Here is a 1,153,433-nt window from a genome sequence, read left to right as displayed (position 1 = left end):
AGCTATTGAGAATAATAAGCTTTTTCATTATAAATTACAGTTCTCTTAGCATGCCAAAGATTCATCCGATGATATTCTCCAGCTTTATAGCTTGTTTTTAATGCATGATAATCTCATCTAAATGTTTTGTATTGTTTCTTAATGAAAGGTACATTAGAGTTATATAAAATATATAGACATCATTCCATCCACTAAATCTCTCCCTTTTTATGAGTTATTTCAGTTAATGTATTTGTTTTCTTATGGATTATGATCAGTGTATTTTGAATGACTACTGCATTTTGAATGATTGGTGCTACTAACAGGAAAATGGTTGATTTTAGGAGTACAAAAAGTGTATGGATTTTCAGTAGGAAGATAATTTTTTAAAATCCCCAAACTTTACAGTATCAGGAACAAATTTTACCATGCTGTAATATTGCTAATTTGGATAAGTGTATTCTGAGATCTTTAAAAACAATTTTGAAGCATTTAGTACAAGTGAAAAATGAGAACAATATATTCCACAAGTATAATTGGCCTGTTCTGATACAAGCAGTCCTGTATTTCGCTACATAAATCCACGGACCAAGTTCTCTAACCTGACACCATGGCTCCTATTACTGTCTATACCAGTAAATTAATCGGGACCAGCACACAGTGCTCAGGCACAGACACGGGAGGGTTCAGTTCAGTTGTTGTGTGCTTCTCTGCATGTTTCTGGCCTGCACTAACTCGTATTCTCTCCTGCAATGCCCAGGCAGAGTTTAGGGAAGAGCTTGGGGCTCGGGGCTGTTCTCACAATGCAGGAAAATATAGCTGTATATAGGTAGCTGTATGAACATGAGCTGTGCTGTGCCACCTTCTCTCGGGACCAGCGAACAGGTCCTGACCCATTTTGTTTGCCAATGCAATAGCGCGTGGTATTTCTTCACAACATCTTGGGAGAAGGTGAAAGGTGGCAGGAAGAAGCAGCCCAGACATTGTAGGATGACACACAATTCCTTTGAGACCATGTCAAGTAATAAGTTTGGCACTTTAGCTTAGACAGACGCAGTAATTCTGGGACTTGGCCATACCTGTCCTAGTTTTTCCTTTTTGTTTTAATTGCTGATGGTGGTGGTGATATTTTTTGTGTGTGTGTGTTTGTGCTTTTTTTTTTTTTCTTTTTTTTTTTTTTCTTTGAACAACAGCATTTGATTAAGAAGCAAATGGAAACATGGCTCTTCCCCTTTCTTATCTCATTTAGGCTCTAACTACATTTAAATTAATGACACTGTCCAAATTGGCTGTGGTAGTGCAGCACCAGCCCCTCACTGAGAGGGATGAATGTGAGATCAGCACTTCAGAAAAGGAAAAGCAGCACATCCATCATACGTTAGACCCTCAGCATTCAGCATAACAACAGAAAATATTTATGCAATAAATATCACAAATGATTTGCTCTGATATATCTAAAGATTACTTGAAAACAGCTAATTAGTTCTGAATTTCTCAGACCATGAGGCACAGTGCTCTGGCGAGGGGCTATGCATAGGTAACGAGGCACTAGGGATTTTCCACCTCAGACCTGGATGACATACATTATGACAAAACCTGGAGATCCTTAACTGAGCAAGCCCTTGTGGGAAATGAGGCATGACTAAAAGGGTCAGAAGGCACCAAGTTTTCTCACTTGAGACAATCTATTAATGTTTATAATCCACTACATATAATATGAGAAATAATGTTAAGGACGGAAGTACAAGGTTTCCCTTCTGCCAGAACCCTGGATCTTCTAGTTTCTCTAAATGAACAGCTATCTGTGCAAGAACAACTTAAAGTGACAGGAAAAAATGGTATGTTACAGTCACTTATTTTTTCTAACTGCCCAGGAAATAGAAACAAATTGCTAATATTTAATTAACAATTAGTGAAATTAATAGAATACAATCTGCTTGTAACCTATTAGGCAGTTATTTTGTATACTGTTTATCCAGGCCCAGTGATAACTGCTACTAGTCTACCCTGTAGTACTAAAAGGAATTGTATAACCATGATGAAGATACTTCCTCAAACAAAATATGTTGCAACCAAATGCAGTGATGAAATTTTATCTGTGCTGTTGACAGCCCCAGTTTCTCCTGAATTCAGTCTCCATTTGATGAGCAAGCCTGGACAGGTCAAAGCAGCAGAAAGCAGCTTGGATTTAGCATGGTTAGACATCCAGTACAGAGGAACCCAAAGCATGTTAGGATTTGTGTTCTGTTCTTCATGTTGGGAACCAGCTCAGACCTTGTTCTTGCTCAATGTTTTCAGGGTTTGTATGATCAAAGCATTTTATGTCCAGATGGGAACATCATTACTGAAAGAAGTGATCTAACCAGAGTATGACCTATCCACACTGAACCCTGAAGACTGCATAAAACCTTACTTGTGGATCTGTATCATTTCCAAAATCTGTGTAAGAAGTTGCTATGCTCAGCAGCAATAGCTCCTGTGAGCACTTCTCGCTCCATTTTACTGCAGCTTGTATTAGCTTAAATACTACTAGCTATACATCTTTATATTACCTCAAACAATGCAACAATGGCTTAAACTATTAACTTAAACTATTCAGGCATTGCTAAACTGGAAATTATGAGTGAAATACGAGGAACTCTCTTGGGAGACCAGAAGGGTGGGAGCACACACAAAGGGCATGCAGAGCAGAGGGCAGAGCATGGTAATCTCTTGCACCAGGGCAGATGAATCCAGAAAAGCACAGCACCCACAGCCATAGTCAGTCGGCATTTAAAAAAACGCAGCTAGTCTGGTCTGAAACAGTTTAATGTAAATGTAGTTTTATGGAGTAAATAATTATATATACACTTCCTAGTTCATGTAAGTATTTACATATACTTCCTACTTCCTACTCTTTTATTTGCCTTTGCTAAATCTTGTCTCACTTTTAAAAGCAAGCACCGTGAAGCTAAATGTCAGAAGAGTTTATTTCCAGCTGAGTGATACAATTATTAACAAGCAAGTAATCAAGCCCTTGATAATACAAAATTCAGAGTATACCTTTGACATTTTGAATAAAAGTATAAAAAGTGCAATTAAATCAATGCACTTCCCTAACAGAGTTCTTACATCAAAATTCTGGATGGCTTAGGTTAACTCATAGCGATTTCATTCATAATTTTTCAAATTACGCTTGATCACTGCTATCTGTTTCCACGGAAAATCATTAATGCTCTTTAGTGAAACCAATTATCTATCATGAAGATTATATTATCTTATTAATAAAACTTTCCAAGGAAATATGGATGTATTTCAGGGGCAAAATTATACAAAGGTGTCATTGAGATAATATACAGAATCAAATTTAAGTCTGGATGTTGAATACCCTCAAATATATTTTATTCTCAAGAAAAAAACACAAGTGTTTTTTGTTTCAGGTCCATAGGCACAAATGGTATCTCTCCTTTATGCTGGGAAGTCCCCCAAAATAAATCGGTGTTTAAGAAATAAATACATTTGGCAACATGCTTTGTCCTCACAAATCATAAATGTTAAATTAAATTTCAATGCTGCTATCACTTTCATGAAATTCACACATGTAAGTTTTGTCCTAGAATGTCAGAAAGAAAATATAGTCCAAGGGTTTTAAATACCCTTTTTTTTTTCTACTCTCTACATCTTCCATTTTATTTTCCCATCATCTGACTGTTGAAGGAACTGGCACACTACAATAGTATGCCAGCAAGTATGTCATTTCTGTTCAATTACCCTTGTGCAGTACTACTATATGCCACAGGTCCTGCTGGCAAGCTGAAATTCATTGAAATCTCATGGAAAACTCATAAATTTAACCTGGCATTTTAGACTGCAGCTGTACAATAAACCAGCAGTTTTTGAAACTGAGATGATAACTTCCTTCAAAACTATAGCTCTTCCAACCTTGTGGATATGGTTTAATTTTATTCTCCTGATTAATCTATGTGCATTCAATCTTCTTGAAGTTTCTCAAGGAAATATTTTATTGTAAATCTGAATAGACCAATGGAGGATGGAAAAAAAATGAAAAAATGGCTATGAGACATGGGAATTTGAGAAAGCAAAGGTACATTGCTGTTTTCCAAATACTTAAAAAAATTTTGGAAAGCCATTGTTTCAAAACAGGTAGGCCTAGAAACTACAATTAAACAAACCAAAGAAGTGATTAAAGTTAGTGAAGGGTCTTGTCTTTGCTTTGATTGCTATTTAGAAAGGTTTGATTGTTAGTGTTACAGTGAATGAAACCTGATTTCCCCATAGGAATACATTGTCAGTAGGGAGGTAAATACCATGGCCCTTTGCATCTGAACTATCTTTTCCTGCTGACAAATCCATTGTGCACTATCTCCAGCAATACTTTTTGTCTTTTTGTATTTTGAAAAAAAAAAAAAAAATTAAATCCCAAAGACAGATTCACCACTCCTGTGGGTACACAGTAGGAATATCCAGTGATAAATATTTAGGAGCTGTAAGATGTAACTACCATTGCTACAACAACAGAACTAATAAGACTGGTGTTCAGGATGCTGTAAGTAAACATTTTAAATTGACTTGGGCTGAGAAACACATCACTGATCACACTGTTAATCACACTAGGGTGAAGCTACCATGGTTTCTGCTGTGCTCAGATACTGTAGTAATTACTGTGTCACAGATAGGTAGTTTGATGGAATATAAAAAGCAGTGCAGACCCATTAGGTCCCTTTTTGATGAGTATAGTTAACATTTGCTTGTGAAAAGAAGAGCTGAAGGAACAGCGATTAGGCACTTCATCCTTACAGAAAAAGAAAATGTGGCATTGTTCAGTGTATTGTCTTGAACCTTCTTGCTTCCTCCTTGTCTTGAATAAAAGGTTATTAAGAGATGTTTTTTCCACATTTTCCCTTGCTCTCTATTAACATGTATTTAGTTAAGGGTAGAGCAAATATGGCATGAAATTGGAATTGCGGTAATATTTAGGACTGATGATAAATGAATAGATTAAAATGCATAGTATAAAATCTATTTTTGCCTCTATTTTTGATACTGCAGACCCAAAAGTGTAGGAAATTCACTTGCAATAACCCACAGAAATGGTTACGGCTATTCTTTACTGGACTATCTGTTTGTTTGTTTTTTCCATTTGTAGTTTTAGTGGCCATCTTCTTCCTTTCTCATACCTGTTGCATATGTGATCCCTAGGCTCTAACTAGCATTCCTCAATGTTTACAAGCATCTCATCAGAAAAGGAAACCATTTTGGCTGGAGCATCACCAAGATGCAGATGCTGTGTTTGCCATATTTATACTTCGCAGACCCACCGGTCTTGGTGAAAGAACTCCATCGCACTGAAGGGTCAGAGGGACACGCGAGCCCTGAGAGCACTGCTAGCAGGCTGGAGGAGGACAACGAGGACCCTAAAGGAGGGTGTGATGCAGGCATGAGGGAGCAGTGTGGAGGACGGCATAGTTTGAGGTGAAGGGAGGTCTGCTTGCTCTGCAGTGCAGGCATAGTCCTATAGATGATACGAACACCTGGAATGCAACATGTAGCCTAATGGCTGCCCTGACCATTTTGAATGGTATTAGGAGTCACTCCCATACTTCTATAGTCCCAGATGAGAAAAATGGAAAGACAGCCTAAAGCTACTTCAGCTCTCTGATGCCTGCTTGATCATCATGTTCTTTATTATGCTCGTGTGGTGCACAGCACAGATTATCGCCTGTGTGTCTGAGGGAAGAAGAGATCTAAATGTAAAGCAGACCGGCTATATTTTAATGATGATAACGTTTGCCCTGGAAAAGGCAATTTGGATTTGTTTAGATGCTCTCCTGACTAGTTCCTGAGCTTGAATGCTGTGTGCAGACTCCTTCAGCTGAAGCAAATCACTCTTCCTGACATGCCAGCAGAGGCACAGACTGCTGCCCTTCAGGGCACAGTGCAAGAGACATTTATTTTATTGAGCAGCTTATTGACTAGCTATGGATATTTTTCTTGGGTTTGTTTTTGCCAACAGCATATCTAATTTGTGATTTAATCTTTTTATTCAATGTCTAGCTGCCTCAGCAGTCCACATTCAGAACAAGCATGTGAAATGTATACATTGTCTGTTGTTTGCAATTAATCATCAGTGATTATGCTGTGAAATTATCTATCCCATATGATTTAATATCAGTAATGGATGGCTATTAAAGTTACTTCTGCCATCTGCATATTTGTTTTTCCAACTGCTATTCAGAGACCAGCTTTTTAAGGATTTTTTTTGAGCAGAGAAAGATATAGCCATCTGCTAATCTTGACCATGAACATATTTTAAGATGTGTTGATTTGATTATATAATGGAAGTGCAAATGGGGAACATGCAGTTGAACACTTTGTATTGATCAATAAATACTTCAGTGATTGATTGCAATTATTTCTCATTTCTAAGAATGAAACACTTAAACATTTCTGAATGTTTCTTATCTAAGCATTTTTGAAGCTTTTGAAACTGTTTACTATTCAAAACAGGATATTTTAGAAAGAGTTTAGTCTGATAAAGGACAGCAAGTTTTTCTCTTTTTAGCAATCAAATTACTGTGTCACTTTCCCATTTTAAAACCCATTACAGGTATTTCTTTAATTAATTAATGAACAAAAATATTTGTATTCAGTGGGTAAATAAAGTTCTCTCTTTATTTCCCTCCTTTCCTTATCACTGCAATCATAAAAGGTAGGTTTTAGATGATACGTATTCTGGTCTTTGGTTTAATATAGTTTTCTTTTTTAATTTTTATATTAGTTTATTAGAATATGGCTAAACACATAATTTAAAAACATCATTTATTACTTTTATTCTGACAAACCACTGCAAAATGTCATAAATAACTTTTCTAATGATTTCTATTATTTTTATCACTTACCAGCTATGCAGCAAACTTCCATTTTGCTGATGCCTGGATATCTTTCTGAGAACGCTAAGAAATTACATTGGTAACTTTACATTATGCTTACATCCTTAATCCTGTATTTGTAAGCTGTTTGTTATTTGAATATAGTATGCTGTTTAACTTTTGTGTTAATATTTACCAATGAATCACCAATGTAAGGCACATGAAATGTGTCTGCTCTCTTTTCTAGTTGTTGAATGTACAATGTATAGTAGAAATTCTTGAGTATTTTTTGTTTGACTAACCAGGGAAACTGGGAATTTTTGTTTTAGGTCAAGTGAAAAGGAAATTCTTACCTGTTTTGGATAAGTATTTGAAAAAAAAAAAGCTCTAAAATTTGTTTAATTCACTTCAAATATTGTTTTAACTGAATGTGAAATGCTCCTTCTAGTTGTGTATCATTTCAAAGTAGTAAATTTTGATACATTCTTAAACAATGTTTTTTGAAATGAAGAGTAATGGGATTTGAAATGATTTAAAAGGTTTAAGCAAAGTATTTCAATTTTTCTGAAACTGTATATTAATTTTTACATCAGAAAATATCATTTACTTTTGGCTGAAACTCATTTTTTTAGCAAATTAATTATTCATTAAAACATTTGGCCCAACACTTTTTCTGATGCAGTAAAAATTGATTTTGATTTGAAAAACAGTATTATAACTATGAAAGATATTTCAATACATGATTTATGAAATATCACCCGATAATGACATAGATTATTCTTTGTGTGTGTGTTACACAATATTAATAAAGTCCATATATTAGACCAGTTTCAATATAAAGCATGTGTTTTTAATTCAGGAAAGATAGACTATTAGAGAATATTATCATTTCAAACCATTTGTTTGTCAGCTTTATATTTAGGAAGGGAGTACGAACCATCTTCCCTAATGTCTGAAAAATATTTTCTGATTACATCAACCTTATCAAGCAGTCAGAATTCTGCCCAGTTCTATACTGGCTCTGGATCTGTCCCAATGCCCTGAGCAAACCTAGGTCTGATACTTAGTCATGGATTTATTCAGGATTTTCCTCCGCCATTTCATTTATTAGCACATAAAGAGCAACAGAGAGAGATGGAGTCATTGTCTGAGCAGTCTATGCTGAAAAGGCCATTTATTTCTCCTGAGTGTTATTAACTACAGCTGCTGTGAAAAATGTACTGCATTGAATTAATTAATTAATGCAATCATGAGTCATGATGGTTTGGTCTTACTGAACACATCTCTTTCATTAATAGAATCTGTGATTCAAACATTCAGACATAGCTTTCCATGGGTAATCGTGCACTCATTTAACCATTTATCCCTTTTGTGGAACCATTTTGTTCTATGTTCGCTTTGTGTGTATAAACACTGTAATCCTGTAAACTAGTTGCTTTCCCCAAAAATATGCTATAACTTTATAAAGTGGGAAAACACCAATAAAAAGATTTTGAAAATTTTACTTGAAGGCAAGGCTTGGACTGCTACAGTACATAGTTTATTTCTTTTTCCTTTACAGTGTATTAAAATTGCAATATTTTCCTTTCACTGGCTTTGATTAATCTTTGTATAGTGTAACATAAATGGATCTGATACAATCTACTACAGCATGTGACAAGTAACAAACAAGCTAATTTTAACCTTCCATGCCCGCGTACATGTTGTTTGTCCTTGTAGTATTAGAATTGCTAATGCTGTCTGTGGCTGAGACCTAAACCAAACAGCGCGAAGTCACATAAATAAATGAGAAACTGTATTTGGTTTTGAAAGTCAGTTGAGCTGAAATAGCTTTGGTTTGGGGGAAAGAAAAGGCTTAAAGCCTTCAGGAAAGTGAGCAGCATGGTTAAACAACAGTTACTGTCCCCCTCTTTCAGTAAGTTGTACCCCATTCTGAGAGCATTTAAAAGAAGATTTGATTCTTGATGATACTTCTGTTCCCAATTCCGATAGCTCTGTTTCTGTTGGACTCCAACTGTCAGTGCAAATATTCTATCGATTTCATGAACATCTAAAAAAAAAAAATAGGCATAATGCAATGCAGAGAAAAGGAAAGGAACCCTGTCTGAATCTTGGCACTGTTACTGTATTTTAAGGAAGATGCATTTCAAGGGAAAACAAGAAGAGGGAAAATAAATGTACCTGAAGGTTGTCAAAGAGAAATGAAATAGTGAAGAAAGGACATAATTTTATGAGAAGTATTTATACCACAAGCACTGTCTTCTAGTTCCCTATTGTTCTCTTAAAGTCAAATGGTATGAGAAAACCAAGACTAAGAGCATGACAAAGCACACTTTTGTAACATTTAAAAAAAGCCTCGTGTGTACATGAAAACTGCTGATGTCTGAGAGATGAGAGGCCCAAGCCAGAGAAGGACTTTTAATAATGCAACAATGCTGCTTAGTATTATAGAGAAGTGTTTCTAGCAACATCTTCTGCACCTGCCCACTGGACTGGGACTTAGAAGGAAGGACTATGAGCAGTTGGATCCAAGCAGTTTTAGGTAATGAGAAGCACAGTTTAGTCCACAACAAGTAACAGCTACAGGTTGTTGCTTCAGGGGCTGTGGTGCCAAAAACAGATATGCCTAAAGACTTTTGCACAAGTGATAAATTGGTGGGGACTCCCTGCTCCTTGAGTTTAGGTCTCTTCTGCATTACCCCAGCATTCATGTGCTTATGTAGATCCTAACACCAGGATTAAAAGAATCCAGCAAGCTAAGAAAGAAGCCCCCTAGGCTAGATAGCACGACTATTAAGACTTGGAAAAACCACTGACACTGCTCTGAGAATGACTTTCCGATGGGTCGTGCGTTAAGGTAGGTGGAGGAGAGGACAGCCTGTTTTGTGGAGATGCACAGGGGGTTGTATGAGACTGTTTAGGACAGAAATTTAGGCACCCGTGGATTCCAATAGAAGAAAGACTCTTTGGGGCAGAAAACACACTGAAGCAAAGTAGGGGTTCAGAGGACGCTGTTGACTAAATTATGATTCAAGGCGTTGTGCTTCATGTAATCATTTCAAGTTTTGCTAAGTGACTTAATAATTTCTAGCAGTGCCTTGGAGCCAAACCAGCTGGTTCTTATAAATTAGAGTTAGTATGAAGTTGAAAGAACACTGTTAGGTCAAGAAACTACTTTACTGGTTTGCTTGCTTTAAACCCTAGAGATGCATTTTGACACGTCCCCTGATGTGTCTGCCTATTTTAATATTGTAGCCTGCCTTGCATAAACAACAAATGCAAAAAAAATTCTGCACTACTACTTTGACAGCCTAGAGCTGCTTCCATGGTGAGCTTATCCCAGGAAATAAATGATCAGAGAACTGATCCTACTAAAAATATAAAGAAAATAGCTTTCCACTGGTTCTTTGTATGAACTGCTCATATCCAAAAAGTGTTTTTTTCAGCACAGAGATGGTATATATGGTCTGAAAGGAAAGTGCTGAGCAGCTATGGCTGGCTGTCACTTAAACTGTTGTGAAAAATGTATACTGTCCTCCTAAGTGTCTGATTTTCTACTGTCTTTTGTGACCTGCTGCAATGGTGGTTCACGTTATCATCCTCAAGCTGATGAGAACCCTGGTTTTGTAAAGCCAGGTGGTGTTGAAGTGAGTGGAGTTTGTTACCCATGTCTGTAAAATTAAGCAAATAGCCGCTTGATCAGGCCTCGCTAGGGAAAAGCAGTCAGCTAAATACTGTCAACTGCATGAAGTAGATGGAAAAAAGACACTTCTTTCTCTCATCTCATCCTCTGTCAGAAATCTTACATAGTATTTCTAAGAGTTAGGTATAAAAATATTTTGGGCACTTTTTTCACCCTTTTTTCATTTTGTTGGCTTAGGAGAACTGTTCTGATAACCAAAGATGATGTAATCAGTTCCTTTATTTTTTATTTTTTATTTTTATTTTTCCCCCTTGGAAATCTATCATGATCTAGCCAGAAATATCCACTAAACTGATCTGTGGACTGTGGAGGGGTTGTTCTTACTTTATTCTTGTATTTAGTTATGGAATTGTGTCCTGAAGAATACAATTTTTCTGAGTTCTTTATGAATGTATTTCCTGATGAGTACTTGATGCATATCAAGATTATTTTCCTGAGGGCACTCAGCCACTGTGCAAGTCAGTCTGCAAGGTAAACCTGGCCCGTGGCCCTCCTGCCTGCACAGGGCATGTTGCTGTCCCAGCACATCTTTGATCCTTACCAAAATACATCCAGGAGTGAAAGACTAGATCTACTAATATTAAGTTACTAAACAATTTACATGAATGCCTCAAGACCTGCAGTGGGAATCCAAATGAGGCATCTTAAGGCTAGCTTGGAATGACTCCCCTTTGACATAAGAAGAGGACGTTCAGAAGGCTGAATCTTCCATCTCTATATGTGTTATAGCTCACGCCTTGAGTTGACTTGCAGCTACAAGCTTACCTTGTGAAAGTATCTGGGTTTTGTAACATTTTGCAAGCCATGCATCATAAATACTTTTTAAATAAATCACTTATGACACATCAATAAATCAGTGTCAGTGCTGGGAAAAGGATAGTTAGGCAAAACAGTATCCTTTAATTTTCCAGTGTGGTCAGGATTAGGAATCGTTGTGACTCAGCAGAACCAAAACCAGAATACAAGTCTGATCGTAATTATAAAGCCAGGTGCCATGGGCACTCAGATAGGAGAGAAGATTTTCTCTCACCTCAGAGGCTCCAGTGAGAGCCACTGAGTCACCACGCACCATGTATGAACAAGTAATCCTCCCAGTTGCTGTCCTTGCTGAAATACTACCTGGGTAGCTTGTGCAGAGTGGCACAACCTCCTGCTCAGTCTGTGAGATGTGAGGAGGAAGACAGAATGCATGGTTAAGGAGTTTTCGGTTCATGGGATAAATCACCTTCATGACATAAATACAGGCAATAAAACAGATGAAAGATAATTATGGCTTTAACATTTAACATTATCATCTCAAAATATATATAATTTGTTTTCTAAGGATTTTTCCAACACTTGTAAGTAAATTCTTTGCAATTTCCATATTTTCTATAACTTCATTTTCTTCTTATCTGACAGTTAAATGAGTAAATAAGAGGATGTAATTTGTGTATAAGTTACAATGGTTGTAATGAAGCATAAAAATATGTATGATTCCGGGCAATTTGCGATTCAATAGTTTTTATGAACAAAACTCTTGGATCTGTGCTCAGATGAATTATATTTTAAGATGAATTAAATGTATTAGAATATAAAATGTATCAGAATAAAAGAAGTATTAGAATAAAATTAAATAGATGACAATGATAAACCAATTAAGCTATTTAAATTTCTAATAGTCAAGAAAATAGTTAAGATGACTCCTGTACAGGAGTATTATTTATTAGATGACTTACCGTGGTCTTTTACTCACACAATAACTATACAGACTGATGGCATGCTACCTTACCCATACATCTGTAAAGAAGAGAAGTGGGTAAGAATCTTAGAGAAAGGCATCTTGGCTGTAAGAAATAATACAATACATCTAGGGAAAAGACAAAATTTAGACTTTAAAAAATATTTCAAAAATTATTTTTGTTGATGAATCCAAATGTCAAAGTAGATATATTCCTGAGTGAAGCACTTCAAAGCTATTCAAGCTATCCATCAATAATACCTACATATTTTATAACCAAAATTCTTGGAATATATAACTAGTTTAGAGCATTTTGTTTGTTTGTTTGTTTTTCTGAAAATCCTACATATGTTTAAGCAGGCAATGTGTATGGTATGACTAGGAGCCAGGTGTGAAGAGAGTGCCTCACTGAGCCTAAATAAAAGCAGGATGTGTACAGAAGGTGGAAGTGGGGCCAGGCTAACTGGGAGGAGTGTAGTAGCATTGCCCAGGCATGCAGGGAAAAGCCAAAGCTCAGCTGGATTTGAAGCTGTTGAGAAATAAGGTAAAAATGGCTTCTGCAGGTTCTTCAGCAGCAAAATGAATATCAGCAAATATGTGTCCAGCTGCTGAACTGGGTCGGTAAAAAAACAAAACAAAACTGAAAACACATGGAAGTACCTTCTTTGCCTCAGTCTTTACAAACTAGGTATTTCCTCAGGCATCTCCATAGTGACTGATTGACTCTGGGGGAGAGAAGTACTGCCTGTAGTAAAAGAGCATTGAGCTATGGACTGCTCAAGCACATTGGGTATAAACCCATAGGCTCAGACAGCATGCTGAGGGAACTGGCCAGCAGTATTGTGAGACCAAGCTATATTGCCTTTGAAAGGCAACAGAAGCCATGAGGCATGGGGGCCATGATGTACAAGGAGAACTGAAGGAGCTTGGCTTGTTCAGCCTGAGGACAGGAGGCTCAGGATTCTAACTCATCAGCATGGGCAGGTACTGGCACAGGATCCCAAAGCAGTGGTGGGATGCCCATCCTTGGAGAAATACAAAACTTGACTAGACAAAACCCGGAGCAACCTGATCCAGTTTGAGAACTGGCCCTGCTTTGAGCAAGGAGCTTGGCTCAATGACCTCCAGAGGTCCTTTCCAATGTAAATTATCCTGTGATTCTGTGCTACACTAAAATCTGTATTTTAGATGTTAGTTTTTACTTGCTTTAACTTTTCATACCATTCTCTCATCTCTGTTAGAAAATCTAGGTAAGCTTGGTTATTGTTACTCGTAAGACATACTTGCATGAAGTCTTCAGTTGTAAGTTAAAAATATATTAAAAAGCAGACTCTGAAGGTACCTGCTTTTTGGTCAAGAAACACTCAATAAATCTAACAACAGGTATTCCTCTGTGAAGAATGGAAAATTTCTGCCTTTCAAGGTTTGGCAAGCATATGCTCTTTATCTCAAGAAAGCAGGCTTTGTAACATAGCTGTGTTTTAAATAGAAATTTGTGGATTAAAAAAAAAAAAAAAAGAAGAAGAAAGAAAGAAAGAAAAAGAAATATGGCTGAGGTATGTTTATGCAGAACTGAAAGCAGGCCTGTAAAGCACTGGGGGGTTGATGGCTCCCTGGGGTTGGGCTGGGAACAGCTGCTGGGGCTGTCAGGGCAGGGCCTGGCACCAGGGGTGTCCCACCACCTCAGCCAGAAGCAGGGCAGTGAGGGGAACTGGGGCAGCCCCAGCACCAGGCACCTCCTGGGGAATGGGGCAGGCCAAGGCCAGGCTGAGATGTGGGCCTGCAGGTGGGCCCGGTCAGTGGGGCCCATGGTCAGGCAGGGCTGGGCTGCAGGGAGCTGGAGCCTGGAGATGGTGTGGGACCCTGGGCCAGGGGGAGGTAGAGGGAGACCCAGGGGGGGTGGTCACGAACAGTCAGGACAGTCACGGTGGCCGTTAGGCCATGACACCTTCTTTCATGGCACCAATTTTCTGTTTAAATATATTAAAAAGATGCTAAAACATTTCTTGCTGAAAATGTTTTCTTCTGGGAACATTTTAAAATCCTCCATCTCAAAACAAGCCTTGACCATTCAATATTTTCTACCAAGATTTTTTGTTACCTCTGTATAATTTGTATTTTTAAAATCTTCTTTATTTAAATGTTTAAGACAGTATCTCTGTTTTAAGACTACAGATGTAAATGTTTTATATATGTCAACACATGCCACAGAGTAATTTTCTGGTACCCTTATTGTGTGAATGAATATTATGTACAGTATAGTAAGGTGTGATAGTGGTTACTGAGAAAAACAGCTATTTGTGTTAGAATATTTGTATTAATTGGGAAGTTAATTTAGCCAGCTGGCATACTCAAGCCTTTGGCTTATACAACTCAAAAAGAAATGACTCACATGACACCCACTCTCATAAGAGAAAAAAGATTATGAAAAAATGATAATGCATTCTTGAACAGCTACTTAAAAGTCAGAAACCATTCATTTGGTGAGCTGGATGATTTGCATGAGTAAAGCTATTTGGATTTATTGGAAACAAAATTTAAATTTTAAAATATAAAACCTAGCTCATTTGAATGCAGTTTAAATGAAGGAGGTTTACTGAAAAGTTGATCCTCATTTCTCTCACTGGTCTATATCATACATAACATACTGTTAATAAAGAGTATATAGATAATAGACTGTATAGGCTACCTGTGATAGCAAACAAGATCTCTCTCTCCATAAAAGAATTTATCAGTCCTTCTACACATTGTTTCAGATATTTATAATACATAATAAGTAGACTTCTTTTTACTGAAGGAAACATAGAATCGTAGAATATCCCAGCCCACAAGTATCATTGAGTCCAACTCCTGGGTCCACACAGGACCACCCAAAAATCAGACCATGTGTCTGAGAGCATTGTCCAAATGCCTCTTGAACTCCAGCAGGCTCGGTGCCATGACCACTGCCCTGGGGAGCCTGTCCCGGTGCCCCACCACCCTCTGGGTGCAGAACCTTTTCCTAACACCCAGCCTGACCCTCCCCTGTCCCAGCTCCATGCCGTTCCCTCGGGTCCTGTCACTGTCCCCAGAGAGCAGAGCTCAGCGCCTGTCCCTCCGCTCCCCTTGTGAGGGAGGTGCAAGCCGCCATGAGGCCTCCCCTCAGCCTGCTCTGCTCTGGGCTGAACAAACCAAGGGACCTCAGCCTCTCCTCATACCTCTCCTCATACCTCTCCTCATACGTCTTCCCTTCTAGGTCCTTCACCAAACAAACAGATTAGAATCCCTAACAAAGAGATTAGAATTGTCCTCAGGACCAGTAACTGGATTTCTGTCCCATCTTCAGCTTTGCAGCTTTTATCCCACTGTCTCCCCTGTGTTTTATCCCACAAGATTTCTTAGGCCCCTCCAAGAACAGACTCACTCTCAAAGCTATCAGCAGCAGTAACGTTCTATAGAGGCATATGGAAAAGGCAAAACTATCTATTCCTTGCAATGCTGTTCCTTCCAGTGTATCATTTCCTTTTGTTAATAATTAAATAGTCATTGTAAGCAATATCAATTATGTTGTTTTATTCCAGTCATGGTGGTTTTTTATATCCAACAAGCAGACTGATATGACAAAACCAGTCTCCAGCTCCAGAGGCAACAGCTTCTAATGGCAACAGCTCTTCCAATTTGGCCTACTGCTTTTGTTTCTCTAGGACACCTATATTTAACTCTTTTTAGGTAATTTGTGCTCTTATGTGGCACATTTTACCACACATTTATCGCAGCATGTGAACTTTTCTAGTCCACGTATGGAAAGACAGCTCTGCAATTTTTCCATCAGTGGTCATTATACCTATATTCCCACACATCCAAAAAGGCAGCAAACGCAGAAACATGGTCAGGTTTTAGGATTTTTCCATTTCCATATTCTCAAACTCTCTAATCAACATTACATAAGCAGAGAATGCAGAGTGAGGGTTGCTTAGGAAATAACAATGTCACACTTATTTTAGCTAAGTGATTGAGAGAATTTCTGTCCCAAAGTGATAATGGGAATGTATTGCCCCAAGATATATTTAATCACATAGGTACTAACAAGACAAAAATCTTGCTAAGCCTGTTGTATTTCAAGTATATTATGTATTTGGAGAACACTGAGATTTTTTTATTTAAATCATTGTGTCGGGGTGTATGTCGTTCTATAAACTTATGCATATTTTAAATAAGAAAGCATGAAGCTGCCACAATAAACTCATATAGGAGAAACCTGTCTGTCTATCAATACTTTTTTAATGAGCCAACAGGACTGGCACACTTCTACTGGAGAAAAGAACGGAGGCTGAAGATCCATAAGAAATGGAGAGTCTGCACTTTCTCAGAGCTGTAGGACGCTACTGTGCAGTGACAGCCTCGGTACTGGCACACATAGACATTACGATAGAGGCAACGGGCCAAGGAAGAAGTGCAGCACTCTGCAACTTGAGAGTGAGACGTCTGTCCCTTGCAACTACAATGGAATTGCACATTCATGGTATGGGGATTAGATGCCTGGAAATACTTTAGTCATTAGAGAGTGCTGACAGGAAACTTTGACACTTTCAACTTTCCTGAGTGCTACCATGTCCTCAAAGCATTCTTTATTTGATCCCTCGCTCTGTCAGGACAAGCCTTCTAAAGATGCATTGCTGTGTTCCTGGTAGGTAGCTTAATTAACTATGCGCCTTATTAGTATGCTGCACAAAGGAGCAGGGAAATCTTCAACCAATACAGTCAATTCAAATAATATCTGGTTTAGTGTGGAACACTTCATTGAATGAACTGGTACGGCTTGACTGTGACTCACAGACCTCTTGTACTTCATGCTTAAATCATCTTTTCATGGTTTCACTAAGTCACCATGTGAAGGGAATCAAGAAAATGTAAGTGGATAGGCTTTTCACAAAGAAGATCACACCCAGGATTCACAAGGGCCCTCTCGAGCCAAAGGTAGGACACTTTTTGCATACAACTGCATTGGCCAACCTTGCCTTGCTTCTGCTCCCCCTTGCCTCTGCAGTACATGCTCCTCCTTTATCTGGCAACAGTTTGTAGAGAGAGGCACAGCAGAATGATTTACTCCTAATAAAGCTCATATTTCAGGCTAATATTTCAAGCAACAGGTAGCTTGTTATATTTTTAATCTTTTCTTCATATCGGACAGAAGGAACTTAAATTAAACACTGATACTTTGATCTAATCGTGTGGCCCTGGGCTCTGCCCAAGATTTTGATGCAGCACCTCCCTTCTCCCCACCCCTGCTGCTATATCTTGTCTTGGCAATACCTACTCCAGCTCAGAGGTCGTCTCCTTGTCTGCATGATTCAGCTGTAATTGCTCTGAATTTTGATATGGGAGTTTTGGAACGTGAATCAATCATGACTTAATGGATGAGTTGTCTGTTTCTTACATATGGCTTTAATGAGACATTATTTCCTGTTGTCCTAGATTTTTAAGACAGTATGTCTACCTTCACCCACCATTATTATCAATACAACTGTCCTGTTCATGTTTGTTGCTTCCTGCACATCCATGCAGGCACACCTATTCATGCATAGCATATACGTGTATGCATGGTGTGGTGAGGCATGGTACTCTGGTATGGAGACCATGGAAGAACTGTAAACACTGACAATATGGGGATGACGAGTTATGCTTACCTCCTTCATATGCATATCCTTGCACAACTGCTTTTCTATGGTTCCTTTCTTCAAGAGTTGTTTGCACAGCACATAGTGACTGACTTTTATAGTGCATTGAAGCAGTGTCCTGGTCTGTTACACTCAGTGTTTCACATGGACTTTGCCCTTAAAGGTCATTTCTATAATCCAAGTGAAAGAAGTATTGCACAGTTGTTTTCAGAAAATAAAAGCTACCTCTGTGGTAGTAGCACAATAATGATGAAAAATAGATAATGGATATGTCTGTATTATTTCTTAAGGAGAGCAGCATATTTGACATGTGAAGTCCTTAGCTCAGCTGTGTACACATTCAGTCATCCCTTGCCATATATACTATGAAACCCTCCTAAGAAGAAGGGTCAATATGCCTGCCCAGGTATCTACTAGCCACATGCTACTACTCCACACCACTTGTGGACAGGCAGTGGAGAATTTTGCCTGGCAGACAGAGCCCTGGCCATGTCCTTGTGGCAGGAATAAGGGCCCTTGGACTCTTTCCAAAACAGGCAGGATAGGGCCACTTCTCCCTGTTTCTGCTCTTGTCTCAAAGTCCAGCTGACAGAGAAAGGAGCAAGGACAGCCTTTATGACGACTTTAGTGGGCACTTATCAGGCAGGTTTGAAGCAGCCCATGGGCTCTGCCCAGCACTTCTGCGGGAGCTCATTCATTCTCCCCAGCAACTTTGAATGTTTAAACTACCAAATGGTTATGAAGGGCGTAACAAAGCGCTTCCTGATTTTGTGGGGTAAAAGGTGCAACATTTGGATGCCTTTTAAGTTGAAGGGGACTTTGGGAAATTTTGGACTGACACAGCAAAGTTAGGTAACTGAACAGGGTCCCCACAAAGATGCTTAAGTAGAAGGTAGGTAGGAGAACCCCTGCAGCTTACAGTTGGCAAATGTCCTATCATTTACATGTTTTTTCATGTCTCTTATTAGTCATAGTAATTTTCTTTTGAACATTTAAATTCTTATTAATATGGAAGCCTTTCTTTGATTCTAATTATTTTTTTCACTTACCTCTGAACTCTTAATTTCTTCTTGATTAAAACAAGCCAGTCATTTTATTCAGAAAGATATCCCTATATTACCAACTGAGTGCAGTTTTTGCCACCAGGTTTGCTTAAAAAAAAAAAGTAGGTCAATAATTATTTAAATGAGAAGACAGGCTTCTTAGGTACTAAATTAATTTCAATAAACCACCAAGCAAAATGGTAATTTGCCACTGCAGAAGACATATTAAACATGTTAGCTATGAATTCTGTAATAACTGGGGCAGCAATTTCAATACATCTGGCTCCAAGACCCACTGTCTCAGCATTTATATTCAAATTAACCAATCTCTGGATATTATGGATGAACTCAGAAATTATATACTTCAATAGAAAACTTGCAAAAAAAAGTCCCTGTTTTTGGAACATAAATGTAGGCAGTGAATTTTCTCATCTCGGTTTACAGAAAACAATCTCAACCTCTTGGCTTAGGTAAAAACAGTAATACTGAGTTCATTAGAATTCTGACAGCATCGTCAGCTCCGTAATCACTTGTTTTCCAATGTCTGTGCTACATATTGTTTTGGCTCAAGCAGGTAATCCCTCCTTTTGAGCAAGATGAGTGCATTATGCCCACTCTTCCCAGATGGGAATCATCTATCCAAAGCGTATTACAGAATATGAGCAAACATGATAAACAGAACTTCCAAACCCCTTCACAGTATGATATAAATGTCAACGCCAAGATTATAAATGCCAGTTTCACAGAGAATAAGATCGGTAACAGTGGAAAATCACTCCAAGTCTCTACCAATAAACCAGACCATTTTCAGTATTTCTGTTTACCATATTATTTGCATAAGAAATAAGTAGGAATAAGTCCCTTCACACTTTGCATAGACTCTCAAGGAGTTCAAGTCCCCAGTCAATGGTGGCTCCTTTTTTTTTTTTTTGTGATGAATACTCAGAATATGCGATGAGCTGACAGACTTATACAAACTTACTCTTTATAACTGATAACAGTGTTTGGCATGAGTTTTCCATGACTAGTCACAGGATTTCCTTAATACTTCCGAAAGTGTTACATGGGATCCGGAGTGTCAACCAAATCTCTGTTCTAAAAACGGGGAGAAACATTCTTTCAAAGATAAGGGGAACACAGCTCTGATGGATGGCCACTACAGTCCATCAACAGCATAATGCGATAGCCTGCCTTAGTTGAAAGGATAGCAGCATTACCGTGAGTTGTATACGTAAAATGTCAGTAAGATAAAGGAAGCTTTAGAATGTAACTGAATTGTAAGATTAAAAAAGGATCAGGCAACAACAGAGTGGTTGGCAATCTTTTGGACAGATCCTGCGGGTAAGGCTGAATCGTACACTGCTCAAAAGGGAGGCTTGGATCTAAACCATGTTCAACAATATTCCCCCATGCCTTTAAAAAAATTATTGTACTTACTGCAAAAATAGACAAACAAACAAATAAATAAATAATATCTGAGCCACACTTATGGCAATTCAGAAAGAACACAGAATAACAGCAGTAGAGGTCTCCTAAGGTTTGATGGGTAGTTTTCAGAAAACTATATAAGTAAGGATGTATGATATACTCTGAAAACCTTCTTTTTACCCTCTGATTTTAAAATTTCAGCTCCTTTAAGCCACTAATAAATTAACAGAAATGGAGGCCCAGTGGGGGGTTGTGACACAGGGTAAGCAAGCCTGTGCTATTTTGTCACATTGGTTTAAACACTATGTAAGTTACCTGCAGTCCTGTCAACAAAAATCCCAAACACCATTCTATACCATATAAATAAAGAGAAAATAGTATACGGTCCTTAGTCTGTCTTCCACATGTCTATGTTTTGCATTTTACAGATGCGTACCTCTTTTTTTGTATCTCGTTGTCCACAAAACCACAGCTGAACTGTTCACAATTCTTACAAAAACAAAAAGCAGAACAATCTGTATGGTATGACTTTTCCTCAGGCTGCGCAGATGCCTAGGAGTTCAGCAGTTCTGAAAACTCACTGTGGTAATGGTTTCATTTTCAGACAGAAAGCATTATATACATGCAGAGACCGTAAGAATCTCTAGAAATGCCCAGAAGGCGAACTTGATTGAACAGATATCAAGCTCTACTGGAGCTAGCAAAGGCATTATATGTGATCTTCCAGGAGCCTGCAGAATAAGCGTAGGCACCAAGATGATGTTTAATGTATAATAACTGATGGAGGAAAGGCCTTATTAAATTTTGTATTATTATTTTTTTAGGAACAGGTAGACACAGTCTACATTCTGAATTTTATTACATACATGCAACAGTTGTGATGCTGATATTGCCTGGCATTAGAGTGCTATATACACATGTGCATAGCAAAACAAGCACTGCAAAAACATGCAGCCTTCTGAGGAGTAAAGTATATAGAATCTACACTATTGACCCCCTCTCCCCTTTCCTTATTATGTAAATGAAGGGTTTCACTTTTTAAATTTTTCAATATTTTATATGATTAAAAGTGCATGGGAGGAAATCAGAAATTAGAATCAGGAGGATTAAAATGCAACACTTTTTTTTTTTTTCCATAAATGTTATTATTTAAGGGCTTTAAATTAACTGAATGTTTATTCAAACACAGAAATAAATTAATTTCAAAGGTCCATAATATATTTTTCATAACACACTTGTTTTTATATGTGAAAAAATGAAGTTAACAATCAAGACTTTTTAGAATTCCTTAGCATAGATACTCAGGGTATCTTCATCTGGTTAATTACAAGGGAATCACTAGGAATAACAGTTATACATGGAAGTTTACACTACCACAATTGTATTCACCCAGCAGAAAGTAAAACTATCATGTACAAGCTGTTGCCTTCAGCACCGTCGTGTTTTCTAAGTGTGATTACTATATATTCTTGTTTCAGTTACACAGAGGAGTACCGGTTGGAAAAACAGCATGATTTTAAATTACAGTGCACTTATGTCATGTGCTCTTAGACAACCGATATCATCTATTCTCTTGAATTCTACATCTGGTGATTCATACATAGTCACTAATCAACAATGTGAACAATAGATATTCATTTGCAAATTCCTCACATGACAAACTTTTTCTTTGTCTTTCAAAGTTATGGTTATTACCTTAGGTTACATGCTGAGCTTAGATTTTGTTACCAAGACAGCTGACAGAATCTCTAATATAAACATAAAAAAAGAGAAATAACGTATTTTTTTACTGTTGACATTTGTGAAAACAGTAATGTGAATATTCACATAAAGTAAAAATGATACTGAGAGAGGTAGGAAAGAAAGGGGGCTGAGAACTCAGATGGATACTTAGCAGTCTGGTATTACACACTTTTAACTGGTGAATCTGTAGAACATAACAAACAGATGGTGAGGTCTTTTCCTATAAGATACAGTTTTATATCCACTCATAACAAAGGACTGCTAGTACAATTGTCACAGCAAGTGTAATATTCATACCTTAGTCTCAGTTTGCTACTGTGATAGTTGCCCCCCTCAAGACACAAATATTGCTCTTCAGAAACTATTAACTATAAATAACTTTAAATAAAAAGTTCTGATTGTCACCTGTATTTTTAAGACTTTAGTTACCAATTTTTTATGCAAAAAAAAAAAATCATGTTGTGATTCTTCTTTGAAAATCATGGTATTGTTTTAAATAAAAAGGAATATTTGGCCTCAGTTTCTGGTTTGAGTGGAGAGATGGCAAGACTGAAATATGTTCAGTTATTCAATGAACACAGAACAGCAGCACCTCTGACTTCTTTCTTTTGCACACACATATGTATGCATTTATTAAAAAAAATGCATAAGATAAAGGCCAAAATTCTAGTCCTGTTGAGGACTGGAGCTGTTCAGCTGATTTCAGTAAGTCAGGCTGTCATCCAAGGGCCTTGTAACTGAACAGGTTCAGACAGTCTGGCCTCGGGCTAGGGATAAATTGAAATCCTAACAACAGACCAGGGTTATGTCTGTCCTGTGGGTCGCAGGAACATTTCCAGGCTTGTAAGGCCAGTCACATCCTCTGCTTGCTCATGTATTATCTCCATGTCAGAGTGAGATCGCAGCATTCATCACACCTTCCCTCATGTCCCCCAAATCCTTATTTTCTCACTGAAATCTCAATTTTTCATGAGAAAACTCAGCTGTAAGGGCTAGAAGCGAGACATGGCATTCCCAGAAGAGGTCCTTGATCTGGACTGTCCGGGAACCAGTGCACTGAGATGCACCATGTACCTCCCCTACCCCTAAAATGGCCTTCACACCAACGACTACACACAGAAGGGAAGGGATGGGAGATGGCTGTGCTGGGCCTGTGTGTACAAGGAATACAGACATGTAAGAGTATCCCAATTTAGCTGGCTGAGGGAAGTGAAAGTCCCACTCCACTCTTCACTAGTGTGGCCTCACCTCAGTACTGTGGGCAGCTGTGGGTGCCACAGCGTAAGAAGGACAGAAAACTATTGTTTTCTTGACATGACAGAAGTAGTGCCCCTTTTTTTCCCTGTGGTCTGAAGTCACTACATTACTAGAGGAAGAAAACCAAGAAAACTTAAGCTAATATTATTCTTTCACCATCCGTACTTAACTAAATCTAAACAGGAATTGGTCTCTCTGTCTGCAGTCATCTAACACAATTGCTTAATTGGGCTGTTTTGTAACACTTCTCTAGCTACCAGAACTTACTTTCTAACCACAAAACCAGAGTATGACAAAACAGACTCACAGTACTTCGTAATTTACTGAATGCAGACTTTCAATTTTTTTTTCTCCATAATAATAGAGACATTTATCAGCTGGGCTATGCAAATGCATCTTCAAAGCTGTCATTGATAAACTGAGAAACTGGAGTAAAAAGCAAAGCTGCAGAGCGTGTAGAACAGCTGCCACCAAAGGCAGCCTGGGCTCCGACTCAGGCTTTGCTGCCTACACCACGCAGCTGCTGGCTTTGCCAGTTCTGACCAAATGCACTAGGAGTTCCCTTCAAATACCCACCTCCACTATGCTGTATGGTCACTGCTTATTCTCCTTACTTTTATGCAAATCTGTGCCTGTTAACCAATTTGAAAAGCAACAGGAACATGGTTGTTCTGTGGTCTATCAGGCAGTGTGCAGAAGTAAGAGAAAAAGTGGCTGCTCTCCCCACAAAACTGAGTTCAGTCCTACAGTAAGTGGACAAGTCTTGAGTTCTTTCATTAGACCTCTGTTCACTAAAGTCTCTGATGACCGTCTATTCACTTAAAGAAAGCTTTTACCCGTTCTTATAGTTTTATTTAATTTATTGGTATTGATGGATAATCCTTTCTCCCTGAGTTTCACAGAAGCTGAAATAAAACGGAAAGCAACTAGTTTGTAGAAATGCAGCTAATGAAAGCTGTTGGAAACTCTACATCCACGAATTAACACATGATGTATAGATGTTCAGTGTCAACATACACATTGTCTTGGTCCTTTTCAACATCTACTTGCATCCTCTAAATGACTTGATCATATACTGCAAAGAGCAACTGCATGTATTAAATTATCATCACATACCATGCATTCATGAGTAACATTTTCCATGGTCATCAGGTGGCTAAAAGCTTCGATCCCACTCTGGTGGGCAGTGACCTGGGTTTTATTCACACCTTCATCACCTCTTAGCTGGTGTGGTCTCTGTTATGGGAGGTTGCATTTAATAACTCAGGGTCTCTTCTAGTCCTATATTCTAAGGATTGCCCTGTTGAAAAGCTGCAACTAGAAGACCTATCAATAGAAAAACTATTGTAGTGAATTGCAGAGCACCTTGGATGGCCATTCATCACAAAATACCACCTTGTGAACCCCCCCCTAGGAAAAAGAGGCCATAATGAAACTCACCACATTTTCTGAGATTGTTACAAACAAAATAGTCAAGAGAGAGAAGGGACTAGAGAAAAGGATACTGCTATGAACAGGGGGGGCTGTATGAAAACATCCCGCTAGTTCCATGACTTTCAGTTCCCTCCCCATGCAACAAGTACCTTATTCCCCAGAGCTGGAATTGCCAGCTGGGTGGGACTGCCCCACTCCTAGGCCCGGCTGTTCCCATGGCAGTGCCAGGTCAAGTCCTATACGGAGGCTGGAGGAAGAACAAAATCTGTGATAGAAGAAAGCGGAGAATCAGGAGGGCAAGCAAGACAGGCTGAGCAGTAAAGAAGGGAAGAGAAAAAAAAATGTGAGGTTAAAATCTGGATTAAAGGATTCTCCTCCTAAAGCATGAGGGGCTGTATGACACATCACAGCTGCTGAGGTTGGGGTTGGAAGTATAACATGATGCCATGTAAGCAAATGCATGTGATTAATGGTAATCTAAATCCACATAGTTTCTGAGGACATAATTCACTGATCTGTATGTCATTTACTTGACTTTGATGTATGAGAAGCACCAGTGAATATCTAAATTCATTTCTGCAGTAACAGTAAACCACACTTAGCATCCCCTAGATCCTCCTCTCTACTTACCAGGTACACAGGCTGCAGGAACTATGAGCTGCTAAAAGAGAACTGCCCAGGCCTTTCAGCAAGCAGTGCACTCATAACAATCAAATTCTTTGCTTCATCCATCTAATCCACTGCTGCCCAAGCTCACCACTTTTCAGTTCATAGAATTCATTCACTGTGGGAAGGCATAGTTAAGCTTCACCAGCCTTACTGTACTTTGCAGAAGTGTTTTTCCTACACAGAGACATTTTTTTGCTGACTTTTGCTTGAGGTATGTTTGATTACAAGACTACAAAACTTTAATGAGAAATACATGAAAGAACCCTGAAGGAAGAGACAAAGGAGGAATGAGAGATGACAAGGATGTTAGTGTGACTGATCACTTAGCAGAGAGGAAGGTGGAGAAAAGTATCTCCCACCTAGACTGGTTGTAAAGTCTTGTAAGGTGACTCCTTGTCACTGGTGACCAAAGCACAGGCAGGACCTCCTGTGGGGAGAGAGTTTGCTTCACTAGTGCAGAAGTGAAAGGTCGCATGGAAGCTGCAGCCTTTCGTGTGCTTGTGTGAGGATGTCTCCCCTCCTCTGAGATGGTCTGACTGTGCACCCTGGCCCTCATTCATACCTGCTTTGCCCTGATGCAGCTACACTGACTTCCCCACCTTTGGTTGGGAAGGGCTTCCCAAATGCTACGGCTGAAATGCTGAGGTTGTTTAGATGCCCCTTGACTCGTATCCTGTGGTCACAGTAATTATATGCTATCTGGCACAAGAGGATTGCTTGGATGTTTCAAAAGACCCACATACAGTAAAAAAAATCTAAGTTTAAGCAGCTGAGCATATAGATAAAGATATTAAGTATAAAAGCATATGCTAACATTTAAGTTGGTATTGGCAGCAGTGTAGCTGCTTGTCAAAAGATAAAGATCATATCCTCCAAATGGATTCTCTTTGGCCTCAGTTCAGCAAAAAAAAAGTGTCCAGTACAGCAACTAGAGTCAATACAGCACTGTAACATCATTTCCATTGACATCTTCCTTCTCTTCATCCCTGTCTCTACCAAAATGATTCCAGCAATAAAATCCCCAAGCCAACAATTAAAAAGCTGAGAAACCATTAAGAAAAAGACTAGGAGGGTTATTAAAATAGCCTTGATAGAGTGAATACTGTTAGAACTTCCTTTTTCAACCTAATCCTAATGGATCAAACAAACATTTGTAGAAGAGGTTTCCTCTTTATCACCTAACCATCACCTTCCTTTTGTAACATGACTCCAGAGCCTGTGTGAGGATCAGACAAATGAGAAAAGAACAAGAAAAATGTCCCTACCGCATAAAAATAGTTTTATGTCCACCAGCTACTAAGTTACCTCATGACAAGTTCTTCAGCATATTTTTCTGACTTAAAAAATCTTTCAAACTCTTCAGAAAGTAAGCATTTCCAGCATGGAAGACAGGAGTCCTGACAACTCATAGTTAGAAAATGATAAATTGCATCATCATAGCATTATTCAGCAAGTTGACCTCTTCACAACCTAATTGGCCATGCTATGAATTTGAAAATTACAATTCTAACACACATCGGGACTCAAATCTTCTGTGTTGGCTTTACTATCGATGCATTGTCTGATCTTTGACACAGCAGTTTCCCTAAGTTTTTCCATGAAACCAAGATAAAATGCACCTCCCTGACACATTATTTTACTGTTGTGGTTTATTTCTGTTTGTAAAATTCCTTCAGGGTCTTAGATGGAATCTGTTAGAGTCATGCAAATAGACATGTTCACGTAGACAACGTTGATTTTCTACGCTCTTGGATTGTCAAAGGACTTAGTGAGTCACTCTCTTCCACTGGATGGTTAATAGCAAAGAAATTAAATTTAATTCTTATCATGTCAGGATTCAGTCCTGCACATGTAAGCCTTATTATTATAATTATAATTATAATTATTTATTTATTTAAACAACTTGATATCATTTGTATTTTCAGCTGGATGATTGAATTTGTAACATTACAGAAAAGAGGGCACCTGACATGAAAAAGGGCTTTTCATCAAGTCTAAGTTCTACACGAACGTGTTACACTCAGCAACTCCTAACATCTCCATTTGGGGTACAGAGTGGAATTAAAATAGTTTTGATCATAAGAAAGACTGGTGATGCTATTGATGGCATTTTTCTTGTGTTTGATGTCAGTGGACTAAAAAACAGCTGTAGAAACACAACACTGAATGAAGGATACCAAACGCATTCAGAACAGAGAACCCATTTTCAAATGAAGTGGGATGTATATGAAAATTACTAAAATTTGGACTAGTTTTCCATTTTGAATGACCTTTGCCCATCAACATGAAGGTGAACAAAGTCATTTCCTATTCCATAACAGATGTTTCAATGCAGATGATTTGTTTTGTTGTATGTTATTATTGACAGAGAAGGTGGAAGTGATGTAATGCTATTAGTTAAAAGCATGTCTTTCTTCTGGAAAGACCCCGTGGAGTTTAATAGGCAAGAAATCAATAAAGAAGTCTTTTATCAGGAAGAGGTAATCTACTGAAATTGATAAAGAATTATCTCCTGTGTTATTTCTTAATGGATCTTAGAGAGTTCTGCAGCAAAGATACTTATTTCTTTATATTAAAAATTATAATCATTCTGATTAAAATTCATACATTTGCTTAGAAAGTTGTGTAAGCTAGGATCAGGACCGTGCAAATCATAAGTTATATGTGGCTCCTTCATTTGATATCATTCTTTTTCTTAATTTTTTCAATCTAGCCATGATACTTATTTGCATAACAATAAAGTTTAGCATCTATGTTGTTTTGTTTGTTTATAATGTTATATAATGAATTTGAACCAAAAGTACCCACTAAAAATAGATAATATGACCTCCCATTGTACAAACATGGAAACCAAACAGAGCGAGGTTAAACAAACCATGTCAAAACAGTCAGAAAGTGCCAGTACCAGGACCAGAAGTCAGGTGTGCCTCAATTCTATTCTAGATCTAACCCATTACAACAACAAAGTCCAGAGGGGTGGTAAAAGGCAAAACAATTTAAAAAATGTTAGCTATAACCAGTGGAGTGGAAGCGTACAGGATATCTCTTGTGACCTTTACATCTGCTGGTTGACCAATATTTTGTTCATATAAGTTTGGGAATATGTTTTTTATATTTTCCAATTTAATAGGAAATTAAAGAGAAAAAAAGAAAAAAGAAAAAGAAAAAAATAAGACCTAACCATCTGAAACAATCAATACAGAATAAACATGCACTACAAGTGGTTGCTAATAATAAAGATACCCAATGATAATATCCATCTGGAAGAGCATTTCAGTTGGCTCATATTATTTCTCTCCTTTTCTGTGGTATGTCTTCTTGCTTATTGCTAGCCTGCCCTTGCTAAAAAAAAACCACCAAAATAGCATGTGTTTATGGCCACTGACTAATGTATTGATGTGTTTCTGTGTGTATTGTTTATTTCAGCTGATTTTCTTTTCTCGGATTAGTATTACAAGGTTTATTGAAGCATTTATTACTGAGACATCGTTTCAAAATTTCAGCTGCTTGTTTGCCTGAGAGAGGTCACTTTTTGTATGGACAAGTGAAAACATTATTATTCTTTTGAGTTCTTGTCCTCAGCTCGATAAGCATGGACAAGATGACTTTTATACAAAGACTGTTAAATTTTTATGAAAATTTTGCGAAGTTCTTATTGAGTTGTCTAGGCTAACAATAGCAAAACATGCTTTCCCTCCTGTTACGTGGGATGTTTACCCGGCATCACTTCATGCATTCTGTTGCAGGTGACGTTCAGTCATATCATTCTATGAAATGCATAAATACTGATATTTTGGAGATACAAAATTCTTAACCATTCATTAGTGTTTAATCTGAAAACAGGCCCCGCTACCCTGTCTGGTTTTCCACATGGAAGTTTTATACGTGCGTGCTGAGGTGCAGGGGTTTCCATGGCAACTATAGGTTTGCAGAGTATTCAAGAAACTGCAAGTTAAAATTAGCTCGGATGGTCATGCATAGATGATAAGGGCCTGGGGCTGTGCAAACTATTTTTGTGAAATTTAGTGGAGGATGTTGCAATCCAAAACCGATGTATGGTATCGATGGCTTAAGGCAACAGTGGATCTGGAGCGAAAGCTGGCTGACTATGGGGATGTAAGATAAATGGATTGGCTTTTAAAAGATATTTTAAAAGAAAACCCAAGTTCTAAATGCACTGGAGAATGGAGAAAAATTCGTTCTGATTAATTAGAGTTAATGGAAGTTAAATGACTCAGGAGCCTTCTTGCTGTCATTAAGTTAATTTGTTCTTACAGTTATTCCAGTTTATTCCTGAATATTTTTCCCTTGCCTGGACACCATTTGCAGCCAGGGTCTGTTGCAGACTTACTCACTGCATAGCTAAAAACCTATAAATTTAGAAGAGAGCTCAAACAAGACATTGGCTTGTGTCCCCTGGGTCTCCATTTAGAGTACAATCACAGCACTAAACCAGGAGGCTTCTGATAACTTTTCTGTTTTAATGAATCTTTCTTATAATACTGTGGGATCCATAGAAATTGGAGTAATGCTGTAGCTAAGTTGTTCAATCTGCCTCTGAGCTTGTCTTATTTCCCAATATAGCTGCATATTTAAAGGTAGAGCAACTATGAAGTTATATTTATGCCATAGAGTCATTTGTCATTAAATGCCTTTGTCTTATCTTCCATGGTTGTTTGTGCCTCCTAACACAGGACAGTCTCATGTTCTGTAGGCATTATATCCTGAGGAAATAGAGATAGCCTGTTTGGGTGTTTCTCTGAAACAGTTCAGTATATATAAAATGATTTAAAAGGCATAATCTTAGTTCTATTGCAGTCAGAAAGAGACCTAGATATAAGAAAAGGTGTTGTGTTCTGTCCAGTCACTGCTTTAAGAGATTAAAACCTACAGAATCAGTTACATGTAATCACCTGCTTTCAATCTGAACTACATATTTTTATATATATTTTTAATAATTTTATTACCGTTTTTAAAAGATGGGATATGTCACCCTTCCTTTCTGCTAATGAAAACTCTCTTTCAAGAAATCAGCTAGTTGATTGAAGATACTGACACTGCAGAGGAGGAGATATATGAAATACTGTGAGCAGAGATGTTTGTCATCCTGATCTTATTATTCTGATAATTTTGATAACACATGAATTCCAACAAAGTAGAGTTCACTTAAGTGTTTTTTTTTCTTCACTGTGGTGATTTCTACATTTCTTCAAAAATATGTTCAGGGAACACTAAAGTAATACAACTGACTCCATCACAGTGAAACCACCTAGAATTCAGGGTGCGTTGTCGATATGGATGCCCTCTTCTGTGACTGAATATTAAAAAGTTGCCTGCAATCACAGGCTTGCCTACTGTTATCTATCAATCCAACAAGAGACCAACATCTCACTGTGAAAAGAACATGTATCATCTATTATGCTCATGAGCTACTAGGTACTCAAAAACAAAAACATGTTAAGATGCACAAGAAAAGAGATGTAAATAAGAGCAGAAACCTGCCACTGGCCAAATCACTGGTGCAGCTTCATCTGTATACACTGCGCTATGCAGATTTACTTCAGAGATACTGTACCTTATGCTCAAAAAAGGATGAGAAAAATGATAAAGGTGCAGCAAGGTCTCTCTCCAGAGAAAGGAGACTGAAAATACTGGCACCACTTATTTTAGGACAAAGACAAGGGTACATGGTAAAAAAATATTGTAAAAGCCCACGTAAAAGGGAAGTATGCTAGGACTTCTGCTCTTGCTGCAATATAGTGAAAGAACAAGAAAACAATTCACTGTTTAATTTCCCCCTTTCCAGCCCACTGAAGGGAAAGCGGCATCAATGGAGTCAGTGCCCTACTTCTTACTCCTTCTCTGTACATTTTCTCACACTCTGTTGTGGGTGGTAAGAAATTGTAACCAGACAGACACTTGACAATAGGGCACTGCCAGTAAGGGTAGGTATAGTTTTCCATCGTCTTAAAGCTATAAAGAGCCAGGATAAATCCCTCTGCAAAAACAGGAGGAAACTGGGACATCAGTCCTGACCAAATCTCCGTCTGCTCCAATCACTCTTTAGGACAGCTCAGCTGCCCTCTGTCATGTGGTTTCTACACCTTAAACATAAATGTATAGCATTTTCTTCAGTTTTACATCACATTGTGCATATGGCATCCAGAAACAAAGAATGCAATTTGTTGAAAAGAGCTGTGAAATGGTGCAGCAAAAAGCTGCATGTTACAGAAAGTTGTTTGAGAAACAGTAGTTGGAGGAAATTACGCGATAATACTAGCTGTGTGCTCAGGTACAGTATTTTTTCAATTTTAAGTGATCATTCTAAAAAAAAGATTGCTTTTGCACCAAGTATTATTTTCAGCAAGCTGTAACTTGGCCAGATCTAAACTGATTTTCATCAGCACATTCATATACTTCTCTGGTGTGAGGGCTATTTTGTTAAAAATCAATTTTCTACTGAAGCACTTTCGGAACTGCAGCTACTTAAAAGAAGAAAAATGTCTTTATACACACACATATATACATATATATATATATTTTGTTACTCTGTCAAGATCCAGAATTGCTTTGTCTTGGGCTAAAGTAACCTGGGTCCAACAGGTAAAAATTTCTGGAACGGATATCTGGAAGAATGAAGATCATAGTGGGGAGTGCTACAGCATCTGTCCAGAAATGTTTACACCTAAAATTTTACCAGTCAAAACAAAGACAAGCACAAATGGCTGTTTTTCTCTAAATACAATTTTGTTAAATCTCAAATTGTCATGTGTATACTGCCCTGTAGTAAGTCCAACTATTAAAACCACAGTTAACCCTTCACTAGTTCTATTAGGACTTACGAATATTATAAATATATGAATAAGTATCCTATGCAAGCCAAATCAGACGATATTTTGGAGCATTTTACTTAAAACAGTTTGTAGGCATCAGCAAGAAAAGCTCATGAGGGTCTTTTCCTTGTTATATATTATACAGGAAGAAAATGACAGATGAAATCCTAACAATTAGGCCAGTTATCTTAAAGGGTGGTCTTAGGAGCATGCAAGCTATAGAGTTGCAAGGCAGTCGTAAAACAATACTGTCTACCTTAATAATAAAAATGACTAAAGATTAAATAGGATGTGACCTGTAGTAAAGAAAATGTGCATGACGTAGTAAAGTTTCCATGGGAACACCATCACAAATTCTAAAATATCTGTCTTCAATGAGAAAAATCTGGGTAGACATCAGTTTCTGTCACAGTGGAGTGCTTTTGGCAGTTAACAGGCTCACTGAATAGGTGCTGCCCAAGCCCTGTTAGCATCACTGCTTGTGATAAACTCAGTTGTCTACTGCCTCTGTCTTTCCTCTAGCAGCTCTTTTGGTGTCTGCTGTGCAAGCAGAAGATCAGATGCACACAAAGCAGACACACTCAAAGAGTTCCTTACTCATTTAGGGGGCTTTCATATACAATGTCAATGAGCTATTTTGAAGTATATATTCCTAGGCTAGATTCTAGCTTTGTCTACAGCTTTGAAAATGAGGAATACTTCCATTGATTTCTGTGGCCATAGTGGGGACTAACTCAGGAACAGAATAAAAAAGATCAGCATTGAAATGTCTAGCTGTATTCTTTGAAATGGATAAATCTGTCATAAACTGCATCATTCTTGCCAGAAATTCATATTTGTTCACTGAGCAACTGCAGCAGAAACAGTGCAAACAGCTCTAATACGTATCTTCCTGGCTGGGTTTCAAGGGCTTCATTCTGTCTTGTTGACTTTTATAACTCTGGACAGCTTTCTTCTCCCTGATGTTCAATCTTCACATGTTTTATGGGTTGTTCCCTTTAGTCTCCTTTTATCTCCTAGCTATTCTTTCGATGTTTCTCAGCATCCTTGAGACCGTCATTTTTGTCCCCACTGTTTTTAGTGAATTCATGGACACGCTCTTCTAAGATAGTGGCCCTAAAATATACTTCTACTCTCCAACGAGGGGAAGTCTCCATTACAACCTGGGTAGCACACAAGCATCCTAAAGTCAAGGTGGCCCTCACAGAGTAAATACTCTTTCTTTCTCCAGGGCTCCATTCCCTTGTATGAATCACTTCATAGGAATCATCTTCATTTTGCTTTCTCTTATGCCTCTCGTATTTTTGCTCTTACAAAAATCTGGTGTTTCCCCCCCGCCCTTTTTTTTTTTTTTTCCTCTAGAACGTTTCTTTGAAGTCTACCATCTCTTGATCTCATCATCCTTGTGGTTCTGCTGTTTGAATCTCCTAATCTTTTTGATACTAAAATGTATGCCTCCTCATAGTCTGCCCTACATGCTGAAGCTGCATGTTTTGCTTCAAGAACACAAAATCCCTTCTGAGTCATGTCCTACAGCTGCTTATTGAACTGTATCTTAAGTTCAGTTTTCTCCTTGTTCTCCAAGCTTTCAACAACAAAAACATGCAAGCTCTCTTGATGTATATCGCTTACTGAAATGAGGCAGTATAACTGCAGCTGAAGTCCCTCCTAGTCAAGCCATTCCCTGCGTGTAGAGCAGCTTCTGTCATATGTCACAATCAGGGCCCTGAGGGCTCTAACAGGGCCACAGTGTCCCTGCCCTGCCACCCCCCACCCTACCCCTGGCCCAGGGTCCCATGTCAGCCCCAGGGCTGCCAGCCCCTGCCCCAGCAAGGCTGCAGCAGGGCCAAGCTCCAGCTCCCCACAGCCCAGCCCTGCCTGGCCATGGGCCCCACTGAGCTGGGCCCACTCATGGGCCCTTGGCCCGGCCTGGCCTCAGCCTGTCCTTGTCCCCATCCCCAGGGATGTGCCCAGTATGGGCCCAGTATGCTGCCCCAGTGCCCCCATCATGCTCTGCCCTACCCCACAGGGGATGCCAGGCCCTACCCCACAGCCCCAGGGAGCCCCACAGCTCCCAGCCCTGGCCCCAGGGAGCTGCCAGCCCTTGTTGCTGCAGACAGACTCCTTTTTCATTTCACTTATCTTAAATGATAAGTATAAAATTGATGCTAACATTGAATGTTTAAAGAATAATACTTTCCTCATTCCTACTGGTATGGAGATGGGCAGATTCCCTAATGAATGGGTGCTCCTCTCTCTGGAGACCATAGTCCCTCTGTCTGCACCTGGCCCTCCATGCTCCCTGCTGAGTACTGCAACCCAAGGCCATGATCTGGCATCCAATACATAATTAATGCCACTTCACTGCCAGGAGTATGTCCAGAGAAATGGAAATCTCAGCTGAATCGTGTAATGTTGATTATTCTTTGGAACATCCTTTAAGACCTGTAAGGTGGCTGATAATGTTGTAAGGAAGAATCTTGACTGAATTTGTACAGAATATATAGAATGTTTCTGTATGGCTTCGGGGTGAAAGAAGGAGGTTTCCCACTGCTCATGGGATTCATGTGATATAACTACACTACACAGTGTGGACATGAACTCATGTCCTATGCTAAGTCTTATCTGTCCAGTTTGTCTCGATGGCCATCATCTTTCTCAATAGTAGAAAAGTGACATTTAGGAAATGCTAAAGAAAACTCACACCCATGCTAGTCCTGAGTATGTCTTTGCCTCAAATGTAGATGTGCCATTCCTCTGCTTTACTAGATCACCCCATATATCCTGCCTGCCCTTGTGACACCTGCTATGGGGCTGGAAAGAGCCTAGGTCTTTCCTACAAGAGCCTGTGGCATCATCTGTAGAATACCAAGTGGGCTTCGTGGTCAGACTGAGCACAAGGCTGTCACAGGTTAAGTACCATGAAGCCTGAAAGGGACAGACAGCAACCCCCAGTCTTGCTAAGCAAGCCCAGGGCAAGAAAAGGGTTGATCAATGCCTTTGAGCACCCCCAGCTTTTAGACTATTGTAGGAAGTATGCTTCCTCTGTTGAATCCCTCCTGAGATCCAACATAAAAATATTACAATCCTGCAGTACATTTGAAGGGAATTTTTGTTCTACAGCCAGCCCTAGTTCTAACAGCTGCTGCCCTAAGATTTAATTCCACCAGTTCAGCTAAATCCATATTTACCAGTAAGAAAGATGCTATGGATCACCATTGCAGAATGCCGGACATTCTTCAATTATCAACATATTATTCCACTGAATGAGTTATGATGAACCCAGTATCCAAATAACACTGACAGTTAATGTTGATAGAGTACATAAACAATAATAAATACAGTTATACTGAAGTAATATGTTATATGAAGAAAATCTAACTCTAACTCCTTTTTACTGCTTGCAACCACATTCCAGACTATAGCATTTGAATCTGCATGCATACATTCTTATTAGTTTTCTTGCCTGCAGCATTTACAGTATTTTCTGTGTGTTTTTGGTATGAGACATAAATTTCTAGCCAAGTAATATTTTCTTATTCTGAATATGAGAGATTCCTAAATTATCATTCCTCTGGAACATGTGATAATTTACAGACACGTCTACATTTGGCTTCTATCCAGTTCAATATACCTGGTTTAAGAGAACACCCAGAAGGAAGAAAACCTGCTAAAGCTGCAATTTCTTAACCTTGGCTGCAAAGCGGAAAGACATGGCTAGTAACTGACAACACCAGTAAATTCATTCTTTCCTTTATTTTTTTTCCCCAGATTATTTATTTATTTATTTATTTTTAAATAGCTGATTGAATAATTTTTTAGGATTACTTCAACAAACAGCATAGAGAATCTCTAGACACTGTACCTCACCTAACCGATATGTTCCATTAAGCCCACCTTATTACATTTTCTTCTTTCCATACTACTTTAATATATTTGTACAAAATGTAGGAGATAACTATCCCAGGCAATTTCCAGAGTACATGCCAAAATTATATAATGGCTGAAATGTCCAGAAAGGTTTTAAAAAGTAATATGGACTAAACTAAACAAAACGTTTAAATGCATGCATGATCAGCATTTCAATTTTAGGGCTCTCCTCCTGGAATGGAATCCAGGCCTTAGCATTAGTCACCTACACTTCCTATTCAGGGCAGTAGGAGAGGATGGACCTTAAGGCCTACACCCCAATATATCACGTGCTGCATGGGGAACCAACAGGAAATGCTAAGTACAGGAACATGTTTAAAATCCTCACCTAGAGCCAAAGTACCTGACTCAATGCTTCAGGAAGGTTCCTCCCTGCTTCTGGGATCCAGAATATGGAGTCTACCCCTGATATTAGGCATTTATACCTAATCTTTGAAAGAATAATCAGAGCACAGCCCGTTCACATCAACAATCAGGATGGTTTCTGATAATGGTACTGCCACACCTTTTCTGTGTGTAATAACAAAACATGTTGCACACGTGTTCAGAGTATGTGCAATCAAGCTTCCATTTCTTCTTCTGCTGGGACTGACTGACACGGCTGTTGTTCCGGTGCACTCCTGGCTACACTGCATGAAGAATGATGCAAGATTCATCAGGTCGGAAGGAGAACATACAAAAAAGAAACATGGCTTAAACATGAGAATTGGAACTAAACCCCAAAGGAATGGATCTAATTTCTGAATAGGCCGAGGAACAATTGTCAGTCCACAGCTCTTCCATCCGTCCTGGTTCAGTCCATGATCATTCTCTTGATTATTGCAGTTGCATTTGTTTTTAGGTAGTTTTGCAGTTACAGGAAGAGGAATATTGTTTGGCAAAGTGAATGAAAACTCTGTGGAATGCAAAGTGTAAAAAAAATGCGGGGTGTAAAGCAAATACACAAATAAGATGTCAGCTTATCAAAAATACGGGATCACAATTTGGAAGTTACCAAAATGTCTTTATGTAACTAGAAGGTGTACAGGCATTGCCGTCTGTATCACTAATTCTCCCAGTCAAAGAGGCAGACTGCAGGAAAGACTGAGAGGTCATTTACATTAGTTGAATAACAGTCAATACAACTCAAGAACGTAAACTAGTTAGTATTTGATAGAACAAGGTGGTCTGCTATTTTTGCAGTAAAGCTCATTTTAAACAAGGTGTCTGCCTTGCTGATAGTGCTAGAGTGCTTGAAAGCAAAAATTTTAAAAATCCTAGTTCTTGAATAGCTCACCAATATAACTAAAGATAGAAATAGCACTGCTGACATTGAGTGTCTTAACAACCTGCATACTACCAAAAGATGGAAAGGGCCAATAATTCATTCGTCTATGCATACATACGTCTTGCATTATCAATATTAAACAGTAATAATACGTTGTTAGGTCTAATTTAGTTTATAATGAATTAACAGTATAGCATGAGAACCTGAGCATTGGTGATTATAAAACTCCACCTGTCGGGCAGAAAAGTTAGTTCATGCATCATGTTGCCATAGATAGTTTGTGTGTGCCCAGTTAACACCGGAAAAAGATTTCCCAGTTTAGATTGTTTTCATCAAATGAAGCTCTGCTTTTCCTGGAGCAGCTTATGCCAGCTCAGCAAGTGAAATACACTATGCAGATGAAGCCCATTTATCTGGCATAACTGTATATATACGAGGACTTTTCTAGTATAAAATGTCACAAGAAATCCCACACTCTGTCATTATTATGCCAAGAAACAGTTCTGCAATGTAGACTTGAACTCATCCTAAAAAAAAAGCTTCCTATAGGTGGCATTAAACAGGATTACTGAAGAGGCTTTAAAGACAGCCTGAAATAGGGAAGTTTCTGAAGTTTTAGACATTTCACAGAACTGGAGAACACTGTGTGTCAAATTTGTGCTGCATTACCTTGGAAATTATGTTCAGTGCCCTGGAGTATTCTTCTCAATTATATCAAAGGATCTGAAATACACTGAGAAATGACCTAGAGGTATAGGAGACAGCCTGAGTGACAACACATTTAGAAAAGGTTATCACTTGCATTCATATGCTGATTGTGGCAAGCAATTACACTGTCAGTCATTTGCTCTGGGGCTGCTATCTAGTTCAGCACGAATGCTGTAGATAAGCTTTTTTTAAGAAGTATCTGTGTAAAAGAGTAATCAAACAGTGGAATTTGTTGTCCAGAGAGGCTGAGGGATCTCCATCCTTGGAGATAATCATACCTTGACAGGTCTTGAGCAACCTGTTCTAATTTGCAGGGTACTCCTGCTCTGAGTAGGGGTTGGACCAGATGACTTACAGAAATCCCTGCAACCCAGAATTGTTGTATGAACCTCTGCTACTCTTCTGATAAACTCATTACACACCAACACAAACAGGATGTTTGTGTTCTTCAGTCAAGTACCTGAGTTTTAGAAGATTCGACTCAAGAGAACTCATGCTTAGAATGGTCCTTCGAATTCCTAAATCTAAATATTCTTAAGAGTAGCATTCAAACATAGCTATCTGTCTCAAATACAGTACTGAACAGGGTGCTGTTCATGTATACCTAGGATTTTCAGACAGCTTGATATGGGCCTAAAAGACAGGGTTTTAGCACTCCTGTGAAGTTCTCTGACTATCCTCAAAATTGCTAGTGCCAGGGAAGCAGCTGCTTGCTCAGCCTTCCCCACCACCTGGTTTTGTCCTTAGCCTGGGAAGACCTTTGTTAGAAGAGACACGGTACTTTGCTTTTCATGCTCAGTTAGTCTTTGGTTTTCCTACAAGGCTTCCAAAAGGGAGTGATTTTGTGGTGGGATGTTTGCCTGCCAAGGGCTGGCCTGTGATCATTAACTCATTTCACACGGCCTAGCAGACGTTGGATAGTAACAACGTCTGCTCAGCTCTGTGCAAGACTTGACTCAGAGCACTGACCTAGAAGTGGCAGAAGTCCTCTCCCACTGTTAATCCTCCATGCTGCTGCCTTGCCCTTGAACACGTGTCTATCACTCGGAACTATTTAAAGTATGCTGTAAATCTTTGCAGAAGCTGGCTGGCTACCAGAGTGGCTGCAGTACACAATGCAGTCTGCATAATTCGGGTGAGATTACAAATATTGTGAGGAAATGTGACATTCAGAACATCGTAGTTAGGTTATTTTTGTTCCCAATTTTTGTGCATAGCTCCCACTGATGGAGATGAGAAGTCTGTATATAGGAGGCATTCCTACTTGGATTTCATTGTGAGTCACTTGGCTCTTGATTTGTCAGCCCTCTATATCAGCCAAATTTCCGTTATCACCTTCCTAAATCTTTTGGGGGAGAATATTTTCTTAAATTGATTTTGGCTTTACAAAAAAATCTTCCGTCAAAAAAAAAAAAGTATAGTTGCCCGCATGTTATAAATGTTATGGATTTCTCAGTCCATAATTTATAAGGACATAAATTCTGGGAAAGTTCTAAGTTTTAGGAAATAAGCAAAGGTATCATTTCAGCGGTAAGAAAAGGGAAAGAAATCTTGAGATATATTACAATAAGTTCTATTAAAAATACATTCTTATATATATATAAGTATATATATAAATATTTTTTTTTGCATACAAAAAAAGTCTCTTGCATACAAAAGTTTAATGAAAAGAGATCCAAAAAAGTTGATAGTAAGACTTCTCAGGTCCATTGTATGGGAAGCCCACTGGTGGAAAAAAATAAAAAAGGAATAAAAAAATGATAATAACAATGGGTTTGGGTCAATCCAACTATAGGACTTCTAAAAATAAATGAGAAAGCAGCAAAACAAGTTCTGTGACATTTGCAGGAGTGACTAATTTGCAAATGACAACAGGAAATATCTAATCATATCTGATGAGATATACTTCAGAGCATCGCATCAGAAACATGAGAGACAGAGAAGCTTATGCCTCTAGATAATCAGCATGAATTTATTTATAGGCACGTTACATTCCTTCTTAAGTGAGTTGCAGTAAAACATTTACCAATCTTTTCTAAAGCCTACTATTTAAAAAAAATCAAGATGATAAACAGTCTGCTGCTCACCCTCTATTTTTGCGGTTTTGTTTCTGAAGAAAAGTTCACGTAGTTTTCCAGAAGAAATATTGCAGATATCACCCAGATATCACTGGAAAATATTTTTTCTTTTCTGAGTTCAGTCTTGCCATACACTCCTCTTAAACTATCTGAGCACTTGATTCTTGCAGCACCAATAGCTACTTACAGCTATAGAAACTGAATAGAAAAGAACTACCAACTCACATGTTTCTCGTAGTGAAAGTCTTTCTCACACTCCTCAAGGGCAAGACAATGGAGAACAAGGTCCAGAAACTGAGTACAGGTACTGAGATGTTCATAAGTTGCAGCAGTACAAATTCTGTTTGCATGAGCAGAAAAAATTGCCACCATGACAGTGTCTAACCCCTGGTGCAGTTGCTGTGAGTGGTTCAGGAGTCTCTGACCTTGGAGATACGCAGATCCCAGATGGCAAGGCCCTGACTGACCTGCTCTGACTCTGAAATAGATTCTGCTTTGAGAGGAGGTTGGACCAGATGACCTTCACAGGTCCCTCCAGTCTTAATTTTTTCTATGCATCCTATGCTGTTCAGATAATGCCCAGTCTGTGATGTGTCCCTTGAGATTCCTCTCCATTTACAAGAATAAAGCTTCCATCCCAGTATCTTGCATTTTGGAGAAAATTAGAAACAGCAGAAGGAAAATCCCTTCCTTCTTAAACTATGGCTGTTTTTGTTTTTTAGGAATGCTGCTAGGTCTGAGTCTCCTGAAATGTGTTCTGATATTACAAGGAGAGATTTTCCTTTATGAATTTTCAATATTACAGAGTATTTTAAGTATTAAGAACATCTGTATCAGGTCAGACCGAAAGAACATCTGACACAGCATACTTTCTTTGGTATAGATATTAACAGCGGGTGCCTAGAGAAGCACATCGGGTAGAATGAGTACATTGCAACTTTTCTCCAATGTATTTTCCCAGCCTTTAGTGATTTGTGGTCCAGTGCCTTTGTGAGCTGGAGGTGGTCCCTGGTGGATTTTTCCTCCATTAATCTGACATGTCTCTTTCTGATCCCTTACAACCTTTTAGCACTCACAATGTCATGTGGAAAAGAATTTCACTGCTCACCTACATGCCATATGGAGAAATTTAATCTGTTACTTGTTTTGAATCTTCTGGCTTCCACCTTCAGTTGATAACCTCAGTCGTTGTTCTGGAAGAGAGCAACACCTGTTCTCTATTTGCTTTTTCCATGATGCTCATAATTTATTACATCTCGTTTATTTCAAGGTTGAAGAACCCTCATCTGTTTACAGAGTCGCAGAATGGGAGAGAGGCAAGATTCACAGAATCACAGATCGGCTGAGGTTGGCAGGGCCCTCTGCAGTCCAACCCCCTGCAGGGACACCTATAGGTGCCCAGGACCATGTCCAGGTGTCCAAGCAGGGAGACCTCTCCACAACTTCCCTGGGCAACTTGTACCAGTGTTCCACCTCCTGCACAGTAAAGAAGTGCTGCCTGATGTTCAGAGGAAACCTCCTCTGCTTGTCCTGGCATGGGCACCACTGAAAAGATCCTGGCTCTATCTTTATTATGCCCTCCCTTCAGGTATTTGTGTACATTGATGAGATCCCCCCTGAGCCTCCTCTTCTCCGTGCTGAAATTCTTATTTGTGTTGAAATCATTCCAAACCCTGCTGACCATGGTTTAGGCAGTAGCAATTTGAAATTTTCTGCTTTGTTCACTATGATTTTCCTAATTTCTCTCAACATGCAGTTTTCATTTTTTGCACACTACTAAGCACAGAGCTATGTTTTCATAACTCTTCATAGTATACCTGACATATCTTTCTAGAATGGTAAAAGATACCATGAATTTAGGACCTTTTTTTTTTTTTTTTTTTTTTTTTTGTTCATTAACAATTATTCCCTGCTTATTTATAGGGAATTTCATCTGCTATTTTATCAAATGCTTACTAGGTATTTTGGGACTTTCCCACAACTTTACACCCTCAACGTTCATTTTTATTGCTTGGGTAACTTCCTCATATCTGCAGGTGTTACCACATCATTATTCACAATCTTTCAAAATCTTTTATGGATATGTTGAACAGTGCAGGCCTTTGTACAAATCTCTGTGGGACTTGGCTATTAAGCCTCCCTCTGCTTTGAAAATTATCATTAATTCTAACCCATGTTTTTTACTCTGTAGCCGTCATTTTGTCAGCACATTTTTCAGAAGAGCACTGCCAGTCATGACATAAAGGTAGACTCACTGAGAGAAAACAAAAGGAATAATTGTGACAATTTTTTTTTGCTGTGTTAGTTTAATCTGAATCAACTTCTGACCAGAACAATTTTTGCAGTCCAGTGGCTATACTGAGGTCAATAAACAGGGGCAAGTGGAAGTGTAAAGTCAGTGCAATGATAACGTACACCTTGTTATAAATAATTAAATCCACACAAACTGGTAGAATTATACTTCCCAATGTTTTATTATTGTGTTATTCTGCCATATTTATGTACTTTATATTTCTCACAAGAGAGAAAATAACAAATGTTAAATTTTTGCACTTTTTTTTTTTGATACAGAATATATATTGCAGATTAAAATGTATACTCCACATGTCAAACTCTGTATAGAGGTCAATATGTGCCAGCTTTCTCTGGTCCTAGAATCCACCCTAATGTCATAAGTTGTTGAAACCTAGCTTACATTATGAAACAAACTGTCTCCCCCTCCCAGAGCTGTTCAAACAGCACTTGAATAAGCACGAACTTATGCAATGATGTCCTAAGTCTGCAAAAAGTCTGAAATGACTTTGGGAAGAGCTGAGGACTTTGGGGATCACCATTCAGACAAAAAGTTGCTACAGAAACCTCATGGTCTTCAATACTGTGAAATCTGGCTTTTTTTTTTTTTTTTTTCCGCCTCTGCCACAGAAATCAAAATTTGTGGCATAGAATTTGCTCTTTTGCAGAAATGAGTAAGAGGAAATGAATATTTCTCTCCTTCCCTGTCATGTCAAGACTTCTCAACGTCTGCAATGCCCCATTTTTTCACAAGGGGCATTGAACTGGGCTAAGGAAAACCTTCCCTGCCCTTGAGGCCAGGCAGCCGGAGCCAGGCTGGGCTGTGGATGGGGGTGAAGGGTGCTGAGCCCAGCTGGGGAGACAAGCAGCAGGACAGGGAGTGCTGCTAGCCTTTAAAATCGTCACTGAGTGAAATAACTGTTTGTTAATTTTAATTTCATGAGTATTTTCACCTGTGAATCATTGTTGTGGTGCACATATGCTTATGTAACAAAGGGAAATCTTGATCCTGATTAAATCAATGGAAATTTTGTTACTGGTGTTAGCAAGGGCACGATTTCTCTCAAAGAGTATTTCATGACAGTAAAATAATTCTTGCTGCAGCATTTTGAGATAAATATCAATGGGACTAAGTTCCATCATGTCAACAATTACAAAAAGTTCTGTTTTTAAGAACTGGAATTTCTGATCAGATAACATAAGCTTGGCTGGAAAAGAATCTGAGTTATAATGTTAGAATTTCCCAGCTCTGCAGAAACGTGAAAGAACATGTTTTTCATCCTCTAAAATGGTGTGATGGTGTTGGGATAATATTTAGGTAATTTGCAGTAATAGGAAGAGATAACAATATAAAACAATGATATGAGATATATTAAATATATCTGAAGATGCTTCCAACACACATGCATATATGTGCATGTATATACATATATACAGGTCTAGTTAAGTGCAATTGTGAGATTCAGACCCCGGGTCTTAGGAGTACTATTTGCTATTACAAATAGAAATTCTTCACTACATTTTATACTAAACTAACTAATACAATCATACAAATTCTATTTCTGATCCTATTTCTCTTGTTGAGAATCAAATCAGTAAAATCAGTGTGATCTGTAGACCAACAAAGCCGTAACTTGAGTGGGATCAGAATTCTAATTTCTGCTGAAATAAAGCTGTTTTTATTGCAATATTAGCATATTTCTGCTTGAAGTCTGCTTAACTTCACTTTTGATTTTCTCTGAAATTCATCTAGAAAATAAATTCTCCTATATTTAAGATAATTGGAGTTACTGACTGTAACATTAGGGGATAATGTCTGTCTGGCACCCCTGGAGACAAAGCACAAATCTTTTGACCTAGAAAGAAATGAAAATAGGAAAGATGCCACAATGTAGACTTTCATTCCAAGGTATGGGAACAGTAAGTCTCATCCATAGAAAGAATTGTTACTGCAAAGGGACATGAAGCTCTGAAGGAAGTTTGCCTGTCCTGATGTACATACCATTTCTGTTTGTGCCATCTCTGTTATACCATTTCCATGAACATCCCACAGGGATCAGCTGAATTTTGGAGAATGCACTGGGAAAGCCTGAATGTTCACAAAGTGGCTTCAATGACAGAGCAGTGAGGTTAAACTGGAAGATGATTGTGCTGAGATGATTCTGGCCCCATGTACTTCCAGGTTTCTCTAAGTGACCTCTCCTAGAAAGAAGCTGTTTGGTCTTTATGAAAAATGAAATCTGACAGCTTGGAAAGAAAAGCTGTTTTTCTTCCCATGCCAAAATTCATAAAGTTTTGGACAGAAAAGTACATTTTTATGATGAAGGTAAGGATTTATTGGATAATAAATTATATGCTGAATTCCAGTGATGTGTTGGAACCTGGCAAGGATTATAATTTTGCTCTCAATTCAATTACCCTAGACTTTTGGATGTTGGTTTAATTATTTGTTGTCAGTTTAATTAAAAGGCGCTTAAGTCAGTGCAAGTTTTGCCCCTGATGTCAATGAGATCGGTCACAGGTCTAAGTTGTCTTAACTCTTAGAGTGATTAATAAAGAGCAGATCTTTCAGAAACACTATCAGTCATAGCGACGTGCAGTTAATCTCGAACTATCAGAGCCAAACAAAGTCGCACAAGTTCAATGAGTGGCATGTGCTAATACCAGAGTCTGTTAAAATACCAAGAGAACAGGCAGCAGTGGCCATTGTCCTATAAGTAAAAATGAAGAAAGATGAAATGTAAAAAATAGATTTTTGTTATTGTGAACTGAATGGTGAATGTGGCCTTAAGAAGCTGAAGTTAAATGGGAAGAATGAAGGCACAATTTAAAAGAGAAGTACCATGTGATGCAGACGTAGCATTTCAGAGAACACGAGATAAATAAAAAGCAGCCTCCCTCAAGTCTTCTCCACTGCCCTTCTCCCCTCCAGCTGTGCCTGGAGGAGCAGGGGCAAGGCTGTGGCCAGCAACCATTGCTCTCTTGTGAGACCACTCACTTGGGCTTTAGCAAAGCAGATTGGACTTTGGTTCCTCTGGTTCCCAAAGCTTGTTCGTGAGCCATCGTGAGGCATGTATGCCTCAAATACTTTTCAGAGGAAGAACAAACGCCTAGTCTCCTAAAATTCCTGCTCGAAAGTACAAGCCAGTGACACTGAGCTTCTTCGAGACTAGTCAAACAATGAAATGTCAGGAGATGGCTTAACTTAGCCATCCCAAATTGCACTCAGCCCGAGCCTGAACTGAGGAACCTTCTTCTCTGCCACGTTTAACAGCTCCTCCTGAGCCAAATGTTGGTTTCTGTGGTTTGTGTTGGATTGCACCTTTTGAAAGTCTAACTACAGCCATCTCACTGGAACCTTTTTCATCACAGAGAGCAAGCCTTTATATCTGCAGGAGAAGCTGGGTCCACCTAATTTATTTGCTATTTCCCTGGCAAGACCACAGTCTTACCAGACAGCTGTGCAAATGCATGTTCACTAGTGCAAGATACACATAAGAGGAATATGGAATCAGACATATGAGGAGGGGATGTGAAGTCAGGTATGCAAGCACACTTTTAAACAGCTAGTGAGGTGATGACATTCCTACATGGCTTGTCTTCAGGAGATATTTGATCAAAGTCACCATACCTTTGCTAAACAACAGAGAGATTTTTGGAGAATCACGTTCTATGTTGTTTAATTAATCTACTTTCAAGGGTTTAGCAGTTGGTCTTTAGGTGATGAATTCCCAAGCAAGTGGCTAAACAGCAATTACAGTGCACTGAAATTTTCTGGAAAAAAAAAATAAATCCATATTAGCCTAATTCATAAAAACAGAAAAATACAAAGTGACAAAGAGACATCAAACTACTCACGTCATCTGAATGTGTATGCCAGTTGGAAAGGGACTGACTCTGTGACCCTCAGCAAGGTATATAAGATCTATATAAGATCTCCATCTATCTCAGTTTACATCTACATGAAATGGGAATAATATTGACCAGATGAGGGGGCTTTTAAATCAGCTACCACTAGTTTGTCTGTTAACATTTATCGGGCTCTTTGAAGATAATGTGATAATTATTAGTAGAACACCTAATCAGAAGGTTCATCATAGATTGTGAGTTTTGTTTCAAGTGGAAGACATCAGGATGCACACAGGACAATCAGAGCCTATTAGCATCTTTTAAAGCATTTTTCCTTTGCTCACAAATAGAATAGCAAATTAGTTTTCCAAGCCTTAATTACATCGTTTTATTTCAGCAAGTATGTCTTTTGAAGATGATGGATTGGGAAAAGACATATTACAGGTACAAAATAACCCCTTGAGAATCACTGAAATGAAATGCAAATGCAAATAGATTATAGATTGTTCAGAAACCGAGTATGTGTTTTCCAAATTTCTCTGAACAAGCCCCCTTCTCTTTGGAGGGCATTATGTCTGTTTGAATAACCCCAGACACAAGCAATGTCAGACTTCTTTCTGTCATGTGCCCCAAATATTTGCTAATCTATTCGAAGATGGTATAGATATGGTTCCATATCTAACCACTTGGATGGCTTTTTCTTGCTGTAAATAAATTGACAATATTAACCAGTTTCAAAGGCACACTGCCTGCCACAACCTACCATTTGATGAGAGAGATGGTTTGGCACCTAACTATCCCATTCCTTTAAAAATCTGTTACTCCTTATAAGCCCTCAGTGCTCTCATTTGTTCTTTCCCATGACACGTCATCCCTTCCCCTTCCTTATAGCTTCACGGTACTTCCACATCACTCCCTCCTGCTCCTTATAAAATATTAGCATGGTAGATAAGTGACTCAGGTTTATGGTGACTTGGGCAAACTTATTGTGAAATCTAAATATTATTTCTCCAATTTTTAATTTTCTTTATTGACAATAGTTTCATCTGCCAATTCTGGTACACATGTCATAGGTTGACCATCATGATGCTAGACTACAAGCCTCCTGGTATTTATCTTTCTCTTGATGGGGGAAAAAGTGGTGTCACCCAAGATCTGTGATTATCTGTTTGATCAGGCATCTTTGCAGTAACTATCAGGACTTCTTGGCTTTTCACCCCTTACCTTTGGTCTTTTCATGCATACAGATTTTAGTCTCTCTCACTCTCTCTATAGCCATGTGAAGAAATGTGAATAAATGTCTTTCTGTGTCCAAACGTGTACTGTCTATGGAAAGCAAGTGCTTTATCGACTGAAGAACAGGAGTCTACTTTGTAGTGCCTGTGTGTATTCCTTAAAAAGGCTCAAGTTTAAGCAATAAAACCCCTTTTAAATAATTGGTTTTATTCAGAGGGATCAACTGGGACATCTCCAGCTAGGCTTCTCCTAAGACCATCAGATGAATAAATCAATGAGAAATGAAACTATCTTCTTTATAGGACTGGTCTCTTCTTCTGGAAGCTTTTAGCCTTAACACCGCATCAGGGCCACCAGTTTTCTCAAAAATCCCTTGGTACATATAATTCTTTCATCTGCCTCACTGAACAGCAGACCCTGCCATTCGGTGACTGGCATTGCTTAACTCACATTTTCTTAATCTCTCTACCCTGATGCTGGCATAAGCAGCAGCCTTTTCTTTGCTCTTTTGGCATCTTTGTACTCAGCTGGCTCCTGAGATCCGCCCTCAGACCCCACCAGGACACACATGTCTATCCAGCCCCCACCTCCTTCCCTTCGCAAGGTTAAAACCAACCCAGCAGCTGCACCTCCCTCCCTGCTGAGTACTGCATGGGGCAGAAGGAGCAGTCTGCACCCATTCGCACTCTCCTTGACAGGGTTAATGACAGGGAACCAGAGAGTGTGAATATCTACACCAAATATTCACATGAGAGAAGTGAAGAAAACCAGCAGTGAAGATGAAAAGCAACTGGTAAGAGAACAAGTGGGATTTGGATAAATCTGTAAATAAGAGATTAGAACAGTTAAAGCTGTCTTTGCCAACTGCCTTCTTTGTTGTTTGTTTTCACGACAGCATTATACGAAAGAAATGGTAATAGCAAGACCTTTGTAGACATGCTTTATTATAAAGACAAAGATAAAAAGTTCTCGTGTAAAGAAATTGTCTTGTCAAGTCTGTTAGTAAATTCTTACCTCATGGTTTTATACACTTAATATGCATGACTGAGGAGAAAGTCAACAGCAGAATCCGTCAGAAACTATACATTCATACTAGAGTTTGCTTTCTGTTTACAGGAAAATTGCAGCTTTCTTGTACGTGTGTAGTTTTCTGGGGTCTTTCGTCTCAGCTACCATCCAGCAACAATCAAGTAAGGAGATAGACTTTATCTGCCTTTCATCTTTCTGTAATTTTGACTGTCAAAAGAATTATTCTGAGCTTATTCAAAATTAAAATCCTCTCTAGCTAGCCATCACAACAGAAAGATAGAACTACCTCTGTGTGTGTGTATGTATTTATCTGCGTATGCATATGAGAAAGAGGGGAAAAAGTGAGAGCTATGTGTATTATTTTAAGTGCACTATTAGATATATTTTTAAGATAAGGATTAAAATCTGCATATAGGTGGTAGATACATGACACAAATCCCCCCCCCCCCCCATCTTTCAGTGCTCCTAGTTAGATATTAGTCTGCTATATATGGCAACAAACTGGTTCCACTTTATTTGCTGGGAATAAAATATAAATGGCTGAATGTCAGCCATAAGTCTCATCAAATAATATAGAATGAGGCTATTTCTAAGGTGTAACATGTCAGCTTGAATGTTCCCTTTAAGCCTATGTTGTCAGAAGGAAACCCACATTTATGGTTGAGCCCTTGCAGCACACAAGAGGCTCTCTGTAGGTTAGAAATGTATCTCCTTCCAGCTTGCATGCTTCATTCTTCCCCATCCAGACTCTACTAACATTTTCCATACTGACCTGATACTGGACTTGCACAGAATTCTGAAATTATTTGAATAAATGTTTATTTTCCCTTCTTCCTTCCTTAAATTAGGGGAATCAGTTGGGTCTCCATTTCATTGCAGGGCTTTTTGGCAAATAATATTCAGAAAAATTAGATATTTAAATTTGCTTTCCTCAAACAAACTTCTTCCACGTTCTTGCTTGGGTCAGTAAAAAAAGTCTGTAAATCCTTCTTGCCCCTAACATGTATTTCATGAATGGCCATTTTCTCTGATCAAACGTGGCCCAGTGGTGGGATGGTGGGAACACCTGGAATACCAGAGAGGATGAAAGAAGTGCCAACAATTTCTCCCCTCAACAGCCTCTTTAGTTGGCATAAAGCTTGTTTAAGTTTCCTTGGGATTAGGAACACTATTGATTTAGGCAACAGTTTGTTTTTTTTTTTTTTTTTTTTTTAAAGTTTGCTTAAACCAAAAAAAGTTCCAGACCTAAAACTCCTAACACTGCAGGTCTTCTTATGCTGGTACAATTATTCCGCCGTAACTCTGCTAGAAAAGAATAATAACTCCCTCATTTAAAGGTCTAAAAAATCAAATAAAGACTCATTTGAAATTTGGAGCTCCCTAGAAACAGATATTTATTTTCTTTGACCTCTGACTTCACCAAGTACATTTTTCATTTATTATTTATAGTTCTATTTAATTCATAATATTCTTACAATTGCTTCAATTAATTTTTTAAGGTGATCTCTGCAGGCACATGGTTAACTAATTCATCCCTTTTTGCAGGACTACCAGCCATCCTGGGTGCTAGTCGGAGAACTGATCTCTGTCCAACAATTAGGATTGGCCAAGATGATTTACCAGGCAAGTATCATCTGACTTTTTCAGGAAATAGCTGCTGTTCAGAAACTCTCATATTCAGGTTATATTCAGCTCTGTCACTGCACAATGCTGAAATTAAATTAAAATAAAAGTTATATTTTGGACATGTATGTTTTTTCTTGTAGGCTTTGACCTGATTTCTCAGTTCCAAATAGAAAAAGCTGCTTCCCGAGGAATTATCCAGAGAGTAGTGGGTTCCACTGCTCTACAAGTGGCTTATAAATTGGGGCCCAATGTAGACTTCAGGATCCCAACCAGGTAATGCTCTTTGCTGTTTGACTTTAAAACATACACACACAATAATTTCGCAAGTTTATTATTTAAGGGATAGATCTTCTCTGCAGCTAGATGACCTCATTTGCAAAGTTTTTGGAAAGGGAAAGATGAGTTCAACTTCCATATATATGTATGTATATATATATATATATTTTTTTTTTTTTTCATTGAAACTACCAGACTAGGTTGATTCTGTAACAGCAATTTCAGGGACATCCACTTTCCTCTACCAATCGTGTTGCTCAGGGCTCCTGGAGTTTTGCTGAAAGAAATATATTCACCTCTAGGAAGTGAGGCCAAAAGTAGGGAGGTGAAGCAAGGAGGACAGTAAGGAAAGTTTTCTCAAAACATTGAAACAGAGAGATCTTTCTTATGATGTAAAGACTGCAGAGATAAGAATGGAAACTTTGTTGTTGTTGTTGTTTGTTTGTTTGTTTGCTTTTTGGATAACTGTTACATGCATGTTCCTGTCTGATTTATGGTCACTTAATCTATAAAAGATGATAGCTATTATTTAGCATGTCACAGGCAAATTGCAACAGGAGCCACTATTTAGGAATCTAATTACGTTTGTTCTTTAGAAGCCAGGATTGGTGCAGGTGAATGAATAGAGACAGTACAACAGGGTAGAGAAGTCTTTGCCAAACTTGGGCAACCCTGCATTCTGGTCCAGCACCTGATGTCATTAAGAATGCCTTTAATTAGCAATTGTCTGGTGTAGCCTTCATTGGACTACTGTTTCAGCTAGAAATATTTGGAGAGCAAAGTATTTCTGTTGCATGCCAGCTATCACAGACAAGTTTTTCTTGCTGCAGTCTTCCCTGGCTTCTGCCTCCATAGCCATTAGGTTAACCCAGTTTCAAGTTTAACGGGCTGATTGCATTGGACTCATGATTACTTTCCCTCACAGTGGCACATCAAGGCTGCTAGTGCATAAAGGTGAATCCAAACACAGAGAGAAAATGGGATCTTCATTTCACGAAAAAATGTAGATTCTCATATTCTCAACTTGTGCATTTTAACTCAGAAAGAGTCTGAAATATCAAAACCATAATATTTTCATTTTTAAGAGGGCTTAGATGTATTGCTGTAAATGGCTCTAGTGATATGCTTGACACAGACAAATAATCTCTAATGAAGCCTGTACCAATTGTGTTAATATGCTGTGACATCTGAGCTGACTGCTGCCACTGGACTTGTTGGCTTGGTGTGGTGCTGTAGTATCAAGGATTTACCACATTCATGTTGCTGACTGGCACCCTCAGACAGCGCTGTGCTGTCACACCGCAATGGTAGCTCACAGTTTACCTGAAATTTCAATTTTCCCCTGGCTTAAATTATAGTCATGTGCCCTTGAGCTGAGTCTCTCACCCCACAGAATGTATAAACGCTTGAGTCCTGATAGCACTATAGGTGTGCTTCTTCTCTGTCCCTGAGCCAGAGCTTGCTGTGCTGCTCCAGTGCTATTTTATATCATGCCTCTCAGGTGCTGACTCAGAAGTGAAGCTGGCAGTAAGGAACTGAGGTTACCAGTGCAGGAGAAGCACGTCTTAAACCAGCCCGGCATGATGCAGCAATGTTCCCTTGTGGCCAAGAAGGCCGACAGTATCCTGGGGTACATTCAGAAGAGTGTTGCCAGCAGGCCAAGTGAGGTGATCCTGCCCCTCTACTCAGTCCTGGTGAGGCCACACCTGGAGCACTGTGTCCAGTTCTGGGCTCCACGGTACAAGAGGGACATGGGGGACTGGAGCACCTGTTGTACGAGGACAGGCTGAGAGAGCTGGGCCTGTTTAGCCTGGAAAAGAGAAGACTGAGGGGAGACCTCATCAATGTGTATAAATATCTGAGGGGAGGGTGTCAGGAGGATGGAGCTGGTCTCTTTTCTGTTGTGCCCAGTGACAGGACGTGAGGTAATGAGTGCAAACAGAAGCACAGGAAGTTTCAGCTCAATATGAGAGGGCATGTCTTTCCTGTGACGGTGACAGAGCCCTGGCACAGGTTGCCTGGAGAGGTTGTGGAGTCTCCTTTTCTGGAGATATTCAAACCCCGCCTGCATGCCATCCTGCGCAATGTGCTCTAGGTGATCCTGCTTGGCAGGGGGGTTGAACCAGATGAGCTCCAGAGGTCCCTTCCAACCTTGGTCATCCTGTGACTCTGTGCGATTCTGTGAAAGCCCCCCTCTACCACCACCTCTATAAGGCAATGTGCCAGGAGGGCTCCTGAGGGGTGAGGGGGAGGTGGTGGCTGGCCAGAGTCAGAGGGGCACAGTGCGGGAGCTGTCTGCCCCCATGGGGCTGAAAGGCCGCCCACAACGGCTCTGCAGAGCACTGGGACCTCCTCCCACGCCCTTGTCCCAGAGGTGAGCAGCCATGTTCCTGCCAAGGGCTCTCACCTTGTGGAATAGGGAGGGCTGGCCCCTAACTGAGCCTATGCTGTTGTAAGGCGTTCCAGGCTTGTGAGGCCTGTGCATGTTGAAATGGGAAGCAAGCCAATTACACTATCAGCCCATAGGGCCTGCCTGTCACTGTTCATTCAATGTGTATCAGGAATAGTAAAATTTAGGCTGGCGTATGATCATTATACCAACCCGTATTAGTCAACATTGCCGTGGCTATGGCATGGGAATGAGAGCTCAGTTAGCTGGCTACGGCTCAATATATTGATTTAGTCTTTGCTGTAGGACTAGCTTACACAGTAGCTGTAGGACTTAGCTTTAAAAAGCTTGCATAGCTTCCTTAAAAAGCTACTAAATTGCAGCTTGGTCTTTTTGCTGCTTAATATACTTGCCAAGGTCCAGAAGTATGTCCCAGAATGAATAGAATGGTTGCACACAAGTCTTGACTTAAGCTTCTCCCATCATCCAGATAAATTTCCATTGCCTTTGCTTCTTCTGGTGGAACATCTGCTGAACAATCAACGTGGTATTCTTAGTGTAATAAGAACCTGTGACACTGCTGTGACTTACATCCATTTTCTCTGATACAGTGAACCTGTAATTTTTCAATCTAATCTATGTGTCTGTTGTAGATGTCCACCACATAGTAAATACAAAATTAATACTGTAAATTTGAGTAATAATTATATTGATTTTTAATTGCAAGCTTAAAAAATACATGATAACAAAGGAATATGTTTGTAGTATGCTTTTATGTGGGGAAAAAGGCTAGCCACCTTTTTGCAGTGGATGAAGTCTTAATCCTTTGACTTCACAAATGGGAATCCCACTGCAGGTGTCATGTCACAAGGCCCCTAAGTCAACTTCTGCATGGATAAATTAATGCCAGAGAATGTTCCAAGGCATTCGTACATTATCATCTACACTGTTAAAATATTGTGCAAGACCTTGACATAGTTTTGGTCCATCCTAATTAACACTCTTTACACAATTCCTGGGTACTGCTTGGCAGTTAACATTAGGCCATGGACCTTAGACCACGTTGCATGTGGTCATTGTGTTTTGGAAGTAAGCAGTACTTTTAAGTAAGATTTTTTCTTGCCAGGTGAACTTAGTATCAGAGAACAGTTCCGGGCACATTGAATTTAGTAGCATGAAGGTGGACAATGAATCTACAAACTATATCTCTTTGCCTGCAGTCTCTTCCCTGCAGAAAGGAGAGCAATATAAAAATGTAAACTGCCTTTTGAACAGTGCTTGTTCTGAGGGGAGTTGTGTGCTGTAGACAGTTTTAACAGATGACTTTACAAACATTAAGATAGGAAAATATAAAATGAAAATAAGAGGTTTATAAAGCTTTTTCAGTAAACTTGGAATATCCAGAGAATTTCATAAGCTGATTTACTGGTTTTTCATTTGGCAATAATGCTTCCCTGTGAAGTAATGCTCCTCAAATGCGTGGAGGTGTGGCTTTCCTACAACCAGACACTGAAGTTCTTTGGGTACTTTTCCTTTTGCATTACATGTAAGATACCTTACATAGTACCACTCCATTGATATTGATGATGACACTCTAATGGAAAAGAAAAAAATGCAACTAAGAATCTAATTAGCTCACAAGAGAAATAATTAACTCAGACCTGGATGTTTCTGAAGAATAAAGACCAGCTGAGGGTAATGAGTCCTAGCAAATGGCTTCTGGCTAATGACTTTGGACAATTGCTTTTAAAAATGCTTAGTTTTCTACTGTTATTGCACCTTTTTTTTTTTTTTTTTTTTTTTTTAATGGCTGCCAGATAGTTCCTGCTAGGTCAGCTGTGATTCTAGGCTTCAGGAGGTACAGATACAAAAGTCTCCTGCTTGAGCAAAAGAACCCACACCTGTGGGTGTATGATACTGCATTACCATGGGGTTGGTCAGAGGGATTTCTACAGCCATTTCTAGTTGATTGTACTAACATTTCTAAAATCTTAATTTAGCAAAGAGTAAGTTATCACAGTGGGAAATGGGGCCCACCTAAGAAACTAACTCTTACAGAAACATAATAAAGCAGAAAATTATTTTGCAGTATTTAAGTCAGTAGTTAACATTTTAAAATACTCTGCTGCTCTTAATAAATTCTGAAGACAATGATGTTATTTAGTGCTTCCACTGCCCAGTCAGTTGAATCATATTATTTGTATTGATGCCTGCTTTGTAGGACTCAGCCTTAAAATTTTAAAGAAACGTTGCTGGTAAGCACTCAAGCTATCAGAATAATAAGATTATTAGGTATTTATGAAAAAAGAAAAAAAAAGAAAAAAAAAAAGAGTAGTGTTTCAGAAGTTTCCTTAGATGAATTACAGATGGGGAAAAACCGTGTACTGAAATACATTGATAGGACTAAAGCCAATGGGATTGCTTTTCATTACCATGGGAGTAACAGAGATGAGAATCTGTCTCTGCTTTACTTGAATTATAAGTATAAATCTTACACAGTTACAGTCCCACACAGAATACATTTCTGGTGCTGGTCAAGCTGTGTTTAGTTATGCTGATATTTTGCTGTTAGTCTAATGGCAGCAGCTCTTCTGATTTGTTATTATTATTATTTTTAATATAAATATTCATGTTTGTGTGCTGACTTTTTATTGTTTTATAAACATTTCTTATCCTTTAGTTTTATTTTACCAATGTCACAAAGTCTTAAACAACTTCTCTTCTTTCTATATCACTTGAAAAAGTTAAAGTAATTCTTTTCTATTTTAATTTCTGAGTAAGAAGGAGGACCCATATGATGGCTTGTAAAGCACAAACACTAAAGTTAAATATGGTGCACAGAATCCTTTTGCCAATCTGGCATAAACATCTTTTTTTTTTTTTTTTTTTTTAATGTAAAAAAACTACAGCTATTATTTCTCTTTCTTTTCTTTTTTTCTTTTTCTTTTTTTTTCCTTCATTTATTTTTCCCAGTGTGTCAGCTGAGGTGAGAATCTGTGTAATATTTTAACCAGTGTTACCATGAGAGTAAAACTTATCTGTGCAGAGAAGGAATGCAAGTCTCTCTTCAGAGGATCTGGGATTAGTAATGCTTCTTTTAGCTGTAAGGCTTGGTGTGTCAGATCCCCCAGAGCCACTGAACTTGATAGAAAATGGAAAATCGCATAGAATTTAGTTTAAAAATTACCTAAAAATAATACCTTTGATAGGATAGTAGTAAAAACAGCTGTTGTGCAAGAACATACAGTGGGATTCAGCAAATGAAGAAATAAATAGCTTGGGTGAGCTAAGGTTTTTGCAGTAGAGGAGACTGAAATACTTGTTTAAGAGATATTATAGAAGGACATGAAGGTCTGTAAGGGATGTGCTGACAGGATCAGGAGCTTAGCAAAGTTTAATGTGCATCAGAAGGGGGATAAGGAGTGTGCTTGCAAAGCAGGAAAATATATATAAATATGTTGCATAAGCTAGAAGCCTAACAAAAGGAAGGACTGTGGACGGCAGTAAACGCTGGAAAGTGCTCAGAATATGAGGAAAGGTAAAGTGTCCACACATCATTGACATTTGCATTTAAGAAGGCATAATACAAAACAAAACACAACATGACAAGCTAGACAAAATCCCATCAAACAAAGCCAGCTGGGACAGACTACTGCATCTGCAGTCACCAGCAAAATGAGTCACAGTGAACCACAGACAACTTAAAGATGCTGGCAAGGAGCCCCCTCTCCCACCTGTGTATATCTCTGCGCCTTGTGCAAGGAGATAATCTTCCAGCCAAGTGTTCCCGTTCCTCATACACCAGCTTTCCCTGCAGCTGAAGTACATATCAGACTGCAGGCTCATGGGGAAGGAGCAGAAACGCTAGCAGTTCGGGTGGTTTATTATTAAGGTGAAGCTGCTGCTGCTGCCAGGCTTTCCCAGTCCTTATGAAATCTTGGTGAGACTGTGCTGTCGCCTGCTGGAATATGATTGTACTACAGCTTTGGACACATTAACACCACTAAGAAATGTGAAGTACTACTCTCTTACCAACTCAGTAGTCATCAAGGATACAGAATAAGAACTAGTTTTTTCGTTTTTTCCCCTTTTTTATCTCAGCCTAAGGCTGGAGGTTCACTAATGGCTAAATTCCTGCTGAGGTAGGATTGATTTGCCACTCAAAAATAATCTTTGTTCAAAATGCCTACTTGCCTGGGAAGTTATTTTAATGAATGCTGTCGACAAAAAAAAGCTCTGCATGTCTCCATACTTAAGAATTTTAGTCAAATACAATTTTTTGTGTGTGAAATTCTTAACTGTGGATATGTGGCAAATAATGTGTCAATGTCAACTCAATTCTGGCACTACGATCTTACCATTTATAGAATGTGAAAAGGCATCTTTTAAAAATATTCTACTGGTTTCACTGACATGTTTGAGCTAAAAAATGGCATCACTGTTTGAAACAGTGATACAGCCAGTAGTACGTTTGTGTTTCCAAATCTCACACGTTATAGGAGTAGCAAAACAATGAAACATTTTATATGTGGCAAATCTTCCCCTGCTACTTGTAGCCTCGTGGTTCAGTGCCACAGGACACAATGCATTTTTAATGTAGGTTCTTACTGTGCGCGTGATTGTCGGTGAATGATCTGTTGCATGATTACTGCTGAAGTGATAGCTAATACATTAACAAAGTGGTTATTGTCAGGCTGAACAAGAAAATGCCTTTGCAAAAGACATTCTTATGTCTTCCAAAATAAAAACAGTTGTATACTATTTACCTAGTCAATTGAAAGTCACACTAAGTTGATTTTGTAAGTCTAATATTAGAAACAGCATGATTGTAGGATATACTTTCTAAGTGTAATGTACTAGCCTGCTGTTGCTTGATCCATTACACTTCAAAAGGGTTATCATAAATATTTCATAATGGAGGAAGTAGAACCCACATTTCTGAACCAGTTTATTTTGCCATCAGTGACACTAATGACTCAAAAAGATATATCATTTTGGGACTCTTCAGGTAGAAGAGTGCTGATAAAGAATGTTTGAAGTATGGTTCTGCTGAGGACCCGATTTTCATTACTCTGTTGTGGTATGTGGAGGTTTTCAGAACAAATACGACAAATTTACTGTATTTTGATCCTACACAGTGCAATATATTCCAATGGATTGCCTGATGAATATTCCTTTCTTACTACTTTTCGGATGAGTGGACCCACACTTCAGAAATACTGGACTATTTGGCAGATTCAGGATTCTTCAGGAAAAGAACAAGTTGGAGTGAATCTTAATGGTCCAATGAAAAGTGTTGAGTTTTCTTATAAAGGAGTGGATGGAACTCTCCAAACTGCATCATTTTTACATTTGCCTTTCTTGTTCGATTCCCAATGGCACAAGCTTATGATAAGTGTGGAAACAAGCAGTGTCACACTTTTTATTGACTGTATTAAAATAGAATCCCTAAACATAAAACCAAAAGGGAAAATCAGTGTTGATGGCTTCGCTGTGCTTGGAAAGCTTAAAAATAATCCTCAAATTTCAGTTCCGGTAAGTATCAAAATCTTATATTACTACAAAAAATGTTTTACAAGATCTTTACACTTAATCTTTTTCATTGAATGCATCTTCATATATTTTCTGAAAGCATAAAAGGCAGAAAATAACCCACTTGGCAGGTAAGTACTAACTTTGATTTTCAAATTTTGCACATATAGATATCCTGTGGAAGGTAAGGGATCACCCAGGTTATGTCTGAATTTCAATAGTGAAATGTTTTAGACACCCACGCTTCTGTCACTGGATTCTGCTGTCAGATATATCAACTGTGGGTTCCCTTGTTTGTATCATATGCGGAGCTTGATCTAGATGGAAACCACAGGACATGAGCTTGGGGACTGTACTCACACCAAAGAGAGCAAGAACCTTTCACTCCTGTGTGTGCACCAACCGTCAGCAAGAGATAATTAGTCCTGTCTCTGTCAGAATAAAAATTTTAAATTGTTTATACAAAGGGAATATCTCCTGCAAGAGACTGATGGAGGTCCTTATTTGCTCAGCTCTGATGTTCACGCAAGAAGTAAGAGAACTATGTTCAAATTGGTGCCAAATCAGAGATTTATCTTCATCTATCTTCACTATCTTATACCTCAGGAAACTCTTCCAATCGTTGTGTTACCTGGTATGATCCTATTGACGGCATCATTTTCTCTTTAATTAGCTTGATTTTTTTTTTTTTTTTTTCAAAAAGACAGACCCAGAGTAGACAGCTAATTCTTAAAGAGGGTTCTTTTTAATGGGCACCATAGGATGCATAAGCATACTTCCTATCCTATATCCTGGAAGTATAGCATCAGAGTCCAGGTCCAATCCACTTGAAAGGCCTAGCAGAGCTGAGACAAAAAGCCCACCCAGCTCCACAATACTTCTCTTGGCTGCCTCAGGACATCCCATCCCCATATCCTGACTTCTGCAAATCCCTTTCTTAGATATTAACTTTCCTTGTGTGTTGTACTAGATACCTAAACTCACTATAGAGTGTTCCTTTATTCTGTGTAGCAAGACTAGGCAATGAAATTCTACTTTATATCCTGTTAGAGGATTTAATGCTAAAAATATCCTCTTCGTGCTACTATATTTTTGGGATAGTTGTTTTGATGGAGAAAATAACATTGGGGCTGACCTACAGAAAATATTGAATGCTTTTGTGACCTTCTACCAAGAAAACTGAATCTGAAAAACCCCAGGGATTTTATTATTTGGTTATCTGATTTAGTTTCCAAGATGAGTGATTAATATAAAACACAGAGAAAGTGACATACCTATAACTTCTGACAGAAAACAATTTGTAGCTGTCACATCTGCATTTTGCCTTTTAGACATCTGTGAAAGTGTTTTTCTCAGGCAGTGTTTTTTCAGCTAATGAGTCATACTGCACTTTATGCTGCATAATAGGAGAATTTTGTCCCATGGTAGCATTAAATGACATTTAAGACTTTGGAAAGGCTTTTTCTGCATTTACTTTGTAGATTAAAATGAAATAGTTTCTGTTGAATAATAGTTACTGTTGAAAAAAATGCAGAAAACAATTGCAAAATTCCATATATTTTCCTGTTTCTTTTCCAAGGATCCTCTGTAAGTGTCTTAAGAACATATACAATGAATAGTAAGGTATAGGGCATTCATTTCAAAATGACTTGAATGGCAAAAAGGGAATTACATGCTTAATATATTGTAAACATTTCTCATATTACTACACTGCAGATTTGCAGCAGCTTTGAAGTAAAACGCATGAAGTGAGATATAATCTTGCGTTAACTATATCTCATGTTATTTGACAAAATTGAATAAACTTCAAAGGCCAAATGTCACAAGAAAAGTATCCTCTCATACTTTGTCACTTCTGTATGTATAGGCAACTCTATTGCACCAGATAGAAATAAGATTTACTTGAAAAATGGTGAGAGAAAGCTGCCACAGATGTCTGAAATTGGTTGCCTAGGTATGTTGCTATAGATGTGGATTAGGAGACATCAGTAGGTGAAAAGTTACAGTAATTCTGTTGAGAACAAAAACTGATCTTTGAAAATTTCATTCAGAAGTAAAGCTGGAGTTGATACTGTTAGTATTAGCTGCATGCTTTGCTGACTGCTCTGAGGGGTATGAGTAGATGAATGGATGGATGGGGTGTTGAAAAGTTTACATATTCTAGGCATGACCCTAGGACGAAAAAACTTCTACCCTAATATCATATTCTTCTTTGGAAAGACATCTAGATTAAATGCACAGAAGGATGTAGGCATTATGTATTATAGCACCCAGTATGCGGTGCTACAGTAAACCAAGCCCTCAAACTAGACACACAGACATCCCTTTAAAAACAAGGAGGGTTTCTGTTGCATGTTGAAGTAATGATTGGAAGTGTCAGCCTACAGACTAGGAGAGAGATGTGGTATTAAGGTGACGTTGGCAAGAACTTGGATTTCTACCCGTTCTTCATTGGTGCTCTGGATGACACTGATTAAGGCAGCCCTGCAGAGAAGGAACTGGGGGTACTGGTGGATGAAAAGCTCGACATGAGCCAGCAGTGCACACTTGTAGCCCAGAAAGCCAACTGCATCCTGGGCTGCATCAAAAGAAGTGGGGCCAGCAGGTTGAGGGAGGTGATTGTCCCCCTCTGCTCTGCTCTCGTGAGACCCCACCTGGAGTGCTGAGTTCAGCTCTGGGGTCCCCAGCGCAAGAAGGACATGGACCTATTAGAGTGAGTCCAGAGGAGGGCCACAAAGATGATCAAGGGGCTGGAGCACCTCTCTTATGGAGAAAGGTTGAGAGAGCTGGGGCTGTTCAGCCTGGAGAAGAGAAGGCTCTGGGGAGACGTCATTGTGGCCTTTCAATATATATAAAAGGGGGCTTGTAAGAAAGACAGAGATTTTTTAAAATTTTATTTATTTATTTATTTATTTTTATTTTTTTAACCAGGGCCTGTAGTGGCAGTACAAGGGGCAATGGTTTCAGACTGAAAGAGGGTAGACTTATATTGGACATTTAGGTAGGCATTTTCAGGATGATGGTGGTGAGGCCCTGGCACAGGTTGCCCAGAGAAGCTGTGGATGCCCCATCCCTGGAGGTGTTTAAGGCCAGGTTGAATGGGGCTTTGGGCAACCTGGTCTGGTGGAAAGTGTACTTGCCTATGACAGAGGAGTTGGACTAGATAATCTTTAATGGACCCTTCCAACCCAAGCCATTCTGTGATCCAATGATTTTGGCTAAGATTAAAGAAGTTGAGAAAAGCAGCAGAGGAAAATTAGAAATTTTATCCTCCTTCCTCTTCAGCCATGTTTTTTGTTTGTTTGTTTTGCATCCCTGTGTTTTGCAGAAAACCTGCTTTTTTTTTTTTTTTTTTTTTTTTTTTTTTTTTTTCCAGTGAGGCATACAAACCAGGAGCAGTGAATAGGTTGGGCTTCTCAGATGTTTTGTAAGGGAAGAGTGTCCAGCATTAACTTCTGCCTCATCTATGCTTAAGCACTTACAGCATTAGGCACTAGTACAAAGCTCCTTGAGGTTGGAAGAATGTTAAGTATGGGTCACACTGCTTCAAGGATGAAAAGACAAAATGGTATTTTCACTTATAATTCACCATTTATTGTGCAAAATATTTGTTTACCCCTTTAAAATGTTTATGGAAATATTCAAACATATTTAGTGCATTTTATGAAAAAAATAAAATCTTTTGCATAAGGTGGGCCTTAAAACTGAGGAATATGTTCCACATTTTTTGACAAAAAGTGCTGGAACAAACTACCAAAGAAGGAAGAAGGTAAGCATCACATTAAATTTTTAAACCAAGTCTGCACATTGAAAAATATCCTTTAATTCCGACAGCATTGTGGGCTTAACATAGGACTCACTAGACAGAAGTGGCTTGTTCATGGCCTGTACTCTGAAGTCAAAACTGTCAGTGGTGGTGGTCCTGCCTGATACTATAAAAATGTAGATTTAGGAAAGCCATATGCTCTGGAATTATGAAAAAGAAAACTCACAAGATGATGGACTAGAAACTTTAAAATGTCTTTTTATACGGCACAAGTTTGTGTTTTGGCCTGTGTATTTAGTTTCTCTTTAAATTGAGTAAATAAATCTATGGTTAGGTACATTCTAGGTTTATCCTATAACTTGCTTGACTATTCTCAGTTTAAGCATCTCAGAAGTCTTGGTTAGTTAATATGTCCCATGCACAATTTCTAATTTATTTTCAAGCATTGTTAAAGTATATGACTTCCAGTGTTACAATTTTTAAAGGACATAAGTTACGTTTCCTGGTTTTCCTCTTTTTATTTATTTATATATTTATTCAGTATTCCGTGAGTGATCCATTTTTCTTGCAGAATAGGTCAACTTCCTACAGGTACACTATAATACATGTCATTTTAAAAGAGATTCTTTATGGCTTGTTGTTACCGTGATTGCTTCTGAGAGTAATAGAGTTCCATTAGAAACTCTGGCTTGCCTTTGAGTCTTTACAAAGATTTATCCCAGGATTTCTGGAATGTTTTATAGAGGGCAAATTTTTATACAGGTTTACAACTGCATTTTATCTTTTCTTAGATAAAAAAGAAAATAGTTCTTTTTATCTAAAAGTAATTCAAATAATCGACTATAAACTCTAAGTAATACAAGATATATCATCAGTTCAAAACTGAAAAAGAACTTACCTCTTGAATCCTGTGTTTGTTAAGAAAAGGTAAGGGCATTAATTTCCTACTGCTCAAATATTAACTGCTGTGAGATGATGTAAATTGCCTTAGTTTCTGTGATTTCAGAGGCACTACCCTGATGTTCTCATAACTGTCACTAAACACTTTGCTGGAAGTGATCCTACATCATTATTTAATTGACATTTAATGCTGTTGACTAGTTTGGTGCAGCTACCTAACTTCTAACATATAAGAGGAAACTGCTTATCAATATTTGTTGAACAAGGATTAATTTACACTATTGCACAGATTATATCCATGTATTGTAAAAAAAAATCTTTTTTTTTTTTTTTTTCACTCTGTGAAATCTCTCAGGATAAGATATGTTTAAATAGATGTAGCTTATTTCTGGTCACTTAAGAACAAATGTGCAAACAGTTGATAGCAGACTTCCCTTAGAACAAACAGATATCACCAATGAAAAACAGCAAAACCTCCACCTGAAAATCAATTAGCTGAACTGTAATTCCCCCAAAGTACTGTTTTTCTTTGAATCATCCCTGAGGCAGCAGTAACCCAGCGGGGCACAAGGAGCCAGCTCGTCCAGAAGGGAACTGCAGACACGCTCTGATTTACCCCCAGAGGAATGTCACAATTTCTCTTAAAGCCTATGGTACTGTTAAATGCTTCGCTATGGACTTATGCTGCTATACTGAAAGTAGTACTCTAGATATTTAGGTCTCACTTAGATTTACTAAACCTTCATACCCCTCATCTAAAGCCACCTATAAGACAAGTGAATTGCATAGCTCTGCTACTGAGATGTGCAAAACTGTGGGCATTTATGGGCATTTCCATAAAACTGAAGAGGGCAAAACAGTGAACTGACAGACATAACCAATCCAATTATATATGTGTTAATAATTTAAAATGAAACGGAAATCCCATGAGAATTTTGGAAAATGGATGTCAAGACTATTGACCTATGGGTCTTAACCACCTACGGGTCTTAAAAGATTAAATTTTAATAACTCTGCTTTATTATTATCCTTGGTTTATCCAAGGTTCATTTCTGAGAACGTTGTGCTTGTATTTCATCCTTAATAACACCTTGTACTGATTTTATAGAACATCTACTCCAAACATCTTCAAAATGGTGGCATCCTTTAGATCCTAAAAAAGCCCAAAGCAAAATAATTACTGAGAAACCATAGTTAAAAATAAATAAATAAATTAGTGCTGACTGACCAAGCAACTGTGAACTAAGATATGTCAAATTAAAACTGCATATTCAAAATATTACAACTGCTTTCACATTCTCATTGTGGCACAGTGTTTTGTAAACAATGCTAAGTATTTTATTCTGCATGTGATGCCTGCCTCTTTTATAAAGACTTATTTCTGTTTGTTTATTAATCTCATGAGAGTACCAGGCTTTACTTAATGTTTACCATTCAAACCCCTTCTTGAACAAAACAAACTGATCAGTTTTCTCTTTGGCCATTCAAGAATGTTGGAAGGAAGCATATGAGACATTAAAAGGATCTTCTGGCTCAGCAAGTTAAGTTCCTACTGTAGCAAGTTATCCCATTTTACAATCTCATTAATAATTTTTCTGTTTTAATATTGACTTTGTACAAAGTTGAAAAACTTGGTTCAAACTTAAAAATGTAGATGCATTTGCATCTGAGACTTGGATATTGGCACTGGGAGAGTCATTCATCAAACTCTAGGCCAATGCAATTAGCATTTTCTCATCTCACATCTTTCTTACCTTAGTGCAGAAGCCAAAAAAACTGAAGACAGCCCCCCCTGCCACACACACACGCACACAAAGAGGCAAAGATTATCTATATATTAAAAAAGCAAAACAAAACAATGTGGTGATGCAGGTACTAGCTGCTGGTAGTATTCTTTAAAAGTAGTTTTTCAGAGTGTTTGCAAATTTTGTAGCACTTTATAAGTTGCAAATACAGCTCAGGACTATTGATTTCAGTTACAGTTGTTACTGATCAGCCTTTTTGCATAACCTGTACCCAGATACTTCAGTTCAAGCAACTAACCTTTCCTCTCATAATGCAGAATGCTAATTTGGCTATTTTGATTTAAACAATTTGTTAACACTATATAAGAATCATGAAGCAAAAGCAGGAGTACAATCCACAGTGGCAAGTCTACCTTTGTCACAAAGCCATCCTTTCTTTTTCTGTCACACTTTGCCATATTCACTTCCAAACTTCCAGTTTCTGCAGTATGTGAATCATTTCCACAGCCATGCTCCTTTGGTCTGGTGAATGAGGCAAAAGTTCTGAGGGGAGAAGTGTGGAATCACAGTTTCAGATTACACACAGAGGAAGTGTTTACAGGCAATCTTAATTCTAGTATTTCGTGGCTACTTAATGGATTACTTTTTAATTTTAATATTATTAAATGATACTCAATATCATTTTACTTTAACATTAAACAGACTAAATGGAGAAGAAAAAGATGTCACTTAGAACCACACCTACCCCACTTAAATCAAAAACAGCTTATTATTTAAATCAGAAATAGATTATAAGCACTGCTTTAGAGGCATTACGGACCTCTGCCACTGCAAATTGAAGGGTGAAATATTCACCCTTGAAATATTCAAGGGTGAATAATGCAGACTTAGCATCTAGTGGTATGGTATAAAGTAAATTATCATCTGGGGGTCATTTGGTCTCATTTTTATGCCTTTTTATGAATCATCAACTTCAGATTCCAGATAACCTCTTATTTTTATCATTGTATTGCTGCCTATTAATATGAAATTATAGTATACGTTCAATTCTTTTATATGTCTATTATGTCATTCAGTTGTGTATTATGAAGGATTGGGAAAGGTTTTAAAATGAGAACTGGATAAAGGAGGCGAAGAATTGACTCACAGATAGTGGTGTCATGTAACACTGCAGGTAAAAGAAACTACTGCCTCCTTTGTGCTGTTCACAGCACTCTGGAAACTGGAATGGCTGTGCTAAATAGAACAGCAGAGATGTGATAGCAAGGAGTTCAGCAGTGGCAGCAGAGAAGTGATGAAGGTGAAAAGAATAACAAAAAAGAAACTTGTGGACATGTGGGCGTCTTGCAGAGATCTTAAAGGACTTCAGACTCAAAGCCTTTTTCAGCTACAGCAGTCAACATGCAACTAAGTCAACGTAAGGAAGGTGTCAGGAGAGGAAAGCATCTCAGTGACAGTCTGCTTTCTGCATCAGTCACAGGTTGGGATTGAAGAGAGCAAAGAGATAACTTAGAGGGAGCGCAGGAGGCAGCCAGGAAGCACTAAGACATTATGTTGTGGGAGAGATGGTGGGAAGCTGCTTTAGCTCTATAGAATAAGAAGATTGAGAGAAGTGGAAAAATAATAAATGAAAGCCCCTGGCTGCTCCCACTTTTATTTCAGTTTCTCAGAAAAACAAATCACACTCTTTGCTATACCAGGACTCTATGTTGCAACAACAACAACAAAAAATCTTTCTTTTCCCCCAGGTAAACCACTCATTAGTGGGTCATGAACCAAGCTGGTACTATATATGATAGAAAGTGAAAACAATCCAAGACTTTAAAACTTGAAAATAATAACTATGCACAGTGTAATATGCTTTTGGTACTTAAAATCCCACTTGATGCATTATAAATCAGATGATAACACCTCTGAAGCTGTGTATTTGAGTTATTTGATAACTATTAGCAGAAGATATGTATTTTTTATCCACGTATGCTCATCAAGAGAGACTTGGTGGCAGTTTCTGAGAAGAGATTGTCTTAATCTTGTGTCATTTTCCAACGCCATATAAAAATTCAAAGAAGATGTGAAATTTCACAGAGATATATAACTTAATTGCAGAGTGTTGCTACTGTACATACAATCCAGTTTTCTGAACCCCTCACACTTGAACCATCTGTTTCTGTCCTCAGACCTATCACTCCTCATAGACATAACCATCCAGTCAGAGAAAATCTTTTGGGGACTGTGTGTCTTTTAATAAAACCACCACTATAACATAATATGAGATAAATGTCTGAGCTCATAAGAACATCTTTACAAATAAATGATGGATCTCACCTCTTCTTTAAATCCCTCAGCAGGTTTACTCCTCCTCTATAAACTGTCTTCAGATTTCGGGGCTGGAGGGATGCAGGGTGGTGATCTGCTCTGGTGTAAGCTTCAGAGGCTGAGCCAGACCACGCCAGTGGTTTGTGCTGAATTGCATCTACCTACCTTTCAAAACACATCATTAGCTGACCAGAGCTCGTCCTATTAAAACCTTGTCAAGTGTGTCCCCCTAGACTGATTTAATGTTGTTTTGTCTTCCCCACCAGTTTGACATCCAGTGGATGGTGATTCACTGCGACCCCCTGCGACCCCAGCGAGAAGGCTGTGGCGAGCTCCCGGCCCGGGTGAGCGGCATTCCCAGCCTGGCACTGCACAGCTAGGCTGCCAACAAGTCTGTCTAGCCCACAGGAGCCTCGTTTTTACCCCTCTGTGTCCAGAGATGTCTATTTTCACCATACCTGTGTGAAATTTGGTGCCTTTAGAAACCCAGCCCCCCATGAGCAGCAGCCTCATTTTAACTCTTCCATGCCTTCCTTTCTTTTCTTCCTCACTCGCTGCTCGTGCCAGAGACTTTTGAAAGCTGTGTCTTGCAGTGAGGGGAGATTTTTGCCACCTCCTTGCAGACTCCCGGGCAGCCTTAGGGAGGGAAAAGCTTGGTGGGGGATGAGAGAAGGTGCCCAAAGCAACAGCAAGCAGGGCAAAGGGTTAAAGGAGCTGCTGTCATTCAATCCTCTCCTTCCCAGCCTTCAGCTCTCCTCCAATCCCCACGACCCCCCTCTCCGAGGCATTTAATAACCAGCAGTGAGGGGTGCCTGCAGCTGGGCTCACCTTTTGGCTGCAGGGACGTGTTTGGGGTTTTGGTGCCTTGTGGCACCCGAGCAGGGTGCTTCCCACCATGGCCTGGGCTATGCTGGGCCCCCTGTCTCAGGGGCTCTTCCTGCAGATTATTTGCCTCTGCCTGGCTCAAGTAAGTTTCCTCTGACTTTGTCCCTGTTTTTCTCCCTTGCAGATAAGCCAGACGGTGATTGAGGTAAGTGTGAGGGAAGGGAGGGTGTTGTGCGCTAAGGGAAGGGGTCTGGGTGAAGAGAGGCTGAAGGCTGCTTTCGGTCATGCCCAGGCACCGACCTGCTGAAGGGCTTTTGACCCTTTTCTCCTCCACCTACAAATACCACGGGCTGGGTTATTTCTGGAAAGACTGGTGTGGGGAGGAAAGGCAGCCGGAGCAGCAGTGCTGTGGGGAGCAGGGCCCCAAGCTGGCCTCCCACTCACAGAGCACCTTTGTGGGGGCTGGAGCTGGCAGCGAGGAGAACAGAGACCCCCATTATAGGGATGGAGGCCCGTAAAAGCCTTTCTCTTAGCTTCCACACACAGGCAGTGCCTCCTGCCTCTCCTCTGGGAGCCTGGTGCTTGCAGAAGGAGCCTCTGTGGATGCTAATGTAATCCTGTGGAAACAGGGGGAGCTGCTGATCCTGCCCCTGGAGTAGGGAAAGGGCTGCTTTAAACTTTCTTCTTTAGCATGAACTCTCAGGAAGACTGTCTGCTTTATGCTCTCTGAGTAAGTAGAATAGCTCAGTGAGTTTCAGTGCTTGGTTTGCAGAGTTCACTGTTTTTATTCCTGCCGCCCTGCCATCAGCACACAGCTGGGTCAGGGAGTCGAGCTGCTGGTGCCTTGCCCCAGACCTGTGAAGGACTGCAGGGGCAGCCAGGCTTGAGGAGGAGGTTTAACCCCTCACCCCCCTTCTGCCTGTGACGGGAGCATTGCTGGCCATCACCACAAAAGCTAAGATGGGAAAGGGCCTGTGGGTCCTGACACAGACCCCCATTGCTGCTGTGACCCCCTGACTAACCCAAAGAAGCCCCTCTCGTTGTGCTGGTCCCCCCTGACTGGCTCTCACAGGTTTACCAGGATCTAATTGCTCCTCTTTTTATTCCTTGTCAGAGAGGTCTCCCTGGTCCACCAGGCCCCCCAGGTCCGCCAGGGCCACCAGGAGTTCCTGGTATCGATGGCATTGATGTAAGTATTTCCCGTGACCTGCCTGGAAAATGGGTGATGCCTCGGGCTGTACCTGCATTGTCCTCACTGTCAGTGCTCGACCCCAAGGAATTTGAATTTGTCTGGAGATCTACACTGGAACTGACAGGTCCCATATTTTTTAGCAAACTGGGATGGAGAGAGGGGAAGAAGTAGCCTTTCAGATTCTCTCTGATATAAAAATTATAGGATTAAATTATAGGATTTATTTTATGTAATTATGATCATATGCTGTGATTATTTGCCTTAAATGGGGTGTAAGGATTTTATAATTCTAATCTCAAAAGGAATTACCTGGTATCATTCTTAATAAAGCCTGCTAAGGATTTGTGGCATTATTCGTGATAGCAGCTACTATATATTTTCCTTCATTCCTGTCAGAACTTTGAGTGATTATTCTTGTTAGTCTATAACAGAGATCATGTGGGTTTATATTCATTCTCTACAAAGAGAATCAGTTTGAGATTATTCCCAATAATCTGCAAATCAGTGTTTCTCATGAGGGACCATGAAAGGTCCCTGTAAGTTTAATACCTTTCCTTTTGTCTCTTGTTAGGGAGAGAGAGGTCCTAATGGCCCCCCAGGTCCACCGGTAAGTGATTTCAGCTACTTTGCATTTGCTTCTCAAGAAGAGATGTAAAAAGTTTTGTTTCTGCTTCTGTAGATGAAATATGCATAACTCTCCTTTCAAATTCTGAAGGGTCCGGATGGGGATGCAGGCAAGGCAGGATCCCCTGGCCTGCCTGGAGAGCCAGGAGCTGATGTGAGTATGCTTGACTTTCTGGAATTTCCTTTTTTTTTTTTTTTTTTTTTTTTTTTTTTTTTTAGTTTAAGAAAAATACTTGGTTTTAATCTTGGTTTTAATCTATTTCTGTAGGAGCATGACCTTCTTTTGAGGTCTCTGGCTTCCTCACAGCTGCCAGCTGAGTGCCAGCAGCATGCATGGGAGAGAGGGACTTTTCTCCAAGCCAAAATGTGCTCTCTTGAACAACTCTGTGTTCCCCCTGCCAGGGGGAGAGGCAGCCAAGGAACAGTGTTGGGTGCTGCCACCCTACTGAGGAAAGGGCCGTGGTCAGTGGTGCTGCAGGCAGGAGGCTGTGCTGCAGCCTTGGGTGAAGCAGCATGGTGCCTTCCCTCTCCGGGGAGTCCTTCCCCGGAGAAACAATGAGAGCAAGGGAGCTCAGTGATGGGCAAGTAGGGGAGTCTCTGTAGTAGCACACCTTTCTAGGCCGTGGCTTCCTCCCACTTGAGGGGGAAGCAGCCACCTCTGGAAGCAGCCTCAGGTCAGCGCCCTGCTCTCTTGGGAGACACAGAGCAGGGCTACAAGGGCCAGAGGAGGATCCAGTCCCTGGCCAGGGCAGCTCCAGAGGCAGCACAGGGCACTGAGGCGAGACCCGCTTCTGCACATGGGGCAACTGACATGGGGCAGCCAGCACGGAACACCTGTGACCCTGCCCTCAATGGTCACCACCAGGTGGCCATGGGCCGTTGGCACCCAGTGCCAGAGGGGAGCGCACAGGGTGTGGTTTCTGTAATTTTAGGGCTCATTTGTCTGCTATTCCCTAAAACAGAGAAAATGGGAAAGAATAAAAACAAACAACATTTCTATTGATGTTAAAGTGAATGGTTATCTATTTTTTTTAACAAACTGAAGCATTAATTGGAACATCTCGGTTTCTGAGGAGAAACTGATTTTCATGTAGCTGTTCTGAAAAAATCTAATGTATCTTTCTCTGTGGAAAATAACAGGAAAATAAAGGTTCAAGATCACCTAATGCTGATGGTCTGTTAGTTGTATCCCTTGAATACATTAGTGGCAATAAAAACACCTCTGTTAAGCAAGACTTACATTGTTACTTAGATTGTATGCCAGGGTGCAGGCAAACTGACTTGTAACTTACATAGAATACTTACACAGTTTCAAACAAAAAATAAAGGTTATATATAAGTATAGATTTTATAGATCTATACTACAGTGTAGTATAGATAGTAGTATATTAGTATAGATTATAAATTAGTATATTATGGAATATTACAGTTGATATAAATTGAAACACCTCATATTTGTTGAAGATTACACTGTTGCAGTTCAGTTTTTAATTTATTATTTTTTTGGAAAAGGTGGTAATTGGACATGAACCTGAAACAGTCTGTAGTTAGACTTCAAATTTCAAAACTAAGTGTAAATGGGCTAGCCAATGCTCCCATTATTTTCAGTACTTCAAATTAACTTTTTTCTTTTTTTTTGTGAGAGAAATACAGGACCACAACCCAATTTACATGTCAAAAACTCATAAGCAGATTTTCAAAAATGATTGCCTCTTAAAAATTTCACTTTGGGTATGATTTTCTTTTCCTAGCCAGGATTCATGGTAACACAACCAAGAGAAACAGAACTTTTAAAACTCAACTCAGCTTTTAATATTTATTTGCACTTCCATGTTCCCTCATATTAGTGGATGAATGAAACTAATACTAAAATAGTGTATTCTGAAATGTTAAGCCTTTTTTATTTTCAGTTGAAGATAAAACAGGGGAGCTTATTGTATTCCTGCTGTGCATTCAACTTTTAATTGGGTTTTAGATTTACAATTCCTTCTTCCATTTTTAATTGGTGAGGCAGTTCTGACTTCTTCAATTCTTGTTTTTCTTTCACAAACTATTTCAGTGTCAAGTTTAATAGACCGAGTAAAGATATTGTACAGTAATTGCCTGTAATGGTCATATAAGCTCTAGAAAGAAAATTATCAGAGAAAACATCCCTTTGGGTGAACAAAGAATCGCTGGATGTGCACCAAACAGGAAAGTATTGGACAAACATAAAAGCAAGGCTTTTCTTACGGTTCTCTGGAAATTTCTTGGCCATATAAGCTAATTAAAATGTTGGAAACAAAAGAAAACAAAAGAACTCCAATGAATTTGCAGTTATAATATCATGATGACTTTTTAATTTTAGCCAGATAATCAAGTACGGTTCAAAGACTAACCTCAAATCCAGCCTGGCAGCTTTGTTGACTTTTTGTTCAGAGTGGTTAATATAAGCCTGTTCTGGCTTATGTAGACAAGACAGTCTCTGTAGCTTCTTTTTCCCAAGAGATGAAAGTTTGTGATTCAGTTATGCCTGATTGCCTTATGTGGCTATCAGAAAGTTGGGGAGTGTCATTTCCTTCAGGACTGAATTACAAGGAATGGTGACTAATGGTGTAGACTAAAGTGACCTTTAGAGTGAGGGCATGGCAGATGCTGCCTCAGTGAAGCTGCGAGCCTGAGGAAGAAGAGCTGAAAAACAGATCTCAGTTGTAGTAGTGGTGACACTACTTCAGTAGTGACAAGAAGTAGGGGAAAAACTTTCCTTGGGGTGACCTCTGATACTAATACTGAACTGTACTGATGCTTTCTTCCTCACGAATTAGTGTTTCAGTATGTTAGTGATAGGGAAAAAAAGGGAAAAGATACACAGAAGTATATACATGAAGTATATATGGCGTATATGATACACAAAAGCATATATGGTTCAGGAAATGCATTTGCATCATTTTATGACTGTCACAGTGCAGGTTTGTCTCTGTTCTCAGGTCTAACTGTTTCCATAATCAGCCAAGGTCCTAACTAGTCCATACAACTGTCCTGCAAGTGTACAGTGTGAGTCTTCTGACTGCAAGTGATTGTAGCTTCCTACTTTTAAATAGGACACGTCAATTAAAACCATGAGCAATATTTTATTTTAGGGTAGTCAAGACTGATTTTCATTAAGCTGTTGCCTCCTGAATCACAGAATCATTAAGGTTGGGAAAGACCTCCAAGATCATCTGGTCTAACGGTTGCCCTACCACCAATGTCACCCACTAAACCATGTCCCTAAGCACCATGTCCAACATTTCCTTAAACACCCTCAGGGACGGTGACTCCACCACACCCACAGGCAACCTGTTCCAGTGCCAGACTACTCTTTCTGATAAGAAATGTCTCCTTATTTCCAACCTAAACCTCCACTGGTACAACTTGAGGCCATTCCCTCTAGTGCTATCAGTAGTTACCTGTGAGAAGAGGCTGACCCCCAGCTCCTCACACCTTCCTTTCAGGTGGTTGTAGAGAGCAATAAGGTCTCCTCTGAGCCTCCTCTCTGAAATTACAAGTCAACTGAAATGTCTAGTGAAGTTATCCAGAATCTCAATATGTGTGTCTCTATAAATTGGTTTTACGAATACATACTTCTTACAGAGAGTCTGACAATTCATTTTAATTCCTAGTGAAGTGCATGTGTATAGAAAGGGTGGCAAAAAGACTTCTATAAAACCAGTCTTCCTTGCGTAATTTCAGACACCTGCTTACCCTTTTGAGAGCCTTGATGCTTCTTCCAGTTTGTAATTATGAACAATGTTTTTTGAAATGGAAAGCATGGATGGTTGTTTTTTTTAACATAATCAATGAACTTAATTCATCAATCTTCCATCAGGACAAAATACGATCATTTGAGTTCGTGTGCTAAGTTGAGTCGAAGTTTAACAATAATTTTTGGAAGACATACGTCACAAGCACTGATATTGGTCACCAGAAGCTAGTACTTTGAACTTGGCTAGTGTTTAAAAGTAAATTAATATTGAATTTCAGTTCTATTTGTACATGTAAATAGGCATTTGAATTGTAAATCTGCTGCAGTTACTCAGCTTCATTATTCTATGGTTTAGAATGTTTTCTGTTGTGATTAAGAAAAGCTCAAGTAGCCTTTATGTTAACATTTTATCCCTTATTTCCAAAGGGATTCACAGGCCCTGATGGATCACAGGGAGCCACAGGACCAAAAGGACAGAAGGTAAGAACAAAATTATGTGTGAAATTATGGGACAGGCATTTTAGCAGGGTTTTTGTTTGTCTCTGTGCAACTAATGAAATGCTGCAGCCTTTTAATATTGAGAAAGTGTCCTTTTAATATTGAGAAAGTCTCCTTTCTGTCATGTCTCACTGAAACCACTGTAGCATTAAGTGAATAATACTTGTAGAACATGTCCACTAAATAATACCCTCCAAAAGTTGAGAGCTGTATGTTGTATACAAAACTTTGTGCTAATGTCTCTGCAAAACTCTATTTTTTCAAGGGTGAGCCAGGACTTCCAGGTGCTCGTGGACTTCCGGTAAGCCATACTTTTACTGTATGAAGAGGTTTTTTAGACCTTCACTATCAGTATGAAGGATTCTGATCAGTAAACTATTTCTGAGGTTTCAAAGAACTCACAGGATAATGAAGTAGCATGTTGAGGAACTTTTTGTCATTGTATCAAAACGTGCGCATATTACCAAAGAGGACACGTTTGGTTTGTATGCTGGAGAAAAGAAAAGCGTGTCTTTGATGTGGTCACAAGTTTTGGAAGCTTAGATACTGTTGGTTTCCATCCGCTTGTGAAAGTGCTGTAGAAACAAGGTAGCCCATATTTCACTTGTATAAATTAGTCTATGTACAGTCATTCATGTTTCAGCTCCTCACCATATGTTTAAATAGATTCACTCAAGTGCAAATGCTGTATATGACTTTCTGTACTGTTCTGTATGCAAACGACGAAAAATGAGAGAGCACAGGCAAAGAATAATGGGCAGGTTGACATGCAGATGGATTTAACATTGTTTTTTGGGGGCTGTAAAGAATTGTGAATTCTAGGAATTTTACAGGTTTAGAGAAGCAAATGCTAGTTGGTATGTAGAAACTTAGCTTATACAGGAAACCAGAAAAATCTCAAGGAAAATGAGTACTGCAACAACATTAGAGGTATAGAATTGTAATAGGTCTGCACATAATTAAAACTTAATTAAAAACTAGATTCCTTTTAGAGAAATTGTTGGAATTATAGAAAAGAGGCATTGTATTCCAGTATAGCTCTTCTTTTCATGAAATTCTTTATCTTGGACCGTATCTTTATTTTTGACCGTACCCCATTAACTTTTGTTGAATTTATATTATAAAATCATTTTGGTATTTGTCCATAGAGGAAATTGCAATGTTATTCCTGAAGAGGTTACCTTATAGATGTGTTCAGACTTAAGATGAATCATTCTATGTGGACATTTACATTTGATTTTCATGGCTGCTATTTCTTGCCTGGAAATATGGAGCCTGATTTAAATAGGTAATACTTTTATAATGGCTAGGCTATCTGTAGACTCAATAGATAAGCTAAATTTAGTCACAGGAAGTAGCAAAACTGAGGTAGTTTCTGGGTAGACTGAAAGGCTTGAGTTTTTCTGTTATTTTATTTTATTTTATTTTATTTTATTTTATTTTTCTGTCAAATGGTTGAAGAATCTATTTCTGTGTCATTTGCAATATTTTTTAAAATAAGTAGCTGGAAAGAAGAGACAGGTTAACTCTCTCACATTTGTTACTCAGATGATATGGAAAAAAGTGTACATAAAAATAACTACTAGATAAGAGACAAAGTGGGGAATTATAGACTGAATTACTGAATTAGAGGTTAAAATACCATAGTAAAAACCCGCTTGACTTATTAAAAAATTACTTGGGGGAAAATATGCATTATTTTATCTTGTCATAAACAGACCAATGTGAGATGGAATAACTTAAGAGCCTTCATAAAAATTGGGTATATAAAATATGCACAAAGAACGTCAAGCTAAGTTTTTCAACTTAGAGGCAGAGATGTTACTATGGGAAAGCAGCAAACTGGACCAGGCTTGTGAATGCTGATTCCACTCAGAATAGCACTGACCTGATTCAGGTCTTTGGTGACCATGTTTTGATGCTTTAAAAACAAGAAATCTGATGAAATTTTGGATTGTTGTTAGAAGTTTAGCAACCTTTGACCTGAGACTGGTGACATGCTTCAGTGATCATCAGTAGGGATTGTCTTTGGAGTTGTTCTGCCTCTGTTAAATAAGCAACTGGGCATTGTGTTTAAAAGTGAATTTGCAGGAATATTTGTGATGCTGAGTCAAAAACTGTTAGTTATATAAAGGTAAAGAAAAGGTGAATATACTTGGTCACCTCATAATAGTATTGGAATCTGTCATTGCCCTTGTAATGATTAAGGTTAAGGTTAATTTGGAGACCTCAGATTTTAGGAAGTAGCCTAGCGTTTGATTTTCTGGCTCCTTGGTTGTTAGCTTGTAAATGCTGAATCCATATGGAAAGATTAATGCTCAAAATAACTCTTAGGGAAATTCCTTTTATATGGGCTTTCATTTTGATGAATGGCTTTAAGCTGCTGAAGAAATAGAGTAGTTAGTGAACTCTTTTTCAAAATGGCCAATGCCAGTTAGGTTGCCTTTAGTGAGACTTAAACTTAATTTGCGCTAATGACCCCCCCACACCCACACATAAAAGAGGAGGAGGTAGGAGTGGAGGAGTGGGAGTGCTGGAGTGTGGTGGTTCCAATTCTCAGACTCAGAGACATTTTGAGAAGCTATCACCACAAACGCAAAGTGGTGAGGCTGTTTAACCTTCACAGGTCTTTGGCTTGATCTGAGACCTCATTTACTAGAAACATAGTGAGCACACTTCTGAGGACGCATACTGGCTACATGATTAATTGAGCGTTTAGCTGTAAATATGCTTTGCTTTGAATTCAGTCAGTGGCCTTTTGCAAGTAGAGTAGTCTGTCTCTGGATGGTTACCCAAAGCTCTCATTTCTCACAAAAATAAACTGCTTACATTGCTAAAATGCTAGATGCAAACAGAAAATCAGAAGCTTTGGCTGCAACATTCATTAATTATAAATGATTATCACAGTTTTTCAAGCTCATCCAGTGGAATTTATTGTCCAAGTTAGGACTTCAAGTAACTGAAACAAAAAATGCTAGGTATCTGAAGTTCTATATACAGTGTTTGCCTTTCTGCTTCTGTCACACTTTCTTCCCCAGAATGTATCTGTAGATGTGTTTATCTTGGTGCTTGATTATTAGTTAAACCCAAAGGCTTTAATATCTTCATTCCTTTGTTTAAGTTTAGGCTTATAAATATGTGCAAAGAAATGCTACTTCAAGGTAGCTTAATCGGTAATTTAATTTTTCTTCTGATATTGATTACCTGATAATAAGTTGATGTCTAACATTGGTTAAACAAGTTTTCTAATACAGAATCAAACATCAGGGCATTTGTGCATTTTTATCCCAATTACTTTATTCTTGGTAAAGAGCTCAGTTAGGTGTGAAACCCTCTCCACATTTCTGACTTTTTTTCATATTTCACAGGGCAAGGGGCTTCTCGGGCCACCTGTAAGTATCATCTTTACAATTCATAAAGATACTGTTTAATACATCTGTTTATATCTGTTATACAGTTTAATTAAAAGTAATTCAATGAAAAAAAGACTTTTAATCCTGATGTTCTATGTCTATTATGTGTTCTGTCTTCAGCTGTTGATGAGGTTGCTTAGGTCTGTGGTAGATCGGACAATAACACTGGTGTCTGAAGGCATAATTTGTTGTTTGAGAAAATGCTATGTTCTCTCTCCTTGAATGCTTGTTATATAGGCATTGTGTGATCTAAAATTACTCCTGAACTTGGTTGTTACAGGGTCCAGTTGGTGCAGCAGGACTTCCTGGTGAAGTAGGCCGTTCTGGCCCACCTGTAAGTATTTCTGTGTTTGCTAAAAGTTGTAGGTTTGTTCAATTGCTAGAATGTACTTACAGAAAGTGTGGGTAAGTACTGTGCCATCTAAACATGGCTTGGGTTATAACAGCACTTGAAATTTTTTTTTTTTTTTTGTCTCTGCAGTGATCACTGGTAGAGGAAAGATTCTGTTTGGTGAAGCTCATCAGAAATAGAGTGATTAATAGCATAAAGTTAGGGACAACGATTAGAGTTGAATTAAATGTTTCATATAATGTTCCTCCTATTGAAAGCAAGCTAAAATCAAAAAGCAAACCTGCCATAAATCTAGGACATGTAAACATTATTATTACATGTAGAGCTGTAGCTTTACATGTAGTCTTCTCACATGTACATTACAGTAACCCATCCTGTGCTATTTCTGTTTTCCATTTGCATGGCAGTGAACACGGAGCTACAGTATTCCTTCTTAGTCTCATTATTGAGTGTGACTCCATCTGCTGATCTTAATGCTGAACTGTACACTTAGCTTCAGCACGGTGTTATATTTTGACTCCATGTTTTACCACTGAAACTAAAATTTAAACCAATTGTTAATTTTATAATTGAAATCTGAAATAGCTGTAAAATTTTGTTTAATGAAGCCTACTTTTCAATGCAAACCTCTCTCTGTGTTGCATTCATTCATATAAAAAAAAGCCAATTTGTCTTTTTTTTAATTTTAATTTTTGTTTTGTCACACTGCCCCACAGTCTGGTAGTTGGCAGTTCCGAGACTGCCTGTAGCAGAAATTGCATCTGTACTGCTTTGTTCAAAAGCTATATATGAGCCTATACCCCATTAATTTGTTCAGTCCCTTTTTGAATCTATTTGTATCCAGGGCCTCCACAACAGATAATGAGTGATAATGAGTCCCGCAAAGTAATTATACATTATGTGGAAAATAAATACTCCTTTTTAGTGTTTTTAGCCTATGGCTCTATAACTCAGGCATGGTGAGAATCAGTGAATATTTTTCTACGTTAATTTTCTTGTTTCATTTTTGATTTAATAACATATTAAACAATACAGAAACGACAGTATTAAGTTAAAAGGTGGTCTCAGTCAGAAGATTAGATTTATTTTTTTTTAATTAAAGGCAATCAGAAAAAATAATTAGCAGAGCTTCTGTGTTTTGTCTTTACTTCTGAAAGTGTTAGATGTCAAAATTTCTTGAATGGGAGAAGATTCTAACTTTGCAAATTCATCTTGGACTCTGAAAATGTGTGGTTTTTTTTTTTTTTGCTTTTTGCTTTAGGCACTTTTGTCAGTTACTATGTGTTTTTAATTCAGATCTTAACCAGCTGTTATGAGAGAAAGGTATGAGTAGATGATCTTGTGGTCAGATACTTCAGATTTCTAAAACAGTTGAAAGTTATTTTATTTTTGGCTCCTATTGTACAACATGGGTCCAATTCTACTAGCAAAAAAAATAAAATTTCCATTCTGCTATGGGAGCTGGGTTATGGGTTTAGGTTTCGGTTGGCTACGTAGCCTGTCCTTCTGTAGCTACTTCATCTCTCTCTGTTATTTGGTATGAATATGTAACTACTGGTTGTCATTATCACTATGAATCAACATAATTATTTTTTTTTATTATTATTATTTTTTTTTTTAGGGAGATCCAGGAAAAAGGGGGCCACCAGGACCACCAGGTCCACCAGGCCCTCGAGTAAGTGATTGTCTTTAATATGTGCTAATGTCTGAATTATATACTATTGCTGCTGCTTGAACAAAACTTCTCCTTAAGTTCTACGATGCAATACCAACTACAGGATGGTCTACCTCAACTCAGTAGAGGTAGACTATTCTCTGCAAGGAGGAGAAAAGAACTATGTTTGGCTCAAGAGCTTGAGAAATACATGCCCCCAGGTGCTACTTATTTTGTCTCTTGCCTGTTACTTGCAAGGGATATGAGAAAGCTACACTGGTGCTTTACCTCCCTAGGAGAGTGGTTGTCCTCTCCAAGCCTCTTGAGAGAAGGGATGTTTGTTACGCTTTCGTGTTGTGGCTATTTACCTGCCCTGAGAGAGAAAACCTGAGCATCTGGCAAGCACATTGTAGGCTGTGTGCTGTGAAATACAAACACTGGGAAATGTGTTTGAGTCATACTAATGTCTCTTTAAAAGCTGTACTCTTCCTCTGTTGGACAGACCCCATATCCATAGACTTTATCCAAGTCATGTTTCTTTTGTTCATAAAAGTTACCAGAGAGTTGCAAGAGACATTGTAGAAAATGTGAATGATTAAGTGGAGAAGAGTATTTAGGCAACAGGTAAAAAGGAGCCCTCGGTAATGGTGTATGTCTCTTCTATTCCTTGACAACTTTGTCCTCTAGGTTTCTAAAGTGCCACAATCTTACTCTAGTTAAGGACGTTATGGACCCTACTATACCCTCAGCTTTTTTATTTTTTTTTAAAGTTCTTTTGTATAAAAGGAGAGCAGTTCGTTACTTAAGCACCCCTGCTTCTGTCTGAACTAATGTTCTGTCCCACTGGGCTTCAGAGAATCAAGCAGCTGCTGTGAAGTTGTATTTCTCCCTGTTGTGCCTCATAAGCACTCCTGTTCACTTCCATCAGTTGTTAGATTTAATATGAGGAATGGCTTTCCCCCCACGGAGTCCATCTGGTTGTACAGAGATCTCCAGTTTATTGCAATATAACTGAGAGACATTCACTCATCTACTGGTACGTGTGTAGTAGGAAGATTATTTTCACTGTAAAGCTGTTTTTTTTTTTTTTTTTTTTTTTTTTTTTCTTGAATGGTAGTAAGCTGGAAAAAGAAAAGCTATCCTGACCGCAGAAATTGTTGGAAACGTTTAAAATCTACAGTGTTTGGATAACTGACTTAACCTAGGAATACTTCCCTAAATACTGAAAATCAAAATATGGTTTAATATATTTTATGTAGCTTAAGAAAAAAATAAAAAGATTAATTTTTTTTCCCCCAGAAATTTGATCTAACTTAGAGGACAGGATTTTGTACATAGCTAGAATCCTACAATAAAAACCTACAATCTAGGTGCTCCTCATATCAGAGATCTTTTGGCTGATTATGATTCTCATTCAAGCTTCAGATAGTAGTATTTTCTGGTTTGCCTGATGACTTTATTGACTGATGGGTCAGGTGTGGTCATTTTTCTTTTTACTAATTTTGATTAATTTAATTTAGGGAACAATTGGCCTGCAAGATGGTGACCCACTGGTAAGATTTGTCCACTCTTTTTTTTTTGTTGTTTTTTTTTAACCATCTTAAGGCAACCTTATCCAAGCTATGTGGTACTAATTATGTGGGTGCTTTTCCAGTGTCCTAACGCTTGTCCACCTGGCCGCCCAGGACATGCTGGCTTAATGGGAATGAAGGTAAGAGAATCTGTTCAAACATTCCTTACAGACATACCTTCTCAAAGCACTAGGGAGGGTACTAGCTGGCTTAAAAGAAGGGTAATTTGCTAGTTTCAAAAAACATTGCTTCAGTATGTGTGCTTAGAGTTTTTTCTACCCTTTACTGCCAAAACAACCTCCTGTTGAAATCTCTTACAGCTCTTGTAATCTGCAGAGTAAAATTTATATTTCCTGAAAGGATTAGAGTATCTGAAGGACTTCTTCATTCACTTTTCAGAGCATTTGAAGTGTGATCACTCCAGAGAGTCCAAATATTCCACCAAGTCCTTAGTCCTTTTTCCTTCTTTTTTTTTTCTCATCATGTAACTTATAACATACTAAATTGAAAGGAACACTCTTATTTTATCTAAGATTTTTTTTTAATGTATTCCTCACTGGTTTCTGGGAGTACTGTTGGCCTGAGGAGATTGTTATGTGATAACCTAAAAAGAAATGCTAATCTGTCTAGACATATAGTCTTGTTAGATCCAGGAACTGGTTTGTTTGAAGATGGTGCTTAATATATGGTATTAAATGGGTGGATGATGAAGCATTGGTGAATGGGGATTGTGGAGGGAAGAGCAAGATTGTTCTGAGGAGCATATGTCTGGTTTGCAGAACTCTGTATTTTATTTTGGAATCAACTCTATTTATTTATTTTGGTTTCTACACTTATTTTAGGGACAGAAAGGCTCAAAAGGAGAATCTGGTGAACCAGGAAAACAAGGTTATAAGGTAATAAAATATATATGAAAGGAAAAGCTGCTTCTGCTTTTTACAGTCTAACTAGTTTAGCCTTTTCAAAAAGAGCATTGGATTTTGTTAGAACTATTATCTGTTTTAAAAGCATGCATGAAGAGAGATTACATCTCATAATACTGCAGAGTAACCAAAGGCACATCTCTATTACACCTGTAATTTGTATTTGTTATGACACAAAAGTCAGTGCTGCCATACTGCTCTTGCTTTTTGTTTTGATCCTCAAAATCAATTATTACGGAACTTGAAGTCAAGTTTATTAATTGGAAACCTTCTGAACATTTAGATGCAGAAGAATTCTGTGGATTTACCAAATAAGTTGTTCTGTGGCACAACTTAGTCATAACAGGGACAGGAAGAATGACAGGGCAAAACATGTTTGAGAGGGAAAGGACACAGTGTAAGATCAGACACAAAGAAAAATTCTAACTGTAATAAAGAGGCCAAGTCTGATTCAGCTTGAAGACTGAAATATGAACTCTCTTAAGGTGTTTCATTTGGATTAACCTTGTTTAATATTGAAAAGCTGGTATGAAAATTTGAGAAATTTTGGGTTGCATTGGTGCATGTTTCAATGCAGGTTGAAAAAAAAATTGGAGAACATTAAAAAAAAAAACACAACAAAGGACACAAAACAACATGGCTCTCTATTCCTTACTATATTGAAAAGAATGCTAATTTATTTTTTCCCTTGATGTTGGACAGTTGTCTTATGCTCCAAAATCCCTTTATGTAAATTGAATTGGCAGTTCATAGTGTTGTGCTACTGTGCATTATTATTGTATGAGAGAAGTTATCATGTAATCAGCCTGGGGGTTAACCAGTTGATAAGGCATTTTACCATTTTAATTTCCGAAAAATTTTGAAACACAAAGTGGTATTGTGATGCAGAATTACTGGCATATCTGGTCCTTTTACATTTATGAGTATCCCTTCTTTAACATTTATGAGTATCCCTCCTTTATACTTTAATCTAATAGAACAAGGAAACCTAAAGAGATTAACATCAAGGAAGAAAATGAACAAAGATAAAGAGGAAAATATCATTACTTTTCTTTATACTGGGGTTTATTTGAAATTATATCTTTGGCTAGTAGTCAAATAGAATGTGAACCTGAACTAGTATCTGTCTATATTCTGAGTAACTAGTCTTCATCTGGATTTTCTTCAATCAGGGCTTGTTGACAGAGAACAGTAATTAGTGAATGTATCTGTGACGAGAGGGCGTATCCATGGTACTGATAAGCTACAAATACACTCCTTTTGCTTTCTCAGGGTGAAGAAGGGGATCAAGGACCCGTTGGTGAAGTTGGAGCTCAAGGCCCACCAGTAAAGTATTTCCTCTTAAATAGTGTTACACATTTGCTTTATTATGTTGTCTATTGTCTATTTCTTCTTATTGTAAGAGTTATTATAAAAGCTCCACACACCTTTCTTTTTATTCTGCCATATTGCTTATAAGTGAGAATAGACTTATTTGTAAAAACAAAACAAAGCATTGTTGCATGGCTTATTTTTAAAAGTATTTCATGTCCTACATTTTGTAATGTTTGGACTGTGCAAATAGTGTTGTTTTTTTTTTTTTCCTGGCTTTCCATAATTTCAGCCTTGAAAAACTAGTGTTTTTGTTTAAAATGTTTAACTGTGAAACTCAGACTTTGCTAAGACTTGGGGATGGAGTGTCTGCCCTGGAAGAACAGATGTTTTCAGGTTTCTGCCTTTTTGCATGTCAGGGAAGAAGCCTTTAATCATATCTGTTATTTTGGAATCGTTTTCTTGTGCTTCTCCTGGCTTGTTTGTTCTGACACATACCTTCTCAGCTTGTTTCCTCATGAGGACCTATTACTAGGGATCCTGCAGCTCAGTAGGAAATATATAACAGAAGTAAGGGGTTTATTCTAAGTCAGAGAAAAAGTTGTAGAGCTCAGGCATAACACATTTAATTTATATAGTTTATTTTCTGATGGATTCTTATACTTCCTTCCTAGGTGTGGAATTATTTCTTTAATTCCACTGATGTCTAGATGTGACGTTTTGGGGGAGCTTACCTTGATGTACATGACATCCAAATCCTAAATAACTGAATTCTCTATAAACATAAGACAACAAAAAACTGCATTAGGACTAGAGAAAGATGAAGTAATCCTTCTTATGTCTGATGCTGAAAAAAGTATCCCTGGGGCCTTGGTGCAGAGAAGGCACTTGCCTAAGATGCTTATTCTGCTTTCTGAAGGGCCTGTGGGGACCAAACTCAGTTTAAGTTTCTTGTATCACTGAAATAACTCAACAGGGATATAAAACATTTAGAGAATGACTTTCCTTTCATTTCACTTTACTGCTTAGCCAGTTGATGACCTTACAAACAGGCTTTAAAACATTGTTTCCTCTTAAAATATGGGATTTGAAATATGCAGAAGGTGATGTCAGATAGATACCCTATAGCAAAGAGGATAGACCACACCTTAGAGAGACAGATTGAGAGGCTGTCGACAGAGTTCTCTTTATATATTTTCCTGCATGTTTCTTACATAAAAGAATGTAAGGTTCTGATGCACAGAAAGAATTAGGAATCTGATCTCTGCAGCAGCACCTACCATCTACCACTTTTGCATGATGGATAAGAGGACTTACATAAGATAACACCTTTCCCAAAATTGAAACTAACTTTCCCACCTGACTGTATTTTGAAGAGAAGTGGTTGTAGTGCAGCAAGATGCATCATACCTACTATGTATATGCAATACAGTCTCTGGTGGGCATATAAGTTGAGCACTTATTTTTTTGAAAATCTTGCCCAATTTTATCTACCTCTGTTGTTCTATAAAGTCTGCTGGTGCATTTCTCTGCATCTGTCCTATATCCTACTTCAGACAACTCAGCTCTTTTGCAAACCTGGTCTTCATGCATTCCTCTTGCACAGACTGCAGAACTGTGCTTCAGCTCTTTGGTAATTTCAGTTGTTCAAGCATATTTGTGGTTGTAGCATTCAGCCTGATTGTTTACTTAGTCTTTTTAAAAGTCTTAAATTAGTGAAATGTCAAATTACCATATAAATTAAATATTCAAATAAAGAAACAGATGGATTTTTCCTTTTGTACCAAGAAAGTAGTAAAATAAACACAAAGAAAGCAAGTAGGACTATAAGAAGACTTCTGTTTGAAAACTAGGACAGTTCTGATGAAAAGATTTAATCATGATTTGAATATATTTTTCATTTTCAGGGCATTCTAGGTATCAGAGGTATAACCGGTATAATGGGACCTAAAGGTACCAAAGTGAGTATTAACTTTTCCTTTCATTAAATGGACTGGATACAAAAATGTACACCTTTGAATGTTTTTAACCTTACTTAATCTTTTGCTTCCCCCCCCCCCCCCCTTTTTTTTCTGCATATTCTTTCTCCTGTCACCTGTTTTTCCATAGCTACTATACTTTTGCTTAGGAAGAAATGCTCCATAGTCTTTCTGATAAATGAAGTACACATACTCTTCACACATACTCACCATTCCCTCTAATCCTTGGATTTATAGTGGTTTGGCATGTGTGCAAATATGTAGCTGGCAAGATAGCAAGTCATAGCAGCTGTAAACTATAACATTTTAATTAAAGCTAACATTTATTAAGTAGTCAGTCCTGTGATTTGCATCTTGCTGAAGGCTTTTCCTTCCCTTGTCCCAGTTTTTGTCAGGATTTTTTATTGAGAATTTGTTCCACCTCCATTCTCTCTCTCTCTTGCATCTTTGGTGTCTTAAATTGCTGCCAGTGGGATTCATGTTTCTATGGGCTTTGACTTTGCTGGGTCATTCTCCTGCTATTCATCAAACTGTTAATTCTAAACTGACTATTACATTTCTGCTCTTATGATCTTACTAACTCTGAATGCTTAAAATGTCTGGAAGGAAAAATATGTAGCAACTGTGTCATTGTCTCCTTCTCCAGAAATGAAGTCACGGAAACTTTATTCTGTGACCTGCTATTTTCAGAAACAACATCAAATTTGTCCCGATTATGAATCTTCTCATTGGTGATCATTTCTAACCTCACAGACATGTTTACTGAACTATTACTGACTTACTTTGCTTAAATTTTTGTTCTGGTTTATCTATTTGAAATATTTACTATATCTGTTTACAAAGAGTTTCTTGTTCTCTGTAAATCCTTCTGATTTTTTTTTTCCTGTCAATTAAAAATGATTGAGTAGCAATTCTACTGTGTGCTTGAAACATATGTGATAAAATAGCTGTACCGCAGTTTACAAGTTCTTTTCACATTTTGGTGGTATTCTAGTATGTGGTGATGGAAATAGTATTGTTAAGGACAGCACAGACATTTTCTGAAATCACTTGAAAATGTCTACCTCCTTGCTCTCTCATTTTTTTTAGAGATCAAATTGGTAGATGAATGACATTTTTCCATGGTTAATAACATGCTTTTTGTAACTTCACAGAAAAACAAGATACATTAAAAGAATCTTCACTAAAATTCATTTTTTTACTATTCTGTTATAACTTAGTGCTATGAAAACAAACAAACAAAACAAAACAAAAAAACACACTCTCTGCTGTAGAGAAACTGCAGCTCCCAGCAAGCTAGGAGGGAGTATAGATTGTTAGTGCCTCAGTGCTTCATTTTAAAGTCTTATGTTATCGGCTTGTTTTCCAGGGAGCTCGTGGCCTTGATGGAGAGCCTGGTCCCCAGGGTCTTCCTGGAGCACCTGTAAGTAGACCGTGTGTTAGCAAAACACTTCCCAAGTTTACCCAGTTAGATGCTCAATCTGAAACTTTGTGGCTGTAAATCAGAAAAGCTTCTGATTAATCCAATTAAACTGGTTCTTCACAGGTGAATAAATGTCATCACGATGACACCATGTCCAAAATCACTTACTGTCCCCAAGGAAATATTGTGCAGTTGAACTCTTTTTAGCCTTTCGGTATTGTAACCTCTTTATTCTGAGTGCTACTGTGCATTAGGGTGGCCTGGAATTCTTCAGCTACTTTTCTTTTTCTTCTGGAACAAAATTCGTTCATTAGAACAAAACCTGTACAGGTAATTTGTGTGCTTCCCCTCCCTCCCCACTCCAATCTGGCTGGAAGTTATGCTTGGAATAGCCAATAAATTCATGGGTTAAAGAAGTGAATGCAACAACCGTTGCTTAGTCAGTCCTGGATTTCTAGGGGGTGGCTGGGCTTTAGCTGAGTTTTTAAAACACGTCTGTGAGCTGAAGTTTTAAGAAACTGCATTTTTAAATGTAGTATGAGTTTAAGATGTTTGCTTTAACCAAGTGTGAATGTACACGTAGACTAAAATATACTAAGCTTCCTATTCTGTCACCTAATACACTGTCCACATGTCCACATAATCACATGCTGGGAAGTAATAGGGACATGCTACAATGCTGTTTTGTTCACTTAAGGCTAAGCCTTCTCCTGATACAAACCACCTTTCATTTTCAGTTTGTATTACTGGGAAGAATATTTGAGAGATATTAGGTATTGTTGTAATTACTGTTATTAGTGAAATCGTTGCTGTACATCCATCAATATTTGTTTTGAGCACCTGATTCTTCAGACTCTCCTTATGAACTGAAAGTTAGTGTGGATCCTTTTTGTAATGCAATAGAAAATTAGCATTCCCATAACTCGTTAAGTTTTTCCTGCACAGCAAGCATTCCATCAAACCAGGGTCTGGTTTGTCCTTTCCATAAGTAACCATATGAATCTATGCTCTAGTATGTGGGAGGAACCAGCAGTGTTTTTGGCAGTTCTAGGGAAGAAGGTAGTGCAGGTCGGTTGTATGCTTTTCTGCCCCTCTGTTTTTGATCCTGTGGGAATCAGGGACTAGACTCTAAAACCAAGGACTAAACTCTAAAATTACATCCAATGTCAGCATGAATTAAGTATTTTTCTTCCATTTAAAATGTTTTATTAATAAATACAGTACAGGAAAATACACTACAGTCAACTCCTTAGATCAAGTTCTTTTTGTAATATGAAAAGAGCAAAAGAAATGTACTCAGTTGTTTAGAAGAGCTCAGAGCAAGCTATTCACCCATGTTGTGATTCTGATAGTAAAAAATTTTTATTAATTCTCTGAGCATGTTCTGTGTGCAGGGCACTGCAAGTCCTCAGTGCTTCAGGTAACATTGATTGTCTGCAGGTTCTCATAGCCCTTGTGTGAGACAGGTTCAGGACGCTCCTGAAAAAGATACTGCAGCCAACTTATCAGCCATGTGCCTTTGTCCCCAGAGGTGCTGATGTTACAGGTGGCTGTTATATACACTGTGCTATGGCAGGCAGACTACGTGGCAGTAGATGCAGAAGGCAAGTGTAGGCTCAGTTTTTTTTAGCCTGTGCCTAAATGAAGACTTGAGTGTACATAGCAAGGGCACAAAGCAAATTCAGTCTCAGAAACAGTCATTCACACACAAAAGATGCTGTAGGTAAACACTACTGAAGGGATGAGGGATCTTTGTGCAGCTTCCAAAGCCCAGCTAAGCCCTGAATTCAGATAGCTACAGGACCAAAGAGGCCATAGAAAGATTCTATGCAGTAGAATGAATTGTACTGTTGTTGATTTACTAAAGGTCTTATCTGAGAAATACAAGTAAGGTTACTCTGGTCTTATTGCTGAAAGAACCTTGAGTATCTTTTTTTTTTTTTTTTTTTTTTTTGTAGGGGGATCAAGGACAGAGAGGTCCACTGGGAGAAGCAGGTCCAAAGGGAGAAAGGGTAAGCACAAATTTCAAATCATGTTTACTTGCAAACATTGATAGTATCAATTACACTGTATGTTTATACGCTGTAAGTAAACAAACTAATGCATATCTGACTAAGTATGGATTGATGGTTTTTGCATCTGTTATTTCAATGTGTTTATTTTCATTTCTTAACTTTATCATTGTTAGGGTCCTCAAGGAACAAGAGGAATAAATGGTCTCCCTGGGCCTAAAGGAGAGTCTGTATGTATACGTTATTTGTTCATTTGCTTTGGCATTACACTGATTTATATAGTAGAGTGCTTAGGAGAAATATCTCCAACATTTTCTTTCAAGGGCTTACCAGGAGTTGATGGCCGGGAAGGTATCCCTGGAATGCCTGGAGCAAAGGTAAGGCACAGCTGGCATGCTTTTAATTTATGTAGCTTTGGTAACGCCCTAGATTTGTTCACTCATTTGGGGCTTTTCATTGTGCTGCTGCCCATGGCTTTATGCACATTATTAGGATAATTAAATGAACTTTCCCATCCTCCAGTTCCAAAAGTACTTCATCTCTGTGTTCCAGAATTAAAGTTTTCCCTTATGTTTGTCTTGCATAAGTTACAAGTTAAAATGTTTTTCAGGGTGAACCAGGAAAACCCGGTGCTCCCGGTGATGCAGGGCCTCAGGGACTGCCAGTAAGTATCTGGTGTTCTTCTTTTGAAAGTTAGGTTCAGTTCAAACCATAGAAAGGCCAGATATAGGCTAGTTTGGCACTGATGCTGGAGTAACTGAAGTGAAAAACTAACCAAAAGGCCAAGGAAGAATCTAGTGCAAGGGGGAATTCTGCTGTATGTACGCAAAACTGCTTTGCACAAGTTTGAATACTCTAGTGAGGAATTCAGTCTTACAGAAGTCTGCGGCCAGTGTGGAATTCTCACGTGGTTTCTCATATCTGAGACCCTGTGGACATTGTGGTGTGACCCCACAGTTAGAACTGGTTGTTAATGACTAGGGGCACACAGGTTCCCAGGGTGACCTGGAAGAGCCAACCTGCTGGTCTAGCAAAGCCTGGAAGAACAAGCATCTTCTTTTGATATTCTGCTGGCCCAGAACATCTGGAATGTACCACACGTGTGGTTTTTTTCTGAAAAACTGTTTTCCATTGTACACCCCTGTAGTGTGGTTATAGGGAATCAGTAGTAGGTTTTCAGCCGTTTTTGAAGGTACTCCTCTTATGTTAACTCATCATGTTTGAAAGCTGTGCCAGTTGTCAAAAGCTAAATAGAAACTTTTTTGAAACTATGATATGGAAGTAATTGCTGCATTAAAACAGAATTGGAAATAGATTTGTAAAATGAAGTAAGCTCTTAGGCTTGGAAGAAAATCTGGTAAAAGCATATTTGCTATGAGCTGTTGCACACAAGTGAGGAGGGGATGAAATGTATACAAAATTTATCTGTTAAACTCTCTGCCTCCAGTATCGGGACATTGAGGCTGAGGATCTATTTCTAGTCTAAGCCACAAAAAGCCACGACTCACAGAATCACAGAACTGTAGGGGTTGGAAGGGACTTCGAAAGATCATTGGGTCCAACCCCCCTGCCAAAGCAGGTTCCTTAGAGCAGGCTGCCCAAGTAGGCGTCCGGACGGGCCTTGAATATCTCTAGAGAAGGAGACTCCATAACCTCTCTGGGCAGCCTGTTCCAGTGCTCTGTCACCCTCACCATGAAGAAGTTCTTTCGCATGCTGGTGCGGAACTTCCTGTGCTCAATTTTGTGGCCATTGCTCGATTTTGCGCTCAATTTTTGTGGCCACTGACTCCTCCTACTCCACACTATTTTTGCCAGTTATAAAGTAGAAATAATACTCGCTGTTACTTTATAAGAAGAATTCAAGCTTGGCCAATTGAATAAAAGTGCTTCAATACAAAGTAGAAGGACTAGAAGTACTTTAATGTGAGAAAGAGAAAATTTAACACTGTTTCCAATCCTCTTAACAGCAAATAAACACTGAACATGCTATTTTCTTTAGGGTTTACCAGGCTCTCCAGGTGTGAAAGGCATTCCTGGTCCAAAGGTAAATCATCTTGAGTATTTGCTTTCTTATAAAACTGTATTCGTGCTTATCAAGTTCTAAAGTATTCAGTGAAATTATATTAATTTTCCATTGTAATAAGTGACAAGCCTTTGGCTGAAAGAATCAAATATATTCTTTCGTCAGCTGTGGTCATCTGTTTTTTTAATGATTATTTTACTGTACGGTCTTTTTGTGGTGATTCCAGGTGCTAAACAATATGTAAAAAGGCTGTGTGCTTTTGAATCTGTGGAAGTCATTGCTACAGGATGCATGTGACATGGGTACCTCAAAACAGTTTGAAATGAGGAATCTCTTAAGAAGAAGAATATCCACAGTTGCAATAAGCTTACAGAATCATGGAGATTTTCGTCTCTATGTATCAACAAATTGCAGCACCGATTCCAATTTTGCTTTTAAAAATCATATGACTGAGACTGTGGAATGTGTCATGCCAAAAAATCTACTTTTCTTTTTCAATTACTTTAGACTGACCAAGACTAAGATCTGAATTTCAACTGAAATTATATGGGGTGATATTACTCATTTGTGAGCTGAGAGCAGCAATCAGGTCTATTTGGTCTTTGTTAGTACATACACAACAAAATAACTGGAATCTGACTTTTGAAAAATTATACAGAAGGAACTAGGTAAAAGTTGAACTAAAACCGAAATAAAGGTCAAAGTTAAAAATGAGTAAAGACTGATTTTTAGACCTTACTGATTTTCTTATTTCTCATTATATAATGGAACAGTAAACCATTGGCCTGGCTGATATTTTTCATCGTTTGTCCAACAGGGTAATAGAGGTCCCCCTGGGATACCAGGTTTGATGGGAAATTCTGGTAAACCGGTAAGATCATTAATCTTACTCAAAACTTAGAAAAATGAAAAGTTTTGCATTGTGTGAAGAATCGCTTTTCGAATTTGTTGCATCATTCCTATTCCCAAAACAGGGTGAACAAGGGCCAGAGGGAGAAGCAGGTCCAACAGGACCCCGGGGACCACCAGTAAGTATTGAACGTATTTCTAAATGACTATTTACTACTGCAGTGTCTCAAGTTACTGTTGTTGCAGCTAACTATCAGGTACAAATATTATTCAGTGCAAATGCTAATTCTTAAGGTAAATAGTAAGTCTTTAACCTCTACCTGTACCAGGTGGATGTGCATCATCATGCAGAGAAATCCAGAAACACAAATCCTGTGACTGTTTTTGGCTTTGGTGATGGAATAAACTCTAAACCTTTGTTCAAATTCTTCTAGTCTTTGTTTTTAAATAGGCTGAGTAAAAGCCCAAACAGGGAATGAGGGTGGTTTGTGACAAAAAGCTGGAACTGAACTCCTGTTCTTGGACTGCAGCTGTCAACTTTTACCACTGAGGTGGAAAAAGCTTGAATGCATTAGCTGTCAGTAGATTGCTTACTCTTTCCTTGGATTGGTATAGTCTCTAAAACAGTCAAGTGCTGAGACTGTATGTTAGAAGGTTTTGAACTTTGGACCAAGTTTGAGAATGTGTGTTGTTTTTATTTTTTTATTATTATTTTTTTTTGGCTAGTGTCTATTTCTACTGCAAGTAATGTGAAGGCAGAGTATGGAAGAAAGATAGCTGCCTGCCCTGCCTAGCAAATAAAATGACTTTTCTTTGGCCCTCTTGGTCAAGTGGCCCGGCATGGTTTGTCTCCATACTGCTATAATCTCTTAACACCCACCCCTTGTGTCTAGAAGCAGGCTGCACACCCTCAGGTTGCATGTTGAAAATGGTCCCTTTCCTGTGTTCCCCAAACTGTTCCTGGGCATTGTCTAGGACAGTGCCAGGTGACCTGAGCTGTAACTGTGAGGACCATTTTTCGTGGATGGAGGTGCGATGCTGCTGGGGCCTCTACCTTGGCCCTTTCTGGTTTGCATAGTGAATGCAGCTGTACTGATGTGAAGTACAGCATTTATCTCAACTTAGAAACACTGATGTTTTACTGGCGTGGGATAAAGTTACACGAGGTCGATCTAACTTCCCTTTGCTCTTAATCCTTCTGTGGGGGATAAAAGGATCAGTGATTCGAAGAAAACTTTCATATACCAAAATTCAATCTGACTGCATTGACAAAGCTCACGAGGCTCAGAGATCTATAAGCAATTGCTTTTGCAAGCTTCTCTCTTGCCACTGGTACCGTAGGGATACTTTCCTGGAATCTGCTGAGCTTCTGCTGTCATACATAAGTGATTTACCCATGCATTTGTAGGGATATCTTCATACAGGGCGTAGGGAATTATTGATAGGGATATATCTGTGAGGGTATTTCATGGCTCAGAGATATGTTCTCTGAATTAACTCTGTGTCTTTAAACATGCAGCAGCCGTCAGCCAAGTAACAGTCTTACTTTTCTGCTATTTTCTTCTGTGGTCTGCATTATTGTGTGCTAGATGCATTAATTCGTGAGATCATGTATGCTGTAGATTGAATCTTTGCATGAGTGCTGTGCCCACAGGTGTCTATAAGTGATACAAAAAGGAGGTTATAGGGGCATATATTCACTAGGGTAGAATACAGCACCTTCAGCTTCCCATATCCCCAGCCTGCAAAAATTTAATTTTGTTGCTTGTGTTTAAAAGTGTTGGATGTACTCAAATAATGTTTTTTAGCTGTGTTCTTCTTCCGTTGATATTTCGTATACCTGTAAGAGGAGTAAGAATTATAACTGAATCAGACCAAAGTAATTGTCCACTCCAATAACGCAAGGTAATCTGCTAAACTATGCTTTTAATCCTCTCAATGTGAGCATGAATTTACAAAATCAGCAGTCCATACAAACAGGAGCTGACACACAAGGTTAATTACTAGTAACCCTGTAGTGAGACAGAAACACTTACTGCAGATTAAATACAATGATTTTTCTGTTTATCACTCTAGAGACCATTACATTTGTACCTGTCATTACAAAATGCACTTATTTAGGAAAAATGAACATAGAACAAAAGCATGGAAAGGAAAACTTGTAGCCAATGCAAAATGGAGAATGAAAATGCGTTATTGATAGTAAAGTTATGTATAAAGCCCTAAGCAGTAATCTACTTCTCATCTATAGTTCCCTTAAAGTTATAAAGAGCCCTGAATATTAACTATGTTTAGCCTCCTCCTGCTGAAGACTACAAGCAGTATATGGCTGGAATGGCAAGCTGTTTTTCTTTGGAAACAGGCAAAACATTACTTCTGTGCAGAAAATTGGAACGATGAGGATTTTATGCTCAGTAAGAACACAAGATTGGATTTTTGAACCTCAGTGAGCTCTGGTCCAAGTTGTGTTTGTATTTATTTTCAGTGCAGAATAAAGTGTATTTTCTCTTCCTTCTGCACTAAGTATATGTAGTAGGTGTATTTGAGCTTCTGCTTTTAGGATTCTGGCCTCACATTTCCAGGAAAAAAATAAAACCTGCCAGTTAAATAATTCCGCACCTCATCATTTTCAAACTTAGAAAACTAGAAATTTTGGAAATAAACTGAGAAGAGCTTTTATAATTGCTCTAAAGAGACTTTCTTGTGAATATTTTTGTATTTCTTTCAGATTTTGAAATTTTCTCACATTTTTAATATTTGCCAGTTTCTCATCAGTTTCATTGCCAAACATTTTCAAAGCCTGAGGATTTTATGGTTGCTGTTCAGGTGTTTTTCTTGTCTTTTTCCTTCCTATTTCAAATTTTCCTTTTTAACATTCACTTCAGTTCCTTTCTTTCTCCTTTACCCTTTGTACCCTTTCACTCTTGCTAGTAGAAGACTGGCAGAAGTCAAGAGGGGCTGGGCTTCTTCCTCAGAGTTGGAAAGGTTTTGACATTTTGCAGGACATGGAGAAGAACTTCAGCCCCTTTCTGTATTGTTACACGGTAGCAACTACATTAGAGATCCTCTTCATGTTTTGTGTCTTCGTGTGTGTAGTTTTTTGAGGGGTTACACAATGGAGCACCATTAAACTATCATCAGTGACCCTGTTTGTGGGAGAAATCAATTCTTCTGTACTGTTTACAAAATGCTGTAGCATCCTCTGGCACAAACCACGTTATTTCAGTGTTATTTTCATTATTAAACAACTGTTGGAATGTAATTGAAGTGTATTGTTAATAAACAGGTCAAAATTTTTTTTGAGTCTGTAAGCATTTACAGTTTCAGAGGGAAGATACTAAATCACTGAAAACAAGATAGCTAGACAATAAAAAAATAGGCAAACTCATGTTGGGAGATTCTTATCTCACTTTCAAAAATACTGTTTTAGTCTGTCATTGCTTTTCCTTAGAAAACCTGATTGGCACATGAAAGGAAAAAGTTTTAATTTCGTTTCTTTAGTTTAATATTCATCTGTTCAGCAAAACAGAAAAGCAACTGGAGCGACATGGCAATTTTGTCTTTCATTTCTAAATCAAATGTATTCCCTCTTCCACTCCGATTGTTCTGTCAGTTAACTTTGTTTCCTTCACATTACAGTAGCCAATCCAAGTAATTACCAAACTCATTTGTGATTTAAATTGTTCTAAGTCAGTTATCCTGGCAGGTGGCCCAAAGGAAGCAAATCTCAAACAACGGTGTGTCATTCCTAATCAGTGGAATTTAGCCATGCTCCCTCAGCTGCTTAGCTACTTTTTTTTTTTTTTCCATATTTGCTGAGATTTAGTAAGATTTAATTTCTAATGTTTTATTTGCAGAAAATACTGGCAGCCCCTTTTCTTCCCCCTCCCCATTTTTTGTCCCTTGTTTCTCTTCAACTATTTAACCTCTAAATTGCTAACGTTTAGAAAAGATGTATCCCATCCTGTGGTTTAGACGTGAAAAGAGAGCTTGGACCGTTTAAATATATTTAACAATGTTAGGTTGAGCACAATGTTGATGTGTATGCAGACCAACAGATATGTGTTGTTTAAGTATTTAGGATGTGGTGCATATTTTCCTAACATTAGCAATAGAGGCTGCATATCTAGCTGCATAAAATTTGGTACCATAGCTGCCTATGAGAGGTTTTTGAGTATGAGTGACCCTGTATTAGAGGTTCAGGCTGGCTGGGCTGACTTGCTCTCTGGAGGTGCTTTTGTCTCTGTTCATTTTGAAGAGGAAGCTTAGAAAATAGCTTGGGTTTGATTCTGAAATGTCAGATAACCTAAATGCAGATGAGAATACTATTTTCAACATCTTGGGTTATTTTCAACTAAATCATGCTTTGAGTATTAAAAGACATTTTCCTTTGTCTTACCTACCCTGAAATGTATCATCTTACCTTAACAATTATAACTAAAATCAATTTTTCTATGACATTCTTTTCAGATGACTCAAACCGAAACAATGGGTCATTTTCCGAGTTGGTTTTGGCATAGTGGTATTAGTACAGTGACAGGATGAAACGTCCTTACCTCAGTTTATATGATATATGTAGGTATTATTGGACACATTTTGTATGTATAATTCAGAAGTGTTTCACAAATGGTGGGTCATAATTTACATTTAGGGTATAGCCAGAGGACTTACTAGTTTATAGCAGAGTTGAAAGAACAATGTGGGCTTTCACCCTGCCAGATAAGCTTTGTATCCAGCAAACCTAAGCCTCTAGGCTTGTGCCTAGCGCTTCCTGACCTTCCACGGCTCTGCAGTGTCGTTCATGCAGGTCAATGCTTCCTCCTCTCTCTGTCACACTGCATGGGCTGTCCAAACCTCAGTAGGATCTCCAAGCCTCCCCAGTTCTCGTACTGTCCACCCATCTTTACAAACTGCGTGTTCAGATTCCTGTCTGCTACCTTACTTTTTAACCCTCCACCTCCAACAGCAGCTTCCATTGAATTTTGGGCATGTTATACCTCTGCTGTCAGCAGGTATCCAAGTGCTGGCTTTTCCTAAACACCGTATTCTTTTATAAGCAGTAACCTGGGTAAAAAACACCCTTATCATGAAGTTAGTGTACTAATGTGAGATTCATCAGAAATTCTCACATTTGTGAGATTGAAATTAGCTGGGGATATTCTCATTCTTATTGCTGTTCCACTAACAGAGGCATCCTTAACAGGATCAATTGCACACCTGGAAATCAGTAAACTAGCAAAAGGAACTGTTGCACCTGAGTGTGTGCTCTGTGCCTGTGGGAACTCTACAACAAATCAAATCCTACTGAATTTCAGTGGGGGTGAAAACCATCCCAGACAACTAAAGGAAGGTCTACCAGTACTCATAAACTATGTTGTAATGTATGTGACATTCAAAGTCTGAATATTGATCTAACAGAACTGTGAGAGAAACATTAAATCCGCTTTAAATGTATCAAGTGGTATGGCAATAGTCCCTTAAACAAAGTGAATGGGGAAAAAGTAGATTCTTCAGTGACATGACTCTTGGCATATTTTAAATGTTTACATGAGGACACTTCAGGATGCCTTTTTTTTCTTCATCTTCTAGGAAGCGAACCTAAGGTAAATAGCTGAACGTGAATATTAACATTGAGCCCTCAGTTAAGTATAGTAACTCGGAGGAAGCTTTGCAGTCTTAAATTATGCCAATAGGATTCCTGATTGTTCTTTGGGTTACAGTCTCTTACTCTCTGAAACACAACACCTGTGGATTCTGCAGTGATGGCCCTTAATTTGAAGTGATCTATCCTTACAGCCGTAATGCCCATGTTTATGGGAAACACCATGCTTTACTGTTGTGGTCTTATGTTTTTTTTTTTTTTTTTTTTTTTACCACTTTAGAAAAGCATGAGTGTTTGAAAAAGTGCCTACAAGGATTTTTTACATTTAAATGAAGTGAAAGATTTTATTGAATTCTTTATGACCAGCAGAAACATTGATGTGCTTAAGACATTAATTATGAATTTAACTCTACGGAAGGAACATCGCTTTTGTTTTATAGCTGCATAGCATTCAGATGTGAATGGTAAGACATACACAAGGAGACAAATTTTTAATACTGATTGTAAATTTAATCATCCTCTTTCCTGCATCAGAAATGTAGGAGTATTCTGGGTCAGAGGTGTAGTACTGAATTATGTGATTAAAATACAGATTTTTCAAAAAGGCTTGTGCATGTTTTTGGTAGTAAAATAAAGGTGATTTGGGGGGCTTTTTAAAATTTATTTTAGGTCTAGAACTTATACAAAGACCTTTAAAAGGATAGTGACCTTAACACAATAGGATGTTTTGGAGGGAATTAATGGAAAAGTCTTTCTGTGTTTGGTTCTCTGATCAGTCCAGGATACCCAACTATTTCTGGAACTGTAGGGCTCAGTCTTTCCAGGCTTGTATGAGAAGTCATCACTGCATTTATGACCTGGTGTAAAAGGCATTTAAGTCTGCTCTTTCCTTTTATTGTTCAGCATGTCACAATATTTTCCTTATTACGAAGAAAATACTTATATTCGAACTTATCGACTGTGTACAGTACTGGAATGCTTAGATCTGCTTTTATCCAAAATTTTCTAAGCTATATATAGCAGAGTTATCTACTTACATCCTAATAACCTTGATTCTTGGAATTTTATGATCTTAAATGATGCATCATGCTTTTATAGCAAGTACTACACATGTTTACACAACTGAAGTAGAGAAAAGTGTCTTGCACGACAGGCTTGTGTTGTGTTTGAATTTATCTGTAGAGGAGTACAAAACTTATTAAGCTGTTCTTAATAGTTTGATTGTAAGAGACAAACACTTTTCGGGATAGGTACTTTATTTCAAGATTTGCTTAAACTCTTTGAAATTTTGACTCAGTGTCAGGTTTACCCAGAATGTATTTTCAAGTGGCTGCATTAAGAGACGGAGTTATAACACTAATGTGACTGTGATGATCTGAATGCATTAACATACCTGAAGTGAAGCTAAAAAGACAAAATCCAGTTAAGAGCATATTTATGCTTATCACTGTTATGAATGGGTTTTTGAAAACATCTCTCCTCCCTACAAAAGCCTTCACATATATAGACATGTATTTTTACCTAAATGAATTTGTTAAGCATGACTTCTGCATGCATTTTTCAAATTTGTCCATTGCAAGGTGGGATCATGGGCCTTTAAATATTTTAAGATGACACTTGAAGGCTAACAAGAAAAAAGTATGCTCGTTGCTCTTTTTTTTTTTTTTGTCATGAGCTTGTAAGTTATGCTTAATTGGGTCAATTGGGTGTCTGGTTACTGAAACTAAGCATCAGCCTAAAGCTAAGGGTTAGCCCATTGGGATTGTCGTAGTGAAATAACTGTATTCCTAACAGGTAACTTTCAGGTGCAGAACATGAAGGAGACTTTATTGTGAATAATCACGCATCAGAATTAAATAGTTAAGTCATTTAATGCTAACTAAATATTGTGTGTCATTGTAACCTAAAAATGTTTAAATTTCTCAGCTTTCCGGTATCTGTAACTCACGTGATATTTTTACAGTAATAAACAGAAGTCTTGATTAAAGCCAACTGCTAAGTAATGTAATTCATTAAACATTAAGGAAATAATCATACTTTATTCCCAGTTCACAAGAAATGTTTCAGGAAGTAACAGTGTCCTTCTATTTCCTATAAGGGCAGCAGAGGGGAGACAGGTCCTGTGGGCCCTCCGGGTTTACCAGGGAAACTGGTAAGCATTTTATTTCCATATTCAGTGCCTATGTGTACTTTCAAGGAGCTATGGTATCATCTGGAACTACACTTAGCCATTCATCTATGCAGGGAACTGAAAATAACGTTGAAATGAGTGATTGTTGAATTTCTTTTTCAGTCCTCTGTGACCGTGCTAATATTAGTAAATGTTGTTTTGAAGTTTCTGGAGCTGTGTGACTTTTTCTTCTGCCTAAAAGAAACACCTCTGTGATGTGCAAAGCTGGGTTGCACACCCCTGTGTGGGCTGTGTGCGCATGGGGAACAGGAACAGTGAAAGACTGGCTTTCTGCTAACAGCTACGTGAAACTAATGAATGGAGCAGATTATGAATGCCACCTTTTACTACTTCTCCAGCAGTATTTACACAGCAACAGTCAGAAGCATAGCTGGGGAGGTTTTAGCTGAAAGAGCCTGCTGTTACAGAGGAATGCACAAATCACAGGCTGCAAGATCTGAGGAAGTATTTTAAGGGAACCAGACTCTAGTCGAGGGACTGAAGGGTGGAAAACCCTGTAAGCCATTTCTCTTGTGCTTGTCAGCAATAACATTACAGTAAGACACTGTTTAAAGGGATGTATTTTGGATCAGCTCTATTTTGATCAGATAATCACCTTTCATCAAGTTGGGACTGCTCTAGAAATGAGATTCTTACCCATCTGCTTGTCAGGGTACGACCCTCAGCTGTTCATTGTAAAACCGACTGGGTAAGTTTACATCTTTAACTTATTTTCACAGGGTCCCCAGGGTGATATTGGACTTCCTGGACTGCCAGGTCCTCCAGGCCTACCTGGTGGTAAGGGTGACAGGGTAAGAAATGCACTCATAAATAGTCTGCACTTTGACATCAAGAGTAAATGCAACAATATGAACATTGTTTGCAGTTTTTACGTGAACTGATTTCTTGTTATTTCTCGTTTTGCATGTAGATCTGTTGGCTGCTGTTTGGAGCCCATTAACTACTTGTAGCTTATAAAATATACAGGGAAAGTCACGACGTTACTGAAGGGTTTTAAATAAGATTACTGTTGTTAATACATATTTTTTTTCTGAGTTTGAATCATTTAGGTACTTAAATCACATCGAAAATCGTTGACTCAACCAGATCTGTTATTGTAAATCAGGCTCTCTGGTTGCTACAGAACTATGTGGAACATCAACCCAGTTCTACAGTAGTCACAGTGTCTTTAACATACCTCTTAGGATCTGCTAAGGACATGCACTGGTTTCTGTAGCTATTGAGACACCTGTGTGTACATGCACAATTACAGGATATAAGTACCCCATCTAGGATTTTGTTAGGAGGGAAGAATTGGGCCATAGAGACATCACGTATCTGCAGAAGATATCCTGCTTTGCTGAACAGATGTCAGTGAAGACTTCATATACATATAAAAAAAAGAGTTCCTTATCTTCTTTCGCGCACAGGAGGCTAGAGAGGGTGGAATTCACTCACCAAACTTCAGACATCTTTGTTACAGGAACTGTCAGTTCTGCATTGTGTTTCATCCTTCCTATTTCAAGCATCTGCTTCAGTATGAAATGAATTGCACTTTTGAAGTGTCTGGTGCTTTCCACTGACAATCAAGGGAGCATACGACTGTTAGACGTGGGTATTGCTGCCCTAGATGTCTTTTCTTTGAACAGAGGAATCCTGCCCCTGGCGCCTTATACACTGTATGGTGGCTAGATAGGGCTCACAGTTGCATTTGGCAGTTTTTAAAAGCTGCTCAGGTACTCAAAAACATATTTCTAAGACAGCCTTTTTTGTCCTTGAAGTATTTCTTCATGTGGATTTTTTTTTTTTTTCATGCTGAGATCAGAGACATATGTTTCTAGTCAAATATAAGCATTGACATAAAGCAGTCTCTTCTTATTACACTGGTAACGATTCATAACTTACTCTTCCAGAGGGAGATTGAAGGTACCTCAGGAAGCAAATATGATAGGAACATGGCTAGTATCTGTTGCAGTGCTGACAATCTCCCTCCAAAGATGCCTATTTCTCTCAATTTATCATATAAAGGGGCTTGACCTGCAAGATAAGAACAGAATGTAGATGGTGTGAACAGCCCCATTCAGATTCTGGCTAGAGTCAGGAGGTTTCTGTTTGTCTAAGGGGCAGATGATGATAGCTTTTTTGTATCCTAGGGCTGGTTTCATGCCCAATGCAAATAAAGTCCAAAAAACTCTCCCAGCAATGATCTCATCCTACGATTGCTTTTTATCTTCCCTGTTTTGAGAGTTACCAACTGAATCCACTCATATCATGGGTTCATTTTTTAATTCAGTCCCACAGAGACTGGAGTGATTTTTCTGGGTCAGGCTTAACATGGCTGCAGCTCTGCTAATGCGTACTGCAAGTCAGAGGCCTGAAAAGCAGTCACATCGTGCCACTCTGTCCTTTCTCTACACTGTTCTTCTTGCAACTGCATCTGGTTCTGCCTATTATACTAAATCAAACAGCTTCAGGCCAAGAACCAGACCTTGACACTGGAGCATGAAAGGGATTTTTACAAATAGATAAACAGTAAGTTAAAAAAAAAAAAAAAAAGGTAAAAAAAAAAAAATATATATATATATATATGTATTTTAACATCTTACCCTTTTGTCTCCATTGACATTTTGGGGGACAATGGAGAATGGCATTGGATTGTTTTAGTTGTGATTTTTATGCCTGCTGATACAAATATTACAGCTCAAGCTTCACAAAAGCAAAAGCTCGTCCCATTTCAACATTATCAGCAGTTTTGTTGCTCAGAAGAAGAATAAGTGGAGAAAAACAACACAAAACTCACTGTGCTAGGTTGGAAATCAATGTCTTTTTGTTTGAGTACTTCAAAAACCTAAAGGCATGATTTTGAGAGTACTTTAGACAACATAGTTGGTGTTATTTGACAAAGTTTGAATGTTAAATAGGTCTGTGATTTCCACTGCTTAGCTTAGGAGATAATTTAGTATTGGCTCTTCATCCTCATCATAATGAGAGCAAATCTGAATTCATAAAATTGCAGATGTTATACCAGTTTCTGTGCCTGTATCTTATAGGAATTAAATGGATCTCTGAAATTGGAGAGAAAATACTGCATGTCAGTTTAAAAAAAAAAAAAAAAAACACTTTTTTTTGTGTACAGTTATAGTAATTTGGAATGGGTATATTTGAACGTGCGCAGACTGCAGAGAACATTTAAGGATGACGCGATTGTTTTTCTAACAAAACAAAAATACTAGAATTTTCTTAATTGGTGCACTGTTCTATGAGTGAAACACTTCTACAATAGAAACAAACGACATATGCTTGAAATAAATCAGGTCATAAATTTATTCTTCTTATGTTCCTGCCTGTCCAAACAGGTACATTTTAACATTATTATAGGATTCTAAGACAAAAGATAATTTAAAAAAAAAGGGGGGGGGGGGGGGCAGGGAGGGAGCAGAATAACAGTTTTAAGATACAGGTAAATTCAGCTTTCACTGTGATAAAAATTCTAGAGACAGCACTGCTAAAACCACTGAGAATTAAACAGCAAGCAAGACAAGGTTGTGACTGAAATTGCGGATGTCTGGCTGTGCTTATCCCACAATACCGAGGCTGGTATGGCTCACAGCTATACAGAATACTTAATATGGCTAGAAAAAGTGATACACTTATTAGATTTTTACTTATAATTTCTAAGCGATTTGCAGAGCAGAGTTGTAGCAACTTCAAGAGCATCTGCCATGTAAAGCTCCTGCTTGACAGTCAGCACGTGCCAGTGTGTTTTATATTCCACGTTATTACTTCCCTTCAGCCTGGCACCTTAATTATCCAGGGAGATTAAAGTGATTTTGCTGTCATTCTTAAAAATTTACTGCTTTAAAGGTCTACTGCATTAATGCTAGATAGTTGGGAAGACTGAAGATGATTTAATATACTTTTGTGAGGTAGGAAAAAAAGTTAAGGGGGTTCAATTCATACTAGCAAAGTGGCATTAAGAGTTTATTTCCAAGGAATCACCAGTGTTTTCCGTAGTGCTGTAGTCCTCAAGTCCTGTTATCTTTCCCAGTAGATATTAGTGGTGAGCAAAGAAGACAGATCTATTTTTTCCCCTTAAATAAATGATTTATGAATGCACTAGAAAGCTCCTAATTGTGTTACTCATGATATAGCATATGACACAAAATCGACTGTTCTGTATGCATTCAAGAAAAGGAATTAAGAAATGGTAAAAGGAGACAAATGTTGCTCTGAACAGACTGTGACTCATTTAAATCTACTGTACAGAGTAGAAGAAAACTATTTAAATTTCTGCAGTTTCAAATTCTAAAAGATTTTTCATATCTTTAACCTTTCAGGGTTCAGTGGGTGAACCAGGACCTAAAGGTGAACAAGTAAGTGATGTTACAGATCATGGTAATTTAAATTTGCACTACACTGCACTACATCACGTTGACCAAATCTGAGGGCTGACTGTTTTTTTTATTGTATAGGGTGCACCTGGACCAGAAGGAGATGCAGGAGAAAAGGGTGACTTAGTAAGACGTTATTCTTTCTTCACCTGATCTAATATTTTGTTGTTGTTAATTAAAACTTCAAAGTGTAGTTGTAGTACTTTGTGGTTTAGTCACTGAAACACAATTTCAGTTGTGTACTAACTGGACATACTGCAGAGCACAGCAGTTTTTTAGCCTGGTCATACATTTCAGCTGTTTGGAAAGCACTTTGAAATATACATGTTCTTCTGTGTGTGTAACATGGTACAGGCTGTCTTGAGGAGTGTGTGTGTATCTACACCAAGAGCTTGTATATAAAATATATATATGCATATACACACACCTATATATGCATATATATACGTTCTTGGTGTTTGGTGCAGCGAGGATGAGGAGGTAATTTAATTCAGGTGAAGCAGGAGCACAGATAACTAACCTTAATATCTCAGACTTGATTGAAGTGTATTGTATAGTATCTTTTGGAAATAATATGCAGCAACTCTCTGTTAGAGGTAGAATGGTTTGGGAGGAGGCTGTGACACCAAGATGTTGCTGGAGAGCAGAGAAGTGTGGCATGTTGTGAATTTAATGGATAATGCCTGTGCATGTGCCCTTGGGTAAAGAGGATTTGGTTTTGTACAGAAGGAGAAAAGCACGAGTGCAGTGGGGCTCCTACAGTGAGCAACTCCCTATCCAGCAAAGCCAGAACTTGATCTTTCAAAAGGAAGTAAACTGCTCCCTACTTAAAATCAGTATGCTGCCAGGTGGTATGCTGTTAAGAAGTGCTTTTTTTTCCTACCCTCTACAATTCTGAAAAGGTTTTTAACTAAGTAACAGCCCTGGTGAGCTAGATGTCCACTGATGCAGCTTTACTGCCAGTACACAGGATTCCAGGGAAGCAACACCAGTTCTCTAAGTGTGCTGCCAGTCTGTTTTTAAGCTGGTAACAGTTGTTACTTCTATTTCATTTATGAAATATTCATTAATAGACAAGGTGGCCTTTCTGGCCTTTAGAAACCACTTATTTCATCAATGCCCTTCAAGAGAAATGGGAGAATATAGTTTTCTGAAATTTCCAAGGGTAATATGATAAAACCAAAGAAGATGAGTCAATGTTTCACAGGCAATTACAAGATTTTGAACCCAATCTTTTTTTTTTTTTTTCCTGTTTGTTTGTTTTTCCCCACACCAAATTTACACAGTGTAAATTTAGAGGAAAAACTAAAAACTTATGAATAGTGACTGCTATTCTCAGTCAAGCCATAGGGGGATCTTGGGGTTGCTGGAAGCCAGAGGCTAGGTTTCTGGGAAAAGGAATTTCTAGGGGTTTGGTTTTCTTATAGCACGGTGGGTAGACAACTACCTGGTTTCTGCTAATGTTTTCTTAGGGCTAACAGAATGCTGTAAAATAGCTGTGAATCTGACAAATAAACAGTACAAAGCCAGCTGTAAGAAAAATGCTTTCTTGTTTGTGCCTTACAGAAAGAAATCTTAGAAAAATCTGAAATTCAATTTTTTTTCCAAATGAGTTATAATTCATTGAAGTGCAATTTTGCACATACCAGCAAGTGTCTTTGTATGCTAAATACGTGAACTTTTTCTTATACAGGAAAAATATGTCAAGTTTACTGCATTTGTAATGACTATGGCAATGGATACTCTCTTTTGATATAATGTGTCTTGTTTTTGTTTAGGGTGATATGGGATTACCAGGTGCAAAGGGATCTGTAAGTATAACAAACCGCACTGTTACAGAAATACAGTGCCCTGGTAGATCAGGTAGATGGTTTTCTGAATAAGGAATAAGAATACAAATAGTGAGATGAGTTCTTTACAAATCATGGTTGAATCAAATGAGCTCCAACAGCATTTCTTCCTCCTAAATTTTGGATACAGTTCGTATTAAAATGAATTAACTTTGGAAAAGAATTCACATCATCAATTCTAAACCCCATTAAAGAGAACCTGCACTGAACTGCAGTTTTCTGGTCCCTTTTTATTATTATTATTTTTTAAGGAAATGAATGCACTCTTTATGCAGTAGAGGTGCAGAAGGAGGCCTGCTGCAATGGCTGTGTGCAGTGTGTAAACTTCATACTGTGAAAAGGTGGCTGTAGGACTATGCTGCCTGTGAAAGTATTTCTGGCCCAGATTAATTTCTTTCTTTCTTTCTTTCTTTCTTTCTTTTTTAATTTTTTTTTTTTGAATAAAGAAACGGTAGCTTTGATGGGGAAGATGAGTAGAAGCTTGTATGTCTCATAAGAAAAAGACTTTGAGAGCCGAGTGCATTCTTTTATTTCAGCATCACTGAGGAGTGGGATTATCGCAGGAGCTGACAGTTTGGGCCATAATAGTAACATATCAACAATTCTGCCTCCAGGGAACTGAGGTCAAACGTAACAAAATGAGCTGTGCTTGTGTTCTCAGGGGCTACTGCGCCTTTGGGACTAAGCAAATGCAAACTAGGCATTTATTACTAATTGAGATATTTTATGGGAAGGACATGAGGAAGAGAAGCAGCAGAGGAGAAATCTGTAGTTCTTCGCACCATTTTTTAAAATCTCTTCACCTGATGAGACCCTGGAGTGCTTGTCATCCCAGTGAGTAGGGGGATGAATAAACCATCGGGGAACCTGATTACTTGCCAGGCTGGGCAAGAAAGAAATGATGGCTTCCTCGTTGTGTAGTTCACAGGGGGAACTTTGCTGTCATTATTATATCCTGTGAGTGTGTTCTCTGGGTCTTATGTCAGGGCCAGCAATTAACTGTGGGGAATGCAGTAGAGATGGAACTGAAATGGCTCCATCTTGTGGATTTAACCGATATTTAACCGGTAATCACCATGGAGGAATTGCCCAGGTTTTTGATGACCTGCTTCAGTGGGGTATTTTTTGCTGAGAGATTTGGGAAGCTGGAAATACGTAGGGATTTTTCTTTCTTTTGTCCTTTTTTTTTGGTGGTTGTTTTTGGTTTTGCTTTCATTACTATTGATTAACGGTAGTAGAGTAACTTGCATTGAAAGTAACTTGGAGGCTTAGGTCTCACTCTGCATGCTATTTAATCTGTTAGAAAATCTACTGGCACAGAAGCTATGGCTTTATTTACTAGGATGTACTTCAGTGGCAATACTGATGCAACCCTACCATTCCCCAGGGGACAGGATGCTTATACCAGTAAAATAGCTCTTTATACCCCATCCCTGAGTGCAGTAAGCTGGCAATGCCTCTGTTCTAGCACTGTGCCAACATCATCTTCTGTGAGCACATTCCCTCCCCAGAGCCAGCAAAATCAAGCGTGGGACCTGGAAGCTGTGTGCTGTGAGCTCTGGCTCTGATACCTAAACAAAGCAAAAAGTGTCCACTCCTGAACTCAGCCCGAGGCTAAGTGATACAAGCTCATACTGTGGTCTCTGGTAGAGGGTATGAAAGGCGTTTGGAGCAAGCCAAATTTTGTAACTTGAGGCGCACTTAATGGCCAGGGAAGTCGTATGTGGCATACATGAGAGCAGAAGTACAAACCAAGAGACTGTTCCTTGACAAAAACAGTGTCTTTTGCGTGCTATTATGGATCATGATTCTGTCTCTTTTGACAGAATATCTTATTTTCCCACTTCTCCACTTGAAATGAGGGGAACTCTTCTTACTTTTATAAACCACGCAACCGCTGACCCCAGGTGCTTATCCAAAAAGGTGCCGTGCAACAGCTCTGCAGCCCTGTGGCTGTTACTTTGCATTCGTGACTGGTTCTTGTCAAGATTTTGATGTGTCAGAATGAGTCTAAAGCCAGCACAGCAGTTTTTTGAAATTCCTTTGTCATCTCCAGGTCGGTAATCCTGGAGACCCAGGTTCCCGTGGGCCTGAGGGAAGTCGGGGACTGCCTGGCATGGAAGGACCACGAGGTGCGCCTGGACCGCGAGGCCTGCAGGGAGAACAGGGTGCCCCGGGGCTGCCTGGCAGTCAAGGTCCAGCTGTAAGTACTGTCCTCCCCTTAACTGGTATCTTTTCGAACAATTAGCTGTCACTTGCACCACTCCTTTTCTTGCATCAGGAAATACGTATGCATGGGAAACACAAGTGCTATGGCAGAGTGCTTGAAATGCACTCTACCTTTCACAGACCCATCTGTACACCAGAGAAATCTTATGGCTGTACAATTGGGTCCTTTGGTCCTCAGCTTTCAGTTCACTTCCATTTTCTTGTGCCCACCACGCTCCTGTGGTGTGCATGTAGTGTGTTTGATACACGGGTGCACCACACACACACACAGCACCTACCTACCTTGCCAGTCAAAGCGACTTCACCTGGAATAGTTGTAATTGCAGGGGCCGGGACACCTCTTATTGAACAGCCAGCATCTTCAGCATCAGGCACCCTTATAAAATGTACTCTCGTATCAACTGGTTTTTAAATTACTATTTTTCAATCCTAGGGAAAAGAACCAACGGATCAGCACATTAAGCAGGTCTGCATGAGAGTCATGCAAGGTAAAGATGCTAAAAAGTATTTGATGTTTCTTGTGCATTTAAGTCACAATACTCAACTGCTGTGGAAGCAGCCAAGATTTTCCCAGCCTTAAGCACAGCAAATGACATGCTCTCAGCAAGGCATGCAGTAGAAAGTCTTTCCACATGTTAATGTAGACACAATATGAGAAACTGAAGTCCCTTATTTACATACCCTGTGCAGCTCATTGAACTACTCATTGATTCCACACTATTTCTGTAGTAACGAGGCCATAGACCAGAGTGTTTTTATAAAATACATGAATTTTGTATACAAATCACTTACTGTCTACATTTATAAAGTACACAGTGTCACTGAAAGCTTGTTTTGCCTTTTGTGCTTATACACGGTTAGATTACAGCAAAGAAACTACAGCAAAATAGGCTAAAAAAAATGGAGGGAGTGCACAGAGAGGCTTTCTGTAGCTAACTTACCATAAGATGAAAATAATAGGCAGATGTTCAAAACCTTAATTATATTTGCTCAGTTCTTCTCGGAGCATGCAGAAAGCTGGAGCTTTTCTAATACAGTCGGGTGCATACTGAGTTTAATAATTTATGCTGTCCTGTAAGCACAAAAGAAATATTTCGGTACTTGCTATTGAAGATGACCTTTGGGATATTATGACTTTGTAACATTAAGAGTTTACCACAACAAAATTGCTGCTCGTGATTGAATCTAAAAAATCTTGGTACAAGTCACTCTTCTTGATACCATGGAAATATTTTAAAAAAACTTTCAGATAAAGCTGTCTTCGGGTGAGATGATTTTCACATGTCTATAAATAGGGTAAAAAGGTCTTTTAAAGTGGCTTCCTGAAAGTCTAATGTTGAGGATTGAAATTAGGTATGATTCTTGATTATATTCATAACAATCAGAATTAGCAGTGAAGAGAAGGGTATGGGAAAAATCTAGACTATCTTCATTGCGTCCCTCTTGAGAGGCTCTGTAATTGTCAATGTGATCATGTTAAAGCAATAAAATCCGATAGGGTCTCTGGTGCCTTTTCACCTTAATGACAACCATAATTTAAGTCCAGCTCCTCAGGAGGCTTTGTCTGCAGATTGGTACACCCAGTCTTCCTCATTTATCTGCTGGACACAGTTGTGTTTTATTTTAAATCCTGTTCTCCCTGTCATCTTACCACTTCTGGACTGTGGACACAAAGAAAGATACTTTTGCCAGGTTGTGCAGACTTTATAGCAAACGTCATATGGAGTTGTGTGTGGCTGTATCCACTGAAAGTTATTTCTAAGACATGCTGGAAAGACGCCTTTGAAGTCAAATAGGTTCTTTAAGGAAGGAGATGACTACGCTCATGCTGTTACAGTAGTAGACTGAAAGAGGGAGGAGGAGAAAGGAATATAGCTGGTTCAGACCATTCCAAGGAATTACAAGTTGATCTTATGCCCAACGAAGAGCAAAGCTCCTGTTGATGCACCTTAAGAAAAGATCAACATAAAATGTTCAATTATTTACCAAACTTGAGCTCATGAGCACCAATTTGAGAGGTGTCCTTCCTCTCAAAAATAAGGCCTGCACTTAAATTGCAGGCCCACTGCAAAGACAGGTAACTTCCTGTGGCCTTTTTAATTCCTTCTTGTAAAGATGAATCTTAATAAGTATTAACAAGTAGTAACAAAGAGAGATATTTTCTTTTTTAAGAGGCAGCAATTGCATGGGTAAATTTTCTTAAAGGTGGTTGAAAATTAAACGACAAAGAAAATTGTAAGGACATATAAACTGTATACATTTAAGTCATTTCAGCCTGTAAACATTACGTGTTTAAGATGTAGGCTTTCAGAGAGACCAGCTTCACAGTATGCCTAAGCAGTTTGCCACTGGTGGAACTAAGGTAATATTTTATACATAACAAATTTTGCAAATAGCATTTTACATAAGGAAATTGCTGTATGGTAATCTGTCAGTTTCCACAGCAGAAGATATATCTTTCTTCGGTGACCTCTAATACTTGTGAATCTCTCCATTCAGGCCCCGCATGCTGCTTAGCTTTGTCCTTCTGTTTGTTGCAGAACAACTCGCCCAGCTGGCAGCCAGCCTCAGGAGGCCGGAATTCGGCGCTCCAGGTCTTCCAGGCCGACCTGGGCCACCCGGTGCTCCAGGGCCCCCGGGGGAAAACGGCTTCCCAGGACAGCTCGGACCCCGTGGCTTGCCTGGCCTTAAAGGTCCCCCTGGTGAGATCGGTCGTAAAGGTCCTAAAGGTAAGAAATTCTGTAGCTGGCTTTCAGTTGTTGGCTGGAAAGGCTCTCCTTGTATTTGGGGGTCACATTATATATAACTGAGGTCTGGCTTTCTCGCATATTAACTGCGTTAAAATCAGACTTGGCCTTCTGAGTTTTCCATGTTGTCTAACAAACACTTCTCAATGCCAGAGGGAGCCTACATTTAAATCTCCTTTTTATTTACTATCAACAGCTGAACAACAAAATCAAAGCTCTTCTGGCCAAGCCATAGAATTTACAGTTCTTGTTTGTATGATATTAGGTTGTCTGAGGCAGGGAGAGATAAGCATATCATTCCTCTGAGCTAGGGATTTCAGCATCTAATTTTTCAGTCAGTTGAACCCCGAGAGTGGTGTTTCTTTCCCCATTGGATTACAGGTTGTTAATGAACATTGTACAGGTGTGAAGGCCAAACAGATCCCAAATTAGGAATCTAACCTGTTTCCTGCCTCTGTTCCCTCAGTTGCCCCAGTGATTAAAGGGCACATTGGCGGGCCTCAGCAAAACTTGTTTATGTTTCTTGTCATCATATCGCTTATACACTATGAGAAAGGACAGACATCTGCCTTGAGCTAGAATTAAGCAGCTAAATCAGTTTCCTAATATTAACTGTCCGTCTCATGGACTTCTGAGGTTTGTGTTTTTCACATGCTGAAAAGTTCCAGCAGTGATTCTCTCTTTACCCCACGCGGTCCAGTTGTGAACCTTACTTCTGCACAAATTACAGTCTCAAAAGCCAACATAACCAGTCAGGTTCATTCACTAATCCCTAGTCTAAGTCCATCCAGTTTCTCACGTTACAAGTGGCTGATAAAACTCTGCCTCGTATTTGGGTATAATACTCAAGCCATTCTTATATTTAACATCATTGCACCTTGGGGCCACAATCTATTGATTCTTTGGAAAGGACAAATCTGTAAGAAAATTGAGTTACCTTACGCTTCACAAAAAAAATGTTGATCTAAGTTAATCTCTTTTGTTCCCGTCTGAGAGGGTTTATATGCCTTCAAAGGATTATGCAGGGGAATTTTCTGCAAAGTCTTTTGTGCACCAAGTATGTATTATTGTTTGTATTCAGCAGTGGTTTCAATTTGTTTTCTTGAAGGAAGGTTTTATTTAAAAAATTGTATTTCAACACAAAGCCGGTCTGTTGCCGGATTAGAGTATTTACTTTTGTCTCAAATTTTATTTGAAAGTAAAATTGGAAAAAAACTTTGAGAGAAGGAATAGAATACAAAGAAAGCAAACCCTAACTGCATTGTTGCTGTAGTTCTGTTACTGTTTTATTTAATGTAGCGTCATCTGTATTCACAGAAGCAATAAAAAGTGGAGATACAAAGGTCGGCTGATGTGCTGAACTTGACTCAGCACACACCAGGCTGCACTGTAGTAATATTAAAAAAAAAAAAAAATTCACAGAGCACATAAAAAACAAACTTGAAATTAGCAAAATGCTGTTTCCTACCATAATTGTCATCAAATTCCAGGTTACCTTATAGTAAGCCTTGAAACAAAATTGCAGATACCAAAGAAGTGGTGCACGCACAAGCGCGTGCGCTATCACAATGGTACTTTAAGATGCAAACCAGGTAATGCCTAGAACATCAAATGCCTGCCAACTACTGTCGTGAGAAGAGGCCTTCACCTTGCACTGAGTGCTGGGCTGCTTGGCTGACTTCACTTTCCCCTCTAAGTGAGGTTTTTGCCATGCTCACCCGGAGGCTGTCTTGGGATAGGAGTGGCACCAGGGGGAGGCTTCCAGTGCTTTTTTCAGTGTTGTTGGCAGCGATGTGTCGCCCAGCTTTCGTGACCACCTGGTGTGTAGGGAGTGGAGGCTATCTGGTACCCCCACGGCCAGGCCATTTCGTGGAAGTGCCAGGGTAAGATGCGTGACATTGGTGGGGTCTGCAGGGGCTTCAATGCAGTCAAATAATTGGACTAAGAACTAAATTAGTTGTTTCAGACAGCATCCACTTTGATACTTTGTAAAAGACACCACTAAAATACTTTGATTATATTATTTATGAGATTCTTGATAGCTGCACGTTTCATGGTACATAGCAGGAAACATGAAAAAGATCTCTGTGCACCCACCAAAGGAAAGTCTCTGTACTAGCAGTACACGAGAACAAAGTAATTTGTTTTACTTTTGTGACCATATTCCTTGGATGTCAACAGTATGCTGTAATCTGTGCAAGTAAGCTTCTATTTTCTTCCATGCAATAGGACTAGCACTGGAGAATTTTTACTTACTAGCTGAGTTCACGTGGTCTTTCAAAAGCCCTCTGTCAGTAGCCCCAGGCTGAAATCCAAAATAACCTTTGTGGTTCTGTGATTTTGGTTTATTTCTCTTATTTAGGCTATGGTGTATTTCGTGTGGTACTCACTGTCCTGTCCCTATTTTTCCCCTCCAACGTGTCTACTAAGTATAACTCAAACAGAGGGGGAAAAATGCAACCCAAATCTGCAATCTTTTACAAGGACATATGTCACGACATCTTTCAAAGATGCTAAGAATATATACAGCCACCTGAATTCTCTGCTTATGAGCTGTTCACTTCTGAGAGGTAACTTTCTGAAGGTAATACTCCAGGCAGGCTGTAACTAATGTTTCATGAATTTGTTTTAGGTGAACCAGGAGAAAGAGGAGAAAGAGGATTTCCAGGCAGAGGAGTGAAAGGCTTCCCTGGACCAAGAGGTCTTCCAGGTAAATATGAAAGGCTGAGGATAAAGCAGAAAAGCAAGCTATGTGCAATAAAAGTTTATTCAGAACGGATACCTCAGGCTACCTTGAATACACTAAAGGTGTCCATTATTAAGCAATAAGCTTCCAAACAAGAGTACTTCCTAACTTTTATGTTGTAGGTAGTGATAAAGTCGCAAATCCAAATTAAAAGCTCTTTTACTAAAGTGCTGCCACCCCACCCGAGATTAGGAAAAATATGTACAAAACATTAGAAAATGATTTAAAAAAAAAAAAAAAGAAAAAAAAAAAGAAAAAAACATAAAAGGCAAGCCACAAAACCCAGACTATCTTACTGGCAGTCAGAGCAATCTTCAAAATCTACATTCATAACTTAAGACATTCAAAATACAATTCTTTATTTTTGCAGTAATTAATTGCAGTGTTGCGTAATAGGGCTCGAGGACAGATAAGTGCTGAAAAATGCAGCACAACTGGCCTCTAGTGGCCAATGATGAAAATAAACATTTCCATCAATGTCTGCAGCATGTTTATGTATATACATAGAAGCTACCAAAATTTGTTCCCTTTGTAAAAAGGAAAACAATTTCAGTTGCGTATACACTGATACCCAGGATGTCTGGGAGACTCAGAGCTCTCCTCTTGAGAAATTTATCATTGGAAAAGGCTTACTAAAATCACTGTATTTCATCCCTTCATTGAAGATTTAAAAAAAAAAAAAAAGATATTTCAGTGCTCAGCAGTTCCACCCTACGCATCTGTTCCCCAACGTATCTGAGTGGAAAATAAAAATAAATTCTTGCTACATCTCTTTCCAGGGTAGTAACGTAAGTCTGAAATAGTGAGTAGCATCTGCACCTCCACAAGACTCACCAGCAGAATTGCCTGCATGGCTCCAATCAGGTTTTGTGGTGCAGGTTTATAGGGTGGCAGGTATAACTGGAGAGGCTTGGAACTGAAATGTCATTGCTATAGATGTGTAAAGGCAGCCTGGTTCTCTGTCGGCAACTAACCATCCCTCCGCATGCTCACCTCTCTGGGGAAGCCACTGCGAGTAGTAAAAAGGGAATTCCATCGTCCATCTTCATACAGCTTTTAACAAAAGGTCGTTCAGTAATACGAGATGTATGCTGAGCATATCCCATACTGCCAGTTTTAGATCCACATTCTCTTTTCCAGGCGAACCAGGCAAAGCCAGCTACGGCAGGGAAGGCCATGACGGCGTACGAGGTCCCCCTGGGGTGGCTGGTCAGCCTGGGGTTCCTGGTCCTCCCGGCCCTCCCGGCCCTCCGGGGTACTGCGAGCCGTCGTCTTGCAGGGTGCAGGCTGGGCAGAGAGCTGGTAAGAATGTGAAAGGGCCGTGAGTGGGCAGTGCACGTGCCACCAAGTGCTAGCATTGACTTACTTCCTGCACAGACAGCTGAGAAACAGATAAGGAATGGAGGAGAAACACACACAGAGAAACCTTGCAGCCGAGGTTTCAGTAAGGCATTTTAACACAGCGGGTGTACATTAAAGGTGTACTTAGCAACACAAGTTGGAGCAATGGTGCTTACAAAAACACACGGGCAAGGCCTTTCAGTTCTTCTCCCTTGGGGAAAATAAAAGCACTTGTCTATTAATAGTGTTTTTTATAAATAAAGTTTCCATGAATACTTCTTCTCCCATCCTTAATTTCTTTGTATGATGTACAGTGAAATGACATGTCTTCAGACAACAAATAAAAAGGATTAGTTTATTTACTTCGGTTGTAGCTATTTTTTTTGTACATGTAAAATACAATCTAGAGCCCCCCTGAGCAGGCTCCATCACTTCATACTTGGTCATTTCGATGTATGTACATGTTGCATGGGCTGTGCTAAGCCTCCCTCAGCTCTTCAGCTGTGGAAAGGCAGCATGGAAACCTGCCCCCCGCCATGCTGTAAATTTCTGGAAATGTACGATCACTGAGGGCTCATGACTAAGCCATGTGGAATAACCTCTTCGTTTTCCACTCCAATTTGTGTTGCATTCCTAATTTTGGACTAAGCCTATTCCAGCTCAATTCCTGTGTCAAATTCAAACAAAAGGCTGGCAGCCATTTTCAAGGGAATGTTAAGTCCCAGAAACGTACCAGTTTTATAGTTGAGATTACGTATTTTGAAGTAACATCTGTGGTTGTACAAAAAACAAATAAATGATGTCTTAACCCCCTGTATGCTTTTCTATGTGTGTTTATGTTCAATACGAATAAACAGAACAGCTGGAAGGCCACCGTTAGACATCCCAAGTTGCCTTTTCTAGATAAATTCAATTTAAAGAAAAATGTGCAATGTAGATATTTTGTTTCTCTCTGTATAAATTAAACTATTTGTGTTTTTGACTTTACCTTCTCTGAAGCCTGTTCTTTCTCACAGACACAGTGAAACCATCCTATGACATTTTCTTTCATTTTGCTATTAGTCACCCACATTTTAAAATAAAAACTTTGGCACACTTACTTTAAGGATTATTTTTTTCTAGACCTTCATTGTCTGTTTCTGTTCAAAATTTATGCCATTGGAGAATGTACAGAAATAATACAAGCAACTGAGCTATGTATTTTGCCTATAACATATAAGAGAACACTTAGAAAATATTGTTATATTATTATTGTTATAATATATACTCTGAAGGAAATTACTGAAGACAAAACCAAACCCCACAAACCTTCCCCCCGAACAAACGTGATGCGCTATCTGCATTTAGGAGCTGCTTCCCTGGCACCTCAGCTGGTGACAGAAAATGCCTAAGTGAGCTCATGCAGGAGAATACTGTCTGATAAAGCTGCTAATTTGCACATCTGTTACTTTTAAGACCACGTTAAATGGGATAAATGTTATTAACCTCTTTATGACCCTTGCACAGCCCGGTGTTTTAAATGATACCATACTGCAAGTCGTAGCTTCAATACTGCTGTCTGTTTAGTTCCACAGAAGCAGCACTGGGTGAGATCTGGGGGAAGAAAGTAGAAATAAAGAAACATGACATTCGTTCTAGAAACTCTGGACTAAGTCTGAGACAGGATGGTTTTCCTGCACCTCCTGTTTGGCCAAGATTTCTCATAACCGACATCTTCTACTTCAATACTACAGGAAGTCATCAGAATACATAAATGCAAAGAATTTCAGTCTTAAGAACCAAATCCAGACAATTGCATACGAGGTGAGTGGCTTGCTCATACATAACAATGTTCCACAGACTTTCAGATTAGGTCACTTTTTACTGATGTCCTCAAAAGTACGTAGCGTAACAAATAAAACACCAGTGTTAATGACAAATTGTTTCACCAGCAAACTTTTATTTTGATTATAAAGTGTGTAAAACTTAAAAAGAAAAAAAAAAACAAAAACACTGATAATGAAAGAATTGAACTGATAAGTCATACAGAATGAAAATATTATTTTCCATACATAATGCATAAACATAATCAAAAGAAGAAAAACCCCAACATTTAAATATAAATGTGAAGTTCTTTAAAAAATATAGTCTGAAAATGCATAAAATTCCACAATGGAGAGAAAACATTGATATGTAAAAAACAAATCAGAATTATTACAATCAAACAAATTCAACACTGAGGGTCAATTCAATGCAGATGCTATGTAAGTGGACAGCTTGAGATTGGGACAGATTTTATCTAAATAATGGTAGAGCATATATCAAAAAAAAAAAAAATCAGGAATTGAATGTTAGCAACAGCAAGTTCAAGTAAATAAAGATTTGGAAAAATAAAAGCATAATTATGAAGTTTAAGGCATATTAACTATGGTAATATAGAAAAAAAATAGCGCTAGTTTAGTTTAAATAAAAACAGGTAGATGGCACAAAGCAAAGAGTGTGGGAGGTTTCCCAGGCCACTGACAGCGTTGCCAATTCTAAGAGCTGCTCCTGGACTCTGGGTGAGCTCCTGAATAAGGATTTTTCTCCTGCCTTTCTGGTTCAACATCACGAAATGCAATGAGATTTCCAAATGACAACCTCCTGGAAATCCCTTCCACCACTGGGGATCTCTGCCGCCACTCGTCACCCTCAGGGTGTAACAGCACTGTGATCGTACATGGCTTAGCTGCCCAGTTACGTGACCCAAGTGTAGGCAGGAGCCCAGAGAAAAACATTCAACAACTGTCTGCAAACTGATAACCAGTTCTTCACCATCCGACCTCATACCTCAAAGTTTTGACTGATATGTGCTTTCCCTATTAGGTTATTAGTAAATATTAGCAATACTTCTGCCAAATACTGCACTATATTTTTAAACACAAATATATATATAACATATATATGGCATATTTATACTGTTAATATAATGTATATGTTTATTTATGTATATATACTTTAAGTTTTCTGTCACAGCCATCACTGGACTCAAGCAACCTGGTACGAACCGGTGCCAAAAAACTTTTGTGACTATTTTACAAGGCCCAGCTAAGGATGAGTGACGGCTCTAGAGCACAATTTGGGACACCTGAAGGAAGGAAGGAAGCAAGACTGGGGAGGTTACACCAGATTTGCTTCCATGAATACCCTTGTGTGACCTGAGTCTACACAGAGCCAAATCCTTATCTCCAAATTTGCTCTTCCTTCAAAAAGGGAGCGTCAGCAGATGCTACTTTGAGGGTTACCTGGAAGACAGAGTGAAGGAGAAACTGAGTCCTGTTGGTTTCTCCTAGCAGATCACGGCAGCGACACTCCACATACAAACACATGCTTTTGCAAATGTTTTTAAATTACTGAATTAACTGTGTGAGATGTATTTGCTTGACCTACTCATCGGATGCACTAGGAAGATGATGGATGGATGCCACTGTTCCCAGTATTATTATTTGGCCACGCAGTTTCTGCCTCCTTTGTACTTAAAATGCAGTCACTGCACCTTCTCTGCACCTGGATCACAGGTAAAGAAGAAAGGGCCTTTATTTTGTAGGGTGTGTTACTCCCGTCTCATTTGTTATAACCTCAGTTTTATTCCCCTCCCCTCACTCTTTTCAAAAGGACTACTCAAACTGTGGCAGCTGCAAAAAACACATGTAGCAATCCTGATGAAGCCAGTACTAAATTTGAAGAAAAAAAAATCACGCCAGTGGTCAAATTATCACCCATCATCCTTCATAACGCCACTGACCTGGGAGTTCTCTTCTTTCTCCTGAAGAGCTAGTAAGAGAAGAATGAAAACACCTTACCTCACCTGAAGTTAACCGCTTTCTGAATGAGAGCAAATGCCTCAGTTTTAGACTGGACCATTCTCAGCATCCAATTCACAGATTATATTAACTTCCATCAGATTTATTTATCTATAGAGGCCAAGGTTTTCCACTTTTTTTCCCTCCAGCCTGTGCAACCCTAAGTTTCACCAACCCATTGTAAAGCATGAGCCTGCCCACGGTGTGCTCAGCAGCCCTGTGCCCCACCGGGCTCGCCGTGGTGGCTGCCTTCCTTCGCATCCTCTTGCATCCTCCCTCATGATTTGAAATGTAAGAAAGGAAAGGTTGTCACTTCTGACAGAACCACTATTCATTTTCATGTACAGAAAGTATGCGAAATGTTCCCATTTTCATCTGGAAGCCTATTTCACAGATGTAAATGGCCACGTGAGTAGTGCAAAGAGCACATTTTCTATCCACTTAATACATATCCATTGAATTGAACCTTAAATGTTGCAAACCAAAAATATAATGAAGGAAAGAAGCAACCAGTATGCATGTACTGTGATTAATTCAGTGACAACTGCATTTCATTCAGAAATGAAAGAAAACAATAAAATAAGGTATGTCATTGAACATCCTTCAAATATATCAACTAGAGACAATGTATTTACATTGAAATGTCAGTAAATAATTAAATGCATTTAAGAACAGCAGACTTGGAGATAAAACTGCTAATAAAATACATGTAGACTACATTCTTTTTAGCTACGACTTATTTTGGTCTAGAATCTGTAATGTTTGTTAGCAATTAATATTTGAAAATGGTATTTTCCTAAATAGGTTTGAGTTGGCTTTGCCAACTTCAACAACAACCAAGGCAAGGTCACAGTTAAACTCGTTCTCCATGGTCTACACCAACCTCTATGAATGGATTTAGAAATCCATCCAGCATCATCTAGTTGTAGTGGTCATAACAGATTTCAGAGAAACTTTACATGATTTAGTAAAGCTCGAATCTAACAAACACAAGCCAAAAAAAAAAAAAAAAAGGCAAATGCAAAAAAAACAACAACATTGTTTTGTTTCCTGAGATACTTCTCATGTTTTAACATGCTAAGTTAGAGCAGCACTTCTACCAAACTGGTAAATTAAGAAAAGAACTCGTGGCTGGCTTTAGGCTAGTGTATCTGGAGAAACAAGTGTATAAAATGCTAATGTAGCCGGGGGTGGGGGGTGGGGGGTGTAAGACTTTCATGTAAACATCACAGAAAAGTTAAAAAAAAAAAAAGTGTACACTGACATGAAAAATAGTATTTCACCATTGTGAAAAATAAGTGCTAAAATATTTTGTGTGATTATTCATTAATTTAAAAAATATGCATATTTAACAAAGCTGTGCATATCTAACACCTCTCATAATCCACAATCAGAAACCAAAGGGAGGAGTGACGATGCACTCAATCCCATTTCCTTATCACAGTGCTCTTTTAGCATTGAAACCAAATCCAGGTTAAGACAAAAATATTGGATCTTAGAACATAACTAAGTAGGCTGCACTGCTACTTGATTGTACAACTGCGATTGTGCTGCTTTAGTTTTTACCAGCCTCTGCAGTCCCGCTGCTCCCCTGGAGACACCTGCCATTGCGGGGGACATAAGCGATGCCCAGGGGCTGCATGTTCTGCTTCTGCACGTTCTTCTATAGCGTGTCTGGATACATAACACAAACAATCTAAGCAAAATTACCTGAAAATAATTACCCAAGAAAGGCAGTATTTCCGCATATACTACCGTGTAAAAAATAAATGAATTTTAGGAAAAAAAAATACCAGGCTCAAGAACACAACATGAACTCCGGTGCCGTGCAGCTACACAGCACCGTGCCCTTCCTTGCGCTGTTGAGTTCAGCCCTTGCTTTCTCACTGCGCTGGGAAGGTTTCTGCGCTCCCCCGTGTGGACAACAGGAGCTAAGCTGCAGCCTCGGAAAAGTCTCACCCTAAGTTCATTGTGTTCTTCGGGCAAGCCGAGTCGTTCTGTACATAGCTATTAGAAAAAAAAAAAAAAAAAAAAAAAAAAAAAAAAAAAGCCCAACACTTTCTTAGCAGGCAATAAAGAGACTTGCCATCAAGTAAAAGTGTCCGACCCTGAACAAGAACAAAGCTTGCAGAGCTTTTAAGAAAGGTTTCAAACATTTTGTCAAAGATAATTCAGCTCAAACTTCCAAATAAACATTCCCAAATCAGAGAAATATCTTGTGCTGCTGGAAATAACAATCCTCCCCGTCTAGTTTCTTGCAATGTTTACTGCAACACAGACCGCTCTAAACAAAGATGAAATCGATGTTGTGGATGCCCCAGCCCCGGAAGAGCTCAAGGCCAGGTGGGATGGGGCTTTGGGCAACCTGGTCTGGTGGGAGTGGACTGGAACTAGCGGATCTGTGAGGTCCCTTCCAACCCAAGCCATTCTACAATGCTATGATATAACAAATCCCAAAACAGATGAACACCCCATTGACCTCCCTGGCTCCCCTTCCCAAAACCCCAGACAGCATCAGTCTGAAACTGCAAACAAATTTCAGGGGGAAACCTGAAAACCAGGCAGACGCACATTTCCAGCTGCATCCTGCTTTCAACTGTAAAAATGCGGAGTAGGAGCAACCCCATGTGAAGGGAAGTCAAGCTGGGATTAACTCTGTGAAGAACATGACATCTTTAAAAAAGGTATCAAGAGAGCCCATGTAACAAAATACCTGTTTTCTCATGTGAGAAAATTAAATTGGGCTTTTAGCAAAACAAACAATAATGCATCAAGGGTAATTACCAAAGTAATTACCTGCAGATAAATTCAAAGTTCAAATGTTCAACTACATTTTAAAACACCTTTAGATTTGAGCTCCGAGAAAAGAAAAAGGCATCTGTAGGAAACAAAGATGAAAAAATAAATTTCTTCAAATATAAAAAGTGTTCTACTTTCTGCTCAGTTCAAGTAAATTAAAATACAGAAATTGCATTTGGCAACTAATAAATGCTCGGTTTCAGCTAGCTAAAAGCCCCAAAATATACAGATATAACCCTAAGACAGCATGACAGTCTATGTACAGCGTTCCAGAAGGGGGCTGCTCAGAACCCTTTCAACCTTGTGATATTCCCTAAAAGACAGCACCCTTTTTGATATTATCACAGAAAATGAAGTTTAAAATTAACTTACAAAGTAAAAAAATATTTCCATTTTACATACATTGGAATTACTAGAGACGGAAAACGAAACGTTCCTGCGGGCTGCCTGGCCAGCAGTTCATTTGAAAGAATTGAACACGGCATGCAAGGCCCGGGTCTTTGCGGGGTGAGCCGCCCGCCCCCAACACCAGCAGGGCGGACATTTGGCGAGGCACCATGGCAGCCCTCGGGAGTGCTCCCTCTTGCACCACCGGGCCAGCTTGCAGAGAGGGGGAGACCAGAGCTGGAGAGGCAGGTGATGTCAGAGGGAAAACCGAGGAGTGTTTATAGGCACGGGAGGTCTGAAGCAGGAGCAGAAGATGTGGAGCTCCACACTGGCGGGAGGATTTGTCCGAAATGTGCCTTCATCACGGTGCAGCGAGGGTGCCCCGGTGGGGCCTGCAGGGACAGAGGGCCGCTGCTGCCTGCTGTGCCACTGCGAGGGGTGGGCAGGACAGGAGGCCGAGAGCTGCGAGCTGTCCATTGGCTTTGACCCAAGTCTCAGTACTCACAAGACACGCACATAACACCCTGAGCCCCTGCAGCACACCCCCAGGTGCAACGTGTCACAGCTCGCAGATTTCCGTTGGAGATCGGGCTCGTGACACGCCATCGGTTTTCTGGCATCCTCCTTCCAGCTCACTTCTCCTGTCCCAGGCGCTAAGACACCAGCCTTCCGTCCCTGTGTTCGTTTAAACATCTCCCTCCTGCTAAGCACCTTCCTCCCTCAAAATGTGTGATTAATACACCAAGTGACACTTGGAGGTCGCTCTCAGGGTATGATTTTCTTCTCAGCAAGTGTGCCTGAAGGCTCATCCTGTTCCCCGGCTACCTAACGTGACTGTACGAGGTACAAATCTTTCTCCTCTTGGTCTGGAAGCAAGTGCTAGGAACTCTATCCAGAACAAATGCCGATTTATTATTTTAGTCTCCCACCGTTATTACTGTTTTTATGTCAAAATCAGAAGTCAGACATTAATTTTGCATGAGAGCTTCCCTGGAATCCAACACTCCCAATCTGGGAGCGCTTCCCTGCCGCATGACCGAGCGGCTGGCTCCTTCGGCACCGCTGAAGCACGGAGGCCACCAAGACCACTCGCCTGCCTAAAGTGGAAGAGCATTACCACCTTCCTAACAACAGGATTCTCTTAATAGCACTTTCAATTTCTATTACACTGTAGCCAATTCCTTAGGACTAATCTATGATTGTCCGTTTCCCAATTGTAAGGAGTGAAATTTTGGCCAACTCTTCTACCTCCTTTTCAGAGTCAGCCTCTGTACAATTGGTTTTCTCCACCTTTTCTTTTGGTCACTCCTTTGAGCTCTGTAGGATTCGCGTGTTGTTCTCTTTTGTTCTTTACTGACAATGCCTGGTTCTGTAGGATTTACTCAATGCTTGCAACCTGCATGCAGTCAAGATCTGGGTATGACACCTTCCCAAGGACAGTTTCCCAATTTTTCCAAATTTCTCCTGAACTCCAACTATTTTTTGCAGCCAGTTATAAGGACCTGTGAATTTTGCATTCTACTGGTTTCAAGTTCTTCTGAAGCTTATTTCAGGACGTAATTATTGCAGGAGAAATAGGAAAATGTGCCATTTGTAAGATCAGGGACTTCTGAAGGTTTCTTCTTCAGATCTCACTGCTAACACGTGTGCTCTTGCTAAAGCAAGATGTCTTTTTTTGTAAGCAGACATAATGGCTGGTTAGCTTGATTACAAGCAATGATAATACACTTACTGAGTCCACATGACCATTAGAAGGTGTCCCAGTTCTCAGTGAAGAACAACACCATGAGTCCCCACCACTCACACCTGGAGCGTATATGCAACCATGACTAAACCAACGTTCAAGTTCTCAGTTGGAACAGCATTCAGTCAACAGAAACACCCCGTTAGTGCTACACCTGGTGAATTCCCAGTCAGTCTGAATCTGAATTGGATGGGAGTAGAGAGATCATAAAAATACCTGTTTCCTTCTTTGACATCTAGGAAATTATGGAAATGGTTGGTAGCGCCCGTGGTGCATGATGCAGACCTGGTTCAGGAGGTGTGCCGGAGCCTCCTCAGGGGATGGTAACATTTAGTCTGAACAGAGTTCCCAGCACTCCAGCTAAGATCCTACATTCACCACCAATGGGTACACTTTAAAACTTCAGAACAGCATTTTCTTCGTTTAAACTTCACCACCAGTAAGAAACATCAAGCCAGCTTACATACTGAGGCATACGTACTGCCTTAAGTTATAATAAAATATTTTTGTTTGAAGAAAGAAGCTTACGAAAATTATTTGGGCCTATTTTCTCCTCTAAGCAAAATAAATATGAGAAACATAACACATGGAATGCACTCTGGAAAATAAATGTCATCATTTCACAATTATGACACTGCAAATAGAATAGGAAAAGGCTCAATTCCGTGCCTTACAAATTATCTACAGACCATGCAGTGTCAAGGGAACAAAAAATGCACCAAGTATTTCAAAGATTAAATTAACTTATTGAGAGGAGTGAAAAGTGATTGTGAACCCAAGTGTCTATGGGAGAGGGTTTTTATTTCCCACTGGCGCGTGACCGAGTCTGTGCTACGTGGTAATAGCAATCTGCTGGATTGCATCTTCCATTAGGTCCAGGTGGCCCCTGAGGTCCGGGTGACCCTGGAGTTCCTGGTGAGCCCGGCAAGCCAGCAGCTGGTGAAATAAAGTTAGAATTAGCACAGTCCTTGCCAGAGCACATGCAGTGTCCTGCCTTACATCTCTGAAAATTAGCTTCATGCCAGCAAATCTGCCAGAAGGCTGGCATATCTGACCTCACGCTATGGCAAAAATCAGGAGGAAATTCACTGATGTAAAATGTGGGAGAACCAGGAGAAAGGCATGTGAGTTCGTAAATAATGATAGTGTAAGATAAATCTGGAGACTTGTACCTGCAGGGCCAGGTGGTCCAGGATTACCAGGCAGTCCAATTCCAGGCTCACCTCTTTCCCCTTTCTGTCCTCTATAACCTACACAGAATAGAGATATGAAAATAAGAGTGTCCTCTTATTATAAACAGCAATCTTCTACAGACCTTGTTGACAAGAAATCATCATGACAAATGTAATTTTGAAAACTCATGTTCACTTTTTTTTTTTTTTTAACCAGTGACTATCATTGTTTTCTGGGACAGCTGTTGCATTTCTATGTTCCTTCTGGAAAATATGAGGATTTCTGACCCTCTGCCAGAGGACCCTTACTATATTTACTAGCCTGACCTTTACTGAATTTTTAAAGTTATCTTCCTAAAGTTCCTGTAAAAATGAACTGAACGTGTATGCTGCTCCAGCTCCACCTGTTTGATGAAATGATATAAAGCACCAACCAAAGGGCCATCTGGAATCCAACCCCATCTTTAACTGACCATACTCACAGGAGCATAACTGCAACTAGCCAGCCCCTCTGTGACAGCCCCCAAACTGGGTGAGACTTTGCCCTCCTTACTCTATATAAACCCCAATGTCTGCACTTCTTAGCTGTAAACTTGGGCTGGAAGCTGTATGCTTTGATATTCTCCTATGTGTAAGAGAAGATCAACTCCCTCTCCAGTGTTACGCACCTGCCCTCACTTAGAAGTTGTCTTTCGAGCATGTGCAGATTAGGGGTGCTAGCACAGAAAGCCTTCTTTAACACAAGTACCTATATATTGTTAACAAGGTGATTGCTAATCATACTTAGAATATTTCTGTCCCTTTTATTCACAGGACAAAGCTTTGTATTTATCTAAACAGCTTCCATCTTCTCACATGGCACAACTCCTAACTCTTTTTTTCCCCTTAAACTGTTCATAAAAATTTTTATTAGTTGCAAACACTGGCTGCTTTAGAGTGGAGGATTCATGGGTACCAGTATAACATTTTGTCTCATATTTCAAGTAAGAAGTCCATCTAAAAGTGCAGCTTTTCTGTTTAAACTATGTAATTTATGTAGGACAGGGGATGATAGCATTTTTAAAGGAACGAGTGCGACACCTTCCACAACCCCTTACTTTAAATGGGATTATAAGAAAACCCTCTTTCCTCGCCTCCCCAAGACCCCAGACGTTGGCATGTAAGGTGACATATGTTGAAGATTAATTTGCCAACTTCTGGTCAATTCTGGTATATTTGCTCTGCTTCCAAGACCAGCCCATTTCCAGTGTCATGTATGTCATACAAGAAACTTCCTCTTGTGAAGAGCTGTAGCTTAATTTAAATTAAAAGAGAAGAGGCATAGCTGACCAGTCAGCATAGTGGCAGCAATCCACCTGATGTCTCATGAAGAGTAATGGGCACTGGCAGACGGAAGGCAAAGGTGGTCCTGTCAGTGCACTGCGGTCTATGGCAACACTGGTACTTTATGGGACAATCCAGAAGGAAACTACTGAAAGTGCTGTGGGTACCAATTCAGGGTTGTTACAACAGACACAATGCAAGAGGAATGGTACACCAGTACTCAAACTTTGTTAAACATAGGCTTATTATACACTTCTGTTGAAGGGCTATTACCTGTTGCATTCTGGATTTCAAAACAGAGCATGAAGGATCTTGTATCAATTATCTCTCAACAAGCCACAAGGCAAAAACATTAGAAAACGCATGCAGAGTGACATGCACAACATAACAGAAGGAAACAAGCTGATTAAAATCTCACAGAGAAACAAACTGATCATGCATCCTGGTAACCGAGTTGTGTTAAAGAGAAGTGTGTAAGGCATATATGCACATAAGCTATAAAGGCTTGGAAAAGGGATAGTGTTTGTATTCAGTTGTGAACCTTGATTTTCTCTTCAGTGACCGTAGTAGTGCTTATAACTATATCAAGTTGGTTGGCTCTGAAAACCTTGTGTAATACATAATAATTGCTACTGTTTAAGAAGGTCAATCACACAACCACAGGATCTATTACACTTCCTATTTATTACAAGTCTCTAAGTTTTTTAATTTACAATAGATAATTACAATACATTTCTCACTACAAACCCAGTTAAGTTGTAATCTTACAAAGTAGTGCTGCCACTAATCATTGGTTTGGGGAAAAAGAGAGAAATCACATTTACGATGTATCACATTTACAAAGTCCATGATAACCATTACTGTAGATATATGACACAACACAGTTGAAAAGGGACTGAGATAAACTGAAAGGCTCTGTAAACATCAATGGAATTCAAGACAATAAGGAAGAAACCACAATAGTACAAACAGCAGCCTGCCTATGCAAATGTATGAATGAGGGTAGTGTAAACAATTAACTGGTTGTATTTGAATACATATACAAAGGTGTAGGTTGCACGTAGTGGCAGATGTTCTGTTGACACTGAAACTTAATACAAAAATTCCCAGGTATCTTTTCTAAAAATAAGGCTTTATTTTGCAAAATATAAGCATATTCGTAAACAGGCCTATATGTAAACAGTCTAAACAATGCAATATGTAATTTTGGCAGTAAAATATTGGATTTTAAATGAGGTATATTTGCTCAGAAGTAGGTCCATGATTAGTAGGTCCTCTTCTAGAGGTTAATAATACCTTCTCTCTGAGCTTAAAGCGACAAACTCATACTTAGTCAAAGGAAAATATTACCATACACTTAAGTGAGATTTTGATTTATTGTTTTTAACATAAAGGCACATATAAGATGTCTATTTTTACTGGTAGAATTACAATGCCAGTAAGAGGTACCTGCTTAATTCAAAAGGTTTCAGCAAAGCCTTTGCTTGGGTTCCAGAAGTTTTGGTGTAATTCCTGCAACCCAAAAGTTGTTGTATGTAAACATGTACCCAACATGGGCAGTATGGTAAACACATGGTAGTAGTGTGTAGCAAGGATGTATTTAAACAGATAAGCATTCTTCTTCAGTTCATTGACTGACTGGTCATAGCTAAAATAAAGCTTTTGGTTCAGTGCTCTCTGTTAGAACTACAAATATCATACACAGAAGCATCACTGTTGCAACACCCTCAGCTCTACTTGGAAATGACGCAAGTTTGTGTCTACGTGTTATGGAGGTAAAAAGGCGTCTCATTTAAACAGCTCCAAAAGGTGTTCTGCCTACATTGCTGAGACCTTCTTCCATCCACATGGATAATGCAATAGCTGAAACCAGTGTGCCAATATCTAGAGAAATCTGAGGTTCTTTAAGACGAATGTGAAGCAAACACATTAACACAACAGGGAACAATGATTCTGAAGTATCCACAGTATTTTACTGTGCAAATGATCTGCATATCACTGCATTCTTACAAGCAAAAAACTGCAAAGCAACCTCGCGGCTGAGAGGTAGTAACTGAGTTTCAGATCAAAGTAAAACAGGTTAACTTCACCCTACACAGCAAAAAACAGTTTACAGGAGGTAACAGTTTAAAGCAGTACAGCTATTTCAGAAGAGTGACTGTGTCTGGACAACATCCATTACAATGGGCTCATGATATCAACCAAGGTTCCTAGATGCCCCTACCATGCAAATTATTATATTAAAAGCCATAAATTTTACAGCAGGAATCAACAATAAAGACAAGGAATTTTCACTGTTCATCAGATGGTATTTTTGTTTCCTGATTCCTTGAGGCTACCATGAGCTATGAGGACTCTTGTGTTTCATTATTTTGATAAAAATAGTGAGGCTTAACTAGCATGAACACTTACTTCCATATGAGAAAAATCATCATATTAATGTAAAGGATAATATGCATCTCTGGATTACCAAATTCTCCTAAGGGAATTTTGTCTGATGGACCAAAAGTCACATTCTATTATAGCTTAAAAAATCCAATTAAATCAACAGAGTCAATTGAACTATTTCCTGTAACACCTGGCAGTCTGACTGCCTCCAGATGGATGGCATTGTTATAACTTGTCAGTAAAATCATGAAATAAACTTATTCCTTCTCTACAAGACTCTAGCATCCTTTATAAAACTGGTAACACTGCCTCACAGTATCAGCTTACTGATGCATATGCCATACTTTATTTTTTTAAGAAATATATATAGATATTCCAATCACTACTATACAACCTGTTTAAATACCAATTGCATATTTCATCATTTATTTTGCAACTCTTTGGTATTTTTTTTTTGCATGCTACGTTTTTACTGAGACCATCAGATAAAATTAAAATCCTTTGTACCTGAAACACTGGGAAGTACCAGAGGGTCACTGTGAAAGACCTGGCTCAAGGCTAGCAGCTAACAATTCTGGACTTCTTTAGAAATGGATGACTATTCCCAACAGCCTAGCAACTCTTTATATCCGCTTTTTGAAGACCATGCCCACACTTCCTAGATGTAGTATCTGTGTTTTCTGCTTCTGAGTCTAACCTCTGCCCATGAGTTTACTGGGCAGGAGGCTTCCTCCTCCTGGTGGCATCAGAGCAGACTGACTCCTAAGGAAGTGGCACCCCACTGGAGGGACTCTGTTAAGCTGCAGGCTAAGCACCTCCTCGAACACACAGCAACGCCTGCTCCCTCCCACTGGCCAGAGCTCTGCTCAGCATGCAGCATCACAAACTGCTCTGGAGGTGTTTGTCCTATTAATTATTCTTCAAAACTATCTACTTTTTTTTTCACTGACATTTTGTGGACAAGTGACTAACTGTTTCACTCTGCTAGCACAGATGTGCATTACCATGCACAGCAAAACCTGTAGTTGCCAATCTGGGCTACAACCGAGTGAGAACCACAATAATGAATAACTGGCAGTCAATACCAAATACCCCCAATGCACATTATCTGTCTGGCCTCCCAGATGGGTAGGTGAACATAACATGCTTCCTCACTGACTTGGACATACGTGCACACAGCATGCTACCTTGATGGTCTCAGACACACATACACATAACATGCTTCTCCAAGAAGACTTGTCTGCTCTGTCCTTTATGGTTGAAAATAAACTGAAATATGCAAGGATACTTTCCAGTCTGCTCAGAGATTTGAATTTCTTTTTAGCTGTTGGCACAAAACAACAAGACACACAGGCACAACTGGGAAAGGCATGAAATGTACTTGTAAGTGTGCTTCTCTCATGGTAATCTCTCTTACTCATAGTGTAGTAAGGAGGCAAGACAAATTTTTGGTTTTCTTGCCCTTGAAGTATGATTTTCTATATCTTTTGATATATCAAAAGAGAAAAAAGTAAATGCTTTTTATGATTATTAAAAAAGTATTGAAAGAGAAGTAAATGCTTCTCACTTAGCTTAATGCTTATGAAAAAAGATTATTGAGCATACTGATAAAATAAATGGAATTTTGTGTACATGGGGCACTACTTTTACTTAAGCATAAGGCATGAAAAAGCAGCTTTATTATTTTTTTCAAGCACAGCTATCACCTTTACTTTTGATGCTCACTAGCTGGAAATGAAGCCTAGTATAACGATCTACTTCCCAGAAGCATCTGAGACTATCCACCACATACATACTCATTGAACAATCTGCCACTGACATTAAAGGTGACTGTTTACAGTGATCTGAATATTCAGATAATGATGAAGTCAGTGCTGTAAGATTCTAAGGCTTTATTGTTTTCCTTGATCCTTTATTCTTGTTCTTCTCATTCTGAGCTCATCTCATTTTTCAAGCTTCTGTCAGGGGTTTGCACTTATCAGTGTTAGTAAGTCTTTATTCTTCTGATAGCTTTAGGATCCACTCATCTTCAGTTTTGCTTTCATGTTCTTCATTCCAGTCTGACTTGCTCTGACTCCAGAGCAGACCAAACTAACAAAAGATAATAATAAAGAACTACCTACAGATAAACTGCAAATTACATATTGCCCACAAAACATTATTAATCGATAATTTTTTTTTTTAATTTTATTCTGTTCTCCTCTTCCTTTTAATCTTGGACAGGCTGGGTCTCAAGTATTACACAGCTATGATGATCTTGAATTTCCTGAAACTAATTTTGCAGTGAAGGACAGTTCACTGGAATGAGAGTCCTATACTGTCTGAACGCATTGAAATGTACAAAGTACCATTATGGGTAGAGTGAAAACTTGATTACTCCGAAATTGATTTGTGTAAATAGATTACTTCACAGTAAGAAGGATGCATGCTGTAACATTTCAGTTTTCACTGCTCCTTAAAGAACAGTATTTGCCTTCAATTTTTCCTCCCCTGTTGTCCCAGGATCGGAGCTGAAATAACTCACATTTGGAATTCAAGTTTTTTTTTTTTTCTTAAAAAACATTGTCTCTCAATATGGAATAGGATGTAAATAGTTACATTAGAGTGCTGGCTTATTTTTTCCTCTGTGTTCAAGTATTTTGGACAGGAAATAACTGGTACAGCACTCCAGATATCTGTCAGTAATTAATTTTATCATTTATTAGACTCAAATGCACTCATTAGGAGTTTCAAATCAGTAAAATCCACACATTTACTATGGGTTAATATTCAGATCTAGTCTGGAAAAACATAAGTACAGTTTTAAAAGTTAATCATTAGGAAGCTAGGTAGGTAATCCTGGTTTATTTAATAACCATTAGCAAGTGTATAAGGATTTTAAGATACAATTCATGGAACCATTTTTTGGAATTCCTACCTTGAAGCCCACGTTCTCCGGGTGGCCCTGGTAAACCATCCTTTCCTGGGGGCCCTGGCAATCCATCTTTTCCTGGGGGTCCTGGTTTTCCATGAGCTTGGGAGGCAAGCATTGCAGCAGGCAGCTTCAACTGGGATACAAACTGAGCCATCCTTTCTTCATTAACAAAGGACACAAGAAAAAATGCTAAGAAATCTATTCACAAAATACATGAAAATAAATAAACCCCAAAGCTCCAGCCAAAGTAAGTTTCAACAAGTAAGGTGTTTAATCCTTCTAAATTTTCAACGGTATTAAATGCTTCTATAAGTACTGAGGTCTTCAGTTCCAACTGACCTCATGTCTGAGTCTTAACCCGTTGCAATAATCTGAATGAATTTGTACTAAATTCATGTACTGTCTTTTACTGATGTAGTCCAATATTTTAAATGACTTCTGACTCCTGCTGGTGAAGTACTTGAGATACATGAACACAGAATAATTCGTATTTTACACACCTACGAAGGGTACCTTTTAAAACTCATATTAAGTTGCAAAGAAGAGCTCAAATACTGTGAACACTTCTTGGGATGTGCTGAAATTCTAGAAATAGTTGTTAAAAAACAAATGCACAGCAAACATTCTTGACTGCAGAGATTTCAGCATGAATGGCTGAAGCTCTTGGAATAAAGTGCACTTGCTAACATTTCAGCATTCTTTAGAGGCAGACAAAATAGTTGCTAACCTTGTATCTGTCTCAGTTACACTGGATTAAAAAAAAACCTAAGTACTCCACACTTGATCTAGCATTTACTCTGCTGGAGTTTTCAGATTTTAAAAAAAGAATTTGAGTAGAGTGGGCATCAAACAGAAAATAAGCAGAATGACAGAAAATAGGCAAAGTGGAATAAAGCCAAAACCAGAAGATTTGCAGGTACACAACTGAGGTGTAGAAAATGGAATAGTTACAAAGACAAAAGGCAGGACACCTTTTAACACTTTCTTTTTATGAACAGACTAAACATCTATTAGCATTCCATTTGAATGGGAAAAGGAGGTAACTTCAGCCAACTATCTGCTCTTCAAATACACAACAGGCTGAACTTTTAAGGGGTGGCAATCTGTGTAAGTGTGAAAATACACAGTGATACCCTTGTTATAAAGTGGAAAACTCCCTGAATAGTTTGATAAGTCTCAAAATTTATATGGTGTCTTTTACCCCTAGAAGATGAAGAGGTTTGTATCCACAGATGCTGATGATGAAATAGCTAAGCATATGGCAGACATAAGGCATTGCAACGGAAGAGAAGTTACTGTCGAGATGTATTCTAGCAGCCCCTTGTTTCAGACATTTATCTGAGTCGCAGCTTTTCAGCTCTGACTAGAAAAATGCTGGGGAAGAAAAATATTTCCTTCTCAGCATAAGGACACAACTAAGAAAGCTTATACAGTACAAAGTCCTTGGCTGGATCTGGTACTTGCTTAAAACTGTGCCAGAAGTTGATGGTCTGCAAGAGGGCTTTGGATCTCCACATAGATGTTTGCTGAAAATGCACAGCAGTTAAGACCTGCGTGACAGAAAGCTGTTAAGTCTTTATCTAAATAGTCACTATGTGGCCATACAATTCTATATTTCTATTGGGTCCATTTCACTAATTTTTCAGTGTCTTAATGGTACGTTGCAGACACATATATGTGTCAGTATTTATCTAAAATTATACATACATATGTTTGCTATTACGATTTGGAGCAAGCTATCTTTTAATGCTGATCTTTTACATAAGGAAGCACTCTGGCTAACATATTTTGACTTATAACAGTTTGAACAATTATACAAAGTTGACAAACAGCATCTAAGCATAGCTATAGCAACACGGCAGCTACTATGCACCGTGTGAGTTAGATGACGTAAAGAAATGTATAAATAGGCTGTAGGAAAATAAAAACTTTTAGAATAGAATTTAAGACTTACATTTAGTTGTATAATACTTATTTGTCTTACCTTCAAAAATTTTAAGAACTTCTTGTTTGATATATTTTTTTATTTCTTCAAGTGAAACTGTATCAGCCTGATGAGGAAACAAAAAGGTGATATATATATCAGAAGAAACATACAGAGGGCACTTTACAATGCTACAAAATAAAAACATGCTGAAATTAACACTAAGAGAAAAAAGGGTTTCACCAAAAATTAAATATTCTAAAATCTGTGTTACTTACTTAGCTACAACGTTTGCAAATAAATTATAATACTATAAAGGCCACTAACACCATAGAGTAGAAGAGGTTCACTCAACAGTTAGGATGATCAGCACTTAAGTGTTTTGAAATTAATTTGCATAAGACTGTAAGGAAGTCCATTAACACTGTCTTACTTTAGTAACCTTTTGTATAACATTTGGCAACTTGTCACCCCCTTTAGAGACTCACTACTTCCACAGCCAATGAAATAGAACTGTACCACAGGACCAATAATTTCAATGCAAAAGGTTTTTAGAGCATTACCCTGTCTGATTCAGAGTCTCTTATTAATTAAAAAGAACCCACAACATGTATGTGTGTGTACATGGAGAGAAACTAAAGTACATACTACTGACAGGAAGCATTTCATTGTCTTTTTAAATGCTAATTTCTCCTTTATTGAGAATCATATTTGTTTGCCTGCTTTTCTCTCTCATTTGCAAATACTTCAGCTTTTAGATTTATGAAAAATTTGAAAATTAGCTGTATTAAGTAGCCACGTTGATTTGTCAGGAGCTAGATAAATAAATTAAGTTTATGCATAGCATATATTTTTAAAAAAAATTAAAAAGAACTGCTTCATCATCTGGGTCTATTTTTTCCACTTCTGTTAATAGAACACTGAAATAATCTCAGAGATATCTTGATTTTTATGATACTGTGGTATTGCTTGGTTGAATTCCTACTGCTCAGCACACGCTCAGCAGACACCTTCATCTCTTCTGTCGTCAAAAGCAACCAACAAAACCTTTTAATTTTCTTACCAGTAAACCCGGGGGGCCTGGTGAACCTGGGGGACCTTGATGACCTGGTGATCCTGGATGGCCTCTGTCTCCTGGTGGCCCAGTAGGACCCATGGCCCCCTTTTCTCCTGATGGGCCAGGTTTCCCTCTTTCACCTTGTGGACCTTTGTCTCCTGGAATACCCTGATCTCCCTGTGTAAAATAAAAGCATAAAAAAACCCCCTGCACATAGCAGAACTGACTAGGAAAGTCACCAAGAATGCTAGAGAAATTTCTTCCTTGTTCAGAAATTGATTTTTATGAGACCAATAAGTTAGTTATGCAGGGTAGCTGATTTACACCCTAATCCTTGCCTCTGAAAACACAGCAAGTAATGTTTTGTTTTCTTACACTTTTAAAGCTGAAGTCAATGACAAAATGTAGCTCGACTCTGCAATCCACTTTTTAAGTACAGAATTTGGGTGTGGAAAATTTATAGACCTGATCCATAAAAGGATCTAGAGATGTCAAATACAGCAGAGGCTGAATTTAGGTGCTCAACTTCTCCCAGCGTTAAGGTATCGTTTCTTTTTCCCTGTAAATTTCCATAGATGCCTAATATTTTATTTTTGCATCTAGTCAAACCTTCAGTTAATCAAAGAAGCAACAGATACACATATCCACTTAAAATGACTAATTTCCCTGCAAATGAAATAAATTAAAGGTTTATGTTCTGGCCAGTTTTCATCGCGGGCTGAGATGGCATTTAACTTTGTTTTATTTGCAAGGAATTAAATCTTTTAGAATGACTTACTGTGTTGTCTATCAGTTTGCGGAGCTATAGCTGTGGAGCAGAGTGCAGCAAGTCATGCATTCAGATTGTTAACAAACAGCTGACAGTTCTTATGGGTCACTGGCTGCCCTTGCTGCATCACTTAAGCTAATGTTAAGTTCTACCAAAAGGAGGAAAGAGCACTAGGAACTGCCTACGTCCTTACCAGATAAATCAACAATACACATTTATGAGGAGTAAATGAATGGAATTAATTGCATTTTTAATGTACAGAAAGTACTGGTAAACTGTATTCAGATCTGAAACATCATTAACTGATAAAGCAACAAAAGTGTAGTTATATTCACAAGGTGTATTTACATGACATGTTAAGAATGAAAAATTCAGAGAGAAAAGTAAGGATGAAATTAGGAGGTTGTATACCACTTTCATCACCATCTGTACTCCAAATCTGTATTACTTCCAGTGAGTTAGAGCTTACTAAAGGCAATAGCTAAGCTTTGCTACAAAGACTGTCACTCGAGTTGCTTTATTGCATTAACTGAAATTGCAACACATTCCCAACTGGAGTTTAAATTACCCTCAGTAAGAGCACAGAGGCTCTGAACTCTGGAAAGCCAATCACAAGGAAAAACAGCAAAAAACACAACAACGACAACAACAAAACAACTATCCAAATCCAAGACCTCCTCAAATCCTATCCTACATATATAACTAACCTGTCAAAACTGCTAATATAGTCAGGGAAGTCAGCGTGACATAAAAACAATCTCAATGTTAATTTAATTTATTGTATTTCTATTAAAAGACTTGTCCTGCCAATATTGCAGGTGCCTGATTTCCAGTTTTAGTTTCTGGCATTAATATTTTGGGCAAAAATATGCAGCATATGAATGATTTCCTATAAACATATAGCTAATTTAGCTATTCAGTCCAAAAAAAAAATATATGATGCAATACACAAAAGATACCTGTGATCTTTGTCTCAGACTATCGGATTTTCAAGAGCAGACAGGAGCAGGAGAGGGAGCATACGTGCATTGGGAAAATTGGAAGAGTAATGTTCTGACGGAAAACACAAACCTTTTCAGGTTTCTATAAATTTTAAGATTTCTAGCAAAAAGTGTTTTGTTCTGCATATATGTATTGTATCAGGACATGCATTGCAGCACCTTGAGAAATTCAAGGTACAAGAAGGTCTCTGACTGATAAGCAGATCTTCTGTAGTCTGCAGGAAATAGGCTCTTTTCCTGGCCTTAAAAAGTTTTTGCATCCAAAGCCCTATCTCCTTCACTCATAGCAACCTGAAACATTACAAAACTGAACAACTCCTGTTCTATAAAATGTTATTGCAAACCTTAGAAGAGGCATAGCCTTTATTATAATTTTTAGCTTAGTTTCTTTTTTAGAGATTGCAGTCTAGTTTATGTGGCACCTGAGAACACTCCATTCTGTCTGATAGTGCTTTTAAAGGAGATGACTCATGTATACGTGAGTGAAAAACTATATGAAGACTACTAGCTTAGAGGAAGACTTAATTAAAAATATATTTAATGCATAAATACACATATATCATTTCACAGGCTTAGAACTCAGCAGAGCAGGTATGGATAGCTGTACTACCACTGCATAGTCCATCTGCATTCTGAATGGTTACAAACGCTTGTCAAAATCTGTCAAGCTCTCTCAAAGATGCAGCTGTAGTTGGGGTCAGTATGTTTCAAGGTCATGCACTTAAAGTTCCAGCCTCTTTCTCTCTTGTATGTGTATAGTACTATTTGTAGTGCACTCAAAGAGGTAACATTGATAAGGTTAAGGCTGAGCAATGTAATGTAATACACAGTAGGTGGTACAATAAAAAGGTCCTCACATTTTATTTATGTTCTTAAAGGCAGGAATAGGCATTATGAAATGTTAATTTCTATGAGGGACAGTTATTGTAATAACGGTTAAAACTTGTTGTCTCCTTAGTGTCATAAAGCAGTATTTCCATTTCCAGATTAGACAAAGAGGTGCTTTTTGGGTCATCAGATAAACATGGTATCAACTGTATTGGGACAGCAGGGCTTTAGCCTTCTCTGTTACAACAGAAGCAGGGTGTGCCCTAGAATTTTCTTTGTTCTAACAAAATAATGATCACCCCCCGCCTCCTATAATGATTCCTGTCCGACATGATCATGTTACTATGAACATGAACATGTTACTATGAACATTTTGGCAAGAAGTAAAATAATGCATCGGCACTCTGGCTGCCTAGCATTACAAGCTTGTTTTATGTAAAATGTGACAATATATTTGTGACATGCAAAGAATCCTGGGAGGAAGATGCGGAAAGCTTTATTACTTTCAAAGTTTGACTGCATCACAATGGGATTATCTACTTTTTAGTTTTCATCCAATTGAACCATTTACACTACCCAAACCAACTGTGTTAGAAGGTCAATAAATGTGTTTTTCTCTAGATGCAGAAGCCAATTCAATTCTAGTTACTTAAAGTGGTCTCTGGGACTCTCAGAATCTAAAAGGCTGCTTGGAGTTCACAAAAAATTCACTTGGTTTTGACTGTAAAATACATGTCAATGAGGTGTTCGGCTACTCAGTTAAAAGGAAAGAAGTTATTAAGACAAGTGACTTACACGTTCTCCTTTGGGCCCTCGGTCTCCTGGTCTCCCCACAGCACCCTGAAAAATTGTTTTTGAAAAAAGCTAAATATATTGCTTAAAGGCTTTGTTGTATGTTTCTTAGCAGAAGTGAAAGCAAATACTAGGATTAGCAGCTATGTTATTTGTGAATAATTAAATATACTAGTATGCAAAAGCATGTTTTCCTACCGGAGGACCTGGCAATCCATCTTTTCCATTGATTCCCTATAAAAAAAAATAACTTTTATTATTACAATTATGTTCATGCATTTTGAAAACAAGGGATTAAGCTCATTTTTTAGAGATGGTATTAATACATATAAAGCTCTGGAGTCAGAAGTTTGTGTTGTTATGGTATTAAAATACCCACAAATAATCTTGGGGCATGTACAACAAAAAAGCTTGGGGCCATATTGAACTGCAAGCAGATTAAATCTGATCTGAGATAGAAGCGCAAGAAATATCTTCAGTGACAAGGTGTGCATCAATTTTAATGAGCTCACAACTTTAAATGACAAGTTACATGGAAATTCTGCAAATATGTAGAATACGGAGCTGTGAACTCCATATGAACTTTTCAAATCATAGCTAATCATTTTACCAATATAGAATAGATTCTTATATTTCTTATTCTAGATATTACCTAAATGTTTTATGAGCCCTCTGCTGTTACATAGATTAGGTCTTAATAATAAGTGGCCAGATCCATTCTTTGATTCTGAGGATTTGTGACATGCCACACACGCAACCTACTGGGCTAAACATTTTTCCTGCCCAAAAGAGGGTGGTCTTATTCACGCTACCTACTGGGAGCAGTTCCAGCCTCACATTATCCCCCAAACTGGAATGTGGCATTGTCTCACAATGTGTTAGTTGGTACGGGCCAAATTAATGTCATATAGTAAGTGAACCCTTGCACAACACCAGATAACCATGAGATAAAGGATCTGGCACTGTTTAATTTACTGGAATATAGATGGCTAGAATCTGTACATGCAGAAAACTCAGTGCTATTTTGCACAGTGAGAAAGAAGACTTGTATGAGCAAAGACATCAGGAATATTTCCTTCCCTTTCATACTGCAAAGCATGGTTTTGCATGTATTAAGCATTTCCTCAGAAACTGTCACAAATAGCAGGATTACACTGAGGGAGACAGAGGTAAACCGGCCTCTATGGAAACGCACAATAATTTGGCTCGGCATATCAGAGCACCAACAGGCTCTTTAGCTCCACCCCAGCAGGGCTACGGGTGCCTGTGCTCAAGGGCAGCTCAGATCTGGTGCAGCCCTGTAATCTGGGATCAGACTGCTGTGAAAGAGCTGGCGGAATAAGACCTGCGAGGTGCCTCCTTTGAGGCCTCCCCTGCTTCTCTCAGAAGGCACTCAAGCACCTTGTGTGGGTAAGTCAGTGCTTGGCCTTGTGCCTTACACACCCCGACTGTGCCTTGTTGACTTGACTTTCAGGATTGACCAAGGACCTGCCCTGTCATCATGGGCTTCTCTGGCTGCCACTGGGCTGTTGGCTGACCTGAGTCTGTTTTAGTGTGGTCACTGTGAGTCTGCACCCCTTGCTGGTGAGGCCACAGCCCCATCTTGCTCCTGCCCTGAGCTCGCTCGCTTTCCCATGCAAAGCAGCCCACTCTTGCGTCTCCCTGACAGAAACCATGGAGGTAGGCACTAGGGCTTTAAAGTTTTATTAGTGTTACAGATTTTCAAGCTATTCCTTAAATTGGACCAATTTGCTGCAGAAATTGTCTCTTTCAAGACAGGAGCATAATGTAGAGGCATGCTAATAAACCTAAATGGTCTACTTCTCATGCTTGTCACTGAAACATCAAGCTTAGGGAGAGACAATTATTTCTGAGCTACCCTAGCCGAACTACTTCTGGAATATAAACCAGGTTGTTTTAAACTAGCCCAGACAGTGCTACAGTACACTGCTGACTACAGTACTGTCACATTTTAAATAAAGAGGTCAGATTAGACGTATCCTAGAAGCCTAGTAAATGCTTCAGCCGCAGTGTTGCATTACCTGTATACAGAAAGACAGGAAGTTTATACAGACAGTCATGAAGCAAACTGTTCTCTATCTAAACTGAACCCAGGAATGCATTTTGTTACCCCATCCTTTATAGACCGTGTTGAGTGTCTGGGTTAATATTCTCATTCTGAAAATCCACTAGAGGAGCCTTGAAATCAAACGGATCCAAAGGACCTTCTAAAAGGATTTCATCTACCTTTGACATATCTTAGTAACAGCAACTGTAAAAATATCACACCAGGCTCCATATAAAAGGAATTATTGACTAGACGGTTAAAACTGAGCACTGTAACTCTAGAATGTTCTTCAGAAGTTATCTAGCCTGATACGAAGCAGGATGTAATCTGATTTCTTTGATCTCTGTCAAACTAAAATGTATGTTTTTGTAATGAACATAAATGTATTTCATATAAAATTGCTTACCGGTTTTCCTTGTGGCCCTTCTGGCCCAGGGAAGCCTATATCTCCTATAGGTCCTCTTTCACCCTAAGAAAGAAGAAAATACGTGTATGAATCTGCATTTAAAATCTTGTATTCAATGTTAGAAATATTTGTGTATTATCACAACACTCCAGAACTCAAATCTGTACTTACAGGTTCTCCTGGCATCCCTGGGGACCCTGGAGATCCTGGCTTCCCCTGCAAGAAGAGAACATTACAAATTCAAATTAAAAATAAAAAGCAAAATATCAGTTTCTCTTAGGTTGAAATTAAGACAGGATATGTATTTGAGTGAAATACTCAGGTTATAGCTCAATAAATGCTTTAAGAGAGGAAAAGAAATATTTTAAAAAGGGTTTATTAATGATTTGATGTGTTTTGCAAAACCATTTGTTTTTTGCAGGCCTTTGATGCTCCTTTCCAGGAGCAGATGTGCACCACAGCTTCTGTCATCCTGTTTCTTTGGCTATTAGGCATTATACGTAACTTGGTACTCCACACAAAGTCAGGTTCACATCTTGGCAATTTTCTTCTCAGCACTCTTACGCAGTTGGCGACTGAATTTAAGAATTTAGTCTCTGTGACATGTCCTGGTGCAACATTCATCCAGTCTTATTGGTATCAGCTGAAGTCATCCTTAACTACCACTCATCCTCCTTCTGCAGTCCCTTTCCTCTCTCAGTCAGCACTACTGTCCCAAGGACATTGGTCATCACCCAGTTTAAGTTGGGACACCATTTAGGCCTTGATATGCATATCAGTGATGGACAGCACCCTGATATCCTAGCCATGTGTAATTTGAAGAAATTAACAGACCTGTTTGTAGGAACAGAGGATAACTCAGATTGGAAGAGAGACCTCTGGAGGCCATCTAGTCAAAATTTCTGCTGGGTCAGCAATCAGATTGGGCTATTCAGCCCCAGACAAGAATCTCAACCCACATTCCCTGGAAATATCCTTGGACCAGATTCTCAGATGACTTGTACAAGTGGCAAACCTAACACATCAGCACCTGTGACAACTTCAGGAATGACATGACTAAGGATTCTTTCTGGCAAAATAGGCAATTGTGGCAATTCTTGCAGACTCAGTCCAAGTTTCCTTGATAATCCCACTTGGCAAAAGCCAAAGCTAAAATGAGATACTTATATCCCCAAATGGGGACAAGTGTCCTCTACTAGATCTAGGGAATAATGCTAGCTGAGGGGGACAAATACTTCTCCAGCAGGATATGTGGGTGTATTTCCAAAACTCTTCCTCGACTACTAAAAAATACTGTCTCTCATAAATCTATTAATTTTTTTTTTATTAAAACTGCTTAACATAAAATGTTAAAGCAAATAATTTAGTTCAATGGATTTTATTAGAATTAAATGTAAGCGACAGAATGCAACTTCATCAGTGACAAAGGGAAGTCATTAAATATTTAACATCCAGCTAAATTAGAAAGCAACAAGATTTGAAACATATCCAGTGGGAAGTACACAGGGAGCGAACAATTACGATCAGCCTAACTGGCTGTTGCATTATTGATTCACAGTGTAGAATATATTTCAGAGTAACAAACTTTGAAACTTCTACATGGGCTATAAAGCTCAGAGAAATCCTTCTCTTCTTCCTTTAAATGTGCATTTTTACCTTGTTTTAGGATAACTTAACCAAATTAAGCTATTTAAGCTGATGCCCTCTCTTGGAAATCACAGTAAATATACTAAATCAGTGGCTAATGGAGATGGGAGTGCATAGATACAGACTTCTCGTTATTTCATGAAACACATTTATAATTTAAAAACAGCTCCTGAATGGATTGGTAGCTGCCCAAATTTAATAATAAATGTATTTGCATAGAAATTACTCCATGCTGCCTCCTGAAATATGAATAGATGTATATTTTTATTAAACTGCGAATGCAATCTAATGAAAAATCATCTTTATTTCCTTTAGGAACACAAACAGAACAATTATAATTTCAATTTGTTATTAGCTACATTTCCTTTCACCTACAACAAAGCTTCAGGATGACTTTCAGAAACTTCTTGAATACTACATGTAAATAGCTGACAAAGTATGCCCCTAAAGCAAATGTTTGATTGACTTGATATGCAGATTGTCATGGATTGCAATAAACGTTAATATTTTTTCTTTGTGACAGAAAGATACTCAGAAATCTGTGTATGCCCAGGAACACAGAAAATGACTTTATAATTTATCTATATTAAGCTGAGGCAATGAGAAGAATCTTCTTTAAGTGATATGAGCATATGCAGCTTCAAATTCAAGCTTTATTATGTATTCACTCCATTTCCTCCTGTTATTTTAATAATAACATGAACCCTCAGTAGTATTAAAATTGTAATCCCTTTAGGAAAAACTTGTCATTTTCATACCTGCCTATAAAGCATTAGCCAAGAGCTGGCATCCACAAACAGTGAGTAAGATTATAGCTCAGTACCTTGACTTTTTTTTCAACTTCTTCTAAAAAACTGTGTTTTCTTTAATGAATATACGCACCGGTGTCCCTGCTACTCCTGGTGTGCCAGCTGGTCCACGGTCACCCTGAAGGAAAGATAAATCTGTATTTAAATAGTAGCACTCAAAACAGGAGTTTGTTCATGGATTCTGATTAAAACCTGAGGAAGGATTATGCAGTGAACTGAAAGTGAGGACAAAAGCCAGGCTCTGCTAAATGCTAATATTTAGCTCCGACACTGACTCATTTTACAGACTTGAACAAGTAACTTAAATCCTTTGTTTAGATTTCCTTGTCATAACTTCCACACTATCCTTTACACTCTGTTTGAGGCCTTCCTTGAAAAGGGATGGAAAGTCCTGACTTATCTGTAGTTTTCCAAATAATTATCATTTGTGGTCATGACAATGACCAAAATCAACACAGCATAATTCACTATCCTATCAAGATCTCCGTATTTAAGATGTACCTTTTAAAGAAGCTTTTGCCTTCTGCTAGCCAGTCATCCATTTGCTTCAAGTTAACATCCTTGATTTGCTTGTGCCATGGTCTTTTAAGGGCAAAGTTTCTTCATTTGTCATACCAGACACCTTCATCAATGCTTTAAGCTAAGATAATAGATTTTGTGCTGGAGCTGATGAGGTGTGGGCAAAAATTCATCTTGCTCTCTCGAGAGGACTATAACTCAAAGCAGATGGATGAAGCTCAACAGTGGTGAAACTCTACAGCAAGATTTGCCCTAACCTGCTGACATGTATCAATCTGCAATACTGCACTCTGCTAGTGTAACATGGGTAAAAAAAAAATGTAAGAAAATCAGGATGCAGGTTTCTGTAATCATGTCAGGAAAACCCTGACACAATTAAAGCCATGTGAACAGGAGAATATTTTCATGAGTTTATGTTACCTGGAGCTGTTTTGCAAAAGCTCTGCCAACGTAGCTCAGACACGTTCTTTTGTGCAGAAGACCCTGAGGAGATGTTGGGAATTCTGGGTTCTGTATTTAAATTTAATGCTGATTTGTGTCATTCTCATAATTTCGTTCAGGTAATACAGTGAGGATGCTTGTAATTAGAAACACTTAGCTACATTACACAAAACGTAGAGAGATGACAAGTTAACATCTATAAACAGTTTTAAGATCCTCAGATCAAAGGTGCAATGTAGGGAAGAGCATCAATTATAGTTACAATAGTAACCATAGCTTTTCAAAAATACTTAAGCAAATTATGCAGTACAAGATGGAGAAATGTAGTGCAGGACAGTACAAGACAAATGAATACAAATTCTGTTTTGCTTTTCCCTTTGGAGTTTTCACACTTCATGACAACAGCAAGGAACATATTTAAGGTCTTGCTATGTATTACCTTTGTGACAGAATGGCTGCTGTATTAAAAACCTGACAATGCCAGCAGGAAGTAATTCTGAGTCAAATAATCTGAACGTGGCTAAGCAGTCAGGAGCTGGCAGCCAGCTTCCATGCACGGCTGCTGGGGGTGACCTCTGCAAACTGGAAGAGAGGTCTCCATATTGCTTATCAGCCCAAAGGGGCAAGTTAATAAAAAGCATCCTGCCTTGCAGGGTACCTTCACTCTGACACACCCACCCGTGTAATAAGGCTGATCAGACCAATATCACCAAATCACACCAAACCAAACCAGAAAAGACTTTGTGTCTGGAGGGAGAAGCTTGCGTGCAGGCCACAGTTTGACCTCTCTTGCTCAGGAGACTACGAGAAGTCACTTAAAACAAGTTTCCCCCTCACCAAGGAATCTAGCGTGCACCTTCAGAGTAATCAAGTACTCAGAATACATTTAGCAGGGCATATTGGCTTGAGTAGTGCACTCTGCCCCCACATTTATTCTGTACCCAGAATTTACATGGGTAGTTTCATCATATACTGGCTAGGAGAGTGAAGCTGGAAATTCCCAGCACTTCCCCTGCACTTTTTTCCTTTTGAGGGTTATTCTTACCCCTCTCCCTGACCACATTCAGCGATGTGATGATGCACAGCTGCAAAACCATGGTGTCTGCACAGCTGAGCGAAGGCAAATTTCACCCTGAGGGCACAAAGTTCTTCTGCCAGTTCATGACATTATCACAAAACTTCAGCTGGCATTGTCTACGGCAGATGGCATTCTACTACACAAATGTACCTCGGAGCTCTAAATCACAAACCAGCATGCACTGTACTGTTGGGACTGGCAGGCAGTCTGGGATTGTGTTATTTGCACCAGAAGTGTGGAATTTTGACTAAATTTAGTAAAGGAAAGAATATTTTGGCATTGGGAAAGGGCCAGACACTCACTTAGCTTGTTTATACAATCTGCTCCATTGCTTGTTCCCGTTATTTAATTCTTGTCCCCATTTTGTCTCAGTTAGGCCTGTAATACCACCCTGTGTTTGTTCATGCTAAAATTAGATTGTCCTTAATTGCTTGTAAATTGTAGTCTTCCAGAGCAAGAATCATCTCACATAATTTAAACATCTAGTGTAGACACCTACATTAGCTTGTTACCCCCCACCTCTGCACAAGTAGGAGTATGCACAGTGATATTAAGAGAAACTTTTCATTTATATGGCTTTTTGATGAAAAACATGTTAAAGTAAACTAATTTTTTGTATGAAGTCATTGAAAAACATGTAATTCCTAAATGATAAGTATTCTGATTGCAAAAACAAACAAAAACAAAAACAAAACAAAAAACTATTTCTTCACATTGTATTTTGAAGATACAGGCAAAATCAAAGCAAAGCATTTTTACTGACAGTAAACTTTTCAGATTTTTTCATTTATCTGGTGAATATTTTTGTGCTTAGACATACTTAGAAATAAATACCAAAATCTTGAATTTTTTTTAGCATTTCATAACAAACTTTTCTCTAAATTTGTATTAGCTTTCATAACTAACATGTTAAAGGCTGAAATACCACCAGCTCAAGGTAAGGATCATTTCCCAGCACTAGAAGGTAGACTTGAACTAGAAGAAGGCGCTGGAAACTATGACACAGTTCAGGATGTGCTGGAGTGGCTTCATACAGGCAGGGAAGTGTGTCAGAAAAGTAAAACAGAAACAAGGGGCCTTTTTTAAAATAATGATCAACAGTCTGAGAAGTCAGTTCTGCCTTTGCCTTCACAGCAAACACTGTAGGGAATCAGTCTATTTCTACCTCTTCCTCTATTTCTACCCTTTTCTGTATTTTAAACTCAACTGAAATAGTCTTTTTTTTTTTTTTTTTTTTTGTATGAAAGTCTTCCATGCACTAGATCTAGACAAATTCAGATACAAATTTCTCTTCAGGTCTGTAGCTATGTCATAAGTCTTACAAGTCAGACAGCCTGTAAGCATAAGATGACTCTCAGAAGAGAACAAGAATTAGTGACCATACTTACGAACTTGTTAAACATTAATTTCTATCAAGTTAAGGAAATAAAATACTACATGACCTATATACACATTTCCACTTCTTGAAAATGGAATTTTATGTTGGGTAAGTAAATGATTTAGATACACATTAAAGCAAAAAAGGAAATGCAGATAAGTATACAAATCTTTTTCGTATAAAAACATTAACTTTCATAGAAAAGAAAAATTAAACGAGGTTTCGGACACCATTTAGCTGCAGATAGTTCCACTAAGAAGTCATGACTTCTTTTTTAATATTCCACTAAGAAGTCATGACTTCTTTTTTAATAGTCCTACCTTTTCCCCTGGGAGTCCTTCCAGTCCTGGTAATCCCATTGGTCCTGGGTCTCCCTATTTATTTTTTTTAATTAAAAAGGATTGCATGGATTAGAATTTCAGTACTCTACATGACACGTTGAACAGCAAACAACAGCAGAATATTAAACTTGAGATTACTAACATGTCCAGTTGTTAGGTGAACAGATTTTTCTATACCATGGTTTATTCATCTGAGAATAAAGCTATTCTCAGAGGCACTATGCAAATATTTCAACTGATTTAATTTTGATTAAGAATGTAATCCAGAAGACTCCCCTTCTGTGCTCCTGCAGGCCAAGGTCAGCTCTAAACCACCTTCAGGTGGTAGAGCCACAGGGTGTGAGCATATGCTATCAGCCATAGAATGAACGTCTGAGCAGTTCTGTTCAATTTTCTAGGTTCATCACTGTATCAGAACACAGCTCCGTTCCCTGCACAAAGCCTTCTCTGTAACAAGAGACACTGTTCCCTGTGCAAGTCTTCAGGTTTTGAAAGAAAAACAGAAAAATGCTGCACTGGAGAAATCAGTTTAACAAGTAGAAAGGCCCTTTTATTCTTTTTCCTATTTTAAAGAAAACCAACATGTAATTTTCCACAGAGATTTGAACTACTGTCAACAATTCCATTATTTCAGGTATCTCAGTTAAACCAAAAGCCACAGCCACAGCAAATTCCTTTTATGGATTTCATGAAGTCTTTGGCAGATTTCACTTTCCACACCCTACTTGGGAGAAGGTACTTCCTGAGTAGGAAGTGGATGCTGGTATAGGAAGATGCATTCAGCTTGTCGGGATTATGATGAAATTACTTTAAAAAAAATTAAAAATAAATTTTTTTTGAAAATCGATTAATCAACTGTTTTAGGAAACTACCTCAAAACTAACACTCAGAATGTTTTGCTGGGAGAGCTCAGTCATTCAGTTTTAGGTTTCTGCATTGTCCTTGAGGAGCACAGTTACCACACTGATTTATGTAGATCAAGGCTTAGCTGTTTGTGTACCTGGTTCTCTGTTAACACTTGGCAAGGAGTCAAACATTATCACAGGCCTGCATTGGTTGGCTGAGTGGAGATGATGTGCCTTCATGACAGATGAAGTCTTAGCCAACTTTTCAAAATGTTACCTCCCATCACTTTGGGCTCATCTGGGTTAGCCTGATCTAGCTGCACTTAATTCTGATACCGTTTTAAAAAATCCTTTCTCCAGTACTTTTCAGGGTTTGCTGATCTTCATCAAGTAGGCAATTCATCAGCAGATCAGGGTGAGCATAGTCTGACTGGGTACAGTTTTCTTTCCTAAACAGCTCAATTTCTACCACTATTAGCAATAGAAATCAGCAAATTCTTCTCAGTTCTTCCTATTAGCTGACACTTGGTACTTATCCTGATTCAATCATACTGTCTGCTGTATGAAAGAGGTCTGCTGGACACATTTCTACCACACTGAGCATGAAGGTCCATACCTGTTTCACTGCCTTACAGCATTATAGTGCTGTAACTATCATTATGTAGTTATGTGATGTTCCTTAGACTTAAAAAAGGAGAAATACACGAATGTAGTGAAATTTTAAAATCTATGAGAATACCTATCCAATTTTTAAAACAGTATCCATTTAAAATGACATTTGATAGTATCATACTTCTTGAGCTAAACCACTGGTACTCAACTTTTACAAACACCTGTTGGGTATTTTTACTTTCTCCAGTCATCAAGATTCAATACATTTAAGTTTCAACTTTGCCACCTTCAGCACTAAGAACTGCAATGACAAATCACAATCTAATGATGAATATAGTTTCTCTTTTATGAAGGCAGGACATATCACGTCTGTGGCTTCAGGGAAAATGTAATCCTAGTCACGATTTGGATCTACATTCTGCTGGTGGCTAGCTGTATGCTAGCCTATGCACCTGCTCAAGATTCTTCCAGTAGTTATTCCTCTCCTCCTCATAATTGTGAAAGAAAGATTACAAGAAAGGGACATAACAAAATGCTTAAAGGAAAAATACTAAAAAGTTAAGCAGATCTGCTTATTATGGTTGTTTTTGAATGTCAAACTGCAGAACTGAAACTTGTAGTGGCCCCCATGATAATAATCATCTTGTTCACTAGGGGCCATGTGATCATACTGCAATTACCTGTCATGTCATTTCTAATGAAAACATCAACTTCTGGTTGTTCCTAGCTTGCATTACATAGAATACTGTCCCTTTGCCATTCCAAATTTAACATTGAGAACGGTCTAATAGCTCTTAAGTTATCTTCTATCTTTATTTCTTGTAGGTCTGTATCAAATAAAAGCTTAATTTCTTTCAGCATGCATATTTTGCTCTTAAACATATACAGTGGCAGCTCAGCAGAGATGAATCCAGAAGCAGTTAATACTGTGTTCAGTCATTCATTATATTATCACTGCAGAACTATTCACCAGAAATTGCAAAATTCTCAAGATTGGCAATAAAAAGGACTTTTTTTTTCAGATGCACTGATTCTGCGGGAGGTAAGCTACCTGCTAAAGAACTTAATGGACTTTTCCACCCTTGTGACTGGGATCATGTGTTGAATTACTTGGGGAATCTCTATCATGACCAAAAAGTACATACCACTGTGCCGGGATCTCCTTTTGGACCCTACAAAGGAAATAAGAAGCAGATATACATTTAGAGAATTACAAAATAACATGGGATTTTTCTGTATAAATGTATTATATACATTGGTAATGCAGTGCATTTAGAATCAGTACTAAGTCCAGCCCACTCAGCTGGTTAATTCTGTCTTAAAAGAGTAGAACTTGCTAATGACTTTACAAGAAAGAGAACCTAAGGAAGTACAGAGAATCTCCGGTTCCACAGAACCAAAGCAAGAATGTCCAGCTGCAAACTGGTGTATCTGCATTGTGCGGAGTAGTGCCTGGAAAGACACCGGCTCTGTACTACTGCCATATTGCCCTGTAGCTACACGCACTGCATTGGTGACAGAACTGAGATCGGAATTCATGAGTTTCTCATTTCCAGCACAAAATTTAATTTATTACAAGACCATCACTACGTATAAAGGGTATACTGCATATTTTAAGATATTAAGATACTGTCAGTAAAGAGTCCAAAACCAAATTATGCACCATCGCAGACTTTACTTACTATTCAGCATAGCTTTAGAGTGAAATACTTAAATTGAAATAAACTACTCTCCCAAAACAGGCTAAAATGCTTGATAAACACATAAAATCACATACTTCATACTTTTATATTTACTACACACCAATTATATGCTAGTTGAGTTATCTTTTCTCTTTCATATATAAAATCCAATTCCATGGCATTTATCAAAACTGCATTCAATTAACCCTATGTTACTGCCTGAACTATTAGAAATTACATTTTTATTAAATACTTACTGGAGGTCCTGGTGGACCTGGATAACTTGCGACACTCACACCTCCCTGCAACAGCAAATTTAGAAGTTGAGGTGGACCAAAATTAGGTGCTGATTGAAAAAAATATGTTATTAAGAAATACCTGGAGTTTATATAAGCTGCTCATTCCATTTCTTTCATTGTAAGGCATACCCTTTAAAACACACACACACAAAAAAACCAATTAAGTATCACAACTATGAACTACAAAGTCAGAATTCATGCCCTGTTCAAGTCCTGTATCTCAGCAAAGCTGTGGTATCATTTTTGCTCTAGATTAATTTTTCAGATTCCAAGCATTTCAGTAAGAACGTAAGATGCACACCTATGTAAGCTTTTTTTACTTACAAAACCAGAAACATGTAAATTCTCAGTTTACATTACGTTTTAATATTCTTACATAAAATCTATGAGTGACTGGTCAAGTGATACAAGCAAAGGCAGCATTGCACATTTTCTTTTCATGCCTGTTTGAAAATCAGTGTTAAACTAAAAAATGAGAAAGCAACTAACCTTAAACTTCAAGTGATTTGAGAACATGAAGGCTTGATCTGTAACTCTAAATTAATACTCATGCTTGACTTGATAAGAAGCAAAGAGCTCAGAAGTAAACTGATTCATACATAAAAGTCAGTGGCTGAACTGCCAATGTATGTTTGGCTTGATGATTTCCAATGCACAAAAAGTTCAAACTACACAAATTTGTTCAGCTTATGAACAGATGGAATTCTTGTTCTGAAGATATTTAGATTTTTGAATGTTAGCCATTCTTCCTGTATGAATGTTTACAAAACATGTATGTAAAAATGACTATACTGAAAACAGCTCCAGGCAGCCTTCTCAACTCAACCCCCTCCTCCCCACCCACAACATGCTTCCAGCACAAATGAATTCGTCTGAGGCTCTGAAATCTTTAAAGATTTCAAGATTTTCATGATTTCAGGATGAAAACTCTCATTATGCATAAAAATAATGCAAACAAATATAGTATGCTTTGTTTTATTTTTGCTTTTACACTTATTTCATGTATAAAACTTGATGGACACAGAAAACTAGTGCTGCAACACAAAGTCACAGATCTAGCTAGTTATTCTGTCATTACTATGCACACCTTGTATCCTGGCAATGTCCTCATTGCTATCCTAATACCAAATTTCTGAGATTCTCAGTATGTCCTTATTTAAAACCAGATGCTGCTCTAGAGAATTTCCTGAGATATGGATTGAATTTTGAGAACTGTTAAGCAATGACTGAAAAGTGTACAGTCCTCTAAGCTAGGTGGAGTTGGCTCTAGGGTTAAATTTGGGGCAGAAGAAAATTAATTTTTGCGGAGGAGGCTAGAAAAAGGCTGCAGGTGAAGTAGGCAGGTATCATTAGGATAGGGCTAGATTTTAGAACAAAAGCTCTCCCTTGATTATGGTTAGGTATGGCATTTCCAAAGCTGTCATTAGGGTTAGGGATTTTAAAGTGCTGCAGTTATTACTTCTCCAGAACTATTATTGTGTTAGGTACTAGTCCAGTTAATTTAGAGTCCAATGAGCTCCATGGACTTGCCTAGGTTACATGACTACAGAGTTTCCTGATGTCAGGTAACCAAGGTGTCTAAACTAACCTTCGTGTCCAAGGTTATTAAAGTAACTCATTTGACCAAATTTCTAGGATGGCTTTAGTGACCTGGACTTACTCAGTGATGAATCACAAGTTAAAAAAAAAGAGGATTACAGAAATATTTTGCAAGAAGACTTCGTTGTCTTCCTGCACTACAAGTATGTATTAGAGAGACAGTCAATTATTGATATGTGACATTACATTTTACTCATAGGTATATCGTTTCCAGCATACCATTCAAAATGTAAACAATATGTCTTACCGGAGGTCCAGGTGGTCCAGGCTTCCCAGGAGAACCTTCACTACCCTAGCATAATGAGAGATATAAAACTCATTTAATATAACTGTTGTTCTGATCTGTTCCATACCCAAACTACGATGACCACAATGACAATAAACAAGAGATACAGTCAATAGGAATAGGTAGTATCAAGAATAAACTATCCTGAACAGCTCCTGCTAAAGCTTTAGGCAAGTTATTAAATGTTACTTTATACCAGCTTGTATTTTGTTAGTTACTTGATGCTTTATGTGTAGTAACTTCCTTATGGCAAAATAGTAGTGGTAGTAGGGTTGTGAAACGCTTCATATTTACCAGCAGGCAGAGGAAGGAAAAAACACTTGTTAATAAAATTTTTTAAGCAATTGGCAGATAGAAGTTAACATTCATTTTATGGTTTGTAAATTGTTTTGCTAAAAACAATCCTCAGTTTGTTCATTCACAGGTAAATCAAGATGGCCTAGTTTCAGAAGTTCAGTTTATTCAGAAACATATTGGGTAAAAAAAAAAAAAAAATCTTTATTAAGAGCTATAATGAATATCTTCTTGGTTTTTACTGTAAAATAGTTATCTGTGGGTACTTGTAGCTGTAGTCTGTACTGATGACATGCACTAAATTGCTCATATTAAAAAAAAAAGTTTCAAAGTTTTATCTTATTTTTTAAGCTTTGAGCATTATAGATGTGCAAAGGTTTAAATGTCAAATTTCCCAAGCAAGATCTTTTCAAAATCTTATCATTAAGATTCAGTTAAAAATTCTCTATAATTTGGAACAGGTCTGCCAGAACTTTTTACTCACTTCATTGAATTTTAATAAACTTACTTCATTGAGAAACCTAGGCTGCATGTTTAAAATTATTAAGGTGGGAAAAGTCAAGCTGAGCATACAACAATACTAATCAACCAACCAGAAATATATAAATATTTAATTATTATTATATTAGGATAATTTCCAAATAGTCCTGCTAAGTGCTAGAAATGTTAAGCTCCAGATTGGAAGGTTTAGAGTATTTCACAAAAGGAGAAAAACGGTCTCTTTTAGAAAGTTTATTACATGATCACTTTTCAGATGTGGTCCCCAGATAAAGGAAGGAGGAAGAAGGTACTCTGGCTATTGTTCAGCTCGTCACTCTTCAGGGATCTGAGTTTTGTCCTTTTCAATCAATGGCACACTAGTTAAGGAGAAATGGCTTTCTCATTCTCACACGTGATAGTAAGAGGCCACCTTCCCCTGATCTTTCTGATGCATAATATAAAGAGCAGCTACAATTAGGCCTCAACCAAGGATAGAGATGTACACGTGTTAAGCAGCTGGCCTAACGCTGCATTCTCAGACTCTTTTTTCAGTACTTTGGAATTGTAAACATGGAACTAACAAAACCTTGTTTTTAACAATGGTTACTTAAAAAGGAAATGAGTTTGGTAAATTATTTCTATTATGGTCAGGAAGGAGACAGTTCTCAACTCATTTTTATACTGAAGTCACTTCACAGTTTTACAAAGTAATGTTTCTTTTTCTTAGTCATACCAGAGTTGAGGTTTTGTAGAGTATTAGTAGGATCACAGACTGATGTGGCAGCACTGTGCCTGGAAAAGCCCAAGCCAAAGCTGAAAAAAACTCCAAAAAATCATATTCATGTAAAAAAAAAAAAAAAAGAAGAAGAAAGAAAGAAAAATTCTCCCCAAAAGTATTTTGCCAACTCATTTTGTCTGTGGTATTTCATTGATCTGAGGTGCCCAAGAAACGAATTTTAGTTTTAATGGAAACTATCAAGAACCTCATAAAAAATTGATTAAAAAACCAGTGCTATAACAGCCTAAATTAATTATAAAGGAAGCTTATATACTTTTGCTGAATACATATACTGAATAACTTTCAGTATTCATGAACCACTTTTAGAGTATGCAATTACTTTTGACTAAAATACTGGAAAAGAATGAGAAGCAGAGCAAGTAGTAACTAGTCATACACTATTTCACAAAGGTATTTTCACTTTCTTAATTTTATATAATATGTCATACTCAGAGAACATTCTCTGCACCTTACATGCACCACAAGGGCTATGCTTCAAAATACAAGCCCAATTGTATGGCATTGTTTGGGGAAAGCACTTAAGACAAATAAAAATTTATTTGAAAATATATGTCAAGTTCACATTTGCATTCTATGTTAAAAAACAGAGAAGAGAAGAGAAGAGAAGAGAAGAGAAGAGAAGAGAAGAGAAGAGAGAAGAGAAGGAAGAGAAGAGAAGAGAAGAGAAAGAGAAGAGAAGAGGAAGAGAAGAGAAGAGAAAGAGAAGAGAAGAGAAGAGAAGAGAAGAGAAGAGAAGAGAAGAGAAGAGAAGAGAAGAGAAGAGAAGAGAAGAGAAGAGAAGAGAAGAGAAGAGAACAACAAAAGCCAAAGCATAGGAAAGTAAAGGGATTACACAGCCTATACAGATCTTTACTAAAACTAAAAAGAAAGTATACCTTTTCGCCTTTTGACCCAGCAGGACCAGGATGCCCAGGTCTTCCTATGGCTCCCTGCACAACAAACACAGTATTGGTTAATCCCAGTCAAGAAAAAACTAAACACTGAAATTTGCATTGCAGCCTAGGTTTTAAAACTTACACCTTTTGAAGGTCATTTAAACCTAATTATGCTTCTCCTTCAGGTTTAAATATTTCTTTTCTGTCTGATACAACAGCTGTGTCCTACTGATAAGCCTTACGAAGGGTAAAACTTGTGTTTGTGGTTGTATTTTCACCTTGTGCAGACTAAATGCACTGACATTAACCGGCATCTCTTGATACTTCTAAGAATCATGCTTCACTGCTAAAATGGTAATTTACATATTTCACATTAAGCTTCCTAAATGTGTTGATATTTCTGAAAGAAGGGAAGCATTAGTATTGTCAACAACCTGGGAACAAGTAATGACCAACTAACTAATATTACCTCATCTTGTATGTAGAAAATAGAATTTAAAAAAATCCCAAGTTTTCCCAGTAATACCAGTATTTTTATTTATTCTTTTTCAGTGACTTTAAATATTGTTATTTTACTCCCATACTTCATAATTACTTGGTTTCAGCATTTAATGCTTTCATAATACCCAGTTAGAAATATTTTTAGATTTTTATTCCTAACATTATTACGGTAACTGGAGTATAAATACATAATTAACTGCAAGTTTGCCCATCATACATTTTTTAACCTCAGAGAGTCTCTAGTAAGGCCAAAACACCAAAAGCATTTAAGTTACATCAACTCTGAGGCCAGACAATGACAGTATTTTCAGAAATATCAACTCATAACATAGTTTATTCTTTTAGAGCCACTGTGGGTAAGATTTTATTATTACTCCCCTAAAAGCCATAAAGAGGCATAAGAAACTAAGAATAAGAAGTTTTGATAGATAGTTACAGCAACCTTTGCAGAGAAAGGTTAGACCATAGAAGATAGCACACACTTACAGATGGTCCACTGGGTCCTGGTACACCAGGCAGTCCAGGAACACCTTGAAGGCCCTGAAAATTAGAAAGAGCATATGCCTGTTGCCTCTCCCATGTACACTTATAGCCTCAAAAACTACTTACATTTAGCACTTCCATCAGTATTATAACAATACCAAAGCACATTTTCCTATTTTAGGAATAAAAATGATATACCTGTAGGTGAGAGATTATCATTGAACATGGTTAGAGGCAACTAACTGCTTGACTCAAACACAAAATTCATCCTTCAACATTTTCCATTGTTAGCTTATATCCTTTAGATCTCCTGGTCTTAATTGTGCAAACAAGAACAGTCTGTCTGGCTTTTCCTTACAGATTAATTTTCTATCACTAAAAAAAAAAACAAACATTTACTCAGACTTCTCAATGGTACCTCATGCTATTGACAGGGTGGGGGGGTAGACTGACAAGATTCTCATGAAGTTCATCAAGAAGTGCCAAGTATTGCACCTGGGGAGCAACAACCTCAGGTACCAGGACATGCTGGGGGCCACCCACCTGGAAAGCCGTTCTGCAAGAAAGGGCCAGGGAGTCCTGGTGGACACCAAGTTGACCACGAGGCAGCAATGTGCACTTGCAGCTAAGAAAGGTAACGGTATACTCGGCTTCATTAGGCAAGGTATTGCCAGCAGGTCAAGAGAGGTGATCCTTCTTCCCCTCTACTCAGCGTTGCTGAGGCTGCACCTGGAGTGCTGTGTCCACTGCTGCACCCACCAGGTACAGGAGAGACCTGGAGATACTGGAAAGGGTCCAATGTAGGGCCACCAAGATGATCTAGGGACTGGAGCACCTCTCCTATGAGGAGAGGCTGGGAGAGCTGGGGCTGTTCAGCCTGGAGAAGAAGAGGCTCAGGGGATATCTCATCTATGTCTATAAATACCTGAAGTGAGGCTACAAAGAGGATGGAGCCAAGCTTTTTTCAGCGGTGCCCATTTCCAGGACAAGAGGCAATGAGCAGAAACTGGAACACAGGAGGTTCCCTCTGAACACTAAGAAACACTTCTTTATTGTGTGGTTAACTGAGCACTGGCACAGGTTGCCCAGAGAGATTATGGAGTCTCCCTACTTGGAGATCTTCAAAAGTCATCACGACATGGTCCTGGGCAGCCTGCTAGGTGTCCCTTCTTGAGCAGTGGGGTTGGACAAGACCTCCAGAGGTCCCTTCCCTCCTCAGAAATTCTGGGATTCTGGGATCTAAATGCAATGATGCTTTTTTGTTGTTGCTGAGAACAAAACATGGTATTTTTCATAGTATTTATTGACCTGCTTTCCACTTTTATTTTATTCAATAGACTGAAAATTAATAGATTCTGGTATCCATTTACTAAACATACAGGCATGTGACCTATTACAGTGAATACAGGTGGGTTTTGAGATAAGCGCACATCGCTGAACTCTTTCCTCTGCCCCACCAGCCTCAGTCAGATGAAATTTTAGGCATGTAACAACCTGATATCTAAGCTACATACAATATATATATAGCTTTATATATACATAAATATAAATAACAATAAATAAATAATAATATATAATGAATATATATAATAGATAGTGTATAAATAATATACATTATATAAAATATAATGTGTAATGAATAATAAATAAATATAAAAATAATATTAAGCATATTATAATGTATAACAGCACTATATATATTTAAGCTAAATGCTCTTGATTCCCTCTGTAGTCAATGGAGACCCCACTGAACAGTGAGTCATTTTATCTGCATTGGGTGCCTATCCTCTGAAAACAGGAATCACCTCAGAAAAGGCATGTTTCTACTGTTAAGTGCAGTGTTACAGAAGGCATTGTCAAGTGGCTATTGCAGAAAACCAAAGAGGTCAGGAGCCCTGAAAGAAGGGCTCTGAGGGAGGGTCTGAGGGAAAAGCTTCAGATAGAAATAAATCAAGAAAGATTTAGAGGTGGAGAGAGAAATTGATTTCCTTTTCTTTGAGGACATTGATCCACTTCTGTAGCTTTTCAGCAATCCAACGGATAATGTGTTCTCTGCTCATTTCGAATTATTTTACTTGTACAGCACAGTCATCCAGAAAATGAATATGAAACCAAAGGAACATTTTTTGTAATTCTTATTGCTAATATTAGAAAAACCATTTTCTGAAAAAAAAAAAAGGAATGCTTTAAAAGGAAATTAATTCTACATAAAGTAATTGTTTAACTTGTATCATGGGCCACAGTAAAATTTCATCTGCTGTAAATACTAAAATCAGTTGAAGAAAATGAAACTTGAGGAACTGTCCTTCCTTTCTAGTTCAGAGAGAAAAGACTAACAGACAAACTTGTACTGAAGTGGTAAGCATAGCACCATTTTTACTATACAATATTAGATTATCACCATAAGAACTGCTGACAGGATTTCATTCAAATCTTTTCACGATGTTTCATTTGATGAATACAGTTTTGGTTTGTACATATTATGCTAGACAGCTAAGCTTCACAGAAAGATTAAAGGGCTATCTGAAATCATACTGACATTCATGAGTGCATCACCATTTCTTTCGAAGAACTTCAGGCTTGGTTCTGAATCTCTTCTCATTTCACCAAATCATAGAAATCAAAGTAAATGCACTATTTTAAACTTTGTAACTTTGTAATAAAGTTACTTTGAAACTTTATTTTTTTTTTGTAATCTCTTTTATATGTTTTTCTGAAAATAAATTCACTTGCACCCTCATAAAATACTAATCAAAAGACATTACTAAACACTGAAAATATCAGAGCTAAGGAACCTAACCAGCTATCAAACAGTGAAAAAGCAGAGCACAGTACCCTACTGAATCAATACAAAAAAATAATTAGAATGAACTGAATCTGGAGTTCCTTTGAAAAAAATAGTTACCACTTATAACCTTACCTTTCTTACCCTAATTGCCTCTAATCTCTCTTTTGATTCTCCATAGTTAAATAGTGTCAGAATTATTCTTTTTTGTTAATGCCTCATACTGCTAGGGCTGAATTGTAGAGATATGCTATAGGTCATGCAAATGAAGGATGTGTTACTTTCTCATTATAGCTCAAGTATTTTAAAATACTAGTTAGTAACATTAAGTATTAAATAATACTTAACTGGTACCAGTTAAGTATTTTGGGATTTCAGAGTGGTCATCAACTATTTTTTATAAGACAACTTATTTTGTCTCCTTCAGTTGGCTACAGGCACTAAGAAAATTATTTATTTACTCAGATTCATCTGCTTAATAGCTTTTGCTTTGGTGATTTTTTTTTTTTTTTATTTTCCCAGAGATTATTCTTGAGCTGTTAACTGCAAATATTTCAATCTAAAATGAAAGCGATAGCAGCTATTTTGGATTCTGTGCCATAAATCATGTGCCTTTTTTCTTCCCGTAATGACATAAAAATAACTCTAAGAATCCAGTATGTGACGCAAAATACTGTACGTATTTTAAATTCAGTCTCCAAATATTTTCTGATTTCCACTTAATAGTAATTGCTGTTATTACTGTTCCCATCACAGTATTTGCCTAATGGAATAAGTGAATGTTAAATAGGAACTAACACAATGAAAGCAAATACGTTATAAAACATGAAGTATTTTCTGAAAATATTTAGCATTTACCTTTTTATTGCTCTATTCTGTATTCTTAAAAACTAGCATTTAAAGAAATTTGAGAGTTTAAAATATACAAATGAGCAAAAATCCTCACACATATGAAATAGATTCTACTTAATTCAATAATAGTGTTTAATCTTGTTGAAAGTTTGCAGACAAGGGCTATTTATAGTGATACACGACTATCTCAGCACTTTTAAAGAACGGAATATTATTCTATGTGCATCATTCTTAGTCTAAATCTTTATTAAGGTTCAGGTAAGAAAGTAATTGTTACAGAAATGAATTAATTTTACCTCATCGCCCTTCTCTCCAGCAAGCCCAGGAAATCCACGTTCACCTTTGCTTCCCTATGAAAACATAACATTCAAACAAATACTTTCTATTAGATAACAATGAATTTCATGCTATGGAGGGCATTTTATGACCCACATTTAATATATGCTAGCATGAAACCCTTATAGCAATAGTGCTAGTAAAATTAAATAAATAAATAAATAAATAAATGAATAATAAAAAAAGCTCTACTCTAAAAAATAAATACTATCTTAAGTTTTAAAATGTGCCTCCCATTGAGATGAAAGGAAAAGACTGTTTTTACTTAATAGGTGAAGTAGCCTAAAAGACTGATGGAGATACAGTCTCATTTTATGAATACCAAAGAGCTTAAATGCTTGTCCACATGGAGAAAGTATACTAGGTATACTCTCAAGTAATTACTTTCAAGTAAGTTCAAGTAATTAGGTTCTACTATTGTAAATTTCTACGTGAAACCATATGGCACTTGATCTGATTACAGTAAAGCATAACTGTGATTGACCTCAGTGAAACTTCAAGTCCCAGTGAAACTGCTGAGTTATTCCCAAAGGGAACAATTTGCAAAGGCACAGAAGATCCAGTTGTTACACACTAGAGGGTTATACGGGAAGTTTCTTTCTTCACTGAAGGATTCCTGCATGAATGACTGACTTAAAATAAGCCTATAGATGGCAATGCACTGCTGGATAATTAAATGTGATCTAGGTTTAACTGAGACAAGACACAAAAGAGCTATACTGGCTTGGGACTCAATTCCCAAGCTGTTTAGCTTACTTTCCAGAGAGGAAGGGTACACTAACACAGGAAGAGGACTGAACTGTAAAAATTGTTGGAACTTCTAAGCTTCTCTGATACTACAGGAATAGGGCTCAAACAGAGAAGTTAAGTCTGACAGAAAAAAATATCTGGCTTTTTATTTTTAACAAGCAACAAAGCAATGTAAAGTACTGTCTTCAGAAACTTACCTTTGGCCCCTCTCTGCCAGGGATGCCTGGAGGACCTCTTGTGCCAGGATCACCCTAAGGAACAGACACAAATAAAATAAATAAGCATTTCTATGATGGGCCTTTCTTCCTGCCTTTGTCACCATCCCTACTAGATGAGTCTGCCATTCATTCTCATGCTAGCTGATTCAGGTACACTAATTTAGTCATTTTTGCAAATAACTAACTAACTAACTAACTAAATTATGTTAGTAATAGAAGCTTAGCTTCAATAGTCAAATTAATGCTACATTTTCTAACAAAATTTGGAAGAAATAAGTAAAAAAAAAAAAAGAAGGTATGGTATATTATTAAAATACATTTGGAAATAAAGTAAGGAAGATACAAGTTTGACCATATAGTTTTTGTAAAATAATGTTTGAATGTAGAATTTGAGTTAAATTATTTCTAGAGCTCCGTGGTGAGACCACAGAGTTGCAGCAAAAGGAAATCAAGTTTATAGCAGGTAACATATAATTAATTGATTGTTACTGGTAATTGTTATCTTTCCAACCTCAATCCATTTTATGAGATAGTGACACTATTTCTTTCAAAAAGAGATAGTACAACGTTGTCAGAAATTGAAAATGAGGTGTTCTACTCTTATTTTTATAACTGAAAGAGGATAAATATAGACTGGATATAAGTAACTTTTTGATAATGAGGGTAGTGAGGCACTGGAACAGGTTGCCCATAGTTTTGGCTGCCTCATCACTAGAAGTGTTCAAAATTGGGTTGGGTGGGCCTTTGAACAACCTGATCTAGTGAAAGATTTCCCTGCCCATGGCAAGAAGGTTGGAACTAGGTGATCTTTAAGTGCCAACTTAAGCTGACACTTAAAAATCAAGTTTCACTTGAAAGATCACTTAAAGATCAAGACACTTTGACACAAGATCAAATTTTCCACCCAAACCACGCTATGATTCTATGATTCATTCTATAATGCCTGAAAATGTTTACCTTCAGTATAGCACCCATGTCTCCCACTAGTGGCAGTGCAATCTGAAATTATAGAAGGCACCTGCAGTTAATATTTTACTCAACGCTACCGATTCCAATAGATACTTCTGTTTTCTAAAGTTTAGATGGCTGCATAGGTAGATGATTACATACACGTTGGCTGAAATATTTTTTCTATGAAAGCTCTAAATAAAAACCAGGGATTCAACATAGTTTTTAAATGTTAAATATCACTCTTGACCCAATCTACCAACATAATTCTTTGTTACAGCTTGAACAAAGTTGACATGACGACAGTGTAACTCCAGAACATAGTAAATTCCATTTTCAAATAGTAATACGCACAGTGTTGTTTTTGTAGCATACCAGCAACACATCATCCTTATTGGAAATTCTCACAGCCTATTCTCACCTGATTATTTTTGATGTTTTCCTTCTGTTTTCTCCTGGGCTTTGACTCTACTGTGAACTGCAGTCTGAATTGTGGAGATGCCAAAGCTAACTTCAATAAATTATCTCAGATACTGGAAATAATCCAGCTTCAGCAACATGTGCAACACATGTAGTATTTTGTCCAGCCTTTAAACATTAAGAATTAGTGCAAAACTCTGTTTTGCCACAGACGAATTGGTACCAATACTAAAGCCAACCCATTTAAAGCTCAATCAATAGGTTAACACTATGCTGCAATATATCTGCATCCTCAGATTTCCAAGTGTTGTCATTAAACTTACATTTAAAGACTCCCCATAAAATCTGATTGAGCTGATTATCATTGGTTTCACTTGCAAATAGACTTCAATTCCCAATGTTTATTTCTTTTTGCACTTGCTGAAGCAAAAATAGCCCTGGGCATACAGTAAAATTAGACACATTCGAACCTTGTTACTGTTTTTGTTCCATGTGTTTCAATCATTTTCTTTTATTTTTTTTACAAGAAAAATACAATGTAAGCACTTTTGTAGCATATTAGAACTGCTGGTTGGTTGCTTGTTGGTAGCAACACGTGTCAAACACCAGTTCAAGAGAAGCACTGTCAATATACTCAATTCTAAGTGTAATCACGAATAGACCATATACAGTGTCACCCCCTTTAAAAGCATGCTGAGAAGTTTTCTAATGCCCTTATTTTAGCTGCTACACAATTTTAAGACATAGAACTGTACAATTTTAAGACAGGGTCCTACCATCCAGCTGCCAGGGCATAACAAGTATGAGAGAAAGTCTACTGCGTTTGTGCCATGCAGTTCATCTGCTCTGCACATGTAGCTAATCCAGTCTAACTGCACACCCACTGCGAAGTCACAGCTACATACACTGAACTCTGAATAAGTGTACGACATATACTGGGCTTTTAAAACTGTTAAGATGGCCTTTATTTTCCAGCCTTACTCCTGCTTGCTACATCTTCTTTTAAATATGTTCTCTCCAAAGAGATGAGTATTTCAAGAGAGCAAAAGGCAGTAACTCCCCTGCTAGTAAGTTTTAGCATTCAGATCTGTCTGTTTAGTGGTGGCATCAGATTTTTTACTTACATTTAGTTTACAGTGCACTGGGCCTTCCAGAACCTACTCTATTTATGGATTTTATTTTTCTTATTAAGCAGTTTATGATCATCTGCCCCAAGTTTCATCTTACTGACTTCAAACTGTCTCTGAATTTTAGATTTTGATTATATCTTCAAAGAGCTAGCAATCTTTCCCAGACCAGTTATGGAGTTTGTATCTACTTGTCCAAATAAAATTAAAACACTGAAAAGAACTGGGCATGGGAGAGACCTCTCTTTCAGAGTTTGACAATAATCTGATAGACACTGATACCATATTTTTCTGATAAGCCTTAGCTATATGGCAATTACTTCAAGAGCATTTTTTGCTTGCTTATAAAAACATCATGAGGATAGTCTCAAAGTTTGAAGCCAGCCAAGATACATAGCAGCACTGTTTCTCTGTCTTTCCCAAGAACGTTAACCTTCCAGAAATGGAAAAATGATTTATTCCATGCCAGGCTCTTATCAAAATAATGCTTGCATTCTTGTATTCATATCATTCTTATCATTAGTATTTAGAATTAATTAGAAAAATAATTAATATCTTTATAGCAATCAAGCTTTTTTTCAATTGACCTATTATACTCTGGTTCCCCTCCTATTCACCTTTTATGATGTATGCTTTCTGGTCTCTCCATTCCTCAAAAGCCTCACCTTTCTCAAAGTACTCACAAGTACTGCTAATCATTTAGAGACTGCTTTGGTTCATTCTTCAGGTGAATTCCACCAGACTTTCATGTTGTATGTAAAAGCTCTTTAGCTCATTCTTTTCCTATTAAATTAATTAAAATTGATATTTTTTTTTTCTGAAAAAAAAAAATATTTTTTCCCAGTGGACAGCAGAAAGCCACTGTATTATTCAGCTTTCTTTGCAGAGTTTGTAATTTGCTCTCCTTGATTATTAAATAGTAGACTTGACTCACCTTTTGAATAATTGCATTTACAGTGCATTTTTCTTGGTTTTATGTCCATTGCTAACCAAAGATCACTTATATCTCAATCTTTCTGACTCTATGAATTAAGTTCTATCTTCATGCTCAATGCTAGTGATAGATCTGCTTTTATTCGATGATCTTAGTCCTTTGTGGAGCTACTGATACTGTCAAATGTCTCCCAATGCACTGTAACAGTTACTGCTGCGTGTTCAGGGACTGCTGCAGTCATGACTTAAATGAGGCAAATGGTCCAGCCACATAGGCAGAACAGTATTATGCAACCAGAAAAGGTTTGCTGCATTGACTGATGATAACATAGGAGCAACCTAATGGAATCACTATCCTAATCCCTGATGATCAACGACACATACATGCTAGCTAGTTCTCCGTCTCTTTTTTGGAGAAAGCTGACTATTCTTTCTGACATGAAATCTTTGTGTGACATTGGGGCTAGTTTATTCCTTGATCTGCTCCTTGCTGTCAGTCCCCAGGCATACTTATGGATTGCTGTGCACCTGTATGACCACATGTTTAACTGCAAGCACTGTTAATTTTATTGCCTAATGCATTCCTGCAGCAGCTATGGAGCATTTCTAAGCTCTTCACAGGCTGTCAGTAGTCTGAAGACCTGTTTGGAAAATGTTTGCCTTACATTTTCATTGCTGGACACTTGGAAATTTAAATCACTCAAAAGACATGAAGCAAGTCTCTGCATCTGAGGAATATGTATGATGGTCAGGTATTTGTAGAATTGTTAGCTTAAGCAACAAACAGACTGAGGCCACTGCCCCCGCTCAGTGAAAAGGCCAAGTTCATGTCTTGGCAAGAAACAGAGATTTTGCCAAAGGACATAATACAGTTGAAATGTGAGGTTGTATTTTCCTTTGTTTTGATATATCTCAAATAAACACTGTATCTATTTTTTTAAACTCTTTGATTAAATACCAAGTCATATTAGACCAAGAGGATCACAAGTGAGTTTAACGATCTTAGTTTTTATTATTTTTAAGCAGTATTTTTAATCTGTTTCTTCCAAACACCTACAGATTTTTATTTTGCTGATGGAATACATTCAAACAATGGCTCAGGGAATCAATAAAGCTTCATTTGGCATCATAAAAGCCTCTGTAAGCATTTTTTTCTAAACAAAAGTTTGCTTTCAAAAATCTCTGAAGTAGCTGTAGGGGTTCAAGACAGGAGCAGGAATAATGACTGAAGTTTTGCTATTATGCCCTCTTTGTAAACGTGCACATGGGACTCTCCTGACTCCCATGTAAAATAGTAATCTCTCAGAGTACAATTTGGCCTGAGGCATATGTAGATTTCATGGATCTTGTAGTGTTGGACTTCACAAAATCAGTAAAGCCATAACACTGTTAAGTAGAAATCACTGCTATAATACTCAAGAGGAGATGATAACTTCTAAAGCGTATTGAAGGATCAGAACTCATTTAGTGGCTTTTCTCCCCCCATACCAGCCACTCAACTTTTCATTATTGTTAAAAGGAATGTATCACAGGAGACTAACTATTCTCAGAGTTTCATCAAAAATTAATATCTTCCTTCTGTGGCATAGCAAAATTAGCTTCAGAATACACTTCCCCCCCCTCCCCCCCATTCTTTTAACAAGGTCTGCACCTGAAAATTTGCATTATACAGAACTTCTTATGAGACTGAGGAACACTCATACTGTAACCTGCCAAGTTATAGCCTGGCAGAAATGCTAGTACACAAACATTAAGGTAACACTTGAAAACAGGGTGTTATCCTGGGAATGTCAATGTAAGTTTAATTTATACTGCAATACTACAATCAAGTTAAAGAATATTTGATTGAATAATCAAATTAATTTAATCTTTTGGACTTCTAGGCTGATAGGTTATCTTAGCTCCTTTAAAATTTTCTCTCCAAAGCAACTGTAGAAGCTTTCTACGTATACATACAGGATCGCCTGGAGGGCCTGGTAGTCCTGGCTTTCCATCTCTTCCTGGGGTGCCCTAGAAACAAATTAAAAATCTGGTAGCCTTAAACATTGACAAGGGGCACGTTACTTTTTTCTGTATATATACAATTACTTACATTAATACCCGGGGTACCTGGAGTTCCTGGTAATCCTGGAGGCCCCCTAGGGCCCTAAGAGCAGGAAAAGTCATTTAGGATTTAAGAATATTTATCTTTTACTGCAAACCTATTAAAACTAAATTAATTTTTATATATATAAAGAGAAAGTTTGTATCCTACCTGAACACCTGCTGATCCCGTTGGCCCTATAGGACCCTGTAAGAAAATCTCAAATAATCAGTAGATACACTTTTTGGGATAAAGGAGATAAACTTGATCAAAAAATACTGAATGTGGGATACCACTTCAGTTCACATTTCAATTAAGACTTGTTTAAGGCTTGTTGTTAAATCCAGGTCTAATTTTGCCCAAATCAAGAGAATTCAAGATTTTGCTGAGGTGCATTTTTAAGGTCAAGTAATGGCAAATAAGAATGATCTGTGGTGGAATATGTTATTTAGCTAGGAGAATCACAAGAAACCAGAGAGTTTGTTGAATAAAAACAAATTAGAAGATTTAAATATAAGTTAGACAATTTTTAAATTAAGATTTGAAAATATGTACCTGAATTTAAATGTGAATCTCCAGACCCCTTTCTCAAACATTTTCTCTCTGTATCTGGGTTCTTTCAATAAACTGAAATGTATTGCTCAATTATATTGGCCTGGACTGAAGAGAGATTACCCCATTCACCACAGTAGAGCATGCACACTAACATCTACCATCTCTACCACCAATTTTCTTTTTTTACTGAACAATCTGCAGATACTACAGATGTTATTACGTAAAGGCAGTAGAAATAAAGAAAACTGGGAAACAAACTAAATAACTGAAACAGTTACTACTATATAAGATTTATTTAGTATGAATGCTCTAGGTTAACTACAACAACTTGTTTCATGTTTGAATTTAAACTTCACAGAGATGCATGAGGAAAGTTGTCAAAAACCAGAACTTCACTATTTCCTGACACAGTACCTGGACAGTGTAAGGTTCTCATTTATTAGCAGTAGACCTAAGCTTGTAATTAGCAGTCACCACAAATGCAAAATCTTGAAACTGACGCAAAGCCTTCTACATCTCTTCTTTGCCTTTTCCAGTACCACTAAAATGCCATCATCTACAGTGTAGATGCCGCCTCTTCTCTTGTACCAGTGCTCAGGCTGGATTTTGCTGACAAACAGTTGTTGCTTAGAAGCAGACACAATTAGTTGGAAGATATGTCAATACTATTACTGGCTTGTCAGCAAAGTAGCCATTGATTCATTTCTCCAGGCTTCTGCTTTTAAGTGAACACTACTAGATGTTCTTGGGACTGGATAAAGTGAAAAGTTGCTGAGCTGGGAACTGAGTCAGAATGGAGTTTATGGCACAACTTTTTACTATTATTCATTTACTTGTTGCAGTTTCTCAATAATGTACAGCGAGAAACCCAAATTCTGGGTATTGGTATACTTACTGGTGATCCCTGAATGCCTATTCCAGGAGGCCCCATCTCCCCAGGGGCTCCTTGTACACCAGGTAGTCCTCTTTCTCCCTAGAAGGGCACAAGGCTTTGAGTTACAACAGGTCTGAGAACATAAACTAGCCTATTGTCCTGTATTTTCAGAAACAGAAATAATAATATTTTTTTTTATACCTTTGGTCCCCGTGGACCTGGGTTTCCAGGACTACCAATAGGACCCTAAAATAAAATAAAATAAAATAACAACCAAGAAAAACAAATTATATTTTGAAATCAATAACTCTAGCTGAATTTTATTGCCAAAACTAGTCAGCCTTTATAAGTAAACCATGACAGATTTACATACACCTTTGCTGTTAATATCACTGTCACTGGAACCGCGTGTGGGCCTTGCACTAACAATATGGGTTTCTAGACTATATTCTAATGTACTTACAATAACTCTGTAATATGTATTTCAAGTTTGAAATTTTATCTGAAAAATTACTTGTTCATACTGCTTTTATCGTGCAATGCAGATTCTTTAACAATTATCCCTACAAGAAAAAAAGCCATAGAAGTCTTTTCAGATTGCAGACTTACTGGTGTTCCAGGCAGACTTAGTCCAGGAGGCCCCACCTCACCTTTTGGACCTGGATGTCCAGGCGGTCCCATAATCCCACCAGGGTCCCCCTACAAGATAAATGAATCAAACTGAAATTATTAAGATTATCCTAGAATGTACGAATACTGAGAGAAAGAATGGAGAAGAAAAAAAACCACCACCACCACACCACACAACAAAAAAAACACCCAAAGCTTTATAGAGCTCCGCATTTCATAACTGCTAATTTTAAGCAAGTGAGCCTATGTGGGTATCAAAATCATGACCATGGTTTTATCAAATTTATCACATTTAATTCCACAGAGATTCAGCTCCCTGCATCTGTAAGTACCTCAGCTTTTAGGAGACAGGAAAATCCTGTGCATTGTTGTCCTAATGTATTATTCACAGTTACCAAAAAACTCCTGAAAGTGCTACATATGTATGCATGGAAAATACATTTAAAGGCATCAATTTTCTAACAAAAACCTATTTTGTTCAAAAAGTTACAGAAAAAGAGGCATAGACCATAGAACCCCTAATAATAACTAGCATTCTCTCAGTTTTCCATGCTGCAGTGCATCTGATCTATATTTCCTTGTCTGCAGCCCCACAAAATTCAGGTTGTCACTAAGCCCTGACAATTACTCCACTGTAGGAGCTTCAGACTCTCTCTCTGCCCCCCTTCTCTCTCTCCAGTTACCTACCCCTAGTGCTAAAACCTTGGTCTTCACTGTATTCCTGTTCACACTTACATTTCTCATTTCAATGCATGCAGCATCTCTTGCTCCACATCTCTAAAATTCCTCCTGCTTACATAGGTAAATCTGTGCCTTTTATTACACTGTCCTCTTGATTTTACATGCTCCTGCATAATTCTCTGTGATTCTCTCTGATTCCACTATTGCCTGTTTTACACGACAGTACTTTTTTGTCATTATTCCACCATTACTTTCTTTTCCTGCATTTTCATCATCTCGTTTCTCTTCAAACTATTAATGGATTTTATTAATTTCCTTTGTGTTTCAAGATGTATAAATATCATAACACTTCACACAGCTCACAGTATGCCTGTATAGTGTCTTTTCTCCCCTTCTCTACATACAATGTACACACACACAACTCTTGCTGATGTAGCTGAATTCCAACCAAAAGGCTGTCTACCCAGCACAATACAATGCCATAAAGAGATCCCAGACTTGGCTCAGATATGAGACAGTATAGCTGCCTTAGTGCTCTGCCAAGATTAATAAGTCTGGCTGTGAAGCAGGTTTTTACACATTAGTCTGGTTAGGGCACTATTCTGAAAATGCTATTCTGTTGTAAGGACCTGAGCTGGTATTTCTGCATGACGCATTTTTATTTCAACAGCCCAACCCAACCTCTCTTGAAATAATTCTTAAGTTATGAATCTAAAGAGCAATTGGGTTGCCAAAATGGCCTGCAATATCTCCAAGGAAAAGATGGCAGTTCCCCCTTGTACGTTTCTAAATTAATTCATAAAGCTGCTGGAGAGATGCACTACAGGTGGACTGAACATTTCTTCAGAAGAAGACAGTCTGATATGCTCTAATACGCCAAACTTAATTAGGAACTGTTAGAATATACCTTTTCTCCTTTAACTCCTGGATTTCCTGGTATCCCATGTTCTCCTGGTAAGCCCTGGAATTAGTAAAATAAAATATAATAATAAAAATATAATTATGTATATATACACATATATATATTAAAAAAATGAATGTTTTTATAGCCATTCCCTTAAAATTTATCTAAAAATTACAGATGAAAATGTACTTAGACTGGATTATTTACTGTGCACTAGTATTGACCCATAATGTTAAAGGGTTGATAATGCTTCTTTAATCAAATTTATGAATCGTTTTACTTTAAATCAATATTAAATAATCAAGATTATCTTGGATTATTTTCATATTCCATCTTTTATTTCTAAATCTTCTGATTTTTCACATTTTGATTTTAACTTCATTATCTTCCCTTGCCCTTTCTATCAAGGATTTGTTATAAATACAGAGAAATAAAATAAAACATAAAAAAAATCAAATATTTTGGAATGTTCAATTGATTGTTGACTCTTTTACTATGCTGGAACAAATACATAATTTTCTTCTCATAACTCTTCCATCTTATTCAGCTTGATACTATTGTATCAGGCAGTTTATCAAGAACTGCAGTTATTTCCATAGTAAATAACAAAGACTGCCGAAACAAAATGGTCATATCATTTTCAGGTTGGAAATTGGGAGACATTTCTTCTCAGAAAGAGCAGTCAGGCATTGGAACGGGTTGCCCAGGGAGGTGGTGGAATCACTGTCCCTGGGGGTTGAACATGGTGCTTAGGGACATGGTTTAGTGGGTGACAGTGGTTGTAGGGGGATGGTTGGACCAGATGATCTTGGAGGTCTTTTCCAAACTTAATGATTCTATCATTCTTTATCTAAGCATAGTGTTTAAACACAAATGGAAAGCAACCTTTTCGAGAAAAAGACGAAAATTCATATTTCTTTTATTTTTCTTAGAAGCGTAAAACGTAGCTTTATGAGCATCTATATATAATGACATTTGCATGCCAGCAGTGAGGGTTTTCAATAGCTGTGTTTGCTCTTCATTGCATTCTGTCCTTATACAGACAGCTACTTGTTTCAACCACTCTTCCAAATTAAAAGCATAAGAAAAAAAAAAGGTACCTGAAAAATATTCTTCTCATATCAAATCATCACAACAATATATGGAAGTTTAAATTTACTGATTATGGAGTGGACATTGTGTCTGCACATATACACACCCTCCTCCTGGAGGATCTCCCGTTCCTCTCAGGAACCCTTCTTTTTTGACACCACTTCTTTCTGTTTCTCTCACCTCTTGGTTGTTGCTGTTCAAATAGTCTATGTGCACAACTGGTGATCAGTTTCCAAACTGGCAGGCCTGTCTTACGTCTCTGTTAACTGGAGAACCCATTTGTGCCACTTTTGTTTAGTACACGTTCTATCAGAATTTTAAAGCAGCTCCCAACGTTGCACTGGGAGTAACCTTATGCTTGATAGCTCAGCTGATCAGTTTTGGACACTCTCATATGCACAAATACACACACACACATGCTATCTGCCACCTTTTCACTATTTAAATTATTTTTCACCTACAGCAGCCATACAATGACTTTCAGTACTTTATGACTAGCAGAAAGTCACTGTACAATTAAATTGGAATACCAACTGACAATCGTAAGAATAATCTCTTGTTCCACTTTCCGCACAAGTGCTTTAGAAATTTATTCTATTGAAAAGTAATGCAAAAAAAAGGGTTTTCTATTAATTTATTTCCAACTAATACGTCTACTCTGATTAATGATTTAATGCTGTCCATAGTTTTAACGGAATTAGGTAGGGGATGAGTCTGGCTCTGAATAAGAGTTTTGCTCATAAATCTGACCTAAATGCTAAGACAATGAATATAATTGTTTATTCTGTTTCTCTTATTAATCTTTACCCCTTTTATGTGAAGTAGAACAATTCAGAATAGTACAAAACCAGACAGAAATAATACGGAAGACAATGTGTTTAAATTTGGGGGGTACTCTTACTTTCCCTACTTTGCTCCACACACAGTTCTTTGCAGCTCATGGTATAACATAATTCACACTTTGCCAGAGATTTTCAGTTTTCACCTAATCTCATGAGTAAGAGTGATTTTTGTAGAGTTAATTACCTGTGAATCAGAATTCAAATTAATATTATCATCCTTACATTCTTATGCAGATAGTGACACAAGGACAAAAAGAACATAAGCAAATCACTATCCTGAGGCACAGTCCATTACTGTTCTTTGACAGCTGATTTCTATAGTACCACTCACAAATGGAGTACCTATGGAAACCTCTGAGGCACTGTTTCACTGGCTAAATGATCACATACCACACTTACACTGCTTGGTGAAATTACACAATACATACGACTTCTCCTGGCAGTCCCCTGGGCCCAACAGGTCCTGGAGGTCCTTGCAGTCCCTGTGAGATGATATAATACACATTTGAGATAAAAAGTCAAGACACCTATTGTAATTCAGTGTAAAGAGTTTGAATATACAAAGAAATTGAATCATCTGTCATTTAACATGATTTTTTATATGGAGTAAGAAGTACAGACTTTGCTCAGTCATACTCCCTTAATTTAGTCCATTATTTTTTTGAGACTAACATGTACAAAATATGAAATATGTATACAAAATAAATACAAAGGCACTAACTAAAGGAAAAGTGAAAACAAATGAAGTAAAACAAGGACATGTCCTCCCTCAAGGGACAAATCAAATTTTTGAACCATGTGGTAGGTGCTCATTCTCTTTTCAGAACAGATCTCATCAGAAAGATTCCGGAGAGTACTGAAAGACTCCAGAACACATTAAAAAATGGGAATTGCAATGTAGAGAAAAGAGGATGACTTGATGCAAAACATAATGATCCTTTGGATCTCTATAAGCCTTTTCTGGAAGGTATACAGTGTGACAGTGACCTAGATTTCCACTGCAGCAATAATTATTTCAACAGCCTGTGCCAAGGAGGGACCTGAAGGTACCCATTAGTCTCCAAAGAGCAGTCTAAGGAGTTAGAGAATGATTTTTAAGATGACAGAAAGCTGTATTTTCGTGGACTTCTGTTGCTGCATCTATTCCACCTGTGATGCCTGTTTGATGATCTAAGGAACTTGGGTACTATCCTTTTCCTCTTAACATTTGTAGGGGACTGCTGAAGTTGAGGTTGGTCACTGGAGCCACAAGTGCTGCTCCTGCCCACACCTAATGAATTGCTAAATATTGCTGCATGGAACGTGAACAGTGTTGAGTGGAGGTCACATTTTCAGAATTCCCAATTCTGTCTTTGATACAATACAAACCACTGAGAGATCCTGAAGACCAAATGGTACTTCAGTCACTTTCTTCAAAGCAAGGCGATGACTACTTCAACACTACAGGCTGTCTGAAACACAGGAACTACTAATGTACTGGCAGTGGTTACTCCTTGCCCTACTGATGGATAAAGTGGATACTCTCAGTGCATTTGTAACTGCAAAATGAGCACTTATATGCTTAAGTGACCAAATAACATTAGAACCATTTGAGCTTTGCATAGGTATTCCCTGCTAAGTGATGCTGAAATCAAAAATTTTATGAACTAGAATTAAAATGGCCATGATCCATGCACAAACTTCTGACATACACTATTTGCAGTCGCTGCTCTTTAATACCAGCTAAAGAGTTGATACCATTCAGACTCCTCTTATACTATAGCAGACTTTGTTTTATGCAATGTTAACTCCACAAAAATACCTTTCACATACCATTGATCCTGGATTTCCAGTGAGACCAGGTGGTCCAGGGTCTCCCGTTTCACCCTAATGATAGTGTTTGAGAAAAAAAACAGCTTTACTGTTATGTCTCCCAGCACCAGCTACGTACACCAGCCATGTATTTCAGTGTGTACAGGTCAAAAATACCTTATCTCCTTTTGATCCCTCCTTTCCAGTTTCCCCCTAAAAACAGCAGATATGACCATAAGAAGTAGAAACTCAAACTAAGATCAACTATTAATTTAATTTGCTACCCTAGAATGTTATAGTATAGTTTGCAAATTTAGTATTGAGAAAATATTGAAGAATTTCTGAAGTCTTGTGGAAACTTTGAAAGGCATTTCTCTTTCAAACTAATTTGTTTGCAGGTTTTGGTAGTGATTTAAAGAACAATTGCTTGAAATCACATTTGCTTATGAGATTCTCTAGTCTGAAGTCTATTCTTCCCCAATAATTTACTACTACTGACATAATATTAATCTCCAAAACAACACATTATTACTGTATGCCTTATTTTGTTTGTTATAATGTTTATCACAAGTGTCTAAGCAACCTTCAGTTGTGTATTAAACAACATAACTAGCTTCTGTCCAATGTCACAGGAGAGAACAATAGTTAATTAAAAATAAGCAACACATGTAAACTGACTTTTAAAGAACGAGTGCTCTGAAAATATCCCCCGAAATAGTGAAAAATTATGTACACTTAAAATGGCTATAAAAACACTGCCCGCTGTTAAATGCCACAGTGAGGAAAATGACACACCCACTGAAAAAAAATACAGCTCAGCCCACATACAATTTTGTGAAATAAACGAAAGAGAGTAAGAACCTTCAAGGGACAAAAACTTCTGCAAGCTCAGTTCAGGGACTGTAATAACTGGCCGTCTATTTGTCCCAGCAGAAATGGTGAAAAACTGGGTACTATGCCACATCTCAGCGTTTTATTTAAAACCAGATTGAATTTAATGCACATGTAAGAAGGAGACAATAAACATGTTATGCTACATAATCACTGAATCTAATGAAAGTGTACAAAGAAAAGAATTACCACATGAACACCGTACAAAAATCACACAAAATAAATTATTCACATCATCAGGTCAAGATATGGCTATACTTACTGGATCTCCCTTGTCCCCTTTTTCAGAAGGCTCTCCCTATGACAATATAAAGGTGATAACACAGTGTTATTTCAAATGGTAAACAGTACATATGTCTGGGTTTGGTGAGCAATGTTCTTCTTCATTATTGTTGTTTTTAAACCTATATAGAATATAAATATATAGACTTCAAAAGTTTATGAGGGATACACACCTATAGACACCTATTCCCCAGTAAAAATCTGCAAAATTTAAGCTGAAACCAAAAATAATACTGAACTACAAAAGTTTATTTACAAATTTTAATAATTTAAAGATTCCTGTTTATTCATACAGATATCAAAGATCATACATACTTTCAATTTTAAAAAGTATGAATGACATCTAATTCATGAAGTAATCCCTGATCATAAACTTATATAAACATAATTTTAGAATGGTATTCAGTAACATCTGAATGTGATTAAAGTTAAGACTTTTGCAAACCATTGGAACAGGGAACTTTACTTGCATATGTAAATATTTTCTTAAGGTAGGAACTGAGTAAATTACTAAGGACATTCAGATCCTGACAGCTTTTCTAATGCCTAAATAAATTTTCTTGATCCTGAATCTACTTTCCAAGATTTGATCCATACATTCAGCCACCTTCTAGCATCACATACAAGCAAATAACTAAGGAATTAACTTACCTTTTCTCCCTTTGCTCCAATCATTCCTGCTTCTCCTTTTTGACCCTTTTAACAAAAGAAATTATATTTTAAGACTTTTATATACTAACAAATGGAAATTAACTTCTCCTGTATTACATCTGTACTCTGTTTTGTGTAGGGCACAAACTCTTAACTCTTTCTGCAGTGGAATTTGCTGCTCCAAATCAATCTACATGACCATATTCTATGGCAGATGTGCAGGGTTCTCAATAAAAATTGTTCTCAATCCTGTGACATCTGGTGCTTGTCCTTTTCTTCCAAGTTTAAAAGGCAGCCAATTGTCAAAAAATCATGCCACTGTTTAAACAGGGAAGGTGCCTATAAACAATATATTGTCATATGGTTAGAATTTGACCTCTGAGTAATTTTTATAGGCTCATTATAAGTATTTTTGGTATAGCAAGCTCCATCATTACAGAGAAACTGCTTTTAATGTTCATGATTTACTACCACAATATCTTTCTGAATTTTGACCTATTTGGATACTTTTTTGCCTAACAGGAAGGCCATCTAACTTCAGTTCTCCTCAGCCAGTGCTATGGAAGCTACTCATAATTCTTCCTGCATTTTTCCTTTCTGGCTGTCATAGATTAGAAGACAAAGACTCACTGCGGTACCTGCAGGATGGCGCGCGAGCTGGACACTGAACTACACCAATCAAATGCCACACATATAGAAAATCTATTCCTTCAAGGACCATTATGATAAATCGAATAAAAGATACTATGCTAAAGGTAGCAGAGACAGGTTAGATGGAAGCTTTGAAATTTCTCCAAATTTCATACAAAATGCTTACAATTTCTCCTTTCTGGCCTTTAGGTCCAGGGGTCCCAAGTAATCCTAGTAGTCTCGTATCACTCTGGGAAGAAATATCATCACAAAGAACATGTCACCATTGATTTAGGGTGTAGTTACCATAACAATTTCATGTAATTTACCAGTATGTAAACTTGGAAGTCCTAATTTACTGTCAGAAAGGGATACTAAATTCCTTTGCAGTATATCTAAGTAATGTATTGCAGCAACACATTCTTTTTCATGCATTCATATTCCATTCACAATTGCAGAACACGTACAAAAGCATAAAAGGCAAATGTCTTTGCTGAACACTGCTATGCAAATCTGTGTTTTCTTTCCTCATATCAATGCAAAGAACATATTCTTATGCTAATTTTTACAGTACACTTCTCAAGTATGTTAGAAAAGAACAATAAAAATCACTATGGCAAAAATGCAAGCCTTTTACTTTTGAGTAGTACTAAAATAATTCTACTACAGCATTGAGACAAAAGGAGAGGGAATGAGTAAGATCAACAGGTTTCCTCATATTGCTTCTCAAAGAAAACAGATTTAAGGACCACGGCTTCAGGTTGTACGCTTGCTGAGGTACTATTGAACTACATCTATCTACTCTGTACAAGGTAAAGACACAATATAGTAAAAAATAAATGGTTTCCTCTTCACAAAGCCAGGCTCAGACTACTTATGGGGAACATATTTTCTTTTAATGACAATGGAAATAGCAAGAAAAACAGTGGCCGGAAAAATTAGCATGAATTTGGATCAAATGAGTCCAAACCCTAAGACATCTGCCACTGGGTTGAATGGGAACACCAAGCAAACCAATTCCCCTTGTCATTTTCTGGTTTCCATGTCTGTAAAAAGAGGAAGTATCATCATGATTAGAAATGGCATTTAAACCCTTAATATTTTTTAAAAGTTGATACTGAATATGACTTGAATAAAATTCAGATATTTTATAAACGTTAAAGTCCTGAAGGATCTTCTACAGTGTTTAGGGTTCGTAGTGCTATTACTAACCTAATTATTGAAATCAGCTCCAGAGCAAGAGACAGATTTTCAATGAAGGGAACCTGAGTATTGCTAAGAAGAAGCTGACTACTGCTTGACTGAGAACAACCTAGGTGTCTGCCATTAAATAAGGAGTATGCTCTAAAATTTGATTTATTCTGAGTTGTGCATCTTTTGCATATATAGAGAAAAAAAGGGTATTAGACAAAATAATTACTTTTATGCTCTCTGCATATTTATAGGTCATTCACTCTTTATAACAAAATGCAAGAAAAATATGCCAAGGAAAAATGTCTTAGGAAAGTAATAATGAAATATTCACAAATCAACTCATAATTCTGGAAAATTTCCTGAGCAGACTGTGATGTAGTTCCAGTTACTTTGTTTTGTAGTTTCATTTTTATTTTTACATGTAGGAGAACATTTCAGATTAAATTGATCTGTATGCCCTTTCCAAAGATGTTTAGAAGCAGGGTTGACTGAAGTGACCTTATACCTAAATACGGTAAAATGTTAAGTAAAAAAGATGACAAAGAGAGGCCTTGAAAGCCCAAGCAAAGGATGATAACAGAGGCTCGAGAGCATATAAATATAAATCATGAATCATCGTTTACCAGTCACCAAAGAAACATAACCTACAGAGCAGGGCAGAACCAGTTTTTGGCATAACAAAGAGAACAAAACGCATGTATCAAATATATACAAAACATCTAATTTACAGTAAAAGCACAAAAGACATAACAAGAAGGAATATAAAAGTAGTTGTATGCTTTGCAAGAACAGGCACAAAAGAAGAACAAAGAGGGAAGAAAGGAAGAAACACTCTGGCACTGTCTCCCACGCCATTTGGGATCAATGCCTCTACTTATCTACATTAAAGAAAGATTGATGTTTTTGGTTTGCCATTCACCACAATTTGCTGCTACAAATCAGCAAGTTTATTTATAGTGCTCTCTTTTTCTATATGCATTGGTCAAATAAATTATACTCTTGAAAACTTGGACTCTGGCCTCCTTATGCAATACGCTGATTTGATACAGAGCCAGAGAAAGATTAGTTGCAACAAATTATACAAGTACACTGTGCAATCATGGCAACTCATTGATACCAAAGAGAAATCAGAAGTATTACAGAAGGCTTAAGAACAGAATAATCTGCTAAAAAATAGAGAAATGACAAGATAATGAAAAGATATTATTAAATTACGATGGGTCTTAAGATCATCTCTCGGTGACCTCACACCTATCTCGGCGGCAGTGTTTATCATAACTCCTAGAAACACCAATACAAAGAAACTGTACTACTACCCTCAGAAAAATCTGATATTAAAATCTCTATAGCAACAAAAATGCGGTCACAATTTAAACACTCCAAGAACACAAACAGAAATAAGAGCTTTTGAGATCCTTGAGAATATGCACGAAAAGTTGGAAAACAATAAAATTTTCCTGTGGTGTAAGGAATCTCAAAATCCACAAAATATCACTGAAATATCATCTTAAAAATGCTAATAAACAAAGCACATTCAAAATTACATACTGGAACGTGAAAGATTGCTTGGTATCTCCAAGGTGCACCAAACAAAATCAGCACTGATTACACTATGCAACAGTGTGTAACAAAGAAAATTTAATACTGCATATATCTGCCTAAATGAATAATCAATGGCAAAGCAGACAAGCTGTCTTTGATGACTTCTTTGATGTTTTTGTCTTGTTCTTGATAGAAATGTCCCATTCCCATCATAAACAGTATAGAAACTAATATGTTTGCTGTTGCAGTCAGCGACTTAGGTTGACTCAGGCAAGATCTGAACATGTAGTTACAGAAACTTGGCGTATTTAAAACCTGCTACTTGAATCAAAAAGCCATCATCTCTCTCACCTGAAACAAAACCTTAGCATTTCCTTGTTGAACAGCTAATTGCTCATGACAGAGTCATTAAAACCTTCAGACAGCTGAAGGAAGAGGAAAGTTGGTAAGCTGTACAGAGTTTATAAGACAATTAATTTAGAGACAGAGCAGCTGATCTATATTTTTCCAGAAGATTGTTAATTAGGAAATACAATACACCTTAGGAACTCCTAGAGCTGTACAATGATAAGAAATGAGATTCCTGGAGACAGATGCTTGCCAGTTCCTGAAGATCCCCAATGTTTGTGTTCCCTGTTGTAGAATTAACCTTAAAGGGACCCTCAGGGTAGAAAAGATTAGTAGTCCAGAGGTGGGAAATGAGTTACAATAAATATAGTATTGATAAAGAAAACAGGACTGGTATCAGTGAAAGTTGTCTTTGGCATGAAGACAGAAGAAATTGGTAATAAATACAAGGTATAAATACAGAACATATAAAACTTCAACGCATATACACAAAATGGCAGACCAAAAACAGAAAATATTTTTCCAGGTATAAAAATATCCAGGACATAAAACCTTACTTAATTCCTAACCCATGCCCTAAGTTGAAATACCGATTTGGAATGGATTAAATATCAGAAATATCAGAGAAAACATGTCAATGATAAAAGCTACCAGAAAGATTTGTTTGCTCTGAATTTCACTCCAGAACCTTTTTTAAAAAATTGGTTTTACTACTCATCTCAATATTTTATACAATAAAAAGAGTCTGATTTCACCTTCTCTTCATAGTTATGCATTTTATTATTAAAAGAGATGGATGTCTTCCAGGTTTGATCTATGTGACATAAGGCAGGAAGCACACAGTAACCTCTGTATTAAGCAAATATTCCTGTAATGCTTCATACATCTCTGAATAAAATGCGATTTTTTCTATTCAGATAAATTATGCACTTACTTCAGCATCAATTAAGAAAACTTGTGTGATCTTTGTATCACAATGCCTTACAATGGCAGACACAACAACTGCATAAATGATCTGAAAAATCTATACTCAGAATTTAAAAGAGAATGGCAGCTCTGTCACTTGTAGCACTAGAACGCAATTTTAACTTTTTTCTAGCAAGTGCTTATAGCTGCAAAATGTTATATTATTAAGACAATATTTTTATTAGTATATAATATACACGTAGGGAGAATTCTTACAGATCTCCGGTAGACCTTTTTTAATTATACCTCCTTGTCTTTCTATTCTATTCTTAGGATCATGACAGGTTTGAGAGAGAAAGAAGAAATGTCAAGTATGATTTAGAGCAATTAGGTTTAGAAATGGGGAGCTGGGGCTTTCCGCTAACAGCTGGATGGTCCACCTGCCTCCATTTTGAGTTACAGAAGGAAAGAATATGGGAGTACAAGAGGCATGGGAGATAAGATGTACGGCAGCAGGACAGATGACACAGTAGGTGTGCAACCAGACTGTGGACTGAGTCTATACAGGAGTGCAAAAAGGGAATAGGGAAGGATCTACCTGTTGGATGAATTTGGAACATGGTTTGCAGGGATCAAAACTGTGGTCACTTCTATTTTAAATGCTTCTTAGCCATAAACACACAGACACAGACAGACGGACACTCAAAACCCCATACCTCATTATAATGCTTGTTCAATGAATCCAGAATTCCTTTTAGTCCAGAAGGACCCTGTAAGGAAAAACATGTATCAGAAAATCATTTTAATTTATCTAATGTTATGTTTACAAACCTGCATTCAAAGAGTACTGGGACTTAGATTTTTATTTGATTTTACAGTAAATTATTTTCTGTTGGATCATTATATCTTTTTTTCTGGGCACATGGAGAAGCACAGTCAGTTTCAAAATCCTTGAGTTTTGAAAACTGGCAACTTTTTTCGTAGCAAATCAGTCTGCCAGAGAAGGCAGAGATGACATTCATATCAACTTTAATAGGAATCTCTTCTAGTATGAGCTCAATTTTCATTCCGCAGCATTTTAAAACTTCTTTTCACTAACTCAAAGCACAAGTTTTGATGTAGAAGCAGCTCCTAGTGTGAGTAAACAGGCAGATTTTTTAACTTAGAGCACTGAAAGTGAAATTGAGGTATGCCAGAGTTCTCTGAAAGACCAACTTTCTAGTTTTATGAGGTATGGAAGTTTAGATTTATACAGACACCTTCCATCAAGAATTTCAGCAAAGGAGAGCATACTTCTTACTTAAATGAAGGCTTAGGAAGGAGAGATTAAAAAAATAACACAGAACAGGCCCTCAATAAAATTTTTAAGTGTTGTGAATCAGGGCAGAGCACAAGAAGTTGACTAAAGATTTTATGAACTAAAAGTTAGGTACATTTACAAATTAGCATAGTAACTCTCCACATCAGGCAATATGAACTACAGACACTTGTGGTGGCTGTAGGGAACATTTGACTACATGAGTAAGATACAAAATCACTTTTTCAAGTCACCTGGTCTGAATTAACTGCATTTAACAGAGACAGCATAAAGGCAACTCTTCCCTCCCACCCCCTTTTTTCTTTTTTTTTGTTTCTTCCCCCCCCCCATTACAGACAATTTACAGGAGCTTGCAACTTTTATGTTTGTAGGAAAAATGTAGCTGGCACACATGCTCCCTAAAGATTGCTTTATAAAAGTGAATTCTCTTCAGTTTTGAAGAGGGTTGTTCCCTGAGAAAATGGAGTCTGTTTATCAGTTAGAGATTCTATGTCAGAGATTAGACATTAGTCAGAGATTTTAATCACACATTTTCATTTTGTATAAGGTCTTTGTGAATTGTTTTATAAGCACTGTTATTACACACACACACATACATAGGAAAGTAGCTTTCTGCACTTTCAGAATAAGAATCTATTGAAAATTTCCCCCATTTTCAAGCTAAAGGACACGTAAAACTATTACAGAAGTCAAAATTACTTCTCACACATGGACGGAAATTTGTCCAGATGAAAATACTATTGTTTTCCACTATGAAAAGTCCAGATAAGACTTCCTTAACAAGAACTGCTGCCAAATTCATGCAGTGCAACACCAAGACTACAGAGTATTCTTAGGAAAGTTGAAAAAAACTGCCCATTGATAGATGTCACCTAGAGATCCAAGGAAAATGCTAAAATGTCATGTATTCAACTGCGTAAATACTGATGAAAGTTTTACTGCCAACCAGTAATAATGATATATCAGTTACTTCTACTGTATACACCACATCAAACATCACATCTTGCCTCACTCCCTCTTTGTTCCTCAACATCAGAAGAAACACAAGCCCATAATTTTTTCTGTTCATTTCATTTTGGAAGTGAATTGTCACTTTAAATTTAGAATGAAAAATAAGATAAATATAGCCATGATGTTTTGACTGAGATGCTCTCTCAATTCTGATTTCTACAGTTAATGGCAGAATTTCTACTCTGATATCCATATTAAAGATGACAATTCAGAATTGGGACTGAACCATGATGACACTGCATACTTATTACGTCTCAACTTCAAGACTGTTGTTTTAGAAAGGACTCTGTAATATGGCAAGCTGTCAAAAAATCAGAATTTATCCTCCCTTCTCATTTGCCACCATGTTGTTTCCTTTACTTCCCCCCCCCCAGTGGAAAACCAGTAAAAATGAAACCACTGCAATAAGACAATCCAGGAAGGATCAGATGCTCTATCTGCCACCAAACCTGACCTCTCAGATATTATTTGTACATCAAATAAATCATTTTTGACAACACTGAAAGCCTTTCTATATGTCACTGTTTTGAGAAAATGACGTAACCTCAAGAAACCCCAGAACTATCTTGTGACTAAGGCAGCTGAGGGGAATTTAGGGAACTTGGGTTGGATTCTTGACTACGTCACAGGCTTTGTGTTACTAGAGGCAAGCCATTTCTCTGTTTTAGTCTTCCCATTTTCAAAAATTGACATAAATGTAAGTATTCCATCTGTCTTTCTATAATAAGATGAATGAAAAGAATACAATTTTGTACAGCAAAAGAAAATACTTTTATTCAAGGGTGTCTTCCCAAACTCTAGCCTTTTTCTTCCTTTCCACATTATTTCTCCCCACTAATATAGCTGCATAATCCACTCTGAAGTCTCTACAGGCAATAAAAAAACTAGTATTATTGGTTTGCAAGTGCACAAGCAATGAAATTTAACAGAAGTTGAAGAATTACTGTACAGGCAATTTCTGTCTTTTGAATAAGAATTTTGCACATCTGTGACTTTGGATATTTGTCAAACTTGCTCCTCTGCAAATACCAATCAAAAGCTCACTTGAGCAGGGTTTCCTTTTTTTTTTTTTTTTTTTTTTTTTTTTAAATATTGCATATCAAGTCATGTAATTGAGGTAACTGAAGCACACAGAGAGTACATGTGTATGAATAAGAAAAGAACTGAAAACATCCTGATTATTTTCCAAAATCACAAGCAGGTTTCAGATGTTACTTCTATAGTCAAGGTAGGAATAGAAATACAGGTGTTTAAAAGAAAATAGCTACAAATTGTGAAATTACTGGGGTTTATAATGTATTTTTCTTCCTTAACTTTTCTAGTTTGTCTGCATTTCTGTTAGGACAAGACTGCTGAAAAAGTCTACCCAATCTCACAGTCTGCATAGTAAAATGTGTAACAAGTGAAATGCACTGGTTGCACCTCAAGAACAGGCCATTTCTGAGAACACAGTGCTGAAAGGGACTCAGTGTAATCACTTTATTCATCCATTTCAGATCTGTGCCTACCCATTGAAGTAAAATACTGCTCTTCTGATTACTATAATGGAAAAAGAACATGAAACCCATCAGTGCAGATGTATAATATTGTATAACTATTCCAAAAAGAAAGCACTATGAAGGCATGATGGCCTGCCACAATAGAAAACATTAAAATACATTTTGATATGGAATTTAAAAACTTAAACGCACAGAAACAAACAATATGACCAATCATTGCCAGCCATTTCCATCCTATCATGTAAGCATTTCCAATGTTCTTCTAAAAAGCATCAGAATGTCCAACAATACCAGAAATGCTACTGACAATTTTCACTTACCATTACTTTTGATTTTCTGTTTATTGTAATTAACTGATAACATTCATTCACTTTCAAAATATTGGTAGAATGACAGTATTTCCCAAGGCAGAGGAAATGAGATTTCCAAGGCAAACTGCTGGATACTTAAGATAAGTAGGCTGGTGGCACTGGCATATGTACTGAATAAAATGAAACCAATTCCAAGTGTACGGAATTAAATGTAGAAACTCAAGTAGCCAGTGAACTTCTCCATTGCTTCATATGGAACATTAATGAAAAAAAAACCTTACTTTAATTTAAGACTTTAAGGAGACTTTAAGCTAATCTTCGAAAAAAGATTGATTACATTGATAAAGATAGGAAGTTCAGCCCCTTGCAAAGGGAACTGGTGAACTAGTTCTTGACACAAAGAAGCCGATGCTTCAGTTTCCTGCATAAGGAAACTTCACATAGCAAATCTGAAGCAAATCCATTTGGGCTGCAAACAATAACTGTGGATATGTTGGTAGAAAACAGCAGAGATGCAAGAGGATGAATAATCTTGATTGCAGTGTATTAACCTGTGATTTAGGAGACCCAAAGTTGATTTGCCAGCTCTGACACATACAGCTTGTTGGACAAGATGATACTTGGCCAAATCATATAGTCCTCATGTTTCCCACCTTTAAAAACAGTGCTGACAGCATTGCCCTTCTGCCAAACAGTAACACTGGGCAGAAATCTTACTCTGACTCACCCCAAAGAACACTGCTTTACTAGTTGAAGTATGTAGCACAACTCTGGCTTGTCACTCTTTATTTTTAAAACAGTTTGATGCTCTTCTGCAATGGGAACTACTGAGAAATGGAATTCTTCCAGTCCTAACTGTTCCCAACCCTTGATGGAGAAACCAGTAAAAACTACTTTTTTTCTTTTTTTTTTTTTTGGTACTATTTACAGAAATAAGGCAAAAAATCAAAAAATAAACTCTTTTGAAGCTTAGACGGGTATCATGAAATCTGTGATGTGGCCTGTACTACCTTGTTTCAGTATCAATATCTCCCACAAATGACCATAATACATAAAACAGTGCCAGACATCAAGCAGTTTGGAGCAGGACAAGTAGAAACACAAATGATTGTCTCTTAACAGAACTCTGAACAAAACCATGCACCTACCTATCAGCCCTAGACCAGAAAAGCATTTTGCCTAAGTAAAGATTACAGAAGTGGGCCACTGCATCACTAGGCCAAGAGCATATAAATATTAAGGTCAAACACCTTCCATACATGTGCTTTTAAGGCTTTTAAGTATTGAATAACATACTGTTGCTGGAACTAGAAAATCTATGCATTAAACACATAAAAAAAAACAACCAACCAACCAAACAAACAAAAAAACCCCTGTGCTTTGCTGGTAACCCCTTCTGTGTTGCTAAATCCTGTAGATGTTTTTTGTTAGCAGCTACCGCAGAAGAAAACTATCAGTTCAGTTCTACAGTAAGACCAAAATGCTACAAAAAGATCAAAGTACTTAAAACCTCGTATCATCCTACTATGAGAGTATCTCTTTTTGTTTCATTTATGAAAGCATTTTGATTTCAACGTAGAACCATGCAGTGTGGAATAACCATATGTGAAAGAGACAGTATCTCTTTTAGAGGACTTCAGAAGCAAGTACAGACAAGAAAATGTATGAAATACATTTGAAGAGTACAGAGATTGATTTCACAGTTGTAATATCCAGAATGGTTCTGAGGAATAAAGGAATAGTGGATTTAACAGAAGCTTTAGTTTTAAAAGGGAGGAAGCGATCCAAAAGCACTAGAGGGAGCTGCTGTTCTATTTAAACTATTTGCATTCCTTGTTTTCAGCATAAATTGTTGTGCACTGGAGTGTGATGTGTGAGCACACATCTCAGCTCTCTAGCAGTGATATAATAGAACAGTACTCAAAAACAACATCAGAAAGCATGGATGCAAACCATGAATTCTGAATCAGAAGGGAATAACAGTGCATTTTAAAAGTCTACAATGTTTAATAAACCTTAAAAAAAATACTCAAAGGACCTAGAGATCATCATATGGGTAAGCATAGGGAAATAGTTCTTATAACCAGTCAGGAACAATATTCATTGACTCCTTGCCTTTTGTGGGCACAGGATTTGCTCCAAAGGGAAAAAGTGACACAAGAAAGGACGCCTGGAAGAGATGCACAGGGAGTCCTGCTTTAACTGAGTAGTTTTATCACCACGTGCCAAGAGATCTACAGTTCTGACACAGTAATGGGGGTTTTTAACCAAAGACGTGCAGATAATGTTAAGGGACTGGAAACTAACTCCAAACATCAATTTCACATGGGAAAAATTCCCCAGAAAACGGGCTAGAATAAAAAATAATGAGGTATTGAGAAAGTGTTAGAGAAGTCAGAGTAGGGGCAGATGGGAATATAAAGAAAACCTTAACTGCTGCAATGCCAGAAGTAGCTGAAAAGTAATTATTTTGATTGATCAAAACTCATGTCACCCCTTAGCAATGTCCAATTTACAGATCTTTTGACTGTTCAGCATGTGGTCTCATAAGTCCTTCTTCCCCTTAAAAACTGTGCTTTATATCAAATCTCCTGAGCATTGCATCCTTTCATCTGTTTGCTAACTTCCTCAAGGAGGCAGAACTTTCCTTCTTACAGTTTTTTTTTTTTTTTTGGTTGTTGCTAAACACCTGGCTGTTCTCCTAATATCTAAATTAAGTACTCAGCCACATGGCATAAACTGATAAATAAATTAGGTAATTTTGTTAACACTCAGTGTGTACTCAAGCTACCTTCAAAATTAATGACTGAATATCCTTTTTCTGAAATAAAATTTTCTTATTCTTTTGAAGCATGAGCCAAACACTGAATGTATATATGCCAAACTTATAGCAACCAACCCACAGGTGTGATTGTTCTGTTGTACTTCAGAAGCAGAAGTAGAGGCTGATCATATATCCATATGGATGAGGAGGCTGCCACTACTATTAGAAGTGGAGTTACTGTTAGTAACTGGAAGTACCATTCAGCAAAACTTAGTATGTTCTGAGCCTTGGGAAAGATGGGAGGAACGATGAATCATGTTAAAAACTTGCCAGTATGTACCAGCTTTAGCACTTTAATTATGAAGGTGCTACACATTAGTAAGCATTACTGCTTATACAGTATGCTTTTTCTATACTATTTTGTCACTACTGGAAAAAGAATTCAAGATGCTATTGTAGCTGTATCCAAAGTAAGGACTGCATCAAGACAATTATACCAGAAACAAATACCTTTAGCCAATATTTAGGCCATGACTGCTTGAAGAATGCTTTTCTGGGGTACAGTCCCCACACAGAGCTCTTCATATGGATGCTTCTATGCTGACAAAGCTGAGCTTTGCATTGCTGTAGGGAAATCTGAAATAGGCTTCAATAATAAAAATGCAATTTAGCTTCCACTGAAGGTTTCTGGTATGTCTGTCAAAGATCATACATCTTCCCAAGTCTGACCTGCCAGAAAACCTATGATAGCAGAAATCTGTAATGGAGAAACAACTTTTCATTGGTTCACAAAAAGTTAAGCAGATCAGGTCTCTGCTATGTTTTTATTTTCTATTTTTTTCTTTTAAAGGTAATTTTTGGCATTTGTATTAAGAAGGATTCTGCATCATGCCCTTCCTCTGTTCGGATACCCCCAGTCTGCAATATCATTTTAGCATTAGTAATCCAAAGGGTACAAAAGACTCAAACAAACAAGGCTTCGATGTGACTATATGTAGGGGAGGAGAGGGAGATAGAGGGATATTTAACTACTTAGCTTTATGCAGGATAAATGAACACCATTATCAATTTCTTTCTGAACACTTCTTGCAAAGCAAAAGGGAAATAAATGTGATTTGTAACATTTATGTGGTTTTGGTTTTAGATAAGTGTAAATGACATCTATTTCAATTTATTCATTCTATTTAATGCAACATCATTCTCCTCTCTAGAAATAAGCCTAGAAGTTTTCTCTTGCTGTGAGCTTTAAGTAGATGAATCAAATATTTTGAGATGTAAACTGCTGACCTTTATCTATTTCAGGTAAGCAGAAAAAGGAATTGTGAAATCCTTGCTTGATACTATGAATGTGAAGCAGCAGCAGTTTACTTATTCCACAAATTAATGTCTGTTTTATATTCGTGCATGATAGCATTTTTACAAATACAATATATATGAAATGTTACAAATGTGATCATGTCTTCCTCTACCAGAAGATGACTGCATTCATCATAGGCTAAAATAGACCAGATTCATGCTTGATTTCAAATTTGAAATCATGTATCTCTTAAAAAATAAATCCCAAACCTCTTAGATCTGAGCTAAAACCTTTAGTGTTTCATACTACAAATCCTTTCATAGAGTCATGTATTAATCTTTTAATTCTTCTGTAAACTCATCTGAACCACAGCTGAGTGCTCATTCCAGTGCTGGGTATAATCCTCCCCACCATTCAGAGAGTTGGCACATGCTTCACACAGTCCTTCATCTTTCAAATTACCCCCTCTGAGACAGAAATTATCCCTTCTTCTACAGAGCATCACGCATTTTGTAAAGTGAATGAATGCACAGTATTCACATTTAGTATACACGGCCGGTCTTTCTTTGAAATGCCAGATAATTTCTGTTTCCCCCACTGCGGTTTGCATCTTGCTCTTTTGCTGCTGCACTGTTCCGTGTAGTCTCCCATATTTGTGGGCACAGTCCCTTTCTCTTTGTTGTATCAAAAGGCTGGGTATAGCAGCTGTTTGATACAGCAGAGAAAACAGTGATCATCTGTTTTCAACTATAACTATGATCAGGTAAGACGGTATAAAAATGTTATCAAAGTTCTGTGTTCTAGGAGAGGGGTGGAAATTTCCCATTCCCCTTGCTATTACTCACAGGAGGTCCCGGTGGTCCTGGTTTTCCAGGGAGGCCTGGCTTGCCTCGTCTTCCCTGGAAACAAAAAAGAGCAGCAGATGTTAATAAATGTTATTGCCAATGAGTGATCCTGTAATAAGGATTTTGTTCAAAAGAAAGATTTATTGTCTTATTTAGTAGGAAGACATTCAAAAACTAACCAAAGTGAATACTTCACTGCACTAACTATGTATAGTACTTTTAGGATTGTTTTTAATAATTATGACAAACAGTATATTTGCATCAATGTAACATTTACTGTCACATTTTAAAGCTATGTCTCATATGTGAATGCACATCAATAGTGCTATAAACAGAGCACACTGATGATGTGTAAAACTGTATTTTCTCTGAATATACCAGAGTTTGTGATGCTGAACTGTGATGCAGCAGTAGTCACCCTGACTTGTACATTAAGTACAAATGTGCAGTACAATCCAATTAACAAACACCCATATACTTCTCTGGGATGTGAGAACAACCAGAAAACATTCAGAGATTTATTTGCAAAAACAATTCACCTTCTAGTACACATGCAATATCATTTGCATTAAAACTTAAAGTTCCATAAGTCTACTTAAGCTAACAGGAGCCTTTCCACTCAGTCTAAAAACACGCACATACAAATATTGAAATTTTTTTAAGCACAGCTTAACAACTTTGAACAACTGCTGTTTTCACACAAACATTTTAATTTTTTTTAAAGGAAGATCAACATAAAAATTTAGAGTAATTTAAATCTTTATTGCCAAGCTGAAATCCAATGCACATTTTTTAGAAACAACAGCTGAGAACAACTAATATCTAGATCTGATTTCAAAAAAAAAAAAAACAAACACAAACAAACAAAAAAACAGTATTATATCCATAAGGACTATTTTATTCCCTTGCATATGGCAAATGTAAATTAACAAAAAGCATTAGGGGGATGTCCTGGTGAAAATGTGGCTTGTGAAATTTTTAAAAAAATGAAAATGCTTGCTGACAGCTCACACTTAACACATGGGGATATTTCTTCAAGTTATGATTCCTGTATCTAACCCTACTTCTGTATCTAATTAAATGACATCACACAAGCTGCAGAAGTAAAATCTCAGGAACAGAGAGGGAAACCGCAGCCTCAGTCTTCACAGGTGAAACTCCTGATGTGTAGGAAACCACCCTCATGCTCTGCCTCTCTTTAATCTCAAACTATACTGAGGGTAAACACAATGATGGATGGCAGTAGGGGTGGAAAATCCCTTCCTCACCAGGGTAACCCACTGCCTAGATGTCAGGGGTGCTCCTGAGGAGCAGGACAGGGGGATTTGAAGCCTTTCAAGCTGAAGAAAGGACCAAACAAGGGCTGTGGGGATATGTTTTACCCACTGGGCTGTGACATACAACATGTACACTGCCACCAAGGCTTTGTGAGTCAGTCAGTGTGTTTTAAGGGCAGCGTGAAAAAAAAACTCAGCATATTTGGAGTGCCGAATTCCTGGGTCTTAACTGGCTGAGACGTATGCTATGTGCTGAGCTGTTTAATCCTGCCAGTACTCGCACATGCAGAGCTGCAACTGGGGCAGCTCAGGGTGAATTTTCAGAATCAAAATATGGCGCCAGGTGCCTATACTGGCTTCAAAGCTATCCTGTCCCTCACCACCCACCCCATGACATGTCCTCTGTGTGCTGGTAACATCACCCGTGCAGCCATGTGATGAACAAGAGCAAGCAACTCATCTCGATTACAGATACCCCCCCAAAAAGTAGATTACTTTTTAACGTTGTTCAGTTCTGGATTTCATTCACTGAGTAACCACGTAGCTAGCCTGGCATAAGAGGCCACAACACTGGGAAAGGTATGTACATACACACATGAAAAAGAGAGCCTGTTGCTAGCTAGCACTGCCACTGAAATAAAAGCTTGTGAAATATCAGAGTATGCATCTCAGGGCCTTCACCCCTCATGCCAAATTCCTATTTAGATTTTACATCCCAATGTTGAGATGTGTGACTTTTGGACTGATTTTTAGCTCAGAAAGGTGGATGGAAATTAATATTTCCCAGCTTTCCTGAAAAACAGTAAACTTTCCGAGAAAGCATGAAAACCAGATTGAGATAAAGATGTGAGTAATAAACAAATATAAATTGCTTCATACTTTTAAAATAGTTCCTCTGAGTTATAATGATCTATACTGTTGACTTCTTGAAGCACCTTCCTTTTCCTGTTTGGACTTATTTAAAGCATCCTGAGGATGACACTTAAAATCACAGCAGTCTAAACAAAGTATCAAGGAAGTGTCACGGGAAAGAAGGCAGGGCTTTGACTGGCAGACACAACTGTGAATGAGGTGTTAATTACACAGGAAAACACGCAACATGTTTGAAAGGCAATTTCGCCTTTATTTACAAGATGAGCTAAAATGTGATTTATGACATATTGCCAGGTCGAGACTTGAAAAGGTTTCTGAAAAAATATGTTATAAAAAAAGGAGGGGCAGTTATTTTTCAATGTCATTTATTAATTACCAGAACACTTACCTACTGAAACAGAATAAACACTTGCCCTACTTTTTATCCCAGCATTACAATCTGTGCCATGTGTACATAAAACATTTAGAACAGTCACAAATCTGTATTTTTAGAGGATCAAAAGTAAATGAAAATACCAAAAATTAAATACAAAATAAAAATACTGAGATTTTCCCTTTCAGAGAGGGGCAAAAATTCTAAGAATTCAAGTTAGATGTTTCTAGATTTACTTATTTTTTAAATCACATCATGCATTTTTTGTTTTTCTTCTACTTTTATGGCCAGCGTAAAAGGCAGAAGAACTATTTTCTTTACTGGTTCATAAGTGTAAACACACTTTCAATAGCATGAACATTTCTGATTGAGCTGTTCTGTGGATATTAGCCTGTTTCTTAGTCTTAAGAACCATTACAGCCAATGCAGCCATCACTACAACCGTACCAAAAATAAATAGGTAAAAAAGGTATTTCTGAAATGATGCATCAGCTTTTTCTAGAGAAACAGGAGTCCTCTTCCTTTTTCCTACAAACACCATTCTAAACTTTAAGAAAGAAATATGTCTAAGGCCACTAATGTAGCAATGCTTTTCAGATACAGAGATTTAAATTTTAGGGATACAGACAGAGCTCTGCCTGTTGGCAAGCACTCCTGCTTCTCCATGGTTTCCCCGCATCAGTATGGAAAAAAAAAATATAAAGTATAGTAAAAGGAGAAAAAAGATTATCTTTTTGTTTAGGATAACATAATTAAAACAATTAGAGGATTTTTTTTTGATAAGCCCATTATGGTCTTGCCTTGAGCAGACCATGAGTCAGCCTGTGACTAAATATTTACGTTTTGATTCTGAGCCTTCCTTCTGCCAAGAAAGAAGTGAAAATACCTCGGTGTCCTCTTGGGCTCACAGAGTGGGCTCAGCAGAGCTATGGCTCCAGTCTCCTGGTCAGAAGCGGGCACTGGCAGCCCGGCGAGAGCCGTACTCATCGCTGTACGGCTGTGTATGGGGCAGACAGCTGGCACAAGAGGCCCAACAAACTGTTCCCTTGCTCCTTTGCAAGCAGATGTGCAGAGATTACAACATTAAAAAAAAGCATTGACCAGCTGCATAGTGTCATTCTCTGTACAAACATTACCTAAAAACAATAAATTTAAAGTGAAATTCATTACCTTTGTTTCGTTGAGTTTACTGAGCAAATACTGAGGTTATAAAACAACTCAAAATATAAATAAATGTTCCAGGCATCATGCAATTCCTTTAAATCAAAAAAGCAATACCACCTACACTAACTTAAAAAAGAATAATGAAATAAAGAAAGGATAAATCATGTCAACAGCTGTCTAAGATTACTTAGAATAATATCTAAGGAAAATAAAAGCAAAATAGTTGTTTGCTATTTCCTTTGTGCTGCATCCATTTTTGTTGGCAATCAGTGGGATAAGAAGTTATTAAAATATAACTGATATTTCAGCCCATCCCCTTCACTTCTGAAATGCTTGCCCTGAACTAATTTGGACAGCAGGCTAGTTTCCTCTTTTCCTGAGGACAAACTCCAGCTATGATACACACAAAAACCATTCAAACAACTGCTTGGTCAGGGGCAAAAAGAATAAAATATTACAAATAAAATAAACAAGAAATTATATGCTTCAGCAACCCCCAGCTGAGTGCCTAGCTGAAGAACAGTCAACTGATCTCTTCATTCTTCTCTTTCTTCGCCCTTTCAGTTAATCAAAATGACTTGACAAGTTTTGCCTCACGTTAGATTGAAAGCTCTTGAGAAGCAGAGCTCTGTGCATCCTTGCATACATTTGTGCTCTGACTGCAGCCTCTGGGCACTGCTGCAGTCCCAATACACAATGACAGAACTCTAAATGTATATTGTAACTCCCTGCCCTCTCGTGTTACACCCATCTATTCATGTATCCCTAATTATAGAAGAGTAAGACCACTAATCCTGGTGCCTAAAATAGACTGCAGATTATTTTAGGATAAAATCGAGCGGAGTTATGTAGGAACACTGACATGATTTGCAAAATGGAATTGATAATTTAAAGAACCCACACTCGAGAATGAAGGCAAAAGTTCTTAAAATAAGCCTGTGGGAATTTTCAAGGGAAACAGCTAATTAGCAGTCCCCAAAACACATCATCACATTTCAAAACAGGAACTAGTTCTAGAGAAAGTAGGAAGCTGGATTTAAAGCCTTAACTACTGCAGTTATTGGAGAAGATTAATGAGGCTTATGTAACTCGTTTGCCAGGCTAAACTGAGATCCCCTTGCGTAAGCCTTAAAAGCAGCCTGAAACTGGGACAGATACACCCAGAGCAGGGAGCAGGAGGAAAGCAAGGACACCCATCTCAGTGCCCAGTGTATGGACATCTCGATGGCTCCTTGGGCACCTAAATGTAGCCATACAAGCAGACTGAGTAGTTATGAGATTGCTTCTCCATGTGCCCAATGTTCCCTCAAAGCAGCCCAACAATCAGGCAGGCTGAATTAGCCCTGAGTCTGAGCTACCTGGGAATACATAAACGAGGCTTTCCTTTGCCTCATTCCTCAAAGCTGATACACCTAACCCTTACAGATGTCCAGAAAACCAGAAAGATTGAACCTGCTCGCTTTCTCCAACTGGAGAGAGAAGAAACTGCCACAACACAACAGCATGCAGCCACCGCACGGCTGTGGGACAGAGGACTCTTCTCCACAATCATGATGTGAAAATTATAAGTCTACAACAAATCCACAGCCCAAATACAGTCATTGTTTTCCATTGGGTATTTAACCAACATTTTGGTAATATTTAAAGATGGCTTTGACATTTAACCACCTAACGCCACACAAGTGCTGCTAATAGGGATTTTGTCAGTAACTGTGGTAGTGTCACAGCTGCAAAACTTTTTCTGTTAATCCCTAGAAATCTTACAGTTTGGATATTCTGTTTCCTACATTGAAAATCCACCTTGTACTCAATGAAACCTTGTCTACTTTGGTAATATAGTATTAGGACTTGAATGTACAAATTCTTCACTCCTATTAACCGTGGCCTTGAGGATATATGATGGTAGCTGATATATAACAAATTCACCTCTATATTAAATGTTAAACCTGAATAAACTCTCAGGAAATAAGGCCAGAAATTAAGCAGTGTGCAGAAAACAAGTGAAAGTCTACACCTCATATGTCATTAAAGCCTTTCACAGAAGCATGGCCCACAACACAAAAGATCCTAATCCCCTGTTTTGGAAAAGAATTCACTTGGGAACTCCTTGCTAATGCAGAAGTATTCCTTCACTCAACCTTGGCTTTCTAATTTTAGTCATGATTTCCAATAAAGCCTATTTACTTTTCTTTTGTATTTATAAAATGCTAAAAGAGATCACCTAGCCAGACTACATAGCACTCTTCAAATGTATTTAATAAACATCAAAAAAGTTCTTAAACAGGCATAACAACACCAAGAAGTAAAACACTACAACTTAAATTCTTCAATGTTTCTATTTCTAACAAACCTCTACACAGAGTCAATCACATTTTTTCAAGTGTATCCACAGGAGTGCATTTTTAATTTAAAATCACTTCTAAAGGTATTTATCAAATACGTTTAGATTTTTTATAATGAACACCTTAATTTTTAATTATAAGAAGCAATCTCCTATTCTCTCAAGTTGCTATGCCTTTTGCTAAGAGACATAAAAAAGTGATAAAGTATTTGGAAAGTAGTTTAAAAATTTTAAATGAGATCTTGAAATAATTTCTGGTTTGTGATTAGAAGTTGTATTTTATGGAAAATACAACTATGGAAACTATGGACTTCTATGGAAAATAATGAAATTAAAAAATGATAAAAGTATTTTCTAATTGATGATTGTTTCTTCAGTATTCTAAAGTACAACTTTTTTTTTTTTTTAATACCAGTTTTAAACACCAAAGTGGGAAAAAAAATATATATTTAAATCTGTACCCTATCTTAGCGGCTCTTTACTTTGCTTTTAATTTAGAAACACTCTGTTTGAAAAACCAAATTATCTCCCTCTTCTACGTTAACCATTTTTAGACTGTTCAATACCCAAGTGAAGGAATTTACAGCACTCCAACTTAAAGAGAAAATCAGACTAGAGCTTTACATAAAAACAACTTACATCAAAGTCAGGAAGGAATGAGAAGATTAAAAGAGATTCCAAAACTCCAGAGCTGTAGCTGTGAAAAATATTGTTTGTGCTGTGCCAGGAGCCTAACCTACTATGCAGGAATTATCATTACTCTGTAAAGCTTGTTTTACAATTGGTTGAGTACAACATTTACTCACTGAACTAGAAAAAAAATTATGTCAAAGAAATGTTTAAGTTCTATAAACCAGATAAATGCAACCTGAATTTAAATTCATTTTGATATTTGTATGTCGCTTTAAGTAATTGAGTTAAGAAAATATAATAATTCCTCACCCAATTATTTAGGAAGATCTTCCTCTGTGTCATAATAATTTTATTCATCCTTGATTAGAAAAATTTGTCATCTCAGACAGTAAATTGATTATTTAATAGGTAGATATTATGATTTCACAAGGTCCTTCCAAACATACCATTTTAATGAGATCCGTTCTGAAACACCGGATATTACAGCTCAAAGGACTCTTGTTTTTTTGAGGGATTTCATTTATCAATGAGATAATGCTAAAACAACCTACTCCTAAGTGAAGTATTTGGTGTTACAAACACACAAGTTGGAAATAAGGAAGTTGGTTCAAAAATATTTACTTCAAGACACCTGCAACTTTGTAAGGAAGAGAGTCAATAATATGGCTGTGGTAACATGGAAAGACTTGTAATTGTTTGAACTGAATTCATCATTGGAATCAGGGAAACCACCACGGTGGAGAATTGGTCTGTTTAAATATATACACAAAACATATCCAGATATCTTGTTAATCCATAAAAATCAAGTTGCTGGCAGCTATGCTGAGAGTAAGCTAGAACGAGTCAAATAAAAATCACAGAATAGTTTGAGTTGGAAGGAAACTCTTGAGATCATCTAGTCCTATCCCTTGCTCAAGCAGGGCCACCTACAGCAGGATGTCCACAACAGTGTCCGCTTGAGTTCTGAGTATCTCCAAGGATGGCGACTACACAACCTCTCCGCGCAACCTATTCCAATATTTGACAACAATCACACTAAAAAAAAAGTGTTTTCTTGTTTTCAGACAGAATTTGCTGTCTTTTAATTTGTGCCCACTACTTCTTGTCCCACCTGTGGGTACTACTGAAAAAGTCTAGCTTCTCTCTTCTTCACTGCCTCATCAGCTATTTAAACACATTCAGGTATTTATATACATTGGTAAGATCCCCACGAGCCTTCTCTTCTCCAGGCTGAAGAGTCCCAACTCTCTCACCTCTCTTTATGTGAGAGGTGCTCCAGACTCTTTAATCCTCTTTGTGGCCCTGGGCTAGACACACTCCAGAAAGCCCTTATCTTTCTTGACGTGACTTTACCAGCGCTGAGGGGAATGACATCTCCCTTAATGTGCTAGTCATCGTCTAATGCAATCCAGGATACTTCTGGACTTTTTTGCCATGTAGGTGCATTGCTGGTTCATGGTCTGTTTGTCCAGCAGTACCCCAAGGCCCTTCTCAGCACAGCTGCTTTCCAGACTGCCTGCCTCCAGTGTGTACTGATGCCAGGGGTTATTCCTCTCCAGATGCAGGTCTTGTTGAAATTCATGCAATTCCTCTTCGTACAGTTCTCTGCCAACTTGCTGAGGGTACACTCTACCCCACTGTCCAGGTCATTAATGAAGACATTGGACATGATTGGCTCCAGTACTGAGCCCATTAGTGACTTGTCTTTGACTAGACTTTGTTTCACTGATCACAACCCTCTTCACCCGGTTATTCAGCCGGTTTTCAATTAACCTCAATGTCCTCCTTATCTAACCTGTCCTTTATCACTTATAATGATACTATGGAAGAGGGCATCAAAAGCTTTACTTGGTATCAACAACATTCATTGTTCTCTTCCCATCCATCAAGCCAATCTCCTCACTGTAGAAGGCAATAAGGTAATAAGCAATAAGCACAATTTCCCCTTCATAAATCCATGCAGGTGACTCCCAATCACCTTCTTATCCTTCATGCGTTTGGAAATGGTTTCCAGGAGAATTTTTTTTTCCATCACATCATGCAGGCTGATCAGCCTGTAGTTCTCTGGATCTTTTTCTTACCCTTCTTGAAGTGATATGTGCTCTCTTCCTGTCTTCAGGAACCTCTCCCAGTTGACACAACCATTCAAAGACAATGAAGAGTCACCTTGCGATGACATTAGCCAGGTCTGTCAGCACAGGTGGGTGCAACCCATCAGGCCCTATGAACTTATTTACATCCAGCTTGTTTAAGTGTTCCCTTGGTGGAGGAGTACCAGGCTGGGGAAGTCTTCCTCACTCTAGACACTCCCTCTGGTCTCAGGGGCCTGAGATTTCTGAAGGCTGGTTTTACTGGTAAAGGCTGAGGCAAAGCAGGCATTGGGTACCTGAATTTTCTTTGTCCTTCGTCACCAATTCCCCTTCTCTGTTAAGAGAAGGGTCTCTGAGAAGATCCAGTCAACCTCCTTCTCACTCTCTCTGATGCTGTGCAGTCTGCTGACATCATCCCACAACTCTTCCAATTGATCTTGAGCAACTTGGACTTGAATTCCTCAACAACTGCACATCTCCTGCAGCAGGCCCCAGCTTCAGCAGGAGGACCCTGTCGCTGCCTCCAGCCCAAGACTTGCAGAGCTGCATCCTCCTTCTGAAGCTGCCTAGGTCCAAGAGTCCGAGAGCTACTGCAGTGGTACCTGGGTCATGTGCCCTGTGACCATCATATTTAAGAATGTGTATGCTGGACAGGGGAAGTTTGCTGGTCACTTGCCAGAAGTTCCCAGATCCAAACAAAATCACACAGGAGTTCAGGAAGATACCAAAAAGAAGCAGAGCACAGAAACTACTTCATGAACTGCTGTGCCTGCTAGGTACATTCTGGGCCTGGCTCTTACATATAAGAAGGAAAAGTTAACATTTTCTAGATTTCAAGGTATGCTATAATATATTTAAAATTTTATAATATATTTGTTTAACAAAGTTGCATTGATGTTTTGTATTAAGATATTTTTTTGGAATTCACTAAAATATTATATAAATAAAATTAAATCACTTTCAGATTTTTTTTTTAAACGCATCAATTTCAGGGAAAATTTCTGCTACGAAGATATCCAACTAAAGTTAAACATTCATTTCCAAAACTTCTATAATTATATTCTGCAAATATACATTTCATTATACTTAACATAGTGAAGGCAGACTCTGAATGACTCCACACATAGTAAGTATTTATAAATGTGGAGACTTTAAGTACAGCAATACGACAAAATTATTTGAAGACCAAAGAAAACTCATTACATGGGGAGCTGAAGGACCTTAGTTTTCTCAAAAATAAATGGAATGGTGACTTGATGACAGAGAAAAAATACTTCAAATGTCTCTTCAACGTAAGGCAGACGTGACAAAATAGTAGGTTTTGAAAGGTCAACCTACATGCTCAAGTGTAAAGAAAAAAGCACATTTTGAAATGTGGGATTGACAAGAAACACTGCAGCAATCAAGGAAACTTGTGAAGTCTCTGCTGTTCATGTCTTTCATGCGGAAACCGTATTTCTGTTAAAGACAGACTTACCTGAAGTGCAGGATTATTCAGGATTACCGAGAGAAATAATAAAGTACTGCATAATGCAGGAAGCCAGGAAGATAGTGTAGCTGTCTACCATGATTTACATTCCATGCAATGCTAGGGTAACACTCATACTTTCTGTTTTTTTCTTGGTCAGTAATATCAAGCCAGAGACTTTTCTGAGTAACATCTGATTACCTTCAGGCGCTCCTCATGTAATTTTGAGCAGTGCTGTAATAATATCAAGTTGCTGCAGCAGTAATATACTGCTCTGAGTGCCTGAAGCCAACAAAAGGGACACTGAAAAATTATTTGTCTCATAAAGGAATGAAGAGGAGGGAACTGTCCCTACTGGTCCACTTCTCCCAGTGACCAGAACTAAAACCAAATGCTCCTAGCAAGGCCTCACATCTAACATGAACCACTTATAATTATACAAAGTCACTAGTGGTAGAGCAAGAAGAAACACTGGTCTTTTTGTAAGAACAGCAAAGGTTTGAAATGAATGCCTCTCAATTTGGAAAAAGCAAATTTAAAGAAAACAGTAAAATGCAACGTACTTCTCAATTCAAAACGGGACAGGATCTTCTATATTATTCAACGGTTATTCTGATCCATAATCACACATAATGGAAATTATGGAATACTGCTTTTAAAGAGAAACTTGTTTTCACAGTACTAAGAACTTGGGGGTAACTTAAAGTAATTACTAAGATGAGAATTAGTAAATAAAAACAACTTAATACATGCAAGAAAAATGTGCAAGTATTTTTGACAATAAATTCTAGAAAGCATGAAAACTCCAGAAGGTACACAACAGATAGACATAGCAATATATTACTTGTTTTGAGGGAAAAAAAAACAACCGAACTAAAAAATTTTACAACTGATCAAATTTGAAAGGAGAGAACCCTGAGTGTTAAAGAGGGATGGAAACACAGATTTGGGGAATTCAGTGAATGGGAATGAGCTTGAGTTTTCAGAATAAGACATTAAAAATGAAATATTTCAATATTTCTCTCAATAAAGTAGGAACTTCACCTTTTTCTTCTTCGGTTTGGTGTCTACTCTATGATCAAACCAGGTCCTTTCTGAGGAAAGTGTATTAGCTAGGCTTAAGTTACACACCCCAAATATAAATGCAGCTATGCACTACATTTTATTGCAAAGATTAATATTCTAACATCTACAAAATTAGTAATGCTTAACATCTTCCCTTTTTACTTTGCAGTTTGGTTTCTAGAGCAACACTGCCTAGAAATAAATACCGATATTTGAATTACTAGTGATGAAGAAACCCACACTTTAAGCTGATAACTTCTTGCTTGTATCTGAAAACATCTATCTTAATGTGTAATATTTTTTCTTTTGTATTGATATTTAGATAGCATCAATTCACTATTTTTTATCTTTCCAGAAAATTAACGATAGCAATTCTAGTGAAGATGGCCAATATAATGAAGATAAGAATGATTTATTTTAGAAAAGATTACTTGCCAGGATCTTTTACACCGTACCAATGAAAATGCTTTATATGAAAGTATGAGACCTTGCTTGAGCAACTTTCCCAAGGGGAAAAAAAAAAAAAAGTAGTAAATTGGGATAAATGTTTCTGCCACCGGCGGAAATGCAGGAGGAAACGCAGGTGGAAATGCATTCTGCACCTCTCCTTTAATTTGGCATTGTTTCTTTCTATTATGCTCACTACCATGTTATTATGGTATTCCATGATTTTTATTTTTTATTTCCTGGATGGAAGAGCATTAATTATACTTTAAACATATACATACTCTATCACATAATTCAGCTCACAGTTGAAGTGAGAAGCAAGGCCCGTATATATGAGCTGTTGATTGGGAGAGGGAAAGCAAATTTGAGAGATCTTAGAAAGAAAGTGAAACATGAAGGACCATGATTCTACTGGCTTCGGTGACCAAAGGGAAAAGTAAGTGCACAATGAGAAGGCATAACAAAGAAGATGAGAGTAAAAAGGTCCCAGTAAGTGGGAACTGATGAATTTACTCTCATAAACATAACTAATATACTAAACTACTAATGTGTTTGTTGTACACACTTCTATCATCAAGTTCCATGGCTGAGTTATTTGTGTACCATCATTTACAAGCCTAAGAACATGCTAAGAACTGCTCATTGACTTGGGAGAAAGATCATATCCCAGCGAGATCATGTAACAGAAATACAACAGATGACCAGGCCAGAGAAAATGAAATATATATTATTTTAATAACCAAATATTCACTCAATACAATGTAACTGTGCCTACAATGCATTAATTGGACAAAAGTGTTTACTGCTTTATTTGAAATAATACATTGATTTCCCCTTGCTCTTGAAATAAATAATCTACAGCCATCAACTGATTCAGTGATGTAAATTTGTGCTTTTAAGCAAATTCCAAATATATGTCAATATATGTGTCAATAAGCATTTAAAGGTTGGCACAACTTTGAACTAAAATCTACAATTTACATTTATTATAGTTATACATAAATATGCATATGTATAATTATATATAAAGATATAATTTCTAATATATATATATATATATTACTATGTAATTTTCAATATAGATTATGAGATGAAAGAAATGCTACTACCCAGATTTACTCTTTTTAATACAGCAGAGGGGTACATTTGCCCTAGGTCCCCACTGTAGTCAAAATAAGGTGACTGGTGCCCACTCTGGGGAGTGTCCCATCATTCATATTTGTTAGTAGTTCTAATAATAAGCTCTGTGATCTTGAATGATAAAACAAAATCCCCCTTAAAAACACTCTGAAAAAAAAATGCATGGCTCAGGCCAGTTCAAACAGGAGAAAAACCCACTGGCATGGCTTTTATTCTTCCCCTTCTAACTCATTTTGTATTGTCACTTATCTAAAGCACTAGCTTTGTCATGAGTCTTTTAAAAGTTTTTTTGAGTTTTTGACATAACATCATTAACACTGTTAATTTTCCTCTGCTCCTTAGATCTTGTTTTTAGTGTATTCAGAGGTCTCTAACTTACACACTTAACAATTCTCAATTTGCTATTAATATCAGCCTAATTTTCAAAAGAGCTGAACACTAAAAAATGCTGCTGAAGTGGGAATTAAAATTTTGAAATATGACACATACAATGCAAATGGAAAGAGTAAAAATGTCAGGTTCTCAAGGTTTGGCACCCAAAATTAAACAGATTTTTTCAGAAGTTTTGGGTGCTTCTTTTTCCCTAATATGTTACAGCTCAAGTCTGCAAAATAGGCACAATAACACCTTTACATCTGAGCAATATGTTGAAGAAAAATCATCAGTTAGTTTAATGCTCGATATTATGCTTTAATGCTCCAAATACAGCCCATGACAAAACCAATAACTTCATATAATGTGAAAGATTTGGATGATCTGCTGGAAGTAGAACAAAGGAACACGACATCTATAATTAAATAAAAAGGAATATTTAATAGCCGTTAGATATGTGCTGTCCTGTTTGTCATTAAACAGAGCAGAGATCTTGTTACAAACAGTATGTTATTGTGTAATTAAATGTATTGGAAATGCAAATGCACATGGGAGTTGAATTAAGACTGCAAACTATGTTATTAAAGCTTGGGTGGGGGTGGCCAGCAGAATGAGTATTGTTGTGAACATCTCACTGGCAGAAAGATAAAGACAGATGCCGTGAGTCTGAAGTCTGCTGTTCCCATTGTCTGGCCCAGGGCAACTGTGTGCATGGCTGAGATTATAAAACAATCAGCACTCCTGTTTTTAAATATATTGGAGTGAGACAGCAGTTCAGTTTTTATGTGTGGATAGGAAATGGCCTTGATAAATTTATCAATCCCCTAATTTCCACTGCAAAATAAAAAGGGCATCTCCAAATGAATTTCTCCAAAATTATAGATAATACAATGCATTCATTCTGAATCTCTGCCTCAAAAATTAAGAAATTCAAAGAGTGATGCTTCTAAAATAGTCATATTTATAATTGTCCCTAAAGGAGAACTAAGAAACTTTGAATGTCTGCAGACTGAATGCTTCACATAAAAACACACAAAAGTGTACTATAACTGAGTATCTGGAGCCTTTCAGTATCCTGGGTATCTAACTGCATAACAGTAAGAGTCATAGTAATTATAAAATCCTTAATAACAAGTCCATAATCCCATGTTTATATTCACCACATAACTTCTGATTCTCCCTTACTACATCGTCTTTTTTTTTCTGAAAGGATTCTCTAGCCTTCCTTTGAAATTTAAATAATCTCAGTTTTCAAATTTTCATGTTTAACTTATGTGAAATTCATTAATAGTTTTTTAACTTAAAGAAAACAGCAATAAAAAGCATTGAGTAATGGCCTGTAGGCCTCAAAGCTTTTGTTCAAGATCTGGTCTTATGTTATACCAGGGAAGTAGTCACTACTAGAATTATTAAACTGGCCTTTAATAACTCATTGTGGTTGACTAATGTCAATAATACTAAATCCTTCCACTTTAGATAACTTAACTGATATACTCAACATTATGATACCTAAAGTAACCAGAATTATTAAGAGATCCAGTTTTAAAACCATGAACTGGGTGCAATTTCATTCATAAAAATATAGAAATGTTTGAGTATGAATATCCTCCCAAGGAGAAAAATAGGATATAAACTTTCAAGTTATTTCTTGAGATATCAGGTTCATCAATATTCATTCTCTGCTCCACTTAAGTACCAAAGACAGGAGGTCAGGGAAAGTGAAAGCATAATATACACAAGGAAATCAGCCAATTATTTCATTATAATAAAATTCTCAATAACCAAATGTTTATTTCATGCCTTGGGAATAATCTCCACTGTTGTTTTTTTCTTATTGTATCTCTCTTCTTTGTATATATACGCTAGGCTCTGACTCTTGCATAATGGCATCTACAAAAAAACTTGGGTCATTAGCTCTGGATTCTGATAACATTGTAGATAATGATCTTACATTCATATATCCTAGATGTAGTAAGGTATGGTCTATTTCTGCAAGAAAACTAAATCTCCTGAGCAGTTTTAGTATTCTTTCATTTCAAATTAAAGCAGAAGCATATTGCACAAAAGACAATATCTACATCTGTGCTGCCAGTCATTAAAACATTTTAGATGGTTTAAATTGTTAAATCTCCTTCAACTGAAGAGAAACCTCAAATGTCAAAGCTCATTTTGTTGTCAGCATGCTTCATACTCAGCTGCTACCTTTCAATTTTTTATTAGTGCTTAGAAAGAAGTCACACATCAAGGTCAGTGAGCACACACACCAGTTGTTCACAAAGTTTACTCACCCTTTGACCTTCTTTGCCAGGTGGACCCTGGGGACCCTCCAGCCCTGGCAAACCCTGAAAATGCAAACATTAAACAAATATAACATTCAATATTATTTTCATCCTGTATTATTCTATACAAGTGAGCCAGGTGTCAAGACAAAGCATTTATTTCTAATAAAAGCAGGTTAGTTGTAATCACATCTTCCAGGGGACTGTTGTATTCAGGTGTGAGGAAGAAAATGCAAACTGTAATTATTAATCGTATTCTTTTATATAGATGCTGAATCATTTAGAATCAGAGAGATGAATCAGCAGCATTACTTAAGCGATTATAAATGTATTTAGCTACAGTTTTGTGTGAAAATCTATTTACCTGGTTAAGTTAGGATGCCATAAGAAAGCAAACAATTTATGTTAAGTGAATGACAACTTTACAACTCAAATTCTAACATAGGCCCTGGATGTGGAGGGGAAAGGAAGGGAGGGGAGAGAAGCGAGACTAAATATAGCAGGCAGCCTTATGCTTTCTGTATTGTAAGAATCAGCTCTCTGCAGTTTCCTCTGTGTGCCTCGGCTGAGCTCTTCAAAACCCTTCAGAGCCACTTCTGTCTTCCTCTCCCCCCTAACCAGGTGCAGGAGTTTGGGGTACTTTGAATATGTCTGAGCCTTCCTTCTGAACTCAGTGCAAGGCTGACTCTGCAGACACAGAATCACAGACTGTTTCTGGGGCATGGGGGTATAAATTTTGTATCTGATTAATGTACAATATAATCATAAAGCCTTCACATAACAGCTTTGTGCTTAGAACACTGCTCCCCCTTAATTTATGAGTCACCTTGGAACAATTTTTTTTTTTTTCAAAATGACTTCAAGGAAGCTATCCAATTTCCATTATAGCAACAAGGAATATGAAATGAGTTTCAATGTAATCAGCAAAGAGCACTGAGCAGATCTACTTCCTATAATTTTTTTTAAATGAATGCAATATTGCATATTCTTACAGGGTATCAAAAAATCAAGAATTTATGTTTAGTTTACTTAACAGTTTGAAATACTAAAATATTACATTCTTAACCATTTAAATTATGCAGACTTGGGTATTACTTCAATATACTTCAAATTGAAATACTTCAGCCTGAGTTATATGCTTGGCCAAATTCTGAACTCCTTATTTAGAATCAATAATGCAGATTTACTGCACCAATAAGGGTAAACTGAACCCCTGTAAGAATCGTGTTTTTAAAAAATGTCCAGATTTCCGGAAAAAAAATAAAAAGTTAATTTATGATCTCTAATTCCCAAGACAGACTGGTGAAAGTGAGCATATAGAAGTTGCTAGCTCATATCTCTTCAATGGATATCTTCAGTTTATTAGAATGAAGGCTGACTTCAATTGTAAATTAAAGCAGACAGCTCAAGGGTTCTTCTTTTCCTATCCTTTCTCTACTCAGCCACTGAATACCTCAGACATTTTTTCATCACTAGATATTTCTTCTTTCCCTTCAGCACATAATACAAACAAGAAAAGGTTTAGAATCTTTTACAAAGTTTATGCACGCTGTTTCCATTTTTTTCCAAAAGTTTATGGAACTGGTATATGCATGACAATGTTGTGTCCAATAAATCCCAGTGAGTTAACTACAGTGCAGTTATGTAGCATACACTTGCACAAACACATAAAGCAATAGGTGAATATGAACTCTGTAAGCCTTTTGTACTTCCTCAAGGTAGTTCAAAAATTTGCTAAGAATCCTTTCTGTTCAACTATTAGCAATGTTTTACTTTGTAGAGAAATTCTAGGAATCCAGGAAAAGGTGAAGCTTTGTTTTGTTAATATTTCATTTTTTGTGACAATTTTATGTATGGGAATGAAATGAAAGCCTGTAATGTCTGTTTTATGAAGGAGGAAATACTGAGCCCCACATATCCGTACAATAAGACTCCAAGGGGCTAAGAATTATACAACAATATAACTGCACAATAATGATAATTAACAGCCAACATTTTTGCTCTAGACCTACTTTTATTCTTTTTCTTCTCTCTACAATATTATTGTCAAGAAAAAGGAACCAGATAAGAAGGTTTATCTTCAAGGAAAGGGAGGAGAGCTGCTTACAATTGGTAACTACGCAGGGAGGACTACTCTGTACAAGGAGCCATATCCTGACATTGAATCTGAGGTAAAAGTTCACACTAACTTCAGTGGGATCTTCAGTTTAAAAAGTGATAGGACAATATGGGCTGCATTAAATAACATGGTTGCAAAGCTGCAATAACTTAGCAATGGTAATGACTTAGCAATGCTATCATTATTCAGCATTCACTGGATGAGATCCTGGAAAAATAACTGAAGAAGAAACCTGCAGAAGGAATGAAAATAAAACTTCTCAATGGTGAAATCTCTCTAAAGGGATGAATAAAACATCCCCTGTTAAATTCCTATAAAACCTGGCAATGAATTTAACAGTTCAGGCACAGAAAAGAAGACTAATTTGTAAGAAGGCACACCAAGGTTTCTACTTTGGTCTTTTTCCTATTTAACTTCTGGAGATCTCCCAGAGATCTCTGGAGATCAAAGATCAGGTTCTCCACTCCTTCAAATTATAAGAGACACACGTAGTATGCAAACCCCATCAAAGGAACCCATCTCCACAGACAGAAAGAGACAAGCTATATACTGTCACATGGCCTCATAGAATATGATGTTGATTGTTTTTAAAGTGTTTGTATGAGAAAGCAATCTATTCACATGTACTGTCTCCACAAGTAAACAACAACCAAAGCTATCAAAATGATTCATTATTGTGTCAGTTTCCAACCTGAGTCTTGCATCAGCGACAGGGTGAGTATGGTAAAAAGCAAAAGGAGATGCAGGAATAGCACAAGGCATAAAGTGAGACATGAGAAAGGCGCTGAGCTCTGCTCTCTGGGGACAGCGACAGGACCCGAGGGAACGGCATGGAGCTGGGACAGGGGAGGGTCAGGCTGGGTGTTAGGGAAAGGTTCTGCACCAAGAGAGTGGCCAGGCACTGGGACAGGCTGCCCAGGGAACTGGTCATGGCACCGAACCTGCCTAAGTACAAGAGGCATTTGGACAAAGCTCTCAGAAATACCGTTTGATTTCTGGGTGGTCCTGTGTGGACCCAGGAGTTGGACTCAATGATCCTTGTGAGTCCCTTCCAAATCAGGATACTCTGTGATTCTATGAACGCAGAAAATCTACTACAATGAGTGAGAATAGCTATGAAAGATGAAACATGATACACTGGGAGACACAAGAGGGTCATACAGCATCTTGAAAAAGAAATTAAGAGTGGGAACTGGCAAATTCCTTTATAAAGAGGTAAACTAACGGGAACTGTTGGCAAGGGAAAAGATGCTGGTTGTTACGCTAGATAGAAAAAGCAAGCTTATAGTTGTTTAAAGAAAACAATCATCAAAACAGATTAAGATTTAGTCAAGGGAAGAGAGAAAAACCAACATATTTAAAAAATGTTACAGTAGAAAAACTGAGCTTTTAGAAGAACTTGCATCTCATCAAAGGTGTTAATTCCTACAAATATTGTTAATACATAATATTTCTGGCCAGATAAAAACGAATGAGAATTATTAAACTTTAGATGGTAGAAGAAAAATGTGTTTGGAAATGGTAGAAATATAAAATCACAATTCAGACAGTTAAGCTATTTTAAGTTTCATAAGGTATCGGTTTAAAGTGTATTAGTTGGCATGTAACTGCCAGAAGCTGCTTATTACAGGACTGGAATCCTGCCATGTGACTGTGCAGGTACGAAAACATGTTAAAATCCTTGTTACATCAAGACAAATATCTACAGAGACATGGTGGAGACTTGGTTTGTGAATTTAATAGCTCAGAATAACTCTAGAATAACCTAAGAACACATTCTGAACAAAAGCAAAATGTTTACTGTGACCTCTTGGTGAATTAAAAACCAACACAAAATAGAACAGCTGAAGTGGAAGACTGAAATTACTTAAAGTTGTTATTTGTATTACTTCCTCCGGAAGCTTACGTCTGATGCCAAAAGCATGTTTAAAACAATATTTTACAAGTCAGTGTATTTTTAGTATTCTGAAAGTTGCTTCAAAATGTAGCTGATTGTTTTTGAAGCAGGCTAGACAGATGCCTTATGCACTCTTAAGTTGCGCTGCTGAAATTCTGAGATTCTGAGCATAGAAGACTTTCCTTCTCTACACAAATTAGAGATAGTATACAAATGCTAACAATAAGAAGAAAGGTCTAATTAAGGCACACACACACATGAAAAAATTATACACCTTTACAGACCGTTTTCTGTATTCTATACATAAACCATTCTCACCCAATTTTGTGCCTTGCAAATGCCAGCATATAAATGACCTCATTTTTTATGGAATAAATGCTGCTAGACAAGGAGGAAGTGCATGAGACAAGTCAAGCAAAGACACAGATAAAAACTTAATTAGGTATGTAGAAGCAACACGTGGTAATGTAAGAACAGGTCATTTTTTACCATTTGAATATGTGCTTTTATAATCATAAAACTTGCTACTTTAAAAATACTCAGCTATAAGAGACATTATTTGGCTATAGTTGGTATAGTTCCACTGAAACAAAACCAACAGTGGAATTTTTGTTCTTAATTTTTACAAGCAAATCGGTAGGCAATTCCCAGCGCAGGGACTTGACCTAGTTATTCAAGACACAGTTCTCACTAGGATAAAGAAAAAACATCACACTGACTGATTTAGGTTTATGATGATCCCTCTGAGAAGTCCATGAATAGAGCAGTATAAAATTGCACAAATCAATAGTACAGTAAAAAGTGACTTGATTCCTGAAGTAACAGAACATGTGATCATGGTAACCTGCTGCAGCCTGAAAGAACCAAAGGGCATTCCCCACCTGTCCAAATACCGCTCTTCTGATGGACGGTACTGCTGCTGCTGCACTCATGCAAGAATGCCCCAGCTATGCAGAAAAAACTGACAAGACGCATCCAGATGCCGTTCAATTAAATCTCAAGTCATCTTCTGATCTGGATGTGTTACCAGTCAAGAGATCTACTCTGCTGGTCATGATTTTCACTGTGACCCTTTAACCTGTTTTGAGAGTATTTTCCTCTTTGGCTTGTTTTTACTGCATGTTGTGGGGAAACTAGTGCCTTCCTCCCTTGTAAGAATGGGCTATTGCTGTCAGCAACATTTGTATATATGGTCAACATTTCCAAACGTGACCTTCCTTCACATCCTTAATGAATTAACTTGGGTTGGAAAGCTGAAACATTTTGACCCTGTTTTTGGCCTGTTACTGCTACTGCAACAATCATACTGCTTTGGTCTTGAGTTTGACATGGAATCGGCCTCAGTTTTTTTTTCTTTTTTGTTTTCAAACTGCTACCAGCCCACTTACTTCTGTGGAAAAGGAGACAGAATTTAGCAGTAAATATTTCAGACTGCAAGAAAACATGATCAGATACTTTTTTTTTTTATGATAATTTATTACTGATGCAAACAGAAAATATATTCTCACTGATCTCATTATTCTTAGGATTTGGTCATTTCTGTAATTCTCTCTGGTAACTTCACCTGAAATTTATTTTGCTTCAGAGACAATAATTTCAAAAGAAAATTGGAAGAATAATTTCACAGAAGTTCACACTTTATGTACCTAGTACATTTAATAGACCTGGGTTTATCTGCTAAGCAAAAAAAAGTATAATTTAAATTCCTGAGGAGTAATTTGAAAAGATTCTTTACACTGACATCTGCTGTGAATAGAAAAGCATATGGGACTATTCTCTAATCATTCCTCTAATGAAGGACATATAAATTCTATTCATGACAATTTAGGAGACTGTGAATTTTTGAAAAACATAAATCTTCTGTGAGGCCAAGACATGAATTTTCACTTGTGCCTTCAGTATCAGTATTACTGCACACAGAAGACAGATTGAAATTGCTAAAACATCTTGTTTCACTAAATAGGGTAATCTTAATAGGATCTGCTTCCATACTTAAAAAGCATTTCACAAAAAAAAAAAAAAAAAAAAAAGAATATTTTTAAGTTATACTGTGAGAGTTAAAGATCATTATATCTAATGCAAAAGAACTAAACTGTTTGGTATTTTTATGAAGTTAATACACCCCCAGTAAAAAGCTCAAGTAGTTATAACTCAGATTTTTCATACAGGGCTATATATGAAAATAAGATAATTAGAGTGAAAATATAATTTTCTGTCTATACTTTCTTTAGTTACCTAGTATTGCTCTCCTTTAGTTCCTGTCATTATGTGAAAAAAACTGTCATTATGTGAAAAAAATTACACTATCATTGAATTTGTGAAGGCATTTCCCAGGAAATATTGGAGAGCATGAATTACAATTTTAGCTTTACACAAATAATTAGAGAAGCTATGAGAGGAAAGCTGAGTAACCCCTTGTTGATGTTTGTTTACTGAGGGAATGGCCAAAAGCGACCACAGAACTTGCCTGGGCCTGGACCTGCAGCTTCCCCCTGCAGACGGCTCACGCTGCACTTGTGCCCCAGCTCCCTTCGGCCCGATTTAACCAGCCCCGGGAGCCAACATTCCAACTATCTGTTTAGTAAGCAAGTCTTGGGTACTGCTGTCTGTGGCTGACTTAAGCCTTGGCTTCTGCGTAAACACTTGGTGCCATCTGGATGACTATTTTATAACTCCTGAAAGGGATAGGTTCACAGGAACGTACAGACGGACACTCGTTTTCCTCAGGAACTAAAAGCAGCGTATCGAATGTCGAGAGGAATAGTTATCATATATTTTACAAGAGATTGCTGCGCTACCTTCCCTCACCTGTCACTCTTCTGACACGACATGCACAGGCTTAAGCTGTGGATACCAGAGAGAGAGGGAGCTGCTTAGCCAGCTGCGTCACTTCAGAAAACAGTCGCTAGCTTCTCAAGCCAAATGTCACTTTTTGATAAAACTGCCCAGCAGAATGGTATAATCTCTGCCCCTTATTCTCTAAAGGCTCCTCGATTACGATACAATTTATCAGGGAACTTACACTTTTAGAGACTAACCATATTACTGCATAAAGCAGGTAAAATTAGGAAGAAAATTTCAAAATATATTCCCAAAATGTGCTATAAAAAATTTGAAAAATACCGAAGAAAAGAGATCTGGTACTTATACAGCACTTCAGAAAGTTAAACTAGCAGAGAAATTAAAGACAGCAGAAATAAAGGATGAGAATCAATCATGACTTTGGACTACTCCTTTATAAAACTACTACCAGAACTGAGGAGACAAATATGTGCATCTCCACTCGTAATGTTAATTGACTCCATGGTAACATATAAAAACTTTAAAGCCACATTAAATATACTTAAATATGCACATGTGTCAAAGTTAGTGCCACTAAAATTTAGTTGTATGAATAATGCATGAATCAAATACTTAAAACTTCCTGTAATTACTAATTTCAGTAGGATTCTAACATAAAGCCTATTTTTTATCTATTTCTTTTTGCAGCTGAGCGTATTTTGCACTACAATGCCATTTTTCTTCTTCTAACTAATCATGCAAGAATGATGATATTGTATTAACAGGATTTTCCATATTTGCCTTAAAAAACCATACTGAAACACATGGGCTGTGATTCTAATCCCAAGTCTATTAACTACAGAAACAGCCAGGCATATACTTAAATTCTTTCTGAACTCCCTGCTATTACTGTAAGACACTTTGTCAAGTGTGCATGCTTTAGCATTTTGGTAGAGATTTACCGTTAAATGACATTAAACAAGATAACTCATCTCTAAGTGCTTTGTTCAAAGCAATGCACTTTCTGATCTATGAAATTTCAATTTCAAACTGATAAAAAAAAATGCTTCTTAAAAAGTCACAGCATTATTTCCCCTCTCACAGTTTAGCATAGGCTCATTTGCCTGATAGGTTGTTACAGTTGTTGGGTATTTATGAATTCTGCCATCCATACTATGTCGAAGTATCCCTCATTCGTTAGAGACGCTACAATGGCTATACCTATCTATTAAAACACTGACAGATTTTTCCTCCAAGGACAAATAACTTCATTCTGTCCTGCATATTTTCATGCTGGTGGGCAGAGAACTCTTACTGTGCTTCTGAGCAGTACATGATTTAGTACTCCCCAGGAATTCCTGAGCCCTTTGAGACACAGGATCACTCACACCCTTTAGACTTTCACAATTCTTACTACTTATGGCTATGTGTTTTTGCAGATTACCTACAAACAACTGGGCATGGATTAAGGACAACCAAGCAGTCTGGGAGTCACTGCAATGAAGCAGCCTCAGCCTTTTAGTCATGCTCATGCTCCCCATGATGGGGACAGGACTGTGGTACAGGCCTGCGTGTGGGAAAAATGCTCTGGCCCTGCACAGCCCTGCAGATGCTCTAGTTCATCCTGAGACTGGCATGAATGGCAGAGCTTCTTCCACCACTGGATAATTTCTATGGATATGAATATGAATGGAAGAGCCTCACAGGGCAGCAGAGCTCTGTAACACCGTAATTTCCCACCTGTATCAACGTGGCCTTTGTGCTGAGGTAGAAGGTAAATGACCCAGGCCCAGACTTCTAGCTTGACCAAACTAAGTCTTTTTGGATATTTCCTCCCTCCATGCCCAAATGTATTTTGGACTTAGCTCTAACAATGTTAGTGCATCATTATTATCACCTCTCTTCCTTCCCTGTCCTACAACATAATAATTCATTTTGTATTTTGATAAAAAGAAATAAATCATTTTAACATTAGGAAAAACTAGAAATGATGATAATGATATAGAGTATAAATTTACAATATTATGCTTGAGTCTGAAACAAATGGAACATTTTAAAACTCAGATTTTACAAGACTCATAACTGAAACACTGATGTCACATTTTGGCCATAACAACATAAATGGTCCTGACAGAGTAAGTTTTCGTTCAGTGACATGTGAACCTTGATATTATCTGACCTATTACTTATTCACAGCAAGACATCTCCCTTTCCTGATTATGTATTGTAAAGGTCATGACCACACAGAAGTCACACAAATAAAAAAACAAATCTGAAGAATGGATTTTCCCTTAGCCACCACAGTTCATGTCATTCATCATCTCTAAGTTCTTGCCAACAGAAACCCATGACTATTTACAATGGCAGAGACAGAAAGACTTCCTGCTGGGCCATATATTCCCACAGTGTTGTAATCTGTCTTCAAACTGCTCAACTTATTCACACCCAGTCTCATCTCTTCTATCAGTTGACAGCTACAAAAAATATTTCAGAACTTCAGTTACTAACAACCCTCTAAAGACTTGTGCCTGCTTTTCTTAAAACTTAAATGTTTCCTTTGTATGAAATTAAAATGTTCCCTAAGTATGATGACAACCATCAGTGGCTGTACCAATGCACTGCCATCTTGCTATGCCTGAATTGACTGACCTGAAACATTGCACAGCATTTTGTAATGAAAGAAATGTAATTCTTTGACAGTCCATTTTATGAAAGGGGATCACTTAATGTATAGAAAGACTGAGTTCAGTCAATTTGAAAGCAGCTTGTGATTTTCAATAACACACTACTAAACTCTGAATATGACTCTTAGTAAAGCTAAGTGCACACAATTTTAACTGAAGACAACAGAACCATATGAATTTAGTAGTTCATAACACTGACTCTAGGGGAAGAGCTATTCATATGCTGTGGAACTATAGCCTTGGAATTCAGGAGTTTTTATTTCTGCCACTCTTTTGCATCATTATCAATTGTTGTCACCCACATGGATTGTCCTTACTGAGAGGCCCATTCTCATTTCAGTTTGTGAAAAGAATCACTTGGATCAGACAAAATGTATTACTTTTATAAAGCTTATAAAGCTTTATAAACCTTGGAGAGTTCTAGGGAGCATTTATCTTTAGTCTTTGTACACGCCTGGGGCACAGATCATTGCAAGCAAATTAAAAACATCTTCTACTCTGTCTATAGCACTATCTAGCCAGAATACAACTAATACACGGGTCATAGAATCTTCAAAATTTTGTCTTCTGCTGCACCCGTATATATCAGATCCTTGCACAGAAACTCTTAGATCCATACTCAAGAAATCTTTTCTTGATACTTGAAAGACAACTAATCATTATGTCTTATCTCACTCTTTTTTTTTTTTGTAGGTAAGTTACAAGAAAGGGAATAAATCAGTTAGTAATAGAATTTGCAAAACTTCTGGAGTCTGATACACAGACTTCTATAAAGAAAGGGAGGTACTTGTCTGCTTTTTTATGCCCCCTCTGAAAACTGTAGAAACAATAAAAGAAACTAAATGGCTGTATTAATGTTCTGTGTAAAAATCTAGTAAGTGATATTCCGTCATTATAATGTGACACTACTTTTTTTTTCTTTTCAGTCTGTGCTTGTTATGTATGTCTGGTCATTTGTAAGATACAAAGATTATATAGATGTCAAAACCAAAACATGTAAACACCTAAATTTGAAAGTATTTTAAATGACAAACTCCAAACTTTTTTTTGGATAAAGAAAGTTTCGTACTGCTGCATATATTATCCTCAACTATTATCACCTGTCTCCTTTGAATCATCAAAATTCAAATAGTGTACAATTAAGACATTACTAAAATTATTTTAATTATCAGTAGCAGCATTATTATGTAATGCAAGAAACCAGAAGTGTATGATGTGTTTCATGAAAGAATGAATTGTATTTCCCACAGAGTTATATAGCTCCCACGTTAATTTCCAAGTTTTAACCTATAAACTCTCAGTTTTGTGATTGCAGTAAACTTCTCCCTTTAGTGCTGCAATTGCTTCATTTGGATAAGAAGGTAGTTACTGAACATTCATAACTTTAAAAACATGCTTTGAAACTTACATGGATGATATTAGACGAAGAAAAATTCACATTTTTCATGAACTGATGAAAGCAATTAATAAAGCATTTAATAACATGACTATCTAATTATAGAAGCTAAAAAAGCACGATCAAAGATTTTGGAATATACTTTGCACCTACAAGTAAAAACTGTGCTCCTGATTCAAAATACTTTGCTCTGTACGCAGTAAAAAATGGAGACTTCACCCCCTCCTCTAGAACAGCATTTGGATACGTGAATTTCTGTTGTAATCACTTTATCACCACAAAATCCATGTCAAATGGGGAAAACAGTGTTTTAGTGACAACTAATTAAAGGGTCATAGTCTGTCATGAAAAGAGAACAGACTATGATATTACATCAGAATTAAATAGCATATAGTGACATAAAGCATGTACGTGAAGCAGTCACTAACTGTAGGAGGTTGGGAAGAGCATAAACACACAGTGAGTCAACAGGAGCAGCTTTCCAGAGGGCTTTTCAGACTGAGGGGCATTACCATGTAGGGGTATCAGACACTTTACAGGATACAGTGGAAGTGTATTTTGGGATTGCGCAAGAGTTATTTATGGGATGTTTAGTGGAATGTCTGGGTGCCAGTGACTAGGGAAAGACTGGGATGAGGGGCAACTGCTGGGCAGGCCGAGTGTCAGCCCAGCTACTGGAGGGATGGATGCACATTGCGTATATATATTTCCCACAACCAGACCTTCATTGTGATCAACCAAAGAGTAACAGGACAAGACTGCTGGTGCTGTTTGTGGAAGTGCTGAGTGTCCACCTGTGCTGACCTCCACAGCCATACACGTATACTCACCTCTATCCATGCCCCTTAACTTTCTGACAATAAGGTCCTGTACATCAAATTTGAACATTTTTATGCTAGATATATAATACTGTGTCATATATGTGACTTTGAAGTCATAACAAAGTTCTTAACACAACCAGACAACAGAATAATTACAGTATCTTAAAAAGTACTAATTACTTCTGCAAGCTTTTACTGAAAAATGCTGTTCACTAAAAATATCAAGTGAATTTACTCTTGCTAGTATTTAGTGGGAAACAAGAAGCTTTAAATATGCTTATTTTCTTTACATTTATAAATTTCCCTTTTCCCTGCTTCACAATTCATACTGAAAATGTAGTGGCATTCTAAAGAGAGGGCCCTGGCTCTTAAATTTAATAATGGAAGTATTTACTTTGTAAATAAGCTACAAACTGCAGCATTTCTGACCGATTTCCTTTATTTTTTTATTTTTATTTTTTTTTAATGTGTACTTACACTTACGGCCATTGGTCCTGGTGGTCCCACATCTCCCTGGTTAAAACAGGACAGTAAATAAATGAGCAATCTCATTTTAAACCTTTAGGCATTTTAGAGGATATGCACCATAGCTTAAGTAAATTCAGTATAGTCATCACACATTCTCTGGTTATGAAAATATGTGAGTAAAGTGATATTTTTTTTCAGCAATTGCATAGGTACAGACAATTCTCCATAGGTTAAATGAAAAAACAAAACCAATGAAACAACAAAGCCAAAACCAACACCAGATAGACCTCTGCATAAATGAATCCCAGTTTACAAAAAGCAATCCTGCAAACACATTTGCACATGTTAAATTACAAGCTGCCACTTATATGCATAAGGTGGCCACTGAAGTCAGTGTGACTGCTCCTATACGTAAAGACATCTGACTGTAAAATGTTCACAAAATAGCTTTTTGAGGTCTGAACCTCACTGCGAGACCTTCAGGTGCAGTCAATGGGAGCAAATCAGAGCACCAAGAGAGCAATTCAGAACATGTAATTTAGGTTCCTGCTCTGAATTGCTTTCAGAAGAAGATTCTCCCCCTTCTGTAGTGATAAAGAGTGCTTGCCTTCCTTATTTACAGTTAGTCTGTACTTACATTCTTCAATCCTTACGCTAGACAAATGGCAGCAGTGTGTGTTTATCATACATAGTTAAGGCAGTATATTAAATACTGAAGAAATATCATGCACGTTCACATATACATGCAACTTCACAAGTTAAAAAAAAAGAAGTACCTTTTCTCCTTTGGGACCAGCCAAGCCAGGACTACCAGGGTCACCTTTGAGTCCCTGGGCAAAAAAGAAGAATGCATATTGGTTATCATCCTTGGAAACTGTTGGACAAAATCCTCTACTGCTGTGAATTAGTATATACTAACCAAATAAGCCTTAAAATATTAGGACATAACAGAAATAAAAATTAAAAAATAAATTCTTTATTTTCATTATTTTGTGAACAGAGAAATATCTACCAAAAGACCACATGCATCTTCAACAGAGAATTAAATATACAAAGCCAAACTCTCTACCTTGACTGTGCCACTTTATGGCAAGTAGCATGTAGAAATGCAAAATTCTTTTGAGGTTTCAGTAGGTGCATATCTTGTGCATTCAACAAAGATAAATAAAATGCCAGTCCCACAGCACATTCTCTTCAACTCTGCTAAAATTGAGAATGGTAGAAGTGGACAGAGAATTGTGGTTTCTGGGTTTCAGTTAGCAATGTTGAGCTGGTGAACTGCAGCAGGGTTCACCTCAGAGCAACTGCCATAACCTCCAATACTCTAATTTTCACCAGTGTTTGAGAAGGGAATTACAGAAATCACCAAGTCCTTTGTACCTCTCTTCCCAGTTCTGCCTTCAGCTGGAGAAGCCAAAAACGTTACCTACTCTTTTACATTGCAAACGCAGTAATTTCACAACATGGCTATTCCACTAACATGTCTCACCAGAAGCACCCCAAAAAGAAAAATTCTTATTTCTTATAATCTCTGCTGTCTTCTCCTTGCTTCAAAACACATGGAAAAGCGAGTGGTTTTGAAATATACCCAGCAAATTCAAGCCACTCTGCAGTATGGAATAACCTTGCTTCTGATGTTGGAACAACCTACCAGGAACTACTTCTTGTTTAAGCCAAGAGCTCTGTCTCGTACCTTCCCTCTGATCAGTGTTTTAGAGACATGCCACAGGAGAACACTGCTGATGCGAGTCAGAGAAAGCTCTATGAGTTCAAAGATTTTATTTAGAAACCAAATGGCAATAACGTGGGCAATGCAGGACCGAATCACAATTAGATAGTTCACAAGTAGGCCAACATCATTACTACTGTGGAGGTTAAATGGGTCAAGGATAGAAATGATTCATCTACATCTGAATAAGGGTTTACTAACTTAAGTTCTTCCCAGCCCCCTTTTTGCCCTTGCAAACTCTGTTCCTCGCTTTGCAGTAATTGGAAAGATAGAGACAACTGGCATGAAAATGATAAGCAACATCTGTGCCTTGGTGGGTACAGAAACATTAAATCAGTGAGTGTTCTAAATACTGCATATTTGTGCAACTCCACTTCCTGCTAAAATTACATTAATTCACCATCTGGAAGGAACATCATTTAGAACTATATGAGCATTTAAGTACCCACTTTGGATTAAATTTGTGGTTGTTGTAAATACCCCTGATTTAGCTTTGATTTGTCCTTTATTAAGCTTGCCAAGTATGTAATAGTTAAATCAGAAGTAGTTTTGTTGTTTGAACTTAAAAATGTAATAGGCAGATGGATTCAAAAACCAAGCCAAAAAAATTATTTCTTTTTATGATTTGCATATTTATGACATAGTTTTGATATTATCTCCATTTACTACATTTTACTTTTCACCTGCTTATGAAAGACTGCATAAAACACTCCCTGTTCTGAAAGCCACTTTAGGGATTTTTCAGGTATGCAAACTGTAGGGATCTGTTTCAAAGTCAGTATTAGTGAATCAGCAGTGCAACAATAGGCTTGAGCTTAAGGAATAGTTCTAAGGTGGTGTATTTCCAGAGGAGAAAAAACAGAGGAAGATAAAAAGAAATCTGCAGCTCACAGGAGGAGATATATGTGTGTGTGGCTCTATTGAAAAGACAACTGCAGACAAAAGATACTGAACCAAAGCCATGCACTGTCAAACTGTGAACATCATTTTTTTCCTAATTGGTGTGTTTATAGCTTTTAGTAGTGTTCCTGCAGTGGACCTCAGTAAGGTATGCAGTTTGACAGCTAGTGCAGAGATGATGACCACAGAGGTCAGCCTCACATAAGGGGAAGAAGGGGACAAGAGGAACCTATATATTTGACGACAACCTTTACAGTGTTCGAAGTGTGATTTTTGAGTACCTGGGAAGGTTTCTACATAACATTTTTATTTTACAATACTTGAATTACATTTCCTTTGCAGTTTATATCCACAAAAAAAAATCAGGAAAAAAAAAGTTATCCCAGTAGAAGTATTTCCCATTCTTCACCACCTTATATTTCTTTTAAAGATATTATTATCTTAATAAGTTCCAGACATTATGAATGCTTGGAAAAACAGATCTGGTACTATATCATGCCTATTCTTCATTTCAACCACCCTTTTTAAAGCAGCTCCAAGGGTTAGCTGCTGTTGACTGTCTCTGAAATGACATAAGAAATAAGAATTCCTGTGCTATGTAAAATCCGTAGCCGCTTCGAGCACAGTGTAGTACAGTATCCTGTCTCTGGCAGAGACCAGAACAGGATGCTTCAGCAAAGTGGATATGGTTATCTAAGCAGATATCATTTGGATGATTTTAGATTAGGCTTTAAATTAGAAAAGCTCATTTTCTACAATATTGTAGGAGAAAGAAGTCAGTTTTGTAAGCCACATACTAATTTCTATTGACCTAAGGAGTCCGTAGTCAGATTTGTCAGAAATTCAAGAACCGAGTAAAAATTCCAAAAGCTTGCATAACAAAAGGTAAATGAATTGCTGAATTTTATCCTGGTCTAATTCTGGCTTCTTCAGAACAATACAATAATAAACATCTGTGAGTTCATGAACTTATAAAAACTCTTCACGAACTGTTTGCATCTGTTACCTTTCCTCTGCTGTAAGGACTACAGCTTCGTCTTTCTACAGGTCAAAATAAACTTACATCAGGGTTCCTCTCTGGATGCCAAAATGTACAGTAAGCATTGGGACATGCTGACTTAATAGTAACAAGATAGCAACATGAAAAATTGCAAAAATGAGAAACATTATCTATAACAAGACAGGGGTATGAGTGTAACTGAATTGCTGACCAAGGGAGAAATTACTGGAACAAGTATTTCACAAATACCAGTAAAAGTGTGAAGTCAGCAAAATTGGGGCCAGCAGGGGAAAGAGTAAACTAGGGACAGACTCGTTGTTTGGAAGGGGATGATGGCGATATTTCTTCTGGTGGGAGAAATTTAAGGGAGAAGTTATCATATTGGTTGACACTACTTTTGACAAACCTTTAACTAGGTTTTATCGCTGACAGTAGTTTACAGGAGTCTTAAGCAGTCTACAAACTCAATTGGATTAAGAAGAAAACAATTACAAAACAGCAACTGTGCCTTAAAACTGTGAAAAGAAACATGGTTTTGTGAATTCTTCAAATGGCAGAATTTTATCAATGGTAGCCCAGCACTACTGGCATAAGAAGCATCAGTTTTTCTGTTTGAATTTTCCTTTTAGACCAGTGACAATCTCACACAATGCATGCTGTGCTCTGGAGTTCCATGGAGAAGAGAAAATAACTTTACTTAGTGATCTGATAAATATTTTCCTTACCAAGTCTGAGAACATTTTATTTGTTCGCTAGAAGTGTCAGGTATAACCGGAGCCAGAAAACTAAACAGTTTTTCAGTTCCTATGGTTTCAGTCATTTGGATAAGATCAGAACAGTCAAAGAATTTGAGAGAAAAGGGAACTGAACATTTTCCTCTAAGCCAAGTGGTCTCGACTGCAATTCTTTTGTGACAACATGATGTTCCACAAACCAGTACTCCTACCACTATTAGCAAAAAGGACAGATGATGAAGAGAACAGATGATTTCATAGTTTGCTGATTGTGTTTGGGATTCATATTCCATATGCCTGCAGTACCTGAAAAACTACACGATGAAGGAATTGTAGCCCATAGGAGTGTTGTCTAACCTTCTCATCAAAAAAACAGTAACAACATGAAATATGTATGTACCATTTGTGAGTACTCCTATATAACCTACGGAGGTTATATTTAAAGGAAAACATGGCCATGGGTACTTGCACAGGTTGAGGGAAGCATCCTGTAATTTAAAGGAGTCTGGTTCTGTAAATTGGATTTTTGTGCAGACTTGTGTCTGTTGCTTTTAACCTTGACACTGTGATGTTCAGCTGGGTTTGAAAGCCACACCAGGGATTTATAAGGGTTTAATGAGCAGGCACCTCTCTAGCTGAGACCAAATAGCTGGCAATCACTGTGCTAAAAACACCACAGCCCAAATGGAGGGATTGGAATGACATGCCAGGGCAGTCTGAGGAGGACTTTCAACAATGGACTGACAATAAGCTACTTTGGGAGCAAACCCAGAAGCCTAAAGAAAGCTAGGGTAAGTAAAGAAAGCTTACTGGGGAACCGTTGCAGAGCTGCCAGAGTTTCTGAGGCTTACACTGCTGGCTACAGGCAACTAGACTGAAGAGTTTCCACAAGGACTGGAGAACCACAGGGACCAAGAGTGTCAAAGGAGCTAGGATTCCGTTTAACAGCTCATCAAAGACAGATTAACTACTAGGATGAAAAGACAGCTATCGGCCACAACACAAACCTCACCAGTACTCTTAGATGACAAGAGCCTATGGCATTTTCTCAGCTGCCATTAATTACTTACTTATCCAGAGCTGGGAAATATTTGAGAAGTCCATTAACCTCTCACCCTGAGACAAATGTTTACCATAATAGCAGACACAAATTTGAGCAGAGGACTCTGAAAAAATAACTGATTTTTTAATTTTGCATGAACTTATCTATAATAAAACTCTATTTTCTTCAGAAATATTAGGAAAATTGTCAATGTTATGCTAAATGTCCTCTCCGAGTAAAACATGCTTTTTATTCCTTAATGCTTGATGAATTCTGACTGAACCTAGCAGGTTCACTAAGGCCTGAGAAAACTGTATCATACATCGAAAATTTTCACTCATAGAAGCAGCCAGTGCTTATATATCACCACAGAAAGGAGATAAAACAGGGAAAACATACTGGCAGCTGACAACAGGTGCTCTTCACAAAGAAAAAGTGCTAAGATCAGCTGGACCCCAACTGAGCAGCAGCCACATCTTGCCTACTAGAGATGCACTTCTTTTTGTGGCAAATATTACACAGCATACACGAGGCAATGAAAAATGCTGCAAGACTGGCATCATGTTTTGAGGAGAATAGGTTTTCCAGTCTAAAAGAGAACTGTTTGGAAAAGTATTATACATTATTTACAAATGTTTTTATTGCTGGATGCAGAAAACTTCCTTGCACAGGTCCCTGGCCTGCATTAAGTGGTTCAACCTCACACCAGGCTAAAATCTCCTAGCATGACATACTACCTAAAGCACTGGAAATACGGTAAACAATCCAACCACTAACAGTGTGGAACCAAATTGTTATGGATCAAATCAAAAACCTCTATGGAGTAATAAAGCTTAGAAATATTCTCATTAGTAAGACAACAAAAACACATTTTCTCCACAAAATGGTCTTAAAATCTTAATTAAGGCAACAGCTTCAGAGTCAGCTGTACAACACCAAGCTGAATATGTTGCAATCACTTTTCCAATTTAGTGAAGTATTTTCAAAGCTCCAAGTAATATCCTATTTTTCAGTTTATATCTCATGTACTTTTAAATATTGCCATTGATCTTTCCTTGTTAATATCATTCAAAAACTTCAAATTGCTACAGTGTTAGGATTTTCTGGATCCCAAACAATGCCTACTGTCTCCTTATACTTTTGCTCCTAATGGACTCCTTAGACTCTAGATTTAATTAAATAACATTACCAATTTCACACTTTCAAAAAATAGGATTCTTCACTTACCATCCAAGTCTTTCCTTCCCATGCTAATACTAAGACAGTTCAAGATTACAATGACAGAAAACCTATGAGGGTGTGATGGTAAATGACTGCTACCATCACATCAAGCCACTGAGTCCTTTTGAAAATGTTCATATTTCTGTTCACATTTTCACGAAAACTGAGAAATAAAAAGACCCAATATGTGTACATTTTACCTTCTTTCCACTGAAAATCTGTGATTTTCTTATTGCTCACTGAACTTCACAGGTCTGTCTTTTCACATTAGTATGTAAAGAACAATATATTTTATGTAGAAGAGTTTTTAAAGTCACTTAAGAGTACCAACTTTCCTGATAGGAGAAGGAAAATAACTAGTTAATCTGCTGGTTTAACTGTGTAGGGATTAGGCACTAGATTTTCATTTTAGATTTTATTTTTTAAACAGTTTACAAGAAAGACTTCTCTTTCCCTAGCTATGCATGACACATGCTAAGAGATATGACAATACTTCCTTGGCTTCCTTGCTTTTGCTAAAGGATTTCATTTTTGTTTGCAAAACATGAAGTAGTAGTATCCCATGGTATTCACTTCCTACCTGTACCACTGATCAAGAATATGATATGCCTCCAAAAGGAGTCTAGAAGTTTGAACAGGAAAGACTTTCTTTCAATTCACATTCAAAAGTGTGAACATTACATAGATTTACTCCATGGATAGTATCATGGATATTTGTATTGCAAATTTGTCCCTATTCCATATGGAATGTAAGGATAACGGAGTAGTAACTGTGTTTATTAGGATTTCTCTCAGACAGTGCATCCATGAACATCCACTTGTTACTGTGATAAAAGTGATGGCATTATTAATGTCAAGTGGCTATAAAAGTCTCAAGGGATAAAACTTAAGAGACACTACTCAAGAAAATTGGCTGTTCATATTATACAGGCAAATAGCTGCTTACAGATGTAATGCGAATACATACCCCAGGAAGACTACATTAGTAACATGTAAGTTATTTATAGCTACTCCTTAAGAAGCTAAAAACAATGGCAACCGCATTACTAGTATTTATAGTCAGTATTTGTGTTGTCAGATGGATTTTGAATAATGTCCTAGACTGGGATACAGCACTGTAGATCTTGGCTCAGATTTGTGGAGTGATAATCTAGGAGATGTGCAGAGCAGTTAAACATATTCACAGTTCCTGCATCCAAACCTGGTTCTGAATGAGATTAGCTGACCCAGTTAGCACAATCCATGAGGGATGAGGGACTTCAACATCACATAAAGCTAGTCTACAAATCAGGTTTAGTTTTCCTTCTGTCATTTACTTCATTCTAGCAAGAACCTTCTGTATTACAACTAAGAAAACAAAGGTAGTGACAGCAAAAAGAAAAAAAATGGAATTTGTTTATGCGACACCTTGTTCCCCAATTTTGGTTAAAATAAATTTGAACATATTCCTACCATTTGTGCAAGACAAAATGTTCAGTCATCATTTTCAAGTTCTTCATTTGTGAGTACAGAAACCCTCACTCCCCCAGCCAGAGAGACAACAGCTGCCAACAGCCGATACCACCAGCTTTGAGTGTTTTCAGGCTTTCTTTATACAGCACTGCAGATTACACCCATATAAACAGATTAACTTGATTATTTTGGAAATATCAGATGTTACATTTCTGTATGTGGAATGAGTTTGAGAGACACTGATAGCAACCAAGAGTCAATGATACACAGTCCTTTAAATTTAAACTTAATGACTGGCATCTCCATGCACTCTGATAACTGAATCCAAAGCATTTTATTTGTGTTGTTAAAAAGGAATTATGTGTGGATTCAAACAATATAGTGTTATATTGCCTTGTGCAATTCTACTTCAAAAATATTTTAAAGACAGTTCCCATGATGATAATCCACCCCTTTTTTGACACACTACAACAGTTCACAAAACGTTCCAAATTATAAAGGTTTGATATTTTACACTTTCAGTGCCACAATGTCAAATATGTTCTAGAGTTCACCAGATACTTGGTATACCTTACTCATCCTAAAAGATTTATGGAACAAGATCCCATGTAGTAAAGGAGATCGTGTAAGACCAACACAGAAATGTCCCCAGAGCTATGGAAAGAAACACAGATGTGTTTTTCCATGCAGTCAGCATATATGTATGCATGACAGAAGTATATGGTTCACCTTTACAGACAGGCAGGCTACAAGAGAATACCTCTTTGAATACCTAAACACAGTTTCAGCTCAGTACATAGTACATGTTTTCACATGAAGGATATCCACTATTCACTGAAAATAGTCTGATTCATCTAGCATTAAACTAGGAAAAACATATTTTTATGGCTACAGTGTGTGTACAGAGCCAAGTGACAAAAAGTGTGGTGATCGTGTAGGCTGTTTTAAAAACTTTAAACTGTATATATAGCTCAACACAAATAACCACATGCATTGCCTGTGTTCTTACTAAGCACAGATAGGCTGTCATAGTATTTTGGTGTGAAAAGTTGAACCTTTCACACTTTGGTAATGTTGCTGAAAAAGTTTTGCTGAAATTTTTTTTTCCAAATCCCATATCTCATTGTTGGCTAGAATTCCAATCATAATGCCAGACATTCCCCAAAGAATTTAGACAGACAGGTTCAGTCCTTCTGTGAGATGCTCTCTGCCTTCAGTTGTGATATTTTTGCAATTGGGGAGCCAACAGTACCCTTCATTATCAAAACTTAAACCCAGGTTGACCTCCAGTTAAGGTCAAGGAGGAGACAGGAGGGGAAGAGGGGGATAAAGAAAACTGATAGCTTGATTTTTATTTTTAAATCTTGCTGTTCAAAACATGCTGGTTTGCTATTTCAGTATTACATGGACAAACCTCTGATTTTCTGCCCTCTTATTTTAATATATTTGGAGGTAAATACAAAAATAAAGCAGGCAGAAGTAACGGTTATCACCAGGCACGTCTATAGTGTTAGCTCAAGTTCAAGATTGGATGTGAACTCAATGACAAGGAGTATCTAGTTTTTTTTTTTTTTTTTTTTTTTTTTTTTTTTTTTTTTTTAATTTAGGTTCACGCCACAGCTCAAATATGAACCAGATCAATTAACTAAATAGTGAGTAAAATCTATCAGAGAATATAAGTGAAATTTTAACTCATATTCTCTATTACATGAGCCACATGGCACAGTGAATGACCCATTGCTCTCACCCAGGAATGGCTAACAGTCTGTGCACTTGCTTTTCTTTTTCAGCAATCAAGGACCCAGGCCTAGCTTTACCTTGCCTCCAGAAACGCCCTCTTTTCTCATCAATACTGCGTTGCTTTAATACCCACGCCTGTTTCAGTTTATCTCATGAACTCTAAACAGTTTTATCATGGTACGTACCATATCCATACCTACACCTTTCCCATCCAATGTTAAGGCTTAAGACCTCGTATCTCAGCTGAATGCACCTCTTTTTCTTGCCCATCATCTTGTGGATGTTAACTCTCCAGGCATACACATTTTCTAAATCTGTCACTCTCCTTACACTAAGTCTGAAATTCATTGTTTGCCTATCCCCCTAAAAGTTTTCAACTTGACTGTTTTAGTATCGTTCAGTTTACCTCTCTTCCATGAATGCCTTCTGGTCCTGGTTCTCCTTTATCTCCTTTTTCACCCTAAAAGAATGAATATTTATTTAATTACATTTGCAAGATAAATACTAAACCATGACACTTTTTTGACAGGAAAAATATTTGAAGATTCTGGGCTGTTCTACATACAGTGCTACAAATACGTTTCTGACTGCACAAGCTAAATTATTTCTTACATTTCAAAAGAAATTCTTTCCAAATAAATGACCCTGAAAAAAGGTCTATCACCAAGAGCTAAAGAATTTTGTAATTCACAGTGCTACTGAATGTCCATAAAGACTCACCACAGGAAAATATTCTAGATTCTCACAGTGCTCTGAGAACAATGTGGTCAAACAGAAATTTACAGTGAGGGACAGTTAATTGCTTTCATTTTGGTCCCGCTTCTTAATGAAGATTGTTCTGAAAATTATTTCTTACAAGGATGAATATAAGTGATATATCTAATCTATGAATCAAAAGGAAAAAAAATGGATTCTTAGAATCAGTGATACAGGTTGGTTCCTGGGCTTCCTTATGGAACACTGACCATAAAGCTCTATATTCTTTGTAAGATACAAAAAAGGATTCAGTTCCATACTATCTCTATGGACCACGCTATCCTAGTTAATATAGATTTCACCTGAAGTTATCAAAATCTGCTTAAAAAGCATAACTTAAGGGAGAATGCCAAAACCAACAGGTCTCGTCTGTGTCACTAGGCTGAACTTTACCAAATTATAAAAATAACATCATTTTGATAGAAGCCTGAGGACTGACTTTACTAGGGTCCAAGCTCTTCATTATCAACCAAAGAAAGGGAACAGCCCCACACTGAATTTCAATTATCTCCAGCGGACTACATATGTTTGAGCAGAACCTATTCATTATGTCAGCATAATCTTCATAATTCTGTTAGGTAAATGGTACTGAACTGAGATCATTCAGCTAATTCCATTTGTGACACAACCCTGATTCAAAGCTATTTCTCCAGTGCCAATGACAGAGGGCATTTCATCTAATAATCAGTTTTGCAAAATGAATTTGCATGAGCTTTCTCAAGCAACTGAAGCCTACTAACAAATTAGCAACCACAAACTGTGAATTTAATAATCCCATGCAAAAGATGTCTGCAGTAGTTCATTGTTCCCATTTCAGTACATCTTGTTGATAACAAACCTAATGCTGTGCATTAGTTTGAATGGTCCTGTTAAGGTTTTTCCTCAAGTATTGCCTTTTTTGCCTGTCAATAACACCAAACTTTAAACACAATCTATCAACGCATCCATCAGAAAAAGTTTAAAGGACGCCAAATAGTTACAGGATTTTAACACTGGTTCTTTTAGTATGTTTAAACTATCAAGTTCTCTTTGTTCTCTTATTCTATGGATTAAGGCATCGGTTGAAACAGTAATTGTCTTACACTATCAGTTTAAAAAATAGCAGTTGAAGTTCCAGATTTACTCCTTTTTTTTTTATTTTTTATTTTTTTTAAAATAGCTTAATTTAAACATTTTAGTTCTCCTCACTATGACACACTGGACATTCAATACTGTTTTCACAATCTTTCAGCTGGTATTAAGTCACATTGCTACAGCCTGGCAGTATCTACAAAGGTACAGTCATTCATTTACCATAATAACTCCTTATTTTAATACATTTCTAGGAGATTTAAGAAACATTCTAATTTATGGAGCCATCTTCTATGGTTTATCTGTTTATGTACTTTAAGAGAAAATTGTATAAAAGTCTATAGTTCTGATTCAGGAACAGCAGTAACTTGTAAATTCCTTAATGTATACGTGGAAACCTTAGATAAAAGTATCTTGTGATAATTTGTCATCCTACATCTACATTTACATTAAAAAAACATGCATTTACTTAGCCTAAAACCCAAGAAGACCCTCCTGATGTTAGATTAGCAGCGCATGTGTTAGAGATCCTGCCACCTTCTTCTTTAGCAGGCAGACAGTAACTTTAAAATGTTGGCAAATGGTTCTAGATACATACAAGTGCAGTTGGTGAATGCAGGGAAGAAAGAAAAACTCCCTTGCTTATGATTTACATGATACTCAGATTTAAAATGTTTGTCAGACAAAATGATAAAAAGCACCCTCTGCTAATGAGCCCCAGACCTCTGCAGAATCCCAAGAGCCCCAGGCTTTCTGCCATGTATGCCATTTTACTATGAACCTATTCTGATTTTTTTAATAGAGTAAATTATTTGTACTTGCCAAGCCTATTGTGCACAACGTTCATGTCCTCTATGAAGCAAGAATTCAAATCAAACAGAGGTCCAATTCTTACAATTTATTTTTCTGTGAACTGAGCCAAGCCATGCTCATTTCTGCCTTTGTGGAGTGCACTATGCTGCATAATTAACAGCTTCAAACGTAGCTAATTTGCAGAACTGCTGAAGCCACTCTGCAGTGTAGATGAGGCTCTTAATAATCAACATTGTGTGTTACCTCATAGATTAACAAAAGAGAAAACAGAAAAAAAACATGTTAATGCCATTTTCTGTCTCATGTTCCTGCCTGCTGATACTATACTCAGATGAGACAATTAAAGACTATTTGGGAAGTAACTGCAAAAACAGGATGACAAAACTCTGGAAGTGCCATTAGTTGTTTATTAGTCAACCAAAACTAATCCAATATAACATTGAACTCTTTGCATTCCTTTGGGTGTATTCTGCTTTTAATTGCCCCAGTGGAACAAGCTGATGGGGTTGCTGCAGTATAAGTGCTAGGAGGGATTCAGTCTTGTGTGTGTAATACTGGATACACTGCAGTCAGTGGCAACGTTCTCTAATTAGAGCTGGGGGCTTGCTCAGGGTTTCTGCAAGACTGCAGTACCAGCCTTAAGTCACTTGGCAACTTTAAGGCTGCCTAATTTTCCTTGCATACTATTTACTCCTCATTATAAAGGCAAAATAATGTATAAAAATATAATGTATAAAAATAATATATAAAATTATGTATTAATAAAATACATTTATATTTTAAAAGGTGAAGTTTATTTTGCAGTGCTGCCCTGTTAATAATACTAATTCTGAACCCCTGATATCCTTTGTTCCAAGCACTTTTAAAGTACCATTTTTCACAATAGCAAAAATATTCTCCACAGTATGCAAGTTAATAACCTTGTAATTCTTAACCTCTGAAACTCTGTGATTTTACCCTACACAATCTTTAAGATAATTATGTTTGTTTTAAAAAAGTTGTTCTGTGTTTTGCTACAGATCTGTCTCAGTAGAATGCTCTACATGAATTGTGTATGCTTGCAACCATTTCTCCACAGTTCCCTACAAACTGAACCCAGCTAATAGGAAAGCTTCTTGATTTTTCCTAAATAAATTATGAATTTAACAAATCAGAATCTGCAGCTCAAAAAAGAAATGCCATATGGGTCTTTCTCTTTTTATCGATACATTTCTGGAAAGCTGGGACTATGAAGGGCTCCATCCCAGTAATGTTCTTATTGTCTGACCCGTAAGCTTTCTACAGAAGGTGGGATAACATACGACAGGAAAAGAGTGGTACTCAAGGAGAAGCACCTTCGGCCTGCTGAAACACAATACCATTTAGAAGGAGTAGTAATGAAGGCAGAGCAATGATCCTGTCTTCATTCAGACTGGGAGGAACCATGCAAGGAAACAGAAAAGTCACATAAGTGGCTTATTTCCAAACAGGCTCTAACCCATGTAAGACTGCTACCTAAGCAGGGTCAGAAAGAGACACTGTAAAACATTGAAGAAATACACTTTCTTGTAAACTAAAATCAACGATGATGACCTGGGAGGATGTCACTGTGAACCCTGTATCTTTCCAAACCCACCTATTTAGGATACTCAGACTCAGCATGAAAGCAGATGACCACAACACTTCATAGGCATCAGCAATTCAGAGAGCTGAGCAGCTATGCTTATCAAGAAACCATGACCAAAACATTTCTGATTCAAAACTGTGCCATCACTGTCTAGTGAGAGAGGCACAGACAACAGGTGTCATGCCTGGCCAACCCGGATAACGTGTCAGGAGAAAGATCTTTCCTTCCTGCTTCACTTACGTAGACTGAGCAATACTGAAGAAGTACATACTGGCTAACTGCTGCTTGGTGTCAAGCAGTACATTTCTGAGCAAGCTCCCAGAGAAGCTATATAAAGGCAAACTACCACCTCCGTTGAGTCCAAAATCTTAGGCGCAGAATGACTTGAAGCCAAGCCAATCCATGGATCCAAAACTGCACTGCTGAACTGTCTCTCCCTGTCAACAGGAATGAGGCAGTCATCTATTTTTATTCATTGTAGAAAACCCTCAAAATATAAAATGATCTCGATCAATAAGAACAGCCACTAAAAAATAAATAAAAATAAATAAAGTTCAACAAATATTACAGTGTAGTGCTCTTGGGTTGGAGAAATCAAATGCACAAATAAGAAATAATTTGTGTAGCACTGCTGCAGAAGAGGATATGGGGATTACCACAGATCATACAGTGAGCGTGAGTCTGTAACACAAAGCTGTTATCAAAAGGCCAAGCTTCATTTTGGGATGAGCCACATGCAAATCAAAAAAAAAAAAAAAATCAAACGTAATTATTCTTGTTTACTTGTCACTGATCAGAATAACGAAGGATGGTGTCTATAGTTCAGGGCACTGTGCTGTTCATGGAACACGGCCAACTTTCAGGTACCTGCTCTTCTCTAATTCAAAATGGTAGAAATTTTGGAAAAAAAAGCTATGAGGGAAGAGTGAACCCAGGACTTGCTGATGGCCTACAGAATTACGATATCCTTGAGAACTAAACCTTAAGAAAACCCCGATTCTTTTTATTCACATCTAGAAAATGCTACAGCATGCCTAACAGTGACACCATATTGAAAACACAGCTGAATAATCTTTTGATCTCTTAACGTGTTCCTCTCAGACCTCTGAATCTCACCTTGGTCCTTATCTTCAGCATAACACTAGCTGGTGGAAATCTAAAAGACTTCCTAAAGACCCTTGGTGAGGACCAGAGCTATTAGCTGGGATTATTAATGAAACACTGAAAGACATTAAATAATATTTTAACAAACGAACCAAAAAAATAACTTATGTAGAATACTACATGGCATACATTTCCTCTTAATAGACTTATCAGAGTAAAAGAGACATAATGACACAACCTCAGCCTTTTGGATGATAGATCTTAACCTGTATAAGAAGAAAAATTACTGAGATTGTAGATAAATCCCGCTTGCTATAATTTACACAAGACTAACCACAATCTAACACATAGCTTTGCTTTCAATCATAAATGCCCCAAACTAACTCTGCTCAGGCTCAAGATGTTCACACTGCCTTTGCTTTTTGCCAGAAGAAATTTAGATGCTGTAGGTTGAAAACCTTGCTCTGCATGCTATCATTGCTTGTCTGCCATCACCATTTCACTTTTTTTTCTTTAATCCTTTCAATGTCAATGAGAAAACAAACAAACAAACAAACAAACAAAAAAACCCACAAAATCAACACCCCAACTTCTACCCTTTTTGGCATAGTTATTTCATCACATATTCTCAGATTTTAATCTTGGGTTAGAATTTTTTCATTCAACTTTTATTCATAAAAATACGCTGATACGTAAAACATCATTTTTTATATTATTTACTTTTTTGTTAATCATTCAAGTCTGGTTGTTCTGCAGGAACCCATCTTTTGTCTTAAAACTTATAATGTATCTTTCAGAAGAGATAAATGGTCTGCTCTGCTTTTGTGCTGTGTCTAGTACAATGGAATCATAACACTTCTTTTGGACTTCAACAAATATTTGCACTTTTACAGAATTTTGCTCTTGTAGCACTCTCAAACAAAACTTAAGAGTTGAATTTGGCTCCAAGCTGCTAACAGCTAATTATACAATATTTTTGAATTTTAGTGTCTTGCGTATCTACCAACAGATTAAAAACTAAAAAGAAAAATCTGCCTGATTTAATGAGCATTCTATTTTTTCCTTTCTTAAGTAAATACTACAAATGGATTTGACTTTCAGCTGCAATTGTTTAAAGCTCTATCTGCCTTTCAGTGGGGATGTTTCTGTTTATACTGGCTTAGCCTTAGTGTTGAATGAAAATTTTTCCGTAGGAGGAATAAACTAGTTTCTTTTCAAGGCTTGTCTCCTAAGGAACCTAAACCAATCTGTTCTTGTCAGTAGTTGACAAATAGTATTGCTTTCACAGAACACAGTATTTTTTAGACACCCATACTTTCATGGTTTTGGCAGGCTACTGCTATTGTTATTTAGACTCTGAAAGATGTTCTGCAGATGGTTACAGCCATCTCAAGTGTTTGCACAAGTTGACGGACTGCTACGTCTATTCTGGAAAGTCTGCATCTTCAGCTCTATTTCTACCACATGACAACAGAAATAATGGCATTTTCTCTAGCCGTGACTATTTCTGAACTGCGTTCATCAGGCCCACACAGGCAGCAGTATCATTTACCTCCATTTTCTTAGGGTACAGGAGGAAGTTTATTAAGGTCATAGAAATACAAACTTTAGACCAGGAGCTCCTTGGAGTTTCAATAAAGTTCTCATAGACCCTGATAAAATCTAAAGGTGTGATATGTTCAGTCTTCTGATGGATATTCATCTGAGAAGGAGGTTTGATCTGTGTTCAAAATATGCATGCCTTGCTCATACTTTACTAAGGGCAATTCAAAACACAGCTATAAAAGTAAGGGATGGCTGTCTTTTGAACAAAACATAAGTAATTACAGCTTTCATGCAAGAAATTTTCTCCCTTTCTAGGTGGATCAAAATCCACAGCTTCCACTTCCCTGGCAACTGTCCATTACAACCAGCCCATGGGATACTGAGCATGAAAACAATTGCCATCTTTCTGTTCTAGCTGGGCAACATTGCAGTGAAGTGTCTAGAATAAACAGAACAGAGAATTTTCTGTAGCCTGTTGCAAGGGGGAGGCATCTTTAGAAAGAGCATCCTGGGAAATTTGATCTCTATCTGCCAGATGGCTACTGATAACAGGAGCAAGTTTTAGCCTTCTGTAAGTACGTAGAACTCATATAAGGGCACGGGCCAAATTCCTTCTGTATCTCTTTTTGCACAATATATACTGGCCACACCATACCCCTCCCTCCCCCAGAGACACCTAAGACAACTGAGTCTCCACTTACTGTCACAGAATCTCTGAGCTTTGCAGTAAATTAGCTGCTCTTCTAAGCTAGCTTCTTCAGTTTCTTAAACTAAACATTTAGGACACACAAAAAGTAGAGGCATAAAGCTGCTGATGGGGTTAACTACATCAGGCATGTGCTTCTATACAATTTACCATTCTTTAGGTTTTGTGCATATTACTGGTAACAGCCTTAATACCACAGAGTCACAGAATGCCTTGGGTTGGAAGAGACCTTAAAGATCACCCAGTTCCATCCCCCCTGCCATGGGCAGGGACACCTCCCACTAGACCAGGTTGCCCAAAGCCCCATCCAGCCTGGCCTTGAACACCTCCAGGGATGGGGCATCCACAGCTTCTCTGGGCAACCTGTTGCTTGTACTTGCATGCTGCCTAGGTCAGGTCTTCTTCAAAATAAGTATTTTCTAGTTCTGTCTACATTACAACAGTTCTGTCTACATTACAACAGTTCTGTCTACATTACAACATTACAACCTTTCTACATTAGCAAACAGCATGGCATGACAGAAGAGGATCTATGAGGCAACTGATGCAGAGAACCGGATTTTCACATTGTACATGTTTTGTGGAACCTATTCCAAACCTACTTTGGAGTATCTTTAGTCTGTTTTCATGAACTCAACATCCATTAGCAATTGCAGCACCTTAGGCTTGTTCCTGGAGTATATCTTTCTGTTTAGCGTCATCCAAAAGTAATCACACTGATCTTGATTCAGCCTCAAAAGTCATCTATAGTACTGTAGTACCTTCTGGTCATTAAAATTTGTCTATAATTCTGAAATACTTTGGTTGCTGAAGAAAAGCTAGACGGCAGTCTGAAGAAACAGAACCTGGTGAGATATAAACCAGTAAATAGGAGCTTTTGGGGGGCTGAAAGAGTTCCCTGACTTATTTGCTTTACTAGGTGTCACACCAACAGTTGCAATAGCATTGCACAGGGACATTGGGGACAGGAAGAAGCAGCTGGAAAGGAAGAGACAAAGAAAGAAGATGGTTATTCTCATTGACATTATTGCCTTAACAAATATAATCTCTTGCTAAAGGGGGAAATAAATGCTTTGGAGATTTCAATACAGTCGTTAAACATATATGTTGCTGACTTTTCAGTAGTCACACCCACTTCTGTCCTTACAGGTTCTGGAAAGATTCTCCCACTCACATTGACTTTTATTTTTGGTATATTCAAGAACAAAGTTCTGTCATCTCCTGTTCTAGAGGGACCAATATGAATAGCCATTTTTGTTTCATCTGCCCATTGTTTCATAAGCCCATTGTTTCATAAGCCCATTGACTTAAATTGACACAGGTATTTCATCTGCAAATTTTCTTCTTAGTATTCAGGCTTACTGTAGAAATATCACTTAAAAAAAAAAAAAGCTCACAATATGAGGCTAAACTTAAAAAAAAAAATACAAGTCTGCCCAAGCTTATATATGATTTACGCTAAATAATGTTTTCAGATATGATGGTTACTAATATTGCATTAATACTGTATTTTGCTGTATTATCCTATTGCCTCTTCTCATTAGATACCTGTCAGTACTCTCCTTTTCCAAAAGGGATAATCCTCTGCAACAGTGCATACATCATCATCTCACTGATAGTAGCAGCTGCAGTAAACTGACGGCCTCCTTCTGCGGAGCCCTGCCAGCTCATTCTTGCAGTGTATCTTTGCTCAGAAGTTCCCAAGAACTGCCTCCAGTTTGAGAGAAAGGAGGCTCGCCTGTCACTAGTGTTATTTAGTCCACTATGTTAAAGTAATACACTGCAGATGCCAACAGGGATTCGATTGTGCTTACTCTCTATTGCTGTAATGCCTTCTTCTTCCTGAGCCTCCTTTCTATCTTAAAGTTCTTGGTAAAAAAGGCATTTCCGATAATAACTGCACAGCACACTATTAAATCAAAATAATTAAGTCAGAAATGATTCAATTTAGAAATCTTTTAGTATGGTACTAAATATTTTCATGCTTGTATTATGTTGCATTTCCTAGAAGGGGATAACTTAGGATAACTTACTCATTTAAATAAACATATAAATACAAATGTAAATGTACAAGCACATTGGTGTAAATGTGCATGTGCAATCAGAAATCAAGAAAATACAATTGCTCAAAGCTAAACCAATCACCGGATCTGAGATTCAGAAGAAATACCCCACCTAGATTATGCTGTCAGAGAATATTGAAAATATGAAACTACTTTAATTTTCCATCCAGGCTAACTGACCAGACCAATATCACGTGAGCTTACCTACAACCCACGAGATTTATACGGAACCAAATTATTCAAGGTATGGTACACTTCCTGCAAAGCTTCTCACAGCACTTCCAGTTAAAAACAACCCTGCAAAGGTATTACTGAAGTGTACACAGCTTTTACAAAAGTAAAATTAGGAAAAAGATGAACAAATACACATATGTGTGGGTGTTTGCACAACAGAAAAGTTAAGTTGCAAGCCAGAAAAAAGGGAAGAGAGAAGGCACAGATAATCAAGAACATATAGAGTAATAAAAATAGCTAGCAGACCAAAAATAAATTCAAAAGCAGTGTTATGAAAAGAAGTTTGAACAAAATGACTGGATGTTGAACTTCAGTAAGACCTATTTCCCTGAGACTATTTTGGGGAAACACACACATGATGGGCCCTTTCCAGGCCTCTCTTTAATCCAACTGAGGTCACATTCAGTTCTAAAAATATATATATATTCTGGCATTTCTTCTCTTTGGACTCAGCAATATATATTTTTTTCTTTTTTAAATCCAGACTGTTAAGTTTAATAAATACTAAGCAAAATACTTCGTTATAATGTACTATAAAGCCTTTCACCAAAGATGACTTGTGGAGTCAGAAGGGAGGATATTTTAATTCACAGCAATAAGCTTTATCAATTGAACTAAAAGACTAGCTGAAGTAGATGACTCCTCTTTTCTGGTGAACCAAAAATATAGGTTGATCATGAGATGCATTACATCCATCACAGAACACAAGAAGAGGAGGCTGAGGGGGGACCTCATCGCAGTCTACAACTTCCTCGCAAGGGGGAGTGGAGAGGCAGGTGACCTATTCTCCATAATCACCAGTGATAGGACCCGCGGGAACGGTGTTAAGCTGAGGCAGAGGAAGCTTAGGCTAGACATCAGGAAGAGGTTCATCACTGAGAGGGTGGTCACACACTGGAACAGGCTCCCCAGTGAAGTAGTCACTGCACCAAGCCTGTCTGAATTTAAGAAGCGATTTTGCTGTGCATTTAGTCACATGGTCTAAAATTTTGGGTAGACCTGTGCGGTGCCAGGAGTTGGACTTGAGGATCCTTATGGGTCCCTTCCATCTCGGGATATTCTATGATTCTATGCTCTCTACTACTGCTGGTGGATATTTCTTTGCTCCTCCAGAATACTTTCCCAGATGCTAAATGTGCAGCACTCCATATAGGTAAAATTGTTCCATTGATTTTAAATTAATTACCATTTATCAAAAGTACAGTCAAAAAGGTTTACAGCCTTAGCTATTTCCAAGCTAGTGCATCTTTTCGAGGCATCCAGAGCTGTAATGGTACCCAGCCATCTATCTCTGGATATGTGCTCCGAGATCTGCAAGGCAGCACAGAGGTAACCATTACTAGGAGCACAGCCAAATGACCTGGCACTCTGCTTTTCCCATTACCTCTCAACAGAGTGCCCACTAAGGAAGCTACAATGCTTCTGCCACCCCAGTCAGCTCGTTCAGAGCAGCCTTGGCTGTTTCTGCAGAGCACTGCATGTGCTTTCTTGCCCAGAGCTCTACATCTGGGCCTACTATGCAAGAGACTTCCTACGTTGTGGAAGCAATGGGAATTTAGGGAACTTTGAGGACCAAAGTTGTACTAAATATCTGCAAATGGTCATTTTTAGAGTTTAAGATTACACCAAACATTGGTGGAGAGAAGTCATTCTGAAGAATAAAACTTTTCAATGCCAAAAACGCACCTGTCAAATACTACATTCTAATTCAAGGCAGAAAGCTTGAGAGTTCACACTGGCTTTTAGATGTTGGCAAAGTCACTTCTCTCTCCTCCACTAATCTTGTTCTCAGCAAGATACAAATTGTTTACACTCAAACCTCATAAAGCAAGCCATTTTGAGGCAGAGGTCTAGTACATGGTACCTCAGGTGGAACTGTTAACATTTAGCAAAGATGTAGCAGTGAAAAAAAGGTTTAAAATGGAAGAAGGTATTCAATTTTATAGTTGGAATACACTTTTAAGCCAATTATTTTCTTAATTGGATGTGTTGGGAAGTGGAAACCTTCCATTATATGTATACATTTGTGAACAACACTAACTTTCCTATGAAGCGTACAAAGACACGATGAATCCTTTCCAGGATAAATACTTTAACTTTACAAATTATGAAATCATGACTATACCTAGTAAAAACATGTTACACTTCTATTTGCACATTCCAGGCTTTTAAACGTGCAAAGATATATTTGAGCTCAGAAGTTGGTTGTGTTTCAAGAGGTAAAAATCTGTTAACTAACAACGAACAAGTGTGTATGTTCTCTAGTCTCTCATCTACTCTTCTACCAAGAGTAAAAGGATGAATGTGGGACCAACAACTCTCCTCTACTGCAGTATACCACGAGAATAAAACAGAAGAAAGTGCATAGCAGAGGGCTGAAGATTACCAGTTTCTGTATAGATATGTTACTTTTTCTACTTGTACTTTGAGATGACCTCACTACTTATGAGAGCTATCCAAAATCAAAATTTCATATGAATGTGTGCACTAAATGAAGTTAAATGTCAGGAAATATTAGGAAGTCAAAGAGAATAAAACAAAAAATTCACTGTCATATTACATACCTTGAAGTCCTTGTCTCTAACATCTTAAAACCTTGCAACAGAACTATGACGCATCCAGACACAGCTACTAGGAAGATCAAATACAGATCAGTTGTCATAGGAGATTGGTATTTCTCAATTGGAAGAGACAGCTCAGGAATGCATGAGATGCTTATCAATTCCTGATTGATATGGAAAAGGAGAACAGGAGTCTTCCAACAGGAGAAGTAGGGGACATTAAATTAAATTAACAGGAAGCAATTTCCAAATAAACAAAAGGAAGTGGTTCTTCAAACATGAAGATAAACACCATAATTCCTCACTGCAGGATACTGCAGATGCTTAAAGTTTACATGAATTTGAGGGGAAACTGTACACACTAATGGAGGAGAAGTCCATTGAAGACTACTAAATTCACTGAAACCACATCTGGCTGAGAACGCAGTCACAAATAGTTGGAGGTTGAAAGAGTACATGAGGAGAAGCACTGTACTTGCTTACTCTGTCCTTATGCTTTTCCCTAGGCACCACTTTTGGCTATCATTAGAAGCAGGATGCTGAGCTAGATGAACCTTTAATCTGACCAAATGGGTATTTGTAAGTAAATTAGACAGTGATATAGCTTGGGTCCTCGAACTTGGTCATCGGTATCAATAAATTGATAGACCCTAGCTGTGAAGGTCTCTTGTAGACGTTTCAATGAGGCTAATTAGCACTTCCCCATACAATTCCCAGGCACAGTTCAAAAGTTACCATAGGATGTGAACTATTTTCAACAAGCACTTTTGATGAAGCCTGTTTGTTTCGAGGGCAAGTTAGTTAAGCAGTATGAAGATAAACACATCGAGTCAAATGCCACAGAACTACAGGACAAACCCTGATAACATATAGCTTACTGGGATAAATGCCAGTTAAGACTGCTTTTATTACAGGTAGAAACGTCTTGTAGGATTAAAAGTGTGCTTTTCCTTTTCCCCTAAAACATAAGTGTACATGTTTCTCTGTGATTGTATGTAATATGCTTTGTAGTAAAAACAAATATCAAATAAAAACACTTTCATGTCCTTTAACTGAAACAGCTGTCTTGTAAACAACATTTAGCCTCATAGGACTTTATGAAAAAAAAATTTTAATGTTATTCACCATGTCATAATAAAAAAAATAAATTATATATATATATATATATATACATACAATCAAAGAAGAGAACTTTGGTTCCCCACAGTTTAAAAGGTGTGAATACATAACTAGATAGTTACAAGATGAGAGAGAGAAAACTAACTCTTCCCTTCATAGCATTAAGAGACAAGTATGAAAAAACTCAGGTCACATTTACATCCAACTGCTAAAGAACCCAGTCTTGACTGCTTGAAATAGGATTTAAAGGACTTCAGAAAATTACCTCTGAACCATTTTTTTTTTTAAATTTCAAATAAAATATCTATTTTGATGGTTAGCAAAGGCAAGGAGCCACATTTTCAGCACAGTGGCATGGACTCAATCACCATCCAAACAAAACCTGGGAACTGGACTTAGTCTATAATGCAAAATGCACTTCCTTCCGTTCCCCCAGAAATCATACAGAATAACAGATCTGGGTATTCGGTGGCCATGGTTATGTCAAGATTTGCAGCTTACTTAATTTAGTATATTCTACACTTAATAGTATATATAAATACTGAAGTATTTCTAGCAGAATGTAGAGCTGACAAGTAGCTGTATGAACACACAGGAGGGTTAATAACTGCTTCTCTTGTCATTTTTTATTATTTTTAATTATAGATTTTCCAGATCCATTACTGTCTTGTACTCCATGAGCAATAACTCCTATTTTTCAAGCAGATTGCAGGCTTCCCTGATACTTGAACTGTCTTATGTGGACTGTTTTCATCACTGAGATTTATGGTATCAACATCAAAATATTAGACAGCAAAAGTAAATAATGACTAACTTCAACTAGCACTTTTGAAAGGGAATTGGCCTCCTTCTGCATTTACTTATGCTTATTTAAGAAAAGTTTATTGAACACCAGGGGGAAAAAGACTGCACATGGGGACATGCTGCAAGTTTATAGCCATGCATATTCTGAATGGATGAAAGATAGAGGAGTATTTTATTAGGTGTGATAGGATGAAGAAGAAAATGTTAACCTCCAGGAAATCTTCCTGACACTAAGATCTATTAGGAATTTTCTTCTAAAGGAAATAGAGGAAGCCCTATTTCCTGGAATAATTCAAATTGTACTTCACAAAATAGTAAATATATACAAAGAACATCCTGCGTTTAGAAGAAAATGAAGCAGATGACATTTTTTTTCTACATTTAGGCTGGACAAGCCCCAGATAATCTCTCTCTTCTCACATGTATACACATGCAAAAGCAGAATCAAAACACACAAAAAGCAAAGATAAAAGGATAAAACTTTGGAAATAATGTGTGACGGTCATTATGGCTTCACTCCCAAAGTTTCCCTTACTCAAATATATCTAACTTTTTTATTTACATAATTTTACTGAGAAATATCAATCAAAGAGTTGCAGTAAAATAATCACTTCACCACAGATCAAGTATTCACAAGTGAGTATCACAGCACGTAAACTGACACAAAGCTCAACTCCAATGACACCCAGTTTTAAGATCCTCTATTTAGAGTGTGAGATGGGAGGGGAATATCCTTTTTAAAGGAAAGCAACCAGTCATGGAAAACTGCAATTGAAGAGTCCAGCTCCAGAGCACAGCTATCCTCCTGCTCTGTCACTCATCTTCTGAGTCTTCTGAGCAATCATCTAGTACTGCAATTTAGTCAATATAAATTGCCTCTCTGATTTAAAACAGAAACAGGGATTTTATACTAGTGCTTTGAAGAAGCTATGTGAAACAAGGAATGTAGGTTTCCTAGCTCTGTCTAACCAGTACTATCTCTTAGCAACAATCCTGTCATGCTTGCTTGGCTATAAATAACATGTACAATGTGTTGGCTTTTCAATTGCCACTTTATTTCCAAATAAAACACAGATCTGTTCCACACAGGGTGCCAAATTATCACAAAATTTATGTGGTGTTGAGGTTCCACATGTCTCTCAAAACTGAAATACCAGTGTTCTAGCTTGATTACAGAAAGAAGAGTACCTGTGAAGCATATACTGCAGTAAATACATATTCTAACCAAGGAGGTAGATAAGGAGATGAAAAATGTGGGATCTGGGCAAAGAGTACTAGCTAGCATTAGCAAAGGAAGCAAGAATCTGGAGGTAAAAAAGGATAAATCATGATTTGACAAAGAAAAAAAAAAAGATGCATGGCAATTTTTGCTCTAATAAATTTTAAAGATTCTTTTTCTTTTTTTAAAAAAATTGTACTTAAATTTTGCGAAGACCTCTAGACTTCATTTATTTAGGTCAATTTACTTTGTAAGTATATTTATTAAAAAATAAACAAACACATCCAAGCGACCATGTACAGTGCTACCCAAAGAGGCATTCCATGGCAGCTTTTATGAGGAAGGGAGAATCAGCTGACAGGTGATCAGGTATTTGAGCAAGGGCACTGGTCTTCCCTGAGATGTGACGTTCTAAAACAAGTAGTGTGTGTGAATGTATATATACTTCTTAAAAAAAAAATGCTAGTGAACAACGTCCAGTTCTTATGTGAAACTGAAAATCATGTACATAAAAATCTCCACTAAGTCATTTGACAACTTTTGTTCCCTACTCCATACTCTACATTAAATGTACATTCACATCTCAACCTGATGATATTTTTCTTTAAACACCACTTTTTATTATTCTCCTTTTTTACACAGATTTATACTGTGAACACATTTACTGATTCAGAAAAATATCATGCTCATGTGCACTGTCATTAAACCATCAGATAACTGAGGTTGGAAGTGACCTTGGGAGGTCTCTAGTCCAACCTCCTGCTCAGAGCAGGCTCAGCTGCGAGGTCAGACCAAGTTGCTGCAGGCTGGTCTTCAAAGCCTCCATGGGTAGAGGCTGCACAACCACTTTGGGTAACCTGTTAGGAAAGTATTAACTAGCCACTAAAAGCAAAGAAGAATATAGATTGAAAAAGAAACTGTCTAGCTGTTCTCTGTGTTTATCCGACTAGAAATCGGTGTGATAACTTGCATTATTTTGATGCTATCAACAGAAAATGGCAAAGTCATTTGAGATAATCCGATCTCCTGTATTTTAATGAATCAAGCCTTTCTATAGATCATTGCCTTTTCTGTAACCAGGATAAAAAATGCAGAACACCGGAAGAGGAAATTACTTCCATAACAAACAACAGAACAGTGTTAAAATTAAAAAGCCTTTCCTAACAGCTACCTAGTATCTTCCTTGCCCTGCTTTCAGCCTGTTACTTTGCACGTTATCCACCACAGACACAGGAACTATACCATTCCCTTCCTCTGCAGCAGTCTTATGTATTTGAAGGCTGGTTACATAGTCCTTTTCAGCTGACTCTTTACTAAGTAATCTTCATTCATGTAATCCTTTCTCAAAGACTATGTGTTACATAGATCAGTCATTCCTAGTGATATCCTTCCAACAACTTTTAAGTTGAAGCTTTACCAATAACAAATAGCACAGGACTATTTCCTTAGTGTTGCAGACAGTATTGCTCTTTAAACCATCTTAGTTTCCTTCATCGGCAACTGCCTTATTTCATTCACCTGTGTTCAGCTTCAGATACAAATAACTTTCAGATTTTAATTTGCAAGTAGATGTTACTTATTGCTTTGGGTTTTGTTGTTGTTGCCTTTAAAAAAAAAAAAATCATGTTTATTCTCCCCTACAGGTAGTTGCTTGCACGTGTTATTTTTTTGTTGGATCCTATTTTTTTAGGTTACCTCTCTGATTTGCCAAAAACATTCTGGACTTTAAAGCTGTTTTCCAACTATTATCAATCCATGCCATAAAATTACAGTTCTTAACAGTATTAGAATGAAGACAGATTCACTCAACATAGTCTTCCTTCCTGGCAGCAAAACAATTAAAACTGCTCTCAGTATGTACTTTCTCAGTTGTGCTATAGAACAGTAGACCAATGCTTTTGTTGTGAGCTGTAGCACTATCATATAAGACAATGACATTACCTACCTAACACAAAGAAAACAGAATACAAAGGAGGATTAAAACAAATTTACAGAGAGTATATTTCCTATGGAGAGAAAACTTGCAGCCTGCACATGCACATGCAGTTCTGTAGCTTCCCTTGCTACTACTGGCTGCTATAAGAGAGAGCAAAGTTCAATGTAAGAGGAGGAAAAAAAAAAGGGAAAAAAAAGGGAGGAAGGCAGAACAAGACTTCTGATTCCTCAAGGAGACGCACATGTAGCAAAGAACCCTTAAACCTAAAGAGAGAGATTTAAGCTTAAGGAATTAAGAGAGATTTAAACCTTTAAACCTAAGGAATCTCCCTTAATAGCTTAATTTAAAGATACCTCCTGTATCTTCCATTTACATACGATCAATCACTTTCACCTCAGTTGCCTACATCTCCCTGATGTACCTTCTTTTTTGCAACTCACTAGAAGTGGGCGTCAGCTGCCTACAAAGGCATCTTGCGCTATTTTTGATTTCTGAATCTATGGTGGCAGCTGCCCCTCCTGGAAGTGGTGCTCTCCCATCGGTTCTGTGCTGTCTCTGCCAGCTGTGTGCGGCACTTGGAGACTGCGGAGAGTCTGAAACGGCAACTACCTAATGTTTAGGCAGCTGAAACCCTCTCTAGGTGTTATGCAAAACAGAGTACTTGAACACTTATCCTGTTCCTTGAGATGCAAGATCTAGCAGAGGAGTTTGTATTAGTAAAAATTAAATTTTAAGTTCCCGACTTTTTAATCATGTTTACACACAAATTAATACAGCAATTGTATTTTGGATAGTATGTTATAATGGACAGATACTGATACCTTTTTAATACCAGAGTTTAGTAACTGGAAACAGCATTGTTGTTCTTCTAAATTATTTGATTTATGGTTAAACTGAGTAACTGTTAAAGCCCAGGTTGAGACTTCACATTATTTTAAAATACACTCTTACCACACAAATCACGATATGTAGCTCAAAAAAAATTTTTTTTGAGCAATGACTGGTAAATAAGGATTCTTCTACTCATATATTTCCTTTTATTTGAAGGACAGCTGAATATCTTGTTAACAGTTAAACTGGAAATACATTTAAATTGAATCTTTTGATTAACTTCTGAGGTTAAAAAACAAATAGGAAAATAGTCTAAAATGTGCTGACTCAACTTCCACATAAGAAAAACGTTACTGCCAGTCATTTGGTCATTTTATCTCTGCCTTAATATAAGGGAAATCAAGCAAAGAGAGTGGCAGCAACAGCTGGAGCCACGTGCCTGTGTCCAAACACAATTTATTCATATAACTCAAGGAAAGCACGGCACAGCTGCAGAGCAATTATGAAAAAAAAAAATCAACAAGCCCTTCAGAACTGATGAATAATGATGCTACGAAGGAAATAAGATCTGTCTGTGAAGCTAGAAACACTCAGGCTTAACAAGTGCTTTTTTTAGAGACTGAATCTTCACGTGATAAATTTTAGTTGCTGTAGATGCTGGCTTTTACTTCTGATATTTTTTCCTTCCTGGTTACTGGAATACTTCCTCCTAAGAAAACGCTCTGCAACTTTAAATCTGCTTAAATTAATCCATGACATATTTTCTTTAAAATATGAACACTGGAAAGCTGTCTGACACTTCTGAAGAGGTATGGTGAGTGAGTGAATATACCCCTGTCCAAAGCAGCCTATGCACAAATATACTGCCCTTTCTTAGACTGAAAAGCTGCCACCCACTCACCATTTTCTTTAGTCTGAATATTGCCAGAATCTCAGCATCTTTCATTCTTCATCTTGAAGGACATATAAACATACGAACGTATGTGATAGGTTAAAGGTTGGACCAGATGATCTTAGAGGTCTTTTCCAGCCTAAATGATTCTATGATATGATTCTACATAAATGCATGAACATATAAACAAATGACACACATTCAGCAGAAATGATTTTCTGCATCTTTTTCAGACAGCGAGCTAAAGAACAGAGAAACTATCTATGGTCCAAGAAAAGATACATCCTTAAATCAGTTTGCCTAATCCAAATCTGCCAAAACACTACTAAAAAAGCAGTAACCAGGTAGTAACTTGTTTAAGGAGCTAAAGCTCAACTATAAACTATTATTATTGTTACTTTAATTCTTATTAGGCAAGCTAAGAACAGCCTCTTCTTTCCACTTGTCCCTCAACACAGACTTGCCTTTGATGACCTGTTACTTGTCTGCAGTCACACAGGAAGATTAGTGCACATCACCTAGAGCAACCCAGGCCAGCATTCTGTCTGCTGAGACAGCCTTCCAAAGGGCCAGTTTAATTCCTATTTTAATGCTCATGGCTTTTTCAACTATTTCTGGCCAATGCAGAGTATCTGCAATTAGGAAAAACTGCTTCACATTCCATTTCTGATACCCACAGGTGCAAAACAAGGAAAGGTTTCTCCTTGAATTTGCATGTGGAAGCTTTATGCCAGCCAGGAGACTACGAAGATCCTTAGAACAACATGCCAGTTCATCTGGCAAAGAAATGGAACTGCCAGTCTGAGGAAGAGGTAAATGCACCTGCAGTCTGCAAGGACAAGCAATCAAGTCATTTCAATTGGAGTCAGATATGTGCAGGAGACAAAACTAATGCTAACTACTATGTAGGTATACAGAAATATATCAACAAAAATTAACCTTTTAAAACTAGTTTTTAGTTATTATGCTGTAGCAAATGTAAAATTTTGCAATTGGTGAATTTACGTTCTTAGGAGAAAAGAATGCAAAACATTTAGTAATTACAATCAACACATTTCAGTAAGTTTTTATTAAACGTTTGTAATTTATAAAAGCAATAACTTCAGTGCTATAAATACCTCCACTATTTCATCATGCATTCCATTTTGTATAAATAAACATCTACTAGTTACCATAGAAATACGGTAGCAGTAGACACTACTGGAGTCAAGTGGTTCTGGTTCTGTTAGACTTCATTATTTAATTGTTTCTTAGAAGAAAGAAAGAAAGAAAGAAAGAAAGAAAGAAAGAAAGAAAGAAAGAAAGAAAGAAAGAAAGAAAGAAAGAAAAGCTTCTAAAAGAAGTGTTGATGTTGCTAATTAATATGCATAAACGAGTCCTTGTTATTAAGCCTTTCAGGAATCACTGCACAGCAAAAAGTAAGAGTTTTATCTGTGAAAGGGTTAAGAGAGGCCTTCAGAACTAGGCTCCAGTTGTTTTGCCATATATCAAAACATTAACCAAAAAAAATAAATAACATGAACAGAATAATTTACCTTTTCACCCTCTTCACCTTTACTACCCACAAAGCCACGTTCACCCTGGAACACAAAACAATAAAATAAATATTTCAAGCAAACATTCTTCAAATAATTGCAGTCCTTGAAATACTTTTATTGCATTGTATTACATTTTTATTATGGGATTAAAACACACACAAAACAAAAAACATTTGGATAACTACAGTCTTGCATCAGAAATGTGCAAAACCTCTACAAAAGCTGCCACGGTTTTCCAATCATCAGTCATATTTTTGTTCAGCCTAAGGGATCTTCTTGGCTTTAAAAATTCTAAACTGTTGATACTAAACCCACTCACTACAGTCCTGGTATTCTGCAGAACGAGTTTAATACATTTATTCCTATGAATTCCTTCATGTTAATTTTTAAATATGACTAGTCATCTGTAAAGGCCTCAAAACCCCATTCAGTTGAGAAAAAGATACAGATGTAACTTGGAGAAAGAAAACCCGTTCCTTTCACTTTGAAAACTTTGTCCCATTAACCAAGTTCTTTAAAAAAAGAATAGAAGAATTGAAATACTAATTCAAACTCATCTTGTTTTGGCAAATTGAATTCTTTATTTAATGATCTTCCAATAAAAAGACCTGTTGTAATGCTCTTCTTGCTCCAACCTGATAACTTTTAGCTCAGAAAAAGATCTTATTGAAGCATTCTTACTTTGTTAATGTCTCTGTCAAATGGTCTTCAACCTGGCTACGTTACAAAAATTATAGTTAACTATTTTAGTCAGATCTTTATTAACATATTTTTGTCTGTTTTGTGAGATATACAACAGAAATACAGCCAAAATCATATGCTTGCAGTACAAAAGCTCCTTAATTAAAAGCCATACCAAGCCACATTCTCTTTCTCCCTTAAATCATCTGGAAAGAGATGGTTTGCATGTCTTTGCCAGCCTAAAGAATTCAGTCTCACTGCCTCAGTACAACGCACATGACTGCTACAGGTTTGAAGATGAGAAGACTGGAAGAATTCTGAAGGAAAGCATATGGCATTGTCTCTAAATTACTTTCAAAAAATTAGAATGAGCAATATCTAAACATTCTTTCACCCTTCAGAGATTTTCATTTCCATATATAGAAGTCCAAGGTTTAAATGAGGTCAACTAAAACAGCAGGCTACAACTTGCAAACTTTCTACCAGCATTTTGCCTAATCGTTCAATTGATCCAATATTGTGTAATGCACATCTGGGAATTAAATTAAAAGCTTAGGAGATGTGCAGGCTTATAGATTATCAAATAGCTTTAGATTTTTCAGCACTGCCTGCAGTGTCTCTTCCCTATTTGCTTTTTTGGCTGGGGTGACTCATGCAGTCAACAGCTTAGGGGTCAGTCTTAAAAGCATATCCAAGACCAAGCATGCAAAATATGTGATCTAGTAAAGTAACCTTCCATATATTCTTACCAAAAAAATGAGTGGTTAATTACTGAAATGATTTCTGAATGTATGCAATGTATTCTTCTCCAATTTTGGATATGCAACAGAACTAACTTCTATTTACTTTTGACAGATTTCTAGAAGCAAAACACTTTCTTTATTTTGCTTTCCCATTTGTAAGACTGCAAATCCTTTCTTTACTCAATTCCCAATCCATTATATAAAAATTATTCACAGATAGAGTCAAAATTTGTCTGGTTGGAGCTTGTGTCCATTGCCTCTTGTCCTTTCACAGTCCACCTTGGGAAAGTCTGGCTCTTGCTCTTCTGCACCCTCCTATTCCTTGCAGATAGCAGTAAAGTCTGCTCCCTTCCAAATCATCTCAAATTATGGCTGAACAAGCCCAGTTTCCTCAGCCTCTCCTTGTACATCATGGGCTCTAAGCTCCTGGCCATCTTGGTGAGCCTCCACTGAGGTCACCTCCATCCCAGATGCAATATAATGTTTGCCTTTGCTGAACTTCTTCATTAGCCTATTTCTGCAGCATGTTGAGGTTCCTCTGTATATCACCCTTCCCCTGCCTTACCAGTGTGCGGGCTACTCCCCCACATCTGGGAGGGTGGAGTAGTAACATCACTACACATCATCCAGGTTATTAATAAAGGCACTAAACAATACTTGCCCCAGTATCAATCCATGAGGGATGACAGCAGTTAGTAGCCATCAGTTATTGTACTGTACCACAGTTATTCCACCTCTGACCCCAACAATACAGCCCATCTTCCACCAACTTACAGAGTCCATATCTCACAGATTTGACTACATTGATATGATTGGAGACTGTGCCAAAAGCCTGTCTGAAGTCAAGGTATACAACATCCACTGCTCCCTATCCACACTGCCTGTCATCTTTTTAGAGCAGACAATTGGATTGTCAGGCATGATTTGTCCTTGGTGAATCAATTCTGGCTGTTCCCAGTCACCTTCTAGTCCTTCATGTGTTTAAAAATGCCTTTCAGGATTTCCTGTATAATTTTTCCAGGGACAGAGGTGAGGTCGACTGGCCTGCACTTCCCTGGATCCTTCTTGACGACAGATGCAATGTCTGCCTGTTTGTAGTCATCAGAAACTTCCCCATGTCATCACAATCTCTTGACATTAACAGAGGGCAGCCTTGCAGTCACCTCAGCAGCCACTGGATGCATGTTGTTTGGTATCTTGTACGTGTCCTTTTAGCTTAAGTGCTCCTTAACACTCTCTTCCTTTGCAGTGGCCAAGGAACGTTCCTCACACACTCTGCTAGAAGGCTCAAGTACCTGGGAGGCCTGAGGGCAAACTTTATTAGTGAAAGCCAAGGTAAACAAAGCACTGAGTACTCTCAGCCTTTTCCATGTCCCTCACTCCATGAAGCAGTGGGTCAGCATTCTCTTCAGTCTTCTTTTGCAGCCAAAATACTTCACAGAAGCCCTTCCTGCTGCCCTTCAGAATCCCTCATTAATTTCAATTCCAGATGAGCTTTTGGTTTCCTAACTCCATCACCACACGCTTTGGCAATGTTTCTATCTTCCTACTGGGTAGCTCATGCCTGCTTCCACTGTTTACTTTGTTTTTGAGCTCAGTCAGAAGCAACCACTTTATCCATGCTGACATTCTGCCATACTTGCTCAGTTTCCATCATATCACAAGGGACAGATCTTGTGGTTTTAGGAAGCTGCCCCTGAAGATCGACCAGTCTCCTGGGCTCCTGAGACCTGCAGGACAGTTTTGGTTGCTTCCCTTTGTCAGATTTGACAAACTCAGTGCCCTGAAACTCTCCTCACAGGCCATGTTTTCTAGATTCTTGAACATACACTAGCTACCTGCTGGGCCTTCTTCAGTTTCTCCACATCTCTCAAAATGGTAAGGATGGAGGAGGACCCAAGCTTGACACAAGTTTCCAGATGCAGTATCACCAGTACCAAGCATAAAGAAAAACACCATCCCCTGATGTTCTAACGTAGCTCAATATGTGCTTTACTTTACTCCCAACAGCAGAACACTATTAGCTTATATTCAGCTTCATGTCCACACCCAGGTCATTTTCATGAACAGTTCTGCCTGTCTTTGCCTGTACCAGTTTAGGGGTTATTAACTATTTCATTCCTTTTTCACAAATACTGGCTAGGTGTCCAGAGTTTTTTCCACACTTAAAAAAAAAATCCAATTAGAGAAAATAAGAAATGCAGTCAACAAAAATGTAGGGAAAGAAGTTTAGGTAATTTCCATTCGACAACATGAAAAATATCAGCCTACATTAGCCACGGCTAAATTACTTCAAAAAATTTGAATGTTACAAAATTCTCATGTTGCACAGCTCCAACCAACAGAACACAAAATCCGATCATGAAAAGGACCAGAAAACTTTAACAAATATTACCAGTAAACTCTAAATTGCATATGCATCTTTTTGGAAGTTCTGGCCTTCCTACAGTATTCCACCTCCAGAGAGGAGCAAAAGATTAAAATGGAAGAGTACAAAACGCACTGCTTCCCTCATCTCCTTGTGCTGAGATCATGACGCCCACATTTCGCATTCTTGGATCTGTGTATCTCATGGCTACAAAGACCCTGCACAGTTCTGAGACCTAGACAACTGCTCTTAATGCACAGTAACACTGGTGGACATGTCTGTGCCACTATACCTCGTGCCTCTTCTCTTGTGAGAGAGCAGCTGATAGTGAAGTTGTATAACATGATGCCTTTGTCATGTCCAAAGTCCAAGTCCAAAACTGGATATATAATTCAAATACAATTTATGTAGATACTGGAGGGCTAGCAAAAAGGATGTTGAGAGTAAAACCACAAAAAAAAAAAGGATTATTTTATTTATTTATTTAATTTACCTTGGAACCAGTAAGACCAGGTATGCCAGGAACACCCACTAAGCCAGGTTCCCCCTGAAACAAAATATACATAACCATCATTTTTTCAGACCTAACTCAAGACTGAGCTAAATTAAGAGGGAAAAAAATGGAGATGTATTTCCTTCTCATTCTTTTTGAACAGAGTTGTTGAATTGATTTCTAGGGTCATTTATGTCTGTTGATTTGTATTTGGTTAAAATACATTTCATATCCAAAATATCAGACAATTAATAATTACAGGTTACCTAACTATGCAGCAGATGTAGCTGCAGACTGCTTCAAATGACTGAGCCACAAGAAGATCAGAGAGCTTGGATTATGTGAAAATCTTTCCTTACTTTTATTTCAGGTCATGATTCAGGAAAAAAAATAAATTAGAAAAACACTTGCATACTATCCAAGTACCTAAAGACTTAGCAAGGGTGCTACAATTTCCATCCTCTCCTTCATACTTATTAGGTGCTTGAGCCCAGAGGGATCTACAATTAAAACGTATTTCTGCTGCTACCTGTGAGCTGAGTGGTGTGGTGCTATCCTACACGTGACACATCTGGGAGAAGCAGCTCTGCCTCCTCCATCTTACAAAATGTTACATCCAGGGATGCACAGAACTTACTTTTCCCATTTTGTCAGCACTGAGATCACCACAACCACAGCTGTTCCCATTGAAAAACACAGGCAGAGGTGATATGGTCATTCATGTTTCATAGAATTACCTACGATTACAGTACATATGAAGCAGGATGCTGGCTTCTAGGCTTTACTCAGTCAAAGGGAAATTTCAGACCTCTTCGCTGTCTTTAGGGGAGTGCCCAACCTACTCCGCTAGATGAAATGCTATGCCTTGATCCGGCGCAACCAAGCAGGCAAAAATCTGTCCTAAGTGAATCTTCCTAAGTGAATGCTCTGACCACCAAAAATTTATGTTGTCAAATTACTGCCTCCTCTACCTGAGATTTTATAAAAGCACAGTAAGTCAGCTGTACAGCTGTTAGTCACATCCCTCTTCCCCCTCAAACATCTTTCTTTCGTGCACTACTCATGAAAATTAAGAATATGATTTGGGTTTCTAAATTCCATTCGAGACTGGATGCTTAGGACTTATGTGTGGCAACTGAACATAGATACAAACAAGCACCTTGTTTATCAGAAATGTTTTTAAAATGTAACTGTACATGCTGAGTAACATCATCATACAATATTTGGTATCTGAACTAAAACTAGTTGAGCAGAAGAAAATTTAAAACAAAAGAGAAACAAATAATAGATTTGAATTAAAAGCTACAGAAAAATAAATCCTGCATGTAACATGGGTATAGTCAAAAAAATAGTAATATCTCACATAGCATTAGAGTATAAGATATTGCAACCATTTCTTTTTCCACTTCTCAGCAAAGCTGGTTAGACAATTACAGACCTAGTGAGGACGAGGCTATACCACTGAAAGCTAAGAACCATCCTCCATTTACAGATTTATGAATTATGCGACTGTGAAGTACATTAATTTTGGTTGCAATAAATCTGAAGTTGCTGAGCTAAGTTCTGTTTGATAAATTCATCCATACTCCTGTGACTTCAAGTGAGATCTTAGAAGGCTTATTAAAGGAATCTAAAATCAAATGCTTTCTCCATTCCATTCATTGCCCTACTAACTCACACACCACCCAGTTCAGTTTTCTAGCCAAGCAAGAATTCAGCAACAAAAAAAGTTTTGAAAGTTCACTTGTTTGACTCGAAGCCAAGTGGAAGATAAATGCCTCACAGACACAAACAAGAATAAACAGAGACAAAGAAAAAACTCTAATCTCTCTGTACAACACAAAGAGACAACAAAAGAATAATTATTCATCTAAATGATACAAGTAATTAAACAAATAAATACAAAGCACTCATAGTATATAACTATTAAATTATGGCTTAAAATAGCCTGTTAAAATGGCATTTTTCTAACTCTACTCATGGTACAGTTTCCAACATCTTCCTTACAGCTCCCCTCTGTAAAAATAGATGCTAGCATGCTGGGGAAAAATTCTAATTAATCATCACAAGTAATCCTTAGTCTTTCATTTTCTCCAAATTTACAACATGAATTCAGAAAAGTTCTTTGTAATATAATAGTTACCAGATAATATTTTATCTTCACTGCTATTCTAGATCATTATAAACTAGAAAAAACAGGACACATTCCCTGTCTTTTTGTTGTTGTTGTTGTTGTTTGTTTGTTTTTATGAAGACAAGGCATAGATGTTTTGTCTTGCACTGGTTAATCAGTGTTCTGCAAATGATTATTCATTCAACAGTATAATGCAAAAATAATCTTCCACATCAATATTGATTCGTATTAAATCTAGAATGATTAATGTTGTGGCTGCTTTACTATTCTGGAAGCGTGCAGTGTATGTATAATCAGGTTCTCAATGTATCTATCATTTATTGATTCTGCAGTTTTTACTTGCACTGCAACACCCTATTAAGTTAGATATTCTCTCTACAGCTAAAGGTTTTCAAGATACAATAAGTTGCAATATCTATGTGCTTAGCAACTACTTTAGAATGCATATTATTTTTCTAAGAATTTTTATACCTTGTCTTCCATATTTTGTTATTTTTCCCTATAAATAAGAGACTTTTGAATTTATAAAAAAAAAGAGACACGATACTTAATATGCAAGTATCTGAGCTATATTAAGTGTATTGGTTATTTGTACTACCAAACAGTATGGTGCATTCAAACATGAATTAGGTGTTTACTAATCATAAGAAAAAAAAGAGTTGAGAGAAACTTGTATCAATGATTTAGAATGTGTATTGCTATTTAAAACCTTTCAGGCATTAGCACAGTTTATAACGTCAAATGTACTGGAACTTTGTGAGATTCTCCTCGTGGCTGGGAAAGACAATTACTGTAAAATATTTTAAACACTCGTTTTACAGATATGATTTCTATGAATAGAAAAAAAAAAAACAAACAAACAAAAAAACCAGATGCTTCTCCATCCTCAACAGGCAGTTTTTCTTTTATTTTAAAATTTACTGGGGCACTGCCAGGAGCTTGATTTACAGAATAGACCTGCTACTTCAGGGTTACTAGCAAGGAAACTCATCTTAATAGAAGTAAAATCAGCACGGTCAAATGCTACTTACTGTTTTGATAATTTATGGATATGTGCCTTCCATTACCCTGAGTATGCCAGACCCTTGGAATAATCTAATAGCCCGGTGTTTTAAAATGAGGACAACTATTTTTAGCATTGCAGAAATGGAGCGGAATGTTCAACAATGTGCTATCACAGGGCTCTATCAACATCCTCCCCCTTGTAACACGTACAGAGTGAGTCAAGAACCACAAACAGGGTCAGAGCTTTCCCTTTAATAAATAACAATCCCACACCAATTATACTCCATTAGATGACATCTCCCTTAGCCTACTGGAGTATTTCCTTGTTTCTCTAAGCAGGCTCATTTTAATGGCTAGAACTACCCGATAAAATATTAATTATTTTAAAACATACTCATAAAAATATACTAAGACTTGCCCTGTGAATCTCCAGGACTTGTCATGTCAGGAAGCTTGTGCTAAATATTATGACACCCTGGTTTCACTGCGTCTAGTGATCCTTTTGTTCCCACTTGGTTACTGCTGAACTAACAGTGCTCAGCACTTGCTGGGCTGCGAAGGCCCAAATCAGGGCTCTCCTTTATGCAAACGTGATCCATGTAAGCAAGCATAAGATCCTCCCTTCAAATAACCTAGTGAAGAAAGAGCTGGTGACAGATAAACAGTAAGCGTCCTTTGCTCTCTTCTGCGTCCACAGCAGCCTCAGCACAGCTGGTACTCCATGGTTCAGCCACAGGGGTGAGGGCCGGTGAGGGAACTTGCATGTCCTTGTGTCCTAGTGGTCAGGGCTCCTGTGGCTTTTCTGTGTAGCTGCTCATGAGAAGGGCAAATGAGAACAGCCCAACAAGAATGACATAATCTGAGTCCAGGAGGCATCAATTTTCCTCATTTCTAGCCCTTCCTGATACCCATCTTTGGGACAAGGCTGACTGATTCAGGCATTCATGTCACCTAGAAGTTAATATACTGCAAACTTGACATTTGAAAACTTAGGCTTCAGCCCTTTGCAGGCAAACTAATTAATAAGCAGGTAGAAACAGCTTAGGACTCCAGAGAACATGATCAGAGGGCTCCTTACTCCAGACTACACGCTTTCTACTTGGCATTGTTTCCTTTTTTATTTTTCTATTAGCATGTGCTAAAAGTGCACAACTACCACAGTTTCTATATTCAAATACATAAAGCATGCATATTTTACAAACGCATGACATAAATCAGAAGTTTGTTTCTGTATTTTACTCCACAAATTATTTTCATACAAGAGAAGTCAGAGAAGTTATTCTGAAAAACCTGAGATGAAAGGACTGCTTCACTTATCTTCATGCATCACAGCACAGCTATAGGCCTGTACGTTGCCTTTCCTTTTCTTTAGAAAATTGATAAGAAACTGCCCGAAACCTTTATGATAAATGTCAAATAGAGGTTTTTATACCATTAACAAAAGTATCAGCAGAAGCAGAGACTCCATTGTCAGCAGATGTTCTCTATGCTTTTGACAAATACAAGTGGTGTTCACTGCTATCACACGTCCTTAGAGAAGTGCCTACTGCCTCCTTTCTCTTCTTGACATTCCTCATCAAGAACTGATTCCTCAGTCCAGAAGACATGCTTCAAGTCACCATCCATAATTGCCACTGATTTCAAGAAGAACAGAATTGGACTGCAAGGAACTTAACAACAAAACAGAGGAGAAAAATAAAAGCTGACAGTATTATCAGCACATAACCAGGACCTCATGTAGCTTATGTTTGGTTCCCAGCTGTGCCTCTGTTTTATGTAACCTCCAACAGGTGATTTATACCTTATTCTCCTTCTCTCCCTCCTACAGTATTTTTAAGAGGAAATTTATTAGTGTCTGCAGAGCCTCGGAGGCCGTAATGGTGGAGCATTACAAGCCAGAGTAAAGCTCCACACAGTGCCAAAGAGCAGTGGAATGGGGCAGCTGCTCCTTATTCTGCCTCACTGTGTTCTAGAGCCTGAAGAGCTTTTACCATTTTTTGTCTCTCTGCTTTTCAGACTGCATCAAATGACCCAACTAACACCTTTTTTAATGGCTCATCACCCAGTTACACCCCTTAGGTAAGAAAGGTAAGAAGCACAACATAGTTTACTACTGACAGATATGGGTAAAGTTTAATATATTTTTCCCACTGTTATTTAAAAATGTAGTGACAACATGAATTGAACATGAGCTTCAAAACAATCCTGCTCAGTTGACCTATGACACCATACAGACAGCATAAAGAAAATGCATGTGAAGAGCATGAAAACATTTCCTGTAGAGTACTGAGAATAAGAAAATAGGCTTCTGTCTTCAAAAGATTCTGAAAGATTCATAGATTCTTATGGATGAACAGTTCAGAAAATTAAGTCTAGCCAGTTGGATACTTCTATCATCTAAGACAACACAATAGAAAAAAAATGGAAGTGATCTTGTACTCATGGACAGCTGAAAGATTTTTATAACTATATTTTTTCCTTTATGGTAGATCTGTCAAAAGAAAAATTGCCTGGACTTATACACCATCTATTGATTTAATGTTAACCGAGCCATAACACAGCCTTAAAACAAATCTAAACCCTATTAAATTTTCAACGGAACTGCAAATTCATCTAATTGACCTTGCTAAAATAATATTTGAAATGCAATAACGTTAATTATCAGCTAAAAGGCATTCTCTGAAACTAATGAATCGCTGCAGACTTTTTAAAATAATAAAATTATTATTACTACTATATTTACCATAATAATTGGTGCACTGAGGTAAACTACAGTGGTCAACCTCTTATAGGTGGGAGGCTATTCTTTAATGCATGAAATAAAAAAAAAAAGAAAAAAAACCTTACAATATTAATTTCCATAACCTGGAAGTTATGCAATATATATTCCATATATTTCCATATATATTAATCTATTTCCATATATTCAGGAGGGAGATTCTCAGCTAGTACAAATGCCAGCTTACACTAACAAAGATCTGTCCACAGACCATCAACCATCAGTCTAACATCTAACAATACAGCTATAAAATGCACAAACACAGCACCAAAATTACAGATTTAGGGTGAATCAAAAATAAATAGATAGCATATAGACTGGACTTTCTAATCTAAGAACTAACTCAGCTCAGTATTTGTTCTGAAGTACCACATGTTGGTTTGCTTGTACAGCTGCAAACCTCCTGTCAACTATTGATCAGTAAAGTAGTTCAAGATACAGTTTCCCTGTCTCCATTTACACTTAGAAGTGTAATACTTTCTTAAGAAATCTCTCTCTTCACTTTCGACATTTGATGTATTTTGGAAGTGGACTAGTATTTGGATTTAAGAGGCTATAAAGTCAATATACTTAGAATTCCAGCAGACAGTTCTCCCACCTGTGAACCCAGGTATCAACCAATCTTATGTCAGCACAGGAACCACAGGGAACTGCTTCCTAAATATAAGTCCATGTACATCTTACTGCTATCAGTTCCGTGCAGCTTTGAAGGGTACAGCAGCATCTCAGCCTAGCAAAGTTGTAACTTTTCCTTTCAGCCCCTTTTCTTGACCTCTTGGATGCTTATTAGCCTATCCCTACTTCTGGGATGCCTGACAAAAAGAGCTAGTCCACTATCCAAGGGACATAGAATCTACACGAAGAGTTTTTAATCATCCTTTCACTAAAAAACATTGTTTATTTAGAGAATCAACATTACTCTGACAGCCATTTCTCTGGCTGCATTCCTTTCTCATTCTTCTTAAGTTTAGCAGACATACTGCCAGAAAACTATATTCTATAGTCTGGTATTTCTTCTGGCTATTTCACAATGCTGGTATTATAACCTCATCACTGCAAAGATCCATTTATTTTTGTTAACGGTTCCTGAAGTCTCATCTCCTTCCACCTCATAGATTTGAAAACCAGAAAACAAAAATGCTCAGACTAAATTATGAAGAAAAATAGAGGGGAAAAAAAAGACAAACTGCTCATAGTCTCTGTTATGTTACAGATGCTATTGCCTAAGATTCTGAGAGTTCACATTAATCAAAGATTATTTATAAGAGCATCCTGATACTCTACTATTTCCAATGCTGGTTTGGCCAGAAGAGTTGCTTGCTATGGCAGTGACTAACAAATGTCACAAAGATCATCCTTTCTTCCACTCACCGTTATCTGAACAAAAACCTTAAACTGAATTAAACAGACTACAATTGAGACAATCTCTCTTCAGTTATATAGAGTCTTGTGTGTAGCTTACAATAAAAGCAGTAAGGATTAGCATTGTACACTTTTTATTCTCATCCATTAAGTACTTTCTGACCTTCACTCTTCCCTCATAGCCCTGGCTGTATCTCATCAGTACTGTACACCTTTCTGGGCAGGGAATTTCTTTTACTCCAGGCTTATGCAAGACTCTGTACAAGAAAGTCCCAAGACTTTCTCATGTTAAGGGAAGAGGCAAACACAGTATGTAACTGCCATACCCAGAAGTCTTGCATTCTCCTTCCATCCCTGCTCTATGTGGGAATGTGCATTGTGACAAATGGACAGCTAAATAAACATTTCTTGAAACCCTATTGGCAGGAGCTACAGAGAAAATGTGCATCTTCCACATGTAAAGGTAGCAGGTTCCAACTACTAAATAAAATTAGCATGGATTAATTTCTCCCGTTTAGTGTCTGAGGGAATTTTTTATTTTTTATTTTTATTTTTTTTTAACAGACTAAAACTGTATTACCATCATTTTTAAGGAGAAACAGAAGAACTACTATTCACAACAAAGAGGGAGAATAGTGAAAGTGGAGTAAACTCTGAACAAAAAGCATCAGCTGACTAGCTTCTCAGTATCTGTGAAAAAAATCCGTCCTGTGTGAGGTGCTTTTAAATACAAATCAAACACCTGTCAACCAGCTGGGCTGTGTGTGTCACTGCTGAGCCATCTGCAGAAACACACCCCGCGCCAGTTGCTTTACTTAGCCCGGCCTGGGAACAAGAATCCATTAGACAGAAAGTCAACAGTGGAATTAGCAGCACTTTTTCTTTTAGTGCCCTTCCACTTACTTGTTTGACTTCTTATGTTTCTATTTTTGGGAGCCTCATGCCAGAGCAACAGTGCTGACTGCTGATTAGACAAGACTTGGCCCAGCCTCAGCACGTCACATTGATCTGATCGATTCAGGCTTGAAGCATGCAGTATGAATCTGAGGTGTTGAGAAATACCAGCTAGCCATGGCAATTTAAGGAGTACACCCTGTTCTTCTCTAGCTGTGAATGATTTTACTGTATGGATAAATAAGTTTGCATATCCAACAGCTTGGTATCTATGAATGAAAATAAAAAGCAACTTACATGGAATTTGGAATATAAAACTTACATTATAACTTTTACATTTTGGGGGGAGAAAGTATGTTTGTTGACAATAAAAATCCAAGTGAGCTGGATTTAAAATAATTATACGACTGATATACCTCATCCACCAAAAAAAGGGCAAAGAGCTAATAGTTAATAGTCACTAGTCCAAACAGTACTCTAAGCTCCATACAATTTGTACTACATATAAATTTTCTATTACAGCAGGCTAACATTTTTTTTTTTTTTAATTTCAGGAGCTACTTTTTCAGGAACTACGGTTGTTGTTAATCAGGCAGAGTATAATGTTATATATAAATTAAATTAGTAACAGTAACATACGTCATTGTTTTTAAGTTATTCTACTACAAATCAATAATTCATTGCATTTGAAGTGTTATATTTAGTAAAGTTCACTAATTTCTCAAAAGAAAATAAACACAAGTAAGCAGAATGTGTCAGAAAAGTAGTACAGCACTGCAGTACAGCAGAAAGTTCCTTCCGTCCTGATTAGTCTATCTCCGGCAACACACTACTGCCAACTTTTATGATTTCAAGTCTGGCAATAGCTGGTATTTTTCTTAAAGCCCTACCTTCTTATGAGATGGCAACAACCGATAATAGTAGTTATAAGATTTCCAGTCTCTACCTGAATGAAAAAAAAATCATGAAAATGTAACACCACGTGCTACAGAAACCTCACAAAAACAGCCTAAAAATATAATTGAAAAAAAACAATCGAAGAAAACTCCTCAAACCTCCCCCATCCCATTCAAAGTCTGCAAGGTCCTGACTCAGCCTCCTCAAATGCAGTTAAGCACACCAGAGCCATGCAGACTCAAAGCTGGAGTATTCATGAATCTCTGATTAAGGAACAAAGAGCTGCATTTAATGACTGCATTATTTAACGACTGCATTATTTTTTACTTCCATGTTATGTAACAAACTAACAAAAGCCTCTTCTACATGGCAGCATGCCACTGTCCCTTTTGCTCCCAGCAGCCCAGACAACTATAAAATGGATGGTGACCTTTGGTTTCTTTGGCCACACCTCACGTAACAATAGCAGTCACTGCCTGCAGAGCCCATGTGACTGGCCACATTTTTCTGGTTATTAAAATTTCCTTTCAAATACCAGAGCCCCCCCCTTCTGCCCCCACTCTTATCTCACCACAGTGACACTGGCCTATTGCTTTGATGCTGAGCAACACAAGCATTAGCGTCTGGCTTCCCAAATACAGTTTGTACTTTTGTCCTACTGAGACCGATCTGATTCTGACAGAAACTAGGAGAGGGCAAAAGAAAATGTGACGGGTTAGCTAATGGGCCAAACAGGCTTTTTTTCCTCAAAAAACAACGATTCTTTAATGCAGGATGAAGTCACTGCTCACCAGCAGCACACGCCCAAAAGCAGTCACTAGCACCATTCTCTCCAGAATGGAAACAGCACCAAGCGGCGCCGCCGCACGCGATGGAATCTGGTGCCCCGCAGCTCGCTAGCAAGAACCCAACCGTACTGCTGCCGTGTAACTTTAGGAGCTGAAAAACCAGGGAGCTCAACAGTTCCTGCAGTTGGAACTGCAAAAATCACCTAATAAGGCAAAAATAAGTCAGCACAGCAGACAGCTCTCTGGAATCAAATTTATGATCAAAGGCTATTCAAAACACATCCTTGTAATGTTAAAGAGAGAGCAGAGCAAGAAATATACATGCTGAAGTAATGAAGCAAGTTTTGGAAAACACAGTGGTCTAAAGTGTTTGCCCAGCAGGATTTTTAGAGAGTGTATTCATGAATCAGAAAGCTATAGGGAACTACTCTTTTCACATACATTTATGTCTTAAAATCAGATGTGCATTAATTATACTCAAAGATATCACTGAAAACACAAAAAGAACACAGGAAACACATACCAGATTTGTTACTGCAATAAATGAGATCCAACCACCTGATGGGCAGCAGTTCTCAAAGTCAAGGCTTTAATATAATGATAATAAAGTTTCCAACTGTAAAACCACTCTCTCTCTCTCTTATTAATATTTACTTGTTAGCCCATCAAACCTCATTTTTAAAAAATTACACCTTGTTTCCTATTGAAATGTTTCAGCCTTATGCTAATAGAGCTCATAATTTTCCTTGTACTTTGAAAATGTTTCTGTTGTCAAATATTTCTTTCTATACTAGTGATTATACTCTTCAGTCTTTGTTGCAGACTCCAAAGTAAAGGAACAGAGGGATTTTTCAGAAGCTGTATAACTTGTACAAACCATCGCCATACCTGATCTAAAAATGTTGAAATGTAACTGATTAGCGATGATAGGAGCTCAGAAATTGGATTACACTGAGTAATAGACAAAATGAGGAAGATGGCTTTAAGTAGCACATATCCAGTGCTCCCCATGCATTTTTTGGAAGCTTTTTCAGGGATGCTGATGAGCTACGTTGGATATACGTTGACCCCTGTCAAGGATCTGTACAGCACATGAGAAGTGGAAGACGCTGTGTGCGGAGATCTTTCAAGACTGGAAAAGACTGTGTCACTGGAAGCTCAACACCAACGTCTCTTCAGATTTGCATGCCTGCATGAATGCAAGATACTCTAGGAGCATATGCTGGACTGGCATAACAGGCCATGTGTCCATGACTCTTCTATAAACTCAAATAGGCCTTGTAAAGTTATAGACAGGGTTTCCATGGTCTAGTTGGAGCAATGGGGAAAGCAGTTCAATGATCACAAGGATCTTCATGATGACACAATTTGATCTGGATGTACATTTAACAAGTTTCCAGTGTTCAAGAGGCATTAGGATAATGTAATTAATAATATGCTTTAATTTTTGTTTAGCCCTGAAGTGACCAGGCAATTGGACTTTATGATCTCTGCAGGTCCCTTCCAACTGGCTACTCTATTTTGTTCTAAAAAAGCTATCCCTGAAGATCTGACCCTGGAATAACTCAGTATGGAGATGGGTATTAAAACTACCTCTGAAAGTAATCTGAAGATCCACACTGTACTTGCATGTCTGTTTTTTTTCCCCTTAAAACTTTCAAATAATGCATATATTTGGAAAACAAAGCACTGGCCATTTCTAAGCCATGCATTTTATTGAGCTTCTGAATTCTGCAACAGTCATTTATTTAAATAAAACAAAATAAAATAAAATAAAAAAATAAAAAGAGTCTCATGTTTCATAGCCATTTTCAAATTCACTTTCTCAGGCACCATTAAGGGAAAACAGAGCTCTTTCCACCAGGCAATGCAAAGGATGCAGTTCAGGAAGTGTTAACACATTGTTTTGACACCACAAATGGTATCCATATCACATTTTGGGAACCCTTTTGCTAATCATTTCCTGACTTGTACAAAAGAAAACTCTACTGCAAAAGGATAATCAAATTTAATGAGAACAAAATGGTCAGTGCTTGGTTTCAGACTCAGCTAAGACTCTGAAAGCGTGAAGAAAGCACATTGCTAATGGACTTGAGAAAACTGAAATTACAGATTTCAGATTACAGATTTAACTCATTAAATGAGAAAAACACCACCCACCAACAAACAACATTATATATTCTAGTCCTGTTGTCTTCCAGATCATAAAATATGTGAGTTTGTGTATAATTTGTTGGCCATCCCCACAAATAGATGCAAGTGAACAAAAAAGGGAACAATTCTTTTGCAGATACCCACTGTACAGTCACACGTGAACCAAATCTCACCTTCATCATTCTTGGAAGTACAAATAGCACTTGTACAGTTGGTAGAGCTCTTGAAACGTACACTTAGTTTTTTTCTTTGGCCTGACTTTGAATATAAATCTAAGTTGTGTGATGATAAACATTGTTTTTATTCATATAAGCATTTCTTTCTCCTTTCAGTCTGTCTAAACTGTTTATTTTAGTAGTATACTGTGGGAGTAACCACACAGTGCAGTAGCAAAGGCACAGCATATTGAATATTTTGCTACCTCTACAGGCTTAGTGTGCAAAAAAGAAAAAGGTATTTTAATGAGCTTACTCAAAATATTTAATGTTTTAGGATGTCTGTTCATAATCTAGATTGGAAAAAATAATGCAAAAAATACAATAGTAAAGCTAAACGATTTGAAAGTCAGGTATTAAAAGTGAATGGAGTTACAAGTATTTCACAAAATGTACTTTAACAAATATAGGTGCATGATCACCATCATGATGAAATCTATACTATGGACTAAAATAAAACAATTTTTATAGAAACTTGGCTACAGGGGAACAGACAAAAATGTATTTTGGTTTGGTAAGTCATCTGGATCCTCTGAATTACATTTCTGGCAACTTCAGTTGTATTTTACAGAATGTAGTAGAGAAAGAAGAAAAAGTATTTCCATAATTAAAAAAAACAAAACAAAAAAAAAAAACAGACAAATACGGAATGGTCAAGAATAGAGCCAATCATTCACCTTCAGCAGCTTAAATCCTTTGAGACATGCTGCCATCAGCTCATCCTCAAAAGCCTAAGAGCTTTTGGGCTAGTAGGACCCATAACATATGTATTCTCCTACATGCCATGGTGGCAACCTCTCTCTCAGAACTAGAAAAACCCTCGTACACGGAGACTGGTCTGTTCCTAAAACAATATGCCAACAGAGCTGGCAGGTTCATCTTGACTGCTTCAGGCTGCTTACTGTGCTTAAGTTCTAGGAAGTAGTCTACCATGTCAGAAAGCATCACATTAGAGACCTGCAGCAAGGATAAGTTCTCGCCGCATTTACCAGAGAAGTACATCTTTTTAAAGATTTTCCTGCAGTTAACTGTACTGGGTCTGGCTGGGATGGAGTTAACTTTCCCCACAGCAGCCCATACTGTGCTGTGCTTTGCACTTACACCTAGAAAAGCACTGGTATCACACCGATGTTCTGGCTACTGCTGAGCAGTGCTAGCACAGCATCAAGGCTAGCTCTCCAACTCCCTCCTGTCCAAAGGCTGGGGGTAGGCAAAACGTGGGGAGGGGGTATGACAACAGCTGACCCAAACTGACCAAAGGGATATTCCATACTGTATGGCATCATGCTCAGCAATACAAGCGTGAGGTGAGGGACAACTCTCAATAGGAAAGCATCTCTCTTCCCAAGAAACTGCTACAGGTACTGAGGCCCTGATTCCCAAGACATGGCTGAACATTGCTTGCTGATGGGCTAAAAAGGGGCAGGGCTAAACAATTTTTTTTTCTTCTTTTTGCTTCCACATGCCCTTTGATTTTATTTTTTTTTTCCTTTAATTAAACTGCTCCTTACCTCAAAACATGAGTCCCCCCCCCACATCATATTTTCTCTGTTCTGTACAGGAGTGAGATCATGAGAGTGGCATGGTGGGACTTAGCTGCCCACCAGTATGAAACCACCATGTTAACCAAAACACAACACAAAACAAAAGACAATCAAACAAACAGGAGTACATTACCTAGTGTCCAGGACATAAATAAAGTTTTAATTTGGAGCTTCACTGTCATGGTACTGTAGACCCAGGAGCAAACACAAGGAAAAGACTTGAGTTGCTTGGATAAGTGAAAAAAGAAGCACAGAAAACGGAAGAATCTCAGCTATACAGAGGCAAATCAAACCCAGTTTGTTCAAATTTACAAGAAGCTCAGGAAAGGAAAGGGACAGAACAAACTCCCTGTAAAGGAGAATGAGAAGGTCTGGTGGCAACCTCAGAAAGGGTCTAAGAATGCATTCTTAAGGATGGAATACTTGATCTTCCAGCCATAGCTCACAGTGTACAACCCCTTAAGTTGTCAGACTACCCAGAAGCATACCGCAAAAGAAGGGTGAACACAGGATACACTTACTGCAAAGTCTGATGGTTTGCTGGACTGGAAGAGCAGAGAGACTAACCCTGTTCTCTTCCAACACAGAAAGTACAGCAGTGAAGTTGATCATCCTTACCTCTATCCATCCCCCAGTACATGCTATGGAAAGGCCCTGCACAAATGCAATCTGTAAGTAATCAATAAGACATCATCATGGCAGTAAAGAAGAAGCCTGTGGGTTTCACCAACAAGAGAGTCCTCTCACCATTTCAGTATGACAGGAACACTAGGAAAACAGTGTTGTGTTTTTGTTTGTTTGTGTGTTTTTTAATAGGATACTTCCAGAAAATGTAACAACCTTGCTCAGATTTCATCAGTGGTGTAACACAACACACACAAACAGTATCTAAAGACTACTTTGAACAGCAGAGCAAGCAGTTCTTGTCGTAATGAGATTAGTCCAACTGCTAGACCAGGTTTGCTTACCTTGTGAAACCTGACATGAAGCAGATAGGTAATTGTCATCCTACACCTTAGTGAACTCCAATCTCCTCAAACCTCTGCTTCAGGGGCAGATTTAATTTCAGCATGTTTATTCTCAGGCCATACAGCCAGCACTCTGGCTGCAATCCAGTTGTACTAAATAGCTTAAGAAATGTATCCAAAGAAAATTTCACTTGCTAATCGCCAAAGAATAAAGTACGCTAACACACTGCTTCTTTGACAAGTGTTTGTTCTGTCCTCATAGCCTTTGCTGAAGATCTTCAAACCAGCCAAGGCATAAGGACTCAGACACATAGTGATTCTGATTTACCACAACATTTCAGCTCCTGTATCATGACTAGATACATATGCTGACAAATTTTCCCCAGAAGGCTGAGTCACAAATCAGTCCTGATTGCAGGAAGGGGATTATGGCAAAGTTTTCCACATCTTCCAGTAGCCTACAATTGAAGTCAGTTTCCTTCCAAGCGAGGACTATTGCTGTCTTATTTTTAGGATTATAAACCAACACCACAGAAGTCTCTCCTCTGATACTTTTAAGAATTCCTTCTGTTGTCCTAGGTAAGACCTACTATTTTAAAAATATCTCTTAGGAAAGTTCCCTGAAAAAGGTCAGGGAAGAAGAAACTAGGTAGTTAGACACAAATATTTGTGACGGTGTCTGTGATCTACTGCCTTCTGACTTTGAGGGCCTGCGGTAGGGCTCCACAGGGACTGCATTTGATTCTTCACTCTCTAGGCTGGTCACCAGTACTGTCAGACTGACTACTTTTGCCCTGAAGGCAGATGACATGACAAGCACGTTGTGGTGTGGGGTGTTGTCAGTCAGTGGAAACCTTACTTTTTGTGTTGGCAGCTTACAAGAATTACAGTAGAAAAAAACAGAACCGCAGAACTGCCTGAACAGACATCTGTTTTCTTCAGGAAACAGGTGTGTTAAGGTTATTCTTATGTCACTCTGGAGTCATCAAGACTTAAACTTTGTTCTCTGGATTAGCACACCGCAGGTCCAACCTCTCAGATGGCAGAACCTCTCACCAGTCTACACCATTTAGATATCTGCGACTATTATCAGTACAACTGTTGCAAAACCACTGTAGCATTCAGTGAATGAGAAATTGTTCTGGGCTGCATCAAGGGCCACCTGCAAATTATTGTCAGCTATAACCTGTCCTGCAAATGACAGAAGGCCAAACATCACATTTGAAGAGAGACTGAAGATGTATCAGGTACACAACCTATTTTCAACACTTCAGATCCCTGAACTCAAGGCCATATACAAAGGAAGCTCTACAGACTTGCCTAGAAAATCTGCAAACTTCTCATTGTCTATGTAGATTTTGAAAATGAAGTATACAATCATGGGGCATTTTCTGGGGAGGTAAAATTCTCTCAAGTAATAAAGTTGATTGGATAGGATTATTCTAGCTTTAGACTTTCACTACAATGATGGGTAGATTTGAGCTAATCAATTCTACAGAAACAGTCCCTCTAATAGTCCAGTTTATCTCATTCCAAGGTAAAGTTCCAAATAGGTCACATGAATTAAGCAACATGGCATTATCCTAATGATTCTATGATTTTATGATTAAGATCTGTCACATATTTATTCTCTGAACTTTTTCTCACAGAAAAAAGTATGAACAATGAAGTATTGTAGTGGATAGTTTCTGGTTGCATCAGCCCTTTTTCTCTCTGAAGTATCAACCTGCATTTACATACAAAACAGCTGTATCTTTTCTTTTTTTTCTTTTTCCTGAATAGTTAGTGACAGGATCATATCTGCACAAACTGCAGAAAAACATAAATTAGACATCCCAGTCAAACAAAACCACATTTCTGTTAACAGAAAATGTGTATTGAGGGGTGTAAGAAAAGGATAAGCAGTGCTAATTCCTGAGAATGTTCCCTCAGCATTCCACGATCTGCGCCTCCCCTTCCGGAAATATAGGAGATGCCTTTGTACTTAGCAGTTCTCAGAGGATTTTTCTTCCTTTACTTTGTTCAGTTGTCTTTGAATCCATGTACATTTCCAGCATCCAGAACACCCCAGAAAAAAAGAGCTCAAAAATAGCAGACACACAAATTCACACAGCTCTTGACGCATCAGCTGAGAGACAGAGCATGTTAATACCTTTCATAATATAAGGAAAATAAAGTGATTCAACCTCCATAAAGATGCTAATAATTCCATCCAGCCCTATATTACTCTACATAGACATGACAACTCAGGCTAGCATAAAGCAGGTGGCTGTATCTCAGTTTCATCTAGCTATGTATGTACAAAATAAACATATATATATATATATATTAAACAGCTTTTGGTCTTGCCAGTTTCAGATTCCACAGTAGTTCATTTTTAATTTGCAACAGTGATATGACTTTTATGTAGTCTGAACTAAAAGAGCTATACTGTTCAGGAAAAGTATACTGTTCAGGATAAGTACAGTGTCTCAAGATTAAATACGATCTGACTGCTGAGCCTCATATAAACTAACAGGAGCTTTGGGATTTGGACTCACAGTGAATCTGCAAGGCACTAAAAAATAAAAAGAAAAAGAAAAGAAAAAGAAAAAAAAAAGGAACCCAAACAGTATTAACCATGGAAACTGCATGGAAACTGCAATAACAACTTTTACTGGAAAATCAATGTCACTTCGTAATTTTCAAGAAAGACAACAATTTATTCCCACTAGCTCACAGAGGGAAGCGCAGTAAAGTAAAAACCGTCTAACTGGATCAAATCGAAGGTTGGAAATTAGGAGAAATTTCTTCTCAGAAAGTAGTCAGGCATTGGAACGGGTTGCCCAGGGAGGTGGTGGAATCACTGTCCCTGGGGGTGTTCAAGGAAAGGTTGGACGTGGTGTTTAGGGACATGGTTTAGTGGGTGACGCGGGTGGTGGGGGGATGGTTGGACCAGGTGACCTTGGAGGTCTATTCCAACCTTAATGATTCTATGGTTCTGTGAGGCTTTCTCTGGTCAAGTGTGTCTCCAAAATTTTGGCGACAACAGATGCTTATGGAAAGTATAACAACAGGGCAACCATAGAGACTTCCCAGTGCGTTTCCCAGACTTCAGCATCTTGGAGTTCAAGAACTTTCGGAGAAGCAGTGTTGTCTATCTTTGACACCCTCCGTGGATTTTTATTTCACCAACTTTCTAATCAGTTTTTTCAAATGATTTAAATCCTGTGGCAGAGTTCCAACTTTGATTTTGTTATAAGCAGAAGGATATAATATCTATCCTTTCTATCCTTTCAGAACTTGCTATCAGATAATTTGATATTCTAGTTCTCTCAATGGAAGAGTGTGAAATAAATAAATACAATCCCTATTAATCTTTTCTGTTCCACTGATACTTCTATAGAGCATACTTTTATAGAATACAACACATTTCCCCTCCGCTGTGACTTTTTCAAACTGAAGTCCACATTGCCACATCTTAATTGGAAGATGCCCAATGCTCCTGATTACTCTTGACACCTCCTCTGAACCTTTTCCAATGCTATTATATCCACTTTGAGATGTAGGAACCAGAACTGTATACAGCATTCAAGATATATCACAAGGCAGTTTTATTAACAGTAGTGAATTTAAAATGCCTTTTCTTCGTTCTCCATTCTCTTCCCTAATCTTTACTAAATTCAATTTATTTATTTGGCTAGTAGTTAACAGTGAGTGTATGTTTTCATTGACCTCTAATCTCAAGATCACTTTCATGAACAGTAATAGCTAATCCAGAGTCCAATATGAAATACGTAAGTTTTGGCTTGTTTTTCCTTCCATCGCTTTATGGTTATTTTCACTGAGTTTTACATGCCACTTTATGATTCACTTCCTCCACACTATAAGGTCCTTTGAACATCTTTGCAGCCTGCTTTCCACTTTTTTATCATACATAAGTTGGCATAAGCAACAAATGCCATTATTTTAACTCATCTCTTTTGTAATGTCATGTATCTAGCTCCTATTTTTAATGAAAACATAGTTTGAGAAAGAAATAGTAAGTAAAAATGAAAGACAATTTCATAATTCTATATCCTGGTAATTACAGATTTTAAATCTCACAGTTGAAGTGAAATTCTTGCTTGTTTCAGTGCTTAGAAATGTGGATAATTGCTAAATAAACAAAACTGTGCCATTACTAAAGTGCTGCATACGTGTGAAAGGGGTTTGTCAACCATCAAGTGCAATATTGAAATTTTGAGCTTATCACAGCAACAGCTGCCTTAAAAAGGAATACTTGCTTATGGTGCTGAAAGGACAGAAACTTGAAGTGCAAGATGAAAAAGAACCTAAATTGACAGTATTGAGGGATGAAGACTTAAATCAGGATGTTACAGATACCACTGAAAAAAAATAAATAAATCTGTGCAATGGACTAATGCATGTATCTGGAAAGCTTCATCCATTTATGTATTAAGTGGTTTCCAGCTAATAGGTGGAACAACAACAAAAAAAAATCACAAGAGGTGAAATGATTATAATCTCCAGCAACATACTGTTTCCTCAGTGTTATGCGGGCTGTCCTCTATACTGAAGATATCAGGATTTTGGACTAGTGCACTTCCTCTAATACAGGTAACTAGCTCTGAACTCAACAAATCTGTACGACTGCCTTAAATTGGACAAAGTGAATGGGTAACATCCTGAAATGAAGTGAAACTTACCTTCTTGAATACACAGGGAGGTTGATAAGCTTTCTTAGCTATGGTTATTTGCTTAGAAATCAGTGGTGTTTACCTCAAAGCTCTATCTAGCAGCCTGTTGAGAGCATAAGAGCTCTTTTCTGGGCCCATAGACCACAGTCTGCACAGTTCAAGTTATCGGGGAATTGAAGAACAGAGCAACCAGTCTTTACTCCTGCTTCCTTTGCAAGGCTGAGTAGTTAAGAAAAGAGCAGGGAGGGCTTACCTGAGAAGAGCTGCAGCAAGTGTTGGAGACCAGGCTGGATCAGATGTCCACCATGCCATCTGGGCATGAGGACAACATTCCTATGGCAGGGCAGCTATGTGGAAGTTTAGCTGCTGGTGTCACCACCTGCTATGGGCTAGTGTAGAGTTGTCCTCGCACAGAGCCAGCCAAGCTGACCTGCCTTCTCCTCCACTTCTCTGCGTGACAGGCCGGATAGAATGTCTCCTTCCTGCTCTACTAGTTGGGTGGGCTTCCCTTGCTTCTGTATATTCTCCCATCCCTCTACCCTCCATCCCAGAAAAAAAACAAAAGCACGCGTGCAGAGAATACTATTGGTTGGAGTGTGCTACAAAAAGCTGGCAGTATACATAGCAGAAGCTAGTTTTCTAACAACAGACACGTTCTATCCTCACATTTATGTATGTAATTATAGATAAGCTGCTGTCAGAGTGAACATTTCCCTGTTACATACTTCTATACAAGAACATACCTTTTCGCCAGGAAGACCAGCAACACCATCCTGTCCTTTTGCACCCATCTCACCCTACAAAACAAATTGTTCAGTTAGAAGTTCTGAAGACATCTAAGATTGTTAACTACTACTCAGGTCATAACTGATTCAACAGAAAAGTGTTTCCTACCCATGCAGACCTGGTTTTGTCTGCTTAGCAATGTAACAACTATGGAGGAGGATGCCATATATGTAACACTAAAATCTGAAAAAAATAAGTACTTTTTAAGCACTTACAAGATCAATTAAGACCCTGATCTGACAAATACTTGTAAATGTATGTTTCTATAAAAAACAGGTCTGCTGATTTCAAGGGAATTCATTGTGACATTAGAGTTAGGCCAAACAGGTCCAAATTCAATGCATCGAGTTCATTCAACTCTGAGGAAGTGCATGTAATAATGACTTTCTTGGTCTGAAAGTCACATGCACGCAATATTTTTAAAAGACACTGTTTAAAGTCAGTCCCTCTTTCCCTCCCTGTCACTCCCTTAAAGCAACCAAAACCCTAACTGTAAGCAATCGGTAAGAAAATCTTAGTTTTAAGAGACAAATCACTGACTGATCAGGAGAGGTGTGGAAGCTCCCAGCAGCTGCAAATTGGATGCTGAGTCTTAAAAATGATTGAAATAAATATATAGCACATAAACTTTGCTTAATAATGTTATGTATGTATTACAAAGTTTAAAAGTCAAAGCCAGGTAGACGCTAGAGGATAAGGACAGCAGTAAACCGTATTACAGTTTTTATTCTTAAAAAAAAATGTAAGTTTTGTCTACTTGTACCAAAGGGTGAAACTTCCCTAGGGAACAAAAAATTCTACACCCTTTTTTGCAGTAATTCACTACCTTATGAAGAGAATGTCACTGATTTGAAAATAATTAACCATCAAGTTGTTCTTTGAATGAAAGGAGTGCATGAAGAAGCACAAGAGCCACATTTACACAAATAATTGCTTCCTAAAATAGGATATAGACTTAAGTTTGGTGCCCAAATCCAAAACTGCAAATCTAAAAGCCCCCGCTGAGGAGGTGCCCACAACCTCTAAACTCACAAAGTGTCAAATTTTTTAAGAAGCAGGGCCCTGGGAACTTTTGATATTCAGAATATGCAGAAACTTAGTATTAGGCAAAGTTCATTGACTTTGTCAATAAACCCACTCTGTAGTAACAAATGCCAATTTCTCACGATCTTCCCAAACAGGATACATGTACAGTGCTGCAGTGACTTCTTTTTCATCTGCAACATATCAGACAGGAGATTTTTAATTCAACAGTCTAACAGAAAGGCTTTGTGTGGGTCACAGAAGACATGTCCTGTGCCCTCCCCAGCTTATGGGTATTCCCAGCCTGTGCAGCACACTGGTTGTTAGGGGATGTACAATTGTTCCAAAGTTTACAGGAGGAACGTTAAGAATGCACAAGTGATCTGCATCCCAGCAGCCTGGTCTCTTTTTGGAGAGCTAGGAGACCAGGCTCCTATCCAGATGACTGTTCCTGCATTTTACATGAGACAGTAACTGTGTAAAGTGCCCAACAATCTCTTATGTTACATCCTAAGTCTCTATCAGTTTTAAAGTGACTTTAAGTAATGTAGTTACAGTACAATGACACCAGCTATGCATCTTAGAAACCAGCACCAGTAGACAACCACTGCTGTAAAGCTTAAACACCACCACCACATACAGACACACACACACACAAAAAAAAAAAACAACTGAAAGAGCTTCACAGACAGAGTACTCTAAGTACATTCATCTTTTCAGTGTAAATGCAGTACTTCTCTTCCAAATGATGTCATTAACCTTTCTGAAGTTAAGAAAGGAACATCAAGATTGGCAAGAAGACCCTAAAGTACACAGCAAGAATATTTGCTATATCCCAGACCAGCCATTTATTAAACATTTAATCCATGGTAAAGGAAGGATTTAGAATATGTTTTTTCTTCACCGTTCCCTTCAGGGTGTACTCAGCAGCTCCTGACTCAGCACAGTGTACTCTGAAGTGCTTAACTCTCCTTATGCTCTACCCAGGGAGCCCATGGATCAAATCCAGGGCTCCGCACTGCAGTCTAAGGAAGGTGCTGAGAATTCAATATTTTTACTTTTAGCCTCAAGGGAAGTAAATAAATAAATAAATTCAAGTGCTACAGGTCAGATTTCCTTGTTACCTTCTTCTGAAGGCAGAATGATGTGTCCTCTGAAACAAGCTGTCGTATCCTAATGCTACTGATGTTGCTTTTCACCTACCCATAAAACTTACCTTGCCCTCCATTGTAAGCTCCTGAATTCTATTCACAGAAGCCATCATAAAGCAAGTGCATCTGTGCAACCTGGCTCAAAACTCCTTCATTTATAACATGAGCTGAGCAAATCAACCAAAACAAGATGCACTCAAGTGCAGAGCACCAACCCATCTGATCTTATACCACTGATCAGAAGCAGCAATGTTCTGCAGGAGCATATCAGCCATTTTTTATGTCCTATTTTTTGAAATATTGGAAGGATCCTTAATATAGGTATGCTAAGTTACTTCTGCCTCAAAAGTAGCACAAGATCTTGCATGTGCAAATAGCACGACCCCACTACTAATATGAGAGAACAAGAAGCTGAACTGGCCCCTAGTTAGCTTGGTTTATCATCCACGGAATGACAGCTTTATCTGTGCACACTCTGTTCCCTTATGCCACTTGCAAGTATTTTAATAGACCAGAACTGCTTTGTTACATCCAGTAGTGTATTTTTATATACTGTATAGGCTAAAATTACACGGCCTGGTACACGTCCGGAAACCTTTAACTATATGACTTACTAACTAGTTAACCACACTGTGTTTACATTTCTGTTTCATTAAGTGCAGATGGACCCCCTGCCTTGCAGACAATCATTTACCATTGCAAATTAGACCATTAAGTTATGACTCTATCTTGTAACTGTGATTTCAATAACCACAGTCTGAAAGGCTCTAGTTTCTCAAACTTTTGTTCAGTAAGCTTAAAGATCAGATATTACATGTTGTGTGACCTACAAAAGAGTTCACACAGGCAGCAGGACAGAAGAAAGAAAAAAAAAATTAGGCAAATGCATTTTTAAGTCTTTTTGGCCTATCTTTTGTATAGTGGTATTTTCCTTTGCATCTGCAGATCTCAAAGTGCTTTACAAAAGTGAACATGCATCATTTTCACTTTCTCACATAGCAGATACCAAAGGTATAAAATGAGAATTTAAAACAGGGTTCCGCACCACCAGGCCTACATCTATCCCTACATAAATCTCTTTTTATACCTCAACAAGAGCATACCAACTCCCAACACACACTGCAACTGAGCCTTCTAAGTTTATGTAAATGAATTATTAAGAAGGCAAATAAAAAATTGCATTTGCTTACAACTACTAAAACCAACAGAAATATATGCTGGCAGCAGTGAAAGCTGACAGTACGATGAAGGCATGATCGGCTATGAGGTACACTCAGTATAATAACATTCAGCATTAGTACATTGAGCTTTAAGTCTACTGTTAAGATTTTCTGCTAAGGGTAGCAGTGAAAATACTTTTCAACACAGCAAAATATATTTATTAGATAAAGTATTTAAGCCATAACACATTTTCCAGAATGTAACATCTTGCAAACAACAGGATGGCTACTATATTCTTGACAGGGTTTATTTTGGTGAGCTCATAAGCAGACAGTGTGGAAATTCAGCAGGCTCAGGCTGACAAACACCAAAATGTTCTGTCAACTTTCCATAAAGCCAAGCCAAGCCCAATTCTTAAAAAGAGATTGTAGACAGCAAACATGCTTCTTTCCAGTGATGCCAATCAGCCATCTATTTGAAGTGGAACCGATTTTGCACATCTGAGACCACCTGCAGTATTACACTTGTGATTATTTTGTTACATTGATGATTCAGAGTTTCAAAAGCACTTGACCTTTATATTTTTGTGCCATTCAGCCATTATTTAATGCTTTTGTTGTGGAACTGTAAGTTCTATGCTAGTAGCAAACACAAAATACAGTACCTATATCAGACATTATTACTGATGAGTTATGTATAGCAATAATAGCCTAAGACTAAATGTGGTAATAATGAGAAAGATAGTTATTTAAATTAACAAATCACAGTCTTTCTCATATAAAACCAAAAAACTTAATTTTAAAACAATATTTTATTTAAACACATACATTTGCCATTTAAGAGACAAAATAATTTAATATATGTTTACATCGTGATATGGAGTGGGATTAATGTAACACACTAATATTTAATCTAGAAAAAAAATTCTACAAAAAATTTTGAGAGGAGTAAAATATTTTCAGCAAGTTTCGGTACTAACCAGGTCATGATTTTAACGTAAGATAAAAGCCAATGCATTTAATAAATAGAAAGAGTGACATGAATATGGCATAGAGCACACACTGCTAGAGTACTACATTACAATACTGCTCTTGTCTACAATGAGGACATATTCATTCAGATAAAATAAAGAACCTAAGTCAGTTCTCAAAATGCTCCTTAAACAAATCTATTTAGATTTTTTAAGAGTTGCTTAGCTAAACTGGCTTTCCCAGTTTTCGTTTCTGCATAGGTATGTGCGCCAGCAGCATCAGAAATGTCCAGGTAAGAAAATATGTATTATTATCGAGAAAGAAATGCCAGCACTCTGAAGAGAGTTGTTCCCAGTAGACTGCACTGTAGACAGTTACTTCCAAAAGTGATTAAGTGGAAGGCAAAGTAGGGAACATAAAGAATGCATCCTTTATACCACATATGCCATCTGTATAATTAACATCAGAGCTAGTCCCTGTAAGAAATTACATAACTAAGAAGTATTAAAACTTAGATGCACAGACAGATATATATTCTCATGATTATAAAATGGTCATAGAAGTATTTAGACCTGGAAAAAGACAACTCATTAGGAACTCTAGTTGATGAATACAATCAGTTCAGATTCAGAGAAGTTGCCAATGGTGAGAGAGAAAACTCATCCCAAAAAGTATGTGGCCCTGCTTCAACAGTGGCGTTGGACCAGATGACCTCCAAAGGTCTCTTCTGACCTCAGCCACTCTGTGAATGAGCCTGGGAACTTCTCTGTGTGGCATTACTCCAGTGTTTTCCTGCCACTGGGGTAGAAGCAGAGAGTATATAGCCCCGGCCATATCACTCATGTTATTCCTAGTAGGAGCCTCCTGGCTGTGTGCTGACCCGGCAGTGAGGGGCTCGGCATTGTCACTGTTCGAGTGGTTAACCCCGGTACTGGGGGGCCCAGTTGCTGCTGCTGCCCTGCTTCAGCTTCAGCTCTGGGCATGACCCCGGTGGGGAGGGGTGACAGCCCCCAACCCTCTGAGCACCTCCGAGTGCTGAGGATTCATTGCCACCCTCTCTGTTCTTCTTGGGGAAGACTTTTGCTGCCATTCTGAGAACTCACGTGAATACTGGAATAGTGAATACGGTAAGGTGAATATTTGAGAGTTTTGTTTCTGTTGCTGTTGTTTTTAAGAACTGTATTACTAATGATGCTTTTCCACATCAATTAGATAATTTGGAGCATTAGCCAGTTAAAATATTAAGTAGGACTAGCAATAAGTTCTTTTCTGTTTGTGTGTGGAGTGTTTTCTTCTGCCCCATTATACGATTTGAGTCTACCAAGTACTCTGACAACTCCTGACTTAAGAAAATCCCTTCGTTACCACTGACAGCCAGCCATATTTTGCCCAAGAAATTTTTCTTTTTCATGCATTCCAGTCTCTAGGTCCCTATCTGAGTCTATCAATAAGCCTTGCAATGAAAATCAGACCAGAAAGGAACTATTCTCAAGGCTGTGTAATATAATAGATATGCCTTAGATGGAATCAGATAAACCTGGGTTATAAGAGGAATGACAGAGAAGGAAGAAAGGAAGACTAATAAGGAAAACAGGCAGAAAAAGCAGTCAGACACCTCATTTGTTCTCCGTAAGTTCTTTTTTCTAATCACTCTATCATAAATATTTTCTCAGTGCAACAATATTGCATCAATCTATTTCTACCAAGCCTAAAATAGCATTTTAAACATCTTTTTCTTTAATTAAAATATAAATTAATGAACCACGCTTGAATAGCAATAAACTTCTTCATGGTGTGCATCAATAGGCACTTTAACGTTTGAAAGCACTGTGCCTCTGTTTTTTTGCTCCCTACAGTGCTTGCAGCATTAACAAATGATCTATTAACACAGCTTGTAATGGTTTATTATAATAAATTTAAATTTTTAATTCTCTTTGGATTTCTATTTAAAATCTTTTGTGGCTACAAAGCTTACTTAACATACAATTAATTTTGTAGCCTCCTCAGTAGAGAAAAACTGTTTGTATATTCAGTATATATATAATTATTTCAATTACTGCCATCCATATTCTGCCTTTCTGAAGATTTTCTACATGTTGAGGGCCAAATGGGACCTTGACATCATGATCAAAAGACTTTTACCAGCAATAAATATGTTTTTAAGAGTCTGAGTAGTAATATATCATGCTAAAGTAGTATAATTTGCTTCCAAAACAGAAAACATGGTTCATTTCTCACTCGGCTCAGCAGCAGCAGAAGCCTATCTCTACAGAACATACATCAAAATGCATTAAATCACGGGAGAGCTCCATCTGACTTTTGAGCACTTAAAACTTGTGAAATACACTGTGCTGAGAATTAACCTACCATGAGAGTAACACAGAATATTACTCAAGGATAACCTAAATGGTACAACTGGCTGCTGCTGCCTCTCAGTTTTCATCGGATGGGAAAAAGCTATCGGGTAGTCTAAAATGTGTGTTTCAAGTGCTTAAACCAATAAACAGTAAACAAAGTTGGTTCTGGTGACTTTCTAAGTCTAAATTATTCAGACAGGAGGTTGTCCCCTGCTGCGGGTAGCTGGGAAATCTGGATCTCCAGGCAAATAAAACCCTTCAGAGCAAACATTGCTGATTCCAAGCCTGCACAAGAAATAAAAGGGACTACTGCCCTTGAGGCAAGTTTGCTGTTTTGTTTTGTTTTTTTTCCCACATAGTAAGTGGTGTGGTATCAAACTGAACAGTCTGGTCTTCCAGCAAGAAAGACAGACTTAAAACAGAACAGCTCCTCTACCCCTGAAGCACCTTTTCAAAGCTAAGGGAGGTACTTCTGTTCCTGAGTGAAGAACTGTACTCTTAATGAATGTCTTAATGAAGCCATAATGTAAGGTGAGATGTTCAAGTAGAAAGGCCTTTCAAACAAGTGGAATAACTTTTGATCAGTGGTGTTCCTCTGTGTAGCTATTGAAGCTTGCCAGAAATACATCAATATTTGCATAAATGCCTATTCTAGTGAAAACATGGCACATTAATCATTTGGGCCTACAACACACTTTGGTCTTTGGCGCTGACCCCTTCAGAAGTACTACGATGAGTTCTGCCAAGCATACAGGAATGAAGCGAGAAAAGGCTAATAATTAAATTCAAAATGCCTAAAAAGGGCTTATCAGCTGTCATGCTTTGTACTGGTGATAATGCAGGTATTCCTGAACAGGCAAAACATAGTCTGATCTGAAGGAACAACTAGGGTAGACTGAAGAAAAGGGCAATTTGGGGGAGCTCGAATAGAGCCTAACACCAATTTGAATACGCATAGACTTTCTTACCAATCCCATCCCAACAAAAAGACATGTAAATTCAGTCATACATTTAATTAGGGCGGGTGGAAAACTGGAATGAGACAATGTAAATAAAAGAATAAGCAATGTTGGGTTGAACAAAAGATGACATCAATGGATATAGAAATTTTCTAGGAAAAAAGTCAGAAACTACCAGTAACTTGTTTTTACTTGGATGCTGCCATGGCAAGGACATTTAAATGTAGTTACCTGGATGCTATTAATTTGATTTAGAAGCAAAATAAACAGTAGGAGGAGAAGCTGAGCACAAGCAAAGTGGGAAGCAAAGGCTGAAGAACCACCAGAAAACTTACAGAAACCCTTTTTGCTTTGTGACTGAAAACCTGGCCAACAAAGTCCTCAGTAAGCTACCTATTTCACGTGAAACATATTACAAAACATCTAACCACAGTCTGTTACTCTCCTGTACATCACTTGGCAATAAATCATATATTTTGAATGTCCGGAACGGTCTGGGATATTGCTTGTCCATCTCTAATTATTGATGCAACAAGGTCATCATCAATAGCAAGTGGTACAGAAAACCTGCACAAATGCAGAAGCAAAAGTGATGCCAAAGCCTCAGAGAATGTGGTATTCAGCTCCATTATGGTAGGTAGTATTCATTTGCTCTCAGAAGTCAACAGTGAGACCATCCGTTTAACCACACGAATAACGTGACTTAAGACACTAGAAATATCCCTTACTGTTGAATTAGTGTTTTGACAGAATACAGTGTGAAAGGTTTCACTGCAGAAATCACAGAAAAGAGAGAAACTGAACCATGCATTTCCAAGCTTTCAAGTCATTAAGCGAGCTGACACCACACAACAAGAAGCAAGACTTATATCATCAAGGGAGAGAGCAGATGTTTTGGTTCATCTGCAAGTGTTTGCACTGTTTGACTTCTCCAGTGGACCTACAGAATACTGTTACCTCTGTGGGAGTTACTGGCTGATGGAACAGCCCTAGAATAGTAATTTCTTTCTCATGGCTCCTTCACACTGCCAAACCTGCACCCCCGCAACACCCAAAACAAAAAAGTCTTAAAGCTAGGAAGTAGCAAGTACTGGTGAATTATAAGGAAAGTTCAAACTACACAGCTTTCTAGCTGTTTGCTGTACTACCTCTGACTTTAATCAACTGACTTTTTCAGTAACAAATGTCAATTTGCTATCAGTTCTGATCAGATCAGTTGCTGGATGCACATAATCCTGCTCAGGCTCTGAAGATTCAATGAAATATTGGAGTGGCTGGTGATAACCTGTTCAAATTTGGATTTACAAGTAGCAGTAAACAGAAAAAAAATATCTATTTGTATAAAGCTAGAAAGGTTTATTTTTCATTGATTTCAAGCTTAATGGTTTTTAGTTTTATATCAGAGAAGATGCCCTCTAAAATGAAAACTTTGTAATTAACAACCATGACACACATGGTCTTGTGCAATTTGCTATCAGTGATGCATTGAAGTTGAAAGGATTCATTGACTGTTGGTTGGTTTTCAAATCAATGCAATGAGAGTTTGGTAACATAGGGTAGCTCTTAACAAAGATAATTGTGCTTTATACTCAGATCTAAGATCAGTAAAAATTGGTGATTAAGTTTGGAGGCTACCAGGAATCCTTCTAGGTTCAGCCAGGCTACTGAAACTAACATATTGGAACTTTCTTCTCCACTAGGGAAAAGACAGAGTTAGTATCAAAATTGACAAGTATGCTGGAGGGGAGGAGTTGGGAAGGGCAGACACTATCTAGGAATTTACTCAATTTCAACTGACTGTGTGGATAAGCCCTTTCAGAACTGGACCATTTTCAGATGGGTACTGCTGCCCTAGGAACAGTGCTAGATGTCTTCACAAGCTGTTTCAGATCACATACTAACTAATCAGTGTGCTGTAAGGGAGGATGGTGGATTAGGACATCTCCATCCAAACTGCTGGACTAGGACTTTCCAGGTGTCTTCCTCTCACCCTCAACTCAAAATTCCTATCCACTGCATTTCTTACTGACCTACAGTAGTTTATTCAAATTGGCACCTCTATGAACACAATAAAAACACTTCCCAGACATGTCCTAATGACCTTCATTTCTAGGAAAGCCCCAAGCTCAATAGCACAAGAATTTCACAGTAAGCACTACAGAACAACGATATGGAATACACCCACAGAAAGGCGCACCAACTGGGCTGTCCCAGGAGTTTGCCAATGCCAGGCCCCCCTCTCTTTACAATTTAGAAAGTTTCAGGAAAAAGCGATGTCAAAGAACACAAGTACTGAGGTCATATCAGTGAATTCTTACTCTGCCACTGACCACTGAAAAGATTAATCCACCGCACAGGATTCTGGCCTTCAGCAGCAAACACATACATTGTAGTGGCAAATCCTTGCCGTAGATGACATACATGACTTCTCTGTGTTTAGATAATGAGAAGAGACAATATACTGTCAGTGTTTGGTGTATGCTTGCTTCATGGGCAAGTAAACTGTGTTCCATGGAATTCATGAGTGGGAGCGGATCCCAGAGCGAGACAGCTCTAGGCTGTGTGGCAGGAAGGCCATGCTTAGAACCAGGGACTGACTGAAAAAGGATTTAACCTGTATATAAAAAGATCCCTTTATGGAATAACAACATCTGTGATGTTTCCATCTGCTAAAGAAGAAAAAGCCACAGATGAAGATTTGAAAGAGAGAATGCAATTACTATTTACCTTTTCACCTTTACTTCCTTTCTGGCCTGGCAAACCAGCTACTCCTGGTAATCCTGCTTCTCCCTGATTTTAAAAGAAAGAAAAAAGAAATCAACAAAGAAGCAGCTCCAGAATACATATTTGGTTTGAATTCCTTGTCTTAATCACAAAAGCCTAACAAAACAAATGAATCGGAATAAATGTAGTGCCATGTCCAGAAGGGTTGAAAGAACACAGTAGGTAGAAAATTATTTATTCTGAAGTAAAAATATTTATTCTAAACATAATGTCTTAGTAGTAATTCTCATTTTTACTATTGATACAGTTTTTTTTTGTGTGTGTGTGTGCTGAAACCACAAAAACTTATAGCCCTCTGTAACTCTAATTTTAAAATGAAAGTTAAAATGTACTGTTTCTTCACTACAAAATACAATGTACAACATTCTAAGATAGTAATATATTTTAGATAACTACAAAAAGAAAACCAAGATATTTTTTTTAATACCTATCAGGATTAAACAGCATGATGCATTAAAAAGTGATAGGAAAACCTCATACTTTATTTGGAAAGCAGTGGCATCTGTCTCTAGATTCTTGCTGTGTTCCTGGAAGTGTGTATATTTTGCTGGCATGAACAGTCACTGGTGATGAAGTAGTAGCAAGTAATCTGTCCTCATGTGGGCACTAAAATAAAAACAAGATTTTCTGATTTTTGGTCCACTTTGGTGAATAGATAAATACCATCCAAACACTCCTTTTAACTTACTTTCTGTTTTAACACTACTGTACATAGCACATTACAGAGATGCCACAACTGCCAAACAGAGGGAAAAGCTGTAGTTAAACATAGCCTAGACACTGTGATCCTTCTGTACTGAAATCACTGCTGGTTAAAACAGACCTGATTGTCCCAATTCTTTCTTGCAAAACAGTCCAGACATACAAAGAAAGCCTCTCAAAATTATAAGAAGTGAAAGCAGAAAGTGCTCATTGGAAAAAAAAATAAAAAAAGAATTTCCCAGTCCTGTCCTTCGCCCTTCCCCAAAATGCATAATGTCAGAGTGAGTGAAAATTATTTATTTATTTATTTTTAAATAATGAAATACCTCGGACGTACAGAGTTTGGAAATAAACAAAAGGCCTTGACACCACTGTTCAGCTTCCTGCAACTTATGAGAGCTGAGCCGATTTGAAGATACACTACCAGACAAGTCAACAGAACCTGAAAAATTTTAGAAACTCTCATCAAGATGTGATGAGGTCTCCTGTGAGCCTTCTTGTCAAAGAAATTCCAACAGGATTTACATCTTAGTCTAGAAATTCGTAACCAAGGATGAATTCCTTCCCTTATATTACTGAAATTTTAGCTCTTACAATGGGTAAGGAAGTCATGAAAAAGAATCAGAAAATGTAATGCTGATTTCAATATGAAAGTCATTAATGAGTAGTCCATTATTTTTATATCTTCAACTTAAGACATACTGACAGTGCTTTTATCTAAACAGCTGAATGAGTGCTTAGCATTTTATCAATATAGCATATCCCTGATCTTTTTGTGTTCATATATAATTATGGTTTGTATTTTCTTTTCTGTTACTGTGGCATAACTGTTGAACAAATTTTATTTCTGTGCACGAAGTGAAACTTACAGAAAAAAACTCATTTATTTCACCTAGCAATAAGCTCATAAATTTAAGAGGAAGCCTGCACTGTTATCAGTGTGAATATATTTGAGGTATATTTTAACAAAAAGTTAATATTTAACATTGAAATTCCCTTTAATAAGTTAGATCTAGCCCCTTTATGCTTCTGATCACCTATCAGTTGTCAGTTCCGACAAACTATTCTCCTCCTCTGCTCTTAGGCAGCTTTCTCTCTCCATTTGAGCACCCCTTTCTCCCATCTCTTTGTACACAGGATCAATAAGACCTGCAAGAAGGACTAGACTTTGCTGACTGCAGGCTGAGAGGTGATGGTGCTCGTGGTCTTCGAGAAGTCTTCTCTTAGATGTTTGCAACTAACAAAGCAATATTTTAATGTTCAGGGTTTTTTTTGGAGTTTTTTTTTTTTTTCCCTCCAAATGGACTTAATTTAGCAAAAACATTTATTCACATATATAACTTCTAGCATTTCTATAATTCTAGTCTTCCAGTTTATACCGATTCAGTCTATCCAAACAAAAGGGAAAAATGAATTCTAAACTAAATGAACGTTTTCCCTTACGTTAAACAACATACACCTCCCAGCACATGCACTATAAAGAAGAAAGTATTTGCCAATTACAGAACACCTATTCTTCCATGTTATTACATTGAAATAAGGGAAACACTCTCAATACCCTCCTGCTTTTCTTCCCTTCCACTGTCATGCAGAGACTTTCATGGGCTTTGTTTATTAATTACAGTGCTAGAGTAGATACAATTGTTATTAAAATGGCCTCTCTGTTATTTGATGTCATTCTCAGGTAATGGCAGTGATTTGTTTCCTACTCTCTAAGACTTCCTCAGTTACTAATTAGATACTAATCAATGTTAAGAAATGCATTTAAAAAGCACTAGCAGCACCTAGTGCCTTCTACTGAAGATCCACTAAGCCATTTGTTTTGGTAACAAGAAATACTGCATGATGACTCCAGATACAGGATTAATTTTCAGGAGGTAATTATTCTAACACTTCCATCGCAATTTCTTTATAATCTTTAGTAAGAAACAATGAAATAATTTCTTTTATATTACCACTTGTATTTTAATAATAACTTACCAGCTCGGCAGATATTTCACAACACGTATCTTCTGTTACAATGTTTGGATTACAATAAACTGTTATGCGGTGAAGTTCAATCTATTAAGAAATACAGGAGAAGAGATTTATGTGAAATGTAAAAAATGTCTTATGGCATGTATTTTCTAATCTTGGTGTAATAAATTTTCTCTCTGAAACAGCGTATATTTCTGAAATACTGCAAATACCAAAAAATCCCACAATTGTTCATTTTCTCACTTAAGGAACAAATTACACAGTCCCTCACTTCGAATTAAAACACGTTTTAGATTTCATTTACCTTCATGTAAATTGCGGCCCTCTGTGTTGCACTTAGTATGACTACATGGGCATTTTAATCCTCTAGATATTCTCTGCAAATGTTCTTTTCAGGAATATAATTTTCTCCTGCAGTGAACTAGTGTAAAGTTTTGACAAGCTATATGTCCTACGTATCTTCCATCACTTTGGACAGAACTTTGCCTGGACCTTGCCACTAAATTGTCGGAAGAGCAAAAATTCTTTATGTAAGACTTCTGTTTTAGAGATTTAGAGTAGATGAACAGCATCTAATTTTAACTGGTTAATATTGCCCTGCCCAGCCCTTACGAAAGTCCAAACACGTCATGGACTGCACTGACTTACAGTTACTTACAGGAAGGTCTAAGAAGGGCCTAATTTCACAGAATAGTTTTGTTACAGGATGTCTCCTTCTGCATCTGCTTTGTGTTCTCTTATTTTTTCACTTGCACTTGGTATTGAGAAGTGTGTCACTACAGGATCTACTCTGCTGCTTTCATCAGCTTTATGCCCATGTTTTTCTACAAGCATGGAAAACCCAACTGCCAACTTCTACTCGGGATTATCCAGCCTGTGCTGTAACCAACACAAGTTTAAAAGCACTTGTTACTTTTCCTCTGTGCTACTTGGAAATAAGGAGATGGTATATAAATTTGAAATAAATTTGAACTCAGTCTTACAAAATAAAATGAAGTATGAACTTGGCCTTACAAAATAAGAGCTCTGATGATCCCTGGCTAAAGGTTTCAGCACCTCACAGCATGGATTCCTCTTACAATGCTAGCTTGCAGTTACAATAATGTTATTTTCATCTGGAACTGTTCAGTGTACGTAATAAAGCTAAAACTTTCAAATGGCCACTATAAACTCTAAACCAGATGCTTTAAACCTGGTAACAAGATGTCAGTATACTTAAAACAAAATGACATTTCCTGGAACTTTCCAATTGCTTGCTCTGAGCTCTCTATACAAGGAAAGAGAGGAGGATATTTCTGGAACAGAACAAAGCCCATAATATTAAAGGGTTGCCTTGGGTAATTCCATATTACCCTGTTTATCTATAGATGAGGCAACAGCTTGCTTTCTTCAGCAACACTCCACAGCAGCTTACTTTCCTTGCATTTGCATTTCATTCAGCAGATCTTGCCCACTGTGTTTTGTAGGAAGGGGTGGAGGAAAGGGACTACTTTACAATTGTCAGCTGCACATGCAGTCAGTTACTTGCATCAAAGGCTTCAGGAAATGCACATTCAGCCACTTCCTCATCCCTCTCATTTGGAGGAAGGAGCAGCAACTATGAACAAGGTGCTCCTATGTCGGCATAGCTGAATTACCTTGGAAAGTGATACAACCTTGAAACATAGGCAATCTAATTTTTGGGGGTGTCTTCTGCTTATCATAGAGGGACAAACCGTAACAGATGACTGATACAAACTTGCATTTGTCATCCTAATAGCTAAATCTCATAAAAACTAAAAGAAAAAAAATTACTACAGGAGTCATCTATTAAGTGTAATAATGTGTCTATGGTAACTACATAGCTGTGACTCCAAAGTAAATACAGAAAAATAGACTCTTGAAACCAGGACTGAGTTTTTGTAGTTACTTTGGTAACAGAAGGTTTGCCTTAGCGGACTCTACAGCACTTAATGTTGTTTAGAAAAAAAGACAAAGATTGTAAATTAAGAATTCCCACTCAAAATTAATAACCTGTTTTGAACCATTTTTTCCCTACCAAATTCTTTATGATGGTTGTCAGTAGAAGTGTGGATAAAACATGATTTCAAGTCTTCCAATTTTGCTTTCATACTACTCACATCTACAGGCTTATCATCTGCAGCACGAGAAGCAATCAGAGTCCTTCCCTGCAAGTCAATGGTGAATTGTTCATCAGTCTGCTTTCTCTCAATTAAATTACAATCCAAATAGAGGGAAATGATCCCCAACTGCACGCTAATACCAAGTTTATGCCACTGCCGATCGAACAATGGATAAATTTCTCGACTCTTAAAAGTGTAGTGCAGTATATTTCCCTGAGCGGATTTGGTCATATATTCCACGACCTTTTTTGAACCATCCAGAAGGACAGAGATCTGAAAGCAAAATGAAATAGAAGAAGCAGTCATTTAAAAGTTAGAGTAGAAGAGTTAAAGCCATACATAAGCTGTATGTAATAAAAATATTTTCATTACACAGATTGGACTAGAATTATGAAGCATTTTTTAATGTAACTTTGTAAAAATATATCAGCTATAAATCAAGCATGTCTTCTATCCTTGTTCATAGTCTTAACTGAATAAATTTTCTTAATTTTTTGCCATTCCTATAATAAATCATAAACTATTTCAGATCAGTCTGTCTATTATTTGTAAACTGTAGCTCAATTCAGTGGTAAAACATCCACAAAGTGATATTTGCCATATTACGTGGAAAAAAAAAACAAAAACACTTAATTAAAAAAAAAAAAAAAAAGAAAAAATCAAAGACAACTCTAACCTCAGGAGTGTCATGCTGATTTAAAATTTGCCATATATACCAACGCTCTTTCTTGGTATTTCGCCGTAGACGGAACGTAGCAACTAGAGAGTATTCTTCAGGAAGCCCATTTGGAAATACTTGCCTACAACAGAAAGAAGGAAAAGAGAAAGAAAAATAGAGTTCTCATTATTCTTATGCACATATAAACATTGCTTAAAAGGAACAAACAGAAATAATACCTGGTGAAAATAAGGAGCCAAATGCTCACTCGCACTCATACAAATTCACTGGCTTCAGTGTTCAAAAGTGCCTCATTTTGCTTCCCCAAGCTCAAAAGTACAATTCATTCTATTTATAAGAATGACTAAAGATTTATATTGTTTTTATTTTTTAAATCCTAGGTTACTATAAATAGGAGTCTTAAAAGAAGTGCTGCAAAATGAGTGCAGTATATAAACATACTTTAAAATACTGCTTTCCCCAATTTATTGCTTGGTACACTGGAATAACTTTCCCAGAGGATTTGTGGAATAATTTGTGGAGGATTTGTGGAATAAACTCCATCCTTGGAGACTTTCAAATTCAGCTGCAGATGGCTTATAATAACCGTAATAACCTAATCTAACTTGTTGGCCCTGCTTTGAGCTGGGGGTTAGATCCAGTGACCTCTATGGGCAATGACTTGGATGTCTTGAGTATTAGAACAACTGAACTTCATCAGGCTTGAGCAAAAATAAGAAATGCATTTCTGAATGAATGTCTTGCTGCATTTGATTTTGTTATTCCTTCATTACATAAAATACACTCATGCCTCTAAACACATGCTACCTATATCACAGAACGCAGTAGAACACCATTTCAGTGAAATGTTTAAAAAGTTTGTATTTCAGAAAAAATGTTACGGAAATCAGTCTGTAACTCAACTCTGTGGACTCTGGTAATCATTAACTATACGATTGAACTACATGAGGTTCAAAATGTCCAAGCGCCCCTGGGCCGGGACAATCCTAGACAGTTCAGACTGGGAGAAGAACTCACTGAGAGCAGCCCTGTGGAGAGAGACTTGAAGGTTCTGGTGGACAAAAACCTCAACGTGAACCAGCAGTGCGCGCTTGCAGCCCAGAAGGCCAACTGCATCCTGGGCTGCATCAACAGAGGGGCAGCTAGCAGGGTGAGTGAGGTGATTGTCCCCCTCTGTTCTGCACAACAGACTGGGATGGTGTCATCACTTTTTGAAGCTATTGCACTCCCAATTACTTATTTTCTAAGGTTGAGGTGAGACAAATGAAAACTACAGACAGACACAATGTGCAAATACTTAAAGTGTTAACATTGAGTTTTTTATGTTGGGTTCAATGCTGTTTGCTGAAAACAGTCTGGGTTGCCCAATGAGCTACACTGCAAAAGGTATGCCACAGATTAGAATGGAGGAAACCTGAGGGCCCCACACAGCAGAAAAATTTACTCTGGTTTTCATCCCATGATCATTTGAAGTAAATAGTTTAGTTCTGTAAAACTACAAATGGGATTATAATTATACCATAATGTGCTACAAAGGGTTTATTTTTAAGAAGAAAAAAGAAAGAGGAAAGCACCAGCTGACAAGACAATAATCCCACCACCCTCCTGGAAGGTAGTGCACTTCAGTTCACTTAGGATCTCAAGAAAAATGCCTTCTGTCTAGAGGCCTGCTATAAATCCTGCCAAAGAGCTTCTTTATGGACTAACACCTCTTTAAGTCCCTTATGTGGGAATCACACTCCTTTGGCTTATTTCCATCACCTGATTCCTGTTTTTATCCCAGGACCGAATTGGCTGCTGTCCCAGTCAGTGCACCCATATGCTTTGTTGCATAGTTACAGATGTTTCAGTGTCAAAAGGCAAGGCAAAAGAGAACAGACTTTGCAGGACTTAGATCAAGATTTCATCCTACTCTATATTTTAATTATGGCATAAAGAATATGCTTATGATTAAAAAAAAAAATACCTTCATTGAACATTAGTATTACTGTTCTGATATTCACTCATGTAAACTATCTGGACATGGGATCAGGCCTACGGTTCACAGCATCTGAGACAAGACAAGGACATGGCATCTCAGATTTACAACTGTAACCTACACAGGACATCTGACTGTGGGAGCATCTGATTAGCTCTCCAAAAGCAATTTGCTTTCCCAGTTAAGTTCCACATTAGGAGACACGTGGGAGTCTGTGCTAATGGGCAAAGGGCAGACAACTGTGGAAGGGAAATGAACAGAAGTCTTCATCAAATGAAAGGAGGAGAAGCCACGATTGATATGATATGTCTGCAATATAGACAGAAGTCATTTCTGGACATGGATAGTCTAGTAAATATGAGCACTTTTTTTTTTTTTTTCCATTGTCTCCTATTACTGTAAGCTTCCCTGACACTTAAAGTGTTATCTAAACAAACAATAATGTTAGTCTTCTAAAATTTAAGTTTGTTTCAGAATATTCTCAAAAAAAAAAAAAAAAAAAGGAAGGTAGGAAGGACTGCCTCTGGAGGCCAATGGATTCAGCCACCTGCTCAAAGCGAGGTGAACTTGAAAATTAGATCAGGTTACTATGAAACCTGTCCAGCTGAGCTCTGAAAGTCTCTACAGATGGAGATTATTCCACAAATCCTCTGGGAAACTTGTTCCGGTGTCTGACCGCCCACACAGTGATTTTTTTCCAAGATCCATTTGGAATTTCCTTTGCTACAACTTGTGCCCATTGCCTCTTGACCTTTGACTATGAAGCTCTGACAAGAGTCTGTTTCTGGCCTCTCCATAATGTACAGCGATGAGGTCTTCCTTGAGCCTCCTCTTCCCCAGGCTGAACAAGGCCAGCTCCCTTGGCTTCTCCTTACACATCATGGGTTCCAGCCTCCCGACCGTCTTGAGCCTCCACTGCACTTGCCCCAGTCAGCTTTTCTCTCCTCTGTCGGGGAGCACCAAATTAGACACCGAACTCCAGATGTGGATTCATAAGTGTCAAAGAAAGGGAAATGATCTGTCTCTTCCCCTGACCTACTGGACCTACACTTGCTAGGACAGCTCAAAATATAGCTGTCCTTTTTCTCCACAAGGGCACTCAGCACCAGCATCTGCTCCTTTTTGGTACAGCAGCTTTCTGAGCAAGCAGGTAGCCAGCCTACAGTGTCTTATGATGCGACCCTTCAATGTGCTCACCATTCCCAATTTAGAACCTACAAAATGTATTTCATATGATCTTTTAAAAATACCGGCTATGTCACAAAGAACTTTAGATTGCTCAGTGAAATTATTACAGTATGGGTAAAAGTGGTGTAAACAAACAGCAAATCAACACTGTCAAATAGACCAAGGTGATACACCATGCTTCAGAAAAAACAATACAGCAACAGAGAAAACCACTTCACACTAATCTTCTTAGGAAGACAATGTAAGACCATACTTCACAGCTACCTGAACAGCATAGTGTCAAATAGCATAAATTCCATATATGAACTACTGTATATCAAAGACCTAACTTAACAAAAACAGTCTTCATTCTCCAGTTAGTGTTCTCACTGTATAACTATATGAACATATTCCTTTGTTACCAAAAAGTCATTAACAGATGCTTAAAAGTATGTGCTTTACATTCAAGCCCTCCAACCAGATGGTGAATGCTGTAATGAAAAAAAATAAAAATAAATAAATAAATCAAGGGATAAAATATTTAGAAAACTAGCATAATATCTACTGCTATATATAATTTCCCTTACGTTCTTACTTCTTGAAAGGCTTGAATTGAATGTAATAGAATAAAAAGCATGCATCTACCCTTGAAATAACTTAGCTATAGATGATCAGTAAGATAGTATAGCAATATTTTAGCATTACTCCCATTGTATCTTCTACTCGGTAAGGCTCAGTTAAAGATTCTTCAGAAATACACATGGTACATGTGTGTTCTAAACAATAAATATAAAATGACATCTGATGGGGGGGAAGTTGGAACAGAAACATTAACATAAAACCTCATTCTGAAACATGAGAAAAGCAAAATAAATAAATAGATAAATTTAAATCTCAGAATACTGAACTTGAAATTCAGGCTTTGAATGCTTAATATACTATTTCACCTGGTTGCATCTGCCAGCATGTAAAAAGGATTGCCATGAAAGATTAATGAGATGTCACATGAAGGGTGAAAACAATAAAGTAGCAGCATTAAACACTAATGTAAAAGACAAAACCAAGTTGTTCCACAGGTCCACAGCTCAACAAGTACTTCCTCACAGAGTATTTACTCTTTCTATGCAGCACACAGCAAGAGCAATAAGGATAGAGAACAAGGATGAAGGAAACCTAAACCAACCTCACCTCAAAGTCTACAGATGTAAAACACATATACAGAGAACGTTAATTTAGGGTAGCACTCCCTGGTGTCTAAGCCAAAAGCAGTAAAGGAGATAACAGGTCTTAATAAAGCTCTAACGTTGCAGAACATAGGTAGTAATTAGTAATTGTCTCAATTCATCTATAAAGAAGAGGACAAGAAAGAATTTGCAGGTTAACAGAAACATGCAAATGAGAGTATCCTTAGCACCTCTGATACAGGGGATGCTTATGGTTCCTTGGACAAAAGTGTCTCAAGTGTCTGCATAATCATACTTGAGAGAAAACGATGAAAGTTTTTCTTCCCCAGGAAATGTGTTAACAGGGGGACAACACCCAAGTTCCCCCATTCCCGTTGAGCTTCCTTAGCTTAGGACAATCCAAATCAGGTATCCTTCCTGGACTACTCTAACCTTCAAGACTATTAAAAAGGCCTTTTTCTCCTCTTCTACACTTAAAATGATCATGATTGTTGGTATTTGTGTTGAATTCAGGGCCGTCCAAGTTTACTACGTGCGATTTAAGCACAGGCAATGGTTTAGGCACCTCAGGACAGAGGCAGAGCTCAGGCATCTGTACGTTCATCTCTGAATCACAATGAAGCTTGGGTGGGAGCTAAATGCCTGGCTGCTGAAGCCATGGTGCTTCTGAGCTTCCCTGGAACTTATGCCCGGATGCCACAGGAAATTTGTGATAAAAATGATTCATTTTAGGTGCCACGAGGGGTTAGGTGGTGCTTCAGAGTAGACATGTCGAATCATTCTCTGAGACTTGGGTGCCTGAAGTCTGACTGGATTATATTTTAGGTGGAATTTAGATGGTTTGAATTTCTCCCTTTGTCCGCATTGTCAGTAGTACATAATAAAAATGAAAGTTGATGAATGGAGCTCTGTGTTCTCAAAGCGAAGCACGCCCTTGGTGGAAACTGCTGAAAACAATTGCAGGAATTGAAGCACATGAACTGAACACACAGACTTGAATTTATACCAGCCTAGGCTGCTGGACTGAGGTGTATGGTAAATTACAGACGTCCCAGCTGGCAGATTGAGGAGACAAAAGAAAACAGGAAAGAAAATCCCTGTCAATACAAGGATTTAGATATGTTACAAATCCAGACAGCCAGGTGTATGTTAATATTCCACAGGTTGGAGCATCAGGCAGATACATCCAGAATGGTAATAAAAAAACAGTGATGTCCCAGAAGCATCTATGGGCCACTCTATCAAAGCATATGTACACTCTTACTTGCAAAGGCTTTTGCTGCATTCTCCCATTTTTTAATTTATTAAATGTAGCTATATTTTTTCCTAAAAACAGGTGCTGCGGCCCAGGTACAGCACAGACTGTACATTATGAGGTTATTTGAAGAGTACTTACAGGAATTTTGCATGAACTTTGCATCCATTTTTTGTGCATACCCTCTATTGTTTATAATGATCAAATATAAACAGATTTTTGGCAAAAATATTTGCTTATGATTTGTTTCCTCAAAAGTTCTGAAAATTTCTGAAACACAGCTACCAGCTGGTTCTCCTAGTGCTACCATGCTAAATGAAGTAATTATGAATGAATTAACTGTGTATTCACAGAGCTATAAAAACAGTTTTAGTTCTATCTTTGTAAAGCAGCATTGAATTACCCATATCGAATTTAGTAAGGCAATCCTTTATTTACCTTTTGTTTTTATTTTTAAAAACACACTAATGGAAAAGCAGCATCTATTTTTAAATCTTATGAACTCTAATTGTTCCATATCGAATGAGTATACACTACAGTATATGACAAACTTCCGTATTTACAAGTATCAATGAAGCCTCCAGCTTGCTGAATATCTTCCAGGGAGAGAAAGATGAGCCAACTTACATTTCCTGAGAGAGAAGTGAGAGATGTTTAGAGTTTATGGCAAGACATATCTTTTCCAGCTGACATATACCATTACCTGGTATATGTCACTTGTAACATGACAATGTTACAATAATTTGGTGACCAGAGCTCAAGGAGGTAGTTTAAACAACTTTCCTATCATGGGTGATGATTTATTTAGCACTACGTTGACTGAGACACTGAAATCTTAACCTTTTTGTGTTTCCTAAGGGAATTCAAGCTGAGATCAGTTATGAATAAGAAAGCAAAGTGACCAGATACAAAAAATCTCCCCATTACTCTCTATTTCTACATCAAATTACTACATTCTTGATGCTCACTTTTTGCCTAACTTGACCAGTACAATAGGAGAAGGGGAAATAGCTAACTAGAACAATTTACCAATCTCTGCCTAGAAATATTATTTTAAATTCTTTATAAATAAAAGTTAAGAACAGCTGTTTGTTACCCAAAATAAGAAATAATTTCCCTCCCATCCATCTTCCTCAAATCACACTAAGATGCACTATAAAGTTTCATGTTACATTAGGCCTCAAGTTGTTTTCATATGACACATTATATGATGCAACTTAAAGGAAAGTATTCAGACAGCTTAAGAGTTATTAATTACTTGGGAAGTGCACAACCCACTCAGAAAATGTAGCACTGAAAGCAAAGCTGCCAATTATTTTAACACTGAGAAAAGTGATTTACCCATTTTATAAAATTCAACATGCCTCCGTTTTCATTTACTGAACAGGTACAGATTAGCTGTCACTTTTAACATGTAGGTGGCTCAGATTTTTTTGGTGATAGTCAATGTTATTTTCATAGAAATTTTTAAGGATATTTAGAAAAAATCTATTGGTTTGAAAGAGAAATAGAAATATAAAACCTGTTAGTCCTGCTCCGAGTATGTTTTCCCCAGTGTTTCCAGCACTATTCTGCATCCTTATGTACAAGAACTGTTAGTGAACTCCTGGCCTTGATAAAGTCAAAGGCCACTCTTGCATGGTGAGTGCAAAGAGGTCATTATAACAAACTAAACCTGCTTTCAAGCTTCACCCATTTCTGCACATTTTAACTTCTCTGAAAAATCACCCAGAAGTGTTAAGAACTACTGTCTTAAAAGTAATAACATATAACAATGGGAATACAAAATGCCACAGTTTTTCTTTTCATTTTTCTTAAGCAGAATTCTGCAGCCTGATAAAATTTTGAGAAAATTCAGATCAACACTTAGGCTTTTGGTGTCTTATCTTGTGGAAAACAACTTTCAACACTTCTGATGCAGTTATAAAATACTTGCCTCATTTGACCTGGATATTTGTTTTATGAACCAAATTGGTCCAAGAGAAATCAGTGAGTTTTCCTTCTATCTGGAAAACAAATATAACCCTATATAGCAAATATAACATCTTTTTAATAATGAATATATAAAAAAAGTAAAAAGACTATTAAATAGGTTCAGAAACTAGCAAGAGTATCACATTATAATCTATTCAAATAGCATGTTTCCCATTCAAAAATATCACACCTGACTCTGAATGTTGCATACTAAATTAAGCTGCTCAAATCAGCAGTAAGCATCTTTCTGTGCTAGAGGTACACGGGGTGACAAAGAATGACAACCAGTGAACATTGTGATGGAAGATGAATGAGGGAAGGGATGAAAGCCAGTACCTGACTATTTGAGCAAGCTAAAATTTTACTCAAAGTAATCTCATACTCTGAAGGATCGTCCCACACCTGCACTGGCATAGAGAAAAGTCAATGCAACAGAGTAGATCCAGACAATGCATATACTACAGTAAGTTGCCTTTTTATGTACGAAGCCAGTAAATGGCATGTATAGGATACAGGCATTGAGATGTCCCTCCAGACACTTTAGAGCTAATTTAACATCTAACAGCACAGTTACCTGGGATTCAGAAAGACTGAAGTCAATCAGTATGATTTGCTCAGGTCTTACATCAATACAGGTCTTACATTCAGACTTTTTGTTCTCCTTAGGACATGACCAGAGCACAAGCAAACATACTGCTGGTGATGTCTGAGATGAGGAATGTGGAGAAGAAAACTGGAATTCCACTTCTTTCAAACAGGGAAAACATTTCCTCTGAATCTCCTTTCTCCTAACCATGCAATTCCATGATGCTTTCTGGTGTCCCCCTGCCTCATGCAGCCCAAACCAGATTGGCTTTCTGTGTATCAGCATCACTTACTGGCCAAGGAACATGCAGAGACTTCCTAATGTCAGTAGCAGAAAGCAACCACCAAAACCACTCTCTGTTGTTCCAGTTTATTTTTTTCCAACCTGATTATTCACATATATATTTTCAGTAGTTGCGGAAGTGTGGTAACACTTCTGGAGCCAATACTGATGCCACAGTAATTGCTACCTTCAGTTCCATCTGTCCCTCCTCACAAGGATGTTTCAACAAGAAGTTGCACTAAGCCTGCTGTTTACAGAGTCTTGTGAAGACAGTAATTTTACTAATCACAAGTGCCCTTTCATTGAACATTTCTCTATATTCCACAGATGCTAAATCAGTTCATGTATCAAAATTTTAAAATGTCAGTTAGGAAGAGCTCCCTCCAGTACCAGCATCCAATTCCTTATCATTGTATAGATATATTGAGAATATAAAAATAATTCAGAAGAAAACCTGCTTTTTTGAACTCTTATCATTGCCTTTCAGGAGTCACGCTCTTCCTAAACAGACACCTCATTCTTCTTTCCTTTCTGCAGCTAAATGTGGTTAAAAAAAATAAATTAAAAAAAAAATGCATTTTTCTAACAGGTTTCTACTCCCGTGATTCGCTGTGGGAAATGAAACATCACAGTGCACATGCAAACATGGTCTTATTGCCCAACTTGAATATCTTAGAAATCTTTAGAGCCTTCCTTATTTAGGACCACGCTAGCAAATTAATTTCCTTCTATAACGGAACTACTCAGGGCCTGATGTATTTCTGACAAGCAATACACAAAAACTGAACAAAGTTTTCTCTTTGGAGATTAATGCAAATGGCTGAATCTGGAGAAATGTGATGATCTTTCCATTTCTTAGGTGGTTTTGTGGTTGTCTCCTACAATGTTAAAAATTTATTTATTATATAATCCTTATTAAAAATTTAAAGGTAAGACTTGCTTAAAAGAAGGGCAGAGATTTAAATTTTCCTCAAGTCGTTCAAGATTTATATCAAGCTTTTTGATATTTTTTGCACGATCTCTCAAGGCCATTTTGCTATGCCAAATATGCTACAATCCAGTTGTGGTAGACTTTCTTTTCAATTATGGCAAGATTCAAGAGAAGATGTGAACTTCAATACTTTTAAAGGAACTTTACACACTTCTTTTAAGATCTACCCCTGTGTCTTTATTTAGGCATTTTATGAGCAGCTCTATAACTAATTTTGTCCTTCTAGACTGCTCCCAGAAATGGAGTGGAGACAACACATCTAGTTATTAGAGAAGACTATTACTTGGCAGTCTCTGAATTCAATGAGAGATTAAATTCTTATGCTAAATATGATTCTCTACAGTGGACTGGAATTATCCAACTGAGCAAGAAGTCCTCTGAAGATGTCAGAGAAAAAAAAATAATTACTGTAACCTCTGAAAGTTAACTGGCAGCAAAAATTGTTCTGCACGCATTTCTACATGCTTCCTACCCTGAAGCAAGATCTATTGGTATGATGTTAATTATTTGTAGATCTTAGTGGTTGCTGTTGTCCAAGAATAAAAATGAAAAAAAAAAAAAAAGCAGAATACAATAGGGGATTTGTACATTGGAGGCTGTGATCATTTCAGTCTGAAGACAGATGATGCCTATCATACTTTGGAAAAGAGGGAAGAAATAATTAATGTTTCTTTTTCCTTGGCCTATGCATATTCACATACTCTTCACTAGAGGAAGAAGAAATCAAAGCATGCAACTTTCCATGGATGTTTTCACAGCCAATTTACCAGCATTGTACAGATGTTTGTATTGGTATCTAGAGATACTAGCCAACTCCAGAAACAGTCTTTTTAGTTTTGTACACAGAGTTAATCAATTCAAGCAGAGATGCACACTGAGAGACTCACACCCTGCTACTTCTCACATGAGTCTTGTGTATTTCTGTATGACCTTGTGATACCCAAACTAAATGTGTTGTTTCCTTTTAACACTCAGTTGCTAGCTGTTTAGTCTCCCTCACACCCACCACAAACTTTTGTTAGATTTTAGCAGTGAGAACAAGTGAGCATTGGAACTAGTGGTGAGAGCAATGGAACAAGTGATTTTTTTTTTTTTTATTTATTTATTACACTTGGAATAGGTTCACCCCTTCCTTCCCTGGTACATGCTGCCAGATCCTGGACAGCCCTGGCTGATGACGTAAGACAAACCATCTCCCAGGCCAGTATCAATACGATGAAAATTGTGGGTGGTCACGCTGAACATAATACCATGGTTGGCAGTGGAAAGGGAGAGCTAAAAGGGCTGCTATATGGATGGAGTGCAGCTGAACAAAACTAAGGGATGTTTTTTCCTAACCTCTCCAAATAATTGCTTGGATAACTAGCTGCCTCCTCCTCCTCAGCATTCAGGAATGCCTATCAATAAATTAATTCCAGGCTGAAGTCACAAGCAGGTCATGCTAAGAAGTGTTTGAGAAAAAAGGCTCAGGCAATGCTGAAGATACTACAGCCAACAACACTGTTACAGATGGATACGGCTATCCATCTTGGTTCCACATGATCTCCCCAAAAAAAGAAGGCATAAGGGGTGAAGATTAAGTTACCATGAGAAGAGACTGGAGTAGGAAAGAAGGTTAGTGATACCAGATACCGCACGACTGACCTGAAATAAGTAGCTCTGTCAGCTGCAAGAGCTACGGAGACAGAACATGCTTTTGCTTTAACACCCCCTACACACAACATGACTAGTCTATGAATATTTAAGCCTGGTGTTCTGCTTACAATTTGAAGAATAACTAGATGGATAATGTGCTCTTTTACAGTTTAAAAAAATGGTAATATTTATGGATTTTAAGTGAACGAATATGGAAATAAAAGATCAAAAATACATCTGCATCACATAGAAAACCTAATAACAGTTTCAGAAACTGGAAAGTATTGCTTTTGTAAAGTCTCGGGACTCAGAAATTACTTGTCTAATTGAAGTTAAATGAAATAAATACACGACATAAAAGTACGTACAACTTGGCCTGCATCTCGTGCAATTTCTGTACTAATGAGATTTTGGCAAGTTACATATTAAATGCGTTTGAAATATATCAAGCTCAAAAATATCAACATTGAATTGCTATCTACTGAGTCGTAACTATGTTTACCAGGATGGGCCAAGGACCTGTGACTTGCCAACCCTCTTACTACCTGACCTAGCTGGGAAATGGCCAGGTATTCACTATAAAGGACTAGCAGAGAAACACACAAAAAGCTTAAAGGGATGGGGTCTTGCATTTGACCCAAGACAGAGGTGTTGAAAGGAGACTTCAAGCAGTGGAAGCTTTGGATAAGCGAATGAACATTTTATTTAGGTTTTTCCTAAACATCACATTAAAAGAACCCACCAAACCCAACTTAAAAGAACAAGGAATATTGCGGGGAGTCTTTCTCAGGCTGTAGAAAAAGGCCAGATGCCTTATATCCAAACAAGGAAGCCTGGCATGCTGTGAGTTTACAAATTTTTCTCAAAACAGTGAAAGCTCCACCACCCAAAAACTTTCATTAAAACAATGCATGTGATTCCATTAACTATAGCTTTATTTGATATTGAATCATCTATATCACTTCTACGTAAAAATAACAGAACTAGAATAAACAATAATTTTATTTTTTGATAGTATGGTTGAGATTGAAATCTTTACTGTTGATGAAAATTCGATGAACTTCAAATTATCTACTACAAACCTCTGGCTAACTGACAAAGTGTGAAAGAGCTATAACTAAAAAAAAAAAAAAAAAAAAAAAAAAAACAATCACTAATACTTCACATTGTATAAAATTATAACATTTAAGTATGTAGTGAGATTCAATAAAGCTTTTGCAAGTTTTGAATGGGAAATACTTAGCATGCACACTGCCCTATGACAAAAACACATTAGATGTATTCAGTCTCACTATATAAATTACTTTGCTGACAATGGAATTAAGTACCTAACGTTATGGGAATGTTTATGGAAAAAAATCTGTTAACAGCATAGTCTATAATTGAAGCACACACTTACTTATGCATGAGAACAAAGTCAATCTAACATAAGCTATTTAAAGAAATGACATTTAATTGTGATAACAAAAGTTAGGATGCTGTAAAAAATGTAATCTTAGTGATAATACGGATTTATATTAGAAGTGATAACGGATCGTTAACTGGAGCAATGGAGCTAGGCTGTATTATAACTCTTCAGTCTTTCAAGAACTCCAACCAGTTAATGAGTCATGACTTTCCTTTCCATAAAATCATACCAGCTATCTCAAATCACGAAGTGTTTTTGTAGTGCTCCTAATATTTTCACAACAAACCGATCTTAAGTTTATGTAATTTCCTGGCAACATAGCATATCTGTCTCCACATACTAATACAGTCATTTACCACTTCCCAAATTTAAAGAAACTCCCGTGGAAAGGGAAGTAACTTACGGAACATAAGAAATCATTTTAAAGTCTATGCTCCTTTTGAGTAAATACAATTGTCCGACAGCATTTCTTGTACCCAACATTTTCAGCCACTCAAGTCATCATATACAACTTCATATTGAACTACAGCTAAAACTTATCTTCTATTTATTTTTGATCCTGTTGTGGTACATTTTCATCCAATGTCTCTGACCATGTGATTATTCTTAGGAGGTACTGTCTTTATCACATATTGTCCACAGTTCACATAGGAATCAAAACCTCTTATGTTAACCTCCTATTCTCAGTTCCCAAGAACTTAACTCCACAGGACATATTTTCAAAAAAGCTATCGTACTAAAGATTCCCCTTCCCTTAGCAACTTGTTTCCAACTAATACTTTTACCTGCAAAATATATGAACATTATCCATTAATCCTATAGATGTCAGTTGCTAGACATCAATCCTGAGTGCCAGCAATAACTTAATGCTGCAATTGCCTGTGCTGTACTCCAGAGTAAGCACATCCAGATGACAAGGACCTGAATGCAAGAACTGGGCCTGGAAGTACACTTCCCGCCCCACGTCTTGGCAAACAATTCCTGTCATTGTACATGCTCCTCGTGAAAATGATTTCATTTTTCATAGACTTCACAGATTAATTTAAATTGGCACACATTTAGCCTTCTGAACTGCTCATTTAGAGACAGATCCAGGAAGATGAAAAATAAGGTGAGTGGAGGGACAGCATCGTGGAGGTGCTATCTGTATGGTCACTTCTTAGGACTAGGCCAAAGCAAATCTCACCTTCTCTAAGCATAAAATAGCCATTGCTATTTTGAGATAAGTATCAACAGCACTTCAGTAATCAACAATGCTTACTACAGATTGTGAACAAAAACATTTCTTATTAAGTTCTCAGCAGAGAGTTCCCAGAGAAAACGGAGATAAATCAAAGTTTATCAAGAATTTCAGTATTAACACTGCTATTATGGGCATAGTAATGAGCAGGAGCTTAATGCCTAAAAATAAAAGATACGTGCATTTTCATATGACAAGTAAAAGCCTAATGCCAAATTATTCAGGGCCTGTATTGTCATGCTCAGAGTATTTTTAGATTATTATTTTTTTTTTTTTTAGAATTCTGATATTCTGCAAATAATCACATTGGCTAAATCCAAAAATAACATGAGCTCTTGCACATGGTCCTGTTAATATACTGATGTCTGTACACCAGTACTTAGCTGCTAGAGATTACAGACTGTTCTTTGTCTTGAAGTGTATTAAATCATTCCAAGCTTTAAAATGATTTTGTGACGTGAAAAATATTCACTAGAGACGAAGCTGCAGTCAGCAAACTCTGTATGCTTATGACTAAAATCCAGTTGATACTCAGGTCTCCAATTGAAAAATCCAGGGCATGGACCATAGCGCTGATGCAAAATTAAAATACTATTTTTAAATATTTGGTCATTTTTCTCTATCTCTAAAAATGTTGTATGGCACAATGATAAAAACTGCAAAGAGCTAAACACAGAGAAGTGCTGGAGACAAAAATCTTTCACAATCAACTGAAAATAAATGAAAATCAGAGTAATGAAAAAAGCACCAGGGAGCTTCACTGTAGAGAGCCTGTGAACTATTTTTAGAAAGGAAAACTAAAATCCAAGAGGCAAGGTGGGGGAAGAAAATGATATTTCTTTATGACATCTTTAAACATCAAAGCCCCACTGTAGACACAGATGTATCAGCACAAACATCTTTTTGTAAGGTACAGCTTTAGTCAACAGGAGAAATTACTGACAGCTTTGCTAGTGCAAGCTACATTTCACAAAGTGTTAAACCACAAAGGCAACCACAGAAGTTCTGATTTATTACATTTTTTTCAGCCTGCTGATAAATGCCTTATGAAGCACTTGGGACCAGTGCTTCAGCTGGAGAAATAAGCATTTGACAGAGATACTTGAATCCTCTCAGCCCAATCAGGAAAACTGATAAATTATCTTTCAATCTCTACTTCTACAATACAACACATGGGAGCAATAGTCTATCATCGGCTGCGTGCATCATATACTGTACCTTTCACTGAATCCTGCATGGCTGCATATAGCACTGTTGAGTATATACCCATACATACTCTTGATTTCTAAGAAACTTCAGAGTGTGTTAATTTTGCAACTGTGTTTTTGTTTTAAGGCTATTCTGAGTAGAATTTGTATGGAATACAGGTCTTGTTACAGACTTAGATCTGCAGCCTCCCTACCGTTTCATAGTATCGCCTTGTACTAAATTTTGGGAACTCCCCCTGAAAAAAAAAAAAAAAAAAAAAGCCCAAGAAAAAACAGAGCAACATTACAATGGCTTTAAAAGTCAACATGTTTGGCAGAGAAAATAAAAAATAAACTCTTGTATGAGTCCCCCACAGTCAGGCATCGCTAACTGCAGGCTGCTGAGAGCAGCAGTTCTGTGGTGTCCTTCCATGCTCCTCCCCAGCTTTTTGCTCCTTTTCCACTGTGACTGACAGAGATCACACAGCCACCGGGATCAGCCACTGGCCTCATGGACCAGAGAGGCTGATGCTGATGTGGAGGAAGTAACATGAGGTCAAGCATAGGAAAGAAATGTTAAAAAGATGAACTCTAAATTTTATTTTCTTTGAAATAACCTTGGCTGGACAGATTTCTCCTTTAAAAGGAAGGCAGCATGGAAAAAAATAACACTAACACTAAGCTGAACTGAAACACTTTCTTTTTTTTGAAATTAAGGAAAGTTTTTCAAGTAAGAAAAGTAAACTGCCTTTGCGATTTTTTCATCGAGTGCTTCTGTAATTTGCTTATTGCTTGTCTGATGTTTCATCCTGAATGCTGAAGCACATGGGGAGTGGGGATCCACAAAAAAAACAACAACAACAAAAAAAAAACAACTGTACACTCCCACTGTGGACCAATGCCCGTGAAGTCCACATCTCCCAAAGGCTCCTGCCCTTTATCTCTAAGTGCTTTTTGGCAAGATCAACATTGCTGGGGGAAAAAAAGGAAAAGGAACAGTCTGCTTCATCCAACATTGTCTTACTAATTCAGATGGTAAGACGCTGCCACATGAAGTGCTCTGCTCTCTGGGGAATACACTAAAGATCAAAAAATTCAGATTTGCTACAGTCAGAGGTATAATTAAAATAGTTTTGCTGCTCTCTGTTCCCTCACAATCTGCTTTCAATGTAAGTACTATACATTTTTTAAAATAAATTCCTCCTCTTTGCCATGTATCTGTCATTATTTCTGCTCTTCCGATTCTTCATTTGTAGAAAATTGCATGTTAAATTAGGATTCGAGACCAGTACAGCAATTAAAACCAATTAATATCTGAATTGTTGATTTTTATTTTTTATTTTTAAGATGTTGACATGTATCTTGTAAATTATCAGGTACAAACAAGCCCATATACCCAGGAAAAGACATTCACGTGTTTTCATTCTTTAAAAGAGGCATTGTCCTATTATTTTTCGTAGTAAGAGGCCCTGCTTTTCTCCTTAGTTATGAAAAGAAATAATTGGTGTTTACGTGGTAGGTACAGCTCCAATTTGTTCTTTCAATAGTACTCCTTGTATTAGCCTTCTTTTTAATTTCTAAAATTAAGTTTTCAAGTTTCTGTAATAAATACAAAATATATGACTTCAGTACCTTTAGCCAGAATTGGAAAAAGAAAGATCGTATCACTGCATCTTTTGATATACTAGTTTGAAAGACCTGAAGAAAGCGTTAGGATTTGTACTAAATTCAGGCTCCCACACTCAGGAAGTAAATTCCAGAGACAAGGCCCTTTTCTTGAAAATACCCTGCAACCAAAATACCAGACATTTCAATCTTAGCATTGTTGGCTCAAAGAGCTCAAGTGACCTCAAATAAATACATGATATTGGAAGGAAGAGGTGTTTCTTCTTACATAACTATTTAATATTTTTACATAAGTATCTAATATCTAAGTCTGGTTAGCATAATGGTAACTACTGCCACCAAACACGGGTGCCATCTCATTGCCACTTTCATTAATATTAAACTGTATTACTATAAAAGTGTTTGATGAAAACTTTTGAAAACTGGTGAGTTGCACAACTATCCAATCTATATCACATTTAAGAAATATGTACACCAGTTCTTAATATATGTCTTAATACTATTTTTTCAAGACGATTGCTGAACCTGGACCCACTGGCCAAAACAACTCATAAGCAGAACTAATCAGAAGTCATGACCACGTAAGATGTTCACTGACTGCTAAATTCAAACGCAAGGCACTGGGTATTTAGTTGAATACACAGAGGCAGAGAGCAGACTGCAAAGTCACCCAGAGGTAGGTGCCTTTGGGAGTAAAGTGCTGGTTATAAGAAGGCTTCTAGGAGTAAGCACAGAAACTGCCTCACTAGATGCCAGCGGTGTTCAGGAAACACAATTCCGTATGCATTCCGTAGTTGCATTTTTTGCAATTATAAAGGTTAGCATCAAAACCAAACCAAACACGTGTAAATGTTCTTTCATCATCGATTTCTGTTCTTAGCTGGAAATGTACTGACAAAGGTGGTAACACTATTTCTGCATCTTGTAACTAGACATCAGGAAGGGGGGAAACACTTTCTCTGAAACATCGCCCAACCCACAGACGCAGTTCTTTCAGCAGCAATAAATGAAAACATTGCTGATGGAGCTGAGTAGTCCAAATACAGTCAAAATCCAAGCTCTTTTTCAGTATCTTAGACCAAAAGTGGAAGAATTCCTAACAAAAGTCGTAAGAGTAATCCCAATTGCTCTAATTTTGAGATCATTTTAACAGCCAGCTCTGACAATCGTGTCAGTAAATGAATATGAGCTATCAAACCAAATGAGCTACAAGATAAGAAAACAAAATGACTGTGCCATTAGGATTTCCTAATCATAAACAACAGATGTCCATTTCAAAAACGTTCTGAAACTCAGCTGAAACCAACTTGCTATGTCCCTTATTAGCTCTGTACAGAAATTTCAGAGCAGAAAAAAGTGGCCCACAAGCAAGCCAGACAAGTGAGAACAACTGGCATCTGATGCATCTTTAGAGAAGGACAGTGAAACTATTTCAGCATCATGCTATCTACTCTAAGGCTACTGAGGAGCAAAGACCAGCCTAAAAGGCCTCATGCCAGAAGCTCTGAGTATTGCTGGCAGACCTGAAGGAGTTGCTATCAGCACAGAGCCCTCCGCCACTTCTGTCAGCAAGCTTTACACCGAACTGGAATATGCCTCATAGACAGTACGTATTAGACTCTAGCTAACAAAATGTGACTCCATAATGTACTTATTGAAATAAAATTAAAACATTATAAAATTGGTGTTATTATGATTACATAATTAGGTTGTCTACATAACTATGGTTAATTTCTTTAGGATTCAGAGGCTCAGTTATACTGCTTTAGTCCAGAGTATCTTCTAATAATGTCTGTGTAAGAACTGCAATACATAACTCACAGTTTCTTAATTTAAAAGTCACTCTTTAACTCTGAAAAGATTAAAAGATTAGTCATTTACACAAAACTTAAGTTACCCACATCCCACCACAACACATATCATGTACATATCCCCTTCCCAAAAGACATATAGAGCCAAAATTCAGCACAAATAGACATAATCGATTTCCCAAGCTGACACTGCATTGTAAATTATTTACAACATATAAATAGGTGCAACACTACTCCAGGTCCATTGAAAAAAATCAAAATGGCATCACACAAGAAAAATGGCACAGCATAGCTTTCTATTACCCACACTACAACTGAATGAATGAAATGCAAGAGGAGATGTGCCAAGCTACTTGATACTTGCTAGTCAGCTTAATCAGATACTCTCAGTTTCCTGCAGGATGGAAAACAAACACTGTTCTTCTACTTACTGCACACCACGTCTACTAACATATTTTCTGAGGCAGAACGATCCTAAAAACCTCTGAGCATCTAATAACACAAGTGTTCTGGAACTACACAATCTGCCATATTGTAAGAGAAGAAGATTTAAATAAAATATTACAAGATATTGGACATGGGTATCTGAGATAAAGTAAATTATAAAATTATGATGACAGGTATTCCTGCTTCATTGAAAACCTATAACGTCAAATACTGATTTTATGCTCCTAACTGCCATATGCCCTTGTTTAAAAACCCAACCAACCAAACAAACAAAAAAACACCTCAAGTTCAGAAGACTATCAGAAATACTTTAAATACATACTTTAAAACATGTTTCTCTGAAGTCTTAATAACAGAAAGCTACTATGTGTTCAATATTTGGAATAAAAAGGTAAATTATTTTCTCAATTATAACATGCACTTCTCTGTGAGGAAAGGTTAAAAAAGCAATAGCAAGGCTATTGCCCTTAAGAACTACAATTTAATGTAAATTCTACAATGCTTTAATGTTGCTGAAAATATTTTAGCCCTTTTTTTGTTTGGAGAGATATATGTAAGAGGTACCTTTTACTTCCACAGCAAGCTGACAGAAAAGATCATGTTGTACCTTATTAACATTAATAACGTGATATAATTTTTTTAGCCCAACTATATTCAAACCTTAGCACTGATTACAATGATACTAGATTATCATTTCAGCTTCATCCAGCTGAAGTTTTCATCCACTGGATACTCATTTTTAGGAGAAACTGGAAAGACTCTCTCTTTACTTTTTCTTTAAAGTCTATAAACTGAAGAAAACAATGGGGTGGAAGATGAATATGAGAAGCCATCGACACTAACAATACCAAACCACCTGTCCTCTGGGTTTACCATTTACTGAAATTCTTTATTCCCTGGGCAAATCAGACAAAATAAAGAAAAACTACCCATTCTTGTTTTCCTCATTTTTGTCTCCAAGAGTCATCCTCCCTTCCAAATAGCTGAGCAGATAAAACAATCTGTTAGGTTCCTCTCCCAGCCATAAAGAAAGTATAAATAGAAGCATTCTTTCTTTCAAGAATATTTCCTTCCAACTTTTGGGAGTTAAGACTTTACTGAGTAGCAGCTATCAACCATTACATGACTTCCCCCATTTTCACTGTCCTCATTAACAATAATTTTTGAAAGAATTTGAATTAGTACTCAGGCTTACTAATAAAAGCAAGTAAAAAACCTCAACATTTTCAACCTCAACATCATGGTCAGAACCCTTCAAAAATATCAAATTCTCAGAAATCATTTTCATTCACAGATTTTCTCCCAAAGTAATATGAATTTAAAATAATGTCATTAATCTGTCCTCTTAAAATTTCTAGCTCTTTTCACTCCATTTCTTGTCACTGATTTGCCAACATTTTCAGAAAAAATGTAAATCAGCTTGCAATATACATTTCTCTGATTGTACACTTAGCTCTACTTAGTTTCTTATTCCTGAAGTTTCTTATTCCTCTACTCTTCTGTATTCTCATGTTTCCCTCAAATTCGTGTCCTAAAATAAATCTGTAAGAATTTGTAAAATGAATAACATATAAAATAAAATAAAAAGTTTTCTTATTGACAAACTTTCAAAATAGTTTTACGATAGACTCATATTGTGGTATTTAATTTTACCTGTTCCTCTGCTAAGGATGATCTTGAAAATACTACGAAGACACTAATAAAAAATAGAGTCCTGTCTGTGTCAAATAATTTTATCTAGTCATTTTTACTTCAATAACAGTCAAAGAATTTTAGAAAAGACAGTGATTACTTTGTACAACTTTGAAGAATTATGCAAGCATACTAATTTAGCATTTACAGTACCTAATACTTCCAAAAAAACTTAGATATTCTAAGTTTCTAGTTAGAGTCTAAGTGGTATTTCTTTAATCACTCTTGTCTCCCAGAGATCACTTTATTTTTTGCCTGGGTGTCTCTGATCCCTTCTCTTTCTTCTTCAATTACTCTGCCAATGAACCCCACTTTGGTTTTCCCAGGATCCAGCTGAAGGGGAATTCTGAGGGCATGGATGTATTTTTTCCAACACAACCAGGTGCCAGAATTCTTGCAACAGAGAATACCCAACCTGAAAACATAGGAATACAGTTGCTCCCCACATCATCACAAGAACATGCTGTACAGAAACGACAGTCCCATGACTCAGCACATCTCAACCACAAAGCTCTGAGAGGATTCTCTCTCTCTCCACTGTCCAAGGATGGGGAACTTGAAATGACATTCCTAAATGCATCTTACCATCTCCTCGTCTCAATGAAATCTTAAATCCATGCAGTTCCATTACGCCTTACTCTCTTGCACCCTCCTTTTGATTTTTCATGCAGTCTCTGCCCTTCATTCCATTCTGTCAGAAAAGCATGCTGCCTAGTTTCACCTCTACTCTGAGTACCAGCCATTCTTTTGGTGCTCAAAGGCAAGATGTCAAATTCACTGAAAAAAAATATAATCATGAAAATACAGCATTTAAGGAAACTGTGACTCTCTCTTTTTATCCCTGCAAACAGCCAGTTTCATTGAGGGAAAATTAGTAAGGTAAACTCTTCCTGTCACACCATGAAAGTTCTTTGTTTCCTTTGTTTTTATAAATCTTTATGTATAAACAGTAGAGTTTTCAGTATTAGAATCACAGTTTGAGAATAGGATACTCTCAATTAACTATCTACTTGGATACTTCCAAATTTCAGAAAAGGAAATTCCTGAATCAGACTAATTCCCAAAAACTATCACTGATGAAAATGCCTAAAAAAAGATATACTTATCTTTCTGTGGTATCCTTTGATACACTGCTCAGTGTATCAGATCATTAATAGTATTTGGCCTGAGCTTCCTCTTTTAAGGATTCTAGGATGAAAGTAGTATCTTACTTACTTTGTGTCTCTGATGAGAGGAGCACTTCCCAGTTTAAAGCAGATTTTTTCCCCTCCACAAGACGTCTGTCTCAAAGAAAAGCTTTCTGCCAGATCAAACCCTGCAGAACGCGATATACTGATTTAGTTTATGTAACACAGTTTTTTAAAAGCATGGGTAAATACTGACTTTTTAGCATGCTGGGTGACTTTCTAGAGGACAAAAAGCTATTTTGAAAACCAGTACTTTAAGTTACAGAAACTTACAAAATTCATTTTACCAATCAATTTAGATAATTTACTCTTCGTATTAAGGAAAGCCATTTACCTGACACACCAAGACTGTCTCTGTTGATTTTTTTGAGATGATGAGCAACTGTTTTTATTAAAGGACACACAGCACCTTCAAGAGAGCACAGGTTAATATTTCTCATAAAATTCTACCAAATGAAAATGAAATAGAACAAACCATCATGACAGTGATAGTCACAGCAGGCATGTTTCTTTTAGTTTCTCTATCTTTAGGATATAGAAAATAGCAATAAACCAAATTACAAAACCTAAATGAGAGCAATAATATTTCATTTTATACTAATTTTCCCATAACTTAGGCAAATATAAATTTGATCATGTTTTAATTCAACTTTTTAGGAGTAAAGCGTACATGAATGACAACCAGAAGAAACATACACAGTTCTTACTATACTCTTTCCATCTACAATAACCTATAAAGTAGTAAGATCTGTTCTAAGGTTGTTGTTTTTTTCTGGTTATATTATTAGAAAAATTCTTTTTCTTTGATTAAGAACACATTACAATGAATCTGCAACAATATAGCATGAATGATTACTGTTGCAATAACCTATTGTTACCTCAGTGAACATTCATTTCAAAATGTGGATTAACAAGGACATGATCATATCATATAATAAACAATGCAAGCAATATTTATACTTTGAAAATTAAGCAGCTTTACAAGGGATTAAGTCTGAACCAAAGTATTTAGGTAAACAAACATAATGTTCTAAAAATTGAAACATGGTATATTCTAAGGCTATCTCTAGCCACATGCTTAGATCAAACAATGTATTATTATGCAGCATACAATTTGCATAAAGACTTTTTAAAATATATACAGGAATACACACTTTTATGAAGCAAATACAGACAAATATCTCTTTTGTGCATGGGTCAGAAGTAGAGTTTTTTATTTAAAAAAAAAAAATCAACAACTTTTAAAATAGCCCCACTAAACCCTAAGGAAACTGTCAAAAGGAAAACTACAAGCAGGATTTGGCCCCTGTGTTTATTAAGTGCAGAGCTCCTTGTTGAGCTGATGTGACTAAGGAAACGGCCAAGATATGTCAAAAGATACTGAGCAGAGAAGGTCGAGGGGCTTTCCAAAGTGTCAGTTCAAAGAAAAAAGCAAGGAGAAGTGTCCTAGCATTAAACTGGAAATCATCTATATTTAAAGGTTTCCAAGGGCGTATAGACTGAGGGTTGACACTTAAAATAGCTATATTTGTAATTTTAAAGCATGTGAACTTTTTCATTCATTCTGTAGTAATACAGAGAGCACATTATCCTTCAAAAGTTTTCAATTCTATTAAATGCATTACATTATTTTATCTGGACTACAAATGGCTAATCAGAAACAACCAGTAAAAAATTAAGCTAAATTATGTAATACAGAGATAAAGAACCTTCCTATCAACTTGGTTAATGAAAGGCATCTCAATGACAGGTAACATCACTTGTAAGTTGATTTATTTCAAAGGCACTGAAACAATTTATTCTTTCCTTCCTTCATGTATAAAAATGCATATATACATGCATTTATGTATATATACTTATATACAGTAATGAGTAAAAGTTTATGCATACATACTTATATACAGTACATTTATATATACTTATACATTTATATACATACACAAATAAAGTTTCATGAGAAATAAGAAACATATGCATTGAAAACAACTATAACTCCCCTTATAAATTCCTTTTCCCCCAAAAAAAGACGCAGAACTGTTAAGAATATTCATTCATTCTGAAATCTCTGAAACTGAAATGAAATCTATCATCACTCTCAGTTTGTAGGGAGTGTGGAATTACATACTAACATAGCAATTTGAATACACCGTTTACCATACACATTAAGGGACAGAAAGAAGCTCACCTTAGATGCTCTTTAATCTACAGATCTGGGATTTCAATCATTTATAAAGATTATTAAACTATAGATTTGTATCTATACCCACTGTAGAGCAACAAATTGGTTATAGTAGAGGCATAACTACAAGAAATATGTTGGTGTAGAAAAAAAAAAAAGCCTCTTACGGCTGAAGGCACAATAGCTTGTCATGCATGGAGTAATAAATATCTTAATGTATTTCTTTTTTTAAGAAATGCAAGGACTATGGGCAGACACATTTTTCCATTGAATTACTTTACAGTTCTTATAAAAAGAGCAGCCAGATACAACCTGTTGTGGATTTTACCTTGAACTGCTACAGTAAGAGATATAGAACCAGAGACAAAAAAAATGTGCCTTTTTTTTTTTTTTTTCCAGTACTAACTTACAAGAGGGCTGAGCAACTAAGGACTGGGGCATATTAGCTTATTCCCTCCAGCCACTTTCTTCCAACTCCAAATAAAGAATCAAGCCTTAATTTCTGTGTTATCCAGATGATAGCAACGATTCCTCACATGCCACAGACTGGACTGTGGACCTATTTTTATCGGTGGCATAACAGTCACAGCATAGACCGGCTACGTAAATGTTACTTATTTGGTTGTTTTCCATTTCCCTTTAAAAACTGAAAGGGTTACTACGATTATTCTCCTATCTTATGCTGTTGGTGCACTCCTTTAGTCCGATATTATTTTATCGGACAGCTAAGACAAAATCATAAAAAATTAAAAACCAAAAAGCTCTCCACACCAAGACTGATAACTTTAATTGCTATAGATTAATGAAAATTCTTTCTAGAGTTTATACAGTCAAAAAGTTAGTCTCTTCCAAGATAGTACTGCTAGCAGATCTTTAGATTCTCTTTGGCCTGAAACAAAGCCACTCAACCCATGGATAGCTGAATTAGAGGATCCACATGAAGACATTCAGGAAAGGAAAAGTACACGACAAACCCTTATCCAGGTGTAGAAACCATGCACAGCAACCTGCCCCATTATAATATATTACTACAAAACTAAAGAAGAAAAAATAGCAAGCTTACATTTATATAGTAGGTTGCTCTACATGTGATAAAACTGAGTTTGTCTTGATTGAAGTCCACAATTCATATTAGAATGGTGATGCCAAAGCTGAAGTTACCATACCTATAAATTAATGAGATCTCCTATCCATAGGATAGATGCCAGACCTTAATCCTTGGAAATCAGTGAGCTGTACGTAGGTGGTTATTACTACAAAATCAACCTATTTACTTCAAAACACATATTAATGTAAATCAAGCAGGTGTGTCACATATAATTGTGATCTGTCTCTCCATTGAGAATCTAGTAAGGAATTTTTTTTTTTATAATAAAATTTTGTAAAAAAATGTATTCTGAGTAGGGGGGTTACACCTAGCCTTGCCTGCTGCAACATGCTATGTCATGTCCTGAATTCTTGTAATGGTCAGATCACTTGTTGAAGCACTCTGCAGTTTCCATCTAGGTCCCATGCCCAGTTTTTCGTTCCGTGAAAACTCAGACCCAGAAGACTGGTGCATGCTTTGGTCTCACTCTTACAGACATCTCTTGGGTGCAGTTCCTGACTGGGAACTGTAGCTTCCAGTAAGTACTCTTGGCTTCTTTAGGTCATGTGTGAACTGAAATGACCAGATTCACTTCCCAAATACCTATCTGCTACTTTGTAATTAAAGTTCATGTTTAGGTGAAGTTTCAGTTGCTGTCTAACCCACTGATGTGCACATTATGAGGGCACCAGAGCTTCCATCAGAAAGCACAACCAGATAAATTAATGTGGCCCAAGAACAAAAACCCCAGCTATCACATACACACATGCCATGTTGGATTCAAGCTTCAGGCAGAATCCCAAATTACTGAGGATTTATCTCACACTCTAACTGGATCAGGCTTCATAAAAATATAGTAGAATGAACCTTCTCAGTGTGTATGGCTGACTTGCTGGATATCATTGCTAACATTCGCAAGCCCACCTCACAGGTATTTATACTGAAGATGAGGGTGCTGTGTTCAAATACCCAGCTGGCCTGCTTTCAAGCAGGGTCAAGGAATTAGATCCCTTACATACCCATAGCCACATGTACAGAGCTACCAGAAAATGAAATGTGACTTTTTTCCTCTTTTTATACTGAAAGCCACTACGTATTGCATTACAATATAGGTATTAATTAAGCCAAAGGTGGAAAGAGGAATAAAGAAGACTGGATCTACAACTTTGTTGATATAGGAAAGAAGTCAAGTCCAAGCCCAATGATTATTTAGACAGTTATGTAAATAACTAATTGCTTTGGTAGTAGAGATTAAGAAATTCTTACCAAGTTCAAGTATTAGGAGTATGGTGTACCTGCCTCATGCACACACTAGACCTTGGAGAACTGGATTCTCCCATGAGGAACAGGCGGTAGGGGGAAAAACAGGACTTTATACTCTAGGTGTATATCTTGGCTACAGGAAATGATTTTTTTTTCTTTCTCTCCCTTTTCCTGAAAAAAACAAAACAACAAAAAAAAGTAAGCTAATCTAGTCTACAGGCTTCGCTCTGGGAGAATGTGTGTAGTCTCTCTTATGTCCTATTACTCACTAACTGAAGTGGCTCTCCACAGTGTGCAGGCTTTCATGAATCACATCCTTACAGACACCCAAAGTTCCTTCTTCACTGCCCAAGAAGGCTTACATTTTACCTACAAGTTAAGAAATCCAAGGGTGGAATTGTCATTTAAACACTGCAGTGCTGACAGCAGTTTGTGGATCCAACCTTAAACGTTCAGGGTAAGAGTTTAAACACTCCTAGTATTAAGACTATGAATGTATTTTATATGAGAGTAACTACAGAGCCTTTATCTTGATTTTGAGAATTATCTAGCTGTACTAAAGGATGAAAACTGAAAAGCTGAGCTGATTTGCATGCTTGAAACCAGTCACTGTATTTGGGTTAAAGTGCCTATCTGAACTTATGATCTAGAGCCAATACTTTTCACAACACATTCCATGTCAAAAGGCAATGGAAATTCACCATGACTGACAGTCCCAAGACTTTATTTATGCTACATTTTTCATGGCTTAGCAAGTGACTTTGAAAAGGATTGATTGTAAAAGAAAGTTGAAAAAGCAACAGTGATCTGGGAATGAGACAAGAGTATTAATATTCTTAACATGGAGCAGTTAGGAATGATCAGATTAGAACTTCATCTGTCACTAAAGAAGGAGCTCATATCCATGCTCCAAAGCGAAATGCTCCTAACAACACAACAAAAGTTTACAATGTGAAAATATTCTTGAAGTCAGATTAAAAACAAGATTGTGGAGAACTCCTGAATCCTCTCCATCAGATTTACTATATTCTGTCATTAGAAGTAAGTGCTTCCTTCTGATGAACCATCAGAACACCAAAACTTCTTAACAAGTGAAAACTTAAAGAAATCCTTGATGTGAATCTAATGGTTATTGGCCTAAGGAGGACTGCTTCAAGAAGGCTCACTCTGATATTTTTTCTAATACCAGTATTTATTTAATATAGTATTATATTAAATAATATAACTCCCAAAGTACATTCAGAATGCCAGCTCAGAAAGTTCTTTCCTATGTGTACACGCAAGTTAATCCTTTCTCTCGCACAAGAGATTTCCTTCTGTATATATACTTTCCCCCCCTCTTCAAATCAAGGTTAATTTACAGTTTTCCCTGCCTTTGAAGCCCATTCTCAAGCAGAACTCACCTGACTCAAGCAGATCGGGTGAGAAATTTTAGGACGCAAATGCAATATACCAACATCCTATCTAAATGAGCTTTGTTGGAAAAACATTTGTATTAGCCCGGTGTGAAATAAACGCTATGCATATGTTGAAGGGAAGAACCTGGGCAGATCCTGAAGGATAGAAGCAGATCTATACAGAACTGCTATTTGGGAGAGAACAAAGGCCCAAGAGAGAGGCGGTTAATGAAAGAAATAAATGGAATGGAGGAGACCAGATACACTCTCTTCTTGAAATGTGCACACTTCCAGCCTGTAACAGATTCATCTGCATACAAATTATCAAGCTACAGAACAAGACAACTTTGCAACACGGGATACTCAGTTCAGCAGGATAGGGCAGATTCAACAACAAGGTCTGCAAATGCACCCACACCACCTAGCACTTCACCCTTGCAGGGTCTGTTCTTTCTCAACTCTTGTTTTCTGGTCTACAGCTTGTATTTCTGTTTTGGATGCTAACCGCCCTCTTCAGTCTCTAGGAAAGTCTCTTTCCTGTTGTCACCTTAAAGCTTCACTCTAAGTCTATTCCATGCTGTTGGCAGACCTGTACATGCTGGCAGCTATCTGCTTGTTATTCCTCACCATCTGCTCATATCACCTCATACTGCAGAAGCCTCTCAATCGTATGCAGTCAGTTGTTCTCAGGAAAGGTTCAATCTCTCCTCTTCCTCCCAGGGGTTCCACTTGACCCATATTTGATCAATTTGTAGCAATTAGGTTAGGGAACACTGCAACCTCCCTCCTGGTTGCCCAGACACAAATTTCTAACAGAACGTAATGTACAGTTCAGACGTACCGTTCACTACCGGTTCAGGTTATCGGTCACAGTCTGTATGAAAGGTGTACCTTTTCCTACATTTTTTTCCCCCTGTCTAACTGAAAGTGAGAGAAAATGCTTCCTGGCATTTTGTTTTAATATTTTTCAAGTTATACATTTATCCATTTACATTATTAGGGAAGCTTGTGCACTCACACCCTTCCAGCCCTTTAAAAAACTTCCCTTTCATAATCCACTAGGTAGAAATAACAGAGAAATCAACCTATTTTACTTCCTTTAGACAACCAAAGAGAATGATTGCACAGCTGTTATGTAAAGCTCACTCTCTCACAGGGGTTAAGACCAGTTCATCAGTGGAGCACTTAGCTTTGCTGCCCTAAAAATACAAGGCAAAAAAAGTATTGAACTTAAACTCAGATTCTTTACAACACGTTACTGCTACCCTAGAGCCCACACGTTACATTCACTATTTATTAAATATTACTATTTATTGTTTCCTGGAGCAATAAAAGGGTTATTATATTAGTAATCGACTTTTTAAATTTCTTGGGCCCGAGTTTCAAACGTGTTATGGAGATTTAAAGTTGTTGTGTATGTACAGATTCTATTATCTTCCGTTATCTGGGCCTATTATCTTCTTATCAGATTTCTGGAAAGACAGCACCACTAAAAATAAGTTTCATCTTCTAAAAAAGGAACAATCAATAACTCTTTTTAACTCTAGCAACAAGTATGTTTTCCCTCCTATAATTGGAGAACAATTCTAGAAAATTGACGTACGTGTTAGGGCTTAGCAATTCTAGAAAACTGACTATTCCTTATTTTATAAGCACACACGATGTGCCTTTAAGAGAGAATTTACCACACTCAGGACAGCCAAAGTAGAGTTTAAGTGTGACAGCTAGATAACATGCCGACAGGGAGAGAGAGAAGAAAGCGGAGAAGTATGAGAGTAGTCGCAGAAGATGGGTAACAGCTAACTAAACAAATTCATTATATTCCCTTCCTCTGCCTGCTTAAGTGCAAGGTTCTGTCCTACTCTAGGTCTGTTAAACTTAAGACCTGGTTTGAAGATTAAGTTTAGGTTAGGCTAACGTGCATTAGGTTGTTTAGGTCAGTGTAATCACTGTTATATAATAAAGCCACATGGTTTTGTTCACAGAAGTTTTGCAAGCCATGATGCAGAACCTTGGTTTGTACAATAAGTTGAAAAAGTACAAAATACAACTCCTAGAAACTACATCTACTTCCAAATGTGAATCTCCTAAGCACATGAAACAGAAAGACTGCTTTGGAATTGCTTCAAACTTAGACTTCTTCAAATAGAGGTAAAAAAAGAAAAAAAAATCCTTTGTAATTTTGCCTGCTTGTATGCTTTATTTTCTGTGTATTATCATTATTTGTCTAAATGTTGATTACTGAGATTTATGCTTTTGGTCTCTGATGGGCAAGAAAAATGGAAGTACCTGTCTGGTCACTGACAGCCACACAAGTAGAAACAGGGAGGAGGAGGAAGACTGCCATACAAAGCCAAACTATGCAGGATCCAGTGTACTTCATCTCCCCCTGGACACATGTGAACAATCAGCTACAAATCTGAAACAGAAAATAATCACATTCAGAACAATCTCTTCTTCAAGAATTTCTTAACTGTAAAGAAAAGAGTAAATCACTTGCTAAATGTAGTGTATAATTTATCCATTTTAAGGAGATACAAAAATAGATGGAAGTAAATTTAGAAATAAATGACAAAAATATTCCTTTAGTTCTCTACTAAGGTCCTAAATAACGTCAAAAATATTAACTCAGATATATTAGCTGTGAAGGTACTAATTATTTATTTCATTAGTGATGACCGATGTTATTTTTCTCCCAGTTTTCCAATCCTAAGTACGTCAGCTTAACTGGTCAGTGTCACACTGCTGCCAATGACTGCTGATGCAGTCATCAAACTGAACATGGACAACATATGATACTTTCAATTTAAGTGCAAACAAACAAAAATGTGACATTTCTCTTTATTGAAAAGTATATTGCAAGTACTTGTACTGAGTTTACAGTTTAGATCTCACAGAAGTACAACCCAGCTTCAACTCTTCTGTCAGCATAATAATCAGCTTTCCTTCCAAGCCAACTCTAATTTAGAGAAACGTCAGAAATCAGCGAAGGACAGAAAACACTTTTCTAATCTCATTTTCTGTAAGAGAAACAAACCACGCAGCTACGATGCACTTTTAGCCATTCTTGTCGCACGGCATCTCCCCGATCAGCAGGGCTATCCTGCCGGCAGCTACACCCTGGGTAACTTTTCCAGCTTCCCCCGCAGCAGCAGCAGCAGCGAGCACACCTTCACAGAGCAGTCCCGCGGCGTGCCGTGCACTTGCCGTACGAGCAGGTAGCTCACCCCACCGTGGACTGTGCTCCCCTCAGGAGGAGCAGACGGGTCCCCGCCGTTTCCAAGCCGCCGCTGCCCGTCGCTGCCCCGCTCCCCGGCCCGGAACCTGCCTGCGGCGCTCGGCCCCGGCCGGTGGCTCCCTCACGGGGCGCCGGGAACCCGCTGGGGCGCCGCCGGAGAAGGTGGCGCCGCCCGCTCCCCTCCCTCCCTCTCTCTCTCTCTCCCCGGGGCCGCACCTACCGCGGCCGAGGGAGCCCTCTGCCGCCCCGGCCCCAGCCCCGGCCCCGCCAGGTGTGCCGGCGGCTCCCGCTTGCCCCGTCCCGCGGTGGCCGAGCCTGGAAGCCGCCGCGCCCCCCCGCCACCCCTCCCGGTGCCGGGACCCCGGCCCTTTCCAGCGGCGCCCCCGGCACGTGCCCGGCCGTTACAGCCCGCGCGGCGTCGGCCGCTCCCGCTGAGGGGAGCGATGGGCGCTGACAGTTGTAGGGGCAGCGAGGTGCCCGCGGTGAATAAACGTGCCCGGTATTGTGCCACGTTACGTCAGTTTGTGCCGCTTGTGTAAATTACTACGAGTTTACTAGGGCCGTTTGTGTCAGCGTACCTTCGCATATACCTATAGTCACCCCCAAACATACCCTACGCACCTACACAGCCACCAGCAGACTCCTATTGCACAGGCTGATTACAGCACATCAAAACCCTATCGTCTATATTATATTTACATAGTTAACACAGACAAAATCAGTACTAAACTTAGCCAGCAATTCTGAAAAACACAGGAATGCTGAAGTACGTGCGTGTACCTAAGGTGCTAGGGCAATTCCCTGCAAACAATGAGTGACTTACCTTTAATTTTTATTCTAGTCTGTTCCCCCCGAAGCACTGAGAACGCCTGTGCAGAGCTGCCGTAGTGCCGAGGAGTTGCTGGAGTGAGTCTCCAAAGAGTGGTGGAGGGGGATGCAGCTCTGTCCTTATTAGTCTCACACAGCGTGACCCTCCCACTCAGCACAGAATACACCGCAAGGAAGGACAAACAACCACCCAGACACACACTTTACATAATCATACTTACACATCCAAAGTGCAGTAACAGTGTAAGAAATGCTTTCTTTCTAACCCCTCCCCTCCAGCTCCATAAATTAATTTGCCAGTGTATGAACGAGTGAATGAAAAGGTGTCTGGCTCCGAGTTGTAACGGACTGATTATGTACATTAGCACACTGGCAGAAACTGGCTTTTATCACTTAAGTGTAAGCACACATCATTAATTTTATATACTTTATCATAAATTTAAAAATCAACCATCCAAGTAACCAAGAGAGTGTGCCTATTTATGGCACTGATGCTGCAAAATACAGCAGATTACTGGCATTTGTTTTGCCTTTTAAAATCTATCATTTACAAATCAGAATGTTCTTGCACTGTAATATCATCTGTCTATGATAAAATGGTGACATTGAACACTGACACTGGCTCTCATTTGAATATGCTAAACTGCACTTTTCTTAGGTTCTCTAAGTGTGCTTGTGGCAGTTTTCTGTATTGCATTTTACAGATGTAAGCCAGAAGGATGGAGAGAAATAAAATGACGAGAAATACATACACAGAACACAGATTTAGTGCTTATTTAAACGTATTTAATTTATATATATTCAAGACATCATCTTCTACTAGTGTAATCATTCTGACAGGGGAAAAAAAAAAAAGAAAGGTGATGACTGTTACATGAAAAATAGCTTAACGCCAATTTAGCTCAACTGGTCTTAAGGTCAGAAAACTCAAAGGGTTAGCTTTTTGCTTTTTCCTCCCAACAGATTTTGACTAGCGTTTCAACCAAGACAACTAGCCAGGATAACAAATCACGTGGAAAGATATGATTATCTATTTGGTTTAAATTTCAAAACAGTTGTTGTTCTTCCCAACTTAGTATCACCAGAGAAAGATGAAATTGCAGCTTATGTACGTCTGGTAGCGTGTTTTAATCCACAACGTTGCCACAAACTTGTACTGTAACTTTGTGCACATTACACTTTTCACTTGCTTGTTCTGTAAATTATAGAAAGTAAAGCTTCTCTACCTCACAGGGTGAGGCTCAAGATCCCAATCCTACAGCTGACAAATTATCTGAGCACTTCCTTTGCCTTGAGACTGTTCATTTGATAAAGGCTAATTCAATGTTTCAAAAAGAGCTTCAAGACCCTCAGTTGAAAGACTCTTTGTAAAAACTGAAAGGCATTACCATTTTTTTATTTGAGAAGAACTGCATTTCTCATTGCTCTTTCAAGTATAAAATTCTTACAATCCTTTTGTTTTACTTCATTTTACACACCCTAGATATATGGATTCAGTTGTTACATGAATATCCACAGCTTTATTAATTTCATTTCAGAATTTACATTCTGAATTAGGTAAACCTAATTGCATAAAACTTTGCACATACAATCCCTTCATCCTCTAAAGAAATATTTCTGCCCCTCAAAGCTTCCGTACTGCTCATGAGACCAGACCCAAATTTGGTTCTCATTTTCTATGAAGTAATAATGAAACTTAACCCCTAAACCAAAGATGTTGTTCCATTTACTGAGCTAGCTGCAGTCCAAATAGGAAAATTAAAAATACCTTATTTGGACCACGTCAACTTCAAAACACTCCACATCACTATGAAAGCATAAGAAGAAGAATTAGAACCTCCTGCAATGTTCCCTGGCTAATACAGACACTTCCTGTACTCTGGCCCTGATCTTCAACTAAATGGGATTACGCCAGTTCATGTAAGTCAAAAGAATTATGCTGATTTATACCAGTCGAGGACTTGGACGTTAGAGACTGTAACTGTATGTATTTATGGAGAACACTGCTCATATTGATAAAAACAGCCTTGAATAGCTAGTGACATAAAAATTGGGAACAAGAAAAATCTTACTGTTTACAAACTTCTGTCAGGAGCCAAAACAAGCTTCTCGCCTGCACTACAAGAAGCAAAACCACAACCTGCAAAGCTTCTTGGTTATCATGAGCAGGTTAAAAGTTTGAACCACCTAGACTCAAGTTCACCTGCAAACGATTATTAGCATGCTCCACAGGAAACATTTTCTATATGTAGTTCCCTGCTTTGTTTTCAGTAAGTATTGGAGAAAAATGATGATAAGGTATGATCTGAAACACCAGCAGCAAACAGATGACATACCATGTTACCTTTGTAGCAACAGTTTTCCAGCCATCTCAGGGCTTAGATAAAACTCTCGCTTGCAAACAGAAGACAGGATTAGACTTGGATCCAGGCAAGAGCCAAGGCAAATATGCAAAGAAAGAGAGAGAGAGAAACTAAGTTTGACACCATACTTAGCGCAGACGTGTAGAACACATCCCATCTCCTGTGCCAAGGGTGAACTGCTCCGCTGAACAGCTTTTACCACCACTGCAGTTGCAGGCAAGATACAGGGGGGAAAGGCAAGAGAATTGTGGGGTAGGGGGATGCAGGGACAGAATTATTTATTCTAAAATTTGTTTCTCTACTGCTGAGCGTCACTTTTAGCCTCTGTTTCTTTTGCAGCGCTATGATATCCAAAACAGTCAAGTAACATAATTCACTCTTGTCTGGTGCTAACAGATTTGTCTCCATCTTGTTAGACCCACATTTTTAACTTGTGTTGCTTATGACAACACATACAGGAATGAATCTGCAAGTTTTGACAAAACTCTTTAAAACTGGCAGTATTCTACGCAGGAAGTTGTCTAAAAATAGGTTAATTTGAAACTCCCCCTTACTACACCATTTCTCATTGTATATAGAGCACAGTATTTCTGGTTTGTTTTTTAAACCCTTAAGTGGGATTGTTCCTTGCCAGATGAACCTTTCTGCCCTTTGCAAGATTTGCCAGTCATGACAACTGCATTGCACTGAAATAATTAAAATGCAAATGCTTTAAAATATGTTAGACTGAACTATGATGGAAAAACAAGACCAGTGGATTCCTGGCCTTGAAGAATTTCATGGAAATTTTAGTATTGATCTAAAAGGAGTAAGTAACTCAAAGTAAAAAGTAACTCACGTGTAGAAACTTTGGCATAAACTACATCAGAAGGGAATTATTTGTATGTGCATGCACACACACTGAGCACTCCTAAGTAGCAAAACAAATAGAAAAGCTGAATGTCTCTTCACTTCTTCTATGGGAGAAGGAAGGAGCAAAAACAACTGATACTTCTTTTTCTGAATTCTTATAAAGCACTCAGATTTTTAGTAGAGGGGCCAAAATAACTGTCAGAGAAATGCAGAGAGAATACTTACTGGTGTACTTTTGAATTATTGGTTGCCTTGGATCCATAGATCAAACTTTATTTTCACTGATCTTCAACACTAAATTTCGTAAAATAACCAAATATTAATAGCTATAATGATGCAGCAACAACAACAACAACAAAATAATCTGTACTTTTTCCTCCAGCTCCAATGGTGCTGATAATCCCAATCTCATTTAAAAAAAAAAAAAAAAAGCTATATCGTGTGCAATATTTAGTGCTATCTGATCTTAATATGTCATAGCTTTAATAATGAACACTTTAAGCTAAAATATATATATTTCAAATTAATTGTAACTCTTAATATATTGCTTATATTTAATAGTTGCAAACATGTCTAAACTGTATCACATAATGTGTAAAGTATTCATGACTATTCCAGAAACAAATACATTTCTGTGCATACACCACTCCTTAAAGAGTTAGTTCACAACTTCAGTGAAAAGTTATTCCAACCTGAAATGGTGTTGGATTTGTAGAATTCAGTATGACATCAGTTCAGTCTAAATTGGCTAAGAGAAACAATGCTAAGAATAGTAGTGCCAAAATAATTAGGTCCTTAATTTATTAAAAGACATACTTCACTTCATCTTCTTATGGATAGATAAATGCATGTGTATAACCACACTGCCATGATACAAACAGCTTGTCATGTGTTCTGTTGCTTCATGAACCACACAAAGAAACACACACACACAAAAAGAAAAAATAAAAATAACACCGAAAACCTGAATCTTTATAATTTTTTTTGTCTTCTTTCTTTCACATGAAATCCACCCTACCTGTAACAGAGGAAATGCGTGCCTTTTAGTGGCTTTTGTGTTGCAATAAGAAACAAGCATGTTATTGAACAGCTGACTACCAACTAGAAAAACAGAAAGGTGTTTTCCCAAAACAAGTCAAATGTAAATCACATCATCTGGCTTGTTTTAGATGGAAGTACCTATATGCCTTTAAAAGTCGCTACACATAACGAAAAGATGAAAGCCAGGTTTTAGGCAGCTGTGCTGGGAATTACAAATTTTGGCTCAGTATTTCCACATGAATATGCTAAAATCATATGTGCGGGCTGAAAACGTCTATAAAGCACTGAAATATGCTAATTTAAAGCTGCTATAATGCAAATACTAGAAGAAGGAAGATGAAGAGCAAGAGAAATATCAGCTGAATTTAAGATTCTACAAATAGACTAAGTTGTATATGCCTCTTAGGGTTACAGGGCAACTTTATTTTAGGCAAAGATAAGATCATAAGGGTGAATATTCTATGCTTGCTTTTTAAAACTTCCGGAAGACAAAGTATACATAGCCCAAGAAATATCAGTTAAAATTCCACTGTAAATTGTAACAAATATGTCTACGCAATTTCAAGTCTCGATATTAGCCAATGCCTCTTACTGTTGTGTCCTTTCTGTCCAGACAATTTGCTGCAATTGTATTTAAATATAGAATGCTACATTTAAAAGTAAAATTATTTTAGGTCAAATTATGAATGGTTTCAAGTTTTTCAGAAAGTAATTTCTATAAATTTAGCTATCAGTCTTGAGTCTCTGCAAGTCTGATAGATGTTTCCATCATTTTTATCAACCTATTAACTACAATCACATTAACATACAAGATTCTGAATTCATGCAGAGCTATTTACAATTACGTAAAGCAACATAAAAATGAAACAATAAAATGACAATTATTTTGTTCATATTTACTGCCGAATAAGTGAGCACAATAACCTGGAAAGTCAAAGTATGCGTACCTTTTATCTGTGTGTCTGCATCCACATACTTTGCCTTTCATCTAGGAGTAAATATTCTCAGAATTTAATGAATATTATACTTCTAAGTCAGAAATTTTATAGATCTATGTAGGCTTGATGTCTGCCTAGAAGTATCTAGTTATGATCTCAGATGTAAAAGAACTCTCAATTCAATAGCATCTAAAGCTGCAGCTAGAAGTGAGCAGACGTACAAGCCAAAAAGTCTAGCTGCTATGTGCCCTCTAAAAGAACCTACTGACTGTATAGGTCAGATGTTGACATTGCAATCCCACATCGCCTTGTGTATACATGTATTTTTGGGAGCTGGGGAATTTGCACACTTATAGAAAATGACGGTTGAAAGGAAGAATCTATCAGAATGTGTTTGCATGACTATTTGTATACTTATGCACTGCAATTCAGATAAATTTTACTGTTTGTTAGGAATGCAAAAGCAACCATTAACTCTAGAAAGGCCAGCATTTACATACGTGGAAGGTTCTTAAATATAGCCATGTAGTGTATCAAGCGTAACATTGGCATCAGCCTCTAAATTGTTTATTTTGGGCATTTCAAATGTGGTTTGGACACGATGGATTAATTTAATTTTGGAGAAAGGCCAAGCAATTTAGCATGAATGCACCATTTTGATGAAGCTTGGAGTAGCTAGGAACTGCTCTGCTTTTTCCCTTTTCTGATAAGTGGAATCTAGATATATCCCATTGATTATATTAATTGAGTATCAAACTTAATCTTGCCTGTTAGCTACTGACTCAACAGCAGTGCTGGATCTAATTATGTCCTAACAACTTGAAGTGGCATCCTGCAACCACTAAGTGAGGGAATATTTTCACATGTAAAATTATTCAAATGCATTTAGAGTTAATGTCTTGATCAGCAGATATAATCTATAATTATTAGAACAGTATTATCTGACTCTGATACATAAGAAAGAATGTATCTAATTACAGCAGGAAGATAACCTTAGGCCAAAAATACAAATTCTAGTGAAGGTAACTACATTGCTAAGATGTTATCAGGCTGTTTTCAGAGAAGAGTCCTGCTTGTGTGCATGAGGGGGAAGACAGTTTTCAGGAAGATACAAAATTTTGTATAATAACTTGTGTTCACCTAAATCTTTTCAGTATGAGTAATTATGTTGCGCCAGGGGAGGTTTAGGTTGGAAGTTAGGAGACATTTCTTCTCAGAAAGAGTAGTCAGGCATTGGAACGGGTTGCCCAGGGAGGTGGTGGAGTCATCGTCCCTGGGGGTGTTTAAGGAAAAGTTGGACATGGTGCTTAGGGACATGGTTTAGTGAGTGACATTGGTAGTAGAGTGAGGGTTGGACCAGACGATCTTGGAGGTCTTTTCCAACCCTAATGATTCTACGATTCTATCTTGATGTGCCTCCAAATCTATTTGGGAAGAAGTACCTTTGTTTATATATTAAAACTACAAGGCTAGATTCTTAGAAAAGAAAAAAAAAGTCAAAGAACTCAAACTGTTTCAGGACTTACTTGCTCGGGCATTCATCGGCAACATTGAGTTCATCTCTCCTAATGTAATATTCCATTTCCCTGAAATTAAAATAGAGGTAAATTTTTAAGGAACTGTTCTTAAGTGACAGATACTTCACTTACAGAAGATTTGACTCCTGGAGAACAAGGTTTAAAAAAAAAAAAAAAAAGGATGAAACTGAATAAACTAAATCTGTTTGGCGGAGGTAAAAAAAAAAAAAAAAAGAACAAAACCAACAGACCACTCTTACAATAAAATGCTTGTAAGTAGAATACGTAGCTTTCTAAACAGCCATAACTGAAAACAAGACCTTGCATCAGGCACAAAGGACAGTAACATTCAGCATTTGTCTTTACACAGGGTTTATCTTCACCACATAAATTATTTCTTGTAATCAGGACCTAGAGTCGAATGCCAAGTTAGACTAGCCCAGTCACAAACAACAAAGCTGGCAAGCCTTCTTCAGTCCTCCCTAGTATTGAGCTTTCCTACGTAAATCACTGGGACTTCTGAACGTATCCCATGGTTTTGTGGTACAGCACAGCCAGCTGCTCGAAGAACGTTCCGAGTGCATTGAGGAAGAAGTTGCCTACTTCCAAGCATACTTCTGCCTTTATGGGAAGACAAATACATACTCGCTTGATTTGGCATGTTTCTTCAGTGTAAAGACCACAGTGTTAATAAATCAAAAGCAATTTAAACATGAGTTTAAATCTAGCTTGAAGCAGCATCTGTTAGGTATGGCCAAGGGAACTGTGGGACTCTGAGTTCTGTTACCGTCTGCAGATGCAATCAAACTCTAAGTGCGATACAAACCGACCAGAAGGCACGTGAGACGTCTACATTTAGGGCGTAGTTTCCCTGGTTCCAGATTTGGGATTAACTCCTCTCTGCAAGTGTCTGTCTTCCTTGATTTCAGAGTGACGGTATTCCCAACTTCAGCCTGGCAGCTATGCTTTTCAACGTAGGCAAGCTGAATCTGTGCTTAGTTAAAGGTTTTATAGAATCTGTGGACATCCAGTACACATTTAGTTAAGTTTTAGTAAGACCTCAGCTAGCACTCTTAGTTAACAAAAATTTAATTAATATTTTCAGTGGAAAATCAGTCCTTTGATTTTATGAGAATGTTAAATTTTTTAATTTGTAGAAAAGAGTTTTCCACTTACGTCCTACATGGTCTCAAGGAGTACAGACAGGTGGCGGTAACTCCTTGGAGCCCCACCTTGTTTTATTTTCCTTCATGTCATAAATTGGTTCAGAAGTTCTAATACAGTTTATGCCACTGCCGTTATGCTGAGTTGAAATGTGTTGTCTCAAAGAACTCCCTAATCGTTTGCCTTGCCTGCATGGTGACAGTTTTTCTCCAGACTGGAGCAAAATAACAAGCTACCAAGGCCGGAAAAGCCAGGCAAAGAAAAGGGACAGTGCACAGGGAAGAATCTTTGATATTTAGCATGTGTGAGGCCATGAGTGCTCACCTATGTGCACTTTGTTACTTATTTATGTATTTCACAGATATTTTTTGTTTTGTTTTCTAACAGCTAATAAAACATATGCATTATTTAAATATATATTAATATTGAATATAGACCTAAAATATCTGAAAAATAAAACATCTAATTTATTTAATGATTTATTTATAATCTTTCTATGAACTATTTATTGGAATGACAAAGTCAGGAGTGGAGACAATAAGATGAAATGAAAGAAATAGAAACTAAAATTAAGATATTAGAGTATTTTTTGACTGAGTAGCTAGATGGATTGTTTTAGATTCCTTTCAATTTCTTTGACTGTTAGAGTAAAAAATGTCTAGCTAATTTTCATTAAATCAGATGCACTTCGTCTCTTTACATGTAGATTATCGTGCAAAATAGTTCTTTTTAAGATATTACCAATTTTACAGTCCTTTAAATGTTTTCCCTTTAACAATAATTAAGATAACAGAGGCATACCATTATATGGCTAATTGCACACACGTTAGTGGGTGTGGACATTAAACAAAGACAATCATAGTGAATTAAGAATTTGATCTTACTTTTCTGATGTTGCAAAAGTGTATGCTTTTGATGCCTGAGAAATACATTATCAAGCCTTATTTTTTCCATGTAAGTACTACTGAAATACTTTCTTTTGTCTGTTTACTCACTTCTCTTCTTACTTTACTTCTCTGTTTACTCTGTTCATAACTTTGAGACAGCTGAGAAGTGCCTTTAGCAGCCATTTACGGAAAATCTATCAACATTGAGATGAACAAGAGAACAACACATTAAGATATAAAAATTAAATAAATACACTTCATTATTACAAAAACCAACCAAAAAAGCCCCCTGATCACAGCTTTATCAACTTAATTTGTAATTAAATTACCCTGAAAACAAAAAGACAACATAGTTAACTTAAAAACTGAAACATTTTTAAACATCTTTGATAAGCCAGATCTAGAAAGGAAATTTTGTCATTTTTTTCTTACTATTTCTCCCAAAAGAAACTTTCTCCTACAGGACTGATACTAGTTCCATTAATCACCTTGCCCTCTGTGTTCAGATTTGCCTGCTTAGCGTTGGGTTATTCTCTCCTCCGTTATCTGCAGGAGACTACTACTTTACAACGCCATTCTAGATTCCCACTAGAAAGAATAAGCAAAAGAGAATTATGAAGTTAGTGCAAATAAAATGCTTCAGTATTACTGCAGATCACAGGAAATGTTGGTAACTTGTTTTATTTAGAGTGAATTATTGGCTTTGCTGAAGTCAGTGTATGCTTTGCTACAGACTTCAGCTGGGACAGGGTTGCACACCTGGTTTCTATAATCTCTGTTTAGTTGCTGTTACTGCAAGCTGGGAGTACTGGAGACTTCAATGAAGCCAGGATCTCACTCTAAACATATAGTGTTACCAACACTTCCTGTCATCCTTAGAAAGAAGACAATTAAGAAATAAATATGCCAGAATTATAGAGCTTGCCAGAAAGGCTTTCGTGGATTCTAGGCTGTGTTGTATTTAGTGATAATAACATAAGCTGAACAATAACAAAAAAGACAAACCTTTGTGACCCAGAGACAGGAAAAATATTATTTAGAAGCTAGCTTTCATGAGCTTCTTGTCTGGATTATAATAGAGTCAGTAAGAGTATGCTAAAGTGAATACCTTATTTTTATTATTTTTATTTTTTTTTTAGTATGGTTGAAGTTCTTACTTTTATTTTCCTTTCCTAACCCTTCCCAGCCCCTGTTGTATATAGATTCTTTATTTTCCAGTGGTAGCTGGAGTTCCTGATTTCAGACCTGTAGACAGACCACTGGTAATCTAGCCAGCTCTATACAGATTAAGTGATGTTTTTTTTAGCTGTTACTTGTAGTCTTACACTAAAGAAAACAAGGAAACCTTGAAGAAAACAGGGAGACTGGTAGCCTTGAGCTAGCAGAAGCAAGGGAGATGTGGGATGAAAGCTAAAAAACAAGGAGAAAGAACAGCTGAAGGAAGATTCCAGACTGACCTATAGCAATCTTTACTCATTAAGGGGTCATTGACATATTAAAAACACACCCATCAAAAGGCTAATATACGCAAGGGTGTGATTTGCGTATAAATAATGGTGATTCAAACCTGACTTTGTTTGCTTTGTGAAAGATTGCCAAGCACCTGACTCTGCAGAGTTATATAATTAATTATTTAACTAAAAGTCCTTCATGTGTATTTTGGCTCTGTGTGCTTATTGGTGAGGTGCCCAAGGTATGAACCTATGGATAATGTGCTGAAAGACAGATGAATGGTATGAAAAATCAAACTCATGAGAGGAAACCCTTTATTTTTTATTTTATATTTTTTATTTTTTCTAGAAGGCTTTGAGGAACAAAAAAAAAAAAAAAATTATTCCCCTCTAGGGGTTTTCTGTGTCTGACCATGCTAGACAAGTTCTTGAGGTGGACCTACCTGCATGCTATTCTGGAATTTATCAAATTAAATTTCTCCTAACTAAAAAGTGAATTTTATAGAATCTTCGATAAAGTAACTCCTTAAATAGAAGAAATTCAGTTTTATCAAGTGAAACAGAATACTTTAAAATGTTTGAAAACAAATCTACTTATAACCCAGTGTATCTTTGCCGGACAGGTATTTTCCTTCCATTTTCCAGAAAATCTTGCAGCTTTCAGTTGTTACTTAGGTTTGAGGAAACTACAGGTCTCCCATAAAGTCTTTTTTACTAACTGTCATCAGTGAGACTTGGGCTTTGGTCTTCTCTTTGCTTGCTGAAAGGAGCCTTCCTTAACTATAGTTTCATGCTTCATGTTTTACCTGTCCTGCCCTAGCCTTACTATGCTGAAGCTTGGAGCATGGTAAGCAAGCACCTGAGCATGGTAAGCTACTTTCAAAGAATCTGAGGGTCTCATCTTGGCTGCTTCTTTCCCTCCTGATGTTATAATACCTGCCACAACTATTTTGCCTTTTTTTTCGTAATCTAGACTATAAAATGGTATCCAATCATTTCTGACAAATTCATTGTTTGTAGGTGAGATTTAACTCCATTTTTTTACAGGTAGATGATCTATTTTTAAATATATGAAATTACAAAGATTCTAAGACATTTCTAGACTAAGAGCTGCAGTATTCAACCTTATTTATGGTGTTTTTTTTTTTTTTCTTGCCATGTGCCTTGTGTTTCTCAACGTATCTAGCTTCAGCCTTTGGATCATGATATGATTTTATCTGATAGATTAAATATCAGCATGGTATCACAAGCCTTATTTCAATGTACAAACTTAGGCTGTCCTCAGATGTTCTCCTGAATAACAAAGATGGATTGAGGGGCTTTTGTTTTGTCTGTTTTTCACTACAAAGCAGGACTGTTTATTTTGTTTTGCTTTGCTTTTTCTTCTGTAGCCATTCCTGTTTATTAATTATAGAGCATAATGCTTGGATGCTAGATGCAAACATAACAGTATAGTTATAGCATTAATACCATACTAAGTAGTAACACAGCTACATTACTGCTACTTAACATTTCTTCCTGTTAAGCCCTATTTTTTTTAGCCCTCACAGTTTGCAGGAAGCTATCATCTCTCTTAAACAGTTAGTTTTCCAAAATGCTGGAAGCCACTCAGTAAGTGTAGCTCTGCAGTATTTGTTTCCACAAGTGTAACCTTAAATTTGATTTCATTGCATCACCTTTTTCCTGGGCAACCTAAATGACCCTACAAAAACGAACATTTAATTATTCCTTACTCAATCATCTTCGTGTCAACAGCAAGCTATTTCCAGTGGTTTCCAGCTGAGTAAAGCAAAGCACTGTGCTCAGTGTAATGATGTTTACCTAGAAGTAATGTGATAGTTTTCCAGCAGGCCAGCTGAGCAATCTCCAGCTTTCAGGGAATATTCTAACTACGCATAAGAACATTTTTTTTTGAAATTTGGAAAACTGGAATGGGAAAAGTAGGACTAAAAGATTTTGAAGTTGCTTAGCGATGCCTTCATTTTCAGCCTAACTTGTAACTGCTTAAACTTCAAAAACTAGTTGATGAGTCATTAGTATCATTCAAACCTGCTTTTTCTCATACTAGCAGGTTTACAAAGGCTTGCAGACCTACTTTATGTATGCTAACAGTCTGTTTCTGAAAGCAGTCACCTGGAGGCCCTCAAAACCCACTATTGATATATCTACAGTCCTTTTTGTAAAGGAGTGATTGATTCTGTGCAGAAAATAAACAGAACAAAAAATTGATGCTTTAAATAGATTTATTTAAAAGTCTCTCCCGTAGATGTTAGGTGTGCCTAAAGAAAGTGCTTGTATTTTCCATACTATTTGTTTGAATGATGCCAAGAGTCAGCAAAATTAAAACCCAAATAGAATAAAACTCATCTACAACAGCTAAGGCTTTAAAGTGATCCAGTTGCTCAGTGTATAACTGCACTTGGGCAAATATGACGGTGAATGTAATAATCACAATGTAAATGCTTACACGATAGAAAATGTTAAAAAAGCAACTTCTCTATGAAGTCATAGAAAATACACAGCACACAAGTACACTCACACAGAAAGCAAATTCTTTACAAATTGTATTTGCTCTGCATCTTGTACGTAGCCAACACTGAACAACAATAATTTGGCTATCACCTTGTCCAGGTACATATTTTCAACTCTTCTTTATGTCAAGATTCCCACCAGAGCATGCTTTGTGAAATGCCTTGATGTCATTAGCCTTTGCAAAAAGTACAACCTGTGCAACAGATTCTTTTGTGCACTGCCTCTTCAGCGACAGTGAGTGCATTATAACAGTTACCTCAGGGCAGAATTTGTCATGATTTCCCCCCCCACCCCCTTTTTTTTTTTATTTTACTGACTATAACAACGCAAATGATAACACAGTGAAGAAACAGGATTGGAAAGCTTATTTGCAGTTTGTTTTTTTTTTTAAACAAAAAAGCAAATGTACACACAAAATAAATACACGTATATAATAAGTAAATACTTGTCCTGCGTCATTATGCTTTTATGGATCTGCACATTTCCAGTGTTTCACGTCAGCAAAGGCTATCTGTATCACCTTTTATTAAATGATAGAAAAGATTTCAAGATCTAATCAGCCATATCAGTAGGATTTATTTTGCATTTGCTTATTTGACAAAACATTAAATTATTAGCAGGCCCTGTATTACTGTGTTGAAAACCTTGTGTGGTGAGAAGCAAAATAAGTTTTCTGTTAGCAAAACTGTTTATGTAATTTAAACACAATGAAAAACACATGAAATAATGAAAGAAGATAAATGAGAATTATGTTAATACAAATATGCATTAATTGTTTCTATAAAAGGGAAATATAAATAAGATGTAGAATAAATTTCAGCAATCACCACTTTCATGGCCATCATCTGGACTCACAGCACTTTAAGTATTGAACAAAAAATGTGTACCAAGGGGTATTTTAAGACACAGATGAAAGCTCTGTGGACTGACTTATGAAGGATATCTTATATTTTAATAGACTGTCTCAAAAAAGATAGGGAAGATTTTGGTGAATGAACTGAGCATTTAATGACAAAAAAATGTGGTTGCCGGATTGAAGGAATGAGAACAGACACTGAAGTCTGTCAGTGCTTAAAAGAAAGGGACAGGATTGTACTAATCCTTACTAGCTTGTCTGTCTTGCAACAAATAGAGACCAAAAGAGACAAAGATGAAGGTGAAGAGATCAACATGACTAGATTTTCCACCTCTTTTTAGAATGAAAAAGTTCAGAGTTAAGAATGGAAATGCTACATTTGCAAACATGGGAAAGAATAATGTTTTAGATAAAAAAATAGTCACAATAGAGGAGGATTCATTCTTGAATACATAACAGTGAAGAAAGAGCAAAATTTAGGTATGCTGTAGTTGTACATATCTACATAAATGGAGGCTTTGATGATGGCACTAAATTACAGGCTTGAATGCTTTGGAAAGCAATGGAGCCAACAATAGCAGCAGAGATTGGCAGACAGAGATTAAAATTTGGATCAACCCATTTCACTTTTTTAAAAAAGGAAAAACATCCAGATTTCATTTAAAGCCTCTATATAGTAAACTACAAAATCACTCATATATTACAAGCCTACTCCTGAAGTTCTTGCTATTCTAAAACTTCTGTGGAAGTGAAAAATTTGTCAAAGTAAGGACTTGAAGATTTGGCTTCCACTGAAATCTCTGGCAAACATACTGCATAAAGCACAGGAACAATTTTGGAGAACTACAATATGGGAGCCCTCTGGTGGGTAAAATACTAAAATGCCCCTAAAATGACAATCACTAAGTAAAAAGTCTCCTGCCACTTAAACTGTATGTTTACATCTAAGATTGCAGCAACTTGTAATTATTAAGTAAAATGTATTTAATTGTCTCACCTACAACAAAATGTTGAGTTTATATATCACCCCTTCTCTGTAATTGCCTTATATTCTCCTCCCTCTCACTACTCAAACATTGAGCTGCAACCTGAAGAGAAAAACAGTTCACTCTGAGGAAATAAATGAAACAGGAAGAACATGTGAAATTAAATTCTTGTCAACAGCAATAAAGAAAAATCACATTAGTACCTCATATCCATGTCTCCTGTTTCTGTCATCAGTGACGGGGAACGTTAACTCTTAGTAGTAGCTTGTAGCCCTAGCATTCCTTTGGGTCTTGTAAAATCAAGATTATACACACCAACGTTTTCAGAGCAAAGACTCTGAGACTGTTCCTCACTAGTTACACAGACAGACCTGGCTCTGCACCATTTGCACATACACACAGTCATTTCAGTCCTTTGACTCCATATGCTTATTCCTGCTCCCCTCCTCCCCCCAGGATACAGTCTATCTTGCCTCATATTAAAGAGACCAGTAGTTGGTTGTATCTATATCTATTCATAACCAAGTGATACATGATCCGCATAGTTCAAAATCATATTTTTAAGAATGGACAGAAATAGCAGAAAGCAAAATAATTTGCTCTTCAGTGAAGTCAAAACTAAAGATGGACCTGCTGCTATGCTGCTGATGATCAAAAAGGCCTAAATGATAAAAAACTTAAAAATCAGCAGCTATTACCTCAGCCCATTCCTATTCTTTGTGACATTGCTTTGTGTTACTGTCCTATTACTCAAATCTTGGTGCAATTCCTAAGAACAACAACTTCAATTGCATTCTCCAAACAGTTATGTTCTATCTAAATATAGTTACTCTGAGTGGCATTAACCACTGACTGGTTCAGGTAGGAAGGGGCTCCTGGGACCCTTCTCGTGCAGCCTCCTGCTCAAAGCAAGGTCACACTGACTTCAGACCAGATTGCTCAAGGTTTTATCCAGTCAAGTTTCATACATCTCCAAGAACGCAGTCTGCAAAACTAATCTGTTCCACTGCTTAATTATTCTTACGCTTCTTTACCTTGCATGTACCCAGTCAGATCATCCTATTTCAATCTGTCTGTGTTGTCTCCTCACCTCACCGTGCACCAGTGACCCCATCTTCTAGATGACCTCCCTGTAGGCACCGGCAGCCTCCATTTAGGTCTCCCTCAAAGCCACCTCTTCCCCAGGCTGAGCAAGCCCAGCTCCCGCAGCCTCTCCTCAGTGCAATCCTGGTGACAACAGTTTATCAATGCCTTTCCTGTGCTGGGAAAATCGGAATCAGACTTTTTCTTTCCACATGCAAGCATTAAACCTATCCCTTTTATCATTTTGAAACAAAAAAGGAACTTTCATGCTCCTGGGAATGGGTTTAAGGCCTATTTTGCTGGTTAGAGACGAGGCTCAATCCTTCACTGTAATATAAAATCACCTCTCCTGTGCTGCTAGACAGCCCTTATTTTTCAGGATTCTTTATACAATCTATATGCTAGGCTTAAGTAATGTAAATGGCTTTGAATCAGCCTTCTCAGCCAGGGGAAATTCACCTTTATCATGAAGATTACCTTCTAACTGTAGCAAATGATCAAAATCCTAGCTGTTGATGAATTCTTAAGGACAGCCATACTGTGCTGGAATAACTGAAAGATAATAACTGGAGTGGCTGAAAGCTTACTGCATTGACCTTTCAGTGCCAACGGCAAACCCTCTGGAAAACAGGGAAGGCTGAAGAAGTTTCCCTTGTGTATCTTGTCAGCTTCTGGCACTCCCCTGTCTATGAACTTTCTGATGTGGAGGTTGCATCTGGATCAGAGTGCTCAATGCTGCTTCGTTTATCTCTCATCCATGAATTTCTCTATTACCTTCCAACATGACCATATTCATGGCATGCAAATCATCCTAAGGTAAAGATAGCTAGTTTTTAAATTGTATCAAACAGTTGTTGTTGTTTTTTGTTGTTGCTCTTGTTTTTAAAGTTTCTATCATTTGTCCCTGAGTAGCATCTTCTCCGACACAGAGATTCCAAATTATTCACTTTTTCTGTGTGCAGAACCTACTCCTTACTAGTTCATGCTTACCCTTCCCTAACCTATCCCAAATTCTGTATCTTTTCTGAGATGGGCAACAAAACAGCCTGAAATGTTCATGAAGTCTAAGGGCAGCTCTGTCTATCTAAGGTCATCTATGCCCTTCCATTTTTTTTCCTTATTTGCCTTTTTGACTAGCAATGAATATTAATGTTTTTGAAAGTCAAAACTATTGGCAGCTTTGCCATTAAATTAATAGGTCAGAATTTGACCTACTCTTTTGCTTAATCTCCACCTAGTTTCCTTAGTCCATCCTGGAAAAATCTGCACGTCCCTTCTCAGTCTATGCCTTGGTTGCAATTTTCCCATGTATATAAGATGAGAAGTATCCCTAATAATTTAGTATAAATATGCACAAAACAGTACTTTGGATGATCTAGTATGATCAGACAGTCTATCTCAGTTCATTATTTGACTAGTACCATGTGAAAAATACTCGGTAAAATCTTTTTATTCTGACTAAAAACAACAATGAGAAAGTTTAAGGGGAATACAGCAGTTCAGTCATTTTTATCTATAACCTCTTCCCACTGTAGAAGTTCACAATGTTTTCAGTCTTATCAGCTTATACAGAGCTGTCATTTGCATACAGAAAAGGCAATAAAAGCTTCTACTTTAAAAATAAAAATAGGAAAACATTGACCTTGGAAGCTCCTAATAATCTTTACAGCCCTCATTTAAAAAAAAGATAGTTTCCAATCTACACTCTACCTCCTGGAGAAGTCAATCACCTCTGCCTCAGACTCTTTTTTACTATTCTGCTTTTGTTAAAGTAAACAAAGTGAGGAACAGAGCAGGAAAAAAGCCTTCGTAAACATTATTGAACAGTTCTTGGTAAATATTAAAAGAACAATTACTCCACATTGTTCCATAAGTTAATTTTAAATTTGTAACTCAAAATGTATATATGTATGTTCATTCAGCATTTTCTAGCCTTTTAAAAATGATCCCTACTCCAATTACAAAATTATTATTAAAAACAAAATGCGCACACACACAAAAACACTTTTCCCCTACTTCAGTGCTACCACAGCAATAAAAGACACACACGTCTTGACACAGAATTATAGAATCACAGAATGGTTTGGGTTGGAAGCTCATAGTAAAAAATTTCTTCCTAATGTCTAATCTAAATCTCCCCTCTTTTAGTTTTAAAACTGTTCCCCATTGTCCTATCACTATTTGCCCTTGTAAAAAGTTGCTCTCCAATCTGATTCCCTGTCTTAATGCACAGGTTGCTATTCCTCTCTACCTTGTGACAGTTCGATGCTTTGATAAAGAGTTTACTAATCCCAAACTTCACCAGATTTTTCTTTGCATGTTAGAAAGTCCCATGTTCTGAGGACTTAGGTTCACCTAGGATGATGATCCATTTTGTGTATATCAACCATTATGCATATCAACTATACGATTTCACATATATAAATTATTTTATGGACTTCATTATCAAAAGACATAAAGAATGATATGCTAAATGGACAAAAGACATTATTTTACCAATTAATAGCATAGAAAGTCTCTTTAGCTTCCAAAAACTATGATGCAACCTTTGGCTTGGATTTCCTGAATCATACCCTACCAGTGTCGATGGGTATGCTGGGAGGATCACCACTGTATGCTTACCGCTTTCATATATGCTTTCGCTAAATTCCACCAAATATTGAGAAAACCTTTTCCCCAATCCCATGTGACCACTTGGTTTTCCACAAAGTGACACCGTTATTTGCTTTGAAAACTGTTCCCTTCTCTACACTTTGCCAAAATAAGAACTGAGCTGACATAAACCAAGTTAAGGTCAAACAAGAATTTTCATGAAATTCATGAAACTACACATTGTCCCTGTTTTTCATCTAAATGTTCAGCCATTGACAAAAAAGAAAGGAAGTACTGCTATTGAATAAAGCTTAGAGGGAAATGAGATTTCTCTTGGTGAAAATGAGTGATAGGCTAGGGTAAAGCCAAGCAGTCTGGAGACATTAGCATGATTGAGGAGCTTGAAGCAAGGTAATGTTTTAGCATAAGGCAACTACGAGGAGCAAAGACATGAAGAGCACATCATGATGTTCTCTATTAATGTATCAATAAATAATACACAAGTTAATTTTTTGAATGTCTTCTAAAATGTCTGTTAACAGGCATGCAGACTGACAGATTCCAATTTTCTCCAGAAAAAGTTGCTTGTTATTTTTTTCCTGCAAAAGTGGAAAATCTTATTCATGGAATGAAAATTATCTCTTAATAGTGTTTAGGAAGAAAAACAAATCTGTGTGACTGGTTAAATAAGGCTAAGTAAGCATCAAAGTGCACTGACGGAAGGAAAGTGTACTTTGCCTGTGTTCACCTAATACAGCATGACAAACCAAACTCGAAATCTAGTTTGATCTGCGGTAATGGAAGTGAGCTACAGCATTAAGTCAAACATAAGAAAGTTCAAGAAGTTGTAGTCAATTTTCTTCACACAAGTTTAAGAACTTTTAAGAAAAATCTTACTAGTTATTATTGCCAATGGTTAATTGCATGTACTTGCACAGTTCCAGGTCCAGTGCATTCTGTTCCATGGGGTTTATAGGCATTACTGGATTCTAAGCCGTGCAACACCAACGGTAATTATACCTTTAAGCATAAGGTTGTGATACGTTTTGGCAAATAGTGCTAACTCCAGTTTCACTACTTTCTTTTCTAACACTGGAAGAAAATACACAGAAAAAGTAGAGTTACTCATTCAGAGAATTTTAAAATATGGGATTGCCATTAGCCCACACACTTTCACAGCCCCCCTGAAACTTGTGGGATTATCAAGTGGTGAGGAGAGCAACTTAGTCAAGTGAGATGGTGCACCTGCTCTCTGTTGGTATGTACACTATCTAGTTCAAGTATGATACTAATCCCTCATCCTGGTCAAAATGAATACTAGATCATGTTTCATATACTTTAATTTCTACAACATTGCTCCTCTTCTTTCTGAGTCTTTTTATCACATGAATATTAATCAGCAAACTTGCTACTCAAAAGTAAATTTGACATGTAAAATATTTTGCATGGTTTGTACTTATTTCTGACTACACATTTTTAATATAATGCTTCTTTTTAAATAAATTTTAAAATAAATTTAAAAATAAATTTAAAAAGAAATTTAAAGTTTATATTCTTTATAAAATGAAATCTTTGCAAAATGCATTTTTTGCAGTCTTTGTTTTCAAACTGTGCAACTGTCTTGATGAGAAAAATGAAGACAGTATTTAGGGAATGTCATATATAATTCTTTGTTTTTCCATACCATGCCTGCTACCACCACAATACACATCATTTTTTTGAGGAATATGGTAACAGCATTCTCTTCAGACTGATTCATTCTATTTTCACGCACACATTCTTTCACCGATCTGTAAAATTTTTTTTATTTTTTTTTAAGATGTTCAATGAGAATATCTAAAGAATCAGTTAATTATTAATCCTTGCAGTTAGGATGAGAAGCCCACGCAAATTTATCAACCCTAGCTACTAACAAGCCCAACAAAACCTCTTCAGAAAATCATCCAAGCCCACTTTTTGTATTATTCTCACCCTGTGACCTCATACACTATGCCCTACCAGGTTCAGTTTACTTCAGCTCTCCAGCACATTTGCAGATCATGCTGCACATTGTGGTACCTTGATGACAAGCTTTTACTTGCAAGAGCAAGGAAATGTAAGAGGAGAAGAGACAAATCTCTGAGTCTTGGCAGGAAGAGGCACATCCACTACTGGAGTGCAGGGGAAAACAGCACCACATGGACAACTACCAGGCTTATTTTGTAAAGCTGGCTGGAAAAACAGTGCTAATGTCTACCACTGCAGTTGAGACCAAGCACTCACTTGCACTTGTGTAGTACTACACAGTCTTTCAGCTGTGAGATGATCAACAATTTGAGAATTAATGAAGCCACTTCATAGGCTGGCCCATACCACAACACTTTATCTTGAGTAGTAAAACTACAAAATTATACACCATGTCTCCTCCTCTATTTGTATGTAGTGATGTTTCCTCTGCAGCAGTGACCAACTGCCTCCTTTTACACTCCTTGAATGATGAGAATGAATGTCTTCTTAATTAGTCTCTTGTTAATTAGTCTTAACGACCAATGTACCTCACGGAGTTTTGTTCTGTAGTTGCTTGTTTTCACAGCATGACATACCAATACGATTACATTTTTGAGTCTTTGCTGATGCCACCCTGAGCGCAGCCCCAGGAATACCTTTGTCTGCACCACTGAATGAGCAATCTGTGGACAGAAATGAGTAAAGGAGGAAGCTAGTGTTCTTTCCTGGGTGATCTAATCTTTCGTCGTCAAACTTCAATGAGAACAAATGAAGGTGTGTCCTCTCCTAGCTGAGATCTTCAAACTTACATTCAGCATTTTTGTACATTTAATGATGAACAAAAAATCCAGGCCATATTCTATTTTTGTCTCCCTAATTATCCAAGAAATAGATATGTTATTGAAGCACAACAAACAATAACTTCAGTCACCTGTTCTCAGTGCTTTCATTTGGGTTTTGAATCCTGTGGGTGGCCTGACAGATTGTAACTCAAGTTACAGTCAGTGAAAAAAAAACCCTACAAATGAAGGTGAGATGCATACATGTTCACGTAAATATACTACCAGTACTGCAGTACAGCAGAAAGGCATAGTGCTAAAGAGAGATGCATAGCCTTCTGGAGTAAAGTGCAGGTAGACTTGGGGCACTACAAACAGCAGATGTCCTGGAGGTAGTCTGCAACGGTGTGAAAGACAAACACAACCGTGGTATGCCAAGAAATGTCTAACCAGCATACCCTCAAAGGTCGACCTGTCTATAGACGTGAATATTCCAGAATTTGACCTCAAATTTATCCATGAACACCCCCTTACAGAGCTGTGAGGATAGAAACATGAAGGTTTCCCTGGTACTGTTTTCGGCTGAGATGGAGTCGCTTTCTTTGTAGCAGATGATACGGTGTTTTGAATTTATGACCAAAACAGCACTGATAACACACCGAGTTTTCAGCTATTGCTGAGCAGGTTAGACAGAATCAAGGTCTTTGTCTCTCTCACTGCCCTGCCAGTGAGTAAGCTGTAGAAGATCAAGAAGTTGAAAGGGAACAATTGCAGGACCCTGATCCAAACCAATCAAAGGAATATTCCATACAATATTACATCATGCTCAACACCTATTAATTTAATCATTTTAAAAATAGGTACATGAAATAAGTTTCATTGAAACCTTGACAGGCTTGTTTGTTACCTAATTATGAGCAGGTTAGCAATTAGCAGTGAGCAGGTTAGCAATTTATTTTTCTACTAGTGAGAAATGTCTTTTTTTTGTTGTTGTTGTTTTTTACTGTCTGTTAAGAAACTATATAAACACTTAATTGTTAAAATTAGCCATATTAGCAAGGAAAAGATTTTTTTTTTTATTATGTTGAAGTTACTCTTATGTCTTATTTACTAAAGCAAGTTAAATATTTATGTAACCGCTTTGGTCAAAATAGAAAGATTTGTGGTAGGATAGATCTATAGCATTTCCTCTTTTTTTCCAGCAGCCTTAATTCTTACCTTGTTATGAGTCTCTGATGTTCTCCATTTCAATATTTTATTGATAAAGGTATGCAGCACTGTACAAATCATAAAATCTTCATATACTCCAAAGGCAGATTTCTTCCCTTCCCATTTGGGAATAATTGATTTTTAATGCCGTTCTTTAAGTTGTTAATTCTTCATGGGGTCTAGGGTAATTTTGAATTATAATATACATATTTAATAGTAATGACATCCAGGGAAATATTTTCTGTGGTGGAGATGATATACGCACATAAGTAGTAATACATATTAAAGAAATCTAAGAGGGTGTACACTCTATATTTTTAATTTAATCCTAAATAGACAGTAGAACATTATTCAGTGTGATGACTTCCTTCTATATGCTTTCATAGTTGAAAAGGAAAGAGGATTGATTTGCCGCTTTCTGTGAACTCCCATTTCTTTAAATTATAAATATTTCAGTTATTCACAGACCAAGTATTTCAGTGTTATTTGCTAAAAAATGGAAGGTTATTTGGTATTAACTAGGTATTTTTTGAGAAGTGTCTATGCGCACATCATACAGCATTCATAAAAGTAAAGATATTTAGCCTGTTAGTACCTGTTCCATGTTCTGCTTCTGCCACATTCAGACCATATGCATAAAGAGACAGGAAATGCCTTTCTGCCTTTAATTTCCTTCATCCAAGAAACTCCATTAAAAATAAATAAAAAATAAAATAAAAGAACATACCATCTGTGACTTGTGTATTCTCCATGAAACTCTTTCTGAAGTCTTTCAATATTCACTACAGAGAGCTCTTGAGCTCTAAAATTATTTTTCAAAGACCATTATCACTGGATCATAAAATAAATCAGGCTGGAAGGGACTCCAGGAAATCACAGAACCATAGAATCACAGAATGGTTTGGGTTGGAAGGGACCTTAAAGGTCACCCAGTTCCAACCCTCCTGCCATGGGCAGGGACACCTCCCACCAGACCATGTTGCTCAAAGCCCCATCCAGCCTGGCCTTGAACACTTCCGGGGATAGGGCATGCACAGATTATCAGGTCATTTCTGATCCTTCAATATTTGCCTCAGTCATCTACTTCAAAGCATGGTCAAGCATCAGTTGAAACCAGGTTGCTCAGAGCATTATCCCACCATGTTTGAGAACACCCAAAACTACACATCTCAAGGCAACCTGTTCCACTTCTGAACTGTTTGCACAGAGAAAGCATTCTCTCACCCCAAAAGTCTGATGCGCTCTTGTTTCAGTTTACGTCTGCTGTCTCTCCTCCTCCCACCACACATCATGGTGAAGTGCCAGGCTCCATCTTTACAGTGACTTCCCCGTAGGCACTGGCACGCTGATGTCCAGTCACCTTAAAACCATCTCATCCGCAGGCCTAACAAGGCCAGCTCCGTTGGCCTCTCCTCACAAGTCAAGTGCTCCAGACCACAGCCACCTTGGAGGCCTTCCCCTGAACTCACTCGTTTATCAATGTCTTTCCTGTACTAGAGGCCTAAGATTGGATGACACAGCACTCTAGATGGGACCTAACAAGTCCCAAGCAGAAGAGGATAATCCTTTCCCTCGGTCTACTGGCTGTGCTCCTCTTGGTGCAGACCAGCATGCTGCTGGCCTTCTGTGCAGCCAGGGCACCTTGCTGGTTCCTGGTCATCTCAGCAGAGCTGCTCCCCTGCCAGTCAGTCAGTCACTGACCTGGGTTATTGCAAAGCATATTTTCTTTTCTGGGTGCAGGACTTGGCATTTGTCCTTGCTGACTTTTATAAGATTCCTGTTGGCCCGTCCCTCTAACATGTCCAGGTAGCTCTGGATCAAGCATATTACTAGATCCACCCAGGCGCACAGAAGAGCAAATGTGCTTGCAACATGGGATTCCCAAAGCAAACTGAATCAAACAATGGCTCTCACTCTGCAACAGACTTGTAGCTGTTTGGGCTGCCAAGAAAGGAACTGACTTGGCCTTCAACATTTCCTGCAGCTTGAAAGCTGTAGGATGAGTACAACATTAGAATGGAATGGTAAAAAACTATATTGAGAGCTTTGCAGAAGGGCTGTAAAAGGGTAGGATACCACTTTCACAAACACCAATCCCTCTCATCAGGAGGCATGGTGCTAAGTAAGGCTCTACTGGCTCATGTTAAAAAAAAAAAGAAAGAATGAAGAAGAAAGACAGAAAAAGAATGGGGCCAGTAAGGGAGTCCTGATGGATTGGCAAGCAGGTAAAAATACTGTATCCTGCCCATATTTAACCCCCCCTAAAAACCTCCTACAGCAAAGGTTGTGGGACATGCACTTTGGTTCACTTTAAAGGATGGAAACTGTGTGTGTGCACCACTGAATTATGTCAACTTCTTAGAATGACACTATACAGTGTGAGGAACAGATTAACCTCTTCTCTTACAGAATATCAACTAAGATCCTGACAGCCATCAATCAACACAGTGAAGAAGAAGTACAAGATTTATATCAGCACAATAACCTTCTAAAAACAGCTAGGAATGAAACAAGAGCAGCTGAAGCCCATCAATATGACATTTTTAGTGGATGGAATCCTACTGCTACTGCTTTGTTTCACCTTTTAACCCATCCATTGTTGTATATTGTTATCATACATGCTGTTAACCATGATGGTTACTGTACAGTATGTTCAAGTATAGTAGTTGGTGTGACAGTTTTTTGTACTTTGTAAAATGACTTTATATCATTATAAAAACTGCCTTTAATTATATTATCATGCAGAAGCAAAGTTTAATAGTATAGCCGTTTATTCATATATATGTTTGAGAAATGAATCACCCTAGATGGCCGAATGACCTGAGCTAGAAAATAGATCCAGCTGGTCGGAACCTGAATGAACAAACGCCAGCTGCCCAAGCAACAAAGGGCCTGTGAACAGGTTCATGCTGTTGTAAGGCAGCAGACTCTCCCAGCAGCCAATACAAAGTGTGTTGAGACACAGACCGACTGTGGATGCATTTATATGATCTATCTGAAGTTTCCATGAGGTATTCGGGATGGAAATCAACAGACCTAACAACAGCTGGGGATGCTACAAAGTGGAACAAAGCAGAAGGAGGATGCAAGGGGAGCCCACACATAATGGTACTGTGCTGGGAGGCAGCTTTCAATAACCTAGAGGCTGCAGAAAGGTTAACGACACTCAAGAGGTAGGGATGCTGACGTTCTATCTGTTAATTTTATGCTGACGTTATGTCTGTTTCACTCAGGATGCTGCCACATAGCTCCTAAACAACATCACAGGCTGCTGCACCATTCACACCGCTCTCATGCCAAATCCTCATCTGGCAGAGGTATTTTCTGTTTGTTCAACTGCAATACCTGGCCACACATCCCTGGGAGGCCCCTTTTAACAACAGCATGAGCGTACCTGAGTGCCTGCTTAGCACCCATCACTTGATTTGCAAACACTGTAGCCTGTACCACCCTCACTGCAGACAAAAAACCAATGCAGTTGTCTGTCACTGCAGTATAAGGCTCCTACACCACCGACACACTTCTTACAGACCCTTTCTCAAGATGTATATGCCAGTCTTCTTGCTCTTTGATCACCCCATTACTTGGCTCCCATGTGCCATCACTTAGACCTCCTTATAGCAAACCTTGACAGGAAGCACTGGCATCTGCTGCCCCAAGGCTTCCTCCTGCAACATGTCCCTTTTCCCTTGGTGAAAAGCCCAACCAACATCCCCCATCTGTCTGAAACTGTCCTGGTTTCAGCTAGGACAGGGTTGGTTTTTTTTCCTAGTAGCTGGTACGGTGCTGTGTTTTGGATTTTGCATGAGAATAATACTGATAACACACCAATGTTTTAGTTGTTGCAGAGCAGTGCTTACACTAAGTCAAGGACTTTTCAGCTTCTCATACTGCCCTGCCAGTGAGGAGGCTGGGGGTACACAAGATACTAGGAGAGAACCAGGACAGAAGCAGGGCAGCTGACACAAGCTGGCCAAAGGGATATTTCATACCATATAGTGTCATGTTGAGCAATAAATATAGGGTGGCTGGCTGGGGTACATGGGGGTCGGGGGCTGCTGCTTGGGGTCTGGGTGGGCATCAATCAGCAGGTGGTGAGCAATTGCATTGTGCATCGCTTGCTATTTTTTTCCTTCATTTTCTGTCCTACTAAACTGTCTTTATTTCAACCAAGAAACATTTTTTTTTTCCCTTGCTTCTCTCCACTGTCCTGCTGGAGGAGGTGGGGTTGAGAAAATGGCTGTGTGGTGCTTAGCTGCCTACCAGGTTAAACCACAACAATAACTAACGCTGTGAACATTGTCACATGCAGCAGCAGACTGTGCTGACCTGAAAGCAAGTGAAGAGCAGATAGAGGTGACAGCCTCTCCTTAGCAAGCCTCAACCTCTGCTGCTTTTCTCATCAGACTACAGGCCCACAGGATTGCCAGGAGCTCCTCTTGGCTCATGAGCACCAGAGTCACTGCACATATCTGTGTGCTGCCTGTGCCTGCACACCAAGTGGAAATCCAGAACAAGTATCTGCCTCTCTGGAATGAGTCTCCCAAACCATACTGCTACTGCATAAGCAGGCCTATTCTTGCAAGGCTACGACATTCTCTGAAAACTGTATCCATGAAGATGTCATGGATGTATGCCATCACATACTAGCACCCTCCACACTGCCCTCACAACAAAGAGAAGTACAGCACATGTCCACTGCTCTGGGGGAAGCTTTCTATGCTCCTGTCACCCCAAACACAGGTCTGGTCCCTGGTCCCTTCTTTCAAAACTATGAGCCCACATGAACCCCTGCACCCAACCACCTCACACATAGCTTGTGAGTGCCCTGAGGTAGCAAAACTGACATGGCTTTGTCATTCAGTGCCTTGTCATGGGTTTATGCACCTGAAAATCTTCCCGTGTCTGTAAACACACATGAGACCCTAACACACCTGCCGGACTTTCTTTTTTTCATTAAGATGCATCTCTCCCAGGAGGAGAGACTGAAAGAGATGGGATGTTTCAGCCTGGAGAAGAGGAGGCTCAGGAAGGTTATTGGTGGTGTGTATAAGGTAGCTGAAGGGAGGGAGAACAGAGGAAAGAGCCAGGCTCTTTTCAGTGGTGCCCAGTGCCAAGACAAGAGGCAGTGAGAACAAACTGGAGCACAGAAGGTTCTGTGCAAATGCCAGGCAGCACTTCTGTGCTGTGCAAGTGACGGAGCGCTGGCACAGGTTGTCCAGAGAGGCTGTGGGGTCTTCCTCCTTGGAGATTTTCAAAACGCACCTGGACATGGTCCTGGGCAGCCTGCTGTGGGTGGCCCTGCTGGAGCAGGGTTGGAGCAGATGGCCTCCAGAGGGCACTGCCAACCCCAGCCTTTCTCTGATTTTGTATATTGTAACAGAAAATATTTTAAGTGTTTTTACTGAGGAAAAAAAATAACGAAAATACCTGATACCTTTTAGTGTATCTTTTCCCAAAACCTCCCCCCCACCTTTCTTTTTGCTTGTTTGTTTCTTTGCTTGCTGCCTTTTAAACAGGAATCCCCTCAGGCTGCTCTGCCTCAGCCTGCCCACCATGAGGGAGGACACGACCCACACGGGAGGCAGCAGCCGCCGAGGTGGCCGCGGGAACCCACACAGCCAGCCCGGTCGGCGGGGGAACTCCCCCTCGGCCGGGACGGGCAGCCCCCCACGCCCATGGCGACCATGGTGACACGGCGACACGCCTCCGCCTCCGTAATGGCCCCGCCTCGCAGGGGCGGGCGGCAGCTGTGACGGAGCGAAGATGGCGGCGGCCGCATCTGAGCTGCTGACGGGATGGTGCCTCTTCGGCCTCGCGTTGCTGGTAAGAGGAGGTGCTCTGGGCTTTCGTGTTCCCCCGCCATGGTTGTTCCTCAGCCGGGGGCTGCTCAGAGCCCGCAGCTGCCCCTGTCAGGCCCTACAGCGGGTCGGCTTCTTCCTTCGTTTTCCCTTCCTGCCCCCCTGTTCCCCGTCCCCCTTCCCTTTGGGGACGGGCAGCCCCCCCTTTCCCTTATTTCTCTCCTTTTAGACCCCTCGTGTAAAAACCGTGGGGCTCCCTGTGGTTTTCCCCGGTAGCCCCTCGCCTGGCTGCCCGTGTACCCCTGGTGGAGCCGGTCCCGTGGTGTTGGGACACCAGACAGGGTCTGGGTGAGGGTGCGTGGCCGCCTCGTCTATCTGTCTGTGTGCTCGGTGCTACTTGGGTCTTTGGCTATGACTGCTGTTCTGCTTGTGGCAGCAAACTGCTGATAGTGAAGGCAAAAAGAGCTAATGTCTAGAAGAATGTAATGCTGATGATCGCGTACAAAGTGGCCTGAGACGGGGCCTAACTTTAGTAGATGCTTTTGGATGCCCTTGTTACGTTCATCATAATTATCTTTCACTGTTTTACAGGCTATTCTGATTTTCTGCTGGTTTTATGTACGCAAGTATCAAAGTCGACGAGAAAGTGAAGTAATTTCTACCATAACGGCTATCTTTGCATTGGCAGTTGCACTTATCTCATCAGCACTGCTACCAGTAGACATCTTCTTGGTTTCGTATATGAAAAATCAAAATGGTACATTTAAGGTATGTACTTCTAAAAATGTTAATTTTCTCTTTGAAAGAGGCAGCTCTCTTGTGTTGAGAGAGGATGTTCTTTCCTTTACTTGGTTTGTCAGAGTATTTAAAACTTTTGCTAGCACCAGTGCTGTTGCTCTGGTTCCTGGAAAGCTGTGTACTAGGACTGCAAATACAACACTGTGCTCTGTTCATTACTTGAACTGGATTTCAATTTTCAGTTCTATTACTTTATATTTTTTCCTGTAAGACTTTCCAAATTCTACTTGTTTCCAAACACTTATTCCTTTTATTGTCTTAAAAGGAGTGTGCATACTATCCTTGGGTTATAAATACATCTTGTAAATATTGCTCTTTAGTACATTGTTATGAGGCATTGTAGAAAGGAACTTGTTGCCCTGTTACTTAGAAACATACTGCTTTGCTCATTTGCAGTTTAAGACTTATTTCAATTCTTGTTTTTCAAGCATTCATTTCTTCTGGTACTGAAACATGGCATAGTGACTCTATGTAGGTCTTTTTCTATGATGTAGAGTGTGAGGTTAGCTGCTTGTGAAGCAGCTTAATGCAGCTTTACCAGGGAAAGCTGAAACTCCCCTTAAGGGGTGTGGGTGCATGTGGGAGGGGAATATAATAATATCTATTCTTGCTAGATATTGCCACACCTGTAAACAGGTATGAGGACCTATTGCACAGTAACTGTAGGGGGTTGCTGTGTGACAAGTTTTCAGTGAGATGACTACTAGGATATTAGCGTACTATGCACTGAGAATAGTACTGAGTATTAAGAAGTATATTGAGGCTGACAAGGTAGAGAAATAGCTATGAGAAAATAATTCCAGATGAAAAAGTGCATCTGCAAGGGACTAAGTAGAATTTGCTGTTGCAAAGGAGGATCTAGTTGGAGACCTAGTTGGTGAACGTACTCTTTTCCTGATTTGAGAAGCAAACTTGTGAAGGAAAGAGGCCAAATGTAGTCATGCAATCAATACAATTTTAATTGAAGAAATGTGATTAATAGAAGGAATAGCACCATATTTAAAATACTGTTGTTTTTTTTTCTAGGTTTAGATCTGTGTTGGTGACCATGTGCTGTGATATGATGGGGTAAATGGAAGGGTGGGTAGATTCTATTTAAAATTGTGCCTGATAGCAGCAAGCATCTGTGCTGGTGGTAAAGGTTTTATTTCTTCCAAGTACTTTTACTTGTGTTTCTGACACTTCTTGGTCCTGTTTAGTTCCTAATGTTTGTAGATGCTGGTGGTGGTATGTTGTTCCATACTGGCCTGCAGAAGAATTCTTCCTTCTCTCCTAATGTTTAACTCAGTGAGTTTCTAGCTTTGCAGCAATAACTTGAGGTCTTCCGATTCAATGCAATACAGGTGTTGAAATTGTGAAATAAAAATATGACCCTGGCCTTCCTGATAAAGTTCAGTGAATCTGCAGTCAGAACATACAGACTTAAATGTAAGCAATAGGCTTTGATTCTTTGATTTCAATTTGAAGCTAGGAAGTTGTCAGTATGTTGACATGTTGATCTTCATGATTAATTAAGGCTCTTAATGCTGTGCTGGATACTGTGTACTGCTTTTCTGCTACAGCTTCACAAGTAGGAGAGGCTGGATTGGGTTTTGAGTATTTCTGGGAGTTGAGTGTCCTTACTTTAGACCAAGCCTAGCACTTCCAAGGCTGGTGCTTAGCACTTCCACATCTGATGCTGGGCTATGACTCCGGCCAGAATCCTTTATTTTCAATGGCCAAAGTGACTTAAGCATTTGATATATTACTTTTCCTTAGTAAACTTTTGGAGACAGATCTAGGTAGCAGATGTGGACCATATTCTCTGTAGATTAATTATTAGTTCATCAAAAAATCCTTCAACTGGACGATTTCAGAACTTTTGCCAAAAGCGTAGTAGCAGTTATCCAGCTCCTAGGTACACAATTTTAGATGTACGTGATCTTTTTTTTTCTCTGCCTCTCAACTGTGATTCACAGTGTCAGCGCTAAAGAGATTCAACTTCTGAGTTGAGTTTCAACTTAAGGGGTACTACATATGGACTCTCAGGTCAGTTTTTAATCCATCTGACTGTCCTGTCAATGTGTAGAGCTTTCTGAGATTTTTTTCTGTGAACACACTTGAAGCTAACTAGGAGAAGTGTTGTTGTGATTTAACCCTGGTAGGCAGTGAAGCCCCACACAGCTGCCTGCTCACTCTCCCAGGGTGGTGTCTGGGAGAGAATCAGAAGGGTAAAACTGTGAGAACTCATGGGCTGAGATAAAGGCAGTTTACTAGGTAAAGCAAAAGCTGTAAGTGTAAGCAAAAGAAACCAAGGAATCCCTTCACTACTTCCCCTCGGCAGGCAGGTGCTCAGCCAGTTCCAGGAAAGCAGGGCTCTTCATGGGTAATGGTTTAGTGGGAAGACAAACATCATCACTCTGAACAATTTTATTGCCAAGCATGATAACCATATGGTATGGGACATCCCTTTGGTCCATTTGTTGCAGCTGTCCTGGCTGTGTCCACTCATAGGTTCTTCTGCACCCCCAGCCTGCTTGCTGTCAGCGCGGCATGACAAGGAGAGAAGTCCTTGGCTCTGTGTAAGCACTGCTCAGTAGCGTCTAAAACATCTGTGTGTTATCACCACTATTTTCATCACAAATCCAAAACATAGCATCATAGGAGCTTGTTATGAAGAAATTTAACTTTATCCCAGCCAATACCAGGACAAGTGTGTTGCGCTAATAGCGGAGACTAAACAGAAGCCAAGGTTAGTCTGGTGGTTGAAAGTTTCTCTGAATAGTATGTGTTCACTGACTAGTGAAGGTATGTGTCCTGGCTAGAAGGATCGATTTAATTGTTCTGGTAGTAGTAGTAATCACCTGTATCAGACAGATTATCTGAAGACTGCTAAAATGATGCTGGTTTTCAGATGAATTTTCTTAAAACAGTGTTCTGTAGACACTTTCTATCGCGTGGTTTGAGGTGTCTTCCTTGACAAGGGCCATATACTGTAACATGGTTGACCCTGGTTAATCTTGATGTTTTGTTAGTTTTGATGGCATCGTGGAGCTTAACATACTGTTTATACACCTTTCAGTGATGACAAGTTATTCTTTTCTATAAACAAATGGCTTGTGGCATTTGGTACCTGTTGGTTGTCTCACCATATGTTTTACTGTATTTCATGAGACTTGTCAGTGATAATGCAAGCAAATCGAGCAATTTCAGTATGTAAAGGTTTTGCACTTACAAAGGTTTTGTAAAGGTCATTTAGTCCTTTAGGAAAGGAGCAGCGGTGCATGGACTTGTGTTGTCGTTATTCTGTGTGCAAAGGAATTCATTGAATAGAATAGTTCAGTTGGAAGGGACCTACAGAGATCATAGAGTCCAAAAACAACTGAAATATTGTATTTCAGTACAACAGTGCTATTCATTATCATAAGTTGCTAACTGGACACAGCTGCTGAGGGAAGAACGAAGATGCCTCTGATTCATGCTACCAGGAGAAGCGAATGTTCTTCATAACTAATTTTCTATGAATATAACTGCAAAAAAAAAAAAAAAAAGGCACTTGAGGGAGCTTTTCTTTGGTTTTATCATTTAGGTAAACCGGATCTGTCTTAAACTGCCTTTTTTATATTCATGTATACATTGCAACATTTTACTTATGTGTTTGCATCTAACACTTGTAGCTGTATTTAAATTCCCTGAATTCTTCAACATGGTTTGTGTTAAGGAGTATTTAAGAGTAATAGTATAGCATAGACCATCATACTCATTGTGTGTCCTTGCAATTTGAATCCTTTATCTGTCAATACAGCGCATTGTTACAGGCATTGTAAAGGTGGTGTGATGCATTCTTGCTAAACTTCATGGAACAGAACGAAGTGCAGAACAGTGCAGAATGTGTGAATTCAGCAGATTTTAAGAGAATTTGTGGTCTCACTTTCACATCTTAAACTGTTATTGAAGGCAGTAGTGAAATCTCACCTTCTTAATCTGTTGTGCTTCTAAGGCATTTGCTGTGTGTCCTGTAAGTTTGGGTCATAATGGATGGAGAAGCAAACAGGCTAGATCTAGAGGCTCTCCAGGCGAGTTCTCAGCTGAGTCCTGTACGTGCTTGTCCGGTAAACTTTTATATGCCTATCAGTTTGAGAAATACCAGCACTGCTGCTGACAACGTCTGGGCTCTGACACTCAAAAGGCAGCAGCGTGTCTCTTGACAAGGCAGTGCTGCTGTCACTAGCTTTTGAAACATCTCAGAGGAACTGGTTACTGCTGATGAGGTGTGCATACAGATAACTTGCTGGTAGGAACAGGAATTTTTACCTCAATTCTTGTAAAACTAAGTAGAGAGTGGCTGAATGGAAGTTTGCACAATAAGTATGCTGTGCTCTTAAGAAAAATCTGTAATGCAAGCCAACTTGTGCAGAATAATGCAAAGTTTAACTTCGGGTACATATGTGCTGTGGTGAAATAGATCTTTGCATCTTTACATATGTTAATGTAAGATGACATCTCAATATTTTAATAAGCTGTAATATACACTTCCTATTACTGTGGTCTTGTACACTCCTTAATTCAAGCAACAAAATTAAATGCATTTATTATTTTTTCAAGTTCTACATCTTTACTCTGTTATAAATCCTGCTAATATTCTTCTGGAGTTGGAGAAAGAACTTTTTTTTGGTAGTTAAGTTCTATCAATTACTTGCTACCTCTTCCTGTAAGTGGCTGTGCCACTTAAGCAACAGTAAGACCCACAGTTTTTTTTTTTTTCTTGCTTGGTGTGTGTTTTGAATCTCTCTGACTGTGGGAGAGACCTTTTTCCGAGACCTACTTGAAAGTGCCACCTGTTCAGTTAGCACTTTTTTCCCTGAGGCATAATTAAAGCAACACATTGCCTTATTTTTAACACTAGGCAAATTAAACACTTTTATATTCTGAACTTAGTTACTGTCAAATTCTTTCACAGTCATACAGATGCCTAGAAATTTTTCTGTTGAAACACTGTTAGGGTTTGGGCCTGCCAGTTTTCAAAGTCTGGGCTTCCTGTGTATGTGACAGGCACTTAACTTTAGGCAGCGTTGTTTCTAGCCCGTCTGTTCAAGTATTTTCACGCTTTCTTTTTGCTGATGACAGAATGTGTGTATGCTTTTCTCCTTAAATTCCAATTGGATAATGATGTAAGTTTTAAATGCTCTGTGTAAAGTGGCCTATTGGGAATCTTAATATATTGATTTGAAGGAAGATGGTGCTGATTTCCTGAGGTCACAGAAAAATGGCTGTCATCTGAAATGGGTATGGTCTGTCATCAAGTCCACATTTCATGGGAACTGAGGCAATTCTGAGGGAACTGATAAAGCAAGTGTCTGTCTTATCTTGTGCAGTCTTAAGTAGCATTCTTACTTCCATATTTCGTATGTGTTGTATTAGTGCGTGCTTTCTTACAGCAGCTGAAAGGGCTTGAGTTTACCAACTTGAAAAATCCTATACATAGAAATTGTAAGGAGCTTTGATAGTGCTGGATCTCTTCTTTTTCTACTGATTTATTTTGGAGGCATACCAATACAACTAGTTAGCTTTCTAAAAACTTTGCTTTTGGACAGCTATCTTTTTGCCCTCGACTATGAGTAGAGTGGATCCCACGAGGCTGGAGCAGTTCTGGAATGTTTCATCTGTACAGACAGGCTTGCACCTCTGGATCCAGTGCCTGATTTGGGCTGCCAACAGTCATGTTGCAGTCATGTTAAGCTTCCTTAATGCTATAGTTCCGATAGGAGAAGGAATAGCTGGGTGCAATTACCAGTGTAGCTGTAGCAGCATCTTTGCTTCAGTTTTTGGAACAATTCCCCAAGAGTGCTGTGTAACTGGATTCTGAAAATTGGTAGCTTTTGCCCTTGCTGAATAATGGAATCAATGCTGCTACATCTGGGATATGATTTTTAAAATGCGTGGATGGGTTTTCTGCAGTTCTGAGATATGCTTATTAATTTCTGTGATGAATTTTGGCTTCTTGATCAACGTCTTACTTTTAGATAAGAATTTCATGAGGAAAGCAGTCTGTCCTTTGGTGTTATGTAAAAAGCTTCTGTGCTTAGGCTGCAAACTCAAACCTGGCATACAGTTAGTGTCTAAGCTCCACTGGTGAGTGAAATATTAAGTAATCCAGTATTTTTTCAACAAATTGATGCAAGGTACTGGTCTCTGAAGCTTACTGTTTATATAATTCAAGTCTTATGTTAACCTTTACTTTTCAGTTTGAACTTTTGAAAAAGAAGACAAGGGTTTAAACTGGGTAGACAACTAGTGGAAAAACAAATCTATAAGCTACAATAGCATAATAAACTCTCTGCTGTTCTCATATCTAATTATTGTATCTATGAATTTTAGTCTTGGTTATTCTATGATAGAAATGCTGCATGCAGTCAGGTGTCTTAAGAGATCCCATTCTCAAAATGCTGTGGGAATTGGCACAACGTACTTGGTAGCTGCCCAAACAACTCAGTGGTCTTCCTGGTCTGTAGTATTTTGTTTCTGAAAGTCTATTCTGTATCAGATGGTCCTCTGCTTGTTCCTGTATGCCTGCTCATTTCCAGTTTTGCTAGCATTCTACAGCCAGGAGGTTCTGTAGAAGTAGCCTTTTGTATTTTTACTTATATAATACTGATAGAGATGAGGATATAGTTATCATAATATGCTTGTATTCTTTAATGTGTGATTATTTCAGTGTTGCTAAATAGAATAGGAACAGGAACTGAAGTATAGTACTGCGGAGCTTCTCAAAGTCATGGGTTTTTGTATACTATTAATATCTAGACCTATATGCTTGAAAAATAGCTTTGGTACCTTAAAAGGCTATGTGTACAAAATTAGCTGTTCTTCCCAACAGAGTGAATTCTACTCACAAAACTTGACTCTGTCCCCTCTATCAAGTTGCATGTAGAAAACGCTTGTCTACTATAGAGCTTTTCTTTCTAGAAAGCTGTTCCCAGACTTCAGCGTGTGATGCCATTTGTGGCTGAAATCCAGTTAAGTCACTCTCAGCCTCAAGTGGTGTTTTGAGGCTGTTATTTTTAGCAATTCCCATTGTCAGACTTCGTGATATAAAAGTAATGCTTTTCTGACTGAGAGGTGGGTAATAACTTCAAAATGAGAACATCGTTGACTTGATTAGGTCCCTCCCAGTTGGCTTTCAGCTTAATGTAGGCAAGCCTCTAAAACAGTTTAAGCTGCAGCACATCTGACTACTGGGCTGGGCAATTCATGCAGCTAAGTTGCCTGTAAAATCTTTTTCTGATGTACTAGACTGCTTCAAAGCCTATCTTATGTTGGAATTTTTTAGGAAATTAATTCTGAGAACAGCTATGTCCCTGTAAAGACTTGGCCTATATGCTTAATGTCAACTGTGTTACTCCAACAGTCCAGAAGGAAAAGGGCTAGAACTGAGAATAATCATATCTCCAGGATTTTTTTAACACAACACTTTGAAAAACTGTTTAGGTTAGGCTTCAGACTCAGTAGTTGTGTTGTCTGATATGTATTAAATGAAAATTGGTTTCATAAAAGTGGATATTCAGATTGTACTTGGTATTTAAGTGGCATAACAACAGGAAATATACTCAGCTGCTAAAAAAAAATTAGACACTAACACTTTTATTTCAATTATTCATTAAAAATATATTGTAACTAAGGATATTAATTCCGAAAAAAAACAGCTTTAAATTTTTAGCTAATGGCCAAAATGAGTGGGTATAGGCAGTTGGGTGCTACTGCAGTGTCTGTCCCATTGAAGGCAGCATTTCTTAATCATAATGTTTAAGTTGAACTAATTCACTTATACAAATAAGTTCAACTTAATATCAACAAACTGGGTACCTAATGCTTTTCCTTAGGCATTTGATATACAAACATTTTTCAGTTCTATAAAAATGCAATTGAATAAAATGTTATTTTTATTTGGTGCTAAATGCTTTTATTCTGTTTTACTAGGACTGGGCCGATGCTAATGTTTCAAGACAGATTGAAGACACTGTACTTTATGGATACTATAGTAAGTATTTTTAACTTTTTCCCTCCAGTTAATAGGACCTATCACTTTCATACCTTTACTTAAAGGTATTAAGCTTTCAGGGGTCATACTGGATTATTTCTATTTGGTTACATTAGCACTGCACTTAGAGCCCTTCAGTGAAGTTTTTACATTCAAGAGCCCCTCTAAAAATGCAAATATACTCAGGTCTAAACCAGGAAAAGGCTAATGGCTTCTGTCATGCAATCTGCTGTTAACATGTATCCTGTATGTATTTAGAGGTTCATTTAGGGCAACTGATGGCTTCGATATATCTTTTTTTTTTTTTTTTAGCACTCAGGATATGCAGTAGTGTGGAACTTGCGTACCATGTGTACAGTCAGTGCATTTATGATCATAGCACTTGTTCAGATTCAACAACTACCATATTTATGTCTTGTGAGGATCTGCTGAGGGAACTGCGGTTATTTAGCCTAGAGAAAAGGAGGCTCAGGGGAGACCTTGTTGCTCTCTATACCTACCTCAAAGTAGGTTGTAGCGAGGTGTGGGTTGGTTTCTTCTCCCAAACAACATGCAATAGGACAAGAGGAAATGGCCTCAAGTTGCACCAGTGGATGTTCAGGTTGGATAATAGGAAAAAAGTTCTTCACTGAAAGGATTGTGAGGCATTGGAACAGGCTGCCAAGGCAAGTAGTCGAGTCACCACCCCTGAAGGTATTTGAAAGATGTGTAGGTGTAGTGCTTAGGGACATGGTTTAGTGGTAGACTTCGCAGTGCTAGGGTAATGATTGGACTCTGCTCTTAGAGGTCTCTTCCAACCTAAATGATTCTATATTTGAAACTAAGAGCTACTGTAAATGAGCATAAAGGGGCTGATTCAAGGATGGTCATTCTAAGCAACACTGAAGCAAAAAATTAACTGAAATTAGATTAATAAAATTAATCAAATAACTGTTCATGGAACTTTCATGTAGTTTTAGATCATTTTTTCAGTATGTCCTTATGAAAAGATTCTGCTGCTAGTGAAGATATTTAAAAGACACTTAGAGAGAAGGGATGCTCATGACAATTTGAGTAAAATGACTGCCTTTGTCAATGATAGAAATTCAAAGGCAGAGTAGTTACCTGTTTTTGGTCATGTTTCCTAGGACACAGAATATGGTGGGTTAGTTCTTTTGAAAATAAAAATTAAAAAATATATATATTAAAAAGAAAAAAATCAGGAAAGAATCAATTCCAAATAGTGAACGCTTGTGAGATTGCAGAATATATATTGTCTGACAGACAGTATCACAAACCAGAATGTGTAATTTCATGCTGAATGAAGCCTAAAACCAGAACTGGTAAGAAACGTGTGGTTTTAAAAATGAGCTGTGTAACTACAAATTTATCTTCCACAAAAATTCTTTACTATAGAATAGTAGAATTACATCATGTGTGCTTTCTACTCTTTGTTACATTGTTCACTAATGATGTGTGTGAATGGTCTTCAGGCTCTTCTCTGTACCATCTGTATAGATTTATCGAACCAGTGGATGAATTGCCGTAAAATAGTTTGGGCTAACTAACCACTGAACGTGGTCTGGAAGACTGGAAAATGTTTTCAGACCACGAATGCTTTTTCTGAAATGAGATCAAGTGTATAATTGATTCAGACTGTTTACTTTTGGATATAAGTTGAATGGGTTGCTTTTGTTACTTAATAACTTGAGACTGCATCCAACTGCGCTTTGGATGAAAAATGTTAAAATATGAACTCTATAAAAGTTCATATATTTGAGTTTTAATTAAAATCAGCTGATTTTTTTATTATTTTTTAATAGACAGAATTTGTTTTTTATAGTCTGGAAAACCTTGCAATCATCTGTCTGCTAGGATTTCAGCTAGTACTATACACCACTACTCTATGTTGTTTCTGCAGCAGAGACTTGTAGAGAGGTAGGCTTTGCACTAGAAGATGTCTTTACAGTTGCTTTTTAAACTTTTTTTGTTTAAAGACCTTAATTTTACAGACTGGTGTATACGCTAGCTAAATCTACTTAAGTAAAGAAGTTCACTTTCATTACTTCTGCAAGGAGAATTTAGCTGTTTCTGCCTTGTATTTGAAATGCTGTTAAGACTCAAAACCTAGTTTAATATCTTCCTAATTTAATTTTAGTAGATGAATAGCGACTACCAGTTCTAGTATGTTTTGCTGTTATCGACGTTAAGATATACGAAGTTCTTAAGGCATTGCTGAACTTTTCCTAGTTCAGAAGTTTTGGGAGAGAATCTTTTTTAAACTGCAGTGCAGTACCCGATTAAGTAGATGTAGAGTACCCTATGTTTCCTTGTAGTTCAGATGTAAGATTATAATTTTCAAAGGGTTTGTTTTCTTTTATATTTGGGATTAGTCTAAATAGCAAAGATAAATGTCTCTTTTAAAAGCTAGATATCTCTTAGTAAATCCTCAACTAACTTTTGGGATAGATTTCAAGCCTAAACCTGAAGAACTTCACAAAGTTTTTGATTTTGGTTTACCTGGACAGGTCTGCTTGAAGTTTTGTAGGACTAATGTTTTATTTCATAGTATATCCTCCAGATGGTGGTAGAGATTTTTAAGATGCTTCAAAATATTTTTCTTTTGTAACTTCTAGTTTGAGGAATTGATGCATTTTTTTATAACTAGAACTACACCGAAGTGAACAGCAATAGGTAACATTTTTCAGAAAAGAGCATCATTCCTGTACAAAAATGCAACTTGATAGTTCTCCTGTCTGTTTAGGTCTAGTTCCCCTGCTGCTGTTGCACAGCACAATGAAATGAAAGCTGAGAATGAATAAATTAAACAACTCTTCTAGTCTTGTAATGCTATTCAGTTTTCTTCTACTCCTATCTTCTAACAGTATGTGGTCTTGCCATATTTTAAAATAAATGGGGTGACCAGAGTGAAGTCGCTTTTTGTACCTAGTACTAGTATTAGGCATGTGCATACCAGTACTCTCTTTCCAGAAAGTGCACTAATAGCTGTATAGGTCTCAGTCTCTCCTGTAACTATATTGTACTTGCAATTCACAGTATGGTAAGTTGATAAGTTTAGGTCGCTGTCCTTTAGTACAAGTCACTTGGAGGCTTTGGTTTAACTGCTGTAGAATATTAAGGATTATTTTACTGCCTGTGTTGCAATTTACTGAGAAAGCTGTCACTAAACTTAAAAAAGAAAAAGGGGGGGGGGAAATGGGTAGGCTCCGCAAGCGGTCTTGTTTCATACCCAGCTGGTAGATTGCTTGGCTTGACTATTGATAGAAAAGTGGAATTGCTGTGTACTGGTAGAAAGCAAAATAAGGCAACTCAGAATGAAGCTTGAAATGCCGCTGTTTCAAAGTGGGACTTAATGTAAGTGCTTAGCATAGGAAAACATTTTACTGATTGCTTTGAAGCCCTAGCAGCTCAGTGTGTTAACTCATTCTCAGTTAGTTAAATACTCAGCTTGCAAGTATTTGGTACTGGGTCTTTGACCCAAGGACTTGGGCTTCTAGGAAGTGGTAGGTGGAATGAATGCAGCTACATGTCTTCTCCTATGGTCGGAATATGAAAACATGCCAAATACTGTGCAAAGCTTGCACAGCTGTACATGACAAATACTGTATGTGACAAATGGAGTGACACTGACCAAAAAAACCACCGCCCTCCTAATAAGTATGGCTTTTAAGAACCATACTACAGTGTGCTAGAATATAAATTGGAGGTCTGTTATAGTATTGGCACTTTGCTAAAGTGCTCTTAACTGTCCTGCTTCAAACAAGTGTTGTATGATGAACACCCGAAATTCACTACTGGTTTGTATTTGTTAACTCTCAGTGAGGAAAACAAGCTGGCTGTCCATGCTTTAAAAATTGTTTTACCAAGCCTTTTGTTAGATGTGAGAAATATATTGGGGAAGAAACAGTTGTCTGTAGGTCTTCAAAAGTAGCTCATAACTCAGATTTGCAGTGGAAGTGAGGGAGTATATAACAAAGCACTGTTTTAAGCATTTCTGCAATGCATCAGTATATAATGCCATCTGGAGGAGCAGATGGCTTGCATGATGGAAGAGATTTTTGATCATATAAGGTTCTTGAGCCTCCTGTAGTCTCTAAGGGATTTGGGGAACTGTATTGATCTAACACACCCTGCATGAAATCTTCCCAAACCTTTAAGGTATATTAGTTCCTTCTACCTAGTGCTTTTTGCTGTTCCTTGTTGTCTACTACTCTTCCTAATTGTCCTCACGTACTTCTAGAAAGAAAACGAGTCAAAACACAATGAGGGGACCATGGCAATAATTTACTTGAAGATTACTGCCAAGTCTGAGTCTCATAGTTAAAGTGTCTTTGTATTGATGTGGTACAAAATGGAAAAAAATGCTCGTTTTGACTTCGTATAAGAATTGTCCTGAGAAATTCCTTTTAAAAAAAAAAAAAACCTTACCACAGAATTCTTGCTGAAGATTGCTTAGACTTGTTCTGTGACAGTAATCATCATTATGCTGGCGAATTATACGGTGAAGCCCTCTTGCAGTGGTATTGCTTCAAGCTTCTGATACAACCCAGAAAAAATGCTTTGAAATGGCAGTTGAACCTGTGAACAAGTGCAACGAGCAATCACCGAGTTATAACTGAAGTGCATGGAAGTGAAATAAGGAAAACTCAGTCAGTTGTGCCACAAGGTCACAGGCAAGGGAGCCAGTGGTAAGGAAATATTTATCACTTGGCTGACTGCTTGCTGCTGCAAGACTTCTGACTTTGCAGGTTAACTTTCCAGGGAGCAAACAGCCCTTTTAGTGGGCAGAACAACAGGCAATTAGATGCTTGCCTGTAACGCTTTTGAGCTGATGAAAGGTGTTCCTCTTGACAATTGGGAACAACAAAATTCACAGCTCGGATCAGTCTCCTCCCTTGTGTTGATAGGAGCTCTGCCAAATCTTTTAAAATTTTCTGTGTGATATAACAGAAAGAAAAACAGTTTTACTCTATTAGCTGTATAGCAAGTTTCCTTTTAGAAGAGAGAGGAAATCAGGAAGCTTTCTTCTTTGTGTGCCTCTCAGGTGTTTCTCATAGGAAGCTTTAAGACTTTACCTGATGAGTGAATGAAAAGGTCTTAATTAAAATGATTGTGCGTGGGAAACGCAAAGACAAAACTGCTTTTAAATTCACTTTTCAATGGTATGGCCCTGTAAAGTTACCATGGTAACGTGGCTTTTCAACCACTTAAATATGTTCTGGGCAAATTGCAGAGCTGTTGCAACAGGGAGGGTAAGTTGGCAGTTGGTGGGTGCTTGTGCTGTGCTAACTCAGACTTAGGCATTAGTAGAAATTCACTTTGACTTACACAAGTGCCGAGGTTGGAAAGAGGCAGCTGCTCACAGCAGTTCGTTCACACCAGTCTCCAGCTGGATGCTGAGTATCTCCAGGGCTGGAGGCTATATTACATCTCTGAGTAGTCCGTGTCAGTATCTGGCCACAGGCAGACTAATTCATTTTGCTTAAATGAACGTTTCTATATTTCAGTTTGTGCTCATCTTCCTTTTATCCTTTACCTGTGTAGCACATAATCAGGTATTTATACACATTGATAAGATTCCCTCCAAAGCCTTCTTTGCTCCAGGCTAAACAGTCACAGCTCGCACAGGTGCTCCATGTCATTTTGCTCTGTTAGGCTCTCTGCTTTATGTGTGTCTCTTAACACTGGGAGTCCAAATTGGATGCAGCACTCCAGACCTGCAGTGCTGGTAGGGCCACACTGAGTCAAGGGGAACAACTACCTTCCTTCTCCTGATGGTGACACATTTCATGAGGCAGCCCAAGATGCTGTTGGCCTTCTTTTGCTGTGAGGGCACTGCTAGATTTGTCTCATCTGCCAGTGTGATGAGTGAAGATGACCCGGCACAGGGTCTAACACACTGGAGGTAGTGCAAAGAAGTGTTAACGTGACAGGTGGATGGAGGAGAGAGGGAAGTGGGACCCCTCCTTGGATCAGATACAGCTTGCCACTTGATGCTCACTGAAGAAGGCCTTTCAGCATCTGCCAGTCAGATACAATCCAGTAAATACGATTGTTTTCTTTTGTTATTCGTGTATGATGCTGATATGCTTGTCAGCCTCTCAAGTGTTTGTCTAGAAATAATTATATCAAAGTAGTATTTTTATCTATACATATGCAGTACATATTTAAGCTATGTATTTCATCTTTAACTTGGAAACAGGATCTAGCCCTGTAGTACAGCTTTTAAATGAGTCAAGAATATTTTTTGCATGCGCAGTGTGGACTGGAGGAGACTTGCATCTAGAAGCAACTCCTGAATGTAAGGGTATACTTCACATGCTGAGTTTCTCTCTATGGATTTAGTTATCTAAAGACCAACAAAACTGCTGTAAAGAAGAATCTAAACTAACCATCTCTCTGAGGAAGAAAAGTGAAAACTCTTCCACAGAAATAAAAGAAATGACCAGAGAAGCTGTGGATGCCCCATCCCTGGAGGTGTTCAAGGCCAGGCTGGATGGGGCTTTGAGAAACCTGGTCTAGTGGGAGGTCCCCCTGCCCATGGCAGGGGGTAGAATTAAATGGTCTTTAAGGTCCTTTCCAACCCAAACCATTCTGTTTGTATTTTTACATATACTCATTTCTAAGAGCAGATGACAATTTTCAATGTGTGTTTTACTTGCTACTCCTCCAAGTATAACTGTAGTTGCTTGTCAGTACCATAACAGCATCAGTCTTGCTGCTAGCTTGTCTTTAAAGTCATTTGCCTGCCTGAAAAGGACTAGTTCTGACTAACTCCAGTTACGGCTGTTTAGGGAGCCATAAAGAATGAAATTGCAGAAAGTGACCAGGCCTGCATGACTTCTCAAAATATCTCCTCCTATTGCCACCATTGGCAATTCTGTACTCACTGTTTCAGGCTTTTTTTTCTCAAATTTGTATTGAGAATTGCAGAAAATGGATATCTATTTCTGCAAGCTTTTGCTCATTAGATTCTTTCCCCAGTTCAATAGCCAGCACCCTCTTCTTTGGAATGTGTAAGACTTCTGCTGATGGAGCTGAGTGTGAAAGGCATTAATTGATACAATCTGGAATGAGACTAACCCATTGCAGTCAGTCTTTCCCCACCCTTCTATAGATAGCGCAGGACTAGGTAGGTATTTCTTGTTAGTATAGCAGTATTATCCAAAAATAGCTCTTACTGTATCTTGCTGATTTGGATATGAATATATATTTGGCCAGATGTGGCTTGGCTTTTCTTAATAAAGACCAAGAGCTACATCTTGCTCCCTCTTCAGGAAGTTAAGTGGCATTTTTAATATTTGGCTGACTTTGGAGTTGATCATAGCTGCTCAGGCAGTTCCTGAAGAACAATTCCACTGCTACCAGTTAAGGTTTCAGTGAATTAAAGCCTTTTGGTCTGCCAGTTGATAGAAGTGTATACAAAAGGAGATGGGCAATGCTTTCTCTCAAATTAGTTGAGAGTCAGCTTGGTAGAAGAGGGCTTAGTGGGATCTTTAAAAGGTTTTATCCTTCATTATGCCCAGCTGTACTCCATTTTTCCAGAAGATTCAAAGCTTTGCTACTTCAGGGTGCACAAAAGCAAGGCTAAACTCTTCTATATTGTTCTCCTGTTGGCATGACACTAAGCCAGTATGATTTTCTTTTTTTTTTAATCTGATAAATTCCTGGCTACAATAATACAATGGGAACATTATTGAGAACTTTGATGGGATTAACTGTGACTTCAAGGAAAGCACAGTTATTTAACCTTCTGGTAAGGCCAATCTGGATAGGAATTTGCTTTGCTTACATTGGCAAAGAAGAGAAGCCTATAGATGTTAACTTCAAAGTTATGAAACTTAGGATGTCAGGAGCTTAATATCAGGAGTTCTATACAATATTCTATTTAGAGCTGCATAGACTTGGATCTAAATTTGATTTAAGTATTCTGGAATGCAAACATTATCTTAAACTTCTTGTATGGTTTTCATGTGAGCCATTGGATGTAGAAAAGGAAATGAGTTTGAATTCAAATAGAACTGTTAGTAGCAATACATGTTTCTTACTGAATTCGTACTGAATGAAGCTACCCTGATTTGATGTCTCACACTTGTTTTTTTTGTATGCACATGAACTCTTTCATGAACTCTTTACATCTTGCAATATATTACTCCGAATGGTGGGTTTGTGGAACTATTATGGTCATGTTTTGGACTTTCTTTACTGTAAAAGTTGGATCTATATAAAAACACCTAAATCAGCTGCATTTATTTGGTGCACAAACTTGACTTAAGTATTTATATGGTCATGGTAATGAACTGTTATAACTTCCATAAAATGTTTCATTTATGGAAGTACCTCTGTCTTAAGCTTTATTGTAATAGCTTAAGCCTGCTAATTCATAGCATGAGTTGAGAGGCACCACTTACAGTCTGGAAGCTTGGTATAGATGACTTTTGGAAAAAAAATCTTCATATTATATTTTTGGCAACTAACTTACCAAACTCTTGTGACAGTCCTTTAAAAGCTGAATGCGATGATGTTAATAGCAATACGTGGAAATAGTTTTTGGAATTGTTTCTTTTACTGAGTTGAAAACTTTGCTTAGCTGTCTTACTGTGTGCTGCTCAGATGCTTGTGGTACCAGTGGCTTTTTTTCAACCTTTGTAAAGGCTGGGCAAGCTATGCAGCAATTCAGCAGCATCAAGCAATCCAGTTAAATAAGACAGTTCAACAAAAGTAGTTCAACTGGTGATTGTCAGTGGCCATTGAGAAAGGTCCTCTGCTATGTACCTGTAGTAGATCAGAAAAGCTCTGGATATTAGTAGGACGAATTAAGAGAAATTACCAGAAACAGTTTTATCCTATAAAAGCATACTATACTTAGTTTTCAAAAAGAAAATAGTTTAAAAACAAATTCAAGATAGAGATTTAGCTATGTATTTGGTAACTGAATGCCAGCAGCTCAAATTCCAAAAGGTCTCTAAGCTTAGCATCAGAAGCCCGAAATGTTGGTTTTAAAAAATGAATTAAGATACTGCAGTAATAGTGTTTTTAGGTAGAACCAGTGTTTGGTGTAGTAGTATGTGGTAGCCTTATTTCACTTGGATTGTAGATAATTTTTGAGGTTTGAGTCTTTCTTCCTTTATTGCCTTGGAGGAAACATGGATTGGTCCTGTTATTTGGTGAGCTGTGGTCATACCCCATATGAGTAAGGTATGCTGAAGCAGGTTTACAAGACTTAAACTTGGAAGCAGGGTGTTTTCTGTGCTTGCAGTGACCTCTATGGGTTGATTATTCAGATCTTTAATGATGATTGTAATTTGTATAACCAACTGTCACAGTGCAGTTTATATTTAGGACTTGCCTAAAAAAAGGCAGATCATAGATTTGAGACATTTGATTCCTTGAAACACAATATTGAAGCAGTTTGCATGTTGTTCTAGAGCATCTAAGAATGCTTTAAGATTGTTTCAAGTTATCTAGAACTGAATTTTATTCCTGTTGAATGTGAGACAGTTTACAAACAAATCAAGAACTATTTGTTACACTGCTTGTTACACTCTTACCACTCTTACACCAATTCAGCATGCTAAATAGTAGATGCTCATAACACTTTAAAATATTTTTCCGAAGAATGACTTCTCTTAAACTTCTCATTCACATCTAGGTAGTAGGTCTCAATACTTTATTTGGCTTCATCAGCTAAAATGCTTTTTAAAAATGATTTTGTGGAAGCAGCTGGGTATTCTGAATATACTATCCAAGATAAGAAGCAACAAAGCTAAGTAAGGAATAACGTTGTTATATTATATTCTGTTCTTTGTGCCCAGTGTGCTAGTTCTGTACATCACTGCGTGCAGGCGATTGCTTTCTTTAGTCTTTTTATAATTGCTAAATTGAAAATTGATCTGAAATCATAGTCTGAACAGGTTAACTCCAAAGGACTTTTAGAATGAACAAAACAACAATAATTCATAGGCTGACTGTTAAATTTATTAACTTTTCAATGCTTGAAATTGAGATCTAGAATGAGAAGAAACTAGTCTTTTTTTTTCTTTGAATTACTATGTAGTAAATGAAGTGCCAATATAACTGTCTTTTCACTTAATTAATCTTTTTCCTAGCCTTGTACTCCATCATATTGTTCTGCGTCTTTCTGTGGATACCCTTTGTCTATTTCTATTATGAGGAGAAGGAAGAAGATGATGGCAACACATGCTCAGTAAGTGCACCATAACAAAGGGAGTTAAAAGTTCTTACATGAGATTTTTCTTAGAATTCCTGGAAATATCTATGAACAGGCTCTGAAGCAGAAGACAGGAGGATTATACTGATTCTGAGATAGAAACTAAATCTGACTATCTTGTGCTTTCATTTTCTGAAAGTAGGCGGTAGTAATTTACATGAAGCTAGCACTTGGTGGCTTCAGTAATACTCTGAAGCTTTTTGATATGCATGATGTTCCAAGGAACACAAATCCATGCCAGTAAGCTGTGAGCTACTCAAATGAAGAATCTTTTTCTTAAAGAGTCTTGTAATCGCTAATCACAGTCCCTTTCAACTCTATTCAGTTGTAATATTAACATGAGAGATAAAAACTTCTAATTGTAGCCATAATAAGCAATAATATAAAATATTGGTACTAAGAATTTTCTTTGAGTGTTTTTGCCCTGAACAAATGCACCCTGGCTTCTGGCCACAGCTGCCCAAGTGCATAGCTTAATGGAAGCATAATTCAGTATCATTGTTCATAGTCCTCAAGCTACAAGACTCCTCAAGAATGTATACCACTGATTTGGACCTAAAACTACTCTTGCTTATTTTGGAGGTTCTCTTGAAAATCTGTTGCGTTGAGTATGCTTTGTAATAACCTGTTGGATAAATCCCTTTGGATTTATGTTAATATTATAATTTTCTTTTTAATATACAGCAGGTTAAAACTGCACTCAAATATACTCTGGGATTCCTCACAATTTGTGCAGTTCTTCTCTTAATTGGGTAAGTATTTGTATTGAATATTAAAGAAGGATATACTAAATAGAACCCTAAATGGAACTTTGTTCTGTGCAAGATTAAAAAATTACATTATGCTGTGCTCAAGCAATATAACCAATATCTAGCTTATATCTATTAAGGCTTAAATAACCTGGGTATTGCACACCTGAAAAGCAAGAGTTTTAACTAGAAACGAAACTGGTATTTTCCTTAATTGTGGAGGTACTTGTGCTTCCAAGTTCTGACTTCTTGTGCAGTGTGAATATCCATCAAGGACGTGATGGCTGCAACTTTTATTTACAATTGTATTGATACCTGAAGTACAACAGGGTGTGAAAGACTCGTGCTTTTCCTGCTTGCATTCTCTATGACCAAATGCTTTTGTGGACATCCAAAAACATTTTTTAGGAATGTGAGTAGGTGTAATGTTTTTAGTACTCCCCCCCAAATGGAAATCTTCTGTGGAAAAACATGAATATAGTGTGGGGTTGTACTTTACAGAGTTGTGCCTTGTATGAAAAACACCTTACCAGAATTTATTTACTATGCAGGTATTACTGAAATGAGTAACTTGTTTGCAACAAGTACTATTATTTTGAAACTTCAGTATTACAAAACCAATTTAAGATAATTGTTAAACATGACATGCACACCAATATTTAATGCTTCTAATGTATGCTGTACCATATGTGTTTTGACTGCAGCAATAAAGCTGGTAAAATTTACAAAATGCGTGTTAAAATGACACATGATGAAGTTCTAGAATGTAAAGTAGAAACTAGCAAAACTAATGCTTCTCATTGTATACTGCCTTATTGTTTTATAGTATTGTTTCTAGTTTGGAGAAACACTTCAAGGTAGGATTCAAAGAATTTTAGTGTCTTTCCAATTAAAAGCTTATTGGCTGCTAGGAGAGACTAAGGGGCTTAGAGTTAGCTTAATCTGGGTCTAAAAATATTACTAAAATGCTGTGACAAAAGCTGTTTATCTAATCATTGACTTGAATCATATTCATATAAATGTACTGTATAATGTATATTTTGGGTTGTCATCAGAATAATTCTTTTGTTTGCTTTTACAAATAGGAGGTTGCTCACTTCTTTAAAGATAGTTTGATATTAACATCATCCTGATGCCCTTGCACTGGAAAAGCATCCTTATTATGTAGGAGGATGCTGCAGAAAAATTGCTCTTGGCTGCCCCCTTTAAGGGACACCACAAGACTGAACAGCTCAGTTCAGGAAGCAAATAAGAACTGTGCTGAAGAAAAATGTGGACTTCAGTTGTCAGTAATAGTGGGTGTATTCCGAATGTTTATATACACATTGTTATGGAGGAGTTGGGCCACTGTCTGCACAGCAATGGCAAAGAGCAATATCAGAAGCCCCACTGCCATAGGAAAGAGCTAAAAGAACGTTGGAGCTCAAGTCTCAGCATGAGGGGGTTAATTGAATGTGGGACTGAAGACAATCTGGCAGTACTACCTCTACTTGGCAGTAGCAGGAGATTTTAATTTTTTTTCCACTGGTTGTGAGAGGTAAACACGTGATCAGGATCAGACCAACATTAAACCAGACTGGAACCTTATGCACTGGATTTATTTTTAGGAGGCTAGACTTAGTGGACTAGGATAGACTCATGCACGCAGGTTGCAATAGCAGGAGGGGCTGGAATGTTTCCTGTTAACTTCCTAGTGAAATTGGCTCATAGTCTGTCTTGTACTTGCGCTCATATGGTTAGTGTATGGTACCATCTTGGTTTAGCAAGTCATCTGTATAACTAACAGATCTGTAAGTAGCTTGGCTCCCTTAAAGATAGGGGCAAAGTCTTCTTGGGGAAACTTTTCCCGTGCAGAGTTCCTCAAAGAAACCATAAAAGCTGGCTAAGCTGGAAGTCTAAAATTTATTTTACTCTTATCTGAATACTTATCTTGCTCCATTGGACATCAATGTAGCTATTTTGGGAAATGTAATATTTTTTCTTGTCAGTTAATCTTGTGGTTTTATTCTAAGTATCATTAAAAGCAAAGAATAGACAAACTTACACTGGGATGCTCAAAACTAAATTTACTTGTAATGCAGTTCCCTTCTTAAAATTCTTTGCTTTATTGAATTAGTTTATTATTTATCCCTAAATGTCATGTGTTGGAGGCAAGGAGCTTGAGGTACTACAAACTACGTTAAGGCACCTCTATATGTCAGCCTATTTTGAACTAACATATTCATGTTTGAGGCTAATAATGTTTGATTTAAAACGTAGTTTCCATGACTATCAGTGTTTATAATTAAACTTGTTACCTTAAATTTTCTGGAAGTACTACTGTCTAAAAAGCTATGTATGTAGCTCTAATTAACCTATAAATAATTATGATTTATAGCAGAACTCATTTTAAGGAAGTGAGTTTAAATCTAGTTTGAAACTCAGTTGCTAGAGATCCCAGTTAGTAAATCTTACATCTTTGATTTAAGGATCGAATTTGACCCGTCTACACCTGTGTGGTATTAGCTCTGCCAAATGTTAATAGTCTTGTCTAGCTTGTCTAGCATTTGTTTTTCATTCTGCAAGGTAGATCTTGATCATGGTATTCCCAGGAATTGTTTTAAGCAGGAGATTAGTTTGACTCTGTTCTGAAAATTAGTACACTTTGGTAATTTCTTTTCTGCCAAGACCTCCAAGTGCAACACAACACTATTGAGCTGCTCTGTTCACTTGAATTAGCTGAATTCCCAGTTACACCTGTAAAACTGTGTGTTGGCATTTGTACTCGATTAACTCGCTGTCAATTGACTGACTTATGTTGTAGTGTGCTGGTGGTAGGTGAGTAGTTAGTTAGCAAATCACTGTCTTACTCTGATAGCTGCTATTGTCCATTGACCATTTAGTCAACATATCAAAATGACTGACTTCTGTCCAATTTCTTCTTGCTTTGTGTGCATGAAAAACGGGCCTAAACTGCTCTGTATCAGTATCATGATGGCACGATGGATGGGCTGTGTTTTAGAGCTGCTTTGGGACTGTGGGCTGGATGCTGGTCTGTAGACAGCTAGGCATGCTAACTGTGCCTCGCTCATGTTGTGGCCTGTTAAGCTAGAGGCCAGAAGTCAAGGTTGGGCTAGTTACAGCCTGCTGGCTAGTTGGTCTCTAGTTGGGGGGGACCCTGTTCAGAAGGTGAAGTAAGATTCCTGCTTGTTTGGGATTGGAGACTGTGAATTCATAGCTACTGTGTGCCTTTCTGAGGCCCTTCTTGCTACATGGAACTTGAACAGGAGCGGAATCAGAGATTTCTCTCATTGAGTCAGGATTTAGCCGAATACTAACTGAAGACCACGTGTGACAGGGTACTATACCTTCTACTCTGCTTAATGTCCTTTGACATGCTGGTTTGTAGGTACGCAGAAGAAAGAACAAACAAATACCTTTTGCTCTTGGAGGAAGAAAATGGCAAGTTATATCCTAGGATGTTCTTCCATCTCATTTGTTTCCTCCATGTGGTCCGCAAATAGCAAATGCATACTGATTTCTGAAGTGAGAGGACTTTGAGCTCACTTGGCTTGCAATTTCCTCCTATTTTTTAACTCTTTTTCAGCAAATAAGCTGCTGTTACTTGTGTTATCTCTTACAAGCGGACAGTTCTATTTAACTTGTTTTAGTACCTGTGATTTGATCTTGCCTGGATACAATTTTAAAGAGAGAATTAGTACCAGGGGCAGACTGAAACCGTAAGCCAGCAAGCATGTGTCAATTCAAGTATTAGCCTTAGTCTAGCTCTTACATAGTCAAGAAAGTAAAAGCTAAACATTTTTGAAAAGTTTAAGATAAGACCTTTTAATTTTGTTTGCAGGCTAATGGATTGGTTTGGTTTTGAATTGATAAGTGTGCATAGTTTAGCACTAATCTCTGAAACATGTACTTGTATTCTATACTTGAAGTTCAAGGCAAGATGTGCGTTACTTGTTTATTGGAACTTGAAGCAAGAATCCCATTCTGTTCTTTCATGTATACAAAAGTCCAAAAGGTACTTGTGACCATTCTTTCTGGATTTTTGGTTTCTGTTCTCAAATTCTTTATCTAAATTTCTCTTTGTTTACTTCCAAATTGGCTTACTTGTGACTTGTAGACTTTCACAGAATGGTTCAGATGGGAAGGGACCTTAAAGATCATCTAGTCCAGTTCTCTCTGCTGTGGGCAGGGACATCTTTCATGAGATCAGGTTGCCCAAAGACCCATCCAGCCTGGCCTTGAACACTTCTAGGGATGAGGCATCCGGAATTTCTCTGGGTAACATGTTACAGTGTACCACCATGCTCTGAGTAAATAATTTCTTCCTAATATCCAATCTGAATCTTCCCTCTTTGAGTTTGAAACGATTGCCTCTTGTCCTGTCACTACGGGCCCTGATGTCTTTCTCCAGCTTTCTGATAAGCCTCCTTCACATACTGAATGTCTGGAAGCTGTGATTTTAGATTTCTATGGAAGTACTGGTTTTCTAGCTGTTCAATAATAAGCTGTTGTGTCTGTGGAGGTACTGAAGAGTTAGTCTTACTGTTGGACTTTGGATGGGATGACTGTTTTATCTGGAATTTTTCTAAGCACTCTTTGCAACTCTCTTTCCCTGAAAGGTCAAAAATACTTAATGGGCTTCTCTGCAGTTCAGTTCTCTCAGGCGAAATACCAAACAAGAAATGGAATGCAGAAGAATAGTCTTTCTTGTTGTAATAGTGGAACATAGACATGTCCCTCTAGATTTTAATTAAATGCTTGCTGTGGCAATCATGAATTTTATTCTAGCTTTCAGTGATGTGATTTTTATAAAAGAATATCTCAAGTGATAGTTGTTGGGTTTGTTTCTTTTAATTCTTCTGCCCATAGGTCAAGCCAGGTTAGTAAATCAACACAGGACATCGTTTAATGATGCTTGAGTGTAAGGTCCTCGCCTCAGTTAGGACTGGTAAAATTGAAAATTATTTGTTCGTTGACCTCAGACCTAGCTGAGAACTAGAACATTGACCTCAGACCTAGCTCAGAACTCTGCTGATCCAGATAAGCCATATATGAGGAATGTATATTAAATGTAACACTGTCTTCAGAATTTTTGAAACTTAACATCAAACAATTTTTCTTCAGGAATAAATGGATTTCCATTTGCTTAAGTTGGAAGCACAATTTTTTTATATTTGCCTGACGAGGGTAAGTGAGATGACTTTCTGTTTTGTTACAGGGCTTTTGTTCCTTTGGATATTCCCAATAAGAAGAACTCCACAGAATGGGAGAAAGTGAAGCTCCTCTTTGAAGAATTTGGAAGTAGCCGTAAGTTTGAGATCTGTTCTGAGTTTGCATTGCTTGCTATTAGCTTATTCAGGCATGCTTACCATTAACTGAGCAAAAGGTAGCTTTCATGGTGACAGTTCTCTAATTTGAGTTTACTTGCTCCACTGCAGTAATTCTTCAGAATAAGATTTGGAGTGCTTTGAGCTGCTGATTCCACAGGAAGGAATTAAATAATTAAAAAGAGAACATAGTATATTAGTTTACATTTCAGGAGGCACTTCAGTTTGCTGGAGTTGATTCCACTGTATCCCGCACATGCTTCTGAAGTTGTGCACCTACTGTATGTATGCATAATCCAGTAGGCATTTGGCTCTGTTGCTGCCTCTAGTTTTGTGGTTGTTGCACAGGTTTGAGGATTTAGTTAGTATTTTAGCAGTGTTCTTTGCAAAGTCTTTCTTAATATGAACTTCTTTTTAAGCTTTTCCTGCAAGCACAAGGGATAGGGAAGCCAAGTCCATTGTTTTGTCATACATTTTGCTGTCCCTTTGTTTGTCTGAAGCTAGAGAAGTGTTCTGACAGTATGGAATAAAATGCTTCCTAAACTGTTTATATGGGTAGTGACAGTAGTTGAACTGAGATGCAAGCTAATTTCTCTAAGCAACATTGACATGGCTGTCAATTAAATATTCAGTTCTGTAGCTGTCTTTGCTCTGAAAGTATAGCATAGCCAATGTTTAGTTCTAGTAAGGTCATCAAGATGCTGGGTTTGGATTTGCACGTCTGGATTTGATTTCTTGACTCTACTGGCGCTTCCTTGTGACTAACTTGGTAGGATCAGGCAACAGTCTTCAGACTGAAGGGACCTCAGGTCATCTAGTCAATCTCCGGCTCAAAGCTGGAAGTTGTAAGGTCAGCAGGCAGCTCAGGGCTTTATCAGCTAGTTCGTGAAAAACCCTTACAGATGGAGACTTTCATCTCATGGTGAAAAATAATTCTCTTACCCAACATGAATGTACATGCTGTCACCCTTTGTCTCCCATTCAACTACCGTGCACCACTGAAAAGCCTGGACTCCACCTCTTTGATAAACACCTCAGAGGTACTGGCAGGCTGTGTTAGGTCTCCCAAAGCTCTCTCTCTTCCAGTCTGAACAAGCCCATTTCCCTCAACCCCTGTGTATGGTATGTGCTCCAGCCTCTTGGAAACAGGCTAGTGAATGGACTCTGGCTAACAGTTAGGTTGAATGAAAGCTGTTTTGCTCAGAGTTCTTGAATCTCCCAGAGGAAGGGGGAGGACATGGGGGAGAACACAAGGCAGTGGCCCGATTTGCGGTTTCTGTGACTGGGTGCAGACACAAAACCGATCTGTCAAAGTTAACTTCTCTAATAGCTACTATACACAACTGTGCTGCTATTTAATGAGAAAAGTTCAAGGAAGCTTGCCAAGTTGTGTCCTTGTGGGCAGGATTAGGGACAGGGCTGTTATGCAGAATTATGCAGGAGGATTCTAGAAGCTTGTTGCCTTTGGGGATGAGTTTGGTATCATTCTTTCCTAACTATCCCTTCTAATTTCTAGAGTGATAGCAAGGCTGCAGTAAGTCCTCAGTTCCCTGACCTTTTTCCAGTTTTTATCTGGGTATACGTGGTCTGAGTCAAGCTGAAGCCCACAGTCCCTGGCTTGTTTGGTTGTTTGAGGGATCTGTGTCTGCCTGATTGTTTGTGTAGTGCTTGATTACGAGAAGCTGAGGGATAACAAATCAAGGATAAAACCATCCAGAATGCATGCCTAAATTGTGGAACGTTAACCACAATACTCTGTGGAGGCTGTAAAGAGGTATTGAAGGAGGCATTAGACAGTGGTGGGAGCTAAGTTCATCAGTGGCTATTCAACCACTTAACGAAATGCATTATCTTCAAGTCTATAGTGAGGGAGGGATGGCTGTCCTGCTTCTTGAAGTATTGGAGGAGGAACAAAAAGCTGCCAAATTCACCTAGCGCAGCTTTTTTTAATCTAAGTTAATATGGCTGGTAATTACAGCTTGTTTTTTTCTTTAATCTAATGAACTTAAATTTCAGGAAACCAATTCAAGAAAAATGAGTGTCTCTACTGTAGGAAACTTCAGCAGGCTTTTTTTTTTTTCAGATGGCTTGACTGCTCTTTCATTTTCCATTAGTTCCTTGACTGTGATTGGAATGTTGGCAGCTATCACTTACACAGTAAGTTGTTATACAAATGTTTCAACTTCTTATGTTAATGATATTTGCCGTTATCATGAACCACAGTTGTACAGAAAAAAATCGTCGTGGTAAGTAGCTTCAGCAGTATCTTCTAGCTCTGTTTTTTCATGGTTTGAAATAATACTTCTGACTTCTTGGAATGAGAGGAATAACTTTACTGCAGCTTAAGAACCACTGTTTCAGAACTTGAGCTCAGTTCAGGTTTAGTTTCAATGATCTCCCCTTGCAGGAATACATTCTTCTTTATGCCTTGTAATACAACTTCGCTGGTTCCTACTGTACTGAGGTTTGTCTCTTGCTCCATGCAGCAGTAGAGAACTAAATATTGCTATTTATGCATTGCATAATGGCATAACCTAGACTTGGTGTTGTCATCCTGACTGTAACCTTACTACTGTTCATCTACATTGATGGTTTTATTTCTACAGAGCTTTATAAGCAGAAGTTTGACAATAACTTTATGTATAATGAAATATGCAACATTTTCTTAATCACAACTACATTTCTTGTAAAAGGCTGTTCTTCATTCAGTAAACAAAACAGCAATTTCTTCAGCAGGTCGCATTGCTTCACAGTTCTGTATTTCTAGAATGTGAGTACAAGTGCATATCTATGCATGTCAATATTCAGTTCTACATACGAAGAATCTGCAGTATCTTCTGCCATGTATGCCTTCAGAAATCCAGAAGATCTAAAGTTAAAAGCAAATTGAGTTTGAAACACTGTAGAAGCTTGTTTTCTAAAGCCTGGGGAGTGTTCTTTTAGTCCTACACATGCAATTAAACTACTGCAGTTCTTAATGTAGCTTAAAAGGATTCAGAAGAGTGCATTCAGTAACAGATCATGAATCACAGGATTAATACTATTTGAATATTTTTAAGTGCAAAGGAAAAGGAAGCATTTTAACTTACAGGCTTTTTTATTGCTTGTAACTTGTCTTCAGATGATAACTGATTCTACACATTTTGTATGTGGCAAGTGACAATTGGAATAATTTGGCCAACATTTCATATTCATGTTGTCACTTTCTTTTTTCATCTGTTCAGTTTATTCAGTCACTGAATATCGGCCTAATTGTATTGCTATAGTATTAAATTGTCATCAGGGTAAAATTTTGCAACTAAGATGATGTTTTAAAGCCTAACAGTTAACTGCAGATAAAACTTTAAAGCTTGTACGAGTTCAATGTTTTCTTAATAGGTGTTAATCTTTTAAATGCATGTCCTTGCTGAAATAGCTCTCTTCCATTGCAGCCTGGCTCTAACATAATAGACCTGTGTAGCTTTGCTAGTGAATTCTGAGTGGCTCAGTAACAATAGCTCATACAATAAAAGTTGTTTTGAAGCACTGCTACTAGCTTGTCTTCGGGCAAAAGATAAGTGAGCAAAACCATTGCAGAACAAGGACAGAAGTAAGAGCCCTTTAGTCATAACTAGATAAAGGGGTGAAGTGCCTGCTAAATCTTTTGACTCCTGAACAAGTCCAGATTTAATAATAAAGAGACAAAGTTATTAGCTATGCTTTTATTAATGCCTTTAAGCTGGCATAAGTTACAGCAGGATTCTGAGAGGCAATTCAGCACAGAGCGGTAAATGGGGATGTTGAATGCTAACAGCTGAGTGGTGATGAGGCCACTGAGCCACGGCTGTAGGAGACAGCTCGCACTGCTGTAGGAGAGCACTTTGGTGGGCCACCTAATAGGAGCAGTGAAGTCAGTAGAGCTGAGAGCAGCTCAGCTCACCTAGCTGCTCTAATCTCTATTGACTAAGTGCTTTATTTTGAACTAAATCATAAATTTAATTACTTTTAAGCCCTTTCTGACTGACATAGGTGCTAAATTTTTCAGGCTATATTGCTGACATCTAGATCATGTCCTGGTCAAAAAAGACCTAGACCTTCACTTAGCTTGTAATAACATGTCAGCTTTTAAATTTGTTTCCCTTAATTATGGAAGGAGAGATTAATCTCTTGTTCAGTTACATTACTGCAGAGCACATGTAGAGTTTTTGACCTTCATGAAACTAAAATTAAGAACCCAGTCATTAGCTGGGAGAATATCTTCAATGTTTTTGCCTATTTTTCCAGACTAAAGCTGGCAAACAGCTACCCAAGTTTTTTTTTGTGGTTGTTAATGAACATCTACAAGCATATAAAATGCAGACTGTTTTACATAAGTTTATTGTTGACTGAAGCATATACAGTGTTTCAGAAAGTAACATATGAAAGCTTTTGAATTTATTGCTAATACTCCCCACCTATATTTTATATCCTTACTGTGCCACTGACTTGGATTTACTGCTGAGCCCAGACTGTTTCTAGGCACTGTTCAGCTGCATGTCACAATATGCTTCAGTCCTTGAGACTAACTGAACCTGGGAATATATGACTTATGTTTAATGTTCAGTAACTTCAGTGCTCTGTGCTGTCTGAGGGGGGGTTATCAAATGAAGACAAAACCTGTCCTTAAGGCTGGTGCCTTAGTTTTACTGTATTTAGGACTTTGCAGATGGTGGGTGGTGGTCATTGAGGTGAAATATCAAACATGAGAACTGCAATAGCCTTCTTTGAATGCCTTAATTACTAAATTTTTAAGGTTAGTTTGTTGCTTTGAAAACTTGGAGCTATCTATGCAAATGTTTGGAGCATGGAATTACTATTTACTTTGCTTTTAACTGCTGCATTTTATCCTTCCAAAACCATAACTTTTGTTACACAGTAGGGTTTACAACATGGTGGGAGAAATGGAGGAGTTATTCTATGAAAGACTTGGGCATGAGCTCACGGAGGAGACTGTCCATCTCTGGTGGTGTACTTTTTGGCACTGTTTACAGGCAATCACAAAATCTTAGGCCAAAACAGTGAATTAACTTTGATACATGGGTGGACTGAGGTACAAATGCATCATGTTCAGTGAAAGCCGCTAAATAGAAGGTCTACGTTCTCAAAGTTGGAGTTGGAACAGCTTTTCTAGGCTCTTTTTCATAATGCTTTTGCTCACTGTAGTGGTGTTCAGGCTGCCGTAAGTATGCAATTTCTACCTGTAACAGCATGACAGCACTGCTCTCAATTCACTATTCAGACAACTTGAGCAGCAGGCGGATGCCATGTCCCTGTGTGAGAAACAATCCGCAGGCAGTAACACAGGCAGGGATCTCAGTGAAGTAGCATTTTTGTTTGTGATCGCAATGAGCGGGCGTCCTGCAAGCAGGAGTGCCCAGCAAAAGTGTATCACAACCTTAGATTCCCTATATTCCAGTGCTGAATTCCTCCCCAGTTTTCTCATTGGCTGAGTACTACAGGTTCACAAACTACTCCATGCTTATTACTATACTATGTATGTACAATTTTATTTGACCATCCCTTAATTTCTCCTTTTCCTTTTTTTCCTTCTTCTCTCATGACTAGAGGGCCCATGATTTTTTGTTTTTACTGATTTTGCACTGCTTGTCTTGTTTTTCTTAGCTATCCTCCTTGTTTTGGGACAGTGGGACCTTCCACTGTCCCCTTATCTGCTAAACATGCTCGTGACTGTTATGCCTGCACAATCGCTTTTAAAGATGCAAGGTTAGTGGAATTTTCCACTGCAAAAACACACTTTAATTCTCACACCTGGGTTGTGGTTTGTAGTGAGGACTGCTTTTCCCAGTGGTAGGACTTAATTTATAAGTTACTTCAGTGAAAAGTTTGTGCACTGTCATACTTTCCTGAGCCTGAGAGAGAGAGCTGTAAGAGTATAGTCTCTTACACTGTACCAGTTTGGATAACTCTAGTCCTTACACTTAAGAGGAAAAAAAGCATAATTCTGGAAGGAGTAACTGTTTATTTTTGTAAATTTACCAGTTCAGTCCTTTGTGCAGTCTGTCTTTTAGGTTTGTATTCTTATGTTAATATTGCATTAAAAAAAAAAAGCCTCTAGATAAGAAGTATCAATGCTCAGGCAAGTTTGATGCATTGTCTGTAATGCTTGCCTGTGATGTTAGATATCTGACAAGTAATTAAGTTCCTGTATCTTTAGACAGTCTTCTGTAGCATATAGAATTGTTTGTCATGGTTCTTAGTTGTTAAACTATTCTTTAATAATTTCTGGTAGATTTGTAAATGCCAAAAGGAATACCCTTTTTGTAAGGGTAAGCACAAGAACATCTACTTGAAATCTTGGCGCAAATGCTTAGCAGATTATGAGAAAAGGGTAGACAATAAGTGAGAATGTAATACATGTTACTGGAATTTCCTTCTCTGAACAGAGGTGATCTTAGATCTTTTGTTCTTCCTAGTTAAGAGTTGAGGATTTGCAGTGAAGATGGAATTTTTTCCCCTGGTTCCCGACTTCTGAAAATCCTCAGCCTGTTCCATTGCCTGTTTTGTATTTGCACTATTAAAGGGCTGTGTGGTTATAAGAAAAATCAAGAACAGATGTATCCAGTCTTCTGTATACTGATTTATATTATTGTAAAAAAAAAAAATCTATTCTAAATGAACATATAATGAAGGTTGTAGTGTAGTAAGAGAGAGCCTAGCAAATTCTTTCATAACTGAATTGCATTGAAATAAATTCCTAAGCTAAGAGTGGTTTTATGTTGAAGACCTACAACTTGAACTCAAAACACTAGAAGTAAACAGTGATGCTGTGCCTGCACTTATTGCAGCTGACTTGAATTTCATTTTAAATGGTATTTCTAGAAGAGTACCACGAAGCAGATGAATTGGATTCTGCGTATGTTGCCTGGAATATAGCTTATACATTCTACGATTAATCAAATGTTAACAGGACTGTTCTGCATGGCCTTGAATGTGAAGAATTGGGTTATAGCTATTCAGAAATTGCACTTCTGTGCTGTGGTAATATGCAATACTGAGAAAAGTTAAGGAAAAGAAGCTTTGGCATTGGCACCAGGCAACCTTGAATTTGAGTAGATACTGAGAGCAAAAGCTCACTTCTGTATTTGTATGCTTCTAGGCTTTCTCTCTGAAAGCATACTTTTCTTCCTCAGGAGGAGGGGTGCAGAGGGTGATGTTCTTTAGATTGTAAATGACTACAGTTTAAGTTATGGTACTAACAAATTTACTGTAATGACTAATCTAGTTAAAATCTATTTTTTAAGGAGTACTGTCAGCATTGATGCAGTATGCTGGGCCTCTCTGAAGTAACTGTTGATTTAATGTATTGCTTTTGGTGAAATCTATGGCGAGCTCTTCAAGCAGCAAAGAACAGACTTACCAGACTACGCAATATAGTCTACACAATATACATTTGATGTGATGTTCCTGGGGGCTAGGGGGGACACATGTTGAAGCATCATGCTGGACTATAATTGCTGACAACAGTCAAGGTACTGCCATGGTAGAAGATAAAGCTAGAGTTCTGTTTGGTCATCATCAGAATAGCATGCTGGTTTTCATTTTCGCCTGGCTCGAATATCAAAATCCATCCACTAAATTTGACATAGTGATGCAGAGAAGGTGTGTTGGTTTTTTCCATATTATGAGGAAGAACACAGAACACTATCATTGTTGTGAACTTCACCCCAGCTTCTGAATTGAATATCATGAAACGCACTGTTAGAGCTCAAAATGCTAAAGAGAGAAACATTTTGGTATGGAAGAACTCCTGAGTTCTTCAACTTCAGCTAAATATTAGGTATAAATTTAGGAGGGCTTAATAATATGTATCGAACCTGAAAGCATCCCGTTCCTGAAAGTAAAGCATTAGGGGAATACTAATGTAGAAGTAACAGCTTAAGGAATTAATGTGGAAATTGCTTATGTCAGGGAAGGTCAGGACTTACTTAACTACTTCCAGGGATGATTTAATATAGAAGATGAGGTATGTCTTTGCAAATGCTTTTGGGTAAAAGCAAGATCTGTTGTCAGAACTAAACTTGAATTTGAATGTGCTTTTTAGGAAATATTCTGAAGTCAACAAGTAATATTGGAATAAAGGAGCAAACTAAACGTTTCTGCAGGATTTCTTAAATCCACGTCATTCAAGTGAGAATAGAAATGTGATGCCAGGAGGATAACTGAAGAACAAAAAGTGTGTAGAGAAAGGATCTCAACTCCATATTTTAAGTGGGAAAATTGACTTGTTCTGTTTAGCTTCCTGTGTGATGACATTGGGGACAGTCCTGTAGGATGTGGCAACTGACTTCTGTGAACTTAAAACAGTGTCTGGTTCTGGGCTGTATTCTCGAGTTGGAACCTTTTTCCAGTAGTACTAGCTTTTTGTAGAGAAAAAGAAGCTTCTCTAATGCTTGCAAAGGGAGATAGAAGGTGCCTGTTTTTTCACCATATTAAGAACTCCATAACAGTGAATCCTCAAATTACATGTTACAGTTGCTGTATTAAACTTTGTTAGCTTTTTCTTGTTTTCATCCTGGCTGTTCCAATGAACAAGTTGGTAGGTAAGGTAGGCACAAAATCAGAAGATGGGCAAAAAATTTTCTGAATTTTCCAAAAACATAGAACATGTGTGCAGTGTTACAACATCCTAACATATCTTATCATAGGAATTTAAAAAATGCGCATATTTGTTGGAAAGCCAAACCTAGCCCACACTGAGGGTCTCTTACAAGATCCTTCAGAGAAACTGGAGTATGGGTTCAATAAACAACTAGTGAGGTGGATTGAAAATGGGCTGAATGGCCAGGCCCAGAGGCTGGTGACATGGGCAGTGGGATCAATTGCACCCTCAGCAAGCTTGTGGATGATGCCAAGCTGTGTAGTGCGGTCGACATGCTGGAGGGAAGGGATGCCATCCAGAGGGACCTGGACAGGCTCGAGAGGTGGGCCTCATGAGGTTCAACAAGGCCAAGTCTTGCATCTGGGCCAGGGCGATCTCGAGCACAAATATAGGCTGGGTAGAGTATGGATTGAGAGCAGCCCTGATGAGAAAGGCCAAGACGTTTGTTGACAAGAAGCTCAATGTGAGCTGGTAATGTTCTGGGACAGCTTAAGTCTAAAGAAATTAAAGCTTAGGGAGATCACATCAATGTCTATAAACACCTCAGGGAAGGGGGGCAAAGAAAACAGAGCCAGGTTCTTTTCGGTGGTGTCCAGGGACAAGTCAAGAGGCAATGGACACGAACTGAAATACAAGAGGTTCCCTTTGAATGTTAGGAAGCACTTCTTCACTGTGTAGGTGATGGAGCCCTGGCAAATGTTGCATAGAGATGTTGTGGAGTCTCCCTCCTTGGGGATCTTCAAAAACTTATCTGGGCATGGCCCTGGGAAAGCAGATGTAGGTGTTCTTGCTTGAGTAAGGGGGGTTGGGACCGGATGATCTCCAGAGGTCCCTTCCAATCTCAAGAATTCTGGGATTCTGTCTACCTTATGGACCTGTGGCGTTTAGAAATGTACTAAGAGTGGCACCTGCCATGTTTGTAACTGATGATGTGAGATGTCCTCTCAGCTTAAACTAGGTTTTAGCTGAGGAAAAACTTGACAGGACAGTGATTGATGAGTGATTCTTTCTTTGGTTCATTGTATTCACAGTACTTGTTTTGCTCTTATGACCTCACTTAGACCACGCTGGAAAACTTTTCTGTTCTAACACAGCTGTTGTTTTTAAGCAAATGATTTATTAGATTTTTTTAAATATTCCTCTTTATTTACTGCTGTGGAATTAATGCTCAAACAACGTTGGGCACTTTGTTTAATAACAGTATGCAGTGTCTTCAGAGAAGTAGGTAGTTCTGTGTTCTAGGAGCTATGAATTTTTGCAAGATTATGTGCTGATAATTCTGTGCCAGAGGATGGTAAATGCATTTAAAGAATAACTTAAATAGTGTGGTAGGAGGCAAATTTTCAGAAATTACTTGTGCAAGTGAGGGGAGTGTAGATGCTTGTTCTGCGGCGGGGGGAACACACAATGCTTGCTCATGATCAAAACATTATAAATCACTTTATTTTCCTTCACCATGTAACTTCAGAGACTTGGTTGTACAAGAAACAAATTTGTTGCTTTTGCAAGTGGATGCAGAGGAAAAGTATTTTAAGCCTTGGAAATTGCAGTTAAGTTTCTTGTGCCTATCTTTGGTTTGATCCTTGTTTTTAGCCTGGTCTTCTTGGATGCACTGCCAAAGCTCTCACTTCATGTTGTATTTTCTTGCTGAATGCTCTGTAAAATATTATTTTCTTGGCATTAATTAATGACATTAGTTGACCCTTCTGGAAACTAGGAAGGGGGAAGAAGGTGCAGCTAGGAAAGGTGTATATTCCAGACTTTCTTTCTGAGAGGACAATAGTGGTTTTTATCAAAAGTGTAGATGAAGTCAGTTACAACTTCTCACATCATAGATATGTCCATATTACTGACAAGAGTGTGAAATTATATCATTTTTTCAAAGTACATGCAATGTTTAAATTAGCAATGTTGTGTGAACTTTTTTCTTGGTGTGGCTCAATTTCCAATATAGTCTTTAATTGCTGGTTCCTTTTCTGTTGCGAAACCTTAATAGCTCAAATCTGCTTTTTCGGTGTTATGTAATGCATAATACTAAAGTACAGCACTTGGTTTTTAAAATACATTTGTAAAAAAAAAAATATGAATAAGTGATCCTTAGGGGGTCTCTCAAGATCCATGACCTTGATGATTTATACTGACAGCTTTCTGTGTTTATAAATATGCGATATAATAAGAAAATGATAAATCAGGACTGCAGTGCTTTGTTTGAAATAGTTTCACAGATGATGTAATTTGAATCTATTCTTTCGTTAATGTGTTTTACATTGGAATGGTTTTACATTGCCCTAGGTATTAATACAATAGTTGTTGTCAGCTCCAGATTGCTATTTGAATTCAAGGCAGAATAACATATTAATCACACAATGATAGGCAGATTAATTTTTGAGTGATCTTTTGCATCTCATTTAGTGTGTCCTTGAAGGATGATTATAATTGGCTTTGTAATTTTTCCAAAACATTTAATAAGCGTTATTTGACTTATTATGAAATAGTAAAGTGATCCTTTCTCCTTCATCCTGAGAGAGAAGACGGTACAAAATTCAGTTTGTCAGCTGACAAATTTAATGATCTTTTCACACCTAATTTTTGTCCAGAGTATGATTTACTTTTCTTTCATTTGACATATTTATATCGAAGGGGAAGAAGCTTAAAGCCTTTTGTAATCTACCTAACCTTAAAAGCACTCGTTTACTACTGAACTTCTTAGGTAGACTTCAAACAGTTATTGAGAAACCTACAAGTTAGCAGCTTTTATGGTCGTTACCACTTAATCACTTCAATATCGCTTCTTAAATACAAAAGAAACGTAGTTCTTTGATTACAGTCACTTCTTCATGAACAAATATCCGAAATAGCAAACCACCTTGTTCTTTTGCTTTAACAGCCCGATTCCTACTGCAGCCATGGAGATCTGTAGATGTTAAACTGCTGGATCAATGATAGTTTTGTACTTTTGCGATTTTAGAGACTATACTTTGAAAGCAAGTTAATCTTTTGGTTGTTAATGCTCTTCTGTGCCTGATGGAGCAATGCAGAAAAACAACAGCTGGGTATAATAGTTATGCTCAGTTTCTCAACTGATAAAGTTAAATTTTCTAACAGTTAAGTAACATGTCCAGCAAGCACAAGCTCACTGTGCGTGCTGTAGAGCAGTGGCTGTTGTCCTTGAACATAAGTACTGCAGCTCCTTGGCTTCTGCATCTTACAAACCTTAATGGCACTTTTTGGCCAGCTTAGTCGCACTTATTTTTCCCAGTGTTTCTTTTGACTCTGTGCAGTGGAAATTAAAGTTCATTAATATGAAATATGAAGGTGAATGTATTAACGTAAAGCAGAAAGGTACTGTAGTGATGAGTTAGAGGAACCGGTGAACAGGTATTCAGCATACCGTTCATTATGTATGCAGGAGATGACATAAGAAATGCCAAACTGAACTGGTATGTTCAGTAAGATCAGTTTGTTCTGTAAGCTGAGATTTTAAGTGTTCTGTGAAAAATTGTTGTGCTCTCATATCCAGTCTTCAGTTGCTAATAGAACTTAACATAAAGGAACTGAATTTTTGCTAGTGAATATACTGAATGATTTCCCAAGCCATATGAAATGAGCATTCAGGAAAAAAAAAACATCCCACAAACAACAACAAAAGCCTGTCCATGAGATGGTCTTACATCCTCAGATTTATTTAAGAGGCTTTCTCCTTTATTCTTCACAATTTAGGAAAGATGTGTGAACCACTGTAACTGTTAGCTGTCCAGAATAGCGTTCCAGAAATAAGATTCTCTAATTCTGACTTTTATCTTTAGAATGATAGTATGGGTAAAGAGCCAGATATAAAGACAGATTTTTTGCTGTGAGGCAAACAGTTGACTATTACGTGTAGAATCAGATTGCTATGCAAAAAAAAAAAAAAAGTACAGTGTAGGTGTGCAGAAAAGAAAGGTACAGCTTAAAGAAAAGGTGCTGCATTAGTGCCTTGTATACAAGCTTATATACAAGTGTTGCCTGTATTGGTGTGATACGTTAAAGTGCACTACATTTGACTCAGTTGTACTAGCTTGCCTGCTCCAACACAAGCAATGCTGCATTGTATCCATATGAAATACTGTTCAGTGTAGGCAATTGAACTATATCATATGCTATAAAGGGAAAAAAAAGTATCGTGTGGCTTCCCTTGTACTTAATGTAATTCAAATGAAAAAATAGTGAATATAGAACACTTCTATACCAAAATATTTTTGAAATTAAGTTTTTGTTTTTTTATGGGGCTTTCATACCATGGAAAATTAATTTATATTTGACTTGTATGTCTTTAAAGCACTGCATATCCTAAGCTTAAGGTATCTAACCTGAATGGATTCCTTTTTGATAAGGGTTTAGTTGGTAGAATTGCACATTTTTGTGGTCACACTTTCAGCTGAAGTCTTGAAACAGGCTGTTATAAGAAGATGGAAACTTTGGGGTTTATTTTGGACCATTAGAGTTGTGAGTACTTTGCTTGTTTATGCCTTTTATACAGTGATATAATAGTAAAATGACTTACCTTTTAAATTGGCTGTTTCATGCAACTTCGCTAGAGGGCAGTGCTCTGCAAGAGATGTTCAACAGGATTAATTTCTAGGCATTTTGCACAAGACTGTGTGTATACGTGCACACCCCTTTTAAAACACCTTAGGGATAGCACTTAAAAGCTGTATCAGCTATATGGACTTGTAAAATAAAAAGAACAGGGACTTTCTTCTATGCTATACAAGTACTTTCTGGTAATTTCGTGAAATCACAGGCTTAGTTCTTAATATTGTTACCTTAAGAAAAGCTGATGAACTACTGTCAGTTATAGTGCTAGCTGTGTACCAAGACCAGAATCAATTTGTTCTGTTTGATCTTTAACAAGGAGAGATTATTGCTTGGGCCACGTTTAAGTCATTAGGTCATATTTTATTAGTTGAACACAGCAGATGTAGGTTATGAAACATAATCAGCTTTTAATTAACCTATAATGCTTGATAGCTTCAGGCATTTTTCAGTAGGTGTTCAAAACGTAGTTTTAGGTATTTACCTCATTTCTAAATGCATCTACTGCATTCACATTTAAAATGTTTTTTTTTCCCTCTGCGCTAATGACCGATCTGTGTGCTTATGGCTCATCTGGTTGCATATTAGGTGTTCCCAACTTCATAATACACCTTCTTCAGTGGAAATCTTTTGGTAGCTTGTGCAATTTAAAAAATGTTAGACTAGCAGTTATGATTCCCAACCTTTCTGGATCTTACTAAGAGTTTATCCCTGAAGTACTTACTTGCTGCAACTTCTGTAAAATGGGATTTTTACAACTTATTTCAACATCACTTATTTTATATCTTGCGCTTACAGATCACTATAAACTTAGCGGGTGACTAGTAAGACAGACTAATAATGCCTTATGTAGTCACAGACTGGGGAATTTTGGCAACCCTAAGGTGTTGTAAGATTCTGAGCCTGCAAGAGACAAAAGGAAAAAAGAGCAGCATCTGTTACTTCTTAACATCTAGTTTTTCCTGGAGGATGTGAGGAGAGTGGCTGGATCTGCTGTTGACAAGATGGGAAGGAAAGAACACACGAAGCCTGAAGACTAAGCAAACTGACGTAATGCTAGGGTAATCTCTAATGTGGTATCTTAGTGCTTAGTGATTTCTAGAATAAAAAGTATATTTGTGTTCTGTGGCACGCTGAGAACAGCTAGAGTATGATTCTCACTGTTCTTCAATGCCTACTGACATTGCGTAAACAATATTGAGCTGGTTGTTGTTTCCGTGTGACTTAGAATCATTAAGGTTGGAAAAGCCCTCCCAAGATCGTCTGGTCCAACCATCCCCCTACCACCAATGTCACCCACTAAACCATGTCCCTAAGCACCAGGTCCAACCTTTCCTTGAACACCCCCAGGGATGGTGACTCCACCACCTCCCTGGGCAACCCGTTCCAATGCCTGACTGCTCTTTCTGAGAAGAAATTTCTCCTCGTTTCCAACCTGAACCTCAATCTAATTTCCAACCTAAATCTAGATGACTCGTCTTTCTGTACTTCATTCTCTGTCTGTATTGATGACTTGAAAGAGCAGTACGTCTTACTATCCCACTGATGATCAGAGAGATCTTAAAGTCTACCTTATTCTCTAGGAGTCTAAGTTAAAACCACTTCTAATATGGCTTTTTCCTGTGCAAGAAAAAGTTTGGGTAGTGCAAGTTGAGAAAGATCTAACAATGTATTCTTTACTAATGAATGTTTCAAGAAATATTTTAGGGAAAATACTTTTCTCTTACCCCCTCTTAAATGCTTTCAGGTGATTTAACAGGTATCACTGTTTCCTTGGGTTTGAAGCCTGTTGAGAGAGACGTGCTATCTGCTTGTTGAAATTAACTAACACCACCACCTTACTGGTAACTGTCACAATGAATGTAAGAAGCCTAATTCCACAATAAGTGAACAAGACTGTGAGACTACTAAACTTCTGTTCCATTTTTTCCTAGCCTAATTTTTGAAGAAATGTACCTTGAAACAATGAAATATTGTCATTTGAAGAGAGAAACTGAAGTCTGTGGGCTCAGTGGCATATATTTATACTGAAATGCTAGCTAATGAATATTTGAGCTACAGTGCTAGTAAATAAGACTCGTGTCCAAGGGGCTTAGAAATACCTGTTTATGGCAGGGTATCTGGCATGTTGAAAAGTATGTTGAACATGTACAGCTTCTTTCTTTGAGTGTACTGTTCATGAGACATCAGTGTGTCTGAGCAGGTTCTCAAAGAGGTCAAATCAATTCTTGTGTATAGAAAGCTCATGTGGTCTGACCTATCATGCATGTAGACATTTATAACACTTCAGCATTTGGTTAAATATTGTAAGAAATACAAAGCTGTACTTGGAGGAGGAAGTAGTATGCCTATGAACATCTATGAAACTGCTGATTTCTGAAGTTAGATAATATTCAGATATCAAGCACTGTAGGAAACAGTATTTGTTCGTTGAAATTCTGTTCCAGAACCTTGCTGCTGAGCTCAGCACTATGGAAAAACTGTCACCAGCAGCCTCCCACCCCCAATAAAACAAATCAGCCATAGTTAACTTTTTGACTTTTGCCTAGGTCTGTAAAATTCAGAGGGGAGTGGGGAGGAATCGATGAAATGCTTCTGCGTATCTCACCTTACATACTTTTTCTTTGTGATAGTAGAAAGCTTGCAGACTTTATGCCCAGATTTTTCCAATGTAGTGTTACATAGAAATAGGCGGACACTTTAAATGGTATAGGATTTATAGCTAGGAGTTGGTGCTAACAGATGTTTATGGATGTGAATGGATATTTAAGTAGTCTTTTGAATATGAATGAGTTTAGGCTTTTCACCTAGCTTCTTTTTTTTTTACTACAGAAATTTTTATAGTAAATCAGGTACTTTCTAGGTAACTTCATTTAAAAAATAAGTTGAGGGGTATTGGCTATAAGGAAACTGTTTTTGCTTTACTTCTAAAACTATTAAGGTTCATTATGTACAAATTCCTTTATTATACGATGTTGTGATTAGGAACTGAGTTGAGGAAGTTTTAGAAAGGTGAATGAATTGACCAAAATTGGACTAGCTTGAAAAGTCTTCTGTGGGTTATGCTTACATAAAGTTTTAACTTATGTTATTGTCTCAACGATCTTGAGAAATTTACTTTGGGAGCAATGTGGGACACTGGAACCTGCATAGTGTTTATTCTGTTTTACTCAAAAATGAATTAAACTACTGTGATACCTTACAGCTACAACATATGGTAGACTAATTAGATGAAACAGTCTAGCAGAAAATTTGAGTATATATCTTCTTTGTATATATTTTCTTTTCCTTTCTTTGTTTTAGGCTTATGGTATGTCAGCTTTGCCTCTAAACTTGATTAAAGGAACTACCAGTGCAGCTTATGAACGTTTGGAGAACACTGAAGATATTGAAGAAGTGGAGCAACGTATGTTAAGGATTAAGTCCAAGGTATCCGCTTTACGCTTCTCACTTAAACTAAGGATCTTTTTTTCTTGCTTGGCTTACCAGTTTATGCTCATACTATGAGGGTTTTTTTTGTTCCAGACAAATGGAAAGAGTAGCAAGATAGATGTGATTAGCGCTTGCAATTCTTGAGCTATTTGGAAATGGACATGGTTACTTGTGTAGTAGAGATGAGGGTTTCTTTATCAGTCCATCAGCAGTAGTTTTTTTTATCTCGCTGCTAATAGTGCTGATGAGCTAAACTTGAATTTCTGCAGTGCTGCTTAGATATATGGAAGAGACACACCTGGTGGAAGCGGAGAATGTTAACCTCACTCTAGTCTACTACCAGTTATAGCATCCAATTTTTTGATGCTTACTCAGTTATTATCAGCGTTGGATACTTGCTGCATGGATCTGCCACAAGTCAGATTCATCAAACTATTAATCATCTTTATGAATAAGTAACAGCTCTAAATATTCGTGCTTCAAAGTTAATGTACTTTGTTATAAAACATTTATTTGTTAAATGTGTACTTTGGGAAATCTGTTTCGATTTCTAAACATCAGGATGCTAATGCCATGTGTAAATCTGTGATGGCTTTGCAGCTTACTGAAATGCTGCGCATAATAGAAGCAGGAAAGCTCTAACTACTTGGGAGTGCTGAACAGATTTTTCCTGTATGTGTAAGGTGCTGGGGGTAATCACCTACCCTTTTCCCAGCCCATTTCAGATAATGTTTTGACCAGTGATTTTCACAGCCCTGAGTGGGGGGGATGGGAAAGAAGGGACATTAAGATACGAGCGTTTTCATCCTGGTAGTCCATATGTGCTGTTATGTGCTCTGTGGTGGTAGATTCCCAGCAGTGTTGAAATGGTTCTGACAGGCTCTGCTTGATACTTGCTGTTTCCATATAGTGTGAATACCTTCACATTCTACAAATCTTGCATAATGAAACCTAAAAAGTAGCCTTCTGTTGTTTAAATTGTAAAGTTTTTGGTTTTGTGCAAAATATGGCTACAGCAAAGGCATTTTGATTACTGAAATCAATGAGAAAAATGAGAAAGTCCTGGAAAAATAGAGCATTGCTTGTTACAGAAGACTGTTGGATTATGAGAGTTTGCAAGTACCTAGTGTTAGCTGGGTTTGGTAACAAGACAATTAAGATCAGAAGGCAGAATGACTTTGTTCTAGTTATTTCTATAATTTAATGTGACCACTGGTACCACCTAATTTTCCTTGATTTATGGATTATGGTCGGATTCTGCCTTAGTGTTTAATTGAAATCTTAGTCGATTACATTTGTGAGAAATCATGAAGAAAATGAGGCAATGAAATGAGTGCAATGAAAACATGCAGAACTGCAAATGTATCTTACTCAATCTTTACATTAGGTTAGGTGTGTAGTCTGGTCTTCTGCTATTAGTATGCCCTCTGGATTCAATTAGTCTTACAGCTTAGGCTGGTTTTGAAGTTTTTTTTTCCTTTAAGTCACTTCAGGGTGTTGAAGAGGATATGGGGAAGATGCCTTTCTATACCTGAAGTGGTATAGAAACAGTATGAGTTATATACCAACAAATCTTAGAGTTGTTATAATGCATTAAACTGGATACCAATTCTGTTCTTTGATTGTGTTCCTTGATCGCTTGCAATATTTTCTGATAATCAGTGCAGAGATGGTCGACCTCTGTCATCAAGGGATAGACGGACTGTGCAACAGCTAGAAGAGAGACTAAGAACACTTCGAAGGAGAGAGAGGCATCTGGAATCAATTGAGAAAAGTTGGTGGGCGAAGTTCTGTGAAGCTATCCGACCTCTAAAGGTAACAGGTTTTGACACATTTTGAGAGTTAAGTTGCATGTGATACCTTCCAGGCTTCTTCCCGTATAAATCATAGGACAAGTTTATCAATTACCATACTGAATAACAACTGCTTATTATTAATATACCCCATGACAACCTTACAGCAAGCTCTTTGAGCTCTTGGATAGCTTTTTACTTTATTAAAATACAATTAAGACTGAAAAGCAGCAAGTCCTGTCTGTTTCAAATGATCCCTAGAAAGGTGTGTGTAACTGTGTGTGTGTGTATATATATATGACATGTAGCCTTACATAACCATATTTCTCTATTTGAAGCCTTTAAGTGCAAGGCATGAGTAGTCACTATAGTCTTGTGTAGTATAAAGAGAAGTGCTAGTATAAAATTGTAAGAAGCCACTTAGTGATTAAAATACCAGAACATATGCTTGGCTAAGATAGATAGTTAAGTTGGAGCTAAAAGGACCTTTATCTTATTTCTGTGGTCAACTTGTTTAGCTTTTGCTATGATAACCTTACTCCTTTTTTCTGACAATAGAGAAAATATTAATACTTGGACTGCTTCCAATGCAGACTTGCAAATGTGTTTTTTTATCACTTTTCATTATCCTGCAAGTAAAATGGTTCCTTGAGTAGATGATTGGCTTCAGGGGGGTGGTGGGGTAGGGGGCATATTGCTGCTCTTTGCTCATCCAGCCTTGTCACCTAGCAGAGCTCCAAGAGCATGAGGTTACATTTGTCTTTCTGATACCATGTTTTCCATTCTACAACTCTTACCTAAAAATAAATAGATAGCTGCTAGTTGCTAATTTTGGATACTGTGACCACCAACTCTGTCAGTTTTAGAGATCTTGGAACATGCTCCTAACAGTGCTACCTGCTTAACTGCAGACAAATTGGTGGTGTGTGTTTTGTACTCTTGGGAAACAAATGCTGCAACTCTGTCTCTGTGGGATTCTCTGAAGACACTGTCTTGTAATCACGTTGATAGAGGATTGAAATCAGTGATCAAAGTGTCAAAGCTTAGGTTCCTTCTCTTCTCTCTTCTAAAGTAAAAACAGGGCTTTCATGTCATGCACACACACACAAAGCAGTTACATTTATCCAACCCTAATCTAGCTCCTCTGGGTATATCAACCCATGTGTTTCATTTCATATCTATTATACCTTGAATTTCATTTATTCTCATCACTTAGTGCTGAGGTTCTTTTAAGCCTTTGTCTTTACCTATCCTCAATGTTATTCAGTTTGTTCTAGCACTGTAGTGACCTCCTTTCTGAGAAATGACCAATTCTGTTGTCTGCTTCCTTGTTCCTTAACCATGGGCACTTTCATTCCTCTCTCAAAGCATTCCTTAGTCCCCTTGATTAATTTAATTTCCCTGGTCCACATACTCTGTTGTCCTTTGAAGAATCTGAAAATTCCTAACAAAGATTTCTTTTACAGTGTGTCTCCCAGTTGTGGTAGGTTGCCAGTGGCCAGCTGCCATGCACCAACCCAGCTTTTTTTTTCTTGTTCTCTCTTCTCCACAGGATAAGGGTTATAAATGAGGTGGAAAAAAAACTTGCCAGTTAACATGAAGATAGGGAGACCACTTACCAATTACCATCGTGGGCAAAACAGATTCAATTTGAGGGGGAAAGGTAGTCTAGTTTACCCAAATCTATCTAAACTGGCAATAGTGTGAAACAAAGATAAAACTCGAAACACCTTCCTCCAGCCTCCCCACCTCCTTTTTCCTAGGCTCAACTTCGCTCCATACCCGATTCCTTTACTTCTTCCCCATTGTCTTCAAGGAGATTTATGGTCAGTTCATCTCCTTTCTCTTCAAGCTTTCCCTGTGCTCTAGCATGGATCTTCCCACAGGCTGCAGTTCTTGGGTGGGTAGTAGGTGGGGGAGAAGGAGAGGGAGGAACCTGCTCCTATCTGGGTCCTCTACAGATTGGAGGACTGTATCACAGCATCTTTCATGGGTTGTGGAGGAAATCTTTTTTTTTTCTGGCACAGAATACTTTTTCCTCTTCTTCCTTCTATGACCTCAATGTTTTAAATTTTTCATTTTTTCTTCACCCCTCACTGCCATGCCGCTAGTGTGGTGCCCTTTATTAAATGTTTTACAGAGGTGCCACCAGCTTGGATGATGGGCTCAGGTGTGTCCTGCAGTTGGAACCAGCTGTGTCCAGCAGAAGGCAGCTCCTGGCCTCTTCTCACAGAAGCCACCCCTGCAACATTCCACTACTAAAACCTTGCCGCTCATACCCTATACACCAACATATTGTGTTTTCTGTCATTTTGTTTTGAAGCCTGTGTGTGCAGATAAAATGGTGTATGTAGTGCATGCACATGTAGGACCTAGTTCATACTAAAGAAGTGTCAGCAATTTTCAAAATGAGTTTGTCTGCATAGATGCATTTACAGAAATGAGATTGACATCTTGTGGAGAAAAATAGATATAACACTTCGAATAGATTCCTGTAGGCTAAGGCCTGTTTCACTCTTAAGTCTAAGTTGCGTGACTGACAGGTTGTGGAAAAAAAACATGTCTAGCTTGATGCATCTTCCAGGTGTATCTGCTTGTCTCGTGGTTAAGAAAGAGGGGATTACAGAGGTGTTAGAAACTGAAGAGAGGAATGGAAATAGAGACCTGGAAGCAGTACCCACACTTAGTGTATGTCTGATAAAAAGTAGCTCTAGCATCTTTGATCATATAATTGGAACATGATTTGCTTCAAAAGCAAAATATTTAAAAAAAAAAAAAAAAGACATGGATTTATGGATATCATTACCTTGGATTATAAGGGATGGAATAAACTTAATCTTGTATTAGACCTTTGCTACCCTGATTATTTTTGTCTTTAACTTGATTGGCTATAGCCCTTTTTCTTTCATCTTGTTGCTTATTCTTTAAAATCTGTGATATTTTCCTTGTTCTTTAACTTATTTTCTATGGCCAGAAGAGCTCTTTCCTGTAGAGAGGACATGAAAAAAGTAGTTACTTAGGGGCAGAGAGGGCACAGTGAACACATGTTGAAGATTAACGTATAACTACATCTGACGTTTTTTTTAGAGCTTGCATTGTGGCTAACCATAAGGTAGTTAAGAACAGTTAGGAGTGGTGCAATATATTAAAAACAACATATGATAAGGGGAATGTAAAATGTACTATTGTGTTATTGCCATGGCAAATCCAATTATTTTTTCTCAAGCATGTGAAGATAGGAAGAAGAGAACAAAGAATTCCATAGCTGTCAGTTGATTAGTTAAAATTACATGTAGCCAGCAAAAGTGAGAGATGTTGACAAGAATATATGCATTTGGAATGAGCATCTTGCGAAGTAATTTCTTGATCAATAGTAAGCTGGATATGTAGAACTTCAACCCTGATGCTTAACCGGTGCAAAAGAGACTCTTACGGTGTCAAAGCTTTCATCTTGGTCTTTTGATCTTAGTTGACTTATGTATATACCTGGTTTAAAAGAAAATAAAAATAAAAGTACTTCTATGGAACAGTATTGACATATAAAGTATTTCTTGCCAACTGCAGGTAGTAATTTTAGTATGACTTCAGTCTGTACTTTGTAAGGATGAGGGGGGCTATGAGCAATTTGCTCTGCCACTGCTATTGTTAATTCTGAGTACCAATGGAAACAGGCTGAGATTAGTCGGACAGAAGCTTTCAGTGTAAAATTCTTAGTGGAGTTATCTTTCAATGATAACTTAAAAATCTAGATTAAACCCTTTTGAATAAAAGATGAATGTAACTATTCTGAATCAAAGTGAACAGTTTGTGTAGTTTCTTTAACTTCTAACATTAACCTTAATTTTGCGAAATGTGTTGGTTGCATGTAGTGTCTGTGGGACTTGAATAATTCATTGTATTCTCATGGGATAGTGTACGATACCATTAGCTACTTACGGTCAGGATAGTATTTCAGTGTCTTATTGTTCTTGTGGTTTGAATCGTTTGTTTTTTTTTTTACCCTCTCAGTGAGTAGCTGACCTAAGAATCCAAGACTAAAAAAGTAGAGCTGCAGTTTAGTAGTTCTTCCTGGCAAATTTTAACTTGGAATAAAGCTGTACTATGAAGCATGTTACAAAGCGTGTGTTTACTTTGACTTTTCCTAGAGCTGTCCTATGAAAGTGATAACACCCATCACCTTAATAAACATCTCAACTCTTGCACAATTGTTTTACTTGTTACTCTAATAGTATTTGAATTGCCTCCACACACATGTAACTTCTGAGTGGCTCAATTGGTGGCTTTATGAATCATAGAATCATAAAGGTTGGAAAAAAAACTCCAAGATCATCTGGTCTAACCATCCCCCTACCACTGACAACACACTAAACCAAGCGCCATGTTTAACCTTTCCTTAAACACCCCCAGGGACGGCGACTCCACCACCTCCCTGGGCAACCCCTTCCAATGCCTGACTGCTCTTTCTGAGAAGAAATGTCTTCTCGTTTCCAACCTGAACCTCCTCTGGCGCAACTTGAGGCCATTCCCTCTAGTCCTATCACTAGTTACCTGTGAGAAGAGGCTGACCCCCAGCTCCCCACACCTTCCTTTCAGGTAGTTGCAGAGAGCAATAAGGTCTCCCCTGAGCCTCCTCTTCTCCAGACTAAACCACCCCAGTTCCCTCAGCTGCTCCTCACAGGACTTGTGCTCCAGGGCCTTCACCAGCTTTGTAGCCCTTCTCTGGACACGCTCCAGGGCCTCGATGTCCTTCTTGTAGTGAGGGGCCCAAAGCTGAACCCAGTACTCAAGGTGCGGCCTCACCAGAGCAGAGTACAGGGGGACTCTCTCCTCCCTGGTACTGCTGGTTACGCTGCTCCTGATACAAGCCAGGATGCTGTTGGCCTTCTTGGCCAGTTGGGCACACTGCTGGCTCATGTTCAGGTGAACATTGAACAACACCCCCAGATCTTTTTCCTCTGCACAGCTTTCTAGCCACTCTGTCCCAAGATGAAGAGAAGGAGATCTTTCTATAGTCATATATAATACTTCTGATCAATATAGAAGTGCAAAAAAGCCTCTCAAACCTCAGGAGGAACTACTTGCATCAGTTACTAGATGTGGAGAGTGCTATCTCTGCTTTGTTTTGGGTTGTAGACCCTTGCTGGGATTGACAGACTATAATGACATGCCTGGGAACAACACTTAGTTTCAGTGTGTTGTTTTTTTTTTTTTTTACAGTGTTTATTTAGTATTTACATTCAGACTTCTCTAATAATAATTGTATAGTGTCTTCGTACACTCTTGCTTTAATTATTTTGTTAGAGCTAAATGTCTGGTAGTAGTATGTAGTTTGTCAAAGCCAAAACTTACTTTTTTCTGAAGAGTGTATTTTCTTTGACATGGACTGAAGTAAATTTTGCAAACTACGTTTGTTTTACTCCAAGCTGTATAAAAATATATCAAACTCAGAACAGAATGTCCCAAGTTGGAACGGCCACACAAGAATCATAAAGTCCAACTCAGACATGAAGCTGCTAATTTTTCAATTCACTTAAAAACAAGACACCTAGAAGATCGCAAAGATGTGAGTAGGGGACAGCATGGGGTTATTAAGTGAAATCAAACTATTCTAGTTTCTTCCTACAGAATCTTACCTTTCATGTAGATAGCTAGTCTACTCCTTCTCCTTTCTTTATCACACTTTCATCTGATATTCTGAGCAACGAGAGATTTTTTTTTCTTCTGGATAGATAAAGAAACTTTAAGGAAAAAATTACAGAGCATGTAGTTAGGTTTGCTCTCAGTATGTGAACAAAGTTGTGAAATGTGGAAGTCTGCTCAACAATGGTAAGTTTTGAGTACTGTATTGGTTTTTCATGGGGGACTTAAAAACATTTCTGGACTGAAGTGATGTCTGAAGTGAGCAATAATAGAAAATAAGTGCTCAGTTTTGAAAATGAGTTCCCTTTGTGAGCAGAGCAAACAAACTCAAGTGCCTTACCTTAAGCGGGGACTTAAAGCCATTTTCATCAGTCCAAGTACATGGAAGGTGCTACAAAGAGAACAGTGTTCTCTTGGTGAGTAGAAAGTGGCACATGTGAACTCAGGAAGGGAGATACAAACTGTCTAATCTTAAGGACACAAGGACTTTTTGTATATATAGATGCTTCAGTTTCTCTTCTTGTTGCTGAAGGCCTTCAGAGAAGTATTAAGTATGTGTTATTGAGGGTGGAGAGTCAGGTTATTCCTCTTGAATCTGTTCTGTTCCTTTTTTGTGGGCTTTTGATCTTTCACCTCTCTCCAGAGAAGTGAAAAAGGGGAAAGTAGGCAATTGCTGTGCAGGGCTTTGGGTAACACCTGTGCTGGCGATGTGCTTGTGCAGAAAGGTGCTGTCATGAGTCAGTTCATCTGCCTCAAGGAGGTGATGTGGCTAAACTGACAGGCTTTCTTCCTGCAATCACAGCTGTCTTCTAAATCAGGGAGGCTGAGAGGATAACAAGCAAGAGGTGTGACTATTCCATGTCCTAAGTTTATATAATGATAACAGTAAAACTTAGGTTAAGCAAAATACTTAATACCAACAATCTTTTTTAAGCCTTTTTCCCAGGTTACCTGACACATTGTGGAAAGTAGGTTGTGTCATGGCTTGACTCAGTTTGCTAGCAGATGCCCAGCCAGCTGTTCCCTCACTCTTCATGAATGGGATATTGGAGGAAATAAGGTAGGAAGACCTTGTGGATCGAGATAAAGATAGGGAGATCACGTACCAGTTACCATAATGGGCAGTACAGCCTTGAGGAAAAATAATTTAGTTGCTAATTAAAATAGATTTGGAAGGCGAGAAAGACAGCACTCCACTACCCACCCCCACCTTTTTCCAAGGTTCAGCTTCCCCCCTTCATTTCTGACTCCCCTGTGGCACAGGGGGATGGGCAGTGCAGTTTAAAACATCTCTTCTTTGCAGCTCCTTCATCCTTATTGTCTTTTCCCTTTCCCCACGTAGGACCACCCCACCTCTTACCAGATAGCAACCCTACAGCCCCCCCACTGCCAGCACCTTGTCAGGTAAACCTAATCCAAATAGCAGTTCTTACCTGTGAGAAATCCACCTTTGTTTCTTGGCCAGTGTAGCTGTTCAATAACACTGCATTTCTGTGCTACTACTTTTCTTTATTCTGCTAATGGATACCAGCTCTGAGAGGATGACTGCTCCTTTAAATTTTCATTTTGCTTCATTGTTGCTTCAAAGTCATGGAATAGCTGTAACAAGATGATTTGCAGTTTCTTTTTTTTTTTTTTTTCTTCACCATAGGAAACAATTAGGCAGGCAAGTATTCTTTTAGTTTTTTTTGGAGGGGTATGCTTAGCAGGTGGTCACACCGGCTCAAAATGAACTGAGGCCTAACTTCCATGATCATCTCAGTAACATTTTGTAATTATCCAGGGATGAAATGGCTTAGCTTGACTGACTTCTGGGAGTAGGGATAGGAGGCAAAGAGCTCACTGCATAACTCAAAGGGTGATAATGGGGGGAAGGTTTAGGTAGTTGAAGGGAGATACTAAGAAAAATGGTGTAAACGGAACACGAATAATGTCAGAAGAGCTTAAGCTTGTAATTTGATTATGTACAGTTGAAGTAGAAAAATACACTAATTATTAATATTTCTAAGTCATTTGCTCTGGTTTATTACACTAGAATACAAGTCAGCTTTCCGCCACGACCTGGAAGTGGCACACTTTTACTATTGAGACGTGCCAATTTACACGCTTTTGTCTTGTTTTTTATTTATCCATATCTCTTTAATGCCATATGTTCAAATGTAAAAACAAAGCTTTGAATAAACCAGTTCTTACTGTCCTCTGCTTCAGCTGTTTCCGTATATGCTAGTGTAGAGGCTTCATAATACAAAGATGCCAAAGGGACTTATTTCAGGGAGCAACATCAGTTGTAGTAGCGAGTGTTTCTGCTCATTGTCTTTGTAATGTCAGCAGTGTTGCCAAAAAACAGTGAACCACATTTTTATGCGGTTACTTGACTTGTAGATTCGGAAACCCAAGCAGACACAGCTGATCAAAATGATATAAGTGCAAGGCAGCAGGTCTGCAACCTGCTCTTCAGCAAATGTTTTGAGTACGAGTGGGGATGGGGTTTGTGTTTTGTAGCTGAGGGATTTGGGGAAGTGGTCTGGCAATGGAGCAGCTCTGGTAATAGGGAAATGGTAACATAGCTTGAGTTGTGATTGCCTTGAGGTCCTGCTTTCAAAAGAACTATGGAGTATGAAGAAATCTCATCTTGCATTGGAAGTTTAAACTTCTCTTTAATGTAGATTGAGGGTTGCTTTTTTTCCTTGAGTAATGACCTTCCTAAATTCCTCTGTGTGCTATTTGGCTGAAACCCAGGCTTTTTGTTTTTGCCTGTTCTCATATTAAAAGCTTTTTAACACCCATTGATAAATAGTCCTGTTATAAGAACAGGAGGTTTGTTTTAGTCCTGTCCTTTGCTCTGAAGTCGAACATGTTCTCAGGGATTTGGATTCCTTCTCATTTGTGCTGTGACACAAAGATTAAAACACTTAGTGAATTTTCATGGATGTATCTAAAATCTTTTTAAGAGATTCTAGTTGGCTTGAACTAGTAGACAACAGTACAGTTATATCCCTGGAACACTGTCTGTAGAAGACAGATCTGTCTTTTGTACAGGTGACAAATAAAAGGCAACAGTGAGCATATAGCTTCAACTGTAAGTTTTTTCTAGCTTGTCATAGGCTGCGGGGAGGTAAGGGAGGAAAGGAAGGACTTACTCTTTCTGTTCTCCCGATACAAAATGGAACCCAACTGCAGGATGCTTTAAATGTGACACCGTCAGGTTGATCTCGCTTGATAAGACTCAGATCAACTGCACATGTTGTGAGCTCAGCTATTAGTCTGAGTGTTAGTATTCTTTTATTCATCAGTTATATTTTGGTTAATAGAGTTGAAATAGTCTTCATTGGCCTGTCGCCAGTTATGAGGAGAATCTAGATAACCCAAGGATATCTTCTGTGAAAGGCCTAAGTCAATAGATGCTTTGAAATTGTGTGAACATAAGCAGTTTGCAATTAATATCAACCTATGGCTCAGTCGTCTTAATAGCACTGTAGAAGCATAGGATGAACTAAGGCAGAACAAAGGTCTTTAAGTTTGAGATAGAAAAGGCTTTGGATTTGAGGTTAAAACAGGAAGAAGAGTGCTTTTTTAACTGCTTATCCACTTTTAAGAGTGTAATGAAATGCATTATTTCAAAACACGGGCATATCACAGAATTGTAGGGGTTGGCAGGGACCTCAAGAAATCATCGGGTCCAGCCCCCCTGCCAAAGCAGGTTCCTGAGAGCAGGTTGCCCAGGTAGGTGTCCAGACGGGCTTTGAATATCTCCAAAGAAGGAGACTCCACAACCTCCCTGGGCAGCCTGTTCCAGTGCTCCGTCACCCTCACCGTGAAGAAGTTCTTTTGCGTGTTGGTGCGGAACGTCCTGTGCTCCCTTTTGTGGCCATTACCCTTTGTCCTGTCCCCACAAACCACTGAGAAGAGGTTGGCCAAATCCCTCTGTCTCCCACACTTAAGGTATTTATAAACATTGATGAGATCCCCTCTCAGACTTCTCTTCTCAAGGCTGAACAGAGCCAGATCTCTCAGCCTTTCCTCATAGGGGAGATGCTCCAGGCCCCGTATCATCTTTGTGGCTCTCCGCTGGACTCTTTCCAGGAGATCCCTGTCTTGTTTGTATATACCAGAGGAGTTACGGATACCTGTCTACTGTTTGTAGTTGGCAGAAAGTAATGAAGTAATACAAGGTTAAGTCACCTGGTCCTAATTGTTTTTAAACGTCTGTTTCCTGTCCAGCTAACACACAGTGGGAGCTTGCTGTGGACGGGTATGATCTGAGAAACTTCTGTTCTTAGTTGGTACATTGGGCAGTTTTCTATTGGTGATTCAGATTGCCCTGTGCAAAAGCTTGCCAAAAGCTGCCTAACTCTGACTTCAGAAACAGTAGCTGGAGCTGATTCAGTTATAGTGGTCCTTATTAGTTATCCGTGCTTAGCTATGCTTATGACTCGTTGGCTAAATAAACATAGCAGATGATGTTTTTTTTGTTTGTTTGGTTTTTCAAATTCTTGAGTACAGTATCCAGCCCAAAGAAGGGACAAATGACTCCTCTTGGGCAGCTGAAGGGGTGTGGAAGTTCTTCTAGAACCTTCTCTAGAAGAGAGGCCTTTATCTGGCTATTGTGATATGGTCACGGTAATCTCATCTGTGTTTATCCATGAGTGATTAAGATATATTTTAGATTGATAGCTTTTTAAGTTGAATCTACATATTCCTGAAGCTCAAGTGTCTTTCTTCCTACCTTGGTAGTTCTAAGCATCTTATTTTTTTTTCTGGTCCATTCTGAATTCGTCACCTCACTTCAAAGGTAAATTTCTGGGTAACTTAAACCTTTGAGTCAAAATACTTTGAAAGCTGCTTTCTGTAACTTGAAGCTTGAAACTTACTTTGAAATAGTCAATACTGCTTACTAACTGAGGACTTGCAGATAGAAGCAAGATGTGGAGCTGGTATTTAGGCTGATTTACTTGAGTTTTATGTCAGCCCATCCAACTGATTTTGTCAGTGTTACTAAGTTGCTCTGCAGAAGGGAACTCTTGATTGGGAAAGGTGAGTTATTCCTTGTAAGTTCTGCTCAGGTTGGCTTCTGTTGAAAGGAGGTACACAGATGTGGTAGTGTGGCCATGGAAATAAATTCTAATTTCCCTTAATTAAACCCAAATACATGCATATAGTTAAGGTTTTCCATTTTATATAGCAAGTACACGTAGTGTGTTCTGGTAAATGCTGTGTTCATTTAACATCTCATCTGTGTTCTTAGTAGCACATTTGACTTGTACGTAGACTTTACAAGGGCATGTAGTGATAGGACAAGGGGTAACGGTTTTAAACTGAAAGAGGGTAGATTTAGATTAGACACTGGGAAGAAATTCTCGTGCCAGGGTGGTTGGACCAGGTGATCTTTAAAGGTCCCTTCCAAGCTAAACCATCCTGGGATTCTGTGAGATGTACTTCAACACTTGGTTCTGAGTTTAGTATATCCACCAGACAAAGAGGTGGTTCTCGTCTTAGGTGATTGTCTTTTAGAATGCTTGACATAAAACCTGTTTAACTAAAGAAGCATTTTGTTAGCGCTTCTGTCAAGTCCTTACCAAAAAGTTATTTTAAGCATGTTTGAGCTCTGATCTGGTCCAAGATCATTAGTCCTGTATTGAAACTTAGACAAGTTTTCACTTACTGTATCATCTGCAAGCATTTTAAGTTTCATTGTAATGTATCTTTGCTTCTAGATTGTGTGGGGAGTATTCTTCATCATCGTGGCACTGCTTTTCACTGTCTCTCTCTTCTTGTCAAAGTAAGTACATTTCAGCACTTTTTATCCACTTGAACTATGTACTTTCTCTTCTAACATCAAAGTCAGTTCAGGGGTGGTTTGCTTCAAGAGTCAGCACATTGCTTTCCTATGGTACGTTTCCATAGCTAGTGCTGGTTTTCTCATTGTAATAAAACATTGAAATTGAACAAAATGTGCTAAAACAGGTTCAAAGAAGGATGTGGTTCAGCTTGGTTAACTGCATGCTGCTTAAAGCAGTTCTGATGCAGCAGGGAAATTAAGGATATACTTCAAGAAAGCTTAATTCAGACTGTAGAAGTATTTTGAGTGCTTGAGTGAATCTAAATGTGTAGGTACTCATTGGGCTGGGTAACAGGTGCTTATCCTTGCAGTAAATGACATATATAATGCATTATCATGTGCATTGTATTGTAATTGTTTCATGGAATTGAAAGCGATTTAGAGAGCTGCAAAAGTGGTGATTTCAATGAAGGTTGATATTTAACCAGTAGTCTCAAATGTTGGCTTCTTTAATTTTTCAGACTGGGCAAATAAACTGTTTCCAAACTAGGGAAAAAATAAAGTGGCAAGGAGATGCAAAAATCAATGTACCTTTCCATAGAACAAGTGCAATGAGTGTTGTAAAACAGCATGTGTCTATATAAGTACAGAAAAGCTTTTAATCTTTGGTTTTAGTTCAGCTTTTTTTGACCTGCCTTTTTTAATTGAACTGAAGACAAAGTTCTTGGAGAACCGTAATACTTACCCTTTTTTTTTAATTACCACAGTTTAGACAAGGCTCTACATTCAGCTGGCTTCGACTCTGGATTTATAATTTTAGGAACTAATCTGACTAATCCATTGAATATGCTGTTACCTGTTCTTCAAACAGTAAGTAAATGAGTTGGTGGTGTACAGATATAAGGATGGTTCTTTTTTTTTTTTTTTGCTAAGTTGCTAAAAGGCAAACTACATTTCTAAAGTGATTCATTAAAAGAAAATTCTCTAGATGCATGTTCTGTAAAAGCAAGGTGACTTCCTTGTCAGTGATCTGTTTTACTGATACTGATGTGAAAATCTTGGGTGGATTGAAGTCAGTTGCTGTAGGAAAGCAGTGCGTGAGGCTATTTTGTATCTGAAAATGTGATGGTGAAAATGGTCAAGTGTGACACCAGTTGTTATGCACAGAATAAAACCATTTTTTTTCTCATGCCTACCTACATTGAATTTGTTTATGTGCTTAATAGCTTATTACCCTTAAGTGCAGTAAATGCACTTTGGGTTTTAATGTTATTTTTACCCATTGAAAAGATACGCTACGCTCTGTGTAGTTACATACGTTACAATTATGCATTACTCTTTGAAAGAAAACCTACATTAGAACAAACATTTACTAACTTCAGTAGAGCTGGAATGCAGCATGGCCACATAGAAATTTTGCGAACAGTAGTGGGTAAGCTAACAAAAGGAAAAGCTGTAATTGTAAGTTAATGCTTTACCCTCCCCTAGCTGAGTTCTTTCCACCTTCTCAGTATAATGGGTTGGTACGAAGCGTTGTTTATCCCATGGTTTCAAAAACGATTAAACACTTCAGTTTGTAGGTCAGTAGGAAGAGCAGTGTTCAGCAGCAGTGTTCTGTCTAGCTGTTCAATCACTTTTTATATGCAAGCATTTTCAGAAATAATCACAAAAAGAATGCCCATGTAGTTCTAAGATGATTTTTGCTGCTGCGGATTTTGTTCTGACAGTGTATTTTAAAGAATCAGGTATTTGGCCTGAAAATGTGTAACATCTCATTCAAAATTAAGGCATGTTTAAATTAAGAAAAATGCTGAGTTACTTTCACAAACTAATGGTGTAAGCTCTCGTAGCAGCCAGCTATACTAGCTCTAGTTGGAGCTAGCTATATAACTTTTAAAGAGAATGTCTATTACTACCTCAGATGCTACAGGTAGAAACTACTTAGTTTGCTTTCATTGGGGGGAGAGCTTGTTTTCTAATTTGAAGGCTGTATTGTCATTTGAACTACTTGTATGCTTCTTGTTTTAGGTTTTTCCACTTGATTATATTCTTATTACAACTATTGTTATGTACTTCATTTTCACATCGATGGCAGGGATTCGAAATATGGGTATATGGTTCTTCTGGATAAGGGTAAATATCGCTTTGTTTAAAAATGTGACATTGAATATGTTTTATAAATAGTCATTATTTATGTACTGCTTTATAAATACAGGGATGCCACATACAAGTATTGTTTGTATATGTAATGACTGTTAGAAGCATAATGTACAACTCATACTATTTTTGAAAGCTACTCTGTTTTGCAGAGTTATTAGACCAAAGCTGATAAGTGTGATAAGCAGTGCAGTCAGCTGACCCCTGTCAAGTGTGAAACGAGTGCCACTTTGGCTTCTGCCTTTAAGTTGAAGCAATATGATTCTGATACAATGGAAGTATTAATGAATTTCTTGGTCAAAATAAGAAATGTGCAGTCAGTAAGGCTTGGCTTGCTTTTTAAGTGGGAAGCAAGGTTTTCTAACTTGGTAAGAGTACGTTGATATGGCTTATCTAAATATGATGCAAATAATATTACAAAGCTGTTTTTTTCAAATACAGTGTCAACAGTATACCAATCATACCTATGATCCTTGGTTAATATTTCCCTGCTTCTGCCTTCCCTGCTTTCTTTACCATTGTCAACCCTTCATGCAGTGATGCCCCAAAATTGCGAACACTGACACTGAGTCCAGGCAGTGAATTATGGGGCTTGCTGCTAGTTTTGGTTTTCCATCATTTACCCTTCAGCTGCTGGTTGCTTTCTCCTTAATATGGCACTCCAGCTGAACCTGTGGGGATCACAGGAATGGAGTAGTATCTACAGGTAACAGCAAGGGATTATTGCACAGGAAAGTGGAAAAGATGCAACTGTATGGCACACAAGTTTTCTCAGTGCCTGGGGTTATAATCTCATGATTCCCTTCTCTGGTTTTAGATCTGATCAGAGAGGTAGTGATAGATGACATCTCACCTTAACCAGAGGACACAACATTATTTGACAAACCAAGGCAGGGCTTGATATCAGTGATAAGCAACGCTATTTAAATCTTGCTACTAACTGTTTCAGGAAGCTTCCTCATCTATAAATTTTCTGGGTCATTTGTACAATTGTAATAGTTAAATAGCTGTACTTAGAACTTCAGGAAAATATACCTGAAAGCCTGCTTTAACTCACTGGAATTGAGTTGCTGGAGGAGAATTTATAGCAGCCTCCCACTTCTGTTGAGAGAATTAAACCTGTTACTTGGATTAAAGAGAAATTTAAGAGTTTAAAAAAAAAAAACACACTTGAATTTCAGTTGTTAATATTTGTATGTTTTCTGTTTTAGCTGTATAAAATCAGACGAGGAAAAACTCGACCTCAGGCACTCTTATTTCTCTGTATGATACTTCTATTGATAGTTCTTCATACAAGTTACATGATCTACAGTCTTGCTCCTCAATATGTAATGTATGGAAGCCAAAAATACTTGGTACAGGTGAGATGTAACATGCTGTGTGGGGATTGTTTTTAAAAAATAAGCATGCTGTTTACAATGACTGAAAGCCAGACTCACTTTCAGTTTTAAAAGATTTGTTAGCCAGGATTTTTCAACTACTAGTAGGTCTCTTGGTACTGCACAAGCCAAAAATTGGCTGTACTGTATGTCATGTGACTTAATTCCTTGAGCATCTTCACACAGTACAAAACTTTGAATATTGCTTCACTTCTTTTGATAATACAGCTGCTAGCTTCCACTGGGCTCTGTGCTGATATGCTTAGGTTGCTGAGTAGCTAGGAAGCGTTGCTATTCCACAGTTGCTGTCTTTATGTGTGTATTTATGAGAGATGACAGATACAGCTTTGTACAGTACAGGATAATCAAAAACAAGCTGAGCATGTACTGATTAATCAAATTTTAGGGTCACTTTTTAAAGCTGTAATGCAGTTTGAGACACTAACAGGAATGTTTGAGGTTTTCAGTAGTTCACTTGCAGCATAATCTTTTTCTTCCCTGGATATCTAATTATATTGGATGCTATCATCTTAAACCAGAATAAAACTGGATTCGGTATCATTATTCAAGCCTAACAATTCCATAGTGTCTTCATCACCAAAGATGAATTCCAAATTATGTTTGAAAAATTAAGATTTAATTTTGGAGATGAAGTTCTTATTTTGCATGAGTTTTCACAAGCTGTTATTTTTTCTGAATGAAAGCATACTTAAAAAATTCATATTAAATTACTCTTAAATGATAGTTTACTTAATGCATTTACTGTTAAAAACCTTAATCCTTCTAAATGTGTAAGAGGTTAGTCAAAGCCTCTTCTATAAATCCAGTTATTTATTGAAAGGTGTTTATTTGAGAGACTATCCTTGTGTATGGAATAACACTACGATAGACTGGTGTGCTAATTTTGCATATTTATAATGCAGAGTAATAAGACAACTGATGGCCAGCCAGGGAATGTCACAACATTTGTTTCTAAAGACTGTGATGCAGATGCACCTGAAGGTAAGATGAATTAATTTCTTGCGTTTCCTATGTTGTATGTGCATGCTGAGCCGTAATAAGCAGCTTAATTCTTTGTTGACTTTGAATTGCTTTGGTGTAATATGAAGCTTTGACATATAGTTACGTTCAGAAAATTCATACTGACAGATTATTGAATTTGTTTAAAGAAAAGATTGGTTTTAGTAGAATCTGTGTACAACAGGGCATTGCAATTAACTTTTAAAGTCTACCATTTACTTCAATATGTATGTAGAAGACCTTAAAAATAAACCCTAGGCACTGAATAGCTTAGTATCTGAAATACTTTAGTGTATACTTACCATACAACATGTGGAGAAGTATTCTGTCAACATTTGTAATGTACTCAAGAAAATTAAGATCTGAATTTCTCAGTGTGAATTTACAGATGAGAATTCTGCAATTTTTATTAAGATGTAAGTACAGGCTATTCCTAGAGCAACAATACCAGAGGAACTAGATGTCTTAGGCTATTGTCCTGTAATCCTCTTAATTTTAATCTATTCCCTCTGACATCCAGTGTAATACTTGCTCATCTGTTATTAACCATCCCTTTTTGACTTGCTGTTTGGGCAGAAGCTGTGCCATGGGTGATTTGGAGCTGTGAGCAATCACTAGCAAGCAGATCAATAATGGTGGAGCTTTCCCTGACTTTCCATTTTTGCAGTCCTTAATGCTGAATTTTTTGAGACACTTTGTATAGATTTTGTTCCTCTTTGAAACTTGGCTAAAGCTGGGAATTTCATTAAGAAACCAAGCTAAATGAAGTCATGGTGGATTTTTTAATGTTGTCTTCCCTTCTGCATATAAATAATTCTTGCACCATCTGACTTGCACTAGCCATTTAATACTGATACTGCCATTTAAGGCCACTATCAATTTTTATTGATTGCCTTGGTCTTTTGTTTAAAAAAAAAATTGATCTCAGCAAAAGATTTATGGCCTTCGGTATGGTCCAGATTTTTTTCAAGTTGAAGCTCTCAATTGCTTTCTCTGGCAAACTTTCAGCTTCTCTGTGTAAAGAGAAGTTGAATTATACGTGCCTTAGTGTACTTATAAAAAGGCTTGACGGTGTCTGTAATTGTTAAAATAGATAAATACCTGTCTTGTATTCTAATCTTTTCATTCTGTAACTATTGAACCCTGACTATGCTTCTAGAAGACTTGAGCAACTCCTCAGCTTCTCTTCCCGTTTGTGTGTGTTATGGGAAAGATACTTAATTTTAAACATTTTGTACTAGTGGAGTTAACTGGACATAAGTTCTTTGTTCCCAATTTTTCATGTTGTAGTCTGTCTTTTGCAGGATGGTTCCCTTGTATTTACACTTGTCGTCAAATTTAGTATGTAGATGTTGCTCTTATTCCTTCCTGGTGGTTCACACCATCTACCATGGAGGATGGATTTTTCTCCCGTCTCCCCGATACTTCATCCCCCCTTCTATTTTTGATGGCTGCTTTTAGCCATAATGTAACGTGTGAAGTGTTGTGTTTTTTAAGGAATGTGATAGCTCAACTCATATTTAAGTTGCCATGTTGTTGTGATTAGAAATAGAAGCTCTTCTGTGGCAAAGTTCGGAAGAGTAAAATCAGTCGTCTTTCAATATGAGATCACTTTGAGGAAGCTATGCAGATCATTTTTTTTTCTAAACAGCTTCTAGTCTTAGCAAATATTTTTTGGAAGAAGAATGTACTCATTGTCATCACTGAGCTCATTAGTCTTCACTTTCCTGGGAGAAATTCAAGTGGTCTCATTTTCACAGACTTTGCTGCTTAATTGAAGGAAGTGAGGTTGGACTGAGAAATAAATTTCCTAGATTCCACCTGCAGTTGATGGTACTGTAAATACTTCCTGTGATTTTTTTCCATAATTTTCTTTGAGAGATGGAAACAATATAGCTGGTGCCTAAAGCTTGTCTTCTGATGGGCTGAATGCAAGAATTGGCTTGTGTAAATGATGACTTCGATTTGCCATTGTTAACATGCATCATGTTTGCCTGCTTTAATAGAAGAGAGGTGGCAAAGGTATTGATATGCTGTCTTATGCTAGCCTTGTATAAGTAGAAGAAGACAGATGGATTTTTGTTAAATGTGAATGTTAATGCGATCAAAAGGCTTTAGTGGAGTTCTGTATCTATAAATACTGCCAGGTTATGATCTTTTAATACAAGAAAGAAAAATTTCTTCAACTTTAATAAATAAATGTTTAATGAAAACCATTCATTCTTTCATCCAGTCACTTGGATGGACTGTGTTAGGAAGGTGAAATGTAGTACTCGCCTGCAGAGTACCTGCCATTTTTAGTACCTGTTAATGAAAATTAATTAAAGAACTGTTGTGGATCCTACTTCTGTGCTCTCTGATCAGCTAGGAGATGCTGTCAGATGAAACATACTGAAGGTAGGAACTAGGTTTTAAATGTAATTTCTCGTCTTTATGAGGATATTAGATGCATAGTGAAAACAGATGCAACTAACTTGAGAGAGGGTGGCCAAGCACTTGTGTTTTTTATTGACCTCTTTGGTGTTAGGGTTTTATCTTATGAAAACCACTGAACTAGAACTAAATGCAAATATTGATTTGTTTTCTCCGCACTTACTCTATTTTGTTTTGTTTGAACTGAATTCATTCTAACTGGTGTTTTTACTTAAAGCCACGACCTTTTACTAACAGTGCTGATTGATGAGCTTATAGCAATCAGCTCAGTGGTATCGAGTACTCAAATACTGTAGAGATGATCTCTACTATAAGTACACTTTTTTCAGAGATGGTAGAAGAAACCTCGTCTGATATTGTTATGATAGTTATAGCAACTAATACTGGAAAACTTTGCCATTGTTGAAACTTCAGTATTTAATGGGGAGTGTTAACTGTATGCTAGTATCAAACCAGTGCTCAGTTTGAAAGGGAAGGTTACATTTTCTGAAGAAACATCAGGCAGTTAAAATACAATTTTAGTATTAAAAAATCCTTTAGATACTTAGGGTTAAATATATATTTCATGATTTTTTTAGTATTTTTGTCTGCTTTCATGCACTGAACCTTGTCATTATTTCCTTCTGGTATGCAGGAGGTGAGTCTGCTTTATGCTGAACGCCAAAGGCCATGATAGCACAAACTACAGGAAACAGACAAAACAGAAGCCAAAAAGTAATAGAGCAGGCTACATCTCTTAACTCAAAATACCTTTTCTTAGTTGCACTTTAATAACTTACAAAAGGCTTATGTTCCGATTCATATGGACTTTTTTCTTGTAAAGTTTGAAGAAGTCTTTGGAGTGGCAAATTTCCTATGTTATAGGCAAAACAAACATTAGTTCTCAGTGTTTAATACAGTTGGGCAAAGTTCTCACTTGATTGTTTTCGGGGAGTATTGCTAGCTGAAGTGCTGGGTTCATAGTTCAGCTGAGCATAAGGTCAAGCGAAGGAGGTTCAGTTATGTGGTGAAGAACTTTGCAGTTGGACTAATGCACTGAAAAACTGGTATAGGTTTAGCTAAACTAGTTAACAGGACTTCATGTAAGTGAACAGTGACTCAACTGAAAGCCTTTACACAGGACTTTTCCCAACCTCCACTGTGAGATCTTATAAACAGTATTTGTCTCTTTCTAGGTTAAAAATCACAGAAGTGTTTTTATAATATGGGAAGCATCATTCACTTTAAATGTGTACCAGGCTGTGAATCCTGCCGATCTGGATTCTTTTTTGCTTAATTGGAAAAATTAGACTTATCTGAGGTTTGTTGAATGCTGGGCACAGTGCTGAACCTTTTCCATAGACCTGCATTGACTTCAACTGTATATAAAGCAAGAAAGAAAAAAGATTATATCCATTTTTTAAGGATTAATCTGAGCAGGATTTCCTGTATTAAATGGCAGCTAGCAGCAGTAGCATTTAGTTCCTACTGTGCCGTGGCATTGTTCTTATCTCTGGAAGATGACTTCTCCTGTTTAATTGGTTTGCTTTTTTTTCTTAACTTACATCATGAGAATATTCTTTACCACATGACTATGTACTTTTTCAAAAAGGTGGTAAACCACCCTACCTGTAGGGTTCTGAATATCATTCTTACAGAGCAAGAAGGTACAGCTTACTTAAACTATTGCACTGTGTAGGAAGTCTGTACCTATCCAATGAAAATACCTGGAAGCTTCTGCCTAGGTGTGGCATGAGATGTACCACATCTCTGCTGCAGAGGATTTTACATCTGTTAGGCACCCATACAGTACTTGCCAATCATACATCTTGTTGTATTTTTATTATCTGAAATGCACCATATAACTTATGACACTTTTCTCGTTAATCATTTTACAATACTGTAAATCATCAGAACTTTACTATAAAAAGCACGTCAGGTTGCACCAGGAGAGGTTTAGATTGTGTATCAGGAAGAGTTTCTTCAGGGAAAGGGTGGTTATGCTGTGCCAGGAGGTGGTGGAGTCCCTGCCTCTGGAGGTATTTAAGAGACGTGTGGATGTGGTGCTTAGGGACGTGGTTTAGTGGTGGATTTGTAGTGTTAGGTGGATGGTTGGGCCTGATGATCTTAAAGGTCTCCTCCAATCCAAATGATTCTATGATTCTTATAGGACTGTGCTGTTTTCTGGAAGTCAATAAATGCAAGATCTCAGGTTTTATTTTAGCCTGAATAAAGACTAGATTTAGACTTTACTCAAGTTATAAAGGTCACGCACATTTGAATGCCAAAACAGGAACATATTCTGTTTCTCTTTAAATAGAGAAATCTAGGAGACATGTAAAGTGAATGTTCTGGGCAACTTGCTTGTGCTTTTAATATTAGCACTTCTGTAGTAAGCATCTTAAGACCATAGATTGCTATTTCCAAATGCTTGTTTTAACTGAATTGATTTGCAGTTATAAAAAGCTCCACAAAAATCCTAAACTGGGCTTTTAGCACAGACTGTTGTCCTTTCCTGTTACTTTTCTGAATGACCTTGCCTAGTACTTAGTCCTGAATCTCCACTTTTAGCTAACACTATTGAAGTTCTCCATAATCATAACAACTCAATAAATGAGTACAATGGTGCATGTTTGACTCCAGACAGCCCAATATAGCAGCTGTACATGGTGTGAACAGCTAAGATTCCCTTTTTTTTTTTTTTTGCATTACACTGTTCATTGACACAGTCACAGAAACACAAACACCTACACCTTTTTTTCTGTACCTACCACTGTTGAAAGATATGAGCTGCTCTGAACTACCTCTTCTTTCCCTCCAAGAGATCTTAACTGGAAAGCAAAAAGGCCGTGGTTACTAAATGTTCTGAACTGTTAAATGGAGTTCAGTAGTAAAGCAACAGCATCTTCTTGGATCAACATCTTAACTCTGTCTGTTGGATTTAAGTCCAGCAGTAAAGTGAGATGCTCTGATGTTATCAGTATTTTGGAGTAAGAGTTAAAGCTCCTTAAAAATGATTGAGGAGGATGTGCCTATTCTTAAAAGGAAGTAAGGAACCCAGTGTGAGTACTCATTTGAGTAAGAAACCTACCAACAATGTCTACAAAGTGATCCTCTAAATAAAGGCAGTACTTCTTACCAAGGCATCATATCTGGTCTCTGTAAATGACAAAAGCCACCAAATCTTTTTATAACTGAGAATAAAACACATTGGAAATATTCAATGAAATGTTGGGAGCTGCTTCTGCTGGTCTAATCAAATCCATCTTCTTTTATTTTGGTATAGACAGCTGACAAATTCATATCATAACATGCTCAAGAACAGCCATACAGTAAAAAATAGGCAGCAGGCTGTTACTGCAGCTGATGAAGCTACATACAGATGTTTCCTGTCCATCTTTGAATAAGGATTGCCCAATAGACTTAGAGCACCTTCATGAATACACCCTTTCTATTACAGTGCCTAGGACCTGTGGTCCTGCAGCTAGACTGGATGGATGACTGAAAAATAATATCTGAACTATGAGAGAAGAATATGACTGGAGTACAGTCAAATGCATCGTAAATTCTGTGTGTAAAGGAGAGAGAAGGTGGGAAAGAATGGGAAGCCATTGTTTTGAGAGCATCGTTAGAGATAAAATCACTCATTCACATCCAAACTTTTATTTAAAAGAATTTGGCATCAGATCTTTCAAGTTTGACTCTTTAATGATAGTCATAACTGGTTTTGTTCTCCAGAGAATAATTAAGGAGTTCCAGCACAGAAAGTTGCACTGCTTTGTGAAATGCATCTGAGTATTAACCAACTATAAATTCTTCTAAGGACTAAAGGAGTATTCCATGTGAGGATATTAAGAGGTCAAGATCAATCTGTTAAAGTTTCTTCTTCCTCTCCTTCCTCCAAATCCTTTTCCATATACCTGTATCTCAGGAAGTGGAGGGAAAAAGGGAGGTGGGGCGGTTGATCCTTCAGTTACGCAGGACAGACATACTCTTTCTAAAGTGGTCAGCTGAGGACAGTGTGAAGTGGAAAGGACGTGATGTGAGGTTAACATTGAAGGCCAGGTGCTGTAATGTACTTTCAGGAATTCTGAACTGTTGTAAGCTGAAGCTTGTGCAAAGCAGATGCTGGAAAAGGAGATAGGTGGCTAATGGAAAGTGGCTTGATTAAAGTGAAACTGATATTTTGTCTATTAGTTGCTTGCTTTCTGGAATCTTGCATCCTTATTCCTCTCTAGGATATTGCCTTCAAAGTTAATAAATATCTGGGTCTTTAAAATAGGAATTGTTTGTCTTCAGTTACTTAAAAATAAATGTTCAAGGGAGACTCTTAGAAAATACCTCTTGCAGAAGTTCAAATTAGATCTGTGTTTTAAAGGCAAGAAATGGCAATTATAGGGCTTGTGTCCAAATGCCTCAGGCCAGTTATGGTGATTAACCTAAATTGTACATAGCATTTCCAAATGTATCCAGTTGCAGATGAAACAGAAAAGGTACTTTCTCCCTCTGCTGTCTGATCCAGTGGTTTATAGAAGGATGTGATCTCTGGAATTTGTGGCTTCAGATTTCGGTCATTGGTTAATGCTCTGCCTTATCACTAGGTACATGGCCCTTTAGCACTTCTTCACTTAACAGCATTTAAACACTGAAGGAAAGTCATCCTTAAAATGTATGGAAAAAAAGAGATTAACAGATTTAGAATCTCATTAAAAGGTTTCCCTATAGTCTGTAAATATATGCAAATCTTGGCACCCTCTAAGATTCTCTGTAACCTGACTACAATAGAAGCCTGATAGCTGGGTGCCATTTTCCATTGTAATGCAATGGCTTTAAGGTGAACTCCAAATCTAAAATGGTGAAAAGAGTACTGATAGGCTCTTTCAAAGTATACGGAGAAGTGGTGAGAACTTGCCTATGCTCAGCTAAAGCTTTTTGGGCTCTTCCTCTGTGAGATCTATTGCCCTCTTTCTACAGCTGTGTCCTGCATTTCTGTTCATCCGTGCCACTTTTCTTCCTCAGTAGTCAAATCTAAACATTGGCTATGTGACCCAGATCACTTGATAGGGCTACATTCTCAATATTTAGCATTCAGAAACTTAGCTGACCAGGGCCTTGTCTATTCAACATTTTTCTTCACCTTTCAGCTCCAAGACCTACAGGATCTTACTGGACGTCTCTTTATGCTATGAAGTCCTGCTAGCACTGTCAGGACTTGCAGATTCTTGAGCTGTTTAATGTGAACATTCATAGTGTGTAATTATCAAAAAGTTGTATGACTGCTACAATAATTAAGGTACTGTAGAGTAACTATGTAGCTATTGGTTATCTGACTTCTGCTACTAAATCAGATCAAACTGTCATAAAACCAGGATTCACATTCATTACGTCATTTTCTGGCTTTGTCTGGGATTCTAATAGGGTTGGGTTTGATTTACATATATGCTGTATAAAGTATCAGGTATACCTTATCTATAGCTTGAGTCACTGAAAAAGCAGAAATTGTCTTCTAAATGATAGTCTATCTTAAATGGTTTACTTGACACTTAAGAAATCATGTGGTAACACTGTTAGCAACTCTAATTTAGAACTAATGAGCCTTTTCAGAGTGAGTGTAATTCTATCTGAAACTAGCTTTCTCAGAGTTTAAATATCTACCGGAACACTGCTATCTTCATTTCGAGTGTTTGTGGAAACTCAGATACCTTCCAGTGGAAATAGGATGTACTTCTGAGCACTTGGGAAGTTGGGATCCTCTTTCGATTTCCAATGACAGCCACATTCCAGGTTCCTTATTAATTCCTGGTTTCCAAGCTCCTGGCTCCTCCTTAACTTGTTAAAATCTTTTCCTTTGGCAGGGTTTGATTCCAAAGGTAATAAGCAGCTCTTGTTGAATAAAGTAGTTCTTGAACTACAACTAGGCTGATTCAGCTCAACTTCTGCTTGGTTTCTACAGGTCCCTTCTACGTGCATCTCACTAACACTTCCAGCTCAGCAAACAAAAAGGCTGGGATGAAAAAGTAGCCAACTTCTCGTGCTTGTATGTTAGACATATTATAAAGACTGTAGATGGCTGCTAACTGTTTAACATCTGAGTGATTTGATATTTATCTTGGGTGTCCTGTAGTACTTTAAAGTGCTGTCAGTTTGAGAAGTCAGAAGCTTAGTGATTCGTGTCTTTTTAAATGGGGAGCTATTGTAGCTGCCTGCAATCTGCTGGAAAGTGTTTTCAGGTCCTTGTTCTACGTGAATGAACCAATTACAGTAGCACATTTTTTCAGTGTGATTTCCATTCTTATAAGGAATCAAAGGTAAATTTATTGCTGGGTTGACCTTGAGGCTAGTGCATCATCATGAAAGATGAAAGAACAGCTTGAAAGTTTAAGCAAATTCTGGAAAGAGTTACTGAGGGGAAAGGGACAACTGGTATGTGATGCCACAAACTAAACCTTTTAAAAGCTTTGTATAGCAGATCGATTTAGCTAGCGAAACCAGAGAGGCAGCAGCAGAGGGGCTGGGTTGTGAAGTGCAAAGATGGTCTCAACAGCTGAATGTATGAACTCTGTATGTGTGTGTATGTCCCAGTAAAGAATAATATAGGACAAGTGGGGAAGTAACTAGATGGAATATGCTAGCAGCCACTTTTCGTGCAGAAACTGCTGAGTAACAGGCAACAAAACCAGTCCCTTTTTCCCTATTTATTCAACAACAAAAATTATTGTTTGTGACTGGAGGCAGCTGTTGCTGCCACTCCAAGAATGCGTTTCCATTGAAACCTGTGAAAGTGATATATGAAATAGAATCTTAAACATCAAACTTCTGTGCCAGCTTGAAGTCCTGGAGTGACCTTAACACTTCCAGAAAGACTGGATGAAGCTGTTAAATTGCTAGATGATAAATACAAAAGCAAAGGGGAAACTTGTAATTAGAAAACTTTTGGTATAATTTTGTAATTAGAAAACTTTTGGTATACCTGCTTGTATCTGAGGACACCTGAAGCTTATTTTCTCTTGTCCATCTGGTCTGCGACCAGAGCCAGAACTGGAAGCAAGTCCATGTTCTGTTTCTTGAGGCTTTATTTAGCAGAGTATTTAAATTTTATTATGTGTTGCCTATTTCCACTGTTCTGTGTGAATGAAAAATGTTTTTTTAAAACTGCAAAAAATGGTACCTGTCTCTTGGGATAGCTTGCAGTGCTGTAGCACTCCTTCCATCAACAGGGATTATGATCTCTCAACATGTCATCGTACTAGAAGTGGAAATTTTGTTGTTCTCTTGAGAAAAATGATTTGGACGTTACACAAGGTGATGAATAGGGCTTTATGGGTGTCTTACACTGTTAGATGTCCCTTGGTTTCTTACCTAGTTGAAACTGTTTTGTTTTTTGTTGTTTTTTTTTTGGGGGGGGGGGCTATCAACTTCCTCACATCGCTTCTTTATGGAGGCAATGTTACTTTTTTTGATTTCCCTAGTGAAATGTTGAATTGCAAGACAAAACTACATAGTTGGACTTCTGTTCTGTGTGCTCTATAGCCACAGATTAATCCATTATTCTTAAACACTTTGGTAGTATTTCATATGGTAGGAGTTACATCACAACTTTTTTTTGTCCAAGTTGAGGTAGCCAATTAAGAAATTCTTTTTATTTTGGAGTTTGAGAAAGCATTGCATATATATTGCTGAGAAGAAAATGCTGCCATTATACAAAATAATATATATTTTTTCAGAGTCCTTAGTTTACCGTAGGTATGTCCCTTAAACAACTTATTAAATGGATGGCAGTGTTTCCAAGAAAAACCTTTGATATTATAGATCTTTCAAGTAAATGCAAAAGCTGCTCCATCTTCTGCTATTGCATCCTTTCTGGTAACTAAAGGCATGTCGCTCTGGGACTATCTTTTAAACCTGAGATCTCTGCCATGTACTTGCTCAGTTTATAGGAATCCCAGTGTTTTTCTCATTTTGTTCAAAATACTGATACACTGTGACAGAGAAAAATGTTAATACTGACACAACTTGTAGGAGGTTGCAGATGACCTCTGGAAGTGTGTCCTAGAAGTTGTCCAGCTGAGCGTTCCACAAGTTACTGTGTCCAAAACCAACTATTCTTGCTGAAGTTCTTCACCCTATTTGTCAAAATGTGATTTAGCTTTGTTGCAGAAAAGCCACAGTAAGAAAACTCTAGTATCTTAAATGTAATTTAAAGGCAGTTGACTGTTTTATTGCAGTGTGAAACTGGCTTGGACTGTAATGTGGGAATGCTGTTCATTCCGTGGTACAAGATGATGCTTGTCTTGGGTCATGTAAACCCAACTGAAGCATACAGGAATGGCAGTCAATAATAGGTGTGTCATGTTATTCTTCATTGTGCTACTGAAAGACTATCTGGAAACCAACGAGACTAGGGAGAATGCTTGAGGTGTCACAGCTGTTGAAGTGCTGCTGCATGTGAGGCACCGAAGATGTGCGGTAACCATCATCCTCTCTTGATGCTCTTATCCTAGTTTTAGATGACTTAAATTAGGAGTAGCAGCACAGCTGGAAGTGATGCTTGTGGGGATGAAATGTAGGTTTCCACTTAGTTACACTTTCTCAGGAGAAATCTCAAACCTTTTGGAACTTGATAGATGATTTAAGTTTATAAATTCATCAAACCCTTTCTTGAAGCTCAAGTTGCAAGTTGGAGTGCCAGCAGCAGCTGCTTTCTGTCACACAGCTCCTGAATGATTGGTTGGCAGCAGGGCCATATGAAATGTGAAGTGTTTCTGAATACCTGAAGCTGTGCCTTCAGTGCTTTTAGTATTTGGAATATGCAGTGCTTATACATTCTAACACACAGAGAAAAGCTGCAGGTTTTCTTTTGGAGGTACTTTTGAGTGTATTTTTACCAAAAATATCTTCTGCTCAAAATCAGGCAAGTAAACTTTGTCTGTTCTTGACACTATCAGTCTAAGTTTAGGTTTTTCTTCCAAAATGCCATGTTTAGTGTTAGGTCTGTTTGTGTTGTCCCCATGTATAAATATACCTTCCTGTAATGTGAATTGTAATGGTTTTAAGCACACAGGACCTAAAGAGATCATCTGGCCTAATCCTTGGGCAGGGTCAAACAGAGCAGGTTGCTCAAGCCCATCCAGTTGTGGGTGTCCCCACAGATTCTGAAACCTTCGTGGGCAACCTGTTTTAATGTTTAACTGTTCTTATGATGAAGTTTTATCCTGTCATCTAATAGGAATATTTCTGATGCAGCTTGTCTGTCATCTATTGTTATTTCACTGTGCAGGTCTGGAAAATCTTGCCATCTATTTTTTTTAAGCCCCCACTAGGTAGCAGAGGTAGCAATAAGGCACACATGCAAGCACCTTTACTCCAAGCTGAACAAACACATCTTCATTGTATGCTTTGGTCTCTAGCTGTTGTAGTGGTCCTCTGCTGGACCTGCTCCAGTATAACGATACTTCTTTTATGTTGGGCAGCCTGAAATAACTCAGCAGATGCAGTTCCAGTTAGAGTAGAAGGAGGTAATCTCTTCCATGGTCCTGCTGGCTGTACTCTTCTTAGTGAGGCTTGGTTTTCAGTTACATTTTTCAATTGCAGTTACACACTGGTAACTCCCACTTTCAGTTTGTTTCCCAGAACACTGAGACACTTTCTGCAAAGTTGCATTTTACCTGGTTGATCCTCAGCCTGCACTGTTGTATGGAGTTATTTTGTTCCAGGTACTTCCCATCTGTCTTTGTAGAACTTCAAGTATCATTTAAAGGGGCTGAAATAATAGGCTCCCTCTGGACAGCATCCTTACCACGTAGTGTGTTGGACCTCTGTTCCTTGCTTCCTCATAATTTGATCTAGAGTCTTACTGAGGATGTAGTCTGTGTCATTATCCAGTTCACTAATGAAAGGTAAAAGCAGCGTGCACCTCAATACTGACTCCCAAAGAATGCCAAGGTTTTTAAATTACTTTGTTCACACCTATTTGTACCTCTCCCCTAAAATTATTTTTAACATCCTCTTGCAAGAGCACACTGTGTTTTGAGATGCAGAAAAGATAGACTGCAATATATGTAAATAAGTTGTTTTATGCACTGAAGACTCAGATTATAACTGTTTAGGTGCTAGGATTTGTTTATCAACAGATTTCTTTACCCTTGTAATTCATCTTAAGCAAATTCACTTCCCAGAAAAAGCCTTTGTTCAAGGATACAAGTAAATTGAGCCTAAGGGTTTTCTAATTCACCAGAATGAAAAACTTTCAGTAGATCTGAAGTAAAATATAGTTGACTTCTTGGGTAATCATGGCTATTAGCACTTGTTGCTTGGTATCCTTTGTTTAAGAAACCTTTCTGTCTTGAATCCTTGTTTTTTTGGCTTGATTGCTTGGTCAGCACTACATAATATGCTAAATTCTTAGTGGTGACAGTTACCTATCAGAAGCTTGGTAGTTTTCCGTACATGCCTTTGTTCCAAAAGGTCAAGATACTGTCAGTATTATTCACAACTCTCATTCTTAATAAAAAGATTTTTATCTTAATTCAAGTTTTTCGTTAACTTATTCTAAATTCTGTTATTGTAGGAATAAATTAAATGTTGTTACATCAGCCTATTTAGTAATATTTTAGTTCAGAAGGAATAAAAACTTAACTTACTTGAACTTGTGACACACATTCAATTGAAATGTTTTCTCAAGGTCAAACTGTTCTAAAATATTTACTACCATTTATTTAATCCAATTATAGTAGAGAGACATCTGAAAGTCCTTTAGCTGTTCTTTAATTCAAGTAACCAGCTGGAGAGCTGCAGATGGTGTTGACAATACTATCTGCAGTTATGAAGCATCTTTACTTTACCACTATTTCTTAGCTTTACTTCACCTTTCTTATGGCAGTGTCATCCTAGCGACTGATGGAATGTAGTGTGCTACTTCACTTTTCCTCTCGTGTAGGGTATGTTCTCTTGAATGGTATCAACAGGGGAACAAAAACTGAATCGCAGTTATGTGAAGAAAACTGGAACACCAGGAAGGATTACTTCAGCAAAATTCCTCTACTTCCCGCGTACTTTCATTTGACGCTAGTGGAGAAGCATGCTTTCTCTACGTGAACTGTTTGGCATTTTAATTATTTGTAGAATGTCTCTGTGTTGTATGCCTAGTGTTGAATACTCGTGAAATCCCAGTTTAGCTTTTTTTTGTCTGCTGATACTAACTTGCAGCCTGTTAGGCTAATGGAAATTGGTGTGCTGCATAAAGTAGTAGTTAATATTTTAATTATTCTGTTATTTTAATCAAATATAAATCATTGGAGAATTGTTGAAGGGCTGGAGTTTTGTCTGTTTAGATACAGGATATTGTACACATTGTAGAAATTTGGTTTCACGGGAGGTTACCTTGGCAAGGCCAAGCACCAGACCTTCCTGAGAAGGCCTATCCGTAACTCCTACTTTTCCTCTCTCCAGAAGTAGTTAGCTATAGGATGTGGTGGTGTTAAAGCAGCTTCTCTGATGTGGAATTGTAATCTTTAAACAAAATACTTGCCTTTAGAAACTGATATTTGTCTGTTTGTAGCTTGTTATATGTCTCTTAGAGTGAAATTATCTAAGAGCAGCATATCCCTTGCAACTTCAGGAAGTGGAAAGCTCAGTTGCACCTGGGGGTATTTCCGAACCTGGGGTAAGAAGTGACTGAAAATTAGACAAATTCTGATTTGCTTGTGTTCTCTAGTGTTCAAACTGTTTGGATGCCAGTCTCTGCACTGAAATAGCCTTAGGTGGGGTTTGGAGCATAGTAAATGAGAAAAATAAGAGGTCACGTTATTTTGTAGCATGAACTCAGTGCATTCTTACTTGCTTTGGAGCAATGATTCAGCTGGCTTGCATGTCCTGCTGACTGCCCTCTTACATGATCTATTGAATGTTACAGTCAGTGTCATGTACAAGCCTTTATGCTACCGGTCTGCAGTCTTAGAAATGTCTTGACAATTTGATCAATTAAAATTTAAAAAAATAAATTAAAAATATTAATAAAAAAAATAAATTAAAATAAAAATAAATATATTTATTTATAATATATTTATTTTTAAAAAATAAAAAATAAATTATTAAAAAAAATTTAAAAAAAATAAAAAAATAAATTTAAATCTGAAATTTAACAATTTAAAAAAATAAAAATGAATAAAAATTTGCCACTTTATAATGGAAAAGAATACTTACATGTTTTTAAAGGTGGCTGCGTTTACAGTTTACAGAATAAGATTTGACCAGCATTGTCAGGTCTTAGGTGCAAATAACACTTTGGCTCTCTGGGTCACTAAAGACCCAGTGTGTGTGTGTTGCCTACACAACTCAACATTATTGTTGACTTAAATTTTTGCAAAATGCATGCACTTACGGTAAGGAGAGGGGTTTTTTTTGAGGTACTGAAGTGCATTTTTAGTACAGAATTTGCTTTATATCTCCTCTTTATGATTACAGTTCATCTAAAATGGAAGATGATTATAATAGGATCTGTGTCAGAAGAAGCAATAATTGATAGATCTGTACAAATACCCGGTAGTAATGGGATTACCTGTGTAACTGTCAGCTTCCAGTGCCATTCAGTATGCAATAATCAAATATCCCTCTGCTATATAATTTTGATAGGATAGTACATTTGATTTAGTGGAGTGGAATTGTTTTTAAAAGCTGAATACCCTCTGAAAGTGCTGAATTGTTATTCTGTAAGTAAATTGGAATTAATTGATTTTATTTGGTCTGTGTTAATGAGTACTACTTGCTTTCCTTTTAGATCAGTGTATCGTTACTCGGACATACCTTTTTCTTCACAAATTTTGGTTCTTCAGTGCTGTCTACTACTTTGGGAACTGGGCATTCATTGCAGTAAGTACTTTTAATTTGGAGATCGCTGATAATCATCATCGAGTTATTTGCATCACCACACTGCTATTCAGTTTTACATATGTTGCCCTTAATTGACTGAGAGTAACTTTACTTATTTTAAATTTGCAGGTCTTTTTAATTGGATTAATTGTATCATGCTGCAAAGGCAAGAAATCAGTCATTGAAGGTGAAGTGGATGAAGATGATTCAGATATGAGTGATGATGAACTGTCTGTTTATTATCGTTGATAGCCTTTTACCTTTAAGATGGGAAAATGTAACTTAAAATTATGCTGAAAATAATATCCATGAATTGCTATCCAAATGAGCATCCTTGTACCTGTAAAAATAAGTGTTCTTGCTTAGAGGGGGTCAAAAACTGAATGTCACTTGAGTATCTCTGTTATATCAGAGCAAATAGTGAAACTGGATTTGAATAATATATAGAAAATACTGTTTTATGATTAAATGTATATGTGTAACTTTCTGATGTACAATTTGATAAACTGACCGCAGTTATTTCATAACTCATGTTGTTTTTCTCTTAACTTATGCTTCTTAAATGATTTCATACCTAACTTGTAGAACACTATTTTTTTATTCAAGCTCATAAATAAAGTGAGCTAAAATCCTGCAAAACAGCTGATATAAACATTGCTAGGAAGATGTGGATCAAGTTTTCACTTCCAGGCGAATGCAACTTAACTTCTGCATTAACTTTGCTAATGTTTCTAGGATTCCCATAATAAACTATAGCTGGTACAATACTGTACTTAAAGTGTGCCAGAAACCTGAACTTGAGGTAGGTAGCAAGTTCCCAGTATATGAAGAATGAGTCACTTGCACTGTCTTATCCCCATAAAGCTACAGTAGAATCCTCTAGTAACCACGAGGTGGCTTTTGCTCTGTAAGAAAAATTGTTAGTATAAATGACAATATTCAGCACTGTTGCAGTGTTTTAGTATGGCTCAGTTCTGAAGCTGCCAGGTGCCTGACTCAGTAATAACCAATGGAATAATTAAGATTTGATCAACTGTCAATTTATTTTTTCTCTAAGGCCTATTGTCTAGTTTGAAGCTTTTCTATTTTTAATGTGAATGTTGTCAACTTGTTTACAAGCCAAAAAGTTTATATAAAAACAGTCCATAAACATTTTTGTCCTTCATGTATCTTTAAATATATAGTTACTGAGCAATATTTTTGAGACTGAAAAATTTCTTGAGGCAGAAGAAATTCTTTGGCAGCCTGTGAAAGAGAAAATATTTACAGGTACAGGTTTTTAAAGTTCTAGTGCTACCTGAGGGGATGTTATAGTCCACACAAACACATGAAATGTAATTCAGGTCGTCTTAATAAGTTGTTAAGTAATTATTGAAGTATACGGAAACTTATTTTATGTTCTGCTTATGTATGATGTTGGCAAATTCTTTAAAACTGACAGCTTTCTGCTCAGTTGTTTCAAGAACAGTATGCCTCTCCCTGTAGTATTTCAGAACAGCAGACTCTTAGGAACTTCTGAATTTTAATTCAGTTCCGGTATTTAAAGGAGTCTTAGATGAGTTGCTTAGTTAATTTGTGAATATTGGGAACTAATGTTTGGACTCTTACAGGAACAAAACAAAACAAAAGTGAAAGTCTTCTGTGCCAAGTATTCCAATATCCATGTTCATGTGGCAATGTGGATATTGGATCCTGATCATAAGCTGCAAGTATGCAGTCAAGGTTGCTGAACTAATGGTAACAAGTTTGTTAGCTGCCAGCGTGACATTTGAAAGGACAAATACATTGAGATGCTGATAGCAGGTACTGAAGCTTGATTAGGCAGTCTGAGCTACCTTTGACTAGAATGAGCTAAATTCTGTTTAAACATGACCATGGGGAAACTGGCAGGGAATTATAAGAAGTTAAATGACTCAAATGGAAAGTAGAGCCTGATGCTGGCTGTCTGGAAGCTCCTTACAAGCTGCATCCAGAGGATATCAAAACTTTACAGCAAATGGTTCTTTGTGGATGCACTACTGGAAAAGTTACATGAGCTAATTTAAATAAAGTTAACTGCTCAGATGTTCTTTTTTTTTTTTTTGAGGGTTTTGTTTGTATTTCATCAACAGATTTAATTGATTATAATTCACTTCCCTTCCCTGGCTGTGTCATACACAGGTTTGTTCATTAATATTTCTGGTCCTAAGACTGGGCTGTGATACCCAATTTTGCAGAGTTGCATCCATTCAGTCTCAGCTTCCCACTGAGGAGATCGCTACTTGTCTGGGGAAGATTGGCAGGAAGGTATTGCTTTTGTGCCATGCAGCTGCGTGTAAGTTGCATGCAGTCTCAGGCTGGGATGCCTAGCCATCCCTGGATGATTGTCACTCTGTTGGCCTCCCCTGCTTCTAGGCTTTTCTTAATTTCTAGATTCTTCCCAATCTAGTCCTGATCCATTCTTGATGTAGTGGCATTGTCTCTCTTGCCTCTTTTCTTAGGAGGATTTGGTAAGTACTGCTTGTTTATTTCTGTTGTTACCAAGACTTTTACAACCAGACCCTTATTACCTGGAGCTAGTAAGAAGCAGGCCATGAGACTTCAGAAGTTTTATTTCATTTTCTCATTTCATTTTTTATTTTATTTTCTCTCACCTTTTGTCATACAAGTAGTAAATAATTGTCAGCATTCATAATCCAGATGTTTTTTCACCTGTCCCATCCTCACTAAAGTTTCTCAGGAGTTCAACTGAACATTTTGACTGACAATATTTTAAAAGGTTTTGTATGCACTAATGTAATTCTCTTGAATATACACTCAAGAATTCATCTCTATTTAGCACTTCCTTCATGTGATGGAAACTTGATGTGTTTAACTGAGCTGTGCCTTTAAAATGAGCCCGAGGTGCTGTTGAATTGTGTGTGAAGTCACCAGCTAGATTTGAACATCCCGTATCACTCAATAAAGTAGACTAGCACTGAATGTAAGATAGCTAGGACTTAAATGCTTGTTATTGATCAGTACTTGCAGCAACTTTTAAGAAACAGAACTTCCAATATATTTTTTCATTGTCTCTTTTGCTGTGTTCAATAAAATACCAGTAAGTAAAACAATGAATTACTTTTCTTCCACAAAGTTATTCTTTCTGCGGTAGCTCTTGTAATATGACTGGTGTAATTGACTTATTGGGCTTTTAGCTGTGAAGTGATCATCTAGAGTTTTCTGCAGGTTTTTCAGCAAATTTGAACTTGCCAGTCATGTTATAACACAATATTCTACGTTGTAAGGGAACTTCTGACATCTTCAATTAAGTTTCAGAGATGTAATTTTTTCTACACTAAAGTCACTTAAAATAGCATCAGAATTGTTTCACTGTTTTGAGTATGTGAATAATGTTCCAATTTCATCTGCGTGAGCTTTTGAAACTTCTGAATAGGTGTAGTGCTACAGTCAGACTTGGCATATATTTGGGGTTTTGGTTATATTTTCTAATCAGTTTCTATTGTGTTTGAGGCTTGTGAACATTCAGAAGCTAGTGAGCTTTAAATCTTACTGATTTAAACTACTGTCCCCACAAGTATGCTTAATAGAATTCAGCAGCAACACCTGCCAAATGGGACCTCTTCTTGCTACTTATTCTGCGGTGATTGATGGTTTATCTACAGTTACAAATCATAAATACAATAAAGCCTGTAATAACCTGCTTTATTTCTTAGCTGAAAGCTGACAGTATGCGGCAGATTTCCTGCTGATTTTCAGAAACTAATGAAAAGCCTTTCCTGGTGGAGTGCAAAGCAACATTTGGTACCTTGTATTCTTCTGCTCTGACTTCAGGTGGAGATGTGAAGGTGGACTTGAGATTTTGCACTCAAAACAGTAACTTGGTAGGTAGAGTGTATCTGTACCAGAATCATGCCACACAAGACATTCATTTCATACTTAGTGTGGTAATTTAAACTGCATCTTATAAACCCTTTTAATGCTCAGGTTTTGCATATCACTGTAACCAGTGTAGGCATAACTCTTCAGGTTCTTTGAGATGTCTTCTACTGTTTAGAAAATGGTTCTTGGGTTCCTAGCTGTTTGTTACTTAACTTTGTGAATTCAAGTTCCTGAATTATACAGTGGCTTATGACAGAATTTGGAGAAACTTTACCCTCTTAGAAAAACTATTATGCAGTTTATTCTAAAATATTGATAACTTACTGGCATGCAAAGCAGTGTTACAGTTGAAGTGTTTAAAATAATAAGAAAAGCTGAGAGAGTGAGCATAGATAACTTATTTCTGTGTGAGTAAGTAGATATTCAACCTGTTCTGACAGCATTAAAACAGTGAAGGTACAGTCTGAGAAGGAAATAAAACATTCCTTGTGACTTCAGATAAGGGGAAGAAATCATCCCTTCCTGAAATCAAGTCTAAAATAATTTGAAATACGCATAAGCTATAGCATTCTTCAGGCTCTTACCTTAAAATTATAGTTCATACCAACAAATTTCATTACACTTGTGTGATCTGTTCTCTTGCAAACTTCTGCAAAGTCAGCTATCTTACGAATAAAGCAAAGAAATCCCTGTGTTTCCTGTATATGTGTATTTTGACTGTACTTTCCATGAAAAAACACATTGTTTTGATTGTGGTAAGAGTTTGTTTTCTGTTAATATGACAGCCTGAATTTTACAACAAATTCTGTTTCTAAATTAAGCTTGTTTCTCTGGATTATCTCAACTGGCAAATTCCAGTATTCTTGACCAGCTTCAGGGAGCTGTTTTTGTTACACAAATTGTCTGGAAGTTGGGCTGACTCAACATCCTCCTGCTCAGGGGGATTACATGAATGATATCACTTAGAGTTATACCTTTTAAGATGGTTATTCATTTAAAATAGACACTTTAAGCACGTCTAACCACAACTAGCATTGTAGTTCCCATCCAGATTCTCTCTTAAGAAAAGAGTAATATATTTAGGGGATTAGAGGAGGACTGATCTTAGCGGTGAACCACACAGACACAACATACAACTTCAACTTTTCAAGCGACTTAGAAGTGTGATGTCAGAGTTCTTAGTGTGAGAATCCACATATCCCCTGTAAGGCTGGACTGTGGGAACATTCAAAGCAAACACAAAGCTTATTAACATGTGCCTAGTTCCTACTGTAATTTAAGTCTGTGGGCTTTCCACCAGAAAGTATTGAACTACCTCTTGAGGAAATAAAATAGAGACTGATTTAATATCTACTCTGCCTCTGCTAAGCTGTTTAAGCATAAATCATTATGTTGCTGTGATCTATACAGAGTGTGAAAATTCTCCCATAACCTGTAAATATATTGCTTCAACCAAGACTGCTTCAGAATCAGGACAGCAAGAAGGACTTATACACAGGTTATATTAAATTAATTTGAATGTCCATCATAATTTTATTCCTTCCCCCTTCAAAAAAAAAAAAAAAAAAAAAAACACGAAAAGGCAGCAAATGGATTTTATTATTACTTTATTATTGTATTAAGTGCTTGAAAGAATGTCGTGAGACTGGAACATTTAATTCTAGCATGTAATGTCTGATCTAAAGATAGTGTTTAAGTCCTAAATTTCTCAGAGTTGCACTTGTTCTCTAAACTTTTAGGTTAGAACAGTACAAATCCGAGTCCTTATTTCCTGCTGATACCAGGATTATTTTAGGATCAGATTTTTAAAAATGAGGGGTGCAGCTGAAAACCTCCAAGTTCAGATCTTAAGTGATTTGGAATATGCTGCTTTGATTTTGTATTTTCCCTAAGTACTTCAAACACAAACTGTTTTCCTTCCCAGTTCATGGAGGAATTAAAATTTTATCTTTTTAATGAAGAGTTGAACAAGCCAGATGTTTTTCTATATTTGAAAATACGTGCTTGATAAATTAATACTCAACTAACATGTTTATTGTTGAAGTTCTCAGGCCTCACTCATTGTGCCCCCAGTTCTGATAGGCAGTAGAATAGCATGCAGAAGAGATTGCTGTTCAAAAGGTGGATCGTCTCTTTCTTGAACTCCCTTTGAACATGGTGGTAGGAAACAGTGATAAAGAACACTTATTTTATTTTTTTAGGTATTTTTTTGATATGACTTCTAGCCCTGTGCTATTTCAAGCCTATCCAGATGCTACCTGACAGTATGTGGGAAGATGCAGACATCTCTAGGGAAACGGTGTTGATGAAAAACCAGTTTTCCTCGATGAGACAAAGGCTAGGGGAAAAGACTCACCCACGTGCTACATCTACAGAGTAACTTACAGCTTGTGCTGTACAGCTCAACATGGTACTACGTTTTAGATAACCTGATGCCTAATAGATGCTACTTCACTCTAGGTGATTTCTCTTTGTGGGGGCAGGTAACGTTGAAGGATGGTGTATGTAAAACCAGAGTGCTAAGAAAGGAACTTCTGTGTTAGAGGTAGATGTGACCTAATGGTTCATGCTTTGCTTCCCGTTTTTTGATCTACAAAGAAGCTTTCAGTGTGGGATGGGAATCAGATCCTTCCTGAATAGATAGGCATCAAGAGATATACCACTTACCTGGAGGTATGACTTTACACCTTTTGTAGGTGAGAAATGATCTTTGTCTGGTGAAAGCTGGGCTGGGGCTGAATATAGTTTTTCTTAGACCAGGCACTTGAATTACCTTGTATTCATAACAAAGATGGATGAGAAGATGTGGGCAGAACTCAGTCTGAGAAAATCTTGAGCTGTCCAATCCTAGATATCTCTAATTCAGATCGCTTGTATATTCAGAGAGATGCTCTGCAGATGTGCCTAAAATCTGATTGTATTAAATCTGAAGTGCAGCTGGAACTACCCACTCCCTACTGGCTGCAATACCTGCCCAGTACTGGTAGGTCATGACACTGTCCTTAATTTGGATGGAATAAGCTTTGGCTTTCACACTGAGAAAAGTATCCTCCTCACAACTGAGGAGTATCCTCTCACGTGAGAGAGCACTCTCTACCCCTGCTGTTGAATGGGGTCTGTTGCGGATATCTAAACATCTGTTGATATCAAAGAGAGAACCAAAAGAACCGTCCTCTACAGTGCGTGTGCAAAGTAAGAGCAGTCATGGTGCTCTGCCTACAGAGGGTGGTGCACCTGGCTGGCAGCAAAGTAAGATTTGTGGCCTTGGAGGTATTCCAGAATGGTGAGGTCTATCCTACAGCATTGAGAAAAAGCTGCATTGTAATGCAGTCGAGCAAAAGAGCACTCATTCAACCCTCATCCTGCCATGATACCCCACTGAAAGGAGGATTTTTCCAGCTGTAGAGCCAGTGCTGCCCAAGTGATGTTTGTGGAACCAGCGCTGGCGTGCGAGACTTGCTGAGCAGACAAGCGGTGCCAGCCATAGGTGGTAACAGTAGAAACCTGCATCCCACTAACAGCAATGCTGCCTTCTTCCAGAGATGGAGCACATCCACTTTTGCTTTAGAAGAAGCTTCAGATCAGCATCCCGAAAAGATGGCATCCTCCTACAGTGGAGCGGAGAGCTGCTTTAATGCCTTTCAACTGCTTCCACAGATTTCCGATGCAGCCTGCAGAAGTCATGTGAGGATGGTTGTCTCATCCTCTTAGCTATGTGCGAACAGCCCCTGTTTTGACAGGCTTGCTGGATGTGTCTTCGCAGTTCTCAGTGAGGCTTCCAGGTCTCCTGCCAAAGACACAGCGACAAGTACGTCATTCAGGCTTGGCAAACCTATGGTGGGGCTTGATGATTAATGTGGAGAAGGGCTGTTCTCCACGTACATGGATTTGTCTTAAGGAATATACTTTGAATAGAAATGTTTCCATATTAGCGTCCTCTCTTTGGCTAGTGCCTGCACAAATCTTTGTAGCAGCAACAGTCTCATCTGATATGATGGGGATGGTCTTGGAATGAAGTTATCTCTTAAAAATACTAGCATATCAGTCCTGATAGTGTTACTTTTAACCTTACGCCATCTGTTTCTCTAGGGCATTAAATAAATTTACGTGTTCGTCTTAAGTTAAACATAGAACTAATTGTTCTCCAAGGATGATTTTTTTAGGCAAATTTGTAAAATTTGTTTTACAATTTACTTAAAACTGCCTTTTCAGGATTATAATCCAGTTCCGTGGGCAACTGATCTCAAAGTGCTTTGAGGAATTTACTCCATTTTGTATAAAAACGTTGCAAAATGTATCCTCGAGTACTGTCTGAATCGCATTTAATTAATCTGGTTGCCTGGCTGAGTTCACCTAAATCATGATCATCTCGAGAATAAAAGTACACTTGTGATGTACCTAGTGTCCTGTTGTTGCCTTCTGACATGGATGTATTGTTTGGACACTTCCCAGAACTGTTCTTAGTGATTATTTTGCAAAGCTTTATTTTTTTTCAACTGCAAAGATTATGCTACTAGTTGGCAGATGTATGGGAAATAAAAAAAAAAAAAGTAAATTTCATCACAGCTCATACAGCATCATTATTTTTTGAAATATGCCAGTACTCCCAAATCTGTACTGCTCCTGTGTGAGCAATTGCAGTCATAAAACTTTGCGTGTTGGACTTGACTATTGAATGGCATGCAGGATGAGAGCTATTCTCCATGGTGTAATGGATTCAGCTATCTCTTGTTCCCACTGTTCTGGAGAGAATCCTGCTCTGTAGACACCTACAGTGACTGTCATCAATGTGAAGGAGGAAAAACTGTCCGATGTGCTCCAGAGGGGGGTTAGCACGGTATCTCTGGAGTTCCCCAGCCCTAGCAAGCTATGTGTAGTTCTTAATTGTTCGTAAAGCACGTTTAGCTGTTTGCCATTGTGTTACTCTCAGAAGAGCTAGTAATGACTCCTGTTGTTTGCATCTTGTATGTTCATATGATTAGCTCTTGGTTATGAAAAATGCTTTTCTACTGTGGTGTGAATCTGATTTTAAAAGCTTCCTGGAGTGGAAACTGTTGCCCCAAAGTGGTGAAACGACTGTTTTGTTACAGCTCATCTCAGCCAAGAGATAGGAATGTTAAGTGTCATAATGCAGACACTTCCATGTTTTATTAATATATGGGTTGATGTAATATATAAAGACTAATGTAAATTATTTTGCATTTAAGCATGCTTTGACTTATCAGAAGTGAAAGTCATCAAAAACAGGGAGAGTATTCTCTTTCTTGAAGCAGATTTTTTTTTAGCAAGAGAGGTACAAAAATATATCTAAGGAAGTGAAGCAGTGCCTATTTGAATTAAGAACAATAACATTTCCCTTGAGTAAGGAAGAAATAGGATGAGGATGGAACTGCATCATGCTGAACTGCTCTAACAGTTTGCTGCCAAAAGGGGTAATTCTGATCCATTTTTTCTGCCCTTCTCTGCATATTCCTTCTTCATCTAGTGTTACCTTATCTGTTTGTGCGCTGAGTTAGTCTGCTACTGTAATAGTTTTAAATAAAATAAAAAAGCAGTGTGCAGGAGGTGCAAGGGGAGGGGAAGGACTGCACGACTTGGTGGAGGAAAAGAGCTGGGTAAGGGGCATGGCTGCCCTTCTCGGGGCAGCCAGCAAGTTGTTCATAGGATCACGCTGGAAGTCTTTGGAAGAAAGATTGTCCATCCTTTGGGAGACTCCAGAAGGACACTTGTAAGAATTGATGTGCTCTACCAGAGATGAAGAAGGTCCCTTGTCAGGGCTGCAGACTCGGATATCAAGGTGGATGTGATGCTCTCCTAGCCACTTTGGAGGACACTTATTTGGCTAAGGGAGACCTTTCTGCTTAGTCTTAGGCTGCTGTGGAGCTGTGGCCTAGAGAAGTCTGGTTTCCCAGGGCTCCTCCTTTTCTCATCCCTTCCCCTGTTCTGCTTCTAGCTCTTACCACGCATTAATCTTACCTGCTTCAGTGGGCTGAACTGGCAGTATAGAGATTATATATTTTTTTAAAGAATTTTTTGGAATGTTGTGCTGTAGCTTAAATTAGATGTACTTTACCAAGCAAGTTGATAACATGACATTTTTCATGCAAGAATGCAGCAGATCTCCAGGACACCTTTGCAATGCCCTGCTCCCTTGCACATGGCCTGAATACCCAAAGGGCGGCAGACATGCATGGGCTGGGGAAGAGCTGATGCCGACAGGGAGAGAAGCCAAACTTTTTGACAGGTAACTACAAAAGAGCTCTTGGACTGTGGTGAGGTGTTGCAGTACATGCATGCTTCAGGAGGGTCCCTGAGGAGCTGGTCAGAAAGAGACAAGACAGCTTTCCATCAGCTTTCTGTTCTGTAAGAAGGGAGTCCATTTTCATTGCCTGAGCAGGTGGGTTTACAGCTAGCTTTGGAGTAAGCCAGGCCCATGAAGGATCAGCAAATCCTAGGGTACGTGCTACATGCAGGTAATGGTGTGTAATGGCTGAGCTCATTCCACGATGGTAGCTGTTTTACAGAGGAGTTTTAAAGGGGCTACTTACCAGCTCTTCTGGGAATTCCCTGCCTCATCCTGGGAATTGGCTTCATCTGAAGAAAACAGAGGCAACATCATAAAGCCAAACCTGTCAAAGTTCTGCATAGCTATCTTCATACAAAGTTTAACCGCTGTGTCTAGCAAAAGTATGGGTATGTAATTTTGCAGGTGAAAAAAATTAAGCAATGAGGTGTAATAGATGAAATACTACATAAAAATGAAAAATAAGTGAAAATACTTCAGTTTGAAAACCAGTTCTTTAAGGACTTCAACTTTTTTCTGAGACCAGTGGTGTCTTAGATACACAAAAATAGTCAGTTTACGTTATTTCTGCAAGGATATGTTTCAGGCTGCAAGAAATCCAGCAGGAAAAGCAGGACTGGAAGAAATCTGATGGTCATGTAGACTAGTTGGGACATCTTATACTACTATATAGGCATTTGTGCAGTATTGTATCATATCCATTAGTGGTTTTGAATCAATTCAGAGAGAGCTCTAGATAGTCTATCTCAATGGCTGTTATCCTTTCAGATATACCTAACAAAGTGCTCTACTGTGAATGAAGTTGGCATCCTTTTGTTCATGCTAGGGGTACAGAAAATAGTTCACTGTTCCTTTAGTGATCCTTGTTTGTATCGTAAGACTGTTACCATGATTTCTTTCTTTTCCCTGCTTCCTTACTTTTTTCTTAATTTTAGAAAAGATTTTTTCTAGAGTCTTGCTGTGTAGAACGGTCAGGTTTTTTTTTTGAACCTCCTTTTATTCTTACTACCGTTCTGTGGATGCTTTTGACTTTGTCTGTTTTTGTTCAACTATAGTGTTGAAAACAGGGCAAAAAAACATTCATTTCATGATTAAAAGGATAAGCACTGCAGTCTCTATTAACCCCTGGATTTTTTGGCTGAGTTTCTAGTTTAGTTTCATATTTCTGCACTTTTTCTCTTTTCTAAAATGTTGCAGGATAAAGAAAAAAGGCTAATAAGAGTATTGCCAAACAGCTTGCAAGTGTCTTAACAGAACAAGTTGCATTTATTTTTAGCAAAGTATTCCCAGTGGGGAAAAAACATATAGTACAGGAAAAATGCGGACCTTTTTTCTTGCGACTGTACTTTGGTCTGTCCTTTTTATGTCCTTAAACAACAGAAGAGGAAATCCAGTTAGCTACTGGAGTGCATAAAACGAATGTGTAATGCACAAGTTGAAGACTAAAGTGAGACACAGAATGACGTGCAGAAAGGAGAGACTTCAATTTCAGTAAAAGGTAAATCTTGTAAACATCAGTAAGAAAACAGGGAGGGACTTCTCTGCTACTCAGAGCAGGAAAGGTAATTAACATGCCTGAGTAAGATCATCAAGATCATTGCCTTTTTATTGTACCAATGCTTACTGAAAAGGTTGGATGGCTGACTGTTGTGGGCTGGTGTCTGAAAGACCTAATCTGTAGATAAAATGATAAAATATTACCTTGAAAAACGTTGGAAAAGATTAAGAGGGTACTTCAGTATGATACTTTAAAATGGGTTAAGCCTGTTGGACTTGATCCTAAAATAGAACACCATCCTCCCTCCCACCCCTTGCCCCCTTAAAGAAAAAGCAACTGGCTGATGAAATCTCAGAGCCTCTAAGTTGTTTTGGGAAATTCAATTATGACATGTTGGAACATGGGGGGAAAAAAGAGCAAATCTAGTGTTTGTTTCACACGGAGATCTCAAAGTAATAGAAAAATCTAACACAGTCAGCTTCATTGCTTCTCCAAGATACATACTAGAATAATTTGTAATTACCTGGAGGCTTGCCAGGAGATAAGTAATAGTTGATAGAGATTTACTGAAAACCTGTCTTGCAGACTGGTTCAATTTTCTACCCTGAGAAGGTATGGGCATTGTGGGCAGAGCAGAAAGCTCTGGCTTTGGAAAGCATTTTGACAGTCTTGGTGACATTCTACAATAGTATCATTATGGACCTGGATGAGAGAATGGAGAATAGATTTAATAAACTTGCAAATAGTTAAAGTCTGGGGAGGAATGCAAGCACTATAGAATGAAAGAATAAAATTTAAAATGCTCTGACAAATGGTAGGAATGGGTGTTGTGGTCAGGCGGAAAGCCAATGTGAAGAACAAGTGGCTACTGGTTGTAATTTAGGGAAGGCTCTGGAAAGTACTGTGCATTACCAGCTAAATAAGTAGAGCTTGTGGCCACTGTATTTTTAATTCCCTTAACAACTTCATAGAATCATAAAATATCCTGGGATGGAAGGGGCCCACAAGGATCATTGAGTCCAGCTCCTGGCTCCACACAGGACCACCCAAAAATCAGACCATGTGTCTGAGAGTGTTGTCCAAGTGCCTCTTCAACTCCGTCAGGCTTGGTGCCATGACCACTGCCCTGGGGAGCCTGTCCCGGTGTCCCACCACCCTCTGGGTGCAGAACCTTTCCCTAACACCCAGCCTGACCCTCCCCTGTCCCAGCTCCATGCCGTTCCCTCGGGTCCTGTCACTGTCCCCAGAGAGCAGAGCTCAGCGCCTGTCCCTCCGCTCCCCTCGTGAGGGAGGTGCAGGCCGCCATGAGGCCTCCCCTCAGCCTGCTCTGCTCTGGGCTGAACAAACCAAGGGACCTCAGCCGCTCCTGCATGGATAAAAGTATAGTAGACTTGCAAAAAATGTGAAATTACTGTTCCACTTAGCAATATTAAGGCCTTACCTGCCTTACTTCTTACTGCTTTGCGTACTACGTTTCAGAAACAAATAAGCAAATGTGAGAAAACTCCCAGGAGAGTAACAGGAAAGACTAGGTGTTAAAATATGACTTACCAGGACAGGCTGGCTGAACTTCTGGGAAACCCATTCTAATAGCAAGAACAGTGAAGTACTAGAACTCATTGTTTAGGAAAGTTACGGAGTCTATCACAAGAGATCTATACCCTGTTCTTAAGCATCTGTTTGAAGGAAATTAAATGTCTGCCTATACTGTGTCAAGGAGCTGTAAGATCCTGCATTATTCTTCCAAACGCTTAAGCTGTCGTAGGAAGGCTTGCACTTATGCTAATGAGTACATGTTAGAGCCCTTGTCTCTCTGTTTAACATCTGTATTGTAGTAGTGGACAATACTTTTGCTCCTCAAGATTTTCTGTTAGTCTGTCACTTTCCATAGGGGAGAGTAAGTGAAATGGAGATTGTATAGTTTTGTTTGTTTGTTTGTTTAGAGTATATCTGTAGTGTGATGGTATTTCCATGTTGATGTTGCCTGTAAATTAGTTGTAGTTATCAGACGTTCCAGGTGCATAGAGACACTGAATTCACACTATAGATAGAAATGGCCCATCAGAAGCTAATTCCCCTTTATAATGGTTTGTGTGACAAAACTGTCACAGTTTTTTAAAATAGTGTCAAGGAGCAAAAAATTACACCCCTGACTTCAGCTGATGTTATCTTTTTAAGAAGAAAAAACAAGACTGAATATCCACTGCTGGTGATTACTCAGTGATTAAGATAAAGTGGGGCAAAAAAAAAAGATATCAGAAAAGCTGAAAATTGATTCCAGTGATATAAAATCAATAATGGAAACAGGCTGATTTGAAACAGAGTTTCTGAAGGTAAGCAAGTAGTTTAGAGAAAATCAAAATGTGATAATAAGCTGCACTTAAGTGATATACGTTCACCCTCCCTCCCCATTCCCCTTTTAAAGAGCATTTGTGTTCCTGTTTTCACATTGAAGCACGGGTAACAAGAGCTATTCAGTTAAAGATTGCCATAAAATGTTATCCTCAGAACATAGAGGAAAATGAAAAGAAAAAAAAAAAAAGTGGAAAACACTGTAGAAGAAAATGCAGTTGATTTGATGACTTTTTCACAAGTTCACAAAGAAATACAGCTGTCTTTGTGTTGCTAACACATAAGTTTCCTTATGTTCCAGTCTTTCCCTTGGGAATTGAATTAAAGCTATTTCATGATTTTTGACTTTCTGTTGTACTCCGGTGAGCGGCAGATAATGACCTTTTCCAGCTTCTCTGGAATTTCCTCTTTTCGAGGCCCTGATATCTGTCAGTTCTAATATACAGAAATAGGTAACACAAGAATAGCTGTAGTGGGTCAGACTAAATGTATGTCTAGTGCAGGATCCTGAAAGCCCAGGGAAGGAGGCAAAAATATATGTCTATAGTGATGCTTTCCAAAACATCTCAATATCCAGTGGTTCACTGGGGCCTTGTCTTTTCTCTCAATTTCCATCCAGAATTCTCACATTATTTATCTTTTCACTTTCTTTTCACCTCACTGTTTTATTGGCTTGGATTCAATGCCAGTCCAATACAGCCATATGGTATTTGGTTGGTTTACAGCCTAGATGGAGGAAGGTTATTATTACCTGCTCTACTATTTATAATGAGTAATAGTAATTGGCAAAAGAGACATGTAGGAATGTAGATTGGGTATGACTGTAGGTGAAGTACTCACCTGGAAGATTTATTTTTGGATTTGCTTTTGTTCCTATCTAAACAATAGGATTGTCTTCAGATATCCCAGTTGTGTGTTCTATCTTTCAGGCTGGTGGCAGTCTAAGCCTGTTTCAGCCTCTGCTAATCCAAAGTTGTTCTACTCCATTAAAATAAATAGTTACTGAAGGAGGGACTTACACTTGTCTCTCTTTGTAGTGCCCCTACGAACTATCTGTTTTAATATTTATTTATGAACTACAGGACTGAGTCCTTCTCTTTTGACCAACTATATTAGTGGGTACTTTGCTGCAATTAAGAGTAGATCTATGGAAAAAAGCCCTTGGTGTGAAGACCCTTGTGTCTACACAACCTGTATTTTGAAGTGTCTCTTTGAATTAGGTCTGGACCTTTGGACTGAATGCACATTTGTGGTTGAAGCTCCATAGGTTAGCTCTGTGTGCAACTTCTTGCTTTGTTTTGTTCATATCAGTTTGTACATGCTTATAATTCTTTGCAGTATGAACCAAGGCACAGTGAGTGGGGTGATCAAGAAATGTGCTTCAGAAATGCACTCCAGATTCAAACTGGAGTTGTGATCCATTTGCAGCTCTTGTCCTTGTACAATAGATTTATTGTGATGTTGTGGTTTAACTCCAGCAAGCATCACAGCCACTCGCTTACTCCCCCCACAGTGAAATGGGGGACAGAACTGGGTTGAGATAAAGGTTGAGATAAAATCCAAAACACAGAATGATATGAGCCTGTAATGAAGAAAATTAACTCTATCCCAGTCAAAACCAGGACAGAGAAATTTGTATTCATTTCTGAGAAGTCTGATACCTGTGAAAGACCAAAAGAAACTGGTGTTGGTGCAAACATATTGGCCATACATACATACATTGCCTGTGCAGTAAGACATAACTTGCAATGACTGTGCGATAAAACTTGAGCTGGCAATAAAACATCCCTTGGCTGTTTCACCTTGGGATGAAACAGTTGATATTTGACCTGTTCTGAACCTCTCTAGGATCAGATTCCAAGAATCCATAAGGCTCAAAAGTGCCCTTTAGCTGTTCTGTTAGCTTTCTGTATCTAACGTTTTGCTGTGTGGTGACTTACAGCTGGCAGGAGGGATGAAAAATGCTTTTCCCTTCAGCCCTGGTCAGTTATGCTGTAATGCTGGATTTAGACAACTGCCGAGGAAGTGGTATGTTGCTGAAAGCCCTCGAAGGAAAGAGCTGACCCCTTGTATGCTGTATCCTGCCTGAATTAATTTATTTCTTTATGATGCTGCTGTGTATACTTTCTCTTTTGCCCCAGGTCGTATATAGCTAAAATATTTTTTGTGTATCTTAATTAAAGTGCGTCAGGTCCAGAAAGTGCTTCCCACAGGCACCCTGAGTTTTCTTACAGATGCCCAAGTATGGCATCCTTGACCCTCATCAGAAAACAAGCTGCTGTGTCCCATTCTTAAGTAGGCCCTATTGGCTTTACAAGGAGCTGAAGCATGCAGTTCAATCCCATGTAAATGTTTGATTGAATGTTCAATTATCACAATTTAAAGCTCTTTTGCATCTGGAATATAAAGCTTTTGATAACAGCAAAGTTGCAATGTTAAAAATTCTACTAGTTTGTAAGGAAGCAGATGAATGCCTGCATCTTTTTGTTGCAGCTCCTGGCACACTCATTTCAGAGCATCATTTGCTGGAGGGTCAGAATCAACAATGCAGAAATTAAATACTTGCAGCCTGTTTTACTATGACAGCCTGACCATCCTATCGTCTCAACTGCCGCTGGATGTAGCAGATTGATTTAACCCTTTATTCTGAGTTATTGAAGCTATAAAGGATGAAAAACAGTAGTTGTCATACTTCCTTCTGTTTGTGTTGAAATTTTATAACCTCAAATGTAGACCCAACTGTTTGTATCAAAGCCATAGCGTATAAACAGCACTTTCTTTATAAGTTCTGTTCCTTGAGCCTTTTGAAGTATTTATGAAAAATGACTAATAACATTCTCATTAAACCTTTTTTTTTTTTTTCAGTCTGTGAATATTCACTCTGTATGCTAGTATTATTTGCTTTGTTTGAATGGGTGTTACAGCTAAAATTTTTGTGCTCTTAGGTGAAATAGTGAAAAACTGTCAAACATGCTCAGAACTTAAACCCTGTTTCCATAGGAATTCATGAGCAGCAGAATAATTTTAAGAGTCTTTCAGTTTTTCTTGGAATTCAATTTTATTTAAATATGTAGCAAAACAATGTTTTGTTTCCAGAAAATATCGACTGAAGACTTGAAACAACAGGCTGGCCTCATTGCTTTTAAAAAAGTGGTAATGACAATACAAAATTATCAGTGTGGGAGGAGAAAATAAGCCTGAATTTTCTATCTTCTGGGTCTCAGTTCTTTTCCTGAAGGCTCTGGTCTGATTCAGAGATTCACAATAATCTTAAAATGTCATGCAACATTATTTGACGCAGAGCTCATGTGGGAATCTGCTGCAAATTATATGCAGCTCCCATCAGCTGTTTCTGTTCTAGTTTCTGGGTACAAAACTAAGCCCCAGCTCCTCCTCACAGAACTCGGAAATAAGACATGCTTGAGCTCATATATGTACACAGGTTTATTGCCAGGGCTTTGAGAAGGAAGACTGTGAAATAATTGTGTTTCATAGCCTATTTCAAATCAGTTTAGGAAGGGACATTTTATATCATAAGACAACAAAGCTTCAGAACATCTGTAATATAAGATAGTTTTCCTTGACTGTATAACTGGAAAATAGCATAACAACTTCACTTGCCAAAAAACTTCAGTTTTCCAAAAGAAGAAAGAAAAAAAAAATCCCAGATTTTGGAAGAGTATGGCAAAATTTAAAAATAAACAGTACTGACTGAAGGGATCACATGGCTGAAAGGCTGTGAAGATTATGAAGGGACCAGAGCATCTTTCATATGAGGAAAGGCTGAGAGAGCTGGCACTGTTCAGCCTGGAGAAGAGGAGGCTCAGGGCTCAGGAGCTTCTCTCTGAACATCAAGGAGCACTACTGTGGAGGTGAGAGAGCACTGGCACATGTTGCCCAGGGAGGTTGTGCAGTCTGCCTCCTGGAGGTAGTCAAAAACTGTCTGGACATAGTCTTGAGCAACCAGGTGCAGGTGACCAAGCTTGAGCAGGGGGCGTTGGACCAGATGACTTCCAGAAGTCCCTTTCTACCTCACCCATCCCATGAAAATCAGTAAGCAATTGCTATAGCCCACAAGCCTATTTTGGAGAAAATGACTACATTATTTTCATATCTCACTATTTTCTGCTAAGCAGAAAAGCTCTTGAAAACTCCTCCTTTCTTTTCTGTGCTCATATTCTCTGTCAGTTCTCATTTTGGGGTTGGTTCATCATCTGCTCAGTCCCACATTTTTCCTCTGCTTGAGATGAATGGTCTCACTGGGTGCTTAAGTTTTCATGCTCTCAATGTCAATCCTTTGTTAGTGACTATGGGGAGGTAAGTGAGGAACCCACAGATAACTGTCAAATGCACATGACACATGCCCTTCTGCTTGTATGTGTGTATATATACACTTACACAAGCATATATATGTATTCCTCTATACTTTAGCTGTTATAAACACATTACAGCTCAAATGCATCCCCAGCCTTCCCATCCTCATCTCACTCTAAATTTTTACTCTTCACCTGTAATTAGATTTAGTTAGTAGTTGACTGTAAGTGCTAGGAGTAAGACCTCTCTCTTTTAATGGGTTTGTGAAATGTCAGCAATAATGGAATCCAGTCATGATCTACATCTCTTAGTATTCCAGTAGTATAGACAAATGGCTTCTGCTCCTCTATTGCTCAGTCTTGCAGTGTAGGGACTTTTATGATTTTCAGGCAGAAATTAAGTCAAAGCTCATTTGAACTTGGTTACTATTAAGTGAATGACACATTTGTTATTTAAATACTTTTTCTTTGTTTACCTCCTTTGTTGTAGCTTATCTTAGGCTTTAGCTTAAGGTTTTAGTAACACATTTTTTTCAGGTATTTAAGGGAAATAATACAAAAAGTATTGTGCTCTGGAAAAATGAATTTGTGACATCTCCTTTACATAGCTACATGTGAGAGGACCATGGTCATGCTGACAAACACTACCTGAATACTGATTTACAGAATTCTCCCCATTGCATGATTTCATATTTAAAGCATAGTTTCAATCTAAACTACCACCTACCAATAATAATAGTAAAAGAAAAAAAAATACCATGGTTCTGCATGTTTTTTTTTTTGTTTGTTTGTTTTTTTAATCACAGGTTGGGCCTTCAGTCATACTTCATATCTCTGTTATTGTTTCAGAACTTCTAAATTTTAGGAAGAGTATCAACTTTTTATTTATTTATTTATTTATTTATTTATTTTTACTAAATACTGCTTGAGATTTTCAAAGTTTTGGATTTTTTTAAAATTTATTTTTAGTGAAATAAGTGATCTGTATGCAATGAATTCATCATTTTTCTTCTCAAAAGCCTATTTGAGCACTCACAGTAACCAAGCCACATGAAATAATCCAAGATTTCCTTTTATAGTCTTAGTAACTCGTGTAGGTATGTCTAAATTAGCTGTCTCCTTCCCTTCTCCAATAGCAATCAAAGAAGCCAAAAAAGTGATGATTAACAAGGAATAAATTTGTTATGCATTTACTTAAAAATTTTAGAAATTCCCTGGCTGTTTTCTCCTTCAGAATTTCTTTTTTAGAAGTTAATGAATATTCAATATTCTTTGTCTGAAGTGACTGGCATCTCACTTCACTGCATCTGAGTAAACCACCTATATAAAAGAAAATAACTTCCACTTTTTAGTAATGTCTGATTTGGAGAATCTGTGGCTATTAAATCAGTCAGCAGTATGTTTGAGTTTATAGCTCTAGCCATAGATTTCCACAATCCTTCCTCAAAGTCTGTACTGAGAAATAAAATTAGACATGTGAGGCTAGCAAGAATTGAAGTTGAAATAATTGTGGTATGACAATTGTATATTCAGTTAGCTGTGTATTTAGGAAGACAATTGCTTATTTCTCAGTTGTTCCAATTCTGGACACACAATGCTTGTAAATTCCAATACGATACTCAGCTGCCTGGCTTTGAACAGTAATTTTCGACAGTAACTTTTCTATGTGAAAAGTTAAATGTTCACTTGATCATAGGAAAAAAAATCTTCTTTCTTTTTAAAGTTCTCTTCCCCATATCTAATCTGACTCCTACACTTTTTAAAAACTTTTTCCCCCTTAGGAGGCCTGAGAAAGTTTTTTTTTTTTTTTTTTTTTTTTCCTGAGGAACAAAAGAATCTCTGTAATATTCTCTTCTACAAAATATGTCTTCTTTGATTGTATTTTTAATCCTGAAGAATTCCCTGTGCTGTTCAAAGCTACCCATTTAAGGAATTGCATAAGTATCAAGTCCTGTGTGTCCTGAATGGAAACACTGCATGTACTCACCCAGGCAGCATAAGCACAGGGGAGACACAGCCTAGAAAGTTCAGAGTTACTGTACGTGAGGTCAGAGCATCATGGTGGCATTCAAAATACGTATCAGTAGAGGTCAGTGTGTTTATTTCATCAGTTCCTGGTGACAATATACATTTTTTCTTGTTTTGTTTTCATTTGGCTGGCTCAGAGTGAGGGATCCCTCTCAGTATGTGTACATGCAGAACCAATCAGCTCCTCTAACTCCTGTGGGAGCAACAAGATATTCTGTACTTGGAGAAATCAGATTTTTAATTTGGGTACGTACAGAAAGTTAAACTCATTAAAAAAATAATAAACAAATTGAAAAAAAAACACACTCCAATACGACAACTCTAAAGACTTAAATTATGATTCATTGGTTGTTTTTAACATTTAGAGTTGCAGATGACCTTGCTTTCAAGTAAAGATGGTAACTTCTGTTATGAGAATGGAGATGCCTTTTAAGTGACAAATATTTCTTATAACGGTTTTGCAATTAGATATTTATAAAGTGTGATTTATTTTATTATTATTTTCAGAAAGAGAACCAAAGATCATTTTAAATGAAATGGGACCTGTCAGTTGTAGTCCTGACAATTTTAGAAAATTCAGGAGCTCCACTGAACAACTTCTAACAGCTAGTTTTAGCACACACAAGTTTAGGACTTTTCTGAATTGGCAGTAATCCAAATCATTGACTCACAGTCTTAGAAACTGCTATGGATGATTTGTCTAATGGCCTAGCACGGTGCTCCAAAGCGGAGTAAATCACAAGCCGCAAGACTTGGATGTGTGACCAATGTGTTTTGTTCACTCGGTCAGCAAGTAATTAAAAGGAAGAGTCAAGCCCTGGCACACAATACAAGCTATCCCAAGGAAGATGAATACCCCCACCATCATAAGCTATATCAACCTTCAAATGTTTTCTGTTTTGCCTCCAAGACTCATCAGCATAAAGTCCTGTATTAACTGCACTGCTTGTACGAGTTACTCCCATTCACAAGTACAAAAAATAAGATTTGAAGAATTTGCACGACATTTTATCTTGCATCTTAATTCCTCCTTCATATCCCTGTTTTTTTCGTCTTGTGTTTCATTTATTGACATTCAAAAAAAAAAAAAAAGAAAAAAAGTTTGCATGTATCTACACTTGTAGGAATTCTTGGATAGTCCAGATGAAGAAGGTACCACAAAGAAAGTTGCTTTCGATTAGGTAGATTTTGAAAAATCAAAATATAAATTTTCTTTATATGTATAACTAAGAAAAGTGTTCTACTACAGTATGATACCTGAGTGGAAAAAAGAATGATAAAGAGCTTTTGGCCCTATGAAAACTGATTTTTTTTTTTTCAGGAAGCTTTACATGGCTTTTAGGCTTTGAGTTAAACAAAGCAATAATTTAGTTTTGAATCCCAAGTACAGAACTTAACCAACAGCAGTAAATTAAGACCTTACTTGGCTGAATGTTTTAGAAGATGGCTACTCCCTCTGTTTCTTTGAATTATTTGTAGGGATAGATCAATTGCTGCGCTAACTTTATGATTCAAGTAATGTGTCATTAGTCTAAAATAGCAGAAATAATCTGCTGCAGAAGTAGAATATTGGAAATTAAAATGTATACAGTGGTCTAAAAGAAGTGAAAAGCAGACACGTCCTTGCAGCTAGGCGTAAGGTGCAGTAGTAACCTTATAGGTGTAGGTCCAAGAGAGCCCTTCCTGTCTTTGACAGGAATAGAAAAATTCACAGCACACCAAACATTTTTTTTTTTCTTTTACCTGAGTGTGGAGAGTAAGGGAAAGCTTGCCACTGTGTCCAAGAAAGGAAAGAACAAATAGTACAATATTTAGTTCCTTTCTGCAAGACTTCTTCCCCATCATTCCTCTTTCTGGATGCTTTTTGTTCCAGCCAGGTTAATCAGGTATTCGAGGCATGGGTGCTCTGAGTTGATGAGACACCATTTAATCTTTTCCTTTTGCAGCAACTGAGAACCGAGTCTGCCCAACAGCCACCTCTTTTGCTCTTCTCTGGCACTTACTTTGACCTGCAACTTCTTTTTCAGACCCAGTTCTTTTGGTTTCCAGGGAGAAAAGTTACTTCATGCTGTTTTTTCTTCCCTTTCCTCAGAAAACAATAGCATTAGAATGACAAATAGCTACATTTGGAATGCATATTCTTGATTCCTATGTTGTTCAGTCAGGAAAAAGGTCAATTTTTAATGGAGCTTTTTTACTCAGTGAGTAAGCTCTGTCTGAGGCTGTCTTTTGTCCGTTTTATTACTAGTGTACATAGTACACAGTGTACTATGGTATTTCCATAGGCACACCCACTGTCCCAGGAGTCTGAGCTCATTAAACCAAACTGCTTCACCTGTCTCACCATCTCCTTCTCATACTGCTCCTTATCACATACTTGGTAGTTTTTAACCTGCTTCGAGGTATTTACTGCTTCTTGGAGACCATAACAGATACTTTGAAATGCTATGCTAAAATAATTTGCTATTGTAGTCAGATTATGCTGGTCTTGTTTCATGGATAGCATGAACTTGAATTATGATAACACATTCTGATTAAATTATTTTTAAGTCTTAACATGCTTCAACTGATATTATTTTGCCATCAAAATTAAAAATAATTAAAACTGGAGAAAATTATTTTCCATTCAAGAGCTCAGAACATTTTCTTCAAAATATTTTCTTAGCTCTCACCCAGTTGCACTTCATCTGGAATTGGAAATCATCCATAAAAGAATGAGTGAAATGTGAAAATTAATTCTACAGAGTTCCTGAGGATCACTTTTATACTGAGGATTGTTAAGGCAGAAATCTATTTGCTGTCTCTGCAGCAATCAAATAAATCCTGTTGAATCAAGATACCCTGTTGTGGATACATCAAAAAGAAGATGCACTCATATGCTCCTTTAAGTGCCTCAGTAGAACATTTAGCTCCTGCTAATGTTCACAGAATATCCATTAGACTTGCAATCACTGAAGCTGACTCCACTCATCACTGCCTAAATTCTGGTAGCATCAAGTTACTTAGTTCCTATCTTTTATATAAGTACTGACAGAATTGACAAACCAGACATTTGCTCTTCGAGGAGCAAGGTTCTGGTACATACTTAGATGTCACATAACTTGATTAAGTGTATGTCTTCCCTCCCCTCTCACTTGTAGAGACCATTGATTTAAGATTAAGGAAGTAGGAGATTTTTCTACTAGTCTCTAAGCTTTATTGTCTTGTAATAAATCCACTTTGTATATACCACTTAAATATTCATTGGGTGAAAGACAGAAACCAGAACAGACTGGGGCTGTACAGACTAGCAGTTAAGGCACCCACTAAGGAAGCAAAGCACAATCATTTTGTTTCCTGCTCCAATGAATACTTAATATGAAATACTGAAATATTTATTGGTAAGTGGAAGTGGTATCTGACCACATAAGAAGAAACATCTTTGTTTGCATGAGGTTAAAATGAAGACAAATCTACAATGAACCTGAGGAAAAGGGATCAATATATGACAAAACATATGTATAATTAGCTGGTTGATAGGAAGTGCTGAAAGAAAAAAAAAAAACTTGCATTCAGTACTATTGAAAAATGTCTTTCTTTCTTTCTTTTTTTTTTTTTTTTTTAAGGAATTTTAAATATTACATATTTGTTATAAGATGTAAGAACTTACTCCAGTTATATTATGCCTCTTGGGACCATAAGAAAAAAAATATATCTATTCATTGTAATAGGTCAGTACCAGAACTAAAAAAAAAAAAAAAAAGACTCCATATTAGATAATACCTAGTAGTTTTCTTTGCTAAAAGAAATCACATTTTCAGTGTGCCATGAAGTGATGAGCACCAAACTCATGTATTTTTGTTGAGAAATTGTTATAGTGCACATGACTGCTTTGATGCAATGTATTACAGTGAAGTAGTGAAGCCCAGGCTTTCTGTGAGTGCTGTATAGGTGGTGAGTAACTCATGAAAATGCGTTACTCAGCACAATTCAGGTCCTAATATTCAGTATTCAGTTTCCAGGAAAGGGCAAGTAGTGGAAGGCCACAGACAGATGGGCATGTCACAGAAACTGCCATCAAATTGCCATTAAATGGAAGCCTTTGTTGGTAGCTTCAGCTAAAAGGTCAAATCCTAAATGGACACAGAAATTAATCTAGCATCTCTTTCTTGCCTGTTGGTAGTAATTAGTCTGAAGTCTCTTTCCCCCCCCTTTACTGATCTGGCTGAGACATCTGCACTCTGTGGCATTTTAAGACGTTCACATCCAGTATGACTTGGTGGTATGTAGGTGAGGTGAAAAACTAACCACTTGCAATGCAGTCCTGCAAATCAAACATACTTGTTCCTTTTTTCTTAGTGAAAAACACTGAGTACAATTTTGGTCCTTTATAAACAGTTTGGGGGGAATGTTTTATATAGCACAGGTAGTTTGCCTTCAGACATTACATTGTTATTTGGAAGTAAGGTAATCACTAACTTCACATTTTTTCCCTCTTCACAAATAGCCTGTGAAGGCTTTAAAACATAAGTGGTTGTCTAAAAATGTTTGAGGATGTCATATAAACGTATTTGAAGTTACTTTTTTTCATGACATTTTTAGAATTCGGTATTCAGGTGGTTATTTGTTATGGAGAAATTATCATTTATTGTCTGAAATTTTTTGAGTGTTTGATTAGGCGATACAGAGGTAACAATATGTTCTGCCCTCCCGATAAGATTTGGTTATAAAATTAGCCTGTGTTTAGTTACCATGGTGATGAGTTTTTTTATATAGCTTTGTTCTTTTACCTTTTTTTTTTCCTCTTAGCAAACAACTATATGCTTCAAGAGTTATCTTAAGCCTTCATATGAAGAAAAATTTGACATATAAAATGCTCACAAATTTCAAATGAAATATTGTATCAGTGTGCTTGAGAAGAAATATTTGCAGATGTATCTTTCTTTTTATGTGCAAATAGTTTCCTCTTAAGGTATCAATCTAGGAAATATATATCTTTAAGTGGCTAAAATATGTGATACAATCTAGGAAATATATATCTTTAAAGGGCTAAAATATGTGATACAATGAAAGAAATTAATATGGTGTTGACTGTCTCTCTCTTTCAGAAACCTTATAATGAGCAAAAGAAATTCTGGCCCCTCTGTCTCTCTCCAGCTGTTTAGGACACTGTGGACAGTGTTTAGGACAACAGTGTTGTTCACTATTGAGCAATAATGAAAGTCCCCTTGGATATGTATTGATAAGATGATGATAATGGCAAGCTTTTCAGAACTGAGAATTCAGTGCAAATCTGTAATGATCATAGACTGTGTGCTGCAAGGAAACTTGTGAGATCACCTTATCTATCCCGTGCTTCAAGGACCAACTAGATTACTTCTTAGGGATATTTGCTTTTTTTCATTCATGACTACCTACAGTGATCAAAACTCCAGAGTTTCTTAGGTAACAAAGAGACTCAAAAAGAAATGGTGGAAGTATGTCAATGAATCAAGTGTGAAAGTGGTAATCTCAGTTATATTATTTATACTTCCATGCATGTTTTGTAAGCTATGCATGTTGTTTAGGCACTTCTGCACCAAATCACGCTCTACATAACTCTGGCATCTGTTGCAACTATGCATGAAGAGAGGTTCCTAGAAATACCACGATTTTGGGGCAGCAGCTGGGGGAGAGAGGGGAGGAGGAGGCCTCTTTGATAGACACAAGCGTAGGTATCTCCTCCAGTATGCCGAGCTAGAGAAATTTGGTTGTGTCTCTCTCTGTGGATTGGTTACAAGAGCCACAGATGACAAGAGTAAGGCAAATTCAAATTAAATTTTGAGTCTTAAGTGCATTTTAAATCTGAAGACACATACAGTACTAGCAACAATGAATAAATTAATTGGAGATTCACAGGAGGATTCAAAAACAGGATGTGCAGCATTGTAGGAGTGGAGTTGCGTAGGCAGTAATAGGAAATGTATTTAATTGAGTTATTGTGGTTAAGTGATGAGGCTGTGAATGCTAAGACTCGGACTCTGAGAAAGAAAAAAAAAATCTGTTTCAGGCAAAAATGAAAGATGATCTGTTTTTTAGACAGGGACCAGCACACAGGCCTGGACATACCTTCTATTTAAATTACTGTTTTGGTGCAGCCTTTTGTTTTTAAATCTGTTATCTTAGGAAGTTTAATAAAAGAACCTAACAAGTTCTGCCTAACAAGGCATTTAAAAATATATATATTTTTTTTAAGGATAGACCTTAGAAACAATACAGATGACATACATTTTTTTTTCCAAATCTTGAACATTTAACTTAATTTCTACAATATTTTACCTGTATTGCTATTTTCTTACATTTAAAAATACCTAAGTTGTGTTTAACAGCATCTTTAGACTTTGACATGAGTAAACTTCTCAACTACAGCTGCAACGCCACAACTTCATAACTTACATTCCCCCAAAAGTAGTATCAATACAACACCTTTAGATAGTCAGTTTGTTTATTCCACTGTCTAAAACAAATTCTAGATTTCCAGAGCACTGTATACCGCTATTCCATAATCAGAACAATGCAAAATAAACAAAGATAAGAGGTCCTGTGAATGTCCATGTTTTAACACCATCAGCTGAACAAGGAAATGATAGGCTTTGCAAACATTACAATGGCTATTGAATTTTTGCCCAGAGTAGGGGTCTGCAATCTCACTCCCCTTCCTCAAAGGAACAGGGGGAGAAAGTACGATGAAAAAAAGAGATGAAGGGTTAAGATAAGGACAGGGAGATCACTCACCAATTACCATTATGGGCAAAACAGACTCAGCGTAGGGAGATTATTATAATTTATTGCCTATGACTAACAGACTACAGCAACGAGAACTAAAAGCTAACTACAAACACCTTCCCCCATCCACCCACATCTATGTCCTCCCCCTGGGCAGCGCAGGGGAACGGGGAATGGGGGCTGTGGTCAGTCCCTGATGCTTCATCTCCGCTGCTCCTTCAGGGTCACTCTCTGCCCCTGCTCCACGTGGGGTCCCTCCCACGGGATGCCGTCCTTCCTGAACTGAGCCTGCGGGGGCTGCCCACAGGCAGCAGCTCTTCAAGAACTGCTCCCACACGGCTCCGTACCACGGGGTCCATCCCCCAGGAGCAAACTGCTCCAGCACGGGTCCCGCACGGGCGGCAGCTCCCCCCAGACCCCCTGCTCCTGCGTGGGCTCCTCTCCACGGGGTGCAGCTCCGGCCTGGGGCCTGCTCCTGTGGGGGCTCTCCATGGGCCACAGCCTCCTCCAGGCCACATCCACCTGCTCCACCGGGGGCTCCTCCATGGGCTGCAGCGTGGAGATCTGCTCCATGTGGGACCCATGGGCTGCAGGGGAACAGCCTGCTCCACCAGGGGCCTCTCCACAGGCCACAGGGGAAGTTCTGCTGTGTGCCTAGAGCACCTCCTGCCCTCCTTCTGCACTGACCCTGGGATCTGCAGGGCTGTTTATCTCTCATTTCTCACTCCTCTCTTCCAGCAGCTGTTGCACAGCAGTTTTTTTGCCCTTTCTTCAATCTGCTCTCCCAGAGGCTCAATGGATGTTGTTCCCTGGCTCGGCTCTGGCCAGCAGCAGGTCCCTTTTGGAGGCGTCTGGAGCTGGCTCTGCTCTGACATGGAACAGCTGCTGGGCTCTGCTCACAGAGGTCACCCTTGCAGCTCCCGCCTTCTACCAAATCTTTGCCATGTAAACTCAATACACAGTTCAATATTGGGGATACTTTACTGTCAAGTCTTTTGCTTTTTCAAGGTCTTCATCTTGGTTACTCAGCCCTGTGTCAGAACATGCAACTCTGTCTTCCATTGTAAAGACTTTGAACAGAATTACAGCTCTTACTGAAGGAAGCTTACCTATTGCAAATCTGTCTACGGTGTAATGTGCTTTCATGGCACAATGTTTTAAAAGGTAAATGGACCTCAGGTGTAGCCATAAATAGACTCACTAGACTCCATTCAGACATTCAGCTTAATGTGGCAAAGGTATGGCTAGTTGCACACAGATTTAGAGTGAGAAAAATAAAAAAAAATTTTTAAAAGTATATTCTTTGAGTGCAGATGGGCAACAGCATGGAGACAGCTGTTAAAGTACATTCCAGAATTGATAGTCTGCTGTTGACTTGCTTTAGACATAATAGTTGAACTCCTTGAACAAAGGATGATGGCTTAAATTCCACCAAATCTTCATCTCCTCAGCCTGTACATAGAATGTAAGCTTGCTTTCATGTAAGTCTGTTCTGTGTTTGTTTTTAGTTATGCTCAGTAATCCACAGCAAACAATTAGTAGTGATATTGAAACATTCACTGACAATAGAATGAAACAAAAGACTACCCATTAATTTGGAGTGATATTTTTCTTGTCTTAACTTAGCAAACCCCCAAAGGAGGCAACTGAGACTGGCCCTCACTGCCAAATTTTTATGTTTGAGCGATGGGATTTTTCTTTGATGTGCGATCAGGTAAGGTTGTAGGTGAGACTAATGACCCATTCAGTGCAGCTATCATGACAACAGAAAAGAAGGGATACAGAATATTTTTTTAACAAGTTGAAAACTGCCAAGAACAGGTCTGCTTGACCTATGCTTTTGGAGAATTCTGGGAAGCGTGGGCACGGTATTGCAATGGGAGCCTCTTCCAGCTGACTTGCCTGCTTCTGCATTTACTTTGACCTTATCTCTCCTGGGAAATACAAACTGGTGAGGTTACTCAGGGAGTTAGGCTTGTTCTTATATTTACCATCAAGTACAATTGTGAGGCATTTCAGCTGAAATTCATTGCAAAACACAAAAGGACACTTCAAGAACTAGGCATGCATATCTTAGATCCTCTTAAACTTTATTTTGAAAACTATTTTATTGTTTGTGGGGAGGATAGATCTAGTGAAATCATGCTCTACCTAAAATCATTTCCAGCCTTTCTGAATTTTCTTACACATCTGTCTCAAATCCTCTTCTTTATAAACACAGCAGCCATGCAACTTCTGCAAATGCTAACACAGTCTTCAGACCCGTGCATTACAGTCCTATAGTTCTGGTTTTAACTTCTGTCTTTCAGGAAAATAACATATTGCACAGATGCAGAATCTTACCCTCCCTTGGTGTTTGCAAACACTGTCATTCAATATGCGTTAATGCATGTGGTATGACCACAGCAGAGTAGGGGTCTGGCTTCTAAATGGAATGTAGCACTGGCTGTGTCACTGAAGATGGCCAAGAAATTCTCTAGCACACCAGAATCTCTTAGTTGACACAGGTATGCTTAAGTTCAAAACAGGAACAGAATTCTGATGTGAATCTTCTGACTGTTCCTACTTACCCTGCTTTGAGCTGCACTGTGGAGAAGTCTCAGGCTATGCAAAGTGAAAGGAAATCTAAGGTGTGATCCAGGAGCAAATCTAGCATGTTCCAGCCACTAGTGAAAATTCAGTCTGTGGGACCAGGCCAAAGCTTGTCTGAATTAAAACCTTAAAAATGCATATACCGTGGGTACCTAACAGGTTCTCAGCACAAAATATTTCCCTCTAAAAATCCCTCCTGTTGTACAGCACTACTTTTCAGTGTAGATATATCCTACTAGATCTCTCTCATATGTGTATATATATATATATACATATATATATTATTTTTTTTCTTCTAGCTAATCTCTACTTACTGTTGAAGGAGGAATGACCACAGTAGACTTAAATCCTTTCTGCAAATCATATTTGGTTCAAATTAACATTTTTTTTTTTTTCAGGTGGCCTGTTACCAGTAAATCACAACCTGTGCATATCTGGCTGCCTGAGTATTGTACAATCAGTTTAAAAGCAGAAATTCATCTGGCACTTCAGGGTTTTAACCTGATCGCAATCACTTAATACTTAAGGTAAGGAGAAGAGAGAACTTTGTTTAAAATGAGTCTTGTTCAAAATACATTAAGTCTTGTTTATAGCAATGCAAAGGAAACAAAGAGAAGTCAATATTATGTATTTTTCCTGTTATTCACTAACATTTTTGTCTCCTCTTGATTATTGGCCAGTTGGCAAAATGTCACTGTGCTAAATTGGCTCCTTGATTGATTTATTAGGAGACTACTCAGATGGTTTAAGTGGGCTTTATTAGCACCACATTAATAATTCAACTCTTTAGCAGAAAGCAAAGAATAAAAACATAATTTCCGTACCAAACTTGGTTCCACCTTACAAGCGCAGGGAAAGCAAGCTTCAAAAATCTGTCTGTTTTCTGATAGGTTTTTTTTTGGTGATTTTTCATGTACTTTGTCATACAAAGGGTGAAGCCGTTTAATCTATTTCTAGTTCCCAGTTCAAGTGCTGTGTATAGCAATATTCTCACTAGCAATACATGGCACCTTGCTGTAAAAATTGAACTCTTGCCCCACTTTACAAATTTCCTGAGACTGGCACCCGGCATGAGACTGCAACTATCTGGGACCTCTCTGTCTCCCCACAGCTCCTCCTGGTGTGAGAGCTGCTGCTTTGGTGTGTCTCTTGGTGTGATGGCAAGAACGCTTGTACATATTTTTTAAAGAAAAAAAAATAATGAAGTTGAGATACATAGGAGAGAAAAGAGCAGTTTGTTGCTGCAGCCTATTTCAAATGGAATCTCCTAAAAAAAAAGGGAGAGGAGGTAACCTGTGCCTTTCTCAAGAACAGCTTGGGCCATGCGTTCCCAGGGAACTCACTGGAGGGCAGAGCAGGATGGGCTGAGAGACCCTGCAGTCCTTGCTCTCCCTGCAGATATGTTGTCAGGGAGTGTTTGTTAACACTCTTAAGAAAATCTGTTTTCTCCCCAGTAGATGAGGTTTTGCTATTAATAGAGTCATTAGATATATGTTAATTGTGTTCTACCCAGGTCTTTTGTGTTTTACAGCAGGTGCACTGTTGAAAGAAAGGGCATAATTTCACTCCAAGGCTTTGGCTAATTGAAGATCCTGGCACAGCACTGCAAAATCAGATGTTTCAGACTCAAATATCCCTTCACCCTGAAGAAGGAAGAAGATCCTTAAAGAAGATATCCTTATTTTCACCCTGTCTGGATAGCCCTTCCTTTGTCAGTGTAGGGCAAATTTGATCCTGAGCTGTAGTCCCAGCTCTTGCATATATCCAAGAGTAGCTGACTATTTTTGAAAGAGCAGCAGACGAGGATGTAAAAGAACTTTTAATACAATGCCAACAGCCTTTGCCTTTCAGTTTGTGTTTTCTAAATCCTAGCAAGACAGGACTTCTGTACCCAGAGGACAGAATGAACCAGAGTTATTTTTGTCTTAAGTGGTAAGTAGAAGTGAAAACAGTTTGGCTTATCCTGTTAACATAAGCCTTGGGTTTGTGATAGCAAAGCAGGCCTGAACTTAACTGTGCAGCACTATGAGAACTCACATGAACACTATGAGAACTTCTTCCAATCATTCATATTCAGACCTTGTGTGAACCTTCTTCTCATCTCCCTCATGCTGTGTTTGAACCTATCCACTGAGGATTTATGTATGCAGCTTCCAGCTTTCTGCCTGAGATGATCTCTTTTTCAGTGTTAAGGAAGAACGTGCAAGGGTGGCTAAAAGCTGATGGCTGTACCCTCAAAGTTACAGGGGTCAAAGTGATGTACTGCTGTCTGTAGCGTGGGCAGGGCTATGAGTCGAAGCCTTGTACCTCACTCACACCATAAATCAGGGCTTCTGTAACTGTCATGGGAGAGCACCCTAGGAAGTTTTGTCACAAATTCTCTCACAGCCTGACCCAGAACTGTTAATTACAATTCCCCTGCTTGAGGTTGTGTCCTGCCCAAAGGGACATACAGATGACTCTGCGTGGTGGAACCAAAGTCCCAGCACAGCCAGCAGACGTAGCAGGTAGCACTGAAGGTGACTAGAAATCTGTGGAAGGCAGGATGGGACTCCAGCTATGGTGGTGAGTAGTCTCCAGTGGCATCTGTAGCAGCTGTCCCTGGCACAGCAGAGCTCTGGGAGGGATGGAGCTTTCCACATGTCAGACTGTAGACAGTGCCTAGTGCCTCTGGCTGGTGGTGGGGCAGTCAGAAGTGGTGTTCTTGCCTGCTGGAGGTGTGCAGTGGATGGGGAGTTGCTGCCAATTGATAGAGCTGTGGGAGCAGGTGAGCAGCCTACGTGGTATGAGGGAAGACAGAACAAGGATTAACAGGATCTTCTCCAAGACCTGTGGAAATTATCCCATAGCTGTGCAGACAAAGGGGAACCTGGAGTCTGTGCTCACTGAGTGGCAGATGGAGAATGCCATGATGGGGAAAGCTGGAGGCGTGCGACTTTGGGCACCAGGATGAAAGCTCCTTCTCTCCCTGCATAACTATAACTGCAGAATAGGTTCAGTGCATTCCTAATAGATGGGGGTCTGGAAGTCTATATGCCCAGATGGACTTTACCCATGGGAACATGGGTACAAATCTTGGGTTGCTGTCAAACCATGACTTGAGATGCACAGAGATGCAGGCTCAGTTGCTGAATGAGGTGGCAGCTATCCCTACCCTTGCAATGGCCTTTGGTCTTCTATTTCACACTTCCCACCCCACTGAATTCTGAAAGCTGCTTCTCACCTCCAAAGCAAAGTGGGATCTCAGACTGGAATGATGTTTTCAACAAGGCAAACTTTTAAAAGAAATACTGTCATTTCTCAATTTATTAACATATCTCAGTTTGACTATGGTCATAATTTGGAAGTTGATATGGAAGGATGGGTCTAAAAGAATATTTAGGGCTGAATACTTTCAGGCCTTGTGGGGACTGAAATTCCTAAACTGCTCCTTCAGGACCTTAAAGGCTGTGAGTCAGGACTCAGAAAATCATCACATTATACATTTAGATGTGTCATGACACATTCAGATGTATGCTTTCTGACAAATACCCTCTTGCCCCTTCTGGCTTTGTGGCCCATTTTCAAGTTTTTCTTGGTAACCAGTAAGGTTAGGAATGTAATGTTGTTGTTATTGTTGTTGGTTTTTCCCCTGACTTTTTTCAGACTTTGCTTTTTAAACGTAATTTAAATTAGTAGTAATGTGCTGGTGTGTTCATACAATGTTAACTCTAAAGTTTTTAAGATACAGAGCAACGATTAGAATCTATGAGCTGGCAACAACAAAAATTGGATGCAAATATTGTAATTTAGACTTATTTTAGACAATATTTAGATGGATTCACAATATAATTCTTACGTCTATAATCATAATTCCTCCTAATTGACTGCTTAGCATGTGATTATCACAGTAATTTCTGGGGCTAAGTAACTGTAATAAAATAATATTTGCTTTCTCTTTTCTATGAAATCACTGGCTCCAGTAAGCATGGCAAAAATTTCTCCACAGCAAAGAAAAGCAGCTATCAGTGGAGAATTTGTACTTAAGTAGCAGGCTGTAGTGAGAATTTAAAATTCTCGATTTTCAGGGTGAACTACTAGTTGCAGATTTATGCTTAGAGCCATACATTCAGTGTTTATATCTCATGCCAAGCTACAGGGAAATATTCCTGACAATGTTTTCCTTGTGCCCTGCACTGACTGATTGAAATTTACAGCTGACCTCCCTGACAATAATTCTGTCAGAGGATCGGGCCTTCAGGCAAATTGCCAGCTCTGACATGAAACTCTGCAAATGGAAGGATGCAGAAAGCCTTTTGCATTAAAACTGTGGAGATGTAAATTTTCCCTGACAAAAGTGGCATTGTGGCTTCTTTTGCAGCTTTCTCTTTCATCATTTTTCTTCCAGATGAAGACGGAGAAATGATATTTTTCTTCTCCCAGGGAATGTCCAATCATACTAAAATGGTGTTATATTAAATGCTAAGGACTCGTAAGTGTTCTTGAAAATTTGGCACTTTAATGAAAATTTGTGACCTCTAAGGAAGTTTCAGTTAGTTCCCAATTCCAGGTATCAAAATGACTTTGAAATATCAAAATGGAAGAGACAAATTATGGATTAGTCTAAAAGAAAGATTATTTTCATTGCAAGGATTTTACTGATAGGTCATACTCCTTAAGAACTTTATGGCCATCAGTGTACAATATGCTGTAAAAATGTCAGTGGTTCAATAGGACACACTTTTTTTATTAACAAATTGATACATGAGACAATTTCACAGGCATTATGTTGCTGAAGGTGCTGTTTCTGAGATGGGAAATGCACTAAGCTGTGTCACTATGTTCTGCCTTATGATTCATTTTTCATATAATTAACAATTTACTTCTGTACCCACATTCTCTGTTGGCTTTAGCTACGTCCTGTGGCATAACCACTGTATTTCAGTAGTTCAGGAAGATGAACCCAGAATTAAATGAATAATTCACATACAGATTTCATAGGTAAAGTGCCTTAGAAACCCCAGGGATGAAAAGTACCATGCAGAACTGCTGCACTGACAGTTAGGGTGAATTTATGTTGAGTGCAGACATGATCTCAGTTCAATTCCTGCTTCTTTTGGAGCCGTCCCAAGTAGTTACAGGTAATTCATTTAGGCACAGGTTTTTGTGCCTGGTCCCTAGAGCAGACCGCTGACCCCTTGTAGATGTTCTTCACTCAGTCAGGGAGCTAAAATAAGTTCCCCCTTGCCCAAAAAGCTCTCCCAGGCAACAAGCAGCAGATGATGCACTGAAAATCTTTTTATGGCCAAAAGGGAACACAGTATCTGTATGGTGCTAAGAATTTATTGTCAGCCCGCTTTAACAGTCTAATCAAAATACAACAAACATTTATTTTTTTGTCCCATAGCGGGAATACCAGCACTCACTGTCCAAATTGATTAAGAAAGAAAAATAAATGCCTCTTTAATATCTTTAAAATTGTTACAAGAAAGACTTAAAATTATCATCCCCTTTTCTTGGATGTCATGCTCATCCTTCCAATGTAGCTCATAGTCCTCAGGCTGACAGCTTCCTCAAGCAGAAGGGGCAGGAGGCGTTATGACAAATCATCAGCATCCTGCGGTCCCTTGAGGAAGGAGTATGATGCTCATGGTGGGAGTTTCCTCTCCTCAGTCCCGAGACTGCTTGTTTTCCTTCTCCCAGTCTGCCAGCTGCAGCCTGGCAGTGCCCCCAGCCCCACGCACACAAGGGGCTGTTGTTTGTCAGGCAGTGACTGCTGGAGGTTGGTGTCACCCCCTCCCCAGCAGGTCCATTTCCCTAAAGCAAGGGAGTAGCAGTCACTGGGACCCAGTGCCAGGAGGAAATCAGTGAAACCCTGCCAGTTTTTCTCCTTCTTCCTTTCTCTCTATTTCATGCTATTCTGTAGTTAGCTTTTCACCAGTAGATATGGTCCTGGGCCACATTTTTTCTGATTAATTCAGGTTTTGCTGACCTGTGCTTAGACTTCTGCTCTGTCTCTAGTTTGGCAGCAGCAATGTTTATTTCTTTGTCTGATTTAAATATTGCCAACACTTGGTCAAGAAAAACAAGCACTCCTTAGCTAGATCGCAAAATGTGATGCCCATAACATAAAATGTAAAGGTCATGCTGCTAACATGAGCTATTTAGTTTCTGTTGCCTCCAAAATAAAAGGCGCTGACAGGTAGTGATTATATCTTACCTGTAGGGAAAAATTCAGTGGTATTCAAAATGATTCAGGAAGTTTTCTTCTGAGAGTTTTGTGCATTATAGAGAGTCCGGATGGGTCACAGGCAGGCAAAATAAACAACTGTAGAGCACTTCCCAGGAAGATGTCCAAGTTTCTAGTTCTTCCTAAGCTCCAGTCCTCGGTGTTACACATTTTTACAGGGAATCCACACTCCCCTGCAACTTCCACCTGCTTCTGCAGCAGGTCATGCGCAAGGGAAAGGTCCTGCTCATCTTTGAGTGCTGCTGTCCCAGTGTAGGAAAATGAGAGACTAAGAGGCTGCTGAGAACACTGAAGCATTTCACAGTGCTTTTCCTGGGGCTCTAACCCCACACTGCAACTCCAGGAACACCATCAGATGGCCCAAGGAGCACTCCTGCCAGCAAGAACTGTCACCTGATCTCACTCTTTTAACTGTTTTCCATGATAGGGTACACACAGCACTTTATATGATGATAATGTTCAAAATTATTTCCTGGTTTGCTCCTCTCAGCCTAAGAAAAAATCCTATCTCCATATATATCATGTGTTCTCTTCTATCCTTAAGAAGAGTTTGAATGTAAGAGCACATATCCTGAATTGCACTCTCCAGAAAACTCCACTGACTTTGAAATTGTGTCCTGAAGATAGATGTTTAATTACATCCTTCCAAATACTGAAAGTAGGATCACTTGTTTGCTTGTTTGTTTCATGGCACAGAAAGACTCAGACAGGTTTCCTCCCCTTTACGGTTCAATTTTGTTTGGAAGGCACTTATCCAGGTTGTAGATGATTCAGTTTCATTTCCTTTCCTCAACTAAAAGAGTTTCAATCTGCCTTCCCAGTCCCATCTCCCTCCCATCTCTTTGGAGACTGTCTCACACCAGGCTATTTGGGGATGAAAGTTAGGGAGAAAAGAGTTCACTTCTCTCCCCTTGAACAGAAGAGTTCACTTCTCGCCTGCCACTGACATGAAATACTTCAAGACTCCTTGTTCCTGTAAGTGTAGCATGACTGTACATCCTACCTAGCTTTAAAAGCTCCTTATTATGGGAGAGGGTCTAACTTTGACTCCTTCTCCTGGATGAGTAATACATTTATGAAATATTTATTGGTTAAAATTAATAAAGAGACCTTTGGAGACCTGAAGAGGTCTTTATTTTTAGTATGCTTACTTGAAATCTTTAGTCTTCAGCCTTGAAGAAAGGAGGCCAAGGGGCAACCTCATCGCTCTTTACAACAACCTGAAAGGAGGTTGTAGTGAGGGTGGGGGTCGGTCTCTTTTCTTAGGTGACAATGATAGTATGCAAGGAAATGTCCTTGTACTACACCAGGGGAAGTTTAGGTTAGATGTCAGGAAGAATGCATTCGTGGAAAGGGTGGTTAGGTGTTGGAACAGACTACCCAAGAAGGTGGTAGTGTCACCATCCCTGGAGGCATTTAAGAAATGTGTGGACGTGGCGGTTAGGTACGTGGTTGCGGTGGTCTTACCTTGCTGGGCGGCTGAACTCCATCACAATCGCTCTCTCACTGCCCCTTCTCAGAAGAAGGGGGGAAGAAAGTATGCTGGAAAGAAAAAAGAAAGGCTCATGGGTTGAGATAAGGATCATTAAATTAAAGGTAAAAGGAAGAGAGAAAAAAAACAAAAAAACAAGGAAAGGCCATGTGGAAGCAGAGGGAGAGGAAAAAAATATTCTCTATTTCCTATCAACAAGCAGTGTTTGGTCACATCCTGGGAAGCAGGGCCTCAATATACATAGTGGTTGTTTGGGAGGACAGACATCTTCATAACAAGAGCCTCCCTAACCCTTTCCCCTTTCCCACCTTTTATTGCTGAGTGTGACACCACATGGCATGGAATATCCCTTTGGTCGGTTTAGGTCAACTGCCCTGGTGATGTCCCCTCCCCATCTCCTGCCCACCCCCAGCCTGCTGGCTCTTGGGGGCATTTAGAGGGCAGTCCTGATACAGTGTCAGCAGGAGTGATACCAGTGCTGTTCTAGCTACAAGTGCAGAGCACAGCACTGTATGGGCTGCTGCAGGTAAAGTTAACTCCATCCCAGCCAGACCCAGCACAGTGGTTTAGCAGTGGACTTGTTAGTGTTACATGGTGGTTGGAATCAATGATCTTATGTGACTTTTCTAACTTAAATGATTCTATGATTCTATTAAATATATAACACAGAAGAAATCTCAAATCTTAATCGATGGAAATACAGTTGAGTATATGGGGTCCAAAACAATTTCCATAAATTTTTCTTGATCTATGTAATAGCTCACAAAGTACATGTTTTCTGGTACTTCAATCATAATGGTTTCATGTGATCTAATAAAAATGGATTAAGAGGAGAAGAGATTATTTAGTTTATTAATTTCTTTTCACTGTTAATCTTGCTAGGGCACCTTAATGATTTGATAGCCAGTAGAAGGTCCACAGCCCTGCAATTTTGTATTTTGGAAAAAATATATATATAAAAAATGTACTAACATGTAGAAAAAATGAGTGGGACCTCAGAAAGTGAAATTTATTAACAAAGTCTGTTCATTTTCCTGTTCAAATAGTTCTACTTACTTTTGCAAGACTACTGCAAAGTCAAACCAAGGCATTCAATAATACTAGCTGTCAGTTTCCAAAGAATTAATCTGCCTGAGAAAGAGAACAGTCCCTTTTCCTCCTGTATTATACAGTTAATCAAAATCCATTTGTAATGGGTAGCCTTAATTGCATAGGGTCAGTTAAGACTACTTGTAGAGTTAAGGGAGTATGCCTAGTGATGAGCCATGCTGATCCTCTGTGCTTGCACACCCTGAGAGTCTATACTGACTTCTGAAGACCATACCATGCCATGACTGTCCCCTTAAACTTATAATTTTTGTCCCTTGTTAAACACAGCGGCTCTGTAACTATTTCGCTCGTGCTGATGGAGCTTTTGAACTTTTATCACTGAAGAAAAGGAAAACAAATGAATCAGACAGCTACAAAACCAGATGTCTGGATTCAGCAGTGTGCAACAATTCAGGCTTATTTCTGACAAAAACAATACTTGAAGAGTTGGAGGTGAAAAGGGATGAAATACATATAATTTTCCAAAAAGAGATAGATTGTGCCAGGCTGTACTGGGTGCAGGTGTCATGGTGGTGGCAGTGGGTGCTGCAGGGCCTCTGTGAGGAGAGGCCGGGGCTGCCCCATGCCGGCCTCAGCTGGCTCCAACGGCCCCACCAGCAGTCAAGATGGTGCCACCTCTGGGGAAAGAAAAATAGAGAGCAAGAAGCAGCAGAGGAAACACCAAGGTCAGAGGAGGAGGAAGAGGAGGTGCTCCATGGTGGAGAACACCTCCATGCTGCAAGCCATGGAGAGACCAGGCTGGAGCAGCTTTGTCCTGCAGGACTGCTGCCTGCGGGAAGGAGGAGAAAGGAGTGGCAGAGAGGAGCTGACGTGAGCTGACCACAACCCCATTCCCTATGCCCTTGTGCTGCTCAGAGGTAGAAGGGGTAGAAGGCTTGGGAGTGAAGTTGAGCCTAGAAAAAGGGGGTGGGTAGCAGAAAGGTGTTGTTTTATTGTTTATCTTTGTTTCATACTGCCCCATCCACTAATTAGATATCTATTTTAATTGGTAGTAACTTAATTTTCCCTGAGTTGTGTCTGTTTTGCCTGTGATGGCAACTGGTAAGCAATCTCCCTACCTTTAACTAGACTGATGAGATTTCTCATTCCAGTTCTATTTTCTTCCCTGTCCTGCTGATGGGTGGGAGGGGGTGGGGGCAGTGATTGAGTAGCTAGGTGGGAGTCTGGCTGTTAGCCAAGGCTAACCCACTACATGGACTAATCTTGTCCTATCCTTTAATAGTGTTGTTTTGCCTTTAGCAGCTGGAGACAGAACTTGCTGTCCTGAGAAAAGGCATTCATTCCTAGCTCTATCAAATTCTCATGACTGTATGTGAAAATCCTCTCTGGAGGCAGAGGAGCTAGGAAAGCACTTACTGACATTTTTTATTTTTTTTTTCTCTCTCCATCACAGGATGGTTGGGGTTGGAAGGCGCCTCTGGAGGTCATCTAGTCCAATCCCCTTGCTCAAGCAGAGTCACCTACAACTGGTTGCCCAGGACCATGGCCAGATGGGTTTTGAGTGCCTCCAAGGAGGGAGACTCCATATTCCTTAATTGAAGAGTCCTTCATTGGACTCTGCAGTGTGTCCATGTCTTTCTTGTACTGGGGAGCCCAGAACTTGACCCAGTATTTAAGGTATGGCATCACAAGTGCTGAGCGGAAGGGAAAGATCACCTCCCTCATCCTGCTGATAATTCTTTGCTTAATGCAGCCCAGGATACCATTGGTCTTCTTTGTGGCTATGGCCCATTACTGGCTCATGTTCAGCCTGGCATCCACCAGGATCTGCAAAGCTGCTTTGCATCTGGGTGCCTCCCAGTATAGTATGTCCTGGTGCCCGGGGTTGCTCCTCCCCAAGTGCAGAACTTCACACTTCCCTTTTCTTAGCTTTCTTAGGTTCCTGTCAGCCCATTTCTCCAGGCTGTTGAGGTCCTTCCTGATGGCAGTGCAACCTTCTGGTGTTTTTTCTGGAAAGGAAAAGGAACAAAACTGTTGGAGACTTCAAAGTGAGCAGATTCCAGAGAGAGACCTCTCCACCAGCCCTATTTGCAGTTTAGTTTAATGTAACATTTGAAGCATTCTAGATAAGAAATTGTTTGGCTCTTGTAAACATTAAAATGTTTTTGTTTTTGCTGGCTAAAAAAAGCATCAAATGTTCACCTGGCAAAGGGTCTGTCTAATCTATATCACAATCTGTCCAGTTGAGTCAGAGAGCTTAAACAAGAAACTCAATTCCTATCTCTACAGAAATGCAGTCAGGGAAAATGTAGTCCTAAGAAACACACATAATGTAAACGAGTTGCTTACTAGGTACACAGACACAGAAGTCACCCTGTCTTCTAGAATAAGGTAGAACATTTAGTTAAAGACAAAGACAATATATTTGCGTTTGATTTTGTTAGAAGTGTTTTGCATATGGAAAATTGCAAGGTGAATTTCTTATAATGATATTTACGTGACAACAAGTTAATGTGCTGAGACCAATTTGGTGAAGACAATTTGCAAAATTAGTCATATAATTCTTCAATTATTTTAATTGGAATCAGCGCACTATTTAATAAAATTAAGAGAAGTTTATAAAATTAACACATTTGGTAGACAAATTAAGGTGAAAAGCTATGCAAAAGAAGGTGGCTTTATGGAGTTTTTCGTCACTAGTGCTCCTGGACTTTGTGATGTCTTTCTGCTAGGACATGTCAAGGTAACTTAGGAAACCATCTCTAGCCTTTGAGCAGTAAATTCACTATTTGATTCCTGCAGTGTTTGCAATGATTTTATTCTGCCTGGTCAGTGACAAACCCATCTGGTGTACCAGATGTTGCATGAGCCCTGTCTAATCTCATTCTAGTTGGAGGACAGTAGAGAATGAGGTTCCCCTCACTTGAGGGAGTGTCCTCCAGTTTTGAAGGAGTTTCATAAGTCTCATAAGTAAATGTGAAAATTTGGTGTATAGCTAAGGAAGCTACAGGGTGATGACATTGAATGTGAAGGCAGCTCTGAGATGCTGAACAAGTGACAATCTGACATCCTTGTTTAGGCAATTGAATTCTGCCTTAGCAGGGTGGAATACTTGCAGAATGGACATGGACTGTGTAGTAAATAACACTACTTGAACAGGTAAGTTAAAGTCATAAATAGAGATGGTTTGTACTGGTTTTGTTTTCAGCGGAAATCTCCTAAGAGCACCCAGCTCTTTTTTGGCTTGTTTGCAAAGAGTAAGGACTTCAGCCTTGGTGTACATACACTGGAGTTAAAAATCTGGGGAAGAAGCATCATAATAATCTACAGTGGTATAAGTAGTGTGATAGATCTGTACATTATGAGTGGTTTTTTTTGTTTGTTTTTGTTTTTTTTTTTTTTTTTTTCTGGACTACATAGCCCAAATTCAGAGGTAAACTATTGAAGTTGAAGTAGGGGTATTTACATTTTCATAACTTTCTGTAGTACATAATCTGCATTTTTTAGGCTATGTATTTTATAACCTTGTTTTATATCACTTTTAAGTTTGGATCATTGAGCTTACCAGGGTTATATATTTTACGTGCTCAGAGGCCAGCAGAATGGCATAAGATAGTTATAGTAGGATGACATTAATTTAAAAGAATGATTGTTGAGTTCTAGTTTTCTTCTATTCTCCTTTAGCCTGGCATCATATAAAATTTATAACAGCAGAGATAACTTTGTTCTTATATGTAGTGGGCCAAATTGCAAAGGTCATGTGTAAAAGATGCAGTGTGGGAGTAGGAAGTAGCAGCTCGGTCTCTCTAGCACCCTTTTATGTTTACCTCTGCTTTAAGTCCATTGAAGCTGGGTTTTAATGGACCATGCACTCTAGTCTTAAAGCACTAATGTAAAGTCTTCCAGTTTTGATTAGCGGAGGCAGCAAGATATTAATTTTTAAATGGGACATTCTGTGAAGGGAAGCTTTCTGCCGAAGTAGATCTTAAAGTCCCACTTAAGATGGAAATCCAAACAAGGTGTCAGATGAATAAACGAAATAGGACTGTCAGCTAAATTTTACTAGGAGGTATTATATAATATTCTCAGTAATATTACATTACAGTGAAGTCCCACCGTAAGAATTACTAATAAAACAATAAAACATTTATTAGACTCGATTATGCATATCTAAAACCATTTTGTGGAGATCTTCATTTAGCCATAGCTTTAAAATGGACAGCTGCATTAACTCCCTCATCCACTTCCTAAGCCTCTACTCCACCATTAGTTTTGCTAAACTGAGATCTGTGCTTATTTGAAAAGCCTTCTCTTAGAGGATAGATTCAGAGTCTGATGTGTTCACCCTTCAGTCTGCACAAGGACTTGAGACAGCAACAACCATGCAAATATACATGCATTGGCTGCCCCTGTTTTGTCTCTTGCAGTGTTGGTTTGTCACAGGCTGTTTGCTCTGGATTGCTGTACTGTTCAGAAAAAGGATGGTTGTTTAACACTAATTTAAGATATAATGGCCACCATGACAGGGATTAACCTAAAGCAACTGGTGTATTCTTCAGTATACAGAGGAATTATACAGTATATTTAGGAAGGGATTTAGTGCCTTGGGAGAAGATGAATAATACATTTTTCCCCATGACTAGACAATTACATTGTGCAGTTTGAGGTACAAGTCTGCCTTTGTTTCAATTAGGATAAAGAATTTTCTTGGTGGTTCTTTTATGAAGATTACTAGCCCAATTCAGTTTGAAAATTCCTTAATGGTTTATAATTTGTGGCCATCTGTCAGTGGCCTGGTAAGGCATAATAACTGTCTCCTGTTCTTGAGCAATAATACATTACTTGAAAACATCTTTTTCCTAAACCATACCAGCCATTATAATTTACTGTACATTCCATTATGCTTTAATTGCCTGATCATCTGTGCAGATTATGGTTCAGTATTAAATAAATAAATAAATAAATAAATAAATAAATAAATAAAAGGGAGATTCACAATAGCTGTTAGAAGCGAATGCCCTTTTTTCATCTTACCTGCTGGGTATGTTTGCTCCAAACTAAGCTCAGGTTGGTAATTGGAGAAATGAAAGAGGTTGCGTGAACTGAAAATCAATCTGGTGTAGAGGAGCACGTAGCACAAAAAATGTTTTCTTATGAGACATTTATGTTTTTCACCTTTTGAAGTACCTATAATTATTTATGCCGATTATAACTAAAGTATCTTGATTTACATACCCATGAGGCTGGCATTTATATGTGACCTGCAACAACAGAAACTTATAAGGAAGAAGTTAGAATTATAATGCTAAAAAATGCAAGCCCTGCTATTGGAGCTTCTGGCTTCCAGGCCTGTATTTGTCCTGGAACCAAGATGATATTCTCACTCCACTGCACAGAAGCACATTTTGGGTTTAGACTGAAGGTTTTGTCTCTTCCAGTTAAGTGCAATCTGATTATGTCAGAGAACTTGATTTACAAACAAACAAACAAACAAACCAAACCAACTAACCAACCAAAAAAAAACCTGTTTTCCTTGGCTGAATTGAAGCCAGATCTTTAACTGGATAATTTAGCCTGTCTCTTAATCCAACAGACTTCCATTCATGTACCAGCTGAAGATCTTGATGGATTATGAAGAGCTGAAAGCAGCTGACTACCTAGTACTGTGTGCAATGGCCCCTCTGCGGGTTAAAATGGAAAGTCCTGTTGGTTGGGAGTCTCTCTCTCACTGCTGGATGGCAGACTTCCCCGTTCCCTTGTTCCACAATGTCCAGCTTTGCTCAAGAAAAGATCTCATCCTGAAGATTTTGGCTGTATCACTCCTTGACCAAAGTGCCAAAGCAACAGCATTTCAGTGCAAGGTCCTAGCAAAATCCCTGCCACGTGTTTTTTTGTCATGCATGGAAATATACTCTACCTAGAAATAAAAAAGCATCAGCAGAGGGATATTCTTTACTACTTTATTTAGGAAACTAAGGTAATAGAAGCACCTAAGGTAACATTGATCAAATAAAATTTTTATTTTGCTCTGGGCAATAGCAGACAGTACCAAAAGGATGGTGTATTATTCAGGCTGATGCTTTATTTGTGCAGCTCCTTCACTTGTTTTTTATGCAATTTTAGCTGATGGGGTAGTGATATGAAAGAAATATAGTAACTGCAACAAGTTAAGTTTTTCTTTTGCCTGCTAGTTGTGGAAGATGCAGGCTTTGAGTTCCAAGTACTGCCTTTGAGGGGAGGGATATGAGTTAATTTTATCTGAATATCGCATGCTGCCTTCATGCTATGACAGTAATTGAAGTAGAGTAAATGCTCACTGACTGCAGGCTCACCACATTGTCTGGGCATTAGTTGTTACAATCCTGAATATATTTTTTTGTTTTCCTCATGTGCATGCTCAAGGATCATATGAGCTAGACATATCCTGATGAAAATGAGGGGCAGGGAGGCCATGATCGTGTCATTTGAGACATGTCACATCAGATGCTGTCACGTGGCATGGTGTCTATGGCATGGGACTGAGCCAGGGCTATGACATGAAGGTATTTGCACTAATTGTTGTAATTACCAATGGGATATTTTGGTGAATAGTAAGATTTCTTCCTTGCAGAGTTTGTGACAAATCCTGCAGATGTTCCTAATGGCGCATTTCTGATAGGTTTATTGGCTTTAATGCTATTACCCTCATAAAATATTAAGTAGATTTGTAAGTTCTTGGTGGTCTAAGGACCACATTACGTGAACAAAATGGTTCCTTTAACTGTAATGATTGAAAAAAAAAAATCACAGGCAAAAGAGCTCATGCTTGACAGCCTTTACCAGACTATCTAGAATGCTTTACATTGTCATGAAAATTTGATTTTTTTTGGTAAAGGTATTTGTGGAGAAGTATGATGTGATAGGCCAGTAGCTGATGTTACGTACTAATTTCAAACTTTCTGGTCTTTATACAAGTCACAGAACCACTCAGGGTCTTAGTTCTTCAGATATAGGAAAGCAGAAAAAAAGTAGTTGCTTAATTAAAAATTGAAGTCTGCAAATACCATGGTAACGAGACATAAATATTCTTAAAATAATGTATTCCCACCCTGTTCATCCAAGGATATATGTGGACACTAAGTTTCTGAAGTGCAGTAAAAGCGTATCTAACTTGCCACTGCATGAGCCAGATGGGATCTAGAAGGCTTTTCTTTTTTCTTTTTTTTTCTCCACAAAGCACATACAAGCTGAGATGGCCTTTTGACTTTGATAAAGTATCAGATGGCATAATCTGTCTTCAGATCTTGGTTGGATATCCATAATGTATTTGAATGGTACCATGTAGACTTAAAGCCTTGGTCTTCTTTGGAACAGGAATCTTTGCACCATCCTTCACAGATGAAAGTGAGTTATTGAAAGTGTCTACAGGAAATGTTGATATATATATATATAAAATTGTATATATATTTATGTATAATGTATGTAAATGTATTCTAAATAGTGTATAAATATATATAAGGTAGTATTAACCTGGGCTGGATAAGAAGGAAATAGTTTCTTACTTCTTCTGAAATGAAGAACAATTCCTGAAAGATGTTGCTTGTTTGATTCTTTCACATACATGCTATTTTGGTTCAGATGATTTTTGGCTTATTGGTAGCTAGCTGTATGAGTGAATTTGAATATTCAAACCATACATTTACATGTCTCCTTGGATTATATGCCTCTGTATCATGCAAGGATATTGGTTTTGCTGGCACACTTCTGAGACACAATAAACCATATAGACCTGTCAGTAAGTGCCAGGTTTAAAGAAGCTAGATTTATGAACTATAATAAACAGAAAAAAAAAATGCTGCAAAAGTTTGAATAATGTACTGAAGAACAAACAAAAAATAAATGGTTTATTTAGCTTGCAAGCCTTTGGTGTTGCATCTTATGTTTGTTTGCACTGTCTCATACTTTGCATCTGTTGGTGATATCATAAACATAATTAATAGCAATTACGATTCATGATAGTCAATGTTAGTCCTAAAAGACCATTTGATGAGGACAAGTAACTAAAATGCGGAGACAAGTTCCATATGAGTTGCTTTCCAAGATAAAATAAATTCATTATAAAGGATAAAAGTATAATATTTGTGAACCTGACTTAAACATAGCTCTGTCACTTCCTGCAAAGATAAATAACAGCAAAAGATTTCGAAGTTCCCTTTTGAAGTCTTCAGCAGTATCAAGGATTTGCCTCAGCAATGACTTTGTGAGACTGAGCTCCCTAATGCTTTTGAAAACTGTGTGCAGGAGGTAACAAATGAGTGACTCAGTGCTTTGGCACACTCCTGAAAATGTGAACAGTTGGGACCACAGATAACAGCAACAGATGGGGAGTTCTCCAGCTTTCAATGTTCAGTAGGAGACCATAGTAATGCTGTAATCATGCCAAAGAAAACACCAAGCTGGAAGAAATAATTATTAGGCTTGCAGTCTCCTCAATTCTTCAGTCCCCAAACTTGCTGATTGATGCTTTCCTTCATGTTCATCTGATTATTGGGTCTTCACAATCTTCCCCATGGTAAGCAATGCAAGAACTCACTCCAGAACATGTAGAACCTCACAATTTCATACATCATTTCCTACACTTTAAAAAATGTCGGCTTTATGTCACCTTGGTTGGAGATTGACTGAAGGCATTTCATGTGAAAGTCTCAAACTAGATGGACCATTAACAGCATTAACACATGTTTATGTGGTTGGTGCTACTCATAGCACAGTTTATGAATGTCTCTGGTGATTTTACCCTGCTGGGCAGCTGAACTCCACCATAGTTGCTCTCTCACTCCTCCTCTTCAAAGGAAGAGGGGGAGAAAATACGATGGAAAAAGGCGTAAGGGTTGAGATAAGGACAGGGAGATCACTCACCAATTACCATCACAGGAAAAATTGACGCAACATAGAGCGATTAATAAAATTTATTGCCTATCACTAGCAAACTATAGTAGTAAAAAATTAAAAGCAAATTAAAAACACCTTCCCCCCATCCACCCGCTTCTACCTTGTCCTGAACAGCACAGGGGAATGGGGGCTGCGGTCAGTCCCTAACGCTTTGTCCAGGCCGCTCCTTCAGGGTCACTCTCTGCCCCTGCTCCACGTGGGGTCCCTCCCACGGGATGCCGTCCTTCCTGAACTGAGCCTGCGGGGGCTGCCCACAGGCAGCAGCTCTTCAAGAACTGCTCCCACACAGCTCCGTACCACGGGGTCCATCCCCCAGGAGCAAACTGCTCCAGCACGGGTCCCGCACGGGCAGCAGCTCCCCCCAGACCCCCTGCTCCTGCGTGGGCTCCTCTCCACGGGGTGCAGCTCCGGCCCGGGGCCTGCTCCTGCGGGGGCTCTCCATGGGCCACAGCCTCCTCCAGGCCACATCCACCTGCTCCACCGGGGGCTCCTCCATGGGCTGCAGCATGGAGATCTGCTCCATGTGGGACCCATGGGCTGCAGGGGGGACAGCCTGCTCCACCAGGGGCCTCTCCACAGGCCACAGGGGAAGTTCTGCTGTGTGCCTAGAGCACCTCCTGCCCTCCTTCTGCACTGACCCTGGGATCTGCAGGGCTGTTTATCTCTCATTTCTCACTCCTCTCTTCCAGCAGCTGTTGCACAGCAGTTTTTTGCCCTTTCTTCAATCTGCTCTCCCAGAGGCCCAATGGATGTTGTTCCCTGGCTCGGCTCTGGCCAGCAGCAGGTCCCTTTTGGAGGCGTCTGGAGCTGGCTCTGCTCTGACATGAAACAGCTGCTGGGCTCTGCTCACAGAGGCCACCCTTGCAGCTCCCGTCCCCTTCTACCAAATCTTTGCCATGTAAACTCAATACAATGACACCAGCAATCACACATATTTTGCCCACTTCACTTCTTGTCAAACTCTGTCCTGAACATTCGATCTCTGTATTGGGCCACAAGAGAAGAGCTTGATGATGTGGAAAAGATTGCAGTGGTTTTGCCATTGTACTGACACCCAGCTATCACCGTATCAGCTTACAGGACTGAATACTTAGGCCAGCATCCAGGTGTGACCAAGGCACTATCAGGTAACGCATTAGGGACTATACTGTGCTGATGCTAAGGAGTTGGAGAAAGCATCAGTTAGGGAGGAGAGGCTGAGATGAGACTTCAGACACTTTTTGATCAAGACCTGTGATTTGATGTTGCATCTGGCTGTGACACTGAATTCTTATTTTGTCTTGGGTGATAATTTTATAGCATTCTGGGCAGTGTTTTCTGGATGTAGTCCTTGCCCCATGAACTGTGAATCTACCATTTCAAGGCATCATTAGCCCTAGCTGTATAACCACAAATAGAAGTTGTTCAAAACACAAATAACCATGACAGGTGCAGTCCGTTCATGAAGCAACACCTTGCAGTGCCGCTTATTACAAGGCTACACTAACTGATTAGTGATTTCCAGATGATTGCAACATGTCAGTTTTCACTAATAGAACACAGATGGTATGGGAGTAGTCAACTGGAGATAAATAAGGCAGGATTCAGCACAGTTTATTGGAAACCTAATCCATACAGCTAATAAAGTTTTAAAATGCAGTTTAGATAACTAAATTCAGATGCCTATTTGAACTAATCCTTAGTCACTCTGACTGTATTGGCTAGATCTTGGTTGATTATAATGGGAATTTAGACACCTAGTACACGTGTAGACACTCCCAGGTAGACATCTAAAGGTAGGTTGCTTAGAATGGAGATGCACTCCACTATGCCTTTCTGGATCATGTTCTGATGTTGTTAGAATCAGTAGAGGTTGAACCCTAGCAAAAAAATAAAATAAAATAAAATAAAAAATAATTTAAAAAATCAGCTAGAACTATTTTTTTCCCAGTTCCAGGTTTAGAATATCTGGTGAAATTCCCTACATTCTGCAAAGACCTCATTTAGTGGGTGCCATAAGAAGACTAAGGCAACCAATAAAGGTATCTTTGACTGATAGTTAAAGTGTCTATATGTGTGCTTTAGCTTAAATATAATTTCAATTGGAAAATTGAATTTAAACACAACTATTAGAGCTAGTAAGCTTTCATTTCAGTTTGTGGAATTAAAAGCAACAATGTCTACATTTGAGAAGCATAGCTATATCTAAATCTGTCTGCATGTAATTAGAGGAAAAATGCATAGTAAAATGCACTGCTTCCTAACATTATTATTTTACCCTGTAGTATTTTTGAAAAAAAAATGATACTAGCCTTAATTGTGGCATTATCAAGAAAAATAATTTCTTTATAAGGATGTTTGGCTTGTTGGTGTGTTCCAAATGGCAGAAGACTGTATGAGCTCTGCTTTAAAATCTGCCACAATGCTCTGTAGTGGGTACTCTGTGGCATGTAACATGTCTGGTCCAAAAGCCTGGCAGACTGGCTAATGCTCACTGGGCACAACTTAGCTCAAGTGAAGCAGTGAATTTCAGATATCAAATACCCCTTGTGCAGAGCAAAGGGAAAAATATAGGTTATGTCTGCCAGCTTGGCAGCTCAGTCCCTCCCTTCCCAGACACGTACAAAGAGAAGAAATATTTTTCCTTGAAGAGCATATGATAAATAGTCATGAAAACAGTCAAAGGAAGGAAGATATCTGTATCTTTTGCTCAGACACACAGCTTAAGCAAACTTGTACGAGATAATAGAGGAAATCACTACTGGAACAGGAAAATGGCTTTTGGTACCCCGAGTCACACACAGCTCAATGAATTGCCAACAAAAGGTTTTTTTCCAGGGAAAGTTTCCTTTTTGTCCATATGAACACTTGCTCGTCCTGTGAAAGTAGGGTGATGTTAGTTATCTGTTGCTTTTTAATATTCATGCTATTATGCTACTGCTGGTCAAGCAAAGAATATTAAATAAACAAAACCACCTCCACATGCCAGTAATGCACTCATTTATTAATCATGCTAAAGGTAATTACTTTAAATGAGTAAAGGTGAGGTGGTGCATTTTGCTGGTCCTTCAAGTGGTGTGGAAAAAGAATGATTAATTCCAGCGTGGATGAAAGTTAAGTACAGGATAAAAATGATCTGAAATCTATATATTCCACAAGAAGTGAGGAAAATAAGCAAGAAGCTTGCCAGTTTGATAATGAGGCTGTGGGAGGTGGAAAATATCAATAAAGAGTCCAAAAAAAGCTGATCTAAGCAATGATCTAATGAGCTCCTATTTTATCGCATTAGACATTTTTCTTTTAAAGAGGCATAGTCAAATAAATACACTTAGACATGATCTTGTATTAAGGTCATTCTAATCTTGTGGAAATATCCCCAGTTGTACTATCATTTATTTTGTTCTCAAAATCTTTCCCTTTAGGAGAAATTTAGAATCAACTGCTTATAGGTTGTTATGTTATTGTTATGCCTAATGTCTGCACAGAAGCCAGGAGCCAAGAAATGTTCCCAAACTGTTCTTTCTCTTTTTTTTTTTTTTTTGAATAACCTTAGTAATTTCATTATGATGAAACTAAATCAATTGCTTGTAGTCAACAGGGAAATAAATTTAATTCAGATATTAGCAATTTAAGTGGGCCACATATCTCTTTCTGAAGTTTGGCTAATCAAGAAAGAGATGAATGTTTCATCTAGATCTAGTTAGGTCCCCAGAATTTCTGGTGTCAGAAATTCATTTAAAATATTGATGATTATGCTTTGATTTTGCCTTATTTAGGGCTTGTTACAGTGATACCTTGAGCTGAAGCTCCATTTCTTTTTGCTAATCTCTCCCTCCCTCAATTTTCCTTGTGTTTTTGCTTTTTTCCCCTCTTCTGTTTAATCAGAACTTCTTAAAATCCTATTCTGTAGGAAAGGAAGGGAACAAAAAGAGGTAGGCTAGAGAAAATAATTGTTTCCATTTCAGTTCTGCCCCGTACTGAATGGGTATGATTATTCCTTACATCAGTTACTGCATAGTTCCTGATGCAGCTCTGTCTGATCCCGCCACTGCCTTACTAAAATCTGCAAGGTACTGCTTGCACACTGTTCTGTCCACAAAGTGAGTATAAATGAACAGTGAAATGGCTCAGCCTGTCTTGGGGAAGGCCAGCCTCATGTCAAAAAGGAAGAAAACAAAGAAGAAATTCCTTTGGTGCTAACAGAAGTGTAGAGATTTCTGAAGAGGAAGGCAGGTGCCATAGCCTGGCAAGTGTGTGTGATGCAGCTCTAGCTCACTGTCCTAGGTGGAGGGAGTTGTGCACATGTAGTTACTAGATATGTGGCAAGGTAGACTAGAAAAGGTGAAGAATACATCCTCAGGCTCTCATCTGAATCTGACCTGGCAGAGGTCTCACTAATACCTCCACCCTGCAGGCCCAAAGGCAGTCCCAGAGGTGTCCAGAGAGATAGGTGAGGCATCCCCTGAGGGACAAACTGAGTCCTCTGTTTATCTGTGATGATGCACATGCCCAGCGCTCCTTTCTTTCTTAAACTGACAGGTTGTACTCACAGAAGCAAGTAGGAGATGCAGATGGTTGCCTTGAGGTACCTTAGCAGATCAGCAGAAACCTGCAGAGCTTTCCTGGCACGAGTATGCCGAGCAAGAGGTGGCAAATCAATAGGAATCTTACCACAGGCATTTGTGTGTGAAATCTCAAATTTAATGGTGCATTAAGTCAGAGCTCTGTGTCAGGTTAACATACCTTTGAGAAAGCAGTAAGTTTCAAAGAGAAAGGATTATCTTTAAATGGAAAAATCTGTCTTATATTTGGTCAGCTATTAATCTGAACTGAGTTGCAGTCTTCCAGACTTGTTGATTCATATATCAAAAGCAGGGCTGTGAAGTAAAGGTTTATGACTAAAGGCAAGGTAGGTTAATTGCTAACCAATGGGCTGAATCCTAAGTACCCTGCAATGTGATTTAAGATTTATATAATGCTGTTTAATTAATAGAGAGGCAGGATGGATTAAGACCAGGTAAAGGGGAAAAGGGGAAGAAATGGTGCAACAATAAGGATGATAATTTATTGAGGTTGTGCAGAAACATTCTTTTCTTCTCTTGTTCTGAAATGCATGATAGGTCCCTGAGAACCTCTCCATTTGTTTTGAAAGTAAACGTACTATTATTTCTTTTACAATTTGATGTGTATGACATATTTTCCAAGATATTTCAAGCTGGCTAAAGAATCTGGTTGAAAGAACAAGGTGTGAATGTACTAAGCTTAATAAGTCTCAGCCTATAAATATGAATTGTCTTCCTCAACCAGCTCTAATTGTAACATGTCTAATTGAAGCTTGTTGACATATATGTGTCTTTAGGTTTCAAGGTCCTTTTTACAGAACCGTGTTGTAAATTCTACAGATTCTCCACAATGATATCAATAAAATCATGTGGATTCCATAGCAATACAGTCTGTTTGGAATTAAATCATTTTCAGAATAAGAAAAGATTTTACTGCTGATAAATCATTTCCAAACAACTGTTATTTTCCATAAGTTTTCAACCAAGATAACTTTCTTCTGTTTGAATGAGACTTTGGGAAATATAAAATGGCATTAAAAGGTGAAGTTCAGTATTTAATTTTACCAGACTAATTGGTTTATGACATAGGCTTGTTTGTGGTTTTTCCTATTTATGGTGGAATACTTTGTCCCTGAGAAGTTATAGATCAGCACGGAAATAAAGCAGGATCAAGGAGCTGGAACCCACTGCTAACCTGCAGAGGTGGTAGACAAAGTGCTGTGCTGCTGCACTCTAGCCTTCTGATGTTAGCACAGCAGGACTTGACACTTGTAGACCATGTTATCTATTAAAATAATGACAAAAAAGTCCTCTATTCTTCAACACCTGGAGCACTTCATAAGAGGCATGTTTCTTCCTGTTCCCCATTAAAATATCCCAATGTTTTTTGGTGAAAACAAATGCTGAGTATAACCTTGATTCTTTTTCTGGACAGTATATCCATTGCATCTATTCATGGTATGAGTCCATACCATGGCACAGCATAGTCAGAGGTCATTAACCCAGCAAGAAAATCCCTTGCTTTATTTGCTATTGGTGAGGTATTGAGCACAGTTTGTCCCTGTGAGTGGCTGAAGTCACCCATTTCTAAAAATTTGGCATCAAGTTTCAGGAAGTCATGGAAGAAACTGATGAACTGACACAGCTTCAATTTATAGCAATCACAAACGCTTATTTCAATGTATTCTGAAAGGGTGGTATATTCTAATGCAGCTTTGGATTTGTCCCCTTTAGATGCATACATTGTATCTCTTTTATCCTTCTGGAGGCAATATCTGTGCATGTTGGTGGAACATGGTGATTTGAAAGCAACGACTGCAGCCTCAGGTGAAAGTTTGCATCTTTTAGTGCAGCTGAAATCTGGAGTAGCCATCAATAAATCAATGCAAAAAGGCCCTAAGTTGCTGTCTATAACTATATCTATAACTATTTATTTCTGATGTAGCCTAATCTATATTGGAATATAAATAATGGCTTGTATGGTTTATGTGAAAACGTCTCTTCTCTGAATTCAAGAAATATGATATAAAATCAGAAGCTAGATGAAGTAAGGCTGTAACTCACTCTGTCAGTGCAGGGTTGCTTTATATTGAACATTTATTGAAGTTCAGGGCATTTAAAGGCAGACTGAACAAAAGATGCAGTGTGCATTGTTTTCCTTGAGATGCCATTCGCCAGCCAAATAGATTTAACTGTCAGGGATATTTGCTGATTCCTTGATTTTTCCCCTAATTGGATTCCATTACTCCTAATTATATAGACTTTTACTATTCTAAAGAATTAATCTTCTTTTAAGGAATATACATGGGAATTAGCAGCAGATACATTTTTCAATAATAAGCTATACTGTTGCCAGTTTCAAGTGGCTCAGTCTATAAAGACTTTTTATTTATTTACGATATTTGAAGAAGGGCTGTAACAGTGGGATGTCTCCCAAAGCTTTAAAGAACAGTAAGAAAATAAATCCCAGGTTGCTAAAGGAACTTTGTTCTGTCATTCATAACCAGACCTGGCTCCTTCATATTGAGAGCTGAAATCCTATGTATTTTAACCTGGGAGCTGACTGATTCTAGGTTCAGAGCAGGCTCAGTGACCCAGAGGACCCTTTTCCTATGTCAAAGACAGGTCCTAGCCCACGATGTCTCTTGAAGCCCATTTCTTTTCCTTAGGACATGTAGGCTAGTCTTGAATATTAAGTGAAGATTAATTTTCCAATTGAAGTTGCATTGGGAATACCTGGTGGGGTTTGGGCAGCTGGGGGCTGCAGGCGCCCTGTGCTAGGAGGCAGGAACTGGTCATGGCCAGTTCTGTGGGTTTGGCAGTGGCTGGAAACCCCACAATGTGCCCCATAACAGAAACCAGTCAGGGGAGCACACGCTCCTCATATGTGTTTAAGAAAGGGGGAAGCTGCTAGGGACGGGAGATGTGTGGGCTTACCTAAGAAGGTATGTAAGAACACAAATGAGGAGACCCAGAAGGAGACGTAGAAGAGGACACTGTTAGAGACACAGATAGAGATGCCCTCTTGGAAGGAGGCACTCTTGCTCTGGCACACTTGGATGTCCCTATCAGTGACACCACCACCACCAGTGACTGCCTGACAAACAACAGCCCTTTGTGTGCATGGGGCTGGGGGCACTGCCAGGCTGCAGCTGTCAGCCTGGGAGAAGTAATGTGATCAGTCCCAGGACTGAGGAGAAAAAACTCCCACCATGAGCATCACGCTCCTCCTGCTGATCTGTCATAACACCTCCTGCCCCTTCTGCTTAAGGAAGGAGGAAGCTTTCAGCCTGAGTTCTCCAAGGTGCATCGGAAGGATGAGCATGACACTCAGAAAAAGGGGTCAATATTTGTAGGCTTTCTTGTATAACAATTTTAAGAGTATTAAATGGGCTTTTTAAAAATCAATTTGGACAATGAATGTCAGTATTCCTGCAACCGGACTAACAGTAACATATTTTTAGTAGACTGTTAAAGCACTCACTGGCTTAGCAGTAAATTCTTAGTTCTTCACATAGAGGGTGTTTCCTTTCGCTTTTAACACAATTTTTGAGAATAACAAAGGAGAGCAGATAACAGGCAGACTTCTTGCTAGCACACTTGTCAGGTGAGGTTCTGAGGAAGAGAGGTCAGCTTTTTCAGCTTGCCTGGAAGTCTGGGCTTCGGTGAAAGGATTTTCCTTTGTTTCACTGGACCTTATCTGGAGAGTGTAATACTATTACTTCAGATGTTAGATGTGAAAAAAAAAAAAAAAAAAAAAGATTTCCCCAGGGAAATGCAGGGCTGAAGAAGACCTCAGGATTATCCAGCATAATCCTCTTCTAAAGCAGCATAAAGGTAGCTTCTAACAGATGAACATTAGAGTCATCAGAAGCCTTTAAAGAAAGCATTTCCACAGCTTTCCCAGGTGGCATTTCACTTCTCTGTCCATTAAAAAGTTTGTTATAATAGCCAGGCTATATTTTTGCCTTTGAAATCTGAGGATTTTTATGCCCTTGTCAAGGTTTTCAGGACTGTGGGCAGCTCCAGCAGAGCAGTAGTGCACTAGCTCTGACACAGATCAGTTGCCAAATTCACAGCCTCTTGAAAATATAGGCACAAATCAATATTACAATGGATGCAAAGTCTGCTATGGTGAGGCTACTGCCCAAACAAAAATACATTCATGTATGCTCTAACTTGACAGTCCAAGTTTCTAACCTATCATGTCCTGACCATCTCTGTCACTCCTACCTGATGCTCCCTACCTGCCCTGCCCCTACCCATGATTTTCACTTCTCTTGTTTCCTCTTATCACACTTCACCTCCCACATCCCCCCCTTTTTTTTTTTCACCCACTTAAACCCACCTCACTTCTGCAGCCATGTCTGTCTCTCCTGCTCTTGCAGCTAAGCCCAAAGTGCACGTCCCATGCCTACCTCTTCTGGCACAGAAGCAGCTGCTACAGCATTTCACTTTGAAGTGGCTCATGTAACATTGCTGGTATTTATATTTACGGTGTGGGAACAATTGATCTAGGTAATATTTCTTCATCCTTATTAGAAGAATGTGTCTCAAGACAGTTTCTGAGCTCTTGCTAAAGCAAGATACATTATATCTACTGCTTCCCTTAATCCATTATGCCAATTATATTGGCAGACAAGGACGTTAGATGGGTTTGACATCATCAGTTCTTAACACACTCATGTGGGCTGTCTTTTATCATCTTGCTGTCTTCTACTTCTTTTGAATTGATTGTTTAGGTGTTTGTTCCAGAATCTTTCTGGGAATTGAAGTCAATTCTATGGATCTCTGTTCCCCCCCCCCCCCGCCATCCCCCTCCCCCCCTTTTAAAGATAGTAATATTTTTCCTTTTTCCATTCCTTTGGGACTTCTTTAGTTGAAATTTAGTAGATTTATGAGAACATTTTTGAGCCCAAAGGGCTCAAAGTAGTTTGTCCTAACCCCGTTTCCCTAGTGCATATGGTGAAAGTCATAAGGCCCTGCGGAAATGAATACATTACCTCACTAAATATTGAACGTCTTTTTTTTGGCTTACTTTCCTGCTGATTGTTAAATTTCATTTTGTTAAGCCTCAGCAAACTAATTTTTGGAGGAGTGAAGCCCAGAATATAAGCATATTTTCTGCATCACTTGTTATTGCTCTTTTTTCTCTGGTCCTCTAACTTTTCAGAGCAGGAGACTTCTTTCAGTTTTTTTTGTAGAAATGTATTTTACTCATAGATGAAACAAATCCTATTTGATAGACTGTATTCTTCCTTCTGCCTCCCTCTTACATGCCTAAATCTAAGCAGAGAAATAGTCCCTTAGAGGGGCATAAGACTTTTTCCTTCAAATGAGGCCAGTGTCTAAATGTCTGGATTAATAGAAATAACCATACAAGCACTGGGAGAGAAACTATAGTGTCAAGACTAGTCCTTACTGACTATGTGCCAGCTTTGGATCTTCTCTGTGGTTAGGTTGCTTCCATCCTTGTACCTTTTGAACTGGCATCTTTCAGTTGCACTGACATCAGCATGGAATTCATATATGTATTTCAAATATTTCAGTCATACACTTGAGGGGTGAAGGAAGGGGGATGGCAGAAATCATTGTGAAATTGATCTCTCAAGTGGAGAGCAAAGGTGCCTTGCTTGTACTAGCCAGAGTAGTTTTTATTTTTTATTTTTTTTCTGTTTTTAAATGGGAGGTTCCAACCCCTTTAAAATATTACTTAATTTTTATGTAACACCTTCCACCAGAAGATCTCCAAATTTTGTAAAATGTTAATTGACTGTGGTGAATCCTATGAGGTAGAAAGAAAATGCCTCAAATTTATGTCAGGAGAATCAAGCACAGAGGATAAATGACTCATCTAAGTTTACACAGAAAGTCTCTGAAGGACCAGGATTAAAAATCAGGCTCCTAAGTCACAGTCCTTTGTCTTGCTAGCCTTCCCCATTATAAGTAACTGCTTAAAGAATTGCCTTCTTTAAATGGAGTTACTGCTTTGCTCTAACAACATTAGAAAAATATGAAAAAAAAAATATCTCTTTAGTACCCATCTGTTGCAACCTTCTTTTATTCTGCTTTCAAGGACTTGGTCTACAGAGAGGCTTCACTGGGTGTACGAGATTCCTCTCTTTTAATTAAAACATTAATATTCCCACTTCCTTAGCTTCTAAGACTAATTTTAATTCTTCCCCCTCCAGTCACTTGGAAAAGAATGTGAAGACTTAGTATCGGGATGAGGTCCTGTATGCAAAGCTTTCTGAGTCGCAAAACATAAGGCTGTGTTGTTATACCTGTCTTTTTTTTTTTTTTTTTTGTATAGCAGTACCCATGCAGGCAAATGTCACATTATCTCTGCACCACAGCAGGATTTATTTGCTTTGCTCCTTCACTCCCCTGAGCAACATTTTCCTGTATTTTGAATTGAAGGGAATTATGTCATGAAAGTATGTTTAAAATGGTTGCAGTATAACAAAAAAGTTTGCCTCTCCAAATAATAAGAATAAGAAAAAGCTGTTCTGATAAGCATGTTGCTTAGCAACTTGATGCAGAGAGCTGGAGAGACTGCTGGAGTCCGTTCGAACTGACAAGGAGTCTGCAGATGAGTTACTGAGCGGCCCTCGCTAGCAACACTGGCAAGGGGCTGGAAAAAAGGAGACACTAAAAAATAAACATAAACAAGATAGCTGATAGAGGGGGTGGGATGGCCTTCATGAAGAGACAGATGGTGGGCTCCCATGAAAGGAAGGAAATAACAAAAAGTAAGAGTCAGAAGTAAATGGAAAAGCTAGATAGAAAATGATGATTTGGACTCCATTCAAACAGTTTATCTGGCCAGAAAATATGGCTAATGCCCCTTCCTTGAGCAATTACAGAAAATGTTTGAGCGTGGTAGATATGAAGTGACACAAATAGGAAAGATCTGGGAATGTGCATTTACACGTGCAGTTACCCCTGTGCTTGTTCACACGATCCATGCTCAGGGTGTTGTGTGTGCTCGAGAGGGAGCTGGAAGCTGCCTCTGTGGAACAGATATCCAGCAGTTGGCTGGGCATGCTGTACTGAGCATATCCCAGCTCCACTCCTCTAGGATGGGAAGAGCATGGTATGTGTGTGTGTGTGTAAAACAGATTAGAGAACATTTTTCTACGCTTTGTGAATTTGATGCTCCTGAATATTCATGCCCATTTGAGTAAGCATGAAAACAGAGGCCATATCAGTAGCTGACAATGTGCACACCTTTGAGATCACAATTCAGTCATCACACGCTTTAAATTGGTACCGGACTACCAGATTTTCAGCTCCAGCCTAGATGCACAGAGCCACCGAGGGAGTCAGAGCTGGAGCAGGCAATGAGTGCACACACAGCAGATGTGGGAGTACAGAGCTTGTCGTTACTCCCTGGCACTGGTGCTGAGCTGTGCTCTGTCCCATCTTATGCTCAGGCGTATTATGTATGGAAGTATACATACCAATAACTGTTCATGTACATCAAATTTCTTTCAGTACTTCTTCCCTGAGGGCTTATAAAGTGCTTTAGAGTTTTAATGAAAAAGAATATGCACTGTGGCCAAATTCTGCTTGCACTAATGTCAATTCATGGTAACTGCACAGATTTTAACAGTGTTGCCAGATTTATACCACTGCATCTGAATGCAGAACGAAAGTTACTGTGCCTGCACTGACAAAACTTTAGGTGTGCAACAAAAGCAGCACATAGTAATTTCTTCACCCTCACCTCTGAAAGATAATCATTTCTGGAGTCAAGTGTGGCAACTCTTTAACAAAAACAGTTTAGCTATTTTAAATAGGCTATCATCCTCTGGGAAATCATTAGAAACCAGGATGTTAGGTTGTCTGACTTCAACAAGCTTACAAGTGATGTATTTGATTTCGGATGATTAATTATAGCAATCCCTCTAGTACTTCTAAGGAGTGACACTTTAAATCACATCTGTTATCATTTATAAGAACTGAAATTGATTTAGTATTTTGACATGATTCACTATTTAGAGGACACAAATTTACATGTTTCTGTGGTGTCAGTCTATACTCTCTATTAGAGAATATCACGTCTCCTTGCATTCATGTGTTATTAGCTACAGCATAAATATCTGAAAGAATACCTGAAAAAAACAGGAGTTTTCCTTACAAAATCCCTAAATACCTCTAGGTCAATACTATGGTCCATTAATTATCTTAACATACATGGGGTTTAGCTGTGCTTTTATTTTGAATTTTCTGAAATACAAACAGTTATTACAGAATATGGAGAAACCCACATAGAATACTGAGGGAAAATACATGTAGTGCCAGTCTCAAAAAACATTAAAAGAAGGTAGTCTTATTAGTTGCTGTGTTGGTTATTCAGACTTAAATGTGTTATACAGTGGATCCCCAAATAAGTTTTCTTTCTTTTCTGTCGTGCCTTGGACACAGTATGCAAATGTCACAGCCCATTTGTTTCCTTCTCATACTATTCTCTCCTGATAGACTTTGATCAGGATGTTTCTGTCCATGATTAATGCTTTCTGCTGTAGCTGGGTGGCTAGAAACACCTGTCACGTATGAGTGGAGGTGAGTGGGTCCTCTCAAACTACTCTTTGTTTTTTTTATGAATGTGGCCTATGCCAACACAATATATTCATCAGCAGCATTTACAAACTTCTTATTGATATGGAGCATTGTGGTACATGTCTTCAGTAACACAATTGTTATCAATGTTGGTTGTACAGGCTTCTCATAACATTTCATCAAGTTCGGAACCTTGATTCCTACCCACAAAGCCCTTGTTGGTCTGAGCACAGAAGATCTAAGGGTTTGTCAGCATTGCACAGCAGAGCTGTGCCACCGTCTGCACCAAAGAAGCTAGCAAAGGGGTGGAAAATAGATGTGTTAATATGACAGTATGTTCAAGATGACAGATTTCAGGACACCAGCTTGGTGCATACCCTGGCATGGATATATTATCAACTCCTGCAGCGATAGGCCTCATTGTGTTGCTCCAAGCAGGCATAGTCTAAAAGGTCTCCTACCAGTCTGTGAAAAACAACTTATCGTACTCCTCAGGTACTTCCTCAGGTACAAGGGAACTCAGTAACCCGTCTGTTCAGCTCATTTGTCCAGCAGATGAAGGTTTCTTAGAGATTGTTTGGAAAAAGATCAGCTAGAAACAAGGACTCACAACTAAAGCTTGTGCTTTAATGCCCTCCAGATTTTCCAGAATAATTACATAACACATATATTTCTGAAAAAAATATAAAATAATAATAATAAAAAATCAATCTAGAAGTCTATTTTGCCTGCAAAATTCTTCCTCTTCAGTGAAAGCTTCAGACTTGACCAACATTACTCATGTCCCCTCATGCACTGGTGGCTGGTACTAGACACTGGGGAGACATGAACAGGACAGGCACTTCTGTAGGATGAACTGCCACTGCTGGCTGAGCTGGCAGCTCAGCTGGGTCAAGTGTGGCTGGTTCCTGCTAGTGTCAGCTACCATGAGAGCTGATTTGCCAGTCTTGTATCAGTGAGGGCTATGATGTACTGTGGGATAACTTTTGTTCTCTAACTTAAAAAGTGGTTTGTGTGACGTAATGTCTATGGTCCTTTTAACTACCAGATAACAGATTTTAAAGGGTGGCAGCAGTCATCTCATGCCACCTATAATGTTTTATTTCAGTTTTGAAGAGATGAGGCAATAAAATGTTCTTCCTTTTCTTGGTCCTCTGTTTTCCCCTTTACTATTATAATTTAAGTGCCAAATGCAGTGCCATTCTCTACGAAAGTTAGCATCCCAGGATTTCTGTATATGCTGATTTGACAATAGCACTCTCTATCTGGTTGGGATGGGTCAATACTGAGAACTGTGATCTCTGTTGTATATTTTATTTTTCACAGATCTCTGATATAAATAAATGGAGGGGCTTGTATAGGGTTTTGTTTGCTTGTTTGCTTGTTTGTTTTAAATTCAACAGCCACCTTCCAGTTAGAAATGCTCTGTGCATGATCTTGAGGGAGCTCTCAAACCCAGATATGGTGGCTGGCCCAGATGGTGCCTCAGATGAAGAAGAGGATCTCTTAATACAGTAGAATTACAATAATACAAGAATACATATAATAATACAGAATACAATAATATTCTCAGCATTTTACAGATCCCTGCTGCAGCTTCCAGGCATTAAAGGCACAATGTATTAGCCATTTAGAATAAATTAATAAATGAACAGTATTGCAAGAGAGGGCAGAGAGTGCATAATTGGCATCAACTATGTTATCAGGACAGGCTTCAAATAAATAATTTTCAAAAGCCATCCAAGAAAATGACCTACTTTAAAAAGGCACAAGAAGAAGTCAAAAACAGGCCTGTGCCTGTTTCTGGTGATTATTCAAGAGGAAATTAAAAGATCCCTCAGTGCTTTCTGAAGAGAACAGAGAAAAATACAGCTTTCCTCGCCCATGCTATGTCTGCCAATACAAGTGACTTTAAAGCCTAAAACTTCATGTAAGTTACTGCCAGAGCTACAGCACTTATTGCAGTTGCCAAAAGAGGCCTTTACAATGCCGGTATCTGACTTATTCCTATGAATTCCTCTGAGATGAAGACAGCAGTCTGCATAACCCAACTAGTCTTTACTGGAAATTACATTTATAGATACACTGTTTTATATAGTAATTCCTTTTTGTACCCACTGTGACAAATCAACTGCTTCTTGTCATATCGGTTTCCTCTAGGAGTAGATAGGGATGTTTCTCTGCTGCCTCATGTACTCAGAGAAATGTTATATCTATTACTAGAGTCTCAGATAACCAAAAAAACAGAACTAAAAGGAGTTCTTTCATCCAATGAAATAGCAACGATATCCCAACAGCTTAAAACAGTTGTACTGAAACATTTTTATACCATGAAACATAACTCTCATTTTACTGTTCGTCCATTTTCTGAGCTTTTTAAACTTTCATAAATTAAATGAGAATTATTGGAAAACCTAGCAAGAAATGTTTAACATATTATAAAACAGGCAGAGGCAGATATGGAAACATCTCTCTTTCCAACTCTAGATTAAAAGGCAAGGGTAGACAGAGGCAATTAAATGTTCTTGTATTTTTACATTATTTTCAGATTATAATACTTAACTTTTTCATGACCCTGTGTGCAAATGCATCAAACTATCATAATACTTATTAGTGCCAGGACAGTCATTCACAGGGGCACACATGAACATGAATTTACTGTTTTGGATGAGAACTGTGGTCTTCTCCTCTACAACTGAGCAAATACAACTCTGATCACAGTTCAGCTCCTCTAACAGTGTTAATCTGCTAGTGAAAGCAGCTTCTGTACAAAGAGGATATTCTCCATATTATAGCAGACCTGAATGAAAACTTAGCACTGTGTTTTGTGATTTCTCCCCATTTTGGTTTGAAAGCCTAGTGATGTCAAGAACGGAAAACTCTCAGGCTTGTAAATGTGTATTTGTTCCTGTTTTTCTGCAGCAAATATTTGGTCTGCTGGCACTCAATAAATAGCATGTTAGGAAGTAGCTTCATTCTAGTTTGTGATTAGAAGGTTGCCAGAGCTACAGCAGCTATTTCAGTTTCCAAAAGAGGTACTTACAATGATGATATCTGGTTATAGGAGTTTGTGGTCTGTGGACATGAAAATTCTGTATGCTCATGGGCTTTAGCTTTGGGCAGTGTTCCTGAGTTGGCTCCAAGGACTTTCAACCCTCCACTTGGTGTGGTCACATGCTCCCCATAGCCTAGTGTCATGTCAGCTGTTATCAGATGGGGTATTGATGCCATAGAGAAAACTGGGCTGTGAACTTGGAAATGAATGGGTGAGAAGGAAAACTGGGACTGAGCCAGGAGACAGGATCTGGAAACCCAGCAGAACTGGAGTAAAGAAGAAAAAAGTGAGGAAAAATGTCACTTGAGACAGAACCAGCTCATGAAGGAAGGTATTAAAGGCTACCATATACCATTGAACCAGACAGATCTAGGACCTATCCTCTGGCTGTGAAGTCAGCTAGAGCTGTCTAGCCACATCTGTACCAATTCATGCTCCAGAACACAGTGGCTGCACACTGCACATTGTTCCTGATCTCTGGCCACTTGTAAGCCTTTCCGGGCACTGATTTGGGAGAAGATTAGCTGGCCAAGATCAAGCCACAGCAGAGGCTGTTCTAGCAGTTTATAGTGTAGAGAGGAACAAATTTCAGAGACAGTGCCCATGTCCTGGAACACTTCAGTTTGCTAATATGGACTCAACTTTGAATGATGTTAACTTGCTACTGCTATCAGTTATGCAGTTCAGGCTGCATTTATTTATTTATTTATTTATTTTCCCCCCACTACATAATAGAAACCTCTTGACTCATGTGACGGTTGAAATTATACCACTAGGAAATTTGTTAAAAAAGCATTACCAAGGCTGCAAAACTCAAGGTTTTAAAAAATCTGGAAATACCAGAGTACCTCACAATCTTCACTGTGTCTCTTATGTATATCCATTAAGACAGTCTTCAACCACACAATCATGTGCTGTTTTTCTCAGATGACATTTGCCTTACTCAGTGAACACAATAGATAGCCTTGGTTTCTCAATATGTGGATAGCCATCACAGTTTCTGCTAGTAAATAGTTTCTATTATAGTCCAAGCACATCGGTCAGTTTTGCTGACCGTACTGGAAATGAACTGAAAATGTTGTTTTATTAGACTTGTGTAGGGAAAATTAGGGAAACTCAAACAGAAGAAGAGGTTATATATTAGTGGAAATGAAGAGCAATGTAAGTTATAATGAGTATATTTATCTGTATGTAGACACCAGTGTACTTAGTTTGCTGCTGTTCAGTGTGGCCAGATGCAGGGGCTGAAAACTGTGTGCCCACCTGGATGCAGGAGTGTTCAAAGCACAGTAAGAGGACAGCAGTGGTTTGAACTCAGAACTATGCAGGGCTACATGTCAGGCAGGGGCTGATATACAAGGGCAAGGTGAACATGGGGCTGGCTGTAGCTGTCCCCATACAAATATTCACAGCAGCTCTGAAGGAAGTTGTCTGTGTGCTCGTCTGTTCTGCAGCACAGCCATGCTCTGCTTTGTGCTCCCCTCTGCTTTTCCCTTATTGCTGGGGAACTAAGAGGACAGAGCTGCATGGTTTGCAGGGATTAATGCTGTCTTGCCTTAAATAGCCTCCTATGAAGAAACGTTATAGCTGACAGAGGTTTTTATTCTGAGAGTTCTTTTTCTTGTTATTAATGATACCATTAGCCTATATTTCTTATGGTATAAGTATGGTTTATTGCTATTTAAGAAGAGGCTCTATTTCTAATATCTTCCCTCAGGGAGTTCCAAATGGCAGGTGTTTATAGATAGTAGCACTGTTACCTTTTGCTTCTTGGACTCTACCAGCAGGGACTGATCATCTAGTTTATATGTGACAGCATGGATGTTTGTTCAATCTGCCAGTGGCTAATCACTGGAACATGCTCTTAAGTGTATTTCATTTTGCTCAGTCTCTTACCTGAGCACTATTCTCCAATTTAATTAATTACTGACCAGTCCTAACAGTATCTTTTCCATATGAAATTAATCACTTTCTCTTACTTCAAAGCTCAGCTACCTTTCTATAGCAATAAAGAGTTACTTAACCTAATCTAAGCACTTTTACAATGCTTATCACATTCAGTCTCTCTACCAGCCTCTGTGAGGTTGGCCTGGCTTCTCAGAAAGGACTTCCTCTTCGCTTAGAAGTGATTTCTTGTGTAATGCTCCATTTTCAAGGAGACAGAATAATTCTGTAACAGCTCCTTAAGAAATTAGCCCTCTCCTTTAAGGAAGGGTTGGAGAAGTCTGGGCAGCAACATCTTTATCTAGCACCCTTCCATTCCCTATGAATGACGGTCTTCTCCTCAGGCACTGATTCTACTACTGTGATGATTGCACTCTTGGCCTTTTCACGAACCTTTCTTCCATCTCCTGGGAGGTGTGTCTGAAAACTGTTTAAATTTATGGTGCTTTGCTTGACTGTGTGGGCTTTGCATTGTTTTTTCCAGGCAAACACAAAAGCCAATTAAGTATTTTAAGGGTCCTTTATTTGTCCTTCATATTTGCATAAGAGGTAGCAGTTCCAAAATGTAAATGCTTTTGAAGGAATATAGCTGGTTAGAATTTTCAGATATTTTTAGTCATCAGCACTGTGTTACCATAACTAGTCTTCAATAAGCATAGTCCTTTAAATGCATTTTTTTTCTGGAGTCCTTCACAACTCTCTAAAGTTTCCCCAGTGGTGATACTAAATTGAGGTAAATGTTGCTTTTTAGAGAGCCAATATTTAGAGTGCAAAAATTCTTCACTTTAATAATTCATACTGAGCAGCATTAAACTTAACAATTGCTCATATGGATGAATAAATAACATGGGCTGGTAGCTCAGCTGGAGTAAATTAGTGCAATATTGTTTCAGTCACTAGAGCTATAGCAGTTTAGACCAGCAGAGGGTTTTGTCACGTATTTATTTATTTGTTTGTTCATTCATTTATTTATTTAAACTCTGGCATTCATGTAGTAGATGACAGCTTCACATAATTAATTACTTGATTCATTCACATAGTCCCTTTGGGACATAGGGAGGTATGGTGTTCATTTTACAGATGATCAGCTAAGGTAAAAAGGGATGCTTTTTAAAGACATTGCCATTTCTAATGTTCAGTAGGAGTCTCGGTGCTTTCAAAAAATGCATTATAAAATCACAGAACCATAAAAATATTGTCTGGAAGAGACCACTGGAGGTCTTGAGTTCAACCCCGCTGCCTGACACAGAACTACTGCCAGTACCACAGCAGGTCAGCCATGTTTTTGTCCAGGCAAGACCTGAAAAGCTGCTAACACAGACTCCATGACCTCTCCAGGCAACCTGAGACAGTACTGCAATGCCCTTCTGGTGATATTTTTAGTTTCTAATTTGAAGTTCCTAAACCACAACTTATAGCTGTTGACAATTTTTATATCACTTGCTATTTCCAAGTCAGGCTTTTTTTTTTTTTTTTTTTTTTTCTTTTAAGGAGTGATAGACAGGTAACTGTCTTGCCCCTTAGCCTCTTTTCTGTCAAATTAAACCAGCCTAATCCTTTCCACCTCTTCCTGTGGGCTTTGTGCTCTCAGCTCTTGAACATCTCAGCAGTCCTATACCGTACCCTCTCCAGTTTCTCAGCATAGGATGTACATGCTCTATGCTACTCTTCTGTACATTGATATCTTAAAAAAAATCCAAATGCAAAGAGAAACTAATTTGCCACAAACCAAATGAGATAGTCATTAGTCATATTTTCCAAGGAATTTAGAGGCCAAAAAGGATAGAGATTAAAAATATTTCCATAAACACATGGGTGCCTAACAGCTTCTTTAAGTATTTAGTATAATCTTCACCTTCTCCCTCTTTACTCCCAGACAGGCTTTGTTGGTACTGGTGATACCACACCTTGAATATTGTGTTCAGTTTTGGGCCTCTCACTACCAGAAGCGTATTGAGTTGCTGGAATATGTTCAGAGAAGAGCAATGAAGCTGGTGAAGGGACTAGAAAACAAGATACATGAGGAGTGGCTGAGGAGGCTGGGGCTATTTGGTCTGGCGAACAGGAGGCTGAGGGGAGACCTCATCACTCTCTACAACTACCTGAAAGGAGGCTGCAGTGAGGAGGATGTTGGTCTCTTTTCTCAGGTGACAACCGATAGTATGCAAGGAAATGGCTTCAAGTTGTGCCACGGGAGGTTTAGATTATATATCAGGAAGACTGTATTCATGGAAAAAGGGTGGTTAGGCATTGGATCAGGCTGCCCAGAGGGGTAGTTGAGTCGCCATCCCTGGAAGTATTTAAGAGGTGTGTAGTCGTGGTGCTTAGGTACGTGGTTTAGTGGTGGACTGGGTAGTGCTAAGTGGATGGTTGGACTTGATCATCTTAAGTGTCTTTTTCAACCTAAAATATTTTGATGCTATGACTTTATGATCATACAGCGAAGCATGTAGCATTAGCTCCCATTTAACTGGTTACGAAACAAGAAGTAGAAGGATGTGGTTTAAAATGTATTCAAGCTCAGGGGATGGTGTGTGAAGCAAGGATGCATAAAAAGGTTTGTTTTGAGGGATGTACAATGACTGATGGCCTGCCAAGAATTGTCATTAGTGAATCCACCATAGATTCGCTCTACTGTGCTTGAAAGGCTTGTTTAAACTTGAATATTTGTTGATTCACACACAGGCTGTTAGCTGTTCAATTTTTTTTTTCCTATAAATATTCCTAGAAATTCAGAAATAATGCAGAGGTACTGTAAAGTATTTGGACTTTTATTTATTTATTTATTTATTTAGTTAGTTAGTTAGTTAGTTTTAGGTAAGTTATTAAGCTTATCTCTATGATTAACATTGTTTTATTTATTTATATTGCCATTGCATATGGGAGCTGTATTCATAAACCAGATACCCTACCTGAACTCCAGGCACTGTACAAATACAGAACAAAACAATAATCCCTGGCCCACCCAATGTTAAGCATAAAAATAAGGGAAAAGCAGATGGGTATAAATGCAATGTGAGTACACAAAATAGTAAAATGACATTGGTCAAAAGGGCAAGTAGAACTGTCAGGGTACCAGAGGATACTGTGGATTTTTGCAGGCATCATGGTATTGGAAAAAGAGTGAGTGGGCTTCCCCCTTGTTGGGGAAAAATGGGATTTGAGGAAGATATGAGAAGAAAGAGTAATAGCTTTTCATCATAGATGTTTAGCACAATCTGATGAGAAGGCACCCAACACAGGACTCCCATGTGACAGTGCAAGGTTTTAGTGAGGACACAATAAGTTGAAGATGAAATGGCCTCTAAGTTTCCTTGTTGGCTGCTGTAAAGTGCTGCTAGCTGTAGGTTAAAAGGACTTCTGTTTGGAGGGGAGGAAACTGAGGCTATCCCTGGATAATTGCTCTCTCTGTAAAAGTAAACATATTAAAACTGTGGTAGATAGGAAAGAACTAAGTGTGTGAGGGAATTCACCTGGGACAGTTCTTCCCTTTACCCTAGGAAGAGATGGGAAACAGTGGGGCTGGCTACTTTTGTTTTGTCCCTTCCAGCTATTACATTATTACGCTTTCTCCCCATTGGTGTTTTTGGCAATATCAGCTTGACAAGACTTCTCCTTCAACATTACCCCACTTCCATCCTATATAATTTGTAAGGAAGCCTGAGTTTTGCAGCCGTCTGCATCATTTTATAATGTAGGTGACTTGCAGTGACAGTGGCTACTTTCATCCCTTCTGCTGTTGACTGTTGAGAGGGCCCTTAGCGTGCAGAAGATGGAATGAAGCTTTGATCTCCTGAACAAGCTTCTGTCCCATTAACCCTTTTCATTATTTCTCAGTTCTTAACAGCAGGAGGTCAGCAATAGGAAGATCTTAGAAAAAGTAGCCAGTTAATTAACACATCAGTGCACCATCTGCCATACCTTTCTGACTCATCAGAGAGCTGTGCTCTCCCTGACCTTACCACGAACCTTATTAAGAGCTGAGAGATGGGGTATGTTAGACATGAAATGTAGAAAAAATAAGGAGGCACTTAATGTATAATAATGACATGAGCAGTTACAGTAAGAAGGGGTAAGTAGAGTCTAGTAAAGGGAAACAACTTGGCAATGAGGAAAAGAGGGCTAGTGGAAGAGTGAGGGCAACGTGAGAGAATGAGTTAACCATAATGATCTATTACTCTCTCAGACATGCTGGTAAAAATGCATTATTTTTTAATGCATTTTATTTTTTAATGTCAAATAATATTGAGTGGGGTACACGCATTGGCCTTGGTTGTGGCAGTATGAAATGTCTTTGTTGACTGAATCACTGTGAGACATTTGGAATGTGTTAATTCTTGGATTCATCTCTCCTGATAAATTTAGGAATGTATAGATGAGACAAAAAGGGTTTTATTTCAAATTCTAAAAATTCTGGAGAACGTGTGTGAAATGTGCCTAGAAAATTAAATGTGTTTTCCATACTCAGATAACCCACGTTTGAAAGTGATTCCTATGGTTAAGCTTAACTAAAGGATTTAAACCACATAGGTAAGGGTTGGTTCTGAGTTAGAAATGTAATCTAAACACATAATTCTTGCTCCACCTTACTCTGTGTTTTCTAACCAAGCTCTGTTTCTCCTCCTGCTCCCCAGTAATTTGTAAGGGATAATCTTTCCTTGCCTGACTCTGACTCTTATTGTCATCCTCTAGGCATTTTTTGTGACTTCTGATGCTATCAGACCCAACGTTCTTTCAAGTCCCTGAAGCCAACATGCAGTTTTAGATACCTTGTTCTGTCTTTTTATTTTCACCTACTCTACCTAATCACTTCTCTCTGTGCCTGAAACAGGCTCTATTTTTACACTTGGGTTTACATGCTAGAGGTTTATACTAGAATACCTAAATTTTCTACCTCTAAAAAACCACACTGTGTACAGAAGCTACATTTTATCTGACAGCTGAACTTTTTTATATCAACAAACAAATAATTTAAGGTGTAGTCAGTCATCTAGATTCAGGATTGTACATTTCTTAAGTGGATCCTAGTTTCTCCTTTATTTAACATGTATATGCACATTGTCATTTTCATTCATATTTTAAAGTGGAATAGTCAAGGTAGCAGTTTTGCTTAGATTCATTGTTCCACTTTGGCTAAGAATGACAGGTCTAGAAGTTTCCAAACAGCTGAAGACCTCCAGTCTAGTTAAAACTATTTTTTGCTTTGGGGCAAAACATGAAAAAATGGACTGGCTGTAAGGCATTGCTTTTTTTTTGGTTGTTTGCATGAAAGTAGAGAAAATATATTATTAATGACCAAGTTAGGCCTTCTGACCAGCAGAAAATATGAGATGGTATTGCTACAAGTGCACCGAGAGAATTCCTTTGAGAATTTTGTATCAAATACTATTCCCTTTTGCATCTTTTAAAACCTTAGTAATTTTTAGCTATACAGCAAGTCAGTGTAAGCCACTGTTGTATTACTAAATGATCAAAAGCACACCAATAAAATATTTTGTCATATTCCTATAAAAGCCCCCATGGCCATAAAAAAGCAAGCCTTTAAGTCACACAGCACTTTTTGTATGTCTACGGTAAATACCTCAGGAAAGCAGCTCACACTGTTACCAAAGCACAGGAGGTGTATATAATCATTTATAATACAACACATCAAGAACAGAGAGACTCCACAGTACAAATTTTATATTACGGTACATGCAGCAAGCAGTGCAGAAATCTACTATAAAAAAAAAAAAAAAGTGATATTGAAAGAATATTCACAGTTTTATTAATGATACTTTGGAGAGGTGTTTACATTCTTCCATTTTTATTTTTTTTTTTTCAGAAAATGTCCACTTGATCTATTATATCCAATAAAGAGACCTTGTTTGCATTGACACCTCTGCTCTTGGAAATAAATGGGTAAAAGTAAACTATTAAAATTTATTTATTGGTAATGGTTATCTTTACACTTTCCTTTCAGTAGTGGTTGTACCATAATCCAAAGATGATAATAATAATAATAATGATAATAATAAATTAACTAATCTGAAGAAAAACAGACCTTATTTTTGTTTTATGTAGTAGTACAGCAATACACTGCACTGTAAAACAAGTGGGTTGTTGCAAAGAGCTCAGATATCTGCCAGTTAGTGCCAGGTGGTGAACCCTTCTTTACACTGGGGAGCAGCTGCACACTGGAGTAGACCCTCTGACTTCAGCTGCTGGTAATAAGCAAACTGCTGGTTCCCACAAGTGATGAAGGACATGAGGAAGTCATAGGCTTTCAGCTTGTCTGAGGAGCAATACCATAAACAATTCAAAATATAATGCAGACCTATTGAATAAAAGCTGGTTAGAAAGAGTTTAAGCAGCAAATAATCTCCTGACCACAGCAGTAGTCTTTCATAAAATGTTTTTTAATGGTGTAACTCCACTGGGACTGGAATGACAGTGTGAACTGCTAAGTGTCTAGAAGTCACATGGATTTCAAGACTCACCTTATGTTTAATATTTAGCGTGTCTCTTTAGGTCAACATTTTTAAGGCCACTTAAAAGTGCTGGCCTTGTTTTATTGCCGTACTTTGCATGTGCTGCCTATGAGGATTCAGATCTTTTCAGAGCAGATAGATGCAATTATTGCAGGTGTATGAGCAGTAGGTACAGTGGATATTCCTAAATATGACTGTGAAGTAAACAATAGTAATTCAAGTTATTCCTGGTTTACACAATTTCAAGTAAGTACTGAGCCATTTCACTTAATCTATTTGATCTAGCTCACAGCAGATTTATATCTGGTTGAAAAACTGCATTTAGGCTGGTGAAGTACAGAGGTACACAGAATATTTCTTGAACAATGTGTGTGGGATGTCTATAGCTAATAATAAGTGACTATGTGGGCAGGGATATTTAGGGTTATGACAAAATTTCTGACTGAGTCTGCCAACTAGTTGGTGGTTCTGGTCAGTTCAAACATTTGTTGTTTTATCTTCAATAAAACAAATGTATTTATACATGCTGTTCTTGACTGCCAGATGTCACCATAGATCCGGGAACTGAGGGAGATTTTGATGCAGAAATGGCTTTAGGGTGATGTGGTGGAATGTCACATGCAGTATTCATCATTGCAGTAATTAACGTAAGCAGGAATGACCTCCAGGTCAGGTAGATTCTTATACTTAATGACTGTCTGAGCGGTGAACATTGCCTTAGACCATTAACTCCTCCAGACAGTCATTTAAGTGTGATGTAACTGCCAGGCATTCTCGCCTATTGTTAATAGGTACACATAGCTGTTTTCCCAAACTTCGAATGGTAGGAGGTGCTACACCTTCTTCAACAAGAAACAGTTGAAATGCATGCTAGTTTACATAACATTTCCTGAAATAAAAGTGATTATCAGGATAATAGCTGGCAATTGACTTGAGCTGTAGTAAAGTGGACAAGATATTCATCCATTTCTCAATAATTATTTTAATTTGATGAGAAAATACATGCTGGAACTAAACCATTTTGTATTTAAATAATCTTGCTGTGACATTATAGTACAGAAAATAGCTGCAAATTAAACTGCATTATGACAACACATATCTATTCATATTTACTTGAATCCACAGCTACAGACATTATAGTCATACCATCTGAACACCAGTACTGCCTGAGCTCATTTAATTGCTATTTTAAAAAGTAAATTAAGGTACTAGTCTCTTTTGCTGTGTGGATTTAAAGAACAGTTTAGCATAGTATTTGTTCCATTATGTTATCTCTGCAAACCATCCTAGAAATCCTGAAAAGGTCTAGGATGCGTAAAAGAACTGCATTCTCATTCTGCAGCAAACACACTGAAGTTGTTTCAATAGACTTAAGATTAGGTGGCAAGATAACATTTTCAAAGGTCATTCACGCTATCTGACATGGAAGAGTTTACAACTGAAGGCAGTATTTCTCTTATTACTCTACCAGTTCAGCGTCTACTAATCAGGATATGCACCTCTGTGTTCCCAACTAAACATAAGTAAACAATAAATCTCTTCTTCTGTGAAGGTGCTGTCCTTGGGATCAAGGGATCAAGTTATTCTTCTCATTTTAACAAAATAGCTCAATAAACCTGTAGAAATGTGGCTACCTTAAAATTAAGAAAAGTAATTAGAAGACAAATCTGATCACCTTTTTTTAGTTCGGTGAGGTCATTACTTAGTGACTTTACATCTTGATGAGGGGGATGCAAACAAAAATCAAAACCAGTCCTATTAACTGGATGTTTCAATTCTGTTCCAAATTGGAAAACTATTTAACTATTTAATGCTTGTAAGGCTCATAACTGCTTTGATTAAAAAAATGAAGTTAAATTGCTCATTGGCAGTCTTAGAATATGTCAAACTTGATTAAAGAATAGAAAAGTACTGTAGAGATTTTGGGAGTCTCCAGTGAAACTTCTGGGTGCTGATGAGCAAAAAGTATTGAGGAAAAAATCTAGTACCTTCATTAAGAAATCAAATAGCTCTCTTTTATATAGCAAAGATGATATGATAGATGAAATTGGCAGTGAAGCTGTGTAAAGGGTTGTTATGGAAGTTGTTCATTATCCATTACCCTTGTAAAGGGTTGTTATGGAAGATATCCTCTTTGCCCAAAGAAATCTAAGCAATATTGTGCTGTTAGATGGATTAGTGTGGATCTTATTTTACATACATTGAACTTCCTATACATTGAGTAATTTTTCCAGCAGTCATAAGTAAATGGCAATGGTCATAGTATAATTTGTTGGAGGTGTACAAATACAATTTTTTTATGAACAATCCTGGTTTTCCTCCATAAAGAAATATTTCTGCTCCTTGCTAATCTTTCAGACTCCTATAAAGTAGAAAGTAAAAAATTTAAAACATTCTTCAAATTGTGTTAGTCTTTATCAAGAACCCTGCTGTTCTATAAAAAATCCCTGATTTAGGAAAAATTGATTTTTTTTTTGCTGAAGGATAATGACTTCAGGGAGAAAATAGAAATAGAAATGCATATCTATGGATTCTCTTGTCTCCTTAAATACTGTAGAATGTACTTTATATATATGGAACTGCAATTCTCAAGTTATTAGGTATCTGGGAATAGTCAAGGACTCAGATACATGTTTCTAGAAGTTTTTTTATCATGCTTACTGCAGGAAATCATTCTGCACTATGACCTATCTTTTGTTATAAATATTTTGAATTGCCTCTTCAGGAATCTAATTCTCATTTTATGTTTGTAGCGGAAATAGGGAGATGAGTTTGAAGAGGTTAAAATGTGTCTTTGTGAATATCCTTCCTCTCATCTTACCTTTCCAAAGGTTTTCAAAACACATTTTTACATGTTTTTGATACTCAAATCCAGAAGAGGAAAAGCAAGAACATGGGAAACGGATTTGAAAACAATTGCATGGTGAATCTGTACTCAATAAGTCAGCCTTCTTTCTGTGGCAGCACTGGGAAAAATTGTTGAAAATAAAGTTAATTTGAAATTATGCCTTTTTCTCTGCAGTATGTACATAAAGAGTTATTACACCAAAGGTTAAGGTGTATTTTCCTTAATTTCATGTAGACTATTTCTTTCATGTACATTGTTCAGCAACCACTACAGTCACATTTTTAAGAAACTGTAATCAAGAATGTCACCCTGACTTGTATTCCCAAAGCATTCAGAGATTCTAATAATCATTACTGTCAGAAATCATGTTCCTCACAGATCATGTGTAGACCAGCACATCCTTCTAAAGTGAGTGATATTAAACACACCAGCCCCAGCAGATTTTGTAAGCAGGATTGTCTTGCTTTAAGCCTGCTGAAAATGACTTTTTTTTTTTTTTTTTTTTTCAGGTCTGCATCTAGAAAGAATAGAGTGCATGATGTCTTTCAGATAGGTGATCATCAGGCTAAGCCTTTTAAACCCCTTGGTAATTGGAGGTACTGTAGGTCAGCCAAAATAACTCATCCTAACAAGAATTTGTGTTTCATGACTAGTAGCTCTAAGGGAGCTTAGGAAGCTATTTTGCTGAAAGAAACTAATTATTGTATTGTTTTGCATTGTACTAAATCTCAAGTGCCTGGTTTCGGTTGCCCCCCAGTTCAAGAAGGACACTGTGTGACAATAACTGTCTGGCAATAGACATAACAACTATACCCATGATTAATGTGCAAACTCCAGACTGATTATTCACAGGTCTAAGGTCCAGAAGATGGTCGAAATATGCTTCAAGGTTGGTATTGATTTTCTTATCTTCATGTTATGAATTTATTTCTGCCCCATGACTACTCCAGACTTTCTTCTGAAAAGTTTTGGGCTGAGCCAGTGTTTGTATGGACTAACGACAACATATTCCTATTACTGTGTGTTTTGGAGGTAGGTCAAGAGCAGTCCTCAGCAAATAGGACCTCTTTTGGTATGAGAGGTTGCAGGAACTTGCTTTACTTGTATTTACAAGGTCTCAATTTGAGCTTCAATCACTGTCTAGCTTCCAGCCTCCTTACTTGCAAAATAGTGTCATTTCTGCAACACCTCACGAGAATGTGAGCTGCTTTATTCAATGGTGGGGGTAGGCCACTACTGTAGGTGAATTTCACCTGAGGTGAGAGCTAGACATTGAAAAGACCATGGTTACTTGACACTAATCGAATTTCTGAACAGTGTACCCAGTTACCAAGAGTGAGCAGACAAGATTGCAGTGATTTTATGAACCATAGACTTCCTCTGCCCATTTGAACTTTTCTAGGTCTTTTTACACAGCTGAACATAATACGAGCTCACAGTGTAACAGCAGGCTTACAGGATGCTGTTCTTATTGTCAGTGCAGTCATCTTTTTTACATTAGCTTAGCTAAGGTAAGTCTCTAGTGTGGCATTAACAGTAGGAAGAATATTTCTATGTGTGCTCAGGCCTCAGGCGGTGTATACATTTATAATAATCGAATGCTGAATGAACAGAGAATTTGTCTGTACTCCTGAGACTTTGGGTTACAGGGTGTGGATCCCTCTCTGCATACTGCCTCAAACGTTAGTTCATCTTTCCTAATTTGCAAGCATGTATTTTTATAAGATTTTTCATGATAAGATTAGATTTTTTCTAGATTTTTTCAAAACTTTATACAGCAAAATATTTTGATATATATTTTTTAATATTTTTATGAAATATTGTATATGAATACTTGGTTTTCATGGAGCCTCACCCTTTTTTAATAGTTTTAAGATGTCAAGAAATATGTCATGGACATGTTAGGCATAAGTTGCAAAAGCAACCAACGGAGTCAAGCATTCATTATCAGTTCTGCAGTACTGTAGTCTTTTGCAGACTGGCTGCATCTGTTCTTCACCTATCTCACCTCTTCATTACTTTTGCATCTACATTCTGCTCTGTCATGTACATCACCTACTATAACTTTTATGCTTTTTTTTTTTTTTTTTTTCCAGAATATGTGGCCTGGGACTGTGCATGTTTTGTTTTCTGTTAAGCCTCCCTGGCAGAACCAGTCATTTATTTTCTTGTCTATATGTGCCATTCTCAGCCTACATGTTATTATATTCATCTTCACTTAGTTGCATTTTTTGTCTTTTTTTTTCTTTTTTCTTTTTTTTTTAGTACCTCTGCACTTCTAATCCATAAGTCACTGCAGGAAGGACACACTGATTGAAAACCTTTCTCTTCAAGCAGAATGGTAAATTGCTTTTCATTATATGATTCAGATTTCTTTAGGTCTTCAATTTCACCTAGGTCCATTTTTATTGAAAAAGAAAAAAAAGAAAAAAAAATACACAAAGAAAACCTCAGCCAAAAAAGACAAAACAAAAATGTCTTTTAACGAGTAGGATAATACTGAAGATAAATATTTTAGTTTGCATATCTTTAAGTGCATTTTACTGCAGGAGTGGAAAAAAATATTTTTAGAGGCTGAGCCTGAAGTATTTATTGCTAAAAGCACACTGGTTATTTGTTGGTTGGTCAAAAAATGCAAAAGAATTTCTGCAGCAGTATCTTGCATAGCAACAGGGAGGATTCCTGTCTAATGGGTTATTCACTGTTTGCTCACAGCACTCCATCAGTAGCTGTTTGTGGGATGCCTGATGCTTCTTTTTGTACCTTGATTGTGATGAAGAGCCCCAGTGAGTGTGTACCGGAATCTGTCTTTCTGGAGTTGCTTTTGGAACAAAATTTTTCCCTTATAAAGATGCATTTTTTTTTCTTTTTTTTTTTTTTTTCTATTGATCATGAAATAATGAATTGCTTTCAAAAGACACTTACTTGGTGTGGATACACTTGAAGTTTGATTTTACAAAAGAAAGATATTTGTTTCTTAGTCATTGAAAACCCCACCTATATAATAAATTTTAAAAATAGTTTGCAGATGACACCAAGTTAGGTGTGTGTGTCGATCTGCTCGAGGATAGGAAGGCTCTGCAGGAGGATCTGGATAGGCTGGACCGATGGGCTGAGGCCAACTGTATGAAGTTCAATAAGGCCAAGTGCTGGGTCCTGCACCTGGGGCATAACAACCCCAAGCAGCGCTACAGGCTGGGAGATGAGTGGTTGGAAAGCTGCCTGGCAGAGAAGGACCTGGGAGTACTGGTTGATAGTCGGCTGAATATGAGCCAGCAGTGTGCTCAGGTGGCCAAGAAGGCCAACAGCATCCTGGCTTTTATAAGAAGCAGTGTGGCCAGCAGGTCTAGGGAGGTGATTGTCCCCCTGTACTCGGCTCTGGTGAGGCCGTACCTCAAGTACTGTGTTCAGTTTTGGGCCCCTCACTACAAGAAGGACATGGATTGCATAGTTTCAAGTTGGTCGGACTTGCCCTGGGGAACTAATCTGCAAAGATCGGTATGAAGGAAGAAACAAGATACTAATGAAACTTCCCCTTCCTCAGAACATCTCATATTTGCAGCGTTGGCACGCAGGAGGCATGTGGGCTTAAGTTCTGTTTTGGTGTCCTTGCGTGACACCGGAGGAACCCATTATTTCTTCCATTCAGATTCCAGATGGTACACACACTCAAGGAGAAACTCTGATTTGGATAAAGATATCTCAAATCTGCAGAAGCTCAGGTGAAAAACTGTTTTCTCTTCTCTCTGTGCTCAAGTTCTTGAAAACCACCAGTAGAAGCCTGAGTGATTGTATTCAGGATAAAACTCTCCACATAATTTCACGCATACCTATTAGAGGTTCATGAGCTGTGAGAAGCCTAACGCTCAACACTCTGAGTAACAGCTTTGCTATGCAAGAGGTGTTATTTTTTCATCTTTTGGCTTTTGAAGGCAGACTGAATACATATAATAAAAGACTAGATGTCTACCTGTGACATAAGTTATCTAGGAAATACTGCAATTATGAAAACCTTATGACTGGTTGTTAAAAACAATCTACTCTTCTTAATAAGTGTAAGGAACTGCTAAAGCCCTAACACAAATAAGGTAACACAAATTCTTCTTTGATCATGCCTGAGAGGGGCAGCTTATAGACAAATTCTAAACAAAACTGAAATTTCAAATGTTTTGGAAGGTTCCATGTAAGAAATGATCTCATATAAAGTACTTAGGACATCAATAGCGATAAATGGAGTTCAGCTTCTGTCTGTTGACAATGACCTGTCCTTACCAGAATCTTCCTCTTCCTGTAAGAGGAAAAGAAAACAAGTACATGGATATGTTTCCCTGACTTATACAAGAGAACTGCATATATATAGAGAGAAAGATAGAATAAATTTAGCCTTTTGATGTCTCCTTCATATATGTAAATCTATGTTTACTTTAGCATAGGGAAAAAAATAAACTTGTTTTTGTTTTGCTTACACTGATATGAAAGAGAAATAGTTCTGATGAGGCCCATGGATTTATTCCAGATGTATGCTAGTATAACTAAGAACATGGCCCAAGTTGCTTATCTCTTCAAGTAAGGTCATTTACTTGCTCTTAAAGTAGTTTCATTTGTAATCTTTTGTTTTTACTTGGGGGTTTATCTGTATTGTTCACATGCAAGGGAGAAGGATTTTCCAGTACCCAGGACCTGAAACTGCCGAGTTATGCTTGTATCCAAGACTACTCTCCTAATGTGTGTTTCAGAGAGCAAATGTCGTATCACCTGCTGACCAGAGCAGATGCTGTTGCTCCTTGATTGAGTGGGTTCCAAATTTTGCATGCCTATACCTGCATCTTGCATGTGGGAATTAATCCTGAACCTGACTATATTAGACCTGACAGCCTTCCAGGCCCCTCCAGCTGTCACCAAAATAAATCCTCTACCAACACTTTTGCCTGTCCAGAACTCCTTAGGTGGCAGGGGATGCATTTTTCTGGTTTGCATCTATCTAATGTGACACAGATCACAACACAGCTGCAATAAATCTGGAGTTTTTGTATTCCCTGTCAAGAATAACTCACTGCATTACCTTTTTCTCATCTGGGTTAATTCAATTTTCATGAGGTCTGACTTCTGATGGTGTAGCTGGGTAGCATGAAGTCAAAATGCCTGCCATCTTCACAAATAGATGTCACAGGTTGGAGAAGGTTGACAGTCAAGGTTGGTGGCTGGTGTTTCATAAAACATTCACATCCTGGAGAGAACTGTGAACTGATTTTACTAGCCTTGAAGTAGAAGTGGCACTAACTAGCATACTGCTGCTTCTCAGTTCACAGAGAGGACAGGTAGACATCTGGGACACAAAAAAACAACTGCTGAGTTGATTCATCCCTTTGAAATAGAGGTAAACTTTACAATAGACACTGCTTGAGCTAGGAAATCAATGAACTGTAGTCATTCGGTTTCTGATCAACGTCAAATTCCTTTGGTGACTTGAATGGCGAGAGGGTTTTTGGACAGGCTCTTGAGACAAAAAGGCAATTTCAGCAGCCTTACTTAAGTCCTCCTATCTCTTTTCAATCTATTTGAGACCCCATGTTTTCTCTCACAATCCCCTCAATCTTCTCAGTACCTTTCTTCTGGCAGCAGTACAGGAAATAAGAGTCTACAACAAAGCCTTTAGTGATTTCATCATTCTTAATTCTTCAGAAAGAAGGCTGGGCTATTAAACTCTTTTTTTTTTTCTCTTAAATGGCTGAGACAGTTCACTTTGTTTTCTCATCATTCTTGTGGTTGGATAATCAGTACCACTGTCAAGGTCTGTCAGGAAGGTCAACGGCAGAGGTGGAACCATCAATCTACATATCACAGAGAAGCAATGGTCCCAGGCAGAGGGTAACATGCACCCTTCCTCACTCTTAGGCCTGAGAGAAGGACTGAGAAGTAAAGATTTCATTTCTGTCATGCTTTAGTAGAAGAACTGCCACTAACATGACCTACATGCTGGAGTATGTGAATGGTATTCGGTCATTTCTCTTCAGGTTCAGAAGAAAGAGGGTGTACAATGACAGTGTGTTAGGGTTGAGTTTTTCTGTTCTCTGATCAAAGGGAATTACACATTGTAGCTGATTGCCTGACTTCTCAACAGGCCTGCAGAGGTAGAAGGAGATGACATTAGGAACGTCCCTGCACTGAAGACAGGAATTTAGAGCTGGTGCTGAGAGAAGGACACACCAACAGATTCCTCCTGAACTCACCTTTGGCTTAAGCTATATTCCAGATGGAAATTGAGTATAGGATGGCAGCAGCCTACAGCTCTTCAAGAGCTGTGAGTAAGAATCAGTTTCTGGCAAAATGAACAAGGAACCTCCCAGGAACAGACAGTTATGTTATTGCTAGGCCATCCCATCTGCTTTCATGTTGGCCTTCCTTCACCTTCTCTGGCCTGGAATCCTGCTATGAAATGAAAGAAGCACTTTTCAGTTTCTTCTGCTGTCAGACAAAGCAAAGAATGGCCAAGCAGTTGGTATGTCCGTACGCCTAAGACCTACATTTGTTTGGCATGAGTGGTGATACCATGACACACACAGAGCGTGCTGAAGCGCACTTCTGCTCTAACCCAGGGCAGGCTCTTGAAGTCTCAAGAAAAAGCTTTCTCTGCTCAGTATTCATAATTCCCACTGCAGTCCAACTGGTTCTCCTCAAATGCTGTCAGCAGGCAGTGAGTGGGTGCAGCAGGCTCAGGGTAGGAGTCTTGCTGCAAAGCCAATGACACCTCTGAGTGGGGTGAGAGTAGCAGTTGTGTTTGCCCACCCCCTTGGAAACAAAAAAATAAAAATAAAAAAATAAAATGAATGAATGAGACATTAACTCCATTTTAGGTAATCTAACTGTCAGTTATTAGAGTTAATATATTAACATAATGTTCCAAAGTGTTCATCATTTATATTTGAGAGTAAAACTACCAGTATCCTGAAATATCATTCATACAGTTTTTTACTGTTAACTTTTACTAACTGGTTAGCATTTTTAAAATGAGATATTTAGGAGTAATTCAGAATACTTTAATTATCCACTTTCACTGTAAAAAAAAGAAACCTTTTTAGTCAACAATTTAATGACTCCTAAACAGTAATCTAGCTACAGGTCATAAAGCTTGTGTAGAAAGGCAACCTGAAAGTTTGATAAAAGTTGTAACTGTGTCAATATTTACCCTATTAAAGACTAAAATCAGTATGTAAGTCACAGCATAGGTCACAAGTGGTCAAAACACAGTCATTAAGGAAAGGTAAATATGTTCTGTTGTCTTTGGTCTGTGTGATAAAGTCAAATGTGGACACAAGTTGACAAGCATTTCCTAATACTGCAGTTGGTATGGCAACAACTGCTTAATTACCCAAAATGCATTCAGACAGGTTTCCTCAAATAATCTCCCTTTCTCAATATTTTTGCTTATTCTGTGGAAAAGGTCATCAAGCAGTTTGTGAGACGTAAACTGTTAAATTTCAAATATTAGCAAGGAGATCCATCCTTGCAGAACTGAAATGATTTGAAGGTGTGACATCTGCAGGGCCTATGTAGTTCTTGGTTTAGTTGGAATGATTATATTAAAGTCAGGATTTGAGTGGGATGGAATGGGATGGATGGACAACCAGATGAGTAAAAAAAGTCATAAAATCACAGAATGGATTGGGTTGGAAGGAACCTTGAAGATCATCCAGTTCCAACCCCCTGCCATGGGCAGGACCAGGTTGCTCAAAGCCCCATCCAACCTGGCCTTGAACACTTCCAGGGAGGGGATGTCCACCCCAGTCCTATGACTGCATACCCCGATAAAGAATATCTCCCCATCTTTATTGTAAGTCCTCTGTATGTATTGGAAGGCTGCAACAAGTTCTGCCTGGAACCTTCTCTTCTCTAGGCTAGACAACCACAATTCTCCCAGCCTCTCTTCATAGGAGAGGTGCTCCAGTGTTCTGATCATTTTTGTGACCCTTTTCTGTACCTGCTTTAATAGGTCCATGTCTCTCTTGCGATGGGGGCCCCAGAGCTGACTGGATGGTTGGTCTCAGAGGGTTGTGGTTAGTGGGTTTGGAGGCAGGTAATAAGTGCAGTACTACAGAGATGTCTCCTGAGACCTGTCCAGTTTAACATCTTTATCAAAGATGCAATCATAGAATCATAGAATCATTTAGGTTGGAAAAGACCTCTAAGATCATGACCAACCACTACCCTAGCACTACCAAGTCTACCACTAAACCATGTCCCTAAGCACCACAACTACATAACTTTTGCAGACCTCCAGGGATGGTGACTCAGTTACTTCCCTGGCCAGCCTGTTTCAATTACTCACAACCCTTTCAGTGAAGAACTTTTTCCAAATATCCAACCTAAACCTTCCCTGACACAACTTGAAACAATGCAGTGCATTCTCATCAGGTTTGCAGATGACACCAAACTGGAGCAATATGTTGATATATTCAAACAGGAACTTTAGTGTACACCCACTGGATCAGGTTGCCCAGGGCCTCATCCAACCTGGTCTTGAACACCTCCAGGGATGAGGCATCAACAACCTCTCCAGGCAACCTGTTCCAGTGCTTCATCACCCTCTGAGTGAAGAATTTCCTCCTAACCTCTAATATAAATCTCCTCTCTTTAAGACCATTCCCCCTTGTCCTGTCATTATCTGACTGAGTAAAAAGTTTTTCTCCATCTTTTTTATAAGCCCCCTTTAAGTACTGAAAAGCTGCACTGAGGTCCCCCCAGAGCCTTCTCTTCTTTAGGCTGAACATCCCCAGCTCTGTCAGCCTTTCTTCATAGGAGATATTTACTTCATTTACATTGAAATTAGGGTTAAGCTATAAACCAGAACTCATTTCCCTCCCTTCTAATGTTAAGTTTGTTCAATTTATGGTATACCAGGTTATCTTTGCTATTTCTGTGTGATCTGCCTTAGGAGTTGATTATTTTATATTTTTTATTTGTGGTATCCCAAGCCCAGATTGATTTGTTAAGGGTATGTTTGACAGACTATTCTAAAGTTTTTGTGACAAAAATAGTATTCTTAGACTGGCCCGAGTCTACCCACAGACTACTGCTGACTTTTTCTGCTCTGAGGGTGCGAATGTCTTTCCTTCTTTGCATAATTATGTGCTGACCAGATAATTATGAGGAAACTGGAGAGCTTCCCCATCCTACTAATCTGATCAAGATTTGAACCATCACCATCTATATTTCAAGAAAAGGCTGGAAGTTAAGGGAACAGAGAGTATCACTGGCAATAATACTTATCCTCTGTTCAAGTTTGGTCTTTGTGTACTCAGAAATACAAGTGTTAAAGGGTCAGAGGGACACAAAAAAGAGATAACTTGACCATTGCCTAATAGTTAGGAGAAGCTCTTTGAATGAGAAGGTAAGACTACATGCCAGGTCAGTATGTCAAGAATTTCTACATCTACAGTTGTGGCTGAAATACTCCAGCTCCAAGCATAACAATGTAAATTTCCTGGCTCCATGACTCCTGCATGCCTGTCTGACTAGTATATGATCTTCCAGCATGTGCTTTTTCCAAGTTTACTCATACTTGACATCTCAGGCTGTTTGGGTCCATGGCTTCTTTACCTCTCAGGAGGATGTGAACCATAGATAATCCACATGAAGGACGTGGAGGACTAACCATTAAAATGATATATATAGAAATATTATATATAAGATGAGACCTGTACATGAACAGATGTAAATGTTCTGAAGAAGGGCAGGCAAAGTGGATTCTGAGTAATATGCCTATGTGTGATAGTAAGAGTACCTATGATATTCATATGAAGTTGGCAAATGTGACATAAGACCTACAACACAATGCAACTCTAGAGTGGAAGATGGAGGCTAGATATCCTGAAGCAAGTCAGAAAATCTTTTGGAGCTGCATTCACCTGTCCTAATGTGAAAGTCTAGTACCAGGTGCAGTGTAGGGTCCTCCTTGGACCAGAAGCATGCAGGTCTCCCTTAAGTTATCTTTCATATCTGCAATTCCCATGCAAATGTTTCAAATGCCCTAGGGCATCTCAAAGTAAATGAATCCCACCTCTAGTAACAGGTAAACTGTAGTGGTCTTTACATTTCATTGACTGTATTGACCTGTTCTCCACTGATTATAATAGGAGTTTAGAAACTAGCTCATATGTTGATGACTAAATCTAGCTAAATCTAGTGCCTAATTTAGAAGAATTTCATTGGCCTCAGGAGGCTTTTAAATTCTTTGTGCAATCAGTGCAAAGATGTTAGTGCTAAATGTAGAGAGCTGGATGAATCTATCTGGACTTCAGAGGTTCCTCCCTTTTTCTTTACTTTATAGAAAGAACCTAGACAGCTATGATGGGCAGAATTAGATTGCCCTGCCAGAATTCATTGCTTGAAATATTGGCAGGACCATGTTTTAGTTAGACTTCTAAATTGAATAGAATGGATTCTACCCACCTGTCTTTAGAAGCCATAGCTAACTCTTGCTTGATTTAAGAACCTAATTACTAAAAACAGAGCTCTAAAAATATTTTTCCTAATACGTTATTCTTGAGAAGAGCAGGAAATAAAGTAGTTAGGTCCAAGAAGACACCAAATAAGAAATTGAACATACATAATAATCAATTCTAATTTCTTTTTTATCCTATGAGGTCTTTTAGGCATCACCTTTTGCAATTTCCTGATTCAACAGCCCAGGAACATATTGCGATAAATCATTGAATTGATGATGGGAAAAAATACTAACTTGTAGATGTTTTTAAAACTGGATCCAGAGAAACAGATTTTGGGAGGTATTGAAACTCCTAAAGGTTTGATCCACAAAGGCACACAGACTAAAAAGTGTCAGCATTACATCACATAAGAATTATGTGCCTGTTTCATAATCTTCGTATAAAATGTATGCAAAGAAGTAGGCATCGCTGAGATCCTTTTCTTAAATTCCACATCTCTTGAGGTGCAAGTGCTCAGCTCTTAGCCACAGAGATGAACAGTCATGAACAGCAGCTCCTAACCCTTTTTGTGTCTGAAGAGACCATTGTAAGTTTTGAAAAAGAGAGTCAGCAACTGAAAGGACATCACTCTTTTAACACACAGCTGGAGGAAGGGGTGATACAAAAACATTGAAAAAGCTCAGAATTCAGCACTTTTTCAGAACATGTGAAAAAATTACAGTGCCATCTGAAAGGATTCACATAGTTCTTCTTCACTTTCTGACTGTAAAACTCAGCCAGCAGGCTGTAGGTAACTATGAGTCTTGCTGAAGCAGCACTACTTAAGAAACAAAGGTTCTACATTCACAGGACCAGAGAGAAGCAGCAGCAGAAAATAAGCTTCTAAAATCCACAGGTTAGGATGATTACTTAGGAGAAGCTGCCTGATGCCCATTTCTTGCTGAAAGAAATGGTCATGAATTTTCCATTAAATAGTAGTTAGATTAAAAAAAATGCTAAAATTCAGGTGTTTCTGGATTTATTTATTTATTTACTGTAATATTTTATTTATTATTGTGTATTTATTTATTTATCTTCCTATTGAATGAAAAGGCAACTTAGAATCTTTCTGGCTGAGTTTTTCCTTTTTCAACAGGGATCAAACAGGATACTCTAATGAATTCAGGATTTACTGAGAATTATTTAAGAACTTTAGCATACCTGGAAAAGGAGACTAAGATGACAGAAATCAGTGAGAAGCTTCCATAAGAGTACTGACTGAACTAGGGGTCATAATCCTGAAAAAGAGGTAACTTGTGGGGCCTGTAGCAGAAGTCTATATAGTAAAGAGAGGAAGTTGAATTGGTAAAAGCTATTAACTCTTCCTTATCAGAAACAATGAGATGTAAATGAGTTCAGAAAGATCAAGATAAGTACTACAGTAGCACATATGTAGTCTGAGTTTCTCTTTGCCACTGGATGATCCAATGCAGCTCATCCAAGAGACAGCTTTGTCCAAACCAGATAAATGGCTCTTTCTTTATATTGCAATTGTAATTAATGGACAGAACATTTCAGTGGGAATGCTAGGGTTAGTAGTCATGCCTGTTTTCTCAGCAGTTGATTTTTGCTGATTCTTAATGAGGCCTCTTTTCCTTGCAAAGAAAGATGTACAACATTGCACTGGGTAAGACCTGGCTTGGAACAAATCCTCTTTGCACCATCTGCACTTTGACACCAGGCACAGCTCCTCAAACACATATTCAACTGGATATTGCTCTGTTTACTAACAGCACATGAGAATGTGCTTAATCACACAGGAGAGCTCTATAATGTTTTTGGAGAGACAAAGCTAACATTTGCCACTCAAACTGCTTCTTGTGTCTTACCCGGAATCAGAGAGAAAGTATAGCTTTGAGCTAGTGCCTGAAGAACTGAGAGTCTGCTATCTATACACAGTGTTTCCATCTGCTGATTGCTAACAGAGATTTCCATATACTTTTGCATAACCCAGTGGAAAGCACACTGCTGATGCTGTGACAGATGGATGCCTGCTTACACACGGGAAGTAGACCTTTTGTTAAATCTGGTTCCTAAGTACAGCATTGCTTAGCAACTATGGGAAATGGAGACAAGCCAAAACATCAGACCACATTTCACCTTCACAGCTGAGGGTTTGGGGTTTTCTGTTTGCTTGTTTGTTTTTTAAAGAAACTACCCCAGCTGAATGCAATGTAAGACATTGTAAGGTGTTTTATGGCTTATGCTCTTATAGGAGGAGTGTCAGTGTCCCATTTCTCAGAGAAGTGCGCTCTTTCACTGACTATGAAGAAATTCAGACCCAGTAGTAAATGCAATGGAAAACCCCCTTGCCTGTTTGTGCCTTCTTTTTTACAGCTTTTTCCTAAATTTTCAGCATAAGGAGTTGTTAAAATCACAGCAATATTCAGCCCATAGCACTCCAAAGGTGTATGGCAGTACTGTTATTCTACCTCTCCTCCCTTGTTGCAGCACTTAGTCTCTCTTTCCTTCTTCCCTCCAAGGGGTGTTGCAGAGCATGAGCTGAAGTTCAATAATGACTAGTTTGTCTCCCCAGAAAATTCTGGGTTAAATAACATCACTTTGGCAAGGATCCATGTAGCAAATAACTTTGTTAGCACTTTTATGCCAGCAAAACAAAACCCCTTTACACAGCCTTGGCTCTGAAGTTGCGGATATCTTAAACTGCTATCTGATTGATCTCTGGCTGCTCAGCTAGAAATTCCTGTATGCACTGCTTTCTTGTACTAAAAACTCCAGGGAAGAAGTCCATATTTTGCTGACCATTGACTTGCCAGAAAAATATCCTTCCCACCTTATATGTAGGAGGAGGACAGAGACAGAAGAACTACGTATGGTCTTACATGGTTACTAAAGTGTATTTAAACTGTTGAGAAAATTAGGCCTTTCCTCAAAAAAAAAGTATTTATTTTTTTCTACTTACATCTAGGGAATATGTATTTTAAATTGGACCAAGGTAAACTCTAGGCTGAGTTCAATTGCCTTGATATAGTCTTGTGCCAGTTGCAGTAACATTGGGTAGCTGAGCCTTCACACCCCTGAACCTTGCTGGAACTGTGGCTGGAGGCCAGCTGGGATAGGACTGGGCACTGTAAATGGTACCAGCCCTCCCTGGCAGGAAAATGCAGGGCCCCCCATCATCTCTGCATCCACTGTAATGTAGGGAATTCTGACTCCCTGCATTTTTATGTGGATGTAGTATAATGCCAAACATCTCATCAGTGCTCTAGCAACACTTACATAGCTGGTGCATACATGTTTGTACTCTGTGCTGGGCTCAGCCTGACTTGCACCATTCCAGAGACACTGAGAAGTAAGCCATGAGTATGTGTGGCAGCTTGCCTATGGAAGACAAACTCTGCATTGATATGAAGCAATATAATCAGTAGGTAAATACAGTGGGTTTCAGCATGTTCTTAATATTTCTAAATAAGAAATATATAGGAAAATAAAAATCCCTAGGACTTTCTGGGCACTGCAGCTCAAGATCTGAATAAAGAGTAAATAAACAGGCACTGAACTGCTGCTGATATGCTGAAAGCACATCTGTGATTGCTGTGTGGTGCATAAATACTCAGGCTAATGTTAAACCTGCATCAGCTAAGTTATTAATAACAGCACAATTGGGTCAGCAGAGTGTTGAGTATAGACTGATTTGTCATGTTTCCTGGGTAAGTTTGCAGCCTACCCTAAGGCTTCTGCTGCTATAACTAGACTGCTATTGGAACAAGAGTTTGCTGGTATAAAGCTTATATAAATTATCTCAGTTATTGAAATACCAAGGTGCTTTAGATTTGCATTATATTTTGATCAAATGAGGAGGAAGCTAAGGCTTATATCTGGATCAGAAAGCCTAAGCTTCCTGATTTGGTCTTGAAAAATGGAAACTTTGGAAAACCTGCTCTGCTTGAGAGATGCTTACTATATTAGATGAAATCCTTAAAAATGTGATGTTTCCATCATATATTTATCTAGAGGGGAAAATAAACCCCTTTCAGGTTAGAACTTGATATATATTAAAAAAATAGTCAAATTCGTATTTGGGACTTAAATTCTCATCTTGTGAAGAATTGAGTCTTTGGTGCAATATCAGATCTCAGCAGCATGGTGCCCATAGGCTGCATAGCCAGCTTCTGCATCAGCTTCTTGATAGACAGCCAGTTCTGATTGACTGATGTATTGCAAAATTGAGTACTAAAATGTCTAATCCATGGGCACCCAAATTGGGTAGGTAGAGGACTTGGTACTAGGTTGGGAGCTAGTTATTTTGCATTCATGCAAAAATTTAGATGTTAAAGTCTTAGATTAAGTCTGCACTTTGCATGAGATGCTCATTTGGAACAGGCAAAGTCAGGCTTCTCATGACTTAAGGACCTTACTATGGCCTGGAGAAAATGCCTCCTTTCTTTTAGTGTTCAGTGACTGGAATGCTTTCCCGAAGGTTTCTCCTCAGCTTATTTTTTGGAAAATAAAAGGATGATCTGCTGCTTTCCTCTTAACTGATGGATGATGATCTCCATCTGTCAAAGCTCTGGGTAAAGTTCTCTCTAACAAGTCTGTATTTTAGTCTCCTTGCTAAACAGACTAGTGAGCATGCTTTCTTCCTCTCAGAAGAGCTCTCCAGCTAGTAGGCTGTGGCATATTCAATTCTGTACAGCACGAACTAAAATAGTTTTGGTAAACAAGATTTCTACAAATTTAGCACCTACAGGTTTGAGATGCCATCTCCCTCCCCCAGCTATGTTGTAGATTAGGAGAGGTTTCAAAGATTTGCTTTCAGTTCTAAGCATGGAAAAGGGGATTTAGTCTTTCTTTCTATTCCTGATTGTTTAACTTGTATTTGCAACATAAATCATGCTGTGCTCTTGATTTATAATATGAAACAGACTCCATTTGTTTCTGTCAAAAATACTCCAGTTTTTTTATCTTTAAAGTCTTGTTGTTATACAGCAACAAGAACATGCACAAAATTTAATGATTCTAAATCAACATTTTCTTGGGGTGCTGTCCTTATTTTCCATTAGTTGTCTTTCTGCAACAAGAAAAAATAGTTATAAAATAGAACAATTGTAATAGTATTCTGACAAGTCCAATTTATATGGTACATTGTCACAAAAGTTATCCTAAGAAAATGCAGAATGGCTATACAAACCTAGTAATACACTTGAGAAACTCCTTGCAGGAGCTAGAACAATATACTATGAAAACTCCAAATACATATTCAGTATGTGTGTTTTTAAAGAAAACTTTATAAATATGCAAATTTAAGATCAACAAATACAGAATAAAATGCACTAAGAAACTGATATGTAGACAAAGGTTTATTTACACCATACAACATTTTAAATATTTTATACACAGCTGCAGCAGAGAAAGCTACTCTGAGCTTTCCAGAGAAAAACTGCAATAATAAAGATGTGAAATATATTATTCATATAAAAGTGAGATTATTACTTTATTGCATTTAAAGCAATGAAGAATGTAGCTCAACAGACATTCATTTAATGACAAAAACTTTGCTTTTATATTATAAAGTAAAAAGTGTAGTAATGGCCAAACAGACTGTTATAAACTTTAAAAACTGCATAAATATATACATTGTGCTTCATGGTGAAGTTTTTTGAAAACTAAACCAAATGAAGCTGTTACAACATGAATCGTTGCTTGAGGTTTATCTATAAAGATTACCTTACAAATCCATTCCACGGGTACTTACAACACACGATGGTAAGAATTGTACACCTGGTTCTCCACTAGCCATACTAGTGGGAATAAACTGTATGAAAAAAAAACCACTGACATTTGGCACAGGAAGAGCCTGACATAAAGTAGTCACAATGTTCAGACAGGAGTGTCAGGATTCCCAAAGTCTCTTTATTGTCAGTGCAATTAATTATTTTTGTTTGTTTTTCTCTTGTTCAGTTTGTTTTTCTTTTTGTTAAACTTCTGTTTGAAAGTCACCTTCTTGCACATCTAAAGGCAAGTTCAGACACTTCTCCCATTCTGCTGGTCTTAGTTCTAAAGCATCTTTTGCCTCTGTGTCTAATACGTTTATTGTTGTATAGTGTTGATATTCGCCTGTGGTTTTGAAACTGTCCCATGGAGCCTTGTTCTGGGCTGAGTTCTCCTGAAAAGCAGAGAAGAAAGAGCAACTAAAAATAAGGATGAAATAATGTGTTTTCTGTTTATAAGGCTGATCACTAATGTGCTCTCATGAGATGCAGGAGTCAGGGAGAGGAAATGGCTTTGCAGGGAGCCAGGCTGGCACGCGCTCAGCGCCGTTGTTACTGTCTTTCGCTGCAAGCAGTCAACTCTTTGGCAGGCTCCTCACCTGAGCTGCCAGCTAAGCCCTGTCTTTCGCATGAAACAATGTAAGTGAGGAATGGCCAAATGATCCAGTAACAACAGCCAGCATTGTAGCTGTGGTTGTGTCAAAAAGTGCAAAAAGAGAAGCGAAGTTAATTGAGAGAGCTTGCAGTCTGAAATATGGAGTGTTTTGAAACAGAGATTGCCAACTCAATGTAGAATTGGGGCAGATGCATGACAGAACAGAAGAAACCTGCTCCTCAAGAATGCGATAACCACCTTGTTTCACAGCTCAGGTGTATTAGGATTAGCAAGCTGAAAGCATCTTATTTTCTACTGTCCTTGAATTCTTTTGGAATGTGAAGTTTTACAGGGTAAAAGTAATTACAGAGTGAGACCAAGTTCATTAGTGATTTCTGCTATGTTAGTTGCCTAAACCTAACATTTTCACACCATTTTAGATGCCTTTGGATATCCTGTTGGATCTCCCACTATCTTTCAAGAGAGGTGTGGTTCCTATGTCATCACTGCATATACTCTGCTCTAGATTAATATACCTGAGGCTGTCTAAAATAGCCTGAGATGCTGACATGTAGGTACCTGGATCACTCTCTGACTGCATTACAGATAGACCATTCCTCTAGGCAGCTTTTATTAACAGACACTTTAAGAATTTTGCACTGACATGAGCAGTCAACACAGCTCATCCACAGAAAACCCCTTTGAGATTTTGAATGAATGCAAGCTTTACATGGACAGCAAATTTCAAATAGGGGGTGAATGCAAACTTCATGTGCCAGCAAACATCAAATGGGGGAGTGGGTGAGAATTGGGTGCAAAATAACATATATCACAGCTAAAGATTCATGAAAGAATCTGGGCCAAATTTCTGTTGGATTAGAATGATGTAAACCCATTGACCTCACATCTGCTTAATACTTCATGTCTGAGAGCAACTCTTCATAAAATACTGTATAATAATATGATTCTAGCTCAGTTTCATTTAATATGCAATTTTCACATTATAAAGTTATATAGAAAATTATTACTAATCATAATATTATTGCTAACAAATATGTCACACTAATTAGCTGTTTTAATTAAGCAGAATCAACTATTTCCTTGCCCTCATTATCAGATGTAGTCAGGGTGTTATGTGTGTGTATGAGTGTGTGTTTATAAATTTGAATTATGATGATAGCAGCGTCAATTCAAGATGATTTAATTTTTGCTTTTCCAATACTAAATATTTATAAGCCTATTATGGAAAAGACAGAAGATTACAGAGACCCTGTGTGCCTTCTGGACCCTCTTGCGTATAGGTAAATCTAGTTGGACTTATTTGCAGTAACTAATTTAATATCTGTTTGCCTAGCTAGAGGAAAAGCCCTCTTGGCTAAATTTTATTAGTGAGCTGCTTTCTCTATATAGTCCTTTAGACTTAGTAGACACATACATATTTTAAATGTGTTCCCTATAGTTCAATTACTTGTCATCTACAATGATATCAGTTAGTTATTGTCTAGTTGTACAATCTAATGAATCCCATCATAGGTTAGATTACTGAAAATGTCTTTTGTTCTCATTTCTGAGGCTATGTAAAAGCAGCACAAAATGAGGTCTTCTCAGGAAATAACATCGAATTCAAAGAACTCCCATTTCATTGTTATTGTTAGGGATCCAGCATATTTTAAATAGCCAAGAAGGAATACTTACCATGCTGCCTGATTTTGGTACATCCCGAAATCTGTCCAGTGTCTGGAATTTCTGATTTAACTCTTGAAACAATTCCATGTGCCTTTTTCTTGTATGCATGACCTTCTGCAAAAAAAGGAACATAATTGCTTTTATTTATAATTGAATCTGGGCTTTTTTTAAGAGAACCATTATTTCCCCCAGCATAATAAAGTAATTGAATTTGGCAGGGCCATCTTTTCCCTATAGAGTCGATCAATGGAAGTGAATTGCACTGTCTTCTCTCTGCTCTGTTTAATGCACTTCCTGTATACAAAGGACTTTTTTAACCCCGCATTTATTGAGCTGCTGAAATCAAGGAACACACTTCTTGTGCTAGCCTGAAAGAATTTTGAAAGCAATGGCAGTTCCTCAGAAGGAACTTTATCTTTTGAACATTAGGAATATTTTCTAGAATTTCTGTTTTCAGCTTGGATACTAGCATTTTAATTTCTAGAGGAATACAACAGCAGTTTGTATCAGCACTTTTTAAGAATAATTTTTATGGGAACACCAAACTCAGGATTCCTGGACCAAAAGGAAAAAGGCCAAAGTGTTATGTCTTTTTAATGAGACATCTTGTCATTCAGATCATCACAAAATGCAGTTGAAATGGAATACATGTTAAGATAATATGCACAATTTCTCAACTTTAATGGCTTTGTTATTTTATGGACCGAGCAATTGAAAACTACCCCCCCTCTAGCCAATGCACATGGCATTCTTCCACAAAATCTAATTATATGGCACTCCTGTGCAAGAGGTGGAGACCCCATACAGACCCCACAGTTGGAGGAGCCCTCAGGCCATGTATCTGCATTGGCAGCTGCACAAAGAAGTGAAACCTATTTTGAGGCCTAGACTGTCATGCATACCATTTGTGTGGTTTCCAGATAAGTTCACTATCAGGTATGGATTCAGACCAGCCTCCAGAGCAAAGCTGAAGGCTGCTTACTGTTTGGCCAATCTTGTGGTTCAGTACTGTAGGTGGACAGGAGACAGGAAGGGCTGAGGATACTTCACCTCAGTCCAACAGCAGATGGGCCCAGCTTGGCTTTTCTTAAGCTTCTGTAGCTGTTTGAACTTGAGTTGCAACCAGGACAGCAGCCAGTAATATTGATAGAAACGGTGCAGGTCACCAGCCTCTACGTATGTCCATTAATTGTCAAGCCTGATTTTCCCTAGCAGTGTACGTGACAAGCCCCACAAACTTATGTATGCAGTGCCTGAGTGTGACCCTCCCCAGCAAGTAACACTTCCACCAAGTCTGAGTTAATACCTTTAAAAATGGAGCTGCAGTAGCTGACCCTCAAATAATATTTTACCAGTTCCAATTTTCACTTGTTTATCTTTCATTTGCATTCTGTATTTATAAATTTCATGAAATGTGGCTGCTCTCTTGGCCGTGCATTCCTACCGCTATGCTGTAATGACCATATTAACCTTAATATAGCCACACCATAGATTGAGAACTGGTTTCACTTCTGAGAACAGGAAATTGGCAACATTATTCACAAAAGAGACATGAGATATAGCAAGCAATTAAAGACCTATTAACTTAACATGAGTTGTGGGGTGAAAAGGGAAACAATTTTGCAGGATTCCATGAGGAACCCCTTGCAAAACATAATTTAACTAGAGATAGCTGATCTAAATTTATAAAGGAAGTTTCACTTAAGTGACTTCCTAGGGATTCTTTTAAGCTGTTACTGTTATGGCAGACAGGAATATTAACAAATTTCATATACATAGAATTTTAAAAAGAAAGGTTCTGCCTCAAAGATTAGTATTGGATGAAGTACGGAGACATGCTGCAGGGAATAAAACAGATTTGATGCATTAAAATACTGGCTCTAAAAGCAGAAAATAGCATATGACTGTGAAACAAATGTCTCCAGCTGGAAACTTTTTAATAGAAGGCTAGGAATATAGAGAATGCTACTTTCTGATAGTTTTCTGAATCGTGTACCCAAGAATTTAGTTAAATAGCACATATGAATAATGCAAATGTCTTACTCAGTTCATTACATTATTCCTGAGGAGAAGCAGGTGGGAGGAAGAAATTAAACGCTTGCAGTGGGAAGTCTGCCAGAGAAAAGGCTTTAAATTTTATTCTAATACCAGAATAACTGGTATGCCAAATGTACATATGGATCTTTTAGTGCTTTGTGTTTGCCTCTCTTCCATTCCATAATTTCTACCCACTGACAACCCTATCCTCCTCACCACTTAGAAAGAACGATCTGAACTGTCAGCGAGGTACAGAAACTTAGACTTCCAATATTAGCTCTCCATTTCTAGCCTTTTAAAATTATTTTATTCCTTCTTAGAATTCATCATCTTATCTGTTCTCTAGAAAATGTGCTCTGTGGATAACTCCCTTTTATGAGGAAATAACCCATAAAGTATTTGTGGGGGTTTAATCTGTTTTCTCTATTAAATTGCCAATGTAGAAAACACAGCTTTATCAGTCTTAGAATGCAACACAGAGCTGAAATCTTGACCAATATATACTAGGATGATTGCAGTAGCATAAGGACCTGAACAGGATGAAAGAGGAGTCTCTGATGCTGCCTTCAGAACATACACTTCCTTTAGGCACAGTTGTGGATTTGCCCAGTCATACTGCATCCCATACCAGAAGCAACTGAGTTAGCCACCAGTCTAAAGACTCACTCATCTCAGAATTATAGAATCATTTAGTTTGGAAAAGACCTTCAAGATGATCAAGTCCAACCATCCACTTAACACTACAAGTCCACCACTAAATCACGTACATAATCACCACGTCCACAGATCTCTGAAATACCTACAGGGAAGGAGACTCTACCACCTCCCTGGGGCAGCCAGTTCCAATACCTAACCACCTTTTCTGTGAATACATTCTTCCTGATATCTAATCTAAACCTCCTGTGGCACAACTTGAAGCCATTTCTTCATGTCCTATCACTTGCCACCTGAAAAAGAGACCAACACCCTCCTCAATGCAAGCTTCCTTCAGGTAGCTGTAGACAGCAATGAGATCTCCCCTGACCCTCTTGTTCTCCAGGCCAAACAGCCTCAGTTCCCTCAGCTGCCTCCTCATATGTCCCTTCTCTAGCTTCATTGCTCTTCTCTGCACCACACCTGAGCAACTCAGTATTCATCTTGTGGTGAGGGGCCCAAAACTGAACACAATATTTGAGGTGTGGTCTTACCAGTGCCAAGTACAGAAGGATCATCACTTCCCTAGTACTGCTGGCCACACAATTCTGACACAAGCCAAGATGCCATTGGCCTTCTTGGCCACTAGGGCACATGGCTGGCTCATATTCAGCTGGCTGTCAACCAGGCGCTGTAACTCTTGTGTCCCCCTCACCCCTAAAGCAGGACAGGTTGAGCTGATACCCCTTTCACATTTCTACTACACTCACAAATAACATCAAGGTTGAATTTTGAAAAGGCCAAGCCTTACTCTCAGCACCTACTCTCAGAAGAGCACTGTGGGGTGGCTATCATCAAATGAGAAGGACCTCAGACACAATTCTATACCCAGTGTCAAAATTTTTAAAATTTATTTATGATAAGATTTCAGCTGAACTCTAGCTCAAGGACAAATATTCTGACAAAGATTCATGGCCAATCTTATGAATAATAATAATAATAATAATGTTATTCAATTTGCCTTGGAGATTTTCTACATTGTTACAGGTAAAAACGCTCAATTTTTGCATGACATAGCTAGGTGAAAAGAACAGATGGGGAATGCCTTCCAGCCGTACAATGGAAGCATGCTGTGTTTTCAAGATGTTATAGGTCTGATCTGTTGCCAGACTTAGGAATGGGAAAGGATTTTTCCCTGCAGGCATGATTCTTTTTTTCCTTTGTCTTGTAGAGATGTCTTCAGATTAGTAAGAGAACGATTCTAAATTCTGGGGTGAGTTCGTAATATTGCTATAATGAATGGCTATTGTGGATTAAAATTCTGAAAGAATGCAGCTCCAGCAATTAAATATCAATTCAACGTTATTGCTGGTGGGATTCTGCTGCTCTGTGGAAAGAAAAGACATTCTGGTATTCATACTTTTCTGTATCCTTGGTCTCTCTAATGGAGCTCAGAAAGAGCCAGGAGATGACCTGAGTCCTGGAGAGCAGGGTAATGAAGCACTTTTCTGAATATTTGGCAATCAAAGTTGTTATTGTAAGTAGATAAAATTAATACATTGTATGAAGGGAGAGTGAAGTGGATGGGTGGGGAAACGCAGGAGTCAGATCTTCTCATAGAATTTAAGTAATTGTGATCTTGTATCCTAAGTGCATGTCAATAATAGTGTTTAACTCTTCTGAATGTTTTTGTAAGTGACAGAGCACACCTATTATAAAGACCTCATGGGAATTTCCACAGCATCTGTATTTCTGCTCAACATAATTAGAATGACTTTTATTTGATTCTGACAGCTAAGTATTAGTGCTGTGCCTTCATGACAAAAACTACCTGTCCAGCTTTGGGAAATTCAGAACATAATGATTGTGCTTGCGAGAACACTTAGCTGGCATACCACAGCTAGCAGCACAGCAAGGATCCAAAACTCCCGGACCAGGATTTTGGTCGTGTTTTGGAGTACTGAAGTATATGAAAAGGTGTCTAAACTAATCTTGGTAACAGCAAGAAAAGAGCTGAAAAGATGTGCATGCTCATTTTAAATTCAAAGTCATATAGTATGTTCTGCAAATTCTAGTATTGGACGTATATTATTAAGCAGTTAAACTCTCTGCCTATAGACTAAACTCACTGTATTACAGTCTGTCTTTCATCTACATGAAGGGATGATTTAAGGATGCAATGGAAAACTATTTATAAAGGAAAAACAAGTTACAGCTGGTCTAGTTCTTGGAAGCCTTCATTCTAACCAACAGATCTGTGATAGCAGTTGGCCAGTTGGATATCATCTTTTTCTCTCTTCCTTTCATTCCTTTGTCTGGAGACATGTTATCTATAAAACTACCCAGCACAATCATAGGACTTTTATTCTTTAATGTTTGCTATGAAGGTTCACAAACTATACCTGTATTTATATGTACTGGAGATAACAGGGATGGAGACTATTTTGTGGCATCGAATACAGACTTGGTCTGCCTGTGTTCACCTACAAAGCAGGCTTTGGGTTTCCTCTGGACCTCAGGAAAAGAAGTGTTTTTTCATGTTTTATTTTGGCTTGGTTTGGTTTGGTTTGGTTTTACTTCAAAATGTTTATATTAAGGTGAGCGGTAAGTATATATATATTGCTATCAAACTGCAGCTCTACAGCAGTAAGATGAACATGTCCAAGACTATTCAATGGCACTATCTAGCATGGAATATTCTCTTTGGATGCTACTAAATTCTCTTAGTCTCCAAAATAAGAAGTCTACAACCACATTGCCTATTGTGAATGGTACCTCGATCATTCTAGTTCCTTAAGGGTACTTCAGGAACTGTTGGAAGAGAGAAGGCTGGTCCAGACTGAATAGTGAAGATCATTCTAAAAATGTTCATATTGTTTGCATTTAATTTTAGACTCACTTGCTCATCAGAATTTTGTTGTTGATTCACGTTCTTATTTTCTACACACTTATCCTAAAATATTTAGGATAATATTTTCATTTTATTTTCTTTAAATTTACTGTGTGAATCTTTGTCTGGTGCTATATTTGAGAGGTTACATGAGTACCTAAGATAACTACAACCTCTGGGAGAAGATGACAAAGGATATTAAGGCATGATATTAAACTATCAACAAAACACAATCAGACATGGAAGGTTAGCATTTTAGCAAGAGCAGGTCACCAAAGTAAACCTCTCATTCCAAGGCTTCTATGATGACTCTATGGCTGCATTTTGCTAGTTACGTGTCTTGCTTCTCTATGGACTAGAATTTGAAATCTGAAAGTGTATGTGTTTACAGCCCATATAATAAAGAATGCTTTTGTTTGAACATGGAAACAAGGAGGGTGAAGTGTTAAAGTTATTGTTGACATGTAAGGATCACTGGAAGCTAAAGTTTAGTCCCATGTCTGTAGGTTCCATGCAAATATTATGATTGTTCAACTTCTCTAGAGACATAGATAATGAATTATGTCAAGCTATAACATGTACAGACAGCCTATGCAAAAATAAAAATTGATAAATTATTAAAATGCTCTTGAAAAATTACTGCTATATTGCTTCTGGTAGAGAGTAGAAAAAAAAAAAAAACCAAATAAACAAAACTCTAAAAGATTTCATCATAGTGACTGAGAATACAACTTTCATTAACTAATGCAAACAAACCTACTCATTCAGTGGGTTCTAAGTCTGAAATTGTGGTCATCCAACCTAAGGAACCTTACACAAACTTGATTTTTTATACAGCATGTGATCCATAAGCTTTGACAACTGCAGCACATCATCATTCAAAATTTGACACATTATAATCACTATTTGGATGTGAAACTCATATGCCAGTAATTAGTATTGAAGAAAAAGATAGAAAAAATGACTGAGAATTTCTCAAAGCAAGCTTCTGTGACAATGTGGCCTGTGCTACAGAAGTGTCACACTTTTTTAGCAGATGAATAGCCAAAAAAAAAAAAAAAAGGATGAAAATGAAGAGGCAGAGAATTTAAAATCTAAAACCATGATGATTAATATTACACTATGACAGTTTGATCTCAGAATATTTTACAAACAAGTTGCACCAAAGTAGTTTTCATGAATTTCTCTTGTTCTATACAGTACTGACTGAAAAATCCTATGAAATCTACTGAATCAGAAAGCTAAAATCTGCTAAAACACTTCATATTTGCTTTTAGGAAAATACTTGTAATAATCAGGAGTAATTCAGTGAAACTTACTTCAAAGTCAAGGTCCGAATAACGTGATTTTCTTCTCTATTAAGCAGTAAAAAAGAAAGAAAAAAGAGGTTGTATTAACAAGGGGACTGTTCATCAAATCACATTAATGAGTCTAAATAACATTCTTGTTTTTTTCCATCTATATGTTAGGCATTCTGTGAGAGGTTGTAGATTTTATTATGACAATTTAAGACTGATGAATGACTTTCTATACAGTTTATTAGACCAGTACTGTATTCCTTTCACTGAAATAAACCAGATTGCATTTCACTGGGATGTTTGATATGCATGTTATTTGTACATAAATATATTTATTTCTATGCTTTCTGTGGTATTTGTAAATTACCATAATATTCTTTTACGTAGATATCTATATGTATCCATGTTTTAGGCTTGTATAAGTATATAGAAATTGGTTCTTTCCTTCATCAGGTTTACATTGGTACAACTCCATTGATTTCAATGGGACAACTGATAGCAAAATCAAGCTCAAGCCATCTATACTTTCCATAGAGGCTTCAGCTTGTTTGTTTGCAATGAAAATCTGGATGAAGAAAGCAATGATTTTGTTCTACATTTATGATATATCTGATTCAAAGCATCTGTTAAAAAGAAAGAATTATTTACTATTGAAGTAAACAGTTGTATACAATACTACAGAATATGATTCCTTAGACATATCACAAATACTTTAGCACATAATTTTTTTACAGATTCTGAAAGAAACCAATTATGAAGTCCAATCATATCATATAAAATAGTAATATTATAAAGAGAAGATTAAAAAAATATATTTTTTCTTCTTCCAATAAGGTTGGAAAATGAATGGCTTGCAATAGACTAAAGAGATATGGAAAACAGTGATGGGGAGCTGAAAAGCGGGAAAAAAAGGGGAAAAGAAAAGAAAGAAAAGCATGTAAATGGAAAGAAAAGATACATTCTCCTTCAGGAAGGAGAGTTAAAGGAAGGGAAAAATACCTCAAGAAAAGAAAGGGCTTGCAGGTACAATTTAACCCTAATTCTTTGTAGTGGAATAGGATGGCTTTAAGTCATGGTGGTCAAACCTTTTCAAAATGCACTTAATTTCTGCAGTGAGATAGAAATCAAACCAACTGAGTAAATATAATAATGTTACTGACTTCATTAAACTTGGCTTTTATGTTGCTTAACAAACATGCAGGGTTTAGTAAGTGTTTTTGTTTCTTGCAATTGAAAGAAACAATTTTACAAGTCCTAAAGATGCAGAAAGCAGAAAATATTTGATCTCTCATAATACCACTTTGTGATATCATCTAGGATTTGTTGTAAAATTTGACCTGCTCCAGTCTATAATATGATATCTATAATATATAATACGAAAAAGACAAGTGTAGCACTCCCTACAGAGTTTAGACACGCTGATGTCTAAAGACCTGTGAGGCACAAAAAACAAAAACAAACAAACAACAAACAAACACAACACTAAAAAAAGTAAAAAAAAAGCAAATTTTGGAGAAGCTATCGTTAATTAGTAAGTATTGCTTTCACCTAACATAATTTAAACACAGCGTTTAAAACACAAACATTCTGCAAACATAAATAGCATGAAAACTTGGAAACAGCAATGGTTTTGGAGGTAGGAAAAATATGAGGAGCTTATGCCCAAATTCTTGAAGGTAGCTGAGTACCTACATCTCACTCATATTAAGAGGACCAAGATACAAGTATACTTTGATATAAGCCTTCATTTCACAGTAAATCAACACCTGAAGAAATCTGTCTATCTCTAATGAGGAAGGATTATTTTAACGTGTAATTAGAGTACATCTTCCACAGTAAAGGCTCAGTGATTTCAAAAGAATAAATGCATACAGAAGATGATAAGGTGAAGTTTACAGGTGCAGATTTGAATAATGTTTGAAAAAGCCAATTTAAGCTAAAGTTCAGTGAAAACTTGGTACCATTGAACTACCTGACTGAGAATCCTAAGTGAAAACATGGAAAATTAGAAATGAATTATGTAGTTTGCTAGATACTATGATTTAGAAAATTGACACCTTTGTATTTGCCTTGTCTGTTTGATGACTGCAAATATTTGTGGCCAGATTATTAGGTTTGCAGCTGGACAACTTATCACAGTTTACATGGTAAAATAACACATCTAAACAGTCTGCAACATATTTAACTATGCTATTAATTGTGATTGTATATATACACACACATAATATATATTCTAAACAAAGTTTATTGGTTTGGTTCTTTGGCTGAGAAAAATAGGGTTCCAAAGTACCTAAATGCTTTTAGAAATCTAGTCAACCATCTAGCTCATTCTGCAATTTATATAATGGAAGGTAGAACCTGAATGAAATAGAATAAGGAAAAAAAATCTCTTGGGACAAATGAGCTGCTGAACTAGTCACGCCAGTATGTTAATTTTCAAAAAAACTGTTTTACCCAACTGTAAAATTGAGAAAGATTTTAACCAGCATAAAAATTAGACTGGAAGTTGGTTTGTTTTTATTTTTTTCAAGGATCAGTGGGAGATCCATTTGGGCATAAAGTAAAATGAACAGAACTAACAAATGACCACAAAGGGTAATATCAGTGGTTCTCAGCTTTTGATTTGATCAGGTTATGCAGTGATGCTTAAGGAATGTTATAGAAAAGTGTGTGTAAAAAGTGATATTTCTATTGCAATACACTCCATAGTTCTTCAAATGTAAGAGGCAGTTCCCTGGGGGAACGGAATCACTCTGTGAGTGTTATAACACTCTTTTTTTTTTTTTTTACACTATTCCATTAGTCTAATCATGTTTATACTCATTCATAATTTTAACATCCTAAATATGGTAAGGTAGTGAATTCCACAATTTAAATATCATAATGTGACAAAGAAAATCATGTTGTTTATCTCTTTGCCATTTCATTGATGCTCCTTTTTTAAATTATAGGAAATATGAATAATTGTTCCCTATTCACTACACAGTCATCTGTTTTCCAAACTGAAAAGCTTTAATGCTGGAGAACTGCAAAGGGTAACTAATAAAAGGACTGCCTAAAAAGCTGAAGCTACATACAATTGTTCAGCAGCAGGGAATTATGTGGGATAATTCTGAAAAAGCTGAGAGGTATGGGTAAGAAGTAAACTGGATATCCATGCACAGTTCCTACAGAAAAACAGTCCAGTCTCCATTTAAGCAGGTGGGGATGTATACAGCCCTTCCTGAACAACTCCAATGAGATATCTGCACTAATGCTCTGAATTGTCGGAAGCAAAATCATCACAGAATCACAGAATGGTTAAGGTTGGCAGGGACCTCTGAAGGTCATCTGGTCCAATCTCCCTGCTCAAGAAGGAACACCCGGAGCCCAGAACCATGTTCAAGAAGCTTTTGAAGATCTCTAAGGAGGGAGATTCCACAGCTGGGCAACTTGTGCCAGTGCTCATCACCTGCCCTGCACAGAAGTGCTTCCTGATGTTCAGAGGGAACCCCCTGTATTCCAGTTTGTGCCCACCATGCATGTATGCTGGGAAAATTTCGGAGTAGAGCAACAACAATTCCTTTTAAAGGGTTAATACACTGGATCAAGAGGAAAGGATAAAAGAGTCATACAGTTTGTTTAAACATTGGCTCTGGAAGAAGAAACATAGAAGCTTGCTTGAAAAGCTTACAAGGAAACAAACACTGCTAAACAGAGCTGGTGTGACAAAAATATAAACATTTGTAAATTATTTTTTTTGAAATGCTGTCAGTAAAAAGGAAAGTTTATTGGTACTGCAAAATGAGCTGCTGAAAGAAACAGTAGGACCCCTTCACTGCAGTCTTGAAAGTGAGGTTGGACTGTGCATTACTGAAATACACTATAGAAAATGTTCTTGCATTGATAGAGGAGATGACCTGACAAGATCTTTTCCATTTCTAATTTCTACAGCTCTTTGATTTTGATTGATAAAATACATGTTACAGCAAAAAAAAAAATAAAAAAAAAAATCCCAAACCCTTCATGCCAGGACCAAAGCGAAACTCTTTGAAACGAGGTCTGCAGTAGTAATTTATTTAAAATCAATTTTACTTCGTGCTAATCACATATAGCTTTTCTGTGTAATTCCAGAGCAACTTTAAACTCTGCTCACTGGGGGACAAAAAGAACACTGAAGAATAATTTCCATACAGCAGCATGCACTAATCTGCTGGCACTAGGAAGGAGCTGCTCTCACTAAATGACTAATAAAATCCCTCTCCATCTCTGTAAAACGACAAATGCCTGGTTTTCTCCTTATTCTAGTCTGCATTATGCCACTACCTGATTAATTACATGAGATACTCCTGAAGATATACATTGTGCAAAGTATAATTGAAACCAGAGATACCACATTATAGTGAGAGCTATAACCATGTTTCCATTAATATAAAGCTTTATTATCAGCAGTTATAATTCACTCAGATTAGATTTGACATACAAGATCTTAGCCTGGGGAGGATTTTTTCCCTGAACAAAATTAAAGGAGAATCTCTTTTGGCTCTCAGAGGTATGAAAGAGGAATGTGAGTAGACAGTTTTGATTTAAAATGTCTTTTGTATGTATACAACTGAAAAAAAACTTGGTTTCTGAATAGAAGATTGCATTGGCTATTAGTTTATAAAATGAGCTGGACATAAGGCAGTATATTTTAACAAAAAAGTGGATTACCTTTTTAACGTGGGAATTTTAAGACCTGAAAATCTGCTAGCAAATTTAGCACTTCAACACAGCACAACCATAACTTCAGGGATCCCATTTTAAAACTGTTCCAGATTTTTTTTTTTTCCAGTTTACTGCTCCTTTTTTTTTTATATATAACCTGCATATGTATTTACTCAATGGACCAAAAATACTTGTTTTGTGTTTCTGAAGGTTTTGGGGGCAAATGTAGCATTTCTTACATGGACAAGCAATTGAAAATATGTTTCCTAAGGATTATTTGTAGTTAAGATAGCTGCTTGTAATATAAAAAAATGAAATGTGCACTATATCTCTAATGCTAACTAAATTTCTGTTCTTTACATCTTCAGTTTCTAGAATCAACTCTGCTTTATTCTACCTCCATTCCAGTAGCAGCCTAAGAATATGCTACAACATTTTCTGACGTTAGAGGAACTTAAGACCTACTCATACCACCAAAAGAAAGAGTGGGCTGTTATAGGTCTAGGCTTCATTTCACCGAGAGTCACAAAATTGACAAGAACTGTCTCTACAGTTCTTGAAATGAAAAAAAAAAAATGGAAGGGAGAGAAATCTGAGACAGAGAATGCTTGAAAAAAATAGTATGTGGAAACATGATGAAGAGGAAATTCTTGCGGTGTTTGTCTTTCTATTTTGTTCTCTCTCTTTTAAAATTTATTTCTTTTTAACTTCTCATATCATAAATCAAAATGACTTCACACCATTTTGCTTTTGTTCTGCCTGATGCTCTGGTACTTTATTGACAAGACTGACTATTTTAACTGCATATTTCTTCTCTCCTTTCTGTTCTTTTGTTATTTAGAATTTGCTTCTTCTCTATTTCTACCCTCTTTTTTCTCCCTGTTTTTGAACATGTCTTTCTTTACTCTCCTATCTATACTTTTTTTTTTCTTTGCCATTCACTATTTTTAATGTATCACTTTATTTTCTCAGCTGTAACAGTAATTTCTTCCTGAAGTCCCACATCAGCCATTTGGCCAAAGAGCTCTGGGGATTACTTTCTTTGACTGTATTAAGAGCTCTCATGAATGAGTACAGAAGGGTTACTTTGGCCATGCTTCCAGTTTAGGGGGTTTACTTCTTTATCCACATAAAGATCTCCTAGCAGAAATTGTGATGGAAACACAAACAAGGTAAATATGAAATTGGGAACAGAATTCATGTCTTTCACATGGCAAACCATTTGGAAAGTCCTTTACTTCCTATTCTTATAAAGCAAACGCTCTTTTTTGCCTTTAATAAATGTTTATTTTGCCCATGTTCGCATGCCCTTCCTCTTATTTCAGTTCTTTGTTTCCTTTTTCCATTTGAGCAGAAGTTCACACTACACTGACCTTCCTTTGAGAGAACCCATCACTCCTGTCCCACAAATGTACCAATGCAAGTCTCTTCACATAGGCAGCAAGTGACCTACTCCCTCTTGCATATTTGTTCCACAATAAAGAGAGAAGAATTACTTTTCCCAAAGATATGTTGTACAGATCAGCTTCCTCTGCATTTAAACCTTCCAACCTTTCCTTGCATCTCGGTGTCTGGGAATGCACTACTTCACTTCAAAGTAATTTTATTTTAATGAGCACAGCACTCTGAGTGTACATTTTCAAAACAAAAACCATTCCTAAAGAGTGTATTGAGGGTCCTTTCTTCATTAAAACTGAAACACTTTGAACTGAAGGAGCACACTCCAAACCACTTTGATGCCAAGGTAACAAAGCCAATTTTAATCCATGCATATAAGGCATGTGTAGGAGATTAGCCAGATGTTCAATTACTCCTGCTCAGAAACTCAGTGATGTACTAATATGCCTGCCTGTGCTTATAATCGCATGAGTACTGTTGGGTACATACCAAATAAAAAACTCTGACTTGCACTCTGGGAATCTGCAGATCCTTAAATATATACTTACTTGGGCAATGTATTTATGTAAATATTATGACATTCTCCAACAATCTTTTGAAAGTTGAAATTCTTCCATATATAATAAAACATTTGATTGTTCCCAACAAAGAATTTTGTTGTGAAAAAAAAAAATGTAGGTGTAAAAACTAGAAGAAAGCTTGTGACACATGGTAGGATTCATCTGAATGAATTTCGGACATCAATATTTCTGATATTTATGCCTGACCTACTCATTCTATCTTTAACTGTGGTATCAGTAGATAGCTGCACTGACGGCATGTGATTTACTTCATCCTACGGTAGATGTCTAAAAGTGGCCTAAAAGTGCATATTTCTCTCTGCTGACTCTGAAGAGGAGCCTAATGTGGAAAGATCCTTTCCAGGTCAGAATGGGAATGCCTACATTTAGATATTTAATAATAGGGGTGATGGATCCTCCCTGCAGAGTTACAAGTCAGGACATATGTTGTTGTGCTAACACTATGGTTCTGTTCCAAACATCCATCTCCAATGATTGTAATCAGTACAAAGTCTAAACAAAAGAGAACACAAAAAGACCTGATATTTAAGTGTTCACTTTATATATATATATATATATGAAATATATATATATACATACCTATATATAGGTATAGGTATATATACCTATGTATATATAGAGATGTGAAAATACTTAGGGGTTATGTTTTCCAAACTGTCGTCTAATTCTGTTGGTTCAGTCTTGTGGCTACAAAGACTGGTATCTACCATAAAATGAGGGGGCAGATAAGAACTATTCAATGTACATCATTAAATTCCATTTTACTGTGTGTCCAGCTGCAAGCAGTTATTCCTGCAGTATTTCTATGTCTTCACGTGTTTGTGAATTCATAATTAAACTACCAAAATCAGATGCTGGGTTGGATTTTGGCTGAAAATGGATCACATGACATCTAAAGCCATTCTGATAAGATGATAGATACTTTCTCTAACCACTGTGTAAACTATTCCCATTTTTATTTTTTTTAATTATATACTTTAAACTAAGAAGAAAAAAAGGAAGAATTATGTTAACACAGGTCACAAATGCCTAAGCACATTTTACTAACACGGTAAATGATAAATACTGTCTAACTACATGATAAAAAAAAAAAAAAAAAAAAAAGCACACAAAAAAATGGTAGTATGGTAACTCCAGAAAAAGCACCAGGAAATACCTAATGGCAAATAGTGGAGAGACTACAAGAAAACACTATAGGACTCCTTTCCTTTGGAAAGGCACTCTTGTTCCTTTGGATCAGCAAAAGGGGAACAGTCCCATGTGCTGCCATGTTGGACTTTGGGCGGGACAGCAATATCAGCTGATAGCTGAAGGAAGCTTCCTAATGCTCAGAAGCTTTTCCTTTGGAAACAGTCTGGTCAGGCTCTGTCTGGAAAAACATGGGCAGAATGAGGTTTTGTTGCTTCACAGTGTCTGACAAAATCATGACTTTTAAAAGGTCTTAAACTCTTCTAAAATTATGTATTGGAGATGTAAAATATTTTGGAAAAAAGAAAATCCTTTGCCCTCCCTTCTTTTTTTGTTTCTCATAGCAATAAAAGTTAATCCGACTTGTCGGTTCTAGCCATTCTAGCATTCTGGGGCTTTGCCTCAACTCTGCTTTTTGCATACTGCATACATAAAACCACAGTCACATTCTGTATGTGGCTGGATCTGCATATCTGTATCTGCTTAAGACTGATTTTCTTCTCTGTACATTTTTTTTCATGCTGCTATCTTCAATTCATTGCAGCACATCCTTAACAAAAGATGAAGTAATGCTATATAATCGAGTAATGTTGAGAACCACAAAGACAGACACAAAAGCCAAAACAGTTCCTTTCATTTTGATCTGCCCTAATATATATATTTTTTTCCCTAAGATATGGAATTATGCTTGGTTAAGTTAGCTTTAATAACCTAACCATTTACAGCTTTTTGGGCCAAAATACAGCTTTCTAAACTTAATGTGTTTACCAAATTGGAAGAGACTAAGTATTTACTACAATATTTATTATATTATTATATTTTCTACTACATATTTACTACTTTCTTATCAATATAAAAATGATATATACAATGGTGATTTAGATTTGCTATCTATGCCACATCTTAGAAGCAAGCTTAAAATATGATACAAATACAGTAAAAGTAAACTCTAAAGACGCAATGTTTTACATTGCCTTTGTCACCAATGTAAATAAAGAAGAATCACTAGAGAGCAATTTAGACCTCAGGTTGAGTGGGTAGTAGGGTGTCAGGTGTCTGTCTTCTCAAGGAATTAGGATCGTTCCCTAGATGTCTCACCCATATATCGAATATGAACAAGGTTGGATTTGAGCCTCCTTGTAGGACTAAAAGTACTTGTAAGAAGGTCTTGTAGATAGACAGAAGGAGATACTAGTGGAAGGTGACCTGAGCTATTCTGTTTTTGTATTGCATTAAATTGGAGAACTCCTTTGCACCACCTAAGATCTATTAATTAATATACCTGAGCTGAGGGCAGTAACTTGAATGATGCCAACTTGCTTTGAAAGAGCCTGTTTGAGCACTGAGTGTCAAAGTACTGAAGATATTTTTCAGAAACCTTTTCAAAAATTTATCCCAGGATTATACATATTCAATCCAAAAGATGGACTCTGCTTACTTGCAAAACTCTATATTTCATTTTTTCATTTTTTTTTCAGTTAAATTTTGTCTTGCAAAAACTCAAGGTAGCACACAAACAATACAAACAACATGGGAAACATTTCACAGTCAATGCCTGTAAGGGCATCTCTTGAAAAGAAACTAAGTTCTGATCTTCTGCACAAATTCTCCAGTTGATACTCACATAAAACTCTATTTAGAATAAATATCCATAGATATCTATTCTATGAAATATGGGGTATAGTTCTGTGTCTAACAATTTAAAAATTGGATAAAGCCTCTGCTTCCCTGCACAGACAACTCCAAAAATCATAAACAATTGCTAATGGCTTCAAGTCACATACAGTATAATTTTTTTTCCATCTTTAAATTCTTTCACAGGGTAAGTATCATATTTTTCTCATTTGTCTTCTTCTTTCCTATAACAAATGCTGCATTTCATAACCTTTGAAATGCTGGTGAAATGGATTTCCAATTCTTAAAGGGGACTGTATATGAAATCAATTCCACCTTGCTGATGATTTTGCATAAGTGAAATCTCAATAGGAATGGCAATAGCTGACAGTTAGGTCAACAAGGTAAGTAGTTCCAATTTCTGTAATGTTTAAATCCTACAGACAGATTGTAGTAATGAAATGAATCCTTCTTATTAAAGTTTTTTCAGTCCATTTTTACAACCTGACTGACATCTGGGTTAATCCACAAGAAGTCTACCTGAACATGCTGTACACATTGGCTGTACCAATGCCTGCACGCACATACAACCATACAAACATGCATACAAATCACTAAATGTTAGACTAACAAATGGAAGAATTCAAGACTCACACTAGTGAGAGCAGAATCAGACTTGTATCTAAGTGAGATATGATTGCCAGCAATAAGATGGAAAATATTTTTATTTCAATGGGCTTGCAGGTAGGGTCAATGATTGTCACTTGTATCTTGCAGTAGTATTCTCATAACAACATCGTATTTTCCATTGGTTTTGACCTGGCAAGTCATGAATTTTCTTGCAGTTGGCTGGAATGTTAAATCTCCAGAACCGTACAGTTTCATACACACTGGTTCTGAAACTTTTATCTTGTTTTCTATGTATAAACACTTCTAAGACTAAGAGAAATGTGAACAGCAGTGCATGATCCCAAACAATAATTTACTCTGAATTAAAGCATTATCTTAGACCCCTTAGAGACAAGCCACAATATATTGTTTTATCATATAATTAGAACAACAGAGTGTACAATTTGTTTATGTGTCACTGACCTCTAATGAGCTCATTGATATTGTGGATCCAGTTTCACTTCTGGATAGTCCTGCATTGTCATCCAGCTCTGAAGCTATGAAATTCTTTACTGCTGTGCGGGGCTCAAATGGTAAACTCTGCATATGTTCTTGGGTGGGAAGATGCTGGTCTAAACTGATATTAAATTGGTCCATTACAGAAGGATTCATATTGAATTCTGGATTAACTTTGTAGTGCAACAGCCTTTCATGAGGTAATGTATCCATGCCTATATTCATTTTGCTCTCATCTTTCAGGGATGGCTGGGTATTTACTGAACTTCGGGGCATTACTATGTAGTCGCTTTCTATCATCCGTTCTTGAGGATGTACTATGTCCATATCTGCACCTCTCAAATTATCATCCGTGCATAAGTACACAGTCCTCCGCAGCTCACTGTTGTCTTTTTTCAAACACTGGTTAGCCAGTTCACTCATACTCATAGGCATGTGGAGACCTGTTGGTTGTTGGATGATGACTTTAGAGATGATGTTTCCAGGCAAGGTAGAATAACTCATTCCTTCGGGGTTTGGTCCCTTCTCCTCCTCTTCATCATTTAGTGAGATTCTAGAAAGTGTTCCTGTTATAGTAGCTGCTCTGCAAGGTCCAATGTCTTTATGCAGAACTGTGGGTCAGAGAACAGACTTCTTGAAACATGAAACCATGTCTCTCAAACTCTGCTTTTGCTCGTGGCATTATTTATTAATATTTCCTTTACCATTGCATTTTCTTAACTCCTTTTCTGTGTTTAATAACTTTTATTCTGTAAGTATTGCTTTGGGAAGGGTTTTTGTATAATCAACACCTCCTAATATTCTGTGTATAACTGACATACATATCTGACTAAGCCTCAGTCATTTAAATAAAAGAAAACCAGTCCTTCATTTATTCTTACTTCCTTATGTAGATCTTAGGTGACCTGCAGCTTAAGCAAAAGTCTGTCATGTGGAACTCAATTAAGGGTTTTCCAAAAAACACAAGAGTATGACATCTGTACTGCCATTATTAACTCCACCTAACCTCTTGGAAAATGTCAAACAGATTGTAAGGCAGTATAATTTTGTCAGTATGTTGTAATCTTCTAATCTTCTATTGTAAGATTATAGCTATGGACATGTATTCCTGAGCTCCTAAGTGTTCTTTTTCATATACATATATATTTAACACAAAACTCTTCTGTATTCAATTATTTTTAAATAAAAGTGACAAAAAAAGTAACCACATTGGAAAGGAATTCCATTGTTATCAGAAAAACATATTTTGCTGCATCTGGAGAGATTATAAAGATATAAACATGTCTCATAAGGCATTCATAATCCACTTTTGGTGTAGGCCTTCGTGGTCAAAGTTGTACTGACATCCATCAATTTTTTATTAGTGTAAGCTGCACATGTAAATTTTATTAATCCTGTCACTAAAAAACAAATTTTTCAGGAACACCGACGGATGTATTCAACAGCAAAGCAGCCATCACAATTATTTCTCTGAAAATTAAATATAAATTTGCAATTCAAAATTTGTAATGAAAGAAAAAGGGCTAGGTAGTAAGAATGAAAAATTTTAGAAATATCCAATTCCTGGGCTTGCTCCAGCTGAGTGCAACGATATTTTTCTGTTCTGATTTAAAATAGTATGTTAATTTGCACCAATACCAGCTTGTGCAATAAAATTTTTCTCATGGACTGAGACAGTAAGATGACTAAGAAGTATCTCAGGTGTTACATTCACATCGGTTTTGGTAGCCTGAGGGCTCTGATGACCCAGATCCTCCAGTACCTGTCAGTTCACTGACATGTTTCACAGGCAGTTCATATGGCAGCCCACTCTCCGACCTCACAAAAACTGATGCTAATTTTTCAATTACGAAGAGAACAATTTGCCTGCAAATAATGGTACACAAATATCTGACACTGTGACAATTTACAATCCTCATGTCCTGGCACCCAAGTCCATTTTGTGCAATGCAGTGTGGCTGCTGCTTTTTTTACAGCCAGACACTTCAAATTGTGACCTATTAGTTAATGTTTCATTAAAAGAAACTGAAGTTAATTTTTTTAGTAGTAAAACCTGTTCATAACTGTATTCAGAATCTATCTCCTTAAGGCTGTCCATGTTGAAGAGCTATGGTGGCAAAGGTAAGAAGTGAGAGCTACATCGACTAATGCCGGACTTTCCTCTGCATTAGATGATAACAGGCATGCATTTGTTACAGTGGACTGTCCTGTCCCTTCAAATGTTCATATTAAAACTAATCTATACAGAGAATGATTACCATATTCCAGAAACAGAGCTGGGAGTTTTTTAAAGGTGTGTGACTAGAAACTCAAACTCTACCTTAATGAGATCAGCCTTCTTGGCTTGCCATATAGCAAGCAAAGACAGGCTTTAGGTGGGTGATGCTGGACTTAGCTGTCTTGCCCTGACTCACCCTGCAGAGAAGCCACCCTCTGTCTCTTTCTTTTTCTCTTCATTGAAAATAGAGGGTGTCTAGGTAGACTCACCTCCTTAAGAACACTGTCCTTTGGGATAATCTCCTGGAGTGGAGCATTTCTATGGGGTTTAGAGGGCCATTTGTTTTTCACTGTGCTTATTTAAGCAAGGCTGGAAAAAGTAATTTCTTAAAATGGATTATTTTTAATATGTAGAAACAGACAGAGCTGACTAATTGAAGATCACACTAGTGAAATGTCTTTAAAAGAAAATAAATTGTTCTTATAAAGTGGAATCATATTGTATTTTCCTGATACCTTGTTGCTTAAGCTATTGGTTTCACTTAAAGCTCTAGAAAACAGCCTTTTCAAACTAACACCGATTTCTGCATCCTTCATATAAGATTTTAATATATGCTATACAGTTTTTATTTTTTAAAAACAAAATGACTTTCACATTTGCTTGTGTACCTGAGCAAGGATAATTTTGTGTGTAAATCTTATTTTCTTTCCAAAACTTTTTGCCTTCTCAGAGACAGTCATACCTTTGGGTTGCTTCCCAGATGCTGATTTCTAGTAAAAGGCTTTTATAAGAAAAAAAAAAATATTTTCATATAGTGGCATCACTTTTTTTTTTTTTTTAGCATTTATAACTATGCATTGTAAACAACACATGGTATTTTTTTCTGACATCTACTTCAGAAAGAACTAGCACAAATGTTTTTTTGTTTGTTTGTTTTTTTTTTTAGCTAAACACTCTCTCAGTGATCTTACCTGACCGACAAGCAATGTCCACATCCTTTTCAAAATCAGTCTGTAACAAGAAACAATGAAATAGGATAACCATTATTAACTGAAAACTAAACCACAATACCTTTTTGCCAACTAGCACTTCCAAAATGTCCTACTTACAGAGTCATAGTCTCTTAAAAGTGGTTTCTTGTTGCTGAGAAGGTGAAGTATATTGTTTTACAACAGCAGAGCTTTACAAAGTTTCCTAAAGTGGAAACTGGGTGGTTTTCAAAGTATGCTGCCTGACCAGAAAAAATAAAATAAATAGGTGGAAATAGAGTATATAGTTGTAATAAAATGATACAGTGTATATATATATATATTATTATTATATATATGGAAGAGTAATTTCTACATCTCTTGGAAGGATCATCTTTAAGGAAGCTTTTCATAGTTATGCTATAAACAGCAGTATGGAAAGCACCCTGCAATACAAATTACTGTGAATAAGTGTAATCCAGGTAGTCCACCCTGTCTGAAACTTCATTAATTTCTTATGAAGTGGTTATTTCTTATATAGTATTCTGTCCATCCTGGCTACTAATGTAATCATGTAAAATTTTTCTTCCTTGAAAACAACTATTAAGTATTTCAATGGATAAAAACATATTATAGGAACTAAGAATGAATTTTAACAATTGAAAATCCAAGCACAATTTTCCCAGTTAAACAAAACTATTTATTCTGGTATAGAATGCAAGTACTTATCAATTATGTTTTTATTTCCATAAAAGGTTTATTAATTACAAAAAAAAAAAATTGAACTGACGTCCTTCTAGTTTATGAAGTCAAAACAAAGGATTCTTTTTTGATTCATTGGTGTTTTTTTTTTCTTTTTTTTTTTTTTTTCTCTAAGGGTAACTGCTTACCGAGCCTTGCATTTTTTAGGGCCTGATCCTGTTGCCATTATCATAAATGACAAACTGTCTTTGAAAGTGAAGGGGACAATGTTTTGTCTTAATATACTACCTAATATTAGTAAATCCAAATTGGCATAGTAATCTGTTCACTATCTCCTTAGTCCAAGCCACTTAAATATACACCTCTTTGAGAATCTCTATTACTTTCTCCTTGTCTGAATGAGTTTGAAAGGAACATCTTTCAAGGCTTTGTGAAGGAAAGAATCTCAAATGCATCAGTGCTCTTTATACCAATGGTAGAAAAAGTCATTATATAAGATTAGTTTTTCTCCTTCTCTTATGTAAGAATATTTTGTCATAAAGAACACTGGTGGAAGATGGTAATGCATTGTGCTCCAGTGAATGATCACACCAATAATTTAAAACTTGCTAACAGATTTAAGCAAGGAGATAATGACCAAACAGACTTATGCTTGAAAATGGTGTTAATATTTCAGCTGTGTATACTTGCCATGTGCTGTACTGTAAGTTCTTTCCTTTTGTTTAAATTAATAGTCAAAGAAAAAAAATAAAAGCTAACCATGATTTGAGCATGTCCGTTAGGAAAGGAACTTGAAGAATCTGCATTGATTGGATCCTGGCAATTTCTTAGTCGGCATCTGAATGCATCTTGAACCTGTGGAAACAATATCTTATACTCATTCTTGTGTGACATCATATACTCTGTTCCTATTAAAGTTTAAAATAAACCATATGGAATACAATGCATGGCTTTTCTTCAGCATGCTTAATAAATCAGAAACGTGAAACATAAATGCTTAATTCTGACATTTCATACACTTGGTATTGTACCTGCTGCAAAGTTTGTCAATCAACCACACCAAGACCACAGTATCAGATTTGCCGGTGGAAAGAATTAAATAGTAGTCAGCAATGATCTGGTACTCAAGCCTAATCTGTCTTGGGTAATAACATTTATCTTTGTCTTCTCATTCAGTTTGGTGTAAGTCTAAAAGCAGGTTTCATAGATACACTATTAACCACTGCAAAATATAATGTCTTCTGCTTGATAATTGTAAGATTCTTCAAAGACAGTTCTTAGTTACTGTCATCAGATACATAGTACTTTCCTAATTATACTTCAAAGAATAAGTCAGTTTGAAAGATGTTACTGATTGCAATCATAAGTTCTGTGTTTAAGGAATCTCATGTCTCTTCTAGGAGTAAAACTCTTCAAAGTGGGTAAACATCTTCAGTATGAGAACAAAAGAAGAAAAATGGACTGCTTGAACCAGAGTCTGGTTTCTTGAAATTAAAAAAAAAAAAAAAAAGGAATTTCTCAATTCTGTTTATTAATATGAACCATAAGTTAAATTTGAAGACTTGCCCCTAAAACTCAAGCACATTAGAGAAAATATCTTTTCATAGAAAAGGCTTTTTTAATTTGTTTTTGAGCAGGAAGTGTGTCTAAAGAAATATTGCTATGCAACCCTTCTACCAGAAATTTGTGGTTCAGCAGAGAGACAAAACTCAGTTTCTGTTTGCTAGCAGTAGAATGTAAATAGATTTTGCTGAATTCTCACACATACCACAGTAGGGACACGAAGTTAACTTTTGGAATGGAAAGGAATATTTTTATCAATACATTTAAAGTATACAGAGAATATTTCTTTGAATAAAAAAACTAATTTGTTTCACTTCTTTATGTATCTTCAAATGTATTCTAATATAGTAATACAATCTAAGTATTAAAATTTGAATTTTGATTCCAAAAATGCAAGTACCCATGTTAGCAACCTGATTACAAGATGTGACTTGGAAAACAGGAACTTACTTGGGTGACTTCCAGTCAAGACAAACAGCAGAATGTCAAATATCACTGTGAGCTGCCTAAATACTGGCTTCTTGTTCTAAACCACTTGTTCAAACTTGTTAGAATTGGCTAAGATTGTGCTGTCTTTACCTCTTTGAAACATAATCTTGTTTCCCCCATGCCTTCTAACATCATTACAGGATTTTCTTAGAGCCAGGCAGAGCAGGAGACAGATGTGATGAACGTGCAGATACCAAGGAAGTGGTTTCCTTAGCAACAGTAACCAACCCAAAGATTTTATAACTTACCCTCTCCCTACTAATATACTTCCCCCCCTCCCACCCCCTTTTTCCTTCAATACAGAAGTGTGGGCTTTAGACACCAATGATGCATTTAATTCAAATGCACTCTAGTCAGCAGAGCACAGCAAAAGAGAGAACACAAGTGGGTTACTCCCATCACCAGCAGTAATGGGAGCTACTCAGTATGATGAAATTAGCTTTAGAAAATCTCCTGTTGAAGCAGGTCAGGCAAAACATTTTGCTCTGATGGCGAAGAAGTTTCAGCACTACCCTTTCCTATCATTCTGTGTTCTGTGACATATTCCTCACTCTCTTCCAATGCCCAGTTAGGCACTCAAACAGCAAGAAGAGAAAAAATACTAGCCTCTCTGGGCTATGAAGGCTACATAAAGCAATAATGCCTAAGTCTTACTTTGCTTTTTTCTTTCCCAATTTCAAATTGTTTTTTAAGAGGCCTTATGCTTAACAAGCATGACATTTATCTTAGAAGTTAGGAAAATGAAGTAAAGAGAGATTTAATATCTTTCCAAAAGACCCTTAGTTGATGGATGGAAGAAATAGACACAGCACATTATACAGTTCTCTTCTAGTTGGGTGTCTTAGTGAATCTCCCTGGGTTCCCAGTGCAGCCCTTGTCATACAAGCTCATTGATATAGCATACTGGTGAAAGCAAAAAATATTTCCATCATTTATGTTTATATCTTTATAACTAAAGGGAAATAAGTGGGTTTCATAGAGAGAGTTATAGAAGTCTGTCTTTTTGCAATATAAAAACAATAAGGGTATAGCAAAGCAGGGCTGTCCTCTTTCTTTGAATTTTATGGTGATATATTCCACTACAAGTTTTTTCCCCCCCTAACAGTCAGAATTACTGTTTTGCCTGTGCTGATATGCTATAAATATTAGATCAATCCTATAGGCTATTACTGAGATAGCTTTGTAGCTGTCATCAAGAATGACAAATATGTTGGCAGGGTTTCTCTGACACACACTGGCAGAGCAAAAAGCTTTTGCAGACAACAGAAGGAAACAGACTATTCTTTCAGCTGGGGAGATACCCTGTTTATTGCAAAGACTGCATTGCATGCTGTGCACGATGGCTTATCTGGGCTTGTACAAGAACTCACCAAAGGGTCTCTAGAGCTAGAGTAGAAAGTCGGGGTTGCTAGAGCCAGATTGAAACACATCTTATTGGAGTTATATCTCCTTCTGTGTAGAAACTTCTTGAAGCTAGCAACTACTTCTTTGCTACTGCAAACTGGCTCATATAAGTGCAGACCATACACAATTTTTTAAAAACAAACAAACAAAAAAACAACAACAACAAAAAAACTTTTCAGGTGAGTCAAGTTTTACTTCTTTCCTGTTCTTGAAGAACTGTCTAATCATTTTCTTCCCATAGGAAAATTGCTAGAGTCCTACCTGTGAGTAAGTTTTGAAAATAATATTTTCATTAGATGTTCAACAACATCCAAGAGTTCCCTAGGAATGAAACACTTTCAGCAAATAGTTGTCATTGAGCTGTAAAACCTGACTTCAAATCAATGCCTGGGACATTGTGGGAAGTCGCATCACTTTCATCTTAAACAGTCAAAATCTCTCCAAACAAATTCCTGCATTACTGCACTAAGGCAGTGCTCACAGTTGCAGATGAAATCTTCAAAACCAAAACAGGAAAAAAATCTTCAAAACCAAAACATAAACAGCATTATCTTTGTAAGGATGCAGAGAGGTCGCAATGCATATGTGGATATCAGTCATTGGATTTGGTCAAAAAAAAAAAAAAGACCAAAATCCATGAGAAATTCTAAAAGTAACATAGCATAACACTATATAAGAGCAAAAATTGAAGGTTTCATCTGCATCTGTGATATATTTTTAAATAAATACAGATCCTCAGGCCAAGAAGTGGGAGGTGGTCTGCTCTTTCCAGGCTAATTAATGTATCCCTAGGAAATACAAACTTCATGGACAGGAAAACCAGTATGAAACTGGCATTCTTTCTACTGAAAAGTTTGGTTACAAATAACTGCACTATTTTACCATTATACTAAAACAATGTGAAATGGCAGTTTTCAGCTCTACAGATGAGAATGACCTCTTTTGCAGATGTAAATCACATGAGGAAGGAAAATGCTGTTGAAAATAAAGGGATAGGAAGGCAGCTCTACATGATGTAGATTTCCCTCAAGTAGCATCTCTTATCTGCACATATTTTTATCTCGAACAACAATAACATAAAAATCCTAGTAAAGGAGATAAGCCCCTTCCACTATGAAAACTAACGAAAATAAAGGTTCATAGTCTCTAACAGCTTAAATAATGTAGGGTGGAGTCAGCACAGACTTACACACACACACAAGGTAATTTCTGAAAGATATTGGTAAGTTTTTCCTTAAAATCTGAAAATGATTATTTGATAGTATAGTCTCATATGCATACCATTTAGAATAGTGATATAAAGTTCGTGTAAAGTAGTACACCATTGGAAGACTAGAATAAGTTACATCATTTGTAATTGTTATTCATGAATATGGTGAATTTCAATGTTTAAAGGGTGTGACTGGTAGAAAGGAAAACCAATGTGTTAGATTCCTCACTCAGCACTGACAGTAAACATCTCTTGAAACATCTTCCTGTTTGCTTTTTTTTTTTTTTCAGTCCTGAAATGCCTTTGAAAAACTCTTGCCAATTACAAGAAACTGTGCTAGACAATGTAATGTGGTTTATTGATGTGGTAAATATCCTGAAGTTGATAAATGCCACACTTAGAGTCTAAACAGACATGAGCTCTGTAAACAGATATGCAGGTGGAACCAGGCTACCGCTCTCCAGTCTGGCTCCATCAGCTCATTTTTGATAGATGCTCCCACTTCCACAAATATGGCAAACTTATCTCAGTTTAAGTGTTGGGTTAGCTAGTAGTTATACTGTTAACGAAGCGGTCACCAGAGTCAAGTTAAAGAGCACTTATAGTATCTTGACATCAGCTAATCAGTGGTGATATGCAACTCTGAGCTGCAAAGGGTAGGCCAGGGATACTAGCTTTTCTTTGATGTTCTCAAAATGTTCATCTCTGTTCATTCTCATTGTCTTGCTAACTTATGCATGTTAGCACCTGTATGTGTAGAAACTGAGGGATAGCTCTTCACCAACTTCTCATCTCCATGATCCTCTTTCAGGGAAAGTAGAAACAAATAATTTTGTATTTGATTGGTGTTAGAGACTGTAAAAGCTCTCTCTTTTATTCTTCAAGAAAAGGGCATTCATGTTAGAATCTCTCTATACTCAGATCCTGGAAAAGCCTAACACTGGGAAATAACTGAATTTGGGACTGACTAAAAGCCACCTTTAATCAAGTGTGTACAGTTTTATACTGAATCTGCAGTCCTGCACCTGGAATAAGTGATCTTTCCACTCTCACTTATTCCTCTACATCTCATCATAAAATACTTTACTCTTTTATGAAATATAAATCTGCAGAGAAAGTTGTACATACAATAAAGAGCAGTCGAGAGATTATACGGAACACAGCCCTTTAGAAAACTGGGAAGGCCATTCCTCACCTCCCTTCGAGAATACAATGGACCATGACAATAACAAAGCCTTGTAATGAATCAAATACTGCAAAAAGTATCTGAAATAATATTGATCTTTTGTCTGTCATAGCCAGAACTGCAGACATCCAAGTCAGGGCCAGAAGTGGCAACACAACACAGGAACTCCAAAGGGATGCCCTATTGAAAGAAAAAGAAAAGCAGCACTGTAAAATTGTAACAAATAAATAAATAAACAAATAAATAAAAATCAAATACTCACTTTTAAAATATACATTTTTAAGGATGGCACTTTATCAAGTTAACTTGAAAATCACAGACAAGTATGTAACAGTGTTGGGTACTTTATGTTCTAAAGAATATCCTGTATTCATTAATAAACTTTTCCATTTTTTTGTTGTTGTTGTTAAAAAAGTATTAAACGGGCTCAGCACTCTATACAGTGTTAGCAAACACAGTTGTCATCATCAAACTATTGTCTCACAGGCACTGCATAAGATTTGTAACAGAAGATGTAAATGATCAGGACTAACATGGCATTACTGGCGGTGGTGCTGACCAAGCTGTTGTTGAAACTACTCCACACTTGGCACATTTGAGCGTCAAACCGGCTATGAGGCTCACTCATCTGACTGCAAACAAACAGAACACCCACAAAAAGAACAAATATTGAATTGTCACCAAAAAACGTTGCTACTGAAATTTATTTTTAAATATGACGTCATGCAGAAAAAAGTAGAGCTTATTCAGATGAATGGTCTATGTTGTTGCAAAACTGTATGTTGTACTTTACATTATTATTAACTGTAAATGTTAATGCTATGGGGCTTCATATCATGCAGACTCTATTTCTTCCATTTAAGCTAAGAAAGGCCCCAAATATCTTGTGACCAAAACTGCTCAGTACACTGAAGTGAACATAAGCACGTGCTAGGATAGACATACAAAGTGAAATCCCTCTATTCAGACCTGTTAAAAAACTTTTGTTCTTGAGAAAGAGTATAGGACACAGCAAGGGAAGTATGAAGTATATAAAATTACAGAGCAATTAGGGAAAGAAACTTGCAAAAATGTATTCAAGTGTCCAAATCAGTATGGGCATACTGTATTGTCAGATTTGTACTAGGGATTTGGATGTCCCACTAACATCTGAAGTGATTTTATTCATGCTCTATGAAGGTCTGAATACAGGGCTTGAAATGTATGGAATCTGATGAAATAAATATCAGTTGGTACTGAAAAAGGGTGACCTGTTTTGCATTTAATAAAACACAGTACACAAGCATTAAGCTCAAAGCATTTTGTATGGAAAATTGTACCTCAGCACCTGTCAGAAGAGTTAAAGGGCAAAACCTGGAATTTAAATTTTCTTCTACATACAGCATGCATTCAGCTTCCTGAGTTGACTAAATAAATACTTTGCTATTCCTTCTCTTTCTGCTGTCAGAACCAGGAATAACCATAGCTGACTGAGACGTGACAGGAAAGATGCTTTACCTATTCCCAGCTGGAAAATGGTCAACATTTTGAAGAGAGGTAACACTTCAGGTTCTTTCCAAGTTATTTCGATCTAATTAACACCCTTTTATAGCCAAACCCAACATTCACTTGATTTCAAACATACTGTCCAAAACAAATATTGAACTCCAGTGGCTTCCATTTTGATAAACCAAATGAAACCATGACTTTCTGTAAAAACAACTGTGCAGAGCCATGACCTTGTACAAGTTGACTGTGGGATGTGAAAAGAACTCAGTGGCTCCACATCAGTTTACACTAAGTTAATGATGAACTAGAAACACGCCATGGGTAAGCCTAAGCTAAATTTGGGAAAACACTTTCCATCTTTGCTACATAAAACTTCACTGTTATTGGACTGGTTTATTTCTCTTTACCTCTGTAGATCTGTTCTGGATCTTGCCAATAATAATTGAGCTTGATGATATGTTAGCCAAATACAAACTTTTGGTCTGAGCATACATGTACACTACTCCCTATACCAGAAGAATGACTGATATCTATCAAGACAACATGCCATATTTTTTCACTTGTTGATTCACCCTACACTCATAAAGGTAGGAAAATCATATGGAGTTAATATATTTTGCCCCATTCATCGCTTTAAATCCTACATAAATTGTTTCCACAGCTGAACTTTTGACAAGCGTGAGTCCAACATTTGCCAGAAAGAATAAAGTTGCCTTCCTGAGCATGACTGGCAAGAGATATTTGAGAAATGAGTGGCAATGCCCTTTCTACTGGAGACCAAATGCTGCACAAATTCCTATGCCCCAAACAATGACTCAAGACTTTTCTTCTGCCAAGTAGTAGCAAGCAATGCTGTTGCCAAACCACCATCTCATAGTGTCACAGGAGTTAAGATTGTTTCTTGATTAGGGCATCTATATGCTTACACATAACTGGATTGTTTCTGACAATGGTTTCTAGTTCTTTATCCATTTACTTTATAATAAAACACATCTTAACTAGTTGCACACTGTTAGAAAGCAAGTTATTTGTTTCATAAGGAAAGTAGACTATAAACAAATAGATTTCTATAGCCTACAGTTTGAGTTGCTGAAAAAAAAATAATTCAGTTAAATCTAAGCTTAGACATCCTTAGAAAATATACAAAGCCAAACCTGAAGCTGGTCAAACTCCTGAAATCACTGGAATTAGAGCAGTTGTGAATGTAATTTGCTGAATACTAAGTTACTACTACTCTTGAAATAATTTGGCTAGTTTTCTAATATTCTAGCTTTCATCAGAGGTATTACACAGTTAAGGATATTGATAGAGTAATGTAGACAAAAGTAGGTTAAGAAATTAATACTTTGTAAAGAAAAATGAGGAAAAGAGAAGAAACAAAATGAAAGCTTCTGGTTCATATTTGTCAGAAAGACAGTGAAAGAACTTAAAACCAGAATGATTTAATTTAAAATCACCAGCCCAAACTATTATCATAAATCTGTTCATCCAACCAATCAATTGAATTTATTAGGAATGGTACTGTTAATGGAATGGTGAAATAGTTCAAAGCAAAACTTTAAAAACTTTACCAACAGCAATAATACACAGTAAAATGAAAATATCACTGTTTATCATTGCTAGACATGCAGACATTGGTCTAGCAAGCTGGTCCAAAAAACAGTACTAGAATATGGCTGTAAAAATGATTATGCAAAGATTTAATTTACTTTGTAAGCATTAAGAAAGTGATGATGAAATTGCGAAATATTTTTCTACAATATGGGATGAATCTAGGTTGGCTGTTGCAGCACGTTGAATCAATCAACCACTGAAAAACATTTTTCAATACCACCACTGTTATAAACCTTTTTTTCTCATAATAAAAATGGAATTTAAATTTAAATGCAAATAAATAATCGATAACACAGGATTGCATTTACCCCCCTCCTTATTTTTTATTTTTTACTTTCAAATTTTGTTTCACTAAATTAGAAGATATGTCTGTGTAGATACAGATGTCAGAACATAGGCAAATTCTTCACAGAGTCAAGAGAGACAGAATAGCATTGACCTCAGTAAGGGCTATATTGCAGTAAAATATATTTTATAACAGTTTACACAAATAAATACATTTCCCACCACAGTAATTAAACTTGACAGCTAGATAGAAAAATAATCAGTTCCTTCATTGCACACTGTTCATAAAACTATTTTCCTAACTGCAACAATTTTAATATGTGACATTCTTGTGAAATCTCTGCTTAGATTTGTTTAATCCTCATTCTTATTAACTTAATACTGTTGTACTTGTGTTTTATTATGTTTAGTTTATTTAGTTGCATTCCTTCAGGATAATGCAACTGCAACTTTTGAGATGAATGGAATCTGTTAGACACTATTATACTGGTATAAAGTTTCAAAGCACAATCAGATGTATTTTTAGTGAATGTCTGTAACTGGAAATCATTGATACAATTTGAATATGCTTTAAAATAACCCCACAATTTCTGCTTACCCCCGCTCTGTGTTTGAGCTTTTTGTCTAGGATTCCATCTCTGGAAACGAGTTTATTAAATACCAAAATGCCAATCACCATGTTGACCTGTCAAACAGAAAATGAACAGTTGATCTTTTTCTGAAAGAAAATAACCTATCCTGTTGCATCAGTAAAGGGCTTTTCCAAGCCTGCAATATGCATCTTGTTACATTTCTGAGTACGCTGTCAGAAATTATGTGACACCATCCCCAAACACACTAGAAATGTATATTTTCAAATGGATCGTACTTTGGCACACTGCAACAGGCTTATTTTTGAATCTTAAATTATGTCTGGTACCAAGTTATATGTATATGTGTCTGCTGGCCAGAAACTTCAGAAATATAGCTTTAATATTTCCTCGGTTTTAATTGCAATTATGTATTCTATTCCAGGAAAATCACATAGCATTGCATTTGAATTAAGTGCACTGGGCAGACTTAGTCAGTGCACACAAATGACCATAACTATGTTCCTTTTCAAGCACTTAATGCCTGTGTGGGTGTCCTCACTTAAGCAGAACCGGCCTGTGGTTTTTCATAGCCTCCCGCACATCAGTCACTGTCTCTCTCATTCACCAAAATGCCAACCTTGAAAACCTTGAAACTTGTTTAACTGCAGTTGTCCCCAAAGACACCTTTTTTTTTTTTTTTTTTGGGGGGGGGAGTGGGGGGTGTCAAATTAATGCCTAGGGTAAGTCTGTTTATCCCCATTAAAGTACATGGTTTTATGCCCATGTACATCAGTTAAGGAATTAACCTTAAAAAAAAATTCCAAGTATTTTGGCAGTCAGACTTTGGCAATCTACGGACATACTAATGACATTTAATGGACAACTTAATGACTGTTATTATACATTTGTATTATTGAACTGAACTCTGAAACTAACTCTACATGGCCTTTTGAAGAGGTAGTACCAAGTTTCAGCGTACTGAAAAAACGTTCCTTGTTTTTCTGATTAGAAAACAGTGATCCTTTTTTTCTTTCAGATTTTCCAAGACCTGTGCCAAAATCTCTAATTGTTGCCAGTCTGTCCTGCCAACTCTTTTTCATCTTTCCTATCATCACTTTATTTTCAGCATTTACATTTTCCAGCTGATGCTATACAATTCCTTTGCTTCATACACTTAGGCTTAAGTGGCTGCATAGAACAGTTCCTTGCACAGTCACTAGCTAATGGTAGGGCAAACTGCAACTGTGAACTTCAAACATCTCTGAACAAAGCTTGCCAATTACAAAGGGAACATACAGTTCCATGTGAAAATTATGCCTGGCTTTTGTAAACATCCTTGGCTCCTCTATCATGACAGGGACTGTGAGTTGTACAAAAGGATCCTGGCTTGACTCCAGGCAATGATGAGACAAACTCTATGGGAGTAGTAAACATCCATTTCAGGATAATCTTTGGGAGCTAAATGGCTTTATCTTTGATGACTACTAAGACTGATACCCTTTTGCAAGGGAAAATCAGAGACAACTGGTATTGATATAGCTATCCTAGTATAAAATTGGTGCAGGGGAAAAGAAGATTAGATTCAAAATCTGCAATCTTCTTCCCAGAAGTAAGGGAAAAATGCGAAACAAATTATTTTACAAAATCCATACCGACTGCAGAGCAGATGACTGATAGCCAGTGGCACATATCGGGTGCAATTCATCTTACTCTAAATTGAAATACATCTGACGATTTGAGCCCTAAAAGTGCATATTTTTCTCCACTGACAGCAACATGCATCTGGAATAACTAGCGTATATGTAGAAATCTATATTGTAGCTGTCTACAATTAGACAAAGTGAATCCTAAACATAAATGCATTTCCAGAAATGCAAAAGTTTAATACACAAATGAGTAACATTTCTCAGCTATAATGATTTTTTCTTTGCCTTGAAAAGCAGTAGTCATGGAGAACTTGCTGGCTGGTTCCACTCATTCTGCTGCTTTGCTGCCAAACAGCACTCTATCAAGACTGTCACTGAACTTTACAAGGCAGTGACAATTGTGTAGATGCTACTGGATAATAACTCAGTGATGCCTGTAACAAGTTTTCTGTGCCACCAATCAGCACATTGTTCTTTCACAGCTTACTGTGTAAGCATGCTGAGATAACTGATATAAAGATGTGATACAATTAAATATATCATGTATTCAAAATACTGAAGGTATGTTAAACCAAGCTCCATATTACAGCAAAACTTAATTCTATGGTAATAGCTAAGCTTTTATAACTTAAATAGCATATTCCACCATTTCATATGAAAAATATTGGAAATGATAGTAATGTTTACCAAGACAACAGCAGCTGCAGGTCCAACGAAAGCATAAAGTAGCCCTCCTTCAAGAGACAGCCAACAGCTGGAAAGAACATTAGAGAAGAACTAACACAAATTAAAATAAGTATAGTGTATTGCCATGAAAGCATTAATAATTACTACAGCATGAGATTATTCTGGTTTATGTTCAATCCTACCTGTAGAAATTCATACACACACACACAAAAGAATTGAATTACTTAGTTGACATGATGATGTAGACAGTTGAAAAGTTATTCCCATTACCAATTGTTAATGGGTCAAAAGTTTAAATGCAAAATTATACCTATGCTGAAATCTAAAATATAGCATAATATAAATAAATCGGTAAATCTTTGTTAAATCTACTCTAACCATATGTGATGAGTTATCTGAAGAGGTCTTGCCCGGTAGGTATCTAGAAACATTTCTAGTTTATAATGCCTGACAGTTCTATCTGTAAAACAATGAACAGTCAAGTACTTCTAAAGTAGAACTTGATTAAAAACGTGTTTCTATGTATCTTCATTTATGTCATTTAGGAAGTTCTATTAGGACTAGGTCTTATGGACAATATTCCCATTAAAGAAAATTCATTATCTATGGTTTAACTGTTCTATATTCTCTGGAATATTTTGCAAACAATTTAAATGTATATTTTAAAGCATCTGAAAACTGTATTTTCTGGTGAGCTACTCATCTTGCAGACTTTGTCATACTGCATCAGGTTTTCACTGAAAACCCTCAGATTTCCAAACACAGAGCACTTACAGAATCAAATTCTAAATATTTGATACACCATAATGTAAAGCTTTCCATATCTGCAGAAGATCAGGAGCATCATACACTGAAGTAAATGCAGCTGTGCTATTTTCTCAGTGATTACACATTCAAAGAACTTCATGTTTATTTGAATGCATGATCACACCTACATATAAGAAAACTCAAGTACATGTATTCAAATAATTTACTTGGATCTGACATCCAGAAACATTCACATCAGAATTATACATTTCTTATTTATTTTCCAGTATTCTTTTTGTGCTTTTGAAAACCATGTAAAGTAAATGCAAATGCGTCATAATGATCTGTTACGGCTGGAATTTTAACTGCAAAGAATAAAACTGTTCCCCATTGCAGTGAAGCCATGTGAAATCTGCTCTATGAACCCAGCTGCATCAATGTGTTAAATTCTGAAATGATAAACTGATGTAATAATTTATATCTGTTTCAATATTAAAAAGGTAACAAATGGCAGGCTAGTCTACATCCCACCTCAAAAGCAACAACCACAACATCAGAACAGTAATATTCCATTAATTTTTCTAATGTCAAAGAAAAATACTTTCAAAATTTTATGCATTTTTTTTCTTAAAAAAAACCACACTAGGTTATTTACTATGAAAGATTGAGAACATGGACCTCTGAGGAGGAATATATTGCTTTTCGCTACCAGTATTAGTGAAGATGACCATTGTGTGTAACTAAAACACATAATTAAAATGTTCATGTTTCTTTGTGAATGGAAACATCAGTCCATAAAAATTGTTGACATATTGTGTTTGAAACATAATTTCAATTACTTGTGCTGAAAAAAATGTCTGCCATTTTATTTAAAAGAACCAAAAGGTTTCAACCATGAAAATCTTTAAGACAAAGGGACATTTGTGTCCTTCCTCTCCTATGTCTTCAATTAAAAAACCTGTTTAGTAGAGTGACTTCCATTTAGGATCAGGATGGTGAAGAATGTAGAGGTTGTTTTCTTTTCTCTACACAATCTGAATTTTCAGCAATTGGGATTTTCAACAGTCTGATGTGATTTTTGCAATGTATTCAATATCCGCCAATTGATCTCTCTGAAATGCACTTGTTCCCAACCTTTTCTATTAAAGAATTTCTGAAGATGGATTTTCAGGTGTCTTCTTGTACTGTAGGCAATTGCTGCCAACTCTTTGACCTTTTTTTTTTTTTTTTGTTGTTGTTCTCTTTTTCTTTGCTCTAATAGATTTTTTTTTTTCCCAGTGCTTTATGGTTGTTTTTATTGTGTCACCTGTTCTGTATTCTTTCTCCCTGCTCTTCACATAGCAAAAAGCCATATAAATTGATTAGCATTAAGAGCATCTACTGGTGGTTTTATGGGACCATGCTGCATGGTCATAAAATTCTGCTGAGTGATGAAGTGAAGTAGACTTGCTCCTGTGTCCTGTGTATCTTGTGAGTAGTTTGATGCTCTCTAGGAGAATGGCTTCTTCTCTTAGGTGAACATGACTATAGCAGAATTTTAAGTTTTGCTGTTATAACAATTTCCTGGAAGTTATCTGCACCGCTTATTAGTATACAGCACTGCATGTATACATGAGCAGGTCTCACAGATTTCGTAACTGTAACTTGCAGTAGTGGTGCTTTCATAGCTCTTAGGAGAGGTAGCAGCAATATTTATAAATTAAAAAAGCAACAATATTTATAAGACCCACAGAAATAGTTGGAAAAAATAATTAAGCTTTTACACAAACCTGTTTCAAATATCTAAAAGTTTGTTACTATGTGCTTTTATTTTTTTTTTTCCAAATTATTTTTAGGGAATCTATTCAGTTTCTGTACCTGTTTCAGTACAAGTGTGTTCTCATAAGTGATTTTGAATGTACAGTAATATAACTGTCTAATAATTAGGGTTGAAAGAAGAAGAGAGAAATTACACACTGTTATGACAGAGTTGGATCAAGTGTGAATAATTCAAGCCAAACTCATCAGCCGTACCACCCTATAAACCTGCTTTGAAGACCCTTGGGCCTCCCTTCTAGTCAAACTCTCCATGTATGGGATTAGAATCAATTCCTTTATTTTCACTCTTAATTTTCTCCATTTGGAAAAGTCTTTTTTTTTTTTTTTTATTTTTTCCAAAAATAGCAGAATGCAGAATGCTTTCTGATGGCAGAATGAATATCTGATGCAGAATGTGTATAATTGAATGCATTTCTGGTGGCAGTATGTGTGTTTGGCTTCTGAATGCAGCCAAATGGGCCAAATATACATTAGCACAAGCAGTTCAAAAACTTACAAAAGTACTTTAGTTATGGTAAAACAGCACAGGGGCTCTGCTTTCACATGGCCTAGCAGTTACAGGCCATAATTCTTGAGTGGGAAAGCATGTCAGCTGGTGATGGAGGAGCAAACTCCATTCCCTACATTTCCAGTTTTCTTTATATTATTGTGATGTTCAATACCAAGAAAATGTAGTTGCAAATAAGACAAGAGCTGCATTATGGTTCTTTTTTTCCCTTGTGCACATCCTCTTGTGCTTTTGTTCCACAGTATGGTGTCAGCTGATTTTGGATAGGAGGAGAGGGGCTGTTATATGTACAGACCTGCTCTGTTTCTCTTTCCAGGTTACCCTTAATGAATGATTTGTTGCTTTGTCTGAATATTTCAGTATATCTTCTTTTAAAAATTCATTCATCCCAGGAAGGAAATAAGAAGCAACGCTAACTGAAGCAAATTGTCACACATGAATAATTTCAGCAGAGTAAATGTAATGGTATATGCAAGGGACAAAACTACATCCCCAATGGGGTCTGGACACTGTAACATTCATAAGGCTCAGAGCTGATCAGGTACTCCAGTCCTTGTTAAAGGACTAAATAATAATAATAATAATTAAATCAACAACAACAACAACAACAACAAAACAAAAAAACAAAAAACAGCAAGACAAGCACATATTGGCTAGAAAAAAATCCAGAGTCGCATGTTCTCAATATAATTCCCAAAAGATGTCTAAGACGTTTTTATCACTAAGGATTCCCAGCTATAAGTGCTGTCCCACAGTTAGGTAAGCTATTCCCCATGAAACAAATGGAAGACACATAGTCACAATTCAGAACTAGAGAGCTCAGTGGTTAGAACAAGTGCTCAGGAGGAGATTTGTTTTTGGAGCCTTACCCACCTGGAGATGGAGCAAGGGCTTGAAGCCTCCTCTGCCATGTGCCATGAGGGCGGGACACACAGGGCAGAGAGGGGGAATCCTGATCACTCAGTGATGATGCAAGAGAGAATAATTTAGTATTCATTGAAGCAAGGGCTTGACCTAACTCATCCACATCTCTGATGAATGCCCTCATTAGCAGCTTACAGAGTCTTATTTCCTCTCCAGCTGTCCAGACGCATGCTTAATTTCTTAGGCAACATGAGGAGAGCTGCAAACAGAGAGACTGAAGGGAATGCACCCTCGCACACATTATGTCTTGGTGCTTAGAGCCTTCTGCAGGCAGTAAGAAGACTCAGGCCAAACTCCTTCAGCAGGAGGCAAGGGAAGGGCAGCTTAGCTGAGGAGTGAATTTTCCAGTGTGCTAAATATACACTGTAAGCAGTCAGGTGGTTAAACAGAACCCGTATGAATAAAATGTAAATGAAGTACAGAGATGTCCTTGCCATCTCTCACATACAGCCCAGTCCAGGAAATGGGCTGGATCAGACACTCCAGGAGAGAGGGGTTGAAAGGGAGAGCTGTTTTGAGACTTCTGCGGGGCTTTGGCTCCAAGCAGTTCAGGGGCATGAAAGCCTAGGTAGTGGTTAACATACTTGGTGGACAGAAACCTGGGTGTCAAATAGACTCTTGCCAGTACAGTTATAGACATGTTTAGAGGTTGGCAAATGCTAACCATAACATTTAAGGTTCTTTTTGGTGAATTTATATAAATGTTGGGCATTTAAATGGACCTAATCCTTAGTGTTTCTTAATGGCTTGCTGCTTCAAATGCTCACAGGAAACCCAGCATCCCTGGTGCTTTGCTGGGCTTAGTCCAAGACTAGCATATGATTTCCTTTTGTTCTACTGTAGATCACTCAGTGACTCTTATGGTAGTTCCAAGTGTGAATGGACACCTGTAGGGCCTTCAGACCATGCTATATAATTCCTCATGGGTATGGTAGCTTTTTTAATTAAAAATGTAATTTACCATTTCAGATTGACTTACTAGTGAGCTGTTCCATATCCTTTTGTCTTGGTAAAGCCTATTGATATTGCAACCACTAAGGCTGGTAAACCTGAAAAGAAAGAAAACCCATGAAACAGTAAAAACCATTAGAGGGTGAGAAAACATTGCTGTTCTGCCTGGACAAGAAATGTCAGTGCAAGCTAACACAAAATGATCAATTTTACATGGAATGAATCTTTTGAAAAAGCACAGTGTTATTGCAAGATTTGTTTTTCTCAAGCACTGGTAGAGAGGACAGTGTTTTCTGCCCACGATGTATCTCTTTATTGTAGCTAAATTACTGGCACCTTTGACGTGTCTTTAAGCAAAATAGTAAGAGACTTCATGAATATTCAGCAAGTGTTTTTGTTATTTTATTTTTATTTCTTGATATTACACTGTTGTACACTAAAATGATGTTAAAACATATTTATTAGAGAACACACACTAGCATGTCTTGAGCTAACAGATTATATTGAAGCTAGAGTTAAAGTGGGAAGACTCCTAATCCAGTTTTTTGTTTAGTTACATGCAGTCTACTATTTTTCAGGTTCACTGAGGAAAATTATAATACTCTTAACATTGCCACTGCATTAAATGTTTCATTCCAATGAGTCTGAATAAATGAATTTTACAGACTTACCCCATCCAAGGCACAGGAAACGTTTCCTTATGAGCCGTGTCCTAATTTTTCCAGTAACAGCCATGTATGACTGCCACGCTTCTGTCAAGACCCAACAGAATGAAGCTAAGAAGAAGAAGTGTAAAAATGCGGTGGTTGTGGTGCAGATGCCCTGCAGGGAGCAAAGAAAAGCTTGTGCTGAATACTTAGGGACACTCATTTCTCTTTTCATTTCAAAGAGTTGTCATATTCTATCATCCTGACCTTTATCCTTAACATCAGATCCCCCTTTATGGTGTAGTTGCCACAAAGAGAGAAAAAAGAGAGATGTTGATATGGATTAGGCGTTCTGGACTGTTTTCAAAAACACTAAGTGTGCAGAGCAGGGTGAAGAACACAAAATAAGTCACGCAAACAGATTTTTCTCTAATCTTTATTTTGACCAGGAAGTGCCATAATACCACTTTGGAGATCAAGTCATAGTGTTACTGACTATAAAATCTCATAGAGCTGAATAAAGAAAATGTGGGGATCCAAATGCTCCTAATTGCCAGTTATATTTTCTTTCCCTCCATAAAGAAAGTTCGTGATTGTAAATCTAAATTTTAGGCAATAGGGCAAGTTTGATTTATCTGTTTTGAATTTAAATGATAGATATATAATCTGATAGAATGTTAACCTACTGGAATATACTGCCTGAAATCTTTTTAGTCATAAGTATCATAACCTTACCAATTACTCTGGATATTGTTTTTATGGGTGTTAGTCATTTGTCATCTGAAAAGTATTTTGAGTGCATACAGTCAGCTCTCTTTTGTCACTATAGCCCTTAAGTAAACTTGACATTGTCACTTATATAAATTAGCTTGCCTCTTTCTTGAAATAAATTATGATCTACCCTTCATTGTGTTGCTTGAAATGCTAGTTGCAGGCTATAAAATGCAGTATACATTGTACCCCTGCACCAAAACCACACCAGTAATATTGAGAATAAACTACATCTACCCCATCAAAATTTTAAGCATCAAAATCACATCAAGGTTAAAAAAAAAATAAAATTTATGTGCACCCAATATTAACAAAGCAAGAACCCTGTACAGAACCATGGATACTATTATTTCTTTATGCAGCATACATATTTGAAAGCTAGCTTAAATGCATGTAATAAAAGACTAGTCATTTTTTTTAACTAAAATCCCAGTTCAGCAAAATTGTTCAATCAAGCTTGAATCAAGCTATGAAAGGTTGGAAAAGATAAAATAAATAAAATACTATAATTGTTTTTAGTTCATTTATATTCTTAATTAGCTTCAGATAATGTTGTTTTGAATATTCTATTGTGTTAATTTTCTCAGAATTTTATTTCCTTGCCTCAAATACATAGTACAACTGATATGAACTCCAAAACTTTCAAAAAGTTAAGCACTTGAAGAGTCAAAACTTAATCATTTCCAGCTGTGATTTTAGAGGTATTACACCTTGCTATCTAATTTTGGGTCAAATAAGAAGTCTGGGGGCATTGGGTTCTATATAAGTACATGCAATATAATTATTATATATTTTTAAAAAGTGAAGAATGTAAAGTGAAAAAAAAAAAAAAACACAGAACAAGCAGATCCTGAAAATGCACTAGACATTCAATCTTAGATTTTGCCTTTATTTCTTATGTTTAGATGTCCCTAATGTATGTGGGTTCATAAAATCTATCCTGTTAAAGCCTGACTGATAACAGCGTTTCCTGTATATGAAACATAAATGCTTATTTAAGATGAAAGCTCTGCAGTGAAATGCACAATAAACATAATAGAAGATACAGAAATGTCCTTTCTTTTACTAGATGGCTTATATGTTATGACTTCCCACTATGCAAACTTGATTTGCCTTTCTATCAATGTTTTGTTGGAACTAGAATTTGGCAAAAAAACACTTGAGGAACAGTACAGAATCTTTCAGGGAAAATCTGCATAGGTAAAACACTGGAAAAATGTGAATACACTATTTGTCTTATAAATATGCAAACATGATCTTTTGGGTGAAATCACCACTAACTTATGGCTGACTGAATATGGACTGTAGGATTTAGCTCATATTATGTCCTGTGTATTGAAAGAAAGACAGATGATGATAATCTGATACAAATGTGGACAAGGCTGTTGTGGAAGAAAGAAGCGTGATGAAAATGTTAATGATCATGTTGATCACAAAATGAGAAGGCAGAAGCAAGTTTTATTAGGAGCGATCTGTGCTCTAGCTGGAATATATGACTGCTGATTAAAGCTAACTCTTCTGAATGGCAGATGGGGGTAACAGCGTATTTGCATCACATACCATTAGAAAGATGCAAACAGCCTCAAAACATCACCTAACAACTGCTGTTGGATCATGCTGGCAGAATCATGTGCAGGGAGTTCTCAAAGTGAATTCAGCCTCCCTTTGTCCTCAGCAAGGCAACCAGTCCTGGTAACTGGTCTACTCCCAGGCAAAGCCATGTACTCTGTGGCTGGACAATCACCCCTGGAAATCTGGCTTTTAAGTAATTCTATATTCTTCCCATTTGATAAATAAACAAACTACACTGTGCTAAGTCTGGGAAAGTGTTATATCTGGGATGCCTATTTCCAAATAGGAAAAAAATAATTCATTTTCACCAAAGGCTGTCATTCAATGTGGTATTATCTCTAGCAAAGGAGCCATAACTTTATAAGTAACATGTTAATATTTTTTCTCTTTCTAAGCAGATCCTGGACTGCTCTGAGTCTCTCCTTCTTCCTCTCTTCTTCTGCCTTGGCAAGAAACCACTGCCTGCCCCACACCTTGCTTCACCCACAAGAGCATCACTACAACCTGCAGCCCATCACTCACAAAGCTGCAGTGTGTCAACTTGTCTGCATTAAGAGATAGTGGTACGCATCCTCCCCATCTCCTTAGGAGGAGATGGTTCTTATTTGTTTCTAATTCTAGTTTATTAAAACTCACTGAATTAATTACCTGTGCTGAGCACCTGTCAATTTGCAACAAAATGAATTTTAACAGCCTAATTTATTCACTCTTACTTCAAGCTTCTGAAATTACGTCAGCTCTGTTACACTGACCTCCTCTTCTTTCCATAACTGCTGTTCCCAGCTCCCAGCTCCCCAAATTTAGTTCTAATTACAAGTGGGGAAGGGAGCTTTTCTGTCCTCAAAAAGCACAATTGCAGGAGCTTTACTTGGGCCTCTAGTTTTTAGCTAGCTTGAATATCTAAGTAAGACAAGTCATCCCTTCTTCATAAACAGCGTGCTATTAAAAGCAAGAGCTCACATCAGGTTTCAAATTATTTCCTTCTTTCATTCTTGTAAGGGACACATTCAGAATAAGAGTATTGAAGCATAGCTGAGAAGTCTAAAAAACCGTGGAAATTCAAATCTACTTATTCTAGGGCTTAATGTAATAATGATAAGTAAAATAGAGAACATGTACCCATTTTTATGACCTACAAAAGGAAGGTCATAAATGTTACCTGCAAAAACACATTTACCATGATTTTGCAGTATCTGATTCTTTAACAGTAGTGTGGTTTTGTTTGTTTGATTGTTTTTGATAGCAGTGTGAACAGGTCTTCCACAGAAAGACAGAGAGTGTTACCTAAAGATACATGATTTTTGTTATTTCCCTGAAACGGGTTCTTTTTTTATGTTTCTGGGTTCTGGTAAATGGTGTAAGAACCAAAGCTACTGGAAAATGAACATGAAAAATGCAGTCTGTATTGGTGATAGCAAAATGAGTAGGACTAAAATCCATTCAGCTGGATTTTGTCATGAAAGAGAAATAGGAATTAATATAAAATCATCTAAATAATACAATTTATTGAAGATAAAAAAAAATCTTGCTCTTGATTTAGCTCTAAAGATATAAGTTAAATGGGTGCTAATTTATCTTTATGAAGTGTAATGATGGACTGAATATACAAACAAAAAGTACTTACAACAATGAAACAAATGAAACAAATAATAAACAAAACAAGGACAGTCCAAGTAACATAGCAAGGAACAGAAACATAATTCCCTGTTAAAGTTATTGGCTTTTTGTGACTTTCAAGCCCTCAACTATAAAACAGGTATAGAACAGTTTATTTTTAACTTTTAAAATTAAACGTAATTTCATAAAGGAAAATACTTATAATTCTCTATTTGCTTTCTTTTACTGATATTTTTTTAACTGACATGCATTAGAATACCTTTGTCTCAGGAATGGCAAACACTGTCAGAACACAGGAATACAATATATTGGTCAGATGATACTAAATTCTAGATTAAATATTACTTTCTAGAGTAAACTGCCATGAAACAATAGATGAGCTTTCAGAAGCTGTGGGACAAATAAGCAAGGGCTTGCATCTCAGGACTGTGTTTTTGGAAGAGGGACAGAATTTCAATGACAAACAAATACAGCAAGGACAGGTGTCTCTTCAGTTTCAAATACATTTGAAACTGAAATGCCTGAGAAATCATAGCTGTAGACTTTTAGGTTTTCCTTCCAGGGTCATTAATATTACTGGTACCATAGAGCTTTCAAGGTAATATTTCATTTTTTATTTTTTATTTTTTATTTTTTTCTTTTGCTGCACTACAGTACTTCTAACATCTTGTTAGGAAATCTGAAACCCATATTGAAAATAACACTCTACTGGAAGGACTTTTTCTAAAGTTCTAGAATCATAGAATCATCTAGGTTGGAAAAGACCTTTGAGATCATCAAGTCAAACCATCAGCCTGACCTACTGAGCCTCATCAGTAGAACATGTCCCTTAGTGCCACAGCCACGTCTCTTAAATACCTCCAGGGATAGGGAATCCACCACTTCCCTGGAAAGCCTTTTCTAGTGCTTGACTACCTTTTTCATGAAATAATGTTATTCATACTTTTAAATCAATAGCTGTGAAGCTATTTAATTAACTTACAGACCAACTTATAGATCTTTGAAAAATCTTCTCCAGTGTCCTAAAAAGCCAAAGGCTCAAGAGGTTTAGCTTCATTACATTGCGTTCTGATATCTGCACATGATAACCTAAAATAATTAGCATTTTACTTCATGAACATATATGTTAAGATATATGCACAGTTAATTATTGTATTGCAGGATTCTATATGTGGTGCAAGATAACGTCAATGGTAACCTTCACTTGGATTTTTCAAGCAATTTAATTTTTTAGTACAAAAGTAACAGTTTCAGAATACTTAAGTGATCTCTCCCACAAAAGTCATGAGGGATAAGTAAGGACTGTCAATTTTTCTTCTTCTACTCAATGATTTTTTGTTTCTCTGCAACAAACAAGATGACTTTCTAGGTTCTTAGATAAATAGCTTAAAAGTTACCCAGTTTTTTCTGCAGTTTCTATAGTTTAGTTTATGACTACAGTCTCACAGAAGACATCTATATCAAGAACAACAAAAATCCACAGGAAGATGTTTTCAGTATCATGTTTCTTCTTCTTCTTCTTCTTCTTCTTCTTCTTCTTCTTCTTCTTCTTCTTCTTCTTCTTCTTCTTCTTCTTCTTCTTCCTTCTTCCTATTGCTATTATCACAATTGTTGCTAAAGTTTGGGACCACTACATGTGCCCAGTCTCAGGGTGTAGTATGACCTGTTCAACTGTTGTGATTTAAGTCTTGTTTCTCTGTCATATCTGGTCTTCTGTTCTTGATTCCTTCCTCTTATCTAAAAGCATAATCCCAGAGACACTAGTGCAAAGCTGTACAAGACTGAAAGAGAATTTACAGTTTAAACTGTATGTTTTTATCACATGTGACCTTTCCATCAGACTTTAAATATCTATCTTCTAGTTTTCACGTAATTAGCCTCTAGATAGATGCTTTATCAATAGATTCAGTTCCTGCTCCTCTTCTTCCAACGGTTACCTCAAAGGTATTTCCGGAATGTACTGCTCTGTGAGGAAAACAGTCACAATCTTTATTTGTACTTCTACTTATGAAGCAGATCAGTCAGAATGTCTCTCATTTTTCACCAGATGCAGAGTCCAGCAACAAAGGTGCTGCTCATATCTGATCCACAAAAAGTATGCAGAGCCTTCTTTTTAGCTTCTGCCACTTGTAGTTAAGTTTTCTTAAAAGTTTTCTTTCAATAGTTGTCACATCTATCACTTATATAAATAACCTCTGCATTTTAATTTGATACTGTATAGCTGTATCTTGGCATCCTCTGTTATTTCTATCAAGAACTGCTGGTTTTTATCCAAACTAATTCTTCTGCTAGCCGTTCTCCTTTTCCAGACCTTATAATGCACATAGTACAAAATCATTCCATTAACTAGATATGAGGGGATAGTCTGCTATTTCTGGGATAGAAAAGTGTTCATGAAACTTACTTTTTGTATTTGAAAACCTTCCTTGCTTATGTCAGAATCTGTCTACGTTAGAAAAATGACAGCATCCTTTATGGACTGGCATGTGGTCCATACCGATAAATTGTTAGTGGCACAGTTTTCATGTGGGCCTAAAAGTGCTGTTTGAGGCCAGGCTTAACCACAGACTGAAGGAGAGCTTGAGCCAGGAACCCTGCCTCATGGTCAGCCTGCAGAAAGCTTATATCCTGCCTTGGAGGGCTCAGTTGCATGCATGCAGTCTTGTGCCAGTTTGCCTTGGGGCTATAGAAATATTTGTGGCCCATTTTAGTTACTGGTTTGGATACAGGCAAGAAGTCCAGTTGGGTAATTCATAATATGTCAAGCTATTACTAACATATGAGGAAGTAAAATTCATTCTGTGTTGTTTATGCCATTCTCTAGAGATTGTCACTGCAGCATGCAGGTTTATAATGTGTTAAGTCAGAATTGCTTTCTTGGTGGCATGCCTGCTGTAAATTGAAAGCCAGTTGGAAGACAGTTCTCATACCATTTCCTTATGCTCACACTCATTTTAGTTGTCCTCCTGGTTTGGATTGTTACTGCTAGGTTATATGCAAGCAAATGAACTCAGCACAAGCAGTATCACAGAACCAGTTACTCAGAGGCAATTTAATTTCTTCGACTGCAAAACCTGATAAGGAAGCTCTTCCCTTTTTGCCTTTGTGATGTGAACATGTATATTTTTTTTGGACTGCCAGACAGAGAATGAATAAATAGGATCCTCTAATTGCTTACAGGACTGATTCAAAAGTCAGTGGAAAGCTTCCCTGGGCTTCATATTGGGCCATTACACCTAAAGAATAAGAGATGGAAAATGCGTGAACAGAGTCTTGGAGTCTTGATCCATATATTAAGTATTTTAAATGCTTACAAAGTATTATATGAATAATTTTTCTAGTAAATGAAAATGGCCTACTTCACCTCTTCTTTTGGCTTTGATGTTAAGCACTTTAAACAAGGTAAATGTCAACTGTCAGGACAAAATAACTTAGTATTTTAACTATGTCCTCATATGAATGTGTTGTGAAGTTCATGAAGCTCAGAACAGGTTTTCAGGCAGAACATACAAGAAAATAAGCCCTTTACAACTCAAAAGCATAAAGCCTATTTAAATACAAAATTTTCAGCTTCTTCCTGACCACTTAACCTCCCATTCCTATCATGGTGTTCTAATAGTGATGTTTCACTATGCCAGAGAACACCTTTTATTAGTTCTTTTTTTTTTTTCCTTTAATTTACAACCTTTTTTTTTTCTGAAAAATCAACACTTTTGATTCTAAAGTGATCATGCTTGATTCAATAATAAAACTGGAAATCACTGGCGTGCTTTGTAAAAATGTCTTCATTACTGAGCTATTAAGGAATGACAATTAAAAAATTAAGTTGAAGACAATGCTATCCAGAAAAATTGCTCTGTAAGAATAGCTCTATGAGATTTTGCATTTACCAAGTCTGGAATATTTCTTATTTTAAAAAGGATAAAATTTAGATTTGTGGATAAAATGTATACATACTTATATATTTTTTAAAATTAATGAATAAGTAAAATCAACCACATCTTTGAAAAACAACTGGAGTTTTTATGTTCTTACACATACTGAAGGTAATAATATTATAGGAGCAGATCTGAGGGTTTTCAGAAACTGTTTTTAGACTCTGAAAATTCCATACTGGTTTTATTTTAAAATATGGAATTGCAATGTGTTGTCATAAATGAAGACGAATGCCCTTGGTGGGTTTGAAGAGATGTAACAGGCAACACCGAAGCAAAAGCTGTTTGGCTATAACATACAATCATGTACTCTATGTTAATTTCAACTTATTACAGAAAGATGCCCAGATTTTTAGATCTCTCTAGGTTGTTGCAAGTAGGAATATTTGGTTGAATTAGAATACAAATGGCTACACATTTCTGGAGAAGAATGGAAGGTATAAGAGCCAACAGTCAATTAGAGTGATGAGTAACCAATGCTAGAGTGTTCCAAAGGTCCTAAGTCTTCCTAAGTTTAATTTATTTAAGAGTTCATTGTGCGGGCTGTGTGAGTAGCTAGGGGCAATGAGCCAGGACTGATAACGAAGAGGTGGCTGAGCTAAGCACAAGGGTTACTCATGATTCAGCAATGATCGCAGCTATAGAAAAGGGTAGTTCAGAACCCAGCTGAAAGGGAGTTCCCTATGCAATTCTGAGAAAAAGAGGAGAAAGTGTCTGGCACTGACAAAGGCAAGGAACCAAAGGCACTTTTTAGAAGAGATGACGTAACAAAAGAGTTAAGAATGGATACTGATATATTCAAAACTACAGAGTCTGATATGCAAGACTTCAGTTTCCTATAGGAAGATCCAAGTGCAGCCACTGCAAACTGATGTCCTGGTGCAAAAATTACCAGGAAAAGCCATATCTGGACAGATAAAGAGTAATGCTTTGTGTTGCTCCTCATTGATATATGGGTAAAAAACTTGTCAAATAATTTCTCTTTAAAAAAAAAAAAAACATGATCAGCACTGGACTATCTCTACTCTTTCACCTTAAATCGGATCATGTTTGCTCTATTTTCAGTTTTGATCTCATTTGCTAACAATAAAATTGCTGTAATTTTAGGGAGTTTCCACAGCAATCAAAATGATGACTAGAAAGAGAAGTTCAACAACAATGCTTGCAGTTGCCTTTCAGTTAGTCTGACTGTGATGATTATAACCCTGCCATATGAAAACAGTCCATCTTCTTCTCTGGGATATTGGTGTCAGCAAATATTCCTTCTCTCTGTAACTGTAAGACATCCATCTCTTTCCTCTATAGGCTGAAACTACTGAAGTAATAGCTTTGCAATGCTATTACAATATTACCATATATAACCTTCCTTCATATTTTTATGTTTATTTTTTTAATCACAGTTGTATATATAGATTTTAAAAGCAGTTGTTTAAGAAGAATGACAATGATTTTGCCTGTAATGCCAGTTTCAAGCATGCCTGTTTTCCATCAAAATACTGCGTCATTTAGGTTTAGCTGTAAAGAGACAGTGAGAAATAGTCCCTTTGAGAGAGGCCATTTAAGTCCAAAACAGAGATAATGCAGCAAAGGGAAAGAGAATCTACATTTATGTGGTCACCTGAAGTCTTTTAATACCACAGAACTTCAGTTTATTTTCAAAAATGACAGATAAAGTACATTTTTTAAAGATACAGCATGGCTACTTCTACCTGTATTTGCAAACCAGATGGGTTAGAAAATATTCACTCATCCTGAGGCCAGCTGGAATGGCACAGCAAATGCCTATATTGGTAGAATTTATTGTACTACAAAATAAGGTGGTCGCATTCAGACAGCCTGCTGGCACTGGTCCCTTGCCAGTTCTAGCTCTCCTGAACTTGATGCATTGACTGGGGTAGTGCTAGTTAGTGTGGGACAAGATTGTGCCAGGATGCATGCTAATGCTTCAAGAGCATGACTTCATGCCAGTTCTTGGGGTCATGCCCACCTACAGAGGCAACTGTAGAATTTGAGCTTTGTTCTCTTATTCAGTAAAACAAGTGGTGGGTTTGAGCCAATATGGTAAGTTAACTTTGACCAGCAGCTAAACACCCACCAAGTCACTTGCTCACCACCCCCTGAAGCAGGATGGGGGAGAGAAAATCAGAAGAGAAAAAACAGGAAAAACTCATGGGTCAAGATAAAGACAATTTAATAAGTGAAGGAAAAAGTAAGTTCCAAGTGATGTAGGAGCAGTCACTCACCACCTTCCACCAACAGACCACCCAGACAGTCTCCAAGTGATAGCTACCTTGGAAAGACTAGCCCCATTTTTTATTGTCAGTCATGATATGTGGTATAGAACATCCCTTTGGTCTGCTGGGGTCATCTGTCTTGGCTGCGTACCCTCCCAGTCTCTTACCCACTCCCAGCTGACTTTCTGTGGGGGCAGAATGAGGAACAGAGAAGCCTTTAACACTGTGCAAACACTGCTTCACAATAGCTAAAACATTGGTGTGTTACCAACATTGTTTTACTCACAAATAAAAAAAAACACAGTACCATAAAGGCTGCTGTGATGAAAATTAACTCTATTCCAGCCAGTATACCAACATAACACTGAACCCAAGTGGTGTGTGTGGGTGTACATGCACAAGTGTGTTTGTGCATGACTGTGAAGAGTGTGACAACGGAGGCTTTTGAATCAAGAAGTGTTCACATAATGTATGAACTGAAAATCTTTAATGGGATACATGTATGCACACATATGGGCCACTAGTTTTTCCTGTTTCATAGAATCATAGAATCATTCAGGTTGGAAAGGACCTCCAAGATCATCTGGTCCAACCTTTAACCTAGTACTAAAGTCTACTACTAAAATATGCTACTAAGTTCCAAATCCAAATCATTTATTGAAAACCTTCAGGGATGGTGACTCAACCATTTCCCTGGGCAGGCTATCCCAATGCTGCACAATCAGTTCAATAAAGAAATTTCTCCTAATATCCAGCCTAAATCTTGAGGCCATTTCCCCAACTTCTTTTAATTGCAAATCTGAATATTTTCTTTCAGAAATATATACTCTTTTTCCCTGAGTCATTAGAATCAGAGCACACATTGCCACACTAGAAAAGTGAGTGGAGATAGAGAGCACCTTGGATGACATGCATTCTTTGCAAAGCAACATTTTCAGCAGATAGAAGGAGGGGTTTTATATCTCTGTATGAGATTATGTCAACCTGTATGCCTGAACATGAATGTAGAGTGAAGGGTGAAGAGTAGAATCTACAATTTGGGGAACAAACAGTGCCCTAGTTCATGTAAAATACAGTTGATGCAAACTTATACAACAACATAATGAATCACATGAGTTCATTGTATAGTCATGTCATTAATTTGATATTAGGCATGGATAGTTTCAATCATCACCCATCCCTTTCTTCATTTCATGTACAGATCTACGTAATGGCAATGAAGCATCTTCATCCACAGGATGAAGTTTCAGCTGGAAGTAAGAAATTCTTGACAGAGAGAATATTATAGAAACAAAAGAAATTAGACTGTGTACCTACAGGAGAGGGTAAACATTGAGCAATCATGGGTTTCTAACGATATTAATGAAATCTCAGTAATTTTCACATGGTATACTATAGCAATGGATGTGAGCGCACACTGAAAAAGTCAAAGAATACAGTTCTTCAGAATACTTTGCATCTCTGTCTGATATTTAGTTTTGGTTATTGTATACTATGGCTACCAAGATGTTGGGGAATTAAATAATTTATTGTAGTTGGAAGAAAAAAGCAATAGTATTCACAATCAAAGAAAAAAAGAGGTCACAACCACATGTGTATATGGAGGATTAACTCAGAATAGGAAGAAGAACAATACATTAAAAAGTCAGCTTCTTCACTCAGATAACATTTTGACATTAACTTCCACTCATAGCTTGCATCGGAAAGCAAAATGTCAAGGTGTTTTGCTTTTCTCTCTTTCTTTCTTTCTTTCTTTCTTTCTTTCTTTCTTTCTAATCTTTATAAAAGGTGAAACCACTTATGCTGGTTATACTTTTGTATTGTTTTTCAACAAGGAGGAAATTCTGTGAGGTATCATGTTCATTCTGCTCTCTTTACCTGTTATGGTAAACCAGAAGGATAAAAGGTCTATGTTAATGACAAAACAACATTTATGACAAAGCAATGTGGAATCTTTCACAATGATTTCTTTAGTAAGTTGTGATTATTAGAGGGACACTGTAATAACCTGTGCATTTTAAAGCAGCAAGGAATGAAATTAGTGGTAAGAGGAAGCAGGAGCAGCAAAACTAGTAATGGCTCCTCTATCATATTCAAGACAGGTTTCTGGATAAAAGAGAACAGCAGTCTTTCTGTTGGCCCTGGCTTTCTTCCCTGTATTCTACTTCTCCTTGTTTCCTCCTACAGAGCCATAAAACAAGATAAACTGAGTTAGACCATGCTTGGGATGTAAAGTGAGGTAAATCCATTCCTGTCAACACAATCTGGAAGAGGAAATGGGACAATACTATTATTTGGATAGCACTCAGTCCTCACGGATACCAGTGAGCACAAGGTTCACCCTTCTGTGAATAAGCTCCAAATATATTCTTCCTATGGGAGTCACTACAAGAAATCTTGCTACTGCATGAAAACTCTCTGCAAGGACTCATATCTACCGGTTTCACCTTTTCTCAGCTCATAAGAAGTCTCCTGCTGGATAAAAAAGTGGTTTACAAATAAAGAAGGAAATATATTATGGCTGGACACTGGAGAGCATCCACAGAGATTTCAACAAGATAAACTACAGAAAGAACTAATGCCTAACAACATGACAACTTTCTGCAGGTGAGCTTTAGCTGTGTGCTTAGATAATACTTTCCAATGAATTTGAAGAGCTTCTTCCTAAAGATGTCTGCAGCAGAAAAAGAGTTACAGTGTCTCAGAGTTGTCAGTTCAGACAACAAGAACCAGAAAGGCTCCATGATCAGTTTGGAGAAGGTCGTATCAATTTCCGAGCTCTGGACTTATAAGCAGCAAGAAGTGGAAGCACACAGTGTACAAAGCCTCCACTATAAACACTTGTCTAAAATGTACCGTATTCCTGTATCGGTATATTTTTAATATCAAAGATGTTGTGAGATTTCAGCACTTATTTGGGTTATTTAATCTTCAGCTCCACTCATAACAGAACAGTGGCCATTTGCACATGCAAAGGAAAGAGATTAACATTTAATGAGAAGGTGATTTGTATCCCCTAATGAAGCGTACGAGGTCGTTGTATGAATGAACATCTATCTTACCAAATAGAAGATGGACTTAAATAAGACTACATATTTATTGCCTTGAGTTTGATGTTTTAAATTATATCTGCTCTGTGACTGATTTAGACTGCAATCTCCTTGAAAGAGAAGCCTCCAGTGCTCTCCCAGTGTTTGTACAGAGCTGAGCACTCCAGGATACCTAATAAACATGATTGCTAATCACATAATCATTCAGGGTGATGTCTTGACAGAAGTTTAATCTTAATAGTGTCTTTCCCAAAAGAGATTTAATATAGCTTTGTGGATAAGTACAGCAGTGAAAACCTGTTGGGAAAAGACCAAATGCACTTCTTGAAGGCTCATTTTATATATTATGCAAAGGCCAAACAGAAATGCTCAGTTTACAAAACTGCTAATTTATCTTCACCCCACACATATCAGAAGAAGGTCTACTTACCCAAATCTATTAGTCCTTAATAAATTACTCGTGTTTCTGACTGTCTCTTGTCACTGACATTAGCTCTAGTTAGCTTTAAGTGTCCTGGTATTTCCTGGTTCTTTCCTTCATTAATACTACCTTCTCAATCCATGCTAGGCACACAGTTTCTAAAGATGAATTATTTTTGACCCTTGAAGGTGGTAATGCTGTGATGGTTCTATGCTTCTTACTAATTGTTTTAGAACTACATTTGAATCAACCTCAGCTGGATTAGATGATTTTTTTCACCTTTTTCTCCCTCTCCTGTACATAACTTCATAATTTTTAGCCATTAAAAACAGCTTTTAAGAATATTTGTGACTATTTTATTTTACATTTAGTTGGCCAATTATTAGATAGCTTTCTGTCTCCGTGCAGCACAGAAGCAGTGGTTGAGATTGCTAATGGATTACTTTATTTATTTTAACCCTTCTGGTGAAAACAGTCATTCTAATTACTCAGTTGACCTCAATAAACTATCACCATATAAATTTCAAAACTTCCTTTTCCAGTTTCTTATTTTAAATTACAAATTATCTACTGATAAATTTTCAGTTAAAGAGATTATAGAATTTGTTGCAGATTTTGTTGGCTCTTAAAAATGTAAGCACATTCTGAATAAGGTGAAATGATGACAATTTGACTTGCATGACAGCACTTTTCTTCTTTTTTTTTTTTTCATGAAACAACAAACAAGATGCAGCAGATCATCTGCAGTTTTGTCTGAGTATTGGATACATGTGAATCAGTCTCATCTGTGGTGCTTTTTTTTCAGTTTACTTTCAGTTATTGGGAAGGGTTGCATGAGGACAAACAACTCTGATCAGGATACAAACAGTATGATTTATATTAACTAAAATTGTAAGTGCTAGAACTAGGATGTTCAGCATATTACTTTATGTCTTTGATATATTACAAAATTGAAATGGGGAACTCACTGCTTTAGGATTTGAAGGTAGCTAAAGAGATAAACGAGTTAGAGAATACGCTGATGCCTTGGATACAGTCCTGGCTCAGAAAGCCTTTAAATTGTTGACTGCAAAGTTAGGAAGGCATATCAGAGAAAGGATCATTCATTCCCTGTTCTTATATGCTTCTCTCTATATATCTGTTTAATGTAGACAGCACAGTGTAGACAGGTCACTGACAAGATCTGATACTGCCGTTCTTACGTTCTAAAACCGGCAGGAAGAAAACTATATGAAATAATTTTAAAAATCAGGTCAAATCAAGAGAGAGAAGAATTCTGTCTTTGTAAAGAAAATCTCTTTCATCTATATAGTTGTGAGGAACAGACACTCCTCTGTTGGTCTATTTACACAAAGGTCTAAGATCCTCAGTAAAACTCTTCTGTGCAGGTATCCCAAGATGGCAGCAACTGCTTTCACTTCCATATTGCCCAGGAACATTAACCCCGCTTCTTTATGTCCATCACCCTTTAGCATTATCTTTTTTTTTTTTTTTTCATCCAAGAACATACATTTCAGACCTATTATTCTACATAAAATACTTTGATTTAATGTAAGTGAAGAGGATTTTATAAAAACAAATTTCCTCTGCTTTCATAATGGTTTCTTCCTCTCTACAAATTTAATGGCATTTTGAGGCAGACAGTTTCATAGTTCTCAGGTAGTCCTATTTCCTGCTTATTTGTGGGCATTTTTCATATAGCAACAGAAGAGAGATGCAAACACATAATGAAATAGAAATGCTCTAAGGTAAACTTTCCAAATATGGAGAACTTGGTTATAAAATGCAGTATTGGACAACACTTGTTAAGCTACTGAAAATCTGTAGACAAGTTATTAGAGTGAGTGAAACTGTCAACTGGCTTGCTGACCTTGGAGATGTATATGTTTTTGTCTGTACTTGCCTACCCCAACTATAAAACAGTAATGATGACATACACCACTCTCATTGAATACTCAGGCTCAAAGAGGAAAAGCATGTGTTTATGCATAATTAGATTAATTGGATTCCTTCCTTCCTTCCTCCCTTCCTTCCTTCCTTCCTTCCTTCCTTCCTTCCTTCCTTCCTTCTTTTTTTCCATAACTTTTTCACAAAGAAAAGGAAAGAAATTTAGTGGAATATCTTTGATCTGTTAAAAGGAAAGGTCAAACAAGCAAACAACTATCTACTCTCCCAAGCTTGACAGATATTTTTATGTGGACATTGTTTTATCTTTTTATCAATATCTGTCACTCAACAGAATAATGCAACAAGGGGCAGAGACAGAGATATACATATGTATATTTTTCAATCTAAATAGGATAAAAAATGTTGCCATAGAGACTGATTCAGATGCTATAAAAATAGCTCCATGTATTGTTGATATTGTTATTTTGCTGTCTGGTATTCTACCTGGCTGTAGCAGACAGGCTCAGCAAGATCCTCAGAGTCATCAAAAAGAAAGTAGAATGTCTATTGAGGACGTCAGAATTTATTTTGAATCTATGGTTATCTACAAATTTGGCTTAAATTACTGGATTCAAAAAATCTAGTAACATAGCTCCTGGAAGCTGGGCCAAGACATTTGGCTCTTTGCAGCTGTTTTGTTATGTAGCAGTTTCCTGGCATTTATATGAATTCCCTTCTTTTAAAATTAAAATGGAAAATGGGAAAATCCCTCTTCTGTACCTTCATAATCACTGAAATCTTTTCAGAGACAAAGTTGTTTTTGTTTTAAAATGGTTTTGTATATGTCCTGATTTTTTGTTTGTGTGTGTGTGTGTGTGTGTGTGAGTTGATAAAGAAACAGCATTCTTAAAATTGCTAGCTGGAGATGCAGATATTTTAGTCTGATTACACTTTTGTAGCTAATGAAAGCTATTTGGAGGTTGGTTTTTTTGTTGTTTTTTTTAGTAATGGCAGTTTAACAAATTGATGAACTAGACATTAATTTAGGATTAATTTTCTTTAAGTTTAAGTTTTCTAATACTTTTTAATACTAGAATAATTGCCCAGGTTTTCCTGTATGTGCTAGGCACTTTTCTTAGAAATCTACTTTTATAAATGAATTGCTATTTATTTTGCTTGTAGAATAAGGAGACTTTAGGACAGGAATGCTTCAGTCACTAAAACAGATATCTTCAGAAAAGCATTTCTGTTACAAATAAAAAAGGCTAGGTGTACATATGTCTAAAAAAAAAAAAAAAAAGCAAAACTGAGACTAAGTGCTGCACTGCTTTCCACCCTTCCACCCTTCTAGCTGCTTAACTCCGTTAAACAGGTCTGTGTGAGCCTTGTTCTTGTTTAGCTAATCCTAGCCATTGGACTGGTTCACCTTGTTCCAATCCTATTTTTCTAGTCCCTGGTTTGAAATTGATACAACAGGTGTACTTATACATCACTTACTTCAGAGTTGAGGGATTTGAGATATATATTTTATTGCATTAGCAAAGCAACTAGAATTAGTGGAATTATATCTGCCAAAAAAATGGTGATAAATTTTAATGAAATAATCTTCCTGATGTGACTGGAACTGAAACTGAATTTTTGCTCTCTTTGTGTTTTTGTACTGGCAAGGAGGTTGTTCATCACAGGAAATTCTAAATCCATAATACTGACAGGCATGTCATCCTCTTTCCCTGTAGTGTAGTGTAGTGAGGGTTGGTCAGGTTAGATTTCCAAGGCTCCTAAGACCCTTGCTACTGGGCCTGGGTTAGAGCTTCCAGCTTGTTACAGACGGGTTTGAGGCAAAGTTCACTCTGCTTAGCAGTTTTTGCCTGTTTTCTCCACGTAACAGATTTGTCTTGACTGATATTCCTTGTGTTGGGAGAGGTCAGTTTGACCACTAAAAATGAGCTCTCTTTGTATAAAATACACAGCTGAAATGGTGGGTTGGGTAATCTCCGGTGGTGCACAGGAGAGGAATACGAAATGCAGAAAGGTGAGAAAATAGTGAGAAAGAATGTCTCCAGGTGAAGCTCAAATATTAGGCATTTCTGTTTATGTCATCACCCAACATTACATGAGGAATTGAAAGAATCAAGCTATTTAAAGAAGAAATAAAGAAAAACAAACTTCTCAGCAGTACTGCATGGGCGTGTTAACAGGGAAAGAGGAAACTTCTGAAGGAAACAGCTCCAGCTCCCTGCTTTAACAAAGCCTGGATTACAAATGGCTGTGAGATAAAAGCCATTGTGAGGGCCTTGCTCCATTTAGAGACTTCAGCACTGTCAGCAGCTTGTGGTATAGTGGGGAATACAGCCACGTATTCTGATGTATGCCACAGGCGACATTGCTGAAGACCTTATGTGTCCCTTCCCAGAGTGAAGATGGAAGAAAGGATACAACAAAATACAAAGGTCTTATCATATTAATGGCCTAGGTAGAAAGAATGTTAGATGTGATAGAGCCAAACTTATTGGAAAGTCCCAGGAACAGAAGGAAAAAATGAAGCTTTTAACTGCTGCAGTTCACAGTCTTGCTGAACCCTGCAAATACAGTGTTAAAAGAAGAGACTAATAAAAGACAAGATAGCTGCTAGCATCAGAAATACTAGTTTGCCAGCACAGCTTTTGTTAGAACCAGATCTCACGCCAGGAAATGTGAGGTCTCACAAAACCCTAAATAGCAACATGGTTTACATTTTAGCCGAGTAAGAAGGATTTTATAAGGTAATATTGAGGAAAAGAGAAAGCTACAACTGTGAAAGAATTAACTGAAGCCCAACAGGAAAAATGTACATTTGTAAGGACATGCAGAAAAGAACGTGCTTTTTGTAGCTCACTGGGCATTAAATCGAATGCCATTGTCCAAAGCATTATCACAGTCAGATGTCAGTGCAGGTTCCTGGCAAATTCACCTAGCTAAAGAATCTGTTTTGTTGTACACCTATGTCAAAGCCCCTGTCAGAAAGATGTACATCTAATGGATGTTGCTCATGGATCCTTGCCACCTGAGCACCTCCAAAGCAGTCATTCAGACTAACAAATTGCTGGTGTCTTTCCAGTCTTCTAAAAGAGAACTGGTCATGGCTCAGAGACAGTTTCATCGGGAGTTATAAATTTTCTAATATTTGCTCAGGACATGTATCTTTACAGCAGAGATAATAATGAATATGGTAGATGAATACATGTTGTTTTGAGGCTCAATAAAATGGCATGTCTCTGAATGAGAATTATGAATTGGGAAATTCATGCACGTGACATTAGTAAACAAGAAATTCAGACACTTTTAGACAAACTTCTCCTATCCAGCATGTTTCTGTTTTAAGATGATACCTGGCTAAGCAAGTTATAGGAAAAGGCAAAACAAAACAAAACAAAAACTGCTGTAAGAATCTTTATGGAATTTTACAGAGTCAATCATCTGCCTACAGCAGTTGTGGGCACACCTTCCATGGTCAGTATGGCTCAGAAAAAAACAACAAAACACAACACAACAACAAACAGTTGGAGGAAGACCAGGCAGTTATAGCCAGATGAAAAATCTTTACAGAAATTGACTGATAATCTCAAGTGGAAAAAGAGACATTAACAGTCAGGTGTTCAGGTGGTTTTTTGTTTGTTTGTTTTGTTGTTTTTGTTTTTCCTTACATTTTAACATAGAAAAAGCCATAGATAGTGGAATTATTGGGTACAAAATTATTGCAAAACATTCTACATTAGAGTTCAAGATTTTGTATATATATATTTCAGCTCTGTACAAACAGGCAAGAGCACTTGTGGCAGTGACCATAATCCACTGCTTAGATTAAGCAGTTACCAACAAAAGAATAAAAGGCTTTAGAGAAAGATTTTCAGGTCTACATTGACTTTGTCCTGGCAACAATCCCAGCATCTGACAGTTAATTTCAACAAATTAGAGATGAATAACTAATGGACTACACTTGCCAAAAACCTATCTAACTTTGCCAAAGAGGGAGGTATCAGTGAAGTCAGCATCTAAAAAACTAGTATTGTATTGGAAAGACTGAATTGATTTGCACACAACTGGTGGCCAAATTTTGAAGAGACAGCATGTCTAATCCCTATTGTACTTTAGGCAGAGATCTATTCCAAAATTTAAGTGACATCAGGATGCAAGAAAAGGCAGCATACCAAGTATAAACAACAAACCCATGCAATGCTACAGGCTTGGGACAGAGTGACTGGAAAGCTGTGCAGAGCAAAAGGATCTGGGGGTGTTGTTCAATGTTTGCCTGAACATGAGCCAGCAGTGTGTCCAGGTGGCCAAGCAGGCCAATGGCATCCTGGCTTGTATCAGGTACAGTGCAGCCAACAGGAGCAGGGAGGTGATTGTCCCCTTGTATTCTGCTCTGGTGAGGCCGCACCTCAAGTACTGTATTCAGCTTTGGACCCCTCACTACAAGAAGGACATTGAGGCCTTGGAGCATATCCAGAGAAGGGCTACGAAGCTGGTGAAGGGCCTGGAACATAAGTCTTGTGAGGAGCGGCTGAGGGAACTGGGGTGGTTTAGTCTGGAGGAGAGGAGGCTCAGGGGAGACCTTACTGCTCTCTACAACTACCTGAAAGGCAAGTTGTGGGGAGCTGGGGGTTGGCCTCTTCTCACAGATAGTGAGAATAGTGATAGGACTAGATAGGACTAGTGAGATAGTGATAGGACTAGAAGGAATGGCCTCAAGTTGTGCCAGGGGAGGTTTAGGTTGGAAATGAGGAGACATTCCTTCTCAGAAAGAGCAGTCAGGCAATGGAACGGGTTGCCCAGGGAGGTGGTGGAGTCAGCGTCCCTGGGGGTGTTTGAGGAAATGTTGGACATGGTGCTTAGGGACATGGTTTAGTGGATGATCTTGGTGGTATGGGGAAGTTTGGTCCAGATGATCTTGGAGGTCTTTTCCAACCTTTATGATTTTATGATTCTATAAGTACAATAACTTGTGTGGTAGCTTGCTTGATTAAGCAAGATCAGACACCAGGAGAAGAAATTGAGGAATGTAAGTAAATAAAATCAACTAAAACCTTCCTAGATTCTAGAAATCTCTTCAACAAGTGTTACATAGCTACCACTATTATTTTAGGCTTTTTTTTTTTTTTTTTTTTTTTCTCCCCAGAACATATGACACTTCCTGTAGCACTGACTTGGCTAGATATATTGGCTTGGTTACAGTTTCAAGACCTCATCACACCATATTAAACCAAAAAGTCAATTTTTGCAAAATGCAGGCTATGTCTATACTGACAGGGACAGGCCCAAGCACCTGGGCAAGTGATTATCCATGCTGCTAAACTGCTACCATGACCCTTGCCATGGTTTCTGCCAAGGAGCATTCCCTGCACAATACCAAGCACATGTCAGTGGATGCCAACCTGCCTCTGCTGGAAGGCAAGGGTATGCATGGATGAGTTGTGCAGGACCAATTGTCCTCTGGTCCAGAGAATATTTCTTGGCCTTTTTAACTCATTACAGATTTAGCATTGACAAAACCATGGAGTTTATGAAATCTTTATAACAAAACATGAATCTCATTTTGTCTCTCTGAAAACATTCTGACTCATGATTCCCTAATTGCCACAAACTTAGAAGCCAAAAATTGCTGACAGGTTTCTATCATTTCTTTTTACTCAAACATGTCTGGCTTTATGCCATGCAATATCACTGGTGGTCTTTCTTGTTCCCTGTTCAATCTGTGAAAAGGGAAGACCAATAATTCCCTCCAACTGTAGAAACACTCTGAGGACAAATACAGTGGTGGATGTGAAGCTCCCATACACTGAATTATGAAAACCACATACTCCTCTGTTTGAGTCTAAGGATTACATGGACTTTTAAGACAAAATTTTACAAAGACCAAAATAAACACATTTCTTAATTATCACCAATGTCTTAATGGAAAACCTTATAAAAGTAGCTTGCTTTGTCCACTTCCACAAAAAAGTTGTAATGAAACAGTTTATATATATATTTACATAATTTAATAGCTAAATTTTATATTAAAAGACTTCAATTCTTTTCCAGTTTTACAGATTCAGCAACATTACCATTCTACTTCTTACCTTACCTCAACTTTGCATTACTTGTATGCGTCTTAACTAAAGATGCATTTTTTTCATATTTTCTATTGAACATCTCTAGCCTCTCATGCCTTAGTACATATCCATCCACCTGATGAAAAAGTGGTAAGTGCCTTTGTATACTCTTTTTTTTTTTTTTTACACTTGTCTAATATGGGTATATGAGTGCAAAGTGGGAGTAAATGCTATTGTTCTGGGTTTGTGGGAATTAGATCCTCCTTGTACAGGAATAAATGATTGCATAGAGCCTTTGGCAGTAAAGAATCAAGCCCTTTATTTAAGGCTTCCAAATAACTCTGTGTCAAATTATTCTGTATATATGGCTTTCAAGTAAAACGTTTTAAATGTCTTCAATGTATTTGGCAGATCCCCATAGTTGAAAAAGACTTTTTTTTTTTTCCCTCCACCCCTATATAGCTGTGTGAGATATAGAATTAAATAGAGGTTAGGAATATAGCAAGGCTCAGTCTGAATACCTGCAGTTTATTACTCTTCATAACTGCTGATACTATACAAAACATATTAAGGTACTAGTGCAGAAGCAATTAAGCTGGGATACTATGCAAAAGTGTTTTGACCTTTCCTATTAAAATTTCAGGGATCAATTATTCTCTTTATTCACCACAGACAGAACAAAAAAGCTTATATGAAAGCAGGAAAAAATGTCTACTAATTGGAAAAAGGTTTTGGTAATGTAACACATTCCATGGGCAATTACAGAAGCATCAATATTGAAAAATAGACATTGTTTCTACAGGTGGTGATTCAGGATTAATAATGTAATTCCAGGTGTAACATGATGGATAAGGTGATGTAAAATTGAAGTGTTCTTAAAGACTCTCTAAGCAGTTGCACTTAAAAGCATCTTAAGTTCTGTAGTATTTTCTTGTTTGAAAGCTATTCTCTGTATATGAAGTGGATAACTGCTACTAGAATTAGTACTATCACATACAAAAAACAAGGGAGTGAGCAAGTCAATGTAGACATGTGAAGACCAAGTCTGAATCTGTAGTCTGATCTTTTCATTGATATCTATCTGTACCTACAGATGTCTAAGCACCCTTAATAATTTGGTGATATGACTTCTGAAAATCTGATGTGCCCTCCTACATGTAAATTTATTTTTTTTTTCCTGCAGTGTGTGAGTATGTGTGTGGGTGTTAGTTATGGCTTTGCTACAAACTCATTTCTCTAAACTGGTGGGTAGATCACAGTCAGATAGTTCTGTTATACAAGAATAATATAAACATCATTTCTTCCTTTTCTATTTGTTTGTTTTGCTTGAACTCAATTGCTGGTCTAGCAACTTCATATTTCAAATTACATTATAGTCTGTTAAGGCAAAAGTTTTATGTAGAACAGTTGAAAATATTTCCAATTTATTAAAATTAAGTGTACGATAGCTTACTCAAGATTAAAAGGTATACTAATCAAAGTCACTTGGCATTTATTGTTATTATTATTGGTCATTTTATGCAAATACCATTCCATTACTACTTCAGCTGAGACTTCTCTCTCTTCTTTCTAGAGTTTTATATTCTTTATTTCCCACTGCATATAGAAAAACATGGGTTTGCTTTGAAGATAATAAAAATTGGTGCCTGGCTTTGGGCAATTTTGCCCTTGTTCTCAGGAGTCTAATAATGGTTTAAAGCACTAATATAATCCTATGCACTTTGTACATCAATATAAACTGTTTCTAAAATCAAATTTCATGCTTTTTTTTCTTCTATGTTTTAATTACCTTACCTTTAATCTTTTTATTTAACTTATATCATTGTATTCTTTCCTCTATTTCAGTTGCAACTGTCAGTCTCCTCAGACTAGATTCTTCAGTATTGCCTCTCTTCTTTCTCCCTGTATTATCCTATTAGACTCTTTTGCCCTGGGCTTACTTCTTTGTCATACAAAACCAACTATAGCATGCATGAAGGAACTCTCAGATCCCTAATCAGTGAGGGAAATACCATAGAAAGGGTGTATTTGGATATTTATCAAAAGCTTCTTTTTGGAAAGATGGATTTACATTCTATACAAAGAACTCCTGTTTTAACATCCAGGAGATATCATCATAAGTGACTCAATCCTGTAATCATTAAAGAAAGTGGCAATACCCTGCCACTCTAATATTCAGTCTCCAAAGCCTAAGGCTTGCATATTCTGCTGCTAGCTGCTACTTGTTCTGTATGTGTTACTGTATTTGCTCCAAAACCAGCTTTCATGAATGATGGATAATGCATCATTCCACTGGATGCCAAGTCAGCTAGTTGGTGTGTTGAGACTCTCTTTTTTGTTGTTGTTGTTGTTTTTTTTTTTCTACTTTACATCCTTTTCCCCACTTGCATTTCATACTCTTGATTCTCCCCCCCCCATTCTTCGTGAATACTGCTGTTGTCATGACATGTTAGACTTCTTTCAATTAACATGATTATCTTGCTACTTAGGTAGGAATTTAAGCTGCTTCTATTCATCTGTTTTCAGTTGTTTCTTAAGTATTGGCTTGCTTTGTGACTTAAATGCTAATATGCATTATGTGCTGACACTAATTAAAAGCAGAAAGAAAGGATAATGGTGTCATTTCTTTGCCTCAAAGTTAGAAAATTTATGTAAGATATTAGACACAGATATAAGCGGGCTTTTTTGGTTATCTAATCAAGTAATTATGCTTTTAAGTTTCTCCTTGCTCTATTTCTGCAGGTTAATTGATAAACCTTCCAAAATGCAAGGAACAGATTTATTTTTATTTTTATTTATTTTTATTTTTTTCCAAAGAACTCCTTTAGTTTTACAGAATTATAATGGCAAGCATAAAGAGCTTTTTGGTATTAAAAATACAACACAATTATATCTTATTTCTTTATTACAAAAAAAAATTTTGTAATTGACTCTTTTGGAAGTGATGTCACTTGTATACTGTAAAATAAATGGGCAAATGTGAAGTGAAAAAATTAAATATATTATGTCATATTCTCTACATAGCAACTTAGCCAAGCAAAAGTGAACAGAAAACAGATTCTTTTTGATTTTTACAAAGAAAGGTGGGAAAGTATGGTTCAGACCTGTATAGAAATGATTTTTCACACTGATCACACCTGTTGTTCAGAAAATGAGGTTAAATTTCGTCTTCAGTATTGTAAGGCCCTTCAATTACTCTCATTATTCAACTAATGACTCTAAAGATCAAAGGAAGAAAAAGTACTTCACGTGGTGAAACTTCAGAGGCAGGTATGATCAAGTCATTAAAATACTAACTGATTGTAGCTCTTGCAAGTGTATAGAATGAAAGTCTTGAAAAAAAAAATCACCTTTATTACTTATTCCTTATAAATGAGTCTTATTTTTCCCTCACTAGGTGAAACCTGAGAGAGGAAGTCCAGCCTGGAAAATCTTTTAATGTCATAATATCCAAAGGACCATATTTTAAGTACTGAGTTTATCAGTTTTAATTTATGTATTACTTATGTGAGTGATTTCTGTAATGACAGGGATACAAGGATATGACAGTATATGTGGGCAAGAAGAGAGAAAACTAAAAAGTCTGAATCTTAAATTAAAAAGCTTGTACAATATTGTCAACACAAGGACAGAGTGTTACAAGCAGGGATTGGTAGGTATGAGAGAGAAAGTATTCTCAGTATTGGCAGATGCTTCTATCTGAGTGGCTGTCATTAGTGTGTAAACATGCAAAGATCAACTATGATCCTTCGCTTTGAAAGGGATTACTGTTATATGAAAGGAACACTGCCAAGATGATAGCCAGCTCTCATCACTAAGTTGTATAATGCATATATTTTTTATAAGGAGCTGTTAGTGCTTTAAGAAGTTGTCAGTTCCTAGTGTTAGTTCAGAGAGATTTACTACGGAGAGATTCCTCTGCAAGACCAACATGCATGGGAGCTCTCTTCCATTACAACAGGCTTTGTCAGGTCAATGAGAAAATCAAAAGAGACTACACCTGTTAAAAAAAAAAAAAAAAAAAAAGCCAGCAGTAATTGATGGAGTGTAGTCAAGTGTAGCTGATAGAGTACCAATTGCTTTTTATGCATTCTTCCCTTAAACTAAGACACTGTAAAAAGTTCAGGCATAACTTTTAAGTTACAAAACCTCATTTACTAGCAGGCTTAGCCAATGGTTGCAAGAAGTGCTCCAGAATGGGCACTCATTGCATTTGGGTTTGAGCAGGCTCCCTTTTCCCTGGTGACTCCATGGGGCAGGGTATTTTGAAAATACTGGTCCTCCTTTGTCAGGGGCATGTACTTAACCACAGTCTCAACAGCCATATGTCTTCAGTGAATATTCACACCTGGGTCTTTCTTAGATGGGGAAGACTGAAAAGTCATATTTTTAGAATGTAGCTTCAAAATGTACTATAGTACAGCACAGTAGGTTATATACTAGCAATAAATCTCCAAAAGAATCTCCAAATAAGTATTACTTTTTCACAAATCTTTGAATTGTGTGTCTATATTCATCAAGACAGTCACTAAATGAGCTTCCTCTGCTTGGCTTGACAGAAGTTGAAGGCACGAAAAGAGCAGAGAGAGTGACAGTAGTGAAGTACTAGAGTCATGCTAACTGTATAATCTTCTATTGTGTTTGGATGGGATGGAAGAGGAGGGTGTCTTCTGGCATTCCAGTGCTAAAATAAGCAAACAGAGGATCCTTTCTACCTGGACCAAAGTGGCTAATGGATAATGAAAACTGTCATTGTACAAGTTCATTTTGAAATATTAAAATATCTGGATCTGACATTTCTATGATCAGACCTTCCATTTTTCTCAGTTAAATAGGTAAAAATTTGTACCTTCCATCCATTATTGGCCTATACTTTGGAAAGGATGAATGCAAATAAATTCTTAAGACTAATGTCAATTCATTGCTGGAGACTCAAGAAAGCTTTGAAGACATGTAGAGGCTTCTGAAGACTGACCTGAAAGGAACATAGTGCCATTGATCTGATTTAGCCATAAATGGCTGGGAAGATTTGCAGTAAAAGCAATATTCCTACAATTCATTGTCTTATGCTCAGACTTGTCTTCAATATAATTTGAAAATAAACTTGACATTTATGGAAAATACTCAGGAAGTAACCGAATAATTTTAATTTTGAGAACGAGATCCTTTCAGGTCCATCCCCCCCTTAACCCTCCCCCCCCCCTTCCATCCTCCCCCAAATTAAACGTCAGAATGTTTTAATCTTCATTATTTTTATACCTGGAAGAGATATTGAAAACATCAGAGAACACCATGATTGATATTTTTACTGATCAACTTAGAGTGCAGAGAATCTTGAAATTGACCTAGAAATATAAAGCAGGAGATAAAATATTGTATTTCCTACATAATAGTTTTTTTGGGTTACTTCTCTCTCATTCTGTCTCACCAATTTTAATAATTTTAAACCAATTTTTAATGCAACTTTTCTTATTAATTACTCTTGCAAGAGAGTGACTGATTTCTTCAGCTGTGACTCTTCGGAACCTAACTGAGATACTGACTGAACCTTGCTGGCTTGCCTTAGCAGGGAACATGTTAGCTCTCGCCAAAGGAGGTAGGAAAGGCAATCTTTCTCAGATATGAGAATGCAGCCTGAAAAAGGGAGAAGGAATGAGCTGGAGTTCATTGTCATTTTCTGTTTAATTTCCTGATAATGCAAGTTTTCCATAATGGATGAATTCTGATCCAGAACAGTCTATGTTGACACTTTGAAGACTATCTGTTCATAACCTAAAATTATATATATATATATATATATATATATATATTTGTTTAGGGATTCTAAATGATGTTTTCCAAATAGGTCGACTGTGTTGTCTAAAACTTTAACTCTGACGTTTCCATTAGCATTAAGAGGCACTGTAAAGCCATTCGCTACCCTAAAACACACTATAGTCCAAATACGTTGACTGTGTTGTCTAAAGCTTTAACTCTGATGTTTCCATCAGTACTAAGAGGCACCATAAATCCATTCCTTACCCTAAAACACTCTACAATTTGTTCAAAACTCAAACTAAAGATGACAAACGTTAAGTGCATGGTAGTTGTGTGTGCACACTTCCATTTCTCTGCTTGTGTCTATATTTTCAAAATATGCATAACGTTTTAATCTTATGGCCATCATAGTATCCTGACATTGCATGCCCTCTGTACACATCTGTAATTACATGCTTTGCAAAAATTTTCGTGCCCTCTTTCAGAAAGCTATCTGTCCTCTCTCTTTTTCTCTCTCTCAGGGCTCTATTTTGCCTTAAAAAGCATAGAGCAGCCTGGTTTCAATCTGTGCAACTGAGCTGAAGTCAGTGGAATTAGCTTATTTCACACAAGGTGAAACTCTAGGACTGTTTTAGTTTTTCTGGTCACTTCTGTAAATATTTAGTGTACTTCGATTTATTATGCATCTAGTTGAGTAAATCTCAGATATTCTAAAGTAGGTCTTCACGCATGGTGACAGCATATGGAGCACAATTTAGGAAATGGTATGCAAGAGATGCACACACACAAAAAAATCTTTTCATTGTAATCCTTTCGGTGCTGATATACAAATGGCTGCTGCTGAAATATTTTGACAAGTGGTGTATTTCACACAGGGCTTCGATAAATCCCACCCTGAACCCTTGGTCAGTACTAAAGGGGTGAGGGAGGAATGCAGAATGATGTCTCCTTTTTTAATGCCAAAGTCTCAGCTGCACTGCCCAATGGGTTCAAAATTGGGGTTACTGCAATATTACTGCCCTCATCTGAGAAGATAATATTTAAATGATCTTCCAAGGGCTACTTGAAACAGCCTTCTGGCCATTTTATCTCTACACCTTGATGTCAGATGGCTGCACCATTTTAAGTAAAGAGGGGAGGAGAGAGAGGTGTATGAGCTGCCACGGTCAGTAACTAATCTAAAATTATTCAATCAAAACCTAAGTATGGAAACTGATTGAATGTTCTTTGTCAGATGAAGTGAGATGAACAAAATCTGACATTAGTATAAATTGGCCTGATGCTGGCAAAGTCTATAGAAGTTGGTCTACTTATTCCAGTAATCTACTTGGCTCAGTGCCTTGTGGTATTGCCTCACAGGGTACTCACAGCACTAACATTTGCTACATTTTGAAGAACAGTGATCATATGCAAAGGTAGAAAATACACACTGCTGAAAACACATTGTCACCAAATGGTGCAAAAAATAGAACAGAGAAAAAAGTATTTGCATTGGTTGGTAATAGTTGGTAAAATCAAACACACATTAAGACCCAAGGTAGTTAAAAGAAAACTTCAGTGGATTGAAGTGTTGTCACAGGGTAATGTTCTCCCATTGGTAGATAAATTCTGAGGATATTTGATTTCAAAATAAGAAACATTAACCAGCAGAAAAATACTTAAACCATTAATTAGGTTCTACTGTACTGAGCAATCAGTTAAATCAATTAAAAAAAGAAAACGTTAATTGGTGCTTGGTTGGTGGAGTAGTAACTGTTTAAAAAAAAAAGGCCAAAGTTTTTAGTTCAAAAATCATCTGTTATCAAATTGGAGCTCAGACCTGCTCACAGTGATGTCAAGGCAAGATGACAGCCAAGGGCAGGAAAAAACAATTTGCAAACTCATAAAGAAATATGAAACAGCTAAAAACTAACCCAGTTCTAAAGTTTGTTTGTTTGTTTGTCTGTTTTCCTAAATGACAGGAGGGTTGTGTTCTGCAGTAAAACTCTGAAAACTGTATTGGTTTTTCTACACATCCAATCTTCTTCTTTCTGTTCACCTTTGTCAGGAATACGGTTGTTGTATGAATAAATGACCAAGGTTGACCATTAATTTGTATAGTATGTTCAAGAAAGGGTTCATACACTTTTTAAAACTGTGCAGAGGTCTTTCTTTTCTGTGTCTCCACATATGTTTAAGAATAGAACTATGAATAAAGTTCATAATAAAGTTTTGAGTCAGCAAAAAGTAAACTCTCTAGAGTCTTTATTCTCTGTACTGTTACTACCTTAACAATGGTATGCTCATTTAGCATTTAACTGACGATTGTACTTGACATTATGTACAAAAAGCTCTAATCATGGAAGCTTGAGTAATCTAAAACCCATCCCTGACAAGATTTCACTGCTGGAAGTCTAATTTCAAAATGTCAGCCAAGGCTGAGAAGCCATATATTGCATGCTTGTTAAATGTAATAAACCCATCACAAACTTCTCAAAATCTGCTATAATCTTGCCCATAACCCTGGAATGAATGTGAAACTATACAACAACGAAAAAACATTGCCTTCCATGTTATGTGATATATGGAAAATGAGGCTTAATAAGAGTAACTGCTTTCATCTGCTTAATTGTATAGTCTATAACCAAGCTTTATCCTCTTGTGAATTATATTATACTTTTCAACTATTTAAGTGACTGAAAATCTATAAGACCTCTGGTTTAAAATGCAACCCTCAAAATTCACATTTTCTAGATATATTTCTTCACATCACGGTATGTTCTAAGGACATCACAAAGGAAAGAGCATAATGACAAAAAAAAAAAAAAAAAAAAAAAAAAAAAAGTAAGAACCTGAAGGCAGACTGCTTTATCCATGTTACCTTCTGCCTCTTCTCTCTTCACCCCCCCCCCCCCCCCGCCCCCCCCCATTTAAATGAAACTTGACACTGTGGTAAGATCCAAAGAAATCTGATATACAATTTCAGAGGTCCTATTGTTTTAGAAAACATGTATAGGGTAGAGACTGGTATTGGAATATAGCTCTCTTAAGATAAGTGTGCAGATAGTCAGCGTGAAAAAAGAGACTCTTAAGAATTTGTTCCTCAACAAGGAAGAGATCAGTGCTGTGCATCGACCTTAAGGCAGCCCTGGAAATGCCACCCCATAACTGGGAGCAGTGGGGCCATATGAGTGCTACATTGTCACTATCTGCTTTGCAAAACTGAGGACCAGCTTAACTGCTGCTAAAGCAGTGCAGCTACTGTGTATTTAGGTAGGCTTGAAAATTATCTAAATATATGATTACCTCCTATTACAATCAACTGCACATTTCCATTATGGAATGATAATTAATATCAACACTTTCATGCACAAATGCTTAGTATGTTAAAATGTTTGTTTAAGAAGGCGTTACTGACAGGCAATTAGGTTTCATACAGAATCAAAAGAGGAAAACTTTTTTGAAATTTAATTATTTCAAGATGGCATGTGAATTCTACAGGAGTTGCTTTGTATAAATTAGTCCTGAGTTTTACTTTTCAGTGGTTTCAGAAAAGTGGAAGATTCCTAATGACATTTTAACCTGCACTACAGAACTTGACAGTGAGAACTTATGAATTTATACCTTCTTCACCCAAAGCCTGGCTCCCAGATTTAAAGAAATGCTGTGCTAGACATGTTTTGTTAAGAGGCTGGCTCTGTCACTGTAAGTTAGATGTACTCTCAGAACACAGAACAGATTAAGCCCTTCAGAGTTGGTTCCTGGGGGAATATCAGATTTCTGTGTTACACACAGGTTTGGAGGCAAGTGACATGCTGAGATGTTCGGCTCCACAGAGATAGGTGCATTTTTCAGTAAGTCTGAAATTGTGCTCTGGAAGTCTTGAGATTTAAAATGTCTCTATATGTTTTTTAAACAAAAGGTATCTATTTCATTTCTGAATATATTCCTGTAATGTCAAGTGCTTGACTCATTTCTCAAGGGGCAAAGCCATGAAGCTACTAGAGTTGACACAGAAATCTCACTGAGTTCAGTAAGTCTGGAATACTGTATTTTGAACAATATTTCACACATCACTGGGGGACACTTCATGGAAATGTTCTTGGCACTAAAATTTAAACAATTTTATAGTTTACAGACTATGCATCTGTAGTGTTTTCAACTGCTTTAAGTTAAGCTGTTATAATGCTAGAGCTGATGACTCGTGTACTTTTCAAGGAAAGTGCTGTCTTATTAACAAAAGCCATTGGTTAAATGCTAAGTAGCATACTAAACCCCCCCAGTTAGATTAAGAAATAAAACAATCCTTTCTACCCCAAAGGTGGAGAAAATACTGAAAATCAGGCTTAATTAACAAGTCCTCTATGGCACATGAACTTGTGGTAATACATTGCAAGATCTGTAATTGAAGAGGAGCAAAGTTAAATCAAAGTTAAATCAGCTTAATATTATATTGCAAATCTATACTAATGTTTCTGATATACTAAGTTTCTGCAGAGATGGAAGAATCTAGAGGGCTAAAGAAAATGGCACAGTCACGTGAGACAGCAAAACCTGTCACTTCTTTTTATAAAATGATTGGAACACCCACTGTCCCCTGGGAGCCTCTAGGCAAATCAACTCCACTTGCTGCTTAAAAATGTTAACATGGCAGCCTTGTCTGCATTGTGATTGCTCACAGAAAAACTTAATAGAAAGAGTAGTAAATTCAGCTAGATACAATGTCATGACTACTTAACATAAAACATGACTTGGTTCTCTGCTCACTGAAAAGCAACTGTATCATTGCACAAAAGAAGAGCCAATTCAAGCACCTTGCTCATGGACTCATAACACGTTCACAGCTTCTTATTGCCATAAAAGCTGCAGATACTTCCAACAAAAACCAAAATGCCATGAATGTGAGATAAGTGATACAAGAATTTGCATGATATAAAGAACCAGATGTCAAATATACAGAATATTATCCAATGACCTTTTACAGTAAACCCTACATGTACCACTGTCAGTCTGGCTGAAAAGCTAAATATTATTTTAAACTATGAAATATTTCTGAAGTAAGGAAAACTCATGATTAATTGAATTGTTCAAATCGATACATGTTAATTTACCTCAAAGGAGGGTAAAGTGATATACAACTAATATTATGCATTGGTGTGTCCTAGAATATTGTAATATAAAAAATGTTTTTTTTTTTTTTTTTTTTTTTTTTTTTGTCTTTCAAGAGCCTTCTTTAATATTTTTCAAACGTATCTTCAAAGAAAGAAAAAAATTGGAATAACATATTAACTTTTAATGGGGGTTCCTCATGCCTTTGAATTCAGGTATTTTCCTGATTCTAATTATCTGTGTATTTATCATGCTGTCTTTGTTTTCTTCATTTGTTCTTACTGTGAATGAGTCACTAAGATATTGCATTTTTACTTTTTTTTCTTTTTTTTTTTTAAGATGGTAAATTTAATCACTAATGGACTGTATTCTACTCTAATATGTAGTCATAGATCCAATCAGAACCAAAGAAAGCCGTGTATTTGATATTCACAGTTCATATAAGATTGATTTGTATTTGGAAAATCCTGCACATACACATGCACAAAGAAATGTGTGATATAATTTATTAGAGATCTTTAGAATTTATTCCAAACTGCTCTGGAATTGTATATTTTCAAGAGACACATTGCATATTCTCCAAAAATAGAAGGGAAAGATACAATAAACAGTTACCATTTTGAATCAAATATACATGACTTCTCCACAAGGGTATTTGAATATGTGAGCTGGGAATTACTGTTAAGGAACAATGATTTAAAAACTAACTGATCCATGGAGCTGAGTAATAATGTTTGTTTTAGTTTTTCTACAATGCTATTATGATTACAACAGAAGTCCTATCCTAAAGGGAATTGTTGCATAGGCTCCATAGCTTCGGTAGGACTATACAAAATTCACTTCAGAATTAAGTTCTAATTCAGTTGCAGGCATTATCATCTATCAAATGCTGTTGATTAACTGTTCTGTTTACTACAGCTGTATAACAAATGGTTAGATCTTTTCCTTTAAAAAAAAATCAAATCTGGAAAAAAAAATAATATATATGTATCATAGGCACTGTTAAATGTGAGAAAAGGAAGTGAATCCCACAAATGAATGGATTAATGTTATGACAAGTAGAAATTTGCTTTTGTGTTGTATCTGTCAAAATTAGTCTTTCATAGTGTTATCTAAATGTAGATCAAATGTCTGGTATGTCTTTACTTTGGTAGGTGTAGTCAATACAAAGTTGTGTTCCTTTGACAGGTCCTGTGTGAAACACTTTACTCCTGTTCCAGTAATATTTGTGGAACTCCCTGGGCCTTTCTCCACACTGGTGCAACACATATTGCTGAATAAAAATAATTTCCAAAGCACTGCAGGGTTTTAAGATTAATTTCAATGTGCTGCAGGATTTTATGCTGCACAGCCCCCATTATAATCTGGGGGCATTGTACAGTTTAAAAAGCACTGCATAGAAAATCTACCCCTAAATGAGAGTTGGGAGGCAATTAAACCCATATTTGGAATTAAAGAAACCAAAAGAACAGCAACAACACTATTATTCTTTGACACGCAGCATGTAGAAACGAAGAGGGATATATTTGCTAGTATATTCAAGCTACTTTGTGCTGATCACTTGATACAAAGCACTTGTAAACTAAGCACTTAACCAGGCAGTGGAGGGCTTATGGCCTGTCTGAATTTTGAAAGGAATATGAAAGACATGAATTAGATTTCAGTCTTGATTTTCACTGTTTTGAACTTTGTCTAGTGACTAATACCTATGTGTGCTGTGTGACAGTTTTTATACAGTTTTGTTGTTATTCTATACCTGACAGTTTGCAAAGGTTTACTAGGTGTAGGTACAAGCCAACTGACAACTAAGCCCTGGTTTTTTTTTGTTGTTTCTGTTTTTTGTTTTTGTTGTTGTTGTTGTTTCTGTTTTTTGTTTTAACCCCAGCCCATAGTTTAATACAGATTTTAAAAGGCAGATTTCAGTAAACATAGAGATAGAGCTAGATATAGGGAAGAGACAGACCGAGACATGATGTTCTTAGCATCAGTCTACTGGTCTGAATCTCTGACAGCACACATATTAAAAAAAAAAAAAAAAAAAAAAAAAAGCCTAAGACTAGCCTGTAAGGTGGGTGTGGAATAAACAATCTGTTTATTAATTTACTGGCCTCAATTTTCTCTGTTTAAAATGTTTAATTCTTTCAACTAGTAAAAATAACAATTTTATAAAGGTAGATTTGTTTTTAAACTTAATATTAGTCATAAATTATTCAAAAAATGCCTGACCTACTCTAAATCAACAAAGTAGCACAAAATATGAGTATGGCATGGGCAATAGTGAAGATCAGCTTGGTAAAGAAAAAAAAAAAAAACAAAAAAAAACATAGTGTGATTTCCTATAGTAACATAAAGCCATACAGGAGCAAGGCAATTGCATGATAGAATGGATGGTCTTGTGAATAGGCTTTGGGATGGGCACTGGGCTCTCTCACAGCCGTGCATGAGCTGGTTTCTTAGTCCTACTGTCCTGTTCTATGGGAATGTCACAGTGTTAATGATGCATTAGCGTGCAACCTCCCTGGCTAGCGCTACTGAATTTTGAGTGGAAGGCTCTTTAATAATAACATTCCACTCTATGTATAAAATATCATATACAAAATTGTTGTATAGTATAATTCTATAATAAACATACAGTAATATAATTTCTGTTCACCACTGTCTTTTAAACTATAGTTCAATAAAAGAAAGAAAAACAGCACATTTATTGAAAAGCACAGCAATGAAGAACTGCTTGCATACAATGTATGTCTCACTGGTACATGATGGGAGTCCTACTGAGCTATCATATCTCATAACCACAGTTTCCTTTATTTCTCATTTTTCTATCTATGAGGCAGAGCTACTGCATTCAAGTATTATAACTGTGCTTGAAAGGTTCACCTTATCCTTTTTTGATTTTTGATAATTTGATGGCAACAACAGAAGAGAAGATGGCCATTACTTCAGAAGACCTTATCTGCTGAGAACCATGAAAGTCAACACAGAACACTTCAGTGAAGAAAGAATGGACCAGAAGCGAAGAGAGAAAGTGAGCAGGAAGATGTCTCCTGCCTCTCAGGAAACAACAACAACAAAAGGCAGAATAGAAGGGAGAATAAAAAGAACTGAGAAGGAACCTTCCTTATTCTAATTTGCAAATCCTCAAAGAAGTTGTTTTTGTCAGACTCCATGTCGAAGCATTGGGTAAACCCTTCAATGGTCCAGGAACATAAGAATTTGAGTACTGTAGTTGGATGCTGCCCTTATTTCTTACAAAGTTCCAATGCCTTGCCAGAAAATAGTTCTCCAGTGAAATTCAGATACTGAAAACCTACATGATTGGGAAGTAATGTCCGCATCCTGTAAATTTTCTTCACTCTTTGAAAACAGAGAAATGGCTGGTGTAGATGTCATGGAATTTCCAAATGATTATTTTGATCATAATGTTGGATGACAGAGAAACAAGGAAACAATAGTATGGGGGGTCAAACAAAGGAAAGAGTGAGGAAAGGCAGACCAAAAACAGAAGTTTACAAATCATAAAGGCTAGACAAGGGATGAAGGAAGAAAGAAGATAAAAGAAGTGAAGGAAAAAAAAAAAAAGGGGTGGGGGTGAACTGATGAAAGAAGAGACTGTGAAGTGGCTGTTTTATTTTCTCCACCATTAATTTAAAAACAGTTTATTTTTGTGACATGAAGGTCTGAAGGGGAAATCTCCACCTGTGGCAGCAGGGGATATTTAAAGTAGTTCTTGGTTCCAGCCTATGAGAAATGGCTGGAAGGTTCTCCCTCTTGCCTCACAGGCAGTGACAGACATAATGCATATGGAGCTCAAGAGTGACTATACTCCTGCCCAAGAAGTGACCTGTATTTTTCATTGTAACCAGGCACTGGAATTATTTTGCTGTGACCCTCTTCTCCCCAAAGCCAGTGATACCACAGCTCTGTTCTGACAGAGGGAATTTTCCCTTTACCAAGAGTTGGTGTTTGAAAGGATAAGAATGGGTAGCTGTCCTGTCTAGTAAACATGTTGGTCTGCTGTTCTCCAGTCATACGCTATGTGCTGGAAGGCACTTGATATAATTAAAGATATAATTGCTAGTAACACGTTATCTTAGTATTTAACATTTTTTTCCTTCCTAATTACAAATCATGAACATATATAAGGTTATTTTACCAAAGTACTTTGAACTCTGTTCCAATTTAGGTTTTATTTTAAAAGGAAAATAACCGTAAATATTAAGCAAAATGCAGTACTGTGCTCAAAGAAACACAGATGTCTGCCATATAGCCTCAGATTGAAAGCAAATGCCACTGTATTGTTTTCAGTGTACATGACTTCACATTGTTTCTAAGTAACACAATTACCATTGACTGAGTCTAGGCATTTTATTATATTCAAATTATGACTTATTAAATAATGCACTAGTAGCATTTTAAAGGAAATAAAATCCCTTCAGTTATTTTAAGTCATTAACTGCATGGTTAACCACATGATTAACCCCTTACTCTAAGTTTAACTAAGTCTCATATTAAAAATTTAACATATATGGGATGCAAAGAGTTCCCATGTGAAAGAATATGTACTAAGAGACTAGCAACTGAAAAAAATAGTATCTCAGTGGGAGGAGATGGATTTTTAGCTGTTGTGGAGCTATCTGTGTGGAATGCAGAACTCAATTCCTAAAATAAGCGAAGGTCTAAGAGCAGGGAGCATCTCAAGGAAAGTAAGAAATGTGACACATGCATTGTGGTCATGTGCATGGCCTTCTAACTTGTACCTTCTAATTTTTAACTTGTAAATCCTCTTTACAAGATTTTGTTTCTGGATGATTTTTTTTTCTGTCAGGCTCCACACTGGAGCATCGGGTAAACCTTCCAATGACCCAGGGACACAGTTGCTTCATCTGTAAAAAATGACCTTGAAACAAAAACTGTCTGATTGGCTACAGCCACATATGGATTTGAATACCATAGTTGGATGCCACACCTATTTCTTACAAAGTTCCAGTTCCTTGCCATCAGCAGAAAATTTTTCTCCAGTGAAATTCACATACTGAAGAAAACCTACACGATCAGAACATAATGACAGTGTCCTGTGAGCTCTCTTCTCTGCTTAAAAATGAATTTCCAAATGTTGGCTTTCATGATGATATTATTGTTATTTGTATTCATCTGTATGTGGAATAGAAGTTGTGACTTTTTTTTCCCTTTTATTTTTTCCCCCCTATTGTCTGTTTTGCTGGTATACCAGCTTTTGAAGTCTACATATTTAACACCCTAATCTGCTCAACATGTGGAATGCTCAGTGGGTGACTTTTCCAGTCGATTTGGAAGCTTCTGCTAACACAAAAAGATAAATAGATAAATTAATTCTTTGGATTCAGTCATGTATGACTTCAATCAGTAAAAGCAAAGTTTGCCCCTTCCACAGCACTACTGCCTCTACTACAATTTTTCCCTGTAGACTATGTTACACTCACTTTTGCTGCTGGGAGGAAAGAGAGCATCTGTTCTTGCTTGTTTATACCTGACAAGAGTTGCAGGTCCAGCTCTCTTCATAAAGTTCAGTGCTTCTGTGTTCCACTTAACATTTCTAAGATTAAAATGATCAGAAATAGGAGGCAGAATAGTCTCACTACAGCTGAAGGTGTCCTTATCTCTTTCCTTCCCTTCATCCTTACCTCTTTCTCTCCCTTCATGTTTCTATAGGAGAGCTGAGAGAGCTCAATGTGCTGACACTGAGAACACAGTGCAAGGCTAATATATATATTCAGGCTCTTCCCTGTGGGAGGGGTGAGTATGAAATAAGTTAAGGGTCTGACTGGAGGGAGAAATAAAAAAATACATGTTTATATCTGTTAATAAATTAAATTGAAAAATTGTTGATGTTGGAAATATTCCCAGAGCCTTAATGATAGGTTTATTTTTATCATCAACAATGATAATTAATAATTAATGCTACATGTCTCTCAGAAGAATCTTGGCAACTAAAATTAGCAAGTATAAAATGTTAGGTTTTAAATTATATACTTAGCATGAATGTCTCCTCCTGCAAAATCTCCCAGCCTATATCAATGCCCTGGATGACAATGGCAGAGCCAAATTACCACTGGAAAGTTTATCTGTATTCTCTCCACTCCTCTGCTGGGAATTCCCTTAACGGACTCTCTGTGATCTGCACAGATCAGATCGCTCTGCCTGCAGAGCCTACTACTGAAATCAGTGCCATCCTCTGTACACACAGCAGCGTCTCTAAACCGATTGCACTAGCAGGTTTAGATCATTGTGGGGTAACAATTTTCCCTTCCAGATGCCAGAAGGCACAAGATTTTTTTTTTTTTCCCTGTAGTTGGAAACTGGGTAATGTTATATTATAAATAGCTACTGAAAACAAATGCCTGTCTTAGGGTGAGAGAACCAGTCTGTCACAGTGTTGTGTGTATGAACCTAAAAAGAGGTTTGGAGAAGAAATAAGCTAGGGACTGCACAGAAAGTCTGTTACGTGCATACATAATCATCCATTTTTCATTCCATTTTCTTCAACACCACTTAGAGGAATTCCTTCCAGAAGTTTAAACTTTCATAGCCTGCTAGCAGGTTTCTGCTCATCAGTTTCTAGGCAAGAAAAGTGAATCCAAGTCACCAAAACCAGTCCTTCCAGCTGACACATGATGAAATTTTAATTATACAGAAGAATTATACAGGGCTATGAACTGAGTTTATCAAAGCCCATATTTAACACTAACATTGTGTAACACTGAAAGACTACCAAGATCTAGTTGTGCTGGGTGCAATATACACATTGCCTAAACGAAAATCCTACAGAGTGCTTCTTTGACAAAGAAACCTCAAAGTGCTGCTTTGGTTCTGCTTTGCTTACCATACCTATTCACTGAGTATTGAACTTCAATGAACTTACACTTCCAGGGGCTCAAACACACAATCAAGTCATCATGGCAAAACAAGTGTCAGCTAAGCTATATCAATAACTTGTATGCATGCTCCTAGCCATGGCAACTGCAAGGCAGCACAATTTGGTTTAGTTATAATTCATTTCAGGCTTTGCATTTGCTATTGGCAAAACATGTGCACAAGGATTAATGCCACAACTTGAAGTTTTGAAAGCTTCCTATCTGTAATTTACAGGCAATTTCCTACAATTAAACAGACATGATTTATTGTTTAGTGATTGTTGTTTGACTAGGACAGACATGTTCTTTAGGTATTTACAGAATGTGAATCATTCTTCTCACTTAGGTTTAAAATCTGACTAGAATATATTTTGACTTGTGTTAGATACTATTGTTCAGTCTTCTGTCCAAAAGGAAGAATCCTTTAAAATGAATGGAAACAGACATTTGATCAGGTTTAAACTCTTACAAATTGGTTTCTGGAGAGATTTTTTTTGGATGAGGTTTATAGCTACAGGAAACAAACTCAGCCTAGTAGCAGTTCTTGTCCATCATTAATGTTGCCTTGATACTGAGGTCTAAATCTTATTCATAGCAAAACTACTTTTCTTCCGTTGTAGTATGACTGCAAAGCCTTGTGAGATCATTCAGTTCAATGAAACATTATTACTACTCTGTATTTACTTTAAAAGATAAGCAGTGCTAAAATGAAGGTTTTGTAGCAATAATTAAATTGCTAACACTCAAGCCTGAATTCTGATTGACTTGACATAAGAGGATATGCAGTAAAAGACATAGACTTGAAAGCCCTTTTAAATATAAGTGTAAAATCTCAATGCAAATAACAGCTGATTTAAAATTAATCCCATCTTTTTAAAACTCAGGTTTCAATAGCTATAGGTTCTGACACATTGCTTTGTTGTCCTGTATAGCTCAGCTAAGCTTGTTAAGGAAATCATTCTCATTCTAAGCCGTCACCTAACTTTAAGTGGTATTTAAAGAAAAATAATCCATTTAGATTTCCTAGTTTATAGGAATTATTTAGCAAACATGGAATAGGTTGAAGATGTGACTTTTTATGAAACAAAGAGCATAGAGCACAAATTATATGCCATGCTACTAATTAGAAAGAGAGATGTAATCACTTACTAATAGAACAACATTTTGTGCCAACCTTATTCATACTTCCTTCCAACTGCTGGACTCCTTGTGCCAGACATATTTCAGTTTTCTTCAGAAGAGAGAGATACTAACATGTTTTCCATCCTGTTTTTAAACCCAGAAGTCTAGTGCAATCTGAACTTGCTTGACATTTCAGAAATTCTATCAGTTTTAACAGCTTGAGGCCTTTTTATTACACACATGTACATTTCCCTGCAGAGTTTTGGAAATCTCACAATTACATTCATTAAAGATGTCCATGATTATAGCCAAATGCATACTTCTAAAATTTACATTTACAGTTTTCTTTCAACAAGTATTCTGATCATAATTTTCTATTAAATTCCACAAAATACCTACTTATTCATCCACAATGTCAGCTTTATACAATTTTTGACAAAACCATCAAAAGAGAAAAATACTGGAACACAGTTATTGTCAAATTTTTCAGCACCACATTTGATGTCTGTGACTCACTGGGACTCAACTGGGACTCAAGCATGTATGTCCATGAAAACAAATATAAAAAGGTCATGTTTCAGCAACCATCCAAAACTAGAGGCACTGAGTGCATTTTACACTAGCACCAAAAGGATCTCTGGATACATAATTTTTGATCCCTAACCATATCTAGGAGCACCTTGAAAAGTTGTGCGTTCATCTCATGACAAAGTCCCACTTTGATCCAGAGCAATTAACATTGTTTTTTCTTATGATGACATTTATATGCTCAGTGAATGCTAACTTCAGTGGGTTCTGCACACAGTGATCACTGTTTCTTCCTTAGAAAGAAAAGTCAGGAAAAGACAGAATTTGTGTGACCATCCTTGGCTTTCCACCTAATTGCTAACCTCTGTCTAGAATGTGGAGAAGACAGATTTACATCCTGCTTATCCCACTTCCCATGAAATTTCCCCTACCATCACACTGTTCAAGAGCTAAAAAGTGGAAATGGTGAAGAAACTCTATGCTTTTCCTGTTGAAACCTGGCTACTGGTAGCCAGGTAAACAAGATACATAGGGGAAGAAAGAAGGAAACTTGTGATCCAGTCTCATCCCATATTATTATTTTTCCTCCAAAGGCAGTCACATATAAAATGAATAAACAGGCCTGGACATAGGCACTGGAACCCATACCTTAATCTTAGCACCTGAGAACAATTATCATTTTATGGGAAGTTTATTTCAGCCCTGACTTAAAATCAATCGCAAATTAAACAATCTAATAAGCTATATAGTAGGTTAAGTCAGAATTGCCCAGGGCAGAGATTTTTGTACTTCTGGAATGGTTGGTTTTGGCTGCTGTTCAAAACAGCATCCTGGACTAGTTTGAGTAAATCTAGTAATACATGATACACTTTTTTTTTTTTCTTTTCAGAATTAAAAGTGAACAGATTCACTAGGAAGCTCTGTTTTCAGAAATGAATGTACGTCAGCAACAAGTAACATAGACCCCACAATTTATTTTCATGCTGTCTCTTAAGCCAGATCTAGCCCTGATTTTGTGAACTTCTATGTGATACTAATTCTAAAAGTTTAAAGTAAAAATAAATATATGGCTGTAGAATACTTTTATGTACAAGGATCACATGTTTGAGCCCTGTAGCTTTTACAGAGTGTAGTATACAGCGTTAAGGAAAGAATACTCATTTTCTAGCTTCTAATCAGACCAATGCAAGAATCAGATAAATCCCATAATCATCTACCTTATAATGCTCTCAGTGACTTAACCGCAAGATATAGGGGCCTAAAACACTTACCCAGGAGAATACGAAAAAGCAAAAGCAAAACCAAAGCCAAAACAAACCAAAACAAACAAACAAACAAACAAACAAAAATCCATACCATATGTACCTGAAAATATAGGGACATAACAGGCAGCTGTAGGGAAGTATAAATAAAATCCAGTACAATAAGTACATAACCTTTTGCACCAAACTTACATTTTTGATCTTTAAATAATAGTATTTTTAAAAAGTTTGGGTTTTCTAATATGTTTCATTTTATTGTAAAGAATGAGTAATGATATACAAATTGTATTAGGACATGTGATATACACTTATCTAAGAACTGTATTTTTTTAATGTATTATTTTACCAAATATCTATACCAAAAATTTCTTGCTCTGTTCCTGTATCTGTTTTGTTTTATGTGACAAATGGATTCTATGCCTGCATTCTTAGACATGATAATCCACACAGGAAAATCCATACAGGAAATTCAGCTTTCATACTAGAATGAAAATAACCTAGTAGCTGAATACTGATTTTTGGTGTTGATGTTAATGTTATTATTATTGTTCAACAGTTTAGTCATGTGAAGTCTATTCCTATGGTATCCTCATTTAGAAATCTTTTTACTGTTGTCACATAGAAGTGTTTATGGTTTCCTCTTTTATAAAACTAAGACTATGTAAATGAAAAACAAGAACATTTTATTGTTTGTAGGTTGATCTACTTCCCATTGACTGTTTTTCTGTTTCCACTTGAATTCAACAAATAAGCAGAAGAGAAGTAGAGCAAAGGTGTGAAGCCCAAAATAGCTGCTTGAGTCATCAACAGATTGTCTGAAATGATTCAAACAGGTGTTTGTGAGAGCATTAGCTCAGGACTGTGGGGGTGAAATCCAGAAGAGATCAAACTACTTTAAAAAGGTCCTGAAGAACAAAGAGAAAAAAAAAAAAAAACACGAACAAATAAACAACACCCCCCTCTCCACCTACCCCTCCCTCTCCTCCTATTCTGAGTACAGCAGGACAACAGAGGTCACCTCAGTAAAGGCTGAGCTACTTTTCTTTGGACTGAGGCAGGACAGGAGAGACTCGCATGCGAGCACCTAGACCAGCACTACATCCAGGGAGGAGGGAGTATACTACATTGGTGCAACACTCATCAGCACATGCCTGAGTGAGTGGATGGGTGTCCCACCGGCTGAGAAGCACTATGACCAGTTGATACTGCTGTGAGTCAGACACAGTCCAAGTCTTTCACAGTTAAAACTTGATGGATTTTGGATTCCAAAAACTGCACTACTTTTGCTTTTCATTAAATTAATTAAAATTAAATTCATTAAAATGAGCTCCAACAAAGTCTCCAATGGAATTCTTGTATCCAGGCTAGGATGTCACAGTCAGATGGGTGAACAACCAAATGGGTAAAAAACTGTTTGGATGGTTAGCTTAGAGTGTACCGGTTAATGGGTGGCAATTCACCTGGAGACAGATAGCAAGTGGAATACTAAAGGGGTCTATCCAGGGTCCTGTGTTTAATGTCAGTGACCTGGAGTAGGCAGTGGATTTCTTGCTCTTTGCAGATAACACCAAACTGGGAGGGGAGCAGTCTATATGCTCGAGTGCACTTCTACCATCCAGAGAAACCTAGACATATTGGAGGGATGGGCAGTGAGCTGCATCAACAGAAGCACAGCCAGTAGACTGAGGATGGATTTTCCTCCTTTGCTCAGCACTCATTAGACCATATCTAGAATACTGTGTCCAATACAACTGATTCATCCAATCCAAGGAAAGCTTGATAAACTGGAGTGAGTTTTGGGAGGCCACCAAGACACCTGGGGGGTACAGCACTTGCCTTTGAGGAGTGACTGAGGAAGATGGGCCTCTTCAACCTGGAGAAGACATGGCTTCAGGGGCACCTAACAGCAGCTTGTCCAGGGCTGTAGGGGGCTCACAGAGATGTAGCCAGTGTTTTCACAGGGATTTGTGGTGGGATGGCAGAGGACAATAAGGATAAATTGAAACAAGAAAGGTCCAGACCAGATATATGCAAAAATTTTTAACCATGAGGAAAGATAAGCAGTGGAGCAAGTTTCCCAAGGGGCTTGTGCAGTCTCCACAATTGGAGGTTTTCAAGACTTGACTACATAAAGCCCTGAGCAACCTGTTCTGACCATAAAGCTGACCCTGATTTGAGAACGAGGTTAAACTAGATGATCTTCCAACCTGAACAATTCTGTGATTCTAAAATAGCTCACAGAGCTCTTAAAAAGGTTCTGGAAATTTGAGCAGAGACCACATGCTGCTAATATCTACCCAATCTCTTTTCTTAGCCCACATACAATCAAAATGTCTGGTTTGTTTAGAAATAGCAAACTGAATGATAAAGTTGATGTATTTTGAGAAACAAACTGGCAGGCACTTTTGAGAAGAATGTTACTTTCTCCTCTGAGGCAGGTAACAGTTGTATGAACGACAATGTTTACTGATCTTGGGTAAGAGAGATCTGCTCCCAGAGGTTCTCTTGAGAATTTAAAAGTAGGTAATTAATTCAGCTGATGTTAACAGGTTCTGTCAGAATTTGGCATGGTGAAACCGTGTTGCTTAAACAGACCTTCTCATGTAATAGTTACTCGTTTAAGAGGGCTCTCTTCAGTTAGTTGTTTCTGAGTTCCCAAATACACAGCTGTGTGTGTTGCAATGCGCTCCAACTGATGACCTATTTACTGGTGGGTTTCTGCAAGGGCTGACCCATGCCAGTGACTTTGTGGCTCAGTTGTTCAAAAAACTGTTGCACACAAAGAAAGAGATGACAATCAGCAGTGAAGGTACTAATTTGGCAGCTGGGTACTGGCAAAAATGGAAGGACATATTTGCCCAGGCCCTACTGTTTAAATGGATGGTATCCTCCTGAAGTTCTCAGGGCAAGAGCTGAAATACAGAGTGCTGCTGCTTGAAGCATTAAATTCCCTACTTCCTCATTGATTTTCTAACACAACCTTAATGCTGTGTTAGCATCATTTTTCTGTTCATTACATCTGCTCTTAGGTCTCCCCCGCTGTTTCCTAGGAGATATATTGCCATGATGCTTGCATCTGTAAGTCAGTGGCAGATATGGGGCAAGAGCCACATGGTTAGAGACAGCATTAATGCCACCTGAACATTTGCTGGGTTCTCAGGGGATCCCTCCACCCACCATTTCTCAAAACCTGAGGGAGCCTTAGTTACACAGTCAGCTGCTTCAGAGTGCTGTGGGAATGTAATGCTGTGGCTTCTCAGCTCCTTTCCAGTTCCATTTGCTTCTTTCACACTAGAACCTCTACTAAAAAAAAAAAAAAAAAAAAAGGACTGAAATAGTTATTTTTGTTCAGTTGGCCTATTTGGTGACCATTCTAATCCTGTCATCTATAAAATTTTATGACTTTTTTTTTTTCCCCAAACACATCAGATATAAAATTCCTGCCTTTTTCATATCTTTGCAGGTATGGTTTAAGAGATGAAATCCAAAATGTAATAGCAAGCATAATAAACTGGATATTGCAATTAAATGGTGCTGACACAGAATATCAGGGTTGCTAAGTCTTGCCTTGTGCTCTGGTCCATGGTCTTCCCTTGGTAGGTACACATAAATCTGCCTATGACTAACAAAATGTGCAGGGCTTTATGACATTTCTATAACTATGCCTGTTTTTCACAGGTGACCTAAACTCCAGCAAGAAATTCTTAAGTACAGTCAGAAACAGATTAATATGGAAAATAATTAATTTTTGCCCATCTGTATAATTCATTCTATGGTTTATTTTAAATTTTATTCAGCTTTGCTTTCTTAGCAGGGAAAATAGGTAAACAGGAATTGTTTACATCAAACAGCTAATGTGTTTTTATTTAGGCAGAACTGTGAACAAAACAATGCATTTTCTAAATGTATGCAAACAAAAAGAGAATTTATGAAAAAATCAACATAATATTAATCAATAACTTGTTGGGAGTAGAGAATCTGTTCATTAAATGGGAACAGACACATAATAAAGATTTATTGTTTGAATGCCAAATGTCCACATATAGAAGAAATAAAGCCAATTTTCTTGATGGGAAGAAGAACATTAAGAAACAGATATTATAGCAAGAGACACATTACAGTGAAACCTATGAATCACTGATAGATATTTCCCCAAAGAAAGCTGTCAGTCTCTTCAAAGTAAAAACTTATTGCTTTTGTAGATCATCATTTTTATTAGAACATCTCACAGTATTTGTGAAATAACATATACTTGAGCATTTAGGTTATACATGAAAAATGTTACCTTTCTCTAATTCAAGAGACTTAATTTTAACATTACAACTAAATTCATCTGTAAAAAGACTATCCCTAGTGTATCAGTTGCATTACAGATATCCTGACATTTAAATAAGATTATGGGTCTAACAAGTAACACTAAGATTTACCCTGGAAAAGAAAACAAGAAACAGAAAGAAATACTGGAGTAAATCAGTATGCTTATCATGCCTAGTATAATGCTAATTATATTGAAACATGATATGTAATTAATTTTGTAATATTCCTCCAAATTCAGCCTTCAGCGACCTGTGCTTCAAGACAGAGTCTCACAAAATAGAGATCTCTTACAAAGTTTGACATATTAAGAAGGCTTTGAATAAAGTTCTGGAAAATCTTGGACAAACATACTGAAAACAGCAGCAGATTTCTGAGCTGGGCCTTCAGTAAAATGCACAGCACGTTGGGCTACGAAGGAATAAAGTAGCAAGGCATTTCTGCTGACAGAAGGCTTTTTTTTTTTTTTTTTTTTGTTATTCAAATCCAAATCTTCCTAAAGGAACCAAACCACTCCCCCTGTCCCCCCCAGGTCTGTAGGCATTCTAGAACTAGCTAAGAAGACTATGACCCAGACCACCGGACTAATGTCGGTGTCCTTGAGTTACAATTTACATACTTAAACTGGAGAAACATTCATTTTTAAACAAGAAATACCAGAAATGGAAAAGCTATGGTAGCTTTAAATAATTTAAACTACTTCTACATGATCTTTTTTACTGAAAAAGGCAGAATTTAGCTGAACCAAAGACAGTGTAATATTCAATCTCAGTCTTCACTAAAAAACTTTTTGTCTCAGTTTTTGTAAAAACTTCAATAATATATTCAACCTTAATAAAGCTAAACCTAACATGGTAAGTATATATATTTCAGAGGCTGGACTAGGTGGTCTTGGATGTCTCTTCCAACCTAGATGATTCTGTGTGATTCTGTGTGATATATGATTTACATAAAGCAAAAATAAAATAACAGAAAATGTGCACTTATCTAGACCAAGAGAGTCAATATTTTTTCTTGTCACAGATGTCAATTTGTGCATTAAAGTGAACCACAGAAATTTCCTAGAGATCGAAGAGCATTGGAATGAACAAGAGTCATTGGTGCTGTTCTTAATGCAGATAGAGAAAACTAGAGAAAACTAGTTTGCAGAACTCTGCAAAGAGTTCTGTTTGTTATAAATACATGTTCAGTATGCTTAATTTACACACTATTCAACTTTAAAATGAAATTAATCTTTGACTAGACTTAAAAACGCACATTCTCAAAGGGAATACACACACATATAGAGCTTGGGACAGTTTAAATTCAGAAGCAAAACCAAATCACAATATGCTGAAACAGAACATTCTTCAACTTTGTGAACATCAGCAGCCTACTATGGACACTAACTGGGTACCCCAATAATATAAAAATTGTATGGACATAAGAATGAGAATGGAATGGAATAAATAAACACTCATTTATGGTATATCACATTCCTCAATTTTTCCCTGATACTTTGAAAAAAATGAGTTCATCTTACCATAAAACACCACCTCAGTCTTCAGAACAGAAAAAAATGTTGACTTGAATAGTACATTATTGTTCATAAAATTTTTTCCAAAGTTTGACTCATAACTTTCAAACTCTAAAACCCATTTTTTTATCTATATTAAGTAACAATATCCCAGAAAAAAATCTAAAAATGTTTTTCATCTTAAACCATAGCTAAAGCACAGATCTTCTTTCTAAAGTTCTCATTTCCATACTGAATTTTCCAGCTCAGCAAAATGAAAACATATTTTTTCCTACGGATGTCAGCATTGTAACCTATATCTAAGGACTAAAAATCAAACAGTGGCTTCTTCTGGTCATATATGAACTTGGAAAATATAGAATTCAGAACTTGTTTTGAAACACATCTGATACCAAAATGGATCCGTATTTACAAACATACCAAAGCCATGGCCAGGTCTGATTATTTTAATTTGACTAAGCACTTGCTAAACCTTGGCTTTTGCTGGACATTTTTTTGATGGTGCATTCATAAGCTAGTCTCTTACAGTTACGAAAAATTCACAGGTCAGTGGACGTAGTAATAAAAAGAATTTTGGTCTAACAAGGAATATCTTCCTTGGTATAAAAAGTGTATTCTGCCTTTTATCCATTAGGGGTACTCCCTGGCTAGAAGCTCCCTGGTGGTACATGTATCAAAAACAAGACATGGACTCAAAAAGAAGACAAGTGTAGTAAAAAGAGATATTTTACAGTCTTTTTTCAGGCCATATATTCAAAACTTAAACCTTGTGATGTGTTGTTTTTTCTGTCAATAATTTCCTCTGGACATCTCCATTCTTAGGATCTACAGTTCTCAAAGATAAGTCAATATAATATCTCTGCACTTTTAGGAGTTCAAGGATTTTGGGAAGCAGAAGTGAGGGAGCTCAACGAGATTAAGATTCATACAATGGACCAAGATTAAGGGCATCTTTGAGTTCAGTGTTCCTAGACTGAAGCATTGTAGTAAGGCTTCCAAAATACCTAAGGAGTGTGTTCTCAAACACATATATGTCTGGTATCCTCAAACCCTGATTCCACAATGGCACTACAACCAGCAACTTTTAGCTACAGAAACTTATTACTTCTTGAAATACATAATAAAATAGTATAAATGACTATACATATCATTGCTGAAATTCTAGAGAGGCTAAATCCTTCTTCTGCCTTCCTCTGTTACTGGCGTTCTGAAGTCACTTGCACATTTCAGACTTTTTTATCCCTGAATAAAGTCTCCAAGACTCATGCGTTTTCCTTCTGCAAAACCATATTTTATTCATTTGCACTTCTACACAATTTCAAACTTTAAGTAATATTAATATCTTAATTTCAATAATTTTGTTAAATTTTATATTGGAAATGATGGAAATTTTGAATGTTTTTCAAAGTACAGCTATGTGGCTCCTATTGAATTTATGATACTTCAGGCAGCAAAGTTTCTAAGAACTCATTTGAAAGAATAAATGATTAATTATAGATATGTTATAGAAACACTAGTCATAGCAGAATGATGAAGGTATTTCATTAGATATTGGTAAAATTAATACAAGCAGTGTATTATGTAGTTTAAAATGATGGGATAAAGAATTAGTTCACAGATACTTGCTCACTCCAAACCATAACATCTCCAAACCCTTCTATCACATATAGACCTATCCATGCATTGTGTTCTATTTTATATTCCAAGCTGTCATGTAGCTATACTTAATTTTAAACAAGCACTTGTTGTCACTTCTGAATGTTGCCTAGCATCACTAGACACTGGGAAGTTCCTCAAAACAATGACACAGTTGCCGTACAGGAAAGAGGCAAATCATGAATATCTTCAGAAAGTCTGAGAACAGATTACTAATAAATCAGCAATCTATTGCTAAGTAAGGTATGCAGGGTTGTTACTTTCTTATAGCTACATCAGCCAGAGATTTAACAGTTCTATAGCTTGTTATGTCTGTTTGTGCACTTTTTCAAGAGTAGTACTCTAACTTCTAAGCAATTTCTACTTGCATTTTGAGTACCAGCATGTTAATAAAAAGACAAAAACACTGTAGCACAATCCTATTACAACTATTATAATGAACCCGAATTTGTGCTTTTGATGTTGAGTCTTTGAACTTTTTTGCTTTGAAATTTAGTTAGAAACATACAAGTCTACCACAGAGAGCACAGCTTATCCAGAGGGAACAATACGAAAAGGGATTTTTGGAGGGGAAGAAATGACTATGAAACATGGAAAATACTTTCCCTTTTCTGTTAATAGTCTACCAAAAATGCCAAGTCCTATAAATAAAGGTCTAAATAAATGCAATTATTTAAGATAAACACAAATAAAATAAAGGCATCAATATTTAAGTGCAAATGTTATACTATCTATCATACCTTGTTATGTGTCTGAGTTGTCCAACCAGGATAAGGATATTCGATGAGATAATAGAAAGGCAGAAATTGATTAGAATTATTGACCTCTCAGATCTGATGTACCTGTTCAAATAATTAAAAACAAAACAAAACAAACAAACAAAAAAAAAAAACAAAACACGAGAGTGTAAAACTTTTCCAAATGGAAAACAACTGGTAAATCATGCAAAACTTTAATGCAATTCCTAGAAATGTTAGAGAGATGTACTGTAAAAACTGTGAAAACTTTCATGTGCTCAGAGTATCAGTGAGCTAACACGTTTCAAACATAAGAACTACGGTATTTGGATAGATATTCTGCAATTTCCTCTTAGTTTCTTGCTATTTTAAAAAAAAAAAAAAAAAAAAAAAAAGATTCTATCAATGCTTCTTTTCAAAACTGCTGGCAAAACTTTTCTGACACCATATGGATGATAATGGGATTGGATGCATTCATGTAATTTATGCTCCCTGCTCATCCCTGGGAATATCCACAGCTGGCATAGACGAGTCACCAAACTAACTTCAGAGAAATGTGGTGATTTACATGAAGAGAAGATCTGGTCCACAATGCGTAACTAAGATGCAGATTGGTTGATGATACTATAGTAGTGCACTTTAAAATGCATTATTGTTATAACAATAACATTAATCTTGAAGTTCCACCACATTTACAAATAATTTGTGTGGAGAAGTAATAATACTGTAAGATCTTCATCTTCATAAAACCTAATGCCAAAAATAGCTAATGTTTGTACAGAAAGATTTAAATTATAGCAGTGAGCATCACACACTCTCTTGCCAACTTATTACACTCATTTTACAAGTATGCTTAGGATGAAAAAGTACAGATACTCTTATTACCTACTTCCTTACAAGATGCAAATGTTCTCATTTTTCTGTATACAGCTTTTATATACTAGAGCACAGAAAGAGAATAATGATGGTTTCAATTGAAGTACCTTACTGACACAATTTTCAGAGCTGCTAACAGAGTAAATTTGACTACTAAAGTTAATGAAAGTTAAGGGTGCTCAGTTTTCTGAAGACTATGCCATATATTAACATATTTTATGACTATATTATGACTATATATATATTATACTATATAATTACGAACTGAGCTTAGTTAATATTGGCTTTCTCCTCCTGAGCTACACACCCATAACTGACAGTCTGAGGTCATAGCAAGGGGTGATGTACCCATAAAAGATGCTCAACTTTGGACCTGTAATAAATCATAAATCATTTTACTCAGCTATCATTTAAGTTACCGTTACATTTTTTACATAAGAAGACAGAACAACCCTGATACCACAATTCACATATTTTTCTAAAAATATAACAGTGCTGTTAAGGCTAAGTCTATGTTTGCAAACAATACAGAAAGTCTAATGCCTTTGTCTAGACGGACAGTATGCTGCTACTTTCTAACTTGTTAACTATTGATTCATGTGGGCCAGATCCCAACACTGAGTATCTACGGCCTATAAAGGATCTAGTGGTTGTGTAAATACAGTGCAATGAGGAACTCAGAACATTGACTTAAGCTAGAACGATTTAATTTTTCTGCCAATGCAGTAGTGTTGGCCCTTTTTACTATGGAGGGGAAGAGAAGTTGAAGTGAAGGGAAGGGAAGGCAAGAGAAGATATAGATATAGGCACAGGGTCAAAATATTACATTTCTCCCCACCTCCAATTTTGTAAAAATAAGCAGTGAATCAAATACACATATAAATTCCATGGTCTATCTTCTCCTTACAGTTGGCTACTATGTGCTCTCAAGAAACTTATTCAATGCAAATTTTAATGATGCAAATGACAGACCACTCAGTAATCATAATACTTTCAAAATATCTCACTGATAGAACATGGAGATTTTTCTGAGTTATATTCTCTTCAGCTGGATGGATGCAGAACCCTTGTTAGGTCCTCCATAATATACCACATACATTTTTTCTCAGCTTGGAAGTTAACATAGTGGAGTAGACAAGTTCCACTGAGCATGACAGTATTCCTTCCAAGTGCTAAATATATCAGGGAGTGCAAAAAATAACACTATAATACTTCAGATGGGAATATCCTGAAATACTCTCATTCTTAGCTTTGACAGACAATAACTGATAATCCTTTTACTTTTTTAAAATTATTATTATAACTTATGTAACTAGATATTCTATATTTACTATATATGTGTCTAGTTCTGTGAATCTCTGTGCCTGAATAAGAGAGAGTGAAAGAGAAAAGGGTGTAAAATTACCAAACTGCTTCTAAAAGCAAAATCCTATAAGCTGATTTTACTTTACTTTGAAATTTACTTTCTCCCTGTTTTCTTCTTCTTCAGTTGAGAACCTACTTTTCTTGTATTATGAATCATAGTTAAGTGAAAACTCGTTCTCTTTTTTTTTGATATATTTATTACTTTATATCACACTTCCTCTCACTTTTCTATTTCTTCCACACTAACACATTACATTATTTCTCATCTCAAAATTAATCACATCACAAATTCATTTTCTCCATGATTATCTATTGCACTTTTAAGTCAATCTAATTTTGTCATGTATTAAACTCAGGACGGACAGAAAGTACATTACTGGGCTGTGTCACCACACTATTTGAGACTGCTTCACTTTCTCACAGGAAACATGTCTGTAGAAAAAACATGTAAAATGTTTACTGGCACTATAATACCTCCCTGAAAAAGCAATATCATTCACACCAAAGAGGGTAAAGTAAAGTGGGCTATACCATTGCCAGTAGGCCAAGAGAGGGAAAACTAATCGATCACATCAACAGATATAGAAATCAAAACATGCACTACATTTTAAAATTAGCATAATTATCATTTTTCAAATAAGAAATGTTTCAACTAACAGTCTCTTTAAATTTTAATTCAACTAAATATAACTATGCATTCACATTCAACTTTGTCAATCCATTACATACCTCCATAATGCTGCATAGACAACTGCTAGGGTGATCAAGGCCAAGCATGAAAGACCACTGCCTACTATTAAGGTTACTGAGGGTTGTACCAGATGATTCCATGATCTGTAGGTTACAACAGATACCATGAAGGAAAACCATCCTCCAGCAATTAAACAACAGTTCAACACACGAAAGCTCTAAAAACAAATGATAAATCCAGCAACCCTGTCAGAGATAGCTTCAATAATATTACTTATGAAGCAGAAATCAACTTAATTCAAAAATGATTCATACATAACTCTGAGATCTGTTTATTATTGATAAATCCTCAGAGGCCTTTGAGCTTTAAAATGCCTTATAATACCGGCATAATATCTAAAAAAAAAAAAAAAAAAAATAGAAAAAATAGTAATATTACAATGTAATAGAAGATCATAACATGAACACAAGTTTGAAGTACCTGTTAAAATTAATTTTAAAATATATTTTCTCTTGAAACAGCAACATTTGGAATTGTGTATTAAAGAAACACCTTGGTTTTACCCTGATATATTAGAGATCATCCTGTAATTTTCCCAGAATTGGTTCATGCTTATTGCAGAATTATCAAACTTTCTGACTTTTAATAACTTTGACTTCGATCTACTATTCTCACATACTAATTTGCTTGGGCCTCTGACCATCTACAAGGAATGGCAAGATATCTATGGCAACAATATCATAAGCCTTACATAAAGAAACTGGAAATTTAGAATTAACTCATTTGTACTATGTGTATTAATAAAATATGAAATAAATAAATGACCTTGAACAAACTAGCTTTTCCTGCCACAAAAGGAGCTATTATCATCAGATATCAGGTAAGGTTTTCCCTCCATGTATAGGTGTTCATGTTCAGCAATAGACATGGTCTTTGCTAATAAAAATGGGGAAGAAAAAAGATAGACCTAAAAGTTTAAAATGATACAGTGTCTGGTTTACCAAAATGCTCAGGAGGTGTTGTAAATTACTTTTTATCAAGATAGCTTTTGTCACCCAAATAGGAGATAAGACTGATGTACTTTTAGGCCACATCTCAGGCAGAAAGTAACATTTTATTTCCAGTCCACTTTGTTCCAAAAAAGAGTCTGATCATATGCTTCTAAACCAGAACACGAAATTATACCTTAGCATGATAACTTCACAAATATTTGCTTTTGAACTATTTTATACTCAATATTACTGTGTCTGCTCATATACTTTATGTTCCCTCTTTTACATGCAAACCTTGTTTATTTTTGTTACATGGTATCAACAGCTACATAGAAAATCTGTGCTGGAAAATGTCCAATGCAGATCTGCAATCTGTTTAACTACAGTATCTAGGGTTATCCTACCAAGAGCAATAATAAGCCCTGTACAATCTCCTGAAAAGGCTTGCAACCTTTAAAAAGCTTGTTAAGTTGATAATTGTTCAATACAAAAGTTTTCAACACCACTTGCCATTACAATTAGAAGGCTTCTCTGAGAAATCCAGAGTCGAGAACATGTAAATTTCACTAGGATTAGTTATATCACAGAATCTGGAATTCGCTTCTCTGAGACACTGTAGACACCAGGAGACTAACAACATTAGCCTACCTGGAATATTAAACAATTCCTCAATGCAACGTCTGAAATATACCTGAGAGGAAATCTCGACCAACCCCCCCTCGCCCCCCCCGCGCTATTGCATTTTGCATTAAACTTGATTTTTTTTTCCACCCCCTTTGTTACTTACTATTTCTCTAGGTTGCTGAGCCAAAATGGCGAAGGTAGAGAGACGATCACATAAGCATTTCGTATGGGATGCATCGGTAAGCACAGTTTTACATCCCTGGGTGGACCAGGTTCCCAAAGAGTCGTTCCTGCAAAGGAGAGAGAGAGAGAGAGAGGGGAAAAAAAAAAAAAAAAAAAAAAAAAAAAATCGGGATAATTACGCCTGACGGCCAATTCCGCGAGGAGACAATGCAGCTGAAATCGCGAGGAGAGTGTAGCGTGTAGTTCCCGGACAGCGGCGAGGCACTTCGAGTGGGCAGCGCCGGCCCCGGCGGCGCCCCCGCGGCGCAGCAGGGCGCGGAGCGCGGAGCACGGAGCGCGGAGCGGCGCGGAGCTGTCCGGCGGCCGTGGTGCTGAAAGCCCGGCGCGCTGCGCTGCGGCGGAGCCCCGCCAGCCGCGGCAGCAGCCGCCCCCTGCGCTGCCAGCCACCTCCGAGCCTCACCAGAGCACTGCGAAAAACTCATCGGGGAAGAGGGGGAGGCTTTCTCTCTCTCTCTCTCTCTCTCTTTTTTCTTACCGGCTCAGTTTCTGTCCCCTTTTGCAAAAAAATGTGGTGGTCGCTACTTGTAGTGTCTTTTTTTATTTTCTTCCTTTTTTTTTTTTTTTTTTTTTTTTCTTTTAATTTTATTATTTATTTATTTATTTATTCACTGTGTGTGTGTGGATAGTTTAAAGGCAGATGGTTCTCAAACGCCTGTCTGGGTTATGCCAGTTGGACAGGGAGATGCCGGATCTTCTGTTCTGATGGCTATTTTGCCATGGATTTTTTTTTTTTTTGGTTGGTGTTTTTTAGTGATCAGCCTTGGAAATTTCACCCTGGAAACGGCAGCATCAGATGCCTCCAACTCTTGCCTTAGCTCCAGCAGAGGGGTGGATTTCAGTACAGCAGCACACAACATCACCAAAGAGACACACGAGTTCGCCCTCCAGACATCACTCAGTCAACTCGCCTTTCCCTAGCTCCCTCCCCCTTCCCGATTTCTTTTTCTTGGGGTGGCAGCACCACGCTAACCCCAAGCCAAAGAGATCATTTGCTGGCACTTTTCACCAACCGCCCCTAAACAAAACAAGATGATTAACACAGCCCCCGAATTCAATTAGACATTCGACATGCTAATGCGAGGTCTGAAACCCACCCCAGCAAAACAATAAAAATGGTATCAACCCACGTTTTCTTTGTGCGGGCAAGGAAAGAGAGAGGAGAGACAAAAAAATCAGTTCTCCTTTTTTCCTGGATTGCGGGGGGAGTGGGGTGGGATCATTTCTACAGGAAAAAAGGGGTTGGTTTCAACTAATTCAAACCTATTATCTTTACATATGTTATGTTTAAAGAACACCCACTGGGTTCTTCTTGTTTCCCCTGCTTTCATGTCCAGGGAGCAACTGCAGGACTCTCCTGGCAGCAGCACCGTGTGCGCTGTCAATTCCTGTCAATATCACCCTCAGGTCACTAAATGACTCGAAAACACAGAAACGAAGGTGGAGGAATAATAATTTCCAGTCACTGGGATCACCCTTGTTTCACCTCTTCCGCCTCAACAACCCACCCTTATGAGTGGCTGTATGTGTCAGGGCCCTCATGAAAAGACAATTTGTTATCCCAAGTCCACTCAGAATGCAGTTAGCCCTAGCCCACCTCGGCATTGTGCGCCACTAGCTTTTGAACGCACAACAGATGTAACCCTTACGCACTATTGTCTTTAGAACAATGCCCTGTAATAAGCAAAACAAAATGCAACTAAGGGAAACAATTGAGAGAAAATCACCAATTCTTCAATCACTAAAGCTGTCTGTTAGCTTTCCTTCACAAATTGTGTCTTTCAGAGAGCCACATGTTAAATAACATCCACTTTGAAAAATATAGTTACACATTCTATATTCTGAGGCATTATCTTCTGGACAACCTAACCAATTTACTCTATTAACTTTCCTGCCTCTTATCTTATTGTGACACACAGTTAAGGCCAAATGAAATACATTTATCTGTGCTGATTAAATATTAAATATGATAGCTTAAGAGAAATTGACATATTTTTAAAACAAAAGGATGATATTATTAATTCTGAGAATAAGATTTACTATACTGAATTCACTCTATGCTGAAAAGTACAATGCATCCAGTTAACAATAAATCCTTGCAGATGGTGTCCAATGTGGAGATTTAGACAAGTTCTAATTATAAAAGGTAGACAACCACAGAGATCAGCTTAATTTAAAACAAAAATCTGTTACAATTACAATTATATTTAAATTAGTAAAAATCATGGGCAGTCCACCAGGCTTAGAGGGACTTATTCTTCTCCTCAAGCCACTCATGCAAATATAAAATTCCAGTCACACATTCTCTGAGCAGTTCACTGTAGCACTATATCACCTGATATTACAAATGCACTACACATTTTGCAAAACTACTTGAATATTATTGAAAATTTCAGTGGAATTTCCAAAAGCACTCTGGAGTGAAGAAAGTGCTCTAATTGAACTTAGTAAGACATTCATTGACAGGGCAGGAGCAGAGTCAGGCTAATATTGACACATTTTGCATTTCATTGTTCATGTTTTCAATGACACACTTCTATTTCTTGCCCAGCAGCATTATGTTTCAATATGTAACAGATGAAAATTCAGTGATTAAATAAGGTCTAGCTCTCCTTTCTAACCAATGCAGCTGAAAAAATATCATTAATACATATTTGTAGCCTGTTGAAATGATGGCTGACAGAAACTGTGCAGATTTTTACACTAACTCCATGAAGAACAGAATAATGAGCAGAATCCAGTGGAAAAGTGTAACTGCAATTTGTTGCATGATGCTCATGCCTGCAGAACTGTAAATGTATGATTACTTACTCAGAAATGCTGGACATTTTGACTTGCTAGCATAAAATCAGCATTTGATTTAGGTATAAAGTAAATAAGGAATGGAAATATGGATTTAAAACAGGTATCTGATAATCAGTAGATCTCAATCCTATGCTTGTTAATCAAGTTCTTCACCTATGATCACCTGTCCCTCTTGTAAGACAGCCTTCCTGGCTTGTCAGAATCTGTCACATATTTAGAAGTTTCATTCCTTTTTGGTGTGATTTTCTTGAATGTGTGTCTAACGTTTAGGGTTATATGATTGCAAAAGGGCACCTATTATTCCTGTGGATCTTTCTTGTTATGCAGAAAGCGATAAAGGAGTGACAGGTACTATTAACACAAGTTCTATTTATAGTAAGGAAAATTATCAAATTGAAAATATGTAGCAAATATAGATGTAGGTTCATGGCCATTATTGGCAATTTTGTACTGTTTCACTGAGCTACAGATGATTTAATCACCTGGCAGAATTCCCATGATATAAGGCAGAGGAATTCCCAAGAAGCATAGATTCACCATTGCGGATCCTGTGTCATCCTGCAGCTTAGGCATGGGAAAAAGTGGGGAAAGCAGGGAAACAGAAAAAAAAGTCAGAGTAGGATGTAATTCAGCCCAATGGATTCTTTGGCTAATATGTCATAAGCACCCCAAAAAAAACATGCTCCAACATTTGAATTATGTCCTTCTCAGGGTAGTCTTACAGTTAGAGAAATGCCAGAGTGTCTTTCAAAACCCTTTTAGAGTTTAATGTAACACTTTTATTTCTAATCAAGAATCGGAACATACTTGTGCAATAAAAATAATGGCAAATGATGTACAGAAAAGTATTTTAATTGTATGTGATATAGAAGAAATAATGTGATTTTACTGTTTAATACTGTATTATGCAGTATTGTCATGATATATAAGTGTTTCCTTCTACTGAAAACATGACATAGACTGTCTCAGATATTGAAATGGAAATACAGTTTATAGGATAGGAACATTTTTGTAGAATAAAAGACACAAATATTCACAAGCACAACTGCCAATCTGACACAGACTGATGATCAAGCTGCATTTATTATGCTAATAGTTATGTTTCCCCTATTTGCAGCATTTTCCTTGGTCTCATGGCATGGCTTATCACTTATTATTCACATATTTTGTTAAATTTATAATATACACTTACTAATTGTATTGCTGTATCTACTTTAACATAGTGATGAATAAAAATCAGCTATGACATTGCTGTCAAAACCACTCACTTAATAAGAACTTAACCACATAATGTACACTGTCTACCTTATTAGTTTACTTTGAAGGATTTTATCCAATGTATCCAATTTATTTTTTATTTCCATTTTATTTATTTATTTATTTTTAGGAACATGCTGTAAGGGCATGAAAGAAAAAGGAAGTTATTTATGGATAACACTGTTAACTATTTTTTCCATACTGGCAACTAGTGATTCAAGTAGTGGCTTGGGTTTTTGATTGTCATAAACAAAGAGTTAACATCTTGGCTATACATGCAGCATGTTAGCTTACTTCAGTAATTTATTTGATGACTGATATATGTGTTTAATGTGCAACAAGAAATTACATATTGCATATTACATTACTTAAATAACACAGTAGAAAGCAGAATACACAGAAGTTAGGAAATTCTAACATTAATTATCATAAGGTCATCTAAATTCTCCTCACTTTTGGAGCATGTACATGATTGTACATTGTTTTCTGTTCAGCCAGGTGCTGTTTTTCCATTAGGAACAGACTTTGGCATTCCAATTTTATTTTTGGTGATAAATAATGACAAATAATGGAGAAGAACAGGGAAAATGCAGACAAGATTTTTTTAGCCCAGCAAAAAGATAGAAAATAAACTTATGGCCCTTATGAGTAGCAGATTATGTACACCATTGTGCCTGTTCAGATGTGCTAGCTGGCATATTAGTGAAGATAAAGTCCTTTCAACATCTGCTTACTACTTCTTTACGCCTGGATTTAAAATCTCAGGGAAGCCATAGGGAAGGCTGAACTGCAGGAGTCTCCTTTCAGTTGTGCATGTCCATATGTCCTCAGGCTTGACCTAATCCTTAGTATGCATAATTTCTGCTGTGATCAATCTTATTCCTACCAGCAGTATATAGCAACATCTGGTTTATCTCCACAGTTTTCCTAATGTAAAAACAAACAAACCCAAACACACAACCACCACAAAACAGATGAATGCAAACACCTTTGCATAATATTGTAACACATAGAAAACTGTACTTTACCAAAGTATTGTTTACCCCTGAAATTGTTAATATGATTAACATATGTCTCAGGGCATTCCTCCCCCTCATAAAATTTAGGAAAAATAATGCATGAAATTGTGGAGATTAAATGAAATGGACAAAAAGTATAACTTTCTTATGATTACATGTCTAATACAATACAAATGTCCCAAAAGGATCTCTGAATTTTGTGAGGTGTCGGAAGAAAAAGATGTGTGATGGTTATCTTGCAACTGGATCTCCAACTAAAATACTGTGGGGAGTTCATTTCCTAAAGAATAAGGCCACCTTTCTAAATAAGGCACTGAATTGTTTAATTTTCCACAATGACATACTTATCAACGTAAGTTTTTTTTTTTTTTTTTTGTTTCTAAACAAGTGTGCATCTAGGCTGGAAATCAAGTTTAGTCCAATATGATTTAAAACAGGTAAGATATTAAACCCTAAAAAATAAGTTTTACAACACAGCCATTCTAGTTATAGCATAGATTGTCACATTAACTTTCTATAATCTCCAACACATAGTAAGATCTGGGAGAAAACCAAAAATTCCCTTGATTGTCATTTGACCACTACCCAAATAATTCACCCAAAGAAAAGCTATAGAAGAGAGTATTATGCTTGGGGTAATATTTTAATACTCTATATCCTTCCTGTCCGTGCAGTTTAGGGCATAATCTAGAGAACAACATGCATAAACTGTACTGTGATCAACAGTCTCTCTGACATCAGCATACTGCAAGTGTGTCAAATATAAAAGGAAAAGAAACTCTAAAGGAATATTTTGATGAAAATGGTATGAAATAGTACCAGGAGTTTCCTGCCTCCTATTGCATAGTACTGCTATAATGCAAACTTACAGGCAACAACTTTTTTTTTTTTTAAAGGAACCTAATAGATGGACACTTGAGCAAGAACATTCTCCCTCTTTTCTCAAGACTATAGAAAAAATATCCAGATGAGTGTTACTACATCCAAAAACTGAGGGAAGTGAAATTCCTTTCCATAGCTTTATCCTCTGGCCTTGTAGATGCTCCCAGATGATGTACAGGAGTAGCAGTGGCATTCCTGTCGTGCTTATGCTGCCAAAGGATGTGTACATCTGCTAAAGTATTTATGAGAACTATGATTTCTTTCCCAATGGACCTACAGGGTGAATGGATCAAACAAGAGGCCACAATTTCCTTCCAGGATATTCTATTTCCCATAGAATATTCCTATTCTCATAGGAAGTGACAGAGAGATATGTCTTATTTTCATAAAAGCCATGATAATTAGAGCAAATTGGTCAACTCCACTGCAAATTCTACAGTGAATTGCTGCCTCCCTTCCTTCCTGATGACTTTTCATTTATTTAGTATCAGTCTTTATTCTAATTTTGTCTTTCATTTAAATACACTTCTGTGAAGTTCATTCACTGTGAAAAGGAAATATACCTGATAATACTGCAATGACCAACTCAGCAAGAATCATGTTACATTTTGAAAGCATTTACTGCTTAACTGGGGGTATATTTAGAGACAGGACTCTTTGTTTAAATTTTGCATGACAGATTTTTTTCTTGGGCAAAAATTCATATAGAGACGGTATGTTAAAGTATATTTTCTCAAAGTTTGCAGTATTGAGTTTAGAAGCATTTTGAATAAGAATAAATTGCTCATTTTCAACTAGGTTAATTTTATAGGATAAAATTATCAGATGTTTAGTAGAAAAAAGAGCTTAGTTTTACAAATATTTTATTAGCTTTCACTCCTCACAAAATCAGTATGATCTTTCATGTGTTCAGACTATATAATAGTGTGTGTAGATTTATGGTGATCTAAGGAAACATTGCCATGTAGTATTTTTCCAGTGATGAACCTGTGAGATCTTTCACACTCTACTATTATTCATAGACACTCCTAGCAAAAAGGAACATTGTGAATTGTACATTGCCAGGGCTTGAAAAGATTAGGGCCTCAGAAGTTTATCCTGGAAATTATGAATGTCAAATCCTGGATCAGGGTAGTAGCTATCTTTAATGTTTTTGCCAAATGACAAGATTAGCAATAGAACATAGTAGTATCATTATTTCAAGTTTCAAGGCCAGCTATGATCAGCAGGGAGGGGAACAAATGTGATAGGTAATGGAAGAGAAGAGCAGAGGCTGGGCTTCTATCACTGTGACTGTTACAACATTCTGTGCTATTCTAGATTGAATGACCCAATAAAACTTAAAGCATAACTTGTCTGTTCTGCACTGAAAGCAGTGACTTTCCATCTGTGATCACCAGAATTGCAACGGAACAGTTGTATCAGCTAAACTTTCTTAAATCCGTGGGGCCAGACGGGATTCACCTGACTGCTGAAGGTATTAGCTGATGTATAGCTGGATCCTTCTCAACAATTTACCATAGGTTTGGAGAGGTCCTTTATGACAGGATGCTAGACAATACAATATTGATCTTCAAGAAAGGCATGAGAGAAGACTCAGGAAATTACAGGCCTATTAGTCTAACCTCAATCCCTGGAAAAGTTATGGAGAAGATTGTCCTGGGGGATATTGAAAGGCACTTAAAGAACAAAGCTATTATCAGGCATAGTCCATCAGGGGAAAGTCCTGTCTTAGTAATTTGATCTCCTTCTATGACAAGGTCACCAGATCAGTGGATGAAGGGAAGATGGCAGATGTAATCTGTCTGGATTTCAGTAAGGCCTTTGATATCATCCCTCATGGCATCCTTCTGGACAAATTGTCCGGTTGTGAGACTAACAGGTTTACACTGTGCTGGGTGATGAACTGACTCAATGGTATAGCTCAAATTGTTATAGTAAGTGGAGCTACAACTGGCTGTTGGATGGTCTCCAGTGGTGTTCCCCAGGGCTTAAATCTAAGGCCAGTCCTGTTCAACATTTTTATCAATGATCTGGATGCAGAAGCTGAATGCATCCTCAGCAAGTTCGCTGATGATACTAAGTTGGGAGGTGCTGTTGACTCTAGGGAGGGACAATAAGCCTTGCAGAGGGATATAGAGAGATTGGGACACTGGGTGATTAGCAATGGCAGGAAGTTCAACAAGGAAAATGTTGGGTTCTGCACCTGAGATGGAGTAATGCAGACACGGGTACAAACTGAGAGATAAGTGCTGGAGAGCATCTCAGCAGAAAGGACTTGGGGGTGCTGGTTAACAGCAGGCTCAGCATGAGCCAGCAGCGTACCCTGGTGGTCAAGGGGCAAACCGCATTGTGGGATGCGTTAAAGATAGCCAGCTGGTCAAAAGAGGTGATTCTCCTGCTATATTTAGTATTGGTGTGGATAATCCTACCCTACCCTACCCTACCCTACCCTGTCCTATCCCATCCCATCCCATCCCATCCCATCCCATCCCATCCCATCCCATCCTATCCTATCCTATCCTATCCTATCCTATCCTATCCTATCCTATCCTATCCTATCCTATCGCCTGGCCTCCTCTGACAATGTTTTGGATTAGGCACCAGAGATGCAAACATGATGTGGAAGAAAGTTAAGCCACAAAATGAGATGGTAAAAGCAAACATGCTAAGTGGTCAGACACTGAAATGATGCTCGTGATGCAGAAGAGAGCTTACTTTTGGAGCTAGGCATTACCTTGCAAAATCTGAAGACAGTTACATCTCAAAAGATGGCCCAGCAAAAGAGTCCCATGTTATGTAGCAACTCAGTGCTTTCAATTTCCTCTCTCCCAGCGGGTGGTTGAATAGATGTTTTGCAGCAGATGCCTTAACCACCAGACTACAGTATTGTCATGTGGGAATACCATGACCATTTCTTATTGAGAAAGGTGCCTCAATAGGCAAAGGAAGGAAAAGAAAAGGAAGAGAAAAGTAGAAAGGGACAAGGGAAAGGGAAAGGGAAAGGGAAAAGGAAAAGGAAAGGAAAAGGAAAAAGGAAAAGAAAAAGGCAAAGGAAAAAGGAAAAGGAAAAAGATAGAAAAGAAAAAGAAGAAAAAGAAAAAAGAAAAAGAAAAAGAAAAGAAAAAGAAAAAGAAAAAGAAAAAGAAAAAAAGAAAAAGAAAAGAAAAAGAAAAAAGAAAAAGAAAAAAGAAAAGAAAAAAAAAGAAAAGGAAAAGAAAAAGAAAAAGAAAAAGAAAAAGAAAAAGAAAAAGAAAAGAAAAAGAAAAAGAAAAAGAAAAAGAAAAGAAAAAAAGAAAAAGAAAAAAGAAAAGAAAAAGAAAAGGAAAAGAAAAGGAAAGGAAAAAGAAAAAGAAAAGAAAAAAGAAAAAGAAAAAGAAAAAGAAAAAGAAAAAGAAAAGAAAAAAGAAAAAGAAAAAGAAAAAGAAAAAAGAAAAGAAAAGAAAAAGAAAAAGAAAAAGAGAAAAGAAAAAGAAAAAGAAAAGAGAAAAAGAAAAAGAAAAAGAAAAAGAAAAAGAAGAAAAGAAAAAGAAAAAGAAAAAGAAAAGAGAAAAAGAAAAAGAAAAGGAAAAAGGAAAAGGAAAAAGAAAAAAAAAAGGAAAAAGAAAGAAAAAGAAAAAAGAAAAAGAAAAAGAAAAAGAAAAAGAAAGAAAAGAAAAAGAAAAAGAAAAAGAGGAAAAGGAAAAGGAAAAGAAAAAGAAAGAAAAAGGAAAAGAAAAAGAAAAAGGAAAAGGAAAATGAAAAGAAAAAGAAAAGAAAAGAAAAAAGAAAAAGAAAAAGAAAAAGAAAAAGAAAAAGAAAAAAGAAAATGAAAAAAAAAAGAAAAGGAAAGAAAAGGAAAAGAAAAGAAAAAGAAAAAAGAAAAAGAAAAGAAAAAGAAAAATAAAAGAAAAGAAAGGAAAAGAAAAAGAAAAGAGAAAAAGAAAGAAAAAGAAAAAGAAAAAGAAAAAGAAAAGAAAAAAAAAGAAAAGAAAAAAATAAAAGAAAAAGAAAAAGAAAAAGAAAAAGAAAAAGAAAAAGAAAAAGAAAAAGAAAAAGAAAAAGAAAAAGAAAAGAAAAAGAAAAAGAAAAAGAAAAAGAAAGAAAAAAAAGAAAAAGAAAAAGAAAGACTTTCACTTACACTTTGAAAAACAAACAGACAAAAAACAAACAAACAAACAAAAAAAACTTAATTCAAGACAAGATCAAACAAAACCAAAGCAAATCAGGACACAGTTAAAAATGTTTATAAAAAACACAAAGAAATAAAATAAAAATGACAACTTGCTCTGTTGATGCTGAGATGTTAGTAGTATGTCTACCCCTTTATCCAGATAATATTCTGCAATATTTCCTAAACATTCAGTTTATAAAGAGTCCAATTTTCTGTACACATTTGGACTCAGATTATGTCCTTTTCCTTGTATAAAATGTTTGCTTTTTATAACAAATCCTCTTTTGTAAGTTGTCCCCGGGAGTTTCAACAGATCTAATCTGTTTTTCCTCAAATAAATTGATTTCTTCTTTATTTGGGAGATAATCTCAACATCCCTCTTAATTAAAATAAGTACCTTTTTTTTTTTTTTTTTTTTTTCCCTTGGAGATGTCTCTTTGTTAGATCAGATGTTATCTTGTGTGCCTGACTAGCCAATTAACAACTCCTGCTTCAATAAGAGTAACGCTTATCTCCTTATTGTCTCTCTGGTGAGTCAGTGTGCACCCTGAATGAACCTTCATCAAATCTTTTATTGGTTATCAGTCTGAACATTAAAAGAACACTTGATACAAATACCTCAATAGGAGAAATGCATATAGCTATTACTATTGGCTCTTGACAGAGATCAGACACATTGTAATTAACCAATTTGAAGTGACAAAGGGTTTGTAGTGACTGAGTATCAGCATCTTCTGTTGGATAGCCTTTCTTCAGTGAAAACCTTACCTACAGATCTGTAAAACTGAGTAATCTTCCTTTTTCACACAATCAATATTTAGTTATAATATGAAAGAGCAGGACTAATCATGTAAAAAGGGAATAAGAAAACCTTTTTCATTCCAAAATGTCCTACAGCATGGAGATTAGGTCATTCCTCCTGAAAGCTTCTCAGTTTTGCAAGCACAGATGGGACTGGAGTTAAGGTAAATTTCTCCTGTTGTGGGTGAATTTTCTAACCATTGAATGACCAGACAAAAGAACTACAGTGAAGGTCTTATTTTTATTTTTTTTCCATGTTTGATATAGTGCCAAATTCATTGCTAAGTCAAGGCCACAGTCAAAAATGACAGAGACATGACCTGCTTATGAACTCTGATGAGAGTTAATGCTGGGGTTCTTCTGAGCACGTTAGAATGCAGACATGGTGGCAGAGCAGTTTAATATAAAACCCATAAGATCATCTGGATTTAGGATTATCCAGAGTTGTATGGTGACCGGAAAGGAAGTCTGACAAAGTCCATTAAGGACTGAGTTACCGAGTGGCAAGTAACTGACTATCTCATATAATGGCTGAGATCTTATTAAGATGGGGCAATGGAACAAATTGGTACAAGAAGTTGAGGTGTGGTGACTTTGTATATGCCTAGCTGATAGCAAATGTTACGTAATATAGCTAAACACAAAGCTTTCTTAAACCATTGTTCACAATCTGATTAAAAAACAAAACTAAACAACCCAGACATTGATAAAGCTGATAGATGTAAATTGTATATTAACATCTCTGTAATTTGCAGTTAACTCCTACTATATTCTAAAGTGGTGCACCTTTTTTTTTTTTTTAATATATAATTTTTATTTTTTTAAGATGTGGGAAAATCACTATGATTACAGACTGCAATATGTTAAAGTATGGATTTAGGAAATTGAGGTCCTTTTGTTAAAAGAAAGAGATGTAACGGGCACCCTTTTTGTATGTATCCTTACTTTTCTGTACTGGTTTTAGCACTGATGCTGTTATGTTTCACAGAGGCTTATTACCTTAAGATGTAGTAATGTTACTTCCAGATTCAGAATAGGTTGGGTGTAGCTACTTTGTAATGCGCTTGTGTAAGCTATTGCTCATCTGAATCTTCCTGAGTTGATGTATTCACTGACCAGCTGCCCACTAATGGTAAATTATGCTAGCCTATATATACCGTACTCACAGGAGATAGATACATACAAGGGTTTGCTGCTAGAATTTCCTACACCAATTTATGCCTTGTCTAGACTAAGAGAATAAAATATGATTAGTGCATAGATAATATGTGCTAACTGATACATTTTATAGTACTACTTCACACCTATGTACTGGTAGTGTTGCCTAAAATGAAGTCAGCTGATAGTGATAGTTTCTGCACATAACATTTAAACTGTAGTACTTTTTTTTTTTTTCCCCCATAGAATGGACTAGTACAGAAGCTAGAATAAGGAGGTGTGCATCACACTGCATTACAACACATGAAAACAGATGCTTAAAACCCCCATATTTCAATTCAAAAGTCTTGAAAATAAAAAGAAAAAAAAAAAGAAAAAAGAGGAGGGTCTGCACCATGCCATGTATGAACATTGAACTTTATGTATCAAGGATTGTGCTGACTAAATACTATAATGTTGTGTGTTGGTGTATGTTGCAGAGGAGGCCACTGTCATGCACAAAATTTGGTAGATTCTGTTGTCTTCCTCTGAATCTGATCTGCACATGTGTAATGTATCTGGAGCATCCACAACGTAACAGACAATTTGCATTTGTGACATCCATATGCCTGGAAGTCCCCCAAAATTTACTGCAGTAAACAGTGCCAATATGGGATTTAAGTCCTCTTACTCCTCTGGTAAATCCACATCATCTAGTCATATCTCATTTAGAGTCTATGTTTAGACAAAAGCGACTGATGGCATTAAACACTATATCAATTGGTCAAGAGGTTGGATAAGTGCCATTTATTTCAGAGCCTTAAAAAAAAGGGATAGGGGAGGTGTGGGGGAGTATGTGCCTTAATTGGATGCCAAAAAAAGTCTGAACAAATGCAAAGAGCTAGTAGCCTAGCTACTGTCTTCCATCTCCTGAGAATATATATATATGTATATATATTTGTGTGTGTGTGTGTGTGGCTTCCTTAAGAGAAACAGGACAAGCATATCTTATCTTATGCTCTGCAGGTGCAGGGAATGTAATAATTGGCTTGCGTCTGTACACTGTCAAAGTTGGTGCACTCTCTAGCCTTCAGGTATGGCAGAAAAGGACTGGAGAAATGTCCCAGAATTAACAATGTTAATATACTAATGGTCAACCTCCATTATACCTGGTCAACCTTTCAGCTGAAAGCCTTAAAACACAAAGACGGACGGCATCATCCTGAATCTCAACATGAGCCCCAGGAAAATTAGAAACATCCCTAGGACTCAAGGCCAAAATAAAAATCTGAAGGTAAATTACTCCTAGGCCCAAAAGAAAATGCTATATTTATTTAATTCTATCTTTATATGGAGGTCTTACATCCTATTTTTCATGTTTATAACTTTATACATATAGACTACTGAAAATATATGCATTTAAAAACATACACTGCAATAGCATTCAGTTAATGTCACAGATTCTGCAGAATGGAATCAACTCTCATTGGCATGAAAGGCGTCCTGCAAGATGTCTGTCCGTCTGCAATGTGTCACATAGATGGGACATGCTTTAGTGGAAAACTCTAAATCTGAAATGCCTTTCCCTTCAGTCAGACACAATGCTGCAAGCAAAAACTGCTATAGCATCTTCTTATATTTTGAAGTAATTTGCATTCTGTTATGTTCTCAAAGTACATGTTGTTTTAAAAGTGCAATAAATAAAGAATACAGTTAATTTAGATTACTTTACTAAATCTGAATTATATACAGAATTCTTAGTACATGAAGCTTATTAGATAGAATATATCTCCTAAAAATCACATAATGAGTGCAATTGCAATCATTGTGTGTGCATATAGAGTATTCCAGGGAATGTCATGAATCCATTTCATGTCGGTGCATGCTGTATATTGATTGGACCTGTCAGCTTCAATGGAATATCCTCAGTCTAACTCACATCAGAGACTGGCACTTTTATCTCTCAGACAGTTAAATGATATCCAAAATTATATGTAAGCAAACATCTATCTATTGACTGCATCAGAGAAAACTTAGATGTGTATTTTAATTCAAAGACGCTAGAGCATGTAAAGCTTATGATGTGTTCTTCAGTTACATTAATTTTAGCCAGGGGTTTGGAAATAGCAAAGCAGAAAACATGATTATGCCACTCTAAAAAAGTCTATGGTATGCCCACATTTTAAACACAGTATGCAATTCTGATCTCTTCCTGACTCAAACAGATCTAGTAGAACTAGCTCCAGAGGAAGGGGAAGAAGTGACAGAAGGTATGGCATGGCTTCCATAAGGTAAGTCTCTTCAGGCTTAGGTAAGAGGTGGTCAAGGGAGGTCAGATAAAGGTCTGTAAGTGTGCCATGGTGAAAATCAACAAAAAATGATTGCTTGCTATTCCTTGTAACACAAGACCAAAGGGCATTAAATTAAATTATTAGGCTGCATATTCAAAACAAACAATAGGAGGTATTTTTTCACATAGGGTGTAGTTAAACTGTGGAAATCATTACCACAGAAGGTTATAAATGACAGAAGATTATGTGAACTGAAAGAATGATTAGATACATTCACAGGCAAAAAAATAAATAAATAAATCTTTTAAGGCTACAGCACACAAAGGTAAAAAAACCTAACTGTACCTCATAAAACTGCTGGAATTTGGAAGGCATGCCAGGGGAATTTCCACTAAATAAGTACCTTGCTCTTGAGCACTCTTTCAGGCATTTGCTAACAGCCACCATGGCAGACAGGATGCTGGAGCTAGACTAATGTTTCATCTGTTCAGCTCAGTTTGTACTTTAACTATTATTCCTGGTTTAAAGGTTTTGCTTTCAACATAAACACATCTCATCTTGCTGTAGCATATTGCATATGCATATTAAACCCACAGCATACTGCTGAGACAGCAGTATCTTCGATGAACCTCAATATAATGTTGAGGTACTATGACATCCTAAATTTACAAACTGAATTTCTTGGCATTATATAGGTGAACATTGAATGGGTGAATTAAAACTTTATTTCTTTGCATTAATGGTTTATCTGGTATGAGACAAGATTTCTTATTTATCTAATTTTATAGTGTAGAATTGGAATTTTGCAAGTGTGCTTACACCCTGAAATATCTCTCATTATTGAGATGGATAGAATATATATGTATTATAGATATAGATAACAGATGTTGCTATGTGATATGTTTTATTGTGTCTCATCTGATTTTGATGCACTTCATAAGGTTTGTTTTTAGATTTATAATGGCTTTGCACTTTTTATTCCGTGATTAATTTCAACTGTTAAGCATTTACAAAAATATTTGCTTCTTTTTCTTCACCATGTTGCCTTTCTCTATGTAAAATTATACCTCCTGAGCTGTAGAATGGTCAAGTTTTAATCCCAAGCCAGTAACATCTATTCTGTATTTAAAAATATCACTGCTTTTAAGTCCAATACCTAGTACTCCTGCAGGGCTAGAGGCAATAACCTGTGAAGGGAAAAATTCTCAGCTTTCCAATTGGACACACAGACCTTGCTTCTAACCCTGCAGGGCTGTCAGCTATCAAACTTTGAAGTCATGACATTTTAAAGAAAATATACGGAGGAGTTATTTTTATAGGAACAGAAAACCATTTTTAGCTTACTTTAGAAAGTTTTTACTGCTTTTTTTTTTTTTTTTTTCCCTATGCTTTCAATAACTAAGATATCTAATTTTGCAGGTGGATGTGTATGAAAATAGTACTCATAACATGCTTTAAAGAGTCTAACTTCTTCTAAAGGTTATAAGATATAAATTAATGTAAAGGTTTTAACACTTGTGGAAAATGAAGGAATCAAACACTCAAGGTCATCAAATACAGAAATAAAGGCCTCAGCTGCAGCTCTTATGGTTGTGTTTTAATGTCTAGTGTCTTATCTTTCATCCCATCTCACATTAAAATCAATTAAAATGATTGCATTAGTTGAATTAAGCCATCCTTCATTTTAAGTGATATGTTAATTATTACAAGTAGGTAGTACAATACAAATTGGAATTTCTTACAGAATCCTATAAAAGAGTTATACACAACACAAGTACTTATATGAGATTTTCAAAAAATGTGTGCTTTGGAAAAATATTAGCTCACTTGCTTTAAAACAGAAAATATTGTACTACTTTATAGCTCTGAGTTTCACAAATTTCCAGTTCTGAGCTCACTTAAGTATAAAAAAAAATCAAAATTAGTATATTTTAAACATAATTAATTCTATTTCAGCTAAACTGATTTCACTTGAAGTTTGGTTTTCTTTTAACTTTGGTAATTTTAACTCAGGAATAACTTTCTCTCCGACAGAATTACTTCAAAATTAATTCTTTTTTAAATGTAGGAATTTAATGTAGGAAATTGAAAAAAAAATACCATAATACATTGGTTTTCTAAGTTCATGGTTCATCATAATATTAAATATGTCTATAACTCTATATGCCAGTGATTTTAATTGGTTTACTCATACACTCAAAAGTAGTCACATACTCAGGTTTGTTGTGAAATTACAGCCATCTCCATCTCAGTATCACAAAATATCAATACATTAAACCTCAAAACAGGACTTTAAAGTAAGCAAGGATCACACCCAGATGGCAATATTCTATGTTGGCACTACTAGATAATGAGAGCAAATCCTTCTGGCCTCTATATCATAACAATCTTTCATTTCTATTTATATATTTATTTTTTTTTATTTTTAAACACTACACATATTACATTGTTACTTAGGATATGAAAGATCTTTCTTCTTGAATTAATTAATCATTCAAATAATTGATGATTATAGCATCAGTATTGTTTGTATTCATAATCTGAATTATTATCCATGAATAAACCCATATTACACCAGATGAGAAATTATAAACAGATTTATGTTAAATGAATACATTTTTGCAACACTTAGCAGAATTAAGAATCAATTCCAACTTGAATGCAAATAATAATCATAATCACAGAAACATATTTCTCTATCAAAACATGCTTTAGATCTCATTCTGTGCATGTAGCGTAATTTCTTTCCCTTATCAGATGCTTCTCTCCAATTTATAAAAGAAAAAGGAATGATGATACTTCTTGTCATTTTCAAAATCTATAGCTTCATAGAACTATTTGACTTGATGTTGGCTTGATATTACAGTTTCTATGAGAAGTCATGTGAAGCCGAGAACACTTATACAAGGTCATGAGTATGCCTTATGCTGAATATCCAGGAAAAGATTTCCTTTTATTTATTTGTTAACAACATCAATAGGCAATTAAATATTTGCTAGTAGTTGCAGAAAATGTTTCTTTGTTAAGCAAAGTTCATTCTAACATTGTCCCACTTAATTGTCAGTCATTACTCTTCAATGTCATTGAAAAAGGAAAGGTACGGTTACTGTGAGAAATCCCAGTACAAGTCCTGGAAGAAGTCAGCAGACTGCAAAAGAGATCATCCTGCAGTACTTTCTGCATGGATACCATAGCTCTTCCCTGACTGAAACCATGTGAAATGCATGAAACATTTCACTGCCCATATGAAACCATTCAACTGGAGAAAGTCCCATGGAAGGCACTACTAGAAAGAAGGACACATATACTTGAGAGAAGATACTACTGATGCAGCTGATTTTGTGTTACCAGTGGTGTAAAAGCAAGAAGTAGGCAATGACAGACTTCTTTCCAGGACATTGCTGGTGATACAGGGATGGAGATGCAGCTGAAGAGGGACTACGACATGACTGGAGCAAACAGGAGGAAAAGATACACTGCAGTACTTGATCTGAGTGTCAGGAGAAAGGGAAGCTTATTGAATAATGCCTGTGCACATATTCCATCTAACAGATTCTTCTATATCTGTACAAGGCAGGTGACACTTTAATGAAACATTCTGTAAACTTTCTCAAAATATCTTTGTGATTTCAGTGTACAGCATGTTTATACACTTTCCCCTTCAAATTAACAGGTTTTCCAACATTTTACCCTTGTTTAACAAGCTTCTGCTCTGAGAATGAAAGGCTAATCTGGTACTACCTGCATGATGTTAATATGTATTTTGGTCAAGTCTATAGCTACGATAGTATACACAAAGTGTAATGCCAAAACATGAGATGAAGACAGCACTTATGTAACTAAGATAAATAGGGTTAACTTCAGTTTTTGCTTGTAATTACATTACAAGCTTATGTTACAGCAAGATATATTGAATTATCTATCTGCTACATTAGCAAATATTTTTAAAAGAGCTGTGGATGTCTGCAATTTCAGTATTTTAACTAGTGAATGCTGCATCTTAGTGTATTTGATCTTTTCGCCATTAAAATAATAAAAAACATCAGGTCCACTGAAAAACAAGATGTTCATACACAAAGAAAAACATTCAGTGACCAATTCCTTCTCCACAAGGCAAAATTGTTTACAGAATGAGCTCTAGAGATGTGCACCTGTTTTTGTGTGTGTGTGTGTGTGAAACTATTATGTGCTGGTTTTTGTTTGTTTGTTTGGTAGATTTCTTCCAGAAGAAAAGCAAATATTAGAGAGGATTGTTCTTAAGATATTTAGAGAAAAATACAGAACTATGTGAATAGGAATTAATCTCAAATTATGGAAAACAAGTGTGTTTGTGAGCACATCAACATCTTTCCCACAACACTAAGTTTCTGATTTAAAAATAAATTGATGTCAATTCTTAATTGACTTTGTAAAAATTATTTTAGAGATAAAAGTAAAAATTCAAAAAAGAGCTGCAACATTAAACTTCACCACTGCTTCAAAAATAGTCTGCTCTTAAATCATGTATATTCTCGTCCTGAAATTAAATTATTAATACAGCAGTTTTGTTCCTTGAACTAATAAAGGAAACTTTGATATACAAGAAGCATCTCTGTTCATACAACTGATATTCTAAGCACACACACATTTGTGTATGCAATATTATAAATGGAGATATTCCCACCCTTACATGTGTAAATCATTAAAGGATCTGGTTCTAATACTACTGGGTATACAAAACTGTGGTGTTGCCAGCTGAAATGCAAATGACAGTAGCAACCTGTGCATAGTGTCATAGAATTTATATAAAAATTTATCTGAGTATTTGCTAATGTAGACAGCATAGAAGTCTGCTCCTTTATCTACAGTCTTGTTTACAGATTTCCCATGAAATTACTGCCAGAAACTACAAAGGTCACATTAAATTTCTTTGAAGGTGTTTCTGGATAAAGTCCTCTGTGTCCATGATGCAACATATCAAACACTGCTGTAAATGCATGTACTGTAAGCACTGCTTTTCATGACAAGTAAGTCATCATATTAATGAATGGAAAAGGCCTCTAGCTATCTTGTGACTCCTACATTTTTCCTTTTACCAGTTTTGAGTCCTTTCATGAATGCACAGTGTGCATTATATGCTGCAGGACTAGAATCATTGTTTTAACTGTCCCTTTTTGCTTTTGGATAAATGAAGGGAAGTGGTCACATAAAAAAAGAGACAGTATATAAAATTACTAAAGCTTTCTTTCAGAAAAGCAAATCCCTCACTATCTCCCAAGGGAATTATATGAAAAGCTCATGCAAACAGAACGTGTATATTTTTATGTCTCAAGCTATGAAGTTACAGCCACATAGGGTATTTCATTTTGTATTCGTTATCAACTACAATTGCTCCTCTTTCCATCTAATCTTTCATCTCTGCAGCTCCTCTTCAGAATCTCATTAGATTAATAGGTCACTAAAACATTGTTTGATCATATCTCTCAAGCACCTTCATCAACTTATGAGTCAACTCTGCAACATATGAAAGCAAGATCAGTTTTTTACTCACTTCCTCTAATGCATTTTAAATATTTAATGTTAAGAAAATATCTATTTCTTCCCAACTTCTTTTGTGTGTCACAAGGTAGTGGGTATTTTAATTCAAGGTTAATATAAAAAAATCCCAAACTATAGAGATTTCAAACTCATCTGAATGACAGATGCACAAAATCAATGTTCTAATGAATAGGACAGTTGGAGGATATACAAAAGAAATTAACTCTTGAAGGACAACCAAGGGCAGCCGGAGCTGGGCTACTGGGATCTTATGATGGCAAAACAGACCTAGCTAAATACCTGGTGTTTGGTTACATAATGTTGACAAACTCTGTGATTTGATGTTGAGACTTCTCTTAGTATCTGTTATTCCCCTAATTGTTCTAAGAAATATGATATATTAAATACTTCTCTTCCTGTGCAAAGCAAGAAATGAAAAAGGAAATATATTTCTGTCTAGAGAGTATTTTGTTAGCTTAATCCTCCCACTCTACTGAAATCAGGTAAGGCATCAGAGCAATGTCTGATTTAGCACCCAATGTTTGATGAAAAATGCAAAGTAACAGAAAATAGTAGATATAGTGAATCAGAAATCTAGATCAGAAAGATCTAGAAAATACGATCCTGATGAGAAAGGCTGAGGTTTCATACGATTTCCTGATGAGAAAGAACACTTATATTCAATTGAGTGAAAAGAAAAACTGAGGGGAAACGTGATAACAATTTCCTTATGTATAAGAAGTTGCCTCAAAGAGAAAAGCAGTAGTGTCCTGTTCTCCTTTTCCACTGGAGACAGAAAAAAAAAAAAAAAAAAAGTGATGAGCTTAGATTGGGGCAGGGGCTACTAGGAGAAGCTTTCCAGCTGTACCGACACGACAGTAAGGCCTTGATCATTTCACCTCAGGGAGCCATGGAATCTCCGTCATTTCAGGTTCTTAAGAACAGGTTACAGAGCAGTCTGCTGGGAATGGGCAAGAGTCCAGAGTAAGTGATCTCTTGAGTGACCACTCACTATGTGCTACAAGGCAGTGTTTGCTTCTGAAGGTAGCTGCATTTGCTGAATGCTCTTGAAAATGCTGAGGTGCCTTCCACTACCAATGGCTGTATTAGGACTGTGTTGCATCTTGCCTATTTGAGCACAAAATTGGGAAGCAGACAAGGTAAATGCTTGGCAGATTATCAGTATGGTTTAGAGAAATGCATTTTTTTTTCCAGTTGTGTTATGTTTGTTTCAGGATTCCTGTGATGTGACCTATTAGATTTCAAAACTGAGCAGAACTGTAAATGCAATTATAAGATCCAAAGCCAGCTGAAGCAAGCAGAAAAATTTCAGCTGGCTTGGATGGCTTTGGGACAGGTCTGCAGAATGTGTGTGTGTGCGTGTGTAGGTATAAGGTCATTTATGTGTGCATGTGGGGCAGAGGATGAAGATATTTGTACAGACACTCTGACTTTGAAACATTGGCATTCTGTAACTGACTCAGGGGTGTATTCAAGCTGCCTAATTTAGGAGTTTAAATTACTGTGGCATTTAGGTTCAAGACAGAAAAAGTGAAACTGCCTAATCTCTGGGGTAGACAGGCTCCCCATATGCCAGTGAAGAGACGTAATCTCTATGCTTATATGAAACACTTATTATAATCTGAATACATACTTCATGATCAAATTTAACACGTTTTTAAGCATTTGGCTTATCTTAAGTGTCTGAGTAGTGCTTCCACAGGAACATAATATAGAACATAAACCAGAGTATCATGACTCACAAAAAAGGGAAATAAAATTAAAACATTTAAAAGGTCATATTTCATTTTTAGATGATGCAGAAACTATTTTATATGTTCATAACAGTCAATTGGAAGCAGTGGAATTTTCTTAGTAATTTGTGAAGCTCATTAGTTGATACACTGAGAAATCCAAGCTATAAAGCATACCATAGTCAAATCAATGATAATAAGAAATAGTTTTGATGATTTTTTTTATTATTATTCCATATAGAGACACAATAATATTGCAGAAAATTGATTTTCTGTGGAAAAGTTCCCCTGCTAAGCATTGTATTCATCATATTGGAAGCCAATGAGTTTTTTTAAAAGAACTAATAAATAGCTCAAACAATGTTAGCAAAGTTTTTTCCCCTACAGTGTTAAACTCAGGCTGTTAAACTGAATAGTGAAATGGGTCAGTGATCCAGCCCCCCGAGTTTCCTACACAATGGCCTCCTGTGAGGCACAATGTTCTCTGTGAAGTTATTTAGAGTTGACAAGCCATATCACCTCCCAGGAGGTGGATGAGGCTCTAAGCTGTACATTTTTTAATACTGCAAAAAAACATTACATTTTTTTAGTATTGATCTGTGCATACAGCTCCTTTTGAGGTACATAGTAGTTTTATTTGTGGACCAAAGAAAATAGATATTAATGTTATAATACTGTAATATATCATGTATAAACAAAACAAACAAACAAACAAACAAAAGCAAGCAAACAAACAAACAAAACAAAAACAAAAACAAAGTCAAAGTAACAGCTTTTATAAAAGTTGCATTTTCTTATCAAGTGCCAGAACCCTGATTTCACAAACAGGCTCTGATTACCCTGACCAGTAACAACCATTCTCCATAAACCTCCTGTGCAACCTCCCTTCCCACCCCTTCCCAGAGGCTTGGCTCAAGTGTCACTCCTGATCTGGCAGAACTGTGTACATTTTTTTACTAACCTGCTGTGAAAACACCTATGTTGTGAGAAAAAGGTGTGAACAGCTGGGACCTCCATGCACACATCTGTTAGCTCATGGGCTGCATTTAAGCTCACCTCTGTCCTTAGTCCATGTCTGTGCTATACTGTAGTTATGTTGCCCATGGCCTTGTACCATGCTAGCCATGACCTTGTCTTGCTTGCTTGACTCGCCAACTTGATCTCGAACCTGCCTTGTCACTACAGGCTATCTGATGGTGAGCGGTCTGTGTTTTACTCTGGACCTGTTCTGCTCTTCTTGTTTGGGTACTGTGGGACTGCATCCTTTAACTAAGCTCTTGCTGTCAGTCTCAGCTCCCAGCTCACCTTCCCTTGAGGAGATACCCAATCCTGCTGCTCCCTGATGTCAAGATGCCGTACCATAGTTCAAGTACATACAAGGGACAAGGGACAACTATTAGAGTGATAGGGTCCCTGAATGAAAGCTCTTACTTTTGTCTCAGTCCACTAAGGGCAAGTTTTAGCACCTTTCTGGAGAGGCTGTGAACCTCATTAAACAGTTTTGGGATAAACTGTATTATCTAGTACAGTGAAAGAATACACTGCAGATTAGTATAATACATTGAACAGGAAAGGACCTTGAGATGTCTTTTGCTATGGTATTGCAAGAATGGCTTAAAAAGGTCCATTAAGCAATTACATTAATTACAGAACCTCTCCTATTTCACAGAAAACATTTAAGTTCTGTTTGACTCTTTCATACTTCCTTTGAAATCTTGGAGAGTCAGCAGGACAAGATGCCATCACCCTACACTGATGAAGTATCTTTACAGTTTTGCATATTATTAGCACAATGATCATTTCCCAAAGTATCTTTGTACCATTGAGTGTTTTTTTTTTTTTTCCTGCAGAAAGAACCTTCCCTGTCACTCATGCTTTATACTCCTATCTCCTGAAAGCTGATTGAAGGCAGGTCCGTTTGGATGAGTGAATTGAGTGCACCTTCAGTAAATTTGCAGATGACACCAAGCTGGGGGGAAGTGTCAATCCGCCAGGTAGTAAGGCCCTGCACAGGTTCCTGGACAGGTTGGATTGATGGGCAGGAGCCAATGGGATGAGGTTCAACGTGGCTGAGTCCTGCACTTTGGCCACAACAACCCCATGCAGCGCTACAGGCTTGGGGCAGAGTGGCTGGAAAGCTGTGTAGAGGAAAGGGAGCTGGGGGCGTTGGTCGATGCTTGCCTGAATATAAGCCAGCAGTGTGCACAGGTGTTCAAGAAGGCCACCAGCATCCTGGCTTGTATCTGGAATAGTGTAACCAGCAGGACCAGGTAAATGATTGTCCCCCTGTACTCAGTTCTGTTGTTGCAGTACCTCAAGTATTGTGTTCAGTTTTGGGCCTTGCACTACAAGAAAATCAGTAGGACATCATATGAAAGATAGGTGCTATTGAGGTGCTTCCTCAATGAAAGCAATAAGCCAATTGTCCATAGACATGAAGATGTCATGTACAACTGGAAAGTATTGAATTATAGTCTCGTTGAGATGTCTGACTCTCCATGTCTATTTCTAATTAGGTACCCAACATCGAAAAAGAAAAATATTTCAGGTACCCTTATTTAATATTTCTTACTGACTAATACAGATGTCTCCTTGTCCGTTGCACTGTTTTATATGAATCACATTCTAAGGAGCCTTTTCTTTAGATCAGTGACTCACTGAGGGGGACTGATCATACTCTCCTTTCTTTCTTTATTCACCTGGGGCAAATCATAGAAATCATATCACAGAATGGCCTTGGTTGTAAGGCACCTTAAAGATTATCTAGTTCCAACCCCCCTGCCATGGGCAGGGACACCTTCCACTAGACCAGGTTGCTCAAAGCCCCATCCAGCCTGGCCTTGAACACTTCCAGGGATGGGGCATTCACAACTTCTCTGGGCAGCATGTTCCAGTGCCTCACTACCCTTACAGTGAATAATTTCTTCCTAATGTCTACTCTAAATCTGTTCTCTTTTAGAGAATTCAAGACCATTCCCCCTTGTCCTGTCATTATCTACCCGAGTAAAGAGTCCCTCTCCACCCTTTTTGTAAGACCTCTTTAAGTACTGAAAGGCCATAATGAGGTCTCCCGGGAGCCTTCTCTTCTCCAGGCTGAACAGACACAGCTCTCTCTCGGCCTTTCCTCACAGGAGAGGTGTTCCAGTCCTCTGATCATCTTTGTGGCCCTCCTCTGGACTCGCTTGAGCAGGTCCACATCATTCTTATGCTGGAGCCCCAGGCCTGGATGCAGGACTCCAGGTGGGGCCTCACAAGGGCAGAGCAGAGGGGGACAATCACCTCCCTCGACCTGCTGGCCACTCCTCTGGTGATGTAGTCCAGGACGCAGCTGGCCTTCTGGGCTGCAAGCATACACTGCTGGCTCACATCAAGCTTTTGTCCACCAGAACCCCACATTCTCTTCTCCCAGTCTGTATTGCTGTCTGGGATTGCTCTCACCCAGGTGCAGTACCTTGCACTTGGACTTGAACCTCATTTGGTTCACATGGGCCCACTTCTTCAGCCTGTCCAGGTCCCTTTGAATGGCATCTCTTCTTTCTTTGGTATCAACCGCACCACTCAGGTTGGTGTCTTCTACAGGCTCGCTGAGGATGCACTCAATCCCATTGTCTATGTCATTGACGAAGATATTGAAAAGCACTGGTCCCAAGACAGACCCCTGAGGGACACTGCTCGTCACTGGCCTCCATTTGGACATAGAACCATTGACCACTACAGTGCAAGCGTGGCCATCACTGGCACTGACTGCAATATCAAAGTTCAATACAGGCACAGAGTAAAGCAGGTATGATACAGTGGAGTCACAGGTCCAGTATTTTGGTTATTTTTCAATGAATAAATTCTATAAATATAAAAACAATAAAAGTCCAAGGAAAATATGCCTTTAAGAACATTCTCCACAGAACAAACAAAGCAGGACTACTTATTAAGACTTATCAATTAAAAGAGCTTGCCTGTAACTGCTCTTTTTTTTTTTTTTCCTTCTTCTTCTATATTTATGAGCTTAATATGTGTTAAATGATACATGTATATTTTAGTTCCTCCACCTTCACAGATGCTGCAGTTGAAATTGTACTTTAAGATTGCAGAAATTAGCTGTGTTCTGAAAATAATAATAAAAAGAAACAGCAAACTTTTTCTTTATTCTACATGCTAAGAAATAGTTGTTTTTTTTTTTTTTTTTCTGGTAATTCAAATTAATTTAAATTTCATGTTTTTTTCATTAAAGAGCTCCTGCATGAGGTTGCTGTTGGAATTTTGCTCAACTGGAACAAAGCCAGTGAAGTACATTTTAAGCTTGCTTTCAAGTCCTTCCTAAAAGCTGAAGAATGAAAAATGGTCTGTTGGCAAACTGCGGCGAGGGTTTTCCTTTCCTGTCTTTTTTTTCTGTGAGTTTATTGCAACATTTGATATTACAAGCCATGAAATTTTGCTTTCTACTCCTGAAACATCTCTGAGAATTCAATGTACTACACTTGAATGCTTCTAATAGATTTAACATCCTGTAGACAAATTTTAATCATCTTTCTGGAGTCAGATTTGTAGCATCCCCTGGGCTCAATAATCAGTCCTTTATTATCAATGATCAGTGTGTTACCACTGGATATTTATCAGTCATATTAATTTCAATGTGGTAAAATGCGTTCACTTTTGGGCATACACTTGCATGAACTAATTGATTCCTCTGCTACTGTTCTAAAAACTTGAAGGTAATCAAGGAATGCTTTCTGGTATCTGTGTCAAATATCTTGGATTCCTCTAGTAAGAAAATAACATGTTCACTGATGTTCTTTTTTCTCTGGCTGGAATTTGGTCCTTTTTCTGTTCAAAATACCAGGCAATCATGTCCTCATCACTCTTCTCATAATCATTCCTTTTTTTATTCCTATATCCTGTACTCAAGCTGATAGTTAAAATAAACATCTCTTCAGAAACATAAAAATATTCCCTATGTCAGGTATCCTCCTCACACAAAGTTATCAATTGGATACAATTAGACTCATTCTTTATGTGGTCTATTATTATCCTAAATTTGCATAACCAGAACTGATTGTCTCTCATGCTGGTATCTGTAAAAAATGATATAGGGAGCTGAAATTAATTTAAAATTTCATCTCTCTTATGAGAAATAGATTTATTTATTTATTTATTTATTTTTCTGATGCTCTAGAACTGGTAGTTGTTCAGTCTACTTTCTGACGGGCACTTGCTCTTCTAACACTAGTTTGTTTCCAAAACACTATACAGTACCAAACTTTCATCATTACAGTCATCAGCAATTCCTTGTGATTCCAAACAGAATTTTCTCTAGTTAGCCTCCTACCTATGACAGCTGTCTTTGACATAAGTAGACTCTCAGTTTTCCTCAAATGCTTCGTAAGAGTTGTTTTGAAGTACTGTGTTATTTCTTGGTTCTCCTTCGTTCTGTACAAATGAGATTGGCCTACCAACCGTGGCTTGATCAGCTCCACAAAATCTTTTCTGAATGTATCAGACAGGCTTCTCTCTTCTCAAGGACTTGATTTTTACCTGCTTCTCTTCAGTAATCTGATCTGCCAATGTGGGCTTATATTTTATTTATAAGCTGATGACAAGCAGATTGATGTTATAAAATTAGCCTTTAATATTTCTTCTGCCACATCTGTGCTGCTTGCTTGCCAAGCAGATGACAAGGCTTGGATGTTTAGAAATTTCATACAATTTAATGTAAAAAATATACGCTGCTAGGGGGAAATAGAAACCACTTTAAATCACCATTCTTTTGTAAGCCTGTCATCGTGGGTTCACTATAAAGCATTCTGCAATAGATAGGACTGAGATTCTCAGATCTTCTAGCATCAAAATCATATGTAAGTTTTTAAACATCAAAAATGACGGTGTCAGGAATGAGGCACTAGAGTTCCAAACCAGTATGCTAGGCAGCCCGTACCAATTGTCAGCATAGCCTCTGGCAAATTTTAAATGAAGAAATTGGGCTACTTTTCCACAGTCTTCAGAGTAGGCACAGACTTAATTTCTAGCCTTCTCTTTTTTAACATGCGCAGTCCTTTCTAATAACAATATATGAGAATTCATAAAAGTAGTCTCCTAGTTCTAGATGAAGGAAGGCCAGATAATTATAAACTCTCATATCCTGTCACAGGACAGGAGCAACATGTTCAGATAGTCTACTATGAATAAATACAACATGTATTTTTCATGTCAGAGGTTTCTAGCACTTTCACAGGATGTTTACTGATTACATCAGGAGATTCCCCATGTGGGTTTCTGGATAAGAATTTTAGGTATGTTAGGTGATTTTGCATTTGTTATTGGCAGCCCAGAGGCATTTTTTTCTTTTCTTACTTTGAATCACTTTTTTTTTTTTAAAGGAAAACAGTCTTTCTAACAGCAAGATTTAAAATTCCTGAATGTTTCCAAAATCAGGCAAAAATTCTCTAGTTTTATGATGCTATTCATTATCTTTAAGTTCTATAAATATGTATAGGAAAACATTTTTTTTTTTTCAAGCCTTCTAAAGCAAAAGTTGCACAGGAATACTTTAGAAACAAATTTCGTTATTGTGAGTACTTGTTTCTCTCGCTGGTCATCCTGTTTGTTCATTTTCTTAATGATTCTCTCTGTAGTTGAAAATAGGGAAAAAAATGTGACTAAATATAGGCAAAAATCAACCCTAGAATAACTATACTGCCTACATGTCATTTCTTATATCCTGTTGCTTAATGCAATGATCTCCTCTGTGTCACAAGAAGAGTTTCCCATTCAGACAGAACTGATGGTGGCAGAGTGCCAACCTGCAGCAGGGGACTCAGGCAGGCATGTCAGAATAGCGGTAGAGTTTAAAATGATACAAATGCTGCTCTTCTTTTCCAGAGGTGATAAGGATGACAGCTGGATCAGGATCTCATCATGAAGATTCTCTGAGTCAAATCAGCAGCTATAACATGACCCTTGACTGTAAGATTTTGGGATAAAGCCAACAGACTAAGTGAATCTGCTCATAGTGTGGTTATAGACTGAAGTTGGGCTCCCAGAAATGTGAAAGTGGAACCACCAGAAAATCTGGAAACTAATTAATCCTATCTTCTTACACATTTTTTACAAAAGGAGAGACACATCTCCACTTCCAGGATGAACTTTGAGATTTTGGAGGTGCCTTTGGCAGAAAGAAGTGTCACTGAGTACAAGAAAAAGTATTACTTTCATAGCAGACCTACACTGAAGACTTTTCATGAGAACTGTAAAACTACTCCTGTTATTCATAGATATGTTTGGGCTTTATTCATAACTGGAAACTGCAGTAGCTTAGACATCACAAAAAGTGTCTTTACTCTAGTTTTGGGTCATCCACCATCTTCATTTATCTACAAGCACTTTACAGCTGCTTTGGAGTTTAGGCTTGAAAGGGTGACCAGACAAAAATCTTGCACTAAGTTTGGATCACTTCTTCATATGAAAAGTTTAAATTGAGTGTTCAGCAGCTTTTTATTTTTCTTTTAAGTTAGAAATTATTATTATATTTAAAAGGTAATGAAAAATATATATTCATATAAAGGAAGATTTAAAAGAAATTTCACTTTATCTGAATTAAGAACAATCTCTTTGTACTTTATGTTTGCTTGTACTTTTTACAAATACTTCTTGCAAAAACAAAAACAAACACAGAAATCCATTTTTCTGTTTCATTATCAGGACACCTGAATATCTGTTCACTTTTGATTCTGTTCGCTGAACTGTTAAGCTTAACGCTTGTTAATTTTATTTGTAACATATTGAGTCAATTTCACCAGTATGCTTTGCTTGTTTGTACCTCTTCAGGTATGCACAGCAGGCAAGAACTGAGTTTAGCCAGCTGATTAAAGTGATTGGCATCAATGGAGCATTGCAAAACAGAATGTACCAGTAAATGCAGCCCTTCTTTGAAAAAATAATGTCAAATGTTGATCTTCCTTTGATTCCTCTTTAACAGGTTAAACAAAAATATGTTATTCTTAATTTTAAATATAAAGAAGCTCACTGATATGTTGGTGCAGTCCCGTGAATATGGATGTATATTGGTATTTGAATGAATTTTTGACCAATTTGACATATTCATCTCCCAGTTTTATATCTGTGTCTGTATATGTTAAATTCATGTGTCAATACATAAAAACAACAAAATGGGCATACAGATTTCACTTTTGTTCCATCACATTTGTGAACATTCAGATGGTTTGATACAGAATTAGAGAGGTGCTCTGCATAAAATTTTGGCTTTGGTTGGGATGCTGCTCCTGTTTCTGGTTTGCAAATGTACAGAAAATTTTGGGTCAATGATTTTACATACATAATTGTTTTGAGTATCCAGCAGGTTATATTTAAAGGTAGATAAACTGCATTCTCTAACTTTATCCTTGCTTTATGCATAATTATTTATACGCTGCATATTAGGCCTTCATAATCTTGGGCAGGCTGGGGATGGACAGCAGAATTCATGCACATAAATGACTCAGGCATACATTGTAAAGCCTTAAAAACCAGCTTGCAAAATACATTTTTGCTGATGTAGAAGATAAAAGGAAGAACTGGGGGAACAGCTGGCTCTCCAAGTGCTGATCAGCTGCTGCCTCTGGCTTTCTCAGTGTAGCACAGCAGATCAGCAGCCAATGATAACTACAGCTGTTTTTTGTGGGCCATATATACAACAGCTTAAAAACCTGCAAGTAATCCAAGCTCTACACATATTTGGTATGTGGCATAAAATGAAGACACATCCATTTCAAAGGCTGCTAAAAGCTTTACCATGATACTGCTACAAATTCAAGAGGTAAAAGCAGAAACTGACGACATGATTTGAGCTTGTATTTACACGGTTGGTTCAGGTTAGTTTTTTATTTAAATATTTTAAATAAAGCTAAATTAAAAGTCTAGTCGTGTATCTGTAATCTAACTCAAAATTATTAAAGGGCTTCAACAGTTTTAAAAGCTTTTCACTTTGGAAAGATTAGGGTTTGGATCTAGAATACACAGCAATTTAAAGTTATTGGAGCGCTTCACAAATTGGAATTCTAATTTGGAAGAATGAAGGTCTCCTAAAAATGTGAAGCACACCGATAATTTTAAATTATTTTCTCATTTGCAAGCCCAGAACCCCTACCATTTACAAAGAAAGACACTTATAACAAAAAGTAAAGTGCTACAATAATTTCAAATCAGTGAGTGTGGTGTAGAGTGATCCTAAGGCACTGAAGTGCTACTTTATTTTATGGAAGACCTTCAATCTTAAAAATATAAGCAAGTCAAGGAGTTTCTTCTCTGCAAAGACTGAAGATACACTGAAGTGATTCAAGATAAGCAACACATATTACAAATGAGTGTATAAACGTTTTAGGTGCAGCTACACTGAAAACATCTGTGCCTGTGAATACAGCTTATAACTTAGTTTTTCCTGATTCGTAGGATTGCTCATTCACCCTTACTTGCATTACATATAATATCAGTTCAGTAGATCAGAATATGTGTGCATCTAATTATAAGTGCACATTTTCACACACGTGTATAAACATTTATATATAAATGTGTATAAACAAAAGCACTTTCTTTTTCACTGTTGAGAAAGAAATGAAGTATACTGGTCTTAATCCTCACTGATAATATAAAGCATGAAAAACAAGTCTATACACATTTGAGTGACACTAAATCAGTGACATGATCACAGATCAAAGACATCTCATAGTGGAAATAAAAAGATAAAATAGACATAATACTGCAGTCTAAGACCTGATTTGTCTTCAGTGGCAAAATCACAACTCTGCTCTACCTCTCTGATCCTTTCCTGGGTCTGCTGAAACTAGTTCTGGCTTAGTTTTGTTTGGAAAGCACCACTTTTCAATCACCATGATTATATTTTCTATTTCGTATGTTATTATTTCAACATATTAAACTATATTATTCATTATTAACTTACCATTTAATCTCTACTTGTGCTTTTTCTCTCTACAGAATCACCACTGTTTCCCTCCTTCTAGACACCATACATATTTGATTTCATAGTCTCTTTTTAAGCACAACCAGTGACATTATCCTTCCTGTTCCCTGACTAGCTCTTGCAACATAAATTGCTGAAGGATTTTTAAGCCTCAGTTTCAGTCCTCACTTTGCACTGGAAATTTCTCCTATCTATGGGTACTTTATGATGTTCCACATGATTCTGATTATAGTTGGTGTTGGTGGTTTTTTTTTTTTTTTTTTTTTTTTTTGTTTGTTTGTTTTTCCTTTCACTGTGTGTTATCTCTGTAGCTCTGAATATTATCGATCCTTCTTGAGTATCTCAGGAAGAAGGTCAATATCTGCAGTTTCTTCTTCCCTTTTGAGCTCCACCTAACTGTTCTTTCGGCAGTTTCTTTGGAGTTCCTATATTCCTTGCCCCATCAATTATGAAACTTTTGAAAACTCCCCTGTTCTTTGTCATGCCTGCATGGGTATTTCTGAATGCTACATTCATTTGGGCAACACTGACTTTGTATCTCTTTCAACTAGTTTTCTTTTCCCTTTCTAGGCTGTGAGAAAAAGGTATGGAAAAAGTAACAAACAAAGCAAGTAAAGTGGGCCACAGACAAAATTGACCCAAAGAAATTGATCACTGAGTGGAATTAGTTTATAGCTAATTAAGTAAGTTGCTATCGAAACAAACTGAGAAATAACTTAAGCCAAACCAATTATCAACACATGACTGAAGTCAGTAAAAATGAGGGAAAATAATGCACAGTTGCAGAACAGTATATCTCAAAATAATTTTGCAAGTGAGGCCAACAACATTTTTATGACAGAAGTGGAAAAGCTTTTGTCTGGAAAGAAGAAGTGATTTCCTGATGCCTAGGGTCATTCGGTATTTCTGGGAATATAAAGTGTATTCCCAACCAACTCACGTCTTTGCTCAGTAACTCTGCTTCCAGTTTCCCCCTTTCTAATTGCAACCTATCAGTATGACCTGCAAAAATACAGGTTTCAGAGAAAGCAGAGTGGGGAATAACATGCAGTGCATATATTCACTCCATTCAACAGTGAATTCCTAAGATGCTCAAGAAGGCTCAAGGAAAATATCAAAAAGAGAATGGTAATGGAATCATTTTCATGATTCTGGGGGGATCTGATTCAGAAATGAAATATGTTAATGAAGGACTTGAGAGCATAATACACTACTGATTTTGCATCTGAGGAACTATAGTTCACTAACAAGGTTATTATTATTATTATTGGAAAATAAACAGATAAATAAATTCTTCTATTATATGCCATAATACATTTCCCAAATGCCAAAAGCTTCAGAATCAGGCCAGGATTCATAACCACATTCTTTATTTCTTCTCCTTCCTAACTCCAGTTTCTAACATTTATTACTAACTGTGATGGCTAGAACCATGAATCTGATTTTCTCTCTCTGCCATTCATTTGGTTAGCACTTCTTTTCCAGGTCTCTTCCTTCTACATATCTCATCTCTGAGTAGGTGATGAATCTTTCAGTTCTATCCCACCAACCTGGAAATGTCTCTACATTTGCTTTTAGCCACTTTCATTTCAAAGTTATGTGTCCCCCACCTATGACCCTTTGTATGACCTATGAGAACTATGAAGGAGGGTCTCTATCATACAGTTTGTGCATACCCTGAATATATTAAAAATGAATGCAAGAATTAAGAATGAATGTACTTCTTGGTGCCTGAGGAAGACATCAAAGAAAAATAGTCCTGCTTCCAAAAGCTCACAGTATAAAAGAGACAAAATGTTATTTCTCTGGTTCAAGTACTTGAAGTAATTTAGTTGATACAACTTTAAATTTGCTTGTAATATGTTAACTAAGATGTCTAGGCAGCAGAGTTTGGTTTTACACAGAAATTCAGCGCCACTTTGAAATTTTTTTTTTTCCTGACTACTTCTTCATTAATTACAGTACAAGACACTTCTCCCACAGAGACAGGTTCTCAGTGTTGCCTCTAGCACATCAGCACACATTATGATGCATCTTGTCAATGTTATGGTCAGTGATTTCCATGTTGTGTCTGGAGTTAATCCAGCCTATTGTCTTGCTCTGAGTCTGCTTTCAGCCTTCCCCACCCCCTCTGTTCCTTTCCTGCTGTCTGTCTGACATCATGAGTTTGCTTTATTTCTACTGACCCAAATATTGGTGACTCACCTGTTCTCCCTGAGTATTCTGCTCGACACCCACATAAAAACATTTATTTTGTTTATAATACATGTAATTTGTGTGTAGTGAAATCTTTTTAAGACCAACACATATATACTACAATTCTTGTACTAATACAGTAGTTATCTTGTAATTAAAAAAATAAAGTCCCCCAGTCTCCAAAGACTAACTTGACTGTTGACTGGGGAAGTGTCATTCTCCCAGACATTTCGTGTCAGAGAGTTAGGTAACAAACCTTTGTGATCTATCTTTGGAGCATTCCAGATAACCATGAACAGGTTGAATCAGATGTCAGACAGATCAATACCTTAGAGTTGATGGAGTCACTGGACTAGCTCAGAGCTGTCAGCAGCAAAGTCATAGAAAACTGAATGATTATAGGGAAATCTAAGTAATTTCAAAGCAGTATAATAAAGGAAATTTCCAACTGTTTCTAAGGATAGATTCTGTAAAGTTAGTATATACATTATGTAAAACCTTATGACTTTGTACACTCAGTCTCTCTCTAATGAGTATTACGTTCCTACTGAAGAAGCACAATGATTTATATAAATAGGGTTGTGACTACAAAACACAAAAGCCAAAATACAGTGAACATAGGGCTTGGAAGACATCAAAATGTTTGTATGCAGTTCTTTACCTTTTTCATATTTCTCCCTCTATCTTTTTATTATCTATCTTGAAGTTTTCTGGATCATCTCCAGCAGAGGCATATTATCCCATGAGTGAACTGACCAAAATTACAGCTAACAAAGTAAAAGTTTTAGAACATCAAATGCTATACAAACAGTCAATTAACTTCAACCAGACTCTTCTCCTGTAGCCATTACTATACTATATACACTGTTTTGTCAAACAAGCAGAGAGGTAGGTTGAGATTAATGATGCCTGGAGGTATGAATTCAGATTACTTTGGACATTTCACCCCCTTCTTTTTATGCCCTCAAGTCATTGAAAATATCCTGAAACTACTTGCAAGTGCAGGTTGAATTTACTGAACAGATCTATCTGGAAAAAAATAGAAGGTGGAAAATTCACAAGAAATGGTAGGCAAGGAGATATAGTTCTCTCTCTCTCTCTCTCTCTCTCTCTCTCTTTCTTTTTTTTTTATTTTTTTTTATTTTTCAGTCTAGCCCCTGGGTTAAAACACTCCGATAGGATATAGAAAGCCTTGGATCCCATTTCTCTGTATTTCTGAAGGAATATGAATTCATATGTCCTACCTCCCAACTGAGATCCTTACTATTCTGAAAGTGAATTATGGAGCAAAACCTTCTGGCTCCTATGCTGAAGCAAAACACTTGAGCAGTCAGTGAGATGGAGAACAGGAGAGTTTCAGCGGCACTTTTACTTAGATGTTAGGAGGCAGGTAATTTCCCATGCTAGTGAGAGGAGGCTTGGCTTCTAGTCTATACTCAGGTGAATCTTTAATCATAGGTATAGGTATAAAATGGTATGTACCAATACTGACACTGAGCTCATCTTCCCATTTCTGTTCCATTAATTCAGTTCAGTAAGAACTGTTTATATTTCCAAACATATCTTTTTGATATTTTCCATTTAGATAACCAGCATCCTCAGGACATATTCTCAGTCCTACTTTGATTCACCATTGTGTACTTAAGCCATATAGTTTAGGAAGCAGATTGTTGGCTTCTATGACATCACCCACAAAGTGGGATTATTTTAAATATAAACACATTTGTCAATTTGCATATAATGAATTCCTTCATGAAATTCCACGGTTAGTGTAATTTGCAGATTTTTTTTCTTTTTTTTTTTTTTGAGAGAGAGATTTGTAAACCATTTCCTTCCACAAGAAAGATTGTGGGAAACACAGTGTAATAATATAACAAAATAATGGACTGAAAGGATGACATTGCAGTTTAACACTTCTGAGTGAAACTAGCGCTGATACATGGTAGCTTTACAATACAACTAGGTAATATTATGATGCATTTATCAGAAAGCTATAATTGGATATCATTCTCATGTGACTGGCTGCAATTTCATCCATTGACAAAGTGGCTCTACAGCTCTGGTAATCTGCAGCGTTCAGCCTCAGTGCAGCAGAATCCAACATTCTGACAGTGATGTACATTATACAGAAGGAGACAGAGGTTTCCTTCACAGAAAGGCAAAAAGAGCAAGCTATTTTACTTTTTGTCCATGGGGAAATAGCACAGTCTAGAGATACCCAGTTACAACAAACTTGCAATGACAAATTCAGGCATGAGCAGTATTTTGTCCTTCCACGTTTTGGTATTTTGTAATAGAGAGCTGGCTGGACTGCAAAAATAAGAGCATAACCTGCTTTTAGTTATAGATTTTGCTGCAGCATTTTAACCAATTTCTCTTGCATTCAAACTGTCTTTAATTGTGTGCTCAAAACAGATTCACTGCAGCTTTCAAACATTTGAGATGGCACTCAGTTTGCTAGGTATAAACACACTGTGACCCAAACAAAACAGACAGGTAATTGATGGAAATTAAATTATAACTGTGATCTCCCTGATGTTCATAGTCAGGGCTATAGAAGAACAAGTTAAAAGAAATATTGAGTCTGAAAAAATCTTTTTTCTCCAGTGCAAATGTGTCACCTTTTTCTACATTAGTCTCTTCTTTTCACAATTATTTATGGGCACTCTGCCTACTTCATTGTACTTAGGATACTGAGGAAACGTTTTTGCTGAAAAATGCTATACACAGTTTTGCAGCAACAAATTGTTATATTTGTTACTATTTTCTTCATTCATCTATTTATCCTAAAGTTTTTAAATAAATATTATACCAGTTAATCAATTGCTATTTGCTTTGATAAATTCTTACTGGAAGGTGCATTTTTTTGACTGACATAATTCAGCATGAGTTACTTTGATTTTATGTTAGCCTTCAATAACTTTGAAGCAATTGAAAACAATGTCAGCCAAATCTAATCTGATTTAAAGGGAATTAACTGTATTCTCTGTCAAAAACATTTACAGCTGAAGCAAGTCCAATGATGTGTATGTCTTTTATAACTGTGTTGACAAATTTTTTCCACTCAGTGGAATGTGGTTTCCTACTTGCACACATGAGAGTTGTTTTCCCCATACAGTAATTAATACTTGTAAGCAGACAAGCTAGCTCTTTCTTAGGCTACACTGTAGTGTGCTCTCTGTAGCTACAATGTGCTGCTTCCTGGAAAGCATTGGATGCACTGCACTGCATAGCAGTGCACCATTGCTCTTACAAGCTTTGAGATTTAGAGATTTCTTCTTGAGGTCCTTTGGTACCTTTAGAGAACAGAGTGTTTTCTGTACTTCTCTGAGCACAAGGCCAACAACTCTGCCTGGCTCTGACATGTGGAAGTAAGTGTACTGCTGTACTGCAGTGGTCTGGAGCCAAATGCAGTGTCTTCATTCACACAATTTAAGTTACTTTTGAATAGTTTAAAATGCAAACGTTCTCCACTCGGGGCAAAACAGATGAGATTCAGTGGTGCACTCCACCTGCTTTTTACAGATCTGACTGTATAATGCAGCTGGTCTTACAGATGCTCTCCACTGCTGAGAATGCAGCACAGCAAGAGCATACCAGTGCACTGAGCTACTGAGCTTTGAAGCTACGGTCGAGGATATGTATTGCATCAGCTTCAAACAAAGTATCTTTTGAGTTTGATAGTCATCATCTTGCTGCAAGGATATACAATAATGGGGTGTAGTACTTAGTAATTTTTTCTAATATGGAAAAACTATGGAGTATCCCTGACAACATTTATCTGTCTCACTGGCTATCATCATGAATGGTATAGGCATATACTAGAGCAGTTGTGCAGACAGGGTAAAATTGTTAAAAAAAAACACAGACCAGCTTCCTTCCCTCCAAATGAAACTAGCACTACCCCGTAATAACTACATAACCAAAGAATCACTTTTTAAACAAATACTTTTATGGCATTGGGATCAAATAAGAACAAGTTCTCTGTAATTGTCATCATAACTGTGGGAAACAACAACAACAAAACCACAACTAGGTTCTGTTTGCTTAAGACAAAATAATTTTGAAAAGAAAGAAGAAAGACAAATACTGCAGATAAGAAGCAATCTGAAAGGAATCATATACAACTCTTTTACGAACATAAGGCTACCATAGTGGAGCAGAACAAAGCCTAATTTAGCTCAGCTTTCACTCTGGTGGGGCCATGTAGCAGTCTCTTAGGAAAAGAGCACAGGAACAAGGCAGGACTACAGCAATATATTTCTGGATACACTTTGAGGTGCCAGGGACTTAGGGACTTCCTGACCTGGAGGTTGCATTTGGACTCTCCAAATACTTAATAGCCCTCATAGACGTGTCATCAGCAAACATGCCTAAGAGGTTTCTGGAATTCATTCAGGGTTTTGGCTTCCAGAACATCCAGCAAATTCAGCTCCACAATTTAATTTCATACTAACTGAAAAAGTGCTTTGCTTGTTTTAAACCTCTTACTCGATAATTTTATTAAGTGCCCTCTCATCTTCCATTATTGTTATGTTTTCAGTCTGTGCATTATTTCTAGTTATTCACAGTACTCCAGAGCTACTACCATCATCTCGTTTGGCTGATTAACAACGTGACCTTAATATTGTGTTCTTTCTATTCAAGCATGAAAGTTAATTTCACAGAGATTCTATGCTACATTTTGATATAGCAAACTTAACACACCTCATGCTACATTTCTAAAGTATACTGATTCCCACTGTTTCATTATCTCATTAAGTACATTTCTTCCATCAAATTTCTTACATACTTATATAGAAACTTGCAATTCAGTTCTTGAATCTTACGTTTTAGACTTTCAACATTTATGTAGAATCTCTGATAACTCCAAAGTTGTTTTACTACCTATTCATTTAATCTTCATTGGTTTTACATTTGCTTGGGTAGTTCCTTGCTGGAAACTCAATGGTCCTCACTGGAAACTCAAACCACTTTTTATCACTGATCTAGTTAAACTGTTAACCTACCCATCCTAATAAGTATGGAGTATGCACCATGCAAGAAAACATTGGGTTTTCTCCATCTTCAGTCTAAGGATCCTCAATGGGAGCCATTCTATAGCACCTTATTATATTTAACCCAATGTGCTGCAGGATTTTCTTCTTTCTTAATGACCCTTAGATAGTTACATTGGAACTCAGACTGTTCACTGATGTCCTTTGAAGATTTATTTACCTACTTCTCTGACTCTTTTTGCTCCCTGTTTCTAGGGACTGAATCACCTTACAAAAATAGTATAATGGCCTTATCTAGAAATATGCACATGCACACAAGCAAACAGACAAGTATGCTATGTCTTGAAGACTCACATATATATATATATATAAAAAAAGTGAAAAATGTTGTATTGTTGTGTTCTCAGGTTTGATTCAGTATAAGCTGGTGATGATCAGTGTTCAGCATGAATGCTGATTCATGCCATGAAAGAGGACTGTAAAAATTAATTTTCATATTGTAGTTTATTTGGTGGTCATGCAAGGGTAAGGGCAAAGTTTGTGGTAACCGTCAAATAAGGACTAGAACAGTCAGGAAGGGGGAGAACCAATAAATTGTTTTTAATTCAAGAGCATATGATGCAAGAAAAAAAAATTTCTTTAATAAATCTTTCACTTGGATTTTAAATTATACAGTTCATTTCAAACTGCGTTAGACCTATTGCTATTTACCTACAACATGTTACAGATAATATGCCATTCTTCTCAGCAGAGAAAGCAACCAATTCACTCTGAATGTAGTCCTGTGTTCTCCATCTCCTTCAAAGTATTTTCAGAACAACAGTTCAGAAGCAAAAGAAATACAATAATGTCTTCAAACGGCTCTGGGAGAAAGGTATTAAATTTATGTCATTCTCTCCAGCAGCACTGAGAATGCTTTATGACAAAAAGAAAATAATATTTTTGTAATGATTCCTCAGTGGTTTCAACAGTTTTGGAAGACTCTCTCTTGAAATAGAGACACAAGTGATTCTGTGTTTTTTGTTCTACTGATACAGATTAAAAACAAGCTGTCTGCCTTTTTTTTTTTTTCCTTTTTTTTTGTCTCTTCTTGTATAAGATTTTACTATTATTTTTTCTACTTCTTTCGGTAATATGAGACGTTCAAAAAGTCCACTGTTCTGTTGGATGTTTCATTATTACACTCTGGTATTTGAAAACTGGAAGCATTAAGCATGTAGAATAAGAAGGAAAAACAAATTTTATACCTTTGTTCCTAGGAGTGTTCTAAGGCAGTGCATTGATGAAGAAGATAATATGGGCTTTCCATTTAAGGTTAGTCTATTAATCAAAGGACTGATTCAGTTCCATTGAGTTTTAACCTGAGCAAGTCCTGCAGGTTAAGGTTCTAACCAAGCTCTATGTGGGCTTGAAGGAAGAAAATTACCTTTTACATGGAGCCATATCTGTTTATTATCCTGAAGTCCATTGTCTTGTGAAAAGATGGCAATGATCACTTGCATTCATTAAATGACTCCTAGCTATTGCTAGGACAACTGCCCTTCAGTAACTACTAGACTAACAAGGAAGATGAATATGAAATATATTGTTAAAAGAAAACAACAACAAAATGCACATATGAATATGTTCTTGAAATAATTATTTTGATCATAGTGGAGCTGGCAATTAAATAATAGCTAATATAACCAAATTTTACAGATGTATGATGGACAAGAATGGGATGGAATATATGGCCATTTTTCTTCCTGTCTTATTTTTTAAAACTTGCACTTTGTATTTTAACAGTCCAGTAGTACACATGAGTGAAATAAAGAGGTGAAGAGCCGGGTCTCATGAAGAATCAGCGCATAAATGATACTTCAGAGTGTCAGATGAAAAAACATGGCTGTCTTTGGTGTTCATGAAAGTTGTTTTCCTTTTAGATACTACCATTAGACTGACTGAGTAAGATGGATAGAGATATCTTTACACTCAGAGTCCAGTAATGTTTCATTTTTTCTTTTGCTTTTAGTGTCTTTTCCTTAATAAAGTGGCAGCTTACTGTTCTTTATGATGTGGAGTTTATAAAACACTTTTATGAAGCACTTTTTTTTATAAAGCAGATATATTTATGGAACTTAGTGACAACATAACATCAGTTACTACATCTTATGCAAAGCTAACAAAGCTCTCCAAGAAGCGCTGTCACTTAGTTTGTCAGGCAGAGCAAACAAACTATATCTATCTGCCTTGTAAACCTGGCTGCAGTGTGTTAGGCTGAAGCATAGAAGGCATGGTTTTTCATGACAATGATATTTTTCAATAAAAATGAATGTGCCATTACTGGTAAATGCCACAAGGTTTGTGTTGACCTGACAGTGTGGGGAATCAGGACTTGTCTCCCTGCACTGATTTATTTCAGCTGTGACAGCAGTTATACAGCAACCTAAATGTATTTTAGTTTAGCTGTAGTTTACAGTAATTACAAGTAGCTTTTGTGTGTGAATTGAACTTTCTGGGACTGCAGAATAAAATGTAAAGAGTGCAGACACAGGATAATACCAAAGGTCCCACGCAAGTAACACAAATTGCATGTAATGTAACCACACAACCACAAATTACAATCATAACAAATCACAGTCAATCAGTGGTCACTACAGGCTTGTGACCCTGTAAATCAAGTAAAACCAGCTGTGAAGCTAACAGAAAACTGATTGGGAACCGAAGAAAATAAAGGGCATGTGAACAGACTGTGTTAAAACACATTTAAAAATAAAACCAAATGTACTCAACACCAAGGAAGCAGCAGCCGCTCACCCTGAATACAACTTTTCCTGTTGATGTCAATGTCTCACCATAACCTGTTTCTCCATTCTTTCTGAGAAAGACAGAATTCATCCACTTAAGTAGAGGGACAGTGGATAGGGAGTGTAATACCAGGTAAGAGGAGCAGATAGTAGAAAGCTTTTGTACAACAATTTTACCTGTATTATTAATAAAACTTCTGCATTAACTTGGACTATAATTGTTAGTAGCATTGTAACTGTATCAACAATAGGTATTTCTTGCATTTTTAAGCCTGTTAAGATTTTAATTAGGCTAATAATAAATCCTTAGCTTGACATGTAAGCTTTGTTCGCTTTTGCCTGCAACAAGATTTTGAGTGTTACTATAGATACCAAAATGGGAACTCCTGGAAAAGTTTCCAAAGGCCTTACTCTTAGTGTTATCTGCAGACTAAATTTCAAAATACTAGCAGTACTTGCAGGGGAGAGGGAATATTCTAAGCAGCTACATGAAGGTGATTGCATGCTTCTGAATCAGTCAGTCAGTATAATTGTAGAAAATGCAGATGAACATGCAGCAGACAATGTGAGAGCTCAACTAGCAGACAGGCTGGTACAAGATTGGGTATTTAGAGTCTCTTTAAAAAGAGAGGGGCAGACATGTACAGTGATTTTTTTATTTTTATTTTTAATTTCTATGAATGAATTTTCCTACGGACCCAGCAGGAGCTATGGTTTGCTGCAGTAGAACTTTTTTTTTTTTTAATTTTCTTATACTGCATAATATCACACATTATACTTGCCTTTTGCTTTTATGCCCTTGCTGATGGTAGATACTTTCATTAATCAGAGCACAAGTTTGTTGGCACTTGATTCATAATTGCTTTTCCCGAGTCTGCCTTTTTGAGATCCCAAGTTTTCTAACAACAACAAAAAAAATGACATTCCCTATAACCATAAAATAACCATTAGGCAATGTCCAGTCAAGCGATTCTTCCAGTTGCTTTCATCACTGCAAAACATATAAAAAATTATAAAAAATGGGGCAAGTTTGTCCTAAGAATGTTCTATCATCTCTTTGTGTTAAGACCTTTCAAAGAACTCTGTCCCATTATAATCATTATTTACATGTAATTCTTCTTAGTCTCTTTTATTTCCTCTTTCCTCTGAATGCCTCTATTCTGTAATATTTCTTCCAGTCTAGTTCCATCACCTGAATAGAAGTTTGTTTTCATGCACATATAAAGAAACTATTGCTACTGTCCTGTAAAATCACTTTTATATGTACCAATGGTACATATATTATGGAATCTTCTGAAAATATTCTGACTTTGTGTAATTTGCAAATCCCAATATCAGATTATTTCCCCAGGGTGAACAGACTTTCATATATCTAAGATTAATAGCACTTTTCAGTTATACCACATCTGTAATTTCTCAAATTCTTCTTTATCTTTTTCTTTAATGATGTGCACACTCCTTCCAATTTAATGCTATCTTCCAATTTCATTAGAGAGCTCTTCGTTTTTTCTTCCAACTTACTAATATAGACATTAAACAAATCTACCCTTTGCCAATTCTTGCTAACAAATGTCAACCCTTTTAGATTCCTCTTCTTAATGTATTGCTGTTTATTATTTCTGTTTTTTTTATACTCATTTAGGCAGTTTACAGCCTACATGGTCATGATCTGATCGAAGGGAGTACTGAATCAAATTTTTAAACTGAGAATTCCTAAGATGCCATATCAAATGCTTCACTAGAATCCAAATATATATGATCTACTTCATTCCCATTGCCCATTAATTTTGTAATTGCATCAGAAAAAGCAATGAAGTTTGACTGATGAGATACAGTTCTTCTAAAGCCTCACAACCTACTGTTCATGGGTCTCTTATCCCAGCTATTAATGATGGAATATTTATTTCATTGCTTTACAAGGTATTCAAATAATATTTATGGCATCATAGTTGTCAGTATCAATCTTTTATTTTCTGGAAATCAGAATGAGATTTATTTTTCTCTCTCCATATAGTACATTCTCCTTTATCTATAAGCTTTCAGAAGTGAGCATTTGTAGGCTTAGTGAAGTCAGTAAATCTTTTGATCTCAAAGACATGTCATTCTTGCCTGTGTTTGTAGTATATCATTAGCATCTTCATGAACAGAGCTTTTAGAGGGCCTTCTTTCATAGACACATTGGTGCAGGGTAAAGTGATATATTCTGAACATTAGTCCAAAGACAATTGCAATATATGGTCCTGTTCACATACATTTCAAAACTATTGAGACTAAACATGCTTATTGCTGCTCTTAATTGTCATACATTTGTTGGCTGCTCCAGAATGTAATTATGGCCAAACATAAGCCCTGGTTGCCAAAATAGGCTGTGGAGATTTCAGCCTTGGGGTTACTCAAAACCTGACTGGACTTGGCCCTGAGGAATGGGCTTCAGCTGGACCTTTTTGAGCAGGGATTTGGACTAGATAACCTGTGGAGGTTTCTTCCAACTTCTATGACTGTGTGATTCTCTGAAATTAGTCTCTTGAATACTTAAACATGAAATTATAGTGACCTTCCTATACTCATCTGTTGATGTGTCTGTGTTACTGATGTATACAATGTTACAGTGTTACTCCTTTTCTGATATTTACTTCCTATTATAAACATATAGTGAGAGAGATCCTTTCAGCCTTGGTTTATATATATATATTTGTGATAAGAGGTTTTTAAAAAGGTGTTTGCTGTTTCATTTCTTTTAGACATTATTAATGTTATCTCTTTTCTAATGCTTTTTTTTTCCCTCTCTCTCTCTCTCTCTATATATATATATATAACATATATATATATATTTTCCTCTTAAAAACCACTACTAATCACTTTCTATCACTGGCAATGGCTCAGAACATAGGCTAAAAAGAACACAGTATGAACCTGAGTATACATCGTCCAAATGTGGTAAATTGAAACTTGCAGATATGTTACATTCCCATTTAATTTTGTGCATCATTATGCATTTAGAGATCTAATGTGTATATAAATTAGATTTGAATATGCCATTTGTTTCTAAAAGATATACTTAACTATATTATACTTTTTGGGAGCATAACTTTGAATCAATAGCTGGCTCAGTTAGATCTCTGATACCCCTCTTTATTGTGTGAGAAGAACTATATTTGTGGCATCAGTTCTCAGATGGATTTCTATCTGATAATTAAGTATTAGTTGATTCATAAATCAAAATAATGAGCTAGATGAAAACCCTTTTTATACAGAAACTTGCTCTGACAAAGTGAGAGGCTATTACTCTTCTTGTTTTCCAAACTGGCGGTAACTGTAGATGAATAGGGCAACCTAAGTCTCTTATTCTACAGAAACAAAGTAAGGCCTCTGCACTCTGCAACATTTATAATACCATTCCATAACCTTAGGAAGTTCTATTGTCACGTGCTGTTGGTCCTAATCACACTTTGCCACCAAACAGCACAAAATATTTCCCAGTATTTTCATGGCAAATGAAGGTGCTTAATATCTTGACCTTGTCCTGAACAACCATTATTTCTGCCTATTAACAGCTCTAAACATCTAGGTTATGTTTTAATCAGAGAACTTCTGAAATTGGAGAAATCATTCATCTTTGCCCTTGTTTCTTCTTAATCAGCTAATACTTGCATGCAATGTCATCAACCCAGTCCTCTCACAGCTGATTCCATTGTCATCTGCATGCTGATAACTTTTTATATGACATGTCTCAACTGAAAAATATACTCTTGTTAATACATCTCTCTTTTCTTTTTCTTCTTTTTGTTGAAGAATTAAACAGTTAAAATGCTGTGTATTGCAATCATGTGCACTTGAACCGCATCTTTTGCAAAAATTTAATCAGATGAGAATTTAGCATTTAGCTCCATGCCATGTATTCAGAAAGAAAACCAGGCCTGGTGAAGCATACATGAAGTTACATCTAAAGCTTGATATCAAATTCCTCATCCCCAAGACAGCTACTTCCATCTCTCTATATTTACTGCACTTCTGAATGTATCTGCAATTGTTTCCCTCATTTTGTAACATGTTTATGAGAGGTTTAAAGTTTCTTTCAAACTTTGCAATGTAGTTTAAATAAACATTTATTGCCAGTCCTTTACAACTGACTTCTAATTTGTGCCTGCAATTATCTCTGTTGCATGATTTTATTCATCCAGTTGTGAGTAGAAATTATTAAATTCAGATGTGTAAATGCTTAAAATGGTTGTCTAACAAAGCAGGTAGTTATATGTCTAGGGAGTTATTTACAGACTCTTTAATACCCAGCTATATGGCCATGGATAAAAGAACTTACTAAAACAACTGCTTATACATTCATAGAAGATCTCTGTGTTTAACATTCAGACATACACCTGCCATCAAATCTGCTTTGACTGGCTATACAAATTAAAAGCTAGTTCTAGGAGTTTCCTGAAATGTTATCTCTAATGCTTGAAGAATAAAATGTATTTTGCTTGCACTCATTACAGGCCAAATATCATTGGAAACAACTACATGTCCATAAAATACATGAGAATTCCCTTGATCCATGGGAATATCACTGGAATTAACATTTTAAATGAGAAAGTAGTAAAGGTATCATAGTGACACAGAAGATCCCTGTAACATCCCTAACTAAGACAGCAAAACTATAGCTGAATATTTCCTCCACTGTACTAATTAGGCAAACCAGCAGAATTATGCACAAAGATGGACCAGGCTATTTATTAAATACCAAACCAAATCTGTTTCAAGATGGACTTTTTATTATCCCGAAATTATAGAATCATAGAATGGTTTAGGTTGGAAAAGATCTTAAATATCACCTAGTTCCAACGCCCCTGTCGTGGGCAGGGACACCTCCCACTAGACCGGGTTGCCCAAAGTCCCATCCAACCTGGCTTTGAACACTTCCAGGAATGGGACATCCACAACTTCTCAACTGCAGTGCCTCACCACCCTCAGAGTAAAGAATTTTTTTCCTAATGCCATCCCAGTTCTTAATTTATAAATTAACAGAAAATAATTAAATATGGGCAAAACTATGACTGACAAGAGTTTTCTGGGACATCTACAGTGAGCATTTCTGAAAAAGGTATATTCTGAAGTGCATCTCAAAGACAGTATTTCACACTAAAATTAATACTCCAAATAAATGCTTGTATGTACAAAATAAGTTAAGAAAGTAAATTACCAATCAAATGTGCAAATGGCAATCTACAGCTTAAAAGCAACTGATGCACACCAAAACCTGCATGCAGAAATGTGAACTGCTGTTGTAGCACACAACACTTAAAAAACATTTCTAAGACTTCATCTTTGTTCTGCAGCTTTCAAAATACCTAAAGCGTCCGAGATGTGCATTTTTACAGTGATTTAGGCATTCAGTAGTCTCTGCAGGAAACATTAAAAACTGCTAGGTCCCAGCAGTTAACAAGGGAGTATTTGGGTAAGATCTTGCAAATTAAATTTCAGTTTAGAAATCCATGCAGAGTCACAGTGGTGAAGGCTGTAGTATGGAAAATCACCACTTCCCACTTGTTCTAAGTACCCACATCCGTTAAGCATCACCTATACTCCACTGTGGAGGTGATTCTCAGCATATCCTGCTGCCCAGGTACCTTGATGATGCAGACTGGAAATTTATTACTTGCACCATGGCTCTGTCCTGAAATTCATGTGGTTTCCACAGAGAGGAGCAGAGTACACAGACAGTATGTGTATGGCCGTACTGGCCTCAGTCTGGGACTTGACCTGGAAACATGCTTGGGAAACATGCCTGGAAACAGCTGGGAACACAGAACTGGTACAGCCTGCTGAAACTTAGATGTACCCTGTATCAAAAAATGTTCAATCAAATCCTGGGCAGCATAAGTCTACTTAAATAAGCCTTACTACTAGACAGTTTCCTTGGCTCCCAAAGAAAAACTAAGCAGGGTGGTACTATTAAAACAGCTCGTGCTTTACAGACACTTTGGCTTCAGTAGAGGCCATGCTGGTAAAAAGAGTGCGAATATCAATGCCAGGTCCCTGCCCTATCCACCTCCCACTCTCTCTTTCTTTCTCCCCCCACTCTCTCTCTCTCTCTTTTTTTTTTTTAAATTATTATTTTTCCAGTTGACCTGTGTCAATCTGAGATTGAAGTGGAATTTTAGGCCAAACTCAACTGCAGTTTATATGAAGGGCATGACATTCCCAGTATATGTTTTTATTAGGAAATCAAACCGAATTAGATTGCTTGACTCCAAATAAATAGAGGTTTTTTAAAATGTATTTTTAATGATTACTAAGACTGTAAATTGTTCTGTAGTCCTTTATTTAAAGTTTGTTTAGATTTCTCTTAGAGATACTCATAGATGCAACAAATTTTCACAAAATATTAAGAAACAAGTAAACACAGAATAAGATCGAGAAAGAAAAGTGGCATATATATTTGATACATATCTCTACACAATGAAGACTTTTGGAAGCAAGCAGGGGAACTTGTTCAGAGTGTTAGAAATCCACGAGAAGAATGAGGCACAGGGAAGGAAGGGGATTGGGGCTGGCACAGGGTATGGGACAGACCCCTTAAGCTTTTTCTTTGCCACTTCCAGCTTTTTAATACAATTTGTGTGTTTTACTTGAGAAAGCACTGCTGCAGTATGACCAATGCAGTAATTAGATAGTACCACTTCATTTTAATTTAGGCATTATGATCTAAACCTAGATATTGATTCATTTCAATGCTTCATGTTTAAATAACAGATAAAAACTAAAAATAAAAGAAATTATTTGACCCAGATCAAAGCCCAGATCAAATGATTAAACTAGGGGTTTGAAAATTGCAAGGGGAAAACTTAGTTTATTTCTACCACCTTTTTCCTGCAAGGCTTCCACTCCCCGTTCCCATTCCAGATTTCTGAGAGAATTAGTCTTCATATCCTATTGACTAATTTCCTCTTTAATTTTTTAGGAAAGGGTTGGTGGCCTTGCTTCTTCTCTTTCCCCTTCTGTTTATTCTTCACTTTTCCACCTATCTCTTGCTTGTTCAACAGACAGTCTTCTCTTTTATACTTTCAGTTCCTCTCTCTTGTCTCCTTCTTGTTTTTCCTTCTTCTCTTTCATTCTTTTCTAGATTGCACATAAGCAAACTTTGCTGTATTTGTAATGTATTTGCTATTTTTCCATTCCTTCGCAACACAGGAAAGACTTGCACTAACAATCTCTTTTTAAAGAGCGCAACTGAGGCACCAATCTGGTAGCTCCATAGCTGCAGTAGGAGCTCATTTTCCCTCTTCAAGGCTGGATCCTTCTGCTTCACATTTATCACATTTATGATCTACTTTTTCTAATATTTCTTCCAACTTCTTTTCCTATTTTTCCTTTACTTCTGTCACTTGAATTCTTGCTTCCCAGTACTTGTATATCCTCTTGCTCATTCTATTATTTCATCTTTGCCCTTCCTTTGTTCTTCTTCATCCCCCTGTGCCTCTGCTATCTTATCTGTTACTTGTTCATTGTAGTCTGGTTCATTTATGCCAGTGAACACACTAGAAAACCACACCTCTCTGTGGGTAACGTTTACCCAAATGCCTCAGGAAGGGAGAATGGGGGAGTGCTTGCCACAAAAGATGTCTAAAATAGAAGTAGGTGGAGAGGAAAAAGAGGAAAGAAAATTGTGCAGAGCTGCAATTACTGTAAGTCTTTCTACCGATGTGGTTGGATGATATATGTCTGAATCAGAGAGCCTTCACAGTCACAGGTGTGTAAAGCCTCCCACGCAGAGTAACTGGGATTTTTTATGTCCTTTACAAATGCTCTCAAGCTGCACCGTGGTTTGAGCAACACTTACGTTTACCTTTCGAAAAATGGCATGAAGAAGAAGTATTGCTACCACATTTACATTTTTATAGTATGGCTTGCTCTGAAAGTGTTAGAGGAGATTGCCTGGCTCAAAGCCTGGCTCAATGATTCCTGGAGGATATTTTTTCCTGCAGTATCCAACTACCATATGGAGTGCCAAATAGCATAAAAGAGATTTCAGAAGCAATTCCATGATTACAGTTACTATACATTAAAGGCACAGAAGAACTGTTGTAATTTATCTGTATGGTTCTTACATAATAAATTACTTGATTCAGATCACAGGTGACAGGCTTCCATTACAGACCATTTTATTTAAATGCATAGCAATATTTTTAAACAAATGTCTCCTAGCAGCAGAACTCCTGTGATTCTATGTGCATCTTATCCCACCGCCATTAAATGCCTCCTGAGTGACCTTGAGCAAATGATTCTCCACCCCACTGTTCTAGTTGCCTCCCCTCCTGTGGTCTGTCTATCTTAGGCATTTAGATAGCAGCAATCTGTCTTTGGGACAGAGTGATTGCTCTATCACTTTTAAAATTCTTAATACAATGGAGCCTATACTAGTGTCTAGGAACTTCTGTAATAAATTCTTGTTAATAATTATAATTAATGATACTAATAGGATGAGTTCAGGAACACATGACTGGCAAGCAAAAGCAAGAGTCAATTATTTCAACGTTTTGGACCTGAGGATGAGTTGCACTGAGGAATGGCTGAGGACCATACAGGTAACACCACTTGTGAAGACTGATGGAAATGACTCAACACAGGGAGGACAGAGAGAGGATAAGAATCCATTTCTCCATAGCAACCTTCAAATTCCTTATATATGAAGCTCTTCTTTCCTCTGCTGAAATCATGTGATGCTTTCTGTGATCACTTCTTTTTCCATGCAAAGTAATTCTGTCCACAGCTCCTGGACAGGACTTATTGCTTCTATTGACAATCAGCAGCACTCTGTTCCCTGTCTCAAAGCACCTTGCATTTTTCCCTTTGTTCTTTACCATCTTTTGGGCCCTTTAGTTAACTGGACTTCTAGTTTGTAAAGTCACAAAGCCTATGAGAAGGATTTTCTTTTAATTTGGCACTGAAACAGGTTGCCCAGAGAGGTTGTGGATGCTCCATACCTGGAGTTGTTCAAGACCAGGTTAGATGAGGCCTTGAGCAACCTGATCTAGTGGGTGGTGTCCCAGCCCATGGCCAGGGGGGTTGGAACTAGCGGATCTTTAAGGTCTCTTCCAACCCAAGCCATTCTATGATTCTATGATTCTTTCCCAGGAAAGCCCCAGTGCATGTACCTTCTTTGATTCCTGAAAGAAGAAACTGATGTTCTAAAACTCTTGACTGATTTGCAAAGGAAATGTGCTCTGTACACTGAGTGAAGTAGGTGTCTTACAACTAACTGGAAGTACAAGGCTGTGTAATTTAAAACTGAACCAAAGCACATATGTGCAAAATGACTGAATTAGGATTACACAAGTAACTTCAGTCCCGGCATTTTCCAACTTTCCAAACCTCACATGGAGAAATGAAATAATGCTTTCACTTTTCTACTTTTTTTTTTTTTTCCCCAGTTTTATGTAGTTTCTTAAGCTCAGAAAACAAACAAACAGGATTCCTTCTCAACCTCCCACTATGAAATTCCACTGTATTTTACTGACAACTGTCTAAAATTCAGGAATATATTTTTTTCTTTTTTCTTTTTTTTTTCTTTTTTTTTTTTTTTTCCCCTAGGTTCTGAGGGGAGTGTATTCCAGTAATCACAGTGTTTTCACTTTTCACTGTTTTATTTTCACAGCAATTGTTTTTTTCCCTTTTCTCTCCCCACTTCTGTTACAGTCTCCCTCTCAAGCACCTTTCACTCCCTCCCCCTCTACTGCTTCATATCTGCCCACTTTGTTTCTCTCGCCAGCATCTCTCTTTCTCCTACTCATCATGCCAATATTCCCTCTTTACAACTCCTCCAAATATTCCTCTTCCCTCTTATGCTTTGCAACTAGGCTGCTTTTTCACTGAGCATCAAGACAGAGGAGTTTTACTGTGTTGATTTCCCACAACCAAATCCACACTTGTGTTTTGGTGCTATCAGAAATAATTTCAAGGAAACCTGAAATACCTATAACTTCAAACAGTTTAGCAACCAACTACTACTTAACCTCTATGTAATATACAGAATCTGAGATTTTTTGGAAATTGTTATCTTGGCTGCACATGGCATATTTTTTTCCACAGAGGTGCCTACAGGCATTTATGTGACAGTCATGCAACTGTATATCCTGCTCCAGAGTGTGCAAGACCTAAATCTTTTCAAAGAGGAAACCTTAGGTACCAGGAAAAAAAATAAAAAATTACACTGACTGGTAATTTAGCTGAAGTTTCAACCACATTAAAATTCAGGCAGAGAGTAATACCTGATGTACCTACAGTAATCAGTCCAATTAAATTGGCAAACTTATAAACAAATGACAACAAGGTTTTATAACAGAAATTAGCAGGTGCTTTTAAAATTAGATGCTTGCTATCTGTGTCACATAAGGCATGGATGTACTTAGTAACTAATCATCCCTTTCCACATTGCGTTAACTTCTCCAGGTATTTGTATGACTTTTCCTCTTGCCCCCAAACAAACACTTGACAATTGCTAAGGAACTGGAAGCTGCATCTGAGGTCAACAGTGCTAAAATTTCTCTCTTTCGAGTCCCTTCCAGATACTGCAGAAAAGTGGCAATTTACTGAGGGACAAATGCCTTGCTCTGAAGGATTATCTTCTAACAGGAGAGAAAAAAGATCTGGAAGAAACAGGCTACCCTGCTCCTGGCTGGGGTGGTGGTGGTGCCTGGTGTCTGGCCTGGCCCGGGCACCCCAGGGAGCTGCCACTACTCCTTGCCCCAGCCCCAGGGAGCCACTGGCTCCACAGCACCTGGCAGTGGGTGCAGAATGTGCTACCTGCGTCTCTTAGTCTGGGGGATGGAGGACTGAAACACTAAAACAAAAAACACAAAAAAGAAACACAAATAATCTAACATGACTGTAGTGTGAATTACTGCTAAGTGTATGTGTCTATTTCTTGAAGCAAAGAAGGCAGAGTTTGTATCTTACTATTTGCAGTAGCTCATGAAATTATTATGGAGAGAGAGAGAAAGAAATGGACAGGGCTTTTTTTTTTTCAGGACAGAATGGCATTTTTAGTCAGTTTTCTGGTTCTATTGTCTCCATGCTAACTGGTGTAAGTAACTGGGATGAAGCTGTGAGCTGATTTTGTAAACACACAGGATTTCAAATCTATGGTGAGCATTTCCTAGAGAAGAAAGACTTAATTAGGACCTCACCATGAAATATTGCTTCCAAACAAGCCTTCAGAATAATCACAATATGTTTACTTTACAACTATGAAATAGAAATACATGATAGTCTTTATCACAGCTGTTGTGGTTTAACCCGGCCAGCAGCTCAACACCACACAGCTGTTTGCTCACCCTCCCCCCTCCCTCTCTGGGATGGGGGAGAGAAACGGGAAAGTGAAGCCTGTGGGTTGAGATAAAGACAGTTTATTAAGACAGGAAAATAATAATAACAATAATAATAATAATAATAATGATACTACTACTACTAATAATAATGTGTACTAAACAAGTGATGCACAATGCAATTGCTCACCACCTGCTGACCGATGCCCAGCCTATCCCCGAGCAGCCGGCCCCCCCACCCCGGCTAGCCACCCCTATATATTGTTCAGCATGATGTCAGATGGTATGGAATACCCCTTTGGCCAGTTTGGGTCAGCTGTCCTGGGTCTGTCCCCTCCCAGCTCTTGCTGCACCCCTAGCCTGCCCACTGGCAGGACAGAGCGAGAAGCTGAAAAGTCCTTGGCTTGGTGTAAGCACTGCTCTGCAACAATTAAAACATCAGCATGTTATCAGCGCTCTTCTCATCCTAATCCAAAACATAGCACCCTACCAGCTACTAGGAGGAAAATTAACTCTGTCCTAACTGAAACCAGGACAATAGCCTAGCCCATGAATATAGCACAAATGTCAGTGTGTCCCAGCTGCTTAAAAGTTAGCCCAGCAGGTTAAGACAGCTCACACTGAAGCCTGCTATCACAGCAGGGTTATTACTCATTTATCCAGGCCACAGGCAAACAAAATATTTGCTCCTGCCTCTCAGCGTTGCCTATATTTGTTGTAAGCAGTCCATGCCACATGTTCAAATGCCTGATTGCAGTAAAAAGATGCCCTTAACAAAGTAAGATTGACAAGAAAAATAGAAATGCAACTTCCCCTTTGGAGAAATGAAGAGTGGAGAAAGGATTTTTAAATCTCACCAAGACTGATCATTACTGACTTTTGTAAGCTAATGGTGAAGGAGGAAGAATTAAATCTGTAGTAACTGATAGCTTTCACTTGACAACCAAGAATCTTTAGGACTACATAGACAGACAGTGTATAGCTGTGAGCTGAAGAACTACATTGTAAGTGACTAATCTCAACACGTAGTTAATAACACTTCTTCTGATTTCAGGAAAAAAAAAAGAAAAAAAAAAAAGAAGCAGCATAGGGACTTTTTCCTTCTACTCCCACTCCTATTCTCCACCTCCCACTCCTGACATATTATGAGAAAAATCTTAGACACATGATGGAACAGTCAATTCTTTTCTATGACCCACTCAATCAGAAATTAAAGAAGCACCCCTGGTAAAGCACTGCAGTGCATTTAGCACACTTGAGAGATATACTATAAATTACTCCCTACAATTTTCCTTGTAATGTTGAAGATGTTACACAAAGTTGTTCACCAAAGATTTGTTTTCTTGGATTTTGTGAGAAACAAATACTAAAACAAACAAACAAAAACAGGAGAAATGGCCAGCAAGTGAATTTCATTTCCATGAAAAATGTTGATATTTTGGAAGATAAATGTATTCTATAAAGAAGATGAAGTGAAGCCACCTTGTTTTCTGTCCCTTTCTCACACAAACTACACAATAGAAAAAGAACATATTTTTTTTTTCTTGTAGACAACTATGCAGCAATACTAAATAATTCATTAGATTCCTCCTGCAGACCATGGCAAAAATAGCAATATCTTTGCCTTTTCTGAGTGCTATCACAAATAAAAGACAGAAGTTACTACATCTGGATATAGTTAAGTTTGCTTCTAAGCAGAGTGATGGAAATGAGGTATAATAATAAAAATTATCTTAGTGACTCAGATATGTACGGTATAGCATATTACTTTGCATATGTTAAAAGGTACCTGTAACACTCTAGTGTTTAGTCCTTATTTGGACAGAAAAAAAAAAAAGGACATAAAAATAAAATGTCATGGTCAATCCACATACATCAAAATCATTGTTCATTCTCCTGCAATTTAGTTTGAAGCAAAGTTACCAACTCTAAATCACAGAAGCTACGCAGAAAACAAAATATGTTTAATTTAAGTATCGAAAAATGTGTATGTGTATGATGGGATTAACAGGACTTGTGTTTAAGAGAAGTAAGTTGTAGAAAGTGATACGAAACAATGCCATCTTTTTCAGGAGGTGGTGCTGCTGTTGGTGGGTACTGAAGAACTGAATTAATGATTGCTTAATTAATACATCCTGAATACATCCTATAAATCCCTACTTTTCTACTCATAGAAAGCCAATTGACTTGTTGGTTTGTTTCTCATTCAATAATTTATCTGTCTAAGCTGTTTAGACTGGAACTCTTCAGGGCAGAGATTATCCTAATTGGTTGTACAGGTCCTACCAAAAAGTCTTCTCAGTTCCTTCAGTTCCACCTAGAGGCCCAAATGTACAACAGCAGCAGGAATACTCAAAGCGTACGTAAAGACTACGAGTGGGAGGAGAAGTCACTGCTCATCAGGTCACAGGAAAAAAAAAAAAAAAAAGGGTGTGGAACTACAAAAGCATGAATTTCATGGATTTTTGTGTTGGTGTCTGATTCTTAGATACAGATGGAGATTTTACTATGTTAAATACATTTATGTCTGTTCCTGGGCAGATTCTCTTGTGTCTGAAACATGGGAGCTGAGTTTGCAGCCTTTCCTGTAGCACTCTTATTATCCAGTCACTTACTTACATGAGGCTTGTAGGAAGTGAGCCAACTAGTTCTGACTGGGGACACACCCAGATACATCCAGATACACAGATATACTTGGACAGGGAGAAAAAAAACACAGCATGATCACCAGTCCCATTTCCTGAGGTCAGTTTTGTCAAACTGAAAGGTCAGTTTGTCACAGGAGGTAAAGATGAGTATCTGAAAAGGTCTGCTAAAATAGACTTTCAGATTGATTTGGTTGAAGGTTTCTTTTCTGCTATATCTATAGAGAACTCTTGATTCTGTAACTAAGTTACTGGAAAGGAAAATATTACAATGATAAAGCATTTCTGTGGCCATATTTAAGCCTGTAAAAAACACTGATTTTATTTTATGACTCCTGGTTTTCCAGTATACACACATATCATGACCACCATGATTCTCTTTTGAATGCTATCTTGAAGATACACAATCTGTTATGCCAAATGTATTTGGAAGTCAATACTCAAAACACACAGTGCAAAAGTTCACACATATGTGACTACACTTCAGACATATCCAGCACAAAGTTTATAGGTCACACTCTCATTTGATACACTCTGGTGTTGCTTGGCAGATTTCAAGATACATATGAGATTCTTACTGTATGTGCATTAAAATACATTAACCCAAGTATCATTCTTCGAGACCAGTTAATAAACATGAAAAAAAACATTCCCACACAAGGTTTGCTTATAGTAGTGTTCTTTCATAACTATTTTACTACACATCAGTGTTCTGTAGAGACATTTCCTGTGGAAAGTGGGAGAAAAGAAGTAATTCAATACTTCCAAGACTTGACTATTCACAATTTAGAGTTTGTACCCTCAGCAGACCAGCTATTCCAAAAGCTTCTACAGAAAGTTTTTTCTCAGAGAACACCTTTCACTCAAATCTGAAATTTGCTCAGGTAAGTAATCTTTTGGGCCAGGTAACAATCTTTTGTATCTTCTACTTCAACTTGAGAATCTTTAAGAAAGAATTAAGAATTATTTCCTCTAGTTTGATTTTATTGAGCCAATTTGTGATCACTAAGTCTAAGGATATTTTATGCAAATAGTTCTTGTGCAATCAGTGTGCTTCTTGTTTAACAAAATCAACTTTTGAAATGACAATACATAGCATTTAGTTCATGAAAATAAAAAATCAATGTGTTGAAATAATGAAATCTGTGCAGTACAGCTTTACGTCATATTTATCTTCCTAGGAACTTTAAAATAGCCTCATTGAAGGTCAGATCTGACATTTGTATTTCAGAAGGATATCTTATTCTATTTCATTAAAAGACACTTTATCAGCTTTTCCCAAATCAATTTTGACTCAAATAGACTACCACTTACTTCTTTGTCCTACTCCACATCATTAATGTGCAATATTACATCTATGTGCCCTACTTTTGTCACTCATGATCAGAAATGATGAATTCAGATTGAAAGTGGTACAAGAAAGGGTTGTTATATTTTACATTCCCTGACTACCTATTTTGAAAGAGAACTCTAAAGGAGCTTAAATTGTTAAATCTAGGAAAGCAAAGACTGAGAGAATTTTGAGAGTTTTGGTTATATCTACCAGGAAAATAATGAGGGAAGGAAGCAGTTTAACCTGGGCTACATCGGCTCACAGACAAGTCACAGCCCAACAGCTTTTGTGATAGAGCTTTAATAACAGAATCTTACGATGTGAGTGCCTGCCCAAGCTGATCGTTGTACACCGTGACCCAGAAGATCCTATCCAGTCCTGCTTGACACAGAGTAAAAATGTTGCAATAATATGCTGTTTTGATTAGAGTTTCTTTTCATTGGTACTTTAAATTTCCAGTGCTACTTTTTCCTGCATTATGTTGGAAAGATATCTGTAGTATACATTAATTCTGGTACATGGAAATGTAACACTGCCTGAGTAAGTCTGCAGCAGACTGATGCTGAAACAGTGCCAGAGGCATTGTCATAAGTACCAGCATATCCATTGGTGGAGGATATAGCCACAGAGTGGTATGCTTTTACAACAACAGCTAGAAAAAAAACATATCTGGAATTACTGTCTTTGGGTCATGAAGTGTCAGTCATGATCTGCATGTGATTTTGTACACATGGTAGAGTTTTTAGGGGAAGGAAGCAACACGAAGGGTTACTGAACAATTGAAATGCTACAGTTTATGATACAAGCAGACAAATCTTGATTCTGCCTTCAGTTGCCTGGTTTCCTACAGCTATAGAAAGTACGTTTATGTGTTCGGAAATTATTTTAAGTGCACTCAGATAGTAATGGAGAAGTTATGGTCTACACAGAGACATTATCTGAGCTTGCCAGCATGTACATGTAACGTACTTAAATCCAAGGCTTTCTACAAAGTCAATTAAACCAAACCAAAGCCCTCCTTACTGGTGTTCACAGGAATATTACTTTAGTCATTTTTTTCAATTTCAACAATACTTTAATTTGTTTGAATTTTTCTGCATACTATTCTTACTTTGGGAGTAAAAGTCTGGGTACAACATTCTTGCACTTGGGTAGGAAGATCAATTATTAGGAGAAAAACTGCAATGACTATATAGCTGTTTGATTTAATCCACCTTCTGCATTTATAAATGTTGAATCCTCCCTGACTCAAAAAATAACAATGGGTACTCTATATAGTCTATCATTTATGGAAAAAATATTTATTTAACCCCACTCAGTTGGTAGTCAAGCACTTTTTATCCTAAACTTACCTGTTTAAAGACATTGTAAGTCACAGTGATATTTCTGCAATTGGTTCTCTTCCTGAAAATCTCTCTCCCAATAACAAATCCAACTCCCCACCAGCAGGCTGTCTGATGAAGTACTTTGCCTCATTTTTTCCAATTTTTACTCTAGGTTTTCTTATGACACAATAAATAATAATATTAATAATAATAATAATAATAAAGATTCAGGATGGTTTGCCATCCTGTAAGTACTATCAGGGAGGATACATTCAACCACTGGGATCAATCAGAACTGCATCTCTTATTCCAATCTCTTTATTGGGGTGTCTTGTACCTACCCACTATAAGAAAAAGGCATGATGTGACCATGTATAAGGATCAGTGTATTTATTTTAGTTATTGGCATATTTTAGAGGAGCTGACATTCTGAGTATATTGTTCATCAACATGAAAATTTGATATATGAATAATATGCCTTGCTCATATAATAAAATGGACAGCATTTACGAGAGCTTCAGAAATATTTAAGTTCAATAACTCTTTAACTCCTTTTTTTTTTATGACAGGAAGTATAAAATATTTATTTTGAGCTCCAGAGTACTGATGTTTAGCACTGTCTGGTTGACATTAATGCATGCTTAAACTACATCAAAAACAACAATAGTTCAAAATATTTGAATTCCTATCTACCAGGAAAGACAAAGAAAAAAAAAAAAAAAAAGAAGTATTCATCTGCTGTAGAGGAATATAAGGAAGATATAACAAAAAAATTGCAAAAAGCAAAGAAAATGAGAAATGCAAGACTTCCTCAGAGAAAGAAAATTGCATGTAGTTATCTGAATCACAGTCCTCACTCATATTTTTACATGACCCTTTCTGGAATGTAACAGCAAACAGAATAATATTAGTATTTTTATAATCTATTAGAAAATATAGTAACACAAATGTTTTATTTTCCTAATGATTGTACCAGATTTAATGCATTTTTATATCATATAGAGGGTAGAAGTGTTAATGTTAATTAATATGTTATATATTAATACTATATATTTCTTTGGTAAACTCTGACTTTCAGCCAAACTGTGAAATTCAATTATACAAAATCTTGGAGTATGAGAAGCAAAAATATACATCTAGAAATGAGAAGATCTATATATTTTATAGGAGACAGAAAAGATCATTTTCTTGAAATCATATAAGATTTAAGAAACGCAACATGAACTGACATAACAGGAAAAAATATTGCTTGCAGGAGCTTTTGCTGACCAGAAAAAGCAAATGTATATTTTGTACTAGCAGTAGACTGAAACAGATGACTTTATAAGACCTGCTGAGTCAAGATAATTTCTATATATATTTTTTTAATTTGTCTGAAAGTTTCTCTCTATACAATCTAATCTTTCTGATTCTGCCTAAGGGTTACACTTAGAGATTTTTTTTTTTAATGTCCACAATATAAAAATGGAAATAAACTGCAATGTTAAAGAAATTTTTTTTCTTCTGAATTTCTCTCTGAAGTCACTGTCTACAGCCTGGAAAGCATTTGTTCAACACTCCTACTGATTTTAACTGGAGGACAGGCAAGTCTTATGGCATAATAAATTTCTTACTTCTGGGTCTTAATTCATATCAACATTTTATGCAGTTCTATTTCTTCTAATATTCTGGATCAGGGACTAAAGAAAGACAGACCTTTTCATTGTCTAGATGTAGCATCTTCTGTCACATTGTTCCCTTAGTATGACCCACTCTTGCACTGAAATATTGACCAGGGCCATTTACTTTCTGACTGGAAGCTATTTCCTCCTCAAACAAACAAACAAACAAACAATAGATACCAGATGTCTAATACAAGGTGGTGTGTGCATGTATATGTAAACGGTAAATTACTTGTTCAGTATTCATGAAAACAGAAATTGCTATTATTTCAGACAATTCTGCTAAAAAGAAACCTCTGGATGATCCATGCTTGCTTCCTGAAAACAAACACAGGCCTTAATTTAGGAATTACATAAAGCTATACAGAGAGCAAGACTGTAGCAATTTTTCCACTGGAAATGGTAGCATGAAAATCTCAAAATGGTACAGGTTATTTTGCATATTAGTCAAAATACTTTCAGTGCCAACATTACAGCATGGAGTGTCTTCAGAACTCTACTGAGACACAAAGAATTTGTTTTATCAAGAACCTGTCCGCCAGTCCTCATTCAAGAAATGTTCACAAGTGAATTTTCCCAAAGTAAGGGCAAAATATTTCAAGGTTTGAACCATGTACTTTACTCCACAGTGAATTAAATGGGGAGAACAACAATTTGAACAACTTCATTGTAAAAAAATATACATGCTATTCTAAGACTACAGATCTAGTCTGATGCTATTCAGAAATACATTATTAGATTAGGTGAATATTTACACTCATCTAGAAACACAATAATTTTTTCTTGGTCATGTGAAATTCGCATTCTAAGCATTCATTTTTATAGGAGATATGAAGTGATGAAGTCATGGTACCTATACAGAGTAAAGGAGATTATACCAGACAAGTGACAGAAGAACCACTGATGATAGCCTTCCCCCCCCCCCCTTTTTTTTTTTTCCTGAACACACACTTGTGTTTTAGAAACTGAAAATACTCTCTACTCATGAGAACTTGCATACTTGAGCGTAATTTAATTTTCTCTCTTTAATTATACATGATACAATTTGGTTCTTAAAATTAATTCAGATTGCTTTAAAATCAAAGTTTGTATCAAAAGCAAAAGTGGTTTAAGAAGAGTTTTCAGGTAATGCTTTCAGCAGAAAAATTAAGGGGGGCACCAACAAATCTGTATGTTCCACCAAAAAAATGGAATTTATTTTTATTTTTATTTTTTACTTTTTTTTTTTTTAACTGAAATGAAATCTATTTATCCAAAGGTTAAAACTTGTTTAAAATGAAGAGAAAAACAGTTTATGCTTCAGCAGTCACTTCTAAATGAATATAGATTTTTAGAAACATTTTATAACAAGTAGAAATAACTACGTTTTCCTCTACAGATACTATATAATGCCTAAAATCCTGGGACTGGCCCAAAATTTATTACATAAAAACTGTCAACACTATATATTTACTACATTTATATATTTATATATTATTATATTATGTTTATGTTTATTTATATACATATACTGTTAGCAAGAAAAAATATTGTCTGGGCATTTATATGTATACACACACACATATGTATTCAACAACAGTCACACTGAACATGTTTATCTCGACTCCCTCATGAGCATCTGTCAGTATTTGATACTGAATGAAATGTATTTATATGAATGTGCACTTAAGTATACCAGTCTTAATCATACATGCCATAAGTAGGTATAGTTAAGAAATGACTATGGCCCCACAAAATTATTTTTTACTCTGATAGAGCAGTGATTTGTGTCTCAGTTCCTGAAATAATTTGTTCCAGTTTACAGGATCACAGAAAACTAAGTGCTGAGCTGCTTCTACCACAGCTAGCCTGCTACCAGTATCTGAACCAACTAGATGAAGGTAACATAGATAATATATTGCCTCTATACTGCAGTACACTGCATAGGCAGTTTGTGAATGTTATTCTTTCCCTTTGCATCTTGCGTCTTTAAAGCTTGGTGGCATCTGCAGTGAGACTTGAAATATTGTGATCAACATTACAGAGCACTGGATAGGAAAATCAAGGAAACTAGAAATAGCAAAATGTAGGATGATTCTTGGTAGGTGTTATTTTGCAGTTCATCACAAGTACAACACTGAAATGTTGCCATTAGTCACATATACTTGTTGCCACTTTTATGCACACAAGAAAGACTTAAAAAGGAGGAGAAAACCAAACAACACTATCATCATCATCTTGATATTAATTTTTTCCCCTCTCAAAGGGAGGATTTTCCTCCTTACTTTCAAAACCACACAGGACGGGAAAGCAACACAACATATACCAGCAAATATAATGTGAAAATGTGCGTCTCTCTGTACACATATGAAAGGATCTGGAAGGTCTGAGGATTTATGATAGAGGGCTTTAAACAATCTTGTGTAAAATTTTTTAACTTGATTTTTAACAAAACATCTCAAAATTTCTAATCCTAAATATGGAAGACTTCAATAGTGCAAAGACTTACATATATTCTTGAATATTGCCTCCCTGAAGCTTTTGGTTAGTTTGTTCAGAGGACATACATCCAGACAAACTTAATCTAATAATCTTGTGAGATATAGGTCTCAGGAGAAATTGTGAAACAGGAAAAGCACTTTGAGAATTATTTCTTGGTGAACTAAAAACATCAAAATGTTTTTTAGTTCCATCTGACTTTTAAAAGGTACCAAATGACTAGCAAGAAAAAGGCCTGATTTGGTTCACATTTGTCCTGGGATCAGAGAAACTGGGAAGTAGGTATAGAAAAACCAGATGCTTACATAATGTGACAGCTGTGACTGTGATGAGGCTTGTATGGTATTGGGAATAAAATTCACAAACCTGAGGGTTAGGTGTCTAAATTGTTGTGAACAGTGAACAGGGAGAGTTAGGTGCCTGAGGAATGTTCACAGTAGACTTGAATAAAGCATACATAAAACAATCAAGAGAAAACTGAGGAATGTTTAACATTCCACTTCTTAGGCTTCTATAGGGATTCACACCTGAAACTGTTTTCTACATACAGATACCTCTGTTATTCAGATGACTGACCTGTTATTCCCTTTCAAATAGAACTACCAGAGAATTAAAAATAGTGATTGCTGCCCCAAATAAATTCTACACAAAAGAGGGACTGGATTTTAGCTCCTTGTCAGCCAGGAGTTCAGAAGCATCTCTGAGATTGGAAAGTCTAGACTGAGCTTTTAGAGATTACTAAAGAGTCCCTGGGAACTCACATGGATGCAGAGGCTTTGGATTCAACACCTAACTGTTCTCTCCTTAACTTATAACCACTCTGGAAACCAAACAAGAATGTCTTGGTTTCAGATTTCTATTTGTAAGTAGTAATTCTTTTCCACCCACCTCTCCCTCCAATATTATTAATGTTTTAAAAATATATATACAAAAAAAACAACCAACCAACCAACCAAAAAAAAACAACCATCAAGCTACTACACTGATAAGGGCTATGATACTATCATCATCTTAGTAGCAGTGGTACTTCTTTTAGCATCACAACCCTCTTAAAACTAAGGAGAATGAATTAGAGAAAATGCACAACTTGAGGAGATGAGGAATGAATTTATGGTGCACAGCTCTGGTACATCTTCAGTATTAGCAGTTCACTCCAGCTACAAGAATTGCTATTAGGCCAAAAGGACACAGCTTGACTTTCAGTTTTCTGGCTGAGCTTTTATAGCAGTTAAAATAGTCTACTTGTTGTTTGTTTTTACTCATAAACCCATCAAAAGTTAAATGGAAATCACTGAAAGAAAATATGAAACTATAATGCCATTCTGATGCTGTTTCAGAAAGTACTGGACTTGTAGTTACTTTATTTGAGCATGGGCTTTTAGTGTGTTAAATTCTCCATTGTATCTGTTGATGAATTTGTGTTTTGTTCAAAGGCTTCTATATGGCTCTTCTGAAGCCTTCCTGAGGAAGGAAGTGTACAAGTAAAACAACAAATAAAGCCTGATGGACAGTAAGACTTTTTGTTTGTTTGTTTGTTTTTGTTTTCCCTTCCAAAGCAGATCAGCTATAACAACATCCAAAATTAAACTATTTCTTTATAGCCATATATAGGACTGCTTATACCGGTTTAGATTCCCAAGACTTTGCATGGTATCACTGTTCTCTATCCTTACTTGAAATGTTTTTTAAAACAGGAATACTCTTGGTATTAAATATACATTTTTTTCTTTTAGACTTTACCTATGGTTATATTGTGACCTTTTTAACCACCTACTGAAGTTTTCTTTTAAGAAATAAATAAGAAAGAGACTTTCAGTTCAGCAAAGCAGGAACTTAAATTATGGGAGACAACCAGTGCCAATAATTTGACAGACATGATCATTTAACGTGCAGATATCAAGCTAACCTCACATAGACTGAAGATAATGAAGCTACTTATATAATTGAGTACATACTATATAGCGTTTTGCTATATTAGGGGTTTGTTATGCATTTTTCCACCAAAAATTAGCAATAAGGGGTAATCTGCATTTCTCATAGATGAAGAAATATATGACAACAGTCATTGACATAGTTTGTAAAAATTCTAGCATTTTCACCCAGCTGTAGAGTAAGTTGAAAACACAAAGTATATTAACTTGGGTATTTAAAAATTACTTTTTATGTAAATACCAGAAAAGATTGAAGAAAAAAGCACATAGTCTAAAGTACTAAAACCACAAAATCGAAATTAACTTTAGGTGTATATTTCTAAGTTAATTAAATGTATGCACAAGAGCAAAATAAGTAAATGTTGAATTATTTAGTAAACATAAAAGCTTATTTTTTTTTCTGGAAATAAATAATATCCTTATGTCACTCTTTGCCTTTTTACCTATCAAGTAACAATTTGGGAGTTTCCACATATTTCACTGACTACATTATTGTAAAGGGCAAAATATCCCTCAAACTAGAATTTCATTACTTTTACACATCTTTCTGGAAAGAATGCATAAAATGTAAGAAAAAAAAATATTATGATGAGCAGAATTGATGTGCTATACAGCATATTGAAGAAGAAACCAAAATATGAGGTTTAAGGGAGAACAGAGAAGAAGCAAAACCCAAAATTGATAGCACATGCAATTATTCAGTGCACGGTACAGGAAAACAATTTCTGAATATTTATAAGGCACAATTCATGAAAGTCTTGTTATAATGCTTCTGATAATGTTTTATTGTTAATTAGTTTTCTTGCTATGTGGTGCTGTCTGCTGACACAAATAATCCCTGAAAACAGGATGTTTGCACCTAAATGGGCTCTACTTTGTATGCGTTAGTGCTATCTGTCTTGTTAAATTAATTTCAATACATGAGTAAATAAAGGTGCCAGATCATTGGGCTGGGGAAAAGGGAGTATGATGTGAACCATTCAGTTCTAGCTTTTAAGTTTTTGAAAACCTTATCCACTTAAATTAAGAAGAATAGACAGTTGAAAGGTTATTTCTGGGCTTCTAGTCTTTAGGAACTGATTTAAGAGGCAAAAGTGCTGAAATACAATTGTTATCAATACATAATGAGAAATTTGTCTTCCTTATTTACGTCACCAAGCAGAATCAGACTAGATTTTCTGCTTCATAAATTTCAGACCTCCCCATTATTAAGAAAATACAGCAGAGAAACCATATAGGCAGAATATTTAGCCTGACTGATTCTTTGCCTGTATGAAGTGATAACTGATATGTGCTTTATTTTATTTATTTATTTATTTATTTTTGTGACAGGAATTGAAATCTGAAAAACAGAACTGCTTAAGACCACACAAGATACGATGCTGTTAAAAAAAAAACAAAAATTGTCAAATATATGAAATCCTCTTTTCAGCAAGATATCATTTTCACAATTGTATCAGCTTGCATTTGGAAATGTCTCCTCTTAAAGAAAATTAAACAAACAAACAAACAAATACAGAAGGGGAAGTATTAAAAAAACAAGCTGTGAAGTTGGATAGCGATGACCTATACTTCAAAATCAACTGAAAATAATATCAGAAACTTATTCACATCCCCAAAACACTGACCTGAGTGTTCCATTATTTTTGTGTGTTTTCTCAGAAATGTTTGCATTAATCAAAATAAACCGCAAATGTATAGGTCTAGACAAGGTAGAATGGAAAATGTTTATATAGGTCATAAAATGACATTTGGATAACAGTTGGAGCTGGCAGCAACAAAGAGAGGTTGTGAAAGAAGAGTATCTCTAAAATAGCATGCTCAGTATATATTGGAACTCCATACACACCAGAATGTGTTATAGAAAATACCTTCTCACCTCACTCTCTGTCCTCGCTGGTTCTTCCCCACAAATATCTGAACAAGCAGCAAGTTTGTACTCCTGAGATTAAGTGATGCAATAGTGACCCTTTTTTGTCTAGGATTTCAACCTGTATGATCAATAATCATGCACCTACACACTAGTCGTTTGTGGTTCCAGAAAATGACACAGAAGATATAGTAATATTTTTTCAGGAAGGTAAGAGTGAAGCAAAGATGTGAGGTCTTTTATGAGTGCTATATATTTTCCAGATCACAGAAAGGTGTGTAATTCTAGTGGCTAGGTTATAGGATTGTGGATCTCCTAAGAGCACCTTGTGCTATAACGTTGGTTGAAATACTGATTCACTATGATAATTAGGCATCTCCTTGACCCAGATGATTTTTTTTCTATATAATGGATTAACCTCAGAGGAAAAAAAAAGGTTGTGTCAGATTTTTCTTATGTAAATCAACTGAAAAAATACAAGATGATAATGGTCTGCTTCTGATGAAAAACAAAAATAAATCACATATCAATCAGTCAAATGTACAAGGAAAATAAATAAGGATATACATATATATATACACATATAAACATACATTTTTGGTAAACTTAGCATTGTTTTTCTCCTGCATTTACAATGAAAAAAATATAATGTAATTCACATTAAGGTGCATTGTTTCACCTGTTGTCTAATATAAATAACATTAAAAGCATGTAGAATCTAATATCAGCTAAATGCATATTATTCTCATGCCTTGCTGTGTAGTAGAATAAAAAAAATGACATTTCTTGTTTTCTGTGCTACTTCCTGTAAGGGGGTGTAAATACATTTCATAAGCTTTTTTCCTTGAAGGTTTTAATCTCTGTGTGTATATGAAACAATAAAGTACCTGTGTGAGTACACACACAATTGATAGAGCTAAAATGATATTGCTTGACTGTCTACTTAAAAGAAAAAAGAGAGAAGGGAGGGGAAGAATGAGTGATGGGCATTACAGAAAAGAAAGATAGTATTGAATTTTTCCTATATATGCTACAATTTCTTGAGTATAATCTGCTCAAAAAGAGATTAAACCATCTCCTGAATATTGCTGACTATATGACTATATCTCTCATTTTAGAACTCCTGTATGAGCTGTAATGCAATCAGAAGTTGTTCGTGTAAAATCTTTCTTTTTGGTTTTAAGGAAAAGTTTCTGGTTTGCATTATCTGATATTTGACATATTTACATGTTAAGGTATTTCAATATCAAAACCATAGCTTCTTTTTGTGAATAAAATGAAAATTAAGTACTCACTGACATTTAAAAAAGGCATCAAATATACCTATATTGCAGTCAAAATTGCACTTATGTAGTATAAACCTAAAGGATTTAGTTTTAAGTTTGGTCAAAACAATGTACTCTTTACAGGATAAACCCACAATCAAATCATTATAAGGAGTGATTACGTTTTCCTGGTTGTGCGTTGCTATATGTCACTGTGTGCAATCCCTTAATTATTGCTATTTGAACTGAAATAAATCCTGGATTTGTGCCTATAACTGTGGAGTGACTGGCTCTAGGGTCTCAGTCCAGCATGCTGTTTAGTCCTAGACCTTCAATGGATCTATTGATAAACTTGACATGAGGAATGTACTTCTGTTAAAGAATGAACAGATAGCAATGTGATGACATTTTAATTCATTTTTGATATATGCAAAGATAATTCTTTAATTTAAAGGATAAACATTTTGCTCTGCTTCCAGAGAGTTACGGGGAGATGGATGGGAGAAGACAACCACCAGAAATTACATCATTAGGATAACATGTAGCATTGGGAATCACAAGCATAGCCTGTGAAATTTAGAATTATATTATATTATCCGATGTTTAGAATAATAGCATGGATTGCAGGATGTTATCCACAGCACATACACTTGATTGCATATGTATATTACATTTAGTTAACTAGCTATGCAAGAAATCTCTCTAACTCAACATTATCAGAGAAGATGATGGTAACATTAAAAAAACATCACAAATACACCATGCTTTCAGCTAAAAATCTATTCAGCCATAATTTAGCAGCTATTCAAAACAACAATTTTTTTCATGAAATTACTTTGCTTGGAGCTACTTGGAGGTAGCTTATTACCATCCATTTAAACTTGTTTAAATCCTGATATACATTTGTATTATTCTTATTAAGGTCTAGCCATCCATTATACCTTAAGATTAACAAAAGTTATTCTATTCATATTAAATGGTAAGTAGTACAAAAATTGTCCTTAATATCTTTAAAATATTTAGAACTTTAACTGATAAAAAATATTTAAAATATTTTAAACTTATTTCTGGGCCTTTCAATTTTATGGCAAAATGCAATTTATACCAGATATATTGCTTTAATCAAATGTCAGAAAGTGTAATGTTGGCCTCTACTGTTTCTGTTTTAAAGGAATTCAACCAGCTCAGCTTATATGAGAGTGGTAATTGAGTTGTAGTCTCAGGAATCAGGACAGGGATCAATTAAATACAGTAGCAATACAAATGTACTGTAAACCTAATCTCCATATAACCCCTGATAAAATGAATGACAAATGTAAGTTCATACACATTTTGTGCCTTCTCTGTGCAGAAATGGAGAGCATGATGAACTACTCATTTAATGACTTGATGTTCTCTTGATCTGTATATTCAGTGTACACAGAGCTGTTGATGCAGGATGAAATTCAGAGCACCACAGACAAGAGACTATGGAATGGAAGCATTCATAACTAAGGGAGAATCAACAAAAACACATCAAGAAATAGGTATATTTTATGTTAGGTTTTGCCACACATAAATGATGAAATGCACAGCTAACATGCTACAAACATTACAATGCATTTTTCTGAATATTGAGGTGCTTCAAAGAAGAAAAGGCATAAGCCCACCGTGCTTATCCACACTGCATTAAGCTTCTTTTCTAGACTCAAATTCTCAAAATATCATTCATGCAAATAGCTGTATTTTTTTTAATGACAGTGGCATCTGAAGCTCAATCACACAGAAATGTATTCTCTCTCTCTCTCTCTTTTCCTAGGGGTGGCTTTCCACCAAATAGGTCATTTCCAAAATTTTGCATTGAATACTGACCAAATTTTGTCAGTGAGGCCATAAAGACATTGATTGACGTCATGAATAGGCACGTGCAGGTCTTTGCTTCCCTCTAGTGACTGCTCCAGGAAGAGATTTAACTGAATCTGCTTGTGTTGCTCAACTATGGCACAGAGATTTAACATAGGGTTAATTGCATATTCAGATACCCGTATCAGTGAGATGCTGATACAGCATGGAAGATGTATACTTGTGACAGCTTGGATAAGCGCAGATTTTAACTGGACATGTGCTTGACACTTTTTGATGGAGTTTTACAGTTTTACCAGCCAGAGACAATTTTAGCACTGACAGTCCAAGAACAAATGGGAGACACACTCTAAGGTGCATTTCAAAACACTTCTTTGTGTATTCCAAACATTTAAGATCACTTTGCCATGCAAACACTGTTCTTCTTTGGATGAATTACATGATGCTTGATTTATCAGAGAGAATATGATTTCATGAGATGTCAATCAGACTTAGATCCATGCATTTGGAAGGAAAGACAAACAACCCTATACTCTGCAAATGCTTAAAAATGCCTTGTGTTATATTCTTTTCATATTAGTAAAAGTAGGCGTACTTATACCAGCTGATGTTCTCTCTTTGTTGTGTTGACTGCAAATAAGTTTAAAATTAATGAATATATGTCTGTGGAAAACTGTAAAGCGTACTATTTACTTATAAGAAATTTATGCACATGATCTCCAGTCCTACTGTGAAAGAGGTAGGAGAGAATGGCAGACAGGCACAGTGCTTTTTCACATGGATATGCAATATTCCTCAGATTTTTCATCTTCTTGGGTCATTCAAGTAGATTTTATTTTTGTTTAAGTATGGCATAATACAAAGACCTTTAGTTCTACTGCTCTACCTCCATCAGATAAAAGAACTAAATTCTCCAGGACAGGCAGCAGTCATGAGCTCATCAAAATGAACAAGAAAAAATCAGAAATATCATTATAAAGGTATTTAACCTTTAGAGTTCTGCATCATGGCAGGGAAATGATATCAGCTTTGAGAATAGATAGAGAACTCTCTCAATTAGGGCGGGCTAAGGAGTTTGGAGCTCGACCTCTACCTGGTTTGATGGATGATCTTGGACAAACAACCTTGCCCTGGTTTCCCCCATCTGTAAACCAGGGAGGGCAATACCAGCCTCTGTAGTAAAATGCTTTAACAGCTATACATGATGAACATGGTGTAAATGAGAAAGGTTGAGAAACTTTCTCAGCTTTAATTTTCCTATCTTGTACTTTTGGAAGCTGTATTGGATTTGGTGAATACTGTTTTCCCGTATAAGAATCAGTCCAAGTCTAGCACCCCGCTGGATTCACAGATCCCATGTGCTATATTCAGTGGTGAGGTATCAACAGGGAAAACAACAACCACATTTTATTTAACCTGGTAACATCCATTATTTTTTATGGAAACATAGACAAAAAAAAAACAAATTGACCAATATATTTTCTGTTCTAAACTTTATTCAGACTGCTTAATTATTTTTCTGCCCTTACACCAATTTAAAATCGATTATGAAAATACAAGCCCTGGTTCTTTTTATTCACATTTTAGAATCATAGTTGCTTGCTATTGCAGGAAAGCACTATTTTTAGTTTCTGGAAATCTGCATTTACATAAAGGCAATAAATAGCAATTAAGTTCTCAACAAATGGAGTTGATTAATCACGATAAAAATTAAAAAGAAAGTGAACTTATTAGGAAGAATTAATTTAATTTCCTTTTTTTGCTATAAATCTCAGCAGGTCATGTAAGCTCTGTTCATGGCAGTGTAGGTGTTAGTGAAAAGCAGTGTTATAAAAGAGAACTAAATTATAAATTCCTCCTGTATATTCTGATTCATTTTTTATATGACTTAAGAAAATTTTCAGCTGACTCTTCTTCAACATAGAGACACTCCATTTTATATTGTATGATACCTACCTATTTCAGGATTAAGTATTCCTGCATTCCAATATAATCTTACCAGTCTGTAAATTTAAATTTGTTTTAATTGAGGTCTTATATGGCTTGATAAGTGGTTTGCCACCTGATCTAATCTGATTCAAATCTGTCAAAGCCTTTTAGTTGTCTGCAAGGGAGTTTGTGTCAGGTTTCTCATTCTGTATTGTTTTAATGAAAAAAGTTATCTCCAAAGAATATGATTCTGTAGTCTTTCAATTCTGTATGCTCAGAATTCTGTATGTTCAGAAACAGATGATTATGTAGCTTGCTACTACACAAGTCCCATTATGTATAGTTCTTCATGAAAGTGAGTACTTCAGGATGCATTTACCTTTTATATGAATAAGTTCATTAATTCTTGCATTACATTTCACAAACATAAGGATAGAAACTAACTTGTAAAGGAGATTTTCTGCCTTGGAAATACAAATTGTCTGACTGAAAAGCTGGACAGACAAGTCTGACTGAAGTTGATGGAACAAGCAAAGCCCCAGCTAGTATGCATGGCCAAACTATATTTACATAAATTACTCTGATTAGATTTTTATTCAAATTATAGAAAAATCTATTATTTTCTCCATATCTTCCTGGTTACCATCATGCTATGACTGCAAAGCAGCAGTCAGGAGTAAGGAGAGGCTACTGTTCATATTTCCAGAAGTGAATTCTGATTTCTGGGGATATTCTAATTATTAGATTATTAGCTTCAGACATTTTGACCTAAGCTATATAGAGTCATCTTAAACATATTTTCAAAGGCTTGCAAGGCCAAACAAAGAATAACTGCAATAATCTATCATGGTTGGTTTAAAAAACATAGTGGAGAGAAGAGGGACAAAGGAAATTTGTTTTCCCTGTCAATTTTATCATGGGACTACTATATGCAAAATTTATTTTGTCGGCATGCATGCAAGCTTATGTGTTACAACTGAGCCACATTCTGCCCTATAAGCAAATCTGTAAGAAAATCACAATTAACTGGTAAACTCTTCTATATCTGCATTGAACAAATTCCTTTGTGGATTATTTCTCCACAATTGTAACAAAATCTATCCAGGGACGATGGGAGAAAATGATGAAAAAGCTTTAGGGGATAATTTTAAAAAAAGTAATTACCTTTTTTTTTTAAAAAAAAAAAAAACTCTCTTATTAAGGAGGGATGTTATAATTCCGGAGTGAATTCCTAAATTTATATGAATTTATAGAATCTATAATTTCACACGTATGTATTTGTGGTTTCACATCACTTCAGGGTAGAAAATGTAAACTACCATCACTGTAAATCTGTATGGAAGTGGGGAAAAAAAAAAAAAGAGTAGACCAGACCTTCCACTGTCCCTAAACTAAGACTGAATGAGGTCAAAATCCTTGTAGTATTAAAATTTTCAGCTCATTGCATTGTATTACTGCCAACTGTATATTCATCAGGCACAAACTGCTATAAGCACACATATGGACAAATAAAAGGCTGTCATACTGTTATAACATCCTTCTGCAGCAACTGGCAGAAAAGAGCCCCAGAATCCTAAAAGCCCTTTATTTACTCAGTGCTGTGAGATGTTATGTTGCACCACATACAGCTGTGGAGTGCAACAGCAACAACTGATACTTTCCCGCAGACAGCACATGTGCCTGCATTATGCCTAACATGCTTCTAAAAGAACAAACCAGCTGCATTGTTTTGATAATGGGTTAGTGATCACTGCTAATCATAGCGATCATGTCACCTCATTCTAGTGACCCATGAGTCCATTCCATCTTCCACACCCCCATGGCACATGGTGCTAGCCGAGTGTTGTGTGTGATGTTTGTAGTGCTCAGTACTGTGGCATCAAGCTTCCAGCTTCTTACTGTGTTGTGGACTCTGCACTCTGGGTCTCGAATCCAAAGGCTGGATCCACTAAGACAAATGACCAAATTTACCAGGCCAAACTTTCATAGGTCCTAAGGCTTCACATGTTATGGTCACAGATTCATGCATCACAGAAGGCATTCAAGAGAGCTATTCATAGAGCCTACAAAACTGCCACACAAAATGGCATTATTAAAATGGAAATTTATGTATGCATATAAGGATTCTTTGAACCCCTGGGTTTACACAACCTTGCCCAGACTTACATGAAGTAAAACAACACTAGGAAAAGAACACTGACAGTGATATGGCTAAGATTTAGGTGCAGCATGGTGACAAAAGCATGGAAAGAGTGGTAAAATTAAATATAGAGGTGCTGGTACTCAGCTCCCCAGCCCATGAATGTTCTGCTAAACAACATGGCAGAGTTCCAGCAAAAGAGGCTGCGAGTAACACACTACAGAGGAAACAACAGCTCAGGGGGCATGGGCTGCTCCTGTGAGGCTGAAAACTGTGCTTCATACTCCTCAAGAAACTTCTGTAAAGAACTGCAAGGCTGGTCCCTGAGGCTCCCGGGTGAGGAGGCCCCGAGCCATTGGGTTCCTGGCTGTTTGTGACTCTCTGCTTCCTCCCTCTCCCTTCTTTTCTTTTCCAGAGAGGTAGGAGGAAAAGGAGAAAAACTTTCAGAACTTTGGTTGTAAGATAAAACCAAAAATACAGCCCTCGTACCTGTCCAGCTTCCTTTCTTTCTCTTTGTGGTCTGACAGACTGGAATGAATTTATCGTAAGCAGTTCCTGACCACAGAGATGCCAGACAGGTTTCATGCCAGACAACACAAACCACAAAAGGTACAATTCTTTCCTGATTGTTTTTCTTGGTTTAAGGAACTAATTTTTTTCTCCTCTGAATGTCAGTTACTAATATCCCACATATTTTTCCCATGCACTGAAAGGAAAAGCATTCAGTATCTTACAACTTTATTAAAGGACAACATGTAGAAGGACATTGTCTGAAATGAATGGAAGAAATATCACTCAGATTTCCATGGAAAAACAAAGCAAAACAAAACAAAACCACAAAACCACCACCTTTCATAGCACTGATGCTACTAGCTTCATGTAGGGAAGGTGCAATACTAGAGAAAACACAAGGCCTCACAAACAGACTGTTTGCAATCCAACACAGACATAACAGCGTTATATATCTGGGGAAAGTAAACTGAAGCAACACAATGAATTACTGGATTTGAAATTATTCTTTATAACACATGACATAAGATGCATTCTTTAGTTGCCCAGTATCAATATTGTACACATATTCGTCTAGCTGCCTGCGGACAGGCACAAGCTTAATAAGTGGAAAACTTTATAAAATATCATATCAGGGAAAATCACTCAATTTCATAAAAAGAATGGACTAACACTGATTTTGCCAAAGTTCAGGTGACCACATAGTCACACATAGCAATGTCAGTAGAATAGATTTGAAGATATGGTGTGACCAAAAAGCTCACAGGTCCAGAACTCTGTTCAAGGGTGGATAATAAGGAACTGTTAATCACTAACCAGTCTCCTGTGAAGCATGACCAAACCTCAGGTACACAAAACTTCCCCTGCTGTTGGAGAAGAATTGAACTAACAAATAATAGAATTATAGAATCATAGAATCATTAAGGTTGGAAAAGACTTCCAAGATCATATGATCCAACCATCCACCTACCACCAATGTGACCCACTATAAACCACGTCCCTAAGCACCACGTCCAATCTTTCCTTGAACACCCCCAGGGACAGTGACTCCACCACCTCCCTGGGCAACCCGTTCCAGTGCCTGACTGCTCTTTCTGAGAATAAAATGTCTCCTCATTTCCAACCTGAACCTCCCCTAGTACAACTTGAAGCCATTCCCTCTAGTCCTATCACTAGTTATCTGCGAGAAGAGGCTGACCCCCAGCTCCCAACACCTTCCTTTCAGGTAGCTGTAGAGAGCAATAAGGTCTCCCCTGAGCCTCCTCTTCCTCAGACTAAACAACCCCAGTTCCCTCAGCCACTCCTCACAAGACTTGTGTTCCAGGCCCTTCATCAGCTCCATGGCCCTTCTCTGGAAACGCTCCAAGGCCTCGATGTCCTTCTTGTAGTGAGGGGCCCCAAACTGAACACAGTACTCGAGGTGCAGCCTCACCAGAGCAGAGTACAGGGGGACGATCACCTCCCTGGTCCTGCAGGCTACACTACTGCTGATACAATCCAGGATGCTGTTGGCCTTCTTGGCCACGTGGACACAGTGCTGGCTCATGTTCAGGCTTGCAGATTGTGCAGATAAAGACATAGAGGTTAAAAAAGTGGCAAAAACCATTTGCCAATAAAAAAAATATACTTTTCATCTGAAAAGCATTTAATTAAAAAAAAAAAAAGAAAAAGCATAGTTACTGATTAGTTAAGTACCTTCAACTAAAAGTAGACTACTTTTTGTTGTTGTTGTTGTTATTGTTGTTGTTGGGTTATTTCCAAAATGTTTGCCAAATTCCGGTTATGCAAAAATCACCTGGTTTGGAAGGGCACAAGCACAGTACAGATCTTTGGGATTTGCAACATGGATTAATAGCATGATGGCTATTAATCCATCAAATCCAGTTGCCTGCTGCTGAGAGTGGATAATTCCTGAGGCTTTAGAAAAAAATGGAAAAAATAAGAGCAAAACAAGCCACAGGGCTAGCTGTATAGTCCTCTACATATTTGCTTTTTAAGATTCCTGAATGATAGGAACCTGTTCAAGATTATGGAGCTTTCAGGGTAATTTAAAACTCATGGTGTCAGAATAAATATTCTGAAATATTCTGGAGTAAATACAAGTACAATGTTACAGAACAACAACAATAAAATTTACAAAAATAAAGTTATGAATCATCTAATGCTCTGATGGCTAACATTATGAACCTTTTACCAAGAGATGGAAAAAAAAAGTAGAATTTTGGTCTTGCTATTTCCCCAGGTATGCTCATAAAATAACACATATGCATGTGTAAAACATATGCCAGTGGTGTCCATTCAGAACTTACTGATACATCATGTCTTATTGTGAATATTTGATGGTTCTTATCACTTTTCATAACAGATACATCTCCAAGAATACCTTTAATACATGAAATATTTGAACATCTGCAATAGCTACTATTAAATAATATGACTAGAAAATATAACCTTCATAGAATCATAGCATGGTTTGGGTTGGAAGGGACCTTTAAGATCATCTAATGACACCCCCCGCATTGTGCAGGGACACCTCCCACTAGATCATGTTGCTCAAAGCCCCAAACAACCTGGCCTTGAACACCTCCTGGGATGGGGCATCCACAACTTTTCTGGGCAACCTGTGCCAGGGCCTCACCACCCTCTGAGTGAAGAATTCAGCATACAAAAGCATAAGATTCTCTCTCAAAATCTGACTACTTTATGTAAATTTGAGATGTTTAATTTTCTTTTTCAGGTTCTGAAGCATATTGAAAACAGTACATATGTGTAGCATTAAACATGTCTATAAACAATAATAAGACAATTAATGCAAAACAAATGGCAAGATCAGAAGACACAGCATTTGTTTGTGGTTGTTCCACACATTCATCCCAAATTCCTCCATGTAATCTTTTAATCACAATCAAAATACACAACATACTTTTTTTTTTTTTTTTTTTTTCCCATAATCTAATCCCATGGAAATATGCCTTTAATATTTTGCACTGGAGCAGTGAAACTGAAGCGTGTGCTCTACACTGTGTTCTCATACAGTGCTTAAAGCAACACATGTAAAAAATAAAAATAAAAAAAATAAAGCACTGTGAAATCAAAACATTGTAGAGAGGAAACAAAGAACATGTTCAAATTCCTGTTCTTTTTTTTTTTTTTTTTTCTTTCCATACAGAAGTGGAACATTACAATATTGCTGGTAAATAACTGTGTTATGATTCTTTTTTATTGTCATAGACCATAGTACTACTTGTATTTGAAATTATTTCCACGTCCAAAGTTTCTTATTTCTGTACTATTGCACTGTTGGCAAGTCATAAGTGTACTGATTTAAACCTAGTCTGAAGGATAAAACCACTCACAAAGTCACAGGCTTACAACTTCTAACAATGTAAAAGGTTCTGTAGAATGAGACGTATATAATATACCTGGGCAAGAAAAACAACATTATCTTTCAAAAATTATTATGGCAATCACATAAGTATCCTTTTATGAAACACTTAATCTGTATTTAGGCAAAGTTTACCTTGCCTTTAATGGGAGATTTGCAGTGAAAGAATAATGCAGGAAACTACAACTGTGTAAATTTGGATTTTTTTCCCCTGAACTACACTGATTTTACTGCTCTACTTCTTTATAGTAATGTTTTCTGTTTTGCTATGAAAGAGGCACACACTGAAAAAAGTAGCAGAAGACTGCAAGGAAGCTTTCATTATTTAGTTTACAAGATATTTTATGAAATGAAAAATGAAAATTTGCACCAACTAAAATGAAGATTGCTGTGGGTATCACACTTGAAAATGAAAAATTGAAAATTTCTCCCTGCAGTAACAGAAATGAGAACATTCTTTAGTTACCTGTCTGATCAGTTACCCACTTTCCTGTTGCTCAGCGACTACCATAGCACAGAACTATGGTTCTCAGACACTCTCATTTTAATCTTGAAAGGGCAGATTGAAATTACTATGTGAGTAATCTGTTTCTGGTGAGATATTGTATTACTTCAATTTACATAGCTGCAGAAAGGAAGCCATATGACAGGAGAATCAAGTACTTGCAATCTGAGAAAGGTTCATTTTCCCTGCTCTCATCCCAACCTGTTTACTGATTGTGTACTTAAATATTGCTAGGCACTATATAATATTTGAGCCATAGTAATATAAGCAAACATCTGTCACTTACGTTCTTGAATCGTCCCACAGCACACAGTATGGATTCAATGTGCCCTGAAAAGCAAACAGACAAACCCATTAGTTACTGGTATACAAGAAAACATGCTTGACCTAAACATTTATTTGGATCTCCTGCAAGATCACACTTCTGTTCTGACGAATTGATGTCACTGGAATTGTGAAAGGTTGTCCTGGTTTCAGTTAGTTCACTTAATTCTTTTGGAGTTCTAAAAAGCACTTGAACCTCAGAATATCTGCTGTATTGTCTGTTAGGTAAGGTAAGCATTAAGTTGTCCATTTGGTATATCCCAGTTGAACTGAAATATGAGATGAGAGTTAACCTGTTAAAAGACAACTTGAATGATCGTTGCTGTGTTTAGAAGCAGAACTTTAGGTCTCTGGGGGACATGGATGTTGAAACAGTAATGACTTCAAAAGTACTATGTCTAGAGTCTGGAACTTCACATTCAATACCCAAGTTCACTTGTCACTTGGGGCCTAAATCAGCAGAGCATTTTGCTCCAACTTTTTATTTTTCCTTGAACTTTACCGGAATGCCAGTTCAAATCCCTTTGAAGTCAGTGGTACATTTTCGAATTGATGTAGAACAGGATGGGAATCTAGGTTTATTACACATCATTAAGCTGTGGGTAATGTTTTAGGAAACGGAATTGTCTTTAATTACTAATGTTTATTTTGCTGCCTATGAAGAGTTGAGACAAAATTAAACTTCAAGTTTTGTCCTTAATCCTGTAAATCTTCCTTTATCAAAACCCGAATTGATTTAGAAGTTCTTAACTAGCTAAAACCCACAAAATTATATTCCTGTTCATCATAAACATTAGTTATTCCCAGAAGTCAGAACTATATAGATAAACAATACAGAAAAATATATGTTTAATAAAATCACAAGTGATTTCAAGAAACAGATGGATTATGATATTTTCTTATGTCAATGCTAATGTAGTTCTCTCATGAAGAGTGTTGGTACAGTAAAAGTAGAGTTTTACAGACAAAGCATACCTCACTATTTTATTCTGAAAAGTATATTATTTCTAGTAAAATAACATGACAAGTTTTAACTGTGAAGTTAAAATTTATTAAATATTTAAATTCAACTCTTCATCAAAGATGAAAAAGGTCCTTCTGAAGATATCTCTATCAGAGGTATTTTAGGGAAATTTTCATCCTCTACTTCAGTATTTTGTTGACTGCATTGAATTTTATGAGTACAGTATATAAAACCAGCATATACTTATGGCACTATACATTAACATATTACTGTAGAAACATAAATAAAATTTGTTCCATTCCCTGAAGTATTTATAATATAAAGAAGAGGAGGGGGAAGGAGGACACAGGACAAAACACCAAATAGCAGATACGTTAAGATTCAGACACCAGGTCCTGATCATTAGCTAAAAGCTTTCAGATACTTTGACAGAAAAGAATACAGAAGAATAAGAATTAAGAAAAAATGAAATGATCATGCAGAATTAATATTTTTATTTTATTTTATTTTATTTTATTTTATTTTATTTTATTTTAAGATCATTAATTTGTATCCTGAGTGAAGAAATTCTATTTGCAATTTGATAGAGCTATAAGTATATTTTTACAAGTGCTATTATAACTAAACTGTAGTAATAATAAACTGCATTTTTGAGAAGTGAGGCCTGAGGCCCAGCAGCAGGTACCATATAGTTTATGCTAGGTAAATGTATGTATAAATAATACAAAAATACTTTCAGAAAAAAATGAGAGCAAAAGGGAAGTCCATTATGAAAACATCTGAAAAACAGAGGGAAATATTACATAATAAAATGCAAACTTTGCTGCTATCAATTCATACGCTTCACTCTGCTTGTATTCTGAAATGTATTCAAATATATAAAAAAAGAAAAGTATGTTTTGCTATTGCAGTTATTAAACAGAACCGTGGAAAACAGGATAAATATTACGACTGTTCTTTAAGAGGTTCTTCTACGAGTACTTGCTAGCCACGGAAGTTTGCAAGGGCAAAACAGCCTCTCAGAACTTCTTCCTTTCTTGATACTCTGATCAAATATCCTTCAAGCACTGCAAGGACCACAAGGAGCCTGTCTTCCTATTTTCTTCACTCTTAATCTTCTACTCTCTTTTACATGCTTCTTCTGGGTCTGACTTCCTGGCAACGTCTCATACCTCTGTTTTTGAGCTACCTCCATCAGCCACCCTTTTCTGCTAAGGCAGTGATCTTTCATCACAGCTCTTGCCAGTTAATTACTTAGCTGAAGCTAAGGAACCAGCTACCGTGTCCATTAACGTTTATGACTGCTGCAGTATTGATTTATACACTTCAGAACAGAACTTGGATATATCAAAAATAGACATATGTATGAGAGTGTGTATGCATATATATCTCTGCCTGGCATATAAAGCTGAACTTTTGAGATGTGATTGGCAACTTTGACAGCTATGCCGAACAATGCCAGCAGTGTTTTGTAGCCAGGGTTTTCAGTTTTATTGAAAACTTGATGTTCTATGCTACTGCTGGCTTGTTACTTTAGAGTCCCTGGAGTAAAATTCAGTGCCGGCAGAAGGTGAGAGTTCGTATTCTATCTGGAGCAAATAGAGCTTTTGTTTGAATTGTGCAGTTTTTTAAAAGATGACTTCAGGATCTCTTTGATCAAACTACTGGAGAAATGTGATCACATTCATATTTAGAGAATATCATCACATTCATATGTAGAGAACAATAATGTTTGCTAAATAATGCATTGCAACTCACTTTCTCACTATGCTCAACTATTTTAATTTATCTGCTAAACATAATATCATGCTATATTCTAAATAGCACATGGAACTAGGATTTACACTTCCTCCCCCAAAATAATACTCTCTTTCTATTAATATACTGGCTAATTTTGTTATAAAACAAAGCTATGATGATAAATTTTGAATAAATTAATATTTGAATGCAAATTTAAATTAAAGATATTAACTCTTATTAAGTAACTGTGTTCATCTTATTTCATAATCTCTTATCAAAGTAATTTAGTCAGTGGAAAGGGAGGTGGATGAGCAAATGTGTGGGTATATTCCTATATAGGCACACTCTAGAGGTTGATTAAAAATTCATTATTAAATTCATTTGAAAACAAACTACTTTACAGTGAAAAGCATTTCAAGAACAAAGGCTTGAAAAGAATGAAAATAATAATAAGAAGAGACATTCCAAAAAAGCAGATGAAAGAAAATATCAGGATTTTATTTTCTGTTTAATAATTAGTCTATTTAATTGACATCATGATTATTCAGTCATTAATACATAATGTTCAAACTCTAAGAATACAGTAATAGTTTTATTTTAATATCTGTATGTGACATTCAAAGCTTCTTCCATTGTGATGTTTTAATTAGATAAACTCTTGTTTTCATCTCACAAAAGGTGACAAACACCCAAACTTATAAAATAATGTTTCTATGTATACACAGCCTCATTTTTTAAAAAACAGTGTCGCATCATGGAGGTTATGTCTTGAATAGAAAAGTCACTAAACATTTAAAGTAACTAAAATTGTAAAACTGGTTTCCCTTCTCAGACTTTCTAGACCAATATTTTGTCAGTGTATCTGCCTATCCAACTACTAGGTGGATCAAGTTTGCACATAAATGCATTATGTACATCTAAGGAATAAGAATTTGTTCCAAATACTTGCTGCTTCTCTGGATTAAATTATAGGACAAGAACAGAAACAAAAGGTCAAAAGAATTGGCTCTGATATACATTTTCAAAGTTATTTTGTTTTTGTGTTGTCAAGACATGAGCTAATACAATACTCATTAGTTTTCTCTTACCAAAAGGTTGACAAAGCAAGGTGTCTCTAAACTGACCTTTTGTAACAATGAAGTTTCATCTCATTTCCATGATTTTGAAACTTGGCAAAAGCTTGCTCTATTGGTTATTCAAAGGGATTAAAAACAAAACAAAAAACAAAACAACCTATCACTCTTTAAGAATTTTCCAGAATTTCAGCTCATGGGGACAGTGGTTCAGCTTTTCTTTACTCTAGCCTTGCTTGTGTACTGCCTGTTTCAATAGCTTGTGTTTGATTTAGCAGTATGCTCATACTGACATGCAGCTTACTAGCATTATTTTTTGTTTGTTTGTTTGCTTAGCTGTTTGAATTTACTTCTTATCTAGCATAAGTGACTACAATCTTATTTTTCTCCTACCTGCTACTCTTCACTTTTGTGAGTAGTTGTCCCAATTTCAAACTACAGAAATCAATTTCCAATATTCCTTATCTAAACCCCATGTACTAGTTCCACAATCATTGTAAAAATAGTAGAAATTAAAATCTAGAATTGAGAAATACCCTAAACTCTTCTCAGTAATGATCTTTTAAGATCAAATATTTTATTTCACAAGTGTCTTTTTATAGGATTAATTTGTGATCTACTTTGGAGTATACCTATTTCAGTTTTACTGAAATTTTCTTCTTCTGATAGGTACAAAAGTAATATTAGAGACTGAGATTGTATTTAATATAGATGATGTAACTTAGGTTCAAAAAAGAAAAAAACAACTCTAAAACTAAACAGAAGCAGAGAACCACAAAAAAAAAAAAAAAAAAAAAAAAAAGCAGCAAAATTTCCACAATTTGTCATCAATAAAATTCTAATCTTACTGAGAGGTACTACAGGTAGGAGTCAGATCAGCTTATATTCACCTCTATTCCTTTTTTATTTACTGCTTGCAGACTACAATAAATTTCACTGAGATGCTCTTTGTGATATATTTTTTTTCTGGCAACTGAATGGTGGGTCATATTTAGCATTGATGGTAAAACAGTCTGTCTCCTACTCTGGAGTAAAATGCAATTAAAGATCTAGAGTTCAAAGAGATTTCATCATACCTTTGCCCAGAGACACTAGTCTAAATTTGCTACTGACTGAAACTATGTAAGGCCTTGGGCAACTGTTCATAAAAAAAGATCATAGCTTTACTGTCCTTTGCAAAACAATATTATGTAATAAAGCTCTAGTAACTGTCTTCTAATTGTGAGTTTATGAGTTTATTTAAAGTAAACTCTATGTCATAGTGATATAAACAGTTTCTTTGCTATTCCTTCATATAAAATACTCCCATCTTTATAATATAACATACTTTCCCCAATAACATACATGACAATTTTTTTAATGCAAAATATATATTTTATTCTCCTTTTGGCTGCAGGGGGATTGCTGAGAGCAGGTAGAGAAACTATTACTTTTTTTTTTTTATTATTATTTATATCTAGTTAGACATAGAATGCCTTTTCAGTTTTAAAACATTTTAAAGATGAAACTAAAGGACAAAAAGTACTGAATTAAAAATAATTGCACAAAAATCTCATACACTTATAAGAGACAACCTAAATTGGAACAGGAGCATTTTTTTTTCAGTCTGCTACAACAGGATAGGTACCAACTGGCTTTTAAGTATAAAATAATGAAAGAAAATAAGAAAAGTCCTGAAGCAGTATCTAGCTCTAAGGACTATGCAGGAAACAAAAGGTTAAACATTCAGCACAATACTACATCTTCAGTTTAACCATCAAAGCAGTTAATGAAGAGTTTTCTTACAAATCACTGTTTAAATGAAGACCTCAAAACCCAAAGAACAAAAATTAATTTTCTTTTGCATATACACACACATGAAACAAGTGTATTTTCTCTTCAAAATACATTAGACTATTCCTGGGCTTGAATTTATTAGTTTTACTGGGTTTTATGATGTGATATTTAAATCAATCTTGCTTCTTTCTCTTGCATGACCTGATACATACTCCTGGAAGAGTATGTCTTTGTACTTACATTAGACAGATGAGCTAGTTCTATCTCTAGGAAAGAATCCGTAGTTTTAGGCTCAGGTCGTATAGTAACAACGATGATTTTTGAATTAACAACTGTAAAATTCCTGTGGGGGAAAAAAAACAACAAACATATAAACATGGAAGCTTTAGCTTAATATTGCTAAATGAAGCTGCTGGTATAACATTCAAGAGTCTCATGGTTAATTTCCATTACTTTAGTTGTCAAATATTCAGGGAGAAAACATATTTGTTCAGAAATGGTAAAAACTGTCACTCATTAGGTACCATAACTGACACTATAAAGTCTGACAAGCAATGATGGTGGCAGAAATGCCAGTCAGTAAAATACGATTTACTAATTAGAAGGGCACATTGGTGACACAGACATTCTGACAATGGTTGAGTGCATATCATTCACTTTTCTCAAAGTAGACCTACTAGTCACATTTTATAGGAGAGAGTCATTTTTCTTTCAGAGTGCTGTGTTGGCCTCTTTTTCTGAATTTTAACTAAAGTCAGATGTGTGCAATGGGAGAGCCTACAGTTCTGTTGATTCCGTTCTCATGAAAACAAATGCCTATTTCCAATGTTTGAAAAATCATTGCATTTGGTATATGAGTGGGCAACTTCATCATCTAAATATTTTTAAACTATAATCTGTAGTTTTGTCCTAACTGAAATGCTTCCAAAGGCAATCTTTTTTTTTTTTTTCCTCAGATAAGTCAGATTAGATTTGGTTTCATGTTATAATATTCTACATATAATAACTGTGTAATACTCTATATAATACAACTGTATCAAATTACAATAATTGTATAATAATCACCATATAATAATAATACAATTATTATATAATAATGTAATAATAATTATATAATATTATATATAGTAATAATATAATACAGTTTACTCAAAATAATAATTTTCTCTTAAGTTCTCTTATTCCTCATCAATATCTCTTTTTAGGTTAAACATGAATTAGTATATTTTGTAGCTACCTATCTAGGACAGAATTAGTATTGTCAAGGTTATGTTAGTACAGGCATATCGTCATGACATAATTCTCACGTCTTCGATCCTTGCTTCTTCAGACTGACCGTTTCTGGTGTTCCTTATGATATTTCGTTTGTATATAGTGCTGTTTTCAACACAGACACACTTTCTTCGATCACACAGAAAGAAAAGTAAAATCTCACAGAAAGACATTTCCATAGGAAGATGTTATCAAAGAAGAAACTAGGTAGTTTTGATGTAATTATAATGCATTATCAATATTCTTATATCCTTTCTCCTTCTTCTCCTTCTTCTCCTTCCTCCTCTTCTTCCTCTTCTTCCTCTTCTTCCTCTTCTTCTTCTTCTTCTTCTTCTTCTTCTTCTTCTTCTTCTTCTTGATAACAAAGTTTGATTAAGTAAACACTGGAAGAATTTCCAGAGCTGCTCCTCTAGTGTTTTTTTGTTTGTTTGTTTTGTTTTTCAGATCTGAATTAATAACAATATTAATAAAATGGAGTTATTTTAGATAGCTGTTTTTCTGTCAGGGTATATATTCTGAGTAGTTTTTTTTTGTTCGTTTTTGTTTGTTTGTTTTAGATATATATCAGGGTATACGTATTGATTATATATGTAATGAATTCAGATTTCCATTTCTTTTAAGAATGACTCTACATTGCTTAAGAAAAAATGAATTTACAAATAAGGCATGTTCCTGTCTCAAGACAACATGAAAGAAATTTTAGTTCAATTTGTGATTATTGTATATATTACAGAAAAATTACAGATGCTATAGCAGCAATGCTACAAAGTAATATACTGTTTGAGGTACTCCATCCTCACTCTAACAAAGCACATGGGCTGACCTAGGGAAGATTAAGGGCTTTTTTGGCTCTACAGCATCCGAAGGAGAGGGTTAGGAATGATGTTTCATATGGAGAAAGAGAACATTTCAGTTAATTAGAGCAGGAAAAATAAGGTGGTTGTATAAGTGGCAGGCAAAAAAAGCTTAGTACAGCAAAATCACTGATAATTTCTTTGATCTTATTTGTTGAAGGAAAAGTTAAAAACTATCCTACTGTATGGCAATATGCTGTGAATTTCTTCAGAGTGCCCAGGAGAATAATTATAATATTTTTTAATGACTATTGTACTGAGAATCAATTTTCTTTGAATCTAACAATATTATTTACATGTTCAAGGATGCAAGAGATACGGAAATAATAGGCCGTCTATAGTGCTCAAAATATTAAATATTTCAATATTAAGAAAATATCTGTTTGACATTACAAGAAGAGAGCAATACAGAAAAGTATATTAGGGAATAGAATCAGATATAGTTAGTTACTTGTGCATGGAAAGAAAATAACTATTCTATTTTTCTAAGGAGGGATTTTTTTTTGTAAGAAAGTATTTTTTTCGTTCTCTTCCTTAGCATTTTGTGTTAAATAATCCTGACAAATTCTTTGAATAATTTACACATACCATTTGAATTAATTCCTTTTTTTTTCAGAAAGTTTTAGATTAATATAATTGCCAAGTTCTCATCTCACGCTGTGTTTACAAGACTTATTGTTAACAGACTCTATACTAATAAAAACAAGAAAAATTAAGTCCATGTTCTAAAACAGTTAATTTTTGAGGTTATGAAATATATCATATAGTCTGTCTTAGATAATTAAATCCTCATTTTATTCACAGAACACCTGTGATGTACCAGATGGGGACTCTGTGACTAGGTGCTTTGAAAGCTTTCCCCTAAAGATACATAGTAATATTCTGAGAGGTTTTGTTGTTGTTGATTTGTTTTGTTTTGTTTTATTTTAAGCAAAAATGTTCCTTCTGGTAATGAAGAAGCTTTCTAGCTTCGTAGTGCTATTATTAATGAATGTATGGGAATGTGTCACCTCTGTTCTTCTGAAAACCACAATAAACAGGTTTCATATAATTAAACATTTATTTTACTTTCACCCTAACTCCAGCAAAAACTGAGACTAAAGTCCCATGGGAAATGATAAAGCTTTCTGGATTTTCAACTGTGGCCAGTAGGAATCACCTCTTTTATCACATTGTCAAGGTGTAAATGTCCCTTGAACTCAAACATAAGCCCATGTTATTTAATTTACCTTGATTCATAGTTATGTTTATCTTTATTCCCACCATTAACAAATTAAGTATCATTTTATTTAGAGCAGTATCACATGAGATACGTCTCCAAAATGTTTTTTGTTTGTTTTTAATTTTCACATTGTGTATAGCTACCATGCTTTTACACATCATATAAAAACTAGATGTTACCTCCCTTCAATTTTTACAGTTTTGCCTCATACATAATGCCACTGCAGTGAAGCATTTCACTATGTTTAGCATTAATATGGTTATGAAATTATGTTTATTACTATTAAATAAGATTAGTATAAATAATAATAAATGTCAGATGATAGCTTTTCATTTCAAAACATAAGCAAACAGCAATAAAAATTTTCCAAACCCAGGCATGTGCATATGGATTGTATGGAAACCTACACCTCGTTCATGTTTCTGAATGAGTGCAAAATGATAAACCATCATAAAGATTCCTTTAAAACTTGCATTGTAGTTTTAATTTTTCTGAAGAGTCTAATAGTGCAAAAAAGTCAGCACTAAACATGGTTGCAGCTTTTTTCTAATTCAGATTTATGCCTGAATGAACATTGAAATGGTTTGAATTGCTTGGAACTGTACAGCATTTGAGGTACTATTTTAAGGTCATGAGATCAAATTTTGAATATGATCACCATAGGCGAAGAAATCCAGCATGATACACTTTCCAGTGAAGTATGAGATGTAAGCTGTAGAAGTTTCAGTATAATTTCATTATAAATAGAAGTGGAGGGAAGTACTGAGGTGCTATAATCCTAACAATTGGGGTTTACAATATAAAGGTTTGAAGGGTACACGGCAACCTCAATTCTTTCCTAGGTTTAGCATATCGTCATTAAGGTCTGACAAAAAGGGCTAAATATGATAGGCCTTTGGCTCTGTTTCTCTGAATATGGGAGAAGATTTCTCCCACAGAAAATCTCCCACAAACATCACTTTCCTCCTGGCTAATTTCAGGAACTGGCACAGCGAATGGAAAGTGCTTACTGACATTTCAGAAGTGGATGAGCTGTCATTTACTCCATGCCCTAGGCACAGATGGCTCTCGCCAGCCCTCCCCGGGCTGCCAGGTGTCCTGCCAAGACATCACTGTTCACATTGTGCTCTACCTGAGACAGATTTCTATCCCCAGCATTGCAGCTCCTCACTGCACAGTGCATTGCAACTTTACTGGGAAGGTTTGTTTCTTTTTTACTTCTTTTTTTTTCCTTTTCTTTTCTTTTGCCGAGTCTCTTTTCTTCAAATGGAGTTTGACAAAAAAAACTTTTGTTTTTCCATCCTTTGTTTCAGCTCATGAAGTTTTGGTGAAATAGAGTAGGAAAGATGATCCAGTGGCTTTCTAATTATTATCCTTTCTATTGTGAGTTCATTAACAGTTATTGTATTGTGACGCAATATGCACCAGTTTATTTTACTGTAAAAAAAAATCAAAAAATAGAAGACCAACTATCATGTGAAATAAGATACTAGTCATGAACCATGAAATGGTCTTAATTGAGAAAGAGGGAAATGTTTATTTCCAAATTGTCTGTCAGCAAGTACAGAACGGAGAAAGGGAAACAAGAAACCTTCCTATTTCCCTATCTATGTGCATAGCCCTCCCAACCACAGGCACATGCATGTTTTATTTCTGAAATGGATCCTCACTATAACTCTCTTGTTCCTTCTGAATACAACTTATACTGAAAATGTACTTGGAAAACTACTAGTAGAGACCTCTGTAGAACTGGTGCAGAGATGTTTAGTACACCAAGGCATTATGCTGTTGCTAGATCACTTGTAATGACCAGATCAACAACAGTTTGAGGCACTGTTATATGTGGCATTAACTTATGTCAGTGTGCATACTTTGAAAGGAACATTTCCTTATTTAAGCTTAATGCAGAATATATAAAATATAAATTAAAACAATTTAATAAAAAAGCTATTTCCACCATACAAATGACTAAGCATGAAGGAAACAAAAATATATGCATATTTTATGTAACATGTACATATACATATATTAAATAACTGTAGAAAAAAATCTGTCATTGCCTTTACACAATTGATTTGATTGTTTGCTTTCATCCTGACATGTAGTGTAGCTATGATACTGAAATAGATTCATTAATGTAGTATTTATGGTAAAGGAGTTTCTTACCTCAAAGTGGGCAAAATGAGTTCTAAATTTTTGTACAGCACTGCTCCAAGTACAAATACAGTTGATTCATCTAGTTCTAAAAAGAGTAAGGAAAAAAGTTTTTTAACCTCTCTCTCCCAAGGTTTGGTCAAAAACTGAAAGAAAAAAAAAACTAAAAAAAAAAAACTAAACTAAAAAACTGAATACCATTTATCTTTCCAGTGGAAATTTCATTTTAAATAAACGATCATCATTTTGAATTATAACCTGGAACTCTGTCACAAAGATGTAGCACTGTCAGGAATACATCAAAAGATTTAAACACTGAAAATCACATTTTCAAAAATCCATCACTATGGAATGACATCCATGCTAGTTCATCTACCTTTATTATGAAGTATCCTCAAAGATTGTCTTTAGCTTTTAATGAGTAGCAAGTAAATTTTCTGCAGCTACAGATCTGCACTGCAATGGCATTTGTAAATTGGATCTGAAGATGGGGTAATTTGCCTGCTGAGCAAAATTTTGGTAACTAACTTTTGGTAAAAGTTAGGCCATCTTTTGGAAAGACCCAGTCTTCCAGGATGGAGAAGCATTAGGAGGTTCAGCAGAGCTGTGCTTCAGGCCACCTCATACCACCATAGGTATAGTGTCTTGGATTTCTTTAGCACTTTTTGTTCAAGATACTGAAATTAAGCCCCATCCTCTCTCTGGGATAAGCTGTGGGTACTGTCTCTCTTTTAAAGAGGAATAGAATAACCAATTCCATATTATCTAGTAGTCCTATGAGACAAATATTCTGAGTTCCCTTGTTAAAGTCAACACAAAATTAAAGTACTGATATGCTTCTTTACCTGTTGACATAGGGGTGAAGATATTTTTTGGAATGACAACCCTGTCTTCTGAATTTCGTGCCCAATCGACCATTCCTTTTCTTCCTTTCATGGGGAAATTGATGTCAGTTAGAACAGATGCAGCAGGAAGCTTCTGAATGCTAGCCACTAGTAAGAGAAATCACAAAATTAAATAAATTGTGTTTCATACTTTAAAGCACCATACAGTGATAACAGTACATCGATAACTAAACAAAACAACAAAAAAAAAGTTTAATAATACATTTCAAGTAGAGCAGGAATTTATAGGACATCAACCAGCAGTGAAAGTGTCATCTTCTGTTTATTATGCAGTTCTAAAATGGATTAATTATGTGGCATTGATCCTATCACTTGTCAGCCAGACAAGTTAACCAGAATCCGGTTAGCTCTCTTAACATGTGTTTTTGAATGTAGTGGCTTATACCCTGAAATTCACACATAAGGAATTGTATCTCCAAAGTAAATTCTAAAATGATTAAATGTGACAGTAAAAGGAGGATGCTGCAAATTGCTTTGGGAAACATAACTGCTAGATGCAGACTAATGAAGCAATAACAAAGCTTTTATTCCCTACACAGGCACAATTTCAAGATAGATGCGTTAAAGATATTCACATATTAAAAGACCTAATTGTTTCTACACAAATGAGAATAATGCAGTACAGCACGATTTCTTTTCCTTGAAAGAATAATTCCCATTCTGAATTCTTAATTATAATTTTTCATCTAAAAAAATCCAAAACTTCCCCAAAACATTACTATTATATCTGTAACAGATATGGAAAGAAGAAAGAGGTATTAAATCGTATAACAGGCAGTCTGGAATTTTATTTACTCATTCTCATTTTCTTTCTGTTTTATAACTCAACTATTATCTGGAAATCATTTTTAGCTTTGTTGTGAAATCTAAGTATAGACTCCATGGCAACACTAGCAGTGTCTACAAAGACTCAAACCACTTTGAAGGAACTGTTAGGGCTGCAAGTGTTTACATACACTTAGAGAAATGACAAACACATTTGGAGCACTAGTTCCATTCTTAATGTAAGCCATGTTGATAATCATTTCCTGTGCAATGCTCTTCCTAATCAATTTATGATGAAGCTAATGTAGTTGGAAGATTTTGGATATCAGGACTGTACTTTGATCTGTGTGATGATTTCATTTCCAGGACTACACCAGGGAGCTAAACATAAAGACAATGTGGACAACTACAAAAGCAATCAGAAGAGCAAAATTAAAGTAGAAAACCATTAGGTGTCTCATCAGCGGATTTTATTTGAAAGGAAACTGTAATTCAAAACCAAGAAACGAGGAAAATTAAATTGTTAACAACATTAGCTCTACAAATGTATTCCCTGATAACTGACTCTTAGTTCCAAATTAGACTGGTTATGCATTATAGAATCACATCAGTGAGGTGGTACTTGAGGTTATTTCAGGCTTTCCGTTATAAAGCTATCATCAGAGCTTTACAATTCTAGTTACAATCCCCTCTGGGCTGAAATTGGCAAATACATTCCCTACCCTAAAGGGATGCTTAGTCTTGTGAAATTTCAGGTGTTGTGTGGCGGGAGAAGAGTTCAGGTGTTTCTGAATTACTGGAGCATAAAATGAATTGCTTTCACATGCAATCAGTGGATATATAGAATATATTAACATTGTAAAAATTGACTTTTTTTTTTCCATAGTTCTTAAAATCTAATAAGAATTTTATTTTACACATAAATGAAATTAAACTCACAGTTTTCAAAATTAAACAAAGCCTGTATAAGACTATATATATATTATTTGCACAGTATCTATCTATCTAATTAGCTAGTAAAGCCTTAATATTTCATCCACCTTTAATGTGTCAGTTCCCTTTATTGAAATGGGAAATCAACGTTATTTAGTGGATTTCACTCTGTACAACAGAAAACCACCATAGTACTGAAAAAAGGGTGGGGGTCTAGGACAGTACCTCTCTGGATTCTTCCTATCTATATGTTTTAAATAGGGACATTTATCATGGTGTCTAAGCACTACTCAGAACCAAAGATTACAAAATATTTGTGATAAATAACACAAAACATAATCACAAGACATAAACATATATTTATATCTATATCTATTTCATCTATCTATATCTATTATCTCTCTATATATATTCCCATTCATGGTTCAGACAAGATTTTCTTCTACTCACAAACAGAAACCAAGCTAACAAAAGTGTCTGTAATTATTTTCACAGAAGACAGCACCTTTACATCCTGGAGATCTGGGCTTTTTGCATAGATAGAGAGTGCACACAGCACACTTAAAATAGTAATCGAAAGCGGTTTGCCAAAATGCTTCCTCTGTGGATTACAAAGACTTCCTCTACAGACCCATGTAGATTTCTAGGCCATTCTTTAGACACTTTGCTGAATGATTCTAATAATATGTGCCTAGTAATTTCGTATAAGGCACTGACCTTTGTAAGGTAATTTACTGGACTCTAAGTAGAAGCAACTAATTCAGCCCATCATAACATGGCCAGGTGTATACATGAAACAGTATCACCCCTTCAGTGTCACTGTGACTAGTATTTTAATTTTAAAAGAAAGCTAATACTATTAAAGATGAATCTAAATCTCATCTCAAAGAGATCTTGAAGCATGACCAGCTATATTTCCATTGTAAAAAGTGGATTTGCTGTTCTCAGACTGTATCTAAACACTAGAAAGCACCTTACTGTGCAGTTGACTGAGCACTAGTACAGGTTGCCTAAAGAGGTTGCGGAGAGTCCTTGCTTGGAGATCTTCAAAAGTCATCTGGACGTGGTCCTGGGCAACCTGCTGTAGGTGTCCCTGCTTGAGCAGGGGGTTGGACCAGACAATGTACAGTGGGTCCTGCCAACCTCAACCATTCGGTGATTCTGTAATTCAGTTTTAATCTGCAGTATGAAAATTGTTTACTTAGTTATGAGCATAAAAAATCAATAAGCCTTTTAGAAGAGAATGTATATAACTCAGGTGCCAGGTCATTCTCATGTCAGCAGCTCAAATGTTAGTTTCTTCTACAATTGTTATACATATACATTAGACAGAATGACATCATTCACTTTGCACTTCATTCTACTCTTTTTATGTAAGATTTGTATTAGAAAATGATGCTCCAAGTGCTTGGACCTGAATGATTCAGTTCTGCAATTACCACACAAGTACCTTTTTCTTCTTATTTTTGGAAAAACAAAAGTAGTACTTTTTTTTTTTTTTTTTAGATTACTTTACCAAAATATCATGTCCTGAATTTGTGAGAACGCTAGCCAATGAGGATATTTACAGGCACTATAGGAGGCTGAATTTTGCTTGTTTATTACACATGGAAGTTGTATAATACTGGAAATAATATTGATGAGAATATCAGTAAGAATGAAATAGTAAAATGTACAACAAAAAAAAAAAAAGAAAAAAGAAAAAAAAGGAAATAAAAAATGAAAATGATCTAAGTAGAAAGTAATTAACATCTGCATGTGCCATTCTGAGTAAAAGAAGTTTAAATATAAAAATGTTCCACATATATCATATACAGCATCCATTATTCTCTCAACTACAAAGATATTTCAGTTAATGATATAATTTCTATTCTAATTCTTCTATTCTAATTTGACTACATCTTGTTGAACTGTTTATGTTGAAGACTTAATTCTGAGAGGTATTGTCACTGACACTTCCCAGATCATTCTTATAGTTTACGTGTCTTGTAGACACAATTCATCAAATCTGATACCACATTGCAATAATGAAAATTCTCTTCCTTTTTTTTTTTTGTATTATGACATGATATTTCAGGTATTGCTCACAAAACAAAACAAAAAATAAAAGAAAATACAGTGCTTGCACTAATTTGGAGAAATTGAGTTAACTTTGGTTTGATGTAACAAGAAATAAAAAAGCCACCCACAGGTTTTGGTGGTAGAAGATTTAGAGCCAGTAGAGAAACTTATTTCGGGGTAGAATATATTGCATTCTTTCATTTTTCTGGACAGTCTATTTTGTTTGGACTCCTGTGTACCTTCAATTACAATTGTAATATTCTTTCCAAGGTTAAAAATAAAGAAGCAGGAAAAAGGAATTTAATTCAGGGTACACACCTATATTTAATATTGGAAGAATTTAGGAAGTAAAATATAATGGGTGTATTCAAAAAGCAACACAACCTTACTTCTTAATATTTAAGGTGAAATTTATATAACTTAGATGGAAGAAAACCTAGCCTAGCTATAAGCAGGAACACAGGTGAAATAGCCAGGCTTTTAGAATTCTTTGAATATTCATTTGATGCACGCTGGTACAAACTATAAGACAGTTGTTCAATTAAACATAAGAACACATACGCATTTGATGATTCCATAATAATTATTGATTCAGAAGAATCTCTTTAAGTAGTTTAGTCTAATCAATTTAGAGATTGCTTTGACCCTTAATTGATTCCTTTTAATATCCCTTACAAATGAATCTCCATTTACCTTTAATCCATTTTCATGCTACAGCTGCAGACAAGCTTTTCAACAGCTCTACTGAAAATTTCAGAATAGGTAACTACTAACTGTTCTTACATGCTGAGTAAAGTAAAATGTCTTTGGAATTGATTAATGACTACTTATAGGAATGGCAAATTTCCTATGGCTATCCAAATAAGCTGATTATACAAATTATACTTGAACAATATTTAAGTTGCTTATTTAAAGCAGCGTGAAAGGGGTTAATTAATGTGTCAAGAAAATTCTGAGTGAAATAAAAATTGCATAGTTTTTATATGCAAGTCCTTGTAGATTACAGTCTAGAACATAAGAGCTGAAATATATTGCTATGATCCCTATAACTGTGAATGAGTTAAAAGCTGCCTAGTGTAACTTCTAGTGTCTGTCTACTGATCTGGACTGATAAATAATAAAAGATAAAGAAAACAAATAAGTGGCATGAATCATCTTCCCTTTTCTTTCCCACACATCCATTGGCCTCCTCTCTTGAAAAAAATAAAATAAAACACATTTCAGAATCTCCCCCTTGAATAATATTAATCACTTTAGAACAGGAAATCAGGTTCATTGAAAAGCATAGAAGAAAAATGACTGGATGTTTGCTCATGAACTAAACGCAATTTATCTTTCATAGTGAAGATTTAGGTTTTAAAATTGTATCTCAATCTAAATTAAATATTTGATCCATATCCTTATCAAAGATGGAACCCAAATTCTAATTTTAAAACCCGTAGAAGAGATGTTCAAAATCTGAGCCTTAATTCTGTAGCATTCATGTATTTACAAAAGGCGATAAACCACTGGGTCAGACTCTTTCTTCTCTAATTAGTGATAACATTTTGGCACTGTTCTGCTTTACAGCACAGCAGCTATGTTGATCCCTAATCTACAATCTCTTAAAATACAGAGGAATAAGCATTAATTATTTTACAAGGCATCAGTGCCTTGACAGAATAGGAAAAACAGATACAGAAATCTATAGGATTAGCACAAGTTCTCAACTTCTAATTAACACTCCCTGTCAGAGCAAGAAACGAGAACTCTGAATTTGATTGAATTTCAGCCACAGGTAACAGAGACTGGCTAAACATCTTAACAATATTGTTTGCTCTTTTCCTGTCCTTTTTTGACTGTCCATTGGCAGCATACTAGACATATATATTACTCAGCATTTCACAAACTTGAGTTCATCACACAACAGGTTTTGACTTTTCACACAGAAGATATTATACTGTCCTTTCAGGAGAGCTACTGCTAAATTTATTTCTGGGTAAAATACTCATTAATAGAACTGCCATTGTGACATGTTTGGAAAAGAGAATACAAAAGGATGTTTGTGTTAGAATTCAGAATACTGACTATTTCTGAAAACCTTTCTATTAAGAAGACTCTACTAGAATCATATTTATACATTTTGGATTTTTTTTTCTGTTGACCTTAAATGTAAAACCTTTGTTTTTTACAGAAAAAATAAACTCATTCAAGTCACCTCATGCTGGATACAGAGGGAACAAAGTCTTGCTTGGCTTATTATCAAAGTGCCAGATGGACATATTAAAGATGATTATTCATAACAGATTTGTTCTATCCACTTAAACCTCTTCATTTTAAAGACATTCTGCAACAAACACAAGCTGCAAAACCTCCTTCTCAAGGAGACCAATTTGTGGTTCTCCAGATTTGCTACAGACCTTTGCATATGAGCAGGCTTGATGATCTCCTTTAAAATCCTTCTCTCATTGCATAGAAAAATCCACCACTTACCACCCACAATATCATGTATAACAGAAGGGCTATGTTGAAGTAACATCCTGTGTATGCTTATAAGAACAACCAGGTAACTTTCACTATGCAAACTACGGTCACGAAATCTCCCCACAGTGAACCAACATCACACGACGGTCAGAAAAGTGCTCCTAAGAAATTATGACCTAAAATATCTACTACTTCTTATGACTACCGACACCAAAATGATGTCTTCTTGAATTAGAATCTCATTATGCCCTACTGCTCCATGTGCGGGCAAGTAAAGAAGATCCCTAGAAGCCTGTTGTGCAGTTGTATCCCTGATGCTCATCAGCTCGTAGCAGCTACACATTGACTATTCAAGGTTCGGGTATCTAGACGTACTACTGGCACAGGCAGAAGTAGAAGTAGACATGTCAAAGAGATTTTTTCACTATTTAGGCATGCATGGAATTCTGCATGGAGTCCTTCCTTTGCTGTCAGGCAAACTGCCTTAAATGAGCCTGCTGTTTGAAGGTTAAGAATATTACAGGATAATCAAGAAACTACCTTAACAGTGACCTCTAAGCATTTCTTTTTGGCTTTCCACAGAAAATGGAATGGGGAAGAGAAGTACCTGTTACCCTTTCTGTTCTAAAATAATACATTTATCTATGACAAGCAGCATAGAGCATGAACTCATTTCTATCTTAAGTTTTCAAATCACTGCAGTCCTTCAAACAATATGAAGAATAAGTAGCACACATGAACACTCACATAGCTGTATGATGTTTGAATATGCTCCCAAAAGCCTGTAACAAATGCCAGCAATAAGCTAACTTATCAAAAATATGACCAGTATAATATTTAGGACAAGTTAGAAAGCAGTATAATGTCAGGCAATGATCAGGATATATTTAATAAACTCAGATTTTTTCTGCCATTTATCTAATTATATTAGTAAATAAATAAAAGGCACCTGACAAGCATTTCCTTTCGGTTTTGTGTACTTCTGTTGTTCAGTACCAACTTATGCATTTCAGGAACAACTAAGGACTATACTAATTTCAAAGACTCATGAAATATCACATATGCATATGCAGTCTCTTAAGTAGTTTCTGACTGCACATTTGTCGTGATGAAAAATCTGGTTTGATTAAGTTAAAATAGGTAAAGCAAAAGATTATAATTCTTCTTTTTCTAAACTTTTCCTTGTTCCAGATATGGAAATAAAAATGGAAAATAAAAAGTAAAAGCTTAAACATTGATTAAAGCATTAAGAGTTGATGTTATGGACAGTAAAAGCTCTCTTCAAAAAAGAGATGATTCTGAAAGATGGAAATTATTAAAGTTCACTTCCTTAGAAAGAGTATATAAAAATTATCACTGTATCACAGAATTTGGCCATTTTCCAGATGCTACTTCCTCATGTCTCTGCAGGAAAACAAAAGTAACCTTAGCATTTTTATATCATAATCATTATTACTATTCATTTACTATTAATGATTTCCGTAATATGAATGTGGCTATTTGCAGCTGGCCCATGTGTTACATGGAGAACAAAAGCATATTTAAATTTGCAAATCTGAATCACAAGTTTGAAGAAAACCCAGTCAAACTAGTGAAAATGTAAAAAAATTTATGAGCAGTCAGAAGAAAAAAAAGTTCTCATGGTAAATTCAATGCTCCTGAAATACGTGGTTATTCAGATAAAATTTTTCAACATGGTAGAAGGCCGCATTTAATTAACTAGAAGGTAATTTCATTTTCTGGGAGTGATATTGAGGGACATGAAGACATGAACAGCCAAAGAGACCCAGAGCCACATCCAAGGCATCTGTGCTTCTAAAACAGCTTTATTATTTCTCATTCCTCTCAGTATTACTCTGTATTCATACTACTAAGACTAAGGTCTCCCTTAGCAACTACTGCCTTGTCATAAGGCACTTTTCAAGGAACAGAAAGACTCAGCATAAAGCAAGACAGAAGATCAAGGCTGATGTACAAGATCAAATTGACATTTAAGGGGATGAGTTTTAACGTTATAGACATAAAAGTGAGAAACATGGCAACAGTGAGGGGGCTAGGCCAATTGCAGCATCATTTTAGATTGACTGCACAGGAAACATGTCGAAACCAATCACTAGGCGACAAGAAATCACTAAACGACAAGAAAAAAATGTCAGCGCTAGTGATTATAGCTGATAACAAGGGAAAAAGAGAGTGAAATTGAAGATAATGTTAAGGTAAGTGAGCTTAGAAGATGGGAAGCTGTCATCAGAGAAGGAAGAAGAGCTGAGGGAGAGCGATCATACATATGTTCATTTATCAGGTTTACTGATGACTAGATACCCACTAACATATCTTAAAAAGGTAAGCAGAGAGGACATTACAGAGGAAAAGTGATCAGTTGGGGGCTAACAGATATGAAAATCATTAAGCAGGAATTGACAAAAGCATTCCTGCAAGATTACATTCCTTGGGGACATGAAGAGCAAAGGTAGAATGATTGCTTCCCAGAAGCAGCAAATTGAAGAAAAGGAAAGATGGCCATTGTCTAACCTCTGGGGAAATGATAACTAAACCTTATCATTCAGAAACCTAGAAAGATGTGAATTAACTTACAGAGGATATTGAAAGGTAATATGAGAAGTGAATTCTCAGGCATGGAGTTAGATTTTATGTATAATAGCCACATAGAAAGGAAAAAAAAAAAAAAAAGCATATGAATCAATATATGTTTCTAATTACAGCTTTTTGTAACAAACTGGACATGGATCTCTACTATATTTTATTATTGAACAGCTTTTTTATCATACAAAATGGCATCTTGAAGTGCTTTCATATACAACTATGAGCATTATCAAAATTGAGAGAATTATAAATTTCCCTGACATAGAATGTTGGAACACTATTTATATGGAAGTGGCTGGTGTATTCTAAAAGGTAGAGCCTTTTTAAAAGCCATACCTGCAAAAAAGTATACGGAAGAAATGTTTGCAGATGGCCCCTTATTTTTTCTACAGCATCTATGTCCAATATTTTACAATTTTGTGTTGTCTGGTCTTTGGATCCAGACCCTACCCCATCTGTTTAAGTGGTAACTTCAGTTGCCATTCTCAGTTTAATATATATGCTACAGTTTCACAAGAAAAGAGGAGAATAGCCCTCTTTTTATAACGTTGTAATTCATAGCAGTGTACTAAGGGGTATAAAAAACCTGAAGACTTATCTTCAAATCCAAACTCTAGCAGGGACACATATCTACTGAATACCCAAAACTTCTTAAGCACTCTAGAGATAAAAAAGCACCATGGTCCTGTAGATCACAAAAAGAAACAGCCAAGAAAGGGGGGGGGGGAGTGCTTTATTAGGAACATTAGCAACACCAATAAAAAGATGCATTTACTTGGGAAATTTGCACGTGACATCACAATACCATAGATTAAGATTATACAACAACAATTCTTAGTACTGAATACAAATGGTGAGGATGATGATGTTTCCTTTGTCTGATTAAAAGTGCAATGGATGAATATGGATCATGATGAGTGAGGCACACTTGGTTAGACAGACTAGAAAGCAATGGAAGGCTAGAAAAGGGTAAAGGAAATACATAGCATAGCCACAAGACATGGATATGCTTAGGTGCAAAATGGTAGAGGACCAGATCTTGGAGGACAGGAACAGTCCAGGTTTACTCACCTAGGACCAGACTCAAGTGGAGTTGTGGTAAATGACTCCATATTGCATTATGAAGATGCTTATGAAGGCCTGGATTTGTCCAACTCCATTTGAGCAGAAAAATTCACTGGGAATGTGCACATTTGTCCACGTGCCTTCCCAAAAGTGTTCCAATCAGAACATATCAATGCTTTTTTTTATGCTTAGGCTCCATTAAATTTGAAAAATTAGACAGAACAGCAGGTAAGATCCTCACAAAGATCAAGTCTGCAGCTATCTTTACTGACAAGACTGGTCCCCTCCTCAAATGCATATGCAATTGTTTTCCTTTTTAAAACCTGTCCGTGTCAGAGTGAACATTGCCAGTCTAACACTGTTAGAGTATTGGTCTAATATTTTGATCACTTGAATTAGGAAGGGCTGAGTACTTTCAGGTTGCCTCTGCCAGTGAGGCCACTGTTCATTCCCTGCTGTCTTCTGATTTTCACAGAATCATAGAGTGTCTTGGGTTGGAAGGGACCTTAAAATCATCTACTTCCACCTGCCATGGGCAAGGACACCTTCCCCTAGACCAGGCTGCTTAATGTCTCATCCAACATGGCCTTAAACATTTCCAGGGATGGGGCATCCACAGCTTCTCTAGGCAACTTGATCCAGTGCCTCACCACCCTCATAGTAAAGAATTTCTTCCTTATATCTAATCTAAATCTACCTTCTTTTAGTTTAAAACCATTACCTCTTGTCCTATCACTACACTTCCTAATAAAGAGTCTCTCTCCTGCTTTTTTGTAGGCCCCTTTTATGTACTAGAAGACCTCTGTTTCCCTGTGGAGCCTGCTCTTCTCCAGGCTGAACCAATCCAACTGCCTCAGATTGTCTTCATAGGAGAGGTGTTTCAGACCTCTGATCATCCTTGTGGCCCTCCTTTGAACTTGCTCCAACAGGTCCTTGTCCTTCTTATGATGGGGGCCTCAGAGCTTAGGACAGTATTCCAGGTGGGGTCTTGTGAGTGCAGAGGGGGAGAATCACCTCCCTCGACCTGCTGCAGGTCATGCTTTTGATGCAGCTCAATGATTGACTGCACTTTGGCATGTTGCCAGCTCATGTTGAGCTTCTCATCATCCAAAACCCCCAAGTCCTTCTCCTCAGGGCTGCTCTCAATTCCCACTCAGCTCAGCCTGTATCTGTGCTTGGGATTGCCCCGACCCAGGTTCAGAACTATGCACTTGCCCTTGTTGAACTTCATGAGGTTCATATGGGCCCACCTCTCAAGCCTGTAAGGGTCCCTCTGGATAGCATCTCTTCCCTTCAGCATGTTAACTGCATCACACAGCTTGGTGTCATCGGCAACTTGCTGAGGGTGCACTCAATCCCATTGTCCACGTCACTGACAAAGATATTAGACAGCACCATTCCCAATATTGACCCCTGAGGAATGCCACTCATCACCGATCTCCACTTGGAGAGTGAGCCATTGACTGCAACTCTTTGAGTGCAACCATCCAAACAATTCCCTACCCATCGAGTGGTTCATCTATCAAGTCCATGAATCCATGTCTCTCCAATTTAGAGACAAAGATATCATGTCGGAAAGTGTCAAATGCTCGCACAAAGACAGATATATGATGTTAGTTGCTCTTCCCCTATCCACCAGTGCTGTAATCCTGTCATGGAAGGCCAGGAAATTTGTCAGGCATGATCTGCCCTTAGTGAAACCATACTGGCTGTCATAAATCTTCACCTTATTTTCTTATGCTTTAGCATATTTTCCAGGAGTATCTGCTACACGATCTTTCCGAGCACAGTCAGAACACTGACTGCTTCCTCACAGAACAAATGCTTGCTTCTCCCTGAAGCCAGCACCTGATAATCAGGTGTTACAGCACCTGCCCAGTAAATGCTTTCAGGATAGACTTGGCCAGAATCATACAGAAAATCTGAAATAGAACTAATAAAGACAGGTCTCCTGTGTATCAGTTTCATGTTAAAACCATGAATCTAACCTACCTCACAGGAACTTTGCTTTTTCCAGGCATATCTAATTCATCTTGAATGCTCTCTACGGAGGAGATAAAGTGGATTAAGATTTGCTTAAGGGACTGTAAAAAGTGGTCCTGGGGCACTATGAAATCTAATTGTTGGGATAATACACACATGTTTTATTTAGATTGTTTACATCATGCATTGTACTGGAAAACTCCGTACCTCTGTGAGACACATAGACACTATCCAATATAAGTAGTAAGTAATACTAATTAGACCAACTTGATTTACTTGTTCACACTATTGAATTTTAAATTAACTTTAATAATTCAGGAGAAATATCTCAGAGTTATTATGGTCATTTCAATAAAACAACTGAACAATAAGAAGATGCTTTAAAAAACATCTAACTAGAAAAATTGGGCCTATAAAGAATGACAGAGCCAGATTATTACAAGCTGTTATAATGCCATAACATGAATCACTACGGCATGTGGAGGTTGTGCTCAGTCATTCCCTTCTGGTCATCCTATCTCCAGCATCCCCTGTTTTTTCTCCCCTGAACTGAGAGGCTTTTCATGTTTATTGGAATTGTGGGAGGAGGAATCAAAAAAATCCAAGCAGCTAGAAGAAGAATGAAAAACAACAGTGAACCAGACAACTAAGTTAAATGCTACAGCATTACAGTTTCTTTTGTCTGAATTAAGATGCCTTATGTGTCCTATAAATTTTCAGTGCAGTTGACGAGGAAAAAGAGATGCCTAATTATGGTTGTCTGGGTTGCCTTCTCAGGGTTTTAAAAATTATCTTACTTTTTGTATGTACTGCATAGTGAGCTTAAACAGCATTTTATTAATACTGGATGAACCCTTGCCTGTGACTAAGTACGGGAAATGCAAGCACATTAAGCACTCAGTGCTGAAGATAATGGTAGAATCTGCTCAAAATATTTAACTCAAGATGTGACATAGCATTATACCTACAGCAGATTCTAATTCATAAAAAGTCTATTTGGTTTCAGAACAACTTTTCAGATGCCCTTCAGTTTTGATTTTACATGTTGTGGAGAATAATCACATTGGACAGTTAACCTATGGAGACTACCATGAATAAGTAAACATTTTCTCTGTTTTTCCTGAGACACAACAGATACTGTCAAATGGAACCGTCAACATGCCCCTGTGGCATTCAAATCCCTAAAGTTGAATACTTCGCACTGCAAAATTTCCATTACTAACATACATACTTGATATGATTCTGCTATCTCTTCGGCATTAAATCCTGTCTGTAACTTATTTTCTGCTACAGTTATTTCAAAACAAGTTTTGTTTTTCATTGATATTTTTTATTTATTTAATTTTTTGTGCCTTTCATTGCAGTATACTTGTGAAATATGTGTTCAGAATAGGAGTCCCGCAAACTGAAACTATGTTGCTTTGGCTAACCATCCCTTACTTCCTGGAAAAAAAAATGCCATTAGGTAGAAGCTCTAGACAGATAAAACTCCATTCTACAGCAAGCAATACTTCAGAAAACATAGTTATATCTATGACATAAAGCTGAAAGGAAGAGTTTACTTCAGACTGTTTGCTCATATTATTTGATAAAACATCATGGTGAATTTTTTTGAAATGCAGTATCATGAACATGAAATATGGAAATAAAAAACAGGCACAGAATTTTTGTTTTCTATTGAACTGTTTCCACTGGACTACTCAACAACAGAGCACAATTTCTTCAATTACTTACCTGTACCCGAAAGCGCTAACACAAAGAATAATCGAATTTACATGCCAAAAAAGCTATTAATTCACTAAAACTTCTGTAAATTCTGTTCCAAAGCACTCTACACTTTAAGTCTTGCAGAAATACTCAGCATCAAGTATTCTACGCCTAAGGTCAGTTTTGCTATTACTGTCATGCCATATTTGGGATTTCTGTCATATTCGTATTCAAATCTAGGATATAACCAGGAAAAAAAACAAAACAATAACAAAAAAAACCACTTCTTGACTTCCAATAGCATTTGACCATTTGTAAATTTTAATCTACAGTCAAGGTGGGTTTTGTAATACAAATCATTCCGTGGAGAGCTGGACAATCAAAAAGTGCCATTTTATTTTGTCCTTTTTCCCCACCATAGACTGATTATAGCATTGTTACCCAATAAACAGGATTTTACAGGATGCAGGAAAGAAAATTGCCTTTTTCTTTTTCTTTTTTTTTTTTTTTAGTTATTTTTCCCTCTCAGTTCTGTGTAGATTTTACAGTGCTATTGCCTTTAGAGAATATTTTCAATGTACTAAATGGGTTTTCTGTCCCTAATCCCAAAACATCTAAATGGAGCTTTATTGGAAAGCAAACTAACTGCACTCTCGTGGCAAACATTCACAGAGAAAAAAAAAAACTGAACCAAACCAAAGAGGGACAAAGTTACAGGTCAGTGTAAGGATACTTAGTTATTTGATAATATTTCAAAACAATAACTTCTTTACCAAAGTGGAGGTGCAGAGACTGTGGCTATTGATTAAATCTTGATGGCTTTAACATTTGAGTTCTACAGTTACACTGCTTATTGCAAAAGGACATTTGAATGGTAATGAAGCATTCTTAAAATGCGTTCAATGTCATCATTCAGCAAATGAGACTTTCAGTAGATGTGCTAAGACAACATACTGTTTGCACTGCTTGGAGCAAGAAATTAATTGAACAAAGAACAACTTTTTTTTCCCAAACTATACACCAACATTCACACAAAGAATAAAAAGAATAAAAGAATAAAAAGAATAAAACAGGAAGTGATGAGAATTTAGTATAAGCAATTAATGAAATAAGATCAGTTAAATAAATGAGTATATTTAATCACATTAATAGAAATAAGTAAATTGTATTATTTAACAGAGATGTATAAGACTAGAAATGGTATACAAAATAGAAGAGGATGATGGAAGCCCTTAAACAAAAAAACTGTAACTATGTTTTAATAACTAATTTCTTGGGCTGCTTAATAAAATAAATATTAAAATAAAATAAATATTAAAATAAAATAAATATTTAGTTTATATTTATGGAATTCCTATATCATGCCTTCTTTCATTTTTAGTTATTTTTCTCACAGATAAAATTCAGCCTGGACCCACACGATTAAACTGAGAACAAAGAAACCTCACTGGGACAGGAATTTGACCTTGCTTTTCTTACATTCCTGAGAAACTTCTAGGCACCACCTACAGAATTGTCTTCTCCTCTGGTCTAGCCTTGAATATACTATAGTCTTGATCTATATGAAAACAAAACAAAACAAAACAAAATAAAACAACCAACTGTTACAACATGAAAGATTAAGAGGTCAATAAAAACACTGAGCCTACAATTTAATGTTTTGTACCACTGAGAGGCTCAAATGCATTGGCTGTGTAAGACACAAAATTGTGTTTTGGCAATTTAGCTTGTCAGCCACCCTGTGATAACTGTGCACCACAGCCAGGAGGTAACACAAGTTTATTTTAACAGTTTTTATGGAAGGTTTGGCTTTATTCTGGTCAAACACATGAAAAAGATTGAAATCTAAATAATACTAATGATAATAATAAAAAAAATGCTGGTTGAACAATCCCATTTCCAGTGATGGTGCAGATAAATGTGAGCACAGAGAATTCTGAGCAACAGTTAAAATTTTGGATCCAGCAGATGGTGGTATCAATAGAAAATATATCCATACGGAAAAAATCCATAAAAACATGTGTATGACTAGGTAGAGACTCCCCCAAGCCATACATTAAAAAGCTCATGAACAAGTACACTGTTAGATAGCATAAAGATTAAAAAAAAAATGAACTGAAGAAAATATTCTAACAAATTCCTTCTTAGTTAGAATGACCAAATTCTTTCACAGTTACTTGCCTCATTATTTTTTAAGCTTTAAAAGAAAATTTCTAAATGCATGCTTCAAGTTCATGTAAAGAACAAACATATATTCAGCAAACTCACTCTACTATCTTGTCAAATAAAATGATAAACAGCATAAACAGAAACCCTTTAAGCTCCTCTGAGCTCTGCTGTTGAATACCATTCCTGAGTAGATGAACTAGTGACATATTTGAATGTCTTACCCTACTGACGTTCAGTCTCTGTTATTTTGGATTATGAGAGGTTTAGATATCTATAATTTTAATTTCTGTGAATGATTTCTAAATACAACCATGAATGTAAAATACATGATGCAGTATATAATCACCATCCATGTTTGCAGTTGTGGAACTATTCATCCAAGAAACAGGTATAAGATCAATTTGGCAAAGTTAAATGACATACATTTTGCAGAAATTAACTTTTTTTTGTTCATTGTTGACTGTGAATGGAAACCATTATTTTTCATTGCCTAGATAGTGATGCAATTTTCAAAGCCAAATGAGCATTAAAAACATTCATTTTATGCTTCTGCAATGAACAATCTAAGACACCTAAAGGCAAAAGAAAACATTCCCTTTAATCTTTATGAACATATTGTACCCTCTTGAGGTAAAAATGAGAAAGGAGAGGATAAATTTGCTGTATTTTTGATAAATGTTTCCCTCAGAGGCAGAAGTCTTGTGTGTGCAGATGCAGCAGCTTACATGATTGCCATCCCTGAAGATCCAATCATACTGATGACTGTCCCAAAGTTTCTTCCCCTTGGGCAGGCTGGTCTTTTTTCATTCCTCTGTTTTATTGGAGACAAGATTTTGGTGCAAATACAGGGAGGAAATACATTTCACCAAAGGGCACCATTTGAATATGAATATGGTCCTAAGTATCTAGATCTCATTCCTTTGAGATCAGCTCATATTCCAGCCATACTGCTCTACAACAGGACCAGAGACAGGATTTGGTGGCCTTTCTAGACAAGTTACTTTACTAGTGTACTATTTTCCCATAGATGCTTTTGAAATCTACCTCCTTCCAAGATACTTATCTATTGAATAATGAAAGATAGCATAGGGCCATAAGATATTAATAACAATGAATTACAAAAAAATGGCTTATGCCATTTTTTAATGGTATATGCTAACACTGCTATTCACTAACAAAATTAACACTACAATTGCAAGACCTTACAATAAGTTAGAAAAGTGTCCACAAAATAATAATCAGTAAAGAACAGCATAAGCTTTGAAACAAGGACTATATGAAAAGCCATTCATATCAAATGATTTTTTTTTTTTTTTTCAATAAGAACATTTGGCACCACTGCAGGGCAATTTAAGCATTTGTGCTCCTTGTATCAAATACCATTCAAATACTGAAGGCCACAGAACTGTACCAGGTATTTTGAGACAGTCTTCCTCCCACTGCAAATGCCCCAGAAGGAGAGTTAAAAGAAAAAAAATCATTTTACACAGTTCCTCCTGAAATTTTCCAAGGTGGGAAAAAAAGTCATATTCACACACAGTAGATCAAACATCTGATTTATATCATAAACTTTATCAAAGATTCTCTATCTCTGCCTTAAGCCAGAGCAGCAAATATGGTCCTAAAACTCACAGTTGAAGTTAAGAGAAAGCAAAACAAAACAAAACAACAACAAAAATGAAATGAGTGAAGATATGGGTTCAGAAATCACAAGACGATTCAGACAAAATTCCTCACAACTTTCAGACCCTGTTCTTCATTTTAGCAAGCCCAGTACACAGATGATTTGGAATGCCTTGGACTGATCTTACTGACACTGTTGGCTCTGTTACTATTATTCAGTCTGATCTTAAGAGAATTGCAGAAACATTTGCAGTATCTTTGGCCCATATATTGAAGTCCGATTATCCATATTAAAAAAAAAAAAAGATAAAAAATGCACAGGCACAAATATAATTACTCAGAATTATACCCGTATATGTCTACATGACTTTGAAGTTTGATCTCAACACTATCTTAAAAGTCCACTGCCAAAATAATTATTTAGCATAAAAATACTTTTCACTGATTTTAAAAATTCACTAACACCCTCATGAAACAAAAATGAAAAATGAAAAATGCTTATACAGTTTGTTAACTCAATTTATATGTTACTTTCAAGCTCTGAAGTTCGAAAGAGGCAGATCTGTACTATTTGACATTAAAGCTTACTAAGGAAGTCATACAGTTTTTCAACACAGCAGGCTGATTTGTCTAGTATTTGTTATAAGTTTTTTTTTTTTTTTTTTTTTTTTTTTTCCTCAAAGGAAGCACCATCATCATAAACTTTGACAACTGTTTGGTCACATCCTGAGCTTCTTACAAACCCTGCTACCTCCACATTTGCATTGGACATTATTTTTAGGTGCTAGACCTCTGACTTTGACACAGTGCAAGTAACATCTGAAGTTAATATCTGTCCCTTCAGTCTTTATAAGTAATATTTTCTTTTGACTACAGAATCTCAGGAAATCTACCATTGACTTCTGCTCATTTTTACTAGCTTAAAGTATGATTACTTGGCTTTATTCCTATTTTAATTGATTTGCATTTTGTGGAGTTCTACCTCAATTCTATTTCATTTTCTTTCTTTCATTTTCAGTAGTGAGTGAGTAAGAAAACCCTGTAGAATTCATTAAAACTGAGGGTGAACTTAGTTATTTACAGTACTTAGGCCACACCACTCTTGCTGACCACCTCTAGCTGACACACCACCAGATGATCACTGGATGTTCTTCTTGTGACGGCCTTACATGGATGCAAAATACCAGGATGAAAGTCATCAGTCTGCATAGAATTGCATATTGTTAACAGACTGTGACAGTGTGGTACCACCCCTCCTTAAGGGGAGGACTGCATTGCCTGGAATATCTTGATATTATACTTCACTGAATATGATTGTTACCTCTTGGTACTACCTTAATACGAAACGATGGGTGTATATTTACTCCATTAACTCAAAGCTACAACTTCAGGCTTTTAATTTCTAACCCCTTAAGACTCATTCTACTTGATAATTGCTAGGAGTCACCTAAAGATACAATCGTGCAAGGCAAAGGAGTAAATAAACTCAGATACTTAATTTCTCAGGGAAACATTTAAGTGCACCTATTAAAAATGGCCTGTCATAAAACAGCCGATTTATTTAGAAAACAGCAGCTTTTATTTCCTCAGGTAAAAAGCGGCCTATAAAACAGAATTATTCAGAAAAGAGTTTACAGAGGTAGAAATTTAGAAATGATACAAGAATCTAAAATACATATACTGTATGCTCTTAAAAATTGTTTACATAAATGTGTGGTAGATATTACTATCTGTTTCTGTTGGAGGCATTCTTTTTTATCAGACTCGAGCCTGGACATCTGCATTTTTTATAGTTTCCATTTCTTTAGAACCCTTTACTCCAATGTATATTACTTTGTATAAGGTAGAGAAAGGAAAAACTATTAGATTATTCTAGTTTCTTATAGCATACATTTAAAAATACTGAATGGCTAGCTTATTTAGATTCCATTTTAAGGCAAATTAATAAACTACATGCAGAAAAGTAACTACTGAATTATGTCTACTGCTTAGAACATAGCCATAGAATTAAATTAGCTTTCTATCCAAATTTGTGAACTTTGTTTGATAAAGATTCTTATAGAAATTCCCTTGATATAAAGTAAATCTGAGGGCTGTGTTTCTTCAGGATCACTGAATATGCAGTTTTAGGAAAGTACAAAAACAAAAAAAATCCAGTCTTTGTAGCTGTTCACAGCTCAGTTTTCAGGTACTGTGAGTCATTCAATAAGCTTATTAATATATATACATATATATATATATATAAAGAGCTTTCAGTCATTAACTTCAGGCACTAAGGCAGATGCTGTGATGAGCTAGACCTTCAAAGTAAGCATGGAAGTTTTCCATTTAAATCACAGGAGAAAGCTTGAGCCTTCTGAAAGCCAACATATTGATCTGATCAAGGAGTTGTTGCTGAGGCTGCTGTAAAGGAAAAGATATGAATATACATGGAGCAGAGGTATAAAAGGATATGACAAAAAATCCAGCCAACAGTTCGATGTAGTTTTATTTTCTTCTCTATTTTTTCTCTGAAAAATCTGTCCCGGTAGCTGTTAGAAACCAGAAGATAATTAAATATATTTTGAGAAAATTAAGAATAGGGAAACAGGAGGCCGACACTTGCTGCAAATAAATCTTGGGAGTTGATGGTTTTGTTAAGGATTGAAGAAAGAAATGTGACAAACGGCCATTTTCACATAACTGAGTGTCTGCTTAACAGAGAGCATACAGGTTTGGGGCAGGCAAGACCGGTAGGCTACATCTGAGTGTGAACCAGCAAGGATGAGGACTGAGAGCCAAAGTTATGAATGAAAAGAACAGGGAGTAGAAGGCAGAACATAAAACTCAGGATTACTTCTCTAATCACCAGGCTCTCTACCCAGGAACAGAGACTATCACTAGCTATGCACCACAGAGCAATGAGAAGAACATTAATTATGTCTATTGGGAATGGTTTTCACCTGGACTGTCCCCTGAACTGTTCCTGAACAGTGTTTGGGTAGGTGGAAGGAATTAAGTAGTACGGACAGCCTGCGTTTAGTCCTTTTCCATTCGCATTTAAACACAAAACGTTTAAAAGCAAAATTCCAGCAAGAAATAGGGAGATGATGGGCAGGCACTGACTCACTTAGGCTATTTTGAGAAGAAGCAGGACATTAAACAATGGAAATTGGCAAAAGTCTATATAGCAAAAATATGTAATTAAATATAACAAAAGAATGTTAACTAAATATTACTTACGTTGGCATGTTAACTAGTTATTCTAAAGCTAGACAGAAATCTGAAGAGAACTGAAATACTCCAAAAATTAAATGGGTCTTGTGTTTTATATCTGTCAGAAAAGTATTTCACTGCAAATCATGAAAGCTTCACTTTATTTTTTCATTGTGAAAATTTGTTGTTGACAAAACCAAATATAATTATTTTAATCATTACAGAGTTTTGTACACATGAGCTATAATACACTACGCAGAATGATTCCTATGCACCTTCTTAAAAATAATACATGTGCAATCCATGGAGCAGTTCTTTAGAGGCTATATTCCTAACTTTTACTTCCTGAAAACATGGTGTATGTTTTGGTGTATGTAGTGGATGGAAGGAGGAGAGAGATATGAAATAACTTTTGAAATTTTAGTAGATTTACCTGATTTAGTCTTGATTCAGTTCCCCAACCTATATAATGGCCAAATCCAGGTGTGCAAAACAACATTGAAGGTATCAAAATGATAAAACAAAGTTTAAATGTTGATAGATTGACCAATTATCTACAGAGATACTAGACTTTAATAATAACCAAAGCACAACCTCTGAGTACCTACTTTCTCAACAGAAAAATAATAGCTTTTTTCTTTGGACATGCAGTCTTGTTCAAAAATAATCAAAATCTTCATTTTCAGAATTTAAGAGCTGGAAGAATTACATTCTATAAGAAGCTATATCTATTGCTTTGTTATTGTTACTCTCCTTTGAGAATTTATTTGATTCCTGCCAATTGCTCACAAAGTTGTTTAGTTTTGAATACTCTTGTTAGCCACAGTCTTTTATATACAGCAGCCTGAAGAGTTACATACTCTCTTTTGTTTCTGAAGAAAGTTTATTTACTTCCATTGATCTCCAGGCCAGTCTGTAGCTCTGTGATAATGTCTGTACTTTGATTCTTTAACACGCTTGAGTGGGGCTTAGTACGAATGCTGATTCTGCTCTTCTCACAATTTAATTGTTATAGTAGAAAATAACCACTAACTTTTTTCATTATTTTTTTAATAAAATTTTATGTGATGAGAGATTTGTAGCTCTTTTGAGCCATTGTATGGAGATTTCATTTTCATTTGTCTGACAGGTCCAATTTTCTTTCTATTGGGAGCAAATGTTGAAATTTTACCATCAGAATTTTTATTACCTGAAAATATCCACTTTAAAATTCACAGTAGCACTGCACAGCCTCAGAATAACCAGTAATTTCCTAACAAATTTAAGTGTGAGTGTATGTGTAAGTAACTATTAAAATATTTTTTTCCTGACCAAAAATTTTGGACATTTTCTATACAGTTTTGGACAAATTAATATCAATGCTCTTGCTTTTTTTCTATCATCCATAATATAATTGAAAAAAGACCCTTTAAGAGATCTGGGTATATTTTAGGCCAGTACAATATTTATGGTATATGAGTCAGAGGATCTTGAATGCTGCTTTTAAGATGCACATCATGAACTCTTATACAAATAAGCAGACTGGGCAGAGTCCATTATGATAAGTAAATGAACTTTGGAGAGGTTTCAAGAGAGTAGGAACAGGATCTGCAACATATAAGACCTAAAAATTTTACCTTCAGGAAAGAGTGAATGAACCCACAATAAGAGACAGGAATCCAGCACACTTATTTTCTAGGATTCCCCAGAGCTCAGCAGGTATACTGTTACTTATGTATTATAGCTAGAGTAGGTACATAGTCTGTAAGTTCTTTTGGTCATTAACACTTTTATGTATCTCTGGCTATGACCGGAAAATTTTAAGATACATTCCATAACCCTATGAGATTATTAAACCTTTAGGTGTAAACGTCATGGATATGAACACGGAATGGAAAATCAAAGGGGGAACAAGAAACTTTGCAGACACAAAACAATGGATATTGTTTTAAAATAATTTTCTCCCCTATGGCATCCTAGACTGTCTATGAAAGCAAAGACTTTGTGCTCTGCAAATATTTATAAAACTTATATAAGCAACTCAGTATGAAATCCTAAATGAAAATTTATGATATGTTAATTACCATACTGGATCAGACTACTCATCAGAGTACCAGCATCACAGTAGTCAATTTTAAGTGCAAAGATAAGTTACAAAGACTATGGGTTAGAAGTTGATTTTTGCATGCAAGCATGGCTTTTTACCTCTTCATTTTTTCACAGAATATAATATAGCTAGCTGCATTCCCCACATAAATATCTACTTGTTTTTATTCTAATCTTCTTAAGATTTTGGCCTCATGGTCATTCAGAATGAAATGTGTTTATGTATAACTATACATAAGTTTACTAGTTAAAAAATCATTTTTATTTTATTTTATTTTTTATTTTTTTTTTCCTGTGAACAATATTAAACAGAGATGTCAGTCTAGTTTTTTTTTTTTTTTTTCATTCATTTAGGTGTGTACACTTAGTCCCATCTAACAATATGTTCTGAAAAAGCTATTCTGATTATTCTAGTTCTCAAGCTGTTTATTTTTTTATTTTTTTATTTTTCAGCATGCCACTCTGAACCTCTGTGTATTCATAGGTTTAATTTAATCACAAAAGAGCACTCCTCTTTGCTTTAAATGTAATGATTCATTCTGTCCTAAACTAGTCACAAACCTGTTTATAACCAGCAGAGAGAACATCCAGTAGGCAATCTATGCCCTTACATTAGGTGTCTATCTGGGATGGTGTGAATTGTTTTCCTGAGCAGTAGACAATCTTGACTATAGTTTTAGAATCCAACTTTGATTTGTCAAGTAAAATGAATCCCAACCTGCATAATCTCAGATGAAAAGAGCAGTGCAAGTGATGGCTACTGAAAATGAAAACATTTTCTGTATTTTCGTTATACTGTTCTTTTCACACACTAAGGCTGTGGTTTTTTTTTTTTTTTTTTTTTTTTTTTTTTTCTCTGAGCTCTGCTTAAGAGTGACCATGGGATTTTACTGATTTTTTTTTAGATTCCTACATTATGTATAGTTTGAACTACTCCCTCTTACTTCTGTCAACATTGAATTTAAACTGCCAGTAGATATTCCCTTCTTTTAATCTTGCTATAAACCCTGGAGATCTTCAGCTTTCCCTGTCTTTGACATGCCTAAATAATTTTGTGATATCTGCATATTTTATAACATTACTGATCAATCAAAAATCAGTATTCATAAAATGAACATCAACAAAAGTGGCTTTTCTCATGATTAAAATTCGGTTTACTTTCTGTCAGTTCCAAGTAACATCCATGACAACTCACATTCACTTCAAGAATATTTGGTGTTCTCATTAATATCTTGGAAGATTCGCAAGCTTGTTTGTTGTTTTTTTGGCTGCTACTCTTAAATAAATTTATTTGACGAGAGAGTGACAATTTTCTTTTACAAAAGAATCCTAATCTGCCATAGAAATATATATCTCCTAATACTCGTCCATACTTCCAGTTCCACATTCCACCTGTACCTTTCAAGACATTTATCTGTGGTACTCCAATCTTCAAGTCTAGCAATTAAAAAAAAAAAAAAAAGATTGATATTTCTTGATAGTAGGTCAGTCTCCTTTTAGCATATTTCTTCAGAACTCCTAATGATTTACTGTGATGGGGCCTCAAATCAGTCAATGACTTGAGTTGGATCTGCTTGGGCATTTAGCGCTCCAAAAAAATAGTTCAAAAGACTGTTAAAAGCCAAGATTTATTCTTAAACTAAAATAATAAACTCATCTTTTAAAGCAGAGAAAACTGAAAGCAAGTAGTTAATAGAATGGCAGTAAAAAGGTTTTAAGTTTTTCTCCCACTGCATGTTGTATTTTTACAGGTGGGTCTGTGCTTCCAGCTAATCACAGAATCACAGAATCACAGAATCGTCTAGGTTGGAAGAGACCTTCAAGATCATCTAGTCCAACCTCTGCCCTAACACTAACAAGTCCTCCACTAAACCATATCACTAAGGGCTACATCTAAACGTCTTTTAAAGACCTCCAGGGATGGCGACTCAACCACTTCCCTGGGCAGCCCATTCCAATGCCTAACAACCCTTTCAGTAAAGAAGTTCTTCCTAATATCCAACCTAAACCTCCCCTGGCGCAACTTTAGCCCATTCCCCCTCGTCCTGTCACCAGGCACGTGGGAGAATAGACCAACCCCCACCTCTCTACAGCCTCCTTTAAGGTACCTATAGAGAGCGATGAGGTCTCCCCTGAGCTTCCTCTTCTCCAGGCTAAACAATCCCAGCTCCCTCAGCCGCTCCTCGTAAGACTTGTTCTCCAGACCCCTCACCAGCTTCGTTGCCCTTCTCTGGACTCGCTCGAGAACCTCGATGTCCTTCCTGTAGCGAGGGGCCCAAAACTGAACACAGTACTCAAGGTGCGGCCTCACCAGAGCCGAGTACGGGGGACAATCACCTCCCTAGACCTGCTGGCCACACTGCTTCTTATGCAAGCCAGGATGCTGTTGGCCTTCTTGGCCACCTGAGCACACTGCTGGCTCATATTCAGCTGCCTATCAACCAGTACTCCCAGGTCCTTCTCTGCCAGGCAGCTTTCCAACCACTCATCTCCCAGTCTGTAGCGCTGCTTGGGGTTGTTGCGCCCCAGGTGCAGGACCCGGCACTTGGCCTTGTTGAACTTCATGCAGCTGACCTCAGCCCATCGGTCCAGCCTATCCAGATCCTCCTGCAGAGCCTTCCTTCCCTCGAGCAGATCGACACGCACCTAACTTGGTGTCACCTGCAAACTTACTGAGGGTGCACTCGATCCCCTCATCCAGGTCATCGATAAAGATATTAAAGAGGACCGGCCCCAGCACTGAGCCCTGGGGGACTCCACTAGTCACCGGCCTCCAACTGGATTTGGCTCCATTCACCACAACTCTTTGGGCCCGGCCATCCAGCCAGTTTTTAACCCAACAAAGCGTACGCCAGTCCAAGCCACGAGCAGCCAGTTTCTTGAGGAGAATGTTGTGGGAAACGGTGTCAAAAGCCTTACTGAAGTCAAGGTAGACCACATCCACAGCCTTCCCCTCATCCACCAAGCGCGTCACTTGGTCATAGAAGGAGATCAGGTTCGTCAAGCAGGACCTACCTTTCATAAACCCATGCTGACTGGGCCTGATCGCCTGGTTGCCCTGCAAGTGCCGCGTGATGACGCTCAAGATAATCTGCTCCATGAGCTTCCCTGGCACCGAGGTCAAACTAACAGGCCTATAGTTCCCTGGGTCTACCCTCCGGCCTTTCTTGTAGATGGGCGTCACGTTTGCTAGCCGCCAGTCAACTGGAACCTCCCCTGATAGTCAGGACTGCCGATAAATAATGGAAAGCGGCTTGGCCAGCTCCTCCGCCAGTTCGCTCAGTACCCTCGGGTGGATCCCATCCGGCCCCATCGACTTGCGTACATCCAAGTGTCGTAGCAGGTCGCCAACCATTTCTTCATGGATAGCGAGGGCCACATCCTGCTCCCCATCCCCTTCCACCAGCTCAGGGTACCAGGTATCCAGAGAACAACCGGTCTTGCCACTAAAGACTGAGGCAAAGAAAGCATTGAGCACCTCAGCCTTTTCCTCATCTTTTGTAACTAAGTTTCCCCCCGCATCCAGTAAAGGATGGAGATTCTCCTTAGTCTTCCTTTTTGCGTTGATGTATTTGTAAAAACGTTTTTTTTGTTATCTCTAACGGCAGTAGCCAGATTGAGCTCCAGATGAGTTTTGGCCTTTCTAATTTTGTCCCTGCACAGCCTCGCAACATCCTTATAGTCCTCCTGAGTAGCCCGCCCTCTTTTCCAAAGATTATAAACCCTCCTTTTTCTCCTAAGCTCGAGCCACAACTCTCTGCTCAGCCAGGCCGGTCTAGTTCCGCGTCGGCTTGTCTTTGGGCACGTGGGGACAGACCGCTCCTGAGCCGTTAAGATTTCCTTCTTGAGGAGCGCCCAGCCTTCCTGGACTCCTTTGCCCTTCAGAACCTCCTCCCAAGGGACTCTGCCAACCAGTGACCTGAACAGTTTAAAGTCAGCCCTCCGGAAGTCTAAGACAGCGGTTTTACTGGTCCCCTTCCTGACTTCGCCAAGAATAGAGAACTGAACCATTTCGTGGTCACTCTGCCCAAGACAGCTCCCAACCACCACATCTCCCACCAGACCGTCACTGCTCGTGAACAGAAGGTCTAGCGGGGCACCTCCCCTGGTAGGCTCTCTAACCAGCTGCATCAGGAAGCTATCTTCCACAATTCAGAGACCTTGAGTGGTAGTAAAAATTCTTTTTTTTCACACTATTTTTTTTCCCGTGCCTGCTCAGATGGTCCTGAGGAGGAGGAGAAGGAGGAGGAAGAGAAGAAGCAGGAGGAGGAAGGAGGCTCCCACCTCCTATCGGACGCTTTTATTTCACCTAATCATTTCTTAAAGGAACATAATATAGAACTGGGAGAACACAAATAAAACAAATACCATCTGTTTCATCCATGCAGAATCAATGCAAGTTGTTGCTTTCACATTTGTTAGCTTTTTCATATCATGTTATCTGTCCTCGAGAGAAGAGCTAAGAGGAAACTGGCCTTGCTATAATGGAAATGCATCTTATTTGGCTGTGCCACCTAAGTCAAACTCAAAGTACAGATATCAGATCATCTGGACTTTGAACTAGTCTCTGATGTTTTGTTCAGAAGCAACCAAAAACTGAAGTTAAGTACCACCATAGTGAACAGTTTAACAGTAACATGGCAGCTGTCCTTATGGACCTTCTTAGCTACTTGCAATTGTGTAATAATGTGGCTTAGTGTAGCCTAATATATAGTTAAGGTAAATTTCATCACTTCCCATGTGCCACAGGCTGTGAATGTGTAATGGACAGTCATTGAAGTGTGGCTGCTGTATAGTAACTTGTTAAGCCACAAGTTTATGTGCCTTGAAAGAAACAGAAAATAACATCAGCTAATTACAATTAGCTGCTCATATTACGCATCATAGAATGGCTTGGGTTGGAAGGGACCTTGAAGATGATCTAGTTCCAATCCTTCTGCCATAGGCAGAGATGCTATCCATTAGAATGGGTTGTCCAGGGCCTTGTCCATCCTGGCCTTGAACACTTCCAGGGATTGGACATCCACAGCTTCTCTGGGCAACCTGTGCCAGTGCCTCACCACCCCCTGAGAGAAGAATTTCCTCCTAACATCTAATCTAAATCTACTCTCTTAGTTTAAAACCATCCCCCCTTGTCCTATCATTATCTGACTGAGTAAAAAGTTGCTTTCTATCTGTTCTATAAGCCCCCTTTAAGTAGTGAAACCCCTTTAAGTACATACGGAACACTACAGTGCCAATCAATTAGAAATGAACACATAAACTGAAATTAATGGAAGGAAACTGAGAACTTTGTGCAATACTGGGACATTCTCAAAGAACAGTTTTTTTTGTTTGTTTGTTTGTTTGTTTGTTTTTCCTGACAAGAAGCAACAGTTCATCCTTAGCACTGAATCTTTCTTTTTTTCTTTTTTTTTTTTGGGGGGGGATATATGAACTGTAAGGTAATTCTATACTGAAAATACAGCAAAAGACATTTAAAGTATCTGAAGGAATATTTTGGTAAATATGGTAAATAACCACAGAGTAACTATTAGTCCTGTTTAAAGAGAGGAGTATATTTAAAGTAGGACCTCTTTCTTGCACATATCTGTTTCCTGCATGGGATATGATTGTTTACTTACATGACAAGAATGTTATTACAAATTGTAGACAAGACCTCACACGGTTTTAAACTCTTGTTGGTATGACAAGACATGCTAAGACAGGACAACTGCAACTGCATAGTTCACTCCTCTCAGCTGACATCAACATAAACATCCCTTATGTTCTTGCTACACAACCAGTCGGACACAGTTATACAGACCCCCTGAGGTTAACTACACTAAAACTGGATTATTCCAGATTCATTCCCTCTTTGTGAAAATAAGATATTACTCCTTACTGATAACAATCTTCAGTCACCATGTCACCTGTACTCAAGGATTCTGGTTAACGAGTTGCACAGCAGTTGCACATCCTTTTTTGATGGTTGACTCGGTAAGGAGCAATGAGGATAAACTCACTCCAATGTGTCAAGACAGTGCTAGGTAGTCAGAATAAGCCTATAAATTCATTTTACTTTTCTTTATCTTCCATCAAAGGTAAACAGTTACGTAGTTAAGAACAAACCTACTCCTGAATGCCTAAAAATATCTGAGATGTGGGAAGAGAAAGAATAATCAAAAGAAAAACTGTGAAGATTATGCAGTTATATAGATTAGCCATTGCACAGCATGGTTTCTGATTCAATTGGAAAGTTGGTGCTGTTTCACATTTGAAGCCATGAATATGTAGAGACACAGATTATTTGAATGCAACTTCTTAAAACATTTTTCAGTGGTGTTTTTTTTCCACATTTGTCAGACGACAAACAGTTCAGAATGCAATACAACATGCCAAGCAGCACGGACTGTGCTCTTTAAATAAACATATCTTTTTATTTTGTCATAAAATGCCATGGAACAAGGATTTTAAGACAGATATTGTCCTTTCTTTATAAATATATGCAGGGTCTAGCATAATGAGGGACTGACAACTGGAAGGAGCTTTAAGTGGTACTACAGTGCAAACAGAAAACAACAGCAATAATAAATCACTTGTTAAAAGCAAAATCTTCCCATACTGTCTACTGAAATGTTTTAAACATTTTAAGACTGACATGTTCTTTGACATCTCTCCAATATAAGGCTGTGCCTTACAGGGGCTAGTGTTTACAGTTCTGTCAATCCAAATATAAACTGGACAAAAATAATAAATATTTATTATTAAACAGATAGATATTCAATAGGGACATTTTAACAGTTTCCCTATTTTATTCCAAACCAATTTCTAAATGACTTTATTTTCTGACTAATTCTAATGATTTGATGAAGAACTGACTGACATTAATGCAGGAAGATGCTAACTGAAATCTGAAAGAATATATTGACACCAGAAGTTTCCTATCAGATGAATATATTTTGGATTTGTTCATTACATATGACTACCTAACACTTTCCTGGCATTACAAAATTGAAAAAAGTTAACTGAATGAGGAAGATACTAAGCAAAGAGGAAGTGCTTAGAAAAAAAGCTTTTCAATCTCATTTTTGGTTGAGTTTTTAACAGAATGCTGTGATGTTTCAGCAGCATTTATGGCAACTAGTAAGTGGAATTAATTTGCTAAGCATCTTCATATTCAATGTTTGCTATTATTTAATTAGCAGACATTGCCTGGCAACACTCCAGTGCCAAAAAAAAAGCTTAAAAATAAATCTGAATAAATTTTTGAAACCATCACACAAAGAAAAACTCACAAAAGAAACCAAAGGCTTAAATTATTTTGACAATTAATATATTTTGTTTTTATTTTTAATTATTATTTTTCTGTCTATGCTGATTATTATAATATATGCAAATATATGGGAGAATAGAATATTAAAAGATAATGTCAATAGAATTAATATTTCTCATGCTATTAGCTATATAATTATTATAATTAGCACGATTTTCTAAATCACCATTTGAAACACTGTATATCCTAGAAAGGCTCTAGCATATACCTACAGTTCATAGTTTTCCGATGAGTATTTTCTGAACTTTATTTAGTCTGAAACTTTTCTCTCAGATCTTGAGATAGAATTATAGAGAAGACTGATGTGTAAGGCATACTGACTGTATTAAACTGGAGAGGAGATAACCAAGCAACAAAGATAATCTGGAGGAGGAGAAGCCCAATCTGTATTGTGATAGAAACAGCAGCTGTAAAGTACATACTTGCAATTTCTGATTTTCAATAGGTCATAAATTTCATAGAAGAAATTCCTATTTCTTACCTACATTTCCAGTCATTAGGTATGAATTCTGAAAGTCCATCATTCCCATTCCAACAATGTGTATAAAATCTTCAATCACCTGCATTAACTCCACCGAGCCTGGATAGATCTAAAATAATAAATAAAGGAAGCTCAGACATTCTATAACTATAATATCAAAATCACTACAGCAGGAAATTCAAATAAAATCTTAATGCAATCAAATGAAATGTGAGACTTAACAGTCAAACTGCTCTTGCCATGTTTCAATATCTAACATTTTCTGTGAACAACCACTTCTGTCATTAGATCCCCATGTGAACAGACGCTGCTTTCTGTATGGCTACATGAAATATGCTTTGTACAATGCAATGTTTTCTGTAAGTCACAGCACTTATAAACAAACAAACAAAACATTTTATTGACCACTACTATCTCTGTTGGTTAAGGCATTTAATGTTCTGAAATAATTTTAATGATTTTTTTCTCCTTCCCACCATGAACAGGTAAGTGCAAATCTTACCCTGGCCTCCATTGCATGATAACTCTTTGTTGCTTTAAACATATGTACGTAATATAAAATATTAGTGATAATACTATTGTTATTACTGATGTGGAGAAGTAGAATCATAGAATAGCTGAGGTTGGAAGGGGCCTATGGAAATCATTTAGTTCAACCACCTGCTCAGAGAAGTATCATGTTGACCATGACTGTGTTGAGTTGGGTTTTAAATATCTCCAAAGACGGAGAAGCAAGGGCCCATCTATGCAACATGTTTTAGGATTCAATCACTCTTTCAGTAATAGGGTCTTTCTTTTCAATGTAAAGGGTCTTTCTTTTCAGTGGAATTTGCTACATTTTAATTTGTGCCAGTTGCTTCTTGCCCTATCACTGGACACCACCAAGAGTCTGGCTTTGTCTTCTTTACTCCCCTCATCGGGAATTTATAAAATAGACAGGATCCCCTCTGAACCTTCTCTTTTTCAAAGCAAAACTATTAGCTCTTTTGCCCTCTTCTTGGATGCTATATGCTTTATTGCCCTAAACACTTTCATGGCTCCTCATTGGGCTCACCATGTCTTGCACTGGGGAGCTCAGAACTGGATGCAGTAAACTAAAATTAGTTGCCTTTGCATTACTAATATAACTTCTCAAAATGCTTTTCAAAATGGTAAGTACTAGCACATTTCCAAGAAATATAATTTATTTTCAAAGATGTAAGATACTATGATCACAAAAACATTAAAAACGGCTATATTCAACCATAATCCATCATCAAAACTGTATTAAATATCAAAACAGTTATTAGCAAGCTTAAGAAATACTACTTATATCACATGCATAAACATATTTTTGGTGGTTATGGCTTTTGTCATGAACAGGACAATTTTCAGTAATACAGGCTTTAACAACAGAAAAATAATGGATGATCTGTTCACATTGCTTTTTTCTTTCTATCAGTGAGATATCCAAATTGCAATTTATGAGCGACATTCAACCCATACTTTTGACCACTGAGATGACCAACTCCAACAAATGCCTATACTGACTATAAATCCAAGCATGGTGTGCTCCATCTTCATCTTGCTTTATCTGTCTAGATCCATAGCTGTTTGGGTCAGGATGATGAATTTCTTAATGTCTTTTGTTTTCTACATAGATCTTTTTATAAAAGGTATGGCAGCAATACCATTTTTATGAAAAATGTGTTATGGCATTTATGATCCTAACATTGCAAATGCTGCTTCAGGTGAAGGAGACTCCCATTTTCCAAACGATGTTACTGAGATATTGTGTGCTTTTTTGCATCCATCTCATTCATAACGCACACACTCCCAGATTACGCACCAAGGCTGAATTTCATTGAAATCCGTTTTTTTTCACTTGACATTTTATAGTAATAACTTCAGCTGAAACTCTTGAACAGTCAGTGTAATAGAGGTACTCTTCATTTCTATATGTCTGAAGTACTGGCTAATCAATAGGATGCCAGCAGATGGTGATGAAGAACATGCAGAATAACTCCTGAGTTTTGAAACACCACTGTAAACTTATTTATTCTGGACTTGAAGTGGCTTCCTGTGTGCAGTACTTTACATCAGCTCTTAACAAAAGGCAAGTATTAAAGTGAGTGCTGCTTATCTGTATGCTATATAACCTCTAATTAATGGTATCAACTGCTGGCATTTAGTCTAGAAAAAAAGGATGTGCTGAGGCATTGCAGCTGTATACTTGATAGAAAGTCAGCAATTTGCTGACAGTGAGTAAGATTTTCTTTCCAGCAAAACAATCCAGAAAACAGTCTAAGAGATCTAAGCTAACAGTAACAGGAGTTTAAGGAAAGCATGCAAACTAGTAAAAAATGTTGGTCAGACTGCACCTTGGTTTGCAATGTTGCATTAAAACAACAAACAAACAAACCCCACAAAATCAACAGAAATACTGAACTGGGAACAGAATCACTTTTCCTCTTTTTTAATGAGGTGATGGTGTTTGATACCATTACAAAGAAAAAAAGAAATTTGGAAGTACTTAGGAGTATTTGGGAGTACAGTTACCCTTTCTAGTCATTATGAAGACCTACTTGCTTCAATAATGCTTATGAGGTAGCTTGTGTAACTGACCAAGAACAGTAAAAAAGCAAGTGGTATGGTTTCTCTGGGTACCACAGCTCAGGAGTCTAAGATTTAATGAATTCCCCAGTTTTGTTACAAGGCAGCTATGACCCCATGACTCCTGTGTTCAGAAGTAGTGTTCAGCTCAGAAGGTGCTCAACTCTCTGCTTGCTTGGGTTCCTGTCTGCCTACCAGTGCTGTACCCAGGTCTATGAGACAATTAATTACTAGGCAGAGAGATGGAGCTGTGGGAAACCAGAAATAACTTGTCTCATCTCTCTTTTTCAGTACAACTTCTTCAACCAGCAGAAGTGAGGGGAGGAAACTTAATATGTTGTTCCCTCTTTTACCTCCAAGTTGTCATAATTTCCTCTCAGGAAATTTCCTCTCTCCTCTTCCTGTCATTCCTTGATCTTTGTGGGACAGATAATGGACATGGCATGGGCAAGCAGGCAGGGTGGAGTAGAAGAAAACAAGTTTGATAACATGAGGAGTATCATCTGTTCATTAGTGGGGCTAAAACAGTTGCTTAGTATCAATTCCCTAATCTTGGTGCTATCTGTTTATGGAAGCTGCCCACATGCATGTGATTTTTCTGCTTCCATCCACCACCACTAAATAAAATGACACACCTTGTCTATTTTAGTATCTGGATCTTGCACAGAGGAACAGAAAGGAAAAAAAAAAAAAAAAAGAGATTCCTGACTAAATTACAATGTGTCAGCTGCACCATTATATGTCCACAGGAAGGTTTGAATCAACAGCAAAAAGTCCTGAATTCCTTCTTAGTCACATTATAAAGATGTCTGCCTCCATCTACTCTGAATGCCTCCATCATTTTTATCTGTACATATAAACATTACCTGTTGTGCATCTTCCCATTTCTCTTTGTTTTCTTCATCTAAGAGGTTACTAATGATTTGAAAGAAGTTCTGAAAATAAAAGACAAAGAAATGACTGTAACCTTAAGTCAATATCAAGAAAGATTTCCTTTCTCTATTACAGATGCACTTTTGCAGCCCATATTTATATCAGTGGAAGAGATGACAACAAAATATGTTAGACTGACAAAAGAGCAAATGTATTTTATGGTTAATTGTTCGTTTCTGGCTGTATAGTCAGGTTCCATGCAACTACTTTATATAAAATAAGGCCTGTATTGAACTTGCATCAAATTCTAAATGTGATGTTCCATTTCCAAGTTGCTCTCATTCCAGAAACTAGACTACTATATATTTTGCAAATAAATAAAGCACACTAAGAAAATGCTTGGCTCAGGGTGACTGGTTTCTGTTCAAAACATGAAAATGATCCTTAATGACCACAAACAGTGGATACAGTGGTATTTCATTGCCAAATGCTGTCTGAACCTAGGTGCATATTACTTTTTGCCTCTGTGCTTTTAGTAATTTTGTCAGAAAAGGAATAATTAATTTCTGTTCTTTGGCCTTGAACTGTTACTTTCTATATCTGATTGTCCAATTGATTTAACTACAATTGAGCAAAGCACAAATCAAACCCATGGCATTTAGCTCTTAAATCACACATTCAAAATCACTTTCTTCTATTTTTTTTTTTTGTGGAAAACTTTCCTTCCTTCTTTTCTTTTCTTTTCTTTTCTTTTCTTTTCTTTTCTTTTCTTTTCTTTTCTTTTCTTTTCTTTTCTTTTCTTTTCTTTTCTTTTCTTTTCTTTTCTTTTCTTTTCTTTTCTTTTCTCTTCCCTTCCCTTCCCTTCCCTTCCCTTCCCTTCCCTTCCCTTCCCTTCCCTTCCCTTCCCTTCCCTTCCCTTCCCTTCCCTTCCCTTCCCTTCCCTTCCCTTCCCTTCCCTTCCCTTCCCTTCCCTTCCCTTCCCTTCCCTTCCCTTCCCTTCCCTTCCCTTCCCTATCCCATTTTTTATTGCCAGTCTCTTTATCCTTAAAAGCTAAAGGTTTGTGCTCTGTTCTCAGCTCTGTATCACTTTTCTTGCAGAATGTCAAATTTGGCAATAGCCTGCCAATTATAATTTTTCTATTCCTTCACAAAAGATACATGTAACTTTTAGTGACCTTAGCTGAAGAGTATGATTAAGATCGTCACAACCTCTGAAAGTGGAATACCACCAATAGGCCCCTGTTGGAACTCATATTATTGGTCATATTCATTTCCTTCACCAGCACTTAATTTTTAGTTGTTTTGGGGGTTAAAAAAAGGTATAAAAAAGGTTTAAGTAAGAAGTAATTTTAACACACTATTTAATGAAAGTGCAAAGCATTCAATAGCACAGTGAATGAGAGCAGAAATAACTTCCAACCTTACCATACCAACTATATGATGCTTGTACTTAAAAAGACATTCATTTCAAAATTTGACATATTGCAGACATTTTAAGTGTCTCGTAACCATGTAAGAAGAACATTGTAGAATACAAAATTAAGTAAAACTTGCGAAAACTATTTTTACATAAAATTATTTTCACCAGCTTAATCTAGTCCTAACACTAACTACTTGACATGCATCTTTGCCTCATCATCAGGAATTTAATTATGCTAATCAAAATATTTACATTGCTAAAAATCGCTTTAAGTTGGCAAAGTTTTTATAGAAGTGAGAGATGTTTTGGTGAACTTGGGCAACAAATCCCGTATGTTAATGAAGGCACAATTCTCTCACTGAAGTCAGTGGAAAAATATCCATAAGAGTCAGTAAAACAAAATTTCATGGAAAGAAAGCAAATGGCTCAGAAGCTCCTGTGCAAATGACATGTAGGCATTGGGAGGGAATGATGGATATTAAAGACAGAACATTAAAATACTTTCTCATGATTTTATCCAATTTGCACAGATACAGAGGGCAACTTTACAGTCAAGCTGAAGATAAGAAGAGGAAAATTCCAAGCTGTAAGACAAGGGGAAATGGCCTCAAGTTGCTCCAGGGGAGGTTTAGGTTGGATATTATGAAAAATTTATTTACTGAAAGGGTTGTGTGGCATTTGAACAGGCTGCCCAGGGAAGTGGTTGAATAAACATCCCTGAAGGTCTTCAAGAAACATGTAGATTTAGAACTTAGAAGCATGGTTTAATGGTGGATTTAAGTACTAGTTTAAAGGCTGGACTGGATGATAGAGGTCTTTTCCAACCTGAATGATTCCGTGATGCTATGAAAATGTAGCCACGTATTGTTTATATTCCAGGAACATATTTCACCTGTTCAGTAGCAAAATGAAACATACTGAGAAGAGTTAAGCTTAATATTCCTTACAGAGGATTTGCCATTTTAACCAGGTTGGCAAATTGTAATTGTACAAATGCTCATTAAAAAAAAAAAAAAAGAAAAAAAGAAAAAAAGAATTACAGCTTTATTGGTCCCCCAAGTAAAATAAACTGTACTGGCCAAAGCAGTTTCATGGCACTATGTCTACTCTAGGACACTATGATTTTGGAAAAGAGTTCTACTAAGAAGAGTTGGCATTCACTTTTATTTATTTATTTTTCACCCAGAAGATACTTTTCAAAGCATGATAGTTCTGCATTCTTCCAGTGTAACACTGTGGAGATGCAGTGGACAAAAATTTTAGCTAACTTGTTAGGGTGCCAGTAGCAGTCTAGATGCGTTAACATGAAGTTCAGTGTGGGATAATTTATCATGCTAAGGAACCAGTTCAAAGTTAGTTTTGCACTACATTGCAACCACTGTTCCCATGCAGAAACAGTATGAGCGCTAACTGCAAAAGAATCCATGTCCGTGCAAACAGATATATCTGAGAGTAGTCTAGATTGCCTGAAAAACACTCAGGAGGTATACATGATACATTGCTTGCTGATGATAAATTATACAGTTTTGCTAATAATCCTATGTGTTAAATTTTGTGTTTATTATTAGTTACATGAAAGCATTAAAGTAGCCATCAATTAATAGTAACATATATGAAAAAAGATTATAAATAATCCTAGACTCAAGTAAAACAAGAGATGAGCAATAACTGATCTAAGATACACATTGTGCTAATGTTACTAGCTAATAAACCATTAATGTTGTTTATGAACCTAGTGACAAGAACATCTTGCTTCTTAGGTTCCTTTTTTATTTCTCTACTCCAGTTTCTAATATGTCATATTTATTGTAGCAGTGGAGGCTGAGATATTTGAAGATTTTTCAGTCAGCAATATCAGTGCTCTGTGAATTAAACAGATGATTAAATGGCTTTCCTTCTTCAACTATGAATTGAAGATTATAATTGAAGACATGGAGATGCAATCCAAAATATGACAGTTGAATAGAGGTTAAAAAGTCTTTTACCTACTTTGACTATTTTCTTATTCATTTCCTTAATGCTGTGAGAAGTAACATTGCCCTTTAGTAAAATGATTGACAGCTATGAAGGCTAAATTTTGGAAGCATTATTTGGATGCAATATGATGGTATTACTGCTGTAAACACTGGACCTCCTTGTAACATCAGGTTCCTCCTTCCTTTCATAGCAGGGTTATGTATTGTTGAACTGGCTGCTATAGAAAATGCTGCAACAGCCAGAGCCAAATTTTGAAGTCCTTTATTTTTGCCAAGGCTTTTCTGAGGATAATGCCAGTTACAGTCAGGAATGGACAATAATGTTTTCCTAATTTAATTTCCTTCCTTTCAATCTTTTTCTTTTGTAATACAATGGATGCAGTTCTCTGTTCCAGTTTAAATTCTTTGACCCTCTCTGCAAGCATAAAGTTGTCATAAATCCTTTTATATGGTTACAGAATTCCTCCCTAGGAAGAATTAATGGATAGCCTAAAGTCATCTCCACTTTTAGACTTCAGCATCAGGAGTGTGTGCGGAAAATGTAAATTGCAGGAAAAAAGCATTGGGCAATGTTGTTAATTCCTCACTGACAGTGATGGTCCTTGTGGTTAACATATACGGATTATCATAGAATCACAGAGTGATAGAATGGTTTCAGCTGAAAGGGACCTTAAAGATTGTTGGAAGGAATGGGTTAAATGCAGAAGACTGGTGAGGAGGATTGTAAATACGCTCAAGTGACCTTGCAGCTGGGAATGTGTAAAGTTTGGGAAGCATCAATGTAGAAAAACATATAAATTATGTCTGCTGCTGTTTGCGCTCTGTGTGTTTGACAAGTAGCACATTTGCGCATAGATAACAGAGGTGTTTGGTGGACTTGGAGGTGCCCTATCGGATGTGCTTGAGCTACCAGCCTTGGTACAGAGAAGATCAAAGAAGCACAGTGAGAATCACAGCATGGTGATAAAAACTGCACCTGTACAAACTCTTAATAAAAACAGGTGAGACCAGTAGGCCAACGATCTCCTAGCATGAACCCTGTTTAGCGGTTTCTGCATTCCTGCTTGTGTGCCTGTGCTCAGGTGCTGCTTCAGGGATTCCCCAGTTGGCAATCTACTTTTTGCATTTTAGCTGCAAGTCTGTGTTTTTTCCCGTTGCCTGCCTATGCTGACTCTCACTTTGATCCTCTAGTTCCAACCCCCCTGCCCTGGACAGGGACACCTCCCATCAGATCAGGTTGCCAAAGCCCCATTCAGCCTGGCCTTGAACACCTCCAGGAATGGGGCATCCACAGCTTCTCTGGGCAACATGTGCCAGGGCCTCACCAGCCTCATAGTAAAGAATTTCTTCCTTATATCTAATCTAAACCTACCCTCTTTTAGTTTAAAACTATCATCTCTTGTCCTATCACTACGCTTCATGATAAAGGGTCTATCTCCAAGTTTCTTGTAGGCCCCCTTTAGGTACAGGAAGGCTCTATCTGACTTATACTGACTGGTCTAACTTCCTTGAGGAGAAACCTTTTTTCCTGTTGGTTACTAGATTGAGGGATTGTACAACTGAACTTTCCATCCTGTCCTGAAAACAATTTAGAAGACAGCTCATGTACTTTTTTAAAGTACTATTAAAAAAATTATTTATCGTCTAGGTAACATATTTCTTACACAAGTAACTGCACAGTGGCCATCTCATAGCAAACAGTGTCAGCGTACCCACATGATGCATTTTGAGGTAACTCCCATATCGAGGGAAAGATCTTGCTTGTAGAATAATTGCGCAAATCTATTTGCTGCTACCTCTGCTATGGTGCTGCTATTTTAAGTCACTGATGAGAGATCCTTCTATATTGTTTAAATTCCTCACGCATGGTTATTTTTCTTCCTGACACTGTATACACAGCATATATGCAAAACTTACTCATTGCAAAAAGATTAAAATATGCAAAAACAGTCATATAGTACTAGATACAAATACTTTAGGATCTGTCTGTCTAAAGAAGGGGCACTTTCTATGCAGCACGTCAGGTAGAGGAATCTTCATTTTGAGTAATTAACCCTAAAAGCTGTTCAAATTTGATCTCCCTTTTCTGTTCATTCTTTTTGTTATGGAGTCTCTGAATCACATCATTTGCAGTATTCATGAATATTCATACTGGACGTAAACCAAAGACTGTAGAGGGACTATGCAGATGGATAGAATTTGTAAAAAACAAATATACTCAGATAAATACACTTCTTTTCTCAGTTTTAATCGAAGTGTAAGCTTTAAAAGAGATAATGGTCTAAGAAGAAATTATAGGATTTAGGCTGTTACTTTTGTATGGACCTTAAAAATATTATTACTCATAATTCAGAATCTACTTTTCTGACACCAAGTGGAATGATAAATTTTGACTTTCTGAGAATTTCTTTTAAAAAAAGCACCTAGAGATTCTACCTTTTATTAGTGCAAAAAGTAGAATGGATTTAGAACACCACACAGCTTCTGCAGAATGAAGAATCTTTTTTTTATTATTATTTTTTGAGAAAATAATTTCATTTTCATCTTTTTATTATGTACTTTTATGATGGACTAAAAAGTATGAAAATATGTTACAGTGAAAATGAAATATATGATTATGGTGCAATATGACAAAGATACTCATGTTTACATAAGAGCATATCCTGCTTTCTCAGGAACTGACTGTAAAACTTAAACTGATGTTACTGAGTCAGGATTTCATTTTATATTGTCAGAAGTTAGTAACAAGAACTTAACATATTCCCTGTGGAAAAGTGAATCATTCCGATTTTACATATTTTCCTGAACACTTTGCACAAGTTTTCAGAATTTTACCTAAGTTTTAAATTTGTGTAACTTCTTGATTTTGCCTTTTGAAATTCACTGCCTTTATTTATTCATTTTTATTTATTTTTATTTTCCCAGATAGGATTTAAGAGCTGGTATTCAAGCACTTATTTCTTTGATTTGAGAAATCCTTCCTTATATCTTTAATAATATGCCCTAACAATTTTTGCCCTCTTTTTTTTTTTCTTCACTTGATAATGATTAATTTAAAATTATGTAAATAGTACAAATAATTTCTCCAAGGCAGTCCTGCCAGAACACTGTTAAGAATTTTGGAAACGTTGCTGAACTGAACAGATCTTTTGGCATTTTCATTAGTGAGAAAACAAATTCTCTCTAATTTATGTAAATTCCAAATGACCTGATTTGCTAAGACCATGAGCAAAACCATCATGACAAGCAGATTCTTGAGCCTGGTTCCACCAAAGATTTCTGTAGTTCCTGTGAATGACGAAGTCACATTGGACTGTCAGACTGTAGAATACATGAGAAGTTTGCAGCAAATAATACTCAATTTAATAGTTAAATTTTGCGTAAGGTAGGAAAATATATTGAACTCATTAAAATAATAAAACAAACAAACAAACAAACAACAACAACATGTCCAGCCAAAATATGTTTTGGGAAGCACTGTTCAAAATATATAACCTTCAGCTAGCTGCACGCCAACATAATAGACATTACTTTTATATGGAAGCTCGTTTTTCTCTGTGCATAGAAATACAAGAAAACTGAAAATATAATAGCAAGCTCTTGAAAACTTAACTGTGAAAAACGTGTCTTTTCGAAGGTACATACGCATACCTCTACTTATCTGCATGCATAGGTTCCAAAGTGTATTTATGATATATTTTTACCTTTACATAAACAAATACATACACATGATCTTCACTAAAATCTTCATTATTAATTTATGAATGATCATGAAAATCTCTTTTTCATGAATGATATATACATTTACCATCTTACTATTATTTTTAAGTACATTTATGGTCTTTTAAAAACATCTAAAATTCCCAGATGTAGATGAAACCAATATCCTGATCCAGAAGTGCTGTAAAATATTTATTTTAATGAACATTGCAAAATGAGTTGTCCAGCCCATTAAGTAGAAATACTAGTTTTATAGTGGCCAATGCTTATGTCTATCATTCAGAAAAAATAATTTTCCCAGTGGCACAAATAGGTGACATCCAGTATACTGACAAACTCCATCAGTTGAATCATTATCCTTCTTTCTATGTTTCTCTTACCTGTACCCCATCAGAAGCAGGGATATAACTCGCTCTTTTAAATGTGTCTGTAACATTTCTGAGAATTTCCACAGAAATTAGAAGGTCTCCGGCATAAAAGTTTTTCCTCTGAGTTAAATCCAATAGTGTCTTGGTTACTTGGGACATGCCATCACCAGCCAACATCCTCTGTCCCTTTGCAAGATGCTCTTTAATCTGTAGCAAAAGAACAATATGAATATCAGAACCTACTTTACTGAGAAAAAGATATGATAAATTCTAAACACAACCAAATATGTTAAATATTAAAGAAATTATAAATAGTTCATCTAGTTAAAGAGTAGCCAAAATACTAGCAGATCATGATGATGAAATTTTAATATTTGTTACAGAATCATGGATTTTATAATGAAAGATTTGAAGGTGTTACAGTTCACCCATTAACTTCCCTTTGGACATCAATAACTTCTCAACATCCATGTTTTTAAGGAACACCATAGGCTGGATTGTGGCTTTAACCTACTGTTGCGATGTTTCAAGAAATTAGTCTTCTTCTGAACAGATGCACAACTAATACTGCCATTCATTAAACAACTGAGAGCTCTGAAAGGGGTAAATGCTAAATGTTATAATCTAGTTTATTCTGGGGAAGTATACCCTTCACCTCTGCCAGCCCATCTTAGCTAGTGGGCTTCACAAGAGTGAAGGTTTGGATAGAATAGGAGGTTCGGACGGTGCTCTCTTCTCTAGTACTAACAGGACAAAGGTGCTAACTTGGAACAACGCTGTTCCTGTTTTTTTTCAGGAGATACAAAGCTCAGAGTTATGATTTGCTTTTATATATCTGCCAAGGAAGCCTATTCCAGGTGTAGTTCTCCCAGCAGACCTGTACAGGGCCAGTGATAAGGGTAATCCAAAATGCATCTGCTGGTAGAAGAGTTCTTCTGATAAGAAACTGAACTGTGGATCTGATTAGCTCTTAATATTGACTCAACATCAAGAGATGATGCATAGTGTATCACAAAGATGTCACAAGACCAGCCAAGGCTAAAAGAACTTACATAAATAAACACAAGTTCTTCCAAATTGTAGCTAAATTAAATAAAAGATAAGTGACCCAAGAGAGACATCAACATAAGCATGAAGGCTCAAGAGAAAATTCTATTCAACTGCCAATACCATCTCTTTAAACGTAACTTAAATTTATTTTTAGCTTGGCCTTATTACTGGACAGGATGACTAAGGTAACGTAGTGTGGTGGTGAAGTGGAAGGAAGGGGTTAAAGATACCTTTTGTCACTTCCAGACCTCCCCAGCCACTTGGTGTGGATATGTGAGGCTTCACTTAAAAAAAGCAAACAAACAAACACAAAAAACCAAAAAACCCAAAGAATGCAGTAAAAAATACACTGATTGAAAGGGTTCAAAATAAATTTCACAACAGTAATGTAAAAAATTCAGTCATCCTCTGACGTACATGATCTAAATACCTGTTACATTCTTTAGTTCCATTCTCAACTGGTTTTGAAATAGCCTAGATACCTGTAACACATCTGGATCTGGCCTAAGTGTCTGCTTCGAGTTATGTCTACAGCCTTAAGTTGTCTTTACAGCATCTGGGGATTGTTATGGACCACAACAATCTTGTCCACACCCTAGAAATACTTAAGACTTGGAACAACTCTGTAAAGCCCTGGGGTTGCCTTGGATATACACCTGCCTGTGGCAGAATGGACAAGGAATGAAACTACTCTACGTGAGCAAGGAATTAGAAGCATCAATTTACAATCAAATGGTTTTTTTTTTTTTTTTTTTTTAAATCAGTGAGGAGAATAAAGTCAGTCTTTTTCTTTTTTTTTTTTCTTTTTTTTTTTTTGACAAATATTTCAGCAGAAATACCACCCTCAGTCTTAAAAAAAAATAAATCAGGTAAGAAATTTGATTGCAGCAATCCTTTTGTGCAGTTTCTATTCATTTTTTTAGGAGGCTTTGAAAGTAATCTTGAAGGAAAATAACACTAGAGAAAAAGGTATAAAAATAAAAGAATTCCTTAGAGTAACTTCAGGGATCTGATACTGTATAAATAACATTATGGACTTCTAATTTCTTGGGAATAAATGAAAGAAGCAACACAGATTTTGATTTGTGATTATTTTAGTTTTTCTTTTTCCTCTGAAATTCTGCCATTTGCCTCATCTTATCACACATTGTGTCTATGTGGCAAATTAAAAGAGCATCAATTACCACAGTAACACAGAATAATGGAACTATTGCTGAAACTCTGTTCAGATGTTCACTATCTCCAAAGCATATTTGCAGCTTTTGAGGATTAAAAATGTTAGCATGTTTTGGTCAGACACAAAAGACACACAATGCACAAGGCAGTCCATAAAGCAGATCTCCCAAATCTAACATGTACCTCAGGATGTAATGTGGGAAAAGGCATCATACAATATAAAGACAGAGAGAACAAAGAGGTTCTTTTAATTCAAGTAACAGCAACAGTGATCATTCTTCATAAAACCTCTCTTGCACTTTTATGCCTATAGAAAAAGCTAGTAGGAAAGCTGCAGGACTATTTAGCAGACTATTTCATATAGTATTATTTTGCTTCCTTTCCATCCATCTGTACATACACTACCCCCAACTTGTTTTTTCCATGCTCCTGTTGAACTCACATTTTAAAGATGTAGCAACAGCAAAACTCACATTTTAAAGATGTTTGTCCTACCCCTGGAAGTGCTCAAGGCCAGGTTGGATGGGGTTTTGAGCAACCTGGTCTAGGGGGAGGTGTCCCTGTCCATGGCAGGGGGGTTGGAACTAGATGATCTTTAAGGTCCCTTCCAACCCAAGCCTATGATTCAATTCTATGATTCAATAGAGACAATTTGTTATTTGTTTTGGACTATTCATTGCACAGAAGTCTTGGTCTCAGCCGCATTCTGAATGCAAATAATAAATTAAAATATTCCTGGGTGAAGCTTTTGATTAAGAAAAGCTGTGTAAAGATCTGTTTTCAATGAAAAATTTTACAGACTTCTAGCAGCAGAAGTGGGAGCTATAGTATACCCTTTAGTACTTTCATCAAGACATTTTGATTGCTTTTGGACACAGTGGTAAAAATGGTCTAGCAAGTGCCCACAATGCTGCAAGACTAAATTATTACACCTACTTCATTGGGTTGTGCTGCAGGTGTTTTAAACTACCTAAGAATTATTGGCTGTTAAAATTACAGCTCAATTTGGAACTTTAAAAAAAATCTATTATTTATTTTTTAATAACACACCCAGAAAGCTCAGCTTCCCAGCAAAAGTACCCTCTCTCCCTTAGGTGACATCACTCTTGCGCAGCTTGATGAGAACCTTTTCTTCCCCCTCTCAAGCTGCAACAACAGCATATCAGTGAAGCATAACAGTGAAGTTCCTTAGCTACAGAAACATATTACAGCAGCATATCCTTACAGTAGCATTTAAAAAAATAAAGGGGAAAAAAAAAAAAAAGGAAGTTTACTATGTGTTTAGATAGGGAAAGTGGGTGAAAATTAGTCAATTAGTTGAAAGATTGATTACAGGATTACAGCCATGCAAAAAAAAATGGCTTGGCAGGAAAGCAGCCTCCTTATTATCAGCTCATAGACACAACTTCAAAAATCACAGGCCATTACTCAGTTGACGTAAACTGGTGTAGCACTATTAAAGCTAATGAAGAGGTCCAGAGTAGTAAGGGTTGAAAGTACAGTCTCTTGGATTACTTGCACAGCTACCACAAGAGTATTTCAGAGTGAAAATACAGAATTTCCTCATCAGTAGTTGGTATGACGTCTTTGTCACCATGTTGCTTATTTTCCCTGTTATGGTCACTGTGATATTACACATTCTCCAAGACAGCTATTTTTGGTCACCACTGTAGATCCTTGTAGCTCTCTGTGAAGGTCATTTTTTAGTGGTCTTACAGGCAGGCTCATTAAAAATAAAGTTTATGAGCCAAGAGATAGTGAAATGAAGCAGCTGTTAAAGTGATACTTCAGTTGTCAGTCCAACCTCTAAATGCATGCACTATATGGCTGTATACTTGAAAAATTACTGAAATGTTTAACTGGACTTTGACTCAGGGTCCAGCTGCCTTTGTCTCCTCATTTATCAGAAAGTAGGACAAAATAAAAATGACTCTTTACAAAGTCAGAGCTACTAGGCCCCTAGCTTTAGAGTAAAAAATTATTACTGCATAATAATTACTGCAAACTAGCAGCTAGACATGGTCTGAAAGGACAGAAAACAATGAACCCTCAAGAAACCTATAAAAGATTGAAAAGAATGGTTAATTTGAAGAATAACTACACCATATCTTTTTTCCATTATTTTTTAATATGATGTTGAATCCATGTCTTGATATTACTAATGATGTCGTTAATACTTTTAATGATGTGGGGAGTCTAAGAACCTTAACTAGGAAGCCTTAGACAGAAGTGAGGAAAAATACTTTGAAATAAAAATATGTCTTGAAATTACCCATAATCTGCAAACCATTTTGATTTGCACCTCCACAACCCAACACTAGTGTTTTATAAAACATTTTTCATAAAGCTATTAAGACACGGAAAAGGAAGGAATATTCAGATCACCTGTGAAAGTCACCTGAATTACTCAATTGTATTAAAAACCTTAAAGCTCTTGAGAGTGTAAGTTCCTCTAGAGAACAAGCCAAGTCACCTGAAATGCTATCTTAAAAGATCTGAATCATGTTACCTGGCCTATATGGCCTCTAATCTTGAGGCTTAAATTGGTAGTACCCCCTCCATAAATATTAAGTGATGATTTTGCATTAAACTTACTTTTATAGTTACCAGCACTGAGACCTGTACACTTAAAGTGAGGCATATAAATAAAAATGCAGAAAATATGTATTTTTTGGCAGCTGAAATATTCCCACAGGTATAATACTGAACTGAACTTATGCAGCACGCTGATGTGTAAACTATAATGTGATGTCATTTTGAGAAAGCTTTCCCTTTCAGATTTGAGGAAAACATCATTATAGGACATGTTTACTAATCATCAGCAGACAGTCTTTTAAGTATTTCAGGAATGCAGAATCTAGAAGTTTCATTTATTCTCCCTTAACATAATTAACTGCTTATTATTTTTTTAAGGCTGTTTCAGGGTTAAAGAATATCATTTCGGCCATCTTTTAAAAGAAATAGAGTAGGGTGTAAAGATAAAGGTATGCATCTTCAAACATGCACCTGAATATTTACAACCTAATTTCATATAAGAGTCTTTCTTTCTTCCACACATTTTTATGAATGAGTTTGCTAAAGGAATACAAAGTAATTTCCTACTTTGTCATCAGCGAAATTAGTTAGCAGTCTTAATCTAGGTCATGATAACAGATAAATAAATAAACAGTTTCTGCAGAGAGGAATTGTATATTGTTTATAATAGAAAAGGCAAAAAAATAATTGGTATACATTGTGTCAAGGAAGATTAAAGATACATATTAAAGAAAACTTCTCAACTGTAAAGGAAGTGATGCACCATAGTTTACCTGAAGAGACTATGCAGTCTTCCACACTAAAGGCTTTAGTAACAGTCAAGAAAAACAAAAAGCTGAAATAATGCAAGCATAGCTGATGCTGATGACCTCATGAATTTCCTTTCTCTCCTATGGTTCTGTAATAAGTCCCTGCAAATAATTTGAAACCCAAACTATCACAACCAGAAATATGAAAGTACGAGGAGAAACTTAAAACTGAACTTTTTACCTTCCTACGTTTATCTGCTGTTATAACATGCAATCTGCTGCACCAAGTTTCTGCAGATGCTGTGCCTCAGTCTGCCTCTTTGCACTCAGCCCAAATCACTGCAACCCTGTGCTTTAAGGACCTTATTCCTAATTTACACTGATGAAAAGAAAATGAGGTTCGCTTCATTATATACAAACAGTTGTCCCACTCAAATTTGCCTCCAACTGTTTTTTAGGCAAAATATTCATCAAAGCAGTGATTTTTTTTTTAGAGAAAAAGAGCCAGCTTAACAGCACAGAATCCTGTGCTGTTCTAGACCCTGATCTAAGGCATCTCTTCACAGATGCCAGAGAAATGTCTGCATTCTTTTATATGTGATAATGCATATTGAAGTATCTATGAAAAAAAAATCATGTAGCATCTGTGGAAGTCTAATGTATTATTTGAAGAAAAATGTGAGTGACTCAGAGGGATTCTTGGTTCCTTCTGTGCCCTCTTTCTCTACGTCTTTCACAGAAAGTGTCCTATTATTTTGATTGAGAGATTTTTTTTTGCTACTTTAACCCATTCCATTTTATTTTTAAATTGTCATCATTAATATTGTCGCTTATTCTAGTCTTTAATTCACCAAACAGGTGACAGGAAAAGTCATTATAAAGTTTCAGTATTTATATTTCTTCATAGAGTCAACAAAATATTTGAATAAGAAAGTTATAAAGCTCCTCTTCAGTAGAGCGACAAATAGCTTTAAGATGAAGAGTGAATAATCATTAAATAGCTGACTTGAGTGGGGTGTATATTTTCCTTTCTTATATTGATCACCATGTTTGTTAACCAGGATTTATATTATTATTTTATTACGTACTGCTATTAAATGCTCCAGTTATCTGTGATTAAATCCTGCTCACGTTGGCATGCTGTGTGAGAGAGCTTGTTGTTATTGTTATTTCTTTTTTTAACCAGAGGGCATGTCTTCAAGATTTGTGTTATCTATGTGTAATGCAACATGACAAGAGCAAGAGTTGAGAGAAAAAAAGAGAACGATGATTCTGAGGGTCTTGTTTTCATTTTATGACAGACATAACATTGTTTGAGGTAAGATCTCCTGGCTCTCCATATTGACTGAATGGAGGTCACAAAAGTACATACTACAAATGACTTGTCTTTCTTTTTTTATAGTACATGGTCATTCTATTTAGTATGTGTCCTTAAAACAAAGGTCTGATTTACTGATGGAATTTATATATTTATTTGAATATGTGTTTCTATAGAGCCATCTGAATCATGCTCAGTTCTGTTTCCAGGACAAACCAGAATGGTTCTTTCATGGAGATTAGCATTATTTGGGAGCCCTAAATTCTGCATGGGAGCACTGCATTAAGAAATAGGCAAGAGAAAAATTATTTGCATCTCACATACATAACAAATCTGAGTTTAGACATGATGGGAAATGCAGCAAATGAAGTAGTGGAGAAAAAAAAAAAAAAAGCAGGGGAATGAGTGTAGTAAGTGTAACACGCTGTGGCCACTGCTTTGCAGCTACCTGTCTAGATAAATTCCTGCAGTCATTCTGCAAGCTGTGTTGGAATGAAAGTTCCAGCAGTTCTGGTAGGCTTTAAAGGAAAATTAGATGAATGCTTTCTTTATTGAGCTCCTAAATGGCCTTCATTTCTCATTTTCCCTCCGGCCATACTGTAGTGGAGTTCACCTGTTGGCTGCAGTGTTGCTTGGTTTGGAATATCAATGTGATTGGGGAGCACTCAGTTGCTTACTGCTGCAGCAGACCTCCACATAACACAGCAGCAACCACAGGAGCACATTTAATTTACCACACAGATTATTCTTTCATAAACCAGACGTGGAAAGATGATTGAGGATGCTGAGATGATAGTGGGGACTTCTATTTGAATTTAACAAGTGGGATTGTTTGTGTACTAGAAAGCAGTCAAAAACAGAAAGGAAGAACAACTTGCTCCAATTTAATTAAATTGTGATATAGTTAGGCAGAATAGAAGGTAAATATTTTCTCCCACTGTATAGCATCTCTGGGCTTGGGATGTATATCTATTTTAGTAAGATCAAGCACTGTAATTTCATGGATGCAGAAGGTACTGTGGTAGCTTCAAAGACATGTCCTTCTGATCCTAACTGCTAATTTTTGGTACCTATTTTAATATGAAAATTATGAAAAAGCAACCATTCACTTGGGATGGAGTAGATGATTTCCTCTCTTTGGCAAAATGCTTATTTATTTACAGAAAGTGAAGCAGATCTTTTAGGAGACTGAGAAAGGCATACTAACTTTATAGCATGGTGTTAAAACACAGAAAAACAACATTTCAGTCTATGCAATGAGTTTGGCAGGGCAGACAGAGCTTTCTCACAACCAAATGATTGACTTTATCATCAAAGCAAACATCAATGCTGAAGTTATTAGTTTTTTTTTCCAATGCTTGAATTTTCTCCTATGCAAAATTGGAATGTGTTAGTGAAGCAGAGGAAAACTGTTGCCTGCCACAATCACATGATCAATTGTTTTATGATGAGAGAAAACAGAGAACCAGTTTGTCATCCCTCTGTCTAGTTATGGAGGTGACAAAACAGAGCTGACTCCAGCAGATTCTGGGATTACATGAGAGGCAAGGCAAGGAAAGCAAATCATTTACTAATATAACTCCACTACTCAAAGGCTGTGAAGGTGAAGATGAAGAGCTGGCATATAGCAATAGGATGGACTGATGTAGAAGAAAAAAATTGTTATTGTGGCCTATACATTCAAATCTACAAATCTAAGCCTGGCTGCTTTGCTCTGCAGCTATATAAAAAGAAATGAAGCACTAAACTAGCAAAAAGAAGCAGTAAATCAAGACTTTGAATCCCCAGAGTAAAGCATTCATTTCACTAAGGAGTGCACGGACAGACTGATATGCTGCCCTTGTAATATAATTTGGAAAACCAAAATCATCTCTAATGAGCTGCAGCTGAGCAAATCATTATTCACCTCAGAGTTCTTTTTATCAAATTACATTTTAGCCAAGCACTTGCAAAATTGTGAATAACACTGTTGTGGAAAGAGGGGAAACAAAATTATAGTATGAACTAGAAGCAGCAGAAATTCATTTTTATGGCTATATTATCATTTTGATATGCAAAGATTCACCTGCATAAGTTCCCAAGCTCCATAAGTGTTAATATCTTGACAACAGTGTGATATTTCATATGCAGATTTCTCCTTCTTAAATCTCAAGAGTTAAAGGGTTTTTGGTTTTCCAGCTTCCTCTTTCTGAGAGAAAAGCAGCCAGATTTGCACGAATGCATGTCTGATTTAGGTGTTACATCACTGAAGTTGGCACAAATTAGTACCTTATTTTTATCCAATACACTAAATGTAGAATTTCATCGTCCAGTTTTGAAAATTATGCTGCACAGGTTTAGAAGACAAGCAATATTAATAGAGAATTTCTGATAATATAGACATGACCTTAAGAAAAGAAAAAAAAAAAAAGTGTCTTCATAACAAGCTTTAGTTTTCCTCATTAATCATGGGTGTAATATAAATCTCTTACAAACTAGAGTGTCTGAAAACCATCTAGAGGAAGTCTCATTTTAGGCACAAGGGTTGTTCCACTCTGAGGTGAGGCAGTGATGCCAATATCGTTTAAGCAGATCCCTTACAACACTATCTTCATTTCAGGCCCAATAAATCCTGTGGGATTTTCCCAACGGAGTGAAAAATAGTCCAATTTATGCAAGTATTTTTTCCTTTTAAGCAAAATCAGTTTCTAATACTGCTTGGTAGCATCTTATCCAACAACTTCATATACTCTCTCATCTTGTAAACCAGTTTTTGTGCTTTAAAGTCAATCTGCTTGCTCTGCAGAAGGGTTTCTGAAAGTTTAAATGTAAATTGTCTGGATCAAAAATTCAAACTTTACTTCTATGAATAAAATTCTTTACATTTTGGTAGCGAGCTTGTTTCCCATAGCATTCAAAAACCTCTCAACTCTTGGACTTCAAAATACTGGATTTCAAAGCTGGAGTCACTCTTTTTGGTGACCAGCCTTTTGGGGGGGGCAAGACATGATGTTGACTCTATTCCATTAAGTTATTGTTTTCATTACAAGTGGTCATACGGTCTTCAGATCCCATAAGCTATGATTACCCATTGCTCTTATGTACCAAACCTTAACCTCATTTCCATTTTCCGCACTAGCACCCACTCATTTTTTTTATTTTTGGTTTTGTTTGGTTTTGTTTGGCTTTGTTTGTCTGTGTTTTTAATTTAATTTATTTTAATTTATTTTATTTTTTATTATTTTTATTAAGGTTGCTGTCATCAGTAGAATGAATTAAGAATAGATGAAGGAATATTTAGCTATTCTTCTCAGAAGCTGTTGTTGATACAAAAGATTACATAGGATATTTGTAATGCTGGGGTCTTGCTTCTCAGTCTTCTCACTTGTAGCATAACAAACTTTGAGAGCCTTGTAAAGAAATACTCCTTGTAAAGGAGTACAAATATGCAATTAACTCTTATTTCAATCACTTTTTTATCCTCTGATACTATTCAAAGTAGGGCTGTGGGCTCCTAATCAACGATTTTATTCTTGAACCTGCAAGTACTCACATCCAGTTGTGGTACAAATAGTTCTACTGGTCAGGTCAGGTCAGGTCAGGTAAGATTTTATACTGTTTGTCTAAAAGAACTGAATTTAAACAACAACAAACATCAAAGCAGAGCATACAATCAACCTGAAGTGTGCTGGTTGAATTCAGCTGGATCAAAACACCCAGAACTCAGTTAGCTTGATGTTTGATTATTTTATAGACTAATATAGAGAAAAAAAAGTATAGAGGAAGTATAGAGAAAAAAAAAAAAAGACTGAAACTTGCAAGAAGATGTGAACCGAGAAATGAAAACAAACAAACAAACAAAAACTAACAAACAAAAAACCACCCCCACCAACACTTGGAAAATACATTCTTGTCATGGTTTTGGCTGGGATAGAGTTAATTTTCTTTGTAGAGGGTCACACAACTCTGTGTTTTGGATTTTTGATGAATACGGTGGTGATAGCACACTGATGTATTTAGCTGTTGCAGAGCAGTGTTTACACAGAGCCTTTCTGCTTCTGCTCTATGCTGCCCTGCCAAGGAGGAGGCTGGGGGTGCACCAGGAGCTGGGAGGGGACACAGCCAGTACAGACTGGTGACCCAGACCGGCCAAAGAGATATTCCATACCATATGCCATCATGCTCATCAATAAAAGCTGGGGTAAAGAAGGAAGAAGAGGAGGATGTTTGGAGAGATGGCATTTGTCTTCCCAAGAAACCATTACTCACCTAGTTCTAACCTTCCCACCAAGGGCAGGGACACCAGCCACTAAGAATTCCACTAGACAACTTCAGTTGCTCAGAGCCCCATCTAACTTGGCCTTGAAAATCTCCAGGGATGGGGCATTTACATCTTCTCTTGGCAACCTGTTCCAGTGCCTCACCACCATCGTAAAAATTTCCTCCTAACATCTAATCTAAATCTCCCCTCTTTCAGTCTAAAATGATTCCCCCTTGGCATACCACTATCTGCCCATGTAAAAAGTTACTCTTAATCTTTTTCATAAGCCCCCTCTAAGTACTGAAAGGCCACAATGTGGTCTCCCCAGAGCCTTCTCTTCTCCAGGCTGAACATCTCCAACTCTCTGTCTTTCTTCATAGGGGAAAGGTGCTCCAGCATTCTGATCATCTTCATGGCCCTCCTTTGGACCTGCTCTAACAGGTCCATGTCTTTTTCATGCTGGTCTCATGAGGGCAGAGCAGAGGGGTACAATCACCTCCCTAGACCTGCTGGCCACTCCAATGTTAATGCAGCCCAGGATGCAGTTGGCCTGGGCTGCAAGCGCATTCTGCTGGGTCACACTGAGCCTTTCATCCACCAGAACCCTCAAGTACTTCTCTGCAGGGCTACTCTCAATGGGTTCTTCTCCCAGCCTGTATTCATGTCTGGGATTGCCCTGACCCAGGTGCAACACCTTGCACTTGGACTTGTTGAATGTTATTATGTTCATGTGGGCCCACTTCTCAACCTTGTCCAGGTCCCTTTGGCATCACCTCCTTCCGTTGTATCAACTGCAATGCACAGCTTGGTATCATAGGAAACTTGCTGAGGGTGCGCTTGATCCCACTGTCCATGTCACTGATAAAGATATTAAACAGCACCAGTTCCAAGATGGACCCTAGAAGGATACCATCTGTCACCAGCCACCTCCTGAATGCAGAATTGTTTACCACAACTCTGTATTATACAGTCTAAGATGTGCCATTAGATATTCAACTAATCTGCTTTCCTGTATATAACAGTCCATTCAGCTACCAACAGAAACCCTTTAAAGAAAATAAAATATGTTAGTGAGACTGAAGGATCTCAGCTTAAACTATTTGCTAAAGGCAGAAACAGAGATTTGGTAAAATGCACAAATGGTCCCTAAAAACAAACCATGTCTATCCCATATAGGGTACAAAACTGAGAAAATCATCTGGAATTAGAGAAAGCAGAGGAATTCCTTCCTGTCAGGTGAAATCTAATGAGCTGTATGTGCCCAAGAACTATGCAAAAGGAACTGAAGAAAGGATATCCTCTGCCACTAGATCTTAGCTATCCTTCATCTCCACCCATGATAAAACAGATAGATACTTGTAATCCTTTTTTTTTCTTTTTTTCTTTTTTTTTTTTCTTTTTTTTCTTTTTTTTCTGTAACCTCCACTTTCTCAAGTACACATTTAACAAATTTTACATCAATGAGCAAAACAGTTCTTAGCTGCACAGATGACTGTCTTGAAACTGTCTTACTACTTGACTAGGAGCATTTTCTTAATGCAAAGAATCTAAATGTAAATGTAAATGTACTTAATGTAAATGCACTACAGCAATAAAAGAAATTCAGAAAAGAGGAGTCCTGATATATTGTCTATGATGTTTTTTTTCTGTTCATCCTGCTATCACTTGATCCCCTAGGTCACGAGACTAAAGTAGGCAAAGCATACCTATTTATCGCTTTGCATTTTCCACTTATAATGCTTTAGTAAGAATAGTCCTAATTTGGTTCTTTAAGTATTATTATTAGAGCTAACCAAATAATTTCCCAAGGGTTTATTTCACGGATTTGGGTGTTTTTGTCCCTTAATTTGTTCAGTGGAGAATTTTTCATATTAGCCAACCAGCTGTATAAGCTAGTCAAACAGTATTTGTTGAATTCATTTGATGACTGATTTGTACCAAATGTTGGATAAATTATTCATGACTAATTGATTCTGTTATTCAAAGAGATCTAGTTATCATCCCAAGTTTTAAAAGGGACCTGTATTGCACAGTACAAAAGATAAAATAAACTAACAAAAGTACAAGAAGTACTTTTGTGGCATAGCTTAGGTGCTTCATCCTCTTAATTGTTTTTAGTCAAGCTCCTGTACATGAATGGTGGACACCATGCCCTCCAAAGATGCAAACCAACTGCCAGTCACCACACCACAAGCTAAACCATTCCCCTGCGCTGTTTCATCATGCTCCATATTCTCTTCAGAGGTCCTGTAGTTACATTTTTAACATATCAGGGATTTTCTGTGCTGTGATATGAAAAGATATAAACATTAAGAAGGAACAGTGGATAGACATTAATTTGGAAGTACAGAAATATTTATTTTCTGCCTAACTGGTCCCCCTCAGTTCCTCATCAACAACAATAAAAAAAAAACAACGGAGGTGTAGTAGAGCCTGATCTCAAGTATATGCTGAGGATATGTATTAATTAAAGATTTTTAATCAATCTGAAACTGTTGTAATGATGTATTAAGTGTTTAATGCACCTCTGAGTTGCTGAGAAACAGAAGGATAAAACTGAGAAAACTCATGGCTTGAGAAAAAGACAGTTTAATAGGAAAAAAATGAAAAAAAGAAACAAAGAGAAACAAAACTAAGAAAAATAAGTGATTCAAAATGCAACTGCACATCACCAGCCGCTAATGCTTAGCGTGTCACTGAGCAGCAGCAACCCTGGCAAACTTTCCCCAAAGTTTTTATTGCAGAGCACAATACCATATGATATGGAATATCCCTTTGGTCACTTTGGGTCAGCTGTTCTGTCTGTGTCCACTCCTAGCTTTTTCTACACCCTCAGCCCCAGCTTTCTAAGAAACAGAAAAAAAACAACTTGACTCTGTGTAAGCACTGCTCAACAACTAAAACATTCATGTGTTACCAATGCTATTTTCATTCCAAATCCAAAAGATAGAAGCATATTAGGTAATATGAAGAAAATTAACTCTATCTCAGCCAAATCCAGCACAAATATTGATACATGTTTCAAAGAAAGATTCATATATGTAGGCAATTTCATTTAAACAGTGGAAAGCCCTGCCTTCTTATACATCTGAAGTACATGCCTGTTATGAGTAGAGCAGTAATTCTGCCTGGCACACAGGCAGAACAAAGTATATTATCTTTAGCATTATGAGTATATCTTTAACTTTACTGACACATCATGTTTTGCAAATAGACTTCCAAATGGATTTTGAGATGAAAATATGGTGCCATTTTTCTATGATTTGCATAGCTACCATATTAATCTCCATAAAAGTCTCAATTCAAGATGAAGAACATGCAGCATGGCTGGGTTTCTGCTACTTTAATACTGCCTGTTAAGGATTGAAATCTGTTCTATGTCACTTCCAGGTGAGTAACAGAAAAAAATGTAAAAATACACAAATTTTTCTGTATGAGACAGTGAACCTACTGTAGCTATATACAGTATCATAAAATCATAGAATCATAGAATCATTAAGGTTGGAAGAGACCTTCAAGATCATCTGGTCCAACCATCCCCCTACTACCATGTCACCCACTAACCCATGTCCCTAAGCACCACGTCCAAACTTTCCTTGAACACCCTCAGGGACGGTGACTCCACCACCTCCCTGGGCAACCCGTTCCAATGCTTGACTGCTTTCTGAGAAGAAATGTCTCCTAATTTCTAACCTAAACCTCTCCTGGTTCAACTTCAGTACATATATGTGTTTATGTACTAAGGAAATGATCTTATAGCGTTAATTACCTGTGGTAATGTGGTAAAATTCTATATGCTATAGTATAGAATTATGGCTTAATGAGGACATCTGGTGAAAAACTTTGTTAACATTTGTAGAAAAAAAGCTATCTTTAGAAAGAAAGTAAAAATCACATTTATGCTAGAGTAACAAACTATGAATTTACTTTTATAGAATTTTGGCCTTGTGTGAATTCCTAATCCCACTGGAATCATGGAAGTCACTAGAATCATAATTTCGGATGAGCAAGCAAATGAATCACAGAGTCACAGAATCACAGAATCATAGAATGGTTGAGGTTGGAAGGGATCTCTGGAGGTCATCTAGGGGTGAATGAAGAGTGAGTTGAGAGCTTATGGGTAAGAAGTAAAGGGCAGGCTACCATGGCTGACACTGTTGTGGGTGTTTGCTACAGGCCACCTGATCAGGAAGAGGAGGTAGATGAAGCCTTCTTCAGATAGCTCCAAGTAGCCTCTCAGTCACAAGGCTGGTTCTCATGGGGGACTTCAACACCCTGATATCTGCTGGGAAGAACACACAGCTAGGCACAAACAGTTCAGGAGGTTCATGCAGTGTATTGATAACTTTTTGACACAGGTGGTAGAGAAGCCAACCAGGAGAGGTGTGCTGCTGGACCTTGTACTAACAAATGAGGAAGGACTAGTTGGAGATGTGAGGGTCAAAAGCAGCCTTGGCTACAGTGACCATGATATAGTGGAGTTCAGGATCTTGTGAGGAAGAAGCAGGGCAAAAATTAGAATTGCAACCCTGGACTTCAGGAGATCAGACTTCGGCCTCTTTACGGATCTACTTGAAGAATTCCATGGGTTAGGGCCCTGGAATTAAGGGGGGGGCAAGACAGTTGGTCAGTATTCAAGCATCACTTCCTCCAAGCTCAAAATCAGTTCATCCCTATGAGTAAGAAGGCAAGCGAAGGGGGCAAGAGACCTGCATGGATGTGCAGAGAGCTCCTGGCAAAGCTCGGACAGAAGAAGGAAGTTTACAGCATGTGAAAAAAAGGACTGGCCACTTGGGAGGAATACAGAGTATGCAGGGATGTGACAAGGAAGGTCAAGGCCCAGTGGGAATTAAATCTGGCAACGAATGTCAAGGACAACAAGAAGGGCTTCTTCCAATACATCACTACAAAAAAGGAAGACTGGGGAAAATGTCGGCCTGCTGCTGAATGAGAGGTGACAAAAGGATACAGAGAAAGTGGAGTTGCTGAATGCCTTTTTTGCTTCAGTCTTTACTGATAAGCTCAGCCCTCAGGAATCCCAGACCCTGGAGATGAGAGAGAAAGTCTAGAGAAAGGAGGACTTTCCCTTGGTTGAAGAAGATTGGGTCAAAGATCAGCTAAGCAAACTTGACATCCACAAATCCATGGGCCCCGATGGAATACACCCACGAGTGCTGAGGGAGCTGGACAGTGTTATTGCTAGGCTACTCTCCATCATCTCTGAAATGTTGTGGAGAACTGGAGAGGTGCCTGAGGACTGGAAGAGAGCCAATATCATGCCAGTCTTCAAGAAGTACAAGAAGAAGGACCTAGGCAACTACAGACCAGTCAGCCTCACCTCCATCCCTGGAAAGGTGATGGAGCAGCTCATCCTGGAGGTCGTCTCCAAGCATCTGGAGGATAAGAATGTAATCAGGAATAGTCAGCATAGATTCACCAAGGGGAAATCATGTTTAACCAATCTGATATCCTTCCATGATGAGATGACTAGCTGCGTAGATGAAGGGAAAGCGATGGATGTGGTCTACCTTGACTTCAGCAAGGCTTTTGACATTGTCTCCCATAACATCCTCATAAACAAGCTAAGGAAGTGCTGCCCTGATGAGTGGACAGTGAGATAGATTGATAACTGGCTGGATGGCAGAGCTCAGAGGGTTGTGCTTAGTGGCGTGGAGTCTAGCTGGAGGCCTGTAGCTAGCAGTGTCCCCCAGGGATCAGTACTGGGTCCAGCATTGTTCAACTCATCCATCTATGACCTGGACGATGGAACAGAGTGCACCACCAGCAAGTTTGCTGATAACACAAAGCTCAGAGGAGTGGCTGATACCCTAGATGGCTGTGCTGCCATTCAGAGGGACCTCAGCAAGCTGGAGGGTTGGGCTGAGAGGAACCTCATGAAGTTCAACAAGGGCAAGTGCAGGGTCCTGCACCTAGGGAGGAATAACCCCAAGCACCAGTACAGGCTGGGGTATGACCTGCTGGAGAGCAGCTCTGCAGAGAGGGACCTGGGAGTCCTGGTGGAGAGCAGGCTGACCATGAGCCAGCAATGTGCCTTTTAGAACCTCTTGCCCAGGACCATGTCCAGTTGGCTTTTGAAGATCTCCAAAGAGGGAGAATCCACAGCTTCTCTGGGTAACCCGTGCCAGTGCTTAGTCACTTGCACAGTAAAGAAGTGTCTCCTGACATTCAGACAGAACCTCCTGTGTTGTAGCTTGTGCCCACCGCCTCCTGTCCTGTCTCTGGGCGCCACAGAAAAAAAAGCTTTGCTCCATTCTCTTTGCACCCTCCCTTCAGGTATTAATATACATAAGATCTCTCTGAGCCTCCTCTTATCTAGGTTAAAAAGCTCTCTCAGCCTTTCCTCAAATGAGAGAGACTCCAGTCCCTTAATCATTTTTGTGGCCCTTCATTAGACTCTCTCCAGAATGTGAATGTCTCTCTGTACTGGGGAGCCTATAACTGCACACAGTACTCCAGGTGTAGTCTTACTGATGAATACATGAAGCTCTGAAATTTTCTGCCCCCAGTCCAAGCTGGCCAAATACAATATGTTTTTACTGTAAATAATAAATAAAAGTAGATTAAAAAAGCCTCAGGGATGCTGTCTAGAACTGAGGCCAATGAGTGAAGCCAGCTTGTATCCCTCAAGCTAAATTCTCTTTCTCTTCATTCTCCAAGAGAAAGATGGGATTATTACCCACTGGGAATGGTCTCTCTGCCATGCTGTCTTGTAAACGGTGTTAGTTGTTGTTTGGAAGAGTGCTGGTTGGTATGGTCTTAAATCATGTCAGGGAGTATGCTAACAGATGAACAATTAAACAGTGCAGATGACTGCAAGGATTATGTTGATGCTTATGTTAACACTTGGACACTTATTTACTAGTATAATTGTAAGTTTCCAGTCCAGAATCTGTGTACTTTGGATCCCAGTATATTATATGCTTTTCATAAAAGAGCATTTGCTTGGGCACAGCATTATGTGAGTTCAGCTCTGTGACTTTGGGGCTGGTTCTGGATCCTATGTGGTGTGTTTGGAGGGCAAAGAGATCTGTCTGTATTCCTCTAGGTGGGCATGCCTTTAACATATCATGTATTGTCTGTGTATTATGTACATCAGCTGCTTTAAACCAACTTCATAAATACCATATTTGAAGACATTACTATTTTATGCATTTCAGATAAGAAATGAAAGTTTTTCATCTCAGACTCATAGGAACATGCACAGAACTGTGACACCCCCCATTATACCTGTTCTAAGTTAGAAAATAACATTATTGTAAGTTAAGCACACCAAAGCATCTCATAAATGCTTTCATAAGCATATATATTTATTATAGCAACACCGTCTGTCAGCAGCTTCCTTATAAAGCTCTATTTTCAGGGATTTATAGAGCTGACATATGTACCGTGGGGGGACAAGCCTACATTGCAGGCCAATGACCTTATAAGTCTTTACCTCATTTTTTCTATGATTCTTTAAATAAGTTGTGTTGTTCACTTTGAGAAGCAGCAAGATGTAAGACAAGCAGATTTTCTTTGTGAGCAACTCCCAGGTGTAAAAAAAATCATTTTTTCTCCTTTAATTTGTATGCATATAAACTAGTCTCAAATGTTGTACAGCAATAAGATGGTTTTAGATGCTTGCATAACTTTAAGGAAGCTTTAGTTATTTTTAAATGTTCTTTGGCAAAAGATTATTTCACAGTGTGGTCTAATCATATTTAATATTTTGAAAAAGGAAATATAGAAGAATAGATAAATCAGATATGGATGCCTTCAATTGTTCAACAATGACCCCTTTCTGTCAGGTAGACTTGCAGCTCTTCAGAAAACATCAATGCATGATCAAAAGTCAGCCAGGTAAGTCATACCACTAAATAACATGAAAAAGTATTTCCCACTGGTTGTGTTGCTTATTAATGACTTCTACCAACACCACATAACGTAAAGGCTGAATATCAGTACAGAATCAGTGGAATGAGGATCAATGATGTGAATAAATGTGGATGTGAAACCTAAAATGGTAAGAACAGAGGAAAACTCCAAAGGGATAATCAGCCATGTTAAGATAAATACATCCTTTAAAATATTTCTGAAGACTGTACTATTTAAATGCAAAAATAACAAAAAAAAAATAATTTGCTTTTAAATACGAGCTCAAAAAGAAATATTAAATTTCAATTTTTCAATTGCAAAATGTGATTTTTTTCTGCAATATATCATTATTATTCAAAAGTGCATATATATTACCTGCAGACACTACCTTTATCATGCTATGTACAAACATACACCTTCTAAACAAATGAAACACAAATGTATTTCTGTCAATGCCCATATATAAGACTATGTTTAGACAAGCTACATGCAGCTGTCATGAAAGAATAAGATATCAAAAAATATCAAAACCAAAATATTTGCAGCCATTTAATTTTTTTTTCCTAGTGTGAACTCTTAAAGGGTAGAGCAACATACAGACAGCAAATATAAAAGTTTCTTTGCAATGTCTGCAGTGGAGAAAATTGCTTTAGCACTTTATTCTGTGTTATTTTAAAAATAATGCTTGAAACTTAATCCCGGGAGTCAATAAAGTTGGAATCTACTGAAACAGAAGTGCAACTCAAGGAAATTCATGAAAATCTCCTCCAAGTGGCAAGACAGATTTAAGGAATAACAACATTGCTACTTTCCAAGCCACCAAAGATATTTAAACATGGCACTCAAATGTTGCACTTGGATGAGACTGGGAAGTTATGAAGCACACAGCTGTATTAGTGCCCCTCTGCTGAATGACTAATGGAGCAGTGGCCTTTGGAAAAGCAGTCAGAGTATATAAGAATGTCAGAAAATATATGATGCAAGAAAAAGTCATTGTCCATGAGAATTTTCAAAGGAGTTCTTCCCACCAAAATATTAACCTGGCTCATTTGTGGAAATAGAATGTAACAATTCTATTTTAACCTAGCATATACCATAGTAGTATATTTATAATGTAGTATATGCAATATATTACGTACATAAGTATAAGCATATTTAGGCAGTATATACAATGGTTCTTATGCAAGGGACCTTCTCAGATCATCTATTCCAACTGTCCACTTCAGGGCTAATCAAAAGTTAAAGCACATTAATGAGGGCATTATCCAAATACCTCTTGAACATTGACAGGCATGCATGAACCACCTCTTTAGGAAGCCAGTTCTAGTTTAACCACCCTCATAGTAAAGAAATTTTTCCTAATATCCAGTCTGAACCTCTCCTGGTGCAGCTTTGTGCTATTCCTCTGCTTCTTAACATACATAAGTGTATATAATAGATATAGTATATTTAAGTGTATGTACCATATGCTTTGCAAAAAAAATTTTTGTTAAGCATGCTGAAAAAAACATAATATTTCTTCATCTAGATTTACTTTACTTTTTCCAAGGCATTGCAATAGCTTCACCATACAATCATTTTTCTTTGTTAAATTTGAAGGTGAAGTTCTAAATTCAATAGCAGGAAGAAATATCGTTTCTGACTTCCTTGTGTGCAATTATAGAATTCAAGGTATTATAAAATTATTCATTGCGTCACTCTTCCAGTAAATCTCATTTATTCACATCTCATTTTCTAATAAACCAAAATATGTCTTACCTTCTGACCCCTATAAAAATTTCACAGAGTGGGCATGTAAGAAAGGAATCTGAATCATTTTTCCATTTCTACAGTAAGATAAAACTTCTTTCACTCAAGCACCAGGAATATGTCAGATCAAAATGATATGAAATATGAATAGAAATGTTTCTTTCTTAGGTCTGTTTTCCTCCTGGCATTTCTCATCAGAAATCTGACTTGAGAGTAAATAGGTAAGCTTGTTTTCACATGAACGATTAGTAATGAATAAACAGAGCAAGTACTAAAGCTGGCTTTGCACCTACTGAATGCTGCAAGTGTCTGTACTCATTTGATATGCATCTAGCGAAGCTTGGATGTTCCCAGAAGGCCACTCCATGAACACTGAGAGAGCAGCGTCTGCTAGTGGTGCCTGTAAGTCACAAAGAAGACAGAAAATATTTATATATGTGAGACCAATTGGAAAGAATGAAGCATATTTAAACTACATTCCATGTTATTTTAAAAGGACACACAGAAACAATTTCATTCAATGATCATCAGCATATAGAGTTGTACAAGATTCTGAAAAACATTTCAATGTTCACTTGCTGGGATTTTAGCATTGCTTTTTAATAAAAAAGATTTTTATGTTTTGCTTCATTTTCATCAGTTTGCCTGATAGGTCCTATCAAATTGATTTGTCAGCTTTCTCTCTCTATCTATAATGCATATAGACAAACATATATGCATGTGTGTACATATAAACATACATACACATCACAAATGCATTCATAAATGTATACTATGAGACAAGGTATATTATAGGTACATGTATATGCTAAATGTACATGGATATGTAAACATGTAGGCTATATGTATATTCATATATATATACACATGTATACATATGTATGAGTCTAGTGATTATTTCTAGAATAAAATGCAAAAGATTTTTCCCTTTTTATTATTATCATGTAATTTCAAAGTAATACTGTACCTGTGGCATTGAGAGGACATCGATTGAATGCCATGTCCCCAGCTGGGGTCCTTTTCCACACCATTGACATCAAATAATCCTCAGGACATATTTCATAAGGTGCTGCCATTTACAAATGAGAATATAAATATAAATATAAATATAAATATAAATATTAATGTAAAACAGACATTTTTTATCAGAAAAGTAAGTCTTCCATCTTGCCCCAATTCTTCCTGAGATGTATTTATTACCATCTTTTGGTTTCATTTTAAGAATGAAACATATAAACAAACAGCATTAATTTTTGTATAACAGTCTTTGTGATGGTATTTATTTCACAGTCTGTGCCTTTACTCTCTTCAACGTTCTTTAGATGGTGACTGCAATGTTAATGGGTTTGAATCTCTTATTGTTCTATTTTGATCAATAATACTAAGCATCTATAAGAAGTTGACAATTAGGTGGTTATAAACTGTGATGTTTACCTTAGACAAAAATTTCTACAGATTTTTCTGAACTTTAAACTGTGTCTGAAAGAATCAGTTCTGAAGCCACAGTTTAAACATCACGTGTGCTAAGGGCAAAAAATGAGAACTGTACATTCTGAAGTCCAAAAAGCAGGTTATTTCCTTGAAATACATTTCTTTACAATTTGGTAATTAAGCAAGTAAATCAATAATGTGGGGATGAGTGGCTATAAAACAAAATGAACTTTTATTGGTTATTGCAATATTATTTGTATATTTACTGTACATTCCCAGTTTATAATTTTTGAGTGAATTAGATCAACACAGCAAATGTCTGGCTGATGTCATCTTACAACTTAAAGGACAAATACCAATTAGTGAAAACATTCCAAATTCAGAAGAGAAAAATCATAAAAATCATGAGTTATTTAGAAGTATTATTATATTTATTTCAGTTATTTCAGGAAAATTCTAACCCTGCAGTAAAGTCATTACCAAAAAAAAAAAAAAAAAAAAAAGGAGAAGAGAAAGTAACTTCTAAAGGAACCGCTATCATTATTTTACAGATGGAGTGATGGTAAGGAATGAAACAATTCAATGATTTTCCCATGGTTACATGGGAAAACTCTATCAGATGCAGGAACAGACTCCAGATTTTACCCATCCAATTGCACACACCATAAAATTGTATACACCTTCTTCCCTTTTTTGCACTTCTGCTGACAGAAGAGTGAGGTGAGGGAAGGAATGGAGCGGTACCCTCTCTTTGCAGATGATAAAGAATACCTTGCAGATGGTTCAGTAACGCTAATATGAATCACACTTGGGCATAAAAATTGCCTGCTAAATTTGCCTCACCATCAGCATTCCTGAATTGTAAATCAAGACAGATTGTGCTGCTAAAAACGCAAGTGATCCATTAATGGCAAAACCCAAAGAAATTTGGTTATATTCTTAATCTAGAATACTAACACTGCTTCAGACATGCCCCAGAAATGGGTGCATGACCAGTGTTACAATGGAAAAAGTCAGACTTTGAGAAACATATGCCATCTGGTTATAAATGCGATTACTATCCTATTATGACCTTATAAACAAAAGAAGTGTTCTGATTTGGAGAATGTATGATTAACATAATGCAGAAATAATATTATAAATTACATAAATATGAAAAAATTTAGAGACCTTTGGTAAGTATGCTTATCATGCAGCTCTGGCCATTTCAGACAGAAATGACTAAGAACACTTGCTAAGGCTGATTCTCAGAACTAAAAATCTTACTTCCCTTCAAATACTGCTTGTTTTTTGTTTGTTTATTGTTTGTTTGTTTGTTTTGTTTTGTTTCCTCCTGAAAAGATGCGTATACACACTTTTATATATATCATGTTCTCTGTTTTATGTTAGCAAGTTACAGGTAATATCAGAAGTTTTTCGTCTGTCTGTTGAAGGTTAGTACTTGTATTCTTTTACATGACACTTTTCAAAACTTGTTTTAATTTGAGCCTACTGCCAGAGATAACTGTGTACCTCTGTGTTGTGTTCAAAGTAAAAACCATTTCCAAAGCTCAGAATTATGTGAAGAGAGATGTAGAAGCAAGTCAGAACTTGGATAATATGTCAATGAGCCCAGGCAAACAAGTTTGCCTGGACCCTGGTTGACTCTGTGCTGTGCACCTCTGTCTCTCTCAACACTTTGTTTTTGCATCAAGGACAGCTGTGCATAAAAAAAAAAAACAGTTCTTTCCGAAGCTATTGTTTGGTCATTCTATAATAAGTTTTCCACAATGATTCCTGCTCAACTAGTTGCCTAGGAAATTCAGTATTTTTTTTTCCTTTTTCATATTTGTTTACAATTTTCTGAAGTTATCCTTCGTAAAAGGATTCCTTGAATCCTTAACACTGCTGACCTGTTAGGAATGAAATCTAACTTCAGATATTTGGGTTATAATAAAGGAGCAATGACTGAAGCCAAAGTACATGAAATCTTTGTCTTTTGTTCCCAGTATATTATACGGTAGTAGGAAACAACCGTAGTTTTAAAATTACTAATTGTTTATAGAAATAAATCACACAGAAAGATATTTTTTGTCTAGAAACCAAGTAAATTGAGAAACCTACTTTCAGATAATAGTTCTGAGCCTGCCTTTCTTAGTGCTGATTATATTCAGCTTCTAGGAGTATCTGATGTAAATCAGCTCCTGCCAGAACTAGTTGAAGAGAATCACTGATAAGACTATGAAGATCTTGAATAACATTCACATGATGCAGATCTCAAATAATAAAAGTCCAGTCAATATTTTCAGTCAGTCAAGTGAACAGCTCTGTTTGCAAAGTACCTTATTAACAACAGCCTGCATAATAGAAAAAGGTTTTATTCTCCTTTTGTTTATACAGTTATAAGTCAGCAATATATAATTTCATCTTCTGTAAGTCTAGAAATCTGGGTTGTACAAACTGGTGCAGCTTCATCCACTTAACAAATATGTTATGCACATCTTCAGAGCTGAGGATCTGGTCTTAAACTTATGGTAAACCATTGTTAATATAAGAAAAAATTAATGTTACAGTCTCTCATGTTTCTCAATGACTTAGACAAAAATATCTTTTCATCATTTCTGTACAGTACTTTTCATTTTTGCTGGGTGTTTATTAAAATTAAATCTATCATTTTATTTTTAGTAATGAAAAGTTTTGGTAAATTATCCAATGTCTACATTTAAATCTGAGATTCTTTAGGAAACATCAGTCTAGAAACAAACATATCTGTTATTCATGTATAATCTTCTGCACAAGTATAACCTGTTAAAAGATTACTATGGTTTCTACAAGCATACTGATTCTAATCTGGAATTAATCAAGTTAATAAATACATATAGCAAATGGAAAACAATGCTCTGTGTGCATTTGACTTACAAATACATATGCAAAATATTTTATTAACAGCAGGTGGCAACCTTTTAAAATTGCAGCAGTGTGGTTTTACTTTGAAATATAGAGACAAAACATTTCAGGAGTGGTTTTATAAGCAAAAGCTTGTTTATCTGAATGTCTGTTTATTGAGAACATTCCCATTAACCTTCTCTTAATGTGGTGCTTTCATAGAGGAAAATCTACATTTACCAAGTAAATTATTTGCTATGGAAATTTTAATTTATTTAGGAACCCAATACTGATTCTGTTTTGTCCTACTTTTCAAATAATGTACTAAAATTAAAGAGACTATTGGAAAAGCTAAAATTGGTAAACTTTTCCAGTCTAGTATTACAATTTTATTAGTCCTTTTACTGTTTTTCAAATGCAATGAAATTCATTGTACTATTATGTTGCAACTATCTTGAAAACTGTTCTTTGATGGCTGCCAAGTGATAAGCATGCTGCCTATGAAAACCTGGGCTCGAAAACATGAAATTCACATCAGATATATTTCCTATTTCCTGACCCAAAGTATCTCCGCTATTTAGGTCTTTTTGTCCCTAGCACAGAGCCATCAAAATATGAAGTGGAATTTTCCAGTAGTCAATGAGATTGCTAGATTAATTTTGAAGTGTCCTGGCTTGAAGTTCAGAGCACAGGATTTCCCAAGTGAATGACTAAATCATCCTACACCTTACTACTTGCACCTTATTTTGTTATCTTATTCCAGGGCACTCTTTTTCTCTAGGACGTCTCTTCACAGATAAATAAGTTCACCTCTGAAAGAGCTAAAAAAGTGCACTTTTATTAGCTCTCGCTTAGAAAGACTTAAATCTATTGTGAGGACTAAGTAAAAAGTGCTGCAAAGAAATAAATTTAAGTATTACATTAAAGGAGGAAATATATATATTTTTTCTTTTTAAATCTTTGCCTTTTATGAAATGTCACATATATTCATTCATTCTATACATTATAGTAAGGTTCACTGCTTTTCTCTTATCTTTACTGCACTGGAAGTTACCCCAAATGTATAACATCAAGGCCTCTTGTACACTGCATAAAAATAATTCCACAATTTACAAAACAGGCCTAATATTCTTAGAAAAAGTGTATTCAGAGATAATTTCTGTAGCAAATTATTTCTACCAATGTGGATGTACCTTGGCAATGAAATATTTTTCTGATATATTTCTATAATACAGCATTTTGATTTATTTCAAACATGATGCTCATATATTCAATTGGACTAGTTTACACCCTGCTACATAAACACAACTCTACTGAGAAAAACAACAGTGACTTGTCTAAAGCAAGGTCAGATATGGCTCTTTAGGACTACTGCTTTACAGATGTTGATCTTGTCTCTCCTAAAGGTGACTGTTAAAGTAAGCCATACTGCAGTGTAGGTAATAACAGTGATTATATCTGCTTCTCACCAGGACACCTCTGTTCACTGCACCGTCTAACTTCCTCTCCAGTTCCCTCGCATTGCTGCCCAGTCACAGCAGCCCCTTGACAGATCCTTATTCTCCTCTCCCAGCCACCGTCGCAGGACTTGGAACATCCACTCCAGTGGCCCCACTGGTTCCACTGGCCATTTGCTATTGGGAAAAATATAATTACAGTGATGACATAATGACAGTAATAAAGGATGACATAGAGGTTATTCTTTACTTAGGTAAGAGAAGAAAGCCCCCAAATAGATTAGATGCGTTTGTGTAACTAGCAGTGACAAGAAATAGAAGATACTGGCCATGGAACCTCTAAACATGGGGGAAGTCTCTACTTCTTTCCTAAATATGGGCTTGTTTAAATGACTTGCATCTCAAGGTTAAAAAAAAAAAAAAAAAAAAAAAAAAAAAAAAAAAAAAAAAAAAAAAAAAAAAAAAAAAAAAGACTGGTGAGTTTTAACAGTGAGTTAGTTGCAAAACACACAGCACAGTCACTTTTGCATATTTTTATATGCACTTGTATAGTGCTATTGTAGGGGTGCACATAATGATTTGCAGTGTACGTAAACATAATTTAAAAAAGTAAATAAATACATTCTTGCATGTGATATTTTAGAAGCAGGACTTTACGTGCTCTGACATGTTGAATGAGGCCTAAAAGTATGTATAAATTTAATTTACCCACCCTGGAATTCTGGCCAGAGGATCATGAAACAGTCCCAGAGTAAGAGAGAATCATTTCATACACATTCATTTCCTAGCTTCTTAAGACACTTTACTAAATATTAAATATTTTAGTCCTCAAACAGTCCCTTATTTCTTGTATGTCCTTTAAATGGCAATAAAACTGAAAAGCAGGCATGCAGCCCTTGTCATGCAGCCTTTTGCAGATGCACTCTTTTTATCTCCAGGTGGCTCATCAAATTAAAAAGGAGACAGGCCCCAGTTCTTCTTCTAGGGAGGCTGCTCCATCCTCCACAGCCCACTGGGGCCTGTGGTGGAGTAAGTGCATGCCCATGTGACAGTAGCTGCACTCAGAGCAGCAGACAGGCCCAACCCTTCACTTCCTCCTCCAGACATAGGTCAGGTGGATACTTACCAGTGCACTCGGGGTTGTAGCACTCCCGGCTCTCAGCCCACGGTCCCCTGCACTCGGATCCGCCGTGGGCCGCAGCCGTGCACTGACGGCTTCGCTGCTGGGTGCCATTAGAGCAGGTCACTGAGCACTGGCTCCATGGGCTCCACTCCTGCCACTGTCCGTCCACTGCCACAAGAGGCACAAAAGAGATAGCCATAGCAGAGTTACAACCAAAACCATGCTAGGCCTTGTGGGTTTGTTCTAGGGTAGGGGTATGAACATGTCTCTTTGGGCTGATGCCATAGAGATTTGGGCTGAGCCCAAAGAGTTTGACTTCTTATAGCAATCAAATACAGAAGTTCTTGTTACAAACTACTTTAAAATAATTTAAAACTATTTTTTTTCTCCTTTTTATCTCCTCTTTTTCATCTCAAATTTTACACCGATGTAACAAAGGACAAATTATGACTTTGCTCGCATACCACAATGTTTGAAAGGCTGTGCAGTTTTCTTTTTCTTTAAAACAAAGTATTATTTAAAAGACTTGTCTTTTTAGGTCGAAGTGGAGACCTATCTTGTAAGCTCTGAGCCTTTAAAAGTAATTCTTTACAGCTGCAGCTATCACTTACATAGGTAAACTTATAAGATTCTTTGTCCTGACTGTAAAGTTAGTTCTGTTAGCTGAGTAGAAAAAGGAAAACAAGAATTACCACATTGCCTAACATAAGACTGTTCTCTACATTTATAATATTGAATTTATTGCTGAATAAATTTATTTCTTTCTCTATTTCTTTCTCAAAAAAACATCACAGTTCTTCAGCAGTCTTTGAGATAAAATATAGGAGATCAGAAATGGTCTGTCTTGGTCATCAAATCTACTTTCTTTCTTTGCATACTGAATAATCTGTTTCCTGAATTTGTCAAGATGAATGTTTAAACAATATAGATACGGGGATGAATTCTGTATTTAGTAATTTGTATTAGCCCATACACTTGGGTTTGGAAGAATATTTCCATGGGTAAATGTTTAGGACTGTTATTTTTAATTTCATATATCAGAAATCTCATTGATGCAAATGAAAATATTAAAAACCAAAATTATAGAAAATATAAACCAATTAAGTTCCCATACAAGTGAAAATTTACATTGTATATAATGGATAATGGGACTAGACAGTGTTCTTAAAAATGGTTAAGCATTATGAAATGATATTACTGATTGTACTAATTCAGAATCCCACATTCTTATTGACTTTAAAATCATCAATTGCTTGTTGCACCTGCATTTGCTGAATATAAACTCAAAATTTGGGTTGTAATATAATTTTGATTAATACTATTCCTTGAAAACATGGTTTTATAATTACTGTTGTCATAAAAGTATCATTGCTGAAAATGAGTAAATTCACTTGCTACATTTGCCAATCCCTGATTTCAGGATTCTTCTGAAGGACAGCTGGGATAGTAGCTTTCGAAGTTGGTGGAGTTAAGAATTAAAGAGGAAGCAGGATCTTTAATTTAGTGATTTAACTTTTAAAAGCTCTTTTTAAAGGTACTGTGTCTGAATGGGTGCACCTATATTCAGTGAAATACAGAGGTGAACTATTTTACCGCTGTCCAAAAATTATCATAAAGCGTTTCTACCAGTTCAAAGATAATATCTGTACCTCTAATTCCCAGGATCTTAGAGAACAGTGAATTAAAGGAGGAAGGGTTTTGATTATTTTTTTCCCTCAAGTTCTATATTAAAGATTTTATGTAATGTCTGGTTGTGAACCACTTCTTAATGCAGATGCCTCTCAAGCTATGAAGCTGTACCCTGATAATTTATTCAGCAGAAAGGAAATCTTTCCAAACATGGAAGCTAGTTTCATTCATTAATCATAAAAGCTTTATGTGAAGAGGAAAACATTATGGAAATTACATTTCAATGCACCCTCTTCAGTTTTATTCATTGCTATATAGTATTATTTAGGGTAGGAAAGATTGAATCAATTATTGTAGTGTCTTTTGAGAAAACTCATTCTGTGGTATCTCATATATATTTCATAGTTCTCCATTCTTATCTTTAGGAGCAAAAAGTGTGTGATTTTTCTATTTCAGAAATACTGCTAAAAGGCTAATGAATTGAACATGAAGATTCCTTTATAAAATTGAACATTCAAATTACAGTAAGTCTTCACATTCAGCAAAGATTTAAGCTGTTACTTTAAATGTAGCCAGTATACAATCTCCTCTGGTGAAAGCCATTCAGGTACAGATCACTGTTCAAATCCAGAATTCTGAGATAACCCTTTATTTTAACAGATTAGGTGCACTATCTTTGTGTGGTTTTTGTTTTTGTTCTGTTTTTCAATACCAAAGTGAACTGAATGCATTAATTTCTTTTCAGCTATTTTTATTTGGCATTTTTTGTGTTGTCAATGCTGCTTCATGCTCATATATCATGTTAATTATTTTTGTGTAGGCACATGTAAAATTGTGCAGCTACCAACTTGGCCAAAAACTGGATTAAGTCATGTTTTTGCAGCTGCATACAAGACTAAAGTTTGTTTTTTTTTTTTTAAAAAAAAGGCTAAAGTTGGAGTATGCTTTGCTGACCAGAATACAACAAAGCTTGGGTTTAGTTTTTTTTTTTTTAAGTTTTATTTCTGTGAGGTGCTAAGTTCCACCCATGTTTTCCTCCTCCTCTGTTTCCAAATCATCAAACAACCATTTGTTAATGAAATGTCCATCAACCCTTTTCCAGAAGAGCTCCAGTCATGGGGAATCCATTCACAGCATTGCTGTGAACTGTGAATATTCAACAAGCCTACCGCAAAGGCAAGCGTAACTGTGTTAGACAGATCTTGTGGAAGAAAGTTCCCACATTACAGCTACCGGACACTTTTTCCATTCCTAGGTATTAAGCTTCCTAGGTATTGAACTATGAGTTCTATAATCATAAAGAAGGTGACTTTTAAAGAAAAACCTTTCGTAAGTATATGTATATATCCATATATATAATAATTTTTTTCATAATTAATCATAACCTGTGAACAGACATTTTAAAATCAATTTTGAAAGAATAACTTTTCTTTTTTTTTTTCTTTTTTTTTTTTTAAATTAGTTTCAATTTCCATGAATGAAAGGTTTAACATGAAAGCCTGAAACCCACACATTGTTTACTTGTTTAGGGGTAGTTTTTTTGCAGAGGTTTAGTGACAAACTCCCAGAAATAAGGCACTTAAAATTCTTACCATAAGGGTTTAAATGGGGTTCAAATAGTGTCATAGCTTGTGTCAGCCTTCAGTCTGCACACATGTAAATGATATCCAGTTTCAATAAATTAATAGCAATTAAAAATTTAGTTTCTCAAATGTTTTTTTTTTTTTTTTTTTTTTTAATGTGTATGTGGTGAATAAATAATTATAACGAATGTCCCAGTGAACTTAATCTAAGCAGACATGGCAGATGCAAACTATGTAACCTCTGAATGTCTCCCTTTAAGCCACACTCAGAAAGTTGCTTGTCTTTTGGTTCTCTAAGAGACATCCTGAATCAAGGTTTCTTATAAGTGCCGTATAGAGAGAGAATTTTGAAGGAATTAAGAATTGCCTGCTTGTATAGTATCTCAAACAGAGTTATCATACTGATTATATCCTTTTGATCACTACAGTCAGAATTATTAACAAGATTACCCTTCCTACACACTTTGCATGCCATTTGTGTGTGTGTGTGTGAGCACAAAACACAGTGAAAGAAATAACAAACAACCCACATCAAATGCACTGTAACAAAGCAAAAAGTTGCTATATAAGCTCACCAGGGCAGAGTGCAATATTGCACGGTTTATGTTGTGTTTCAGGTCCATCACATGATCTTCCCCCATACTGGGGAGGTATACATGACCTTGTCCTAGTTCTTTGGCCTCGACCACATGTGAATGAACACAGACTCCAAGGTGACCATTCCTCCCAAACGCCATGTACTGCAACAAACCAAACAGATTTTAACCAGAAACAGACACAGAAGTAACAAAAGGATTTCAAAATAAACAAGATCAATATCGTAAAAGGTAATTATTTTGCCAACTTCAAGGATATCAGTACATAGGTAATCTCTAGTATTGGCAAATAAAACCTTCTTTGTAAAAAATGGTTAATTTCAATTTCAAACTCTTATCTTTATAAATTATATTTAATTTTGAACCATTTTCTCTAATCTTTCAACTAATCTCTCTACCACATTTTCTTTTCTTTTACTCTTCTAAGAAAGATGGCTTCTGTTTTCTAAAGCTGGTTATGATTTTCTGGTATATGACCTGAGATATGTTTAATAGCCCTGATTTTCAGAAGACTAGTCTTTGTTAAAACCAGGCATACACTTTAGGACTCATCACAACTGTAAAAACTTGAAGCAATCAAAATTAAGTTCTCTTTTGAAAATAAAGGCATAACTCTGGCAATTTCTTACTGTTACCCTGATAAACTGGGGCTCTTACAATTGTTGCACATATTTATATTAATGTGGAAACATGACAGCATTTGTGCTTGATTAGCTTCCTCAAAAATGCCAAGAGCACACAAAGAGATTTTATATATATTTTTTTACATGAACGTATTCATTGATCAAACATATATAGTAACACATGCATCTGTCTTAAAAAAATGTTGACTCAACAAACTTCAAATACTTTCAGAGAACATGATAAATTATAAACATATATAAATATTATTGTATACATATATTTCATTAGATTAATATAAAGAATCATAGAATATGAATCTTTTCTAACTTCCAATGCAGAAGAAGCTAATAAACATTATCCATTTGAGCTTATATACCATATGTAACACTAAGAGAACCCCATACATGATTTGGCAAGACAATTCTTTGTAAATTGAGAAATAGCGCAAAACATGCTGTAGTTATTCTTGTTAAATAAAAGCAGTTGCACAGGTTTTGGTTAGACTGTGTTTGGAAACAGGAAAACTATAGTAATGCCAGACATTTATGAAAATCCAGAGACTTAGTACCCAGACTGAGCATCATAGATGATATCATATAACTGTGTATGTTTCTGCATCACTGTCTGTTTGAAGGGTGTCTGGAGGGTGAAATAGTGTATAACACCTCAGTGTATCATTGGTAATAGTTCACAACATTACAAAAAAAATAGACTTTCTGGATTGTCCTTACATCTCTTTGATCACTGTGAAAGAACTAATTTTTAGGTTTCCTTTGCCCTGAAGGCAGATATCACCTGCCCAGTTTCTACAAATAAACCCTTATCGTAAGTATCAGAATAACATTTTCCAAGGTGGAATTCAGTTGCAAAGGGTGGGGAAGGAGGTACATCTCCCTGGTATATTATCATAAAATATTCAGTAAGATCAAGGACAATTCTGCATGTAGGTATGTTCTATTGCATTCATTAAAATTAAGGAAAATTGTTGTTTCAGATTTTACTGCTAGGGTAAATTTTTTTGAGGTAATGTCATAGAAATTCTATCTGACATAACATGCCAAGCTTCATACAGTGAACATTTTCAGCTACTAGATAACAGCTTAATTGATGAAAGGTTTTGAGTTGGTCACATACAAGTAGTTGAAAAGTTGAGTAATTATTCCATGTCATACATGGACAGCTTTATTAAAATTCTTTTATTCTAAATATCACATCAATCTGCTTTATATTAGCAAAAGAAAAAAAAAAAAAAAACAACACAACAGGGACATTCCAAATTAATGTCATAGTGACAGATTTTAGTCTAGTTATTTTAGAAACTTTGATTAATTCTGCCATTTTGGTCAAAACCAGGAAACCTAAGTCTTCTGAAACTAGTAAATTGGTGATCGTTGGCATATGACCCCTTATGTTTCATCTTTTCTTCAACAAGTACTATAATTAGAAGAATACTCTGACCCAGCCATAACATTTGAAGACTTTTTTTGCATAGGCAATGAATTACATTCTGAGTCCAGTCATATCTCTAAGACTCCAGATTTGTTAACACATGAGAAAAATCAATGAGAAACCAATTTGTAAGATCAGATTCCAAATGGCAATCAGTAGTAATGGCGATATAATTTCATCTACTGATACAACAATGGTTGATTAAAAGATGCTCAGTTGAAACAAGAAGAACTTAAAGTGTAAAACATAAAAAATATCAATTAATCCAAATTAGAGAAAGAATATGCTATAAAAATAATACGTTGGAAAGGTCTAGACACTATGTAGACGTGATAAGGTTTTTCAGGGTACATATGAGTTTAAGTCTAATGTTTAATTTGGAGTTTCAGTTTGATGCTGTCGAAATATTGTTATCTTCATTTAAAAATGAATAATAGTAATAATAAAAAAGCACAACAACAAACACAAACCATTAGCTAAGGGCTTCTTTAAAGCTATTGTCTTGAGCCAAGAGGTTGTATATCTCTTCTGGCAAGAGTGACTGCATGTTAGCAGGAACATTGAGTAATTATTTTGTGATTTCAGATTTGAACAGAAGCAGAAACAATATGTTTCACTTTGGGTGGATTCAGACTTGCACTAGACTCTATCTGTTTCTCGTTTAAGGTGAGATGTGCCCAAAATAATCTTCTGTGAAAACAGTTAGAACAGTAAGTAAAAACTTCATAGTACCTTCTTGTATGTATAGGCTTGTATATCTAAGAGTAGTAGAACATGGTTGGACCAGATGATCTTGGAGGTCTTTTCCAACCTTAATGATCCTATGATTCTATAACTAATAAAGATGGGAAAGGCATACCACTAAGTAAACAACAATTATGAGCATAGAAATATAGAGGAAAATTAACCTGTCGAATGCATCACAGCTATGTCCAGTATTATCCAGATCAGCTTTAAAAAAACATTTTAATTTAAAATTTCTTACCTTCAAATATTATTCCTGATATTTCATTTACATTTTCCTTAATATCATTCTTTAAATGCAAAAATAGCCCAATGCCCTATAACATCTGATGAATTATAGCCAGATGAGCTATGCCAAATTACACCAGATGGAGAGCTGGCTCACAGAGGAGTTACTGTTTTCTATAACACAGTTTCAGATGCAAGATTCATTATTTGGGACAAAAATATTCAAATTATTGCCAACTTATCTGTCAAAATCATTGCTAGCACAATGAGTTTGGATTACTGCATAGCATCCTTCCCTTCATTTTGCCACTCTGTGAACCTAATCATGTTGAAGTGAACACCCACAGTGTTCACAATGCACAACTTGTGTGAGGTGGGAGGAGGCGTGAGGCCATACTGGCATTCATCCTACAAGTATATTTTGGGAGATTTTTATTGGGGTTTAAATACTTCTGATTTTTTCATCTTTATACTAAAAAGATATTGGAAAAAATATTATGGACATTGATGGTTTTCATTTTCTGGTAAAGTTTAATATGGCTGATTAACTAAAACAAACCAGATGCTACATTATAGGAATTGTTAAAATGATATTATAGGTATTTCATGCATGAATTTAAACACATTTACGTGCTATAGTTTCTGTTTCTTCAATATGGCTCAAATTGTATATTTGAAAAAAAATCTTAAATTAGTAATAATAAGAAAAAATCAAAATCTTTCTGACACCTGTCCTCTACCATTCACATTTAAGTCACACATCCATTCTATTTCTGCAATGTCTAGTAATTATAAAGCTAAATTTCCCTCACTCTTTTTTTCCCACTCTCAAGTGAAGACCTGAAGTTCCAAAGCACTGATTAATAACAATGAAACTGTAGGATTTAAAAACTTTTAACAGTTTTGTTAGTGTACCCGTGCAGACATAAAACGTACTGAAATGTGCAAAATTTCGGTAATATGGCTAAAGTTCATTGACATAAGCCTTGAGAAATGATGGGAATATAGCAGACTTAGCACCAGACAAAATCTTTTGAGCATACAAATGTTTGAAATGTTTTAGGATATTCTTGCTCCTTTCATGTATTGCTTTACCCATAAGCCTGAAAATTCTGAGCTTCAGCTAAATTTTGTGGTGAAAGTAGCTGAAGGCAATGGGGAAGGAGAAATAGGAACTAACTGAGATGATCTACAGTTATAGAAATGCAATATTCTTTCTCCTTGAAGTCTTAGCTGTATTAGAAATTATCAATTAAACTGAAATGAATCAGTGGCACTGCAGTACTGGATCCTAAATGCCTTTGCTCACAAAAGAACCAGTAACAATGGTTACACGAACTACATGTTGTTGCTTACAATGTTGCATTTCTTGAGAAGGCCCCTGATTCCAGGACACTGCCTGAATTACCTAGTGGACTCCCATCCCTGAAATAGTATTGGTCTGGAAAAAATATAAATACATTAAAAATTGTGGAAACAATAGTTCCTTCATGATTTTAGTTTAATTATCAGTAGCACTATATACGTGTTATATGTATGTTATATATATATATATATATTCAGCAGAATAAAAAAATAGCTAAAAATGATAGATACAATAGCTTTCATGTACTTATGCAAAAGACTGTGATATAGCCTGCTGTTGCATAATGATAAAGCTGGTGAATCCCATTCTCAAAATTTTCCAGGACAGTGAAATCACAGACAGATGTACTCTCTAACATCCCAGTGATGTCCATTCCCAGTGGACGCTGAAGGGACTGTATGAAATCAATACAGCCTTGCATTAGTATTTTTAAGTGTAACATGTTCTCTTGAAGTTTGTCGATAGATGTTTGAAGTATAAGCCACTCTGCATAATTGTTTATTTTGAAGTCACTGCTTTGCTATTTGGAAATTGTTAACATAGCTCTCAAAATGACCTCACTTTTACTAGTTATACAAATGTATAATGAACACCCCCCAGCAGATAGGTTGCAAGGGGAGACAACACTTACTTTTGCATTTTTATTGCTTCTGATTTACTTTCTAAGATGTAAACGTTTTCTGTGTTAATTGAGTCCAAAAGCTATGTGGAATGAGTGGTTCAGGTCCAGGTTCACAGGCCATATCCCAAGTACAGATGTGTATGTTTGCATTCTTTTGTTAAATTTGTGTTTTAATTATACTAGTCTACAAACTGTGCATTTTCTTATGCATGAACCAGGGATAATCCTGAATCATGCAACTCTCTGAGACAGGATACATGCTATAATGAGGGCAGAGGATATTTAGCCTAGAATTAAAAGCATGTTTGAAAAATTAATGGAGCTCTGACTATGAAAAGCATCTTTCTAAATTGCTAATCCTGCACACTGCCACACATAGTGACCCCTTTAGCCAGACAAAGACCAACATAAATTAGTAAGGTTACTGCAATTATGTGAAACAACATGCAAGATTATGCCTAGAGGACTAATTATTTAGGAAAGGTAACACAACATATGTAAAGATTATCAGAATCAGTTGTGGTGATATGAAAATGAAAATATCTTGGCAGTATCACTGTTATCTAGTGGTAGACATTGCTCACACTGAATAACTGGAAACAGAAGCCATACTCTGAAGCGGGCATTGTGTGTGAGGAAAGAGCTCCTTTGTCACTGAGACATGTGGAACAGTCCTTCTGTGTGAGCATTGTTCAGAAGTTTGCTAGACAATGTAAATTTTACAAATTAACTCCCTCCCTCCCCCCCCCCCCCCAGATTACTTTGACTAAATTATCTTGGCTGTTGCTTTACATAGACTTGTTGTTTTTATGTGAAAATTTATCATTCCTAACTGGAGAGAATGAGGATAAAATTTTGCAAAATTAGGTGATTTAAACACCTTGCCTTTTCTTAGGTTATTAAATGAGCATGAAAGTGGCAGAGCTGTGTGTCATTGAGAATGCTGGAGTATGTGTTTTCATGTTTATATTTCACGTTGCTTCAAAGGAATCTTTAAGTTTATCTTTGATTGTTTGGAAGGTTTCTTATTTTATTTTATAGTTTTCTTTTTGTACTACATACTTTCAAGTTGAGTTTAGTTTTGGAAAGAATCCAACCTCTAGTAGACTGTAAGCTACCCCAGCTTTTTTAGAAATAGTGGCTTTGGGTTTTCTACCCTGAAATATTAGGAAATCACATGTGAGTTGTCTATCTAAAGCATAATGGTAAAGCATTCAGTGATGATAGCTGTTCTTATTACAGTGGTGGCTTATCTAATACAATATTTTAAGTTGCTTTTCATTGCAGAGGTTCTGTAAAGGCTTATAGCTCCGATACACAAACTCTGAGGTGGTCATGTATGCATTTTCTCTTGGATATTTTTTCAACATGCAGTAGCAACGTTGAATCTGATTCTATACGCTACTGCTCATTGAGATAAAATCCAGGGGATTCTGTGTATGAGACAGTCTAGTTTACTTCAGAATGGAGTGAGCTTCCCCAGTATCTGGCTCACCACCCTCCTAGAATCAAGTTTTACAGAAAAGCTGAGGATTTTGATCATCTGAAGTGAGGCAGGAAGGAATTTTTCCTTTTCAGAGACAGCAGAGGAAAATGAATGTAGTCACAGGCCATATGCCTTCCTTTTTCTTTCCCATCCCAGATAAAACACATCCATGAGCAAACTAAAGAAATGAGATATGCCCTTTCAGCAACTAACTCAGATATGCCTGTCTCATCTCCTTAGAGCATAACTACTGCTGAACTCTGACTATGTCCAGATCTCCTAGAAAAAAGTAGTAGGAAAACTGTAATGCAAGATACTTATGACCTTTACCTTTTGTCTGTAGTAAGAAGGTTATTTTTGTCCAATCTTTCTTCCTTTGATGGGTAGCTGTTGCCCTTTCTTGCCAGCACAATATAAAAGAAGACATTACTGTGCAAAGGACATTGTCTGTCCCACTGCCTAGAAGACAGTACTCTAAATGGCTAAACTGTAGCAGTATCAAATTATATATGTTAACTTAACCCACCTTGTTAATCAGTCTCTGCTTTTTAGTATATTGGTGATCTGCGTTTCTTCTCTAATTTGTATTTAGTACTTACTCTATGCCTTCTCTCTCTCTCTCTTTTTTTTTTTTTTTTTTAATAGTGAAAATAGTGAATAGCTGGGAATACTTATTAAAAAAATTGAAGCTGTTAGACAAAAGGACTCTTGTTCCATGTCTTGGCTGTTCTGAAAGTAAAAATAACAACCTACATTATAAATTTCATAGCTGAATAGAATTCCATTTCTCTGTTCCAACTGAAATGCTCTTATGAAATTCATAATAAAAAATGATAATAATAAAAAATATATAGTTTCAAATTCTTATCATTATACAGTTCAAAAACATCCACAATTTTATTTATTGGCTGCTAACACTACCTGGACAGAGGGCAGTGTTATTGCAAACCCTTGATTCTCTTAAAGGGCCGCTGCAGTGTGTCCCGTAAGGTGATACACAAGTTCTGGTTCGCACCTGCGACCCTTGACCACAAGTAACTGAACACGTACTCCACTGGGCCCACTCTTCCACACCAGATTCACCTGTATTCAAGACAACAAACAAACATGAATATAGACATAAGTATTAATGAGACATTTTTATTGCTGAAGCTTGTCTGCCCTTATAAATTAAAGACAAAAGTATCATACCAAAATAAATATTTAAAAGTTCGTGGAGTAAAGCAGTTGTGAAAATATGCAATGAATAGAAAATAAAGACACCTACAATGCTGCAGTCACATAATGCCTGTCAGAAGGAAACACTTTGATTGCTTGGCATCATTTGTGAATTTATGAGAAATAGTGCCCTTCAACATTTTAGGAACAACACTGCCCTCAGGATGTTACAAGAACATAGACAACTCTTTTTATATAATAGCAAAGGATTTATCTTTGATATTTATACTTTTCACTCTAGAATTAAGCTTTTAGGAACTCTGCCAGTAAGGAAATTTAGATTAAAAAACAAACAAACAAACAAACAACAACAACAAAAAAACCACTTAATTTCTTATATTTTCTTGAGTGAAGAAGAGTCATACAGTATTTGAGAGAAGTTCCCTGGCAAAGAGGTGCACTTTGTTTACCAGATTTTAACTTGAACAGTGGGACAGGAAATTTGATTTGAGCACTTCTCTGCTCCTTGCTTTTGACTCAGAGATGTCTTAAACTGTTAGATGTGCTAGACCTCATTACTGTGTATAGTACTTACCACTATGTTCAAAATTGTCAAAAAGGAACAATGAATGAAGAATTCTCAAATAATCATTTATCCAAGAAATTTATGAGCTACTTGCTTGTAATTTGGAATCTTTTTCATATTTAAAATTCAATGGCTGTTCCAAACAACTACAAAAAGTTTTAATTCCTGTTTTATGGCATGTGCTTTTTTAGTGTTCATGTAGTCATACTGAAAGATATAAAACTAATTTGCAGAAAGTACTATTCCATAAAGTGTGCAAAATTGAATGCAATTTATTACTATTGTACCTGTGAATTGTGTTTTGTTGTTGTTGTTGTTTTTACTGTTGAAGCAGAGCACATTATATTATTTCTGATTTGTTTGTTTGATTTTTTTTTTTTTTGCTTTATAATTAGCACACAAATACCACCACTTTTCATAAAATTGTATATAACTGTAATAACTTCTATGGGCAAGCATAAAATGATGAGTTTTTTTAAATACAAAAGTTCACCAAAGTGATCTGTGAAATCATTTTCTTTATTTGTTAGGAGGACAAAGGAGAAATTTAATTACTGATTATTGTTTTAATCATTTTACTGTATTTAGCCTTTTGTTTAGACTGTTACATGACTTGGGCTCAGGTTAAAGGATATAATATAGTAATAGCAGCTAATATTCAGGTAGATAGTAACAATTATACAATGTGAACTATAAGCCCTATGTACGTGATAAAATACTTGTATTCCTACGAATTTCCAGGCTAGTAAATTTTTTTTTTTTTTTGGTTTTTTCTTTTGCTGCATTTTTGAAGCTTGACTTTGCCTTTGTTTAGGTGGTTTAGATGAAAGGTCAAACAGCAGAAAAAGTCAAAGCTATGTTTCTCAAGATGTTCCTCATTATGTAAAATAATCATACATACTTAGTGTAAATTTTCCATTGTCCTACACAGACCTTTGACAGTGTATACCTAATAAATATAGAAATGAAGTGTTAAAAATTAAAAATATCAGAGATCTTAGTGACAAAAAGTTGCTCTTAACCCTCAGAATATGATGAAAATAACACTAATCTGATAGCAAAAGGCATGATTATAATGAGCGAATTTTGAAATTAACATTGCATATTAAAAGTCCTGATCATATATATACTGTCCATTCACAAAAGGAAGAATCTGTCAATATACATCAACATACATAAAGGATAGAAAGTTTCAATTTTGGCTGGAGAAATATCCTCCATACTAACATGATTTTTGTGCAAAAAGAGTAAAATTAGAGGAAAAAAAATATCTTACCAACTACTCCACTTCCTTTTGCTCAATGTATTTTGATTTTTTAGAAATTTTTATTTTTTTTAGAGTATTTCATTCTGTTGCCTGTATGATTATTACCTATTTTAAAGGAGAAAAACATCTTTGCACATATATGCCATGGTTAATCATGGTTAACCATGAGCAAATAGAGACTATTTTCTAAAATAAACCTAGATTGCTAGAATGCCTTCAATACATAAATAGATCTTTTTTTTTTTTCTTTATCTCTTTACCTTTTTTTTTCTTTTCTAAAATGAAAATTTCAAAAGGGCTACTTTTTATTTTCCCTCAGAGAACTAAGATTACGAGGGGTATTATATTAAACCTACATTCTCAAATTAACAGTTGACAGGGTACAGAGCCCTTATTCTGCCCTGCTGCTCAATATGTAAGAGGAAGCAGAATTTACTGTATGGAAGGCCTCATTGACCTGTGTAACACTTACCTGTATTATACATTCTAAATCCCATAACACCTAAGGGAAGGATCAGTCCAAACACATAAAATGACAAATATAGGACAATAAATTATTTACACAATATTAAAAAAAAAAAAAAAGAGTTTTCTTTACTGCCTCATATTGCTCACAAACAAAAAGGAGAATGCATATTCTAATATCACATTTTAAAAGTCCTCAATTTCCACTTAATAGTGGATTAAGTCCACTATTCTGTTGGTCTTAAAAACTTATCATAAATCTTTTCCAGAAAAGTTCTACCTTCCTGTCTCTCTGCACTTTTAGACCATACAAACATTTTGTACATTTGCATCTGATTTATTATTACACAAAATAAATTAGGTTAAAATATAGGAAGCTTAAAACTCAGAGAGTATCAATTTACAAGGTATTTTAAAAGCTACTAGACTTCTTAGTACATGGGTAAATTCATGAGATATGTTAGAATAACCTTATGAATCATTTTAAGAAGGTAACACATTAATTATATCACAAGAAAATGAGTGCATTAGAGGTGAAGAAAATATGCAATGGTCACTACAGAGAAAATCAAAATGAAGAAGAGATGAAAATTAGTATGTTCAAAAAGAGCACAGTATTATTTAAAATGTGTTAACCTACAGCATGTAAAGGATACACTTCCTCAAAGTTTGGCATGTAAACTTATATACTCTGCTGATACATGTCACCTGCTTTCAGAACAGGACCTTGTACAAGCCTGTGTAATTTTGTACATTCATCTCCCACTCCACACACACAATATATCAGAAGGTGATCGTGTAAGTACTGCATTTATAATGCAGTTCTCTAACACCCGTAATAGATGCACTGCAATGGATGACTAGAAATTATCAGATACAAGTTTTACCTGATCATATGAAAGTTTTAGGGATTTATATGAGGAAATAAAACAGATCCTCTTACTTATTTTAGGGTAATTGTATGAATTTAAGAAGCAGCATAAAAGCAAAAGTGTCATTCTATGTAGTAAGCAACTAACATTATAAGTCTGAGCTAGGTATGTAAGTAGTAAGTTCTACTTGCCTAAACAATAACTTCATGAAGCCCAATGGGGTTCTTGGCTCCATTCTTCCATTTATGTGTGCCATATAAGAGTGTTTGCTTACAGCAGTATCAACTGGAAGTTAGCCATAAAAGTCGTTTTATAGATTAATAGGAGAGAAACAGACTTTTTCCTTATCCAAATTCTTTACCAAACAGATCTACACTGATTGGTTATACATGTATTTATATTACTTAATATTTTGATTTCTGCAAATCTGTTAAGTAAAGCACCTTACTACTAAGAAGGTCAACAAGCAACATAACTAGATGCAATTATAGCTCTTTTACTAAAGTGAATATAAAACTGGAAGCATTATGTATGATCGAGGCAGGCTTATTTGCTAGGTTAGTAACTATGGAATACAGAGAAAGTTTCAAATCCATACAATAATTATGGGGCACAAGATTTTTTAATGCAATAGCTTACTGGAATGGAGCATGTAGGGAACCATTAGAGAGTCATTTGCCAACAGATACACAGATCATTAACTATGGCAAAAGGGGAAATAAAATTGGTGTATTAGAGCTTAATTCACCTCCCCATTGGAGGGAAGTTCCCCCATTGGAACTTTGACTTTAAAGTTAGCAAGTTAGCTGTGGTAATTGTTGACAAAGGGACTTTTTTTTTTTTTTCCCTATGACTTTAGCTGTAGATTTTAAATATTATTTAGGTATCTTTATCTAAAGAAGATGGAAGATGTAGTTGCTCAAACAAAATTAGATTTCTTTTTCTTTTTCTTTTTTTTTTTTTTAAGATGAAAAGATGTTAGATAATTTGCACATCCAATCAAAAACAACTTACAGCCAATTTCATTTAGCAATTATGAATCTGGAAATTAGAGAATAGAACATTGTGCTGGGCCAAAGATAGTAAATGTCAGATGTATGGACTTTAAAACTATCCTAATAATTAATAATTTGATAAATGCCTAAAGCTGGGATTAGACCTTACTCTATTTATACAGAAATTCTGGAGCATGTTCTTAACATTTTCTCTGAAAAAAAAAAATAATGTGTAAACTGTCCTGTCTCTTGTACATGCGAAACTGCTTTTATTACTAAATAAATTCACACTTACACTAAACAATTCAGTATCCACATTCACAGTGCATGTTTTTGTATGATCTACCTAATTCTCCGCTACTTCATTTATGGACTTTAACTGGTGAAAAAAAAAAATGATTCAAAAAAAAGTATCAGCTTAGAAAACTGACAAATATGCAGCAAAAGATTATGGAAACATGCAGTGGTTTTGCTAAAATTAACAACAGTAAATAGAAAAATGTAACTGATGTATTACCAGTTTGTGCCATAAATTTAGCAGCATCAGCTTGTTCCTGAGGGACCCTTTTCTCATGAACAGATCGAGGTCGCTGACTTTTAATTGTATGATCTCCCATCATTCCAAATTCTAAAGACAGAATAAAGGTTTATGAAAGCTTGTGTGTAGACATTTTTCAAAAGTCACATACTGTCTCATGCAATATGTTCCTAAACATACCTGGAAGTTGCTGGTAAGATTCAGGCAAGTTATCATGGCAGTTAACATCAACTTAATTTTGCTACACTCAGCTTTTAATAAATACTTAAATCTGTGTCTGCAGATTTTCAAACATGAATTTACTGTACGAACCAACAGTCAATGTAGTGACACATACTATAAATCAGCTGTATGACATGGGACAAAAACAATTATTCAAATGCAGACATTTTATTCTTATAGTTTGAGTCAGTGCAAACCACACCAGAAAATGACGGTGACAGAGCTAGACATTGCTGTTCTACAACAGAGCCTGTTGTTTCTCCAGATGACTTCTATTTCTGCATTCATCTTTCAGGCTGATGAAGCCTTCAACAAAGATAACAAGTCATGTTTGGGAATGGTGACAATGCAAAGTAATACTTAAGCCAATGAACTGCTTCATTTTTTAGGCTGAATCCCACAAAAGAAGTGTTTGAGGACAGTTTCATTTCTGGAAAACTCTTGATTATACAGAATATAGATTATATCTTGCTCTCAGCAATTAAAAAGAATTCTTCATTGATTTTAATGGGGAAATCTATGTAAAAATCATTGACATAGAAAGGCTGATAGTGTGGGATACAAGAGTACTTCATTTTTTATCCTATCATAGCTGTCATTTTCCCTCTCTGGTCTTGTGCAAACCTCCTATCTTCTACCTCAGAGTCCGTTTTCCTTTCTTTGATGAAAAATTGAGTGTCCCTTGCACTTAAAGAAGAGTTACTGACTCTTCTGCACAGTTCCCTCTGGTCCTCTCAAGCACACACAACTGTCCACAGCTTGGTGCTAAATATTCAGTTTCTGGTGGAACTCTAATTTAGTATCATGAGCTTGGAACTGTGGGGTAACATTGACACTACTTCAGCTACAGCTACATGAAGTTGCTGATGAGGCAGAAGGCATCTGAAGCACTAGGAATAGAAACATTAAAAAATACCCTTCTGCTGGAAGGTTACATGGCAAATGCAAATGCAAAATTCAAAATTCTCCCCAATTTGTAAAATTGTGAAGATAATAAAACTTACCTTCCTGCCTCAAAAGATATAAAACATTATCTAAGATAATTAATTAATACTATAAATAGTATTGACATACTATTTTAATAAATCATTAAAATCAACAACAAATCTTATTTCTGATTAGAGAAAAATAATATACGCCAAATATAATTTATAGGGGTCAATCAGCAGAGAAAGGTTATTATTTTTTCATTTTTGCCAAATTATTAATATTTTCCTATAAATTAGTGCTTCATTGTGAAAATATTCATTGATGTCACCACATAAAATACAAATTTAGTTATTCATTTGAGAACAGCAATGAAGTTGGCATTCTAAAGAGAACATTTTTTTAAAAAAAAGCTAGTTACCAAAATATAGTTTCAGAATTAAGCATTGGTCATTTTTAAATACATCCCAGGAACACATGTAAAACACATTCAATTATATATACCTACATACATATGCATGTGTATGTATATATATGTATATACTTGTTATAAAATGTTATTAATATATTTTTATAAAATATATATTATATATTCTACAGTTCCTCTAATTTAAGATAGATCTTTATTCTGTTGGAACTATCTTATTATAATAAAAGTTTTTCAATTAATATTATAATGCAAATAGAGATTATAATGTTATTTTAACAATTTTTACAAGCTGCCATACGGATGACCATTTAAACTGTAATTTAACCACATAGTGAAGAACAAGAGGCTTTACATATTTTTTTCCCTTGACAAGGCTGAGAAAGCAAGGTGTATTTGCTTTTAGTTTGTTGTCTGAACACTGCCTGCTTGTCAGGCAATTTAGGTGGTCTGGCACCATTTTTGCAGAAGACATTTTTATCATTTGGGTTACAAAAAGAGTGCAATAGTGGGAGATCTTTGCTAGAGGAAGGCTTTCCAGAGGCATACAGGGAGGTGGTGCATGCTTTAGCCTCACTCTGTGCTGGATGCAGGCACATGCAGTGTCCCATGGGACTGAGCCCTCCAAGGGAAGAGGCAAAGGAAACTCTGGGAGATCGGTTGGCAGGTTTATACCCAGCAAAGGTCCATTCACAGCAATGAAGCTACTCATGAATATCAAATAAAATGAGACTTGTTCATGTAGGAACTAATTATGCCCTAATTTTTTTATTTTCCCATTTGGCAACAACATATTTTTAATTTGAACATTTAAATCAGTTCAACTGTTGTTGATGGTCTTTGAGATGCACTTTTCATTTCATAACCTACGTCCAACATATTACATATTTATGTAGTAAATATATAAACGTATAAAATATGTTTCATAAGAAACATAAAAACATTTCTTGATCACTTTTGTCAAAAAATGTAACCAGACTCATGCAGCGCTCTCAATATTTATATTCAGCCAAAGTGTTTAATGAAATGCCACATGAGAACAAAAACAGTAACAGGAAATCATAGAATCATAGAATCATAGAATATCCCGAGTTGGAAGGGACCCATAAGGATCATCAAGTCCAACTCATGGCACCGCACAGGTCTGCCCAAAAGTTTAGACCATGTGACTAAGTGCACAGTCCAATCTCTTCTTAAATTCAGACAGGCTTGGTGCAGTGACTACTTCACTGGGGAAGCCTGTTCCAGTGTGCAGCCACCCTTTCGGTGAAGAACCTCTTCCTGATGTCTAGCCTAAACTTCCCTAATGTCCTGCACTGGTATGAGTGAGGACTTCAAAGGCCTCATTAAAATTCAGGCCTCAAGAAAAGAAAAATAAGGGTCAAGTATATTTTCATAATGGGATCAGAAGTGTCCAGCTTCTGTGTGTAAGTACAAACAGTGCTTGAAAAATTGTTTCATCTATAAAGCTCAACAGTAATGCATTTTTATGAAACATTTTATAATGAAATATCTTACTTAAGAGACTGTTGTAGTTTACAACAAATACTAAATAGAATAAAACTTTCCTTTATTTTCAGAGCCTGTCTCAATAACTAATGTAGAAGATGAACCCGTTACAAGTTTGTTTTCCCTTAACACTTCACAAAGAAGAAATAATTCAATGCTTTCGGGGCTGGGAAAGCATTTTAGCCCAAGTCAGTCTGAAATATGACTAAATGATATGGTAAGACCTATTTGTATGGGAATGGTGAGATGGACCGTCTTATTCAGACAGGCTCTGCCATAGAGTTGTCATGTAAGGTCAGGTCAGGATGATTCTAAGACATGATGTCTGGAATATAATATTCAGCATTTTAAGTAAGGTTATGAATAAAGGAATTGTTCTCATTCTCACTCTTCTTACCTAGTTCCTGCTGCTGAAAAAGTTTTCTAACCCAGAAAAAAGGTGTTTTTCAGTTTCCAAACTGAATATTTGGGGGGATGCCTCTCCTAACTCCCTTGGATGAAACAGGACAGTCATTTTCTGCTTTTACCTCAAACTGCAATCTGTTGATATTAACCAGGTTGTTGCATTAAATAAAGAGGGACAATGAATCTTTTCATCAGCAGACAGGTACGTGGCCTGATCCAGAACCCACCATATGACTGTAAGTTAGGACTGGAAAATGATTTTTTTTTTATTTTTATTTTTTTTTTCCCGTACACTGCTAATGCTATAATCTGCCTGCATCAGAATAAAACTTATACAGAAATACCCTACATGTAAATAACACATAGCATTATGGGGAACCTTGAATGGTTTATTTTAACCAGACTAAATTAAAACAAATCATAACATATCCCAAGCATTTGTGGTAGAAAATCTGTGGTTTAGTTATCTGATCAAGTAATTTATCAGTGATTTATGCTGTCAGTGGTCCTCTGGTGGCTATGAAAGTAAAAATAATTTCCTGCAATAGGATGCATACCCTTTCTCTCCTCAGCTGTACACAATAGATAGATACTCAAAAGTATTTTAGCAATGCATATGTCTTAATATGGCTAAGGTTTATCATTTCATTTTATATGTTACTCTGACACATGTTATCTAATTCCATGCTTTTTTGGAGTTAAAAAAAATATAGCAATGTTTTCTGGAATTGCAAAGTTTACAGTTGAGTATCTTTTAAAGCAACTCTTATCTGTAGTCCCATTGGCTTTACCTTTATTTTTATGTTATGTTATGGGAATTTTTATTCCTATTGAGTAACCTTTTTAGTTTTTAAAGGAGAAGCTAAAATCTTGCAGCCAATGTAGGTTTTTAGGAGAGAAGAGAGGTGCCATGTGCTCTCTGTAGGAACAAAGAAGAAAAAACATCTGTTAACAGTATAAAAATGCAAAGTAGGAAAACTGAGCAATACAAAAGAAAAATACCAGCTTTGCAAGGCTTTACTCACCAATGGCTAATGTTTGCTTTTTGACAAATGGATCATAAAAATCATTAAAATTAAGGTATACGTCAAGCAGATTTTATGCCTAGGCTGTTTAATAATAGTTGTAAGGTTATTACATATAAATCTTAGCTATTAAATGATGATATAGACAATGTTGTTTGTGCCCTTATGCTTATTTTTATGTCATATTTCAATGGAACTTCACAGTGTAAACATATTGGTCTGGTTATAGGTGTACCATCTAGTGTGAATTGTGTTGTTTCTAATGGCACAGAACACGCCAGAATTAAAATAGCCTTTTTCAGCATGATAGTTGGTGATGACATGAACCACTGAACTAAAAACCAAGTGATTCTGAGACCTTTGGGGTTATTTCTTCAAGGCTTGTAAAACGTAAAGCAAACTCTGAGAGCTGCTGACCATCCTCAGCTTTTACTGACCCATGAGGAAAGTGAGATGGTGAGCAGTACCCTCAAGGCTGACCAGAACCTTAGCAGCAAGAAGAGGCAATTGATTCCCCAGAAAAGACATTACACAAAAAAGTAATTTTCTTCTCACCCACAGCACTCTGGCAGTGTTCTTCCTACTATCCTATCCTATCCTGAACTGTAAATAGTGAAATGAATGTTTTCAATTGGTCTTGACTACGGAATAAATATTAAAGGCCCTGTAGCCAGAATGTGCATTAATGCAAAATGTCTGGATTGCTCATGTAGCAGTTGTATGGCATCCTCTCCATGCCAGTGCAGAAATATTTTTCTCAGAAATTATGCAAAATGCTGATGTAAATCCCAGAGGAAGGGGAAGGAGGGAGTGCAGGCGGGAAAGAGAGAAAGAAGAGAGCTATAGAAATATATAAAGAACCATTTGTTTCAATTATTTTTTGGACAGGACTATTAACTGATTTCAATAAATGTAATTAATTGCAGACTTCCAGGTGTTTGAAAAAGTTTCCTGCATGTTTAATTTCTTTGTAGCCCATTCTAAAATTTCTCCCACAGAGATACTAATGCAATATTCAGTAGTAGCAGTATTTGGGGTTTCTCATTTGTACTTGCAGCTGGTCAGCACAATTTATTCTGGTCACTAGATGGCAGAATGTGTGTTGATTTACAAGCACAATTTTGTGTTGGATTGAGAAGCCAGGATTTTCTACTTCTTTTTGATTATAAAATTACTTTCCATAACAAAAGCCAAATATTTTCATTACAGTCAAAGGACTGAGGAGGTTTAGTTTGCTTTATTATTATTATTATTTTTTCTTTTTCTGTCAGAATGGAAAAAAATAAAGAAAGAAACAAAACATGAGTTGCTGTTGTTTTCCTTACAGCAAACGACATGAGAAAAGAGAATAAAATCCCATGAGCACTTCCTACCCTGTCTCCAACTCTGCTTCATTGGAGCAGGGCATCCAGACCCCCAAAATGAAGCACTGACAAGACACAGAGCTTCAGGGCATTACTGCATATCATCGCTCTGCAGGACAGACTTAGGCTATGACTTCCTATTGGAACACCTTAAAATGATAGTTCCTCACCAGGCAGGCAAGTTGCCAAAATTGTAACATAGCTATTAGTTGAGTTAGATTTCCATGGGAACCTTTTCTGAGGAAATGTGAAAAACATTCTTAAAACAATCTTTGCCTACTTCCTACGTAGATCCTGGCTCCATAAAAAAGTCCTCTTTTGACTCTCCAGAGCAGAAGAGAAGAGCTTTGATCAGTTTCAAACTGAATGAAATAATTTCACTAGAGTAAAATTAAATCTGAACTGAGCTGAACTCATGAACACAGTGAGAAAGATATCCTATTGTTCATGAAAATATAAAAAGGATTTCAACAGTAGAGGAAATATGAAAGGGAATAATATTTGTATTAATAAAGTTTATTATTAATATTATTATTTATAAAATACATTCATGTTTTTTTTCAAGTAAAAGGCTAACATTTGTAAGAAATTAGATGCAAGATTTCTTCTATCTTGCACACATACATAGACTAATAAATATACATATGCGTTCTTTCATCTTTCAAAACTTAGGAAAAATTATTATGTATTCTAACCAGTCAACATATTGTACACAGGTAATTAGCCTGTGTTTGTCTCTAGGGACAACTGTTTGCTCCTAGGAAGTAATGTTGGATTAACACTCATGCTGCCATTTGTAATGACATAAGAAATCGAATATTACTGCATTAAAATATATACTGTGACTCTAAGCCTGAAAAGCTAGACTTTCTCATGGCAATCTCATCCACTGCCTTACTGCACATCTCTGCAACCTCTCCCTTGACCAGCCATTATCTTCTCATCTTCTCTGGAATCTGAACCTGCTTTTCCATGGCTACAAATTTGGTCAGTGAATGATATCATAAGGATGTAATATTTATTCACTGTGTATGTACACAGAATGTTAAAACAGTGGAAGTTCTACTCCTGGCATTCCTGGGCCCAATTACTCATTATCTTAAAACTAGGCAGGATAAAATGAACATGTGAATCTAATGAAGTGACTCATACATGTTCAAAATGAATGCAGAATGTCACCACAGCAGATAGCGTGTTTTCACATTAAATTATAAATAAGCAAAGAAGGAAACAGAAGGGGTGGTGGTGGTGGTGGTGGGGAATGAAATCTCAGAGTGCAGACCTACCCATTAATATCCCTAGTAAATCTGACACATTTTTTATAATTGTCATTGCCCCTATGCAGAAGACACTCTGCAGTTCAGATTCTTCACATTCATTTCCATAGCAATCCATCCCAAAATGTCTGTATCCAAACAAAGATAATAAAACTAATAAAGAGAATTTATTTTGTCAAGTTTAACATTTAAATCCTCTACATACAGCAGTATATTACTCTATCATATACCCTGTTGTTCTCTAAACATATTAATGAAAGTAACACATTAAAGAATGAGAACACAGATCATCAATTTTTTTTTTTTAATGACAGACCTTAAATGCAGTCTTGTGTAGTATTCTTGTCATTTTAATGTTTCTGCTATAATAACTTATTCATGTGTAACCTTTAAATATTTAAATCATAGTATCATAAAGATATTTTTTCATTCCTTTTTTTTTTTTTTTTACATTTCATGCTATTTTATTCTGCATTAAGTATATTTTTTTAGTCATAGATTTAATTAAATTACCTATTGATATGGTTAGTCAGTGCAGTAGTTGTTTTAGAATGATAGCATTTTTATAATAGAAACCTCTTTTTTCTGAACACTGCAGCAAGTTACCTCGGTATTACATGCAGAATAGTACATGCATGTTTATTGCCCTGTGCATGTATTTAAGGTAAGATCACTGAGGATAAACTGTAATTTTCTAAGCTATTTTTGAATTCAGTAACTTCATTCTTTTTTCTTTTTTGTTCTAGAAACACTGAAAAATAAAAAGGGTAATTGTAGAAAACAAGATCCACAAGGACATCTATTTCCTTGCCCTATAACTAGTTATCACAGACATTCCTACAGACGGTTGCTTAATCCTTTCTAAATTACGATGGCATTCATTCAAATTTGAGCTGAATTATCTAAGAATATATGACAGGAAAGTTACAGTCTGCATAAGATTCCGATGTATAAAAAGAAGGAACAAGAATCAGTGTTTTAAATAGCTACTGAAAACTACTCACTAAGCACAGTTAAACTGAATGTGTTTTTTTGGATGGTAGAGCTTCTAGTTGAAGTTAAATGATATTGCATGCCTTTTTAAGAGTACTTTTTCTGTTCTTAAAGTCTCCTAATTTGTTTTTACAAAAGAATAAAATGAAGGAAGTTTCACCGAATGTGAATTTTGCACAGTGCATATTTACAATTTGTGGTGCCACAAAGCTGGCTGTTCCTATACAGACATCATAAGTAGCTGCTAAATTGTATGTACTCACGAGAAAGAAGAACAGATGAGAGCCTTGCCTGCTGTAAACTGGCCTGGTTCCACCCAGCCAGGCCAAGTTCTGTCAGCTGAGGATGTGGTCTAGAAAGTCTTTTTCAAAACCATAGACCTATTCCGAGCTAAGATGTTTTCATAATCTGTTTGCAAGATTGCATAACTTTTCCTAACTGGCAGTGGCAGACTAACGATCACACACAATTTCAAACACGCTATTCCACCCAGTTCAGTCTGGGATGTGTGTGCATGGCATAATATTGCAATGGTTTCCAGAATGCACCTAGAACCTCTTAAAAATTCTGAACTCCTATGTTAATTCCAATGGCCCCAACAAGTTTGATGCATAAACAAATCTTTTCTAATCAACAGAATTACCTTAGTGCAAAAAAAAAAAAAAAAAAAAAAAAAAAGGAAAATTATAATAAATATTTTAACCTAAGAACATCATTGAAATATCATTGAAATAATGAAATCCTTTCTTCAGGAAATATATGCACAGGATTTTAAGAAGTAAAGCTCATAAGACATTTAGCCAGAAATTATCAATAATAATCAGTTGGACCTGGATGTGCAAAGTGTTTTTGAAAATCCAGTAGATATTTTCACTGGATTTAGTAAAAGCACACTTTTCTAGGTCTCTGAGATTCTCATTTCAGGGATTTATTTAATAGGTTTAAAGACTCAGATAACACACTGAGGGTAAAATGCAGTGTTCTCCTTGACTCTTACTGCATAATCAACTCCAAGAAAAAACATCTGAGGTCATCTGCTGGCACATCCTTCCTACTTCTGTGGCCCACTGATTCAGAGAGGAACACATAGTTGGCTTGTTTGATCGGTGTTGTCTATGCAATGATTCTGCAAAAGCAGATGAACTGTTCAACTGCAGATTTGAGCTAAGAAATGCATAGTTGGTCCACCACCTTTTAGGAAAGTTCATCCTGAAGTCTATATTAAAGAATAGAAGAGATGCAAGATTTCTGTCCTCCTCAACACTAGATCAAATACCTAATGCCAACATATATATATATATATATGTATATAAAGTCGCAGAAACTTTGAGCAGACTTATTAGATGGGCACAATCTGTCTTTTGTGTGAATGACAATTGAATATGTGAAAAATGACAATTAAGAATAGTCCATAATGTAGTCTTCTTAAAAAGGAAAAACAGCACTTAAGTGGAATCCATTAGAAATAGTGAAAGTAATTCTAATGATGCTCTACAGGTCTTCAAAAAAGATAGAGTACTCTGAGACCATTCACTGTACTTGCTTTTTTGCAGTATACATATCTAAATAAACAAACAAGCAAGTAAACAAAAACAAACAAAGAACAGAACAAACCAAAACTTTTAAAAATGCTGTTCTGTAGCTGTGATGGAGATTTCTCCTTAATCATGGCAAACTACCTTCTGGACCAGTTCTCCGATTAGATTAGAAAGCAATGTAAAATACAATCTAGTCAATATGACATTGATACTCAAATTAAGGGGAAGGCTGGGAATGACATTGCTGAAATGGTAACCTCAGAGGTCGAAGGTTAAACCTGTCTTTCATCAATAAGTATCAAAGTAAGTGCTTTTAGTATCCTCATTGTTTCTACATTCCTACTTGATGTCACAGACTTGAATCACTTCTTTTAACATTCACATGTTTCTCCTGCAAATGTTACTAACAACCATCCATACCTTTTGACCTCCATTATGATTAATGGAAATGTACTCTACGGAGAACTGTGGCTGTTTCCCTTACAGATGTCAATAATGAGGATCCTTGAAAAATGTGTATTCCCTGACTGCTGCACAAGATACATTTAATGTAATTAATTTCAGTTTGTCAGTATAACATGAGATGTAGTTACCTACTACCTGTCTTGTGTCATCATGGTCCACCATCTGAAGAAATGGTGCTGATAGTCAAGATATATGAATGTCTGGAGATTGCAAGTATAGATTTTTCAGGGAAGATGCTTAGCTCTGGACTTGGAACCGTGAAGCTTGCAATACTACTTACTTAAGATGTGAACTCTGACCATAGCTTATGTAAACGCATACTTAAAATGACCTATGGACATGAACTAAAATGGCATGGAGAATTCTGCAGTTAGTGGTGTTCTACTTCATGCAAACAGACTTTCTCTTAACAACTGGAGATCTACAACTGGTATGTGGATTGTGGCTGCCTAACAGAAGTTTAAGACTGGAATCTCATCATCTTGCTCCTGGTATGAACCTTTTTCTTGAATTCTCTCTGCAGTTATGTGCACTTTGCACATCTGTCTATAAATATCCTACAATTCTTTCCCATTGCTTCTGCTCTACTCTCTTAGAAAAAAAAAGAGATCTAGGCTGGAAAAGAATGGGGTCTCTAGGGAGCTCAGTAAAGTAGCTACAAGAATATATTTTATACAAAGATATTCTCAAACATAAAAATTTAATTTGCTTCAAGATATGATTTTGCCTCTTGTGTGTTGGCTCTCTGAAAATATTCTGATGATTTAGTTACCTAAAAGAAGTGTTCTCAAATACAGTCTACTGTAAGCAAGCATAATGGAATATTTATGGTAAACAAATTCTGAATCAATAAATTAAATTATGCTCACTACAGACCTAACAGTATATATTCAGATTGTCCAATCAGGAATCAGAATCAGAACTAAAAAATGATATGTCTAGTCACAGCTATCCAATATACATTATAGGCTGAAAATGAAACACAGTAAGTACTGAGGAATGAAGGCAGTGTTTGTAGATGAAGGCAATACATGGTTTTAGATAACTGCAGTATTGGGGAAAAATTGTCAGATTCTGGGTGTACAATCTTTCCGTTCTGAAATGGAAGCATCAAACTTCAGAGCTCCTAGGAGATTTATTACTATCATCTACAAAACTTGTATCGCTTATGTCTTTAAGCTGTCTTGGCTCCACCACCACACAAACAAATTAAACATATTTCACATTCAGTTAAGTAGTTAACAATTAACTTCAAAGACTGAATAGGGCAGGTAGGATTATAAACGCCTCTCAAAAAATCCAAAGAACATTGACTATGTCAACCACAAAAGTTACACAGTATGTATTATATGCCTCATTCTAGTATTAATATTACATTAGAGTAGCCTGAAAAGATAAGCTTGACAAGCTACTATTCTGAGATCATTGAAAAAGAATCCTAGTTTTAGACCTAACACAAGAGACAAGAGACTACACATGCTGTATTGATCCTGTGGAATATTTTTTTTTTTTTTAATTTTTTGGGATATATTTGAATTTGATTTTATTTATTTTTTTTTTACACAAAGACAGGTTACTTCAATTTGGTATTCATTCACATCTCAGCATAAATAAAGCATTTTTTAAAACTAAAATATTATATAAAACTAAATAAACTAAACTAAATAAAACTAAAATATTATATAAAATATTAAAATAAAATATATTTTAGAAACAACTTTTGGCAGATGAAAATACAACTCTGGTTTTAAAAAACATTATTTGCTTGATATGTAAGTAGTAAACTCCACTAAAAACTACTGAAGGAATCCTTGGTTTCAAAAGTAACATTCTGTTAGTTTTAATGAAGATTTTGAAAATGTTGCAGCAAGGGCTCTGCAAAGCTTGACTGAACTGGAGTGTTTTGTGCCAGAACTGACTCTGGAGCCCTGAGGTAGTTCTATCTACAGTCAGAGCAGTTTATTTCCCAGGATAATTGCAGAACCCATTGATGCAAGACGCGGTTATACAAATACCCACACGCTAACATATGTAAAACATCTCAAAAGGATAGTCTGGGTGCACAAGATCTACCTCTGGGAAAAGGGCTTGGTGCCACATGACAGCACATGTATAGAGTTTAGGCCATAGAACAGCTGTTCCCACTTCTTTCTTCCATGTAATTTATATATTTTTAAAAATCATTACAAGTTCCCAACAGACAAAAATATCCAATATTTTATGTACTAGATTGCATCAAAAAATAAGTCATTAAAGCTAATATGCAGCCCCTTATATTGGTAATCACAGTTAGCACTTACATATAATTTACTTATTTTATGTGGTGCATTTCAATTCAAAAAATTCAAAAGAATAGACGTCTCATTCTGTCATGTTGTGGTTTTCATACTGAGCATCAAAGTAACATCACCTACAAATGGCTCAATGCTTTCACTTCCACCCACATAAATCAAAACTAATGAAATAATGGAATTAAATGTGCATGTGTAACTCGTATGTGAGCAGCACTGGCTCCAGAGGAAGTCATTCTTGTGTTTGGGAGCAGCATACAGGACTGACAGACCTAGAATAATAAGTTATGATTTTCTAGCTCCTATCTCCATGTTCTGTCTGTTAGACTCCTTTACGTCCATACAATTTAATCCTTTAGATTATAGGAATAATACAGCTGCTTAAAGTATGATCTCACTAAATCCTCATTCATGCTGAGGTCAGTTTAGATTTGTCTCTATGTCTTTTAAAAGTCAATGACAATAAATTACGCCCAATATTAAAAGATGTAACAGTGCAATAATCAAGGAGAAAAAGTGCCAGTTGGGAGAAAATAATTTGTTGTTCTTGCCCTCTGCTGTTCTCTTATTACCCCAAAGACCATTATCATTATTGGTATGAAATGTTATGGTTGTATGAACTAGGTACATGCAAAACTGAATTTAGGAATGTTTTATTGGTTTTCTGTGACATGATCTGGGTTGTTTGTTAAAAAAGCAAGAATTAATTAAAAATGGTAAAATACTTGTGAAGAGAAAAATAACTATATGTGATTTCTAGACTACTGGTAGTCTTCTAGACAAATGCCAATAGCAATCAGGAAATGCATGAACATTAGTCTGAAAAGAAGACAGTATCTGAAGTACATAAATGAGTTATTAATTTTTAAATCAGATAATTCTTGCTAGGCCTAGAGATAACTCCGTGTAAGGGACATAACCCTGAGCTCTTATTTACAGTTGATACAGGTTTTGAGTCCCACACCAGTCCCACAGACTAGTTGTAGATCTAGAAATGGAGCTAATAGCTAGAAAAAAATGCTATTTTTATAGCCATTTAACTCCCAAACTCTGGTAGACAAAATATAGTTTAGGGATTCTAAATAAAGAGACTTAAAAATTGAGGGTCTAGGGACAGTTTCTGACCAAGTTGTAATAAACCAGCTATTTCTAGCTGCAAACTGTTGAGAGAGAGTTCCCTTGGGTTCCTTTCATGCTCTCTTCAAGGAGTAGATCTGCCTACAGGTCTTGGAAAACCTACAAAGTTACCTGTAGGACAAAATTTGGAGTAGCAGAAAAGAGATTGCTGCGGGCTTCAGTGCATCAGGAAAAGCAGGAGTCTTATGATTATTATCTGAAGTCATCTAAAGAAGAATGTCAGCCTAGTCAAAAAATGAAAAGAGAAAAAAAAATAAAAAAGAAATAAGAAAGAAACAAAGATGAAACTCTTCAGAAGGAAAGAAATCACACACACGTACATGTCTGATCAGGGTCAGCCTGGTTCTGCTCAATGTGGGAGGACTCTGTAGGCTCAAGAAAGACAGAGGAACAGGGTTTCTGCTGGATCTGAACTTAGTTCAGAGCATACTCAGAGTATGAAGTTGAAACAGCAGTTTTTAACCATCCTGTCTAATTAAAATTCTAGTATGTTTTATATATATGTATAATTTCTCATTACATAATTATTCACTATTACTTCTAAGCTAACTAACTTCCATTAGAAGAAAAATTGTCATTAACAATTGCAGGTGATTATTTTGGTTCACTGTAACAATACAAAGCAAATGAACATATTAAACATAATTCAGGACTGACTGTATTAGTACTGTACCAGTGCATTCCAGTGGGCAGTAGATGATATTTGTCATACAAAGAGCTTATTTAATAAAAAAGCTGTTTTAAGGACAGTCACTGAACTAAGCTAATTGTTGAAGACAAAAAGCAAAAAGAATAGTATTTTGTAAAAATTGATTTTTTTAATTATTGCTACATCTTGAATTTGAATTCTAATAAACAACAAAAAATGCTGAAAATAAAACAAAAGCCCTTTTTGATTTACACATTTCATTCAGTCTCAAATATCACTGTCTATCCCATGAAGCAAAAAATCGGTTATTCTAGAAATTATCAGTGAATGGATTTGAAAAAAAAAAGAAAAAAATTGATGTACTCAAGCACACTAGGATTTACAGTAAAAGCAAATTACGACTACCTACATTAGACTTCTTCATAATAAAAAAAATAATAGCAACTTTACAACTTTACCTAGTGAAAAAGAAATAAAAGAATCATAATTACATGAGATGTAATCCAAGAATGATAATTACATAGAGAACATATACGGATAAAATGTTAAAGGCAATGACCACATAAAGAAGTCTGAGACCTGATCATCCCACCCCATAATAATGGTAAGAAATGAAAACTTCAAACTTTATACCAAGTATGAAATAGTAGTTAAGAATCTTTGAAACCAATGTATCTGCCTATATTTCCTATTCCACGTACTTACATCATGATGGAAAAATTACTGTTTTTGGCATGTGTTGAGGACGAATAAACTGAGGTACCTGGAAAATGAGTACCTAAAAGCAGTCATGTTATCTTCAGATGTGGCATAATACTTCATGGCTATGAATTTTTATCATGTCCAACCTACTAATGATGCTGTTTGTCAGCATCAATTGCTTTTCATTAGGTAAAAGGAATTACAATTGATAATGCAGGCGTTCATAAATATTCTGCTGCTGTTCATAACTGCTGCAACAAACTAAAAGCAAACATATTAGCTGCTTTTTTTTTTTTTTTGAACCTACATGAAAGCAGAGCTATTCGACTCTATAGAGCTATTAGACTCACACATGATGACTGAACATGTTAAAAGAATACAAACTATGAGATGAAATATGGCTTTTTTTTTTTTTTTTTTTTTTTTTCTCCTGATCTTGTCCAGGGCACAGCAATGATCCAGCTCTTCAACTTTTGCTCCTAACCAGGAACTCCACGTCTTCATAACCCTTTCAGTGAGATCTCTCTGAACACTGTTTTTTGAATGATTTTGTAATGGTAAGGGCGAATAGTGCATGTTTGTCTCCACTGCTCCGTTTTCCTTTGGTGACTAGAGCAGAGAGCTGACCTATGCTCCTGTTGGACCACACAATACTTATGGCAGTACTCCATGGGGGGAGACTGCTGGCTGATTGCCAGCCTTCCCTGTAGGAGCCTGTTCTGCAGCTGGAGATCTATGCCAGTGACAGCCTCATAGGACATTTTCCTTGATCATCAATATAATGTTCCCTAAGCATCTTCTGCTTGTATCTCACTCTAAGGTCACTTTGATATAAATAACCAGTGACAGATGAGGCCTGTGGGGTGCTTGTTAGAGTGCCAGTGGTAGATATTTTATTCAAAGTCTGATCAATCGTAGCACAGCAAGGTTCTGGAGATCTGTATGTGTCATGGTAAAACTGTAACAAGATTTTTTCTTCATTAGTCGCTCTGTCTGAAAATTGTGGATGGGGGCTTGTGCGCCTGCTTATAGCTTGGTGATTTCAGTGGCCTTCACCTGGAGACAGAGTGACAACTCAAGGTTTGGAAAAGAGTGCTCTCTCCCTTTCAAATAAATACAATCTCATTTGGACCGAGACAATTAAGGTTAGGGAAGCAAATCTGATTGTGAAAAAAGAGCTACATTCTCACTTCTCTCAAGTCAGGCAGTTTGGCTATTGAAGGTGCTTGAATAGCAGGTGCACCATGGCAACAAATAGGCTTTCCAGTGATGTTCACATCTGCAAGAAGCTGCCTCTACTGTGGCCCTGGGGTATTAGGAGGGGCAAAATTTAGAGCTGCTCATTGGTGTTTACTGTAAGTCAACAAACAGTAGACAATATTGTTTTGAGATAAGACATTTAACATATAAGATGGACCTCAGAAAAAATAAAGACAAAGGAAGATTTTATTTTTATTTTTATTTTTATTTTTATTTTTATTTTTATTTTTATTTTTATTTTTATTTATTTTTTTCTTAAGAGTGACAGGAGGCTTGTTTTTGTTTAGCTCTATATTTTCGATTCCTTATTTAAGAAGAAAATTATCTCAACAGCAGTGATTAAGATTCATTAGTATCATTTAGAAATCTTTCCTTTTGATGAATGTCGTGCATCTATTCATGTGATAGGTTCGGGCCCACCTAAGAAAATTATTGCTCTACATGCTACATGTATTACTGTGAACTGGAGGACCTTCATTTTATATTTGAATTCCTCGGCTTTATTTTCCCATCTGTATATATATTTGTTTGTAATTTTTTGTTACTGACCTCAAGAAATACTTGATTTCTAAGGCTTTTCTCTGCTTCCTCTCCAGTTTTCAGGGTTTTTTTTTTGACAAGTAAGAGCCTCTTAGCTGCACAAAGTTTGCCCTAGTACTACATGTGGCCACTAAAATACCTCATGTCCACCAGCTCTGACTTTTTATCTACACCCTGACTGGCTGTAACCTAGTCTATTTTCCCCATTTATGCACCAACATCATACTGAATTCATATTAATCTCTCTAAATCTCTCTATTAATGTAATTAATCAATCTATTAATCTCTCTGCATTCTCAGGACACAACTACAAGCAGGACATGTAAATATTTACTCTTAAAGCTCGGCATACCAAGATACTGAAGTCATTCAGCAAGACTGCCTCATCCTTAGAATTACTTGCCATTCTAATACTTTAGGGGTCAGCTGTGGCTTTATATTTTCTCTTTATGAAATACTGAAAAGATTGAGATCATAACAAACATTGGGGAAACCAAATATTAATAATACGCCAATGACTAAGAAGACTTTAAGATCTGGTGGTGGTTCAAGTGTTGTTTCGTTTAACTTAAACGTATCAATACACTTATCTTTATCAACATGTGAAGTATCTTAGAATGGATAACTAAGAAAAAAAATAAGAAAATCTTTGTATCTATTATCTTTTTTTGTTGAACAGTATTAATTTCCACATTTTTCTTTGAATATATGATTTGTATTTAGGGTAGAAAAATACATTTCTTTAATATTTTCAGGTAGACACTTTGGTTGAACAAAACTTGGTTAGTAAATTATGAAAAATTTGAAGAAGTATAGTATCAAAAATGTTTTTTTTTTTTTTTCTTCAGGTTTGTTATAGATGTTTTCTCTAATATCTGTATCGAAGTAGGTTTATTTATTTATTTATTTATTCTTTTTTATTAATAATATATAATTATTTTTTTACACTGGGAGCAAGTACTTTTGCTACAAATATACATGAGGATTAGAATAATGTATTAGATAGAAATTATGTTTTATACTGGAAGTAAATATTCACATGAAAAATGTGCAAAACCTGAACATTTAAGTCAACACAGTGTCTTAAATGGTACAAACAATTGCATTAGAATAAGACAGCCAAACTGCAAGAAATCAACTAGTAGGAATACACAAGCTCTCTGAAAAGAATAGGAACTATCACTTTACTAGAGCAGTAAATGGAGAAAGCCTAATTGTATATTCACTAACTGTGAAAGTTAGTGAAAGAAGTGGGTGTGAAAGAAGAGGATGAGAAAAGATTATCAGTATCAATAAGAATGAAAAGGAATGTATGATAGCCTATTTTTTTTTTCTGTACATGTAAATATGCTTGAAGTCTCCCATGCCAGAATCCATTAAATAAACTTCAGTCCCAATCACAGGATCATAGAATATCCTGAGATGGAAGGGATCCACAGGGATTGTCAAGTCCAACTCCCACCTCCACACAGAACTACCTAGAAAAAAAAAAACATATTTCTGAGAGCACTGTTCAACTGCTTCTTGAAATCTGGCAGGCTTGGTGCTGTGACCACTTGCCTACAGAGTCTGTTCTAGTACCCAACCACCCTCTTGGAGAAGAACCTTTTCCTAACATCCAGCCTGAACATCCCCTGTCCCAGCTCCATGCCATTCACTCAGGTCCTGTTGCTGTCACCAGAGAAGAGATCAACACCTGCCCCTCTGCTCCCCTCATGAGGAAGCTGTAGGCTGCCATGAGGCCTCCCCTCAACCTCCTCTAGGCTGAATAAACCAAGTGACTTCAGCCACTTCTCACACGTCTTCCCCTGTAGATCCTACACTTTCTTTTTTTGCCCTTCTTTGAACACACTAATAGTTTTATATCCTTCTTCTCTTTTGTCACTCAAAAAGTTCCTACTTACTCCAGAACCATTATACTAACAATGGCAGTATTTTCAATATATTCATTAATAATTATTATTTCTCATCTAGCAATCTATAAATAAGAATTAGGACACATTCTCACTAGACATTAAGCCAAAATTCATTTTGGTCTGTCAGTTTCATTTCCTCAAAGGCTTTCTGTAATCTCCTTGTAGAGAAAGCAGCTTACAGTTGCGTGTCCACTTAACTTTGTTAAGCTTCAGGAAAAGAAAGGAAGGCTCCACATGGTTAACATATGACATATAGATCTCAGTCATATGAAACAGTTCTTGTAAACATTCAGAAACATATATCCAGACATTTTAAATAGTCCTAGGTTTCATACATTGTACCTGCAGAACACTTTTGATTGTTCCTTTTTTTTTCATCTGAAAATAATTTGTTGTCACTTTTACTTAATTCAACATGCACTGAACTGTCCTGCTAAATAATTATTTCATGTGATAGAGAGGTCATATACTGCAACTTTGACACAGTAATGTGCACAAAGAATAGGCAAAAATAGAAAAACAGCCAGTACTGAAAATTTAGACCATGCTGTAACTTTATCTTCAGCTTCTCAGTAACTAACAGTATACATGTACTGAAGCATATACATTCACAGTCTGTCACAGTCTGAGATAGAAGCACAGCTCAGATGTGAAGAATTTAATTTGTGGAGTATTTCCTGCTCTATTCCTATGTAGCGCTGTGTCCAACAGAAGGAAGAGTTATGTTCTCTACTCTTGTATTACTCCGAAGTATAAATACTAAAATGCTATGTAAATAGGGCCATAAAAGTAAGATAAAATGGATAATGGAATGTTTGTATAAATCAGGCAAGAAACTAGAAAGTGTTGAAAAATAGAACCATCTTGAAACACTAAAGTTGCTAGATATCAGTTTACAACATATTTGCAGAGATCTTTTCCAACATGAACCACTTAAAGCAGATAAATGCAGCTGTTTGGAATGTAATGTTGAAGGCTCTTTAGAATCATAGAATCATTCAGGTTGGAAAAAGACCTCTAAGATCATTTAGTCCAACCTTTAACCTAGTATTAAAGTCCACCACAAAACTATATTACTAACTCTATGATTCTTTAAGCCCTCCAGGGATGGTGACTACACCACTTCTTTTGGCAACCTATTCCAATGCTGCGCAACCCTTTCAATAGAGAATTTTCTCCTAATATCCAACCTAAACCTCCCCTGGCACAACTTATGGCCATTTCCCCTTGTCTTTTCACTTGGTGTTTGTGAGAAGGGCCCAATCCCCACCTTGCTATAGATTCCTTTAAGGTAAATATAAAGCACGATAGGGTCTCCCCTGAGTCTCCTTATCTCCACGATAGACAACCCCAGCTTCCTCAGCTTCTCCTCATAAGATTTGTTCTCTAGACCCTTCACCAGCTTTGTTACCCTTTTTTGGACATGCTCCAGCACCTTGATGTCCTTCTTGTAGTGAGGTGCCCAAAACTGAACACAGTACTTGAGGTGCAGCCTCACATTTAGCCTTTCTCTTCTGTTGCCCACTCTCAACCTGTCTTAGTCAAGATCATTACTCCTTTTTCTCTTAGTCATCTTAGTATAATCTCATAGTAACAAAGCTGTCAGTTGGTTTGCAACAATGACATGTTTTTGTGATCTATTTTTTTTTTTCTTTATGACATTTTATGCACATTTGCTAGACTTACAAGCAGAATTTATACTTCCAATTTACATGTATTTTGTTCATGGTTTGTAAAAGTAGAGCATATCTATGAGAAAATTTATCTGTTTTTTCTTATTCGTTATAAGTTTATCCCATGACCGTTGTTTGATTATTATATTTTTTTCCTAACTTGCCATCAAGAAATAAATGAAAAGCCCTCTTTTCAAAGGTAAAGAAAATCAAGACTTTTCTTTTAAGAATCCACAATATCATTTCAATTAAAATGTTTGTAACAATTCAATACTTTTGGTTCTTTTACTGGACCTCCCTGTTACACAAAGACATAATATAAATATGATACGTATGATGTTATAGGTCATTGAGCACACTAATCATTTAAGATTAACCAAAATATGTATGCCACAATGTGAGCAAGATTTGACAGTAAGCTTAACAAAATCTCCTGCACAGCAGCTGTGTAGGTGATGAGGTAGAGCTTTCACTTGACTTGGAAAGATGTTAGTGACTTTTTTTTTTCACATACTGGAAATGTCTCATACTATTGTATCTTGTCTTCTACTGAAATAATGGTAGAAACATATTTAAGACTTCTACAACTGAATCATGGCTTCATTTACATCTCTGTTCCCTCTAACCTGCCCTCATAGGCAGATGTTTGCCTACAGACAGCATACATTTTCAGGACCAATTCTTTGACACACACATTTTGAATAATTCTATGCTTTGAACAGATGATAGGACGCTTTTGATAAAGAGGATAAAAAGTGACATATAGTAACAACCATAATTACATTTTATTAAAGCAGTAAGCATGACTCTATGTCATACTTGCCAATAAGCCACTTACCTTCAGTCTACTAATGCCAAACCTGATGGATATTTTTATAAATATGTAAGTAATCAAGAGAAATGCACATATTGCAGCTAAATTCTTTAGCAACCTTTACTCCTTCATAGGAGAGTTTTCCATCTTCACTCTATATTAGTCTATCTTTAAAATTGCCAGAGGAGTCAAGACACAGCATATTCTACGTGACAATGAAGCCATCAATGTCATTTTCTGTTCTCTGAAAAGCTAACATCTAAATTAAAGAGAGAGCTTCTAATATGCATACTAATATACTTATGTGTGCATCTCAGTGTGACCAAGTGGGTAAAAAGGTTGTATACTGTCATTCCAATATGTATGCAGCTCTGATCCTCCTTGTATCACTACTCCTTCTCATAACTCCATTTAAGTTATCATCCCAGCTTTCTGTCTAAATATATAATTATGCATTCCCTTATAATAATAATATATTCCCATACTGAGCATGAAGTCAGAGAGAATGTGAAGTACTATATTTAACGGTATAAAATGTTGGCTCTTACAACTATATTAATTATTAAATCATGTGTAGCAGATTCCTCAAAGCATGTTAGACTTGGTTAAGTATATATCTGGAATACGTATTAACCATTGGTGGAAAAAATATAATTCAGAAGGGATAACTCTGCAACTTCCTTTAGATTGTTTTTGTGGTTGCAAATGCAAATGAAAGGGACAAGTACACTGTGTATCTTGCTGGCTAAAGCCATTGACCATTAAACAGTCTAAATGCTAGGCTTGAAATAGCTCATGAATAACTATCAAAGCACTTTACTTAAATTGGTGGACTAAATTATTCATTCAGAACTAAAGTGGCTCTAATTCATTTTAGCTTACTTGGTAAATTAAGCTAAAAAGAATTAAGGCCACTTTAAGTCTGAATGAGACTTGTCCACTTGTCCAAGAAAATAAGTCATTTATTTCAGGGTCACACCTTCATTAGATTCTGAATTTTCTATGACATTCTGACAAACAGTAACTTGACATCTCTCTCCTCATGTCACTGTACAGTTCTTATTTCTTTCAGCTAGACATTTAGTGTTTTTTTGTTGTTGTTGTTTGTTTGTTTGTTTTCCTTCTGTTTTCCCTCTCTCTTGGATATATAACTATTGGGCATCTGAATGACAGACTTAAAATTTCTGTAATTTGCAAAGCAGTAACAGACCTAGACAACCAACAGCTGGTGAGCAACCTGACACTACCTGTCTTTCAGTTTCTGTGAAACAAGTAAAATAAAACAACAATGTTAATGTCTAAGAATCAAAGAAGTATGAATGAAATATTTATTTTTTTCCTTGCAAATCTGGTTTTGTTGCTACTTCCACAATGCTCATATTTAGAACTCCCCTGTTTCAGAAACATGTTCCCACATAAAATGGGAAACAGGAATGTATCAATTTTGTAATTTTGTCATGGTCCTAAAACCTCTCTTCTGATATCCAAATAAAGTAACTCATCGGTGATAGCTTTTCAGCATGACTTAAAGTAGCACAGCAACGAAGATGGAAAATAATAAGGTAAAACTTACAAAGAAATATATAAACTTTGTATGAAGTGGACAGTAGTCATTTGCCTTCATGTTTATCAGGTATTGAGCAAGAAGCAATTTAATGGACTTAAGCTTAACACTTGTCAGGCTTATGACAGATATTATGAAGAAGTATAAATACTGGAACAGAATACCTATTGTGGAGTTTAATCCAAAATTAAGGCATCTACATGCCTTACACAGTCACAATTTAAAAAGTAGAGAGCTCCCACAGGACCTGTACATGTTTGTTAGTCCCATATGGATGTCTTGGAGGCTGTACAACAGGTGCAAGTGGCATTAGATGCACAGAGTTAGGCAATTAAATGTAATTTGCCATTAAAATATTTGAGAAATGATCTAAGTACCTTGGTGCAGGAAATTACGTGCCACAAGATTCTTTCATGCACTTTAGCACACCTTTAGCACTTTTTCTACTAATGTATAAACTGAAAATTACTCTGATATTTATTATGAAGTATATCTGTAGAACAGAATGTAGCTGTACTGATGTTCACTCTACACATCCCACAATATCTCTGCACCACACATGGACAACCCAGTCTCAAAGCCCAGGATAAATCTTTTGAAATGCTGCTGTTGATCACTTGTTGTTAGTCATCCTGAAGTGAATGAAAGATAACTGAAAAGAGGTATAACAGGGAACCTGAACAAACGGCCCTTTATTTCTTGTTCGTTTCCTAGATAAAAGACTTTTTTTTTTTCCTAAACAAAACAAAATTAAAAACAAAGGCAAACAAAACAAAACTCCAAAAAACTCAAACAAACAAAAAGGAATAAATGTTTTCACATTCAGTAAACAGAGACATTCATTTCCATTTTGATTCAAAGCATTTGCAAAAAAATATATATGTATACATATATATGTAGATATCTTTCTACATAAAAAAGTATGAATGAGAGAAGTGTTAAGAAGGTTATGGTCTTGCATACCTATATATATATATATATATATACCTATACATATATATAGAGGGAGACTGCTTCTGAATAAAGTTTGCTGTGAATAGCATGCTGAGCAGAGTACCTAAATGTCTTGTCCTATCTATTTATAATTCTTGTTCATGAATTGCGTTCTAGAAGGTTGTAAGCCCAAAACTACAACTCTTCTCAAATGCTGCCACCTAAAGGCTAAAATGAAGTACAACTATAGAGACGTCTAACTACAAAGAAAAAAAAAAAAAGCAAAAAAAAAGCAAAAAAGCAAATGGCAAATGGTTCAACTGTGCAAAAGGTAAACACAAAATACAACGTTGCAGAATTGCTGTTTGAATATCAGTTTCAAATCTATTCATATTTAATCCCTGGTGGATAATTATCCGAAAATATTCTGGGGATATAACTTTTCCAAAGTACAGGTCAACAATAAAATTTTCAGCTTTAGTAGTCATATTAGTGAAATATTATTACATTTATGAATCAAGCAAACAAACCAAAATTTCATGCAGTAAAACCAAAATTATTTATATGAGCTGAATGAATTGGAATTATGATACCACTGAAAATCTCCATTCTTGCTTTCTATTTCAAAATACGTTTCCTGTAATTTTCACATGTAATTCATTTGTTTGAACTCCCTAAAAAAATGTAAAATGTTTTTGAACACTGGTAGTTTAATTTATCTCTTAAATGAGCAAAAAAAAGTCATAAGTTAGAAAAAGTGAGGATCTAGCTCTATGTTTTTTTTCAAGTTCAAGATCATTATTGAAAAAAAAAAGTAAAAGAAAATTCAGTCTAACAGATTTTTGTTAAAGCTAGATCAGCTTTCCCTATAAGGTAATTATTAGGAGAGAGGCTTTAAAACAGTCAGTAAAATTAACTATGCCTTTCATTACCCTGATAAAAGGTATGTTATGTCATAGGAAGCATAACTAAACCAAATTTACTTTAAAGTAATTCTCTGAGCCGTATTTGCTATGCTTTACATTACCTTAAAATCAAAAAGCCTTGCTATAATTGACAGATACAATATTTTGCAGATTTTAATTCTTTACATTAACTGTATGTAATCACTAGACAGTATTAAAAGAATAAAACTCCACTGAGTGATAGGAACAAATGAGTGGATGAGAAGTCCAAAACTGTAGGATTCATGTAACACTAAAATCCTCATGATCTGATAATAAAAGTAAAGCAAGTTCTGCAGATAGATAGAGGTGATAACTCATATTATACCAATATAAGATTTATTAATGCACAGGGCATTTCTATAGCCTGTCATGATGTGAACTGTGTATATCCTCAACCTAATAAAACTCCTGCTCAGTAAACTTGCACTAGATAGATATACAGCTTCATATAGATACATTGGTGTTGGTCTAGATGTAATTAAAGACATTTTAACCTTTATTAGGCAAAGTAGTTTGGGTGCTTTATGAATGTTGCTCTACTGATTCTGATAATGAGGCTGCTCAGGAAGAATAATTGGACACAGCAAATAGCATAGACCACAGAACATATTCCAGAATGTGTCCTATATCTAATGAATTTAGTGGAAAGAATAAGAAGGCTTAATCTGTTCTTCTGGGAATTTACTAAAAAAATAGTTCTGATTTGACTCCTTCTTGTGACAAAAATCATGAGACTTCAGTTCCTAAAACTAACAGAGGACTAAAAACAAAGCAAAGCTGAAAAGAAGTGTTCTTTACTATGTTGCAGTTGGAGATGTTATCCCATAAGCTTTTTTTGGTAAAACGCTGCTTTGATTATGGACTGTGAAAGTCTCATAAACATTCTGATAAGCATTCTGGCCTAGAAGAAATGTTGTTTTAGGCCCTTAACACTAATAATAAGTTTCTACCGCCTGATTCCTGTAGAATTATTTTATATATCTTTTCCAAGTGTCATGCAATACCCTTCTAGTTATGTTCTGTGAGAAACATGCTTATACTGTCAATTTATTTTTTTTCTACTCATTAGCTGTTTCCATCACAAAGAAGCAGCAAAAGAAAGAGTACTTAATTGCATAAGAGGCCAATTCAGGACAAATGCAATGTTTTCTCATCACATCCCATCACACAAGGTTGCCATTTCTCCACTTTTTAAATGTCTATCCCTTGCTACTAACACACAAAATTGAATACTGCCTGTGGCATTTACTGTACCTTCATCTGCTGGATTAAATGTTGTCTCAGCTGCTGTACTCTGTCCCTCGGGGATCAAAACCGTTACCATTCAGAATACTTGCAGTGGCAGAAGCAGCAGAACACCAATGTCTCATCCCAACTAACAGAATAAAGGTAATAGCTTACTATGATACTAGCCTTTTTACCTTTTTCCTTTTTCCTCATTCTTTTTTATGTTTTTCTCATAGCTTATAGTCCTTTAGTCCTTTTTTTTTTTTTTTTTCCTTCCATCAAGCAGAGATCTGAAGGATTAATCACTGTCTTACAATTCCTGACCACATTTTATTAGAATTGAGGCAGAACCCAGAAATGCTCTTGGGCAGAGCTGTGTGAAGGATGGAAATTTTATTTCATATAGGATTATAAAATGTACAGCCTAAGAAGACAGGGCAATGGCTCAGTGATCCATGAAATGCTTCCAATTCCTTCAGGTTCCTTTTCATCTTACTCCAGAGATTTCAAAATCTGACCAGTGAAATTCAGAATACAAAGTAACAGATTTCCAAGTTCTCCGTTGAGAAAAATTGCTTTAAAGTGGTTTAATTGAAAGCACTTCTTGTGCAATTTGATGAAAAAATAATTTGGGGAACTGTCTTTGGACATCAGCTGCCTCCCTCATTTCATTCCCAAGTAATTCTGAGAAAACTGACTGGATCTCATCCCACTTGAGATGAAGAAGCATACTCCAGTAGAATACAATTCTGCTTAAATTTCCAGAGAAGTTTTGCAGATTTAGTTGCAGAGAGAAGCTCTAGCTCTTTTATAAAGCAAATGAAGCTCTGAAACAAGTGCTCCAAACTTCAATGATATTGGGGCCAATACTGAAACTGTTAGTCTTGAATTCCTCTCAAGTTATAGCATTGTAAGAAATCAAACTGCAAATAGGTACTGACAACATCAATAACATCAACTTATTTCCCTTGACACATAGTTTTTCAGGAGTGAAGTTTTTATGAAAGCATGTAAAAAAGGAAAGAGGAGAGGAGAGGAGAGGAGAGGAGAGGAGAGGAGAGGAGAGGAGAGGAGAGGAGAGGAGAGGAGAGGAGAGAAAACCCCTAGTAAAACCGTAAAACTCATTATTTTCTTTCTTTATGATATTTCCTTTTTATTTATCATTCTCAAAACAACGCATATATTTACCTCAGTATAAAAAAAATCTTTAAAATACTCTCTGTTTCTATATAGAGATTTACTAAGTTGTATATTTTAGCCATGAAAGCAGGTATTCTCAGTTTAGGAAGATACATTTTAGTATTTGATGGCAGATGGAAAATTGGTAAATATTAATTACACTGAAAGCAGGGAGAGGAGCCATGTTCTCTCTCATTTGCATTCCTACAGACTCAGTCATATCATGTAGTGTGGACTTACAGTTCCTGGCAACGAAGTTGAGAATTAGAGAGAAGGGAAGTCTAAAATCAACATAATTTTTAAAGGTTGAAGATGCCTCTGCTTATTATATCTGCAATAAGCATTACCCAATTACTTTTCCCTGATAATCACCTATTCCTGCATGATAAACAATTCAAAAGAAAATACAAAGCAACCAGAAAATTCTGCATGCAACTTCAGCTTCTCTTGAAACCTCTGAACTTCAGTAAAATTAATGTAACTTTTCAAAATTATCATGTCTTCTATCTTACTAATTTCAATCATAGCCTAAAGCAAGAACAAAACCTATGAGGGAAGCTATGCTGACTCTGGATTACACAGAAAATTTTACAAAGAAATATATTTTTGTGGAGTTTCAATGCTGTTTCAGAACCAAAAACCTTGGCATGACCATCGTAGAACCCTGAAAAAGTTGCAACTCATGCAAATACTACATGTGGGCCTTCAGAAGTTCAGCCCCCCAACTTCCACATACCACAGTGAGCTACAGGACTAACTTTTGCCTCTAGACTTACAACTGCGTACTGATCCACACAACCAGAATGAATCCATATGTTCTCAAGGTAGTTCAAATTCTGGCACTTCTTGACTGAAAGATTTCAAGTAGGTTTGTGTCTGCATTCCAGGTTTCAATAATAAATTCTTACCACAACTTCTCTTTCTGGCTAAGGGATCCACCATGTTGAGGTGTCAGAGGTGTCTGTCACAGATTTATTTGCATGCCCACTGGAATATCTAGGCAAGCACTGGTCAGACTGTGTGGTCAGGTACTACTACTGAAGGTCAGCTAATGGATGCACCTTTCTGAAGGAACAAGATGTAGATACACCTGACAGCTCTGTGTGGTGGTTTCACCCTGATGAACAACTAAACTACACCATAACCACTCTCTCACTCCCCCTCCTCAAAGGACGAGGGGAAGAAAATATGACAGAAAGAGTTCAAGAGAGATCACTCAACAATTATCGTCACAGAAAAAACAGACTGAACAGAAGGAAATTAATGTAATTTATTGCCTATCACTAGCAGACTAGAACAGTGAGAGACTAAAAGCAAACTAAACACACCCATCTATGCTCTCCTACTTCTTCCCCCCAAGCAGTGCAGGGGAACAGGGAATGGGGGCTGCGGTCAGTCCCTAACACTTTGCCGTTCCTTCATGGTCACTCCCTGCCCCTGCTCCACTGGGGGTCCCTCCCATGGGATGCCGTCCTTCCTGAACTGATCCCGTGGGGGCTTCCCACGGGCAGCGGCTCTTCAAGAACTGCTCCCACATGGCTCCATACCACGGGGTCCATCCATCAGGAACAAACTGCTCCAGCGTGGGTTCCCCACGAGCTGCAGCTCCCCCCATATCCCTGCTCCTGTGTGGGCTCCTCCTCTCCACAGGCTGCAGCTCTGGCCCAAGGCCTGCTCCTGTGGGGGCTCTCCATGGGCCACAGCCTCCTCCAGGCCACATCCACCTGCTCCACCGGGGGCTCCTCCATGGGCTGCAGCATGGAGATCTGCTCCGCTGTGGGACCTATGGGCTGCAGGGGAATTTCTGCCCTGGTGCCTGGAGCACCTCCTGCCCTCCTTCTTCACTGACCTTGGTGTCTGCAAGGCTGTTTCTCACTCCTCTCTCCCAGCTCCTGTTGCTCAGCCGTTTCTGCCCTTTCTGAAATCTGCTCTTCCAGAGGTCCTGGCTCAGTTCTGGTCAGTAGTGAGTCCCTTTTGGAGCTGGCTGGAACTGGCTTTTATCTAGCATGGGGCAGCTCCTGGGTTCTCACCCCTGTAGCCCCCCTGCCACCAAACCCTTGCCACATAAACCCAACATACTCTAAAGAAATGGAGGTAAATAAAGCTTTGACTGGCTTCACAGAATAGATATTTTGTTTTGTGGAGGGGGAGTTGTTTTGTTTTGTTTTATTTTGTTTTCAAAACTAATGCTTTTGAAAGCAAAAGTACAAATGGCACATCCTTGCAGTTACTCACATTTTTGGACAGGAGTCCTATTATGAACTCTTACAGTTGGTGCACATATGCAATGTCTGCTGTCTACCCTCATACTCATCTCAACTTCAAAGCATAGTGCTTGTTTACAAGTTCATCAAACCCTTCCCCCGGGATATAGGTGTCAAGCAATGAAAGGTGACTGCTTAGATGCCAGTGAATGATCTGTTTAGAAGGGAAACATTTCAGAAGTAATGAATAAGAACGGAAGAGTTTCTCATCTGCTGTGAGGTATAGCTGGTTTAAGTTAGTAATTATGACAGCTCCCCAAAATATGCAACTGTCTTCTAAATTTATTATTAATTTACATACAGATTATGTTCAAATGCTGTTTAGAAGACATTTTCCAAGAATTTTTCTTCCTCTTTTACATTTTGTCCTCACTTTTTAAGAAACTTGCATGAAAAACTTGATGTTTTTCCTTTAGTTCTGAACACCTAATTTTGCTTCTTCTTAGGTTCTGTTGAATGTCATAGACTCTCATCAAAAAAACTCCACCATTACCTGTCTAACTTCTAACTTCATTTTTCTTGTAACTTTTTCTTTCCATTCTCAATATGCTATGTCTTTCAACTTCCCTCTGACATTTCATACTTGATTTGTTATTCTATTCTCCCCTCTTCACTTAATATTTCCTTCTCAAGCCATTCCGCCTCCCTTCTTGTCCATCATTTTTTTTTTTTTTCCTCCTGCCAGCTGGAATGTGGCTGTTTGTCACTTGCTCTATTATGGAACTCTTCCCACAGTATTTCATGAAAATAACATCAGAGTCAATATTCTTCCAGCAGTTTTCATCTTATTTTTCAGATTCCGGATGAGTGGGAAGAGTAACAGCAGGAGGAAGGAGTCTGATTCTAATCAAAAACAACTGTTAACCATAAAATATCTCACCCTCTTTGAAAGAAGTCCTTTTAAGGACTTTGTGAAAGCCTTTAACCATCATCACTACATGCTCCCTGTCACTGATAATCACACCTGTTGATAGTTATCTGCCAAAAAATGATAACATAAGAAAGTGAGATCTGGAATTCATGGGCAATTGAGAATGCCAGTATAACAGGCTGATTTGCAGCAGGTGCATTAGTGACTCATGATGGCCACCTGACTGTGCCAAAAATGTATTGAACATGGCATCTTTTGTGGAAGCATCCCTCCTGCAGACAATGATACCAGCTGCCAAAATGCACCACAAAGGAGTAAATCTAGTAGACCTTAGGAGACAACTTTTTATTCCTTGAAAAAGTTCAGTCACATAGAAGGAGCTAGCTGCTTAAAACTACAGTAAGATTTCAAATTGGATCAGAATTTTAAGATAGGTAAAATCAATATACATCCTGCAGTAGCATCTCTCCTGCCTCCTATATGGTTTCAGGAAACAAGTAGCAGACAGAAACTCACACAATGAATTTAGAAGTTCAAGTGCCAAAGAGTTGAAGTTGTAATGACGGATAGAACGGTAAAAAGGGGAACTAGCATGGATGTGGTAACAGCACAGTTGATTTTACAAGGAAAAATCCATCTACAACCATCTTTAAGAACTACACAGTGCTTTAAATAGTGGGGCTCGATTCTCAGTTGTTCTTATATGATACCAGGATCCACTTGATTAATAGTAAACCATTACCACAATGCGTGTTAGGCTCATTTTATAGCTGCCCAAGTAATTCTGATTTAGTGGAGCAGAGATGAAAACAGAAATATTATAGTTCATGCTAGCCTAAGGGCACCAGTGAAATTTGACCCACAGATCAACAATAACAGTTTTTGCCTGAGATGGCATCAAACATACATGTTAGTCAAGAGGCAACAGAAAGATAACCCTGGCATTTTGTCTTTTTAAGTATTATCAGCTTTGAAGTTGTTGTCAAAGCTGTCTTCAAGAGCCTTTTTATGTGTGAATGTCAGTGTTCTGTCAAAGAGAACTCTTGAGTCAGGCTGACTTTAACAGTATAGACTTTGCTATCAGTTTGGAAGTATGACCTCATATGCCAAACTAGTCAGGGGACTTCTAGACTGATTCTGTACACCTCGAGTGTATTTTGAATCAAAACCAGTGCAATCCCTTGGAATTATTATATTTATGTTATTAACTAATTATATCTATAGTTCTTCTATTATAATTCCTATTGTTCAAATTGCAGCATAACTGTATTTCTATTTTTTTTTTTTTAATGACTTCTGAAAAATATCTAAGGCTTCTTTCAGTCTACAGGTGTTGAATTAACAGTAACTTGAATTAGCAATAACTAACTCCTCTACTTCACAGTTTTATGCTGCCCATAATTAGCCAAAGTAATTGCTAGAGCATACCAGTGTTGCGCTCTTTGGTCTTCATTGTAGATCTTCTAGTCTGATTTGGTATCATAGAACTGGATTTTAAATTAAATTCCCTGGAAAGTCTGCATGTACATGTGTAGAACATACATGAGAGATAAATAGATTTATTACATGAAACAGAGAATACGTATTTGAGTTAAGAGTTATGGATCCATGTTACAGTTCAGTACCTAAGTTTTTTTTTTTTATTTTTGTTATTAAATAAAACATCTGATGGTTTCAAATGAAAGAAGAATATCAAATCATCTTCATGGAAAATTAGGGGGAAAAAAAGAACTAAGTCATTGTGAAAATTTTGCTTTAAAAAAGAAACTAGCTTTCTCCCTCATTTGCAATATTTATAAATATAGTTTTCAATTTGTTTTTGGTATGCAAATGTTGTTTACTCTTTGTCACTGTCACCTTTCAGTTCCTATCACCGTAAGTTAAGCACTTAAAATCAGGCTTTGAAGCTTCTGAACAACTGCTGAAAATGTTTTCTACCCTAGAAAATTCAAGGATCCTCGTGACTAATTAGTGCTACTAATATATATATATTTTCAAACAGTGCTTGAATACCATTTGGAAGTGCCTCCCATATTTCACCAATCAAAATTATGATGTGTATTATCTTTTTTGTGTCTTTGATCAAAAGCACTATTATATGAATAAAAACAGCAGCCCATCAAGTAAATTTAATTTAGCAACCATCTGTGTAACTGTAGAAACTGTATCAACATATAAAGATATGGTTAGTCTTCAGCAGAAAAATAATAACAAAACCTCTGAGACAGGTTTTATATTCCCCTTTTCCCTTCCTATATAAATATGCTAAAAAGGGGAACAAGATTACTTATTCCACTGACAAAAAGCATCCTGGACTAATATCATTGCAAACTTCCTATAACCACTCTCTTTCTAACATGGTTTTGCTCTAGAAAACTCATTTATCCACAGCAAACTCCACAGGCAGGTATACATCACATTGTTTCCATTTTACAGTCAAATAAACCTGCATATCTCCCTGGAAAATGTACATTAATTTAGTTATAAATTGGGTATTTAAAAACAAAACAAAACAAAACAAAAACAGACAAACAAAGAAAACACATAAAAGTGTTCTGATTTCTTGTTGCCTGTGGATTCAGTAAACTTTGTTGTTTGTGCTTGCAATTTGGGAGTAATCAAAGCAAGTAGATCCACACTGGTCTGATCTTTCAGTGGGTTGGTTTTTGAACCATTTTTACTTGGACAAACTGAGCATAGAAAAACATGCAAACAAGCTCTCAGTTCATTGGCAATTCTTATTCATCTGCCATATTTAGTAGAAGAGATGCAAGGGACAGAGCAGTGGAGAAACAGACCCAGAACATTATGATTTTTGTTTTCTCCTGAAACATGTACCAGTAAAAACCTGATTAGAAAGGAAAAATATCATTCTGCATAATAGGAGCTAGCAAGGAACATATGGCATGACATAGAATGTACACATTGAGACATCAGTCAACATGGCAAGAAGCTGAAGCAACATCCACAAATTACAACCTTAATTGCTAAAAATAATTAAACAGATTGGCAGACATTTTCAAAATCACACATGGGCATCCAGTAGCCATGGAAAGTGAGTAGGACTTAGTGATGTAAATAGTGATGCCATTAATCATGTTAAATGTCTTCCCTATTAGTTAAAATACCTTGATTTGAGAGTTTTGAAAACATCCCAGATATGTTATACACAAGTAGGATAACCTTCTCTAACACATCGAGTATTTTTAACTCATTTCTCTCTTTCACTGAACTTCTACATATTGTATTCACATTTTAAAACAGTAGGATATTTATGTTGTTAGAATTTTTACAAAAGTGTCATAAATTATACATATCTGTAAATATGAAAAGTATCATAATTTCTATAGGGAAGAAAAATAAATTTTGGAATTTTGGGAAAGGAAGTGTTGTGGTTTAACCCAGCCGGCAGCTAAACATCACACAGCCGTTCACTCAACCTCTCCCCTCCCTCTCTGGGATGGGGGAGAGAAACGGGAAAGTGAAGCCTGTGAGTTGAGATAAAGCCAGTTTATTAAGACAGGAAAATAATAATAATAATAATAATAATAATAATAATAATAATAATAGTATTACTAATAACAATGTGTATGAAACAAGTGATGCACAATGCAATTGCTCACAACCCGCTGACTGATGCCCAGCCTATCCCCGAGCAGCCGCCCCCCCCCCACCCCGGCTAGCCACCCCTATATATTGTTTAGCATGATGTCAGATGGTATGGAATACCCCTTTGGCCAGTTTGGGTCAGCTGTCAGTCTGTCCCCTCCCAGCTCCTGCTGCACCCCTAGCCTGCCCGCTGGCAGGACAGAGCGAGAAGCTGAAAAGTCCTTGGCTTGGTGTAAGCACTGCTCTGCAACAATTAAAACATCAGCATGTTATCAGCACTCTTCTCATCCTCATCCAAAACATAACACCCTACCAGCTACTAGGAGGAAAATTAACTCTGTCGTAACTGAAACCAGGACAGGAAGGATCAAAAGTTATTTTCTTTAATTGTGCGAAAATTAAATTCCCAAACTGAGATTTTTTTTTTCAGCTGTAACTTGATAAAAGCTTATTTTTAAGGAAAAGGGAGAAAGGGACAAAGTTCTGATTAAAAAAAAAAAAAAAAAGTTCTAAGAAAAGTAAACACATTTAAGGAAGAATTCATCTTGTGCAAAATTTTTGTTTTATTTAAATGACCGACTCATCTAAGTCATAGATTATAAGATTTTTTATCAAACACAATGTGCTCACTTCCCTGATAAAAACAGCATAATGCCACATATATGCTGGACCTTAAGTAAAGAAACACTGATAATTTACTGTGAAGGTAACTGCCCGAAACTCAGCTTTGCAGTTAAATTTTTAGTTGCTGATTTAAATGTGAAGGTCAGTATAAGAGGAAAAAATACGGGTGTGTGATGACAGCAAATGTGAATGCATGCCTTTTTCTTTGCCAAGCAAACCCACCAAGTTAGGCTTGTTCATATTCATGACCTCGCTTTCCTGCCATTATTCATGAATATTCAGTAAAAAACTTTTATTCAAAAGAATATTCATGGTTACCAAAAGCACTGTAAACCAGTGCATGTACAAGCATTTGCACTAGTATACTAGCATATTGAAAAGCTCTTTTATTATTTGTACAATAAATTCATTAGCTGATTAAGAACATTCAGTTCAATCGGAAATAGAAAAAGGCTCCCTTCTACTTGGTAATCTTAGACCATCCAACCAGAGAGAGCATGACTCTCAGAAACCATTCTAATAAATAAATAACATACACCAAACAATCAGCTGTGAACACGCGCAATCTTGAAATGTTTTTGTGTAATCTATATACCGAACAATTTGGGAATGAAAAAGCTCTGTAACTGGTTTACAGGCAAACCAAGAGCAGAAAAGGGCTCGACCGGAGCCACCCAGCACCGTCGTGAAGCGCTGAATACAAGCCGGGGAGCAGAGGACAGCACGGGGCAGCGCAGCCCCCGCGCATCTTCCGCGGCTGTCCCCCCAGCCAGGGCTCTCGCCTCCGCTGGGGCCGCCGCTAGTGGGAGCCGGGAGATCGCGCACGGCCGCCGCCGAGATTGCGGCGGCAGCATCTGTGTGCGTGGCTGGCAGGAAAATGATCTCACGAAACGCTTCTTTTCACCGCGGTGTCACTGGCTTCAGAGCGCTAATTGCGGGAACTGTGGGAGAGGAAAATACTGTATACTGTTTCGTAATTACAGGGTTATGGCCTGAAAAAACTCACAACTGGATTTTGTATTTTTTATTTTTATATGAGTCAAGACAGTGATTTCTAAGTCAGCATGGTCTAGTGCTTTCTAGATGTTTCTTTTTTTTCCTAGTCTCACTCCAGTTTTACAGCATCTCAGTGCCCCAGAGCCACTATGTTAGTTTGAGTGCTAGCAGTCCCGGTAAAGATCCAGTTCTGAGGCTCCAGCTGGTCTTCTCACCGCAGAATCTGGTCCACAATTAATTTAATACTTCGTTAATTTTCTGAATTGTTAATAGAATGACAGCTGATGTTTACAAAGGATACTGAAAGGACATTCCAAATTAAATGCTCTATGTAGTCCTCAGTATGTGCAAAAGGTTTTGTTAATTTATACTGTCACTCATCCCAAAACCCTTATGAGATTTTATGTAGGAGTTGTGAAAAAGATGTAGTATAAAAGCCTGTACAACCACAGCCAGAGCTGCATGAGCCCAATTGCTTAATATAAATTTTAACACAATTCCCGTGATAAAATCCGCAATCATAAAAACACAAGCTGGCTTTCAGGTGCTCTATTCCAATAATGTATTTTAGAAATCAAATCTACTAACTGCAGCACTTGATTTTAACATTTTCATGAGAAATATTATTTTGAAACTCATGTTCAGCTATTTGCCTCATTAATACATTTGCCAGGAATAAAAAATGGTAATGTAAGGGCTTATTACCAATTTTCACAAGCATGTGGCTAGTATACAAATAGAAGAGCTCTGTTTTTTTTGTTTGTTTGTTTGTTTTTTGTTTTTTACTTTTTGTATTTTAATTTGAAACTTTCTTAAATGTAAAAGAATGATCAGAAGTGGGGATGAATCAAGAGATAATGGAGCTGGGAAGACGACGGATGACACAAAAAAAAAAAAGAAAAAAAAAAAAAAGAATGAAGGATGTGTTGAAACGAGCCTGGGGAGATTAGAAAAAGAAAGCATGTCCCAGGCTGTGATATTTCTTCCAGAGGAGACAGTTAGGGACTTCTGTTGAGAAAACTTTCAGTAGGATGTATGAAGAAGAAACTGCATGTATAAAAGAGCCTGAACAGAATTAGGGTACAGGAATTAAATGCTACTGTTACCATGTAGCCCTGAAACACAGTATTGCTATTGCTTGTAAGAGACCACAAGCTTTGCAGCAAGTTTGCGAGGCCTGAGGCTCACCGAGTCTGAACTCTCCTTGACTCGCTTGCAGCAGGCTTTATTAACAGTGATTTTTCTGCTAGATCCATTGGCGATGACTAAATAGTTTTATTTTTGTTTATCTTTCCATGGCACGATCATAGTTTCATACAGAAAAAGGAACGAGGAGTTGCTCCCTCCATGCAGAGCCACCCAGTTGAAGGCACTGGCCTTAGGACCCAGAGGAGAGGTGGAAGGATGAGTATAATGCCAGGAAAAGGGTGGAAATAGAGAAGTGTGTGTACTACAACTTTAACTGTATTATCACTATTATTAAGACTTTGTCCATATAGCAGATTTTTTTTTTTTTTTTAAGGGGGTAATAATTTAAGCTAATAATGACTCTTGAATTAGACTAGCAATAAATTTGTATACACATCTACATCTGTATTTCTCCATATATTTATAAAGCATGTTTCCTTTTTGCCAATGAAATAAGCTTTCAAGTATAATACTACAGAATTTGTTTAGACAATATATTAAGTGAATTTAATGAAGAAATGAAAGAATGACAGTATGATAACCAGAAATGTATGTAGGTAAAGAATGATTTCTTTAAAAGAAAATGCTAAAGAGACACCAGCTTGACTGTGTTGCAAGAATAACTACAAGAAGGAAAGTCCAGGGATGCGGGGCACATAGAAAGATGATAGGGGATTTCAGTGCAGAGATGAGGAGATAGAAGGCATGCAGAATAAAAAGCAACATCATAATGTCTCAGTTTAAAATAAAAAATCAGGAATACATTAGCAGTAAATGAAGGAGAACTGTGTGAGGGAAATATTTAAGAAATGATCTTGAGAGCTACTAGAATATCACAGTGATTGAAGAATTTGCATTTTCTTGGTGTAAGGAGATTTTAAACAATTCCTGCTTCATGGAAAACCTAAACTAAATGTCTACTGAGCTGTAACTAGAGTTTGTCTTCAGCAAGGATAAAGCATTGTGATATAATTAGTGAAAATGGACCTCTTAGTCATGTCCTAAAGGGGCAGAAGTGAAGTACACTGTCTTCTGGAGCTCCCAGTAGATGAAGAAAATTCGGTCCATGTTTCTTACTTTGCCCTTTGGTAATGGAGACTTTGTGTACCAGTAGTAGCTGAATATGCCTCACTACTAGGTCCGAGGTAGAAGACAGAGCTGTGACTTATTCTTCACTGCTAAGTCTCTTGGACAGAGCTACATCTGAAGCAACTAGGGCAAAGGACAAGGTGGATGAAAACAGATATTCCACTTCAGCCATGGTGTGCTAGATATGATTTTGTTCTTGTAGTACCAGAATAAAAGCCCGTTAACTAATATTATGCTTGGATTTGCAGCCTTCTGTGTTTACTGGTGACTATCCTAATCAACTGAAAAGGGCCAAAACACAGCATCAAGCACTGTCCTATGAACATTCATACTGTATGCTTGGCGTGACTTTGGCCAGAGCTGGAGAGTGCTCACCCAGTCACTTGGGTACAACTACAAGAAAAACAAGGGTGTCATGGGGAAACCAGTCACCAGCTGGGAAATTTTAATCAAGTTAATCCATTGCCAACCAATGCAGACTACTGAACACCCTTTTAGGTGTCAAGTAGGGAACACAAACAAATTAACAAACACCTATTGCTCCTGTATCCTAATCTCAGCTTTCTGTATTTTATCCACTGGTTGCACACAGTTCTCCAAAATTGGGATGAGGAGGAGTGTAGGTTGAGGTGGTACATACATAACAGGTTTCTGCTGCTCTGAGCAAAATATTTTTTCCTCCACCCTATGGTTAGGACCTGCTCTTTCATTCTGTGATTACTACTTCTTTGCTGCCCTGTGCTTTGTGGTTTTCTGATGCTCTCTTCTCGGTGTCCCTGCCCTGGCATGGGTTGTCCACAGCCTCAGTCCTTGGGGATGTGCATAAACTTACAGTAGAATTATAGAATCATTAAGGTTGGAAAAGACCTCCAAGATCATCTGGTCCAACCATCCCCCTACCACCAATATCACCCACTAACCTGTATCTCTAAGCACCATGTCCAACCTTTCCTTAAACACCCGCAGGGATGGTGACTTCACCACCTCCCCAGGCAACCCATTCCAATGCCTGACTGCTCTTTCTGAGAAGAAATGTCTCCTAATTTCCAAACTACACTTATGGCATGATGTTACCTGGCTTCTGGTGAGCAAGGATTCAAGCTCCTTTGGCTTGATGGTGGTTTGTCACCCGGTGGATTTTCCCTCCACCATTTGCATGAATCCCAGTTTTGAAGGGAAGAACGTTATATGAATCCCCTTACCACTTTCACTCAGGACAACAGAACAGACAGACCCATTTTTTTTAGAGTTTACTTCTGCAGACATCATCACAATGACTGGCTAACATGGTCTGGATTAGTATTTTAAGTTGTACATCCTAAAATCACTCTATATTTAAATTTATGTTAGCTGAGAAGTATTACATAACGGGTTTGAAACATGAGCATTTCCCTCTTCTAGGCATGCTCAAGGAGATAGGTCATTGCAATAAAAATAACTAATTCTAGATGCATATAAATATGTGTATTACATAAGAAGAATCCTACATCTTGAAAACAGTCATTAAGCTTTGAGACAACTGAGTACTGACCAAGAAAACAGCCAACCCAAATGGGCTATCTTAGCTAACCTAGCTTTTGAGATATGACCCCGGGGTTCTTCCTGGTTGCTTCTTTTGTTTAACACATTAAATAGGCTGCTAAGGTGCTTTGCCACATGCAGCTTAACATCTGAAACCCTCATTTGTTATCACTACTTCATAGCTATGAATAAATTAAAGTTGAAATAGATCTTTGTTTATTTTTCATTGTTTCCTTTCTAGCTCATTCTGATTTTTATTTCAGTACAAAGTGATGTAAGACCAAATACAACAGGATATAATCAAACTGCGGAAGGTTATATCCTAGAGTGATACTCAGTTTGATAATTATGAGTTGTATTTATCTTTCTCCAAATTAAAATAAAGGAAATATAGCTCAGTCTTTCAATCTTGACAAACAAAATACCCAGATATTTTTATAAGTTTTTCAAGAATACAAATTATGAAATACAAATCTTCTCCTACCTATATTGCTGAGGGTATTTAAGAGTACATCACTATGCTTAACTGTCCATTCACTCAGTCTCCTGCAGCACACAGTAGTTGATCTTGGTCTTCATGTCATACACAATTTTAACACATTTCTTTCATATTCACCTAATCTTATTTTTTATTTTTATTTTTAATTTAAACTTCTCCAAAGTCTGTGCCATGGTGTTAAGCTTTTTCTGATGAGTTTTTACACAAGTAGTAAATAATCATTCTTATCCCAATGTAAAGAATATTATACAGTCTTCAGTACCATGCTTTAATATTTTGGTTCCTTTTACATATTCTCTTAATATTTCTTTATTAGAAAATTTATTTTGTCAAATACATCCAATACAAAACAAAAACAAAAACAAAAACAAATCTTTTGCAGATTGAATGCAATATCAGTAATTATCTTTACTTTTTTTTTTTTTTTTTTTTTTTTTTGGTATATTAAGAACTGACTCTGCTTTTCCACACTTCTAGTGCATACAGAATGACTCATTCAAGTGTAGTCTTTCTCGTCTTATTCAACAGACCAGAACATTATTGTGAGATTTCCATTTGTTATTTAATACTGCAAGTCAGAAATGTATGTATTTGTTCCCAGTGCAAAAAGCTGTGTAAGCTTTTTTTATTCTTGGATGTATACTCAGATAATCTATCCTAGTGACCTAAATAATTCCTGACAGGTGTTTGTCTAACCTTTTCTTTAAAACATCCAGTAACAGAAATTCAACATCACTGCACTCTGCTCAAACACCCAATCAATCTTTCTTTTAGAATGTTTTTTCCCAGTGTCCCATGCTGCCTTCGAAACCTGTTGTTTGAGAGCAGTATATCACCTTTCTCATCATAGCATGTATTTACCTACTGAAAGACTGCTATGATATTTTTTCCACCATTTTTTTTTCAAGACTTAATAACCTTAGATACCTTCCTCAGAGGCCATATTTTCTAGACCTCTGACCTATTTCATTGCTTTTCTCTGGCCCCTGCATAATTGCTTTACATCATTCTTGAAGCTTGATGGAGTACTTGAGCTGAAGATTTACCCGTATTAAGCAGAATGGAGGAATTAATCCTACAGGTTACATTCCTGTTGACATATCCCAGTAGGATATTTGTCTTGTTTGCAGTAGCATAATAACACTGAGTTATGCAGAATTTGTCATTCACTCCAAATGTGAGATCTTTTTCTACAGAACTTCTGCCCACTTAGTTGTTTCTTGTCTTGTACTAACTAGCTGATGAGTCCTGCCTACATGTAGAACTTCATATTCATCTTTGCTGAACTGTGACCGATTAATATATAATATATAATTTATTCACTATACTAGCTCTTTAGTATAGTGATTTTTTACAGTATATACTAGTGATATAGGTGTCTGTTGACACTCATTGTGAAGCACTAATAAAAAAATATAAAAGATGTTAATATTGCTTATGCTGATACCAATATAGCTTCAAGCATTCTTTTATATTAAAAACAAAACAATAACAACAACCCCCTGAAAACTATTTAATATATCTTGAAGTGACCACCATTAAAAATAGAAACACAGTGTTTTTTTGGTGGTGGTGGTGGTTTTGTTTTGTTCTTGTTTTTCCTATTATTTCATGGAAATTTGGTGAACTGAGAGCCTTGGGCAGCAAGGTCTTCTTATTCATCAGCAGAAAATTTCATTCTCAGTGGTGGGAGCATACATTTCTCCAGGAATACACTTCAAATATTGACCTTGGAAAACCACTCCTTGTAGTACTGAGTCAATTCATTTTCCATATCCACTGCGATCACTCTGTCAGTCTGCCAACAGCAAAGATTTTTGGATATGGACACCAGTTCTGTAAGGACCATGTTAAATGAACAAGCCTGTAAATTTCTAGGGCTACTCTATACAGAAACTTTGTACCATTTTGACTGTACTGATATGGATGAAATGTTGCAGCATTTTAGTGTGGACTCATTTCTGCATTTTACTACTAATCAAGCCAAAATACAAGGGAGCAGGGGCACTCTTAATTTAGTCCCACATTAATATGTTTCCCATGAATAACCCAGAGGTCCCTGCCTCTAGGCATTCATTCAGCCTGTTCCACACTCCTTTATGTTCCCCCCCCCCCCCCCCCCCCCCCATCATCCTGATGTAACTGTTTCTGGGACTGCAAAGTAGTCCCAGAATTTCATCAGAGCTGAAATTACAGGAGTTAGAAGCACCAGTCTTTGGAATGTTGCATGGTTTGCATGCCCATCCAACAACTGCAAAAGGAGAACTGAGAGGGGGTAAACTGGAGAACATGGGTGAGAAAACACAGCTAAAAAAAGGTGAGTTGTGCTGACCTCCTAAAACACATTTTGCTGTACAGAAATGTTCAAATCTTGCTATTGCCTAACTCTCTAATCCATCTGTTAAACCTCATAGCTGTGGGGGATGAAAATCAGAATCAAAGTTTTGCTTCAATGAATAGCTAATTGTGCAAGAAGAAACAGCAGAGTAAAAACAAGGGAGACTAAGAAAAAGCAGGCCCCATGGAACTAAATAGTTTAGCTGTCTGATGGCTGCAAATCAGTTTGAAAACAGGCCAGTGAAGGATTTGAAAACCAAAATCATCTAACACTGGATATAAAAGGTAGGAACTAGCTCTTTCCCTGGAAAGACCTGACCTGGCTTTCATGTGTAATCCAAAAGCCCTGAGTAAAGATACATGCCTTACTCTGACCTTCAAGGAGGAGAGTTTATTCCCACTTCTATTCACAGTGTTCTCTATAGAGTGGCTTAATCAGGTTCTTACTTAGAACCATGTGGATTTTTTTCAGTCCCATTTACAGGATCTGGCTTTAGTGCAGAGTCCAACAGTGCTGTGTGAAGATATCAAAGTACACTCTAAACGATCTTGTGTGCTACTGCAGAGAGCCTATATTCTCAAGGTACATTAGCCAGAATAACATGCCATACAGCGGGCTGCTTCAGTACCCAAGCTTGGTATTTCTACACTATGGAACTCTGTAACAAACATAATACAGACATACCTTGCCCTCAGATGCCTGTCTACTACACAGCATTTTACAGGGACTTTGGGCATCTAATTCAGTTCCAAGGATTTGCTTCTGCTAGCCTGTTGAATACCTAAAAAGGTAAAACTAGCCCCAATTTTTTGCACAGTTAAACTCTCTTTTTATGAAACGCTGAGGTATTTAAGAATCTAAGTGCCATGCTTCTCAATAAGATCTAGCATCCTAAAGCTGTAATACTCAAAGACAGAAAATTTCTGTTTAACCCAGTGAGAGACTGACACTCCCACAGAGCTCTCTATATCTTTGAGATTTCAGTTTTATAGATGACATTGTCAAAAGGGCATTAGCATCTAAAATGGGACATAACCAGCATTTAGGAACTGAAATACAAAACACAGATGCTTTAAATATCTACTTTGCAGCTGCCTACTCACACGTGAAGTCTGCAGAGCTCTAAGTTTCCAAAATTAAAGCTCTCATGGTACCTAAAGTTCTGCTTTGGGACTTACTAATGAGTGAAGCACTGATCTTAGACTAAGCCCTCTCAGGCTTCAAAAACTAGATTTTTCTCTACAGTATTTGCAGAAAGGATACTGTCAGTTAGGCACTACCAGAGAAGACCTATTGTGCTCTGTTGTTCTAAGGAAGTTGAATATGAGAGGTGGGGTTCAAAGGGTTAAAGCAGTCAGTCACAATAAAGTACACATAAGCTTACTTTTCTATACTTGTCAGAGGGATATGAATTCATGCCTGTGTCTTAAACAGTATCTGTATATTAATAGGAAACAAAACCAAGAGGCAAAACAAAACAAATCAAAAAAGAAAAAAAAAATCAAAAAAACGTAACTGCTGAGGCTATTTCACTTTGCATATAACAATTAGTGAGGCCCGAAGAGAACGCACAAATATGACCATGACTCTTAAACTGTGGCTTAAATAACATATCTTGCCAAATGTCAAAATGCAAATATTTAGTAGATGGAAGTGACTTTACAGTATAGTGTAAGTAAGCATCTATCACAGAATCACAGAATCATCTAGGTTGGAAGAGACCTCCACGATCACCTAGTCCAACCTCTGACCTAACACTAACAAGTCCTCCACTAAACCATATCACTAAGCTCTACATCTAAACGTCCTTTAAAGACCTCCAGGGATGGTGACTCAACCACTTCCCTGGGCAGCCCATTCCAATGCCTAACAACCCCTTCAGTAAAGAAGTTTTTCCTAATATCCAACCTAAACCTCCCCTGGAGCAACTTTAGCCCATTCCCCCTCGTCCTGTCACCAGGCACGTGGGAGAATAGACCAACCCCCACCTCGCTACAGCCTCCTTTAAGGTACCTGTAGAGTGCAATAAGGTCGCCCCTGAACCTCCTCTTTTCCAGACTGAAAAATCAGAGCTCCTTCCGCCTCTCCTCATAAGACTTGTTCTCCAGACCCCTCACCAGCTTTGTTGCCCTTCTCTGGACTCGCTCGAGCACCTCGATGTCCTTCTTGTAGCGAGGGGCCCAAAACTGTTTAGCTTGGTTTGCAAAGTCTTTTTGACAGTTACAGTTTTTTAAAACTGTGCTTTAATAATCACTAAAAAAAAATAAAAATAAAAATACTCTGAATATGAGCTCAGAGGCTTTTTCTGGTGTCTGTTAAAGTAAAAGGCATCAGTTTCAAACAATTTGGGGAGTACTGCAGGTGAAAATAAATAAATAAATAAATAAAAGGGTTTAATATTGTGAAAAAGGTCCACATCCTGCCCAAATGTTACTTATGCCTTTACCTTCAGCTGTGCTTACACAGTTCCCAGCAGAGATGACAGAAGCACAGAGTGTGTTCTGCAGTGGTGTGTGGTGAGCTGAAGGAGCAGGTGACAGGGCACCTTCCCCATTTCCGGTTGATGGTTGGTGGCTCACTGAGGTCAGTATTGAGAAAATCCCATTTTATCAAAATATTCAAGCATGTGTTCATTTCCTCTGAAAGAGGCTAGGATTGAAACATATGCCTGAAATTAAGTACATTATCTACATATGCTTCTGAATAGGTCATGTTACTATCTGAAATTACTTGATAATCAGGTCAGTATAAACCACATTTAAACAGTCACTCTCCTAAAAGGTCTAATGTTTCAATTGTCAAAGATAATTATTTTCTGTGAGGGTAATAATCTTTCAAGGGCCTGGATGAGATGCAGTATTATGGAAACGTATCTTAATTTGCATTGCTGTGCAGAGTCTGTTGTGGTGACATGGCAGATGAAGTTGCTAAGCCACTATCCAGCATAAGAGAAAACATAACCCCGATTTTTAAAGAAGGAAAAAGGACAACCAAAGGAACTATAGGTCAGTCAGTCTCACCACTGTACCAGGCAAGATCATGGAGCAGATCCTCCTGGAAACTATGCTAGGGCACATAGAAAACAAAGAGGTTATTGGTGACAGCCAATGTGGCTTCTCTAAGGGCCCAACAAATCTGGTGGCTTTCTACGATGTGGTTACAGCATTGGTGGATAGGAGAAGAGTAGCTGACATAATCTATCTGATCTTTTGCAAAGCATTTAACACTGTCCCATGTGGCATTCTTGTCTCTAAATTGGAGAGACATTGATTTGATGAATGGACCACTTGGTGGGAAAGGAATTGGTTGGGTGGTCACATTGAGAAAGCAGCAGTCAGTGGCTCGATGTCCAGTTGGGGACTGGTGACAAGTGGTTTCCCTCATGGGTCTGTAGTGGAAATGGTATTATTTAACATCTCTGTCAGTGGACAATGGGATTGAGTGCACCCTCAGCAGGTTTGCTAATGATACCAAGCTGTGTTGTGCAGTTGATACAACAGAAGGAAGGGATGCCATCTAGATGAACCTGGACAGGCTTGAGAGGTGGGCCTGTGCAAAGCTCATCAAGTTCAACAAAGCCAAGTGCAAGGTCCTGCACCTGAGTCAGTTCAATCCCAAACATGAATTTGTATTGCCGGGTGGATAAGTGGATTGAGAGAAGCCCTGCAGATGACTTGGGGGTGATGGGGGATGAAAAACTGAATATGAGCTGGCAAAAGAAAGCCAACTGCATTCTGGGCTACATCTAAAGAAGTGTAGCTAGCAGGTCAAAGGAGGTAATTCTCCCCATCTACACTGTTCTCGTAAGATCCCACCTGGAGTACTGCTTTCAGCTCTGGGGCCCCCAGGATGAGAAAGATGTGGACCAACAGGTCCAGAGAAGGGCCATGAGGATGTTCAAAGGGCTGGAGCACCTCTCCTATGAAGACAGGCTGGATGGGGCTTTGAGCAACCTGGTCTAGTGGGAGGTGTCCCTGCCCTTAGTGAGGGATCTAGATGATCTATAAGGTTCCTTCCAACCCAAACCATTATATCACTCTATGATTCTACAATTCTATGATATATACAATACAAAACTTCTATTTCCAATGAAAGCTGTCTCACACCTTGCTCTGATGCCAAACAGACTTTAAAAAGTCATGTCTTTAAGTACTAAGAAAATCACTTTTTTCTTTGTTGACCTTAGTCACTGTGGTATAAATGAAAAATAAAAAATAAACCCCACAATTTCTAAACAAATCTCCGAGTTTGTCATTTTCAAGGTTTAAGAATAGCTTCTTTAGCTCGTTACTTCCAATTGTAATACACTGCTGTTGCAAATATGAAAACAGTTAAACAGATGTACGTTGTAAGGTGAAATGCAACTTTAATAAAGTAGACAGTTGTTTCACTTTCCAAGAAATAACAAGCTCTGCTGAAAATACTGCTGTATACTTCATCTATTTTACTTAGCTTCATTAAAGAAAAAGATTATGAGTTACTTATTATGCGTGAAGGTTCCCAGAAAACAAGAATGAACAGTGAGAAAAAACACATCAAGAAAGTGATAGCAGCATAAAAGTAAGCATCCAGACTGCTCAAACTCACAGATTTGAACTCTTTTTCAGCTGTAAGACTTTTTTAATGTCTGAAGTAATTCACCAAGACAACATCCCAGTGATGGAAAATGTTTGATCAGAAAATCAAGCAAGTTGACACTTTAACCTATATTTATTAATAAAATGTATTACATTTTGATCTTGAAACAAGAGTAAGACTCATCTGACTAAATGTGGATTACCTATATGAAGTAGATATCTAGAAATGAGCTAGACAACTGGACTCATTTCATAATCAATGGAGAGAAACAGGCATTTGTAGGGCCTGATTCATCTTGTGATTCATTTTGTGTTGAAAAAAGCAAGCCACACATCATCAAAAAAACTGCTGGAGGGCTTAAGTGTAAATCTAAATTCTAGCACATAGACAACTGACATATGTTATAGATTATTATGTTTACATAGATGTATATGTCACTGTTTTACTTAAAGCCTATTAGACTGTAATAACATTTGCAGTATTACACAACTTCTTGTACTCTCTTAGTGTAATTCTGTAAAAAACAAGGTAGAAACAAGATAGATTAAAACCCTTTAGAAGGAAGGAACAAAATTTTTAACCTATACGCTACTGAATAAAAAGTGAAACACTGGCTTCTTCATTTGGATACTTTTTTTTTTCTTTTTTTTTTTTTTTGAAACTCTTCTATGAATCATCTGTGGTTTACAGGTGACTATAACCCACACATTTTTCAAATACATTATTTATTACAAAACAAAATCAAGACACCAACTTATTCTTACAAAAGTCAAATTAAGTCTGCTGCAGTTTAATTACCATTTTGTTCAAAATTAATTTTATATGTTTTGCAATTATATAGTGCTCTAAGGCACTTGGAGGAAATCATTCTGTGAAACTACACTGTATTCTCCCATTTAAAATATCCCCAGGAATTTTCTAAAGTTTTGCCATGTCACAAGTTATAATGTAAGAATGACAATACTATAGTTTTAATGAATATATTGAGATAATAAATGAACAGAAAATTGCAGGAGCTTTCCAAATAAGCTTCCTATCCCTCTCTTATTTACTTCCTAAGCTCTCTGGCCCACCCAATTTAGATCCTAAAAGTCCCCAAGTAGTTCCTATGACACCCATGTTCACTGACCTTGTTGGCTGCCCCAATATACTGAGTAAGCACAGCCTTTATTACAGTCAAAGTTGGAAGAAAAACAGTTCAGGCAGAGTAAGTATCTGAAAGACTGGGATGTTAGCTAGAAAGTCAGTTATCCTTTACCTACATAAAAAACAGTTGATTAATATTATAAACACAAATTTGTAGTCCTTCCTTGGTTTCCTTTTGCTACTTGAAGCCTCCTACTTCCAATTTGCCCAACTTCTGAAACACTGTCATCTTTCCCATTGCTAAATAGCCCCAGAAATATTGCCAGTATTCATGGCTGTGACAGTAAAAACTTATTGTATTTAGTACTGAAAAAGCCAGTCTGTGTAAAAATAAGATTTCAAGTGCTAAACTGAAAAAACACGGATTTTTTATTTTTTTTTCCAGATGAAAATGCTTAATAAATGGTGATTCAAATGCACATTTCCAGCCATAACCTAATATATTTCCAGCAGAGGTACATGCAGTAGAGAAAAACTGCCCCTCACTCACTGCTGCTGCACTACTCGTAGAATAACGGACAATGTAAAATAAACCAATTACAGACTAGCCTAGCTGTAACATTACAGAGCTAGCAGCAGCTACTCACTCATGAATAGAAGTGTCTTCATGCAAACTGGAAGCCTACAACAAAATATTAGTGACAGTCTAGTGAGTATGTCCTAGGTTCTATGAAGCAACATGCATATATATGTAAATATGGATTCCTTAATCATTAAATTTTGTTAATGCACCACAAATTTTAATCCTGATGAGTTTGTTCATCCTTTCCCACACAGGATTGAACAGTGCATGGAGAACACCCCACCAAGGCTGTCACTTGATATTCCAGTCACGCTGGGGACACGGCTTCCCATTCCTGGCATTTCAGCCTGTTGAGTCTAAAGAAGGAACTGTTATTATTCTGCACTCAAAGCCAACATTTTCCACTTGAGACACAATTCCAACAAAATTAATGTCAGATGAGGAATGCATTAATTCATTTTCCAAGTAAATTGGTTATCTGGTTTTTGACAGCTTGTATTGTTCCTGTGTGCAATGCTACAGGCAAGAGTACTCTTTTTTTCTTTTAAAAGGGGGGGGGGGAGCTTTTTACTTTTGTAATATGAACAGACAGCACTGTGGACAGAGCAGGGTACTTTAAAAAGATGTCACTATTCATTTTTTTTGGCACTGGCCCTAGAACAAGTGAATTTTATCTACATTTCAAATTTCCTTAAAAGAAAATCCATACCACTCAGTTCTGAGGAAGGGTTAAAAATTTGTATTTAACTCAATTGAAATATAATTCCTTATAGCTATTGTGGGATTCTTTTGGCAACCATGTGACAATTTTTTTTTTCTCTTGTAAAAAACTAAAGTAAACCTTGATAAATAATGGACACATACAACATATTTGAAAATGAATACTAATTTAATCAACTTATTTAATTAACTTCATATTTGTACTTTTCCTTCTTACAGACCAAATATATTTTTGCATCATTTTTGAAAATATCCTTATAAAATATTACAAACTTTGCCATCATTGCTTAAGGGAAGAAAGATATGAAAAACAATAAAGCAAAATTATTTGAGTATTTTATATCTTACATGAATATAACTGTTGTGCATGTTGCATAAATAAGACATAAATGTTCTTTAAAAAATGACAACTAGAGTGTTTTCGTTAATGGTTTACTATTCCAGCTATTCTCAAATGTTTTGTACAGATGTAGCCAAATTGCAACTAGTGAATCAATAATAAAAATATAATCTTTTATGTTAGCAATTTATTACCTTCCTGAGATAGACACTTAATGTTATCTGAAAAGTAAAATTATGTCACTATCACTGAAAGATTTGGTATTAAAACAGAGGATTTACTCAACAGATTTTTCACTTTAAAAAAAAAAAAGAAAAAACAACAACAAAAACCTACAATTACCACCACCACCAACAACAACAACAAAAAAAACCTAAAAGATCTGCAACTCTTATTAAAACTTATTCTTTTATGTTTCAATCAATTCAGTGGAAAAGGCACAAGATCTCACTGAAGATAAGATTCTTATCTGAAAAATGTTACCTATGTAATCTAAACAAAAATACTATACAAATTGCTTTTGTCTAGATTTTCTTATTGTCTTAGAAAAAAAATAATAACTTCTAGACTAGAATAGGAAGTAAAAGATATATGTTCATGTATTTATCTGTAGATTCATATTTAATGATGCATTGATAGACCAGCATGTTATATAATCTGTGAAATGAGTATGTATTATGTGAAATGAAGGCAAGTTATAAGAAAACAAAGATTATTACAATTATATATATATATATTTAAATAGAAGTCTTCATAGCATCTTGACCACATTTTGATATTGTAACATCTGCAAACCTAAATTTACCCTGTAACATGAGTAATGTAATTTTTATTTCTCTGAAGGAATTATTCAACTATTGGAGATGGGCACAGGAGACATAATGCTTACACTTAACAATTGGCTAATTAATCAGATCTCTAAACATTCCTCTGAAGCTGTTATTCCAGTATTCAGATATGGAAACTGAAACAATGTGTTGTGACTCATCTGAAGTTACATATTAATAGCAATACAGAACTAATATAATTGAAAAACTGAGCTTCCGATTTCTCAGATGGTACAAAAACTGTTAGTTCTAACACTTCATTAAAAGGATGTTGCTGGAATCATGTCAGAAGAAAAGTTCAGTCTGAATTGTATATGAGTGAGAGCCAATATTTTACTGATTTGTATGAAGAAGAAAACAACCTTTATTGCTCTACAAAATACAGGAAATTACCTCCCATTATGACACCAATTACCAGCCTGGACAGCTCATGGACGGTTTGTCTACACATGCCATAGACAAAATCATACTTTATGCTTCTATTTCATTTCTTTTGGATCTGGGTAATATGGTAGGGTTGCCTGGTCAATATCTTTCCTGTGAGCTGTGTGTCAGGTTTATTAAATGAGTAATAGAGTTTAGTTGTTTTTTGTTTGTCTGTTTGTTCCCTAGTCTAATATTATTATTATTGTATGCTATAAATTAGTCACAGGTTCACAGTTTTGGAGTAAGTGAACGACAAGGCATGCTGCAAACCCCAAACTTTGGAGCTAATCTTATTTCCAGATCCCCCAGTTATGACAGAAGAGTGGACATGCCTACACAACTGAGAGCCAAAATATCTTACATAGTAGAAAAGTAGAGACTGGCAGTACATATGTGAAAATGAAATATGATAGCACATGAAAACAGTTCAGCGGCATCATCATGAAATAAATTATTATGCTAATAAAAGAGAATGAATGAAAGAACGAAAGAACGAAAGAATGAAAGAACGAGGAGTTCATTTATCAACAGTGAGCTGAAAGAAGTATGTGAACTGAAATGTAAAGTGAAAATTATCTCAAACTGCCTCTATAAAGGTAAAAATGATGCATGAACAAGGTGGGAAACAATACTAAAATGACAAGACAGAATTCCGAAATGACATACTGAATTATTTGCAAAGTATTTTGCTCTTGCTCATGTTCTTGTAGAGCTCCTTGACTTCCTTGATGTTGTTGCATAGACATTCCTCACGTGAAAGAAAATTTTGCGGGGTCTTGGCCCCAATTTCTACACAAGTAATGACTGCTGATCTAACATGAGAGACTATTGATTGTAGACACATGATATGAGTACTTCCCAGTTTTCAGGTCTAGACTGACTTCCATAAGCCATGTTCCCAACTCAATGATGGGACAAGACATCAATATGCACCAGTACTCTTGATCTCCCAGGCTTTCCTGGGAAGGAGGAAAGAAACCAAACCTGGAAGAAAATGACAAGCATTCCCTGATCTGGACAATCAGGACTCAGAACTCCCAACACTGTTAAATGCATCTTCCCTTAAATCTGGCCATATCCACAGATGCCAAGAGGGAGATAAATATGTTATTCAAAATCATTTCAAAAGAAAGAGGCAAATCTGTTTAATTCCCAGGTGTTATGAAACACAACAACATATAGTAATCTGAAAAAGTAGATCAAATTAAAAAGCCTTGTTCTTAAAAAAATAAGTTTTGGACATGGTATATACCTCTTGCAAGTTTCCAAGGCAGATATGTGTCTTTGAGAACTAGAATATAATTATAAGATTTGTTTATGGGCTAAGTGAACCTTTCAAGATCTGGATAGGTTACAGAACATGTTCTCTAGAAGCATTATCAACATTATTAATTTTTACTGTGCATATGATGGTTCTTGTGAGTTTTTTAAGCTACAACTTCTGGAGACTTGTGCCTCTATCATGCCCAGCAGATGAATTGAAGTCCTTCAGTGTAACATCAGTCATGAGCTGTGGTCTATCCATATTCTCCAATCTGAATCATAGTGGATTTTCAGTCTAGTAGGCAGTACCATTTGTTATCAGTGTTCCAGAACTTCATAAAGATAATACCTTCTCATATTTGTCCTGAAGAACACAAGAAGAAAATTGAGACTAAAATATACTATGTAGCTGATTTCTCTCCTTCTGACTAACTCATTTAAATCAAGCCCTAGATTCCTCTGTTCCCAGTGATGGACATATCTCATACAAGCGCATGTTTTCTTTTAAATCAGGATATTATGAATTTTAATTTATAATAACTGGCTATAAGTTTTCATAGTCTGACGTTAGCAGATCACAAGCTGTATTACTTCTTAGTATACCTGCGGGTATCAGTATACTACAGCAGTGCTGAGTCTATATGAGTTATACAGAAAAGATGGTCATGATTTATTGACTGCAGTGAGACTAGTTGTATACCTTATTTATGAGGCCGATATGAAGATGAATCAGTCAGTACAAGGCTTATATGAACTTTTTGCCAAAAATTTGATGCAAAACTGTTCCTGTCATGGGAGGAGAGTCACTCCTATCTGGCTGAAAGCAAACTATCAGACTCGGAAAAAAAAAAAAAAAAAAAGGAGGGGGGGGGGAGGGGGGCAAACTAAAGGAGCATATAATTCTGTAAGGAAATCACCCTGGATTATGAACTCCCCTTATCCCCCCCACCCCTTACGCGTGCACACACACACAAAACAAAACCAAAAATTAATAGCACAAGAAAAGAACACCAACCATTGTGGCCTGCTTAAAATGTTGCAGAAAATACTGACTTTAAAAACTCAGGTGTACTTCCCAGGTTGATTCTGATGACTAGTCTCTTGAACCCTGAGTTAAAAACTTTTACAGCTGATGCAAGACATTTGGAAGAAAAACAAATAAACAAACAATTACAAGGCACTCCTGATGGAAGTTAATTTATTTGAGACATTCAGTGATTTCCAGTCTTTCTTTTCTTCTCTCAAGAAACAGGTATTTGTCAGATCCAAACTCCAAAATAGCCAAGTTTTTCGCAACAGGGTTCCTTTTCACCTTACTTCTACTTAAACAGTTTGCACAAATGCTTTGTCACCTCCTGAGCTTGATTATGGGTCTGGGCAGACATTTAACTTTCATCAATAATGTTAGACAGAAATCCATAGTATTTTCTTCTCTGATTCCCTACAGGTTTCAATGATGCCCTTCTCCTTTACTGGAGAGACAAATCAGAGACCAGGGCTCTGATGCACTGAATGGTCTCCTACTGACAGACTAGTAAATGTCTAGACACTTGTCTCTCATCTGCACTGCATTGCAATGCAGACAAGGTATAACTTGTATCAGTAGATGGAAAGTGACTAAATTAATCTGGACTGTCTGGAAAAGAAAAGTCAATCCTGAAGACTTTTTTTTTTTTCTGGTTAATATATTTAAGTCTGACCTGCCTCTCATATATGAAATGCTTTTTATTTCCAAAGGCAGTGTTAAGAGAAAGAAGATATAGTGATAATTTTCTCAGAAAGCATCTACTGCATTATTTATGGATATTTTCATTCTAAATCTCTATTTTCAGTATTAGTTTCAGGAAAGTTTCTCTGTATATCTTCAAAGACCTGAACTTTAAAAAATATCATTTGGAAAACATTTGATGTTCCAGAAGCAAAACACAAAGTAGAAAGATAGAAAATCATTTAGAATTATGTATTTTTTAATTTCCTTTGAAAAATCATTATTGATTAGTTTTTCTCTCTAAACAGTCACTGCTCCCAGATAAGTGTCCTGCCTCAAATGTCAAGATTGCTGATTGTGATTAAAAGGATGATGTTAAACAGAGAGGTTTTGCCAGCAATCCAATCACTTTCAGATATGATGCAAACACATGCAAATATTAATATATATATTATTTAATGTAACAGTGTTTTATAGGCCGTAATTCTATCCAATAAACAGAAGTCACTTTCACTTGACAAATCAGCAGTTCATTTGCTAAGTCAGTGTTCAGGCTCCTGGTACTACTATATCAAAAATGTTTCTCTATTATATATAGTCCAACCTTTAGTGTTGGATGCTAACAGATATGCTCAAGAAAAATAAACATTTTCTTCTGAATAATACAACCTCAATAAAACCAACTTTAGAAATATGAACGATTTAGGGCTCCTAGATTTTCTTCAGACATCACTATCATATTTTTTGAAAACGGAGTGAAAGACAACGTATTCAAATAAGAATCTCACTGAAACAACAAAAAAAAAATCATGTAAATCATTTCAATATGTCCTAGAGCAATATCTTAAAGATTGAACAGAATGAAATCGTGATTAAACAAAGGTTATAAATCAAACGAGACTGAATGGATTAGAAAGCATTGGTACATGGCTGCAGCAGACAAATTGCATTGATTCCACAGTTGTTGCAGTATTTAAGTACCAATCCAGCATCATTAATTTGTTTTTCTCCAGTAGCCCTTGCAGAAGAGTACTATCAGTGCAACAGAAATGAACAGATCTTGATGAAAAACAGATGACAAATGCCACTTTAGAATAGATGGAGGCAATTTCCTGTTCAGGTAACTCCAGACCCAAACACTTCAGCTCTGCCTGATATTTCCAAAGAACGCCCAACACTTATTAGCTCTAAAAATCATTTAGGAATTGAAAGCTATCAGTTAAAAGGTGAGTAATTAATGCAGAAATTATCTTGAGCAAATTTATCTGCTTCTGTAGAAATCTACATAGGGAAGATTTGTTCTTCTGTTACAGGGAGTGCACACCATGCTTCATATAAATATAAACATTTTATAGTCAAGAATGTTGATAATATAATATTTTCAGCATCACTAATGAAAGGTAGGTCATTACTATACTTTACAGTAACTTAGTTTCTTTTAACGTAGGGTGAAATGTTAGAGAAGTTTCTTATAAAATACAGAGACTGATGGCAAGAGAGTTAAATCAAATCTCGGGGCTATGTTATAAACTTGGATTACTTTCAAGTAGCACTTACTTTCTGTGGATATTCCTTTTGTGGAATCATCCCTTCAACCCCTATTTTATCGTATGACTTATGAATTCACATTTTTATCTGGTAATGTTTTCACCTTACCCATCTAAAGTGTAGAATGGTGTATTCTTCTGATTAACTACACAGCTATCTGTGACCTCTCCTCTACCTTTGCTAATGGCTATTTTTGTTTAATATATCCTCTCTCTATGAATTTGATTATTTTCTGTAAAAAGAAGTCTAATCAAAGCATCACTTAAATTACTGCAGTTTTGATTTAGATGTTCCTAAGATAAGCACATTTACATTCAGTTAATATTTTTAACCACTACATTACACAGTCTTTTGACAACTGTTTTGGGAAAAAAATAAAAATAAATAAATAAATAAATAAATAAATAAAAAGGTTCAGTCACTTTCAGAACAGGATTTAGGATTTTAGTTTGAAAAGATTGAGACAAAGTATAGACAAAGAGCATAAAAAGGCAATAAGCATGTTGCTATTGTTCTGCATCATTTCTATCTACTACATATTTACTTTGAACATGCAATATGCGTTATAGTAAATAGCCTGCACAATTAGAAGTGCTTTTATTAAATAAGATGTTAACCTTGAAAGGTCATTATTTTCAGTCAGGTATAACTCCTGTTCATGGCAAATCCATAGGCCCTGTTCCTGAAATCATGCGTTTGCTTGCACTTGAGGATGTGGGCAACATCACTCAAGTCAAGTGTGAAGTATACAAAAACACAGTTCCATGTTTTACCGTTTTCCAAATTGAGAAGCTGCTGCAGTGGAAGACTGATTTTTTCTGTCATTTCAAGCATGCTTATAACTTATTTTAAGAATATAGTGAGATTGCTTCTGTGAATCTAATTACTTTAAATATTTGAAACATTACTTTAATAAAACAAAGTTAATTATGGGACATCTTTAACTCATTGTCTTGGCTCCAAGGCATTTACATTTGCTTTGCCCTGGAACCATGAAGGAATAATTTCTGATATAAAAATTGATTTCAGAAAAGGAGAAAAAATAAATTCAAAGTAGAAAGGTTTACCTTCTTAACCCCTTAATTTGACATGTAATCACAACAAGATTAAAGACTTCTCAGAGCACAGCAGCTTTCCATTGTTTATGCCCTAACAAGAAGCAGACTCTGACAAGGGTGGCTGGCCTGACATTCTTCTCAAGTTTAGTCTTTCATGCCATATCTGGAACAAGATCTCTGTTCTTCCATTTCCAGGTTTGAATGCTTCAAATTACTTTGATAGAGATCTTTTTAGCTGACGGTCTACATTATTCTCTGTTCCACTTCAAAGGAAAGACTTTTAAGCTATTAGAGTCAAAGCTATAAACCTGAATACTTTGGAAATTGCAGGGTAGAAAGACCAGGTATCATCCCTGCTTGGAGCTAGGCTGGATCCCAAATCCTAATGGAGAGGAAAGGGAAATCCTGGCTTTGTTGTGCATTAGAGAAGAGGACTTCTATGTGAGCCACTGTATTGGAAACTTTTTTGGTTTATGAAAACACCTTTTGGGAACAACCTAGGAACTGCAGACTTCCCCCAAAGGTTTCCTGTAAAATCCATATCACAAGAAGCTCAATAAGGCAATAAAATAGTTAATTAATAAATAATAATAATAATAATAATACTTTCTCCACCAAAGAAAACTGCTAGTTCAACCAGTGCATATATTTTGGAAGAAAGCTCTGCATAAGCTTCCATTCTAAAAATTAGCATTCTGTTTTTACAAATATTTCTTCTTTATATAATGAGTCAATACCATCTCTTTTTAAGACATAGGAATTGCAAAAGACAGTTTACACAGAGAAAGTTATTGAGGCCAAGAAGTACATAGAATGAATACCCTGTCAGGAAATTATTATCTGTCCCTCTTGGACAAATGTTCAGAGCATGATAAGATGTGGCACCATCAGATTCACAAAGCAGGTGAATGCTGTACCTAGCAATGCTAGCTGGTTTTCAGGCAAGTTGTGCGTTTGGCAGATGTTAGAACTGGGTTTGCCAAGAATCATAGAATGATAGAATGGTTTGGGTTGGAAGGAACCTTAAAGATCATCTAGATCCAACCACCCTGCCGTGGGCAAAGACACCTCCCACTAGACCAGGTTGCTCAAAGTCCCATCCGACCTGGCCTTGAACACTTCCAGGGGTGGGGTATCCACAGCTTCTCTGGGCAACCTGTTCCAGTGCTTCACCACCCTCTGAGTAAACAATTTCTTCCTAATATAAATCGACCCTTTTTTGGTTTAAAGCCATTACCCCTTGTCCTATCACCACACTCATTGACAAAAGTCCCTCCACAGCTTTCTTGTAGGCCCCATTTAGGTATTGGAAGGCTGCTATAAGTTCTCCCCAGAGTCTTCTCTTCTCCAGGCTGAACAACCCTTACTCCTTCAGCCTCTCTTCATAGGAGAGGTGCTCCAGCCTCTGAACATCTTCGTGGCCCTTTGCTGGACTCACTCTAATAGGTCCACGTCCTTCTTGTGCTGGAGGCCCCAGAGCTGAACACAGCACTCCAGGTGGGGTCTCACAAGAGCAGAGTAGAGGGGGAGAATCACCTCCCTTGACCTTCTGGCCATGCTTCTTTTGATAAAGCCCAGGATGCAGTTGGCTTTCTGGGCTGCAAACACACATTGCCAGCTCATGTCAAGCTTCTCATCAACCAACACCCCTAGGTCCTTCTCCTCAGGGCTGTTCTCAATCTGTTCTCTGCCCAACCAACCAATATTTGTGCTTGGGATTGCCCCAGATGCGGGACCTTGTACTTGGCCTCATTGAACTTCATGAGCTTTCCATTGGCCCACCTCTCAAGCTTGTCCAGGTCTCTCTGGATGACACCCCTTCTCTCCACTGCATTGATCGCATCGCACAGTTGGTGTCATCTGCAAATTTGTTGAGGGTGCACTCAATCCCACTGTCCATGTCACCAACAAAGATGTTAAACAGAGCTGGTCCCAATGCTAAGCCCTGAGGAGCATGACTCGTTAATGATCTCCACTTGGGCATCAAGCTGTTGACAGCAGCACTTTGAGTGCAACCATTCAGCCAATTCGTTATCCACCGAGTGGTCCATCTGTCAAATCCAAGAATGCAGAATTTAACAACCCTTAGTGGGGAAAGCAGTATATTTACGAACAACTAGACTCGTAAATCAATTAATGGAATCTCTTTATTATGTTTGGAAGGGAGAATCTGTAAGAAGAAGCAGAAGAAGGAATATGGAATTTTTTATTCTAATGGTACAGTGGCGTGTAATCTACACCCTTCTTTTAATCCTTTCAGATGTATATTGGGATGAGATTCTAGGGTTAATTCAATTTTACTTTCAAATAAATGTAATCTTCTGTCTGTAATTATGTTCACCTGGCAAGCTGAACAGTTAGAAACAAGAAAAACAATAAACAGAAATGACTCTAGTGACATCTTTCTAAAAAGAAAGTTCTGACAAACTAAGAAAAGAACATATGTGTGTTCCTCACCGGCTTTGTTTTCCATGGGCTTGACTCTGCTCTCTGAAACAGTCTGCTAATCAACAAGCCACTTGGAGGGCAGTTCAGGTGTTTTGTTTTGAAAACAAATGATGATTCCAAGCTACCTCACACAGGGCAAAATTTATCTTCCAGGTCCAGCCTTGTGTAGTCCCTGTCACTATTTGTCATTTTGTCTAACGCGTTTCTTTATATGTGAATTCAAATCAAAGCATTTTTATGTGATTACAGACTCTAGAAAAACAACAACAACAACAACCAAATAAACAACAACAACAAAAACAAACAGGAGGAAGTGCTTTTTCCCTGATGTATCTTGGTGCTAGAAAGGACTGGTAGTTTGTCCACAGACATTTAAATTTTGCTAGAAAGCTCGGTCCCTTATAAATCTGGTTTATACCTATCTATTAGACAGTCTTTAGCCCTGACCTGCTCAGTTTTCAAGGTTAGTCAGGTTTCCCAAATGAGGAGTCAGAGGGTATGCTTGAAGCCCAACAGCCACTGGGAAATCTGAACACTGCAAGTCTCTAGGAGTGCAGCTAAAGAGACACTGGATTATGTATTCCAGAATTCTAGTTATATCACCTCTGAAAACCCAAACTTGTAATTGCACCATTGCTGTTAACACAGCTGTGAGAACAAATATGGTACAAGATTTTGCTCACATTTATGCCTTTGGAAATAGAGAAGCAGCAGCCAGCAGATGAAGATGAAAGAAAGAAGGAATTAATAATCATGACTAAACAGTTATAAATTTGCAATACTCAGACTTTATCAGTCTCTTCTAGTACAAAATGCCTGTATTAGTAGAACAGAAAAAGAAAGGCAAAGTAGCATAGTTGTGGTTCACTTTATTAGTTAGGGTGGTCAATTATTCCTTATGTGAAAAAGGAAAGGTACAGAGCCATCATGTCTCATTACTGTACTTTTGTCTGTGTGGGCAGAACGACCTGAACTCTAACTTCCATATTTCACTTTTTGCATTCTAACATTCTGTCATACAATTGGGAACAAGTGAGAGTGGACTAAAAACTGTCAGTTAGGAAACTGAACAAGAAAGACACATGCCTTGATCTGCACGAAGCTAAACTTCAGTGCTGATATAAAATCTAAAGAACTAAGCACGTGCTCATTTAGAAATCACAGTGGTTAACTGCAGTTTCCAAGTGGCACGTGGTCACACCAAAATTCACCATGCAGGGAAAAAACTGCATTTTAAAGCCCATTATTTAAGAATGAGTGACTGCAGTTTACAGTCTTTGCTCTGAAGGCTAGTATGAATTGCAGTAGTACACCACAAGATGTGAAATAGATGCTCTAGTAGGAAGTACATTGAAAGTTAATTCATTTCTTTATTAAGTAACTTTTTATACCTATTTTTCCTTTGATATTTTATTCTTCCAAAGGCAGTGAAGGGCAAGGTCTTTTCTTTATGTAATGAAACTAGGCTAGGTCTGGAAATGTCAAAAATAATATTTGTCTGTGGAGACTGTTAACTGATGTTGATTATGATAACACATCTGATTCATAATAAGATTAAGCCTTTTGTCTTAAATAAAAGCATCATCTGCCACTATTCTTTCTGAAGGTCAGTATTTAAGTGCTTTTAAACACATCTATTTCTTCAGTGTGCTTCTTGGCAGTGATTGTACTGCTTACTTCTTGACCTTCAGCAAGGTAATTTTTTTTTTCCTCAAGTATGCTTTGGACAAAATATAGTAAAACTTCTGTATTCCAGCCTAATAAAGGATAGGAAGCAGTACTACTTCCAACAAAATTCTGCTTCAGCTTTAACTTATGTTCAATCTCATTCAGAGATTCTGTCTTTTTTGTCAAAATAAAGTCACTGTTTCATTAACCTCTAGTTCAAATTGCCCATAGATGATAAATATGAATGACATAATGGAATTTTCTACACTAGAGCCCTTTTGAGGGCAGAGCCTAACACTGTGCGTGACCTTTCCCATAGAAAGCAAAGAGCATCACAACAGACTTGCTACTTTCTGTCCTAAGTTGTAATAAAATAATAATAAAAAATAATAAAAAAACTTTGCCCTTTTGACTTTGTCTTCTGTAACATTAACACGGATATGAATATAAGCATTATATATATTACAGGTGCATGTGTTTATATGATACATAAAATAAAATAAAAACACTTACTGTTTTACCTGTACAATTTATAGATAAGTAAAGTACGAGAATCCATTCAACACATTATTACTGGAAAATACGATCACTAGAGGGGATGGACATGGCATAAGAGTTTACAAAGAATAAAAAGTTTATATTCAATTACAATGCTATGCCTTAAACAATTTTACTGAAATTTGTTTATTACACAACTGTACAGTTCACTTTTATTTAGGTTGTAACTAAAAACTATCCTTTCCTATAAATGCATGGATATTTTTTCCATAATTTTTTCCTCATGTTGTTTATACAGAAATTGCTACCATGAGTCATGCTACCTGTGTCAGGAAGGTAGAGTCAAAAGCTTTCTAAAAACATAGCTGTAATTTCTGCATTATCACCACTTGATATGAACCTTACATTAAGGAAAAAAAAGAAAAGAAAAAAAAAAGCTTTGAGTGTTCCTTATTCTTTCTCTTAATCAAACCTTTAAAAAGAGAAAGAGAGATTTCACAATAAATTCCCTCAAAAATAAGTGATTTTTTTTTTCACTGCACTTAATTCTAATACAAATAAAGGTAAAGACATCTCAGTTCATCACTATGATGAACTAGTTCATTTCCACATCCAAGTGATAAAATGGATCAAGTTTATCACAACTAATTTTTTCCCCATGCGTAAGTTTATTTATTTTCAGTGAAAATAATTAAAGTTTAAACATTAACTGAAAGTTTTTAAGTACCTCATTCTCCTAATTAGTTTGTGAGGAAATCTTTTGGGACAGACTTTCCTCCTCTGGTGCACAAACAGTGCTGTATGTTAGTAGCTGGGTAACTGGGAATTGTTCTGGGGTCTGACATGCAGGTGGAGAGCCTGATCCATAAAAGGAGAAATGAACTGCACTGTCCTGGTTTCAGTTAGGACAGAGTTAATTTTCCTCCTAGTAGCTGGTAGGGTGCTATGTTTTGGATTAGGATGAGAAGAGCGCTGATAACATGCTGATGTTTTAATTGTTGCAGAGCAGTGCTTACACCAAGCCAAGGACTTTTCAGCTTCTCGCTCTGTCCTGCCAGCGGGCAGGCTAGGGGTGCAGCAAGAGCTGGGAGGGGGACAGACCCAGGACAGCTGACCCAAACTGGCCAAAGGGGTATTCCATACCATCTGACATCATGCTGAACAATATATAGGGGTGGCTAGCCAGGGTGGGTGGGCCGCCTGCTCGGGGATAGGCTGGGCATCGGTCAGCGGGTTGTGAGCAATTGCATTGTGCATCACTTGTTTTGTACATTATTATTATTATTATTATTATTATTATTTTTCCTGTCTTAATAAACTGTCTTTATCTCAACTCACAGGCTTCACTTTCCCGTTTCTCTCCCCCATCCCAGAGAGGGAGGGGAGAGGTTGAGCGAATGGCTGTGTGGTGTTTAGCTGCCGGCCAGGTTAAACCACAACATGCACTTACTCAAAATGAGAATTGTTCTGAAGATGAGGAACAGATGAAAGAAAAAATAAAAATAATAAAAATAAATACAAATAAAAATAAAAATAAGGAAAGCTCGTAGGTAAAATTAAAAGTGAAGAAAATGGGGTTGATGCCATTCAACTCTTAAAGAATCCTTCAACTACTCCTGTATTTTGATGTTAGAAATGCATCCAAAAATAAGAAAGACAGGGCAACAATAAATTCAAGAAAATTCTAGAATAGAATACATATGCAAAGCACAGAATTTTTTTGGTTGATCTAAACTACCTGGATTACAGATTCAGATCATCTTTATTTAGGAACATTCTGAAACTTAAGATGCACTTTATTTTCTTCTCATTTAAATTTCTACTTTGGGTAAAATTCTAAATTAATCTTTACTGCATCTTAATTCTGTTGTAAGAGAATATCCAGTAATAATCCAGCCTCCCCACCTCCAATTGAGGTGACCAAGGTTCTTTCTTTCTTCAAAATTCTTCCCACATTGCTATTTTTCTCTTTAAATATTTTATATTTTTCCTACTCTTGATTTTCATTCCTATGCAGTGTTATTATTTTGTATCTGAATTTCATTAGGTATACCCTACGGTTTTCTATAATATTCTGGCTGCTTTGTCATATTCATTTTTTGAAAAATTATTAAAACAAACAAACAAACAAACCATCCACTTCTAGTTTTTCAGTTAATTTATTCAGCATAAAACAGACGTAAATGACAATCGGTAATAGATTTCTTCTTACTGAAAAGGAGTTTATAGATGAGGTGGAGGTGGACCTCAGAGATACATGATGAAAGAACAATGGTCACCATCAACAAGGTAAATTCTGATGAGGAACAATGCTGTACAATGACAATAGCAAAGCCCAGGAACAGTTTGCCCAGGGATGCCGTGGAATGTAATTTAATAAGTTGACTGGATAAGACCCTAAGACAAACCAATGTAACTTTGAAGTTGGCCTTGCCTGGGATTGGAGATTGAATTAGACAACCTGCAGTTGTCTAAAAGTTCCTTCCAACCCTTTGCTCACACAGTGAGAAGCTCACACAGTAATCTGTCTCTCGTTGAGTGGTAGGTGCTTTTCTTTTCGGTTCACACTCATCTAGAATTTACAATCTGGGATCTCTGTGTGAAAACATACTCTGATAAACAGGGGTTAAAGCAATTGGCTACCGATGTATCTGAGCTCTCAACCCATCTAAAGGTTTTGAAAATCTGTGCTAAGTTTCAGAAATAGCAAGTTAAGAAGAGTCTAGCATCTGCCAAGATTGTACATTCTGTCCAGAAAACAATACTATTAAGCATAGTTGTTGGTCCTCAGGCACATGGACAAGAAAATAAGAAATGTGTTTTTATCTCAGCGAAGCAATCATCACTGTATGAGTACTTCTCTGCAGCCCAGATGTAATTTTGATAATGATAATACTGCATACTGCAGTCAAACAGTGTCCTGATTTACCTGTTTAATCTATATCTTAGAAGCATCTACAAAATAACATGAGAAATTACCATTTAGACTGTAATACTGCTTTGTATGGTCAGACCAATGAAATCTGTATTTACTATAAAGAGAGCTACGATAGCCTTTCAAATCAAATGTATAAATCTTTCCACCTTCTTATGAAATCCATACCATTAATTTATAATTACAGTGTTTTGGAATTTTTCTCAGGAATGTTTCCTGAGACTAAGACAATGGATACTGAAAAAAATAATTTTCAGATCATTGACACAATAGTTTGGAAGGATAAAAAGTACTGGGGAAAAAAAAAAAAAAAAACGTGGAAAAGAGCTATATGTAGCAGTCATCACTGAAAGCTGTATGTGCCATAGAGACAGTATCAACACCAATAATCAAAGTAGGGCTCAAGCCCTGTAATAGAGCCAAACCTGATTTTAAATTGCTAACATATTCTCTTGGGAATGATGTGGCTTGGGTCAACAAGAGCTCTCCAGAGAAACTAGAGCAAGGCTTGGGAGTAACCCTGGGCAAGATTGCATTTCCAAGAGGCGATTTAGGCATGACTGTTTTTTGGAGGGTAAGGTAGGTCATCTGTACAGATTTGAGCTGTGTTTTACCAGCCAGCCAGAGAGTGGTCCCTTGCCCATTTCATTTACTAGCACACACGTAGCTAGGGAAACTAAAGTGCTTTAAAAAATCATGTTCCTAGACCATTTGTTTTTGTCAAAAGATTTAGCAACTACTAAGAAAGATTTCATGAGGATATATCTCCTGTTGTCTTCTTAAAATATATATTTTATTAATTATGTTCTTCAAAGAGATTTTAAAATATGCTGGAATTTTTTTGGTGGATCCAGCCTTTGGCGGGGTTGTTCTTGTTGTTGTTGGGGTTGTTGTAGTGACTGAGAAAGTAATAAAAAAATATGAAAGTAGTACGGTTGTTGTTATTTCAAGATACAAAACAAGCAAACAATCTAAATGTCCCCAAAATATACAGCTTCAGATTTGCTGCATAAATTAGAGATGAACTACTGTAACAGAGAATACTGCTATTGTGTCAGCTTTGTGAGGAACATGAGGTAAAGGTTAGGGTATCAGAATAAATTCATAGCTTGCCGGCAGTCCAGGCTGAGATAAATAACTAGGAGCTTCAAAATTTAGAAATATGCTTAATAAACCAAACATTTCAAATAAAGAATACATGAGAGCTTTGAGAAGAATATTTAAATTCTAGCAGATCAGGAATTCTACTATAGGTTAGCAATGGCATTTATAGATTAGAAAAATATAAAACTATTGAAATATTAAACTCAGAAATGTAACATCATTGATTTTTTTTGAGTCCACCATCAATAAATCTGACCTGTTTTATAGTATGTAGTACATAATTTACTGGAATATGTTTTCAGCATTTTTTCCCCCATACCACCACTTTTTAAATTCCAGAATCAGATAGTTCGTATTTGTCACCTAGAAATTGCAACACAGAGAATGAAGTGTTCTAAAACTTGAATGTTAAGAAGTGATTTACACCAGACAAGGGGTCCTTATAAATTGATAGTCTGTAGCTGACAGTAGTCATTATCAGATAAGGCTTTAGAGGAGTGCCTTCAACATCCTGTGAAGAAAAATACTGATACATACTGCAGGCAACATTATTCTTTCCTTTCCCTGTCATCCTCAGTTTTAACTTTCTCATTTCCAACAGCCACAAGCAACAGTCTGCTTTAAAGAAGAGTACAAAATCACTCCAAACTTTCTATTAACACTGTAGAAAATAATATAAAACTCTATTAGCTCTTTTCTTGACCCTGTGTCAATTGACTTCACTTTTACCAGTAAGACTTGAAAAAGAAAAAAAAAAAAAAAAGAAAAAAAAAAGCATTTTGGAAGAATGGTTGACTACCAGGAAGCTTAACAACACACACTGCTGTCTGCATCAGTATGGGTTGCAGCTGTAACTGGAGAAGGGAAAATGCAAAGTGATTATAGGAAGAACAGCCACACAGGACAAAGCTGAAGTGGTGAAAACAGTTGCAGAAAAAAAAAAAAGAAATTTAAAAGTATATGAAAGTGCTGAAAAATATACAGAGTAAAAGGGCTGGAAAAGAAAACAAAACACCATACAACTTCTGTCAGTGTTTCAAAATCATATTTCAAATTAAGATAACTATTACAGAGCAAGGATATATTTTATATGAATTGAAAAAATGGCTTAGAGATGTTCCAAACTTTTTGCTCACACTTCTTTCTTTCATTCATAAGTATGTTGGTATTTTGGTCACATTTCACTCATACCAATCTGATCCTACTTTCACTGAATTATGGCTGCTTAATTTTAGCTGGCACATTGCAATTTGACTACTGAAGGATAAGAAAAAATAAATTGTCAAACCACACAGTTACTGTAATAATAAAAAAAGTTTCTATAATTTTCTAATCAATTTCTTTACTGAAACCTCAAGAATGATATTTAGAATTCGGTTATATCTTTATTTCCAAGTTTCTACCACAATTAATTTTTTAGTATATGAAAATTACCAATATTTTAAATACATTTATATTTTTTCCCCAAATACAAACATGTAAACATAGGCCTCCAAAAAAACAAAACAACTGGACATGAGAATTGAGTTCACCAGTTATGCAACTGTGTAATAGAATGTTAAAAACAGAAATAGGCCACAGAGCATCTACACAGAACATCTATACAGAGCATCTATCATATCTATCCTGCAATTTGCTACTCATTGCAGGTCTCAAATCTCCTCCACATTTTTTCAAACTATGTTTAGATTTACAGGGTAAAAAAAATCCAAAGAACACAACAGCCATCTTAGATAGAGTAAGAAAAAGAAATAATAAGTCTTGGCAAGCAGAAAAGATGAATGCAATCCAGAAAAATACACCAGGAAGAAAAAAAATAATTAGTGGCTAAACACACCACACGCAAGAACCACAAAGTACAACACAAAATATAGTTATCTTAGAAAGCAGTCTAGACAAGACAATATGGGTCCTAGTCTCAATTATTGTGCCCTAGTCAGAACTGAGACATCTTCCAGAAGTTGAGCTAGTCAGAATTACCTCATTTATCACTACGCTTCAGCTGGCACCACCAACAGTTCTGGAGTTCTTTGGTGGTAATGGAGGTAATACATCTAAAATACATGAAAATATAATTACAATATATATATAATAAACATATATATAAAGTGCAGTCTTATGAATGGCTACCTGAAGAGGCTTCCATTTATATTTAGTCTTCTGAAACTTGCTTTACTTCAAATGACAGAAACCAAAGAATGGTTGAAATTGGAAGAGATCTCTGGAAGAAATCTGATCCAACCTCCCTGCTGAAGCAGGAAGTCACCATAACCTTTGGAAGTTGCCATGACATACGTTTTTTGAATCCATGCTGGTTGCCCTGGACTATGTCTTCCTTGAAGGAAGGAGACCCCACAACCACTCTGAGCAACCTGTTCCAGTGGTCTGTCATCTGCAGTCAAGAAGTGTGTCTTAATGTTCAGAGAGAAACTCCTGTGTTTCAATTTGTGCCCATTGCCTCTTGTCCTGTCATTGGGCACCACTGAAAAGAGCCTATCTCCATCTTCTTTCCACACTCCCTTCAGGTATTTATGCACACTGATAAAATTCCCCCTGAGCTTACTCTTCTCCCAGCTGAACAGTCCCGGCTCTCTCAGCTTCTCCTCATAGGAGAGGTTCTCCATCATTCATCTTGGTGGCCTCTCACTGAATTCTCTTCAGTATGTCTATGCTTCTGGTACTGAGGAGCCCAGATGTGGCACAGTATTCCAAGAGTGTGCTAACCAATGCTGAATAAAGGGAAAGGATCACCTCCCTGGACATGCTGGCAATACTTTGCCTAATGCACTTCACAATACCATTAGCCTTCTTTGCCAAAACGGCACACTGCTGCCTCATGGCCTCATGGTCAATTTGGTGTCTACCTGGACATCGTGTTCCCCCCACCCCCCCAAGATCCTTTTCTGACAAGCTGCTTTTCTGTAAGTTGACAGCCAGCATATGTTTATTTATGGGGTTGCTCCTTCCTAGATGAAGGACTTCATGTTTTTTCTTTGTTGAAATTCCTGAGGATCCTGTCGGCTTGTTCTGCAGTCTACCCAGGTCTCTCTGGATGACAGCACGTCCCTCTGGTATATCAGTCATTCCCCCTAGTTTTACGTTATCTGCAAAATTGCTGAGGGTACACTATGCCCCATTATCCAGATCATTAATGAAGACATTCAAAAGGACACAGTATTGAACTCCCTAAGGTATTCACCACTAGCTATTTGTTTCCAAGTAGGCTTTGTACCACTGATCATCCCTCTCTGGACCAAGCTCTTGCATTAGTTTTCAAGCCACTTCACTGTATGTTCATCCAACCCATACTTCACCAGCTATTCTATAAGGATCTTATGGGAGACCATGTCAAAAGTCTTACTTGAAGTCTAGGTAGAATACTCATCCCTCAAAAACAGACATTTTATCATAGAAGGTTATTATGTTAGTCAAACATGACTTCCCCTTTTTTGAGTTCATGCTGACTACTCCCAGTCATCCTCTTGTTCTTGTGCCTGGAACTGTTTTCCAGGATTAGCTGTTCCATCACCTTCCCAGGGATCAAGGTGAGAATGACTGGCCTGTAGTTCAGAAAATTATGGAATTCAATAAAAGTGAATTACTGACAAAATCAGCTGACTAATTTCTGAAATTATTACAAGAATTTAGAGGCTTGACCAAAAAACAGATCTGTGTGCACAAATACTTTGTTAATGTAAACAACTGTGATTTTCGCACCATCAGTTTTAATTGGCATACAATATCTCTATCCAGGTTTAAACCATTTGTAAAGCTGGGCCAGTGCTCATGTAAGCTAATCCTAAACTAGTTATTCTGTGATTTGAGAGAATGTGAGTCAAGGGAAAACGTTTCCATAAATTAGTAGAAAGCTTGGCTCTCTGTTCTGTAGCAAAGACATTTACTGAGAACCTCGTCCAACTTTTGAGTGCTCAAACAGCAACAGCATTTCAGTAGCACACCCCTCTTTTTCTATTGTGCAAGTACATTTTTATTTGTCTAAAAGACAGAGTCATATCCAAGCATATCCAAGGAAACTCTTAGTGATACAAAATACCAAAGTTTATAATAATCAGATCCGTATCAAATTGAAGATTCATTTAGAAAGTCCTGGGTGGGTCAGTCTACCCTTATTTTTGGTATCGCTTTATTTAAAGTAATCTAGAAGAAGTGTGTTCTCTGGAGATGGCACAGCTGGGAGGCATTGCAGCAGGGGAAGAAGTAGGTGGGGTTCTTAGAAGAGATGTATATGCATGTGAAAACATATATACACATACATACATACATATGTTTGCACACTTATGTCTGCCTCGCTCCCAATTCTGTTAATAATACATGCAATGCAATTTCACATAAGCTACTAATAATGCTACTAATAGAGGAATAAACGAGCATTCAGTTATGGAAAACAAATATTCTTTTAACTGCTTTACCTGATATCTAAATACTTTAGCTTTTGGGGCAGTTCAAATGTGCTACATCAACCAGTTTGAGCTGTAGTAGCTAGTGCAGTCATCACTATAGTTTGTAAAAGTGATGAATTCATATTCTAAGAACTCTTTGAAGCAGGGTGCTATGGATAGCTCATATGCAATATATTTCAGAACATCAACTAATGCTTATAACATCTATGAAAGGCAAACATTACCATCCTTCTCTGAGATATACTTTGAATTCTGTGTTGTAAGTTATATTACCGAAAGATGCCAAAAATAAACAACTTCTCTACCTTTTAGCACCATTCAATTCCAGGCAGCTATGTAATTTTCTAGCTGGGACATGATCAGCTTGGGAAAGAAAATACCCTTAAAAAGAATGGAAATATGATTGTACATTAGAGATCAGTTACTTATAAGCACCAAGGGTGAAGTTCTTCATCCGAATAGCTAGAGACAGCAAGTAGCAAACACCTTCCAAGACTCATAAAAAGACATGACACAATAATCATTCTTTATCTGCTTTATTCAAATTTTCTGATCTTCATTCTCCTTGCTGAGCAATTTCCATTAAAACTGGATTCTTTGGCTACCTTTCTAGACAAACAATTGATCCAAACAGCCTGAGACTGTGGAGGTAGTAGATTGAAAATCACAAGGACTCTCAGACAAGAGTGGACAAAGCATTTCTAAATGGCTAAAATTAGTCTGAAGCAGCCGTATCTCACTGAAGAACTGTGTAGCCTGTAAACAACTGCTTTGTGTAGCTTGAAAACCATTGCTCTCTTTCCTATTAAAGAAAGTAGAGCCTAAGAAAACATCTCATCCATGGACCTCTCAAAGGCATAAGTGTGAACATAAAGTCTCCTGCCAAATAGCAAAGAAATATTTATGCTTAGGTATGAGAAGTTTTTTTCACATTTAAATATAAATGAATATGGCAATTATTGTTTGAGAGGGAAATCTTTCATGTGAGGATTTCACCTAACTCTGCATGTGTAGATCAACATATTCCACTGAGGTTCTGTGAAGAGTAGGCCTCTGTGCACTATAGCAATACAGATAAATAACTGTTATAGGAAAATCTGTATTGCAATGATTTACATTAATGAACAAGAGGTGTTAAAACACATTTAAAAAACCTGAAATGTATGTAAATTAATTATGCAGCAAAGACCCTGGGATGTTCTACAACCTCTTTCTGTTGTTCAGGTGGAACTAGGCTACGCTAAAGTGGGCACTGGGAGGTGATCAGGACATATGTGTGCACTGTGCACACCCCTTGAAACTCATGCAGCCTGAGAAAAATTACAGCAGTTAATACGGGATTAGAAAGCACAGAGGTGCCTTGATCTATGTCTCAACTATTTATCCTCTTTTGTGTGCTGCGATCCCTCCAGCTGTAGATAAAGAGCTGAGACAATATCAATTAAGCCCTTCTTTAATACATAGAAATGAAGATCCTCATCACTTCTTTCTTAAATGTTCCCACTTCAACCCTTATAGAAAACCTGGCAAATAGATAGGGCTTTGAAGCATATCCTGAAGGTCAGCACGGAAAAACAAAAACAAAAACAAACAAACAAAAAAACACCTTGGCATAAAAACAGCTAAATAAAATTCTGACACCTTGCCACTATTATCTGTTTCCACAAAAGGTAAATGAGGTCATGCCTAACTGCATTTGTATCAAACTACGTAGCACAAAATACAGCTTGGAAAACCCTTCAAGTTTGCCAAGGTCCTAAATGGTCATTATCTTACATAGGACAAATTAAGGGACTAAGAGAATCTTTAATTAAGATGAAGAATAAATCCTGCCTTGCAATCCTTATATTTGTTTGGTTCCAAACTGGAGCATAAATAAAATGGATGGATTAAAAGAAGGAGAAAAGAAATAGAGGAATCTGCATCTCTGTGAAGCTTAAAGACATAAAAACATTGAAATCTTCCAAAATAAATATATCAGTTTCTTAAACCAAACAAATAGAAAAGAAAAATGTCTTCTATTAAATATTATCCTAATTAATTCTGCAAGTATTATTCTAGTGGTTCTGTGGAGTTAATTACTAATCAATTTAGTATAATTAGATATTAATATCCTCAGCAATATTTTCTAGTAATTCTTAAGTTAACAGTATCATTGCTTGATAGAAATTGAGGCCAGATCCTGCAATCCTGCAAGAACAACCTTATTTCCTGCTGAAGAAATATTAGACAGCAGAGAAGAATCAGGCCTTAAGATTAAAACTTTAATAATAAAACAGGTTTCATATATACTTTTGAAGCTATCTGAAGAGTTCAGGTGCACATTAATCATATAGAATCATTCCAATCTTGTTTTCAAAATTTAGAGCACAGTACAAATGTATTCTTATCCCAGCATTTACAAATGCACTGTAAAAAATAAACTACAGGCTGATGTCATCTAAACTGTCTATAACTGGAGTCATATGGGAGGTATGAGCAACATGCAGATTTTCCTCAGAAACAATGGCCCCCTCTGGAGACATACAGCCACATAAGGCAAAGCATGGCCAATGCCACTTCAGTTTCCTTTCAAATGCAGAATATAAGAGAAATTCTGAGCAGAATACTGAAGGTTGGGAGGGAGGTTATGGGAAATAAATTGACACATGAACATGTCTTGTAGTGTTACAGGTGAATATGATTTCCTTCTGTGTTTTAGCCTTTACCATCCCACAGCTCCATTCAGACTACGCGAAATTCCCAGCAGTACTCCTGATACATTCAGTAACAGAGTTTCTAATATTTCATGTAAGTCACAATTATAGGATCACTTTACCAAGTGCTGCATCAGTTTCATATACTACAGACAGGCATAATACATGGTTAAGATGTAGAATGTAGATAGAGCTCCAAGTATCACCAGACAAATATCAGTCTTCAAAACATTTCCTAGGAAAGCCATAGACACAGCCTAAAATTCAGTGGGATGTTTAGCTGACATCTTTCATAGCTTTTCTTATAGAGTTCAGTACATACTTGTTATATGAATATTGTGTAAATATAAAAAAATCTATTGATATTCATAGAACTATAGAATCATAGAAAGACTTTGGTTGGAAGGGACCTTAAAGTTCATCTCCTCCCTCCTTCCCCCTCCCCCCCCATGGGTAAGGATGCTACCCACTAGATCAAGTGGCATACTGAGAGTGTGAACAGCAGTTTTAGCTGAAGAAGTTTCATGGGGGAAAAAAAAAAAGTTGAAAATTTGTTTAATGTTAAACTCAAAAATCTCATGGAAAATTGTGGATATGTTTGCAAGAATTTCCTATCTCAAGATAATTGCCTTCAGCAAGGTTCAGCCATGGGACTGGATATTCTGTGATCTTTTTGGCAGCAGTAACTGCAACCAGAAAGCATACCTTCAGTGATAGAAGTAACAAGGACCAAGTACCAGCAACTCAAAGAGAGAGGTGTTAAGAGCTCTGAGGGTAGATTCAGATTCTGCAGAACAGAATTGCTGTTGGGGTAATAGGTTAACCAGCACCCTGTGAGACCTCAGTGTAGAAATTATAAGCACATGATCATGACTGGTGGGAACAATGGATATATAGGACGAACAAACTGACGAAAATACACATTGTTTTATGCAGTAAATTAAGACTGGTAGGAAAGTGGTCTGTGGAAACACAAGGCCAAGAATGTGGTCTTGACTCCTCATTGATTGGCAAAAGGCTCAGGTACAAAAGTTCTTTCAGACACATAGGATCATCGGTGACATTTGCTGGCATAAAGTGGCTAGGACCTTCATATCCAGAGTAGTCAAAGGAAAATTAGAGTTGTTTGCTTCATCAGAAAGCCAGGAATATACCTGACAGAGACTTTCAGCTCTACTTAGGATCTGAAGGTCCACTGGGGTCTGTGAAAGTCTCAGTTTTTACAGTGTTATTTTTTCAAGGTTTTATTGTTTGTTCTTATGATTCTGTGGTTTTGAAGACTGGATACACAGTACGCTGTGGAGAATAAACCAAGAAAAAAATGCTGTAGCAGCTGATAAGAAAAGGAACAGAAGGCCAAAAGCAAAACAGAAGGAGAAGTGAAGAAGAGTGAAAGATGTTTTTACTGAGAATATTAGATGGAAAAACAACTGCACTGTGAAATGTTTCTGGGTCCCCACAATGACTGATCACGCAGAATTCCACTTTGACTCAATGATTGATGAGATACATCATGACACTTTCTGTGCTCTGCTTAACTTGTTCAGGCTGCAAACTTGAGAAAGTGAGAGATCCCCTACACATATCACAAAGTTAAAAAGTAAAATTTTGCATTTGAGTGACGAGGCAAATGAGGAACCTCTGCATGAATTTGTACATGAATTTCACTGTAGAACAATAACAGAATTTGTCACAGCTCTAAACTGAAACAAATAACCAAGATAAAACGTGTTAATATCAGTATCTTATATTTTCATTCCAAATCACACAGAAAGTTGCCAGATTCCTTCACAGATTGTAAATAGTGCTATTCATGGTGGTTTAAATGCAATCATGAAAACCTTTATCTAATTTACAGAGCATGAAAGAGTTGAGTCATGCACCAAGGCAAGCACAAATTTTAATTATTTCAGGAAGACAGAGCTGTCATTGATCTGAAACCAAAAAAGTGGGCAAAGAATCATAAACTCTTATCATTTTTATTCCCTTAGTTCGTATAATATATGTGTGCCTGCTCAAATATACATGGACACAGAAACTGTAAGTCCAACAGCTAGATGACTTACTGTTCAGAGAACGAGTAACATTCATAATAAGTAATTACTAATATCACCATGAAAAAAACACAGACAATGAAATATTTAAATATTCATACCTTAGCATAATTCCAATAAAAGATTCAAATTAGCAATTAAGACCCATATTTTTATTTTTTTCTTATTCTCCTCAGACCAAAACACTCAGAATAGCACAATTTAAATGAGAAAGAAAATTTCCATACTTATTTAGACTTACCTCTTACACAAAACATTTCTCATCGTTCATAAGTTTTGTGTAGTAAGAAAATACTCTGCTACTACTATCAAGTCCAGCATCTTGCGACACAGTTTTAGAAATAAATTGTATTACAGTTAAAGACTCCAAGTGATGAATTCACTACTCTGTTCAATAATCCATTACAAAGATTAATTACTCTCACTCTAAGAAGGTATGATTTATTTCTAATTTTCTTTCACCTAAACTCTATCATCAGACATTAGAGCCTAAGCTTCATTCCTGCAGCTCCATCTACCATGACCAAATTCCTGTTCATCTTTTGAAAATTTAAAAAATATTTTTATCATTATCATTTTATACATTATTTTACTGTGGCGAAAGATCGTGTAGTAGGCTTCTGATGTTAAAATAGCCACCATCAGCTTTTTTCCTGCAATACAATTTAAATATTTTACACTTCAAATGGCTTAACATTGTTATGTATTCCTGAAAATATTTTGCTTCACCATTATCTTTTTTTTTTCTCTAAATTAAATAATGTTTGCAGACAGAGTATAAAGCATTCAGAGAAATACAAAAAATAAGTGGCAACTGAGATTATTATTTTCTTTTTACTTTCATCATATTTCAAAAGCAAGTCAGAGAAAAAAATCTGCAAGGCAAAAATATTTACCATGTAAATTCCAGAAATTTTTCTGATGTTTCTTCACTGTTTTCACACTGATGTATGTCTGCTATCCTCTGTGGAATCTCTTCTGATTTACATCAACAAGAGAGCTACAATACACTAAGTATTTCTATATTTTTACAGATTTAGATGTAATTTATTCTGTCACATTTAAAGTCATTAAGTGTAGACTCAAAGTACTGTCTGAGACCCTACCTTGAAAGTTTCTTATGACATAAAATTTAAGCAGGAATTTTGCTCAGGGAGAGTAAGATCAGTATAAATATTAATATCATACACCTATATTTTTAGAATTTAATTTTTAGCTCAGTTTTATCACCACCTTGCAGGTAGCCAGTTATACACTGCACTATTTTAGCTTAGTAAAATCCCCTGTCCTGTTTATCATAATGCATTTTATGATTTTTTTTGTCATGATTTCAAAAAAAATTTCAGAGCTCTAAATACTGCATTTTTTAATTTATTTTTTTCTTTACACAGAATCACACACAGAATAATCTAGGTTGGAAGAGACCTCCACGATCACCTAGTCCAACCTCTGACCTAACACTAACAAGTCCTCCACTAAACCATATCACTAAGCTCTACATCTAAACGTCCTTTAAAGACCTCCAGGGATGGTGACTCAACCACTTCCCTGGGCAGCCCATTCCAATGCCTCACAACCCTTTCGGTAAAGAAATTTCTCCTAATATCCAACCCAAACCTCCCCTGGAGCAACTTTAGCCCATTCCCCCTCGTCCTGTCACCAGGCACATGGGAGAATAGACCAAGCCCCACCTCGCTACAGCCTCCTTTAAGGTACCTGTAGAGTGCAATAAGGTCGCCCCTGAACCTCCTCTTTTCCAGACTGAAAAATCAGAGCTCCTTCCACCTCTCCTCATAAGACTTGTTCTCCAGACCCCTCACCAGCCTCGTTGCCCTTCTCTGGACTCTCTCAAGCACCTCCATGTCCTTCTTGTAGTGAGGGGCCCAAAACTGAACACAGTACTCGAGGTGCGGCCTCACCAGAGCCGAGTACAGGGGGACGATCACTTCCCTAGACCTGCTGGCCACACTGCTTCTTATACGAGCCAGGATGCTGTTGGCCTTCTTGGCCACCTGAGCATACTGCTGGCTCATATTCAGCCGACTATCAGCCAGTACTCCCAGGTCCTTCTCTGCCAGGCAGCTTTCCAACCACTCGTCTCCCAGCCTATAGCTCTGCTTGGGGTTGTTGTGCCCCAGGTGCAGGACCTGGCACTTGGCCTTGTTGAACTTCATACAGTTGACCTCAGCCCATCGGTCCAGCCTATCCAGATCCTCCTGCAGAGCCTTCCTTCCCTCGAGCAGATCGACACACGCACCAAACTTGGTGTCATCTGCAAGCTTACTGAGGGTGCACTCGATCCCCTCATCCAGGTCATCGATAAAGATATTAAAGAGGACCGGCCCCAGCACTGAGCCCTGGGGGACTCCACTAGTAACTGGCCTCCAACTGGATTTGACTCCATTCACCACAACTCTTTGGGCCCGGCTATCCAGCCAGTTTTTAACCCAACAAAGCGTACGCCAGTCCAAGCCACGAGCAGCCAGTTTCTTGAGGAGAATGCTGTGGGAAATGGTGCAAAAGCCTTACTGAAATCAAGGTAGACCACATCCACAGCCTTTCCCTCGTCCACCAAGCGTGTCACTTTGTCATAGAAGGAGATCGGGTTCATCAAGCAGGACCTGCCTTTCATAAACCCATGCTGACTGGGCCTGATCGCCTGGTTGCCCTGCAAGTGTCGCGTGATGACGCTCAAGATAATCTGCTCCATGAGCTTCACTGGCACTGAGGTCAAACTAACAGGCCTATAGTTCCCCGGGTCTACCCTCCGGCCCTTCTTGTAGATGGGCGTCACGTTTGCTAGCCGCCAGTCGACTGGGACCTCCCCTGATAGCCAGGACTGCCAATAAATGATGGAAAGCGGCTTGGCCAGCTCCTCCACCAGTTCTCTCAGTATCCTCGGGTGGATCCCATCCAGCCCCATCGACTTGCGTACATCCAAGTGCTGTAGCAGGTCGCCAACCATTTCCTCGTGGATAGTGAGGGCCACATCCTGCTCCCCATCCCCTTCCACCAGCTCAGGGTACCGGGTATCCAGAGAACAACTGGTCTTGCCGCTAAAGACTGAGGCAAAGAAGTCATTAAGCACCTCAGCTTTTTCCTCTTCCCTTGTAACTAAGTTTCCCCCCGCATCCAGTAAAGGATGGAGATTCTCCTTACTCCTCCTTTTTGTGTTGATGTATTTGTAAAAACATTTTTTGTTATCTTTAACGGCAGTAGCCAGATTGAGCTCCAGATGAGCTTTGGCCTTTCTAATTTTGTCCCTGCACAGCCTCGCAACATCCTTATAGTCCTCCTGAGTGGAAAAGTTTTCTTTATTCCTTTTACATCTTAGCTACAGCTATAATGACAATCTCACATGTGTTTATAAAATTAAACTTAACCTGTGTCTACTTTGAAAAAAATAACCTAATCCCTAGAAAGCAATGAATTAATTCAAAATAAAAAATTGTAATTTTTGTGCCTTTAAAAACAAACAAATAAACCATAGTCACTATCTACACACCACTTTCCAGTGAAGAGTGGAGCTTCTTCATGCTCATTTATTTTTACATTACTATTTTTCAGCCTAGTTTTAATCGTCTCCTTTTCAGCTTTCACAGCAGATTGCATTCCCTTGTAGAAGAAGGAAGGAACAGAAATATTGTCCAATTAATGCAATGGGAGGTACATCTAAACTATAAGCTACAGATTTAGGGGATTTTACAACACAGCAACATTTTAACACATGGAATTGTAATTGATTTTATTCCAGTATCTTCTTTCTGCTAGTAGAAATACCAATATTTTGAGGGATAGAGGTCTCTGTCACCAAAAGTATAGATAGAAGGATGCTGGAACACACTCCTTTTTATGCCAGGGACAATGCCCACAGATTGAAACAGGAGCTTCAGGTTGGACATGAAAAAAAACAAAATAAAAAAAAAAAAATACATCAAAATCTCTAGAACACACAGCCCAGAAAGGCTTTAAAACCTCCACCCTTGGTGGTTTTCAAGCCTCAGATAGAGGCTTGAAATGTAGAGCAGGGATACTTCTGCTTTGAGCATGAGGTTACATTAGATGATCTTCAGAGATCCCTTCCAACATGCTTCTCTGTGATGGAGTTATTCTACAGTTCCATACTGCCCAAGAATGCTTTTACTGTACAGAGTATGTACCTATAATTCATTATATTCTATATTAGCCCCTACTTCTCCTAAGTGTAAAGTATGTAAACTTGGAAATAGGCCTAGAAAACAGAAAGAGGACAGAAAATAAGACTTTTTCTAGAAGACAGTAGCAATTCTTTCAAAGCCTTAGATGTTGGTATGCCTACAGAGAAATCATAAGAACAAGAATGATTTAGGCAATGACCTAACTGAAATAACAGTTGCTTATGAACAATTTGTATATCTAGAATATGAATAAATAAGAGATTAATGGCTAATGGATTGAAAAAAGGTGTCTGTATGGGTGAATACAAAACTGTTTAGATGCCATACCTGCTAAGTATCATTGGTCTATTATCAGCATGGAAACAAATATCAAAAGGAGTTCTCAAGCACTCTGACCTATGCCTGTTTTTGAAAATATTTTCATTAATAACCTTAGTGACAGAAAAGTGAATATGCTTATTAAGACAGCATAGACAGCAAGGGCATAGAGATTACAGGTACACCGGATAACTGGATTAGAATTCAAAAATGTATTGAAAGATTGTAGGAATTTAGAAGAAGGATAAAATTCAAAAGAGAAATGCAATATGATCTACTTCAGGAAAACAAAACAAAACAAAAAAAACAACTATGTCACCACATGACAGAGAAAAAAAGGGGTAAACAGGTCTTTTGCTGAATGGAAAGTATCATACAGTTTTGAAGAATGCAGTCACCATATTGGGTTGTTTCAGCTGGAATATAACTTGCACAGCACATGGAACCATCCTAGTGATATGGGTAGGATCATACTACTCAAGATGGGAAAGACCTCAACTACAGTACCATGTCTCAAAAAAAGATATTTGTACCAGTTAGAGGATGATATTTAAAATGGTCAGAAGGATCTTGGAACGAAGTCTGAGACAACTAAATTTGCTCAACTGTAGGAAGAAGAGAATATGATAGTAGTGCTTAAGGATGTAAAAATAATGCTTGAAAAAAAAAGAAAAAAAAAAAAAAGAGGAAATATATTTTTTTTCCTCTGCCCATAGCTGATAAATGAAGTAACTGATATTGCAGTGAAAAATCAAACAGCGGTAAGGATTCAGGCTGAAAACTAGAAAAAAAGATATAATGATAAGGACATTGAATGTTGCCCATGGATGTTTTAAGTGGGGGAGTCTTTAAGGACAGGTTCAGGAAACACCTGTCAAGCATGACAGTCATAATTGATACCAGACTGGAGTGGAGAAGTTGAGAAGATGACTTTTCATGGTCTCTTCCAGCCCCAATATTATGAATATATGATATATTTATTTATTTATTTATTATATTTATTTCTCCAGAGCCAAAACCCCTAATAATTCAAGGGATTTTTTTCCACCCAAGTTTTGTTTTTAAAGGTTGCTGGTAGGCTAAAACTGTCAATTGAATTCTTCAGCTGCAAATAAAAACAACTTCCCAGGTACAAGTATGTGACCATTTTAAAGTTATTTATGCAGAGGAAATACAAATGTACATTGCTTTTCTCTCTATATATACTTGTGAAACTAAAAATTTGGCATATAGCCAAGATTGTTTGTTTCCTGTTGGAGACAGTAGGAAGGGCAGACATCATCCCTGAAACTCTTCGGTGACCCCTTCCTCCATTTTTCTCCTCTTTTCCCAGAAAGGCTTACAGTGCTTTTGCAACTTTCAAACGTCTGAAAATTTTAAAATGCAATTGCCAATACACTTTGTGATATATATTTTGCAAGATGCCAATACATGACTGTTGACAGAAAAGGAAAATATAATGGAAAAAATGTTGTGTTACAAAAAAGCAATGTAAACTGGCAAAAATCTTTAAACTAATGTCTGGGAGGTACTGAAGTCTCCTATGGCACGTGTTAATGATGGCCAGAGAAAATGCCCATATTCAAATGCTTCAGGCACAGTACTACAAAGGAACTGAACTTTTCACTAAATAATTTATGCTAAAATATGTATTTTCTGACATTAGATTTCACTGCTTGGAAACAATTGACCTGTTTTACATAATATTCTTATGCTGAGGATCTGACTGTAAAAAAGGCCTAGACTAATAATATGTTTTTAACATAAGTTTCCACTGCATATGCCAAGTTAAGCTGCATCCTAGAGTGTTTTCCACTAATCGGTATGTATGGTCATAAGTGTTAAAGCATGTAAAGCCATAAAAATTATGGAATTATCATTTTCTTTTGAGATAATAAATATCTATATAAATCAGATTTTTTTTTTTTTCCCAAATTACTGTGTGAGTGTTTCAAATGAGTGAAACTGGAGAACAGATTTTCAGAAACACAGTAGAAATTATTGAAAGATTGAAAAAAAAAACAAATCAAAACAAAACAAAACAAAGCAAAACAAAACAAAAAAAAACACCAACAAAAACCACTAAGTGACCAAAACCACTTTTACAGTTCAGAAGTCTGTCATTGCAGCACTTTGCTTCAAATAATATTCCTAATGCACATTTTTTCCCAGTCTAGTCTGTGAGTTGAAACTAACTACTCTTAAGATCTTGTGCTTCTATGGTAGATCCAATCTATATACGTTAAAGTACTGTAACAAACACTTTTTGAAAATTATTCCTTTTCAAAGATGGGAAACTGAAATATTTAGTAGTTCAGTTCTAAATCTATGGTCACAGTGTGAAGGGAGAAATAGAAATTGAGTTTCCTGGCTATTAATAAAATACATAAAAATGACAAATACTAAACACAGTATTTCTATTCTAAAACAGTTTTCCAGGAAAGTGGACAATCTACATAGTATTAAAATACATGTTTAAAGTATATAGGAAGTGAAAATACAGGTTACCAGTTATCATAAAAGGAAGGGATTCATCTGACTCATTAATATAGGATATGTAGGTACTGGATTAACAACAGACAAGTGAGATTGTAAAGTAGATTATATTTAAACTTTGCTTGGAATCTAGTGACAAGTTGATGGATGATAGTATCGGCCTGTTCTCTGGTTCACAATTTAATTATGCTTTTAATACAGTTTAAAAAAAAAAAACATCTGGTAGAAAACCTGAGAAATAAATCCAAAGAGCAGGAAACATTTAGCCATTTTCCTATAGATCTATAAAAATCAGATCAACTTGGGATTTCAAAGTTGTGTATAACACTTGATAAATCTACTATATTTATGCACTACTTGGAAAAAGTAAAATATTGAAAAGATCAATTAGAATAAAACCACAGTGGTATGAAATGCATGGAAGTCTGTTGATATTCGAAATTGCATTTCTCTGTTGATCTTCAAAGAGAGCACCTAACACCTTTCCCAGTCTGTCTGTGTATTTTGTCTGGAATGAAAAGGTCTGATTGTCGTGGTGTCAAAGTATAAAACTTTTGCAAGTATGAAAGTCAGAAATCAGTTCTCTTGGATGAAATCTTTGTCATTATAGATAAAAGATCAGTGCAATCTTATCACAATATAGGATAGATAAAGTTGACCCTTGAAAGAAATACTTTATTGCTTTATGGGCTGCAAAACAGTCTTTTAACACATTAATCCTTTTCTCACCATTTTATGTGAAAATACATTGTTTGTTATTAAAAGGGGACATTGTTATGATGCAGTATTATGTAGCCCTTCTCTTAGGAAAGTTCACTACAACCACTTATATTTTATTGACTGGGTAACTTTCAGTTGGATGCTTTTTGGATGGTTATGCCTTTCGTAACTATCACGATTTCAGGCATTCATATTCAAATAAATTTTTCAGACGTTAAATGACAGAACAGGAGTTTGAAATAGGAGTTCTTATTTCAAATATTTGCAACAATGATGGGAATGAATTTAACAACTGCAGTGAATTTTTCAGACATATTTAAACATATACATTTCCCTATGGGACCTAGAAGCCCAAGGTCTTTCTCTGAAGATCTTGAAGACAAGAAAATAATCACTTCCCTCTGCATCAAAAGCAACACGTGTAAGGGAGACTGCAGCCCCTTTGCTAAGCAAGGTTTCAGTCAAGGTGCTTACATACAGAAAATACGACTAGTTCTAGGTAGCTATGTCTGAAAACTCTTGCTTAAAACAGTCTCATAAATAATAGGTGACTAAGGAAGACTATATTAGATCTTTAAGCACTCCTTCCACTTCCAGAAGAGACAAATATTTTTCAAGCGCATAGCTGAAAACAAGAGGGTATAGATATAATAAATTTATACTTTTCTGTACACACAGAGGCTTACAGTTGTACTTCAAAGATTTTATTCATCTGTTGTGAAACAGAATTTTGAATGACTAAATGAAGTTAAAAACATTCTTAAATGAAAACAGATTGTAACAAATTAATTAGTGCTTAAGATGCAAAAAAACTAACCAAAGCTTTTCAACATGACCATACTTTACATCAGTCCTTACATTACCCATCTTCAGTATCTAAAGTTATAATTTAATGCCTGTCACACAAAACTGTAGAAATGAAGTTACCCATAAGTGCATATTTTGAACAGTACAGGACAGTGTTTTAAAGGTTCTGTTGGTTTGGAGAGCATTTTGTAATTTAAGAAAAAGGAGGTGATACTAACCCATAACTTAATGTTAAAGAGTATTTAATAATCAAAGCTGTTTATGAAGAAGCAGAAGCTCCTATTAATGATATCGTAATTTTCATGCTCTGGTCTCTATGCATTGAGCAGAAGGTAAAAACCTCAGACTTTGTTTAAAGAAAGTGCTGTCAAATCTCTTGCTGCAGAATAAGATAATTTTTGAGAGGATATGTGTGTTCTAGAAACATCTGTAGCTTATCCCATGTATTATTATTTGAATATTCTTTAATTAAGTACTTTGTATTTTACTCGTTTTTAAAGTCCTTTTGTAGTTCTCAGGTCTTCTCAGCTTGTAATTTACCACCTGGAAAATACTGCTGCATTTAAACTGTCTGTGTTAACATTTTTTTTTTTTCAAAATTGCCTTCGCTATATGTACACAAAGGAGAGATTCTTTTTCACTGCCAAGCTGAAATACTGAACCTCAGTGCTTACTTTAGGCACCTGAACTCCTTATAGAGATTTCTCTTCCTCCTTACACAAATGGTGCTCAAAAGAGATGTTAGATAACACTTAAATTCACTGAGATAGCAACTAATCTGGTTTATGTATGGAACCCACAGTCCACCTCTTGTCACTTGTCTTTTCACTGTGAAGATTAAGGCCTTATAAATACTGCATTTCAACTTCTGACCAGCCCATATGTGCTCTTGAGTTTTCTCCATTAAATCTACGTAAAGTTCAGGCCTTTCAGCAATCACATTAAACTCTCTATTGTTAAGCAGTTTTAATACCTATTTGCATGTATTACTGTACTACTACATTTTGCTGCACTGGTTTTCAGAAAAAAATTACCTCGGCAATTATTCCCAACCTTCTTTAGCTTTGTTTATAGGAGGGGTGAAGAAGTGTTTTTTTTTTTTTTTTTGTATTTTGAAGTATGTTAAAAAATATACATGCAATCATACATTCTTACTCATATTATTTGTCTGGCACTTAAATATAAACTAGCCCAATGCTGTCAAATCTTTATATTAAATATTTTTGAAACTATTTGATCACTTATCACTTCTGACCAGAAGACTTATTTGTAATCCTCTTTCCATGTGTTAAGGGATGAAAAGATTATAAAAATACAACAGTCAGTCAGACTTTAATTATTATTATTTTTTTAGGACTATTAATAAACAAGCCTAACCCCCTTTGATTTCAACACTACCAGTCACAGACACAGACACAGATTTCTAGGTTGGAAGAGACCTCAAGATCATCGAGTCCAACCTCCGACCTAACACTAAGCACTCCACTAAACCATATTGCTAAGCTCTACATCTAAACGTCTTTTAAAGACCTCCAGGGATGGTGACTCCACCACCTCCCTGGGCAGCCTGTTCCAATGCTTAATAACCCTTTCGGTAAAGAAGTACTTCCTAACATCCAATCTAAAACTCCCCTGTCGCAACTTTTGCCCATTCCCCCTCGTCCCGTCACCAGGCACGTGGGAGAACAGACCAACCCCCACCTCACTACAGCCTCCTTTAAGGTAACTGTAGAGAGCGATGAGGTCTCCCCTGAGCCTCCTCTTCTCCAGGCTGAACAAGCCCAGCTCCCTCAGCCGCTCCTCGTAAGACTTGTTCTCCAGACCCCTCACCAGCTTGGTCGCCCTTCTCTGTACTCGCTCGAGCACGTCCATGTCCTTCCTGTAGTGAGGGGCCCAAAACTGAACACAGTACTCGAGGTGCGGCCTCACCAGAGCCGAGTACAGGGGGACAATCACTTCCCTAGACCTGCTGGCCACACTGCTTCTTATACAGGCCAGGATGCTGTTGGCCTTCTTGGCCACCTGAGCACACTGCTGGCTCATATTCAGCCGACTATCAACCAATACTCCCAGGTCCTTCTCTGCCAGGCAGCTTTCCAACCACTCATCTCCCAGCCTGTAACTCTGCTTGGGGTTGTTGCGCCCCAGGTGCAGGACCCGGCACTTGGCCTTGTTGAACTTCATACAGTTGACCTCAGCCCATCGGTCCAGCCTATCCAGATCCTCCTGCAGAGCCTTCCTGCCCTTGAGCAGATCGACACACACTACTTAGCTTGGTGTCATCTGCAAACTTACTGAGGGTGCACTGGACGCCCTGTGCGTTTTCATATGCTATTTTCATAGCTGGTAAATTAGATGGCCTAACTCCATAGCTTCTGTAGACTGTCAACCAATGCATTTAAAGAAGTCAGTGCTGCTGAAAAAAGTAGGTATAGCACACCCAATTTCTATCTCAGCAAAGAAAGGATGGGTTGCTGGCTTTATGCAGGATTTTCCTCATACAAGCTGCTTAAGTGGGTCACTATATCTTATTAGCTTACTGGCTCAAGGGCAATTTAAAAATTTGACTTAATGTTACCTATGTATATAGTTCTTTAATCTTATTCCCACATATTTACGTTAGTCACAGAGGAAAGTGAATAAATTTTCTGTGATTGGGAACCACTGGAGTTCACAGGGAAATCAATGTACCTCTAAGAGTGCTGTCACTGAGCACAACTTTTATGAATGGGGTACGCACTTTGTGGAAAAGTTCTCATTGCCACATTGGATCATGATTTTCCATATTTTTTTCTTTCTTTTACACATACTCCTGGTAATTTGACCATGGCTGTTTAGTCAGTATTGTCCTTACGGCAGTCCTTGCTCCGTCTCAAACCAATAGGGGCCTTTCTGTACATTTTCATGAGAGCTGGATCTGACCACTGGGATGAACATGACTAACAGGCCCTCTGGCGAGCTGACACACCACTATAAATATGTAATTTCACAAAGACCTCTACTTCCTTCAACTACAGCTGCCAGAGATAATTTGCTATTTCCTTCCTCCACAGTGCATGAAGGAATGAAACAAGGATATATTCCTATCTCAATGTGATGTCTCCAACGTTCTCATGCTTGAAGATAAGAACAGAGATCTGCATGGAGAGTGCAATCCTTGTCAGTAGAAATAAATTGTGAAACCAAGGGATCTTACTTTTAAATGACTCTAAAGAATTTCTGAATTAAAGGTAAAGTACACTGAAGTATATATGATGAAATCTATAAAGATTATCCTACCTAAAAGCTGCAACAATATATATACATATAAATATATATAAAAATATATATATATAGTGTGTATATATATGAAAAAAAAAATAAGTGAGACATCACTACTGGAAGAACAGACTAAATTTCTCCTGAAACTGTAAGGTTCCTGAAAGTGAACCTCAGTATTGAAAGGACAGTTTCCTAATCCTAGGTAATACAGACACATGGATTTTAGAATTTAAAGAACAAGACAGCAAAAGAAAACTAGCTAGCTAGACTCAGCTATTTACTGAATGATAGAGTAATACGACATGATGAAGCTAGAAGAGTGGGGCTGAAATTAAGCTACTGTATTGTCTGGAAGTATTTCTGTCCATGGATCCGAACATTTCTTTAAACTAGTGCAGAGAAACAGTATATTAAGAAAAGAAGGAAACTTTTTGTTTTCAACTGTAATATTTTTAAGAACAGAAAGAACAGAAAACGTGTTTGTTTGTTTTTTGTTTGTTTTTAATATTAGCAACCACTATTCACTAAATAATGTATCATCTATCACAGCACAATTCCACTCATAAAATGTCACGGCTTAAGGCTGTTAGTATGATCTATTTCAGAAACAGCATTGCTAAACAAGGCAAGATCATGAACAAAGTACGAGGTAGTGAACAAAATGAAACAATGTAAAGCTGCAGAATTCAAATAGTTCTACTTTAATACCCTATTAAAACTATAGAATTAGCAGAAGGAAAGAAAAGTAAAAAGCAAAAAATCTTTTGCTTAGCAACTTCTGCTGTGTGTGCTTAGGTGAAAACAAAGGAAATATCAATAAGAGAAAGATACAGTGTTAGTGAAGGTGATGGTGAGACAATGAAATACATTAGCAATGAGCCATATGGCTCTTTAAGAGCCATAGAATCATAGAACAGCTAAGGTTGGAAGAGACTTCTGGAGGTTATCTGATCCAACTCGCCTACTCAAGCAGTGACACCTAGAGCAAGTTACCCAGGACAATTTCCAGACAGTTTCTGAAGATCTGCAAGGAAGGTGACTCTACAACCTCTCTGGGCAACCTATTCCAGTACTGACACCCACACGGTAGAGAAGTGCTTCCTGATGTTTAGACAGAACCTCTTGTATTTCATTTTGTGCTCATTGCTTCTTGTCCTGGTACTGGGCACCACAGAAAAGAGCCTGGTTTCATCCACTTTGCATCCTCCCTTCAGGTATTTATAGACATTGACGAGAGATCCCTCTGAGCCTCATCTTCTCCAGGCTGAACGGTCCCAGCTCTATCAGCTTCTCATTATAGGGGAGAGAGGGAGGGGACTTACTGTTACTCAGCAGTAACTAGTTCACTTTGTACATAGATATTATCAAATCCCAAGAGCAACTGATAGAGAAAATTTAGACATTTTGATAACCTCCATTCAGTCTTCAAAACTGGTATCGGGAATTCAGTTGTGAAGAGCATTCTTTCTAATTAATATAGAGCAAAATGTGCAGGTACACGACATGGCAGATATGCTTGTCAGACAGAATGTTAAATTCAAGTTCTGACTTCTTTGACTTTCAGATAATGTGCCAACCTAAAGGCGTAAGCTACATCTTTATACTGTTAGCCTCTTTTCACTATGCTTTAATATGGAACTGGCACTGTATGGCAAATAATCATAAGCACATGTCAAGGGCTGGCATTAAATCAATGTTGAAATCTCTGGCATTAAACAGTAAGAAAAAGAGGTAAGTTTATATCAAAATTAGATAGACTTTCAGTCTGAAGGCTTAACGTTCCCATCTCTTCTATTTAACATAAAACAAACCTGAGGGGTTATGCAATAATACTGTTTCTCTTGGAATAGAATTAATCAGATATTTAAATTTAGACATCTTCAGTGGTTTGTAATAAAGAATATCTCCAGAAGATACAAATCCAGCAATAGCATAAAGAAGATCCACTGACTGATTGATTGAAATGTCCACTCATTATGGATGGAATTCCTAATCTCTCTTTTACAGAAATGTTGCTGTTTCCTTACTTTTGAAGAGGTTCCTAAGAATTATATTATAAATTTTCTGTTTATGGAGGTAATCTGCTAATCAATATGTCCAAGAAATTATTTCAAAATAAATACTTCTTCTAGGAGTCCTACAAGAGGTCAGTGAGATTGTGTAATGGAAGCTTGATGTAGGTGCTCTCCCATGGATGTAATACACATCTCTAATTTAGGAATTCCTCTAGTTCTACACAAAACTTCTAGAACAAGAAACTAAATTGTTTCTCATGCCATTGGTTAGCTCAGTCAGTTCAAGATTCAAGAATCTAACCAGTACAATCTTCCAGTTTTACAGGAAGCTAAGAGCATGATTTCCCACTTTCTCTCTTGATTTGACCAGTTATGTGTTAACATTTCCAGGCCAATACCTAAAACACATTTTTTAAATCTTGTATTAAGCAAGAGTTATTGTCTTGCTCCTGAAGAAAATGCGACTAATTTCTTATATTTTGCTGCTCTTTGTAACAAATTTAAGAATAGTTTCTGCTCCTAAAAAAGCTAACCACATATAAAAGTTTTAGTGAGAGAAAATTTGCATTTGATAAGAATAAAACAGTTCAGCAATTCATGTTTTCTGAATCTTAGAGGTGGTAGTTTGCACCTTTGAAGTTTTTCAGCTGGGGCCTCTTGGCCTGGATCTGAGGGATTTTTGACTTCTGGGGAATAAAAAGTCAGGATAGGTCATGAATGTGATGTTCAAATATAGAAAACACTTGTGTGCATATGTATACATATCTGCTGGAATCTTCTGCTTTGAAATAAATTATTCTACTTTGTTTGTTTTGCTTTACTTTTGTGTTGCTAAATTCTTTAATAATCAGAAGAACCAGTGGCACATTATTAGATGTCATATTTTAAAAGGAAAACTGCATACAAATCAAGGATTGATGGTGTGACGGATGAAGGGGAGGAAAACATCCAAGTACACTATCTTCAAGTACTTTTGAGGACTATGAAGCTGCTTGTAAAGGCATTTACAGTATAGCATGTTGTTGTTTCATACATTGGACAAACATCCTACTTAAAACATGTTCATGTTTAAAAGAAGTAATTTTTGCAGCATATCTACTTGTCTCAACTGTATTTGCTTTATCTCATTAAGAGGAAAACATTATCTTTGTTTGCTATGACTTTGAATGAAAAGATTTAGAGTCTGTCTTGGTTTTCTTCCATTGATATCTTACATATGATAGAGAAAGGAAAAAGAAATGCAAAAATTCCCAGGCAACAGACAGGCAGAAAAAACACCTTTAGATAGCAGCTGTTATTCTCCTCCTGGTACTGTATTACTGGCATTTTAACTTTCCCTTTTTGAAGGAGATATATTTTACTGCTGATTTCTTCCCACTTGTAATATATAATGGAGCATCAGGAAGAAAAGGTGTCTGTTGCTAAACTGATCCAACTTATTATGAAGTGGACACTTGATAACTGGTGCTATCACTTTAAATTAAAGTTCTATTTTCAATTTTATTTTAGTGTGGAGCTATCTCAGTCATCATGCACACAGATACATGCCTTACCACAAAGCTTGAGGGTTGTTTTTTGTTACTTTGTTTTGTTTTTATAATACATGAATAAGTAGATAAAAATAATCAAGTATTCTACCTGGAGATGGTCACTTCCCATACTCTATTTAATAAGAATTTACAGTTTGTTATCTCAGGTCTGGAAGATGGCTAGTGAGAGACAAACAACTGATACGCTCCATTCTATTTTCTAGCATTACACAGTGAAGCTAGAGGGAGCCATTTTTATTTTTATTTTTTATTTTTTGTCTCTTTTTTATGCAATCTATATATGTTTTTAAAATAAATTTTATTTTAAGTTTGAATACTCCTTCAAGCAGCTTGTAGTTTCACTGTAGTATGTTGAAACAATTTTCCACTCCAGATAAATCTACAGGTAAGTAAATAAATATACCATCTCATTCTTAAGATCACATTGGTAATTAAAAAAGAGAGATGAAGCAAGAAAAGTAAGTGCCAGATACAATGTAATTGTCTGGGCAATGCAGAATTCTGATCATGTCATCCAGTTCCTGTCTTCCTCAACGTAAAGTGATACAATCACAAGAAATCCTTACAGGAGGTTTTTACAGCTAAATGTGATAATTTTTCTACATATTAAATGCATTCTTTAGAAAAGTGTGAATTATAGCTTTAGAAACATGTAAGCAGTTGTGGAAACAAGTCAAAACAGTGTAATGCTATTGTTAAAATTAATGACCAATCACCAAAGATTTTTTGTTGTTGTTGTTTTATATATTTTTATTATGCTTCATTCTGTTTCTAGCTGTTTATTTCTCAAATGAAATAAATTAATTAATCAATATGCTGACAAATTCAACACAAATAAAGTGTAATAAGGAATACTTTTGCCAGGATATGTTATTTGAACAACTTACACTCCAGCATAGAGGGCAAAGGACTATACTGTAAAGCATTTTACACCCTTTCCTAAAAAAGTGCACAAACACAAAAAATTAAGATTCCATTTTGATCAAAATAATGCATGGCAATTTGAACATAAAGGTATTGCTTATAGCACGTTATTTCCTTAATTTTCTTTTCAGTTTAATATTTTGTGTTGCTGAGAAGAAACTGCCTTATCTCTGTGGAGTGATTTATTAATCACTTTATTCACAAACTACAAGATGTAACAGATTTCATGATCAGAACTACCTATGGGAATATAGGCAGCTATAGGTAATGTGCATGCTCAAGTATGTAGGCATTTTCACGGAACTGTTTAAATATGCATAAAAATAACTGAGAAAGAAAAAAACTGAAGCTCGCTCCTTTGCTAAAGACATAGAGATGAGGTTGATAAAACTGAAGTTACAGTTTTCAGCTTCAGTTTGGTTCTCAGTTGTGTACAATGGTCACCATTTGGATTGGGATTCAAATCCTCCATTTCTCCATCTCACTCCATTTTTGCAATATCCTAAATTTCTGAGGTTTATTGTTTAGTTGGCTGCAAACAAGAGGACATAAGTATTTTTAACAATGAAAGCACTTGCTGAGAAAGTGGATAACTGGCAGTGGGAACAATTCAGCTTACTTTTCTGCCCTTCCTAATGAACAATGTAAAAGTTACAGAAAAGACAGAGATCTACAGTCGGTAGAGTGTACAGGCGTTTTCTTTATTATCTGTTCATAGACATCTAATGCTTTGGCAGTCTTCCAAACATGCATCTATAATACAGGGAACCACTTTTCCCATAAAAAAGAAGTGTTTTCTGGCACAAATTTCAGACTTGGTTGGCTATCTTTTAAATCAGCAACTAAACCTCAGCCCCTGCCCTACCATCATGGATAAAGTGGTCTTTGTTGCTCTGGCAGAGCTGAAAGGAAGAATTGAAACTTACTCTCTCCACCCCCTTCTCTCCCGCGCCTACCCCCCTCAACTTCTCTTAGATCACAACTCCCTTATTAGACTTTTTTTTTTCCTTTTTTTCCTATTCCCGATATATTCTTTTCTGAATCATGAATGCTTTCACTTAAATGCTATTAGTTTGTCTAATTTTGTGTCTGGAAAAAAAAATAATAAAAAAATCCATGCTTCCCTCAGATGCAACTGCATTGATGATATATTATTTTACATTTTTTGTTTCTAGGTAGATTCATGAGTAATAACCAAAAGTTGCTTCTTATTAGAAGGCAGTTCATACTGTGAACTTTGACTGTGGTCTCAGACCCTAGGAAACAGGCTTTCACAAATTACACACAAATCCTTTGCAAATGGTACTTGTTAGCTTCTTTCAGTTGCAAGGTTGAATAGATATGGAAATGATCGGGCCCAGGCAACACAGACCTATGCAGAGGTCATGTGTCTTCAGCTGTCAGACAGCTAGTGAGTCCAAAAATGAGCTTCCAGCCTGCCATGTAGTTTCCAAAAACAAAATACAGTGCCTGCAGAGCTATGAGTCACATGGATTATTAGTGAATTTTATCAGTTTTTTTTTGTTGTTGTTGCTTTTTTTTGCATGAATTATTCTTAACTATAATTACTCCCTAATCTAATATAAACAACATTGGTTGTCTCTAGTCCTCCACAATAATATGATTGTCTCTGTCTATGGAAAGAGAAACACAGAAAAAGAGGTTCCAGGTAAACAAAGGCAGAAAATGTGGAGGTCAACCGCACAACAATATGCTCTACTTTGTAACTGTCTATTAATTTAATTGATGCCTGCTGTCAAAGCAGAACTGCCATCAGAATTAGCACATACTAATCACATTAGTTCTACATATTGCCTTTGCCACTTTGAAGAGCATCATTTGTATGTTGTCCTGTTGGAAAACATAGTCTTTACCTGGACTGCAAGATTGGTCCTTCTTACTATCTTTTCCTCTCCATTTTGGACTAAAATTAATACAGGGTCTTGGTACAGGCTAACAAAGGAAAGTCATTGACTTATGTTCTAAACCATTGAAATATAATCACCCCAGATAATATAGAAGCTTCAGCTGAGGAGAACTGGTTTATTAGTGTGGAGGTTGCCTGGTAACAGTCATTTGGCAGGTGCCTGTTATCCTTTGATGAAAGCTGATCAGGGAGTCACACTGAAGATTGGATCATTATAAAAGAACAGCAATTTGCCCTTATGGTTTAAGTTGAGGGCATCTAATACAGCAAGTGTCTACTGAGATAAGCAACTATTTTTCCTCAGTGTAGAGGGAGAAATTTGGCAGGGAAATGACTGATCTAGAGCATTATGAGGCCCTGTGCAGGGCCTCTAGGGGTTGTCCTGGTGCCTCCTGGGCTGCCTCAGTCACGGCACTGAGGCTTCTTCCAGTTCTATCCTGCTCTGTGGTCTCTTCTGCTTTTCTCTCAAATAAAAGCAATTGTGAGCTTAGAAACCCTGCATGATACCTAACATGCTCATCTCAAAAGGCTGTGATCTTTACTGAGACTCTACAGGGAGAGGGATTAAAAGCATGGGAGAAATTACTCTGTAGTTTGTACAGATAAAACTGTAGGCTCCTGTACCCAAAGATGAGGCTAAGTATTTCAGAATAAAAGGTAATCTTGCTCACATAAGAAATGTCCATGCTATCAGCAACTAAATTCCCCCAGAAGCTATTTAATAGGTAAGGAGCAGGAGCTGCTTGGTCAGTTGCTATCACAAGGCCTCATGTTCCAGGCTAGGTGGATACTTTCTAAATATGGAACTGTTTTTTCACCTTCCAAAGGCCTCTAGGATATGACATTCATTCTGTTACCTGTTACACTACAACTCAGGAGAGTTATTAACAGAGCAAAGGCCAAGACCCAAATAGCAGATGCTACTAAAGTTATTTTTGGCAGAATGTTTAAGAAAATGGTTTGGGGGGTTGGGGGAGGGGGGGAGGGGATGGGGGGGGAGGGAGCTCATAACCGCTTAGGTTCCTGAAATCCACTGATATCTACATTAACTGACATAATTTTTCAAAAGAAGTTAAAACTATATTTCTGTCTGGAAGTACTGTTATCTACAGAGTCTAGTTACTCCCTAAACTGTTCATGATTATCCAAAGAGGTATTCCTATGCCTATATCTGGTGAAAGAGCTGACATATCCAACTACATCAAAATCACAACTGCTCTATCCTCCTTCTAGGCTGTATTTCAAAAAGGAAAATAAAAATGATGTAGTAACTAAGCTCTGTCAGGTTTTGACAAAAGTGTGTTACTGTGGCCCTGGATGGGAAACCCAACTCTCAGAAAGACATGAGTATTTCATTGACTGACTTAGGTAGGGTATGTAGGGTGGCTCCCAGAACACACCAGCTGATCTTCATATCCCTTCTCTCTCCTAGCCGTGCTGCCACATCTCCTCCCTCACAGTGGCCCGAGTTTTCACTGAAGTCCATCATTAGCTACTTCAACTCACTGACTACAAATAAAACTTCTGGACTTCTCTTGCTGAATCAGTTTGCTACCAGGACAGTGAATGAAATCACAGTGGTGCCTTATGGGCTACAGAGAAGACAGAAAGTACGTCAGGAGTGGAGAAAAGACAGGAGAAGAGGAGAATTTCTCTTTTGCCAGAAGTGAGCTGTTTGACTAACTTACCTCATGTCAGGCTACATTATTATGAATATTCTGGCTAACAAGTCAACTTGTTAAAAGTTTGCTTTGTCAAGCAAAGTTTAGGCAATTTCGACTCTGAATCTTCATTAATCAGTACTGTAATTTCCATTCAAAAGGCAGATGACTAACTTCCAAGTATATCACTGCTTGCTTAACAACAAAATACCTTTACTGCTGCTTAAAGTTAATACCAATAAAATAAAATACAAATAAAATCTTAGAGATATTCACTTTAGGAATTCTGCAGTGTTGTTCACATTTTGAGCAAATGAGTTTTAGTCATAGAGATGTCAAAGACATCGTATGTTAGTCTTGGAACTAGAGTTGTTGCACTGGATGGTGATATATTCCATATAAGATAGAAAGCAACTTGATGAACTTTAACCCAACTCGTTGGGTTAAAAACTGGCTGGATGGCCGGGCCCAAAGAGTTGTGGTGAATGGAGTCAAATCCAGTTGGAGGCCAGTTACTAGTGGAGTCCCCCAGGGCTCAGTGCTGGGGCCGGTCCTCTTTAATATCTTTATCGATGACCTGGATGAGGGGATCGAGTGCACCCTCAGTAAGTTTGCAGATGACACCAAGTTTGGTGCGTGTGTCGATCTGCTCGAGGGAAGGAAGGCTCTGCAGGAGGATCTGGATAGGCTGGACCGATGGGCTGAGGTCAACTGTATGAAGTTCAACAAGGCCAAGTGCTGGGTCCTGCACCTGGGGCGCAACAACCCCAAGCAGAGCTACAGGCTGGGAGATGAGCGGTTGGAAAGCTGCCTGGCCGAGAGGGACCTGGGAATACTGGTTGATAGTCAGGTGAATATGAGCCAGCAGTGTGCTCAGGTGGCCAGGAGGGCCAACGGCATCCTGGCTTGTATAGGAAGCAGCGTGGCCAGCGGGTCTAGGGAAGTGATTGTCCCCCTGTACTCGGCTCTGGTGGGGCCGCACCTCGAGTACTGTGTTCAGTTTTGGGCCCCTCGCTACAGGAAGGACACGGAGGTGCTCGAGAGAGTCCAGAGAGGCGCAACGAGGCTGGTGTGGGGTCTGGAGAACAAGTCTTATGAGGAGCGGCTGAGGGAGCTGGGGTTGTTTGGCCTGGAGAGGAGGAGGCTCAGGGGGGACCTCATCGCTCTCTGTGGGTACCTTAGGGGAGGCTGTAGCGAGGTGGGGCTTGGTCTATTCTCCCATGTGCCTGGTGACAGGACGAGGGGGAATGGGCTAAAGTTGTGCCAGGGGAGGTTTGGGTTGGATATTAGGAAGAACTTCTTTACTGAAAGGGTTGTTAGGCATTGGAATGGGCTGCCCAGGGAAGTGGTTGAGTCGCCATCCCTGGAGGTCTTTAAAAGACGTTTAGATGTAGTCCTTAGTGATATGGTTTAGTGGAGGTCTTGTTAGTGTTAGGACAGAGGTTGGACTAGATGATCATGGAGGTCTCTTCCAACCTAGACAATTCTGTGATTCTGTGATTCTGTGACAGGGTTACCAAAAGCCCTTGATGCAGAGGCAATTAAATGAGGCAGTCAAGGCTCTGCCAACACCCTTTGCAGTAAGAACCACTCACACTCACACAACACATTGTGCGAATGTCATGATAGAAAATTAATTTCAGACTTTGTACCCAGCCAGTAACTCTTGTGGCAGCTTTTTTTTTTTTTTTTTTTTTTTTTTTTTTTTCCATGAATGTGAATTTGGGCAAGGCTTTCATGGTAAAAAAGAAGAATTTTTTAACTTTCTTTCCCAAAAATATATTTGTCCCATCTTTTGCTTCTCACAAGGATTTCAAAGATCCAGTGAGTTTTCTAGCTAATTTGAAGTCTATATCTTATCTAAAATTGAGAAAAAATATTAATTTGTCTGCTTTCTGTGACCAAGGGAGAGATTAAATTTTCTCTGGAATATTCTTTTCACATTATTCTCTCTCTTAAAATCTTTTACTCCAGTGACTGAATGAGAGTGTCTTGTGGGCACTTAGTAAAGTCTGGCATAGAAATCCTCGTAATTTTTGATCTTTTTGACACAATAGCTTATTCTGGAACTGTTTTTCAAGTTGGAACTGTTTTTCAAAGTTATTAATGCACCTGTAGATAGGCCACAGTGAGATTGACAAATGCCCTTGAACAATTTGAAAGAATTCCTATTTCATTGCTGTACCCAATGTGACTGTGAAAAGTGCTTACTTGCATCCTTAAGCACCTTTTACAAATTTGTAAACTTCCCCTGTTTTAGAGTTCAAACATATTAAAAGTGCATTTTGCTTCACATGTTTCTCAGGTAGCTAGACAGTGCCATGCACAATTTATGTTCCACAGTAGATTTTTTGAGTTTACTTGGAAGTATCACAAACGACTGAAACAAAGCACTGTTTACCATATTTCATCAGTGGGATTTCTCTATCTTTTTGCTGAAATTCTGTACTGTTTACAGTAAAAATCTACGAAAATGCTGTAAGTAAATTATTTTTTTTTATATGCATACACCAAAACAAAAGTGGATTTTAACAATCTGATTATGGCCTTTATTTGAATTATTCATTCATTTTTAAGACAGAATAAAAATTAAAACATTTATGTTTCACACCCAAAGCTACAAATTTAAGATAATCTGTTTCTGTTAACAGTGATATTTAGTGGACACATATGATGAACTGTTCAGTATGATGAGCTGTTCAACTGTTTGTTGTTTCCTGAAAACAAATATATTTGGGCATCTTCTTTGCAAGGAGAATATTAGTTTTCTGTAGTCAGGTCTGACTTAGCATATCCCTACCATACCCCACGAATACCAGCCTAATAGCTTTTAAAAGACAGAATCCTCTGAGACCTCTTTACGTGCTGCATCATTCAGCCATTCTTCAAGACAAATCTCTGAATATGCAAGAGAGGAAAAATGGATATACTGTTTTTGGGTCATCTTGAGAGCTCTACAACATGCTGGAAAAACTCTCAGCTAAGATCTGAACTTCAGGAGTAGTCTTTTGTTTGGTTATACTTTCAATAAAGGTGTTTCCAGAAGATGAGCAAAATTACTTGTCAACAAAAGTTTGTGCATGTGTTTGTATGTGCATGTCTGTTTGTATAAAACATTTTTTTTTGTTTGTTTTGTTTTGTGTGTGAAATCTAAGCTGAAAGGGATAAAGTAATGAAGGAAAAAGAGAGATGAGACTATTGTACACATAATTAGTGAGCTCATATCTGGTCTGCAAATCTGAGGTCTCATCTGCAAAAGATTATTAAAAATTTGGACAAGGTTTAGAGAAATGCCGCAAGAATGACTTCAGATCTGGAAGAAATAAAAATATTTCAGATTAAAAAGTTGAGAAATGTCATTTGAAAGATGACTTGATCATGATGATCAAGGGCCCAGAGAAGCTGCGGATGCCCCATCCCTGGAGGTGTTCAAGGTCAGGCTGAATGGGGCTTTGAGCAACCTGGTCTAGTGGAAGGTGTCCCTACCCATGGCAGGGGGATTGAAATTAGATGATCTTTAAGATTCTTTCCAACCCAAACCATTTTTGAATCTATGATTTATAGGGGGATAAAATAAATGTCTCTTTGGTCTTTGAAGACCGTGAGGGATATTTTGTCTAAATTGTAAATCCAGGATAGAGACGTGATCATGTAATTAAGTTTTTTTTTTTTTTTAATGTTATTATTATATTTTTTTTTAAGATTATCAGGGAGGATTTTAAATGAGGTTTAAGTTGTTTTTATTTTTGTTTGTTTTGTTTTGTTTTCTTACACATACATTACTTAAACAGCTAATTAATAGATTTAATGCAGGAACAACAGCAACATGCTATTCCCTGTCCTCTGCAAAATTTTTCTCAAAATAATCCTGTGGATACCTTCTGGTTTTCTGTTAAGCAATTTCTGGAAAAATTCTGTTCAACACTAGACAATGAACAATGTGTGCTGTATGCATTATTAATGAAATAAATATTATGTCTTCTCATCTTTGTAATAACTAAAACATACATATTGTAATGATTTTTTCAACATTCTTGCACTCTTTTGAAAAGGAAATACACATGCTGTTTGGCCCCCACAAATTCTCTGAGTTAAAATTTTCAATTCAGTGGTAAGGGAAATCCTGTTTCTTTAGTACGTGTAGAACTTTGACATGTTATAATGACTATAAATATGCTTATTTTTAAGTCATAATGATCTGGATTATGATTTTCCTACTCATAAATCTAAAGAAATCTTATTTTTCTATTTGTCACACAGCATAGTGTCAATATACTGAAACGTTTTACAGATAAAATTAAGGAACGTACATTAAGGCTAAAATTATTCATGGTATAAAGAAATAAATTGGAAGCAGAGAGGTCCTCCTGAGAAAATCCCTGCATCTTGTTTTACCTGTCTTCTATACTAAAAAAAAATGTACATGGCTTTCCTGGGAATCTTTAGATTTAGAGGAGCCTTCAGAGGAGGTCAGAATTGTCTATAGCTGAGGCTCCAGCTAATCAACATAAGTTCAGACAATTTCATGTATGCTTTCTGGTATGCCTCTGCATACCTCTACAGGCAGCTGTCAATCAGGTTCTTAATGAAATACCATTTTGAATTTTCTCTGCTAAGGCACATCCACTGGCCCAACTGTTGCTGTTGGTATCCAAAAAAAAATGCCTTGGATTTTATTGTTTGGGAGATGGAAGCAAAAAAGTGTGAAAGCTGTTCTCTGACTTGACAGAGAATGTCAAGAAATGGCTGAAAGAATTCAAAGCCATTACAGCATTCTCCATTGCCTGCTTAACAATACTGCATCATAATTCTGTGCACTGTAAAGCCACTCTGTGCACTGAGAGGTAGCTGCATTTCAGTGATGGATGAAGTAATTCATCTATGTAGCTTATAAAACACTTAGGGTTCCTCTGGGAAAAAAAGGCACTTTAAAATGTAAGGTATTAGTATTGCTCATGTGTTTAAGTTGTCAAATCTTCTTACTTTCTTTTCACTCAAATCAACTATAAAATTCACTTTTGTAGTGTAACCCACAAACACTAATTCACTTCAATTAAAAATCTGTTGCCTGCACATCATTTCTAATGGAGCCAGCTGCTAGGGTAGAATACCCTTTTGAATCTTCCTTATACAATAGCCTGTGGTGGACCATTCCCTCTCATTTCTACCCATGTGCAGAAGCAAATAGTTCTTTCGACTGACTCACAATCTAAAAAACCTTTTGCTGGGGTCAAAAACATTTGGATTTGTCTGCTTTCTTCTTCAGGATTTGCTACCAGAATGATAATGAACATATGCAAGGTTCATTATGCACATACTTTCTTTTCCTTGTTCTTCCTCACTCTCCTCCCACTCTGCATGAAGATTCACTAAGTATAGGATGCCACAAATGCCGTTTTCTAATCCTTTAGCCAAATACCATTTCAGTAATTCTTATACTGCTGAAGACAGCTTGTACAAGACTTTCTAGTTAAGTGCTTTAGTGTGATAGGACTGCATTCAAGGACCGTGGCTGGCATGTATGTCAGCACCTTCTGTGATTTAAAAGAGGGCAGATTAGGAGAGCAATGGTGAAGCTGTGTCCCTACATTCTATCCAAGTGCTTGGGGGGAGGGCACCAGCACATATGCCCTCACTACTGAAGTTGGAATGGAGCTGGGTATGGATTGAGGTTGGAACACTACAATAAAAATAATTGTATAGACATTATCATATGATTTTGTTAAATACTCTTCACTTTCAATTATTCAGTCAAGTCAGACTGAAAGAAATATATTATTAAACAAAGCAATATTCAAAACAGATTAAAATAATTAATTCTTTAATTTAGAAATTTGTTGAGATTCAAACAGCTATGTTTCAGAAAATAAATATTACAGCCTAACAGCTTTTTTGACTGCTAAAACTGCAAGTCACCATGGCTTAGAAAGTAGCTGTAATAGCATGTTCTGAAGATATATTTCTCAGATCTAGCAAATTATTTTTATGTTAACCATCTTAAGAATGTGAAAGCAATTGGTCAATAATCCATACTCTTTGAGAATTATTTATATTTTAATTAACTGTGAAACTTAAATTGTAGAAAAAGATCACCTAATGATGTGCTCTGAGTCTTAACGGAGGACCATCATGTACATTCCCCAGCAGGGAAAAAAAAAAAAAAAGAGAAAAAAAAAAAAACACAACTGAATTAAAGACAGGGATTTAGCTTTAACTCTGAATTTCCTGGCTTTTTCAGGCTTAAACAAGACCCTTAATGTTACTTTAATGTAGTTTTTGGTGGTATAATTCTTCTTAATTCTGTCCATTGCAGTCCTTTGATACTTTATGAATTACTTATCTCACATTAATAAGGCTTAACATGGAGTATTAACCTCCTATACATTCCTAATTAGTTTTTAATGAATTTTAGTTTCCTTGTTAGAAAAAGAGCTAGCTAGCTAACTACCACAAATTTAATCTCCATTACTGGAGCATAAGAAAACCACCCCTGGGGATGCATGTCCTTGAGATTTGCACATTAAACAAGCAGCTTTATAAAAAAAAAAGTCAAGGAAACTTAATGCATGTGTCTTGGTTTATCTTCTCAACTTTGATGGTGTAACGAGTCCTGAACTATTTATAACTATATACTACAATATACTACATAAGCTTTAAGAAATTTCTATAAGATGTTAAAATATCGCAAAAAAATTAAAGGCCAAATTGCTATCTTGCAGCCTGACACACTGTAGCAGAAAGGGAAGAAAAGATGAATTAATGTATTTTCTAATACATGTTCTAATTCAACAGTAGCAGCAGTCATTATATTATAAGCAGGGTAAAATATAATTTTTTTGTTTTGTTTTGTTTTTTTGACATGACAATCATACTTATTTCCCTGAATTGTTTCATATGTGAATGAATTTTAAGAAATGTATGGGCTATAATTTTTCTTATTTTATTTAATTTTTTATTTTTTTTATTTTTGTGTGTGTGTGTACAGTACAAGCAAACGTTGCAAGTAACTAACTATTTTGCAAGGGAGTAGCATAAGTGTAGGTTACAAAAGTCTTTTCTGTTTTGGTCATGCTTTAAATAAATATAAATGGGAACGCATTTTATTTTACAATAAGTAAAACAAAAAGAACAACATCTCATTATGAAATGCAGCAGTAGCTGAGTAATGAATTACAGATAGATTTTCACTGGCAATACAGAGGATGCTGCTGAAGCAGCGCTCAGTGCCAGGATCTAGTCACAGAAGCACAAACTCTCAAAGTCCTTTGACTCTATTATGAAGGTGCTACAAGGAGGATTTTCTTTACGACGGTTCTTCAAATTCAAGGTTTTATTTCCTTGTTGATTTACTAAAGGCTTCTATTTTTGCATTCAGAAATGCAGCAGCTATTTGTCTAATGCATCTCCTGAGAGGTTGAGGGGAGGAGTGGCTCTGTGGGGATGGTGGAGGAGGTCTGCAGCAGAGGGCTCGGTTTCTCAAAAATTTGTTTTCTCCATCATTGTTCTACCAAGTACACAGGCACTCTTGGCATTAGACATGTGATCTTTTCTAACAGGAAGACATCTGCAGAACTACAGTTAATGAAACATCTATATTAAAGTGGTAGGCAGCAATTGGATAGATTTGACAGTTTTCTAAGTGGAAGTAGACATTTTCCTACAATATCACAAATTCTGTTCACTTCTTGTCAGCAAACCAGAACAAAAATGAAATTATAGTGTCCCACTCAGGGAAAAAATATACATGCACAAATACACATAATTAAAACACTTTAAATGCAGACAATCCAGTATGAAATGCAACTCAGTTGAAATCATTTAAACAAAATTTTTCTGAGTTGTGAAATCCTTTCTGTAGTGTTTTTACATATTTTCAAACAGAAAAATTATAAATATGCAATGTTAGTCATTAATGATGGGAATAGTCACTATTCTAGGCAAAAACAGATAGCAGAGCATGTTATAGCTGTATTTCAAAACCAAAGGCATGGATTCTTCCCTTCAAATCAAAGCCAACATGAAAATCTGCATATGCAGAGGGACATCTTAGTGGGGCAATGGCCTAGCACAACAGTCTCTGCATTTTTCACTCATTAATCTTTTACTTACAAACTGCAGTAATAAATACAGGGTTATCTTGCATTCGTTAATTACACTGAACATTGCACATTGCACAGGGAGACCTATCACTGTGTGGCAGCTGATGGGAAACAGACCAGCTGAAAATGAAAGGCTATCCAAATCCATGAAATGCTAGAGGCAACTTAATCACTGAACCTGACACACAAAGTACAGACAGCATATACAGATGTGGTTTAACTGGGTTCATAACCTTATTAACTTAATTCATCTAGGGGTTAGCAAGCAATAACTTGTACAGTGCAAATCATCAATCCTCTCCATTAGAGGCTGTCATCAGCCCATGACCCATCCATAACTGGTCTCAGCAAGCACGAGGCTCTCTTGCTCTCACTCTGCGTGATGGTTCAGGGAAAAGGGAGTTCCCTCTTCATTACACAGAAAAACAGCAGCTATTTGAAAGTGCTCCCTTTTCCCTAAATCCAGCAGCAGGTTATCAGGGTGTCATGAGCAGGCCAGTGCACTAGACAGCTGCTATCAGGAAGAATTATAAATTCAGTTAGCTGCCTTCATCAACCCCTCAGTTTTCCAGATGGCTAAAAAAATCATATCTACTTCCCAAATTGAGAGAAATGACACTTTTTCCTCAGACAGTTCTGAAGAATAATTTAGCACCTGGACTGTCATAAGGGCTTATGCAGTTGTTCTTCTGTTATACAGAAGACCGTTACTGCTCTCCTCCTTCCTTGACACCTTCTCTCTCCATCTCTCCCGCTAACAGGAATGATGTGGTGATCCAGTTATTAATTCTTCTTCCTGTAGTTTCCTAAAATACTCCGTTTCCTACCTCAGAATACTCATATCTTCTGTTAATGACAGAAGACACAGAGCAGCCCAGGATAAAGCTAGAAGCCTATAAGCTTTTTCAAACTTGCCATTGCTAAACCTTTCTTCTCATCAGTTCTGTGCTTATAGGGGCAGACAATATTACCAGTCACAGCAGCAATATCTGAGGTAAAATATAAACATCTCCAAAGGCCTTAACTATCTTCTGTAACAGGAACATATCAGACAGTCTTAAAAATATAAAAATACAATTCTGTCTGAACAAATTTCTGCAGGAAGAACAGGAATTGCAAAAACGCTTTTCTGCAGCTACATGGTCTATCCTTCTTTTCTGTTGCTGAGTACTTTCAGGGATTTTTTTATTTTATCTTTTTCCTGGAAGTGACTGCCAGTGTGGTAAGGATGGATATCTTGGATTTTATTCATTATAAATGGTGTGCACACATGCTAATTTTGCATCTGCAACCGCACCATCTATTTGACACAAACCAGGATGATTCAAGATTTAGTTCAACATTATACCATTATGTTGACCTTTAGATTTGTTTTATTACATTTTCAGTATTACTGCATAACTCTTAATATAAGTTTTTGCTAAGTCTTAAACATGCTATTTCTTTAAAGCATGCAGAAGCTTCCACAAAAGACCACGTTAACTTATTGCAGTGATTAAATTACAGTGATTTATGGTGCTTTTTTTGTACTACTATTATTTCCTTTACTATCTCAGCTGAATTGGCTAATATACGTTCTTTCAAACTATATCACAATGTATTCATTTTAAAACACTTTAATTCAGCACTACGGTAATTCACTAATGTGGGTACAACAGCATGAATAAAAACGTAAAACTGAAAAATGCAATTTTTACAAAATGGAAGCAAAATCCTCAAGTGCTGAAACTTGTCATTACTGTTTTTGGCAAGTCATTCTGCAAGTATTGATCTTTTTATATTTTACAGGCTTTCAAAAATAACGCAATATTTAGTATTTAAACCATTCAGGCTCTCTTCTATTTAACACACTTATCAGTGATGACTTTGAGAAAATTGACTAATAAATGTTATGTGAAAAGGTAGGAAGCAAAAGAAACAAAATTAAGGCATTGCCACATGAATAGAAATTCATTTTGAATAAAATAAAACAGTTTTCTACAAGATGGGGGGCTGAGTCTATTGTTACAGTCAGTAGGTGTGGACTGTCCATCAAAGTTCATTTTCAAGGACAGAATGTATTCAAAATTGTATTAGAGCTTATCAATCAAAGTTTGAGCAAAGGGTTGTAATAGATGACCTGCACAAGTTCCTTTTTAGGCACATAGTTCAGAAACTATGAGTTTCTAAAAGACTGCAAAGAGGAAGATAAAAGGATTGAGGAAAGGAAAGAAGAAAACGTAGATCATAAAAGGAGCTGGTAACAAGCTTTTCCATCGGAATGAGCATCTAGTTGGCCCACTCCAATGATAAGCAAAGGGAAAGAATAAAGAAAATAATTTGGTGACACCAACATTGTCCAAGATGTGTGCAAGCAGTTCTTTCCGTGCTTCTGTCAGTGGATTCTAAGATTCAACTTGGATCCTCAGTTTATATTTCTCTCTCGAGTTCTCAGTGTCTTCGGGGATTTTTTCTCATATTGAGATGATTACTGTTGTTTGCAGATTCTTCACTCAACAGTTTCAGCATGATGACACAAACTATTTAATGGCTTGAATGGTATTCAAATGAGCTCTTGACATGACACTTAAGTCCCCACAAGATTAGTTAGGTTAAGATTAGTAATTCAACACTATTCTTCAGACTGTCTAGCGATGTGAAGATTTTACGTTTTGCTAAGTATCTTTCCTGTATATGGAAAGATATTCTGATTTTTCCCAGTTGTTATTTTTCTCATTTTGATCAGCAGTCCTGTGCTGAGCATAACTGTATATTTGTGATTTGGCCAGATTTGCTTCCTTTGCTGGAAGCTGAATTATGCAAAAGTGCCATGCCCTTTTTGCTTTGTTCTGTCACTATCACATACACATAATTTCTGAAACATAGATAAGAGAGGTTGCTGATTTACAGGAAAGGGCACAGAATATCCCAGATCCACAAATACTGCTGTTAACCCTGACGGATAGCATACTCCCACTCAAGAATGGTGTTTATTCTACTTTATTTTGGAATAGAAGTGTATGCCACCAACATTGTTAAAAAGGAGAAAGAGAGGAAGAAAGAGAGGGACTGGTACAGAAACAGTTGAAAAAGAATCAATACAAATTTATCTTTAAAAATGTCTGAAAGAATCAGAGAAATGAAGGGCTTTGCCTTTTTATCACATTCAAATTTTCCTCGATGAAAGATTTCCAGAATAATCAGTATTCTTAATAAGACAATTGAGAAGAACCTTTCTATATTGCTGTGAAGATTTCCTACTTTTAGTGGCAGTTTTCTTCCCCACCATCAGATAAATTAAATTTTGAATAGGGCACTCATTACCTATAGAAACACCTTTATACTCAAAAACAACTATACAGCACATCATTGCTAGTGAAGCTTACAAATAGTTATTTGGTTACTTAGACATCTAACGTGCTAATTTATCTGAAATCTTGTCATTTGAGAAAGGGCTCTGACTATTTGTGGAGTGAAGTAACGGTTCCAGTAATTAATAGTCACTGTAATCTCATCTGTATGTAGTACATCACTGGAGAAGTCTGCACATTGCATGTAACGTCTTTATTCTGCAAACGAGAATGGGAATGGATCTGTAAAATGCAAACATTTTTGTTCTACCTCTGTAACAATATAAAAACACTGCACATGAACTTCATGTCCAACGCTATGAATTGCTTTATATATATTTTAAATAATTCTCAGATGATCTTATGAATATTTATCTCTCATCTTGTTTAGTTATTACCTTTACTATTCTCAGAAACACCAAAAGCCTGAGTCACAGAAAACGGATGCTCTAGGTGATTCATTACTGTGATTCATTCTTTCAGCCAGTGGGCTCCACTTACTGAGATACATTCATATCAGCCTAAAAAGCTTTCTTCTCTTTTAAGAATATGTTTCTATAAATTATTTAAAAAACATTGCCATTTTACCACAACTTCAACTGAGTTTCCTCCCGTTCAGTGGTATGACAAAGTATGTTGTAAGAATTACAGGCAATCATAGTTCAAGGTCCAATCCAACCCTGTATTTATGGGATTTTCAGATCTGTAGTGAAGAACTAGCTCCACATCAAGTTGACCTTTTGAGTCTAAGTGTCACCATCATTCTTCAAAGGAAAGAAAGAGTAGCTCAAAGCAAGTGATTTTTGTCATGAGCTCTAATTAACTCAGATTATTCTACCATTGGTGCCAGGCAAAATAAAAAAAATAGGGTTTACATGGCAAGGTTTTGGTAGTAGGGGCCTACAGGGGTGGCCTCTGTGAGAAGAATCTAGAAGCTGCCCCATGTTAGGTTCTGAGGGCCAGTTTCAGGTGGCTCCAAAGGGACCTGCCGCTGCCCAGAGCCAAGCCAATAAGTGATGTTGTTTACTCCTCTGGGAGAGCAGATTTAACAAATGGAAAAAACCTTCTATGACACAACAGCTGGGAGAGGGGGGTGAGAAACAGCCTTGCAGAAACCAAGGTTATTCAGGTTCCAACGTTCCTCCTACAGAAGGAGGGCAGGAGGTGCTCAAGGTGCTGGAGCTGAAGTTCCCATGAGGCCTGTGGAGAGGCCTCTGGTGGAGCAGGCTGCATCCCTGCAGCCCACGGGTCCCACATGGAGCAGATCTCCACGCTGCAACCCGTGGAGGAGCCCCCGGTGGAGCAGGTGGCTGTGGCCTGGAGGAAGCTGCGGCCCATGGAGAGCCCCCGCAGGAGCAGGCCTCGGGCCAGAGCCACAGCCCGTGGAGAGGAGTCCATGCAGGAGCAGGGGGTCTGGGGGGAGCTGCTGCCCATGGGGGACCCGTGCTGGAGCAGTTTGCTTCTGAGGTATGGACCTGTGGTACGGACCAATGTTGGAGCAATTCTTGAAGAGCTGCTGCCTGTGAAAAGCCCACACAGGGTCAGTTCAGGAAGGATGGCATCCAATGGGAAGGACCCCACGTGGAGCAGGGGCAGTGACCGTGAAGGAGTAGTGGAGAAGAAGTGTTAGGGACTGACCACAGCCCCCATTACCTGTTCCCCTGCGTCCCTCTGGGGGAGGAGGTAGAAGGGTGGATGGGGGTGGGAAAGGTGTTTTCAGTTTGCTTTTTTTTTTTGTTTGTTTGTTTATTTGTTTGTTTCTCACTGCTCTAGCTTGTTAGTAATAGGTAATAAATTTTATTAATCTCCCTATGCTGAGTCAGCTTTGCCCATGACGATAACTGTTGAGTGAGGTCCCTGTTCTTAAATCAACGCTTGAACCTCTTTCATCATATTTTCTCCCCCTTTCCCTTTGAGAAGGGGGATTGAGAGAGTGGTTGTGGTGGAGCTCAGCTACCCATCTGGGTAAAACAACCACAGTAGTATAGACCACTGCAAATATTACAACTTTTCTTAATTGCTGAATTTTAGGATAAGTTAAAGGTAAAGCAATATGAGCTGAACAGAATTGTAACCTAGGCCATCCCTTTAAAATTATTTATTGGGTAATGAATGAATGTTCAGTCAGACAAGAACTTTGTTAGCATTTTTAATTTGGAAGAAACTGAATTATTTACAACTTTCCTACAAAACAGTATTTTTTAAATAAATGAATAATGACCACTTTAGAATAGCAATGTTAACTTCGTGGATCAAATCTGGTATTTTTCTTTTGAAGCTTTCCCTGAAGGAAGCAGGTAGTATCTAATTTAGCTGGCACTTCATCTGGATCTTAAATTATTTGACTTACAGGTATAAAAGGGGGCATTCCATTTGCCTAATCTAATCATCTAATTTCCCTGGGCAGTCAGAGGAGAAACCCAGAAAATTTATGACTGTAGATTTAAGATTCAAGTATTATACGGGTATTTCCAGATATAATCCCAATCCATGTAAGTGAAGTGCTAGCTTCTTCAAGAGTTAGTATAGTCAATAGGAGGTTTTCCAGCCTCTTGAAATCCAGTGTCTGATCCTAGACTCACCTATGGAGCTGGATGCCCTGTTGTCTATGATATAATCATAGATTAAAATGACACCTTCCATTTTCCTTAAGTACCTAAACACAAATCCATGTGAATTTTGCATGAGAGCTCTCTCTCTCATTTCTGTTGAAACTTACAGAAATGTGCAGCCAAAAATTCCAGAATCATAGGCCCAGACACCGTATGCCTGAGTCTTAATCTAGTGGTAAGAGTAATCATTATGGGAGGATATAAAGTTCAGATCTTCTATTCTCCAAAAAGTTATGTATTTCACAGTGTTAAATACAAAACAAAATCAGACCTGGATGAAACATTTTCTAATTAAGTGGAGCTGTATCAATAGAGTCTAGGAATGCAAGCAGTTCACAGCCCTGAAAACAAGGCAGATAGGCTGATATCTTGAACTTAGAAATCTTCAGCAGGATTTAGGTAGACCAACACAAGCTGAAGGATGGGACTGTAATTCAAGATCATAAATGCATATCAAAATCATGTGTTTGTTTGTCTAAAAAAAAAAACATTACAAATTGTCTATCCTCTGTTGTAGGCAATGAAGAAAAGCTTACATGCACCCCAAAGGGAATGTGATGGAAGAATGGAGATAAGGATAATAGAAAGGATTAGAGAGTAATACCATATTATTAGTTGATTAGAAAGTCAAAAGAACCAGGGAATGAGTTTAGATTTCAGGTCACGGAGAAAGAGATTGGTAAGGGGAGTTGACCTTCATTCATAAGTAATGTCCTGTTTTTAAGGGAGAAAACTCCATACATGCATCAGTACTTGTAATCATAAAAAGAGATAATAGTGTTATTTTCTGCATCTGATGGTCAACCAGTACCAATAAAGCATGAAAGACAGAGCAAGACTGCCTCTTGAGGATCTAATTTAATATCTATATATCACAATAAATACCTGAATTCACAATCAATCTCACAAGTGGGATAAAATTTAGAATAAGTATTCTGGTAAGTGTAACAGAAATTCTTCCCCTACTGTTTAAGCTTTTTCAATAGTAAACATCTCAACTTTTGCTCCAGATTAATCCTTTATTGAAAGAAGGCTTAATTTTAATTATGTGTAACAGGGAAAACATAAACAAAATTTTTGTAATGAAACTTCAAATCTAATGGTGTAAGAAAATAATAATAATAAAAGCAACTATGTAAACAAGTCATTTTGCATTTGAATCAATTAAAAACATAATATATAGTCAACCCTCCATTAGAAATCTGGTTAGTAGTACATGTTAAGATCTGTTTTTATTTTCCATGTGATTTAAAGAAAAAGATTATGTAGTTGGCATTACGTAGCTTATGTTGACAAGAATTCATATTCATTATCTCCTTTATTCACTCAGACCATTGCAACAAAAGTCTTTAGCCTGACTCTCTCAGTAGGAAAAAGCAAATCTGTGCTTTGAGTTTGATACTTCTTGGGTTTAATTCTGTCAGTACCAGTGACTTCTCTTTACTTTGACTGGAAAGAAGCTAATCATAATAAAGAAAGGTCCCATCAGAGGAGTGGCCACTACTATGTTAAGCACTGAGGCTACTAGGGATACCTACAGTAATAAACTAAACAAAAGTTAAACTAACTAAAAAGGCACAGGACCATGGTTATCTATACTGCCATAATGATGCTACCAGCACTGGTACTATTTTGGTTCAACATAAAGAATGGCCTGTCTTAGTTCAGGAGATATTCTCATTGTGTTTGAGAGGGTGGTCGCACACTGGAACAGGCTCCCCAGGGAAGTAGTCACTGCACCAAGCCTGTTGGAGTTTAAGAAGTGTTTGGACTGTGTACTTTATCACATGGTCTAAAATTTTGGGTAGAACTGTGTGGTGCCAGGAGTTGGACTCGATGATCCTTATGGGTCCCTTTCAATTCGGGATATTGTATGATTCGATGATTCTATGTGCTTTTTTGATGCATCCACCAAGTTTTATAGATTAAGAGGCTTATCTTTATGAACATGACCAGTGCAAAATGAGTCAGCCTCAGGGTCAGAGAATGGCTCCTGCTCCACTTTCTTGGTGGTATGGATATATCCCTACAAAAGAACTTTCTCAGTTTATAAAATGAGCTCCAACAAGTGCTGTAAAGATGAACAGGCTTATTGTCATGACCTGGGTAACTAAAGCCCAGATAAACTAATGCTTCAGTAGTTATCCTTAAGTCCCACAAAGTGCTGAACTCATATATCATATATATATATATATGATACATATGCAATATAGAAAGGAAAGGCATAAGCCTCAATCCATTATGCTTAAAATAAAATAAAATAAAAAAATCGATGGAAGTCTAATGAAAACATGTAGCTCCGGCTAGTGCTTCAGGATACTTCTGCACAGTCATGATCTGTTAGATTTTTGTTACAGCTGAGCTGAAGAGCTGAAATGTGCTGTGGCAGAATGATAGCTTTTTTTTTTTTTTTCCTACTGGACACTTCACATCCAGTTAGGTTGAAGTTACTATAAAGTAGAAATTTAAAATAAAAAGATAACAACATGAATACACTAGATCTTCTTTTCAAGAAAGAATCTTAACATTCATCTCACTGTTTCCATCTGTGTTTTTTTTTATTTTTTCTTAAGACGCAAGAAATTTTTCAATTTAAGATAAAAGAAGTTTCATGGAACAAAATTCTTGAAATAGTTATAATGTAAAGATTTCTCTTCTATCATCAGATATAATTTTGTTTTAAATGTTAGGGAGGAGTTAATACTTCATATAAGCCTATCAAAATACCATATTAAGCAAGTCAAAGTACTTTCATGCAATGTCTTAGAAATATCTATTTCTATGAAGTTTTATTTATTTGCAATTAAACTAAAAAGGAAAAAAAAAAAGTAACTATTGCTCCAAAGTTGCTTCTGTAAATCAATCTCATAACTTAATTTGAGGAAAAATCCAATGAACCATTGGGCTTTTAACATCAGAAGCTCAGATGGATTTCTTCCCCTATTGTTTAAGCTTTTTCAATAGTAAACATCTGAACTTTTGCTCCAGATTAATTAGCTTCCTCAGTCTCATCTTGATTAGTTTGGATTGACAGCAGTTTGCAAGACTTATTCTTGTTCCTTTATCTTTCACATCAGACATTTATTTTTAATTGCTTTCTCAGAAAGGTTTTGTGAGATGTTTCAAATATTATTCTTGCTGTCTGTAGACTGTTCTTTATTTTAAGATACTTTTGTTTCCATTAAATTTGCTCTCTTCTTTAAACCTCCTACTGGAAAACATTATCTGTAACACCATCTTATAAACTCTTTCTGTTGGTGCAGATGATGGGAACCATCAATAATGCAGCTGTAATACATCACATCAATTAAGTCACACCTGAAGAACTCTGAATGAGACAGCAACCAGCTTTTCTCTTATTATGATGTCACTTGGCTTGTTAATTCCACTTTAATAGTTATATTTCTGTATTCTTGAATGAGAAGGGTTATGTCTTTTTATTATTAATATATATATATTATTAAATGCTAATATTGTACTTAGCACTCTACAAGTAGGCTAAAAATAACATTCTTCTCTTCTGTGGTCCTAAATTTTGCATTGAGAAAATTTGTTATACCCTAGCTGGAAAAAAAAAATATATATATATAAAATATATATATAAATAAATAAATAAATAAAACCAGGCATCAAAAAGCAAGAAAAAAAAGAAAAGGAAAATACATTTAAGAAAACAAGAAAATAGGAACCTCTAGAAGAAATTAGTCTTTGTAGCTTTCAAAAGCATACTTAAAGAACAGTGACTCCAGATAGGTGCTATAAAAATCTGAATCTTTCCTTCACCACCAAATCACATGAATAATTCTCAGAATCCCTTGGTCATTGCCCTCTATCATTAAAGACAGGATTCATGTCATCTAACTTTAAATGGTTGTAGATAGCTGCATTTCGACTTCCAAACCTAGACTTCCTTTACAATCAAGGAAGATAAGGAAGCTGTTCAAAAATACATTTCATCTTAACTACTTTAGATGTCTGTTTTGGAAGAAGTGCACTTTAGATTTTTCTCTTCTCTAAGATAATGACAACAAAATGGGTGGAGAAGATAAAGTCAGATCTTTGAATGGAAGAGATGAATCTCATTCTGCATACCTAAATACGATCTAACAGACACATTCCTTTGATTGCTTGCTTTCATGCATTCCTTTGAATACTTAAAAATAGTCATGCTATAGAAAGCCCACTTAAATATGTCCAAAACCATCCGTCATCATCTTGGAAAATTATTATGATAAGCAGTTGTTATTCTCTGATGAAAATCATTATTTGCTATAAATCCAGTCTTTTGGTGTCCAGTGTTTATGAGTTTAATGGGGGGAGGGGGTGGTTGGGAGGGTTAAATCTTAGATGTCTACTCACATCTTCAGTAAATTTCTGTGTTTTCATAAAGATGGATATAACACACAACCTGAAATCAAACTGTATATTTTCAAAGATCAGTTCTGGTTTCACCTTGCAGATGCTTCTTTACATGGATTTACAAATGCCCCTTTGACTCCTGTATTTCTGCTAGATAGATGGATTCATTAACTTTACCTTTAAATTAATGTTAAATTCATAGCTTCTATTTTCATAGTTTAACTTCTCGTGAAGAACAATTTTTATATATGTAGTGCATTGGCCCTAGACAGTAGCTAAGCACCACACAGCTGTTCGCTCACTCAACCCTGCAGTAGGATTGGGGTGAGTGAAGAAGAGCATAAGTGAGAAGAGTTCTGGGTCAAGACAATAATAATTTAATAGGTGAATCAAAAGAGGAATGAATATATAAAATAAAACAAAGTAAAATAAAACAAAGAGTAAAATAAAACAAAAAATGCATATACACAAAACCCCCACAAAGCTATTAATGCAGACAATCACTCAGCACCTCTCAGCCATTCTCTGAGCAAAGTCTACATCCTCCCAAACCCTCTCGCCTCAGATTTTATTGCTGAGCATGACATTATGCAGCATGGAATGGTCAGTTTAGGTCAGCTGTCCAGGTTGTACCCCCTCAGCTTACTTGCTGGGGAACAGATGGGAAAAGAGAAGGCCTTGATATTGCACAAGCACTGCTCAGCAATAGCCAAAACACTGGTGTTTTACCAACACTGTTTTAGTCACAAATCCAAAATACAACAATGTACAGACTGCTATGAAGAATATTAACTCCATCCCAGCCAGAGCCTGTATAATATATAAAGTTATAACCATTAGATGATTATTGATCTACCTAGTCATGCCTGTAATTTATTCTCAGTAAAAACATGCATTTGCATGAAAATAGGCATAAAAGTATCAGTAATATAGAGGAAAAAATACTACTGTTATATTGTAATCATCCCAATGTCAGCCATTACAAAGCAGAATAATGATTGTGTTTACAGGAATCTGAACAAATCAAGATACAAAAATGCAGCTGAAAGAAGGAAATGATCTCAGTCCTGAGTTACAATACTATCTAGGAACTGCAAGGAATTGTTTGAGAAAATTTAAAACTTATATTCTGGATTACATGCATGTATTTTAAAAAAAAATTGCTTATCATAATCCTCCTTCTTATAGTATTGAAAAGACACATTAGTTTGAAAGGCACCAGGAGTGCAGCGAGTACTACTATCTGAATAAATTAATACTGAAAGATGCTGTATTTATTTTTTTTGCATGCATGGAGACAGACAAATGATGTTTTTATGAATGGGATAGCTTAGTGCTTTTACAGTTCTTCATACCTAGTTTGACCTTTGCGTGAAGTGTTATACAGAGAAAAAACGATGCTATGTAAATTCTCAGAGCTCTTGGTGGTGTGTTACATCTCCTTAATAATATTCCTTGGAAGGAGTCAAGGAACATGACCATCTCAAAGCAACATAAATACACCGGTATGATGTAACTTCTCCAGGTCTGAGTTCAGTAAGTTTTTCACTTTAAAATAATCTTAACAACAAAGATAACATGTTGAGTTAAAATATAAATAATGCAGTCGCAAATACACATGCATCACAGTTAAATATTATGTATTTCTTCTGTTATTATTGTTTGTTCTCATCAGCCAAAGTCTTGAAAATACAAACCAAATATCACTGCTTCCACACACTATCAAGTTAGACTTTTTTATTTGACAGCCACAACTGACCATGTGATACTTATTTCAGAGGCACCACTGACACCTTTATTGTATATCTTGAATTCTTGAACCCCAGTGTGCATGTCTGGGTGGACGGACACTTCTGTCACACTGCTACACAATGATAGAAAAAAGCTAAACCAAATAAACCTAACTCCAGCTATTCAGGTGTGCCTCTCAACCAGACAAAAGCAATCTTATGCATTAAATTGTATCAATAAAACACAGTGAGACATTTTGTTGTTTCTCAGTACTTCAAAGGACTGTATTTGACAATTACTGGCACTGCAGTAAAAGACTCAAAGACTGGCTCATATAAGGCCAGTGGATTCAAACACCTTTCAGAATAGAGCATGCCTTTTCTGTGACAGCAGGTCATAATGAGGTGGGGAGCTGATCTGGCATTGACCTGGTGTTGGACCAAGGTACAGCTTTTGATATAGAATTCAATTTAATTTCTTTAGCCTATTCTGAGGTGGTACAACAATTTTTTCAGGCTTAAAATTTCTTTCGGCTCAAGGTTAGGGTGTCATACTTGAGTGGCAATGGATCAGTGATACTTATCTTGAAAATGCCTTACATGATGAGGAACAAACTTTGTTGTCACAACGTGGTAACTATGCTAATCTTCCTTTCAGAGGAAATAAGAACAGCAAGAACTAAGTTATTTGTTGTTGCTAGTTCAAACTTACAGAGCTCTGATGCCTTCTTCAAAAATATTTATGTCTATCCATTACATCTCTAATAAAGTAAACATGTATATACTGAAATAAATTGTTATGTATCTAGGTATGTAAAAAGAGGTTTGTTAGAAAGATATAGATAAAGTGATAGCCCAGGCAACAAGACTAAATAGCATGTGTCTCTTATTATCCATAACAAGAGAAAACTTAAAGTAAAAAGAAAGATGAATCTTTTCATACATTTGCTTAACTGTGATAACTACGTAAACATGATTGAAATCAGATAACTAATGACAGATATTTACTGTGAGACATATGTCTTCACAAGGTATATACATGAAAACAAGCAAACAAAAAATGGTACAGTGCAGATGTAAATATTAAGGTAAGAGAAAATTAAAACCAGTAAATATGAACCTTTCTTTTTCATGCTTAAATCTTTGCATAAAGAAAGTCAGTAAAGCCTTTTTTTTTTTTTTTTTTTTTTTAAATGGAGTCCCAGAAACATTTCACTCTGCACATCTGTACATCTTGTAATTTCATCCTAGTCTTGAAACAGTATGTCACAGGATGAGAAGAGAGCCTTAATTCTTGCTATTTACAGCTTGGCCAGAAGTGAAATGTAGCATGCATTTAGGAAACAGCTGCTTTCATGGGTTATATCGACACAAGTGTTAACATTTTCACTCTCGTTCCAGTTCTCATATATCAGTTAAAAGGTTTTTACCAGTATAAAAGGAGGTTCCAAATTTCAATACTTTGGCTAACAGATGACTCTAGGGCACAATCGAACACTAATTTCTGAGTCCCACATTGCAAATGGTGATGAACAGTTGTAAGGGAGAACAATACAATGAAAGAAAATGTAACCTGGAGATACAGCTGTAGTGATGTGCTACAGATAACCTGGCAGGGAGGGAGCCTTCAATAGTTTTATCCTGTAAAGCCTTCTGAGTTCTCCAAATTACATTTACTTCTCAATTACCAACAGCCTAGAACTAGCAGAACAAAAAAATCCATCTATCTCATCCTCTCCAATGTCTGCCTTCCTGAACTGTGAATTATTTCACTAATTTCTAATTTCAGTTGGACCTCTACAAGTTTGAAAATTGATCAATATTAATTATTGATCAATATTAATTATTAAATTAATATTGAATTAGGGCAGGAAAAGGAAGGATATTGGCATCAGACAGATATGGAAGCACAGTTAACATAACTTTTATTTTTAAATGAAGATTTAAACTGAGACTAACTGGTATATACATATCAATACGTATCTCACAAAACCACATAGTTACAACACTGCCTCAGTGGACCCTCTCAGAACTACTCCTTACACTTTATGTTATTCAAAACACCTCATGCTACAATATGTTTGTATACAAAGGCCACAGAACTATTGAGCCAGTCAAAGAGCAGATACATTCAAAACCTGCAGAAGCTATGGCCATCAAGATTTCAGTATTATCAGGTTCCAGAACAATGTGTCCAGTGATGTCAAAGGCTCGGGAAAAAGCTTCAAATTACATTCATACAAAGGTAGCAATAATAACTGAATAACATAATTTGGAATGAATGATGAAGTACAAATAACTGGAAATAGGATGGAGAAAGAAAAGATATCCAGGATAGTGAAAAAAACAAAGATTACACTTTAAAGCACTGCAATGAATTTATCATTATTGACGCTGACCTCAGATTATATTATTCTGAATGTTGTTTATTATGTCTCTGTTACTAGGGAGCTTACCCAATTTGAACCTCTGACATTCTCATCTCTGGAAACTGATGGAGAATTTTTGCATTCATTAACCTTAATATGCTTTTATCAGTCTCAGAATTAAAAACAAACAAACAAAAAGCCAGCTATATCCTGAGCAGTAAGAGGTTTAGCTGCAAAAAACAGTTACTGAAATAAGAACAAAAGGTGACAGCAAAAAACAGTTGATGAAATAGCTAGTGAAAGCAGACTTGAGTAGAAAAGACCGAGGCTGAAATAAAATAATCAATTATCAATGGCCAAGGGGCATTTGCTATGTGAAAAGAGGAGGGATTTTCCTTTATTTCTTCTTTTCCATATATACAGAGAAAGAGTATATGCTTTCATGTCTGAATTACTGATTTCAATTTAAGGGGGAAAAACAAAAAGGAAAAAAAGTCCCATGAGAAAAGCACTATGGAACATCTATTTTTCACTGTAAAGGGCAGCTGTTTTGTACAGGATAGTGTTCAAAAGGTAAAGATGTACATTGAGAAAGAGTTTAAATTCCAAGCCAAGAAGCAATTGAGTAATTTCTTGCTTCATCTGGTATTCTGAAACATGAAATTTTGAATAATATTTTTGCCAAATATTTCCATCCGTGAAGCTACTGCTGATATTTAAAGCCCAAAGTAAAAGAATTCTGTTAATTTAAAAATCACAGCAGGTAAACTATTGTAATTATTAATTTCCAAAAATGTTAAAAATAATTAAAATTGCTATTGTGAACACAAAACGGATCAATAAAACACTTACAGAGACTCTGTAGGTCTATTAAATGACTCAGTAAATCTTCATTAGGTGCCTCCATATGGCAAAGTTAGCTTTCACACTTCTGCAGTGGGGTTTTAATGCTGCTGTTGTTCATGCAACATGGATTCTTGTTGGTTTCTGCACTCTGACCCAAGACAAATCTTTTTTTGTGAGGAAGCCTGGGTGCCAACAGTACCTGCCAGACCTGCATACAATGTGGCTACAAGCTCGGTTGTATCATGAAGCCTAGGGAACCTTCCTGGCATCAGCAATTCATGCACTTCAGTCCTACCACAATTAGCTTTGAAATCTCATTTTATTGTTGTTTGTCTGGCAGCAGAGGAAGGCAAGGGTGCCAGGAGGAAGATGAGGACAGAGGAACAGGAAATGCTTGTTTAGAATTAATAGGGCCCTCCTGTAGTTACTTCCTGAGAGTATCAGGTCTATCATAATATATGTAAATCCTATTTTTAAAAGTAACAGTTGTTTACACTTGATTTTTCACTGAGGGAATGTTCAGAGATTCTAATTCCATCAGTTACTTAAGGCATAAATCCTAAGGATTGTAGAGATGAGCCAACTGTGAGCTAACAAAATAGCATAAACAGGTACATGAATTATCAAAACTTTCAAAATGTGACACCTCAAAATAAGAGTGAGGCACCTTATTCTAGTAAACATTTCTCACTAAAAGACCTATTATCACACCCAAAACTCCTTTAAAAGCTCATTTCTAGTCTTCATTATCCTACTACATGCTAGACTGAAGATATGAAGTCTACTATAAAAATATATTTCATGTGCTTTGAACTTTTAATATGCCACTAACAGTCTTGTAGTTTAGCACAGGTTACCTCCCTTCCTTTAATACTGTCTATGTGCTGTATGTGTTTGGGTCAAAGAAACACCTCTAACATGCCACCACCTCAGAAAAGTAGATTTCATGAATCTCTTCTAGGCAGAATTGCCTTACATAGGGCCTCTACTACAATTTAAAATAAATAATAAAAAAAAGTAAACCTAACATTCCCATCTGAATTTAATAAATAATGTCAGTATCTTTTTAAATTTTACAATGAACTCACACTGTATTATTTTTAAACTTTAAAAAATAGAGAAAAATACTAAATGCTACATGAAATTTAACTATTCCCTGCAAATGTATTCACTTAGTTCTGTGTTCAAAAGAAATTATATTTATGCACATCAAAAATGAAAGGTAATTGGCCTCAACGTTTGAGGTCTTGAGATTCTTGAGGTGCAAAAAGAAGCAATTGCAAAGACATCTGAATCAAAACATGACATGAAGAAGTTTTCTACCATCCCTTTCCAACCATTGTGAGTTGCCCACATACTGCAAATAAAGGAGTACAGTTTCTCTGGTAGAGTTCTTTTATTTTAACTGCACCATAAAATCTGAAATTTTAATCCTCACACCACATTATAGGATAAAATAAGAATGGCAGTTGATTTTAGAGAGCCCTGTCAGTCTATTATGTAATTCATCATTAAAGGATTATCCAATTAAGCTCTCCAGTAGATGAAAGAAATCTTTATGTTGACCCTGTCTTGAGATACACAGACAGATCTAATAAACGGTTCCTGCAAGATTGAAACTGCAACATCAGTCAGACACTGAAACTGTGAAGTGGGTTTGAGCTTCCAGAGCTACCTGGTGAGCATCTCCACAAGCAGAAGGGGAGATCCAACAGCTTCAGAAGATTGTACTGAAAAAACAGCACACTACTCAGAGGGCTCTCTTCTAGGCAGGAAAAAATTCAAGCTGCAGGTGTGTTTCTTATCTCCTGCTTGTGTTCCTACTCATTTGGTTGACCTGCGCTGAATATAGGTGCTTTAGTCCACTTAGGTCTGAATCCATTTTACCAACTTTCTACCAAGTGAGCCTAAGGTTTTAGGTATAAAACTGCATTTTAAAAATTTATTTATTGTTAAAGCAATGAGGTGAAAGGAATATAAGATTCATGGAAGAATAAAGGGAGATTACAGCCTTGTGCAGTATTATATAGCCTGTCATATATGTGCCATTGGTTCAGAAGAAACCTGAAGAGACTCCGTAAAAATACTACAAAGGATAAAACAAAACACAATTAAAAACATATTTCCATGTAACTGATACATGTCACTGTCTGCTCTTGGTTTTGGTTAAAACAAACAAACAAACAAACAAAAAACAGTTAACAGTGTGTAAATGAAAAAAAAAAAGTGATTTCCTAAATAAATACTCTCAAGGCACCAAGAACAGCAGAAGATGAGCTGTTCTGCAGATATTTTCAAACATGGCCTGCAGCACCAGGCACAGTCATGCCTTCTCGTGTCTTCCCTCTTTGCCACTCTGCAAAGCATCCTCCTTTCCCCAGGGGCAGATAGGTGGTGCCCACCTGTGGGGCATGTGCTCCATGCTGCCATGGCCAGCTTTTGTTTTCCTCTAGGATGCATCTTCAGCCCTGCTTGAAAGTCCTCTCAGCCTGGGAGACCTTTAAACATTACGATTTTTATCCTTTCAATCAAATATGGGCATAGCAAATTCGTCTTACCCTCTTGTGCAATTTGCAATAAAAGGCCAGCTCTGGGTGAATTTTAGGAGGGGTCCCATCCTACTGGAAGACCAGAGAGCAGCAGCTGTCTTCTGCCCATCCCATGGATCCCCATGAAGTTCATGTGGGAGGAGAAGGCCTCACCATGCCAGATGATGATGTTCAGCCAGACAGCAGAACCCAATGACAGATCCACTGCCAGAGAATTTTAACGCCAACCAGAAGGACATGTAATGAGGTTTAAGCACTTCCAAGGTTAGGCAGCTGCTGAGCAGGGGTGTTTGGATTCTCTGGATGTATTCTTAAACCTAGAGTAACTGGTTTCTACCGTGAAAGCTAATTCTCTGTGATGTCTCAATGTGCCATTTGTACTGTGCCATCAGGGAACTCAGGCATGCTGCACTTGCCTACCTGATACAAATTCTTTTTTGATAGTTACCAGATTGCTTATTAGTTAAAGCAGTATAAATGTGATACATGCAGTTTATATACCACCTGCATATTCACAGTTCTGCCATGAACTGGGAAATGATAAAACTTTTACAAACATTTATTTTATAGCAAACTGCCTCTGGGGAAAATCATATCTTTTGTTAAGGCAATAGCCTTCTGCCAAATGGAAATCTTGTTGCTGAAAATCCCCTTCTGCATTGTCCATATAATCTGTTTGTTTTTGTTGTTCTTTTGTGTTGTTGCTTTTTTTTTTTTTTTAATTTTTCATGCTAAACAATAATGCTCTGAGCATCAAAAGATAATGCTGACAGACATCCGGCAACAGGCTGTATACAAACTAAGAAATACAAGGACAAACTTTTTTTTTTTTTTTTTTTGATTTGATGTGTTTGGCCTCCATGTAGAACAAGTTAAATAACCAGTCATGTAAATAAATCAGGTTATGATAATCTATTGTAAACTATTACAATGTTTGCTATTATAATCTTATAGGATATTGATTTACAAACATTACTTTTACAAGGATATGTATGAAATAAGACTGTAAAATTGTAGTGATAGCTTTAAATTAAAGTGTAGCTTTATTCAGTGCTGATCAGTAGCAAGAATTATGATCAACAACAAACATACAGAACATAACATACCTCTCTGTACTTTTGAGTATAACGGTATGCTGTATAAGTAAGAGCATAAGAAACAGGTGACAGCAGGTTTTGTTAATGAGAAATTCCCTTCCTCATGTTCCAGTGCAAAAATACCTTCTGCTACTTCCTGTCCTGAAGAAAGGAGCCATTTATCCTTAAGATGGGCAAAAAGAACTGCCAAATTTATGGTGACAGTTGATTGCAAATATATGTGGATTACTGTTCATACATAGAAATGGCCTTGACTCTGAACCCCATATTGCTGTACCTAAAAGCTGATAAAGTGGGGCAGGAAAAAATGCTGCCTGTGCTAGACATGATTAGTATATTCTGTCTTGAAACAATGCAGTGGGAGCAACCTATATTAAGAGACTTATTTGTTTGCTCATCCTACAAACTCATCCTTAGACATGCAAGGCAGAGCTGCATCACTATGATTATAGAAATGAAAGAAAGAGGATGAATGTTTCTGCATCCTTCTTCTTTTCCCTGTTTTACACAAAAAGGGAGCATACAACTGAAAATCTACATAGGAAAAAAATGTGACATATTATGAATGGTTAATAAAAAATTCAGAGGTCAGTAAATTCTCGTCCTACAGTCTCCATGAGCAATTTTAATCTATCAGGTATTACACTGTTATTGGTATGCAATATTGTAATTCAGTGTGACCAATGGAAATGGTATTCAGCACTAAATAGCCGGGAAAGCAGCAGGTCCAAACTATCTGCATCTCATTTCAGATTTAATTATTGCAATAACATCTCATTTTCTTCAAGGTATTATAATTATCTTCTCATTTAAATGGAGTGGTATTTTAATATGAATGCAGTTAATGAGGCAATAGGTTGAGAATGTCCATAGCATTGGGTTTTTAAAGTAGAACAAACTATTTTAAAAATTGATCATCACTGAAAGTTAAATGCATTTTCATGCTGCCAAATGCAGAGTATACACTCAAGTGATTTATAATCATTTTCACAAATTGCAGTGGTTTTAAGTTAAAAATTGGTAATAAATGCAGCTATTAATTAAGAGTTCTTCTGCTGCATTTGCCATTTAGACCGTAACAGGCCACAATTTAAAATGTAAATGTTCATTTAATTTGAAGACAAAGAAAAAAGACAAGTCTATCACAGCAAGCTTTCAGTTTGACTGCACATTAATAAAAGTATGCTGGTCTATTTAAAATTTATCTAGATGACAGAAAGCATTCTTCAATATAGATGTATACAAACATTAACATTTTATTCTCTGACTAATACCTTTTGGATTATATTCCTTCAAAGCATCCATTATAAAAACAAACTAACAAACAAACAAAAACTATTAACATAATTTATAATTGACTTTGAATTATAAATTGTTCTCTTGAAACTTTAAAATAAATGATTAGTATTCTGATTTGCAATTTAAACTTTCCCTAAAGCCAAAGGAGATGTTCCTGCATAACTATACAATAGCCCCATAACACTCATACCCATTACCCAGGATAAGACGTTCCCTAAGAAAATAAATAATTTCTTTTTATGTCAATGACAATATTTTGTCATTATTAAGCAACTTATTATAGGCATTTCAGTCTGCACTTATTATTTTCTTTAGTATTACTTTGACACACTGAAAGTGATTGATACCATTTGCTAAGCCATTTCTGCCTCCTATAAAAGCCCCAAACACCTGGTAGTTTTCAAGTTGAAAATTTCTATTTGGCCAGTAGAGACCATCAACAAATTTAATTTTTTTTTTTTTTAATCTGATATAACAACATTGCACATTCGATACAGAGAATTTAAGATAACTCAGGACTATAGCAAAAGTGCTTTGTTCCCTGAGCAGCAGGGAACAGTCACAGGCAGACGGTTTTAAGAAATAAATTTTTAAAAGAACATCGTGATATTACCATTAAAATATTACATTATTTTTCTCCTACCCCATTTACATTTTTTTTTACTTTTGAGCTTTTTCCTAATGCATTCCTTTCTGAAACCTGAGGGTTTTTTCCCTCTGTCTTTGTCACTGCCATCCTTTCCCCATTTTTCATTTTCAACCCAACAATATATTTACAGATCAGAGAATACTAGCCTTGCCAGAACACAGGTTTTGTTGTTGTTATTGTTTTTTTTTTTTTGTTTGTTTACTTGACTTTAAAATACAGTGAGCTTTAGCTGAGCTCTTTCTAATTTGATTAAAGTTGTTATCAGGTAACATCTTCTTCTCTTCTAAAATTGCAGAATTAGCATCAGAATTAATATCTGAGGAGAGGAGCAATATGGGGATTGTCTCACAGAATGCTTTATACACATATAATACGGTGATACCACTATATACTTCCCAAAACTTTTATTGAAGCTTGTGTCTTTTTCTGACCCTACCACAACTAAATGTTGATAGACTGCTTCCAATCACTTCTGTGCTTTTGCTGATTATTGGCTAGCTCTGGTTTGCAGTTTCCTAAAGCATTTACCTATGAGAGATTCCCTTTCAAATCTCTAATATATTTGTCCTTTCCTGTCTTTTCATACTCCAACCTGAGTACCATAAAACTTTCTGTAGCTGTTTTTTGTTGTTGTTGCTGTTGTTGCATACACTTTTGGTATCCCTCTTAAATCTGTTACCAGCAACTGCAAATCCCAGTGGGACACATATGTTTTTGCAGTACCTGCTGATTAAGATGTCCCAGAGTTACAGCTCTGTGTTCTGAAAATATAAGACTCTTTGCATACTCTGCTCTGCATGACTTATGCCTGCTGTGCTAATCAGTCATGGTGCTCAATAGCTATTTTAAGTTTTTCTTGTGCATTTTTATAACAGCAAAATTGATTCAATCAAGATGATATACAACAACCTTTTTAGCAACTTGGTATTGTCCAGAAATGTTCAGCCTGTGGAGCATCTATAGTAAAGACATATCTCATCAAAATCTCCTTGCACTGAAATGCAACAAATTCTGTCATCACTTTGGAAGCCTTTCTGATACTTGCCACTAGTGAACATTTATATTTTGAAGTTCAGTTGTAACATAGAATAACCACTGCTAAGACAGTGCTACCACTTCATCCCAAATGACTAAGCCAAAACTCTTTCTATATTTGAGTACAGCCACAGAGGTGTTGTATCCCACTATAAGTATACTTCGATAAATATCTGGCTATTCCTTTACATTTTCTGCCATCGGTATTTTTCTTTCTCCTGTGCATCACAATGTAACACCATGTTTTTATCTGTCCAGGAGCTCAGAGCACAAATATCTATGATCAGTCACATGCTTTGCTGTTTCAAATGCTCCATGCTGTTCTATTGAGTCTGTTATTCTATATTCTTGCCCCAAAACTGGTCTACAGGCTCTTCTTCTGACACAAATGAGGTCAAAATTTGGACATGTGTTTTAATACTGCTATATTATTGTTCTTCCCTTCCACTTCTGGGCCAGCCATTATTTTTATCTGTCCTGACCCACCAGAATCAGTCTTCATATTTATTTATTTATTCTGATAAATAGGCTAGCACATCCTGGTATCTTGGGAGGAAGGGTTTTCTAATTTTAGTTCTTTGGCCTTCCTTCTCAATAAGCATGTCCTTTTCTATTTTCTGCCTCAAAGTCATAGTTCATGTCATTGGCAAAGAGGATGTTAGTTACAATATTTTCATCCCACTGTGCCTCTCCTGCATGAATGTGGATAGTCTCACAAACAGACAGGCATTTTTCTTTTCCTCTGTGCTTGTGCAGAGCCATCTGTAGTGACAGAATAGCATTGCAGAAGTCATCAGCGTGCTGAACATTTCATCCAACTCTATGCCCAAAAGCCAAATGTCAGGTGCCAGATTCATAACTCCACAGGATATAAATATTCCCTCTCTGGAAAGGTCAGGCGAGATTATCATCAATATACGAAGCAGACAGTGACAACAATGTCCATTTCAGTACCTTCAGTTGTTTGTAGATCTATAATTTGCTGTGCAGTTGTTTTACAACCACCATAATGATTAGCCACTATGCAGTAACATTATCTTCTGATTCTACAGTAGTGGCCTTTCATAGACTTCAAATCACATCCTTTCTTGAAGGAACAGTTTCCTTTGAAAATAGTTTCTCCCCCTTGGTTGCACAGAGCTGAATTGTTGCATTTTATATGAAGTTCTTGAGTCGTCTCCAACCTAGAGAGTTTTAGAGAACTCCAGTTCCCATGGAAGTTGTCTAGAATTTGTTAAATACTGTTGGGTAGTACTCACTGTGAGAGGGCTTTGTTTGTTTGGTTGTTTTTTTGTTTGTTTGTTTGGTTGGTTGGTTGGTTGATTGTTTTTAATTGACTTACTGTGGTTTTTGAATAGTTGTATCTGGCTGTAATTTATCCTTAAGAAGTCACACTGGCTGAAGAATAACCTGATGGTGTCTTAACACAACTGCTTGTGTTTTGATGTTGATGTTGTATCCAAATGTTCTCTTGACCAGGGTACTTAATATTTATATGCTCTAGGACTGAGGCCATTTTCTGATCTCTGTCATGCTTTCCACATAAAATTTTGGTGAAGTCCTCCCTAACTTGCTTCTACTGTATCTGAGGCTGCAACAAGGCACTCCCACGCCTTCCTGTCATCTGTCTCAGAAATATAACCTTTATGAGCATGGACACCTGACTGTCATTTGTCTGTACTGGAAGGGATGCTAATGGCAACATAGTCTGTGGTTACCCACCTTTCTGGGATTTTCAGTCTGCCTCTCATATATTTGTAAGTAAAACCTGATTCCTCTTTCTGAGCACGCCTTCTATCAAATGGGGTCCCTTAAAACAGTTTCCTCATAACACCCACATGACAGGACCAGAACTATTCACAACATACAGAAGATCTATTCCTTCATAACTGCACTGAACTTTTTAAGGATCTGCACAAGTACTTTAAGCTCTCAATTGCTGGTACTGAAGCAAAGGTGAGCTTTAGAGAAACACACACTTTGCCCCCCACTTCTTTTATGCACAGGGAGATCTATGACCTGGGGCTCTTATGTACACTGAGTCTCCATTCTGGTTTCACTCTTTGCTGTAAAATTCAGACAACTCAGTACTTCAGACATTCCAGCACTTCAGTGTTTTAATGAATAGTGCTGCAGTAAGCACAACTGCAAAAAACAGAGCTTTCATGTGCATACAGCATGTTCAGACTCTGCTGTTTCCACCTACATCAAAACCAACTTCAATCATGCCCTTAGTCCACACTAATCTATGTCCTTCATGAAAACTGTTTTCTTTTTTTTTTTTTTCAATTGTGTTATAACCTTCACTATCTTTCCCCCCCCCCAAAAAAAAAAAAAAAGTTACAGCTGAGAGTGCATATCAGAAATTTAGGATAAAGCATATGATAGAAAAAGTATAATTATTTCAATCTCTCCAAAAGTCAAACTGAAGGTTAAACTGAAAAGAGATTCAAGTATGTTAAGAGAGAAACACGTAGCAGAATTCGCATGCCAACTAAGTTCTTGTACCATAGTAACACCACAAAGAAACCATTTGCTTTCTGTTAAGATTTTCAGAGCTTGTGATTCCAAATCTTGTTAAAATGATTTTTTTTAACATATTGTCTTCATTTTTCTTGCTAGTTTCACAGTAGTGAAAGATAGTTCACACATTTCTTTACCTTGGCACATCTCAGAATACAGAGTGAAGAATGCCACTGTTTTTATGAATGCACTCATTTAACCTCTTCACTACTGCTTGCATTAGCATTTGAAAGAATGCCCTTTAAGCAATCAGAAATACAACACAGAGTTTGTAAGCAGACATATCATCACTATTATTATTATTATACAAGCTATGTCTGGCTTTTTTTCCTAACTCTATGCTTTCAGGTATGTAAGCCTTGTCCGGAAGCAGAAGCAGTGAGTTTAAAGCTAAAATATATGCTGTGAACCAATGCATAAATTGTAAGGTTATATCTGTCTTAACAAGCAGAGCAGTAGGACCTGATCTACTGAGTAAAGCAATTAGTGCATAGGATTCAGTGTCCGCACTACGTACATTTTAAGGGACTACTTTGGATTAGTTTTTGAAGGCCTAAAGTATTAAGATGCACACCTGGAGCGAATCTTCTGGTTTGGTTTTATTCCAAAAGAATACCTTGTGTGAATTCTGAGCTCACTCCTTCAAACACTGCAAGTGGAGATACATTTCAAAAGTACACTCCCAATCTGAGCTAAAATGACCATATAATTGCACACTAACTTCTCTAACTGATTGATCTAATTAAGTAGATCTTACAGCAACACTTTCCATCTTCACTTGGAATTGGCTCTACACCTGAAAGCTTACCTATATCTCCCCTCATGTTCCTCAGCTTGTAAAATGTAAGATGTAAAATTTTCCTACAAAACCTCTCACATTTCTATCGTTAGACCATCATGGCTCCAGCACTGCTATTTGCTAAATCTGTGCTTGCTTATTCAACCTTGTAACTAAGCAAGATGAGAATCTGCTACCTACAGTCAATGTCGTCTGCTTAGTTTGGTGTGTGCTATAATAGAAACATGGACCAAAATTGAAATTTTTCTTTCCTGCAAGCCTAATTGGAACTCAGACAATAAGCTCATGGATTAGTAAGTGCATGGCAATTTTTATTGCAGAGACTGCTGATTATCACAGGCGCTTTTTTTTTTTTTCCCTTGCAGCTTTAAATTAGCAGGCAGAAATGGATTACATCACTAACTTCCTACATATCAAGCTTCTTTCTTTCTTTCCTTTTCTTCCTGAATGGATAGTAAGATTGTATTTTGCCTTGAGAAGTATGGGCAGCTTCCCCTCACAAAGGAAGCTCAATGAAACAGCCAAGAAAACTTCTGGAGGACTCATTTAGAGCCAGAGGTAACATGGGAACAGGTGAAAAATGCTTCTAGTTAACCTATGCACAAGTATACTTATATCTGAGTAGTGTATCATTAGAGGGGGAATGTGTGTTTATTAACAGACTGCTAAACAGCTATTGTCCATTGTTTCCATTTATGTATTTGATTTTAGACACTTTATCATAAAGCACTCTGGCTATCTATGCTATTTCCTTGTTATTATAATACATTTTCTTCTACATTACCATTTTCCCTCCTGGCCATAGCTGTCCCATGACTGCTCCTACCCGGTGGGGTGAGCAGAAGGGGTGCAGCAGACTGAGCGTGGGAAGCACTGATTTGCCGGAGTTCTCTTCCGGACCACTTCAGCACTCCCCCTCACTGCATTGCTCTGGCTTTGTGATTTTTTTTTTCTGCTTTTCATGATAAGCCAACTTCTCCTCTCTGTGTAGAAAGGCTGTGGGTGTATTGTGCTTGATCTGGCAGTATGAGTGTAGAAGAAAAAAAAAACAACTAAAAGGTTTTTGTATTTTAATGGGAAAACTCCATTAAATTTTAGTAAATAAAACATCATCGATAATATAAGCACAGGTTAGGGGAGAGAGGTAAATTAGAGAGGATGCAGAAATAGCAGACAGAACAATATATCTTAGCATTATGCATCTTATCTGTTGTATAAGTCTTACATTTTAAAAGATAAAATTTGTAGCCCAAATGTACGCTCTTATCATTTAAACAAAAATGTGACATTACATTTATTTTAAGCAGACTGTCTATGTTAGCTTGTTTTTGGAATCCCATTAAAGAAGCACAAGTGAGGTTGCTAGACTTTATTAGCCTAACACTTCCTTTCAGGCCAGGGCAACTGAATACCTCTCCATCTTGACCTAGTGAGATATGTGAAGTCTCACTCATATGAACAGAAAAACAGACTTAAAAGATTAGTCAGGAGGGTGTGTGCACTTTACTGCAAATGAGTCTCTTAAGATGAACCTGAAAACTTAAAATACTGAAGCCATTTTTTGCAAATTTTTAAGAGAAGACAATGTTTTGCATTATTTGTACAGTGTAGCAGTAATGCAGTAGATGATGTAGAGCTGCTATTCACGTCGTTGCATTTGTGGGATTAGGGATCTGAATGCATACTGGCTCCACTTGGTAAACTGAATGTCTTCCCCACGACAGGGAGATCAATAACACCACAAAAAAATCACACAATCAATTTACAAAATTCTTGTGATATGTGTCGTTTTATATGATGTTTCATTTTGCAGTAATTTTGAAATCATGCAACCATTGCAAATGTAGACTACAACAGACTTAAAGATTTTCTGAGATAATTTCAAATGTTACGTATGAAACCATCTGACCCAAGAAGCCGACACTGGTGAGAAAATTAACATTTTAGTAACCAACTATTATCTCCAAGATCGGATTCCTAAAGTATCAGCTAGCTGATCTGAAATATGCAGCTGGAATCTATCAAGAGTAATACCTGCCATTCTGTAGCAAATCTTGATAATTCAACATTTTGTTTAATCTTAAGCAAAATAGGTGTATTTATTTTTTGATGCCAGCATGGATATGACAAGATATCCCACTGACATTTTTGATTGAAATGATTTTTTTTTCCAATTTAAAATATTTAATTTCAACTGATATAGGCTAAGGTCAGTCCCAATTGCCATGGCTCTTTATGCTTTTATTCCCTGCAACAGGCATAACTCTCAGTTCATTTAGATCACTTTAATGTCATTGATGGTCTTGAGACTTCCTACAATGAAGAGTGAAGTTTGACCAGAGAGCTACTAACAATGATACAGAAGCAGTCTGAGTACCATTTATTCCTCTGATCTCAGTGAATTTGGAAAGGAAGTACAAAAGTTGTGCTGCATCACAGACATAGCTTGCCCCTAAATCTCAGAGACAATTCAAACAGCTCAAAAACTACAGTGGATTTTGACAGCCAAAGTTCAGAGATGGAAGACACCACAGCTCTAGCTCTTATGAAGTACCTGTTCAAACAGAAATAAAGAACTGACCAATTGATATAAAGAAAAACATTTCAGTTTGGTATATCAAGTTGAAGCATTAAAATTAGCTTCAACCTGACCAGAAATATTTTTTATGATTTTTGTAATTAATTCTCCCCACCCTACAGGGGAATTTAGTTTTTAATGAGCTCTATTTTCTGCTTTTAAAAACTGGACATAAGATTCTCAGTTTAGAGTCTGATGTTGCTCAAGCTTTACAAAAAAACAGGAATACAGCCAAGAAACAAGGATACTATTTTTTCTAGTCTCCTTGTATCGTACAGTTTTCATTACAAATGGTGAGAATTCAAGTTAATTTTTTGGCAAAATCTGAGGAAAGGAGGCTACCCGAAACGTCAAATTCCAAGAAGAGAGCAGGCAGGGAACTTGACGTTTTTCCAGGCTGCAGGGGTTGCCTTCATGCCTGGTAAAGGCAAAGAAGCTTGTTTCCAAAACACTGACAAATCCCCCAAGAAGCTCTGCTCAGATTGTGAGTTATACTGGCAAATTTTTGACTATGTTTGTAAGTAGTGATCACTCCACATAGAGATATGCCAAGAATCACTGGAAACTACTTGGGCAAAGTAGAACAAGAACAGCTTATAATGTGTTCAAGAATGTCTCAGTTACAAGAAGCTTGTTGCACGGAGAAGTGGACTCTGAAGAAAATACAGCTTCAAGTAGTGTTTTTACCAGAGTCCCAGATGGGAAACAGAAGGTGACTCCATCTTATGACGCCTTCAGATATTAAGTCTCGATGTATGAGCTACAGAGGAAGCTCAAAGCAGAGTCCGATCAGAAACAAATTAATCATCAACTCTCTCTCTCAAGGGAGTTAAGGTTGTCTAACCTTGATCTCCATTCAGGAGGCTGTTTTCCTAACTGGATGTATCTGATGTTGTTTCTTTAATATGTTTAGATTCATGCAGTTTCGCTTTTTAAAAATGGAAAAAAAAGGGTGATGCCAGGAGAATGATTTTTGCTTTGTAAGTTTTCACAACCATATGATTAAGCCAAAAAGAAAAGCTTGTTTGCTTAGAGAAGAACACAGAGTGCTCCAAAGGTTACCATGCCCTCACTGGAAGGTAAGATTTGATTAACTTGTTGACATCTAGCCCCAGAAGTTTCTTGAAACTGCACAAAAATTGGAGCTCAGATGCCTGACAGCTCTGTTGTTGAAAGCAGCTCTACATGTGAATCTCTGCAGGTACACGTGGAAATGAATACACGTAAGGATTAAAGAATACATATTAAGTAGATAGCCTCAGCACTCGGAGCGATATTCTTTGTCTGCCCTCACTCTTGCTTAAGCTTGCTTGCAGTAACATTGAGCCATCTCCTTTGAATCCATCAGCCCCCTGAGCAATCCCAAATACACAAGCTCCTGAGAACTTCTCACCCCCAAAAGCCGCAGCTGTTTTAGTCAAAGTGAAGCCACAGATGAGCAACAGAATTATAACAGAGCTTATAACAAGTGAAATTCAAAATGCTGCTTGCTTTGCTGTTTGCAGTGATAACAAAATTATGAAAGCAACAACAAACACTGAAACCATTCAAGCAAACAAACTAGAATATACACTAGATTTTTGTGGCAGCCGTATCCAAGTGTTTTCTCTAGGCTTTCTTTTTCCCTTGATGTAATTTTTCCCTTTGACCACATCTCACTTTACATCAAAAAAAGTCATTCTTTCTTGTTGAATGTGCAAATGGGATGTATGGTATGAGATGAAAAAGGGTAAAGGTAACATGAATCTTAAACTGACACATAAAAGAAGAACCAGAAAAGAAAATTAACTCAAATAATCTAGTTGCACATATTCAGAAATCTTTGAAAAGCTATGTGCATATTGTAAATTGCAGCAGGCCTGCAGGCAGCTTTAATTTGCATGAATGGTTCTAACAGAAGTGAAGGACTGGAGAACTAGATGACCTTGGCAGCTTTTTGAAGGTCATTCACTGAAATGCAGTTTCATCAGTCAGAATCAGAGGGACTCCTTTGATATGTTACATATCAGCATTTTCTTTATAAAGATTTTTTCCTATCTTTGGCAAACCTAATCTCAGGTACATTAAGGCAGAAGCATTCTCAGTTGAAATTAGACTGTTTCAGAAATTTGAATATTTCCCTCTGGATGTTATCTCACTGAATTCTATTAACAAAATTCAACTTGAGATTTTAGTAGAACCTGTATTTTGGAACACTTAATACTGATACTCATCATTATGTTAGACAACATAAACTGTGTTTCTTACAAGATTGTGATGAATTATCATCAAATCAGCATGTGAAGATCCATTGCATGCCCCCTTCCCTTCCCATTTCTGAGACACAGTGGCAGAAAATATGCAGGTAGCATGCTGCAGGCAGCAAAAGTGGCAGCATCACCAGGGTTAGATACCTATTTCCTAATTAATTCAAACTGTTTCTGCTCACTACCCACTGATTAAGTCTGTTACATTTTGGCTGAATACCATTAAGCTGAACATAGTGATTACCCATGCTGTTAATCTAGATAAACAAAATATAAATCATTCCATACATAAAAGATATTATACTATTAAAAAAAGTCTTAGAAAGATCTTATAATGTTAAGTACGAGGCATATGCCAAAAGTTTAAACACAAAACCAACAAACTTCTATGAAGTTAACACCCAAATATCTATATTAACAAGGAGAACTCATTTCAGTTTTCTGGTGACAGTTCAAGTTTGCAATTAGATCAGTGTATCTCATGGCTAGGAGGATTGGTAGGATAAGTGCAGGAGCCAACAAAGATGATGAAAAAACACAAGTTAAAATGCCAAACATATGCAGAACTACTCCATTGTTCCAACATTTTTCATCTTCTAAAAAAAAATGGGCATACTGAACTTGAGAAAAAAAAGATGATACAATGGAGAGAGGGACACTATGCAGAATTCTGCTCAATTGTCTTGACCCAGAAACAATACCTCATAGGCTGATTTGCTTAGTCTTGGTTTGTAGATTTGCACTTGATACTCAGAAATGGAGACAAGCTCCTGAGAAAGGCTCAATATAGTATAAAATATGGTTTAACTATATGCCTAGCAAAATGGATTGTCACAGACATGTCACTTTTGCACTCTCTTTGTGCTAGTTCCCTCTGAATTCAGAGCCCAGCTCAAGGTCTGTGTCCTGCTATACATATCCCCAGGAAATATTTCTTGGTGTATGAAGGGCCATTCTTGTTAAGTAAATTTAGACAGCTGAAAACCACAAAAGCAGACCTGGCATAGAATCATAGAATCATAGAATGGTTTGGGTTGGAAGGGACCTTAAAGATCATCTAATTCCAAACCCCCTGCCATGGGCAGGGACACCTCCCACTAGATCAGGTTGCTCAAAGCCCCATCCATCCTGTCCTTCAACACTTCCAGGGATGATGTGGCATCCACAACTTCTTTGGGGGGGAAGGGGAAAAAAAAAAAAAAAAAAACACGGGAAGAGCTTGATTCATATTCATTGGTAAAGTATCTCTTAAAAATAGCTAAAAGGTCCCTTCCTCATATACTTCAGAAAGAAATTTTTCCTTTAGAAGTGATTGTAAGATATCGTTTGATTGGAGCCCAACAATGAAGGAGATCAACAAGCCTGGGTTTCACATTGACCAGTGAATGCTGCTGCACATGTTGAAACATTTAAAACGAGAAAAATAATACAGTTACAGTTTCTCAGCATTTTGTGTAGGGTTCAGCTCCAAACTGGGATGTACAAATGTGTCTACCTTTGTGTGAACCTAAACTCTGTTTATAGCCCTTGGGAAACTAGTACAGTCAGTGGTGCCTGGAGAGCAAGTCCAGGTTGTACTGCTGTCTTGTTGATCATCAATTTGAAACATCCACATTTAGTAATACTGTAACATATTGTCTTCAGCCCAGAAAATCCCTCAATAAATATAAAATTTTGATAGATTGCCCCATCACAACTTAGAATTAGTCTGTTCATTCATCCTGCTGCTTTCCAAACTCTTGCAATTTCACAGGGAGTCTAGCATAACATTTTCTCCTTTAAAGCTCCAGGCTTTAGTATTCTCATAAAGACATGAACTTTTAACTGTCTTATAACTGTTTTTGGAGGAAAAAAAAAAGTATGAAAGTTATGAAAATATGAACAATGCACACTGCAAAATGGAAGTGATAAAATAAATATTCATTACCTAAAGACATATCATCAGCTTTGGTAAAGTCTTCAGATATTAATATGTACAACTACCAGCACTGGTCTTCCTTGATCCCACAGGCTTCAACACTGGCCTTCAGTGTCATGGCCATGGAAGTCACATGTATTTCCTAGATAACTAAGCTTACCTTCCAAATTCATCTAACACAGATACCTCCTCTATACTGTCTAGTTTAAGAGAACAGCTGATAAATGACATTATTTTTTTTTGTAATTATATCTATCAGTTCTGATGACAGACTATTTCCTGGGTGATGTGGGCAAAATAGAAGTATCTTGCAGTGTCCTGTGAGAAATCTGAACATATATCTTAAGTTGAAGATCATACCTAGCTCAGACCTTATGTTTGGTAAAGCTCATGGCTGCTTTGCAGTTAATTAAAAAAATATAAAAATAAAGATTTACACAGAAAAACTTCAACTGCCTTTCACCAAAATATTCCAGTTCAGCACTATTCATTCAAAACCTCTGTAAGAAGTATCATTCGGACATAATTTTGAGCACTTACTCTATCATGTCATACTCAATGGGAGGGGAATGGGTATCGCATGCTTTGATGTTAACAAGACCTTTTACAGTCTCTCCCATAATATTGCCATCCAAATGGCTGGAATATGGACTGGGTAATGGTGACTTACAGTAGAGCCAACAGTATTTAAAGTATTTTGTAAGGACCAGAATGGGTGGATGAAAGCACACTCTCAAGAAGTTCACTGAAAACAGAGACAGATGTAGAGGTGGACTGCAGCAGAATGAGAGGCAATAGACATAAGCTGCAACATGGGGTATTCCAATTTCATGTACAGAAAAAGATAAATACATGACCAGGAGGTCAGTCAAACTCTGCAACAAGTTATCCAGACAGGTGGTGGAGATATGTGCTTGGAGATATTCAAAACTCAGCTGTTTTATAACCTGTGAGAAACTTGATCTAATCACTCTCCTTGGATAGGAAAATAATAAATCTTTAGAATGTTTAAAACCTGATTCTTGAACAGGTTACAGTACAGCTGGAAAACGATCTCTCTTGTCATCCTACAAATGCTTCCAAAATCTCAAATATTTCTTTCCTGTCTCTTAACAGAATGAAAAAAGAAAAAAAAAATAATTAAATTTTCACAAAACTTTTTTTTTTTTTTTTTTAATTTGGTCTAGGTCATATGGTTATGACCTTTTAAGACAATTGTTTCACTAGGATTCGGTTATTTTTCAAAATGTCATTTGCTGGTGAAAAAAGTGAGGCCTTTTATTTTGAAAAGGTCAAAAAGCTTTGACCTTTTCAAAACTCTTTTGAGAAAAAAAAAGCTGTCAAAAAAGTTTGTTTTGTGAATAGCTGAATGTAGTTATCACAACAAAACAACTCCATTGTGTTGATCCACTGTTCACATTAATAAACTTTGTTTTATGTCTTTCAGTAAAGACACCTGTTCTGACTCAAACAAATGGTGATTATTTCACTTTTTTTTTTCCCCTCCTAAAGTGAAATTTCATTTTTATTTATGAATAGCAGCAATCCACTAGGAGATAATTTAATCTCTGTTATTAACATATACTTACTTGTGCCCATGACTTGCAGTAACAATTATGAGTAAAAATGCACAAAATTCTAAATATTAAAATAATATTGCATATTGGTTATAAAGTTAAGCTAAAAAATAAAAACTTTCTTGCTCCATGATTGCGAGCATTTCTGTCTAACTTACAATGTTTTTCTCAGCCTGTCAGAGCTGCAGCACCTCTGGGCATGACATTTCTCTTGGATGAATGTCTTCTCCACAGTTTGTTAGACATTGCATACTGATGCATTGATTCCCCAAAGGTGACATCATTACAAGAGGTGTTATCTTTTTCATGTTGTCAGAAACATGGTCCAGCTTTTTTTTTTTTTTTAAGCAATCTTGTCCTCTTATCTTTCACTTATCTTTCACTCTTTCACTCCCCCCCCCCCCCCCCCATCTTTTCATAGAGTATTTATTTAAAAAATAATATGATAATATTTTGGTCAATTATTGGCCCCTTCTGCTACTTGTTGGAAACAATAAAAAATAAAGTCATATGTCTTGTGACTCTGAAACACCATGAAACATATACTCCACATTTTAGCTAATTAATCCTTTTTATTTATTTATTTTTTCAAGGTTCCTTTATAATACCTTTCCAAAGAAGGGGCTACATAAATATATCAGTTCGTGTGTCGCTCTATTAACTTACTTTAATTTCAGTTTTGATAGAATCCAAAATACTGAGACATTCCAAACACCCACATCATGTCCCAAGTTGCTAGTACTTTTTCTGAGTTACAGTTTATGAAGGAAGTAGATGTAATCAATATTTAACTAATTTCATTCCAATCTTCCAGATGGATATATGAAGATGGACTATTATCTATTTATGCCCTTTCCAACTCATTCTGGAGCCACTGAACCTCTGCAAAAAAGCACAGGCCCATAACACTGATTTAGATTGCAAATAACATGGTCTAAAATCATACAGCCTCATTACATAAGGAATTATGGAAAATTTCTTTGACAAAATTGATGAGGTGTTAACAATACTAATTCAAAAACTTCTATCAAACTGCATGAATCACTCACAGGAGGAGAGAGAAAGAGAAATCCTGTAGCTCACTTCAGACTATATTAAGCAAAAGTAGAAACTTAAACCTCATGCAGCAAGAGAGAGTTGCCTCTAGGACAATAGTTCAGAATACCCCAGACAGGAGCAGATGATGAATGATTTTTACTTGCTGGAAGCAGAATGGATGCAATGGATCAGGTAAACCTATACTGACTAAACATAAGGCTAAATTATCCAACATAAGGTCAGAATGGGGCAAATCTGGTGACAATGAATGACAAAATTGCAAAGGGTTGCCATACTCATTTCTCTATTTCTTTGACAACACACTATGTGTTTGTTTTACAGCTGTCCAGAAGTAGTCCTCACTTGAGCAAAAGCTGCCAATTCTACCTGACTACCCCAAAATAATTATATTTTCTTTATAGCACAGTGGATCCTGGAGGTCTGAAGCAGAAGAATGTACCCCCACTCTATGGCAGTCACTGTCTAACAAACAGTAGTCCTTTGCATGCGCAGGCTGTGACAGAGAAACATCAAAATCACTGCAGGTGGATGCAAGGCTGGAGGGGAAGGGGCTGCTGAGTTCCTACTGGGGAAGACCCTGGGAGCTGCCAGCTCCCTCAGGTGCCCTAGCACCCACTCCAGAAGCACTGGTGCTCCCAACCTTGGCATCCAGGTGGACTTCAGAAAGACCACCGTAGCAGCAGAGAAAATGGGTGTATATCGGTAAGTCTTCTTGTTTAAAAATTTTCAGGTATTATTCTTAATGAGGCTGTACCGTATTACTTTTGGACTGTAAGCACTGAAAATATTTTAGTTGGACTAAACAACCATTTAATGATTGTTTAGTGGTCATAACCATGTATTTTGACGTGATTGTTCAGATTTAAGTTAGGTTAATGATAGGTTTTTGTCTCCACATATATATGATGTGTTTCCTTCTGCACAAGACAAGATTTTGAGCACGGCGATATTTAAGTAATGTAAATTTCAATGGGCTCTTAAACAAACACCAGTTCTGAATGATGCAGCTAGGCACAACGCAAAGCACCAGATAACCTCCCTGATAAAATAAATAAAAAATAAAAATAAAAATAAAAATAAAAATAAAAATAAAAATAAAAATAAAAATAAAAATAAAAATAAAAATAAAAATAAAAATAAAAATAAAAATGGAAAGCCTCCTCAAATGTACAGAGCAGGAGCATAATTTCTGCAGAAGTATCACAGCCTTTTTAAAGTCTCTCCCTTTGCATGAGATTTTTAATTGTATTAAATGTAGTATTAACTGCTATGGAAATTGTTACTGTTGCTGCAGTGACATCAGCAGTGGTCAAAATGGAGCTACAGAGAGACAAATGCAAACATAATGTTCTGCTCCTTGTTTGTTTGTTTTTGGTTGGTTGGTTGGTTGGTTGGTTGGTTTGGGGGGGTGGGGCATAGTGTTTATGCTTTGTTTTTCTTACACAAGCATGCCAGCTGAGACATTTCAGACTGACATAAATGAAGCCACTCAAAAGAGTGGCATCATGGCTGCTGCTCTGAGGGGAAGACAACAGTAGCACAGTCAGACCAAGACTCAGCACAGCACCTCCATTTTTATGGCAATGTCTCAGTATGTCCAGAAATTTCATTGCCTTGGCACTAAAAGTCTCTTTTCTCCTCCTCTTTTGACAGCCCCTCCACTCTCTCTCCAATGTTCTGGGAAACACCCTGGAGTGCTCTACCACCCTACTCCTCCTTAGGGCATTCGCCCGGGTTGAAGAGCCAGCCGCTGCTTACAGCCTGGCACAGCTTGTTTATTTGTTTCCATCTTATAATAAATAACAACAGAAGGAAAAAGACCATTATACTTCTCACTAGTGCCTCAGAGGAAATAATGACGTTAGCACTTAAACCACATGAACACTAGAAAGTAGCATTAAACAATCTTACATTGACTGAGGCTTTTCTCTCCTAGGTAAGTAACTAAGCCCATGCCTAGTTCTATAGAAGGTCTGGAAAAATCAAATAAGAGTTTATATATATATATATATATATATCTTTATATATATATATATATATTTAGGTATCTCCTGCCTATTTTACATAGATAGTTAGAAGTAAAACCGGCATTTTTTTTCTTTTAAGAAATATCATAAACTTCATCCTGCTCACTGTGACTGAAACCAAGAAGAACATTTGCCATTTGCCCTCCTTTTTTTATAACTCAGGAAAAACTCCAGTGCAACTTCCAGCAGGGAATTTAACGCCATGCGGGAGGCTGTCTGATTTTCAACAGCTGCTCCCTCCTCCCAGTCCTCACGGCAGGAGTGGTCATTCTGTAACCAGTGAGCCATAACTCCACAAATCATGCATGAAGGTTGCTCTTGCCATAGAGCTGGCAGGAAGTGGGATGCCGCAGAAGCCCTGCTTAACATTTCTCAGAAGCAATCTGACTCTGGTGCAGGCTGAGAATACCTGTCTGCACCAGTGCAGGAAGGTAAGACGTGAGAGGTTCTCAAACCCTGAGAGCAATTAAGAATTGAATGGAAAGCTTAATATGAGGTCTGTTGTGTCTTCAGTCGGAGTTTCAGTAAAGCCAGCTATAAGCAAAGGTTGTATTGGATGCATTCCTCTAAAATAGGGCCTCAGCACAGCCCATAGCATGTTACACAGTGGTTTCTGAATTACTAGTATTGTATTTCTCTCAGGAAAGGACAGCTTAGAATAAGTAATGTCTAACTTTCTTTGTTAAGCAATGGGGAAACAATCTAAATATATAGAGATAAAATTTACTTCCGGAACCAGCAAAATTAAAATGAAACACATTTTGCAAGTGTTGCTGTTGTTGCAAATTCCATCTGTTCTGCAAGCTAAAACCTAAGCTGAGAATGCCATTCGAAAATGGTACAGGGTGCAAGCCATCAGAAGCTCACTTAAAAAAAAAAAAAAAAAAAAAACACTTTTAAAGTACATTTTATACAAATGGTCTATATTATGAAGCTGTTATAAAACAAAACAAATGCAGACGAAGCATTCATGATGTAGAATCTATCCCCAGCCACCTTATGCATCAAGGAAAACAAACAAAAATAAATAAATAAATAAATAAATGGAATGGAAATATCAAAGAAATAAATACAATCTAAGCTTTATTGTTATTTTTCTCTTAATTTGGTAGAATAAAATCAATTCCATAGTTTTCTTTTTATTTTCCACAGTCTGTACCTACATAAGTAGGATTCAGTGGATTCTGGTTTACCTTAGCTGATTCTGAAAGCATGATACATCCTGATGACTGACAGGATGACAGAAGAGGTTTGACCCGACTACCACTTTCATAATGAAGTTTCTCTACTCAAAGAGAAATGTAATTCAAAAGTTGTATTACTTCTTTTGAAAGGAATCTTCCATACATTGAGACAGTGACCCTAGTAGACTTTTTTTTTTTTTTTTTTTTTTTTTCCCAAGACTACTTACCAACAAGGACAAAAGGAAAAGAAACTCTCTGAAAGAAATTATTTTCATGATGTAAGATGGCTGTTTTGTCAGAACAGAACTAGGAGTGCTTCACGAAGCTAAAGCAATTGGATTAACTTTTCAAAGGAAGAATGCTCTCTAAACTAAAAAGACAGAAAGCTATTCTTACTTTGATAGCTCTATAAATGTCTTCTCATTTGCTGGCTGTATTATGGTTGCTACTGTAATAGCTGATAAAGCCCTTTTTATCAGTAAAGATATTTCTTTACAAGTCAAAATATATACTGACCTTTTGAAAATTTATTATAATTTGTAGATGAACACTTAATAATAGATTTCCAATTACTTGCAGTCAATAACTGTTCTTAAACTATAGAAAAGGTACAAAATTATTACCTTTCTGCAATACATATATATAAAACATTCTGTTTCATATATTATACTAATGTAATGAATACTAGTACATTTTGGGTATAGGTAACCAATTTATCATCTATGTATAATTAAAATTAATACAAAAATATTAGATATGATCTGCAAAAAATAAAAAAATAAAAATCTCTTGAATTAAAATTACTGGGGAAAATATCATAGAATGGTTTGGGTTGTAAGGGACCTTAAAGATTATCTAACTCCACCCCCCCCCGCCATGATCAGGGACACATCCCTCTAGACAAGGTTTCTCAAAGCCCCATCCAACCAGGCCTTGAACACCTCCAGAGATGGGGCATCCACAGCTTCTCTGGGTAACCTGTGCCAGGGCCTCACCACCCTCTAAGTAAAGAATTTATTCCTAATATCTAATCTAAACCTACCCTATTTTAGTTTAAAGCCATTACCCCTTGTCCTATCACCACACTCCCTGATAAATAGTCCCTCCACAGCTTTCTTGTAGGCCCCATTTAGGTACTGGAAGGCTGCTATAAGTTCTCCACAGAGTCTTCTCTCTCCAGACTGAACAAACCCAACTCTCTCAGCCTGTCTTCATAGGAGAGCTCCTTGATCATCTTTGTGGCCCTCCTCTGGACTCATTTTAATACTTCCATGTTCTTCTTGTGCTGGTGGCCCCAGAGTTGAACACAGTACTGCAGGTGGGGTCTCACAAGAGCAGAGTAGAAGGGGAGGATCACCACCTGCTGACCACGCTTCTTTGGATGCAGCCCAGGGTACAGTTGGCTTTCTGGGCTGCATGCACACATTGCCGTCTCATGTCAAGCTTCTCGTCAACCAACTCCCCCAAGTCATTCTCCTCAGAGCTGCTCTAAATCCATTGCGGAGGGTGGAGACCCAGCCTGTATTTGTGCTTGGGATTGCCCTAGCTTAGATGCAGGACCTTGCACTTGGCCTTTCTGAACCTCATGAGGTTTTCACAGGCCCAATTCTGAAGCCTGTCAAGTTCCCTCTGGATGGCATCCCTACCCTCCAGCGTGTCAACTACACCACACAGTTTGTTGTCCTCAGAAAACTTGCTGAGGGTGCACTCAGTCCCACTGTCACCAGCAAAGACAATAAACAGTACCCATCCCAGTACTGACCCCCAAGGAACACCACTCGTTACTGATCTCCACCTATATATTCTGCCGTTGACCGTGACTCTTTGAGTGCGACTGTCTGGCTTGTTCCTTACCCACCAAGTAGCTCATCTGCCAAATCAATGTCTCTCCAACTTAGAAACATGGATATAATGGGGGACAGTGCAAAATGCTTTGCATAAGTACAGGTAGATGATGTCAGCTGCTCTATTGGCATATTTTCCTCAGGCATTTCTTTCATTTGTTTTACTGTGACTCTTTCATTTGTTTTACTGAGACTCAGTCTGTCTGGCATAAGGATTATCTTTTTAATATCTTACAACCATTACTTTGCTCAAACATCATGGCAGGAATAAGCCACACAAATGTTATTAAATTAGCAATGCATTGAACAGCAAGAATATTTTGACTTAAAAAATCCTATTCTGATACACAGCTATAAGTGATATCCCCTTGAAAAAGCACTGTCTTAAAATTAAACAGTGAAGGTAATTGCTGAAACTCTTATATCCTCAAATAAAATAAAATAAAATAAAGCCCACATAACTTACAAAGTAGTATTTTCAAAAATTAACTTTAGGTTTTGGGTTTTGTTTGTCTGCTTTTGTTGTTGTTGTTGTTGTTTGTTTTGTTGTTTATTTGTTTCTCATTTAAAACGCTGAGAAGTCATTCAAGCAGTCATTTCATTCAACACTGAGTAGAATTTTGCCTGTCTATGGCACCTCAAGATTCCTGCATTAGAGTATTATGCACCATTTGATGAGTGAAATAGCAACAACTCAGAAAACGGTAATAATTTAGTTTTGTCTACTTGCTCCTAAATGGCTGAAAATATCTTACCTTGTAACTGTCGTAATACCTTTGTCTTCAAAACTACATGGAAGGAAGGAAGGAAGAAAGAAAGGAAGAAAGGAAGAAAGAAAGAACAAACCATTCTGGTTTTAGGCTTGCTTTTATGTCTTCAATCCTAAGGAGCAAATCATGGGTCCTCTGGATAAAACTGCCATAGCAGAGTATCAGCTATAAGTTCTCCCTGTCTAAAGATGCAGTAGGAAAATACCAGCTCAGGCAAAACAAGAGACATCGATGACCTTGGAAAGGCCATGACCACCAGCCAGGTGACAGAATAACACACCACAGCTCTGATGGCAGAAAATCTTTGTTCATTATGTAAATCGAGACTGAACTCTTCCTGTGTGCTAACTTTAGTAATCTTCATAATGTTAATTTTGAAATTTTATTTTTTTTATTTTTTAATTTCCAAACTCTGGAATAATGATATTGATAATGGAATAAGCAGTAGAAGGCATTAAAAAAAAAAAAAAAAGAGTCTCTTGTATAATGAAATGATTTACTTTTTTTGTTTGGCTTCCTTTATAACATCTGTTTGCATAGGTTGCCTAGACATTGTGACCTCCTGAGCAGATAGCAGCTCCTTAATTGTCAAAGCATTTATTGTCACAGCTTTTCAGCAAGCATCCAATATTGTAGTAAAGATACCAAGTCAAAGAGTACTCAGTATGCTCTTACACAGGATTTCTGTGACGGATCTATTAATTCTCATTCCTTTGCCTTGAACAGAAAACTGCTTTCCTGTGGTCATTTTGTAAACTTCTTTACATGACTAAATCAAAGCAAGGCTAAGAAGATGACTGAAAAAGTTTTAATTACCTACTGCTGCTGCACAATACATTAGAAAAGATATACAGAACAACTCTGCATGCTTAGAATACAAGAGAAGAGGATTTTTTGTTACTGTCTCCAAATCCTTTGGTACAAGGATTTGTATTACAGTGATTAAAAAAGAGAAAAGGGAATATAGAATGGGTTTAGAAACATTATAGGAGATTTTTCTTCTTCTTTAGGTATTATACTGATTTTATTGTATAAAGAGTAAAAGCAGATTGAAAAATACTAGTGTTGCCACTACAATTTATTAAATACAATAATTTAATCACATATATTTAAAGCTAAAGTAATGAAACCCTAGTTCATGCAGATGTCTGAAAGATCTTCTCAGACTGCTGGTCTTACACACCCCTACTGAGCCCCCCAGCTGTTTTCTGTGGACCAGCAGATCTTTTATTCCATTATGTGGAAAGCAGCAACTTCTTCAAGGGTGGTACAAACACACGATTCAGCTACATCCCAGAAAAATCTACTGCCTGAACGTTAAGCCATTCTGCTGGAAAATGGGAAACATAAGACTGAAGACCTTTGTCCCCTGATGAAACTAAATATTAGGCTATTTAACAAAGATGAGCAGGCATGAAGGTGGTTCCCTGAAAGTATTGGCTTTTTATTTATCTATTTATTTATTTTCTTACCTAATATACTGAAGAAACACTTAGGTCAGGAGATGACTCTGGACTGAAATCCCAAGAGGATGATAATGCTTCCCAGTAGTGCTGAGTAAGGTGCGTAAACCTCACAGAGATATGTAATTTAAGATGTATTTCTGTGTTCAGCATTTCCTACTGGCTAACTTAGAGGCTCCCTGCTCAGCATGCTGCTTTTTCTAAACCCTTTTGTGAGACATCTGACTCTGATGTACCTTATATAGGAAGCTTTTTTAAATTTCAGTAACATAGATTTGGGTGTCAGCAGGTTATGAATTAGGTGCTACAGTACTATGCAGCAATGGCTCATCCCTTTGTGGATCCACTATTTATGAAATAATTCTAAATTCAGGTTTTTCAGATATATAAGCATTCTGTACTAATTCAAGAGTACCATACCCATTTACACCTGCAAGAGGATGGCCCTGGTTGTACAATTAAAGCATGAGCTAATATCAGTCTAATAAGCATACAATCACAATACATATATGAAAGAGAAACCAAAGTGATTAATACCTTGAAACTGACACAACGACCTTAATTTCTATTTAGACAACCCTAAGTAGCGGGTGAAGCCAACACCAGCCTGACGGTATAGTTCTTTTCTAGAACTGCAATTTGTACACAGGGCATAACCAAGACCTGATGAGTGATTTGCACAGATTACCTCTTAGCCCAAAGGAAAGAGGCATTCTGTGAGAATGGCTCAGTTGGCAGTTGTCCTATTACAGAATGACAAGTGATTTGATTGTGATACACAATGTAAGTGCTCTGTTCTCATTAAAAATGAACATGCTGTGGGAGACTTTTTCCACTTACTCCACAGGTACTCACTGTGAAAAGCTACGGTATAATGAATATGTAATTTTGATATGTCTTTTATGGAAAAATCAATGAACCCAAAATAAAACTTGGGAAGAACCCCTAAGGTTAGATATATTTTTTATTGCCTGTTCTTCTATCCCTAATTTTAAATGAGGAGACTTGCAATCTCTGAGCTATAACACCTTTTCTTTCAAATATTTACTGGGCTGTCATGTCAGGCTGTGGCAAAAAATATTACAATAGGACAGGCAAACTATCTATCACATATTATTGCTTAAGTCCTATCTCTGCCAAAAAGAACTTTTCTGTCTTACACACACCATATACTACACACAGTATTTCTGTGGAAGATATCCCATTCATCTTTCATTATCTTATCTGAAGTTTGCCTGATGTTTGTAGGGGTGGTGTCTGATATGCTAATAATCTGGGCAGTTCCTGAAAATAAACTCTTTTAGGGAAAAAAATATCACTGACACAGGTGTGTTTTGTTTGTTTGTTTGCTTGTTTGTTTGTTTGTTTTTCCCTAGCCTGAAACTTCAGCCCTCCAACATGCAATCAAATTAAAGTTTAAAAAGCATTTTAACTAAAAATGCAGAAACGGACTATCTGTATTGCTAGTATGGTGACATGTTTGAAATCTTGTGACCAAACTTTAAAGGCTTACACTGTGAATTTTTTGTCCTTAAAAGGAATATCCCAGCTTCAGCACAAATTATATAATACCTACTTCCAGCATTTATAATGGTCACAACTTCCAACTTCCATTTGTGAAACAAAGCATTATAAACATTACACAGCTACACAATGATATTTACATGTCCCTCTAAGAAGTCTGCAGTTGTATTTTAGAAAACTAAGGCACTCGAGGCACTGCAGATTACTAGTGGACACCAAATAATGTTTAGCATTTTTTAAACAGTCCTCTTGGCCTAAGTATCATACACAGAATAAACAGAGTATGAGAAGTACCAGTATTTGCAGACACGTTTCAGAGTTGCACATGGCTTCCTCAATCAGTTATGTAGCCACTTCAATTGCATTATACACACCCATCAAACATGCTTATCTGAAAACATGCACACATATTGCATCAGAATCTGAAACTTAGTACAATACTTGAGTTTTTCTAGAGAGAAAAAAAAAAAAAGCTATATTATATTACTTTTTTTTTTTTTTTTTCCAGGATTAACAACATTAATTTTCAGTTCTCAAATGGTCAGAAAAAGAATTCTGCTTTCATCACTGAGTTTTGGACACTGCTACAATGGGGTCAGTTCATATCTTGTGGTATTCTGTGTTGGGCTTATGAGGCAAGGTTTTGGTAGTGGGGACCTGCACGGATAGCCTCTGTGAGAAGAATCCAGAAGCTGCACCATGTCAGATAAGGGCCAGTTTCAGCTGGCTCCAAAGGGACCCGTCGCTGCCCAGAGCCGAGCCAATAAGCTATGTTGTTTACGCCTCTGGGAGAGCAGATTTAAGAAAGGGAAAAAAAAAAAAAAGTTGCACAACAGCAGCTGGGAGAGTGAGGAGTGAGAACCAGCCCTGCAGACACCAAGGTCAGTGCAGAAGGAGGGGAGGAGGTGCTCCAAGCACACAGCAGAAGTTTCCCTGTGGCCTGTGGAGAGGCCCCTGGTGGAGCAGGCTGTCCCCCTGCAGCCCATGGGTCCCACATGGAGCAGATCTCCACGCTGCAGCCTGTGGAGGAGCCCCCAGTGGAGCAGGTGGATGTGGCCTGGAGGAGGCTGCAGCCCATGGAGAGCCCCTGCAGGAGCAGGCCCCAGGCCGCAGCCACAGCCTGTGGAGAGGAGCCCACGCAGGAGCAGGGGGTCTGGGGGGAGCTGCCGCCCATGGGGGACCCATGCTGGAGCAGTTTACTCCTGATGGATGGACCCCGTGGTACGGAGCCATGTGGGAGCAGTTCTTGAAGAGCTGCTGCCTGTGGGCAGCCCGTGCAGGCTCAGTTCGGGAAGGACAGCATCCCATGGGAGGGACCCCACGTGGAGCAGGGGCAAGGAGTGACCGTGAAGGAGCGGTGGAGACGAAGCATCAGGAACTGACCGCAGCCCCCGTTCCCTGTTCCCCTGTGCTGTTCGGGGGGAGGAGATGGAAGAGGGTGGATGGGAGGAAGGTGTTTATAGTTTGCTTTTTTGTTTGTTTGTTTGTTTCTCACTGCTCTAGCTTGTTGGTAATAGGTAATAAATTTTATTAATCTCCCTATGCTGAGTCTGTTTGCCCATGGCAATAGTTGTTGAGTGATCTCCCTGTCCTTATCTCAACGCTTGAGCCCTTTTCATCATATTTTCTGCCCCTTTTCCTTTGAGGAAGGGGAGTCGGAGAGTGGTTGCAGTGGAGCTCAGCTTGCCCAGCTGAGTAAAACCACCACATACGCTCACCAATACCTTCACTATCCTGGAAACTAAATCATTTAAAAAGAAAATAAGATCTATGAAAGGAGACGGATTTGCTTTGTACTGCACTAAGGAGACAAAGTCAAATGTAGAATGAATCAGAGACACGCTAAGGAAAAATTAGTTTTGTTCTATGTTCAGCAGATATATCTGTTTTTTGAAAGTTAATAGATTATACCAAGACAACAGTTCACTGTATTTAATTGTTTTTAAGTACTCCAAAAGGACCTACAAGTGAAATGACATAAAGGTATAGGAAGAGACATGGATTTGGGCACAGGAGTCAGTTTAGAAGCTCCTTTCTGGACAAAGAAGTTCTCTAATCTGTTCAGATTTGGTGCATTCATACATTCTATTTCCTTGTAAACTACAGAATCTACATCAAGTTCCAACTCTTAAAAAAGGTTTATAAATCATGTGGTGTTGGCAGGGGTCTTTCCCCAACCTATTTTCTGTTGCAGATCAATGAAGCACTTTTGGTGCTCTTTCTTCAGACCTAGTCCCAATTCTTCCTGGTTTTTAACAGGCACTTGGCTGAAGAAAAAAAATTATTCTGAATCTGAGGAAAAATGCTTAGCATTTTTGTTCTGTCACAGTCAAGATTACTTAAAAGATTATACCAAACCATAAGCACATATGAAATGTTGTATGATATCTGCTCAAGCTTATAAATAGAACAGTAGAACAAATAGAACAATAACCATCGCTAGTTTTGTGTATTTGGAAACTGGCCGGTCCTTAAGTAACTGAAAGTGGGAAGGGAATAAGGCATCTCTTGTCTTTTTCCAAGGTCTTTGCAAATGTGATAATTTCAGCAGTCCTAGCCAGCACTCAAGGGAATATGTGGATTGCCGCCAAATTCCCTATTCAAGAGCGACATACAAATGGGGAATAATAAAGAACCATGGGACAATAACTATACCCTGCTGTTGTGCTTATAGCCACGCTGGCCTGCTGTGCTGGAGATCACTGATACATACCTCTCCTTTCAAGCACTGTCACAGTGCTACCACGCAAAATGTTTTCTAGTATTGCAGCAGGAGGAGGACTGTAAATTTAGCTCATTATGATTTCTGTGATTCCTTCCAAGAAAAAAAAAAAAATTTGGTTTGCACTGGGAAGATCTTTCAAAAGCTGAGGTGCCTCCATGCCACCGACAGGCACCGAGCTGATTAGAAATGCATTTAGGATGAGTATCTTTTTTCATCTATCTTGACCTATTTACAAGGTAAAAAGAAAAATATTTTGTCTCCTTCAAATTAAAAAATGATATAAAGACTTTTTTTTTTAATTATTTAAAAGTCCATAGATAACCTAAGTAGTGTTTATAAATTAGTAATTTAAAATAAACCTATGCTCTCAATCTTATCTTTCTGCTTGGATTATACACTTGTCACTGAAACTCTCCAATGTAAAAACTAAACCAGAAGCATCACTAGCTTGAACAAGAATAAGGCTATGGTAAATCTGACATTAGTGCTCCTAGCAGAGGATCAACAGTGTTGCAAGACACTGAGCTAGTATAAACTCAGTTAATGTATGTTCATATTTTCTTTTTTTTTTATATAATTTAGCCAGTTATCAAGAAATCAGGTCTACTGTTCTTTATTGAGGAAGCTGTTATATGTCTATTAACTTCTGCAAAACTGTACTTAGTTTTTATATTCTCCCAATGTATCTCATATCCTCAGAAACCAGTACTATGAATGACATAAAAAATTCTATTTACTGTTTAATATACTCAACTACTTTTCATGAGATATATAGTATTAGAATTCAGAGGTCAGAAAGCTTTGATTAATATGAATAATAGAAAAAAGATTTGACAGGATATTATTTTACCTCAGTATATAACTTGCAAGTGTATAAGATCTCATCATGCATATAACTGAAGATATTTTTAATCAGAAGGATCGAGGATTAATCTTTGATATTCTTTCATCACATAAGCTTTTATCATATGTTAATAATATAACTTTTATGTAATGTTAGATGTTGCAACTCATCAAACAGTAGGAAGATTAAAGTACGAACCAAGAACATATATAGGCCACGCAGTGAAAAAATATAGATGGGAATAGTTAAAAACTAGACAAGTAAACAGTCAGAAAATGCTAAGAACAAACAAATGCAATCAAAAGAAATTTAAACAGAAACATGAAAATCTGTCACACACAAAATTAGAATACCCCTGGAGAGCACATATTCTTAATGACTGCATAACAAAATAATAATTTGAATTATTAGTTGAGGAGGTCCTCTTACATTGGTTGGCAAATGTACAAAATTATCCTTTCAAAAAAAAAACAACAACAACAATAACAACAAAAACAATCTGTTGTAAGCAAGATTTGTTAATACATGCAACACAACAATATGCCTCTTAAGAGAAAAGGCTTTGTGAATTCCTAAATTGTTGAAGACAATGGAAGCTTTTAAATGAAAAAAAAAAAATCAGTATACAGTGCAAATGTGAAATTTAAATATTAGATACAATTTTGAAAGTGAAATGTATTTGAAGTACCACTTAATCGTACACTTGTCTAGAAGCTAATCAGTAAAAAATGCATCCAATTTTATAACATTAAATAAATTATAGTGTTACCATTTCACGTGTATTTGTTATTGAAACACTAAGTATAAGGACAAAAGTACAGCTAAAGGGAACGTGAATTTTGCAGTACTCAGTGGATGCAGACTGTATGAGTGTACAACAGGCTTTCCTTTTTCAGGAACAGGCTTCTGTCCCTGCCTGTCTCTGAGATGCAGCTGTCAACCAGGGAGAGCCCTTATCTTTTATTTTTATTTTTATTTTTTCTGAAGATGGTGATCAAAAGAGAAGATTTAACCTCCTATTGTGAATTACAAGCATGCTTCCTTGTACTCCTGCAACTCCCCTGCTGTCTGGAGACTACCATGGCATTACAACATCTTACAATGTTTGATGTTCTACTTAACCCCCAGCTACTTAAGGCATTTGAGAGGAACAAACACAGAAAAAAAGAATGCACACTCTCTCTGCAGCCTCACATCATCACAGTCTGTCACATCAAGAAGGTGAACTCATAGTAGGGAAGGGGGTGAGCACCTGCAAATAGCCCAAAAGAGGAACCTGTGGATGTACAAGAAGGGAACTTAGATGCTTTAGCACATTCAGCTGTTTAAGATGTAATGGTGCTTGGCTCAGGAGAACTGGCAAATGCAGAATGATGATAGAATGACAGGTAACATCCTTCTGTCCACTTGCCTTTGGAAGTGGACAATGACTTGCTCTGGCTTAGTTAAACAGTTCTCAGAAAGTGAAGTGATCAAAGGAGATGGGGAAAAACATGACCACAACTTTGAAAGTGATGTGAGATGATTGGCAAGTAATGGGTCACAGAATGCCTAACAGCTAGGTATTTACTTGAAATAACGTATTCAAGAATGAAGTAGATTTCGGGGGGATAGGGATAAGTATCCCATTAGACACATTTTCTGTCTGTAATTTGGAGTGAAAATGGCAGAAGGTCCAAATATTCACATCTTCCTGGTCTCCTTCAGCCAGCAGTTAGCTGAAGTACTAAAGCATACAAGCATGTATTTCAGTTCTTCAGTTTAATGTAACTCTAAAAAGACTCAAGTTTCTTACAGAAGTAACCCTTACCAAAAACTGTATTTATTTTAATTCTGAGCATACACAGTTCATTTAGAATGCAAGGAACTAAAAAAGCATTTCAAGTTATTTCTCCCAACATGCATTAGCATGAGCCTAGAACAGCACAGTTCACTATCAAATACTTATTTGACTAGCTTTGTTTCCTGCTGAAGTTTCTCAGTATTCTCTCTTCCTGACTAACCTGGGCTATTGTATCACCTGTGCCTGGAAAGGCACTGCATCTCTGACATTACAGCTCTATTAGAATGGTTAATAAATATGTATCATATGATGTAATGCCCTGATTACCAGAATTTAATTCTCCAAGCACAATCTAAAGCTTTCCACAAGTTGGAAGACACAGAATAACATTCCTCTTTATCAAATCTCACATTGCAGTGAATATGTCTATATACTGAACTAGAAAGCACACTCTTAAAAGATGTCATTCTAAGCAATTATTGCTTCTACCCTTACCAAAGCCATCGATTCCCCTTTTTCTCTTCAGTAAGTTCACAAAATTCTGTTGCACAAACTCATCATCATTCTCATCAGCATCACTCATTTGCATGATGGCTCTCCACTCTCAACTTCAATTACTTCCAAGTTTTGTCACTGACCTTTCACCAAACCCTTTTCATAAACTCACCCCCAGCCTATTTTCCTAGCAGAAGAATAAATGTTTCTACATTCACAGTGTTTGTATCTCACAATTACTTACTGTGGCCATGTATGCAGTCAAAATATAGTCAAAGCAGCAGAGTTCCAGCAGATCAAATAGTCTAACCAATGCCTATTTGGATAAACCAATTTTTTCATGCCAGACATACAGGGAGCCTTCCTTGGTAAATGACAGTAATTGCTATGGGTGCTCTCTTTCCAGCCTGGAGGGAGCATATAATTCATCCTTCTTGTTCCTATGCTGACTCATTCTATAACAAATTAGTTTCATCTATATTCTTCATTCAGTGGTTCAACAACAGCTGATGGTTGAGATTTATAGGTAGGTTTACAGAGGAACAAGAGAAAGCATCAGTTTTGATAATATGTTTTTGATAATGTGTCTATTTTTACATCCTCTTTAAGTTTCCCATGCCCATTCAGGAACCCAAAGCTGACAGATTTTGAGAGTCTCCTGAAGAAACCTGGTGGGAAAAGGTTATCTACAACCTTATTGCTCCTTTTGTTCATTTTCTTTCTGTGATCTTTGATACATAGGCTGATCTCAAAGCATTATAAGCACTGCTCACTTTTTCTTCTTTACTCTGTTTTCTACAGTTTACCTACTTTTTGATATTGTTTATGTTTTTTTTTACCTACTTTGCCTCTTACCTCACATCAGGGGAGTTACACTTGCAATCCTACAGTGCTTACATAGCATGTAAACACAAGAAAATAAATTCCAGTAGCAGTTCAAGGAGCAAATGGGCTTGTTTCTCTGATTTTTTTCTACTGTCCAGACACCATGGCTTGCAGTCACATCCACACAGCTAACATCAGCAATGCCAGGATGGTAATAATATTTAAATGGAGCCATCAGATACTTTAATAGAACCATCTGTTTTTTGTTCTTGTATCGAGAGAGATACCTTTCCTTTCAGCTTTTCAGTAGAACCCTAAAAGTGCATCTGTTTTAAAAGGTAACCCATGCAAAGTATAACAGGTAAGTGGGATTAGAAGTTGCACAATCTATTAGTTATTTCAAAATACCAATAAAGCTTTTATTTGGAAAAAAAAAAAAAAAGGTACAGGTGCACAATGTGTTTTAAGATTAACTTTACTGTATATCCTGATCTGCTCTAGGCATAGCAATTACCTTGTAGATCACCCTTAATGCAAATTGATTTTCTCAGTTTTCTAAGAGTATGCTCAATCTCATTCCCAAATAAAACACTGTCTACCTACTCAGAAAGCAGAATTCAGAATGAAAACAAGCAAATGAGGAATTAACCAATATTTCTGAGAGATCGGAGAATGTGCAACTGTTATTAAAGGCAATGGGAACATTCTGCTCCCCTTAGGATTTGGGGGCCTTAGTTATGAAAGCCTTTCACCTGAATTTCTCTCAGTGAAAAGAAATTAAATCTGAGTATGAACAGAATCTCTTCAAAAGAAATGGTAACCTCACTTAATGGAGACACAGTCATGGTGCTAATCTACCATCTTTTTTTTTTTTTTCCTCTTGTGCTCTTTCTGACTATTTACCTCTTTGATAGAAGCTTCTGTTGTGATAAAATCTAAAAGTATACAAATCACTATGGCCTGTTCCTGTTTGCTCTTTCAAAGCCAGCAGCCACACACTAGGACATACTGCCAGGAATATCACAAAAGTGACTCACTTTCTGGCATGGGTTCAAGTCTTTTTCATACATCTATTTGCACTTCTACAAAATTCAGATGATTCTCCGCAACTTGGCAGTTACCTTTTCAGAAATACTAATAGTAAAATACCACCTTCTGCTACTCTGTCACTGCTGTTAATAAGGACAAAAAGTCCTCCAATTAAATACAGCTTTCTAATTAAGGCCATGGTATTATTAACTGCTGCAGTGCTCTTCCACAAGAGAAAAATAGAGGATTAAAAATTATCCTGGAACAGCCTACGGGTAGTTTAAAGCAGACAAAGGGAAGAGAACAACAGTACAAAAAAAAAAGGTTAAAATATTTCACATAACCACATTTTATTCTGTGGGGAGGCTACTATTAAAATATCAGCTTCTATTAACCATTACCCCAGTCCAGTATCTGATATATCGCTGCCCTATCTTAAAAAAAAAAATAAAAAATAATAATAATAAAAAAAATACAAGGTGCTTAATTTTAAGATAAGCTGAAGCATCACACTTAAAGTTTAGCCTATGTGAGACCGGCCTGTTTTCTTAGATGGATGGTAATTACTGACAACACCTAAGTTCGTCTTAGAACACACTGACTACTCAAAACAATACGTTTTGTTCTTTAACATTTTCTTTGTATGATTTTATCCCAGCAAATTAGGTCACATCACTAACATGCTTACCCCTCCCCAAATCTTTTACTAGTTTTGTCTAGTTTATCTACAATCCTTTTATCTCCTGAAAGGATTTTCAAGTAAAATTTACTGACAGTTCAATTTTGCTATTGACTCTTGTGCTTTTAGAGAAAATTAAATTGCTTTGAAACCTCCCTACTGCAGACATTTTATTCTCAGTACCTTGTGATTTATAAAAATTATTAGGTGTGGTAGATAAAATAGTTCACAGCACACTAAGATCTTTGTATGTTTTGTTACTTTCATAGTATTTATAGATTTATCAGTGAGGTTTCTAAAGTCTGGCATTAGTATAATTTCTGATTTCCGTTTTGCATGAGTTAATAGCTTCTTAAGAGGCAAAATGGCTGCTATGAAAATCACCCTTTTTGTCTGGTGAGGAAGACAAGGCAGAAATGCCTATTCGTCCTCCAAAACATCTTTCTCTAGTCCAGAATAAGAGTTTTCTCTGTTGAGCAGGACCAAGTGACAATTAGGAACAGCTTAACATGCGGTGACTTGCAGGTTTCAGCCTGAGTTTTCCCACCCTGTCGGTGTCTCCGAGCTGTTCAGCAGCCACATCCTGAACCCCAGTGGTTTACAGCAGTGGTTCAGTGTAAAATACAGCAATGGAGACTGTGACAGTTCATCAGCTGACTGACAGGCAGTCCAGTATCTGTGCAGTGCAGGTGGTGAAAAAAGCTGGAAGCAGTAACGTCAACATCTATTAAGCTCTCCCCAGTTGTCACTCAGATCCTTAAGCAACCACTCAGTTGTCTGGATCATCCTGCAAGATAGAGAGAGCGTACAGCTGCAAATTTTAACATTTATCCCAGGAAAACATAAAAGAGCTTTTAAGCAGCCCTTCATCTAAAGTACTAATAGTTTCACAGAAATTAAATTTGGGAGTGGTGTATGCTGTGACAGAATCAGGGGGACAGAATGGTGGCAGAAGTGAGAGCAACATAGGGTCAAAAGTCCCACCAAGGAACAGGTCCACTCACCCAACTATTGAATAGTAGCTCTTCTGTATACATTAAGAAGCTTCCTTATACATGAAAGGCTGAGTACATTTCATGATATGACTTTTGATAATTCTAGTAATATGAAAAATTGGCTAAAATTGTAATTTTTTATACATAGATGTGGAATTGGGTATTAGGAGGTGGGGTAGGCTGGTTATTAACCAGTACACAGATAAAAAAAGACTGGAATAAACGAAGTTAATGAGTGGTCTTCCTTCCATTACTTAGCTTTTCAAGTTCTAGAAGATGTCAGTTCTTTATACATTAACACACTCTCTAGGTTATGGACGTTGTCTTTCAATTAACATAGAGAAGTTGACTAGAGAAGAACCTTCAAAAATCTGAGATTTTTATTTCTGAATTTTTCTTATCTTAATAAATTACAAATTCACTTGCCATAAAACCTCCAACATTCTTTATGCATAACTAAATAACAATGAGTCTGTGTTATAATTATCACCAAGTAGGTTGAAAATATTTCAGTTATTGAAATAATAATGTTTTTACTGCTCCTTTTTTAAAAAGTCAATGGAACAGTCTACAAAAACCAATTTGATGAAAAAAAAAAATGTATTTGTTAGAATTAGAAGATTTTCTTCTTCATGAAGAAAAGAGAAAATATCAGAAACTGAGAGGTGGTTACATTATCTAAAAATCACAAGTGAGCCTTAGGGGGGGAAAAAAAATGCCTCTCCATTTGTAGCAACCACAACAGCATTACTCATTACTTATTGGCTAAATTTTTCAGAGTTTTTTTTTTTCTTTCCCTTGAGATGTGTTATGATCCCTGTTTGCTGTTTGGATCAGTTTGGACAGACATCTTTAACCATGTGCAAAGAAATAGGCAAGCAGGACACATACAGCTTGAAAGTATAAAGTAATAATTTATAGTCTAACAGACACAAAAGGTATCTGAGATTTAATAAGCTATCAGCCTAAACATTAATATGTGCATAATGCCCAATAAAACAATAAGTGCCTTTGCTGGCAAGGCAGGCATCTGTTGGAGGAAAAAGGTTGGCCTCTACTGATCTTTGAAACAAATCCTCAGTATCGCTACATTTCATCATCCACCCCAACTGGTCCACACCAATGATATATAGTAGTGATCAGACTGATGACTCAGCTGACTATATTTTTACTTTGGCATTTTATACCCTTCCACTCTTGCCAACAGAAGCCTGTGACACCAATGAATTACAAATCTACTAGTCCAGATATTGACTTGTATCTGAATATAAGTATACTAAAATACTGCAACTAACAGAAGTATGTAGGTATTTTCTGATGGTATTTCCTGATGGTAGGTATATTCTGATGGTATGTAAGTATGCGAGTAATGTGATTACCAGAAGGGTAAGTTACCTATCTTGTTCCCATACACACAAGATAGGTAATTGGCAAGACAAAGGGAAACCTCGAGGTAAGCAATATCAGGAGCAGAGGAGACCATCATTTCTGGAGGTGGGCAACAGCTTAAAAAAATCAGGCTTAAGCAACTAAAATCAGTGAAGAAATAGAAGACAAGCTCGCTTCAGTTCTGACTCCCCTCATCAACCAGCTCTCAAGACTGATCTCCTGGCTATCTGTTACTGACAGCCACCAAGGACCATAGAAATCAACCCTAGTTAAACAACTTCAGCTTCATGGTGTTGTATATTCACAGCTAAATCAACATATAAGTGTTAAAGAGTAACAGCCTTTTATATGTAGTGATGAGATGATTTAATAGTGTGTAAGAACTGACCATTAGCAAGAAGTGTGATGCTAATAATAAGCCAGACCAGATGCTAATAATAAGCCTGGTGTTACAGTTGAAAGCTGTTGTGATTTGTCCATCTTTTGAATGCTCCCATCACAGTGATCTCTAATTCCCTGATATATATGTATACATATATTCAGTTGCAACACCATACTGGTGCTTTTGCTCCTGAATCCTTGAACTTCTCAAAATCTCTGTCAAAAATATCCTACCTCCAACTGTAATTTTGCATTACCTTTCTGGAGATTTTCCCAGACCTCTCTCACCACTTCACAATTTCCCCAAGCAGTCCGAGGCAAAGTTACAGAATGGGAACATACCAGAGCCAGCCCTTGGATCCAAACAACATGGAGAGCTGAACCCTTGGGAGCTGGGACATAAAGTTAGTTCGGTTACAAAGAAGCATGGTTACAGGGCACAAGCTTCTGTAATATAGAAATGATTTAATGTTGTAGTGCCATACATAACCTTCCTTTTCTTTTGAAATTTTTATGATGAATATTCTTCAGTAAAAATGTAAGGTTGTGTTTGTTGCTGTATACCAGTCTCTCCAAACCAACACACATTTTGGGCTTTGTTTTTAAACTGTATTCAGTTCTCATAAACTTGGGCTGTATTGGATAGTTTTATGCTGGTAAGACATACCAGCATTTCTCTGAAATGGCTTCCCACCTCCTCAAAGATTCTATTTAAATAGCAGAAATGAAAGGCTTGGTATCTTCTTCTGGATATACCTAATGTTGTTGAAGTTGTTCCAGCTCCCAGCTTTTCATCACTGCCCACTAGCAGGACAGTACTGTATCCCCTGGGGCCCCCAGTACAAGAAAAACATGGACATACCGGAAAAAGTCCAACAGATGTCCTCCAAGATGATCAAGGGACTAGAGCTCCTCTCCTATGAGGAGAGGCTGAAAGAGCTGGGACTGTTCAGCCTGGAAAAGGTAAGGCTTGGGGGATCTCATCAATGTCTATAAATACCTGAAGTGAGAGTTCAAAGAGGAAGGAGCCAGGCTATTTTCTGTAGTGCCCAGTGCCAGGACAAGAAGCAATGGGCAAAAACTGAAACACAAGAGGTTTTGTCTAAACATGAAGAAGCACTTCAGTACTGCATGGGTGACAGAGCACTGGCACAGGCTGCCCAGACATGTTGTGGAATCTCCCTCCTTGGAGATCTTCAAAAGCCATCTGGACTTGGTCCTGGTCAGCCTGCTGTAGGTGTCCCTGCTTGAGCAGAGGGGTTGGACAAGGTGATCTCCAAAGGCCCCGTCCAACCTTAAACATTCTATGATTCTGTGATTCCGACTACCACTTTGTGACCTTGACTGATAAGGAACATGAGAGTAACTCATTTCTTTTTCTACAGAGGCAATAACCTCTAGAGAGCTAATGGTAACAGGCAGCCAGTGGGCATTTACATATTAAACAACTCCCATAAATTGCAAAGCAAATGAGTATTAAGCTCCATGATTTCAAATGCTGGCTGCAAAGAAATAATAAAGAAATCAGATCAAATATAAGAAATATAACATGTTTAACCATCTCTTCAGACAGTTTAGGGGATAAGAGGAAAACAAACCTGGAAGCACCTTCTAGAATTTAAATGGCTTTAGGTGTTTCTGTAAGGAGTTAAGTCTGAAATTCAGTCTAGGTAATTCAATTGTCAGCATTGTTAACTGTCCCTAAAAGAAAAAGAAAGAGGTACAGTGCTGATCAAGACTATAACTTAGAGAAATTGCTTTGTATTCGGTATCACAAGCAGAATAATTTAAAAATACCATTTTTTCCCCTTCTTCCACTTCTCTAGCTCAGCATGCATAAAGAAATCAAAACTAAACAGCTTACTTGAACAAACAAGCACAGTCAAAGCCTCATCATAACCATGCTCAGGAAGACCAATGGAGCAAAAAATCATGTTTGATTATATTTTGAATATCTATGCCATCTGCTACAAGAAGCTTTTGTGACAAATATAAGAAAAAATGTATACTGTGAGTGGGGATGGAAAAACATCACACTTTGCTTTCAAGCTTCACTTTTGTTCATAGGAATCAATTAACTGTTTTATGCTCATTGCATTCAGATTAATAGGTTCTGGAAACGATTTGCTCTTTTCCCAATTCACTACTTGATATATGTGGTTGGTTACCTTAGGTCTTGCCTGTATGGATGGATGCAGACAGAACACCATTCACACTCCATGTAGTCAGACATGAGCCCATTTGGGGCCAGAAGTAATTTAGTCACATTAGAAAAGTGCCACATTCCAGCTAAGGGGCTTTACAAAAAGGCGCAGAACTGCACTAATGTGGTTACATAGTTTTCAGATTAGAGCTGGCTCATATCCAGAAAGCTCAGAGCATAAGCAGAGGAGCTTGGGTCCCCTTGCACCCATTTGTGTGTATGTGCCTGCAGTTATATGGCATTGTTTCTGCTCTTTGACAGTATGCCTGTAATGTTTTTCACGGGAGAGCAACCAGGGTAGAATAAAACTCTAACCGACTCTAAAACAGGGTCAGTACACATCCTATACACTAACAGCTCCTAAATTATGGTATAATTTGCTTCACTGAAAATGGGAATTAACTTTACAACACATAAATTGCAGTATACTCATGGAAGTTTATATTATATATGGAAGTTCAATTATATATTAATTATTACTTATCAGCACGAATACCATGACAAATAGATACCCTTTATATCAAAACAGAACTATACAATAGATGAGAATAGTGCTCCTTTCTTAAAGTTCAAACTATATTATTGAGTTGCATAGTATTTAGTTTAGATGAGTTTAGTTTAGTTTATACGCTGTCCTACACGTCATTACTTTCACCATACTAACTGTAAGAAACAGGAAATTGGGCACTTTTCAAAGTGTTTTCCACCAATCAGGAATACCAAATCTTAGCCATCTCTCTGTATGCTGATTAGGCAGAAAGAGCAAGAATGCCAGCAGCTGGCTAAGTGGTACCAGCAGAACAACTACCAAGCTTGGTGGAATATTCTGTCCTCTAAGACAGAGTCTCTTTCCTCTGATGTACAAATACGGATGGGGAAAAAATAGTGTGTGAATTTACACGTGAACTTCTCATGCTTAACATGTACAGAAAAAAAAATATATATGTATGAACAGTCTTGTCCTCATCATCTACAGTAGGAAAATGTTTTAAAATAGCTTCATTCTTGAAAAACAAAACAAAAAACAATTTTGTATTTATTTGGTATTCAACTGATTTGCATTATATCCAGCATGTGTAGCAGAGCAAAGCATTAAAATGGGAAAAGGATTTTTTTTCCTTAGATTAATGACAAAATTATGAAAAATGAAAAATATTAAGAGAATTTTTATTTGTAATTAAGTAGACCTTACAATACACAACTCCACACAGACCCTACCTAGCTATATAAATTTATATTTATTTTAAAATTAAACTCACTCCCAAAGTTTCGTTTCAACATAAAAATGAAGCATGTTTTCTGTGCTTGTTTAATTATTTAAAAAGTCAAGACCAATATTAAATAACTTTGTAAGATATATTGAGCATGTTTGCCTTATTACTTATTAAGATGTGCTTGATTTCAGGTTTACTACACAAATAAGAAAACAGATAAAGCATGTAATCCTTACATATTTAAGGTTAAAAAAAATGAATTAAAGAAAGCTTTTCTGTCTTTAAAGAAATTGTATTAAGAGCATAATTACAAATTATACTAATTTAGAAAAAGTTTGTAAAAAGACAAGCTGGTTAAATCAATGAAGAGAATAACCTCAATGCAGAAAAGTTAAAATCATTCAAATCACATTAAAAATATATCATGGGGAGAATTCAGGGATGTTTAGGCAACAATGTGATATGAAATATGGTAAGGGTAAAAAAAAGCAACAGGAAATTATTCTAAATATAACTTTTATTAAATTAACAGGTTAGGGGAGAATTTGTCCAATCCTCAATAACAGGGAAAACTACTAGAAGCTTGTACAGTATGTAATGCCTTTTATCAACTGCAATTTGAAAGCTATTCTCTACTACAATTACACAGGTAACAATGTTAATTCTAAAGACAAAAGCTGAAAATTCATACAAGAAAAGAAAAGGTTAAATATACTGTTGTTTGTTGTTTTTTGTTTGTTTGTTTTCACAGTAATTGAGTCTGATGAAATTTAAATTAAACTCCTTTAGATCACTGAGTGAGGCAATCTCAAAGCCATTTATTTCCTTTCAAGCTACTTCTAGACTCCCTGGAAGTGTACTCTTAAGTCCCATTTTTCTAATGATCCAATGAACCTCAAAGACAATGTCTTGGCTACCTCTATCTTCCTGTGTGTTCGAGAGTTCTCCCAACCAAAGAACGGGAAAGATAAGGGAGGACTGGGTGGTGACATCTCCCTTCATCTCACTCTAGCAAGTGAGTCTAGGTGTGGCCACATGGTTCGCCCACATGACAATTCACAAACAACCCCAGGCCCTGAAACTTAGATACAGCCTTTGGGAACTCTTGCAGATGACCTTGGTCAAATTTGCTGGAATCACTAACCTTACATTACTCTTTCAGAAAAGGGAAAAGAGATGATGATTTATTGGCTGATCAACTTAAACTTAATTCCCCTTAAAAAAAATCTGCCTGTAAATAATAAAATATAAAGCAGAAGAAGAGGCAACAAGGATTTACGAGGAATTTGTCAATTCCTCAAAATTAATCAAATTTCCTTTTACAACAGGCTGTCAGGTCTAGTAAAACAGCTTGTCATGGGTGGCCAACAAATCTCCATTCCTGGCAGTGTCTTAAAACCAGGTTAAATATGTATCTATAAGGAATTATTTAGATACAGCTTAGAATTATTTATTTACTGGGGTTTGCGGGGGGCGGGGGGGGGAGGACAGGCAGATACAATGAACTTGCAAGGCCCTCTTGAGCCCTTTTATTAATCATAGATATTTTTAGGCAATTCAGTTTAAACCAACTTGGGCAGTGAAAGAACTTTAGGTATTGCAGTATGAAGAACTAAAAATGAGAGGTAGAAACTATTCTGTCTTTTGTAAAAATATAAACTGCTGTCATGCTCCTTCTAGTATTTATTGCATTTAAAGATAGTTTCAAGTAAAAAGTACATTACCCTGTGGTACATCAAGACCTTAACAATACACAGAAATAGGTGGTAACTCAGAACTGCAAACTGGACCATTTAAAGAAAGTAAGTGCAGATATTTTTTTCTGATATGCCTTGAAAAGCTCTTCCCTACAACTATGAATTTAATCAGGAAGGAGTGGATAATTTTTTTCATCCCATATCATGCCCTGTTTAGAAATCAACCAACACATAAAAACAAGATTTTAGAAGATACACATTATAATATGCCTACTATTTTCTACCCTTATTCTATGGTTTATAAACAATATCTAAGAAATTTCAGACAGGCAACTGGTTGTTTCAAACTACTTTATGAGAAAATTCAATATAATGCAATCCTAATCTGTACTGAGCAATGTATAGACATAGAACCAACCCGAAATGAGGATATGACAGACGCAAACATCCACAGATTTTCTCTTAAAAGACATATAATACATAGTTCAGTACACTTGATTATAGCACTCCTGACCACGTTCACCTCTCTAAATTGCTCATATTTTTCACCATGTCTCCCAGTTATTGGAATAGAGGGTTATTTTCTTTCCCTTACAAGTAATCTCTGTTTAAAAACAAACAAACAAAACAAAACCAAATCAACCAACCAAACAACAGCAACAACAATAACAACGAACAGTTATAACAACAGAAGTTGAAAGGAACGTACCAGAAATCTAGTGCCTTGTGGTGTGGGCAGGCCTAAAGTTCATGTCCTTGTTCTGAAAGAGGAAGACCTAGTTCTTGAAGATGGGCCTCCCACATCCCTGTTGCATTTCCTGCCTATTTACTACTTATTCTTTCTTTGTCCTGTTCTGAAGAGAAATCCAGTCGTTGTGACATAAACTGATATCTTCCCTCAAAATTCCTGTTTCAATGAACTACCATTTTTCATGGACATATTTTACTGAAAAATATCTAGCCATTATATTAAACAGCTTCTTAAGATAAATGCCTTCAGTGTTATAAACAGAATATGAAAACTTAATAACTTGGCAAAATAACACCTGGTCCAAAAATAGCTTCAGATCTCTGGTTTTCTACAAACCTCTTAGTTAGAAACATACTGAATATAGGCAAATGTCATCATGTATACAATGACTAGGGGAGATCCATACATGCACGAGTAGAGATATCAATGCTGCTTTTAAAAGGGCCAAGTTTACCAAGTGTTTACGAATAATTTTTGATACAGACATAGAAACCAATGTATTGATACTCTAAGTTCAAAGGATCAGGACTTAGAAGAAAGTAAGGCATACTTTAATTTAACAGATTCAAGGTTAAGCTGAAGATTTTATCCTAACATTACTTCTTTGAAAGTCAGAGACAGAGAGATGGAATGGCAGCCATGAAAACTCATACATATCAAGATTTTTGATAACAAGTTGCACAAAGACAGAAAAGAAGATTTAGACTGTGAAATGAAAATACACTTCTGTGCAGATACTGCAATTCACACATTCTTAGTTTGAGTTTTAAAAGATTTGGTTGAGCTGACTTCCATTTTATTTTTGATCAGTTTTCAAATTCTTTCAAATAAGGAACACAACAAAAGATATCAGTTATGCAAGCAATTACCAATGATGAATGGATTAATTAAAAGATTAAAAGACACTAATACAATATTTATACCAGAAAGTTTAATAAAATAATAATTGAGTCACAAATTTTCTTTGAGAGGGATGGGTTAAACTTATCAATTAACTTGTTCATTAAAAACGGTTCTCCAACTTGTGTTAATAAGTATTATCTCTAAAAAGTTAAATTGTTATTGTTATTGTTGTTGTTGTTATGAAAATGAATATATAATACTTCTGGAAGTTGCCAAGCCTTTCAGAATAAAAAAAAATGTAATTTATATATTGCAGTGAACTTTATCTTAAATAATTTGTGAATCAACCAAATGATGGCATAAGATGCTTGTTTAGCAATATGAACTCTATCCACAAGTAAAATACACCACTAGAGTTAATATTATGTAACCTTACAGCTTTTGCACTCTCTTGATGAATAATTTTGTTTACTTACTGTTTCTAACATATGTTCCTTCAATAAAAAGGTTGAAAAATATATTGATACTCTCTTGTATAAAACCTAATGTCACATTTCAGTTCTGTTTTAAAGCCTACTTCTTAGATTGAGTATCATGGATACTAGCACAAACTGAAATGAGACCTTTTTTTTAGGAGATTCACATTCTATAGGTTGAAATTGCTATTAAAAATTAATATATCTATTCATGTTTTATCATGAAATGACATTCTATATAGTATTTGATATAAAGTTGTGAGCATATCGAGGTATTAAAATTTGTTATTCTATTGGATTTGTGGATCTGATGGAATCTGAATCCAAAGCGAAGGACAGAATTTTACTGTAGACAAATCATAGTAGAAATGTAATTTCTATTTTTACCTCAAGAGTCTAAGGTAACATATATCTGATAATACATCATCGGTACATAAGTGAAATTCTAGCTACTAAAAATCGTCAAGATACACAGGAAAATAAAAGAACCTATTATTGAATGATAAGTCTAGAAACAATACATTTGTTGCTTTTCCTCAAGCATAATGTTGGATTTTTATTTATTTCTTTTCATGTACCTATATTCCATATTAACATTCATTGACTTTTTTGATGTTGTTGTTGTTGCTGTTGCCTTTTGATATGAAAGAACAAACAAAAAGCAAACAATGTAAGGTAACAAGTCTCTTGCAACCCAAGAATAAATACAAAAGACTGTTTCAATGTTTCTCTGCTGGCCTAATTATCTATGTTTGTAAATGAGGCACTCAATATGAAATATAGCTCTCTTTGGAAAGATTTTGCAATGACATCTGCTAAAAAGATGAGATCTGGAATTTGTCTGTAGCAAAGACTTTAGAAAACTCTATTTTCTCTCAAGAAATTTCTTTACGCTTCTTCTGTATAGAACACAATAGGCTGAAAATAATAATAGTAATAACTATAACAATAATAAAAAAAATAAATTTCCTTGTCATTTTGCAAGCTCTAACACATACCTCCAGGCAAAAAGTTCATATTTTTATTTTCCAGTAAACTACTGTGCGAAAGACTCCATATTTTCTTGAAAGAAAGGCAGTATTGTTTGTTTATGTCTTGTGTATGAGAAAAGCTGAAAAATATGCAGGTCCTTTGAATGATGTACTGCAAAAAGTAACAGCAGAGTTAAATTCTTCTAAGGAAAGCAGCTCTCTGTGTGCTTACAATATCAAAGTAGATTATTTCCAGAACTCGGTCTTCCATCTTTTATACACCTTTCATTTCAGAGGCGATTGTGTCCTTATAAACAGTATTACACATTCCCTTGGGGGAAAAAGATGTGTACTTCTTAACACCACATTTTTGGAAACCAATACATGACCTTAATCTATACTAATATATTTTCTAATAAAGATTTATCCTTCCTTCAAATACAGCCTCACATGCATCTGTTCAGAGAAATGCAGGAAGTTTTATACTGGACCTCACAAGAAAATAACTAATTTAGAATCCTCTTATTAGAATCACCTTGACCAGGTTTTAAAATGAGTTAAATGTGGCTCTAAACTAATAAAGAATTCATTACAGTTTTTGAACTTTCCATAGGCAAAGACAAGCCTTCTAGAGCTCAATACAACTCAACAGACATATGTCAGGATCTGTAGTTTTCTTTAGCATCTAATTTTACAACGTTTAAGAATATATTTGCCAACAAACACACCTGTAAATCTAAGATAAGCCTTATGAAGAAATTCAAAGAACATATGCTTTTTCCAAACATCTGAAAAGTAATTACTTGGCGTTGTAAGAAGAGGATTAAACTCCTTTCTTGTATATCTGGGGATGTTCTGTTGTATTTCTTTAACTGTCTAATCCTTTTTACCACAATCTCAGTCTCAGTGAATTAATTCTTTGCTTTGGTGTGACATGCCTGCTGTATTTAGCCCCAAGACAATCTAGGGGTGACACAGGAAATCATCGCAGGCTTTCCCCAGAGTATATTCTTCTCTAGTCTTGAAGGAATCAATCCTGCAAAGAGAAATTGAGAAGACAAACAAGAAAAAGTGCTGGAGGCTGACTGAAAGACTGTCTCTGCCGTAATAGCAGAGAAGAAACTCTTGCAAAAGGAAAATTCTGGATTTCTGTATATCCTGTGACCCCTGAAGAATTCCTCCAGGGTGAAGTAAGCCTATTTTTCAAATGAGAAAACAGTGATTCCTGGAAAGATTTGGTCTGTTTTGCAGGTCTGAAATGTTTTCCGGATATATTTAGCACAGAAATCACCTTATAGCAGAGTCACAAAAAATGCTATGCACTAGTTAACTTCTATTTCAGCCTTGCTATCAGCACTGAAATATACAATTCTTGAGCTGTTTTTCTATTCTGAAATAAATGATGGTTTAATACTCAGAAAACTCAATGAACAGAGAGGCTCAACCTGGGGCAATGGTGGTGGTTACTCCAGCCCGCTATTCCATGAACTACTAAACCTTCCTACCTACAGTTACGTTTGTGTCATTCATGCCCATTGGTCCTTCAATCATTCATGGATCATACTCACCTATCATTAAAAATACCAGATTAGTATAGGAGTTAAATTAGTCTGCTTTGACTACCATGTGTTAACTCTTTCCTGTTCTGGAAGAAAAAAAATAAAAAAATAAAAAAATAAAAAAAAATCCTCCCTTTTATTAAGATCTTTATTTACGTGAGTATAGGAATCTCTTACTATCAAATCATAATGTTTTGAATACAAAAAAAAATAAATACAATGAGTACATCTACATATGTACATATATATAGGTATGCGTATAGAATATACATAATATATATTACGGGTGTCATTTATAATGCAATTCATTGTAATATATTTGCTGAGTAAAGAAGGTCTAACAAGAATGCCCATGTGTTACATAATTAAATATCCTTGTTTTGCTCATGTTTACCATTGCCTCTTCAAGCTTGCATATTCAAGCAGTAATCTCCAGAAATTCTAGTCTTCGTCTTTTAACCCTCTCTTCTCAAGTGCTTCAGCCCACTGCTAGCATAGGAATAATTCATTATATTTGTAATTTCTTTATTTATATCTAGGGACAATGTTCATGCACACAGCTTTGAAAAGCTGTTTTTGAAAAAAAAAAATACTGCATTTAAACAGATGTTGGAGTTGGTATCTTGTATCTGGTATTTAGCCTAGATTTTATATATATATTTTTTTCATTCAATTAAATATTTTTAATTCTCTGTTTTGGAGTTTCTATAAATAAGTGTTCTTGACTTGAAAGAGTATTTTAATATCCTTCATATATCTGGGGACATACAGTTAACTGTACAGTTAACTTATTTCTTATTTGTCAAGATCTTCTTACTTTATAATTGTTCTAGAATCACACTTAATTTCTTATTCCTAAAAAGAAACTTTTTAACTGAGCTATTTTAAACAAGATTAATATCATTCCGTTCCATCTTTCCAGTATTTTTTTTCCCCTATGATGTTGTAAGAAAATCCTTATTATCTTAACCCCTCTGGCTAGCATTAATCTATTTCTCTTTTTATACTGCCTTATCTTCCCCCTACAAGCTTTAACTTCGAATATTCTTGTCTGGCTGCCTCTTCTCTTTCCCCTTTCCAGAACACTATTGAATAGAGATTCCTTATCTTGTCTTTCAGTGTCAGAAGCTACCAATAGCGTGGTACAGCTATGACATATCTGAAGCAAAAGGGAAGGCATACAAACATGCTCTTCACTGTTGTGTAGGTGAGTGATATAAAATACTGTAACAAACTACTAATTTTTTTTTGGATACAGACTCTTGAGGACACTGAAACTGACTTGTTAAATGCCAAACTGTTACAAAAATCTGTAAGTTAAGGCTGGCATAACTATAATTATTTTTGGACAGTTTTCTCTAGAAGCATTTATTAGCTATTTTTTCAGATTAACTGTTTTGGCTGTGGTCATTCTGTGTTCTCTCAGTTTGTTTTAAATCATTTTATTCCTGATTAGAATACTGCAACCTGACACGTGTTAAAGAATAACTAAAAATAAAAACATGGACCATTATGATGACTGACAGAACAACAAAACTCACTGACAACATACACACTAGCTTTGATTATAGGTCTAACTATTTGCTGAATCCTGACATATATACAAACTATTAAGGATCAAGAAATCCTCATTATAAACCAAAGAGCAGACTGGAATATAAAATGTAACTCAACAATTTTACCCTGAGCAAACGATTGGACTCCAGAAGTCACCTCACACCTAAATTTGTCTGATTCTATTTCACATAATTTCAAAAGCATTTTGGAATCTGTTCACATACATCAGCCTGAAAGTAACATTTTAGCATTAAGATACCACCTGTAAAATCTCTTGAATTTATTATTGTATCTGGTTACACGAACACATTGAATTCAAATATGAACAAACCGAAAGTCTTAATATGCATTTATACATTAAACATCACTACTTCAGTAAGTTAAGTTGGAAATCTTATTTAAGATTAATCAGGACCAGGAAATCTCTAGTCCTCTGAGACTGATGACCCTCTGCTCAAAATCCAAATCCTGTGCAGCATCACACCACAAAAATGATAAAATATAAGCAAGACATGAGCACAGCCTCCTAACTTAAGTGATCTTCCAGGGATCATCATCAGTTCTACACACCAAACTGAATAAACAAATACATAAAAGAGAAAAAGGAAGAAGCAGGAGGAGGAGGAGGAGGAGGAGGAGGAGGAGGAGGAGGAGGAGGAGGAAGAATACTTATATGTTTACCTTTTTTTTTTTTTTCCAAATGGAAAAATATGTAAAGACTGATACAAAGAACACCAGCGCTTTGTTAATTTATTTTATTACTGTTGAAATGGTTAATGGTAACCTCAGAAACCAGTATCTTATAGTTCCCGTAATCTTCACAGACTTTCTGGTGGAGGCAGCCTTTTGATAGCTGCATACCAACAATTTAAGTAAGTATACATGAAATTATCTAAAGCGAATTGAAAGAAAAAAAACATCTCTGCTAATACAGTAAAAAGAAAAAAAAAAAAGATTCTTTTTAATGTCATTAGGAAATCTGGTTAAACGTTAAAACTGCAAGACCCCTGCATATTTTTCAGAGAAAAATATTTGTGTGTGAGTGTGCTTATCATGTGACTGATTAGTGCGGTACATAAAAATGAAACTTCCTGGAAAATGGAAATGTGTTCTCAAAGGTTGTAGGGGACACCTGTGTGGACAAAGACATTTATGTATGATACCTGGCCACAGTTCAAAATTCATGCTACTAGATATTCACAGGGGACAGCTAGGACAAATTCAGCTGTGGCAAATCTACTGGAGACAGGATGACTGCAAAGGGAGTAGGTAATTTATAGCCTATAGCCTATTAAATAACCAAAAACAAACAAACAAAGAAACAAAAAGAAACAAAAAACATAAAGTAATTCTGTGGTTGGTCGTTAGAGCTGTTCACAGATATAAATGAAGATTAGCTGTATAAAGACAGCTTAGAGAGCAAGAGTGCTCCCAGCACCATTGTCACTCAAAAGCACATAGATCTAACATTGCCCTGAAAAGGTCACCAGTCCATCTGTTTCTTTGGCAGAGGTGACAACCAGCCCACATGGATTACTTTCTCCTAACAGTATTTAACATTCCATAATCCTCAAAGCAAACAGACACAATCCCATAAAAATCCAGGGGACAATTAAAAACATTTCTGTGCTATTATAGACAGAATGGGCTAACACCATTAATTTCAACAGTTTTTGATAAGCTATATCCTCCAATTAAAATATAAATGATTTATAATATCATTAGACTCATTGTATATATGTAGACAATTATTTCCATTTTCCTGAGCTTAGTATGTTTTCATAAAACCACTTTAAACAAAAAATGTACAACATATATTGAACAGTATTAATAAATTCATTTCGTATATAGTTATAAGCATAAATTAAAGTATTTTGATGTCTATATTTCTTGTGATTTCAAAGACCTTTTATGTAGTTTAGATTAAGATTTTGTCACATTTGAGTAGACTGCATTTACACACTGAAGATCTATTCTAAAATGTACTAATAATTTGTGGCAGTGAAACCAATGCAATAGAAAATATAAATTATTGGTGAAATAATACCTGTACCTTTGTTACACTAATAAGCAACTAACTTGTAACTGTGCTTTTATATAAACAGGAACAAAAATAATGTTTCCTATAAATACGACCTAGAAATTTCACTCATAATTTCATTTCGAAGAGTGCACGTGTCTCTCTTTCTAGTAGATCAGCTTAAAATGACATGAAACCTGTTCCAGAGAACACCTCCTTGGCTCACCTTTTCCCCTCCATACCACTGACGTCAGTGGAGATTAAATATTAACGTAAGCAAAGCTTGACAAGCAACATCATGAAAATCTACAAGGTTACTGCAAATGGATTAATTTACAATCCTTGTCTACGTTCTAGATACCTACTTTGGTATCTCTAAGGAGACTGAGCAGAATTGGAAACTTCATTTCAAGCAAGTGGTGCAGATGACCTGGGATTAGCTGCTGAAGTGCATATGTGGGGACATCCTTGTTCCCGATGGACCTAAAAAAAAGGCTTCCATAACTTCACATTGTACTTTGTCTCCTCTTTGAGCCTGGCTGAGAATCTAGGTGACCACATAAATCTGCTGTGAGCCAGAAGAAGACATATATCCTGCTGATGACCAAACCTCTATGTGTTTTTGGGCAGTGCTATATATACGAGAGAGTACTGCTTCAAACACAAAGCCTTTTTGTTCTCTTATTAAAAAATACCAGCTAAGAAGAGAGAGTAAATATGCTTTTCATATACTAGTATGTTGCTCAAAGTATCCTAAGGAAGGGAATTTACTAGTTCATGATCAACCCTACCCTTGGGAAACTTAAGTGGCTTAAGAAGGCAAGATTTTGGGGGCCAGCAGAAGCAAATTGGAGAAAAGCCTACTTTTTTTTTTTTTGGTTAAAGTGTTTCCTTACTGAGGGAAGATTGGGTTCTGGGCAATATGCAAACTAAATTCACAACCTAGTTTAACCCACTGCAGCTTACACTACAGTCCACAGTCACAACTGTAAAATGATCTGCAGAAATGAACAGGGCTGGTAGTCATATCCTGCCTTTGATGGGTGAGATGTTTTTTACATGTAAAACTAGTGGGGAAAACAGGAAGCTGATGACACAGCTTCCTGAAGGCAGAAATGTATTGAAACAGAATTCATAATGCGGAAAAATCATGTGCAAAATAGAGAGTAGAGCTGGGAATATTGGATTCCTCATAAAACTTCAGCTTTAACTGGTCATATGACTAGTGTGGTGAGGGAAACAAACAAACAAACAAACAAAAGGAATTAAATACAGGGATTTTATTTATTTGTCCAAGACTGTGCATTTCCCCAACTAGCTGAAGTAAAAGCTGTTGTTTTGTTCTTTTTTTTTTCTATTTCTTTTTTTTTTTCTATTTCTTTTTTTTTTAAACTTCCTGCAAAGCTTCTGTGTTTGTTTGCTTCACCTATTTTATCTCCCAGAAGGGGTAAACTGAAAGCTTAGAGTACTAATAAGACTGAGTTCTGTGAAAGTGCAAGCTTCTGGGAAATCTGAGGGCTTATCTGAAAGAGTAATGCGAAAAGGTAACAACCTAGAGACAAGAGAAACTGCAGGTAGACCAAGGGAGAAAAAAAAAAAGGGGGGGGGGAATACTTAGAGCCAGAGCAGTTTCAAGGGAAATTTAAGAATGTATAAACCTTTTATTATGAGTTACAAACCAAGAAGCCTGCTCAGTATTTCACTGTGAACTCCGTCAGGGCAACGTGACAATTTCTAAAAGAGAGCTGCAAGTTACAAATAGCAAATATGCTGAAATGGACTTTGTGGCCTGAGGGTCTGTCTTATGAGAGAAACAGTGTGTGATCATCCTTCAAGTTAGCATGCACATAATATATTCTCTGATCAACACAGCACTTTGTGTCTTCGCCAGTGCATCATACTACCATGAGCAATGTGACTCTGCCAAAGGAACAAAGAAGAATACCAAGGGACTTTTTGCCTGCGTGCCAAAGGGATCCCTGTCCTGAAATGGCAGGATTGTTAATTATATCACAGTTATCAGATACCATCTTGGTGTCATATCGAAATAGCGACTTTCTCTAGAAGAGAACACTCAGCATCTTCAGTATTTTTTCCCAAGAAATCTCCAGTGTACCCTGCATCTAGTCTCAACTTATTTATTAATTTATTTGGAAATAATCCATACCATTGACACAAATATTTTATAAATTTTAAGCATTTCATCTGATTTTTAATCCAATTTTCTCTCTGCAAAATGGTCTACATTTTCAGCATACCACAGTGATTTTCTTTAATTTGCCAAAAGGATAACTTTTAGGTGATAGCATTCTCTTTTAAAATGTACAAAGATCCTAAGCAGCTGTGAAACATAAGCTAAGCAGTTATAATGATAACTGAGCTGTGAGAAAAGTCTGACTGGACAAGACTTCAATTCTTGGTTGATATCAGACACATTACAACGATCCATGTGAAAACGACTATGCAATTCACACCATTCTGTGCTGCTAGCAAAATAAATGTTATTTTTTAATTGAGATCTCTCAGCTATAAAAGTAGCAAACAGATCATTGGAAAGAATAGCTGTTCTATTATAAATACATCCACATCAATTTTAATGCAAAGTATTGTCTGAATCTGAGAACTTTCATGCCTAACTGTTTCAAGTGAAATATTGTGGTCCAAATATATGTGCAATAGAAAATAGACATTAGAAATGTAAAAAAAAAAAAAAAGTTGACATAACATGTCATAACATTATTGTAAGATATTCAGTTAAGATATTTTTTTAAGGCATTTGCCAACTTCTGAAATCTAATAATTGATGAACAGTTTCACTCAAACATCAAAACATCCTAGGTGCTCGCTTTTGGATTTCTCACTTCATTGCATCTAAGTAAATTATAAATGCTGTGGTTAAAATGATCTGCTTTTCATGTTTTTTTGATAATCTTTACTGTATATACTTACAGCCTTTAGGGCCCCATAGTCTTTCATAGCTGATTGTACAATAAACAGTCTTCCAGTTCTTCATATTTAATTCCTTCTCCTTCTCAGAAAGAAACTCTCTGACAGTGGTTGTAATCTTAAATTACTCTCAATTTCATGTTCTAACACATGCCATGTACTCAAAATGTTAGGTGAAAGGATATGTTTAGAGATTAACGTGAAACCAAACTTACAGAAACAAAACAAAACAAAACAAAACAGGAACATCAAAAAGAAAATCAAAAAACATATGTTTTTATCATAATTTTATCAGTCATAACATCAGGCAACGGCCACTAAAACGATTCCTGGTTTTGGCCAGATGGGTCTAAAGTGAAACCATTTGTCAAATTTGTCAAATATAAATCAATAAAGTGGTACTATTTCTTTCATCTAACAACAACAACAACAAAAAATGCAGGCTTTAGAATGCTAAATTGTTTTAACAAAATCCATGGAAGCTCCTGGACACATTCAACAGGGAAAAAATAAATAAATGTACAATGTAGATAACCGGTGTCATTCTTGCTGATTAATTCTAAAGGGTTTTTAGGGTAGCCCTGTATCCCAATAAATACTGTACTGATGTTGCCAGCAAAATGCCTCAGGACATGTCAAATGTTGTCTGAACCTGTCTTATTCTTCCTGGAGCTTTGTTTAAGTTTGTTCAATGATCAGGCAGCTATTGCCTGATTTGTTTAACTTTTGCTTTATATGAACAGTCAGTATAACCATATTTTTATTAAAATAGTTGGTAGCAAAAAATAGTAGGTCTGTATAGAATGATGTGCTTATTACCCCAGCATAACGATAATGGTAATAATTGAAAAGGATAGTCATGGTATGAGAGCCTCCAAAGGGGAGATACTGGATGCATTACAGAGGAGCACAGGTCCAGCAGGGTTAATTAGGTGCTCAAGATGGTAGTCAGGATCCCAAAGCTAAGAATACATGCATGATCAGTCAAAGTAGTGCAGAAACGATAAAAACAAAGAATATTTATCCTGTTTATGTAAGACAGTCCTTATATAGTAAACTGAGGTATAAGATTAAGCTGCAAGCCAGTAAATATGTAAAAGCATGTCAAAAAACACACAAAAATAGGCCCAGGCAGACCACTGAGTGAAAAGAAGGTGACCAGAGAATTCCTTCATGGGAGGGACTTCAGACACTGATAACTCTCTGTACAACCCTGCTCCATTACTGATGCCAAAAATCTTTAGACTAGAGGAGCACTGAAAGGGGCACTGCACACAAAAAAAGGTAGCTAAGAGGAGGTGGGTACATATATCCAGTTTATTATTAAGCTTGTTCTTCAAATGTTTTATTTTATTTTATTTTATTTTATTTTATTTTATTTTATTTTATTTTATTTTATTTTATTTCTCTGTAGTAATTAGTAATTTCTGTTGTAATCCTTTATTACACTGTTAAATTTTTAGTTAAACTAACAGCAAAGTCTTTGCTTGATGTGTGCTTCTTTTTTGACCACAGCAGTATTTGGAATATAACATTAACCCTTGAGAAATGAATGAAGATATTTATAAAACGCAAATGATTTGGGACATCATTGCAGATTTCAAGTGGATATACTGCATAAAACCATTTCCAAAAAGGAAACAGAGAGCTGGTAATGTAATTGTAATTTAATAGAGGAAACAGGAAGAGGAAACAAAATTGTAAAGTTAGATTGATTACTGCCCAATTAAGGAAACTACCCCAAATTTTAGTTTCTTGGATTCGTCAATGGAGTGCATTGAAAGAACTGTTAAACATCCTAGATATTCAAAATGTCACTTCTACTGGCTGTCCTTAGAAAAATGAAGCACAAATCATAAGCATGTAATATAATGAAACTAAATTCTGAAAGGACAAAAAAAAAAAAAAAAAAAAAGCCACAATAATCCTTGAATTAAGTTAATAAAACATATAATGACACTATGTCATATGCAAGAGAGAAAGCTGCTGAATAAAATGGAATTCTTGAAAACCTCTTTTTGAAAAATCTGTCTGTTTGTTCCAAAAAGAAAACTTCAACTGATGTTTAATTTTGCGTACATGGTTAATGTAACAAAAACATGTTACTGTTCCAGATGATATTAACCACTAAAATTTTAGTTTTCTGAATCTGGAACCAAATTAATCCCATTAATAATAAAATAATTGTTTGCTGTTCTAATATTGACTATATATATTAAAGAGTATCCACATTTTCATTTAAGGGTCTTTACTGGCAATTTGGACTCAGTGGCTCTGGTTCTCAGAAGGTTTGTCTGGTCAAGGAACGGGAATAGTCTTGATTTTTTCCCAAATCTGAAGCTGCACTGATTTTTGTGGATTAATTACATATTCATTGGACTAAAGAGATATGCAATAATTTGAACATTCATTTGCACAACAGGAAAGCATAGGTTCCAGGCCTTGCTCCAATTATGTTTAAGTATATTACATTGCTCCCAGGACAATAATTATCAAACTTTTCTTCTGATTGTAATTCTCCTTCAAGCATTTAGCTTCATATTTATTGGATTTATGAACCCAAATAATAGCATAATCAGCTGAAGCCCTATGGCCCTATACATAACTGCCACAACTTTACCAGGTGCTGGGACTGGCTATTATCCCAGCCTTGGAACCCTCTTCCCCCCCAAGGACAGCAAAATCATGATACTCTCTGTATTGTCAGTGACTTCCTAGACATTTGGTGGAGACAAGACCAGCTGGATTAAGCTCTGTACTCATATTATTCCTGCAGTGCTGAATCTTTTTCCTCCTTTCCTTCATCTGTATGAAGCACATCCATCAGCCTTCAAACCTAGCAGTATGGAGCACCTGTATGTGTGCCAATCAGTGAAGACAGCAGCCAATGCTGCAGAACAAACAAAACATTTCCAAAGATAAAAACATAACTCATTGTTCAAGCTGAAGTGCCCAGCTTTGCAGACAATTCACCTCCTCTATGTGCACATTAACAGAAGGGACTGCAAAGGACATATTCATACATGAGAAAAGCAAAACATGCGTGCGAAAAGCGAACCATTTAGGATTCAAAGAAAGATTGCACATGAAATCTTAAGATTTAATATTTTCCAAAATCCTTTGTAAGGAAAAAAAGTTCTCTTCTTACATGAAGCATGGGCAACACTATTCCTTCACAAGAATAAATAGCACGAATTCAGTTCCCTGATTTTCTAATCTATAATTTAAACCCTTTCCAGCTGCACTACAGGAATGAGTTTCAAGGGCTTCGCAGAATCATCTCTGGGCACTCTGTGCATACTTTCACAGCAATTTGCACAACTCTTTAGTGCTGAGTGGGAAGTTCTGGTTGAACACATATCTTGGACGCTATTTTGAAGGATCCATTGGTAATACTGTAACTGAACCTGATATATTTGCCTAGAAATATAGAATTGTGCAACTGGCTGCTAACAAATGCAAAAGAATGGACAAGAGTGACGTTTTTTGACTGCTTTTTTGATAAAATATTTTTTGGGGCCTGAACTAACCTAAACCTGGCTACACCAGCAGAGCTTTTCCTTTCCAGCTCTTTCTCGTGCCACTTTTTGATACTTATGGAGGCTCTGCTGGGCCACTGTAGCACACTCACCCAACATCAAGATCATCTAACAAGAAGAGGAAAACAAAACAAACAAAGCAAACAATAACAACCCCTGATGCCCCCCCCCCCCCCCCCCCAACAAACAAAAATACCACTACACAAACAAACAAACAAAAGCCATAGCTGAATAATTTTCTGCTTGGCTCATGTGCTGAAACAGTTCAGCAAAGGGAACGGAATGAAGACAGAGCCATCTCAGAAGCCTCAGCAGGTCTCAAATTGACACAAGCAACTTGTAGTAATATACCTCAGTGGAGGCAAGGCTGAACATATTCCCTCATAACAAAAGGTATTTCGAACTGTAGTTAGAAAAGAAGTTTGGTTCATTTTCTACAGCTAGGAGCTGGAGAATTGCTCTCTTGATCCTTCAATCCCCCATCATCCTTCAGTGAATCTGTTTAAAGACACACAACTACCAGCGATAGATGAAAGATATAAACCATACTATAAATAAATGGTGTCTCTGCATAATTGATATCTGAACAATTAATACATGAAGAACAATAGGAACCAAAGCCAACAGCCAAACAGTTTTACATTTACTGATGAATTAAAAGAAAGAATTGTGGAAAACTTGCCAAAAAGGCCCACTGTTACCATTTTTCTATCAAGCTACCAAAAAATGAATGTCATTCAAATTTTATCTTTTATGTTGTGTTTTGTTTGTTTGTATGTTTGTTTTTCATTTCAGGTAAATATAAATAAAATTTGAACTGAATAGCTATAAAACAGCTTGTTTCCAAATTTCAACTACACACACCAAAGATGCTAATCTGACTATATCATATGTCTTCCTTCACCTTCAGATAACGAAGAACAAAAACCACAGAAACTGAAGGGAAATACATTAAGAGACTATCAGCTAGAAGAGGAGACAAGAAGGCAGCAAGCAGTTACAAAATAGCACTTTTTTTTCAGTGCATGTGTTTCACTCTACCCAGGGTCAAGGATGCATTCAAAACTAAAACTAAACAGAAAGAAGCATAAGAAACCTGAAATGATAGAATTAATATAAATTGTGAAATAATTTGCAATTGATAGAAAGAACACATTGTATCACTGTTTCACGTCTATTCTGTGGGCTCTAATCTAATTTTTATTTAGACTGAATTATATTTATAACATTAGGAATTTGCTTTTATTAAGGACAATAATTTGTCCATTGAAGAGTAAAGTAACTACAGTAATCTCATACACAGTTATTATACATTGGTTTAATTAATTCTGATGTGGCTAGTCCATCAGAAAAAAAAAAAGTCATTAATTTGATATAAACCTTATTTGTAACTTACAGATTAACAAAACTGAGAAAAACTTTGAAAAAGTTGACTGTCTTCCTGTTGAGATTTAACTAGCATAAAGGGCTCTAACTCTGAAATATTCATGTATCAATGATGCATAATTTGTAAATTTGTATTTTATATCATGTAAAACTTTCTCTATCCTAAAGAGTATTTTATATTTCTTGTTAACAGTGAATGCAAATAATGCTCAATGGAATTCTGCAGTGACCTTTGTTTTATTACAATTACTGCATATTTATAAATGAGCAGCTAAACTTCGATTTGAAGACTACAACTTTGAGTTGGAATCCTTTGATAAAACACAACTGAATGAACTTCATAAAATTAATTCCCAAAGAAGAGAAAAAGAAAGTCTCCTCTGAATATTCCTCTGTGTATACCAACACACAAAGCACATTTTCCTATGCTTTTGCAAGCAGAAAACTAAACAAACCAGCAATATGGATAGCTCTAAACAGGAGAGGATAAATTGTTTTAAAAAGAATGTGTAATAGACCACAGAATCACTACGTTATATACATTTATAAAATATATATGCATAGGTAAAAACACTACAAAATAAGAAATGCAGTACTTCCATTATGTCATAATATAATTCCATGTAATGTCACTGAGACGTAATAACTAAAATCCTACTGTGTAAACAGAATCACCATTAACAGCTGTTAATGACTGTTCTACATGTGAACACTTACACATTAGTCAAAAGTACACTCAAGGACAGGTCTAAAGTGCTGTAAAGCCATTGGGTATTCTGCCCAGCCAGACAAATTGTAATAAAAGTATTTGAGGAAAAAAAGAATGGCTTACTCATGTGACAAAAGCAAACAAAGAAGACCTGACTTGTCTGAAATATTTGGTGGTACAGGACTTGGTGCTATTGAGTTCTTGTTCACAGGAACCGGCAGCAAGTGCTGTTCCTCATTCAGGAATTCTGTTCCTAATTCAGATATTTTTTGTCTTCAGTCTCAACACTTTTTTTTTTATTATTATATATATATATATATGTATTCCCCCATTCTTTATCATCGTCTTCTATTTAGATTCAGTGATCTTAAAGTGGAAGTCTTTAGTAGCATTTGTCCCCAGCTGAGAACAGGTCTCCATGATGTTTGATGTGCAATAATGCACATAAATAGAGGTTTAATTCAAGTTAAAAAAGGTGCCTTGGTGAATCTAGATCATCGTTTAGGTTACAAAGCAGCTTCTAGCATGCTATTTCATTGAAGTCAACAAAGATTTATGATTGAGCTTATGGAAAACCAGTGTTCATATCCTATATAATACACCTGTGATATCACTGAAGGCAGGGCAAACTCTTGCAGTAGGCTGACATTTCCTCCCAAAATAAATAATATGTCATCTTCTTAGAGTGAGAAGTACTGATATAAACTGTGATACCAAAGAAATTACAACTCAGACATATATACATAACCAAACATATTTACTAACCAAATTTTTATTATTATTAATTTTTATTTAAAAAAAAAAAATGGAAGCAAAGCTATATATATATATTTTTTTTTCCTAATGTAATGGATATTGTCTGTTATTTTTTTTCACTTTAATATTAAATAGTTGTTAACGCACTAGATTTTAAATATCTCTGTGAGGATGTTAGACTCCATTTTGTAATTTTTGATCTTCCTAGACAAATCCTGCATTGATTTAACAGTTTAAATCCTCTGATAAAGCCATGCTATGACATGTTACTACAGCATATGATTTTCTGATGAGGGACGTCTAACCTACTCAGCCATCTAGTCATCTCTGGGTATGTGATGAATATTATAAATTCATCTTAAATGTGTGCAACAAGAGTAGGGCATTCACGGAATGACATATAAATAAATGCATATATGCCATGAAAATTTCACAATACTATTTGCATCTTACTCTTATTCAACAATATATCACGAATTATTGTATTAAAGGGACATAAATAGTAAATCTGGTGAGAGATCCCAGTTGCTTTCAGGTCTGAAATTAGAAACAAACAAACAAAAACCCAACAGTTGCCAAATGCTGAGATGTCAAGCGATTAGAATTTATGACAAAGTAGAACAATGTCACATTCCATTATTATTATTATTATTATTATTATTATTATTATTATTATTATTATTATTATTATTTATACTGAATGAACATGATACACAAAATTACATCTGGAACTCCAATTACCAAGACTTTATTAATGTGAATTTCTCCCCTCTCCTTTTCTTCTGCTGATGAATGTAATAGGACAAAATAAATATTTATATTGTTTTATAACAGAAAACTCCAAAATAAAGTTTCTGTCTAAGTAAACCATTACATAAAAAATATAAAAAAATAAAAAATAAAAATATTGCTTTGTAGTGGTCACAATGAGAAAATACATTTTTGCATTCTTATTACATCATTCATAAAAATATATGGATTGACTACATACAAAGGCTTACAGGTCCACAAAAGTTGGACCTGAGCCCTGTCATATTGACAGAAACTTCATGAGATACTTCAGTCACAGCACTGAAGATCAAGAGGACAAATACCCTTAAGCTCTTAAATTCAGGCCCCTGCCTGAGACTTCACTGAGATCTATTTGCTAGTGCTTTGATCCAAGCTAAGCATCTCAGATGTAAGACTATGGAAAAGCATCAAGATACAATGAAACTGGGTCTCAGTGAAAACGTAGTGATTTTCAATATTGCTTTAATCAGTGACACCAGTGACGATCTGCCTATGGAAGACATACTGGTTAAGCTACATATTTCCAAACAATTTTATTAAAAAAAAAAAAAATGGTTACAGCTTCCTTTTTTGACCTAGTTCCTTTTATTGTTCAACACTCTTCAGCACTTTTAGAAACACAATCATCCTTTGTGTACTTGTCACATCTTTTGTAAAATGCTGCAAATTTTTGAAAAGGAAAAATACTGTCTTTCATCCATTTTCCTAAGCCATTTTTCATATTCAAAATTACAGAAATCTTCAGAGGTTCAAAAAGGAAGCAGTAGGCTTGAATCTAAATGTTCTCTATTTACATTATGGTTCTTGAAGGGGGCTGGAAATAGTTTTGGGGAAAGATTTTGTATTTCATGTAGTCAAGCTTGATGAAAGCAAATCTGAAGGATGGGAGAGTATGCACAATCTTGTAAGAAAGCTGTCAGGTCTTTGCAATTCCTTTCCGAAAGCCATTGCTAGGCAATGTCAGTACCAAACCTCAAAGTAATGCACAAATTCTTAAAATACAGTCTCACCAAGTCCAGAACTCTCTCAAAGCGGTAGGCAACAGTGGTATGGTAGTTCGCTTCAAAACTCAACTGATGCTAATAAAACTGCATTTTCATTTAGCGCTATGAATACTAACAACAAGAAACCTCTCTCTGATAATGGTCACCCTTATTTTTACTACCTGTGCTGATCTAACTTGAACCAGATTGCCCATGAAAGGAACTTTTCCATTTCTTGCCTAAATGTTTGCTGACACAATTGATGAATTGCATCATGTTTGTGGTAGGAATATTCTACATTTTGATCCCTCAATAAAGCCTCCAACTGAACCACAAGCCAGCTTTATACAAACAAATACACTGACTGACATGCTTGATAAATATGAATCTGTCTACAGAAAAGGAATCAACACACCCCTCTTGCAGCTTGTTAACCTTCTATAGAAAAGGCAAAAAAAATGCTTCAAACTGGAAGACAAAGAGCATACTGCTACTGAGAAGGACCATGAAGCTTAATTTGCTAACTGATTTTAACTTTCAGTAACAGTCTGATGAACAATTTCCAAGTGCATGGAGTAATTAAATAAAACATTTAAATAATTCTATTATTGTTAAAATTCTCAGCTGCACACACACACACTCTAAAATAAGAAGTACTGTGGCAAAACAAATGAAGAATACCTTTCACCTAAAGAATAACATTTTCACCCACTCTAACAATGCTGTTTGTCAAGGAAATATCCAGGGAGAGCCGCAATTAGGGCAAGAATGAAAATGTGACTGAGACCGGAAAGAAAATACGTTGCAAATGTGTTTCAAAATTTACGAAAAAAAAAAATGCAATATTTGCCCTAAGCATTCTCTGTCCTCTCTGCTAAGGGCAGAAAGTGGGTGTTTTACACGGGAGACACACATCCCCTGGAACCCAGCCTATTTTCGGGAGAGCTACGAAGGGACCTCGGCGGCCTGTGCTCCCCGCTGTGTCCCCTGTCCCCAGCGGCGAGGTGGCACCTCAGCATCCCCGGGGACGCGCCTCGGCCCCTGCGGGGGCTGCTCGCCGGGGCCTCCGCGGGCAGAGCCCGGCGCCGAGGCCGGAGCTGCCTCCGCCTCCCAGGGCACTAATTAGCTCTAAACGATGTTAAATAGCATCCCTGCCGCTGCGCAGGCTTCTCTGGGAGTTTACAGGAGGGGAGCTTCCCTGTCATTTCAGATGGCTCCGTTTCCCCGGCTCCGAGCTGTTGGGTGTGTGGAGAGACCTGCAGAACACCAAAAGTGTCCCCTGTCCCCCTCCCAACCCCCCGGCCCTGCCCGCGGCCGCTGGCACCGCGGCAGCTGGAGCAAGTTCAGCTTTTCTTCTCCCACAGCACTGGGGCTTGGCTGCCCTTAAAGAAAATGCTCTCCTAACAACGTGTCAATGTTACATTCCTCCACAAAGCCACTTCTATTAGGGGGGCTGGGAGCTTGGCGCTGCCTCACCACAGACTGGGAGCTTTGTGGCTATGCAGAAAACAAGAAGAGTGGGAACATTTCCTGCATGAAAATGCAACACCCTGGGCTGGATGATTTATCCCTTGCCGCAGGGGCAAGGACCTCCTGTCTGCCCTGCATGGCTGCTCTGAAGCACCCCCACATCCATAGGTTGCACATAAGAACCTCCAATTTGTGTTCAACCTATGCTTTCCCACCCTCTGGTCCCCTCTGCACCCTTCCTAAAATCACCCCCAGACCTCTCCAAAACATCAGGAGGCCAAAGCAGGAGGTGTAAAGCAGAGAGACAGTGGGCTGCCACTCTAATTGCTGGATTCCTGGCTTCCCACCCTTCCACAACCCACCTTTTCCAATGGGGACATGAAGCAGCTGTCAGGACTGACACATCCACCCACCCCACTAGTACTGCTGTGAGATGCAAAGCCTTCATCTCCTGAAGTTGACACCTCCTGGGAAAGGGGCACAGCAGCAGCCTGCAGGTCTGTCAAGTCAAAGAGGCATGTGCTGACTGTGCATGGTGATTTGTATCTCTAGGCATCACGGGCAGAGGGCTTGCCCTGGAGAACCACATTTTTTTTATAGATTGTTTTTAAGTCTGTCACAGTTGGGACCAGGTGTCCTGATCATGACAAATCTCTGGGTGTTCTACTCAGGATGCCCACATGCCTTTGGAAACATTTTCCTTGCAAAGTCAAGGGATCTCATCAAGATTTTGTAGTTGAGTGCAGCAGTAAAGAGATGGTGAGTGATTCCTGGCTCATCACCTGTGGGCATTACTGTAAGTGAGGGCTGAAAACAGAGGGAATCTACATACGAGGAGTTTCTGTACTGCTCAGCAGAACATGATGCTGAAGACTAGACCAGTTTAGAAATGAGAATGCATCCCTCCTTGCCCAGAGGGAGTGTACATCATTTCCAGCCCTTTCACCTTGTCTGGAGGCAAGCCGCAGTGAAGAGCAAGTCAAATGAATGTGAGTATCAAAGAGAGACAGCAGCAGGACCTACACACCAGTGTGGGATTCAGCCCCCCCGCACCCCCCCCACCCCAACACCCCCCCCAAGAAGCACCTACCTTCTTTTGGAGGCCGTTTGGCTTCTCTGGTGAGGTTGCAGACCTGGGTGGTTTGCAGCTCCTGGGTCAAGCAGCCCTCTGTCTGCTCATTGAGGGGCAGCACCACATTATTGAGCAACACCAGGGACTGGTCATCTATTCCCCATTCTCCCAAATGCTGAGGGCAGGTGCATTTTGTATACATGATCCCACAGGACTCGGTTCTCCCGTTCTCGGATTTCAAGCAGCTCTCCAACCAAGTGCATAACACATGGCACCCAAACTGGCTCGGGCTCACCTTGTTCAACACCAAAAACTCAAAGAAGGATTTTTGGTCTTCTTCTTTTTTGTGTAATCCTAGGAAATCGATAGGATAGACGCGGCGTATCTGAATAAAATTCTTATCATACTGCAGAAATACAAAAGCATTCTTGGAATCGCAGAGCTGCATTATAGAGTGGTTATTTTTTAAAAGATCCTTTATTTTTTCATGGGAAAAATGATCAAACTGATAAGCCAAGAGGGAAAAGTTGGAGCAGCTGAAGTCCTTTTTGGAAAATTTCAGGTAAATACTATATTTGGTCGGATCTGGATTTTCCAGTGTCCAAGTGCAGTTTGTGAAGTTTTTAGGAAACATTTCACTTACAGAATACGATCCATAAATGACCCCCTTCACCAGCGTGGAACACCAGAAGTCTTGGGCAGCATTAAATCCAAACATAACCAGTAGATAGGTGGAAAATATATAAATCAGCAAATTACGAACAGCCTTCATCCTATGTCATTTGGCCTGCAGGAGATGAAATGAAATGAAAATGCAAGTAGAATTCTTCACGCATTGAAAACCAAACTCCTTCCAGTATTCGAGCCAGCTGTTTCCAAGCTTGCAGTTAGAGCCCCTTTCAGAAAGAAGGGCAGGTAATTTTTATTTTATAACACAAGGGAACGCTTTGCTGCTGTGTGAACAGCGCCATCGCGTGGCCATCGCGACAGCCCAATCTTCTACACCCAAATTAAAAAAAAAAAATCTATTAGATTATTAATAGGAATGTCCTCTCCAGTCTAGGCTGTAGTCATCATGGCGTGGACCAGAACTGCTCAACTTAGGTAAAAATTTAGACGCCTTACCCTACAGACTAAGAGCAGGACAATTTATTTATTTATTCAAAAAGCAAATAAGTAGCTTGCTATATTCATATCTGTGCACATACAACGTGCACATGGAGAATTTCACCAGAATAGATCAAGAAAGCCGGTAGCATCTGCTGTTATGTATTATTTTTCTATTAAGTCTGGGAAGTAACTGTGAAGAATTACAGCCATAATTTTTAAAAGCCCAAATAGTATTTGTTACAGATGGAATATTATCTTCCATATGTCTACATGCATTCGCAGTGGCCACCTGGCATACAGAGGTCTTTATAAAAATAAATCCCAGGAAGGAAATACTAAGATTAATATATTAATAAAATGTTGAGAGTATCAGAGAAAGAAACAAAGACAGACAGATGAAACTAGTGGTGGTCTGACACCACCACTAAGTGCCAGCATTTTAAGATAGTAATTCAAATGTGCTACAGCCTCTTAGGATATATGAAATGGACCACTATATTAGTGTCTACAACCATTAGCTCTATATAGCTTGCAGTGCTATAGTAGGACCTCTGCACCTATTGCACTGCACTGGGTCTTTTACTTGCCCTCTTACTCTGAATATCTTGTACTGTCTGATTAGCTCCTGGGCTTTGCAGATGTGTGCTTGAATGATGATATATTACATTTTCTCTGCTAGTATCACCAAATAAAGCTGTTTTACTGCACCTGTCAACCGCTACAGCCTCCTCTAGAGCTCTGTTTTCTTAACAGTGGCCTAGGTTAATAAAGTGAACATTAGTTATATTTACCTCTGTAATGTTATCCAAAAAAAATCAAACTGAACATTTTCAGCATTAACCTTTGAGTTATCCCTTACAAATAAGTAACTAGCTTTTCACCTTCTGCTTTCAAAGGCAAGTAGGCAGAAGTGATGCCAAGCTAATTTCAAAACTCTCTGGATTTCAGTCTCTTCCACTGTTGCTCTGTAAGCAGAGGCAGACATACACACACAGACACTGTTACTGAGTTTTGATATGTCTTTGCCTAGCTTTTCATCTCCTCACCAAACAGCAAGGCTTCTTCTGTCTCCCATTGCGTAACACACAGCAAATCACCAGATTAAGCTCCCTTGAAGAGATTTTCGTATCTCCTAGATTACAATTCAAACTCTGAATCTTGAAATGGGCAAAGAGGCACCAACTCTAACCCTCCTTATAGCTGCGGTTAAAAAAAAAAAAAAAAAAAAAAAAAGCAGAGCTGCTGCCAGTTCTATCCACATGGTCAGATTTTCTCTTTCTGAGCATCCATCTCAATGAATAACATGGTCCTCCTTCTCCAAATAGGGTCAGTACAGCATTTAAGGTTTAAAAAAATAGAAACTTACAGGGAATTCTGGAAACAATTTCCCCTTTTCTGAAGCACTTTGCAGGCATTGCAGTTCTGCGCAGTGTTATTCAGGATGGTGTAGGCGTTGAAAGCCAATGTGACAATAAGTGTCTAAATTAGGAATTCCACCCATGAAAAAGGATTAATTTTATAATCTGGAAAGCAAAAAGGGGCCTTAGTTGCTTTTTAATTTGAAAAGGAAAAAGCCTCTGACTTTTCTCATCCTCTATGAAATTAGAAAAATAAAGACGTCTGCAGTGCTAGGCTGTTTTCTGTGAAGAAACGTAATCAGATAGCCCTCATTTTAGTTATGTGTTTGTTCATACAGAGCTACTGATATGCAATTTTGTCTTAATCTCCCTCTCCCTCGGTGTATTACACACGCACACACATTCGAATCGAATGTGCCGGCGGCATTTCATTTAGTTTGCAATAGTGCTAAATACAAGAGGGAAGCTGCCCGCCGAAAGGATTAGGCACCCAGATTAAATAAAATCTTCCTTTTCCATGGAGGATGGAGTTAAAGGACGGCCACAGAGGCTTAAGGTTGCCCGTTTGGGAAGGGGGGGGGAACCCTTTTCTGCTGAAAAGCAAACGGGCGTTTAGTTTGGATATTCCCCAAACTGATTTTCTAGGTGACACTGTAGTTTAGCCGAACATAGACGGCGCCATCACTCCACTTATTTTTTCCCCAGCAGAAGACCCACTGACTCCTCTTATTTTAACTTCCTATTAACCTAACATCTCCCCCCCACCCCACCCCCCAATAAAATTACCCCAATCGTTCACAAACCTCAGGTTTTCTTCGTCTCGCTGGAAATTACTCTCGGGGAAGCAGACCTGTCGCCAAACGGACTTCTCTAACTTTTAAACTGCAGCGCTGAAGTAAATGCAGAGATCATTTTGTATGTGCTGTCTCTCTCTATCCTTCAGCAACAGCCTGTCCCCCTCCTCCGCCGCCTCCTCCCCGGAATCCCAAGCTAAAAGCTCTCCAGTCGTAATCCCTGGAAATGGGAAATGAAAATGCCCCGGGCACCCTTACCTTCCACTCCGAAAGCTGTCAGGCTATTTCTCTAAAAGACTAGCACCACAGGCACACGTCCCAACAACAGTGATGGAGAGATTCCCCTTCTGTCGGAAGCACCGTTTCCCATTTTCCCCGGCTCAGGTTCAAAACCAAGATTAAAAAAAGCAGCAGAAGATAAAAAACGGGGCGAGAAAACCCCCGCACGCCACACGCACACCCCACCGAGGGAAAAAAGCAGCTTTGGCTCCGGATCCACCAAATCCAACCACATGAAGGAAAAAAAAAAAAAAAAAAAAAAGAAAAAAAAACACACCACAACCTCAAACCAGCGAGACTGCAGGGGGGGAAAAATGGAAGTGGCTGAGCAAGCGATGGATTTTTTTTTTCTTTTTTTCTTTTTTTTTTTTTTTTTTTACTTGAAACAAAGTCTCAGCACAGCAGCCCGATGAGCGGCGATGCCAGGCAGGCGACGGTCTGAGAGGAGGAGGACTCAGGCGCTAGTGCAGATTTGTTGGTGGGTTTTGTTGTTGTTGTTGGTACTGGTGGACTTATTCCTCTTGCCTCCCTCCTCCTCCTCCCCCCTCGGGCACTAAAGGCCGGACAGCGGCGGGGGGGGGGGAGTTCCTCGGCTGCCGATGTCGGGAAGCGAGCGGTGCGAACGCCGGCCGCGCAGGGGAGCGCGGAGGGAGCGGGAGCGCGGCTCTGCCGCTGCGTGTGCGCGCGTGTGCGCGCGCGCGTGTGTCTGTGTGTGCGTGTGTGCGAGCCAGCCAGCCAGCCAGCCTCCGTGGGGGCCGCCGGCTGTGTGCGCGTACCCGTGCGCGCAACACCCCCGTCCCCCCCCGCCTCGCTCGCCCGGGGCGGCGGCGTGCGCGCGCCCCTGCGCACCGCTCCGCGCGGGTGCGCACGGGTGTGAGTGTGTGTGAGTGTGTGTGTGTGAGTGTGCCAGGCGCCCCTCCCGGCCCCCGGCGTCTGGCACGTCAGGGCCGCTCGGCACCCAGCGCGTCCCGGGAGCGGCGCTGACTGCGCCGGGGAGGGTTTTTTTTGGGGGCCTCGGCTGACGCCGCTGGGGAAACGGGGGAAGGATGGCAGGAGTGTGGAGGGGCGGGAAGACCGCACTTGATCTCCTTCCTCTTGTTTTTTCTTTAAAAGCATCCCCCCTCCCCCCCTCTCCCCCCCGGCCCCAACCTCCCCCCTCCGTCGCAGCCCCGAGAGCTGTCACTTTGGCTCCCCGCTGCAGATTAACCGCCACGGCGCTCCCGAGGAAAAAACCCTTTCAAAGTGCCGCCCGCCTTTGACTGGAACAATGGCAATTTTCTCAGCGAGGCTGCAATTAACGCCGTATTTGTTCCCTGACGGAGAGAGGAGGAGGAGGCTGCGGCCGGGTCGCGGTCCTTCCCCCGGCCGCCGCCGTCCAGCGGGGGCGATGGCAGGGCAAAGGGGCGGCGGGGGGGGGGACCCGGGGGACCCCGCAGCAAGGGGGGGACCTGGTCGGGGTCCCCGTCGAGGGAGAGGCGCTGCCCCCCCCCCCCCCCCCGGGGGGCTGCCAGCGGAGTTTGTGAGGAGGCAGTGGCTGGAGGGCATCGGTAGCGGCAAGGGGGGTCTGTTGGGAGCGAAAGAAGGGGGAGCTCCGCGGAAGGTGCCTTTCCGCTGTGAATGCCACCCCACGCTCCCTGCCCCCGATTATTTGGGTGTAGCCGAGGAGGTTTGAATATGCATTTTTCCCCCCTCCCCTTCGGCTGCGTCGATCCCGCTCGCCACGGCGAGTCGGGCTCTCCGAGGGGTCGGGGCAGCGCTCGTGACAGCAGATATCCGGTGTGGAAATTAGGGGATGACATTTTAATAAATGCTGCTGTCAGTCAGCGAGCAGACCGCGGCCTGGCGGCTGCCTGCTCCCGCCGCTGCAACTCGACAGGGAGAACGAAGCCCTGCCGAGGCGGTGTGGCCGGCTCCCTGCGACAAGCCCGCCCTCCCAAAGTTTAGGAGAAACACCGCTGCACGCCTGGGTTTGGAGGCCCCCTCCCTCCCACCCCGAAGAAACGAGAGTTTGAACTTCTGGGCAGCGTCCAAGCCATCCGTTCCTCAAAGCCGAGAGTTTTCTGCCCCCTCAGCCCCGTAAAGGTTTGAATTCCAGTAGTACGGAGCTTTTATGATCACAATTACACGCTGCACAAATTCTGATCAGAGGTATTGCTGGTCACAAACCACTTCTGGCCAAAGTAAATGAAAGAACGGTTATACCTTTCTACTGTGTTTTCCATAGGTACAAGCTGTAAACCACATCCTTGCTAGCTTTTACAAACATAAAGAGTTCATGTCCCTGTTGTCAAAATAAAACAAACAAAATATCTACTCAGTACAAGGAAACTGAGAAATGTGCATGATCTGTGCCCAGCAAATACAGTGCAATGAAAACTGAACCATTTATGGCTCAGAGATGATCATACTCTCTCATGTTCAGTGATACTCTGTATGATCTCTGGATGATCATTGTGTTGCTTGAAATACTTCAAAAGTAGTTCAGTTCATTGACAAGTTGGTATGAGCAGAACAAATCAAAGGTGTACATACAAGGCAGTATTTAAATACGTTTTTACTCCCTTCATTGTAAAAGAAGAACATGAGGGTAAGTCATAGGGAGAAGCCACCCTGAGTGAACTCTTTCACCCATTTCCTACAGCACTGACAACTTGTAGATTTTTTTATTTGCAAGTGGAAATGAAAATTAATACACAGTGTATGGTAAACTATTGTCTTAAACAACTTATTGGGTACCCCAACCCTGTGATTAACTTCCACTTTCATTTTTGTGAAGACATGGCAATGCTGGAAGAGGAATTTGGAAGGGCTGGCCTCGTCTGCAAACAAGGAAAAGGCTGGGAGTTGCACAAGTCATACTTAAGTTAACCCTGTGAGCTGAAGAACAGAGAGATGGAGGCACAGAGCACTCTGCAGATTTCTTTTCAAGATTTGTTGCCATGAGACCTGAACAGTGTAGTTTTTAATTGCTGGAGCTAATTCTAAAATAAGCTATACCATTTGTGAAATACTGAAATATTGATGGTCCACCTGTATGTGCCTGCCTCCTTGAATTGAGGCCAACTTCAGAAAGAGTTTGTTTGCCAGGTGTCATGCAGCTGCATTTGAAATATCAAAAATCTGGAATATTGATACACTACAAGTAAAAGTCAGTGTATGTCCATAAAATATAAATAAATAGAAATGACACTATATTTGTTTAAACTGGACATGCAGCTAATTTGTGTTTGGAAAGGTGCTGTTTTATATGTACATTTAGCATAGGGCAGATGTAGAGTGAATATATACACATCATCCAGAAATATTGAGCAGATCCAGGTTCTGTATCTCTGTTAAAACCTAGAAATTAGGTATTAATGCAATCCCATGCTATTTCACAGCAGTACTGTCAGAACTGCATGGCACATGTGGTGCCATCTGTACTACAAAGAAGTATCAAGACACTAAAATAAGTGTTATGTCACTCGGTAGTAGTGTGGTGGGGATAGGCACAACATAGTGAACACTAAATTTATAGTGCTGCTTTCTAGACTGGATGTGATTGTTTCAGAAGGGTTGGGCTCAATCCAAACTAGGAACGAGGGTGGAGAGTAATATTTTTAAGTAATCTCTGTATTGGTGGGAAAAAAATACTGCTTACCAAATGTAATATGCTGGATGGAATAAATTAAAGGGTTTGTTTAGTTGCTTTTTCCTTTTCTTTCTTTCTTATTCTTTCTTTTTTCTTTCTTTCTTTTTCTTTCTTTTTCTTTCTTTCTCCTTTCTTTCTTTCCTTCTTTCTCCTTCCTTCTTTCCTTCCTTCCTTCTTCTTCCTCTTCCTTCCTTTCCTTCTTCTTTTCTTTCTTTCTTTCTTCCTTTCTTCTTTCTTCTTTCTTTCTTCTTTCTTTCTTTTTTTTTCTTTTTTTTTTTCTTTTTTCTTTTTTCTTTTCTCTTTCTTTTCTTTCTTTCTTTCTTCTTTCTTTCTTTCTTTTTTCTTTCTTTCTTTCTTTCTCTCTTCCTCCCTTTTCCCTTCTCCCTCTCCCTTCTCCTCTGTCTTTCTTTCCTTTCTTTCTTTCTTTTCTTTCTTTTTCTTTCTTTCTTCTCCTTCTCTTTCTCTCTTTCTCTCTTTCTCTCTTTCTCTCTTTCTCTCTTTTCTTTCTCTCTCTCTCTCTCTCTCTCTCTCTCTTTCTCTCTTTTCTCTCTTTCTTCCCACCCACAGTAGCAGTTAAGATCTTTGGTACCTCAGTCACAGTAAACTAAGTGATTTCAGTCCAGGTTTTAGAGAACATAGCACAAAATTCAACAAAATTATAACTGGAATTATAATTCATTGAGATTTTTGCTGCAAATTTTATAAGGGAAGCTACAGCTTAAAGCAAGTGGCTTTGAAAATGGACTGTTCTCTGACTTAACCACCTGTTAGCTTGAGGGGAAATCTTTCCAAGTTCAAGGGTCACTCTTGCAACCTGCAGTTCTATGAGCAAATAAAGATAGTTTATCTCCAACATTGAACTCACTGAAGGCTTTTCAACAAATAATTTATCTAATTCCCTTAATTTTGTAGTTTAATTCTCTATTATCACTCTCTACTATCATATATTATCATATGCTTAATTGACTACAGCTAGATGTAGACAGTTACGGACTTAGATGTCATCTTATTATGCACAAAAATGGAAACAAGTGTGGCTATAGAGTCAAGTAACAGGTAAGAGTCAAGTGCTATATTTATGAAGCCTCTTAGCTCACCGATGTGTGATCAGGGCACAGATCTGTTCCCCACATCTTACTTTGCTCAGATGTGGAAGGCCATTAGGTTATATTCTGTCTTATCAATTTTAAATTTCTTTTTAAGAGCAAGAGAATTACAATGAGATTGGAATTTTATTAAAGTGCTTTATATTTTCATAAATAGTTAATTAATAATGCAGCACCAGTAGATGGTGCTCAAGAATATACAGCATAACTGATGGGTAGGGGTGGTTAAATGCTTCTATTTAAAATTGTAAAAAAAAAAAACAGAGAAGGTATTGGTTTTCCTTTGAAAAATGATTTTTAATGAGAAAATAATGTCCCCTTCCAAATTTCAAACAAACCTTTGTTTGACTGACCAATTTTTAAGTTGAAAATGTCAACTATTTTTTTGCTTGCTTCAGTATTTTCATTCTTTATATGGCTTCCTCCGTGAAGATTTTTACAAAACTTTGAAATTCTGCTAGTTTAAATATTTTGATATTATGATTCACTCCCAGTACTGGGCTAGAAACAGTTAAATTCATGAAATACTGGACAATAGGAGCACAGACCAAAGGGGTCTGAAGTACATCTGAGGCTTGTGCAGCATCCATGCCTCAGACAGTGACCCCTGAACACTTCCAAGGGAAGTGCAGAAAACCCAGCACAGGGATATTTTTGAGGGATTTGGCTTCATAAAGTCTATAATAGACCAGTCTACTGCTAGTCTACAGTAATACAGATATATTTAAGTCTCCCAAATAAATTTCAGTTTACCTGCAATCTCTTAACCATGTTTAAATCAATGCATTCTTATTCACATAAACATTCAGTTCTTTTAAGTCTTATATATTTATTTATTTATTATTTATTTATTTATTTATTTTTATCTCAGTGTTTTCAAAGAACAAGCTCTACAGCAAAAACAAACTATGGGAAAACTGATGTGCATCACTTCTGTTAAATTTGCTGTCTTGAAGTTTAATTGCATTATAACCCTGTTAAGGAAGGCAGAAATGAAATTCTGGTTACTTCTAGTAATTATTTCATGTATTTTTTCTCATGACTCTTTTTATTTTCCTCTAAACAATTCCAGTATTCTGACCCTATTTCACAAACAATGTTGTTGTTGTTGTTTTCTGAGAACTTCCATCACTTTTGTCACTCTTTCTCTAGCTCCCTCTAGTTTTTCTGATACCCTTCTGAGATGTAGAAACCAGTACTGCAAATGGTAGTTCAGATCAGACAGCAGCACTGATTTATAAACATCGTTTTTCGTGGTCATGCTGTGGTCTTATTCTTGCTTCATTTTAATTTCTTGGCTTCTTTTCTTATGATAATCTGCTACAATGAACAGAGATCTTCAGTTAGCTGTCTGGTCTCTTCTTTTTATCATCTTGTGAAACAGTTTGCCAAGGCCCTTTAGAAAGTTTAAATAAATGATTTCTATTGGTTTTCTTTTGACCTCTCAGTATTTTACTGATGTGTTGAAAACCTCCTAACAGATGAGTAAGACAACATCTTCCTTTGCAAAGACCTATCATCTCATGATCTCCAAGTCTTATTTCTTATTTTTTAATTTGCCAGTTACGATGTAAGGATTTATGAATCTTTGATTCCCTGAATCGTCCTAAAGCCTTTTCACAACTATATGTGAAACATTTGCTACTTTCTAGCCTTTCAGTACAGTTGTTGTTTTTAATTAGGGTTTTCATAGCTCTTATTCAGAATTTTTGGTCCTGGTAGCTTCCTGCTTTTTAACATGATTGATTTGTTCCAGTACCTCTTCATCTGATAGCTACCCTCATTTTTATTACCAAGAGTAGGTATCTCCCTAGCATTTCTCTATTGAGAAGACTGATGCAAATAAATCTACTATCTTCCTAGCAACATCCTTCTCTTCCTTAACTGCTGTCTTTATTCTCTGAAATTCCCAGGAGACCTAGTGACTCTTATAAATTCTTGCTTTGATATACTTAAGGGTTTCTTTTGATTTGTTGCTTTTTTTTTTTTTTTTTTTTTCACATTTTTCAGCAGTTACCTTTTCTGTCCAGTTTTCCTTCTGACTCTTCACTATCGTAATTATGATCATTTTCCTCATTGCATGAAATCGGCTTTGTAGATTTTTGCAGTTTGCCACTTACCTCAAGAAGTATTTGAATTCCTTTCATTTCACTGCACTGGTTTGTAACTTACTTTCCTTGTTTTTCTCCTCTCCTTTCTCTCTCCCACATTGTGCATTTATCAGTGGAAGTATTCTTGGGTTTGAGAGCAACATGAATGCCCCATCTAAGGACCCAACTGCCTTTAGTTTTAGACTTGGGTGTTTTTTTTTTTTTCTCAACTAAAATACATTTTATTGATTACCTCTGTCCAAATATTTGTGTCATTATGTTTGATTTTATTTCATATTCTTCCTAGATAAATTTAACCTTATCTTTTATGGTCACTTTACATTATCAGTTTTAGATATTGTTAATCCTGACTTCTTTCAATTTATATGATTGAAGTCCCAAGCATGTCCTAAACGTGCTTTAATATGGAGCTGTAGCTTATCAGCTGAGTTGTTATCGCTGAGCTAGATGATTTAAGGATATCATGTCTCTCCAAGGTAACAGTCGTTCTTGGAATAACTCTCTTCCCAAGTATGTGTGTTCAAAAAACTACCCTTATTCTGCGAAATATAATCTTTTAAGGTTTGGCATTTCGAGATTAGATTTGTTTCTAACTGGGTAGTTACAATCTAGATTATCCTATTTTGACACATTTTCTTGCCTTTTTTAATTTTCAAAACTGCATGCGATATCCCAGTCATGATCTGCATCCTTTGGTGCATGCCTTCTTGTAGCCAAGGGTTCCTTTAGTACTAACCATTCTGATGTACAGCCCCTCTTCACCTCAGAGTTTTTTCCCACTGTAATTTATAGAATTAGAGAGCAAAATTCCTTATGGGACTGGCTTCAATCTGTCTTTCTAGGACAGTTTACAACAAACAACTGTACCTTTTTTTTTTTTTAAAATTAAATTAACTTCCAGTAGCTTTTTCCACTTCTATTATGACTATAACATAAAGCCTTTCCTCTATTGGAAAGCCTTCTATTTCACTGATTTTACTTTTAAGTTGTAATCGCACATAAATAACAGCTCTTAATTTTGACCAGATGTCATTCTATGGCATCTTTCCTGAATTTGTGCTTCCTCAGTTGCATATTTCATGGATAGCTGGTAGTATCGTTTTACCAGTAACACTGGTAGATGAGTTGGTGTTCTTGGCTAGGTGATTAGAGTATTTTTTCTTGTCTTTCAGTCTATGAAGTCTATGTTTTCAGTGCTTTATGTCTTTCATATAATGGTTGTCATTTTAAAACAAACTTGTAACTTGTTCATGTTTGCATGTACACTTGTGGTGAGATTCTAGTGAGTTGTTGTGTATATGACTGTAAAACTAGGAGAAACTCATTCACTCTACATGTAGACTATTATAAGCTTTGCCAAATTAATTGGAGAATATTTATGCAAAGAACAAAATAAAAACAAGGCCACTATTTTCATGTTAATATCTAAATGCACTCTGGAAATCCTCTTTTATACTAGGAGGAGGACAAATATTTTACAAATGCCCTTTACTCTGATGTATTAATCTACTCTAGGATATTGCCTAGTCATTAATCAACTTGAACTTTGGTAAACTACAAAAAACCCCTGTGTTGTTTTGGCTCACACCACTAAAAAGTAAGAAATTCAGAGTTAATGCTGAATCCAGCTTTAATGTCTTCATTTTGCTTATGTATTTTGGAGAAGTGTGATTTTATGTACTTTGTGTGTCATTGAGATCACTAATCACAATGGACAAGAGTTAAAAGATGGTGTCTTGTTTGCCTTTTTTCTTGCATTTGTGTAATGAGGGACTGTAATCCTGTCTAGAGCTTAGCTTTCTGTTGTTAGTGTAGGTTCACTGGTAAAACACAAATATGCTGTTGTTCCGTACCAAGTTCAGCTGTGATCTTTCATCTTAAAATGTTAGTCAAAATAACATTACAAAATTTCTTTTAACAAAGAGCTCAAGTGGTTAGTGGAAGACTTGTGTCCAACTTCCTTTTTGAAGAGTTTGAATCATGTAGTTTTTAATTCTCATAATTTTTAAGCCAGCAAAAAAGGATAGTAGCATTTGGTTAGGGTGTGTCTTCAATTTTTATTATTCCTCTCATGCCTATTCGGGAAGACTCAGTTCCCCAATGTCTATTCAGCATGAAATACAGAAATAATGTTCTAAAGTTGGACCATAATCTAGGTGTCTTATTGTGCCTAAATGTTGTTCCATGCCCTTGGTTCCAGTGAGTGGAAGCCAAGTCTTCTGGCACTGTTACTGTCATTACTGCAATTTACAAAGTATGGCCTAACCATTTCCTAAAGAAACGTCTTAGGACCTGGTCTTGCGGAGTGGATTCTTAACTGTGTATCCAGAGCATCAGCAAGTGATAGCTTGAAATGTATGGGTAGACAAACTGATTTTGTGGGAGTTTTTCAGTCTGATCCTTTGCAGCACTATCCATTGTTTTCTGAGGCTTTAGGTCGTTCATCACTCAGCATGGTGACTATACTGGACTTTCTAAGGCAGATTACTCTTCCAAGAATCTTACTGTAAGGAAACCTTTATCCTATCTCAGGTTTCTGAACTCCATGCTACAGAATGGGAATTAGAGTTCTGACCATAGTACTCTTCTACATGTTTCTTTGATACAAATGCATCCATTAAAACAAAAAATAAAATAAATATGCTGTGTGTCTAAGGACGGTATTTTTCTTATATCCAGGTTTTAATGGAAAGACCATTCTTTGTCTATGACTAGGCAGGAAACTTCATCCTGAGGTGAAAAAAAGGACAGGTGTGAGCCTATGATACTACAGTGTTGTAGCTTAACCTACAACAGGCAGTGAAGCACCAAACAGTGGATCACTCACACACACACCACCCTCAGTGGGAAAGGGGGAGAGAATCCCCCCCCCAAAAAAAAGGGCAAAAGCCATGAGTAGAGATAAAGACAGTTTAATAGGACAGAAGAGGAATGCTTAATAATTAATAGTAATAATAATAAAAGAATATGCAAAGCAAGTGATGCACAATGCATCTGCTCACCACCCACTCAGTGATGCCCAGCCTGCCTCCGAGCAGCGGTACTCCCCCCAGTCTGGCCAGCCACCCCATATAATTATTCAACATGACATCACATGGTATGGAATATCCCTTTGACCAGTTTGGGTCAGCTGTCCTGGTTCTATCTGCCCCAGCCTCTTGTGCACCCACAGCCACCTCGCTGGCAGGGCAGTATGAGAAATGGAAAAGTCATTGACTTAGTGTAAGCACTGCTCTGCAGCAACTAAAATATCAGTGTCAAATCCAAAAGTTTTTGAGAATTTTAGGAGAGAATCTTGCCCTAGTTTTAATCCTCCTTAACATTTACTTGCAGTTACTACTGAGGCAGAAAGGCCTGAGTTTTTTTTCTAGTATGATTGTTTTCATCTTCACTCTTTTTGAATATTTTAATAATAAAAACTGACATGAAGATTTTTAGAGCTCATGGAACCAGATGGAAGCTGGAGCATTTGGGACATCAAAATGTCATGACATCAGTATTCCAGCTTGAAAAGATTGGCTGAGTGCCTATGATTTCCTAAAGTGAGTGGGTATATTTCAAAATTTAAAGATTTAGTCAAGGCTCAGATTAAAGATTCAAGGCTCAGATAAAGATTAGTCAAGGCTCAGATCAAGTTTATAACAAAGAAGGAAATCCTCAAGGTCTTCTCAGCCTGAAATTTTTGTTCTTGTAATAATGAATTTGAACACAATATATATACTTATATATACTTAATATATATAATATATAATATATAATACTTAATATATACTTAACATTAGCTGCATTTCACTAATGTTTTAAAGAGGAAGGACCTATGTCTTTTTCTATAAGTGTCTGTGAACTAAAATTTGATGAACATGACAAGGTTGTCTTCAGGTTAAGGAATGCTTTGGAACTGGGAACAAATGCATATAGGTAAGAGTAACATACTTTATGACTTTGAAAGAAGACACTTTTGTATTTGACAGAAATAATTCTTTTGACCAATTCACTTCTTGGCTGTTAGTGGACATGCCAGAGTAAACTGTTTATTTGAAACAATTTGTTCATGCATTAATGTATAGGTTATATACACTTTTGGCATCTTTTACAGTTATAATATACCTGAAAAAGAGAAACTTCACACACTAATAGTGGCAGCATGAATGTCAAATACTGCTTACTGAAATGGATAGACTTCTTAAATGACCATGAGTAACTGGTTCACAGTCCACAACTCTACAAGGAGGTGCTGTGAAGTTCAACTACTCATTAAAAACAGATGTAAATGTATCATTCAAGTTTAAGAAATACAGCTTTTATTGGAATGTATTGAAATATATGTTTCAGGTATTAGTCTTCTGAAACACTCTTGCTATGAAATTGTTAAGAAATAGCTGAGTTTACTTAGTACTCTTATTTATAAAACCTGAGTCAGAGAGGTGTGTCCTGGCATCAATTCAGCTTGTATCAATGGTAAAAGGTATGTGAGAATAGAATCATGCTCTGGGTATATACTGTGTTTCTTGAACAAAGAGTGAGAGGTGAGGAATACTTTTATGTTAGCAAAGGGCAGAATATGCTGTGAAAATGTGGTGTATGACAGTAAAGAGCCACGGGTGGCTGTTATCATTCTGCGAGACACATCGTGACTCTACTATCCAAAATATGAGAGCATGCATGGAAGACAATTCCCAAATTGTAAGGTACAAAAGTGAATATTAGCAGGGTTTTTGTTTGTTTGTTTGGGATTGTTTTTGTTTTTTAAGATGGAAAACTATGCTTGGGTTGAGTGTGAGGACTGAAATGACAGAAGCATATAGTTTGTTTTAGGTTATCTATCACTGGATCAAAAATGGACAATAAAGAAAAGTGATTAAACCCCAGCATGTATTTAGCATTTATACTAAATGTATCATATCTACTGCTAAGAGCCACGGGGGTTTCTCTTTTATAAATTCTGTAAATATTGCTGGTCTTCTCCTGCCAACGATGTCTGTTTGCACCAAAATCTTCCCCTTCCTTCCTTCCTTCCTTCCTTCCTTCCTTCCTTCCTTCCTTCCTTCCTTCCTTCCTTCCTTCCTTCCTTCCTTCTTCACTCTTTCTTTCTGGTATGTATACTCGAATCTGTTATTTCACTGTGGTTAATCAGTGAATCCAAGATCTCCTATTGAAGTGATACATCTAAAAATTGTTGGTGAATGATTTATTGGTTTTGCCAAAACTGTTCTCTATGAACATTGCTGACTGTTATCACAGTAAATTTAAGTACTGTCATTGAAGCCAGGAGATCTATGCTATGCTGATTTAATCAGTATGGAATTTAGCACTAAGAGTCAAAAATGAAAAAGTCAAGGGGACGTACTTGCAACAAATCTCAGTTGGGTGGCTCAGAATGTATTCCTTCAGACTGAAGTAACAGCACATTGCATTTATTTCAGAGGTTATCACTGCTATGCAGAGTAATTCAGCTTCAAAATTTACTCTGTCTTGGTCTCTGTGATGTGATAACTAATCAGGGTACAAATTAATGTTAAGATTCCACATGAAAATTTGTTTCCAATGTGTAGATATCAGAATGATTATCTGATCTCCTATAAATTTAATTTAATCCCTGATATTCCAGTTGTACCTGTATCAGAAATTAGCTTTTAGTGGAGACTGCACCTTATTTATTGGTTTAACTGCCTGCATAAACACATAGGATTTCCTATTATACATGTGTCTATGGGAATAGTATAAGATGTGAATCTGCCTGAAAGTTTTTTTGGCAATTACAAGTGCATATTTAACCAGTTGTGAACACATGGATGTTTGTGCTCATTAAAGCAAACATTCATGTATGTCTGAATGCAGATAATACCTGTATGTGATGTATAAATACATGTAGGCAAGGAAGAGCATTAGCTGAATGTTTACGTTCTGTCAGAAAGAGTGTTATAGCCATATATATCTCATGAGATCTCATGAGATCAGAACCTATACTGCGATATCAAAAGGATGAGGTCCGTATCTCTATTTAACTCCTCCATGAAAATTTTGATATTTTTAATGCCATGTTGCGTAAACTTTATTTCTTTGGTGTATTAGTATTAGATTTTTGTCTGTGCTTTTACTTTTGTGTATTATACAAGGCTTTTAAAAATAAGTAGGTCACCATGCAAAAAGGAAATCATCAAATGTAAATAATTTCAAACACCTTCATTGTACTGTGTGTTTAAAAGTGACAGACTTGAAAAAAAATCAGTATTCTTTTTTCAGTTAAATGCTTAGATATGATCATATTTCTATTTTACTATTTTATATATTTTTTTAAACATGTAAAAGAGAAACTGAGAAATATTTCACGATGACTACTAAAATATGATATTCAAATAGACTGACAAGAAGCTGTTCTAATCTCTCTCTTCTTTTTTTTTTTTTTTATATGCCTCCACTGGCTTCTTCTCTCAGTATATCTAATACAATTCTTCATCCCATTTACAGAGCCTTTGTCTAATCTTTTTTCTTATATAGTTCTTGCACTCATTTTTCTCTCTCAACCACCTATTTCCATTGTTCAGTATTTCTTCTCATCTGTTTTGCTTCTCTTGCTCCTGTGTTATTGGCTTCTTGTAAGCACCTATAAAATCAGAATATTTTTCATATTCTGATTTTCTAGTCATTGTTATTTAAATTCTACCCCCACAGTATTTCTCCAGCTATGTGGAAATAGAGATAAGATAGGAAGGATATCATGTATTAGATAGTAACTTTCTTAATTTACCTGGAAACATCTGACAATGCAGAACAAACTTCTTCTGTTGACTGTTTCTACAAGATGGAGGTGTTTTCTCAGTTCTTTTCTCCCCTCCATTCTTCAGAAAACCGGCCCATCAGTGGGATGTAGAGTGGAAATAATCCATACAGTTTGGACAGATGGCTAAAATATAGACAGATGGAATATGTCTTAAACATAGATGTCTATATCTGAGCTGCTTAGTCTCCTGCTATAGTCAACAAATAGAAACAGGTGTGTCTGTAATATTTTTCATTTAATATTGCTGTAGATCTCTTCAGTAAGTTAGATGATTCACATGCTTGTAGCTGCCTTTTTCTCTGTTCAGATGTAAATGTCTGAAGTTAGATGAGATTAACTTTATTTCTGCTGTCTCCTATAATGGATAGTAGGCTAGTAGAGGCAATTTTCTGGTTGACTCCTCAGTTTCTTTGGGGCTCCCCTTCCCTAGGTCTGTTTTTGTCTCTAATTGGAATGGGAGTTACACCTTTGAAAAAGTTCCTATGACAGATACCTGCGATTTTTAAAAAGACATATGTAAACTATACCTTGGACCTGTCCATGAGCTCCCTGACCTGGTACGGAATTGAGTCCCATTACTACTTCACACTGTTGCAGTGTTTGTGGCCCCGTTTTTCCAGCAAGGCAATGGCATGCAGCTGAAATCCACTATTCAGTCCCTGTCAGCTGCAGGCTTGGCACGGTATAGGCAAGTCCAGCCTGTGCTCTGGGAATCTGTATGTCTGAATGCAGTCTACCACTGCAGTCCCTCCCATAAATTATCAAAAATCCAATGTGTGGACTACTGACAATGCATCATCTGCTTGCGAAAAGGAGTTGTTACGATTTAAGACCAGGCTTCATAAACATTCTTAGATTCGGGAGGTATTTGGCATAACTAAAGTCAGGAGACCATATACTGGCTCATATAAAGCCTTCTGGTATCTTCCCTCCCAACTCTTGCTATAGAAGGACCTGCAGGAGTCAATGTCTTCCGCCCCCCCCCCCCCCCCCCCCCCCCCCCCCCCTTCATATAATGTCTTGAGAATATACTGGGTTCTCTCTGCTTGTTTTCACTAATGCAGTGCTCTTCTGCCTTACACTCCTTTCCTGAGTTACTGTCTTCCAACATGCCTTGACAAGCTTCTTTTAAGCTGTGAACCTTTTGGGGCCAGGGACATGTCTTGTTAAAACTTGAGAAATACTGTAGAAGTGATTTTTACCATGCTAGAATAAAATTTAAATATTTAATGAGACACAATAAAACTCTGCACTCAGATACATGGCCAGAGTTGCAAAGGTCCAGTTGAGAGTCGAACACACTGATACTTGCAGAATAAGCTGCAAAAGTCTATGCAGATAACTACACATTTTATTATCTGTAATAATCTTCACACTATAAATGTAACTGATAGAAGGTAGAAACTTTGCCATAAATTCATTTTTAGGTAGTTTCAAAGGTTTGGTTTGTGATGCAGTGATGGATACCAGTCTAAATAGTTTATTGACTAATTAACTCTTTATACTTTATCATACTGAATTTGCACATTTTCCTTCAATATCATCTTTATTATGCAAAACTTTTGAGCAATTACCTTTAATACAGCAACTGCTATTAGGCACTTAGAAATAAGAACGTGGATGACGAGTCTTGTGAGGTACCAACTGGCATTAATTATAGCACTGAATTTTTGCACTAAAGTCCTACCTCTGTGGCTTTTTCTTATAAAAACATATTTTTTATATGTTCATATAGATTTTTCTTCCTGATGTATTTTTGGACACAGGGTCTTAATTAGAAAACTTCATAATTCTATTTGGTGCAAAGAAATAAATAGAATTTTAGCAAGTAACAAATCCCAGCCTTTTTACAGGCTCAAAATGAAAATCATATTAAAGCTCCATTATGAATCATATGCATTTATTTACAATAAAACTGCTAGTACTACTATTGTTAAACCATTTAATAAACCAGAACAGGAATAATGCATTTGTGCATTTTGTCACTTTTACTGGGGCATAGCATGCTCCAGTACACTTCAGTTCAATTTTTTATGAAGTATTATTTTTGCCAGACTACATTTTAATATATTTGTTTTGTCATATTAGAGAAAAGCATTTTCCCCATTTTTATCTTGACTTATTATTTGATAAGTAAAACAGTTGCTCACTTGCTTTTTATTCTGTCTGGATGGCAGTAAGGTAAGCATAAACAAGAGCAAGATCTAAGATTTTGGAATAAAGAGGTGGCTGTGGAGCATACTCAATTTCTGTATGCTCACAGGTAAATCAGATGAATGAATGAGTGAAGAGGGAAAGGAACATGACTGTTTGGAATGGGAAGGATAAAGGAGCGGCTCAAAAATATTTCACATAAGTAGCAGTATCATATATATATGTGTGTGTGTTTATTATATATATATATAAATATATATATATTCCAAAATATTTTTTTAAGTTTAAAAATGAACATTGCACATTAAGCCCATGCTATAAAATCATCAAGCATTGTACTTCAGTGGTTGATTTAACAGTTGCTGGCTGATTGAGACAGAACAGTGGAGAAGGAAACTGAGCACCATTGGATTCACAGAATTCCTGTCCTGATACACACTTTTTTACATTTGTCTTGGATCAGTGACATCCTGAGAGACACAGTCCTGTCATGGGTGTGTAGCTAAGCTGCAGGACATGTTGCAGGGAAAGAACCAGGAAAGTGGGAAAAGAACTTTAGGCACATGGAAAAGAACATTTCTTGTTTGTTTGTTTGTTTGTATGTTTTTCCCCTAAGGAAAATTGGCTGCCCAATACTGTTTTCTCAGTGGTTATTTGTGTGAATGTCTGTGGACAAATCTTGCCTTGATTTGCAGCATTACCTGAAGGAAAATATTGTGTTATGATTTTTTTTTGATTTATTCACTGTAAGCTTAGGGACATAATCTGTTGCTACAAATTAATTCAATGGACTGCTAGAAACCTTTCACTTGATGATACTGGCTTTCTTCTGGCCTTCATTGTGCCTGCTGACTCAGCAATCAGAGCTCACTTCAGAGCTGAAGTCAAAAGAGTCCTCTGTGTGATGCTTTGAATAGCTGCTGTGAAGAAACACAGGGCCTTGAGGTGCTGGATGCTCAGTCCAGGTAGTTCTTTGTCAGTTTAGATGTGTTCTTTGGCCATAAGCTCTATGAGCATAGACAACAAAGATATTTTGTCTTGTATAGTATTACAAACCCTATGAGAAATAAAATGTACATGATATTGTCTCCTAAAGTTGCACTGTGGAGAAATGCCTTAGCTCCCATCTTTTGCTTCCTCCATATCTATAAGACACATGCACACACACATTGTTCACATGAATCCAAAGAGGACTTTCATCATCCTTCTTATCTCTGCAAATCTCTGTGGCTACTTGTAGATTGTGCTGCTTCTGAATCTTGGTTCAGATGAGATAATGATGGCAACCACAGCATATACTGGTGTGTCTTAGTCAGAAAAGATTGGAGACTGGAGGCTGGTCTGGTCTGTTCAGGAGTTCAGGTGGGCTGAGTCCACAGTCTGTAGATGTGAGCATATCTTTGTTTTCAAACATGACTACCAACAGGCCTTCAGAAAGCAGCAGGAAAGAGCAGGCAAACCCAGATTTCGGTTGTCAAATTGTTCTAAAGATGCTTGTACAAAATTAAGAAGTGCCTCCTATGCAGTGATACATGATAGACCAGCTGAATAAATCTCAGAACAGGTTTTCATGGGTACACTTTAAGAGCTTGTGGGATATATGTGATGTCTGAAGACTCGTTTGGTATGCTCTGTGGATGTGCCTGGGATTTGCTGGTGTGAGTATGAAGGCATGAAAAGAATGAGCACGCCTTATAGGACTAGTTTTTAGAAATATCTTAAAGTAAGCTATAGACATAGTCACAGGCTACCTGGATAATGTACTATTCTAAGTAAAAAAATATATATATATATAAATAAATAATAATTAAAAACCTCTAATAAATCTCTAATAAATTTTAGGAATAATACAGATTGGGCAAAGCTGCTTGAGTAAAAGCTGTATGCACAGTCTTTCCTTGAGTGAATTGCCATTCATTTTGTGTGAAGAGCTCTTTTTCCTTTTTATTTTTTTAATTTTTTTATTTTTTATTTTTAATTATTATTACCTGGCATTCCTGTACTGCTGCCTACAAAACTGGCATTTTGTGATCTGTTGATTTTTTGTGTTACATCATATCTTTCATAGGAATGAGGCATGAGGAGTGGAAACAGTTCCCTAAAGTTGGATTTTCATGAGTGAGGGAACCTCTAGACACTTGGATGAAGCAAATTTGCATTGCTTGCATTTTCCATATTATTTTTAAATACTAGCTGCTTATTTTTAAATGACTTTTTTTTTTTCTTTTATGTATTTTAACTCATAGTAATGTATTTATGATACTGCATTGAATAATAATATATTTTCAACTATAGATTGTGTTTCTAAAGATATCACTATTACTATCTTCATTTCACAGACACAAATAAATGCTAAATTACTTTGTCAGGGTAACTAAGGAGGAATCAATATAATAAAAATGAGAACAGAACTTTTTTCTTTCTCTATCCTTCAACTACAGCACATGGAACCCTTAGTGCCAAACTATGACACAGGGTGCAAAAAAACCTAGGATGTGTTCACAGAAGACGTTTTGGAAGATGAAAATCTTCTGTAAGAGAAAGGAAATGAATGCCTTGACCTCCATGCACATTTATACACAAGTTTAATTTTATTCATAGGAGTAATTTCTCAGAACTCAATGGGATTATTCATTTGCTGCATAAAGTGAAACAGAGATTGAACTGCCTTCAGAATGAGAACTTATTGTGTACAACGTTAACACTATCAGAGTTTTTTTTTTTCTTTCTACTCTTGACATTTAATTGTATTATTTTGTTTGTTTGTTTATTATTGGTTGTCCTTTATAAAGAACTGTTACAAGATATGAGGACAGCTAGTCCTTTTCTTCTGTATTTGGTGAATGCAATTTGGTCTTAAACAGATGAAACCAGACAAAGTGGAAAATAATATGCACTATTAAAATCCAGGAAAATTGGAAAGTTACAGTTTACAGTTAATGCAAACAAGACATCAAAGCCTTTACTGGGTTCCATACAAAAGATAAGTTTTAGTTTAAGTACATCAATACCCAGTCTTTTTACAGAGGTATTGTTCATGTCTTTTTGCTAATTTTTACTATGTTAATATATTTGTAAAGCCATTTTTCAAAATAAAAATTGATATAGCCAAATTTACCTTTGAAAAGATTATATGTAAGTGGTTTAAAATGGGCAGTTGTAAGGGAATACCATCTGGTATGTGGCTATTAAAAAAGCCCATAAAATTATCAAATGACAACATTCATATGCAATTAAATTAACATTAAAAAAAAAAAACACAAGTCAGTTCAAACTGTTGATTATGATTAACTGTGTAAATAAGTTTGCCATAATTTTGAATCTCTGTTATGACCTGTAGTGAATGTGAAAGAGGTTTTTATAGGGGACACACTATAGCAATATTTGAGGTTATTAATAGTACTTGAGGGAATAAGAACTGATGGAACTCAACACTTTGTCTGCTAGGTTACCCTATTAATGAAGTATCAATAATAATGAAGATTTACAAAATTGATTTTTGAGGATGTTGGCTGGGATTTGTATAAACTCACTTTTTATTAGTGACTTTATAACCACAGTGAAAGTTAGGACAGATGTGAAATTACTGTGTATTAATTGATTAAATTTATTGGCTTTTTTTTTTTTTTTTTTGTGGCATTTTGTATTATTTTTACAATATTTGATCAAGTTGCCTTGGTCACTGAAATCCCTTTGTTTTATAACTGCAGTGAATTATGATCAGTCCCTGTAGTATTATACTGATTAACTTAATAGCAAGCTATGTGCAAAATAAGCAAAAATATATAAATAACTAAACAAAGTGCAAAATCCATCCCTGTCAGCATTCCCAAGACACAAGTGAAGGACAGTATTGCAATTTCTTAGTGTCAGCACTTCTAGTTTTGACAAGGTGCAAACTTTGGTTTGACAGAGATAGTCTTCAAAGAGATAAAACAGTTAGCAAATATCTTTATTTGTTCTGATTTGTGGGAAAATGAAGGTCAGTTGTTATGAATTGCTTAGGGAGACAGGCTGACAGGAAGATGAAGGGAGAATACTCTAGGAGCCAAAAGATGGAGGTCTTCATCCATTCTGAGAATAGCACATTCTTGCATAGAGGCTAAAGGTGTGTGCAGTGAATTAGAGGTCTACTATGGCAACGTTAGGTAAACTATTGAAATCTTTTTCTTTTTGCATGCCACCTTAATCCAACTGTTGCAACAAAAACAGAGTTCAATGGTTCAGCTTTGGGAATGTCCTGCATTCAGTCAGTGTGATGTTGTGTACATAAAACCCTCATAAATGGTTACTAATAGTTCCCAGGCAACTTTTAATAGACAAGTAGATATTTAATGTGTTGAAAGAATAAAACAAACAAACAAATAAACAAAAAACAACATGATAATGGCACAAATAAATAATGTTACGAATTAGGTGAACAAAGATGGCAATCACCCTGGCTGACACCAGGCAAAGTTGGGTGTCTAGCATCACTTATGTTCATTCTGTCATCCTAACTGTCTTAGATTTCTGTCCTACTGGGGGATGCAGCACATTTTCTGTCCATGTGCCACTAACCACAGCGGCAGCCCAGGCAACTAGCTTGGATCTGATGCCAATGTTTTAGATGTCTGAAAGGAGGTGAGATAGACCATGCCTAATATTTGTCAGTTCTCCTCATACAGGACTATCCATTCTATCTTTGTATATATCTGCGTATGAAGTCTCAAAATAACCTAAAGACTTCAGCTCGCATATGTATGTGTGTGTTTATGAACACATATGTAAGCATGTTTGCCAGTTTCTTTTTTAAGGACATGATTCAGTCTTTAAAATGTAACTATTATACATGGTATATGTCATCTGGATATATGGGAACTTGAAAAGTAAGGCATCACCTCAATCCTTTTCCATACAATTTCAGAATTCTGCCAGCAAGTGGTTTGTCATTTCCCCAAATAGCAACCTTCTCTGTGTTGGATCGATGGTTAACTGCTACTCACTGCTGAAATAAAAATATGAAGCCTATCCCCAAAATTGTGCCAAGCATTGAGCTCTACATACAAATAGTTCTCTGGATCACTAATTAGCTTAGACCATGTTAAATACTATCTTTTCATGACAGCTCAACTCACAGGTAATAAAAATATACAGCTGTAAATTAAATACAAAGGTAAAATACATGGATAAAAATATTTACAGAGCACATAAAATACAATTTTTTTCTTGCTCTTATTTTAACTGGGATAGGATGCATTGTTAAGGATTTGAACACTATTCTTATTGTCCTGAATGCTGCATTGTGATTATGATAACAGAGGTGTGAAGCTTCCTACTTACCACCTAGCTGACATTGTTTACACAATTAAGATGAGCAATATGTTAACCAAGACGGCATAGCCCATCCTTTGTAATTCAGTCTCATAAATCAAGGAAGGAATAGTGTTATAGTATAGATGCCTTCTTTGTGAAAAAAAAAAAAAAAAAAAAAAAAAAGGTGGAGGGGAGAGAAAAAGATACCAAGTAAGAAAGGAAGCAACCAAAACAAAATAAACCAAACAAAAACCACACAAGGTGCTTCGATCCATAATTCATTTTAGATATTTATATAGCAATTGTGGTTTGTTTTAATTAGATTCTGCATTATCTTCAGGGCTTTAAGTTAAAAAAATGGCAGGTATGGCTCCAAACTCAGCTGCCTAAGAGGAGGGCATGGGGTCTATAAGTGCTGAAGTCATTGGTAGCTGCAGGCCATGAATTTCTCACTTATAGAAACAACATCTTGTTCCTGTAACAAGAGCAGAGGCAGAGGTTCTGGATCTTAGTTCCTGTCAACTTCTAAACTCAGCAGGAACTTTCAGAGACAATGTATTTCTCGTCTCTGTAGGATTAATCATTCTTCCTTCAGGTGGAAGAAGGATGAAAAATCCTGAACTGCATCCTGTTCCTGGTAAAGAGACAAAACAGTATAATAAAGCACCTGTAACAGTAATATAAGCAACTGTAAGTAACATGTTTCTATACTTTCAAGTTTCATTGATTTGACAGTGAATTCACAAACTATTCTAATTTTTGAAATGTGTGACTTCTGGAAAATAATTCAATTAATCCTTTCCGCCTCATCTCTCCATGGAGGCTCCAATCTGTGTCTGTGGCTTTTGAGCTCTGACTTTAGCTGAGGCTTTGTCAGTCCCTCTCAGCAACATCTTCCCTGCTTAAGAGGTCACTCTTGGTCTCCTCCACTTTCTTGGACATGGCCTCGGTGTTTGAGGAACTTATCTGATACTTGTCCAGTCTTTGCTGCCCAGTGCCGGACAATATAAAGCAAATAAAAATTATAGTATATTTTTCTGTCTGTGTAGTATTTTAGATTTGCTGAAAGATTAGGTGATTTTCTATATTATATTACTAGTAACCAGCTTTTGACAGTTATGTTTTAATGTTGTATGAACAATATTTCAGTAGGCTGGAAGGTTCCTTAATAAAAGCTATGCATCAGTTATAAGATGCCAGGACCAATAGGTTTAAGTCCTTGAGGTCATTTCAGACTTTTAGGCTTTTTAAATCGAATACATTGAATACATTTTGATTTATTTTGTGTGAACTGTTAGCATAAATCTTTAAGAAACAGAGACATGGGGCTTTGAGCAACCTGGTCTAGTGGAAGGTGTCCCTGCCCATGGCAGGGGGGTTGGAATTAGAAGATCTTTAATGTGCCTTCCAACCCAAACCATTCTGTGATTCTGTGATCTTTATGTATGTAGACCTCATACATGCATTGGTAACTTTGATAAAATAAGCAAGTTGGTCTGGTATGTTTTACCAAATTTTGGCACGTCTCATTTATTGCATACAGACCTGCTAACACCTGCTGCCCGTTCAAAGGAGGTGACATTATATTTACTCACGTTTGAAAGACCTTTGGTTTTTCAATGATTTGTAATGATTCAGATTGATATCTAGCAAGTTTTACTCATTTACAGCTTCTGACAGCTAATCCTTTTTTCATGCTATTTGATTTCTAAATATTCTTTATTCCCCTGATCATAGAGAAGAAAAACAACAATTAATTATTGTCACTAAAAATTGTTGGCTTTGCATAGTTTATTGCCTTGTCTTTTTTATATTTTGGATGTAATTTTTATTTCTTTTTATTCCTCTGATATGAGGAATTAGACTGCCATTTTTATTTGCTGAAGTATTTTGATGGAACTTACTATATTTTGTTTTTTAAATGGAAATGGTACATTCCTTGCAAGGAAGGTGTGACAAGGGAGATGTCTATTTCCTACACATTCTACATAGTTCTGCACCTGTGGCTGCTCAAAAGTGTGAGGGTTACAGGCTCCTTTCAAAAAGAACTGGGAGCCCAGTCACCTCTATAACCTGATCCTGAAGCTCAGATTTGCAGCAAGCCCAGCATGTTAGAAATGTCAACAAGCTTCGTCTCACATGACTTTCACGTTATGGAATCCAGTGGTTAATCCAAACACCTGAATATTTTACCATCTTTTTGAGACCATTGTTGCAGAGTATCTTCTTCCAAGGTTGCAACCTTGAGATTGGCAAATACTCTCCTGGACGCTCATGCATCTTTACAGCAGTAAAGATAGCAGTATAGCTATATAGCAATAATACTTAATTTTCACTTTAAAATCGTGAACATATGCATCATACGGATGGATGTGCTGATCCTAGTGAAATATAATGGAGTCTTTCTGAGACTGAGAAAAAGGAATGTATTTTCTATGTTGTATTTTACATTTTGTTTATTTTTATTTTATTTATTTTTTTTATCAACCATCAGTGCTTTTGTGTAAGTGTGGGATTTTATGTCTTTAAGAAAATATGTTGGAGATTCAGCTTCAAGTTACATACACTTTGACGGCCTTGGTCAAAAATAAATGTGGTGACTGTGACACAAAGGCATATTGTAATACATAAGTCCTCAAGGGTGATGTAAAAAGATTTCTATACTACTTGAACCAGTATAGTAATCCAAAGATGTTCCATAATCACTGAAGAGAGGTTTTTTTTTTCCCCCTTGGTAAAAGGAAAACAAAAAAAAGCCAAGGACTACAGCTTTCAGTATGTCTCGGGAATATTAGTTAAGAGTTAAAACTGAACTACTGATAAATACTTATGGGAAAAGGAAAGAGGCTTCATTATTCCAGAGGAGAAAAAGTAATAATAAAGTAGAAACAAGTTTACAGATCTACAGATATGGAAAATGTAATGGTACTTTTTAATTTGGAAAGTATCACTCCCAGTGCCTGTAGCGGTGAATTAAATTATATGTACTAATAGTGTAAATAAATTTATGGACAACCAATATATTAAAAAAAATAATTAAGTGGATAAAGCTTAATAACATTTGAATAAATTATTATCTAAAAAATCACTGACTAACATAGACAAAACCCATGAAAAAAAAATCATAAAGCAGAAATTTCACTGAATCCATATGCAGAAGGAATTCTGATACACAAATTCTCAAAACATTAGGTATAAGAGAAAAAAAAAAAAAAAACACAAAAAAACAGATGAGAGGAAAAAAAAATGCTTAGTCCTTGAAGAATGCAATCATAGCTTAATACTCTCAGTTTTCACAGTTAAGGTAAGGTCTTTATGAAGAAAAAAATTCTTGGTGATTTTTTTTTTTTTTTTTTTTAAATACACAGTGTGGAATTAAATGGTTATCTACCAGTTTGCAAGATGTTATATATTTTTAAAAAGTCAGCTAGATGTCTTGTTCTATGCAAAACAGAAAAGACTTTCTAGACTTGTTTATTTCAATCTCTGGTACGGTAGACTAGCATAAGTCTATGGTTAATATCATATCAGTAATAAACAATGCAAAGTGTTGACTAGAGGGATCAACTAGGTCTATCAGTGCATTTTTACCAGGCAATTTAACCCATAAAACATTTACCTTCATGTTTCATCCGTGGTTTTGATTTGGTTTTGATTAGAAGGTGCATAGTAATTCAGCAGTACAGTTTACCAGCTCTGCCTGTTATGGTCCTTTTCATATACACACAATTTACACTAACTTACTTTGTATCAGAAAATAAAGAGCATATTATTAATTTATAATGAATAACTTAGACTAAATTCCATTAGAAATATTTATTATTCAGAGATTCTTAAACATTAATATGGTAAATATCCATATTTTATCTGTTACAGATGAACAAATTACATTCACGGTTCAGTGTAATCCATTCATTGGTTCACAGATCCTAAAATCCTTCAGGCAGTGTGACAAATCCACATAATTTCCCTGAGTACTAGGTTGTGCATTTGTGTATCTGATTAAGCTGAAAGATGTGTTAAAAATATATATAAAAATCCTCAAGTAGCCAGACAGCTTACTATGGCTACATATCTCAGAAGTCTCTGGAGCACTTTGTTATTCCAAGCAAAGTTGGCAGTAATTTACACTCAATAAATGGGTTCCAGATCCGCCTGTTTCAGATGATATCACAAAGAAAAGATTTTATGTGAAATTCCCTTACCTTTTGTCTAAGTGTATTCCTTTTAATGATTTGCCATCACAAATGCAGATGATATGGAGATAAAGAGATTCCCTTGCTCTCCAGAACATGACAATGTAATGGATCAAGAGTTTATACATAAGCTATGCTTTGCTAAAATCCAATAAAATATAATTAATCTTTTTTTTTTCAATTTTTTTGAAAAAAAAATCTGTTTTTCATGGTGTGCAGTGAGTTTAACTGGCTAATTTCTGATCCCTTTTTTTTCAAAATTTTTGAAAAAAAAATCAAAATTTTTGAAAAAAAATGTTTCCAGATTTGTAGCAATAAAATGGGATATGTCATTCATAATACATTAATAGATCTTCCATTAAGTACAGAGAACATGGTCGATAGAGACAGATACAATAATTTATGATTTCTGACAAAAGAAAAGTAAAAAATAGGTCAGGACTCAACTATGAAGAATTAGTCTTATGTATGGTTCAAAGTCTTTTGATGTGTTACAGCTTTATACAGAGTAATAGTTTGTTACAAAGTAGATTAACTTAGCCCAGCAATTTGCTACCATTTTTTTTTTAGGCAGATGCAAAGAAAGACAGCTTAGTTTGCCTGTCTGCAAATTGTAAATTAATGGGAAAAAAGGGCTTACAAGAATAACAACAGAAATTATAAATGGATACAAAAGTGTGAAATCAAGGAAATTTAGACTGAAAGAAGAACAATAATAATCTCATGGTAATAGACTTGAAACATTAAAACAACAACAACAAAAATGAAACGTTGAAACAAACAAACAAACAAAGAAACAAAAGAAAATAATTTATAAGGTACAACCCAGCACTGGAAAGAAAGGGATATTTTAAATAATGTAACAGTTCATTTATATTTCTAACTTCACTAGCTCTGTGATTATGAATGGACATCATTTTAAGAAAAAGGAGGGAAAATGTGCTTTGTTCAGATGACAGTGATATGTGCGCATACATATGTCTGAGAGAAGAATGCTTCTGTGAAGTTGCCTGTATCTCTATACATCTTATTATCTGAAGAAAGTACAGGAAGGAAAAACTACCTACTTTCAGAGCAAATATATTATAGAGATCCATGAACACCAGCTGCATGACTGCAGATCAACTTTCAGCTGCAGGATGAGGTCAAAATCATCTTGTACCTCTGGTATGAGCACCCTCCATGATGTGAAATCAATGAGATATTGGAAATAACAGAAATCTTTCTTTCCCTTCTCCCTTCATATTGAGTAAAGCATCAAGTGGCTGATGTAGGTAGTGTCTTTATTATTTCCATTAGCTGTGTGCCACTAGAGGAAATTCTGTTTTTCATGGTGTGAACTGAGTTTAACTGACTGTAATATCTGCTCCTTTGACTTTTATTATTTACATATTGTTTTAACTTCAGGAAATCTTGAAAATATGCAAGATACAACTATATTCATAGATATCAATATTTATGGACTCTGTTCCCTTAAGCTAAGTGAATGTAAATGAACTTTGTACCATTTTGCTAGTTACTGGCAATGGTAAATTTGTAAAAGCTTTTACTATTTTCTCTCACAGCAGGTTGATAAGACTCATTGCTAGAGTATAATATTTTTGCCCCTTTTTTGCACTTGAAAGGTATTAATTTGCATTTATTTGTGTTTTTGTTCATATCACAGCTTTGCAGCTAGACCATTATTTTTGGAAGTGCTTCTTTATGGTGCTCCTCACAAGCATATCAATTCTATTAGATATATCGGTGTGTAAGACCTCTTTGTCTAAAACAAAATTGATCCCATTGTTTCTTTATACATATACACAGGCTATACATAGCTGTTTGTAGATATCAGGTGGAGTAACAAGTCAAATGTAAAACATTCTTCATTCTATATTTGTGTATGCATAAAATATAAGAATGGTGTTTATTCACCTTACCACTTTAGTTTTCACTTCAAGATGTTTTCTGAAAACCATAAAATAACTTTTTTTCCTGGCTGAAAAGACATTTAAACCCAGGTGGGTATTGCTTTTGTTGTTTTAAACAAAAATAATACATAGATAACATTCAAAACTGAATTCTGAATCAAAGCAACATTAAAACAGTAGTGAATAGGGGACAAGTACTTCACTTGCTCCCTGATAGAAAGTGGTAATAGATTTGTGCCCTTGCTGTCCTTAAGTATTGAAGATTTTGATAAAATAAAACCAAATATTGGAACTTTTGAACAGTGATAAAGAAACAGCACAAAAATAAGGTCAGTTGCTGAAACTTCTAGCACGTTATCAGATCATTCTGTTGTACAATTCACTTACATGTATCCTTCTGGACATTCAGTGAGAAGTATTGCTATTTCTAATTTTACAGATTGAATTGGTTGTTTCCATACAGCAAAATGCTCTCTTTAGGCAGTACCATATTTGCGGGACCTTGTGACATGGCCTTGCACTCAGCAGAAAAGTAGCAGTTTAATTAGTGTTACTGCATTGCCATTAGTACCAGGTGATTACAAGTTTTTGGAGACTGAGACCTTGCAGGAAATAATGTAAATTCTTATAACAACAACATAGCAAATCCATAATGAGACCTTATGGGAAGAGAAAGTGATTTTGTTTTAAAATAAATAACTCTTTACTCGCTTACATAAAAGCATATTCACAACAAGCACCAGTATGGGTTTATCCAAGTATTCTGCTCAGCCTTCAAGGATCAAGGACATATACCCAAGTGGCCTGCAAGGATTTCTTGTGATGACATGGAGGCACTCTCTACTGAGTTGGTATCATGCCTCCTGGCTTCCTCCTATATCAGTAGCTGTAATAGTTTTGGACGTGCTCTTAGGAATAGACCTCAGTCAGGTGTTTTGTTGTTGTTGTTTGTTTTTCTTTTTGTCCTGTCCCTCCCTGTAAGTCATTTGGATCGATTAATTTTCTTTTGAGTCTGTACTTTTGTATCTTAAGGCTTCAATCCTACCCAGGGTATGGACTCTCATTAGTTTTGTTGATTTGAGTGTCCGGAGTAGCTGCATGACCTTCTTGATGTACTCACCTAGGTGCTATACAAAATACTTTTCTTATGTCTTTCTTCTGCTGTTCTGCTGTTACCACACCCAGGCACTACCATTGATTCTCCAGTCTCATTTCTTTTGCAGTTCTCTGCTACTTAGGTCAACCCAATGGGCTTTTGAATTTGCACTGTATCACTCAAATGAGTTTTTAAAGCTTTACTGGTAGACAATACAAGCAACCACTCTTCAACAATAAATATCAAAGTCCTGGTCCTTTCATTAGTGGGTCCAGCAGAAAAAGGAGGTGATCGTTTAAGCAGTTTTAGTGCATTATTGCACAAATCAGGAAAATTAAAATTACTCATAGGCAAATAACCGGGATATCAGCTTTTTTTTTTTTTTTTTTTTTTTTTAATATTTATTTATTTATTTATTTATTGGTAGAAACAGGATCTGCAGGAAAATGACCTTTTCCTCTGAACCACAGATTTTTATTTATTTGTTTATTTATTTATTTTATATATTTTTACTTGTCATGGGAATCTAGAGATTTTTGAACAGGACTTCAAATTTGGCAACCTTGTATTAAATATATCTGTACATAGAATCATCTTAGTATTCAAAAGATTTTACTAAGTAAATCAAAAAGTATATTATGTATTCTAAAAAGTGCTGAAAGGTAATTTAAAAAATGCAACAAATTAGTCAGATGTACCTGCAATATAGTCTCTTGAATCATTCACCTCAGACCAAATGTTATTTAAAGTGGCCTGCAGGAAAATGTTGCTTTAGTAATAATAATTTAAAAATTCACCCTTCATTAGCAGATTAAAACAAGAAGCCTGGATAATAATCTACACAGCAGTGCATAATGCATTTTTTTTTCTCATTCAAGACCAAATTGTCCTTGATGAACTTAAGATGTGAGTATGATCACAGCAGTTCCTTTCCCCAAGTCTGTAAAATCACAGTTAAAATGCTATACAGCAAAAATACTATACAGCAAAGATAAATAATACAGCTTAGAGAGTTTAATAAAATTTTCAAGAAACTTCAAATATAATTCTAAAAAGGCATTTTCCTCATATGACTTGATGGTTTCAGGAATTTACATGAACTCAATAATCCTCAAGCTGCAGTTTGTACACTCTGTTTTTTGAGGGTATTTTGTCTGTGTTGTCCACTTTTACCATAAATATGCATAATTATAATTAAAAGTTTTGTTTCATTACAGAAAAAAACATAATAAAAAATCTATTCAAATAAAACCCAAACCTTTGATTTTTTTTTCTGTAATTGTAATGAGTAAGCTTGATGGTGTACAAAAAGTGTATGTACTAAAAAGCATTTTACTGAACCAACATAGGTGTACTTGTGTATTCATTTAAGATAAACTTGTCCATAATTCTGCCAGCTTCTCTGAATGTGTACAGTGATACATGATGGAGAGATGAATTAGTAAATATTAATTGACTGGGAAAAAAACACATTTTTCATGCTACAAAATATTAGAGCATATCTAACAACATTAATAAAAGCTGTAAATTATAAATTGGTACTTGTGGTAATTTTCAGAACTTTGTGTAAAGCATCACATTTTTCATATGCATTTTTATTTATTTAATATTTTTTTATTTAATAGGCAACTGGCTGTACCTTCTGTAACTGTGGAATCTTCTGGAGTTTTTGTAGGGTTATTAAATGTTACTTTGAGATGTACAAAAGGTGATAAGGTAATGTGGTAGTAGAGGAGAGTCAGAAAGGATCGAAAGTGAAATCAAATAAGTGTTTTTTCAAATGCACTGTGGAATTGATTTATTGAAAAATTGTAGAACAAACTCATTGCTTTTAAAAGTTAATACAACTCTATTCAATTTTTTTGATTTCTCCTCAAAATATTTATAATGAAGTGAAACCCTAAATATGTGTCCATTTTCATGCATTTAAACACTGAAATATTTTTACTAATTATTTCATTCTTATAACAATAATAAAAAAAAAATCAATGAAAAATTCACTTATTTACTATCTGCAAGACAAATTTGAAATAACAGCATGCATAACATTGAAAGGGATACTGTTAAAGTACTTACTATTTCTTTCATGCATTTTCTGTTTTCTGTTTCCCTTTACCTTTGATGATGATGAAATTAATTTAAGTCATTTTCTGAATTTTTACAACATAAAAACTGAGCAAAGTACCTGGTCTATCTCAAAAAGTGGTTTGAACACCTTTGTTCTGTGAGATTTTAAGGTGAAGACTTTTCAGATATTTCAAATTGTCTTTGTGTCTTCTCACAAATTATTGGAGATAAAGAGCACAGCTCCTCTTTTTTTCTTTTTTTTCTTTTTTTTCTTCTTCTTTTTTTCTTTTTTTCTTCTTTTTTTCTTCTTTTTTTCTTCTTTTTTTCTTCTTTTTTTCTTCTTCAGGCTTTCCAGCTCCTTCAGAAGTGCTCTACAAAAATATGTCATTTTGTATTTTTTAGGTGATTTCTCCCAAATAATTTTCCTGGAATTTATATCTTAAATGCCCAATACTCAAAGGTAAATTTCTCATTTATTTCTGTGCTGAAAGGTCAGTCTCTATTGTATATTTTCTACATTCTTTCTTTCTATATTAAAAAAAAAAGTTAAAATTTCTCAGCATCATTATTCTTAACACTTATTCCTTTTACAATGATGTAATTGAAATAATTGCAACAGGACTGAGAATGCAATGAAATTATTACCATGAATCAGTTCATGGCAATGACTAATAATATCAGTGGAAAAGAAATTAATATAAGACATGCTTAGATTACACACACACAAAAAACAGTAAACTATGGAGAAACTTGGAGAGTGTATTTGTTAAATTATAATAGTTATGATGAACAGCATCAGCCCTGCCCTGGAGATATCAGAAAATATGTTGAAAAAGATGTCTTGCAGTTTCTCATTTACTACATTGTTTTTTAAAATGTGCATAAATTAAAATATTTCACAGAACTTTTTATTGCTCTTCATTATTCTATGAAGAATGGAATGGAATTATAGTTTACAAAAGCACTGTGCCTTCAGAATGAAAGCCTGCAACTATATGCAGTAAGAGAGATGCTTGTATATTATGTTTCCTTTTCGGCAATCTTTTCATGTATAGAATATATGTAGGCAAAATATTTACAGCCTCTCAGTCCACTGCTAACTAACTCCTTTTAACGATTATCCATATCCTGTATGCTAAATGGATAAGCCAGATAAACAAGCACAAACATAAAAGAACTTATGCACACGTTGCAACTCACGCTATTTTACTGAGTAAATGGCATACATGGAACCTTAAAATTTTACTTCAAATTGACATTTTGCTTTCCATTTTTATTTTTTTTTTTTATTTTTTACTTTTTTTTAAATACATTTACTGATTTGGGTAAGGAAGTCCTTTTGCTTTCAGTCTAAATCTGAAAAATATGAAAACACAGAGTGGTAATTCCTGAGGAAATTCCTGGTTTTGAACGCATTTGTATGGCTTATCGGTGTCAGCTGCAGAGACTGTAAAAACTCTTCTGTTTACACAGAATGTAAAAAATAAACCAATTGCCCCTCTTTTGTTCTTTTCCTTGGTTTCATTATCTAGCCTTTGACACACTGAAGTAACTTTCCACATTATTTTATCACTTCAGGGGCAAATCTTGCCCTTCATTTCCACCTCATGGAAACACCAGCCAACTGGGAGCTGTTCAGTCCAGTAGTTTAAGGGTTATTAAGGTTATATGGCTCATCTCCCTGTGCCTTCCAGATCAGACTCACAACTTCACAGAATTTCTCTGCACAACAGGCCTTTGATGGAGTATTAGAGATGGAATCCACTTGTTAATGCTTCCCCTCAAGCAGTTGCTGAAACTATTGCAGTCTCTGAGTTTCAGTAACATTAGTGATGTAGGTTAAAGTGAGGATTATTTTGACCTAAAGACCGTGAAGAATTTTTTTATTTTTATTTTTCCTGTGCTAAGCCTGGATGCTTATGGACCTGACCTCATCTGATACTACCTTTTTTTATTTTTATTTTTAATTTTTTTTTGTTCATAATAAAAACATCAGTCTAGCATGCATTTCTAACCAAGTTTGTGACAGAATGCAAAAATAATCATTGTTAAAAAGGAAAATAATTTTCTGCCCAGCCTTCAATTCAGTTCTCTTATATTAAAAATCTTGTTGCTTCCTAACTATCATTACATTTCTGAGAAACTAAGTAGAATTTACCAGTAACCATATGATATTGTCACAGAGAAACAAAAAGAAGCCCAAAAATCTGTGTGAGGAATATCTGATAGGACACTTTACATCAGGATTTTGGTGAAGATCAAAGAAGTGTTTCCAAGGTGAATCTCACTTGTTAGCTCCCTTACTGCGCTTGTTGGCATCAAGGAGGCACTTGCTGGTGTCATGGAGCAGTGACCCTCCACACAAATAAAGTTCCTTATGAATGATGACAACTAACCTGACTGTGGGTCCCCAGCCAACATACCTCAGGTACCCCACCTGCTAAGAAGCATCTAGTTTATGCGACCAAACTCGCATTACAGTAACAACCCCTGAGAAATATACAGAACCAACATCAGGGCCTCAGCACCCACTGTTTAGCTCTACCAACCCATTCCTTCTCTGCAGCACTACTTGATTGTTATAAAGGCAATAAAGTGTCCTCCTGCAATTGCTGCTGTACTGCCAGAAAAATATGCAAGTCTGCTGAAATTGCCAGCAGGGTTACTATGCAAGAAGAGGAAACAAATTGTTTGTAACAATAACCTTAGCCTGGTTATCCTCATTGCCTGAAATCTGGGTCTATATTTCTCGGGCCTTACTACAAGAATCAAGGGGATATGATCATTGGTTAAGAGTAGCAGAACTGTAAACATTTGAACATTCCTATTAGTAGAAGAGGGACTCATTTCTCACTGGGATAATGTAGATTAGATCTAGACAATTTGTTTGTAAATACAGCCCTAGAAATACTGTGAAAAGCAATTCAGAGGCACAGAAGAATAAGGAAACAATCATTTTTAAGTTCCTGAGAAGCTGTTACTAAGTATAGCAAGTAAAATGCATGTATTTGTTACAACCCTCTAATTATGTACGCTGTGAGACAGCTCTGTCATATGAATTAGAAAATCAAAACATCTATTGGGTCTTTAAGGTAATACCTTCTCAGGGTATAATTCTCTCTACAAAGTGCTGGCTAGGTATTTATATAGTCCAGTTAAATGGCTAAGGAAAAAGTCTTCTGCATTTCACACCAGGACACTGTTTTATAATTGAAAATGTATCATTTTGAGATTGCTTTAGAAGTGACTGGCACTTTTCAGAATATATTTATAACACACCTCTGGTAAAACAAACAACCATACTCAAATTAGATCCCGAGGAAGCTAATTTTCTTTCCTACTCACTGCAATACATCTGTCATTCTCCTCACTATTGCTATATAGTGTTGTCATTCTCAGGCATATATCCCATAAAAGCTTATCCTCAGGTCTAACCTGTGTTTTATTCTTTGCTTTCTCTTAACTGTCTCCACATAAAAAATCCTTATGTCCAATGCATGTGTGCTTTGGGTCTGGACTCAACCGCATGACATATCGACAGAAGAATTACAATTGCTGGAGATATGGAAGGAAACATGATTTTGCTCTAAAGAAAGCTTTTTTTTTTTCTTTTTTTTTTTTCTTTTTTCTTTTTTTCCTGTCCACCTTGTAGCGAAAATGCAGCTATCATTTGGGTTGCTGAGATGAGCCTAGTGACACCTCTTAGAAGATGTCTTGCTGAGCAGAAGTGTACAGCAGGATTTTGTGTACCTTTGCAAGTTCTACAGGCAGAATGGTTTAGGGAGAAGCATTTGAAATCTTCAGAAATTAAAACGTCTTTTGAAAATTGCTAGAGGTGGGTGTCAAATAAATGCCACTCTAACATCAGTGACCACATGCTGTGGTTATGATGACACAATCCTGCCAGTCTGTGCAGGGATCTTACTTCAAGTGTTCCAGTTTGCATATGGGGAGAAATGACATGCTCTTATCTTAAGCATGAATGAATTCTTCTCAAAGATCTGGAAGCTGAAAATTCTGCTGAAATATTCTCCATGTTCCTCAGCATTTTTCTGCATCCTGCTAAAACATCTATCAAACCACAAATGGGAAGAGTGCATAAATTGTGCTAGTCTTGCAGCTTGATACAGGCTGGATTCAAAGAAGTATGCTGAGCTAGAAGTGTCTCGATGGACAGGCTTAAAATTAGTTCTATATAAAGGCTTAGGAAAGACAAATATATTTCATCAAAACATCTCACAAAGTGGCTGAATTAGTTAAAACTTTAAAATTCCAAAACAGAGCTTCCCAGACTGTACTGGTGCATTTTTATCTTGCACTACAAAAAAAAAAAAAATGAATATGTGACCACCACTAAAATGTTCATGCACATTCATCAAAAGTTTTTATTGTTAAATATGGTGTTTGGAATCCCCTGGTCTCAATTACAGCCACAAATCCTGGACCACAAACTAGATACTTCAGTTGTTCCGCATTCTGTGTCATGGTGTTGGTGGGAGGGTGCTGCAGGACAGCCTCTGTAAACATTGCAGGATTTGGCTGGATCCAGAAGCCAATATGGTGATGCCTTTGGGAAATGTATTTAAGAAAGGGTAAAAATGCTGCACTGCAAGAGCAGTGAGGGGAAAAAAAAATTGTGAAAAACGGAACTGCAAACATCAAAGTCAGAGAAGAAGGGGAAGCTGGGGGAAAACTGTTAATTTTTGTCTTTGTCTCACCATCATACTCTATTTTAATTGAGAATAAATGAAATTAACCTGTTTTGCCTGACATGGTAACTGGTAAGTGATCTCCCTGTTTCTATCTTGACCATTGATCTTTTTCATCCCATTCTCTCCCCATGTCCCATGGAGTAAGGGGTGTGAGACAACAGCTGGATGGGGGTCTGGCAGTCAGCCAAGGTCAACCCACCACAGCATCACAGCTAGTCACACATGATACTGGCAATTCCAGGTGTGTATGTCTGGGAGTTCAGGTCCAGGAATCCTATCTATGTGTGCATCATCAGGAAGAAAGCCTTAGATGCTTCCATGGGAACTTTACAAGCTAAATGCCGTATGCAGTTGGGATCACACAGTACGTGGAGGCTAGACTGGACAAGAACAAGGTTCGCTGTAACATTACAGAGTAGTCATTCAGCTACAATATGTATGTTTTAATGCTACAGGATTATTATTATTATTATTATTATTATTATTATTATTATTATTATTATTATTATTATTATTAATTTAAACATAGAAAAACTAAATCCCATGAAGGCACAAAATAGAATTCGACAGTGAAATGAAATCTCATGCTACCTGCTGTTATAGACTAATTGCTAACAATCAATGAACTCTTATCTTTTTCATTTTAAAATTATTAGTGTTGCTTTGGTTATTAGTGTAATTTAGTGTTATCCTTTTTTCTTTCCAAATTAAAATGAACCATGATATACTCAAAAACGAATAAGAAGTTTAATTATTTTTCCAAGGAAAAACATTTAATTTAAATTTATGCTCAATCCTCTTGTAGAATACATCAATGTTATCATAAAAATGCAGTTTTGGTGTGTGAGCAAAGTAACTGAAAAATGTGCTGGAGGTGTATAGTTAAATGCTCAGCTGACAGTAATTTGATACAGAAAAAAATCATCAGTATCACACAGTCCATATGTTTTCTCCTTCACTCCTGGTATTTTACCTTAGTTAATGACTTGATATTTGGGTCTCCCATTTAATGATCCTCCTCCTCTGCAGCTCAACTTTCCTTTTACTAAACCATTCCCTACGTCTGTCAGCTCCCTCAAACACTTACACATCTAGCCTCTGAACCTTATTTAGCAAATCACTCATTCGCTTTCTGAATAAACAGGCAAGGGTCACACACAATTTTTCTCTCTACAAATTTTTCCTTTGGCTTATCATAATTTTACATATACATGTATATGTACATATCAGATTCCTTCTGAACAAACTGAATCTTCATAGTCTTTCAGATGAGATTATTGCATTGCTAAACTATTGCAAACTTTCAAGCAAGTTTGTAAAAGCAGTAGAGATAATACTGTTCCCTGTCTTCATATGTGCTTTGTGATGGTCTTCCGGGCTCAGCTTCTGGGATGAACTTTCATAAAACATGGAACTTCTGATGTTGCTGGATAAATATTCAGAATATTTGATTTGCTTAAAATTTTAAAGATTTTCAATACTAATACTTTGCATATTTTGAGAAGATGCCAATATTAACTTCCTATTTTAGATTTTGATTTTATGCTAATCTGTGGTGATGATGATGATGATGATGATGATTTAATTTGAGGGAAGCTTTACAGCTTCTTTATCATCATCACTACCTTGTAATGCCTCCTACCATAAAACATCTTCATTCTTTTATTTCAGTCTTGTTTTATCATGGAGAACAGCCAGTCTGCATGGAAGTCAAACCTAATTATAGACAATTCTAATTAGTCTCTCCTTCAATTTTCACAAGAATGTACCTAATTCATTTTCATTCTTTGACTGAATCTCACATTCCTATTTGGTTCTTCGGGATAAAGTGTTTCTGGGTATGAGATTAATTCCATTAGGACTTTTCTTGATCTTGACCTCTGCATTGCTTCCACATCAGCTTTCTGATATTTAATTCTGAACCTTCTTGGTTTTGCTTACATGTACATCTAATTTGCTACCTCTGGATCACTGTCAAGATGTGGAACTTCTTGTCAAAGTAATTGTAACTCCCTCTTTTTACTGTTTTTTCCACATTTGTGTTCTATAAAATCTAAGCCAGTGAAGCACTTAAGATACAAGTGGTAAAATAATATCTCACCACTATTGTGACCCTGTATAAAATCCTATGGTTATGCAGTTTCAATTATGTATTTGGACAGTTCACTGAATTTTCCCTTCACTACAGTCTGCAGCTATAAATTGTCTCAAAGGAGCTGGAAGGGAATCAGAAAAACTTTTTTCCATAGAATAAAATGGTTAAGTTTGCTCAGAATTCTGTAAGTAGGAAACATCACGAACCAGAAGGGTTGTCTGCCTCATGTTTGGGCCAGCATCTATTTCAATATGAACCTCATGATTCTGTTCTGGACTGTTTGAATCATTGGTCTCTGACAATGATATCAAGGTGAGATTAATGATGTGAAAAAAATGGTTATTTAAATGAAGCCTTGTATGTATAAAATTCAATTTATTTATTTATTTATTTTTGTGAAATACCCTAATTACTTTAGCCTAAATATTTTCATTTTAATGGAGCTAGACAAACTAGACAAGTCTGTGGTTGAGAAGTGATCCTTCTGTGACCATATAAGCATATCTTTGCTAGTAAAAGAGATAAAAAACGTTTTAGGTAATGCTGAGAAAATGAAGACATGGTTAAATATGTGCAAAGTTTAGGTGAAGTTAAAAAATGACTGACGAGATCATTAACCATAATAAGAGTGTATACAAAATTAGAGGAGTGTACATTATCAGTAATCCATCTGTTTCTCAGTAAGGATGAAGAAAAACAAAACTTCACCTGGGAAACCACTTTCATGATAGCAAAAGCATATCTGTTACAGAGATTAAAAAAAAAAAAAAAAATAGTAAAAAAATCAGAATTGCCAGGAGAAAGATCTTATTGTTCTTTTAATTTTACAGTGTCTGCAGGTAAAGTTCGATCCTTCAACCTAGATTTAAATGTGGTTTGGGAGAGAATTACATGTTCTGTACTATTTGTTCAGAAGTTCATCAGAGAGTGGCCATTAAAAGAAACGAAAAATCATAAACAATAAAGTAAGAGATGGATAAGTCGACATACTTTTCTTGACTATGATAAAGATTTGTATTCTGAAGTCTACATATGCTAAAGCTAGTAGACCTCTTTTTATTTTCTGGTAAGGACTGGTCTCGGACTTCCCAGAACTCTCTGCCTAGTTTGGGAGAGAGAGGTACTATCCATAGTAGAGGATGATTTTAGTTAGTGATTATTTAATTCAATTGGATATGCACATGTCCATGGAACCAGGTGGGATGCATCTGAGGGTCCTGAGGGAACTGGCCAAGTCTATTCTGGGACCTTCCTCTGGGAAGATTATAGTGACTATATTTTTTTTTTTCCTGATGATTGGAAAAAGAGATCCTCAAAAAGAACAAAAATGAGGATATAGGGAATAATGGAGCTGTCAGCCTCGCCTTGATCACTGGGATAGTATGGAGCAAATCCTCCTGGAAACCAGTTCAGGCTACGTGAAGGCTAAGAAGGTGATTTAGAAAACCAGCATAGGTTTAACAAGGGCAAATTGTGCTATGCCTTCTCTGATGCAAAGACTGGCACTGGGATGAGCAGTGAATGTCATTTCTTTTGAGCTTAAAAAGGCTTGTGACAATGTCTCCTTGTATCCAAGCATCCTTGTAGCCAAGTTGAGGAGGTATGGACAGGATGGGTAAACTACAAACAGGAAAAGAATTGGCTAGATTATTAGGCTTAATGGTTCAAAATCAACTGGCAACTGGTTATGAGTGGTGTTCCTTGGGTAATACTGATGCTGATACTGTTCATCATCTTAATCAACAGCCAGGATAGGAGATAAAATGTTTCTTCATCGTGCTGATGTCAGATCTCAGACTGGGAGGATGGTATGATACACTGGATAGCTGGACTGCTATGCAGACCTTGACAAGCTGAAGATATAGGCCAAAATAAAATCATGAACTCAACAATGACAAATTAAATACCTTGTAATCTGAAACAGAATAAACTCATGCAATAGTACAGCTTGCAAGCTGCAGCCCCAGTATCAGCCCACCCTGTACAAAAGAAAGATTGATAATCTGGAGCCCAAAAATTGACGACCAAGATGGTTAGTGGCTGGAGCATATGATGCAGGAGATGAAGATGAGTGAATTATTTAGCTTGGAGAAGAGAAGATCAAGGAGATTTAACTGCAGTCTACCAAAACTTAACAGGGGTTATAGAAAAGACAGAGCCAGACTGCCATCAGTCATGCACAGTGAAAGAACAAGAGGCAACAGACACGAATTGCAACAATAAAAATTTCAGCTGGATATATGAAAATAATAATAAATAAAAAAATCATAATGAGGGTGTTTGAGCAGGCTCCCCAGGAAGGCTGTGGGAACTCCATCCTTGCAGATACACCAGATTCAACTGGGCATGTCCCTGAGCAACCAGACCTGATTTTGATGTTGATCCTGCTTTAAGGAGTGTATAGACTGAATGACTTAGAGTCCTTGAAACCTGAAGCATTTTATGCTTCAAAAAACATTTCAGGATTATTGTCTATCATTACTTGTGGTGTAGTCAAGCTGGTTGTTTTTTCCTGGAGTTGAATTCATTCAGCTTCCAATCTGGACTACACTTTGAGCTCTTACAAAGCCGTTACCTCTCATTCTGTTTTTGCTTGAATAACTCTTTCTGCAGAAGTTGCTCTTGTGATATCTGGTAAGCCTAGGTTTCAGACCGTTTTACATTGGTAACATTCCTGTACTCCTTAGAAAAGTGTCCTGAGAGTGTACTCCTCGAGCATGAGCATAACTCACATCTCTGCATAAACTTTCCTACTACTTTATGACTGGTTGGGTTCCTATACCTACAGATTGAGCCATGGTCCAGACTGAGACTTTGATTTAGGCCACTACCTTACATAAGCCACTATTGCACAACTGGATGCAAGTATAACTGGAATTTTGCTTCTACTCTGTCCAGTAGTTTGCCTTTCTTATTGCTCTCTGAAAGTCTCCTTTCACTCATGCTCTCTAGGCCAAATATCCTAAAGGGGATACCTGTCTCTGCCAGATGTTTAACCCTGTATGGCTTTAGAGAATTTCCTAGATGTGAATAGGAAGAGGCAATCTGATCCCCAGAACACTGCAAACTAAGTGCTCATTTTTTAATAACATTTTTAGAACTGTGAATAACTATACGTTTATATAATGGCATATGCAAAATCACCCTGAATTGTAAAAAAGCATGTGCAATACCAGCTCAGAACTATGTAAAACTAATAAGTATAATCATTCTGTATCTAAATTAAAATAAGAAGACAAAGGTTTAAATATCAGTCAGCCAATAAATTACATATTTACAGGGTCTAATTCCTGTATTGGAGAATGACTCCTTAGGCTTGTACTTTGTAGAAATCACTCATGTTATACGATATGCATGTTTTCTTGTATTGACTGTTATCTTTCCAACTGATTGACAGATTTTAGGTACAGCCCTTACCTGAGGTTCCATTTTCACAGAATGGTTGAGGTTGGGTAGCATCTCTGCAGATCACCTAGTCCAACCGCCCTCATTACAACAGGGTCAGCTACAGCAGGATTCTCAGGGATGTATCCAGTTCGGTTTTGAATAACTCCAAGGATAGAAACTCTGCAACTTCTCTGGGCAACATATTCTAGATTTCAATCACCTTCTCAAACAAAAACGAACAAAAAATCACTTTAAAAAAACAAAACAAAACAAACAAACAAAAAATATTTAAATGGAATTTGTATTTCAGTTTGTGCCCAGTGCCTCTTGCACTGCCCACAGGATACCATGGAGAAGAGTCTGGCTCCCTCACCTTTATTACCTCCCATTGGGTATTTATACATTTATACACATTGATGAGATTCCCCCTGAGACTCCTCCAGGATAAACAGTTCCATCTCCTTCAGCTTCCTCTCATACATCTGGCACTCCGGTCCTTAATCATCTCCATGACCATTCAACCAGACTCATTCTAGTATGTCCATATTTCTTTTGTACTGCTGAACCCAGAACTGGACCCAGCACTCCAGAGGTGCCTCATCAATGCTGTGTAGAGACCAAGGGTCACCTCCCTCCACCTGCTCTTCCTAGTGCAGCCCAGGATGCTGTTGACCTTTCCTTCAGAACACATTGCTGGTACACTTTATTCATTCCTCATTATGTTGGGACATTTAGTTAAATAATATTCAGTGAATTTATTTAAATGTAGTATCTTACTAATTGGTGATAAAACTCATAACATTCCTGTATTTTTCTTCAAAATTGAAATGAGGGCTTTGAGGGGATTCTGTTAATATGCTTACAATCAACTGTATTTCCTTCCCGAGGTGGTCTGTTTAAAGGTTTCTACAGCATATGTCCATGCGAGGTAAATTATATAGGATGCATGATCTTAGTGAACTTTTCATTATATTTTAAATTCATGCCGGACACTTTACCACACACTGAACCACACGTGGCTTACAGGATTTAGCTTTAATGTTTAATATGATGATCTGACAAAATTTTTATTTCTCCATCTGGCTTTTTATTGACGTACCACTGAACAGATATATTTACCTGCAATAACTGTGATAGTGGTCACATTGCTTGTAATGACAAGTCTTCCTTGCTGAAAGAAGGGATGTTACAGACACATTTCAGAGGAGACTTTTTTTTTTTAAGCTAAGGAGGAAACTGAAAAATATTCTGTATGTGGCTGGAGCAAAACTGTATTAGTATTAATGATCTTTACTTGAACACTGCTTTTAGTGGTCCTATAGCACTATCTTCTAACATATTATGGAAACCTGCAATAGGAGCAAACCCTGGTTGAATAATTCAGTTTTAAGAGAAACAGAATACAGACACTATTTTCAGTTTAATTTAATAGCTAGAAAGGTAGCAGAAATTTTTAAGATCCAATAAAAGGCTCGGGCCCTTTAAGCAGGCCTTAGAGAGAATGCACTTCCTAAAACCATAATGCTGTTGCTGAAAACCACTCAGCTGCTGCTTAGCAACTTATGGAATTTCATAAGATTTTTTTTTTCTTTTTTTTATGCTTTCCCAAACTTCAGAGTTGCACTTTCACACCTTCCTGAATGAGTACTGTAACCACTCTCTTGTTATTGGAAAGGGAAAGGTTTCTTTTGGATGTGTTTTAAAAGAAATGAGTGCTCAAGGATCAAGGATACAGTTCCTATTTTCAGGGAAGGGTTCAAGGCTACGAATGCTGAGTAGTTCATGTGTCTGTAAATTCATCTGGGTAGAAGAGCAAGGTGCTGGAAACACTCTGTTCTCAGTGTTTTCTAGAGACCATGTTCCTTCATGCTTCATTTGGAGGGCACCAAACTGCTGCTACAGGGCCTGTTCAAAGGTGCTGACGTCCTGCCTAGCACCTTCACCTTGGAGCAAGTAGCTAAATGCTGGAGTTGGGGTCTCAAGAAGACTAAGCAAAACGTAACTCACAGAAAGTCTGTTGAATATATGTCTTCTGAACTCTGAGTCTTTGCTTCTGCAATGAGTCATCTTAATTCTCAGTGCATACAGGCCTTAAAAAGATCTGAGTAGTTTTCCTGTCATAAAAAGCCTAATAAACCTTCATTTTGATTCAAGGATTTTTATTTTATTTCTGATTTCTCATTTTAAAACCTTTATTAATTTCACTTGATTTCAGTTTGCTGACATTTTGCTTCTCAGTTCCATTTAGCATCAAAGAAAACACTAAACAAGCTATCAGGAGTTACTCTGAACTCTGAATAATGATTAAAAAAAAAAAAAAAAAAAAAAGAGGGCTAACCCTTGTAATATGGGTTTGTAATAAACTGGGACTTCATTTTGATAGTATTTTTTACCTTGAATGTAAATGAAGCCTCTGAGCTTTTTTTTTTTTTTCTTTTTCTTTTTCCTTGAGAATTGTGATATTTAACATTGTTATCACACCAAGAAATAAACAATTGTTTAAGGAAATGGGTGAGAGTTGTTCTCAGTGCTACAGTGCTGAGTCAGTCATGCAGAACTAATTTCCTGGCTGTCTCTGAATGCACATAAAGCTGCTCTGTAGCTGCTGCTGACAATGAACTAGTGACTGGAAAAAGGAATCTTAAACACAGTCACATCTCTTGACTGTTAAAATCCTTTACACAAAGCATGCTGATCTAATGTAATGTAGTAAGCAGTATCCTTTTTGTTGGTGTGTGTGCAAGTAAAAGAAGTTTTAATACCTGAAGTAGTTGCTAAGAAACCAAATGCTTCCAAAATATTTCTTTCTCACTAATAAAACTGTACTTTTTTCTTTAAATGAATACGCTTACATTTGAAATGCAGTACTGGATATTGTGTAATAGGAAAAACAGTAGAAGATTATGAGGATGTCTCATTCATGTGGGGAAGATATTACAAATCTCTTAATTGGAAAATCTGTATTTGAATAAAACTGGCGAACATTTTAGAACCACAAAACAAATGGCAGTAAGCTGTCTTTGTAAAAAGGGACTCTCTTGTTTTATCTATATCATATGGCACAGAAAAACAGAACTGATGCCTATGCTTAATATTTAAAGCAGGTTAACAGATATTTTTGCTTTCAGAAATATAGTCAATTTTATAAAATGGTGTCTTGGCACTAAAAGATTCTCAGATCAAAAAAGATCTCCATACAAAATCTCCAAAAGTAAAAGAAAAAATAAATGCATTCAGGTATATAGATTAACTTGCATTCAGGTACGTAGATTAACTAAGACTGCAAGATCACAGAAGATGCCCACAAACAGCACAATTGTTTCTAGCTTAATGCAGAACTAATGTTATTCTTCAGATAAACTTTAATGGCTTAGAGAAGATGAAGGTGGGAGGAAAGTGCACTCAAATCCAAGTTTGCAGTGTTACAGCCCACACAGGCATGTAAATGAAGACTTGGACACAGGATCTGCTCAGTGAAGCAGAAGGTTTTACTGCCCTCTAGTAAAATGCAGTTACAAAACTGTCTCCTAAAATGTATGCATGCTGAGTAAACCTATTCAGTTATCGTTACCGAAAATGCAATTAGTCCTGGATTGTCATCTCATTCTTTATACAGTCAAAGCATAAACAAAACAAAACAAAACAAAACACGGGTTCAACCTAGACTGACTTATTTTTGAATTATGGAAAATAACATTAATGAGGCACAAAAGCAAGGCTTCTGTGGCTGTATCTGCATTAGTAAATCCGGTGCCAGATTTTCAGTATTGTTATTAGCAAAAGCCTAAGCAGTAGCATTCTCTGGAAAAGAATGGAGTTTTCATAACACAGTGCAAAAATTCCTGAGTCCTGACTGCAGGGGAACTTACTGTGTCGCTAGCATTGTACCAGCACTAAATTAGAAGCTCAAGCTTGAGCACATGATTTGTGTCCTTTAAGTCCCGGCAGCAGCAACTGTGTGAATAAAATGGCAGCTCAACTCTTTCTGTGATGCTTAGATAGCACTGTAGAAAACCGGAAGATAGTTGCAGGGAAGTTGTAGACATTTAAAGGTGCAACACAGGAAAGAAAAAAAAAAGTCATATTTTTGTTACTACACAGATAGTTGTATCATGCAGTGCTGTACACCTGGATTCTTACTAACAAGGATGACATGAAAGGATGTGCAAGGCTGTCATCTTAAAAAGCCTGACACTGATGGTGATTGTTGTAACTGTACACTGCAACTCATTAGGCAGGGCAGCCTCTGCTTGTCAAATGGCAGCAAGAAAAGTGTTTGAGAAAGGGCAAGCACTAACTGCAGCATCACAAAGTACCTACAGCTTTCCTCCCCATGTATTTTTTTTTTTTTATCTTATTTTATATATTTTATATTTTATATTTTATTTTATTTTATTTTATTATTTTTTGTGCGCATGTGAAGTATGAAACTAGCAGGTTTTTCAGGAGTCACATGGCCCCTGTGGGAAAATTATACTTGCAATTCTCAACATCAGTCACTGAAAAGTACAAATATTCTGTCAATCCTGTCACTGTGTTTGTGTAAAGGGATGCTCAATCTCCATATATGCTTATTTATGTAGCTTCATAAATATTCAAATGCCTGGGAAAAGTGGGTTGGAAATTGGGAGAACATTTAAAGTAAATATAACTTAAAATAAACATAAAGAAAAGAGGGCTTTTTGTTAAAAGTCAGAAAGAATTTATATTTATTCATAGTAAAGATCTCAGTAGAGGATAACGTAGTTCATTTCTTCTCCTACCTCTTACATTCCTCTTCAAAGGGCAGAGAGTGCAGGGCCACTAAATTGTCCAAGAGCCACCACAGAGGAGGAACTTTCTGAGATTTCACTCAGTCCTTGTATATTCTTTCAAGGTCAACACATAACCTGAATCTAGAAATCGGATACTTTCCTTTCTTTTTCACTGGTGGTGATTTGGGATCACAGAACCACATCAAGTTTTCTGACATTCCTCTTTTCTCCTGAGATGCAAGTGGCAAATCAGGCTTTCAAATTCTCCAATACCTTGTTCAAAGTAGTCGCAGATGCAAAAAGTACATCATTGTGGAAATATTTTTTCAGCATTTGTTACTGCGTAACTCAGGTCATTTTTGAAATTGAATTAATGAATTCCTAGAAGAAGAGGTCTGGAGAGGTCCATAGGAGACCACCTAATGTAAACTCCATATAGAAAACAGAGTTATTTGTACCTCAGTTATTGTTGATAAACGTTGAACTGTACAGGTTCATTGCATAATGTTCATTTGATGTTCCATGGTATATTTGGTATCATTTTTTTAATGGAGTTCTGTATTTCTTTCCCTTTTCTCAGAAACACAAATACTGTCATAAGTAAATAACTGAGAAATTAAAATGAAAAAGACTCCAGAGAAATTCCAGGAATTTGTTGTATCTCACGCTATATTGTAGCTACAATGCAGTCCATGTATTTCTTGCCCTTGGAGATCACTGACTTTCTTAGCCTTCACCAGATCAAATCACGTGACAAGATCATAGCTAGATTTGAATGACTTACAGCTTTCTATCCACCTATTACAAAAATAATAACATTTTCCTATTCTGAATCATATGAAGTGACAACATTCAGATTTTATTTTAGGAAAACACAATTGCAAGGATGGTTTCCTCCCCTCATGGTTGCTGTATAATGTGGTTTCCTCCTTGCTTATTGAGTATTTGATTCACAATCATGTCCTCAAGAACAATCTTTTCCAACAACATTTAATGAGAAAGGCATTGCTATGTAAAGGGGGAAACATATTCACATCTCTGCAATGCCTGATTTAGACAATAACAGTGAATTTTGGCTTTTGGTCTATACAACCCTGTGGTTTGCAAAACAGCAAATAAAAAGACAAGTCCATGCATGCTGTAGAACTGTACAGATGTGAAATTTTTGAAGAGGTCTGTATTTTATTTGGAAAATACGTGCAGGTAAACAAACTGAAACAGCCTTAAAAACTCTGGGATAGAAATTTGGACAAGTCACTCTATCAATGGTGCCATAGTTCTTACACTGTTTTGAAACTTACATGTTTTCTGGATCAGATTGTTGCACTTCATAGGAAGAATTATGTATTCATAGGAAAAACTATGTATTCACTGAAGGGGCAGGGGCAAAGGCTGACACTCTCCTGGTCTTTTAGGTATTGAACAAATAGACCAAAATTTGAATAAATTTTTTTTAGACAAATTTGAACAGCTTGAACAGATGCTTGTCTGCAGCTCAGATGGAGGTTTTTTTCTTTTTATTACTTTTTTTTAAACAAACAAACAAAAAAAACCACAACTCACTGCTCTATAATAATAAAAAGAAATCTGATAAAAGAAAATAGAATGATGAGAATTAAATCACTTTAAGAAAAGTGGTGAGATTAAGCTTTCTGTATATTTATGAATTCTGAAAGAATGCTTGGATGAAATCAGCATCTCCAATTCACTTTCCTCATTCTCCCTCATACTATGTAGTCTTTCTGAATCAGTAGCAAAAATAGGAATGATTGAATCAGTGCAGCTGCGAACATTACAAGATGCACACTCCAACAAACACAAAAAGTGTGAGTGCCTGGTGAGCATTAGGAAATCTATCACTACGAACAATTGAAGATGACAAGTTTAAACAGAGTGAGGAATTCCAGTGTTAACTTACTTCCAAACAAGATGTTTTCAAAACTGTCGTGATCATTTTTATTATTATTTTTATTTTTTACTGAAGATTAGCTGCATGAAAAATAAGCTAATTTAAATTCTCTTTAGGCAAATGCAAAAAAAAAAAAAAAAAAAGGAAAAGAAAAAAGAATCTGGGAAACTATTAAAAATGGAAACAAGAATGTTTCTGTACTGATCATGGAACTTGCAAGTATGCCTTTCTATATTGTGAGTGCCAGACAACTAACCCAACTTTACAGTCTGACATGGGGGAAGAAAGTGTCTCAGCTAAAAAGGGTGCTCAGTTTTCCATTGTCATCTTAAAATAAATGGAAAAGTCTTTATTTGAGAAAACTCTCTTTTTCACCAAAAACTTGAGAGTCTAACTGACTGATTCCATTCTGAAGGAGCTAAAGGCCTGTAGGGAGAGCCCATCAAACAGCTAGAGGAGCACCTAGGATGTTGGCTGGCACAACAAAACAGCAAACATGAGGGAGAAACCATTAAAATAATTAAGAGTCTAAATCCACAGTATCTTGTCCTTTTGTGCATTATTTTAATTTGTTTAATTCATGGAGAGCACATTGGGAAGTGATAACGAGGGCTTAGGACAATGTGACTGTCTTGAGATACCTATTACCATTCCTGGCCCTCTCAGTAGGCAGATGGATGATATGGAAGGAGGAATTCAAATGATGTATTTTCAGACCAACTGTAAGCTTCAGGGAGCTGGGCAAATTGTTTTCTCTAACTGTTGTGGGCTTAGTCTTATTTAAATACGTAGAATCCATTTAGCATGTTAAGTCCTGCTCATTTAGCCAATAAGACGGTTTTGTTGATTTTAGTCTTTAACCTTTAGTCTCAATGGCAAAAATAGAATACCAAGGAAATATTTGTAATTTCTGTGAACATAATAAGGATAAAATTGAAGAAAGTATTTTTTTTCTTCTATCACTTAATATATTCCAATATAAACCTTTTTTAAATGATCTGTGCACTTTAATATTTCAACTTTCTTACTTATGCTGCATGTTAGATGGAAGTGTTAACTTTAAAATTAGTCATCCTAATGTGCAAAGCACTGGAAAAAAGATGGATGTTTTGAACATAACAGGCTTTACGTTAAACTCCAGCACAGATTAGATGAATTGTGGAATTATGGCTAATACTCTTAACAGGTTTTAGTGATCAAACACAGACTAGACCCATGCTGACATTAGGTCTAACACATCTAAGGTACACATACAAGAGATTCAGGGCCTTACAGACCTGTGCTTATACTGGTTTATTTTCAAATTTTTAAATGTAAAAATGTTGACCAAAAATATCCATCTTTTCTATAATCAGCAGTATTTCTCATGGCGTTGCTGGAGAGTTCTGAGGCTATGTTTTGTGCTTGTGTAGTCCACATACCATATAGCATATCTATCTACTGCTATATTACACAGCCCTCTTACATTGCTAGTAGAATGGACTTCCACTTGTTTGTAAAAACTTATTGTTGATGTAATAAAAAAATATTATTTCTGCCTTCGCGATGGGACTTTGATATGAAGTCTGCTATGTTAATATATTAGCATAAATACATTCACAATATTATATTTCTTGGCAGATTTAAAATAATTCCTTTCATGGACCACTGATTTGCTAGTGTTCCCTTACTGCTGTGGACTTTTCCCATTTAATCTTAGAACTTTAAAATATTCCCCTAGACTCTTTCATAACATAAGGGGAACTATCTTAAACCTATGGTGTCTAAGACATAATTTAACACATTTAAACTCCTCATTGAAAGTTGCTGTCCATGTCTACTGACTACAAGGGGAAGCCTACATAACTAACTAGCTTAGGTGAGATGAATATCAACCACTTTATGGAGGGAGCATTGCTTCAGTTGAACTTCAGACACCTTAAGATGGTAAGTGTTTCTCATGTGAAGGCTGAGAGCTTTGTCTGCTTGTAGAAGTCACCAGGAATAGTTTAATAAAGTTAAGTACAGTGATTCATCAGAAAGGTGATAAAGTTGGAGTTGCGACCAGATTAATGTGAATTTTCACAAATACATATGAAATCTTACGGCCATTTTTGCTAGCAGTCAGACTATATGAAATAATAGTACTGTCTGCTGCTGAAGTCTATGAATTTGTCTATTTTAGAAGTTTCTGAAGAGTTTCACCACATTCTAGAGACTTGTTATGTAAAGGAGGGGAAAAAAATAGCTAAACAGTAAAGATTTTTTATTTTATTTTACTTTTTTTCCTGAAGCTGAGACTGTACAAAATAGATGTTAGGCAGGAGACAAAAAACTAACATGTTGGGGACTGGGAGAACAAAGTCCCCAAAATATTAAGGTCTCATCTCTGCACAAGACTATAGCAGTATAATTATTAGATGTATGATTTAATAGTGGTTTAATTAGTAACCTCAATCTGTCCTGATGAAACAAGGTTTAAAATTGCATGAAAATGTCTATACATTAAATAATACTGGTTTAACTAAGATAAAAAGTGAAGACAATCTAGCACAACTCGGTGAAACAGATGGCAATTTCAGACTAATGTAAAATGAGACCAGTAGTAGTGTAAGGTTTAGAAGGGTTTCTTTGTACATTTCACAAGTTGTTCAGTCAAAAAAAAAAAAAGTCTGTTTTTTAAAAAAATATTTCTATATAGTTTCATGCTTTAAAGCTTATCATTCTTTATTAGTTCTGTATTCACCTGGAATAATCTAAGTCCTGATGTTTCAGTCTGTTTAAGCCAGGGTAAATGGGACTGTAATACCTGAATGAAGAAATTGGAACATCTGAATCAGGCTGCTTGCGGAAACACTTGTCAGTTACTGAACTGATCCATTTTTCCCTGTGAACTGATGCAATAATGAATTTTAAACATATCGCGCTGGAGTGCATTATAAAGGGTGTTGTTTAAACAACTTTATCTACATCCCTCAAACATATCTATTTTTTTCTTAATGCTACTTTGTTAGGCACTTCTCAAAATAAATTTATAATATAATGTCTATTTCCTTATTTACCAGTTTGGAATTCTGTTTGGCATCCTAAGTAGTGAAAAAAGTAAGTATTTGCTAGGAGAACGGTTAAATTCTAATGGTTATTTCATGCCTTTGTTTTTTGCACACCTGTCCTGGTAATAGAGATAACAGCTGCACTGGGGAATCAGGGTATGCCCCAGCTCCACCTTCAACTCTGCAACAAACTGAGGAAAAGGATTTTGAGATGATGAAGTAAAATAGGTTGCTCTACAGAAAACGTAATATTGAATGCCACAAGTTATTACATATATATTACAAATTGTATTATATATATGATATATATTACATATATATTATATATTACAAGTTATATATCACTTACACAGTTTTGTCTTTTCCAGGGATGGTTCACTTGCAGTCCATGCCAATCTGCATCACCCAGTAACAGTAAGAGTATGATTTCCTTAGGAGACAGGCAGGGGAGCTCTTCACACTTTGATATCATGGAAGTAGTTGCTTTAAGAATACTTCAGACAGACAGACGAGATGGATTTTATCCTTTTTCAGAAAACATTTGTGATTTTTTATGAAGCTTTTCTAATACGAATGTTAGAAAAGAGAAGTGCTATTTCAGATCTCCGTAGAGGAAATATATGACTTAAATTTGGCAGTTATTATTTCTAAACTGAATTCTGATCTCAGTATTGTATTGCACTGGCCGTTTTGTAATTAGATGCCATTAAAAAAGGATGTCGATCAAAATGTTAACAAGGATGGTGGTCAATCTCAGTCAGATTTATTGAAAGCAAATACATTTACAAGTTCCATCATAAACCTAGGTCAAGTGATGAGATTCTCAACTTATTTTCCATAAGGCAGTTATTACATTATGCAGGCAAAATAGCACGGTACACAACAGTTCAATTTCATCAACTCTTCACACAGCAATGAAATCACAAACTACTACTGTTTAAATTTTGATTTCATTGTCAACTATTAGCCTAGAATACTTGCATACATGGAATATTTTGACAGAATACATATATATATATAAATGAGAATTCTCCTATTTCAGTCGAAGTCCAAACAATAAAATTTCAACTCCTCTTTAATATCAAGATGAAATATGCAATTTTTAATATTTAATTTTGAAATGTTGAAATTAGTATTTTAAAATGAATAGTACAATCAGCACTCTCTTACACTGACATCAATACAAGGAAATAAAGTATATAGACAAATGATAAAGAATAGATTCCTGAATCTGTTAAATTTTAGTGAGCACTTATAAACATGAAAAAAATTCTTAGGCTTGCTAAATGTTTCTTAAAGGTTAGAACTTGTTTCCTCTGCATATCACAAAGCAATTATCTCTTTAACATAATTTTGAGCTCAAGGTGAACTTTCTAAGTGCCAGGCTATAGAATTATGTTTACCATCTATCTCAAAAAATATTTAGGCATTTTTTCAAGACCATTTTTCACTTCAAGGTCTGAGGAAGCCACACAGTGGTAAATAGTCACTTTGTGAGCACATTCAGTGCAGAGGTAGGAACTTGTGGTTCCTCTTCCTGGGCTAATCAATGACAACAAGTTGAGCAATTAGTTGGTGTTTAAGGAATTCATATACATAGTGTTAGATGCAGTTTCAAATTCCCTCAACAGCAAAAGGCATTCTGCTCTTGAATGCTTACTATCTTTATAGAACAAGCAAAGAGCATCACATCTTCCTGAATTTTTATAAATCTAACCCATTTTTCTGCTTATTTTTTCTACCTACATTTTTTTTTTTTTAATTTCACAATAACTGGGGGAGTAAAGAGTAGGTTCTTTAAATGATTCCTGTGTTGAGAAAGATATTCTTCCTCAATAGAAGACTATACCTCCTTTTTCCCTTTTTATAGATACTTAAATACATGCTACGTAAGTTTGCAGATGACATTAAATTAGGAGGAGCTGCTGACTTCCTTGAGGGTAGTTAGGCCTTGCACATAGATCTTGACAAATTAGAGGGCTGGGCACTCACCAAGCACATGACATTTAACAAGAGCAAGTGCTGGATTCTACTCCTGGGATGGAGTAACTCTGGATATATGTACAGACAGGGGGATGAGAGGCTGGAGAGCAGCCCTGTGGAAAAGGATCTGGGGGTTCTGGTCAACAGCAAGTTGAATATGACTCAAGAGTGTGCCCTGGCAGCCGAAAGGGCCAGCTGTATCCTGGGATGCATCAGGCACAGCTTTGCTAGCTGGTCGAGGGAAGTGACTGTCCCATTCTACTCTGTGTTGGTGTAGCTTCACCTTGAGCACTATGTGCAGTTTTGTGTGCCACAATACAAGCAGGATATAAAAATATTATAGTGTCCAAAGGAGGGCTACAAATATTGTGAAGGGTCTAGAGGGGAAGACATGTGAGGGGTGTCTGAGGTCACTTGGTTTGTTCAGCCTAGAGAGGAGTGGACTGAGGGTAGGACTCATGGTGGCCTACAATTTCATCATGAGGTGGAGTGGAGGGGCAGGTGTTGGGCAGGTTCTCTCTGGTGGCGACCAAGAAGACCTGAGGGACCAGCATGGAACTGTGACAGGGAAGGGTCAGGTTGGGCATTAGGAAAAGGTTCTTCATCGAGAGGGTGATCAGGCACTGGAACAGGCTCCCCAGGGAAGTGGTCATGACACCAAGCCTGACAGAGTTCAAGAAATGTTTGGACAATGCTCTCAGAAATATGGTTTTATTTTTGGGTGTTCCTGTGCGGAGCCAGGAGTTGGACTCGATGATCCTTGTGGGTCCCTTCTGATTCCAGATACCCTATAATTCTATAGTTCATCTGTATGGCTCTGTTACATCTATGCTGAATGTTACGGTTAATCATAAATTTACATTTAAGCCTAGAACTGCCGATCTTGCATAATAAAAACATCTTAGATTAACCCCCAACAGCTGGCCATACTTGAAATTCAGCACTACATGAAGTGTTAAGATGCAAGGTATCAATGTCTACTGTCCCCTTCTTGCTGTGTATAGAATTTATCCATGTACCAAAAGTTGTAAATGGGGTAAGTCCAGCAAGGGTGATTCTGCAATTTCTCTGCCCATCATTTCTAGTCTTCTGCAAACCTTTATTCCCCTCTCTTTCACTTGTGATTAGAGCAAGGTGGAAAGGAGAGAGAAGCTTCCCCCCTAAAGAACTCTGAAGAACTCAATGTGGACAACTGCAGGGTTATAATAGATGGTAAAGGGTGGATTTCATGTCATAAATTGGGTGGACATGACCTTCAGATTAGACCCTAGGGATAGCTGTGTGCTATATCACTCAATGAATGTTGTTTCTGAAAGGTGTGACTGACTGCTTTATTCTGCTTGGGTGAGCAAGACAGCCAGATTGGGGCTGACATTTCATAGAATCATAGAATGGTTTAGGTTGGAAGGGACCTTAAAAGTCCAGCCCCCCTGTCACTAGTCCAAGTTGATCCATCCAACATGGCCTTAAACACTTCCAGGGATGGGGCATCCACAGCTTCTCTAGGCAAGCTGTTCCAGTGCCTCACCACCCTCTGAGTAAAGAACTTTTTCCTAATATCTAACTTCAATCTACAGTTCTTTAAAGCCATTACATCCTGTTCTATCACTACACTCCCTGACAAAAAGTCCCTCGACAGCTTTCTTGCAGGCCCCCATTAAGCACTGGAAAATCACTATAAGATCTCCCTTCTCTTGTCTGGGCTGAACAACACCAACTCCTTCAGCCTGTCTTCATAGGAGAGGTGCTCCATCCCCTTGATCATCTTTGCAGCTCTCCTCTGGACTCGTTCCAATCCTTCCATGCCCTTCTTGTGCTTGGGGCCCCAGAGCTGAACACAGAGCTCCAGGTGGGGTCTTACAAGAGCAGAGCAGAGGAGAGAATCACCTCCCTTGACCTGCTGGCCATGCTTCTTTTAATGAAGCCCAGGATGCAGTTGTCTTTCTGGGCTGCAAGCACATGTTGCCAGCTCATGTCAAGCTTCTCGTTGACCAGGTCCTTCTCATCAGAGCTGCTCTCAATCCATTCTCCGCCCAGCCTGTATTTGTGCTTGGGATTGCTCCAGCCCAGATGCAGGACTTGGCCTTGTACTTGGCCTTCTTGAACCTCATGAGGTACACACAGGCTCACCTCTCAAGCCTGTCAAGGTCCCTCTGGATGGCACCTCTTCCCACCAGTGTGTCGACCACTCCACACAACTTGCTGAGGGTGCACTCAATTTCACTGTCCATGTCAACGACAGAGGTGTTACACAGCACCGGTCCCAATAATGACCCTTGAGGAGAACCACTCGTTACTGATCTCTACCTGGACATTGAGCCGTTGACTGTGACTCTTTGAGTGTGACCATCCAGCCAATTCCTTACCCACCCAGTGGTCCATCCATCAAATCCATGTCTCTCCAACTCTCTGACAAGTATATTGTGGGGGACAGTGTCAAATGCCTTGCACGAGTCCAGGTAGGTAATATAAGTTGCTTTTCCCCTATCCACCAATGTTGTAACCCCATCATAGAAGTCCACCAGATTTGTCAGGTGCAATCTGCCCTTAGAGAAGCCCTGTTGACTGTCATCAATCACCTTATTTTTCACGTGCCTTAGCATAGATTCCAGGAATTTATACACTATGTGTTTATTTCTGGCATAAATACAGCTTAATGTTTCCAATGTATACGCTTTTTTTTTTTTTTTCTGTTCTTTTTGCATTCTGTGTAAAGAATGCACAGACACAATGTTACAAAACCGAAGAAGAATTGTAAGCCAGTTGACTGATCTCAATTATAGTGTCTATCCAGAATATTTTTTTACTCTTAAGTGTCTGAATATTAGTTGTATTTTTACTAAGTAGTTCTATGCTTGAAATACTGAAAGCAAGCCATAGCTTTCTGGATTCACAGTGTACCACCACATATCAGTATTACCCCTGCCTGAATATATCGTATATACTGGCTGACTACACAACATAGGTTGAAAGATCTCCTACAATTAGATTCAAGCACAGAACGCCATTGATCACCCAATTGAATGTATCATTTGAAATTAAATTATCATGAACTTTTTTTTTCCTCCCAGGAAAGAGGAATTTGATGACTACAGGCTATGAAGATGATTAGAAGACTGGAGAAACTGTCGTACGAGGACAAAAGAACTGTCATACGAGGCTGAAAGAACTGGGCCTATTTAGGTTGGGAAAGAAAAGACTGAGGGGAGACCTTGTCAATGTGTATAAATATCTGAGGGAAGGGTGTCAAGAGGATGGAGCCCGTCTCTTTTCAGTTGTGCCCAGTGAGAGGACGAGAGGCAACGGGCACAAACTGAAGTACAGGAGGTTCCGGCCGAATATGAGGGGACACTTTACTGAGAGAGTGACAGAGTACTGGAACAGGCTGCCCAGAGAGGTTTTGGAGTCTCCTCTGGAGATATTTAAAACCCGCCTGGATGCCATCCCGCACAATGTGCTCTAGGTGATCCTGCTTGGAAGGGGGCTTGGACTAGATGATCTTCAGAGGTCCCTTCCAACCTCAGCCATTCTGTGATTCTGTGACTTGCTAAAAGTTTCAGGAAGCCCCAGAGAAATGACTCTTGGACTTTGTGATCAGGTAGTTTGTACACACAGGATTTATGTATTATAATAAACATGACCTGTCTATGTAGACACACTGCCCTTTGCAGTTTTAATGGCTATAAGGCAGGGGTAACTACAGGCCTTGCAAAGCATATAATGGCATACTCTTAAGCACATTATGTCCTTTCTGGGTGTTCCTCTTGGGTTTTGCTGTGAAGGGGATTAAAGGAGAAGAAAATATATTTCCTTGGCTAAAATTCTGCTCACTCATAGTGGAAAAAGTCCAGAATGATATTGCTTCCCTACTGACAGATCATTGAAACGCTGCAGTGACAAACTTATGCCAAACATTGTTTATGTCCCAAGGTCTTATGAATAGTAGATAACAAGCTGATACCAGACACCTGAAAAACACTAGGTGGTAGCAACTCTGGATAGCAATTATTACAAAACCAGAGAAATTTTGAAGGAAGCTAGTAGTTAGATTTGCTATTTCAAAACCACATAATGGGGAAGAAAAACAGAAAGTACAGTCAGAAGGATCAGGGAAGTAATCAGGAATGAAGCTTTAGTGGAATAAAATAATATCTGAGAAAGAAACACAGGTGATGGCATGTTGCACTGTAACCTTTTCTCTGTAGCCCCTGCTGAAAGTTCTCCCCCCACGGCTGCACTTTTAGATCTAATCTGGGTCAGTCAGGAACTGCCGGGCTGGGATTGAAACCTCAGGGCTGTCAACATTGATGGGACAGGAGGAAGGTGGGAGCTCCGCACCCCAGAAGATGGCTCCCAGGAACTGCAGCCACCAACTCTTCCCTCCTAACTGACGCCCACTCAGACGGTGAAGGCTCTTCAGGTGCTGCAACCAGAGTGTGGGCACACCAGTGCTTAACTTCATAGCTCACCAAATAATAGCTTTTTCTCATGTGCATTGGCCAATAAATAATTACTTTATACTTACGACGTGCCCATATCTGCTTGCAGAATCTTTTTGTGCCAGGCTGAAGATGCCCAAACTGACTATAAAATATTTTGTAGAGGATAAGAAGTGATTTTATGCAGGGAAGCCAATATACATATTTAAGAAAGTTGTAGCACAATAGGAAAGGAACATGATCTTGGAAGAAGCGATTTATATTTGTAGAATTAAAAAGAAAGCAAGAAAGTGAAAGGACAGAAGGAAGGAAGGAAGGAAGGAAGGAAGGAAGGAAGGAAGGAAGGAAGGAAAGAAGGAAGGAAGGAAGGAAGGAAGAAAAAGAAAGAAAGAAAGAAAGAAAAAAAGAAAGAAAGAAAGAAAAAGAAAGAAAGAAAGAAAGAAAGAAAGAAAGAAAGAAAGAAAGAAAGAAAGAAAGAAAGAAAGAAAGAAAGAGAGAGAAAGAAAGAAAGAAAAAGAAATGTGGAAAAAAAAAAAAAAAGGAAAGGAAAAGGAATTTAATCAAGCAGGAACTACAGTAAGTGTCCCTGGCATGGATGAAGAATCCTTTTCTGCAGCCATACATCTAGAAAAGCTCTTATGCTCAGAGCTATCTGACAATAAATCATGTCAAGCAGAAGAAAACACCAACTGAAAAAAAAAATCATTAATGTTTTTAATTAGGTTGTCTTGAATTCTTATCTGCATTCTGAAAGCAAAAGGCTTTTTCAGTAAAACTCATGGCCAGCTTCTGTAGCAAGGAAACTGGCTGTGCTCTAACTGAATTGGGCCCTAAATTCGTTGCTTGGCAAGAGCAGGGAAATGTTTTGCTCTGGTGTCTGACTATTGGCAGTGGTGCTTGTTAATCACACGACCCATTACAATGCACCACACAAGGAGGAATCTCAAAAACATCTTATTGCTGAGTTAAAGGGCATAAAGTGCAGTCTTTTTTGCTAACCAGATTTGTTGTGTTTAATGGTAGGGGTGCTCGTCCATGGTTACTCATGAATGGTGATGAGGGACTATAACTGAGAACCCTCAGTGTGAGAAGGGGAAGACCTTAGAGCTCATGTTTTAAAGCAATATTTAGGCTAGCAAAACACTGAGCAATAAGATGAAGACAATAGCATGGAAAACAAAGGCTAAAAATGTTTAATTACTTTACCCTGATCACTCTGCTCCTTTCCAAGTTGGCAAGCAGGAACTGCAAATTGCCAAACATGTTTTTTTTAAAAATCTTTTATTCATTGGCAAAGCTGTGTATTGCATCAGATCTCATAAATGTGCTTTACATTTTTATTAGGTTTTCCATCCTCCATATACTTATGTGTGCATGCACACGTACAGAACTGACTCTTGCATGCAGGGACAGCTTTTGCTTTGGGTTTTGTGGTGGTACATCCCCTGCCATATTTTGTAACTCTAAGTAAAATCTTTGAATTGTGCTAGCACTGCAATCAGTACAGCAGCAGCAGCAGTGCTAGCACCAAGCCCAGCACCACAGCACACTGGCAGAAGTACTCTGCACTCATGCAGTAACCCTTTGAGGGAAGGAATCTTCCCTCCTAACCCTCCATCCCGCAAGCTAAAAAGCATAGGAAACACCCAGATGTGCAGTATTTTTGTGAGCATGTTGTATGTTCCCAACATGCTCACAAAATTGTAGCAGAGAATGTGAATACTAATAATGCTGAAATACTGACAATAACAAATAAATGGGGAAATAGCTCAGTCTCACAAAAAACTCAAAATCTGGTAGTTTAATCTGAGCTCTGGCACAGTAGTGCCCAACTCCTTTGTGTGTGGGAGATGGGAATCATTGTAACTCTCTACACTTTCATTTACATTTTCCATTTATTGTGATTTTTTTCCGGTACAAACAACCCAACCAGCAAGTAACACTTTTTATATATATATACATATATATATATATATATATATATATAAGGATTCTAATGAGTGTAACTGATTTAAATCACTTTTAAATGTGTGATATCACAAAAAGTGATATTTGAATCACTTTTTTGACTTGGCACAGATGGGTGTAAGTTCATAATTTTACAGTTTCAGCTAAATTACCAGAAGTATTTGTGTACGCCAGCTAACCAACTATCAGTTGCTTGACTCCCAGGGTGTGCACTTCCAGACAGCATAGCATTTTCCAAAGGTGACAGTAATTCTTTGTATGACTGTTGTAAATGAAATGTGACTTCATCATCACTATGTACTAGCTGATCAGCTGAGAAAGCAAAAAGAGTTACAGAACTGCAAAAAGACCATAACTTAAAAACAATGTACTTAGGAAGATGGTTCATGTAGTTAAGAATATTTTTATCTTAATTTTAAAAAGCCAATTATTTATTAACAACATTTGGCTCAAAGTATAATTCTGAAAAATTCATCCTTCCAAATTTTAAATATTTACCAACTTCAAATCAACCAACTTCAAACAACAAATGCATCTTAGTGAAAAAAGCCCAGATTTGTTTTGCAGGCACATTCTTTTCCTCTCAGATAAGAAAGGAAATTGGACATGTAGCTATGAATCTGATTCTAGTTTGAATTTCTGTGTAAAATATACATATATATGTATATACACATGAATGTACATGGATGCATGTATATAAAATCTATCTCTAATTTTGACAGTAATTGTTTATCATAATTTTTAAAACAGCTCATTTGCATATTCTAACAAATGACCAACATATATGGCAATCAATTCACTTCTGTATCCAATTTATTTTTCAAATATTTGATGTGCTCAGTCCTTGTTATCTTAAAGACCACATTTCTCTTCATTACCAGTCAGACCGACTATGCTCTACAGGAGCACTGTTGCTCACAAAGTCCTGGAAGAATGCATTCCCATGCACTCCATATCATATTAACTTCTCTAAGACTATTTTTTCTTAGCTGTTTATCGCTCACATGTTTTGGTCAGATTCTGACTCTTCCTTTTCTGGTAATCTTTGGACAGTGAAGTACAGTGAAGATAAGTATTCGATGGTAGCATTTGTCATTAGCAGCTGCAATTAAATAGGGGAATGAGTGATGAAGAATAGAAAATAAAATATTCAGATATCTGTAAAGCTTAATTTTATCTTATTATTTATTTATTTATGTATTTATTTTTTTTTTTAACCTTGTACAACACAGTTTCCTCGATATAAAGGAAAATAATTTGTTATACATAGATTAAAAGCACAATTAACCTTTTACAGATTTTGAAAGAGATTAATTTTGATGTAAGAAAACATATTTCCTTGTCTTGTTATGTATTCTGGTGTATAACATAAGGAACACATGGAACTCCTATCAAAACTGAGATACGAATAAATCCTAATTCTAAAGTAAACAGGTCAAAAACCAGGGAATTTTGAAACTGCACATAGTGTCAAAGAAGAAATATAATTTTACAAAATCTTGAATTTTTCCAGTATTATATCTTAGTGAAAAAAAATAAAGCAAATTTAATATGGACACAGTATTGAGACATAGTAAACCAAGTTTTTGTTGCTCCTTCTACCAATTTTAATACATTTTTTATTCGGTAGTTTGGCATCTGAGGTGCCTTAGCGTCCTTCAAGATGATGTTTAATGTTTCTTCTATGAGAAAGATTTATTTGAGACCCTGCCTGAATTTTGAATTTTAAATAGCTCCTAGTTGATAGAGGCTTAAGTGCAATTCAGCACCTGACAAGGCCCACTCACCTGTTGGGTTCATTCTTCCCAGTCTGGGCATCTGTTTTAGGCTGCCATTAATTCTATCTGGAGTCATGAGATGATGGAGAATATCTATTTAATTAGGACTTCTCCAATTCATAAATGTTTAAGATAATTTTAAAAGGTTAAAGCAAGATGCATGGTTTTCAGACAGTTTAAGACAGATAGCATTAATTTAAATTTTCTGACTATTTCTTGTGTGATTAGGAAAGACAGTAGCATTACTAGTTATAATACATTATGAGTAAATTTCTAAATTAAACCCAAACATAATAATTTTCTACAATGCAAGGAGTTTTCTTTCAAAATATTATTTTGGAGAATTTTTCATCATAATATCTGTTTGCCTCCCCTTTTGTGTTCTGGTAAAAATAATATTATTTCCCAAAAGAATAGTCTTCCATAAGCTAGAAATTCTATTTTTTATTTGAACTTGGAATACTACTTCTGCTGTAGTACCTAAGTCACTGACACTGTCAAAAGAGGTGAGATACCTTCTAAATGCTGTTGTTGCTGTGATTACTCCTGAGACACATAAGAAATGGCAAAGTACTCAGTCTATTATCACATGGAAAAAAATAAGGATTTAAAAATTAAGAAAAAACATAATTTTGATTCTGAGCAATTTGTTCTGCATTATAGTAGTCAACTATTGACCTTAGACATAGAAAATTATAAATTCTGAGAGCTCTGACATATTTTTGCTATTTCTTACAGGTTCCATTTAAGAGGTTATTGCCCCAGCTCTCTGCTAAACACTGGTAGTATACCTGTTTCTCACTGCTGCAGTTCATAACCTGGTATGTGTATGCAAGCAATCACTGATTGCAATTACTATGCTTGTCTGAGAACTGTGTAGCCACCTAATAGACATGTTGCCTATTCTGTGTCCCTGCAGTACGGGAACAAAAATAGTATTGTAACCTCAAAGAAAACCTCACAATAAATATAAAGCTAACAGGTCAACCCCCTGGCAGACATCTCACTGGGGAAAAACAAAATAAAGCAAGACAAAGCAACAACCAACAACTAAAAACAAAACAACCCAAGCCACACAAAAGCAATAAAGCAGCATGCAACTTTTTTTTTTTTTTTTTTTTTAAACAGAGAGATCACATAAATTAGCTTTATATTGTAGACTAACAAAGCAGATGGTAATAAATGCCAGATTGTCTTTAGAGACCTGGTGAGAAAGGTCATTCTCTAGTTCGAAAAATTTAAACCTGTAAATCATGCAATTTTCTCATGCTTCTTGATAACTATTAAGAAATTGGGAGTTTAGAATTGATGGATAACTTGGCAAATTCTAAAGGACTGGGATTACTCTTTCTGGAAAAGATTTTTTTTTTATAAGAACTCTTAATTCATAGAATATTTTGAAACTCGTATGCTTCAATCTCAGAGTATAGGATTTTATTTTTTTAATAATTCTGTGAAAAAGAAAGATTAATTTGGGGCGGACTTGTTGAAAGCTACATATATGAAATTCTCACTACTGTGTTAATAATCAGGATCTGTGTTCAGCTATTACCATTGTGGGAACCACGTAAGCTCTTAAAGTCTGTGCCCACAGGTCTTCATGTCTACCAGTATCAGAGTTTACAGCCTATCTGCATAAGCACCCTTTTCAAGTAATAATGGTAAAGTAAAGCCTGAATGATCTGCCATTTTGGAGCTTTATGCAATAACATTTTATTCATTAAAACCAAGAAGAATAAAGAGGTAACTTTATGAAAGATATATGTCAGAAGACAGATACAGGAAGCTTGGAAAGCTGGTTAGGGCTTAATAAGAATAAAACCTCTATCTTACATTTAATTATAGTTATTGTCTGTTTTAAAATAATTTCAGTTGAATAAAAGGACAAAACTACATTATTCACCTTTGGGTTTTAGAAGGGTCTGTTGTGGTGGTTATTAATTATGGTTAGTATAATAAACATGCCTGGAAGAAGCACCTCAAATAAATGATCAGACAAATTGAAAAAAAATTGACCTGTTCAAATGTCAAGAAATCGCACATTTAATTAGGGAGCTTGTTATTTCTCACAAGGAAGTTCATCAGATGACAGCATTCATATTTTAATTAGGAGAGAATACCTTTGCACTCCTCCTCAGGCAGAGTACGAAATTTGTCATGCAAGCTGATTTCCTTTGTGAAGTATTTTGCTTTGACAGTAGGCCCAGACTCTCCAAGGTAAAACTGCACTGAAATTGATAGCATAGATACCTGAATAACCTTGAGAACCTTGAACATTTTCTTTGACAGAAAAATGCATAGAAGACCATCAAAGGGTGTCTTCTAGTTGAGGGGAGCTTTACTGATGATTTAACAGGGTCATAATTGTGCCCATAAACCTAATTGGACTTCAGGTCTGTATATTTTGATGGTTGGACTAGATGATCTTGGAGGTATTTTTAAACCTTAATGATTCTATAATTCTTATACACTTCTGATGTTTTATTTTTACTATTTCAACTAGCTAGCTATTCCAAATCAGAAAACTAATTCAGCACCCATTTATGGACACATTTTTTTTTTTTTTTGCCTGTTACTCCAGTAGAATTAAATGGCTACATACCTCCCTCATCTGCACTGCAACATCTGCTCATTCTTTTTCTTTAGTCTCTCTGGCTTGTCTTCTCAATTCACTTCAGAACTGTGTGCCTGTGCTCTTCTATTCAAGTAGCTAGCAAGCTTTGTGGCCATTTATTTCATGACACTCTTTAATGGGTTTTACTGTGAAGACTAGAGACTCCCGCTCTAGTACAGATCTCTAGAGTAGAGACTCCCGCTCTACTCTGCACTGGTGCGGCCTCACCTCGAGTACTGTGTGCAGTTCTGGGCACCACAGTACAAAAAGGACGTGAAACTGTTGGAGAGTGTCCAGAGGAGGGCGACGAAGATGGTCGTTCAAATCATCAATAAAGATATTAAGGAGGATAGGTCCCAACACTGACCACTGGGGAACACCACTGGTGGCCAGTCGCCAGCTGGATTTCACTCCATTCACCACCACTCTCTGGGCCTGGCTGTCCAGGCAGTTTTTAACCCAGCAAAGAGCGTACCTGTCCAAGCCATGGGCCGCCAGCTTCTTCAGGAGAATGAAGTGGGAGACCACTATGCTACATCCTTTCTTTCACTCTTCTCAGCTACTGAAGACTACAGTCCTTGTTATCTGACTGGCAATTTTCCTGTATGTTTTTTTGCTATGATTCATTTTCCCAGATTTTTTTTTTTTTTTAATCCAGGATCAGCTGGTACATGATGTGCATAAAGAACCCTTGCAGCAAGAAGGGGAAGCCAAAGACCTGCTTCTTTCTCCTGTCACCAAGAGGCCCTCATGCCAGAGGAGAGTAGGGTGCCTTCTCTGTGGCCTCTCTCTGCTCCAGGAACCTTCCACTTTCCCAGGGTCAAAGGACAAGGAATGCACTTGATAAAGAACACTATTTCTTGTGTTTGGACACCACTCTGACACCGGTGGTGTTATATATTCTGGCATCTAACTGGCAAATGACTAAATTGATAACTAGATATAACCCTCCCCCACACTCCAAGAAGGTAAGGACAAAGCCAGGGTAGTAGGTTGGAAGAATGTCATCATCAATAGTGAAATAGTGAAGGAGAATATATAGGTAGAAAGTAAACAGGGGTATGGAGAATGTTAATAAAAGCTATTAGTAATGCTATGTTAAGATTCTTGTTAAATTATATATTCACTGTATCACATGGATTCTCTTCTACCTTCTTGTTCTGCAAAATGTGGCATTAAATACTCACCTCTGTTAAGACCCTAAGTAACTTGGAAGTGTCATGGTCATCATGAAATGGAACTTTAGGTTTTAGTTTACTTGGAGTTTTAAATCTTTATTCATTCCATTTGAGTCCCACAGAATGGTAGAAATCCAAACAGACTGTAGGCTTTGAGTCTTATTTAAATATTTCATAGATAAGGAGGGAATTTATATAGGATATAATAGCAATTTTACAATTATGTTTTTGCCCTTTTTTCTGTATTATTTTTGAGGTCTCTTTTATAAATAAATAATCTGAAGTGTTTTTTTTTTTTTTTTTTAATCTGCTTTGATCAGCCCTGTTGCTCCTCCAATGCTTATTTTGGCAGGATTAGTTGAAATTTGGTTATTTACCTGTTGAATATGTCAGCAACTCTGTAGATAGACCTTCAAAGAGGAATGCTGAGTGAAAACCATTCCATATATCATTAAGGAGGTAGGAAGGCAGAGAACAACTAGTGATGCCCCAATGACTCCCTGTGGCAGATCACAGAAATATAGATTTCCAACAAAGTAAAAAAAAGAAGAGACAAGAAGGCTAGTGCACTGAAATCTTTTAAATACTTTATACATCTTAACTCATTTTCACACTCTTCATCAGGTTTCTAACATTTTCCTTCAGTTTTACCCTCCTTTGATCATTAGACTATGATGTTCCACAAGGAGATCACAATATTATATCGCTCCCTATGCTGTGGATGATACCCTGGGAAAATGGAGAGCTGCTGGGAGATGTTAAGGAACAGTTTCAAAGCTTCATAGATTTTATGGTCAAAAGACACTAGTGCGAGCATTTACTCTTGACCTCTCCCATAAAACAGTCCTGGAAGCTTTAAGCCTTTTTTCATCTGACTGAAACCCCTGAGGGAGGATACTCTGAGTACCAGACACCTGCTGCAACTAACCTAAGTCAAGAGAACTGCATATTATCTTAGTAAGGCTTAGTAGGAAGATGTGGGCATGAATTGGCAGTTGTGGCTATAGTAGAGAAAAATGTACCTTTTATGTTCCAGCTACTTCCATTTCCTTCACGCTTTATTCCCTGGGTTTCATACATTTGTTTCAACATTCTCCACATCCTGGAGAGAAATAAGAAAATGACAGGCAATGTAATCCATACACAAATAGATGTTTCTTCTTGAGTGGATGATAATAGAAGGATAGACAATCGTATCTTTTTCAAAACATTTTATATTTTATTTCTGGCTGCATTTGATAGCAGTTTTACAGAAACAAAGAGCAAATAACAACCCTAAACAAAGCCACAGATCCTCTCATAATTGCATTAGGAAGGAAGGCAAGTGAGTTTAAAGAGGAATAAAGGTTTATGAATCTTGCAAAGGACCGGTAAATCTTTCTATAGTGCTTCAGGGATAATAGTTCTGGTTTCTAACACTGGTCCATATCTCACAGTCCTTTATTCAAAGACCTCACATGTTGGGTATACTCATATAAAGTGCAATTAGTGGCAGAGTTAAATTATGCACCACTGCAAATGCCCAGGTTCTCTTTGGTGGAATTTTACTGCAGCTGGCAGTGTTAGTGAAATGAAAACAACATAATCTGCCAGCATATATGCTTGTAACACTGCTTTCTCAAGGTTTGTCCCTAAATGTATCAATGGCCATACTATTTGTCTGAGAGAAGAAAGACAACACTTTACCGGCATGGCTGTGAGACCAATGAAAATGTAGCAGGTTTCTCCCATTGAATTAAAGGTGCTCCCAGGTCAAATACAAAAAGCTTTTTCTTCCTGAGTTCTGCTGATGTGGAATGCCAAAGCTTTGCAGGTCTTGAAAGACGTTTTAGCTGTGAAACAGGTGTTAAATTAAGAATTTAAAAATCACAGTTTTCTTGGTATGGGAGCCATGCTTACCTTCATGTTTTCTGTGATAATAATACTCTTGGAGTTAAGAAAGAACAATACTCTCCTGAGGTCATGAGTGATAAGAGACAAATGCCTGGAAAAAAGAAGATAATAGAAACAGGGAAATAATTAAAACTGCAATTGAGGTATAAAATATATGCTTCTGCTTTATAGTAAAAATAAGCAAAGAACAAACTAGTTAACATTTACATGAAATTCTCAGTAAAATGTAAATTAAAGAAAATATTATCTGCCTAAAAATATCTCTTGTTTTGCAGATGATTACCTTCCTATTCCCTGCCTTTCAGCCATGTGGGAATAGAGTAAATAGAAATAGAAATAGGAAGCAAATGAAATGCTGTATAATGAAAGGCACATTTTTTCTTCTCAAAGCATTACTCTATTTCATATATTGTTTTTATAGTCTGCAAACTCTTAAGATTTTTAATGTGAAAAGAAAGTGACAGATTTAAATTGTTATTATGCCAGCAGTTGTTCTCAGAAATGAAAAACTACACAACACTGAGCCATTCACGATCTGATTTGAAAATCACCCAAATAGGTGTGATTTAGTTACTTCTGTAATCTCTATTGCTTTTCAGAGCAACCAATTCGTCCTGATGTTGCTGATGTAACATCTAGATATTCCGTTCCTAGGGGTAAGATACCGTAGGAAATACAAAACTGCACATGCACAATGTGAACCATTCATTTTGTGTTATAGATGCTCTCTAAGGAGAGAAAGGGTCAGGCTGTATGAGTCCCACTATCTAGGTATGCCAGAAAACTTGGATTGTGATAAAGTCTTCCAAAATGTTCTGACTCTGATGACTTTGGTCCTAAAAACTCTTGGCTCAGGCATCAGTAATGACTGGTAAAACTAAAGCCTGCTACGCTAAAGATAAGGTGGAAATACAATAACCATAAGCTTCCAATGTGTAGGAAGAAAATGAATGTCTTCAAAATAATAACTATCTGAGTGTTCATGCTGATACACTGTTACTACTGGGAGAAGTATGGAATGTTTCACCATGCTGCATACAATGGGAATGTTAAAAATCATTTATGTGGCAGAAAAATACCCCTCAAATGCTATATCTTTGGGAAATTTATTTACTTCAAAAAATTGAACATACTGTTGCTTTCAGGCTTAAAGTATTGTGTATTGCACAACAGGACTCTACGGGCAAACCACTCTTTTATGTAATGTTAACGTTGTTGTGCAAAAATAGTATATTAGGTCTTAAATACATTGCTAATAAACAGCAATGTAACAAATGTTTTGTATGCACATAGAAGGAGGAAAGTTAAGCATACAGAAGAAAATAGATCTAGAGTGAATTTTTTCAAACTTAATCAGGTCAACAGTCTCACTGTGTTTGAGTTTGGGTGCATCAAAATGAAAGAATTAGTTTAGTGGCTAGAATACAGAATTGAGAATCAATATTCCTACGTTTTATTCTCTGTCACTTACTTGCTTGTGTGACTTTGGACAAATTATTTGAGAGCTTTGTGCTTAAGGTTGTTCATTTTTCAAATGAGGTATTTACATGATTTATAAGGATGTGGTAGGGATCAACTCACAGACTAAGAGGTACTAGAAATGTTAGATGTAATTACCATAATATGTCTCCATTGCCAGATGTAAACATCTCTTTGTCTTGATGATGGGGCCAAACTGTGATTTTCAAGCAAGTCTTTATGCTTCCAAAGGTGGAAAAGTATGTGGGGTTTTGCCAGTATAAAACTGGCTTCCTATGACGTAGTAAAAAGCAGGAATTCTTTGGAATCTCAGATGCCCTGTGGGATTGCACATACTACTTTTCACCACATTGGTTTCAGGAGAAGTCCTGCAGAATGAAACAGCGAACAGGAGGAGTAGCAAGAAACTGAAAAGAAAAAAAAAAAAGACAAATCTATGTTGCAAGCCATTATAGCAAAAATACCTCTGCTTTAAATAATGAAAAGAATGTAGGTCCTATAATTGGGGTGATTTATGATGAAGCTATAATTTGAGTAAATGAGAGAAATAGCCTCAAAGGTAGAAAATGCATTATTTTGCCTGTGCCCTGATCAAAAGTAACATCACTTATTGATTGATAGGGTAAGGAGGAGCTGGCTGGAGAAGCTCAGGTGAGACACTGGATCACTGTGTATCTGGTAGGAGATACAGATTTGTTCTACTGAGAGCACCTTTACAGGCAAAATCGTTACCTCATTGCCAGGACCTGGTAGCATAGCTCAGGAAATAGAATATGTGCTGCTTTAAATTGACAGATGTCCAGTGAACTAGATATTTTCTACGGAAAAACATCTCCAAAGAATTATCTGAAAAGCCACCAGGGATTCTACCACCTGGCATGGTCTGGGTTCATGGCTCCTGTCTGTGAGGTGGAAGACAGTACCCTTATGTAAATAGGAAGCATGAGTGAGGAAAGAATGAATGATGACCCATGCTGTAGGAATTCCCATAAGGGAAATGCACAGGTGGGGTGCCCAATTAACATCACTTTCATATCTTTTTGTGTTTTCAAGGTAAAAACAGAGAACAAAATTACTGGGTGTGAAGAATGGTACAGTTTCAAACATACTTAAGAACATTTTAACTTAACTATTAGTTGCAGGACCCTACAAAGTAGCTTACAGGAGTATCAACATTAATATTGAGTGAGTTTATGTCAGAACTCACAAGCTGTATTAAAAATTTAATAGTAGGAAAAGAAATCCCCATTTCACCCCTTTTAACAAAGGACCTCAGTGACATGAGGACCTCATTGACAATTTTGGAGTTAGTAGAGTTTTGTCTTATTTGAACTGGAAGGAAAGTGTATTTGACCAAGTGAGTAACTTTCAAATATCAGAATACTTATGACCTGAAAGACTGCTTAATTTAAAAGTATTGATGTACTGTGCTTAAATAAGTCACATTTCTCCAGGAATACCTTTAACAGGTTTGTTCATCAAAGCTGCCTATATTTTTTCTTCCAAGAGTTCATTATATAGATGGATAGTAATGATACCCAGTAGTAGAAAACTGTAACTGGGTGCTGCTAAGTTTATTGGAACTGGTATTTACTGGGGATGTGAAGAGGTGATTAATTTACAATTTCAGTGAAACCATTTGAAATCTTTTATTGGCTGGCTAAAATGTGTAACTAAATTCTTTGAACATGCAATCTTTTAAAAATTTATATTTAATGCCTTTATACTGGCTTTCAAATTGAACCTAGAAGACCTGCTAAAGCATTGACAGTCTGGATGCCACAAGTTATAGCACTTATTAATCCCTTTCAAATCCATTACTGCAAAAGAAAGTGGCAGAAATGAGCTGACATAGGCTGACTTCACAAATTCTCCTAAAGATCCTAAAGGGAGTCAACACCAGAGGCAGAGGTGTAGTGTAGATGGACCACCACAAAAAACAGTGGATGGGGATCATGTACAAGCCATGGAAATTGCTCTCAAATTGTATTTATGAAAACTTGTTTTTGACACAGGTGAAATTTTAATTTTTTAATACAAAGTGCATAATAATGTTAATAATGTAGCTTGAAAGAATGTATGGAAAACAAGTATAATGACAAAGCACAGTGAGGTGTATTTGCTGCCCATGTAGAGTCAGAAGACCTTAGAAAGAAAAGATAGTAACACAGAAAGAACATTTCGAATTGTGAAGAAAATGACATTTAAAAGCCTGTATTAAAGAAATAAAACAGAGAACAACTGAAATTCTAATACAACTGATGCAAAATAGAGCATATATTTTGCACCATTTAAAGAAAAATGAATAGAATTTGAAGGTACATGCATCAGATCCTGAAGGTCTAATGGAGGTACAATGAGGACTTTGCCTGCTGGTTTGATAAGTGCTTCCTTTCACACTGATAACATTTCCTTTAGAACACATATGCCCTGTTGCCTCTCCTCCTTCTTCTTGCCTCTGGCTTTGGGTTGAATGTGTTACAGCATGCTGAAAATACTCCTGATAGCAACTTTAAGGTAAAAATAAAATGTATATTATGTAAAGCTTTTCATGTAAGTCACAGATATAATAATCCTATAAGTGGTGTAAAATGTTTATGGCTAAAGCCTTTTTTTTATTATTATTATTAAAATAGTTGAGAATCTTTTCTGCAAAGTGAAGATCTTTGAAATTGTGTTGAAAGTTTTAGTGTTCGTTATAGAAAAACCTCCAGGAGAAGTGATTACATTCCTTCCATGTTCTACAATCATTGTACTGACATATGGCTAAATGTCAGATAAAATGTTTTCATAAATAATATATACAACTACATATTTGCCTTAGATATTGCCTTTTAAAATTCCTGTAGTTATTCACCACTTACTGAAGAAAATTATCTCTCTTTCAATAGCTGTTTGAAGCACTCAGGCGGGGGTTTTCATTGGTTTCAGTTAAACATGAAGTATAGTCAAGATATGCTTTCATATACATACTAAGGATAATCCTTAGTTTTGGTGTATGATACTAGAGAATAATTTTTAAGCTTAAATATGAGAGAAGTATTTTAATCAGAATCACCCATTACATTATATTAATTTGTTTCCTCAAGGAAAACAATAGAACCATCAGATACTGTTTTTTTTGTTTGTTTGTTTGTTTTTGTTTTTTTTCCATGCTCTAATCTTTCCTATATTCATATAGGAAAAAAATCTATTAAAATATAACTTATCACTCAAAGAGTGATAAGTTAACCTGTTATAAAATTAGGCCCTCCTTCACAAATGAAACCTAATCTAAAAATAAAACACGCTATGTTGTGCTTTGAGAGAAATAATTGTCAAATATTCTTAGCAGTTTAAATTAACAAAGCTAGGACAGCTATCATTACATGTAAAATGTATATTTTTGAGCCAAGTACTCAGCTAAGCCAAGTAAATGACTCTGACTCTTTTATAAGATAAAGTGTGTATTTTTTCATTTCATTGCTAGTACATTTAAAATCTCAAATGTTCTTTCACCCCTACATTATATAATGAATTACAACAGAGGCCAATATATATGACTTATAATTGGCACTGATTAAGATCAGGAATGTGGTCAGCTGTCTCAGTTGCTAGGCAGTATCTTGTTAAGCCACGGAAATACAACTGCATTTGATCATATGATCACACCCCTAATATTTAACAAAAAACATGCAGCAAAAATTCTACAAAGCCTGAATTGAACACCACACTTGTAGGAGTTATTTAACACTTTTAAAATCAGTCTAACAATTATTAACATTTTAAAATGTCATTTATATATATTTTTTTCTCCTTTTGATATATGGTAAATTCAAAACACTGCTTATTAGATCCTGACCATCACAGAGTAGCATTTTACTTTTTTAAATAAAACTGAATTGCTTCCCCACTACTTTCAGCTTGAAACAGGTAAATGTCCTTTCATAAAAAGTCTGTTTAGTCAAATCTTCTTAAACCTGTTTTCCAGTTTCTCCACCCTTTTGTGTGAAAGTTGATGGCAGATGACTGGCTAACAGTGAAAAGTGGTCATAGTAAACACCTCAAACATGCTTGCTATTCAGAAGAAAAAAATGAAATTCCTAAAAATATTTCCCAGCACTATTGTCCTCCTGGTTAAGGGGGGGAGAACAAAAGAATTCAAAGCAAGTTACTAAATAATAGCCTTATATAATAGCCTAAAGGCTTCTTCATTTCAGAAATCACATGGAAACAAAATGTACCCTAGTGCCAGCTATTCCAGATGATTAAGCTGGATAGGTACATCAATAGGTACATCAGTCGGTACAGAACTGTCAGAGAATTACAGGTATAGTATGTATAGATTAAGTTACAGCATTCTTCTAGGTTCAGACTTTATAAAAACAGTTTTAGTGTAAGAAATTGAAATACCTCCCTCTGCAAATATGTTCCATTTAGGTGGCACACACCACATGGATGATTTTTATAGAGCTAGATGGGTACATCTACACTGACAATAACATTCATCAAGAAGCAAACTCAAGCACTGAACCCTTGGCCATCCACAGTGCTTAATTGTCAGCTTGTTTCCTGGCTGTCATTCAGATCACTACACTTAGCTTCCTGACAAAGAAGGGCTAGTAATTCCTTTATTGTCACTCTAGAACTCTGTGGTACTGAAGTACAGCTCTGGTGGCCTGCAACACAATTTTTCATGCTCTTTCAAGTACTTTGAACTGAAAAATCATAGCAAACAAATATGCCTTAGGGAACCCCATATAGCACCAGATGAAAGCCAAGTGCCCACAGGCTGTTGCCATTTTGCTCCAGGGAGTGGCTATTCTTAAACAGCATAAGTGGGAGCGAGTCAAGGTCATTTAGCTTAAGGACTGGTCCCTGATCTCTTGCATTCAATGCTGTGGAAATGACTGTGATAACTATATCAGACCATACACTCCTACACAGATTCTCATATCAGGGTCATTGTGCAATTCTGTGAAAAGGGACATATATATATATATATATAAAATAATAATAATAATTATTTTTTTCCTACAGAAATTGTCTGGGCCTTTATCAGATATGAAATAAATGAAGTTTATTTTTCTTTTCCTGGAAATACCACATTTCTTCTGGATTTCTCCCTTCTGGTTAGATGAGTCTAGTCTCGCCCACTGGTACTAGGAGATACAAATGTATCAGAGTTATTCTGAAACTGTTAATTCCCCTATTGTCACTCTAGAACTCTGGTCAAAATCCTTAATAGCAAAATCAAAAGTATTGGCTTTGCCTGAACCCCACACTACCTTCTTAAGATTCCTTTTCTTTATTGTTATTTTTATTTTTTATTTTTCTTAGTGCTACATCTCCCATTCCTCATGTGCATTTCATGGTCCCAAAAAAACAAAGTGTGGAAACTCAAGAGAATTCTTGTAACTGTCAAAAGCCAGCACATTGTATGGGCAGGCAGTAAAGACATTTTATGAGACAATATACATAGTGTTACTAGGGTAGCATTATAGGAACAACATTTTGGTTAGTAGGTGAAAAATGAAGAATGTTTTCTGTAGAATTTATAGTAAATAGTTGCTCAGGTTATCTGTGTGAGATCTTGTTTGAACACTGAATTAGATGAAAATAAGATGTAAAGGAGACAGCAAAAGGAAACAAAATAAGAGAATGAAAAGCTGTGCTAAAGCATACTAGAAATCTTCGAGGAAACAGAGGTGAAACTACCTTTCCTCACCATTGAGTAAAATATCTTGGCATGTTCCCACCAGATGACTTGGTTAGGCACAATTTTGTCTAACCAAGAACTCAATGAGAATATTGAGACCTTGATGATGTATGCCTGAAGGAAAAAAAAAAAAAAGTACATAAAAAGTACATTTCATCTGAATGAAGCTGAGGCACAGACTATACAAGACAAATAACAAATAACAATCAGAAAACATGCTGAAAACAGAAAGTAAAAATTCTCCCTGCAAGATGCAGGGGCAGACATAGCTAAGGAAAAGCAATCTTTTTCCAGCTCTGTGCTGTTATAGACAGGGCCGTTCAGCTACTAATAGTCCTTTGCATCCATCTCAGTCAGATGTGGATAGCGGGATCACGCTTCTTCTGAAAAGATATGAGGTAGGAAAATGGGAAAGGAAAAATAAGGCAGAGTGTGTAGACTGAAATCCAGAAAACGTTCTAAATATAGAACGTTTATATACGTAAATATAGAACGTTCTAAATATAGAACGTTTTCTGACACGTTCAAGCTGACAGTCCAAGCTAACAAATCATCCTCTGAAATGCTTAAATGAAAATAAGCAAAACATGAAAGGAAGCATTTAGGTGTGTAAATACATACACTGCCTGACCACTAGCCACCAGCCCAGTAGAGCAGTCTTTCTTTCTGCAGATCTTCTGTCACTCCTTCCAGCTCACTGGGGGACTATACACCTGAATGTTTCAGATACCTGAGTGCAGGCTAAGTGCATGTTGAGAGGTATTTACACAGCTGAATCTCTGCCCAGGAGACATAATTTAGAGAGTAAGCCTGTCTTAGCAGTAAAATTGATAGTTTCAAGTGACATTTCCACCTGTGACTTATGGGTCTGATGCTTCATTTCCCCATTATTTATTTATTTTTTTTTTTGGCAAAAAACATCACCAAATGGTCTATGTCCATATAAGTTTAGACTCCATCCCTTGCCATATAGAGAATCTTATTTGCTTGAAGTATTATTGTATCTTTGGTAATACCTTTCTTACTGCCACCAACCAAGTAAGGCTGTACTGACTTCAGTATATACTTAGACAGCAAAGGTAATTTGTTGATCATTCTTATTCTCAGTAATCTCAGAATTTAGCAGTTGAAAAGACTGATACAGTTGCCTGAATTCAAGTGTTTTGTGTCATCAAAGACATTCTAGAATATCTCACTTAGCTTTCAGTTGAAAAAGGTAGAATGAGTTTTGTCACATCTGCTAGCTCTGGATGAGTATTTTGAATACTTTAGCTCATATTTTCATGACAGTTACTAGCTCTGAGTTTTTAAAGCAAGGAGGTAGCCAAAAAAAGTTCCTATTTTCTCTTGATACATCTGAAGGAATCACAGAATCACAGAATCACAGAATCATCTAGGTTGGAAGAGACCTTCAAGATCACCTAGTCCAACCTCTGACCTAACACTAACAAGTCCTCCACTAAACCATATCACTAAGTTCAACATCTAAATGTCTCTTAAAGACCTCCAGGGATGCTGACTCAACCACTTCCCTGGGCAGCCCATTCCAATGCCTCACAACCCTTTCGGTAAAGAAGTTCTTCCTAATATCCAACCTAAACCTCCCCTGGCGCAACTTTAGCCCATTCCCCCTCGTCCTGTCACCAGGCACGTGGGAGAATAGACCAACCCCCACCTCTCTACAGCCTCCTTTAAGGTACCTATAGAGAGTGATGAGGTCTCCCCTGAGCCTCCTCTTCTCCAGGCTGAACAATCCCAGCTCCCTCAGCCGCTCCTCATAAGACTTGTTCTCCAGACCCCTCACCAGCTTCGTTGCCCTTCTCTGGACTCTCTCGAGCACCTCCATGTCCTTCTTGTAGCGAGGGGCCCAAAACTGAACACAGTACTTGAGGTGCAGCCTCACCAGAGCCGAGTACAGGGGGACAATCACTTCCCTAGACCTGCTGGCCACACTGCTTCTTATACGAGCCAGGATGCTCTTGGCCTTCTTGGCCACCTGAGCACACTGCTGGCTCATATTCACCTGACTATCAGCCAGTACTCCCAGGTCCTTCTCTGCCAGGCAGCTTTCCAACCACGCATCTCCCAGCCTGTAGCTCTGCTTGGGGTTGTTGCGCCCCAGGTGCAAGACCCGGCACTTGGCCTTGTTGAACTTCATACAGTTGACCTCAGCCCATTGGTCCAGCCTATCCAGATCCTTCTACAGAGCCCTCCTACCCTCGAGCAGATCGACACACACACCTAACTTGGTGTCATCTGCAAACTTACTGAGGGTGCACTCGATCCCCTCATCCAGGTAATCGATAAAGATATTAAAGAGGACTGGCCCCAGCACTGAGCCCTGGGGGACGCCACTAGTCACCGGCCTCCAACTGGATTTGACTCCATTCACCACAACTCTTTGGGCCCGGCTATCCAGCCAGTTTTAAGCCAACAAAGCGTACGCCAGTCCAAGCCACGAGCAGCCAGTTTCTTGAGGAGAATGCTGTGGGAAATGGTGCAAAAGCCTTACTGAAATCAAGGTAGACCACATCCACAGCCTTTCCCTCATCCACCAAGCGTGTCACTTTGTCATAGAAGGAGATCGGGTTCATCAAGCAGGACCTGCCTTTCATAAACCCATGCTGACTGGGCCTGATCGCCTGGTTGCCCTGTAAGTGCCGCATGATGACGCTCAAGACAATCTGCTCCATGAGCTTCCCTGGCACTGAGGTCAAACTAACAGGCCTATAGTTCCCCGGGTCTACCCTCCGGCCCTTCTTGTAGATGGGTGTCACGTTTGCTAGCCGCCAGTCGACTGGGACCTCCCCTGATAGCCAGGACTGCCGATAAATGATGGAAAGTGGCTTGGCCAGCTCCTCCACCAGTTCGCTCAGTATCCTTGGGTGGATCCCATCCGGCCCCATCGACTTGCGTACATCCAAGTGCTGTAGCAGGTCGCCAACCATTTCCTCGTGGATAGTGAGGGCCACATCCTGCTCCCCATCCCCTTCCACCAGCTCAGGGTACCGGGTATCCAGAGAACAACTGGTCTTGCCGCTAAAGACTGAGGCAAAGAACGCATTAAGCACCTCAGCCTTTTCCTCATCCCTTGCAACTAAGTTTCCCCCCGCATCCAGTAAAGGATGGAGATTCTCCTTACTCCTCCTTTTTGTGTTGATGTATTTGTAAAAACATTTTTTGTTATCTTTAACGGCAGTAGCCAGATTGAGCTCCAGATGAGCTTTGGCCTTTCTAATTTTGTCCCTGCACAGCCTTGCAACATCCTTATAGTCCTCATGAGTGGCCTGCCCTCTTTTCCAAAGATTATAAACCCTCATTTTTCTCCAAAGCTCGAGCCACAACAAAATGAAAGCAAGTATCTTTCATTTCTATACTAATTTGAAAAAAAAATCTCAAAAGAATCGAATAATAATGATACATTTCTTCCTGCTTCTTTCCTCTCCAATATTTCATACTCATTTTATTTATTTATCTATTTATTTTTAATTTCTGTTTTTACTGTCCTGTAATTTTGTGTGTGTGGGGGTAAAAGTCTAAGAATTAGAAGTCCCAATTGTTCCTTGGTGATCTGTGCATAGAATGAGCATATGGTCATATGGTTTCCCTCTCTGGCACTATCATACAGATTAGAAGCTCTTCGTAAGGCAAGCTAATTCACAATTTTTCTGAAACTTTTGTGAGAAGATTTCAGGAGTACTAATATATGGACAGTTGTATGAAATTTGTGTTATTCCTTTACACTTACAAACACATACACCCACACAGATCCCTCTCCAAAAATTGTCATCCTAGAACAAAGCCTCAGATTGACCACAAAGGCTAGGAAGCAGAGTGGTAGTCTTATCACTTCATGATTATGATGTTTTTGCAGAGTAGAATTTGCAGGAAACACCTCATTTATTTGTCTTTCCCCTAATGTTCCAGTATAGATAGAATTATTTTTGCATGACTATACTACAGATGGGACAAGTGGATATATGTTTCTTTCCAAAACAATTTTTTTAATGTCAAAGTACACATATTAGATGTATCATAAAGTAAATGATGGATGCAGAGATCACATTTGAATGAATGGCTTATATTTTACTTGTCTAGCAAATTTATTTGGTCAGTTTTATTGTCAAAAAAGCTTTCAAAATTAGGCTTAATGGTAAGTTCTCATAGCAACATTGTGGTGCTTCATTTCTAAATTACTGATTGCTAAATTACTAAATTACTAATTCCTCACCAAAACTTTACAGCTGGCAGGAAACCCTGGTGAAGGCTGTTATTTGTAAGACAGCCAACTAGTTGAAGATTTTGCAAGTAATATTTTAAATAAAGAGAATAAAATATTGAATTCTTTTAACTACAAATGGAACTGTAGAATGTTCTTGAATGTAAATTGCTATCAAGAAGTAAATTAGCAATTCACAAAACCCAAGAAATGTTATTTCTGACCTCATTACAATAACAAAGCTATGTAATTCTTCTACAAGTCTATGTGCCAGAATCTAATTTGGCTGTCTTTAATCTTTCAAGATAAAAAGGTTTAATATTTTAGTAAACAGTTTATAAATGATATCAGACAAAGAATCTGTGAGGATCTTCACAATATGCTCTGTTGATCTGTCTTCCATTCTTTCCGTCTCAGGATAAATCACGTTCCTTGCCACAATGTTTTCACTCTTCAGCAAATGATAAATACATACATTTCTACAATGCTCGGGGGAAATATATTATTTCTTCTGAATAAGATTACCCTAAGATAAGATTTTTTTAAACTAATGAATGTTTTAGGTCAGAAGTAAGAGTTGTGTTGTCATATTGATTCCACATAAATTTGCTGTTGGTGGTGGTGGTGGTGGTGGTTTTTTTTAATGCTCATACCACATAGGCAATTGGGAGATACCTATCTCAGGCTACCTCAGAGATATCCCTTGAAAACTGTAATTTCTCAGAATATTGTAGTATCCTTTTGGAATATATTTGGGGCATTCATTTGTACAGTGCTTCATATTCCCTTAAATAGATGTGTGACAAATGAACTAACAATATGCAGATGTTTGCCTGAGTGGTCATGTGGAACAGCATCAATGAATCACAGAATCATAAAATGGCTGAGATTGGAAGGGACGTCTGGAGGTCATCAAGTCCAACTTCTTTTCTGAAGCAGGGCCACCTCCAGCTCTTTGCCCAGATCCATGTCTAGACAGCTTTTGAATATCTTCAATGGATCTACTGTTTTTTAACCCATATGGGTTTTAACCCAAATCTCCACAGGTTTATTTCTCCTAGGTACAGAACTTTGCACTTGTCATTGTTGAACTTCATGAGGTTCCTGCCAGACCATTTCTCCAGCCTGTCCAGGTCCCTCTGGATTGCAGCATGACCCTCTGTCATATCAGCCACTTATGTATCAGCCACTCCCAGTTATATATCATCTGTGAAAATGAAACCAAAGAAAATTTTTGGGAAAACAGATGCCTACAATAATCACATTGACAAAGCCTCTCCTTTGAAACTTTTGTTTGTTTGTTTGTTTGTTTGTTTTTGTGTGTGTGTGTGATTATTTATTACTTATATTATATAAAAATGTGCTCTCCAATTAAGCTTCAACTTAGGCACTCTCTGAAGAAAATGTATTTCCAACAAAAAATATTTACAATACAATATAAAAATACAGCAGCAGTGATAACATTAAAAAAGAATGAGAACCTCAAGCAAGCAATTACATAATATTTGTCAGCTTGCTAGTTATGTCTAAGACATGATTTTGTACTTCCAGGGTAACTTGGGGAAATATTGTTGACAGCAATACTGTTATACATTGGCTGGTCCTGATAATTTACACTTATCTTCCACAGACATCTGGTTGTTAAGGTTAGTTTTTAATACATTTTGAAACATGTCATAAAATACATCTAAAATACTGTAAATTGGAATGTTTGAATAAGCACTGAGAAGGAACAAGCCACATGATCAGTGGAATACAGGCCAGTATTCTAGATAATAGTTTAAAACCAAAAGGAAAATAAGCTAAATGTGGAAATGGATTCACAAGGAGCTAGGGAGCAGACATCCTACTAAAGTCAGTCAGTAAGGCTTTGCAGAAAATAAAAGCTGTCAAGCAAATATGATTTCACCCTTTGATGAAAATTAAAAATTGACTGTATACTGAACTTTGTAAATTACTTCAATAACTTCATTGAGAAGTGCCAGCTCCTGCACATGGGGTGGAACAACCCCAGGCACCAGTACATGCTGGGGCCCTCGCAGCTGGAAAGCAGCTCTGCAGAAAAGGACCTGGGGGTCCTGGTGGACACCAAGTGGAACATGAGCCAGCTATGTGCCCTTGAGTAAAGAAGGCTAATAGTACCCTGGGCTGCATTGGGGAAAGTATTGCCAGCAGGCTGAGGTGAGTGATCCTTCCCCTCTGTTCAGCATTGGTGAGGCCGCACCTGGAGTAATATGTCCTATTCTGGGACTTTCAGTGCAAGAGAGACTTGGAGCTACAGGACAGAGTCCAACAAAGGGCCTTAAAGATGACTAAGGGACTGAAGCCTCTCTCCTATGAGGACAGGCAGAGAGAACTGGGACAGTGTAGTCTAGAGAAGAGAAGGCTCAGGGGAGATCTCCTAATTTTATATAAATACATGCAGAGAGGGTGCAAAGAGGATGGAGCCAGGCTCTTTTCAGTGGTTCTCAGGACAAGAGGCAATGGGCACAAACTGAAACACAGGAGGTTCCATCTGAACATCAGGAAACAATTTACCGTGAGGGTTATGGAGCACTGGGATAGGTTGCCCAGAGAGGTAGTGGAGTCTCCCTCCATTTCTGGAGATCTTCAAAAACCATCTGGTCATTGTTCCATGCAAGTGGCTCTAGGTGGCCCCATTCTGTGATCCTGTGGTTCCATGATATTCGCAATATACTTAAAACTTCTTTGAATGGATAAGCAAGAAAATCACAGGAGTGATTTTATTGCTGGATTTGACTGTGCATTTATTTCTGGTATGTGTTCAAGTTCATCAGAGATGAAGTTAGATGTGTGCAGAAGTTTTTTTGTTTGTTTGTTTTTTGAGAAAGGCAGAAAAATCTAATAATGGGAAGTTCATTAAATAAAAATAAAAATGTGGGCACATTTTTTATCATTATCATATATTACTGAAAATATGGAGAACTTGCCAAAATATTGGGCTCTCTCACTGTCAGAATGAAGTTTTCCAAGAGATAAGCTGTAGCTAGACATGAGATTTGCATTAGGTAAGCAGAAGCAATTGGATGCAGTTAGACAGTAACTGTGTAAAGTTTAATAGCTTACAATAAACTTGAGCTAATAGCCCCTTCTAGTATCAGACATAATCAAACTGTGAGAAGAAATGGTCTCATCACAATAGCTTGCCTATCTACAGTAAAACATCTTGAAGAAATTAGGACTAATTTTAAGTTAAACATTTTAGTTTGAATTAACAGTAGAATCCTCTTATTTACATATACACTGAAAAGTACTAACCCACAAATAAAAGAAAAAAAAAGATTGAAATTATATCGAAAATCAATAAACAAATTCTCAAAAAATAGACTTCTTTGACTAAATCACAGATTAGCAATTGAATAAAGATAATATGATCGTTTATGTATCTATAACAAGAAGTACTACTTAAAGTCAATTTTAAATTTTTTTTTTCCTTAAGAAATTGATTTACAGATTAACTTGTCATGTATTTTTCTTCAGACACAAAGGCTCACGGTGCAATCCAACACCCATTCAAGGCTATTAGAATCCTTCCATTAGAACAATAGGCATTGTATCAAAAAAAGAAATTAAATAAAATGACAAATAATAGGATTGGAGGAAGCGGTAGAGGGGAAAATTCAGAATAAATATGCAATGGTTTATGGATACAGTACAATTACCACGTGTGTGAAGGTTTCACTATTACAACAAAAAGGCTGTGCAAGCCATAGTGTGAGAATTACATACATTTCTAACATTTTTAGTTTTTTATAGATCTCTGAAATGAGTTAATAACATTGTGTAACCTTTTGCAAGACAAATATATACGGAACCTACTATTTCAGGTGACAGACAGATGTCCAAACAGAAAATTCCATCAACTTTGCAATGTATCATAAATAATTATTGAAAGTAGTTATGAAATAAACCTCAGAAATTATTGGTTGAGCAATACAAATATTTAGAATTGAAATTAACAGCAAGTGCAGGAATATCTGACAACTATTCATTCTTTTCATCATGGGAAACAGTGTTATAGAATCCTAGTGCTATAGGATTTGTTAATTAACAAATGTAGGCCGATCAGTTTCCCATTACAAATATAAGGGATGAGTTTATTATAGTCCCTTCAATTTAATTTGAATGAAAACTTCCTCTTCCACCTTTCTTCCTTACCCCTCCCTTTTCTTGGAGTGACTATGACATAAAATAGAAAATCACTGTACAAACGGGTTCTGCTCATTTCCTACTTGGAAAGACAGACACCTTATTCTTAGAGAGTTCTTTCCTTTATTTCTTTATTTCTTCTTCTTTTTTTTTTTTTTCTTTGCTTTTCTCTTTCATATTACTCTCTAAAACAAGCAGGATGAAAAGTAGAACAGTCTTCCGTAAAATCATAATACCAAATTTAACAGCTCTAGGCTACTTTGATGGCAATTTCCACCATCAGACTAAATGAATGTTTGAGAGCAGAAAGCCAAATCTATTGTTCCATTTTCTGGAAGCCCACTGGCTTTTGGCATCTTAGTTCTGCTGCTCTTTCCACTTCTTATAACTAAAAAGAGATTTATCATACCTCAGACATGCCTCAACCCCCTTCTTTGTAATATCTACGTCTAGCAGTGTGGTTCACTATGGGAACTACAGATGTCCATAAGAGAACAATGAAACCACCTTTCACCAACCTACCCCAGAAAGAATGGAGGACACTGTGGGCTCAAATTATATCAAAGTTTAAGAGTATGAGCAAAACATAAGAGAAAAAAACATTGCTTCAGAAGAATGTCTCCTACCTTTCTCTTGACTGTGTTTTTTCCTTCTGCTGTTGCAGCAGTTAGAACCCTGGATTCAAATAGTGTTTTGAGAATGCACACTGATGGACGTATATACATACATGTGTATGAATATGTTGTTTACAATGCAGACCTAAATTACATGCCAGCAATACAGGCAGTATTTGCTAAGAAAATCATGGGAGGACAATACAAATAGAGGAAGACCAGATAAAGAAAAGTAAACCTGATTATATTAAAAAGAATAAAATTAAAGTGACTGACATGAGAAATAACAATGACCCCAAATGCCCCACTAGTTAAGCCCAGCAGAGACAGCAATTTCTCTTATTCATCCAGAGTCACTAGCATCATTCTCAGCAACATATTCCTTTATGCATTCAAGTGCTATTCAAGTGTTGCTCAGTTATAACTTATTTTGCTAGCTGATTAAAATGTTAAGTATTAAAACTGGCACTGGTTCAACCATCACAGTTCATTAAATTACTCAGGAGATGTGGACTGCACTACGAAGGCCCATGTGGTAAAATGAAATGTTCTATTTATCAAATTGTACCCTGCTGTGCTATTCATTTGGTAATAAAACTTTTTTTCTCCATTGTATCTTCTCTTATTAATGAGATAAAAAGCATTTTCAGTTTATTGGTTTGTATAAATACCTGAACAATCAATCAAATGCCAACAAAATGTAGGTAAAGCTCCCCTGGATCAAAAAAAAAAAAAAGTGTTTATTTTTGGAGAACTATGTATGCTTCTTTTTATACTTTCTTGGGGTTTGTAGTCTAATGACTCTTCATATATACTAAACTGACAAATATCTACCATATAACAAATAATTTTAAAGGCACAAAGACCAATGTTTCACTTGGACAGCTCTGGTGTGTTTGTTTTGCTTCCTTTCACATGATTTTGCCTTGGTGAAACAATGTGAAAAATACCTTTTGTTCAGTATGGACAAAGAACAGCCATGAGAAAGTTAATCACCATAAGGGCCACAGGTTCTGATCATGAGGTAATGTATATACTGTTCCAGTTCAGACTAGTGTCTCTGAGAAGCTATTCTTTTAACCCACGTATCAACACCTTGAATAGATTTAGTCTTAGAAATTGCCTGTCTAGGCAAGAAATCTCTTGTTTGGGCAAAGCAGCTAAAAGCAGAACCAGTTATGTCCATTCTACAATCACGTATGTGAGAGTGGCTAAGTCAAAGGGAGTGGCTGGTAATGGAGTGGAAACCTCTCATTTGCTCATTTTATATAAAGAGGTCTAAGTTATTTAATATTAAGACCTCAATACATATTAATACCTTCAGAATCTTAGAAAATGCTTTTTTCTCTTCATAGTTTTATTGTGATAGCTCTCTGGAGTGTAGCCGTTCAGATGTGTAATACTGTATTGCCATTGCTAGTAACATGTCATAGGCTTTGTAATTAGTTTACGAGGCCTTAGGACTGTGGCTTGTCTGGCTTACTCTGAAATTGTCTTGACCTGCCTGGAGACTTGCTTTGACTTGGCTTAACTATAGCAACACCTTTTCATATGACAGGTGGCTATGTCTGAGCCGTTTTAATTTTGCTTATCTTTGTATAGTGTTGGCATAGTTCTTATATAGATAAGAGTAACAAGCACTTATTCTGTGTAACATGAAGCATTTATGACTGTAAATTAATAATGTAGACTGGAGAAATATAAGACTGGTATAAAAGCTGAGGCATTGACAAGTGGGAATACACGATGCAGTTCTGGGGAGCAGAGGCATGGGATAATAAGATATAACGCACCAGTTTCGAACTTGAGACCTCATGTTACCCAGAACTTACCAGTGGTCACTGGTAAAGAAATGCAGACCTGAAGCTCAACAAAAGGAGTTTCAGATATAACAAAGACCAAATAGTTAATCTATGTAAAATGTACCCTATCTAGCAAATTTGTGTATAATGTGAATTTGCAGACCAATGAAAAAAGAGTAAGGTATAAAAGCATGTTAGCAAATGTTGAAATGACCTCAAACAGACCCTAGACGGAGGTTTTAAGAAACCATCAGTGTCATACTTGGTGAAGGACAAGGGATGCTGATGACTGACTGCCCCCACCCCAACGGATGGAAGCCATCAATGCTAGGACACCAGAGAGCAGTGAAGCATGATTAAAAACCAGGACAGGTAAAATCTAGAAAGTGTGTGTAAAACAAAGTTAAGTGTGTTGCTATTATTATTTACACATCATGTGCACAATAGTGTTATTTTCTTTAATTTCTTTTTCTTTCTCGTGGTGGGTTGAACTTGGTCAGATGTTCACCTAGCCACAGTCTCAGTCCCCCTCCTCAACAGAACAAGGGAGAAAATAAGAAGAAAAGCCCATGGGCTGAGATAAAGACAGGGACATCACTTGCCAATTACCATCACAGGCAATACAGACTCATCTTGGGGAAAACTAATTTAATTTATTACCAATTAAAATAGAGTTGGATTGTAAGGAACAAAGACAAAACTAAAAACTTTTTCCCCTCAACCCCCCATTTTCCCAGGCTCAACTTCAATCTTTTATTCCCAAATCTTCCACCACCTCCTCCCTCTCTGAACAGTGCAGAGGGATGGGGAATAGTGGCTGTCGTTAGTCCATAACAGATCCTCTCTACCACTCCCTCTTCCTCATGCTATTCTCCTCCTCCTGCGTGAGTTCTCCAAGGCCTGCAGTTGCTTTGGCAAATATCCATCTTTGGCAAATATCCATCAAATATCCATACTGCACGGGCTCCTCTGCAGACTGCAGTGTTGATATCTCTTTCCCAACTGTCCTCCCCACAGGCTGCAGGAAAATACTTGCTTCACTATGGTTTTCTCCAGATTATCTGCTCTGGTGCCTGCAGCACCTTCTCGTCCTCTTCTCTGACCTAGGTATCTGCAGGGTTGTTTCTCACAATTCTTTTTCTCACTTCTATGCAGAATTTTCTCCCCTTCCTTAAACACATTTCCCAGAGGCCCCACCATCTTGGCTGCCAGGCCCAGCCATGCGCTGCAGTGGGGCCATTGGAGCCGGCTGGAACCGGCTGGTGCCAGCACAGGGCAGCCTCAGCCTCTCTTCACAGAGGCCGCCCTGCAGCACCCTGCTCATAACACTCAGCACCTGCAGCCACTACATTACATTTTATGTAATAATTGGACCTAGATTAATAATAATTCTTCTGATTAGATTATTTAAGATATCACTTATACTACAAATAAATTATTGGGTTTATTTATAGCAAGTTTTCGTTATATAGAGCAAAATTTTGAGCATAAGAAGAGAAGCAAGAGAAAGTATAATAAAAAATTGACTATATGTCTGGTTTTACTTCTGTTTGCCTGCACTTTATCACGGCAATAGCATTTGCCATGACAATCAAATAAGGAGTTAATAGAAATCTGTTTCCTTCCTAAGATTTCTACTTCATCTTCAGGGTAAAGCTTTGAGGTTCGTAAAAAAGCAAATAGTTTTGAAGGAAATTACTCTACAAAGGCAATAAAAAAGAAGCTCATTGGCATTAGAGATCTTCCTATTTTCCAAAAAGTCCACTGTGTTCCTAGTAAGAACAGTATCTCTCAGGTCAAGATGAACAATTGCTAACTGTCATATCCTATGCAAAAAGACTAAGAAATATAAGCATTGCAATACTCAAATAAACTAAGTACATGCAAACAAAATGCCAACAAATCTCAGGAACTTCAAAACTTTAAAAATGCTTTTATTCACTTTAACAGGCTCTAACAGATAGACTGCTAGCTGCCCTGTATCTCTGCAAATTTGAGACAATCATAACAAGAAAAAATCATTCAAATGTTACACAGGGCCTGAACTACTAACAAAGATGCATCAAGAAAATTATAATCTAAATTGGCCCATTCATTCAATGAAAAAAAAAAAATAGTCTACATTTTTTTTGGGGGGGAAGAATTGCAAAACTAATTTTTTTGCCCCATAAGTGCAGCTTTTGCTGTTATAAGGGAGATGCCCTGGCTGTGTGCTGGTCTGGCAGTGCAAGAGCTCAGCCTGGCCTTCACCTGAGCTGGATTAATCCCTGCGTTTGGGCTCAGTGGCTGCTGTTTCCTTGCTTTAGGTTCAGCTCGGGGCATGGCCTTACTAGGGAGGGGTGACACTCCCTCCCCAGTCACTGCCTGGCAAATGATAGCCCTTTGTGAGAGTCTGAGAAGGAAGAGATACCCACTGTGAATACGATACTCCTTCTGGTGAAGACCTTGAGCATGCTAGTGACTTCTTGTAAATATCCCCTGCCACTCTCCTACAGTAGGGTGACTGCAGCTGTAAATTTTCTGTGTTGGTTTGGGTTACATGTGCCAGTATGCTCTGAGTTGGACTGATAGTAGCTGTTCGGTATTTTGATGGGATGGTTATGATTTTAATTAAACTTATCAATTAGGATTCTTTGTTCTACAGATATATTGTGTGTTTCATGTTACCCACGATAGGATTTTCAGTTCAGATGGGCAACATTTGGTTTACAGGGTGTAGGTGCTGAGGTCACACACTGGTCTACTTCCAGGAACAGATGACAGTGCTCCCTTCCACCCTGTAAAGGCACTTTCCTAGAGTTTCCTAGTTTCCTAGGAACTAGAGTTTTGTACATCAGAAAACTATGGTTTACAGAAAAGAAGGAATCATGCATGGCCATACTTGGACAGAGTGTATGCACTAAGGGACCAGCATAGAGAAGAGAACACCTACCTCTCAGTATTAAACACAACAATAGAAATTTATAAAGGTCTTGTGACAGGCACAGAATGATATTATATTATATTTATTTATTTATTTATTTATTTTACTTTCTAATTTTTGTTCGTTTGTTTGTTTTTCTCCAACCCCCTAAACAGATAACATAAAGTCAGTGATTTAAGGCTGATACATTATTTCACTGAAATAAATGAAGCAGAGGTATAACAAAAATCTGATTGCAATGAAAATTTCTTCATTATTGATAAAGTCCTTAAAAAATAAAACAGAGGAATGTGATCTCTACATTGAAAGTACACTAGTACTTATCAGTCCCAAACCAAAATAAGACTTTATTCTTTTGTAAATGGTACTCAGGTAAAGCTGAAGGCAGTATTTATTCTAGAGAGTTCACAAATTTGTAGGAATTACAGGAAATACAGTTGTAAGGAATGAAAAAAAAATATTTCCTATAACTATGGATACCTTTAGCTAAGAATAACTAGTTCATCATTTTATAAATGAACAGCAGTGACAGAAAGATCACTGAATAACTTACAGGAAAACACACAAGTTTTAGAGTCAAAAATTAAATCCTGCACTCCAGACTTTTAGCCCAGTGGCATAAACAAAACATACTCTGCCACTTTGCTAGTGTGCATGTACAAGATCTGTTATTGATGCATTGCTCCCGTAGGATTATATACCACTCACTGGATAACACAAAAAACCTATCTGTCTTTCAGTAAGAACTAGGTTACTTAGCCTGGAGCTTTAGCTTAGGTACCACTGATACACCAATGAATCATGTTATGTAGAATTACCCTATGTTTTGGTGTACTGAGCTACTCTAGGATTAGGCAGAGCCTGAATAATTTTAAGAAAGAAAACTCTTCTATATTTCCAAACCAATTTGTATTTTTTAACATTATGGCCGTTACAGCTCTAAACTCTTCTGATGTAAGAAATTTGGGATGTCAACAAATCATTATGATCTGACACTTGTTCTATAAATGGCAAGCTTAAACTTCCATTTCCTTTCTGAACACTGTTAATTGTTCTGCCGCTTACTTCTCCTCCTTTCTACATCATTTATTTTATTTACTTTAATGTTCTGTCTAGCATCAAACTGAGTAATAGTAAGTTACAACCTCTTCTTAGTTTTACCTATTACTGCAAAATGTAATAGCAGTCTTTGGGGGTAGTGGGGTGCAGTCACAGAGAATATCCTGAAGGCAGTAAGCAAAAATTTAGAAGTGTATGGCAGAGGTTATTTGATGCCTATATAGAAACATACTGGAAAGCAGGAGATTCAGTTGCTTACATGTTGACTTTCAGAAGCATTTTTTCCTCAATAATTACAAAATACCATGTAGCCTCCTATTGTTGTTCAGATGTCTCCTGCATGTCACTCTTCATATGCAGAAATCCCTTGCAGATCTTTCAGATACCCGAAGGTTTTTGAAGGGGCCCTAGCGACAGAAGCTTTTATGTTGGTGTCTGAATTATACACCAGGTGCTTTAACCATATTCTTCTCTATTTCTCTCACCTATGCACTGTGGTAAGATAACAGGACTCTTCAGGAAGCAGGAATTACTGCTTTTTCTGAAGTGCTTCTAAGGAGACTCTGATAGGCAAGCTACTGGGGAGAAGAGAAGGAGAGAAAGGAGAGAAGGAGAGAAAGGAGAGAAACTGATGGTTTGACTGAGGTTTTTCAGGAGGCAAAGAAAGTGGAGAAAAAAGTTCAGTTTGCAAATTGTAGCCTAAGCACTAGGATTTTTCCTATGTCCACAGGCTGAGTACTGACTCAGTAGTGCAGGGGCTCGGCCTCGCTTTGGCATGAGCTGGGTTTCATTGGTTTAACTCCTGTTCTTGGTGACTGCTACTCCCCTGCTTTTGCTTCATCTCTGGGAATGGCCCTGCTGAGGAGTAGGTGATCTCCCCCCACCGGCAAGTCACTACCTGACAAACAACAGCCCTTTCTATTCATGGGGCTGAGGGAACTGAGAGCCACTGCCAGCTAATGAGAAGAAAACAGAGTGCATTAAGAGTATAAAACAAAATATAAGCAAGCCCTAGAACTGAGAAGGAAGGGATATCCACTGTGAACATGATATTCCTCCTAGTGAAGACCTTGAGAATGCTAGTGACTTCTTTTAAATAAACTGTTGACATTAATTTCCAGAGAGTGGAGGAAAAGTGAGCATAATTGGAGTTTTTTTGTTTGTTTGTTTGTTTGTTTATTTTGTTTGTTTTTAAGCCATCAAGATGAAACCTTTAGCTTTCTGGTCTGATACTACAGTCTACCCTGTTTTCAGTAGGAGTTTGGACTGTTACAAGACTTCCTAAAGCCCCCTCCAACTGGAGTTGCCCTGTGTTTCTGTGGGTAAATGCTCGCACATTTCCTTGTATAAAAATTTCAAGGGTATTATTGAGGCTTTTATACATTAATGTGGATTGTGAGTGTTAGTATTCTTGTAAATTGAGTGATAATAGCTGCTGTTTTATTTTGATGAGAATAATAAGGTTTTTATTAGGATAAAAAATGATTCTTGACTCTCTCTATATAATGGTGTGCTTCCTTTTATCCATAAAGAGATTCTGTTTTAACAATATGTAAGAGGTGGTAGAAAGCAAATCATATGTGAAAGTGGAGAGAGTGGCGCTTCTAACTGATGAAAGAGTAGGCAAGAGATTAAAGGGAAAAGAGGGTGGTTGTCAGTGTATTAGTGTGTGATAAAGCTTGTGATGGTGGAGGAAGGGCTCATATAAGAGGAGGAAGCTGATCATGGAAGGGATGGGAAAGGGACAATGCTGAGGCCTTGCTTTAGCAGATAGAAATATATGGTTTTGGTGGGCTGGGGATGTGCAAATCCAAGTTTCTTTTTGTCAGGAAAACAATAGTCTCCTGGAAAAGATTGCTTTGTGTCTTGGCTCTATCAGCCAGTAAGACTTGTTTAAACCAAACTTAAACTTCCATTTATAAGAGTTAAAATATTCCTAAATATATGGTGTTTTAAAATATCCATCATCACTATCAGATGTCCTTGATTCAAGCGGGGGTGGCACCAAACTTCAAAATAGCCATTTATTAGATGCATTTGGGAGGCAGTCTTGCTATGAAGATGCATTTAAATGTTCAAAATGTATTTAAGAATGTGGGAGAGACATATTTAGTCGGTGATAAAATTAGACTAAACTCATGTGGATTGATATTAATAAGAAGAATAGTAATCAATTAAAATGTGCCATTGCAGTAAGGCTCACTACTTCCCATTTTTTTCCAGGCCTATTAGGAGACATACAGACTTCAATATAGTCGAGTTGTTGTTCAATTTGAGATCAGAGATTTGTCTTATTACTGTGGATTACAGTCACATTCTTTCAGTAGATAATGAAACAACATAAATGATAAAGAGAAAGGTCAGTGTAGGTGCTTCAAGCCAAGGTGAAGAATTGGTAGAAGATATTTAGGAAAAAACAAACAAACAAACAAACGAAAAGAAAAAAAACACCACAGAAGCAGTGAAAGGGAAAGATTAAGACTGTTGCAGCATAAAGTCAGAAGAAGGAATATCAAGAGGGATATCTAGCACACAGCTTGATGAAAAGTGCCTAAACTATATTTTCATCTGATATTATGCAAACCATTCTAAGCATGAAATCTCTAAAGATAAAAATGCCACACAGGCTGATAAACCAACAGATTTTTCATTGATGACAATGAGAAATGAAAGTCAGTTGAATGTTATGAGCAACCAAACAACAAACCTTGCAACCTTCCTTCAATGTTTCCTGGCTAATTGTTAAGTATAAACAGCTACACATAGATAAATAAATGCTTATTCTTCCCAATGCATCCTGAAGATGTTCTATTATACATGGGGACAGATTTGCAACTCTGCTATAATGCTTTTTATTGTCCAGTGCTAAAGTTATTTGTGTCCAGTGATAAAATTACTTGATGCATTGCTAAAAAGCGCCAATAACAGAGCATCTTAAAATGTGAACCAAATATACTTATAATTCAGTGAGTCTAGAAATACATTTAATTCAGCTTTACCACTTGCAATTGTGAAATACTTTCTTGATGGGAAGCTATAGGAGGCTTCGTAATTTAGCAGAGCATTTCAGAAGGTAATAGGAATACACTGTATATAAATGCTGTAGTTAGCAGATTGATGTAGCAATAGAGCTCAGAGGTCGTTGAAAGCAACAGAATTAAAAAAAAAAATCTAGAAGAGGAGTCTTATGGCTTTGTAAAGGAAACATACCAAGCCTAAATAGTGTTCTAAAAGGACTATAGAGATATGGGATTAGAATACTAATTCCTACTTTTATTATTATTATTTTTTGTACCAAAATATCGTGCCATTTCTCAAAAACAAAACAAAACAAAACAAAACAACAAAAAAGCAACATCATAATACTCTTATTTGACTTGAAAATTTCATTTATGTCATACATTTACTTGATCTGTTCCTTATCTAAGTTTTAGACACTAGGGGATCAGTTCAGTTGCCTAAATGTTGGCATTTACTGTCATTTGAAATGACCAAGAGGAATAACATCTTCATGTTTAATAAACTGTGACAGTGGGCCTATGAACTGTTATGGAATAAAGGGCTTATTAACATAATAGGTAAATGCCCAGCAGCAAATCCTGTAGTATCTCAAATTACAGTAGAGACCTATCTTTATAGTATGGATTAAGCCTTATATATTCATTGGCTATAACAAGAACTTGGCCACATAGTATGCTTGTAGATACCTACATAACCAGGGTATTTATGTATCTTAATCTCATATTGAACCGTACCTTGACTGATGGTTTTGGAGTGGTTTCCTGAAACAGAAAGCTATGACTGAAAAGATATATGGAGCTAATTCACTTTGTGGTAGAATTCTGGCAAGCAAAGTAGGCTTGAACTTGAAACAATGAAGTCAATAGTGGTTTGCTATCTCCCAGGTATCCTTAGGCACTTGAAAAATCTTTTGAGGATATAACTCTTGATCAACGTGACTAGATTCAACAACCGTTTGTATACACCTTTGCCAGGAACCTGTCACTGAGACAGAGGAAGTCCTCATGGAGTTTTCAAGTGATCAGTCATTCAAGACAATATTTAATTCCTGTTTACTGAAGGAGTTCAGGCTTTCAGCCATTGGGGAATATCAATTGCTACAAGAACCTGTAATTAATGTCTAAAGCCATAAGCCATGCCTACCTGTATGTATGCAAGGGCCTTTTCTTCCTCAGTCTGCATAAATAGCACATGACAGTGTCACTAGGTGCTTAGTGCTTAGTCTGAGCAAGGAATGGATGCTTGAGCTGAATCTAGGTCAAGGCATCAATCTACAATAGGGGATTTATAGTAGAGATTGCTTGTAGAACACAAAAGTTTTGAAATCATTTCAGTACAATTTGTGTCCATCTCATGGAGAATCAATGAATAAGAGTCATTTCAGTTTCAGATTAGTTCTCTTAAATTCAGATTTCTATATGTAGGTATTTGAAGGTGTGTCAGGAACTTGATTAAAATACCCACATGTAGGCATTTGGTACCATTTGAAGTGTTCTACAGTATCCAGTCTTCCATAAACTCCTTCCAGATATGATATCGGACCTGTGAATGACCCAGGTCCTTTTGAAACAGATACTTTGGTCAGGATGAGATATATTACAACATCACAAATATCCCTACATGTTACTAGTCCTAAATTCCCACTGTAGCCAAAGAAAACCTAAAGTGCATTTCAGTTGCTTAAACATAGATATTCAGTACCAACTGAGATCATCATGCTAGCTGAGGAGGATATGTGTCAGACATTCTTCTGGTGTTATATGCCAGCTGGCTGTCTTGGAGACAATGCGTGATCTCAAATGGAACTAGACACTTGTGTGGGTAACTTAATCAAACTGGGTATCTTTTGGGGCATATTGAGAGCTTACATACATTTGACACCTGTGAAAATTTATATGTAGAAATGAAAGCACGTTAATATACACTTACAAAATTATCCTTGAAATAAGTCCTACTCTGAAAGACAAGGAAAGACAATATTCAGTGGTGATCATAGAATTAGGGTGAGGAGAGATGTAGAGGAGACAGACATAGAGTTATATAGATCACAGAATCACAGAATCATAGAATGGTTTGGGTTGGAAAGGATCTTAAAGATCATGTAATTCATATAATTCCAACCCGCCCTGCCATGGGCACGGACACCTCCCACTAGACCAGGTTGCTCAAAGCATCCAACCTGGCCTTGAACACTTCCTGGGATGGGGCATCTACAGCTTCTCTGGGCAACATGTTCCAGTGCCTCACAACCATTTGAGACAGAAAAGAAATCTGAAATAACAGATCACTTCAAGCTTCTGAAGGATAATGAACAGATACATTCATCTATTATGAGTCTGAAAAAAAGTATCTGATCAAACCCACCTAATTTCTTTCCATGACAAGATTGGAGACCCTATGAATATAAATTAATCTGGATATAAATATATGGTATCTTAATGTAAGTATGGGTTTAACCTTTATAACTTCTTACTCTTCTTATTATTATTGTGCTTTTGTTTGTTTGTTTTTGTTTTGTTTTGTTTTTTAGTGATCCAGGTAAGGAAATAGAGATTTTTGTTGACCTTTCTACAGAGGGCTTAAGCACTGTAAACTGTGGAAACTGTGCCCAGAGAATTGTTATCTGTGGTTCACTGACAGAACAGAAAGATGTACAGAGAGGAACGTCATTCATTTTTTTCATTAATAACTGGGATGATGAAATCAAGAGCATATGATTAAATTTTCAGGCAACACATAGCTGGGAGGGACTGTAGGCATACTGGAGGATGGGATGAGAATTCAAAATGATCTTGACAAATTGGAGAAATGGTCTGGAAAAAAACAGATGTAGTTCAATAGAGATGTGCAAGGAACTACATTTAGACAGATATCATTAACAGCATAAGTAGGAGGAAAAACAAATGGTTGTGAAAAAATTAATTCCTCCCCTTCCTGGGATTATCACGGATCATGAACTAAAATTTCTAAAATCATCTTTTTGTGAAAAAATAAAACACCTTACTCAAAATATGTCTGCAAAACATATTAAATATTACCACTTACTTTACTCATTTGTGAGGCAACAGGTAGAGTACTGTGTTCTGGGCAGATCATCATCAACAAATATGTCTTCCAAGCGGAGGAGTTTCAAATTGAAGCAATCCCCTCTGCAGTTGCGGGCACAGACCGTCTCAGTCACTCACACATACACAAACTCACACCCAGAGCTGGCTGGGACTCCCCTGGTTCCCAACAGCCAAGCTCCCTGTGGTCTAATCTGCAGAGACACACATACCAGAGGGTCTCACCCCTAAAAACTCCAGACCTTGTAGTCTCTTTGGCAGCCGCTGTGTTTCCTGTGGTCCCTACTATCCAGATCCTTCTGTAGTCTCAGTCTCAGAGACCCACACATCTCCCTGGCTCCCAGACTGCATCAAATGGCTCATTCAGCTTGATCGTCACTAGTGCTCACATACTTGCACATCCAGACTTACTCCTGATGCCACCACATGGGTCTCTGATCCTGGTCCCACCCCAGGGATGACACTTAATTTTACTCACCCCACTCTTTCCAATCCAGTTGCTGGCACCCAGGCACATGCACCCTTTGGTCCATGGTCCCACTCCCACTGCTGGCACTGAGACCTTCCTATATACACATGCACACGGAAGAGGAGCCTCTCACCCAGCAAAATTGTTAGAAATTGTATTTAAGAAGAAGACAGGACAGGCACATGTTGATCAGTCGTGGGGCACAGCCAAATGTAACAACTAGTTCCCATTTTCATGTTACAGATCCCTTTCCTCCCCTTATCTCTCTATTTTCTTAAGCTTGTTCCTTCCCAAGTCACCTAATTCACTCCTTCTCCCTACCTTTGGTTTCACTCTTAAACATTCCATACGTCCTGTGCAATCCAAAAATGTTTTTCCCCAGCATCCCATAACGTGTCCATAACCCCAGGCAGCAATCTCCCTCAGTTTAATATGTGGTACAGTGTTGACTTATCATGGTGAGTGTCACTCTGGACACTGGGGCTGAGGCTGAGGCCTCTCCTGGGACAGCCCTGGATGGGGCCTGGACGGGGTGCCCTCTTCCTATGAGACTTTGATTTGGGTTCTTACCTGACTCTGGGCTCTGGGATTGTGGAGGTGGGCACATAGCAGGCTGATGGCTCTTTCAGTGGTCCTGGAAGGAGCTGGACAAGGTCTTGATTGGGCTTTTCTCACTGCCTGTTGTCTCTCTGTGCTCCTTTGTGAGTGTGTAGATGAGCTTTTATCACATTTACATGCAGTTATTCCAATGAAGAAAATCTTGATTTATTCTCCATTTCTTCTTAAAGTGTAAGAAGAAATGACATGACTTGGTAATCAGATTTCGAAATGATGAAGGCCTGAAGTCAAAAATAGATGTGGGAGGTTGTGCATAGACTACTTGGAACACTTTGAGAAAAGGTTAGACAAACATCTCTTAGCAATGACATAGGTGGAATTGATCATTTCTTTAGGGCAGAATAAGAGACTAGATGATTTACCAAAATCTTTCACAGCGATTCATTTTTCTACTTTTTTTTTTTTTTTTTTTTTTTTTTTTTTAGGTAAACAATGAGGTTACTTGAGAGAAGTATAAATACAAGGTACAGTGAAACGAAGACTAGAAAGGAAAGCCAATGTCTCTCTTGACCTCATGATTTTTTATTGTCCAGTAAAATTTAGTTTCCAGATCTATCATTTGAAAGTATTTTGCAGACCTCTGTGGAGGATCAGCACTAAAGACAGTATTTATTTTTCATTTTTAGCAGTAGTAGTATTAATTATAATTAATTGTAATTATTCATAATAATTTATGCCTTCCCCTATCCTATGACCTTAATATTCTGCACGAGCTGTCTTTAGTGCAATCATTGTCCAGTTTTCACAAGGACACTTGGATGTCCTTTCACAACAACATGGATGACACACAACAGAGATAGGGATGCACATATGTGGCACCTGATGATATCTCTATAGTGATGTGTCTAACAAGAAGACTGTTGAGAGTTTTGTATTAGCTGTCCCAAGGTCTGGAATAACCAAAACCATCATTTTTAAAGGGATAATCACTTACTGTGTAGCTATGGTTATTTCTGCAGATACAGTGAGTGTAGATTTCCCTAGTATTTTAGGTTCTCAAATATAGTTACAGGAATGCTAGATAGAAAAGACTATTGGAAAATATTTTGTAGTCATACCCACGTAGATACATAGAAACATATTTACATACATGTATGTATAGGGGCACGTGAACATACATGCACACAAATGTAGTCATGAAGTGAGTAAATGGAAATCTATAAACTTCATTGGAGTTACTAACAGAATTATACAGTGAAATGGGTAAGATTCTCCCTGAATACGAACAATCAGCATCAGAAAAGCAAATGACTAGCAGTCAACTAAAAGAAGAAAAAGCATTGGTGGCACTGACATGCTCATTCATACTGTACAGTTAAAGCTGTAGCAGATTTCAGCAGAATTAATCCTTGGGCTTCTAAAATTATTCCAGGTTACATGCTATGAGTGAAACTTTTAAATGCAAGTCCGTTGTAGTTACTAATGCCATCATATAAGCTTTTTTTTTATAGCTTAATGCTACTTTTCAGCTCGTTGAACAGTTGTAAAATTTGTTTGTGTAAACAATATTATCCAGCTAATAGTCTGTATACAGTAATAACAATTTAACCAAATTCTACATTTTCCAAGCCCATGGGAAGAAATCTAGTGAAATAATTCTCATTAGGTCATTCAGCCCTTTGCTAGCATATGCAAAATATGCATTAAATCATCAACATTAAGAGAGGACATCAGGCTAACCCCTGAAAATGCTTAGACAATGTATCCTTATCTGTGTTAGCCATTCATGAAACAAAATAAAAAAAAAAAATAAAGTGTTTTTGTTTTGATCTGTTTTTCTAATTAAAGCATAAGCAGTGCTACACTCAGGTTTTTTTGTTTGTTTGTTTGCTTGTTTGTTTTGCATTGCATGTTTACATAATTAGCATTATAAATAATTATGAGAAAAGATTTTTTTTTTTTGTACCTTGTCTGGACTTTGCTTAGATGTAATATTTGCTGGGAATTTTAGTTGTTACATAATGTTGATCCATATGAAACAGAAATATTTATGATTTATTTTGAGGTTGACCTAACAGTTAGAGATGAAGCTGTAGAATCCACTGAGATCTTTGGTTTCCTTTCTGAATTCTGCAGTTGAATCACATTACAGCATTTACTTCAAAATCACTATATGTGATACAAATTTGATAACATTCATCAGTGTCGGCATGAAGAAAAATTATATATATTTTTTTATGGATTACACTGAGATACATAGCTTTTATTAAGTGCTTTATTTTTATTACAGGCAAACTATTTTTTTATTGTGTTTATGAATAAATCTATTCCAACAGTTTGAGATTTGTACCATTCCAATTAAAACAGAGATATACAGTTGCGTGTGTATATTATATATATTTAAAGTTGGGTGTGTATATATATATAAGATATATATATGTATATATGTCTTCGCAATGCTTATGACTTTCGTAAAGGTTGCTATAATCAGCAGCAGAGATGTATCACCTGTGCTAGTACTCATAGTAGAGGCCATCACTGAATGTCCTCTCTAGAAATGAAAATAGACTGCATCGAAGTGATTAACAAAGCTTTGTTTCAACTTCCTAGACATTAACATTTAATGTTTTGCAGTAACCTAAGTTACTACTAAGAATTCAGAGTATCTAGGAATATGACTGTTCACCCTTATTGTAGGTCCGTTCTCCAGGAAAACCATTCAGCATCAAGTTATAGAAAGGACACATTATCAAATAGTAAATCCATATATGAAAATTGAGGTTAAGTACCAACTTTTTAAGAGAAGCTTCTTGAGTAACCATTGAGTATAAAAAAATATTTTATCTTAACTAAACGCTATTACTATTCTATGCTTAAAAATACCTTTGTTGCCAGCTAGGTTTTTGCACAAAGACATGAAGGATGGTCTTTGGCCCTAATAGTTATAAAGACATCATACAGGGCCATAATACACCTCAGCACTTGGGGGGGGGGGGGGAAAAAGCACTTTATTTTTCATAATAAACTGCTATATGTAGAGCTGCAAAATTCCCCCCTTCCCACTCTTCCCCAAAAAGGAAATAAAAAGAAAAGAGACAAAGAGGGACAAAGAGGTAAAGAAACTCAGAAACTCACAGTTTTGACTTATTTAGCATTTACTGCGTGAGTTTATGGTAATATTATTTATTATTAACAAAAAATGATTAAGGGCAATAGCAATTCCAAACAATATTTTGCATAAATCAGGACTAATTGGTTGTTCATTTAAATTAAGCTTCTTGTTAAAGAAGTTCACAGGACATGAAAGATTTGATGTAAGACACAGAGGACAAATGATTTTTTTTTTTTCCCAGCAGCATAATAATAATTTTATTAATTACAAAACACCATTAGCAAAAAGTTGTTTGTTGCAGGTTCTATTTTTTTTTTCCCCAAAAGAGGAAGTTGATAATAAATTTTCTGGGTCTATTGGGAAAAAAAAAGGCAGACAGCAATAACCTTAAATGTCAGCTAATCATGGCTTGGGATTCCTGCCAGACATTTTTTTTTTTTTATAAGATTCCATAACATAAAATTGGGAAAAGTTCAAAAAATGCATGGCCAAATTAAACAGAGCAATCACACATCTCATGTTGTGTGTCCCTAGCACTGTATGAGTTTTCAGTTAACCATCTTGCACTTACCTAGCATTTTTCTCCTATTGATAGCCAAGCATTATTGTCCTGATTTCTTAGACTGGGTGACACAGACAGTCAAAGGCTAGTTGAGTTCTCTTAGGTCTGAGAGGAACTTAGTAGTGTAGGAATATAACCAATCTTTGCCAATTCCCAGTTTTATCTGCATTCATAGTTCTTAAAAAAAAGCCTCATGCATATGATTAGTCACTGGAAAGAGTATTTGCTGTTATCATGGCATACTGGCGTATTTAAATTGGTGCACAGGTGTCTTTAAAACAGAGGGTAAGTTTCTAATGAAAAAGCTAAGGAAAATGACTTGTCAATTTTTAGATATGGTCAAAAATTTTCTTCCATATATTTAAACATTACATTCATATTTCAAAAGAAGTGCAAAATCTTAAAATAGACTTTTGTATTTTACATTTTTTTTCTGCAATGCTGTATTTTATTTTCAGAAACCTCGTAGCAAAAAGTGTAAATCTGAGGTAGAAAACTGTAAATAAGATCACTCGTGACTGAATCTTTGGAGATGTAGATAGTTTTCTAATTGGACAAGAAAAAAAAGAGTTGGCATTTTGTCTTTTTATTTTTTTCTTACAGGTGAATGACCTAAGGTAGGCCTGTTGTATGGGCTTTTCACAAACTTGACACAGATAAATGTTGAAACACTGCATTATAAAGGGTTATTGTAAATACTCAAAGCTCAAAACACATGAATCCATTTACCATAGAATCAAGAATGGTTAGGGTTGGAAGGGACCTTTAAAGGTCATCTAATTCCAACCCCCCTGCCATGGGTAGGGACACCTCCCACCAGACCAGGTTGCTCAAAGTCCCATCCAACCCGGCCTTAAAGACTTCCGGGGATAGGGCATCCACAGCTTCTCTTGGCAACCTATTACAGTACCTCACCACCCCCACAGTAAAGAATTTCTTCCTTATATCTAATCTAAATCTACTTTGTTTTAGTTTTAAACCATTAACCCTTGTCCTATCACTACACTCCCTGATAAGAGTCCATCCTCAGCTTTTCTGTAGGCTCCCTTTAGGTACTAGAAGGCCACTATAAGGTCTCCCCTGAGTCTTCTCTTCTCCAGGCTGAACTACCCGAACTCCCCTCATAGAAGAGGTGCTCCAGCCCCTTGATCGTCATCATGACCCTCCTTTGGATTTGTTCTAATACTTCAGTGTCAACTGATTAAAAGAATGCTTATAGTAAATATGACTATACACAGCTTATAATCTTTTTTTTTTTTTTTTTTTTTTTTGTGCATGTGTGGTGCAATGTCTTTTTTTCATTAAAAGCTATCTTATTTAATGTTTAATCCATAATTTTTCACTGACATTGCAATTAGTTTGTCAAATTGTTCTAGAACGCATTTTAACTAAAGGACAGTATTAGCACAATTTATTAAAAATAAAATAAGGTCCTGAAGTAAATAAACAAATAAAAAATTAATAGTCTGCAAGCTATAACAATATTTTTGACAAGTTTAATTCAAGTCTTTGATTTAGTTTTTCAGATGTCTTTGGACATCTGAAGTCTGAATCTATGCTGAATCTGAGAAATGTCTCAAAGAGATCACTTCACAGTTTTGACCACTTTGAAAAAGTTGGAGGATTCACCACACACAAACATGATATGCCTATTTTATTCATTCATTTATTCATTCATTTTGATGAGGCAAAAATAACCCCAACTTTTACTGTGTTTTTTTTTAGTGGAGCGCTATGATTCCACAGATTAAATAGGAAGAACATTGGGTATTTCTGTTATTATAGTTATATATTTATACATGCATTTTTTATATGTTGCTGGATGTATGCCTACACATTTAAACATCACTTTTAAACAAAAAGAAAACAAAGACAATTCAAGATTTTAAAAATTGTTGACATACTGTAGTGATTGGAAAGTCTAGTGATAGAAAAATGTAAATATTGGAGTTACAGCATTGATACCAAACATTTTATAAAATAATGTCAAAATGTCACATAGCTACTTTTCATTCAGACCATACTACTTTAGTGTCATGAAAATGATTATGTTTTACGTCTGTGGACATTCATTGTTTTAAAGACTGCTATACAAACACCGAATATGTTTGAAGTTATGCGCTAATAACATTCTTCCTTCAGTTTGGATGAGGAAAAGACTATTGACTTGGATTTCCTGATTGTCTCCAGTGACATGCTTTTATTCACTCTATACGCCTCTCTTGCAGGACACAAGTTGAATTTCTTTTGAATAAAAGAAGATGTACTGCAGAAGTGCACCTCATGTGCTCCAGTTTAGGTTATGTAGGTACTAGACAATAGGAGCAGAATACAGTTTGTTGGAAGTAAATTCCTCAACAGATGTACAGTTCATGGTACCAGCTATTTCACTCTGCATATATACTTCTGCTGGGTTCTACTCTTTGCTAGTATAGGTGTAGCCTCTGTGGACCAAGCTGCCTGATTATATTTATCTGGGAGACATGGCTGGCTTTTCATCCTTTGATAGAGGCTGAGCATCTGATTGTATGTTTACACATGCATGTAAGCACTTAATAAATATAATATAATTAAATATAATATAATATAAATATAAATATAATATAATATAAAATAATGAAATGAACAGAAGAGTTTCCTGAAAAGCACAGTTTTGGAAATATGAACAACCAGAATGATAGCCAGCTACCTTTGTTAGTATAGAGTAGAACAGCTTAATTTTATTTGAATTTGAAATATATAACAAACAAACAAAAAAAAAATCAGAGTTTTCACTTTGAACAGGAAAGACCAAGTAAAGGCTAGTCAGAAGTGGACTACAAACCCTACATTTTAGACTGGGAAGAATGCCAGTCAGGTAGCTGGAGTTTAGTCAACAACAATGAAAAATATTATAGTAAACATGCTGCAGAATTTGACAGATGGTGCAAAATGGTTTGTATGGCCTTGTAAATTTTTTTTATTTCCTTCCTGAATTAATTTTAAAACTTTTTTTTTTTTTTTTTTTTTTTTTTTTTTTCTACAAGGGAAAATAGACATTACTGCAAAATATAAAAGATATAAAAAATAACAGTATCCTAACTGTGGATATCCTAACTGTGGATATAGAAGATATGAAATCATGTTCCTTGTCCAAACCAAGCAGAGAAAAGATTTAACTATTTCTTTTTAAAATCATCCATACTCCATGAGATTACTGATGAATCTTCAGTAGTCTATCTGATTGTTGGCTATTTTAACACTCTTGATCTGGTTTTAATCAGAAAGGCTACCTGGAACCCTAGAATATAACTTTGCCTAATTCAACTTCTGTTGAAATTAATACATTGCACCCCAAAACTGTAATCACACTTCAGTGAAGAAACAATTTAAAATTAATGGTTAGCTCAGGTTATATATTTATCTTAACACACTTTTACATTTACATATCTTAATATACATATCTCTTGTTCACATTCAAATATATATATATTTTTTATCCATACAGGGATGAATTAGCAAAGATTACAAGCAGTACAGCCAAATGAATAGTAATTAGATATACTTAAAAAACTCTATTGAACTGAAAGCAGAAATAGTTAATGACTTTGAAATGCTTATGAAATACCTTAAAAATCTTTAAAAATAGTTAAGTGGGGAACCTGTGTTAGGAACAGTCCTGACAATGGCTATTAAGATACAAAAGACACCATGTTATATCATTTGTATGTGTGTTGTTGTATATATGTGTGCACGTGTTCATATTATGATAAAATAATATTGCTTTGGAGAGAAGAGCTGTTAAATTAAGAAAATTTTAATTGAAAAAAATGACCACTCTTTCAATTTCTTTTTAAAGGTAAATAGTAACAAGCAGCATGGTTTGAAGGTTACAACCGTAGAAACATATGTGTGGGAAAAACAAGTTGTATTTATTATCCCTTTTAATAGTGTTTCTAACAGGCAACACTGTTTCAAACGAGTATTTATGATGTCAAACTCTCTTATACTCCTTCCTTCATTATTGCCACTCAGTGTCATTACTGCTTTTTTTCCCTTCAGCAGCACTAACCTTGCTGCTGTTTGTAAAAACAGACTACTTTAGCTTTCAGATAATGATGATGAGTTTCAGTGCACCCTTAGAGGTTAGATCATTATCTACCACATATTTCTCAGTCCTCTCCTTTGTTTTTTAAGATCTTTGTATACAGGTACATTTTTCCTTGGCATTTTCCCTCCAGTGCTATAACATGCCCCACTACCTTCCTCCTTCTTGAAAATATTGTATTGGGTTTACATGGCAAGGTTTTAGCAGCAGGGGGCTGCAAGGCTGGCCTCTGTGAGAAGAATCCAGAAACTGCCCCATGTCAGTTAAGGACCATTTTCAGCTGGCTCCAAACGGACCCGCTGCTGCCCAGAGCCAAGCCGAGCGGAGACGTTATTTGCGCCTCTGTGAGAGCAGATTTAAGAAATGGAAAAAGAAAAAACAAAACAAAACAAACAAAAAAAACCCTGCTGCACTACAGCAGCTGGGAGAGTGAGGAGTGAGAACCAGCCCTGCAGACACCAAGGTCAAAGCAGAAGGAGGGCAGGAGGTGCTCCAGGCACGCAGCTCCAGGCCCTGCGGCCTGTGGAGAGGCCCCTGGTGGAGCAGGCTGTCCCCCTGCAGCCCATGGGTCCCACATGGAGCAGATCTCCACGCTGCAGCCCGTGGAGAAACCCCTGGTGAAGCCTGGAGGAGGCTGCGGCCCATGGAGAGCCCCCGCAGGAGCAGACCCCGGGCCAGAGCTGCAGCCCGTGGAGAGGAGCCCATGCAGAAGCAGGGGGTCTGGGGGGAGCTGTCGCCCGTGGGGGACCCGTGCTGGAGCAGTTTGCTCCTGGGAGATGGACCCCGTGGTATGGAGCCATGTGGGAGCAGTTCTTGAAGAGCTGCTGCCTGTGGGCAGCCCCTGCAGGCTCGGTTCAGGAAGGACAGCATCCCGTGGGAGGGACTCCATGTGGAGCAGGGGCAGAGAGTGACTGTGAAGGAGCGGCGGAGACGAAGCGTTAGGGACTGACCACAGCCCCCATTCCCCATTCCCCTGCAACACTCGGAGAGAGGATGTAGAAGATTGGGGGGGGGGGGGGGGGGGGGGAGGGAAGGTGTTTTTAGTTTGAGTTTCTCGTTGCTCTAGGTTATTAGTGATAGGTCTGTTTTGCCTGTCACAATAATTGTTAATCGATCTCCCTGTCCTTATCTCAACCCTTGAGCCCTTCTCATCATATTTTCTCCCCTTTTACCTTTGAGAAGGGGGAGTGAGAGAATGGTTTTGGTGGAGCTCAGCTTCCCAGCTGAGTAAAACCACCACAGATATCACTGTAACTTTTTCTCCCCCAAACCAATTTTTAAAGAATTTTCAGCAAATCTAGCTTGCCTAGCTCAGACTGATTGATCATTTAAAGAGTGAAACTGCATCAGTGCTGTTTCTGCCTATTTTTCAGGCTTCATATCCCTTCTAACCTCTCAAAAAAGAGTTCTTCACTTTTTTCCAGAATTACTACCCATTTTTTTTCTGATCTCACATATTAAACCTTCTCCCATACCTCCTTACCTTGTTTATGCACTCTTGGCATCTTACTCATTGAGAAATCACAGCTGGGTATCACCTCTTCAGTTCTATTGCCCTATTTCTCTGAAATTCTTCCTTTTCTATCACAAGATGTTGAATAAGTTTCTACTCTTTAAAATTTATCTCCAAATTTTCCTCCTCCTCTGAGGAGCTGACTCTGTGTATGGTGCTTAATCTGTAGGAATGACGTCATTTTTTTTTCTTTTTTTTTATTTTTTCCTTTTTTTTTTTTTTTTTTCTTCCCATTGTGAAAGTAAGCATCTAATAAAACTGGCTAGAAAATTGTGTTCTATCATAGCAGCAAATACTGTGAAACTTTCTCACTTAGCTATATCTGTATTGATTGTGAATAAATGAAACAAATTGCCTTTTATTATACGCAGAGATATGACCTTGCTTACTAGTTCTCATTATCTTGATAGTTTATTTTACTAAACATTTATGTCTTCCCTTAAGTAAACTGATAGAATAGAACTAGTATCCATAAAGTTCACTTTGGTGAATTATAGTATTTTTTTTCCCTCCTAGTTATACTTATTTTTTTTCTTTTTTTTTTCTTTTTTTTTTTTTTTTTTTTTTTTTTTTGAGAAATAACATTAAAATGTCTTTGTTCTTTGGTATCTTCATGCTCCCTGAACTTTATTTCATTGGTGTTATCCAATTCAAAAGAAGATACTTTACTTCTAAGATTATGATGTTCCTACTGTGATAAAAATAATCCCACACTAGTTCTATGAATAAACATTTAGCTGATTTCTTCCACTTATCTCTTGCAATCTGTGAGTATGATCATGAAAAAAAAAAAAAAAAAGGACAAAAAAAAACCCTAAATGACAGGTCTAAGAAGAAAATCACCATAAAAGTAATTTCCTCACAAAGATTTATCCAAGAGTTTTTTTCCAGGGTCATGAACTCAATTTAACCCTCACACAGGTACACAAAGCACAAGAATCTTCAGCTCCAAAACTTAAGCAAAGCCCTAAGACGTTTCTAGTGAGGATGCATCAAAGTGGTGCTAGAAGAGATTCAGCATGGCTGAAAATGTCTCTGGATGCTGAAATTTTTCAGATTTTTTTTTCCTGTATACTATTTCTGCATAACATTTCCATTAAAAATCTGGTAAAGTCAAGATACAGGAAGCATGTTTTTCTTGATTAGATGTGTTTTCTGTTCTGCATCTTTGAATGGTTTCTCTAGGATCCACCTAGGGAATGCAAGAGACAAAAAAGTTTCTGTTTGCAATGTGGGAGACTCCTCAAAGATTGGACTAGCATCTACCATATAATGGGGTTGTATTGTTTAAATTCTCCCAACCATCTCTTCTAGATAGAATCCTGTATATATCATACAATGCACTTGTATCTCAGCAAGAAATGCAGAATAAGTTATTTGCTCTATTTTGGTTGCATATGTTGCTTCATTACATTATAATGCAGCATATTTTTTTTTTTTTTAATTGTAGTTAGAACAGTTTTTTCTCCCAAGTCCCATCTTTCAGATGCATAAGAGAAAAGCACATCCTTCCTCCGTAAGTGATAGGGAAGGATATCCCTTCTCCACCTAGTCCCAGTCTAATGTATAATACGTCTTTCAAATAGGTTTCAGGTATTTTTCTAATACATTTTTTTTTCTAGTGATCTATAATTTTACACCACACCGTCCAGTACTACAGGACGTCATATTTTGAATTTAGTATTTGAGCTTTAAAGCATGTTTTCCCATATATTGATGTCCATAAATCAATATCAATTTTAAAATAAATAAATGTATGTCCACTTTTTTCCTTTATTTTTTTCATCCATAACTTTATACATTTTCATTCCCTTCTGTCTTCTGAATATATTCATAGGAATACTTTGTGCTTTCATATTACATTTTCTTGATGATGGAAAAAAAAAAAAAAGAAAAAAAAACTTAAGTATATTTACCTCCTTAAGTATAAATACCCCCTCTATATAAGGAAGACATTGCTTAAAAAGAGGAAAAATAAGGCTGCCCTGTGAATAGGCATGCATATACCACGAGGTGGGTATGGACTGTGGTTTGCTTCACAATTGTGATGCTTTTATTGTCCACACTTTAGGATCTACTAGGATGAACAGCAGCATCTCTTTTCCTTTCTCAGGATTATTGCCAAGGAAAGGAGGGTGCATTAGTGTGGATAAAGATCTTAGGGCTGACATGGCCCAATATGAAGCATGCCTACTCTGTACATGATTCTGAGACCAAAATAGAAAGTCAAAATGTGGAGTAATCTGCCCTGCAAAAAGGCATTTCAAAAGCAGGGCAATAACAGAATTTTCTGTTGCTCACCCAAACTGCAGAGTCTTGCATCCAATTCTTCCTGTTCCCAATGGAAGCTGCTTCTTTTTTAGGCAAAACTGGATGAGTTTTCTTCTGATATATTGTTATCTTGTTTGTTAACTCTTTAAACAGCCTCCTTGTACAGTCTATGTAATGGTTTCAATATATAATTCAGCTTTTCTTCTTATCATTGTAATAACTCATCTGTCTTCCTAATATAAAACTAATTCTGGCTTGCAACAGGTTTCTACTGTATGAGTGGAAAATTGGAAACTCTCAACTGAATAAAGTAATATCTCAAAGTTAGTATGAATGCTGCCTGAAAACTGTGCCACTTAATTAGTAAGACAAATATATCCCTGATATATATATATATGCATATATATATTTATTTTCTAACATTGTTGTGTGCTAACCCCAGTAGAAAGCTAAGCATCATACAGCCACTCAATCTTCCCTGTGAGGATGGGGGAGAGAATCAGAAGTAATAGATACAAACCAGTAAAATATATATTAAAAAAAAAAAAAAAAAGGAAAAAAAATTACAGTAGAAGACAGACAGTTGCTTTTTCCTTTCTCTCTCTTTCATGATGAGATACTAGTGATTCATATTCTTGATTAAATTAAGCAAATGAAGACTTACCTGCTTACATCAGACCACATTCCAGAAATGGGCCATATAAGCCATAGATAACTCCATCCACAGGCCAGCTCAAGACAAAAGTGATTTGTTTATGTGCATTCTTAGAGATTTTTTTTTTTTTGCCTATTGTTTTTCTCTTTTAATTTTCAGAAAAAAAAAAAAAGTCAAATTTTCAGAAGCCAGTTCTCATAGTCAGGTTGAAACTTAGTATCTGATTTCACAAGAAGAGTAATACCTGCTAGTACAACTGATGCCAACTGGAGTTACAGATGAATGGAAATTAGATTAGGTAAATTAGAAAAGTTAAAGTATCTAAAAATTAATGAATTGCTTTGTAATCATCTGTAAAAGACTGCTTCTTATTCTCACAGAGTTTCTTGTACAAGTTCTTTTCCTCCCTTCCCAATCTTCTCACCAGATATTATTAAATCTTAAGGTTCCAAAGTCCTTAATGGGCTGGTTTTGTTTTACTCAACATAACACAGGTCTGTGAAAGTGCAAGGATTTCCTCTAAGCTTTCTAAGTCCGGGGCTGCTGCCTAGAAGAAAGTCTAGAAGACTTTCTTTGCACTTAGTACTTGACAGGAAAGGCAAAGGGCCAGATTTACTGCAACTTTATTCAGAGCAGATGGAGGCAGATGAAACTATAAACAGCAAAGTAGCTGAGCATAGAAGTTAACTAAAACACTAAGTGAAGCTGTTAAATATGACACAAGGAGTAAAGATACACTTCAGAAGACATTGCTGCTGAATTAAGTACTGCCAGAAATGAGGAACTGATTTCAGAGCACAATGAAAGCCACAGCATGTTTTTTTTATTATTATTATTAAAGATATTAGGAAATAATCAGTGCTAACTTAATTTAGAAAAGCATCAGATTAGTTGGTCTAATGAGCTTTAGAAATTGCCAATATAATGTGTTCTTTACTTCGATCATAAAAGAAAATGTGTAAATTTTGCCTTCAGTGAGCAGAATACCTTTAATCATGAGACAACTGTTTCCTTTTAGGGATTATAAACCTGCCTTTGATTTTATCTCCATAAAATTGTAAATTAAAAAGCTGATTTGGAGGGAGATATTTTTAGAAATGTTTCAAATCTTCGTCATTAAGACACATTTTATTTTAAGGAAAGTAGCTACTTAGATTCTGTAATGGTGACAACTGGATACAGCTGCTGCCTTAAATGGGCTATAGCAGCAAAAAACATGGTTTAGGTATAGTTCATTTTACTCCTAGAATGCAAACTAAAATGATGCAAGGATGGCTTCTTCACATGCATCTCTCTCTCTCATTCTGATAGCCAGGTTGATTTCACACCTGGATCAAAACTGTAGTAGGTAAAAGCCACTATACTCTTTCATTAACTTATGGATGCCTTGAATTCATAATGATACCTTTAAAAGTAATGGTTGGACAATGGTGTCTAATTTAATTCAATTATTTCTCATTCCAAACATAGTATAAAGAAAAAGTGGGCCAACTCAATTGCTGATTTATGTATTATTTTTTTAAAGTGTTGGAAACTGGATTTCTGATATATTAATATTTGATTATAATTTCTCCACAGTGCAATGTCCCCATAACCTTCTAAAATTATCATATAACCATGATTTACAAAGAAAAAGGAAGTTAAATAGAATTAAATTCTATGTGAACAAAAAGGTCACTCCAAATTTTAATAGTGCTCTTCGAAATACTGTAAATATATTTCCACCAAGATAAGATCATTAAAAATTAAAGCTTCTTGGCTTTGGAATAGGTATATAGAACAGGAAGAAGTTAATCAGATTGCATCATGTAATTGTATCCCTGCAGGTTCTGTTATGAACAAATGAGTGTGATGGGGTGACAGTAATTATCATCATCATGTGGAGAAATGACGCCATCCATGTTCTTGCTTAGGGAATATAAGAATGGATTGTTAATTGTAAAGCTGAGAGGCAGATCAGGGTATGGAGGGAATGGCACTCCTGATAGAGAAATTTTAAATCCCAAAGATCTCAAAAATAAAAGCCAGCTGAATAGCAACTGCAGATTGTTTAGTCACAGGAACATATGGCATCATGCAAAACACTGAAACTGAATGATTAAACAGACAGGCTGAACATTTATATGCAACGTACAGAGCTTGTAGTCTATTTAAAGTCAAAGAGCACTAATTCTAAAAGCTAATGAAATCAGAAGATCATTTCTGGAAGCAATAGACACAATTTTATCATGCTGAGTACCTTGATTACTTCAATTAGTTATATAACACGGCTTCACCAGAATTTACTTCCAAGATTCATCAGTGGCTAACAAAATGGGCCAAGGTGTAATGGTGTGTGCATGTGTGCTTTAAATTATGCCCAACAGTATATTTATATATAAGAAAGAAAAAAAAAAAGAGTTTTATTTTGTTCTTTCTTGATGAGTGGTGACTGACTAACAACATTGCTGGTACAGCATAAAAAGTGACTGATTCCAGCAGAGCTACTACATACTCTAAATAGAAAACAGAATTTATTTAACTCTTATCATTGTGGTATCTGAATAAGCAGTATGAGCCGTATGTATGAGTATAAGCAGTATGAGCCATACGAGGACCTACATTCTTGAAAATAATAATAATTAAAAAAATCACTGGAATACATGGGACAAGAGATCCCCAAAGAGATCTTTTCCATTTAGCAAGGACCTGTCAGTGAGCTATGAATGCATTTCAGTACTTACTAGAGAGTAAAGCGAGCAATTCATTCTGACTTTAACATAGTCATAATCTGGGTTTTACTTCCCATTTTTTTAAGTTGCTTTTATTTTTCTCAGTAAGCATGTGAAGTCAAGAAAAATAAGAGGCTGGCTGTTGCAGGAAAAATAAATGTGAAATACGTAAGGACAATTATTATTACTAAAAGTATAACCAAATTCTTTGCTCCTAGATGAAGCCCTGGCACATCTTAGGCCAAAGAAAAATGATTTTATTCAGCTATTTTAAGTTGGGGTGATATGTTTGCTTAGGAATTTTGTAAGAATATTTTAACTACCACTATTTAGATATTTATAACCTTTTAAAGGTGTAAAGATTTAGCCATAGGCTGTTTCCTTGCCATGACTGTTTGTGTATGTACCATATGATCTTTATTACACGTAGTTCTATAATATTATAGGGTTTTGTTCATGTTCTCTGTTTGATTTTCTATTCTTAATCTAGTTTGATTATGCTTACAGTTTGCATAATTATGACTACAACAGAATGTTTTTTACATCAGCACATGCACGATAACTTCTTGAGAGGTTGCTAGGTAAGTGCTGATAATAAAATCAAACGGATTTTAAGATCTAATTGTTATAGTCAACGTTTTTATGCATCATATTCATTTTTCATCATTAACTGTAGTTTGTATGATCTCCTACTGAGTTATTTAACCAACTGCAAATTTCTATTTAAATGTGCTTTTCAATTTTCATTGCTTAAATTCTCATAAATTTCTCAATTAAAACATAAGTAGAAGAATTTTTATGGTGCACAAGGTGGCAAGTACATATTACCCTCCAGTTAATTTATTATTTTTATTAGTCCTTCTCAACATACCTAATTGTTGTTTTCAAACTGCAGTCACCTTAGGTCCAGATGTTCCAGTCAAACATTGTGCATAAACTTATGAGGAAATCTATATTATACAGTTTACAGGGAATAGCTGAAAACACTAAGAAAAAAATAATAATAAAATACAAGACCGTTAATGAATGAAAAAGTATATCCATATGTGTAAATGTGCTGAAATGCACTGGGTATAAGTTACAAGTTTCCTAGTTGCATTTCTTTTTTCCAATAGCACTCCATTTTTCTTCAAGAGAACGTAAGATGAGCACATTGTACCCATAATATTTGAATGATGTGGATCTAACAGATATCACACTTAAAGGCGTGTTTCTCCACTAGCTGGGAATTTATTTAAACTTTACACTTCCCAGCTGGGCAGATAAAAAGGAACATAGGAATTGACTGGTTTAGTGCAGCTGGCCTATTTTTGGTCTTCTTGCATTGATCATCGTGTTCACTACCTCTGCACTGTAATCAGTTGAGCTGAAAACTGAGGCTTGTACAAGTGCTACTTAGGCAGCTTAGAAGCTGATAGGCTAAACTCCTTGAATTCTGATCTCTGCTTCCTTGAACACTGCTCAGAGTACAAATGTGCATTAATGAACCTATAATTTATTCATCCAGTGGATCACAATGATCAGACGATAAGGATTATTGGTTACATTGGAAAATACAGATTAGTGGTTGCTATAACATGAGGTTGAGAAAATGAAACTGCCTCAGAAGAGAACAAAATTAATTTAGACAAATTCTGAATAACTAATAATAAGATTTTGGCCTTCGGTAGTAGTCATTTTTCAAGAAAGCTGGTCTTGTGAGACCTCCATTCATCAGAATCAGAATGTGCTGACCAGAACAACATATCTCATTTGCCTACTGCAATTTTGGTTTAAAATGTTAGAAGAAAAGCTCTAATAATTTCCAAACTATTGATTCTTTCCCTCTATCTGAACCCTCCTCCTGATTCAGTTTCAAATACCAAATGAAGCCACAATATAAGCACTCTCAAATACTTCCATCATTGTCTATTGTAATTAATATTTTCTGTAAAAAGAAAAATCTTCTTTGAAAATTTGGAAAGGAGTTGTTTATAGTTGTCACATTAGTACCAGTTTCACTGCCAACGTGTAGGGTTATCAACACTAGAAAAGCATATGGCTAATAACTGCAAATCCATTTACCATTCCTTTACTACTCCCAAAACACCTTCTCTTTTCTGTCAGCAACTAAACTGTTACATAATACATGAATGACAATAGAGAAATGAATATTCTTTGTTCAAAATATATGATTCAATCTTCTAAGTAGTTACATAGTGCCATGTGAAATTCAACAGGGAATTGTTGCATCAAGTGATGAATTATATTGCACTCTAAATGAATTTCTTCTGCCGTTTAGCTCCTTGAATGCATAGCAATCTACTTGAAACACTGGAAAATTTATACCTGTTTTCCATCCCGGTTGCTAGCTGGTGAAATTCACACAGAATCTGTCACTAATTCCAGTTGTAACTGGACTGAGCCCATGACATCTAGGACTGAAATGCTAGTTACAATAACTGGAAAATTATCATTAAGTAGTTCTTTGTGATCTAATTTGTATGTTCAACTGTCAACCCTTTCAGACAAGTTTATGTCATCTAGCAGAAGTTAGAAAATTAAATTAAGCTGTTATAAGGTTGTCCCAATAATTACTAGAGAATGCTATACCCCTCCAAATGCTATGTCACTGATACTAGCTAAGGTGAATAACTCAATAGACATGTTCTTGGTCTCAATTTACTCTTGAAGCAATCTATGTGCTTAACTTAAGCTGAATGGTCAGTCGCCTAAAGTGGTACAGAAGAAATGTAGAAGGAGATTTATAGGCCATTTCTCTCTTTTTTTTTTTTTTTTTTTTAATTTTCATTTTTTAGACTGACAAAATCCTTAATAAGAATTAGGAGAATACATAAATATGTTTACGTTTGATCAAAATGGTAGTTAAACCCTGAAAAGCTGAACCATAGTATCTGAAGAGACAGCTTAATTAGATATGATATCAATTAGGTATAAAACTTTGTTCAAGTTAGTAAGCATCAGAAAATTAGCAAGATAGTTCCTCTTTGAAAAGAGACTAGAGATTATGACTTATAAAATCCTAGTTCATCACCTTGGTTGGTGCTTATATATATACATATATGTATCTCTATATATATGTATCTTACTGAAGATATAGGAAAATGCTATTTTACATTTAGTTTTGTTGAGAAAATAGGATAGGTAATCATGGGAAGAGACCTGAGTCCATTTAATTGTACCCAGTGACAGGACTAGAGTCAATGGGCATGAACTGGAACATAAGAGGTTCTGTCTAAACATCAGGAAACATTTCTTTATTGTGTAGGTGATGGAGCACTGGAACAGGTTGGCCAGAAAGACTGTGTATTCTTCCCTCTATGGAGATCTTCTAAAGCCAGCTGGACATTGACCTGGGCAACCTGCTGTAGGTGTCCCTGCTTGAGCAGGGTGGATGGACCAGATGACCACCAGAGATCCCTTCCAACCTCAACCATTCTGTGATTCTGTAATCTGCATAAAATGATAAGCCAAAATATATAATTATTATTTCAAATAAGCATATTTAAGAAAATTATTTTGAAAATTTATCTGGATTGAAGAGTTAAAGGAGTTAGAGTTCTCACAATCAAATATGCATAATTGGAATTTGCATCCAGGGTAAGAATTGCACTTGCAGGGTAAAAATCCAGAGTCAGTGAGTAAAAAAGTGATTAAAAAAAATAAAAAAATTTAAAAGTAGATGGCCATAGAAGAAAAGACACTGACACTAGGGAAAAGTCAAAATTTTGAAGACAGAAAGTCAGTGAAAAAAGTAAGAATTATCAGAAGTCAGATTGTGATAGTATTTGCAAAGTATATTATAACAAATAGCTAAATTTCTTTTAGACATGGAGAGAGAAAGGGAAGATAAGCATGTGACCCAAAGAAGCTGCGAAGGTGGTTAAAATTATTCAAATTGTTAATAAAAAAAAATATTAATACTTTGCATCACTTTCAGTAAGAGCAAAGTATAACCAGGACCAGAGAAAGGTTGGCTAATGGCAATGGCAGAATAGAAATGGAAATTACCGCATCTGTGGAGGAAACAGAACACAGAGTTTAATGTGCTCATATTAAGACAGATAATGATTGTCATTGCAGACTAATGATAAACTGGCAGACATTTAATTTTTTATTTGGCAAACTGGTCTTTCAAATTGGGAGTATAATTTTATGGCTGGAAAATAATAAATATTCTACTATCATTAATAGAAAGAAAAATATAAACCAGAGAAATAGGAATAGAAAATTTTGAATAAATTACAAATAAGTTTGTTATAAAAATAAATGCAAAACATCAGTTAAAAGGTGATGTGCCTTTTTTAAGAAAAAAAAAATGATACCAAGCTAAACTGGTATCTTTATTTGATAAAATAACTGATTTCCTAGATAGAGGAGAAGTGAGAGATCTAATTTAGCTTTCAATAAAGCACTTGAAGTGTCTTCCCATGGGAAAATATTAAACTACAGAAAGAGTTAGTCAAATAATTTAGATGTGAATAAAATCTGAAGCGAAAACATCCTAAGTCTGTTATCATTTATATAACATTTTTGAATTGTGTGATGACTGTGCTAAACCCTTTGCTTACGAATGTAATCCCATTGCTGACCTGAAGTTCTTCCATAAAAGACGTTTTACGAGAATCAGGAGGGACTATAGTGCAGGACTACTTATGTATTGACCTTTGAAAGGCTGATGGCTAATTGTGCAAGTCTATCATAAAATCTCAGACAAAATGCACTAGAAAATGTAGTCCAGAAGATAAGTATTTTAATTTTGTCAAATCCTTCATGCTTACAAGCATATCCATTTTTTGTCAAATCTGTTGCCAACTTCTTGATCTAGGCTTAGCCCTATAATCATTAAGCCCTACTCATAGACATGGTAACTGGCATAGCTGCCTTGAAATCAGTGAAGATGCACAGATTTACAATATCTGAAATATGCCCAGTAATGATTCTGTTCCCTCATGATAGATACAGTTCATATGCACAGTACCTTTCACATGTTAACAAGCTCCTTACTGCTTAAAAAAAAAAAAAAAAAAAAAAAAAAAAGTGAATGAGTGTTGTGTTTTAACCCATCAGGCAGGTAAGCACCACCCAGCTGTTCACTCACTCCCTCTCCTATCCACCTCCAACCCTCCCCCCATTTTAGAGAGAGTCTAAAAAAAGGACAGAAAAGGAAGGGAAAATAATAAGTAAATAATAATAATAAAAGAATATACAAAGCAAGTGTTGCACAATGCAATTGCTCATCACCTGCTGACTGATGCCCAGCCAGAATCTCCCCAGTTTTATTGCTGAACATTGCACCATACTGTATGGAGTATCCCTTTGCCAGTTCGGGTCAGCTGTCCTGGTTCTGTCCCCTTCCAGATTCTTGTGCACCCCCTGCCCGCTGGCAGGGCGGTGTGAGAAGTGGAAAAGTCCCTGACTTAGTGTAAGCACTGCTCTGCAGCAACTAAAACATCAGTGTGTTATCAACATTATTCTCATCCTAAATCCAAAACACAGCACCATACTAGATACTAGGAAGAAAATGAACTCTATCCCAGATAAACCCAGGACAACACACATACATACATATACTATACACATACATTTCAAAGTTAGAGGGTCAGAGATCACCATGATGGGGATGTTTTTTGCTTGTTTGTTTGTTTGTTTTTTAAAAAAAGATAAATCATGGCTGTAACTGTAAAGCAAAGTTTTTCTAGACTGGCAGTCATTAACAACGAATTTAATACAAATTGTTAGTTATCATTATCAACCATTGCCATTACATACTCAATCATTACTTAGCAATCATACTCAGTATTAGCTGTTATTACCTCACACAACAGAGCTGACCTGTGTAACTAGCACTGATAGCAATGATCCTTTGTGGCCACAGTCACCACAGTGCAGGTGATCAGGCCCAGAACTGAAATAAATCACTCCTTTCTCCTCAACACTCCCAAGTTCAGGATCCTGTATTTTTATAGGGCAGTTGAGTTTTGAGGGAATTCCCAGCCCTTGGCCTCTACCCCAAGCTACACTCTGCCCAGTCCTGTGGGGGACATTACTTTCAAGGTTGCTCACTGTTTCTTTCCTTGCTCAGCAGCTTCTGCCTGTCCTAAAGAAAAAGCAGCCTTTTCCCAGCTGTCCAGGTTGTACTTTTTCAACAAGGGATAACAGCCCATTGGCACATTGTTAGCTCTTCTGGGGCCTATTTCCTCAACCAATTCCCATATTTTCAAATCCTTTGCTGTTATCCCACCATTAAACTGCAAGGTAACATGACAAACCCAATGCCACACTCAGTTCACCCAGCGAGTTGATAAACCTAACAGGCCACACTGGGGCCCTGCAGAGTTAACAGGAGGCACAGTTAACGTAAGACCTATGGCCCATAATGAGCAATGGCAATGCTATTTTCCTGGGCTATTGGATACAAAAATCATTATAGATGTATGCTATCTTAGTGTGCTGCTTCTTTTATGAATGCCACAGGCCTCTGCTGTGGCCACAGGTTCATGCTATTTCTTTCTTCTTTCAGTGCTTGTCTTGTCTCTCAGGACATCAAACAAAACACCAGTTAGAGTGTGTTGCAATATGGGTTTAGAACATCGTAAGGCTGAAAGCTTTTTATTAAATAAATTGTATCTGGATTTTTATTTTTATTTATTTATTTATTTATTTTTAACCACAATATTCTTAAAATCCTAATGTAGGGATTTTGTGACTTGCAGAATGGTCATGAAAACTCTCCTAGTGCAATGGGGATAGAAATTGTTTATCCATTTCTGGATCAAATATAGTTAAATTGTTTCCTGGAACAGTAAATTGACTCTGACTCTACCTTTATAAGCAATATTTGCTTTTCCATTTCCATTATCATGTACCATTTTTTATGAATACTGCTATGTGGCATATTTATCCATACAAAGGAATAGGTTCCATGATCTATTGAAAGAGTGTTTCTGTGAAATGATAATTTCTTAATTCTGGTCTTTGGATAAATAAAAGCTGTCAATTTTCTTTTCTCTACCCAGAAAGGAATTGTCTAGTGATTAAGTCTTTGTCTTTTTTCATTTTATTCATAGCTTCAAGTTATGTAGCTATTTCACTCAACTCTGATAGACTTCAAACACTTCACTTACTGCTGATTTAGCCATACACATATTTAATTGTAACTAAAGGTTGTGAGGTCCCAGTTGTTTTAAGCCTCTTACCGAAATGTGACTGTTATATTGTAGAGAAATGTCTATTTTTTCATTAGTTAATAAACTTTATGGATGAATAACAGATTGTCATTCAAATTGATTATTTCACTTAGAATGTTAAACTGCTGAGGTAGATTACTTTTGTACAACATTATTCACAGCAGACTTTTTGTATAATAGGTAGGTTGAAGCTTGATGATTGTTTTCGAAAGCTACTGTACTTTATTTATGATTATTCATACAAATCAGGGCAATCTGAATGTTATCCTTGCTGCAAGGGATACCAGGAAAAGGAAGGACAATAATTTCTTGTAGGATATATTTTTTTTTTTTTTTTTACTATTATAAATAGCTTTAGTATAGGCACATAGAAATAGTAATCTTATGAAATAAATATGTATTTATTAAGATTAAGTTAAGAGAAAGATAGCTTTAAAAGCTCATATAAATACTGATTTAAAATAAAAACCAAGCCAAACAAACAAACCATGCTTATGTAAAAGTGTTGACACACAAATCAAAATACAAATACATTACTATATATGCCATTCTATATAGATAACTGTTGTTAATTAAAGAAAATGACATTAAATGTAGCCTTTTAAACCTTCTCAGTACCTGCCTCATGAAGGCAAAGAAGTGAGACACTCTGTCATCATATCTGTCATAGAGATGTATGTAGGGACTGGAGAAAAAGAAAACAGAGAGAGAGGAGTAGATGACAGTATCAAAAGTAGTATTAGTGGTACTGATATTTGTTGAAATTTGTGTCTAAAAGTACAAGTACAGAGAAATGATGGTACAGGTACATGATGAAAAATGCCATAGGACAAAAGGTGATGAGATGTTGGTGATGGGCTGGGACTGACAAAATTTTTCTTCTTCTCCGTATCTTTTCTTCTTTTACCATTATGTGAAAATTATAGATTTAGCAGCGTTTTAGATAATTTAGATGAAAATATTTTTATTTATCATAGAATCATAGAGTTATTAAGGTTGGAAAAAACCTCCATCTGGTCCAACCATCCCCCTACTACCAGTATTAACCACTAAACCACATCCCTAAGCACCACGTCCACGTCCACCACGTCCAACCTTTCCTTAAACACCCCCAGGAATGGTGACTTAACCACCTCCCTGGGCAACCCGTTACAATGCTTGACTACTCTTTCTGAGAAGAAATTTCTCCTAATTCCCAACCTAAACCTCCCCTGGCGCAACTTGAAACCATTCCCTCTTGTCCTATTGCCCTGATTTTTAATCCTTGAACAGAGATCCTAGATACTGCAGAAGGAAATAACAATCATTCAATTCTAAACTTCTTTCAGACATTAGAGTCATGTGAATACTTAATTTACAGGATGATCCATTACTGATTTTGTCCTAGTCACCTATTTGCAGGATCAAGGTAACAAAGCAAGCTTTGTGGCTGGTATTTTGCTAGAGTATGAGCTTAATTTTGATAGAAGAGTACATAACACCAAAAATATCCTGAGTCGCAAGGACTAAAGGGATAACCTAAGATGACCTGCCCACAGCAGCTGTGATGGGGAGAAGAATGAATAAGAGAGAGCTGTTTTCAAAAGATACATCATTTATTTTACCACTCTTCCTCCAGAATTGGTGCTCAGTGTTGTTTGTTTGTTTATTTTCTTTCATAGAAATAATTGTCTTCTCAAATAGGCAAGCACAAGTGTGTGTCTACAAAAGTCCCTGATACTTGGATCTGTTTTTGTGTTCATCATGTATCCTTTCTGACTGTGCTGCTAACATCCTTCTAATGCTTTTAATAGTTCTGTCTCTTCACCAGTTAAGCTGTAAGTGCATTTTACGTATCTTGAGAATTCTCCTACTCCCAGACAGGAAAATACATGATTCTCCTTCCTCGCTCTGCCAGTAAGTAAAGACAGTCTCTGAAATAATGCAGATTTTTATTTCTTTCCTTGTTCCCTGTGACTACTTTTTGTGTTGAACCTTGTCAGTAGATCCAGGTCTACGTTTATCCATATGTATGCCCACACTATAAAAAGTGTAAATACAAACATTTTGATTTCAACAGGGTAGTAAATGAGGGGAATAGTTCTGTGATGTACCTGTTCTGCTGGTGGCTGTAAAGGGCCAGACACTCGCATGCTGGGGAAACTTGATTTTCTAATTGGTCTTGATGGATATGATTGGATGGATTGCTTTGGATACAGTTTCAGGAGTTAGATCTGAGGTGAGAAATGCAAGCAATTTGTTAACTTCTATTCTTACAAGAGTTGATCATCTGTAATAACTGTGGAAGAATCTCTACACTAATTTTAGGGACCAAAGACCGTTTTAACTCTATGCTAAGACCTGATGTTATTTTGATAAATGAACATTAAGTAGGGACAGGAGATTAAATGTGATGTATCTTGAGGAAGTATTCTCAAGATCTACGGAGCTTCCCTGAAAAATTGTTCTCTTTTGAACTTCCTGGCTGAGATTGTTGTTTTTCGCATGTGGTTATCTCTAGCAGACATTGTGACTCCTGTGTGGCAACACTGATTCCACTTGCTGAAGGAAAGATGTAAACCTGAGCATCACCATCTTTACTTTAAATAGGTCATGAGTTTACTAGCCAAGACAACGTGTTCTCATATATTGTGTAGAACTGGTAGAGATAATGTGGGAGCAAACTCACATGTGGCTCTAGAATAAAACTCTTGGTAAAGAGGTTGTATTCTTGTTTTGCAGTAAGTTAGCAGTTAACATTTAACTGAATGCTATTCATTTATTGTCATAAGAAATGGGGTATAATAATGAGGTGACTTCCAAAAAAAAAAATACTGCATTTTCAGTGACACAGCTCAACTTTAGAGAGTCATTCAAGCACTTAGCTGTCTAATGTTGCTTTTTTTTCATCATGTATGAGAAGCAAGAAAAGGAACATCTTTTACATTCTATTGCTTTTCTAGTGAAGCAGAAGATTAGTCAGCTCCAGGAGATTTCCTTCTCTTTGCTCATTTTTCTCTACATTTCTGCCCATGGAGAGCACTTGTAAGGTTTGTTAAGATTCTTGTTTTCTCAAAAATCTAAGGTGTTTATCTCGTGCTGCAACACCTAAATTGCTGTAATTTTTAACATTAACAAACATTAAGGACTCATATCTAAGTCAATTCTGAAAGAAGCGGGGCTTAGTTGCTTTTGAAAATGTCAGACAAATGTGCAAGACCAAGTTTTCTTGAAATGACAGAGATCTGAAAGATTTAATTTAAAAAGCGACACTCGAAAATATAAATATCCATCCATTCAAGTTTTTTGTCTGTGATAGCTCAGAAAGGGTATGGCAGAGGCAGGCCTTTTAAAATCCTTTTCCAGCATAGTATCCATTGTTACAGAAATCCATAGCTCAAAGAAAGACAGGGTAAAAGATGACACCTTTAACTGTACTGTTTGTAAGTGATCTTGTCAGTTTTACTGATCATATCTTGATGTGAGTTATACTCCGGCTGTGGCTACTTTGCATCAGATGATGCTGTCTGCCTTAACAAATGTTTTCTTTTATCATTTTGGCCTTCCTTTTCTCCTTTTGGCAACAGGTAGTACGGAGCTGTTAAAATGGCAATGTGGCACTGCCTTCCATTATTTCCAAACAATTCTGTCCTCAGCTCTATAAAAAAAGGCTAAGTTATAGTGCCTCTATGTCATTCTCCTCTTTGTAATAGCTAGTAATACAGTGAATACCTCATCTCTGTGCTTATGTGCTTGTTTGAAGTCATAATCATAGAATAGTTTGAATTGGAAAGAACCTTAAAGATCATCTAGTTCCAACCCCCCTGCCATGGGTAGGGACACCTTCCACTAGACCAGGTTGCTCAAAGCTTCATCCAACCTGGCCTTGAGCACTTCAGGGATGGGACATCCACAATTTCTCCAGATAACCTGTTCCAGTGCCTCACCACCCTCATAGTAAAGAATTTCTTCCTTATATCTAATCTAAATCTACTTTATTTTAGTTTTAAACCATTAACCCTTCTCCTATCACTACACTCCCTGATAAAGAGTCCCTGTCCATCTTTTCTGTAGGCCTTCCTTAAGTACTGGAAGGCTGCTATAGAGTCTTCTCTTCTCTAGGCTGAACAATCCCAACTCTCCCAGCTTCTCTTCAAGGGAGAGGTACTCACTCCCTCTGATCATTCTCATGGTCCTCCTCTGGACTCACTCTAACAGGTCCTTGTCTTTCTTATTCTGGGGGCCCAGGGCTGGATGCAGTATTCCAGATGGGGTCTCATGACAACAAAATAGAGGGAGAAAATCATCTCCCTCGACCTGCTGGCCCACTTATTTTGATGCAGCCTAGGGTATGGTTGGCTTTTTGGGCTGCAAGTACACATTGCCAGCTCATGTAGAGCTTTTCATCCACCAACACCTAAAAGTCCTTTTCAGGGATGCTCTCAATCCAATTCTTGCCCAGCCTGTATTTGTGCTTGGGATTGCCCCAAACCAGGTGCAGAGTCTTGCCCTTGTCTTTGTTGAACTTCATGAGGTTCTTACAGGCCCGTCTCCCAAACTCATCAAGGTCCCTCTGGAAGGCATCCCTTTCCTCCTGTGTGTCAACCACACCACTGAGTTTGTTGTCATCTGCAAACTTGCCTAGAGTGCACTCAATCCCATTGTCCATGTGTCTCACAAAGATGTTAATACCAGTCCCAATACCATACCCTGAGGTACACTGCCTGTCACTGATCTCCATTTGGACATCTAGCCAATGACCACATCTTTCTGAATGCAACCATCCAGCCAATTCCTTACTCACTGAGTGGTCCATCCATCAAATCCATGTTTCTCCAATTTAGAGACAAGGATATCTATGTGGGTCAGTGTCAAATGCTTTGCACAAATCCAGGCAGATGATGTCAGTCACTCTTCCTTTATTCCCTAACACTGTAAGCCCATTGTAGAAGGCCACCAGATTTGTCAGGCACAATCTGCCCTCAGTGAAGCCTTGTTGGCTGTCACCAATCACCTCTGTTTTCCATGTGCCTTAGCATAGTTTTCAGGAGGATTGTCTCCATGATCTTCCTGGCCACAGAGATGAGACCTACTAGCCTGTAGTTCCCCAGGTCTTCCTTTGTTCCCTTTTTAAAAATGGGGGTTATGTTTTCCCTTTTCTGGTCACTGGGAACTTCACCAGACTGCCACAACTTCTCAAATATGATGGGCAATGGTTTAGCAGCTTCATCTGCCAGTTTCCTCGGGACCCTTGGATGCATCTCATCAGGTTCCATGGACTTGTGCACCTTCAGGTTCCTTAGCTGGTCTTAAGCCTGATCTTCTCCTACAGTGGGCAGTTCTTCATTCTCCCAATCCCTGCCTTTGCCTTCTTTGACTTGGGCAGTGTAGCTAGAACACTTGCCAGTGGAGACTGAGACAAGAAAAGTCATTGAGCACTCAGCCTTCTCCATATCCTGTCTTCCATTTTCTTCAAGATTGGGCCATTTTTCCTTGTCCTCCTTTTGCCACTGACATACTTACAGAAGCCCTTCTTGTTGCTCTTGATGTCCCTGGCCAGATTCAATCCTACTGGGGTTTAAGTTTTCTTAACTTGATTCCTGGCTGCTCAGACAATTTTTCGATATTCGTCACAGGTTACCCATCCGTGCTTCCACCTTCTGTAAGCTTTCTTTTTGTGTTTGAGTTTGGACAGGAGCTCTATGTTCATCCATGCAGGTCTCCTGGCATTTTTGCCCGACTTCCTCTTTGTTGGGCTGCATTGCTCTTGAGCTTGGAGAAGGTGATCCTTGTATATTAGACAGCTTTCTTGGGCCTCTCTTCCTTCCAGGGCTTTAACCTACAGGACTCTACGAGGCAGAAACTTGAGGATGAAGTTCACTCTCCCAAAGTACAGGGTTGTGAGCTTGTTATCCATAGGTTTTTGCCCAGTGTATCTGGCCAGTAAGCACACAGAGTTGGAATCCACATGAAGATCTTTTAATTAAATAATTAATTATATAATTCTGCAGAATCAGGTGCCTAGTGATCTTTCTCAAAACAAGCACACCCCTGATTTGAATCACCATTATTTATACACAGCCAACTTGTGAAACTATCTCTCAGGCTACTTCTGATTTGTTGTTTTAGCTCACCTAACTTATCTCTATTGATACTTTGCATTTCAGAGGACCACCAAATCCCACATTTCCATACATTTGCATTTTGATGGGTGTGATTTGCTAGCTCAAGGCTATGAGTCTCTCTGTTTTCTTCAAGGTTTCATTTTTTTCTTCAGTTTAGAACTACGATTTCCCCCCTTTATGAAACTCACTTTAAGGCTTCACAGTTCTCACTACATGGTTCTTGTCCATTTCTATTATCTTGTTTTGCTAACATTACTTGGTTAGGTTTGCTGAACAAAGCACTATACGGATTTAGACAACTAGGCATGCATCACAAAGCATAACTACATATGACTACTATAACTACAACTAATATGAAAACTAAAAACAGTAGTTTCAATCATCCAAAGTCTGGCAACCATGACTAGAGCCAGAGAAATCTGGTCCACTATTAATGGCTGCATTCTGAGACACTTGGTGAAACAAATGGGATGCCTGCCAGATTCGTTTTATATCTGTCTGAATTTACTTCTTCACATAGAACCAGCAGCTGTGGTTTATCACAGCAAAAACACCTCCCTGAGCTGTGAGAAGTGAGTCTAAGGCAAGACGGTTTTCCAAGGCTATTTGGGATACCTGCTCTATTCGTTTGTATTTGACCAAGAGCATCGGTAGTGGCACTGCTTATAATTTCTAGTGTTGCAGAAATGTTTTCTATTACCATTTCAAGTTCTATTATTCCCAATTAAGGGATTGAAGCCCTCCACAAAGCATGAAACCAGGTGTTTCTGTTCAAAAGGGGATTATAAATTCCTTGTTTTTCCTGAAGCATCATAAAGATAGCCTGTGATCTTAGCCAACCCCTTATATCTGAATGGTTGAGTCTAACATCTGGAGCTACAGCTCCCAGGACACAAGTCCCATATCATACAGGATGAAGTGCTTTACATGCCTGTGGATCACATAGCCAATATATTCCTCCTGGGGATATCCACCAACGGAGGCTGATAGGCCTGCTTCTATTTCCATATATATTTTTTTACATTAGTGTAATTGGTAGTTTCAACTGTAATAATAGTTTTACATCCTCCAGTCAGGTTTCAGGAACCTACATATGATCTCTGGGCAGCATTCTCCCTACTTCTATTAACTGAGTACATACAACAGATTTTTTCTTTCTATAGAATACATATGGATAGATAAGAAATACTAGCATTACTCAAGTTTGCTAATTGCCACATACCTGTCTTGTTCACACTGAGTGGTACAGCATAGGTAGGAGTTCCCTCATATGCAGGTACATGGTTGCACACCCAACAGGATGATATATTCACAAAATGGGTTAAGTTTAAAGCTAACTGAACTACAGAATTCTGTGTCCAGGAATGGGAACCATAGCTCAGCCCTGTTCAGAAAACATAACAACAATAAAGATAATTTTGTCCTTTTAAATAGCAAATTCAAGTCCTCAGTTGGTTCAACTTGCCACAAAGTCTCTTGTGCTCCTTCTGATGGTAGGTCTCACTTCTCTTCTGGTGGTGCTGTTTTTACACAAGTGTAGTGAGTCCATTATTTGATGCCTTCCACTTTGATTTCACTGTGGATGTGGAGCAAGATGGTATAGGGTACTTTCCATTTTCCTTCAAAGGCTTGTCTTTCCTCATTTAGATCATCACCTGATGATCCTGATGATCAGGTCAGAAAGGGTGTGTCAGAACATCCACTGGAATTGGTAGTCGCTCTTGTACATGTCTATGGAGAGAGGACAACATGGCAGACAAACACAGCAAATATTATCTTAACCAGCCTTCCCCTCTTATATGTATTTGACTCTCTTCTGTCACTAATTCATTTATTGGGTATGGTTTGCCATATAACAATTCAAATGGGCTAACTTTTTATCTAGATTTGGGGGCTATTATAGCTCTCAGCAAAACTATCAGTAAGGCTTCTAGCCACTTTGGTTGAGCTTCCTGGTAAAATGTAGTTAACTGCTTTTTCAAGTGTTTGATTCATTCTTTCTATTTGTCTGCTCAATTGTGGTCTCCAAGCAGTATGTAAATCCCACCTAATCTGTAATGCTCTAGATATTTCTTGAACTACTTTTGATATAAAATTAGGTCCATTGTCTGAGGAGAGTCCATCTGGTATTCCAAAATGAGGGATTACTTTTTTCAGTAAAGCCTTTACGACCTCTCTAGCTTTATTAGTTAGGTGTGGGAAGGCCTTTGGCCATCCAGTGAATTAGAAGATATCGATATGATCCTTGTCTAGGCAATTTGGAAAAGTCCACTTGCCAATGCTCCACAGGTTTCATCTCTTTTCTTGTCTCTCCTGGCAGTGGTTTTGGCTGGATCTTGGGGTTGTTTGCACAGCATACAGAACACTTTCGCACTACTTGGTTTGCCATAGTTTGCATTTTTGGTCCTATTGCAAAGCGCTTCAGGCTGTCTACCATGGATGGCATCAGCACCAAATTGTGTCCCTTCATGTAAGTCTTTCATTAACTGTTCATCTGTAGTTTCTGTTATCAGGATCTGTTCACTGTGGGTCTCCTACCATCCATCTTTTCATGTTGTACATTTCAGTTTTTTCCACTAGCTGGATCTCTTTAATGGAATATTCTGATGAATTAAGTGAAGTCTTTGAACGGTGGACTAACATGCCTTTTAGGTCTCCTGGTGCTCTTTTAGCTGCTTCCTTGGCTGCTAAGTCAGATTTCCTGTTCCCTGTTATTATGTTGTGATGACTCTTTTGGTGGGCCTTACAGTACATTACTGCTATAGCTTGGGGCCTTTGCACTGCCTTTAACAACTGTACAATTTCTGGACTGTGCTTAATTTGTCCTCTAGCTGTTGTCAATAGCCCTTGTTCCCTCCAGATGGCTCCATGGGCATGCAAAACTCCAAAGGCATATTTAGAATTTGTATAGACATTGAGGGTCTTCCCCTCTACAAATTCCAAGGCCTTAGTCAAGGCAATTAATTCACCTTTTAGTGACTTTGAATCTACAGTGTCCCAAAGGATCATTACCACATATCCTGCTTTATGCTGTCCATTTTCCATAAAACTGCTACCATCTGTAAAATACTCAAGGTCTGCATTAGCAATCAGCTCATCCTTAAGGTCAGCTCAGCTGGCGTATGTGTGCTCAATAATACCCACACAGTCATGTTGGATTTCTCCTGTCTCCTCGGCTGAAATAAGCATAGCTGGGTTCAGGGTGCTGACCACAGACAGCTTTATGTCTCCTTGGTCTACTAATACAACTTGTTTTTAGCCATTCAGCTTGGGGATAGCCTGTAGTTTCCTTTGACTTAGCACTGCATGTGGCACAAATATTATCAAAGGTTGTCCCATAGTCAGTTTTTTAGCCTTGTGGACTAGGAATGCAGTCGCTGCTACTGCCCTCAAACAAGATGGCCATCCTTTACTTGTTTAGTCTAGCTGTTTAGAAAAATAGGCCACTGGTCATTTCCAGCTTCCCAACATCTGAGTCATCACCCCTGTTGCCACCCCCCTTCATTCATGAACAAGCAATTGGAAAAGTTTTTCCCTGTTTGGCAGCCCTATGCCAGGGGCTAACATTAGGGCCCTTTTTGTATCAATGTCATAAAGGTACTAATACACATTACCTCATCCCATTTTCCTTCCCAATGGCAAAATAACATTCATTACAATATGGTATTATAATTCAAGAATCTATATTCTGGCCATTGTTCCCCATTGTCCAGTTTGTATTGAGGCTGTTCCCGATTACAATATTGCCTCATTTTATCCTTTATCCATTTATCCAAAAAAAGCTCCCTTTTTTTTTGGCTGATTGTAGATCGGTAGAACGAACATGCTTCTCAGACCCTGAGTTTTGTAAGAACAGCATGTGGTGGCATAACAAGAAAGTGCTTGATATTTGACAATTCCATGTCAGAAGATGGAACTATGACAGTGATTTACAAGAGATTATAAATGTGTTATCACCTCATCATTTTGCAATGGGGCAGTAACCCATTTACATTTGAATTCTTAAGAATGATCAAACAGTTAATTATTTAATTTGTACTTGCCATAGATGACTAGATTGCTTTTTCAGTATAAAATTTCTTAAATATCCATTCTGAGTACTAGAAAATTTAAACTTGAATACATTTCTGAAAAAAAAAGTGTTCTGCAATAACTAAGCTGTGTGTAAAGCAACACAATTCACACGTTACATTCAATCTTAATTGTACTCTATAATTTTAAGTAATAAGCATTTAGGAAAAAAAAACAGCATTTTTTATCTAGAAATCTTATTCTTGTTGCTTTTATACCTATTTTATATAAATTCGCCAATGCAGTATTAAAACAATATTACATTATTTATGTGCTGCTATTGATGAGGAAATAATGCAAAATATAAGCTGTCCAACATAAGTCAGCTAATGTTGTAAGGACAGACAGAGCAGACACAACTTGAAAAACCAAGTGCTAACAGTACCTAGATACAAAGCTGTCCTAAATATGCTTATCAAAATGCCAGCCTTTCATCCTGATTTACTGAAACTCATTTTATGTTAATCACTGATGCCTATTTGTGGCTTCAGAATTTTCCACAAATATATCTAGCAGATGATTCAATGTAGTTCATCTACAGATTTGTATTGATTGGCTGAGCTAGGTTTTTTAATCACAATAAACAATACCATAGGTAAAAGCTTTTATATTCAGTATAACTAATTGGCATTTTGAAATGTAACATTTTTACCTGCAGTAAATGTTATGATGTCTGATGAATTGACTGCTGGTTTGGCAGCCTGATTCATAGCACTTTAGCTAAACAGATGGACTCCCTGTCCAATCAGTAGAGAAAGTAGGTGCCTCTGAAGAACAATTTTAGACAGTCTCAGTGATAGAAACGTCCATAGAGTGATATAACTGTTTCAAAGACTGCATGGGGACATGTCTATACCCAGACAATAGGAAACACTAAGTATTGAGTATATTAGAATTAGCATATGGGAAAGTGGAGTAAATAGTCCTCCTTCCACTCAGAATTTAATGGTGACCTTACTTTGAAGAACAGATGCCTAGTGGTTTGCAATAATTTTCCATGGGCCATTACATCAGCATAGAAAACCCAGTACCTTGACTATATATATTTTTACTCCCATGTCAGGAAAGCATAGAGCAGAGTTAGAGTTACTACTTCATTAATGAATACAGCCAACACAAGGACGGAATGTAACCATTTGTACACCAGTGGCAAAACCGTATAATTTCTTGTAAGAAGGAGACCGCGTAACATACTTGTAGAAACCTGGAGAGGGAGGGGGAGGGTGAAGTTTTGTTTAGAGAATGAAAAGATAAGAACTAGAGTTTGGATTGGTAATGTCTTTTTGTATTGGTAATGTCAGTTTGATTCTTCACAGTTATCTTTAGTGTATGGAACGAGAACATCACTTTTGGATGACTTCTGAACGTTGCTTATGGCCTCATCAAACGTCTATGGATTGCACTGAATGAAGTCTTACTTTAGTGGTGTTTCAAAGAATGAATGGCATGTACCGAGTTACCAAATCTTTCATGCAATGACCAGACAATGATTTCCTTGGCTCCTTTGGTATAGGAAAAATGGATAGAAAATGGGTGGGGGTGGGGGGGGGGGGTGTTGGGGAAGGGAAACGATGTATTTTTAATAACTGTCTCTTCATCCCTTGCAGGAAGCTAGAACATAACCATTATGCTGCCTTTGTCTTGGCTAGCAACTTCTCTAGAAAGGGGGCGCATCTGGCATGGTGTAATAGCTGTAAATTCAAGATTGGGCAGTGTTTAACATTGCCAATATACAGTGACAAGACATTAGAAAAATGGTGGGTTTTTTTACAGCGTATCCAGATTCTTAACAACAAAGTAATAATATTCAGTAGTCATTCGCATTGTCTCTATTTTTTTTCAGAGATAATGCTCAGCATGTCAGTAGGAAGTGTACCTTTAAAGTTATTTTAGAGCTACTGATTCTACCTATTTATTTACCTACTTTTAAACATTTCTTAGCAATTCACTCTGTAGCATCTGCCACATAGAAGGACATCGTGATTTATCTGCAGCTCTGAATATATTACTTGTTAACCTTTACAAACACCTAGCATGACTCATTCCATTTTATCACAGCAGACGTCAGTGGGAGTAAGCATCATTCAACAGGACAACCAGTTTGTACAAGATATAGACACATGTACCAAATGTACCCAGATAAAAGAGTCGGTTAATTTTTAAAGTGTTAAAAAAGAACATGAACACAACAATGCATTCTGTGATGGGATTTGAGGCATATGCATTGGTAGTCATACTGAGACGATCAAGTACCAAACAATAGCCTAAATAATGAACAAGAAAAAGATTACCTCAAAATTACCTTCTCTAAGCATCTCTCTTAAAATAATAATAATTATAAAAAATAATAATCTAGCTTAAGTCTTTAATTTCTTGCTCTTTTTCCCAGCAGTTACAACATTGTTAAACCAGACACTGCAGTTCCCCTGAATAGCATTTTGTTTGCTGCATTCTACCACATTTCTTTTCCTAATGCTAACTTCCACAGGCTTGGGAAGCACAGCATTTACACAGTTTAACTTTCAAGGATTTTGGCCCTGCCACAATTTCTAAACTTGTCATGCCCATGGAGAGTGGAAATTTCCTAAGACATATACCTACCTATTGGGCCTGTGATGTTGATTGATGTTTTTTGTTGGACTGATGCCTATCTTCAGAACAACAGTGCTCTCACAAAACCAAATTTATGGCAATTCAGACTAAAATGGGCAAACTAGCAAACTAGAAAATAAAAAATAAATAATCGAAATGAACAGCTGAACCTGTTCAACTGAATAAACAATGAAAATCTGGGAAGAATGTTGACTTAATTTCTCTCTCAAGTGAAGGTTACTCCATTAGGATGATTTTCTTTCAATTTCACTTAACAAAAGAGTCTTTGAGAAGGTTTCCTTAGAGTTTGCTTTTTGAAATGGCTGGAATTATTAGAATTGTGCCAAGCAAGCAGTTAAAAAAACACATGGTCGCCCGCACAGATTTACTTTAAAAGTACATAGATTTTACCATTGTTGTCTAACTGGAGATCTCTAAGAAGAAATGGCCTTTTGTAACATATTCATCACTGATAATGTGATATGTCTGTGATATCATGTCTGATAAGAAGGTCTTTAAAGTCATACAGAAAAGCATTTTTTGTTGTTGTTGTTGGAAGCATGCCAAATTACAAGATATGTTTGAATAGGATTATTTTAATTTATTACAGTGTATCTTCTTAGCAAAGTCTAAAAATATTGCTAATAAAAAAGCAAGAAACATCTTTCTTCAGGACCAACAAGTCACCATAAGAGATAATAAGAGATGCTTAAGGTGCTTAAGGCACTTATCTATGTTCCTTAATTAGGGACTTCTGTTTCCTATAAAAGGCATTGATGACTAAGAAAGATAATAAGGTGCTATAATTTTAGTTTTCCAATGAATTTTAGATACTATACATACTCTATAAATGGACTGTAGGTAGTAAAATAACATCCTAATTTAAATGCCCCAAACAAGTTTGTGTGAACATTATCTTGTATTATTAAGGCCAAACTATATTTGACAATGCACAACCCTTAAGCCTTTTTTTTTTTTTTTAATTTTATTATTTTTTATTATTCTTATTCTTAAGTACATTTTACCTAGTGTTGCACTGCTGATCATGAGGATTTTTCATATACCACAAATGTTATCTCAGTTTTATAGCTTACTGCTTTGTTGTAACTAGTTTATTTGTATATAGAAAAAATTATGTAGTGAATTCAATAAGGAATTGTTTTTCCTCACAGTGAAATCCAAATGATTCCACGCCTCAGTACTGGGATAGTTTTCAACATGGTGTGTAAATAATTTACAATATTACATCAAGCAAATAGAGACTTTAAGACTAGAAGAGACCTTTGCAATCCATAGCTAACACAGTTCTGCATTGAAAATGTTAGATAATGAAGTTGTCGTAGATTGGATTACCTTGGTAATTATGTATCTGATTCTGACATACAATGTCAGGTTGCAGCATTTTCTTAAAGCTACTTCATGCTTTGTATTCCGACGTGGTATGACTCACATAGCTTGACTTGACATGTCTTAAAGTGACACTTTGCCATAGATATGCAAATGCTACCATTTTCTGAAAAGAGCAATTAAAAGATTCTTGATAAACCAGGAGTTCTACAGGGAATAAAATAAAATAAAATAAAATAAAATAAAATAAAATAAAATAAAATAAAATAAAATAATAAAAATAAAAATAAAATAAAACAAAGATTTTTTTCCACAAATTAGTATTGCACAGAATTTATTAGGATACTTTAGCATTTCTTTACATTCATAGAGGTAACTGTATGATACCAACTGAACACTATATTGTGTTGAAAACAATATTCTGTATAAAATTGTAAACATGCAGGTAAACAGCAATGCTTCTTGACCATACAGTTTAAATTTATTTTTGAAAATACACACATATGTATACAAGCATATAAAACTATTATGAATTCAACATGCTACTTTTGCTTCTCAATATTGGTGTTTTTCATGTACTTCATGGTTTCTGATGGAAAAACAGGAGCTCAGCTGTTGATTATCCTTATCAGGACCAAATACATGGTATTAGTTATCTTCTGTACCTCTTAAGCATTGCTTATTGTCTTCTGTTCATTTCTAGGGTTGTACAAATCCTGAATTTTCAAGTTGTGAATGTAATACCATTCTTCGTGATTTTCTAAAGAATTAACTTTCTCTCAGAGAAAGGCCCAGATGAACAATATGAAAGGTGGAGTTAAGCATCGTCAGTCAAAGGGATTTGGAGGGAGAAAATGTACTGGAAATATTCTCACCTAAGTTATGCATCTAAGATGTTTATGATTTATAACTAACACAGTAAAGTTGATAATCCTTTCTATGATTATTAATAATATAATTGCTATATTTATTTCTACGGAAATGTTGCAAAGGCTAACTTTCACGTGGCTGGTCCTCAGTGGACAAATAAGAGATATTTTATTATATTTTATTGTATTAAATATATCTAAATATAGGGAGCCAAAATATCTATCACAACCTAAAGAAAGTCACTTCAGGCTCTGCTCATTTGCTCACATTTTCACTTTTAAGTGAAAAAGAGTAAGTGTTGTTTGAGGTATACTATGGTACCTCAGACATTCAGGTGTGGTTGACAGATATAATACCTGGGTGAAGCCTAAGATCTAGCACAAGAATGCTTGTGCTTATCTGGATCTTGACTACTGGATTTGTAAGAGCTCCTCTTTCTCTCCTCTCTACATACTTGTTTTCATTTGAAGACAGCTTGAGTATGAATCTAGATAGAAATGATTGTGAGTTTGATTTCAGTTACTGGTGGAGGATTAGGGGTGTCCACTGGGTGCTCTAGATGCTCCAGCAGGTAATCTTGATGCAGCCACTGTCCACTTAGAACATTCAGCTTTGTAGAGCATATAGCTTTTGTATAGCTCTTTCATACCTAGAATACTCTCTTCTAAAATTTGCCTTACATGTACTCTGTGGAATGAAGTCTATGTCCCATCAACTGAAGGTGATGTGTCAATATGCAACAGTGAATGCAAATACATTTGAGCAGAGAACAAACAAAATGCCAAAAGAGAAAAATTGTTAGACTTTTCTGACTACTGGTTAGGTCATATCAATTTTGGACAGGAAGGGAGATGTCATTCTTCATATTTGAAGATCATCCTCTACATATTTTTGTACCCAAGGAAGTATTTTAGGACTGAGAAAGTATTAGCAAAGGTGAGCCTGATAATGTAGTCAAGTGAACTGAGAGGCAGCATTCCTGTGTCCTGCATCTTGATTATTACTTTTGGCAAAGTTTGATATGAGATGAGAAGAGCTCTCAACGTCAAGTTTTCTGTTGTCACCTAAGTAGTCTAACTATGTGAGAGGTAGAGGACTGATCTCCCAGTAGAGAAATGAAAAACATGGAGCTATCCTGTATGTTAAAAAATGCTCTAACAAGGACAGAAATGTGTATTTGAATATACCAAGGCTCAGGTGAGCCTGTTAGGTTGTCCACTTTATTTGCAGACAGCATTAAGTGTTCATATAAAATGCAGCCATTCTTACCTGTGTTTTTCAATGGAAGAAAACCCATTTGCAGTGCGTTATGGATTATTCATGTTACATGTTCGCTGAAACCTTTTCTTTTTTTTTTTTTGGGGGGGGGGAGGACGGGCAGGGAAGAGGAGGAAATATGATTTCTGCCAATTGTATAGGGGTCTGGAACTTGTTGCTTATAACTAGGTAAGGCAAGAGAGAATGCTCGCAAAATCCATTATCTAGAAAAAGGATTAAATCTCCTGTTTTAGGCAATAAAAAAGGAAAAGGGTCTAAAAAAGGAAATAGAAAACTGACTGATTATTTGAAGAAGATTTTACCAATATTCTTATTCTATTTATTTATTTAGTTAGTTAGTTATTAGGTTCAATAGAAAAAGCTCTGTTATTTGGATCAGTCTAAGTTTATTGGGTCAGAGTTACAGGTTTAACTCTTATTGTGTTAGCACTCATTGAAATTACATAAATAAATCTGTGTTTTCACATGACTTTATACAACTGTAAGTCATATTTCTCACATGCCCTAAATTTTACGGACTCTAAACATAATACAGTGTTATGAAAAAGTAAAATTTTTGATTTTTTCAACTGTAATATTTATAAACAACAGAACTGCTCAGTGAATTGGGTGGTGAGGCACTGGAACAGTGGCACAACTTCTCTGTACAACCTGTTCCAGTGCCTCCCTTAAAGGTCCCTTCCAACCAAAACCTTTCTATGATTCTATAAATTTGCAGTCTTTCAGAGGCTGTAATAAGTCAGTTTTTAGTATAGAATATGCTTGTTCATATCAATAAATGCTCTTAATCCCATTTCCCATATTTTGGAGAAAACAAAATAAAACAAACAAACAAAAACAACACAGCAACAAAGATGTAGGTATTGCTAAATATTTCACAAATCTAAGATCTGTCTTCAGAAACTGGAACTGACCAACCAAGGCAAGGAAGCAATCATCCAAATAAATAAAATGCAGAACATTCTTCAGTAACAGCAGGAAGGCAAGACAGTACCCAAATGAGGAAAAAAATGTTTTCAAGCCCTACTTTCATGACAAACTATTTTATAGAATTAATTATAAAAAAATGAAAAAAAAGGAAAAAAAGAAATGAGTGTTTGATCTAAATCTAATGAATAGTTATGCTTCTGCTGGGTTCAGTAGCATAATATCTGCTAATATAAAAACAGGTAATCATAACAGATGGACAGTAATTTAATATAAATTTGATTTTGCTCATTATTAAGAGAGAACAGTACACTGAGGTATGTTGAATTGGCATAATGATTAGAATAATTTTATAATATAAGTGTTTTTCTAAAAATAAATTTGAAAAGAGCCTAGATAGTGGATGGTTTGCTTAAGCTTTCAGTATACTGATATTTCAGAAAAGGAAAGAAAGGGAAAGGGAAATATAGTTTTCTAATTTACGTGTATTGTTGTAAAGGGAATGCAAGTCTTTGTGTGTGTGTGTGTGTGTTTGTGCTTGTGTGTGTAGCAGGATATACAGTGAAAATTTCAAAGCATTTGATTTAGGTTATCAACTGAAAATGAAAAATGTATGCACAACACAATGTATATACTAGAAGAGAAAATACAACTATAAAGAATATTACAAAAAAAAAAAGAGTTATTAGAAACAAATGGTTTGGTTTCTCCTATCAAACTAGATATTTGCCTTTAAAATAATATAGTGAGACATCCAAAAACTGAGACATCCACTGAGGCTGAGACAGTTTTTAAGAAATCCTAACAAAACATGTATTCCTCCAAAATATGCTCTAAAATACAGATCCGTTTAAATGAAATCAGCCCATAACCCCCATTATTTGTTTGTAATGAAAATAAAGCTAAACTATTCCAACAGGGAAAAAACATAAAAATGTATAGGTCCAGATTATGAGTCATTCAAAAGCATTTGGAGAGCTACTGTTTTTCTCCAGGTACACTTATAGATGAGTCCAATAGCTTGCAATGTAATTCTGGAGCAGAACTACTTAACTTTAATGTTACAGACCTAGATGCTTCCTGTACCTCCAATGCTAGAGAATACAAATATTACAAAATGATCTCTATACCCAGGAAATATTATAAACTCTTTTGAGTGGACTTAAGTTTTGGCAAGACATTCACAGATGTCAGAATTGTCAGAGTGTTCTTTACCTGAAAAATACCATGCTTCAGGTTGAAGGAGAAATATGTGTTATTTTTTTCTACTGGGACTGAAAAAGAAATGAGATTATGTTTGGGAGCATTCATGTTTTCCCGGGGGGAAGTGACTTCTAAATAACAAACAATAAATTGATTGCGACTACCTGTATCTCTAGTAGGACTCAAAGGAAAAGAGAGAGAAACAGTTATTGTAATTTTGATGAGGTTTACAATGTCTTGCCCATTTCTGCAAATCTTGTACTGCTTACTACATTTTAACTACAGTATAGAAATATTAAAAGATTAATTTAAATAATGACTAGATAGGATTTGTAAGGGAGGGTACAGATATTGCAAAGATCATAGAAGTTCACAAAAGAACAATTTTGTAAATGCTAGACTACAAAGGCAAGCACCTACCTGTGTATCATTTGTGTTAGAATAAATGTGAAATGGAGTTGGAAAATAAAAAGGATAAAATGGGTCAGCATAGTAAGGATACAATATAAAATTGGGTCTTTATCATAGAATCTTTTTTATGGAGGAGGACATGATGGACCCATAGTAAAGGTTTTATCTGAGTTTATATTTAAAACTTTTTTTTTCCTCTTTCTTTTCCTTTTTCTTCCACATTCCCTCCCAAACCTACAAACCTACTGGTACCAAAAACTACTGGTAGCCTCTGGATCCAAAACTATGCACAAACTTGTTTTCTGAATGTTTATAATACGTTTTTATTTTTAATAGATGCTCTAAAGGACAAGACATGCTGCTTATGAGGCATTTTAACATAGATATTTGCCAGAAAGTATTATAGCCAAATATGAATGGGATTTAACATGTTTTAATCCACTATGAACGATTAGTCTACCATAAAGGTGATTGGCAGATAAATGTCATATATTAGCCATAGAAGTCAACTCAAGGTCCTAAGCTGGTTTCCCAGATTTGACAATATGAATAAATAAAAGGTTGTCCCATCAGTTCTTGCACTGTATATGAGATATCTTTGCTTCAGAAGGCAGAATGTTTACCTGAAATGAAGAGGAGAACAGGTCAGAATCTATTCTGAAAGCAGCTTATCTATAACTGATCTGGAAGAAATAAATCACCAAACACTACAAAATAAGGAAATAAAAAAAATAAGAAACTTGAAAACTTAGACATATGCTGACATGGAAGAAGAATAATGAGAAACCAAATGGTGCATCAGGACCTCCTAATGATCTGTAAATAAAGAAATAAATAAGATTGAACATAAAGAGAGAAACAAGGATTATTAAGAAAGAGTAGCGGAGCTATATAAGGAAAAAAAAAAGTAAAAAGACTGATATATTTTTTTTTTTAAAGTTGCAAAAGCCAGAAACATAAAAACAATACAAAGAGAAAAATGCACAATACAATGGTAAAATAAAAAGTGAGGGCTAACTGGAGAGGCAGCATTATGGCAGATAATGAGGTGTTTCAGTGGAATGTAAACTTAAAACCAGTAGCATAATTTATGCTTCTGCCCAAATAAATCAGGAAGAATCTCTTTATAGGGGAAAAATCTACAGTGTATAGTGGTAATGTTGCAGCTGTGATAATCTAAATTATCTTCATTGGGCTAATAAAGCATATTACCTATCCATACAACCTCTGCTTCATTAATCAGTGATTACGTAAAAGGTAATTGTGATGCTTTGTTTGGCATAGGAGACATCTGGCATAACACCTCCAGGATTGGGCACTGGACTTAAAAAAAAAAAAAAAAAGGAAGAGAAAAAAAAAGACATAATTAGGAGAGAGTTTAGAGGACGTCTATACAAATGGTTAGGGTTGTGAAAGAAAATCATAAAGAGAAAGAAGAAACTGAGGGAGCATGGTGATATTGGGCTTGAAATATTAAATAAAATGTAAGGAAAAGGGGGTTGACTAAATATACTTCATGTCTACCAATGGTAGAACAAAAAGTAATGCATTTAGTTTGCAACAAAATGATTTTGTTGAGATATCAGCAAGAAATTTACCAAGTACCTTGATGACTACCTAGGGAGGTTGAAGGTTATGATTGATGGGAGGTTTTTCAGGATAGACGCCAGATGTGGGTAATCAGTCTTTAATCCAAACTGAGAGATCATGCATCACAGAAAACCCTAGTATTTACCTTTAAGCATCACTGTCCATTAGGCATTCTGTGGGTCTGTGGCATGTCACTGTCATCACAATATAATTCCAAAGTGTTCCTGTTATTGCCATAGCTACAAACAACTGACTTAGAGTCTGTGTCAGTTGTTCACAGCTTCTGTTGGCTGTGTAGTTACGGTGGGTTAACCTGGATTGGTTGCCAGACCCCAACCAAGCTGCTCTCTCACTCTGTGTCCTCAACGGGCCAGGGGGGAGAAAATTAGAATGAAGAAGCCCATGGGTCAAGATAGAAACAGGGAGATTGCTCACTAATTACTGTTGTGGGCAAAACAGACAACTTCAGGAAGATTAATTTTATTTACTGCCAATGAAAAATAAGGTAGAATAGTGAGAAACAAAGACAAAATTAAAAACACCTTTCCCCCAATGCTATCTCAACTTCATTCCTTTGTTCACTACTCTTCTACCTCCTCAGCTTCTTCAGTCCCTGAAGGGGAATGGGGAATGGAGGTTGTGGTAAGATCATAACAGTTCCTGTTAACTGCTCTTTCGTCCTTACACTTTTGATCTGCTCCAGCATGGGGTCCCTCTCACAGGATACACTGTGAGCAGAGCCCAGAAGCTGCCCCATGTTAGATAGGAGCCAGCTCCAGCTGGCTCCAAAAGGGACCCATCGCAGGCCAGATCCAAGCCACTAAGTGGCACTGGTTTCACCTCTGCAAGATGATATTTAAGAAAGGAAAAAAGCTGCTGTGCAACAGCAGCTGGGAGAGAGGAGTGAGAAGATGAAAGAGAAACAACCCTGCAGACATCAACGTCGGTGAAAAAAAAGGGCAGGAAGTGCTCCAGGCACTGGAGCACAGGTTTGCCTGTGTAAAGGCCCATGGTGGAGTAGGCTGTCCCCCTGCAGACCATGGGGTACCACAGCAGAGCAGAACTCCACGCTGCAGAAGGTGGAGGAGCCTGCAGTGGTGTAGGTGAATGTGGCCTGAAGGAGGTCGCAGCCCATGGAGAGCCCCCGAAGAGGCAGATGCCAGGCCAGAATTGCAGCCTGTGGAGAGGCGCCCCCTGTGTAGCTGGAAGTCTGTCAGGAACTGCGGCCTGTGGAGGTCCCATGCTGGAGCAGTCCATTCCTGAAGGACTGCACCCTGTGTTATAGTCCCATATAGGAACAGTTCTTGAAGAACTGCAATTTGTGGGAAGCCCACTTTGGATCAGATTACTAAGGACCACATCCCCTGGGTGGGACCCCATGGTGGAGCAGGGAAAGAGAGAAAACATGAAGGAGCTACAGAGATGAAGTATTACGGACTGAACACAGTTACCATTCCCCATTCCTCTGTGACACTTGAGAGGAGGTAGGAGATGTTGAATGGGGGGGAAGGTGTTTTTAGTTTGCTTTTAGTTCTCACTACTGTAGTCTGTAGCAGCAGGTAATAAATTATATTAATCTCCCTCCCCATTCTGAGTCTGTTTTGCCCATGATGGTAACTGGGAGGGATCTCCCTGTCCTTATGTCAACCCATTAGCTTTCTTTTCATCATATTTTCTCACCCTGTTCTCCCATCATATTTTCACAACTCTGCTGAGGAGTGGGAGTGAGACAGCAGCATGGTGGAGTTTAGCTGTCCATCAGTGTGGAACCACCACAATGGGCTGCAGTGTGGATATCTGCTGTTAATACCACTAAAACCTTTTGGTTTATTAGTCCATTAACTACCTTTGTTTTGATTGTGTATCTGTCCAGGTCTCCAAGGGCTGTTCAGTGAATCTGTGTCTTCCATCAGCAAAGCCTATCTCAGTAAGATCAGATCAGATAATCCAGACATGAGGTAAACCTTTTAATTTAAATTATTGATCTATTTTACACAATCTTAGACAATGAAATCAAAGGTTATTTTCAGTTGAACAGGTGTGGAAGATTAGGAGGATGTTTGAGATATCTAGGGAAACAATCTTCTGACTTTTTTCCTGGGATAGTTCAATTTCTGATTGTGGTATTACTGCAAGAATAATTTATATTCTCAAGGGTAGAAAATTATTTTCTGAAAATTTAGGTGTTATAGATGATTAAGTAAATATAGTGGAATTATTATTGTCTACATTTTTTTCTGTTCGTTTTCATATAAGCAAGTATGTTATCTACATAGATCTGTCCATAAATCATGAATAATTCTTCTGTTAGCTGAACTCCTTTACAATTATATCAAATTTACATTTCAGGAAAATTTGAGGTCTTCACTGAAATGCAAAGGTTGCCACAAATCCTTTCTTAAAGTTGTGTGTCCTTTCTTAAAATTAAAATGTGTTCTGAATTTATTCTTTTTACATTTTAAGATTTTGGATCAAATTTTCTGTATATTTTGATTTAACCCCAGGAGGCAGCTAAGTTCCACACAGCTACTTCCTCGCTCTCCCCAGGTGGGGTAGGGGAGAGAATCAGAAAAGCTGAAGGGCGAAAACTCATGGGTTGTGATGAAATTAACAGTGATAATACACGAAAAGCATATTAGAATGAAGTAGAACAAACAGGTTAAGTATCTGCAAAAAAATGACAAATTTGGGGAAAGCAATCAATATCTGAATATGGAAATAATTTTAAAGAAGGAATATTTACTGTGGAAATAAGGCTTTCTTGATACAATCTTACTACATGATGCTTATGTTAAATAGAAAATATATAGAGATAAAACATCAGCACAGTGTTTCTATTCTGAGAAAAGAAGAAAAACAGTACTAATAGAGAATTATGCAATAATTATATTAAACAAGAATTTTAAATATGAAGGATCATACGCTGTACATTTTTGACAAGCAAAATAAGATTTTTAAGTGTTTCCTTGTAATGAATATGTTTGTATGCTGAATATTTTTTTTTCTGTATGAGTGTATAATTCCTGCAAACAGTATAGAAATCAAAAAAAAAAAATCATCAGCTTAAAATTAAACTTCCCTTTTGGTTCATTTGTTGTTTTTGTTTTTTTGTTTGTTTGTTTGTTTGTTTTTGCAAATGGACATGCTGTCTAAAAAAATGGAAATTTCTTCATTGTTTCTTTAGAACACACAATTAGGATTAAGACTTGAGTTTGCCTTACCTTCTTGTATATATACGCATATATATTTTGCAGGCAATGCTTGAATAAGCTTTATCTCTTCAGCTTTTAGGGTATTCGGTAAATTTCTTTTATGTAGAGACTTTGTGACATGAGAATTTCAGCTATTTTAAAATTCTTTCTCTTTCAAAATCTATCCTATGTATTGCCACTATATAGAAAATATCATTGGATCACAGCAACCAGATTTTAATTCATACACTCTATTACACTGCAGATGGTTTAAGGTGAAGGGCTCAGTTCTCTGCTGCAATGAGTCACTTAGTAGGTTAAGCAAACAAATCTCTATAGTAAACAGCTTCTCAGGTTCAGAAAGAACAGAAACTTTTCTTCCTTTTTCTCTATATTGGTGTTTTAATTTCACATTCTAAATGTTCAGCTGCTAAAAATTTTGCTTCATTAGTCAGTTATGTTCTTATAGAGCTCTCCTGTATTATTATTGCTTGGTTTCACAAGTTCTTTTCTGAAGAAGCATGAACAGGGGAAGTTGCTAGGGAAGGAGTGAGAACAGCATCTATATTTAGTCTCACAATCTCACAGTGCTGTTCTAAACAACAGGAGATTTTAATGGTCATTATAATGGGCATTTTTCATCGATATTTGCACTGTATGTCCTGTGTGCTCACTTCTTGGATATGCCTGTTATGCATGGTGTGGAGCTAGGAGCATTGCAGTGATGGAGAAGACATCTTTCATGACTGATAAAGCTTCAGCTTGGCAAACAGTTTTTCTCATTGATATGGCAGAGATAACGGGCTTGTGAGCTGCCTGTGTGACTGGGTATCTCCTTACTTCATAAACTTCGCTAACTTGCACCCTTCACTCTACATTGTGCCTATATGGCTATCCATCTTCAACACTGAAAGTGGTTTTGAAAGATGTGTTATGAAGTCAAAATACAGTTATTGATATTTCTTTTGTAGTCTGATATTCTTCCCTCGTGGTTGCAGAAGATGAACAGTCAGTTATCTGTTGTGTGTCAGAAGGGAAGAGTGGAAATGGAAAATGCTTATGAACTCAACATCTTTAACTAAAAAACAGAACATTCTGAGCTTTCTTATTGTTTCTATTGTCTATAATGCAACTCTACTTTTGTAATATTATTTCCGAATTACCCTACTAGACAAGACACTGCAAAACTCTATCAAGGCCAGGGGATGCTATATTAAATTAATGCCTCTGAAATAGTACTTAGTACTTTTTATACATCCTTGAACTACTTTTTGTAGAGGAACATCATTCTCAAAGTACTTTGTCATATATATCAGCTGGTGATGGTTTCTTGGATGACAGTGTATTTGATATATACAGTATATACATTAAGAAAATATACTTTTTCTTTTTCTTTTTTATTTTCCTCAGCATTTCTTTGTTTTGTTTTGTTTTGTTTTGTTTTGTTTTGTTTTTGAACCTGCTGGAGCGTCCACACTGCCAGAACTGTGTGTATTATAAGCTAAGTTCCATTTCTTTGATTAAGCAAATAGTCCAATACATTTCACTAGCACAGTTCCTGAAGTTTAAGAGTATGGAATGCAACTACAAAATTTTCACTGATTTGTACTATATTTGCACTTCCTATTTTATTATTTTCTATTACTGCCACAAAATATTGTAAGCAGTATAAATTGAAAATTGGTCATTCAGTTTATCAAATATGTCAGTCTCCCGTCTTCATACTCTTTTTCTTTGTTTTCTGGGCCCCTTTCACATTGGTTTGGTAGTATAGCTCATATTCTGTTCCATTACAGATTTAATTTAATGGCAAATTCATTAGGAGTGACATAAATGCTCTCATCTGAAACATGTGTTGTTCAATATTCAGGAAATATTTAGCTTTCCTTGAGCATAAGGAATCAAATCTATGCAAATTTTGCCTCACTGATGAAGAGTTTAATATCAGTTGATCAAGTGCCTGTCTTTGAGAAGCTTTGTAAAGTTTCAGCTCTGAGGGCAATTCACAAATAAGCATCTCCAAAAGTTAATGTATTTAGAAATAGATTAAATCAACAACTGGCTACCATTGCTATATTTAAGAGATTGATCAATATATTTCAAATTGTAGTGAGACAGGAGATCTTTACTTTAAAATGTCCCTGGAGAGAATCTCAGTATTTTTGTTTTAATAAAATACTAATTTCATGAGCAGCAGGAACATTGCTGTGATTAACAAAGGAAACATAAGAATAAATTAATATAATAAAGCCTGGTTTTGCTTTAAACTGACCTTGACTTGAAGGACCAGAACCTGAGTTTCAGTACATATGAATATTTTTTAAAACCTTTATGAAGAAAAATATAATGAGACATTGCTTACTACTTGCTATTGTATATGCTAGCCTCATACTGGCCCTGATAGTCATGGTAAAGAAAAAAAAATTGTTTTTCAAGGAGAAATATGAAATAAGAATGGTAACACACTTGCTATTAGTAGCAGAAAACAAACAAATTGATATGAAAACAAACCACAGTGAATAACATCGTTATGACTAGAAAAAAAGTCTGAAGTGGTAACAGGAGTGTCATGCAGTGGAAGGAATGATGAAGTGCGAATGTAAGCATAGCTGATTAGAAGCAACTGATATTAGTGACATAACCCATGTAGGACTTTTTCAGTTAGCTTTTGATGAAATTGTATTTATGAATTTCTACTGACATTGGCTAAGGTAGGTGAGGGAAATTTTCAGTGATAATATAGAATTTGTAAAATAGTTATCTATTATATATCTCTATCTATCTATCTATCTATTACATATACATATATATCTGTAATTTTCTTCACTTCTCGACACTAAACCGTTACACTTCCTACTAATACATCAAGAAAAGCTAGAACCTGTGACCTGATGAATAAACTTGGTAAGTACATATGTGCATTTATCTGTGCAAAAGGCAGAATAAACATGGAGGGAAAGCAATAAAAATGGTATCTCAGAAAGACATAGTATGTCTTTATTGGCAAATAACATCTAAAATACTAATTTAATGCCAAATTGGGCTTGTACTTCTTCCTTGTAAAAATCCAGTCTGCATAACATTTCTTAAACATTAATTGCAAGAAATTTAAGATGTTATAAATGAATAAATTGTACAAGAATTAAAGTGTATTTATAGGAAATACTCCTTATTATGGTAGCACATCAGCAATCATTTCAGTTTTATACTACCTTCTTTTTTAATTTGTCATAAGGAAAAAAAGAAACACATTGCACTTACAAGGCATTCTTGCTACTACTTCTTCTCATCTTAACTTCTTTTTTTGCTTGAAGTTTCCTTACGAGTGTTAAGATCAAACCTCTTCTGCAAGAATAATATGTTAAAATACATGAGTTGCTTTTTGTAGAGTTAAGAAAGCTGGAAACACTGAACATTTGAAAGCTTTTCTACACACACACACACACACACAAAAAAAAAGCAAAACACTTCACCCTATTTTAAGAAATACTGAGTTAGATGCACTGCATAACATATGTTCTCTGGTATACTGGCTTCTTTAAAATCCAGAATGATTGTAATACAATATTAAAAAAAAAAAAAAAAGTGAGAGATGCAAATTACTATCTAGAATATCTGAACAGAAGGATTTTTGTTTAAGATTTTTTCTTCCGGAGCAACTGAAAAGAAAGCAAGAGAGAATGAAAGAGTGTGAGGAGAACTATACGAGTGCTGGTAACTCTCTAAGCTACTGAACAAAGAACTCTAGTTCCCTTGCTTTTCAAGTTCCATCCATGCATAAATTTGTCTCTCATTTGGTTTTCAGAAATATCCATTTTATTTACCAGAGATTTGGTCCCCATAACAAACCAGTACAAAATATGCCGTGCTTAAAGGCAGCCTTTTCTTAGAGATTTAGTATTTAACTCCTTGAAGTCTGAAAATCTCTTTGCTCTCTTATCTCTTCTATAAAAGGGTTTCTTGAACCCAGCCAATCTTGTAAGCAAAAGATTTAGGACCTGATTAGATTCCCATTAACTGTCAGCAGAATTTTTATACTTATTTAAGATGAGAGCAGGAGTAGGTTTTCAGTCCTCTAGAAACTATGATTTTGAGGTCTTATAAACCACCTTTCCATTGAGTACTATGGTTAACAGTGTTTTGGAGTCACCATTTTGTAATTAGCTTCTTCATTTTCTAAAAGCCAGCCTTTATGATATAACTTGGTACTTAGCAAGCCACAAAAAGCCCTTGGGTATAAAACTTTTTCCATCAAGTCTTTCTGAATTAACTACAGGTTGAAGCAGCAATTGAATCCCCAAACACCAAATCTAGAATAGACTAGGGAAGAAAAACCCCATAAAGTTTTGCATTTTGCTTTTTTTGTGTGTTGTTACATGCCACCTTCTCAAAGCTAATGCAAATAGGACATGTATTTTTTAATCACGATTGCTCTCTATGTATATTTTTATCTCAAATAGAAAATACCTTAATTCACCTTGGTAAATAGCATTGTCTTTACCTGCAGGTGCCTTGAGTATGGTACTGGAGTTGGCTTCTGAGTTTTTTAGGAGCACAAAATTGTATGAAAAGTATTGCTAGCATACATTTGTATGATAAAATTACAAATAATACACTCTGCTATCATATTGAGGCACTTTTACAAACATGTCTTTAAAATAAGCTATTGGTAGAGCTGGTCACATTACAAACATGCATTGAGATGCTTATAGAGCCTGCTAATTTTTACTTGTAGACTTTATCTGTGCTAAACTAGAGCTTGTAAAGCTCTTTGAGCATACATTATCCATCTAAAGCCAAATTTATTATTTTGGTATTAAACCACATCTTCACAAACCAAATGTCTGTGGCTTCTTGGGATTTAAAAGTGCAATAATAGTGACAGCAAAGTAAACACAGTTTCAATTACAATCATTAGTGAAATATGTGGGATCTTTTTGTAATGCTGTTATAATTAAAATTTTGTCAAAGTTAGCTTTGTTATTCCTTGTTATCAGAGGATTATAACTGTACAGCAAACACCAAGGAATTTCTGAACAAGCTTTCTTTTGATTCACAATTTTCCTCTCAAGTAAACAAGCAAAACTGTAACCACTCAGTTGTTTAACGTACAAATGGCTTGTAAAATGAAACTTGAGACTCTTTGATCTGAAAGCATATTTTCTTGAAGAGAGAAAGAGAGAAAGGCAATGTACCCTTTGTATTTAAACTCTGGAAAGCTACTGGAGAATTTATCATTCAAGTATATTCTTGTTCATTTTAGGGACAAAATTAAAAAATAAAAAATCATATTTTGTCTAAAGCAATGGGAGATGTAATTTAACATCATGTCTCCTATCTCCACCATGACCTTTTTTGAAGATGTACTCCATTTGTGAGAGTTGGAGCTAATGAGATAAGATGCAATGGATGCATGGTCAGACCACGTCATCTCTGGACCCATGGGTGGACAGACTCAAACCTCTAGAAGTAGGCCAATCTTCCAGACTGTAAGGGGGGATTCATAGAAAGAACCTGTGAGGAAGTGCCAGTTCTTCAGTGCTCTAATTGGTATACATTGAAGCATTGCTTGGGTTGCTGGTGTAAGAAAATAGAGTGTAATCATCAATGTAATACAGTTACCACACACATAAAATTAGTACTGCTGAGGATTTATTCTGATATTACTGAAAGAAGACCATGGACCTTTGCTCTTTATGATTTTATTTTCTTTACATGATAAACATTAAATTGCTTCTTAGATTATAATTGACTTTTTTGTTTACTTGATATATTTTGTCAGGTTCAGAAATATTTTGGTAATAATTTAAGTGCCTGGTCATATTGAATTGATTTTATATGCATTGCAAAATAACTGATCTGACTGAACTAATTTTGTATTAATGCTGCTCCCGCATGTATCTCTTTAGATGTTCTGCTTTAATCAAAGATTGATTAGGACTTAGTAGACACTTACTTTTTGATATCATTGTTTTGAGATTTCAGGCTGTGGTCATTGTTGGGGTTACTTTGGGCCACATTTATGGCTTTGAGCTTACAGCTGTACCAGAGATGAATGGAACTCATTACCTATTATGCTAATATCTATTAATATGATGAAGATTGAATAAACAAGAAATTTTACTTTTTAAATAGTCTAGACAGCCAGAGAGTGAAATTGGGAAGAGAATTGGAGGTACCTATGTGGTACAAACTTGGCTTCTAAATCCAAAATTTAGAGCTTTTGAATGATCACTGCTGTCTATTTAGAGCTTTAAAATCATCACTGCTGTCTAGACATAAGTGGTTGATATGCTATTCTCTTTTCCCTAGAAGGGAGAGTTTTTGTGGCACTTAACTATATGTTGCTAAGCTTATGCAAAACAGTGAGATGCTAAATTTTGAGTACATGGGTGTTTACCTCTACCTTGTCCACAAAGGGCCTAGCCTGCCCCTGAGATATGGGATGGGATCCATGCCTCTGTCTGCCAGCTGTCTGTTCTAAAGAAATAAAAAAAATATTAGTACTCATTCTCTATATGTTGAAGAATTATTTAATTAATTACTTCATGCAAAGTGGAGCAATTCAATGGGCATGGTTAAAAGTATATTGATGATCCAGTTAAATGTGTGACTAAATATTGTGTATATGTGTCTTGAGCTAGCTTTTTATTAGCTCAGGTACCAGATATTGTCTTACTGTAATAGAAAAGAACTCATCATGACATATTTACCTAACAACCTAACTGGAGTCCCACAAAGTCTTCAAAATTACATTTTACTCTCCTATCTTGATACAAATTGTTAGCTAGATTTGGTTAAATTAAAGTTAGCTCAGATATGTCTGCAGAGTCTGCTTCTTACACCTTTGTTCGTAAAGAACACTGAAACAGAGTAAATTTTTTCATGGAAATCAGAACAGGTGAAAGCAAAACTGGGCAAGAAATACTGTTTCACATCCATATTTTCTAGAGATTAACAACTGTATATTCAGTAAACTAAACAAACACGAAATTTGTGGATCACATTTTTAGATGCTGTCATACAGAATGCTTAGTTTTAAGCTATTAAGTCATAAGTTTCTAAGTAACTTTGCCAATGTATAAGATTTGTTTGATGAGATATAAGCCCACTTCAAATATGGAAAGAGTATGCTATGATATGCATCAGGAAAAAAAAACAAAACAAAACAAAACACTAATATGCTGTTTTTTTGTGTGTGTGTGAGAGTGGTTGTCTTGCACATCTCTAATTTACAGTTATTCATTCATTCTTTCAGTCTTCTGTAGGCAGACAGCTGAAATTTAGCCACATTTTACTGAGAAAAATATCATTGAAAATAAGGTGCATCTAGAAAACCATTTCTATAATACTAATGGTCAGTTGTGAGACATACAGGTTAGACTCACTGAGACTCAGGTTTCTCAGCAGGGAAGCCATACATTTGGGTTTCAGAACCGGGATTATTGTACTTTACTACAGTCCTGATCCAACAATATACGGAGCTCAATAAGACACAGTGATCCATGATGTGGTTAAGTGAAAGACCCAAAGGGCTTGCCTAAACACAGACATCTGATGTTATTTGAGATGGTGTTGGGTACCTTCCTGGTTTCCAGTTGCTGCTAAGGACAGGCATGAAAAATCCATCTTTAGGTAAAGGAATCTTATTCCAAGATGCAAGATTATGATTGAAGTAAAGAAATTCATATGTAAGTATCTCTGGGGTAGTGGGTAGTCACATAACTTAACTAAAGATCCTGGAGAGCAGTTCAGCTCACTCTGATATGTATGTCCTATGTAGACACCAGATTGCTGCTTAGCTTGCTCTCTTTGCTCCATGAACCCCATTTACTAGATCTGCATTGTCTAAAATGTAAGCCTTGACACCCCATGTGTCTGTACATGCTTTCATGTAGACAACTAAACATAAATGTTTCATTCTTGAACCGAATCCTGCCCTAGATATTTACTCTTAGATGTTAACATCTGAGCTAGTCACCCCAGGGTCTTCTATAGTGAATGGAAATTTTATATCCATTTTAAAGTTCTGCTTTTGATTAGATGAAGTGCATGCCTGCAGTACCTATTTCTCCCCTTTTACTATAAGAAGACCCTGGGGTGACTAGCTCAACCATTGATATCTGCTAGTTCCTGAAATGTAGCATGTTAGCAGTTCACCCAGTTTCTTTATCATTGGGATTGCCCACAATCTTAAATTTAATAAAATTCTCAAAGGCACTGAAATGCTAGAAAGAATATGAAAAGGTAAAATATTTTTCTCTTCCCACAGAATTTGAAAGACCAATAAGAGCTACTGGCTGCATGAATATTTCTGCTACCTATTTTTGTTTCCTACTTGAAAAACTGACCTCTTGAGATTTTTACCAGAGGAAAATATTAACCAATTTAAAAAGTGTGCCAAAATATTACCAGCATCCTAACTTCTCCACAAAAGGAACAAAATTGAAAATGCAGTATTGATAACATTTTAAATTGAAAAATAATCTTTTCTGAAAGAGAAAAACCCCAAAGAAGTGTCTGCAAATTGTCAGAACCTTTTTAAAATTCAATTTCCACATCTATTGTGCAAATAATAGCAATTCAAGGTAGGAATATGCTTTCTATGAAGCAAAAAGCTTTCAAATATTGTACTAATGTTAGTCTGAAGATATATTTTGCAATCTATTTTCTTTCCTGCCTTATATGAAATTGGAACCCTAATTTCCATTATACTTGACTGTGGTCCTTCAGTATCATAAAAACTTTGAAACTAATGCTAGACAGGAAGCAACCTGCTCAATTTGTGAAGAATTTCTACTGTCTTCATAGGATGCATGTATTCTGTATCTGAAGTAAATTGTATATTTTTGATTCACAATCAGTACTAAAATAACAGCAATGTAAATAATAAGTAGACATTTATGCTAGAGAGAGAAGATAAAAATAGCAGTCCCATTGATGTCAGGCTACGGCAAGTATTATATCTAGAGCAAAAGAGTACAATGCTCTTTTAATTTTGTTAAGTATTAAAATACTTTCTTACAATGTAAGAATGTGGAGAAGAAGGTGAAGAATTAATATTGAAGTGAATAAGAGACATTACATACCTCAGCTGAAGCAACTATGTAATTCATCAAGATTTGAAACTGTACTTAACATCACTGGATGAGGTTGCTTATCTGGGATTACTGATCTTCTATTCATACTAGTAAAATCTTACTGCCAATATTTAAAGAAAAAGCAGTAGGGGAAAAAAAAAAAAAAAGAGGAAAAATGTAAAATGGTACCTACCTTGTTTTTCATACACACAGTTGTTTTTTTTGTTTGTTTGTTTGTTTTTCATTGTATTGTTTTCACCTTGATAGATTAAATGGCCTGTACTCTCAAAAAAAATTCCATTTCAGTTTTCTGAGCTGTTTTTTTAAGACTGAATATAAAGAAAAATTGACTGTAACAAATTAAAATATTTCCTTATATTGTCAATAATGTTTTTGTGTGCATTTGCATTTGCATGCACAATTTATGTTATTTTTCAGAATCTTGATGAATCAGATCTCCCTGTGATTTTCAAGCTGCCTGTCTGCGTGCACCTAAGTCATTTCGTCACTCAAAAATTTAGGTTGTCATAGGTATATATGATTCGATATTCTTATAGTGCTTGAGAATGATCACTATAATTTTATATTAATAAGCAAATTCTCTGTGACTATGATTTGACAACAGTATTTCCATAAAACTTACAAAACGTAGAGTTTCAAATTTATTATATTTCCCTGCAGAGTTAGCGGTGAAAACATTTCAAAAATGTAGTGTTATATCAGAGGTATAACTGGAAGGCTTTTAGAAGGAAACCAGTCTGATCTACCTAAGTAAGATGAAATGAAAACAAACAAACAAACAAACAAACAAAACAACAACAACAAAAAACAGCGTATTTTGTGACAAGCAATGTAGATTAAAGGAAATTATTTGCCATCTAAATGTCATTTAAAGCATAGATGAAGAAAGATTTTTAAAAACTACTTTTGGACAGAGATATTGTGAATTGGCAGATCTCCATTAATTACACTGGAACTTTGCCGATTGCATTAACTGAGGATCTGACTTTATATGAGTTTTAATTTCATAGCACCCCTTAAATCAGCAGGAATAAGATACCTTGGTGACTCAATAAATCAAGGCAAGATCAAATAATTATTAAAAAATAAATAAGAACTGCTCTTTAGTGTGAAACAATTTTATTTTAAATAGCATTTCATACAAATGCATCCCAAGAAACTATAAAAAAAGCTATAAATAATATAATTTTGTGGTTTAATAATAAATAATAAATTTAAAGCTGTTAAGGGTGTTGTAGAGACTGTTTCATCTTAGGTTTAGAATGGAATGATGAGTTAGTGGGATGAAACAAGATGCTAGTTTAAATCATAGAGTAGAAAATACTTGACCGAAAAATCTGAATAAAAGGATGTGGAAAAAAGAGGAATTTTCCTAGATGAAGCCTTATTATGCAAGCAAACCTTTATTTGTTAACCCTCTAGAGAGTAGTCCAACTACGAGATTACAGATGGAACATTTTTATGCCTTCCAGTCAAAACTGTTTCACCTTGCAGAAAATAATACAAAAAGAGAGCATAGTCTGGGCAAGTTTTATCATACTGAGCCTCTCTGAGTTTTATATGGAAAGGACAGTCCCTGGTCCCCTGGTGAGAGACTCTTTGAAAGAATGGCCCTAACATTTTGTTTGGTTGGTTCTCTGTTAGGAGAAAAGTGGGGAGGAGAATGAGCTACCACTGTGAGGAACTAATGAGAAAGCATGTGTCCCCTATGGAACATAGAGGATTTTCCTTTTTCCTTACTGTTGGGTTCCAGCTCAGCACAGTGTTTTCTTCTGGATGCTTTTTCTGCTTCATGTCTTTTTCATGTCTTCAGACCTTACTCAAAGCCGGTGATTCAGATATTAAGGAAAGATCCTAGAGGTCAGGCATTACAACTGCATTGTAGTGACCAAGTTAGTTATATGTATAGTTTAGAGCTAATATATATATTCTTTATTACTCATACATTTATCCTTCCTAGTGTGTATGTGTATGTATTTTAGCAAATAGTTTTATTATATATCTTCTAAGGTTTTTAAACATACCCCTCAACTCTCAAGATTGGAGGATATAAGAAATTAATTGTGCAAGGATGGTGAACTGCTGGTGAGCTCGTGGAAAGCAAATGGGAAATGCAAAGATGAAAATGTTGCTAGGACAAGATAAGGAAGTAAAAGGGTGTTCAGAGGGGAGTAGAAAATGCCAGAGATTCACAACAATGGAAGACAGTGTGGTGGTTTTACTCGGGTGGGCAGCTGAGATCCACCACAACAGCTTTCTCACTCCCCTTCCTCAAAAGGGAAGGGGGGAGAAAATACGATGCAAAGGGCTCAAGAGTTTAGATAAGGATGAGGAGATCACTCAACAATTATTGTGATCGGCAAACAAGACTCAGAGTAGGGAGACAGTAAGATTTATTGCCTATTACTAACAAGCTGGAGAAGTGAGAAACAAAGGAAAGAAACCAAAAACACCTTCCCCCCATCCACCCTCTTCTACCTCCTCCCCCCGAGCGGTGCAGGGGAATGGGGGAATGGGGGCTGTGGTCAGTCTATAGCGCTTCGTCTCCGTCACTCCCTCACGGTCACTCTCTTCCCCTGCTCCAACGTGGGGTCCCTCCCACGGGATGCCGTCCTTCCTGAACTGATCCTGCGTGGGCTTCCCACAGTATGCAGCTCTTCAAGAACTGCTCCAGATATGGGTCCATACCATGGGGTCCAACCATCAGGAGCAAACTGCTCCAACACGGGTCCCCCAAGGGCATCAGATCCTGCCAGGTCACCTGCTCCTGCGTGGTCACCTTTCCACGGGCTCCAGATCCAGCCCAGAATCTGCACCGGTGGGGTTCCTCCACAGGCCACAGCCTCCTTCAGTGCAGGTCCACCTGCTCCAGTGTGGTCTCCTCCATGGGCTTCAGCATGGAACCCTGCTCCACTGTTGGACCCATGGGCTGCAGGGGGACAGCCTGCTCCACCATGGTCCTCACCACAGGCCGCAGGGGAACTTCTGTTCCATGCCTGGAGCACCTCTCCCCCTTCTACACCAACCTTGGTGTCTGCAAGGCTGTTTCTCCCTCCTCTCTCTCTCTCCCAGCTGCTGTTCCCCAGTACTTTTTTTTCCTTTCTTAAATATGCTCTCACAGAGTCACAAACAACGTCGCTTGGCTCTGACCAGCGGTGGGGCCCTTATCTAAAATGGGGCAACTTCTGGATTCTTCTCGGAGAAGCTATGAGCCCCCATGCCCCCCCCCCCAAAAACAAAAAAAAACCTTGCCATGTAAACCCACCACAGACAGTCACAATGGTGGAAGACAGTGACAACATTTCATGACATAGAACAGTCTATGGATGAGATGCAAATTTACATAGCCTCCTGCTCTAGACAAGAGTTTTTTAGTTTTATACTATGATGCCACAGTAACATATATATATATATATATATTACAGTATAAGAAAACACATCTGATAATCCATTCTGAGGAACTTTTTGGTAACATATCTTTCCCCTGCCACCTTCACAAATCCAGTTTATTTTCCTGGAAGATGGGAATTGTGGGTGGAAGTGTGGAATAGTTTGCAACCCATTTCTATAAAGTATTGCCAAACTTTTAAGTAAATTAAGCAACCAAATGACTGCAGGAAAAATACATCAGTTTTTTATTTCTGACAATATCATCAATTATATTAGGATATAAGAAAACTGTCTATTGTAAATCTTTTTTTTTTAATTGTTTATTTTTTTTTAATTCTGTTTTTAATGTATATTTGAACTGTCACCAGACACTGGTGGGAGCTGATCTTGTTCTAAGTTGTGCTTGGAATGTGTGCTTAGAAACATCCTACATTCCTCCAAGGCAAGCAACCATGCTACAATAAACAAAACAAAACAATAAAATAAAATAAAATAAAATAAAATAAAATAAAATAAAATAAAATATTAAAATAAAATAAAATCATCCTTACATATGGAACTCCAGGCAGCTTTCTGAAATCTTTTGAAATAGTGGAAGCAATTAGAGTGAAAATACTGAAGAAAATTAGTTCCCTGTGACTAGCAGGGAACAAATATAATCCTAATATATTCAGATTTTGGCAATATATACATACATTCACTTTGCAAATACTATATACTTTGCTTATAGCCATATGCTATGTATAGCTACACTTCAGCTGTCATAGTGAGCCTTTTTATTAAACATATGATGTTTGGTGACCAATGATTTCAAATATGTTGATTCAAAATAGTAAAGTACTAACTGTTTTCATGAATAAAAGGATTTTCAGTCATACTTTTATCTAAAAACATGCATGTGTTTTAGGTAAGATGGTAAAGGAAAGAAACAACTTTTAAGTGTGCATATAAAATTGTTCTCATCAGTTACTGGGATTCTTCAGATCTACTTTGTTTCATGCAAAGATTAGAGTTCAAAAGATGACATGAATCAGTGCATATTTGGGCATTCACACGTTGAAGGATATCTCAGTCCCTTGTTGGACAACTTCCACAGCTGCTTTACCTGTTATGGTCTTCCATTGCCATTGAGAGCTCACTTGCCTGCCCTTTAAAATGGTCTTCATGGGACTTGCTGTCTTCTTTATATATATTTCTATTTAAATTCAAATTTACTTTTGAAATTAATTTATACTAATTTATCATTGAACAGAGTACTTTGGTAGGCATGACAAAGGATTTTCTTATTCCTTATACTCTGTAATGCAAAGTTTGTAATATCAATGCTTTCTTGTTACATGGAACTATTTTTCTTCTTAAAATGTGAGCAACAAAAGAAAACCACACTTTTAATATTAAAATCTATACAAAAGGATTTCATATCCAACTACATTAAGAAAAGCTCTTTTCACTGTGGGAAAGACCTATTTCCCTTACCTGACAATTTTTGTTTTGTTTTGTTTTGTTTTGTTTCCCCTGCTACAACATTGTTGCCTGGGGAGAGTTGGAAACCTTGGTTAATATTAATGAAATAATTTGGGACATAGAGCAGCACACTAACTTCTGCTGCCTGGGCAGTAATATTACTCCTCATTAAAGCTTGTGGAAGTTCATCTCACATTTAATTACAGGTGCCTAAAAACTGTTTTCCAGGCAATCTATGCTCCTTAGACAACAGAGAAGGGAGAAAAGGATCTGCTCTCCCTTTGGGATTTGCTGTTCTCTTTGCATATACTACCAACCTGCTGGGAAATTTTGCTAAGTGACTTATTGGTCAGAGATATGTCATATTGAGAGATGATGAATGACTCTGGGCTTCTGCTGTAAGATCTAGCAGAAATGATGCAGTAATCTCAAAGGAATATTGGAAGTTGTATCTGTAGCAGTGGCATTTATAATGTTGTTCTAAATTCTACAGAAGTAAAAGCACTGTTTTTTTTTTTTTTTTTTTTTTCCCCGAGGGCATAACATTTTGTATGCTTTTAACCCTTTTGAATATGAGTCTTATAAGGTTACCTTTGTTCATTGAAAGGCTTCAAGGGATAGAAATTCAGGAGGAAGACAGAAAGCAGACAGATCACAATCCTTATATTCTAGTTGCTTTTTCATACCTCAACTTGTGTTCTATTACGAGTTTTTCTTTAATCAATAAAATAAATGATTCATTTGTAAATACAACAGTTTAGAACCACACCACAAGGCTAATTCTCATGGGAAATGGAAAGAGGAGGTAGCTAAAGGGCAGTATACGCGTGAGGAGCAGCTGAGGTCATTTGGTTTTTTCAGCCCAGAGCAGAGCAGGCTGAGGTGAGGCCTCATGGCGGCCTGCAGCTCCCTCAGGAGGGGAGTGGAGGGGCAGGTGCTGAGCTCTGCTCTCTGGGGACAGTGACAGGACCCGAGGGAGCGGCATGGAGCTGGGACAGGGGAGGGTCAGGCTGGGTGTTAGGGAAAGGTTCTGCACCCAGAGGTGGTCAGACACTGGGACAAGCTCCCCAGGGCAGTCACAGGACTGAGCCTGCCCGAGTTCAAGAAGCATTTGTCAATGCTTTCAGAAATATGGTGGTTTTTTTTTGTTTGTTTTGTTTTGTTTTTGGTAGTTCTATGCGGAGCAAGGAGTTGGATTTGATGATCCTTGTGGATCCCCTCCAGGGCAATAAATTCTATGACTCTATGATTCTATTTTTTTTTCCTAAAACTTTTTATTTTGGCTTCATTGACAACACCACTTTCTATCATTTGCTGTCAGATTTTCGAGAAAACATTCATTCACATTATAAAACATAATTTACAGTGTCTTTTGGTACCAGATAACGTTTTTCAGTTAGAAACCAGCATCTACCTGCAGCTGCAAAAAATCAGGACATATAGTGCAGAACATAAGTACCCTATGTTCTAGTATTAAGGTTTCTTTTATTTCTTTTTATTTTCATCAAGAGGGAAAAAAGGACTTAAACTCAATTGCCATAAAGGAATCCTAAAATAGAATACAGTAAAACTTAGAAGTATTTATTTAAATTCTATACTGTAATTGTATTGTCTGTCATAAATGGAAATTTGCTATACTGTGATCTGAGTTGGACTGCAGAAAGGTTCCCTAAGATTGGTGATTAGAAGAGAAGTTTGAAACGGGAAATTTATCATTACATGCAATATACTTTACACATAATAATTCCCTAGTTTAGACTGAGTTATCTGAGTTTACTGTTTACTGTTGGGGTATTATTTCTTCCTGAAGAAGAATTTAAAAGTTTCCTTTGAAGTCTTTTGCATTGCAGATATATCATTTGTGTCAACTGTTAACCTTTGCAGCACTTATTGTTATTTGCAAAAGTAATGAATTTTGTTACCTTCCATAGTCTTCATTGTCATTTTATCCTATTTAATATTAGTTAATGCTTATTTTATAGCATAGAAATATATAGATTACATGAATTAGTCAGTTTCTTCAGATGAAAGAGGAAACTAAGGAACTGTCTTTTCAGTGTGTGTAAACAGCTATTGCTCCACTGATCTTGACACAAGAAAAGCATCTGGCTTTCAGCATTAACAACTATTTTTGTCCAGTTTTGTTCACCTTGAAAACTGGTGATGCATCTACTACACCTAAAAGGCAAAGATGGAATTGCTTTGCATGGTTCAGTTCCTTTCCTAAGATTTCCCAAATGCTCATCAACTCTGAGGCCTCTCTCATGTAGTTTAAGCTTCTTCTGTTGAATCTGATCATGACTTTATTTGCAGATTTAGCAAACAGGTCAGAGCTATGACATGATCAGCATGCTGACGACAACCAACTCCATACCAATGTAACTTAGCAAAGTGCTCTAGTCTAAGATGTTTTTACTTTGGTTGTTAAACCTTTTTTTTTTTTTTTTTTTTTTAATTTAAATAATAATTTTAAAGGGTTTCTGTATGATTTTTGGTTAACTTCTAGATTTTTTTTTTCACTCATGCCATTATTTTTTATTTCAAAGCATATTTAACAGTTTATTTACAACATGACCTTACCGCTTTTGATAATGAAAATAAATAAATAACTTTTAGGTAAAGGTTTAAAAACAGTATGCTGAGCACACAGTGTGATGATTTCAATGTTATTCTGTGTGGAGTTTAAACAGAGAGGCTGAATACTTACTTTCAATGGCTGGATTGAAATGATATACCATAATGGCTCCAAAGGAGCTGTTACAATCTACCCAGTCAACGATCCATGAACTAAAAAGAATTTACTCAATTTGAAACCAATACCTTCTAACATGCTAAAAAATAAACAAACAAAATCTCCTATGCTCTGCTGATTCACACAATTTTCTTCCTTTACTCATAGGCAGTGTACCTGGCTTCTTCCTTGTCCTTATAGTTCTCTATACTCTGGCTTTTGAAGTGCTCAAAGGACTTAAAAAGAGGAAATGTGTTTGTCTGTTTTGATAGTAGTGACCAGTAACTTCAGATCCTGGGAAGAAAGATGGGACATTTGTAAATGTCCATGCTTATTAGTGATTTTTAAAAATTGTGGTTTTGCACCCAGCTGAACCACAGACATAAGAGCAATTTGGACTGTTGCATTAAAGGGTAAGGAAGTTTGGCAGGACCTAAACCCCCTTGCATTCCAGCTTGTCCTCATATATCAGAGGGGCTGGGGGTGGCTGGACTTAAATTCTGAGTGATGTCCAATTTGGCACTGTAAGTCTGGTCACATTCAATATATTAAATTATATTAAATTATCATTATCAAGGATGCACAAATAGCACAAATTAACACTGTAAGTACAGTTGCATTAATCATGATCACAGATTCACAAATAGTGCAATACACTGTCAGTGTAGTAAATGACTGGTGTAGATTATTGAAGCAACAGCAGTACAGGTTATTTTGGATTGCTGGTCTTAAATACACTGCCTTCAAAGCACATGCAAATACCAAAAATATGATAAACACAATCAACTACACATCTGTTCACTTATGAAGAAACAACTCTATAGATTTTGTTAGGTTTCCCAGGGAAGCACTTGGTATAACAGAAAGTTGGAATCTCACCCAGTAGGCTTCCCTATGGGAGTGAGCCCATAGGTTCAGCCCATCGACTGATCCCAAAACTTAGGAATGTCCTTTCAACTTGTTTGTGGTGTGTCTTCCCCGACATTTTCCTCTCTTGAGCGATTTTTATACTATTTTCTTACTTTTAGGTGGAGCTTGAGTGACTGAAGTCATACGTGTCTATAGGCTCGGAGAAATTCATATTGTATGCCCAGTGAGAGGTTGTTGTACCTTGGAGGTGGATAGCCTTTGGAATGGAGATGTGTTTTGGTATTATAATGAGATTATAATAAGCAAGGTTCACCCAGAGGATGTAATTTGGTTATCAGTTAGACACAGGGCTGGCCATGCAATCTACCAGTTCCACAATATATCAGTGATAGCACAGAGCCTGGCTGCAGTGTCTTCACTCTGCTCCACCCTCCACGCTATATCACTTAGAGTTAGCACACCAAGCTCCCCGGGTGTTACCAATACCTAAGGTTTCAGTCTCTGTTGCCAAGGGGACTATCATGAAACAGATTCCTTGAATATCTGCCACATTTCACCTTGGCACTCTGGAAGTTACCTCAATGCTGAACCTTCTCTTAAGATGTGGACATATGTTAAGCCTCAATAAGTCACCTCCGGCAATTATTCCACATGGACTAATTATCTGTTTTACCTAATCTATTTGTTCCCTACCTGAAGAAGTGGATTTACTAACTGCAGCTTCTTTAAATAGCAATTGAATGAGAAAAAATCTACAAATGTCTTTGATGTGCAAAGACGAGAGTGATAAGAATTATACATGTAATTAGAATGTAGTGAAAAGAGTACTGTGGAAAATCCCTAGGAAATCAATGCACTGCTTGCAAATGGATAGTAATTGACTTACTTTTCTGCACAGTGATGTTCCTCTTAGTTTTAAAGACATGACAAGTTATGAATTTTCTAAAAAGCTAAGTAGGCATGATATCACCTTGTACCATCTTTCCTTATTTATTCATATGAATGCTGATCAAACATTACGCAGTCATAGGGAGAAATGATATCTTCTTTTTGTAATTAGTTTATAATGAGTATTATAAAACACAACATAGCAATGCACATTGTGAACATACGTATATTGAAATACTAAATAATACCAAGAAATATAAATCATTTCAATATTAGATCTTTAAGCCCAGGGTCAGCTTTGAGACTTGGGGTTGAACCAAGTGATTTCTGGAGGTTTCTGCCAAACAAACTTATTTTATCAGTCTATGATTTTACAGTTTATAGGAGTTTAGAGGACAATAAACCTATAGGAAATTGACAAATGCTTAAGATGTGGTAACCTCACGAATATGCATTTTTTTTTTTTTTTTTAATAGTTGAGCATTACATTTATGGAAGGGAGAAAGTCAGAGTCCTGATATTTCTGTTAAATTTTAGGTTTCAGATTTCAAAAGAAAAAAAAAAATGAAGTAGTCACCAAAGTGCTAAAAACCCAACATACGGATCTGAAGTACATAGTAATATTAATGGTCCGTGCTCCTTCAGAAATATACGTCCTTTCCTTTACAGCATGTTAAAGTTTCAGCAGTTGTAGATGGAAGTGTAAGACAGGAAGAGCTAAAAGAAGCATAAAAATTATTTCAACTTATGAGTTGCCTGATGTCTGTTTACTAGAATCTGAAGTCAAAATAAACTATAACTTATTCCTGAACAGGCTGACAGTTTCAATAAAGTACTTAACTTACAAAGAACTACCATCGTCTATGATGATGGATTTTATATCTATAATACATAATACATAAAAGGGGGAAAGGTAAGATCAATGCACTGAAGCTTTTTCAGACCTAAGTCTGGAATTCTGATATGTAAAAGTTGGTAAAAATTGAGAACATTTATAAAAATATTTATAACACATGCATAATACCAAATACTGGCATTCTTCCTAAAGAGAAAAGCCATGTCAGTTTGGATTAAATATTTGTTTATTATTATGAATTATTTATTCATAAAAATGATTAGGGTTTTTTTCTGAAATATATAGAAAATCAACAAGAATATGCTACTTAAAATCTCAGCAAAAAGTGCATTTTCACATATAATCACACATCTTCAAAAACTAAACACGGCATTAAAAATAAAAGCACTAAAATCAGCACAGAAGTAGTGGTTATTTTTCAAAGGACCTACACTTTTTGGCAGAACCCTATTTAATGAGTTGAATATCATTCTTAGATAATATCTGCTTGCATGAGTAACAAATGCATATGCATAAGCAATACCTGTCTCAGGCTTTTCTTTATGAAAACGCACATATGTATGAACACATCCATTCATTCATCCATCTACCTGTCTTTTCTGCCATGTGCCTATCTATCAAATAAATGCATTCATCAAGTATGAATGAATCCAAAATGGTGATGGGAATGCTGCATTAAACTAAGCAAAAACAATAGATATGTATTATTTGCCCTAAATTTATCATTCTCCTGTACTGGAAAAAAATAAAAAATAAATCCTTTCTCAATCTAACCAAAATACAACCATATGTAGTGAAGATAACTGATATAAATTGTCATAAATCCAGCCGGTTCAAGCGAATGCCCATCCTTTGCACAATTTAGTTGCTAGAATTGTGAATCTTATTACTGAATCACGTTATAAACTTAATGACAGATTCCTTTATTTCTGTTTTGCAATTCTTCAAACTGAGAGTGCTGGGCGTGCAGAATTTTCTGTTTTCAAATGGGGCCTCAGGAGATGAGTAGACAGAATTGTTTAGTAATTTGGAGGTTCTGTTATCAAAGGTCTCACTTTCTTGTGAGAGATATTCTACCACCCTAAAATATAGTAGTATTTGTTTCAAGACTTCTTTAATAAGCTCTTGTCATTTCTGTAAAAGACGTAGGGTTTCAGGTCCATCTCTTTTCCTGGTTCTGACACTAGACTTTTTCTGTGAAATCTTACTCAGTTTTTCCTGTTTTGAATGAAATTCTTTTTAGTTCAAAGTCTCTCCAATTCTATATATCTAGCTTGATTTTATGTACTTTAGAGATGGATAAATAAAATTCAATGCATTTCTGGAAGGTGGTATTAAGCGTGAAATACTCTTGATCTGAAAAGAATAAAGATAAAACTTTGTTTCACTTACATATTATAATTTTAACAATCATGGGTATTTTTAGTATAACTACTTGTCAGAATATCTCTTCAGTTAGCAAAATAAGTTTTTATTTTATTTTATTTTATTTCATTTTATTTTATTTTATCTTTTTATTTTATTTTATTTTATTTTATTTTATTTTATTTTATTTTTATTTTCCATATGTAGAATCAACCTTAACAAAAAGGTTTGCTGAAGGCTCAGCTGCATTTAATTATTTAGCTGTAGATGTACACGGTTACATAGTGATTTATGTCTGCACATAATAATTCAAAAACATGGGTAAGTGTGTGATAAACAGCATCAAAATAAGCATGCTCAATAAATTAGGAGTCATACTCTCAGGCTTTTGTTTGTTTGTTTGTTTGTTTGTTTTCAGCAACTTTGAAAACCAAGTAAGGCAATAGTTGTAGAAATCTTGAAGATTTCACACAAATCTCCCTTCCCTAATAAAATAATAAGGTTAGTTTGCTCAAGCAATTCATCTCACATGTGTACATGTGGAATGAGCAGTGAGATATGCTCCTGGTTTAAATCAGTGTAATATTAATAAACAAAAATGGACACAAAGTACTGAAGCTAGCTGTTACAGCAGTGAAAGGCCATGATTTTGCCTGCTACATGTGTAGTTTGTCCAATTTTAAGTAAATTAAGATTTGAAACTGTCCAAGAGAAGTCTGAGATACACAATGCTATTTTAAAATGTAGCTGCCATTTATAACTTGTATAGAAATGACATAAAAATATTCACAATTTTGTCAGATACTATTTCATTTAAATTTTGTAATCCTTGAGGTGGGATAAATATGGCATTGATTTGTAATTACTTTTGTAACACACACTGTGTATTTTTTTAACATTTTTTGCATAAATATCACTACTGTTTTGCACAATTATCATTCTATATGTATGTGAGATTATATGTATCCATAATAAAGTTATATATAGATCCCGTGTGAAAGAAAAAAAAAAAAAGGAAAAAGTGTTATTAAAGATAAAGTTGATGATATATCATTTATATGGCAGAGCACAGATCTGAAAATCCTTATAAGCACTGAGCAGATGCTACTGAGTTTTACAGAAAAGCCTGTAAACATTATAACAGCATGAACTTCAGTATGTTCTCCAGTTCAGGAAGCAAGTTAGTGCACAGAATTCTAATGACATTTTCCTTCTTATTTTAATTTTTGCCCAGTTTCAGGTAAATATATCTAAGTGCAAGGTGCTGCAACTGTGATGGGGCAATCCCACACATGAGGACAGAGTGGGAGAAGAACCCATTGAGAGCAGCCCTGCGAAGGACTTGGGGGTTCTAGTGGATGAAAAGCTTGACATGAGCCAGCAGTGAATGCTTGCAGCCCAGAAGGCCAACTGCATCCTGGGCTGCATCAAAAGAGGTGTGACCAGCAGGTCGAGGGAGGTGATTGTCACCCTCTACTCTGCCCTTGTGAGGCCTCACTTGGAGTACTGTGTCCAGATCTGGGGACCCCAGCTCAAGAAGGATGTGGATCTTTTAGAGTGGGTCCAGAAGAGGGCCGTGAAGATTATCAGAGGGCTGGAGCAGCTCTTATGAAGAAAGACTGTGAGAGCTTGGGATGTTCAGCCTGAAGAAGAGATGGCTCTGAGGTGACCTTATTGCAGCTTTTCAATACTTAAAGTGGACTTATGAAAAAGGTGTAGAGCCACTTTTTGCTTGGGCACACAGTGACAGGACAAGGGGTAATGGCTTTAAACTAAAAGAGGGGAGATTTGGATTAAAGGTTAGGAGGAAATTCTTCACACAAAAGGTGGTGAGGCACTGGAACAGTTTGTCCAGAGAAGTTGTGGATGCCCCAATCCTGAAGAGGTCAAGGCCAGGTTGGATGGAGACCTGAGCAACCTGATCTAGTGAGTGGCATCCATGCCCATGGCAAGAGGGTTGGAACTAGGTGATTTTTAAAGTCCCTTCCAACCCAAGCCGTTCTGTGATTCTGTGATTCTGCGATTCTGTGATTCTGTGATTCTATATATCTTAAAGCCTACATAGATTGTAACTATACTGTTGTTGTTGTTTTTTTTTTTTTTTTTCATGTTATTGCATTTTAAATAGTTCACAAATGTCATTATAATAGTGTTTTAAATATAATTTTAGTTTTATGAAGAAAACAGTATGCCAAAATGATATATCGAATGCTTTTCAACGGGAGTTATGACACAGCAACTGAGGACAAGGCTTAGCTTACAAATCTGTCTGCCAAACTCTTGGGTTACATAATGCTACTTGTGGTATAGTATAGCAATAGTTTGGATGCTTTTACAGAGGAATATTCCCTTAACAGACTTGTGATCAATGGAGTTTTAACTCTGAAAAGGAGAATGCATTGAGATGGCCATGATGGACAGGAAATAATATCCCTGGCTATGTCTGCAGTAGTAAATTGTGTTGTGCAGTAGAAGTTGATTTGCTCAGTTAAGTAGTTGAAACTGGGTACCTGACACCCACAGTATAAATGTTCCAGTAGTCCTTCTTTAGACTAACTCCAGTCTGGCCAACTGGACTGAACTCCCCTCAGTGGCTGAAGAATGTGAGGTGCACTGCAGGAATATGTTGTCTAGATATTTTAATCTGAAAATAATCCTGTCCACATATGTTAAGGCTGCAAGGTGGTGCAATCCAAACCACAGAAAGAGGAGAAGAAGATTGGGAGATTTACTTTAAAAGCACTCTCCTCATTTAAAGCACTGGTGTAGACAAATTATCAGTGTACTATGGATACCACTCAGATTTCTGTCTTAAAAAATGTCTTGTTTTGCAAAGTACAAAAGAATCAGTGTGGTTCTCTGTCTACCTAGAAGTGACTTTTCGTAGGCCAATCAACTTATTTTGCTTATTTGATCATACAAAAGAAAGTGTTTTATACACTCACAGGCAAGAGCTGTATATTTCAAGAAAGTATGAACTGTAGCTTAAAGACCATTCTGATGATAACTAGTAAAGAAAATATAAAAAAATATTTATAATCATAGAAACTCTATGTCATACTTTTATTGCAATCACTTCCGTATCTTATAGGAGGTCATTATAATTAAGGGCTATCAAAGCAGTTCCACTTTTCCATTTCTTCCTGTCTGATTTTACTTTTCTTAAAAATTAACTGTTGTGATCATCCATGGTGCTGCTGTATTGCTCCAGCAATGATTCTTCACATAGCAAGTCAAAGTATTGGACCAACTGATGTTCAACCCTTTTCTTAGGAGTTCATTAGTAGGACCCACTAATATTTGAGGGTGGTGATGCAGCTAGGTCTACTCACTGTAAGATTCCTGATTTAGCAGTTCATCAAGGAAGATGAATAACTATACCAAAGAGGCACACAGTGGACTCCATGAACTTTTTTTTTTTTTTTTAATTTTCTTTTTTCCATAACTGGGAGGCACATACAAAAAATGGACACAGGAAAAAGAAATGGAAAAAATGATAGAGGTGGGACTTTCTTTTATGCCTTTGTGGATCCGAAGGAGATTTCCTTAACTAAGTCAAAAAGAGCCAAAAGACAGAACACATAAGTATTTAATGACTTTTAACAGGGATGGCATAAGGTATCCCACTTACAGATTTTGAAAATCTGTTCCCTACACAGATGATAGCATGGTGACTATTCTGTTGCATGTTGACTTCTGAGATTCTGAAATTTGCTTTTGTTCTTCACTGGAATGAAAAGAGAAGTCTTTGTGTAGAAAGATATTAAATTAATGTGCAGGATAAATCTAGGACTTTCAGTGTGGCGTGAACACTTGTCTCCTTGTGTCTGAGTGGTTTTGAGCTGAATTGAGCAGGATAAGAACTTGATCCTCAGCCTTCCATATATATTTGTACCCTAACCTTCATACATGACAGTCTTTTTATTTCTTTCTTTTCACTGACATTCCACCTTGCCTATGAAAACTTTATGAGGGAAAAAAGTACATTTCTGTTAAACACTCTAACAGTGTTCAAATTGACAGACATCATAGATGTGTTAAATTCTACTTGCTTCATTAAGGGAAAACAAATACGTCTGGACACTTTGGAAGTGTTTTATTGGTTTCTACCCAATTGCAAGCAGAGAAAGGTTATACAGAAAAGGAAAATGTATTTACATTCATTTTTGCACATGTGAAATGACTTATTTGTCTTTGTTATTATTGTTTTATTTTTTTTCAAGTACATAACAGATTCTTTCCCATTATGGTCAGTAGCATGTTAAGTGGTTTAGTTCTGAAATTCTTATATATATATATGATATACTGTTTTCTTATGTTATTTCCTTATACACTGGATTTCCTTTGTAGTATTCAGTGGAAAAGCAAAATCTTAAAATGAAGAAATATCAGTCTTGCCCTTTCATAGAAAATCAATATTCTTTGTGGTTTCTTCTTCTGCTTACTTAGACTTTGTCAAATGTATAATACGCCCCAGAAAGCCTTCCTGGTGTTCATCAATTATTGTTTTACTGCAAGCACAATAAAACCCTAAACTATGCTTTTATTTGACAAATGAAAAAAGAGAACTTGGATACTTTATTATAGTACACTTAAAATGTGAATGCTTGAGGGGCTTTATCAGTGTTTCTGGGAATTTTATTTTTTCAGAGAAACATGCAATAGCACAAATCTCTCTGTTAAATGTCAAAGTAGCGGGACTGTTTTCCCCACTAGGTACAATCACTTTTAGCGCAAATGATTGTTCACCCTGAATTGGAAAGAAGAGCAGATGGAAAAACCTTTCTTATTGTTTTAAATAAGAATGTCTTACTGGAAACCTAAGATAGGAAGGTTACTTAGGTTAACTTCCACCAATTAGGGTCATTGTATTAAATAGTTTCAGAGCTGTTCTTTCTACAACCCGCACCCCCACTACCCCCCCAATTTAGTGCCTTCTGAGTAACACTATATGGTAATGGAAGGCTACTTTTAAGATTACTAAATGAAAATTAAAAAAAAGTCATCTTATATTAAAATATATCTAGGTTGTCCTCAACCAGTATATAGAAATATTTCCATGGCATTTTAAGATGAAGACAAATAGTGTTTTATTGTTATTGTTCTCTGACTCAGAAAGCTGAGATTGTTTAGTTTATGTATAAAATGGGGCATGACAGTGCTGATACATAAAATAATGGAAATACAGAGAGGCAAATTGGATATTTGTTCTTATAAAATATGAACAAAGGAGTACACTCCAAGGAAATAAAAGGCAATCAATTTAGAATTGATAAAGTATTTTAATTGTTTACTTCCTATCTTTCACAAAATGTCTAATCAAACTTTGGAAGTCATTGGACCAATTACAATTATGTCAATACAAGTCTTTTTTTTTTTTTTTTAACTGAATATTTACAACAATACTGAAAATTGTCAAATTAGATAATATAAATTTCTGAGAGAAAAAAAAAAACCCTTCTTGCATTAAAACATTGGAAAAGCAGTATTTTTTCACCATAATGAGAATTTACTAGTGTTTCTTATTTGATTTTTTAAGGTTTATTTTGTTATTTTTCTGTCATGAATAAACAGACAACTGGATTAGTTTACTATGTGTTTTTTTTTTCTCTAGTATATTATTTCTTATGTTATAAAAATAGTTTTTTTTTTTTAATATTATTTTTTATTTGCTTGGTTGGTTGCTTTTTGGTTTCCTTTTTAATGTTTGGTTTCCAGAAAACAACACAAAAACTTCTTGAAATGATTTGAGTGTGTAACTAAGATGTAATTAAACTAAATTAGAATGAATTATATCATTTCTTATCAGTGATAAAAACAGAATTCATTAGATAAAAGTAACCTTTCCAAATCCCTGTGATTGTATGAGAGAAATGTACATCGGAAAATAAAAGGCTTTCACTATATTTGTTAGAGAAAGGAAAAACAAACTAACAAACAAAAGACCTATTTCTGCATTTTGTTGTAAAAACTCAGTCCAGAGTAGTTAATCCGGATCTATAGTGGCATCTTTTGGTTTACTATGTATAATTTGTAATTATTCAGAAAGAGAGAATTAATTAGGGAGAATCCCTATAATAAATTAGGGAGAGTCCAAAGAAGAATGTTCAAAAATGTTATTCATACACTAAATTTATTGGATGTAATTATTCTGATTTGGCAAACTTTTTCACTGTGGACAAGTCACTTTGACACGTTCACAAAAGATATCTCTTGTAATTATGGTATAACGTTTTTAAACTTCAACCAAGAAATTATTTCTCATAGTACTTTTTATATCACAGTAATTTCTTAGATCTTCCAGAGGAAGTAGCAAGTTGTATGTGTTCCTGGTGGTAAAAGGGAAATAAACTTGGGGAATAATTCTTCTTTTGTCTGGATTTTGCAAAAGGCTACCCATGAACGTCAATAAAACCACACAGTTAAGGAAAGACAAAGAAATAGTTCATAGAAAAGTAGTCTAGAAGGGACTATAAATTGCTATATAGTCCTCCCCTTATCACAAGATTTGCTTAATTATATCTAAGTATTTCTTGTCATATATTCCTAAAAAGCTTCAGTCATGCAGAGTCATGCACTTAAGGCAACCTATTCTAGTTCACTGTTCTCATTATAAGGACGTTTTTCTTAAAAGTAACAAAATGTAAGAAAGTGTTTTAGAAGTATTATAAATGCTACATGTAAATGTCAATCTATTTGTGAGTGATGTCATTCCATTTCTGGCAACAACTGTAGTTGTATGAGTCTATCTAGGTAAATTACAAGGACAAAACTCTGAAACTAAGTATCAAGTGATGCAGTAAGAGAGACACAGACAGCAGATCTGAAGATGTGATTATCACCCCTTACTCAGAGCTCGTTGGATGACATCAGACTACTGCATCCAGTTTTGGACAACTCAGTACAAGAAAGATATCACAAAAAACAAATTTAGTAGAGACAGCCAAAATGATCACTTGCCCCGTGAGGGGAAGCTGAAGGATCTGGGCTTATTCAGCCTAGATATAAAACATGGTTTTACATGACATAAGAGAAGCACTTGAGTCCACACTGGGGGAGGAGTATTAGAAAGAAGGTGGACCCAGACTCTTCACAGTGGTGCATGGTAGAAGAACAAGGGACAACAATCATAAATTAAAACCAGACAGGTTCAGACCGTATATAAAGAAAAAAACATATGCCCATGGGGATGGTCCCATGAGCGGAGTAGGAGGTTGTTCAGAGAAATTGTGCAGTCTCCATACTTGAAGGTTTTCAATACCCAACTGTTTAAAGCCATGAGCAGCATGGTCTGACTCTATAGCTGATCTGATTTAAGCAAGGATTTGGAATTTCTTCCTTGTATCTAATCTAAAACTACCCTCTTTTAGTTTGAAACTGTTAACCCTTGTCCTATCACTACAGATCCTGGTAAAAAGTTTCTCGATCTTTCTTATGGGCCCCCGTAAGTATTGAAAGGCCACAATAAGGTCTCCCCGGAGCCTTCTCTTCTCTAGGCTAAACAACCCCTACTCTCTCACCCTTTGGCACATCGATGATCAAAGGGCTGGAGCACCTCTCCTTTGAAGACAGGCTGAGGGAGTTGGGATTGTTCAGCATGGAGAAGAGAAGGCTCTGGGGAGACCTGTTAGTAGCCTTCCAGTGCAGGGGTAGGACACGGACCAATGGTTGTAAACTAGAAAATGGTAGATTTAGATTAGGTATTAGGAAGAAATTCTTTACTCTGAGGTTGGTGAGGCACTGGAACAGGCTGTTTAGAGAACTTGTGCATGCCCCATTCCTGGAGGTATTCAAGACTTAGTTGGACGAAGTCCTGGGGAACCTGATCTAGTAGGTGGCATCACTGCCCATGGCAGGGAGGGTTGTAACTAGATGATCTTTTCCAACCCAAAACATTCTTTGATTTGATGAAATTTCTATGAAATTCCACAAAGTTCGAAAAAAGGGAAATGCAAATTCCTGCACCTGGTGTTGAATAACCTCAGGCAGCAGTGCAGGCTGAGGACTAATTGGTTGGAACGCAGCTTTGCAGAATAGGCCCTGGATGTCCTGGCAGACAAGTTGGACGTGAATGAGAAATGGGCCTTTGCAGCATAGAAATGCAGTCCAATGCCATATTGGACTGCATTAGGAAGAGCGTTGTCTGCAAGTCGAGGGAGATCATACTTCACCTCTGCTCAGCACTGGTGTTGAGTACATTTTGAGTGCTGGGTCCAGTTCTAGGCTTCCCAGTACAAGAGACGTATGGACAGTGGAGAGTCCAAGAGAGTGGAATGAGTCGAGAAAAGAGTCCTTAAAATGATGAAGGGACTGGAGCACCTGGCATGTGAGGAGAAAGATGAGACTGTTCATTCTGGAGAAGAAAGGGCTCAGGGATCTTATTGATGTGTATTAACATGTAATGGGAGAGAAATTTCTTCAGTGGTGGCCAGCGATAGAACAAGAGGTAATGGGCACAAACTGAAATGTAGAGAATTGCACTTAAACATATGAAAAATCTTCTCTGTGAGGGTGGCCAAACACTGGAACACGTTGCCCAGAGATGTTGCAGAGATTCCATCTGTGGGGACAGTCAAAACTCAACTGGGCGTGTGTCCTGGGCTAGCTGCTGTAGCTGACCCTAGTTGAGCAAAGGGGTTGAACTAGACAATCTCTAGAGATGCTGTCCAAACTCATTTATTCTGCAGTCCTTCGATTCTCCTTCCCAATTGTAGGACATACCCTTAGAAGTGTTGATTTAGTTGTGCTGATCTTGTTTGTGTTGAAAATATGACTCACTAATTAAATTCTTTTGAACTTGTCAAAATCTCTCAACAGTTTAAATTTTTCATGGAAGTACTGTGGTAGCAGTGGTTGTTCTGGGTTATAATGCATGTTTGTTCAAAAATATTTCCTGTTAATATATGAGATAGGTGCTACAACCACTGATTTTTGGAAGAAAGATAAATTAAACTGATGTAAAATTATGATGCAACTCATTTAATTTACCCTGTATGTAAGAAGTGCTGATGAGTGGTTTTATTCTTATGAAGCCTTTCAGGCATGGAATTGCAGAAAAAATGTTCCAGAGCAAATCATGTACTATTTTAAGGTGGTGGGCCAGACAATTTTCCATTTCTGCTTTGGATTTCTCTGTGGCCTGGACAAAATAGCTGAAGGATCCATGCCAACTACATTTTTTTTCTTTTACTTATACATATCTAATAAATTTACAGCAAAACTAAATTTTTTAGGCATAGACTACTGTCTTTCTTTGATAAAATGGATTAGGATTTTTGTTTCAAATATAGGATTGTTGATTCATGTTTTTGTTTTTCCCATTTTGGCACTTGACAATATATATATATATTCCTTCTTTGAAATCAGCAAGAGAAAATAACTATTAAGATGTATGAACACTACATAGACAGTCTGTATAGTTCATGTTTGGATCATTTTATCTGAGCATTGTTTTCTCAGAGTGACATTTATGGCCATCAGCACTTAGATTCCACTTTCAATCCAGACTAAGAGAGTGTCAGTAATTGGTGTACCATGCTGCCTTGTAGTAACTCATAAAAGAAAGAAGGCTAAAAAAGAGCATTACAGTTTCCTTTAATTTTGTTGTTGATTTGTTCTGAATCAGCCCAAAATGAACAAACAAACAAAATTAAAAAAATAAAAAATAATCCTGTGAGCTGGAAATTTCCCAAGCTTTGTAGCTGTTCAGTGAAATGAGCTCTGAGCTATGATACTGGGAAGAATGCAAAACCTGTCAAACCTCATGCACTGATTGTAAGATGCACAGTGTTGACTCCCTTCTCATAATTGCCTCATGTATTTTGAGTATACAAGGCTGTGGCCTTTCTCCTTTTCCATGACCTCACATGCCAGACCAAGTAAATTGGTGGACTGTTCATCTGATAACCAGTTGCTTGTGACACATAGGTCAAGGAATGGACAAGAAACCAGAACTCTGCAAAACAGCTGGTGCAGTGTTTTTCATGGAAGGCTTTATCCTGAAAAGACCTATTAGAAGACATACTATTGGGCTACTATCTGTCTTAAAACCTCTATTACTGTGTAACCACATGTGAATTCCTTGTTTTGCTACATCATCTTGTACTCTAATTGCTCTCCCAGTACATAACTTGATACAGCACATCCTCTTGAGCTGAGAAAAGTCAAGTTTAATCAACTGAAAATACATATTTAGCTGAGGAGCTCAACGGAGCTCTCTATTTTGAGTTATTCTCATCTGACGTACTAAACTTGAAATCTTGAACTGAATATGGGGACAGTTTCTGGAGATGAGATATTCTCACTGTAATATAGCAGGCAGTAAATGAATGATTGTTTTCAGACAAAGAATTATTTTCTGAGCAAATTTTATTTACTTAGGAAATTTATGGGCATCTGCACTGATGAAATTTAAACAGACTTAAAAGAAAAGAAACTAACAGTATCAGTGACACATTTAAGAAACTGCCAGTCCCCTGCCCAGAGGAAGAATCAGAGTACTGTTCAATAATTTTGGAAACAGAGGGAAAGGACAAGAAGTGTCTGTAAGATAACACAATTACAAATTTACAGGATGTACACAAGTTGATCACCCTATTAAAGGTAATTTTATGGTCATTTAACTGAAATAGTATTTAGGAAGCCATTTTTAGGATGCATTTGTATCGAGAGAAGATGGCTAGGGGAACTAGAGCTTAGGAAGTATGAAGCAAAGAACTAGAACTAAAAAACTTATTAAGGCATTAGGAATGTAGGAGAAATAAAGCCTGGATTCATGGGAAAAGAAGACAATGAAGAGATGAGAAGAACACAATGACACACATCAGATTAGACAATCTAGTCTAGCCTAGTGGAATGATCTGAATGAAGGGAAAGGAAAATTGAGCTTGAGGCAAAAGGTAAAGAGGAAGCAGAGAAGGAACTAAGGGAAGGAGAGAACAAGTAATGGCATCAAAGCACATTCCTTTATTATTTTATTCCTTTATTTATACAACGATTGCGTTGTAGAGTTTTGTAAAACTTTGTATCAGTTACAGGACTGAAAAAAATGCAGGAGCTAACTGGCAAATTGAAATGTGTGCTATAATATTCCTCAAGATTCACAAATATCATTTCTGTGTTTCTCAATGAGCTATATTTTTCTCTTATATCATATGCATTTTTCACACCTTAGCCATTTACCCTTTCTTAATACATCTACCTTGAGCTTTTCTGTTTTTATAACACATTTTAAAAATAAATACAGTAACTAAGTCAATTTCTGGTATGCCAGACTTACACTTTTAACTTTCAAAATTCAACCTTGCACCATTAATTTTATGAATGCATCCTTTTTTGTCCATTCATCATTAAATCATTTTGTCCATTCAACACTGAAAACTCAGAACCCTCTCACTTGCAGTTCCTGTATACTTTGCTTCTGAAGTGCCATACACAATCTGTCCCAACAGACTTGTTCTCAGAAAACTGCATTTAATCCATCCTTAAATTTGTCTTTGGTAGATGTGATTAGCTACTAATTACAGTTTAAAGTAATCCAGCTAAAAAATACTGAAAAAGATTACATGGTAGTTGTTTTCAGAGATCTTATGTATACATCCAAGCAGGTCACCTGTGTTTAGTTCTCCCCATTACTCCTGTTTTGGGGAAAAACAAACAAACAAAAAAAGTAGGTAGGTTATTGATGCTTATTAGATTTCATGGAATCGTAGAATCATAGAATCATTCAGGTTGGAAGAGAACTCTAAAATCATCAAGTCCAACTGGTAACCTAGCGCTGCCATATCTACCACTAAACTATGCACCTCATCTACAAATATGCACGAAGTACCTCATCTACACATCTTTTAAAAACCTCTGGGGTAGAGACTCAACTAGTTTCCTAGGCGAATATTTACAAATATATCTATACAAAATCTGTCTTCTTTCCAATTAAGAAGAATCAAATATTTGGAGACTATTTCTTTCCTCAGATTCCAAGACAAATTCTATGCAGCATTTATCCCAGAGGTCTTTTCTCTGTATACTATTCCAGTCCATATGTGTTTGTATCCAGCTTTTCTATCCATGTGTGTCCTTTGTATTTATGTCTATTTTTTAAAAACAGAAACAGTTCCAACAGAGAGCATTCAGCATTTTGAAGCTAAACACAATTTCCATAAGCTTCCCCTCCGCTCTTAGCTTCAGTGATGGACAGTCATTATTCTCATCAGTTTCAATAAAATTTAAATCAGTTTCAAGCATCAAAGAAGGAAAAGATTTGCGTATATGAAGGCTAATTTGTATGAGGATCTGTGCACTTTTGAGGAAAGTATTGTCAAGAACATCTGATAATGGTCGTATCATCATCATCATCAGAAGAATGGATGATGACAAAAGAAATGGATGATGAAAAAAGAAAACTCACATGACAAAGTTTTGGAAAAAGACATGCACTGAAACTTAAGGTCATAACACTGCAGTCACTTGAAAGAAAAATGGCTTTCCTTTTCATTGGTCTACAGAAACATTGCAAACATGGCCTAAAAACATTTTTTTTTCACTAATAAGGCAGATAAGAAACTAGGAAGATGAAATGCAGAGTTCTCTTCCTGGAAAACAAAACAAAACAAAACAAAAAACTTCTTACAACTTCTTACATTGTTGTAAAATAAACTCTTATTACTAAACTGAGAAACAAATTAGTAGGGTGGGGCATGGCCAGATATGTATATATAGGAACAGAGATGTTTTCTGATTCCATTTTCTGTTCAGGCAGTACAGAGCAATGCTTGCTACTGAATATAAAATCATGTTAGACTGTGCCTTGGACAATATGGAGAGTGTCAGCATGTACAACTTTATTTATTCTTATGGTGAAATTCCAGTTGCCTAGAAGCTGAATTTGGACATGCAGAAATAAGATAGGCTCTTCATCTTCCTTGATAGGAAGCATGTTAAACCTTGGTTTCAATCCTTTTAACTGAATAGTATCTGAGACCAAAAAAGTGGGAGCTGGAAATTCCTGCAGACACAGAGAAATGGTGAAGAAGTAACTCCATTAAAAAAGCTTCAGAAAAAAGGAAAGATGTATGTCAAAGTTGTTTAAGTTGCACATGCATTCAGGGTCGGCTGTTAAGCAGTTAAGTTGTTAGTTTAAGCAACTAAGGAGATCAGTTGATAAACTGCTGTTAATCAGCTGCTCCCACAGGTAAGATCTAACTCTGTTTCTCAATTCACTGTGTTTTCCAGTGAGACATTTTTTTCTGAAAAGTGTTGAAAAACTTTTCCCAAGTCCTGTTCCGCATTGTTGCAGCAACACATAAAGTTGCTGGAAGTGACAGGATGGAAAGATCACCTCAGTAGAAATTGAGAAATACTGTTCCTTTAGTTTGGTGTCTTAGATAATGGTACTTTTAAGTGGAAAGCACCATACTAATGCCTAGCTCTTATATATATTATTCATAAATTCTGACCTTTTCTTTATTTTTAGTATCACCATAAGCATGTCTTCGCTGTAGCTCTTCTTCCTCCAGTCTTCTTCCTAAATATAAAAGATAACTGCACATATAAATGGCTTCTACACGTCATATTATTCTAATTGAGTATTATATAGTGGCAGAAATGCTACAGAAGAAGAAACCATTGTGTATGTTCCTCTGTAACAAGCAGAATATTTTAATGGAAGCTACTTTCAGTACAAAGCTGGTGCATACATATTCAAAATTTTAATATTGCAGAAATCAAATCCTTAAAAGTATACATCTCCAAATCAACAAACAAATAAAAACATCAAATCCCCAAAAATGTATTGACAGTTGCAGTCTCCAGGCAAGGATATGTCTTACTCTTTTTTTACTTTGCTTGATAAAATATGTACAGTAATAAAATATGGATTTTATACAGTAATGATGCACTCAGGGTCAGTCCAAATGTGGGTCATATAAATAATAATCTATTGTAAGTCTATAGTATAGATTCTGTAGTAATTACTGCCTGTCTGCAGTAATTACTGCAGCACTTCCCAGTGATGTCTACCAGTCAAGGAGCAAAATATAGCCAGAGACAGATAGTACAGACCCAACACCCTAGAGAACAGAAGGGGCTGGAACTTCAGTTTCAAACAAGTCTAATCAGGAATAAAATGATATTTCTTTTGTAAATATGAAAACACCAACCACTGTTGATATGATGTCATAAGATCCCTGAATCTTTTATCTTTACATATAATTGTGTAGGATGAACAACAAAACAAATTAACTGTTTCTTAATTGTATCTTGTAATCAAAGGAGAAAAAAGAGAACTCATTAAAGCACATCCTCTGAGAAGCAGCTAAACAGAACTAAGACATTTTACAATCTAATGTCTTTTTGGAATACTCCAATATTTCCTAAGACATCTCTGATAAGATTCATGGAGACAGCACCGACAAGTTTCTTGTTGTTGCTACTTACCTCTTTCTGGAGAAGTGTCAGATAGCAGCTTCAGTCCCTGTTCTTGCAACGGCGCAGTTGCGCTGTTTTCTTTCCCAGTGAGAGGAATCACCAAAAAGTAAGGTTCTAATAAAGTGAATTTGGACAGTGTAGCTCTTTCTTAGAGAAAAAGATTCATTCTCTTGACTAGGAGAAAGAAGAAAGAAGGATCTAAATAGTTCTACAGGCAAACTCAGTGATTTAGAAATTGAAGTGAATGCTATGACTAGAGATTGGTACATTTCCCTTTTGGAATACGTGGGGATTATTCATAGTATAGAAAATGCATATCTGTGTGTGTGTGTGTATATGTGTGGCTGTACACAGGTATTTAAACATACCCCTTTCCTTTCTGTGTTTGACAAAAACAAATGACCTTGCATCTGTGGAAAAGAATTTAATAATTTCTAGTTTCATTGACCTAATTCTCCCCTGCAGGGAGTCAGGTGTAAAACTTTTTCATAATAGACAATAGAAAAAGATAGATTAGTTGCTATTTATGCTTAGCCTTAGATTTCAAATCACAGATATTATCCACAGTATTATTTTAATCATTACATGTTTTACTTCATGTTGACCCACACTCTTAAGTTAATGTTGACAGCTGCTTTTACAATTAAAGTGAGGACAACATGAAATACATAAGAGATGCAGACAGAGGAAAAATACGGGAATAAAAATAAGAATCTATGGCAAAATTCTTCAAATTATAATACACAGAGTTAATAAATGCCTTGAGACATTCTCAACAAACAGCAACAATATTTAATTTGAATTCACATCACACAAGGAGACCAAGCCTAAAGTGGAACATCCATATTTTGTCAGAAAGACAAGTCTAATGTCTAATTTTTTTTCACTGTTTGCCAGCTGCTGCTAGACACAGTAGGCACAGTGTCTTTGGTGTATAGAAAATCATGGCTTCTTGTAATTGTTGTTTTGCTGTTGTTTTTGTTGTTTTCTCATAATTTAGATTTAAAAACCTCCTCTCAACTTCTCTCCTTTACCAGTAATTCTATCTGGACTTCTAGGAACCTAGAAGGTGCCACATTATTGTGTATTTTTGCAGTAGATTCTTAAGATTTTGCAACAAATGTTCTTGCTGTTATTATCAAATTACATAAAGGCTTGCAAGAAAATATTGCATGTCAATTATTATTGCCAATGGCAAACTGAACACCTAGAAAAATATCACGCGGACTGCAAGAAAATCAGTATGTGAGCTGTGGTAGGCCATGATCAAGAAAAATTAAGACTATCTGTAACTGACCACTCCCATAGAGAAGAAATAAGGTCTTCCATATGATTCATAAGATAGAACAGAAAATGTGTTCCATTTTACACCATTTTACACAGTTTGTCTTTTCTGGCAGATCCACTGAAGAAAAAGAAAAGAAAAGAAAAGAAAAGAAAAGAAAAGAAAAGAAAAGAAAAGAAAAGAAAAGAAAAGAAAAGAAAAGAAAAGAAAAGAAAAGAAAAGAAAAGAAAAGAAAAGAAAAGAAAAGAAAAGAAAAGAAAAGAGGAAAGGAAAGGAAAGGAAAGGAAAGGAAAGGAAAGGAAAGGAAAGGAAAGGAAAGGAAAGGAAAGGAAAGGAAAGGAAAGAAAGGAAAGGAAAGGAAAGGAAAGGAAAGGAAAGGAAAGGAAAGGAAAGGAAAGGAAAGGAAAGGAAAGGAAAGGAAAGGAGAGAAGAGAAGAGAAGAGAAGAGAAGAGAAGAGAAGAGAAAAGAAAAAAGAAAAAAAGAAAAGAAGAAAAGAAAAGAGGAAAGGAAAGGAAAGGAAAGGAAAGGAAAGGAAAGGAAAGGAGCAGAAAGGAAAGGAAAGGAAAGGAAAGGAAAGGAAAAGAGCGGAAAGGAAAGGAAAGGAAAGGAAAGGAAAGGAAAGTAAAGGAAATGAAAGGAAAGGAAAGGAAAGGAAAAAAAGAAAGAAAAGAAAAAAGAAAAGAAAAGAAAAGAAAAGAAAAGAAAAGAAAAGAAAAGAAAAGAAAAGAAAAGAAAAGAAAAGAAAAGAAAAGAAAAGAAAAAAGAAAAGAAAAGAAAAAAAAAGGAAAAAAAAAGAAAAAAAAGAAAAAGGAAAAGAAAAAGAAAGAAAAAGAAAAAGAAAAAGAAAAAGAAAAAGAAAAAAGAAAGAAAAAATATAAAAAAGTACAATGCAGTTGGCTGCATCAAGGCTTTTTCAGTTGTAATAAAATTATTCTAAAAATGATGTTTAAGAATATAGAGAAATTTATCATTTCTTATTCAAAAATGGGGTTTGGAAATATGTGTTGATGCAGCATTAAGCTTGATATTTGAAGAAGATAAGTATGTTGTTTATAGTAGTAGCAAAGCAGCTGTGAGCAAGATAACAAAAATCTGTTACGGTGGAATGAATGAGATGCCCTAAAATTGTCCTTATAGCAATGAAAATATCACTTACCAGGTGGACCTTTGGAGTCATAAGTGACCATGCTTTTTACCATGGTTATTGGTAAAACAAAAAAGGAAAGACAAAGGTAAGACCAAAAAAGAAACACAGATTTTTTATGTGAGAGAGAATTCTTAATGTAAAATAAATAAATAAATAAATAAATATATAAAATTATAAAGCTAAAATAAAGATCTATGGAGAGGTTGAATAAGCTGTTATCAGCAGTTGGTCATGGATAAAATCTGAACAGTATGAAATGTTTATCATAAGCCAAAAGAAGATATGGATACAACATAAAAGTATTGTGATTTTTATTTTTTATTTTTATTTTTTTTAAATACTCTGTTTAGGCGTTTGTGGAAAGTCTGCAAAAGCATGTATTTTAAGACATCTTGGAAACAGCATGACTAAGGTTTAATAAATAAAGCTGTTCACACGTGTCTCTGCTTAAATGCTATTTTGCTTTAAGATGGAGATTCTCATTTTAAGGCAAATAATATTAGGTGGAATAATGATATAAAATAAAAGAGTCTTAGAGAGTGTTCACAAACAAATTAGTGACCTAAGCAAGAGATAAATTTATTTCCCCTAATTCTGTTAAATGATTTTCCTCAGCCTTTTTTATTTTCAGAGGATTTTTTTTTTCCTTTAGCATTGGAAGAGTCGCAAAGTCTTACGGAATTTTTAAATTTTACAGCCTTTGTTTAACCAATTTCTTTAATCTTCTCTTTGAATGGAACTATGGTAGATTATGATTTTAAATCTCGAAGGTAAAACTAAAGAAACGCATAAACAAATTTGAAATAAGAATTTTCTGGTTTTTATACTAAGACATTTGAAAGTCTCTAAAGCCTTTACAGGAGATATATTTAATTCAGGCACTGAGTGCTTACTTGAATGTTTAAAAAGAGGTTATAAATAAATTTCACTATTTGACTGGTGTACATTTTCCGTAGGCAATATCTTTTATACAGTATTGTATTGATGGTAATGAGTGTGAAATGATTGGAGCTATAATGAACAGTTTATGCTTGAGTGTACAAGAACCCTAGGTATTTATAAATGACAGGTCTACAGAATACCTATGAATGAAAATTACCCCAGGTAACTGATCCTTGCCTGTGCTGCAGGTATATACACAGCCAAATAATGAAATGAAACCCATAGAGGACTCTCAACATATTTGACATGAGGTAATTTATGATTACTGTTGGAGTAAAGGAAGTGACATTCATATTTCTTACAGACCTTTTACAGGCTACAGCAACTGTATCTTAAACAAGACAATAAAATGCCATTTTTAGTGTATAACATATAGCATGTACATGGTGTAAAAAATTAGATAACTCTACAACAATGGCAGCATTAGACTGTCTGCTAGTTTCATAAGTTTATTTGACATAGAGCAAAGTACTATATAAAACAAACCTTGTTTTCCTACTATAAATATTCAGACATGCTGATAAATACTCATGACTCATTCATGTGACCTGACATCAGATGGATTGTTTTTCAGATTACTTTATATATGTGCGCTCAACCTGCCAGCCTGCTAGGCAGAATCACTACCAAAAGAATGGTTACATTTTCTCTTTAATAAGTCAGCATTGTAACATTGTCCAAAAGCAGGGAAAATAATAATAATAATATTAATAATCTTCCTTTCTCCCCAGTCCTGAAGGGAATATAGAAACAAACAAGCTTTCTCTCACAGGCTCAATCTACCTAGATTTCTGTACTGTTTTCCCATTATGATAATTCTTTCCTATTTTCTTCTTTTCAGGTTGACCACAGAACTGACTGTCACCCTCACTGAACTCCTTACTACAGGAGTGCAGCAGCAGAGATCGCAGCCAGTGATCTCAGTTAAATGAAGACTAATGCCTAGAGTTAGGATATACAGCTCAGGTCAGTATGCTGGCAGAAGACCTGTGAATTAAAAGTCTTTAAGTTTGTGGAGATCTGTAGGGAATTCCCTGAGAGTCAGATAGTTTTATACAACTGGATCAAGGACAAAACTGTAATGAGAATATTCAGCCACTGGGTATTCTATGCTTACATATTAAAAAAAATAAATAAAAAAAAAATCTTGTTCTGTTTTCACATAATTCCTCTCTTTTTAGTACTGCAAATGTTGGAGCTGCCATAATCTCAGAGTTTTCTCTAGACAAAAGTGCATGATGCACCATGTACCATCCATAGAAACATATGGCCTTTTTATTATGAAAGCTGTTGCTGCTCTCTTCACCATCTTGCAGGGACCTCTCTGTTTGCCGACTACTCCAGAGCACAGCTGTTCACCTACTAGGCAAAGGCCTACTGCTCCAAGGCCTTCCCATCTCTTTTTGGGACCCTAGAGCATCCAGTCACTTCCGTACTGGCTTCATCACTCAGGCCCCTTTAGTCAGGTAGTTTGGCAAGTAGAAGTCTAAGAAAACCTAAACCAAATTAAATCAAACCACTTCCTACTGACTAGGAAGCAACCAGGTGGGCACTGAGTAGCTCAAGCCATCCAGTGTTCTTCTTACATTGGAACTTATTTTGTTTTTGCCTCCTTCCACCAGGCATTTATCAGACATTTATGTCCTTTGAGTGGCTGCATTTGCTAATCAGATGCTTATGGTGCTTCAGCTGTTATAGCTGCCAGGGAGCAAGGGCAGGTGATCTGCAAGCAGGCATCAGCGGCAGGGTAGGATCATCACAGGATGGACACAGGTGAGTAGCTCTGGCAATGGTCATTGGATTCAGTCAGGAGTCCAGATCATCAGGCAAGTCCATAGTGATAAAGCAGAATCCAAACAAAAATGTCATGTCTCCAAGTCAGGCTCCAGTATCGCACAGGCACATATGAAGAGCAAGAACTTGAGCTTAAACGTATCACAGAATCACAGAATCATCTAGGTTGGAAGAGACCTCCAAATCACCTAGTCCAACCTCTGACCTAACACTAACAAGTCCTCCACTAAACCATATCACTAAGGACTACATCTAAACGTCTTTTAAGGACCTCCAGAGATGGTGACTCAACCACTTCCCTGGGCAGCCCATTCCAATGCCTAAAAGTAGCTGCCAGGCACAGGAGGACAGCTCCCCTGTGGGGCTGTCTAATGTCAGAGAGAGGCATCTTCAAAGTTGGGCTAGAGCCCTAGCAGCTGAACCCTGGGTGCAGCACTTGGGGCCCTGAAAACATACAACACTTTCAAGAACTGGATGTAAGACAGCATTAAAGTGGATCAGATGTGTAAGTAGGTCAACCATACTTGTCTCTCTCTTCTTAATGGTTCTCATGCCTTAGATTTGGTGAGCCATTGGGCCACAGCTTTTTTGTATCCATTTTACTCAGCCAACAGCAAAATCCCCATTCATCTTGCTTTCAGACTCACATTAGAGTCTCCTTTACACGTACAGCTGTCATTGTTGATAAGTCACTGCTGGCTTACATTAGATTGAAAAAAAAAAAATGTTTTTCTCTTTCCATGATAAGTTGTAAGTCACTGTTTGCTCAGAAAACAGGAATAGAAAGGTAAGTAAAAGAAATGGATACATGCATGTGAGTGTATATTGGTATTTTGTATGGGCACGTATGTATGTTGTTTCAATTACTTTAAACTCTCCAGTAAACTCATAAGTTTTACAGTCATATGAGGAACTGAACTTTTCTGATTGTATAAGCTGTGTTAGTACTTTTACAAACCATAATTAATGAATGATAGTACTTACGAATCAATCTTCAATTTGAAATCGTTTGCTGTACATTTAAGCCTTTCTGAAGAACACTGTTATCATGTTTGCTCATGATAAAAGTGGTGAGCAAAACAGAG

The 1,153,433-nt window shown here is 36.9% G+C and overlaps 4 protein-coding genes and 4 long non-coding RNA genes across 19 annotated transcripts in view; 5 read left to right on the top strand and 3 right to left on the bottom strand.

Moving 5' to 3' along the window:
• Positions 1 to 8,382: 8,382 nt before the first annotated feature.
• LOC121068276 lies at positions 8,383 to 12,400 on the bottom strand. Its single transcript, XR_005818771.1, has 3 exons — positions 12,270 to 12,400; positions 11,582 to 11,710; positions 8,383 to 8,898 (listed from the first exon to the last, which is right to left on the bottom strand). It is a non-coding gene; the product is annotated as an uncharacterized LOC121068276 (long non-coding RNA).
• Positions 12,401 to 48,330: 35,930 nt separating this feature from the next.
• Positions 48,331 to 115,534, top strand: COL9A1 (collagen type IX alpha 1 chain). Of its 2 annotated transcripts, XM_040553087.1 has the most exons (38): positions 48,331 to 48,488; positions 48,812 to 48,885; positions 50,270 to 50,347; positions 50,491 to 50,623; positions 58,154 to 58,550; positions 67,541 to 67,618; positions 68,284 to 68,304; positions 69,214 to 69,288; positions 69,863 to 69,898; positions 70,007 to 70,069; positions 74,066 to 74,119; positions 74,403 to 74,438; positions 77,506 to 77,529; positions 77,831 to 77,884; positions 79,524 to 79,577; positions 81,077 to 81,109; positions 81,211 to 81,267; positions 81,970 to 82,023; positions 83,323 to 83,376; positions 85,269 to 85,322; positions 86,710 to 86,763; positions 88,722 to 88,775; positions 88,952 to 89,005; positions 89,099 to 89,152; positions 89,386 to 89,439; positions 90,775 to 90,819; positions 91,616 to 91,669; positions 91,773 to 91,826; positions 99,348 to 99,401; positions 100,160 to 100,231; positions 103,757 to 103,792; positions 103,892 to 103,936; positions 105,589 to 105,621; positions 107,717 to 107,863; positions 108,323 to 108,377; positions 110,430 to 110,618; positions 113,269 to 113,346; positions 114,523 to 115,534. In XM_040553087.1, the coding sequence occupies exons 1-38, from the start codon at positions 48,475 to 48,477 to the stop codon at positions 114,705 to 114,707; spliced, it is 2,760 nt and encodes a 919-aa protein (XP_040409021.1). In that variant the 5' UTR covers positions 48,331 to 48,474; the 3' UTR covers positions 114,708 to 115,534. The 2 variants fall into 2 exon arrangements, with proteins under 2 accessions (XP_040409021.1, XP_040409022.1); XM_040553088.1 differs by lacking the exons at positions 48,331 to 48,488; positions 48,812 to 48,885; positions 50,270 to 50,347; ... (2 more) ...; positions 67,541 to 67,618; positions 68,284 to 68,304 and adding an exon at positions 68,066 to 68,241.
• A 1,185-nt stretch (positions 115,535 to 116,719) lies between these two features.
• Positions 116,720 to 318,880, bottom strand: COL19A1 (collagen type XIX alpha 1 chain). 8 transcript variants are annotated; one of them, XM_040552554.1, is made up of 51 exons: positions 318,713 to 318,877; positions 316,941 to 317,070; positions 309,060 to 309,134; positions 308,754 to 308,853; positions 287,073 to 287,196; positions 286,394 to 286,669; positions 284,277 to 284,357; positions 282,075 to 282,200; positions 281,538 to 281,600; positions 271,146 to 271,199; positions 250,984 to 251,037; positions 246,696 to 246,740; positions 226,307 to 226,360; positions 216,859 to 216,912; positions 216,092 to 216,127; positions 203,926 to 203,979; positions 188,395 to 188,448; positions 180,066 to 180,119; positions 175,547 to 175,609; positions 174,730 to 174,774; positions 174,059 to 174,094; positions 173,083 to 173,118; positions 172,927 to 172,980; positions 171,543 to 171,596; positions 169,184 to 169,237; positions 167,575 to 167,664; positions 167,167 to 167,211; positions 166,987 to 167,064; positions 165,708 to 165,743; positions 165,546 to 165,599; positions 165,410 to 165,463; positions 160,983 to 161,024; positions 160,005 to 160,058; positions 159,018 to 159,071; positions 155,088 to 155,141; positions 154,101 to 154,154; positions 151,614 to 151,658; positions 149,847 to 149,897; positions 149,726 to 149,770; positions 148,932 to 148,958; positions 146,309 to 146,362; positions 142,646 to 142,690; positions 140,288 to 140,332; positions 140,117 to 140,179; positions 137,841 to 137,876; positions 137,646 to 137,690; positions 134,259 to 134,429; positions 133,256 to 133,322; positions 131,275 to 131,430; positions 124,647 to 124,724; positions 116,720 to 124,410 (listed from the first exon to the last, which is right to left on the bottom strand). In XM_040552554.1, the coding sequence occupies exons 2-51, from the start codon at positions 317,032 to 317,034 to the stop codon at positions 124,274 to 124,276; spliced, it is 3,420 nt and encodes a 1,139-aa protein (XP_040408488.1). In that variant the 5' UTR covers positions 317,035 to 317,070; positions 318,713 to 318,877; the 3' UTR covers positions 116,720 to 124,273. The 8 variants fall into 8 exon arrangements, with proteins under 8 accessions (XP_040408488.1, XP_040408490.1, XP_040408489.1 ...); XM_040552556.1 differs by lacking the exon at positions 318,713 to 318,877 and adding an exon at positions 317,822 to 317,987; XM_040552555.1 differs by lacking the exon at positions 318,713 to 318,877 and adding an exon at positions 317,689 to 317,812.
• Positions 318,881 to 346,642: 27,762 nt separating this feature from the next.
• LMBRD1 (LMBR1 domain containing 1) lies at positions 346,643 to 422,714 on the top strand. The gene is made up of 16 exons (XM_040552030.1): positions 346,643 to 346,779; positions 347,346 to 347,522; positions 355,509 to 355,569; positions 365,679 to 365,776; positions 366,485 to 366,552; positions 371,768 to 371,856; positions 373,960 to 374,033; positions 388,393 to 388,518; positions 390,184 to 390,336; positions 401,669 to 401,733; positions 402,501 to 402,603; positions 403,762 to 403,866; positions 405,102 to 405,251; positions 406,193 to 406,271; positions 421,477 to 421,568; positions 421,698 to 422,714. Exons 1-16 carry the CDS (start codon positions 346,720 to 346,722, stop codon positions 421,815 to 421,817), a joined length of 1,620 nt encoding a protein of 539 aa, XP_040407964.1. The 5' UTR covers positions 346,643 to 346,719; the 3' UTR covers positions 421,818 to 422,714.
• Positions 422,715 to 512,775: 90,061 nt separating this feature from the next.
• On the bottom strand, positions 512,776 to 971,473 carry ADGRB3 (adhesion G protein-coupled receptor B3). The gene is given in 36 exon segments (XM_040552548.1): positions 512,776 to 512,996; positions 514,892 to 514,996; positions 521,762 to 521,797; positions 532,300 to 532,943; positions 535,522 to 535,561; positions 536,980 to 537,075; positions 539,872 to 539,878; positions 542,082 to 542,252; positions 542,606 to 542,627; positions 542,630 to 542,681; positions 542,683 to 542,700; positions 546,058 to 546,144; positions 548,365 to 548,431; positions 553,341 to 553,410; positions 553,984 to 554,134; positions 604,397 to 604,416; positions 604,419 to 604,498; positions 607,364 to 607,446; positions 607,448 to 607,468; positions 609,105 to 609,231; positions 687,170 to 687,213; positions 693,001 to 693,103; positions 698,275 to 698,350; positions 699,108 to 699,254; positions 729,617 to 729,725; positions 733,075 to 733,143; positions 740,578 to 740,772; positions 761,551 to 761,657; positions 762,225 to 762,326; positions 767,023 to 767,187; positions 768,137 to 768,301; positions 771,921 to 772,085; positions 779,382 to 779,543; positions 784,321 to 784,431; positions 967,714 to 968,482; positions 971,216 to 971,473. Coding segments are annotated over 35 exon segments (4,560 nt in total). The 5' UTR covers positions 968,468 to 968,482; positions 971,216 to 971,473; the 3' UTR covers positions 512,776 to 512,807.
• A 93-nt stretch (positions 971,474 to 971,566) lies between these two features.
• LOC121067717 lies at positions 971,567 to 1,035,686 on the top strand. 3 transcript variants are annotated; one of them, XR_005818405.1, is made up of 5 exons: positions 971,608 to 971,714; positions 1,012,351 to 1,012,476; positions 1,026,530 to 1,027,056; positions 1,032,382 to 1,032,464; positions 1,034,916 to 1,035,686. It is a non-coding gene; the product is annotated as an uncharacterized LOC121067717 (long non-coding RNA). The 3 variants fall into 3 exon arrangements; XR_005818406.1 differs by lacking the exons at positions 971,608 to 971,714; positions 1,012,351 to 1,012,476 and adding exons at positions 1,023,754 to 1,023,765; positions 1,024,105 to 1,024,106; XR_005818404.1 differs by lacking the exon at positions 1,012,351 to 1,012,476 and having other exon boundaries at positions 971,567 to 971,714.
• Positions 1,035,687 to 1,108,917: 73,231 nt separating this feature from the next.
• On the top strand, positions 1,108,918 to 1,111,291 carry LOC121068529. 2 transcript variants are annotated; one of them, XR_005818934.1, is made up of 3 exons: positions 1,108,918 to 1,109,202; positions 1,110,773 to 1,110,857; positions 1,111,249 to 1,111,291. It is a non-coding gene; the product is annotated as an uncharacterized LOC121068529 (long non-coding RNA). The 2 variants fall into 2 exon arrangements; XR_005818935.1 differs by lacking the exon at positions 1,108,918 to 1,109,202 and adding an exon at positions 1,109,909 to 1,110,383.
• A 39,940-nt stretch (positions 1,111,292 to 1,151,231) lies between these two features.
• LOC121068763 overlaps positions 1,151,232 to 1,153,433 on the top strand; it is a 3,653-nt gene continuing 1,451 nt past the window's right edge. Inside the window, exons 1-2 of the long non-coding RNA XR_005819078.1 lie at positions 1,151,232 to 1,151,520; positions 1,152,177 to 1,152,327. This is a non-coding gene — a long non-coding RNA (uncharacterized LOC121068763). The remainder of the gene's footprint in view (positions 1,151,521 to 1,152,176; positions 1,152,328 to 1,153,433) is intronic.

This window comes from Cygnus olor, chromosome 3 (assembly GCF_009769625.2).
Source record: "Cygnus olor isolate bCygOlo1 chromosome 3, bCygOlo1.pri.v2, whole genome shotgun sequence".
Classification (NCBI taxonomy): Eukaryota; Metazoa; Chordata; class Aves; order Anseriformes; family Anatidae; genus Cygnus; species Cygnus olor.
The sequence above is the reverse complement of the archived record's forward strand: the minus strand, read 5'-3'. Positions and strand labels throughout refer to the sequence as shown.

Excerpts from the sequence above, each read along its gene's own strand:
- COL9A1 (XM_040553087.1), top strand. Across the intron at positions 77,530-77,830 it reads AGGGGCTTCTCGGGCCACCT|GGTCCAGTTGGTGCAGCAGG; the intron begins GTAAGTATCATC and ends TGGTTGTTACAG. Across the intron at positions 91,670-91,772 it reads TGGGAAATTCTGGTAAACCG|GGTGAACAAGGGCCAGAGGG; the intron begins GTAAGATCATTA and ends TTCCCAAAACAG.
- COL19A1 (XM_040552554.1), bottom strand. The coding sequence starts at position 317,034 with ATGAAGTACACTGGATCCTGCATAGTTTGGCTTTGTATGGCAGTCTTC. Across the intron at positions 174,775-175,546 it reads AAGGCCAGAAAGGAGAAATT|GGTCAAAAAGGAGAAGCAGG; the intron begins GTAAGCATTTTG and ends TTTTGTTAAAAG. Across the intron at positions 149,898-151,613 it reads CTGGACCACCTGGACCTCCG|GGTATGCCTTACAATGAAAG; the intron begins GTAAGACATATT and ends TGTGTTTTAAAG.
- LMBRD1 (XM_040552030.1), top strand. The coding sequence starts at position 346,720 with ATGGCGGCGGCCGCATCTGAGCTGCTGACGGGATGGTGCCTCTTCGGC. Across the intron at positions 374,034-388,392 it reads TGGCAGCTATCACTTACACA|GCTTATGGTATGTCAGCTTT; the intron begins GTAAGTTGTTAT and ends TCTTTGTTTTAG. Across the intron at positions 388,519-390,183 it reads TGTTAAGGATTAAGTCCAAG|TGCAGAGATGGTCGACCTCT; the intron begins GTATCCGCTTTA and ends TCTGATAATCAG.